At 46.2% G+C, this 1,153,433-nt stretch overlaps 1 protein-coding gene across 4 annotated transcripts; it reads right to left on the bottom strand.

The window, feature by feature from the left end:
* Positions 1 to 413,724: 413,724 nt before the first annotated feature.
* AMZ2 (archaelysin family metallopeptidase 2) lies at positions 413,725 to 1,005,257 on the bottom strand. Of its 4 annotated transcripts, none has more exons than XM_069655060.1 (9): positions 1,005,172 to 1,005,257; positions 977,448 to 977,557; positions 977,313 to 977,382; positions 919,768 to 920,050; positions 918,410 to 918,583; positions 817,075 to 817,203; positions 460,710 to 460,873; positions 426,053 to 426,229; positions 413,725 to 417,806 (listed from the first exon to the last, which is right to left on the bottom strand). In XM_069655060.1, the coding sequence occupies exons 4-9, from the start codon at positions 920,048 to 920,050 to the stop codon at positions 417,660 to 417,662; spliced, it is 1,074 nt and encodes a 357-aa protein (XP_069511161.1). In that variant the 5' UTR covers positions 977,313 to 977,382; positions 977,448 to 977,557; positions 1,005,172 to 1,005,257; the 3' UTR covers positions 413,725 to 417,659. The 4 variants fall into 4 exon arrangements, with proteins under 4 accessions (XP_069511161.1, XP_069511160.1, XP_069511159.1 ...); XM_069655059.1 differs by lacking the exon at positions 977,313 to 977,382 and adding an exon at positions 922,993 to 923,180; XM_069655058.1 differs by lacking the exon at positions 977,313 to 977,382.
* Positions 1,005,258 to 1,153,433: the final 148,176 nt, after the last annotated feature.

Below are 1,153,433 nucleotides of genomic sequence, written 5' to 3'. Positions count from 1 at the left end.
CACCAGCGTTTCAAGAAAATGATCAAAACCTGGCACATTGATAAATCCGACCAAGATCTTAAATGTCGCTGAACATGTAATTGAATATTTGTATGTAATCAGACTCCTAAGATTGTAACAAGTCAAGATTTTAAGTAACCAACACCGTAATACCCTTGGGTTTGGGTGTGTAACAAATACAATAAATAAATAAATACATCTTTGAACTTACAACTTGGGAAATGCACCAGGTTAGATACCCTGCTATGCCACATGGTATAGAGAGCTGTAATTGTAAAACAAAACGAACAGAGATTCCTCACGTAACATCACCATTGAATTCTAGTTGCCCTCCACATCATGTCCCATTAACCATAACCTGCTCTTGGGACAACCACAAAACCCAGAGACATGTGAGCCCTAGTCATTCTGAAGGTATCCATGATGAAGTTCAAGATTGGACCTGGCTAGCAGGTGCTCTAGTAGTGCCACGATCCAATAATTAGCAAATAAGAGAAAATAAAATGTCATATTTACGAATGGGAAGTTCGAATACTAGAGGACACAAACACCTCTCACAGAATTCCAACAATCCCTTAAAGTCCTTAGAACTCTTTTGTCTTCAAGAAGCATGGCTAATGGCCCCTTCCATCTTTGACGGTCACACAAGTTGCCACTCCCTGGCCACAAAATGGTAAGAAGGGGCAACCGATGGCCGGGTTGTTAAGGACTTGCATAAATGGGTTAGGACTAGAATTATCCCCATGGAAATCTCCAAATGACTTTGCACAATTATCAAAGCTAATGTGACCTATGAACAAATTCAACTCAAAAGGAGTGCTGCATCTAACAAATCTCTACTGGAATCCAATGAAAATAACCACCACCAATTTTCTAACAGATGCCATTTCTCTTCTAAATACATGTACACTCCGGTCCGAGTTGTTAGGCATAATTACTATGGGAGATTTGAACGTTTCATGCTTAGACCCCTCAGACAACAACTCGGCCTCTACAAAAAGCACTTGGTTAGAGCTGATGAACTCTAGAGATCTCCTGATCGTTAACAGTATGTTCCCAGAAGACAGTCCAGCGGCTCAAACATGGTGTACAGGCAAACAAAAAGCTACTCTCAATTATTTTTTTGTATCTAGAGAAATATATTAGAGGATCAAAGACCTAGTGGTTTCTCCTCAAACAAATAGTGACCATCATTTGCTTACTGTCCACTGGTCATTGCCATTAAATTAGCAAAGCACTGATTATTACAGTTCACAGGTGGAAGCTTCTATACAAGGGAAATCGCTTTGTTTTCACTAATTCTTCATTACATTCTGTGTATGAACATCTAAGAGAACATCCATATGACACAAAACTATATCCCACGACATTACAACGATTTATAGCTCAGCAATTTTCCCACAGGCCACGTTTTGAGAAACACAGACACAATTTTGACACAGAAACACAGGCAAGAAAAAGAGAAACAAGGAGAGAAATTAAGAGTAAGTCAAACTCGAGGAATAGAAGGTTCATGCAGGATTAGGCAGTTTAAACAAAAACTGAAAAACTGGATAAAAGGATTTAAAATAATTCAACTTCAAAAAGAAGCTGAACAAATGATAACAGCATTAATATCTAAAAGTAGCACAGACACATGGGCCATCTTGAAGAGGGCTATCAGTTCATATCAAATAGCTTTGCAAGCAAATTTTATATCGGAAAATTGCTGCGTTGCTCATTATGAAACTTGTTCCTATCTCCCATTTTGCCTCAAACTGATAATAAGTCTTTATCAAACTCCAACTGGACATTAAACTTTGACTCTGAAGTACTGATTCCAATCGTACAAAAACAGTTCAATTCACGTGCCCCTTCGGAATTTCCAACAAAATGCTAAAAACTCATAGTAATGAATGGGCTAAGATAATGACCATTTTATTTGATAATATCTTAACAACTGAACACATCCCAAGATCATGGAAAAATCATTTATACTACTCATCTTTAAGAAAGGTATCGACAGGACCCCTCAAATGATTGTCCCATAGCTTTGATTGATGTTATCGGAAAAGTATTTGCAAGATTGATTTTAAAAGACTTGTTTAAATGGATTAAGAATAACTCCATGCATGATCCTTTTCAATCGGGCTTTAGAGCCGGCTTGGGAACTATACCCAACCTAGTCACCTTATCCATAATTAAGGAAACAGCATTGTCTTCTACTCAACCGATTTTTGTGGCTTTTATTGATTGCTGGATGGATGCATTACCCAAATACTAACAATTAACATCAAGAAACCAAACTCTATGATTTTTACACCAGGAGATGCACCATACAGAGAGAACCTGAGAACTAAGGCAGAAACTGCTGCATCACAGGCAATGATAATACACAAGAAATACAGCATTTTGAAATACAGCATTTTCTCCTGTCTACCTGTGATATTGTTTTACAAACAGAAGGCGGTACCAACACTAACTTACAGAGTAAAAGCAAAACTAATTGGCGAGCAATTATACTAGAACAGATTGGAAGGTGTATTTTGGGAAAAAGTCTTAAATGTTCCAAATGGTGTTCCAATTCAGATTCTGAGTTATGAGATGGGGTTGCTTTCACTTCAAGCAATTGTTAAATGGAAAGCATTGTCATTCCTAAGAAAAATCACCACTTGGCCATAGGACTCGATTTTAGCACACAAAGCCACTGAATCTGTAATATCCCTTTTATCCATCCTAGCCAAATAGAAAACTCAATGTTTGAATTGGTTAGATGAAATCGGATCCAACTGGGAGACGTTGTTAAATAGGCCTAATACAGTAAAATTCATAATGTGGAGAACTGATTAGTGCAAGACAATGGAGAAATGTCAGAAATACATGATTTTTGTAAACGTTTGAGCAGAGTTAAAGGCATGGAATGTGCTGCCAAATTATTTGCAATACTTTCCATGCCGACACAGACAGATGAACTTCCTAAGATTCCACCTATGTCCGTGGAAAATGGCCAAAATATTGATAGCTAGAAATGCCAAAATAAATGCATCACACCCTTGTCGTTTTTGTGGTCAGCAAATTGAGTCACTGAAACAATTAATAATGGGCTGCGTTGAATTGAAAGATCCAAGAAATGTATTTTTCAATGTTCTTTTAAATATGTTACTACTACCTCAGAAAACACAATCTTGGCAATGATTTTTAAAGGAGTATCTGTATCTTTAATTTTAGATACGTTGAGATTCTTAACATTCTTTTTAAAAAGAATGTATTTAGTTTAATATACATATAACCGATTGGTTTTGTATATACAATATGAAAGACAATACACAGAGATTAAAACATTAATACCACAAATATAAATATATAAAATACAGAAAGAAAAATATAACATTTATACAATATAATAATAATAATAATTTACATTTATATAGCGCTACGAACCCTCAGGTATCTGAGCACTGCTTATTATTACCCACTGTGTGTGGTGCTCATTTTTCGACCTCGGAAGGATGAAAGGCTGAGTTTGGCCCTGCCGGGATTCGAACCTGCGTTAGCATGCTCTGCACGCTCGCTGTGCCACTTGATATCTAAAAACTAAGATATCTATACAGCCTATTCCCTTGACTCACACTATATATCTCGACATCCATTTAAAACACACCTTCTGATAATTGATGTAAAATATTAATGAACTTCCAATTAAACAGGGTGGTAAAATATATAAAATTCATATCAAGTCCCTCCATATGCAGACTCCAAAATGTTGATAATTTGGCACAATTTACTGCTTATCGGACGATTTTAAATATAATGTTCTGATTCCATTTAGGATTTCACACTCCACTAACAAATGCTTAAGAATTTCCAGTTCTAGTTTGCCACACCGTCGACACCACATCACAGCACACGGAATGCCGAAAATTGTACCCTTTATCTCCCAAGTTTCAAAAATCTTAGGATAAGGATAAGCTTGGATGTAAACTGGGGCTGACTTGCGATTCATGCAATACTGTAGATACATACCACTGTTCCTAAGAGTAGCGAGATTTACAATATTTGCTTCAATACTTCCTTCCTTACACTTCTTTTTCAGCTTTGTTTTAAATTTGTGGCCAAGCATGGTAGCATTAGTGGTAACATATTTATCATTCCATATTTTGTGTGAGGCCATTATTTTACCTAAACAACCTAACTTCAAACAATTATCAACATTTGTAAACGCAGACAGAAAATGTACCCTAATTGTATTGTTGTCTAGAGACAAAATGTTTTCATAACACATCGTTATTCTATAGTTAGCATCTGCAGCGGTACTATTTAATTCAAATTAAAGCAGAATGTACTCTATTGAAACCCGGTGTGGAAGGCGCAGCAGTTTCCAGAGTATCAAGGCCTCATACCTTTGAAGTTGAGGGATATATTTATAACCCCAAATCGCCACACCATAAAGTAGTATTGATATACCTCTAGCTGTATGTAGGAGTAACACTGTCTTAAAAGAGAAGCCCATACTTTCAGTAGTAGTAGATTATTCTATGAAACCTGTCTGATTTGGCGGGATGATCTTATTCACCCGAATCCAGGTGTTAAGTTCAGCTAACAGGACTTGTGCAAAGATTATAGCCAGTATGTCCAGCATGACTAAAAGATGGTAGATGACAGGGTCATTCCATGCCCCCTTCTTATAGACAGGCAAGATGTTTCTCATCTTCCATGTGGCAGGGATAATACCTCTCAGACCGATTTCGTTGAATAGAATAACTAGAACTTGGGACCAGCCCCCTGGTGAGGCTTTTATGAAGTTGTTACATACCCCATCGGGACCCGCTGCTCGAGAATTATTCAAGCGGACAATGATTTTATAGGTAGTTTCACCTTATCTGGAATTATGTCTAAGGATCCCAGAGTGGACTGCATATGATTTTCCCAGTCCGAATCTGTACACAATTAATAGGAAGGTCCCTTTTTTGTACTGCCAGATTTCTGTTGAGTTTTTTTGGGTTGCCAACATTGCTATTTTATTCCATAGATCAACCTCACATGAGTTTTTATATGCACTTAGCCAGATCCGGTACGAGAGCTTAATAGATTTAACATGTTGAGTAGTAAGACTACTTTTAGTTACACCTGAGGCTGGATATAATATGGCTGCTATCTCCGATTGCATGTTTCTTTTGCTACTGCAATGTTTTTATCATAATGAAGTCTTTCATTTGTCACAATATTTGATTGTTCGACCAGTGTTTTATACTTGCGCTTAGAGCTACAGGTCTCAAAAAGTTCCGACATCATACAGGAGAATGCTATGACATACTCATCCTGGGCAGAGGGCCTAGATTCATAAAACTGGATGGTATAGGCTGACAACAATTGTTGGGCAATGATATTGCCCTTCTCCACATTATTTCCATTCCACAGAATGCAATTGTGGTTTTCATTAAGGAAAATATTGCTATTCAGATCATAACTGGCTGGTGGAGTCACAGGAAAAACGGGTTCTGAGATGACAGAAAAGGGAAAGTGGTCACTCTCTTCCCGCTGAACTATTCCCATATCGATAATCAGAGATAACCCCACTGAATTAGCAAAAAAGTAATCAATTGTTGATGCACTTTTACCTGCTGCACGTGTGTATGCCATGTTAGCATCACCCAGGCAATATCCATTTAACATGGTGAAATCATACTCTTCAAGGAGATTTGTCCATAATTTACCCTGGAGCTTAATGTGTAGTTTATTCACTGGGGAGGAGGAAGTATTGTCATGGGGATCGGGATGTTTGATCATTATTTTTGCATTAAAGTCACCCATTAGCTACATGGGACTTGAGTGGGAGTGGCCCTTAATAATTTTCTTTACCAGATTTATATTTATTTTGGTATCTAGACGTTAGGAAGGTCATACATATTTATCACTAGGATCATCAAATTACCTTTTATTAGAAAAGCTGCCTGTATATTAGGAGTGCTATCTTTAAGTCCTACTAATTTCCAAGGATGTTTCGGAGAAAGAAGCAATCCTCCTTTTGGGCGACCACGCAAGCCCTGAGTGGCTGCCTGTTGTAAGGTCAAACGGCCATCAAGTAGAATTTCATTCACAAGCCATGTCTCTTGTAAAGCCACCAGCATAAAACTATCCATATTTGCAGCCAAACCATTCTCAACAAATATGTGGGAGAACCCTTGCGTGTTCCCGGATAACACCAAATATTCAACATCGCGGCTGAGATGAAAAGTGGATTTTAAAGGCAGATAGGAGCCATTGCCAGTATCCTTCTAATGTGGGCTCATTAAGAACACACATCGCTGATGTGTGAGTATCACCCAGATTTGGACTCATAGGGCCTCATTACAACTCAGGCGTTAAGGGTTAACGCCACCGTTAACCCTTAACGCCTGATTCTGATTTTAACGCCAGCTTTTAGCAGGCGTTAAAATCCATGGCGCTAACCTGCCATGGTGCTTATTACGCCGCCGTAATTTACGGCAGCGTAATTAGCGCCTTCCCCACTCCCATTATGCCCTATTGGGCAAAAATGGGAATGGGGAAGGGAAAATGGGAAATGGGGATTTACCGCCCCACTCACCTTGGAATGGGGCGGTAAATCCGCCATCCACCATGGTGTAAACGGAGTTTACACCATGGTGGTAAAGTTGGTGCACTTAGCACCAAGGTTGTAATGAGGCCCATAGTCTTATTATTACTACTGTTCTGGGTACTAATAACCCTTGGTGGTGCTAAGGGTGTGTTGTCTTGAGCAACCAGAATATTAGAAATATTGTCGACCACTTTTGTTGAGGGAACTACAGCCCAAGGTTCAACTTGAGATAACATAACTACTTTGGAGAGATATCCTAATCTAAAGAGATTGTTGTAAAAGTCCAATACAAAATCGAGGTTAGAGGGTAATGTAAACCATAGGTTAGTGATAAATTCAGTAGTGTTCTCCATCTGATCAACAATCCTTATGTCATCAGATTGAATACCTCTTAATGGGACGATTAGATTAAATATTCGCAATGCTGCAGCACGATTCAAAGGGGTTTGCTATAGTTTACTTGAGACAGATTTCAGTTGTAATGCTTTATGCAATTCACTAGGCTGCTCCAATATATCGCCAATATTTAGGATTGGATTAATTGGTTTAGCTATATTTGGTGTCCACATATCAAGTAAATTATTCTGATTAGGACGAGATAGCGCAAGATTTATTTTCTGTGTTAGTTACATTACCTATCCCACAGCCTTTGTAGTACAATCTGACAGACTCTCTGACATTGATTTGTTCCTAGTATTGACAGATGGCTGAACGCTACACGATGCAGGGTTTGCTTCGCATTTCCCATCAATGCTAGGCACATTTACAGGCATCTTATTGAAACTCATGGGGACAGATTCACTTCCAGTTTTCAAAACTGGTGCTAGGTTCACTTCAATGTAGCGCCGATCTTTTTTAACTTTTCAAAACAATTTATTGTGGACAGGCAATTTCTTGGAATACATAAAATCCTACGACACAACTTTGGTTTTTAATTTATTTCCATTGTTTTGTGAGCCCTTCCCTCCTTTTTTACTATTGATCACCTTGGCTGACTTTACACTAGCACTACTGCCAATGATTTCGGCAGTAACCCAGGGTTCATTTTGATCACAAAGTTACATTTCATTACCAACATCTTTTGCTATTTTGTGTGTGCGATTGATACTTTTCATTAACAGTACAGACTGTACATCAATTTTCTTTTCCAGGCTTTCACATTTTTCCACTAGCATAGTTAATAGTTTGTCTACGGCCCAAAACATGTCATTAGATGACATACTAGACATACTATCCTTTAGACAAGTTGTCCCTCGGCTTACTCATAGGCCAATACAATCCATTCATATCATTCGGAATAACTAATCCCTTGCATCTCGCAGAATCAAGTAACAAAGTTTCCATGGATTTATTAGTATGAGATGCAAGGTCATTACTTTCTGCAAAGAAAACATAGGGTTCTATAGTCATAACACCTGGCATGGGAGCGCCATCTCCCTCATCTCCTATATACTCTACATCTGATAGGTGCATTGCTAAGTCCAAACTTGTAGAAGAATTTAACTCAATTAAGTCATGGATCTTCAAATTGTTATGCACTGTTATCTCATCCTGTGTGTTGGATGTAACTGTATTTAAAACATTCCCTACTTTAGATTGTGTCAAAGGTCGAATAATGACTGCATCAAGCAACTTTGTACCAAGACAATTTAAAGAATTACTAAGCTCGTTGGCGATTTCCAAGGCAGCTGACTTCTCCTCTACGGTGTCAAGTTTGGGGGGTTTTAGGAAAAAATGATGTACGTTTTTTAGATTTCGCCAAAATTAAATTTTTGCATATTATCTTAGGGGTACACATCCGGCGGCCTCTCTGCACTGAAAAAGGGATATTCATCTGTTCCACCTCACCGTTGCTTAAATCACTCATAACACTAAAGGTAACTATTAACACAGATAAGCAAGGTTAACTTCGGCAATTACGTAATGCACTCATCAGGCCATGGGGGCTTTCTGTGAAATAAAAGCACAGCAGCAAGTAAAGAAATAACATTGCTAAAAGTCAAACCCTTAGGGGTACAATACAGTTCTTCTAAACATCAAACACTTGTCATACATAAGAATAGTAGACAACTCTGGTGCCAGTCAAAGTTTCGAAACAATCGTTTCGTATGGCAAAAGTTTCGACACAAAAGTGCCTAAAAAAAAAGTTTCAAATTTGCTTTTTTTTATATTAAAGTTTTATTTTAATTTCGTATTGTAAAAGAAGTGTTTTTGTTTTTTAAAAAACAGAGGTTTGGGGGGATCTCCCCCCATAAAATAAAATCAAAACTTTTATTTCCGGCACTTTTGTGTCGGAACTATTGGCATTCGAAACTTTGACTGTTGAAACTATAACTAGGAACCAACAACCCTAATACTTCGTACAGCACGGGGAATGATCTTTTAAGTTAACAGTCAGTATATCATTTCCGGCCGGCAGTGGTAACAGACCAGAGGGAGCCGACGGTTAATCTGTGCCGGTGACAAAATGATAAATGACTGACTTAAATGTGCCAGGACCCTAGTCAATTTTTTTTTCTGGAGTAAACCAATGAGACCTGGTGCAAGCACAGGGTATAGAAGGTGCCTTCTAATTGACTTGTAACTACAGCAACAGAGGCGTTACTGAACCCGCAAACAGCGGAAAACTGGACGAGCAGGGCAGGTAGGAGACCAGGAAAGTCAAGTGCTGTGGCTACATGCTGAACAGTGAACATTTAACAGCACAGACCTTAGCACAGAACTTCACACAGTGCTTCACAAATGCGCACAGCAGTCAAAATATCAGGGCTGCTGGGAAGTAAGGGGCAGAGCCACACCAAGCTGACCTCCAGTAATTATACAGCTATGGAGGGTCTTACAGCTAACAGCACAGACCTTAGCACAGAACTTTACACAGTGCTTCGCAAATGTGCGCAGCAGTCACATATGAGGGCTGCTAGGTGGTTGTTGCCTCATCGGTCCTGGTGCAATTCCTGAGGTGACTCCCAGGTGATTGTACTAGGTCTGATCTGGGACAGCTCCAAGTCTCAGCTATGCCAACTACTAGATTGCAATCTCTGTTAAACAAAGATATGGACACAGTCTGCTCCTTAGAGGCCGAACTGGTCTCCTCTCCGGAGCCGTTTATTAATCAAACGAATGCAGGGGAGGGTGTAGTTCATTTATCATTGCTTTCACCCTCTTCCACGACGGACCATCAAAGGAGAGGCAAACGTCACTCGGAGGTGCTAGCTTTAAGTGCCAAGAGATATCAGATGCTCCAAAAGGAACAGAGTCTTCTCTCAGAGCTGTTATGTAATAATGTACAGCTAAATAACAATATCAACAATAGTGCTAGAGCCACATCTCCTTCATATTGTGCTTCCCCTGAACTGCCCCATCTTTCTGAATTGCCCCACACATTGGTGTCTTTTAGTGAACAATCACATAAGAAAACACCAGTAAGCTCCTGTTGTGGGACAGATGCCCCTATGGCTCACTCAAATTGGTCCATCTATAAGTACCATTTGTTGCAAGATCTAGGGGCATGCCACAACATGGAAGACCCTATTTCCTGGATGAAGGTAGTTGGGAGGAACGTATCAGAGTCTTTGTTGCCTAAACTACTTACCGATGAGGCCCTCAGGGGAGGAAAGCCTCTCGGCCTTACGAAACTTCACCAAGGAACTCAAACGGATCCCATAGTTGCCACGCACTCGGTACCGCCTGCACAGAAGAAAGTAGTAGACTCCTCCATTAGCCTCAGCCCTGAGGTCCCATTAAAGGGTGCTTCTTCAGTTGCTAGGCCGGTGGCACCATTGATCAATACATCTCATAGGGATTAACGTCTCAAAAAACCTACAATGGAAAAATCATCAACCCACTCTGAGGAGGTTTGTATTGGACTCAAGAAACTTTATAATAACCAACGCAGAGAAATCAACTCATCATGAAACAAGGGAGACCCTAAAGAATAAAATCGTAGCTTGGATTAACATTAAAGTGGCCCCAAATTGTGTTAGATCCTCATATTTCAGGGTCCTTTGAAGAATTCACATTGATGATTGGTGTAGTGTGGACAATACCGACTGTACTGTGGTGGGATGCGGATCAAGTAGCTTACCCATGTTCCTTCACAGACTTTCCAAATTGAACCACTTATCATCGATCTCAAGGATGAATATTGTATTGAACTGATTTCCCAGATGTAGCCATCTGTTACTGGTCGTCCTTATAAACTCTGGACTGTACTTTTCTGGATAATAATAGCGCCTTTTTTATGTTATCTGGTGTTTGTGTTTTTTGTATTGTATGTTTTGTTGCGCCATCATGCCTATGGGTCTATTTTGCGCGGTATAAATATAATAAAGTAAAGTAAGGGGCAGAGTCACTCCTTTCCTTGTAACATTTGAGCACCGTTTCTTATGCGAGTAAATTCTCTGAGGCCAAAAGAATGAACAACGATAAGTAATGTGGCAACAGCAACACCACACCGCCATTTGGAAGAGTTTCTTCAGCCCTCTTTCCCTCTCTGCCGTGGTTATATATATATATATAAAAATTGAAACATGAATTATGAATTGTTAAATATTTCTTTCTTTTATCTTGTATAATCAATTTTCTTTTTTTCCTTTTTCACTACATTTAATTCTTTTTATTTTAAATGTTTCTTATAAAGTGTAAATGTTTTATCATGTAACATAATACACTAACAAAAACATTTTAAAAATAAAAAGACATCAGATTGCCACTGCTCTCCAGCCAGGCTCAGGAGAGACAATATTGTCATGGGGTAGACCTGGTGGGAGCACCCAGAGACTCGAGGAGGGTCTGAAGTGCAGGTGCAGAAAAAAGGAACGATCGAAAATTGTGATTTGGTGAACACAGGTAATTGTGTCAGTGTATTGTTGTGTTTTGTATTGTGTTGTCTGAAACAGGCTGGGGTCCATGTTTGTCTCTGCATTCTGAAAACTGACATCTGAAGTCTGAAATCTGTTGTTATTGTATAAGGATACAGGAGGGAAAGTTCCATGCATATAGAACTGTCTATCTGAATAAGAGAAAGAAAAAGGAAATAGTGGTTGTCCACCGCTGTGAAAAAGCAGGTGGGCGTGTGGGCTCCAATTCACTGTAAGATTGTGAATACGATTTTAGCCCAGGGACGCATGCCAAATTCTTGGCTTCATGCTATCATCACACCAATCTATAAAAAGGGGGCAGAGATAACCCCTCAAATTGTTTCCTGATATCTCTTTTAGATGGGGCAGGAAAGCTTTTTGGCAAGATTGTATTGCATCACCTCCAGGAATGGGTGGATAATAACAATATAATTAACAATTTACAGGCCGGGTTTAGAAAAAACAGATACAATGTATCAGTATCTAATATTTTATATGTTGATTTTAAAGTGTACACTATTGTGGAAAATAAATTCATATGTGGTGTTTTTAGATTTAAAAATGGCTTTTGATTCAATTTGAAGGGTGATTTTGTGGAAGATATTTTTTTGTCCCGCAAGGTTCCCCCTAGCCTAATTTCTATAATTATCCAATTACATTCTGGAAATAATGCCTGTGTTTGTTTTGGTTTGGGCGGCAAGTCTACCCCACAGTTTGCAGTGAACACAGGAGTAAAACAGGGATGTGTCTTGGCCCCACTTCTTTTTGACAAATATATCCAAGAAATCATAAATGCACTTTTAATTGGGTGCCAAGCCACCCTGAAAATGTCCGCTGATAAATATCCAGTATGTTTTTATGCAGACAATGCTGTTTTAATATCAACAGCTCCTAAGGGTCTAGAGAATTCCTTATCCATTTTTGTGGCTAAATGCAAGAAGCTCCAACCAAATCTTACTATTACTAAGACTAAATTATTGGTATTTAACCCCTGCTACCAAAAACGCAAATCAATACACCTGAAAGTTCATGGTATCGCAATTGAGCAAGTTGACCATTTTGCCAACCTTGGGGTAAGATTTCAGGAGCATCATGGCTATGGGCACAAGTGGGTAAAGCAGTGTTTAATCTTGACAAGCTCAGTGGGGCTATTAGGTCTTACTTTGTGCGGCATTGGGAGGGGTGCTGTATCTCCAGACTTAAATCTGTATGATAAACAGGTTTTACCTGCGATTCTTTACGGATCAGAGCTCTAGGGGTTTGTCAATTGCGGTGTACTAAATATTAAGACGAACACATTTTTGAAACATCTGTTCGTACTCCCTATAAGTTCTCCTTCAGCTATCACCCATCCGGAGTTTGGTGTTACTGCGTATAGGTACCAAGGCCATGTTTAGCTTTGCCTTTATCTAGTTAAGAATCTGGCACCAACCAGGACTAAGTAAAAGCATAGCAGCATTAGCCCACTTGTTGTCTTTCAATGGTGGAAAAAGTCTTAATTGGTTCGCACATGTAAAGAATATGCTCAACATCCTGTATGCCTCAGCACTGTGGGAAAACCCCATGGAGTGCAGCAGTGTGGCTCTCAGCAAACTAAAGGAAATCAGAGATGCAAGCCTGGGACTACCTTTTAGCTGATGCTGCAAATTCAAAACTAGGGTTGGACTATCTTGCACGCAATTTGGAGATTTGGCCGAAGCAGTATTTAGATTTAATCCCTGGGACCTTTGAAAGATCATTGTGCATGTGGTTGCAATTGGGCTTTTTCCCGGTTGGATCTTTTACTCGCTCTTGGTGGGAATCAGCCCCAGAGATATGTCTGCTGTGTGGGGGGACTAAAGAAATTGTTTTGCATTTTCGATTGATTTGTTACAAGTCCCTGCGGTTGAGGCATACATATTTGAGACAAATCCTAAATGAAGCCGGCATTCTATCATCCAAAATTGCAATGTCCTTTTGAATCCACTGTCAATTTCCTCACATGATATTTGCAATTGCACAATATAGCCACAGGGCGTGTCTACTTAGGAAAAAGGCTTTGAATCTGTTGTTCTAATTTCCAGAGTTGCAAGCATTGCTCTCCCTGTTTTAGATTTTGAGATTTTGAGATATTTTTATTGCAGACAATCGGCTGCAATCTATCATTTATTTATCATAGAAATGCCACATGTTTGCTCGCTATTTTGCACATTTACTGTAACTTAACAAATTGAATGACTGTTTTACTTCTGTTTTTTAACGTAATGTATTTATACTTTTATGGTCTTTTTATGCCAAATAAAGTTATGTTGATGATGATGGTAAAAGCAGTATGTTAGGCGGAAACCTGTGCAGTTCCCTCTGGGACCACTGCAAAAGATTTAGGACTGCAGGTGTTTGGCAGTAAACCCACTTGGTAGCAGTCTGTACCACACAGATTCACTTGGTAGCTGTGGCTGAGCAGTCAGACTTCCCTCAAGAAGAGTTAGGCAGTATGTGGAGTATACAAAATAGGGCAATTTACACAGTAGAACAAGCAAACACGGAACAGAGCTTTGGTGTAAAGATATATAGTTATTTATTTATAAAAACACATCTATGAAAAACACACTGGCACTAATACGGCAAACAATTTCAAGCACAATTACTATAAGTAAATCAACCCCCCTAACAATAGTTCGACAAGTCTAGGTTCAACGGCACCACTTATTTGCAGACAGAGGTGAATGCTTTAACCTAGATGGCACTCTAGTATTCGTTAGGACGGGAGAGAAAAGGCAGGGTATGAAATCAACTCGGTACCAACACTTTTACGAACAAATGCAAGGCAAGTAAGGCAGGGTCTACTGTAGATCGCAAAGTTCAGGGGCCAGGCCCAATCGGAGAGAGGCAAGGCGATATGTCCCAAAAAGTATCACAGTGGAAATGCACTTCGAGTCTTTGGCGCAAATTGTCACAGAAAGATTGGACCAGTTCAGAACAGAAAGTTAAGAAGGCTTGGAGGCGACCCAATGGAGAGGCGAGGATTAAGACACCTCACGCTAACTGTCACAAGGGAAGCCAGGCGGACACGGTACCTTGTACGTGGAGAGACAGCTCCGGCGGGGGCAGTTGTTCCTGGTGGTGGATGCAAGTCGGGGCTTTGCCAAGAGAAGAGATGCTCTCGTCGTCGAAGGAAAGATGAAGATCGTTGCACCACCAGGGAAGAGACCAGCCGCGGAGTGCTCTGTCACAAGGCACCACCTTTTGGTCGCGGTACGGGTTAGTGGCTATCCGGTTGCCGGGGTGCTCAGCACGGGCAATTCGACCACTACGCCCTGAATCGAAGAAAAAGCAAAGGGGACTGGTTGTTCCCACCAGTCAGGGGAAGAAGACTCTCCAGCCGGGAGATCTCCTCTGTCGTTGGGAAGTGGTGAGTCGGTTCAGCAGGGCTCCACCGGAGGTGTCGTCGTTGCAGGTCGGCTCAGCTTTACCCTCGTCAGATTCTTAGGTCCTGTGGCGACTTCTGAAGATCCAGTCCCAAAAGCCCTGCTTTTATGCAGAAAACCCCCATTCATTCAGCCTAGCTGTCAATCAAAATACGCTAAGTGGTGAGCGGGGTGGCTCACCACTTGGGCCAATCACACCAGAGTGCGACTTGAGTTGGCAAGGCAACTCAGTCCAGGGTGCCGAAACCCCCTCCCACGCCCCCTGTGGTACCCAGCTGTGTGCCACCACTTTGAAGGGCCTCCGTGCAGAAGCCCGCCAAAAGTGGAACAAAGGGCTCAACCTTTGGTTTAGGAGTCACAGAGACGAACACAGACGCCATTTTTAAAAACAGAGTTCTGGCAGAAAATACCAACCGATAGATTTATTTAAGATAAATAAACCAGTGGTATGTTAGAGATTAACGAGAAAAAGTATTAACCTCCAACAATGGGAAGAATCCCATAGAGTTATATTTGATGTCGAATATAACAAGTAGTTTCCACTGCCACCAGCCAAAACTCGACGAGGAGGGACAGGACAGTGCCCCCTCGAATAACAGAGCCAGGGGTAATCGAATTACCCCTACTAGTACGTCCACAATAGGATGGTTTGTACTAGTTCTGTTAGTAAATTTAGGTCTAGTAAAGCCAATGGTGACTCTACATGCCCTGGGAGACAGTAGTTGGTCCCAGGGTATGGAGTCTATGATGGGGATCCTCTAGGAAGCCCTAGTGCTACGGCACGGAAGGTGCGGTGTAACACACATAGAAAAACATATGAAACCCTATGGAGTAAAAGACCCCATAGCCCATAGAACACATTGACATTCAAAGGAATTAACCACATTCATGTCCAAGAGTGGGAGAAAAGAGTCTCACTCTTAGCAGGATGGAAAAAAACAAACTCCAGAAATCCAGCAAAGCTGCTGGGGGACTCACTAGGTTAGGAAATTCAGCCTAAACAGAGAATTCTCCCTAACACAGTACATCCATGCTCCCTACTGACTTAAGAGAACATGTGAAGCCAGGAACCATCTTTCAGCCCATAGGCGACCAAAATTGTGTGCTGCACCAAAAGTATATTTGCCATCTATGTAAATGTTTACCGCAAGTCCTGCACTGTGTTCACATGCTCTGGTAAGGGCAATAATTTCGGCTGATTGGGCTGAATGCTGAGGACTACTATAGGTTTCAATGATTGGTTTTAAGGTTGTAATGGCATATGCTGCTGTAGAGGGGATCTATGTGATCACTGCGCCTCCCGCAACTGCGATGCCGAAAATGCCGACGGCAGTTACGGCGCAGCACAGTGATCATATAGATCACTGTGCCCGCTTCCCCTGGCCTGCATTACCCCTCCCAACCCCCCCACCCCACTTACTTTTAGGGCGGCACACTTCTGCGTGTGCCGCCCACACTCTATGATCTCTGCGGTGTCCGCTCCTCCCACTAACGTAGGTTGGAGCTGACGCTGCAGGGTGCTTTTTTGTTTTTTTTGTCACGTGTCCCCCGCTTTACGAAATGATAAGCGGGGGACACCCCTGCAACCCGACCCCCATTACTGCACCCAGGAAGAGCAGGGGACACCCCTGCCACCCCCGCTCTGCTTGGGCGCAGTAAATGTCACCCTCATTTTGTGCGCCTCCAAAGTCGCAGTGACTGCGGGGGCGCACAAATGAGGGCGACATTTTTGTACAATACCCTGTAGAGGTGCCATCTAATAATATAAAACAAGACCCATCTACATACAAAGTACTGTCTGGCTGTTCAACAGGGGCGTCCACCAGATCCACCCATCTCTTCATCAGTGGTTAGTATACAAGCATGCATTTCAACAAGACCATCAGAAGGGAGGGGTAGCAAGGTGGCTGGATTTTGGGTATTACATGCTGAATGTGTGGTGCCAATAATGTCAATTCATAGCTAGTGAGCCTGGCATTTGTTAAATGTTGGGTCCTGGTTTTACTAATAACACAAAACGGCAAATCCACCTAGCGGAACAAACCTTCCTACCTTATGGGGTACACAATATGTTATTAAGAAAAGGAAAACTGTACATGTAAGTCACATTTAAGGAAACAGGTAATATTGTTCGAACTTTCAATTTCTAAAATACATATTTAATATCAAATTAATTTTATTAAACATTTATGCACACACGAAGACACAATATAATATACAGATAAAATCCATATAGTAGAAAAATAATTCATCTCTTGAAACATAAAACATGTATTAAAAGCAACGGTGCCATTATGCAGCCCTTTTTTTTCTTTTCGAAAAATGGGAGCAAAGTACAAACAGTATGTAATTCTATACTCCTCCTCTAGCCCAAATTGTCCACGTTTCTGTCCTCTAGGCTTGATTCCGCCGGACATTCATCAGGGGCTGTTACAATGTGCACGTGTAATCTACTTGGCTCAATCAATGCATCACACTCCATTCAAAGTTCCTTAAATACATAAACTAAATATTTTTCATTAAAACTGGTCTATAATTGAGCCAACACACTCTAGGATTCACCTAGCATATACATATGGGACATGTCCTCTCCATATCTTACTGGTGCGTCTCAGAAACCTCTTAAGATCACCTTCAACTTCAAATGTTGATCACGCTACCTCCATTACTTAAAGTGCATCAAAGTAAAACACCCACTTGCTATTCTGAAAAATACAAGGGTATCCCCACCGTAGTTATTTAACAACCTTCCTTTTCTTACACCTCAGTTGCTTACATAATTACTCAGTACAATATGGCATCCATCTGTAGGAGCCCATATAGCCATGTTTTATTCAATTCAAGCTATGGTAAGGTCTATCCCTCTGTGTGTAAGGACAATTTAGTATAAGTATAGTTTCTACACCAATTCACATGTAAACATTACATTGATATACCATTATTGGTGAAATACAAATGTCAGGTATCACCAATTATTCCCCAGATTGAAAAAACATCTATTATGTCACATAATGCCATTCCACATAATCATTCAGCCCAGTTAGTTGACATTTAGTTAAACAAATACATGTTTGTTCCAAATTAAGTAGCTTACTATTAACATGCTCTTGTGAAACTCCTTTTATCTTTGAGAATCACCCATTGCAAATCTGTAAAGGAATGACCAAATTCTATATAATGTTTAACGAGGTGTGCTTGTTTGATTCTATTTTTGATTCAGGTTCTGTGCTCTATTAGTCTCGTTTTACATTTCTATTGGTTTTACCAATATAATTTTGTTTGCATGGACAAGTAATGAGATATACCACATTTTCTGAGTTGCAATTAGTATGTTCTGTCACAAATCGAAAGGCTGTTCACAGACAGCATATACTCCCAGCCTTTCAATGTACTTTTCCTTTAAGGAACATTTCCATGATGAGGCACTTGCCTGGCAACGGGTGGTTGCCATGGAGATTATGGCGTCCGCTATGTTCTTGCAAGTTGTGTCGCGTCATGTGATCAGGTTATAAACCACGTCTTATGTGGGACTCCTTGCTTCTGAACAAACTCTTGATTCTTGGTTATGGACTACGTTTTCTTTGGTTACCGGATCTTTTCTACGTTACTGTGTGCTTCTTGCCTGTCCCTATTGGTACCTTTGCTGACTCTTGATTTCTCTGGTTTTTGACCCGGCCTGTCTACGACCTGCTCCCGCGTTGTTCCGGATTGATTTGGCGTCTCGGACTACCTGCCATGTTTTGCTAACTTCCTGCCTTTTTGTACCCTATTTCTCTCCGCCATTCTTACTGCCTTCTCTGTACCTACCTTTTTGACTTCTGCTCCTCTCTCGTGTGGATTCAGTCCTTTTCTCATTTGTCCCTTCTTGCCACCTCGGATATCGATCTAAGGCTTTATACGTGAGCTCGCGTATCGTGGGCATAAGCCCCTCCTTCAGCTGTTTTGGACCTTGCTGAGGACGCGAATGCGCGCTCCATGGGAGTACATTACAACACCTGTTCAGGACTTTCCTGAGGATGCGAACGTGCGATACTTGGGAGTACATCAGCTGTTCAGGACTTACTGAGGACGCAAATGCATGCTCCGTGGGAGTACATCAGCTGCTCAGGAATTGCTGAGGACGCGAACGCACGCTCCGTGGGAGTACATCAGCTGCTCAGGACTTGCTGAGGAACTGACCGTGCGCCACGTGGGAGTTATAACTTGTCAGGTACTCTTCTTGGTTTGCTCTTCTTGGGAGACTTCAGGTTTCTTCCATCTGAATTGACTTCCTCTTGTTCTATGCCATCTTCCCTTGGTAATTCTTGGAATTCCACGGTAAGGCTATTTTTGCATTCGGAGTTCTGTTCTGTAGGAGTTTTTGAGCCAATCTTACCTTTTGTTCTTGTTCATTGTTGCTAGGGTCCTTTTTCCTCACCCGTTCTGAGCCTCCAGAGCTTCTTCTATTAAGAAGACCTACGCTCACTGCACAGGTCTGTATTATTCTCTTATAATCATTGGTTCTATATGCCAACTGTATATTAACTAACCAGTGCATTGTTTCCCTTGCAGCTCAGTGTCTCGTGGGATCCACTCATCCATCTTTCCACCAATAGGTCCCTCTGCATGTCTTTTTTAAGCATTCAGTAGGTCACATTGGTAGGAAGAATTACTAACTTCACTACGTGTCAAGAGCAGTACATAGGAATCTCGGCATACTCTGACATGTTCCTTGATCTCCCATATCTTGGGTAGCCCAATGTCCACTGATTCAATGTTCCTAGTGAATGGGCACATGACACAATTACCACAAGGGTGGTGACCTACAACCGGTTGTAAGACTCCATAGGGTACACTGTTTCACACCTGTCCCGGGAGGATAGCTCAGCGGCAGCGTGCGCGTCTTGGAAGCAAGACGACACGAAGCAACAACGGGTTCGATCCCCGGGTCCGCGCTTAGAAACCTCTGGGTGTTTAAGCGCGTTATAAATACGTAACTAAGACAAAAAAAACAACACAATTACACAACTAAGAAAAACAAACAATTCCTGTAACAGCGCCTCGATGCCTGTGGGCTGTGTGAGCGCTTTATAAATGTTAAATAAAAAAAATAAATAAATAAAAAAAACCTGTCTCCTTTATTATCGTAATGTCATTTCTCATTATTAAGTTTCTGATATTGGTGTTTTTTCTAAATGTCATCATGGGTTTAGGCAATGATTTGGGAAGCAATTTCTTCCAATTATTGTTTATGACATTTTAATTTTGTAGGACAGGTTACTAAAACTACTGACAAACACCAATTTTGCATCTTTCCTTTCTCTGGGCTGTTGTTATAACAACGCCTCTCTGTGGTTGTTATGTTCTCTCTTTGCTGACCATTTAACAAGGTTCATGGGGTAACCCCTGGACATATATTTGTCTGAAAATGTATTGACTTCTATCTCATAGGAGTCTCTTGTGCTGCTATTCTGCTTCAAACATAAAAATTGGCCACATGGGAGATTATCCCTAACATGTGGGGTGTGATGGCTTCCATAATGAAGCAATGCATTTTTGTCTGTGGCTTTGGTAAAAGGTTTCAGCAACAGATTCCCTTGTGCGTGGTATATCGTGATATCTAAATAGTTCACTTCTGTGCAGCTCATAGAGGCTGTTCATTTAAGATGCCTGTTTTGCTTGTTGAGCCAACTTACAAATTCAACTGCCTCTTGTTGTGTCCCAGTCCACAGAGGAAAAATCTCCTTTATAAACCTTAGCCAGCGTGTCAAATGGGCTCTAAGGATATACACTTGTCTCTTCAAACATGTTGACATATAGATTGGCCAAGTTTAGAGTAATTGCTTTCCCCATTTCTGTCCCTTCTGTTTATATATAAAAGTTCCCATTGAATTGGAAAAAATTATTGATGAGAGCTAGCTCGGTGCACCATAAAATAAAAGAATTACTGACGGCGTGATCATCATTTCTTTTTAATAGAGTCTCCTCTATTACTTCCAAAGTAACTGTCAAGTTTGTCGGTTATATCAGCTTCTAAGTTACTAAACACTGTTGTTGTATCCCCTTCCTCCTTACCTGATTCTTAAGTTGAAGACTGCGGTTTCCTGCTCTTCCTTCTGCGACTCAGCTTCTTTTTGGTGAAGAGATATGACGTTCCCCGGGTAGAAGCTACAATGTCACTGTATAATATAGGGCAGACACCGGACCGAGAACGCCGGTGTAAGAGGAAAAAGCTTGTAGCTAAAAAAACCTCTTGTTGAAGCTGGTGGTATGTGGTAGTCCGATGTAGTGACGCGCAATGTAGTTGGAGACTTCCGTTAAGCTGCGCGGTCTAAGAACGACAATCTTTGCAAGTGTGTAGAGTGGAGACTCCATACACGTGTAAACCTCAATCTGGAAGGAGTCCGGATTTTCCAGGAAGAGGAAAAGAGATTTAAGCAGCGAAAGCAGAGATCCTTGAGTCAGCGGAATCCTTAGGACAGCGGAGTCTGTTGAAAGCAGGAGCTGGGAAGGAAAAGGTAAGAGCGGAAAAGAAAGGCAAGCGGACGCCGGAGGAATCGGCAGACAGCAGGAGTACAGAGCCCGCAGACAGGACGCAAGAGAAATAAAAGAGTAACCTGTAAAGGAAAAGAGTGGAGACAAAGAAGAGGAAGCGAAAGAGAGCAAGTCACCGGAGGGTCCTTGCAAGGTACAGAGAAGTAACGTGTAGAAGCAGCGGTAGGCTGAAAGAGGAAAACTAGCATCAGAACCCAAAGCTAGGTAGCGACAGGGTTGCAACGCAAAAGCGAAAGTAAGAGGCGGGGCTAAGTACCCGTGAGTAAGAGGAAAGACAAAACTGCCAAGCGGGGCTACGTGTACAACGCAATGGAACAAGCTAATGGCGGTGAAGCCTCCACCTGTTCCATAAGCACCAGGGAGGCAGGCACGTGACAGTGACCCTCTGAGGGATGTTGGTATATAATGATTGAATATCTAAACATATTAGCACATTCTCGGGAGGATAAAAGGGCTGTCCCTCTACTTTATTGATGCCGTCCTTGGTGTCTTTAACTTAGCCCTTCAATTTGTGAATGAAAGGCCTAAGGTAACAATCCATATATTTAGATAATGATTCAAGGATATAATATATCCCTGAAACAATGGGCCTGCCTGGAGGAATCTCAATGTTTTTTTGATTGTGGGTAATATGTAAAAGACAGGCACTCTCCCGATCTTGGTTTTATTCATCAATATGTCTATTGCAAGAAGGACTGCAAGAGTGACAGGCTGTCCTAACAATATGGCATCTGCTTGTTTCATGGATAATGCTCCAGCAGCAACGCCTCACAAACAATTTGGTAATGCCTTTGTTACTGGATCCAAAGTGGAGGAAAAATATGCACATGGCCTATTTTACCCCCTTGGAGGTTGTGTTAGTGCCGACAATGCACAGCCTTGGGTTTCATGCATGAACAGGGTAAAGGGTTTCGTATAGTCTGGAGTTCCCAAAGCAGGTGAGTTACAAAGGGCTGATTTTAGTGCATTAAAGCTTTCCTGGTGACCAACAGTCCACAGCAAAGGAATATGAGTGTTGTTCGAGAATAGAATGAGGGCATGCATATGTTTCCCTTCCCTCTTTTGGGAAAAGACTGCTGCATTAATGCTCTGGTTTTTAACTCTTTAATTTTTTTCTTCCTTTTCCCCCTTGTCTTTGACATGGTCATTTGCATAATACCTAGCCATAGTCAATATTCGAGCAGCACTTTGGGTTGGCCAGGTGGACTCACATGTCCGAATGTCATTTTTTAAGTGAGGTTACAACTCTTCAACAAAATGGGAACATAACGCCTTTTGCCCCTCTGGGATAGTCCTATCCATCCCACTAAACGATGTAAAAACGTCTTCCTTTCATGCAAAATATCTTTCAAATATCTTTCAACTGACTCCCCTTCTTCCTGCCTTCAAGCAGTCAGCTTATCCCAATTAATTTGCTTGTGGGGAACCACTTGCTGGATACGTGTTATCAGCAGTGCTGGAAGAGCTATTATTTCTTTGGACAATTCCCCAGTCTTCCCACTTTCGCTCGCTGCCAGGGACAGCTCTTCCCACTTTATGACAGGATTTAAACTGTCTTGCATTCTGCATTGGTGCCATATGTCTGCCGGCAGTATACATGAGAACAGATGATCTATATCACCAAGTGTTAACTGACCTGTCTTTAAGACACGGTCAGTCTGGGTATACCACTGCTCAGGAGTTTGCCTGATATCTGGGTAATTTTTTGTAAAAGACAGTAACTCCATTCTGTTCCAGGGTATGTGGACCTGGTGTGTGGGGTTATCAGTATCAAACCCAGGTACCTCTCTCATGGGAAACATTTGAGTTACCATAGACTTCGTTGGCGCATTTATGATCCAAAATAGGAATTTTGACACAACCTTTGGACAGGAGTCTGAATCAAGCTATCACTTCTGCAGTGCTTTCTCTATGTCCTTATAATCACTTGCGAGAGGGTACACTTCATCCTCCTCATTCAAATATTATGTAACAGCATACACCTAGTTAGTTCTAGCACTATTGCGAATATAAGTGTATCTCGTTGCTGGGGGATGTATACTTTGGCTTGTTCTATTCCTTATACCCCATTTTTGATCAATGCTAACACTACCCTTTCTGCTGTTTCCATGTTGTGGGCTGTAATAATGTGGGCATAAGGTGGCGAGGAGAGCGCCTTATCACCAGGTACCCGATAGCGGGTGGGGAGGCCTTTTATTTCAAATATATTTCATTAATGAATGAACACCAAAAAACCAGACTTGATTAATGTTTTTCCACCATTTGTGAGATTCACCGTACATATTTCTCCCCCCCTCCTGCCAACTTTTAATTTTCCCACCTCCCTCAACCCCCCTGCCTACTGCCCCCCCTTACCCCTTTCGTTCTCCCACATTCCCAGGTTAGCAACATTGTTTGTCTCATTGGAGCCTTGTTTCCAAGCTCCTGCAATTATTAATTACACCGCTTGGCTAAAGTCTTTCTTCCATATTCACTCATGGGTTCTGTTTCATCCCTCCAGGTTCTGGGATGGAGCACGCCAGCATTGTTCATTCCCCTTTCCCCTTGTCTCTGGTCTAAATCGCCTCTCTCCTCATCTTTTCTCACTGTTCGTGATCGTTCCACTTAGTTTAGTGTTTCCCCGTGAGGCTTTCTTTGGTTTCTGGGTCCACAGTCCTAGCACCTACATGTGGCCTCTCAGGATTGTACTTCTCGAGGAAGGCTGCCCACTCAATTTCCCTCGATGGGGTTAAGACATGTATTTGTCTAGTCAGTTGTTCCATTCTTTATATGTCCAAGGCTTTCGAGGCCCATTGTCTTTCACTTGGAAGTTCCTCTTATTTCCATCTCAATGCCAGGCAAGCCTCTGGCTGCTAACAGCAGGTAGTGGGGCATGTGTGGAAGTTTCATCCAGTCCCTTTCTATGGTCTCCATTCCAAACAGTACAAGCAAGGGGTCCAGGTGCCTGTCTACCCCCGTTTAGGGCCTTTATCCATCCCAGGATTTCCTTCCAATATTTCTGTACCTTCTCGCGGGCCCACCACGTGTGCCATTAATCTGCTGTTTGCCCACACTTCCTCCAGCAGTGGGGGTCAGCCCCTGGGTACATCTTAGATAATCTTACTGGATCCCACTGCCATCGGTATAAAAGTTTGAGCCTGTGTAACTTATACTAACAGGCCACTGAGGTTCGGTGTGCGTTAATATATAACCCTCTACACTGGTCTACTTCCATTTCCATTCCCATATCCCTCTGCCATCTCTGCATAAATGTTCCATTTTCTCCACCCTTTGTCTCTATTAGGGCCTGATAGAGTTTAGATATTAAACCCCTAATTCCCTTCTCTGTGTTCAGTATTCTTTCCGTACCCATCAATTCCCTTTGCAAGTCTTCTTTCCATTCATCTGACATTAGCACCCCTTTAAGCTGCAAGTATTTGAATACAGAGATTTTACCTATGCCCATGCTCTCTTCAAGCTTCCCCACTTCCATAAATTAATCTTTCTTGAGGACTTGCCCTATTCTCTCCAGCCCTGCCTCAACCCAATCTTGGATTCTCTCATGGTCTGGGATACAATTTCTTATCAGGGGGGGCATATGTGACCCATTTGCATTTTGATCCTCCACAAACTCCAAAGCGGACCCAGGATTTTATGTGTTTTTATCCTTCTCGGAGCTAAATAGGTGGTTTTCAATGCTCACCCATTGTTTCTCCTTGTCTACCCGCAGGTGGGGGACCAGGGCCCTGAATTGGGTTGCTCTGTAGTAGGTACGCATGTCGGGCAAGCCCACTCCACCCTTTTCCTTGGGCTGCACCAGTACACTGTAGGATACTCTTTGTTTCTTCCCTTGCCACAGCAGAAGTCTCACTATCTTTCTTTTCAACTCTGTAAAGTACAGGTCTGGCAGCTCTATTGGCAGTGCCTGATATAAATACAGCACCCTGGGGAGTCGCATCATCTTAATTGCATTTAGTCTCCCTGACCAGGAGATAGTGAGCTTTGACCATGTTTTCAGCTCATCAAAAAGCCTGTGCAGTAGTGGGGGGAAGTTCTTTTCGTATAAATTATCCAGCTTGTTGGGTAATCTCACCCCCAGGTACTTTATGCTGTCATTTTCCACTGGAATCCCTAGTCCTCCCCATTCTTCTCTTTGTTCCCCAGTTGCCCCTTTCAGGGGAAGGAGTACTGACTTATTTACGTTTATTTTGAAACCTGATACCCTACCATACTCTTCCAGTATCTGGAGTACTCACTGGACTGCTGTCATTATCTCAGAGGGATACAATAATATATCATCCGTGTAAATACTTATTTTATGTCTATCTTCCCCCACTCCCATACCTCTTATCTGGTTGTCCTTGTGTATCTTCTCACCCAGGGGCTCCATCGTCAAGGCAAAAAGGTGGGGCGACATGGGCATCCTTGTCTAGTACCTCTGCTGAGACCAAACTCCCTTGACTTTGTCCCATTTACGACCACCCTCGCTGTGGACCTCGAGTAGATTGCCCCAATGGCTCAACACATCCTGTCTCCAACACCTATTTTACGCAGTATAGCAAATAAAAAGCTCCACTCTACTCTATCAAAGACCTGTTGTGCATCCAAGTTCAGTAGTGCATGGCCTCCTGCCTCTTCCTTTACATGTTCCAATAAGTCTAGGGTCTTCCGAATTGCGCCTGGGCCCTGCCTGCCTGCTATAAACCCCATCTGTTCTGGGTGGATAATATGGGGCAGTTTCCATTCAAAGCCTGTTGCTAAAATTTGTGTAAATATTTTCTCATCTACGTTTAGAAGCGAGATGGAATGATATGATGAGCAGTGAGTTGGGTCCCTTCCATCCTTTGGGATTACAGATATTAATGCCCTACTGAACGTCGCCGACACCTCCCCTGTTTCTAAGATGTGATTATACAGCTTCGCCATATTTTGTGAAAGGACCCCAGCGTATCTTTTATAAAACCCTATATTGTATCCATCCTTTCCCAGCACCTTTCCATTCGGGAGGCGCACTATCGCCTCCTGTACCTTGTCAGCTGTTATTGGGCTCTTAAGGTGTTCCACCTCTGGGCTTGTAAGTTTAGTCATTTTCACGTCCCTTAGGTACTCTCCCACCATTGTTTCCTCGCTGGGGGCTTCTGATTTGTAGAGCTTCTCATAATATTCTGCTATTTCTTTTGGTGTGTTACTGCCACCATCCTTCAAGGTGGACACACATCTTTCCGCTCTCTGTACCCGGAGCCTCGCAGCTAATAGCGCATCCGCCTTATACCCTTTTTCATAATATTTCTGTTTAAGGTACCATAACTTCCACAGGGTTTCTCCCATCCCTAGCGCTTTCATCCTCTCCCAGCACCTTTCCATTCGGGAGGCGCACTATCGCCTCCTGTACCTTGTCAGCTGTTATTGGGCTCTTAAGGTGTTCCACCTCTGGGCTTGTAAGTTTAGTCATTTTCACGTCCCTTAGGTACTCTCCCACCATTGTTTCCTCGCTGGGGGCTTCTGATTTGTAGAGCTTCTCATAATATTCTGCTATTTCTTTTGGTGTGTTACTGCCACCATCCTTCAAGGTGGACACACATCTTTCCGCTCTCTGTACCCGGAGCCTCGCAGCTAATAGCGCATCCGCCTTATACCCTTTTTCATAATATTTCTGTTTAAGGTACCATAACTTCCACAGGGTTTCTCCCATCCCTAGCGCTTTCAGTTCCTCCCTCTTCGATAGCAGTTCTTCTCTAATTTCATGTATGTTTCCTTCTGTAGCATGCATCTTTTCCTCCCCCTCCACTATCTCTTTCCTCAACCTTTCTTCCTGCAGGCATCTTTCACTTTTCTACCTCGCACCCTCCCTAATCAAGAGCCCCCTCCAGGTTGCCTTCCCTGCGTCCCAGACCACCTCTGTGCGTACCTCCCCAGTGTCATTTATTTCAAAGTATTCTGTAATTGCTTTACCCAGTTGGCCTGCAAATATAGGGTCTCTCCAGAGCATTTCATTACAGCGCCAGCTACAATCCGGTCTGTGCAGCCCTTTTATTTCTAAGGCCATGTCATGGTCGGTCGACCCCACTGGCCTGATACTGTTTCTCATCGCCCTCGTTCCATGGTCCTTATTTAACAATAGATAATCAACCCTAGTGTACATTCTATGTGGGGCTGAAAAAAAGGTATAGCCTTCCTCTGTCGGGTGCTGCTGTCTCCACACATCCACTAGTCTTTGCGTCTCTATTGCTCGTCCTAGATGTCCCATTCTATCTTCTCCTTTCTCAGGTTCCCCATCCCCCCTTGCCTTTCTATCCCATGTCTCATTTGCCCAGGAATTAAAGGCTCCCCCTATGATGTACAGGTCGGGTTCCAACCCTTGTATCACATTGAGTGCATTCATTATAAATTGTGCTTGCCCCTGGTTGGGCGCATATCCCTCCAATCAATACTCTTACCCCCTTGATGGTACCCTGCAGTATCAGTAACCTTCCCTACAACAAATTGGTTGCTACACTGTTTGTGTAAAACAATCCCGACCCCACCTCCCTTTGCATTCCCAGACACCCAGTGAACCTGTCCTACCACCCTCCCTCTTAGCACCCGCTCTTCTCCTTGCAATAGGCGCGTCTCCTGCAAAAAAAGCACATCCATGGAGGCCTTGCGAAATTCCCTCACGACCAGGGATCCCTTTATTGGGGAATTCAAGCCTTTTACGTTTAGCGTTTAAACCACCAGACCCTTGTTGACTTCACCTTTCCCCATTATGATTACTCCACTTTGTTCTCCTTGTCCTCCTTTGCATTGTTAGCGACTCTTTCCTTTCCTCCTCTTCACTGCCTTTTAAGCTACTTTTTCCTTGACTGATACCATCCTCCCTGGGGCTAAACCCTCTACAAGGAACCCCTATAAACTTTATAACTGTTTGTAACTTTAACTTGTTGTGTTCAAGAAGAATCGTTGAGATGCCTTCTGTCCCACAGAGTGCCACTTTGGATCGAAGATATTTGTCTCCCTCCAGCAATCAATTTTCGTACCTTTGCTTTCCACCTGGTCTCACGGTTATCCCTCCAGCCTTCACACATTGTTCTCTCTGGAATTATTCTCCTTAGGCTGTTCCGGTGTTGAGGGTGCCTTATGGGGCGACGGTCCGTTCAGCCTCATGTATTTTCTGCCCATCTGTCCTCTTTTCCTCCTCTGCGGTCCTGGTGCGGATCTTGGTTTTTCCCTACTTGCAATCGGTCCTTAGGGGCCCCTCTGGTCAACCTCCATGTCTGCAGTGAGGTGACCTAGGGCCTGCACCGCCTCCTCTACCGAGGTTATGCAGTAATCCATCGCCTCTACTTTAAATTGTAGTGAGAATGGGTAGCCCCATCTATAGATGATGCCCTTGTCCTGTAGCCACTTTGTGAGGGGCTTACAGTCTCTGTGCCTGGAGAGCGTGAGGTTGGACAAATCCTGATATATCGTGACCTTGGAGGCTTCAAAGTCCAATTCCTTTTGTTGCTTCGCTCTGTTTAGCACGTCCGTTTGTCCATATAACGCAGGAATTTTGCCACTATGGAGCGAGGGCCACTCCCGTACGGTCTACCTCCTCTGTGCGCTCTTTCAAGTTGCACCGGTTTCCCCATTCTGCTTTGAAGAGATGATGCACTGGGGCCTGTACTCTCTCCTCTACTTGCCTTGGGGACTCTCTTGCTGTCCCCTTCAGGCGCAGTATCCTTATGTTATTCCGTCTCTCTCTATTTTCTAAATAATCAATTTTCAACATCACTTCCTCTTTGCGAATTTCCATTTCTTTTAACCTGGCATCAAGCCTCATCTCCACCATGTTCACATTGAGCTGGTTATGTTCCAGGCCCTCTACCTTACACTCCACTGTTGTCATCCTGCTAGTTATGTCGGTCAGTGAGGCCTACCTCAGTGTATGTCACCTCTGAGGGCATTGATTTCGGGCAGGATATGGCCATGGTCCTCCTTCGTCGAGAAAAGGGACATGTCCATCTCCGTCATCCTTTTTACCTCGGGGGCCTTCCTCGTCCACCCACCATCCTTCACTGATTATGACATCGATCCATCAATTCTTTCCATACTGCCGACCGAGGGGCCTCTTTTGTTTTCTTCTAATTCCTTTCTTTTCTTCCTTCCTTTCTCATATCTGTATATATTTCCTATTCTTCCTGTCTGCTCTGCACAACTGATTTATCCTGCAAATGATGGTATCCCGGGGGTTGCATCATCCACTACACTATTCCCCTTCTCAGTGTTCTCCGCCGCTCTGGCTTTCAATTGGGTTGTCGGTCTCTCTCTACTTGTTACGTAGGAGTATGCTCTCCCCATGCCTTCCGTCTCCCTTTCTGGGCACCTCTGGCCCCTTACCACATGCTCTATTGTCGGAACCCCGCTGCAGGACCCAGGGGAGTATGGAGGGGGGTTCTGTTACCAATTGTTTGTCCTTTGGCAAACTTCTCCTCTCTCACCGGACGCTCCAACCTGTTGCAGGCTCCCTCCTTTAAAAACCTCCTTTTTCTACTGTGTTGCTGGCTGCCTCCTCCCCCCCGGGGGTACTCACATCCTCTGCTATGGCCTATTGTGCCAGCGTAGCCCTTTATTGGTATCACCGATTCCCACGCTGTGTGCACTGTGCTCTGTCTGGTAGCTGTGGTGTCCTTGGGGGTGTTTCTATGCTGTTGTTAGTTGCTGTGGGCCCCTTTGCACTGTGCTCTGTCTAGTTGCTGTGGTGTCCCCAGCAGTGTTTCCCCTCTGTTGTTGGATGTTGGCGCCCCTTCTTTCAGCAGCTGTGCCCGGGCGCTCCAGGGGAGTTATAAAAAGCAGAAATAACTGGTAATTTCAAATGCGGAACATGCAACTTGTACCAGTATTCCGACAATGGCATCTCAAACATCGCAATGCCAAACGTCCGCAATCATAAAATTCAAGACTTCATAAACTGAAAAAGCAAATACATTGTATATGCAATAAAATGCTCCAGATTATATGTGGGGAGCACAATCAGAATGCTGAAAACAAGAATCTCAGAACATATAAGAACCATCATTAACAAGGACCTCAGATTTCCTCTTGGTCTACATTTTCGGACCGAACATTCAGAAACACAAATGGACAAAATCAAATTCTTTGGAATAGAAAAGGTCACTATGTCACCAAGAGGAGGAAATGTGGAAAAAAAGCCTAAGACAAAGGGAAGCATTCTGGATTTGCTCTCTGGACTGCTGCAATACAGGTCTAAACACGGATACGGAACTGGGACATTTCTTATAATCATTGTTTTCAATCACTTTATATTATCATATCTAATAACAATGGGCCATCAGCACAATAATCAACTGTTTTGAAGATGTACATATTTCTTATGTTGTTTTCATATTAATCACATACACATACAACCAATTCTCCATACAATGTTTACATCCACTATTGTTGGTACATAACGCAACAATTGTTTCACTTTTGACCTTTAAATTCAACTATTTTAGCAGTATCCATACTATACCATATTGTTATTCATAACTTTTGGGATTTTGTTAAACATTAACAAAATCACATTCTCTGCACAATCCAAAATGGCATTTCATAACGTTTTTCCCTTCAAAACATCCTTAGGTTATAATAAAAAACATGCTCACTCAATTCTGTCAACAATAGTTTATATTAACAAGTGACTCAAAACACTTACGTTCACATTTTAGAATGTGATATTTTTTGCGTTTAATTTATATCCATATTAGTTTACAAACTACTCAAACATAATGTATCAGTTAACTATTTTGATCAAAAACATATTCTTTTGACCCATCCCAAATGGCTAGTTTCTGAAAGACATTTGTTAACGTTACCGCACACGTTATCACGCTATAGATGCAACATAATGCAGACTATGCCCAATCGACCTTAGAAACAAGCTAAGAGGATGATCATAAACCTATCCTTCTGACCTATTCAAAATGGCGACTTCCTGAACGCCATTGGGAACACTACCGCATATGTGATCACGTCACGCATGCATTATATTGCAGATCATGCCCAACCAACCTTAGAAACAAGGAAATAGGACGATCACTAGATGCACTCAAGTTTCAATCCTAAGACTTTAAAAAGTAAGAAGAACGTTTTACTTCTCGTCATTTTCAATGTACATACATTCTAATATTGTGACTTGTCCTTGGCCTCAAGCCCTGGGATTGTATCTCTCCAGCTCTGAAATCTCTCCACTGGCTCCCAGTGGATGCAAGGGTTAAATTCAAAACCCTCTGCATTGTCCGCAAGGCTTTCTGGGGCCTGGGTGCAAAATACCTTCAGCTATCCTTCCGCAAATACCTCCCCTCTCGAGCTCTTCGCTCCTCTTCCTCCAACTCACTCAGGGTCAGTCGTTTTTCTAAGAAACAAGCTGGGGTAGATATCTGTCTTCAGCTGGGGCCTCCCTCTGGAACAGTTTCCCTGCCACTCTAAAACTTGAGGAGAACCATGTCCGGTTCTGGAAGCACCTCAAGACCTTCCTCTTTTCTTCTGCCTTCGCTCCCCCTCTCCCCTGCTGATCTGTTCTCTCTTGGCACCGTGCACCTGGCCACCCTCTGTCTTTTGGGCCCAGGTACCTTCTCATCCTGCCACCCTCCCGCACTGCCTCCGGGCCACCTCTTGCACTGGGGTCTGTATCTGTACCCATACAGCCCCCCCTTTTTCTTCCTGCACTTATCAGACCTACCCTGTCTGCTGCCTTAAACCTAGCACTTGCAAATTGCTGGCTGCATTACCACTGTTTGTTGCCTTTATTATTTATTTATTGTTATTTATCTGTTTCTCCTCTGCTTCACACGTTCCACCTCTCCCCCCTTCCATGCACTTTTCCCCTCCCCCCTCTCCAATGCCCTTCCGCGTTCTCAATGTCAATGCGAAATTTGGAACATTATTACTTTAGTTAGATTCAATTGAAGGTGACCAGAAATTTCTGCTTTTTATAAATTGTGTCACACTCGGCAGTCTCAGTGTTACTGGTCACCACCAAGCAGCACCCAAATATCTTTATCAAAACTAAACATCATCAACTAAAGACCAATTCACTATCAACTGTTTCTGAAGCTCCAGGGGAGTTATGCGTCACCTCGAGGGGGCCGGCTCTTACCCGTGTCTTGCCGCCGTTTTCTCTGGCTCTCCTGCTCTCCCCACACACTTCCTCATTTTAGTGCAGCTGGGGTGGGTTTGCCAGTGGGGGCAGAGGGGCTGGCCCCACCGTTTGCCTTCTCCGTTGTCACTGCGAGGCTGAGGGGGGGCGCTGGGGAGACCGCCCCGTTGTTTCTATGCAGGATCTCACCCCCTCCCTTCCGGCCCTTCCTGCTCACCCGTGTGCCAATCCCTTGCTTCCTCCTCTCTACGCCTTGCCAGGGGGCCTCCCTTCACTCGTTGAGGTTTCTCCTACCTCCGCCACGGTGCAGCCTCTTTTGAATCACTGTCGCAGCTCCGACTCCTCCTCTCTTCGGGCTACAGTTTTGCACAGCTTCCTCCTCGTTGCGTCCCGCTGTGCCGCTCACAGCTTTATCTCTTCACGGGCACCTCCGTTTCATTTCAGCTTGCGTGGTGCACGCTAATGTCTGCTCACTCTTCCACTGGGGTTCCCAGCAACTTGTTTCACCACTGCTGTTCTCTCAAAAAGCACCTGGAGCATTACACAACCCTTCCACACACTTCTGTCCACTTAGGGATGTAGGCCGTCACTCTTCTCCTTCCTTCAGTAGGCCTCGCCTTTGCAGTCTGTCCCGTTTTCACCCTGCAGTTCACTTTCCTCTTCCTGCTTGCAGTTTTCCATTCTTCGTATGTCGTCCCCTACTTCCACACCTCTCTTCGGTTATGTTTGTGAGGTGGAAACGCTCATCTCTTTTTGCTGGAGCGAGCGGGGACTGTACGCTTAGGTGGACATCTTCCCCGGCACTCCCTAGTGGTCTCTGCTGTGCTGGGGGAGGCGTTTTAACCATTAAATATTCTAACAACGGGTCTGTCTCATTCTCTAAAGTCACTCCTGATTCAGGTGTCGGGGTTGAGGGGCAAGCCTTGGCTACATACACACCCTTAATTCTCATTACATCTTCACGGTCTCACTCTTCCCAATCCTTTTTCATCTCTTTATGATCGTATGCAGGCGCTTTGTCTTTTTTCGGATTGCGGTTTACGTTTTTTAATCTGTGCTTCTCTCATAGATTTTTGTGTAGCTTAATCTTCCCATTGTCTATATATTCCCCATTGCAAGAGTCTAATTGTCTTATCGTCTTTAGCGGCTAATGCTTCTCTTAGGTACCCTGATTTCTCCAGGTCAAAAGATCCTTGCACAGGAAACTGGAACTCAGAGTTGGTGGCAGTGAATTTATGCCATTCTCGCAAGAACACCGCCACCCCCAAGCCCTTTTTAATCATCACTTCCCACCCCAGCTTACCTTCCGAGGGAGTCGGAACATGCTGCTCCAGAGCACTGGAACGAGCCTTACAACATTTCAGCCCACAACACATCATTGTAGTGCATGAACTACCCATGGTTTCAATTTGTGTACACAAGGTGTATTTCTCTATGGTTCATTTAACACAATGCTCCCACGAAAATACAACACTACATGCTCATTTCATGATTCATCCATCCCATGGTTTCAACTTGTGTACACAAAGTGTATTTCTCTATGGCAAACTTAACACAATGCTCCCATAGAAAATATAACATCACACGCTCATTTCATAATTTATCCATAATACATTGTAGCATGCTCATCATCACATCATAAACATACTGCACCCAGAACAGTCCCACCCAATTATGTTGTCTGTGTCTGTGCTGGCTTCCCTCTGTCCAACAAGCAGAGGATCAGCGTGACGAGGAAATCTACCTTCGGGCGAAAGCCGTGGCTGCAGGAAAGTTCTGTCCACCTCTTGCAGTGTGCCCCACATCTTTTTGCCGTCCACTGCTTGTTCCCTGACTGTGGCACACTGTCCAACTGGATCTTATCCAAGATGAGGCACAATCTAGGGGGGGTATTTTGTTGGAAAAAATCCATTCATAATGTCCGCTTGTGGACACACACTAAAATAGCAGCTATTTGCCAGTCAAAGGTTTTGTCATTGGCTGACCTTACCTCCTTGAGCATGGTGTCCTTAGGTGAGAAGAGGAAAGGCCTGTCCTTCCAAGTCACCACTGTGCAACCCAAATGAGTAAATCAGGGGGGTGCTGGGCCACCCAGAGAGCTAGGTCTCAAGGAAAAAAAACCTCTTGTGGAAAAAACCTGAGCGATGTATGCTGTCCTGGTCTTGCTGGCAACTGGTAGTGCAGCGTTGAGGATGCGCGATATGCAGCTGATGAGGGAATCCTCTTGAAGAGTGCTGAGGAGAAGAAATTGCAGTAAGGGTTTACCCCTGAAGCAGCAGACAATCTGCAGGGCTGAATGGCAGTTCAACAATAGCAGTCGGAGGCAAGAAAGGAGGAGGATCAATCAGGGAGAGGGCGAACAGGAAGGGAGCAGAACGTGCAAGGAGAGCGAGAAACACAGGAGCCGACAGAGCGGCGAACCCAGGAACTGGACAAGGGAAGAGAGCGGGCAAGACTGGAGACAGAATATGTGGCCAAGGCCAAGAGAAGAATAGCAACAAACTGAGCATATAGTATCCCACGGGAATGGTTGCAACGCACAGCCTACATGTCCCGGGGCTCTCTTATTTCCAGATTGCGAGCTTCCGACCTTGATGCACATATGGTGACGTCATTGTTGGGCGCCATCTTCGTCTGGGATCCCCTTTTCCAGCGTTTCCATAGGGACACTCGACCAAAGAGACTTCAAGGTCGAAGGCAGCTGGCGGAGTGCATTACAGGTTTATTTATTCAGAATGCGTTTAAAACTGAGAACATAAGGACAGCAAAGGCTTCGTCCATACCTCTGCCTTCTGTCACAAAGTCTTCATATTTATACACTTTGACCAGCAGGATTACATGACACATGGTTACTATAAAACGGAGCACAGTGAACATGATACGAATAAGACATATTCTTAGCACACAGTTGTCAGTCCACCACCTGGTTTGTCGCATCACAGTTTAGAATGTGCATCATCAGGTTCTGACTGGCCTATAGGGCAATTAGTCAATGTCCGAACTTAAAACACAAAATTATAATGTGGGGCAGTTTTTTTTGGTCAAAATGGGCCACATATTTGGACAAGTGGGCTAGTTTTGTAAGTAACTGCTTGTTATGGAATAAATATTCTTTAAAATGCACAATTTGCATCACATTTTATCGAAAACCTCGCTCTTGGGTACTGCTCAAACAGTCTTTCACAAAAAGAATGACTTGCCATTTTTAGCTCTGGGCCACTTTTTCATTGGTGCCAGAGACAGTTCTATGCCCCAGTCAGACCCTGTGCATCGGCAAGCTAGGACGACAGAATTAGCCCACCAAGTGTATTCCTGTTTTTCCTTGCAACACGCTGAAAGAATTGCTTGTTCATGTAAGTAATTGCACCTATACTGGAGCTATATCCACTATGTAGTAACTACAAAAAAGTTAGAGTATTTGGATCTATCCTATAGAGGAGGTCCTGCTCCTTGCCACAATCTTAAAATCATTTTTTTCATATGTATCAGTACAAAAGTTTAGAAGATTAAAAGTATTACACTTCACCGGCACTCTTAAGTGCATGGTCCACCCACCAAGTGAATCACAATTCTTTAATACATCCCATAATTAGACGTATATGAATTCAGTCTCTTCTGACTCATGAATGAGGTTAATTCAATAGTTGCGTATTTTTTAGGCAATGAATACTCTGTTGCGTATTTGCTGGACATGCCATGTTTCGTGTAACAGGCTTTCACCAATCCCCTCCACTCTTCAGGAACTAGATTTGTCATGCAATCATTAGTTTTCTTCTTTTTCAATATGATAAGTCTATAAGAGTTTTTCTTTGGCCTTATAATGACCCTTTACGCAAGAATCCCTTCCTTTGAAAGAGAGAACCAATACAATACAAATTGTAGAATACTATTTCAAATACAAATGGTCCAGCTTATTATTAGCATGTTATCACTTTGTAACTACATATACAGGATTTGCCTGTATCAAGTCTGATTCGGCTTCACGTCTAATGTGGTGAATTTCTTTTTTGGTATGTGCCTGGATTCACTTCCATAACCATACATTTAGTTACCCTCTTCAGTATTTAAAGGATTGCCAGTTTGACTCCCTAGAAACTTCCCTACTCCTGCACTCACCAGTGGGTAGTTTTCCAAGTGCGCATATTTATAAATAAATGTTCATTTGGTCACACTATCGCTTTTGCTGCTCTTCCTGAAATGCCTATGAAACACACATTTTGAAATGTTAGTGTATTGACTTTTCTAAATATGTAACGGTTGTTACAACTCATTGGGCCTCATTACACGGACGGCGGTAAGGGTTTACCGGTACCGGTAAGGGCCTGGTACCGGTAAACCCTTACCGCCTTACTACGAGGTCCCTTTGCGGGTTGGTACTTTAACACCTGCAGGCGTTAAAAACCAACCCGCAAAGGGACCAGGGTGCTAATTACGGTACCGCAATTTGCGGCACTGTAATTAGCGCCTTCCCCATTCCCATAGAGCCTTATGGGGCAAAAATGGGAATGGGGAAGGGCAATGGGGGGAGGGGGAATTACCGCCCCGCCAACCTTGGAATAGGGAGGTAATTCCCCTTTCCTCCAAGGCGGTGCCGGTATTTTACCGGCATGGACCAAGGTGCTAATAGCACCTTGGTCCTCCGCCTACCGTGTAGTGAGGCCCATTGTTATGTTTGCTTACCTGTATCTCAGGTAGATTACGTTTTGTTATTCATTAGCATGATAATGTTCAGCATTCTCCCATTTCTTAAATTGGTTGTAGAGCGGATTCTGGACTGTGTAAACCAAAACAAAGCACAACAGGGAACTCTGTCAATTTGCAGTATTCTTTTTGTGATCACGCTGTAATTATTTTATAGTATTATACATTTTTACCTTGTAGTTTATAAGGGGCTCCCAGCAATTACGTATTCAACGTGGTGCTGTGACACAAAACGCTGTTTGTCTCCCAGGCCCGGATCCTGGCAGGGTGTGTGGGAGTGCTAGCATGCAGGTGAGAGTGGGATCAGACGGTAGATGGTGCAGGTTGAGGGGTTTCCAGCCTCCTGGTATCACTCCCCCTTGGATGTGGCAGGAAAGAGTGGCGGCTGCTCCCCTGCCACGCCCTATACATCATTGTCTGGTACATACTGTTTATAATATGCAATTGTCCACAGTTACTTCCTTTTTGACATGTTTAATTTGCTGTTGAATGTCACAATTTTGATCGATAAATGTGGCCTTATATTTTCCAAAGAAGATGTGTGTATATCTCCTTGGCAGGCCCTGACCCCTGCGCTGCCCATCTATTAAACCATACTGCAAACTGAATCACTTCTAAGGGACTCCTGAATTTGCGAAGAAAACCCACACAGTGAGATTAAATGATTTGCCCAGGATTACACATTTTGGTTAAGTGGTAAAGCCAGAATTTGAAGCTAGCCTGAAATGTAGGGGCTTGACCACATATCTTCCTTGCTCAAGTTGGTACAAATATGTATTGAAATTTGGTTTTAAATACCTAAAAACATTACAATTTTGAGTCTTTGCACACACGTCACTTTTTGTACAGAATTTGGAATGGTACTTATACCTTGCTTACCATAGCTGCTACTCTGTATATAAAAGAAACTTTAAGTGATAGGGATGGAGATTTAGAAACATATTTTCTATTGTTATGAATTGCATACTTTTATACCAATCATTGAAAGCTATGAACATGAAATATTGTTTATTATTGTAAGTTTCTGTGTTCAATTTTTCTCTTCACAATTTTTTCTCAATTTATTTAGTTTCTTTTTCATTCTTTGCTAACTACTGTTGTAAAGGTTGATAATAAACCATAAACAATAAAAGAAAATACTCATTTGTATGCAGATTACTTTTAAAATGCACAAGTCACATGGTAAATGAACCCGACAGTGTGTTCATCATTGTAGAATCTGGTGAAAAGAGTATTGGGAACATTTTGTTTTGAATTCTAAATTGCATACAGGGGAATGCTCCTGTTTGCACTTTTTTGTAAAAGGGCCCCTACAGGCAATTTGAATTGTTTCCACAAAGTACTGGAAAAGTAAATAGCAAACCATAGACAAAAACGCCTTTTCCCTTCACTTTTACACTATGGGCCTCATTCCGAGGTGGGCGGTAAGGGGTGAACGGTGCCGGTAAGGGTGCCGGTGCCGTTAACCCTTTACCGCTGCATTACAAGGTCCTTTAGCGGGTCCCTCTAAGGGCGGCTGGTTTTAACAGGCGCCCTTAGTGGGAGCCGCTAAAGGACCAGCATGCTAACAACCGATCCGTTATTAACGGGCCTGTTGTTAGCATGGTCCCCATTCCCATTGAGCTCTATGGGGGTTCGAATGGGAAGGGGGATGGGTTCCCTGAATGGGGAAATACCGGGTCCTCCAAGGTCGGATTGGCCCGGTATTTCCCCATTCCAGGAACCCGGCCCCGGTTCCGGTATGTGGGCAGCCATGCCGCTAAAAGCAGCATGGCTACCTCTATACTCGTAATGAGGCCCTATGTGTCTGGAAAAGTGTAAATCTCTCCCACAATTTACGATTTGAAATCTGCTTGCTTTTACCAATAAACCTACAATCATAGGTGGTAATTTTCCAAGTCATGTGGAGTGATAAAAGTGGCGGTAAAATGATTTGATTGTAGCTTTATTTTCACCATCCTGATTGGAAGCCTACAAGCTCCAGAATGCTAATTAATGAGAATTCCATACAGTCACAAAGTGAAATGAAATGCATGTTTCACACAGCTTGTTCTGTTGCCCCATCATTTCTAATCACCCAACAATAATCACACTTAAATAGCTTATTAAAAGCATATATAGTTTTTTTGAATACCTTTTCCTATCACTAATCACTTCCTATTTTAAATAATCTGCATCAGAGACATGTTAAAAAGATAAGGCCTCACTGGGAGCAGCCCTGACTGACTTTGAGGGGAGAAAGGCAGAGCAAGGGTGCCCCATGGGCATTTGTCCATTGTCTGACTGTTAAATCCATCTATGATTGCAGTCATATACTTTTCAAACAAGACGCACAATACACATGATGTATTCAGTTTGCATACAAACATTGTTTGTTGCTGCTCCAATAGTATGATGTTATTAAGGCACTACGATTCTGCCCATTTCATAAAAGGTTCTGGCCAGACAAGCTAGGCTTCCACACAAAGATGCATAATATTTAGGTCATAAACCCACTGGTAAGTATGCATGAGAAGATGGTCTGAAGTTGGTCCACACTTGCCATCCTCGCTTTGATATGTGCAGGTAGGTTCTTGTTGGATCAACTCAGTGAGGTGCAGTTTGAGTCCCTAGGCATTACGAACAAGCTTCCCACATCAGGACATATATACTTTCACTTATGAAGATAAACTGAAACCAACACTCATCGGCAAAGCCAACGCTTAGGGCTATTGAATACACATGGGAAAGGCATTTGCCAGGCACTGCCATAAAGGTACTACCTGGCAATAAGGTGGGAACATCTAGAAAATGGTTTGAGTACCTAGACATATTATATAATTGTCTGGCAAAGTCCTGTGTAATACTTATACAAATGTCAAAATGGCTGGCCTTGCAATTGCTTGTTTTAAGATTCCAGTACAAGAAACATATGCAAGGACACCTTGTTGCTTTTAAATCTACTGGCTGAAAGCACACCATGTTAGATTTTTTTCATTACAAAAGGATCTTATTTACAGAGGTAATTAAGTCATTAAACACTAAAGAATGCTTAGATATAACACTATCAGGCCCAATACAGGACAGTTTGATGTTACTTCGTGACAGAGCTAGCTCAAAGAGTACCCAAGAGGGTATGTTTCAGAAGGGAGAGGGCAGGTCATTGGTGGGAATACCATAGGAATTACCATGGCAATGGATGGGTAAATGACCAAACGCGTCCATTGAATGTGTATCCCTCCTAACATCCTTTCTCCATCCTGTCTGTGGTCCAAAGCAATTGTTCTTGCTTCCACATAATAGCCTACTTCAAAGCCTTACATCAAATCACTTTGATTTTACCACACTCTCCCTTCCAGAATTACATTTTTCTTACTACCAACCTCAAGTTTGTCATTTATTATTTGGCATTAATATAGCGCTCTATATATCACTGGTATGACCTCAAAGTGCTGGTAGTTTGAACGTCCTTGGGGGCCATAGTCCAGGTCAGTCAAGAGAGCAAGGTGTCAGAGGGTGCTTGGGAGCACCGATTATGTGCGCAGCTGGTGTGATTGCCTGATGGTAGCTGCATCCTAGCATTCGGTGGGGTGGTATTAGATATCAGTTGAATGTGTGTGTGCAGTCTGGAGGATGGTCACCAAAACTGGGTTCTGGCTGCGTTAGGCCTGTGTAGGACGCTTATGTGTGTAGCTGGGCCGATTTTTGTGGGGTATAGCTGCGTTTTATCAAGATGCTGAGGTGTTCGTGGAGTATTGTTCGTATGTGAGCAGCTAGGCCGAATTGATCGAGGGGTGTAGCTGCGCTCTAATTGTGTGTTGGTGTAGAGTAAAGAGCAAGCATAGTGATAGGAGAGGTGAGTGTCTGGGTGGAGGTTTTGATCTAACAACCTCGCTATTCCGGATTTCGAGTGTGCAATTTGGGATTGCTGCGTTCCGAGTAAGCCTATTAGTGACATAATAGGCACATTTAGTTGTGTCATTGCTCGGGATCTCTTGAACATTTGTAATCAGGTTGCATGGTCCCAGCGGCCTTAGATGGTCTTATTTGTCATGTTGGAGAGAGTCAGGTTTTTAGAGCTTTGCGGAAGGCCATGTAGTCTTTGTTGTGTCAAATATGTGGGGGGGAGTGAGTTCCACAGAGTTGGGGCCAAAGTTGAGAAGGCGGATCCTCTGATCAGGGTCCTCAAGTATTTAATGCAGCAAAATGGATGTATGTTAAAATAACATATGCCAAAAGAGTGTATTACAAAATTACAGAGCCCTTTTGCCCACATTTTGTAATTCGATCTTTTGGGATTTTGCCCGTTTGTCCTCCGCACTGGCTTTAATGTATGCCCATAATACCGAACTGGAGGAGCGGGGGACACCCCTGCAACCCCTGCTCCCCTGTTCGGTATTATGGGCTTTGATCCAATATACTATGCCGAATGCACACTAAACGTGCATTCAGCATTTTAGATTTGATCTTTTCGTCCATTTCTCAGCAGAATATATACTTTGAATGGAATTTCTGAGGGTCCTCAGTCTTTGAATCAATCTTGATCACTGGCATCGCTTCGGTCAGGCTTCCATACTTTTATTTACACATCAGCCTTGGCCTCCCTGCCCCTAATGGCACAAACTGCTTGACCACAAGGTCTAAAAAAGCTTGCAGCATCTTGTGTTCCAGTGAATGTAATTTGTCAGAGTCCCGTTTATGCACCTGGTGTAGAAATCTGTGCCCAAGCATCATCACCTGTCATTTATTGTTTTCTACAGTGAACCATCTTATTAGGCATGATTGGATAAAAACCTACATTAAATTACAGAAATCAACTTAATGGGTTTGAAACAATAGCTGACTTATAAATTAGAGGTTTGAAATGTAAGTAAGATTAAAAGTGCAGTTAAAAAAACAATGCAGGATCTTGCAAGACAGTTGTAGGATGAGTGCTTGAGCAAGTGTGCTACCAAACCTAGAGGTGGAAATGGCCCTCCATATGCCTGGTCATTTCTGCTTTCATGGCTGTGGGGTATAAATCATCCAGGGCAAGCAAACAAATCCTGACCGAGTCGCCTGCAGTGCAGCTCCTCAGAATGCTAATTGCAAAATACCCCCTGCCTGTTTTACCCCCCTAGTCCCCCTCCCATGGCCCGGTGGTAGGTAACTTTTCTATATTTTTTTTATTGCTTATTGTTAAAATATTTTCAACTTTTTGAAGAAAAAAAAAGAATAAAAGGAAGAAAAAGCACCATTACTGACATGGCCTCCTTTCTAGGGGGGCTATGGGTGGGCCTCGGGGGGGCCTGGCCTCCCTGATCCCCCCTGCTGGAGCCGGGACTTTTGTCTCCTATTGCCATGCATAGCTGTATCTGCCTCTATAACGATAGGCAAGGAAAACAGACTATTTTGCATTCTCGTTTATGTTTGTGTTTATCCCGGTCGCCATTAGTAAAGGGGTACCTAAAGTTTGTATTCTCATTAGGCAAGCAGTTTATTACTTTTATTAGCTGCGCTGTTTTCCAAATATTGCGTTCCATGTGGCACTATACCACAAAGCGCCGTTTATCTCCTATTCAATTTGTTTAACTGCACAAAGCTGAGTTTGTATCTGCCGCGATAATGATGTGCATAGAAAACGGACTATTTTGCATTCTCGATTCTGTTTGTGTGTATCCCAGTCGCCATTAGTAAAGGGATACTTAACAATCGTATTCTCATTAGGCAAGCAGTTTATTATTTTGTTAGCTGTGCTGGTTTCCTAATATCGTGTTACATTATTTAACTCTCCTTTGTCTTATGTTACAGTGAAATATTCAGTAAATATTATTGTTATTTTGATTTAGTTTACACTGGAGCCACCTTTATATGTATCCCTCTTATTTACCCCTTAATGCTCAGTTCTTTGTGTAAATCTCCGTTATTCACAGATATTAATGAAATCCCTGTAGTCCAATTTGTTTTTTGTTCAGCATGGACTAATTTCTCAAGTCATGACTCCTAAGCCTTTTGCAGAAAGTATTTTTGGTTAATCTCTTTAAAGTGGATTGTGCTACTGATTACTATAGTTTGCCATTCCACATCCTCATTGAGGCCCTGTGTATGACCTTTGGTCACATATATCCGTTTGTGTTCCTTTCTATGTAGTGTTTTGTCTGTAGAAGATTTATTTTGTCCAGTTACTTGTATTATTGTCCATTTAAAGTTGTTCCAATGATGTCTTTTGTCCATGAAATGCTTCACTATCAGTGCTTTATCTATTTTGATTTTCAAGCAACTGCGGTGCTCACAAATTCTTGTTTTTTATTTTCCGATTGTTTTTTTAAAATACCTTAGACCAAATGGGCATTTGATCTTGTTAATTACGCCCGCTGAGCTACAATTTGTGAATCGTAGCTGTTTCTACGGTCTGGCTAACCCTATGTCTATCTCAATGGGGTTCGAAGTATTCTCACATAATCCGCACTTACTACATGGGTGGTGTCCTATAAAAGGATTACTCACCCATGTGTTTCTGTCAGTGCAAGTTGTCTTTTCATGTTTTGTTAGTGTCTACAATATTGCCTGTTTCTGTATTTCTTTAAGGCAAATATAGGTTTAGATACCCGTCTATCTGTGTTGTGGATTATTTTCCAGTGTTTTGAAATTATGCTCTTTATTTTAAGACTCTGGTTTCTGAATGTCATCAGGCATACCATTGGGATGTCTTCTTTAGATTGTTCTTGTTCTTCCTTATTCTACTGTGAGGGCCCGATTCTCATCATGGCACAGTGAGGGTGCTAAATAGCATGACTCACTGCGCCATTTCTTGATGCCCAGGCACCACTGCTATTCTCATGTGGGCCTGGGCATCTTCGCAAAGCACGACAGTGCTTTCCCTGTAATCTGCCTGTTTCTAACGGAAACAGGCGGATTGCAGAATCTCTGCAGCATTTTCGTTAACTAACGAGGGAATCGTTATTTAACGAAAATGCTGCCGAGATGAAATCAAAAAAGCATGTGCTGTTTGGGTGTGCAGATGGTGACAGGTGGGTCCTGCACTGCATTTATTTATCTTTGTTTGCAGGCAAGTGCATACTGCCATCCATAGTAGAACCATGGATGGCAGTATGCACTCGTCTGCAAACTAAGATGCAGCGCAGGACCCATCTGTCACCATCTGCACACCCAAACAGTTGTGTGCTTCTTGTGGCACTACTCCTGTGCATGTGCTTCTTGTGGCACTCCTTCTGTACGACACCAATTTGGTACCATACTTCGGTGCCAATTTCATGCAGTTCCGAAATTGGAGGAGTGCCACAAGAATACCCATGCAAAAGGAGAGATAACGAAATTGCCGGATGCTAGGTGGGTTTTCAGCCCTTTTTAGCAGCTGGCACCCATATTCCGAAAGTGGCGCAATCAGTCCGACTTCGGAAGATTGCGCCACCTTCAGAATAGGTCGTAATTACGGAAAATGTGTTAGCACTTTTTACGACATTTTTCGGTAATTAACACCAACTTGAGAATCGGGCCCTAAAATGCAGTGAAGGACCCACCAGTCACCATCTGCACACCCAAACAGTTGTGTGCTTCTTGTGGCACTACTCCTGTGCATGTGCTTCTTGTGGCACTCCTCCTGTACGACACCAATTTGGTACCGTACTTCGGCGCCAATTTCAGGCAGTTCCGAAATTGGAGGGGTGCCACAAGAATACCCATGCAAAAGGAGAGATAACGAAATTGCCGGTTGCTAGGTTGGTTTTCAGCCCTTCCTAGCAACAGGCACTCATACTCCGAAAGTGGCGCAATCAGTCCGACTTTGGAAGATTGCGCCACCTTCAGAATAGGTCGTAATTACCAAAAATGTCATTAGCACTTTTAATGACATTTTCGGTAATTAACACCAACTTGAGAATCGGGCCCTGATACTTGAACGCTGCTGCTTCTGAACTTAGCAATGCTAGGAATTCCGATCACTGATCCCCCAGAATCTCCTATAGGTAACCGGATTACTATTGGAAATCTTACCTCAGCCCCTGGAGACTCAGTTCCAAACAGTGCAGCAGTTAGCTAATTCAATCGGCACTGTCTGTGTTCAGCAGAATTGCAGCTGAGTGTCACATCGCTAAAAAGTCCTTTAATCTAATTTGCGACCCAGCGCCTGTTACCCGCCCCCACAGGGTTAACTTTAGGCTCTGCCCACTAAGGGCGAGCACAACATGGTGGGAGGAGGGAGTTGAGGGATTGTGGGTGAAGGCGCGTGTTGGCGCCAGTTCCAGCATGGCAGTGAAATAAAGAGGACGTTCTGAGAACACGCTCCGTGTCCTGTGTACTTCCTTTCTGTGCCCTTGCACAGGGCAACACTGGCGACGAGGACGGTCCTAGTATGCCGGATGCCCTCACTGCTAGTCCTCCTCCTCACGGGCAGTCTGCCTGACGTACAAAGAAACCAAACTCCCGCTGCACGGGCTGTCCGCCCTATCCTCCTCCTTCTATTTTCCTGGTCCGCGGCCCGCTGAGAGCGAGACTAGCCTCCGGCGCATATGCAGGCCGCCCTCCTTCTTTAAGCCGGCGATCCCGCAGAGCGAGCGTGTGGTTCCCGAGCGGCCTGCCCCCTCCTCCTACTCGCAACGGGCAGGCCGCCCATTCTTCCTCCTCCTCCTTCCTCAAGCCAGTGATGCAGCTGAGCACGCGTGCGGTGCCTGAGCAGCCCGCCCCACCTCCTCCTACAAACACCCGCTGCCTGCTGCACACCCGGCGGCGTCAGAGAACTGTCTACCTCCGCTCACGCCTTCGAGCAGCATGCCATCATTCCCCTCAGCCTCCGGGGCACTGAGGCCCAGCTGCCCACGGTTTCCATCCGGAATTGAAAAAAAAGAAAGAAAAAAAAAAAGGGACACAACACTGAACGCGAGGAGCACGAGAAGTCCATGGAACTTTAATCAATGAAGGTGAGAGGCCCGCAGAGAGCTACAAGGTTTGCATGCCCATAACCAATACCACAAGTGGCCACACCTACAGTGTCACCAAGCACTTTTTGATGGCTAGCTTTTTGTCTCTGAGGACATTTCCGGGGGGAGAGGTTTCCCAGCACCCCCACCGGTGCAGGTCCACAAAAGTCAAGCTGCACTGCAAACATGAGTAACCCTGCGTCACCCCAGCAAACGCGCGCAGCCAAGTCCATTCAGTTGAGGATGCCTCCCCATTTTCCACGACGCCACAAGCCACCAAAGGGCCAAGGTGGACCGAATGGATGCAAGACTTCCACCATTTCGTGAGAGGCTCAGGTGATGGGGACTCTCCATACATAAGGGACATTTTTTTGAACTTGGTGGAGGGGGGGGGGGAATTAAAACGATTGTCAAGACAGTCCCTGCAGCCGAACAAAGTGATTTTACAAAACTAATCAGCGCCCTAGACAAGCAACTCATAATCGAGACAAATCGCGACTATGAAAGATAGTTCAACCAGTGCGTCCAAAAACCTTAAGAAACAGTGGATGAGTTCATAACTCGCCTACGAGTGAAGGGAGCACACTGCAAATCTGATAAGTTCTCCCTAGAAGAAGCAATTTGCCTCAGAGTCATAGAAGGCTGTCTATCCCCTGCACTAAAAAAGCAGCTGTTAAAAAAACCACTCACCATCCCTAAAGTCAGTGAACTTGCCCGTATCTTCGAAAGAGTAGACTCGCAAGCCGCGTCCATGACCGCCACCAACAATCCAAAACAAGACTCAACAGGACTCATAGCCGCAATTCAGACACCTCACCAATATGATCGAAGCCCACATCCCTACAGGTCACAACCACCACAAATCCCACAGCAACAGAGACAATGCTACCGACGTGGCATGGCATACCCTCATTCAGGATCCTGCCCAGTGCTGTCACAGAGGTGTTCAAACTGCGGGAGGGAAGGTCATTTTCAATCAGTATGTAGAGAAGGAAAACCGTTCCCCACAATGCCTTCCGAAGCTCTGGTCAGAACGCCATTCCGCCCGACACTTCCACAAGGCGGGGTGCAAAGATATTACCAACAGAACCAACGGAGACACATCAGAGCACTTGACGAATATCAAGAGTACGAGCACGCTCAAGCTCATGAATACGCAGATCGGCAACACCAGTGGACGGATGAATATGACAACCCTCCGGAAGATCATGGCAAAGACACCCAATACTATGAACCACCAGCTACCGCATATTACATACAACATGACCCACAACACCAGGACGAGTACGTCAACCTGATACTTGACAGCGAGGAGGCCAGAGAAGCCCCAAAGATACCGATCAAAATGGAGAACTGCATTTTTCACTTCATGGTAGACTCAGGCGCCACTGTAAACATAATGGGCTATCACACCACTTCTCTCCTAGGGTTAATCAAGATCCACGTGAGAGCAGGAGACAAATTTTACATCTACCACAGTCTGCCAAGAGCTGAAAGAACAAGTCAGAGCACTACGTCATGAACACCCCCAGAACCTTAACTCAAAAATGGACATTGAACAGATATACCCAAAAATATGCTCAGGTTTGGGAAAACTAAAGGGTCCCTCAATTAAATTGCACATTGACCACAACGTGAGGCCGATACCACAACACCCGAGAAGAGTTGGTTTTCACCTTCAAGAAGCAGTATCACGCGAGCTTGAGCAACTGCTTGCAGACGGCAACAGGACCAGCAACAGGACCAACTCCGTGGGTGTCCCCACTTGTCATAGTGCCAAAAGAGGGAGGCAAGTTACGATTATGCGTCGACATAAGGGTAGCCAACACCGCCATTCAGCGCGACAGACATCCAGGCCCGTGCATTGAAGACATGTTTGTACAATTAAACAATGTACACCTGTTCTCCAAACTTGATCTGAGACAGGGCTATCACCAACTGGAATTACACCCAGACTCCAGAACTATCACAACGTTTGTAACCCACGATGGACTTTTTAGATACCGCAGGCTTAACTTTGGCATCTCTTCCGCAGCTGAGATTGTTCAAGAGACTGTACGACAAATCATTAGGCCCATACGAGGAGCGCTAAACTACAGCGACGACATCCTCATCTTTGGCTCATCAAAAGAAGCACATGACACAGCCCTGTTCGCCACATGCGAAGCCATACAAGCCGCTGGCCTCACACTCAACATCGAAAAATGCAGATTCAGTAAGGGCAAGTTGACATTTTTTGGACACATTTTCTCCAGCGAAGGAATGATGCCTGACCCCGATAAAGTGGACACCATCTCCAACCTCAAGGAACCAAAACAAGTGGCCGACGTCCGGTCTTTCCTAGGGATGGCTGGATACTGCTCCAGGTACATACCACACTACACCTCCCTGACAGAACCGCTCAGGAAATTGCTACAGAAGGAATCGATTTTCGCATGGACTCCAGGATGCCGACGTGCTTTCAGTGACATCAAGAAAGCCCTCGCCGAAGCGCATCGCCTCACCTATTTCAACCCGGCCTGGCACATGGAAGTGGTTGTGGATGCCAGCCCAATGGGCCTGGAGCAATCATAGCACAGACCAGTGGAGCCGATGTCAACCCCAGACACGTGGTGGCCTACGCCAGCAGGGCACTGTCCACACCAGAAATGGCCTACTCCCAGGCAGAGAAAGAAAGTCTCGCCGCTGTCTGGGCATGCGAACATTTCCACAATTTCCTGATTGGAAAAAGATTCACCCTAATAACAGATCATCAGGCGTTGTTGTCATTATTCGGCAACCCTCACACCGAGATGCCTCCGCGGATAGAACGATGGGGCATACGGCTACAGAAATATGACTACAATATCATTCATCGACCCGGGGGTGACCTGAACCCTGCCGACTACCTTTCACGACATCCGGCAGGGCCACCAATAACGCAGAGAGGGGATGTCGCATACGTCAACTACATCGCTGAGCACTCCTTACCTCCAGCGCTCTCACTGAACGCAGTCGCTGCAGCATCAGCAGCGGACCCCACTACCGCACTTGCCATTGGCCTGACATCAGCCAATAAATGGAAGGACCACCGACGTGTGATGTTGGCATACCCGGGGGTATGCAGAGAGGAAATCGAGAGATTGGCGAAGGTGCACAGCGAACTAGCCGTGAAAGACCACTACATACTACTCCGGGGTTGCTGCATTGTAATACCAGCTGCCCTAAGAAAAGAAGTGGTCCGAACTGCGCATGAAGGGCACAGAGGTGCTGAAAACACAAAGAAACAACTAAGGTGTCACGTCTGGTTTCCATTCCTAGATGCAGCAGTAGATGAATGGGTAAAAAACTGCTGCGCATGTCACTGCACATCGCCAGCAGAAAGTCTGGCCCCCCTACAACATACTCAAATTCCAGATCACCCATGGGAAAGAATAGCCATAGACTTTTACGGCCCAACGGAATCCGGTGAGTACCTCCTACTACTGATAGACGAACACTCACAGTTTCCCATAGTAAAGAGGGTAGCCACTACAGCATTTCCACAAGTCGCAGAAGTACTGGAAGAAGTCCTCAGCGAATGGGGAATTCCCAGAATAATCAAATCAGACAACGGCCCCCGTTCTGTGGACATGAGTTTGCAGCCTTAGCTGACCACCTAGGTTTCAAACACATGAAGATCACACCCCGACACCCCCAGGCTAAAGGGATGGCTGAATGCTTTATGGCTTCCATAAAGAAGACCATTTAGAGAGCACGAATTGAAGCCAACAACTCGCATCAGGCTTTATGCCGACTTCTGAGAGACTACAGAAACACACCTCATGACGCCACTAATCAGGCACCGGCCAAGCTAATGCTACGTTATGAGGTACACACTCGCATCCCACGAAATCCGGTGGGCACAGGAGGACCCAACGCAGAAATACTGCAGCGAGATGTCGAACATAAGCGAATAGCAAGGCAAGACACTGATACCCGGCGCAAAGCAACACCCAAAGATTTCCACATTGGGGACGAGGTGCTGGTACAACAACCCATGTCTCGCAAGACAGACACTCGCTATGTCCCGAGCCCCATGAAAATTACGGCAGTGAAAGGAACAATGGTGACGGCCCAAGGACAGGACAAGACCATCACAAGAAACTGTCAACAGTTCAAATACTATGTTAAAAGGGAGGATCATGAGTCTCCCACGATACCGAACACTCCAGAGCCTTGGGTTCCCCGAGATGATCTGTGGCATCCACCAGAAGAAGACAGCAGCGGAGCAGATCAAAATGAAGGCGCGCAGAACGACGGCAGGCGTGAGGTCCAACAGGAGAGACCAAGGCGGGCCATCAGGAGGCCAGGGAGACTGGTTGAAGAATGTTAAAGCGACGTTTGGACATTTTGTACGGGGGTGTGTTACCCGCCCCCACAGGGTTAACTTTAGGCTCTGCCCACTAAGGGCGAGCACGACATGGTGGGAGGAGGGAGTTGAGGGATTGTGGGTGAAGGCGCGTGTTGGCGCCAGTTCCAGTATGGCAGTGAAATAAAGAGGACGTCTGAGAACACGCTCCGTGTCCTGCGTACTTCTTTTCTGTGCCCTCGCACATTGCAACATCGCCTACGTTCTTTACATGTCTGCTGCTTGTATTTAAGGACGCTGCACACCTCTGAATGACGTTCTCAAAATTGCATGATGCCTGTTGTTTCGGACCCCGATCCTCAAGAGTATAATACTCCTCTAGATAGTTAGAGTTCCATGTTCTTAACCTTTGTTTCTTTTTATATTTACCATTTATAGAGAAAACCACAGACCATAAGAGGGATCCTGTCTTGCTAGGAACATCTAAATACAGTGGCAAGGCTGCCCAACATTTTGCATCTTCTCTTGTTCTTATATTCTCATATTCTCATATTCTGTATATATATATATATATATATATATATATTTTTTTTGTTTTTGTTTTTGTTAAACCTGTATTATCTGTGTTCCTACTTCAGCTCCAGTCTCGTCATATTCCGGTGGGGGTGGGGTCCCATAGAACTCCTGCCCATGGGGATTTACTAAGCCATGTGGTCCTTTTGAGTTGGGGGGCACAGCGACCAGAGGTTCCTGCGAGAGCTCCATTTTGTCTCTCAGGCCTGCCTGACAAGTCACTTTAGCCATACAGGTTTGATTTATGTCGCTTTGAACCTAGGCACTGCAAAACTCTATTGGTTTGACCTCTGGTCTAATATCCACTGGTTTTGTACTTACCCTTTTTTAAAACTGTATTGGTTTCACTTCTGCGGCTTTGATCATAGCCCCTTCAAAACTGTACTGGTTTGATATCTGCCACTCTTGAATTTTGTCGTTCTGAATGCTTGCTGCTTTGAATTTTGGCTCTTTCCTACTCTGACACGTCAAACCTGCTGCTTTTGAACGTAGCCAATTTAAACTGTAATAGTTTCGCTTCTGCTAATTTGAATTTAACCACTCTAAACAGCACTGGTTTAATCTGTGCTGCTTTTGAACTAAGCCACCTTAAAACTGTATGGTCTGATTTTGCCACCCTTGAAGTTTGTCGTTCTGAAACTCTTGCTGCTTTGTATTTGTCTCTTTTCTACTCTGACACTTGAATGCTGTTGCTTCTGAACTAAGCCACTTTATACTGTAGTGTTAAATCTTCTTCTCATTTGAATTTAGCCACTCAAAACTGAAGTGGCTTGATCTCTGCTGCTTTTGACTTAGCCACCTTAAAACTGTACTGATCCGATGTTGCCACCCTGGAAGTTTGTTCTGAACTCTTGCTGCGTTTAATTTTGCACCTTTTCTACTCTGACACTTGAACGTTGCTGCTTATGATCTTAGCCACTTTAACCATACAGGTTTGATTTCTGCTGCTTTAAACTTATATACTTTAAAACTCTACTTATTTCACCTCAGCTGTTCTGAATTCGGCCACTTGAATAAACGCTATTGGTGTGAGTACTACTGCTTTTGAACTTTGCCACCCTAAAAGTGTTCTGCTTTGATATCTGCTGTTTTGTACTTGGCTCTGCTGTTTTTAATTTAGCCACTTTCAACTGTACTGGTATGAATTCTGCTGCTTTGAACCTAAACACTTTAAGCTTCACTGATCTAATCTCCACTGCTTTTGAATTAGGCCCTGCTGCTTTGAATTTAGCCACTTCAAAACTGTACTGATTTCACTTCTGCTGCTTTGCAAGTAGCCACTCAAATTGTACTGGTTTGATTTCTGCTATTTTGAATGTTACCACTTTTTTTGTTACTTTATTTTGATTGGCTTTCCAAAAATGTACAGATTAGAAATCACTTAACAGTCAACAGAGAATGCTCCAATACAGAAAATGCAATGAACCATGAGAAATAAAGAAATCACCTCCTCTCTCTCCTCCCCCGACCCAGACGCAGTGAACCGTTCCAGGCTCTCTCTTTAAAGCATGGTCTTCCAAGTAATGTGCACATAATGAAACACTGATGCATCAATGTTAGGCAAAGTTTGAATGCAGTACACTCTGGGAACACTACAAACAACTATGACTATGGGTAAAGGCAACCCAACCTTTGGTATAAGCTTCTACTACACATTTTTGGTAGCGTGTTGAGCAGCCAGGCTTATCTCAAGAGGGGAAATGTGAGCTGTAGTGGAGTTACACAAAGATTCACAGTTACAGGTTTTCAAATAATCTCTTACCCTCAAGGTTTCTCGCATAAACAATGAATCATTTATTTATCAGTCAGTTATAAAGCCTTCTCTGAAGGGAGCAATAGAATAGTAACACACAAATATACTTCAATACTGTGCACTCTGAGTTTCTGAATCAGACAAGGCCCTTTGGGATGGCGCACAGACACAACCTACACCCACAGTTGACTTCAGTAACAAGGGTGCTGGGGACATTAATATCTTACTGTTGGCATTCAGAATCCTCTTAAAAAGTAAGTAAAAGGCAAAAGTTATTAGAACACAAGAAATTACAAATAGTCATAAGCAGGGCAAATACTTTCAGATAGCACACAGAAGAGTCACTCAATTCAATAGGCTAAGCCAATGTCAATAGGCCAAAGTCTTTGTATAGGATGCAGCACTTCAGGTAAGTAAATGGAAAAGTCTTTACAAAAGTTCTTAGGAGTCTTTGAGAAAAAGAAGAACCAAATGTAGGGCCACAAGCTGATTAGACTTATGAGTTACAGAAGTTACAAGCACTTCCACAGTAAGAGCTAAGTTCTCTTAGGCTAGTTTTACAGTACCTTAGTAAAGAAGAAAAAGATGCAGCTGAAGACCTCTGTTTCTGTACAGCTCTGCAGATCGCACTGTTCCTGGGCCTCAGTCGTGGGGACAAGAGTGAGGAAGTCGGGGGACTCCTGCATTGTACTGGCACCATCAAAGCTGGCAACCAGCAAACTTTACTTTCAGTGGCTGCTTCGCATTTCAGTTCCTTGCGGTACAGCAATAAGCGCGGTTCATGGCTGTCAAGGTGGACTTTCCTCACATCTGAGGTCCCGCACTCAAGTGAGGGGGGTCAGGCTTGGTCATTCCTGCTTTGTGCGAGTACAGAGGGTCTTCCAAAAGCTTTAGGCCAGCTTACAAGCAACACACACAATCTGGTGTGCAGGAAAAGACATTGGCTTGCCAGCACGAGAAACATGTACCAGAGTGGCGGAGCGGAGGAGACCACTGAGATCAAAGGAGAGATGCCGTGCATGAGCAATAAGTTCTGTGGAGATGCTGGGAACTGTGAGGGAGTTCCTGTGTGTTCAGCAGCTCGCAGAGGCAGCATTCTCCATTCCTGGACCTGAAGGGGAAGCATGAGTTTGACCACAGAGGCGCGAAGGAAGCTGGAAGGACATCTGCACACCACAATGGGAAGCGAGTGAAAGAACCTCACCATTGAAACGGGAACTGAACCGGAGGCACTGGCAAGAACCGGTGAATCAACTGGAAGCCATTGGAGACCCTGGAATGTTCCAGCAACCGCACCAACAACAATTTGAAAGTGATACCATTGCTGAGACCACAAGTCATTTGTTTGAATGCAGAAAAGGCAAAGTACAGAATCATACTCCAATAAGAAGTTTGTCTGAATGCAGACAAGGCAAAGTACAGAATCAAACCCCAATAAGAAGTTTGAATGCAGACAAGTCAAAGTACAGAATAACACCCCAATAAGAAGTGTGTTTGAATACAGAAAAGGCAAAGTACAGATTAAAACCCCAGTGAGCTGCAGATGCACGAGATGCAAGTGTGGGGTAAAGTTTGAGTGAACAATACTGCAAACATTTATACCAAACCAAGAACAACACATACCGTTTTGGTGATACAGAGGAACTGTGAAACACATAAGAAGTCCTGACAGGAGAGTACACCAGTCAATTGGAATTGAATGAGGAATCCTGGCAGGAGAGTACACCAAGAACTTGGATTTGCATAGAGTCCTGGCAAGGCAGTATACCAGTCGAGTTGCAAAGCTACGAGAAATAGTAAAGAAGGACAGTGCTTTCTAAACTGAGGAGAAACGCGTCTTAAAGAACGACTGTAGCAGAAACTGTTGCCTAAACAGGAACCTTGTGATTCAAAGAGAGACACCAAGGTACTTTTGACAATTGCCATCCTACTTAAGAATCCAGGGGAAGGGGAACACCCTCTGCATCCAAGGTCTTCTACCTTGGAGAACATTTATGTTAGAGCTATTCTTATTTTCACTTTTTGCCAATATCAGGTTGAAGACATTTCCTTGCAGCCTTTATTGTTTTTTGTTTATAGTGTGATGGTCAGGATAGGACGTTTTGGACACAAGGACAATTTTTCAGTTATTGACATCCTGACATAGATAGATCCTTAGTATTTTGTTTTTTAGGTAGGGAAACTCCTCTTTAGAATAGCGTCAGAGAGGCATGTTCCCAACCAATTTTTCATTTACTTCCTAAAGGCAAGATCAATTTCAGACTTGGAACAAAACAATATGATTCTGGAAATGTTGAATTTTGTTCTGAACAACAATGTCTTCCTATTCAACAACACAATCTACAAACAACATCAAGGAATTGCGATGGGGGGAAAATGTGCCCCATCGTAAGCAAACCTATATATGGGAAACTTTGAACTCAAACACGCATGGCAACATCCGGCGTTTACCAAAGAATAAAGCATTGTGTTTTGGGGGAGATATATAGATGACTTCTAGTCATCTGGAAAGGAAGTCAAAAATCCTTACATGAATATTGTATATGTAGCTAAACAATAATGAGTATAATCTAAAGTTGACAATGGAAGAGAATGTCAACAGAATCCATTTCCTAGACTTGGAACTATGTATAGAAAACAACAAAATACAATCTACACTCTATATCAAACCAACAACAGGCAATAGCATTTTACATGCAGGAAGCAATCATCTGCAACACATCATCCAAAATATACCATGTGGAGAATTCCTTAGGAATAAAAGAAACTGCACACAGGAAAAGGAACATGTGGATACCACAACCATCACATTTGTACAAAGAGGATACAGTAAACAACAACTAAAGGAAGCTCACAACAAAACCAAATCTCATACAAGGAAAGAATTACTACAGAATAAACCCCAAACAAAGAAAAAAACAACATAAGGAAAGATAAGATTCATAACATCTTACAGCTCGGATCACAGGATCCTAAGAAAAATCCTGAAAAAACATTAGCCTATATTGAGGCTTGATACAGACTTGGCAAAATACACAGACGAGAATCCTTGCATTACATTTCGAAAAGCAAAAAACCTTAAACAAATTCTATGTCCTTCACATTTTGTGATAAAAAAGCAAGCACAAGGGATAAGAAAATTGTGGTCAACTGACAAACTAAAAGGACATTTCAAATGTGGAACTTGCAATTACTGCACTTACTCAGACAATGGACAAAAGGAAATAATGTTGCCTAATGGGAAAAGGTACATGATTGATGACTTCATAAATTGCAACTCAAATTTTGTGGTTTATGCAATAGAATGCATTTGCTCCAAACTCTATGTAGGGAGTACAGTGAGAGCCTTAAAAACCAGATTTTCCGGACATTTAATTCAATAAAAAATAAAGATACCAGATACCCATTAGGACAGCATTTTCAATTAGAACATTCTGATGACAGCCACAATGGATTAAAATATTGTGGGCTGGAAATAGTGACGACCGCGCCAAGAGGTGGAAACAGAGAAAAACTGCTACGTCAACGTGAAGCTATATGGATTTGCAATCTTGACTGTTGTAAGACTGGTTTAAACTGTGATACGGAAATGGGGCATTTAATATAATTCCTAGTGATCTTTTGTGATTATGTATGAATTCTTTTGTGACTGTTAATTTTAACTTTCTTTGCTTTTGTAAAATTGTGAGATTGCTATGTTCTCAAATGAAGCTAATTTGATTGAAACATAATTACTAACATAGCAACACATATTAAATAATAGAAAAGTCTCAACCATATTATACACAATAATTAGAATTCTCCAGACCATAGAAACGGTACATATTGGGCCAGTGTTGTATATATCCCGATCTATAATGGCGACCGGGACGCAATTCCGCGATGGCGTTATTGCGCACTGAATCATCAGCGTAAATGATGCCGTTTAAATTCGGCCATCTTGAAGTCACTCTCAGATTATCGGGTCTGTAAAGACATGTGGTTTTTCAGTTGGAGATAGAAAAATAGGAACAAATCAACAAGGTAAGCGACATCAATCGCACTAAAATTGTCCCACTAATGCAATTAGACTAGAAAGTAACCAGAGATGGTAACACTAAAACACTATTATCCTTTTATCAGCACAGGCTATAAACAGAAATTGGAATGAATGGAAAAACTGCATAATGACGAAATATCTGATGAAACTGTAAAGGAAAAATAAAAATATAAACAAACTGAAGACAAAGTTGGTAAAATAATACGGCAAACATCCGCAAGCAAAGATAGACGTACAAAGTAAGTATAACATTCGAACCAATTGCTATGTTGCAACAACACTGGCCCAACTATATAAAATGTCTTAATTACAAAATAATCTTGTTCCCACAGACAATAAAATCCCTCCTAAAGAACCATCTAACAAGATGGGGAAACACGTGTAGAGGGAAGAAACTTAATGTTGAAACTACTTTGTGAAAGGAAAAGAATCTAAAGTGGAAATCTTTGTTACATATGAATCCAATATGACTTACAACTATAATTTGGTTTTAAACAATTGATAAGTTAAGACAAAATACCATAAAAACGTTTTCTTTGGATGAAAAAGTTGTCTTTGGAGTGCACCAAAGGAGTACTTGTGTATATTATTTTTCTTACATATTGTTTACACTGGAAAGCCGCAGTGTTGCAAGTTCCAGGTGCAGCAAACAAAACTTGGAGTGAAATTTCTAACAAATATAAGGACACTCGCCATAGTTGCAACGGGCTTAAACAAACAAACACCATTTTTCATTTAATAAGTCTTTAGACACAAAATGACAATCATGTGTCTGACTCTCATTGCTGACATTTCTGACTCCTCACAGCTCATAGACAGCCAAATGGATAGCTTTTCATTCAAACATCTCTTTTGCCACAGAGAACAAAGCCTCACTAACGTCAGATGTCTCCTAATCCTCGCTGGGATGGATTTCATGGGAGACCAGAGTAGATCCCTCACCTTTTTAGGGTGTTTTGCCATATCCTCTAGATATGTCCAGGCATTCCCATTTAATCTCTAATATGTTCCAGAAAAACCCTCAACTGGGCTGCCTTGTAATAGAGATGGAAGACCTGGAAGCCCAACCCGCCACACTCCCTTGGAAGGGTGAGAGTCATTTTTGTAATTCTTGGTCTCTTACCCTGCCAAATTAATTTGCTAACCAAGATGTTCAAGTTCTTAAAGTAAGTATTTCGAAAGGATCGATGGGATAGCTGAGAACAAATAAAAAAAACAGAGAATGGGTGTTAGTTTTCACATAGATCATCCTCCCGTACCACGAGAGAAAGAGTGAGTTCCATTTCGCCAAGTCAACTCTGAGGGTTTCCAACAGAGGGTCGAGGTTGATGGCAGTGATTCTTAATAAGTCCCTTGATATACAGATGCCCTGGTACTGGATCGCCTGTAATTCAACCCTCATTTCCCAATTTTTCATCTAGATGCTCCAAAATCGAATTCGGGGCCTATACGGGCATAATGCTAGATTTATGTACATTCATTTTCAGACCCAAAAATTGACCATATCTTTCAATTAATTAGATGAGTTCTGGGAGAGCACGATGAGGGTTTCTGATATAGGCCAATATGTTATCTGTGAAGAGGAATAGTTTGACGTCCAGCCCTCCACATCTTATACCTTTTATGTTTGAATTTCTCCTTATACCTATCGCTAGGTGTTCCATTGTCAGTGCCTACAAAAGTGGGGACAGGGAACAGACTTGTCTTGTTCCCCTGGAGAGATGGAAGACCACCAACAGGCTCCCATTATCTAGTTGGTACCCTGTATAGGATTGCAGTCAACTTCTGGAAAATAGGCCCTATCACCATGCTTTCTATGACTCTACCCATATAATTCCACTCTATTCTATCAAAGCCCTTCTCCGAGTCAAGAGAGACCAGGCAGGTATCCACGTCTTGTTCTTGGGCATGATGAATAAGAGCTATTGTTTTCTGAATGTTATCCGATCCATGACGGCCACTAATGAATTCCATTAATTTCACCAGAATCTTCACATATGAGTTGGGTAGGGAGATCAGTCTGAATGACGTGCAAGATGATAGGTCCCTCCCTTCCTTTGGGAACACTACACTTATGGCTCCCATTGTCGAGTCTGGTAAATCCCCTCCTTTTAGAACTTCATTAAATACCCTCAATAGATAGGGTGCCATAGTGGAGCGGTATAGTTTATAAAAGCAGAATGAGAAACCATTGTCCCCAGGTGTGGTCCCCCTTTCCTATTTATTATCCTGTGCAGTAATAAGGTACTCTAAGGCTATTGACACCTCAGAGGGGATACCAGGGATATTTAAATGGCCAAATAATCGGGTGATATGGGAGTCCTCTCCATCGTATTCAAACTTGTGTATGCTCTTACAAAAAGACTCAAATTCCCTCCCCAGGCTGTCCGTGTCATATAAGGTCTTACAGCCCAACAGGCGAATCGCTGCCATCCTCTTTAATCTATTCTCTTTTCTTAGTTTCCAGGCTCGATTTTCCCTTTTCTCGTGGCATTTCTTATTCAAAAACAGAAGTTTCCTCTCTGTATCTTGAATCAAGAAACATCAGCTGTTTCTTGGCTGATCGTGTGATAATTCTACCTGATAGCCCACCTGGTTGGGCAGTCTCCCAGTCTTTCAATAGGAAGTCATTGCACCTTCACCTTCCCCAATGCAGATCCTGTGCCTAGTTCCCAATTTTCACCAGCACCATGTTATGGTCCGACCACGGGATTGGCACAACTCTCATTTCCTCAACATAAACATATAGACAGGTAGTGACAAAAATTAAGTAAATCCTGGAGAATTAGTCGTAAACCTGAGAGTAAAAGGTTAATGGTGCGTACCACTTAGCTGTAGATACCAAAGAGTCTAAGCCCCTCTTCGACCTCCTCGACACCCAGGGTATCACCTACACAAACTATGCGGATAATACCCAGATCATTCTACCTATCACAGGAGACTATCTCATGGACTCCAAGTCACTGGGAGCAATCTACCACACTATACAGGCCTGGATGGCTACTCACTCACTTTGTCTCAATGATGATAAGATAGAGCTGCTTCTGGTCAGCTCACAATCCCAGCTTAATAAGCTTGATGCAGCCTACAGATCATTTACCATGAACAGCATTTCAACACTGGTCTCTCAGGAAGTCAAAACTCTCTGAGTCTATCTGGATTCCAACTTTTCTCTAATGAGGCAAGTTAATGCTATCTCCTGTTTGACAGCCGACACCATGAAACGTATTATTGCCTGCAGGCTCTTCCTATCTACGGACAGTTGCACCTCCATTGCTAGAGCGCTTATAGGCTCTAGACTTGACAATTGTAACTCACTATTCGCTGGCACTAGTACACAGAACATCAACAAACTACAGATCATTGAAAACAATGCTTAGCGAGCCGCCTGAATATCCCAAAGAAAGATCACATCTCTGCTGCGAGAAAAAAAGCACACTGGCTGCCCATTCCTGAGTGCATAATGTTCAAGACACTGGCCATCACACACAAATGTCTCTCGAACACTGCCCCTAGATACTTATCTCTCAAAATAAACAAAGCGCATTCTACCAGACCCACCCGCTCTACATAAATGTACCGCCCCATCATCCCTAGATTTAAATTGCAACGAGCTAGAGGTCTCAGCTTCCCCATAATTGTGTCTCAGAACTGGAATGCCTTCCCACTAGCATTGAGAGTGGAAAACTCCTATTGGACATTCTGTAAGCACTTAAAAACATGGCTCTCGGTCATGATCTGAAGTAACAGTTCTGTCAACTGTCTAATGCTGATCTATACGTTTTTTCCTCCACTGTAATGCTGCCTGCCTTGTTTCTATGTCTTAAGAAAGCCTGCGAGCTACCATGTAACCATCAAAGTTTTGTAAATTCTGAATTCCTTTCTATTTTCATCACCCATTACTGTAACCAGTGACTTGATGCCCACAGGCTTAGTGCTCTACAAATGGCAAAATAAAATAAATAATTACTTCCTGGTTAATCTCAGCAAATCATCACAATTCCCGTTCCTAACCTGGGGAAGGGACGCATCTTTGGAACTTTTCCTGTCTTTGCCGGAGTCAAGGACTATATTAAAGTTAACCCCCACAATAAAGCAGTTTACTATCCTGACCCTCACATTCGAAAATTAACTCTACCGTGAAAGGGAAATGTCTCTGGACTTGAAAAGTATATAAACGTTCAAAAGAAGAAATGTTTAACACAAAAGTTCCAGGTGGATATAGTTGACAGCTCAAAAGTGTAATTCCCTTCCCCTGGATTTCTCTTCAATTAATAGCAGTTCCTTGAGATTCTTTAAGTCAACAGAATTAGTATTCAATGTAATTTGATTGACAATCTGAATCTTAGTAGATTGCCTGGTGTACTTTCCTGACAGGCTTCTTTCACTCCTGGATATGTTTCACTCACACTGCTTGGTTATATCTTTTTATATTTTTGTCAGGATTTCCTCAGGCTTGCTTTATATGTAGAAACCTCTGATTTGCGAATGCCTGGTATACTCTCCTGCAAGGACTTTATTTATACGCACACCACTTGTTCTGATATATTTATTAGCATAAACATGTGACTTGAAAGGCCTGGTATACTCTCCTGCCAGGGCTTTCTTCACATGCAAAAAACGTGTTCCCATATTCTTGGTTTCATATACGTGTGACTTAAAAAGGCCTGGTATACTCTCCTGCAAGGGCTTTCCTTATATGCAAAACACTTGTTACCATATACCTGGTTTCATATACTTGTAACTTGAAATTCCTGGTATACTCTCCTGCTAGTGCTTTCTTTATATGCAAAACACTTACAAACTTGACAGTCTTTTCTTATATTGTTCTGTTTGTGTAAGACATATGGCACTCTTAGTTCCATCTCATTCATATAATTTACTTCTATTTCCTGGTACCAGTGTCGGAATCCCCGGTTGTCACCTCTTCCCTTGGGCAGACTCACTGGGTTACTGTAGCGGGAATTGGCTCTCCCATGGTGAACCTGCAGCTGTCTGTCGGCGTCCTGCTTTTTGCTTTCAGGCACACCGCTTCGGCAACTTACCGGATTCTGCAGTCTGCCTCCCTTGGCTCCTCTCATGAGCCGGTTGGCTCAACGGACCTCGCTCACACTTGGCAGTCCGTCGGTTAACTCTGATCGGACAGGAGTTCTCTGGGCAGGATTCCCTCATCAGCTGATTTCCTGGTTTAAAGGTCCCGTCTGCCAAAATGCGCTCTGAACAACTAGAGCGCAGTGCATGTTGTTGGCCTGTTGTGATATTCTTTACTCATTTCCTCTTCCTCGTGGCAGTACTTCCAGCATTAGAAAAGGGGAAGTCAGTTTGTGATAACCTATAGGTAGGGTCTGAGGAAGTGCCTTTAGTAGTTTTAGATGGTAAGTTTGGCGATCTATATGTAGAGTTGGAAAAAGGGTCCCCAGTAGTTCTAAATGACAAGTTGGGTTTTAGATAACTCGGTTGAGATGGATGTGAAAAACCCGAAGGTGTCTCCCTGACTAGTCCCCAGGGGTCTGTCATCCAGGTGGCCTGGACACGGCCATCGCTATTGGATCCAGTCCTGGGGGTGGACTAGTGATGGAGGATCACCTGGATGGGGAGTTCCTTGGGAAGTGGGACACCGACGGGTGACACGCAGTATCCCCCTTCTTCCGACAACTTTTCCCCAACATACCATGAAGGATACACAAACCTCAAACACCTCAAATCCGAGAATCCTACTTTTTCTGTTAGTCCCCGATTTCACCCTTCTGATGTTACCCCTAGGACGAAGACTATAATTTTCCATGACAAAACCCCTCCTGCCGACGCAAACACATTCGCATATTACAAAGAACGACAGACTAACTCAAGAATATTTACTTCATATGTCCCAACACCAGGGTCAGGCAAAGTCAGGCAATTGACCAGAACCACACACACCTGACGGCCCTGTCCCTTCCCCACAGGGATAAAAGGTGGAGCACAATACGAGCAAAGCAGACCGCACGACGAGAGAGCTAACTCAGCGCGGCTGTTCAAGAGGAGGAGAAAGACAGCGCATACCGTTATGGGTGACAAGGAGGGAAGCGACCTTGACCATTCCGACCAAGGCCCATTAAACCTCAGAAGAAGAAATCGTAAGACTGTGAACAATAGTCAGCATGGGTTGCAGCAGATGTCAACGTTACACAAGACCCTCCTCTGCTGACAACCAAACCGGGGAGAGACGCTTGTCTCCGAAGTACCAACCTTGACTCCAAACAGAAAGAAAGCCAAGTGGTTCATCACAGCCAGTGAGTCGAGTGGAGAGTCGATAAGAAACTGAACTGTGTTGAACAAAAAATAATCAACCTGTGAAAGGTTAAAAGAACTATTGATGACAAAAGGAGCAAAACCAGCAACAGAGGAGTCCGGCACCATGTGGGTGCTCACTTAGGAAACTCTGGGCGATTACCCCGATTATTGAAACTACCGTAACCATAAGGCTCTGGGAAAGGCGAGAAGAGGGGTCACAGTGGTCATACAGGGGTCTTGTAAAAATCATCTGTACAGTTGAAAGTCTTTGACCGACAGACGGTTGTGAAACTAAGGGAAGTGAATCCCACAAAATAAGAGTTGAATGGAAAAGGTGTGATTGACAAGATTGGCAAGAGTGAACCAAAACGAGGGATGCCGATAAAGAGGGGTGAAGTCTAATTCCCGAAATGCAGTGTGTTGACAAGAGTGAACCCAGCCGAGGGATGTCCACAGTGAACTGTACAAAAAGACATTAAGATTTGCGAAGGTCACCAAATAAGTTTGAAAGCCATAGTGAACCCGATCAAGGGAGGCGAACAGTCGAGTCAGATCCGAGCCCGAAAGAGGAGGATCCAAGGGTGAAAAGCCAACACCCACTGACCTGTGAGTGCAACAAATCAAACCACAAGAGGGAAAGCCTTTTCAATGCATGATATGCCAGAGGGAACCTGACAAAGAGAAGTGATATTCAAGAGAGGTCTGAGCCCGGAAGAGGGGAAAGCCACGGGTGAAGAACTATCACTCTAATACAAAGAATAACTTTTTGTTGAACTTTTGTAATATTTTGAACCCGACAGAGCCTCGAAAGCAGGAGAACATAACTATCAGAGGTTCTGCTATTATTAAAGAACTTTCTAGGGCTCTGCGCTAGGACGAAGGGGATCCATTATTTGAATACATCAGGCCCACGGTGGCAAGAGACTCTTAGATAGATAGAGACTTAACCACCGAAGGTCCTGATTGCTGAAAGCGGATCTTTTAGTTTGTGCTGGGAAAGCTCGAGAGTGTGCTGTGCTCCAAAGTCCTACCTTGTCCCGTGCTGAAAACGCACCCACACTACCCCCAATCTCTCTACCTCCAGCCAGCCACCAGACCCCCACTTACTTGACTCTTACCCACCCACTCTACCCCCACTCTCTCTACCCCCAGTCACTCACCCATCCTACCCCCACTCTCTCTACGCCCACCCACCCTACTCCCACTTAACCTTCCCCCACCCTCTCTACCCACATCCACCCACCCTACCCCCACTCTGTCTACACCCAAACTCACACTCTGTTGACACCCACCAAACCATTTCTACCCCCACCAACCCAACTCCCACTCTCTCTACCCCATCCATCTACCCTACAAACTCTCACAAACCCCATCCACCCAGTCTACCAACTCTCACGACTCCACCCACCCACCCTACCGCCACTCTTTCTACCACCACCCACCCACCTGACCCCTGAACTAATCCCACCCTACCCCCACTCTCTCTGCCAAACCAGCGCTGCGTTGCCATTGAGCTGCATGTGCGCTATATAAATGTGTTATATAAATGTAAAAATAATTTTAAAAAACAATAAACCCCCACTCTCTCTATCCCCACCCACATAACCCCAACTCTCTCTTACCCAACCCACTCTACCCCTACTCTCGCTACACCCACACTACCCTACCCCCACTCTCTCTACCCCCACCCTACCCCAATCTCTCTACCCCTGCCCACCCTACCCCACTCTCTCTACCCCACCCACCCATCCTACCCCCTCTCTCTCTACCCCCCACCACCCTGCCTCCCCACTCTCTATTTCCACCTGCCCACCCTATCCCCACTCTCTCTACCCCCACCCACTCTACACCCACTTTCTCTATTCCCCCACCCCCGTCCCCACTATCTCTACCCCCAACCACAAACTATACCGCCACTTTCTCTACACCCACCCACCCTACACCCCCTCTCTCTACTGAAACATCACCATCCAACCTGCACTCCCTCTACCCCCACACACCCATCCTATCCCACTCTCTCCATCCCCACACACGCACCCAACCCACACTTTCTCTACCCCCACCCACCTGACCCCCACTCTCTCTACTCCCACCCACGCTATGCCCACCGACTCTACCCCCACCCACCCTACTCCCACACTCTCTACAAAACTCCCACTCTCTCTAGCGCCACCCACCATACCCCCACCGACCCTCCCTACCCCCACTCTCTCTACCCCCACCCACCCTACCTCCAGCCTTTCTACCCCCACCCGTCCATCCTAACCCACTCTCTCTAACCCTAAAATCCACCCACCGTACCCAACTATCTCTACTCCCACCGACCCCCCAACCCAACTCTCTCTACTTAAACCCACCCACCTTACCCAACTCTTTCTACCCCCAGCCATCCTACCCAACTTGCTCTAGCCCCACCCACCTTAACACCACTCTCTGTATCCCATCCACCCACCCTACCCCCACTCTCTCTACCTCCACCCACCCACCTTAGTCCCACTCACTCTACCCCCTCTCACCCTATCCCCAGTCTCTCTTCACCACCGCCCAACCCCCACTCTCTCTACCACCATCCATCCACTGCACCCCCACTCTTTCTACCCCCAGTCATCCACCTCACTCCCACTCTCTCTACCCCCACCCACCACACCTCCAATCTCTCTAACTCAGCTATCCACCTCACTCCCACTCTCTCTACCCCCACCCACCCACTCTACCCCAACTCTCTCTAACCCAAGCCACCCACCCTACGCCACTCTTCCTACCCACCCACCCACTCTACCACCACTCTGTATGCCCAAACTACTCGCCCTCCCCCAACTTTCTCTACCCACATCCACCCACCCTACCCCCACTCTGTCTACCCCCACCAACCCACCCTACCCTCTCTATCCCTACCAACCCAACCCCCACTCTCTCTACCCCATCCACCACCCTACGAACTCTCACAAACCCCATCCACCCAGCCTACCAACTCTCATGACCCACACCTACCCACCCTACCCCCACACTCTCTACCCCCATCCACCCTACCCCCACTCTCTCTACTCCCACCTGCCCTCCTTACCCCCACTCTCTCTACACCCACCCTACCCCCACTCACCCATGCACCCTACCCCTGCTCTCTCTACCCTCATCCACCCTACCCCCAATCTCTCTACTCCTACCCACCCATTCTACCCCCAGCCACCCACTCTAACCAACTCTCTCTACAGACACTCACCGACCCTGCCCCCACTCTCTCTATCCCACCCACCTTACCCCCAGTCTCTCTACTCCTACCCGCCCACTCTACCTCTGCTCTCTCTACCACCAGCCTCCTATCCACCCTACCCAACTCTCTCTAACCCCACACACCCAACCCAACTCTCTCTACCACCACCCACCTACCCTACCCAACTATCTCTATCATTACCTACCCACCCTACCCCCACTCTCTCTACCCTCAGCCACACTACCCCCACTCTCTCTACCCTCACCCACCCACCATACCCACAATCTCTCTACCCCCCACACCCACCCAACCCCCATTCTCTCTATCCCCATCCACCTACACTACCGCAACTCTCTCTATCCCATCCACCCACCCTACCCTCACTCTTTCTACCCCCACTCACCCATCCTACCCCCACTCTTTCTACCCCTACCCACCCACCCTAACCCACTCTCTCTACCCCCACCCACCCTAACCCACTCTCTCTACCCCCACCCAGCTTACCCCATTCTATCTACTCCCGCTCACCCTCTCTACCCCCACCCTCCCCCACTTTCTCTTTCCCCCCGTCCCCCATCCCCACCCTCTCTACCGCCACCCACCCTACCCCCACTCTCTCTATCTCCACCCACCCTACCCCACTCTCTCTACCCCCACCCACACACACCACCCCCACTATCTCTACCAAAGCCCACCACCCAACCCACACCCACTCTACCCCCACTCTCTCTACCCCCACCCATCCCCAACTCTCTTGACCCCCACCCACCCACACTACACCCACTCTCTCTACAGCCACCCTACCCCAACTATCTCTACCCCCAACCATCCACCCTACTCCCACCCTATCTATATCCACCCGCCCTACTCCCAATCTCTCTATCACCACCCAACCTCCCTACTCCCACTCTCTCTTCCCCCACCCACTCACCCTACTTCCACTCTCTCTACCTCCATTCAACCATCCTACCACCACTCTCTCTACCCCCACCCACCCTATCCCCACTCTCTCTACTCACACTGCACTCCCTATCCCCACTCTCGCTACAACACCCACCCTCCCTACCCTCACTCTCTCTACACCCACCCTACGCCCACTGTCTCTACCGCTCACCTTACCCCCATTCTCTCTACACCCACCCTACCCTACCCCCACTCACTCATCCACCCTACCTGACTATCTCTACACTCACCCACTCTACCCCCCAATCTCTCTACTCCTACCCACCCACTCTACCCCCACTTAACCCCAGCCACCCACCCTACCCAACACTCTCAGGATCTTCCTCAATATCTGCTTACTTGTCTGGTTATACCGCTCCACCAGCTGGTTGGTCTGTGGATGATAGACAGCTGTTCTTAACTGTTCGATGTGTATGGTTTCACAGACTTGCTTGAGGACTGTAGACATAAAGTTTGTGCCCCTATCTGTCACGATTACTTGGTGTATGCCCATCACAAATTTGTTGTGCATTGGCGCTCCTAAGGGGAAAGACTTCTGGGTTCGGGTGACATAGTTCACAATCACCAACAAATATTTATGGCCCGACTTGTGTGGTCTAGGGGACCCACAATGTCCATTCCTATGCAATGGAAAGGTTCCACTAGCAATGGCATGAGTTGCAAGGGTGCTCTTGGTACATTGGCTTTGTTTTTCTTTTGGCACTCTGCCACCTGATGGCAAAAACAGGTTGCCTGTCCCTGCGCCCCTGGCCAGAAGAACCTCCACACGATTTTGTGTATAGTTTTCTCGGCTCCCAAGTGTCCCTCTCCCACTTGTAGGTGAGCTACCTCCAACACGGTGCCTCAATGTTTAGCGGGTACCAGCAGTTGTCTCATGGTCCCCCATCTGGCTTGATCATGGCACAATAATACAGTCCATTATTTTTTTACAAGTAGGGGCCTTCTCCTTTCTGAGTTCCCTCGTGGCCTCCTGGGCATACCTCAGCGTCGGTTCCAACTCCTGGGCCATCCTGAAAATATCACCTTGCTCCTCTATTTTCCAGTTCACAGCAGCTTGGAGTATAGCCTGCTCATGCCAGTTCCGTTGTAGGCCTCTTTTCTCCGCCCGGCTTTTAGGTATCTTGGTAAGCGGAGGGGAAATCTTGCAGTCGCAAAACAGGGCACTCTCCAGCCACCCTTGTTCGATTTTTTGTATGATGCAGGACATATTCGGAACGTCAAAGCCAATAAGTAGGTGTTCAGGCACCACAGGTAACATTGCCTCTCTCAAGTCTATTTGCTCCCCCACCAACTTAATGTGTATTTCCTTCGAGGGATATCTCTTCACATCCCCTGATAGGAATACCTGGATTGGTCTCACACATGTCACCTACCAGATTGGTGCTGACGGCCGTCTACAGATTTCCCAAGTCTATCATGGCTCGAGTGGGTTGGCCTAGTTTGCATATGCCACTACCTATTATGTCCTATATATCCAATTTAGTTGTAGCGCCCCGCAACAAGCGGTAAACATTCTGTCCTACATTGTATATGTCACTACCTATCATGTCCTATATATGCAATTTAATTGTAGCTCCCCACAACAAGAGGCAAGCTTTCTTTCTTAGATTGTGTATGCCACTACCTATCATGTTCTACATATGCAATTTAGTTGCAGCTCCCCATAACAAGAGGGGAGCGCTCCCATGCTGTATATACCACCACTGATCATGTTTTATGTATGTACGCTAGATGCAGCTCTCCGCAACAAGAGGCACATTTTCCTAGACTGCACACTCTACTTCCTAACATGTCTTATGCCTGCAATTTAGATAGCTTCCCGTCACAAGAGGTGAGTGCTTCCCTAGATTGTTTATGCCACTATCTATCATCTCTCAAGTATGTAATTTAGATGTAGCTAACATAAGGTTAGCTTTCCCTAGACCGTATGTACTGTAATGTTTATTAGACCAGCAACCTGTAAATTGTTTTTGCAAGCACTTATTCTGTAACCAAATTCTTAAGTTAAAGCGCCTAGATGCCTCTGGGCTTTGTGCACTATATAAATATCAAAATAATAATAAATATGAAACCCCTTGGAGAACACCCAGAGGGGACCCAACATAGGAGACCTTGGGAAAAACGCCATCTAATAAACCCCCAAAAGGAGACCTAGAGATCCCTTCTATAGCAAATACAAACCTAGAACCATTTCCTTACCATTCAAAGGGAGAAATAGAGGACGAACAAATGAGAGTAAAGGTGACCAACCCAAATGGGAAGATACAAGAAGAACTCTATATTGATCAGAAGGAGCAAAAACTGGAAAACAATCATGTCACCAACATTTGTTTTAGCACCCTGAATAAGCATACAAGAGGGTCAATATCAATGATATCTCTAGAAGAATTGGAAGCCTCTCAAGCAGAGCAATACTTATTTTGTGGAGAGTGAGGACATGAGGCAGAGATTTGCCCTGAAAGGATAGAAGAGGAGTTGATGTATACTCAGGAGAGAGAGTGGAGGATGGAGGCAGAAAAAGAGAGGAGAGATCTGCAAAAATCGGCCCATGCAAAAACCTTAATCAACCACGACGGGGTTCAGGGCCTAACAAGTAGAAACATTCTTCTACCTGAAGAAAAGACCACTCCAGGTTCTGTGCTGGAATGCTTGGTCCAGCAGTCTGGTTGTTCCACAATGGAATCTCCAAATGAAACACAGCAGTCCAATCAGCATAGGGGAAGAGTATGTAAGAAATCTAAGGGTACTTCCCAGGTAGAGCCCAGGAATACCTTATTCAGGTGGCCAGGACATGGCTATCGCTGTTGGATCCAGTTCTTGGGGGTGTACCAGTGGGGGAGGATCACCTGGGTAGGTGAACCAAAGCCATCACCCAAAGTGTTTTGAGGAGTCAGCGCCCAGGAGAGGGGGATTCAGGGGTGAAGCCATCACCCAAAGTGTTTTGAGGGGTCAGCACCCAGAAAAGGGGGGCCCAGGGTTGAAGCCATCAACCAAAGTGTATGTAGAGCAGAACTTTTGTGTTTGTTTGTTGGATACCTCAGGCCTCGAAGGCAAGAGAAATATTATTGAAAAGAGACTTGACCCTCGAAGAACCTGACAGCTGATACGAAACGGTCGGCTCATGCTGGGAAAGCTCAATTGTGTGCTGCGCTTAGGAAACCTCCCTTGTCCCATGCTGAAAACGTGGGCAAGGGAGAACGCTGGCAATAACATCCTGACTTATTATTTGTGAACACTTTTTTCTTTATTGAAACCCTTTCTTACACTCTTTCTGTAATTAGTTGTAAGGAATTGGCAATATTTTATTTTATTATTATTTTTATTTTGACAGAATGCCACCAGGACTGCCCTATTTTTCATTTGATGGTCGACGATTGTTCCCATCTTAGATTTAGGTTTAGCTTAGGCGGTTTTCCACACTGCATTTACAGTTTAATACACACCCTTGAACTGTGATCACTTATGTCTGTCTTTACTGTTGTCACCACTTCTCTCTGTCTTCCTCCATCCGTCTCTGCTCTTCCCCGTTCTTCCGGAACACCCAGCACATCAGCTGAGGGATATCTGTGTGATACTGCTGGCAGGAGCCACAATACACATCCCCTTCTATTCACAAAGTTTCTTCTTCCAATCGGGCACACATCATCTCTCAGAGTCCCTCTCTACATATACTCTGCAAGGTGCATAGTCCTCTAGTACCATCTCCCGACCTCGAATGGAAGGAACTCCTAGCTGTATTAGTAGGCAGGAAAATTTGCTGTCATAAAATCCCAACATTCTCATCCTTGTACTCTCACCAGCTTTTTCAACTCTCTCATTCCTGCCAGTGGTACTCTCTCTCTCCTCTCTCTCCGCTCTCCTCACAAGAGACACTCTCTCCATGTTCCATGCTCTCCTGTCATCCAATTTGACTACATATTTTAAAACTTGTCTCACCTTGTTAGGCTTGGACTACCTACAACAGCCATCCCTGAGAGTGGGGCCAATTCGATTCTCACCATATGCCCTACAGCAGGGAGAACATCATTCCACCTCATACTAGCACCACCACGTGCTCCTTTGTTCTTTATCTGACTGATTCTGATATTTTCAACAACACCCTCCAATCTGTTGCCCAAGTCAATGGCCTTTCCCATACGAGCTGGTACCAGTTCCGTGTTGGCCTTCCTCCCCTTGCTAAGTTCAAAAGGAGAAACACCCATCGTACAATGAGGAGTGAAGCTGTGGGCAACAATCATATCTCTCACTACCCCCTTCCAGTCTCTGCCATTGGCCCAAGCCCACCTGATAGCTTCCTCCAAGACCTTATTAAAGCGTTCAAACAGTTAATTGGTTTGGGGATGGTAAATGGCGCTCTTCCTATGTTCAATAGAGGTTTTCTGACAATATGCCTCCTTCTCCCTAGATCTGTGACCCATTGTCGGTAACTATGAATTTGGGGTACCCTTCACGTTCACAAATTTCCTCCAAGAATTCAATGACAGATTTCGTTGTCACATTAGGTTTGATCAAAACCTCAACCCATCTGTTGAGTAAATCAATGACTACTAGGCATAAAGATTGTACCCCATTACTCCACACAGGACCTAGAACATCCATTCCTAGTTTATCCCACGGCCGTTCTGGAATATCAGTAATAACCATCGATGTCTAGAACTCACACACACTGTATCACTCCTATTGCATAGGATACAATCATTGAAAATTATGTTGATTTTGTAGATCCCAGGATGGCCACCAGTAGTCACTCCTTATTCTCTGCTTAGTTTTGACAATCCCCTGGTGACCTTTGTGAGCAAGCCTTATGAGACGTTCCCAAACTTTTTCAGATGGAATAATTTGGTCACCACGCATTGCCATCCCTTCTTGGACGCACAAATCGTCTATCACATTCCAGAAGTACGACAAATCCAGTCACTCAAAGACTTTTTTTCTGTGAGGATTGTCCTCCTCCAATACCGGTTTGAGTCTACTTAAAATTGTATTGTACCACTTCTTGGACTTTCTCTTCATGACTACTCTACTACAGTTGTCAACCTCGACGAGCAGTCTGCTGCAAAACATGTTTTTCCTGGCAAATATTTGACCACACAATTGAGACACCCATCTCCTGATGCGAGCTGAAACTTTGTCCAAACCTTTTGAAGTAATTATTTCTACAAGAGGTTTGTGATTAGTGTGGAACTCAAAACTTGTCCCCCAATTAGAATTACTACAGTTTACTGCAGCCCGCTTGATAGCCAGTGCTTCTTTTTTGTTCGTAGCATGTACGTCTTCTCTGCTCCTTTCAGCAATCTCGATGCAAAGGCTATAAGGAATTCCTTCCCATCTTCCTCTTGTGTCACCACTACGCCTAGATCAACATTGCTGGCATCTGTTGTTATAATCGTCTTCCTGCTACTTCTTAAATTCTGCAGTACCGGAGCAAACACTTGCTAACGTCTTCTTAATTAACTTAAATTCTTCCTTGCATGCTCTACTCCAAACAAATACACTCTTTACCTTGATTAGTTCACACATGGTCACAGTATGTTTTGCAAAACCACAAATGAATTTGGAGTAATACTCTGCCATCCCTAAAAAGGGTCAAACTTCTTCACTGTCTCGACATGTTTTCAATGGTTTCTGCCAACTGTTTCTTGGGACGTATACCCTCGGCAGAGATAACATGCCCTAGGTATTCAATCACCTATCTATACATTTCTCATTTTTTGCAATTCAATGTCATGCCTGCAGCATATAGTTTCTTGAACACATTACCTTTTCTTTCATGGTGGAGCTTAAGATCATCTGCATAAGCCAAGATGTCGTCTTGAAGGCATGAAATTCCCTCATCTCCAGTGAACAGCTTGTGCATAACTTTTTGGAAAACTGAGGCTGCCGACACCAGGCCGAATGGCATCCGTTTGTACTGAAACAACCCAACAGGAGTGATGAAGCCTGTTAAACATTTGGACTCGTCATGTCACTTGATGGTAGGCAGAAGTGAGATCCAAGGTCGAAAAGTATTTTGCAGATACGATCTCTTGAATGTTGGGCAATGGGTGCCTCTCTGGAACTACACATTTATTGAGTTCTCTCATGTGTACACAAAACCTGGGCTTCACAATGCTTTTCCTTAAGATGACTAAAGGTGATATCCATTCCGCTGCATCTATGCTCTGTATGATCTCTTGATCCTCTAGTTTCTTCAGTTCTTGTTTCACTTCTTCTCTCATTGACAAATGGATGCTGCGTACTTTCTGTGCAACTGGCATGCAGTTGTCCTTCATTTTTATCTTATGTACAAATCCACGTAAACAACCTATTTTATTTTGGAATAATTCATCTATTACTTTCTCTCCATTGTTAGCAATTTCATTGGCCAGCACCACATCTTCTGCATTGGGATCTAGTTCCACTTTGGTGTGTCCAACCCAATAAGGCAGTTTTGCCTTTCTATGTTATGTAGACCTTCCCTTTGGCTTATCTATCTTTGAATTTTAGAGTGGCCCAGAACAACCCAATTAATTCAATTCTCGCTCCTCCATATGCTCTGGGATTAATGTTAACCTCATTTAGGTAATCACGTGTTAGTGTTTTCCATTCGTTCTGGGGTAGGAGAGTATATTTGGCACCTAAATCGATCATGATGGACGTTAAAAACCATCAACAAGTACTGCAGCTTTTGGACTATTTCTTCTTCATATTCATCCACTACCATCGATATGCATTCATTGCCCTCTTATTCACTTTGGTCACTGCCGACTCAATTGATGGAAGGTCTCCTGCTCCTGCAACACCATGCAAGGTGACCTTTGCGTGCAGGAGTGCAGTGGGGGACTGCCCTGGAAGGGACAGACAGCCCGTTTCAAAACCCAGGCCGCACAGTGAAATTTAATAGTAAAAAAAAAATAATAATAATCACAACTGGGTCCAGGCCAGTGGTACGCCCAGAAAAGGGGGCGTGGCCCACACTGTAACTTGTCCGCCACAAGACAAAGGAAGCGGGGTAGCCGACAACACACGGCCGGGGTAGTGAAAGGGGAAAGACAGCTGACCCCACACAGGGCTGCACGGCAGTGGCCCAGCAACACCAGTCCACAAGGAAAAAAAATAGGGAACATTGAATGGAGGCCACCTAAGGAGCAAAAAGGTGGGGGCATGGCCTATGATCGCCAAACCCACGGGCGCGGATACATGAACGAAGTCCCCCACAACAGAAAAGGGCTGCGGTGGTGCATGGAGAAAGGAAGAGTGTTTTTCCCGCAACAACGTGAGGGGCGGGGGGTTATGGACAACCCGGGCCTACCAGGGTGAAAAGACCAACAGAAGAATAGCGAATGGAGGGTGCCACAGGTCCCAGACAACACCGCAGAGGCCGCAGGTACCCACCCCATCCCATCAAGAGTAAAAGGGGGGCATGTGACGGGCGCCGTCTACCAGCCCCTGAGGCCATCAGCATGCGGGTGCTGTCCATCATCCCATGGGCCCATCCAGATCATACCGCAAGGAATCATCATGAGGGTTGCAGCTCTCGTGAGTGCTTGTGCACCCGCCCAGGCCATAGAGACTCCTGGTTCAGCAGCAGATGAGACACACTGGCCCAGACAACCCGTCAACAGGGCCTCCCTGCCAGCAGCCCCGGAAAAGGAGGGGAAGTGAAAGGAGTGGAGCATCATTCCGCCCCCAGTAACCTCCAATGGTGAGCCTACACCATCCAGGAACAAGGATGAGATGGCCCCAGGTGCGCCGTTGCCGGCCCCTGAATATTGAAATCGTTTGTCTACCACAGGAATCCTGTCACCCGGTGTGCCTACAAGCCACGGACTAGGCCGATGTGGCACCTGGTAACCCCAGGTGCGGCTTTGCCGGCCCTGAACTCTCATCTGGCTGCCAGCATCCAGCCACAAGTGTGTTCCACTGTCCAGAGACCGGGCTGAGGTGGTCCCTGGTACCCTCGGGTGTGGCCTTACCCGTCCGTGAACCCCGAACTGTTCCGAAAATGTTCTCGATGGAAGCTGGAATAGTGACACGCAGACCTGGACAGCCCCGGCCGAAATATTGGGTGACACTGTATCATTGTATTTGGGGGGGGGGTGCGGCGTGCCGGCCATGAGTGATGGTGTTGTATCCGGGGTGCAAGAGCCCCTCACCCAGGTTAATAAAGGGTGTGCCTGGATGTGGAATGTTAATGTATCACCAGTAACTCACCAACCCAGACCGTCACCTGGTGGACAACCTGAGCCCCCAAGAGTGTGAAGACTGGTGGGAGTCATAATTGTAGTGTTATTGTGTGCAGTGTGCTGTAATCTTGCAGTTTTTTTTGTTGTTAGGAAAAAGGAGGAGTGTTGCATGTCACCCCTCCTGGGCAACATGGTACCTCCCAAGGATCTGTGTGTGGTCACATGGTAATAACCATGTGACCAAGCCAATAAAAAGAACAAGCCGTGTCCGGCTCGTCAGTCGATCCTATCCTGACTCCAGTGTCGTTCTTGTGTACACCCCGCTGGTGCAATACTGCGTGCAGTAGGCCCAGGGACGGGGCCCTGCACGAGGTCGGCGCCCCCGCTGGGCAACGCCGTCCTCCTTCAATTGTGCATCCATGTGATCATGGCTGAGGGTGCAACCCCATCCTTGGTGCCCCCAGAGCCGGGGCTGCCGTGAGCTGGGTGTCCCCAGCCACCTGGTCGGCTCTGGTGATCCGGGGCGGTGCCCCCTGCTCCTTTGTTTGCTGCGTAATCGCAGCACTGGTGACCCGTGTCGGGTGATCCCGACACATGTTGAGGCCCGCCCCAGTGACTGGATCTTAGCCTGAAATTGCTTTGTTCATGTTCTTACTCATGACCCTTCTTGCTGATTTTATTAACATCAAGGTGGTAAATGTAATTTGGTAAAGGAGTAAATGGTACACGGGCCGCGTGTTCCCCTTCTGGTTTGGGGAAGTGGGCAGTTTGCTATCTTGAGAGAATAAAAAGTCTGTTCAGAGCCTCGTGGAGAAGGTAGTAGTCAGCGCCTGATGCTTTTTGCTAACTCTCTGTTCTAAATTATTTACATGGCTTTTAGGGGGAAGCAGCCTGGGAGCGATTAGGCAAGGTGAAGCAACTGTGAAGAATGAGTGCTCTCAGTGGCAACATGGCCTCTCGTGACTGCCCCGTATATGAGCTGCTGCAGACTCACTGCACAGTGCCAACGCGGGCAAGGGGTACCTACAAGCAAAAACGGCAGACAGTTATAGAAAATATTTCCATAACTGGAAAGAAAAAGTAGTTGCCATACCTGATCACTGTTTTTGTTTGTTGCCACTCCATACAATACGGCACGGATGAGAGAGCCAAAAAATAACTACTCTCTTCTCTGCCCTGTGCATGGGAGGCAGCACGCTCCCTGCACAGTGACTGCACCCCTCCTATTCACTGAAATCTCCCCGACTAGCACCCAGAGCAGATATGTTTTATTGCCAGTTAACAAACGTAACTTGAAATAAAACATGTCCGCTATAACCGACCGTTGTTTTCTTTTGTTGGCATTCCATACACGAAAACAGCAGACAGTTGTTATGTCCCAGCCCTCGGCGTGCGCGTACGAGGGTTGGAGGAGTGAGTTAGGCCGCACGGCCTGTGGCGCAGCGCCAGCGGGAGCTCAAATAACTCGCACGCACACACGGGTGGATGGTCTGCCCCGGAACTGCCTCCCGAGCGCGGGGGCGGGGCTTTTATTCAGCACGCCCTGCGTCACCGTGTAGCGGGACGCAGGGCGGAACATAACATTCCTCCTTTATTATAAAACAAACAAACATAACACTAACTTGCATCAACTGTGAGTGCAAACATCTGCTCACGCTCTTAACCAATAATTGTCCGGCCATAGGGTCCGTGGTCCAGGCACCTCACACTACCACACATAGTCATTTAGCTTGGCCGGCGGTCTCGTGGCCGCTCTCAGACCGTACCGCCCTTCTCGGGGCCTGCACCCCCCCGGCTCCTGATCTGGCTCACCCTCACTGGTCATGTCCTCGAGGCCGGGGGCCTCCAGCGGTTCCCAGGTTCCATCCGCCGCTCCTGTCTCATCCGGGATGGACCTAGGCTCGTCTTCGCTGGGCTGAGCGTCCTACTCTTCCAGATGGCACTCACTGTCAGTCCACAGGTTGCGAGGCACCGCCTTGAACCATGATGAGTTCCTCGTCACTTGACGGTGTCCTCGGGTCACAGTCACCATGGTTCCGTGCCGATCGCTGACGGTCCATGGCAGTTCCTCGTATCTGGTGTCGAGTTTTGATTTGGTGGGGTTTCGTAGCATGACGACTTGGTCCCCCACTTGGTGATCAGACTGCCTCGCTCTCCTCTTGCTGCTCATGTGGGCATTGGCACTCCTTCTCCTCATTTCCGTGCGTTCTTCATTGACCTCATCCGGGGTCCTGCTTGGATGGTGCGGAATTGAGGATCGGATGACGGTGCCGAACATGAGATCCGCCGGTGGTATGCCGGTTGTGCTGTGGGGGGTAACCCGATAGTTCCTGAGGAATCGGTAGAGGTCGATCTTCCATGGGCTGGCGTTCGCCTTGGATACCCTTAGCACCTTGTTAATGGTTCTCATGAAACGTTCGGCGTCCCCATTGGCCTGGGGCCACCTCGGCATGATGTGGTGATACTTTATATTGAGGTCCTGCAGATAGTTCTTGAATTCCTCCCCGGTGAACGGTGGCCCATTGTCACTTTTGATGGAGGTTGGTAGTCCGTGAGACGCAAACATTTTTTCTATGGCTGGAATGACCACTTCCGCTGCTGTGGATTCGACTATTTCAACCTCCGGATATCGGGAGTGGTCATCAACTGCTACCAAGAGGTGGAGGCCTTCCCATAGCTTGTAGAAGTCAATGCTGATGGCCTCCCACCGAGAGCGGCCGCCGATAGAATTGGTTCTGGTTCTGGCGGGGCTCCTGTTATCTGACAGGCTAGGCACGTGCTGATGAGTGTCTCGACCCGTTCCTCGATCTGGGGAAACCATACCCTGTGCCGTATGCGGGCCTTCGTCCTTGCCAGCCCTTGGTGTCCTTCATGCGCTAGGGCCACTATCCTGTCTTGCATTCTGAGAGGGATTGTGATGCGGTTACCTCTTAGTATCACTCCGCCTTCTGTGATTGACAAGTCTTGCCAGACGGTAAACATGCCGGACAGAAATCCTTTTGCTTCCACTGTTCTGTTGTGTGTGTGTCTCATGAAGGTTTTCCAGTCCCCTGAGATTATGGCATCTTTCACTAGATTGCAGCAGGGATCCTTGTTGGTTTCTGCCTCAATGTCTTCGATGCTCACCGCTTTTGGTCTCATTGCACGAACCACTTGGCAGATATGTTCCTCTGTCTCTTCGGCCACTTGGATCTTGTGTTGGGTTGCCGCTCGCGGGTGCCTCGAAAGGAAGTCCGCAGGGTTCCCACTGCCTGGTTGGTAGATGAGATCAAAGTCGTATTGCTGGAGATGTAGTAGCCATTTGGTGATCCGTGCCGGAGGGTGTGACGACGTTCCCATGAAGATTGGTAGTAGGGGTTTGTGGTCGGTGACTGCTGTGAACCGCCGCCCATACAGGTACAGATGGAAGTGCCTGCACCCCCACAGCACTGCGATGGCCTCTTTCTCAATGTGGGAGTACCTCTGTTCGGTTTGTGTGAGGGTTCTCGAGGCGTATGCTATCTGTCTTTTCTCCCCTTCTCTCGTCACCTGCATCAGGATGGCACCGAGCCCAACGGGGCTTGCATCCACGAATAGTTCTGTGGGCAGCTCGGTGTTGTAATACGCCATCTTGGTGTCGACGGACAGGGACTCTTTAATACTTTCAAACGAGTCTTGGCACTTCTGCCCCCAGTCCCACTTGGCGTTTGCTTTTGTCAGCTCCCGTAGTGGCTCAGATAGGGTGGCCAGGTTTCGAATGAACCTCCCGCAGTAGGTTGCCATCCCTAGGAAACTGCGTACTTCTGTGGGGGTCATCGGTGGGCTTGCCGCCTGGATGTCTGCGACCTTCTGGGGATCAGGCGAGATGCCCGTGCTGCCAAACTTGTAACCAAAGAAGGTGATTTCCGATCTGAGGAACTCGCACTTCTCCTTGTGTATGGTCAGTCCAGCCTCTTGTAGTCTGCCCAGTAGGGTATGAAGCCTCTTGAGGTGCTCCTTCTTGTCGGGGGCGTGAATCAGAATGTCGTCGCTCACGTTGAGGACCCCAGGGGTGCCCCTGATGACCTCCTGGATAGTTTGCTGGAATACTTCAGCCGCCGACGAGATCCCGAAGCTCAGGCGTTTGTATCTCCTTAACCCCAAATGCGTCGAGAATGTTGTAATGTAGCGCGAGTCTCTGTGGAGATTGAGTTGATGATACCCCGCTTTCAAGTCAACTTTCGAGAAAACACAAGACCCTGTGAGGTCCGCCACGATTTTGGCGATCGTTGGGGTGATGTGGCGTTCTCGTTTGATGGCAGTGTTAGGTAGATGCATATAAATGCAAATCCGGACCTTTCCAGGCTGTTTAGGCTTTCGCGTGACGACCATCGGGGAGACCCATGGTGTGGGCCCAGTAACCGCCTCTATAATGCCAGCTTCCTCCAGAGCCTTGAGTTCCTGCTCCACTTGTTCTCTCATGTGGAAAGGTGTCCTCCGATGCCGTACGGCCTTCGGCTGTACTGTTTCGTCAATGTGCAGCCGGATGGTTTTGCCCTTCAAGCAGCCTATTCCATCTTGCAGCTTGGGGTATTGACTTAGCATTTTCTCCACCTCTTCGGCCTCATCAATGTGGCAGATGAATTTGACCACTACCAGATCTTCTGCGGCGTCTCCACTCAGGAGGCTTTCGATTCCTGCCTTTACGACATATACTTTCGACCACAGTCTGTTTTCGCCGTGCTCTAGCGTGGTGCGGAACCTGCCCATGACTGGTAGGGGCTTCCGGCTGCCGTAGGCATACAACAGCGTATCAGTGCTTTTCAGGACTGGTTGAGGCTTCAGAGTCTGAAATATGCTTGTGGGCATCACGTTCACCGAAGCGCCGGTGTCAATGGTCATGAGAATGCGCTGGTCTTGGACAGTGACCATGCACTTGCGCCTTCGGACAGATTTTCTTCGTGTTTCTTGGCCTTGGCTTAATGCGGACACGTGGTATATCTTTCTTCCTTTCTTCTCGTTGTCCTTGCTGGGATCTTGCTGCCCTGTTGAGATATCATCCCCTTCTTCCTCCGTGGAAGAGTTAGCCACTGCGACCCTCCTTGCACTGGCCTGCTTCTTTTTCTTGGTCGTGTTTTTGTCTGACATGTTCTGTGGGGGCTGCGTGGAGGCGCCCGATGATTTGCACACCTTTGCATAATGATCCTTCCTGCCGCAGGCGGCGCAGGTGGTGCCTTGCGCAGGACAGTTGCGGCAGCCATGTCGTGGGCCACCACACCAGCCACACTCTGTGGGTCCAGTAATGCGCGGTTGCCACCTGTTCTGGCCATAGCCCCCACTGTATTCATCCCTCGAGGATTGTTTGTTGGTGATCTGGGCCACCATGGCTGTGTTGAGGACTGGTTGCAGTCTGTGCAGAGTGGCCTCCATGTTGGCCGCTCTGGTGTGGGCTAGTTCCCTTTGTCGTCCTAATTCAAGGATTCGTTGCAGGGGGATGCCTCTCTCGCTGAGAATTAGGCGCCTTAGTTTTTCTGAGTGTACGCCGTTAATGATTTGCCTCCTGATCTCCCTCTCAACATTAGTGAACTCGCAGGACATGGCCAATTTTCTTAACCGAGTGTGGTAGGCATCCAGGGTCTCCTCTGCTGCCTGTATGGTGGTGCAGAAGATGAATGTCTCATCGTCCGGGTTCAGTTGGGGGAGAAAATAAGCTGTGAGGGCATCTTTTGCGTTTTGGTACGCATCTTGGCCATCGGCCACATCCAAGGAGTTGAAAATGCGCAGTACCTCGTCACCCACACTGAGGAGTAGGTGCGCCTTCATCTTCCTGGCCGACGTCACATCTTTGCACTCCATCGCCATATCGAATTTCTGGATCCACAGCTGCCATCTGGGTCCACTCGAAGATGGGTCGGTAAAGGGGTCAAATGGCTGGACCAGTGTCGATGAGCCTCCTTGTGTGCGAGGCTGTGGGGACGTCAGCGATAGGTTTGCCGCAATTCTGGACGGCGTGGTGGGCCCAGGGGTGGACGTGCCGGCCGCCATGTCGACGTGTACCTGTTCAGTGCTGTCGTGATCTCTTCAGGCAACCACTAGCACGGTGAAGTTGGGCCTTCCCTGGAGGTGCCTTGGTGTCCAAACGCTGTATCGAAGATTCAGGTGCTGGTTTTTCCATGTGGTTCCGATGCCACGTCGTGATGGGGCCCCTGGTGTGCGATACCAGATGTGAGATGGCGTCACACCGCCCAGTCATCACTTGTAGGGCGATGGATGATGAGAAGATTGACGGAGAGAACATTTTTTTTTTTTTTTTTTTGGGGGTGGTGTGGGTCACGTGTGCGATCCCCCCCCCCACCGGGTGTCCAAAAATTTTGCCGCGATGGCTGCATGCCATCTAGGCGCCGTGAACGTCGAGCGCGTGTTTGTCCTCGTTCCACCTCGTCGCCATTGTTATGTCCCAGCCCTCGGCGTGCGCGCACGAGGGCTGGAGGAGTAAGTTAGGCCGCACGGCCTGTGGCGCAGCGCCAGCGGGAGCTCAAATAACTCGCACGCACACACGGGTGGATGGTCTGCCCCAGAACTGCCTCCCGAGCGCGGGGGCGGGGCTTTTATTCAGCACGCCCTGCGTCACAGCGTAGCGGGACGCAGGGCGGAACATAACAACAGTTATAGCGAATATGTTTAATTTCCAATTACCTACACACACACACAAAACAGTTTGAATACATAACAACAAAAAGTTTAGCAGAGAAACAACCAGCCGTACCTCTCCTAAACAAACAAAAAAAAAAAACAGATTCCACAGCCAATGAAATCATAGTGACATAGTGACATCACTAAAACACTGCACCCGCAATCAGGTACTGCTTACATCAAAAAACACTAAACCAACACCCATAACTAAAAACATGGCCATTTTCGAACAAAACACATATCTGTACTGCTTTTCAATGTAAAATTGGTCTTTTTTGGAACAAAATAACATAATATATAACAAACCACTTATATATGTTTTTGTAAAGCATCAAAATAAGTTTGTACACACATTAACATATAACGGCTGCCGTTTTGAAAGTAAAAATGGCTGCCAAATTCTACACACAATACAAATGCAAGGAAAGAGTGCACCAGGGGTGTGGTTTTGAGTGGGCGGGAATGAGTGGGAAATCACATACACTTCACTTATTAATGGGCGTTAAATGGGTGGCCACATAACCAAACAACACCGTATCGATCCTCATATGTCATCTCCACTGGAAAGCATTACAGACCCTCATCTTCGCTCCACTTTGAATCCTTTTTTAAAGGTGGATATGTGATTTCCTGTGATGTCATCGGGTCTCCCAGAGAGCTACATCCCCTTAAGGGGCCCTCCCTCATATAGTGGCCCCAGGGTCAGGATCAGGTAGCAGCTGCTGATCTCTGGCCACATAAGGGGGGGCTCCCCAGGGAAAGAAGGGATACATCCTTGGATTCATCACACTGCCCTGCAAACTAGCAACTCCAAATCTTAGCACCTTCAGTTTTGCTACTTTTTAATTTAGCCAGTCTCCAACACCATCACCTAATCTCGACCACTTTGAATTAGCCATCTTAAATTCACCACCCTTGAATATAATCCACCTAGAGCTCTGAAGTTAACAACTTTGAGAAGACGCTGCCTAAACCTACCCACACTGAATCTAGGGACCCCTAACTTCAGCCGCTTGTATTTCTGAGAACCCGTGAGTCTCACCGTTCTGAATCTAATTCTTTCAAACCCTGATATATATATATATTTTTTTTTAAAGTTTATTGATTGAAATTTTGTTTTTGATGCATACGCATCTTTACAAAATTATAGCATTATTCGTAAGAATTACATTCAATACACATCATTACCTTTTTACATCTTTACATCTTTACATCTTTGCATTCTTTCCCTTATACTACATTTAAAAAGAGTTCAACGCTCGTACATTGCACTTACGAAAATTCAAAATGAGCCAAATAGACAAAACAACTAACCTACGTTATAATATATAATACATGATTAACACATAATTAACACATAATTAACACATCAAAATAAAAAGTCAAAAAGGACAATTCACTATTTACACTTCGTTACTTGTGACAAAATCAGACAAAAAGGAGAAAAAACAATATATATATATTCTGTAAAACACAAACAAGACTTAAATAGTAAGAGCTGTAATTTCACAATTTTTTTCAGTCTCTGAGATAGCTGATAATGCTGTGACAATGATCTTCACCAGGCGTACTGTCGCCATAATTATAGAGTTCGAAGAGCCCCACATACAACGCGACCAAATTAATTATCTTCCAAAGATTGAATGCGTCAAGCTAAAGGCAGTGATCGTGTTCACTCTTTCAATTTCAAAGAATGGACATAAAAGAAAAAGATGTTTTAAAGTTTCAGATGATTCGGCCTTGTTGCAAAATCTGCAGATGGTATCATGAGTGTTAATGGCAGTATTGTTCCAATATTTCGTTCTCGATTTAGTGTGCAATAGATCTAATCGAAATCGCATATATAAGGCCCGGAGTTCAGCACTGGGGCAAAGCATAAGATAAGGTAATCTTGGCAATTGCTTGTGTCTGAATTTTGCATATTCAGTAAATGAAGCAAAAGAAGCTATTTTAGAACAGGTAACAGCCCAATCATTCCAAAACAGGCGTTTCTGAGCTATGAGAAGTTTAGATGGTAATACTACGGAGGATATGTTAATCCCCTCTAATATAACAATTATACGCTTGTGGAAGGTTCTAATAGATGTTGGATTGGATTCCTTCAACATAATAAAAAGTCCTCATAAATAGAGTTTTCAATTGGAGAACTCATTTTTGTAAAATTCTTTAGGATGCGCCAATTATGGCGCACTGCTAGGGAGTTTAGTCCTAATTCATGGAGTAATATTGCATTGGGCAGATAAGTAGGAAGACCAAGAGTGACTTTCCACAACTTTGCTTGAAGTTTATTTAAGAAGCTAGACATATCTAATAAACATAGGTCTAAGCTATACAGAATAATTGCCTCTATCTTTTTAGAGTAAAATTCAAACAACGGAAGTAAAGAGAATTTACAATATTTACGGAAGATAATTTTCATTTGATTTTGTAGAGGTAAAGCTTTTTCCACCAGTGTTCTTTGCCAGAAGATGGCAGAAGAGTTATTTGCAAGATTATAGCCGAGATAGGTAGTCTGTGTTACAATTTGAATATCAACAGAGTCCAATCGCCATCGGAATTTCCGATTTTTTTTTTTTGAGGAAAGCATGAGGATGTTAGATTTTGAGAAATTTATGGTCAAATTATTTGCTCTACAAAAGTTCTGAAAGGTTTCTAATTTGTTCTGCAAACCTGATTGGGTACTATCGAATAAAAGCACATCGTCGGCATACGCCAGACAAGACAGCTGAAGTTTGCCAAGTCGGACCGAGTAAGATTTGGTAGAGTCCCATATGCCTTCGATGTCTGATAAATATAAGTTAAATAGGACTGCCGCTAGGTTACATCCTTGCTTAACCCCAATTGCTGTAGGAATTGGGTTAGACAAACTGCCTTGCCTCGAAATGCGTACTCTGAAAGATGTCTTATGATGTAACAGCGCAATGAGTGCTACTAAGTATGGTGGAAATTTCAGTTTAAGCATTTTGTCCCAAAGTCTACTGCGGATAGCGCAATCAAAAGCGGAAGATAAATCTAAGGATGCGATGAATATTGGACCATGATGAGGGCGAAGCGCCTCAGCTTTTAGATGTGCAAGAATCGTAGCATTTAGCTGTGTCCCCATATTTTTTCGAAAACCAGTCTGGACTTTATTTAAAATGTGGTTGACAGTAATATGAGTTTCCACCTCCTTCAATAAGAGGAGAGAAAAAATTTTAGACGCTACATCCATAAGGGCAATAGGTCTGAAATTAAGGGGATTATTTAGAGGTCCCTTTTTATGTAACGGGATAATGATTGAACTAACCCAAGAGGGCGGAAGATGTTTTAGGATAAAGATGGATTGAAATATCTTCAGAAGAATATTGGCCCAAAACAAAGGGTCATCCTTAATTATACAGGGAGGTAGGCCATCAGGGCCTGCACATTTTGAGGATTTGAGTTTGGAAATAGCAAACAGAATGTCCTCGCTAGACCATGGGCATAGCATCGGAATATGGATGACTAGGTCCTCGATGTCAACTGGGAGAAAACGAGATGGTAACAGATATTTTTGTTCGTAGAATTTAAACCATGCAGTGCCATCTATTGCAGATTCGAATGGAGGCATAGTATTTTTGTTTGCTGTCCTAAGTAATTGCCAAATATCGCGAATATTGTGCTTACAAATTAGGCGTACCATATTTTGATTACCTATTAAATGAAAAGAGGCTCTGGTTGCTCTTATCTTATTTTTATAGTTACGTAGCAATAGCTTTTTCGCTGTTAGATAACTATTACAGGAATTAGAGCAAAAATTTATTTTCAAAATTCTTAACTCACGGTTTCTTTCTGATTTTAATTTCGCAATTCGACAGGTCAAAATATAAGCCGGGTGTTTGATTTTGGGGTATATCTGCGCCAGTTCTGCAAGGGTAATTAAATGGTTATTGATCATTTGTAAATTCCATGCAAGAATAACCTGGGCAGATTGCGCCCCATAGTCATAGTCAGGCCACCAGTCCCGATTGACTATAAATGTCAATCGGCGGCAAGTAGATGTATTCCAACGAATAGACAAAAATTGTCTATCGCTCTGAACTAGATTCAAAGTCTGTAACTTACCAAATGACTTAATTTCTGCCAATATAACACCCAAAAGGATGGCATGATCACCGTACGATGGAAAAAAGGACGTAATTGGAGAGATGATTCCAGAGAGATATTGAGAAGCTATTATGTAATCAATGGTGGAACATGCCTTTCCCCTGCGCCAAGTTAAAAAAGAATGTGGGTGAAGGGGTTCTAACACTATTAAATCCCACGAGAGGAAGAATTGTGTCCATTTTATCCCATTTACATAAGCTGTTTTGAAATGCTGTGAGGATACATGAGAAGGAGGCATCTTTGTGGATGCAAATAAGTAAGCGTTAAAGTTGCCGCAGATCAACACTTTTGCGGCCGGATGTTTGCAAAAGCTTTCTGTTAATGCTTCGTTTAGGATATAGATGGCTTCTTCAATATCAAACGTAGCGTGATTCCAATAAATAGATATCAATACCACTTTTTTTAGCCCGAGAATGTTAATGTCAATATTTGTCATTAAGAATAATTGAGAGGACAGCGTTGAATTTATTACAAAAGCCAGATCATTGTTGAATAGAATTGAGATACCTCCAACTGGACGACCAGACCCGGGCTGAGTTGCGGTGTTATGAACGGCTGTGAAACCGTCAAGACAAAATTCTTTATAACACATGGTTTCTTGCAAGAATAGAATAGCAGGGAGATATTTTAGGTGTCTATTTGCGAACCAGGTTATAAGATTGTTCAGACCGCAGCAATTCCAGGATTGAATAATGAACTTGTTACATTATGATGTTAGCGTAACGGTAGAGTTCGTGCCCGCTGTTTGAGAGGAGTTTTGCAAAAGCGGCAAGATTCCCAAGAGTCCATTCAAAGCAGATGTAAGGGAAGCCAACTGTCCTAGTATTTTTTCATTCTCCGAAGAAGCTGAAGTGGAATTAATTGCAACTGGACACTTTGTCAAAATTGGTGGAGGCGTAAATTCTAGAAATTATATAGCCTTTTCAAAGGAAGCAAATGCTTGCAATTCAAAGCCCAAAAAGATTAAGTCAGACTTATACTCCCAAATCAACTTCGCAATAATGGGCGAGATTACCTTACAGAGCATACGATTGTTGTTGATTAATGGTAACTTTATCCAATCTATGTCTTGGGAAATTAGGTTAAGCAAGGACGGAATTTTATATAGGGTGTTCATCAAAAAGGAGCGGTTGATAGGGGCCACTCCATTGGTATGCTGGTTACTGGCCCAGCCAATTAAGGTGTGCATTTCCTCGGGAATTTCATTAAAAGATCGTAACTCGTGATTGATTATGATCCATGGAGCAGAAGGGATGCATTCAGAAGTTGACTTTCCAGGAATATCTTTCATTTCTATCGAGGATATTGCAGTCGGGACTTGATTATCTCCAGCAAAGGGGGAGTTGTTCAAAGATGAACCGGATTGCTTTGCTAAATCTACTCCTGAAAAATTAGAGATGTCTAACCTTGTAATTGGAGGAGGCATCTGAGGAGGAGGTATCTGAGGGGCCATATGCTGTGAGGTAGTTATCAGGGGTTCTAGCAATGGTATAACAGACAAGGGTTGATGAATCACAGCAGGAACATTCATAGAAGAAGAGGCACTCGCTTCCGGAGCCTCTTTGTTAATTATGTTGGACCCACCACAACATGATGTTTTTTTATTTTCGCTTCCAATTTGCGAAGTATTCATTGTCACATCAATATTGTTACAATTTTTGGCTGAGCATTGTACTGAGGGAGCTGTGTTGCTACTATTAGAAATAGAGGGATTATTCCTCTTTGATTTGTTTCTGCGTTTCAGGGCTCTCTGATAGGATTTTTTCATCCTGCGAGAAGGATGGTAAATACTAGTCGACATCTCAATTGAATCTGGAGAGGTAGATTTCTCAAGTAGGTTCGTAAACGCAGAAGGACTGTCTGGAGCTGGCTCGGTCGGAATAACAGCCGAAGTTATTGTATGGTTGTTTAACAATTCGGCAGAGAACAGCTCAGATTTAAATAGCAATTGTTCAATTTGAAGAATTCGCTCGTGTTGAAGTTTCGCCACTTCGACTATGTCTATTGATTCTGGACTAGTCGTAGAAGACTCCATTAAGTTATCTTTGGCAGCGGCAGTGGCAAAAGAAGTGGGCATGCCATTTAACAAATAAGTAACTTCAGTCGTTTGAGTGCTTTGCGAGATCAAAGCATGAATTGCAGGAGTAGCTGGCAGGCCCCTCTTTACAAGCTCAGCCGTGCGTTCAGGACACATAATATGAAAGTTGTGACATGATTCTTGGGCTAACATAAATCCTTCAATTTTTGAAAGTTTGATCGAATTAGTTACAATGGAATCTTTTATATCCTTTAGTAACACATGTGTAAATTCGTGGCCCCTGTCAAGTAGATTGAGGATGCGAGTAAGTACAGGAAATGAATGTAATTCCTGCTCTAGTGAATGTGAGGAATTTGCATTCATCGGTATTGGGGACAAAGGAGAGTGGGAAGTGGTCGGGTCAAAAGTCGCCACTTGTGGCAGTTGATTATTCAAAGCGCCAGAACGAGTCGGCTCATCCATCTGAAGATTTCTAAGGGATTGAAATTCAAAAGTGGGAGAATTTCTCATTTTACTCGACGCAAAAACTTCCCTCGAAGGGCTACTAGATGTTGCAGGCTGATTCGAAAAAGCCAAAGACGGGCAAGGCGTCGGATGGAAATGCACTTGTTCTCGTAGTCCACATGAGGATGCAGCTGGAGTGGATGGACCTAGTGAAAGACTAATTCGCCTTTCTAAGGCAGAGAGTATGCCTGGTGCAAGCATAGAGGTGTCAGAGATGGGCATGGGAGTATTACCAGTCACATCCAGAACAACACTACTTTCAATATCTATATCATTAGCGGTTTGGAGACTGAAAGATGTATTTTCTTGTGCTTCTAATAAATAAGTAGACAATTCAATGTCTCTGTGGTGTTCGCGAGCATTATGAGGAGCCAACTGCTCTACAGAGATCGAGAAAGAGGCTGTTTGAATAACAGCAGATAGACCGGGCTGTTGGCTAGTTTTAGATATAACCGGTCCCTCCATTTTTATTTTAGGGAGTGGTTTAATTCCTGATTTTTTAATGGATTTCCTCAGATGCTTCCCGTTCCTTAAAGTAAGCAAGGGGGAATCCATAAAGTTGGGTTTTTGAAAGTACAGCACCTCACATGCTATAATCTCTTACCAATAAGAATTCACAAAAGGATATGTGAAAGGTGTTTTTTTTTTTCCTTTTCCCTCTAAGAGTTACAGGGGAAAAAGAAAGAAAATACCTAGACGTGTGTCTTAAAAACAGTCTAAAACAAAGAAGAAACAAAGCAAAAAGTAAAACAAAGCCAAGTAAGGCTTACCTACACCATAAGAATTGCAGCATAGAACCAGCCCAGTGCCACGCGCCGCGCACCGCGAACAGCAAACAGTCCTTTGTGGTGCTTCGCGGTGCGCAGCGCAGGTGCGCTGGAGGCCAATGAATTTATGGAGATGGAAGGGGCGTTGCACAAACCAGAGGGGGCGTGATTAGCTCCACAACACCTTGAGAAAAAGTGAAAGACAATAATTAGATTTTAATAACTGCTTGCCTCATATTCATTGTCCAGTATATTTTTCAAGTCCAATTACTGTTCAAAGAACCTCACAACCCTAAGGGCGGAGGACTCTAAGGGCGGAGGACGAGGTACGCTGCAAATCACCTGTTTCCTTTTCGGACGCAGGTCAGGCACGACGGTGTAACCTCCAAAGACTTCCTCCTTGTCAGGCGGCAATGCAAATGCCAGGAGAAACGAGGTCGACGAGAGTGCGGGCCACAAGGAAGCCGTGCAAAATCCCAGCGCCGAATCCACGAGCAAGTCCCCCGCACAGCAAACAGTCCTTTGTGGTGCTTACCGGAGCTTCGCGGTAAGGCCCCATCACTTTGGGGCCTTACCAACCTGAACAATGCCACTACTGAGTTTTGTCACTTCAAACCCTTCCGACCTCTGAACCCAGTCATCTTGAATTCCACTGCCTTTAAACTTACACTTTGATTCATATGCCTCTGAATTAGCCACCTTCAAATCAACACGTCCTCTGAATTTACTCACTTTGAATCTACCCACCTTAGTTCCTGTCAAGACTGAATTTTGGTACCTCTCAATTCAGCCCCCTAAATTTGGCTACACTGAACTCCGATTCCCTGACTCCAGACACTGAAAGGTTTCACCACCTCAAACACTGCCATGCCAAACATTACCCATGCTGGATTTTGAGAGTTAATGAAACACAAGACAACCACCAGAGGGAGTCATCCACCCCTAGGAACTTATCTCTCTTCACTGTACATTTCAGCTACTTCCAAATTATGCCACTACAAATCTTTGCAAAATTCCCCACCAAAAGGGTCAGTGGCCTTGAAATAATCCACCACACGGAGAACCTCTCCCCCTGCAAACACAACCTCAAACACTGCAAGTTCAACCACTCCAATGCCTATCACTACGAACCTTTGAGTACTCCTGAGATCAAAAAACAATTCACCAGAGGTGGGCTTTTGCCTCTAGAACCAATGACAATATGAGGCCTTGACAAATGCAGGCCCACCACTATCCTATAACCACAGCAAAGCATCTGCCACTATGTATAGCCTAACAAACACAATTGATTATGTTTAGAAATTGTCCAACACTATGGCATAACTTGATTATAATCAACAGCAACTATCAACATCAGTGAGCCCCCCTCCCCGACTAGGGAGCCTACCACCAAAATAGCTTGACGCACAGCCACAACATCAATAGAGCACTTACCCACAACAGATATGAAACACCCAAAACTACAGATATGCCCTTATACAAGAAGAATAAATTAACAAGAAAGACAAAAGAAACTGCACCCCCGCCGAACAACAGGAACTACCTAGCAGAATTCAAAACACCTCTCAATCACCATGAATCCCCTCTAAATGAACTACATTTCCGGAGAAAGGCAAGACCAAAGACATCATACATGTCCCACTACCTCTCCACCTACAAACCAGCCACACCAGAAAACAATCCACAACAAAGGACCCAGTGAATACTATCACTACTACAGGAGATTCCAATATATTACAACACCCCGCACAGAGAACCCGGCAACAGCTTGAGAAAGGAACCTATAAGAACCAGAGCTAAAGTAGAATCCCCCTGCTCACCTATACCTACATAACCAGAGATTGGAAAAAGGACCACCCTGATAATCAAGCAGCTAACTACAATGACTTGGCACAAAGAAACCCATCGCACAACCCAATGAAACACCTCAACGGAGGGATGGATGTGTAAGGATGAGGCGGACAGCAGCCGGCTTGAAGGAACTTAAATTACCTTTATTCAGGTTCACAAAGAAGAAAAATAAAAATAAAAATGATTGTTCAAAGTTCTTGAATAGAGTTCTTTCTTCTTCTGTGATAAGGATGAACCAAGGAAAGGTGACACCTAGTCTTCATACGCCCAGAGCGTTTCAGGTGCAGTTCTCTCTCTTTCTTCCCCGGTGTACTGCAAGAGAAACAGAAAAACACACACAGTCCTTCATCAGTTTCATCCTTATATAGGGGTTGGGGCTGTGTGGACCAATCAGGGCTGTTCTGGCCTCTTTTTCTATAAATAGGCCCCCAAGCTACGCCCCCTTTCTCTTTGCCCGTGGTTTGCCATTCAGCCTCTCCCGTCAACATAGGAGTTTTGCGTGGTACATCTGTCTGCCTGTCAGATGATGTTATTAACGCTTCTGTAGCGTTGTACTTCCCACTGGCAGGTGAGCTATGATTGGGAAATGCGGACTCGGATATGTGTAACTTAGTGACGGCATCTGTGGGGAAAGCTGCGTGGCGGATGGCTGCAGGGGAAACGGGAATGTGCAAGAGACTGTGACCGCCTGCCTGACTCTTTCTCTGTGTGGAGCCTGCAGTCACATGTGAAGGCTTCTCGTTAGCTGTGTCTTCCTTATATAATGACCCTCTGTGAATGAAGAGTTTGGGACCCGCCGGGTCTTTATTGTTCGTTTCCAGTTCGGCTCCACACGATAAGGGAGCGGGAACCGCCATGCTGTCACTGCCTGTTTCCTCGGCTCCCAGCGCTGCTGGGTTTAGTCCGGGAAAGTGTTGCCGCTGTTCCCTCTCACAGTGGTGATTCCCCCATTTCTCCCCTTCTTCCCGTTCCTCCCTTTCCTCCCGTTCACAACCCCCCCCGAAGAATCGAGCCGTTCGGGTCGATCCATGCTTCTGGAGAGATAATCCGGGACCACCTGGAATGATGCGGGTTTATGTAGAGTCCTGAAGCAAAAAGCCTGTAGAGTAAGGAACCATCTTAGAACACGCTGGTTTGAATCCTTATGTATTGCTAACCACTGTAGTGGCGCATGGTCGGTAAATACAGTAAATGTCCGACCTAAGAGATAATATCTCAGAGTTTCCACAGACCACTTAATAGCCAAACACTCTTTTTCCAGAGTGGAATAAGACTCTTCATGTGGTAGTAGTTTTCGGCTAAGAAACGCCACCGGGTAAAGATCTTCCTCCACTCCCTGGGAGAGAACGGCACCTAACCCAACTCCCGAGGCGTCAGTTTGAAGGAAGAATTCTTTCTTGAAATCGGGGCAACGTAACACCAGGAGTACTGAAATGGCTTCCTTTAGGTGGTTAAAGGCTTTATACGCTTCCTGGTCCATGTGGATGGACTTGGTGTAGGTACTTTTCAAAGCGTCGGTCAATGGTGCCTCTACTGTTGAAAACATGGGAATAAACCTCCTATAGTATCCCACAAAACCCAAAAAGGCCCTGATCTGCTTCCTGTTGTTTGGCATTGGTAACTTCAAAATGGCTTCCACTTTGTCTAGTTGAGGACGTATTTTTCCACCCCCAACTAGATATCCTAGATACCGGGTTTGCTGGGCACCTATGGTTGTTTTTTTCGGGTTGGTTTTTAAGCCCGCTCTGTCCAACTCTTTGATGACATTTTGAAGATGAATAAGAAGTTCTTTCCAACTATTGCTGAATATTATAATGTCATCTAAGTAGGCCGAACAATAGGCACTATGAGTTCTCAGCATCTGGTTCATCAATGACTGGAACGTGGCCGGGGCCCCATGGAGTCCAAAAGGCAAAACTGTAAACTGGTATAGTCCCGATGGTGTGGAGAAAGCAGTTTTGATCTTGTCTTCTTCTATTAAAGGTATCTGCCAATAACCCTTGGTAAGGTCTATAGTCGTGAGATATTGTGCTGCTCCCAGCCTTTCCAACAATTCATCCACACGAGGCATGGGATAGGCTTGGTATGTAGAAATCTCATTTAGTTTTCGATAATCCATACAAAACCGGGTGGAACCATCCGGTTTAGGGACCAGCACTATCGGGGAAGACCAATGACTGGTTGATTTTTCTATTACTCCCAGTTTCAACATCTCTTCAGCTTCTGCCTGTACTGTTGCCCTTTTTGTTTCCGGAAGTCGATATGGTCTAATTCTGACGTATTGGTTTGGTAATGTCTCTATTCGATGTTCTACAAGAGAGGTTCTTCCAGGGTAGGAAGAAAAAACTCCACTTAAAGGGTTAAGGACTTCCATTAATTCTTTCTTCTTCTCTTCCGTTAAGCCAGTACCCCACTGGACGGCTTGTAGAGCGATTGGTTCTGATTCTCTGTTTCGTTCGTCCTTTGATAATGTGTTCATCCCTGTTGGTGCTTTATTAGGCTCCTTCCATGCTTTCAGGAGGTTGACGTGGTAGTTTTTTTGTTTTTCTCTCCTGTCTGGCTGTTCTATTAAGTAATTCACAGGACCAAGCACAGCTACCACTGTATATGGACCTCTCCATTGGGCCAACATTTTATTGTATGATGTGGGTAACAAGACCAGTACTTTATCCCCTTTCTGGAAAGTTCGTACCCGTGCAGATCGATTGTAATATTTTTCCTGATTTGTCTGTGAGAGGCCCAGATTCTCCCTTGCCAACTCCCGTAACTTGGTTAAGTTATCTCGAAGATTAATGACATAGTCCGTAAATTGGGTCTCTTCCTCCTGGTCTTCCCACTCACTTCGAGCTATATCCAGAACTGTTCGAGGTTTGTGTCCGAACAACAGTTCGAATGGGGAGAACCCGGTGGAGGACTGAGGGGTGTCTCTTAAAACCATAAGTACCCATGGTAACACTTGGTCCCAATTAGTGCCTGTAGGCTCAGTCACTTTTTTTAACATCTGTTTAATGGTTTTATTATATCGTTCCACCAGGCCATCTGTCTGTGGGTGATAAATCGTGGTACGTATCTGTCTTATGTTTAACTGTTGGCATACCCTCTGCATCACACCAGATACAAAATTTCTTCCCTGGTCGGTAATTATTTCGGATGGTATACCCACACGGGCGAAAAAAGGTACAAGCAGGTTACAGACTTGTTTTGCGCTTATACCTCTCATGGGGAAGGCTTCAGGGTATCTCATGGCATAGTCCACAATGACTAGGATGTATTGATGTCCATGGCTATTAGGTTCCAATGGTCCAACTATATCCATTCCGATACGGAAAAAGGGTTCTTTTATAAGGGGTAAAGGTTGTAAAGGTGCTTTGGGAGGTATTCGTGGATTGGTTTTCTGGCATACTTTACATTCTTCACAATATCTTGTCACATCCCGATAGACTCCTGGCCAATAGAACCTTTTTATGACTTTTTCTTGAGTTTTGTTACTTGCCAAATGTCCCCCTGTCTTATCATCATGTGCCAATTTCACTATGGTAGGTCTGAAACTCAGGGGCACTAATAATTGTTCAACTTCATGGTTTCCTTTGTCTTTGGTTACCCGGTACAGAAGACCCCTCGATGACTTAAACTAGGGATAAGAGGTACCCTTTTCTGGAGGGACTACGGCCTGGTCCCAAGCAACCCTTAGTGTGGGATCTATGCTTAATTCACTTCGGAAAGTAGGCTTTTTATCATCTGGTAACCAGTCTATGTACCCCGCAAACCTTTTTTCTTCTGCCCATTTTAACTTTTCCCTTCGAACTTCACTCCTACTTTTCCTTGAAGACCGGGATACTACATGATTGAATTCTGTTTGCGAAAAGGGAGCTGTCTTAAGCCATTCTGCATCCTTTACACAGTCCTGAAAGGAAGGAAGGTCTGTCCCTAGCAGTACCGGTGTTGGCAAGTGAGGCATAATGGTGACCTTCATCTTGGACTCGACCCCTTTTACTTCTATGGTAACATCTTTGGACGGGTATGCCTTTGTGTCCCCATGAACACATTTTATAGGTATAGTAGTTTCCAACCCAAGCCCTTCCCCACTTACTTCTGGGCTGACTGCCGTTTGTTCACTCCCGCTGTCGAGTAGGGCGCGTCGGGGAGTACCATCCATACGGACGTCTAGAAAATAAGGGTCTCGACTCCTCCGATACTCTCTTCCTTGGATGAATCCGATTTCCATTGGTTCCGCAGGTTTAGGTTTCTTGGGGCAAAACCTGGCTATATGCCCCCAGTCTCCACAATCGAAACACTGTGGCTGTCGGCTTAAGCTTGGCCCTGGTGTACCCTTGGAGTCCATTCTTGTCCTTTGTTCCCCTACCACCTGAGTTTTTAGGGTGGAGTTTCTTGGAGGCGGGAGGTCATTGGGAGTCACGTGAACTGACCCTCCCTTCTGGAAAGCAGAAGCAATATCAATGGCTTCCGCCAGCGTGGGTGATGTTGTTGAACCCACCGTTGCATTGAAGATGGTAGGGCTTCTGTGAACTGTTCCAACTTTACTTTATCCATTATGTCTTGGATACTGCTACTGGATGGTTTAAGCCATTTTTTCGGTCAGGTCTTGGACACAATAGTATAATTGTCTGGGTTTCAGTTTTGTCTCTCGGAGCCTGATCCGATACGCTTCTTCATCCATGCCCATGCGTTCCAGTATGGTTCTTTTTATTTCAGCGTACGCTGTGTCACCTGTTGGGTTGGCGGGTTGGTAGGCCCCTTGCATAGTTCCAGTCAGCAAGGGGGCTATAAAGTGTCCCCATTTGTCAACGGGCCATTGAGCATTGCTAGCGACTCTTTCAAAGTTGGTGAAGAAATACCATGGATCTTCATCAGGTTGGAATTTCTGTAACACTGCCGTAGGGGCCATGGGGGACCCTCTGCTCATGGCCATGGCATCTGTGACTTTCTTCAGTGCATCTTGACTGGCGGCCTGGAGCTGGAGCGCTTGTTGTATGGTTTGCCGGTCTGTCTGTGCCTGGTGAGTCTGGACCTGGATAATCTGTTGGAGCTGCTGTTGTCCGTCGGCTAGAGTTTTAATAATTCCCTCCGTGGCGTGCTTCAATATCCCACCACTGCCACCAAATTTGTAAGGATGAGGCGGACAGCAGCTGGCTTGAAGGAACTTAAATTGCCTTTATTCATGTTCACAAAGAATAAAAATAAAAATAAAAATGATTGTTCAAAGTTCTTGAATAGAGTTCTTTCTTCTTCTGTGATAAGGATGAACCAAGGAAAGGTGACGCCTAGTCTTCATACGCCCAGAGCCTTTCAGGTGCAGTTCTCTCTCTCTCTTTCCCGGTGTTCTGCAAGAGAAGCAGAAAAACACACACAGTCCTTCATCAGTTTCATCCTTATATAGGGGTTGGGGCTGTGTGGACCAATCAGGGCTGTTCTGGCCTCTTTTTCTATAAATAGGCCCCCAAGCTACGCCACCTTTCTCTTTGCCCGTGGTTTGCCATTCAGCCTCTCCCGTCAACACTGGAGTTTTGTGGGATACCTCTGTCTGCCTGTCAGATGATGTTATTAACGCTTCCGTAGCGTTGTACTTCCCACTGGCAGGTGAGCTATGATTGGGAAATGCGGACTCGGATATGTGTAACTTAGTGACGGCATCTGTGGGGAAAGCCGCGTGGCGCATGGCTGCAGGGGAAACGGGAATGTGCAAGAGACCGTGACTGCCTGCCTGACTCTTTCTCTGTGTGGAGCCTGCGGTCACATGTGAAGGCTTCTCGTTAGCTGTGTCTTCCTCCTTATATTATGACCCTCTGTGAATGAAGAGTTTGGGACCCGCCGGGTCTTTATTGTTCGTTTCCAGTTCGGCTCCACACGATAAGGGAGCAGGAACTGCCATGCTGTCACTGCCTGTTTCCTCGGCTCCCAGCGCTGCTGGGTTTAGTCCGGGAAAGTGTTGCCGCTGTTCCCTCTCACGGTGGTGATTCCCCCATTTCTCCCCTTCTTCCCGTTCCTCCCTTTCCTCCCGTTCACAGGATGATATAACTGCACACCTGGCAACAAAAAGGCCTGCCCAGCAGAGAGCCGAGGAACCGACGAACGCCAAGTCCAACAAAATGGCAGAAATAACACCTAACATAGAAGATGCCAAATCAATCCCATTTTGCTGCAGCCTACTCGACGTACTATCCATGGCAAAGCACAAAACTGAAATTTACAAATATCTTAAACGAAGGTGGCATGGACACTCTCTTCCTCACTGAAACTGTCTCTAAGACAATTACAAAGTAATAGCTCATGAAGCCATACCCGACAATTACAAACTAATACAATCCAACAGAGAAACCGGAAGACGAGGCGGAATTGCTCTAGCACACAAAAATCACATTAACTCCACATCCCTACCCTCAACATACATAGAAGACTGTGAATCACTCATAGTCAAGCTCAATGACCAATTCAACGTATTCTTACTTCTGATCTACAGACCACCCACCTACAACCCTTACATACTGCAGATCTCACTAATGCCATAGCTAACCTTTCTACAAATCACAACAACATGATTGTCCTGTGAGACATGAACATCTGGTTCGAAAGAGAAAATTAAACAACATACTCCCTCACAGCCCTACTGGAAACTCTTGATCTCAAACAAACAGAACACGGACACACTGACAGAGCATTACACACTACATGCAATTACATGCAGGGATGGACGTTCATCTCCTTCCCCACTGGTACCAATCATATGGAGAGGCCATCATATGATCCTTTTCACTGTCAAAATCCTGAGCCACATGATCCCTGAAAAACTGGAGAAGATTTGACCTTGAAATCTTAAAACAACTATTAGAAACTACCAAACCCGACAGTTCTCAACTAAATGAAATGACACCCGACTCAGTGAACCTTCACACCTGCATTACAGACTGTTAGATCGATAAACACCCTTAAAACTCTTCAAACTCACACCAACAAAAATAACAGCAAGATGGTTCAAAGAGGAAGAGACAAAACAACACAAAAACAAACCATAATATAGAAAAATAATAGAGGAAGCATCACATTCTTGCACCAACAACATAGTACCATCTCAAGTCTAAAACAACAGCATCTTGACCCACCTAAGAGCAAAAATACCCCACAACACTCAATCGATTCGGACCCATCAGTTAGGAAATCTTCAACAAACTGTTAAAAGATACCAACATAACCAACATATTATTAAAATAAATCAACATAGCTGGATCTACCAGAGACACATGCCCACCAGATGTCTACAAAAAGCTACTCAACCACAAAACACTAGTCCTCTACATCCGGCTACTAGTGAATTTATCCTAAACCCAGGAATAATACCAAAAAGATTCTAATCGGCGTACATCAAACTCCTTCTAAAAGATGAGAAGGGAAACACAGATGACCCTACTAACTACAGACCCATTTCAAAGCTACCGTACCCAGTGAAAATCCTGGAGAACCCTGTGTAAAAAGAACTACGCAATCGTGTAGGAAGCAACAGAATACTTGACCAATCCCATTTTGGTTTCAGACCCATTAGAGGAATGAAATCAGCACTCCTCTCCATATGGAATGGCCTAAAATTAAATGCAGATAACAGCACCCAATCGGCCCTCATTCTATCAACTGCCTTTGATACGATCAAACACACAACTCTAATGAAGAGACGGGAGGAATCCGGTATTCAAAACTCCACACTATAACGGCTGAAATATTTCTACACCAACCAAACCTAAAGAACCCACCTATCGCCATTTACATGAAACACAAAAAACACCACCTGTGGCGTACTACAAGGATCAAGCCTCTCCCCACTGCTCTTAAACATTTACATGATCCCACTAATGAAACTCATTCAAAACCATGGGCTGACAGCCTACAACTAGTCAGATGCCAGCCAACTCATATTTAAGATAACTACCAACCAAAACCCTGACAACACCTTCAACAAATGCCTCACCAATATAAAAACCTGGATGGTGAACAACAACCTCAAACTAAAACCAAGCAAAACATAAATAATGATCTCCTCATGAGATGACAATCTAGCACAAACATCCCTCCCTGGTCCCTGAGAATGGGAACCAAATTGGAGACGTCAACAGTGATTAGAAAAAATCAGGTATTCCTCGTGTTCAATGATCTCACTTTGGAACCACAAGTCAACACAATAGCAAATCAAATGTTCTACCTCCTGCGATTAATAAGAGGGTTGCTCCCTTACCTCAATTTCCAACACAGAAACCTCACAATATCCTTGGTATTATCAACAATAGACTACACAAACAGTCTCTACCTTGGAATGCCTGAACACCTTTTCAACTACAATGCATCCAAAACACTGCAGCAAGACTACTTCTGAGACTAAATAGAAGGGACCACATCACACTAGTAGTCTACACTGCTGGTGTCTACACTGGCTACCAGTAAAGAAACACATCAACTTCCAGGTCCTCTGCATTGCCCATAAATTACTACACGCACAAGGAGCCAAATTCCTCTATGCAAATATCACCCGATACCAACCGAGAAGAAACTTAAGATTTAGAACTGGCCTCCAAATAGAAAGAAGACACTATGAGAAAAAAACATTCAAAGGAAACGCCTTCTCCTATCTGACTGATAGCTAAACTATGGAATTCGATCCCAAAGAAAATACCAATGACGGAAGACCACTTAATTTGCAGGAAACAACTAAAAACCTGGCTAGTCAACTCACCGGGATAAACATGGAGCAACCCCCACAAGCAGACCACCCAACCTCACACAATTCCTGCCTCTACAAACCACAAGCCCAGACCAAAGAAAACATGGGATAAACACAGAATGAAGAATCAATAACATACCTATCCAACAGCCAGAGATCACCCACAGCCCACTAACCATTACTCTCATCCCTCTTCCACACCCCCACACCTCTTACCTACAACAGATGCCCAGAGAGCTAGTGAAACAACCCACCGAAACATGGAAGCTGCACATCCCTCTCTAACCAAGCTACAAACCCAAAAACCACCGACAATAAACAACGCAAACAGTGGACGCTGACATTCCGGACACAACAAGCCCCTGCACAAAACAAAGCACACCCAGAAAGCTCCCACATACAGATGCCAGTTGCTCCAGGTTCTGCGCCCATCAACAGATGAGAACAACATCCATCCTATCCCTCTCTCCCTCTCTAACCTACCCAACCCACTTTACTCTAAGAGCCACACGAGCCTCTGGAGACCACGAAATGGCAGTGGTGCATGTTATAAATAGACTTAATATAAGATAAAAAATGTGAGAAGTGATGACTAGGTGGCAGCCTTGCAGATGTCAATGAAAGAGGGCCCTCTGGCCTCCACCCGAGAAGCCATCATCACCCTTGTGGAACGCCCTGTGATAATCGGAGGGCACAGAGTGCCATTCAGACTGTAAGTGAGGGAAATTGTACCTCTGAGCAACTGGCTAATGGTGAAGGGAGAAGCTTCCCTCCTTATGCCTGATGCCCTAAAAGTCAAACGCTGTCCGTCTTACAAACATCAGAAGTTCTGGCTACATACATGAGGAGAATCTGCCCTGCATCCAACCTTGCCATGTCTTCTAACTCTGAATTGGACGGATCCCCAGGTTGGGATAGTATCACAATCTGTTGGGAAAAATTAAGACATCATCTTCGGTCTAAAGAACGGATCACACCACAACAAAATGGCCAAAGGGGACACCATAAAAAGGGGGGGGAACAGAGCACTTAACTTCCCCAAACACTTAGCCATGGTAATGGCAAACGGAGAACTCTAAACAATAGTAGAGAACAAGCACACCAATTGCGGAAAACAAATGAATGTGAAACTCTTTCACTTTCAGAGCTATAGAGGCTCTGTAGTAATTTATGAAAATCAACGGTGCAGGGGAGAATAGAATGACTCTGGTACGAAAAGTCAAGTAAATATAGAAGCAATTGAAGTGTCCATAAACTATGGGCACTCCCGTCCCCTGCACACCTGTAGATACTGGCAATTGCATCCAGTCAAAGTTACTTCAAATGTATATGAGTACATTAAATATTTAGGATGTCCTCAAAACAATTCATTAGATACACATGATTCAGCTAGTGGTTTTTCAAGAAAGTGTGTATTATCATAATACACATATTAATTGCATTCCAGTTTACAACATAAAACTGTTTTATACAACACAAAAGTTCAATAAAAAGCTCAACATGTTTCGAGAGCAAATCTCTCTTCTTCAGGAGCACAACAAAGTTTTAAACAGATAGTAAATTAAGTTTTCTTTGTCATCAAGTGCATTACAATTGTTCATCATTCTTCATTATATAATTATCCTTCCACGTGTCGACTTCACTCTGTTATCTTAATCACATATTGCCAATGTGGAATAAGAGTTAAAAAAATTCGATAATAGGGCTGTTATATGAGGTGTCCCCTGTAATCAATACAAATGAGACTGTGTTATTACTCGATTGGGCTTAATGGGCATCTCCACTTATAAATGTAAGGTAATTGCTTCCTTCTGTTACCTGCATTAGTGATGTTTATTTACTCCGTAGATTGAGAAGTTTCATATTCATGATATTGAGGTCATAATATACTTCTGGATGGTAGATAATCCAAGATGAATATAGTACTCTGTAGTACAGATATCTATGTATCAGTAACTTCATATGTCCATACCAGTATAGTACATTGCTATATCACCCAGTTAATGGATGGTTAATAGTTGACCCAATTATACACGGTACTAGAGAATAATATAGAAACCTCACCTCTATATTGCTTTCCAGTGAGGAACAGTAAATATTCTTAGCGTTGTGACTCACCTAGTGTGCATTCTGTCCGATTCCCCGTGGGACCGTAACGGAGTCCTGCAGAATCCCTGTTAGGTCAAACGTGTTGATTACTATAGATCTTTCATACTATTCAAGGACATGACAAACAAACTGTAATCTGGCGCTCACCTCTATATTCTGTTGTCGTAGAGGACAAGGATGCAACCCCTCCTGGCGGTGTGCAGAGTTCTCTAGGTTCTCCTACGATCGTGTTCATAACCTCGTTAACTCGTATCTAGTCGAGCGGATAAAAATGATTGCTTAGAAGCTATATTAACCATATTCTCTCTGTGTAGTTTAACTCTCATAGTTTCACTTACTTCGATGTCGGGTGCAATGCCTCTCGTAACTCGTAAATCTTTCTCGCGGCCGACGCCGTGTCAAGCAAACGCTTGTTGCTAGGTAACCAGGCAATATTAACCATACACAGATACGGCTGTGTGCGGAATGACGTTGGAACGTCTGAATGATAGGAATTGTAGTGTCCTGGCTATGTGGCTAGATGTCCATAGGTTGTGGCTCCTAAATAGAGTCTATTGGAGTGTTATCATATTGTTTACGAATATATCCTATAAATGTGATGCCTTATGAAGAGGAATAGTCATATTAATGTAACTTGGTGAATCCTTGAGTGATCGCAAACCTAATTTTACAGGTGATGAAATCTTCTTACACCTTCCATTAAGAAACATATTCAGGAGTGCTATATCCATTATCCACATTGGTATTCAATCTTCAGAGTGACAACCTCTATATATGCACATAAATATCATAACAATAATAGACACATTGTAACAATTTCATCCTTTTTTGATGTGTAATGTCCCGTTTAGTCTCTCAACATTAGACATACTTACATTATATGTTCCCCATATATTGGTTACATATAATGTCTCAGTAAATTACATTACTCTGTCACTTTACCAAGTTGTTACCATACTCTCAGGTAGCCAACCTTCTGGTACATATCAATAACTTTTCATTAATCACTGTATACAACAGATTCATAAAAATGAATTGAGGCAAAATTCTTCATTCATGCCTCGTGGTTCAAGGGACTCTAATTTATGTATCCAGAACATCTCCTTACGAGACAGTATTTATTAGAGGCTGCCTCCTCCCGGTGGTCTCGTTATTGTTTCTAAAATTACAAATTTCAGCTGCGAGATTGTATGATGTTTGTTCCAGAAGCGTCTGGATACCGGAGATATTTCATTTTTCGTATGTATGTTTGACTTATGTTCTGTGATTCGCTCTTTTACTCTCCTGGAGGTTTGACCTACATAATACTGTACGCAAGGACAAATTAGTGCATAAATTGCCAATCTACTTTCACATGTCGCATAATGATATAATTCAATTTTCTGTCCGGTGTAAGGGTGTCTAATGTTTTTCCCTTTTTGTACGTTGTTGCAATGGCAACAGTTCAAACAGGGAAATGTTACTTTATTCGATTTGGCAAGGAACAACTGTTTAGATTTCTGTGTTCTTTCAGCTTTGACCAGCTAGTCTCTCAGATTTCTACCCCGTTTGTATGCCAATAAGGGCAGAACAGTGCACTCAATTGTTGATCAAGTCTAGTAATTTTCCAGTTTTTAGTCAGAATTCTTCTGATCTGTGCACTTTGTTGAGTGTATTTGGATAGATAAATTAGAGGAAATTCCTCTGTCATTCTTATGTTTTGGTTTCAGTAGATCCAATCTGTTCTTTAATTTGCATTTCTTCACTGCTTCAGTTAGAACTTGATCTGGAAATCCTCTTACGCGGAATTGTTTGATTTGTTCTTCTTCCGTTGCTGTGTATGTCTCCTCTTCTGAGACTATCCGTCTGATTATTAGCAGTTGACTCAATATTAGTTTTTTTTTAGATGTTGTGGATGATGACTAGTGTAATACAGACTGTTGTTGACATCTGTTGGTTTCCGGAAAATCGTGGTATGTAGTTTATTTTGTGGGATGATCTTAACATCTAGGAAGTTGACTTCTGGTGTTCCTATTTCCAGAGTAAATTTAATTTTTGGATTACAGCAGTTGAGATAATTCACAAAGGTCTCAATCTCGGTAGCTGGTCCTTTCCAGATCCCGAAAATATCGTCAATGTATCTTCTCCACATGGCCAGTTTTGCTGACCATGTGGGATGTTTGAAGATGTGGGTAGACTCAAAATAAAACATAAAGGTATTGGCATATGCTGGGGCCATTACTGAGCCCATAAATGTGTAGGAAGTTTGTAAGTAATACTGACCCTGAAATCTAAAGAAATTGTTGTAAAGTATTTCTCTCTCTGAACCTGGCCAATTCGATTGCAAATAAATTATTAGATGGAAAGTATTCTTCTTGCAACAGCAACCATTCTTAGGCTTCCACGCCTTCTTCATGGGGTGTGGATGTATATAGTGATTGTACATCTAGTGTAAATAATGTCCATTGATTTTGTATCCCTTCAATATTGTTGAGTATGTTTAGAAAATGTGTCGTATCTCTGAGGTTGGTTGATGTTGATTGAATGGTTGGTTGTAATAATCAGTCCAGATACCTAGAGAGTGGATCGAAAACACTCTCTGTTGCTGCCACAGTTGGTCTGAATGGAGGACTGCTGAGATTCTTAGGCACTTTCGGAAGCCCATAGAACACAGGTATAATCAGGGTTTTGTTGATTAGGAAGTCTTTAGTCTTGTCAGAAATCCAACCATCCCTTTGTGCATTGTTAATTACACCTTCAATCAATGCCTGTATTTCCTTAGTTGGATCATTTTCTAAGGTTATGTAGGTGTCTTTATCTTGTAGAAAGGATAAACCTCCATTCTTGTACATGGTCACGTCCATGATGACGATGGCCCCGCCTTTGTCTGCTGGTTTGATTTCAATTTCTCTGTCCTCAGCCATATGTCTCAATAGCTCATGTTGTTGTATGCGTAGGTTATGACTTCTTGAGTCAGTAAATTTAATGGACTTCAGATCTTTCCGCATTTTCATTTCAAATAGCTCCAAGGCCGAATTCTTCACATTAGGACTAAAGTTACTTTTATCTTTCATCTCCAATGTATCAAACGTAGTTGACCTTTCTTGTTGTGGTGGAATTGAATCAAAGAACACCTTTTGTTTCATTTTCCTCATCAAGGACAGTCCTAGACTTAAGAGATCCAGTTGTTGTTTGGAAAAAGTTTTGCTCGAAATGTTTACAAGTTTGAACTTTCTTTTTGCTTTGAAGGTTTCTCCCTCCCTCTTCGGACCCTCCATCGTCTAAAAAGGGAGCTATGAGGCTGTCGTCTCTGTTATCTGGTGTGATTCGGGAATTGTTTTCTGCAGTTATAATCCCTGAGACCAATGTTATCACTGATGTCTGATCTCTACCTTCACTGGATGTGTCACTCAATGGCTCTGTACTTTTACTTTCTCTTCTTGGAGGTTTAGATGGTGGGAATTTCTTTCCTGGTTGCTGTTGTGGTTTATTTTGTTGGGAGAATTCCTGCCAGGAATATACTATGTCCCTGGAGTAGTCTAGGGTATCTCTACAAAATGTTCTGATCTTTCTCTGCTCGATGTCGCATATGTACGAGTCTAGTTTTTCATTCGTTAGAGCTAATATGTTTTTCAATTTGTCTGCCAATGTCAGTGATGTTAGTTGTTCTTTCAATTCAGTGATTTCAGAGTCTAGTTTGGATAAGGATGATGCTAATTGCTCAATCGTCAGCAGGATGAGGTCCAATGAGCATTTATTTAAAATGCGTTCCCACTTGGCTACAAAGTCACTATTTTCTCTACATAATGTATGTTTCAAGTACATCCTTACCAACTAAATATACATAATGTGTAGGGATGTCAGCAGCAAAAGAAATAGGGCCTCGTTAAGAGTCCAGTGGTAGCCGTGCCAGAAAAATCAGCAGGCTGCCACTGGACCGGTAATTCCATTCTGCCTCAGTGATTGACGTAATCACCGGGGCATTACAACCCCAGGTGACCCGGTAATTCTGGAGGCAGAGCTCTGTAAAGCCCCATTCCCATGGTGTCCCAGAGGACTCCATGGGGATGGGGAACATGGAAACACTGGTTCCGTCTATGACAGAGCCGGTGTTTCCATGTCTGCCTGCAGGCGGGTGGTGTTACTTCAGCGAGGTCAGACCTGGCGGGAGTGACACCTCCCGCCAGCAGGACTCGGAATCAGCCAGTCCGGAAACAACGGTGGCGGCGGATTTACCGACTCCGTTGTTTCCGGACCGGCTGACTTGTAATGAACCCATAGTGAGCTTCTTCCAGCTCCAGGCATATGCTCAGCTTCCCCTTCCCCAAGTTCAGAACAGTTCAAAAAAGCATCTGGGATCCCATCCTCAAGAGTTCAAACAGTTCAAAAGATATTGGTATTCCCTTCCCTAAGAAGTCAGCTCGTCCAGTTTCTAAATGATAATCATTTCAAATCTCTGGGTTTTCAAAACAATTCCAATTCAGCTCCTTATACATCCAGACTTCACAATAGTTCATATGGGTTTCTTTCTATCTGCCTTTCTCATGCACTTCAGCACAATGAAAGCTTCTTTACATTTGCTTTTCATTGGCTCTTTCCAAGTAGGGGTCACTCGGTCTAGGCACAGTTGTCGGACCACACGGTCCACCCATCACAGGTTACGCAACTGATAACCCTAGGCACTCTGTTATGCTTCTCTATTGATCAGGTTTTTGACAACATAGGTTTTCTCTCTCTGCACCTGTGTCTTTGGCCATCTCCTATTTGAGATTCTCCTTGTCAGTCTCTTGGTTTTGCCACAACATGTATCTCATACAATTCTATCTGTGGTGTTCACCCTTTTTCCACCACCTTGCTTGCACTTGCTTTTACTTTATTCATAAGTGTTGCTTGCATTTGCTTTCGTCTCGTATTGTATTCACATATGCTCATGATATCTTTCAGTAAATTCGGTAGTCAATAATGCTTGTTGCACATCTCAAAAGTATTTTTAACAGTTTGCAGCTCGTTTGTTATTCAAAATCCCTGGGTTTGGATTTTCACAACAATCTCAATCATTTTCAGTTTGTTCAGCACTCAGATATGCTTTATAACACTTTGCAGCTTGTTCGTTATTCAAACCCCCTTGGTTTGAACTTTCACAGCAATTGTAATCATTTTCTGTTCATTTGGCATTCAGATATGTTTGTTTACAGCCCACGGAGCACCTGTTCTGAGTCTTTTCCTTCTTTACACTCGCCGGTATGCGACTGCTCCTCCGGGCGTCTCGGTTCTGCTTCCCTCCTTCTTTCCGCTCTGCCTTTTCCTGGCGGGGAGTCCCAGCGAGCAGCGCTTGCTGTCTGAGAATCTTGCAGCTTGTAGCTCCGCGTTCCCTCAGTGGACGCTACTGAGAGTACCTCTCGCTTCTCGTTTTCTCAGCATTCTGCGGCAATCAGGAGGCTTCGGTGCTCCACAGCTCCTGCTGTGGACACCGGCAGGGAGGACAGCAGACTTCTTGACCCTCTCACGGCTTACAAGGGAAAGGGCGATACCATGTCTCACCCAAAGACATCCTCTCCCCGCTCCCCAAGTTCCTTCTACCCAGGTAATCCTCCCTCGCTTATCCACCCCCAGGATCAGGATCCAAGAGTGATGTGCTTTCCCTGGCCACCTGAGCAGAGGATTCAGCAGGAGTAGAAGTGAGGATGCCCTCAGGTTCTTCAAAGTGTGCATTCCTTCCTTGGGGCTATATTTATTAAGGAAAGAAGACCACTCCTTTTCTCTTGCCGGTCACCGGTAATGTAGTAACCCAGTCAGGTGTTCGATTTCAAATATATCCCTGGCTTTCAGGGCCTACTGTTGTTGGCTTGGAAGTATCACCCTCTTCCATTCCCCCACTAGGTACACACGGTCTGCCAGCAGCAGGAAGTGTACCATATGCAGCAGTTTTCTCCAACTGTCGTCTTGCACTTCCATACCGAACAGCACTAGTAAAGAGTTCAGGCTCCTTTCTACCCCATCTGAACTCTTTATCCAGCCAATAACCTCCTTCCAAAAGCCCTGTACCTCCTTACATGCCCACCACATGTGCCAATACCTTGATTTCTAGCTACACTCTCACCAACACCTAGTGTCCGCCCCGAGAACATCTTTGAGAGACGTGCGGGGTCCCATTGCCATGTGTACAATAATTTGATGCCATGTAACTTATACTGGCATGCTATGGACATTCTATGGGCCTTTGTACACAACATTATCCACTGTTCCTCGTCCAAATCTGTCCCCAGGTCCTTTCCCATCTCCTCTTATGTATTTCTATGTCTCCTCCCAGTGCAGATAGCAAGGTCTGATACAGCTTGGAAGTCAATGCCTTTGTGGATGAATCAGTACTCAACACACTCTCAGTAGTAGCCGTTAGCTGTAACGCTCACCTGGTATCCATGGGGACGTCACTCAGCCTGTTCTGACCTCTTACAACCTCGAACCCTTCCCTGGAGGCTATTCGACTGGAGACTGGGCCTGAACACAGGATTGGTAGAGTTTAACTCCCTATTGTCTCTGTGTGCTTGAACCCCTTGATGCAGGCTCGTTTCTTCCTAGTTACTTCACTGGCAAGAGTCCGACAGGTAAGTATAATGAGTCTTTTGAACAGTTCTCTAACTTCGTTCCTTTCCTTCCTTAGATGATGGCCGGCGTCCGGGGATGGCAGCGTGCTGCTGAGATGAGTAGCGCTGAAGGTGAGTGAGAGCGCGATGCGCGATGCACCCCTTTCGTATTTGCATTGAACTGATTTCTTTTTCGGTGTCTTTTAGGTGCCGCAAAGTTTTCAGCGTGGATGCCGGTTATGAAGAACAAATGCGGTGGGTAAGCATGGTATGCGGCGCCTCTAGATGCTTCCATGCTAAACTGGAGTGTCTTTTCCCTCTTGCAGATTGATGAGAAGTTCCGGAGACAGAGTTCCCCCAGAGCCTCTGGGATTCAGGTAAGCGTTTGAAGCTCGTACAGTATTTAGAAATAAGAGAAGATTTGCAGAATGCTTACTAATGCCTTTTTTCTGTTCTTTTCCCTTTTCCTTAGGAAGCGGCGTGCCGGGATGGGAATGACACCGCCGAAGATGCCCGCAGAACAGAAGGAGCGATGAATGATGGGCAGAAGCTCTGCAGGGTAAGGCTGTTCCTAACAGTGTTCTTGTTCTTGCAGGAGCTGAGCACAGAAGAAAGATGCAGGCCTACTGGAGACCGATCCGAACACGGTGAGTGTCACGCTGCAGGTGCAGAAAACGGAAAGCATGTTTCTCAGCCTGGGTGTGGCTTAAATAGTCTCTGGGTATCCCATGTGTATCTGGGCTGAACCACACCCAAAAGACTAGACCGCACATGCAGTTCTGGGAACCGAAATAGGTGGGGGCATCCATCTTGTCCCCATCAATGCACTACAAGTCCAATCCCCAATGCTATCCTATGGGAGTGAGTGAGTCTGGTGCCACAAGCGCCAAGTGTGACTCCAAGTGGGTCTTTGGAGGGATGGAGAGGCCCTTGAGGGCCATGTAGGTGATCGTGGCCTGGCTCCAGCCTGACATCTTGGAGGGCTGGGGACATGAATGAGGTGCAGGAATCATGACATTAGCTCCCTCTGAAGTGGCTCCCTCCATTTTGCATACATCAGGACCCATTTAAGTTGCAGATATTTGAATACAGACAGCAGTTCTATGCGCAGGCTCTTTTCTAACAACCCTATTTCCTTAAATTCATTACCTTTAACTACTTGCCCAACTCTTTAAACTCAAGCCTCATACCAGTGGTGGGATCTGGGTGGGTCCTGTATGGCATCCCGGGTTCGGGAAGGGGGGCATGTATGGCTCATCAGTGATGGCCATGTCGTAGCCCCTACCATTTTCATTTTTTCTCTTCATATCGACCACAGGGGGTATATAATCCTGTGTCTATAGACTTTACGCTTAATCACCATTGGTGTAACCCATAACCATTGTCCCAATGTTACCAGTTGCAACAAGTAATTCTCCATTTGTACCCATTGTTTCTTCTTGTCAACTCTTAAATGGGGGACTAGTGCCCTAAGCTACGCTGCCCTATAATACGTGTGCATATTGGGTAGTCTGGCAACCTCCTCCCCTTTCTCCTTTAGTTGTGTCAACACCCTGTACGGTACTCTTTGCTTTTGTCCCTGCCATATGAATCTATTAATCCTGTGCTTCGGATCTGCAAAATTAATGTCCGGCATAGCGATTGGCAGTACTTGGTATAAGTACAAGATCCTAGGGAGTTGTGTCATTTTGACTTCATTTAGTATAAAGAGCCACGACAGGGTAAGCGTAGGCCATGCTTCCATGTCTTCAAAGAGTTTGTGCAATGTTGCGGGGTAGTTAGACGCATACAGGTCATCCAGGTTTCCAGTGATAAGTATACCTATTGTGAGAAACATGAGGGCATCCTCACATCTACCCCCTTGGGTACTCTTCTCAGGGGCTAGCGAAAGGCCATTGCTTTTGGATCCTGACCCTGGGGGTGGAGAAGCGAGAGAGGTTCACCTGGCTAGAGGGCCCTTGGAGCTTGGGGATGAGATGTCTTTAGGTGAGACTCGGGATCCAGCATTTCCATTTCAGGAGGAACCCTCTGTCCTGGAGGCAGTTATGGGTTGTTGCTTTTCCAATCCCACTGACCAAGAACACGCCAGGAGATATTGCCAACCTAGAAGCACCAGAAAGAGGGTGAAGAAGAGAGGGGTTAAGGGTATCCCCCTTTCCCTATTAAATACCAACCTAACCCTCCCCTGGCATTTATTGCAAATCATCTCCCCTCATTTTCCCACACTTTACTTATGTCGGGAAGGCATACAATTTGTAAAACCTTTATTGAAAATGTTGGTGTTGGACAAATTCCTATGTTGCGCTATAACTAAGATGGGAGTAGCCTCGACCATCAAACGATAAACAAATCGATCCTAGTGAAATCTGTCAAAGCAAAATGGCCTATGCTAACATAACCTAATGCCTGCCCTATCATACACAAGTGTAAAGAGGAGAAATTGATGCAAAAGGAAAAGTCAGTGTTCAAATGCTAATGTGGCTGAACCAGCTCTCTTCCCCATGTTAGGCCTCATGCAGTAAGGCGTTCCTTGTAGGCAGGATGAAACACTCTGGCTCATTTGCCAACACAGTACACAGTTCAAAACCGTGAATCGAGGCTCGTCTGGCCTTCCATGTTAATGTTTCTTTCTCTGACTTTGAAATTAAAGTTTCAACCAAACCGTTCATAAAGGTCCCCATCTGCCGGGCTCAGACCTTTCACCACACCGTTCTCGTTGGTCCCCCTCTGCCTGGCTAAGATCTAAAATATTCACAAAGGTCACCCTCTGCTGGGCTCAGCCCTTTCACGGTAAAGTTCACAAAGTTGCCAGAGGGCTCCCTTCCCCAAGCTTAGAATACTTCGGCCTCCCTCAATCACGTTTGGACCCCTTTTGGATGTTGAAGTCTTTCGAATGTGCGTGGCTTTCTTACAGACCATGGCAGGACCATTCCGACGCAATGTGCACTTTCACCTTACTTTCACCCTTGCTGTTTATTTTGCCTTTTTGCTTCAAACAATGTACCTTTCACAGAGACTTTTGAATGGGCTACTTCCTGTCACCGGACCACTCTGTTACTTAGTATCGCTGATCTCGCAGCTGTATTTTACTTTAAAGTTCATTCACGGGTCTACTTTTATTCGCGTCTCATCCACACGCATGCAGCATTCAATTGTGATATGATGTTGCTACTACATTCACTTTAACACACACCAGTCTCTCATGTCGCTTGCCAACTCTCTGGCTGTGTGCGCTTCTTTCTTGTTTTGCGGTTTTCCAATTTTTTTGTCAAGGTTAGTACCACAGGTTTGGCCGCGCCTCCCCAACTCTGTTGTTCACACAAGCAATTTTCACTTATGGGATGTGGCCTTCACCATGTGTCTTTCGTGGTCTGTCGGAGGCAACAACATCCAGTAGGGAAGCCTTGGGGTTTTCTGCTCGCTGCTCTCGTCCCTTCGTCCGTTGCTCTGCTCTAGTAAGTGTACCTTAATCCCAGAGGTTCGTTCTCATGCCCCGCCTTGCTCAGAATGTGTCTTTCAGTGTTGCCTTTTATTCATGTGAGGAGAGCTAACTGGTATCAGGTGTATGGATTTAGGGTAAAGTGCCTGACTTTGCCTGACCTGCTAAACAGGACATGTCCAGTGCAAAGACCCCTCATCTAGGGGGTCATCCCGAACTGGCCCGCCCCCAGGTGTGGGTTGCAAAGGCAATGGCCATGCCCTGGCCACCCGATGGAGGGTTCCCCGGGGACTAGTCGGTAAGACACCCTCTGGTTTCTCACACCTATGACAGTACTGGGCTAAGGAAGAGGTGACTAGGAGTAATGAACACTAGTAACTCCTTTCACCACTCTAGTACTGGGATGAGGAAGATGCCTGCAAAGTAATGTGAAGGTCAGGCATGTCCCTCTCACTCCAGTCAGGCAACTCCAATTGAGAAGTCACACCTGCAACCTGTCAAGTGTTTGCAGGTGTATGAGAGGAGAGGCAGAGAGCAGCAAGAGGACGACTAAAAGGGAGGCCTGTGTGGGCGAGACCAGCAGGGGGCACTGCATGTGAGGAGGCAGCTATGGTGGGACATGAGAGGAAGCCAGGACACCGGCAGAAGTCCCAGAGTACCTGTGGAGCCCAGGGTGAGTTGGGCTTTTAGACTTCCACAGCTGTGGGAGCCTCCGTGGTCAGGAGAGAGCAGCTGGAGCTGCAGACAAGGAAGAAAGAAGAGAGGACGCCATCCGCATATGTGGAAGAGGAGCGGAGCAACCAGCGCTTCCAGGGACTGACCCGGCGTGCAAGCGAGTCTCGCAGGGACGGCCCACCAGCCAGCAAAGCAAAAGGGAAGCAGCAAGGCTGCCAGAGAGGAACGCAGAGGACCGGCGAGTGCAGGGAAAGGTCTCTCGAAGCCGGGGCACACCTAGGGGCTACGTATAAGTAATGAACTGCCATATAAATCAAATAGAATACCAAACTGAATAAAAACAGAGAGTACCCATTTGAAAATATTCTATGAATTAAGAGCCCACGTATGAAAGAGCATGATGGAAAGGTGGGGAATAAAGAGAACCACCACAGAGTGAACTTTATGAATGGATACAGTGTGGCAAGGCCTAAAACTGGCATGAGATGTGTGACACACGTTATGGCAAAGCCAAGATGCAAACCAGGAGAAGCCAGGAGAGTGTGAACCTGGACATAAAGCCAAGTGGCCGACAAGGAAATGCTAAGTGAAAGTGAATCTGTACACAGGGGTAAATGCAGAAGAACCTTTGAGGGCTGAAGAGCATATGGTTCCCGGTTGTGTGACCTGTGAAGGTGGGCCATGTGGTCTGACAACTGCGCCTAGACCAGGGAGCCCTAAAATTGTGAAAGCCAGAAACATTGTGAAACAAAACAAGAAGGAGCAAGGTAAGTGAACTACTAATGCAATCCAGAAGGCGGGCCAAGTTGTCCTGGAATTGTGTTGAACATTGAGAGACTGAAACAAGTACAAGTTGCTACGTGGAAGTCTTGGGGAAGGGAACCCTGAGACTTGATGAACTGCAAATGTTGTCTTGAGTACGAGGCCCCAAGACACTTTTCTTTTTAAGTGTGTTGCCTGGAACTTGGGGAAGGGAACCCTAAGGATTGTGTAGAACTGTATTGCCTTGAACTTGAGGAAAGGAATCTCAAGGATTTGTCGAACCGTTTTGAACTTTGGAAAGGCAATCTCAAGGCTTTTATGGACCTTTCTTGAACTTGGGGAAGGAGAGGTGAAAGGAAGCTAAGAGCTGGAAGAAGCTCAGAAATTGTTTTGATAATCCTTTCTTTGGTTATTGACATCCCTACACATTGTTTACCTTTAGTTGTGAGGGCAAGGATAGGTTTTGGACACAGACAGACTTTTAAGTAGAACTCTTTTACTCAGACTTTCCTTATTTTTGTTCAGGTAGGGAAATTGCAGCTTAGCATAGGGAAGGTATGCCTTCAACCATCCTGACATTTGATTTAATAAACCATGTGATTTTGAACTTTAAATCTGTTATCTGTGTCTTACTTCATGATGCCTTCACACAAGGTACCTTATGTTTCCGCCTCCCAATTGGAATCCAAAATTCACCTATATGATCCACCTGAGCTTGCTCATCTCGACTAAGGGGAAAGAGGATTGATTTGTTGGTATTAACTTTAAATCCTGATAACCGTCCATAGTCACTCAGAATTTGAAGCACGCCCCAGAACGAGCTGGCAGTATTTTTAATATGGAGAAGGGTATTGTCTGCGTATAAACTCAGTTTATATTCTGTATCCCCCAATATTGTGCCTTCTATCTCTTCCTCTTGCCTGATTTTGATGCCTAGCGGCTCTATGGATTTAGCAAACAGGTGGGGGGACAGCGGGAACCCCTGTCTGGTACCTCTCCTAAATGAACTGCCCTGGACTCGAGCAGTGGGCTCTGCGTATATTGCCTCGATAGCTTGCATCATCCTGTCTCCAAAGCCCAATTTACAAAGCACCACAAATAAGAACCTCCACTCCACCCAGTCGAATGCTTTCTCAGCAACAAGACTGAGTACTGCATAATCCCCTTTTTCTTTCTGTACATGTTCCATAAGGTTCAGAGTTTTGTGTATGACATCTGTACCCTGTCACCCATTAATGAAGCCAAACTGATCAGGGTGTATCAAGTGCAGCATCATCCCTTCTAGGCGAGAAGCTATTATTCACACACATATTTTTCCATTTATATTAAGCAATGATATTGGGCGGTAGGAAGGACATAAGGCCGGGTCCCTCTCCTCTTTGGGTATCACTGAGATTAATGTATTGCTAAACGATTTTGGGCGCAGTGCCCATCTCGAGTATATTATTATACAATTTGGTCATATGACACAAGAGAGAGCCTACAAACCTTTTTAAAAAACTGTTGTGTGACAATCCTCTCCTCGGCTTTCCCATTTGGGAGTCTGTTAATAGCCTTCTGCACTTCCTCTGTGGTTATTGGCTCTCAAGGAATTCACCCTCCCTTTCTGAAAGGCCCATCCTATCAATGCTCCTAAGGTATTCTGCTGACTATAGGGAGGTATCCGGACCCTCCTAGTCAAATAAGTTCTCATAGAACTATGCAAAGATTTCTGTGATTTCCTCGGTCCTGTCCTTTGTTTGCCCTCCCATATCACTTCCCGATGGAACCCACCTTTCCACGCTCTGAGCATAACCACCAGCAATGCATCTGCCTTATCCCCTTTCTCATAAATATTTTGCTTCAGTATTTCATTTCTGCTCTCATTTGCGTTCTCTCAAGTTCCTCCTCATCGTACCTTCCTCCCGCATTGTGGGGTTAATTCACAGGGCCCAGACAGAAGTCCCTTTCACATGAACAGCAGGATTTTAAACACTGAAACAAAAACGGCTTTCGTTTTTGGGGGTTTTCAAGTAAAATTGAATAGTCATATGGGAAAGGGGCCTACCTGGCATTACCAAAGGAAACGCAGCATTTTTATTCACGAAACAATTAGGAATCAAACATCCCTTTCACATGGGAAACAGGATTTTTAAACAGTGACACAAAAACGGCTTGTGCAAGTAAAAGCAGTTTGCATGTGAAAATGTATCACAGCTCACAGAAAAATGTAAGCCAAAGACAAACCCTTTTGCTGGCTGTGGGCAGGCTTCACAAGGAAATCTCCCACTGACAGTTTATATTCTACATCCCCCAGCTAATTAACAACTGTAATAAAATGTCCTACTAAAGGTGTCGAAATCCAATGTTCTCCAGACCTGCTGGCTCTGAAGGCACTGACTGCAGGAGAAACTCCCCTTTACTGGAGCATGACTAATATGTGTGAAAATGGAGGCACCAACTTCAAAGAGCAAGCTTCCAACACAAAGAGACTGATAAAAAAAAACCTCTTGGTGCAGGCTGACCCAGTGAAAACAAATGGCCGGAAAGGCAGGAGAAGGGCCTTTTGTCCCACATGCAGATTCACAATTTAAAAGGACTTATCATTTAGGCCTTTTTCTCAGCAACCATAAGGCAGATTGATTTAATCTATGTACCATTTTTAGGTAATTTCCAGGCCCTTGTGTAGATATACAATTCATCCACCTGTGACTCATGGAACTGTAATGGTTATTTAAGATGTGTTTCTGTTACTCACCGGTGAGATGAGTGCGTGGAACCGGGGAGTATCCAAAACCCAGGAAGTTGCTTGAAGAGCTTTGGGTAGAGCCTCTACCCAAGCCTCCTCTCTGTGAGGGAATAAGACCTTCAAAATGATATGACCTCTTGCTGTAATTAACCAGACAAGGGGACTGATCACCCAGAAGGGCGGCGGAGAACGCACCGCCACGAACCAGGCTGTAAGGGAAAGAACAACAAGTAAGTAATACGAAGGTAACACTTGTCCCCTGTAAGCCTTACTAATTGATGGAATACCTGAGCTTTTTCCCCCCGTAGAATGGAAGAACGGCACAAAACCGGGAATCACCTAGGAATATAACAAGACTTAGCACCTAACTGGTTTAAACTATGACACAATTCATGAGGTGGACAGGATCTTACCAGTGGAGAAGGACTGAAGGATTTGATCAGTTCAAAACACAACGACAGGGATAAAATAAGAAAAAGGTAAATGTTGGTAGGATACTAATACCCGGGCGGGACAAGGGTCGCACTGGATTCCGGATGGTGCACAGCTGCAGAGCGTCCTTAAGTGCACAGGAAAAACAAGTTCAATCCAAACGTTCCGTTCGTGAGGCAAAATGTCTTACCACTGGTGAACGAAGAATGAAGGTAACAACCAGTCGGGCTGGCAGTTCCAAGTAAGGTAAGTTGAAGGCAGGCAAGGTCTGGCATGAATGAAGATAACAACCAGTTGGGATGGCAGTTCTAGAGATAGGTAAGTCGAAGGCAGGCAAGGTCTGGCACATTAGCGGACAGGGACTATGGCAAAAGCGTGTAGAAGAGAAGTCCGGGAGAAAACAGGGTTCCGGTACACTTGCAGGCGAAAACAAAGACAAAACTTTTTCTAGCGGGGTCCGTGGAAGCAAAGCAGAGGTTCGTTACACAGGAAGGCAAGTCAACAAGGGAATTCCAATAGCGGGTCCAGTAAACAATCCGAGTCGATTCCGTAAAGAGACAAAAGGGGTTTGGCACTCGAAGAAGGAACTTCTAAATGCCGGGAGTAGCTGTAAACAGAAGCGGCGTCCTGGCTGCATCCACGGACTACATCAGTGAGAGAGGCGGGGCAAGCCAACGCGAGGCTCTACCGCCGAACTACCGCACGGAGCCAGATTTTCTGGGAAGTGTAGTTTTCGAGTTGCTAACTTCCACGGCAGCTGCCATTGTGCATAGAATGGGGCAGCATGATGCCGTATCCTTTTGGGGAGTGCCACGAACCTCCTAACCTTCCTGGTAGCTGCACTGGGAAACCGAAGTGCTAGGGATGCAGGTGGCCGGGTTTTGCACACAGGACGAGGTGAACGTCGACCCATAACAGTTTCTGGCTGATCTGAACATGTTCCAAATGTGAGAGTTTGTGAGCGGGTGGAGAGTAACATTAGGAATATGGGTAATAACTTACATATTCATAACTGTTATGCTTTTTATGGAAACAGCAGAAATATGCCACATGGCCCTGCTACATGGTACGGACCTGGTGTTCAGCTTATCTAATTCCCCATGATTAGCTGAATCAGAAAATTTGTATATTATGTCAGTTGCTTGTAAAATTATGAAGTTGTGATACATAACTTGTTTTTGCCAATAATTTGATAGGAGAACGAGCGAGAAGGGTAACTGTCTAATCCTAGTTGTGAGAATTATTGCAGGGTACTCTTCAAGATTGTAAAATCGGTGGTGTCATCAGTGCTATATAAGGGGGATGGCACTAGCACACAGACACAGGGACAGACAGACAGAGAGACAAGGAAGGCTGCTGCAACTTGCCATCTAACAGCTGTAAAGGAAACACCATAGGAGATTGCTGAGAGTGCAGTAACACATTTACTGCACTGTTATTCCATGTGTTGATATGTGTGCTATGACACTAACATCTTTGTAGGCTCAACCCTCAAAATGCAAAGAACTCAGTAGTGTTTATTTGGTATTCTCTAGGCCACTGTTGGACATCTGTTGGGTATGTGCGAGTGTGGTGGAAGGTGGAGATTATAGAAGAGTTGATAGTCAAGGGGAGTACTCAAATAGGGGTACAAGTAGCTGTGCAGAAGATACAACATTTGGAATCTCCTTTTGGGGTGGAATAGCATGCACCTGCTGGTGAAGTTAATGTAGATATTTGTGTGTGTGCAAGTAGCAATAGTTACAGCCACCTTGCACATCTGGAAAAATGATATACTTCTCAAATGGTCCTTTGGCTATACAGTACATTTGGTGGTAGTGAAAGGAAATGAGAGTGCTAGCTTGTGCGCCAGTTGCAAAATGTGTTTAGCACATAAGTGTGACCAACATTACTATAAGTATGGATGGTAACATTCAAATGCAGAGTAATTAATGTCATGCTAGACAATGTTCACACATGTCCTAAGAAGATGATTTGATTGTGAGTGGTACAGCAAACGAGGAAGTGGCTTGTTTGCTATATGGGGCCCATTGACACACAATAGTATTACGCACGATGCTGATCAGATGTTTGGGTTGAGAACTAAGTAGGGTATGTGGATGCAGGGAAATGAGTTTGCTTTGTAATAGATGGCACATGCACCTTCTGTAGCTTACCTCTAGTTCCCATGAAAATGGTAAACTTATGAAGAAGTCAAATGGGGTAAACAAAAAAGAGTTGTGCACGCTGACTGAAGAAACTTCTATTTTCTCCTTCAGCTATTGATGGTCTGATCACTTACCGGAGGCTGAAAGACACAAAGCGCTCTCGGGGTGAGTGATGGCCTTCAATAACCAGTGGGCGAAACAAATGAGTCAACAATCAGCAGGTGGAATATTTTGTTTATGCAACAGTATATTCTTTCATAGGCATTGCATTTACATTTTAAAAGTATCAGATAACTAAATAACAAATGACACTGTTTCTAAGTACCAGTAAAATCAACCTTATGTTGGGTGTCTGCAAGTACACCAGTAACATTTTTTTTCAACCCTCAACCTAGTTCAGGAACTCTGTTGTGGTTTTCAAAATTCTTGCTATTTACTTTCAATGTTGAAATCTCTGAAATTCACATTTAAGTTTGTTGACAAATCTTCCAAACAGACCTCGTAACATTTCTCATTCTCTCTCTGGCCTGCAGCACTCTGAAGCATCTGCAAGGCTATAGAAATGTCATCCAAACACCCAAAATAAAGTATACACAATAAGGTATTCTCCCTGACTCTGGTTTGCATGTGATTCTTTTAAAAAAGGGAATTATTTAGCATCTGGTACCGGGGCAACCTGAGAGAGCAAGTCTCCAAGGTATTGGGTTTTAACTGCTTTGGAAAGTTTCTTTGGAGCTGCACACTCTGTCCAAAGGTAGGTCCCATCTTTGCAGTGGTCGAGTAAGTGATGTGCAAGAGAAGAAGTTAGAAGATAGCATTCATTCAAGCAGAGAAGAACAACATGTGTGGGAGCCTTAGGGGTTGGGGCTGGGGAGTATAAACCTCTTGAACTGAAGAAACTAGGACCTGCCTTTAAATGTGTGTACAAGAGCAAACAACACCCTCCATTTGTTTTGCAATGAGGTGCACATTTTATGAAACACGTGGTTTAGACAATTACAGTGACCAAGTAAAACACTATCTGTGACATCTGAATATTATATATCTTCTATTTGAAGGCGTGCTGTCTTCCTAAGCATCCACAATTAAAGCAGAAGAAACAACTGCTTGTACCGACCGTCCAAACTCTCTTATGATAGAATTATACAGAACTTCAGGATGCATTCTCTGACAAGGACCCACATTTGAGTACTTTGTTTTATTGGAATGACCTGTGACAAAGACACAAGGATGCCTTTTAAAAATTAAGAAAAATGTCATTTATCTGCATCAAGGCTTATGGTCAATGTTAAAGCCAATATTTGAGTACGCTATTCTGAAACTATATTCTTTTCCTATTTTTTAGAGCCACCATGTATTCTAACATTGTGCCATCGGTAGACACTCTGGATATGGAGTGTGGAACCTGGCAACCATCAGATCCTGATACTATGGATATATGCTTGCCCTTGGTTGCCAGTCGTTGGATTGCATGACCGTCGGACTCTGAGGATGTGGTAAATGTGTCATTGGATGGGAATGTTTTTGTGCTTCACCAAGGGTAATTGGGATGGGTAACCCAATGTCTTATCGGAATGGGTTATTTGCATTTGCACAGGCCAGGCTGAAGGGCCAATGTCAGAAATCAGTGGTTTTTTGATTCGCCAGGGGCCACTGGAATTTGGTGATACTGCAAGTGCTTGAAAATGAGAATCTGCTGTGCTAGATGTCAGTACATGGAGGTATATAGGTGTGGGCCGGATTGCTTAGTGCTACCATGTCCCACGATCTGCAGCCTTCCAAATTCAAATCCCACTGAGCCAAACAACAATGGCCCTCATTACAAGTTTTCCGTTCCGGAATCAACGGTGCCGGTAAGCTTACCGGCACCGTTGTTTCCATACCATCAAACTACGGGTCTGCGGGCAGGTGCCGTACCGCCCACCAGGGTCAGACCTGGCAGGTGGAACGGCACCCACCTGTAGACTTGCACGGAAGCACCGGCACCGTTATTAACGGTGCCGGTGCTTCTGCGATCCCCATTCCCATTGAATCCTAAGGGACTCAAAGGGAATGGGGATTAACATTTACTGGCGCCTGATATCCTGAACGCTGGGGTCGTAATCCCCAGGTGATTTCGGAAAGTCAGGGGGCAGTAAATAATTACGGTTCCGGCGCCTATCTGCCGATTTCACCTGCATGGTTTCTGCCGGACCCGTAATGCGGGCAAATGTCTTTTTCATATTTTTGTTTGGCCGCCAACTACAGACATTGGGAAGCAACATTGACAATTTTTATCTTACGTTTAGCTTTTTCCAATTCATGGAGAACAAAAGAATGTTGAGAGGTAAACTGCATCATGCAAAACAACCTGAATAATTTACATTTTGAAAGTGAAATATGTACAACTTTGTGATTTTGAAATACTTTCGGCAGAAAAATGTAAAATAATTTGTGCAGCAAGTGCAAATTTTGTTTGTTTGGTTGAAATTTAGAAAAATATGGAAATGCCCCAGAAAGTTCCACACAGCATATTCTCAGGATTTCACTCACCCCTAAATCTACCAACATACAGTCTTCCGGTTGTCAGGGTCATGGTGCTATGGTCTACAAATGGAGTTTCCACAACAACTGGTCTTCCTAAAATGTTTCCAAAGATGTGCAGGTGGTTGTAGAGGTGCAGATAAAGAGTTTGTTAGGGACTAGTTGCTTCTTCTTACAAAAGAGGGGATGATGATGATGATGGCCACATTCAGTGTTGAGCTGAGATCTAGTGACCGCTGTGTTCGTTTGTTAATTAGTAAAGGGAATGGCCACGCCTCCCACTGTTTCTCAATCATTGCACCTACTCCACACCTCATAGTAATGTATTGCAAATGTGTTTTCTATGGTGCATCACTAACATTTGCATGCCTTCAACAGTGTGTTCGCCACAGCAGTCTTGTGGTAACAGTCACACCAAAGCGAGTTATGTTTCAATGCTCTCACGGCGCAAACCATACCAATACCTCGGGGGTTGACATGGGTGCCCGATGGTGAAAAATGGTCTCGCAAGGCCTTTACCAAACCATGCGACATCACGGAAAGGCAGACAATGCTTTCGTATGCAGTGCATATCAACACAGCATTTTGTATTCATGGAATCTTTATTTTCAAAACTATTATTTCTCAAAGAAATAACAACAGAAGTATTTGTAGTAACATGTCATTGTACAAAATCGACCACTGCTATTAAATAGCCACCATCAGATATCAGTAACACAGGTTATCAATATGCATTGGTAAAAACAAACAGCTATAATATCTACTGCCGTTGTTAGTGGCCAAGGCGGGTTAAGTCTATTCTAATGAAGACCAATTTTTTTAGTGGCTTTTTTAATTGATTTTTAGCAGTCAGAGGTGGAAGAATTCCTTGGTCTGGTTGTGAGAATGGGTGAGCATGACACCACTGTGCATTATACTCCGAATGAGGGAAGGGAGATGTTTGAGATATGCTTGATGTTAATTCTGCGCAACACCAACCTTGTGTTATCCACAAAACCACAGGATAGGAAAATACTTTTTCGCCCTCACTTTGAGATCTCAGGTGGCAGGGTAGGATGCATTTCACAATTTATTATTAAAATGCTTGCCAATTCTTCAGCTCCCCGTCACTGTTCGAATTGTATGGTACCGACTAAAAGCACCCGGATGAGTAGACAGATCCTGTGTTTGTGGGTGGAGCAGCATCAAGCTCAAGATGTGACCATTCCGAAGGGCTGATATCAAAGGGTGTTCAAAGAAGCCATTGTTTGGTAACATCACACCAAGACATAAGGATGTTTTCAGCAAGTGCCTGTCAAGAATACAGAATTATTTTTATAATCACAATATTGAAAACAAACCATAAATTAACTCTTTGAAAACTTCTAAAACAGCTGCTCAAAGGTGTGATACAATTTGCATCAGCGAAGTTACATCCACAAGCGTACATACATGATGTAACTCTTTTTGCAGTGGGGTGCTGTATAAACCAACAATACATTTATGAAATATATCGCAGGTGGGACACTTAAAATAAGAATGCCTCCTCGCCTCAAACCCGTAAAAAAGCTACACCTCCTTTATACACCAAAAACTGCATTAAATCACATTTTTCCACAAACAATAACTTATATGTTCACATTTCAACCACCTCATTTGACCTGCCTCACAAGTGCCAGTGCAAGGAATATTGGGCCTCATTACGAGTTAGGCGGATATTCAGCTGTAAATCTGCAAAAGAGTTGCCTTAAGGAATTACCATTACCACCACTTGGTCAGGCGGAATTTCCGCCTGATTATAAGTGGCGGTGGCAGTGTAATTCCCCATTTATTTTGGGTCCATTGGACCCATTGGGGCTTTTTTTGCGGAATTACCGTGGCAGAATTACCGCTGCAGTAATTCTGCCGATATTTCGGGGTTGAGTGGGAAGATTTACCTCCAGGAAGATCCTGGTGGTAGATATTCACACTCAACTGAAAACCCAACCTCATAATTTGGCGTAGTGGTAAAAGTTACTGGCAATTTTACCACTTACTGCCTAACTCGTAATGAGGCTGATTATTTCACAAATGAAAAGGCCGAAACAGCACTGACATCAATTTGCATACCGTTCGATACTTTGCTTACTTACACAATGAATATGTTCTCCATTTGTTGTTGACCAGATCTCACAAACTAAGCATATACAAATCTACATAATCTCTTCATGTGAAGGAAAAATTATCAATTGTCAACAGTTTTTTTTCTCAGGTAAAACAGAAACGCTTGGATTTTATTAAATAAATCACACATGCCGGCGTAGCGTTTCCTGAGATCTAGTTAATTGCAGGGTCCAGTAAATGTAATGGGCATTCGCCCACTTGAAGAGGTGACCACCATGCTGGAACCCTGGTCTATATGCATTCAGAGTCAACCAGGAACTGCATTAGGCTGATAACCACTGCCTCTACAGATTGGTTAGTGCATTTCAAATCATAGATTGTTAATAGACTCTTATGTCATGCATACTTCACAGCAGCCCTCTGGTAAAACCGTACAGATGCATGTGCTTGAAGCGCTCGATTTCTTCAAATCATGGTCTCGACTTTTATCTGCTGTGAGATGAAAAACCGAACCTGACTTGTTGGGAGTTGGAACTGTGATTGGGAACCTCTGATTATATATGCCGTATTATCAGGGGCAAAACCCTCCCTCTCTTTTTCATGTCCAAACCTTCACCGTAACATGCTAGAGAGGAGAGAGGTATTTTGGTGGTCAGTGCTGCCGTTCTGTTCATAAGGATTTTTGAAACATTTCAGTCATAATAGCAACTGTCTGCAAATAAGAAAAAATCAACATCAGACACTAGGTTCTCTACTCCATTACATGAAATATATCATAATAATCTACTTCTGAGTATTGGGTGGTTGGTAAATGAAGCCTCACATATGAATAGACACATTTTGTTGGGAAGTAGTTCCCTTCACACACTGCATATTTAGACGTGTATATAGTAGCAGCAGACCCTATACTGCTGAATACAGAGCACGGTGCACTAAGGCCAATCACTAGGTACACTAAAAGAATCCAACTCCTAACCAAGTAGGCTGCACAACCACAACCTGGAAATGCTTTGAAATGCAGTTTAAAATGGTTTGCGTATTTGTACAGTTCATTCTCATTATGCATCCCACACAAGGAGATTTCATGTGTTCAAAAAATGACTACATGCGTACAGCACAAAATAATGGCTCACTTGCGGCATTAACATAACTCATATAGTTATTTGGATAGAACTCAAGTTGTTCTGTCACCGGTACAAAGTTGGAATGTCTTTAATGTATAGCTTAAAATGTGAACAATTAATATGCGAAGTGGGTTTTTGAAAGCCTGGTGCAGTCGGCCAGAGTAAATCAGGATTTAATGCAACCCTCTGTGGGACTCACAAGAAAAGGAGAGGGTGCAGCGTATGTCTCTGTATTTTTATAATAATTCCCTGGTGTCTAAACAAAGAATGAAAAATGAAAAAAACAATGGGCTCATTTCAAATTAATGACCTTGAATGATAGCAACACAAACATTTCAAATTCATGAACTTGTATGATAGCAACACAAACACTGCATTTAAAAGGCATTTTGTAATTTTGTTAAATTCTTCTCAGGCATGCCTGTAAAGAGTCTGACACCTGGTTGTTTTACGCGATTGTTTCTATGCCCTTTTCCAAAATGAATACCACATGAACTGTGTGCTAAAAGGTACATGCTATTTATATTCGCATTCCCACTACCAATGTTTTTCTTGCTCAGTTTTTATTTGTTACACGCTTGCTGGATAAAATAAAGAATGTAACTCACGTAGAATGTCTTCATCGTCTTAGAACGAATATGAAGATTTGGAACACCCTCAGCTCTATGCGGGGCTTTGAACAGTAAACTATGTTGGTATTTCCTCAACAGGGCAAGTTGCTTGTTCATGGTTTTAAAGTATGCAAAGCCGCAGCTAATTCTGCTAGTTCCGATAGCAGCATCTGTTGATTTTTTTCAAAGTAAATAAACGCATTTTTTATGATACATTGAATCAATAGACTTTATGCCGGCTTAACATGCTTTTTCTGTAAATAAAACACACAAAAGTGCCGGGAAGATATGGGTGATTATCTTGGTTTGTAACAGTCCCTGACTACAGACTTCCGGAACCCACGTCTCTCATTTGGGACAAGGACCTTCCCTGAAGAGAACAGACCCCCACATCATGCAATAGTTTGGACACGTTTCTCACTATTTGGGTATGCCTGCTACTGAAAGGGCATCCTCACCCCTACTTATTTAAAATATTTAAGTTATTTATATGTTCACCATAGTTGTAGCCGAACATCAACTCACAGTTTAAGACACATACACTTTGGGGGTCATTACGATCCTGGCGTTAAGGGGTTAACGGCACCGTAAAAGGCTGCGGCGCCGTTAACCCCGTAGCGCCTAATTATGAGGTGCCTTTGCGGGACCCGACCTTTAGAGGTAAGTACGGTACCGCAATTTGCGGTACCGTACTTACCGCCTTCCCCATTCCCATTATGCCCTATGGGGCGAAAATGGGAATGTGGAAGGGCCATGGTGAAATGGGGAAGTACCGCCCCGCCAAACTTGGAATGGGGTAGTACTTCCCCATTTCACCATGGCGGACTCGTCACAATAACGGCACCAACCATGGTGCTAATAGCGCCAATATATATATTTTCGACAGCTTAATGCTGGGACATGTCCACCCCATAACTGCTAAACATAAAGACGCAACTAGGTTTTAAAAAACAACAGATTTTTATTAACCTTTAAATCATCCATTTCGATTCACATTTTAATTTAATATTACTTCACAGGCTGTCAAATGTTGTACATGATCAGTAGGGCTACAGATTCCGTAGTACGCACAATTACATCATAGACAAATTTCCTTCTACCGCATCGATGACCAAACACGTCGACATTCCAGTAGACGTAAATGTTTATTTCCTGCAAATAACATCAAACATCTACAGTCTAAATCTTTGAAGGTCAGTTTGTGGCGGGTGATAAACTTTGCACTATAAAGAATGAGATAAACATTATCCCTTCCCACTCATAAACCTGCTTTTTCAGCGATGCTTCTAACCCTCATCGGACACCTCTGTGTAATCTGCTTCATTTTCAAAAGGGGGTTATTCGCAAATTCTATAGTCCACAATGTTTTAGACACGCATTGCTCAGTCCCTTTCCCAACCCTTAGTTGTGTTAGCAGCTGTATTAGGCGCATCATTTTTATAAGGCATTTAGGACTCAACACGTGACATATTTTACAGAGCGAATTATACGCATAAGATTTTTACAAACAATTGTGAGCATCCTTTTGGGGATCATCAATTTTATGCCCAAAGCACCATCTGTTAAAGTGGTGTTTTAAACATGCACCCGCCACGATGGCTGTAGAGCCCTGAATATCCAAGATATCAATGGAGGTCCCAGCCGAAGCGTCCATATCGTCTTTTATTTTTTTGGGAGAAGATTATATTAATTTCCACCAACAACATATAACTTACACTCCCGACATTTACAGTTACATGTGTATCACAGTATGCATTACATGTTAATCTCTAATGTCATCCCCTCTCCCTCCCCCATAAACGCAAGCACTCCCCCCTGTACCTCTGGTTTCTGTAGCTCAAGCTCAGTCCTCCTCATGATTCTCGAGCAGGTCCTCTTCACTGAGGTCACTTCGGTGCACCCATGCAGCGAGGCTATCATTTGTCTCCATTCCATCAGTGGTGCCACTTCACCCTCCCCTTTGCTAGCCGCCTTGTACCATACCATTGTCTCTGCGTCTGTCCATTTAAGGAGGTCCTCCCAACACCTCTCCACTCTAGATCTATGGGCGGCTTTCCAGCTCATGGCGATTCTCCTCTTGCCCAGGATGTATGCTAGCTCTTTGAGTTTACATACATGTTTCAATTTACGTGGCCTGGTAAATCCCCCTAGCATGGATGCCCATATGGATTCTGTGTCTAATGTAATCCCCTTCTTGGACAGCTTGAGTTTAACTTCCCCCCAAAACTTCCAGACCTCCGGGCATGCCCAGAACATGTGGATCATCCCAGCTTTCTCCTCTCCACACTTAGGGCATTTTTGTACCTCTGTATTTCCGAATTTCACTATCATATGGGGGGTCATTTGTGCTCTGTGAGTGACGTATAGTTGGATTTGTTGTAACCTGACATTTCTAGACACCTTCTTGTGGTATCTCTGGACCCGCTCCCATTGCCCCTCTTGCATGGCTTCTCCTGCCTCCTCCTCCCAGTCCCGCCTTAGTTCGAGCAGTTCTCTTCCCACTCTTGACATAACTAGTTCATATATCCTGGATATTTCATGCCCCCCCTCTGAGATGTCATACATTGTTTCGATAGCCGTATCCGGTAGCTCCGACAGCACAATTTCAGACCATGTTTCTTTCACTTTTTTGACTATTCTGTTATATGTGAAGGGCTGACCTAGCTGTACCCCGGTTCCGTCTACTATTGTTTGGAAATCTATGGCCTCCCATTCCTGCCAGATGTCCCCCAGAGTGGCTAGGCCCACTGGCTCCCAATATTTCTGGATCATTCTCCTGAGTTGGATGTCTTCTCCGCATAGCGCCATGAGTGATGCCTGCGGGGAGCACGGGGGCGGGCCACCCATGGACCGGCACGCTTTGTGCCAGACCTCCCAGCCCAGTGTCAGCAATCTAGTTTTCCCCTCAACTCAGATTTGGGTAGCCATATTAGTTCTCGTAGAAAATAAAGGGTGCTCTCCTCCTTCAGCAGTCTGGATTCTGCCGTCTCGTCTTCCGCCAGCCACCTGGCAACATATTGTAGTTGCGCCGCTAAGTGTTATATCTCGAAGTTTGGTAACTTGATCCCCCCCTATCATATGCATTCTGAAGTTTCCACAGGGCCACTCTGTTTCTTGTGTTATGCCTCAGGAAGCCCCTGCACAGGCTGTGCAGTTTAGTAAAGAAGTGCCTAGGCACCATGTATGGGATGTTTGTAAAGAAATGCAATAGCCTGGGCAGGACCACCATCTTCAGCAGGGCTGCCCTCCCTACCATAGCCAGGGGTAGTTTGGCCCAGAATTCCATGCTATTTTTAACTCCTTCCACGGCTTTCTCTGTGTCATGTGTGTGCTCAGCCGCTGCTGTATGATAGATGTTATTCCCCAGGCATCTTAACATTTCAGTCTGCCAAGCTATCTGCAGAGTGGGCAGTCCCGTCTGAGGAATGCCTTTGTATCTGCCCAAGGGAAACAAGGTAGATTTATTGGGGTTGACCATTATGCCGGAGAAGGCCGCGTAGCGTTCCATCACTTCTAAGATGTATTGCAGGTTCTCCTCCAGGTAACGCAGGTATATAAGCATATCATCTGCATATGGCGACAGAAGGTGCGGTCCCCCTTTGGTGCGCACCCCTATCTCGCCATACTGTTGTCTGAGGTAGATAGCCAGGGGTTCGAGTGCTAGTATATACAGCATTGGTGACCATGGACAGCCCTGCCTCGTACCTCTACTTAATTGCCAACTCTCTGATATGATCTTCCCTGTTCTTACTCTGGCTGTGGGGGAGCTATAAAGCATCTTCACCCACCGCAAATACCCAGGTCCCATCCCGAATCCCTTTAAAGCCGCCATCAACCATGGCCATCGGACCGAGTCAAATGCCTTGACTGCATCCAATGAGATTGCTGCTATTTCGTCTGGGTCCCCCTCAGTCTGCTCTATAATATGATGGAGCCTCCTATGGTTGTCCGATATGTTCCTACCCGGGACGTATCCTGTTTGGTCTGGGTGTAGTAAGGATCTTACTGTCTTGGTTCAGCATGGACAGTGGTCTATACGACCCGCAGATAGCGCTGGGCTTGCCTGGCTTAAGGAGGGGGATGATCATCGCTTCTCTCAGGGACTCTGGGAGTCTTCCAATCTCATATGCCTAATTCAGCATGGCAAGAAGCGGGGGAAGGATCGCTTGTCTGTACGTTTTATAAAACCGCTGGGGAGCCCGTCCATGCCTGGGGCTTTGCACATGGGTAAGTGCGTCACCACTGCCTCTAATTCCTCCAGCGTAACTGGGGCTTCTAAGATCTCTCTGTCCTCTGTGCTTAGTTGGGGCAATCCTATATCTTCTAGGACCTCTTAAGTTTCGCTTCCCATGTCCACCCTCAGCCCCGTCTGCATAGAGGTGTTTGTAAAATTCGAGGAATATCTCATTCACCGTTTCCTGGGTATTGCATACCTGTCCCGCCTCTCCCGCTATCTCCCTAATTGCAGGCCTATGTTCCTCGTTTTTATATAGCCATGCTAACAGCCTCCCTGGTTTGTCTCCACCGGCATGTTGCTGTTCAATGTATTTCTTATAATTCAGGTTACTGAGCCTATCCCACAGTTCTCCGCCCACCAATTGCAGCTGGCACGCCCCTTCCGCTTGTTCCTGCAAGGTCCCCTCTTTCTCCATTATTATTTCCAATCTCTTTTCTATATCCTGCAACTCCCGCTCTATATCTCTTTGGAGCCCTTTTGATTTGGAGATGGCCGCCCCCCTGATCACCACCTTGAAGGCCTCCCATAGGGTCCCTTCCGATTCCACGCTCCCAGTGTTAAGTTCAAAATAGCTAATTATCTCCTCCCGAAGGTCCTCACGGAATGAAGTGTCTTTCAGGGCCTCAGCCCTGAGCCTCCATGTGGGGTCTCTGGCTCTTGGGGGCTGATGCCTCCACTCCAGGATCATGGGGGAGTGGTCCGACAGTATTCTGGCTTTGTATTCTACACCCACCACCTCCCTAGTTATTCCGGGGGTGGTGAACATATAATCCAACCTCGTATATAGATTATGTGGGGCCGTGTAATGTGGGTAATGTCTCGCTGTCGGGTGCTGCTGCCTCCACGTGGCTTCCAGCCCGAAATCCCTCAGGAGGGCCCGCAGGGCTCTCGCTGCACGTGTGGGTTTGTCAAATTTCGTGTCAGATCTATCTAGTTTAGGGTCCAACATACAGTTAAAATCCCCCCCCCCAAATGACCAGCTCACTCACAAGTGGGCTAATCTTCCCATATAGTGTCTTGTAATACGTGACAGTATCCTGATTCGAGGCATATGTATTTATGATGCTTATTTCCCTGTTTTCCAAGAGTCCCCGAAGCGCCGCCATCCTCCCATCTGGCTCCACCACTGTCTGTAGTATCTGAAGAGGAACCTGAGAACCTGAGGTGCAACCCATATTATCACCCCCCTGGCATATGCTGAGTAGGTGGCACCCACAGTAGTGCCCTTCCACTTTTTTTTAATTACCTCCTGTTTCTCCCTCGTGAGGTGAGTCTCTTGCAGCAGGGCTATATCTATTTTTTGCCTCCTCAGATACATCATCACTTTATTTCTCTTCAGATATGTATTGAGCCCCCTGGCGTTCCAGGGTATCATTCTAAGGTCACCCATCCCCTTTCCGGTCTCTCCTCTTTTCCCTCCCTCCCGTGTTCCCCGCTCGAGAATTCTCCTCTTGGATTGCACGCAGAGGCGCGCGGGTACGTGCTCGTTCCCTAACCACTATCACTACAAACTCCCCATCCTCCCCCCTCCCATCCCAACCCCAACAATTGCCCAGCTCCATCCCTGGATCTCAGACGATCCCTCATTTGGTCCCGTCCAGCTACACCGGTACCGGGCTCCCAGCAGGAGGTTATGGCACTACTGGTAACCAAACTAACCTATCTAATGGGGTCTAAGGTCGGGTGCTCTTCTACTCCCTGTCATGCGTCATCATACTCTGCCTTTCCATTATCTAGCATGACTATAATCAAGTCCCATTGATGCATCTTTATACAGCACCTTGCTCACCGAGTCGCTGCGTCATTTCTCCGCACGGCTTCCTTTCTGGTCTTCCCTTCCTTCCGGACAATTTTGCGCATCCAGCCAATCTACGCCTCCTCTGAGGTGTCAAAAAACTGTTACGCTCACACGGCTCCCACAGGGGCGTCGATCGGACCCGGACAGCTGCGGTCTCCACCCACGTGATGCGTAGTGCAGCGATGACTGACTGGATCTGCCCTCCTATTCTTGTCTGCTTAACCCGTAGAAATATTCTCCTGCAAGTGGAGAGATGGATTTAGCCACTTGTGGATTCAAGTGATGGCACCCCCACAGTCCTCCCCAACTAATCACCTCCGAAATGCCCTCACAGCAATCTCACCTTATATTCTTGAAAGATGAGCTCTCCATCCTGCATGGATTTGCAGGGGCGCGTCCATTCCAGTTACTTCACTGGTTTGAAGGCTTGGGAGAGTTCTGGAGAGTATTGACTCTGAGGTTCCTGGTGAGGACCAGTAAGTATTAAGTTCATCGAGTTCAATATGTCCGATGTTCACTCTTGTTCCCCCCTTCCTTTCTTGTCTTGCAGCTGGCTCGTGAAAAGATGCTCTTGTGGCAGCTGGTGGCGCTCAGGTAAGAGTCTGTATTACCCGGCGCTGTCCGGTAAATGTTGCACGAGGAAAACGTGTTGTTTTGTCTCTCTTTACAGATGTGGCACGTGAAAATATGGAGAGTCACAAAAGGATGCCTCCGGTGGAAAATTAGGTAAGTCTATGGTGGTAAGAATTATATTTGTTGGTTCCCTCGGCTCACCTTGTGGTTTTCTTTTGTCTCCTAGGTGCCGAAGTTTGGCGAAGAAATGATGGAGGCAGCGCCGACCCGAAGGATGCTGTGAAGACTGGTGAGTATGGCGCGGCGCTGCAGCTGGAGGTGCGGCGCATGCAGAAATGATGTTCTTTACAGGTCCGGAGACAAGATGGATCCAGAATCAGGTGTGGAATAGAAATACGTTTGTTTTATAAACTTGTCCCTTTCTTTCCTCTTTGTTTTAGGAGCTCCGGATTCGAGGTGGGCGTGGCAGAAGACTGGATGCAGGCTGCAGGCACGGTGAGTGTTACGCTGCTGGATGCAGAATAGCGCGAAGCGTGTGTTTCTGGTCGGGTGTGGTTTAAATAGCTTCAAAAGTAGTCCCAGGTAAGAAGTCCCTAGAACCACACCCGGGTAAAAAATAGTCCCTGTAGAAAAATAGTCCCTTTCAGGCTTCATGTTGGATTGGAGTCATTTGCAGCATGGTCTGCCTGAGGTAAGTAATGACTATGAGCCTGGCGCCTTAGGCGCCAGGACTGATTCCTACTATGAGCCTGGCGCCTAAGGTGCCAGGACTGAACCCAGATAGTCCCTAGCCGGGGTTGCTGAGGTTTTATTAAATGTCTAGATGCCTGCTCCCGGGGCTGATGGGCTTGGTCCGGATGCCTGGGGGTAGGCATCATGACAGCACTCCCCCCCCAAGGCCCCTCCTAAAGTTGTTCTTCCCCTGGGCCCTGGTTTGTCTGGGAAGTTTCGATGGAATCTTTTCACCAACCGAGGTGCATTGACGTGGTCACTAGGTTCCCATGACTTTTCTTGTGGTCCGTAGCCCTTCCAATCGATTAAATAAATACGTTTTGATTTAACCATCTTGGAGTCCAGGATATTTTTTACCTCGAATTCAGGTTCTCCATCTATCAAGATGGGGTCGGGTGGTTTGGTTAATCTTGTTCCTGGTTGGACTGGTTTTAAAAGTGAAACATGAAAGACAGGATGAATGCGCATATTAGAGGGTAATTCCAATTTGACGGCTACCGGGTTCATAATGGCCTTAATAGTGTAAGGTCCCAAATATCTAGGGTTAAAAGTCTGAGTTCCCTTCAGAGGTATATGCTTTGTAGCCAGCCAAACTTGATCCCCAATCTGTTATTGTGGAGTTTCATTTCTATGTTGATCAGCATTTTTCTCTTTTGCTTGTTTCAAATGTTCTGTTGCCTCTTTAAAGGCTTGTGTAATAGTAGAATGCAAATGACTAACTGCAGGCATTTCTAAATGCTGAGGGGAATCTAGTTCTGAGGTTCGAGGGTGATGTCCATATATGGTATAAAAGGGGCTTTGTCCGGTTCCTGAATGTACAGAGTTATTGTATGCATACTCGGAAATCCATAAAATATATTTCCAATTACTTTCGGTCTGGTGTAGCATGCAACATAGGTACTGTTCAAGGGTCTGGTTGGTCCTCTCCATCTGACCATCGGTCTGGGGATGGTGACTGGTTGATAACCTCACGTCGATTTGCGCCAGTTGACAACATTTCTTCCAAACATGTTAAATGAATTGACTACCTCGGTCAGAGACCAATACGGAAGGAAATCCGTGTATTCGAACAATGTTTTCGAGGAACTCCTTGGCCAGAATTGAAGCAGAAGGTAATCCCGTTAGAGGAATAAAGTGGGCCATCTTGGAAAAAAGATCCACAATAACTAGAATGGTGTTAAATCCATTACATGGAGGTAGAGCTGTAATAAATAAGTCTAACGATAAGGTGTGCTATAGTGTAGGTGGAATATCCAAAGGTTGTAAGAGGCCAGCTGGTTTTTTCTTCTGACTTTTGTTTTGGGCGCAAATGCCACAAGACATTACAAATGACTTTACGTCTTTTCGCCAGGTGGGCCACCATAATTGTCTCTTAATTTTAGCTTCAGTTTTTGCGATACCTGGGTGTTCTTCCATCAGGGTGTCATGATAATTGGAGATGACTAGTTCTTGTAGTTCCTTGTGTGGTAGAAATAGTCGCCCTTGATAATAAGGTAGGTCATTGATGACTGAGTAGTCCGGGCCTTTCTTCACCCAGTCCTGCAGGGCTGTTGGATCGAAGAGTTGGTGGATCTTTACTTGAATATCCTCTAGTGTCTGTAGAGTGGTTATGCCAAGAATTCTTTGTTCTGAAATTATAGGCACCAGTTCCGGGTTCGCATATGCTTCTTCCATCCCTATTCGGGATAAGGCATCTGCCTTGCCATTTTTACAACCTGGTCGATAAGTGATCACAAAATCGAACTCGGCAAAGAACAATGCCCATCGAAGTTGACGCGATGATTGGGCCTCGGCTGTTTTTAAATACTGCAAGTTCCGGTGATCGGTGATTACTGTAATGGTATGCCTGGCACCGAGAAGATAATGCCGCCAAGCCTTGAAGGCGGATTAGATGGCTATTAATTCTTTATCCGTAACCGCATAGTTTAACTCGGGTGCCGAGAATTTTCTGGACCAAAATGCTACTGGGTGAAGTTGACCGGTTTCAGGATCCTTCTGGGACAGGACAGCTCCCATGGCTAAACTGGATGCATCAGTTTCAACTATGTATGGACATTTCGGGGCGTGGATGCTTTAAGACAGGTGTACACGTGAATTTCGCTTTCAGCTCTTGGAAGGCCTTTTCAGCTTCTTCGGTCCACAAGAAGCGTTTGTTTTTTCGCAAACGTGCTGTGATAGGGTGTACAACATGTGAGAAATCCGGAATGAATCTGCCTTAGAAATTAGCAAATTCGACCATGCTTTGTACCCCTTTAGCTGAACTGGGTGATGGCCACTTGAGGATTGCGTCCACCTTTCGAGAGTCCATTCGGACTCCTTTTGGAGTGAGGATAAATCCAAGGAATTCAACTTCCATAGCATGAAAAACGCATTTTTCCAATTTTGCATATAACTTGTGCTGGCGTAGTTTCTCAAGGACTGCACGAACGTGCTTCACATGGTCTGATTCTGAAGAGGAGTACACTAGAATATCATCTATGTATACAACAACACAGACGTCAATGAGTTCACGAAGGACATCGTTCATAAAATACTGGAAGGCTGTTGGTGCATTGCACAACCCGAAGGGCATCACCTGGTATTCGAATAACCCGTACTTAGTGCGAAAAGCAGTCTTCCATTCGTCGCCTTTCTTTACACGTACCAGATGATATGCCCCTCGGAGATCTAATTTAGTGTAGATGCAAGCGTCCTTTACTTGGTCTAGTAATTCGGGGATCAGAGGCAATGGGTATCGGTTCTTAACCGTGATCTGATTTAATGCGCGGTAGTCTATGCACATTCTGAGGTCACCTTCCTTTTTTAGGTACAAAGAACAAAGCTGAAGATGCAGGGGACTTGGATGGCCGAATGAAGCCATTAGCAAGGTATTGGTCCAAGTATTGTCGTAGGTGAAGGTTTTCGGGTTCCATAAGGGGAATAGATCCTACTACACGGAGGTTGTGCACCGGGTATGAGATCGATTTGACAATCGTATCATCTGTGAGGTGGTAGGGTGTTCGCCTGTTCCTTTTGGAAAACATCCTGCAATTCTTGATATTCCTGAGGTAACTGCACGACTGGAGAAGCGACTGTGGCCAGGCCTTGGTTCAAGGGTTTTTTTGGGTAACAAGTATGTGCACAATCCGGGAAGGTTATTCTCTTCTCTCGCCAATCAATACAAGGATTATGTGTTTCCAACCAAGGTATCCCCAGTATTATTTGGAACTGCGGCGCTTTGATTAAATCAAACACAATAGTCTCTTGATGCCCATCCTGACCCAATAGTGTCATCTCTGCGGTGGAATGAGTTACAGGCCCTGAGGCAATTTCAGTTCCATCGACTGTGGTGATGACATCCGAAATGGTCTTTTTGCAGAGAGATAGATTCATCCTAGAAGCCAACTCTTGGTCCACATAGTTTCCTATGGCCCCGCTATCAATGGCTGCCTTGGATCTATAAGGACCATTGGTATGATGAAGTACGAGGTCTGAGTATCTTTCTTCAAGCTCGGCAAGCGGACCTCTACGCTTGTCGGGCGTGGTCGCTTCCCGAATCAGGCTCTGTTTGATTTTTATAAGCAACTCTGACTACTTTTTTAGATGTTTTTATAGGGCAATCCTGTAGAAAATGTCCTGTGGCCCCACAGTACAGACACAATTGCATCTGCCGTCTTCTTTCTCTTTCCTTTTGAGTTAAGTGTCCCTTGACCCCCCCGATCTGCATCGGTTCTGATACATCTGTTCCTTTCAGGGTAACATTGGGTTTAACCAATACCCGATTCTCGAACTTAGCTCGATCAGCCTTTCTATTCTGAAGTCGGTGGTCTAACTGGACCAATAAGTCTATATATTCTGCACAATCCTGAGGTGGGTTCACAACTTGGGCCAAAACGTCTTTGAGTTCACCCCGAAGTCCACAATGAAATAATGTAATTCGTTTTACCTCTGGCCATCCGGTTTCCACCACTAACCTATTGAAAGTGACGATATAGGTTAGTAGATCCTGGTTACCTTGTCGTAATGATAAAAGTTTGTTATCCAGGGCCTGTCCCTGCGAATGTCTGGCAAATAGTCTTTCCATGCTCAATTGAAAACCTTGAAAATCCAGAAGAAGAGGGTCATCCTGGTTAACTAATGGAATTGACCAATCTGCTGCGCTGCCACTAAAATATGATAGTACAAAGGCTACTTTGGTTTGGTCGTTCGGAAAAGCTCCAGATCTGCATAAAAAGTGCAAGCGGCATTGGTTCATAAACACGGCGAACATTTTTGGGTCACCAGCAAAACGTTCGGGTGGAGCTAAAGGAATGCTCCCTGGTAGAACCACTTGCACAGGATTGCTTGATGAAACAGGAGTTGGATTCCCCCCGAGTCCAGGTAATGGTGTTTGCCCAGCTTGGTTTTGCAGTAATTGTCTAGCAAGATCATCAGTGCGCTCCTTTGACACAATCAGTTCTCTCCTGAGGGCATTAGTCTCTTGGCGCGCGGAGTGCACTTCTGCCCTAAGTTCCCCTAACAATAGGGCTAGTTGATCGGTTTCTGAGGTTTCCATAACACCCGGGTGGGGATTTGTAGATAGGCTTCGCATTCTGTTACGCTCACCTGGCTCCCACAGGGGCGTCGGTTGGACCCGGACAGCTGCGGTCTCCACCCACGTGATGCCTAGTGCAGCGATGACTGACTGGATCTGCCCTCCTAATCTTGTCTGCTTAACCCATATAAATATTCTCCTGCAAGTGGAGAGATGGATTTAGCCACTTATAGATTCAAGTGATGGCACCCCCACAGTCCTCCCCAACTAATCACCTCCGAAATGCCCTCACAGCAATCTCACCTTATATTCTTCCTACTCTGAGCCTGGCGCCTAAGGCACCAGGACTGAACCCAGATAGCCCCTAGCCGGGGCTGCTGAGGTTTTATTAAATGTCTAGATGCCTGCTGCCGGGGCTGATGGGCTTGGTCCGGATGCCTGGGGGTAGGCATCATGGCAAAAACAAATTTCTGTTCTTGTGAAATATCTTCAGTCTCGCTGGGTATAGCAGCATGTCCCTGTGGCCGGATTCCCGTAGCCTCCTCTTAACTGCACCGAAATTGAGTCTCCTTTGTTATACCTGGAGAGTGTAGTCGGGGTATGCTGTTATTGAGGCGGATGCCCTCTGGATTGTGCCTCCCTTGCAGAAGTATTCCAGTATCTGTTCCCTGTCGCAATAGTTTAAAATTCTAGCAATGATGAGTCTCAGGAGGGCTCCTGGGGGAGGTCTCCTTGTCAGGGCTCTATGTGCCCTCTCCACCGCAAATCCCTGAGACAGTGTGCCCCCTTCGATCTCTTGCAGGAACAGGGATTCAACGTACTCCGTGGGGTTCACCCCTCCTCTCCCTCAGGAAGCCCCACAATGCGTATATTGTTCCTTCGCGCTCTTCCTTCTGCCTCTTCAGCTCTGCTCCCCAGGTTGCCCACCTGCTGTCGCAACGTGTGGATCTCCGAGGTGTGTGAGGCGCAAGCCGCTGTTTAGTTTAGTTTAGTTTCTTTATTTATACCGCGTGCGGGAAACCTGGGGTAACTGGGCGCCGGAGACTTAGATGCAATTACAACATGGCAAGACTTAGATGCAGTTACAACATGTCAGGAATATACAATATACAATAATACAAGACTGTGAAATAACAGCAATAAGTGTGGAAGACCAGGTTATGGAAGACCAGGTTACAGGCTGGTCGACAGGGACATGCGGAGAGGAAGTACATTAGGCAGAGTTTCTGTTGGAAAGCCAAGTTTTAGTTTTGGCTCTAAAAGTCCAAAAGGAGGGTTCTGTTCTGAGGGTTAGCGGCATAGCGTTCCATAGTTTGGCAGCTAGGAACGGGAAGCTGGCGCCGCCGGCTTTTTTTAGGGCAAATTTGGGAACGGAGAGGCAGTGTGAGTATGGCGTTCTGGTTGGTCTAGTTGAGGTGTAGTTGTGGAACTTGTCTGCCAGGTATTTGGGTGCATCATTGGAGCGGCATTTATGGACAATGACGAGGGATCTGAGGGTGATTCTGTCTCGTACTGGAAGCCAGTGAGCATCTTGCCTGATGCTGGAGATGTGGGCGTGTCGTGGCTGTGTTGGCCTCTACTCCTTTCTCCAGTTCTCCTGTGCGGCGGCAATTGCCCTCACGTCTTGTCTGAGGAGGTTCAGGTCTATTTGCACAGCGTCTATTTTGGATTCCAGCACCACCTTCAGTGTGGACATGGCGGCTTCCAGTTTCGATTCCCATGCCGCCTTCAGGTCCGCTATGGCTTCCAGGATCTGCCAGTCGTCCCTCGCCGGTGATGCGTCGAGCTGGGCGCTTCTGTCCTTTCAGGTCAGGCCCATCGCTTCACAACGCCGCTGTGGAAGGTGTCAGGTTGTATTGCTCCCCCTGCCCCCCTTCTCTGTGCCCTAGTTGGTGTCTCTCCCGGTGGTATCACCCGAAGGGGCGACCCTGGAACAGTGCCCTGTGTGGGCTGTATGCGTCCAAGCCTCCCCCTCCTTGTCTGCGGGGGTACACTCCGACCTGTGTAGGCGCAGGTTCTGTATAGCTGGTGGTCTTGCTGGGCAACCAGGGACGCAGCACCACTGGGCTACCCACAGAGCCCAAATTTCTTCTACTTCTGTGGTTTCCTTAGGCAGGTATGGCCTCACGGCTCCGAGATCCAGCAGGGCTCCCCGTGCCGTCCCCTGTGCACCCACAGCCATATTGATAGTGTCTCTTGTATCATCTACCCCGTGGCGGGCCACCAAGGGGTTGCATATTCCTCTGAGGCGTGGAGGGTTGTTCCATCCAATCCGTGTCACTTACTGCTTGCCCCAGCTGATGGAGTGGAGGGGGTGTTCACACTGTGATGCTCGGCCCGCACCAGGGGCCAGGCGATGCCTGCCTCACTTCTCGCAAGGCTCCTCTGGTCCTGCACACCCCGTGAGCAATCGCTACCCCACAAGGGGAGGGGGCTACTCAAGGGCCCTGTGCAACGCCACTGCCGGAGCTCAGGGCCCCGTGCTGTGCTGGCAGTTCCCAGCCCACCCCCAACAGCGTGGGACGCCGGCGCTGCCCTGCGCCCTTCCTCCTCCTTATGGTCTCCAGCGTCTGTCCACACCGGACATGGCAAGGTTCCCAAGTGCTCTGTTCGCTGGCCTGGGGGCCCGTGCAATGGGGTGGCGGTTCTTGGCAATATCGCCTGACCGCACGCCCCCTTTCGGGCTACAAGGGACAGACCGCCTCAGTCCCACCAAACAGAGGCTCCGCCTGACACCGTCACTCCTCTCGTATCAGGGTCATTCTGGGATTAGAAGTGCCCTAGGCGCTGGATCTATGCCGGCCGTGCGCATCTCAGTTTTAGCGCAGTGTTCCTGCCCACGGGTCCGTGGTGTACTGCCACAGGGCGCCTCCGTACTTCACCGCCAGTCTCCACTGCCGAGTCCTTTGTCCACGGGCACAGTGCCATTTTTGGCAGCGCTCCTCGGGTCCGTGCAGAAACTTTCGGCCTCGATTAAATTGTTGTGCAGCATGCGGTTCCCGTTTCGGTTGCGCACATTGTGCGCCGCTCGCCTTCCCCTGCACGATCCTATATTCTGGACCGGTATCTGCCGGATGTAAGACGGATCGTCAGGAGCTCCGGAGTCTACCAGCTTCCTACATGGCCGGCTAGCCACGCCCCACCATATCGTCTTTAATGTTATCGGTCTCCATTAGCGAAACACATTCCTTACACAGGCTATTATCGTGATCCCTCAGGTTTTTAATTTGGTTTGAACAGCAAACACAATAAATAATACAATTTTGCCTCATCACGGGTTGGGCGGAGTGGTAAAAATGCAGCGGTATGTTATTACTACCGCATTTCCGTTCCGCTCCCAATCCCGAGTTTGGGCGGAAAGGTGGGAAATTAACCTCCAGCTTTGAGGTAAATATGGCAACTTTCCACCCATTTTTGGCACATTTACCGCAGTGCAATTTGTGCTGTGGTAAATGCACCAAAATGCCCCATAGAGTCCTACCAACTCTGAATAAAATGGGGATTTACAGTCTTGCCGACACTCGGAATCCAGCACTCATAGCACCAGACCGAATTGCGGTAACGCTATTTGCATTGGGCGGTATCCCGGCAGATTCACCGCTGGGATAGCACCCAACTTGTGATGACTCCCGTTGTCTTTAACTCTATCGGTCTCTATTAGTGAAATACAGTTCTATGTTCATGCAACCCTGGATTTGTTTTCGGGAAGTTTTTTCCTGAAATTTCTTTGCCAAAATACTAATCAAATTTTTTATTTTTTATTTGGGGGCGTTACCCACCCAAATCCCCTTCCCTTTTATTTATTCTCTATCCCCGTACCACTCCTACCCATTATATGCCCTTACCCACCCCCCCATATTTTCCAATGAGTTTTTTCTGCCAAAATGTTTCAGAAAAAAACTCTGCAGAAAGAAAACAGGCAACAAATTAATGTTGTACCTGAAATACAGTCCTTACACAGGCTATTATCATGATCCCATGGGTTTTCAAGTTGGTTTTAACAGCAAACACAGTACATATTGATAGTCTCTGCTACAGCTTGGCTCTCCTCACTACCGCACACGGGCCCCTGTTTTCCTCAAAGACCCATGGGGGGGGCGTCACTCCCTGATGTCATAACTGAATCCTCCTGTACGACCATAGATTCAAAGTCATTGTCTTCAGAGTGCACATCGTCCAAGGATGCTCGCCCTGTCTCTACAAACAGAGGCAGCTCTAGAAACACGTTGTCAACCCAAAACTCCCAGGCTTCGCAGTCTGCCATCAAATCCTGAGCATCTTCCAGGCCATCATAAACCATAAGACAATTCGGGGCATATCTATCGTCGGGATTGCTGGGACCTCTGGGTGTTGTTTTCCCCTCGTCGTAAATATAGCAGTTCATAATTGTCGATTCCTGGGTAGCACGATGGCTAGCCCCTGGGAAGAACGAAGAGCACACATGTTTTCCAGGCCTACCATATAAGCCCCTCCCCCAACAGCATCATAGCATTAAAACCGACCCAGACCTATTTATAGTTTGCCCAATTTATATCAAATTTATACCAAAATGTATATTAAAACTATCAGGGTTCTTATCAAATGTATCTAAAATGTATATCAAAAATGATTGTGGGGTCAATCAAATTGATATAAAAAATTATTGGGGTTCTTATCAAATTTATATAAAATGTATATCAAATTTATATCAAAGAGCAGAGCTAAGGAAAAGAGTCAGGGCTACGACCGGAATTGGGGCAGGTCCATCTGTCAAATTTAACATTGACATAAAAGGCACCCCCTACAACTACTGTCCTTCGCTCCAGATTATGTCTGATTGAATACTTGATTAATGATGGTAACTCTCTATAATGCTCACTATACTCACCAGAGTTAAGTATAATTCTTTAGTATGCTGTTTGCTATAACCTTAATTAAAAAAAATATTGTAAAATAAAAAGCAGAGATGGAGATTCGATTGAGTTAATGGTGCTGCAGTATGGACAGAGTAGCATAGGATAGTGGTTCATGGTTCTTTGCCGCTCGTTATGATAGATGGCCTTAAGCACCAGTGCAGAGGGATGAGAGAGTGGATGAATGAGTCTGAAATGACTCAGTCGTTGGGCACGATGAGTCACAATTCTGTATGTAACCCACAGTTTTCCAGTCTTAGTAAACTGGCTTCCTATGTAGAATACTTGTTTAAACATGTATGTAAAGTGCACCAGACATATGTTCCACCCCTCTGGCGATAAACCCCATGAACTAGAGGCCTCAGGCTAAGCATACTCGCAGTATAATAAGAAACGACACGGGCGACGCCACTGCAGATAAAGCTGGCCCTCTGAGGACACCCCAAGCCCCCTTTGGACCGTCTAACTACCCCCGCTACCCACCCCTAGTATGGAAGGTACGAAATTGTAGGAACAGAACATGGAGACAGTTGTTGTTGTTTACGATAATGTTTAATGTTAAGTTAAAAATGTATTGCAACCATATATGTGCACGGCACTTTTGAATGTTATGTGATTGATATTGCTGAAAATGCCAATAAACAAATTAAAAAAATTAAATAATGTAAAGTGCAGGACAGATAATCAAAGATCAGTGAGATAGCTATTTCTTGTTTTAATTGTGTATGGTTAAAATAAAAACTCTATAAAGAAACTCAGTAGTACCGACACATTATATTTCACATGACCACAATTTGAAAAACATTTTTAAGACAACAACATTTTTTAAAAGACTTCATTAAATTCATCGTAGTCATATATTTAAGTCAGTATAAAAATTCCATGTTACATTTAAAAATAGTTACACATCCAAACTTTCATCAAATAATAAAATTCCGAACTGTAAACAATTACAGAAGGTAGCTACAGCCAGTGGATCAGAGTTTGTTTCACCACTGAGAGTGTCTCCACAAATTTTCCTCTTCAGACCATTTAATCAAAGAAAATATTTTCAAGAGGTAATTCATTCTTAAACAGTTAAGCACTCTGCAATATATTACCAAATGCTTAGTTGCTTCAATACAGTCCTTAACTTTACAGTACTTACAAATTGCATTATCAGCGATGATCAGGCCCCTTCTCAAGTGAACATCCTTTGTGGGCAACAAATTCCAACGAAATCACATATGAATAGAGCGATAATAACGATTTGGAAACAAAATCAAGTAGCATGCAATTAATCCTCTTTTTTATGTTCATAAGCCAGATGCTTTGGTGAGGTATAAGCATGGAAACATTCTATGGGAATTACCCAGTCGGCATCAAACAAAGCCGTCTTTACTTTAATAGGAGTCTTAACCAAGTCCTCGATACCCAAGTTTAGCATATTCAGGATAGTTACACATTTCTCCCTCAGGTGCACAGCCTACATTGCAGACCATACTAAGGGGATATTAGTCATGCACTTATTCAATTCTGATTATAAGGAGTCATCCATTGGAAAGACAATTTTCCTGAACAAAAATAGCAATCTCCATAATACTGTCACCCATAGAGAAGATAAGCCCAACTCAAATCAGATCTCTGCCAATGGAACGCCATTTGGGATGTTTAAAACTCGCCTTCCAAAAAACAGCTTCCAATCGATCGAGCAGTAATAAGATTGCATCATACCATAGTTCAATTCCGTAAACCAGCTTGGGAACCACCTTTTCTTCATAAAAATGAATAGCAAGCTCAATAGAAAAACAACCACATTTTCTATCCATTATTAAAAGCTGATTAGACGGGAATCTTGCCTTCTATGTAAGGGCAAGAGTTATGTTTGATGGTATTGGTTGCGAGGCAATATGAAACCCTAGATACACAACACTCGGGGTACTTTTCATTTTAGTATGTTCAAAAATTCATGAAGTTATGCTGTGTTTTCTGTCCCTAGTCACAGCCAGGATTCTGGTGGTTTAAGCCATATTTATTACAATACCATTGTCCTTGGCATGACATGAAAAGGCAGATAAAGTCTCTCTAGCCCTGTCTTGGTATTGTCCAGAAGCAGAATATGCTATTCATGGAATTTAGTATTTAGTATTTATTTTTTTATAGCGCACCAGGCCACAGGGCAACCGGGCGGGTCACTTAGTTACAGGCATAGAAACAAGACAGTGAGTTATTACATTGGGAGAGAATATACAAAATATTACAAGATATACAAAATATACAGGAGGAATAGAATATATAGGCATTGTATAGGGATAAACAATACACATTAAGCAAATTGTGCAAGTTATAGACGAGATGCAGTATATATACAGATTACAGTAAAAGAAGTACCAGAGGGCTGTTAGCAGAGAATTGTTGCTCATGTGCTAAGGATCACAGTCCAGGTGGGTCTTGAGCAGACAACCAGGTTTTTACTTTTCGCTTGAAGGCCGGGAAGGTAGGTACGGCTCTGAGAGGATCAGGTAGTGAGTTCCAAAGTTTTGAAGTTAGGACAATAAAACTGCGACCACCAGATCTCTGGAGGTTGAAACGTGGAATAGCAAGGCAATTAATTTGAGCACTTCTTAGAGGTCTCGCAGATGTGTGTGGTGTGAATCTGCTGGCTAGGTAGCTAGGGGCTTGGTTGGTGAGGCTTTTGTGAGTGAGTGCAAGTGCTTTAAAAGAGATTCTTTGGGAGACTGAAAGCCATCGAAGACTATGTCTGGTGTCAGAAATATGGAGGTTCCTGGGCAAGTTCAGAGCTGCTCTGATAGCATTGTTCAAATTGATTTGTAACTTTTTAATGTTACATTGGTTGGTGCCCAGGTAGAGGGCATTACAATAGTCAATTTTGGATAGGACCAAGGTACTGGCTAGTGTAGTGCAGTTGGCTGGACATAGGAAGGGACGGAATTCTGTGATAAGCTTGCATGTGTAAGAGGCAGCTGATGATACTGCATTGGTTTGCTTCGCTAGTGAAAGGGTAGAGTCGATGTAGATTCCATGTGTTTTAGTGTCTTTAGCCACTTTAATGGTGTTACAACAATAGTGAAAGATTTAAACAATGCGTCTAGTTTACTGAGACTTTGGTGGGAGCCAAGGATGAGAAGCTCAGTCTTTTTGTCATTTACACACAGTTCTTGTTGGGCCATCCAGGCCTGGATGACTTGATAAATGGCGTTAATGGCGAGAGAGTCGGCTTTGTGGTCGCCTGTGATAGGGATAAGTATCTGGGTGTCATCGGCATAGTTTGTATAAGTGACACCCAGATAATCCAAAATGGCAAAAAGGGGTTTTGTAAATACATTGTAGAGTGTCAGTGACACACATGATCCTTGAGGGACTCCACAAGTGACTGGTGAAGGCTCAGCGGTGGCGGTGGGGGAAAAGACCCTCATGGATCTATTAGCAAGGAGGGAAGTAATCCAGCTGTGGCTTTGTCCGAAAAGTGGGCTGCAATTTTAAGATGGCAGCATAGGATTTGGTGATTTACTAAATCGAAAGCCGCGGAGAGATCTAAGAGAAGTAAGAGAGCCAGTTTACCCTTGTCTTTTAGGTCTTCAATCTGGGTTTTGAGGTCTAAAAGAGCAGTTTCCGTTCCGTATCGTGGAAGGAAGACTGATTGCTTCAGTCCCAGGAGTTTATTAGTTTCCAGATAATCTTGGATCTGTAAGTAAGCAGCATGATCCAGAATTTCTAAGAGGAAAGGGACCGTGGTGATCGGTCTGTAATTAGTGGGTATATTAGCATCCACAGTGGATTTTTTGAGGAGTGGGATAACCCAGGCATTCTCAAGGTTGTCTGGGACAAACCCTGAGCTGAATGAGGAGTTTATGAGTGTGGTGATAAAGGGCGCTAGGTTATGCGAGGCCTCTTTGATAATGGAGGCAGGGCATGAGTCACCTGACAATTTGAAGGTTTAAGGTTATTAATAATGTGTTCAACTTCGATGATGGAAAGGGGGGCAGAGCTGAATGGTTTCACGGATTCAGGTTTGGCGTTAATGTTAACCAGGGGTGTATTATGGTGCAGGCTTTCCTGCAGACTGATTTTTTAATCATTAATTTTAGTTTGGAGGGTGGCGATTTTTACAAGGAGGGCCTTTTGAATGTTCGCACACCAAGTGCTGTCTTTGGGGCAGGTGTCAGGTGGAGTGGCAGGGGATTCAAGTTCCTTTAATATTCTGAATACCTCCTTAGTGTTAGATTGGGCTGTTTCAATACGTTTATTGTATGTCTCTTTTTTAGCCTGGAGTATGGCTTCTTTGTAATTTAGAGTAGCTACGGTAATACAAGGTTTATTAGCTTCCGTTGGATTACTTTTCCAACGAGCTTTGAGGGTCCTTTTTTCCTTGCGTAAGGTTCTGAGCTGTGGCATGAACCATGAATTGAGGTGGGCCCGGGGTTTGGGTTTTCTAAGTTTGGCAGGTGCAATAATACCAAGGGATTTCAGCATTGTCTGATTATAGGTATCTACCAAGACTGTAGGATCAGTGCAGGAGGATGAGAGATCATTAAGAGCAGGGAGGATGAGTGGGAGTAATTTGGCACAGATTATGTTGCGCTTGTTTCTAGTGGTGGTGGCAGGTGCGATATCCATGCTAGTGTGGATGATCCTGGTTGGGATGCTGAAAGTAATTAGGTGGTGGTCTGTCCAGGCACATGGTTGGTTGGATTCGATGATAGTGTTGCAATTTAGGTCAGCTGTCCAATCGAGAATCCTACCCTTAGAATGAGTTGGCGAGGTGACCTGTTGTGTGAAACCAGCGTTGAGTAGCAGGTTGTTTGGATAACAAATTCATGAGGAGAGAGGTATTCTGCGATGTTGTTAAAGTTGTTAAGGATTCCAAAGGGGAGTCACACTCCAGACCAGGACTCTTGATACTGGCAAAGGATGCAGGGCACAATTAAAACACTTTTACTTTATTGGTTACGAATTGAGAAGGCACCCAACCCGTTTCACACCCCCCTTTACAAATACTCCAGGTCACAATGGACCATGAACCAGGCCGGTGTGTAATAACACAATATTTATTTATTTTTAAATTACAATGAAAATCACACAAATTTAATATAAGGTAGCAGTCACCAGTGTGGTGATAATTACACTGTAATTTGTTAGAATACACTTAGTTTGACATTGTTACATAAGATATATAATGCACAATTGAATACAGGCATGTTAACTTTTTTGGAAGGTATTTTCTTATAGCACAACCGTTAATATTTCTCCCTGCACCGCTCCCTCAAACCCCTGTTAACCAAATGTTGTGTGGGTAGAAAGAAAATCACATAGGCAGATTCCATATTTTACACAGATCCTGTCATTCCAACTCCCAAGTTTGTACAATGTTGTTTATTCCTTCTAATAATCTTTTGCAATTCCTAATGGGAACCGTCTCCCCTAAAAATCTACAAATCGGTACACTGAAGCCTATCAATGTGGGACATATTTGCATCTAACTTTCATAACTGTGTCATGTACAATTGTTTCAGAAATGTCATTTTTCTGGCGTTTGCGTCCCCGCCATGCTAGAGAAGTCCACATCGTCTTGTTTTAAAGGCACGAAAATTACATTTAAACTGTTAAAATTTCACATAAAAGTTTTAAGAAGAAAAGTCTTTTGACCCAGGTGGGCCGGCTTTGTCCCCAAAGAGGGGCAGTCTTGAGCCAAATGTCTCTCTCTGGCCCACTTGCCCAGAGGTTGTCATGATGACTTCTTTGATCCTGGCAGTTGCAGAGGAGGAGAGGTGTCACCAGGAACTCACACCTATGTGTCCTGGCACTCCATTGTCTTTTGGTTGCAGAATGCCAATCAGTCTGATGAGATTGTGAAATCCCCCACCTTGGCCCTTTTCATGTGCCCAGGGGGCTGGTCCACTTGGAGGAAGTAATTCTGTTCCCATGAGAGGCAGGGCAACTTTGAAGTGCCTGCCTTGCAAAAACCAGGCTGACAGTAAGTTCTGGAGTCTTCAAACAGCTTTTTAAAAATGATTTGTCTTCTTTTTTCACAAAAGCCAAGTCTTTTTGGGACTAATATCATGCACATTTTAGAGCAACCCCCATTTTCAATCACATTTCTGTGCAACCACAGGGCATCATTTTAACATTTACTTTTAAAAGACATTGGGCCTCATTACAAATCAGGCGGTCCGGAAATAACGGTGGCGGTAAACCCGCCGCCACCGTTGTTTCCGGACTGCCTGATCCCGACTCCTGCATGCGGGAGGTGATGCTCCTGCCAGGTTTGACCTGGCGGGTTTAACACCGCCCGCCTGCAGTTGGACGAGGAAACACCGGCAGCATCACGAGATGCTGCCGGTGTTTCCATGATCCCCATTCCCATTGAGTCCAGTAGGACTCAATGGGAAGGGGGATTAACACTATTCCGCCTCCGTGATTCCCGGGAAACCGGGGTTGTAATGCCCCGGTAATTCCAGGAATCACGGAGGCGGAATGGTAATACGAGTCCGGTGGTAACCAGGTGGTTTTACCGCCTCGTTTACCGCCGGACTCGTAATGAGGCCCATTTTCTTGCTTGGCAAAAGCACCATTTCACACGTGGGTTAATTCTTCTTGGATGTCACTTTTACAGATGCGATGTTTCCTCACATTCATATTCTGAAAATTATTTATAGCCCTAGTCAATTTCTACTACAAAGAAATCTGTCCAACACAAGGGTTCTCTGAAACTGACATCAAACAAAAGTAGAGAGAGAGCTTTTCTGAAGAGCTTGGACAGTGTTAGATTGTTGCAAAGGGAAAACGTTTGCCGTGCGGCTGGAGTGAATTTCTCTGCTATTTTACAGATTTGACTTGACACATCATGCCTTTCGGGGAAGACTGCCCTCCTTTGCTGGTGTATGGCCTGAAGATAGATGGGCATGAATGTGTCTTACTGGAACCACTGTGTCATGTTGAAAAGATGGAAAGGGCATCAGTGCCAAGTTATTTAGTTGGAAGATTTCAGCTGGCAGCATAGCAGCGCTGCACTAGGCCATTTTTGAACTCTTCTTTTTGGTGCACATGAAGAAAAATAACTTGCAGCAATTCTCGGGGTGTTCTATGTTTCATCTCACCTCATATGTGCCTGATAAAGACAGCGACAGCGCAGCATTATTTTGGTGACTGCAGAAGTGCAGTTTGGTGATGTTGGGGAGTTCTGCTTGGCTGGTAAATGTACCTCACAGATTCCCCCCCTGCTTTCCCGAGACTTCTTGTTGAGGGGGAGTAGGGAAAAGTGGGGTTCATCGGGCGGATTACTTCTTCCCCCAGGGAGCGGTACGTCACGATCCTCGCTTCGTCTTTTGTTGGAGTGTGGAGCGTCACCCCTTTCCTTCCTTCCCTTTCCGGGTCCCTAGGGAGGTCCTTATTGGTCTATGAGGGAATGGAATTAGTGATCTAATTGGAGATATATAAAAAAATATATAAAAAACAGGTTTTAGACTCTTGCACTGACAGTTATGCCGGAAGGTTTGAAGAGTGAAACAAAATGTACATTTTAAATTCATGAGGGTACTTGAACAACATCAGCAAACACTTTACTTAACAATACAAAGACAGGAAATGTTTACACCACATTTTCGTGAATGTTTTTCCCAATAACACTGAATAAGATTACTCCATGTTAGATAGATATACCTATGAACCTACCTAGTCCCTTCTGCTTCCTCTTTTTCTTTCTTCACATTATCCAGGTGTCTCCTCTATATGACTTTCCTTGGGCTCCTCTATCAGCTGCAAAGTGTGTCTAGGGTGACAACTCTTTAACTGATTAATGTGGACCCATTTCTCTTCTGACAGCTCTCCTTTGGGGATCCGTATTTTGTAGGTGACAGGTGAAAATGTATCTACAATTTCAAAAGGACCGTGCCAGGAAGGGAGAAATGTCCTCTCCTTAGTCTGGTTCCTTTGAAATTTGTACAAGTAGACCCTGTCTCCTACTTGATATTACTTTTTGGTTGTTTTTAAATCATATTGAGTTTTCATCCCCACTCCTGATTTTTCCAGATTCCACTGAGCGTACGCAAAAGCATGCTGAGGGTGTTTTCTTAGATTCTCAACATATTCATGAGTTTGGAGGCGTTCATCCGTGTCTGCTCTTGTGTTCCATAGAGCAGATGCTAAGGTAGCACCATCCTTCGTCCAGTCTTTCGCTCAAATGGAGACATTTTGGTCGCAGAAGATGGTGTAGATCTGATGGCCATCAGGACAAGCAGTAATTGGATATCCCAACTTGGCCCAGAATCTGCCACAAACCTTTTTAGAATGCTCAGAATGGTTTTATTGAACCTCTCACTCCCCACTAGAAGACCGCCGGTATGCAATGTGAGGTTTCCTTTTTACCTTAAGTATCCCCCACATCTTTGTCATCACTTTGCTGGTGAAGTGACTTCCTCGGTCTGACTCAATCCTTTGGGGTAGGCCGAATCGTGAGAAGATGTGGTTGATCATCAGGGCAGCTGCTGTTTCCACCTTGCAATTTGCGGCCGGAAGACATTCCATCCATTTGGTGAACAAGCATGTTACTGTTAACATGCACTTGTTCCCCCTAGAGGAGTGAATCACGGGCCCGATGAAATCTACTTGTAAATCTGACCAAGGCAGTGTCATCCCCCTCTTCTTGGCTGAAATTGTGCACACAACAGACACCCCTTCCAATAGTGGTCGAGGTCCTGCCCCATGTGTGGCCAGTATCCAACCTTCTGCAAGATTAGAGTAGTATGAAACCCGCGATGACCGGCTGTGGCTGTGTCATCGCCGTGATTTAGCATCAGTCTTCGTAATGAGGTAGGAACCACCCACTGGTCCCATCCAGACACGGATCTCCTTACCAACAAACTGTCTTAGATTCGGAATTTTGGGACGCTCCATCAACACCATGAGGTCCTCCTTCCCAAAGTAATCGGCATACGTCAAAGGAAAGTTCTCAGAGTCCTCAATGTGTTGATAAAAATTTCCCAATAATCGGATCCCCTTTTTGTGCCGTGATTAAATCAGCATCTGGGACAATTCCACTGGGCAACTGAGAGTTCATTGTGAGCATTTGTCTGGGACCTGGTGACAGCAGTGACCTGGATTTCACCTAACAGGGACTCTATCTCAAGGAGATCCCCTGGATGGCTCCAGTTTTGGCAAGCTGATCAGCCCGGTTGTTTCCAGTTTTGTCTGGCCCCTCTAATCTGGAATGACCTTTAATCATTTTCCAATCATCAATATTTTGTATTAGCTTGCCATGTTTAAGTGGTTTGTTATTTGCACACAGCATGCCTCTGGTTTTCCAATTGACCAGGTGCTCCACAAACCCATTCCAGACATAATCTGAATTGGTGATTATGACCAGTTCGTGGAGTTGGTGTTGGAGGGCAGTGAGGATGGCCTGATGAACTGCCATCATCTCTGCCACCTGACTACTGCGGGGACCGATTTTGTACCCAGCGAAGGGTTTCGGGGCACCATTCACCCAGGCATTTCCAACTCCGGTCACCAGTTCCTTTTCCCTGTTGTTATCAACATGGTAGGAGCACCAGTCCACATAAACTGTGGGCATCCCCTCGCACCTGTCTTCTTCAAAGACTTTATGCAGGGAATTCAGGTACGCCTCCATGTTGTCCTGGGTTTTGAGACTTTCGTCCTCGAGACAGTTTTCCCTGGCACAATCATGCAGGTCAGCCAGACCTTTTGCAAGGGAACTCTTCTTCTTTTGGCCATATCTGACCTCCACAGGAAAGCCTTGCATGAACAGAATTCTGGAATTACTCACATTTTCGGCCCGGATTCTGTCGCTTTGGAGGTATTGCAAAGGCTGGTGTGGAGTCTCCACTATGATGTGTTCCCCGTGGATGAACGGGTGGTAATTTTTCAATGGCCACAACACTGCAAGGAGTGCCTTCTCACAATCGTTGAATTTTTCCTCCACAGAGGATAAAGTCTTGCTTGCATAGGCGATGACTTTATTAACCTTGCCATACTTTTGGTATAATACTGCTGTCAAGCATGTATTCGAGAACCCCGTCTCCAAGAAGAACTCTTTGTTTTTGATAGGGTAAGCTAGACAAGGCTTTTGTGAAAGACTTCTTTTGAGTTGTTTTACTGCCTCGGCTTGTTCTGGACCCCACTCCCACTTGACACCCCCTTCAACAGATGGACCAGGGGTCTTGTGACCTCTGCGTAATCCTCAGTGAACTTCCTACTGTAATTAGTCAGTCTCAGGAGGCTTCTTAGCTCACAGAGAGTTGTGGAGTCTTTCAGTTTTAGTAGTGCTTCCACTTTCTTCTCCAGGGGACAGAGACCCTCAGGGGTTATTTCATGTCCCAAGAGGTTGATGGTTGACACGGGTCCTGCACCACTGTGCCTTCTGGAAGGACAGTTTTGCTCCGGCAACCCTCAACTGGGTCAGAACAGAACGAATTTCCGCTATGTGTTCCTCCACATTTGAGCTTTTAATCAAGACATCATCCACATAGGCCACGTTACCCCTTTCACCCAAGTCGGGCATGGCCTTGTGTAGGAAGATGTTGAATTAGTTGCCAGAGTTTATGTATCCAAAGGGAATCCGGGTCCACGTGTACTGCTGCCCCCCGAAGCTAAAGGCCAGCTTGTATTGGTCCTCCCTACTGACGGGCACGGTCCAGTATCCATTTGTCAGGTCAATGGCGGTGTATACCTTTGACCCCTGCATCTGGGCCAGCCCATGGTCAATGTAGGGGTGAGGCCATTGGGACAAGTGGACCCGTTTGTTCAGCTCCATAAGGTCTGCACAAAGTCTTCATTGGCCATTTGGTTTTAAAATCCCCAGCACCGGATTATTAAAAGTGTAGTGGACAGGATGAATTATCCCACAGGGCTCTAGATTTTTGATTATCTCCGTCAGGGACTCCATAGATCCGAGAGGCAAGCGATTCTGCTTCACAAACACAGGAGTCATCCCAGGGTCCGTGGGAATTGTGGTAGTCTGTATCCCGGTGCGATGACAGTCGTACGAGTCCACAGCAAGGATATCTTGGAACTCTAAGAACACCTGTTTCAACTTTTGCTTTTGCTCCTCAGTCTCACAGGCATCAGCGAGGCTGGCCTGCTCTTCAACCATTTGCCTGAAGCCTGGAAAGACTTTGGGTTTCGCGATATCAGTGGCCTCCTCCAGCTGGGTGGAGAGGTCTCTGGTTAAAGTGTTGACCTGGACAGAGGGTTTCAGGTTGGAGAGGCTGTCATTGTCGACCTTGAAGATCACCTCATCCTTCCTGATCTCACAGGTCACCTCTTCCTCCCCGTGAGGGCAGGAAGAGTACACCAAGAAATTCCCCCCTTGCCAGGTGAAGATCCTGTCTGGTGGTATGTCATTGTCACTGTCATTGTCATAGCAGTCATTGGGGATTGGTCCTATCAGTTCATTTCCTAGATCCATGGAAAAATGTCGGTCATCAACCACCATTCCAATAATGGTGCCTGTGCCCAGAGTGATACTCCTAGGTCACTGTTATGCACCAATATTGGAATGGTGTTGTGTTCTACATTAACTAATGGTGTTGGGTCTAACCCCACCCCTGCTGTTGGAGATGGGCATTGAGGTGTACACAGGTGTCAGGATTTGTCAGTTTCTGTCCTCTTTTAATTTTTAAGTCCAGTGGGAATTGTCGTGTCCGTCCTAGGATGCTGTCCTCCTCTCCAATTTGAACTTCAACCACATACGGCAGCAATTGGGCTGACCGAAATGCTTTTTGAGATTCATCAGCCTTGTAATTTATAAGGTCCAAATTAATTGCAAACCGATTGAGAATGTCACTGCCTAAATAGAATGCCGCAGGTACATCTCGCACGACCCAACAATTATGCTCTATGCTTTTGTCAGCTATAGACCTTTTGACCATACACCTGCTAGGCAGGAGATGTTTGGAATTGGGAGTTTCCATGCCCATTTCACACTTATCAATCAATTTAAATGTGGGAATGGTTGGATCTTTTGGGAGTTTTCTAAACATGGCTTCACAGATGGAGCTCTTTCCGTTGTTCAGGCACACTCTGGCGAGAACAGACTCCTTACCCTCATTTAACTGAATAGGGAGGAACAGCTGTTCTTTAGTTTTCTGAATATCAGCTAAACCTTGAGCTGGTTTTTCATCACTTTTGACTATAGAATTTGGATTTTCAGATTGGGAACTGATATAACATTTTAAAGTATTTCCTTCCAGTGTGGAATGCCACTTGAAATGGGAAGGAAGGTTGATTTTCAGGAATGGAGAGGAGTTCCCATCACCAGTCTGTTCTCCTACAGCAAATACTGTAATGTGAGGTGTTTGGTTATTTTAGAAATGAAACTCAATCTGATCAGATTTTTGTTCAACCATATGGCATGTTCCATTCAAACTAACATGGTTGACATTTTGTTTTAATTTTATTGGCCGGTTAGTCTGAGTCCAAAGGACCTTGTTCACACAGTCTATTAGGGGAGACAACCTGCGAAGGATGTCATTCCCTAATAGACAGGGGTTTCCCTCTCGAGTCACGACTATGACCGGGTGTTTCACCTTATGTTGCCCAATTTTAATTTCCAGATCTGCAGTCCCCTCGACAGGAATTTCATTCCTGTTGAAGTTCTGGAGTTGTCCAGGAAGAGGGGTGAGAGGGATCTGGTGTCTCTCCCCCCTTCCTGAATTTAGCTGCTCAATGGCCCTTTTTGACAGAAGAGTGGCTTGGGATCCGGTGTCCACCAGTGCTGAAAATGCACATTGGCCCTGCACTTGGACAGGGGCGTAGAATCTACTGTCTTTCTCCTCCAAAGGGCAAAGGTAATGGGCATTTTGGGCAAGCTGGGTGGTCATTTTCTTTATTTCGGACTCAATACTGTGGTATTTTGGGCAGTTTTCTGTGCCGCAGTCTGGGAATCTGTAACAAAAACATGGCATCCTGAAATATGTGGGATTTTGGAATCCCCTTTTTCCCTTAGCTCTGTGCTGTTGCCCTTTACCTGGTGGCAGTCACCAGAACCAGTTTGTGGAAAGGATCCCTCCATTAATATTTTGTTCTCAGGATGACAATTCTGGGGTTCAGGGATGGGTGATTCTGAATCAGTCCCCACACCCACCCAGTCTTCATTCAGGTCTCTTGGGACCCATTTTTCTTTGGGAGGAATTCCCCCGTCCATGAAGGAGAAGATTTTCTTCCCAGAATCCTCCAAGGATTCTTCCTCCTCAAACTCGAGGACACTGACTTACACCACAAAATGGGTCTTTTTGATTTCTTTATTTCTCCTACCCATCCTCTGTTGCCTGGGTGGCAGATTTTCGGGGGCAAGAGATTTTAGTTCCGGTTCTGTGGTGTCCAGGGGCTTTTCACAAATGAGGACGGAAGCTTCCTCTAGGGCTTTACACCCCCCCTTCCTCTCATGCCTCCTCCTCTGGAACCGGTGGGTTGTCGGGGTTCACTCCCTGTCATTGATCGGGGGTGCCAGACCCTTGGTTTGCAGGGTTCTGAGCCGCCATGTTCATCTGAGGGTTCTGCTGAGCCCTCAACATCCGACTCGGATCCTGAGTGAGGTTCTGGACCTGGCGCTCTAGTCGGGACACCCGCTGCGGCTGGTACGGGGGTGTTTGCTCAAACCTAGGTTGTTCTCGGGAAGGGTAATTGTCCCTTCTCCCGGAGTACCCTGGGTTCTGAGGATTCCCTTGGCAACCCTCCACCCTTGGCCTCCCTTCTCCCCGATTGGGGGTCTGCAGGTTGGGGTTTGAAAGATACAGGGGAAAGAAACTTACCCCAGGATTTGGGGGATTACTGCTCTCCTGAGGGAAGTTAGGAGGGAAGTTTCCTGGGTCAGTACTCACCTGATTGGATCCCCCCCTAGGGTTGGGAGAGTCCATACATACCCCAAGATAGGTCTGTTGCCCTTATATTTGGGACTGATGTAATCAGCAGAGTTAGAGGTCACATTGGTGGGATTACCTACCCAACTACCACCTGCTGCTGATTGATCAGAAGACCTTCTTTGCCTCTGATTTTGCTGGTTTTGGGAAGGTGTGTATTTAAGCCCCCCCATGTCTAGGTATAAAATGGGGGCAACCTTCACCTCCGCCACCTTAGCAGCAGCGGGTTTGTTGGATTATTTTTTTTTGTCTGGTTTTTGTTTTCAGCAGGTTTTTGGACCTCATAGATCTGGGTAGCCTGCTCTACTACCCAGTACAGGGTTGTCATGAAAATCCCTTACCAGCTGGGTCATTAAAAGATTTTAGGAGCGTATGAAAGTAGGTGGTTATGAATTCTCTACTATTCGTGCGCACCCGCCTGGTAGTTTGTGCAAAGGCGCATTTTAGCTCCTGCACAAATTCTCATGGGGCCTGATCCTCTATGCATTGCAGATTGTAGGCTGCTTTACAAGCCTCCTGGGGGTTTCTGTGGGCATAAAAGTGCTTCAAGATGTCCGCCTTATAGGTGGAGCACCTTGAATGGTTCTGGTCGTGCAGCCCCGAAAAGAAGCTGGAGTACTCCGGAGAGAACGTCCATTTGGCATAGTCTATGCAGTTCTGGCTATTTTTGATGTGAAAAGAGTTCATCATTTGTTCATATAGTTCCAGATGCTCCCAGGCAGAATATGTTTCATTTTTGTGATACAGGGCTATAAAATTCCTAATAGCCTTAATCTGCCTAATGGGATCTTTCACCAGAGCTCTATTTTGTTTATAGGCCTTCTTTTGCCACGTTACCTGAGTCTACTTACCCTCTGACTCAGAACTGCTACTGTTTGAGGTACCCTCTTTATCTTCTAGGCGGTTCCTGATTCTTTGAGCTTGTGGTTTGCTCTCAGAATGGTGGGGCCTAGTTTCTTCTCCCCTGTGGTACCTTGGGCTCTCTGGGTCACTCCCCTTGGACTCCCTATTTCGAACAGGAAAGTGGCCTTCTGACTCCTCGCTTCTTCCAGGGTTAGTGGCCGAGCCCCCCCCACTGCACTGTTTGGATGGAAGTTTTTAGAATGCTCTTTTAGGGCCTTATTTCATGCTGTTTTTCTGCAAAGTGAACCAACTAGCTCCTTTGCAAGTGATGCTTCTGTAGGTCTAGCTCCCTGAGTTTCTCCTCATAGGGTCTTCCTGATCACATATTTCGGCTATGACATTTTGGAATCTGTGCAAGGATGCCCGTCCACCAATCTCTGATGGGCAGTAGCATACCTGCTCAATCATGCTAGGCCCATTTAAGTTTTGCGGCCTCATGACTCCCAGTTCTTGTGAACCTGGTGGATATGAAGTCAGCAGTGCCTTGTGCATACAAATTGGTAAATGGGTTTGAGGCCCTTAGTAGAGATGGCATCACACTGTGATCAGGGGTTGCCCTGTCCCTCTCTACTTGCACGGGGTCCCTCAAGTTTGAATTCAGCCTAGCATACTCTTTCTCTAACAGCTCCAGTTTCTCCTTTTCAGCCCCTACTGCCTTCCGGTAGGCAAAGCTATCAGGGATCGGCTTACTTCTATAATCTTTTCTTGAGCTGCTACCTGACTCTGGAGTCCACTGTTCTCCTCACAGAGGGTCTCATTGTCTTTTTGTCTTGCCTGTATGGTCTGGAAATATTGAGACATTTTTGTTGCAGGAGATCCATCTACTGATTTTGCGCATTTTTGGCTTGGGTGTTCTTTTATAGAGCACCTTCGACTCATCTGGTGTGCCCCAATAACTTTTCATATTCTACTTTTAGTTTGTTTAATTACTGGAGGTCTAACTCTCTTTCCTGTTGATCACTTCCTGACATAGGGCATCTTTTTCCTGATGCAGGGCGCCCCTTTGTTCAGCCAGGTCATCCCGCTGTTGTTTGATTGTGCTCAATGTCTGGTGTTCTTGTTTAAATTCTGTCTGGAGGTGGAGTTCTTTACTGATTAATGTACTACTATCCTCTTCCAACTTTTTTTTTGAAAATTGGTTTTATTATTTTTCAAAACTAGGGAATGCAGTTTACATTACAAAAAGTACAGAATAACTCCGCTGCTTTACATCTGCACATACTTAACGACTAACCACAACTTGATCCCTGTCCCCCTCCCCCCACCCAGCAACCCTTGAGGCAACAGCTGATCTAAAGTAAATTTTACCGTCTGGTGACGGAGCCCATAGGCAAAATAATTTTTTTTTTAAAAAAAGTGGCACTTGCATAAGACATTTTGAAATTGACATTAGAGTAGTAGGCAGATCATTGCAGTGACGCTTTAGCTGTATCGTGTTACACACTCAATTTTGTGCAAAGTACTTGGCTCGGAACTCGGACCATTCATTGTCAATGGAAGTGCGATCACCATGAATGGCTGCTGTTAGTTTGTCCATATTGAAGATATTACGGGAGACGTTGATCCACTCAGCTTTAGTTGGTAGACTAGTTCTTTTCCACACAGTTGTGAGGCAGGCCCTCGCAGCAAGCAAGAGCCCATGTGTCATTATGGGCAATTTGATTGTTTGTTCTTCTGTTTCGACCAAACTAAATAGGATCATGAGTGGGTGCTTCTCCCTTTCCTCTCCTTCAAGCTCTTTTATCCAACTGAGCAATTCGTCCCAATATGCCTGGACCGCCCTACATCCCCACCACATATGCCAGTAGTCCACTTTCTGGCCACAGCCCCGCCAACAGAAGGGACTCACATCCTGATACATCCTGGCTAGCCGGAGTGGGTCATACTGCCACCTATACAAATGCTTAATCCCATGCAATTTGTACTGACAAGAGATAGAGGTTTTCGAGGTCCTTCTACAAATCTTGAGCCATGTTTCTGCGGTGAGATGTCTCCCAAGGTCTTTTTCCCATTTGTGTTTCATAATGATGGAGGGGGTTGTGTTGACTCCAACTAGTGCTTCATACATTGCACTGATGAGTCTCTTGGAGCCTATGTATGTGTCTAGAATGTTTTCAAACAGGGTGAGGTCTCTCTGTAGCGCCTCCTTCCAGACCTCCCGGGTCATAACACCTTTTAGTTTTAGGTATTGGAAAACTGATAGCTGACCTATGCCGAGAGCTTCCTCCAGCTCTTGGATAGTGATGAAAGCGTTATTCCTTCGTAATTGGCCTGCCCTTTCCAACCCTACCTCGTACCATGATTCAAAACTGCCTGGATCAGGAATGTCATCCCGAATGCCCGGGGCCCATAGGTGCGCCAGGGGGGAGGGCCATGTTGTGACTCCTTTCATTCCTTTATTTGGTTTCCATATGGTCCATATAGTCCCGAGGATGGGGTGATTTTTAATGCTATTTCGTAATTGGGGCCCAGGTACCCATAGCCATTCCCCCACGATAAAAGGACGGAGATAGTGGTTGTCTAAGCCTATCCATTGAGGGTCTTTTTGCTGTCTGACGTGTGGGATTAGCACTCGCAGTTGTGCAGCCCTATAATACAGCTCTATGTCTGGGAGACCCACCCCACCATCGTCTTTCGGGAGGTGAAGTAAGGCAGCAGGGACCCTGGATTTTTTGTTTTGCCATAGGAAAGTATGTAGGACTTTTTTGGTGGTTACAAAAAAGTCTCTGGGGAGTTGGATGGTGAGCATCTGAAATAGGTATAGTAACTTTGGCAGGATTACCATTTTAATGGTGTTCAGTCGGCCCATCCACGAGATAGTGAACCTTGTCCAGCGTTCAATGTCTTTTTGTATTGTACTCAGTATCGGGGGAATGTTGGCTTCAAATAGGTCACCCAGGTCACGAGTCACATTGATGCCCAAATATCGCAACATAGTGAAACTAACCTCCATCCCTAGGGGTTCGAATCGCTCAATCTCTAAGTCCCTACTTTTGTCTAGCGGGAGGAGGACCAATTTCTCTGTGTTGATTTTCAGGCCTGCCAGTTGGCCGTATTCCCCAATTATTTCCATGGCCGCAGGTATCGAATGCAAGGGGTTCTTTGTATGTAGGAGGATATCGTCAGCATATAGACCTAGTTTGTATTCCTGATCCCCTACTTTAATACCTCCCACCCTTTCGTCAAGTCTAAGCTTCTGTGCCAGCGGTTCAAGAGACAACACAAACAATATAGCAGATAGTGGGCAGCCTTGCCTGGTGCCTCTTTCTAATGGGAACCACCTTGAGTAGCCACCGTTCACCGCTACCGAGGTCTGGGGAGCTGAGTATATTGCCTTAATGGCACAGCGTAGTTTGGGGCCAAGACCTATCCAGACTAGAACCCTTTCCAGGAACTCCCAATCGACTCTGTCGAAGGCCTTTTCGGCATCAAGCGACAGGAGGGTGGGGTCGTCCTTCCTCTCCTGTGCCGCGTTTATCAAGTGTAACGTCTTCCTCATCGTGTCAGCCCCCTGTCTTCCATAACAAAGCCGACCTGATCCGAGTGTATTAATTTTGGTAAGTGCGTTTCTAATCTGGCCGCTATCACTCTCGCATATATCTTAGCATCTATGTTAAGGAGTGATATGGGGCGATATGACCCGCAGTATTTGGGGTCTCTGCCTTTTTTTGGGATGACCGTCAGGAGGCCCTGAGCAAAGGACGGGGGTGCCTGCCCTGTTTCAAAGATGTGGTTGAATAGGGTTACCAGGAAGGGGGTAAGGAACGGAGTGAACTTCTTGTAGAAGCCAGGGGTGAAGCCATCGTCCCCAGGTGCCTTTCCCGACTTAAGACGCTTAATGGCATCAGCCACCTCCTCCCCAGTGACCGGAGTGTCAAGAGCTTCCGCCTCCGGGCGCGTAAGCGCCGGGAGACCTGCCTCTTTGAGATAGGCATCTACACTCCCTGGTGGGGGAGGGGAGTCACAGGTGTATAAATCTTCATAAAAAAAGGCAAATGCCTCCCGTATGCCCTCCGGGGAGGATTCTGTTGTATCCACGAGAGTGCCATCTGTCCTCTCTATCATGTCTACCAATCGTTCTGCCGTTTGCGCATGGAGCCTAGCTGCAAGGAGGGCATCAGCTTTATCCCCTTTTTCGTAGTACTTTTGTTTCAGGTATTGTAAGGTCTGGGTCACCTTGCTAATTTCCAGGGCTTTTAGCTCCTCCCGTAATGCCTTAGCTTCCGCAAGGTGTGCAGCTCTATGTTGAGGAGATGTCTGGGCTAGACTCTCCGCTTCGTCTAATTTCTTTCTGACGTTAGCCTCCAGCAAGGTGCGCTCCCTCTTTTTCCTCGCCCCCTCCATGATTAGGATCCCACGCCAAGTGGCCTTTGCCGCTTCCCATACATTCACTTTCGTGACTTCACCCGTATCATTGGTCGTGAAGAATTGTTTGATCTCATTTTCCAATTCTTCCCTGAAAACCACATCCGACCACAACGTTTCGTTGCACCTCCACTTAGTGTTGCGATGAGCAAGGCCTTCCCAGTCTAGTTCCGCCACAACCATGTCATGGTCAGACCATGCAATGGGATGTATGTCTGCAGTGTGGAGTATTCTCATTAGATCTTCTGAGAGGAACAGATAATCTATTCGTGTGAGCGTGTCATGAGGGATGGATTGAAAGGTAAATCCTTTGTCCATTGGATGTAAGTGACGCCAACTGTCCGAGAGGCCGTACAGGGCAAGTATCGTTTTAATTTCTGCATGTTCCTGATACCGGGGAGGTTGGGAGACATTGTGTGCGGTTTGCCTATCCATGGCACTACTCATCCATGTGTTGAAGTTGCCCCCAAGAATAGTGTGACCTTGCGATTTATTAAACAGCCATTCGGTCATTTTAAGGAGGAATCTTTTTTGGCCTTGGTTGGGTGCATAAATTGCGGCAAGGGTTACGACTGTGTTTTGAATGGATCCTACTATTAACATGTCCCTACCCTCCCTGTAAGTCCAGGAATTTAAGATCTTCATGTGGAGGTTCTTCCGGACCAGGATCCCCACCCCAGCTTTTTTGAGGACACCCGAACTCCAATATGTGTGTCCCACCAGACCACTGGGGATCCCCTTCTCGCTACCCTTCTGATATTTCGTCTCTTGTAAGAACATAATATCAATGTTGGACCTTTTAAATTCCCTCGCTACCAGCAAGCGTTTAGTGGGGGAATTCAAGCCTTTTACATTGAGTGTGCATATGCGTAGCTTGTAATGTCTAGGTGTTGTTGCCATTGCAATGTGTGAGGTAGCCCAATAAGTGTGCCTGCCTCAATGTCTCTGCTCTAAGCGCCTGCCATATGCCTATTCCTACACAAGTAAGTCGGTTCCTATGTGGCCCTATCGGGGCCGCTGAACATCCTTGTTGCTTAGCCTTTAACAGTATTAAGTGTGCCTTTCTCTTCTTCTCATTTTCGTATTCATCCATTCCACCTGACCCTTCGAGTTGCACTAGCCCCCCCTCCCCCGCAAACCATACGGCGTCCGATCCGGCTGGGTTATGGTCACCCAATCGTCTTCGGACCACCAACGGGAACCGCACCTCAAACGATCCCAACCACATAATTATAAAACATAACCATGAGCCCCCAACTCCCCCACCTACATATGTAAACATGTTAACAAACTGAACTGCATTGCAACAGTAAGATCCCGATCACTTGCGCCCGATATTCGGCCCCCGGTAAAATTTTGTAAGGGCCCTTCTACATTTTAATATCGGTTCACACCACCTCCTACGTGCTACCCTTTCTCGGGCCGCACACAAACTTTGGCTTCCTCTACCTTCTTTAAGGTCCACTAAAGTGCATCGAATCACATCGTCTAAGAGTACCTTCACCCCAGGTTGCTTTATGAGTACCTCATCCACATCAAGTGGGGCGGTGTGAGGACAACGATTCCACCCTCCCCCGTTGCTGCCCAGTGGGTGTCCATCCGACGTTCTCAGAGATCTCTAGTTAATCTAATGTCCGGCGTCAGGCGCACCCATGGAAAGGGAAACAAGTAAAAGAACAAAGTGGGTTCAATGTTCGGTGTCCGGGGAGGCGTTCATCCGTCTATATTTCCTGGCGCCCTGCATCTTCTTTCTTCGTGGACCTTTGGTGTGCCATTCCTTTGCCTCCGGCCTGTTTCCGCTCTGTGATGGTTCCTCCTCTTGGGTACCCAGTAGGTCAAATATGCAGCACCTAGTATCCTTTTCTGAGATTAATTTTATGGCATTGCTTTCCCATTCAAAGGAAAGCGAGAAGGGATAACCCCAACGGTATCGGATCCCTTTTTCTTTCAGCATTTTGGTGAGTGTATGGCACTTTCTCCGCATTGCTAGTGTGAGGGAAGATAGGTCTTGATATATGGAGACATGTACCGGGCCCAATGCGACTTGCGGAGTGTTCCTGGCCTTGTCCAAGACCCTGGCCTTGTCTGCATAGTAATGAAATCGGGCAAGCACCGATCGCGGGCCTCCTGGCTTTCCCCCAGCCCTGTGGACACGTTCAATTTTGGGTTCATCAATTGAGTCATCATTGAAAAGCGACTTCATTATGCTATGCAATGTTTTTTTCAGGTCTGACTCAGTCTCGCCTTCGTTCTCCGGAATTCCGAAAATGCGTATGTTATTGCACCGCTCTCTGTTTTCCAAGTCATCGATTTTTAGGCGGAATTCCTCTTCCCTGGCTTCGAGTCCGGCGAGTCGCACGTCTATTTGGGTCTCTAGGGTGTTCAGCGAGGTCTGGTTGTGCTCAACTTCTTCAAGCCGGTCCTCCATCTTGTCCATCCTTTGGGTTATTTTATCGATTTTGCCGCCAATGTCAGCTCTCATACTTCGCATTTCCTTGAGGATATCTGTGACGTCCGCCTTGGTGGAGGCTGCCTCGGGGCCCGGTGATGACATAGTGGCGACTCTGGGTGCACAATAGCTGTGTTGCGAGGGTGAGAACTGGTATGCCGCTAGTCTCTCCTTGGCGTTCATACGTTGGGTTCGGCGGTGTTTGGGCAAGAGATCCCACTAAGGGTACAGCCAGAGAGCGGGAACCAAGGCTTGTCCCTGGCTCCACAGCCACCCTACTGAATATGGCTCAAGGTTGGAGGGTGTCCTCTGGTAGAGGAGTCTGGGCAGTTGAGGAGGGGCAGGGTGCGTGCTGCACCTCGAGTTATTGGGGGGGACCCGTTTAACAGTGTTGAGGTCCAGAGGAGGCGGGCATCTTTATGGACGGTGGCTCTGAGAAGGGCACACGCCCCGCAGCGCACGGGGGCCCACCCCTCAGCGCGGGGGAGCCTTTCCAGTGGGAGGGGTACTCCGTTGTCGGCGTGGTCCTGGGTGTAGGCCCAGGCAAGATGGCGCGGAGGAGATCGCCTGACCAGTAGCTTTGATTTAGATTGAGATTCAGGCCCGGGGGGGGGGCGAAAGACTGGTGGATGTGCAGAGGAGGGGGGCCCAACCCTCTGCAGTGTCCTCACTTCGGGGGCTGGCTGTGGCACTGCGCTTGTCCTTCGGAGCTGCTGGGCCAAAGGCGTAGGCCGCGTTCAGTATATGCGTATGCCGCCTCAGTGGCCTGTGTATCCGGCCTTGATGTGGGGGCCCTCTCGAGGTCGCGTGCCGTCTGTCGCAGGGTCGTGGTGGGGGGCGGTTCCTGTCTGCGCCCCTAACGTTATCCCCGGCCCTGGGCCCTTGAAGAGGAGAGTGCCGCTGCGTGCCCCGAGGGGAGGCCACTTACCCTCTCCACAGCTTCCTTTCGCACGTCGCCCGGAGCTGCTCAGGCCGTCGCGCGGGTAGTGCGGACACACTCGCCTGCCCCAGATGGTCATCCGCTCCGGGGGCGAAGCGGGACAGGCGGAAGGGCCGCGGTCGCCTGGGGTTCGTAGTGAGCCGGGTTCCTCTATGTGGCGCGTTGTCGCGTCCCGCTTTCCGACTGCTGCGTATGCGGCGGGGAGGGGCAGTGCCGTCGGATGGACTTTACTCCGGGATGGGCCCTGGTGGCCAGCAAAAAGCCCTCTTCCAACTTTTTGATCTGATTTTGTAAGATGGTTATTTGTTCTGAGCAGGTTCTATTATATTTTAGATGTTGATTCAGTTTCTGTTAACTCTCTTCCAGAGCGTCTCCTTTTCCTGATAATCCACTTTTAATGCATTTAATTGGGACTCTTGCTCAGAATTATTTTGTTGTTGTCAAGCCAAGTCTTTTTTAGCTGTTTGATGTCATTTTTCAATTCTACCTCAGAATCTTGGCTCTTTTGCAATTTCTCTCCTACTAGTTTTAGTTCAGTCTGGATTTGGGTTAAGAGCTCAGACTGGTTTTGCGTAAGGGTTCTATCTTCTTCATATTTTTCCTCTATAATCCCTCTGTGGAGATATGGGTAGGCTGTGAATTGGTCCATTTTAATCTGTTCCTCTTTAATGCTTGGAGTCATATACAACTCGCTCAAGGCTTCGATGTAACAGGCTACCATCTTGCCACACATCTATGTCCATGGCGCTGACCTGTTGCATTATTTCTCCTAGCCAGACCGCCTCATCTTGCTGTGCCCATTCTCCTCTAACAAATAGTTCATGCAGAAGGTGCTGCCTGGCCATGTTTATATCTAGTGTGGTCATTATGAAGAGTGTTCTTCCTTTATTAAATTATTTATATAAGAATAAACCTGTATTCTGTTGCTTTTTGTCTAGTTCGGGGTTGACTTTACTTTATTTTTACACACAGGCCTGATACTTAGGGTATATATTTTGGGAAGGTGCTTCTACAGTGTAACACAGCTTTCTAACCAAAAAACTATTACTATCTTTATGGTTAGCCTGCTGTGCTAAGCTGTCATGGGTGGAAACACTATCTCAAATCCGGCGAATGAGACCCCACTGTGTTAAGGATTCTAAAGGGGCGTCACACTCCAGACCAGGACTCTTGATACTGGCCAAGAATGCAGCACACAATTAAAACACTTTTTCTTTATTTGTTACGAATTCAGTTGAGAAGGCACCCAACCCGTCTCATAGCCCCCTATACAAATACCCCAGGTCGCAATGGACCATGAACCAGGCCGGTGTGTAATAACACAATATTTATTTATTTTTAAATTCCTATGAAAATCACACAAATTTAATATAGGACAGCAGTCACCAGTGTGGTGATAATTACACTGTAATTGGATAGAATACACTTAGTGTGTCCTAGTTACATAAGCTAAATAATGCACAATTGAATACAGGCAAGATAACATTTTTGGAAGGTATTTTCTGATAGCACTACCGTAAATATTTCCCCCTGCAACGCTCCCTCAAAACCCTGTTAACCGAATTTTGTGTGGGTGTAAAGGAGTAGCAAGGAGTCAGGTATACTAGGCAACAAACAGAATGACAATCAGACCTTCCACCCCTGAATGGGATGCAAAATTGGATTGAAAACGTTTGAAAACTAAGTAAAATAGCACTCGGAATGACTAAATACTTGTTTTACATGTGTGGTTGAATGAGTGAGGTAGAAATTAGTATAGCTGTATCAGAGATTTAAGAACACTAGCAAACTACAAGGCAATGTACTAACAACGGGCATACAGTTCCGAAAATTTACTTGGGAAGGAAAAACACAATGCAGGCAAATCACACGTGGAGAAATTGCATTTGCTTATTTTCACGAGTTTAAAATTACAAAACAGCTTGAAAAATGGGTTAAACAGACAAAATTGGAATGCAGTTTTGATGCTAAGGGACAAAGGCACATCACAGGTATAATATGGAAGTGAAATGGTAACTCTGAAGGGATGACAGTATGAGATTCTTAGGAAGGAAATAAAATCGGATTTTAAAATGAAAGCAGTTGTACAGGGAAAATTGCTTTAAAAGGAAAATGACAAGTGTTATTACAACTATCATTTTGTGGCTAGATTATCAAGAAGAGAAACGCTGCCTGTGAAAAGGGTTAAGCTGCAGTCTTAACCCCCCACATGCCATGTGTCTCATTATGTGGGAATGAATTTGTTTATTCCAAATATGACTAAGGACTTATGCAATGGACTAAAAGGATAGGAAAGAATGGCGCTAACACATGGAGATCAAAAACAGGATGCACAGAGGATTCTGACCATTTTAACAAGTTACTAGGGTATTTATGGGATTACTTATAGGGTGGAACAAAGGGCAAGGTATCAAAATGAGATATGCTATGCTTTGCTATGGGGAAGGGGGTATACTTATAGTAATCACTTGGATTGGGTATTTTGGACAGTCAACCGGGTTTCTGGACAGTGGGACAAGGATCTGGATGCAGCGGGGAAACCAAAGTCAGGTTTCAGTAGATAGTGAGGTGCATCAGCTGGGTAAAGCAGGTAGCGCTGGAGAATCCCAATGAGGATTCAGCCACCTTTCCCCCTTTCTCCCATGTGTATGAGGATATTTGTAAGGCTTGAGTTCTGCAGGGTAGTTCTACCTGGATAGGAGGGTCTGGATCAGCTACCCCTGTCCTGGCAGTGGGATCTGGAATCTTGCAGGGAGAGTATGGACGGTCTAGATCTCTGGATGTGTTGGAGCAGGAAAATCAGAAGAGAGTGTCTGTCCAGAGCTCCCTATGCCTCTCCTTTATATAAGCAGCATGACATCAGAGCATTTTTACTATGTGGGCTGAACTAAACTAGGCCTAACTCTAAATCAGATAGGTCAAGCTATACTGTCGTTATACTGTCGCTATACTGTCGCCTCTTCCCTGGAAGCAGATTAGACTGAAGAGGTGACTCAATTTTATGGTGTGTGCTTTTATGCAAGCCCACGGTTACTTTATGCCAAAATCGGTTATGACACAAAAATGCACCTTTTTACAGTTGTTGCACTTTTGAAAATCACATAGGCAGACTCCATATTTTACACAGATCCTGTCATTCCAACTACCAAGTTTGTCCGATGTTGTTTAGTCCTTCTAATAATCTTTTGCAATTTCTAATGGGAACGGTCTCCCCTAAAAATCTATAAATCGGTACACTGAAGCCTATCTATGTGGGACATATTTGCATCTAACTTTCATAGCCGTGTCATGTACAATTGTTTCAGAAATGTCATTTTTCTGGCGTTTGCGTCCCCCCATGCTAAAGAGGTCCACATCGTCTTGCTTTAAAGGTGCGAAAATTACATTTAAACTATTAAAATTTCACATTACTGCATTTTCAGGTTACAGAAATAAAAGTTTTAAGAAGAAAAGTCTTTTGACCCAGGTGGGCCGGCTTTGTCCCCAAAGAGGGGCAGTCTTACCACCCCCAGGCCAAATGTCTCTCTCTGGCCCACTGGCCCAGAGGTTGTCATGACTACTTTTTTGATCCTGGCAGTTGCAGCTGAGGCGAGGTGTCACCAGGAATTCAAACCTATGTGTTCTGGCAGTCTATTGCCTTTTGGCTACAGAATGCGAAGCAGTCTGATGAGATTGTGTAATCCCCACCTTGGCCCTTTTGATGTGCCCAGGGGGCTGGCCCACTTGGGGGAAGTAATTCTGTTCCCAGGAAAGACAGGTCAACTTTGAAGTGCCTGCCTTGCAGAAACTCATTTGACAGCAAGTTGTGGAGTCTTAAAACAGCTTTTTTTTTATATATATTTTTCTTTTTTTCACAAAAGCCAAGTCTTTTTGGGACTAATATCATGTACATTTTAGAGCAACCCCCATTTTCAATCACATTTCTGTGCAAGCACAGGGCATCATTTTAACATTTACTTTTAAAAGACATTTTCTTGCTTGGCAAAAGCACCATTTCACACATGGGTTAATTCTTCTTGGATGTCACTTTTACAGATGCGATTTTTCCTCACATCCATATTCTGAACATTATTTATAGCCCTAGTCATTTTCTACTACACAGAAATCTGTCCAACACAAGGGTTCTCTGAAATTGACATCAACAAAAGTAGAGAGGTAGCTTTTCTGAAGAGCTTGGACGGTGTTAGATTGTTGCAAAGGGAAAATGTTTGCCGTACAGCTGGAGTGAATTTCTCTGCTATTTTACAGATTTGACTTGACACATCATGTCTTTCAGGGAGGACTGCCCTCCTTTGCTGGCGTATGGCCTGAAGATAGATGGGCATGAATGTGTCTTACTGGAACCACTGTGTCATGTTGAAAAGATGGAAAGGGCATCAGTGCCAAGCCATTTTAACACAGAATATTTTCTTTTCTTTAGTTGGAAGATTTCAGCTGGCAGCATAGCAGCGCTGCACTAGGCTGCTTTTGTACTCTTCTTTTTGGTGCACACGGAGAAAAATAACTTGCAGCAATTCCCGGGGTGTTCTATGTTTCATCTCGCCCCATAAGTGCCTGGTAAAGACAACACAGCCATTATTTTGGTGACTGCAAAAGTGCAGTTTGGTGATGTTGGGGAGTTCTGCTGAGCTGGTAAATGTACCCCACAATGTACAAGTTAAATAGTGTGCAGGGGCCAAAACACATCCTTGCCTCAGCACATAATTAGTTCCAATCCTTCCAGCCATAACTCCTTCCTTGTTTAATCTAACTCTTATACCTGTCTCTTCATGGAAACCCCTTATTAATGACAACAGGCTACTCGGCAGACCCCATGAATTCAATTTTGACCATAGCCTTCTATGGTCCACCATGTCAAAAGTGCGTGTTAGATCATTCGAGGCCACATAGGTGCACCTAGAAGAATCAGCCCATGCATGTTTTTGTATCATCCCAAGAATAAAACCATTCAAATTAGTGGAATTTCCCCACCGGAAACTAGTCTGCAATTTACTTAGCTTCCCCGTAGAACAGGCCCAGTTCTCCAAGTGTTTTAGTAAGAGAGACGCAAGAACCTTGCTATCCGCATCAACTAGAGGTATAGGGCAGTAGCTCTTTGCTTCAGTCCTAGTGCTCTCTCATAAATCAGGACCGCATATGCTGTATGCCAAGATCGGGTAAAACAAGAACATTTAAAAATACTTCTAAAAAGAATTGTTAATGTGATAGCCCAATTTATTGTGTCAGCCTTTAGAGTATTATTTGTAAGGCCATTAGGGCTAGGAGCCCTCGAGTTATTACTCCTTATTATAGTCTCGTAAACATCATCAAAATCGATATTAAGCCTCAAATCTTCATACACAAGTTTATCTGAGGGAGCAATAGAAAAAAAAAATTAGATTCTCATTCGGGGCATATAGTTCTTCGAAGTGTTTAGTCCAAGCATGCTCTGAAACCGCATGCAATTGGGCAATAGCAGTAGGAACATCTTGTGCATTCAACTGGGCCCAGAACGGTGTAAAATCCCTTTTAATGAGTGTGTACAACAAGTATGCACTACATGCTTTGCAGAAATTCCTATATTTTTGTTTAATCTTCTTACACTTATTAATTTTAACTTCTGTACCCATTGTTAGAGAACTCTCTAACCAAGGGCTGGTACATCCATAGAAGGGAACTGATTTCGTGGGTCAGGCTGAGGACTATTTACAGTGGGTGCCAAAACAGCAGTATTTTGTTGAGGCCTATGCCCCTTATCTGCCGCCCAAACACCCGGATCAGGCACATACATATAAAGACTCTTGAACGAGGGGCCCTGGCGTGATTGCCTACTTTCAGCAAATAGTGGAGCAGAGCCCTGGCAGTGACAAAAGCCTGCACTGGGACACCATTTGGGGTTTCAAATATTGCAAAAAATAACGGTTGGCATTGGAACCAATTCACTGTCTGGGACTGGAATACAGAGAAAACTCTGGGTCTGGTGGGAGAAAACGATGGGACCTGGGGTGTGGGGGGCTTGAACTGCACCCTTGATTGGGGCTACTTCCAGAGTGATACCACAGCAGCGTGTGGACAGACTGCTCACCAGAGGGGGAACTGACCTGCACATATGCCGGATAAACATCACTGAGGCAAGGCCAAGCAGACGCATATGGAGGCCTTTGTCAAGAGAGATGCAGCAGAAGAGACAAGTTCACCCTTGACAATTAAGGCGGATGCTGCCACCTCGCAGATGGAGCCATGAAAAGATAATCACATCCTTGTGGCCATAGCATCGCTGAAGACATGTTTCAAACATAAGGTGGATGCCATCATAGTAGTCGTGGGACTGCTGAGGCAGGATGTGTGGTCCTCGGCAGACCGAATAGGGACGAAATGGAAACACACCACTAACGTGTCCGCCGCTCAGGCACAGATGCCCAAGCTGACTACCATGGTGCAGATCCTGGTACATGAAGTCGAAAACTCTGAAGGAAGGGCTAGGAGGAATAACATCAGGGTTCTGGAGCAATCCGAAAGTGAGGAAGGAAGCGACCTAACCACCTACGTCGAAAAAGTACTCCTGCAGGAGGTGGGCCTGGTGTTGTTAACTCAGGGAGTTACAGTAGAAAGGGCACATAGATCATTAGTGGGAGCCCCGCCAAGGCCGTTGATAGTAAGGATAATGAATTACAAAGACAGAGAGCGGATCGTAGCCTTTTTCAGAGATATCGTGGTATCAGGGTATCGTGCTATTGTACGTGCGTTGGCAAAGCTTGCTATTTACCCTGATTACACGATGCTGGTGCAGGAGCGCAGGGCTATGTTTGGTCCCACGAAGGAATATTTACGCAGGGTGAACGTAAGATACATGCTAATTTACCCTACAAAACATAAGGTGCTTCATAATGAAAGATCCCACTTCTTTGAAGATACGGACACAGCACATTCCTGGATGGACGGTCAGGGGATCGCGCAGCTTCCCGAGAGGAGGAACAATGCCCCATGACCAGTGGTTGTGAGGAAGCAGCAGGCATCCATCCCATGACATTTCAGGGCGACGGATGAGAAGCTACATGCAATTGCAGGAGGTTGCCCATGCTGGTTCCGGGACACCTTGGCAGACATTTAGTTTTGGATGCCCATTTTATGGCATCACGCTGCTGTGCGCTTTCCTGGTGGCAGGAGGTGGGAGCGGGAAAGGCAGTAGGGGCTGCGTGCAAGGTATGCTACGGGCTGTTAGTTTCTGGATGGGGGGATGGCCGGGAAGGGCACGCCCCAAGATTGTTGTGCTGTTACCACCATTTGAGAGGTGGAGTTGCTCTGGTCGTACGTTAGGAAATAGTTCAATAGATATGGAAGGGCAAGACATACAGGTTACTGGATGTTCGGTGGGCATTGGCTGTTTGGTAGATGGAATGCGTGATACAGAGGAGTGGCAGTGGTGGATGGGAACTGGCTGGCGCATGGTTTGAGATAGGAGAAAATGGCTTAAGCGTTTGCATTGGGAACGGAGGGAGGTCGGTGGGAACTGGGAAGACCTGGCGCAGGAAGATAAAAGGCTAGCGATCTGAAGATAGTTACATGGAATGTCATGGGCCTCAATCGTTTCGTCAAGATACTCAGGGTACATGCTTATTTGAAATGGAAAGGAATAAACATCGCACTAATGCAAGAGACACACACCGAAACCGCAGACTGACAGAATGTGATTGGCAAGAAATGGCGGAGGGAGACATATGGTTCCCCTTTTTCGTGTTATGTAACGGGTGTCCTGACATGGGTAGCTTTAACACAAACATAGGGCAAAAAACACTGTATGGAAAAATGAGTTATAGCTCATCAGGAAATCCAGAGGCCTGTGTGGACCAGGACCAATGTACTAGCACCCAAAGAGAGGGTACATGTACAAACAAGGCTGTGATGGAAGGACAGAAAGGGATAGAGTGAATATCTAACTATCCCTGCCTAAGTACAAAATCTCCTCTAGGTAACAGTGCTGTGCCGCTTACAAACAGTGGATAGAAAAAGAGATAAACAAACCACTTCTAAGTAAGTGATACATTCAGCCTTGTTGGACCAATGCCACTCTCTTCCACTATGTGTAAGTGGAAAAAGGAAGAGAATTTCTCAATGGTCACTTAGAAGGGTACACCTATGGTCAATTTGAGAGGTATCTAGTGGGGTATCTGTCAGTTTATTAGCCACTAGATTGTCTTTCTGGCCATGGTGGACTCAGGTCTAAAAACGACACAGATACATTGACATACAATGTTCGACATAACAAACGACGAAGAAGACACCAAGTCCCATAGTCCGTCGTGAAAAATGGGTAGTTGGTAAAAAGGAATGCTCAAACTACAAGGTAGGGGTGATTTGTGCCTCTTGTAAGCAGCAACCACTGTCGACCGGTTTCTGTGGCATGTGTACGGGTGAAGCCACTATCATCAGGACAGTCTTCTGCTCACATCAATTGGTACAGTCTGGTATGGGTAATTAAAAGACTGACCATATTGAGGGAGGAAGGGTTCAACATATAGGGATTGTCAATACTTTACCCCCAAGTTGTAAGTGCCGTGCGGCTGGATCACATGGAGAGGGAACCTATGGGAAACAAAAGGAAGTGTATGTAGCCATATTCACCTCAGAGCTAATAACATCAATTCACTTGGCGACGATTCAGTCTTAGACCACTAATACCAACCTGCTGCCCCTGAGTTGAGGCTCTGCAAGACGGTGTCTTCTGAGACTATTTTAACAATAAAATAGGGGAGTATTTTGAAGCAAATGCAGGCAGCGTCACAAAGAATAGCACACTGTGGGATGCTTTCAAGGCAGTTATAAGGGGAGCAGCAACTGGTGGCATGGGGCTCGGAAAGGACTAGACACACTGGAAAACATGGAGGCGGACATTGGGATATTAAAGAGCAGATGGGATGTGCACTTACTAGGTTTGCATAAAAAATGTATCAGGGAATGGAAACGTCTTGGTAACTTTTAGTATGTAATGTACACCAAGATGGCGCAAGCAGAAGGGGATAAGCCTGGCAGATTGCTGGCATGGTTGTGCAGCAGAGAAGAACCCAGGGAAATGATCTGTGCCATACGAAATGGGGTGGGCAACGTTGTCAAAACTCAAGGGGAGATTAACAAAACGTTCTCTGAATATTAGGAAATGCTGCACTCAGAGACACTGCAAGAGAACGAGGGAGAGATTGTGGTGGCTCTATCTGTGATAGAATTGCCCCAACTAGACGAGACGAGGGAGGACATGCTAGATGCCCCTCTCATGGTAAATGAAATCCTGTCAGTGATATGATCCTTGCCGACAGACCCAAGGACTGGACGGCCTACCGGGGGAGTTCTACAAAACCTATGCGGCAATACTTTTGCCAAAACTCCTAGAAGTTTATAAAGAGGCGTGGGAGACAGGCTGGCTCCCTCAGAGCATGAGGGAGTTTATGATTGTGATAATACCTAAACTGGGAAAGCCCCCTCTGGACTGTGGCTAATATCGACCTCTTTCTATGATTAATCAGGACTATAAGATCCTTAGTGCTTTATTAGCGCATAGATGGAAAGGGCTGATTTGTGGGCTGATACATAGCAATCAGACGGGGTATGTTCCGTGTAAGAGCAGGGCTTGGAACCTACGTCTGCTCCATCATGTGATGGACAGCGCCAAACACCCCGGGAAAGACTGCAGAGTACTTCCCTATACATAATCAAAGCGTTTGATTCAGTTAGGTGGCATTGGCTGCACGCAACGTTACAGCAATTTGGAATTGGGAAGGGGTTCTGTAGGTGGGTTGAGTTACAAAATCCTGGGCCAGATTGAGGACGGGAAGACAAATATCGGGGGAATGGAAGCTGCACAGTGGTACGAAGCAGGGTTGCCCGTTAACACCAATGTTATATATCCTGGCTTTAGAGCTGCTGGGAGTGTTTATACTGAGGGACTATGAGGAGGCCGGGATAATGGTGGATGGAATCCGACATCTAGTCTCGATGTACGCGGACGACATGCTTGTTTATGTACACTCGCCGGCAATGAACTTGCCACTTTTTTTGGACATAATAGAGCGGTTCGGAGAGCTCTCCGGTATTCATATAAGTAGGGAAACATTCTGCTTGCAGATCTTGTTGGAGTGCACCAAGACAAGTTGCCTGATTTAGGGTGAGAGGTGGCAGGCAGAGTCCTTTCAGTAACTAGGGGTGAATATTATGCATGATATTCCCATAAATACAACACGCACAGGGTCCTGGATGGCGGCCATCGGTTGATGTCATTTTGGCAACGACTGCCCTTGTCGTTGATGGGTAGTGCTGCCCTCCTCAAGATATGAGGATGCTATATCACTTCGTCAACATTCTGTCATGCGCTAGCCATCCTGGTGCTTGTGGAAGCAATTGGTGTAATTGATATGGCACACCACGTTCCATAGAAACGTGCCGCAGTGGTCTAGTCTTCAGCTGTCATGGCTGCCGCCAGCCACTCGGACATGAGAACCCGGAGCGTTGCAACCCTACCTAGCTCTCCGTCTCTTTTGGGCTCCGACGCTGTTTTCCTGTGTATCTGCACTTCGCTCTCTCGTCTGTCTCTTGCCTCTATACCTTCACCCTTGCTCTCCCTGATAGCAGCTCGCTGAGCACTCTCTCTCTCGTAGCATGGCTGCTTCCCCGTTCCCGCACTTGCTCCTCGGAGCTCTGTTTCTCTCAGCTCTCTGTCCCATCGTGAGCTACCAGCTTCCTCCCTTTGTCTCTCTCTCTCTCTTTTGCATTGGCGGTCTCCCACCTGTAGGTCTTCCTTTCAGCCATTACTGCTCTAACAGGGCTCGTCCTGGGAATTCCCTCTCTGTGGCTCTTGCTGCTTTAGAGGTCACTACTCCATCCAGGCTGTGTCTGAATTACCCTTTCCCACTCCTTTCCTCTGCTTACATCGGATTGAACAGTTCCATTTGTTTGGGTCCTTCCTCTGGACACTGGAGTGTTATTTACCTGTTGTGCTTTGGAACTTTAGCTCCATCTTGCAAGAGGATTGGATTCATCGTTTAAAGTGGTTTTTTTCCGGCCAAAAGGCTTTTACCTCTTATTGGCTTCCTCAGGAAGGGGTCTCTAGCTGGCCTCTTTTCTGAAGGCAGGCATACTGGCTTCTCTTCGAGGGTGACCATACCTCTTCAAGAAAAAAGCAGAACACCCAGCAAAGAAGAGAGGAAGGAATCTTCCAGACAGCTCAGATGAATCAGGTGAGGAAGAGGGGAATTTATCTAAATTAAGTGACGACCAGGAGGAGTTTGACAGATTGCAACGCCTACCAGAAACCACCATGGCTACCGCGGAGCAAGTACAAGAATTACTCGCCGCGGTGCAAGGACTCGCACAAGAGGTGCAATCACTTATGGATGAAAACACAGTTCTACGACAGTTGGCCACAGCTTGAGACCAACATCATGCGGAACTCCCACCAATGGCTTTGGCCTCAGGGAAATATGATGGTTCCCTGAAAAGATTTAAGGTATTTATTGAGGCATGTGTTATCCACTTCACTTTCCGACTGCAAACCTATGCCTCTGATCAAGCCCGGATGGGGTTTCTGATCTCTAACTTAACCGGAAATGCACTGGCGTGGGCTACTCCGTTAGTGGCCAGCCCAAATCCAGTACTACAGGACTATGGTGCCTTCATGAACCTCTTCAAACAGGCCTTTGAGAGGCTGGAAACCTCATATGTCGCCTGTGAAGAGCTGTTGAACGTACAACAAGCGTTGTCAGATCTCTTAACCTACATCACTCAGTTCAAAAGCATAGCTTCAAAAACCGGATGGCCTAAAGCTGCGCAGTACACCATTTTCCAACGAGGGTTGAGAGAAGACCTGAAGGACAAACTTGCCAGGACCCCACGGCCTACCTCGTTTTAGGAGATATTGTCAGTCACATTACAGATCAATTAGCGTCTTTCCAAAAGGAGATCAGAGGGAAAGAAAGGTAGAATCCCGCTAGGGTTCCCCGAACCATCACTACCCCTTTCGTCTTCACCCCGGCCAGTCAAGGATGAACCGATGCAGATAGGAGCTGCTAGAGCACCATTGACTGCAGAGGAACGAAAATGTTGCAGGGAGAATAGTCTCTGCATGTATTGTGGTTTCGCTCAGCATCTTCTCCGGGTTTGTCCAGAAGTACATTCTCACCGGCCGGCAAACGGGTGACCTCAGAACTAAGAGGGACAAGTTTCCAAGGGTTTCTTCCAAGTCCCTATGTCTCTATGACAGTCTCTTCTTCGGCCTCCACAGAAGACACCTGACTAATGGTGGTGGCTATTCAACTTCTGGTCAAACAACAAAAGGTGGCCTCATTGGCACTGATCGATTGCGGTGCTGAAAGTAATTTTATGGACACTCTATAGGCAGAGAAGATGTGCATAGTCCGCATCGAGAAGGATGAGGTCCAAAATGTAGAGGGAGTTGACGGCAAACCTCTCAGCTCTGGTCTAATAACCGAGATCACAGAGGAAATTAATATGACCGTCCTGCAACATCAGGAAAGCATTCAGTTTGACCTCATTCGAGCAGCCCACTTTCCTGTAATCCTTGGCGTCTCATGGCTTCGGAAACATAATCCCGCTCTCGATTGGGCCAAGAACCAGATTGTGTTCAATTCTGTTTTTTGCCGCAAGACGTGCTTATCCCGGGTGAATTATGATACCATGAAGGCAGTGATAACGTCCTGTGCGGAGGCACCAGGAATTCATTGCATACCTATAGAGCTAGGAGAGTTCAGCGAAGTCTTTCTGGATAAAGATCCTCAAGAACTACCACCCCACAGACTGGAAGACTGCGCAATCGATCTCACCCCAGAGGCTCTCATTCCATTTGGTAGAATGTACTTGTTGTCTCTTCCGGAGAAGAAGGCACTTCGAGAATACTTGGATTCAAATCTACTAAGCGGCTTTATACAACCCTATCGTACTCCTGCCGGGGCACCCCTGTTTTTTATACCCAAAAGCGATACCCAAGAACTCAGGCCGTACATAGATTATCAAAGGCTAAACCGAGTTAGCATACGTGACAGATACCTGATGCCCTTGATAAAGGCCATTCTGGAGGCTGTTCAGGGGGCAGTAATATTCTCAAAACGGGACCTTAGACGAGCCTACCACCTCCTGAGGATATGAGCAGAGATGAATGGAAAACCGTGTTCCGGACTCCATTCAGGCATTTTGAATACAAAGTTATTCCGTTTGGTCTGATTAACACCCCTGCCATATTTCAGCGGTTTATGGAGCAGTTGTTTTCAGGTCTGGACAATATGCTGGTGTTCTCCACGTCACCCCAGCTTCACCAGGAACATCTCCACCAGGTCCTCCTACGATTAAGAGAAGTGCTTGTTTAATATATCAGCTGTCCCTTACCTAGGTTTCGTATTATCAGAACATGGCATAGAAATGGACTCAAGAAAGGTGGCTGCCATTCTGGATTGGCCTTCTCTTAGTTGCGTGAAAGACATTCAAAGGTTCCTTGGCCTAACTCATTTCTACAGGAAATTCATTCCTGTGTTTTCTCTGGTAGTGCTTCCCATTGCTGCCCTGCTAAAGAAGTCTGCCACTACCTTCTTATAAACAGACAATGTGAAAGTGGCTTTCCATCAACTCAAGAAGCCGTTCTGCTCGGCCCAGTTCTCCGACAGCCGGATCAAAACCATCAGTTCATTGTAGAAGCTGACGCATCTGCTGCAGCTATTGGAGCTGCTTTGCTACAGGAATTCAAAGGCATTTAACACCCAGTGGCCTATCTTTCTAAAACACTGACTCCAAGCCAAGCCAATTATGCGGTCATCGCGAAAGAGTTACTGGCCATGAAGGCCATGTGAGGAGTGGCGCCACCTGCTCCAAGGAGCCAGTTATCCATTCATACTTCATACGGACCATAAGAATTTAAGGGTCATACAACAAATGGAGTGCATAAACTCTAGAAAGTCCAGATGGGCACATTTTATTGCACAATATGACTTTACCATCACCTATCTACCCGGCTCAAAGAACGTCTTGGCAGATGCCTTGCCCCGCATTCCCGGTCCTGGATTGAGCTCTGAACACCATCCGACCTTCTTTTTCCCTGCAACAAGATTGTTTATCAGGTGTGTACTGTCCTCCAGGCAGTCAAGGAAGCTACCAGTAGGGAAGAAATACTGCCTAGATCCACTCACAAGGACCAAGGCCAGAATAAGAGATTGGTTTTTGTTAACCACCGGCTGTTTCTTCCCAATACGGCGACCTGACGGTATGCTTTGGCATGGTGCCATGACAGTACCCTTGCGGGTCATAGAGGTTGCGCCACTACTGTGGAGTTAATCCAGAGACAGTTTTGGTGGCCCGGTCTCTCATCAGAGGTGAAGGACTACGTTCAATGTTGTCCCACTTCTAACAAAAACAAATACCGCACACAAAGACCTCTAGGACTGCTACAGCAGGATCCGGGCCAACCAAACCCTGGAGTCACCTCTCGACAGATTTCATTGTGGATCTCCCTCTCTCTGAGGGATGCTCATGTATCATGGTCACCATAGACTCGTTTGCCAAGATGGCTCACTTCTCCCCTCTTCCAGGCATACCATCGGCAGCTGGAATGGCCGCTACTTTTGCAAAGGACATATTCTGATTACATGTACTCCTGGAAAAGATCACTTCTGATAGAGGAAGCCAATATACCTCCAGGTTCTGTAAGGCTTTGTGTGAGCGGTTTGGGATCGAGAGGGCGCTGTCATCGGGTTTCCATCCAGAGACTAATGGACAGACCAAACATCTAAATACTTCGCTAGAACAACATCTGCGCTGTTTTACGAATTTTCAGTAGGATAACTGGCACCAGTCCAAAGACTCAAAGTGGGACTTACTTATGGATCAGAGTTACACACTAAAGATGACTATGAAAATGGCGGTTTAACAACTAGACAGAAGAAAATAGCACTAAAGATTTTGACACTGTTACAGTTTAGGAAAGCATGGATAGTTCAGAGATTAGAGTAGAACAAGATAAGCAAGGTATACAATAGTTCTCTAGCGTCCTATTAATACTCACAATCCACTGGGATTTAAGATTTTTGGACAGTCACGGTTCTGGTGAATGGATTGGGTGTCATGGGCGCTACTCCCGAGGGGCCAGGACTGGCCCAGCGCCCTCGGAAGCAGACCCGTCTTCCACTACTCCGGACCCAGCAGACCCCTACAGGGGCCCTTTGGACCGTGTCCTGGCACCTTTGGCGCCAGGCTCATGAAGGGTTTCAGTCCCGGCGCCTATTGATAAACAGTGTAATAATGCTTGGGTGGACCTACCTGAGGCAGACCATGCTGCATATTTACCCAGAACAATCCAGTCTGGTTGAAGTCCCCAGCCATCAGGGCTGGGAGGAACTATTCCCTCCATTCAGGAACTCTTTTCTTACCTGGGTGGAACCGGTGGAAGAACACACACTGGAAGCACTTCTCTGCTATTTAAACCACGCCCGATGGAAAACACGTGCTTCACGTTATTCTGCAGCAGGACGCTCACCGAGTCGGCTCCTGCATTCCAGGTCCAGAGTCATCTTCAGCTTCCGCGCAGCAACCTGTGGATGAAGAAAGACACCGAACAATACTTACCAGATCCCGGAATCCAGTCGCCAGCAAAACCTGTAAAGAATAAACATAAGGTTAGAAAAGTGCAACTCGCTTGAAGCCGCACCCGCTTACCTGATCCATCCGTGATTGCAACAGAGCTAACCGCGGCCTTCTCTTCGGCAGCTTCTCTGCACCTGAAAGGCAAAGGACATAATTAAAAAGGGGTTCGGGTGAAGGCAGTCGCATTCATCTTAACTTACCAGATTTTGCACGCGCAGAGGCGGCCGCATCAACCGCAGCATCCCGGCACCTGAAAACTAGAAAAAGGACATTATTAGAGGTGCCATTAAAAGCGGCCAACGATCATTATACTTACGTGCATCGGCACGTGCAGTGGCAACGGATATAAAGCCCGCAGCATCCCGGCACCTGAAAACTAGAAAAAGGACATTATTAGAGGTGCCATTAAAAGCGGCCAACGAACATTATACTTACATGCATCGGCACGTGCAGCGGCAACGGAAAACTACGCCCACATCATCCCGAGGCCTGAAACAAAGGAAAAGGGACATTATTTTGGTGCCCATCTTTTAAAGCCTAAAGACTACAGTATACTTACAGGCATCCGCTCGTGCAGTAACGGCGGCATCGCTCTTTGGCATCCCAGCACCAGTGCCACAACTAAGGCCGCAAAAGACTTGAGCCTCAACACTGAACTCATCCAGTGACGTAACTGGAATCCACGCACCCCTGCACCAGACGCAGGATGGAGAGCTCAGCATTTATACACCTAAGGTGAGAGCTCGCCGAGACAAGTAGAAAGCAAGGCTGTGGGAGAAACTGGCGATTGGTGGGAGAAGGAATCCCATCAAACGGTGATTAACACTTTTTCTTCCACCTGCAGAAAACTTACCCTGCAAGTCAGACATTCGATAAGAGGAAGCCCAGTCCTGAGAGTCGTCCGAGGTCTACGCTTCTCAATTGAAGAAACGATAGCAGCCCAGCCGGGATCAGCGCCTCCGTGGGAATCAGGTGAGCGTTACAGAACGCGAAGCCCACCAATAACCTCCTACCCAGGCGCTATGGAAACTTCCGACACAGACCAACTGGCCCAGTTATTAGGGGAATTAAGAGCTGAAGTTCATGCTGCCCGCCAGGAAACGAATGCCCTTAGGAGGGAATTGATAATATCAAAAGAACGAACTGATGATCTCGCCAGACAGTTATTACTGACACAAGCGGGGCAAACCCCGCTACCTAATTCAGGAAGGAGCTATATCCCAGCGGCTTCAGCCAATCCTGTTCAAATCAACCTACCTGGAAATGTGCCATTGGCACCGCCTGAACGCCTCTCTGGTGACCCTAAAAGGTTTGTAGTGTTTATAAATCAATGCCGATTGCACTTTCTTTGTAGACCTGCAGCCTTTCCGACTGACCAGACTAAGGTAGCCTTTGTGCTTTCGTATCTTAGCGGCAGCGCCGCTGATTGGTCGATCCCTCTGGTTACACAGGATGACCCGATCCTTTGTGATTTCCCGACCTTCCAGGCAAATATGGAAAGACTTTTTGCAAGGCATTCCCAGGGGCAGGCCCTGGACAACGAACTCCTTTCCCTACAACAGGGCAATCAAGATCTTTTGGCCTACATTGCATCATTCAATAGGCTAATCGTGGAAACCAGATGGCCTGAGGACAAAAGAATCACGCTTTTTCACAGGGGTTTGCGTGGCGAACTCAAAGACGTCCTTGCCCAGGTAGTGAATCCTCCTCAGGATTGTACATTGATTTGGTGGTCCAATTGGATCACAGACTACAAAACAGAATGGCGGATTGATCCAGCTTTGAAACACGAGTGTTCCCTAAGCCTCAAAGTCACACCAAAGGAGTTGAAGCCGTCAAACCTATGCAAATTGGGGTTGTAAAGGGTCCTCTAACCCAGAAAGAACGCGACAGGAGACGACAAATGCAACTATGTCTCTATTGTGGAAATTCAGGACATTTTCTTCGAGATTGCCCGGTGAAACCACCTAAGAAGACAGTGGGAGCTTCTGATAAGAGTTCTGAAAAGCCTGAGCCAGGAAACGACCTCGCCCGACAAGTGTAGAGGTCCGCTTGCTGAGCGTAAAAACCAGTTCTTTGACCTTGCACTTCATAATGCCAATGGTCCTCGTAAACCCAGAGCAACCGGATCGTTTGCATGCAATTAAGGCATACATTGATAGCGGAGCAGTTGGAAATTATGTGGACCATGAATTGGCTTCCAGGATGAACTTACCTCTTTGTCCAAAGGTGGTTAAAGACGTCATTACCACGGTGGATGGGACGGAAATCGCCTCCGGACCAGTGACCCATACCACTACTGAAGTGACGATACTAGGCCAAGACGGGCATCAAGAGGTAATTGTGTTCGACGTGATCAAGGCTCCTCAATTCCAAGTAATTCTAGGGATTCCTTGGTTGGAGAAACACAATCCTCAGATTGATTGGCGAGCAAAGACGATAAAGTTCCCAGAGTGCACACCAACTTGTTATCCACGACCCAACATTGGCCTAGCGTCAGTAACGTCTGACGGTCCACAATTACCTCTAGAGTATCGAGAGTTCCAAGATGTTTTTCAAAAGGAACAGGCTAACACCTTGCCACCCCAAAGATCATACGATTGTCCGATAGATTTGCTACCTGGTGCAACTCCCCCTTGCAGTAGGACTTACCGAGCCTGAGAACCTTCATCTGCGACAGTATTTAGACCAGTACCTCGCCAATGGCTTTATCCGTCCGTCGAAGTCCCCTGCATCCTCGGCTCTGTTCTTCGTACCAAAAAAGGAAGGTGACCTCAGAACCTGTATAGATTATCGTGCTCTGAACCAGATAACAGTAAAAAACCGGTACCCTTTACCTCTGATCCCGGAACTCCTTGACCAGGTAAAATACGCCTGTATTTATACTAAGCTTGATCTCCGGGGAGCTTATCACTTGGTACGGGTCAAGGAAGGAGATGAATGGAAGACGGCCTTTCGCACTAAGTATGGGCTATTTGAATACCAAGTGATGCCCTTTGGAATATGCAATGCACCGGCCGCCTTCCAATATTTTATGAATGATGTCCTCAGAGAGCTCATTGATGTCTGCGTTGTCGTCTACATAGATGACATTCTTGTGTACTCATCTTCAGAAGCTGACCATCGAAATCATGTTAGGGCGGTCCTTGAAAAACTTCGCCAACATAAACTTTTTGCCAAGCTCGAAAAATGTGTTTTTTATGTCACTGAGGTCGAATTTTTGGGATTTATTCTGACACCCAAAGGAGTCCACATGGACTCGAGAAAAGTAGACGCTATCCTCAAATGGCCGTCTCCTACTTCCGTGAAAGGCATTCAAAGCATGCTAGGCTTTGCCAATTTTTACCGTAGATTTATTCCAGAGTTTTCATGAGTGGTACAACCCATCACCGCCCTCTTAAGAAAAAATAAACACTTTGAATGGTCCGCAGAAGCAGAACAAGCCTTCCAAGAGCTAAAGGCTAAATTCACCTCAGCGCCAATACTGAAACACCCACGCCCGGACCTCACTTACACCGTTGAAACCGACGCCTCCAGCTTAGCAATGGGAGCAGTCCTATCACAAAGAGATCCAGAGACTAACCAACTGCATCCTGTGGCATTCTGGTCTCGGAAGTTCTCGGCGCCTGAGATCAACTACACCATCACAGAAAAGAGCTTCTAGCGATTAAATCAGCCTTTAAGGCATGGCGCCATTATCTCCTCGGGGTCAGACACACCGTCACAGTGATCACCGATCATCGAAATCTGCAGTATCTGAAAACCGCCAAGGCTCAATCCTCCAGACAGCTTCGCTGGGCTCTATTCTTTGCTGAATTTGACTTCGTGATCACTTATCGCCCCGGCAACAAGAACGGCAAAGCGGATGCTCTTTCCCAAATTGGAATGGGAGATAACGTTGCCAATCCAGAACCTGTACCAATAATTCCTGAACAAAGGATCATGGGTCTGATTTCTTCACAATCCATTGAGGATATTGAAGAAAAAACTAAACAACTTGTAACCTCACCAGACTTACTGAACTGGTTACAAAAAGGAAAAGATTTCACCGTAAGCAATGACTTGCCTTATTTCCAAGGACGATTGTTCCTACCACACGCCGATTTACAAAGACAGGTAATCTCCTGCTATTATGATTCATTAATTGAGGGTCACCCTGGCATTGCCAAAACCACAGAAAAGGTGAAGAGACACTTCTGGTGGCCTTCGTGGAGAAAAGACATAAAGGAATTTGTGATGTCCTGCGGTGTGTGCACTCAAAACAAGGGTCAGAAGAAGAGGCCAGCTGGTCTTCTGCAACCATTAGACATCCCACCGTGTCCCTGGCATACCCTTTCCATGGACTTCATCACAGACCTACCCTCCTGTTCCGAGTACAACACCATTCTTGTTATTGTGGACCTGTTTTCTAAAATGGCCCACTTCATTCCGCTAAAAGGCTTACCTTCAGCATCAGTCCTAGCCAAAGTATTTCTTGAAAACATCGTCCGGCTACACAGCTTCTCGTCAGTACTAATCTCAGATAGGGGGAGCCAGTTTATTTCCCACTTTTGGCGTAGCTGTTGTCGATTAGCTCAAATCGATGTAAGACTTTCGACCAGCCATCATCCCCAGACCGACGGGCAAACCGAGAGAACAAACCAGACTCTCGAGCAATATTTACGTTGCATGCTACAACAGGCGGAGAGTAACTGGAAGGACATCCTTTGGATAGCTGAATATGCTTACAACAATTCAGTTCATTCGGGTACCGGGAAGAGTCCCTTCTACATCTTGTATGGGATTCATCCTCGAACCTCCAACCTGGATCCACCTCAAGATCTTGGAACACCCGCCGTGGATCAATTGCACACCGTTATTACCCAGGCTTTTAAGGAAGCGACTGCACATCTACAACAAGCTAAAGAGAGGTACAAAAAAGGAGCAGATCAACACCGAAGCAATGCCCCTCAATACCCGGTTGGGGATCAAGTCTGGCTGTCCACCAAACATTTATCGCTTAAAGGGCCTCGCACCTTCAACCCCAAATACCTGGGACCATATCCAATTACGGCCATAATTAATCCAGTGGCCGTTAAATTAGAATTGCCAACCCATATGAGAATACATCCTGTATTTCACGTATCTCTTTTGAAACCCATGCAACCTGGAACCAGATTGTACAAATCTTCCAGAGCCCATTCAAGTGAATGGGGAGCCCGAATTTGAAGTAAAAGACATTTTGGACTCTAAAATCATCAGATCGAAGCTATTCTACCTAATCGACTGGAAAGGCTACGGACCTCAGGAAAGGTCATGGGAACCCTATGACCACGTCCATGCTCCTCGTCTAGTCCAGAAATTTCACCGAATCTTTCCCGATAAACCAAAACCCCCGGGGAGGACAAGTTTGGGAGGGGCCTTGAGGGGGGTGCTGTCATGGGCGCTACTCCCGAGGGGCCAGGACTGGCCCAGCGCCCTCGGAAGCAGACCCGTCTTTCACTACTCCGGATCCAGCAGACCCCTAAAGGGGCCCTTTGGACCGTGTCCTGGCGCCTTTGGCGCCAGGCTCATGAAGGGTTTCAGTCCCGGCGCCATAGGCGCCGGGCTCATATTGATAAACAGTGTAATAATGCTTGGGTGGACTTACCTGAGGCAGACCATGCTGCATATTTACCCAGAACAATCCAGTCTGGTTGAAGTCCCCAGCCATCGGGGCTGGGAGGAACTATTCCCTCCATTCAGGAACTCTTTTCTTACCTGGGTGGAACCGGTGGAAGAACACACACTGGAAGCACTTCTCTGCTATTTAAACCACGCCCGATGGAAAACACGTGCTTCGCGTTATTCTGCAGCAGCAGCAGGACACTCACCGAGTCGGCTCCTGCATTCCAGGTCCGGAGTCATCTTCAGCTTCCGCGCAGCAACCTGTGGATGAAGAAAGACACAGAACAATACTTACCAGATCCCGAAATCCAGTCACCGGCAAAACCTGCAAAGAATAAACATAAGGTTAGAAAAGTGCAACTCGCTCGCAGCCGCGCCCGCTTACCTGATCCATCCGTGATTTCAACGGAGGTAACCACAGCCTTCTTTTCGGCAGCTTCTCTGCACCTGAAAGGCAAAGGACATAATTAAAAAGGGGTTCAGGTGAAGGCAGTCGCATTCATCTTAACTTACCAGTTTTTGCACGCGCAGAAACGGCCGCATCAACCGCAGCATCCCGGCACCTGAAAACTAGAAAAAGGACATTATTAGAGGTGCCATTAAAAGCGGCCAACGATCATTATACTTACGTGCATCGGCACGTGCAGTGGCAACAGATATAAAGCCCGCAGCATCCCGGCACCTGAAAACTAGAAAAAGGACATTATTAGAGGTGCCATTAAAAGCGGCCAACGAACATTATACTTATGTGCATCGACACGTGCAGCGGCAACGGAAAACTACACCCACAGCATCCCGAGGCCTGAAACAAAGGAAAGGGGACATTATTGAGGTGCCCATCTTTTAAAGCCTAAAGACTACAGTATACTTACAGGCATCCGCTCATGCAGTAACGGCGGCATCGCTCTTCGGCATCCCAGCACCAGTGCCACAACTAAGGCCGCAAAAGACTTGAGCCTCAACACTGAACTCATCCAGTGACGTAACTGGAATCCACGCACCCCTGCACCAGACGCAGGATGGAGAGCTCAGCATTTATAAGCCTAAGGTGAGAGCTCGCCGAGACAAGTAGAAAGCTAGGCTGTGGGAGAAACTGGCGATTGGTGGGAGAAGAAATCCCATCAAACGGTGATTAACCCTTTTTCTTCCACCTGATGAAAACTTACCCTGCAAGTCAGACATTCGATAAGAGGAAGCCCAGTCCTGAGAGTCGTCCGAGCTCTACGCTTCTCAATTGAAGAAACGATAGCAGCCCAGCCGGGATCAGCGCCTCTGTGGGAATCAGGTGAGCGTTACATTGGGGCTATCAAGGAAGGACAGCACATCAGGCGTGGGACTGGATCAGCTAGGCCAGTCACCGGATTTGCACAGGATCTGTCCTTCTTGTTTCTGGGTATTTCAATCAGTGGGATAGCGAGTTCATCAGGCAAGCCTTATGGTAGCAAGCCGGATAGTTTCAGGATGCTAGTTCAGGATGCTTTCCCACACCACAGCGCTCTACCGGGTTATGAGAATAAGTTTGAGGATTGAGGCCTTGCTGAAAATGGTTCAGCTACTGCTTGGCAAGATTCTTGGCATCTGGATCTGGAAAGATGATAAAGGCTGGATGTTGAATGCTGGAACAAAGTGCTTAGCTGGAATTAGGAAAAAGAGTCTGTGAATGTGTCCCTATGTGTTGTCAGCTGTCTCTGTTTATCCTTTCAAATGACATCACAAAAATGGGTGTATGGGCCGACTTAACTAAGCTTGCCCCTGTGAACAGGGATTGGATCAGGACCTCATCTCTGCCTTGCATCTGAGTGATTGGATCAAGGACGGATGATGTCACATTTATGGTTTAGCTTTTACAGTTCTTAGAAACCTCCCCCAGCCACCAATGTCAACATTGAGTTTTGGACTAAATACCTATTTATACATTAGTAACCTCTACAAAAATCACACATAAAAATTCCACATTTTATGTAGTATCTGTTCATCAAAATCCCGCAGCTGAGAGACCTTGTTTCACCTTTCTGCAGAATTTTGTCCATTTCGCCATGAACACATTTTTCAAACTGTCTGTAAATTTCCACAAAGGTGTGTGTTTACCATAGAGATGTGTGTGTAAAGTTTCACAATTCTAGCATTAATACAGTTCACATAAAACCACATATATTGCCATTCCTGTCCAGAATATATTACACAGTTCCACCGCCTCTTGAAACGTACAGCCAAAAATTAGACTAAAAATCTGTCCTTTCTAGATTTTTCACCACTTTGGATAACAAGTTATGAGTCTCTAAAAATTGTTCATTATTTATTCTTAGTAGCAAATGGTCCGCCCTTTTGTCTCTCCCTGGAGCTCAAGCAGCAGCCCCCTCCTTTGGGGAATTCCTTCAAGGAGCAGTTTACGACCCCTTCAAACGTCCGTTTCCTGGCCTGGGGATCTGCCATTGTTCATTCCCTGGCTGTAGACGAAAGTCTGGCCTAACCCAAAATTATCATCTATCAGTGAGTTTCTGCTGAGAGGATTTCCCTCCCCTTGGGAGAAACCTGTTTTCCCACTCCTTCTTAATTTCTTAAAATCCGGCCGAAACCAAACTAGTTGTATCAAATTACATGGATAAGTTACTTTCTTAGCTTTAAACCTGTGGGATCAAAAACAACTGAGATCTGTATTCTTTTCAGCAACAAATCCTTTTATGTTTGTTAATTCGGTAGACTTTTAGTTTAGATCACTTTGAAGTTTCATCAGGAGAGCCCATCTGAGCCCAGTGTGCTGCACACAGATTTTGACAGGAGCTGTCATCCGCAGGCAATCCAGTTTTTCTGAGAAAATGTTTTGCTGTTCACATTTTAGGACCTTGTACATTCACAATGCTTCATTAGATTAACTGAATTTTAGCGCCAAGCAAGATTTTGAATGTTGAGAAGTGTTGTGTACAGTTATTTTGGAGTTTTTAGCAACAAAGTAAATGTCATTTACAGGCGAATTTTGGAGTTTCACTTACAAAGTGCTGCTTGTTTGCTTGTCATGGAGCCCACTAGCACATTTTCTATAGTGTGTGCTCTATTCAACCACACATGCACCATGGGTGGCAGGTTGTGCATCCATCTTTTTGTGTGTTGAAGAACGCAGTTTTGGAGGCTTTTGGTGCGCACAAGAGTTTTGCCGCCATTGTTGCTGTTTCTTGCACCATAACTAGCAGAGTGATGGCGCATAGTATAACAAAGTGGGTCAATACATCCCACAGGTGACGGATCTTGGAGTCTTGTGTCTGCACCTTGGCTTCTGCAGCTGGCTAGGACAATATGGCATAGGGTATGGAGGCTGGTGGGCGGGTATAGAGGCTGGTGGGCGTCACAGATCCATACTCCTCGAACATCCTGTCGATAACGCTTGGCAGGAAGGGGAGGGACCCTGTTTTGCAGATCAGAAGAAATTGGGAAACCCACAGAATAGCTATTATGTTTTGTTATGTTATGTTATTTTGCATTTATATAGCGCCTTATATACCATTGGTATGGTCTGAAGGCGCTGGTAGGTTGAACGCCCTTGGGAACTGAAGTTCAGATCAGTAGAGGGAGTAGGGAGAGTCAAAGGAGCGTGTGAGCATCAGGTATGTGTGTAGCTTGAGCGTGTAATAGCTGCTTCTTAGCGATAGGTGTGGTGATTGAGGGGTCAGGAATATGTGTTCGTTCTGGCAGGATTTATCCAGACCGGATGTGGCTGCGTTAGGCCTGAGGAGTACGCTTGGCTGGGGGTGTGAAACCAGCAGTGTTTACATAGAGTGATGTGGAGTATGTGGCGGTTGTAGGTATGAGAACAGTTATACCGAATGGTGACATAGTATCTCTGTGTTCTAGTTGAGTGGTGGTGTAAAGGAGAGAGTAAGCGTATGGTGGGTTATGTGATCATTAGAACGTGTTCAGCATTCCAACTATCCTTTGTACTTCACAACATCCGTTTCATGCACCCAATCCACTCCATGCACCCAGTCTGTTCCCAACATTCCGGTCCGCTCCACGCACTCATGCATTCCAGTTCGCTCTGCGCGATCTAGTCCATCCCGCGCGCTCCAGACTGCCCCGCGCTCACGAGTCTGGACCACGCAAGCCCAACGTCATCATCCGTTCCACGCAACTCGTCTGCTCTACGTGGCACATCGGTTTGTTCCAGGCACTCCTTTGCTCGTGGTACTGCACTCCTTCGCTCCAGGCACTTCATCCCCTTATGCCCTTACACGCATTACGCATTCATCCCCTCTCCGCACCCACCCGCTCCCCGCACCCACCCGCTCCCCGCACCCACCCGCTCCACGCACTCATCAGCTCTATGCATCTATGCATCCGTTCCCCGTGCTCATCTACTCCCCGTGCTCATCTGCTCCCCATGCTCATCCCCGCCCTGTGCTCATCCCCGCCCCATGCTCATCCCCGCCCGTGCTCTTCTGCTCCCCGCGCTCATCCGCTTTATGTACTCATCACTTTCTGGGCATTTAACAGCAATATCCCGTTCTACATATTCATCTCTACACTCATCCGCTCTACACACTCATCCGCTCTACACACTCATCCGCTCTACACACTCCTTTTCCCAGCGTTCTACACGAGACTTGCTGACAGATGGGACACGTGGTAGACTTTGATAATTTAATGGAAAGTATGGAATACACAGGGGCCAATTTTTGATGTACCAGTCTCTGTTCAAGAATACTTGGGACAGGTGGGTGGATTTTTCAAGGGCCATGGAGGGGGACCAGGTCCTGGAGACTCTGTAGTATGTGGCAAAAGGTGGACACATTGTCTCCAGGCTGCATGAATTGCTGCTGTCTGCATATTGTACACTGATGCTCAAGGTGCGTGGGAAATGGGAGATGAATGTGGGTAGGCTGTTCACAGATGAGGAATGGGACGTGCATTGATACATACTAGACAGGTATCAAGAAACTGCAGATTTAAGCTTATTCAGTTGTACATACTACATAGGGCCTGCCTGACCCACCCACAGGATTTAAAAGTTTAAGAGTGCAGAAGCTAAGAGCTGTCCCAGATGCAACCGTGAAGTTGCAGACTTTTTTCGCATGTTTTGGTCGTGCCCATTCATTGGCAGGTTCTGGCAGAGGGTGGTGGCCAGAGCTGCTTGCGGGGGGATACAGATGCAGACTTGGTCCGCTGATGCCTGCTTGCTAGGTCTATAACCTAGCGGCGGGAAACATAGGAGAGACCTCACCCACATGAAATACCTTATTTGTATACTATTTGTATACTAGCTAAGCGGATGATTGCTATGGCATAGAAGTCACCTGAGGGGCCTAGAATTGAAGCCTGGTCTTTGGTAGGATCCACCGCCTGGCATAGGGCAGCACAAGGCAGGCTGAGTGAAGAGAGCGCGGATGTGGCTGCATGGGATGCTTTGGTGCAGGCAATGTTCACCCCATCAGATGTGTATCCACTGTGAGTCTGGGGCTGTGATAACGCAGAGTGTCATGGACACTGGATGAGAGCTGATATTGCATGGGGGCGGTACATAAGGCAGGGAGGGATTGTTTGAGATAAGGAGACAAGAATGCTGGGCCTTAAAGAACAGACATTTGACAATAGATGTGCTCCTCAACCCTGGAGGTCATGAATATGGCCACTGGGGCTAGAACCTATTGGCTTCTACAATTTGAGCTTGATACCGGAGTCTTACAGCAAAACATTGCCTGGTCACATGCGGCTTGCAGGAGGGGGAGGGGCAATGATACGCTACAAAACCCAGCAGGGAAGGGGTTGGCAGACGAACCAGGTGGGGGAATTGGGAGCTAGAAGTGTGTTGGTTTGGCGGGGGGATGGGATCCGCCCACCTGAATGTAATCGGGTTTGAGGTATGCAGACCTGTGTTTTATTTATCAGAATGCCAATAAAGTGTGTTAAAAGAGAAACAACAAATAACACTGAAAAAGAGTTATGAAAGGAAATGGTGATCAGTCCCTCAGCTCATAGGGTTAAGACACTCTACAGTCACTGAGAGAAAGCAGATAGCTGCAATGTCCAAGAAAAGCAAATATTAGCCACTCCCTCAGGTCAAATGGTTTAGACACCCCACAGGCACTGAGAGAAAGAGACAAATCAGCTCTACAAGAGGCAGAGCTAAGTGTTAGGCCATTGTGGGTGCCTCGGGCCGCCTTGCATACCACACTCACACGCATACACAGAGAGGCTGCAAGGTCCCGGCGGCAACTGCCGTTCGGGACGCGTTTATTACTATCGCACATTGCGTGAGCCCAAATGAGGCTCACGCGTCCGTATACACGTCTCACTTCATAACACGTCTCACTTCATAACATAAATAGCATCTACCTTGTGTACATCCATTCGGATTCCATTCGGGCTGACAATAAAGCCCAGGAATTCCACCTCAGAGATGTGGAATGAGCACGTTTCGAGCTTGGCGGAGAGCTGGTGTTGATGGAGTTTCTCTAATACGTATCGGACGTGTTTAACGTGGTCCTACTTTGATGCAGAATATACTAGGATATCGTCGATGTACACTAGAGCACAGACATCAATCAATTCCCGTAAGACATTGTTCATGAAGTATTGAAATGCAGCAGGTGCGTTGCAAAGGCCAAAGGGCATTACTTGATATTCGTACAAGCCGTATTTAGTGCGAAAAGCGGTTTTCCATTCGTCCCCCTGTTTTACGCGAACAAGGTGATATGCCCCCCTCAGATCTGGTTTTGTGTAGATTTGGGCATCTTTGACTTGATCAAACAATTCAGGGATCAGTGGCAGGGGGTAGCAGGTTTTTACAGTAATCTGGTTCAGTGCGCGATAGTCGATGCACGTTCTCAAGTCCCCCTCCTTTTTCGGTACGAAGAATAGAGGACTGGCTGCTGGAGACTTCGAGGGACGGATGAACCCATTGGCCAGGTATTGGTCAAGATAGGCCTTCAGGTGCTGGTTTTCTGGTTCCGTGAGTGCATAAATTCACCCACAAGAGATTTGAGCGCCGGGTATCAGGTCGATTTGGCAATCGTATGGTCTATGCGGTGGCAGGATATTAGCCTGTTCTTTCTGAAAGACATCTTGAAAGTCCTAGTATTCACTTGGTAGGGTGCCGATTGCCACAGTCGCAAGCATGGAGGTTCTGGTGTCTATTGGTTGTTTCTCTTGGCGATAACATGTGTGGGCGCAAGTCTCGGGAAAGGCCAATTCTTTTGCTCGCCAATCGATTCGAGGATTGTGAGCTACCAACCATGGCATTCCCAAAATCAACCGGAACTGTGGTGCCTTAATGAGGTCGAAAACGATAGATTCTTGGTGTCCATCATGGCACAGAAGGCTTAAAGTTGCAGTGCATTGGGATACTGGACCAGAAGCTATTTCCGTGCCATCGACAGTGGTAACAGTGTCAGTGGTTGATTTAGGGCGTAATGGAAGCCCCATCTTTGCCGCAAGATCCTGGTCGATGTAATTCCCAATGGCTCCACTGTCTATGTACGCTCTTACTGCGTGCATCCGAGATGGTTGTTGGTGATTGATCAAGCCCACAGAGCGCAAAATGGGAGGTCTGTAGTTCACATTCTTCGCTCCACAAGTGGACCCCTACACTTGCCGGGCTGGGGAGTTTTCCGATTCCTTGATGGTATCTTCCTTGTCCGTGGCCCCTACTGTCCTCCTCAGTGGCTTCACAGGGCACTCTTTAAGGAAATGACCTAACTTTCCACAGTACAGACATAACTGCTGCTGTCTCCTTTTATCACTTTCCACTTTAGTCAAGGGGGATCTGACCCCGCCCCCCTGATTTGCATTGGTTCTCCGGAACCTTCCGTTGTTCGGGCAGTATTGTCCTTTGAACGCACATACAAAGGGCGAGGGTCCGGTCTGGTTCGATCTGCTCTTCGGTCCTGCAACCTATGATCCAGTTGAACAACAAGGTCAATGAATTCACTACTTGTGCGAGAACATCCTTGAGCTCCCCCCGCAACTCCCGATGAAATAACATGGTTCTCTTCTCCACTGGCCATTCTGCTTCAACTACGAGTCTATTGAACGTGGCTATGTATGTTAATAGGTCTTGATTCCCTTGGCGTAGGGACAGAAGTTCGTTGTCTAATGCCTGCCCATGAGCATGACGGGCGAACAGCTTTTCCATCTCCTGCTGAAAGCCCCTGAAGTCATGCAGCAAGGATTGTCTTTGGCCACAAAGGGTACAGACCAGTCCGCAGCGCTACCACTCAGGTAGGATAGCACAAAAGCGACCCGTGATTGGTCATTCGGAAAATCCCCTGGCCTACAAAGGAAGTGCAGGCGGCACTGGTTCATGAACGTTGCAAACCTCTTGGGATCCCCCGCAAATCGTTCGGGCGGGCCATGAGAACTGCCCCAGGAAGGGCTATCTGAACAGGATTGGCTGATGGCGCTGGCATCGAGGGCACGCTTCCCGGCAATGGTGCATGCCCTGCTTGTGACTGGAGAAGTTGCCAGCTTAAATCATCAGTGCGTTCTTTGGCTACTATCAGCTCTCTCCTCAGCGTGTTGGTCTCCTGCCTGGCTGCATGTACTTCGAACGTAGCTGCCCCAACATGTGGGCTAACTGGTCGGTTTCTGACGTTTCCATGATGCCCAGGTGGATTTTGATGTGAGGCTTTGTGTTCTGTAACGCTCACCTGGTATCCACGGACACGTCACTCAGCATCAAACCCTTCCCTGGAGGCTATTCGACTGGAGACTGGGCCTGAAACACAGGAATGGTAGAGTTTAACTCCCTATTGTCTCTGTGTGCTTGAACCCCTTCTTCCCCGGGGTCCAACCCTTCCCTTTGATCCAAAGCTCACCTTGTTTTCTTGGATAGTGTGCTCTCCATCGTGCTTTCAGCGCAGGGGCGCGTTGATTGATGCAGGCTTGTTGCTGCCTAGTTACTTCACTGGCAAGAGTCCGACAGGTAAGTATAATGAGTCTTTTAAACAGTTTTCTAACTTTGTTCCTTTCCTTCCTTAGATGATGGCCGGCGTCCGGGGATGGCGGCGTGCTGCTGAGATGAGTAGCGCTGAAGGTGAGTGAGAGTGCGATGCGCGATGCACCCCTTTCGTATTTGTATTGAACTGAGGTATTTTTCTGTGTCTTTTAGGTGCCACGATGTTTTCAGCGTGGATGCCGGTTATGAAGAACAAATGCGGTGAGTAAGCGCGGTATGCGGTGCCTCTAGATGTTTCCACGCTAACCTGGAGTGTCTTTTCCCTCTTGCAGATGGATGAGAAGTTCCGGAGACAGAGTTCCCCCAGAGCGGCTGGGATTCAGGTAAGCGTTTGAAGCTCGTACAGTATTTAAAAAATAAGCGAAGATTTGCAGAATGCTTACTAATGCCTTTTTTCTGTTCTTTTCCCTTTTCCTTAGGAAGCAGCGTGCCAGGATGGGAATGACACAGCCGAAGATGCCCGCAGAACAGAAGGAGCGATGAATGAAGGGCAGAAGCGCCGCAAGGTAAGGCTGTTCCTAACTGTGTTCTTGTTCTTGCAGGAGCTGAGCGCAGAAGAAAGATGCAGGCCTACTGGAGACCGATCCGAACACGGTGAGTGTCACGCTGCAGGTGCAGAAAACACAAAGCATGTTTCTCAGCCTGGGAGTGGCTTAAATAGTCTCTGGGTATCCCAGGTGTCTCTGGGCTGAACCACACCCAAAAGACTAGACTGCACATGCAGTTCTGGGAACCAAAATATGTGGGGGCATCCATCTTGTCCCGATCAATACACTACAAGTCCAATCCCCAATGTTATCCTCTGGGAGTGAATGAGTCTGGTGCCATAAGCGCCAAGTCTGACTCCAAGTGGGTCTTTGGAGGGATGGAGAGGCCCTTGAGGGCCATGTAGGTGATCGTGGCCTGGCTCCAGCCTGACATCTTGGAGGCTGGGGACATGAGGGGCAGGAATCATGACACACTGTTGCACCCGTCCACAATACAGGTGGGTTGCCTTTTCTTTCTCGCTCCTGTAGCTATATTGGAGATGAAGAATATCTCCTCATCCTCTTCTTCTTCTTCAGCCATATTGAGTCTCTGTATATCTTGTTCCACCGTGGCCACATTCCGTGGTCTCCTGAAGTTGCCACTACTCCCCCTCACCAGGGCCCTGTGGGTCGTCACTGGCGCTACTACTCTGCACATCCTGGCGTAGTGGCCCGTATGTTGCACCTGCCACACAGCCTTTACATCGGTGGGCACTCCTCTGCGTGCGGCAGATCATATCCGCAGTATTGACATGCCGCCGGAGTGCCATGTGCAGGGGATACGTCTTGTTGCTTTTGGCTCCACCGAGATTTTGATGGAGTGGATATCCCTAGGGCAAAAGCCTCTTCACTTTTGCCTGGCCGAACTGCCGCGTCCCTCTTCGCCCCTTTCTGCAAGTTCATACACCCTGCCAGTGTCAAGAATGTGAGTTAAAGTCATTCCGGGTTCACGCAGGATCTGCCTCCGCAACCTGCTCGAGCTGCACCCTTGTATTAACTGGTTTCTCACCATCCCTTCTTCATTGTCCCATCTACACGAGCTTGAAAGTTGGCGCAGTCGCGCACAGAATTGGTCCAGCGACTCGTCATCATACTTTTTTTTACTACACATCACGAGCCTGTCATAGTCCACATTCGACAGCGGTATGAAGTGATTCTGAAGAGCAGTCTTGACTGCGGCATATGTGACCACCTGAATGTTCAATGATTCATAGATGCGCAGCACCTGAGTCCCTGCTGAGTATAGCAGCGTCGCATCGTCGTCGTCCTCCCCTGTCGCTCTGAAGAACATATCAAGTTTCTTGATCCAGATGGGCCACTTGGGTCTCAGTTTGGAGGGAGGGCCTGATGTGTTGAATTCTGGCATTGGTGCCAGAGTGCCTTGCTGTCTACGTGACATTTGCGTTGGTGCAGCTGGCTCTCCTTCTTGGTCACTCATCTTCACAGGTCGCACAGTCACCTCATCCACGTGTATGAGGCTTGCAAACCTTTCCCACACAGACAGCACTTCACCACAGTGCAAACTTGCGAGCAGGCGTGGGCCTCTTGTCTTGCATTCAGTGGTCACTGACCGTCACTGCAGCATGCAGCCACCTGTAGCAGCAGCTCCTCCTTGTCTGTTCACCCCCAGCTGGATGATCAATCTTGACTACAATAGTCAGTAATCACAGCTCCCCAACATGGGAAACCATGAAAGTTCCAAGAATTGTTCAACTGCAACCACGTGGACAGTGCACGAGCACCCTTGTGGGCCGCCACTGTCTCACGTAGAATTACAAAATGGCCGACTGTAGGTGCATTGGATTCGAGCTGCGTAATGAGACATAGTGTCACGATTTGCAGGTCTGGGATACCGCGGCTTGCACACTCTCACTACAAGCTTACTCCTCGTAGCCAATGTTAGGCCATTGTGGGTGCCTCGGGCCGCCTTGCGTACCACACTCACACGCACACACAGAGAGACTCGGAGACGTGACTGATGGCTGCAAGGTCCCGGCTGGCAACTTCAGTTCGGGGAGCGTTTATTACTATTGCGCATGCGTGAGCCCAAACGAGGCTTGCGCATGCATATACACGTCTCACTCCGTAACACTAAGTAGGGTCCCTGGCAAAGACTACAATATGAATACACAGGTCACTGTGGATCCGGCTTTTTGCAATCACTGAGATAGCTATTTAGGTAGTGCAGGGGTCTTTGTAGCCTAGAGGTCATAGATCTGTGTCCTAAGAAGTAAATGTGCTATGAAATAGCTTGGGCATTTGGAATTCCATTTCCCTATAGCATGGTTGTCAATTGTGGCTCGCCAGAGGTTGCAGCGGCTACCACTGGCAACCTCCTGGTACACGTGGCACTGATACTCGTGGTGAAATAGGCACTTTCAGTTCAATGTAGGCAGAACACAGCATTCTCTAAGATCTTTCTTTTCATTAAGTACATGGAATGCAGCACTTAAAGGTTATCACTATTCATGTACCGAGCTCTGGGAATCTGGAAAATGTGCGAAACTGGAATGTCATGTTGGGCTTGACCAGTTTTATTCTTTGCATTCTAGTACTTGTTCCGGTACATTATAATGTAGAAAATAAAATAACATACAATGCAAAGGATAGAAAATGACGATGATATAAACTAGTCACAACTGGCGTGGTTCTGACATCTCACGTAGAACCATAAATGTTGATTTCGTGAATGTTTCAAAACAGAAAAATATTTTGAAGAGAGCACAATAACAAATATTCAATCAACATTCTTAAACGTATTTAATATAAAACAGTGGTTTGAGGAAACAGTTGATCTTCCCACACCAGTAGTGAATTCCAAAATGTAAACGATTGTCTCGCCGATATTGGCACACACATTAGTGATAGGATGCAACCTCAGGCCATCCTCCTTCCATGTTCGATAACACGATATCATTAAGTTGGGTACTAATGACACGTATTCTTACAGATCTTAGAACTACTCGATAGGTTGCATTATTTTTAGTAAGATGGAAAGCCTATAACATATGTGAAGTTTGTGGCATCATTATTGGCTGAGGAACCTGGCACGCACAAGCCGCCTGATCCCCCTGACATTGAGGCACATCCTCTGAAGGTAAAATGGGCTCACGATGCAGGTCAAGCTTTACCGCGCTTGGCGTATGATGGATACCTGGGTTCGGGAACCTGTACCTGGCATATGACGTCTTTGTAACTGGCATGTTAGCCTTTCACTGGCATACTATAGCAACGAGGCTGTACAGGCATATGGCGGTAATGCCTTACACTTTGAGGGCTAAGCTGGGTATAAAACTGGCATATCATGGAATATCGAGGCAGTACTCAGTAATTACATCGCTGGTAACAGAATATTCTTTTGTCTACTTTAGAAACCGTTTGATATTTTATTAAATTACAGGTTTTTACATCTAATGGTCAGAGTTTATACAGCAGCACTTCCTGAAATGCATTTGAGATCAGCAATCATGTGATGTCTCTTCCTATGACATCTTTCGCGAGTCATTTCACTTCCACTCCCCCTGACATTTCTGTTCCTTATTCAATAGGCATCACACACGATTAACATTGAGTCAAGTAACACGTGCGCTTGAAAATAAATGGATATGCGTATGAATCATTTCTGTTAGCATATTGTGCTTATGCATTTTTCTTATTCATAGAAAACCTCAATCGTTCTTCCCATAAAATACTATTGCAAATAATCCAGGCTCAAAGATTTTGCAGTGGAAAAAATACAGTCACTTTCTTCCATAGAAAACCTCAATCGTTCTTTCCATAAAATACTATTGCAAATAATCCAGGCTCAAAGATTTTGCAGTGGAAAAAATACAGTCACTTTCTTCCTTTTGCTAGTTATCTATATTGCATCAACTGACTCTCGAACAATATTAAGAGACAAACTGAAGTGAAGAGGGTAGATCATTACTGACTCATGCTTTATCGGCTCCCTTTGAACTATCCGGGTCTGAAGGAAGGGGAGTGTGGAGCATGACTCTTTAGTAGAGGGGAAGGCAATGAAAGCTGCATTAACTTTGAAGTGGGTACTTGGATAGCCAACAGTTCTAATCAAGTTAGAAAGTAATATGAAGTGATATTGCAAATTGCAATGCGATACTGCTAAATTGGCGCCTTGATCAGGATCCCGTGGTCCACGGTGTCAAATGCTGCAAACAAGTTCATTCAAATTAGAGCTGTCAAGCATCAGCAATCTTCCATTAAGCTATCTCTCACAATACTCCAAACAGAGCTGCTTCCATCCCCATCCCAGGACAGAACACAGCCTGGAGGTTCTGCAGTATGTTCTTCTCTTCTGCGAATTCTCATAGCTGATTTGCTCTGGTCTATTGAACTCGCTTCCAGAAATAGGGTAATTGGGATATTGGATGAAAAATTGGCTGGAGTGTTCAGATCCAGATTTTGTTTTTTCCACATTGGTTTCACCACTGCCGTTTTTTAGTGCCTAATGAACAACACCAGACACAAGAGAGGCATTCATAGATTTATAGATTTCAACATTCTTCCATAGTATTGGAAAGAAAAGCTTTTAAGATGTTTGTTTATGTTTATATTTGTTTGTTTATAATGCAACAGAGACGCAGCCATCAGGGCGCAACGTGTATAGCAGACAGGGATGACTCACAATATAAACAAACACTAACGCCTTGAGATGTTTTCTGAAAGTAATACTGTTTTCTTCCATGCGCATTTCAGCGGGGAGCTTATTCCAGGTCAGCCCAGCCTGAAACATCAAAGAGCATCCATTGCCTCTGACTCGTTTGCATCTAAGCTGAGTCAGGCGCATCGAGTCCTTAGACTGAGTAACACTAACATGTTTCCCTAGTATCAGGCACTCTTTCAGGTATTCTGGTGCTTGTCCATGCAAGCATTTGTGCAGAACGGTACTCCTCTCAAAACATATTGTGGCCTCTACTGGCAGCCAGTGCAGCTCCCTCCTATACACAGATACTGGGTCCCTTCTAGTTGTGCCTTTAATAATCTGGATTGCATCGTTTTGAAGTGTCTGGAGCTTTTTGATGCAGTCCTTGTCTGCTCCGGCCAAAAGAGCACTACAATAGTCAAGCCTAGGCATTATAATGACTCGGACAAGTGTAGTACTGTTTGCCAGGGAAACATAATGTTTTACCAATCTAACCAGTCTTAGGTGATATGAGATTTGCTCACGATACTGTTAACGTGGCCTTCTGCTCCAAGAGAAGGCTCCAAAGTGACCCCTATAGTTTTTACCATAGGCGCTGTTTTTATATAATGTCCATCTATGGTGAAGTCTTCATAGGTTGTGGTAAATTTAGCACATGACTGCGTAGAACCAAAAACCAGGTACTCACTTTTAGCTGAGTTAAGACATAGTCCGTTTATTGTCATCCAAATTTGGATTGATTTATAGATTTGTTCAACACTCTCCAGGTCTTTCTCATATTCCCCACTCAGCTCCATAATGAACTGGGTATCATCTGCATGGTTAGAAAATCGCACACCTAAGGAATCAAAAAGATCACATAGGGTGCAGCAGAAAATATTAAACAGCACCGGGGAGAGGCATGCTCCTTGCGGGACAACACAGTTAATCGGCTCCGATCGGGAGCAAGCATTGCCCCAGACTACTCTAGACTTCCTGTCATGAAGAAAGGAATCTATCCAGTCGATCACTCCACTGTAGCAGCCACCATGCTCCGCAAGCTTAGTAAGCAATTTCTCGTGATCCACAAGATCGAATGCTGCTGATAGATCTAATAACATCAGCAGCCCCGATTTCCTCCTATACATAATATCTAGCATTTCTGCCTGCAGGTCCAAGAGCGTGCTTTCTGTGCATGTGAAGGCCTAAATCCTGATTGCCTGGAGTAAAGAAGCTTCTTCTTTTCCACATACTCCTGAAGCTGTGAGGTCGCCAATGTATCTATTATATTTTTAGTAAGAAGGGCATATTTGTTATGGGTCTTAAATTAGTACAGATTTTATAATTTTGACCAGGTTTCTTTAGCAGAGGTGTAACAATTACTTTTTTTTAAAACAAATCTGGAACATGGTTAGTTGCAAATGTTGCATTGGCAAAACGAACCAGAAAAGGGATAAAAATATCCCTATGTTCCAAAACAATTCTTGAAGAGATAATATCCCCTGCACATGAAGTGGAGTGCATTTTCTTGAGAACTTTCTCCAATTCTTCTCTGGAGATCGCTTCAAAGGAGAAAAAAGGAGTATTCATGTACAGTGTTCGTCCAGGTTGTCAGCAATACTGGGCTTCTTTGTACACATTTTATTTGCAAAGGCTCTCTGGACTGCTTTGCAGTCCCCATTCATGGGGTCTACTTTTTTTACTTGGGCCTGTGGCTTCTCCAGGTTCTTAAAAATGGCAAAGAGCTTCTTAGTATCATTATTAGAATTCACGATTTCCATATTAAAATAATCTTGCTTTGTCTTGAAGATTTCCTTATGGTATATTTTCTCTAAGTCTTTCCAACTCTTCTTCTCTCTTGTGTTTGTAGTTTAACCCAATTTCGCTCGGCTTTCCTTTTTTCTTGCTTATGTATTGCCAAGGCTGGTGTATACCACGTTTGTCTATTGCTTCTTTCTCTAACAAACTTAGACTTTAAGGGAGCCACCTTGTCCAGCAGTGCGATAAGGGCCTTCTCATATTTAAACTAGGGAGTCAGGAGAGTCCCTATCAGAGGTAGAGGCCATAAGTGTGGTAATGAAGCATTGTAAATCAGCTGTTTTGATGTTATTACAATTTTGGCTAATGACTTTCTTAATAGCATTTTTCCTTTGCTTAAGGATAGTGCAGAGCTGAAGATTAAAATTTACAAACAGATGATCAGTCCAGACAAATGGTTTGGTATCCAGTGTCACGGCGGGTAAATTCCTAATAGCAACCCAGTCCAAAATGTTACCATGCTTATGCGTGGGTTCATTGTTAAGGACCGTAAATTGGTTGTTCTGTAATAGATATTCTAAGTCTGAGGCATGTGAATCTGAGGCCTTCCCCAAATGTCTATTAAAAACTCCCAAAACAATAGTAGAACTTTTGGGATTATTCAAGGGTGTCAGTATATTGTTAAGGATTCCAGTAGGGCGTCACACACCGGACCAGGACACTTAGTCTTATGCTGGGATGTGGCGCCCAATAGGAATGCTTTTTCTTTAATTTTATTTAATTAAAATTGAGCCGGTACCCGACCCATTTCACACACCCTTTTACAAATACCCCGGGTCACAATGGACCATGAACCAGGCCGGTTGGTGAAAATACAATATTTATTTATTTAAAAATTCATCACACATTTTAATATAGGGCAGCACCCACCAATGGGGTGATAATGACAATGGAAATGGAAGCAATGCACTTTGGTTAACCTTCTAGTAGAACATATCCAAAGCACAATTGAATAGGAGCACTTTTTGAATTAGGATAGATAGCACCCAAGTTAAGATTCCCCCTGCAATGTTCCCTCAACCCACAAATAATCGAATTCTGAGTAGATAGAAAGAAGCAGCAGGTAGTCACAAAATAAGAGGCAAAAACAGATTTTAAACCCTTTGCAAAGGCCTAAAATGAAACTCAGATTTCGACAAATAATTAATTATATGTGTGTTTACATAATAATATACATAGGTTTTATCACAGTATTAGGGGTGTTATCTCACTATCAACCACAAGGTAAGGTATTACTAAAGCATACAGTTTACAACGCAGATGAAATGGAAAACCCAGTGCAGCCGAATTCACACATGTAAAAGTTGCATTTTTTTCTAGTTTGCAGTTTTAAATGTGCAAAAGTTTCTTTCAAAAAACGGGTGAAAAACAAACACTGAATTGGAATGTGTTTTTTTGGCAGGGGGAGAGATGCACAACAAAGGGACAATATAGAAGTGAAAGTAGAGCTATAGCTGGGGAATTGAGAGAGATTTGGAAGGTAGAATGAGGTTTGTTCTTAGGAAAATAGAGCAGTTAAAAAGAGAAAATCGGTTTTAAAAATGAAAGGCAAATTTAACTTAAACTAAATTATTTAGACTATTTTGTTAAAGAAAGCCACGGTACGTTCAAAGATTGATTTGCGACGTCAACCATCTTAGTGTGTGGCCAGTTGGCCAGGGGCTCGCAGAGGCAGTGCCAGAGGGACCAAGGAGATTGCCAAAGGTAGCAGCTAGTACCCCTAGCTACCTCGTTGTGATATCTGTGGCAACATCTCTAAACTAGCGAGCTGGACTTTCACATCTTTTGCCTGGGCATCCTTGTTTGAGTCAAACCCAATGTTAAGGTCACCCAGGGCAGTTAATTATGATAGCAAGGTTAGAAGGTCAAAACTAAATTAAAAACATTGGGCATGGCTGTCGCCGGAGTCGTGTTTTTTTCCGGCGCCTGGCAATGGGGAATTACGGGGGCATTACAGCCCCGGTGGACCCGGTAATTCCCCAAAGCCAGGCGCCAGAATAAATTACTCCCCATTCCCATTGAGTCCTATAGTCCTATAGGTCCTATAGGACTCAATGGGAATGGGGAGGATGGAAGCACCAGTGATTCCATCAAAGTCTACGGGCGGGTGCTGTTCCACCCGCCAGGTAGTCGTGGCGGGCGGGACGGCACCTGCCCGCAGAACTCAGTGTGCCCGTCCGGTAACAACGGCACCGGTAGCTTACCGGCACCGTTGTTACCCGACCGGCATACTCATAATGTGGCCCATTGTCAGTATCTTTTTTATCTGCGCATGTCTGGGAGTCAACAGTTAATACATATATTATCTCAGTTGCTGAAATTGTCCACTGGGCATGAAGAAGCTCGTTTTTTTGTCACTGGTTTCATCACTTATTACCTGATGAATATTCAATGTCTAAATTATAGGTAAACCTCCACTCTGGATGATCTATTTCTTAGCAGGATTTTCCTACCACTTAATTGATAGGCTAAGGTGAAATAGGCCTGGATCCAGGTTCTAGAGACGAGGAATAGATCTGTTTTTACTTCTTGGATTAGATTGTGAATTGGCACCACATTCTTTACTGACTAGTGGGTATTTGCATAAATGCAACGTAGGCCAACATGTCGAACTCTTGAAAAGTTATTGCTCTGAATGTTTGTAAGAGGGAGCAGATTCATTCCACAGACTCCTCTTTGATATATCTTCTCCAGCACCAGCAGTCTTAAAAACCTTTTCAGCTCAAAGGGGTCAGAATGCATCTCTGTGTCTGCTCCGCTCTGCACCGTTGCACCTCCCATGCCTCATGTGATGTTGGGGCCTTTATATATGGAGTCGGCTGTGTCCCATGACCTCAGTTCCTTTACCCCCCAGCCCCACAAATTCAGTAAACTGATTGGAACGTCGCTAGCTTTAACAAAAATACTTGGCCATGCCTCACACCCAAGCCCTGCTCCGATTATGGGAGACACATAGGCCCTCATTACAACCTTGGCGGTGGACCATGGTGCTAAAAGCACCATGGTCCATGCCGCTAAGGTTACGATTCCGCCATGGTGGATGGCGGAATTACCGCCCCATTCCAAGGTGAGTGGGGCGGTAATTCCCCATTCACCATTTGCCCTTCCCCATAGGGCATAATGGGAATGGGGAAGGCGCTAATTACGGCACCGTAAATTACGGTGCCGTAATCAGCTCCAAAGTCCCTTTGCGGGTTGGATTTTTAACGCCTGCTAAAAGCAGGCGTTAAACACCAACCCGCAAAGGGACACTTGTAATCAGGCGTTAAGGGTTAACGACGGCGCCGTTAAACCCTTAACGCCTGAGTTGTAATGAGGGCCATATTGTTGGATTCCCACAAGGTGTGTCTTTATTGCATTGCTGAGGGTCATGACATTGAGCATTCTGGATCCCCTTAATATATACACCCTCATGCCCTCCAGGAGTGTGCCGCTAAACACTTTACATTCTTCCTCAATGAAGGAACTCGTAGTCGAGGCATCACATTTTTCATCAAAGTTTGTCACGTGGACTGCTACTGGAAGTTTTTGGGAAGTCAGAGTCTTGGCCATCCTAGCCTAGAAAAGGGAATGACCCCTTCCTCAAATAATATTAGAGGTTGGGCATCCACCACTTCCCTGGCAGAGGCAACTTATCAAATGCACCTCAGTGGCTCCAGATATGACTCTTCTTTATCCTCCATGAGGAATTGAAACCGTCATTCCCGCTCCAAGGATTCTGATGAAACCTCAGGGGAATTATCACCTCCACAGGTACTGTTCCTCACTGGCACAGTGGGAGGAATTCAGGTTTAAGATACTTGACATCAAGGCTGCTGACTGCTTCTATCTTAGCACTGGCCGTGGAGCTAGGTGTCATGATCACTGCTTCCAAGGAGCCAGGACCAGCCCAACGTCCTTGGAAGCAGGCCCCTAACCCTAATCCTAGGTACCAGCCGGTCCCCACGGGGACCTTTTGGACCTTGTCCTGGCGCCGGTGGCACCAGGCTCATCAGAATCATCGGTCCCGGCACTGGAAGCGCCGGGCTCATAATATGTCTGCAGATGTTTGGGTGGACTTACCTGCAGCAGACACTGCTTACTTACCAGCCACTTAGAAGTCCTCTGTAAACAGGAACTACTTTCTTACTGGGTGGGGCAGCTCCATTCCCTGGATTCATTATGGAGAAAGCTTCTGGAACTGGAACTCTTTTCTTACCTAGGCGGGGCCGTGGAGGAAGACGCCTCATCACTCCAAGGCTATTTAAACCACACCCGATGGATGAAACTTGCTTCGCGTTATTCTGCATCTGCAGCAGAACGCTCACCGAGTCTGTTCCAGCCTTTCTTCCTCAATCTGCAAGAATCATACTCACCATTCCTGTATCCAGTCGACAGCAGCATCTGCAGAGACAAGAAACAGCAGGTTAGCAAGGCAGTCTTAACTCGCAGTGCTTACTCACCTGATCCGTCGGCTGCGGTCATTTCGGCACGCTGTACTTTCGCCTGTGAAGACAAAATCATTGTCATTACTTACCGGCACTCCGTGAACTCTGGAATTCTTCACGCTGCATCGCCACGTGCGGAGATAAAAGCATCGTATTTACTTACGGGCCTTCCACGGACTCCGGCGCAGCAAACAAGCTTCTGAAAGACAAAAGAAGAGACATTAGATAGGTATTTACTTACACCCCTCGCGCTCTTCACAATAGAACGCCTGCAAATACTCCGGTGCCTCTTCAGCACGAACTACGCTGCAAGGGAAAGAACAGCTAGAGTGCTTGCATTTACTCACGCATTTCCAGGCGCTTTATTTCATCTTCCTCACGAGTCCTGCAAGCAAAATGGGAGAAAAGCATCATACGAAGTTCTGTTCAATGTTAACGTGCCTTGCACCTAAAGACTCAAAAGACTATAAAGACTAAAAAGGTGTCTGGAAACTCACCGCTCGTGCGATTAACGACGGTAAAGGTCCTCTGAGTCCAAGAGGCCTATGTTTCACCAGTGAAGGAACTGGCAACAGCGCCCTGCATCAAACGCAGATGGAGAGTCCAGCATTCACCTATCTAAGGTGAGCACGTTGACCTGGGGGCCCTACGGAGAAGCTGGGGAGAGAGAGGAAGAGAGACATTAAACAACCCAGACCATTAACCCCTATATTCTTTCATCTGCAGAAACCTCACCCTACGAGTCCGTCACACAGTGCGAAGAGGTTCAACCCCAGAAGCCCATCGAGTCCTGCACATCACCTTTCGAGTCACAGACACCTTCCTGCCACGACCTGCGCCTCCGTGGGAATCAGGTGAGCGTTACAGAACGCGAAGCCCACCGCAAAACTCCTACCCAGGCGCAATGGAAACCTCAGACACTGATCACTTAGCCCAGTTGCTCTGAGACTTAAGAGCAGAAGTACATGCAGCTCGTCATGAAACAAGCTCTCTAAGAAGAGAACTAATACTTTCCAAGGAGCGAACAGAGGACCTCGCTAGGCAATTGCTACAAACGCAGGCCGGACAGACACCTCTGCCCGCTCCAGGAGGAAGCTATCCTTCTGCACCATCTGTAAATCCAGTGCAAATCAATCTACCTGGTAATGTGCCCTTAGCTCCGCCCGAACGTTTTTCTGGTGACCCAAAGAAATATGCAGTGTTCATCAACCAGTGCCGCTTACATTTCTTATGTCGACCAGCTGCATTCCCAACAGATCAGACCAAAGTGGCTTTCGTGCTTTCTTATCTCAGTGGCAGCGCCGCAGATTGGTCGATTCCTTTAGTCACCCAGGATGATCCGGTTCTGCATGATTTCCAGGCCTTCCAGTCCAGTATGGAGAAACTGTTTGCAAGACATGCACAAGGACAGGCCTTGGACCATGAACTTCTTTCATTACGACAGGGTAATCAAGACCTCTTGACCTATATAGCCTCATTCAACAGACTCATAGTGGAAACTCAATGGCCCGAGGACAAGAGAATAACGCTTTTCTACAGAGGCCTGCGTGGAGAGCTCAAGGATGTGTTAGCTCAAGTTGTGAACCCTCCACAAGAATGTTCAGACTATATTGACTTAGTCGTCCAATTGGACCACAGATTACAGAACAGGAAGGCTGATCGTTCCAAATTTGATACCCGAGTGTTTTCTAAACCACAAACTTCTGCTAAGGGAGCTGACACTGTGGAACCCATGCAAATAGGGGGGATGAAAGGTCCTTTAAGCCAAAAGGAGCGGGAAAGAAGAAGACAGCTGCAATTATGCCTCTATTGCGGGAACTCAGGGCACTTTCTTCGAGACTGTCCAGTGAAACCAGCTAAGAAGGCTGTAGGAGCCGCAGACACCAGTGCCACAAGTTCTAAGCAGGGAAACGACCTAGCCCGGCAAGTGTAGAGGTCCTCTTGCCGAGCGTTAAGATCTGTCCCGTGACCTCGCATTTCGTGGTGCCCATGGTCCTCATTAGTCCAGCACGTCCGGATCGTTTGCATGCAATTGAAGCTTACATCGACAGCGGAGCAATCGGCAATTATGTGGACCGTGAAATGGCATCAAGGATGAATCTACCCCTTGTCCCTAAGGCAGTAAAGGATGTCATTACTACGGTGGATGGCACGGAGGTAGCCTCTGGACCAGTAACGCACGCCACCCAAGAAGTGACGCTAGTGAGCCAAGATGGACACCGGGAGAAAATTGTGTTCGATGTGATCAAGGCCCCTCAGTTCCAGATAATTCTGGGAATCCCTTGGTTAGAGAAACACAATCCTCAGATCGACTGGCGAGCAAAGACGGTTCAGTTTCCAGAATGTTTTACCACTTGTTATCCTCGGCCTGAAGTTTCAGTGGCGGCAATTTCTTCTGAGGTTCCTACATTACCTCCCGACTACCAGGAATTCCAAGATGTCTTTCGGAAGGATCAAGCTAACACCTTGCCTCCTCATAGGTCTTACGACTGTCAAATAGACTTAATACCCGGAACAACTCCTCCTTGCAGTAGGATTTATGCCCTCACCGAGCCAGAGAATCTTCACCTCAGACAATATCTGGACCAATACCTAGCTAACGGGTTTATCCGTCCTTCTAAGTCTCCAGCCTCCTCGGCTTTGTTCTTTGTTCCGAAAAAGGAAGGAGACCTTAGGACTTGTATAGATTACCGCGCCCTGAATCAAATCACCGTTAAAAACAGATACCCGTTACCTTTGATCCCTGAACTCCTGGACCAAGTCAAAGAAGCATGTATATATACAAAATTGGATCTCAGAGGAGCCTACCACTTGGTACGAATAAAAGAAGGCGATGAATGGAAGACGGCCTTCCGCACCAAGTATGGGCTATTTGAATATCAAGTGATGCCCTTTGGACTTTGTAACGCTCCTGCCGCTTTCCAGTATTTTATGAACGATGTCCTTAGAGAACTCATAGATGTGTGTGTTGTTGTCTATATTGATGACATCCTTGTCTATTCATCATCTGAAGAGGAACATCAGAGACACGTTAAAAAGGTTCTCGGGAGACTGCGTCAACATAACCTTTTTGCCAAGCTTGAAAAATGCGTTTTCAACGTAACTGAAGTTGAGTTCCTGGGATTCATATTGTCACCTAATGGGGTTCATATGGATTCAAAGAAGGTCGATGCAATCATCAAGTGGCCATCACCAACCTCGGTAAAAGGAGTTCAAAGCATGTTGGGATTCGCTAACTTTTACAGCAGATTCATTCCTGAATTTTCCCGGATAGTCCAGCCCATCACCGCTCTGTTAAAAAAGAACAAACGTTTTGAATGGTCTACTGAAGCAGAACAAGCTTTTCAGGACTTAAAAGCTAAATTCATTTCTGCACCTGTTCTGAAACATCCTCGCCCAGAACTCCCCTACATTGTGGAAACAGATGCTTCTAGTCGTGCTATGGGGGCAGTTTTATCACAAAGAGATCCGGTCACACACCAATTACATCCTGTAGCCTTTTGGTCCCGCAAATTCTCGGCTCCCGAGATCAACTATTCCATTACAGACAAGGAACTTTTAGCTATCAGATCGGCCTTTAAAGCCTGGCGACACTATCTTTTGGGAGCCAGACACACAGTCACTGTAATGACTGATCACCGCAATCTACAATATCTGAAGACGGCCAAAGCTCAGTCTTCCAGACAGCTTCGCTGGGCTCTGTTTCTGGCTGAGTTTGACTTTATAATTACTTATCGACCCGGCAGCAAAAACGGAAAAGCAGATGCCCTCTCTCGGATGGGAGTAGATGAATATTTGACCAATCCAGAACCAATACCCATAATCCCAGAACAAAGGATTTTGGGGTTAGTCCACACTCAATCCTTTGAAGACATCAAGACTGCAGTCAAGTCACTCCTAACTCCGGCCGATTTGCAGGACTGGCAATTAAAGGGAAAAGAATTCTCAGTGGATCAAGACCTGCCATATTTCCAAGGACGATTATACTTGCCATGTGAGAAAATACAAAAACAAGTAATCTCCGGTTATCACGACTCACTGATGGAGGGTCACCCTGGCATTACCAAAACCATGGAAAATATCAAGAGACATTTCTGGTGGCCATCATGGAAGAAGGATATTAGAGACTTTGTAATCTGCTGTGGTGTGTGTGCCCAGAATAAAAGTCAGAAGGAGAAACCAGCCGGCCTTTTACACCCTCTGGATATTCCTCCCTGTCCATGGCATACCCTGTCCATGGATTTCATCACGGACTTACCTCCATGCTCAGGGTATAATACCATTTTAGTAGTCGTGGATCTATTCTCCAAGATGGCTCATTTCATTCCCCTGAAGGGCCTACCTTCGGCTTCGGTATTGGCCCGAGAATTCTTAGAAAACATCATTCGGTTACACGGTTTTCCTTCGGTTTTAATCTCCGATAGGGGAAGTCAATTCATCTCCCACTTTTGGCGAAGTTGCTGTCGTCTAGCCCAAATTGATGTAAGACTTTCAACCAGTCACCATCCCCAAACTGACGGACAAACCGAGAGGACAAATCAGACTCTACAGCAATATCTACGTTGCATGCTCCAACAAACTGAAAACCCTTGGAAGGATATTCTATGGATCACTGAATACGCTTACAACAATTCGACTCATTCTGGAACCGGGAAGACTCCCTTCTTCCTATTATACGGACATCATCCTAGAACCTCTAATTTGGATCCTCCCCAAGAATTCGAAACACCAGCTGTGGATCATTTACACTCTGAGATTACCCGTGCTTTTAAGGAAGCCACTGCTCATCTGCAAAGAGCTAAAGCTCAAGTCAAAAAGGGAGCAGATCGACACCGTAAAGATGCCCCTCACTACGCAGTAGGAGACCAGGTCTGGTTATCCACTAAGCACCTGCCTCTAAAAGGATCCCGCACCTTCAACCCGAGATACCTTGGACCCTACACCATCTCTACCATAATTAATCCGGTGGCGGTCAAATTGGAATTACCTACGCATATGAAAATACATCCAGTATTCCATGTCTCCTTATTAAAACCAGTACAACCAGAAACTCGATTGACTGAACTCCCAGAACCGGTTTTGGTAGACGGAGAACTCGAATTCGAAGTAAAGAACATCCTAGACTCCAAAATCTCCAAATCTAAATTATACTATCTGGTTGATTGGAAAGGATACGGTCCCCAGGAAAGGTCTTGGGAACCCTCAGAATATGTCCACGCACCTCGTCTGGTCAAGAGATTCCATCTGAATCACCCCGACAAGCCAAAACCCCCGGAAAAGACACACTTAGGAGGGGCCTTGAGGGGGGTACTGTCATGATCACTGCTTCCAAGGAGCCAGGACCAGCCCAACGTCCTTGGAAGCATGCCCCTAACCCTAATCCTAGGCACCAGCCGGTCCCCACGGGGACCTTTTGGACCTTGTCCTGGCGCCTGTGGCACCAGGCTCATCAGAATCATCGGTCCTGGCACTGGAAGCGCCGGGCTCATAATATGTGTGCAGATGTTTGGGTGGACTTACCTGCAGCAGACCATGCTGCTTACTTACCAGCCACTTAGAAGTCCTCTGTAAACAGGAACTACTTTCTTACCTGGGTGGGGCAGCTCCATTCCCTGGATTCAGTATGGAGAAAGCTTCTGGAACTGGAACTCTTTTCTTACCTAGGCGGGGCCGTGGAGGAAGACGCCTCATCACTCCAAGGCTATTTAAACCACACCCGATGGATGAAACTTGCTTCGCGTTATTCTGCATCTGCAGCAGAACGCTCACCGAGTCTGTTCCAGCCTTTCTTCCTCAATCTGCAAGAATCATACTCACCATTCCTGTATCCAGTCGACAGCAGCATCTGCAGAGACAAGAAACAGCAGGTTAGCAAGGCAGTCTTAACTCGCAGTGCTTACTCACCTGATCCGTCGGCTGCGGTCATTTCGGCACGCTGTACTTTCGCCTGTGAAGACAAAATCATTGTCATTACTTACCGGCACTCCGTGAACTCTGGAATTCTTCACGCTGCATCGCCACCTGCGGAGATAAAAGCATCGTATTTACTTACGGGCCTTCCGCGGACTCCGGCGCTGCAAACAAGCTTCTGAAAGACAAAAGAAGAGACATTAGACAGGTATTTACTTACGCCCCTCGCGCTCTTCACAATAGAACGCCTGCAAATACTCCGGTGCCTCTTCAGCACGAACTACGCTGCAAGGGAAAGAACAGCTAGAGTGCTTGCATTTACTCACGCATTTCCAGGCGCTTTATTTCATCTTCCTCACGAGTCCTGCAAGCAAAAGGGGAGTAAAGCATCATACGAAGTTCTGTTCAATGTTAACGTGCCTTGCACCTAAAGACTCAAAAGACTATAAAGACTAAAAAGGTGTCTGGAAACTCACCGCTCGTGCGATTAACGACGGTAAAGGTCCTCTGAGTCCAAGAGGCCTATGTTTCACCAGTGAAGGAACTGGCAACAGCGCCCTGCATCAAACGCAGATGGAGAGTCCAGCATTCACCTATCTAAGGTGAGCACGTTGACCTGGGGGCCCTACGGAGAAGCTGGGGAGAGAGAGGAAGAGAGACATTAAACAACCCAGACCATTAACCCCTATATTCTTTCATCTGCAGAAACCTCACCCTACGAGTCCGTCACACAGTGCGAAGAGGTTCAACCCCAGAAGCCCTTCGAGTCCTGCACATCACCTTTCGAGTCACAGACACCTTCCTGCCACGACCTGCGCCTCCGTGGGAATCAGGTGAGCGTTACACTAGGCAGGGACATCATTTGGTAGTCGCTAGGGCTGCTGTCTCAGCTGCGACCGCTGCAGTCTCTGTTGTGACCCCTGGCATGAAAACAATTGATTACAAAAAAGAATTGGAAAAAACCAAAGGAAAAAAAGCTTCATGGCTGCCTCCTGGGCTGCAGACGCCACCAGGACTTGTGCTTTCAAGAGTTCTGTAACTTTTCAGTGGCTGCTTAGCAACCACAAAAACTTTCAGAACTCTTAAAGCACACGTCTGTGCTTTCACCCAGCACTGGAGTAGCGGGGCCCACGCAGCAGTGACTGAGAAGGGGGAACTGGGGTTGGTAGTACGAGGCACCCTCTTGACGGGATTTCTTGAGCAAGTACCATGAGGGCAGCAAACGGGGAATGAGCTTAAAGTATCAGTGATTGACCTTTCTGTGCAGGTAGAGTGAGATACAAGCCCCTGTGTATGTATTTAACAGTTAGGCAGACATTGGGCCACATTACAAGGTTGGAAGAAACCCATAACCCCGTTTCCGCCGCCTGAGATCATAAGTCCCAGTGTCCTAGGATCTCAGGTGCCGGAAATCGCAAGTCCCATGGGACTCTATGGGAGTAGGAAGACGGAAGCACCAGCACTGTTACTAACGGTGCCTGTGCTTCTGTGAAAACTGTGCCTACCGGGGCTGATGCACCTGGCAGGTCAGACCCTACTGGGCACAGAAGTCCCAGCAGGCACAGTTGTAGTCTGCAGGTCCGGAATGGGTGACGGTATGTTGCTACCAGTACCCTTAATTTCCGGACTAGCAAATTGCAATGAGGCCCATTATCTTGTGACTGTTGCTGCTGCTCCTTCCTTGCTGAATTCGGCTCACAACAGCAAGTTTTCAGTAGTGCGTGGACTGACATATCAGTTGGAATGCAACTTGACAGAGTTACTGAATGTTCACGAGTGCCAGCATTGCACACGCAAACGTCACACCAGTGAAAGGGGAAAATGCTCCCAACACATGTTCGCCCATTGCCATGGCCCGAGACGCAGTTTCCACTTTAGCTTAAGTGCACTTGCTTCATTGGGCTCATTCCATATCCGGTGACAACATATAGTGTAATTACAGCATCTTCCAGTTTTTGGGGGGAGGCATCGTTCTACCTGAAAATGACTCTGCCCAGAACGGCGTAATGTGTTATTATCGTCCATTTTGCTGAGGCAGTAAGAGCGTTATTTTTATATACAACCAGTGTAGTGTGTGTATCCTTTTGACAGCCTGTTTCATCAAACATGGGTTCCTTGGCACCCCCAATCTCTGACCCCCTGAATTAACTGAGGTATTCTAATATCTGACGGGGTTCACTTGCGTTTCATAACTTTCACTTGCACGAATACTCCCTTTTCATTCCCTTAGTTAAATGTAAGCTTCAAATAATCTGGCAGGGTGTTGTGTTGGCGTTTCTACTGTCATTTGAATGTTCTGGAGCATTAGAAATTGGGGATGGGTCTTTAAGCGGGTGTTAGGGAGAATTCTCTCTTTAGGCTGAATTTCCTAACCTAGTGAGTCCCCCAGCAGCTTTGCTGGATTTCTGGAGTTTGTTTTTTTCTCCTGCCAAGAGTGAGACTCTTTTTCTCCCACTCTTGGACATGATTTATGGTGTTCCTTTGACTGTTAATGTGTTTTATGGGCTATGGGGTCCTTTACTCCATAGGGTCTCATGTGTTTTTACTATGTGTGTTACACAGCACCCTCCGTGCAGTAACACAGGGGTGTCATAGTGACACCCCACCATAGACTCCATACCCTGGGACTGACTACTGTCTCCCAGGGCATGTAAAGTCACCATTGGCTTTACTAGTCCCAAATTATGGACAGAAACCAGTACAAACCATCATATTGTGGACGTACTGGTCGGGGCAATTCGATTGCCCCGGGGTCTGTTAGTCGAGCGGGCACGTCTCCGTCCCCCCTGATGGAGTTTTGGCTGGTGGCAGTGGATACTACTTTTTTATATTCGACCGCGAATATATCCCTATGGGATTTTCCCATTGTTCGAGGCTACCAACTTTAATTATTTAATTCTCATAGCCTCGAACATACCGCCGGTTTATTTATTTAATATTAATTCGCCGGTTGGTATTCTTTGCCAGGACTCGATTCTAAAATGGCGTTTGTGTTCTCTTCTGTGACTCCAACCCAAGTCGAGCCCTTTGTTCCACTTTTTGGCAGGCTTCTCCACAGAAGCCTCCAAAAGTGGTGCCACTCTGTCTGGGTACCACAGGGGGTGTGGGAGGGGGTTTAGGCACCCTGGACTGAGTTACCTTGGTATCTCAAGTCGCACTCTTGTGTGATTGGCCCAAGTGGTGAGCATGTTTGATTGACAGCTAGGCTGAGTGAATGGGGGTGTGCTGCATAAAAGCAGGGCTTTGGGGACTGGAACTTCAGAAGTCGCCACGGGACCTGAGAATCCGACGAGGGAGAAGCTGAGCCGACCTACCACAACAACACCACCGGTGGAGCCCTGTGGAACCGACTCACCACTTCCCAACGACAGAGAAGATCTCCCGGCTGGAGAGACTTCTTCCCCTGACTGGTGGGCACAACCAGTTTACCTTCTTCTCTTCGCATCCCAGGCCGTCTTGTGGTCGAATTGCCCGTGCCAAGCACCCCGGCAACCGGATAGCCACTTACCACTGGACCACGAATAAAAGGACCTATCCTTTTACCTAAGAACTCCGCAGCTGGTCTCTTCCCTGGCAGTGCAACGGACTCCTGTCTTCCTCCCCGACGAGATCCTCTCTTCCCCCGGACGAAGCACTGACTTGCATCCGCTGCCAGGAACAACTGCCCCCGCTGGAGTATTCTCACCACTTTGAGGTACCGTGTCCGCCAGGCCTCCCTTTCTAAAGATTGCTACAAGGTAATAATAACCCCTTAACCTTCTGGACTAGGCTGGCCGCCTTGACCTTCTAACTGGTCCCTTTCTTTTGGTCCAACTCTTTTTGAACCTTTGCAAGACTCTTGTGCACTTCAACCGTGTGACCTTGGACACATTTCGTTCTGATCCTCTTAAAGTGGATCCGGCCTACTGAACTCCAACTTCACGGTTTTACTTGCCTTCCTCTCTTGTTTTGATTTTATGAAAGTTTTGGGATCTGTTTCATATTATACTCTGCTTTTCTCTCCCTTTTTAAACAAATTATTAGAGTTCCATCTGCGTTAAGCGCTCACCGCTGTCTGAAAATAAGTGGGGCTTTACTTAAGACTTGTCTAATATTCTTCTAAGGGAGTTTATATCTTACAATTAGTGCCTGTGTGTTTTTCTAGATGTGGTTTTAAATAAATAATTATTTCTCTTTTACACCAAGCTCTTGTCAGTGTTTACTTGTTCTACTGTGTTCTTTTGACCTATTGTGAATACTCTGTATACTGCCTAACTCTTCTTGAGGGAAGTCTGACTGCTCAGCCACAGCTACCAAGTGAATCTGTGTGGTACAGACTGCTACCAAGTGGGTTTACTGCCAAACATCTGTAGTCTTAAATCTTTTGCAGTGGTCCCAGAGGGAACTGCACAGGTTTCTGCCTAACAGCGGGGGTCCTGTTAATGTAAGCACAATTATGCAGTGGAACAAGAGGCCGATTTTTTTCATAAAAGGCGGCCCTCCAGACCTGGCCCATTTAGATTTCTGTACGTGGTGCGTCCGTACATACGTCTTCCTTAATCACCCTGCAAACAATTGCAGCCCCCCATATTGGTGTTGGTAAAATGCTTGTATGCAAACGGTTAATTGATTGGAATGTAGCGTCATGTTTTTGTAAGCTTTCACTATATATATTTCTAATTACATTGGTACATCACTATCCCGCTATGGCCTTGACTTTCAAAGGTTACCTCATCTTCGCATGGTCCTTGCGAAAGAGAGGCCAAGGTCTGTAAGCTTCGTGCCAAATGACTGCTGCCCTTACAACAGAGACAGTCAGTGTTGCAATCTGGGCAGTCCCAGTCGATGGCCAGAGCCTGTCTGGGATGTGCAACTCTGACAGCGTCAACAAGATTCGGCAATAGGCGGCCTTGGGAGGGCAGAAGTTGCATGTGTTTTCATCACTGGCCTCGGTTGAGGGGAAGGAACCGAGGGTTGACCTGATCATGGGAGTGAGGCCTTTACCAGGACTATTTCGGCGTTCTGGCAGTGTACTTTAGTCATGTTTTCTTTTATGGCAGATCAAGACACCAATAAATCACTACCTGGTACTGCAGTCACCTATCCACGAATGAGAACGCGAGACCTGCCCCACTGCAGGTTCTTTGCCAGCATAGTTATTGGAAATTCTCCTCTCTCAGGTTATTTTTCCAGTGTTGATTACTTTTTTTGAAAGGCAAATACTCATTTGTCTTGTGCACTTTCTTCTAAAGGGAAAGCTCAATTGAACTAAATTTGTATATTTCTCTTTAAGAAATGTTTACATACTGTGCATATATTAATGAGTGACAGATTTTGATTGTTGCTATGGCGCAGCGATTCCCACACTGAGTGATGCAAAGGAGCTGTACCCATCCCCAGGTAAAAAAAACACATTTTACAGCACATTTTGCAGCAGCAATAGAAAAAAAGCCATATGGTTCAACAACTCGAAGCTATCCAATTGTGACACAATATGCTGTTGAATCAATTGTATATCTAAAAAGAAACATTTATGAGGATATCTACCCATTAATTTAAGGAGTCCTTTAAAAATATATATTGCACTGTAATAATAAGTGTTATGTTAATAAGAAATGTAACCCCCAACACATTGCCAAATCCTGTGGTATTCACACTTAAGTATAAATAGCTGGTAAGAAAGCTCAGTGGGTTAAGTGCTCACTGCCACCATCCAGTGAATAATTAAATGATGCCTGGACAACTGCCTGCTGATAAATAGTAAGAAGTCTCTCACCCCTCTGTATACAATGTCATTGGAGGGAAGAAGACCTGAAGAAAGATTGAATAACTTTATTTTACTGGCGTCTACAATGATGCCCAGAGGTTTGGCATAGCTGACTAGTCTTGACAGGATCCCATCTATTGTTAAGTCTGACCACTATTGTGATGTGGGATATAACTTATATCATATCACAGTGATATCGTAACCATATTTTTCTCAGTGTAATGAGGAACAATGCTATGTGATGCCACTTCCTGTTTTGTCAAGCAGTGAAAGGTTGAGTGCCATCACTTCCCATGATGCTACTAAGGGGTGTGCTCAAATGACATCACTTTCTCAAGGGTCGTGTGATGTCACTTCTGCTACTTCTTGCATTTTGGTGAAATGACGTCCCTGGAGCCAACTATCACCATGCTTGTTAAAATTGGCAAAGATACCTCCTCGACATGCAACAATACACCTGCTGGCTTAGTTCTGGCCCTTCTCTCAGAGACTGCTCTATTCACACAACATTCAGCTCTGTCTTTGGGCATGGAAGCCTTGGCTCTGATTTTCAGTGATCTGTTGACACCGGCCAGCACAGGCGCTTCACTGGATTGTGCTCCAGCTTCTAGGAGTTCTTCTGGAAGATGTGTCAAATATTTGATGAAGAAGTAGACCCTAAACCTTATAGGTCTGAACGCCTGCACTCTGGTGAAGGGTGTAAAGACTGTAGGGGGTGTCTGTACTTCTGCTCTCTATTTGGTAGAGGAGAGGCACAGAAGACCCCAGCCAAGATTCTCTATAAGGTAGCAATGGACGAGCAATCAAGGCCTAGCGTCTCAGGAGGTGATGCGGGCTGGTTCTTAAGTACAGTGTAGTCCCCGAACCCCCACAAAGGAATGTACACACACTGTATTACTGAAAACACAGTCTTTATATAATTAATATTCAAAGGTATGTACACGATCACAATAACGCACTTTGTACTCGGAAGTCAATAATGATAAATATATACAATTCTAAAGTGGTACCACTAATGTTATCGAATCTCATTAAAGTGCATCAACTGTACGGTTAAAATGGCACACAGATTAATAACGAGGAAACCAGCAATAGAGATAGGCAGGAACGTAAGATGGTTGAAACAATAGGCAGAATACTGGCCCCGTTACCTACAGACAGTTCTGTGTGGAGATCCCCCCACCTGGGCAACCTGTAAAATAAAGATATATCGCACAAGCCCAGTCCATATGTTCGATAGTCTCACTTCTTCCTATTAAGGTTTTACCCCCCCAATGTACCTGGTGGAGTAGAGTTCTCCGCCGATGCGTCGACCGATCCTTCTTGAGTGCCTCCCTTTCAGGCGGGAGCCACGGATCATCGAGAGGTGTCGGGGAACTTGGCGTTCGGTGTCGGGGAATCGACGGCCCTTCTTGAGTGCCCTCCCTTTAAGGCGGGAGTCACGGGTCGTCGAATGTCCGACAGTGAACAGGTTGAACTACGGCAGTGAAGTGGCAGCTTCGTTCCTAGCGGTGCTCGTCGACGACAGAGCGTTGGCGTCCTGCAAGGAAGAGGCGCGCGGGGCACCTCGGTGACGATAGTTCTGGACCACAAAGAGATGATGAAGAACTGTGGCCCAGCAAGGGCGTTGAGTCGTTGGCGTCTCTGTGGTCTTTAGGTGGCTGGAAACCCACCAGAGGATGCTCCTCGGTGCGTCGACGGTCGGGCCGTCTCCAGCGGGAGACAAGCTAGTGACGATGCAGACGAGAACGTCCGATGATCAATCGAAGTTCTTAGGCAAACGGGAGCACGGTGGCTCCGGTCGGCGATGGCAGTCGTCGACAGTGGCAGACAACAGTCCGAGTGCTTCTCCTTGGAGTTCCGCAGCAGTCCCCATATCGGGTCGGCAGCCTGTCGAAAGGTCTGTCTACCAGGGAGCGTTGGCAAAGATCAGCTGTGCACGATGGTCCCTCATAGCTCGGGAAGAGGGCGCCTTACCAGGCCCTCTCTGGGTCAGTCCTTGGAAACACAGCAGCTTTCAGATTGCGAGGGAGAGCAACAGCACTCCTTCTCGTCCAGCAGGGCTTCAAGGTCAAGCGTCATTTACTCCAGTTACTCGTCGTAGTGGACTTCAGCTTCTGAACACGATTCCTAGCAGTGAGAGGTCCCCAGATATACTGCTGATCTCCCATTCATTCCGCTGGGTCACACTCAAGCATCCAATCACGACTACAGGACAAGTACCGAGCCATTCAACACTCCAAGCTGCATTCATACCGGTTTCGGGAAGGGCTGTCTCAGTCATTGTGTCAACCACCAGATACTAGACATCCACAACACATAATGCATATTCGTCACACACTCTATTCACCCGGGTCCCACCCACAGGAGGTACCCACAACATACATCACCGGGAAGGCTCCAGCTAGTCTGGCCGGGCCTTCACAACAACACCATATATGGCATTTCCACCCAAAAGCCAATCAGGGGGAAGGGACAGAGTCAGGGCTTCCCAGGACTTTGGGAAAACAAGGTAATGGGTAATAGAAAGCAAGAGGCCACCGGGGCCATCTTCTTTTTCATCAGGAATCAACTGATCCTAATGGCAGGGACGAGGTATCCCAAAATGGAGGATACACCGCGCACCTGTCAAATTCAGCATGGAGCTGCCACCAGCCTATACCCTGCTCTTCGGGCCACCCACAGGTGCCCAAAAACATACACTAGGGGCACAGGGTTGTACCCCCACCCATGGGTGCCATAAGGGTATCCCACGGGTCCGTTCACCAAACCAAAAGAGAGAGAGCTGCACCACCAGGAGTCCCACATGAACTCTTACGCGGAAAACATGACAGAACACACGATAAAAAGCAGTAAAGGACAAGGATACGGAGGCCCTGTGTAACGCTCACCTGATTCCCGTAGAGGCGCCGGTCTTGACTGGGCGTATACCGTATCTTCAAAGGTGATGTGTAACACACGGCTGGCTCTTTGGGCTGGACCTCTGTGCACTGTATGTCTGACTCGAAGGGTAAGATGTCTGCAGATAGAAAATATGGAATTAATGAACTGGGTTATTGAATGTCTCTCTCTTCTTCCCTTTCTCTTCTCCTGTAGAACCCCGAAGGTTAACGCTCTCACCTTAGGTAAGTGAACGCCGTGCTCTCCATCTGCCTCGGGGCAGGGTGCTGTAACCAGTTTCTTCACTGGATAAGGGGAGCAGGCCTCTTGACTTCAGAGGACTGCTGTCCGTCGTTTACTGCACGAACGGTAAGTTTCGAGTAATTCTAATGTCTTTAAAGTCTTTAGTAATGATGTCTCTTGTTTTGCAGGGTTCCGGCGATGGTGGTTGACGGGCTGAAGTGAGTTGAAGATGGAGCCCGTGTGATGAATAGAAGCGCCTGGAAGCACGTAAGTAAGCGCTTCTTGCCTGCTTCACGATGCGCTCTAACTGTCTTTTATTTTGCAGGTACAAGTTCGGAGCGGCTGCAGGGTGCCGGAATACCCACTGGGTTAGATGTGGAAAGGAGTAATGGCACGTGAGTATTAAAGTTCCCCAATGTCTTTAAACGCACCTTGTTTTGTCTTTCAGATGCGGGATGCAGCGCCGAAGGCCTCCGGAGCGTGCGAAGAGTTGGTAAGCTTTTGTCTTTCAGATGCCGGAATGCAGTGTGAAGACCTCCGGAGCGCACGAAGAGTAGGTAAGCCTTTGTCTTTCAGATGTCGGAATGCAGCGCGAGGCGTTGGTGACAGCCGATGGACCAGGTAAGTGAAGAGTTGTCACTGAAGACCGTAATGCTAACCTGTTCTTTCTTGTCTTTATAGGTGTTGCTGAAGACTGGATTCAGGATGGTAAGCCTTTTTCCTTAGGCCCAGGATCAGATGCAGAAGACACGATGACCGTTCTGCTGCAGAGGATGCAGAATAACGCAAATCAAGATTCATCCATCGGGTGTGGTTTAAATAGCCTTCTGTAGTGCTTAGGTGTCTCCTTCCACAGCCACGCCTAGGTAAGAAAAGAGTTCCTGCTTTCCAGAAGAGTTCCAGTGTTCTGAACCTAGGGAGTGGCTCCTGCCCCACCCAACAGGAAAAGTAGTTCCAAACAGAAGAGGATCAGAGGCTCAACTGGCAGGCAAGTAAGCAGCATGGTCTGCTGCAGGTAAGTCCACCCAAGCATTATGAGCCCGGCGCTTCCAGCGCTGGGACTGGGCATATTTATGAGCCTGGTGCCACTGGCGCCAGGACTGGGTCCAAAAGGTCCCAATTGGGACTGGTTGGCACTCGGAACCTGGGTTATGAATCTGCTTCCAAGGGAGTTGGGAAAACCCTGACCTTTTGGAAGCAGAGATCATGACAGTACCCCCCCTCAAGGCCCCTCCCAAACCGGGCTTCTCCGGGGGTTTTGGCTTGTCAGGAAATGTTCGGTGAAATCTTTTGATTAGGCGAGGAGCGTGGACATATTCAGCAGGTTCCCAGGATCTCTCTTGGGGGCCGTAGCCTTTCCAGTCAATTAGGTAAAATAGTTTAGATTTGGAGATCTTGGAGTCCAGAATGCTTTTGACTTCAAACTCGAGTTCTCCATCAACTAGGATAGATTTTGGAGATTTAGTTAGTCGGGTTTGAGGTTGCACGGGTTTTAATAGAGAGACGTGGAAGACCGGATGTATCTTCATGTGCGGGGGCAAGTCCAACTTGACCGCTACTGGGTTTACTATGGTAGTGATGGAATAGGGACCAAGGTATCTTGGGTTGAATGTGCGTGGCCCTTTTAGAGGTAGATATTTGGTGGATAACCAGACTTGATCCCCTACTTGATATCGAGGGGCTTCCTTCCGATGTTGATCTGCTCCTTTCTTGTATTGTTCTTTAGCCCTTTGAAGGTGAGAAACAGCTTCCTTAAAGGCTTGGGTGATTGTAGAATGCAGGTAGTCTACTGCTGGTGTTTCAAGATCTTGGAGGGGATCCAACTCCGAGGTTCGAGGGTGACTGCCGTACAAAAGAAAAAACGGGGTTTTCCCAGTTCCCGAATGGACAGAGTTATTGTAGGCATATTCGGCTATCCAAAGGATGTCTTTCCAAGTTTTTTCAGTTTGTTGCAGCATGCAGCGTAAATACTGTTCCAGAGTTTGATTGGTCCTCTCGGTTTGTCCGTCAGTCTGAGGGTGGTGACTGGTCGATAGTCTTACATCAATTTGAGCCGACCGACAGCAACTTCGCCAAAAATGCGAAATAAATTGACTACCTCGATCCGAAATTAGGACCGAAGGAAAACCGTGCAGTCGGACGATGTTTTCGAGAAATTCTCGGGCCAGAGTTGCTGCTGTTGGCAAGCCTTTGAGCGGAATGAAATGCGCCATCTTGGAGAATAAGTCCACGATTACTAGAATCGTATTGTATCCGGAGCATGGAGGTAGATCGGTGATGAAGTCCATAGAAAGCGTATGCCAAGGGCGAGGTGGGATGTCAATAGGGCGTAAGAGGCCTGCTGGTCTTTCCTTTTGACTCTTGTTTTGGGCGCATACTCCACAGGACATTATAAAGTCTCTGATATCTTTTTTCCAAGACGGCCACCAGAAGTAGCGCTTGATCTTTTCTGAGGTCTTGGCTATACCGGGATGTCCTTCCATTAAAGAATCGTGATAACAAGAGATTACTTTTTTCTGTAAATCTGTGCTGGGTAGGTATAATCGTTCTTGGAAATACAATAAGTTGTCCTTTACTGCAAAGTCCTTTTCCTGCAGATGCCAATTCTGTATGTCTGCTGGAGTTACAAGTTGCCTGGCTTTATCCTTAACTTCCTCTATGGATTGTGTGGCGATTACACACAGAATTCTTTGTTCGGGAATGATTGGTACAGGTTTAGGGTTGATCAAGTGTTCTTCCACTCCCATCCGAGAAAGGGCATCAGCTTTACCGTTTTTGTACCAGGTCGATAGGTAATTATGAAGTCAAACTCGGCAAAGAATAATGCCCAACGGAGTTGTCTAGAGGATTGGGCTTTTGCGGTTTTCAAATATTGCAGGTTTCGGTGATCCGTAATCACAGTAACGGTGTGTCGGGCCCCCAGCAGATAATGCCGCCAAGCCTTAAAGGCAGACTTGATAGCCAGAAGCTCCTTGTCAGTAATCGTGTAATTGATTTCAGGAGGCGAGAATTTGCGGGACCAAAATGCCACGGGATGCAACTGATTGGTTACCGGGGCCTTTTGTGATATAACTGCCCCCATGGCAAGGCTTGAAGCATCAGTTTCCACGATGTAGGGGAGTTCGGGGCGAGGGTGTTTTAAGATTGGTGCAGAGATAAATTTAGTCTTCAAATCCTGGAAAGCTTGTTCCGCCTCGGTAGACCATTCAAAACGTTTGTTTTTCTTTAACAAGGCACTGATGGGCTGGACTATTCGAGAGAATTCGGGGATAAACCTGCGGTAAAAGTTAGCGAAGCCTAACATGCTTTGCACACCTTTTACGGAGGCTGGTGATGGCCATCTGAGAACTGCATCGACCTTCTTTGAATCCATACGCACTCCGCCAGGTGATAATATGAATCCCAAGAATTCAACTTCAGTCACGTTGAAAACACATTTTTCCAACTTAGCGAAAAGTTTGTGTTGACGCAATCTTTCGAGGACCATTTTCACGTGTTTCCGATGTTCAGATTCCGATGAAGAATAAACGAGGATGTCGTCAATGTAAACAACAACACACACATCTATGCGCTCTCTGAGGACATCGTTCATAAAATATTGAAAGGCGGCCGGGGCATTGCAAAGTCCGAAGGGCATGACCTGATATTCAAATAGCCCATACTTGGTGCGGAAGGCCGTCTTCCATTCATCGCCCTCTTTTACTCGTACCAAGTGGTAAGTTCCTCTAAGATCCAGCTTTGTATATATGCATGCTTTTCTGACTTGGTCCAGGAGTTCAGGGATCAAAGGTAACGGATATCTATTCTTAACGGTGATCTGGTTCAGGGAGCGATAATCTATACAAGTTCTAAGGTCTCCTTCCTTTTTTGGAATGAAGAACAAAGCTGAAGAAGCAGGGGACTTGGAAGGACGAATAAACCCATTTGCCAGGTATTGATCCAGGTATTGTCGAAGGTGAAGGTTCTCAGGCTCGGTGAGGGCATAAATTCTACTACAAGGAGGAGCAGATCCAGGTATCAGGTCTATCTGGCAGTCATAAGACCTATGAGGAGGTAGAGAGTTAGCCTGATCCTTCCGGAAAACATCTTGGTATTCTAGGTATTCGGGAGGTAACTGGGGAGTCTCTGAAGAAATTGCTGCCAGTGCAACACCAGGTGGAGGGTGACAAGTAGAGACACATTCTGGAAACTGCACCGTTCTTGCTCGCCAATCGATCAGAGGATTGTGTTTCTCTAACCAAGGTATTCCTAGAATAATCTGAAACTGAGGGGCCTTGATCACATCGAACACGATCTTCTCATGGTGTCCATCTTGACTTACTAGCGTCACTTCTTGAGTGGTATGCGTTACTGGCCCGGAGGCTATCTCCGTACCATCCACCGTAGTAATGACGTCCTTTACAGCCTTGGGACAAAGAGTTAGATTCATCCTCAAAACCATTTCATGATCCACATAATTGCCGATGGCACCGCTGTCGACGTAAGCTTCTATTGCATGTAATCGATCCAGATTATCAGGGCTAATGAGGACCATAGGTATCACGAAATGCGAGGTCACGGAACTGGTTTTCACGCTCGGCAAGAGGACCTCTATTCTTGTCGGGCGAGGTCGTTTCCCTGCTCAGAGTTTGTAACTTTGGTAACTGCAGCTCCTACTGCCTTCTTGGCAGGTTTCACCGGACAGTCTCGAAGAAAATGCCCTGAGTTTCCGCAATAGAGGCATAATTGCAACTGTTTTCTCCTTTCCTGCTCCTTTTGTGTTAGAGGACCTTTCAGACCCCCTATTTGCATGGGTTCCCCGGAGTCTACTCCTTTGGAAGGAGTTAGCGGTTTGGAAAATACTCGAGCATCAAACTTGGAACGATCGGCCTTCCTGTTCTGCAGTCTGTGATCTATTTGAACGACTAAGTCTATATAGTCCGAACAATCTTGTGGGGGATTCACTACTTGGGCTAACACATCTTTGAGCTCTCCACGTAGACCTCTATAAAACAGCATAATCCTTTTGTCCTCAGGCCATTGAGTTTCCACTATCAGTCTGTTGAAAGACGCAATATAAGCCAAAAGGTCTTGATTACCTTGTCGCAACGAAAGAAGCTCATTGTCCAAGGCCTGCCCCTGTGAATGTCTTGCGAACAGTTTTTCCATACTGAGCTGAAAAGCTTGAAAATCATGGAGGACCGGATCATCTTGATTTACTAGAGGGATCGACCAGTCTGCCGCATTGCCACTAAGGTACGAAAGCACGAAAGCTACTTTAGCTTGATCAGTTGGAAAGGCTGCTGGCCGGCATAAGAAATGCAACCGGCACTGATTGATAAATACTGCAAACCTCTTTGGGTCACCAGAAAATCGTTCGGGCGGAGCCAGAGGTACATTCCCAGGTAGGTTGATCTGCACTGGATGCATAGAGGATGTAGAAGGAAGATTTCCCCCAGATGCGGGTAACGGGGTCTGTCCGGCTTGTGACTGTAGCAATTGTCTAGCGAGATCATCTGTTCGCTCCTTGGAAATAATCAGTTCCCTTCTTAGAGCGTTCGTTTCCTGACGGGCTGCATGCACTTCTGCCCTTAGTTCCCCAAGTAACTGGGCTAGTTGGTCGGTATCCGAGGTTTCCATAGCGCCTGGACGGGAGTTTTGTGGTAGGCTTTGCGTTCTGTAACGCTCACCTGATTCCCGTAGAGGCGCCGGTCTTGACTGGGCGTATACCGTATCTTCAAAGGTGATGTGTAACACACGGCTGGCTCTTTGGGCTGGACCTCTGTGCACTGTATGTCTGACTCGAAGGGTAAGATGTCTGCAGACAGAAAATATGGAATTAATGAACTGGGTTATTGAATGTCTCTCTCTTCTTCCCTTTCTCTTCTCCTGTAGAACCCCGAAGGTTAACGCTCTCACCTTAGGCAAGTGAACGCCGTGCTCTCCATCTGCCTCGGGGCAGGGTGCTGTAACCAGTTTCTTCACTGGATAAGGGGAGCAGGCCTCTTGACTTCAGAGGACTGCTGTCCGTCGTTTACTGCACGAACGGTAAGTTTCGAGTAATTCTAATGTCTTTAAAGTCTTTAGTAATGATGTCTCTTGTTTTGCAGAGTTCCGGCGATGGTGGATGACGGGCTGAAGTGAGTTGAAGATGGAGCCCGTGTGATGAATAGAAGCGCCTGGAAGCACGTAAGTAAGCGCTTCTTGCCTGCTTCACGATGTGCTCTAACTGTCTTTTATTTTGCAGGTACAAGTTCGTAGCGGCTGCAGGGTGCCGGAATACCCACTGGGTTAGATGTGGAAAGGAGTAATGGCACGTGAGTATTAAAGTTCCCCAATGTCTTTAAACGCACCTTGTTTTGTCTTTCAGATGCGGGATGCAGCGCCGAAGGCCTCCGGAGCGTGCGAAGAGTTGGTAAGCTTTTGTCTTTCAGATGCCGGAATGCAGTGTGAAGACCTCCGGAGCGCACGAAGAGTAGGTAAGCCTTTGTCTTTCAGATGCCGGAATGCAGCGCGAGGCGTTGGTGACAGCCGATGGACCAGGTAAGTGAAGAGCTGTCACTGAAGACCGTAATGCTAACCTGTTCTTTCTTGTCTTTGTAGGTGTTGCTGAAGACTGGATTCAGGATGGTAAGCCTTTTTCCTTAGGCCCAGGATCAGATGCAGAAGACACGATGAGCGTTCTGCTGCAGAGGATGCAGAATAACGCAAAGCAAGATTCATCCATCGGGTGTGGTTTAAATAGCCTTCTGTAGTGCTTAGGTGTCTCCTTCCACAGCCACGCCTAGGTAAGAAAAGAGTTCCTGCTTTCCAGAAGAGTTCCAGTGTTCTGAACCTAGGGAGTGGCTCCTGCCCCACCCAACAGGAAAAGTAGTTCCAAACAGAAGAGGATCAGAGGCTCAACTGGCAGGCAAGTAAGCAGCATGGTCTGCTGCAGGTAAGTCCACCCAAGCATTATGAGCCCGGCGCTTCCAGCGCTGGGACTGGGCATATTTATGAGCCTGGTGCCACTGGCGCCAGGACTGGGTCCAAAAGGTCCCAATTGGGACTGGTTGGCCCTCGGAACCTGGGTTATGAATCTGCTTCCAAGGGAGTTGGGAAAACCCTGACCTTTTGGAAGCAGAGATCATGACACCCTGTCCCTCCGATGCATTTCCAGCATCATAGTCGCCCCCCCAGACTGAGGTGCAGGGTGCCTAATCTCCTACGGGATAGACACCCTCATCCAGATGGTCAAGATACCTCTGGAAAGGCCATCTGCATTATCGTGACTCTTCCCTGGTCTGTGCTCTATGGTGAAGTCTAGCCCTTGCAGGCTAATGCACCACCGGAGCAGTTTCGGGTTTTCACCCTTCATCTGCATAAGCCACTTCAGGGGCTTATGATCTGTTTGGACCTTGAAGGTAGACCCCGTAAGGTAGGGCCTAAAACGCCTAAAGCTCCAAACTATACTAAAACATTCCTTTTCAACAGTAGCCCACCTAAGTTCTCTACCCTTGAGTTGTCTTCTGATGAATATGATAGGATGTTCTCTCTCTTTGTCATCTAACTGGGACAAGACAGCTCCAATTCTGGTGTCGCAGGCATCCGTCTGGACGATAAAGGTTCGGCTGTAGCCAGGCGCACACAACACAGGTGCCCTACACAGACTTTCTTTCAAGCCATCAAAGGCCCTCTGACAGTCTTCCGTCCAATTAACCTTCCTAGGTTTTTTGGGGGAAGTCAGAGCTGTCAGTGGTGCAGCTATGGTTCCATAGTCCGCCATGAAATTGCGATAATACCCGGTGAGGCCCAAAAAGGCTCTCACCTGGGTTTGAGTAGTGGCAGTCTCCCAGTCCTGTACATCCTGTACCTTACTGGGGAGAGGTTGGATTTGACCCCTCCCACCTCATGACCACGATACGTGACTTTCCCCTGAGCTATCTGGCACTTGGTGGCCTTGATGGTGAGGTTAGCCCTTTTTAAGGCCTGCAACACTCTACCCAGATGTGTCAAGTGCTCTTCCCAAGTGGAACTGTAGAGGGCAATGTCGTCTAAATAAGCCACACAAAAGGCTTCCAGCCCACTGAGAGCATGATTGACCAATCTCTGGAAGGTGGCAGGGGCATTCTTCAACCCAAAAGGCATGACCCTAAACTGCTAGAGTCCCTCTGGTGTTGAGAACACCGTCTTTTCCTTGGCATGGTCCGTCAGAGCTATTTGCCAATAGCCTGAGGTGAGGTCAAAGGTGCTCACAAATTTGGCAGCACCTATGGTGTCCACAAGCTCATCAGCCCTGGGCAATGGGTGCGCGTCAGTTTTGGTGATGCCATTGACTCCTCGGTAGTCCACACAGAACCTCCAATCCTTGGTACCAGCCTGGGAACTTGCCTTGGGGACCAGGACCACTGGACTGGACCAGGGACTGGTTGAGGGTTCAATAACACCCAGATCCAACATCTTGATGACCTCAGCCTGGATGTGGCTCTTAACCGTATCTGACATTCGGTAGCTCCTGCTCTTGACAGGCACGCTGTCACCAGTGTCAATCTCGTGCTTACACCATGGTGTAAGGCCTGGCGTCAGCGAAAACAGAGAGGCATACTGCTGGAGCAAAGTCCTGCAGGCCTTCTGCTGCTCGGTTGTCAAATCTGGAGAGAGCTGCTTTCCCTCCACTGAGCCATCCTGAGGGTTGCTATGCAGCAAGTCTGGAAGGGGCTCACTCTAATCCTCTTCTTGCTCTGAAGCTAGCAAGAGACATGAGACTTCTGCTCGCCTGTGGAAAGGCTTGAGCCGATTAACATGGACTACCTGAGGGGCTACCCCTGGGATTCCCATGTCAACCAGGTAATTGACCTCGCCCATCTTGGAGATTATCCTGAAGGGTCCAGTCCATTTATCTGCCAATGCCCGAGGCTTGGTAGGCTCCATCACGAGGACCTCCTGTTTCGGAGTCCAATCCACTTGCGATGCTTTAAGGTCGTGCCAGTATTTGTTCAATTCCTGGCTGGCCTTGAGATTCGCCGTTGCTTGACCCATCATCTGTGTCATCCTCCGTCTGAGGCCTAACACATAGTCCCCCACTTGGTTGGCGGGACCGGGAGGGGTGGCGTCCAAACCTTCTCTGATCAAGGCGAGGGGCCCCCTCACGGGATGTCCAAAGAGTAACTCAAAGGGGCTGAAACCAACACCCTCTTGAGGTACCTCTCTGTAAGCAAACAACAGGCATGGCAGGAGGAGATCCCATTTCCTCCTTAGGGGCTCTTCCAAAGCACCTAGCATGCCCTTGAGAGTTTTATTAAATCTCTCAACCAGACCATTGGTCTGGGGGTAGTAAGAAGTGGAGAACTTGTAGGTTACCCCGCACTCTTTCCACATGGTTTTCATGTAACTAGACATGAAGTTGGATCCTCGGTCAGAGACAACCTCCTTGGGGAATCCAACACGGGTGAAAATGCCCAGGAGGGCCCGGGCAACCACCTTGGCAGTAACAGTCCGAAGGGGTATAGCCTCAGGGTACCTGGTGGCATGATCTACCAAAACCAGGATGAACCGATGTCCACCTGACGTGGGAGGGTCAAGGGGACCGACTATGTCGATGCTCACCCTCTCAAACGGTGTGCCAACCACTGGCAATGGCTGCAGTGGGGCGATGACACTGCCTCCAGTTTTGCCAGGCAACTGACAAGTTGGGCAGGTCCTGCAGTGGGACTCCACTTCTACTCCCATCCGAGCCCAGTAGAAATGAGCAGAGAGCCTCTGCTTAGTCTTCTTGGTGCCAAGATGACCAGCCCAGGGCACCTCATGCGCCAACTGCAGTAGGAAGGGCCTGTAAACCTGGGGTACCACCAACCTCTTGAGGGCACCAGGTTCAGGCTTAGTGGGCTCACTAACAAGGAGCTCACCCTCCCAATAAATCTGGAATGTCCTGGGCACTTCTCCGTGTGCCTGGGACAGGGCCTGGTCCCTCAGACCCTCGAGAGAGGGACACTCTCTCTGTCCTTTACAGAAGTCTGCCCGGGAGGGTCCCCCTTCAGCTAACAAGCATTGAAGATCGGGATGATCCTCCGGGTTGAGAACCTCTCCCACAGGAGAGTCTTCTGGCTCTTCTCCCACAGGAGTTGAGACAGGGTTTACCACTGGACCCAGCCCGTCCGGAGCATGGATCCCAATGGGTGCTGTGGGAACAGCATTAAGAGAAGGAGCTCCCTCCACAGAGGTGGCCTTCTATCTCTTCCTTCATCGTGCTTTAGGCCGCGCCTTTGGCTCGGGTACCTGACTCACAGCCAGACCCGGTGTCACCTGTGACCTAGTGACCGCAGCAGCAGTCAGGGGAAGACCATCCGCGATCAATCCCACTTCGACTAGATCGTTACCTAACAGAATGTTAGCAGGGACGTTGTCCTGAACCAGGACAGGAAGCTTTGCTGTCTTGTCTCCAATTACGAGTGTGACTCGGGCTACAGGCGATAATTTGGGAGGCCCACCAGCTAACTTGGTGGTTCTCAGAGGAGCATCTACATAGTCCTCTGGCTTGAGCAGGGTCCTGTCCACCACTGTCATGCTTGCCCCAGTGTCTCTCAAACCAGTAGAAGGCTGGCCATTCAGGAGGACACTTCTCAAAAATGTACGGGTGTTTTGTGGGATAGTCGCCAGTACTTCTGCGTACTGGTCCCAGGCCCCAAGGGACACTAAGGAAATCTCTATGGGAGCACCAAAAGTGATCCCGGTAGAGGAGGGGAGGACAGTGGCCTCCACCTCAGACATGGGGTAAGGGTAGGTCAGGCTGACATCCTGTACTCCGAGTGCCTTACCTTTACACTTGGAGTCACCCCTTTTGTGATCCAGAGCCCCACAGTGTCATGATCACTGCTTCCAAGGAGTCAGGATCAGTCCAACGTCCTTGGAAGCAGGCCCCTAACCCTGATCCTAGGCACCAGCCGGTCCCCACAGGGACCTTTTGGACCTTGTCCTGGCGCCGGTGGCACCAGGCTCATCAGAAGCCTTGGTCCCGGCACTGGAAGCGCCGGGCTCATCATAGGTGTGAAGATGCTTGGGTGGACTTACCTGCGGCAGACCATGCTGCTGACTTGCCAGACTCTTAAAAGTCCTCGGTGAACTGGGACTACTTTTCTTACCTGGGTGGGGCAGCTCCACTCCACTGGAACTCTTCTGGAAGCAGGAACTCTTTTCTTGCCTAGGCGGGGCCGTGGAAGGAGACGCCTCATCACTCCAAGGCTATTTAAACCACACCCGATTGATGAAACGTGCTTCGCATTATTCTGCATCTGCAGCAGAACGCTCACCGAGTCTGCTCCAGCTTTTCTTCTTTGGATCCTGAACCTGCAAGAATTATACTCACCATTCCGGTACCCGAGCAACATCAGCACCTGCAAAAGATCCGAAACAACAGGTTAGCAGAACGAACTTTCACACGCAGTGTTTGCTTACCTGATCCCTCGGCAGCGGCCGTGTTTCACGCTGCACCTTCGCCTGCAAAGACAAACAGTATTATTTTACTTACCGGCACGCCGTGCATTCCGGATTCTTCACCCTGCATCTGCACAAAGACAAACAGCATTATTTTACTTACCGGCACGCCGTGCATTCCGGATTCTTCACGCTGCATCTGCACAAAGATAAACAGCATTATTCTACTTACCGGCACGCTGTGCATTTCGGATTCTTCACGCTGCATCTTCACCTGCATAGACAGCAGCAGTGTTACACTCACCGGCACGTGGCGATTTCCGGATTTCTTCTTTCTGCATCGTCGCCTGCAAAGACAAAGAAAGAGACAGTAAGAGCGCTTGCCATACTTACAGACTAAAGGTGTCCAGAAACTTACCGGTCGTGCAGACAACGACGGTACTCATCCTCTGAAGTCAAGAGGCTAACGTTTCACCAGTGAAGGAACTGGCAACGGCACCCTGCACTAGACGCAGATGGAGAGCCCAGCATTCACCTATCTAAGGTGAGCAAGTTGACCTGGGAGGGGGGTTCAACAGACAAGCTGGGAGGAGAGAGATAGGGACATTCGACCACCCAGACCTTTAATCCCCATATTATTTCACCTGCAGAAACCTCACCCTTCGAGTTCGACACACAGTGCGGAGAGGTTCGACCCCAGAAGCCAACCGAATCCTGCACATCACGTTTCATGTTACGGACACCTTCCTGCCAAGACCCGCGCCTCCGTGGGAATCAGGTGAGCGTTACACACAGTCCCAACAGGTGCCGGGAGTGCGGGGTACGGTACTGGAACCAACGGGAGCCTGCTTTGCAGCAGGTGGACCACTACTCTTATTCCCACCCACAGATGACTTATCCCCACTAGATTTTTGGGTCTTAGGAGAGGAGGGTTTAGGTTTATTCGACTGTGACTGCTTTTGGGACTCCTCAGCTTTCTGAGAGGCCCCCTTTTCTTTGTCCTTGTCCTTCCCACTGGAGTCCTTAGGGGACACCCGGTGGGAGACCCACTTGTCAGCCAACCTAGCCAGCTTAAAGGGATCCAAAATGTTCTGGTCAGCAACATACTGACGCAGCTCTTGTGAACAGGCTTCAGAAAAATGCTCAAAAAACAACAGGTGGGACAATTCAACAAAAGTTTTCACCTTGTAACCATCAATCCACCCCATCAAATTCATGTGCGCAGCACTCACCCAGTCAACCCAAGACACATTCTCTCTTTTCTTAAAATCCCTGAACCTTTTAAGGTATTGGGTAGGCGTCTTGCCAAACTTGGCAATCAAAGCAGTTTTCATACACTCATACTGACCCCTTTCTTTCACACTCAGCTTCAGAATACAGTCATATCCAGTTTGAGGCACTCTGCTTAGCAAACACTTAGCCCAACCTCTTTTGTCAACATCATGAATTGCACAAGCCATTTCAAACGCTTCAATCCATTGGAGGATATCAGAACCCTCCGAAAACATACCAACCAAATCCTTCATAAATTTAGTTGCCAGGGACCTGACACTCTCACTGGGTTTCGCTGAAGTCTCCACTCAAGCTTTCTCTAGCTGGATTCTCTGACATTCAGTGTCCTTGTCTTTGAGTTCAAGATCCCTATTCTTGAGTTCAAGATCCCTATTCTTGAGCTCCACTTGTTGAGCCAACTCCTTCTTAAGCTCAGCATCTATTTCCAACTTGCGATATTCAAAGAATAACTCAAGTTCCAAGGAATTGCTGGGTTCGGAACAGAGGCAGCAGGAATAGCGGCATTCCCAGAAACAGATTCAGTAGAAACCCCAGGGGCAGAGTCCTCATCGGTTGCATTCCCCCCCTCATCAAGAGTTTCACCATCGGTCTGGTAGTCCACCAGTGCAGCTATCAGCTCAGCCCTAGACTTATCCACAAAGTCTAACTCCCTGGCTTCACAAGCACTCTGGAGAGCCTCTAAGCTCATCCGAGTCAATTTACCATTCGCAATAGACTCCATTGCTTGTAATGCAGTTATTTTGTACACACCCAAACCTTAATCTAATAAAGTGCAGATATTTTGTAAGTGGCACGGTTATACACTGATTCTTAAAACCATAAGCATCCCACCGCTGCCACCAGTGTAAAGACTGGTAGGGGGTGTCTGTACTTCTGCTCTCTATATGATAGAGGAGAGGCACAGAAGACCCCAGCCAAGATTCTCTATAAGGTAGCAATGGACGAGCAATCAAGGCCTAGATTCTCAGGAGGTGATGCTGGCTGGTTCTTAAGTACAGTGTAGTCCCCGAACCCCCACAAAGGAATGTCCACACACTGAAAACACAGTCTTTATATAATTAATATTCAAAGGTATGTACACGAACACAATAACGCACTTTGTACTCGGAAGTCAATAATGATAAATATATACAATTCTAAAGTGGTACCACTAATGTTATTGAATCTCATTAAAGTGCATCAACTGTACGGTTAAAATGACACACAGATTAATAACGAGGAAACCAGCAATAGAGATAGGCAGGAACGTAAGATGGTTGAAACAATAGGCAGAAAACTGGCCCCGTTACCTAGACACAGTTCTGTGTGGAGATCCCCCCACCTGGGCAACCTGTAAAATAAAGATATATCGCACAAGCCCAGTCCATATGTTCGATAGTCTCACTTCTTCCTATTAAGGTTTTACCCCCCAATGTACCTGGTGGAGTAGAGTTCTCCGACGATGCCTCGACCGATCCTTCTTGAGTGCCTCCCTTTCAGGCGGGAGCCACGGATCGTCGAGAGGTGTCGGGGAACTTGGCGTTCGGTGTCGGTGAATCGAAGGCCCTTCTTGAGTGCCCTCCCTTTAAGGCGGGAGTCACGGGTCATCGAACGTCCGACAGTGAACAGGTTGAACTACGGCAGTGAAGTGGCAGCTTCGTTCCTAGCGATGCTCATCGACGACAGAGCGTTGGCATCCTGCAAGGAAGAGGCGTGCGGGCCACCTCAGTGACGATAGTTCTGGACCGCAAAGAGATGATGTAGAACTGTGGCTCAGCAAGGGCGTCGAGTCGTCAGCGTCTCTGTGGTCTTTAGGTGGCGGGAGACCCACCGGCGGCTGCTCCTCGGCGCGTCGATGGTCGGGCCGTCTCCAGCGGGAGACAAGCTAGTGACGATGCAGACGAGATCGTCCGATGATCAATTGAAGTTCTTAGGCAAACGGGAGCACGGCGGCTCCGGTCGGCGACGGCGGTCGTCAACAGTGGCGGACAACAGTCCGAGTGCTTCTCCTTGGAGTTCCGCAGCAGTCCCCGTATCGGGTCGGCAGCCTGTCGAAGGTCTGTCTACCAGGGAGCGTTGGCAAAGATCAGCTGTGCACGATGTTCCCTCATAGCTCGGGAAGAGGGCGCCTTACCAGGTCCTCTCTGGGTCAGTCCTTGGAAACACAGCAGCTTTCAGATTGCGAGGGAGAGCAACAGCACTCCTTCTCGTCCAGCAGGGCTTCAAGGTCAACCGTCAGTTACTCGTCGTAGTGGACTTCAGCTTCTGAACACGATTCCTAGCAGTGAGAGGTCCCTAGATATACTGTTGATCTCCGATTCATTCCGCTGGGTCACACTCAAGCATCCAATCACGACTACGGGCATTCATGCAGGCAGGCAGCCAATCAGGCACACAAGGTATTCAGGCCATTCACTTCTCTCCAGACACTCACAACAAGTTATGTGTATTGGGACAAGTACCGAGCACTTCAACACTCCAAGCTGCATTCATACCGGTTTCGGGCAGGGCTGTCTCAGTCATTGTGTCATCCACCAGATACTAGACATCCACAACACAGAATGCATATTCATCACACACTCTATTCACCCGGGTCCCACCCACAGGAGGCACCCACAACATACATCACTGGGAAGGCTCCAGCTAGTCTGGCCGGGCCTTCACAACAACACCATATATGGCATTTCCACCCAACAGCCAGACAGGGGGAAGGGACAGAGTCAGGGCTTCCCGGGACTTTGGGAAAACAAGGTAATGGGTAATAGAAAGCAAGAGGCCACCAGGGCCATCTTGTTTTCCATCAGGAATCAACTGATCCCAATGGCAGGGCCGAGGTATCCCAAAATGGAGGATACTCTGCGCACCTGTCAAATTCAGCATGGAGCTGCCACCAGCCCATACCCTGATCTGCGGGCCACCCACAGGTGCCCAAAAACATACACTAGGGGCACAGGGTTGTACCCCTACCCATGGGTGCCATAAGGGTATCCCACGGGTCCGTTCACCAAACCAAAAGAGAGAGAGCTGCACCGCCAGGAATCCCACATGAACACCTGCGCGGAAAACACGACAGAACACATGATAGAAAGCAGTAAAGGACAAGGATACGGAGGCCCTGTCCCTCCGATGCATTTCCAGCATCACAAAGGGCAAGACTTTTCCAAGGAGTTCTATGACCAAGATGTAGATCTGGCTGATTCGGCAGATGCTAGCAGATTGGATACCTCTACCGAGATAGACTTATTGCAAGCTCCAATCTATGACAAGCCTCAAAGCTGGTAGAGTCTCTGTGGCTGGCTACAACCACCAGACCTTTGCACTGACTGATATTTGGGACCTCCTGGAGAGACCCTGATTCCTGTTAACCCTGATATGGCTGTCGCTGGTATGACTCCATGGAATAATCACACTTCGGTTTCCTCAGTGGAAGGTGATCTTGCAACAAAGAAACACAGGCACGCTCCTTCTGACCTAGAGTTTTTGTATCCTCACACCACACCTAAAAGCCTAGTTGTTCAGACCTTCATGGAGGCATCAAAGTCGGCTGCCTTCCCTTCCTCGTCCCTGCACAAGGAGAGCCTCTGGTGGCCAAGCATTAAGACATTTGAAAGCCACTTGTGCTCTAAGTAAACCAACACCTTGTGAGCTGTGATCTCCGAAGTGGCTAATAATCTGCTGGCACAGGAAATGAAGGATGGGTTTGCCTCTAGTAGTGGATGGAAAGGAGAGCACATGTCAGACGCTCCACCCAAATCACAGCAGCCTCAATCTTCATGCTTGGCTGTTGAGACGCTTAGGTACAAGGAGTGGGAGACCAGTCTGGTACTGTTCTGGATGTTCTCCTTTCTGCTTGGAGGACCACCGCTAAGTCCATCAATGCCTGCAGGCGGTATATGTTCTCTTTGGCCAAGCAGGAGCTTCAGAGTTGTAGTGTACACCAGTATCTGGATGTTATTTCTGTACTTAAAAGACCCCTAAGTGGGGCTTGTTTTTTACTATCCTCACCATTATGCAGTTTTTGCAGGACTATCTAACCAGATTTCCCCATGGCAGTTTATTGTCCCTGCGTGGGGTTTGAATGTCGTTCATACATCCCTTGTAGTGCCCCTGTTTGCACCTTTGCATATGTGCGTCTTGAGATTGCTCACTTTGAAGGTGACTTTCATGGTTGCTATCATCTGAGTGAACTTCAGGCTCTATCAGTTGAACCTCCCTACCTTTGTTTTATCCAAAGGGAAGTTTACCCTGAGTGTGAGACCGACTTTCCTTCCTAAGGTAGTGTCAGAGTTTCATCTATCACACAAGATCCATCGTCCTGTTTTTTTCTCTCTGCCTCGCCATTCTAAGATAGAATAGAATAGCAGTTACTCTACCTGGACCCCCAAATGGGATCTCAGTTGTTGTCTCTTGGACGCGAGACATCAGCAAGGATGTCCAATGTCTTGTGAGTTACACTGGTGCCTGTGTAGACAGGGTTCTTACTAAGCAGCCCCTGTGCAGAAAATACCAAAAAGAAGACAAACATAATTGTACATGTCAATGGAATGTGGTAGAATTTTCCCCTGAAGAATTTCCTTGTGAATAGTGTGAAAGTGTGAAAGGAATGAAACATGTCGGGTATGGTATGAATGCAGTATGAAAGTAAGGATGGGTGATATGAATACAAAGTGAAAGTTTTATGGACTGGGATGTACTTCTCTATGAAAGAGGAGAGCAAACAACAGATCCTAATGAAATTACCATCTTTTTAAAATTGTTAAATAATTCAGTACTACAGGATATTGAATGTGCATAGCTAAATTGAGATTTATTAAAAAAATGTTTGTTGTTTATAAATTGCTTGATAAAGCTTGCAAAAATTTCTTACAATTGTAGATGTGAAAAGGTAAACAATGTTATTGATGATATGCTATTAAAAAATAACTATTTTTGATACAAATCGGTGTAGTATATGAGAATTTAATAACTACTAATCATATATATAAAAAGGAATAACCATGAATGGATTTGGGGAAGCAAGTGACCCTGTGAACATAGTGTATTGTTAAACAAAAGTTTTGGTAGAGGACTGTTCACAAGTGGTCGTTGAAAATATTACCTCTGGTCTCTCTAAGTTAGTTGTGAGCCTGCACGGCTGTAGGGCCGTGAGACAAACACATTTATTGTTAATACATCTGTTGGTTGACATCATCCTCGACTTGGTGGGAGCAGGTGACACATGATACAAGTTAAAACATGGCTGCAGAAAAGTGTAAAAGCTATGATGATGAGTACATCACTGAATTACTTAGTAATTCAACATTATTTGGAGGAGAATTGGGTGATACATCAAACCTTACTAGTTGGGATGAATTAACTCAGATTAAAAAGAGATTAATCAGGTCGGAACTACACGGCAGTATAATGTTAGAATATTTGAGAAATAGCATACTACCAATGGGACTCGTAGTAAGAAACGAGCCTAGGATCTTCTTAAAAAATAAGGAGTTTTTACTACAGTGAAGTTACATCGGAAATAAATGCGGCAGGGATTGGGTGATCCTAATAATTGATACTGCCAAACAGACTACAGAAAAAATAGCTATAGACCTAAAAAAATTGGAGGAAGAAATCAAAAAAATTGTCCCTAACGAACAATATAAAAAACGATTGGATGAATTGTTGAGTGAGATGAAGACATTTAAAGAAGATCTAACAAAAGAACGGATCAGGCGTTTAAAAAAAGATATACAACATTTCACCCATGAGAAAGCCTTCCCGTTTGTTCAGGAGAACTACTTCACTAAAGAACAGGAGGAACAAGTACAAAAGCAGGGCAACACCAAAAGACGAGTTAGGTTCAGAGGAACCTCTTATAGCTCCAGTGAAGAGAGCATAGGGGAAGGTAATAACACAGGAAGAAGGGGAGGAGCTCCAAATTACAACACAGGCAGGAGAGGCTTTAGGAGAGGAGGCGGTATGAGAAGGAATAGCAATAGAGGAAACCCGGTCGGACAACATTTTTTAGAGCAGGACCAACAGGAATGGGATCCAGATCAACGAGTAATGACTCGCAGTATGAAGACATTGTGGTAAATGTATCCGATTATGAATTGACCCCAGATGAAACACAGGCTCTGAACAAAGGCCTAGGGTTTGTGACTACCAACATACATAACCGATTTAAATTCCGAGAGGAGTTCTCGGACTTTATGAGAAAGATCCATTTAAAGCAATTTTTCGACGATACAATTGACAATAGTGAACTAGATAGTGGTCTGCACAGGAAATCTGACTTCTGCCCCCCAATACAAACACAAACGGCTGAAGCCAGAGTTTTTGAAAGCAGGGTGATGCAAGAAGTCGCCATGCTGGAAGAAAAAACTAAAAAAGAGAAAACGTTCCATAATCTTACCCGGACAGAGAAAGCCACCCTGAAGACATTGCTATTTAATGATTCTATTATCATCCGAAAAGCGGATAAAGGTGGGGCCACAGTGGTTTTGAATAGGAAAGACTATGTAGGTGAATGTATGAATCAACTAGGTGATAATAACAACTATCAACAATTGGAAGGAAATCCAACACAAAAACTTGAAAGATTGATCCAACAGAAAGTGACAAAAGCGGAAGAAAGAAGATGGATAACAAAAAAAGAGGCGGCTTTCCTAATAGTGGATAAACCAAGGATTCCACAATTTTACATACTTCCAAAAATACATAAATCCCTGACTAGACCACCAGGAAGACCAATAGTGTCCGGGTGCGATTCAATCTTGGAGCCATTATCCAAATTCGTAGACCATTTTATGCAACCGATGGTCAGGGAAATGACTTCTTTTGTGAAAGATACCACGCAGATCATAAAAGAAATTGAAGGCAGACCATTTGATAATACCACTGAAATTTTGATTAGTCTAGATGTTATAGCCCTCTACACGAACATACCACAGAGAGCATCACTTGAAGTGTTGGAAGAAAGACTACTTACGGAAACAATAAACACTAACACCCCAGTGTCCTTCATCATGTGGTGTGCTGAAATGGCACTGACGGAAAGTTACTTTCATTTTAATGGTTTTTTCTATAAACAAATACAGGGCACAGCCATGGGTGCTACTTTGGCCCTGAGCATTGCAAATCTCTATATGGAGGCCTTTGAAAAACACTGCATCTACAGTGATACCAATCCATATAAAAAGAACATATTGTTACGGAAAAGGTATATAGATGACGTGCTGATCATTTGGAGAGGAGAAGAAAATGTCGCAAGTATGTTTTTCGATTGGATTAACTTACAAAACCAACATCTAAAGTTCACAGAGAACTCAAGTAAGGCAGAGATCAATTATCTCGATGTCACCATCAAAGTGGACCCACAGAAGGGAGAACTTTACGTAAAACCTTATATAAAACCTACTGACCGCAATGCCCTGTTACACTATACAAGCTTTCACCCAATCCACACACGCGATAACCTACCTTTTGGCCAGTTTCTACAGCTAAAAAAGAACAGCACTAACAATGCAGACTATAAAGAGGGAGCTCAGAAACTGAGAACCAATTTACATAAAAAGGTTATCCAAAAAAGCTGACAAGAAAGGCCATGAAGAGAGCCGATAACAACAACAGAGAGGCAATTCTCGAACAAAATCCCAGAGACAAAAGTAAAGATAACCTAGTGTTTGTAAATACTTACAGCAATCTCTCGAATAGAATTCAAAAAATTATCCATCGCAATTGCGGTATCCTTGAAAAAGGGAAAGTACTATTACAGAGACCACTGATGGCATTTCGAAGGAGCAGGTCAATAAAAGATCAGATCATGCGAAATGACATTACTAAACAGATTAGACCACAACCAACTCTAACAGAAACATGGGGGATGCGGGCACCAGAGGGACACTATCCATGTGGATCCTGTGTTTGTTGTCAACAAACCAAAAAAATAACGGAAATAGACTTAGGTCTTAAAAGTCCATGGAAACAGAAAGTTCTGACAAACTGCAACTCTTGTTTCGTTGTCTACGTGATTTGGTGCCCCTGTAAAAAGATATACATAGGGAAGACGGAAAGAAAAATCAAAATCCGTATCACAGAACACAAAAGTTGCATAAAAAATAAAGTGCATTCTGCCCCTTTAGTTGGACATTTTATAGAGATGATACACAAACCGGAAGATTTGAGATGGTCAATTGTGTATTTGGTGAGGCCAACGAATGATATAAATCTTGACAGAAGGAAGCTAGCCCAAAAAGAGAAAGAACTGATTTTTCTAACTAAAAGTATAGAATTAGGCCTGAATGAGAAAACAGAATGACAACTCACTCGCTTCCGGACCAAGACACAGGATCAGCTAAGTAGTTCGAGGTATAAATCCCGTGAGGATAGCACAGCGGCAGCGTGCGCGTCTTGGAAGCAAGACGACACAAAGCAACAACAGGTTCGATCCCCGGGTCCGCGCTTAAAAACCTCTGAGTGTTTAAGCGCGTTATAAATACGTAACTAAGACAAAGAAAAAAAAAAACACAATTCCACAACTAAGAAAAACTAACAATTCCTGTAACAGCGCCTCGATGCCTGCGGGCTGTGTGAGCGCTTTATAAATGTAAATAAATAAATAAAATAAAATAAATAAATGAGTAAACAACATGATGTTGATGACCTCGTAAAAATGGCTGAAATTAGTTATTTATAATAATTCCAATATGGATGTGCTAATTTGTCAATATCCAAAAACCACGTGGAAATGGATGGTCTAATTTTTAGACTAAGAATCCAGTAATATCTACATCTTACCATGTGGACAAACAAAACATGAACTAATATACAATCATGAGAAACCTGTGAGGAGACCCCGGCAGACGCGGATGTTTGTTCGCGCGGTTGGCTCGCGTCGCGTGGGTCTGGTTGAGTGGCGGAGTCATCGAGTAGGCCAACAGGGGGCCGAAGGCAGGATATGACAAATCAGGAATAAATAAAAAAGCGAGTAACCGGCGTTGCGTCTTAGAATCACGTGACAAGAAGGTCACATGGCAGGTCAGACACAATAAAAAGTGACGATGGACAACACAAAAGAAAGCCGTTGAAAAACGAAGATAGAAAGAGACGCTACCGGCGGGGCAAACAGTGGACGTTCTAAAGAGGATCCAAATTTTGAGCTCTGGAAAGAGCAGGATTAAAATGAGAATACAACGGTAAGAGTGGGTCAATCAATAGAGCAAGTAGAATTTTACTAAATGACTCGAATGCTTAAAGGATTAAAGTGCTGTGCCCGCTGTGTTTTTCTGTTTTAGAAAAATATATGTGGATGGCCTCCATCATAAGTATTGTTAAAATACTTGACCCGGTCCAGCAAGCAAAAATACGCACTGCGGGAGCCGCCAATCATTACCAAGACCAGTGACCGAATATACAAAATCACTAGGTCAGTATGATAAGTGTTGTAATAGCTCGATCCATGGTGATAGTAACCAAAGATAAAAATGGGTAAATATCAGACGGCTAATAACCAATTTTTCCTTAGTAGGGGCAGATTTAATTGGTCCCTTAGAGGTAGAAGCTGGTGAACATCCCCTTCGAGACATCAGAAAAATCTGGCAAAGTGGACACAGAAGTAGAGGGGCTACACTAAGACGAAAAGAAATAAAAAATGAGTGAAATAAAGGTAATGCATTAAGACAAGTTTTAGACATCTAACAATGCATGATATATGTATAGTAAGTTTCATAACAGTTTATCGGTATTTATGAAGGACAATATAAGATCTACCAAGAATGAATTATTAATGAGAAACTTGTATGGAGCAAGCTATAAGTTTAGGGAGTGCCATATGATTGATTTTATGAAGGACGATATAAGATTTACCAATAATTAACTACTCATGTGAAACCTGCACTTAGCAAGATAGACAGATGATGTGAGAACAGATGTGGAGAAAGAGTTAGTAGAAACAATTACTCCTTTCTGCTGCTACTAGATGCAGCATGTTGTACGTATTAAAAATGTCAACCAGGATATGTTTGAGCATTAATATTCGACTATCCCACACTTGCTTCCCACAGCTATCCGTCTGATGGTTGGACCTTAAGAAAAGAGTAATGGGACCTCATTGACAGTCGATCCCATAGAAAATACCAAAAAGAAGACAAACATAATTGTACATGTCAATGGAATGTGGTAGAATTTTACCCCTAAAGAATTTCCTTGTGAATAGTGTGAAAGTGTGAAAGGAATGAAACATGTTGGGTATGGTATGAATGCAGTATGAAAGTAAGCATGGGTGATATGAATACAAAGTGAAAGTTCTATGGACTGGGATGTACTTCTCTATGAAAGAGGAGAGCAAACAACAGATCCTAATGAAATTACCATCTTTTTAAAATTGTTAAATAATTGAGTACTACAGGATATTGAATGTGCATAGCTAAATTGAGATTTATTGAGAAAATGTTTGTTGTTTATAAATTGCTTGATAAAGCTTGCAATAATTTCTTACAATTGTAGATGTGAAAAGGTAAAAAATGTTATTGATGATATGCTATTAAAAAATAACTATTTTTGATACAAATCGGTGTATTATATGAGAATTTAATAACTACTAATCATATATATAAAAAGGAATAACCATGAATGGATTTGGGGAAGCAAGTGACCCTGTGAACATAGTGTATTGTTAAACAAAAGTTTTGGTAGAGGACTGTTCACAAGTGGTCGTTGAAAATATTACCTCTGGTCTCTCTAAATTAGTTGAGAGTTTCATCTATCACACAAGATCCATCGTCCTGTTTTTTTCTCTCTGCCTCGCCATTCTAAGATAGAATAGAATAGCAGTTACTCTACCTGGACCCCCAAATGGGATCTCAGTTGTTGTCTCTTGGACGCGAGACATCAGCAAGGATGTCCAATGTCTTGTGAGTTACACTGGTGCCTGTGTAGACAGGGTTCTTACTAAGCAGCCCCTGTGCAGAAAATACCAAAAAGAAGACAAACATAATTGTACATGTCAATGGAATGTGGTAGAATTTTACCCCTGAAGAATTTCCTTGTGAATAGTGTGAAAGTGTGAAAGGAATGAAACATGTCGGGTATGGTATGAATGCAGTATGAAAGTAATATGGGTGATATGAATACAAAGTGAAAGTTTTATGGCCTGGGATGTACTTCTCTATGAAAGAGGAGAGCAAACAACAGATCCTAATGAAATTACCATCTTTTTAAAATTGTTAAATAATTCAGTACTACAGGATATTGAATGTGCATAGCTAAATTGAGATTTATTAAAAAAATGTTTGTTGTTTATAAATTGCTTGATAAAGCTTGCAAAAATTTCTTACAATTGTAGATGTGAAAAGGTAAACAATGTTATTGATGATATGCTATTAAAAAATAACTATTTTTGATACAAATCGTTGTAGTATATGAGAATTTAATAACGACTAATCATATATATAAAAAGGAATAACCATGAATGGATTTGGGGAAGCAAGTGACCCTGTGAACATAGTGTATTGTTAAACAAAAATTTTGGTAGAGGACTGTTCACAAGTGGTCGTTGAAAATATTACCTCTGGTCTCTCTAAGTTAGTTGTGAGCCTGCACGGCTGTAGGGCCGTGAGACAAACACATTTATTGTTAATACATCTGTTGGTTGACATCATCCTCGACTTGGTGGGAGCAGGTGACACATGATACAAGTTAAAACATGGCTGCAGAAAAGTGTAAAAGCTATGATGATGAGTACATCACTGAATTACTTAGTAATTCAACATTATTTGGAGGAGAATTGGGTGATACATCAAACCTTACTAGTTGGGATGAATTAACTCAGATTAAAAAGAGATTAATCAGGTCGGAACTACACGGCAGTATAATGTTAGAATATTTGAGAAATAGCATACTACCAATGGGACTCGTAGTAAGAAACGAGCCTAGGATCTTCTTAGAAAATAAGGAGTTTTTACTACAGTGAAGTTACATCGGAAATAAATGCGGCAGGGATTGGGTGATCCTAATAATTGATACCGCCAAACAGACTACAGAAAAAATAGCTATAGACCTAAAAAATTGGAGGAAGAAATCAAAAAAATTGTCCCTATCGAACAATATAAAAAACGATTGGATGAATTGTTGAGTGAGATGAAGACATTTAAAGAAGATCTAACAAAAGAACGGATCAGGCGTTTAAAAAAAGATATACAACATTTCACCCATGAGAAAGCCCTCCCGTTTGTTCAGGAGAACTACTACACTAAAGAACAGGAGGAACAAGTACAAAAGCAGGGCAACACCAAAAGACGAGTTAGGTTCAGAGGAACCTCTTATAGCTCCAGTGAAGAGAGCACAGGGGAAGGTAATAACACAGGAAGAAGGGGAGGAGCTCCAAATTACAACACAGGCAGGAGAGGCTTTAGGAGAGGAGGCGGTATGAGAAGGAATAGCAATAGAGGAAACCCGGTCGGACAACATTTTTTAGAGCAGGACCAACAGGAATGGGATCCAGATCAACGAGTAATGACTCGCAGTATGAAGACATTGTGGTAAATGTATCCGATTATGAATTGACCCCAGATGAAACACAGGCTCTGAACAAAGGCCTAGGGTTTGTGACTACCAACATACATAACCGATTTAAATTCCGAGAGGAGTTCTCGGACTTTATGAGAAAGATCCATTTAAAGCAATTTTTCGACGATACAATTGACAATAGTGAACTAGATAGTGGTCTGCACAGGAAATCTGACTTCTGCCCCCCAATACAAACACAAACGGCTGAAGCCAGAGTTTTTGAAAGCAGGGTGATGCAAGAAGTCGCCATGCTGGAAGAAAAAACTAAAAAAGAGAAAACGTTCCATAATCTTACCCGGACAGAGAAAGCCACCCTGAAGACATTGCTATTTAATGATTCTATTATCATCCGAAAAGCGGATAAAGGTGGGGCCACAGTGGTTTTGAATAGGAAAGACTATGTAGGTGAATGTATGAATCAACTAGGTGATAATAACAACTATCAACAATTGGAAGGAAATCCAACACAAAAACTTGAAAGATTGATCCAACAGAAAGTGACAAAAGCGGAAGAAAGAAGATGGATAACAAAAAAAGAGGCGGCTTTCCTAATAGTGGATAAACCAAGGATTCCACAATTTTACATACTTCCAAAAATACATAAATCCCTGACTAGACCACCAGGAAGACCAATAGTGTCCGGGTGCGATTCAATCTTGGAGCCATTATCCAAATTCGTAGACCATTTTATGCAACCGATGGTCAGGGAAATGACTTCTTTTGTGAAAGATACCACGCAGATCATAAAAGAAATTGAAGGCAGACCATTTGATAATACCACTGAAATTTTGATTAGTCTAGATGTTATAGCCCTCTACACGAACATACCACAGAGAGCATCACTTGAAGTGTTGGAAGAAAGACTACTTACGGAAACAATAAACACTAACACCCCAGTGTCCTTCATCATGTGGTGTGCTGAAATGGCACTGACGGAAAGTTACTTTCATTTTAATGGTTTTTTCTATAAACAAATACAGGGCACAGCCATGGGTGCTACTTTGGCCCTGAGCATTGCAAATCTCTATATGGAGGCCTTTGAAAAACACTGCATCTACAGTGATACCAATCCATATAAAAAGAACATATTGTTACGGAAAAGGTATATAGATGACGTGCTGATCATTTGGAGAGGAGAAGAAAATGTCGCAAGTATGTTTTTCGATTGGATTAACTTACAAAACCAACATCTAAAGTTCACAGAGAACTCAAGTAAGGCAGAGATCAATTATCTCGATGTCACCATCAAAGTGGACCCACAGAAGGGAGAACTTTACGTAAAACCTTATATAAAACCTACTGACCGCAATGCCCTGTTACACTATACAAGCTTTCACCCAATCCACACACGCGATAACCTACCTTTTGGCCAGTTTCTACAGCTAAAAAAGAACAGCACTAACAATGCAGACTATAAAGAGGGAGCTCAGAAACTGAGAACCAATTTACATAAAAAGGTTATCCAAAAAAGCTGACAAGAAAGGCCATGAAGAGAGCCGATAACAACAACAGAGAGGCAATTCTCGAACAAAATCCCAGAGACAAAAGTAAAGATAACCTAGTGTTTGTAAATACTTACAGCAATCTCTCGAATAGAATTCAAAAAATTATCCATCGCAATTGCGGTATCCTTGAAAAAGGGAAAGTACTATTACAGAGACCACTGATGGCATTTCGAAGGAGCAGGTCAATAAAAGATCAGATCATGCGAAATGACATTACTAAACAGATTAGACCACAACCAACTCTAACAGAAACATGGGGGATGCGGGCACCAGAGGGACACTATCCATGTGGATCCTGTGTTTGTTGTCAACAAACCAAAAAAATAACGGAAATAGACTTAGGTCTTAAAAGTCCATGGAAACAGAAAGTTCTGACAAACTGCAACTCTTGTTTCGTTGTCTACGTGATTTGGTGCCCCTGTAAAAAGATATACATAGGGAAGACGGAAAGAAAAATCAAAATCCGTATCACAGAACACAAAAGTTGCATAAAAAATAAAGTGCATTCTGCCCCTTTAGTTGGACATTTTATAGAGATGATACACAAACCGGAAGATTTGAGATGGTCAATTGTGTATTTGGTGAGGCCAACGAATGATATAAATCTTGACAGAAGGAAGCTAGCCCAAAAAGAGAAAGAACTGATTTTTCTAACTAAAAGTATAGAATTAGGCCTGAATGAGAAAACAGAATGACAACTCACTCGCTTCCGGACCAAGACACAGGATCAGCTAAGTAGTTCGAGGTATAAATCCCGTGAGGATAGCACAGCGGCAGCGTGCGCGTCTTGGAAGCAAGACGACACAAAGCAACAACAGGTTCGATCCCCGGGTCCGCGCTTAAAAACCTCTGAGTGTTTAAGCGCGTTATAAATACGTAACTAAGACAAAGAAAAAAAAAAACACAATTCCACAACTAAGAAAAACTAACAATTCCTGTAACAGCGCCTCGATGCCTGCGGGCTGTGTGAGCGCTTTATAAATGTAAATAAATAAATAAAATAAAATAAATAAATGAGTAAACAACATGATGTTGATGACCTCGTAAAAATGGCTGAAATTAGTTATTTATAATAATTCCAATATGGATGTGCTAATTTGTCAATATCCAAAAACCACGTGGAAATGGATGGTCTAATTTTTAGACTAAGAATCCAGTAATATCTACATCTTACCATGTGGACAAACAAAACATGAACTAATATACAATCATGAGAAACCTGTGAGGAGACCCCGGCAGACGCGGATGTTTGTTCGCGCGGTTGGCTCGCGTCGCGTGGGTCTGGTTGAGTGGCGGAGTCATCGAGTAGGCCAACAGGGGGCCGAAGGCAGGATATGACAAATCAGGAATAAATAAAAAAGCGAGTAACCGGCGTTGCGTCTTAGAATCACGTGACAAGAAGGTCACATGGCAGGTCAGACACAATAAAAAGTGACGATGGACAACACAAAAGAAAGCCGTTGAAAAACGAAGATAGAAAGAGACGCTACCGGCGGGGCAAACAGTGGACGTTCTAAAGAGGATCCAAATTTTGAGCTCTGGAAAGAGCAGGATTAAAATGAGAATACAACGGTAAGAGTGGGTCAATCAATAGAGCAAGTAGAATTTTACTAAATGACTCGAATGCTTAAAGGATTAAAGTGCTGTGCCCGCTGTGTTTTTCTGTTTTAGAAAAATATATGTGGATGGCCTCCATCATAAGTATTGTTAAAATACTTGACCCGGTCCAGCAAGCAAAAATACGCACTGCGGGAGCCGCCAATCATTACCAAGACCAGTGACCGAATATACAAAATCACTAGGTCAGTATGATAAGTGTTGTAATAGCTCGATCCATGGTGATAGTAACCAAAGATAAAAATGGGTAAATATCAGACGGCTAATAACCAATTTTTCCTTAGTAGGGGCAGATTTAATTGGTCCCTTAGAGGTAGAAGCTGGTGAACATCCCCTTCGAGACATCAGAAAAATCTGGCAAAGTGGACACAGAAGTAGAGGGGCTACACTAAGACGAAAAGAAATAAAAAATGAGTGAAATAAAGGTAATGCATTAAGACAAGTTTTAGACATCTAACAATGCATGATATATGTATAGTAAGTTTCATAACAGTTTATCGGTATTTATGAAGGACAATATAAGATCTACCAAGAATGAATTATTAATGAGAAACTTGTATGGAGCAAGCTATAAGTTTAGGGAGTGCCATATGATTGATTTTATGAAGGACGATATAAGATTTACCAATAATTAACTACTCATGTGAAACCTGCACTTAGCAAGATAGACAGATGATGTGAGAACAGATGTGGAGAAAGAGTTAGTAGAAACAATTACTCCTTTCTGCTGCTACTAGATGCAGCATGTTGTACGTATTAAAAATGTCAACCAGGATATGTTTGAGCATTAATATTCGACTATCCCACACTTGCTTCCCACAGCTATCCGTCTGATGGTTGGACCTTAAGAAAAGAGTAATGGGACCTCATTGACAGTCGATCCCATAGAAAATACCAAAAAGAAGACAAACATAATTGTACATGTCAATGGAATGTGGTAGAATTTTACCCCTAAAGAATTTCCTTGTGAATAGTGTGAAAGTGTGAAAGGAATGAAACATGTTGGGTATGGTATGAATGCAGTATGAAAGTAAGCATGGGTGATATGAATACAAAGTGAAAGTTCTATGGACTGGGATGTACTTCTCTATGAAAGAGGAGAGCAAACAACAGATCCTAATGAAATTACCATCTTTTTAAAATTGTTAAATAATTGAGTACTACAGGATATTGAATGTGCATAGCTAAATTGAGATTTATTGAGAAAATGTTTGTTGTTTATAAATTGCTTGATAAAGCTTGCAATAATTTCTTACAATTGTAGATGTGAAAAGGTAAAAAATGTTATTGATGATATGCTATTAAAAAATAACTATTTTTGATACAAATCGGTGTATTATATGAGAATTTAATAACTACTAATCATATATATAAAAAGGAATAACCATGAATGGATTTGGGGAAGCAAGTGACCCTGTGAACATAGTGTATTGTTAAACAAAAGTTTTGGTAGAGGACTGTTCACAAGTGGTCGTTGAAAATATTACCTCTGGTCTCTCTAAATTAGTTGAGAGTTTCATCTATCACACAAGATCCATCGTCCTGTTTTTTTCTCTCTGCCTCGCCATTCTAAGATAGAATAGAATAGCAGTTACTCTACCTGGACCCCCAAATGGGATCTCAGTTGTTGTCTCTTGGACGCGAGACATCAGCAAGGATGTCCAATGTCTTGTGAGTTACACTGGTGCCTGTGTAGACAGGGTTCTTACTAAGCAGCCCCTGTGCAGAAAATACCAAAAAGAAGACAAACATAATTGTACATGTCAATGGAATGTGGTAGAATTTTACCCCTGAAGAATTTCCTTGTGAATAGTGTGAAAGTGTGAAAGGAATGAAACATGTCGGGTATGGTATGAATGCAGTATGAAAGTAATATGGGTGATATGAATACAAAGTGAAAGTTTTATGGCCTGGGATGTACTTCTCTATGAAAGAGGAGAGCAAACAACAGATCCTAATGAAATTACCATCTTTTTAAAATTGTTAAATAATTCAGTACTACAGGATATTGAATGTGCATAGCTAAATTGAGATTTATTAAAAAAATGTTTGTTGTTTATAAATTGCTTGATAAAGCTTGCAAAAATTTCTTACAATTGTAGATGTGAAAAGGTAAACAATGTTATTGATGATATGCTATTAAAAAATAACTATTTTTGATACAAATCGTTGTAGTATATGAGAATTTAATAACGACTAATCATATATATAAAAAGGAATAACCATGAATGGATTTGGGGAAGCAAGTGACCCTGTGAACATAGTGTATTGTTAAACAAAAATTTTGGTAGAGGACTGTTCACAAGTGGTCGTTGAAAATATTACCTCTGGTCTCTCTAAGTTAGTTGTGAGCCTGCACGGCTGTAGGGCCGTGAGACAAACACATTTATTGTTAATACATCTGTTGGTTGACATCATCCTCGACTTGGTGGGAGCAGGTGACACATGATACAAGTTAAAACATGGCTGCAGAAAAGTGTAAAAGCTATGATGATGAGTACATCACTGAATTACTTAGTAATTCAACATTATTTGGAGGAGAATTGGGTGATACATCAAACCTTACTAGTTGGGATGAATTAACTCAGATTAAAAAGAGATTAATCAGGTCGGAACTACACGGCAGTATAATGTTAGAATATTTGAGAAATAGCATACTACCAATGGGACTCGTAGTAAGAAACGAGCCTAGGATCTTCTTAGAAAATAAGGAGTTTTTACTACAGTGAAGTTACATCGGAAATAAATGCGGCAGGGATTGGGTGATCCTAATAATTGATACCGCCAAACAGACTACAGAAAAAATAGCTATAGACCTAAAAAATTGGAGGAAGAAATCAAAAAAATTGTCCCTATCGAACAATATAAAAAACGATTGGATGAATTGTTGAGTGAGATGAAGACATTTAAAGAAGATCTAACAAAAGAACGGATCAGGCGTTTAAAAAAAGATATACAACATTTCACCCATGAGAAAGCCCTCCCGTTTGTTCAGGAGAACTACTACACTAAAGAACAGGAGGAACAAGTACAAAAGCAGGGCAACACCAAAAGACGAGTTAGGTTCAGAGGAACCTCTTATAGCTCCAGTGAAGAGAGCACAGGGGAAGGTAATAACACAGGAAGAAGGGGAGGAGCTCCAAATTACAACACAGGCAGGAGAGGCTTTAGGAGAGGAGGCGGTATGAGAAGGAATAGCAATAGAGGAAACCCGGTCGGACAACATTTTTTAGAGCAGGACCAACAGGAATGGGATCCAGATCAACGAGTAATGACTCGCAGTATGAAGACATTGTGGTAAATGTATCCGATTATGAATTGACCCCAGATGAAACACAGGCTCTGAACAAAGGCCTAGGGTTTGTGACTACCAACATACATAACCGATTTAAATTCCGAGAGGAGTTCTCGGACTTTATGAGAAAGATCCATTTAAAGCAATTTTTCGACGATACAATTGACAATAGTGAACTAGATAGTGGTCTGCACAGGAAATCTGACTTCTGCCCCCCAATACAAACACAAACGGCTGAAGCCAGAGTTTTTGAAAGCAGGGTGATGCAAGAAGTCGCCATGCTGGAAGAAAAAACTAAAAAAGAGAAAACGTTCCATAATCTTACCCGGACAGAGAAAGCCACCCTGAAGACATTGCTATTTAATGATTCTATTATCATCCGAAAAGCGGATAAAGGTGGGGCCACAGTGGTTTTGAATAGGAAAGACTATGTAGGTGAATGTATGAATCAACTAGGTGATAATAACAACTATCAACAATTGGAAGGAAATCCAACACAAAAACTTGAAAGATTGATCCAACAGAAAGTGACAAAAGCGGAAGAAAGAAGATGGATAACAAAAAAAGAGGCGGCTTTCCTAATAGTGGATAAACCAAGGATTCCACAATTTTACATACTTCCAAAAATACATAAATCCCTGACTAGACCACCAGGAAGACCAATAGTGTCCGGGTGCGATTCAATCTTGGAGCCATTATCCAAATTCGTAGACCATTTTATGCAACCGATGGTCAGGGAAATGACTTCTTTTGTGAAAGATACCACGCAGATCATAAAAGAAATTGAAGGCAGACCATTTGATAATACCACTGAAATTTTGATTAGTCTAGATGTTATAGCCCTCTACACGAACATACCACAGAGAGCATCACTTGAAGTGTTGGAAGAAAGACTACTTACGGAAACAATAAACACTAACACCCCAGTGTCCTTCATCATGTGGTGTGCTGAAATGGCACTGACGGAAAGTTACTTTCATTTTAATGGTTTTTTCTATAAACAAATACAGGGCACAGCCATGGGTGCTACTTTGGCCCTGAGCATTGCAAATCTCTATATGGAGGCCTTTGAAAAACACTGCATCTACAGTGATACCAATCCATATAAAAAGAACATATTGTTACGGAAAAGGTATATAGATGACGTGCTGATCATTTGGAGAGGAGAAGAAAATGTCGCAAGTATGTTTTTCGATTGGATTAACTTACAAAACCAACATCTAAAGTTCACAGAGAACTCAAGTAAGGCAGAGATCAATTATCTCGATGTCACCATCAAAGTGGACCCACAGAAGGGAGAACTTTACGTAAAACCTTATATAAAACCTACTGACCGCAATGCCCTGTTACACTATACAAGCTTTCACCCAATCCACACACGCGATAACCTACCTTTTGGCCAGTTTCTACAGCTAAAAAAGAACAGCACTAACAATGCAGACTATAAAGAGGGAGCTCAGAAACTGAGAACCAATTTACATAAAAAGGTTATCCAAAAAAGCTGACAAGAAAGGCCATGAAGAGAGCCGATAACAACAACAGAGAGGCAATTCTCGAACAAAATCCCAGAGACAAAAGTAAAGATAACCTAGTGTTTGTAAATACTTACAGCAATCTCTCGAATAGAATTCAAAAAATTATCCATCGCAATTGCGGTATCCTTGAAAAAGGGAAAGTACTATTACAGAGACCACTGATGGCATTTCGAAGGAGCAGGTCAATAAAAGATCAGATCATGCGAAATGACATTACTAAACAGATTAGACCACAACCAACTCTAACAGAAACATGGGGGATGCGGGCACCAGAGGGACACTATCCATGTGGATCCTGTGTTTGTTGTCAACAAACCAAAAAAATAACGGAAATAGACTTAGGTCTTAAAAGTCCATGGAAACAGAAAGTTCTGACAAACTGCAACTCTTGTTTCGTTGTCTACGTGATTTGGTGCCCCTGTAAAAAGATATACATAGGGAAGACGGAAAGAAAAATCAAAATCCGTATCACAGAACACAAAAGTTGCATAAAAAATAAAGTGCATTCTGCCCCTTTAGTTGGACATTTTATAGAGATGATACACAAACCGGAAGATTTGAGATGGTCAATTGTGTATTTGGTGAGGCCAACGAATGATATAAATCTTGACAGAAGGAAGCTAGCCCAAAAAGAGAAAGAACTGATTTTTCTAACTAAAAGTATAGAATTAGGCCTGAATGAGAAAACAGAATGACAACTCACTCGCTTCCGGACCAAGACACAGGATCAGCTAAGTAGTTCGAGGTATAAATCCCGTGAGGATAGCACAGCGGCAGCGTGCGCGTCTTGGAAGCAAGACGACACAAAGCAACAACAGGTTCGATCCCCGGGTCCGCGCTTAAAAACCTCTGAGTGTTTAAGCGCGTTATAAATACGTAACTAAGACAAAGAAAAAAAAAAACACAATTCCACAACTAAGAAAAACTAACAATTCCTGTAACAGCGCCTCGATGCCTGCGGGCTGTGTGAGCGCTTTATAAATGTAAATAAATAAATAAAATAAAATAAATAAATGAGTAAACAACATGATGTTGATGACCTCGTAAAAATGGCTGAAATTAGTTATTTATAATAATTCCAATATGGATGTGCTAATTTGTCAATATCCAAAAACCACGTGGAAATGGATGGTCTAATTTTTAGACTAAGAATCCAGTAATATCTACATCTTACCATGTGGACAAACAAAACATGAACTAATATACAATCATGAGAAACCTGTGAGGAGACCCCGGCAGACGCGGATGTTTGTTCGCGCGGTTGGCTCGCGTCGCGTGGGTCTGGTTGAGTGGCGGAGTCATCGAGTAGGCCAACAGGGGGCCGAAGGCAGGATATGACAAATCAGGAATAAATAAAAAAGCGAGTAACCGGCGTTGCGTCTTAGAATCACGTGACAAGAAGGTCACATGGCAGGTCAGACACAATAAAAAGTGACGATGGACAACACAAAAGAAAGCCGTTGAAAAACGAAGATAGAAAGAGACGCTACCGGCGGGGCAAACAGTGGACGTTCTAAAGAGGATCCAAATTTTGAGCTCTGGAAAGAGCAGGATTAAAATGAGAATACAACGGTAAGAGTGGGTCAATCAATAGAGCAAGTAGAATTTTACTAAATGACTCGAATGCTTAAAGGATTAAAGTGCTGTGCCCGCTGTGTTTTTCTGTTTTAGAAAAATATATGTGGATGGCCTCCATCATAAGTATTGTTAAAATACTTGACCCGGTCCAGCAAGCAAAAATACGCACTGCGGGAGCCGCCAATCATTACCAAGACCAGTGACCGAATATACAAAATCACTAGGTCAGTATGATAAGTGTTGTAATAGCTCGATCCATGGTGATAGTAACCAAAGATAAAAATGGGTAAATATCAGACGGCTAATAACCAATTTTTCCTTAGTAGGGGCAGATTTAATTGGTCCCTTAGAGGTAGAAGCTGGTGAACATCCCCTTCGAGACATCAGAAAAATCTGGCAAAGTGGACACAGAAGTAGAGGGGCTACACTAAGACGAAAAGAAATAAAAAATGAGTGAAATAAAGGTAATGCATTAAGACAAGTTTTAGACATCTAACAATGCATGATATATGTATAGTAAGTTTCATAACAGTTTATCGGTATTTATGAAGGACAATATAAGATCTACCAAGAATGAATTATTAATGAGAAACTTGTATGGAGCAAGCTATAAGTTTAGGGAGTGCCATATGATTGATTTTATGAAGGACGATATAAGATTTACCAATAATTAACTACTCATGTGAAACCTGCACTTAGCAAGATAGACAGATGATGTGAGAACAGATGTGGAGAAAGAGTTAGTAGAAACAATTACTCCTTTCTGCTGCTACTAGATGCAGCATGTTGTACGTATTAAAAATGTCAACCAGGATATGTTTGAGCATTAATATTCGACTATCCCACACTTGCTTCCCACAGCTATCCGTCTGATGGTTGGACCTTAAGAAAAGAGTAATGGGACCTCATTGACAGTCGATCCCATAGAAAATACCAAAAAGAAGACAAACATAATTGTACATGTCAATGGAATGTGGTAGAATTTTACCCCTAAAGAATTTCCTTGTGAATAGTGTGAAAGTGTGAAAGGAATGAAACATGTTGGGTATGGTATGAATGCAGTATGAAAGTAAGCATGGGTGATATGAATACAAAGTGAAAGTTCTATGGACTGGGATGTACTTCTCTATGAAAGAGGAGAGCAAACAACAGATCCTAATGAAATTACCATCTTTTTAAAATTGTTAAATAATTGAGTACTACAGGATATTGAATGTGCATAGCTAAATTGAGATTTATTGAGAAAATGTTTGTTGTTTATAAATTGCTTGATAAAGCTTGCAATAATTTCTTACAATTGTAGATGTGAAAAGGTAAAAAATGTTATTGATGATATGCTATTAAAAAATAACTATTTTTGATACAAATCGGTGTATTATATGAGAATTTAATAACTACTAATCATATATATAAAAAGGAATAACCATGAATGGATTTGGGGAAGCAAGTGACCCTGTGAACATAGTGTATTGTTAAACAAAAGTTTTGGTAGAGGACTGTTCACAAGTGGTCGTTGAAAATATTACCTCTGGTCTCTCTAAATTAGTTGAGAGTTTCATCTATCACACAAGATCCATCGTCCTGTTTTTTTCTCTCTGCCTCGCCATTCTAAGATAGAATAGAATAGCAGTTACTCTACCTGGACCCCCAAATGGGATCTCAGTTGTTGTCTCTTGGACGCGAGACATCAGCAAGGATGTCCAATGTCTTGTGAGTTACACTGGTGCCTGTGTAGACAGGGTTCTTACTAAGCAGCCCCTGTGCAGAAAATACCAAAAAGAAGACAAACATAATTGTACATGTCAATGGAATGTGGTAGAATTTTACCCCTGAAGAATTTCCTTGTGAATAGTGTGAAAGTGTGAAAGGAATGAAACATGTCGGGTATGGTATGAATGCAGTATGAAAGTAATATGGGTGATATGAATACAAAGTGAAAGTTTTATGGCCTGGGATGTACTTCTCTATGAAAGAGGAGAGCAAACAACAGATCCTAATGAAATTACCATCTTTTTAAAATTGTTAAATAATTCAGTACTACAGGATATTGAATGTGCATAGCTAAATTGAGATTTATTAAAAAAATGTTTGTTGTTTATAAATTGCTTGATAAAGCTTGCAAAAATTTCTTACAATTGTAGATGTGAAAAGGTAAACAATGTTATTGATGATATGCTATTAAAAAATAACTATTTTTGATACAAATCGTTGTAGTATATGAGAATTTAATAACGACTAATCATATATATAAAAAGGAATAACCATGAATGGATTTGGGGAAGCAAGTGACCCTGTGAACATAGTGTATTGTTAAACAAAAATTTTGGTAGAGGACTGTTCACAAGTGGTCGTTGAAAATATTACCTCTGGTCTCTCTAAGTTAGTTGTGAGCCTGCACGGCTGTAGGGCCGTGAGACAAACACATTTATTGTTAATACATCTGTTGGTTGACATCATCCTCGACTTGGTGGGAGCAGGTGACACATGATACAAGTTAAAACATGGCTGCAGAAAAGTGTAAAAGCTATGATGATGAGTACATCACTGAATTACTTAGTAATTCAACATTATTTGGAGGAGAATTGGGTGATACATCAAACCTTACTAGTTGGGATGAATTAACTCAGATTAAAAAGAGATTAATCAGGTCGGAACTACACGGCAGTATAATGTTAGAATATTTGAGAAATAGCATACTACCAATGGGACTCGTAGTAAGAAACGAGCCTAGGATCTTCTTAGAAAATAAGGAGTTTTTACTACAGTGAAGTTACATCGGAAATAAATGCGGCAGGGATTGGGTGATCCTAATAATTGATACCGCCAAACAGACTACAGAAAAAATAGCTATAGACCTAAAAAATTGGAGGAAGAAATCAAAAAAATTGTCCCTATCGAACAATATAAAAAACGATTGGATGAATTGTTGAGTGAGATGAAGACATTTAAAGAAGATCTAACAAAAGAACGGATCAGGCATTTAAAAAAAGATATACAACATTTCACCCATGAGAAAGCCCTCCCGTTTGTTCAGGAGAACTACTACACTAAAGAACAGGAGGAACAAGTACAAAAGCAGGGCAACACCAAAAGACGAGTTAGGTTCAGAGGAACCTCTTATAGCTCCAGTGAAGAGAGCACAGGGGAAGGTAATAACACAGGAAGAAGGGGACGAGCTCCAAATTACAACACAGGCAGGAGAGGCTTTAGGAGAGAAGGCGGTATGAGAAGGAATAGCAATAGAGGAAACCCGGTCGGACAACATTTTTTAGAGCAGGACCAACAGGAATGGGATCCAGATCAACGAGTAATGACTCGCAGTATGAAGACATTGTGGTAAATGTATCCGATTATGAATTGACCCCAGATGAAACACAGGCTCTGAACAAAGGCCTAGGGTTTGTGACTACCAACATACATAACCGATTTAAATTCCGAGAGGAGTTCTCGGACTTTATGAGAAAGATCCATTTAAAGCAATTTTTTGACGATACAATTGACAATAGTGAACTAGATAGTGGTCTGCACAGGAAATCTGACTTCTGCCCCCCAATACAAACACAAATGGCTGAAGCCAGAGTTTTTGAAAGCAGGGTGATGCAAGAAGTCGCCATGCTGGAAGAAAAAACTAAAAAAGAGAAAACGTTCCATAATCTTACCCGGACAGAGAAAGCCACCCTGAAGACATTGCTATTTAATGATTCTATTATCATCCGAAAAGCGGATAAAGGTGGGGCCACGGTGGTTTTGAATAGGAAAGACTATGTAGGTGAATGTATGAATCAACTAGGTGATAATAACAACTATCAACAATTGGAAGGAAATCCAACACAAAAACTTGAAAGATTGATCCAACAGAAAGTGACAAAAGCGGAAGAAAGAAGATGGATAACAAAAAAAGAGGCGGCTTTCCTAATAGTGGATAAACCAAGGATTCCACAATTTTACATACTTCCAAAAATACATAAATCCCTGACTAGACCACCAGGAAGACCAATAGTGTCCGGGTGCGATTCAATCTTGGAGCCATTATCCAAATTCGTAGACCATTTTATGCAACCGATGGTCAGGGAAATGACTTCTTTTGTGAAAGATACCACGCAGATCATAAAAGAAATTGAAGGCAGACCATTTGATAATACCACTGAAATTTTGATTAGTCTAGATGTTATAGCCCTCTACACGAACATACCACAGAGAGCATCACTTGAAGTGTTGGAAGAAAGACTACTTACGGAAACAATAAACACTAACACCCCAGTGTCCTTCATCATGTGGTGTGCTGAAATGGCACTGACGGAAAGTTACTTTCATTTTAATGGTTCTTTCTATAAACAAATACAGGGCACAGCCATGGGTGCTACTTTGGCCCTGAGCATTGCAAATCTCTATATGGAGGCCTTTGAAAAACACTGCATCTACAGTGATACCAATCCATATAAAAAGAACATATTGTTACGGAAAAGGTATATAGATGACGTGCTGATCATTTGGAGAGGAGAAGAAAATGTCGCAAGTATGTTTTTCGATTGGATTAACTTACAAAACCAACATCTAAAGTTCACAGAGAACTCAAGTAAGGCAGAGATCAATTATCTCGATGTCACCATCAAAGTGGACCCACAGAAGGGAGAACTTTACGTAAAACCTTATATAAAACCTACTGACCGCAATGCCCTGTTACACTATACAAGCTTTCACCCAATCCACACACGCGATAACCTACCTTTTGGCCAGTTTCTACGGCTAAAAAAGAACAGCACTAACAATGCAGACTATAAAGAGGGAGCTCAGAAACTGAGAACCAATTTACATAAAAAGGTTATCCAAAAAAGCTGACAAGAAAGGCCATGAAGAGAGCCGATAACAACAACAGAGAGGCAATTCTCGAACAAAATCCCAGAGACAAAAGTAAAGATAACCTAGTGTTTGCAAATACTTACAGCAATCTCTCGAATAGAATTCAAAAAATTATCCATCGCAATTGCGGTATCCTTGAAAAAGGGAAAGTACTATTACAGAGACCATTGATGGCATTTCGAAGGAGCAGGTCAATAAAAGATCAGATCATGCGAAATGACATTACTAAACAGATTAGACCACAACCAACTCTAACAGAAACATGGGGGATGCGGGCACCAGAGGGACACTATCCGTGTGGATCCTGTGTTTGTTGTCAACAAACCAAAAAAATAACGGAAATAGACTTAGGTCTTAAAAGTCCATGGAAACAGAAAGTTCTGACAAACTGCAACTCTTGTTTCGTTGTCTACGTGATTTGGTGCCCCTGTAAAAATATATACATAGGGAATACGGAAAGAAAAATCAAAATCCGTATCACAGAACACAAAAGTTGCATAAAAAATAAAGTGCATTCTGCCCCTTTAGTTGGACATTTTATAGAGATGATACACAAACCGGAAGATTTGAGATGGTCAATTGTGTATTTGGTGAGGCCAACGAATGATATAAATCTTGACAGAAGGAAGCTAGCCCAAAAAGAGAAAGAACTGATTTTTCTAACTAAAAGTATAGAATTAGGCCTGAATGAGAAAACAGAATGACAACTCACTCGCTTCTGGACCAAGACACAGGATCAGCTAAGTAGTTCGAGGTATAAATGAGTAAACAACATGATGTTGATGACCTCGTACAAATGGCTGAAATTAGTTATTTATAATAATTCCAATATGGATGTGCTAATTTGTCAATATCCAAAAACCACGTGGAAATGGATGGTCTAATTTTTAGACTAAGAATCCAGTAATATCTACATCTTTCCATGTGGACAAACAAAACATGAACTAATATACAATCATGAGAAACCTGTGAGGAGACCCCGGCAGACGCGGATGTTTGTTCGCGCGGTTGGTTCGCGGGGTCGCGTCGCGTGGGTCTGGTTGAGTGGCGGAGTCATCGAGTAGGCCAACAGGGGGCCGAAGGCAGGATATGACAAATCAGGAATAAATAAAAAAGCGAAGTACCGGCGTTGCGTCTTAGAATCACGTGACAAGAAGGTCACATGGCAGGTCAGACACAATAAAAAGTGACGATGGACAACACAAAAGAAAGCAGTTGAAAAACGAAGATAGAAAGAGATGCTACCGGCGGGGCAAACAGTGGACGTTCTAAAGAGGATCCAAATTTTGAGCTCTGGAAAGAGCAGGATTAAAATGAGAATACAACGGTAAGAGTGGGTCAATCAATAGAGCAAGTAGAATTTTACTAAATGACTCGAATGCTTAAAGGATTAAAGTGCTGTGCCCGCTGTGTTTTTCTGTTTTAGAAAAATATATGTGGATGGCCTCCATCATAAGTATTGTTAAAATACTTGACCCGGTCCAGCAAGCAAAAATACGCACTGCGGGAGCCGCCAATCATTACCAAGACCATTGACCGAATATACAAAATCACTAGGTCAGTATGATAAGTGTTGTAATAGCTCGATCCATGGTGATAGTAATCAAAGATAAAAATGGGTAAATATCAGACGGCTAATAACCAATTTTTCCTTAGTAGGGGCAGATTTAATTGGTCCCTTAGAGGTAGAAGCTGGTGAACATCCCCTTCGAGACATCAGAAAAATCTGGCAAAGTGGACACAGAAGTAGAGGGGCTACACTAAGACGAAAAGAAATAAAAAATGAGTGAAATAAAGGTAATGCATTAAGACAAGTTTTAGACATCTAACAATGCATGATATATGTATAGTAAGTTTCATAACAGTTTATCTGTATTTATGAAGGACAATATAAGATCTAACAAGAATGAATTATTAATGAGAAACTTGTATGGAGCAAGCTATAAGTTTAGGGAGTGCCATATGATTGATTTTATGAAGGACGATATAAGATTTACCAATAATTAACTACTCATGTGAAACCTGCACTTAGCAAGATAGACAGATGATGTGAGAACAGATGTGGAGAAAGAGTTAGTAGAAACAATTACTCCTTTCTGCTGCTACTAGATGCAGCATGTTGTACGTATTAAAAATGTCAACCAGGATATTTTGAGCATTAATATTCGACTATCCCACACTTGCTTCCCACAGCTATCCGTCTGATGGTTGGACCTTAAGAAAAGAGTAATGGGACCTCATTGACAGTCGATCCCATAGAAAATACCAAAAAGAAGACAAACATAATTGTACATGTCAATGGAATGTGGTAGAATTTTACCCCTAAAGAATTTCCTTGTGAATAGTGTGAAAGTGTGAAAGGAATGAAACATGTTGGGTATGGTATGAATGCAGTATGAAAGTAAGCATGGGTGATATGAATACAAAGTGAAAGTTTTATGGACTGGGAGGTACTTCTCTATGAAAGAGGAGAGCAAACAACAGATCCTAATGAAATTACCATCTTTTTAAAATTGTTAAATAATTGAGTACTACAGGATATTGAATGTGCATAGCTAAATTGAGATTTATTGAGAAAATGTTTGTTGTTTATAAATTGCTTGATAAAGCTTGCAATAATTTCTTACAATTGTAGATGTGAAAAGGTAAAAAATGTTATTGATGATATGCTATTAAAAAATAACTATTTTTGATACAAATCGGTGTATTATATGAGAATTTAATAACTACTAATCATATATATAAAAAGGAATAACCATGAATGGATTTGGGGAAGCAAGTGACCCTGTGAACATAGTGTATTGTTAAACAAAAGTTTTGGTAGAGGACTGTTCACAAGTGGTCGTTGAAAATATTACCTCTGGTCTCTCTAAATTAGTTGAGAGTTTCATCTATCACACAAGATCCATCGTCCTGTTTTTTTCTCTCTGCCTCGCCATTCTAAGATAGAATAGAATAGCAGTTACTCTACCTGGACCCCCAAATGGGATCTCAGTTGTTGTCTCTTGGACGCGAGACATCAGCAAGGATGTCCAATGTCTTGTGAGTTACACTGGTGCCTGTGTAGTCAGGGTTCTTACTAAGCAGCCCCTGTGCAGGGCGGTTGCAGTTTCAGAGTGTTATGACATGACCTGGAAGCATGTGCCTGATGACCTCCGGATCCCTCAACAAAGGGCCTGGCAGCTACCTCTGCATTTAGTGTGCCTCTGCCTGACGTCTGTCATGTTGCAATGTGGACTTCTCTGCACACGTTTGTATAATTTTCTGGATTCATTGTCAGTAGAGGATGATTGTTTTGATCGAGCGGTCTTCCAGAGTTTACTGGTAGGGGTGATGTATTTGCTCTTATCCCTCCTCCAGGTTCTGAATTGCTGTGGGAGTCCATCTAAGTTGAGGATTCTGTGGGAGAAGGGAAACCATTAGAACAACAAATTACACAACTCGTTGCAGTCCTCTTTCTGGTCAGTGAGTCCTTTCTCCTACAGATTCTCATTGCGCTCCCAACCTGCCCTTTTGGCGGATAACTCATACACCTCCTGCAGTTCTGCGGTCCATCAGCTGATGAGTTGTAGGGATCAAGACAATATTGGTGCGGCTGACCGCGAACTCACGTCTGGCATCAGGAGAGTGCAATGGTGCTTAGCAGAGCCTAGATAGAGCCACAATGTGCTCCCTAGTGGCTGAAAACGTTTTTGACGAACACTGCCACTGAAGAAGATATATCTAAGATGTTAAATGTGCGGGAGGATGGACTAATCTATCAGAAAAAACATTACAGAGAGGTAAGGAATGTAATTATCCCCCTAAATTTTATCTAATAGTTAAAGAAGTGTGCACTAGGAAATGGTAAAAAAATAATAATACACAAGAGTTTAAAACTATGTCTCATAATCCATAAATATTTATTTTGAGCAGTGTTAGCCATTTGTATGCCCGACTGCTGCTCTGCGAAGCCTAATGGCCTGCCCACTGCTGCCCCCACCATTGTAATCCCCCCTCAGTAATAGACATGAAAGGCACACTACTTCTGCTAGTGTGGGTAAAATATGTCCAGCCCCTATCCCCTGCCGTAGACTAATCATACCCCCTTTTTCCACCAACAGTCTCAGGCTGATCTCCGTATACACATGCACACATGGGAGGGCCTCTACCTCTTCAGTTGACCGTAAACCCTGGATGAAGACATGCGCAGGCCAGCTGCCCTTGTTAACCTAGCCCCTCCCAGGAGGGCTGTATGCCTGATTGTGTGGAAGATGTGCCTTCTATGTGTCATTGTCTGCTGCTTCTGCCCTGGAGTCAGGAGCGAGGTGATCTGTTGGAAACACTTCTCGAAGGGCATGGCCTCTGCCTGCTTACGGGCCTGCTGCTCCAGTGACCATTGTTTTAGCTCCCGGACTCCTGCATCAGGTCCTTGATGTCAGTGGCTAATTAACTAATTGAATGCACCTATTTTCTTAACTACCACCTGCTGATGTCTTATGATGGCCGACATTCTGTTGCATGGCTATAGGTAGCAGGACTAGCCTTATGGTCTGTCCTTTCAGGCTGCTACTGAGATGAGCCAGTACCCCAAATCTACTGTGTCTTCACCCTGATCCTCAGGTGGCCCTGGGGACCCTTGGAGTTCATACAAGTCTTGCTCTCTCAGGGCTCTATGGGGCTCCTATTTACTATACACTACTATGGCATGGAAGTAGTGTAAACAACCACTGGCAAAGCCAATTGTTTTGTCTTTTGCAATTGTTTATTGTATTTTATATATAGAGTTAGAATGCAGGAAATACTTGGGCTCAATTTACACAGTAATTCCAAACATGTTTGCAAGTTAGTAGACTGAGAAGAAATACTTTTCTCCATGATGGTATAGGAAGTCTTGTGTATTACTGGTGTTACATGTCAGAAAACACTAACTTGAAGCCATGTTTCGAACTATTAAGGCAAGCGAAACTCACGAAAATATGGTATTATCACAAAGTGAATTTCACTTAACAATTTCAAAGATGCAAGTTTTCATGAGGCAAACAATTCCCTCCCACCAACCCCTTGTTTCTAAAGAAAATGTCTTTCCACATATAATTCCAATATGTCTTATGTATCATTGGTGACAATAAAGAATGCAGGCCGCCCCTCTCTTCAAATCATTTACTCTACAAAATGTGTCCCCTTTGTCAGTGTTGAATCTTTACTAAAATATTTCATTATAGAGGGAAATCACTATGGCTCACTATTTCGTGTGTATTCATCTATGATGTTTGCACGTTTTCCTATAGCAAAGATGTTGTAGTCTATAATCACTCACTCTTTTTTAGATGAAAATATCTCAAATGTCAACAACAAATTGTGTACCATGTGATACAATGAGCTGTCCTTCATCTTCGTCGTTCAACCCAAATACAATTCACAGGGCATCTAAGCCACGTGGCTCACCCTCCAAGTCAAATACATATGAGAGAACATCTTTCCAATATATTTGCATCCACGGGCAGGCCCGCCGCGTATGACAGTAATGACAGTATGGGCCTGTGTTTCCACCGCTACTCCAGCCATGTGGGCAAGTATTCAGATGCGCCCAGCTAAAGTTTCAGCAGATTATATTGCCACTGATGCAATGGTTTCAATGCATGAAGCTTGTACTGCATGGAAATCGAAGTTCGGGACACTTCCTAACTCTTAGTCCCTCATAAGGCTCTGTCAATAATATGGTGAAATATACTTCCGATATCAGGGCCCTACTCCCTCTCCAAGTCAAGATTCCTCTCTCAAAAGGTGTCAATTGCCTCTTCATATCCTTTTGCCCAATTCTTCTCAGTAAGCACCGCTTTAAGCTGTATATAGGAGAAAGTCGAAAGTGGTCCCATATAAAGCAACGCATGAAGTTGGGTCATTGATCTAAATTCCCTCTTTTCCAGATTTATCCTTTGTTTTCTAGACCTGTTTCGTACCATGTCGGGTATCCTTCGGGTTTCATTTGACTATATCCGAGAGGTGGTGCCCGTATACAGCTTAATGGTGATGGCCATCACAAAAGCCATCTGGTATCTCTTCTCTCCTTCCATAGTTACCAAAGTGTTTTTATCTCTGGGTACTGAAAGATTCTCTTAGGGATCTTTTTTGGGAGACTGATAGCCATTTGCCAAGGGTCACCCGGAACATGACTGCACTCTTTATTTGAACCCACTTTTTGTTCATTTGGGGATTCAAATTATCTATCATTACTGAGTGTTGCAAAGCTTTATAGCAAGTTTTAAACTTGGGGTATCCTACCCCAGCCTGTTCTTTTTGGAGGAATGAGCACACTGTAGGCAACCCATGGTTTTATTCCCTTACATAAGAAATCCAATAGGATCTTCTTTGTTTGAGTAAAAAGGCCTTTAGGAACAAGAATTGGCAAAATCTGGAACAGAAAAACAAATCTAGGAAGGATGTTCATCTTAGTAGCATTAAGTCTGGCAAATCAAGACATTTTCAAGTTCTCCCATCTTAAGATGTCATTTTTAATTGTTTCCAATAGAGTCAGATCATTTTCCACATAAAGATGATCTAATTGCTTAGTTAGTGTGATCCCAGGTTAGCCTATGCTCTTTTCGGTCTTTGTAAAAGTGACTTTTGTCTAAAAATTCGCCAGTGAGGACAGTGTTTTTATCTATTGAAAGTAATATAGTTTTGATAGGTTTACTTTGAATCTTCAATTTCGACCATATGATTTAATTTCGTCCAATACATATGAATTTGTGGTGACTGGGTTTGTTAGATAAATGAAGATATTCTCTGCAAAAAGTGCTAGCTTGTATAGCTTGTATGTCAATTCCTTGAACATCTTCTCTCTCAGCTGTGCTACAAGGGGCAGTGGCTCCATTAATAAAGCGTACAGCAGTGGAGAAAGGGCTAACCCTGACGACTACCTCTCAGCAATGGAATTACGTTCAATTTGACCCCCTTAACCACTATCCTTACTGTAGAATTTCAATATAGTTTATGTAGGCATAATAACAAATTCTTCCCAAATCCAAATTTATCTAGGACCTTTCTTAGGAGCAACCAACCTTCCCTATCAAATGCTTTTTCTGCGTCTAAGGAAAATAGAGCCGAGTCCTTTAGTTTCTGTTCTGGGAGTGGCTACACATTTATAGTTTCATGGAGGTTGTCTGTACCTTGCCTATCCATTACAAAGAATGTTTGATCTAGATGTGCCTGGGATGGAAGACAAAGTTCTAGTCTCAGGCCAGAATCCTGGTAAATATTCAGCTGCTCTTTCACCTTTTTTTGGTATTCCAAGTTGGCGAAGGTTATTTCTCTGCTCTCTATTTTCTGCTTCATCCACCTTTAGGGTGAGATCTTTTTCATTCCATTCAACATCTTTTATACGTGATTCAAATTGTAGCTCCATTAAGTCTGTTGTCAACTGTTTACTTTCTAGTGTTTCTGTGCGATTCTCTTTTCTGTCAATTTTCCTACTCAATTCTGAGGCTGTATCCTGTACATCAGGCCTCAGTGCTTTTATTTATTGTAGGATGTGGACAGTATATATTTTTGTGGTCACTTCTGCTGTTACTACATTGTTGGAAGGTGTGTTTGTGTTTGATTTCATTTGATTTGATATGATATGATAGGTTATTTATAATGTGCTTAATACCTAGAGGTTTCTAAGCTAGGACCCGGGGATCAAAATTGTGGTGCTCCGTGTCATCTTGCTTCCAATGTAAGCACGTTACCAAGAGCTACCTCTGTCCTTTTGTCCTCTAGTTAAGAGGGCTCATTGGGTGTTTGCTGATCTAAGTGCCCACAAACTACTTTTGGGCGGTCCCCCAATGTGGTACATGCACATGCAGACTGCTCAGTGTTCTTTCTTTAGAGGGGCTCAAGTTGCCTCACTGGGATCCTCTCATATGCACCATCACCAAAGGTGTTGCTTTGGGGGTAAAACTGCTCCCAGGGCAAGGAGCAAGAAAGGAGCTCCCAACACCACTCCACCGGGGTCGCTCCGCACATCCTGTGGCCTACTCACCAGGCGCTGCTGGCGTCTCTGTGACCTCTGCTCAAGTGTATACCTCGTGCACAGCTCCCTCACTCCGGACCCCACCTCGGTCAGCAGAGTACTGAGATAGCCCAGTACAGGGCCCCGGGATGATCTCCACCACTCCCCAGACAATGGAGATCTGTTGTGCACTATGTTCAGTGAGGATCTGCAGTCCCAGCCTGCTCGTTTTCCAGAGTGCACCTGTGATGCTGAAAATGTATCGGAGGGACAGGGCCTCCGTATCCTTGTCCTTTACGTTTTTTTATCGTGTGTTCTGTAGTGTTTTCCAAGCAGGAGTTCATGTGGGACTCCTGGCGGTGCAGCTCTCTCCTTTGGTTTTGGTGAACGGATCCATAGAATACCCTTATGGCACCCATGGGTGGGGGTACAACCCTGTGCCCCTAGTGTATGTTTTTGGGCACCTGTGTGTGGCCCACAGAGCAGGGTACGGACTGGTGGCAGCTCCGTGCTGAATTGACTAGTGCCCTGAGTATCCTTCATTTTGGGATGTCCAGGCCCTGTCATTGGAATTAGTAGATTCCTGATGGAGACAAGATGGCCCCCGTGGCCTCTTGCCTTCCATCGCCTGTTACCATCGATCTTCCCAAAGTCCCGGGAAGCCCTGACTCTGTCCCTTCCCCCCTGACTGGCTGTTGGGTGGAAGTTCCATATATGGTAGTGTGGGGAAGTGCCAACCAGACTGGCTGGAGCCTTCCCAACGACGGTATGTTGTGGGAACACCTGTGGGTGGGACTTGGGTGAATGGAGTGTGTGACGAATATGCACTTCTTGTTGTGGATGTCTAGTTTCTAGTATTTGACTGAGACAGCCCTGCCTGAAACTGGTATGAATGCAGTGTGTAGTGTTAAATGGCGTGGTACTTGTCCGAATCCACATTCTGTGTTGTGAGTGTCTGGATGGAGAAGAATGGCCTGAATGCGCCGTACGCCTGATTGGCTGACAGACTGCTGAATGCCCTTCATAGTGATTGGATGCTTGAGTGCGAGCCAGCGGAATGAATGGGAGATCAACAGTATATCTGGGGTCCTCTCACTGCTAGGAATCGTGTTCAGAAGTGTTCAGAGCTGAAGTCCAAACTACGAAGAGTAACTGGAGTGAAACTGATGCTTGACCTTGAAGCCCTGCTGGAAGAGAAGAATTGCTATTGCTCTCCTTCATCAATCTGAAAGCTGCTGTGTCTCCAAGGACTGACCCAGAGAGGACCTGTTCCCGAGCTACGAGGGACCATCGTGCAGCAGCTGATCTTTGCCAAAGCTCCCTGGTAGACAGACCTATGATACGCTGCTGACCGGAGACAGGGACTGCCGCGGAATCCCAAAGAGAAGTGCCCGGGCTGTTGTCCGCCACTGTCGATGACCGCCGTCACTGAACGGAGCCGCCGTGCTCCCATTGCCTAAGAACTTTTGATCCAAGGACGCTCTCGTCTGCATCATCGCCCGTCTGATCCTGCTGGAGAAGGCCAGGCCGGCGACGTGCCGAGAAGCATCCGCCGGTGGGTTTCCCACCACCCAAAGACCACAGAGATGCCGACGACTTGACGCCCTTGCTGGGCCACCGTTCTTCAAACTCTTTGTGGTCCAGAACTGTCGACATTGAGGTGCCCCGCACGCCTCTTCCTTGCAGGAGGTTTACGCTTCCCCGTGGAAGAGCGCCGCTAGGAAAGAAGCTGCCACTTCACTGCCGTAGTTCACTCTGTTCTCCATCGGACGTTCAACGACCCGTGACTCCTGCCTTAAATGCAGGGCACTCAAGAAAAGCCGTCGATTCCCCGACGAGGAACGCTACAACGCCAGGTACTTTGGCCAGGTGGGGGGATCTCCACACAGAACTGTAATAGTAATTGTGGTACCACATAGAACTGTATATTTGCCATTATAGATAACCGAGAACAAAGTGAGTTATCGTGATATTTTACATAACCTTGAATATTAATTATATAAAGACTGTGTTTTAAACGATACAGTGTGCGGACTGTCAAGGAGTTCCCCCCTTCTCACCTGAGTCCGATCTTTGCTGGATTTCTTGGTCGATGCCTTCTTGCGGACGGATCGGGTCTTGAATAAGGCTGCACAAGTCTCTTCCGACTCCAGCGTGCGTTCAAATTTCCGGGATGCAATGATCCAGGAATCCGTGAAATTAAGAAAGTGCACTACACAGTACACGAGTCCAGGAAGTAAGAAAGAAAGGAGAGTGACTAGGAATGGAGTTTGTAGGGACAAAATCAAGGAAACAATATCGCGAGCTACGGAGCACACATCTGGTCGCTACTTCGCAATAGCATTGAGCCGCGCAGAGCTGCGGGGGGCGTGGTCTATTAGTAGAACACGCTATGTCCAACGTGTAGAGCGAGGAAGGTGTTTCAGGCTGGATGGCCATGGTGGGAGTACCAGGGAGTGTAAGCCCTGTTGAGACATAGACCAGGAAGTCCAAAGGGGCGCGTTCTGTAGGCCATGACAGCGGACATTCCTTTGTGGGTGCTTGGCGACTACACTGTACTTCAGAACCAGCCCGCATCACCTCCTGAGAAGCTAGGCCTTGATTGCTCGACCATGCACCAATAATAGAGAATCTTGGCAGGGGTCCTCTGTGCCTCTCCTCTACCATATAGAGAGTGGAAGTCCAGACCCCCCCTCTGGTCCTTCACAGCACCCAACTCATTTGGTCTAGCAGGGGATGAACTTTAGAAGCTCCGCAACCTCTTCAGCTGGGCTTGTTCCGATCCGTAGTGTGCATACTTTGTTAGCAGTGTCTTAGGCTCTTCTGTCTGGAACTTTCTGGGTGAATTAGCCCACTGAGGACTGGGTTTTTAGTTGCCATTTACATGGGTGTCTGCAGAGTTAGGCATTCAGCCCGACATCTTGTCTGCAACCCAGGGCGGTATCCCAGCATGGTTATTTAAAGGGGGAGCTAAGGTGGCAGGATAGGATTGAGCTAAGGTAGAAGGGGTGAGCTAAGGTTTCAGGCAGAAGGCAGGGGTACGCATGCTAGATATGAATGAACTGGGTGGGATTAGGTCGAGGTGAGCGAGGGTGGGTGGGTTACTGGGTATAGCCAAGCGTGAGATTGTGTGGGAGGATCTAGTGTGGTTATGGTAGAGTGGGTGTGTAGGAATAAGGTAGGGAAGGTGGTGTTAGAGTGGGGGAAGGAAAGTATCGGGTGAGGTAGAGTGAAGCGACGTGTTAGGTGGGTGAATGTGAGTGCCAGTGGGGTGGGAGGGTGTCTAGGTAGAGGTGAGTAAGGCATGATGGAAGTTTTAGAGTGGTGAGGTAGAGTGCAGTGGGATTAGAAAGTGGTGAGCAAAGGTGAGTGGGGGCTGAGAGGTGTGAGGAATGGTGAGTGGGGATAGGGAGGGGTTAGAAAGGGTGGATGGGGTTGAAAGTCGTGAGGAAGGGTAGGTCGGGTAGGGTGTGTCGAGGAAGGGTAGGCGGGGATAGAGCAGGTAGAGGAAGTGTGGGTGGGAGTAGAGAGGAGTGAGGAATGATGGGTGGAGAAGACTGGGGTACCCAGCTGGACAGAGTTTGGGAGATAAGTGTGCGGGTAGAGTGTGAGTGGAGTGAGGAGAGGGGTGGTAGTTAGAATGGGGTGGAATAGAGTGGGGGTCAGAGTTGGGCAGAGGTAGAGTGGAGTGGTGTACTATGGTGGAATTGTGTGGTGGAGTGGATGTGTGTGGTGGGGTGAAACGGTGGGGGACTGTTGTGGTAAAGTGCTGTGGTGGCAGGGAGTGGTGGCATTGTGTTGATGAGTGGCTGTGTGGCATGGTGGTTTGGAGTGGTGGTGTGATGGTTGAGCATGTGGAGGTGTAAGGGTGGTGTAGTGTTGTGGAGTGAGGGTGTGGTGGCATAGTGTAGTGGTGTTGTGTGGAGTGGGGCTGTGGTGGCATGGCGTGGTGGCATGAAGTCCTGTACAGGTATGATGACGTGAAATGGTGGTGTATAGTGGGGGAGAGAAGATATAGGAGTATAGTGTTGAGTGGTGGGGTGTGGTTGTGTGGAGTGGTCGAGTGGTGGAGGGTGTGAAGCTATAGGTATAGGGTTGAGGTTGGCCGGGGTGGGATGGAGTGGGGTGGTATGCAGTGGTACAGTAGAGGCAGTGTGGAGTGGTGCTATAGAGTGGTGGTGTAAAGTGCTGGTGCAGAGCAGTGGGCTGGTGTAGAGCTGTAGAGTGATAGGATGGTGTGGAGTGCTGTTGGTGTGGTGATGTGTTGTGGTAGTGGTTATGTGTAGTTGTGTGGAGTTGTGGGGTGGAGAAGCAGTGTTGTAGAGTGATGGTATAGGGCAGTGGTATAGAGAGGTGGTGTGGTGATGAGTAGTGGTTGGGGTGGGGAAGCACATGTGTGTGGTGGCCTAGGGCTGTAGAGTTATAGGGGTGTGATATTGTGGAGTGGTGGAGTTGGGTGGAGGGGTGGGGTTGAGTGGGATGGCGTGGTGATTTGATGTGGTGGTGGGGAATGGTGGATGGTGCAGAGTGGCAGTGTGAAGTCGTGGGGTGATGTAAAGTAGTAGTGTGGAGTGGTGGTGTGGAGTGCTAAGGTTGCGTAGAGTTATTGTCTACAATGGTGTAGTGGCAGTGTGGAGTAGTAGTGTGGAGTGGAGATTTGGGGTGTGTGATGATGGTATAGAGGGGTGTGAGCTTGTGGTGTGGAGTTGAAGAGTGCGGGTTTGTGGTTAGTGGTTTGGGGTGTGGAGGTGTAAGAGTGTGGTGCTGTAGGGCAGGGAATGATGTGAAGCTGTGGAATGGGGTTAGTGTGGAGGTGCACGGTAAGGTGGGATGAGAGTTGATAGCTAACAGGAAGACAACTGAATAAGCAGAGCAGGCTGTGGAGCGGTGTGTGGTGTGGTGGGTGAGGTGGGAGCTGACATGGACAAAACAAAAAAATAAACATACATTGGCAAAGCCAACAGTTAGGACTTTTGTGTATAGATGGGATAGGCATTTGGCAGGCACTGATTGGCAAAGACATTTGCCAGGACAAGTACTATCTAGTCATAAGGCTGCAACAGCAGGACAATGTTGTGAGTACCCAAGCATATGGTTACAGTGCCTGACTAATGCCTATCAACAATCCAACACCTCTGGCTTTGCCAATGCTTGTTGTTAACAGGATTTTCAGATGCTGGTTTTTAATAGGACTTTAGATACACGCACTCAAATATTGCTTATAAATTTAGTGGCCAAAGGCACACCTGTTTACAATTTTATTACACTAGTTGTACATTTAGAGCTGCAATTAATCTTACAAGATTGATTTGAAATAACACTCTATCAATTTTATGGAGTGTTTGAAAAAAGCAATAAACAATCCTTTTTACCTGTAATGTGATAGTAGAAAAAGCAATTTAGACAAAAAAGCCCCACATTTAAAAAATCACCTAGAGCTCACTGGAAGTTCACTTCCAGATCGGAACCACACAGTTATGTTCACGGCTGTGCGAATTAACTGAAAAGCTTGTTTTTTTGTTTCATGTGAGTAAATTGTGATTGTCTTATAGGGCAGTGCTATTTTATACATAGCTTTGTCAACACAGGACTGACAACTCGCAAGGATACAACTAACATCCCAGAACACTCACAGGCCCAACACCAAACAAAGTCTGATATTACTGCTTGATAGAGCTTGCTCAGAGAGATCCCAGGGGCTGTATTTTGGGCGAGGAGACTCAGGAAATAGGTTGGAATTACCATAATAACTAGCTTAGCGAAGGCAATGAATGGATAAGTGAATCACCAAACAGCACCCCCAGTTTGTCATTCTCTCCTTACATCACATCTCTCTCCTAAAAAAACGAACACGAGAAAATACAAAAATTCGGCACTGTGGAAAAGAACTTAAAAAAGAAAGTCGAGGTAGGGCGCTGGGGCTTGTAGGGGTATCCCCCTCTCCCCTTACTCGACATTAATAGGATTCAGGTGTTGCAGGGGGGTGGGTGTCACACACATCCCTAAAAAGGGAAGCGGTGACAAAGTTTAAAAAATAAAGAAAAAAAAGCACCCAGCGGCGGAGGTTCCGCCTCTCAGTGCAGAGGAGCACCTGGTAAGTCGGCTGCAGAGGTACTAAGTATGGATGGTAGGGGGTGGAGGGTGGTCGGTGGGGTCATAGAATTCGTGATTTTAGAATTTGACATTTTCGTATATGACATATTTTATTTATATCGCGCCCATACACAAATGTTTCAGTGCACGAGGAGGCACGTGAGGGGTACAACGGAGGACAAAACAACGATCTTACTAGGCTCAGTGACATTGAGAACACGCAAGTGCAGGAGAGAAAGGGGGGGATAATATGAAATAAACACGTACATCCACGCCTTGGAAGCAAGATGAAACTAAGCAACACAGGTTGGATCCCTGGTCCGTGTTTAGAATACCAACTAAGAGGAAAAAAATCAATTATGCAACTAAAAAACAATTACTGAAACAGCGCCTGTGTGAGCGCTTTAAAAAAATGCAAAATAAATAAATATATCGATATTGTAAATACATGCACTATTTAAATGAAGGGGAAATAAAATAAAATTTAAGGTGTTAAAGCATCATATTTTGTTTTTTAATCAAGAAGAGTTTCTGCTATTCAGACTTCAAATATTGTACTTCTCAAATGACACATTTAATTAAAAAAGTTAGCTAAAAGTGTTCAAGGGCCCGTATAGTGAAACCCGTGATTGCAGGGGCCTGCAGTGTGATGATTATGGATTGGCCCTTTCGTGGGGACTGGCTGCGTTTGCCACCTGCCAGCAGCCTCTGCCGCCAAGCCCAACGGAACATGCATATGTGACAACTGACTGTTCATCAGTACTGTCTGCCTTTCAACAAAATCGTCCTGTGTGTTCCATGCACAGGGAACAACAGATTATGGGATGACACAAAAAGCCGACCAAAGGTTGTAGAGACCATTATCAGGTGAAATGGGAGAGAAAGAGGAGAATAAGAGGGAAGGGGGAGGCAGGTCAAGGGAGGCCTCATAGCATAGTGGGAGAGGGAGAAGGGAGTGGTGTAGAGGAGAGTGAGGACAGGATGTTCTGAGCTTTAGTAATGAAGTGAGAGGCCAGTGAAGTGCACAGGGCCAGGGAAGGCAGAGGAGAAGTGGAGACTGCGGAAGGATTGGCGAGTTCCTAGCAGATTTTGAAAAGTTCAGCTGTGTTGTTAGTGGTCCCAGAGATGCAGGCTGGGATAGGCCCTCTTCTTCGAGCAGAAGGGAAGTCTGTATTGCCTTTGGAGCAGGCGGCAGGCCAGTTTGTCAGAGGATGTGCTCGAAGCCTGCCACTTCCGCTCAGCAGCTCTGCACTTGTGTTTCAGAGAGGCTAAGTCTGTGTCATACCAGGTGTTTCTCTTGGAGGCAGGCTTCATGCGGATCCTCCTGACAGGGGCAAGGATGTCCAGAGTGTTGTAGATGGAGAGTTGAAGGTTAGTAAGGGTGGTGTCGGAGTGAGAGTCAGTGACAGGAGTCGGAGGGGGGATGAAAGTGGCTGCAAACGCAGCAGCTAACACTCGCTTCTTAGGTCGAATGACGGAGAAGGAGACTGGCACTGCGGGCGGGATCTTAGCCGGGGACCCACGAGGTCCAGGTGAGAGGACAGGAGAGCATGAACTGACCAGGAGAGCGAAGTATAGGCCCTTCACATGCTTGTTCCATACAACTTCAGTATGGATCTTCAACATTTATTCAGCATGCTTATGGGCACACCAGTCCGATGTATTTGTATTTGTTATTGGGGCCTTATGTAGTGCCTTAATCCAAAGCGCTGTGCATAGCAACAATATAAAAACAGTACAATAATATACAATGAAAAAATGACTTATGAAGCCTGAGATCAACCAGCTGGGTCAGATGAGATGACAACGATTTACGAAACAAGGAGTAAACAGTGATAGAACATAGAGAAATAGGAAGAGTGTTCCAGTGCATGGGAGCAAGGTGAGCGAATGTGCGAAAGCGTGACTGGGCACGGCGGGGGGGCTGGTACTACAAGGCAAAATTGAGAACTAGAGCAAAGAGAATGGGAGGGAGTATTAAATGAGACAAGTGAGGAAAGGGAATCCGGGGGAAAACCTAGAGTGATTTAAAGACAAGGGATGAAAAGTTGAATTTGAATTCAGTATAAAAGGGGAGCCAACCAAGAGCGAGAAGAGCAGAGGAAATAGAATCACGACAAGTCAAGCAGAAAAGTACACAAATAGAGGCATTGAAAACAGATTTTAAGGTTGTCTTGGATTCAAGCGATTTACAAAATCTTTCTGGGGTTTTTGCTCCAGATGACCCCAATACACAGATGCATTACAAAATAGGCAACAGTTGCCACTTTGAAGTCCTGTTTTTTCAACATCTACGATTGCGGACTAGTCACACATCAGAACAACAAATATTGGCGGTAGACATGGACTAGATGATGTTGTGCACTCGTAACATTGCATTAAACGCTCACCAAGCTGCCATATATAGCAGGCGTGCACAGAGATCTGTGTTTTATAAACTCTAGCAGCACTTATTTCAGACATGACATTGCTTTATGTTCTTTCTTTGTGCTTGCAGGAATCGTGAGTAGGAAACAGCCCTGAAATATAATAAACAAGTCCGGAAAATTCAAATAAAAGGAACACATTGAAAAAATTGAGGACAGGCCCACCAACTGGAGGTAGGAGTCTATTCTAATTTAAGGTTTTCTCACAACATGGACTTCAGAGAAAAAATATAATTAATTACATCAGCATTATTCACATGTGTTGTTTCAGATCACGCACCCTAGATGTCAATTTAGGGAGTTTCGCAGCGCGCACTAGCACATAGTCTAGTGTTTGGGCGTCCCACACAGAGGTACATATGAATAAGGTTAGTAATCTGTATTAAGATACAAGTAACTATAGGGCAGCCTCAGCAGCAAATGTAGCAAATAGTAAATACATGTCTGTTTGGTTGTTTTTTATGCAGGGTCTACTTTTAAAACCTGAAGAAGGTGTTGTAACAGAGAAACCGCCGAAACGTCTAGCCAGTGGAGTGGGTATTTCCACACTCTACACACATTTTTACAAGGCTATGTTGAACCCTTCATACAGGACCTTAAGTCATCCCCCACTAGGAATATGATTTAATTGTATGAGCATGTAGGCATTTTAGTTGATGGTTTTCCTTAAACAGAATTAATGACTCTCTTATCACAGAGGGGCTTTATTTTGATACTAATTGTTTGTGTTGATGTTATATGTGATGCTTTATGTTGTATATTTGTTACCATGAAGAATGCAGAATTTATATAAATTACATTTTGCTAAATCAAGAAGAAAGCAAACGAAATAAAATAATATGAATGTAAAAAAAATACACAAGATATATTCATTTTGACTGCCTTCTAGGTTGAATCAGCATTCAGCCCCATTCTCTCTACCCCCATCCCTATACCCACCCTACTCTGACTCCCTCAACCCCACCCCATACCACTGTATCTGCACTACCCCATCCCCACTCAACTACCCACCCTACCTCCACTCTCTCTACCCCACCCTCCCAACTCCCACCCACCCCCACTACCACACTCTCCCTACCCGTCACCCACTCACCCTACCCCCACTCTCTCTACCCCCACCCTACCCTCACTCTCTCTACATCACCCACTCTACCACCACTCTCGTCTACCCCGATACACCCACCCTACCCATACTCTATACCCCCGCCCACCCTGGCCCAAAAATCGCTTCCCCCTAACACCCACCAACCCTACCACCACTCTATATCCACCCACCCTACCACCACTCTCTCTAACCCAACCCACTGAACCTAACTACACTCTCTCTAACCCCACCCACCCTACCCCAAATATCTCCCCCACCCAAGCCCACTCACTCTATCCCCACTCCTCTACCCCCACATACCCAACCTACCCCACTACCTCTAACCCCACCCACCCAACCTACCCTCACTCACCCACCTTACCCCTGCCACCGTACCCCTTCACCAACACAACCCCCTCACCTGCCCTACCCCCACTCTCTCAACCATCACCCACCCTATCCCCACTCACTCTAACCCCAATCCACCCCCTACCCTTCACTTTTTCTACCCCTAATCCCTCTACACCCACTCTCCCTACATACCCACACTCCAATCCCACCCATCCTACCCCCACTCTCTCTACCCCCAGCCACCAACCATTCCCACACTCTCTCTACACCCACCCTTCCCCCACTCTATCCACCACTATCCACCCTGCCCCCAATCTCTACCCCACCATAATCCCACTCTTTCCACTCTCACCTATCCAACACATACTCTCTCTACCCCACTTATTCTACCCCCACCCACCCCTACCAAACAGTCTCTAAAAACCCAACTCTCTCTACCCCACGCACCTTAACCGACTATCTCTACCCCCACACACCCAACTCTTGCTACCCCGAACCACGCAGCCTACCAACTCTCTCTACCTCCACCTGCTCACCCCTCTCTCTCTACTCATCCACCCTACCCCTCGCTATCGCCACCCATCCTACCTCTATTTCTCTACTCAACCCTACCCCCTCTCTTTACTTCCACAACAAACCCTACCCTCTCTCTCTATCCCCAGCCACACCCTTTATTCCCCACCCAACCACACCCTTCCCCCTTTATTCCCTCACCCACCCCCTTACGCACCTCTCCCTAACCCGTCTCATCCTTCCTCTCACACTCTCACTTTATTTCTTACCCTCTCACTCTTTCTGGCTCATATTTCATCTTGCTCATCATCGATGGCACCCTCTCACAATGGCTTCCTCCCTGGCTCTATTCCCCTTCTCATTCTCACCCCAACTTTCAGTGCTATGCGGATGATACCCAGCCCATTTTCAGGCTACCCTCGGCCTCCTCTTCTCCTTCCCTCATCTCTGACTGTCTCTCTGCTATCCAGGAATGGTGTGCCGCCAACGACCTCTGCCTTAATGCCAGTAAGACTGAGATTCTACTCATCGGCACACCCACTTCCTCCTTCCCTGCAGCTCTCTGGCCGGCCTCTCTTGGCCCTCCTCCTGTTCCTACCTGCAAGGCAAAAAACCTCGGGGTCATCTTCGATTCCACACTCTCCTTCTCTCCTCACATTTCTGACGTTTCTAAGAAGTCACACTACCAGCTGCACCTCCTCAGAGGTATCCTTCCTTTCCTCTCCTTCCCCCAGAAGCTCACTGTCTCCAGAGCCCTGGTTCTCTCGAAGCTGGACTACTGTAACAGTCTCTATCTAAATCTGCCTGCCTCTACTCTCCGCCCTCTGCAACTTATCCAGAACAGGACTGCAAGACTTGTCCTTGGCCTCAAGCCCAGGGACCGTATCTCTCCAGGACTGAAAGCACTACACTGGCTCCCTGTGGCTGCGAGGATTAAGTTCAAAACCCTCTGCATTGTCCACAAGGCCTTCTGGGGCCTGGGGCCAAAATACCTTCAACTCTCCCTTCCTAAATATCTTCCTTCTCGAGCACTTTGCTCTTCCGCCTCCAACTCCCTCAGGGTCAGCCGCTTCTCCAAGCAACGAGTTGGGGGAGATCTCTCTCCGCAGCAGGGGCCTCCCTCTGGAACAGCCTTCCTGCCTCCCTGAAACTTGAGGAGAACCATCTCCGGTTCCGGAAGCACCTCAAAACCTTCCTCTTTGCTTCTGCTTTCTCTACCCCTCTCCCCTGCTAAACCACTGATACTGTACTGAATCAGCAACTGGGCCACTCACTAACCTTGGTCCTTGGCCCAGCCACTCTCCCCTGCACTGCCTTCCTTGCTACCCGTGCCCCGCGGGACTGTCTCTGTATCTCTACAGCCCCCCTCCCAGCACTTGTTCTGCACTTATCTTGCACTTGCCACTAGCTGGCCCTCTTTCATTACTATCCCTGTACTGCACTTTCCCCTCTCCCTTCCCCCTTGCACTTTTCCCGTCCCCCCCATGCACTTGCGCGATCTGAATGACACCTGGCCTAGTAGGATCGTTGTCTGTCTCCCCTTGTTCCCCCCTCCCTGCCTCGTCGCGCCTTGAAACACTTGTGTATAGGCGTGTTACAAATGCCATATCATATCATATCATATCATATCATTCTATTGCACACCTGCACACCTTTTCACATCCTCCTCTGAAACTTTGGAGTCTCCTCCTTGCACCCTAGTGCCTAGAAGCAAAATGCAAAGAACAGCAGTAAACGCCAAAACTATTTGCAATGCCAATGCTTGTTTTGTTTTTCTATGTATATATATATATGTATATATATATAACACGTCATTGCTCTGCTTGGCGTTATTGTTGGCCGCTGCGGTGGGGAATGCATGCATCGAACAGAGCAAAAACATGTTGTCGTGGTGTGATAGTAACTTTCCACACGGCTGAAAAGAATCATGAAAAGAGTCTAAGTCGTTAATAAAGCGAGCGGCTTATTAAAGGATTAACATTTTCGAACGCATTACAGGAAACAGAAGGCTGCCTGTTCTTGGCCGCTGTAATTAAAAACCCTTATCCGTTTGGAAAGATAATTCTTATTAAAGGCAGAGGGGTTCGTGGTAAATAGGTTTTTAACTGTTTAAGTCTCAGGTAGCTGTCATAGCTGTCATATCCAACAGTGGTTGTTAAGCGGCCACCATTTGGATTGAGGGAGGGAAGTGAGCCTCTGGTCTGCTTTCCCCAGCTTCAAGACAATTTTGAAGACATTGGACGCAATGGTGCTTTACATTTAAGATGTTTCCAAGGAAATTTGAACAAAACAACGGGTTGGACGGAAAGTTTTTACGAGGACAACATTCCCCTCAGAAGATAGCCAGCTTCATGGCGTACAAGGGAACATGTTCCGGAAGTAGCACATTATATATCTGCCCAACAGAAAGACTAGATGCACAGCAAGCAAGGATGGGTGCCACACACGCTACTACTGTTCGCCCCTACTGCACCCAACAACCAGGGCTTGAAATTGTCTCGGGCGTCAATTAAAAAGGGGCCCACAGTTGCAAATGGCAATTCATTCCTTTTGTGACAGACTGTTTGAAAAGTACTCAAAGGTGGGAGGGGGTTGATAAAATGTGATGAAAATTGTGCATTTTAAAGAATATGTATTCAGCAACACTGGTCAAAACTACTAGCCCCATAGTGAAGTAACTCATCAAACTGGCCCACATTGGCCCAAAAACTGGCCCACTCTAGCATTTTGCCTTTTTGGTTCAGGCATTGCCCTATTATTGACTTGTAGGCCATTCCGAGCCTGCCACCAATGTGCCAATCATAAATTATTTGCCAGTCGATCGTACCGCTGTGTTAAATATTTTGCCAGGAGACTTCGTGCACATAACCATCCATGTGATATTTAATCGCCCTTTCAAATTCTCCTCCCAAGAAATAAAACATCATCATTATGTGCCAGGGGGCTGCCACTGTATGTTGGAGTACGACCAATAAAATGCATCGAAATGCTGTCAATAACATCAGGTGATGCTAACATGTTCCAGTGTGCTGCTAATATTATGATGCTCAATGCGCCAGCTTTCCAGGAGTGATGAGGAAATCCACCCCTGTGAACGCTAATGTGCCATTTACATTAACAAGTGTGACAAAGACATGTGGGAAACTAGTGGAAGATTGGCAGCCTTTGAGGGCCGGAGACTTTCATCCGCTCTGTGAAGCTGACCCCGGTGACATTAGTGAGGTTGAACTGATTTCAAGATGGCGTTTGGTCATTAAATGATCTCAGTACCTGGAGCTACAGGGCAGCCTACTGCCCAAACAGGCTCACCCAGGGAAATTGTAGTCTGTTCAACTCTAAAGCAGTCAAAAGGCCCACTCCAGACTTGCACATACCTGCCACCTATCACCCACTTATACAAAAAAGCAGCAAGTCAGAAGGCAGTGTGGGAGTTTGTTGGAGCGGGGGCAGGGTGAGAGCCGGAGAAGAATGGATGCAGAGGTTACAACAGATGAAGGGAGAAAGAAAGAAGTGCAGGAGGAGGAGCCTATAGCGACAGCGGAACAAAGAAGGAGGAGGAACACAAGGTGGAGTAATGTGTGGAGAGAAAGGAAGGAGTGGGGTGGAGGAACGTATAGTTGGAAGGCAGGAGAGGATGAGAAGGTGAGGTCCCCGAAGAGATAGAGAGAGCAGAGGAGGTGAAATAGAAACATCAAAGGAGACAACAGAGGAAGGAGTAGAAGGGCAATCATCTGGAAGTAGAGAATAAGTGGGTAGAGAGAAGGACCAAGAAAATGAGACTGATAAGGAGGTAGAAAATAAACACCAAAGAGAAGAAGAGGAGGTGGACCATTTAAAAGAAGAGAGAGTATGGTGGTAGAATCAGGCCACTTAATGATTGAGAAAGGGGAGGCGGGCGAAGAATCTAATGTTACAGAGAATAGAAATGAGGTGAGGTCCACATGCATAGCAGAGAAGGTTAAGAATCACAGAGGAGGGGGTGAGGAACAAGTGTGCAAAGGAGAGACAAAGAACATAAGGCATACAAGCACCTGAAGGAGGGTAAATGCAACTTGAAAGAGGAGTGTAAGGGAGCAAGGCTTTGAAAGCGATCTAATGTAGTTAAGCCTCTGAAGACATCAGCCAGGAGGATGCACTTATGGTGGGGGAGAGGGGCCGAACAAAGTCAAAGTCAAGCTAAAAACCTGGTCGTTTCTTGCTTGACAACGTATAGTTGCTGGGTTGTGGTGCCTCGTAGCTGGGTCCACGAAGAGCAGCACAAGAACCTGGTGAAGCTGCACCACCCAAGAAAGACACAGATGTTAGAACAAAGTGTTTGGTTTGCTGTACAATGTCAGAGACTGTCAGTGACTGAGTGAACTAAAGCTAGAGCGGGAAGTACTGAGGACCATGGCCTTGAAGGAGCTAAAGGGTCTGGTTGGGTGTCTGACTGTTTGTTATACGAATTCCCAACACATCACTCTTGGCTCAGTCAAGCCTAATCTTTTTGGTACAACGTCCTTTCATTGTGGGATTTTTTTTGCCGGGTATTTTCCGTGAAGTTTTGCAGTAAAAACTCATCACATTTTTTGGGGGTGGAGGGTTTAGAAAAATATATAAATTGGATGTGAGTGTTCGGGAATATATACAAAATTAAAGGGTATGGGGGTTTGGGGCAGAACCCCCCCAAAAATAAAAAAATAAAACATTCAATGAGTTGTTTCTAAAAATAATCTGCGGTATAAAAACCCAGCGAAAAAACATCCCGTGATGAAATGACATGGAACCATCTTTTTTGTGATAAAAATACAAATAATAAAATATCAAGTTAATTCGAGCCCTCTGTTAAACCCTTGGCTGTTTCAGAAGCCAGTTTAACTTTGTCCATTTCTAAATGCACATAATTACCCAAACTGTTTTTAATCCATCCCTGGAGGTGCACCTGTGGCCAGATAAAGGAGTGACCACCTAACTCTGAACATTTCGTTAGAAAAATATGGAAAACTCCTTATAGTTGTATAATTGATTTTATGTTGTAAAATATTCATTTCATCCATTAACTTAATAATTCAATATGGATTTAAATCAAATTGGAATGGGATTCAATGGCTCATATATGCTTTACACATGCAACATGTTTCCAAAAAACAACATCCCTTCTTCAAGAGCACGATAAAAAAAGCAATCTTTTATTCTTGGCTCTGACATTTTCCAAATACGGATAGTCACATGAAGTGAACAGTTGTTTTGTTTCAATATCATTGTCTTATCTCCACGGCTTGGATATTTTGCACCATATTCTAACACTGTAGTTTGGCTACAGACTTTTAACATTAATTCTAGATTTTCCCACAAATTAGCCATGCCAGTTTCCATATTGCGATGCCATTTCACATTGCCCCATTTCTGCACATATTATCCTGACAGCTTCTTCACTGCCATCAGGAATTTGCCATGCCAGTTTCTTTTTTAATTTGGCTATTAGGTGCCACCTGTGACACCTATAAGCCTAAACTATTGCATTAGAGTACAGATAGGGAGAAATAGCATATGAGGAGGGACACACAGCGTTTAGGTGCTACGTGGTTATTAGCCCACCTGTTGACTGCCCATGGCCATGCTAATCCCTATGGTCATTCCCACACTGTTCCTACCCCTCCCCGCCCATAACACCTCCTCAAGGGAACGCTTAGAGCACGCTTATACAAGCCTTGCCATCAAACATTGCACTAGAAGTGCCTGCCAATCCTTTTTCAAAGCAGTCTTCTCAGTTAATTACTTAATTGGTGTTGTAAACCTGCTATTGGTGTAATACAAATGTCAAAACCAGATTGCCTTCAGCCATTCGATTCATAAGCACTCTGTGTGTCCTTCACTGAAGTCCTGTAAAAACAAGCATTGACAAAGCCAACAGTTTTGGCTTGTGCATACATATTAGACATTTGCCAGGCACTGCTATGAGCGGCCCAGGTACTCACACCATTTTGGACTTGCTACCATCAATGGCCAGTTAATACCACTACGGCTGTGCCTGGCAAGTGTCTTTCCCATGCCTACACAAAACCCAAACTGTTGGCATTGTTAGTGCTTATTTTTATATGTGTTTATTCTTGTCACATCTCTGCATTTCTCCCTCTGGGTGCCACTGTCTGAAACCCTACGGGGTGTTGCCTACCATCTCCAGAGAAGACCCTGAATCATTATTTAAAGTTTCCTTCCATAAATCTGTATTTTAAAAAAAAACATGGACTTCAATTCCCATAATGCACCTGGAAGATACAAGGAAAACCCAGCACCCCAATGCGGAAACTCTTTTGGAATCTACGTTGAATGTACACTGGTTTCACTGTAACTGGAAGCAAACAGACTACTTTCAATGGGCTGCAACATTCAAAATGTCACAGCAATTATTGTGCTTTTGTTTCCATACAAAAACACCTGGTGTTTGCCAGCACTGGATCCTCTCCCAAAGTCAATGCCAGAGATTTCCATTTACCACACCTGTGACTCATTGTGTTCAGTCATGCAGTCATGCATCTCCACCCTGGCTTTCCACCCTGCTAGCACTGCGTATAAGCTGCCACGCCCTCAACCTTTCTCGTTCTTGCATTGCATTCTGAACCTCATGCAGCTAGGATCCATTTGAAATCTCTCTCTGCCTTGCTGAGCTCTCACTTGTACTTTGCCCATGACTCTTCCCTGCTCCTCTGCTGCCTGGCTCCAATTCTTAAAGCCTTGTATTGTAGGCTCTGTCGTGCACCCGCTTCCTGCTGCCAGCGTGTTTGCTTCTTGCCTAGGTGGTGCACAGTGCAGCAATTTACCCATTTCTTGTCCTGATTTCCTGCAGTGCGTGCACTGTGTCCCTGCAGCTTTCAGTCTCTGTTACCTTTGCTGTTTCCTGTCAGTCTCCTCTGCTCCCTACTCTGCCATTTCCTTGCGTTCAGGTGCATTTACTTCCAAGCTTTACCCCAATTAGTCAGTCTCTATTTATCTTGCTTCAGTTTGTAACATTTTCCCTTTTTTCTAGTCCTGTTTTCTAAAGTCTTGGCTTGTGTTCATGTGTTTCCTGTCCAGTTTTCCAGCCTGCTTTTGTTACCTAAATTCAGTTACCAGTACCTTGTCTCTGTTACCTTGTACCAGTACCTTGCCTCTGTTCCATTGCACTAGTTCTGTGCTACAGTGTTCTGCTTTCCTAGTTCCTGCTTTCCTGTTGTGAACTCTTTTTTCCTTTTTTGGGATTTTAGTGTCTGGTAAGTAATGTATGGTGTCCGTACCCGTGCCTCTTTGTATTCCTTTGTACAGAGATTGGCCCCTATAGTTGAGGGGACAATCCCTGCCCTTTCCTTTGTCTTGTTTTACTTGTAGTCTATAGTGTATTTAATGTTGTGTTCCCACAGAAGGCATCCACTGTATGTTTCGGCTGGACACACAGCGGCTTGTCTCGTGTAAGTACACTTTTTTTTTGTGCCAGATACAGAATCCTCTCTTGCTGTCCCTTTTCATGCACTTGCATGGTTTGACGCCTGTAAGAGTAACTTGCACAGAGGCATTGCGCTTCCCTTATTTCTGTGGGACGTCTCAAGCTCAACCCGTGTGTTCACCCCTCGTGGAATTCCTCATCGTTTGTCAAGTGCATGGTTCCCATTTCTTCTTGTTCACCATCTAGGTCTGCCCTTTCTTCCTGTTCTGTTGTTCAGATTTACCTTGTCCATTCTTCCTTGTTGTTTACTCTCTTGCTGTATGCTCTTGCCTGTATATATCAATGTAGCCACCCCAAACCTACCTGAGTGCGCTGTGTATACTGTGACACTTATGCTATGTTATAGTGTTTTATTAAGTGCTCTGATAACACAGTTACCTTACATGAGCTACAGAAGGAGCACTACTAGTTGTCTGACTGGTAAAAAGAGTAGAGTTTCTAGTATTTGTTTTAGAGCCTTCCTGAATGCAAATGCTCCTCTATAGCTATTAGTTCAATCGGGAGAGAGTTCCACAAAATGAGGCTGCTGATCGAAAAGGACTTTTCTCTGCTTCTCCTTGATCTAATTATTAGATAGTAAAAGGAAGAGAAGACTCAGGGTGCTAGGAGCCAGAGGGAGAGTACTTGTTTTGTTTATGTAATGCGAACACCAGGCCTTTCCAGGCCAGGTCTTGAGGGGCCATTCATGAAACCTTGTACTTCACACCCAATTCCACCAGCAACCAATGAAGCTCCTGCAAACCTGGCATAACATCCTTCTGTGGCTTTGCATTCATCATAAGCTGAGCTTCTGCATTTTGGACTACCTGCAGATGGTTGTCCAGATATTTGGGCAGTCCAAGGTAGACACCGATTGGAAACTGAAATGGGACATCACTGGAGTGATTGAAACTAGTCCCATATTTGAGAAACGTAAGTATGGAAATACTTTCTTGATGGTGTTTGAAGTGAAGAAGCTTTTCTTTATGACTGTCCCAAACTTTTGTTCCATGCTACATTTATTGTCTAAAAGGACTCTCTAATTTCTGGATGTTGCAGTTGGATTCATTTTGAGAAGATGCCCTGCACCCATCCATGAATGTCTAGTAAGCAACTAGAGAAAGTATTGGCTTATTTTGGATCTGTCGTTCCTGGTTAAAGATCAGTTGGGTGTTGTAGGCATAGCTGGAAACTGAAAGTCAAAAAAAGTGATGGGGAGAGAGAGACAGGGAGAGGGGGGCAGAAGGGAGGAGAGAAAGAAACAGAGTGAAAAATCACTTCACTTCTGCATGTGTGAGAAGGATATTTCTAGAATAAAAAGGAGGCAGAATAATCTTTTTTGATTGGTACAAGAACACCGTAATTTATATTTATCTTACTGTGTAGCGTGAAAGAATGGGGATTTGGATACCCAGATCTCGTAAAGTGTCATAAAGGGTTCCTCCTAAAGAAGGCAACCCATTATTTTAACAATGAAGAGTTGGCTGGTTGAAATTGGAGAAGGATATCTGTAGGCCATATTCCATATATAACTTATGCAAAATGGAGATATTGTACAGGAGGTATATGAGACTACCAACGATAGCTGCCACAAAGACGGCTTTGGTAATCTCGGTAAAGGAGAATGACCAAGCAATATGGTTCACCTACAATGCATCCCTTTGGCATAATCCTGCAATTCAAATTCAAGATAGAAGTTTTCACTGGCTTCGCTGGATTAATCAGGGTATCCTTGAAAATTGGGGATGTTGTAAGGGAGAGCAGGGCATGGAATTTGAGGAATTGCAAATACAGTTTGGACTACACAGAAATGAATTGAGCAGTTATAAAGTGCTGAAGGCATTGCTGACTGAAAGAAAAAGTATGTTGGATAAGGCACTAGAGTCAAGGCCTGAGATCTGTAACTTTTTTGACAGAACTAAGCATAGTGTGTCCACCTACATGAATATGATGCCCATGAAATCTGTTCATTTAGACTCCCTGACAAAATGGAGGGAAAAATGGTCAGAAGATATTGGTTTGCAGATATCGGAGAAAGTTTCGGATGATCTACTCAAAGTTGGATGCCGGAATGAGACTAATTAGACAGAATGTGGTGGGGCGGTTGTATTGGACCCTGGTCGGAATTTATAAGTTAAAGTTACTTGAAGATGACAAATGGTGGGGGTGTGGAATAGAGAGAGGCTCTATATTGCATCTACTATGGAGTTGCTCACGAGTATGCACTTATTGGAGGGAGATACTGAATAGAATAGATATGATTTTAGGAATTACTTTCCCGAGAACAATTGAACATGTGACTATTGCTGCATGATGGGAGGTGCTCAATTGCATGAGAGTTTGATGGCTGGATTGATAAAGCTTTGATGGTTGGTATAAAATCAATTCTAATAGTCTGGAAATCTAGGAAAAAACCTACTGTGGATGATTGGCTAGTAGAAATGATAATGTTATCTAACTATGAAGAAGTAATGATGGTGAATAAGGAACGTGAATATCTATATCTATTGTCATGGAGTCCAATTAATAACTTATATGAGTGAGTGTTTTCATTTTTTTTTTGTTTTGTTTAGTGTTGTGGTTGTGTGTTTAGGGTTCGGCGACTATCTGTCTACGTATGAATTAGAACATGGTGAAAGATGTGGTTGTCATATTTAGGTCTCTTAAATTGATAAATCAGATTCAATTGTGAAATATCATAACATTTATTTGATGCTTAAGCAAATTTGAGTTTGTACAAGTGAAATTGTTGTAAAGTGTATAGTGGATGTGTATATGAAAATCACAAATAAAGTTTTTTTTTAATGATTGTATCCAATTCAGGACTTTTCCTCAGCAACCATATCTGCTAGACTTTTTAACAGATGCTTTGTCAAACACCATGAACAGATCTAGAAGCACAAGAACACTTGTGCTAATCTAATCTGCTCACATGCACGGATCATCTAAGATAATCATGGCCACGGATTCCATTCTACATAGTGGACAAAACTGTGATTGAATGGCATCTAAAAGTTTACATACCTTTAAAAATGGCTGAAGCAGATGGACTACTACTTTTTCCAATAGTTTTGCAACATAAAGAATAGTTGATATTGGGCACTAATTTGTGAACTACATGGGGTCAACTAATGGCTTTTTTAATGAAGGGCTTACAATTGCATTTTTGAGTTTGAGTTGATTCTATGATACTCCTTATTACTTCACCAATACTGTTATTGAGGGCTACATTTTACATATGTACGGTGGGTATGGGTCCATTGGGGTGATTGACAGTTTACCTTTTTCGACCAGTTTCTTGAATTCCATCTACTTCAAGAGATGGAATAATATGAAATATTGGGTGGTGCAGTCTTGGTTACTGTTAATCACTGTTGGGCTTGTAATTGTTCAAATTGTTCAAACTAGAGTATTCTTTAAGAATATTCTCAATGTATTAAAATTGTCCAATAAACAATACATAACCAATGCTATTTATTGATTTATTGTGAAGAGCAACATAACACAGACATTATTAGGATATCCAGAGCCATCCACCAAGTCCATGCTACTTCAATAAGACTTAAATAGCACAATTTCACCCCTTTCATCCTATGAGGTGTAGGGAAATCACCCATTCCATATCAGGCAAATGTCTATCATGAACTATCTCAAATCTGAGAACTATATGGGCATTCAATTAAGGTGAATGTAAAATTGCATCTATGGAACTGTCCCATTTGGAATGTTAAGGATTCTAATGGGGCGACATACACCAGACCAAGACTCTTGATACTGGCCTAGGCTGCAGCGCACAATTAAAACACTTTTACTTTATTTACTAAGGATTCATACCCCCTGTTACAAATACCCCAGGCCACATGGACCAAGTACCAGGCCAGTGGATGGTAATATAACATTTATTTATTTTGAAATTCAAATGAAATCCCACAAAATGAATATTGGGCAGCAATCACCAGTGGGTGATAATTACAAGGTAGATTGATGCAATGCACTCATATAAGATAAACACTACACACTTGAAAGAAAGCAAAATTCCCTTTTGAATGGATTTTAAATGGTAACACAGTTAATGATTTCCCCTGCAACATTCCTTCAAACCCCTAGTAATCAAACATGGCATGGATGTGGAGGTGTTGCAGGGATTGAGGTTCCCTATGCAGCAATCGGAATTAAACTCCGACCTACCCCTACTGAATAGGAGGCAGAAAACCGGATGTAGCTCCCCGAAAACAGAGTAAAACGGCACGCGGAATTACTAAATGTTTATTTTCCAGGTGTGGTTGAATGGTAAGAGCACAAATTGGGTATAACAGTATCAGGACACTAGCACACTATCAATCAATGTCAATCAATGTCCTACGCAGTTCAGAAATCGACTTGACTTGCATCTTCTTATTTTTTCAGGTTAAAATGTCAAAACGGTTTGAAAAATGAGTAGGAATGCGGTTTTTATGCTAAAGAATAGATACACATAGGTACGTAATGAGCCACGCTTGTTCCTGGACAATAAGGACTTCATTATTCAATGGAGTTATATAGCAAACAAGTGTGGCCGTGATTGGACTATACTCATTATCTATACTGCCCGGGAAATGACCATACAAAATCTCTGGGGACCTTCATAAAATGGAAGAGGAGATTAAAAAATGTGTGCCACTCGAAACCTATAAAAACGGTTGTAAGAGATCATTAAGGAGATTACTGACTTTAAAGAATTCTGTACCCAGAACCGCATAGCAAGAATGAAGAAAGATCTACTACAATTCTCGCATGAAAATGCCTTTCGGTATACGAAAGAGGGCTATCACCCCTTTGCAGGGCAGCAACAAGGGGGACAGAACTAAGCCAAACAAGTTTGTTTTGGCAATACTTCTTTTAGTTCTGGAGGTTCGAGTAACAACAGCTTCTGTTATCATAAAGGTCCTAAAAGCTCACGTAATCGTGGCAGAAACCAAAGAAGAACAGGGAGGAATACAGGGAGGAATACTCGGAATAGGAGGAATTTTTATTCGGGTAATCAAGGAAACACAGGCGGAGGTCCACCCCAACAGCAACAAGGTTATTTAGAGCAGCGCCAATATTTTGACAATTGGGACGAAGCCCTGAGACTGCTTCGCAGCAACAGACCCTATTAGTGAATCTGTCTACCTAGTCCCCGAGTGTGGAAGAAGTGGCATTAATTAAGGGTTTTGGTTTTGTACCAACTGTTCAATATGACAAATTCAGAACGCAACTATTAAACAAAATACATTTGCAAGATATTTTCATCACAATACTTTTGATTATCAGAATAATGAGAGTGGGTTCAGAAATAAATCCACATTCAATACCCCGGCTGGTGGTTACACTCCCGAAGCTGTAGTGCTCACTAAGAGAATTTGGCACAACCTACATCAGTTAGAAACACAAACCCAGAAACGTCCATTTCAAAATTTGAATAATTCTGAAAAAGCAGCAGTTAAAAGTTTAGCCACCTATCTAAGGAAAGTCAATAAAGGCGGTGCCATAGTAATGATGAACCAACAAGACTATATTACAGAATGTCATCGCCAACTGGAGGATAGAGAATTATATCAACCTATTACAGAAGATCCGACAAATAGATTGTCCATACTGATCACCAATAAAGTAGAAAAGGCTCTGTCAAGGAGATGGATTTGTCAACAAGAGAGTGACTAGTGGTAAAAAATCCAACAATACCAAAGTTTTATATCCTCCCCAAAATCTACAAATCATTGGTGAATCCGCCGGGTCACCCGATTGTCTCAAGGAAAGGTGCTTTATTAGAACCATTGTCCAAGTTTGCAGACAGATATCTTAAACCGTTTGTGTGTACAATGTACTCTTTCATACAAGATACTACCAAAATCATCAATATGGTGGAGGATATGCAGTTTGATCCAACCAAGCAACTGTTAGTGAGTCTTGATATTGTGTCTCTCTACACTTGTATACCTCAGCAAGAGACTCTGCAGGTGTTAGAGGAGATTTTACTCACTAATAGAACAGAGGGCAAGACGTCTAACAGTGTCATGGTGCATGCCCCCAGACATTAGGAGCAGACCAGCCTACCCCAGTTTCTGGCACCCATGGGGACCTTTAAGGCCCCAAAAGGTTGCCTTAGGACTTCCTGGGGTCAATGCTGGCGCCACTGGCGCCAGGCTCATGCGATTCCATCTTGTTACAAAGAGCATGGATACACACATAGCCCAGCCTTAAAGAACTGAGCCATACAGTCTAGCTTTGTGTGTGGCTGGAAGGACTACTTTACCTGGGACTACTTGTGCAGGGTGTGGCGGGAGGGACTACTTTACTTGGGGCTACTTGTGCAAGGCTATATAAACTACAACCTAAGGACAGAACACGCTTCGTGTTATTCTACACTCCTGCAGCATAACGCTCACCGTGTCTGCTCAGCTCCAGTTACTCGGTCTTCAGCCACGCCTGTCTTGGGAACCACAAACCATCAGCACCTGTGGAGAAAGGAAATGAAGACAGAACAAGAACTAGAACAGTGTTTGAGTCCTTACCTGAGAAGCAGTCCATCCGAATGGATTTTCCTTCTGCTTCTCTCAGAATCTTTGCATCCGCTGAAAGGAAAACACACGCATAGAGAACCAATACTCACCTGGAGGCTGCGCTCTTCCTGAATTCCACTGAAGCGGTTACGCGATCGCTGCTCCGGGGCCACACCGCACCTGCAGAACAGGAAAGAAAGAACAGCAGATTAGTCGCGCAAAGGAAAAGAACCATTTACTGTACATTTCGAAGCCGCGCTCTCGCGCTAGTACTCACCTGCAGGAATTCTGCTCAGCGTCGTGGGGAGACTGCAATCCTTCATCTGGCACCCTCCTAAAACGCACCTGTCAAGGAAATAAGAACAATAGTGAGAACTTTGGCAACTAAGAACATTTAAGCAAACTATACCAAGAGTCTATTGGCATAGAGACTTACCTACAGAGTCACAGTTACTCAGAACTCTGCTACAGCCTGCAGGATCAATGACGCAACTAAATCCAGAAGAGAGGCTGAACATTACCATGCCCCTGAACTCAGTTGCAGGATGGAGAATCTGCCATTGAAACATCTAAGGCAAATGCTCCCCTGTGAAGAAGTAGTGAGACAAAGAAGACACATGCAGACATGCATCACCCAGCTTCGTGCGACACACGTGCAGACATTTATCGCTCAGACTCGTGCAACGCCCCCGTGGAGACCAGGTGAGCATGACAAACAGCTTTATCTCATGGTGTGCAGAAATGGCACTAACCGAAAATAATTTCAGTTTTAACGGCCAATTATACCATCAGTCCCATGGTACAGCAATGGGTTTGTCTGTGGCCCCCTCAGCATCTAATTTGTATGTTGAAAGTTTTGAACGGCAGGTAATTTATAGCCCCACAAATCCTTATTTTTCTAAATTGGGATTGTGGCGTCGCTATATTGACGATATTTTGATTGTGTGGAATGGTTCAGTCACCCTGTTTAATGAATTTATGGAGTGGATTGTCAAAATCGATACCTTAAGTTCACTTCCACACAGAGTAATTTGACAATCAATGTTCTAGACATCACAATCTGGGTTGTTACTAGTTTAAACATTCTTCAAGTGAAACCATTCCACGAACCAACTGATCACAATTCCTTGTTGGTTTTTGACAGCTGCCATCCACACCATACCAGGAAGAATCTCCCGTTCGGCCAATTTTTGCGTCTTAAGCGAAATAGCTTGACGAAAGAGATTTTTCTGTCTGAGGCAAAGACCCTAAGTTCTAAATTGAATGCCAGACAGTACCCGAAGAAAATAGTTAAATGGGCATTCTAAAGGTCTACGAACAATAACTGTGAAGCTCTTTTAGAATATCGTGACAGAGCTAAGGAGAAGAAAGGTAAAGTCTTTGTCAGTACTTACACTCCCCTAGCCAACCAAGTTATTAAGATTATTAGGAAGAATTGGCATATTCTGACAGGTGGAGAATGTCCACTTGAACCTCCGTTATGTGATTTTAAAAGAGGGCCAAATTTAAAAGATCTCCTCACAAAAAATGATATCTCTAGATGCATTCAACAACAGAGTGTCACTGAGATGTGGGGATTGCCGAAAGTGTCAGGACATGCACCTTGTGGATATTGTGTAAATTGTCATCTAACTAGTAGAACCACACAAGTCGACCTTGGTTTGGAGAAATTATGGACACAGGTGAAGTTTACTAATTGTAATACTAGTAACGTTATCTATGCGATATGGTGTCCATGCAAAAAATTGTATATAGGCATGACTAAATGCAAAATTAAGGTGAGAATCTCAGAGCACAGGAGTTGTATCAAAAATAAGGTTTCCACAGCTCCAATGGTAAATCATTTTTTGATGATGGACCACGGTATGGATGATTTCAGGTGGACAGTGTTGATACACATTTCACCATTTAATGATGGCGAATCAGTGATCAAAAGACTACAGGCGAAAGAACAATGGTTGATTTTTGTGTGTAAATGAGCAGACACAGGGTTGAATGAGGCTGTTGATTGGAGCAACCTGGTATGACAGAATTGGTCTGGAATTTTGGCTAATTACTGTGTTGTCTTAACGCCTGTGGGAATTAGACAGATAATGGTTGGCTTAATGGTATTATTCCCTGAAGAGTAAATATGAATTCCATCTTAAAAGGAGATTATTGAAGGTCCTTTCAGATGTTTTATTAATGAGCCACAAGTACATATGCGCCAGCACGTTTGGGACTCGTACGGACTCGTACGGTCCGGCTATTTTCTAACCATTTGTTTATGATAAGAGAGATTAATACCATTATCTGAGAATATAGCAGTAACACCTCTGCCACCCAATCATATACTAGGCGTGGAGTGTTCTCCCGCGGTTAGTCAATTTTTGGTTGTCAACACCGGGGGGTCACATTCCTTGTCACACTTGGCTTAATCACACCCAGCCGCGCAGAATGGTTGCCTTTAAAAGCAGCCATTCCGCAGACGCCGCAGGATAGGGTAACTGCCGATATGTGACTTTGCCGTAGGCGAAAGTGTAGCATTGTTCGAGACGCTGTTCTAGTAAGTACTAAAAGAATTCTCTGTCAGCCCGTTCTCTTCCCTTCTCCACTTTGTGTATCTTCCCGCAAACTGCGAGTTGCCTGTTATGAGATCGAGGTTTTTTAGACCAATGTGCTGCAAGTAAGAATTTTGTTTGTGTTCTCTGCTTGCTCACTATGGTTTAGGCTTCGCTGGGAAACGAGCGGTTCCATTGCAAAGACGCATCAACTGCGCATCCGCATCTCGCAAGATGTAAGATCTGTAAAATCTGAATAAGGATCGATTTACCATACCAACATCACGTGGGGTTATGGATACGCCCAAGTAAAGGGTAAGTCGAGTTCCCCATCTCATACTAGTGGCTTGGTATGTTGAGAGCAGAGAACTCATTTGTAGTATTAATACTTGCAAAATGAGTCGCACAAGGGGTCGTACAGACCATGCATGCAACGTGACATACCTGTTGTTTTGACAATAGCTTTCCCTACCTCAAAGTGACGAGTAGCAGTGGGAGAGATGATGAGCCGACCCAATTAGACCTAGTCACCTGCACTGTAGTAAGGAGTTGTTGGTTTGTATAGCATCAAAACCTGGACATCACGTTTTTTGTTGACGCACTAAGGGGCGAACCTATTAAAAATATATATTATCTAGATATATCTTCTTAAGAATAAGAAAAAAGATTTTTGTGTATTGAGCTCTGGTGGTACGGCCGTCACTGATTGGTGTGTTTATGTTAACAGATCACTAGTCTACTGTGAAGAATTGTCTACGCATCCGTTGAAGTTGTTAACAAATAAATACTGTCACGGTGAACCAACAGTAGGAGACTGATTGCTCCTTTATGTTTTGGCTTTTTATAATAGCTAGCAGTGTAATTGATGGCTGTTTTTTCATGCTGTTTTCCTCAAGGTTTAAGAAGAACATTACTGTGAAGAGTGTGTGCGAGTGACTGTTGTGTCGATTTTCCCCTGAAGAAGTTCTTACATCTTGTTTATACTGTTGAAAAAGAACAAAACATGTTGGGTGTTTTGTGGTGGTGCATTATATGACAACACCTATCAATAAACTATTGAGTTAAGTAGAACCGTGAGACTGTATGTACAAGTATTCGCCTATTTAGGATACTGGATGTTTTAGGAGAGCTCACTATAAGTGGGGGCTGTCTTATTTCTGTATTCGACAGATGAGTTTGTTATCATATGGGGTCTAATTTTATGTCAGTTAGTACATGGTAGAGTAAACTGTTTTTTGTAGGTTTGTATAAATGCACTTTGTGAGACAGAAAGAAAGAACTTCTTTTTATTATCTAATTGCACTTTTTGAGGTAAAAAGAAAGCATCTCTTTTTATGGCAGAAGTTATTCTGCACTCTGTTTTAAATTGGTGAGAAACTGTTTTATATATTGTAATAGTAAAGGTTTGTAATTAATTGACACAGTGTGGACGGTGAGACTGTTCTAAGTGTGGAAAGTGTTTAAAGGAATGTCCTTGTTTCCCTAGAGGGGCTACAGCATGAAGGTAACGAGATTTTCTAGTTTAGAAGCTGTCGCAAGCCAGTAGTTGGGGACGAATCTCGGGACCGTTAAAATGATCCCCAGTCTCTTTCTATTATTTATTGCTAGGCTGCAGCGCACAATTAAAGCACTTTTACTTTATTTACTAAAGATTCAGATTGAGATGGCACTCAACCCGTCTCACACCCCCTGTTACAAATACCCTGGGCCACAATGTACCAGGCCAGTGGATGGTAATATAATATTTATTTATTTTGAAATTCAAATGAAATCCCACACATTAATATTGGCAGCAATCACCAGTGGAGTGATAATTACAAGGTAGATTGATGGAATGCACTTAGTTAGACTTGTTCATATAAGATAAACACTACACACTTGAAAGAAAGCAAAATTCACTTTTTAATGGATTTTAAATGGTAAAACAGTTAATGATTTCCCCTTCAACATTGCCTCAAACCCCTAGTAATCAAACTTTGCATGGATGGGGAGGTGTAGCAAGGAGTCAGGTTCCCTATGCAGCAATCGGAATTAAAATCCAACCTACCCCTACTGAATCGGAGGCAGAAAACTGGATTAAGCGCTCCGAAAACTGAGTAAAACTGAGGCGTGGTTGAATGGTAAGAGCACAAATTGGGTATAACAGTATCGGGACACTAGCACACTATCAATCAATGTCAATCAATGTCCTACGCAGTTCAGAAATCGACTTGACTTGCATATTCTTATTTTTACTAGTTAAAATGTCAAAACGGTTTGAAAAACAGGTTGAATAGGCAGAGTAGGATTGCGGTATTTATGCTAAAGAATATATACACATCACAGAAATGATAGGCAAGTGAAAGGGTAACTCTAAATGAATGGCAAGCTGAGATTCTTAATAGGAAAGGAAATTCGGTTTGAAAATAAAAACAGTGGACAAGGAAAATCAGTTTGCAGGGAATGACAAGTTTTACTTAAACTAGATTTTAGTGACTATATTGTTAAAGAAAGACATGGTACACTCAAAGGTTAATTTGCAAGGTTAACCTTCACGTTGCGTTCAACTCCATAATGGGAAATAATTAACATATTCAAAATATGACTAAGGATTTAAACAAAGAACGGTAAGGAAGGGAAAAATGACGCTAACACCTAGAAATCAAGGAACAGAATACACAGAGGATTTGGATAATTTAAACAGTTACTAGTGTACTTTCAGGATTACATATAGGGTGGAACAAAGACAAACTATCAAAATGGGGTATGCTATGTTTTGCTATGGGATGGGGTGATACAATAATCACTTGAGTTTGGGGTTATGGGACAGCCAACCGGGTTTCTGGAATCAAAGGATCTGGTCACAGCACATCGGCGGGCTCTCCTAGAGGGGGCAGTTGGTAACCAGGGTCTGGTCTCAATGGATAGCGAGGTGCATCAGTTGGATCAAACAGGTGACAGGGCAGGCAGGCAGAGCTGGATAATCCCAATGAGGGTTCGCCACCTTTCCCCTTTCTCCATGAATTAGTGGGATTTTGTTATGGGGTTTAGTTCTGAAGGGTGGCTCTGCCTGGATAAGAGGGCCTGGATCAACTATCCCTTTCCTGGGAGTGGAGTCTGGAATCTTGCAGGGTGAATATGGAATGTCTGAATCTCTGGATCTGCAGGAGCTGGAATATTCAGAAGAGTGTCCTTTGTCTCTCTGAGTCTCCCCCTTTTATATGGCGAGTGACATCACAGGATTTAGAACCAGTAGAATCCAAGCACACCATATATTTGAAGAAATGTTTGTTGGTAACAGTTCGAATATTTGGAGCTCCTATGGCTCACTGGTGGTAATATAAGTAAAGGGTGCAGGGGAGAAAAATATGACTCTGGTATCAAAAGTCAAAAATAAGTAACTAAGAAGAGTGGGGATGCCATACAATATGAGTCCTCCCGTCCCCTGCACACCTATTAGTACTGGTAATATGTCCAGTCAATATTACTATGATTCATTATTTCTCACAGATACATTGTAAATCACATTCCATAACAAAATTTGTGTAACCATATATGAGGGTATTTTTGGAAAAGGTCATTGAAGAAACAACTCAAAAAACTTTTTTTTATCATCAATGTATTAAACTCATACATGTACTTTGTACCATATAGGTAGCATGTGTTGCATATATAGTTATGCCAAAAGTGTTTCTTCACTTTTAAGTCTTGAGATTTTACAATTTGATAAACTAAGTGTGTCAAACAAAAACAGAAAAGCTCAACGCGTTTCGAGAGAATGTATCTCTCTTCTTCAGGAGCAATAACATTCTTCAAAAGTAAAGTTTTTTCACCAAGTAAATACAGTTCAAATCTTTCCAACTTATTTTAACAGTTTGTAATGTCCCAGCAATCTGAAAATGTTTTTCATGGCCTTAGTGTTTAATGTGCCACCTCTGTTTCGAGTGATGGTTGTTCAATTGGAGTGATAATAATTCCGATGTCATCGAGAGTGACCTGTGTTCAATGTAAATAACGTGGTGTTATTAAACTGCTGTCGAGAAATGAAGTTACTGCATAATATTTAATATTTATTCTACTGTGGCCATTTACCTGTGGTCAAATGATGTTCTTTTCCAATTGTTAAAGTTGAAGTTGGCCGGGGGGTAGAAAATAACCACTTCGTCATATGTGAAGGGATCTGCAATGTAGATAAATGCTATTTAATGTTAATTTCTATCCCTAGTGAGGAGACAACCCTATGTGTCTCTTTTTATACCATAAGAGCCGTTTTGCAGTATCATCTCACCTTCTCTACTTGCACTGTGTATGCGGATGGATTTCAAAGTTCGTCAGGTTGTGTGAAACTGAAGCGGTCTTCCCTCGTGTTCTGTAAACATACAGAATGTTTGCTGTAGTCCCAAGAATAATGTGTGTATATTCAACAGTAATGCAATGTATGAGGGGTCAAATGTGGCTTACCTAATCCTGCGGTTCACAGGGCTCGATTCGAATATTGTAGCCGCGGCTGTCTGTGTCTCGAATTCAGTGTTGCAAAGCGACAGCCATTCGATGCGCGGCTTGTCTATTTATACAACGTGCACAGGTACGGTGCAAAGGTTGATGGGAATTGGAGTCTGAATAGAGATGCGAATGTGTCAAATGGACGTACTCGTGTATCCCGTTAAGGCTTTTGGTAATTGGAGTTGGTACAACACAGAAGTGTTGGGTATAAGCTACTCCATTTTAGAAGGAGATATGTCAGTTGTAAACATACAATATTATGCAGTAATGAGCAATCACTACTGTGTCATCATGGATTGAGTATGTTCACATAGCAACCATCATTCCATATGTGTGAAGAAGGGAACATAGGTTCTTTGGAGATTAACCATTATTTACCCTAGTTGTAGGTGTTTTCATCAATTTGATTATCATCACTCAATTTCAAACAACATTTTGTATATTTTATTTCTTGAAACTAAATATAATTATGCCGTGTGAGCATGGAAAATCATATGACAATTGTTTAAATTCCAGTGTCTGTAATCATGGCACTCTTTACTCAGTGATTTTCTAAATTACCTGAACAATTTCAATCCCAAAATCAAATTCACCCTGGAAATAGGCAAACCAGATGTACATTTTCTGGATGTCAAAGTCATTCCTAAAAATAACCAACTACACACTACCATCTTCAGGAAAATTACAGATGTTAACAACAGCCTATTCTACACGAGTCATCATCCACAACATTTAAAAAACAACCTTCCATTGAGCCAATTACTTAGGATTAAGCAAATTGTGTCGGAGGAAGAAACATACATAAATGCAGAGTCGGAACAAATCAAACGTTTTCAGGAAAGAGGCTTCCCAGAAGAAACTCTACTGTGAGCAAAAACAAAAGTCAGAGAAAACACCAGAACAGAACTATTGCAACCGAGCCAAAAGGCCCAGCAGGATGAATTTCCCCTGATCTATTCTATGCAATTCTCACAACAAAGTTTGACAATTGAAATAATTATGACCAAAAACTGGAAGATCACTAGATTGGACTCACAACTGTGTACACTGTTTCCAAACCAACCACTGATGGCATATGGAAGAGGCCGCAACTTGAGGGATGCATTGGTAAAAACTGAAAAAATAGATAAATCGAATCAATGATTTTTTTCCAAACAGATCAAGGGAACATTCCCATGCTTGAATTGTTACCATTGTAACAATGTTCAAAAAGGCAAATTGATCAGACATCCATATACGGGTCAAAAAATTGCACTTCAGGACTATGCGATGTGCCACAGTAAATGGGCAATCTATGCATTAATTTGCCCATGTGGACAATTCTATGTAGGACAGACCGCAAGGAGGGTCAAAGATAGGATTGCAGAGCATAAATCCAACATCCAAACAAAAAATGTTAAATAAACAGTATCTCGACATTTCATGAACAAACATCATACAATTTCACAGTTAAGATTTGTAAATTTGGAGTTGGCCACCAGACCATCAAGAGGGGGAAATATGCAACAAATCTTAGCACGTAGAGAAATGTTCTGGATTTACAGATTGGAATCCCTTCAACCTCGAGGGATGAATGAGGAGTTTTCTCTCAATGTATTTCTCTAGGGTTACAAAAAAGAGGAGAGATTGCATCAGTTTTCTGATAATATCATTGTTTGTATCGAAGGATTAATAGAGTATTAATCAGAAAACAGTACATTGGAATGGCCAGATTTGTTATAAATATTAAGGCATTTTGAGCATTTTTCACATTTTCAGCATACATCAACATTGGAATCCATATAATGGTTGCACAATTTCCCGTGCCTACACGGCATAATGGTATCTGTTTTCAATCAATGAGACACACATGATTTTGTCTGAAACTAAGTTTTTATGATCTAATGAATGTGAACACAGGGCTTTAGCACCTTAACAAAAAGTATTAAAATATTTTGTAAAATAATTTTGTAAATAATGTGTAAAAATATGGAGTCCAGGGTGACACATGAGAAATCACTGAGTAAAGAGTGCCATGATTGCAGACACTGGGGGTCATTATGAGTTTGGAGGTAAATAATTGTCCTTACCGGTATGGAGCAAATACTGTGTCCGTGTAGGTAAGAGCCCGCTAATAGAGGCCTATTACGACTTCGCGGGCAAGAGCTTTGCGCCATGCCGGTAATGACACTACCGGCATGCTGCTAAAGTCCCGAAAATGGCCCTTAGCGGCATCATGTAAAGCGCAGCTTGTACTACCAGCATGAATCAAGACGGCATCAGCGGTCACTGCTAATAACGGTCACCGTATATAAGCTGAACCGGAAATAGCATCATCACACAGGAACGGGAAACAGCACAGTGGCCATCTTTAAAAACACAATCCACTGCCATCCTCAGCAGCCAGGACCTGTAGTATGTGTGTCAAATTCAATCCACAACAACAATACAATGCCCAAGACAGTGAAAAAGGGCGCCTCCCGCCAGCGCAAGGAGCGCTTTAATGAAGACGAGCTGACCATGCTGGCGGAGACACTGGCTGAGAATGCCGATGTCGGTTTCGCCCAGAGCCTCAAGAGGGAGGCTGTCATCAGAAAGAAGGAGATCTGGGCACCAGTGGCACAAAAAGTCAGTGCGGTTGGCAACACCCCCGCACAACCAAGCACTGCAGGAAGAGGTGGGATGACTTGCGCCTGCGAGTCCGCAACATCCTCTCGGCAAAGAGGAGCCAGGCCATGGCAACTGGCGGAGGAGCAAGCTCTCCCATAAAGCTGTTCCGGTGGGAAGACATATGTGCCAGCCTGATCTGCATGGAGGCCATTGAAGGCGTGGGAGACATAGAGTGTGGCTCCACCTCATTGGCGGAAGGAGGTGAGTCTTCTAAGAAAACACTGTAATGCAGAGTCTGATGATAGTCCACCAATATTCTGTCTAAAGAGGCAAGCCATGGCCCAATACACACACATTCCCAGCCTAGCTGTCGTACGCAGCACAGACACATGCAGATGCCTGCAGCAAGGCAATGCCATACCTTACACAAACCACACTGAGATGTTAATGGCATAAGTCACACTGCATGCAGGCCACAACAAATATGCATGTCACATAGCATACGTCTGCCCCAAAATGAGTGACCCCGACGGATGCCTGCATTACCCACCCATATAGCAAGCAACATGATCATCCAAACTCCACTGCCATTACCCTCGATTGTGTAGATGAGCAATTATACAAATGTATGCATGATGCTTCTCAAACCATCACTCATGCCGTCCCTCTCTTTGACCCCCACAGGCTCAGATCATGACAGTGAGGCCCGGGACTCACCCCCACAGCCGACCACACCCCGGAATAGGTCCCGGGATCAGGGCAACAGGCCTTCCACCTCCAAAGGCCAACACAAGCCTTGCCATGCAACGCAGAGGAAACCACCTCCAGATGCCACGGCACTGGTGCCGCCAAGGGCCGTCGACACAGAACCCACAACTCCAGTCACACTGGCACAGGAGACAGCTGAAGCTGCACTCTCAGCAGAGAACAGTTCTGTCGGGGAGGCGGCAGCTACAGCACCCCTGGCTGAGGACGAGGTGCAGGAACAGGTGTGGGTGCCTGTGGAGGACGACTCCTCCAACCTGCCTCACACACCAAGTCCAGCACCATCCCCCCAGCTCACATCAGTAGACTCCGAACACGGCACCACCCTGGAGCAGTCTGGGGGGGGGAGTACAACCAAGGGGCCATGAGTCCCATAGGGGACCCAATAGAAATTGTGCATGACACCCAAGCACCCTCCACCTCCACAGGTGTACTGGCGGGGGTGCAGCAGCAGGAGGAGCTAACTGCCCTGGTGCGACAATTCGTAACTGACAATGCTCAAGCAAGGCAGGAGTGGCGCAAAAACACTGCCTCTCTGGGCAAGATCATTGCCGATAGCACAAGTAGAACGTGCAAGGAGGTATCAGCCCTGCGGCAGGTCCTCAGCTGCATTGCTGATGCAATGGAGGCTGAGCATCCGGCCCCCCAGATGGAGCAGGCGGCCACCCCATCGTCCTCAAGCTCCACACAGACTAGCCCACTACACAGGTCGGCGCGCACCCTGCGCCGCCCGGAGATGCCGCCACCAGGTGCAGGGAGTGACAGGAAGTAAACTGGCCAGCCTGATGAAGGCAATAGACACTTGTTTGGACATGTGTGGGGTAGTTGTGGGGGGAGGTGGAGGGGGTGAGGGTGTGTGGGGGAGTTGTGGGGGGAGGGGGGAGGGGTGAGGTTGTGTGGGGGAGTTGTGGGGCTAGGGGGAGGGGGTGAGGGTGGTGGAGGGTTAGTGCACTTTCATCTTCATTGGACATTTCAATACACCCGTTGTGGGAAAAGAATTACTTGAGTGGACATTCTTCATTGCGTATGTGTCATTTATTCATATACAGTGCATAGTGTACATGTACTTCCACACCCAGTGCCCTCTGTCCAGCTATCATGTCACCCTCTGCAGCCATGTGTGTCAGAAATATTGTGCAATCACTGACTGATGCACAGCACGTCCCTCCTGTGCATCGGCACCGCGATGATGTGCACCCACATCTTCTTCATCCCCTTCATCATCACATGATGGTTGCAGTTCAATGTCAGGGGGCAGGATACACATGTTGTGCAGCATGGCACATGCCATGATGGTCTTGGCCACCTTCTCATGCCTGTAGAGGAGTGCCCCACCCGAACGGCTAAGGCAGCAAAACCGTGCCTTCAACAGGCCAAAGGTCTGCTCAATGACTACACGGGTACGGGTGTGGGAACAATTGTAGTCCTCCTCGTGCCTCTTCTGTGGGTTTCAGACAGGGGTGAGGAGCCACAACTTCAAGGGATAGCCACTGTCACATGCATGGGAGGCAAAAATAGGTAAATGTCAGTCGATTCATGATGGACCGCTGTACTAGTCACACATGCCTGCAGATTATCGTTGGTCATATGCACATGTCCCTAGTTGTATGCACGCCATTTTTAGGCCCTCAATGTGTCCTGTGCCACAGAATAATGGTGTGGGTTGCATCTTCATGATGATACACTGTGTGCACTGCCGTCTTGTTGCTCATGCATTGTGTACGCATACAGCTGTGTTCGTGTCTAATTTGTGATGTGTTGTGTTCTGTATGGTTTACTGACTGGGAGCGTTGGCAGTAGGCTCTGCAATGTTAGGCATTTAGCGCTGATATTTCCCATGGTGACATGCAGCATTCCTGTGGTTGTGGCGGCCCTGTGACAGACAGTGGATTACCTTGGTGGTTTTGTTCAATGCACTCCCATGGATGCTTGTCCTGTGTGGTGATTTGCTGGAGACAGCAACATAGTGCATATTCGCTGCATGCTTCTGGATGGTGTTACAGAGGGTGAGGTCCGCTGATGAGTGGTGCAGTTGTTGTGGGATGTGAGGTGGTTTACTGTTTGTCATGTTGTGATAGGTGTCGACCTTACTTCATTTCTATGGGATTTGGGTGTCATATTCTGTTTGGGATGCTTTGGGGCACAGTGTTTAGTGATGTGCACATCGTGCTGTCACATCAACATTGACACCATGGTGGTGTGTGCATCTCTTCCCCCCCATTTCAGTGCCATGTGCCTGTCATGCAACTTACCAAGCAGCCAGGCACGTCGTCCAGCATGTCGCTCCATGTAGCGTGGTAGCATGGAGTTCCGCAGGACCATAGAGTCATGGGTTGATCCGGGATATCGGGCACAACCAGGTGTGATGATCTTGCTGGCGCCAGATACCATCTGCACATTGATGGCGTGGTATTGCTTGGGGTTGCGGTACACCACCTCCATGGCATGCAGGACCACCAACTCCACGTGGGTGCAGTCAAGGGCACTTATACAATTTGGCATGCCTGCCAGTGCTTGGAAGCCAACTTTTGTATCAAAAATCTCCTGGGGAGTCCGTGGTAGAGATATGTATTCCCTTGTGTGCTTGAGGAGGGCATCCAGCACTTGGTTCAGAATGTGAGAAAATAAGGGTTGTGATATGCCATGCATGTGCCCCACTGTGTGCTGGTAGGTGCCTGTGGCAATGAAGTGGAGCACCAACACTACATTCAGTTTACGGGGGGTTGGCCGTGCAAATTTCAATGAGGCTGACAATGTCGTTGTGTATCATGTCCGCAATGGTGGTGATGGTGTCCCGGTCCAGGCGGTACAGGGTGTGGATCTGCTCAGGGGTTAGGTTGAATGGACTGGCTCTGATGCAAGGGATTGGGGGCTGCCTGCGTGGTACTGCTGGCTGCTCTGGTGGGCCATGCTGGGCCTGTCTCACCCTCCTTCTCCTCCTGCGTCTTCTCTGTGGTGCCTGCTGTTGCTGCTGTTGTTGTTGCTGGTGTAGCAATGCAAGCATGTCCTCCATCCCCAGTATTGCTACTACTATTGGAATCATCTTGGTGTGGGAAGGGGTGTGGTGTGTGGGTGTGCTCCTTTTGTGCTGGCCCAGACTCCATTGCCTCCACCTGTGCTGATTGTGAGCACCTGTGGCAGCTGGGAACACTGTGCATAGCATTTTATGGTTGGTTCACGATGCCGGTATTACCGGCATGCCGGTATCCCCTATTAGCGCCTTCATGATGCCAGTATTTGCTTGTACGCCTGACTTGTGATTTCCTCCCATTAGCAGCATGCCGGTACTACTGGTATGATGGCCGCGTACCCGCGCCTATGTCGCTATTAGAGGCACCATTATTAACGGTGCCGCTAATAGTGGGGTCTTAGGTCGGAATAGCCCAGAGCGGTATGCGATGCCGGTAATCCTTTACCGGCATTGTTTTTCCATTACCTCCAACCTCGCAATGACCCCCACTGGAATTTAAACAATTGTCAGATGATTTTCCATGCTCACACGGCATAATTATATTTCGTTTCAAGAAATAAGATATACAAGATGTTGTTTGAAATTAAGTGATGATAATCAAATTGATGAAAATACCGGCTACAACTAGGGTAAATAATGGTTAATCTCCAAACAACCTATTTTACCTTCTTCGCGCACATGGAATGATGGTTGCTATGTGAACATACTCAATCCATGATGACACAGTAGTGATTGCTCATCGGACATTACTCACTCATTATTATAAATAATTACTGCATAACATTGTATATTTACAACTGACATATCTCCTTCTAAAATGGAGTAGCTTATACCCAACACTTCTGTGTTGTACCAACTCCAATTACCAGAAGCCTTAACGGGATACACGAGTACGTCCATTTGACACTCTCACGTCTCTATTCAGACTCCAACTCCCATCAACCTTTGCACCGTACGTGCGCACATTGTATAACTAGACAAGCCGCGCATTGTCATGATGCCTACCCCCGGAGCACCAGGCCAGGCCCAGCACCCCCGGAAGCAGGCATCATGCCCTTGGGTAAAAGCCCAGCGGCCCCTTATAGGGGCTCTTTGTACTCAGTCCTGGCGCCTTTGGCTCCAGGCTCATGTTGGACATCAGTCCTGGCGCCATAGGCGCCAGGCTCATAAAGGGAGGTGTTTTGTGCACTTACCTGAGGCAGACCATGCTGCACGCTTCAGGCCTCCCTGAGACCTGAAAGGGACTATTTTTTCATAGGGACTATTTTTTCACTCGGGCGTGGCCGGGAAGGATATATACCTAGTTGGGGAAGGATACATACCTGGGACTTCTTTGGAGGCTATTTAAGCCACGCCCAGACAGCAGCTCATGCTTCGCGTTGTTCTGCTTCCTGCAGCTTAACGCTCACCGTGTCTGCTCCTGGACTCCAGCCACGCCCGCCTCGAACCTGGAAGACCTGCAAGGAAGGAAGAGAAGAGAAAGGTGAAAACCAAGGACTATTTCAAACTTCTTACCTGCATCCGGAATCTTCTCGCCAGCATCCCTGAAGAAAGACTTCCATTTAAAAGCATTGCGTTGCACGCTGCAGCGCCACGCTTCACTCACCTGTCCTCGAGACATCTCCCGGCTCCATCGCGGCTGTCAGCATCGGACGCCACATCTCTGCACCTAGGGGAGAGAGGAAGAAACAAAAGGTGAGCAGAAGGAACACAGAAGGAAAGCCTGATTAACAGCCATAATACTTACCGGCTTTTCTTCCACATTTCGGGTCGGCGCCGCCCTGTTGGCAGGTACCGTACCCTGGCCCCTATGGGGAAAGGACAAGAGACATTTCTGGGGAATGATAAGGACATTTAGAGGGATCGCCCCCATCACTACTCACCTCGGCAGTTTAAACCCTCGACGCATCGCCTTCATTCTGCACCTGAAATAAAGGACAGATCATAGGTTAGAAAGACAACATAAAGGGGGCCTCACTTGAACTTTGAACTTTCATACTTACGGCGCATTACTCAGGAAAGTCAAGTGGATTTTGCCAGCGCCATTCTGAAAACCAGTGAAGTAACTGGACGATCACGCGCCCCTGCACCAGAAGCAGGATGGAGAGTTCATCCTTCCAAACCATAAGGTGAGCTTAAACCGGGGTTTGGAGGAAGTTAGAGAGGAACGAAGGGGGAAGGGGTAAAGGGGGGAGCTAGCACACTATTCTGCAGACTGTTAATCCCCTTTCTCATCTGCAGAAGGATATTCCTACGGGCCAGGCAAGCACGATTTGGAGGTCCTGTCCAATCGGTGTTCCGGGTCCTGCGCATCACGCTAGAAGAGGCCACAGCAATCCAGACTAGACCAGCGCCCCCCTGGGAACCAGGTGAGCGTTACACGCATCGAACGGCTGTGGCCTAGCAACACTGAATTCTAGAGACAGACAGCCACGGCTGCAACATTCGAATCGAGCCCTGTGGAACGCAGGATTCGGTAAGCCACATTTGACCCCTCATACATCGCATTACTGTTGAATATACACACATTATTCTCTGGACTACAGCAAACATTCTGTATGTTTACAGAACACGAGGGAAGACCGCTTCAGTTTCACACAGCCTGACGTACGTTGAAATCCATCCGCATACGCAGTGCAAGCAGAGAAGGTGAGATGTTATTGCAAATCGGCTCTTATGGTATAAAAAGAGACACGTAGGGTTGTCTCCTCACTAGGGATAGATATTAACATTAAATAGCATTTATCTACATTGCAGATCCCTTCACATATGACGAAGTTGTTATTTTCTACCCCACGGCCAACTTCAACAATTGGAACAGAACATCATTTGACCACAGTAGACTAAATATTAAATATTATGCAGTAACTTCATTTCTCAACAACAGTTTAATAACACTATTGAACACAGGTCACTCTCGATGGCATCGGAATTATTATCACTCCAATTGAACAACCATCACTCCTTATGATAAATACTTGAAACAGAGGTGGCACATTAAACACTAAGGCAATGAAAAACATTTTCAGATTGCTGGGACATTACAAACTGTTGAAATAAGTTGGAAAGATTTGAACTGTATTTACTCGGTGAAAAAATGTTACTTTTGAAGAATGATTTTGCTCCTGAAAAAGAGAGATACAGTCTCTCGAAATGCATTGAGCTTTTCTGTTTCTGTTTGACCTACTTAGTTTATCAAATTGTAAAATCTCAAGATTTAAAAGTGAAAAAATTCTTTTGGCAAAACTGTATATATATATATGCAACATATGCTACCTATATGGTACAAAGTACATGTATGAGTTTAATACATTGATGATAAAAAAACAGGTTTTTTGAGTTGTTTCTTTAATGACCTTTTCCAAAAATAGCCTCATATATGGTTACATGAATGATGTTATGTAAGGTGATTTACAATGTATCTGGGAGAAATAATGAATCATAGCAATATTGACTTGAGATATTACCAGTACTAATAGGTGTGCAGGGGACGGGAGGACTCATATTGTATGGGTTCTCCACTCTTCTTAGTGACATCACAGGATTTACCATGGGGGCAGGCCTTTGGCTTGACATGCCTCTAACAAATGGATTGGTCAGGGTTTACTGTTACCGCCTTCCTGTCAACTGGTTGGGCTTCAAGGACATGACATCAGTTTTATGGTGTGAGCTTAACTTGCCCAGGCCCTCCCACAGTAATTTTTGCCAAAAATCAGCTATGGCATAAATTGCACATTTTTACAGATTTGGCATTTTTGAAAATCACATAGGCAAATAACACATTTCATACAGAGCATGATATTCCGACTCCCAAGTCTGTACTTTGTCATTTCGCCCTTCTAGTAATCGCTAGCACTTTTCAGTGGGAAATATTTCACCTAAAATCCCACAATTTTATATATGTGTACCTATTATCACAGAGCATGGTTGCATTCAATTTTGAAGTTGCGCCATGTACACTTTCCCCATGATTTCCATTTTCTGCCGTTTGCGTCCACCACATGCTAGCGACAACTACTTTGTCTTGTTTTAATGATACAAAAATTGCATTTAAACTGTTATACTTCCGCATTGCTACGTTGTCCGGTTGCAGAAATAAACATCTCAAAGTTTATTAAATAAAATAGTCTTTTGCCACAGATGGGCTGGCTTTTGTCTTCCAAATAAGGGCATTTCCTTCCAACCCACAGCCAACTGTCAGCCCTAGTCCTGTGTTGCCATTGAGTTGCCTTTGAAGCTCCCCAGTTTGAGTTAGGGGAGATGCTGCTAAAAAAGTCACACCTATGTGTCCCAAAAATCCATTCTGCCAAGCTAGAGCACAGCCACAGAGTCTGAAGAGGGTGCGAGATCCACCACCATTGTCTATTCATACAACTCGCGGGCTGGTCCACTGTAAGGGATGCAGATCCTGTTCCCAGGAAGCAAATGTCCTTTGAAGCCAGGTCAGGAGAAACCTGTTCTGTGGCTTCAGCACAGTAAATGCAATTTTTCTTTTTTCCTGATCCAGAAAGCAAATCTGTTGGAATTAAATATCCCATATATGTTTACAAACAAACCCCTCCATCACATTTCTAAGCAAGGACAGGGCCGTAATTCAACATTTCACTTTTAAAAAGCATTTTCTTGTTTGTCAAAAGCACATTTTACACGTGGGTTAATTCTGCTGGGATGTCACTTTCAAAAGCAGCTTTTCCTGGTATCTTTATTCTGAGCATTTCCATGGCCATAGTAAATTTCTACTACACAAAAATATGTTCCACACAAGGATCCTTTGAAACTGACATGCTAAGAGAGAGAGGGCTTCTTATGAAGAATTTAGCTGTGATATTTTGTTGCAAATTAAAGCGTTTTTCTTCCTACGGCTTGGAGTGAAGTTCTTTGTTATTTCACAGATCTTGCATGGCACAGCCTGTCATTCAGTGAGAATTGCCCCATTTTGCTGCAGCACCCTGAATATGAATGGACCTAGCTATGTCTCACTGTATCAGAACTGTGTAATATTGAACAGATGAAAAAGGGCATCAGGGCGCAGTCATTTTAAAAGGCAGATTATTTCCTTTTTCAGTGAAAAGCTTTGGGCTGACAGCCTAGCAGCGCTGCTTTTGAATTATTTTCTTTTTGGTGCAAATGAACTTTTCTCTGGAGCCACTGAAGAAAATACTGGCAACAATTCTTGGGGTATTTGGTATTTCATCTTGCCCCATGTGTGGCTGGTAAAACAGCACAGCCATTATTTTGGTGACTGCAAAATGCAGTTTTAATGCAAGGCGATAGTGCTCCACAGCGCCAGCGCAGCCATTCTGCTGGTGACTGCTGAGATGTGGTTTGGTGGTGTAGGGGAGTTTTCTGGCCGGTAGATGTATGCCACAGGAATAAACTGTGAGATCCTCCCCAGATTCCCTCTTTCTAATACTGTTATGTTATGTTACTGATACTTCTTCACCAAAGTCATCTTGGCACTGGAGAGGCAAGGCAGACATCAAGAGCAGAACTACTAGTATAGGGAAGCAAAATCTTATTGGAAAAGAAAAGTCTTAACCGCTTTCCTAAAAGCCAGATGGTTAGAAAGTTTTTTCACAGTCTAGCACCAGCTATAGAAAATGCCCTGCCTCCGATTCTCACGCGATGGTATGAGGGTACGGTAAGTAGGTTAGCAGATACTGAGTGCAGCTGACTGCTGGGAGCATATCGAGAGAATTTAATTTGCAAAAACTCAGCGCTTTGTTCATGTATAGCACGATGCACTATGCATAATGCCTTAAAACTGATGCACTGATGAACAGGGAGCCAGTGTAATGAACGTAGTACCGGAGTAATGTGTGCTCCATACGGAGTACCAGTGGCGACCAGGGCCGCCATATTCTGGAGGCGTTGTAAGCGCTGAATGAGGCCTTTGGGCTGGACCAAATTAAGTGAGTTACAATAGTCCAGCCGTGATAATATCAGAGCTGCTACTACTGGAGATCTGAGAGGAGCAGGAATCAGGGGGAGAGAGCTCTTTAAAACCTTCAACTGGAAGTCTCCTGTTTGACAGACTGCAGCAACTTGATTGGCCATGGACAAAGAAGCCGATAGAATGACACCCAGGTTTTTCACCTTACTCAATGGGGTGGGAAGGACACCCAGGGAAGTAGACCAGAAAGAAGAGACCCAGAGTGAGGGATCAGGGCGGCACCCAACCACTAACACCTCTGCCTTGTCTCCGTTCAGCTTGAACCAATTGATGTTAATCCAAGCACCCACGGCAGACAGACATCCCCACAGGCACGACGATATCTCAGCCTGATCGAGATCTAACTGGATCAGGATCTGAGTGTCGTCGGAGTACGAGTAACACCCGAAGCCGTAGGAGTAGAGGAGACATACAAGTGCCCAAATATAGATGTTAAACAAAATCTGAGACAAAGACGATCCTTGCAGGACTCCACAGTTAAGATGACAGGGGGCAGATAAGAAGGGTGACATGGAGAGGGTCTGTGTCCGATTCCGCCAGGAACGACGTGAACCAGGCTAGTACCTGGCCAGATATGCCTATCTGTGCCAGACGAGACAACAGGATGGGGTGGTCGACCGCGTCGAATGCTGCTGACAGAGCTAGTAAAATCAGAGCGCCCACCCCACCTGAGTCTACAAGCCTGGACATGTGATCCTAGACGGAGACCTGATATCCTTTGAGCGGCCATCCATTTTATCATTATTGACTGTCTAGGAGCCAATGAATACGGCCTGACTCTTTCTATTGCTTAGCAGTTTAACCTATCTCTAGGACCAGTTCCCATATTAGAAACTTTGTGATAAGCGTTGTCTTTTTTTTCAATGCTGTTAACCCAAGCATGCTGAGATGAATGAGTCCAACCAGAGAAATGTTATAACACCTGGACATCTTCATCCAAAAGGTTTGTAACAATGGACGGAAGCACAATACAACACAATAAAAAGTTAGATCGGGTGCATCCACACTTTGAATGCTTAGTAACATCTTCATGTTCAGTGTTGATTTTCTGTAACACTGCTGGCGATAAATAGTCTAATTTAAAAAGTAATAGCATATTGGCTCTTCTAGGACACATGTTCAATGTCACATCCTGTCCTCTACCATTCAGAATCCTATAAAGGGATTGTAAGTATGCACCTATTTTTCCCTCACATGTAAAACACATGTACAACTGACCAGAGGTTTTTTAAGAGTGCAGACTTTGTATACTCCATTTATACATTTGCCAAGTTATTTATTTATTTATATTATTTATTTGGATTAATAAATCGCCTAGTGGCCCGGAGGCATTGTGGCGCTGTTACAGAATATTCACTTAATGCATGTTATGACAGTTGTTACAGAAGCAATTATCGACATTCAATGGCAGTATTGAAGGGTGTTCCGAGGTTACAGGGGAAAAATGTTGGAGGCAGTGCAGTATGGTAACGGTTTAGTTAAATAGCTTTGTTTTTAGTACTTTTCTGAATGTTGTGAGGGATTCTTCATTTCTTAAACTGAGCTGAAGCGAGTTCCAAGCTTTAGGGGCTAGTACTTCAAAGCTGGTGCCGCCAGCTTTAGCTCTCTTGGATGCTGGGACTGAGAGTAGGTGTGAGTATTGGTCACGTTTTGGTCTGGGCAAGGCATCTGTGTGTGATTGTGAGGGCCTTGAATGTTATGCGTTCTGTGATCGGGAGCCAGTGGGCATCTTTTCTTGCCTGGGAGATGTGCTCTCTCCTGGGTATACTGAGTGCAGCTCTAAGGGTGCTGTTTTGTGCAATTTGCAGTATGTTTATGTTGTTTGCGGAAGTGCCTAGGAGTAGTATGTTACAGTAATCCAACTTTGCGCCAATTGTGGCTCTAGCGATGTTGAGGCAGTTCTTTGGTGATAGGTTGGGTTTAACAGCATTTATAATGTTTGAGGTAAGTGCTGCTGATAAGGATATGGCGCTGACTTGCCTATCCATTGATAAGGTGGATTCTAGGTAGACACCAGAGGTTTTCACTGCAGCAGAGGTTGTAATAACAGTGTTCTCAATGCTGAAGGAGCTGTATTTGTTGTCTAGTTTTTTTAGGGATTCTTTGGGGCCCACCAGTATTATTTCTGTTTTTTCCCTGTTTAGACATAGGCCATTGGCCGCCATCCAAGCCTGGATGCGTGTGTATGTCTCCTGCAGGGTGTTGAGGTTTTGCTCATAGTTACATGTTAGAGGGAGAAGAATTTGTGTGTCATCGGCATAGTTAGTTAAGGCTATGCCGAAATCTTCTAGGTCGCTGAATAGGGGGAGAGTGAATAGATTATAGAGAGTGGGGGGGGTACAGGAACCTTGTGGGACTCCACATCCAATGGGTGATGGAGAGGCCGATGCTTGGTCAGAAAAGACTCTCATAGCTCGACCATCCAGGAAGGAGGTGATCCAAGTGGTGGCTTCTTGGGAGAAGTGAGCTGTGTCAGTGAGATGTTTACACAGGATCTTGTGGTCAACCAAGTCAACGGCCGCCGAGAGATCCAAGAGTAGGAGGAGTGAGGACTTGCCTTTGTCCATGGCTTCAAGTAGTTGGTTCTTAAGGTCAAGTAGGGCTGCCACTGTCCCATGACGAGGGCGGAAGCTAGGTTGCCTTTTTCTGAGAATGTTGTGAGCTTCTAGGTAAGACTGAATCTGTAGATATGGAGCCTTGTCCAGAATCTTCAACAGGAATGGCACGGTGGTAATTGGACGGTAGTTGTTTGGGGAGTCAGGGTCAAGGGTAGGTTTTTTTAATAGAGGCCGAACCCAAGCTTCCTTAAGGGTGAGCGGGATGGTGCTAGTGGCGAAGGAGGCATTGATGAAGGTGGTGACAAATGGGGCAGGGCTGTCGCACAGTCTTTGACTAGGTTGGCTGGGCAAATGTCTCTTTTACATAGCAATGGTTTGGTATGCTTCATGATCAATAGGACTTCAGGAATTGTTACTTCTCTAAATGCGAAGGGTTTGGGTATGTTTTTGCTGTGTGGAGTGTTTCCAGCTAGCGGGTTGACGGAGGGCTTGGATGATGGCGAATTGTCTTTATGCAGTTTGTCGAATTGAGTTTTAATTTTGTTCTGAAGTGTTTTGATTTTGTCTAGCATGGCATGTTGGATGTTGTTACACCATGTTTCGTTTTTCTCGGTAGGTTGTGTGGAGGTGGGGGGATTGTCAGCTCATTGTAGATAGTGAATAGCTCTTTGGACTGGGAGTTAGCTTTCTCAATTCTGGAGATGTATGTGGCAGAGGAGTATTCTGTCCACGGTGAGCAGTTTTTTTGATCTTGCCATAGTGGCTGGCGCAGGTGGGTTTGGGTTCCCTCCTGTTTTTAAGGGTATGAAGAAGTGCAGTAGATGGTGGTCAGTCCATGGGCGAGGGGTGTTAGAGCTGATGTAGCCATGACGTTACAGGCTCCTCTGTAAATGCTAGCCAATGTTTCTGACTGCAGGTAGCCAGCTCAGCTTAAGTAGTATCAACTCCCAATTCTATACAGAGCAAATTGAAGTTCAGGAATCTGTTTTCTTTATACAATTGTCACTATTATTTTATACGTGATTCAGGACCTCGTGCCATTCCCATCAAAACAGCTTGGGGACAGATCTTATTACCTTTCATGGATTTCAACCAACCCCTATGTTTTGGCACTTATGCTTTGGAACAAGAGGATAACATAGATGGTACAATCAGAGCTTAAAGGCATGGTCTAGTAAAAAATTGTATTTAAAAAATAGATAGGCAACATAAAAAAAAAATACTAGCATTCTCTTTTTAAAACTTCCTATGTAAAATTTTGAGCTATTCAAGCTCAAAATTTGCAAAAGCAAGCACATGGGCGCATCCATTTTGTGAAATGGATGCCCTCCTGTGCTGGCTTTTGCTTTTGCGGCACTAATGAAGGAAAGGCCAGCCAGCTGTAGTAAACAAAAGCTACCGCTGGGTGGCTTTCCCTTCATTAGTGCTGTACGCGGAGGACGGGGACCGGAGACCAGAGCAGGAAAGCTGCAGCTGAATCTCGGTAAGTGCTATTTATTTTTTTTTAAAAATAAGCACTAGCTGTGTTTTTTTTTCTAAGTTTTACGGGCTGGAAAGAAAAACCGCAGCGTTTTCCAACACAACCGGAGACCCAAAGTGAAAGCCACAGCAGACAGAAACACAACGCGGTTGTGTTTACATGCAGCATAGTGTTTCTGCCTACAGCTGATTTCCCATTTGGGGCTCTCGGGCTCCCCGTGGGGAGCCCAAGAGTCCCAAATGGGAAATGCTAAATGCTGCATTGTTTCTGCCTAAATCTGCTTTCCCATTTGGGGCTCTTGGGCTCCCCTTGGAGCCCGAGAGCCCCAAATGGGAAAGCAGATTCAGGCAGAAACAATGCGGTTGTTTTCCGCAATGCCGTGTTGTTTCTGCCTAAATCTGCTTTCCCATTTGGGGCTCTCGGGCTCCCCGTGGGGAGCCCGAGAGCCCCAAATGGGAAAGCAGATTCAGGCAGAAACACAACGCGGTTGTGTTGGAAAACGCTGCGGTTTTTCTTTCCGAGTTTCTCAGGCTCCTCCGAGCCGGAGGAGCCTGAGAAACTTGGAAAGAAAATCCGCAGCGTTTTCCAACACAATAACGTTGTATTTATGTTTGCGGTCGCTTCAAAAGCGACCGCAAACATAAATACAACGTTTTTAAAGCTGCGGTTTTATTTCTAAGTTTTCCAGGCTCCTCCAGCCTGGAAAACTTAGAAAAAAAACGCAGCTAGTGCTTATTTTTTAAAAAAAAATAAATAGCACTTACGGAGATTCAGCTGCAGCTTTCCTGCTCTGGTCTCCAGTCCCCGTCCTCCGCATATAGCACTAATGAAGGGAAAGCCACCCAGCGGTAGCTTTTGTTTACTACAGCTCGCTGGCTTTTCCTTCATTAGTGCCGCAAAAGCAAAAGCCAGCACAGGAGGGCATCCATTTCACAAAATGGATGCGCCGATGTGCTTGCTTTTGCGAATTTTGAGCTTGAATAGCTCAAAAATTTACATAGGAAGTTTTAAAAAAGAGAATGCTAGTATTTTTTTTATGTTGCCTATCTATTTTTTAAATAAAAATGTTTACTAGCCCATGCCTTTAAAGTAGCTTAGAGACTAAAACCCTGATTCATGGAATTATTTGCGTATAAAACGCACAGTTGGGCGCCATTCTTCCCGAAAATCCCCATACCTCAAACAGGGATTTTCGGGCAGAAAGGCGTGCAAATGTGCATTTTACGTGCAAATAATTCCATGAATCAGGCTGCATATCCCTGCCACTTGCCTCAAAGCCCGCCGACCTGAATCTCGCAGCCTATCCCCAAATAATCCCAAAGCCTAAAAAGATAGCAAAGGTGGAGACAAGGTTTATTTCCATACAGCTGGTCAGAAATGGGCAGATAAACTGGCACAGTATCCCCATACCAGAAATGTGGCTACTCAGTTCAGAAACCTATGGGCTTTTTTAGGGCTTTACTAAATGAGCCTTATACAGTAAACTCAGCATATGTTTAGTCTGTTACATTAGCAACAGACTTCCTAACAGTATATCCTCTAGCCATGGAGGGCATGGTTTAACAGCACTATTATTCGAGCCCCACCACAATTGCACACAGCCTTCCTACCTGAAAGTGGTCAACACCTTTACCATATCTTTCCATCCTACGTAATAAAGCCTGATCCAGCACCTAGTACCATGTAACTCTCATTCCAGTTATCAGGCAGTGTAACCCGCCTTGAGCAATGATGTTGAGCTGGGAATCTGGGTTTACCAGAGCACTGGACTACGTCCGATAGACCATATGCACAGCCTCATGGGCTTCCATGAGCGTGCCGACCAATCTGCTCCCTCTCGGCACCGCGTTTACCAATATGGCTGTGATTGCTGCATCATCTGATATCATATCTGCTGCTTTGCTCCGTTAACGGCTCATGAGGAAATAAAGTGCCTTCGGCGTCTGCAATGGGAACTATGTACTGTAACTCTGACAACACTAAAAATGCATAGTAGGCTTCAAAATATGGGGTTCTCACCGCCATGATCACAACTTAATCTAAGAGTATCCAAACCCACTCTGGGTGTCTTGTTGTTCTATAAAAGCTATAAAATAGAATTCAGATGCAACCTACTAAGTAGTACAGGCAGTGGGGCACCATGACAGAAACACAACACTCTTGGAAGCATTATCATCTGTGTTAGTGAAATTCTGACCATCAATGACATCAGGAATGAATGCCCAAAAAGCACTGATTTCTCCAGTTTGACCACCATCTTAACATTACTGCTGTACAATTCAACCCAGTCCATAGTAAAGTATATATACAGAAAACAAAAAAAGCTGCTGTGGTGATTGGAAGAGGCAGAAATCCTAATGGGGGCTTGAATAGCTCCAGAAATAGGGTAGCATAAATACTTTTCTCAATGTATCTGTAGGGCTAGAGCCCAAATTCTTTGACATGTGCCAGCATATCCAGGGAGGCGGGTGCCAGCTCACGCATGAACAGAAAATCCTCTGCATATTTTTATTTACTTTATTTAGGTGTTTTGTTCTGAGCTGAAACATGCATAAGTAAGCATGTTTGATAACTCTTACAGAGGGGGATTAAAAGAAGAAGGCCAAAAGGTAGGAGACGGGCAGTTGAGGAGGGAAGTTCCAAGATATGGGAATGCCCCTGTGGGATGCACAGTGCCACGTAAATGCAGTGTGGAAGGGAAAAAGAGAGGGACAGGAAATGAAAGGCCAGACACCCCATATTCAGTGCAGCACAGGGGCTGACATCCTGTGGGACAGAGCTGCTGAGAGGCAGTAATTTCAAGGAGGTGTAGGAGTAACTCATTAACATGAGTCTCCAAGACTACCCTTGGCACTTGGAGAAAGACCTACAATGCCAGGCAGCATATACTTGCTAGAAATTGAGGTCTTGGTGAGTTCTGGTGGAACCCTGCTGATTAATAGGGCATATCCTTCCACAACTGAAGGGTACTTATTATTAGGATATTTATTGAGACCGAACTGAGCTTCGGGAAGCAACAGAGCGCTTTACAATCACTGGGGGGAGAATATAGGGTCTTCATGTCATTGTCAAAGTGAAGGAGGTGTTTCTGCAGTCTGACTTTAGAGGGTAGGATATTTAAAAGAGATATAACATGTCTGTCCAGCAATGCAAATCCATAGAACCTCTTCCTCATCAAACAGGCTTGTATCTCATACCATGTTTGTTTTAAATCTGCATAGTGGGTCTTGTAGGATTATGTAGGGAGACCTAGCAGGGATATTAGGCAGATGTATAGCATAGTATAGCATAGTGCAGGGTGTTAACTTTAACATGAGTAACTGCTAACAATATTAACTACTTTTTAATACTACTGACATTAGTCATTTGATTGGGGCCAGAGTGGGTTTTCTTAAGATATAGGCCTTGTAGCAGGCTTCAGATGCACAGCTGCTTGAAAGGATGGTCATGAGGCAAGGTAAGTGAAATCAAGAAGCCCTTTATTAACAACGAGCACGCCCGAAACGCACTCTCCACCAGCTTTCTCAACGGCCCCCTGATTGCCACCCAACGCCCGGTTCAAACCATCACAAGAGCCACGCGCAACAATCACGGTACCACGAGTCACAGATAACATTCCAGTGAAGACATTGGGCCTCAATACGAGTATGGAGGTAGCCATGGTGCTATTATCAAAACCGGGCTCCATTACCGGGTTCCTTCAATGGGGAATTACCGGGTCATTCCAACATTGGAAGACCCGGTCATTCCTCCTTGAAGGAACCATTCCCATTCCCATTCGAGCCCCCATTGGGCTCAATGGGAATGGGGAGGGCGGTAATAACGGGCACATTACAGATGGCCCATTATTAGCTCCCTCTTCCCCTCACGGGACCCGGAAAGGACGTCTGGTTTTACCAGATGTCTGTTCTGGGTCCCGCAAAGGGAACCTCGTAATCAGCGCTCCCGTAATGAAGGGTGCCGGTCCCGTACCGGCACCCTTCATTACTCGACCCCAAGGGTCATAATGAGGCCCATTCTCTACATATCTCCCTCCCCACAGAAACAAAAATAACTGATCAAAAGATTAACATGAATTAACAGAACTTAGAAGCCTTATTACCATAACGTAAAACAAATTATAAACATTTACAAAAGAGAAACCATGAAACATAAGAATAAACATTAGATAAACTGGATGTTTTAATGTAGTAACCTAAAACAAAATATAACTTACACAAATTGTTTCTTAATATACATAATCACCTAACCATGCTGGTTTTGACCTGACCCTTTGAGCACCCACAACCACCACACCCTTATCTTCTCTTGTAAGATGCCCATCCGACAATAAGGCTCCTTCAGTCAATCTCCCACTCCTCTCAAGGCCAATTCCACTCATACTACTACCTTGTGAGACCTTTTCCTCCACATCAACCGCTCTTGCAATTCTTCCTTTGGACCATACTTCCCCTACTTCCAAAATAATTACACTCTTCCTCACCACACTTATCTTCTTCGGACCAAGAAACCTACTCTGTACACACTTATTTATAGACCTAGGATTCTTGATATAGACCAAATCTCCAACCTTCCAATCTCGATCCTTCACTCTTTCTCTTCTGTCAAACTGCTCTTTATTTATTTCTTGTGCTAAGGCGATAGATCTCATTATTTGATCTCTGTCTACTTGAACAATCTTCACCATACCTAGCCACCCTGGGCAAAGTTTTGTCCCCGGTTCTCTCCCTTTGATGGAGACAAAAGGAGAAACACCCGTGATAGAGTGTGGCGTAGTCACATAATTCCATGTTAACAGGTTTAACACTTCCCTCCATGGTTGTCTCAATCGCATTGACATTTGTAACCCCCCTTTCAAAAACCTGTTAATTCTCTCCACAAGGCCGTTAGTTCTAGGGTGATATAAAGCAGTTCTAGTGTGTTTTATACCATAACTCTTTAAGAATTTCCTCATTGCTTCATATACAAATTGTACCCCATTATCTGACACCAATTCAGTAGGTGCCCCCTCTTTAAGAAAAACTCCTTCAAGAAATAAAATAAAATCTCTGGCTGTGACTTCCCTAACAACCTCCCATTCTATCCATTTAGAATGATAATCCACTAAAACAAACACAAATCTCAAACCCTCACCTAAACCTGCAATGGGACCCATACTATCTACTGCCAATTTCGTCCATGACTGATCTGGAATAGTGTTGGGAATCATTGGAGTTTCTCTAATGACTTTGCTTTTTTCACTTATCTGACATGCCATACACTCTTTAACATGTCTCTCTGCCATTTTATCAATACCTGGCCACCAATAACTTTGTCTTAATTTTCTCTTGATGGCCCCCTCTCCTGGATGCCCCTGATGTGCCAGTTCGACTAGGATGGCCCTAAGTGTTTCCGGAGGGACTACAGAACATCCCCTTCTTAACTTATCTTCACACATATTCAACTCCTCTTTGATTTCCCACCACACATCAAATTTCCTATCCAGCACCTTCTTATCTGACCATCCCCGTATTGTCCACTCCTTGATCAATTTAAGGTCTGCATCTAAATGTTCTTCCTGTAACCACCTTTCTTGTCCTACAGCACACTCCACCTGTGCCACTACTGACTCATCCTCTTCAACATTCTTGGACTCTTCTTCTTTTCCTACTGGTAATCTAGACAAGCAATCAGCTACTACATTTTTTTTCCAGCAAGGTAACTTGTGTCAAAGTTATAAATCTGCAGACCTAACCCCCACCTACTTATTCTGGGAGACCCCAGGGCCCACCTCCCACTTTCAAACAATTGCACCATTGGTTTATGTTCAGACCTAACTATGAACCTCCTTCCCCACCAATAAAATGTACAATGATTGATCGCCCAAAACATTGGTAAGGTCTCACGTTCAATAACTGAGTAATTACACTCTGACTCCCTTAGTACCCTTGAAGCAAACACTATAATTCTTTCTGTGTTCTCCTCATCATATTGTACCAAAGTTGCACCCAAACCTAAGTTACTGGCATCCACAACTAGTACAGTCTTGTCTTTGGGATTACACTTCCCAATCAAAGGTGCTTTGCTCACTGCCTCCTTAATCTTGTCAAAAGCCTCTGCACACTATGGAGTCCACACAAACTTGGAACCTTTTTTCAGCAGTAGTCTTAGAGGTGTGGATATTATTGCAAAATCTTTCACAAATGTGTGATAGTATTCTGCCAACCCTAAAAAGGATCTCATCTGGTCCTTATCAATAGGTATTGGTGCACCCTTTACAGCCTCCACCAAACATCTTTTAGGTTTCACACCTTCCTTGCTAATCATGTGCCCCAAATACTCTCCACACCTATTTTGCATTTATTCCTACGCACTATCAAACCCACCTCATTCAATCTGCTAAAAACCTGCTCCAGAATTCTGTCATGTTCACTCCCTCGAGTCAGCATAGATCAACATATCATCTTGGAACACCACAAAATTCTTTAACCCATCTGTTATGGGTTCCATCACCCTTTGGAACACTGGAACACTGCTGCTGCCGAGACTAGGCCAAACGGCACCCTACACTACTTGAAAGTTCCAAATGTGGTGACAAATGCGGTTAGATGTTGACACTCTTCCTTCAATGGACCTGGTGATACGCTTGAGAGAGATCTATTACCAAGAATATCTTGGAATTGTACAAAGTCGACAGCTTGTCTCCGATAATGGGCAGCGCATGTCTGTCTATTAACATGTTCCTGTTTAGGTCTCTCAGATCTACACAAAGTCTTATCTCCCCATTGGACTTCGCAACCATCACCACTGGAGACAACCACTCTGAACTCTCAATTCTCTCTATGATTCCCTTCTATAAGAGTGTTTCAATTTCCAATTTCACCTTGTCGCTGAGATTATGAGGCACCGGTCTCACCTTGTGTACCTTTGGGATGGCTCCAGCTTTTAGACTTATCTCATGTTCAAATCCATTTAGTTTTCCTAATTCTTCTTTGAACACCATTGGGAATCCTTGTTCACATTTGTCTTTTACCTACACAACTTTAACCGGATCTTCAGCGTTCGCCTGTATTCTGATTCCTAGCTTACGTTGTTCGCCCCATCCTAATAGGGATGAACCCTCTTGTGTAACATATACATCTGACTCACAACTCCTGCCTTTATATTTTATTGATGCATGAAACTTCCCAAGATCTTGAATCTTCACATTACCATAGTCATATGGTTCTATTTTATGCTCCTTTTTATTGTTCCACAATACCTTGTACATATCCTTCAAAAGTCCTGTTCAACATTAAGTAATAAGGGGAACTGTCTACCTTCATTGTGACAACTCTCCCGTTGATGATCAAAAACACATCTATAGGGGCGTTTCCCCTCTGTGAGAGTTCTGATACCTCCAATACATGTTTTCCTTGAGTAACGGGCGGTGCTGTAAAACCTTCCTCTTGCTCTGGCACTCTTCCACCGGACTCCAAGTTCTGCAAATGTCCCGATTCGCGGCAAACTCTTGCGAAGTATCCCCTTTTTTTACACTTCAAACATGAGACATTTCTTGCAGGACAAAATATGCTAGTTCATATGTGACGATTTCTACCACACTTGTAGCATTTAATTTCTTTGTTCATACTCAGTCTCTTTATTCCCTTTATCGCAGCCACTTCACCTTCTTGTTTATCACTCTTCATGGATGTCATATATTTGTGTGTTTGCTCCATGCTTCTCGCTATTTCTACTGCGAGCGGGACATCCTTGGACAACAGTCTTTCCTGAATGTTTGCATTATTTGCATTATTTGTACAACGGACCAACTGGTCACGAATCAGTGAGTTATATTCTCCACCCGCTCTTGATGTTCCTGTGACCTTTGGAAAAATGTGTGCCTCTCAAATGTGGTGTTCTTTTTGGCTTCAAAATGAATTTCCAACTTTTTCTCTGCCACACTATATTGGTCCATGTCTCCTTGACCTTCTAGAGGGGGCTCTGGCAAGCCGTCATAGACACTGCGCCCTCTGTGCCCAAATTATGAAGTAAAATTGCTTCCTTTCTTGCTGGGGCAAACATTTCCCCTCCTATGGTGATTAAATATGTAACAAATAACTTTTTCCACCTATCCCACCTAATAGTTGGTGTCCCGGGTTCTGGTAGGAAAGGTGGAGGTGGAGACATACTTGCTGCAGCCATTTTTTACTTAACCTTGCCTTCAATGTATCACCACTTTCTATATTACCACTTGTGCAGAGTTGACATTATCACTCCAATATGAGGATTCCACCTCTTACTTGGTTCCAGAACCACTCTAATTTTGTATGCTTATGTCCAAAGTTCACTGATCTGGTTCACAGATCGCTTTAGTGCCTGTATAATCCGTTTTATGATCCTTACATTGACTTGCTCTTCAAACAGGTTTGCAGGCACTCTCACTGATCCCGTTTGGGCATGTTTATGTAATGTTCAGGGTTGATTGGGCTTGTTTTCTGAATATTTACTGCCCAAACCCATAGGAAGGCAACTGAGTGCCGCTAATATGCGCTGAGCCTGCTCATTGGCCGTTTGGCCGCTTCACCCGCCGCCCACCCTTTCTGCTCACCTCAGCGGATGGCTGAATCCTCTTTGCTTCCCTGCTTCCCGTATCAGGTTTGAGGCGGGGTGGGGCTGGGCGAGCACTGCTGCTGGGCGCCTCCCCCGTGTCGGCGACTTGGATGCAGGATGACTCTCCTGCAGCGAATCCAGGCACATGGAGCGGCAATAGGGAGGCGGTCTCCTTGGGGTGCTGCGAGAGTTGTGCTCCCTCAGTGGCCGCCGCACAACACATAGTGGTTTTCCTGTGATGGCACAGGGCAGCGCAGCCAGAGGAACAGGACCGCCTCCTCCGCAGCGCGCCGCCAGCGGCCTTGGCCTGGAAGCCGCACCTGCTCTGTTCTTCCTCCTGGCGGCGGGCTGGTTAAGTGCAGCCCATCCTCGTCGCCAGTGAAAGGATGGTCATGAGGCAAGGTAAGTGAAATCAAGAAGCCCTTTATTAACAACGTGCCTGCCCGAAACGCACTCTCCTCCAGCTTCCTCAACGGCCCCCTGATTGCCACGTGACACCCTGCTTCAAACCATCACAAGGGCCACACGCAACAATCACGGTACCACGAGCCACAGATAACATTTCAGTGAAGACATTCTCTACACTGCTTTTATATTATGTTTGTCCTGTTTCTTGCATGTGTTCAGTGAGAATGTAACTCTGATGTCTCTCTGCTGCATATTTCTATTCAGATTTGCTAAATGAATATAAAGTGCCTGAGGGCATAATTGTGAAAGCCTGTGTGCTGGTCTATTATTGTGTGGCTTATTCAGTTTACGACATATTGTGTTGAAGCCTGCTGTATCCAGTGCAAACTTCTTGTGTGCCCAGCGTGGTATAAAGCCTGGTAATTCACTTCCTAAGCATCCCGAAATAAAAGTAGTAGCAACAGAGAAGCGGTTATCAATGAATACCCTGCATTTTAGCAAACAAACATTTTGTACAGTGGGCATATAATAAATCAGTACTGTGCGCAAAATCTGGCCCCATCCTAAACTACTTCAGAAACCCCAGTTTATATAACCTGCATGGAGAATTGAGGACTTTGAGTGTCCAGGATGGCTGTTGCACAGTGTTGGGTTTTAGCTGATTTATGCATTCACTATACAGTTTGGCAAGGCGATTGTCCCTGTTTGACGTTTTCCCCTCTACCATTATTTTGCACTGCCTATTTAATTACAGCCTGATTTAGTAGGGTCTCTAGCATGTCACTGCCCCCCAAAGCAACTGCTGGTTTTTCTGCTGCATCTAATAGATCCTGAATTTGGACTGGATCTGCTCTGACATTACTCCCAAAGCTAGAAAATGATGGACCAGGGGTGGTATGCAGAGAATCTCCTGATATCCCCAACAAAACAGCCTTCGTAAGGAAGAGAACAGTAACACAGGATACCATGATGATTTTGGCCCTTTAAGCGCCCTCCAACAGACACCTGGACTCAGAAAGGATACCAAAACCACCCATATCTAGCACCCCTTTGACTCTGGGGTCAAACAAAGCCCACATTCTATAAAGCACCATTCTGGCTAGACTGTCCCTTTAAGAATGGGAGAATCTAAGCAGCACAGAGCACACTGCATGAAAAATCAGTGTCCTGCACTGCTCCATTGATTGTTTTTACATGATGAAGAACCACAGGCGGCGCTGATAGAGTAATAAGTGATTGCTCCGTGAGCAGAGCAGTCACCAGGGAAGAAATTAAATACACCTACCCTGAACAGCACACCACTCCAGTGACTCCCTGCAAACTGTGGCAATAGCATCTATGAAATCCAAAATGATGATGCAGCTCTTTGAAGACTTGGCCTGCCTACCCAACTAATTAGTGAGCACAGCTAAATCCATTGACTATAGTCAATTCCAGTCCCTTAGATATTTGGCACGACAGGTTTATACCCTCACAGAGGATCTGCCATGGGGAATGTGTTACTTGGTTATATCAGCCAGAGTCAAAGTGAGATAATGTGGGTGTTTGGAGAAGGAGCTATTGGCAAGATATTGGAGACAGTTGGAAACAAGAAGAAGCCTCCAAGGAGTGAAGTGCCTGGAGTGGAGAAGTTTGAGTTTTGAGAGTAGAAGGAGTTTTTTGGGGGGTAGAAGTGGGGAAAATACTTTGGAAGCTAGATGGTGAGGCGATTGACAGGGGGAAAAGGAGGAGAGATATTAACTTTAGAAGAAGGTACAAGGGATATTCAAAAGGAGACATACCAACATTAGAAGGAGGTGGAATAGAACATTAAGAAGGAGATGGAAAGAGGAATTAAGGAGCAGTAGTTTTAAAATTGGAAGGAGGTGAAAGGAAGAGTTAGGGACAAGAGGTGTTCAACAGCAGCTTGAGGTGGAAGAAGCAATTGAGGAATAGGTTCGGGAAACTTAAGAATGAGATGAATAAGGATGAGATTGCTGGAAACCAGGCGGTATTCCTAAAGGAAAGTCAGGCAGAAGGTGGTGTACAAGTAGGTGGCAAAAGGAAGCACAAAAGAAGTGGGTAAACATCAGAAGATGGTGAGAGAAAACAAAGGCAGAGATTTGGCATATTGACCAAGGCGACAAAAGGAGTTAAGGGATGTGGGACGCGATCAGCAGAAAACGAAAGAACTGAAACAAGGAAACAGAGAATCTATGAGTGTTTGAGGAGGTTGGTTAGGCTGAAAGCTTGAGCCAAGTTCATGGTGGGCGGAGTTCTGACAGCATAGTTCAGTGGTGGGCCAAGAACAGCACAGAAATATATCCATGAGGGAAGACTCTCAGACTCCAGAAAATCAGAAAACTTTCTTTGAGCCAGTGTCAAGATGTGCCCCATGGGAAACCCGTGTAGCTGAAGTTCTGTCCTTTCGTCGATCCAGGATAGAGGAAAGCCTGGCATCCAATCTGGTCCACTGAAGTGTGATGAAGGAAGTCAATCCCCTGTCTCTGGACTGAAAGATGAACACACAGCCAGAAACTGGGATTCTTCTCCCAACACCACAGGAAAGGACCACCCATGTATTATTGTGGTGCTAGGCAGTGCAGGGCACTGAACGTGGGACGCCCGAGAAAGAGAAAGAATCCTCCCCCAGCAGGGGAGGTAAACAGATAAAAAGAGAATGTAAAGAGTAAATGGAGAAATAAGTCCAGGCAGGCTAGGAAGTAGGCAGCCAAAGAGGCAGATGGCAGGATGTAAGGAGCCAGGCAGCCAATCAAGAAGGCAGTAAAGCAGGCAGGCTGGCAAGATGTTAGGACCCAGGGCGCAAGGCAAGATAGGCAGCACATCAGGCAGACAGACAGGAAAAGCAGAGGGGCAAGGAAGGGTCCAGGTCCCAGGAACGAGCGTCACTTGCAGAAAAGGTTGTGAAGCGAGGAGCTGCAATCAGAGAGCCATTTTATGTCCGTGCACTAGTGTCAAAAGACGTGTTACCATGGTCAATGGACCACGCCATACACATGTACAGAAGGGAGATGCTGGCCCACCGCGCATGCGTGATCCCGCCAACGTGGCGGGCCCCGGAGGTCGGGACCGTGAAACAGGGAATGCTGCCCAAGCCTCAGAGAAGGAGCATGCCGCAATGATCCCTGAGGGCTGTGAATCCAGAAAAACCCTGCGAGCCCGCCAGAAGGTAAGAGCATGGCCCGATGGTAAAGGGAAACGTGACATCCGGTGAGAAAAATGAGACAGGTCAAGGTTCCTTGACTCAACTTAATGCTCCTCAGTAAGCTATCACAGATTTCACAGACTGTGAAGGCAACAACCCATTGCCTATGTAAGTACTTGTTTCCCCGGGACCCAAACAAGGGATATGTCCAAGAGACCAGCAGTGAGAATATAGGGTGCAGGAAACCCTTAACCCGAAGAGACTGGTAGAAAGGAGAAGAGGGTGCAGCAAACCCTACAGCTCAATAGATTGACACAGAGAGAAACGACAGAGTGGAAAACCCTAAAACCCAAGGTAGTGAGAGAGAAAACAAGCATCAGGGAACCCTCAACTCAGCGACCGAGGCAGAGAATGATAAGGGTGCTGGAGTCTGGTAGTGAAGACTGGGAGAAGGAAGAAGGGTGAGAAATCCCTAACACCCAATCTAAAACAACCAAGAAGGCCTTTTAACGAGAACCAAGAAACGAAAAGAACACCCCTCCTTCTAGCCCAAATTTAGGGACAATTTTGGCCATGTTGGGTCCAAAGTCTTGAGTAACCTGTCCTGAACCTTTTTTCGGATTTTGTCATTTTGCCATCCTGTGCTAAATCCCACAATACAAATGTAACTTATCTGAGATTGTCTTGGTCCGATTTCTGATCCGCCCCATTCATGACAGGTCATGTAAGACTCTTTTACGGTTCATGCTATATAAACGAGGCAGGAAATGTACTAGCTAATACTATATCAAAATTTCCACAAATAATAGCATTTAACAGAAGGAGAGCCATACTGTAGGTGGATATAGACTACAATGCAACTGTTGGAAAAATAAACGCCATGCAGTCTGGTGTAAACGGGGTGGGGACTTACGTAGTGCTTACAGAGCCTAAGTTGTGTTGCCAGTGCCACGTATGCATGAGGGAGACTCACTGAGAAAAGCAGCTTCTGAGCTGTCCCCTAAATTCAGGTTTGATAGTGTCACTCGGACGCGAGTACACAGCTTTACACTTGGGCCTCATTACGCCACTTTTACCATAATGCAACATTCCAAGTTGCAAAATATTGGAGTTGATTCCTCTGGGGGAATTTACCTCCAAACAATGAGAATAAAATCAGTGGACAAGTTAGGGCTGAAGGAATTCGCTTAAAAAAATAGGTTAATTCCACCTGTTTACAAGTTGCAAAATGGCCAAAATACCATTGACAGGTGTTAATTCCCACCAAAAATGGGTGTAGTTACAACCGTCAATAAGGTGGAGGTTAATTAAATCGGGAGATGAAAATGAACTGAAGTGTGCACACAATAGATCCCAAAGGGTACATAAGGGCTTCATCTTCCCCAAAGGCACATCCAAGCACTATGCAGTCCATAGCAGTTGCAGAATCTCCTGCATTTCATTTACCTGCAGAGGCTTGTGCTGCAGCAGCTTGCAAGGATTTCACAAGGCCAAAGGGGGAGGAGACATCTACTTTGTCAGGGAACTGACAGATGACCTGATTATCGCACATTACCTTCTGAAAAGTAAGACCACATCGGACTGACTGACTGACCCTGCTCCAGGATGACATACAAAGTGGAATTTCCATCAAGTGGATGATGCAGAACTTTTACACTGGCAAGAGGGGAGTCAGAGGCACAAAAACAACTGCATATTCAGGCCGCCCTGATTGACAGGAACGACCTACAAAATTCTGAACTAGCAGCACAGCTGGCTAGAGAACGGTCCGTGTTGACGGAAAAAATTACCTATGAAAAAAGGAAAAGTCTGGCGACGATGAAGGATAGGTTGATTGCTCTAGATCAGGACATGTCCAACGCAGATAGGAGCATTGGGAACCCACCTGCCGTTAATCTAACAGATCCTGGTTTGGGTGGAAGGACTGAAACCCCCTCTGGACCGTTAATGGTCTGTAAATAAACTGGCGCCCTATGTACACCGGCAAACTCAGAACAAAGGAACAAAAAGCTATGTGAGAATGAAGATGGGCTGAGAGGCTTGAAGGAAGCTAAGAAACGAAGCATGCGCGAGAACGCTATTTCTTGACCATCAGATATGGATGACTCGAGTTCTGAAAAAAACCCTTCGGACATCAGTTCCTCTTCACCTTCTATGATGAGCTCACATAATTCCCACCGCTATCGGGATCCCCAGAAAAGGGAGTGGAAACCATCAATTGAAGACCTGAGTTACCTCCAAAGGATGCTGATGGCGACCCTTACTTTCTCCTTATCTCCGTTCACTAAATTATATGAATCAATTCATAGCTCTACGCATGATCAGGCTACTTTAATTGCGATGGTGCAGACAAAACTGATGGGCTTGGAAGGCCTTATTGTCAATGTTGAAGCAAGACTAAATAAGGAAGCAGAAGAATCTCTCCAATGGCAAAATCAACTATGCAACATGGCGAGGAGAGAATCCTAGGACAAGGCGCTTTTAATGGATGTCATCTTGGAAGATTATAAAAGGATGGGGTCACAATGGAAAAGGGAACAAGAAAAGACTTTAGTAAAACCAAGTGAGAACTTCCCGAAACCAAAGCCGAATGCTCTACCTAGCCCTAATGATGACCTGGAAGCTGTGGAAGTGGTGACTACTACGAAAACCGCAACCCAAGGCCCAGCGAAGGAGACAAATATGTTCTCAATATGCGAACCAGTAATTAACCAGAAAGTCCTTGCTGGGATCCTTGGAAAGGGGGAAAATGAAGGAAAACTGTAAAAAATGTAACAACTATGAAGAAGCGAAAATCCAATGGCTCAAGGACCTTTTTAAAGAACTTAGGAACACTGCCGCCCCTGGATATGAGACAAAACACAGGAAAACACTTGCACACCAATGTAAAACAAAAATTCAATGAAAAATGAAATATGAGTTAGTTGAAATAATAACAAAGTTCTGGGTGCAGGGGAGAAAGGCTCAGCCTTGGTATCTTGGCTGGATATATACAGAGAACAAAGAGATCCAAATTATGGAAAACTGTGTACCCTGCACACTTTCTAAAAGGCAAAAGCCTAAAGGATATTTTGTAGTGTTACAAAAAGAATTCTATACCAAATGGCAATTCTTATGATAGATTATTCAAAATGGTCAAACTGGAGATTTCAATGATTAACATATAAAAAAATTCAATGACTCCTTTTCGTAAGAAACAATCTTTTCTTCTTATTTGTTTTTGGTTGGCCCAATGCGTTTTGAGTTTGAAACACTCTTCATCAGGGCAGCAAATTGAACAAGGTTCACGTGTCTGCAAAAGAGGAAATTAATTACAATATTTAGATTTGTATACTGTAACAGACATTATATTAAGTGTTTAAATAGCAAAACTTATCTGCGTATTCCAAGAACATTGTTGCATTATAAAGACATCCTGTCAAAATACCAATAGGATCGTAATGATGCCTAGTCATAGATATAAAAGTATATACATGTTGACCAAAAAAGGTGAATATGCAAATTTGCAAAAGAAATGAGTTGATCACTCTAGTAGTGCATATTAGGAAGAGGATTTTGAATGCTAATGGCACTTTTTTGTTTTAGACGAAGAGCCTAACTCAAGAATATGAGGGTATTTCTAACACGAGTATTCCAATTAAGAGATGTAAAATGCGTCAGTGGAAGAATGCATCTATCCAGTGGACTCAACAATATACCTTTGGTAATTCAATGTCTGCAATATAAAAGAACCACATCAACAAGAGATCGTGTTTGACACTGTTTTTAAAAAAAATAGAAAGCTGAAAGTAACCTTAAAGGGAACTCACCCTTCCTCTTGAGGGATGAAGAAAAAGACAGTGAAAAGAGGGATAAACTCCCAATCAGACTTGAATGTGTGGGAGCATAGTGGAGGATCATGTATCCATCATGCTGCTGGGTTTAGCTGTCTCGGATCTCCAAAGCTAAAGAGAGTGAGTGCATAGGATTTAGGAATAGGTTTTGAATAACAATTACAATACACAGAAGTTCAGACCATCTAGAACTTACTTGAATGTAGGATGCTTCACCAATGGGTTTCTAGGTCAGATATCTCAGGAGATGGGGTCAGCAAGCACAGCTTTCTAACCTCACCTCCGTGTATCTGTTTATATATGCTTATGAGGTCCCATGACATCACTTGCGAATGCGCGAGCAACGTTGGATGTAATTGTAGATCATTATCTACATATCTTTGAATAAAAATTACAATACACAGAAGTTCAGACCATCTAGAACTTATTTGAATGTAGGATGCTTCACCAATGGATTTCTAGGTCAGATATCTCAGGAGATGGGGTTTGGAAGCACAGCTTTCTAACCTCACCTCTGTGTATCTGTTTATATATGCTTATGAGGTCCCATGACGTCACTCGCGCATGCGCAAGCGACGTCGGATGTAATTGTAGATCATTATCAAGCAGGGTTGGACTTGGGCATAAAATTCTCTCTGGCACAAACAAAAAAGTGGGCCACAGTTGCAAATGGTAATTCATTCCTTTTGTGATGCTGTTTGAATAATACCTAAGGGGGAGGTTTTTGATCAATTGTGATGCAAATTGAACATTTAAAAAAATATTTATTCAGCAACACTATTAGCCGCATAGTGAAGTAACTCATCAAACTGGCCCACAAAAAAGTGCCCCACTTTGACCCAAAAAACTGGCCCACACAAAAAATGTGCATTTTTGGTTCGGCCATGGGCCTATTGCCCTATAAGCCAGTCCCAGCCTGCCATCAAGAGAGGCCTAGAGATACTCTGAAAGAGGGAGCGAAAAAGAAAAACAAATCTATGGATCTAAGTGGTGAGAAAATGATAGCAAATAGAAAGGATTCCACTGAGGAGGGCGAAACTCTAATGAGAAAGCAGCAGCCTTTTGCCCAAACGGATCTAGTCCCTCTAAAATGTACCATTGAGAATCAAAATTATAGTCAGAGGAGCAGCCCCAACACTCATCCTGGAAACCATCAAGAAGCAGAGATTATTAATTGGGACTGGCTAGCTGATGCACTGGATTATTACAACAGAAATAGATTAGACAATCCATTGATGAATATAAACTTAATAGGATCGTGCCACACAAGAGGATTTCAAATGCTATTTGCCAAAAATGTGATTATGTTGGGCCAATATGATATCTTATGTTTCCAGAAATGTGTTTTAGGATGACACCTTCTTGTGAAGGATATGAATCAACCTTAAACCCAGCCCTCAAAGGCATCCTAGGATGGCCTTATTCTGGACTCCTAACATTGATAAAGGTGGATGCAGGAAAAACAGTAATCAGCCATGAAAATTTGACCCCATACATGCAAATCCTAAAGCTAAGCAGAGGAACCCAGCCAGAGATAACTAAATACCTCTTAGTTAATGTATATTGGTGAGTCAATATGGGTCGAAAGGAGAAATTTGTGAAATAAATAATGAACAAGGTTGATGAAGCAATAATCGAGGGGGAATATCCCTGCATTATTATATGTGGGGATTTGAATATTCGTCTGCTGAATGGTGAAGAGTGGCCTTTAAATGAGGCGCAAATAAATGATATAGCCCGAAGCTGGGTGTCAGAATCAACAGCTAGAGACCTGTTTATGTTAAATGCCCAAACAGAAGGGGATAAACCGGGGGCATGCACATGGGAAAGGGGTCTGCAGAGATCATGTTGGGATTACTGTTTTGTTTCAAGAAACACGATAGCAATGGTGGAAATATTTGAAATCGTGCAGCAATTTCACAGTGATCATGATCTATTGGCCATCTCTGTATGTGATATTAGTCCGATTCATCCTCTGGAGACTGCCGCTGGTCGAGGTTACCTGAGGAAAAAATAGGCTCAGGATAAAATGTCATGAGGTTAAGAACATTGCTCAGCTATATGAACATGCTATAGGGAAAAATCAGATGAAGGTGGATTACCTATGGATTCTTAAAGACTATAGTGAAACTAATAACAAAAGTGGAAATCCAATGGTGCGTCCAAAACACGCTTATGACTACATGCTAGTGATGGCTAGAAGAGAATTGCCAGCTGCTGTAAGGAGACTACGAAGGGAAAAAGGCCCGGATAGAATTGACAAGATTCATGCCCGAAAACAAAAATACTGTAATTGGCTACGAGCATCAAGGGCTCTAAGAATGCGAAAGGATTCAGAAATATTTTTGAAATCTGTTTTCCAAAAAAACACACGAGATCTATGGAACCTCATAAATAATGGAGGATCGTTTAGATTGACCCATATGATGGGTCAAGTAACTGAAGATAGATGGGTGTCCCACTATTCAACTTTGTTTTCTAAACCTCATGATATAAATCATGATGGGGATGTAAGGGGCATCAGGAGCTGGAACTTTAAATTTGAGGAGGAAGATGCAAGATTAATGATAAGCAGACTCAGCTCTTCGGGAACTGCAGGTCCAGACGGCTGTCTAATCAGATCCTTAAGGAGAACATATAGGAATGGGGCGGATTGGTAGTATCTATCTTTAGACAGATAATGCTGAGCAGACACAATCTTTAAGAAGGGTGATCGAGACAAACCAAAAAACTATCGCCTGATCGCCCTCTGAGACTCCTTGGGAAAGCTGTTTGCATCACCTTTGCTGTTGGATCTTAGCACATGGGCAACAGATACTGGTAGACTGGACCCTCGACAAACTGGTTTTGTCAAGGGAGTTTGGACCTCGCTGAATCTATTTCTTATCAACATTCTGATGCAGAGGATGTTGGAGTCCAAATGTTGTGTATATATGTCACAGAATTCCCCCTTTCGCACCTGGGAGCGATCCTTGTATGTGTCTTCTTACGCACGGACCTGGTCTTGTTCAAGCCCGCGCGAGCCTCTTCTGGCTCCAGCGTGCGTTCAGAGCTCCAGGATTCAGACACTCCGGGATCCAGGAACGAAGAGGGTAAGCACACAGCACACAAGTCCGGGAAACAAGGAGGAAGGAGGAGGGTAATTAGGAGGTCCAGGAACAAGGACAACAGTGTAGCGAACTACAGAGCACACGTCTAGTCGCTGCTTGCAGTAGCATTGAGACGCGCGGGGCGCGGCCTATTTTTAAATATGCTACATCTGACGTAAGGACAAGGAAGATGTTGCACGTTAGACGGCCATGTTGGGAGTATCAAGGAGTGCAAGCCCCGTTGTGACAAGGACCATGAGGTCCAAAAGGGGCGTGTTCTGCGGATCATGACAGCATGCCCTCTCTCCGAAGACTCATTCCACCAGGTTTGACCGAGTCTATGAGATGGTATCTTCTGAGCAATCGAGGGGTATTCAGGTTAGAAGCTGGTTCCTAGGTTCTTTTACTTGGAGGATATCCTTTCCATTCAACCAGGTATTAAAGCTGACCCCGTTTATACCTGGAATCGAATATTCGGGACACTTCATATTCCACTTGGTCGTCCACCACCACCGGAGGGGGTCTGCAAGATTTCCGGGAAGATCGGATGTAGGGTTTTAGTAAAGAAGTGTGAAAAACTGGGTGAATCTTCTTCCAGGAGTCGGGTAGCTTGAGTCGGTATGAGACAGGATTTATGATTTCCTTGACGGGAAATGGACCATAGTACCGGGGGGCCAGTTTGTTTGGCTGTAAGTGTTGGGGTAGTAGCTTCGAGGACAACCAGACTTGATCACCAACTGCATATGAAGGCCTTTGTCTGCTTTTAGAATCAGCATTTTGTTTAGTTCGTATTCTGGCCTTCTCTAAGTGTTCCTTGGCTTCCTTGTGATGAGTGTTTCCATCCAGGAGTCAACGGTAGGAACAGGTGTGGGATGAGGAAGAACAGAGGGTAACACTGATGGATGGAATCCTTGACTGCAATAAAAGGGGCTGGTGTTGATTACCGAATGATCGGAATTGTTGTACGCAAACTCAGCCACGGGTATTAGGAGCGACCAGTCGTCCTGAACCTTAGTGGCGAAACAGCGAAGGTATTGTTCCAGGGTCTGGTTTACATGTTCCCTAGCTCCATTGGTTTGTGGATGATAACCTGATGAGAGCGCGTTGGATTCCCAGAATGCGACAGAGATGTTTCCAGAATTGGGAGACGTATTGAGGTCCTCGGTCTGATTTGATCTTGGAAGGAAGTCCATGTAGGCGGAAAATGTGTTCCAGGAAGATTCCAGCTAGCTCTGATGAGGACGGTAGTTTATGCAGGGGTGTAAAGTGAGCCATATGAGTGAACAAGTCAATGGTAACCATGATAGTCGTGTATCCCCTGGAAGGTGGCAATTCCACAATGAAGTCTGTAGCGATGAATTCCCATAGTCTTGTTGGTAGAGTAGGTTGTAGTAGGAGAACTGCTGGTCTCTTGTTATCGTGTTTGTTCTGACTACAAATAGAACAGGCTTGGATGTACAGTTGTATGTTTGTCTTCATTCTAGGCCACCAAAATTGTCTTTGTATAAAACAGAGGTTGATTATCGTTTGTTGTAATTTCTGAGTGGGGATGACTAGAGCATTATCCTTGAACAAGTATCCATCCTTGATTCTTAGATTCCATTGATTCTTCCTTGAAATATCCTTCCAGAGTTCAGAGCATTAGGTTTGTATCCAAATTACTTCGAGGAGACTGACTGCGTGGGCTACAAAAATCGTGTGGGGAAACATCTTGGGATAGGTCCGGTCTTCAATTGTTTCGTAGTCAGGACGTTGGGATAAGGCATCAGCAATTATGTTCTGTGATCCGGGGACATGATGGATGTGGAACTGTTACTGGGCAAAGAAGAAGGCCCAAGGGGCCTGACGACTGTTCCTACACTCCAAGGATTGTAGAGCTTGAAGATTCTGATGGTCCATGCGGACCTGGACTGGATGTCTCGCTCCCAGAATAAGGTGTCGCCATTCGGTGAAGGCTTGACGGATGGCTAACAGTTCCTTTTCCAGGACAGAGTAATGTGTCTCACTGGGAGTCAGAGTTCTTGAAAGATAAGCAATGGGGTGTTCCATCTTGTCCTCGAACTCTTGCTTCAGCACTGCTCCTATGGCGTAGTTCGAGGCATCCGTCTCCACTATGAATGGTCGATTTATGTCGGGTTGTGCTAGGATGGGGGCTTGAGTAAACTCTGTCTATAAACGTTGGAATGCCTTGTCTTGAGGTGTAGACCAGAGAAAGGGAGTGTCTTTCTTCAAGAGTGCAATGATCGGCTGAACAATCTCAGAAAAGGTGGGTATGAACTTCTGGTAGAAATTGGCTAGCCCCAGGAAGGATTGAACTTGTTTGACAGAAGTGGGAGCCGGCCAGGATAATATGGCTTTTACCTTTGACTGATCCATACCAATTCCTTCTGGACTAAAGACAAATCCTAGGTAATGAACAGAGGTCACATTAAACAGGCATTTCTCGGGTTTGGCTAGGAGTCTATGTTCACGTAGCCGTTGTAAGACAGCTTTAACATGTTCTTCATGCCTTAGAAGGTCCTTGGAATAGATCAGGATATCGTCCAGGTAGACGATGACGAAGATGAACAGCATATTGGAGAACACCCTATCCATGAAACGTTGAAAGAGGGCAGGGCCATTAGCAAGTCCAAAGGGAGTTACCAGATATTCGAAGTGTCCAAATGGCGTTCAAAAGGCTGTTTTCCATTTGTCTCCTTCCCTGATACAGATCAGATGATATGCACCCCTGAGATCCAGTTTTGTGAAGATTACAGCTCCTCTCACCGCTTCCAGGATATCCGAGATCAAGGGTAAAGGGTAGCAGTCCTTGAGGGTGCATTGATTTAATCCTCGATAATCGAGGCAAGGTCTAAGTTCCTTGGTGTCCTTCTTGGGAATAAAAAACAGTGAGGCTCCAGCTGGGGATTTCGATGGTCTTATGGTGCCATTGTCAAGGTTGGTATCCAAGTATTCTCGTAGGGCTCTCTTTTCAGGTTCGGGTAGGATGAACATCCTCCCAAAGGGAATCACTGCTGAGGGTTCTGTGTCTATGGCGCAGTCTTCATGTCTGTGAGGGGGTAGAGCCTGGACTATGGTAGTTGAGAACACATCAGCATAACTCCAATAGGCCTTTGGAACCGATAGGATATTTGAAACCATGAGTGGAACTTGCTGATCTATTGATGGTTCTTTGGAAAGTGTCACAGCTGATTCCAGGAATAGACAGTGAGACATACAAAACTCAGATCCAAGAAATAAGGATCCTGCTGCCCAGTTGATATAAGGATTATGCTTCTGTAACCAGGGCATACCCAAGACCATGGGATAATGAGCAGACTTAATGATGTCAAATCTGATCAGCTCTTGGTGATGGTTTATTGAAAGTTGGATCTCTTTAGTCTGCAGGTTTATAGGCCCTGAAGTGAGGGGTCTTCCATCGATCGCTTCCACCGGTTGCATGGTACTTCGTGTCTCGTATGGAATGTGGTGACACGTAAACCAATCTTGATCAATGAATACTCCCATAGCTCCGCAGTCAACAAAGGCCAAAATGGAGTAGGTCTTATTCTTGGATGGCGATAGAAGGGCCTGAACAATCACTAGGCTGTTTTGTCCAGGAGAGTTCAAGGATGGAATAGACGTGGAGCAAACATCTCTCTCCCGAAGCCTTGCTCCATCTAGGATCGGGAGCTAGCATTTCCCGAACACCGAGGAGGGGCTAGAGGGCATTCTCTAACCAGGTGTTTATCCGAGGCACAGTACATGCATAGCCCCGGATTAATCCCTCTCATCCTTTCTTGCAGGGATATGGGTCCACGGAAGGCTCCTATCTGCATAGGTTCTGGTTCAGCAGCTGTCCCTGGATTTGTGTCAGTTTTGGAGGTGAGGTAATCTCGAAGGATGCCTTCGGGGGTGTTACTTTGGATTCCATTTTTTCTGCCTTTCTTTCCTCGATACGAAAATATATTTGCATGTCAAGGTCCAAAAGGGCCTGGAACGAGCTTGGGCGAGCCACTCTGGCCAACTCATCTTTGATCTCCTCATTCAGTCCCCTTCTGAAAAGTGTAAAACTTGCTTCAGGAGACCAGTCAGCTTCCTTGGTCAATTGCTTAAATCGGGTTACATACGTAAGCATATTCTGGGATCCTCGATGAAAGTCTAGCAGGCGCTCCTGAGCACTATAGACCTGCTCAGGGCAGTCAAACATGTTTTTAAGGGCTTGTATGGAACCGTCGTAGTCATCCAGGAGGGCATCAACAGAATTGACTAAGGGCATAGCCCAAGTTAGAGCATTTCCGGAAAGGTGTGAAATTATGAAGCCAAACTTATCCCTAGGGGTTGAAAAGTAGTAGGGCTTAAAAGTAAAGTGAACCAAACAAGAATCAAGGAATCCACAAAGGGTTTTTGCCGACCCATCGTATTTGTCAACAATGCCACCCAGCAATATGCTTTCCTTTGTGGCAGAATCACGGGATAGAACTAATTGTTTGAGAGCAGCGTTTTCCGCCTTTAAATTTTGTACCTCGGTCGTTAGTTCTTGCATGCCACGCATGAGATCCTGAACAGCCGCTTCCATGTCCGCTTCGACTTCGGTCATTTGGCGTCTCAAACTGTCACGGAATTCCCCCTTTCTCACCTGGGAGCAATCCTTGTAGGATTTCTTGGGCGGTGTCTTCTTACTCACGGACCTGGTCTTGTATAAACCCGCGCGAGCCTCTTCTGGCTCCAGCGTGCATTCAGAGCTCCAGGATTCAGACACTCCAGGATCCAGGAACGAAGAGGGTAAGCACACGAGTCCGGGAAACAAGGAGGAAGGAAGAGGGTAATGGTAATGGAATTGGGAGGTCCAGGAACAAAGACAACAGTGTAGCGAACTACGGAGCACACGTCTACTCGCTGCTTGCAGTAGCATTGAGACGCGTGGGCCCGCGGGGGTGCGGCCAATTTGTAAATACGCTACATCTGACGTAAGGACAAGGAAGATGTTGCACGTTAGACGGCCATGTTGGGAGTATCAAGGAGTGCAAGCCCCGTTGTGACAAGGACCATGAGGTCCAAAAGGGGCGTGTTCTGCGGATCATGACAATATATAGCTTTCATGGACCTCGAACAGGCCTTTGATGGGGTAAATAGAGAGTGTCTATGGTCCAAGCTGAAGGATTGGAATTGCCTGAGAGACCTGTTGGAGGCCATGCAAGCTCTTTAGACAAAAACCTGCATTCAGATCAGACCAACTCTCGAGGAAAATGTACACATATTGTGGTTTGAAGCAGGGCCTGGCACCCCTGTTGTTTAGTCTATATATGTCAGATCCTGGTGACTTCCAGAAACTGGTACGAGCAGTTCCACCTAGGTTAAATGCGATTGAGATACCGTGGATATTGTACGCTGACGACTTGGTTTTTATAGACCAAACGCCTGTTGGCCTACAAAGGAGAATTAAGGCCTTTAATAAATACTTGAAAGTTAATGATATGAAGATCAATGTGAAGAAATCGAAGGTCTTAGCCTTGTCATCTGCAAGCAGATAACAAAAATCTGATGTTTGTGTGGAAAGTCAAAGACCTTGAACTGGAGATAGTGGATATCATGACTTGCCTTGGTGTTGTAATTAATAAGAACATAGATGAGAAGGGCCATGACATGTCACTGAGGGAGAAAGTAAAAAAAAAACCTGTCAATACAGGGAGCGGTACTACATAGAAAGTACGGTAACTATTCCCTGATCACCTCATTACATTCTACAACCAGAAAGTTGTCCAGATTTTGACCTATGGTGCGGAAGCAATGTTGAATCTTTCATAGAAAATCTGGGTACTATTGGAGGGCTTCTTTTGGCAAAACATCTTGAGACTACCTCACTCCCTTTCGATGACCACGATACGATATGAGCTGCGGTTACAATCGTTAACCTCTGTAGTATTATCGAATACCTTAGCACTATATATAAAATGTAGGCTGGTGAGCCCAATGGTCCTGTTTGAAATTTTAAAATGGCAAGAATATGGTTAGGATAAGTGTTTGACGCAATGGGAACTAAAAGGTAGAGGCTATCCTGAGAGAGTTGAATATTGAGGTTGAGGAATTGATCACCAATCCAACAAGAGTGAAAAAAAGCTCCATGTGCTAGATTGGATAGTAATCATAGAGGGCAGAGGAACTGACAAAATGAGACCAATTCTGAGTGGGGAGCGGAAGTTTGAATCAACTGCCATTCTACCTACAAATATTTCCGTCGCCACATCATATAGAGATCTGCTGCTTAGTTGTAGCATAAATATTCTGGACACTAGAGAAATCCAATTGGCAAGGAAAACAATTGACCCAGCAAACTCACATTGTAGATATTGTGGGGTGAGGGAGAGGGTAGAAACACTACCCCACTTAATAACAATGTAAATCACTGGTAGAAGTTCAATCAAGGTTTCTGGAGGGACATACTGGGCAAATTTCAACTTTGTCAGCTGAACAATGGTGGGAATGGGTCCTTTTGGGAGAAAGACATAGCCTTGTATTAGCGGCAATGAAGTTAGTGGAATTCATGCTAAATCCCAAAGATCAAGTTAGTGAGATAAGGTGAAGTATCATCCGAGGAAAGGAGTATGTAACCGATCTACTGTATAAGGGAACAAATGTCTATATTTGCAAGTAAAATTAACTAATGTTTATGAAGAATTAATGTTTAGGAGGTTAAAGTGGAATGGAAACACCTCTGTGCGTAGTTGAAGTTGATGATAATGTAAAAGGTTTTTACTTGGTGAAACCAATAAACATTTAAATTAAAAAAAAAATGTCAATTGTGATGTTGACAGGGGGATCATTGTGCTTGACACTAATGAAATTGGGAAGCAGCTCAAAGTGTCTCATGACTGGAAAGGTGTACACATGACAATTGTGGCATGTGTGTCTGGCCTCTTGGGCCAGGTGACATGGACATAGCTTGGTTGGGATGATTTGTCTTTGTTGCTGCTGAGTGGTTTTGCGGACATTTCACTTCTGTTGTGCTCACAGTTTACCTGATTCATATGGTCTACCATCACATGATAGGCCATGTAAAATAGTCCCAGAACCACTGCAAGTACAGCTGATGTGCACGCCCGTTCGCGCTGGTGGTATGCTGTGGCCGTCGTGAATGTCAAATAGATAAGTATTTAGGCCATATTGGAAACAAGATTCAGTATGTTTGACCTATTTGTGGTTAGTTCATGAGTACATTACATTTGGCCAGTGTGTGTTTGTTTGACGCTTAAAATACTCCATTGTGAAGCATATAGTCCACCATACATTAAGACTGCGTGTCTGAGTATGACACAGTGAGACAGCACGTGGACAAGCTGGGACCTTTGACAACTAATTGTGAGGTGCTACAGGGTCCTCCCCATTTGCCATTGTTGTTCAATGTCTACATACCGCCACTAAGAGCCATTTTCCGATCCTTCTAGATGGCATTTCATTCATATACCAATGATATCCAACTTTATGTGATGGTAGAGGGTCCCTCTGATAACTTCGGGGTCTGAGATGTTTGTTTAAGAGCCATACGATATTGGATGACAGTGAATGGTCTACAAATGAATCCATCTAAAATGGAGTTTCATGTTATTAGGCCCCCCTCACCACTTGAAAGACCCCTGTCCCAAGGACACTCTTGGACGTTCCCATTTCTATACAAGCAAAGTAGGAACCTTGGTTTTCTGTCAGATTCCGATCTGTCTCTTTCAGCTCAGATTAATGAAGTAGTTAGGGTATCATTCTACCGGCTACCCCTCCTTAAAAAAAAACTCGTCAATGTGTTCCGGTAGAACTACATGTTTACGTGGTAGGGGCACTTATCAACCTTTACATTAAACTATTCCAACAGCCTTTATGTGTGCATTGCCAACAATTTTCAACAGAAGATGCAAACTACACTATCTTGTGGCCGTACCTTTAATCTTCAAACTTCCTAAGCATGCTAAGGTTTTCAGTTTTCCAGCAAAGGTTTAGATTTAAACTGCTATGCCTTATGTACAAGTGTCTGCATGATCTTACCCCATCCTATCTTTCTGAGAACATTTCCCAATACTCTCTGGTAAGATCTCTTGATTCAGAGGACAAGACTATTGGGGGTGCACCGGTCGTTGTTCCAGTACTGAGGTGACAGGCGATTTTCAGTTGCAGGCCCAAAACTCTGGAATCGACTTCTGCAGGACCTTTGCAAAATTGCTTGTCTTTAAATCTTTAGGAAATACCTCAAAACCTATCTCTTCCAATGAGTCTCTTAAGGGCTTTTTTTCATTCCATCTGCACCCAGATACAGGTTTCCTCTGATGTCCTCTTATGAGGTTTGGGCATTATAAATCTTACCATACATACATACATACATGTTTGTAATGAGTTGAAGGAACAGAAGGGAGATCTGTCCCTGGGGAGCTCCGGTGTGGCCAAGCATCACAGCAAGCAGAGAACAATTGGGTGATGTCATAAAGGCGTTGGAGGGGTTTGACTGACACTTGTTTGAGCCAACAGAGGGAGAGGGGAGAGACGCAGGTTTTTTTCTCTAATATACCAGCTGTTTGGTTTTTTTTTTTTAATATGACCTGGCGACTGAAGATGAAGTACAAAGCTACAAGTGGGCTTATTAGTGAATAACGTTGATATACATATTTCCAGAGTGACGAATTGCGCCTGTTGTGTCTGAGAAGTGCCTGAGAGCTTAGCCCGTTGGCTAAGAAACGTTACATGAGAAAAAAAAAGTCCCGACCTGCTGCGGAGAAGGCAGTTATGTACGGAGCTGGGGAGATCCCGTCTGATACTGACTGAAGCGGTAGGCTCGGTCCCTCCTCCTGCCCCCCACCGTCGTAAGGGAGGAGTTCTCTTTCCGAGAGCCGAGGCACAGGGGCCGGCGGGGAAGACCTGAAATACGCATCGTTACACGTAAGCGATCAGCTGCTGTGGGCCGGCCGCCGAGAAAGCTGACAGGAGAGGCGGAGCCCAGGTCAGGGCCTACAGGCAAGCCTCTGAAGTGGGAGGCGGAGCCAAGTCATCGGCTGAAGCGTGCTGCAGCGAAGGGAGACACGGCTGAACTTCAATGAAAAGCACGCTGTAAGTGAAAATCGGAGAGAGTGAGTGAAAGGATACGTGCGGTCCAGAGGCAGGGCGAAGCAATTCTTCTCAAATAAAAAGAAATACTGTAGAACTCTAAATCACAAGGGACATACGGCGGTCCGAACTGCTTGTATCCAACATATGAGAAATTTGATTGTAGTCTCCTTGGTTATAAATGCAGAACTTTGTACCTGTCGAGGAGAGGGACGGAGTCTACAAGTATAAAGACCAGATCTGCCATAGACTGGAATAAGATTAGAAGTCAATAAGAACAGGAAAACCCTGATAGGGGAGTAAGAGAGACTAATACACTACCATGGGAGCTCTTTTCCCTGAAAGAGGAGTACCATATTAGGGCCCCACTCGTCTGGAAGCAAGACAGAGTGACCGCCTGAGGGGAAAACGAAATTCCTACAGAACTCTGAAACTGCCCAGCTTTCTTTCTCTCCGTGAAAAGTTTTGGTTATAAGCAAAGAAATAAATACTTATGAACTCAATACCGTCTATCTTGTGGTTTGTCCCACCCACTGGGTTTTAACAATGTTGTGATGGACTAGAAAGCTCTTGTGGAATCCTGGATCACATGACACCACATGCACATAACTGGTATGCTACATTGACAGTTACACTTTTCTGGATGACACCTGCCTTGGGTCCTCGTTACTGCTTGGTTGCCTGCCCCAACATTGGCTGATCCTGTTCCTTTAGGCCACCGATGTGGAGGATGCCCAACACATCCTGCCTGGAGATTCAAGGGCTCAACAGCGCCTCCCTCCAATGGATCAACTACTAGCCCTGGTTTTCAGGTGTTTCTACCATTTCTTGAAGCTTCCTGTGTCTTGCAGCATCGTCTCCACAGGCATCACCTTCCCACTAATTTCTGTCCAGATGTAATTATTCCTCTGTATGGTGGTTTTTTTGGTGTTGGGCATGAAACGGTTTATCTGAATGTCCAACTATCTCTTCAGCCAGAACTTGCAGCTCTGCATTTGGGCTTTCTGGTTCACTTAGCCGGTGCCATTCTGAACACCACTTTTGCCTTGAATGGCAGCAGGAAATGGGAGCTTTTCAGTGGTATGAGTTTTTAGGTCTGGCTGGAACAAGTGTGGCTTATTGTTAGAGAGAGCAAATGCAGATAGATACATGAAAGGGTCTCTGGCGTCAGTTAGCTGCTCCCTCATACATAACCAGTACATCTTGATGAAATATATGTTACAGAAGCTGCCATTTTGTAGGAATCAGTGGAGCTCTTTCAGTTGGTGAGAGATTTGCTAAATGTTGCATTGAAGAGCTTGTTTTTCTCCAGTCTGCCAGGCACATTGATTTTGTGCATCATTTGTTTGTTTCTTTGCCACAATATGAATGTTATACAATTATGTTGTCCTTCTTTCATTTCCACTACTCTTCTACGTGAGAGGCCAAGTAAAAAAAAAAAGACTACAGCAAGCCTTTGGTTTGACTGAAACAATATCTCCAGCTGTAAAGTTCTCCAGAACTCTCAGAGTAGTGCTTTCTATAAACATGACTCTCAGTACAATGCATTGCACTGTTGATGTAACATGGAGGCACTTACTGAAAGTGAAAATTATCAACCTACAGATACGGCTGTTCGCGGCTACCCTGTGTTCTTTTTATATTTATTTAATTTGGTGTTAAATTGGTTTGGATTAGTTTGTTTTTATTGTATTCTTTCCTTTTAAGGCTACAGGTGTTTCCCATGCCTAAGGTGGTGACTGGACACCAGTACTCACACTCCTACGTTTCTTTTAGATTTAATTTCTATTATTTTTCCTTCTTGATTTTATAAATGTCAACTTAATTTGTTGTAACCAACTTGCTAGACTGGAGGGTGTCGCATCCTTCAAAGCCCTGGGGTCTTAGGGGTTGTTTTTTTCTCCTGCTAAGAGTGAGACTCTTTCCTTCCCACTCTTAGGCATGATTTGAGGCATGTATGTGCTTATGGGCTATGGGGTCTTTTACTCCATAGGGTATCATCTGTTTTGGTATATGTGTTACACAGCACCCTCAGTGCAGTAACACAGGGGTGTCACAGTGACCCCCAAACATAGACTCCATACCCTGGGACTGACTACTGTCTCACAGGACATGTAAAGTCACCATTGGCTTTGTTAGTCCAAAATTGTGAACAGGACCAGTACAAACCATCATAGTGTGGAAGTACTGGAAGGGGTTAATTAGATTACCCCTGGGTCTGTTTCCAAGGGGGCACTGGCCAGTCCCCCCTTGTCGAGTTTCTGGCTGGTGGCAGTGGTTACCACGCAAAATATTCCACCGGAATATTTCCTATGGGATTTTCCCATTCATTTTAAACGCACCACTTTTTTGGTGCATTGTAAAGATACAGCCGGTTTATTAAATTAATATAAAATCGTCGGTAGGGTCTTTTTGCCAGAACTCTTTTGCAAAATGGCGTACGTGTCCGTCTCGGTAACTCCAACCAAGGTCGGGCCCTTTGTTCCACTTTTTGGCGGGCTTCTCCACAGAAGCCCTCCAACTGGTGCCACTCTGTCTGGGATTCACAGGATGTGTGGGTGGGGGAATCGGCACCCTGGACTGCGTTGCCTTAGCAACCCAAGTCGCACTCTGTCTTGATTGGCACAGTGGTGAGCCGCCCGGCTCACCACTTCGCATGTATGAGTGATAGCTAGGCTGTTTGAATTGGGTTTTTTCTGCATAAAAGCATGGCTTTTGGGACTGGAACTTGAGAAGTCGCCACTGGACCTGAGAAATCCAAAGAGGGGAGAAGTTGAGCCATCTGCAATGACGACACCACCAGTGGAGCTCTGCTGCAACGACCTCACCACTTCCCCGACAACAAGAGAAGATCTTCTGCTGTAAGAATCTTCTCCCCCTGAGCTGGTGGGATCAACCAGTTCGACATTCACCTTCCAGGACGCCCCTTGGTCTAATCACCAGTGCCAAGCACCCGGCGGCCAGATAGCCAAGCTTCAGTCCACTGGGACCGCGAATAAAAGGAGCGCACCTTTTAACCGAACGAACTCCGTGGCTGGTTTCATCCCTGGGCAGTGCAACGACTCCAAGTTTCCTCCTCGACGAGATCTTCTCCTTCCCTGGTCGAAAACTGCCACTGCTGGAACTTCCTCACTTTTAAAAGTACTGTGTTCCACCTGGCCTCCCTTTCCACGGATTGCTAAAGGTGACCCTTAAATTCTTGCCTTTCCAACTGGGTTGTCCCCCAGACCTTCTAACTTTATCTTTTGCATCAAACCAACCTATTTTGAACATTTTTGCAAAGACTTGGGTGCATTTTTAAACTGTGTGATCTTGGGCACATTTCGCCTTGCTCCATTTAAAGTGGCCCTGGCCTATGCACTTTGGCTCTACAGTAGACTCTGCCTTCACTAGCTTGCTCTGGTATTAGAAAAGTGTTGGGAACTGTTTCATTTTCATGACCTGTCTTTTTCTCTCCCTCCAACTTAATTATTGGAGTGCCATCTAAATTAAGCGCTCGCATCTGTTTTTACAAATAGTGGTGTTTTGACCTAGTCTTGTCTAAATAATTATTAAGGGAGGTGTATATACTTTTTCTGATTGTGTTTGAACTTGCTTTGATCTATAGTGCTTAGTGTATTTCCTAAAGTGTGTTTTAAATAAATAATTATATACTTTTGATACCAAGCTCTGGTCAGTGTTCGTTTGCTCCACTGTGTTTTTGGCCCTATTGTGTATGCTCTGTATACTGCCCTACTCATCTTGAGAGAAGTCTGACTGCTCAGCCACAGCTACCAGGTAAATCTGGGTGGTACAGACTGCTAGAAATTGGGTTTACTGCTTACTCCTTTAGTCTTAATCTTTTTGCAGTGTTCCCTAAGGGAACTGCACAGGATTCTGCCTAACAGGGAGCAACTTAGTTCAATGGTCAGGGACCTTCAATGCATTGTCAGATTAGTTTCCAGAGCACTTTGGGATGATGAGACCCTCCCACCGCACTGCTCCTCAGATATGTAGGACCTGAAGGCTACCCAATAGTCCGTGGGTCTGCCAGTGGGCGGGAGTCACTGGTTGTACTGTGTCTCTCTACGTTCACACAACGACATGGAGCTTACCCAGTGGTGTAGGGAAGGGGACACAGCCGCACCCCAGGCACGGGCCACCAATGACCTAGCGACCACGGAGGCAATGCTCATCAGGTGTCTATCACAGTTAGATTGCAGTTCCACCAATGCCAGCAATCAGGTTTCAGGAGTGAATGGGATTGGATCTTCTATTATCTTTTCCATAACGTCTACAATGGCCCTCCAGAAGGGTTGAATACGAGGACAGAGCCAAGCCACGTGATAGAAATCAGCCAAAGGCTGTTGACATCTTTTACAGTTCGAAGACCTAAGTGGGAATATTTTGTGCAAAGACAAAGGAGAGTAATACAACTGATATAGAAACTTATAATGAATCAGGCGAAATCTGCTATTAATGGAGATTGGTTTGGCCTAACCCAGTATAACACCCCATTGTGTCTCCGTCAGAGATCGTGTTAAATAGCCTTCCCATTTAGTCCTATATTGGGATGAAGAGTGGGACACCAACAATCTAGCCATACTGTACCGTAAGATGAGACCGCCTTTCTAGAGGATGCCGGGCTTGTGACATACTCCAGAATTGGGGAAACAACCAGCGCTAAGGGAAAATCCGGCCTTCTCGACCTTAGCACCTCTTGTGACATACTCCAGAATTGGGGAAACAACTGGCGCTAAGGGAAAATCCAGCCATCTCGACCTTAGCACCTCATGAAGACGGAAGTACAGCAGCATAGTGAGCAGAGACCAGTCACCCCTGGACTTCAGTTCCTCCCAAGTTATGAATTTACCATGCCGTGCTGAATAAATATATGTTCGAATGTGAGGGGGACCCCACAACCCCTATATATGGCTAGCAGTGGAGAATACCACAGACCTAAACCCGTCCATTTCGCCAGTTGATCCCAGGCCCTCAACGTGATCTCCAGCGGTTGGATCTCAGCCTTTGCATGATGCTCCCGGACAGCCCAAAGAAAGCCCCGTAAATCGTTGGTCTGTGCGATGGCCCTCTCGAGATGGGAATGGGGACAGCCATCCGAAGGGGACCACCACCAAGTTGAGTATTGGATCTGAGCGATAAGGTAGTAAAGAAAGAGATTAGGGATCTCTAGCCCTCCCTGAGCATACGTGCAGCACAACGTGGATAAAAATATGCGAGGACGTTTCCCTGCCCATATCAGTTTGGACATAAGAGCGCTTACGCGTTTCCAGAAAGATGTAGGGGGCCATATTGGTACGTTATTAAAGACGTATAGTAATTTTGGTAAGATAACCATTTTAGATAACGAGATGCGAGCTGCCTGAGACAGGGGAAGTCTTATCCAAACTTCTACCTTATGTTCCAAGTGTCACAGGGCCGTGACGTAGTTGTCCTCGAATAGGCTAGCAGGGGAAGTGGACACCCTTACGCCTAGGTAGCGGATACCCTGCGGACACCAAGCAAAAGAAACATCGACATCCTGTGCGGAGACCCCAGGAGTGATTGGAAGAACTTCTGATTTAGACCAGTTTATTTGTAGGCCAAAGATGGCCCCAAATGTGGATATCTCCTCCATCACCGGTGGTAAATTTGACTGAGGGTATTTTAAATATAACAGCATGTCCTCCGCATAGAGGGAGACAATTGATACATGAGAACGGATTGTCACTCCACGGTGAGAGTGGAACTCCCTCAGGACACAGGCCACCGGCTCGATAGCCAGGGCGAACAGGAGGGGGGAGAAGGGACAGCCTTGCCTAGTACCCCGAGTAGGGTAAATAGGAGAGGACTGAATCCCGTTCGTGTATACCTCGGCGTGTGGAGCTGAATACAGAAGCTTGGTCCAATGGAGAATGTGTTACCCACGCCCAAACGCCGGAGGACTTCAAACAGAAAAGGCCACTCCACCGAATCAAACGCATTCTCTGCGTCCAAAGCCACCGCAGTGATAGGGACGTCCGGGTTCACATTATGAATGAATGTAAATAGCCTACGCAAATTATTTTGCGTCGAACGGCCTGGAATAAATCCTGCCTGGTCCGGGAGAATCAGAGCAGGCATACGAGGAAGGAGCCAGTCTGCGAGCAGCTTCGCTAAGATTTTATTGTCCGTGTTTACCAAAGACAAGGGCCAATAAGATGAGCATTTCCTAGAGTCCTTGTTGGGCTTAAGCAGTACCATGATCAGGGCCGTCCTAGTGGATTCCAGCAGCACCCCCGCGGAGGCTGCCTCTTTGAACATGTTACATAAATGTGGGATGAGTAAATCAGGGAAAGCCTTATACAACTCAGTCTTGATCCTGTCCGTACCGGGGGCTTTACCATTCGGGAGCGAACGTATTACTCCACAAAGTTCCTCCACTGTGGGGGGAGCATTAAGAAGCCCCCTGACCTCTGAGTCAAGCCAGCCCAGGGCCACCCTATCAAGATATTGGGCAATGACGTTCTGACCGGCCCCACCACGAGCGGTATAGAGCTCTTCATAGAACTGATGAAATACCCCGTTTATCCCCACCACATCTCTAACAGCTTCCCCTGTGGGGGATTCCACTTCCAATATAGGTTCCAGATGATTCTCCTGCCTTATGGCCCAGGCAAGGGTCCTACTCGGACGATCGCCCTCCCCATATCTCGCCGCCAACACCGGGTCACCCAGGAACCTCTCCTCACTGTCCATTAGCGAGAAAATTTCTCGTTTCTTCGCCGACAAGTTGGCCTGAAGCGTGGGGGTGTCCGACTCCCCCAGAAGAAGCTCCATATTTTAAATATCCTCCTCCACACGGGCGATCACCCGGCGAATGTTCTTCCGGACCCCCCCTTCCTGAGATATACACCATCCCCGTAAGTAGACCTTAAAAGTCTCCCATAAGACACCGGGGCTAGAGACTGAGCCCTCATTCAGCTGAAAAAATTCTGTAATGGCCCGGTGCAGATCTTCCCGAAACGCCCCATCTTCCAAAGCACGAGCTCTGAACCTCCAACAGAGTTCTTTAGGGGGGGAAGAGGGACCCCTAAGCGTCACCAGTACCGGGGAGTGGTCTGACAAGGTGAGAGGGAGAATCACCGTACTTTCGTGAAAGCTCAGAGGACAAAAATATATAGTCAATTCTAGAGGAACTCCTGTGTACGCCTGAATGGAATGTGTATTCACGGGCATTTGGATGATGCCAACGCCAAATATCAACTAGAGAATAGTCTGAAGCTAGGGAATGCCACGTTTGAGCTGCCCCGGTAAGTGGTCTAGGGCCTGATGTTGATCTGTCCAGTGTGGCCGAAAAGGCTAGGTTAAAGTCTCCCACCCAAACCACTTCATACCCCGGAAATGTCCGCAGGTGTTCCGAGCATGACAGGAAAAACCCGGGAAAATCATAATGAGGGCCATACATACTTACAAATATAACAGGCCAGGCCGCAATATCACCAGCCACTAGGATAAATGGACCCTCATCATCCGAAACTTGTTTGTGCAGTTTGAATTCTAAGGTTCGGTGAATGTATATTGCCACCCCCCGGGAATGAGACGAGTAGGAGGAGCCATATCTATGTACACCCCACCCAGACAGGGCAGGGGGATTGTGATCCTTGCCTATGTGAGTCTCCTGTATACACAAGACATTGACATGATGATTCCGAACAAAGTTAGAGATGAGACGTGTCATTTTGGCATTGGTGAAACCCCGAATATTCCATGTAAGTAGAACTATCTCAGAATTAACCGGGGTGTGAAGACCCAATGAAGTGGTCACTGTAGCTGCAAATCAAAAGCAATTGGAAAAACCTGTGACAAGAGGAGAACCCCCAATAAAGGACTGCAGACATTTTGACTACACTGGATGCTAGAACAGGCATATATGGCTCAGAAGGGAAAGGCCACTCACTGTCCCCCTTGAACTGGTGGCCTTCGAAGACAGCCCCCCAACAATTGGAAAACCCACAAAAAACCCTCTCCACCCCACACCCACGCCAGAAACCCCAACCTACCGGCCTGCTAGCCCCATCCCTCACCCCCCTACAAACAAACATACAACGTCACAAAACTTAGGTGCCGCTGGGCATGGGGGGTGCCAGCGGCCACTGTACCTCCTAATAGCAGAGGCTCATTTACCATATTAAATAACCATATTGGAAATAACTCTTTGTGTAACTGGGATGAAGAACAGCACAGTAAGGCCCCACAGTTCACCAAGGGCCCCGCGAGCAGGGCATAAGTACTTAGGGGACGTCCCCAGCAGACAGTAGACTAGGAAGACTGTCAAGAAGTGCACCCCAAGCCGCCACCCGACTCACCGCACAACAGGATGCCAAGCCGACGGGGTCAGGTGGGGAAGGGTGAGCACGCAGGATATTACCTGCGTCGGGCACCGCAGCCGATCGAGTGTGGACGCGGCTCCACCAGAGTAGATGAGGGGCTCCAGAGAAGACGGGACTGCCCGCACCGCTCCACGGATGAGGTGGCCACTTTTCCAGGCACTGAAGGAAAAGCGGCCAGTGCTCGGTCAGCGCGCGGCCAGGTCTCGCGGACCCCAGCGCCACCAGAGGGGCCCGAGCCTCGATCCTCCCAGCAGGAGTCGGCCCGAGAACCAAGGAGACAGCGAGAGGCAAGCCGGCGGGGAGGGGAAGCCAGCCAAAGAAAACAGCCGCGGCGCCTGCAAAGAAACAGCCCCCACGCAGCTTCCACAGGTCTGCGATGGCAGGCGGTGGTAAATCCCCACTCTGAAAGCATTCCGATACCCTGTAACGTCCCTCCTTCAACCCAGCAAATGTCAGGACCGCAGGATGTTCACCGTATTTGCGAGCCTATGCAGGAGGACTTTCAGGCTGCAGCCATCTTGTAGCACGCGCAACAGCGCCCCCCAATCTATACAAGGTTAATGAGGATCTAACCAGGGCAAGCCGAGAATAATTTTAAGTTTACGGATCATATTGAACCGTAACTTCACTAGATACCCATCTTGACACAAAATGGCGAGCCACACATTTCAAGCCACTCAGTTCAAGAGACCACTAGTCTGGAAGATACAATTACATGTTGAGGCCTTCCCTTGGGTTGTGTCACAATATCCTAACTGGCTGCCCTCACAGCCCCATAGCAAAGGGGGTCCACTGATGAAGGCTGTTACTTTCTATTTCGGGGATTCTAGGGTAATTTTCTGGGGCCTCTCAACTTTTTGTTTTTATCCCTGTGTTTTTAGATTTCTTAATCTCTTTTCTCCAAAGTGCCCCTGCCATGATCCCTTTTTATCTATTATAAGCTATATGGTATTGGGTCGCTTCCAAGGTGCCCAGTCCAGGGGGTGCCTAACAGACACCCCATTTCTGCTCTGGAGTGATTGAGTCACTGTAATTTGGTTTTAGGAAATAGGTTGGTGGTGGATGTGCTTTAATTTTGGGTTCACCAACAGTGCAAGCCATTTTACCACATTGGTAGCCCAATACACCTTATTGCTAGCCATTGGAGTATGTTAGGGGCCAGGAATGAGAGGCGGACGCAAAGAAGTAATGTTCTCAACATTATCCATTTTATTGATAGAAAGGGGTTTGGATAAAGGCCTAACTTTCCATATCCTAACCTTTATGTCCCTGTCTATGAAACCAACACTAAAGCAGGATTACCTTATTATTATGATATTTGAGCACTAACCTAGCTTCGAGAAGCAACAGAGTGCTTTACAGAGGTATACACCAATACAGATACATAATGGAGAGCTTTACAGAGGTGTACAACATTACAGCTGCATAACGCAGCGCTTTTCAGTGGTAACGACAGAACAGATATACAGCGGGGGTAGGATATAGGGGTGGACAGTGGAGGGATACAGCTGTACCGTGTGCGTGGAGGTGAGGGGTAGGGAGCGTCTAGCAAGCCAGGTGGTGTGAGGAGCGACGTGAAGGCCTGGATGTTGAGGAGAGACTCCTTGAAGAGATGGGTCTTGAGTTTTTTTCTGAATTTTAGGAGAGTGGATGTGAGTCTGATACCGACAGGGAGGAGGTTCCATAGTCTTGAGGCATAGGCAGAGCAGGGTTATTTTCTGGTCCTTTTTGCAGTGGCGGATTTCATGTCTGCAAGTGTCCTGGCTGGTGGTGGCTCCCTGTCCGCCAGAGATGCAGAGATTCTCCACGAGGTAGCTGGGTGATTTGAGGGCAACTGACTTATAGATGATGCATTGTCGTAAGACACAGTTGAATGGGTCAGTAGAGAAGAAGACTAGACCACCCAACACTTTTATGCACGTGGGACAGACACATTTCCCTGATCAAAAGAATGATCAAACCCCTTCATTGTTTCCAAAATATTTCATTGTACTTATGAAAACAATTAAATGAATACGTCTACTGAGTACAACAATGTTATATTTGTTAAGGCAGAATAAATTACAATAGCTATATCTCCAAGATACATGACTTAGAGTTAAATGCATAGAATCTAAAACATACTTATTCTACTGTCAAGGTTCATCAATACAGGGGTCATAACAAGTGAACAAGTGTGAACAAACAAATACACATGAGTACAGTTAGAGGAAAAATAGTGTTTTTCACTATGACTCAGCAAGTCGAGTTCTACACCACAGTGTTTCGGCCCTTCAGGGGTTCGAATATTAGCCTCTCTTAGCGGGCCTTCATCAGGACTGGTAGACTGTGACGTCTGGGTGTTCTGGGTGTGCGTGTCTGCTCCGAGCTGGAGCACGGTGGCTGTAAAAGCAGACAACTTGATCCGATCTGATGTCATTGCTTCACTGGCTGGACACAGTACAGATCCAATCTGAATGGTTGCATCTGGATTATGGTTATGGTTTTTGCGGGAGCGCCACTTGACACCTGGCCGCTGGATCTTCTTAATTTAGTGGAACCGGCAGCACAGATGGCTGGATAATGCCGGATTTACAAAGTCTCCTCTTTGGATCATGAAATCCTTTATGACTCCGTGGAAGGCGCTCCCTTTGTAGCCTATAGGGACACCATCTTTTATGAATTCACCAGTACAAAACTGCCTGAAATTCTCTGCAGTTTTGGAAAGAGTATCTGCAAAGAGTTCCACTTTCATCCGACCTACCTCCTGGCTGCCTATTGTGACGTCAAAGAATACAACTGGATTATTCGAATTATAGATGATGCAGAAATACTTGAAGATGATTTGTGCGTGCATTGGGAGCCAGTGAAGGTCGATGAGGGCGAGGGTGATGTGGTTGTATCTGCGTAGACCCTTGATGAGGTGTGCAGCCGCGTGTAGGAGACTTCTCAGGGGCACACGGGAGGATGATGGGAGGCCTTCGAGGAGCGCATTGCCCTCATCCAGGTGCTATAGGACCAGTACTCGAATGGTGGAACTAAAGCTGTCCTGAGGGATGAGGGGCTTGATGTTTCGCAGGAGGGAGAGCTGATACCAAGCTGTCTGAGTTTTCTTAGCTATGTGTGTCTTGAAGGAGAGGTGTTTGTGATGTGGAACCCGAGGGACTTGTCGCAGAAGGTGAGCTCATGTGTGAAGCCCTCAGAGTTCATGGTTGATAGTCAGGTCTGTATGTCTGGGTGTTGCATGTTGTTGGTGAGGAGTAGGAATTCGGTCTTAGAGGGGTTGAGCTTCAAGTATGCACTGGACATCCAAGACTGGAGTCGATCTTGAGGTATAGCTGTGTGTTTTCGGTGTATTGGTGGATGTGGATGTTGTGTGTGGCTAGGAGGGCTCCCAGTGGCTTCATGTATAGATTAAGGTATCAACTATTCATATGGCAATGCTGGCATTTTATGTGGAAACGGGAATCATGAAAATGTTGTAAAACGCTGCTTTGTACTATTGGTAAATGGCCTCTACTACTCTTTCATACGTTACGTTAGAGAAACAATTGTAAATTGTATGACTCTTTATCTCCATTTTCCGCAAAGATTGTCCTGTAAAATGCACCATTTTAACACATCATTTGATATATTTTCTAGGGGAGAACCACCCAGAACCCCCATTCACCACTTAGGGCTCTCATCCACATACTCATTTGTGAGAATGTAAATGGCCCTCCGCTTTAAATATACACATGCCAGCAATGACTTTGAATCATTTACATTGCTAGTTGCCCCTCAGGGGCAGCCCGTCCTGTCTCCACCACCGGCATGCTCATAATAATGTTATTGGCTTAGCACAGTGGCAACTGGTATGTTTGAGCGCCAGGAACCAAGCGCTTCTACCCTTGTTCCTATGCTAGATGAAAGATGTAAGTATGTTTTTTTAATCAAACCTTACATCTTTCACCTGTCATGAACGATAGCTGGTAGATGTGGAGGTGATGGAGGGCCGCCACTAGACGTGCCAGAACGCTACACTCACTAACATGAGGCAACATTCTAGTCTTTTGGTAAGATGGCGCCACGAATAGTCAAGTATCAACACAACGTGGTATTCGGAGCATTGCAAACCTTGTGTTCTGTAGGGCAAGACACTGTCCTTCCCCTTGTCCGAGTCCTGCTTCTCTTAGGCTCTTTTCAGTACTTCCCTCATTCCGGTCTTGCCCTGAATACTTTTCTCTTTTTGGTGACCGCCTTCTCCAGTGAATATCCTCCTGGATCATACTCAAGGAACAACAGCAGAACATAATCACCTCTTCTGTTAGGATTTTTTTCTGCCTTCATTGGCTTTTCCCCCTGCTGTGGTCTATCTACTCAGCATCACACTTGTCTTGACTGAACCCTGCTAGTCCGACAACGTGGCCAGAGAGGAATAAACCTTACCTCTTCAAGGATTTAAGGTCGTTCGAAGAAAGAGGGAAGAGAAATTGCCCAAGGAAGAAGTGGAGTTGGAACCTGTCAAAGCATCAGGTGAGAGTTCTGACAAACAGTTTAAGATCCCTGATAGTGAGAGTTTGCAACACCACAGAACATTCACAATGGAGCAACTCCAGGACGCCTTGCACTTACTTGCCACCCGTTGGCTGCACTCTTGTTTCTCCTTTGTTCCACACCTCTCTATCCCCCCCCCCACCCTTGGCACTTCTCTCCTCATCCCTTCCCAGCACTTGTGCGATCTAAGTGTCACAAGGCCTAGTAAGATCATTGTTTTGTCCTCCCTTTTTTGTCTCCCCCTCTTTGTCTTGTCATGAGTAGAAACACTTGTGTACAGGCGCGTTATAAATGCCATATCATATCATATATATCATGCAAGCTGTACAGGGACTATCCATAGAAGTACAACAATTGCCATCTCCTCTTGTTACTGCAACCAGCCTTTGTTCAGGCCATCAAGGATATGTTTCCGAGGCCATAGGTGGCTTACTCGGCATATGAATCACCCTTTGGTATTCATCAAGGATCTTTTGGGGTATTAGCCTATATCTCCAATTTAAGAAGGTAGCAGCATGGCCTGAGACTGCTCAGTACATGATCTTTAGAAGAGGTCTCAATGAAGACATTAAGGAAGAACTGGCACAGGTACCTCGTCTGCGAACCTTTGGGGAATTCGTATCAATGGCTCTCCAGATAGAATTCAGATGTACGGAACAAAGAGACGAGAAGAGAATAGACCATTCAGCTCAACTTCTCAGTCTTTACCTCTGCCACCCCTAGCTGAGACAGCTTCCCAAGAGGAACCGATGTGTCATGATTCAACGTTTCAGCCCTTTCTGTCCATAAGACATTGCTACATTCCTTCCAAGGTACACCCAACATGGCTGACGTTAGTGTGTGACTACCGCTCTAGCGTTTTCAGGAGTTTGCCAGTTCCTTGAAAAGAGACACACCCCCGCTGCGCTTTGCATCTCAATGCTAACTTCCGAACTTCGGCAAGTGTGGTCGTACGTCCCTTATACTCATACTCTTACTTTTCAGGTTCTATTAGCCCCTCCTCTACCCTAAGCCATCTTTCAGCGCTCTCCTTCCTAGGGCCTTTCCGCCCGTAGCGCTTACTCCTTACCTTGTTCTAGTCCTGGTTCCTTCCTGGCTTCCTTCCTTCCGGGACTCCGCATATTATTGTTGTTCCTCCCTGGAATTGAACGCATACTCACCTCGGTCGGACTCGCCTGCACGCTGGCGACGGAGGATACGTGACCGTATCTCTACAAGTCTCGAGCTGCCCAGAAGAAGGAAAAAACCCAGTCCAAGACATCGAAAGACGAACAGGTGAGATTTCAGGCAAAGTGTAACAGTTTGAGACGCCAAGGATTGAATATTGATTCTACCATGGAAGCAGCCGTTCAAGACCTCATGAGAGGTATGCAAGAACTGACTACTGAAGTACACAACTTAATGGCTGAAAATGCAGCATTGAAACAACTCGTGCTCTCTAGGGATTCAGCCTTCCAAGAAAGTGCCATAGTAGGGGGTATTGTGGACAAATATGATGGAACCACCAAGGCATTGTGTTCCTTCCTTGACTCATGTTTAGTGCATTTTACCTTCAAACCTTACTACTTCTCAACACCCAGAGCCAAGGTAGGGTTTATAATCTCCCACCTTTCAGGAAACGCTTTGGCCTGGGCAACACCCTTAGTATGCAGGGGACCCACTCCTGGACAACTATGAAGGATTTGTAGATGCCTTTAAAACTATGTTTGATCGACCTGAACAAGTTTACAGAGCTCAAGAGAAGTTACTGGAGTTTCAACAGGGTTCTCAGGATATGTTGTCATACGTCACCCGTTTCAAACAATTGGCCAAGGAGGGTGACTGGGCTCCAGAAGCCTGTTTCACACTGTTTCGCCATGGATTGAACGACGAAATCAAGGATGAACTCGCCTGGGTAGCCCGTCCAAGCTCGTTCCAGGCTTTACTGGATCTGTCCTTGCAAATTGATTTCCGCATCCAGGAAATGAAGTCTGAAAAGGAAAAGACACGTTCCTTGCCAGCAAAAGCCCCCTTGGATTATACCAGTCGTAAGGAGACGGCTTCTAGTCCCTGGCCGGATCCTGAGCCAATGCAACTTGGCTCCTTACGGGGGCCCATTTCTCCACAAGAAAGGGCTTGTAGAATTGATACAGGACTATGTATGTATTGTGCATCTGAGAAACACCTAGTGAGAAATTGCCCAATAGCTCCTCCCAGGCGTCCGGGAAATGCCAGCTCCCAATCTTGAACGGAGCCCAGCTCCGGGAGAAAGATTTGTGCTCCAAGTATTCTCCAAGCAAACCCAGTCAACCCACAAACAGCCTGGTGATTCTTCAAGTGTCTTTGTCAATCACCAAAAATGAAACTTATCCCGTCCTGGCCCTGGTAGACTGCGGAGCAATGGGCATATTCCTCGACCATTATTGGGCCCTGAAACATCATATTCCCCGGAAGACCAAAGACATCATCCAGGTGGTCGAAGGTATCAATGGAAATCTGTTATCTTCAGGACCCATAACCCAACAAACCACGGAACTGTTACTGATTATAAACAACCACCAAGAGATGCTACACTTCGACATTATAAAGGCTGCTCATTACCCGATGGTGCTAGGCATGCCTTGGCTTCAAAGACACAATCCATATATTAACTGGACTGCAGGTTCCTTGTTCTTAAGATCAGAATATTGTCTTTCACATTGTCTGTTTCAAGGGACACAACCCTCTTCCCTGGAATCCCAGGAGACTAAGAACCCGCCTATTAGTGTGTCTACCGTCACCAAGATACATGAGCCTTACCAACAATTCTCGGATGTATTATCATCAGATATTGTTCAAGCATTACCTCCCCACAGACCTGAAGATGGTACCATGGAAACCGATGACTCTTTAGTCATACCATTTCAAAGGATGTTCATACTTTAGGAACCTGAGAAGAGAGCCCTACGTGAATACTTGGACACTAATTTATCCAACGGCACCATTCGGCCATCGAAATCCCCTGCAGGAGCATCCTTATTCTTTGTGCCAAAGAAAGATAACAAGGAACTTCGATCCTGCCTGGACTACAGTGGACTCAACCAATGCACACGAAAGGACCGTTACCCATTACCACTCATCTCAGACATCCTAGAAGCGGTCCGCAGAGCTGTGATTTTTACTAAACTTGGCTTTCGGGGCGCCTACCATCTGATCTGCATAAGAGAAGGTGATGAGTGGAAAACTGCCTTCAGGACATCCTTCGGGAATTTTGAGTGCTTAGTAATGCCATTCGGGTTATCTAATGCCCCAGCAGTGTTTCAACGGTTCATGGACAGAGTATTCTCAGACATGCTGTTCCTCTTTGTCATCATTTATCTGGACAACATCCTAATGTATTCCAAGAATCTAGCAATACACCAAAAACATGTGTCTTTGGTCCTACAACGTTTACGAGAGAATAATCTACTCGCCAAACCAGAGAAATGTATTTTTCATGTTCCTATTGTTCGTTTCCTGGGATTTATCCTAAGTCCTCAAGGAATTGAAATGGATCCTGCCAAGGTCGACTCAATCCTCTCATGACCCAGGCCCACATCAGTAAAACAAATACAATCCTTCCTGGGTCTTGCCAATTTTTATCGGGAATTAATTCCTACCTTTTCTGCTATTGTACAGCCCAAAGTTGCCTTACTAAAGAAAGACCTTCCTTTCAACTGGACAAAAGACCAAGAAACCGCCTTCCATGAGTTAAAACAAAGATTTACTCAAGGACCCATCCTGGCACAACCTGACATTAACAAACCCTTCCTGGTGGAAGCAGATGCCTCAGATTACACCGTAGGGGCTGTTCTGAAACAAGAATTGGAAGACGAAAGAGAACATCCCATCGCCTATCTATCTCGTACTCTAAATTCCAGTGAAACACATTATTCTGTTTTGGAGAAGGAATTTCTTGCCATCCGACAAGCCTTTACCGAATGGCGTCATCTGCTCTTGGGTGCCAAATATCTGATTCAAGTCCGGACTGATCACCGGAATTTACAAATTCTTCAGTCATTAGAGTGAAGAAACAGTCGTCAGGCATGCTGGGCCTTTTTTTTGGTTCAATATCAGTTCCAGATAAACCATGTTCCAGGAGTGACAAACATTATTGCTGACGCTATGTCCAGATGGCCTGACTATGAACCAGAGGAAACCTGTGCCCTTCCAAAGATGTTTCCCGATTCCGTCTTTATTGCCGAGGCAAATTCCTTATTGGATAATATTTGCTCAGAAACACCTTTTTCGGATCTCTGGAAGGAATACCTTAAGACAAACAGATAGGGACTCTCAGCTAAAGATGGATACCTATTTAAGGATAAGAACCTAGTGATGCCTACACAAGAACTGGGGTTGAAGATAATAAAACTTTGCCATGATACCTTCCATTCAGGACATGAAGGCCTGATATCAGCAACTCTCAGGCTCATTCAGAGGAACTTTTGGTGGCCCAGAATGGCCAATGATATAAAGAACTACATCCAACTTGCACAGTCTGCAGTCAGAATAAGCATGACAATAAGAAACCAGCAGGACTCCTATACCAGCCTGCCTTACCTGACCAACCCTGGGCGACTATTGCTACTGATTTCATCGTAGAGCTACATCCTTACAAGGGCTTTACGACCATAATGGTGACCATCGACCTGTTTTCCCATATGGCCCATTTCACTCACTTGGAAAAGTTAGCTTCAGCAGAAGAAATGGCAGGAATTTTTGTAAACCACATCTTTAGACTTCATGGCCTCCCTTCTAAAATTATTTCTGACCGGGGCCCTCAATACATGTCCCAGTTCTGCAAATACCTGTGTAAACTGTTAGGCATCCAACATGCCTTGTCTTCAGGGTATCATCCTCAGACCAATGGAATTACAGAACAAGTCAACCAAACACTTAAACAATATCTACGATGTTTTGCCTCCAAGGTACAGTATGATTGGTCTGTCTTGATTCCTGTGGCTGAATTTGCTTACAATAACTCTGACCATGCTGCCATTAAGACCAGCCCATTCTTTTGCTCCCAAGGATTTCATCCATCAGTCTTACCTACTATTCTACCTCACTCCACCCCAGTTCCATCGGTTGATTCCTGGATAGAGCATTTGGTCACAGTACACAAAGATGTGAAAGGTCATTTGGAAAGGGCCAGGATGGATGTTAAATGATATGCTGATTCCAAGAGAAGACAGGTCCAAAGTATGCCATCGGTGAAAAGGTCTGGCTTTCCTTCAGACTCTTACCTAGACATCTAAGACCTAATAAGTTGGCTCCATGTTTCTATGGCCCCTTTTTGATAAAAGAAATAATCAACCCTGTAGCCTTCAGGCTTCAATTGCCCCAATCCTGGAAAAGGATTCACCCAGTTTTTCACACATCCCTACTAAAACCTTATTCACAAGACACTATGACCTCTCCTCGACCTACCCCTGTGCTCAACAATGACCAGGTTGAATTCGAAGTTTCCAGGATTTGTGACTCTAGATACAGAAGGGGTCGCCTACAATATTTGGTGGACTGGAAAGGATACCCACCTAGAGAGCGAACATGGGAACCTGTGTCCAATATGAATGCCCCTCGCTTACTACAACGGTTCCACTTGACCCATCCGGGCAAAGCGGGAGGATCGCAGTTTAAGAGGGGGCATGCTGTCATGATTCAACGTTTCAGCCCCTTATGGACTATGTGGTCCATAAGACATTGCCTAACACACAGGGAGTTACTTTGATACACTTTACCTCCAACAACGGGTATAGTATCCTTTCTGTTATCAGATATACTGTAACACACAAAACAGAAAAAGGACAGGAAGCTTCACTTTAGCTGATTTCTTTATTACGCCATCAATGCAGCCCTAACACTCTCCCTAAAAAAGCGGGACACACTATCCTAGCCCTTCATGATGTTCCTCACCCTAGAGAGCGCTGGTGCACCGACTAAGAGCGGGGGGTACATGCGGGCGATTCTCACCCTGTTCCTACATGCGATGAGATGATTTTCACAATATGATTTTTCACAGAAATTGCATTCAACCCAAATTTTCATTCTGCCCCAAACAAGTTAAAAAGTTGCAATCACGGGAAAGCACGTTTCCCGGCTGCACCCTCAAGTCAAACAGACAGTTCACGTGGGACTGAACGTCAGAGATTCAGACAATTTATTTGCCCTCCGTGAGGTGTGTCTGGTTGGCCCGAGTGTAATGTCTAAAACATTTTAGTATTCAGATGTATTCGATGTCATCAGAGTGGCCCACTTCCCATTATCCTAGGATTCCCTTGGCTTTGCAGGCACAATCCTCTGATTGATTGGTCCGATAATACACTGCAATTGACTTCTTCCATGTGTCTGAAACACTGTTTGGAAGGTACCCCTGCTAACCAGGCTGAAGTAGCCCTTATCAAGGAAGATTGTTCATCTCTTGCTATACATTGCATCCCAGCTGCTTTCTGAGAATTCTCTGAGGTTTTTGAAGACAAGGTACCCAAGGAATTACTGTCACATCGCCCAGAAGATTGCGCCATAGACATACAACCAGAAGGCCTGCTTCCTTTTGGGCACATGTACACCTTGTCACTACTGGAGAAGGCTGCTCTCAAAGAATATCTGGATAAAAATCTACAGAAAGGGCTAATACGTCATTCTAAATCTTCTGCGGGGGCCTCGCTCTTTTTTGTTCCCAAGAAAGATACCAAATAGATATGGCCCTGCATAGACTCCAGAGCTCTTAATAAGATAACCATTTGGGACTGGTACCCCATGCCCCTTATTAATGACATTTTGGAGGCGGTACAGTGAGCCATGATATTCACTAAACTTGACCTCTACGGAGTCTACCATCTCCTCTGCATCCATGAAGACAATGAATGGAAGACTACCTTTCGCAGCCCATTTAGCCATTTTGAATACCAAGTAATGTCCTTTGGCCTGGTGAACGCTGCAGCAGTCTTCCAAAGGTTTATGGATAGGATCTTTGCAGATGTTCTCTTTTATTATGTGATTGTCTACTTAGATGACATCTTAATCTGTTCCCAGGATCCTAGACAACATCAGAACCATATTAAGGAACTTCTACTTCGCCTAAGGACACATCATTTATTTGACAAACCTGAAAAGTGCCTTTTTTAGATGAAGTTGGTTCCCTATCTTGGCTTTATTCTTTCAAGTCACTGTCTGGAGATGGACCCAAGAAAGACCTCTACGGTATTACAGTGGCCCTCCCTTACTTCTGTAAAGGAGGTACAACTCTTTCTAGGATTAGCAAATTTGGCCCAATGCTTTATAAGAAAAGGCCCTTCTATTGTCCATCCCATTACCAATCTACTAATGAAGAATACCATATTTGTATGGAATACAGCAGCTCAGGATGCCTTCTAACACTTCAGGCCCAATATCACTTCAACCAGATCAGACATTACCTTTTGTGGTTGAGACTGACGCTTCCATGCACACAATTGTGGGAGTTCTCCAACAAGTAGGATCTGAAAAGATGGCACATCCAGTAGCATATTACTCCAAGACGTTAACACCAAGTGAGATTAATTATTTGTAATTGAGAAGGAGTTGCTTGCCATCCGCCAAGCCTGTATTGGGTGGCAACACCTTTGGTTAGGGGCACTTCATCCCTTAGAAAGAAGGGCAGATCATCGAAATCTTAAGGCTCTGAAAAACACTGAATGTCACAACAGTCGTCAGGCCTGGTGGGAGTATTGTTTTTTACAATATGATTTTGTACTTACTTACCTGCCAGGAAAGCTAAACGTTGTAGCTGACTGTTTATCTCGGATACAAGAACACAACTCTTATGTTCCTACTGAACCAAAAAAGATACGGATAGACAAGTCCTATATATATGAGATAACCTATTTTTTACAAGATGTTCACCAAGCAAGTGCTTCTGTTGAACTCCACAATATGGGGGTGCTTCTTACTGAAAAGGACAGATTATTGATTTACAAAGAGCAGCTCTAAATACCGAACACCAGCTTACAAGAAATGATCCTGTCTTGGCATCACGATTCCACAACAGCGGGTCATCGAGGGATAACACCCACTCATGAAGCTATGCAACAAACCTTTTGGTGGCCTTATCTATATATGTCCAGTCATGCCATGTGTGTTCCCAAAGTAAATACTCAACTTCCTTTAGGATTATTTCAACAAGACATGACACCCAAAGGACCCTGGTTACATGTATCTACCGATTTTATTGCGGATTTACCAGCCTCACTGGGACATACAGCTATCATGGTCAAGCGTTAGGGAGAATTCTCTGTTAAGGCTAATTTCCCAAACCTAGTGAGTCCCCCAGGAGCTTTGCTGGATTTTTGAGGTTTATTTTTTTTCTCCTGCTAAGAGTGAGACTCTTTTTCTCCCACTCTTAGGCATGATTTGAGAATGTCCTTTGACTGTGAATGTGATTTATGGGCTATGGGGTCTTTTACTCCATAGGGCTTCATGTGTTTTTGGTATGTGTGTTACACAGCACCATCAGTGCAGTAACACAGGGGTGTCATAGTGACCCCCAAACATAGACTCCATACCCTGGGACTGACTACTGTCTCCCAGGGCATGTAAAGTCACCATTGGCTTTACTAGTCGCAAATTGTGAACAGAACCAGTACAAACCATCGATTTCTGGTTCTGTTCATTCGATTGCCCCAGGGTCTGTTTTCCAAGGGGGCACTGTCCAGTCCCCCCTTATCGAGTTTCTGGCTGGTGGCAGTGGATACCACGCGAAATATTCCACCGGAATATTTCCTATGTGATTTTCCCATTGATTTTAAACGCACCACTTTTTGGTGCAATGTTAAAGATACCGCCGGGTTATTTATTTAATATTTATTCCCCGGTTGGGTCTTTTTGCCAGGACTCGGTTTTAAAATGGCGTTTGTGTTCGCCTCTGAAACTCTAACCCAAGTCGAGCCCTTTGTTCCACTTTTTGGCGGGCTTCTCCACAGAAGCCCTCCAAATGGTGCCACTCTGTCTGGGGTCTACAGGATGTGTGGGAAGGGTATTAGGCACCCTGGACTGAGTTGCCTTGACAACTCAAGTCGCACTCTTGTGTGATTGGCCCAGTGGTGAGCCGCCGGCTCACCACTTAGCATGTTTGAGTGACAGCTAGGCTGATGAATGGGGGTTTTTCTGCATAAAAAAAGGGCTTGGGGGACTGGAACTTCAGAAGTCGCCACAGGACCTAAAGAATCCGAAGAGGGGAGAAGCTGAGCCATCTAAAATGACGACACCACCGGTGGAGCCCTGCTGTACGAACTCACCACTTCCCTGACGACAGAGGAGATCTTCTTCCAGGAGAGTCTTCTTCCCTTTGAGCTGGTGGGACCAACCAGTTCGCCTTTTTCGCCTTCCTGGATGTCTCGTGGTCGAATCGCCCGTGCCAAGCACCCCAGCGGCCGGATAGCCACGCTTCACCACTACCGCGAATAAAAGGGTTGCACCTTTTAATCGGGAACTCCGCGGCTGGTTTCTTCCCTGGCAGTGCAACGACCTCCAGCTTTCTTCCTCGTTGAGATTATCTCTTCCTCTGGTCGAAGCCATGACTTGCACCTGCTGCCAGGAACAACTGCCACCGCTGGAGCTTTCTCACCATTTCAGGTACTGTGTCCCGCCTGGTAACCCTTGCAACAGATAGTCCAAGGTGTCCCGTAAATCCTTGACTTTCTAACTGGGTTGACCTCAGACCTGCTAACTTTGCCTTTCTGAACTGATCCAACCTCTTTTTGACTTTTCTGCAAAGACTCTGAGTGCATTTCCACTGTGTGATCTTGGGCACATTCCGCCTTGCTCACTCCAAGAGTGGGCCTGGCCTATGAACTTTTTGCTCTACAGTAGACCCTGCCTTTCTTGATTTGCTGTGGTTTCTTAAAAGTTTTGGTACTGTGTTATTTTCCTACTCTGCCTTTTCTCTCTCTTTTTAAACAAATTATTGGAGTGCCATCTACGGTTACGCCCTCACCTCTGTTTTGCTAAATAAGTGGTGTCTTAACCTAGACTTGTCGAATAATTAACTAGAGAGGTGTATATACTTATAGTGACTGTGTTTGAACTTGCTTGATCTATTAGTGCCAGAGTATTCTCATAAGTGTGTTTTTAAATAAATAATTATATACTTTTATACCAAAGCTCTGGTCAGTGTTTGCTTGTTCTACTGTTAGCCCTATTGTGTATACTCTATATACTGCTTAACTCTTCTTTAGAGAAGTCTGTCTGCTCAGCCACAGCTACCAGGTAAATCTGGGTGGTGCAGACTGCTACCAATTGGGTTTACTGCTTACTTCTGTAGTCTTAAACTTTTTGCAGTGGTCCCTAAGGGAACTGCACAGGTTTCTGCCTAACAGTCACCATACATTTTTTTAGCACGATGGCCCATTTTACACCCTCAAAGGAGTTTCGTCCACCCCTCAAATGGCCAACATCTTTTGGAAGTTCTTCCAACTACATGGGCTACTCTTGACTATATTGTCTGATCAAGAACCCCAATATACGTCCACATTCTGGAAGGCCCTTTGTGACCTTCTTGGTATTGACAGGTCTCTCTCCTCTGTTTATCACCCTCAAACTACTCCAGCGACAGAGAGACTCAATCATACCTTACAACAATACCTCTGTTGTTTTTCTTCTGCCAGTCAAGATGATTGGGCTACTCTTCTGCCATCCGCTGAGTTCGCTTACAACAATTCTGCTCACTCTGCGACTAAGATAATCCTTTCTATTGTGCTACAGGAGTTCATCCTCAATCTTTACCCATCACTGTACCATCGCCCACTAATTTACCCACTGTCGACACTCTTTTGGTAATCATTTTGTGTAATAATAGAACTGCCTTTTCCAATCTACAGACTAGAAAAGACAATTACGAAAGAATCGCTGATCAACATCGATGTGTGACTCCTGTTTGGGACATTAGGACAATAGTTTGGTTATCCATTAAATTCCTGCCCAGATGGATCTGTAAGTCTACATTGTCTCCCCGATACAGGAAATTGCTAAAAGCAATCTGGTTGCCTTTAAGTTACGCCTACCTAGGCATTGGAAACATATCCATCTTGGTTTCCATTCTTCCTTATTAAAAGCATACAAACCTGACATTTCATAGAATGAAGAGAAATCCACTGGTACCCATCTCTCTGGAGCCAGAAGCGTATGAAGTATCTAAAACCTGTGATTCTCGTTACTTCCGGGGTTCTCTTCAATACTTCAATCTTTGGAAGGGATATACTGTGGCGGAACGCTCTTGCGAACCCTAAGCCAATGTAAACACACCCTGTTTGGTGCATCGCTTCTATCTACTGCATCCCAGGAAACCCAGACTCCCCAGACGAGAGGGGATATACTGTCATGACCGGTAGCTGGTCAATGTGGCGACGTTGGAGGGCCATCTCTTAGTCTCGTTTCAGTACTTCGCTCATTCTGTTCTTGCCCCGAATACTTTGCTCTTATTGGCAACTGCATTCTCCAGTGAATATCGTCCTCGATCAAAATCAAGGAACATTAGCAGAACATAATCACCTCTTCTGTGTTACGTTTTTTTCTGCCTTTATTGGCTTTCCCCCTTGCTGTGGTCTATCTACTTGGCATCCCACTTGTCTTGACTGAACCTTACCAGTCTGACCAGGTGGCTGTAGAGAGGAATAGACCTTACCTCTATAAAGTAACGTAAGGTGGTTTGAAGCAAAATGGAGGAGAAATCGGCCAAGGAAGAAGTGGAGTCCGAACTTATTGAAACACAGGTGAGAGTTCTGACAAACAGCTTAAGATCCCCGATAGTGAGATCACACAGTGCCCACAAAGGTAATGCTAAAACACCCCCTCACTCATCCCCGCTCATTCAAAACCTTTCCGGTGAATGAGCTAGATGCAAACTTCACAGACTTCCCCACCACAGGGAATATCTACGTCCTCATAGAATTATTCAACAACTCTGCTATGAAACTGGTGGACACTCATGCCCTCCTTAAAACCAACCGCACAAAGACCAAACCTTCCATCCCCTGGTACACCGCAGAGCTCATCACCAACAAATGCTCAATCAGAGACCTAGATAAACTGTGGCGCAAAAACTTTAACCTGGATTCTGATTACTGAGGCCAAAACTGCTTACAACTCCAATGCCATCACAGCAGCTTCTAACAGGAGCAAAGCTCTCTTTGAGGTAGTAAAGTATTGTACCAAACTCATCTGACCCCAAGTTACAAGCAACTGCAATGGTATCAACAACTTTTGTATTGAAAAAAAAGATAAAAACCAACAGATCATTTAATCTACCTGACACACCATTATCCCCCACCCCCATTGCACTCCAGCATGCTGCCCCTCTGGCCCAAATTCTCTCTTCTCTCGCCACCAGACCTCCTAAAAATAAAGACCCCGCTAAAACCTACTTCCGACTCTGATGATATCATCATGGCCACCATCATTAAACAAGCAATAGGCCTGGCACCCAACCCACTCCTCAGCATCACTAATGCATCCCTCCGAGAAGGGTCATTCCCGGAAACCCTTGAGACTGGCCTCATAAGCCTTCTTTTGAAAAAACTGTAGACCCAGACGACTTGGCCAACTACCGCCCATTACAAAGCTCCCGTTTATTGGCAAAGTCTTGGAAAAAGTAGTTGCTACACAACTACCAGGTTCGAACAACTAGACCTCCAGCAATGAATATCAGTCAGGGTTCTTCCCCAAGTGAAGCATGGAGACAGCCACCAACCTAGTGGTGGATGATGCCCACCAAATCATGGATAAGGGCCACTCATACCTCTTGTCCTCCTTGGCCACGCGGCTGCATTCAACAATGTCGACCACTGCATCCTCTACTCCCTCCTCATGGACAGGGTGGGATTCCCTGGCACAGTCCTGAAATGGATGATGTCCTACCTCTTTGGCAGGCAACAGGCCGTCCACATGAACACGTTGCCACCACACAACGTTCAGAATTAGCGGCCAAAGGGATAGACCATTTGGATGCGTTACCTAGCAAGGATGAAAGCACAAATGTCACAAGTGGAGCTGACACTGATTAGTTAAAAACAAATATTTCATGTCTCTCCAGAAACATTTCCAGAAGTCCCACTGGTATAGGCAATAGCCTGAAGGGGGACTTGTTAAAAACCTGATGTATACAGGAACCCTGCATGTAGTTTCAATGATGTGGCTTGGTGGTCGCTATTGGTGGGCCTGGAGGTGCTGGAGCCCAGATTGCATGGCATTGCATTAGACAACCTGGACACTAGTGACAAAGCTGATAGCTACCACATCGTGCCCAAGCACGTTGCTCTAAATATGGCTAGCCTGCATTTCTGAGTTCAACTCCCATAGCACTGTGGCTACTTTACTATGGCTAGCTCTGATGTACAAATGTCGCTGAGAAAGTGCCGCTTGTGGACCATTCCTTCTGTAAGACTTACCTGGCTTTCTTTCAGAGCTGACTGGAATACCACAATTCTATGACAAGACAGGAGGCTCCTATTACGCATACAAAGAAAAAACTTTTACAAACAAAAAAGTTGTAAAGAACAGAACTAAATAGAGTTCAATGCCAATGTAAGGGAGCTCCCCAATCCATCATGGAGGACAGGTCATGCCCTGCAGGGGACCAATGAGCAGGGACCCTTCCTTATATAAGTCCATTACTCTAATCCCAATTCCTCTTCCTTTGCTGCTGATTCCACAGCTAAGTCACTCCTCCTATTTCTTGCCTTAGTGTTGAATATCTGGAGTTTAGAGTGTTTTTCTTAAGGTCATATTGAAAGAGCTTTGGTGATTTATAACACTGTTCTGGAGAAATGGCCATTTCATGTGTGTTTGCATTACTTTACTGAATGTCGCCTTCGCGCTCGAACGCTGTCCTCCAGGTTAGAGTGTTACATTGTAGCGGTGCTCCGTATGCAGCATTCCACTCGTTAATTGTTTCTTGTTTCCTTTTCTGTAAGCGGCGTTCGCACCATGTTTAATATAATTTAGTTGCGTCGCCTGCCTCATTTAACCCAGGCGGCGACGCGTAAAATGCTTTTCCCTCAAGAGAGGGTTTGTTTATTGTTAAGCGGCGGTCTCCCCGGAGCCAGCACGCTCTTCCCCTCAGATTGCTTTGTGACGCGCGCGGTGTGTTCAAGAAATTCAGCTTCTTCCGGCTTGCGTCACAGCTGTAAAGACTGGCCTTGCATTTCAATAATTTCACACGCGTCGCGTGTGTGGTTTTTCTATTTTATACGCTGCTCGCGTATGAAGTCAGGGGCTCACAGGCTATGCCTGCTCTTGGGACCCGGCTGGGAGGCAGTTCGCTAGGACCTTATTTTAGTTGGTGAAGCTCTTTAGTGAGCGCTTCTACAGCATGCAGCTGTCCTCTTTCTTTTTAAGTCGAACGCCTCCATGTTTCTTTGTTTGGGGTTTATTTCTGTTTATTATGTTTAGGGTTTCCTGTTTTAGGGGTTTATTTTTTTTTACTTCCGGGGGTGTTTTTCCAGTGTTTTCAAAAAATTTCAGGATCTGTGTTTATCAGTGTTTTCCCATTTGCCCCTTTCAAAAAATCGCGGACAACTGTTTTTCCAGGTGTAAACACAGAATTTTTTTTTTATTGCTTCATTGCATGCAAATGTAGGGTAATCTCTCAATGTGAGATGTTCTAAACAATTTAATCTTAATCCAGTAATCTGTTGCATTCCTACAAGTCAAAATTATTGTAATAAATCATGCAATACTTCTTCAAGGACTCTTTGCCCATCCGTGCCCTTTCTTTTCTTCCCATAAAGACTTTTATTTGGGAAAAAGACCTTTCGACATTGGCACTGGACACAGGCAGGGCCAAAATATCCAACACACAAGCTGATAAATCTGTCCACTGTTGGCGCTTTCCCAACCAATACTCATGCACGTGAAGATGCAGATTCTCAGGCACAGGCTCTGCCAAATATGCATTAAACTGGCTGCTCACAGTCTCAGTGTCTTTAAAATGGTTAAAAATAAATGCATACTTTTCAGAATTTTGACTAAATTCTTTTTTGCGGAAGGGATCTAGTACTTGGATGGCATACCACAAAGAGGCTTCACTCAGTTCGAATGACATGGTGGCTGATGGGATATTTCGACACAGCATAGCTTTCCATTTTTCATGCAGTGTTGCATAGAATATCCTAAACTTTTCCTCAACAGTCCTTTGTTTGCCAAGTGGCAGACATTCCAACAGTGCACATGTTATAGGCCCAAAGTCACTGAAAGTGTCACCCAGCTTTCTTTCAAATAAGAGTTTGACCTCCACACCAATGACATTGTACACTTGGTAAACATATGTGTTTTCGGATTCCAACCTCTTCATTATATCAACTACAGCGGTCATGTTCTCTTGCAAAAATCTGAGCACACAGTAGACAGTACTTTTCTTCACCTCACTATCAATGTGCGCCCTCAGATCCTCACATTTCTTGCCTGAGGCATCATCACTAAGGAGGAAATCGGTAAAAGGTCGCCACATCAATAGTATGACATTCACTGCCTCTAATACAGAGAACCACCGGCTAAAGGAGACAGTTGGGATGACCTTTTCTTTCATGCCATACAAAGTGCAAAATGATAGGTATTTGCGTTTCAGTTCACGTGCATATCTAAATAGTGCACCAGAATGGACCACAAAGTCAACTACACCTGTAACCAAATCTGAGGACTTTAAAGCTGCTTTTAAAACTCCATCAAGCAAGTGGCAGGGGTCACGCATGGGGAAGGCATGGGGAAGGCCTTGAAATCAGCATTGCCCTTGGACAGATCATCACACAACTTTTTCATATAACTTGCTGAATCACTACAAACACACACTACATCTCTCCAGTCTTTCCCAAACTTGCTGAGGACTTTCTGAAGTAATGCTGCAACTGAAACTGCATTGCAAGTTTCAACCACCTCTAAATCTGCCATGATAGTACGGCGCACCCATCCACTTTCACAGTCAATGGGTGGGGAAATAACCAGGGGGCACCAGAGGCAGTAACAGTCCTACCCCGATCTGCTCCTCTGCCACGGCCTTGGTTTTTTATTTATTTGGACAATGTTTTTCGGGTCAACATTGCGGAAATAAATAATTAATCGGGTCCACGGACCCGAAGAACATTGTCCAAATAAATTTAAAAAACAAGGCCGTGGCTGAGGCCTGTAACTGCCGCTGGGCACCAGTGGCAGTAACCGCCCTCCCCACATCCCGCTCCTCTGCTGGTGGGGGAGCTACTCGGGGGCCAAGGGCATGACTTGCCTCTGGCCACTGCACAGTATATTTATTAATTTGGACAACGTTTGTCGGAACATTGTCCAAATAAATAAATAAACCAGGCCATGGCGAAGGCCTGTAACTTAGGGTGACCAGATTTCCAAAACGAAAACCGGGACAACCAACAACATAAAAGAGGGACTACCAGATTGCAGCCCACCAATGACCACCCCTCCCCCAACACGTCCCCACAACCACCACCCAATCATATTTCCAGCTCTTCTCCTTTTTATAAACTGTACATGATCTCATTTGTGCAGTTTTGTCTCTGAATCTTGGCATGTTACTTCAAAACAAGTGTTTGCTATAACTCAGTCATATTGCATGGCCTGCTGTACAATTATTTCCAAGCCAGTCTCTGTAGCACAGTTAGTAAGTGTTGTGACGTGCACCTGAAAGGTTGGGGGTTCGAGCCAATACTCCAACATTGTGAAAAATAATTATAATAATTTTAATTTCCATAGTCACCCAACCATGCAAACCCCTGACGGTAAAATTAAAAAAAACTCCCGGGTTGCAGGATGGCGGGCGATTTCCCCGGGAAAACCAGGACGTCTGGTCACCCTACTGTAACTGCCTCTGGTGCCCCCTTCAAGGGGGCACCAGAGGCAGTAACAGTCCTGCCCCCGTCCTGCTTCTCGGCCACGGCCGTGTTTATTTATTTATTTGGACAACGTTCTTCGGGTCCGTGGACCTGATTAATTTATTTATTTCTGCAATGATGGTCCCCACCAACATTGCGGAAATAAATAAATTAATCGGGTCCACGGACCCGAAGAACATAGTCCAAATAAATAAAAAAACACGGCCGTGGTGAAGGCCACTGCCTCTGGTGCCCCCTTGTAGGGGGCACCAGAGGCAGTAACAGTTCTGCCCCCGTCCTGCTTCTCGGCCACGGCCGTGTTTATTTATTTATTTGGACAACGTTCTTCGGGTCCGTGGCCCAGATTAATTTATTTATTTCTGCAATGATGGTCCCCACCAACATTGCGGAAATAAATAAATTAATCGGGTCCACGGACCCGAAGAACATAGTCCAAATAAATAAAAAAACACGGCCGTGGCGAAGGCCACTGCCTCTGGTGCCCCCTTGCAGGGGGCAGCAGAGGCAGTAACAGTCCTGCCCCCGTCCTGCTTCTCGGCCACGGCCGTGTTTATTTATTTATTTGGACAACGTTCTTCGGGTCCGTGGACCTGATTAATTTATTTATTTCTGCAATGATGGTCCCCACCAACATTGCGGAAATAAATAAATTAATCGGGTCCACGGACCCGAAGAACATAGTCCAAATAAATAAAAAAACACGGCCGTGGCGAAGGCCACTGCCTCTGGTGCCCCCTTGCAGGGGGCAGCAGAGGCAGTAACAGTCCTGCCCCCGTCCTGCTTCTCGGCCACGGCCGTGTTTATTTATTTATTTGGACAACGTTCTTCGGGTCCGTGGACCTGATTAATTTATTTATTTCTGCAATGATGGTCCCCACCAACATTGCGGAAATAAATAAATTAATCGGGTCCACGGACCCGAAGAACATAGTCCAAATAAATAAAAAAACACGGCCGTGGCGAAGGCCACTGCCTCTGGTGCCCCCTTGCAGGGGGCAGCAGAGGCAGTAACAGTCCTGCCCCTGTCCTGCTTCTCGGCCACGGCCGTGTTTATTTATTTATTTGGACAACGTTCTTCGGGTCCGTGGACCTGATTAATTTATTTATTTCTGCAATGATGGTCCCCACCAACATTGCGGAAATAAATAAATTAATCGGGTCCACGGACCCGAAGAACATAGTCCAAATAAATAAAAAAACACGGCCGTGGCGAAGGCCACTGCCTCTGGTGCCCCCTTGCAGGGGGCAGCAGAGGCAGTAACAGTCCTGCCCCCGTCCTGCTTCTCGGCCACGGCCGTGTTTATTTATTTATTTGGACAAGGTTCTTCGGGTCCGTGGACCTGATTAATTTATATATTTCTGCAATGTTGGTCCCCACCAACATTGCAGAAATAAATAAATTAATCGGGTCCACGGACCCGAAGAACATTGTCCAAATAAATAAAAAAACAAGGCCGTGGCTGAGGCCTGTAACTGCACTGCCCTCCCCACATCCCGCTTCTCTGCTGGTGGGGGAGCTACTCGGGGGCCAAGGGCATGACATGCCTCTGGCCACGGGCGTGTTTATTTATTTATTTGGACAACGTTCTTCGGGTACGTGGACCCGATTAATTAATTTATTTCTGAAATGTTGGTCCCCACCAACATTGCGGAAATAAATAAATTAATCGGGTCCATGGACCCGAAGCACAGTGTCCAAATAAATAAAAAAAACAAGGCTGTGGCTGAGGCCTGTAGCTGCCTCTTGTAGAGGCAGTAACCGCCGTCCCCACGTCCGGCTCCTCTGCTGGTGGGGGAGCTACTTGGGGGCCAAGGGCATGACTTACCTCAGATACTGAAGGCAGGTTGTGGTCAAGCTGCAGGCTGGATCCTCTCACTGGGCAACAGAAAACAAAGATGAAACTGGATTACTGGACACTCTGGCTGCTGTCAGTGCTCTGGGGACAATGGGCATTTTTAAGCCATAGTGTTGCTTGCATGAATGTGAGTCAGAGAGTGTAAAGTGATGCCACTTACACACCTGCAGAGAGGCAAAGCTGCCTACAATGAACGCCTACACCCCACACCCCACTGCCCCACCCCTCCCATTACAATGCTGCCACCAAACCATTCATTGACTAATGGGCCATCATTAGCAGTTTCCTGCCAGCATTGTGATGGGAGGGGCTGGTATTAGCTGCAGGGGGTATAGTATAGAAGTGCCCTTATTGTTGTGCTTATGAAGAAATAAGCACAACAATAAGGGACTAGTTGACAGAGAGAACAAAAAAAACAGTTTGCAAAATGCATTCAATTCACCATTCAGCCACAAGGTGGCAATGGTGCATAATCATTTAAGGCACTAAATCCAAGTCTTTCATAAAGCTGCCATGATAGCTCACTGGCAACGCGTCTGTCTTGAATACAAGACATCACAGCTTCAAATCCCGCTCCCAGCATATGATTTACCGGGGTTGTAATCACCGAAAACCGGACTCCCTAATTATGTTTACTTTTTATATTATGTACATATGAGTTCAGGAAGGCTTCTGTTGCAGCACAAGCGACATAGCTCAATAAGAGGGTTGCATGTTTACCATGCAGAGGGCCCTGGGTTTGATACCCCCATTGGCAGTATACACATATGGATGTGTATATATATTTACTTGTGGATATATATATATATTTATATATATTTAAGAATTGATTTTTTAAAATTTTGTTTGAATTGATATTTCAGCTTATATTAACACTAGTTCCCCTACTGAAGAGCCTCACACGCTGCCAATCTGCTGTTATTTATTTATTCATTTATTTAAACACTGCACAGGGCATAGGGGATTTGCCTTCACTGTAGGGGCCATAGCCTGTTCAGTTTCAGGTAGGTGCTGCTGGTGGCAGATGTCAGCATCTTCCCTGGAAAGGTGCCGCCACCTGCTTGATGGCAAGGTTGCCTGTATTGTTTCTGCGAGGTGCCCCCTCGTATACTGCTGGTTCCACACCCTGCTAGGGTGAGCAGTTGAGGTACACTTGCTCAGTGTATTCCTCCCTTAAGGTTGGCAGCTTTGTTTAGGTGCTGCATATGGCAGATGTCATTGTTTTCTCTGTAAGCATGCCATAACCTGCTCGGTTTCAGGCTTTGCCTGAATTCTACTGCGAGGTTACCCCCTCGTGTACTGCTGGTTGCCACACCCTGCTAGGGTGAGCAGTTGAGACGCACTTGCTCAGTGTATTTTTGCTAAACAATAGGTTTAAGTGATGACTGGAACACATTTGCATTTTCAGAATGGTCAGTAGCATGCATAGCTCAGTAGGTATCAGCTTCTATAAGGGCCGGGGATCCGGACCCCTGTGAGGGCATAACCCCTCATCTTTGGATATTTTATATATTTCATTTTATATATTTTATATTATTTATTAAGTACTTTAAAGAAAAGTGTGTGTGGAGGTTGTGGTAAACAGACCCATGTGGGGGTTGTACCTTCCTCTTTAGCCACTGGTGTTAACCTTCGTCTTTTAGTTGAAATTCTGTCACCCTTTATCTTAGTTAGTTTCAGGACAACTCAGTCCTTTCCTTAGGTTTTGCTTTCCCCGGTATCAATTGCTCCACCCAATACCTGTGCTGATTAAGCTGCAGTATTTTCTCCCAACATGAGGAAGAAAAGATGATGCGTTATGCCTCTATTGAGGTCGGCAGGGCTTGAGGCTCAATTTAGTGTAGGCGTGTTTTCCCTTTCTATTTGTCCCATTGGACATTCATTATTCTATTGGACTATTGGTGGAGACAGGGTCAGCTCGAGGGTAACTGTTCAGTTTTGTTGCATGGCAAGTTGAGCAACCATGTTCTGCTTGGAGGAAGTGTTTGGAAACACTTGATGGTATCAGATAGCCGAGTTGCCAAATAATAACTTTATGGCGCCTACCCCATGGTTTTCCTCCCAAAGCTTGGCCTGTGGTTCAGCTAACCGTCTAACAGTGTGTTGCAATTTCCCCTCTGCTCGAGGAGTTCAAGCAGGCTTCTGTACCCTCAAGAGCATTGCTTAACCACTTTCGTTGTGTATATATATATATATATATATAAATATATATTTTTTCTACAGTTCAGCGAATAGAGTGATGGGTTTCATATCCGTGCTGATCCTACTGATACAGGTTCCTAATTTGGAAAGGTCTAAATCAGTCTTTTGTCCTGCTGAGATCGATATGATATCATATGATATGATAGTTTGATATGATATATGATATGATATGATAGTTTATTTATATAGCGCCTATACACATAGAGGCCGATTCATGGAATAATTAGCGCGGCGCAAGTGGGCAAAAACGTGCGAATCGCAGTGGAATAGCGAAAATCGCAGTGCAATTGCGAAAATCGCACGAAAAGCAGCGCACGTCGATTCATGGAAGGCCGTGCGCGAGAAAACCAGCGGATGTGCGATAAAAAGTGCGCGGCGCACGTTGGCGCACAGGCCATCTAACAGCGTGCGCCAGGTCACTGCGAAAATCGCACAGGCCACAGCGAAAATCGCACATAGCGCGGCGCACGCAACAAAAGTAGGCGGAACACGGGCGTAACACTCGGAATGGGGAACAACTTGCCAAAACGTGGGCGTCACGGGGGAAGTACAGGGCACAAGTGCGCGGAACGCCCACACGCTCGCCTACAACACGTATTCATGGAATAGAATAGGGGAAAAAAGCGCACGCTCAAACCAGCGCACAGGCACAAACACGACCGCCACAAGAAAGCAGGCGGTAGCGTCTCTGCGGCTGTAAGAAATGTGCGCCAAAAGGTGCGCCAACAAATCGCACCTATATACTGCCATGATGAATGTCCCATACTGTGGCCCTCCAGGAAAAATGACGTGCAAAGGGGTACCCACAAACACGGACACCCGCTGACAAAAAATACGTGTGCGTGTATACCGGGGTGCGCGGGAAGTCTAACACGCGATTTCAGCAGGGTACGTGCATCACAGGGGTTCGCGTGAAGTTTCACACGCGAACAGCCTGGGCGCGTGTATTTCAGGGGTGCGCGGGAAGTTCCACACGCGAATAGCCTGGGCGCGTGTATTTCAGGGGTGCGGGGGAAGTTCCACACGCGAACAGCCTGGGCGCGTGTATTTCAGGGGTGCGCGGGAAGTTCCACACGCGAATAGCCTGGGCGCGTGTATTTCAGGGGTGCGCGGGAAGTTCCACACGTGAATAGCCTGGGCGCGTGTATTTCAGGGGTGCGCGGGAAGTTCCACACGCGAATAGCCTGGGCGCGTGTATTTCAGGGGTGCGCGCGCGGGAAGTTCCACACGCGAACAGCCTGGGCGCGTGTATTTCAGGGGTGCGCGGGAAGTTCCACACGCGAACAGCCTGGGCGCGTGTATTTCAGGGGTGCGGGGGAAGTTCCACACGCGAACAGCCTGGGCGCGTGTATTTCAGGGGTGGGCGCGTGTATTTCAGGGGTGCGCGGGAAGTTCCACACGCGAACAGCCTGGGCGCGTGTATTTCAGGGGTGCGTGGGAAGTTCCACACGCGAACAGCCTGGGCGCGTGTATTTCAGGGGTGCGCGGGAAGTTCCACACGCGAACAGCCTGGGCGCGTGTATTTCAGGGGTGCGCGGGAAGTTCCACACGCGAACAGCCTGGGCGCGTGTATTTCAGGGGTGCGGGGGAAGTTCCACACGCGAACAGCCTGGGCGCGTGTATTTCAGGGGTGCGCGGGAAGTTCCACACGCGAACAGCCTGGGCGCGTGTATTCCAGGGGTGCGCGGGAAGTTCCACACGCGAACAGCCTGGGCGCGTGTATATCAGGGGTGCGCGTGAAGTTCCACATGTGATTTGACAGTGTGGGTCCTCCCAGGTGTACCCTGTACACCCTCCACGGCCCCTGCAGGCAGCCCACACCACAGGGGACTACCCTGCATCCCTGGTCATGTCCCGCAGGCAGCCCACCCACCATGGGCATGCCCCCCAGCAAAGGCACATGTCTCCTTGAACTAATGAACACCAACTCATGTCCCCTTGCACCCCCACCCCCCAGCACTGTGGGGCACCTGCCAGCAGGCCCCCACCCATGTCCAACTCATGTCCCCCACCCCCCCACCCCCCAGCACTGTGGGGCACCTGCCAGCAGGCCCCCACCCATGTCCAACTCATGTCCCCCACCCCCCCCACCCCCCAGCACTGTGGGGCACCTGCCAGCAGGCCCCCACCCATGTCCAACTCATGTCTCCCACCACCCCCACCCCCCAGCCACCAGGGTCAGCCTCCACCAGGCCCCCACTCATGTCTCCCACCACCCCCACACCCCAGCAGTGCAGGGTCACCCTCCACCAGGCCCCCACTCATGTCTCCCACCACCCCCAAACCCCAGCCACCAGGGGCACCCTCCACCAGGCCCCCACTCATGTCACCCACCACCCCCACACCCCAGCAGTGCAGGGTCACCCTCCACCAGGCCCCCACTCATGTCACCCACCACCCCCACACCCCAGCAGTGCAGGGTCACCCTCCACCAGGCCCCCACTCATGTCACCCACCACCCCCACACCCCAGCAGTGCAGGGTCACCCTCCACCAGGCCCCCACTCATGTCTACCACCACCCCCACCCCCCAGCCACCAGGGGCACCCTCCACCAGGCCCCCACTCATGTCACCCACCACCCCCACACCCCAGCAGTGCAGGGTCACCCTCCACCAGGCCCCCACTCATGTCACCCACCACCCCCACACCCCAGCAGTGCAGGGTCACCCTCCACCAGGCCCCCACTCATGTCTACCACCACCCCTACCCCCCAGCCACCAGGGGCACCCTCCACCAGGCCCCCACTCATGTCACCCACCACCCCCACACCCCAGCCACCAGGGGCACCCTCCACCAGGCCCCCACTCATGTCACCCACCACCCCCACACCCCAGCAGTGCAGGGTCACCCTCCACCAGGCCCCCACTCATGTCACCCACCACCCCCACACCCCAGCAGTGCAGGGTCACCCTCCACCAGGCCCCCACTCATGTCACCCACCACCCCCACCCCCCAGCAGTGCAGGGTCACCCTCCACCAGGCCCCCACTCATGTCACCCACCACCCCCACCCCCCAGCCACCAGGGGCACCCTCCACCAGGCCCCCACTCATGTCACCCACCACACCCACACCCCAGCAGTGCAGGGTCACCCTCCACCAGGCCCCCACTCATGTCTACCACCACCCCCACCCCCCAGCCACCAGGGGCACCCTCCACCAGGCCCCCACTCATGTCACCCACCACCCCCACACCCCAGCAGTGCAGGGTCACCCTCCACCAGGCCCCCACTCATGTCACCCACCACCCCCACACCCCAGCAGTGCAGGGTCACCCTCCACCAGGCCCCCACTCATGTCACCCACCACCCCCACACCCCAGCAGTGCAGGGTCACCCTCCACCAGGCCCCCACTCATGTCTACCACCACCCCCACCCCCCAGCCACCAGGGGCACCCTCCACCAGGCCCCCATTCATGTCACCCACCACCCCCACACCCCAGCAGTGCAGGGTCACCCTCCACCAGGCCCCCACTCATGTCTACCACCACCCCCACCCCCCAGCCACCAGGGGCACCCTCCACCAGGCCCCCACTCATGTCACCCACCACCCCCACACCCCAGCAGTGCAGGGTCACCCTCCACCAGGCCCCCACTCTTGTCACCCACCACCCCCACCCCCCAGCAGTGCAGGGTCACCCTCCACCAGGCCCCCACTCATGTCACCCACCACCCCCACCCCCCAGCAGTGCAGGGTCACCCTCCACCAGGCCCCCACTCATGTCTCCCACCACCCCCACCCCCCAGCACTGTGGGGCACCTGCCAGCAGGCCCCCACCCATGTCCAACTCATGTCTCCCACCACCCCCACCCCCCAGCACTGTGGGGCACCTGCCAGCAGGCCCCCACCCATGTCCAACTCATGTCCCCCACCCCCCCCACCCCCCAGCACTGTGGGGCACCTGCCAGCAGGCCACCACCCATGTCCAACTCATGTCTCCCACCACCCCCACCCCCCAGCACTGTGGGGCACCTGCCAGCAGGCCCCCACCCATGTCCAACGCATGTCTCCCACCACCCCCACCCCCCAGCACTGTGGGGCACCTGCCAGCAGGCCCCCACCCATGTCCAACTCATGTCCCCCACCACCCCCACCCCCCAGCACTGTGGGGCACCTGCCAGCAGGCCCCCACCCATGTCCAACTCATGTCCCCCACCCCCCCCCCCCCACCCCCCAGCACTGTGGGGCACCTGCCAGCAGGCCCCCACCCATGTCCAACTCATGTCCCCCACCCCCCCCACCCCCCAGCACTGTGGGGCACCTGCCAGCAGGCCCCCACCCATGTCCAACTCATGTCCCCCACCCCCCCCCACCCCCCAGCACTGTGGGGCACCTGCCAGCAGGCCCCCACCCATGTCCAATCCATGCCCCCCTGCACCTGGGTCCCAACATTCCCCAATCATGTCCGTAATGCCCATCCTCCCCTGCCAAAAGGCCCAACCAACTATCACACCCACCCACATATCAAAGGCAATTACATGTTACACCCCCAATTTAAATAATGCAATTTAACACATGTCTTCACACACAATGGCTGCAAGTGAATGACAAAACACCCAACATGACATGCCTGAAAGCAATGAGATGATAAGACACATTGAAGATTAAAAAAATAATATGTATTCAACAGCAAGTACAATGGAAATGAAATAAGAAAAAACACAAAGCAAATCAAACAAAACAAGATGAATGTCCAAGAAAAAATTCAGAAAAATTAAAATAAGCCAATGAAGAAGATCATCCTGGGTCCATGAGCCCTACCAAATTAAACCTAACTGACTACTAACTAAAAAGTGAACTATATACAAAAAAGTGGTGCATTGTCCAATCGCAACCAAAAAAAAATCCAAAAAACAAAGGAAACCTAACCCTAACTATACAACTATATACAAAGGCAGCGGGCTATTCGGACGGCTCACTGGTTGTTGTCATGGGCCAGGGCATCATCGAACTCCTGGTCAATGGCTTGGAGGCGGGCATGTTCCCTGGCCCCGAGGTCCCGCAGGGATAACGCAGTGTCAAGCTCAAACTCCCTGCGAAGACCCTCGAGGCACTCAGCCCGCCTCAGCGCCCTCCGCATGGAGTCCTCCGCCCTGACCATCGTGAGCCATTCCTCCTATGCCCGCTGCCGCTCCGCACCTATCCGCTGGCACAACCTCTCCCACACGGAAGCCACTCCCATTCCAGGGTTCTCCTGCCCTCCGGCCGATGCCTGCACCCCTGATGTTGATGGCCCCGAGCCATGATGCCTCCCACGTTGAGCCTGCTGCTGCCTCCGACGCAACTGCCTGTGCCAGCACGACGGCATCCAGGCTGATGGAAACCACCGACGCCGTCGTGCACGTGCCCTGCCCGATGATGCCGTCACATCCTCCATCTGCTGGGGTCCAGTTGATCTGGTGTCCACTCCTGCTGGATCTCTGACTCCCGACTGTGGCAGGGATGGGATCCCCACCGAGCTGGCTGCATTGGTCGGGGCAGGTCCACAGGGGGCCCTGGTGGCATCTGGGCTGGAAGACGGCAAGGAGAACGACTGGTGGATAGCCTGCACAGAGGAGGAGAGGGCCGCCACATTGGCCAACACATGCAGGAAACCCCCGAACATGGCCGATCCCAATTGGGCCACGTCGGCACGGTGCACTTCGTGATGACGTGCGTGCTCCTCCCGGGAAGCACGCACGGCATCACGAATCACAGCCGTGCGCATCGCGACCCCAATCAGGACCTTCTCCGCACGGCCAGGGGTTCCCACGTCCGCAGGTGGAGGGGAGTCAGGTGACATGGACATCCCCTCTACCTGCGGACAGGCCTGGGACGAGGCATCCCTGCTGGTGCATGGTGGTGCACTCACAGGGTCAGGGACAGCGAAATGCACGGCCCCTCCACGGTGACCTGTGCTGCCTCCTGCCCCTGGCCCTGGACTGCACCACTTGCACCAGCAGGGATGCCCCCACCAGGCCCCATGTGTGCCCCAGTGGCGGCCTCCTCCTCCTCTGTGCAAACCACCAACCTGGATGGCTCCTCACCGTCTCCCACCGTAGCAGGCCCCTGTGGGGGCTCACCCACCCCTTCCGCTGCAGCCGTGGGGGCATCCCCGCCGCCTTGCTCCACAGCGCCGTCTCCGCCCTCTTCTTCACTAGCCGCTGCGTAGAGGGAGACAAAGAACACAAGCATCAGGGCACTGTACAATGGTCCCCTAGACAGGAAGCAATAGCAGATGAGCACCACTGTCAAAGTACACTTCCATCATGTCCCTCCACAACACATGGGTCAGTCCAGGCAAAACACACACAATAACAGGCATGGTGCATGCCATGGACATTTCCATGCATGTCCAATGGACTCTTGAAACATTCAATGATATGTAACTCACATGCATCATGCCTCATGCCCATCACATGCACACACTTCACCTCAGTCACATCCATCTGGCCCCAAACACACCAAACACAGCGGATACAAGGGTAATTTGGCTGCTTTACTGAATCTCTGCATTGTCACACACATGTGTCATGCATCCATGGCATGCACAAGTCACAGACACGCAGGTCAGGCACACAGACATGGCTACCATATATGTACCTGGCATCAGCACCCATCCCTCACCCCCACCCATGTCCAGGTACAGAGACTGGCATGCTCTCATGTTCAAAATCTGAATAGGGCTCCCCATGCGGCATTTCAACACATGCAACAACCATGTGCATCACACATCACTGGTCGCACATGCATTACCATGATGTCCCTGCACACATACATGCATACATGGCCTATGGCACACATACAGGCAAGTATCATAGAACCAGCACACCGCAACATGCCCTGTCTCACACAGTAATGCATGGACACTTACCGCTCAACTCCAGACGGGCCTCCCTCTCAAGGATCTGGGCGTGGAGCGCTGGGCGTACGCGTTCCAGGACCCTCATCTGGATGGAACTCATGCGGCCCCGGCCCCCCTCCACGAGGCGCCGGGCCTTCACAAGGGTCCTGGACCTCAAGTCCTCCCAGCGCTTCTTGATCTTCAGGACGTCGCGGGTTGCCACCCCCTCCGCGTTGATGGCAACCACACAGTCGGCCCAGATCCTCTGCCGTCCTTCCTTGCTGGCGCGGGACGATCCAAAGAGGGCATCATACTGCCCAAGGACATGCTCCACCAGGACACCAACTTCGGTGACAGTGAAGCTGGTGCCCCTCTGCCCCTCTGGCCTGGGGTTGCCACTGGTGCCAGATGTGGAAGTGCCCGACATGGCAACCCCAGAGGCAGGTGTGGGTGGGCAACTGGGTCCTGGGGCTGGGCTGTGGAGCGATGTAATACCAGTCGGGAGTCTTCAGTTCCAGCAGGGGTGGACACAGCAACTGGACCCCTGCAGATGGCTGATGTGCAGGCACCAAATGGCAGGGCACGGTGGCAGCAGGCAGGCAGGCAGGCAGGCAGGCAGCAGCAGATGGCACGTGGGAGGCTGCTCGGGGCACTGGGGGGCAGTAACTCGGCCTTCTGGGCAGGAGCGTGGGCTATCGTGTGTTTTCGCGTGGCCAGCTTGATACGGAGTGATTTGGCATGTGAAAATCCTGCACGTCAGCGTGAAATCCGAGGAAAGGCCCTTAGCGCATAAGCGCGTCAGCACGCATACGCGATTCTATTGGACCAGAGTCCCTCAGCGCGTAAGCGCGTCTGTGACGTGACCCGCACGGGTGTTCCCCACTCAGCACGTGATGACGGGGCACACGTGGAGATACTGCACGTCAGAGTGTCATCGCGTGTAATTGGACAAAAGTGCACGCGATTGGCCTATGTACGTGTATTTAATGGGTGCGCGGCCACTTACACACGCAAGTACGTCAGCGAACCTGTATCACGTGGTGCGTGTGAATTTCCGCACGCTATTGGACTGGGAACTGGATTCCAGGGGTGCGCGGGTCACACGCTGTATCCCGTGGTGCGTGTGAATTTCCACACGCTATTGGACTGGGAACTGGATTCCAGGGGTGCGCGGGTCACACGCTGTATCCCGTGGTGCATGTGAATTTCCACACGCTATTGGACTGGGAACTGGATTCCAGGGGTGCGCGGGTCACACGCTGTATCCCGTGGTGCGTGTGAATTTCCACACGCTATTGGACTGGGAACTGGATTCCAGGGGTGCGCGGGTCACACGCTCGCCTAGAACACGCGCTAAGCATAAATTGCGGACTTTAACAATAACAAGCTCAGACGCCAGGATGAACATACCGTTCCTAGCAGCAGTGGCAGTGGGCTACCAAAGGAGGAGGAGGAGGATAGTCAGGGCCAGAATATTCACACCCAGAACCAGCCTTTTCGGGATGCCTGATGACCAGGTGTATGGGAGGTACAGGTTTCCACCACACATCATACTGGACCTGGTGAGTGAGTGGGAGGATGACCTCACATCACCCACCCTGTGCTCCCAAGCACTCAGCCCCCTGGAGAAGGTCCTCAATGTACTGCACTTCTTAGCCACTGGATCATTTCAGCAGACAAGTGCCATAGTGGGTGGGGTGTCACAGGCCACCCAGTCACGCTGCCTACACCAGGTCTTGAACATCATGACTGCACGCCCATCAGTCCGCAGGCACATATACCTGCCCAGAACACCTGCAGAAAAGCATGCTGCCGCCCTGGATTTTTACGCAGTGGCACGATTCCCCAAAGTGCTAGGTGCCATCGACTGCACCCATGTGGCTCTACGTCCCCCCAGGGCATCTGAGCACATCTATAGGAACCGCAAGCACTGGCATTCCATCAACGTGCAGGTAGCATGTAATGCCAAGGGAATCATCACCTCAGTATATGCCAACTATCCCGGCTCCACCCACGACAGCTTCATTTACCGAATGTCCACCCTAAGCCGGGACCTAGAAGCTGGGCGGCATGGCGATACATGGCTGCTTGGTGAGTATGTATGCCACTGCACATGCATGCATGTTGGATACTGAGCAAGGTCACAACCTCACCAATGATACCAATCCCCACCTCCACAGGGGACAGTGCCTACCCTCTCAGCCCCCACATGATGACGCCAATTCGGAACCCCACCACGCCACCCCAGGTAAGATTTAACACAGCCCACATTACAACCAGGGGCATAGTGGAGCGCACATTCGGAGTGCTAAAGTCACGCTTTCGCTCCCTTGACCGTTCTGGCGGGCAGCTGTTATACGCTCCCCCAGTAGTGTGCAGGATCATAGTGGCAGCATGTGTCCTGCACAACGTTGCAACACGCCGGGGCCTGGCCGTGGACATGGTGGTGGCCCCACATCCCCAACCACATGCACAGCCGCTGCGCATGGGAGGGGAAAGGGCACGGGGGGAGGCAGCCCGTACACAGCTAGTGGCTAATTACTTCACATAGAAATCACACCCCTGTGGAGTGCACACTGCCCTGGCACATTCCATCTGACAATCAATGATGACTCAACCTGACACTGATCCTGAATGTCTAGAGAATGAACCGGGAATTCCATGTCAGCCTGAGATTGTTCACCTGGAAGTGTCACAATGTGTGCATCCCTACCCACACAGACACCACCAATGCAGTTTTGTGAAGTTACACATTGAAGCAGCTAAAATGAATACCCACTTGCAAAATGCAACAAGAGGACAGTGCCATGTCAGCCAACCCAACCCCAGCACTGCCACACGACACACCGTGCCATGTCATGCTAATTGCAGGTAAACAAAGTAATCCCCACAACATGACATCACTCTCACTATGTACAGTGGCACTATTAGAAACCTGCAACACCTGAAATGCTCACAGCAATGCCGGACCAACAACATACTTGAGCACGTAGTACCATTAACATGACATCAAAAATGTTACATATTAGTAGTCTCACCACCTGGAAATGCCTGCACTCCCACCACTACCAACTGTGCAGTGTTGGCGCCATGTAGAGTTGTAGGTGCACTGCTGCCAACATGGTCCCCATCGCCAGACTAGAGGTCCTTGTGTGGACTTGAGGAAGGGACCTGCAAATTGGGAGGTAGACACAGAAGAAGAGTTACACATCAATGCAACATGCAGTGTACAACACAACAGCAATATGCACTATGAATGTATACACAGTATTGACTACAAGACTGGCCACACAGCTCATGGGAGTCCAACGTCACTGTGTAATTCACTGTCACTTGGGCACACCCTTTGCAAGCCCATGGAAACGGGAAGCAGGAGGGGTGTGTGTGACTCAAACCCAAGCATCTGAACCAAATACATTACAAGCCTGCATGTGCCCAGCCACAATGCAGCGTATCCCCACAGGAACCACGGAAGCCAACAGATCGAAGCCAACAGATCGAAGCCAACAGATCGTCCCAAAAAAATTGGGAATAAAAGAAATCAAAATAAAAATAAAAATAAGAAAATCAAAAATGGCCATTGATGGGCCCGGGGGGGTTGGGGAGGCCACCCAGGAGGTCCGAGGACAGGATGCACACCAGAACCCACCTGCGTGGATCCTGGGAAGATAAAACACCTCCATGGGCTCATGGCCCACACGGCTACCCTATTGTGGGAGTATCACTGCTGTCGCTATTATCACCCTGTGCAGCTGCACCCGGAGGTGGTTGCACTATGGGAGGCAGCCCACGCAAGGCCCTAGTCTGCTCCTCCATGGCTGCAAGCATGCGGGTGTGGTAGGTGTGGTTCTGGAGGATGAGTGTGCGGAGGTCCCCATGCAACAACTCACGGGATGCCCGGACCTCCGCCCTCGTTGCCTGCATCTCAGCTGAGAGCGTACGGGTGAGACGCTCCAGCTGCTGTTCTGTCCTTTGGTGTGTTGAAGCCTCAAGCTCAACAAGAGTCGTCCTGAGGTGTAGGAGCTCCTGCCTCAGGGCTTCCCTGTGGCCCTGGGATTCAATGGAGATGGCCTCCTGCAGAGTCGCCAGTGCCGCCCGCCTGTCCCTGTTGGACCCCAACATGTCCTCCCTGTGTGACTGGCAGATGGAGTCGGTTGCCTGCTCTAGTCGCTCCATCAGCCTTTCTGGGGGGACAATGGAAGTGGCCACCCTATCCATGGCCTGAGCCATCATCTCGGATGATGCAGCCTGTTGGGTAGCCATACCGTAAATGGATTGCTCCCATGCGGTATTGCCGGGTGGCGTACGGCCACCACGTCGGCGGGCACCACACCTGTCTGGGGCAAGGCGAACTGCGCCTTGCTGTGCCGGCACTGCCTGAGGCTGCAGGACTGCATTCCCCCTCTGATCTGCTGGCCCAGGAACAGGATCAGATGTCGCGGAGTGTGACCCTGCATCCGTAACCACCGAAGGCGTAGCTGCCAACACTGACATCCCCATGGAGGGTACTGACCCTGGTGCAGGTGGGTGAGACAGAACAGAATCCCTCCCTGGAACACTCACCTGCGACGGCACGTAGGTCTCATCCGAATCAACACCCGAGTACAGCTCGGGGGAGGTGCAGCCAGAGACACCCCTTGAGAGCACGACCTGCAGCACTTGTGGGTTCTCCCCCACCACCACACCACGTCCCTCACTGGTGGTTGGTCGGCCCTGGGACACCTCCTGGGTCTGCACCATCTCCACAACCCCAGCAGTATCAGGTGCGTCTTCCCCTGCAAAGACATGAAAACAAAGTAATGGAAACAGGCATTAGCACCATGGCACACATTGAGGGCTGAGAAGCAAGAGAACCAGTACTTGATTGACACATGTCCCACATGACTAAAACCCTCCCATGCATGCACCCTCACTGCGTATGAAGTGCAGGCAAATGGCACACACTGATGACACCAAGATGGAAGATGAACAAATTTTCTGCATGCTGCCTGGCAGTGGCATCACACATTGGCCTGTGATTGGCAGGTGAAACACACATGCCATCACACAGATGGCATGTACCATTGCTATTGAGTGAAGATGGAGAGGAGGGCAGCACCTATTCATTCAGTCCAGTTCCCGCATGTAATAGCTTTTCTGATTCTAACAGGTCAGATTTTTCACCTGGAGCTGCCAGTCTGAAATGGTCAAATTGCACAGGGACATGTGTGTACAAATGATATCCAGGTAACAAAGTCACTCCACTTTACCATACCCATGTCAGACATGTGACTAGTGGACAGCGACATGCCTAGTGAAAGTGGTGGAATGCAAACAAACTGACTGAATGAACAGTGAAAAATAAGCAAATATGTTGTGTCAAGGTGACACTTCAAGGGCAACTGGCGTGCAGTTGTGCTAGATGTCTACTGTTGGCAGAAGGGATACTGCTATGGCCAAATGCAGCTGCGCAGGAAGTATTGCATGAAGCACATGGCTGACCCATACGACTGAGGCGCACACACTCTCACCTGGCACCCAAACAGAAGCCCTCACACACACACCATGCACATGGATGACACACACATGCATGTGCACTCACCGGACAATGCCTCGTAATCAGCCAGATCTCCCACGCCTTGGATCTGTTCCTCCGTGACGTAGGTCCCAGCGACTGACTCATGTGGAGTGAGTTCCATGTCTACTACTGGAGACCCACCTCCAGTCACTAGAGTTGCGGCATGACTTGAGGCCAGCTTACTCTTTGCCCTGCGCTTTAGGTCATTCCAGCGCTTATAGCAATCATTGGCTGTGCGCCTCACGATTCCAAGGGCACTTACGATGTCCGCAACGGTCTGCCAGTGTGCCTGGCGTTGTGCAGGTGTGGTCTTGGATCCTGCAACAATGACCATCTCGTTGTCATGTCCGGACACATACTCGACAAGTGCATTCAGTTCGTCATCCGTGAAGCTGGGCTTCCTGGACGGGCCGGACTGTGTAGCCGTGTCTGGGGCATCAGCCTGTGCCGGACGAGCACTCTTCCTCTTCCGCTTGGAAGGTGGTGGTGATCCTGAGTGTCCTGCGCCGCTCTGGACACTAGGGGCAGGAGCCCTGGTGGACTCTGTATCAGGAGTGTGGGATTGCACACTCAGCATGGGAGTTGGTGCAGGCATTGGCTCTAGTGTGATGGTGTCAGGGGGAATGTCAGCAGCATGGACTAGGACCGACACTGTCCTGGCTGGGTGTGTGAGGGCTGGGGTGGATGGAGCCGCAGCTGCCCCTGCAGCCACTCCGCCCTGCCTCCTTGGTGCAGCAGATGACCTTGCTGCCCCAGATCCACGTGGCATGATGGCATCAACGTGCACCAGCGCACGTGTCGTAGCCCTGCTGACCTGGAAGTCAGCCATGGAGTCAGCCAGGTCTGGTGCCACAATGGGCTGGTCCAACAAGGGCTGAGCATGGATGGTGTCAGCCACTTCAGCCTCAACGGGAGGGGGGGAGGATGATGGGTGCCCTTGACTGGTCCTCCACACATGGGGGGACAGGCTCACCCTGCAAGTTACGACCACGTCCCCTACCGGATCCACCACGGCCACCACTTGTGGCTCTTCCACCTTTGCCACCCTTACGGAATCCTCGCCTCCCAGCCATGGCACTGATATTAATGTGCGTATGGGAGTGGCTGTAGACAATTGTCCTGGGCAATTGGGGGTCAAAGGGGTTGGGTACCAGATGGTAATTGTACCCTAGTGCTCTAGCACGGCTGATTGTAACCCCTGGGGAAAGATGACGGGTCACGCAACGCACAGGAGGCCCAAAAAAGGGAGATGACGTGCACGCAACCCCTCCTAGACCACGTGTGCAGAAAGAAAAACCTGCACTACGCTGTGGCACCCAGTAACACAAGAATGAACGTATGCGTGTCACACGCAGCCTGGAATGACCTCTGAAGGGGTAGGCTACACACGGGGCAAGCACAGAAGTTGGATACGTGCGTGACTCACCGTCTGCCAGGTAAAAGAGCGTGAAGAATGAGCGCGTTTGGCTGGCTAAACCCCCGCCAAAAGAAGATGTGTACGCTGTCTGAGAAGACAGGACAACAGTAGAAGGGGACACTGTTTGAGGGAACAGGCCCAGGTAAACCAGTAAAAGAGAAAAAAGAGAAAAAGCTGTCAGAGGTAACAGGGAATACGAACTGGAAACGCCGTGAAGTAAATCGCGTGTGAAACGACAAGTAGTACAGAATTCACCCACTCGCTCTCCACGAAAAGCACGTACAAGGAAATGGTGTTCTACATGTACCTTATATACAGGCCCACACGTACAGCGTCACTTACGCGGCGTGTACGTTCACCAATCACACGCTTTGTCACTCCTGCGTGTAGAACCATTTTCACCAATCACACGCTTTGTCACTTCTGCGTGTAGATCCATTTTCACCATTCACACGCTTTGTCACTTCTGCGTGTAGATCCATTTTCACCAATCACACGCTTTGTCACTTCTGCGTGCAGATCCATTTTCACCAATCACACGCTTTGACACTGGGACGTGTCACGCAACAATTTCCTGCACGTGCAGGTGACTATAGGCGCGCATATGCTGTTGACGGGTTTACGCGCTAAGGGCCTTTGCTGACGTGTGGGTTTTCACTCCCTATCAGGCTGTCCACGCGTTCACACACGAGAGACCACGCTCCTGGCCAGGAGGCCAAATTACTGCCCCCCAGAGCCCTGAGCACGCTCCCACCTGCCATCTGCTGCTGCCTGACTGCCTGCTGGCCACGTGCCCCACAGTGCTGGTCGGTGGGGGTGTTGGGAGACATGGGTGGGGGCCTGGTGGAGGGTGCCCCTGCACTGGTGGGGGTGGTGGGAGACATGGGTGGGGGCTTGGTGGAGAGTGCCCCTGGTGGCGGGGGGGTGGGGGTGGTGGGAGACATGGGTGGGGGCCTGGTGGAGGGTGCCCATGCACTGCTGGGGGGTGGGGGTGCAGGGGGACATGAGTGGGGGCCTGGTGGAGGCTGCCCCTGGTGGGGGGAGGGTGGGGGTGGTGGGAGACATGAGTGGGGGCCTGGTGGAGGCTGCCGCTGCACTGCTGGGGGTGCAGGGGGACATGAGCAGGTGTGCAGGGTAGTCCCCTGTTTTGTAGGCTGCCTGCAGGGGCCGTGGAGGGTGTACAGGGAACACCTGTGAGGACCCACCCAGCCTAATCGCGTGTGATGATTCCCACGCACCCCTGTAATACACGTACCCAGCCAAATCGCGTGTGATAATTCCTGCGCACCCCTGTAATACACGTACCTGGCCAAATCGCATCCCTGTAAGACACGTACCCAGCCGAATCGCGTGTTAAACTTCCCGAATACCCCTGTAATACACGTACCCTGGCCAATCGCGTGTTAAACTTCCCGCGTACCCCTGTAATACACGTACCCTGGCTAATCGCGTGTTAAACTTCCCGCGTACCCCTGTAATACACGTACCCTGGCCAATCGCGTGTTAAACTTCCCGAATACCCCTGTAATACACGTACCCTGGCCAATCGCGTGTTAAACTTCCCGCGTACCCCTGTAATACACGTACCCTGGCCAATCGCGTGTTAAACTTCCCGCATACCCCTGTAATACACGTACCCTGGCCAATCGCGTGTTAAACTTCCCGTGTACCCCTGTAATACACGTACCCTGGCTAATCGCGTGTTAAACTTCCCGCGTACCCCTGTAATACACGTACCCTGGCCAATCGCGTGTTAAACTTCCCGCGTACCCCTGTAATACACGTACCCTGGCTAATCGCGTGTTAAACTTCCCGCGTACCCCTGTAATACACGTACCCTGGCCAATCGCGTGTTAAACTTCCCGCGTACCCCTGTAATACACGTACCCTGGCTAATCGCGTGTATAACTTCACGCGTACCCCTGATATGCACGTTACCCGCTTTGCGTTCCTTGTTTGGCAGCCCTGTAAACTGGTCCAGGGTTAGCGCAGCCCTTTGCGATGATTTAGCGATTTTGATGGCTTTTCCTTGCGCGAGGGCGTTCTTGGGGGCGTTACTGGCGCTGCTGCAGGGTCGCTGCGATACTCTGCGCCACGGCTGGTTTGGGAGCATGAAATCCATGAATACGCTGTGCGCGGAAATCGGTTTTAGCGCACGTGCCTGGCGCAGTCAATCGCACGCGGACACTCTGCGCCAGCCGCTTGCGACACTTTTCTGCGAAATTCTATGAATTACCCTGAAAGTGTTTCAAAGCGCTTCAAGGAGGGAGGGGACATAGGAAAATACAGTTCATTCAGTAAAAGTCCTTGAACAATACAGAATGTGAAAAATAACTATCATAATAGGCCTGTCGACATTTCTGATAGTGCAAGTGCATAGAACAAGTAAGGTAAGAGGTAATGGATAGGAAGGAGAACAAAGCAAGCAGTAACATTACTATGTCTGACGACAATTTACGCAGTGCAGGTGGTAACAAGAGGCGGGGTGGGGGGGGGCAAGGGCAAGGAGGGGGAAGGAGAACAAGGCACGCTACTGAGCAAAATGTCGGTGACAAATTTAAAAAGCAGGGGAGGGGGGAGGAGGGAGAAGAACAAGGAGGGGAGGAGGGGAGACAGACAAGCTGCTGTCAAGAGTCACGGAACAGATGACAGGAGTAAGTGCTAGGAGGGGGAGGGCTGAGAGGAGGGAGAGAGAAGGGGGGAGTAGGAAGGTAGTAGAGGATGGAATTGAGGAGGGGGTTACACAGTGACTAAAGGGGGGCCGGGGGGCTCACAGTGACTAACGGGGAGACAGGGGGTCACACAGTGACTAAAGGGGGGGTCATGAGGGCTCACAGTGACTAACGGGGAGACAGGGGGTCACACAGTGACTAGCGGGGGGCACACAATGACTCAGGGGGGGCAGGGGGGCACACAGTGACTAACAGGGGGCAGAGGGGCACACAGTGACTAACGGGGGGCAGGGGAGCACACAATGACTCACGGGGGCAGGGGGGCACACAGTGACTAACGGGGGGGCAGAGGGGCACACAATGACTCACGGGGGGCAGGGGGGCACACAATGACTCATGGGGGGCACACAGTGACTAACGGGGGGTCAGGGGGGCACACAATGACTCACGGGGGCAGGGGGGCACACAGTGAGTAACGGGGGGGCAGGGGGCACACAATGACTCACGGGGGGCAGGAGGGCACACAGTGACTAACGGGGGGGGCAGAGGGGCACACAATGACTCACGGGGGGTAGGGGGGCACACAATGACTCACGGGGGGCAGGAGGGCACACAGTGACTAACGGGGGCAGAGGGGCACACAATGACTCACGGGGGGGCAGGGGGGCTCACAGTGACTAACGGGGGGGCAGGGGGGCAACAATGACTCACGGGGGACAGGGGGGCACACAGTGACTAACGGGGGGCAGTGGGGCACACAATGACTCACGGAGGGGCAGGGGGGCACACAATGACTCACGGGAGGGCAGAGGGGCACACAGTGACTACGATAAGTGAACACTTCACTCCACACACTGTTCGTTGTAGTGATAAGCACCACTCGTATACCTGAGGGTCGTAGTACTATATAAGTGCTGTTTTGTTATGGACAATGTGCTTAATTTTTCCTTCCCCTGATTCCCTTAGTGGCCAGTCAGCCTCACACGAATACAGAGACTCGGACCTCAGGGCTTGAGGGGACAGTGGTCCCAGATTTCTTTCACAACCTTTCATTTACGGGGCATTGATAATTATCCCAGAGTCCTTTCCCCCTCATTCCTCTTCCCGCCATCCCTGGGAGAGATTGCATCATGATATACACCTCTTGGAATAAATCCCGATGGTTTTTGTTTCCTTTTTACAGGAGTTCTGGCTCGTGACCAGTGCAGACTCGCACTGAGCATTTCCCTCCCGTCAGTTACTTTCCTTTGCGCTAATTCCTGGTATTTCAATAAGTTAAGCGGAGCCCATCCACGGTCAGGGGATTGGTCAGAAGTGCAAGAGTGTATTTATTTTCTCTGAAGGGTGTAAAGCGAGGCTTTAATGTGGTCCTCGGGGTAGTCTTCTTCTGGGTTGCAAGGTTTTCCCTTGGATAAGTGGGGGAGGGTTCTCCTCCTTTGGGAAGACTCAATATCCCTTGGTGGGATAGAGGGGTCTGGGAGTGATACTAATCTCCCATCCAAGTTATTACGACCCTCTATCATGATGCGTTCCAGCGTCTCTACATTCACTATCAGAAGGTGTCTTCCAGTGCGATTCCCAGAGGGCTGGGATATATATTTGAGTTAATTACTTGATTCTCCTAGTCACCTGCATGGCAGGTGGACCTTTGGGTTTTCACAAGAGTTTGTTTTTGCAATAACGTGCCAGCTCAGGGTGCTGTGAGCTTCAAGGATCTTCAAATTAGCTGTAATAGAGGTTAGACCTCTTCTGGTGTGCAACTTCAGTTTAACTGTTTAGTGATCAGTTCTTTGCAGTTTAGAGTCTTGCTAAGACTTTGGAATTTAGGAGTCCTCCTTCGGTTAGTTTTTGATCCTCTAGGGGTTTTATCAACCAGGGAGGAGAGAACAAGATTCAAGCACCGGGCATATCTACAAAGGGGTTTACATATCACTATATGGGTAACGATTGGTTGTAAGATACATTTTTTTCTCCTTGCCAAGTTTGGCCTCTTAAGGGTCAGGTTTGTAAATATCTGCCTTTTGTCATGGTAGCAGAGTCCTTCTTCAATAGCTCGGGAGGTCTGAAGGTCTCCGTATAGAAGAGTCCTTCTTCAATAGCTCGGGAGGTCTGAAGGTCTCCGTGTTGGCGGTTTGACAGGTTTAGCTTCTCAGGTGGGGCCCCTCTCTTCCATTTTGCTTCTGCCTCCAGAAGACATCCTTCCTTAGTATACACATATGTCGGAAGACAATTGTGGGATAAGTCTATTGCTTTCTGCTCCGCTCAGTATGGGTCGTCCTATTACAAATTAATAAAATGACTTTTTACTCCCATTTTACCTTTTATGAAGATTTGTCTTCCCACTGTAGTTATGTGACAGGCTCTGTTTCTAATACGATATCTTCATTTAACGGATGGGATGGAGCCTACAAAACTTTCACCCCTATGGGGTACTTTTCTTTATCTCCAGGAGAGATGGGTGCTTATTTTCTTTGGTTTGCTATCTATGTTCCCAAAGAGGGTATGAATTTAAGTGTTTTAATGTTTGATTGGACAACGGGGGCGTTTATTTCTGATGGGGTTTTTTCCTAACCCATTAGTATAGGAAAACTTTGTTCAATGTTTCCCCCTCTTTTAACCATTTGGTTTTGGTGGCATGTAGGGAACGTTGTTTTTTTTCTTGCAGTGGATTTGTCTATGCCTTATAAGACAGTTATTCGGGCAGCCTAGTCTTGGGCAGTTCTCTTGCGGTCATCTGATTGATTTAATGAAAGCATTTAAAACATTTTCTTTCCTATTATTTTATTATATTATTTTATCATATTGTCTCTATTGTATTGATCATGTTGTACTAATGGGATGCAAGGGTTTTGAACTTGCATAATATGAGCCTCCTGTCTTGTCATAGAATGGCTAATCCCCCACTCTAACGTGAGATGGGGGTTTAGATTCTATTAAAAACAAGGAGGCGTTTATTATCCCACCCACCCTGGATATGATATATGACAGTTATGACATGTATGTACACAGGTGGTCCAAGAGAGAACATTTTTTGGTTTGTTGTTCTTCCCATCCACTCACCCTTCTTGCTTGTTGTTCTTAGAGCTACGAGTTGAGGTTCTGATCAGGATTGTGGCTCGCAGTTACAAGTTATGGAGTGCGTGGTATGAGAGCTTCGCTGGGTTTGTCTTCATCGTTTATCATCTGATCTGTGCAGTGGACGTCTGGTTCAAGACAGCTACAGAAAGAGGAATTGGGATTAGAGTAATGGACTTTTATAAGGAAGGGTCCCTGCTCATTGGTCCCCTGCAGGGCATGACCTGTCCTCCATGATGGATTGGGGAGCTCCCTTACATCGACATTGAACTCAATTTAGTTCTGTTCTTTACAACTTTTTTGTTTGTAAAAGTTTTTTCTGTGCTGCTGTGGTTTCAGAGTAAAGATTGTATGCATAATAATCACCTCCTTGTCTTTAATAGAATCTAAACCCCCATCTCACATTAGTGTGGGGGATTAGCCATTCCGCCAGACAATGTTAAAGAGGTCTGTAATTTATACAATACTGTTATTTGAACACTATGAGGATTGAGTTGAGATTTATCTGACAGGGCAACAGGACCAAACTCCTCAGGCATGCTCTGAAATGAGAAAGTGAGCAGAATTAGATTTTCTCTATGGTTGACCCTATTCCTGTGGCTTCCACCCTTGAATACAGTAGTAGCTTTGCTAGTGTAAAGTGTCTGGTGATACGGAGTTCCTGTCGGGATTAACTGTGGCAGGTCTTGAGACATTGATGTGCACATCTGAACATGGTTCGCGATTGTGCAGGACCACCTCAACCCTGTAGTCTTCTATAATGATCAAAGTTCCCATTGCTGGGATCATTGGGTTCATCTTTCAATTTCAAACAATACTTTGAGTTCCAATGAAATTGGTTAACTTGCCCCAATTATGGATAGGCTTGTTGATGTTTTAGCAGCGTTGTTCTTGCGTATACTGCTGATACAGGCTACAAATCAGTCATTCTCTTCCAGATGCTACTCCCAAAAAACACACTTCTCACAACTATCGACAAAATGCTCGGAAATTATTAAGGGCCAGGCGAGTCCGGGGCGCATTCTGTGTGCCTAGCAGAAAACCGATTCTGATGCTTTTCCTCTCCTCTTCATGCCAGCAATAGCGCCAGAGCAGGACTCACAATCACCAAACCGACGCTACTAATCCTTAGGACATCTTGCCTTATTAGGAAGCCTATGTTAAATACAAGTCAAAGTATAGTACCTGTAAAACGAATGTTCAAAGTGCTTACTGGTATATAGCGCTATAGAGAGTGTGTGTGTGGAAAAGCCCACAGTAGTGAGAGACAGGGTGGATCTGTAAACTGGTTCTTGAAAGCGACAATGCTGGACATCATACCAGTTTCTTGCTGATTTGTTATTTGTAATTGTAAAGGAACAATAGAGTCAAAGTGTAATTGGATGCTTTAGGATTCCTACTATGGTTAACTTTATATCCTATCAATGAAATAATGTGATTATGCTAAATGATTAAATGATGTTGTTTACTGGATTATGTCATTAGTGGATGAACTGAATAAAGGATCACGTTATATAATTGGTGCTGTAAAGTAATGATTAACCTTTTAGTATATTTTGCACTTTCTGCTATATCAAAACAGAAAAATATATATTTGTAGTAATCTCAAAAATTCGAATTAGAATATTGGTTTTTCATTTCTACTTTTATATATAATACCCAAATCTATGTTTGTGGTCAAGGTGGATTGTGTTCAAAACAATTAAAAATACAGTTGAGAACAACCTTTTTGTAAATCTATATATAGATTGTGCCACTGGCTCACATCTAGGATGAGTAAACCTCCCTAATTATATTATTAGATGAAATATGACAATATATTACTTGTTGTAGGTTACAGATGGATATACAAGATTTATATACAACAATGAAAGGACATCTTATAGCCGTGAAGATGGATAGCATGAAATATCCGAAACGCGTTGGCATTGAATTTGGGATTTGATTGTTTCATTTCATGTTTTATATTCTCATGATTAAGCTGTACTGTTTGCTAAAGTCCTCAAAAGTTTTTATACCAGCCTTGGAACTCAAAATACTGTTTACATTACAAAAAACATGAATCCCAAGATTGGGTATTTTGTTTAAATTGCATCAATATAAATTTTTCTTAAAAAAAAATGTATTTGGCATTACATGGTTTGCAATTTAGAAAACCTTTCGCCAATACTCATAATGACATCATAAAAAGAAAGACTGATTAAAAAGAAACTGTTAATACAGATGTACCGCTGGAGAAAAAAAAGCAAAATATAAAGGAAAATTTACTACAGAAGTGAAAATCGCAGTGCTGAGACACACTAGCGAACTTAAGGTCATCCTTAGAACGGGAGATTAAAATGTATCGGTTTAACTCTTACTTGCTGTTTCCAGCCTTCCAAGGATTAGTAGCAAGAATTTTGACAAAGCCAGAACACAATGCGTTTTTTCTCCTTCAATTAAAATCTTCCACCACTCGTTAGTGGATCTGGTGCCATATTGTCTAAAGATGCTGTCCATTTCCAGCTCTATTTCAGCTCTTAACTCGGGGCATCTCAATACCAGATGATGAATTGATTCAATTTCTTTTCCTTTTCGGCATAGCCTGCATCTAGGATTGATGGTCGATCCTTTCCTTTCACTTAACAACAAGTTTGACGGGAAGATGTTAAAGCAAAAATTGATGTATTGCAGTCTCAAAAACGGATTCAGAAACATTTATACATATCTTGATAGAACATTCAATATATGGGGCCCAAACCAAAAGTCTTCTTGATGTTTGTAATTGAAGATTGATTTGTGCATCTCAATCCAATCATTAATATATAGCTTTCTTTTTATCTTACCTGTGTAAAGGATCAGTGATTCCTCTGTCTCATTGATGTTCATAAGTATAGTTCGGCAGATGACTTGCCACTTTGATAAGGATTCATCTCTGGGGTCCTGCAAAGCTTGCTTTAGCAGTGCAAAGCCAACATTTGGAGGTTCCTCAATACACCGAGGATAGAGAGACAGTGATTTCCAGAGGGAAACAGCATTGAGCGAAGTTAAGGCAAGCTCTCTTCTCACAATGGCAGTTGGAATACTGCTTGGCAACAGAGTACTGATTTCCCAAAAATTCCTTCTAGTCTTGGCGATATGTCTTCTGGTAGCATAAAAGACGTTTCCGCTCCGTACGTCAGGATTGGAATCACTTTAGTTCGATAAAATAGGAGTAGAGGAATTAATGAATAACGACAGTATCTTTTTGACAGCACCTTTTCTAGTGCTGCCAAGTTCTTAGCTTTTTTTCATAGAGAATCGGATCTAGGAGCCTATATACTCCCAAGTAGGTGAAATCTTTTACGACATTAATTTGTTGCCCTTTTAAGAACCAAGAGTGACTTTGTTTCCTTCCGACACGCTCCACTGCTCCAAAGACCATAATCCTCGATTTTGCAGGGTTTATTGTCAGTTTGTTAGATTCAAGGTCATTTTGAAGGGTGTTGAGCCGGCGCTGTAGCCCTATCGGTGTCTGGTCGATCACAACAATATCATCAGCATAGAGGAGTCTACCAATGGGCATATCTGATATCTTCGGGGGAAAAGAATGTGTCTGAGATAAAGGGTCATCAATGTCTGAGAGAAATAAATTAAAATGTTCCAGTGCCAAAGGGCAGCCTTGTTTGAGTCCTACTTGTGTAGGGATGGCGTCTGTGCAGTGACCTAGTTTATCTACTCTGATCTTGATTGTTGTTTCCTCATGAAGATCTTTGATATTATTCAAGATTATTTCGGTACATTGCCATTTCTCCAGTTTTGACCAAAACATATTTGTTCTGATCACGTCAAAGGCTTTTGAAAGGTCGATGAAAGCCAAATATATTTTGCATCCCTTGTTTCGCATTACTTTGGCTTTCAGCAGATTTATAATAAAGATGTTAAATGCCGGACCAATGCCCTTAACAAAACCGGCTTGCCAGGGATCTAAATGGTTTTTGGCCATTCGCCACCTCAATAGTGCTTGACATAATATTGTCCCGAAGATTTTCCTCGCCACATTGAGTATCGCAATCGTACGGTAGTTGTCCGGGTCTGTCCTTAGGCCATTTTTAAAAATAGGGACAACTACCGTCGATTTGAGTGAGGTACGCTTGAGAATCTTAAATCTCCCCTATATAACTGATGAAGGAAGGTCGCCCAAAGTTTTTTTTTTTTCAATTCGATGTTAGACAAACCAACGGGGCCAGGGCCTCTTGAATTCTTCGATCTCTTAATGATGTTTCAATTGTTGAAATATCGATGTCTAGATGGCAGGTCTTGTGGTTTATTTACATCGTGAGACACTGTTGTGGATGTGTTTACACCAGGATCTTCATCTTCTTCCAGTTCTTGCATTTTGTCAAAATGGTTTTGCCAAGTGGTAGCTGATTTTGCATTGGCTTGGAGTGCCTCTTGCGGAGCCTCCAATTGGTTAATGGTTGTTCATATTGCTGCCACATTTTTTATTTGAATGTTGGCTAGCATTACTTGTGCATCATGATCAATCATGCGTTTTTATGTACCTTCAACCAATTATGGTATTGTTGTTTTAATTTATGTATTTCGCACGAGATGTCCTCCGTATTGGAACGTTTCCATCATGAAAAGTTCTTTTTCCGCGTCCTTTTCTTTGCTGCAATCTGTCATAGCAATAGTGGTTTGTCATTTCCGGCTTCACAAACCCTCCTTTGTGATAAACTACGAAATTCTGGAACATTGGGACATACTTTATCCGTTTCCGTCCTTTCATTCCCTGCATGCCAGTGATTATACCGGCTACATTTTTAGACAATTCCGGCTTATGTGCTCGAATATTCACTCTGTTTCGACCCAGATTTATTTGGAATTTATGTTCATATCTCTGTTGTAGTTCAGTATTGAGTCTGTAGCAGACCAGTTTCAATTGATTGTGGTCACTCTCTCCATAGATTTTAGAAAACCAGATATATTGGATGACACACATATATAATCTAGTATGTGGTCGCTTGTTGTTCCCCTCCATGTAGGTTTACCCGGAAATTATACAGACTAGCATTTTCCTCCAGGCAACACCTCTTTTTTCTTTATTGTTGGCAAGTAGGGGCACTTCATTGATCGGCTCATGGAACTTGTCTAGACAGGTGCAATTTAAGTCCCCCACTAAAATTATTAGTGGATCGTTCCATTTTGTTCATTCTTCGTCAATCAGAGCTGCAATGTCCGCCACCAAATTGCAGTTTCTCTGGTCTACAGGATTCCAATATATATTCACTAAAATTAGGATTCGCGGATTGGAATGTTGATTTTTTGCTAATTTTATTTCTGCCAATTGTATAAATTGGCTAAGCCCGTGCGAGCAAAGTGCGTGTGATTGAAAGAAGCAACTGCTGTTGTGCTGTGACTGCGCCTTCAGAGCAGCACTGGTCTCCAATCAGCTGTATTACCAGCTGTCCTATCAGGAAGGAACTGTGGGAGAAGAAAAGGGCAGTCATGCTGAGAAGCCCCACCCCTTCTGCTCCGGGTCCCGCCTAAGCAGGAAGTGTGCCTCTAAAAGATCGCCCCAAGCACCCTTGCGGCGCTAAGCCTGTGTGAGCAAAGGGCGTGTGATTGAAAGATGCAACTGCTGTTGTGCTGTTTGGCTGCTTTCTGCGGCCTCGGCGGGCATCTAATTTCACGACAGTGGTTAGCTGGAGACGGACCCCCAGCCTTGTCAATTCTACGGCGTGGCAAACTATACAAGGAGCTGCACTACGAAAATGAAGTCTGCAGCAGTGGAAACGCCGACCTCGGGATTAAGAACTCGTCTTCAGGTAAGACAAAGATTCATTTCTGTCCCAGAAGTAGAGGGAAATCTTGAACAAATAACCAAAGTGGTGCAAAAAGACCTGCCAGTGTTAAAACAGTCACATCTACCATTTAACACAAAGAAGCGAAAGAGCCTCTATGTGGGGGCCATAATGACAGCTGAAAAAAACATACTGATACCCCTGGAATCTGAGGTGGAATCAGACACAGTCCCTAAACCCAATGAACCCCAAAGTGCCCTTCCCATCCCAATCCCAGACCCAGTCGAAAGCAGAAACCACCTATCAACGGTTTGGGGAATAACCTAAAGCACTGAGGAACCGATGGTATATGGGACACTGGGAGACCACTGCAATAGCTATCTAGGGGAAAATGGCTTGGTGGAAAGCTCTGACCCTCCTAAAGAGCACGGAAATTGCATGGTACAAACAAGTGAGGAACCATTTGAGTCCTCTGATAGAGCTCAGGACAGTCCGGCAAATGAAATTGTGGCAGAGAATCCAGAGCTACGTGAAAAATCTATAGTGGGCGAAGGAGAATGCTCCAACCATTGCCCTTGACGAGTGCCACAAACCCCTGAGGGGGGGAAATGTGATCAAGGCTGGGGGCAAAAATCAAAAACTGATTGATTTGGACCAGGCCATCCAGACCTGGAGGGGATGGTCCCCTCAATCAAAGAGAAGAGTGGCTCTTTTATGGGAAACGTGATTGAAATCCCTCCAAGGAAGGAGTTAAATTCATTCATTGGTGGCCCCGAATGCGTAAAGGAGCTTGTTAAACAAACCCCAATCCTAACTGCCTCTTCGGAGACCTTATGGGAAAATGCAGGACCCTGGGATCTTGCAGACCTAGGTCATTTGGAAGAAGCCCTGCATGAATCTGCTATCTCAAAAGTAAAAAAATTACATCAAATGGAAGCTGTATGTGCAGAATCCATAAGGAACAATATTTTCATTCCATATATGGGGGACAACCCAAACCAAGGATATAAATCTACCCCACAACTGAAAAACCAACAAAATGAAGAGAGAGTAACGGACGAAAACACTGGCAGGGACAAAGGGAGAGACCATCCAAATCCCATTCAGGAAAGAGATATAGAGGTGACTAAGGATGAGTGGAGTGAAGAGCAAACCTGGTTGCCGGTAGAGACCCAAACCATCTGGGAGCCTAAGTGGAAGCGAAAGCACAAATACGCCTGCAGTAAATCTGAGCAACTCAAGGCTGGCGAATAAAATCATGCAAGATATATCGATCCTGATGGGGAAAATTGAAAGACAGAAAAGGAAAAGCTTCTCCTTTATAAATGAAAACATTGCCGCATTAGACAAAGAGCAAGCTGGAATAGGGTGTTTGGGAGATGAAGAACATGACAAAAGCCAGACCAATCCCTACGAGAAACAAACATCGACTAAAATGACTTAAACATCGGCTGCTGTAGAAGAAAGGTCGATCCAAGAAGGGATGTCCAAAGAGAAAACCTCACGGTTAATTAGTGAGGGCTGCAAAACTGCTAAAGGATACTGCGCACATCTAAAACGTGATCATGGCATCCCTAAACATCACGATTACTCCATTTCTAAAACTTTATGAGGTGACAAAGGACTCTTTACAAGAAGTAGCTTGCGCCAATATACAAATTAAAGAGGCACACCTGGAAATGAAATCCTCACTGAAGATACTAGATATAAGAATGGATAAGGAAGCAGAGCAAATACAACTTTGGCAAAACCGCCTTAGTGATTTAGCGAGAAAAGACGCTAACGATAAATCACTACTGATGGAGGCAGTCTTGGAGGACTGCAAATGGATGAGAAGCCTGCATAAAAATGAAAACATGCCGGACACGTTGGGGGTTAACATAAAGGCTGGAAAGGGTCCAATCAAATTGAAACAGGGAGAAGGTGATCAATTAAAACAAACAGGCCGAAACCCTGACGATGAAATCCTGATCTCTCCACGAAAGCAGGCAGTTAAAAGAGGAGAACCCGTATCCAAACCACTTCTGTCAAACTTTGCAATCTTTGCAGGCGCTACTTCAAATTCACAGGACCCCCAGGGGGGAAATGGGGTGCCCAGAAAAATGAAACGGAAAGTAAATGGCTCCAGATCTTTCCTGAGAAATATAAGAACACCACCAAAAAGAGAAAGCCTGCAATGCGCAAAGAAGCCCAGAAGGGAAATGACACTCAGAGAGCTGGACCCTCCGGAGGAACCCATGGCAAACAAATTTATAAAGAACATTGAAATAGACAAGGAGGAATGGTCTGAGTTGGAGCAAACTGCAGATCTAAGTAATCTCATTGAAATAATGGACAAAAATAGGGAAGATGAGGAATGGGAAAGCATCAGTTTATCTGATTGGCAGGCCATCACAATCGGGAAATTGAGAATCACGGAGTGCAAGTAAAAGACCCAACGACGCGGTAAACCCAAAGAGCCAAATTGACAACGGGGGAATTGAAAAAGGATAAAAAGACAGACCCCCCACCCAAAGATGAGTCCCATTTGTGAAGAACAAAGAGTCACTACCCCGTTTAAAACCCTGGAACAAAAAAGGAAGCAGCAGGATAATGAAGAAAAGAAAGCCCAAAATTCAGCAGGGAAAGCTCCCGCTAAAATCAAAAATCCAAAGAAATGGGGAGGGGAAAAGTTGAAAAAGATCAGAGGGAAGTCTTTCCACCTCGAAGTGTCAGGGAAGCTAGGACACCCAAAGGTTGGTACCTAAAGTTATAAGCAACATCAAAAGGCCCTAAAAGGGTAGTGCTAAACAGGAGTTACGTGATGACACTCTTCAATCAAATTTGAACTTTACGCAAGGTATGAACGGAGGACATAAAAATTGATGAATTTGATGAGCACATAAAAATTGATGAATTTGTAACAGAAAAGCGGATGGATCAGGTTATATTACATCTAAACTCTAACAGGATTAAACAGAAATTGCAGGAGGCCAGCGACATCCTCAAAATAAGGGCTTCCTCTTAGAAACTTTTGAAGAAAAACCCAAGCAAGCCAGTACAAAAGAAACAAACAGGGAAGAAAAAGAAAATAAGGTTGAGAATAACATACATAAAGTGACAAAAGACAGCAAAAAGGAAACTAGTGAAAAATCCAGACCAGTCCTAGTGAGTGAAACTAAAAAGGACCTAAGAGTGAATCCAAAAGTACTATCTACAACCCAAAGGGAAAGATCATCTACAATAGAAAAAGGCGCTGAGCAAATGAAAACCTTGAGGTTCACAGTGGATAACTCAGGAAACATGAGTAAGAGTAAAATCAATTCTAATGAAGGGAAAAAAGACTAACGATTGGACATGGATGGCTAACGCCCTAAATACTAAGAAAAAACAATAGATTGATGAGGAGTCCCAAAGAAATGTCTACTGTGCCTCATGGAACTCCTTAGGCTTTACACATCTGTTCACTGATGATAGTAATTTCTTGGGCAAATATGACCTCATATGTATACAGGAATCTTGGCTGCGAGAAATACCAGTATGTGAGGGGTATGTCTATCATCATCATTCGCGGGTCTGATGATCCTAAAAAAACTAGACAGCCCCCTACAAGTCTTGGAACACCATATACCAAATCCTTTTGAGCAAATATTAAAACTAGCATTTCAACCAGAGGAGAGTGATGGTCCATCCAAGTTGCTATTGATCAAAACCTACTGGAGTGAAAACATGTCTAAAGTTGAAAGCTACCTAAAAGTCATCATGAATGCCATTGATAAGTCAATGATGGTGGATAAGGATCAGCTGATTTTACTCAGTGGCGACTTAAATATTAAACTATTAGACCCAGAGGGTAAAATCAAAGTGGTAGAACAACTGGTAGGTAAAGAATAAAAAATGGATGGAGGAAATACAAATTCGAGGTATGAAGATGTTAAACAGCCAGACGAGAGGTGATTTGATGGGCACCAACACATGGCACTGTGGGAAATCTGGAGCTTGCTTGGACTATTGTTTTGTAGGAGATAATACCCTTGAATGGGTAAACTCCTTTACAATTAAGAAGCAGGAAAACAGTGACCATAGTCTTCTGGAAATAGAACTCTCTTGGAAAATAAGAAAATCACCAATGAGAACTGGAGTGATGGAAACGGAAGTGTCCTGGGGAAGAAATCGATTAAGGATAAAAAAAACAGTCAATAACAAAGCTGGTGGAAAAATACAACAGTGCCATAGGGCATGGTAAAGAGGTGGTGGAATACAGATGGTTGTTGGAAGCTTTTGAGGTCAAGTATGATCCGAATAGAGTTAAAACAATCAAAAGGAAACATGTATATGATGAACACTTAGTGGCTAAAAGGAAACAATACAGAGCTGACCTGGCACGCATAAAAAAGAAAAATGAATTAGAAAAAAATGAACAACTGAGGAAGTGTCGGCAAACATACAAAAATTGACTACGCTCCACACGACATCTGAGAGCACAAGGAGATGCGGAAAAAATGCTAGCCGCAGTGTCAACAAATAATGCAATAAGTACTTGGGATATAATTTACAACAGGGAACTCTGCCAATCTGCAATAGGTGTAAACCAAGTTTCGGAGGAAAATTGGTTCAACCACTACACCACCCTATATGAGGAGAAAAATAAGAAAATGGATATAGAGAAGGATTATGAAGAAAATCCCTGGGCAATTGAATTTGACCAAGATGACATCGTAGGGATGATACAAAAAACAAAGTGCCTCTAGGGCAGCAGGGCCGATGGCATCTCGAACAAGATGCTTAAGGACAGCTGTGAAGAATGGACAGACCTAATTTATGATTTGTTTCAACAAATAAGACGATCTCGACAAATCCCCACCTCTTGGAGAGAGGCATACATCATACCAATCTATAAAAAAAGAGGACAGAGGAAATCTCAGAAATTATAGGCCGTTAGTGTTGCTGGACTCAATAGGTAAACTATTTGCGTCTATTTTGCTAAGAGACCTGAGAAAATGGGCGACACAGGCCAAAATCCTGGATGAGAGGCAAACAGCTTTCATCAGTGGAGTAGGAACATCGTTAAACCTGTTCCTAATTAATCTTATGTAATCAAAGCCCCTGGAAGGGAATAAAGCCATCTTTTTATCCTTTATCAATCTCAAACAGGCATTCGATGGGATAAACTGCGACCGCCTGTGGCTAAAGATGAAAAGATGGGGATGCCCGGTAGACCTTTTAGAAGCCATCCAAGCCCTGTATACCAACACTACGATTCAGGTCCAAACAACAGCAAATGGAGGGGTTACCAGAAAGATCAAAACATTCAGAGAGATAAAACAGGGATGTGCTCTAGCACCCTTCCTCTTTATCATATATATGGCTGACATGAAGATCTTACAAGAACAGACCCGTGCTTTCGCCCCTAAGATCGATGGGATCGAAGTGCCGTGGATGTTGTATGCTGATGGATGCGGTACTCCTTGACCGAATGCCCATCGGTCTTCAGCGACGGATAGAGGCCTTCAATGAGTTCCTAACAGAAAATGATATGAAAATAAACATCAAGAAATCCATGGTAATAATGAAGTCTAGTTGTGGAAAAAGAACGGCAAGGAAATATCTTGTCTGGTCACTAGAGAACTAAACATTAGAGGTGGTTGACACAACACTATATCTTGGTGTGAGGATAAACAAAAACTGCAACGAAGAAGGTCACTCACTATGCACTGATCCGGGAAAAGCTAACGACTTTGACTAACCAGGGGTTAGTTATAAATCGAAGATATGGAAAGTTCTCTTCGACGCCCATTTTAACCTTTTACAAACAAAAGGTAGTAGCCGTAATTACCTATGGTGCAGAGGCTTTGTTAGCCCTGCGCTGGGATGTTTGGAGCTTATGTGAGTCATATTTTTGGCGGAAAATCTTGAAGCTTCCAAACTCGCTGCCTGTGGATCTCATAAGAACTGAATTAAGGCTCCAATCCCTGGCGTCAATGGTACTATGGAAAACGTCATCTCTTTACCGAAAATGTATTCTCGACAAACCACCACAACCCTTCAAAATTCTAATACAGAAAGGGCCACCAAATAGAGATACGATACTCCAACACTGGAAGAACAAATGTAATAATACCTTGGAACACTTGAAATACAATCCTGACAAGGCAAAAAGAACTATCCAGGAAACAGATTGGGAAGAAACTCAAGAGCAGAAACTGGAGAAAAATCTGTGTCATAATAATAATAAAACGAAGATCACCTGGAGATCATTAGACATGTTATGCTAACCTGCCCGGCCCTGGCATCGAAACGTTTGACGGATATGGGGAGTTATACGGCCAAAATTTCTCCAGAGACGGAGGAAGAATACTGGGAGGGACTATTGACAGTGGAAAGGGTGGGCAGAACAATTGATGCTATAAAATTCGCGGAATCCTTGAAATTGGGCTTTGAGCCGGAAGGAGTTGGAAATGAACGGGACTACAGTAAACTCCCATCTAAATGGGCGGAACAAATGGAAAAACATTACATATCAACAATCAAAGGACAATCCCCTAAAGAGACATAAAAAAAATGGAAATGTTAAAGGTTTAACTGTCTAACCAATAAAACATTAAAAAAAGAGAAAAAAAAGAAAAATGGCAGAGTTTGAGTATGCAACAAACTCCATAGTAGATCGTTCTTGACTGCAATTAACAGGCCACTTCTGGCTCTTCCCATCTGATTCCTTATTGCGGGATTTAGAAGAACCCAATACCCTTCTCTCAAGGGAGCTTTGTCTAACCATACCTCCTGGAGGCAGATGAAATCTGCATGCCTCAAATCAGATCCAGACTCAGCAAACAGGTGTGACGAACCTCTAGTATTCCAACTTATTAAAGTCCATTCTAAATTTTCCAATGTTGTTGGGCGCTATTGGTCGTGGAGTTTTTCTGCCAGCAAGCCGGCCATCCACTTCCAATTTGCTTCGTCTCCCTCCAGCAATGGTTTTTGGTTGACATGCTCTCTCTTTTTGCCTTCCTTTGTTAGTATCTCTTGAGCCTTACTCTGACGAAACTTCTCTTTTGGATCTTCTTTGTGTCCTTCCTTCAACAGAAGATCTGTTTTTCGGCTTTGTACCTGTTTCTCCTCCTGCAAATCAAAGCCTAACCGTCTTAAATGGTGTCAGGTTTCCCTTCCCTATTCAGGCTATTTTCCCTTATTCAAGTTTCTTTCCCATTATTTCTCTTTTATTATCCTTTTTAGATTAGCCTTGTGTGGGTGAGAAGTTTTCTATTGTAGTTGGTTTGGCCTTAACTTGCTGATTCAGAATCCTGGTTCTGACCCAAGGCAAAATGGAGTCTCACAGTGACAGCTCTGATTGGTTAGAAAATACTGCTGAACAACAATGAACATTCTAAACTGTCACTCTTTGCCTTTCATCATCGAAACCCCAGCTGAGAGGACGTGTTTAGTGGCTGCTCCTGCTTTAGACTTGGGCCTGGTGGATTTTATCCTTCAGGCGTTAGCAGTTGAGCGGCTACTTTCTTGGGGGTTTCTGGAGAAGCTATCAGTTGTCAGGAATTCGTTTTGAAGACAGGAAACTCTGAAGATCCTTAAGAAATCGTTCTGGAGATAAGTGACTTTGTTTGTGCTGCAGCTCTGTTTATCTTAATGACATTTACTTGAGAAATCGTAAAATGTTACCTTTGAATTTATATTATTGAACTCTGAGTGCGCTTGAACGCTATTTGTAAAAACGCGTACTACGTGTAATCTGAAACTATCGTTGAACCTTTGCGCGTGCGTGAGTATTCAACTGCGCGTGTGTTTTCCAGCGCGTGTGCTTCCTAGCGCGAGAATCTGTTCGTCGAGTGAGAACTCTATAGCGCGTGTGTTTTCCAGCGCGTGTGATTCCTAGCGCGAGAATCGGCTCACCGCACGAGAACTCTATAACGTGTGTGTTTTCTAGCGCGGGTGCTCCTAGCGTGAGTATCGTTCATCGCGTGAGAACTCTAAAGCGTGTGTGTTTCCAGCGCGTGTGCTTCCTGGCACGATAATCTGTTTGCCGCGTGAGAACTCTATAGTGCGTGTGTCTTCAAGCGCGTGTGCTTCAGCGCGAGAACTCAATTGCGCGTGTGGTTTCTTGCGCGTGTCCTTTTTAACGCGTGTACTCGATCGCGTGGGTTATAAGGCGCGTGTGAATAGGCGCGGAAATTCATCAGTGCGGGAATTTATTAGCGCGTGTGTTTTATGCGCGTGTTCTCGTTTGCGCGTGAATTCTACTTGGCGTGTTTTGGCATGCGCGTGTGTTTTCTGCGCGTGGACTTTGCTTACTGTGCGCGTGTTCTTCAACGCAGGAAGTTTTCAACGTGCAATTCATCTGTATTGAAATAATCCGCGTGTGTGTTTAGCACGTGTTTCTTCAAGAATTCACAAACTTTATTGAATTGTAAATAGTTTGAAAACAAAAGAAAAGTTTGAAAGAAAAAAAAAGAATAAATAAAGACAATTTAACTGGACAACTAGTGAATTTTGGAAAAAAGACAAAGAACAAAACTTTCCAGATTTGCCCAAATTAAGAAGTTGCTGTGAATTTCAAGAGTCTCAAGTAAGAGAGATTTTCAGCTTCTTTACAAGCTTCTCTAAGAAATTTCAAGAGAAGAACCAGGTATGATTCTTAATTATTAGTTAAGGATTTAAAGTCTTTCCCATTCCTAAGGTTAAGTAAGTAATAAAAGGAATTGTATCTGCTTTTCTTATATCCTCTGCAGGTTCAGCTTTGGTTAGCCTTGACGCAGTCAGTCTGGTGTTGTTTTGTTATCCACTTCCCCCTTTCCCTTTGGGGTGTAGTTTGCAGAGCTGAATTAAAATCTAGTTCTGGGAATTACATTTCAGGGGGATTGTCGGGGGTTCAGCAGCTTCCGCGGACACAGGACCTCTCAGCCTGACAAATGGTGGGCTTCCTCCAACAAACGTTGTTTAGCTAATTTGGATACAAGGTGTAAGGTTACTTTGTCCGTTCGCTGTTCCTCTGGGAATTCTATTACTACAAACATTTTTTGTTTGTGAGAATCTGATTAAAATCTTTAATTTGTTGGTAATAGGATACAGAAAACACTTTTTGGAAGGACTCTTGTCCAATAGGAGCGCATGTGGGTTACCCGCTGGAAAAAACAGTTTTCTTTATTGTTTAAAAGTAGGTGCCCCCTTAGGCCTGGGGCCAATACCCCTGTGCATCTGAAATATATGTGAAGTTAGTAGTTAAGGACACTGGGAGTTTAAATAAATACATAGACTGAAACTAGGCGCTTGCTCCTCCATCACAGTTTTTGGACATATCAAAAGGCAAACATGTTGTTTTATACGTCCATAATATCTTTCTAATCCCCTTCTTCAACCTGCCTTCTTTTTTTGGTTGTCTGCCCTTGTCTTCTTGTATTCACTTCTGTTGCTATTATCTACCTATCTCCATCTGCTCCCGTCAGTGTCGCTATGGGTAAATTCGCACATTTTGTCCAAAGTGGTCAGAGTACTTGGTTTTACACACACATTCCCATTTCTGGTGTTTGGGGTATGAGAGGGGCCAGTAGTGGTTGGGAAGGGTCATGGAGATTAACATGGACATTGACAGTCAATTGATGTGTAACCAAACAACACCCAGAGGCTCTGTGACCCTACTCACATCCCATATCCCTCCTATCTTTACTCCAATACAATAGTTTTGGTTATAGGTAGCTAAAAGTCAAAACTAAAAATGGATGTATCTCACTGTTTAAGCCTTTGACCACCTTTAGTCGTCATTTTCATACATTGGGCCTCATTAGGTGTTTGGCGGTAATACCGTTACCGGCACTTGATCTGGTGGAATTACTGCCAGATTACAAGTGCCGGTAAGGGAAGTAAATCCCCATTCCATGGAGTCCCATAGGACTCAAAGGGGGGATTTACCTGTATTACTGGTGCTGGTAATACTGGCTATTTTTGCTGCTGGGGTGGCGGATCTACCTCAAGCTCTTGGCTGGAGGTCATTCCAGCCAACCCACCGGGAAAATTTGAACTTTACCGACGCGTTAACCTGCCAGTAAACTGAATTACTGGCACGTTATTACTGCACCGGAAAACTCCTAATGAGGCCCAATAGCTTTGAAGTCCCGTCAGTGAAAGTTAATCAAGCAACATCTTTCGTTATTTGGAAAACACCATGAGCTGAGGCGCGGTATGCAAAAATGAAGCCACAAAATTGATTTATTCTTTTTTCACTCCTTCCTTTTCCTACAAAGAAATACCTATTTTTCTATCCTCAGATCCCTGTGCTCTAAAAGGTTTCACAGCACGAGGCCCTTTTTGTGTTGTATATATTTATTTCAAATGCATAAACGCAGCCCATCAGATGTATCATTTCATTACAGTTATAGAATGAACAACCAGCCACAGCAAACCAGAGTAGAAACCAGTTCAATGGCAACCCAAAATACGAGAAGAAACAAAACAAAGGAAACTAAGTAAATATGAATAAAAAAATACTACTGCAAAAAAAAGAAAAACAGTTATTGGTGGCACACAGAGGGATTGCAGAACTGTGAAACTTTTAAACCTGTTGGATACAATTGAGAACCTCATGAAGCCGCTTCGGAATTCCTCCACTCATTCCATCCACTGTGCAATCTCTTCGTCTGAGAGCAGGCTTTGTGCATCTTCCATACCGGGCCTTTTTTATTTTAAATACATGAAGTGAAAAGACGAAGAAGAAGAACGCCTGAAGGTGAGATGATAGGTTAGTACTAGGTGGGGAACCCCCTGAAAGCAAGTTGCTCATTTCGGCCCAGATGACTTTACTTCAGATGACTTTACTTCAGATGCAGATGCTGTGGGAGAGCAGCAACTCTCCTGCAAGGAGGTGCACATCTATTTACGTGTGCCCCAGAAAAGCCAACACGATTAGCAATTATCACTGGGAGTCAGTTATGAGACCTTCAACCAGGAGCATCTGCCGGTGCTTAGCAGAGTAGGTAAGTGGGCACTAGAAATTTGGAAATAGCCAGAAGAAAATAAGGTTTCCCACAATAGTCTTTCCGTCCGTTACTGCGAGAATAGCAATGTGTGGATCAAAATATGAAGGCCTCTGAGAAGAATTCTTCCCACAATGTAGAATTAAAGGCATTATTTAAGGAATAAATCACCAGTTCCATGCACTGTACTAGGTGGTAACAGTCCAGGCCTAAGTTAAAATATAGGGCCTTTAACAAGGACCCCCAGGCAATTGCCAGTTGGCATAAAATGTCAATGGTTGAATATTGCTATTTGCACACAGGTCTGCTAACCAGGTTGCTGACAACAATTATCTGTCTCAAATACCGTGCCATAGTGAGCACATGACCGGTTGATAGAGGGGAAGAAAACGCTCACCAAAGAGGACCACCATGGAAATGATAGACACAGCTCCAAGCAGAATCCCCCTTTACCTTTCCAAGGATGGCTCTGTAGGGTGCAGTGTCCGGAGAAGGCGATGCAGCGACTGTAGATTTAAATGGGACATGGGTGTTGGCAGAGTGGTGGGGCGAGGGCAGTGGGAGAGCACTAGCAGGGTGGGTGGTCAGCCGAGTCAAGCAGTGGGGCGGATGCAAGCAGTGTAGAGCTTCCCCAGAACCCAGGCATGGAAGGTTAGGTTCAGCCTGGGTTTTCAGCATGTGATTGGCTGCTGCAGCCACCCAGTGTGCTTATTTTTATTTTCGACAAGATGAGCGCATTTCCAACCATGTTGGTATTATATAATATTTCCTGGTGATTTAGATGGAAAACGAAAACAGGACTTTTCTTTTGCATGCTTAGAACAAGCCAGTCTGCATAGTTGCATATAAGATCCCATTATGCCAGGTAGACGTTTAAGTGAACATCAGTATCCGGCGAGGGACAATAAGATTGTTACAGCAATCTGATTGGTCCTTGCCGGGTCATTACCAGGCAGGGAAAGACTGAACGGCAGCAACTGATCCGAATGCAGCGTGTTCTTTTGTTTTCTTCCTCAGGGCGCCTTGGAAAGGGAGAAGGGACGACGTATAGTCCCTTCACCCCGATCCATGGCCGCCATGTTTTTTATTCTTCACATATCTTTTCAATGGTCCGCCATGGAAGGGGAGAAGGGACTACGTGTAGTCCTTTCTCCCCTTCCATGGGAGCCATTTTGTTTGTTCACCTTTTTTCCTTTACCTAGCAATGGTCGCCATGGAAAGGTAGAAGGGACTATGTGTAGCCCCTCCTCCCTGATCCTTGGCGGCCATTTGTCACAACTCGACAAACAAAATGCTATTAGTACCCTGGTACAATGTCCCGGGGTACTAATAGCTATAGAACCCTTGGAGGGGGGCATTACTGGTCTAGTGATGCCCCAGGGGCTATGTTAAAGCCCTTGCTTCTCTCGGTCTTGTAACCACCCCCCTGGGGGCATTACCAGACCAGTAATGCCCCCCTCCTCGGGTTCTATTGCTTCAATCATATATTTGTCTGCTATTTATCTATGGCAGGGGTGTGCAATCTGTATCTGTTCAGATGTTTTAGACTGCGACGCCCGTGAAACCTTACCATTGGCTATACTGTCTATGGCTGAATGGAGTTGTAGCTCACATCACATGGCTAGCCAAATGTTGCAGACCCCTGGTGTATGGGTTTGAGGATGCTGACATGGGGGTCCCCAGATGGAGCTTTAGGATAGTGTTCCCTGCTTGAGATATTCTCAAATACACAACACCACTACATGTCTAATGACAGCACAGTTTTGTGCAAAGCCAGATCTAATGCGTGACAATACTAGCACTGAGGCTTTTGCAGAGCTGTGGAAAACAGTAAGTACCGTTTAAACAATGGTGCCTATTTATCTAGGTTTTAGAACCACATATTTGCCAGGAAATTTAGTTTGACTTTCAGAGTGATAGCAAGTGTGGAATTTCGGAGAAAAACTTTTGTCCTGAAGCTCAAAAAATGCGGGTGCCTGTAATGATAACAATAGGAATTTCAGTGTCATAGGGCTTTCTCATACATTACGTCAATTCCTACCTCTATTTCCAAGAAACCTATTAACTGGCTGTATTTGTCAATTTTTTGACAGCTGCCACCAGTGAAGTAGCTGAATGAAAATAATAAACGGATTTAGCAGTGTGAATTCAGCAGATCCGTTGGTCTGGGAACCATTCCCAAATCAAGTTTTATATGGTATCTAATCGAAAAGTTGCCATCACAGAAGTAAATTAAATGATGATAGCTAATCGCATCCATGTTAAAGCGGGGAATCTTGATTGTTTTTGTATTTAGAACAAACCCTATCCTACTGTATCATTCCCTCTTACATTATTGTATCCTACTGTATTATTCCCTCTTAAATTATTGATACGTTTAATAGTGTGGCTTCCCGGGTCGTTTATTGTAGGTTTTGTAAACAAATGCTTGTGTTCAATATTAAAATATTCATCCCACATAGCGTCATATCTGGAGATTCCTCAATCCTATTGGGGATGAGGTCAGCATCCCAGAATGATGCAACAGCCAGCAGGCTACATTTTTCTAAAAGAACAGGTAATAACAGAGAATACAAAAAAGGGGCAAAAGCACATTCCAAAGAACAAATAACCCATACAGGCCCTCTATGAAGACATTCATCCATGTCATAGACACAAGTACTGTTTAAATGGTTGAAGTAAATAATGGTTTGCGTCTTGTGAGTTGATCGTGTGATGTTGAAGCTTCAATTTTGAAGAGTCAGTTGTGTCCCTTCAGTTTAGATGAAATTCACCACAGACTGATTTATAGTTTACGCCTTTGCACAACAAGACATCAGCAATGGTTAGAAAAAATGTAGATACTCAGCTAATCAATGTAACCAAGTTGCACGTTGTCATGAACCCGCATATGATGGGCAATGTTTCGGCAATAGTTGTGTTAGGGGTTAGGTTTTATCAACCTTCGATCACAAATGTAACTTTACTGGACAACTTTTTAAAGAGTCTCTCCGAAGGCAATGATAATAAAATTAATTTTACGGCATGAATGGGGACCAACCCCAAACAAAAACATATTTATATTACCATAAACCTGCAGTCTATCTCCTGTTTATGTAAACCTCCAACCAACCTATTGAGCCCCCAAACACTTTAATGGAAAAGTAATATTATTACACCGATCGAGATTGATCTCTGCCAGTCAAGGTATCTCTCTCGTCTGGGACATGTCCTGCGGAACGACCTGTGAAAGGAGTCCAATTTCCACTGTGGAATCGCACTCAGTAGTTAGGTCTGTAGCAGAGAAAGACACTTCTGGATCCAGTTGTGATGCTCCTTGAATTCTTCCACCGGTTTTTGTGTACACCCCTGGGCTCCATAACCGGTTTCAGAGTTTGCTTCAGCAACACCTTCATCGATCCAGCGTAGCAAAGCCTACAAAATATATGTGCAGATATGCTATTAGAGATATGGCATTCCAGATCATTGCAGACGCAAATGGCATGCTAACTTATTAGCCACCTTTAATAATTGAAAAAGATAATACTGGAAGTATTTGAGGCAGTTCAAAGTTAATGTATATTTATAATGGCGAAGCAGTACATTCAATATGTCCATTGAGGCAATGTAATCATCATTGTAAACTGTGGCAGACCCATGGAAATGGGGAGTTATATCCGTCCTAGCATATAGGAGAGTTAAAGCATTCTTATCATAAAGGTAGGACCATCATGTCACCCCCCTGTCACCTTGCTCGCTAGACACAGTCCAACCTCTGCTCCCCAGCAGTACAGCTGTACCCCTCCTCTGTGTCCCTCTGTATCCTACCCCTGCTGTATATCCGCTCTGTTGTTACCTCTGAAAAGTGCTCAATTGTGTATCTGTAGTGTTATATACCTCTGTAAAGCGCTCCGTTGCTTCACAAATCTAGGTCTGCGTTCAATAAATACCATAATAATAATAAAAAGGTTGTGACTCTCCATTTATAATGAGGAGTAGTGGCAATGCAATCCTACTGGGCAGACACTGTCCATTTAGTATGGTTGACCTGGACATCCATTTATTACTGCATAGTTGCAGGGCAGTTATAATGAGGAGACTTGGCAGTCCCTTTACAGTGCCATGCCGGTAGAGCAGAGTCATGGGTGGCAGTTCATTTAGAATGGTAATATGTGGCATTTCACTAAGAAATGACAGAATGGCCATTTACAGCAGTCAATTCATAGAGGAGAGTGCTGGCAACATGCATAAATCACATTCAGTCATTGTGACTGTCAGAGCTGTAACAAAAAGGGGACGATGCAAGAATTCCCTAATAGCAGGCCTATGCAGAATTATAACAAAGTTACTCACTGTATGGACTACCTTACTCCTAGTCCATAGTCCCCTTTCCTCCATACTTTTAGGACATTCCGTCCTGTGGGACGGGACCGGAGCACTTTTGTAAAAAAGCATAAAATTGAAAATGTGTCCTCTTTTTACGCGGGGTGCTGCACGCGGCCATAACCCCGCCCTCCTTAGCTCCGCCCGCGCATCGCCCTTCAGTCCTTTTCTATCACCAGGTCTGAGACCATTTAAGCAATAATAGAGGATAATTATTAGAGGGGACGGCGGGCGGGCGTATGGAGGAAAGGTGACTATGGACTAGGAGTAAGGTAGTCACTACAGTGAGCACCTTTGTTATACTCTTACGTCCCGTCCCCTTTCCTCCATACTTTTGGGTGATTACCAAGCACTCCTCACAGGAAATATGGGTGGATGGAACCTTCTTACTGAAAAAGAACAGCCTGGCCGAATTGAGCATCGGCTCTGGAGCCCAGGTCTAAGCAGTAACGCTGGTTTTGTACGATCGGACCGAAAACAAAAGGTCGGACCATAAAAAACGACCGAAAAATGCTACCACCAAAGGTTCGAACACCAAAAGTTCAAACCTTTGGTGGTAGCATTGCAGGTAAGCACCCGCAACAGCACGCTCACTATACTGTGTGGCATAGTTAGCGGGGTGTTGCGGGGGACAACCCCGCAGCACACCCGCAAAAGAAAAAAAATGGGGCTGCAGGGTTGTCCCCCGCACCATCCCGCTCACTATACTTTACAGTATAGTGAGCATGGGTTGCGGGGGAAACCCCTGAAGCCCAGTAATATGTAAGTGTGTTCGCATGAGAAAGGTGCAAACTTTTGGTAGTTCGCACCTTTGTCATGCGAAGATTCCGACCGCAGCAAAATCAGCCGTGGTCGGATCACTTGTAATCAGAAATGCTTACCAAAAGCTGGTGGGAAAGCCTAGGTAGCTGATTTGGCAATGGTTTGATGTGCTTACAGAGCGACTAATAGTTAGAAGGCAACGAGGGGAAAGCATAAGCTTTCATGTTGACCCACAAGTTGCAAAGAGGACCACCTCTAGCATGCCCCATTGTTGGAAAAGTTGGAGATGATATTGCTGTTCATCTCACTCGTAACCGATGCCGACTGATGACTGAATTAATATGTGGTCACATTGAGGTGACCCGGGATGTGTGGAGCCTGGAGCCAAACCATATACTGGATGGCCCAGCCCAAATTTGTATGACAAAATCCACAAGGAGAGGAGAGACTGTGACGCCCTGCTTGTTGATGTAAAACCTCGCTCTAAGGGAGGTATACAAAATGGCCACCATGGCCCGCGGGGGTTGGGCCGCCATTATCACACACCAAGGGCGAACTGCATCACAGGAGCAAGTGAAGCAATAGTCTCCCCAGGGAAGTCAGGGGCCTTACGTGCAATCCTAGCCTTGAAACAAGGAACCTTGGCCGAGCCGATACTGGCAGATCAAGGGTGTTTACTCGATATGTCAGGGGCTTCCCCAGAATTAGCCTCTAGAGGAGGATCCACGGCATAACTGGTATTGGAAGGTCTGTAGTATGCGACAGACTTCTTTTGACCCCTCAACAGAACTGGTATCACCACGGTCGCGCGCGCGGAAATGCTTAGGGATATACCTTACAGCCAGGACCCTCGATGAGGGACTCTCAATTCTGTTGGTGACCGATTTAGCCCCAAACAGGGGTACCTCAGGTTTAACCCTGGTCTTATAGCCACCTCGAGCCAAGACTCGGTACAGCTAGCTCCAGATGGAAAAGCCTCAGGGTGAACCCTATTATCAAAAGCCACAGCAGAACTGGGATCAGCCTTAGCCCCAAATGGGGAACCTTGGAAGAAGATTCGGCATTGGGGGACTGCTGCAGGGCCCCTCAGAGGAGTTTCCCGTGCGTCTCGCTGAGCCGAGACCAAAAGGAGTACCCGAAACTGAAGTGTTCTGCTTCCACGAGAACCGCAGATATTTCATATGCGGGCTCCAGAGAACTGCAGATATTTCATATGCGGGTTCCAGAGAACCGCAGGTATTTCATATGCGAGCTCCAGTCAGAATGTCATTTACGCATCCTGGAAGAACACCACACTGAGCCAATCGCCCATCTGAAGAAATGACTTTATTTGGCAGGGCGTGATGAACTTGAATTTCTCTTGGAAAGATCAAAGATAGTGCGCAAGCCAGCCTGGTTGAGCACTGTGAAAGGACAGCAGTACTAGCCCCTCCCTTGCTCCATGAGGGGAACAGGTTCCCCCGCTCTGAGTTATAGAAGTTTCTGTACCTCTGCTCTGAGGGAGAGCATCCCGATCTGTCGGAAGAGAGGTTTGAAGGTTTGGGTAGTAGGAAAGGGCAAGCGAAAACCTGCCTAAACGATGGACAAACCCCACCAGTCTGGGTGATGGTTTACCATGCCTCCAGATGAGACGAGATTCGTCCCTCCACTTAAGTGTAGTGTGACCGACAAAAAATATAATTTGGTGATTTGTCGGCAGGGAGATTACCTGTCCCTGTGGAGGAGGCTGGTGGCTGAGAGAAAAACAACAACCAACTTTCTGCTGCTGCTTAAGGCCGGGCTACCAACAGGAGTTTCAGATCGTCTTGCACGGTGACCCTGAAAACCCCCTGATCCCAGAGAAGGACTGAGTCTAGGACCCTGACCTCTGTGTCCAAGGGGCCTTAGCTGAAGCTGCCGCCAGGACTGACAAACGGGTCTTTGTTGTCCACACAACATGGAAAACTGCTCAGCCCCAAAAGGAACGCTCCCAGCACCAGTGGTCATGAAAGTTGGTGTAAGGGAGGTATCCAAAATGGCTGCTGTGGACCAAGGAGGTTGGGCCGCCATTTAGTCAACACCTGAAAAGAACTGCGTCATAGGAGAAAATGAGGCAACTGTCCCCTCAGGGGAGTCAGGAGACTTAAGAAACACTTAGCCTTGAAACTAAGATCCTCGGCTGAGCTGGTGCTGGCAGAACTAGGATGTTTAGTGGACATCCTAGGAGCTGACCCAGAAGTAACCTCCAATGGAGGAACCTCAGCAGAGCCGGTACTGGAAGGTCTGTTGCTGATCACCTTCTTTGCTCCCTTGACAGAATCGGTACAACCACAACCCCGAGCGTGGGACGGTTGAGGAATATACCCTACCGACAGGACCCTAAGAGGATCCCTCGACTCCGTCTGTACTGTATTTAGAGGAACCCTGAGTTTTAACCCGGGACATACAGCTCCCTCAAGAGGGGCCTCGAGCCGTGGCTCGGTGTGACAAGCACCAGAAACTGAGACCCGTATCAGTGTGGAAAGCTCCAGAAATGGAGACCTCAGGGTGAACCCCGGTATCCAGAGCCACAGACGAACTAAGCTGAACCTTCGCACCCAAATGGTGAACCTCGGAACCATGTCCGGTTTTGGCAGGTCCTCTGAGGCACCCTCAGAGAATACTCTGGTACGCCTATTAGGCCTTTGAGGCACCTCAGGGGAATCCCTGGTAACAGAGCTACACAAGCCCCTCCCGGTCATGGAATGCTCTCACCGAGTGGGGCTGCTCATCGCCGTCCTCATCCGCTTAAGGCTCATCCCAACGAGGCGGGAACAGAAGACTGGTCTTCCATGCCTACCGCCTCAGGTTTTAAAAGAAAAACCGAATTGGAGCAGCCGGGGCGGAACAGGAGTGAAAAGACGCTTAAAATACATCCTAATAGGGTCAGAGTGCATGAGCATCTGAAACTTTGCCAAAACTTACCTCAGCCAAGGGCTTAGGTGTCGAAGAGGAAGAAACCACTCGTAAGGGACCTACCCCCCGAACACAGGGAGGATGGTTGCCAGGAGGGTCCACCACCAGCCGGGTCCACATAGACCAGTGGAGCAAAGCAGGAGGGAGCGAGACAGTATGAGGCAGCGGAGCCCATGCACGCCGGTCAAAGAAGGGCGGAACGGGTTACAATTGCCGAAAGGAATGCTCCCAGCACCACACATTGCGAACGTAGGTGTAAGGGAGGTATCCAAAATGGCCACCGTATGCCACGCAGGTTGAGCCGCCATTTTGTCGCCACCTGAAGAGAACTGCGTGACATGCGTAGCTGAGTCAATTGCCTCCCCAGGAGAGTCGGGGGACTTAATTAACACTTTAGCCTTACAAGGATCCTCGGCAGAGCCAGTACTGGGTGGTCTCGGATGTTTAGTCGACATCTTCGAACCAGTTTCAAAATTAGCCTCCAACAGAGGAACCTCGGACAAGCTGGTACCAGAGAGAATGCAGTCCGTGACCCCCCTCTTTGCCCCCTCGACAGAACCGGTACCACCATGACCCTGAGCGTGGGACGGTTGAGGACAATACCTCACTGACAAGACCCTCAGAGAAGACCTCTCAGATCTGTCGATATAGACTTTAGCCTCCACAAGAGGAACCTCAGGTTTCAACCTGGTACGTAAAGCTCCCTTTAAAGGAGCCTCGAGTCGGGACTCGGTACAGACTTTAGCCTCCACAAGAGGAACCTCAGGTTTCAACCGGGTACGTAAAGCTCCCTTTAAAGGAGCCTTGAGTCAGGACTCGGTACAGACTTTAGCCTCCACAAGAGGAACCTCAGGTTTCAACCGGGTACGTAAAGCTCCCTTTAAAGGAGCCTTGAGTCAGGACTCGGTACAGACTTTAGCCTCCACAAGAGGAACATCAGGTTTCAACCTGGTTACAGCGGGGAAAGCTCCAGAGACTGAGACCTCAGGGTGAAACCTGGTATCCCAGCACCCAGCCGTACTGGGCTTAACTTTAACACAGTGATGGTGAACCTCGGAACAATGTCTGGTACTGGCCGATCTCCGGTACGCCTGTTAGGCCCTTGGGGAACCTCAGGGGAAAACCTGGTGACAGAGCTACAAGAAAGGCTGTTATGGGGTCAGAGTGCATAAGTCTCTGAAACTTCCCGAAAAAGACATCCTCTGATGAAGAGGCTGCCAGGAAGCGAGACCGAATGTGGTAGTGCCATCCGAGCATGCCAGACATAGGAAGGGTGGAACGGATTCACACTGTTGCGTGAAAAAGGTTGTCCATCGAAAAGAAGATTCCAAGCATCGTCGATAGCGTGGGTTTGAGGAAAGAATCCAAAATGGCCACCATAGACTACACAGGAAGGCCCGCCATTTTGTGAACATCTGAGGAGAACTGTGTCATATGTGTAGATGAGGCAGTTGACTCCACAGATTGGTCAAGGGACTTGACTGAAAATGTTAGCTTTGACACAAGAATCGGCAGAGCCAGTACTATGGGGCCTTCGATGTTTACTGGGCATCATGTGCCTTGAATTAGCCTCCAAAGGAGGAACCTCGACAATGCCGGTAATAGAGGAGTTACGGTCGACGGCCTCTCCCTGTGCCCCCTCAACAGAACCGGTGACTCTGTGAGCGCGGTAAAGTTGAGGAATCCACCTCACAGACAAGACCTTAACAAGCCTCTTAGTTCTGTTGGTACAAACCTTAACCTTGTTAAGAGGAACCTCGGAACAGAATCCGGTCTTAATAGCTCCCCCGAGAGGGGCCTCAAACCGTGGCTCGGTACAGAAAGCCTCAACAGAAGCCTCAGGGCACACCCCGGTGACTGTGTGGAAAGCTCCTGACAAGGAGACCTCTGAGCGAACTCCGGTACCCAACGCCTCAGCACGACTATGCTGGCTATTAGCACTTGATCGTTGAACCTCGGGTCGTGATCCGGTATAGGCAGGCCCCTCGCGGAAACCCTCGGAGAAAACCCCTGGTATGCATATTAGGCCTGTGAGGCACCTCAGAGAAAACCCTGGTAGCAGAGCTTTTGAAGCCCCTCCTGGACCTGGAGGACCCCTGGAAGGAGTCCCCCGGTCGGGGTGCCCTGAAAAGTAAGGAACTTACCGGGCGTCTCTTCTTTCCGATCGATGAAGAGTTGAAAATGCGATGGAGGACCCTTCTGGAAGATCTCCTCCCACCGACGAAGATGATGCTGAAGTGCCCGGACCGAAAGGGAGAAGAAAAACGAGTCCCAACAGTGATCTGGTCCCAGACACTCCAAGCAGAGGGAATGGGGATCCGGCCCTAGCGAGCGACGTTCGCAAGAGGAATAAGTGACAAATCCCAAACGATCCGGCATAGACGGAGGACTATGCGACTGCAGAACCGGAGCAGGAGAGAAGGACAACGGGAAGAAAAAGGTCTCCCCAGTGATGCTAGTGCGTGTAGCGCGAACCGCGCTTTGGAGAAAAGGACTGAAGGGCGATGCGTGGGCCGGAGCTAAGGAGGGTGGGGTTATGACCGCGTGCGGTACCCCACGTAAAAAGAGAAGAAAGACACATTTTCAATTTGAAGCTTTTTTTTACAAAAGTGCTCCGGTCATGTCCCACAGGACGGAATGTCCCAAAAGTAAGGAGGAAAGGGGATGGGAACGATGAGTAAGAGCTTTACATACACTTACATTTCCTCCACTACCTCTGGCCACTTTGCCCTTGTAATCCTTGTGCCACTGAAGCCCTATGTCACAGAGGCAACATACCCTTTTCCTAAAGGCACCAGGCACTGGGTTAATAGCCTATGGGTTAAGAGCTTGCAAATGAATCGGGGCATGGCTGCATTTTGCAGGTTTGGATATGGCTGTGCTAGGCCCCTCATCTCTTCAAGGTTTACAACTTGCATACCATTAAATTAGGTAGGAATGACAGCCAGACTCTGGCTAAAGCACTATAAATACACCTGACATGTTTATTAGAAAAGAATAAGCAACACAAAATGGCAGAGAGATTATGAATACTTCTGCACACTGTAGTGATCTGCCCTACAGGTAAATTGAGGCAGGTGGGACAGAAGCAGTGGAGGTCAGTGTAGTATAAAATGAAAGATTCGACGAAGAAAGAAAACAGGTAACATAGTCCATAATGTACAACCACCAGATACGATATCTACTCCCATTTCCACCGTCACTCTTGGAACCCCCTGTCACACACAGCTGACCACAACCACATTAACACGCTCTCCCATACATTAATTGGCTGGATACCATGTCACATAGAGCGAAAGAACATACACCATACCGAGAAAAGCAGAGAGTACCATCAAAGCTTAGAAGCTCTAAGAATAAGACAAGTTGCTTTTAGGCCATCGTGGTAAGTGACTGAGTGAGCAAAGCACACACCACCACCTTTCCACACCCAGAGATCAGCAATTCCAATTCACCTTGTGTAACACTACTCCAAACTTAAAATAGGGTGAAGTGTGGTCATAGCCTCGATGATCAGTGAGTGAAGCAAGGGACTGCAAACCAAATCAAATACATCTAAACAAATCAGCACTTAAGTTACATTGCAGGACAGCAAGCCCTACCTTGTATCTCTCGGCAATATTAAAACCAATGGCACTCTGCAGTTTGCGCAAACAGATGGGGCAGAGCTCGAGTGGACGGCGATCAGACTCCTCAAGGTGGTTGGAGCCCTGCATCACACACTGCAACCACTGGCAGTGACGGAGCCCAAAGATGTGCCCAATCTCATGGGTCAGCGTCTGAAATACAAAATCAAGACCTTCTGCGTGACTGCGTGACCTTGGACGATGAGGTGAGCGCAACATCTGAAGGATCTAAATTAACTGGTATATGGGTGCTTGAATAATAAGTGGCGCTTTTATCTAAATCATTGGTACTCATATCATCAATCCCAGAAGAATGAATGGCTACGTCTGCCCTACTGGGATTCACATCTGTAGATTACCCAGAGCATAGCAGGTTTTCAAGCAGCTGAGATGCCTCACCAGAAGACAAATGCAGCATTATTGTCCTAGACATTGTTATGGCTCGGATGCTAACATCAGCAGCTATTGGATCTTGAGCTCTGCCTCCAAGAAGATAACTACATTTGAGTTACCAGAATATAATATAAAACTGAAGATGTAAATCTCTTCAAATAAAAAACAATATGATAAAAGAAAGTCACAAAGGAGGCTCCAGTTGGTAAAGGGATAAAAGAAATATTCTTTTGGCAGTGGTGGGTGGGAGTGAGAATAGTGGGCAGGTGGATGCTGTGGAATGACTTTCCACATTTCACTTCACAGCCTCACTGAAGCGGCTTGTGCTTTCGTCTGTTCTCATGAGCAGTGGATGGCTAGGGCTTGTTACAGTTGTATCAATTTCTGAACACAAGTATAGATACCGCTTTTGCTGTCTACCAATCCTATTGGAATATATTTTCCAACAGTTACAATTATTACGCGATGCACTTGTGCAAGATCATTTACGTTTTAACAACTATGTTGTAGAACCTACTCGCCAATACGTGTTTCTCGCTTACCGGGTTTCTTTACTGTGACCCAAACCCTCACTTTTATCAAGGCTTCAATTGTTAGGCTGGGGTGTAACCAGTTTAGAGTTTCCTTATTTGTATTCCTCATTACTATTGGTTAATCTTGTTATGTATATACTCCTATGTACTTCCTATATGAGCTTGTTGATCATCTTGTAATTTGCTTTACTGGAAACCAATCTCTACTATTTCGTGTAATTCCTTCCTTTGATTCACGTTTGTGTGGTTGTGATTCAATGTAAGGTTCTTATTGACTTTTTAAGATGTTATGGGGCAGACGATTAACCTTAATTTGCCTTCAATTGAAATGAAAAAAAAAACACTCAAATTCAGGTGCAACGGTCAGCAAGGCTATTAGAACTTGTTCTCGCCATACCCTCTGCATGGTCACAGGAATGGCATTGCATATATTCATTTGGGAATCATGTTCTACCTTCCCATGGTTTTCAACCATTAGGATGTGCATTTTTGTTACTAGATGCAAACTAGGCCCGTTGTCCGATATACTAGGTGAAGTACCACAGGCTATATCCAAGGGTGCAGTACTACAGGATGTTACTAGAGATCACTGGAAAATGATCTAATGACTCTAATATCTGATGAAGAAGCGTACACTACCACTATCGGTCTTAAGTGCACTATTGGAGTATTCAACATTATTCAAATTAATGCAATTAATTAAAACGTTGAGCTAACTAACATGGAAACCAGGTTCTTGAAAATAATGATTATGGCTCTTTGGGCTGTGTTTTGTGCTGGGTCTCAAAATCAAATCAACATAAATATTCTGTGGTGCTAATGTTTTTCCTTGGCCATTTGTTTCCTCATTTCCTGTGGGAACTGTGGGTACTTGTATGCCATGCGTGAAACTGACAAGAATGAAGCTGCCACCCTATAAGGAATACACAACTGAGCAGCCACCTTATCCTATGCCTAAAAAAAGAACAACCATCTCACAAATGCTCTTTATTCACTGAACTGTATATCAGTCCAACAATTAACCACCTTTAAAGTCCTCTGCATCGCCTGGATCTCGTGTGTTCTTGTGGTGTCAAATACCGCCTCAGAAAATGCAGCAAATGGACCCAGTGGAGGAATCCACAATCGGCTACCCACAAGAACTTTTGACTTTTAGGGTTCTGTCTAAAAAAGGCCAGAGGAAAATGTCTTGCAGTTAAAGGTACTGAACTCTGGAACAATAGTGATTCATCCTCCCTATACCCACCATTCTTACTCCTATTACCCGCATTCCCACCCTTGAACTCTCTCTGACATATTCTGCATATATGTGGTACATTACACAACAATAAATAAATGAATTTCATGGACAATGCAAGGCAGGGCAAGTTATGGTTGCTTGCCAATCATGACTCGCATTTTTTCCAGCGTGTTTGTAGTTTTTTGTATTGCAATCTGACAGTTTCATAGATGTGACCATATCAGGGCGGGGCATAGGGAGGCTCTCAACCTAAAGCACCAAGAAATAATAGTGGGAGACCAGAACCACCGCTTCCAGAATGCAAATGCCTCGAAATCCCACTAGATCTGCAGGGCAAATTCCTTAGCTTACATACTCGACCTAAGAGAAATGCATTCGTCCCATGGTGACAAGAGACAACATATTTACCAGTGGTTTCTGTAAAATGGTGCGCGGCATCATAAGTACACTTCATAATTGTTGCAATGCTGCAACACAAAGGCCAGCCATGCACAGTGAAACTTGTGCTTGCCATGTACTGCAAACAAAATGTATTTGCAGTAAATGACAAACAAATGTTTCAAATATTGCCTTACTTGCCAGCAAGGTCAAGTACCATCCAAATAGTACTCGACTGTCAACAAATCTCCTCGCCAATGCGAGTGGGCAGGTAGATTTTGCGAGCACCGATGTTCTTGAACACAACATGTAAAACTCGGCCCGGAGAAAAGGGAATGGAGTCTTGACCAGAAATGTAATGAATTGGAATGTCCCTTCCCAAAAGGAATGTGGCACGTCACACCCAGCAAACCAACTCAAAAGTGACTGTATGGTAATAGGTGGGTAACAGCAAAATGGCTGAGAAAGTGACTGCACAGGAACAGGAGAGACTCAGAAATCCTCCCCAACTCCAGCTAGAAGCAAAACACACTGAGGCTTGGAGAGAGGCCCAGGAAAAACAAGCAACCTGAGACTGCACAAGTATGGAGACTAAAAAGGGAGCTGGCCAAAAACCTTCTTAAAGACGTGTTGGGGTTATCCCAGCCCCCAGGGGAAAAACGCAACTAGTGATTAGCCAAGGAGAACAGCTGACTTTTTCGGGTGAGTTCAGGAGCAGAGGAGTTGGACCAAGACACCAGCGAGTAGTGTATATCAGGCCGGGAGAATAGCACTGGGGCAAGTTGTTTGTCTCGGCAGCAAGACAGCACAGAGCAACACAGGTTTGAATCCTGGTCCTGCGCTTAGAGACTGGCGCATTATAAAAAAAGAAAATAACAATGAATTATATCAAGTGAAGAAGGAGATGTAGGGGACTATTGGAGTATAGAGAGCTGGGTAAGGTGCTGGGTCTGAGAGGGTGGTACCAATTGAGGGGGTAGCAAAGACTAGAGTCAGGTGTAGTGGTGGAAGTGAGGAGTGTTTGATAAGTGTTGCTGTCTGAGACAGGAGAGAGGAGAGAGTCAGGGCAGCAAGAACAGGGGATGGAGTATGTGGAGAGAGAGGCAGAGATAGAGGGAGAGAGGTAAAACCAGGAAGCAGAGCATAGAGAGACGCAAGAGACCAGTTGGAGGGTGGAGACTGTAGAAGTGAGAGAGACCAGTAAGATCAGTGGAAGGAGAGTGTGGGAAGAGACAGGAGACTGAAGGAGAGGGAGGGATGCATGAGAGGACAAAGGAGAGTGAAGAGAATCTGTGGAGCTAACCATTGAAAGAAAAAACACAGAACAATCAGGCAATCCATCAGGTCCCTGGGGAAGTCATTGAGGGGGAGGATTAGATATGGGTGCAGTGTTTAGACCCTCCTCTCCCTTTAAGATAAGTGATAGAACCAGATAGTAGGGGTCACATGGCAGTATTCTTATCAGTATTCAGGGAATCATTGTGAGTGAGTAGGGAAGCATTGGAGAGGGAGGTGGGAGAACATTTGGAGGTTGATGTAAGCTACAGGGACCACCCACAATATGTGAACCCCTAATTGATTTGCAAAACACCTGCTTTCTTCGAATAAAAAGTGAAAAGGACTCATTGTTGTGAGATTCTTGGAGCCAAGTGTCACAGGTGGTGTCATACTAGGATTATTTAGGCTCTGATGCAGAGGCGGTCCACACGGGGGAAATCAGAGGTAGACACATCCCCTAGGAAATGACAGAGGACCATTTGAAAGCAGGCATGTCCTGGATCGTGGTAGTTATTGAACCCCTTCATAGGGAAGTCTAGGAACTGGGGATGGAATTTCTCAATTAAGGGATTGCATCTGAAGAGTCAGGTGATGCCTGGAGATCAGGTTTGGATGGAACCCCAGAAGAACATGCAGGCATGGGAGAGGATCTGAAATCCAACCTTGTGGAACAGAATAGGGAGGCCTGGGAACACACAAGAGGGTCAGAGAAGACCCAAGCCAGTGGGAGTGGCTTGCAACAAATCCCTGGCAAACCTGCCTACCAGCAGTGGTGAGACCTCAGACTCTGTAATGAGAAAGGGGAAGAGTGAAGGGTCCCATTCGAGCAGCTGAGCAATCCAGATGAGAGCCATCGCCCCAAGGGCACAGAACCTTCCTCGGCAGCCACTGAAAACATACTGAGGGCCTTGGTGTATGGACAATTTACTATGAGCCACCAACACCGGAAGATGCTAATGGCCCTTCGCTGTGCTCTTGAGGAGATACCACAGCAAAAACTGGGGAATGAAAAAGCCCCACCAACTTTGTCAATTCCGAGAGAGTCGCTGAGACATCCAGGTGGCACAGAGGCTGTTGGGTTTGCTACAAAGTGCCACTCCTTACAGGGAAGAGGCTCAACATGCTTTCCAGGCCGTTAACCTTGACGGTAAAACTCCACAAGAGTAAATAAAAAATGGTGTTCCGGAAGGATGGGGCATGACCAAGAACATTATCGACTGTGATTGAGAAATCTTAATCTAAGCCAGGGGTAGACCCCTAGACAACTGTCATTCCGAGACCAGGATCTGATGACAAAAACCTGGGGCTGAACATATTCGAACATATTCGAAGAAGTCAAGAAAATGTTCATACTGGAGCAGGTCAGACTCTTTGCATCCATATCTACAGATGTTGGTGTACCAGCTCCACGAAACACAGTGAAAGAAGCTATTCAAACGCATAATGCCTACCAGCAAGCCATGTCCCAGCGAGATCCCTAGCAAACCAGGAGAGGCAAAATCCCTGCCACAAGTGAAAGAAGGAAGTCCTACAGTTCAGAAATCCATCCCTTTATAAACCACAACTCAGATAAAACTGATTTCCCCACTCACGAGGACCGGTTCAGAACTCTGATAGTTCACCGAATGGAGATGGGAATCCGCCTGTATGTCTGTACGAAGCATGGCCACATTGTTAGGTTCTGCCCAGAGCAATGAAGAGAGGAACCCATGGAGACAGTACTGTTGCAAACCAAGCCTAAAGAGTAGGTCCCTACAGAGGTGGCCCCGGAGTAGGAGAGAAAATTGGGCCGACCAGGATACCTCCCCAAACCGTTTTCTGAAGAGGATGAACCTCCCGAGGCAAAACCATGGGCAGTTTACTCAATGTGAGGAGAAGACATGACATTTCATATGCCGGAGAGCATACAAGCATAAGGTAGCTCCACAACAACCGGACATAGAAAATACAACCTGCTAGGGGAAAAGTGTAGGTCCACCCTTTTCCGAGCTTTCTTTTGTATACAAAAAGGAAAATGGCAGCCAGAAATTATGCAAGTTTGGCATGTGCCTCTTCCCTCTGAGGACTGCCCCCCGGGATCTATCCAGCCCTCTGTCTACAAGGTCATTAAAGTCATCGCCCATGATTGTAATCCCTGCCCCATGCGCTGCCAGCATAGTCTGTATCTCCCCCAAAATATTGGCTTGTAATGGCAGAGGTGCATAGACAATGATAATTAGGACTGATTCTCCCCACAGTTCGCTTATGATCCCCCCATAACGACCCCCTCCATCTCTTGCCACTTTGTTGAGCTGCAAGGGTATGGATTTGTGCACCATTATTGCCACACCCCAAGACCCTCTATGATAGCCTGCATGCTCCACCACATTGTACTGCCCTTTCTCCGCCACCGGCACATCGACCCCATCAGATGGGTTTCCTGTAGTAGGATTAACTCCACTTTCTGATCCCTAATGTAAGGCATCTAAGTTACCTACATTCTGCCCCCATCCCATTTGTTGTGTGACCGACCAGGATCATCAGCCTGGCCATTATATGGAGTCAGTTTGCTAGCGGTCATCCCCCATTCTGCTATGAACATCTAACTTGCCCCTCCAACATTCCCCAGCCTCCCCCAAACCTTCTGTGAACTTCCCCCCATCCCACCCTATACTCTTCCCAAAGCAGAAGCATCTGTTGACCCATGAACTTATTACTGATCCTCTTCTCCACAGCAGAAACTGGGATCTAAGGTGGAGGGCTCTGAGTATTGGTCGCTCTGCTCCTACTCCCACACTTCAGCCACGTTCAGTCATGTTACATTACTGCTTGGAGCCCAGTGAATAGAAAAAGGCTTAGATTACATGTCTGGTCCCCAGGTCAGGTCGCCTTATGGTGCCAGTCAACGACTGTCTGTGGGCCCCATGCTTCCCGTGGTCCTTGCTATGGGTAGACCAGCACGGGTCTTCTTTGGTGCCAGCTGTACCAGTCGGTCCTCTGGCTGGCAGGTGATCATTTCAGCCCAGTCCCAGGCCTCAGAAGGTTTGGTAAAAAAAGCACACTCCCTGTGGGGCACAGACACGCCTGGTGGCCGGGTACATCATTGCGTACTTGAAACCCTTCTCCCTGAGCTTCCTCTTCGCTGTGTTGAAGGATTGTCTTGCATGTTGAACCGCCTTAGTAAAGTCCAGGTACAGAGCCACCCCTGAACCATTGTGCTCCAAGGGCCCCTTCTTTCATGCCACCTGGAGGATGATGCCCCTGTCCTGATAATTAAGCAGTTTGGCCATCAGTTGTCTGGGTAGGGCCCCTGGGCGCTGTTCTCTTCCCGGGACCCGGTGCACCTGCTTCAAGAAAAATCATGACTGGCCCTGGGACCCCCATCCACTCCTGTTACCTTTGCAAAGCTCAGTGCTCGCAAAAGACCATAATCAGTGCTACAAGCCTTAAACATAACCATAACCATAACCACAAATCCCTCCCGCTACCCAACAAACAATACCCACCCTACAATTCTCAATCCTTAGAAGCATCAGTTGCCCCAACAATAGTTTTGCCAACTCTAGGCTCCCACTATTTAACCCACAAACAATAAACTGAAAAATGTCACTCCCTTCTGAGTCCCCATGGCAGTGATTAAAAATTTAAATAATCAATATAGACTGCGTGGTACTTTATCCCCATGATACTCATCCTTCCCCTTAGGTACAGCGCGCCTCCAACTCTCCCTTGTCTTCCTCCAGTTCTTGGGTTATCCTCTGCAACAATTAATCTTCCAGCTAATTTCCTGCTTGAACCTCCCTCTCCCTCCCCATCTGCTGTCACACTTGCCCCAAGATGACCAGTTTCGTCATGGGTACTCTTGGGACCAGAATCATTCTGCCGCAATTTCCTCCCAGCCCAACATCCCCTTGGTGTATAAAAAAACATGTTTTCCCATTAAACATAGTTTTGAGAATGGCTGTGAGGGGAATCAGCCAAAATGACCGATAAAAAATGAGCAAATGGGTGATTTGGGCTAATTTCGGCTGTTCGAAAATTCCGAACGGCCAAACAAAATTTCGACCAGATCCGACATTCAGTGGGCACCCCCAGGCTGCAGGGGTGTCCCCCGCACCCTTGCTCACTATATTGTGAGCGGGGGTTGCGGTGGTGTCCCCCGCAGCTGTCCCGAAAACATGTTTTTTTTTTTTTTAAAGGAAAGGACCCTGCGGCGCTGGTTCCCGATCACGGAAGTGAAAGGAAACAGGTATCGCAGGGCCACAGAGTCAGAAGCAAGGCAAGTAGGGGAGTGGGGGTGTGTTGGGGTGGGGGTGTGTTTAGGGGTGCAGGCCAAGTCAGAAATGTTCAGGGAGAAAAGACTGAAAGTTATTTCGGAAAAATGATCTTCAGTGTTTTCTCCCTCGAACATTTCTATCTTGGTCTTTCAACCCCAATCCCTGTGAGGTGCTTCATAAATGAATTATTTTGTCATCTGAGCTTTTGTTAACAGACTGGTAGGTCTGGCATCGATTTTGAGCTGCTCTTGAAAAGTCAGGGAATAGAAACATCTTGGATACTTCGGCTGTGTTAGCTCAATATTGCCTTGTCTTCTCCAGGAGAGTACCTCTGTCTCTAAAATGAAAGGTATGGGCCAATATAACCACCGGTGGCATTCTATCAATTCCCGCTGGGGGTCAAGAACTTCTCTGCCCATTGCTATGCGTTCTGTCCCTGGACATCACATCTGCCTTACAAGCTATGTAGAACCAGAATTATAATTTAGCCAAAACTCTAATGCTCCCTTAAGCCCCAGGGCAAGACCTCCATGCCCAGCCCACCCTCTGTTTTCCACCCCAGGACTGTAGTAACAACAGGGAAGCAAGACAAAGCTATATGGCCAGCCACCTCCCTTCTCACAGATCGTCTGGAGAACACATCTGTCCCCCACAGCAGGGATCTTTCAGGCTTAAATCTTCTTTAGGAACGACAGGGTAAATCATCACCCACTACGAGCTCTCATTATGCTCTTCAGCCGACCTTGGCCTACAGTGGTTGTCATGTTGAAAGTAGTCTGCCTGCCAGATCTAGCAGCCCTGCTGACCTCTAAATTCTTGGGGCCGCGCTGCCAACAAAGTTTTCTGTCCAAATGGTCACTTCCAATGAGCAGACCCGCTGGTACAGTGTTTCTTTGTATCATTACACAGGATTAATTTCAGAGATTAGCATAGCTGGGTATTTAGCCGCAAGCCCTCACCATCCTACTATTTGGCTGCCATCCATTTAGCATCTGTCTTTCCTTCCTTCCCACCTTTATCAGATCTCTTAAACCTTCAGTAAAGAACTATGTTGACAAAACACAATTGTTTCGGATAATATCTAAATATTCCCTACCTGAGATCAGCATTTCTGACTGTATTTTAAAAATGGACTACAGGATGGCCTGCATCACCTGCGTATGCATCTGGAAAAACAAAATCCTCCTCTCTGGAAAACCTGCTCTCCTGCCAAACCTTCTCAAAGGCTCTAAAGATATCACCCTCTCCCTATCCCCCTCCTTCTAAGTCAAAGTTCTAGGCACCACAATGGAGGATGACCTCTCATTGGGCCCTTTCCCTTTGCACAAGAATTTACCACAATCATCACACCATGGCCCACCCCAGTTTAGACTATGCAAACAGACTGACCAATCTAATTGTCAGACTCCAAAGAGCCAAAAATGCAATGACTCGATTGCTTTTGGATTGGAACAATTGCATTCAGGATACAAAGAACATATCTCGCAGACAACACACAGTTCTAACACACTCTGCTACGTGCCAAGACCCATGTTACCATAAAGCTTTTGACTAACGTGTAAACCTGTACAATTCATTATGAAGTGGTATGAGGTTCCCTATTATTACTATCTCTTGCTGTACACTTCACCTGGTACTATTTAATAACCCCAGAACGTGCTTGATAGTATCACAGGTGATGCACTGCGTGGTTCTAACATGTAAATAGCCCACATTATCTTACCCACCTAATTGGCCATTTATTGTGTTGTCTTTTTTATTTTGAGGTCTGCACACTTATGACCTCAATAATAATACTTGACAATCTGCATTAACTTATTTCCGAATTTTATTTTATACAGTTACTGTCAATTTCTAGTAAGCAACTCTATGATCACATTTTAATTTTCTTCGCAGTTGCTTATTTGATTTTAGGTATACATTTCCTAGCTTTTTTCTTTTTTTACCATAACCACGCAATTTTGACAAATGCTAAATTAGGACCAGGCCTGGATTAATTGCTACTCAATATTTCATGAAAAATCAAACCACCTTTCCTCAACAGCTGAGTACATTGTTTGCACGGCATCTTATACTCAATTGGCATCCATTGGATTCTAAATGTAATACTCCTGGATCTTGGCAGAGGCTGCGCCTATTTAATCACACATAATAGTACATAAACATCTACTGATGTATTCAACATATGCCCATCAAGTTGGCCAAAATCAAAATCATGTGCACTTCTGCTTCTCCTCACTGCATCAACCTAGCTCACTAGCCTTTGCTTTCCAAAAGCTTCATCTAGTTTCTGATGAGGGGGCTCCTCCACTTACAAGATTTAGTCTTATTCCACACGCCATATTGTGATTTACGTGGCTGTGAAAGCTGTGTCTCCCCTTTCTCTTTTCTTCCCTCCACACTCTCCTCACCTGAGTCCTCAGAGTCACCGGTGTTCTGTAGGTTTCGCCGGCTCAGGTAATCCCGTTGTTTTTTAGGTAGCACTTGCCTGTCTCGGTGAGAAGCCACAGTGACCGCTGACTGGACAGCCGTCCTGGGACCCCTTGACCGGGAACAGGCCGGACAAGAAAGGGAAAAACCCACAAGTGGGAAAAAACCCTTAGGAAGTTCTGGTAAAGAGGAGTGGGACGAATCGAACTGGAAGCTGATGCGTGATCCACTGGTTAGAACTCAGGAGGGATATCCAATGCTCCAAAGAATGGTGGAAGGAACCAGGCCACGGATAAGTTGGGAGCGGTGAGAGAAAGAGAAAAGAAAACTGATGGACAGAGAAAAAAGGAAAACTGGAGAGCCGCGAGAGAAAAGAGCGGCAAAGCGAAAGGATAAAAATAGCACGCCCGCCGCCGGAGCGGCGAGTCTAGAAAGAGAAAAAACGAAGAAGAGCCGAAGGATCGGCAAGTACAAAATGCTGCAAAAAGCAAAAAACTGCCGCTGTAATCAAACAGCGAAATAGGTAAGAGGAAAAGAACTCCTATACCAAAAATGAGGAGTGAGCAAGCAAAGGAGACCCGCTGCAAGTCGAGGCTAGCAGAGGGCAACGCTGGAGAGCGCAAAAACACGAGCCGCTGGAGAGAGCGCCAGCAACGGTTGAAACGCAGCGACTGTCGGGCTTGGATGACAGATAAACTGCCGGCAGTGCTGTGATTGGTGGTGGTAGGTACTAGATACAAAGAAAGGACTAAATGGCTCTACCTGCCGGAGAGCCTCCAACGTGGAAGGAGCCGCCATCCGCGGTAGCGGTTGCGGATGACAGTATGACCCCCTCCCCACCTAACCGCCCCAGGCTTCCCCGGATAGCGGCGGTGAAAAGTAGCCAATAACCTTGGTGCATGAACCTGAGAAGCCGGTTCCCATGAGTCCTCCGACTCCGGGTATCCCTTCCAGGACAGAAGGTACTCAAGACGTCCACGATAATACCTGGAATCACGGATCTTAGATACCTCATATTCCTCAGGCTCCGAGGACTTTGCTAGTATAGATCTGGGGATAGTTCTCTGGTGAAGATCGGGATGGTAAGGTTTGAGAAGAGAGGAATGAAAGACCGGGTGAATGCGGTGAAGAGAGGAAGGAAGCCGAAGGCGGAAAGCTACAGGATTCACTTTAGAGAGAATAGTGAAAGGTCCCAGAAAACGAGGAGACAGTTTAGAAGGCCTTGTCCATCTAGGTAGAAACTTGGTGGATAACCACACCTGATCCCCTGGCTTCCAAACAGGACATTCTTTCCGATGTTGATCGGCACTGGATTTCGTCCGTCTTCTGCTAATCTCTAAACTCCGCATAGCAGAGGTTTGGGCCTCCTTGATATTTCCTAATACCTCTTCCACTGTAGGGGAGTTAGTATAACTGGGAACCTCCGGAAATACTGCACGAGGGTGAACCCCGTAAGTGCAGTAGAAAGGAGAGAGTTCTGTCGAGGAATGTCTAGTATTGTTGTATGAGAATTCCGCTGTGGGAAGCAGCGATACCCAGTTGTCCTGATGTTGAGAAATATAACACCTTAAGTATTGTTCCAGTGTTGCATTAAGGCGTTCCGTCTGACCATTGGTCTCTGGGTGAAAACCTGAAGACAGAGCTCTTTCAATGCCCAAACGGTGGCAGAAGGCGGTCCAAAACTTTGAGATATACTGACTTCCCCGATCCGAGATTATCTTATCGGGAAGACCATGTAGCTTGAATATATCTCGAGAGAAAACCTCCGCCATCTTAGCAGCAGTGGGCAGACCAGGAAGGGGAGAAAAATGAGCCAACTTTGAAAAAGCGTCTACTGTGACCATGATGCAGGTACAGGATTCCGAAACAGGCAAATCAACTATGAAATCGGTCGATATAAGACCCCAAGGGCGCGTTGGAAGTTTGACCTGAGTGAGCAGACCCAATGGTTTTCCTAGGCGGTACTTGGCTCTGGCACAAATTGGACAAGTGTTGACATACTCGTATGTCTCCTTTCTAGCATTTGGCCAAAGAAATGTTCTAGAGAGAAGTTCCAAAGTACTCTCAGGTCCTCTATGGCCGGCCGAGCGAGAGTCGTGACTCCACTTTAGAATTCTCGAACGAAGAGGACCCGTGGGGATGTAAAATTTCTGTTTGTAGAATAACCAGTCACCTCTTTGTTGAAAAGGAGAGGTGTTACGTAGGGGTATTTGAAGTCTTTCCTGAGTGAGGGCAGTCTTCACTTCTTTGAGGAAAGAACCAACCAAGGCCAGAATTTGGTTGCGTTTGAACATGGATTCCCTCTTTACTTCCAAGTGTTCCTTGGTAGAGTCTTTGCGGGATAAGGCATCCGCCAGACTGTTCTGGGATCCCGGGATATACGAGACTTGGAATTCAAACTGTGCGAAGTGATGTGCCCACCTGGCCTGTCTGGAATTTGAACATTCCAATTCTTGTAATACCTTGAGGTTCTTGTGATCGGTCCTAATCAGAAAAGGATGTCTGGCTCCTAGCAGGAGATGGCGCCACTCTTCGCAGGCTAGTTTCATGGCCAGAAGTTCTTTCTCCAGTACCGAATAGTTGAGCTGGCTGGGAGAAAGGGTCTTTGACATGTAGGCTACGGGGTGTTCCGCTCCTTGGATAAACTGGAGAAGCACCGCTCCTACAGCTACCGCAGACGCGTCCGTTTCCAGAACAAAAGGTTTTGATTGATCCGGATGCTGGAGAATGGGAGCAGTACAGAACAATCTTTTGAGAAAGTTGAAGCTTTTCTCTGCTTCCTCAGACCAAAAAAAAGGAATAGCCTCCTTCTTGAGTAAGCGCGTAATCGGGTATACTACCTCTGAAAAGTCTGAAATGAATCTGCGGTAGTAGTTGGCTAGTCCTAGGAATCTCTGGACTTCTCGGACTGAAGTAGGAGCTGGCCAATCCAGAATCGCATCCACCTTGGTTTGGTCCATGGCCACCCCTTCCTCTGAAAGAATGAATCCGAGATAGTGAACTGAGGATACTGCAAATTTACACTTCCCGCTCTTGACTAGCAACTGATTTTTCTGAAGGCGAGACAGTACTTGTGTGACATGTTGAACGTGTTCCTCCTGGGTAGGGGAGAAAACCAGAATGTCATCGAGGTAGATGATGACTGAGACTGACAGCAGATCAGAGAATAGCCTGTCCATGAACCTTTGGAATATAGCCGGTGCATTCACTAGGCCGAACGGCATTACTCTGTACTCAAACAAACCGAATGGAGTTCGAAAAGCCGTCTTCCATTCGTCCCCCTCGGTGATGCGAAGCAAATGATACGCATTTCGGAGATCCAATTTTGTAAATATTCGAGCCCCTTGTACTGCCTCAATAATGTCGGTTATGAGTGGCATGGGATACCGGTCACGGATTGTAACCTTATTGAGGCCCCGGTAATCGATACAGGGTCGAAGATCAGTCGAGTCTTTTTTCTTAATGAAGAACAGGGAGGCGCCAGCAGGCGACTTCGAAGGTCTAATAAGACCGTTCTCCAAGTTGGTATCTAGATAGACTCTTAATGCCTTCTTCTCGGCCTGAGAGAGAGAGAACATGCGCCCAAATGGTACCAGTGCATTAGGTTCGAGATCGATTGCACAGTCTTCTGGTCTATGGGGAGGTAGCTGAGCGTGAAGGTTCTCTTGAAATACCCCGAAATATCTTGCACAGAAACTAGGAAGCGCGTGAATACCTATATGATCCTTGGAGAGAACTCTGATAGACTGTTGATCCGCCCTGGTATCGGGAGGAAAACAGTGTACCGAACAGTAAGTAGAGCAAAAGCTTAGTCGATTTTCCGTCCAGTCGATATACGGATTATGCCTGCGCAGCCAGGGAATGCCTAAGATTATGGGGAAATGTGCGGCTCTAATGATGTCGAACTGCAGGTTTTCTGTGTGTTGGTTGATGACCATGGAGAGTTGTTCAGTGGTATGAGTGATTAATCCGGATGACAAAGGTGTACCGTCCACTCCTTCTACCTTCTGACCCACCTTCCGTACTATCCGTGTGAGCCCCATCTTGTCTGCCCACAGAGTGTCCACGAAGTTTCCGGCCGCTCCACAATCCAATAAGGCTAATGTTTCTACCAGTCTTCCATTCAAATTCAAGGTAACAGATAGTACCATCAGTCTGGAATCCTCTTGGGATTCTGACGCTGATACCGAAAGTGTGACATAGGGACGCTGAAAAAGATCTGAATACCCCCGGCTGCCCGTCCCTATTGGCGCCGAGGGTAATCGTTTCCCACCTTCTTCTCCGGTACTTCAGAGCAGTCCTTCAGTACATGTTGATCGGAACCACAATAGGCGCACAACCCATTTTCTCTTCTTCGCCTTCTCTCCGCTGACGATAGAGGTGCTCTGGTAGCTCCGATCTGCATCGGTTCTTCGCTTGGAGTAGAGGTGAATCGTCCAGAAGGAGAGTGTGAAGGAGGGTTCATGAGATTTCCTGGTCCTCTTTGTTTCCTGCGTTCTGTCCTTCTCTCTTGGAGACGGTATTCAATGTGGAGCGCGGCAGCAAGTAAGTCTGGAAATGTGGGAGAGCGTGGAGATCTGGCTAACTCATCTTTGATCTCCTCTCTCAACCCTCTTCGGAATACAGCGTATTGTGCTTGTTCGGACCATCCTGCTCCTGCCGCCAGTGTCTTAAAAGAGGAAATATATGACAGCACATCCAGTGCACCCTGTCGTGCATCCAGCAGGTCCTCACCTGCAGTAAAAGATAGTTCAGGTCGCTCGAAAGTCTGTTTCAATAGGTTCTGGAAACCTGAGCAATCCTGTAGAATAGCATTGCTGCTCGTAACTAGCGGAGTAGCCCAGGCTAAAGCATTCCCTGTCATATTGGAGATCATGAAACCTACTCTGGCTTGATCTGTAGAGAAGGTGTGTGGTCTGAAGGTAAAATATACATTGCAGGCTTCCAGGAATTCCTTCACCCTTTTAGGTGAGCCATCAAATCTTCCTGACGAAAGAGTCATAGGAGGCAATTCCGGAGGATGTGAGGGTTCCCGGACCGCTACCATTTGCTTTAGAAGGGCATTCTCCGACTTTACCCCCTGTAATTCCAGTGACATGGCCTGAAAAGCCTTCCATAATTCTTGGACTTGTTCTTCGGCAGACATCTTGGTCCTAGAAGGCGTTTCAATCTGTGATTTACGTGGCTGTGAAAGCTGTGTCTCCCCTTTCTCTTTTCTTCCCTCCACACTCTCCTCACCTGAGTCCTCAGAGTCACCGGTGTTCTGTAGGTTTCGCCGGCTCAGGTAATCCCGTTGTTTTTTAGGTAGCACTTGCCTGTCTCGGTGAGAAGCCACAGTGACCGCTGACTGGACAGCCGTCCTGGGACCCCTTGACCGGGAACAGGCCGGACAAGAAAGGGAAAAACCCACAAGTGGGAAAAAACCCTTAGGAAGTTCTGGTAAAGAGGAGTGGGACGAATCGAACTGGAAGCTGATGCGTGATCCACTGGTTAGAACTCAGGAGGGATATCCAATGCTCCAAAGAATGGTGGAAGGAACCAGGCCACGGATAAGTTGGGAGCGGTGAGAGAAAGAGAAAAGAAAACTGATGGACAGAGAAAAAAGGAAAACTGGAGAGCCGCGAGAGAAAAGAGCGGCAAAGCGAAAGGATAAAAATAGCACGCCCGCCGCCGGAGCGGCGAGTCTAGAAAGAGAAAAAACGAAGAAGAGCCGAAGGATCGGCAAGTACAAAATGCTGCAAAAAGCAAAAAACTGCCGCTGTAATCAAACAGCGAAATAGGTAAGAGGAAAAGAACTCCTATACCAAAAATGAGGAGTGAGCAAGCAAAGGAGACCCGCTGCAAGTCGAGGCTAGCAGAGGGCAACGCTGGAGAGCGCAAAAACACGAGCCGCTGGAGAGAGCGCCAGCAACGGTTGAAACGCAGCGACTGTCGGGCTTGGATGACAGATAAACTGCCGGCAGTGCTGTGATTGGTGGTGGTAGGTACTAGATACAAAGAAAGGACTAAATGGCTCTACCTGCCGGAGAGCCTCCAACGTGGAAGGAGCCGCCATCCGCGGTAGCGGTTGCGGATGACACATATCCTCGAATACAAAGAATACACAGCGGGATCAAACCTTCTGCGATACATAACACAAGTATACTTATACACTAAGGTCCCTATCCTTTTCCATCTACATGCTTCTCCTAACATGACTTCCTTCACCAAGGATTCAAGCAGATTTGGCCTTTGAATGGGATGGTCCTTTCTATAATATCACTATGCCCACTCTCCTTTTGTGACCCCCTGCATTCACTTATATACATCCATCCCTTGGTCATGGTGCTTCTGTCAGTTGGCTCAACAACTCCCGATGCAGGTTGTTTCATAAGCATCAACTGGTGAAAAGCCTTTATATTTCAAGGGTATGCTCAAGCACGCCTTGAGTCCATTGAACAACCATGCACTGACTTTATCTGGTGGCACTCAGTAATGTACTGGAACACGCCATCTCTCGCAATGCTAAACTATGCGTGTAGGTCTTTGTTGGGGTTGCTTCCTCCAGGTGAGCTTGAGGTGTGTTTGTTTGTTGTAGGAAAGGAGGTGTTAGGGGCTGCTCTTATGCTTGCATGTGTGCTGTACCAGGATTGATATCATCAGAATGTAAGCTGTGAGTGTGGAGTGTGTGGTCAGAATGTTTGGAGTTGAACTGGTTCTTACCCAGGCAGTTACGATATGTGAGCCTGGGTGGTGGGAGCCAGTGGGCTCAATGTCCCTTGTTCCTCTTGATCTCTCAATTACTTGATGACATCTGATCCTGTAACTATGAAGCTAATAAAGTAACCAGTAAGAGTATCTGTCCTGAGTATCCCGAGTGCAGCGCTGCTTTGCAGTTAACATCTTTTGTGGGGGTTGTGTGTATCTGGTGTATCTTGTGTCAGATGTATGTTTTGGAGTAGCATGTGAGTGTTTTGGGTCAATTTAGTGCATGACCAAGGAGTCGGTGGTGTTGTGTGTGTGTGGCCCTGCAAGGTCATATACAAATATACTAGTGGCCGGCTAGTATGGAAACTTGATGGGTGGTGGTTAGTGACTCTGCGGGCCCAGAGGTATCTAGTAGGAGACTAGTACCAGAAGCTTTGCGAAGCTTTGATGTTGTGGTGATTTGTGGCTCTGCGGAGTTCACCGCAACATCAAAGCTCCGGAAGGTGAATTGCAGTGTTTTGGTAGGCATTGGTAGTATTTTGTTGTGCTTGCCCGAGGTGGGCGGTTAGTGCTCAAAAGTGGCAGTTCGAGGTTCCTTGTGGCAGGGGGAACGGAAGGGGATTTGTGGCTCTGCGGAGTACACATGAAGCTTTGTGGAGTTTTAATGCTATTATGGGTTGTGGCTCTGCGCAGCCCAGAGGCATCTAGCAGGGGACTAGTGCCTGAAGCTGTGTGAAGCTTTGTTGTTGTTCTTGGTGACCTTATGGAGTTGTTAGGGTCCAGGTATTTTGTTTGAAATTCTGAAGATGCAGGTGACATTGCATCTTGTGTTTTCGTTTCTGGAACTTTAGGTGACTTCTGGAATTGTGCTGGAGTTTTCTTTGATCAATTTCAGAAGCCTGGCATCTGCAGCTGTGTTCACTTTGGGGTGTTTTGAATTGTTTAGAAGGGCTCATGTGTCTGGCCAACATTTGTAGCTAGGGCTAGTTGTGGTTGTTTTAGTGACAGCTTGTTGCCTTCATGTATTGGTGTGATTGGGTGAGTGATTGGTGACCTGCGGTGTGTGTTTGTTTGCATTTCTGAGTGGATTCAACAGCGGTATGAGTTGAGACCGTGGTTCCTTGTTGACCCGGGTAGATTGATGGGTTGTTAGTAAGTGTCTTGTGTTGTTACGATAGTACCTGGTCTTTTCCCGGCTTTGGGAGTTAGTGCTCGGAAGTGGCAGTCCGAGGTTCCTTTGTGTTGTGGCAGGGGGGAACGGAAGGTGAATTGTGGTGTTTTGGTAGTGTTTTGTTGTGTTTGCCCGAGGTGGGTGGTTAGTGCTTGAAAGCGGCAGTTCGAGGTTCCTTGTGGCAGGGGGAACGGAAGGTGATTTCTGGTGTTTTGATTGGTTAGGAGCATTAGTTGTGGCAGCTAGGTCGGTCGTATGATGTTAGTTACGCCTGTTGGTACAATTCCCCGGGTGCTAGTGGAACATGGTTGAGAGCGAGGAGTGTTCTGATGTTTGAAAGTGTTTGGTAGTGGGTTTGTCTTTATGCAAGAGGAGGAGGTGTTGGGGTTGCTTCCTCCAGGTGAGCTTGAGGTGTGTTTGTTTGTTGTAGGAAAGGAGGTGTTAGGGTTGGATCTTATGCCTGCATGTGTGCTGTGCCAGGATTGATGTCATCATCAGAATGTAGGCTGTGAGCGTGGAGTGTGAGGTTACAATGTTTGGCGTTGAATTGGTTCTAACCCAGGCAGTTACAATATGTGAGCCTGGATGGTGGGAGCCAGTGGGCTCAATGTCCCTTGTTCCTCTTGATCTCTCAATTACTTGATGACATCTGATCCTGTAACTATGAAGCTAATAAAGTAACCACTAAGAGTATCTGTCCTGAGTATCCTGAGTGTCCTTGATGAGTGTACCCTATGACAAAGGTCTGGTCATAACAGGCTTATCTTGCTTTTTCCTGATATGCCCTTCAGATGATCCTCCTACATGACTTCTCATACTTTCACTAACACCCCAACACTCCCCCCCCAATATCCACTGGTCCTTTCCCACCTTTCTGTCACTTTTGTTTTTTCGTATTCTACGTCTTCTTGTTCCTCACTATTCCCTTCCTCCACAGACTAAGGTCTGGTTCACCCCAATCAGGGGTACAACATGCCACCTCTTCGGGGAAAGAGTTGGCCATTAGCATCTCCAGTGGTATTGGGGGCAGTCCAAATGTTCAATAAGATACAATAACAATGTACCTTCAACTACATGTTTTTAAGGGAATTTCAAATGTATTTATTACAAAAACCTGAACCAAACACTCTACTTAATTTTTTTTCAGTTACTTATTTGCATTTGTTAATGTATACTCTAACAACATGTACCCATGCTTTGAGGTCAGTGAGCCTGAGGCATGAACTTCTGCCATGCCCCAGGCACAGTGTATTGTATTGTTTTGTATGGAGGTTTTATAAAGTAAATTCGTCCAGTTGTAGCCATCTGTCTTTGCTTTCTGAAACTTTGGCATAGGCAAGAGATACAGGTCTTGAGATATTTGCAGTCTAGAAGGAGAGTAACGCTGTAATCGGTCTGCTAAACGGTCGTTATGGCAACCATCTACAATCTTGTGAAGTAGGCAAGTACATTTGAATGTAATTCTTAGTTTTACCGGTAGCCTGAGCAAAGCTTGCAGTCTAGGGGAAATACGATCAAATTTCATCTGATCAAGTAAGGGCCTGGACATTGCATTTTGTACACGATGCAGTCTTTTTTGCACAGTGCCCAAGATAGGCACTGTTGCCAATTTCCAATCTAGAAGAGATAAAACACAATAACAATCTGAATTTGAGGGTTAATGAACACATAAGGTAGCACTCTCCTGAGTTGCCTGAGCTGAAAGAAGCAGGATTTGGATACGGAAGAAGCCTGTGGCATGAGAGACAGATCAGAATCAAAGATGATGGCAAGATGTCTAATCTGGGAGGATGGCGATGGGCAATACCCAAATGTCTCAGGCTGCCAAAGATGTTGTTTCAAGGAGAGAACCTGGCATTAACAGTCAACTCCTCCATCTAAGAGGGGTTAATTTTAAGATAGGCAGCATCCTTCCAATTCTTTCTCTCAAGCATAAATTTACATAAATAGCTGAAGTACCTCTTTTTCCAGATAGCTTTACAAAAGTCTGTTTCATCTGCATAGTTCAGTAGAGCATGGCTCTGCATATGATCAGCCAGGGGTACCAAGTAGAAGTTCAATAATAAGGGAGTTAAAGCGAAGACATGAGGGACCCAGCATGCCGGAGGCTTCTTTTGAGAGACAAACAAATCTAATTTGACAGATTGTAACAGATTAGTAAGAAAGGATTCACTCCATTACAAAGACTGACCTCTAATGCCTTGATGGTGTAGGCAGGACAGGAGGATCTGATGATCAACTGAGTCGAACGCGGCAGATAGGTCAAGTAAGATTAAAGCTCTCCCACCCACATCATCCACTTCCTCATTTAAAATGTTGAGAATAGTAGAAGAAACAGTTTGCATATTGTAGTGTGGCGTGAATCCTGCCCGCATGAGTTCAAGTAACAGAGAATTCAGTACAAATGGTTGAAGCTGAACCAAAACAATATGTTTAATTGTCTGGCCAAAAACTGAGTTTGTGAAATAGGGTAAACATTGTTAAACTGTAACATTCAAGGACAGTTTCTTAAGTAGAGAGTGAAAACCTGCTTCTTGCCAGATAATAGGTACTTACTTCAACAGAGGTTAAAGAGGTGTTAAAGATATGAAGTATCTCTTAAGCATAGGAGGGGAGGATAGATTTAGCACCTTTTGGATCAAAAGGTAATTGGTGAACCTGAAGCTGTAGCATTAGCAAGGTTCACAAGAAGTTAATCGAAAAGTAATGGATGGAATGTGTAAAAGTGGCGCATGGATTAACAAAATAGGATATGCCTTATTGGTTGGCTCTGACAGATGCGTAGTGCAAACGGTCAAACTATCTCTAATTAACGTGATTTCCTTTATTAGGAAGTGATTAGAAAGAGAATCTACTAGCTCTTGGGTTACACCAATAGGTGTGGATTTAGATTCCAGATTAAATATTTCATCACAAATATTAAATATTTTTTTGGATACCTTTGATGTGTGACCTAGTTAAAGCGTAAAGTTTCTATGCTTTGCTATTTGAAGCCTTATAAAATCGAAGCTGTTTCATAAAAATCGCTTTCTCTAAAATCATAGTTTACAAGCCATGAGTACATGTGTTAGGGCATAGGGGAACACCTGGTACAGCGCTGAGTTAGTTAATTGTTATGTTGTAACCCTTTTTTGCTTCGGGGGCTGCTGCGTGAGCACACGTTGTGTGACTATGAACAATGTCACACCTCAAATCAGGTAGATAAAGTGAAATCAACCATGTTCACATGCGCAAGCCCCTAATTTTTCGCAATCATGCCATTATATAATACAGTATGAACATAGCACATATTAATGTTCTGATAAACCAATATGTTAGTTTGGTATGACCATTTAAGGATTTGTTGTTTGCAGGGTGCCTCTGAAGCTAAGCCAACTAACACATTGGCTTATCAGAACATTAATATGCAATATGCTCATACGGTCTTATATCTCAATCCCTGAAGGGTATGAAGAGAGGAAACCCCTCTAATTCGCTCTGTTGGCGAAAGAATAAATCTGAAGGGACAACTGTTCAAAACTCTGCCACAGTTTCTTGTCCAAGCTAGTATTTGTGAGATAGTGGCAGGCACCACAACTGCAGGGTAGGGAGCTTATGAGGGAGGGGAAAAGGCTTACCCTAGACCAAATCACACTGATCCACAACAGCCTCGTGCCCTGTAAATCACTGGCATTCTAGATGAATTAAGGTCAGTGGTAGCTGCTGAATATTTTCCGGAAAGGTAGATCTTAACCAAGTTAGTGTGAGCGACTCAGCATAGCACGAGAGCCCCGAGTAATGCAGGGAGATTTGGGGACACGTGAGTTTTACCCCCAGAAAATGTATGAAATGATGGGTTGAAATGGTGCATTTTATAGCAAACTGTTTGAGATAAATGGTTTAAAAAGCCATACAATAAACAAATAGTTCTCAGGCGCAACACATGAAAACATCCAATCGATGCCCGTAAACAGTAACATTTTACATCATTTTATTGAAGACAGCGTCCAAAATATATAGCAGCATTTTAAATCACATGGATGATGTCACACCCAGAATATAAGCCAGCATTCCCACACTAAATCACTTTCATGATGCTGCACTGCAAACTATATGCCAACATGCATACTGTAACTCACAGTGAATCTACTCCCACAATATTTGCCAGCATTGCCACTTTTCAAGTCATTTTCATAATGTGGCACCCACAATGTAAGCCAGCATTGCCACCAATGTGAATCACTTTCGTAATACTGCACCCACGATATATGAGGCACTGCCACTTTCTAATCCTTGAGATGATGATGTTGGAACATCAATATACAACCTTTTGATTCTCACAATTCTGAAATTTGAAGCTCAGAAATCCAGGCATAACATCTACCTGGCATTTATTGATATGAAGCAGGCCTTCGATTGTATAAATAGAGGCCTGCTCTGGAACAAATTAAGAAAATTGAATTGTCCACCAAATATCCTTGATCCAATAATAGCTCTTCATTTGAATACCTCAATCCGGGTATGCCTGAATAGAAGTGGTGAACTGTCCGATTATATCCAAATGGCAAGGGGTTTAAAGCAGGGGTGCCCCCTTGATGCGGAATTGTTCAAATTATTCTTGACGGATTTACCGAATCATCTTGGACCACTGTTTTCCTCCAAAGATCAACCAAGTTCCAGTAAGTTGTATTGCTTACGCGGATGATCTAGTGTCAATTGATAGAACTCAAATTGGTCTCCAACGGTTGCTCAGCTCTTTACATGAGTACCTATCGATCAATGAGCTCACAATTAACACAGAAAAAACAAAAATTGTGGCAATTGGCACTGTTTCAGGTAAAAAGGCCAAGGCGTTCAGGTGGGCCGTAGGTGGCCAGTTCGTTGATACTGTTGACTCTATAAGATACTTGGGTGTGCAGTTCAACAACTCCATCTGTGAACACCAATGGGTGAAAGATCTGAAACTAAAAACCATGAGTCTTGCCTTCCAAGCCGCAAAAATAAACAAAAGCTATGGCAAATTTTCTTTATCCCCGGTCCTGACGTTCGACTTGCAAAAGGTTCCTATTCTAACTTTTGGCGCTGAGGTCAGCTGGAACATCAGCGAGCATATCTGGAACTCTTTAGAAGGGCGTTTTTGGCGCTATGTTCTGCACCTACCTCAATGCGTTTCAATGATATCTTTATGAGATGAATTGTCACTGAACTCTTTGTATAGCCATGTGATCTGGAAATCAATTACATTAATGCGAAAAATGTTTGTTGAAAATCCAATTCCTGCATACTGAATATTCAACAAAACCTATTCTGACAATAATGTTACCTTATTAGGCATGTGGCGTCTCAGAGTACAAGCCTGGGTTGATGCCGCTGGAATCTCTGAGTTTGATCTTTCCACAAGACCACAACAGGCAAAAAACGAAATTTGAATCTTGGGATTGGATCATCAACATCGACAAACAGGGAAAAACTATCTTCAACAAATTGGCCAGGCATTGGTCAAAAAAAGTTAAATCTCCAGTCACATTATTTAATGCATTCTCCATCTTGCTATTACCATGAGCAATTCCTCGACTGAACATCCTGAAATCCAAGGAAATTCTCTGTCAAAGAAAAGATAAACTGGCAAAAGACAATCTATGCCGCTTCTGTTCTGTGGCAGTCGAATCGCTGAAACACTTAGTTATCGAGTGTGAGATGACTAGTGCCTTGCGTTCTGTACATTTGAGTCAATTTGCTCCTTTAGATAATGATATGTTCGCTTGGTGGCTTAAGATTTCATCTGGTGCAAATGTTAAACATGTTGGTGCAATTGTGAACTATCTTGATGCGCTACTGAAATGCCCGCTTTGAGTAATGATCTCAAGCTTCTATTGTGTTTTGGAGGTAATGAACTGGGATAGAATTGACTTTCCGCATGTTATGTATAAACTGGCAGATGTGTTTTTAACTTTGCTTTTGCTCGCTTACTTTCTTCTTTTTTCTGACGTGAAGAGATATTGGTTTTGTAAGAGCCTATTGAGTTATGTTCGTGGAATTGAAACAAAAGTTTTTATGTATGTTAAAACTGTAGATTTTTCAATAAAAAAAAGAAAAAATATATGGAACATTTCCATGTTAATTATTTCATGAAGCTGTACCAAGAATATATAAAGACATGACACTGTAAATCACTTTCCTGTTGCTGAAGCAAACAAAATATTGCCAACATTGTATGTTGCCATAAAAGGCCACTGTTTATCCCTTTCATGATGCAGGGTTGGCCCCTCCTCTCCGCCAAACACATCAAGCCATTGTGCTCGCATACACACACACCCAGAAACATATATATGTATCCATGCAAAGGGGGCGTGGCTTACTAGCCATGGTCTAGGACGTGTTTTCGTGCTGGGCTCCTGTTGATCCGACATTCATCCGAGAAACTACGCTTCAAAAAATGCTGTTCTCGCAGAAAAACTGAAGGGACGGGCATCGGAACATATGTACTGCAAGAAGCCTGAAGAGTAAGTCAATCGTGTCTGCGGATCGGCAGATAATAGACTTCAGAAGTGGCGGCCGTGTGAATAAATTGTTGCCAAGATGGCGGACAATAAAGGGAGCGTAATAGCAGCCCTGCTAAGAAACGACTCCTGCTGAACTACACGGAGCGCGAGGTAGACGGCTGCCAGCAACAATGTATGGCAAATCTTGCTTGGAGCTATAATAACGAGATGGCGCCTGCGGGCCAGGATACATGTAGCGACCGGAGATTGCTGCAACAACAACAGAGGAACGCGGGTGCTAGCACGGCTCCCGGCCCCCCACAGAGGCAGCAGGATTCTGCCGAACCTGCACGGAGCGCGAAGAAGTCGGCTGGCAAAAGTATGCAGTGAACATTGCGTTAACCGCTGCAATGACGAGGCGGCGCTCCCGGGCTTGAAGTAATGTAGCGCCCGTGGATGGTTACAAAGTAACAATAAACGCTGAATGCTGGCACGGCTCCCAGCCGCTCATGAGGGCAGAGCTGAGCACGATGACTTCTGAGATCTGCGGCTTGAGGAGTGGGCAAAGGCAAAAGATATGTGAAAAACACTGACTGAGAACTGTATGTGTTGGTGGGAAGCGTGGCCCTGAGCGCTGTTGCCAGTGAAGGTGCATCTACGCACGGGGCACACGGAACGGTGTTCTGAGGCTGTAACGAACAGTGCAAGATAGCAGATTGAGTTCTCCTGCATGGCGACTTGCATTGCGTGCACGGAGTTGCGTGCTAACTGCATCGGAATACGGCCGAAATTAAGGCCGCTCAGTCTGAAGACAACAATACACCGAAGCGCACTGTGAGCTTGCCCGGTTACATCGCGCACCCGAGAATTAACCCCATCCACGGCTGAGCCATTCAATAGAAGCAAGTTTGAGCTGTATAGTGGCACCGGGACTGTGGAGCAAGGCCACGCGCAACATAGTGCGGAATAAGCACTAGAGGTGAGCTTTGGCCTGTCATTTATAAACTGCTGCAACACTGTCAGCCTTAACAGAGACTGGGACCTGCAAAATGTACATGGAGCCCAAGATGACACGTTGCTAGGAAAAGGTGGAAAAAGCGGAGTGGGAGTACGGGCCCCTGAAATACGCAATTGAAATACTGCTCGTAGGGGAGACGTGGGAGGACACAGCCCATTCCAAGCTTAATTTTGCGGGCCGCCCTGCAGCATGGCCCACTGAGGGCTCCCAGACACTGACCTGTAATACACTGGAATACAGGAGAGCTGATATAAGATACGAAGTGAGACTGCAAGATGTTGGTGAAGGGGCTGAAAGCCAGGAGTAAGCAACCCACGATGGACACCTTTGCAAAGGCGCAGCGGACCCCTCCGACCCAAGTACAAAAAACAGGGGAAGCATCAGGAGATGACGCCCCTGAAGGAGAAAACCAACAAGTCCTAGCGGCCATAACGGACCTAAGCACTAGCTGGGGCATGGCAATGGCAGAACTACGGACAGCTCTGGAGAACAAAATAGATGCCGTAGGAATTGAAGTTACTCTCCTGCGACAGGACGTCAGGGCGCTGGCAGAAGGAACTAGTGGCCTGGAAAGCGCAGTGCTCAAACAACAGGTCGCCAACCTCGAAAATAGGGTGGAGGAAGCAGAAGGACGGGCGAGACGGAACATCATCCGGGTGGTTGGCCTGCCAGAAGGAGAAGAGGGCCAAGACTCCACGGGCTACGTGGAGAACATGATCCTGCAAGAAGTGGGAGCGGACAAACTCTCTCAGGGGTTCATGGTAGAGCGGGCACACCGAGCCCTGATGAGGAAACCAAGGCCGGGAGCTCCTCCGTGGCCGATAATTGCGAAAATCTTGAATTAAAAAGATAGGGAGAAGATCCTGGAGTATTTTCGCAAGGGTGTGACAATAGAAAGAGCTTCCTCACAGCATACCCTGACTATACTATGCTGGTGCAAAGACAGAGATATAGTTACGTTGCGGTCAAGAGAAGATTGCGTGCAGCGGACATTAGGTACATGCTGTTGTACCCAGCGGAGTTGAAAGTTCTGCACAAAGGCAGAGCGTTTTTTTTTGACACCCCGGAGGAAACAGCGTTGTGGTTGGACTTGCAGGGCTGCCCGGCGCAAGATGGGGGACAGGATGGCCAAGAGCATGATAAGTGAAGATATTGTATCATGTACACTGCGCGGATGGGAGGGTGGGAATATACCATAGAGCCTTGATGTACTCAATAGATGAGGTGCAGCCCTTGAACTTTATGACTTTGGTGGAATATAATGTGGTATATATTGGCGCACATAAACATGAGAGCATTAGGCATAGCGACTTTAAACAAATAGGAGCAGCAGCATCGCGGTTACCTACCCCCGAGAATTAGTAATAAGGCAGCCAATAGGGCGGCCTCACCCTGCCGAGCCGCGAGTATGGGTTTCACCAGAAAGGGCTAGATGCGGGGATGCCTGAGATCCAGGGATGGAGCTGGGCAACAGTTGGGGAGGGTGTTGTTGGGGAAGGGAAGGGAGGCGGGATGGCAGAGGGAAGGGGTGTTTGGAGTGTTTGTAGTTGTAGGAAGTTTGAATTGGGGAATGAGCCTAGATAGATTGAGACGGAAGTGGGATCTGGATCGCACCAGTGGGAGGGAAAAGGGACCTCTAATGGGCCATGGGGTTCCTTAAAATAATCACGTGGAATGTCAGAGGACTTAACAGTTATCTAAAGAGGAATAAGGTCATGCTGTACCTGCGCAGACAAAAGATAGACATTACGCTGCTGCAGGAGACACATCTGACACGGGAAAAGATGGAGATGGTTGTGAAGAAATGGAAGGGGGTTGTGGCGGGCTCGACATACTCTGCTTATGCTAGAGGAGTACTCATCTGGGTGGCGCCGCATGTCCCGTTTTAACTAATACAGGAAGTGGTGGGAACAGATGGGAGGATGGTCATATTGAGGGGATTAGGTGAGAATAGGGAGATAAGCGTTGTAAATACGTACGTCCCCAACCAGAACACGGCGGCATATTTCAGAACTCTGTGCACCAACCTTGGGATGTGTTTGGGTAGTGCGGTGATCTGGGGATGGAATTTTAACTCTGTATTAAACCCCAAGGTAGATAGACCAGATGGTAAGATTGATAGACCCACCCCAGCGGCTAGAGCACTGCAGACACTGCTAGACAACTTTGGTCTGGCGGATGTGTGGAGAACGAAATACCCCCAAGAGAGGCACTATTCGCACTACTCCGCCCTGCAGCAGCTACATACAAGGTTAGACTATATCTTTGCAAAGCCGGATGTAATAACACAGATTACTCAGGCAGAATATAAAGCGAGAGTCCTCTCGGACCACTCGCCCCTGGTAATCGGGTGGCAATACTGCCCCCCGAGAGCACAGATTCCGACATGGCGCCTCCGAGCAGAGGCGCTTAAGGACCCTGTTTTTAGGGAGGATATAAGAGTTGAGATTACATACTACTTTGAGACGAATACGGGCAGCGTTGACTCGGCAAGTACATTATGGGAAGCCTTTAATGTAGTGATGCGAGGGGTAGCCATAGCAAAATCAAAAGGCCTAAAAGGTGGGGTATTGGCTGACCTACAAGGAACAGAAAGGGAACTAGAAAAGACATTAAAGGGAGGAAGTGAAGACATGGAGCTGGTGCTTAAATTACAGCAGAAATGCGCGGAACATTGGGAAAGACTGTGCAACCTTAACTACAAAAAGTTTATAGAAAGACAGCATGCGGGAGGGGATAAAACAGGACGGCTTTTGGCATGGTTATACAAAAGAGAGACTCCCAGACCTACGATCAGAACGATCATGAGAGACGATGGTAGTGTAGTGGACACCCAAGTGGGAGTTAATCAGGAGTTTGCAAATTATTATAAGTTGCTATATGGAGATTAAGAGGGAAGTAGCCATGGGGAGATAACGGAAACATTGGAAGACATAGGACTGCCTATGATAAGTGTTGAGGAAAGAAAGGAACTACATGCACCGATTACTCTGGAGGAGTTAGAAGAAGTGGTGAGGCAGCTGCCCACTAGCAAGACCCCGGGGGCGGACGGGCTCCCGAGTGAATTTTATAAAGTATATAGGGAGGAAGTGCTCCCCCCAATGTTAGAAATGTTAAATGAAGCGTTCGAGGTGGGACGATTGCCGGAGTCACTTAGAGAAGCGATCATAATACTGCTTCCCAAACCCAACAAGTCTGGGCATAGCTGTGGCTCTTACAGACCCTTGTCGATGTTGAACCAAGACAGCAAGATATTGACGGCTGTCTTGGCAAACAGATTGCAAAGAGTTATTGGTAAACTTATACACCCTAATCAGACGGGCTATGTCCCGCATAGAAATATAACTCATAATCATAGACGACACCAACGGGTAATTGAATGGGGAAGTGAGAATGAGGGCGAAATGGCGATTGTGTCTCTAGACGCGGTAAAGGCTTTCGATTCGGTGAAGTGGGCGTGGCTGTTGGCGGCCCTGGCGGAGTACGGAATGGGGCCTGGATACATAAGGTGGGCGAAGATGCTGTACAGTGAACCGCTGGCTAGAGATAGAACAGGATCAGTGATATCCGCAAGATGGCAAGTTAGCAGAGGCACCAGACAGGGGTGCCCATGCTCCCCAATGCTTTATATACTAGCCCTGGAGCCCCTAGCAATATACCTTCGACAACAATATGAAACTATAGGTATTGAGGTGGGAGGGGAACGACACCTGATCTCCTTATATGCGGAGGATTTGTTGCTGTACTTGAGGCACCCGGAACAAAATCTCCAGCACATCCTGGAGGTGATGGAGAGATATGCAGGACTGTCCGGGATAGCGGTGAACCCCCAAAAATCTAGTATTTTCCCGCTAGGCAATTATAAGGGAACCCCTGTGAGACGGCTACCGGTGTTACAAATATCATGGGCGGTTAGCACTTTCCAGTACCTTGGGATAGACGTGTACCATACTGTTGAAGAGGAACACAAGCATAATACCGAGGTAGCTATTGTAAAAATCGAGAAGTGTATGAAATTCTGGGTGAAGTTGCCCCTAGCAATGATGGGACGTGGTGCAATTCTGAAGATGGTGGTCCTACCTAGGCTCCTACATTATTTTGGGAATATTCCATACATGATACCTAAGAAGTTTTTTGCTAAACTGAACAGCATATGTAGAGATTTCCTGTGGCATGGTACCCGAAATAGAGTGGTGCTATGGAAGTTGCAGAACTTTTACAAAAGAGAGGGGGATACAATTGCCTAACTATGAGGTTTATTATGTAGCGAGCCAGCTGCAATATATTGCTAAATGGCTCTCGGAAGAAGTGACCCCTGAATCTAGGTTGTTTGGACAGGATTGTGCCCCATTTTATTAAAAAGAGATGTTCTGGCTGCCCAAGACAGAAATGAGAAAGCGCCCCAGGATGATGATGCTTGGGTGGAAAATGTGGCGCCGGGCATGCCGGATGATGGAGAACCCATCCCCATGCTCCCCGCAGATGCCGCTAGCTGCACTGGCAGGGGGAGATAGGCTGTTAAGGATGATATTGAGGAACCATTGGGAATCGGTGGGGTTGGTAACGCTAGGGGATACCTGGCGGGAGGGGACTATTACAGATTTTGAAGTGCTGGGAGAACAAACGGGACTACACACAGGACAGTATATCACATACCATAGAATGGTGCAGAGAATCAGGAAGACGTGGCCCAAAACAGTATTGGAATAAGAACCAGATGCTATTATAGATGCAATATATGATATATCGGAGGGGGGGGCATGAGATCTCTAGAATGTACGAGATGGTAATGTCTACGGTCGGGAAGGATTTATCACAATTGAGACTAGACTGGGAAGCGGAAGTAGGAGCCCCGAAAGAAGGTGGGATGTGGGAGCGTGCCTTGGGGTACCATAAGAAGGTGTCAACAAACGCAAGACTGAAACAGATACAACTGTATATTACGCACAGGGCATTTATGACACCTCTGAGGATATCTAGGTTTGAAAACGCAGGACGACAAGCATGTCCCAAATGTGACGAAGAAAAGGTTGACATTGGACACATGTTTTGGTCATGCCCCGTAATTGAGTGTTTTTGGAGGGAAGTAGCGCAGAAACTAGTGGAAAAGGGGGTTAAGACCATCATAGATACAGCCTGGGCCTGCTTGCTGCGGGGGTTCCCCAGATCGCAGAAACTTAAGCATGCTGGCAAACTGAAAGATCTAGCATATGTGCTCGCAAAAAGAAGTATTGCCATGGGATGGAAGACATGCCACAGGCCACGGGTGGAGGTGTGGTGGAAGGAGTTGCAGAAATGGGCGGAGGCAGAAACCATGGTATGGCAAGAGGCAAGCAATGTAGGGGGAGAGGAGGAGGCGGGAACCCTGATGGCATGGAAATCATTAATAGCGGAATTGTTTGGAACAACGCAAGACCTGACAGAATCCACGGAAAGTGAGACTCCACCACAGGCGGCAAACACAGAATGTGTGGAAAAAATAGGCTCATAAAGGGGGGTGGGGCTGGGGGGAGCAGTGGCCGAAATTAAGCAATGTATAATTGAACTGTTGATATATGCACTGCGTGTTTGGTTGTATTGTTGTTTGATTGAATAAAATCAATAAAACATTTTTTTTTAAAATGTATATATGCAGACTTGTGACAAAACACACAACACACACGCAAGCATGCATATATACACTTTTTTCAAAACATATTTTAACAAGGGGGTAATCTGCAGTTTTAGTCTCGTCTACAGACGGGGCAGAAAACGGCTTTGATGTCATTGAAGTGTGAGCAGCTAGGAATGCGACTTGGGCACAGAGAGGCCATAGTTTTGGCAATAGCCTTTTAAAACAAACAAAAAGGGGGTTGGAAAATGCCTCACTGTCCCTACTCCAAGAGGTATTTTCCCTACCTAAACCAAAACTAAGGGTATGTCCGATGGCAAGATATCCAAACCAAAATGTCAAGTGCCCAAAGTTCTATTCTGGCCCTCACATTCTGAAAATAATTTCTAAGGTGAAAAGGTTAATGTCTTGGCCTTGTAAAGTGTACAAAAATGTACATGTTCAATAAGAAAGAGGAAATTCTAACACAGAAAGTTCCAGATTGGATGACTTTCACAATTCCAGGGTATTGTTCCCTTCCTCAGGTTTTCTTGTTATAGATAACCAAGATTCTAAGGGTAGGAGCCTTCCTTAGACTTTTCTGTTCATCAAAAAAAGTATTTGTGTGTTAAACACTTTGGCTGTTAGTCTTAATTTCAAAGGATACCTGGTGTATTCCCTTGCCAGGTTTCTTCTCATCTTTAATGTAATTTCAACACAGTCTTTGGCTATACCTGATGTATCCCCATATCAGGAATTCCTCATGTGATCTACTTTACACACTTGCCAACTTGACTTTGCCTGGTATACTCTCCTGCCAGGGCTTTCTCATGTGCTTCACTTGACACACTAGCAAACTTGAATCTGCCTGGTATACTCTCCTTCCAGGCTTTCTCATGTACTTCACTTCACACACTTGCAAACTTGACAATATCTTGTGTTCATTCCGTTATTTCTCTTTTGTAAATATCAAGTCTCACTTATTTGCTTTCAGTAGGGTTGCCGAGGTGTCCCGCTGTCCCAGTTTCCTTCTTGTGGACTCACTGGTTCTCTGTGGCATGCTTCCCTTCTCTGGTGGTAAGCCTGCAGCGGCTCTTTGGCAGACCATACCTTCGCCCTGGTATTCACCGACCTCGCTTTGTGGCTTCCACATTCCTCATGGCTCGCGTTTGCTTGCTATGTGCATCTCCGTGTTCGAGCGGCTTGGATGCTGCTCTCCGCTACCTGCGAACGCCACAAAGTCTTCCCTTCTCTTCCTCTTGTGGCATCCTCGCTGCGGTCCGGCTTCTGCAGTCCCTGTGAGCCAGTTTGCACCATGGGCTTCCCAGCAGCACATGGATCCCTCAGTTAGTACAGAGAGGATGACATTCTCACAGACAGTGTCAATCTCCTGTCAGCTGGTTCGGTGTTTTAAATGTCCTGGCACCAATTATGCACTCGCAACCACTAGAGCACAGCTTGTGCTTCTGTTCTGTATTAATCTTCATTGCTCCATTCAGGTCCCTCGTCACAGTACTTTTACATTCATAGAAAGGGATACATGTGATCCTCCCTCATATAGCTTCCCCCAGGGTCAGGATCAGGTAATTGTTGGCGCCCCCTGGCCACATGGGTAGAGGTCACCGCTTGGAAAGCAGTAATGACATCGTCAATTTAATCACAGGAGGTAGCAGAAGGGATACCAGAGTGGGGAATCTAAGTGTGGTTGCCTAGCAACATTCAGGCACCAGAGAACAGTGATGACGCTGCTCCTTCACTCCTAAACACAATTATTTGTGGGGCTGCATTTTGTTTAAAAAAAAATTCTTGCCCAGTGATAAGTGCTGGCCCAGCATGGACACAGAGCAGGGGCCCCAGAGGTGCAGGTGCTGTAGTTACAACCCATGAAAACCACACCCCTTACCTCCTTGAGTCTCATCCTAGTGTCTTCTGTGCTTCAGGCACAATTCCAGGCACAGCTGCAATGCCCATCCTTCAATTGAATCCTGGACTAATTCCCCAGCCAAAAGCACACCAAGAGCTCCTTGCGCAGTCCGCACTCTGGCATCTTAGCAGAGGCTCCACTAAACCGAGTCACAAGTGCAGGTGAACCACTGGACCGAAGGCAAACTCACCATTGAGCATATCCCATGTTTTCTTGGTCCACCGGATAGCGGTCGGTTGTTCTGAGTAATGTTCCCACCCCATGGCAGCACTTTCCAAACCCGGCTCCATGATCTTCAGCGACATCACCCCACCACTGGCATTCGTGCAGTGCACACCAAGTCAGCCTTACGACCTGGGCCTTCCCAGTTTCAACTCCTCACATATGCCCTTTGCAGCAAGACAATGTTTGTGATCCGCCAACGAGCCTTCAGAATGGAAAACTGCAGAGGTCGTTTACATTTACAGGTGGCATCACTACCAATCCTCTATAACGCTAGTAGGCTAAAAAACAGGTATAGGTAGTATTAGAAAAAGACAGTGGGCATGGCACTGGCACTAATTTATAACTAAAGCCAGTGGTGAAATCCCACAAACCAGATGGGGAAAATACCTTACAATTATATAATCTAATCTGTTGAGCCATCCACAGTGGTCAAATTAAAGCTGCCAGAGTATGCATTGCTGCCAGCAGTAGTCTTCCTCACAGAACTAAATACTTTATGAAACAAGCATTGGCAATGGCAATAGTTTGGGCTTTTCTGTAGGAATTCAATGAAAGACGCACAGCCTGGTAAGACATTGTTATTACACCAGTAGCGTATTTACAGCTCTCAGAAGGCTGCTTTGAACAAACACTGGCAGGAACTTTATCACATCCAGTTATGGGGACATACACTGCTCACAAAGTCATCCACAACATGGGCCTTCCTGGTCTCCGATACAACCGCACTTGATCATCTCGATACAACCACACCTGATCATCTCACCGCATCAAGACGGAATACCCTCGATCAGTCCATGCACTCAGTCTAATCAGGTGACAGACCCTTTTCTAATGGCTGGTAGTACATTTGTATACTTGGTAGAATTTGTTTAGCTGCTGGAAATGAAGGAAGACAGATTCCCAATGAAGCTGTAATCTCTTTAGAGCAGTAATACACTGTAAGCTGCATCTCTTGCATACGTTTTGGAAACCACTCTCCATAACACCCAACCACCTCACAAACGCACACCACAATGTGCCTGTAATTTCCAGTAAAGGCGAGTACTCACCTTGCAAGAACGCAGAAGCAGCATCCCTGTGACTGGAGGGGTGTAGTACCCATCAAAGACCGAGTAGTCGCCGCGAACAACCTGCTTTCCATGGACAACTTTACCCTCGTAGTTCTTGCTGTAGAAGTTGCTGTCATATCGTGCAAAGCTGAAGATGCCCACTCCTTGGGAGAGAAAAAACACAATGGTCAGTGGTTGAAGTGACCGGGGATGGTCAGGGCGGTGTTCCACTACTTTGATTTTTTACTGTTGTTCCACTACTTTTTGCAACCATTTTCAACATTCCGGAACTGCTCTTTTCTACACTTTGCAACCCGATGGCAGTTACAGATAAAATGAAATCTGTTTCAACTCAATCGGCTGTCAACCAGCATGTCTGCAACCCTTGAAAAGTGTGTAGCACGGTGCTCCCTTTCTGCCTACTATGTGCCTCGCTGGGGTCACAGTTCCACTACTTTATGTTGGCATAATTCTAACATTGACAATGGTCATTACTTTGCGATAGTTGAAAGTGCAAAAACGTTTAGTGCCTTGGCCCTGACACAACGTTCAATAGTCATGAATGCTACTGCAAAGGGCCCAGTTCCTTCGACTGAGGGGAAGCAGAAGACGCCGCCCAAAGCCACACCAGAGTTCGAAATTGCTGGGCGCTATTTACCCCATGCTTGAGTGCGCAAAGAGCATTGTTTGGTTAACAAACAGCTTACAAGGAGCTACTCGACTCACAGGCCAACGGATGCCATAGAAACGAACAAACTGATGTGCCATCAGCTCGGTGTGTTTGGAAATGTGCCTCAAGGAGCATCAGGGCACATCTGGAAGTGCACATCTGAAACAGCATGGTTACATATTAAAGACAAAAGGTTATACTTTGTCTCTCATATACACATTAGATTTCCAGCACACTGTGTGCTAGCTCCTCATTACCCCATAACTAATGCTCAATGGGTGATGTCGGATAACGAACTGCACCTGCTCTCAAATCTCAATTTCTACACATGCACACAGAAGATACTTTAATTAGCTGGAAAAAGGCGCAACATATCCCACGCTGGGATTTGCTTGGAATGGGAGGGCTTTAATTATAATATTGTGCAACAGGAAGAGGAGCACACTCAACTGTACATGTTGAAGTAATTACATTATGCCCACTTAAATTAAGTATACACAACTCTTTCAGTGGACTGTCCTTATTATGGTCTACTGAAAGAAATGAGGGTCTTCCTGATCTAAATCATGAGAACACCAAAGAGGTTGTCTTACCTATACTTCTAAAGGACACAATATTTCTATTTTTTTTAATAGATATTGTATGATTATTGTAGAAACTTCATAATAGTACATTTCAAAATGTTGTCTTTTGGCCACTTATGAGTATCTTAATACACTGACAGCATTCAGGAATACAAACAATAATAGTGTGCTTTGTGCATGCATCACAGGTGTTAGAAGGGTATTATATCCTTTCTTGCCTGCCTGCCTGCGCATAGACCTCTGGGTGTCTGACTGGCATAGGTCACGCCCTGGAGTGAGGGGAGGACTGGCAACTTTTAGCCCGGGGTAGGGAGGGGGTGGGACAAGTACCATTTTCTTGCCGCCCGAGATGCAGTTTGCCAAGCACACAAAGCAACCCCAATTTCAGGAAAAAATACAAATTCAATACTAACCCACCCCCACCTACACATTCTCAAGTATATTTAGTAGACCATTTTGCCATTGCTTTCCTTTTACGCAAAATCTCTTTCAGTTATGCTTGTGTTTTCTTAGAGACCTGGGCCGCAGGGGACCTGCCTTACATACCAAAAGTAGTCAAATTATTGTACCAGGCTAATATAATTTGCTGAAATGGGGAAGCCCAGGTTTCCTCGTGTCCCAGGTGCAAATTTGAAAGCAGGCTATATCTATTCCCATCTTCAGCTTTTGACCAATGTAAAGAGGTGGTGTGACGAGAGAATTCAGTGAGAGCTGAGTCAGGGGGCCTTGCTTCAATTGAAGAGCCAAAAACACACTGGCACGTCAAGGAATCCTCGCTTGCATCCTGCCTCCCCACCAGTATGCATTATATAAATGGTTAATATTTATTTATGGAGTAACACTATAGATTATAAACCCATATGAGTGAGACTTTCCCTACAGACAGTTCAGGAAAACCAGGCACAGTGATGAAAAAGGACATTTTCTCAGCATCACATAATGTGTCAATTCTGGAAGGCTCTCGCTTCCTGGTTCCACAGTTAGCACATGAGACTTCATTGTCTCAGATTCCATCTTCAATATTGGAATCAATAAAACAGTTGTTATGCAAAGGCTAAGTCGGTACACTGTTAATTAAATCTGGCTTTCCAAATAATCAGTCACATTATAAAGCGACCCGACAAAATATAAATGTATTTTTAATTGAAACACATATTCATAAAGTAAGTATGCATGAACTCGCCAGAAAAAAGAAAGGGGTTCAACCAGTCCCACAATCGCGTGTAGTGACACGCAGGTCAGGCACAGATCTCAGCACCAGCCACTCAAATTTACTGATTTACCTTTACCGACTTGCACATCTTTCTCATTTACCCTATTTTCCTTTTCCCTCACCCTATGTCTTTCCTTTGTAACACATCATTGGTGCCCTTTCACCCCACTTCCTTCAAATGAACCGACTCCTGTTCTGCTTGTGCTCCATTCCTTAACCCTTACCTCAATCCCCTTCCCTTCCCCACACTGCTCAGACACCAATTCCTTGCTCCTCACACCCTTTCTTCCTTGCCCTGGCTCACATGTAGAGAATCTTGATTCGCTGTTCAGCATCTGCCAGGCATGACAAGAAGCTGTGGTTGTGGGTTCTGCACTTGTACAATGCGGCGCAAAACTTGATGCCAATCAAACTTCGCTTTCATTGTACTCCCAAGATGCACATTCCTGTAAAGACGGCTTCATATTTCAGCTCATGGAAGCAGGAGGAACTGTGAGGGGAGTCCACCTGGGATCTGGTGCTGTAGAGGGAGTACGTGTGACCCATCATATTTATTCTGTTATCAAGGAAGATGGAGTGTGTGAGTGTGAGTGTGTGTGTTTGGGGGGAGGTGTATGTGTGTGATACTTGATATGTGCTTGAGTGTATTTGTGACTGGGTAAAGTGTATGTGGAAGGATGTATCTGTGTTCATATGACTATGTATTTACATATGTGAGTATGTTTATACTTGTATGTGTGTTTTGCGTGGGCCTCATAGTATTCCGGACAAGACAAGCAAATAAAAACTTTAGAGGGCCATTCAGAGTTGGGTGGTGACCGTAAAATTCAGAGATATTTGGCAAATACTAACGGTTTTACGAACCCTTTTATACCTCAAAAAAAGTACATTAGTGACACATTGAAGGTGGAAATGCCTTAAAAACACCCTTTTCACATTACCAATGGATAAAGGTGGTATTTCTAAAATACCTCTGGTGGTATTCCATAAATACTCAGGGTGGTAAACTATGAATTGGATGGATTTTCAGAAATGCCACTACAGGAGGTTGTAACTTTCTCCAGAGATATTTCATAATAAAAATATGCCCAACTCCTATAACACCCTAATTTGTAGTCTACTAATAAGTAATACACGAAGGTTCAATTTTTCCATGCATGTTTTCCAACTGTGCCCAAAAGTGTTTACCACAACCAATCCAATAGTCATTTCTATAAGCACCATGTAGTAACACTTTTGGGTGCTATTCGGGATGCTATTAAGATCTTTTTGTAAAGAACTCACCAGTGATTAAGACATTCACCAGAGCATAGGGGAAGTATTCTTCCAGAATGAAACTTGAGGGCAAACACTAATAAAATATGTACCCTTACTCAGCCCTATAGATAAGTGGGGTATCCGCCACGTTTTGTCTCCCTAAATAGGCAAAAACTCCCAAAAAATAAACATAGGGAGTACAAATACTCTTAACTACAAATAGGAAACAGACATGTAGGACCTTGTACTCCTGCTTTCACCCACACAGCTCCATGGAAATGTTTGGACCAGTAGTGCACGTAGTACCACCAGAAGTAACTACTATTATCACTGCCTGATTGGAAGAAGTAAACCTGTATCTTTTAATTTGTATGCATAACTAGGTGCAAAGAAATAATGATTACAAAATCATTTCCGTTTTCCAGGTAAAACATTTTTACTTGCTTATAAAATACTTCTATTGGGACCTGGACTTACATTTTTACTCCCATAAAAACATTTTACCCCCAACTTTAAAAAATGGTGAGGAAAATACTCCCACTTCACAATCTTATCTGGGTCACTGCCCTTACTTCCTTGGCAAGTAAAAAAGAGCAAGGACCCAATGGGAGGGTCGAGCCAGGGGACCCAAATGTCGCCCAAGCCAGGGAAATGACCATGGTAAACAGTTTCAGTGAGCAAAGTGGCTAGTGTTGAGGGGTAAGGACAACAGCAGTGAATTGTTGGACTGGATGGGCGGGTGAGCTGGGCAAGGGAAGCAAGGAGGGTAGAGCCGAGGATGGCAAGGGTGTAAGGACAGCGCCAGTGTATTTTTGGATGGTGCAGGGGAGGGGGCTGTGGATGCAAAGAAGTGATAGCGGCAACGAGTAGAGCGGGGGACAGAGATAGGAGCTATCGTTTTTGAAAGAGATGCTTGAGGGTGCCTGAAAAAGAGGGATAGTGGTGCAAAGGGATGGTGTGGATAGGTACAGCACTGGTGTATTTTTGGATGGGGCTGGAGAAGAGAAAATCATTTGGCATGCTGGTGTGTGAGCGGCTTTGGGAAATGTTGGCTCCGACAGAGGGGAAGAGAGCAGGCCAGAGAAGAAAGTGTTGGGAAGTAAACATGGTTCATATCTACCACCAGGCCACTCTCCCCCATACCATACGCCATACCAGGAGGTGCAGTGCTCCTCCTCTCCTGCCCCAGCCAATCATGTACAGTGTCCTGTACATGCAGCCATTACCTAAGATCACTTTTTTTTTTATCATTCTGGAAAGGCTGGTAGTGGGTTGGGCTTGTGGTGTCGGGCAGGCCCAAATTCTCAACTATTTATGCATCAGAAGAATGCATCCCCCTTCTTGCTCCTCCAAGTCTGCCAGACTGTCCCCCCAGAGCGCCACTCTCGTAATATTGGCACCCCTTCTCCAATTGTACTCATCGGCCTGGCCACCGGCCCTCCTACCGAGACATTTCTGATCATTCCTGGACTGCTGCAAGCTCTATAGGCATGCCTCGCACGTCGCACTTCCTCCTGGCCAATGTTCATGCGCTCCTTAATCCTTCGAATTTCTGAGGGAGTTTCCTCTTTTCTACAGGCTCTACTGGCTCCCTGTGCATAACAAGCACAACCTTGGAAAAGACAAGGTCCTTTCTTCCGACACAGGACAGTTGGATCATTACTCATACATGCAAAAGCTGGTTGTCTGAGGAGTTTCACTACCAGCCAGATTGAGAGACTGTTGATCAAAGGCAGTCTCCACTATCTTACAGGTTCATTTGATTTTCTGACATGATTTCCTTCTCGAACATTCAGGGTGTTAGAGGATTCCTTCTATCGACAGCTGCAGCCTCTGCAAGGAACTGCCAACCCTGTTTTGCTGCCCTACTCATGCAGCTTGTTCATCTGAGAAACGTAAGCAGCACTTTTCTGTTTGTTGCCATTGCTGGTGCTGTTCCGTTGACATTGCATCCCCTTGGCTACCATTTCAACATGGACCCAGTCTTCCGTTCTCATTATTGTAGAGTTGCTTAACTTGTGCCTTGCAGGTTTGCAGTCGCCTGCTTTGGACATCTTTTATATTCAGGCTAATGTTCCAACAATTCTGCGTATGTACATTGTTGCCCTTCACATTGCTACCATTTAAATGAAATGCACGTATATTTGCCAATTCCATTTTTTCACTTACATTCTTTTTTTCAATATTCTGCTAACCTCTTTGTTGTCTGTCTCCGGTTCCACCCGGTGTGCCCATGAGCCCCTCTCTGCCCTACAGATCCACACGGACACCGATGTAGTCAGCTTGGGCTCCCCGGTCGCTCTGCGGCAACCGGGTACGCCCCTTTTATTTTTAAAATAAATCTCTATAGGAGAGTGTTCCATGAAGGGGACACTGTTTATTCGAGGCAAACACCTCATATTAGGACGAGATTTAATGACAAAAATGAATATGACCATTTTGTTTACAGACGATGGTATAGTATGCTCAACACCAGGAATGCATTATTTAAACGTGTGCAAAATGTTCAGGGCATACGCAGGACAAATAGCGCCTAGAGCAATACCATTGGAACCCAAAGTGTTCCATTTTGGAATACGCATTCTGTTAACATAGCTGCCAGGTCTAGTAGGCAGAACCATGAGAATACCAGATGAGTTTCAATTTAGACCACAGATACCTATGGATGAAGAAGAGGGGCACATTTTCCTCTTAGCTATAGAAGCATCTATAGTTCGAGGAAATGTGGCTTTGCTTGATGCAACTGATGATAAGGGTAGACTATGGAGCACAGTAATTGCCATTGAGGAAGGTTGCAGAATGACTGACGTCACTGATGAAGATTTGTTTGGAGATGACAGATCTGACGATTTTCTGATATTTGAAATGTGCATCACTTATTGGGTCAAGGCGATTAAGAGAGAGGTCCCGCAGAGAATGATGCTAGCAAAGAAGCGTCCTGAATATTTTGACGAAGGTATGGCAAAAGTGCCAATTTCATTATGGACCACTAGCCCCTATGACGTTGGTTTATTGAAAGGAGTTGGGGAAGTGAAGATTAAATTGAAACCAGGAGTGATTTTGCCTCGAGCACGGCAATATCCCATGTCTCGAGAGGCAGATGAAGGAATTTTCAAGACAATTTCCGCCATGATGGACCAAGGTATCTTAGTGACGTCAGGGTCACCATGTAATATGTCAGTTTATCTGATTAAAAAATCAAAGGGGGGTCTTGGAGACTAATTCAAGGTTTACGCCTAATAAACAAGATTGTAGAGTTCGAGTTCCCTCTAGTCCCGAACCCGTCCACAATCCTATGTAATATACCTGTTGATGCACGATATTTCACGGTGAGTGACTTGAAAAATGTGTTTTTCTCAATCCCCCCATTGCACAAAGACTCACAAGATTTGACATCATTCACTTTTAGACAAGTGAGATTAAAAAGCAGGAGGCTGCTCCAGGGGTACTGTGAGTCCCCATCAATATTTAATAGTCCTTCGAACGGACTTCAGCAATATTGCTTTAGAAAGCATTGTGCTGCAATACGTAGACAACACTTTTGTTTGCAGCACCTCAGAGGAAGAGTGCAGACTCAATTCTGTTCAGCTAATGATTATACTTGCTGACAAAGGACATAAGGTTGACAAGGAAAAGTTACAATATTGTCAATAAGCAGTGTTGTACAGAGGGCAATTGATTTCATATGAGGGAAAGAAAGTTACTCCTGAAAGAACTGAGGCTATTCTAAAAACAGCTAAGCCACACACGATAAAACAGATGCAGCGTTCTTTAAGAATATGTAATTATGTCAGAGCAGGGGTCTTTGACTACAGCTCGTATACTAGGTCGCTCTTACAAGCCTTAAAGAAAGCACAGGCAGCGCAAGAGAAAATCGTATGGACTGAGGCAATGGAAGAAGGGTTTGACGAATTGAAAAAAGCCATTTGCACAGCTCCAGTTTTAGGGATTCCCAATTATTCAGAGGAATTATTTTTATTCTCGCACACAGATGGTACTTTTATGACAGCAGTACTCACACAGAGAACTACATTGAGATACAAACCCCTTGCATATTACAGTGGAATTTTGGACCCAGTAATGAGAGGTCACTTTCCATGCGAACAAAGTTTGGCAGCCGCCGCATTCGCCATAGAGAAGGCTACAAACATAGTGATGGGATGTTCCATGACGTTATTTGTTGAGCAAGCATTATTTGCAATTTTAGAAAAACCAAAAGGCACGTTGACTACTCAAAGGGCTTCTGCCTATGAGGTAATCATATGGACTCCAGCAATTAAAATAGTCTGATGTAAAATAGTGAATCCAGCTATGTTTATAGCTGAGCCTATTACCGAAGGAGAACCTATACACGATTGTGCGCACTATGAAGAGTTCTGTGATGAGCTCACTAGGGTAAAGGAGAATGCACTCGCAGGAGGAGAGATTGTCTTTATTGACGCTTCTTCAAGAATCAATCAAAATGACAGGCAAAGATATACAGGTGTTGCGGTAGTTAAACATTTGGCAAATGGAGAATTTCGAGTACTTATTAGTACTCTATTGCCATCACATTATTCAGCGCAAGCTGCAGAATTATTGGCGTTGATACTCGCAGTCGAGAATCACGCAGACCAGGAAGTGACAGTGTACAGCAGGATTAGCGCGCTGGAAAAGGAGGGGCTACTTCAGAGCAGACGGCATGCCAGTGCAGCACGCAGCCTTATTGGACAGGCTCATTAAGGCACTACAACTCCCAGTGGGCATAGCAGTCATTAAATGCGCAGCTCACGCGAAATAGACAGATTTTATCTAGCATGGAAATCAAGCAGCAGACGTTGAAGCGAAGCGCATAGCAAATACAGATATAGAGATGATGAATGTTCAAACGATTGATGTGAATGAAAGAATGACTGATGTCAAGTGTGGACGAGGGATATAATCATATTCCTAAAACACAAATAGTGGAGATCCAAGGGGAGGCACTGCAAGAAGAAAAGAACTTTTGCAAGTTAAGAGGGTGTTCTTTAAACCCCTCTAAAGCATTGTGGAGACAAGACAGCACTGGTAAACCAGTAATGTCTATAGCCTTACTAAGGGTAGCGCTAGAACAGCTACACTACCCAGCGCATACAACTAGGGAGAATCTTGCTGTAACCATTGCTGAGGATTGGGTCGTACCAAACCTAATGGAGCATGTCGCATTTTTTATGGTAAATTGTATTATTTGCCAGCAATTTACAACTGGGCATACACTGCGCATAGTGAGGGGGGTCATCCCAAGACCCAAAGGCCCTTTTCAGCACTTGCATATCGACTATGTAGACATGATACAAGTCTGCAATGGATATAGATACCTATTAAAACAAAGGGGGGTCTGGGAATCTCTCTACCAGCACGAACACAGCCCAATGACCTGTTCTTGGGTGAATAACCCCTGGGAGAGACTCTACCAAGTCTTTAGCTTACTGTCCTTTTCACAGAGAAGAAATTTCCCCGCATATCAGCCTTTGTCCTGCCCAGGGGCAGTCCAGCGCCGAAATGCTAGGCAATTCTCCTCTGAACAAGAGTACCATCAGTAACCCCATACACGTGTTTCAGCCTTGTTGGGCATCATCAGTGAGGTGAAACTGTTGCCTCTCTAAGAACAGTGAGCAAGGGGTCCACATCTGGATTGCCCTGTTAACTTAGGGTGAAACCCAAAGTTAATGTATGCAAACAAAGGGGGGTCTGGGAATCTCTCTACCAGCACGAACACAGCCCAATGACCTGTTCTTGGGTGAATAACCCCTGGGAGAGACTCTACCAAGTCTTTAGCTCACTGTCCTTTTCAAAGAGAAGAAATTTCCCCGCATATCAGCCTTTGTCCTGCCCAGGGGCAGTCCAGCGCCGAAATGCTAGGCAATTCTCCTCTGAACAAGAGTACCATCAGTAACCCCATACACGTGTTTCAGCCTTGTTGGGCATCATCAGTGAGGTGAAACTGTTGCCTCTCTAAGAACAGTGATCAAGGGGTCCACGTCTGGATTGCCCTGTTAACTTAGGGTGAAACCCAAAGTTAATGTATGCAAACAAAGGGGGGTCTGGGAATCTCTCTACCAGCACAAACACAGCCCAATGACCTGTTCTTGGGTGAATAACCCCTGGGAGAGACTCTACCAAGTCTTTAGCTCACTGTCCTTTTCACAGAAGAAATTTCCCCGCATATCAGCCTTTGTCCTGCCCAGGGGCAGTCAGCGCCGAAACGGTAGGCAATTCTCCTCTGAAGAACAGAGATTCCCAGACCCCCCTTTGTTTGTATAGATACCTATTAGTTGCAGTATGTCCTTTCTCCAGATGGATAGAGGCAGGTCCATGTACACACCCAGTCTCTACCTGTGCAGCCAAGTTCTTGGTGCGTGAGGTGTTTCCTAGATGGGGGGTGTGTGAAGTAATGAGATCAGATAATGGACCTCACTTTGTTATTACAGTTTTCGAGCAGATCACTTTGTTACTTGGTATAAAGCACACGTTTTCTTCGGCTTATCATCAGCAAGGGAATGGTATCTGTGAAAAGTTCAACGGCCTGTTACAAGAAAGAATAGCTAAGTTGAAGTTTACTTTGAAAAAAGGGTGGTTGCACTGCCAACCACTGGCATTGTATGCATTGGGGAAACAACCAGGTTCTGATCACCATCTCACGCCGCACAAAATTGTGACTGGCAGATGAATGAGAATCACTATAATGCCTCCATCCCGAGTTAGAAGTGATGCTCAGCCAACGTCAGAAGTGTTAGGTCTTGAATTGCAAAACTACTTGTTATGTTATGTTACTTGAATTTGTAGAGCGCACGGTCGCCCAAAGGCATCATGGTGCTAATGAGGGGGCTGCCTGGCTGAGAAAGACAGTAGGAGGCCAGGGAACTAGAATAAAATGGTCTTCAGAGCTTTCCTAAAAGCCAGATGGTTGGAGATAGATTTGAGTGGCAGTGGGAGGATGTTCCAAAGCTTGGCCGCGGCGATGGAGAAGGCTCTGCCGCCGAGTCTTTCCCGGTTATGCCTAGGCACGACAAGTAGGTTGGTGGCCGAGGAACAGAGATTGACTGTTTAACATCTAGTTTTTCTGTGATTTCAGGACAGTTCCAGAGATGAGGGTGTAAGACAGCACAGAACACAGAAGAAGATGCTTCAACAATCCAAACTTCTGAATTTCTATGTCCAAGAATCTACCCAGAGATGGAATATTGATCCGCAACCACACATGGAAAAAGTGGGACGAGCCCCGCTTTCACAGTCCTTTCATTGTCAAGGACGTCACGCCATCTGCTGTCAAAGTGCAGGGTAGGCGAGCTTGGATCTTCCTGCGGGACACTAAAATCTACGCCAGAGAGACATCTCTGCTTACACCCCACCGCGAAGAAGCTACACACATCAGGTAAGAACCACAGCACGTGCCGACGAGATCCATGACGAGGGAGAAGGACGCATAACCCGACAAGTGGAAAGCTTGAAGAACATTTTAGTTGGACTTTGGCTTAATTTGGACACTGCCTTTTCAGCTATAAATAAAAGGGTAAACGGACACATTCGAACACTGTGTGCATCCTAGTTGCAGAGTAAAGGAAGATCTGCATTCTTGAAAGCCACAGTAGGTTATTGATTTTGGACTAAGGCACTCTTAAGCCTTGATAACAAGAAAAGTGAGAAAGGTCATTGACTTTGGACTAAGGTACACTTGAGCCTTGATAAGAATAAGGATATGCCAAACTTTGATCGTGGACACAGCAATTGGAAAAGGATACAGTACCCAGAGTCCTTCCATACAGAGCTCTTGTTCGTTGTTACTCAGGGTGTTCCCAAGTGATGATCTTTCTAGGCATATACTTATGCATTTTGAGTTGGTATTATGTTTGTATCCGTCACTGGTGGGGAGAACTTGCCGCATTCCAGATTTTCTTGGTAATACTGACAACTAAAAGATTGTTAGAAGATTTCTCATAATCATCACTGAAGAGTTTTTGAAGTTGCCTGACTTCATTAAGGAAAACACAAATGCCCCTATTGCCAGACACAGCACATAGACTGGTCAGTGTGGTGTTCTTTCGTTTAATGGAAGACTACCCGCATCTTGTTGGAAGACACACGGATGTGGTGACATTTCTTAGAGACCCAAGAAATACTACAAATTTGAACGTGATCCTGGAAGGTATCATCATCCAGGTCGCGATCTATTCTGAAAGAAATCACAGAGCTGTGTAGAAATGTTCCTCCGAGGGACAGATTGAGGAAGTGATAAAACCTTAAAACTTTGTTCATGCTGACAGGGAAGCTACAATGTCATCTGGACTGAGCAAATTTGAGGAATCGAATGTGAACTGGTTAATGAAGCAGAATTTATAGAAGCTCACAGAAATCATCTTTTTTCACGAAAAAGGAACATTTGCACCGCGACTGGTGAAGAAATTGGTTCCAGAAAGCAGCTAGTTGATCTAGGACGAATGCTGAAGAAGACAGCAAGTTTCCAGAAGCAATCTAAAAAATGTAGTGTCATTAAAAGTGTTTTTCCTTTTTCCACCCTTAGCATCAAATGATCGAGATGGTTAATCAGAGCAGCAACTTTGTGCTGCCCCAAGAGGACAGACGTTCAAATTGCCCCAGAAGTAGATGCTGTAGGATTACCTACCACTGCATCCTTTACACATGTATTGTATTCATACTCATATTGCTTTCACTGACAGTTAGAACTGCTTTTTATATAGGAGCACATGATGCAAAGATTCCTGTATATGTTTCTGAGCAGAAGGAAAAGGTAAACGTGGCAACTACAAAGCAACCCAATAGTGACTCAATAGTCATTCCTGTCCCTAGAATAAATTGACAGATACCTGAGAGCGAAATGGATGTTATTAGTAATACATCAGATAGCACTTGCTTCAAACACTACTTTTGAACACCAGAGACAGGGTCGGCGGAACAGGCAAAATAAGGGGTTAACAAAAGTTAGGCCCACACAGATAATGCATTCAGACACGTCTGGTACAGTGACAAGAAGCCCAAGCACAAGTCCCACAGAATAATTAAGTGCAGAGATGATAGCAGAATCTATATGGCCGTTCTTTGCCATTGCCAGGAAGAGACAGAGGGATAAAGAAAGATATGCTGAACTTCCTTCTACGCAGATAGTCCGAATGGATGTTTCTGTAATTCGACCAGCCAGAAGAAGCTATACAGATGTATTCAGAGATGTGGTTATAGAAAACTACATGAAGACTTTGAGAATTAAAAGAAGCACCCAAGAAGACAATTATGAACTGAATGATTATCTAGACAGCACAGCACACTTGGAAAACAACATACAGTACCAACACATGAAAGAAGTTGGAAGAAGGATGTCAGATAAAGACTGCTTCGTATGTGCACTCCTGCCATACAGCATGGGGAAGTCATAAATCTTCATAGCAATTGAAATTGATGTCAAGACAGCTCATCACCTTTCGCACATGGAACTTTGCAAAAACCAGAGGCCAGTTTATGGGAAGCGTTGCTTCTCTTAAATGGGCAACTGAAAAGACAGATCCAGATGAAGATGACTACATACAAGATATAAACACAAGAAACAGAGCCCATACGAGAAATCACGTGATCAGATATGTGAAACCAGGAGTGAAAGGAGCTGGCATTAGATGGGAAGTGAACAAAAAAGTTGATGTCAAAGGAAAATCTGCAGAAGAAGCTCGCAGATGGAAGAACAGAGGACAAATGCAAATTTGGGGATCAGGACTGTCACCAGATGGATGGGGAAAAGGAGTGGTGATCTGCAGAGCATGGATGATCGTTGGATACTACAAAGAAACAATTGAAAATGCAAAAATGTTATGCAAGCCATTATGGTCAAGACTTGCTAAACTGCTGACATGGGTCAAAGACAGAGGAGGACCATTGCAGATAGTACTTTAGAAAGTTCTAAGTTTTGCTTCAGGAACAATGTTACAATAAAAATGGGAGAAAATCAGAACAGTGGACGAATATTCAATGCACCAGGAATGGTGCATGGAAAAGCAGTAATCATGGATCATTATTGGGCTTGTGGATCAAAAGCCTACATCAGACTGCCTAAAGATTGGGGAGGAATTTGCACATTGGTGAATGTCCATGTTCCTGCATTGGTGATTCTTAAAGGTGACCTGAACATTGACAGTTTTCCAAAAGCATATGCTCATCTAAGAAAGAGGAGATCTGTAGAACTGGTAACTCACACAAGAGAGAGAACTACTTTTCTGTTAAATCAATAGAAGCCTTTGATGCTATCCTGTATGAACACAGGTTGTTCAGCCAGACCTCATCAGGGTTCACAATGATCTTTATGCCAGGAATCCAGGTATGAGCAAATACTAAGTGGTTACCAATCACCAGAAGGGAATTGCTGCAGACAATTAACACAACTATAAAAGTATTCAATGCAATCCGAGAATAACTGAGAGCTATAAGACTAATGGCTCTCCAGAAGAGATATGTCCTGGACATGATTAAAGCCATGGATGGAGGTGTTTGTGCCAAAATTGGAGAAGCATGTTGCACATTTACACCTTCTCACGATGATGAGAATGGAACTTTGACAGAGGCCATAGACATGCGGACAAAACTCCATGGCCAGATGATAGAAGAAGTAGAAGATATCGCTGATGACAGCTGGATTGGATCACTCTTCTCATGGTTTCCACAATGGATGGCAGATATGTTCAAATTTCTTTGAGCGTTGCTATTATTTGTGTTTCTTGGATTCTGTGTGATCAAGATAATAATCTCACAGTGCAAGAAGACAGCAAAGAAAGCCATAGGGATGAAGATCATGATCGATGTTGCACCAGGATGGAAGCCTAAAGACTTGACTGATGAAGAAATCAGAGACTTTGTGAAGTCTAGTATCCATGCACCCGAGAGAACGAAGTTCCTGTATCCAAAGGACCACAATAAATATGTGGGAAGATGGATCTACTGCAGTCCAAGTGGACAGTGCATGCTCATGACATGGAACAAGGATGAGCATGTGAAGTCAGCTGGATGCCTGAAGGGAGTCATAAAAATATGGGTCCCTAAGAGGCACTCCTTCACACCAGGATGTCTAGGAATAGAAGACGATGTGAGAGTGGTCGATAAATCGCCCAGAGAGGGGAGTGTAGAGGAGGAGCCAAGTACCCCCACTCCACCTGCCTCGTCTACACTACCTGAAAGTATGAACCAAAGTATGTGACGTATTGTCACGGCCCTTACCCCAGACCCCCAATGGCAAATCCACCTGCCAGGTAAGGTCAGGGCTCCATTAAGGCTTTGGAGGCCTTGCATCCACTCCCAAGACTCTCTTGGAGTCAGTCCTGGCACCTCTGGCGCCAGGCTCATATTCATTGTGGAGAACACTTTTGAAGGGGACTACTTTACCTTGGGCCTGCAGTCAACATGGAGGCATTCACATAGCTTAGTTCCCAAGAACTAAGCTATGTAGTATAGTCTTTTGGGTGTGGTGGCCTGGGATTACTTTACCTGGACTACTTTGCTGGGAGGCTATTTAAACCACACCCAAGCAACAGAGCACGCTTCGCGTTACTTTGCAGACTGCAGCGTAACGCTCACTGTGTCCTGTGATACCTGCAAGCCTCATAGCAACGAACATGCAGAGAAGACAAAAGGAACATCATTAATAGAATCTTACCTGCAATCTCCAACCTGTCATCCGCTCGCCGTTCGTTCCAGAGTCTGCTACTGGCGGGCCGCCCTCCAGTGAACAGCATCTTCTGGGCACCGCATACCTACTGGAACGAAGTGACCTGAAAAGGAAAATGAGAAAGACAACATTAGAAAAGACATACTCCGGCATTGTGTAAGCCACAAACATCACTAGAAGCTTACCTGGCTTGTCAGCTCCCAACTGGCATCGTTCCGGAGTTCCACACCCGCTGGAAAAGAACATTGCGACCTGTAAGGAAGAGAGGAGGCACAGGTTAGCAAAGGCAAGACAAAGCAGCGCAGCGCATAGCTCATTACTTACCGCTTTGCAGCGCACATCTTGCGCCATCATTTGCTGGCGGTGCCAGATCGCCACGCCGAACCTCCCGCATGCCTAGGGAGAAAGAAAAGACATTATTAACCACAAAAGAAAGGCAGGCAAGAACAAACAGCGCTATACAAAAACTGCTGCAATAAGACCTACCTTAAAGACACTTGAACGGGCACGCACCAGTGAAGTAACTCGGTCACCACGCCCACTGAAGACTACACACCCCTGCTAAGAAAGCAGGACGGAGAGCACACCTAATACCACAAAAGGGTGAGGAGAAGGCCTAGGGGCTGAACTCATAGGGGTGGTGGGAGGATACCTTACCTGAGTCGGCCAGTCCTGAACCCAGCCCTCCTGTGTTTTTTAGGCTAGACTTCCTTCGAAGACATCATCCGGAATCGGGGAGAAGGTTCGAGCAACCAACCGGGGCTGAATGGTGTCCCCGTGGATACCAGGTGAGCGTAACAGAACGCGAAGCCTTAAATAAAAGACAACAGAAATCGACCAATTAGCTCAATTATTAGTACAATTACGTGCCAAAGTTCATTCAGCCAGGCAAGAGACCAATGCTCTCCGGAGGGACCTAGTAGTAACCAAGAATCGCAACGAAGAGATCAGTAGGCAGTTCCTACAATCACAGGCAGGACAGACTCCTTTGCCCAGAAACAACCCACCGGCAGAAGCACCCACCTTATCATCTGCCCCAGTACAAATTAAACTACCCGGAGCAGTTCCCGTAGCATCACTGGAACGGTTTTCAGGCGACCCAAGGAAGTATGCTGCATTCATGAATCAGTGTCGTCTTCACTTTCTTTGTAGGTCTGGTGCATTCCCCAATGACCAAGCACAGGTAGCTTTTGTTTTGTCATACCTGAGTGGTAGCGTAGCGGACTGGTCGATGCCACTTGTAAGCCTTGATGATCCATTGTTGCATGGCTTTGGGGGTTCCAGAGAGAAATGGAGAAGCTTTTTGCTCGTCATACCCAAGAACAAGCAGTAGACAAAGAACAAGTTACTTACCTGTAACTGTTGTTCTCCAGCATGGGTCTGGCATGGATTCACATGCTCATGAATATTCCCCGTCGTCAGGCTGGGAATCCTCGGTAAAGAAAAATCAGTATCAGTTTCGTTTCTGACCTGTCTTTCGTAGTAGTAACCAATCACTGATCTCTGCGCCATACTGACCATAGCCAATGACTGCCATCTCCCTAAGCCCCGCCTCAGGCAGCCATCTTCAGATTTGGTAGCACATGAAGTGGCAGTATGACCAAGTGAAGAGCCGCAGAGGGGTAGGCGGGAGGGTTCGCATGTGAATCCATGCCAGACCCATGCTGGAGAACAACAGTTACAGGTAAGTAACTTGTTACTTCTCCAGCATGGGGCCTGGCATGGATTCACATGCTCATGAATAAAAGAATACATAGCAGTACACACATGCATAACCACGGGAGGTGGCAACAGGCTCAACATTAAGCAATACAACAACTCAACATTAAGCATCTCTTACCTTCTCACCAGGCTCACCTTAGGCGAACAGGTTGCGCAGCACTGCTTGGCCGACCCTGGACTCCTCCCTGGAATCCCGGTCGACGCAGTAGAATTTCGTGAAGGTGTGCGTCGACCTCCACGTAGCAGCCCTGCAGATGTCCAGCGGGGGCACACCAGATAGGAACGCCGTGGTAACTGCGATCTCTCTGGTGGAATGGGCTCTCGGACGGCCGGGCAGCGGTCGGTTTGCCAACTGATGGCAGTACATGATACAGCCGGAGAGCCATCTGGAAATGGAAGCCTTTGAGAGAGCCTTCCCCTGATTGACAGGCCCAAAGTTCACAAAAAGTTGTGACGTCTTCTGAAAACTCTTCGTGCGGTCCACGTAGAACGATCTGAACAGTCCCTTCATGAATTCTTTCAACAGACGATGCGACCACAAAGACGTCCGTCCCGTGGTTCTGGTGTATCGGGAGATCGCAGCAAGATGGAAGCGTGAGCCAGTCCAGCCTTGGCCAGCGTCAGTGGGTACGGCAGTACTTGAGGAGCCGTAATCCGTAGAGGATTAATCTTCTGTGCGTGGCACCAGACAGAGAACCTCTTCCATTTGTGTCCGTAGCATTTAAGAGTTGAGGATGCCCTGGCCTTTGCAAGAACCTCTCTGCAGTCGGCCGGTATGTCGTAACCTCCAACTCCTGCAGGAGCCAGGCCTGCAAGTTCAGCGACTTCAGATCGTGATGGAGGATGGCGCCTCCTTCCCTGGAGAGAAGATCCGCGTCCACTGGCAGCTTGAATGCCGGGGACGCTGACAAGACCAGAAGGTCCGGGAACCATATCTGCCTCGGCCACGCAGGTGCGACGAGGATCATCCTGCACCGTGACCTCTTGAGCTGGTTGATGAGCCGGATCAGCAACGGCAATGGGGGGAACGCGTATAGGAATAGGCCCTCCCAGGGGAACAAGAAAGCATCGCCCATGCTCCTCGGCTGGGGAAACCTGCTGGCGAACCTCCGGCACTTGGAGTTTGCCGCCATCGCGAACAGATCGATCTGGGGTGTGCCCCACCGTCGGAAGAGGCGGTCCACTAAATCCTGTCGTAGTTCCCACTTGTGGCACGAGCGCAGCTCTCTGCTGAGCGAGTCGGCGATGGTGTTTTTTATTCCTGCCAGATGAAACGGCACCAGAAACATCCCTTGGCCGACGGCCCAATGTCACAGATCCTGCGCCTCCTTGGACAGGGCTGGGGACCTGGTGCCCCCCTGCTTCCTGATGTAGAACATGGTGGTTGTGTTGTCGGTGAAGATCCTCACCACCTTGCCCTTGAGGGACGGAAGAAAGGACCCGAGGGCCCAAAACACTGCACAGAGCTCCAGGACGTTGATATGGAGGGACTTCTCCCTTGGAAGCAAAAGGCCTCTCGCGTGCAGATTTTCGGTGTGCGCTCCCCACCCTTCCAGGGAGGCATCCGTGGTCACTGTCTTCTGGTGGCCCGGGGTCTGGAAGTCCATGCCCGCCGTCAGATGCGCGCGGGTGCCCCACCACCGGATTGCTCGTCGGAAGCTCTCGTCGAGTGTGATCCTGTCCTCGAAGCTGCCCGTCGCCTGGATCCAGCGAGCGTCCAGGAACTCCTGTAACGGGCGCATCCGAAGCCTGCACAGGGGGATGAGATAAATGCAAGAAGACATCATTCCGAGGAGGGATTTGATGGACCTCACGCTGGCCGCGTCCGCAACCAGCATCCGCTGCACCTTGCCCATGATGGCTCTCGTCCTTTCCTCCGACGGAGAGGCCAGAAGCGCCACTGTGTCGAGTTTCGCTCCCAGAAACAGTGCGTCTTGCGCGGGCACCAGATGGGACTTGGCGTAGTTTATGGAGAATCCCAGGTCCGTGAGTAGTTGGACGGTCCTCGCCGTGTGCTCCGCGGCGAGCTCCCTTGTCTTTGCTCGGATGAGCCAGTCGTCCAGGTAGGGGTAGACGTGGATCCCCTCCAGGCGCAGCCGCGCCGCCAGCGGTGTGAGGCACTTGGTGAACACCCTGGGTGCCGACCTCAATCCGAAGGGAAGGGCTCTGATCTGGTAGTGACGCCCTTGGACCACGAACCTGAGAAACCTTCGGTGTCCCTTTAGGATGGGGATATGGAAGTAAGCATCCTCCAAATCCAACGACGACAGGAAATCACCCTCCTCCAGCTGACCCAGGACGTGCTGGAGGGTGACCATCCGGAACTTCTGTGCCTTGATGAATTTGTTCAGTCGTCGTAGGTCCAGGATGGGACGCCATCCCCCTGTCTTCTTCTTCACGAGGAAGTATCTTGAGTAAACTACGGAGCCCCGAAGCCTCTTTGGGACGAGCTCGATGGCGCCTTTCTTGAGCATCGCCTTTACCTTCAAGAGAAGCTGAGGGACATGATGTTCCTTCCTGGCCACGGGGGGGACGCACGGGCAATTCTTTAGAAACTCGAGCGCGTGACCCCGGGCCAGGGCGTCCAGCACCCAACGGTCGGTGGAGATGGACTCCCACACGCTGACGAAGTTCGCCAGCCGGCCTCCCACCGGGATGCTTTGGTGGGGGCCCGACCCCACGGCCGGTTCAGTCCTGCTTCGACGAGGCTTTGCCGCCTTGTCCTCCCTGGCGACGACGGCGGGGTCCACCCGACTTGCCTCGTCCCCTGTAGGCCTCCTGTGACGACGAATGGGCCGCTTGACGGTAGGTGGAATATCCGCCGCCGGAACCTTTGGAGGCACCCTGCTTGCCTCTGATGCTCCGAAAGGGCAGCCGTCGCTGGAGAACACCAAGAGCCCGGGCCGTCTCCGTGTCCATCTTGATGGCTTGTAGGGAATCGTCCACTGTTTTCCCAAACAGGTTGCTCCCGTCGAACGGCATGTCCAAAACTCTGGTCTGCACGTCCTGCCGGAAGTCTGTTGCCTTGAGCCATCCACGCCGTCTAAGGCACACGCCGTTGCCCAACTGGCGAAACCCAGTGTCAGCGATGTCCGTCGCTATCGTAATGGCGTGGTCCGACGCCACTTCTCCTTCCTGCAAGATCTCTAGGGCTTCCGCCCTCTTGTCGTCCGGTAGGAAGTCCAGCAGGGGGGTGACCTTGTACCACAACTCCCTGTCGTAGCGGGCTACGATAGCCAAGGCGTCGGCAGCCTTAATCGTCGTCGCTGCCGATGAGATGACTCTGTGTCCCATCGTGTCCAATTTCTTTCCCTCGCCGTCCGGGGGGAGGTTGACGTAGAGGCCGAAGCCCCCCCCGCTTTCTTCCTGGCCGCCGCGGAGACGACCGAGTCCGGGGTCGGCTGTGCCCGGAGGCACAAGGGGGCCGCGTCCGGGACCCGGTACTTCTTCTCGTACCGATCCCTTCTCGCAGGCGTTGTGGATGGGTTCTTGAGGAGGGCGAGACCCTCATCCCAGATATCGTCCAGTAGAGGTACAGCGAGGACCGTCTTCCTCTTGGTCTCGCGCCGTTGATAAAGGAAACCTTCCTTCTTCTTCTCTTCCGGGCAGAGCTGGAAAAGCTCGGATGCCTTGGCGATCATGGCATGAAACGATCCAATCTCATTGGGCGGGGAAGCCCGGGGAGGAGGTGACGATGGAAGATCCTCGTCGTAAACCTCGTCGTCTGTACCCGTCGCGGCCGTGTCCGTCCCCGTATCATCCCCACGGGTCGTGGACGGGGAGGAGGGCTGAGCAGGGCGCGATGGTTGAAAAGGAGGGGGAGGATGAATCCTTCTTCTCTTAGGAGGAGGGCTCCCAGAAGGGCCTGGCTCCGGGTACCCCGTTGGGAGCGGTTCCTCCGTTGGTGGTAACGGCAATCTCGTCCTTATCTCTGAGCATAAGGACTGTATAGCCCACAAAATGGCCGCCGAGTTGTCCTGCGGCACTGGTTGAGGGGATTCTGACGGGCGGTCAGGAGCCTCGTCGGCACCCTCGACGTTCTCGTCGTCTCCTACGTCGGGGTCCCTCCCGACGGGCTGTTCTTCTTCCGCACCAATGCAATGGCTTAAGACTTCAATCAGCTCCTCTTCAGAGGTTGAGGCCGAATCCACGACGACCTCCTGCCCCCCCTTATTCTTCTCCGTCGGAGGTTTCACAGGGGTCCTGTCGATGGGCTTGAAAGAGGACTCCCTACGCGGTGGCAGGGAGACTCTGGGCCCCGAGGTCGCCTCCACTGGTGTAGCCTCCACAGGCTGAGCCAGGGCCGCCGCGACTGTCTCGATAGAGGCCTTGGCAGGGTGGATCAAGGCGTTCACCACCTTAGGTGCGCTCACCGCCTTCTCCTTGGGGGGAGGGTCACCGCCTCGCTCCCCCTCCGATGGGGCCTTCGAGCTCGACCGGGGTCTCTCCAGGAGCTTCGCCGGGTGCTCAGCCTTCCTCTTACCCGAGCCAGAGCGTTGGCTCGTGGTTGATGGCGCCGGGGAGGATGTGCCCTGCCTGGCAACCGTAGAGCCCGACCGTTCGGCGCTCCCGGTGCCAGCGGACTCGCGGTGCTTGGCCTTCTGTTGGGCCCCCGTCGCCGGGGTGCCCTCAAAGGTCTTAGAAGACCGCTCGGATTTCTTCTTCTTTTTCTCGCCTGACGGGCTCTTCCCTTCCAGCCAGTTGGCGAGACGCAGATGGCGGTCCTTCATGGTCTGCTCCGACATATTGCCGCAAAACGCACAGTCCTTCTCCACGTGCGTCTTGTCCTCATGCAGGCAGTAGCGGCAAAGGGAGTGTTCGTCCTCCTTAAAGACATTCTGAAGCTGGCATCCAGGGCAGACCCTGAACAGCTTTCCGGGCGTCGAGCTTCCCTTCTCCTGGGCCATGTCCGAGATGGGCCTGAGAAACTTCTGGAGTCCTCCAAAAGCGTGGCTCAACGAAATCTTCACCCTTGAGGGGCGTAGAAGAATCTGACATGGGTCCCCGTTGATCGGATAAAGAAACGGTGGAGCTTGAGGCTCTTTTGACCGAAAAAAGAGAATTTTCCTATGAAAAAGCACGAAAACGCACTAAAGCTCGAGAGCAATAGCACGAGGATCCCAACACTTGAACGTGCGGTAAAAATCTGAAGATGGCTGCCAGAGGCGGGGCTTAGGGAGATGGCAGTCATTGGCTGTGGTTAGTATGACGCAGAGATCAGTGATTGGTTACTACTACGAAAGACAGATCAGAAACGAAACTGATACTGATTTTTCTTTACCGAGGATTCCCAGCCTGACGACGGGGAATATTCATGAGATTGTGAATCCATGCCAGACCCATGCTGGAGAACAACAGTTACAGGTAAGTAACTTGTTCCTTGTCTACTGCTTGTTCTTGGGTATGACGAGCAAAAAGCTTCTCCATTTCTCTCTGGAACCCCCAAAGTCATGTAACAATGGATCATCAAGGCTTACAAGTGGCATCGACCAGTCCACTACGCTACCACCCACGCTATTACCGAGGATTCCCAGCCTGACGACGGGGAATATTCATGAGCATGTGAATCCATGCCAGACCCCATGCTGGAGAACAAACTCTTGTCACTCTGACAAGGGAATCAAGACTTATTAATGTACATTGCCACCTTCAATAGATTGGTTGCTGAAGCTAGGTGGCCTGAAAACAAGAGAACCATGTTGTTCCACCGAGGGCTACGAGGTGAATTGAAGAACGTTCGAGCGAAGGTGGTTGAGCCACCCAGAGACTGCAGTGAATTCATTAACTTGGTTGTGCAATTAGGTCACCGATTGCAAGATCGAAAGGCTGATCGGTCTAGGTCAGACACTCGGGCCGTGTATGTTCAGCCAAGGGACAATGCATCATGTGTGCCGGAAAACACAGTAGAACCCATGCAAATCGGAGGAATACGACCCCCGTTAACAAAAACAGAACGAGACAACAGCAACAATGTTTGTACTGTGGAAAACCAGGACGACACTTCCTCATGGACTGCCCAGTGAAACCTCCAATGAGAACAGCCGGGCCACAGAGAAGGACGAGGTTAAGGAGTCGGAAAACTAGCCAGCTCGGCAAACGTAGAGGTCAGTTTGTCGAATGAGAAGAAAGAGCCACTGACCACGCACTTTGCAATACCAATGATCTTAATTAATCACCAATGACCGTCTCGGATGCACACCGTTGAGGCCTACATAGACAGTGGAGCAGTTGGGAACGATATATATCAAGAACTGGCAGCAGAGATGGGGCTTCCCTTATGTTCAAAGCTGACCACGGACAAGGTAACCACCGTGGATGGGACAGAAATCGTTTCCGGACCAGTAACCCAATGTACAGCTGGGGTAACCTTGCTGTGCCAGGATGGACACCAGGAATCCATTTCTTTTGATCTCATCAAGGCACCTCAGTTCCGGCTAATATTAGGGATGCCATGGTTAGTTGCTCACAATCCCCTGATAGACTGGCGTGCATGGAAACTGACCTTCCCCGATGACTGCGCTCCTGCCTGCTATTACCAAGAGGAGAAACCTGACTTCTGTACCCCTACGATTCCCAGAACAACAGCATAAACACTTGGAGTAACTAACACCCTACCAAGTGAATACCAAGTTTTCCAGGATGTGTTCCGAAAAGAACAAGCTAACACACTACCGCCGCACCGGCCCTATGACTGCCAGATTGACCTCATACCTGGCCACAAATTCCCTGCGGCAGAATCTATGCACTCACAGAATCTAGAAAACCTCCATTTGAAATCCTATCTAGACCAGTACCTGGCAAACTGATTTATCCGCACATCTACGTCCCCAGCAGCCAGTCCCTTGTTCTTCGTACCAAAGAAAGAAGGGGACTTGAGGACTGGCATCGACTACCGCGCATTAAACCAGATCACCATGAAGAATCGCTACCCCCTGCCACTTATTCCTGAAATGTTAGACCAAGTCAAAGATGCCCAGATTTATACCAAATTGGACCTTCGAGGAGCGTACCAACTGGTCCGAGTTAAAAAAGGAGATGAATGGAAAACTGCCTTCCGCACCAAATATGGCTTGTATAAATACCAAGTAATGCCCTTTGGGCTATGCAATGCCCCCGCGGCATTCCAATATTTCATGAACGATGTCCCGAGGGAATTAATCGATGTCTTTGCCTTGGTCTACATAGATGACATCTTAGTGTACTCGGCCTCGAAACAAGACCATGTTAAGCACGTCCACTCTGTTCTCACCAAGTTCCGCCAGCATCGATTATATGCGAAACTCGAAAAGTGCTTTTTTCACGTCACCGAAGCAGACTTTCTTGGTTTCATCCTCACTCCGAAAGGCATAAAAATGGACGTACACAAGGTAGATGCCATTCTTAAGTGGCCATCATCAACTTCGCTGAAAGGGATCCAAAGCATGCTGGGCTTTGCAAACTTACCACCGATTTATCCCAGACTTCTCTCAAATTGTACACCCGATCACAGTACTGTTACAAAAAAACAATAAAAAGTTCATTTGGACCGAAGAAGCGGAACGGGCCTTTCAAGAACTCAAAGATTCACTTCCGCCCCGATCCTGCGACACCCTTGTCCAGACCTCCCTTACATTGTGTAAACCGATGCTTCCAGCATGGCTATGGGGGCTGTCTTCTCACTGAGGGACCCTGAAACCGGCCAGTTACACCCTGTGGGCTTCTGGTCGCGAAAGTTTTCACTCCCAGAACTCAATTATGCTATCACCGACAAGGAACTCTTGGCCATTAAATATGCTTTTAAAGCATGGCAACACTATCTCTTAGGAGCCAGACACACCGTTACAGTAATCACAGATCATCGAAACCTGCAATATTTGAAAAAAGCAAAGGCCCAGTCCTCGCGTCAACTGCGGTGGGCCCTTTTCTTCGCCGAGTACGATTATGTAATCACATTTCGACCAGGAGTCCGGAATGGGAAGGCTGACGCCTTGTCTCGCATGGGCATTGACAAAAAGGTGTATACAACTCCTGATCCGATAGCCATCATTCCTGAGAACAAACTCTTAGGCCTCACGACAGCCTTGACACAAACCAAACTCCAAACGAAATTCAACGGTAATGAATTGAATTCCGACACTTTACTTGCATGGCATACTCGTGGAGAACAATATACCATCAAGGACCGATTGCCCTATTTTAGGGAGCGTCTATATGTGCCCAAAGGAGAACTACAACAACAAATAATTTCAGATTACCACGGTTCCCTGATGGAAGGTCATCCTGGAATTGCCAAAACTCTAGCCAAAGTGAAACGGAACTATTGGTGGCCTACTTGGCGTAAATACATCATCCAGTATGTCCAGTCCTGCGGTGTATGTGTACAAAACAAATCACAAAAACAGAAACCAGCTGGTCTCCTTCAACCATTAGACATTCCTCCTGCCCCATGGCACACCCTTTCTCTCGACTTCATTACAGACCTGCCTCCCAGTCAAGGGTTCAACACCATTCTGGTAGTTGTTGACTTATTCCCAAAAATGGCACACTTTATTCCTCCCAAGGGCCTCCCAGATGCATCCAGTTTAGCAAAGGTATTCCTGGAAAGTATTGTTAAACTACATGGCTTCCCATCAGTTCTGGTCTCTGATTGAGGCAGCCAGTTTGTGTCCAACTTTTGGAAAAAATGTTGTTCAATGGCACAAATCGACATCCGATTATCCACCAGTCACCACCCCCAAACGAATGGCCAAACAGAAAGAACCAATCAAACCCTTGAGCAATGCATGCTGCATCAAGTGGAAAGAAATTGGAGGGACTTACTATGGATAGTAGAATATGCTTATAACAATTCGTTGCATTCTAGCACGGGACAAACCCCCTTTTACATCCTTTATGGCAGACACCACCTACTTCCGAATTAGACCTCCCAGCCAACTTGGAAATGCCAGCAGTGAAGACTCTTCATGCAACCATCTCTCAGGCCTTTAAAAAGGGGACAGAACATCCAACCAAAGCCAAAGACAGACAAAAGAAATTCGCTGACCAACACCGAAGAAAGGCTCCCGACTATCGGGTAGGAGACAAGGTTTGGTTAGCGGCAAAGTACGTACCCATTAAGGGAACCCAGCGAGAATATCCATTCACTACATCTGACCAAGGAATTCCATCAGAATTTCCCAACCAAGCCGGGACTGAACAGAAGAACCACCATGAGAGGGGCCTTAGGGGGTGGGGGGAGTGCTGTCACAATCCTTATCCCAGACCCCCACTGGCAAGTCAACCTGCTAGGTAAGGTCAGGGGTTGGGGCTCCATTAAGACCTTGGAGGCCTTGCATCCACTCCCAAGACTCTCTTGGAGTCGGTCCTGGCACCTCTGGCGCCGGGCTCATATTCATTGTGAAGAACATGTTTGAAGGGGACTACTTTACCTTGGGCCTGCAGTCAACATGGAGGCATTAGCATAGGCTTAGTTCCTAACAACTAAGCTATGCGGTATAGTGTTTTGGGTGTGGTGGCCTGGGACTACTTTACCTGAACTACTTTGCTGGGAGGCTATTTAAACCACACCCAAGCTACAGAGCACGCTTTGCGTTAATTTGCAGACTGCAGCGTAACGCTCACCGTGTCCTGTGATACCAGCGAGCCTCATAGCAACAAACCTGCATGTTACGCTCACCTGGTATCCACGGGGACGCCACTCAGCCAGTTGGTCGTTGGTGCCCTTCTCTATGACTCCCTGGTGTAGTTCTCGGTGTCGATGGGATTCCGCCTGGAAATGAAGACTATATTAGGACTGGACGACCAAGGTAAGTTTTCCCCCACCTCCCTTGTGTTTTCAGCCCCTCCGGGTTCTCTTCTCACCTGGCTGTCGGAATTGGTGAGCTCTCCGTCCTGCTCTCTGGGCAGGGGAGCGTTGTCTTTTGTGGGCGCGGGCGGTCCAGTTACTTCACTGACTGTGGCCCTTGTAGTGTCTTTCAGGTAGGTCTTATTGTGATTGATGGCGTTGTTATTCTTGCATGCCTTTTCTCTGTTCTAAAATGTCTCTTTTTATCTCCCTTAGGTGCGCAGAGTAGCCGCTTGGAGAACTGGGTAGGCTGGTTCTCACCGGTAGATGATGGCGCACAATAGCGCTATGATGCGGTAAGGAGGCGCTTTGCGCAGCACAGTGATGTCTTACCTGTGCTTTTCTCTTTTTCATAGGTCATGGTGTGCTCCCAGCGCAGATGGAGTGCCGGAGCTATGCCGGTCGAAAATCAGCCAGGCAGGTAAGTCTCTAAGCGCTTCGTGGTTGTAATGTCTCTTTTACCTCCTTTAATAATGTCTTTCTCCCTTTTTTCAGGTCCTTCGATCCGGGCGGCAAACTCTTCAAACGAAGCTGCCCAGGAGCTGCGAGCAGTGAAGGATGGAGATTACAGGTAAGATTCTGCTGCTAAAGATGTTCTTTGTTTTCGGCAGGTCCGGAATTCGTCAGGTTCGTGAGAAAGCTGGACACGGTGAGCGTCAAGTTAATAGTAGCAAAGTAACACGAAGCATGTTGTCTTGTTCAGGTGTGGTTTAAATAGCCACTGCAAAGTAGTCCAGGTAAAATAGTCCCTAGGCCACCACACCCAAAACACTAGACCGCATAGCTTGGTTCTAAGAATCAAGCTAGTGGATGCCTCCATGTTGGCTGAAAGATCTAAAAAGTAGTTCCAGAAGCAGATGTCTACCTTTGTTTATGAGCCTGGCGCAAAGGTGCCAAGACTGGCCCCGAGAGGGCCTGAAGTGGATGCCAGGCCTTATAAGCGATCCGAGTACTGATTCCACCTGGCCAATGGGCTTGCCAGTGGGGATCAGGGCTAAGGGTCGTGACACTGCAGAGAAGACAAAAGGAACATCATTAATAGAATATTACCTGCAATCTCCATCTTGTCATCCGCTCGCCGTTCGTTCCAGAGTCTGCTACTGGCGGGCCCCCTCCAGTGAACAGCTTCTTCTGGGCACCGCATACATACCGGAACAAAGCGACCTGAAAAGGAAAAGGAGAAAGACAACATTAGAAAAGACATACTTAGGCATTGCGTAAGCCACGAACATCACTAGAAGCTTACCTGGCTTGTCACCTCCCAACCAGCATCGTACAGGAGTTCCACACCCACTGGAAAAGAACATTGCGACCTGTAAGGAAGAGAGGAGGCACAGGTTAGCAAAGGCAAGACAAAGCAGTGCAGCGCATAGTGCATTACTTACTGCTTTGCATTGCACATCTTGCGCCATCATTTGCCGGCGGTGCCAGCTCGCCAGCCGAACCTCTCTCACGCCTAGGGAGAAAGAAAAGACATTATTAAACACAAATGAAAGGCAGGCAAGAACAAACAGCGCTATACAAAAACTGCTGCAATAAGACCTACCTTAAAGACACTTTAACGGGCACACACCAGTGAAGTAACTCGGTCGCCACGCCCACTGAAGACTACGCACCCCTGCTAAGAAAGCAGGATGGAGAGCACACCTAATACCACAACAAGGTGAGAAGAAGGCCTAAGGGCTGAACCCAAAGGGGTGGTGGGAGGATACCTTACCTGAGTCGGCCAGTCCTGAACACAGCCCTCCTGTGTTTTTAAGGCTAGACTTCCTTCGAAGACATCATCTGGAATCGGGGAGAAGGTTCCGGCAACCAACCAGGACTGAGTGGCATCCCCGTGGATACCAGGTGAGCGTAACATGTATACTACACCAATATGAAAGCAAGAAGAAGAGCAACAACTCTGTGCAGTACCCATAAGAATACCTGTACCTAAGAGAATATGGGAAGTAAAGTACCCATTGAGGAAACCATACCTACACCCAAGACAATATGATGGCCATTTGAACGTGATTCCTGATTAAATAAAGAAATGAAATGACCAGGAAGAATGGTGACATCATACGAGACTGAACTGACTCCATATAGAAGATAACAAGACCAGAGAGGCAGGCGATTTATGAAGAACAAAGAAGTACCAAGGCTAAGTGACATCTTGGGATCAAGATGAAGAGACTTATGCCATAAGCATGATGAAGATACTTAGTTAAGTTTAAACGTGTACAGATGCAATGAAACACAAGCAGCAAAGCAATCATGTAGCTAGCCAAATACTTATAGAAAATAGAGCGTGGCAAGCGCCAACATATACATATATACCTCATAGATACATATAGATTGAATAAAGAATGAATGTTCCACTAAGTATATAGCAGTCTTCAGCAACAAGGAAGGCCTCAGGTCAGTGTCACAGTTACAAAATCAAATTGAATTAAAAAGAATATATTTCAGCTAAGCAGTTGGCTGAGCCAAGAGAGCCAAGGTCTTGTCAGAACTAGAATTGGCTGACATTGGATACAAGTAAAGTGAAAGAACAGAAGCTCCTGTTCAAGAAGGTCAAGTGAAAACAAAAAGACGTCAGAGGACTATTGGAGAATAAAATCAAATACACGAAAAGGCTCAAATCGTGGTGTCCAGTCACGTGATGGAAGAAAGTTGGACGCATGAGAAGATCACACCTACGCACAGAAGCCAGACAGTACCCATACTCCTTAAAATATCCAAAAGAACAGTACAAATTCAAGGCCAACTTCAAACACTAATTGACACTGAACCATTGAGGTGATGATGGAGAGTACCTTTAATTGGTGGGAAGCTGGTATCAAGACAAGCTCACCTGCACCTGGTTGTTCGTTCTGCCTGCTGCTCACATAGGTGGGAAGCTATTGACGGGGGTTAGTAGCCAACCAATTGTAGAGGGCCACATAGTTGGGGTCCTATATTTTGTGTAGCCAATGGGACGTCGTACATTTAGTGACGTTCATAATGGCCATTTTGAAGTGAGGGCTTACTTGACCCACCTGATGTTAAGTATCCAATTATTTCTCTCTGTTACTCTATACAGATATTACACCTATGCTAGTTAGTCACTTAGAACCAATCCTGCTTCTAGGTAGGTTTTAGAGGTTTGCCACGTAGGATGACGTTGGTAATGACGCAGGTCAACACGTCAGCTATGACCAATTTAGGGGTTAAGAACCAAGCTTTTTTATGAAATGATTGAGAGTCGAGTATCGAGCGATAGCTGATGTTCGTTGTACTCCCTGTTTTAGTTACATGCATTAAAAAAGACGAACATTTGCCAAGCTATTTGTGTTGTCTGAATTATTGATGTTTGATTAAAATCTGCATCCCCATCCATCTCCAGGGTATTGCTACTCATCTTAAAGGGCTGGAAGTCTCCAGTTCACTCAGTTAATAAAATGTCATGCTACAGTGAAAAATATACAAACCGCTTTGCCAAAACATTAGTCTAGCTTGGTAACACTACTTATCATGCTTGCTTTTTTAAGGATGCCTAGTAATAAATGTCATGCCACTGTAAGCAATGGCAGACATGAACTTGCCTTTGCTCAAAAATACCAGTAAAACATGCAAAGTCAATAAAGGATGTGGCAAAAATGCTCCAGTGATCCCTAGTCTCCCAGGGCCTTACACACACATGCATCCCCTTTCACCCACCGGTCACTCACCCATACATCTCCTCTCGCACTTGCTCACACTGGATTCACCACACAGGCACACACCAAATCCCACCCAGAGCATTGAAACACAGCCTAGCACATGTATGCTCATTCACCCACCAGTCACTCACTCACACCTTCTCACACCTTCTCTTACATGAACTAATTGCATTCTCTACACAGGCACACACCCACCCACTCACCCAGAACATTCAAAAACACACATCACATCACTTCTCATTCACCCACCAGTCAGTCACACCTTTTCTTACAACCACTCATTGCATTCTACACACAGGCACACACCCACCCACCCGGAACATTAAAAAACACACATCACATCACTTCTCATTCACCCAGACTTTCTCTTACATCCACTCATTTTATTTGTTTATTTATAGAGCGCCGCAGCCCGTAGGCATCAGGGCGCATCACAAAAAGACTAGGACAAAAGAATAGAGACAGGACATTTAAGTAATAAAGCAGTCATGAGGAGGGAGGTCTTGTCGTTGCTGACTTATTTGAACAGCAAAGTTTTCAGATTCTTTCGAAACTTTAGATAGTTTTGTTCTAATCTGAGTTCGGCTGGGAGTTCGTTCCATTTGGCAGGGGGGAGGAACACCCGTCCATGTTCATTGGCTTTTTTTGTGTGCCCAGTTTTAACTAGCCCTTGGTTTATGGACCTTAAGATCCGGCCAGGTACATATGGGGTGATTTGCTTTTTAGATATTCAGGGGCAGCGCCGTGTAGGTAGTGGTGGACAAGGGACATTGACTTGAAAGTAATTTGATCTTCAAATGACAGACAGTGAAGGGCCTTTCTTTCCTTTGTAATATGTTCCTTTTTCAATTTTCCAGTGACTGTCCTTACGGCGCTATTTTGGATGACTTGACACTGTTTAATGCATTATCTACTGGCCCCCAGCATCAGTGAGTTCCCATAATCTAACCTGGATAGGATTATGGCTCTAGCAATGGTGGAACTGTTTTGCTGGTGTAGGTGGGGCCCGGTTCGTCTAAGGAGTTTTTGATGGTATTGGCAAGTTTGCTTAAGGTATGTAACATGGGCGTCTGCTCCCAGAGAAGCCTGTAGATCTTTGTCTGAGACCTTAACTGTTGAGCTTTTGATTTTAAATGTTGAGTAAGCTGGATCAAGTTTTGCTCTGGTCTGTGGGGATCCAAAGACCATAAACTCGGTCTTGCCTCCATTGAGGCACATCCAGTTGGTCTTCATCCATGCCTCAATGGAGTTGTAGATGTAGTCGAGCTTATCGTTGTCTGTGGTGTGACAGCCAGTTAGTTCCAAAACTAACTATGTGTCGTCAGCAAAGTTTGTGAAAAATATTCCCATGTTGTTGAGGAGGGTGCAGAGACAACGCATGTAGATGTTAAATCGGAGCAGTGAAAAACTGGCTCCTTAAGGCACACCACAGTCATCAGGCCGAGGGGCCGATGAATGATCGCCCCATTGGATCATGGAACTCCTATTCCCTAGAAATAAAGAGATCCACTCTATGGCTTCCTGGGAGCAATTGCCTGACTTATCTAGGGCCTCTCAGAGTTTCTGGCGATCTAGCAAATCGAATGCTGCCAAGAGCAGTCCGACTTTACTCTTGTCTATTATGCCTAGCATTTTGGTCTGAAGGTCCAACAGGACCGACTCAGTTCCATGTGCTCCTCTAAAACCAACCAGATTGTTGGGTATGTAGTAGGTTGTTTTGGTCGATGTATTTTTGCAATTGGCCTGTAGCAACCTTGTCCATAATTTTGAGCAAGAAGTTGCAGTCCGTGATGGGACAAAGATTAACAGGGTCACGTTCGTCTAAGCCCGGCTTTGTAACTAAGGGGGTCACAGTGACGGTTTTGATAAATGTGGGCACCTTATGGTCTCTGAATGAGGAATTTACCATTTTGCAGAGAAAAGGGGCATACAACTCAGCATTGTCTAGGATCAGCTTGGGGGGTAGAATGATTTCAGAGCAAGAAGTACATCTAGTGGTTGAGAAAGTTTTGATCATTTTGTCTACTGAGATTGGAGTGAAATGAAATTCCGTCTTCTCTGGAAAATCAGGCTCAGATACAGTGGCGAATTGGGGAGGTTTGTCATTATATTCTCTGCACACAGGCACACACCCACCCACCCAGAACATTCAAAAACTCACATCACATACATTCTCATTCACCCACCGGACACTCGCACCTTCTCTTACATCCACTCATTGCATTCTCTACACAGACACATACCCACCCACCCTGAACATTCAAAAACATACATCACTTCTCATTCCCCCACCATTCACATACATACATCTGACACACACTTCACCCATGCAACACACACATTATATTACAGAAAAAAGCACCTCCTTACCTTTTTCTTGTAGCTTCAGCCCGTCCTGCAAGAGCTTCCAGGTTCCTGTATGTGAGCTACAAGGAAGCCGAGGGAGAAAGGGTTGGAGCTGAACATGGCATGTGGCACATGTCACAGTCAGCTCCAACCCCTACTGAACGCCTCCCCGGTAGAGCCTTCACCCTGATGAGTGAGGACTGGGCCGGAGAGCCACAAGACCTGGTGTGGCGGGTCGGAGCAGGACGTATTGGCGTGGTCAGTTCGCTGCAGCCACTTTGGCGCAGCAGACATGTTGGCGTGCCCATTTTGGCACTGGAATGTTTCGCTATCAAGATCTTTTGGCACGGAGGGATGCCGCATGTAAAAAGAACATGTACAGAAAAGTATAAGAAGTTGTTTGGTTGCACTTCCACATGAAGGACAACTGGGGAGGACACTTACTAAAAAAGGCTGAGAGAAACTTTTTGGTGGCTGGCTATGGACAGCGACGTAGAGTGTTGTCAGGGATTATGTGCCTTGTGCTGTCAGTAATAAGAGCCAAGCGGTCAGAGAACAGCATGTGCATCCTATTTTTATTCCAGATGAAGTGTGGAGAAAGGTGGCACTTGGGCAGTACAAAGACTGATATGTAGTGGACATTTCTGTTAAAGGATGGTGAGCTAAATTCTTCTGTTAAAGAATCCCAGAACCCCCCTTATTTTTGCATATTACGTAGTTTAGGGTTTTCACCCTAAATTACTAGGGTAATCCAGACGTGGAACCCTTGCTCACTAATCTTAAAGAGGCACAGCTCCACCTCACTGACGAGGCCCAACCAGGCCGAAACACGTGTCTGGGGTTGCTGTTGGTACTCTTGTTCAGAAGAGAATTGCCAGGCATTTTGGTGCTAGACTGCCCTTGGGCAGGGCAGGACAAAGACTGATATGTAGTGGAAATTTCTCTTCTGTGAAAGCATGGTGAGCTAAAGACTCTGGTTGAGACTAATCCGGGATATAGGCCGGTAGTAGAGAAACTCCCAGACCACCCCTTGTTTTTTCATATTAAGCAGTTTAGGGTTTTCACCAGACGTGGAACCCTTGCTCACTGTTCTTAGAGAGGCACAGCTCCACCTCACTGATGAGGCCCAACCAGGCTGAAACTGGGATTGCTGTTAGTACTCTTGTTCAGAAGAGAATTTCCAGGCATTTCGGTGCAGGACCGCCCTTGGGAAGGACAAAGACTGATATGTAGAGGACATTCCTCTTCTGTGAAAGGATGGTGAGCTAAAGACTCTGGTTGAGACACTAACCCGCAATATAGGCGGTAGTAGAGAAACTCCCAGAACCCCCCTTGTTTTTGCAAGGTGGCTTTAGAAATCATGGGTCCTTTGAGGTTCTGGGTGAGAGTGCAAGATATCTGTTGGTTTTAGTATCCAACTCAAGGTGTGGATAGAGGTGAGGCAGGTGGGTTTGGTAACCATGTACGTGGTAATAGATTTTTTGGAAACAGTTATTAATAGAGGAGTACCGCGGAGTATTGTGATGGACAATGGTGTTCAAGTTGTATCACAACCGATGGCGCAGTATTTAAAAAAACAGGAAATAGAGCATCATAAAAATGCTTTGTATAATCCAAGTGCGAATGGACTTGTGGAGCGTGTGAATAGGTTTGTCAAATAAATTATACAACTAGCACTCACAAGTAGGTTAGAGTGGAGGTTTGTGTTGACAGAGGCTTTAAAAGGACATGTACAAACCCCAAATAGTCTCGCAGAGTGTCCAATTTTCCAGATAATGAGAGGAAGGAAGGCAGGAACAAAATTGAGGCCTGTTGGGCTAGGAGGTGGAGTGCAAGCTGAAGTAAATGTAAAGGAAGCGGTGCAAGGAAAAACAATGAAGAGAGACTGAAAGAATGATTGATAAACACAATAGGGAGTCTCAAGTGAAGAGTAGGGATGCAGTGAGAATAAGGAGCCAAGGTTTGTGAGGAAGGGTTTACCCATCCATTTTCCTTCTGCCTTTGGTGGTAGTTGGAGTGGGAGCGGGATATGTGAAACTGAGTGATGGGATGACATGGAGCAAGAGGAGGATCTCTAGTCAAGATTCTTTGGGAACATGGTCGATAGTGGGTGAAGGGGACAGGGACGGTCCCCGGAGAGTGGCAGGAGGGGAGAGGCCAGGCTGTCCGAAGGTACCAGTATGGCTGGAGGGACAGCACCCAAAGGCTTTCAATTGGCTGGTGTATTTGAAGGGAGTGTAGGGACAGAAGGTAAGGCTGGCAGATCTTCAGTTGCGGGGGGCCCTGGGCGGTCAGGGTAAGGTTTTTGAGCAGGGACCGTGGCCAATGAAGTTCAAAGATTAAGTGTGTTCATAGCTAGGTTAATGTTTTGCATTTTATTTTGTTATTCTTTATTCTGTTATTCTTTATCCTGTTATCTGTGTGGACTTATGAAACAAGCAAGTGAAGTGTGTGGTAGAGTCACTACAGTTCATTTAATGCACTGTACTTTGTGTTCCTCGTGCCTCGAGCTATGCAGGGAACAAATGCTTACCTCATTGTTTGTTGATGATTAAGCGTCCTGAGGCTGGTGTTCGAGGGCTGGCAGTTAGTGAGTAGCTAGAAGGCTGGGGTGTAGGTTCCCACCGTTAAACTCCCTTTGCACCCTGGTCAGTCTCCGTTGGTTCCTTGGGGCACCTCCCCCACCAGAGAATACATACCCACGAGCACCTCAGGGCGCCTGAAATATACAAGTATTCTGGCACGGACTTGCAATGTTGCTGGAGAAATTCTGAAATCATCTCAATTCTGTAATATGTTTCTAGATTTTACAGAGCCAAAACTGTACATTCTTAATGTGTAGTATTGTCCTCTAAGTGACCCATCATCCTGATACCAAAGGGAAAGCTGAAAACACTTTAGGGCTTTTGAACTGCACAGGTACAATGGCACTGTCGGAATTCTGAAATTAAGGGCTCATTCTGAATTAGTCTTGTCTGTTAGAAGTCGATAGAAAGTTGCCTCATGCTGTTAGCCCTTTGAGCTCCTAAATTTTACAAGACTTCAGTTGCTGCCAATGTGTCTCTCTGCCAAATTCTGCAATAGAACTTGAATCGAAAATCTATTTTAGTAATAGCTTCCTTCAAACTATGCAAAGGCCACGCTCTGGGGGTGAAGAACCAAGTGCTTCCAGCTGAGCTACTGATCGCACCTGCCTTGATAAACCTTCTGACTCGGGACCTCCGTGTACCTCTGTTCCTGGCTCTGGCCACTTGACTTTTGTGCTCTTGTTCCACTTTTGTTTCTGCTTTCAGTGTAGTTGTCTTTGTGCTTGCGAGTGTGACTCTACCCTCATGCATGGTCTGCTGATGCAGCCTGCGGGTGTGTTTCTTCGCTGCTTGTGTAATCCCTCTGCATCATTCTTGTTTTACAGCGCCCTGGTGTTATCGCTGCACCTTCCATTTTCCATGGCTGGTACTGTGCCCCCCCCCCCTGAATCTCGGATAGTTTGGTTTTCTACTGTGGTGCTTTCCTAATTCTAGGGTTTCATGTTTGAGTGTGTTTCACGTTCCTTGCTGTCCTGACTTGTCCTTCTGCTATACTAAGCATTCCTTTGTACAGTGCTTGTCATGATCAACATTTATAATATCGGACGACAAGCGATGCTGTGCTCTTTTCCCCTGCACGCCTGAAGCCGATCCTGCCATGCATTCCTCTCCTACGCTTTTCTCCTGTCCAGTCCACAGATATTATCAGGTCTTTTACGTAATATTTTATGCATCCTCCTGATGGCCCATAGTATTCCCACTGGACACCCTGGTCCATGCTTGCTGCTTTTGGGTCCTGGGAAAATCGGTGCGTGGCAATAAATGGTGTAACTTGGTTATAGTGATATGTATCACCACCATCAGGGAGAGGCGCCCTGGCTTGCTTAATAATGTTCTCACCAAGAATGCTAATGGCTCCACTATGACCATTAGGCTTTCTGGCTAAGGTAACACACTCTGGATTTCCTTTCCACGTGTACAGGTTATCAGTCTTATCGCTGAGAAATGAGACCTGAGAAGGCAACTTCGCTCTGTGTGAACTCCTGAGGAAAATATACGCACATTGGTGAAATAAATAATTTAACAAACCGTTCATATTGCCTCTGGATTTTTCTCACTGTTAGCTTTTGGTGTAAATATAAATTGTTGACATTGAAACTATTTTTACACATTAATTTGAATGAATTAATAGAAACCATCAAAATGTTCCTTTTTTAAGCAAAGAAGAGAAGATGCAGTGACGGCTGGTTAATTATGGGACAACAGGGCGTAGTCCGACTGATCATTTGACAACGGCAAACCTCATGCAGGAAGCAAAAGAGCAGCTGCAGACACATCTCTGGGATTAATTCAATACAACACATTCCAGCTGTGCATGCATGCATGAGCCACTGTACCATGAGCAAACGGACAGCTGTGCAGCCAAGTGTGTGGAAGCTGTGGTATAGCAGGCCGAGCAATATTGTTTTTGGTTTTAACATAGTCCATAAGGGACTGATATTCTATGCATAACCTCCCATGGGTAAATCTTCACTTCATCTCCCAAATGGCCACAGTGCTTGTATGCCTTCTGTCAATGCATAGTTAGCAGGGGAGCACTGGTCCCATCCACTATGTATGTATGACATGAGCTGCTGGAATCCCTAAAGGGAGCCCCCTCTCCGCCATGGTATACTCATCTCTGTAAGCCTTGCATCTCTCACCCTGTTACTCTATAAATCTGGAAGCCCTGCACAGAACCTGGGGCTTGGACGTCAGAGTTACATACCGTATGCTGCACGAGAGACACATGCCCTGCATCGCAGCCCACTCGAACATCAGGGGCACTGCCGAAATGGTTTTGCAACCTCGCTAGCAGGATCGCCTGGGCATCAGGAAACCTGTAAAACCTCCCGTATGGATTGCAGAGGTATGTCGTGTGATGCAGCCAACGTCTTTGTCATTGCCAGCAGCGCTCACTCCATGAGCACATCTCAGTAATTCCAAACATTGGACACCATGAAATAGCATGCCTCAAGTCTCACGACTCCCAGCAAAGTACATCAAAGGTACTAGCTTGGTCCAATCTCCAAGCCACTCCATAAACCCAGGTGCACCTATTAAGCTCAACAAATACCTGTCCCTTAACAACATGCCAGTACAGGAGCAGAACCTCACAGAGATTCCAATCCAGGGGGAGGAATCTATTAAGCCTAACCAATCCCAGGCCCTACAAAACTGACTGATACAGGTGCAGGCCACCCCACGGGTAGGTGCTGCAGGGCTATATACGCCTAGGCTCTCTGTCGGACAGGGTGGTGCTTGCTTGGAGGAAAGACGTGGGAGTTAATTTGAAGATGGAAGGTGCAAGGATCAGGAGCTGGATCTTAAGAATAACCAAGAGACCCTGAGCTGGACACTTACGATTGCAGGGAAAACCCTGGAGAGTAGAGATGAAGCAGCGATGTGGTCTTTGTTTCAGCGGAGCGGGTGAGAGCAGCCGCCGGTGACTGCAGGCCAGTCTAGCCCTTCCAGGCCCTCTGGGCCCCATGTGAGTGATTTTAGGCATTTACTTTTATAAAATCTGTTACCGCGCTCTGAGCGCGTTGTTGTGCCCGCTCCTCCCTCCCTCTTCAGCCACTTCCTGGTCCTCGTCCCCCTGCCCACCTACACCCCCCTCTGATTGGCTGTCTTGCAAGTCCCTCCTGGACTACACAACGGCTGCTCCCCCCGCTCACTTCTTTGTTTCAGCGGAGCGGGTGAGAGCAGCCGCCGGTGACTGCAGGCCAGCCTAGCCCTTCCAGGCCCTCCAGGCCACATGTGAGTGATGTTAGGCATTTACTTTTATAAAATCTGTTACCGCGGTCCGAGCGCGTTGTTGTGCCCGCTCCACCCTCCCCCTTCAGCCACTTCCTGGTCCTCATCCCCCTGCCCGCCCACACCTCCCCCCTCCCCTTCCTCTCCTCCTTCTCCTTCTGCCTTATAACTGTTGCCCCTGAGCAGCCCCCCTGCCCGGCAGCCCCATCGGCTAAGGGCCCCTTAGGCAAAGGGAGGCTCCTACGGGCGCGGCTCCCATTGTGTCTGCAGGTGTCCGCAGGGGACGCCAGGTGCCATTCCGCTGCTCCTTCTTGTGTGCTCCACCTGCTCCCACCTGCTCCACCTGGTCCACCCCATCCATCCCTGTTCACTTCTTCCCCGGGTGTCTACACCCCATTGTGTTTGCTATCATTGTAAACTAGGGTTTTTCTCCCCTTGCAGGATTTTCAAACTTAGGTGGCCTCTCCACTGGGTACCTGATACGCATTTCTGTGTTCTCTGTGTTCTGAATTGTGGTTAACTGGTGCTTGCCGCTCTCTTCCTGTCCGCTTGCGCTCGTCCTGTCTTCCCCCCACTCCCTCCTATTCCATGGTGCTCTCTATCTCACCTATCTTTTCTAACTGCTTCTCCATTGACTATCCTGCTCTCCTCACTAAATCTGGTAGGAAAAAGTTTAAAAAGGAGATCCTGGTCTCCAACCCAGGCCTCCCTATTGCTGACACCTACACTAGTGCCTCCTCCAAGGAAACCCTCACCGACATCCTCTTTTTCATGCCTTCACCTGACCTATGGACCCTTCATATGGTCTCTGTGCTCTCTACTTTCTCCTCCTCTCCCATTAATGGTGGCACCCGTTGGGATGTCCTCCTGGCCTCCTTCCACTCCTCTAAGGCCATCATTAATGTCTATGCTAATGGAACTGTCTTGGTCCAAGGCCCTCAGGCCACCTCTTTGACAGACGCTTCCCGCGCCTCATCAACTTCCTTTCCTCTCCTGCTGTCCCTCCTCCTCTGTCCTCTGCTTCCTTGCCTCCACCCTCCCTCCCTGCCCCTTCCACTCTCCCTCTTCACCTCTGATCTGTACCCCTCCCCGGAAGTCCTTCAAAGATGGCAACCTTCTCCACATTGCCACTCTTAATTCTCGCTCTGCCGTCAAACATTCCTCCGATATCTGCCGCCTTCTTGAGGAACTGGACTTTGACGTACTCGGTCTCACTGAGGCATGGTTCACGGCCAGCTCTGTCACCAGCTTTGACACACTCTTACCTGACGGTTACAAGATCCTCTCCGTGCCCAGGCCTAAACCGTGCTGGGGGGGGGTGGCCCTTATCTTCCCTGAGTGGATTCCTGCCACTGCTACTCCCACGCAGATCTACTCCTCTTTTGAATGTCTTGTCTGCCGACTCTCTCTCTCTCCTAGCCATTCCCTTACCGTGGCTACTATCTATCAGCCATCTGGTCCAATTTCCTCCTTCCTCTCTGAGTGGGCGGACCTCTCCTCCTCACTCCTGTCCTCAACCACTCAACTCCTCCTTCTTGGAAACTTCAACATCCACCTGGATTCCTCCTGTCCCCCCTCTGGACTCTTTCGCGACCTCTGCGACGCTCTCTCACTCTCTATTCTCCCGTCTGGGCCGACTCATTCTGCAGGGCACACTCTTGATGCTCTGATCTCTGACCTTCCCCTCTTTGTCCCTCTCTCCACTCTTCTCTCTTGGAGTGATCACTTTCTCCTATCCTCCCACCTCACCTTCCCTACCCCACAGGCAAAGCCACCCTCAGCACTGCCACCTTCCTTCTCGGTCATCAGACCCATGAAGCGCGTGTCACTTGAGGCTTTCGCTGCCACCTTCTCGCCCCCTCCTCCCCCTTCAGCTGACTCCCACCCTGACACAGCCCTCCCCACTCTTCACTCTGCTATATCTGATACTCTTGATATCCTTGCCCCTGTCATGAGAATCCGCCTGAAGCCCAAAGCCAAATGTAACTCCTGGTATGACTCGGATCTCGTCATGTCACCCTTAAACGCAAGTGCAGGGTGGTAGAGAGGAAATGGCGTGCTTCATGTTCTTCCTCCGACAAACTGGCCTGTTGTCTGCTCCAAAGGCAATACCAGCTCTCCGTTCTCTCCAAGAAGAGAGCCCTCATCTCTGCGGCATCTAACAATTCGGCCGAACTCTTTAAAATCTGCAAGGATCTGGCCAACCCTGCTGCAGTCTCTACCTCTCCTGTCCCCTCCCAGGCCCTCTGCACAGCACTGGCCTCTCACTTCATTTCTAAAACTCAGGACATCCTGTCCTCACTCTCCTCCTATCACCTCCCCCCCTCTATTCCCTGCTCTTCCTCTGGCCCTTCTACAGCCACTCCTCCTCCCCCCTTCTCTGCCTTTCCCCTTTTTTCTGCTGATGAGGTTTCGAGACAAGTCCGATCTATGAAAGTCTCGTCAAAACAGGTCCACCCCTGTTGCTCCAAAACTATCAAGGACCACATTGACTCCTTGGCTCCTGCCCTTGTTGACTTTTGCAATCACTCCTTCGCCTCTGGAGTCTTCCCATCCCCTCTCAAGCACTCCCTTGTGCACCCCCTTCTTAAGAAACCCTCTTCCGACCCCACCTGCCCAGCTAACTATCGCCCAATCTCTATCACTCCCTTCCTGGGCAAGATCCTGGAGAAACTGGCCATCTTAGCTTAATCTCCATGCTGAAACTGTTGGTAGTCTTCATGACCATCAGTTTGGCTCCAGAGCTGCCAGAAGCATGGAAACTGCTCTCCCGAACATCCGTGAGGACCTGCTCTCGAACCTTGACTCTAACACTCCATGTGCTCTCATTTTGCTTGATCTCTCTTCTGCCTTTGATACTGTCAACCATACCAACCTGCTCAACCATCTCCGTGATAACCTGGGTATCACTGGTCAGGCTCTGGCGTGGCTGACCTCTTTCCTCTCCAATCGACACTCCCAGGTCCAACTGGGGTCCTTCCTCTCCGACATCTTTTTCTCTACCTGTGGTGTCCCCCAGGGATCTAACCTCTCCCCCTGGCTTTTCAACCAGTATCTGGCACTTCTCGCCCACCGCATCGCCGCTCTCTGCCCCAACTTTCAGTGCTATGCGGATGATACCCAGCTCATTTTCAGGCTGCCCTCGGCCACCTCTTCTCCTTCCCTCATCTCTGACTGTCTTTCTGCTATCCAGGACTGGTGTGCCGTCAATTACCTCTGCCTTAATGCCAGTAAGACTGAGATTCTACTCATCGGCACACCCACTCCCTCCTTCCCTGCAGCTCTCTGGCTGGCCTCACTTGGCCCTCTTCCTTCTCCTACCTGCAAGGCAAAAAACCTCGGGGTCATCTTCGACTCCACACTCTCCTTCTCTCCTCACATAGCCGACGTCTCTAAGAAGTCACACTACCAGCTACACCTCCTCAGAGGTATCCTTCCTTTCCTCTCCTTCCCCCAGAAGCTCACCGTCTATAGAGCCCTGGTTCTCTCGAAGCTGGACTACTGTAACAGCCTCTATCTAAATCTGCCTGCCTCTACTCTCCGCCCTTTGCAACTCATCCAGAACAGGACTGCAAGACTTGTCCTTGGCCTCAAGCCCAGGGACCGTATCTCTCCAGGATTGAAATCACTACACTGGCTCCCAGTGACTGCGAGGATCAAGTTCAAAACCCTCTGCATTGTCCACAAGGCCTTCTGGGGCCTTTGGCCAAAATACCTTCAACTCTCTCTTCCTAAATATCTACCTGCTCGAGCTCTTTGTTCATCCGCCTCCAACTCCCTCAGGGTCAGCCGCTTCTCCAAACAACGAGTTGGGGGCAGATCTCTCTCCGCTACAGGGGCCTCCCTCTGGAACAGCCTTCCAGCCCCCCTGAAACTTGAGGAGAACGATCTCCGGTTCCGGAAGCACCTCAAAACTTTCCCCTTTGTCTCCGCCTTCTCTCCGCCTCTCCCCTGCTAAAGTTACTGACACTGCACTGAATCTGCAACTGGGCTACTCACCGTTCTCGGTCCTTGGCCCAGCCACTCTCTCCTGCACTGCCTCCCTGGCAACCCCTGCACCGCGGGACTGTGTCTGTATCCCCACAGCCCCCCTTCCCAGCACTTGACTGCACTTGCCACTAGCTGGCCCTTGTTATTTATCCTGTATGCCATTAACCCTGTACTGCACTTTCCCCTCTCCCTTCCCCCTTGCACTTTCCCTTCCCATCTACCCTTGCACTTGCGAGATCTGAATGACACCTGGCCTAGTAGGATCGTTGTCTGTCTCCCCTTGACCCACCCCCTGCCTCGTCGCGCCTTGAAACACTTGTGTATTGAAACACAAGTATATACACTTGTGTATATTACAAATGCCATATCATATCATATCATAGGCAAGCCAGATTCTAATCAGAGGCATATGGGTTGAGAGTACTGGAATTCCAATGTTGGTAGGCCGTGAACATCAGGAGGTGTTGTGGAGGGGGACGTCAGGAGCTGGTTAGAGGTGATTGACAGTGGTAGAGTATTAACTATCAGAAGGCGAATTTAGGTCACTACCCGGAGCGGTGTAGCAGGAGACTACAGGAGCGAACCAGTGGGAAAGAACAGGAGTGCGAAAATGTTGACTATCGGGAGGAGGAAGGAGAAGATCAGGAAGGTAAAGAGGCTGAATATCAAGCATGTGAGAAAGGAGAACATTAGGAGGTGAGTGATCTGAGTTTTTTGGAGGAGTTCAGCTGGAGATAGAAAAGAACCCAAAGGGGTGAAGAAGGTGTGGAAGACTGGAGACATATAGTGGTTAATGTTTAGAGGGGGGTTTGTAAAAAGGGGCAAAGAAGAAGAGGAGATAGAAAGACAGCACTTGGTGCATGAAAGGTAAAGGAGAAGAACAGGTTACTTACCCCTGGTAACATTTTTTCGACTGGATGTTCCTCCCATGTATTCCTCCCCACGCATTCCTCATCTTTGATATATATTATCCAGCACCAGCTGCTTCGGAAAAAAATAAAATTCGGCAGAAGGCGCTGTGCGTCGATAGCGTTGACTCAATGTCCCTCGAAGGCCTCGGTCTCAAGGAGGATGTCATCGAAGGCATATATAGCATGTGCAGCGCCCATTGGTTTCAGTTCTGTTTTTCCCTGTACAGCAGAAATACCTGTAAAAGCACAGGAATTACTGTACTCAGACTTGAAAAAACGAAAGCTGTAATAGCATTGGAAATTCTACTATGGGGTAGACTGGGAGGGCGATGAGGAATACGTGGGAGAAACATCCAGTCGAAAGAACGTTACCAGGGGTAAGTAACTTGCTCTTCAAATGGATTGTGTCCACCCATGTATTCCTCATCTTTGATATACTCCCAAAGCAGTATTTGATTTGGAGGAGGGAGTAGAATTTGATTTTAATTGTTTTCATGATTCGAGTGCAGGACTGCTTTACCAAAGCTACCATCCTGAGGGAGGGAAGATTCCAGGCAGTAATGCTTTGTGAACGTGTGGATAGTAGACCAGTTTGCCACTTCACAAATATTTATTATTGGGACATCCCTTTGCAGGGCTGTAGAGGTAGCCATGCCCCTGGTGGAATGGGCTCTTAAACCTTCCAGAGGCTCCTTCCCTGCCAACCTGTAACACACTGAAATGGCCAGAATGATCCTTCTGGATAAGGTATTCTTAGAGACAGCCTGACCCAGTTTGTGGCCCGTATAGCCAATGTAATCAATACAGAGTTTTGACAGTCTAGATATATAAAAGCTTAAAGCTCTACGAGGGGCCAATCTATGTAGTCTCTCCTCCTTGCTAGGATGGGGCCAGGGGATAGAAACAAGGCAGAACAATGTTTTTGTTATGCTCACCTGGCTCCCACAGGGGCGTCAGTCAGACCCGGACAGCTGCGGTCTCCACCCACGTGATACGTAGTGCAGCGATGACTGACTGGATCTGCCCTCCTAATCTTGTCTGCTTAACCCGTAGAAATATTCTCCTGCAAGTGAAGAGATGGATTTAGCCACTTGTGGATTCAAGTGATGGCACCCCCACAGTCCTCCCCAACTAATCACCTCCGAAATGCCCTCACAGCAATCTCACCTTATATGCTTGAAAGAGGAGCTCTCCATCCTGCATGGATTTGCAGTGGCGCGTCGATTCCAGTTACTTGACTGGTTTGAAGGCTCGGGAGAGTTCCGGAGAGTATTGACTCTGAGGTTCCTGGTGAGGACCAGTAAGTATTACGTTCATAGAGTTCAATATGTCCGATGTTCACTCTTGTTCCCCCCTTCCTTTCTTGTCTTGCAGCTGGCTCGTGAAAAGATGCTCTTGTGGCAGCTGGTGGCGCTCAGGTAAGAGTCTGTATTACCCGGCGCTGTCCGGTAAATGTTGCATGTGGAAAACCTGTTGTTTTGTCTCTCTTTACAGATGTGGCACGTGAAAATATGGAGAGTCACAAAAGGATGCCTCCGGTGGTAAATCAGGTAAGTCTATGGTGGTAAGAATTATATTTGTTGGTTCCCTCGGCTCACCTTGTGGTTTTCTTTTGTCTCCTAGGTGACGAAGTTCAGCGAAGAAATGATGGAGGCAGCGCCGACCCGAAGGATGCTGTGAGGAATGGTGAGTATGGCGCGGCGCTGCAGCTGGAGGTGCGGTGCATGCAGAAATGATGTTCTTTACAGGTCCAGAGACGAGATGGATCCAGAATCAGGTGTGGAATAGAAATAAGTTCATTTTCTAACGTTGTCCCTTTCTTTCTTCTTTGTTTTAAGAACTCCGGATTCGAGGCGGGCATGGCAGAAGACTGGATGCAGGCTGCAGGTACGGTGAGCTTTACGCTGCTGGATGCAGAATAACACGAAGCATGTGTTGCTGGTCGGGCATGGTTTAAATAGCCTCAAAAGTAGTCCCAGATAAGAAGTCCCTAGAACCACACTGAGTAAAAAATAGTCCCTGTAGAAAAATAGTCCCTTTCAGTCTTCATGTTGGATTGGAGTCATTTGCAGCATGGTCTGCCTGAGGTAAGTAATGACTATGAGCCTGGTGCCTTAGGCGCCAGGACTGATTTCTACTATGAGCCTGGTGCGTAAGGTGCCAGGACTGAACCCAGATAGCCCCTAGCCGGGGCTGCTGAGGTTTTACTAAATGTCTAGATGCCTGCTCCCAGGGCTGATGGGCTGGTCCGGATGCCTGGGGGTAGGCATCATGACAGTTTTGTCCTATGTGGAAACCAGAAATGATTTTGGGTAAAAATGAAGGTTTAAACCTTAGAACAACCCTATCCTTGTGGAAGATAGTAAACGGTGGACAAAAGTGCGTGCAAATCGCTCACTCTATGGGTTGATGTAAAAGCTACCAATAAAATGGTCTTAAAGGTTAACAACATTAAGGTACATGATTGTAAAGGTACAAAGGATGCACACATTAGACATTTTAGAACCAAATTACGATCCCAAATTGGGACCTGGAACAGCGATGGGGGGATCCCATTGGTAAGCCCCTTTAGAAATTGTGTCAGCAGTGAAATTTTGAAGTATGAATTTTCCTCTGACGAGCGCTTAAAGATGGACAGTGCCGCCAAGTAGCCTTTAATAGTACCAATCTGGAGCCCCAGATGAGCCAAAGATAGCAGAAAGGATAAAACATCCAGTGTTTTACACAGAAAAGGATCTACATTCTTTTCTCTGCACCAGTTGCAGAATTTATTCCAATGGCAATGGTACAAAGACTTTGTTGCTGGCCTTCTGGCTGAAAGTAAAATCTCCTTTACTTCATCCGGGAGTTCCCAATACTTGTATCTCAACCTTTCAGACACCAAGCGTGAAGGTTGAGTGTATTGACCTCTGAATTGAGTGCCCAACCCTCCTCTCGCGAGAGAAGCTCCTCTGTTTGTGGAAGATGTATTGGAGGAGAGATGGACATGTCCAGAAGGTCCAGGTACCATGTCCTCCTGGCCCAATCTGGAGCAATTAGGATCATGAGTTTCCTGAACTTTCTCAACCTCCTGATCATGTGAGGAATGACGGAGACTGGAGGAAACGCATCCAGGAGTGGAAATTCCCAGTCCACCATGAATGCGTCTCCTAGAGCATCTCTTGATGGAAATTCCCTGGAGCAGTACAGATCGCACTTACGGTTAGCACTGGTCGCGCACAGATCCACTTGAGGGGTTACCGAAAGGATGAAGATCTCTTCAAGGACTCCCTGAACTAGTTCCCACTTGTGGGAGACTGTGCTCTGCCTGCTCAGAGCATCCGCCGCTGTGTTCTCCTCTCCGGCTAGCTGAACTGCCGACAGGGAGATTCCTTCTTGAACTTCCCAGTACCAGAGCTGCATTGTCACTCTGCACAGTAGTAGTGACCCTACACCTCCTCTCTTGTTGAGGTACTACATGGCCACTGTGTTGTCCATCATTATCAGGACACTCTTTCCCCGTACAGCGAGCTAGTCTGATTGCCCTCAGCTTCAAAAGATTGATCTGTAGTTTGGTCTCAGTTGGAGACCAATGACCGCTGACCGTCAGATCGTTGGTGTGGGCTCCCAACCCCGTGAGTGAGGCGTCCGTCACTACTGTTATCTCAGGCCATGGTTGTCAAAAGGGTTCTCCCTTCAGGATGTTGTCCTCGCAGGCCCACCAAAGAAGATCCTGTGCGACCCTGCTTGGAAACTGAAGTCGGTCCGACATTTCCCTGAGAACTGGGACCTTTGAGTTCTTACAGCCCACTGAAGGGATCTCATTCTCAGGTGCACCTCTGGCACCAGAAAAATGCAGGATGCCATGAGGCCGAGCAATCACAAACAAATCAAAGGCCTGGGAGACACTGAGCACTTTGAAACTTGGTAACCATCTGTAGAATGTCTTGAGCGCTCACCTTAGTTGGCAAGCTCTTTCCCAAGGATGTATCCAGAACAGCTCCGATGAATTGGAGTTTCTGAGAAGGTGTCATATGGGACTTCTTGTAATTGAGGGAGAAGCCAGTCTGTGAAGGGAGTGGCAGGCGACGTTCAGATGATCCAGGATTTGTTCGGAAGAACGTGCACTAATCAGCCAACCGTCCTGATAGGGGTAGACATAAATCCCCCCTCTCCTGAGACTCGCTGCTACCACCGCCATCAGTTTGGTGGAAACCCTCAGGGCAGAGGTAGCCCGAATGGCAGAACTCGAAATTGATAATGAGAAATGGCAACTGCGAACCTCAGGTATTTTCTGTGCTTGAGATGGATTGGCACATGAAAATAAGCATCCTGAAGGTCCAATGATACAAACCAATCCGGGAGTTGGAAGGCCTGAAGGATCTGAGGAAGTGTGACCATCTTGAAATTGTCCTTCCTTTGGAACTTGTTCAAGTATCTCAAGTCCAAGATGGGTCTCAGTTCTGAGGTGCTGAGACAGTCTGCCTCCCACTGGTGAACTGTGACTCAAGACATCAGAGAGGTTTTGAGGCAGTTGATGCAGCGGCAGAGGGTAAAGAAGCCCCTGCTTGAACTGGCTTTGCACCCCTAACCCGTCCACCATGAAGAAATCTTATCCGGCCCCTTTGACTGCCCATTGCTCTCGCCCTTCCAACTGAGGAGTAGTAGCAAAAATATCTACCCCTCCAAACTTGTCCACTAGGTCGAAAAAAGGCTGAAGTTAATTAATAGCGGCGTCTAAAGATTTGGCTGCCGGGTTTGAGGTCTGCAACTTCTCAAGACTCTTGTCAGCCTTGTTGCCGAAAAGGTGAGACCCGTCAAAGGACATGTTTAGAGGTTTGGATTGCGCATCCGGTGCAAAACCTGACTTCCGCAACCATGCAAACCTGCGCATAACGGTGCTGGTGGATTTTCCTGAGGTCTCTGTATAAGTTTCAAAGGCCCAAGCATGCAAAGTAATGTCTCGTCATTCTTCTAGATGCTGAGACAGTCTGCCTCCCACTGGTGAACTGTGACTCAAGACCTCAGAGAGGTTTTGAGGTGGATGATGCAGCGGCAGATGGTAAAGAAGCCTCTGCTTGAACTGGCTTTGCTCCCCTACCCCGTCCAAGACGAGGAAATCTTCTCTGGCCAGCCATTTGACTGGCCATTCCTCTCTCCCTTCCAACAGAGGAGTAGTAGCAAAGAGATCTACCCCTCCAAGCTTGTCCAGTAGGTCGAAAAGGCTGAGTTTGCCTAATAGCGGTGATCTAAAGATTTGGCTGCCGCCTTCGAGGTCCGCAACTTCTCAAGACTCTCGTCAGCCTTGTTGCCAAAAAGGTGAGACCCGTCAAAGGACATGTTGAGAAGTTTGAATTTCACATCTGGTGCAAAATCTGACTTCCATAACCATGCAAACCTGCGCATAACATTGCTGGTAGCCATGGCTCTGCTGATGCTATCAGCAGAATCCAAACCTGACTGAAGAGACTCGCACATGGCTTCTTTGCCGTCTCTAACTATGGCTAAGGACACGTCTCTTTCATCCCCTTCGGGAATGTGCTCTGCCGCCATGGAAATGCAGTTCCATAGAGTGAACGTAAACTTTGTGAGGGCATATGTGGAATTGGTACATTTGAGTACCATAGTCCCTGTGGAAAATACCTTCCTTGCCCATCCATCTACTCGTTTGTCATCCCTATCTCGAGGGATGGTAGGGTAAGCCGCTTGCTTAGATGTTGCAGTAGCTGCCTGCACAACCAGACTCTCTCGAGTGGGTTGTGTTGACAGGTAGTCAGGGTCACTACTGTAAGGGCGGTACTTCTTGGTCAAGTTTTTACTAACAGCCGGATTGGTCTCTTGTGTCTCCCAATTCGTTGCACCCTTTTCTGCAAGAAAAAGAGGAAATGGAGTCAAAAGGCTACCCTGACCCAAGACGGGGAAGGAGGTCACAACATTTGCAGCGAAGCTAGGTAGTGGCTAGCTTATAAAGACAAACACCTTAAAGAAAAACTAGTTTATTTAACACTAACATCATAGACATATTTTCAGAAAACGAGACATATTTTCAAAAGGGTGCTATTGCATAAGTATCTGCTATTTCGTGGGTTAGTAGGCAGAGTGAAAACTTAGTAAATGTATTGCTTGGAATCACAATACGATCGTTTTGTCGACACAAAGACTGGTGTTTCTGGTTCGGTGTATTCGATGGTATGTTGCAGTGGCTGTACTAGGTGGAGCCGCACTGCTTGGATGTACCGAACGGTCTTCAGGACTTATACGTTGTGGTTGGAGCCATGATGGTGAAGTGCGTCCATCATGGTCGGTTAATTATGCGTCTGGGTTGAGGACACCTCCTTTCTCCTCACCTTGCAGGGCTGACTGCTTGTTTGGGCGGTGCGTGTACAAGATGAGTGAAGCTCCTGACATCTGACGTAACCGCAGATGCCTGCCAATTAATTTGGACCTCAACCCAGACGCATAAGGAGTTTAAATCTTTATTGAGCTTTCAGCAAACTGTGTGTGTTATTTTGCACTAAGCTTTAACCATCCCTTAATTAACTTCAGTAAACTAGAATGTGGTGTCTTGTCCTATTAGATCCCTTGTCTGGTATATAATGGTACTGGAATAGCAGGGGGACATTTAGATCACGATTGAGGTAAATTGGCACAACTGTTTCTGGGTCCCAGTGCAGCAATGGTGGGCGGAGGTAAGGAGTATGTGGTTGTTACCGAACTGAGGTATACTAAGACATCTGTTTCTTAGTCATGCTACTGAACCAGCAAAGGAGTCTGTTGGCTATCGCTAAGGGCCATTGTCAGGTCATTGTGTGGGTTTATGTAATGAAATAACAAAGGATGGCGCTTAGGATAGAGATCAGTTGGAAGAGTTCTATTTCGGTCCCAGAACTGAAAGAGCAGGTGCTGCTTCTGCTCAGTATTAGTATGCATTTACATTTTATATTTTTGGCGCAGAAGGTACAGAAAGCCCTGTAGGGTTCAACTCTCAGTGCTAGAGTAACAATGGCCAGTAGTGAGGTGGACCTTTGGGTCATGGTTTTTATTCATTAATGCAATTGTGTTCGACTTTTAGTAGTGGAATATGGGGTGCTGCCTGTCAGCATTTACAGTGTCTGTGTCACAAGTTTCTCCCCTTCTCACCTGTTTCTCCTTACTTGCAACCTTCTTGGAAGTAGCTTCCTTCTTTCTTACTGTCCGGGACTTGTACAGGCCTGGACGTGGGTCTTCGGATTCAAGCGTGAGGTCTGTTGCCTTCCACTAGGAAGCGTTCAGTATCCAGGATGTGGAACCAGGAAGGAGATGACCTGGCTCGGATGGAGCCCAAGCGCCATAGGGCCAAGCACAAGGTTAATCCAGGAATTGAGTCATGAAAAGGGAAGGAAAGGGAACGAAGGAGTACCAGGAAGGAAGGAAACAAGGAATCAAAAAAGGAGCGTGAAGCGAACTTCAATAACGCACACCTAACTACTCCAAGCTGTAGCATTGAGACGCGCGGTGGCGCAGGGGTGTGGTTCTTTTCTAGGAAGGCGAGTGTAGCGTGGAAAGGGCTGGCCGCATCGTTGCGGAACTGTCGGCCATGTTGGTACAATCACGGAGTTCAAACCGCGGTGCATCATGGGCCATGAAGTCTAGAATGGACAAATTCAGCGGTTCATGACAGTATGCCTCCTCCTAAGCCCTGCACCTCCGGGTTTGCACGGGTGGATCCGATGATATCTTTGTATTAAACGGGGGGCATTCATGTTTGAAACAGGTTCCCAGGTGCGCTCACTGGGTGGGTATCCTTTCCATTCAACCAGATACTGGAGTTGACCTTGTCTGTATCTGGAATCACATATCCTGGAGACCTCGAATTCAAGTTCATTATTGATGACTACTGGAGTGGGTCTTGGAGCAGTTAGGTGGTTTGTACAAATGGTTTTAACAAGAAGTGTGGAAGACTGGATGAATTCTTTTCCAAGAATCTGGAAGCTGGAGTCGGTAGGCTACTGGATTCATGATTTCCTTTGTAGAGAAGTGTCCATAATACCTGGGGCCAGTTTTTTTGGTCACAGATGTTGAGGAAGAAGTTTTGAAGACAGCCAAACCTTGTCTCCCACTGCGTAAGAAGGGCTTTGTCTCCTTTTGGTGTCTGCATATCGTTTGACATCTTTTCTGACCTTTTCCAGTCGTTCATTGGTGTCTTTATGTACGTTGACCAATGTTTCGATCCAGGGGTCGACCGCAGGGACTGGGGTTGGATGAGGAAGAACAGATGGTAGAACTGAAGGATGAAATCCTTGGCTACAAAAGAACAGACTGGTTTTGATAGCTGAATGATCTGAATTGTTGTAAGCAAATTCAGCTACAGGAATCAAAAGTGACCAGTCATCCTGGACTTTGGTGGAAAAACAGCAAAGGTACTGCTCTAGGGTCTGGTTGACTCGTTCAGTTGCTCCATTGGTTTGTGGGTGGTATCCAGAGGACAACGCGCGCTGGATCCCCAATATTTGACATAGTTGTTTCCAAAACTGGGATATGTATTGGGGTCCTCTGTCGGAGATGATTTTGGAAGATAGCCAATGAAGCCTACATATGTGTTCCAGGAAAATCTCAGCCAATTCAGATGAGGATGGTAGCTTGAACAAGGGTGTAAAGTGAGCCATATGTGTAAACAGATCGATGGTAACCATTATGGTGGTGTATCCTCTTGATGGGGGTAATTCCACGATAAAATCTGTGGCAATGATTTCCCAAGGTCGTGTTGGCATTGCAGGTTGGTGTAAGAGACCTGCTGGTCTTCGGTTATCATGTTTATTCTGGTTACAGACTGCACAGGATTGGACATAGGTTCTTACGTCGTCTTTCATCCTTGGCCACCAGAACTGTCTCTGTAAAAGATGGAGGGTGGTGGTGATGCCTCGATGTCCTGAATGGAGGGTATCATGGCATAGATTTGTAATCCTATGTCTCAGTTCTTGTGTGGGTATTGCCAGCCGTGTATCCTTGAAAAGATATCCGTCTTTCAGTAGGAGGTTCCTTGGATTATTCCCCTTGTATTCCTTCCAGAGTTCGGAAATAGGTGTTTTTGCACAAATGTTCTCCAGGAGGAAAATAGCTTGAGCTACAAATACAGTGTTGGGAAACATCTTGGGGAAGGTTCATGCTTCGAGGGGCTCGTAATCAGGACGTCTGGACAGGGCACCAGCTATGATGTTATGTGTTCCAGGGAAGTGAAGAATTTGAAATTGGTATTGGGCAAAAAAGAAGGCCCAAAGGGCCTGACGGCTGTTTCCTAGCACTTGTAAATTTCGATGGTCCGTACGAACTTGTACTGGGTGTTTGGCACCCAAAAGGAGATGACAGCAGTCGATGAAGGCTTGTCGGATGGCTAACAACTCCTTCTCCAAGACGGAATAATGTGTCTCACTGGGAGTCAAGGTGCGGGATAAATATGCAATAGGATGTTCCATTTTGTCCTCAAGTTCTTGCTTCAAGACTGCTCCGATGGCATAGTCAGATGCATCAGTCTCTACCAAGAAGGGTCGATCTATATCAGGTTGAACTACGATTGGAGCTTCTGTGAATTCCTGTTTCAGTTGTTGAAAGGCTGTCTCTTGAGTTGAGGACCATTGAAATGGGATGTCCTTCTTTAGAAGTGTTACAATAGGATGTACCATGTCAGAAAACGTGGGTATACATTTTCTGTAGACGTTAGCAAGTCCCAGGAAGGATTGAATCTGTTTCACAGTAGTGGGAGCAGGCCAAGACAGGATGGAATCAACCTTGGAAGGATCCATTCCGATACCTTTGGAACTAAGGACAAATCCAAGATAATGAATGGTTGATACATGGAAAAGGCACTTTTCAGGTTTGGCCAGGAGCTTGTGTTCACGTAGGCATTGTAAAACTGCTTTTACATGTTCTTGATGGGTCTGAGGTTCCTTGGAGTAAATTAGTATATCATCTAGATATACAATGACAAAAAGGAACAGCATGTCATAAAAAACCTGATCCATGAAGGGTTGAAATACTGCGGGAACATTGGCGAGACCGAAGGGCATTACCAGATACTCAAAATGACCAAAGGGAGTTCTGAAGGCTGTTTTCCACTCATCGCCTTCCCTTATGCGAATGAGATGGTAAGCACCCCTGAGATCAAGTTTAGTGAAAATGACAGCTCCCCTCACTGCCTCCAGAATGCCCGAGATAAGTGGTAATGGAAGCGGTGCTTGAGAGTGCATTGGTTGAGGCCACGGTAATCCAGACAAGGTCGAAGTTCCTTGGTGTCTTTTTTAGGGACGAAGAAGAGGGAAGCACCGGCTGGGGACTTGGAAGGTCGAATAGTACCGTTTGTCAAATTGGTATCCAAATATTCTCGGAGGGCTTTCTTTTCTGGTTCAGACAAAATTAACATTCTTCCAAACGGAATCACCGCTGATGGTTCAGTATCAATGGCACAATCCTCAGGTCTGTGAGGTGGGAGAGATTGAACGATGGCTGTTGAAAACACATCTGAGTATGTTTGGTATGCCTGAGGAATTTGGATAATGTTGGAGACAGTTATGGATGGTTGCTTGAGTTCCTGGAAGTCCGCTGAAGGACTGGCAATGTGGAAAGAGATAAACAATGGGATATGCAGTGTTCTGAAACAAGAAACAAGGACCCTGCTTCCCAATTGATGTAGGGATGTGTTTCTGTAACCAAGGCATGCCTAAAACCAAGGGGTAATGAGCAGATTTAATGATGTCAAATTTGAGTATTTCTTGATGGTTTTTTATTGACAGGAGTAAGCCCTTGGTTTGGTGAGTTATGGGTCCAGAAGACAAGAGTCTGCCATCAACGGCTTCAACAGGTTGTACTATCTCTTTGGTTTCTCAAGGAATTTGATGATCAACAACCCAATCATGGTCTATGAAAATGCCCATGGCACCACAGTCCACTGAGGCCAGGATGGGGATTCTCTCTTGGAAGGGGATAAGACGGTTTGTAGAATCACAAGTGTGTTCTGTCCTGGAGATTTCAAGGAAGGAACAGATGAGGAGCAGACATCATTCTCCCGAAGCTGTGCTCCGCTTAGGATCGGGAGCTGGCGTTTCCCGAACGCTGAGGTGGCGCTATAGGACATTCTCTTACAGGGTGTTTATCAGAGGCACAATACATGCACAGTCCTGTATTAATCTAACGGATCCTTTCTTGGGGTGAAATAGGTCCTCGGAAGGCGCCTAGTTGCATAGGTTCTGGATCTGAAGCTTGTGAGGCAGTTGTTTCTTTTGGACAGGGATAGCGTGTGGCTGTCTTTGGAGACGTTGACTTTGATTTCCTTTTCTCTGCCTGGATCCGGAAATCGATCTGTAGGGAGAGGTCCATGAGAGCTTGAAAGGAGCTTGGGCGAGCAACTCCAGCTAATTCATCCTTTATTTCATTATTTAAACCTCTTCGAAAGAGGGTAAAGCTGGCTTCCTGGGACCAATCGGCTTCTTTTGCTAGCTGTTTGAAGCGAGTCACATAAGTGAGCATATCCTGAGTTCCTTCAAGCAGTCTTTCCTGTGCACTATAAACAAGTTCAGGGTGATCAAACATGGCCTTAAGGGCTTCCACAAACCCATCGTAATCATCCAGGAGAGTATCACCCACATTGACTAAAGGAGTTGCCCAGGTTAAGGCATTCCCCGTGAGATGAGATGATATGAATCCAACCTTTGCTCATGGGGTGGAAAAGTAGTACGGTTTGAAGGTGAAATGTACTAAACAAGCATCAAGGAAGGCACGTAGGTTTTTTGATGATCCGTCATATTTGTCCACTAATCCCCCTAACAGGACACTTTCCTTGGCTGCAGAGTCACGAGATAAAAGCAACTGCTTTAATGCCGCATTCTCAGCCTTAAGGTTTTGGACTTCAGTGGTTAATTCTTGCATTCCTCTCATGAGGTCCTGGACTGCGGCTTCCATATCTATCCTTGTATCAGGTTTGAGGCGTCTCAATCTGTCACAAGTTTCTCCCCTTCTCACCCGTTTCTCCTTACTTGTGACCTTCTTGGAAGTTGCGTCCTTCTTTCTTACTTTCTGGGACTTGTACAGGCCTGGACACGGGTCTTTGGATTCCAGCGTGAGGTCTGTTGCCTTCCACTAGGAAGCGTTCAGTATCCAGGACCTGGAACCAGGAAGGAGATGACCCGGCGCGGATGGAGCCGAAGCGCCGTAGGGCCAAGCACAAGGTTAATCCAGGAATTGAGTCACCAAAAGGGAAGGAGAGGGAACGAAGGAGTACCAGGAAAGAAGGAAACAAGGAATCAAAAAAGGAGCGCGAAGCGAACTTCGATAACGCACGTCTAACTACTCCAAGCAGTAGCGTTGAGACGCGCAGGGGCGTGGTTCTTTTCTAGGACGGCGAGCGTAGCATGGGAGGGCTGGCGTGCAGCGTTTCAGAACTGTCGGCCTTGTTGGTAGAATCACAGAGTTCATACCGCAGTGCATCATGGACCATGAAGTCAAGAATGGGCGAATTTGGCGGTTCATGAGAGTCTGTGGGCTCCAGGTTTGGAATAACTAGATTGACAGGACTGGAACTGGTCCGAATTACATTGCCCTGTCAGAGCTTTGTAAATGTCACAATTTACGAATGCTAGGTGATTGAATAGTATAGGCCTGAAACTGAGGTGCACTGGAAGATTTATATAGGAGTCCCAGTGTTGAACTATCAGAGGTTGGTGCTGGTCAGCATTGATGTGTATAGGTGACCCGGTGGGTGAGCCTATGTGCTACACAAACAGGGGCACTGGAGTTCAGTTTCAGTGCACCGAGAGTCCCTACGAAACTCCCAGCACTGGAATAGAAGGGGATATTACAAGACATTATTGTGGGAATTATTTGAGCACTGTGCGTACCCCCGCGCTCGACTAGCAGTAGGTGAAAAAGGTCTTGATTGAGATACATTGGCAGAATTTTGTTTAAAACCCATTAATGCAACATCAAAGGTGAGCGCAGGACTGAGGTGCATTGGTAAAGTTGAATTTTGGTACCCATGCTGGAAGAAATGGGTAGCCTTACAACCAGGCTGCAATGACAAAGCTATAGGTGGTACCTGGCAATGTACAGGACGACAATCTACTATTGAGGTGCACTGGCAGAGCTGCATTTGAGCTCTAGTGCTGGAATATCATTGGGTGCTACTATCAGAAATAAAACACATTTCCAGTGCTATCTAAAGCCACATGTGCTGATTTGTCATTGCACATTAGTCCACCACCAAAACACCTCACTCATTATCCAAAACAATTTGATGTACACATTGACATTCTTTAGTTTAGAATAATGGGATAACACACCTAGGGATTGCCAAATTGCTGCAAGTGTTTGCTGAAAATGGGATGAGACTCACTAGGTTGGGGCAAAAGGCGAGAATGTGAGGAGCTTGAGCAGATGACAGGTTAGTGGGAGAACACTGGGGCAACATAAAAGCACAGAGTTTGTGAACAGCTTTTTGTACATGGACAGAGTGTGTACACAGCAATGGAAATATGGACAGAGAGCGAGGATGTGGGCACATTAATTAGTATGGGGGAGGGGCTTGTAAAACAAATTACCGTAAGCTAATTCTTTGAAGAATTGTACTCTAAAATTAATCATGGAACCCCTTTATTTCTCCAAATGCTCTTTTGCAGCCCATGGCAGCCCTAGCCAAACGGAACTACAAACAAATAAAAACTGAATAAACAAACACTTTTTGCATGGGCTCTTCATGAGGCAAACTGGGTTGGTTGAAATGAGTGATGTCTTCTTCTGTCTAGAGATATCATATCACTGAACACCAGGTCATAGATTGCTTAAAGCTTTTGGCAAGTGTCTTGGCCTATAGTGGGGTTGGCCGCGAACCACCGCTTTTCTCTCAGCTGTTCGTTGTTAGGATATACCATAAGCTGCTCATAACAAACCTCATTCTTCATTGTGTATAAATTGCGTGGCAGTGGTGCATAATGCAGCTGCATAATCTTCAATCAATTTTCCAGCTGAGTGCTGCCTAGCATAGAAATTGTGCCTTTCCAGTACTACATTGGTTTTGAGTAGATAGAGCATTTTGTAAGGGTGTTGAAGGAGGGGACTGACACACAGGTGGCATGGTTGTTGCTAAAGGCTTTAACTCATAAAGAAAATAAAGAGAAAAGCTACCTATCCCTATCTCTAAAAGGAGTTTCCCTGCCTCAACTAAAATACTAAGGTTGTGTAAGAAGGTCCATAAGGTAATAGAACACCGCCCTTGGTTAAAACCTACTTCTATCCCATACACTTAAAACTAAAGATAAAGTCAACCTTCTTGGTCCAGAAGAATATTCCCTCCTTCTGAACTGGGGATCAAGGTTCGCCTCCTGTTGAAAAGAGTTATTTAAGAAAAAATAAAACAAAAGTTCCAATGACTTCCTTGGATTATTTCCTCCAAAAATAGAACGTAAGTATCTAATATTAGCTTTCCAGTTCTAAGTCCCAGGAGGAATGACTCTCTTCCCCTGGTTTTCCACACACTGGGTTTCACAGTTCACTTGGCCAGGGGAATGACTCCCTCCCCCTAACCTTCTTTAGGTGTCACAGCACCAGGGGGAATGTCTCCCTTCCCCTGGTCTTTCTCCGGCTTTTGTATCACACTTCACAATGCCAGTGGGGTCCCTTGACCATTCTCAGGCAACTCACAATGCCGGGGAGGATGACTCTTCTCCTGGCTTTATTCAGACTCTGGTACACAGTTCACACTGCAAGGGGGGGAATGCCTCCCTTCCACTGGCCTTTCCCAGGCTACTCACAATGCCAGCAGGAATGCCTCCCTTCCCCTGGCCTTTCTCAAGTTTTGGTACACAGTTCACACTGCCAAGCAGGAATGCGTCCCTTCCCCTGGCCTTTCTGGTGTGGGTCCCAGACCCGGAGTTGGTTCGCCCTAGGTTTTGGCAGATCTGGTTCACTGCCCTGACAGGTACGGCCACAAAAAAGATGGCTTAGAAGGCAGCTTGAAATTGGGTGCGGCTCCCAGACCAGTATTTCTATTTTCTTGCACCCTTCGGGGGGCGCAACAATCATACCGGCCACTGAGAGCTCTGCAGGGTGTTTACCACCATCCTCTTGTTGTTTGTGGGCTTTTCCGACTTCTCGTTCGGGTCTCTCTCGGTTTCTCCAGGGGCTGCGGCGGCTCTGCAGTGTTCCCCTGTTCACAGGGTGCGCGTCTCCAGCTGCCCGTGCGTACCAGCTCCCTCGGCCGGCTGTTTGCCCGCGGCTTCTCCTCCTATGCTAGTCCATCCACGGGAGAGTCATCAGGGATGCCTGCCTGAGTCCCAGTCTCCGCTCTCATGACTTCTCTGATCCATCTGGCTTCGAATCTCCCGGTTCCTCCAGGGACGGTCTGACTCAGTCTCAAGTCCTTCTTCCTATTTTATGTTCCATTGGCTCTCACCTTGCTCACATGGACTACAACGCTTACTTTGGTTCCCCAGGGCGCTCTTCATTTATCCGCACCTATTCTTCATCCCAGTACTGAACTTGAGGTCTTCCACTAGGTCAATTGGCTTCTCCTTCGTCCCAGTACTTAAGGGATATACAACCCTTGAGGAGTCCACACACTTCCTCCTCCCAGTACCTCCTATACTGACAGTTTGGCATAAACATAGAGGAACACCAGGGGAAGTGTTGTGGGAGGGGGGTTAGAAAGGTGTGTTAGGGTTATGGGGATATCCTGTGGTCCCCAGGTCGTCACGAATCCCATAGGGGGTTTCCTTGCCCATGAGATCCACCCACTGAGTACCACTCCCAGGGGGACAATCAGTTAGCGACTTCACCTCCCTGGCCACATCGGAAGGGGGTCCCCTTAGGGGAGAAGTGACGACATCCAGTGATCCGTCACAGAATGTATGTATGTAAAAAAAGTTTGTGGTTTTTTTGTGCCAACTTTCTTAGGTCCTGCGCCCCAATTTCAGCTTCTAATTTCTAGGTGTCGCACAGGTGTGAGGAAAAGAAGAGGCAAAGACCCCTACCTCTTTTTAGAAAAGGAAATGAATTGTTTCCTCACACAATGAAAAAATGTGCCACACAATTTCATTTGATTGAAACACCAAGTTGTAGTTTTTTAATCATAACACACAAAGTTTTGAATATCATTTAAAGTTGTGGTGCCCTTTTGGATTACATGTGTTTCAGCACAACATGTGCCTTTGTGAAATCAGGGCAAATTCAATAGAAACAAACAGATTCAAGTCAATCAGGTTATTGGTCTAATGTCCTTAAGTGTCGTGCTGAAAAAAGGGGGTTAAATGGAATCAATCCCTCCTGAAAAGTGTGAGCTCTGTCTCCTCGCAGCGGCCAACACGATGAGACAGAGGAGACACAACACATCTCCCCCCTTCACATAAGCACAGGTTGTGGTGCTCGCCCTGGTGATATGAATCGGTGTGAATGGGTTGTGTGGGTGTGAGAGGAGGTGTGTGTTGTGAAGAGTTTCATTGTGTGTGTTGTGCTTATGTGAAGGAGGGAGATGTGTTGTGTATGGCTTGCCTAGGCAAGAAGGAATGTTGTGATGTCACGTGGAGTGTTGATGTCTGAATGTGAGAATGCATGGGTGAGGGTTCTAGGCCAGGCAGTTAGGAAGCCTCCCTGCCTGGGTAATGGAGCCGGTGTCTCCTCCTATTAATGTAACTTAAGAAACTGCATGTAAAGTACCTTGAAGAGCTGGTCTAAGAGTGGTTGGTCTAAACGAATTAATCAATTGGAACATTTAATGTAAATAATTATAGTGTACCTATCTCCTTTTGGACAGTTATTGATCAGAATTGTGATACCTCTTACGAGTGTTGGTCTGGTGTACACATGATAACTAAGCATACCAGTGAATGATCACAGGCGCCGTGTGCCTGTTAAACGTAGCTGTCCTGTTGTCTCACCCGTCCGTGCTTTTGTCACATCTGACTTTGATTTCGTGATGACCTGTGCCGTTGTAACATGGCATTGTGAAGGGTTCATCTGCATGTTGTCAATTGTGTTGAACGATGAATTCGGACACCCAGAGATGCCGAGTATGCGCGTGTGGCCGGGTATTTGTTGCCGGCCCTTGAGTGTGGAGCGAGCCTGGACATGGTTGTCACGTGATTATACGTGAGGCCACATTCCGTGCATATATTCGTAACACTGACGTGCCTAAGGTGCCGATATCCACAGAGTCACCGACGAGGTACACTGAGGACAAGAGCCACTGGTAAGTCAATATACCTGTTGCGGTAGTTTAAGTACCTGGGGACCGACACTGTTTGTTTATTCAAATTCAGACTGGCTTACTAGAGATGACTAGGGCGATACTGCTGCCTGATGCTTAGTGCGGCTCAGACGGGAACGGAAATGTGAAAGGGTTGGAGGTTGAACTTTCTGACCTATGACTTTGTTCCCACTTTGCCTCATATTGTCTACAGAGATCGGGTGCATTGCGTCGAGCATTGCCTGATGGGAACGTGTCCTATTTCTCTTGCTAACGACATGGAATTGACTGATCCACGCTCTATATGATGACCACTACCGATGCGGAGTGTTGTCCGTGACTAGGTGGGTATTTTCATGGCCACCATTCACGGTTCACATTGTCAGTGTGTCAGAGGCAAACTAGCGTCATGCACCTAGAGAATATAGAACTTGGCACTGATTGATGGTTTCTGTGTGCGTCATGTTACTTTCTCTCCTCATTGTTGTCTCGTACGTCTACGGTATTTGGACACCCGGGACCTTCCATTACGAGGGGCCTGACTGCAGCTACGCCAATTCGAAATACAGTAGGCCGTGAGTAACCGGTCCACGGAGACGAGCAACGTGCCTCATTGAATTGGAACTGCTCTTGAGCCGTGAGTCTTTCTGATTCGTGATGCACTGATGTGGGCTCACTTTGACTGTGAACGTGTACACACCCGCGGGTTCAGTCACCTGGTGCCCGTTGATTTGTTATCTACGTTGGTGTGTGTACCATTTAGTCCCACCTCTATAGATCCAGTGAATATGGGTGCAGGTCTGCTGCTATATTGCCACACTCGGGTGATTGGATTTGTAGGCGGATTTCTTCTTTCTTTTTTCTTTTCACAACAGTAGACACTATAAAACGTTTGCATAATGAAATGTGTTCACGATTGAATTATTATGGTCATGGTGGTGTGGTTTAGTCACGCGGTGGTCACAGTGGTGGTGGTGTTATGTAAGGATTGGACCAATTGAGTTGGTCTCCTGGTCACTATACTGATGTAGTAGTAGTGACCTCTTCGGTCAAGAAAGTGATATTGGGGGTTTAAGCACCTCTGTAGTTGTGCACTCCGCCCATTAATAGTGCGGTGGTAGCATGTATCAATCAGTACACTATTGCATTTAGCCTGATTGAGTATGTTTCTGTGCTTTTATTTACAGGCGAGGTCCTGTTGTTGTCCACTGGACTACATTGATAAATATCTCTTTTTGAATACACCGGAAATACTTACCCCTGATGAATTTCTGCACAGTGATTGGAGTACAGAAAGAAACATGTTGGGTTGGGGAATACAACACTGTTTTCTACGTCATTGTTGATCAGATTATATCGCAACAGCAGTATTGATTTATACATCTGGTGGTTGTCGATATGTTAAGATTTCGCCATTCTGAATGATAAGGAAATGTGATTATATTTTAGACATTTGTTTTATATTATTGATATTACTGTTAAAACTTCAATGTATTAAAGTTGTGATGTCAGATTGTTTGATTGTGTATGAATGAAGTATGTCTGAGGTATTCGGGTTTGGGATATGATTATCATGTTGTGCCTAACCAGAGAGGTTATTTATTTACCAATTGAATCTGGATTTATATTTTGTGGTACTTCTGATGAATTTTAGAACTGCATAAATTATTTTTATATTGTGTTTATATATGAATAAAAATGCTAACTATTGTATTGTGTCCTGTGAGTTGAATTGAATCTTTTCTCCTCACACACCTGTGAGATGTGGGCACTTGGTCCTTTATGATGCACGAGTATTAAATGAAGTTTTGATAGCCAGTTGCACACTTGAGCTCTCCAACACAGATTCACTAGTTTTATGGTCTTCGATGTGTAAGTTATTATTGGTTGTGTACAGGCTAGACCATAGTACTGAGATATGCCTGTTATCCCTTGTTACTCCCGTTAGTTGTTGAGCTGGTAATAAACCTTACAAGTATTCCTACCAAGGCTGGAGACCACTACTTTACAGAAACCACATCTCACTATTTCTCAAGATGTTACATTGGCTTCATGTAACTTCTAGGGTTGCATGTCCGCTATTTTCCTTAGGGTATTAAGCCATTTATGGCCTGGATCCGATATGTTTGAAAAGTTATTTTAAATGGGGCACCATCTCTCATCCTTACTGTGCGAGAAATCACAGGATGATGGTCATTCGCTGATTCCAACGAACCAGGAAATGTGGCAAGTGTTTTGCTGTACTGATGTCCTGGCAATAGAGTGCACTGCTAGAGGAGCTCTGTAAACCCTGGTTTAAGATTGAAAGAGGTGCAACGCAGGGGTGTGCCCTGGCAACCGTGCTGTTCACTCCTTATACCAACAACCTAGAAAACATGTTATTGGATGGTCAAGTGGATGTTTTGGCTCGATAAGAATCCCCTATCTGGCATATGCATATGGTGTCACGCTTATTTCCGGAACACCATGTTATCTACAGAAACTCATTACCAGATACGTTTTCTTTATGGCAAGCTTAGACCTAAAAGTTAATGTGGCCAAATCTGTCGTAGTTAATGTCTCATTAAAAAATGTCTCATTAAAAAAAACCTCAAAAAGGTGTTTTATTGATGCTACAGGGCCTGATGAAAAGATCAGAGTGAAAGGCTCTTTCTCTTATTGAGGGTCACTTTACAAAACATCTAAGGGGTGTCACGCACCTGAGCCTTGCAGCCACAAAGATGAAGCAAGGTGCTCTCTGCAAATTCGCCACTGCCAACAGGCATCCACAAATGACAATTATTTTTAGCATTTACGCAGCATGCGTTGCTGCCAGAGAGCTATATGTCCAGGGTTATGGGGTTTTGAAGAACCTTGCCATCTCCAGGAAGTTGCTAACACTATTTTGTCTCAAGATATTAGATCTGCCCACTTGCCTGGTTTTTAATTATATATTGAATTAGGCATTCGACCGATTTCACATTCTTGGATGAGTGCATCCCTCAAGCTGTGGCAAGTAAATGAAAGTGCTAATGAAATTCAGAGTGAAGCTTGCTGCTTCAACACCATAAATCACTGGATGAAATTCAATTTCCCTCAATGGGTTAAAATCCGTTTCACACCTTCCTCAAATACTGTGGTATAAAATGTCAGGGATCCAATGTCCTTCTTATTGTAACCTTCCCCTCTGCCGAGAAACAGATCTTTAAAAGCTCTCAAAAAGATTCACCTTATACTGTACTCTATATAGAAAGTTGCCATCATCCCACTGACATTCTTTCCTGGCTCAGTGATTGCAACTGCATGGATGTTGGATTAACTATTCTGAGGTTAAATTTGAAAAAGTATAATTTGATTCCCTTGTCATGCAAGTATAGAAGAATGGGTTCTTCACTATAAACAGAGAAGAATTGTTCACTAAATAGTTCCATTCTTTGTTTATTTGGACAGCATATGTGGACCCTATGTGGTGAGGCTTTAGAAGCAAAGATTCTCATTCCAATCACACGTCACCAAGAAGCCCTAGGCTGCATGTTACCAGCTTGCACTCCTAAGCAAAGTCAATCCTTTCATCCGGCCGGAGTTTCAGAATAATGTCCCAGCCCTGATCATATCCCACCTGGACCGTGGCAATATTCTACTTGCAGGAGCTCCAGATGCCACATTTGCCCCATATGCTGCTGCAGGTCCCATCACAAGAATAAGTACATTTTACCACTTCATCTTCATCCTCAAGGAGCTGCGCTGGCTACCCTTCCAAGCCTGCATCATGGTAAAGACTGCCTGCATCACCTACTAAGCAGTCGCTACCAAAAGACCACTTGGCCAAGAAACTCACCATCTCAAGAAGCACACAAAATTGAATTCCCAGGTTGAAAACAAAGACATTCTAGAGAGTTTGAAAAAAAAAAATCCCTTTCCTGCTATATCACCAAATTTGTCCTTGGAACATATCACCAACACAGATAAGATTGGCCCCCTCCATCTTGCACATCAGGAAGAAGCTGAAGACCCTACTCTTAAAAGAGCATCTTACCAATAACTGAGCGTTACACTATTTATCCCCCTCTACAGATAGCACTATGTCTATTTGGTCTCTTTCCACATAGATAGCTGTTCTTGGCTGTACTGTGTGTACATTTGCGACTCTTCCTGTCTTCACCAGGGTTCAGAGTGGTTCCAGCATTATTGGTTGTTAGGTCCGGTGTGCCTGGCCAGCGCATCTGGTGTCTTGTGGTTGAAGAGTGCAGGTGCACGAGTTGTGGTGCACGCCCTGGTGATCTGAGTCCGTGTGAATGGGTTCTGTGCGTGTGAGGGGAGGTGTGTGTTGTGATGTGTCCATTGTGTGTGGTGTGCTAATGTAAAAGGGGGAGGTGTGTTGAGTAGCGCTTTGTTATGTGTGTTGTGCTAATGCAAAGGGGGAGATGTGTTGTGTATGGCTTGCCTGGGCAAGAAGGAATGTTGTGATGTCATGTGGAGTGTTGATGCCTGAATGTTGGAATGTATGGGTGGAGGTGTGTTGTGTAGCGCTTTGTTGTGTTTGTTGTCCTAAAGCAAAGGGGGGAGATGTGTTGTATATGGCTTGCCTGGGCAAGTGGGAAGTTTATGTATAATGTATTGGTGGGGTTTTCGATCGCTTAGAAGTTGGTTATGTATTACAGAGAAACAGCCTGAATGTACTGTGGCGGTGACGTTATTACTCAAGAGTATTTTATGAATGTTTCATATCACGATGTCAGGTAAAGGTGGGTTAGCTGCGGACATGAAGGCGGATGGGAGTGTTTGGAAACATGTTAGGCATGTCTTGTGTCTAGCATTAACCCATTTGAGGATTTGCAGCTATCAGGTTGCCAAATGGTGACATGGACTTGTAGCAATTTCTTCAAAAATGTTGGTATGTGCAAATGTTTGGCAAGGATTACGCCTATGTAATCTAATTATAATCTCTTTACGGGTTTGCAGGTTAGAGTTGCATTCCCGCGACATGGACTTGTAGGTTGGAGATTGTGAAAGTAATAGTCAAAACATGTGGTAGAGATGCATGGTTTAGGCAACACAGTAACTGTTTCATGGTTTTGCTCAAAATGTGAAAAATTTAAAATTAGGGTGTTTCATACATGTAAAGTAGTGGCCTCAAGCCTTGGTAGGAATACTAAGGTTTATTACCAGCTCTTCAAGGTACTTTACATGCAGTTTCTTAAGTTACATTAATAGGACAAGACACTGGCTCCATCACCCAGGCAGGGAGGCTTCCTAACGACCTTGCTTAGAACCCTCACCCATGCATTCTCACATTCAGACATCAACACCCCACGTGACATGACAACATTACTTCTTGCCTATGCAAGCCATACACAACACATCTCCCCCTTTACATAAGCACAACACACACAACCAAGTGCTACACAACACATTTGTATAAGCATCTGAATGATAATTATAGCCACTGTGTACTGCAAGGCTTTCAGGCACTGAAGTGTACATTGATTAATTCCTGCAAATAGAGAATTGCAGTAATAGACCTAGAAGATGGCTCCAGCAAACGTTGCACACGAGCTATGTACAACAAAGATCTTAGTCGACTAAGGAGCATAAGATAGTAGTTAGCAGAATTGGTAATACTACTGACCTGCAGATCCAAGGATAGTAACGAGTCAAAACTTCACTGTACAGAGATGGTAAAATCCTACAGAGGGATATGCATCTGAGACCTGTGAGAAACCTGAAGGTGTCTCCCTAGCTAGTCCACGGGGTTCTTTCATCCAGGTGGCCAGGACATGCCATCGCTATTGGATCCACTTCCTGCGGGGGAAAAGTGAGGCAGGATCACCTGGATGGGGTCCTCGGGGAGTGCGAGGGGACACCGACGGGTGAGACGCAGTATCCCGCTTCCTTCAACACCTTTTCTCCATCCTACCATATAGGGCATTCAAAATCACTGCCCCCCCCCCCTTTCTGACACAAACACTTTCGCACAACACACCAGAGAACGGAGTAACACCAGAGCTGTGTAACTGACATGTCCCAATACAGAGGTCAGGCAACTGATCAGAAACACACACACTCACTGGTCCTTTCCCTTCCCCACAGGGATAAGAGGGGGAGCAAGGGAACACAGGACGCGCAAGGCAGACTGCACGATGAGAAGTTATCCAGACCCGACAGTTCAAGAGGAGGAGGAAGGCGGCCAACATCAGGAGGCTGATGAGGAGGGACACAAAATTGCTCTAATCGACAAGACCCTGCAAACCCTCCGCTGAAAGAATCGTATGGGCAAGGATAATAGCCAAAGTGTGCTGCAGCAGATGTGAACGATACACAGAGCGTATTGACGCTGATAAACTGGACTGAGGGAGACTCCTGCTTCCATGGTACCGGCCTTGACTCCAGTTAGGAAGAACGCCCAGCAGTTCATCACAGTCGTGAGTCAAGGTGAGAGCCGATAAAAACCGAGCTGTGGTGAATGAAAGTCACAGAGTGGCAAAGTGAAAAAAGCTTAAAGAACTGTAGCATTGTAAAGGGGAGACCAGCTGCAGAAGGGGACCGGCACCATGTGGGTGCTGCTCTGAGAAACTCTGGTTGATCCCCGTCTGAGTAAAACTACAGATACCAGAAGGCCATAGGAGAGCCGCCAAGATCGGTTGAAGTGGTCATACAGGAGGTCAAGCAAAATCCCTGTACAGTCGAAAGCCTTTGACCTAAGAACTGTGAGAAAGCAAGGGAAGTAAATCCAAAGTCCCAAGAAACAGTGTGTTGACAAGAGTGTACCCGGCCGAGGGATGTCCACTGGAACTGTTTAAAAAGACGATAACATTTGTGAAGGAAGGAAAAGCCATAGTGTACCCGGTGGAGGGAGGCTGAAAGTAAAGAGGGGTCAGCGCCCGGAAGAGGGGGACCCAGGGGTGAAACCACAAAACAAACAACTCATTTTGTTGAAGGAAATTTGTGTTTTGTTATTTGAATACGCCAGGGCCTCGAAGGCAAGAGACTTTCAAGAGAAACAAGACTTGGCCCTCGATGGTCCCAATAGCTGCAAGTGTAACTGTCATCTCGTGCTGGGGAAGCTCGAGTGTGTGCTCTGCTCCAAGATCCCGCCTTACTCCATGCTGAAAACGTGGGCAAGGGAGACCCAAGCTACCGCATCCTGACATATTATTTGTGAACACTTCTTTCTTTTCATGAAAACTATCCCACACCCCTTTTTGTATTAATTGTAAGGTTTGGTAATAGGTTTCTTAGTATAGGCCCTTTTTATTTGACACAACCCCACTAGGACTGCCTTATTTTTCATTTGATGGTTGACGCTTGCTCCCATCTTAGATTTAGGTTTAGAGTAGGGGTTTTTCCAATCTGCATACAGTTTAATGAACACTGTTGAACTGTGATCACTTGTGTTTGTCTTTACTGTTGCCACCTTACAGACCTTAGGGTAAAATGAGTGTGAGCAACCATCAGGATGTCATTTGTTTTCCTGATTCAGTCCTAATCATTTATCCCTCATCCACATCTCCTTGATATATGATATGATAAGATATGGCATTTATAACCCGCCTATATACAAGTGTTTCAAGGCGCGATGAGGCAAAGGAGGGGAAACAGAGTGAAGACAGACAATGATCCTGCTAGGCCAGCTGACATTGAGATTGCACAAGTGCAGATCGTAAGTGTGCGAATTACAGAGGTTACGGTTATTTCAATTGTCTTACAGGCAAAAATTATTTGTATGTCATAAGCATAGTTCTGGAAAACAGCACCCAGGTCGACCAAAAGGCTGTGCAGTGGTTTTATGTAAGCATTGAAGAATAGGGGAACAGCATGCTAAAGTTGTGGCACTGTCATTAGGACTGACAAGCTCCAAAGCTGATTCTGGGCGTTCTGTTGCCCAAAGATTATGCAACCCAATTATAGGTGTTTTTTGACACACACACAACCTCCCTAACACACTGCATCAGTAGAGAGTGGTTGATTGTGTCAAAGGCAGAGGAGAGGGTAAATAGCATTAGTAATAATATGTTGCCTTGATCAAGGAACTGGGAGATATTTTCTTCACATCCAGGTGGGTTACCTGAGTTTCTCTATTCAGATTGCTAAGCCCCAAGCAGCTGGTGTTCCTCCAGGGCTGTTTAATAGAAAAGGCGCATTAATGATGGCTCTAAAGCGTGCACAGACCTCAGGGTCTAAAGTGGGTTTTGCAATATGTGGAGTCACGCATGCTTGTTCTAGTGCAGCAGGTATGGTAGAATGTCTGAATGAAGAATGTATGAGCTGTGTAATATCAGGGCTCAATGAATCCACATATTCATGTAAAATACCAGAACGACGCGGGTTTACAGGGAAATTTCTGGGATTAGAAATTCCTTTTTTTAATAAAACATTTTTTATTGTTTTTATCAAAAGAAATAAGGAAAGAACCGTAGAAACAAAGTAAACAGAACTACAATCGCGTGACACAACAACACCAGGGAGCAGAGCGAAGAAATACAATTGTGAAGCACATCACAGAAGCTCGGGCTAACATATCAATCCCCGAATATCTGACAACTCTACACATCCCTCCAACCCACGCTATCACCCCCACCTCCCATTTGCCCCACACTTTCAAAAATTTTGCAGAACATCCCCTCACATTATACACCCTTCTCTCCAAGGCCATGCATCTGTCCATCTCAGTGAGCCAACAGGTTATCCAGGGGCGATCGGGTGACCCCCACAAGGAGGCAACCACCTTCTTGATTAGACCTAAAGCCACCGCCAGAAAGGTCCTCTCAGGTTTAGTGTCCCCCTCCCACAATATCCCGAGCAGAGCAGATTTCGGGTCTCTGGGGACCTCAACGTTCATTATATTAGATCATTTTCTTATACACTTCCCCCACAACAGCTGTACCTGAGGACAGTCCCATAAGGTGTGGTAGAACATCCCTCTCGATTCTCCAGAATGTAAACAACTGTCACTGTCCACCAATCCCCACCCACATAGATTTAGAAATTATCTTAATACTCCTTTCTTGGGATATCTTAGAATGATTAAGCAAATCAGTTCCCTTAGGCCCAAGAATGTTCCCAAAAATACCCTAATTTGTGTCAGGATAGCTGTTCAACAGGATATTGTCAGTTCTCGGGGTAACTCAAGAGTTGGTGTCTCTAGGGGAGGCTCAACAGTGTTCAAAGCGAGAGTTCTTCGATATTTGTTATACACGGATCATTGGCTCTCCCGGCGGCTTAAAACAAAAAACAAAGGTGATGAACAGTTGCAGGTTGTTACAAACAGAAAATATAAACTACAAACAAAATGTTTCTCACACTTCCTACACTTCCTTTCAGGGATTCCCTGAACTGCTCCTGTCTGTCTGCACAGTCCCACTCTCTGGTAGTTTGCTTGGCACTGGTCTTCAGTCTCTAGGGACGGTTGAAAGACCTCCACCTCCCATATCTCAAATCTGCACTGTAGCTATATGATTGTTTTGTAGTTGTTGGCATGCTGGATTCGGCCTTAAACAAAGGCCTGTAGCCCTAGGAAGACAAGAGGCCACACTAGGCTGTGTGTGGGATTTCTTCCGATTCTCCCTCTCTCAGGATCCCAGGTCTATGGCTCTCCAACCCAGCCTGCTTATCGTCCTTGCCGTCTCACCCTGAGCTTGTACTTAGGGACCTCTTTCCTAGCATTTTTTCAGCTGTTCTAAATCCTGGCATTACTCTTTTTTTCATTCTGCCATGTGATAGCTCCTCCACCCATCTTACTTACACATCCTATGAGAGTGGATCATGCGATTCCTTCACTCTTCTTCGCTTTGGTTCTTCATTCTCCTATGTCATCTTATCCGGCTTCTACTATTCACTTCTCCATTTTACCATTTCTTCCTCCTCAAATATCTCTTTGTTAGACAAGCCTGTTTTCTACTCTTGCCAATTCATGCTTGGTTCTCCTTGCCACTTCCTCCTTAATTTCCCTTACCACCTCTCCTTTAACTGCTCTCACCACCTTCTCTATCACTTCCGCCTTCTCTATCACTCCTCTCATCTTCTCTGCCTTAATCATTCTCATTCATTCTTCTGGGATTGTTATTGTCCAACTACCGGGGACTGTCTTCCTCTAACCTCTGGGGCATTTCTGTCCCCAGTAACCTGGGTTTCAGTTTTCCCAGCCACCTGGTTCTTTCTATCCTCAACAACCGCAGTCTTTCTCTCAAACAATCTGGGTCTTTCCCTCCCCAACAGGCTGGATATTTCTATCACTGACAAGTTGGGTCCTTCACACGCTACTAATGTCGGTCTTCCTCTCCAACAATGTGGGTCCTTTTTGCACAACAACCTGGGTCTTTCTCGCCCCAACAACCAGGTCCCTCTGGCCTAACTTCCTGGTTCTCGTTTCTGGCCTCCTGCTTATGACAGCCTCCAGGCCCAGCTATCTCTGACTTTCTTTGCCCGCCTGTCTCCTTTTCAAGGTCCTATTGCTCATTTCATCAGCTCTCTCCAAAGGAACTTTTCCCCTGCACTCTCCCACCCTTCTGGCAAAAGCCCTTCCTTTTATAAATCCATGACCCCACATTTCAGCTTGCTTCTCTCTGGCCTAAGGGAACCCTGGCCCAAGGAACTCCTTATGCAGCTGGTATGGTGAGTAGCAAATGGGTCTAAACCCTGGGGATGGCTTGCAGGTCTGACTGAGGTGGGTCTCAATGTTGGTTAGTCCTCCCCATGTGTGATCCTCTCCCTTCTTGCCACGCCCCAGCCCCGTCTTCTGGGAGGATTCCATTAAAATAAACGGCCCTAGGTGAATGGGTGTGGAGATTCTCTGAGACAATTGGTTAAATGCTTCATATGAGCCAGAGCCCCACTCCTTCCACCTATGGTTTCAGATGTTACAGCCAGCTGGACCAAGGAGAGTGGAGACAGCGCTTAACGCCATTACTTCTTTGGTACTGCAACCTACCAATTGTTACCTTAAAGGGATAGGTTCATCAAAGGTGGCCAAGTGATGTGGGACTCAGTATTGGTTAGTCCTCCCTATGTGTGATCCTCTCCCTTCTTGCCACATCCCGGCCCCGTCTTCTGGGAGGATTCCGTTACAATAAACAGCTGTAGGTGAATGGGTGTGGGGATTCACTGAGACAATTGGTTAAATGCTCCATATGAGCCAGGGCCCCACTCCTTCCACCTGTGGTTTCAGATGTGACAGCCGGACCCAGGAGAGAGGAGACAACACTTAACGCCATTACTTCTTTGGTACTGCAACCTACCAATGGTTACCATAAATGGATAGGATCATCAAAGGTGGCCATGTGATGTGCCCATGCCTCAAACAAGTGGCAAGGTGGACATAGCCATGGGATCCTCTCCACCCCGCTTCTGGGCCCAGCATCATGTGGCTTGCGGCAGCATCCAGCTCTCTGAGTGCCCCTATCATCCAAAGTAAGGTTAGGCAGGGGAATTTGTCACACCCATCTTTTTCCCATTCCTGCTGGTTCTAACAAATCCTGGTTGATTTTTTGTATTAGTATTGGTAATGCAGTTAGCACATTCCTTTTCTTTTGGATTTCTAAACGTTTGGTCCTACCTGATTTTTCTTACTTTTTTAAATCATATTGTATTTTGAAGGAATGTAATCCATGTCTAAGTAGAAGCTTGAGCATGACCTCCTAACACAAACAGATCTTTGTGGTAACTTTTCAGAGGTCACGTTGCTTCCTGTGTGACATTAGCACAAACAGATTTGAGATGAGGGGCACATGGTTAAAAGACATTCTATATAATATCAGAGTATTTACCATACATTCCTTAATTTGGCCAAGTAAAGCATTATCAGAAAGGAGAATTACCTTCTCCAAAGACTGATCTCACAGAGCCTCAACAATATCCACAAACTTATGTTGTATGGGACATAATGGTCAGCTACGTGCAGCATGGCCTCCATGGATGCAAGATCATAAATCCATCCTCCTTTGGTTCTCAAAGACTCTGGACATAATCCAATGAATCATCTTCCTCCTCCTCCTCCTCCTCTTTATCCTCCAATTAGTAAGCCTACTAAATCTCATCCTTGTTGGCTAGTCACCTCTAAAGCCCTTTGTTGAAGATAGGGAGATGCAGTTTTCTGATGCAGCTATGATGGGTTTGGAATGGCATGGATGATTTTTTTCAGTCTCAGATGGTGACTTTGCTGGTTTTAGAGATCTGAATGAATAATGTGTAAAACCTAGAGTCCATCGGTCCCAGAAAGTAACCTCATAAATAATTACCCAGGGTCGGACTTGGGAACCTGCCCACACTAGCACTCATTTTCCACAAGCGGCTAGGCATCATCCGCAGTAGAAGGCATAGGATGTTCATCAGGATCAAGAAGATACTATTGGAAAGGTAGGTCCGGATTACCTTTGATATGGGGAACAACAAACATGGGAATCACCAGTGACACTCATGGAGGTTCTAAGTTCTTATTACACATGGTACCATTCCGAACATTCCTTCTGGTGCTTTTAATTTTACAATGCACATCTCTGCACTGTCAGTAGAAAAAACTCTTCTTCCAAGCATCCACACTCATATTAATGGTCCACTGCTGTTTATTATAAGATCTGCAAAGTCCCCTGCCTGATTATAGGCACTTCTAGTGGGGGTGACCCAGGGGCCGGGAACCTCCCCAAGCTAGAGGATGGTGGCCTGGAGGTTTTATGGGCAGGATCCCTTGATCACACCTACTTAGGCTCCCTCCATGGAGTAGGTGACAGTTACAGAGAATGCCACGATGATGTTCACACTTTTTCTTTTGTGCAACTTTAAAGTCAATGGAAATTACAATACGAACAATGAGAGCACTTGTCAAAACAAACACACCATTTTATTTTAAAGGAAACATTATAATCAGACACTAGAGAGAAGCATAAAAAGTATGGATTGCAAAACAAATATCTTTCAACCGTTGCCTGAGTTCATTTGTACAACATGTACATTTCTTAAAAATCATTAACATAATCAGGGTGAGTATTTTCCTGTCCTGTATACTTTGAAAATGTTGGCATCTATATTAATCAGTAGAGAGCAGTAAGAACCGCACTCCGTGGGTGATTTATTAGGGTGTTGATAATTGTGAATGAGAAGGCAGAGATTTGGATGTCCGATCTCTAAGGATACAACGTTGAGCCCTTGAGCCTAAAGATTGCAAAACATGGGAACAACAACTGGAAGATTGCTATCATTACCAAGGAGATATTTCAAGTGCAGGAACAGGCGGGATATCTGTAGGATTATAAAGCGTATGAACTACGTCATTCCAAAATAAAGTAAGCTTAGACCGACTTCAGATTGTACGCAATAAAACTGGGACAGGAGTAAAACATCTTGGGCATTCAACACTTTTCCTGCTGTCAAATTTCGATAACCAGCCCAGCGTATATAAATCCTGTTTAGAATTTTAAACTTACATTAAATAAAAGCCTGTATGGAGGGAGGGATATCTCCTTGGTCAGTAGGTAGCAATGCACAAACAACTCATCCAAGATTTCACCACCCACATCAGATTTCAATTTCTGTTCAGCCAATGAAGGAGTGTATCTTGTATTAGCTTGCATGGAATTAAAAAGAGTAGATACCAGTTTTCTACACCAGCCATGGACTTCAAATTGGGTGGGGATGAGATTCTGGAGGAAAAGGGACATTTTGCTTTGAATGATGCATGCATGCATTGATATTGTGATATCACCACAGGACCAGGCCTAGGCCTGACACTCCTTGGGAGAATCAAACTGCTCATTTGGGAGCATATTTATTTTATTTATTTATTACATTTGTTACATGCCCAGACCCTGGGGTATCACGGCATGGTTACAGACATCTTTAATAGTTGATCTTACAAAGAGGAAGGCTTGCAGAAGGTAACAGAATGCAGGTCATAACGGTTAGGTACAATCAAGATTGCAAATTTGGACAACTGATCATTTTACTAAAACAGGAGAGAGACAGGTATTAGTATTGGTTGAATAACCAGGTTTTCAGCTGCTTTTTGAATCTGGGGAATGATGTCTCTTTTTTTATGCGAATGGGGAGAAAGTCCAAGTGTTTAGGTGCTAGCACACAGAAACTGCTCTCCCCTGCTCTAGTGTTATTGTAGCGAGGAGCCACTAGGAAGTGATTGTCGTTAGAGCATAGTGTTCTGATGCTTTCTTTTTTCTGTACTACATTATTCAGATAGATGGGTGCTTTATTTGTCAGGCATTTGTGTGCAATACATAGAGTTTTGAAGATTATTCTTGCTTCGATAGGTAACCAGTGTGCATTTTTCCTAATCTGCGAGATGTGATCAGACTTTTTTATTCCTAATGCTGCTCTTAGGACTTAATTTTGCATGATTTGCAATTTACTGAGATTAGCCTTTGAACTCCCTAGCAAAAGTACATTGCAGTAGTCCAGTTTAGATAATACCAACGCTCTAGCTAAGGTAAGGCAATTGGTTGGGGTCAGGAATTGGCAGCTTAACGCTATCAGTTTGGATGTGTATGCGGCGGATGATGAGAGGGCACTGATATATTTGATCATCGTGAGGTTGGCGTCTAGGTAGACACCTAAAGTTTTTACTTGCTTGAGTACTGGGATTGGGCATCCGTCTATGTTGAAGGAGGCGTAGTCCGGGTGAACTGCAGCTATTTTGGTTGGTGATCCCACAATGAGAATTTCAGTTTTCTCATCATTGAGACAAAGGCTGTTCAATGCCATCCAGTTTTGTATGATCGTGTATATTGTGTTAATGACCATGGTGTCCTGGTCATAGTTACCTGAGATGGGTATAGGGATCTGGGTGTCATCGGCAAGATTGGTATAGATGACACCCATATCATCAAGGGCAGAGAAGAGGAGCTTAGTGTAAGCATTATAAAGTGTTGGGGAGAGGCATGATCCCTGGGGTACTCTTATCGGTACTGGTATGGGATCAGAAGCTTCCTTGCCTATGGCAACTCTGGAAGTGTGTTCCACCAGGAAGGATTTCACCCACTTTGTGGCATCACTGGAGAAATTAAAATCATTGGCTAGGGATGTACAGAGTTTATCATGGTCCACAAGGTCAAAAGCTGCAGAGAGGTCTAACAGCAGGAGGATGCAGAGTTTGCCTGAATCTCTAATGGTGTCAATCTGGATTTTGAGGTCCAGGAGGGCCGTTTCCGTGCTATGGTTGGGCCTGAAACCTGATTGTCTTGTTCCTAACAGTTGGTTCTGTTCTGTTCAAGGTGTGCTTGAATTAGTGTGTATGCTAGTTTATCAATGGGTTTGAGTAGGAAAGGAACCGTTGTTATTGGTCGGTAATTGGTGGGTACCGTGGGGTCCAAAGATGGTTTTTTGAGGAGTGGGGTAACCCACGCTTTTTTCATGCTGGCTGGGACTATATTAGTGTTGAAGGAAGAGTTGACAAAATTGGTAATGATAGGGCTGAGGGTGCTTGCGCAGTCCTTAACTAGTTTAGCTGGGACACTATCGCCTTTGCAGTTAGATGCTTTGAGTTTAGTGATAGTGTTGAGTACTGTTTCTTGTGAGACTGGGCTGAAGTGGAAAGGAGGCATGGGTTTTTCAAGCAAGGTTGGCGAGGTGTTGGTGGTTACGGAGGTTTTGTCTGCTAGGAGCCGTCTTTTGGTAGTCATTTTGTTTCGTAATAGTGTGATTTTAGCGGATAGCACCGAGTTTTAAAAATCCACCATGGTCCCATCTTTTATGAGCACTTATCCATAGTGGGAGCTATCTCTGAAAAGTTCCTAAAACGCACACCCTACTGTATGGAACTAAAAACTGTTGCAAGATCATTGACCAGGCTCCTACAGTTAATCAGACATGTCGAAGTTACAAGAGTCAACATTTTTACCACTGAGGATACCGATCTAAGATCAGCAGGATGAGCACCAGTCCTCTCAATTTGAACATGCAGTAAATCGGGGCTCTGCAAATACCAATGCAATACAAATTAAACCTGAGCAACTAAAAAAACATCTCAACCTTTGGAGCTGTAATTGCCCCCAAGCAATGTGCTTTAACCATTTCTGCCCATTTCAATCTAGCACAACTCTTGCCCCAGATGACGCTAATAAATGTATTTCGAACTACCTTACAGGCCAGATTTGAACATTAGTGAAGTAACATAATAATTTGGGGAAAATATAATTATAAACAATGATATACGTCCATAAAAAGAGATTTGCAGTGTTGCCCATATCTGAATTATAGAAAACAGTATAAGGAGATAAGTGCTTGAATAACAGGATTATACATAGGTCATGCTGCATATGGGAGATTCCAATACCCAGGTGAAAACTGCAATCAGGTTGCCACCGAAAGCTGCATTACTCCATTGCGGGAGCAGTGGTATTAGTCAGTGGGAAAAGCTCAGACTTACAAGGGTTGATAGACAGCCCTGAGCATGAACCAAACCGAAATTCTGAACATCAACTATTATAGGCTGCAACTTAACAAATGGGTTCCTTACATAGAGAAGGACATCAGCCTGTGAGAAATCCGAGGGCGTTCTCACATTTAACCTGCTAAGACGAAGGGTGATACTGCCAGATTCTGACCCCGGGAGTGAGGCTACAAAGGTGTACTACTGGGATGGACGGTCTTTGAAGAACGGAAGTGGGATACCTGAAGATGAGATCTGGCATCCCCCTTTTGCTAATCACGATCTATCCCCTTCACCTCTACTGTCATAGAATATCATCACATATGTCCTACCCAACCCCAAGATCTTCCCTCAAACACTCACACTCTGAGGAAAGCAAGAGAATGTAAAGACCTTTTTTCTAACTATAACCCAGACTTAGCCTCCTGTCCCTCTAATAGCATGAACTACTGTGAGAACCAATCTTTTCCTTCCCTGTTAACCTCATTTACTGAGGGTACCAGAGGGAAAGAACCAATACCAATCTCCTATCCTAAGAACATCCCTAGACCAGAGATATGGTATTCCCCCTTACTTGACAGTGACCTACCCACCCCTCCCCCCCTCAGCCTTCATAGAATGTATTAAGAAACACAATAGTCTTTTTCCCAAGTTTCACTCAAGTACTGTGACGAAGAAGAAGAAATCAAAAGGAGAACATATTTCCTATGAGAAACATCACAATAGTACTGGGATGAAGAAGATGCAGAAACAGGCACATCAACATCTTCATAGGCCATGTCTAACTAACAAGGCTGGGCAGGGTCAGGAAATTGAAACCAACCATGCCCACCTGCAGCCTATCAAGTCTTCAGGAGAGTATGACATGCATTACTCACCGTAATAGCATTTCTGATGATTGTATCTGTTTAGATTCACATGCTGTGCATATAGTCCGGTCCGACATCCAGTGGTAACCGCAGAGTATTGCATCTTGTCTTTCGGGGACCGAAAGGGGACGTCGGCATAGGCGTGTCCGTATCACTATCCCTATCGTGACGTGTAGTGTACCCAAAATCCCTTACGCGCCGAGGTCCCTCCGATTGTATTTTTTCTGCTGTGAGGGAGCCCAAGGCTATAGTGAGCAAGTACATAAAGAGAAAAAGTAGTAAGACGTCTATGTTCCTTCCACCCCGAGCGGGGAGGTAGGGAGGGCACATATGAATCTAAGCAGATACAATCATCAGAAATTCTATTACGGTTAGAATCACATGCTGTGCATAGACTAGCGAGCAGTACCCGGAGTTGGAGGTGGGTTGTGAGAAGGAACAGTAGAGAAAAGATGTCCTAGTACTGCTTGCCCCACCTGAGAATCAGACCTAGAACGAGTGTCTAGGCAATAGTGTTTTGTAAAGGAGTGTACAGAACTCCAGGTTGCCGCTTTGCAAATGGACTCGAGGGGAACATTTGCAATGAATGCTATGGATGGCAGACTCATTATACTTACCTGTCGGATTCTTGCCAGCGAAGTAACTAGGCAGCAACGAGCCTGCATCAATCAACTCGCCCCTGCGCTGAAGGCAGGACGGAGAGCACACTATCCAAGAAAACAAGGTGAGCTGTGGATCAAAGGGAAGGGTTGGACCCCGGGGAAGAAGGGGTTCAAGCACACAAGAGACAATAGGGAGTTAAACTCTACCAATCCTGTGTTTCAGGCCCAGTCTCCAATCGAATAGCCTCCAGGGAAGGGTTTGAGGTCGTAAGAGGTCAGAACAGGGTGAGTGACGTCCCCGTGGCTACCAGGTGAGCATTACAGATTCTAAGCAGATTAACAAGCATCAGAAAAAGGAATATTAGCAATCAGCAAAGAGAGCGAGTTTGGAGGAGAGCTGAGGAGCCGTGGCTGTCCAGAACCAGCTGGAAGAAACAGGGACACTGAAACACATAGGGTCTGCGTGAAGAAGCATCCGGGAGAAGTGTAGTCCCAGACCCCTGTTTCCAGCAAAGAAGAGCAGTCCAAAGAAGGGAGCCGAGAGGTGTGCTGATCCCATGTTACATTGGTAAAATTGAATGCTTGTTCCCCTGGGCTAGCACAGGAACCCAGCGTCTAAGGGCCAGGTGGGGAACCCTGACCTCCGATAACAAAGACGTTAACCCAAGAACGAAGAAAACACCACCGGTGAGTGAAGCGCAGTGAGAGCACAGTGTGTAATGATATGATATGATATGATATGGCATTTATAACGCACCTATACACAAGTGTTTCAAGGTGCGACGAGGGAAGGGGGGAACAACGGGAGGACAGGCAAAGATCCTACTAGGCCAAGTGTCATTCAGATTGCGCAAGTACTTGGGAAGGGGGGAAAAGGAAAACGTGTGTGGGGGAAGGGAGAGGGGAAAGTGCAGTACATGGGAAAAAGTGGAATAAATAAGAAATGAATAACGGCCAGCTGGTGGCAAGTGCAAGGAAGTGCAGACAAAAGTGCTAGTAGGGGGACTGTAGGGATACAGAACGGTCCCCAGGTGCAGGGGTTGCCAGGGAGGCAGTGCAAGTGGGCAAATTGACAGGGCCTGGGCCAGAGATCAGAAAGGGTGGCCAGGTAACAATGAAGTAAGCAAGAAAGAAAAGGTTGCAGCCCAAATATGTAAGACTGGAGACGCATCAGATGAAAGTGACAAATGGAATTACAAGGATAAAAAGTGGCAGCGTAGCTGCATCTATGATTACATGTTCTCGAATTACTCTGTGTAAAGAAAGGAGGCAATTGCAAAGAGGGGGCTGTGTTTGGAAATGAAAACTGAGCAAAACAGAGATCCTAAAAAGGGGGAGCTGTGTGAGTAATGAAGTGGGAGCAAAATCCCCAAAATTGAAAGGAAAGTGTTGGCAACAAACAAAGTGTATTGGAAAAGCATTGTGGTGGCCACCATGCGGGAGATTAATCCAGGCTGGCCGCAGAGATCCCAGGATAAGCAAAGAGTGTTGGAAAAGCATCGGGTGGCCACCAGTTGGGAGATTGATTCAGGCTGGCCGTAGAGACCTCATAATAAGCATTGGGGTGGCCACCAATTGGGAGATTGATCAAGGTTGGCCGCAGAGACCCCAGTACAAGTAAACGGGTACTCTATTAAGGATAAGGCACCTGGTTGTGCGACCTGTAATGGGTGGACCGTGCGGTTTGACAACTACGCCACAACCAGGAGAGCACAATTGAAAGCAAGAAGCTGCACGATACTGTGAACTAGAGGGCTTGTGTGTTCACTGAAAGGAGACCCAGAGATTCTTAAAGAACCCAACAGGAAAAGGTACAGTGAACTTCGTTTGCCAAGTGAACTTTTTGCCAAGTGAACATTGTGCCAAGTGAACTTTTCTTTGCCAAGTGAAACCTGAGAGACTTGTGGAACTTTATAATCTTGAGTATCTTAAACTTGGGGAAGGGAGCTGGGGAAAGGCTCTAATTTCGCATTGACTTTACTTTGAACACTATTGAGTTGGCCAAATCCCTTTCACCCTATTATTCTGTAGAATTGAGGACAAGCATATGTTTTGACACAGACAGTATTTTGTTTTGGAATGACAGACAGACTTCCCTTTGTTTTCTTTTCGTTAGGGAACATTCCCATTTTAGATTTAGGGCAAGTTAGGCGTTCTACCATCCCAACCGTTGAGAATAAAGGTTTTCAAACTGTGTTTCAGTTGTTTGCGTCGTCCTTTGATACCATGCCAGTCTCACAATCTGCATATAAGGAAGTAACCTCAGGATTACCAATGAGACGTATCACCTATACTGATGCTCTTGGTGAATAGGTATTGCCAGTGGCTCTATGGTCAGGGCAAAAATAAAGGGAAAATAGGACTCCCTTGCCAGGAATATCTAGGCCAGTGGAGATGTAGAGATATGTAGAATATTCTTAATGCACCAATATAATGTGGAACACAACGAAATTGCTTTAAAGTGGTAAAAAGGAAAATTCAGCATCCAGCATAGCAGGCACAGCTTGCACTCCTAGATCAATCTGAGCCATTATACAAAAAATCTGTTTTAGATACTGGCCATGGACCTGTGATGTATAAAACCTGACTGATCAGGGCGTACTAAACGGAACAGTATAGGGAATACTCTTGTGGCGTATCGAAAATGTTGGCATCTACATTAATCAACACCTCTGTGGGTGACTTATTAGGTTTCAGCAATATTGCAATAATAGATTCGTACAGAGAGGAGGGAAGCAAACTAGTTTCTAGTGAGACTTCCCAGACTCAAAGGGCCTCATTACACGGTAGGTGGTAAGGGTTAACGGTCACCGGTAATGGTACCGGTGACCGTTAACCCTTACCGCCTTACTACGAGGTCCCTTAGCGGGTTGGTACTTTAACGCCTGCTTTTAGCAGGCGTTAAAAACCAACCCGCTAAGGGACCTTGGTGCTAATTACGGCACCGCAAATTTGCGGTACCGTAATTAGCACCTTCCCCATTCCCATTATGCCCTATGGGGCAAAAATGGGAATGGGGAAGGGCAATGGTGGAAGGGGGAATTACCGCCCCGCCAACCTTGGAATAGGGCGGTAATTCCCCTTTCCACCAAGGCGGTGCCGGTATTTTACCGGCATGGACCAAGGTGCTAATAGCACCTTGGTCCACCGCCTACCGTGTAATGTGGCTCAAAGTATGTCTGCTGAAAGGATATATTTGAATTCTTTATAAAAATGTCGATACTAACCTATGTGTACTGGGCGATTTACCTGTAGGGGGGTTATCAATAGGTGCATCTAGCTCAAGTGCGTCCTCAATGGCAAGTGAGGGCAGAGGAATATTTACCCAATTGATTTCTATAGCTTCTGCAGCAACTGTACCATGAATACAATATAAAGTGGGGCTTGACAATGATGTGGCCCATGGAGTTACCCCTGGAGGTTCCATCCTGTCCCATGAATTCCAGATCATCGTCCTTGCTCGTAGCTTGTGAGTGCAGAGGCTGAAGTTAGCAGTGTTTATGGGGGGTGAGGGGAAATGGCTCGTGCATGCTACATCTGTGATCTCACCGGATCTTTTGTACCGGAGCCCCCATACAATGGCTGAACATTCCATCGATGTCCACCTTGCCAGTGTGCGACTCCTCCGCAGTTACTGAGGGACGCTCTGGTTAAGTTGATATGCTGGAGGGCTGCACCTGGAACTTTACGCTTCCCTATTGCACTGGACTTTCCCATTGCATTTACCGAAAGCTGTGCTCTTTCGGAAAAAAAAGGAACAAGGAAAAAAACACGAAAATAACTTTTCTTTGGATGTGCCTCCATTATGACTGCAGCGACCCTGCCAATTCCATTTCTGGTACAGGGTCGAGATTGTTTCAGAACACGTGCTTATGGTGAGGAGATTCGTGTTATTGACACAAACAGGTGGACTGGCAGTGGGTCAGGGTGATCCAGCCCTTTCCCTCATAAACAGTTTATGTACTTGTGTAATCTGCGTTTCGCAAGAGCATCAGGCGAGGACCTTGTTTATTTGCAATGTTTGACATCTGCTCATTTTTGGAGCTTTATGGCACTGACGGCAAATTTAGTACATTTTATGACAAATGGATTGTCAACAAGTGGGTGGAGCGGTGGCCTAGAGGTTAAGTTGCATTAACTTGGACTGCATTTGCAAAGGCAAATATTTTCCCAGTGGAAAAGTGCATTGCTGTGTAAGAGAGCAAGGAGCAATGCGTTCCCCTTTTCCCTGCCGGTGCTTTCATAGTCTAATGAATAATCTAGTGTATTGAAAAGTAAAATGTGCTCATTAAAAGAAATGAAAACAACTCGTGTTCTATTATGAAGAAAGTGAAGACAGATTTGATACCTGGTGAAGCTTGGCTAGAAACCTTCAAGATGCTTGGATCAGGGGCCCACCGGCAACACAAACGGATTCTCAAACTTCCAATTCCTACTGCATAAACCTTTCTTCAGACTCACAAATATGTACACACACGCACAGATTAGTAAACCTACGCGTGGCATCCCCTGATCCAGGGAGGCTGCTACCAGCCAGCCGCTCAATCACGTGATGCAGCACTAAATTCTATGGGAACAATTCATGAATTCATCTTTTGTAACGCCCCGCGCCAGTCTGTAAGCGCAGGACAAGGATTCGTACCTGGGTTGCTCGGTGTTGTTTTGCTCCGAAAACAAAGTCATTGCCTCCGAGCTATCCACCCAATCACCCTTGACAACGGAACAGCAATTCCCCAGGAGACATCCTTCCGCTCATACTCTACTACAACGAAGGCTGCTCGTACACCGACTGACAAGGGCTGACCTTCGATTTCTCCCCTCTGCTTTGATATTAGAATGCGCCGTTTAGGGGCTTAGTGCAACTCGGACAATCATGCTCAACAGTCGTTCGACAGGATCGCATGGGGATCTAGCTGCTGTTTAGCTGCGTGGAGTGAAATGGAAAAGGCCTCAAATGTGCCTGCAATACATGTATTTACTGCATGTGGTACGCTTAGGAATCGCGCATGCAGTAAACGCCACTTGGTTCTGAGGTGAAACTGCCTGATTAGGAGGTCAAATACTTCATAAAAAGGGACTCGGACACCTTTTGCCCTTAGCACTTGCCTGCACATAATGGCAAAAATGAGGCGATGCTTTGAGAATGTGAAAAAGTGGGCACCTCTAGTACCAACTCCCCCCCTTTCCCATGGAATGCGGGGAACGGTAAAACAATGACCCTTTGTTGCATTTCAAAATGTTTTGAAGTAGCGAAATGATCCTCTACTGCACACCATTAATTTCCACCCCCAAAAACTGCTGAAAAGAGACATACCGCAAACACTGACTTCTGCACTGATAATAGCTGCCTTGAAAGAAAGACACTTGTGAGTCACACATTCGAATGATGTACACTTTCCAAACCTCACATTTAACAGAATCGGTAAATCCCCAATTACCCTACTACGAATGCAGTAAATAGTACTTTGCAACAAGAAGAGGTAAAGCATTACACATTTTTGATTTTAACAAATGATTATGAACAAAAATGTGACCATCGTGATGAATGGTATATGTTCTGTTAAAAGGAAAGATGGTTCGCTATTTGTAATGTAAAAGAAGCATTCAGTGTGGTATTTCAGTTTCAAACATATAGTTATTCAAACACTGGGCCTCATTACGGGTCCAGCTGTAACTGTGCCAGTGCTACTGGCGGGTTGCCACCGGACCCGTAAAAAATGCATGTTGCCTGACTTCCTGGTGCCACCAGGGGATTCCAAGTCCGGAGGCCGGGAAGTCAGGCACCGGCAATTTTGTTAATCCCCATTCCCATAGAGTCCAACAGGGTCAAACCTGTCGGGCACAGCGGCTTCGGCAGGTAAAACCGTAGTTTGCCGGTCCGGAAACAACCGTTTTAGGGTTAAAACATGCTCTTTCGGCAGACCGAATCACTGAGTGGGTACAAGGTCAGTAAAATGTTCAACACGCTCTGAATTTGTCCACTGTGGTGCGGGCAGGGTTAACTTAATGGTCTGCAAAGAGCCCGAGCACTTGGGTGGTGGCTGGACTCTGTGGCAGTATGGCTCCAGTGTACAAACATTTCTTTGGCTTTCATTTTGGAAACGGCATTTGAAATTCTATAAGAAATACATAGATACCATTTTTGGTATATGGTCCAGGATACTAGAAGGGTTGATTGTATTGTTTGATTACATGAACAGTGTTCAAGGACACATCAGATTTACTATGAACTCTGGTTATCATTCTGCTAAAATGGATTTCTGAACTTTGACCTTGTGGGCAGAGGTTCAGAAGGCCAGCCTAGTTTCTTGGAACAGGGTAACCTTCAGGTCAAGCCAGACCAATCAAGGTAGCATTGGCGAAGGTCAAGACTACGTCTCAGGAGAGGTGATAGTGATCGAAAGCCCACAATGAGCATACACAGCAAACAACACCACAAATGATGCTCAGTCAGGTGTATATATCAGTAATACATATACACTTATTAAAGGCCTTTTAACTCGAACACAAAGTAAATCTAAGCAATATTAACAAAACTAACAGAACACTAACTACAAAACATACATACAGTAACTATTTGCCTAAAGGAATATTACACAAGTAGAACTCCACAACCTGCAACAGGAAGGGGTCATACAGTGTGGATATACTTTAGACAGTCCTTCAACAATTCAACCCTAACTAATAGGCAGTCCAGTCCCTACAAAGTATGGAGCCTTCTGCTCAAAAGTACATTCCGCGCCAGGGCACGCGATCGTGCAGTTAAGTTTAAAATGGGTCTTCTTCAAGGGGCTGTAGTGAGCCAGGAAGGTGGGGGACGTGATGAAGAATAGAGTTCCACTATTCAACGAGGGTCTCCACAAGAGGGCAGAGCGATTAGCAAGACCGGAAACCGGTTGGTAGCACAGGCAACCTTAACAAAGGAGAATGGCCCTCAGGGGACACTTGTGCGTAAATGTCTATGGATGCACCAGGGGCCACTGCTAAGGGTTGCAAGCACTTCCCGACCCTCGATGCACTTTGGACCAAACTTTACCAGTCAAGTCCAGTTCGATTGCAGGTTCGAATCCCGCAGTTGCGTGTCTTTGCAGCTTTCAGGGGCTGCATTCCATGACCTCAGTCCATGGCGGGACAGTGGCGATTTCTCAGCTTCAGGTGAAGGGATCGGGCTAGTTCCACTGCAGCTCGTCTTAGGGCACAGGGGGAACACAGCAGCAAGGCGCCCACAAAGATCGTCAGTACAGCAGGGCGACACAGGAACCATGTATGTTCAGGTTCAGGTGGGCTCTCCTAATTCCAGACCTAGAAATGCTAGGTGTATGAAACTCGGCAGGAGAGGGCCTTATAACACGATCTTACGGTCCTTAAAGGCTCAGGTTGAAAATCAAGACAGCGGCGGCGGTTCCAGGGCAAAGGTCTCATACAAGCTGGTCAGCTCACTTGGGGGTCCAGGAACACTTCCGAAAAGGCTGGCATACAGGTTAAGCAGGAGGTGCCGACAGGGTCGGACTGGAACAAGGAATAGGCCCGGTCACCGAAAAAAAAGTGGCCCACCCCTCGTCTCAAAAAAGTGGCCCACCCCTCGCCTCACGACCCTTGAGCTCTGATGACACCACTGGTCATTTGACCCCACCCCAAAGTGACATCCCGGGAAGCGATGAAACACAACCTTTCACCCCTTGACAAAACAGGAAGTGGCATCAAATAGCATTGTTCTTAAGTACACTAAATTACTGTGAATCCAAGCAGACGTCCAAGGCCAAATGATATGTTATTGTATAGCACTTATGCCTAAGCTCTTTTTTATAGAACAAATATGCATACAATATCACCCAACCTGTGTTGGTACTCATTTATCGACCTAAAAAAGGATGAAAGACTTTTTGAAAAGAAAAAATTTGAACTTTTTTTTTCTTTCTTCTAAAACCGGCCCAGGCATGGCCAGATACCGGCCCCACCCCCCAGGGGCGATTTCAGCCCGCCCACGGGTCGAAAGGCAGAGGGGCCAATCCGACCCTGGGTGCCGAGAGTAGTTAGTCCCACTACTCCAACGGGTCGAAGCGCCCTTGCAGGCCTTCTACAATCGATGAGAAACGGGCTTCAACAGGACAAAAGCGTGGTCAGGATGCCAAACCTTCCATCGGGTCACCAGCGATTCCACAGATCTGCTTCTTCGGTTCAGGATACTTGGCTCCTTTACGAAGTTTGGTCCCAGTAATCCCAGCACACCAGACATCTTGGCACCCAGGATGTATATTGAAACTAGACAGCTCCAGCCCACATCCTGGGCGCATACACACAAGGCATGCAGAAGCATGTGAAAGCTTCCGTTTGAGCGTGGGTCTGCATGACCAAATAAGGCAAGGCCATTTTAGGCACTGGCCAATGTCCTAGGCCAAATGCGGTAAAAATCCTTTGAGGGTGTCTAGGGTCTTAAAAATGAAAAAGGGACCCCAGCGCACTGTACTGGAAGGTACATTGTGCACTGAAACAAAGTCTCCCAGTACTGACAGTCGGAAGGGCATGTCAGTTTCCCCATAACAAAATTAGTAAAAGCCCAGCTGAGTGCAGCAGAAGGCTGGGCTCCACTGGCAAAAATCAGGCTAGGATTGTCAGACAAAAGCAGAAAGTTGGGTGGTTCACAACTGGGGGGAAAATTACCCATAAATGGAAATCTTTCCCAACACATTCCATGCACTTTTAAGATATGATAGTGCATGTTACGGAGAATAAACTGGATTGCTACACTTTTTTTAAGCTCATCGATCAGAACAATGTGTTACATGTTCATTGATCATAGCTTTCCTCAGCTCGTTACAATTACTGGTCTTTCAATAAAAGCAGTTGTTACGAGTTAAAAGAATTGTTTCCAATACTGTTAAATTGGAAAAACAGAACTTAATGCTACTTGATACATTTCTGGAGCGTTCGCATGACGATCAAATACTGGAGTTAGCCCTCACTAAAAATAATATCCTTGATAAAACGGTATTACCCAAATTGGTAGTTTTAAATTGACCGAATGGTATGACTGGCCGAATTCGGCCAGTACCATTTGGTCGTTATGAAATAACCAATTTGGGTAATCACTACCAAACATGGGGAGCCGGGGTTGCGGGGATGTCCCCCGCTCCCCACGTTTGGTAGGCATTGCCTTTGGGGGTAGCGAAGGTGTCTCCCGCTTCCAGAGGTCTGGAGGCGGGGGACCAAAAAAAAGAAAAAAAAAAGAAAAGCGGATCCTGCGGCGTCAGATCCAACCTGCGTAGGAGGGACGGATCTGACACTACAGTGTAAAAACATGCACAGATGGCAAAAAGGTAAGTAGGGGGTATTTGGGGAGCTGTGTGGGGGTTTTTATGTAGCCCCGTTTTGGCAACGGCAAAATTTGCTTTGCGGCCGAACTGACCACTGTAAATTCGGCCGCGAACAATTGTGCCACGGCCAAAACATATACATTCGATAAGACAACATCATTGAAATCTAAAACTGCTCCCTGTGACAACCTATTCACATCAAAGTTTCAAAATTAATAACGTTATTCACAGAAACTGGCAAACTTACATTTGATGATATAGCACAACTATTTTCAGATGCAATGTAAGTAGTATTGTAAGGCATCCTTCTGCCACTATTAGTGGCCTCCCTGCGCTTGGCTCTGTAAGAAAAAGGGGGTCATTAGTTGGCCAGTGGGAGCGGCAGATACGACACCTGTGGCATTGATGGGTGCAATTCGAGGTATCTTGTTCCTGTGTGCCAATCTGCTGGGCAGGGAAATTTGGGATTATGTTATACATAGGAAAGAGCCCAAGATCCGACAGACTACAGTGCGTTTATTGTTGTGGCAACCCAAGGAAGGCGTGGGTAACCCTGGAATTAAGGATGGAGACCGATCCAGCTGGCTGATGAGGGATATGCAAGAAACGACATCAAGACCCCGCCCAATCACCATTTTGGAATCTGGGCCCGTTATGGACCGCAGAGGATGGTCATGGAACTTTCAGTGGGGTAACAACAGACTTTTCTGGACATTTTGAGCGGCTAGCAGTGCAGCAGGGCACATAGGTTTCCACCACTGTGAATTCTGGAATTGAATGAATCGGGCAGAAAGAGGACTCTCGCTGAGGTGCTGAGGTGGGTGTGGCATTGCGGTCGTAGTGGAACTAGAACAGTGCGCCCACCAAGGATTTCATTGGAAGTAGCGCCCAAGAGCCGCAAAGGAAAGACACAAGGTGTGGCTCCTTAGAAGTGAAAGGATTTGGCGAGCTCTGAGGAATAAAAGTGAAGGGGCGAGGGACTTGAACCTGTGGTATCCTACAAAAACAGCAAATCACAGGATTAAGGTGAGCCTTCTGGTAGGACAGCGGAAACGGTAGCAGGGATACGAAGGCAGTGCATACATCTTTTCACGATGTCAATGAACAGGTTGAAGGACACTAAAGAGGGTGCACCTACCCCAAGTGTTGCGAAAAAGCATCAAGATGGTTCACTGCAAAAACCTTGGACTAAGGAAGGGGAAGTGGAACTAGCTGAAGAACAGACCACCCAGGTCCAGGCCGGTATATGGTACAAATGATAACAAGTGTTTCAACAATGTTTTAAGGACTTCAGTGATCAAATGACAGAAACCATACAGTCCCAGCTGAGTTTAATTAGAGCTGAACTGGCTCAATTTCTCTAAGAGGTGAAAGGTGAAATAACAGAATTAGGGAAAAGATTGGACTCTGCAGAAAATGTCATACAGGAACTGGTTGAAGATACCCTCAAGATGGATACCCTGGCTGAACAACTTGCAACAGCCACGCATAATTTGAAGATTTAGACTTGAAGATGTTGAAAATCGATCGAGGAGATCTAACATTAGAATTAAAGGGCTTCCAGAGAGCGTGGCTAATTGCGATCTAAAGGACCCGATACAACATGTTTCTGCTGACCAGCTCAAGCTAGAGGCGGGGGAAGAGGTGGCCTTCGATCACATTCATCAAATAGGTCCAAGAGGAGGGGAATCAGGTGCCAGACCTCAGGATGTTGTTACAGCTATTCAACGGTATGGACAAAAAAAGGCCCTGATGCAGGTGGCTAGAAAGGCTAGCCCTGTTAAAGTGAATTGTGTGGAAATTCTGCTGTATCAAGATCTTGCACAGGCTATGCTGGTAAAAAGGAGATTGATGGGTCCAGTGGTCAAAGCCCTACTGCAGGCTCAAGTAAAATATAAATGGACATTCCCCTTTGGATTGTGGTTCGCGTGGGAGGGATGGCAACATTGTGTCACTACCTACGAGGAAGATCTTAGGATTTTGACATTGGAGAAGGGGAGTGAGCGACAAGGTCCGCCGAAAGAGACATTAAAGAAATACGGGGAATGGAGAAGAGTTTGAGGACCACAGTCGAGAAAGAAGCCTTCATTTGGACCGGAAGGACTATCAACATCATCACCTAAGTAGGAACATTAATAGGTACATGGTTCCTTGGGCTCTGACAGGGGAAATATTGGTGGGCTGCAGGTTGGACAAAGAGGAGTACATGCCCCTGCGGTAGTGGATCATTGTTTTAGGGGCGCCGTGGTTGGTGTGAGATGATTCTGGCACTTAGAATGGGGGAAGGGAGGGTTTGTATGGTTCCTAGAAGACCCACACAAGTTATTACCGGGCGGTTTATGCAATTCAACCCCCATGGTTTGTTGCAGGGGAGGGAAAGAGTTGGGTTGAGTCCGACCGGTAGGGGCTGGGCAGTGTGGCAGGGGGAGTAGGGGCTAGTTTGGTGGGCAGGGGAGACAGCTACCAGGTGGGAACATTTTGTGTCAAATTTGACATGAGGCTTTAAAGGGGGGGTTTCATCTGTTTCTCTTTGAATGTTAGAGGTGTGAATTCACTGGTGAAAAGAAGTAAAGTAGAGGAATGGTTAAGGCAGGGTAAACCGGATATGGTGGCTTTTCAGGAGGCTCATATAGCTATGAAAGATAGCCACAAATGAAGTATTAAGGGCTATCCCCATAAATTACAATCCAACAACAAAGGGAAGACAAGAGAAGTCCTCCTAGCGTTCAAGGGAATGAAGGGACTCCCGATAGTTGCAAATGAAGTTGACAAGGAGGGTAGATATATTTTCCCTCGTATTCAGTTGGGGACTGAGATTTACAATAGTCACACTATACGCCCCTTATGTGAGACAGGATGGATTCCTCCAGGCGGTATTGAGTAAATTAGAAAACTTTGCAATAGGCCAAATTAAAATAGGAGATTTTAATTTAGCATGGGATCTGAAGGTAGATAGAAGTATAACAGAAGATGTCTCTCATAAGGGCTCATTGCAAAAACTCAAGTATGACCCGACTAGCTATGGTTGACTCTTGGAAAGAAATTAGTTGATATATGTTTTATTCCCACGTCCACTAGTGTTTTCCTTGATAGATCATATATGGGTATCAACCACTTTGTTGGGGCGAGTATGTAAAATTAAATTGGGAACAATTAATTTGTCAGATCACACTCCATTATCAATAGAAATCCAAGTGGATTTTCCCTGGTCATGCCTTTTTGTCCTGCAAATCCCCAAATCATTTGTTGTGCGACCTGGTTATTAGCGCCTAGGGACGGGGTAAAATTGGGGAGTTTTTCGCAACCAATAAGACGCCAGGAATGCAGGAACAGACTGTGTGGGATGCCTTTAAGGCGATGATGAGGGGCAAACTAACTGCAATAAAGGTTCAGCGAGAAAGACAACTTATGTTAATGCAAAGGGACTTAGAAGTGCAATTAAAGGGGGTAATGAGCAGAATGGAATGAAATAGGGGTGTGACCTTATGGAGGGAATATAGACAAATTAGGGGACAATTGGATTTGTTACAAACTAAACAGGGGAAGTCTTTATTATTTCTGAAGCAGCGATATTATATAGAGACAATAAGGCAGATTGTATGCTGACGCGGCAAGTGAGAAAGAAGGAGGCGGCAAGGGCCATCCTCCATATTAAAATAGGATCAGATACTTATAGCACCGTAACGGAAGATATAATACAAAGATTTACGGACTATTACACTAAGTTATATGCTTTAGATATACCCGATCAACTAGCGCAAGAAACATACTTGAGGCAATGCCATTTGAATAGTCTTGATCCTGGGCAAAGGGAGGAACTGCAAGGGGAGATTACGATGGAGGAAGTACGTAACACAATTAGGGCTCTTCCTATAAATAAGGCTCCTGGGCCGGATGGTTTCCTGGCACTATTCTACAGAAATTATGTAGATTCACTAGCTCCGAAATTAACTTCCCTTTTTAATTCTTTTATTAAGAGAGGACATCTTACACCATCTATAGAAGAGGCTAAGGTGGTGTTATTTCCTAAGCCTTACAAAGACAAAAACAGAGCGTGGGTCATACCGACCCATTGCGCTCATAAATATTGAATCAACATATTTACGAAAATAATAGCACTACGAATATAAAATTTAACACCGGACCTTATTCACCCTGATCAGTCGAGTTTTGTCAAGGGAAGACAAACGTTGATAATATACAAAGGCTGAGTCATTTGCTTAAGAAAGTAAATAAATCTGGTTTGGCAGCAGGGATATTAGATCTAGATGCAGAAAAAGTGTTTCATCGGGTGGAGTGGCACTTTCTGTTCCATTCTATGGAGGCTATGGGATTTGGCCCTAGATTTGTGCGCTTGGTTCGGGCTAATTATCAGACTTCAGTACTTTGATTGACTATAAATGGGTATATCTCACAAGGAATTAAAGTATCTTGTGGCATGAAACAAGGATGCCCTTTGTCCCCACTCCTGTATGCGATACATTTGGAACTGCATTTAACAAAGATCCGCAATGAGAAGAACATTAAGGGGATACTGTTCCGAGGTATGGAACATAAGGTCATGGCATTTGCCGATTATTTACTTGTCACAGCAACAGACTTGGTTGACTCACTACCGGAACCAACTACAGAACTTAATACATTTGGAGAAGTAGCAGGATTGAAGATCAATAGTCACAAATTATAAATCACGGTTATACAAGGGGGAGCTCCCTCCACGGAAGGGCCTGTAGATTTGGGTCATTATCAGGAGACATTTAAAGGGTTGAAACATCTGGGAGTGAAAATAACAGACTCCATGGCTAATTACCCCATGTTATGTTATTGGATTGAATCAAAAAGTGGTTGGAGGAGCATAATCCATTAATAATCTCATGGATAGATAGGAACAAAGGAATTAAAATGGTTGTCCTCCTGAGGGTATTATATTATTTCTAAGCCTTGGCAATAACTGTACATTCGGCATTTAAAAAAAAAAACTGAATAGGGTTGTGAGGAATGTCATATGGAATTGGAAAAGACCAAGGGTAGCTTAGAAGGTATTGACGGCACCCATCGCAAGAGGAGGAATGGGGTCCTGAATTTCAAAATCTATTATCAAGCGGCTCAACTGTGGATAATACGTGAGTGGTTTGGGGGAATAAAGGGAAAATATGGTTATGGATGGATCAAGCAGTGGCTGGTAGGTCCTTAGGAGAAGTTCTCTGGTGTCCAAAGGTTGACCGGCCCCTTACTATGTACATGAGCAAAATAACGGCATTGATGGGTGGTATATGAGATGAGGTTGTACGGTGGGGGGTGTATAACAACGTTCCCCTCTACATTTCCTCCACTATTTCATAACCCGCAGTTGGTAATTTGGTTAGAGCAGGGTGAGGTTATATGCTGGGAAGAGGTGGGATGCCGGAAGATGGGTGATATGGTGGAGGGCCAAGAGATTAAGACATTTCAACAATGTAAACAGGCATTTGACTTGTCTGAAATGGAAAGGTTTAGACATTCACAAATGAGACATTGGCTATTGACAGGGAGAAATAAACAAGCGGCAGTAAGGAACTTTACCTACTTTGAAAAATATTTAATTACAAACTCGGGGGAACTGCATATTGTCGGAGCACTCTATAAGCTACTTACAGATTCTTTGACTGTACACTGGCATTGGGAGTATAGGAAACAATGGGAAAAAGTCTTAACTGATCCTATGTCGGACGAGCAATGGCAAGAAGTATGGCGGAGGATACCGAGAAGTGCGCGTTCAAATTATGGTACAGTGTCACCTGACGCCCCAGAAGCTACAGTAATTCTACACTAAAATGTCCGGGAAATGTTAGAGGGGTTGTAAGGAAAGTGGGACATGGAGGCACATATGGTGATTCATGCCCGTCCTAAAACCATTCTGGAAATGTATTTAAGTGGCAATGAAAGAAATATCTGGTTCTAGTATACGCAGAGAGTTCGGGTAGACAATGTTGGGATTGGGTGATGTTTTGGAGGTTTTAATATTGAAGTCTCAGAGAAAGGTGTATATGATATTGAGTGTGTCAGCATTAGCTTTGGTAGCTCAGAGATGGAAGCAATCACTGATACCCACCGAACAGGAATGTCTTGCCAAGATTTGGCATTACTTCTCTTTGGAATGGGTAACCTATGTGAATGAAGGAGAACAGGAAAACTTTAAGGAAGATTGGCACATAATGTTGGACTTCCTTAAGAAAGATATTTGTGTGAACTGGCATCCACACAGAACATGATTACTAGACTTATTCTAAAGATGATACCCAGAATACCAAGAATTGATCTAAGGACTAAGCAAGAAGAATGGCAGCTGTCCCGGGGGAGGAGGGAAGGAAAGGAGTGAGTTGCAGGTTGGGGAGGGAGATTTGTGATGCTATAACCATACATGCTAATACATTTTTTTTTAAAGGAGAGATTAGACACGGTTCGTTTAGTGTTGATGTTCTATTGGCTAGGTCTGTGGCGGCCTTCTGTGGAGGGGGTATGTGTGTGTGTGTGGGTAGTGTAAGGTGGTAAGAGATCTTAAAGGGGAGTCGGTTAGTCATGGAAAGGGGGAGTACTTGGCAACCAGTGTTCAACAAAACAAGCTTCTGGCGAAGGTGGCAGACTGGAAACTACACATCATTACAATAAGCTAGATGCTCAGGGTTATGGTAGGTAAAAACCTTTGGTTCAGAGAAAAGGCTACTTAAAGTATGGGGGCCGCAATCACCCATTTCGTCTTCCTTGGCATTCTAGTTAGCACGCTGAGAAACCTCACTCTAGCATGGTCAGGTGCTGTACTTAGATGGCCTACTGGGAATTCTACCTGATAAATGCAGGGCCTCCTTGGGAAGGGCAAGAAAGTGTTTGTCAGATGTTTGCCAGGTAGAATCCCTGCTCGTTTGGGTCTGGGCAGTGGCCAGAAACCATGCTCATTTCTCCTACGGGGCACTGTATGTAAGAAACCGGAGGCGTTTCTCCCATGCTGTTCCTGTGGATCCCTGACTCAGGAGGTCAGGGGAGGGCCATCACTCTTTGACCCCAACCCTCAGGGTGGATAAGTGAGGGAAGATCACCTGGGAAGGGACCCTGGGAGACTGTGGGAGGAACGCCCTTGGGCGAGACACGGTATTCCCCCCGTTCCAGTACATCCCTACCCAACATCCCTCCAATCGTTATAGGGTATTATCCCCCAAAACCCATTTGACTGCAACAATACCTGTACCCCCTTCATCCTGACAAGAACTACAACTCCCACAATTCCTACATCCATTGTGCAGAACCGAAGGCCAAAAATGGGAGGAGCATCTCTGGTGATATGCAATGATTCTATCCCATTGAGAAGACTAGGCAGGGTCAGGTTCCCATCACCAACACGCCACTCCGTTTTTAGAAATTATGTACAGTGCCATTCTATGTCCCCACCCCCCTTTCCTAACAATAACAAGAAGAAGAGGCAACCTAGAGGGATGAAGAGTGCGCAGAAGAAACACACTAAGGCACAGAGGACAGACTCTCCCCGTCTGACAACCCAGACTGTCCTGTTAATGGGGACAGGCAAGGTCAGGCAGGCCCAACCATGACCACACACCTGCAGCACATTAACATCTCACAGCCGTAGTGGCAGACGCGGCACCAGCCCCCTCCCTCCCGGATGATGGCAAGTCCTGGGAGGGTGGCTGGGCCTTGCGTCGCCACCCAGTGAAGGCATCCGCACCGCTTGGCTCCACAGCGCCGTCTCCGCCCTCTTCTTCACTTGACGCTGTGTAGAGGGAGACATAGAACACAAGCATCAGGGTACAGTACAATATTCCCCTAGACAGGAAGCAAGAACACATGAGGGGCAGTGTCTAACGTTACTTCCATCCTGTCCCTCCACAACACATGGGTGAATGCACGCAACACACATGCATAAACAGGCATGGCACCTGCAATCAACATCAGCATCCATGTACAAGGGCCTCTATTAATCAAAATGTTGCCTTCAAACTCACATGCATCATGGCTCACACTGATCCCATGCACACACATCACCGGAGGGTCATGCATCATGCCTTGTATACCACAGACACAGTGGATAGACACAGTGCATACAACGGTGACCGCACTGCATGAGTGCACACATCACGGACATGTGCCATGAATCCATGGCGTATCAAAGTCACAGACACACTTCTCAGACACACACACACGTGCACCATACATGTACATGACAGCAGCACCAATCCCTCACACCCCCAACATGTGCAAGAACAGACACTGGCATGCTTTCATGTGTGCATTTGCCATACAGCTCTCCATGTAGCATCGGAACTCATGCACCAACCATGTGGTTCGCACATTACTGGTCTCACATTCATGACCATGATGTCCCTGCACACACACATCCATACATGGCCCATGTCAGACATACAGGCAAGTATCAGACTACCAGCACACTGCAACATGCCCTGTCTCACGCACCAATGCTTGGCCACTTACCGCTCAACTCCAGACGGGTCTTCCTCCGAAGGATCTGGGCGTGGAGCGCTGGGCATACGTGTTCCAGGACCCTCATCTGGATGTCACTCATGCTGACCCGGCCCTCCTCCACGAGGCGCCAGGCCTTGTGGAGGGTCCTGGACCTGAAGTCCTCCCAGCGCTTCTTGACATGCTTGATGTCGCGGGTTGCCACCCCCTCCGTGTTGATGGCAACCACTACGTTGTCCCAGATCCTCTACTGTCCTTCCTTGTTGGCGCGTGATGTTCCGAAGAGGGTAACATAATGCCCCAGGACATGCTCCAGCAGGACACCAACTTCCTTCACACTGAAGCTGGTAGCCCTCTGCCTCTCTGGCTGGGGGTCGCCAGTGGTCTCAGATGGTGTTTACCCCGACATGGCGACCCCCGAGGCAGGCGTGGGTGGGCAACTGGGTCCTGGGGCTGGGCTGTGGAGCGATGGTATCCCATTCGGGAGTCTTCTGTTCCAGCAGGGGTGGACACATCAACTGGAACCCTGGCTGACGTGCAGGCACCAAATAGCAGGGCACGTGGGCAGCAGGCAGGCAGGCAGCTGCAGGTAGGAGCGTGCTCGGGGCGCTGGGGGGCAGTAATTCGGCCTTCTGGGCAGGAGCGTGGTCTTCCGTGTGTTGTTGCGTGGCCAGCTTGATACGGAGTGATTTGGCACGTGAAATTCTTGCACGTCTGCGTGTAATTCGAGGAAAGGCCCTTAGCGCGTAAGTGCGTCTGTGACGTTATGCGCGCGGGCATTTCCCTCATGACGTGGGCATGATGGTTCAGCGCGCGTGAAAAAACTGCACGTCCACGTGTGAATGCGTGTAATCTGAGGAAAGGGCCTATGCGTAAGTGACGTGACGCACGCAGGCGTTTCCCTCGTGACGTGGGCCTAGTGGCTCGTGAAAAAACTGCACGTCTGCGTGTGAATGCGTGTAATCCAAAGAAAGGGCCTACGCGTATGTGACGTGATGCGCGCGGGCGTTTCTCTCAACACGGGTGCATGTTTATCGTACGCGTCCAAAACCTGCACGACCGAGTGTCAGCGCATATAATTGCGCATATAATTGGAGGAAAGGGCCTTAGCGCCTTCACGCGTAAGTGACGTTGTACGTGTGGGCCACTTTAAAAGGTACGTGTAGGACCCCATTTCCTTGTACGTGCTTTTCGAGGAGAGTGGGTGTATTCTGTACTTCTTGTCGGTTCACACGCGATTACTTCACAGCGTTTCAAGTTCGTACTCCCCGTTACCTCTGACAGCGTTAATTTTTTTTGTTGGGCCTGTTTCCTCAAACAGCATTCACTTCTTCTTTTGTCCCGTCTCCTCAGACAGCGTACAAATCTTCTTTTGGCAGGGGTGTTGCCAACGCGCACACGCGCATCTTTTTCACGTTCTTTTTCCAGGCAGACAGTGAGTCGCGCACGTCTTTACCAACTGTGCTTGCCCCGTGTGTTGCGTACCCCTTCAGAGGTCATTGTAGGCTGCGTGTAACATGCCTACACTTATTTTTGTGTTCCTGGGTGCCACAGCGTAGTGCCGGTGCATTTTTTCACACACGTGGTCTACAAGGGGATGCATGCACGTTATTTTTTGTTTTCGGGGTGCCTGTGCATTGTGTGACCCATCATCTTCCCCCAGGGGTCACAGACTGCCTTGCTAGAGCACTAGGGTACGATTTCCATCTAGTACCCTACCCCTTTCACCCCCAATTGCCCAGGACAATCGTTTACTGCTACTCCCATACGCACAACAACATCAGTGCCATGGTTGGGAGGCGACCAAGCAGTAAGGGAGGCAAAGGTTTCCGACCTCCAAAAGGTGGGCGTGATGAACGCAGTAGGGGACGTGGCCAGGATTTGCAGGGAGCCCCTAGACCCCCATGTGTGGAGGACCAATCAGAGACACCCATGCCCCCACACCCCCCATGGTTGTGGGAAACGTAGCTGACACCATCCCAGCTCAGCCCTTGTTGGACCAGCCCATTATGGCACCTGAACTGGCACAGGATGACTCCCAGGCTGACTTCCAGGTCAGCAAGTCTAAGCCACGTGTGGTGGTGCAAGTGGTGTCACCAGGCCACGTGGATCTGGGGCAGCGATGTCATCTGCTGCCCCAAGTAGGCAGGGTGGGGTGGCTGCACGGTAGCTGCAGCTCTATCCACCCCAGCTCTGAGTCTCACAGCCGGGACAGTGTCGGTCCAGGTCCATCAAACCAACGTTGCCCCTGCCAACATCACACTTCAGCCAATGCCTGCAGCAAGACCTATGGTCATTGTGCATTCGCACACTCCTAGTACCCAGTCCACCGGCACTTCTGCCCCTACTGACAGAGCGGCGTAAGCCACTCAGGCTCCGCTCCACCTTTGAAAAAGAGGAAGAAGGGTGCTCTAGCACTACAGGCTGAGACCCCAGACACGGCTACACACTCCGGCACGTCAAGGAAGCCTAGCTTTAATGACGCTGAACTTGTTGCACTTGTAGCCTATGTGTCGGCACATAGCCGCGAAATGGTGGTGACTGCAGGGTGCAAGACCACACCTGGTCAACGTAGGGCACACTGGCAGACCATCGCGGACCGCATAAGTGCCCTGGGATTTCTGAGGCGCACAGCTGATGATTGCTACAAGTGGTGGAATGACCTGAAATGCAGAGCAAAGAACAAGCTGGCCTCAAATCATGCCGCTACTCTTGTGACTGGCGGTGGGTCTCCACCAGAGGACAACGAACTCACTGAACATGAGTCTGTTGCTGGGACCTTTGTCACAGAGGAACAGATCCAGGGCGTGGGAGACTTACCTGATTACGACACATTGTCCGGTGAGTGCCCATGCATGTGTGTGCAATCCATGTGTATGTTGTTTGGGTGACGGATTCTGATTGAGTGCCAGGTGAGGGTGTGCACTCCTGAGTATTATGGGTCACCCATGTGCTTCCTCCAATACATTCACGTGCCTTTGATTTGGGTATGACAGTATCCCTTCTGCCCACAGTAGCCAATTAGCCCCACAGTACTGCTGTTGCCCTTGAACTATCATCTTGCAACAACATTGTTCTGATTTTTTCTGTGTTCATTCAGGCTGATTGTTTAGATCATCCCATTTTTCAAATGCTTTTTTCATCCCTAATGCCACATATGTGACATGCTTCAGGGCGAGAGAGTATTTAAGCCTGCTGACATTTTTTTTAGGGCCTGTTTGCATGTGGAACATGATAGTTGTTTCCTGTCATGTTGAAGTGACCAACCATTGATGTGTACATCTGCCTACAATCACTGTATTATTGTACACTGGATGTGTTGTAGTGTGTGGCACATGCATATTTTGCAACACTATTCTGCATTAATCTTCTCATCATGTCCATGTGACATGGATGTGTGACGGTACTCATTCACTGACATATCGCTGTAGTTGTCTAATTTACCATGGCTATGCTACATGACATCTGTGTGCTGGCATGTGTCATGTATGTGTATTGGACATGTCACTCACAGGCTGATGTGTGATGCCAGTGCTACACAACATGCTGCAAATGTGTTGCTTTTCCATCTTGGTGTCCTCATTGTCTGCCTTTTTGACTCCCCTTCAAACTCATTGACAGTGCATGCATGCCAGGGTTATAGTCATGTGGGACATGTGTAAACCATGTACAGGATCTCTGTCTTGTCAGGCCTATGTGTGTGCTATGGTGCTCATGCCTGTTTCCATTTCTTGTATTTCATGTTTTTGCAGGTGACGACGCACTTGATGCTGGTGAGGTTCAGGAGATGGTGCAGACCCAGGAGGACTCTCAGCCACGACCAAGCACCAGTGGGGGACGTGGTGTGGTGGCGGGTGAAAACACTTTGGTACTGCAGACCATACTGTCGAGGGGTGTCTTTGGGTGCAGCTCCCTAGACCTCTATTCAGGTGCTGAGTCGGATGATGAGACTTATGTGCTGTTGCAGGTCAGTGCTTCTGGCAGGGATTCTGTTCTTTACAACCCACATAACAGCAGGGGTAGAACCCTCCATGGGGATGTCAGTGTTGGTAGGTCTGCCTTTGGCGGTTACGAATGCAGGGTCACACTCCACAGCATCTGATCCTGTTCCTGGGCCAGCAGATCAGAGGGGGAATGCAGTCCTGCAGCCTCAGGCAGTGCCAGCACAGCAAGGTGCAGATCGCCTTGCCCCAAACAGGTGTGGTGCCCGCCGACGCGGTGGCCGTGTGCCACCAGGCAATACTGTATGGGAAAACTCCATGTACGGTATGGCAAACCAACAGGCAGAATCAGTAGAAATGATGGCTCAGGCAATGGAGAGGGTGGCCACTTCCATTATCCCCCCTGAAAGGCAGATGGAGCAACAACAGCAGGCAACAGATTTCATTTGCCAATCACACAGGGAAGACATGTTGGCGTCCAACAGGGACCGACGGGCGGCACTGGAGACTCTGCGCAAATCCATATCAATAGAGTCACAGGGCCACATGGAAGCCCTGAGGGTAGAACTCCATAACCTCAGGCAGAATCTGCTTGAACTTGAGGCTTCCTGAAATGTTAGGGCAGAACAGCAGCTGGAGCAGCTCACACGATCGCTCTCAGCCGAGCTGCAGACACACATGAGGAGATCCGGGCATCACGCAAGGCCATGCGTGCAGAAGTGCAGGCAACCCGTGAGGTGCTGCATGGGGATCTCCACACTTTAATCCTCCAGAATCAGACCCTCCAGACCCGCATGCTTGCTGCCATGGAGGATCATACCAGGGCTTTGCATGGGCTGCCTCCCATAGTGCCACCACCTCCTGATGCAGCAGCAGAGGGCGAAGAGAGTGACAGCAGTTCTCCCACAATGGCATAGCCGTGCAGGCCATGAGCCCATGGAGGCATTTTGTTTTCGCAACATCCACGCAGGTGGGTGTTGGTGTGCACCCTGTCCTCGAACCTCTTGGGTGGCCTCCCCCCTGGCCCCCACATGGCCATTTTAGATATTTTGTAATTTTTTTTTTTACAGTGTGTTGCCTTGTGTGCCTCCCGTGGGCATCCACTGTATTCCGGCTGGGCACATGCAGGCTTGTCCTGAGTTTGGGTTAGATGCTTGGGTTCGTGACACACACACACCCCTCCTGATTCCCGTTTCCATGGGCTTGGAAAGGGTGTGACCAAGTGACAGTGACTTACACAGTGACATTGGGCTCCCATGAGCTGTGTGGGCAGTCTGTAGTCAATACTGTGTGGACATCCCTAGTGGGTATTGTTGTTGTATTGTACACTGCATGGTGTATTGATATGTGCTTGTGCATCCATGTCTTCCTCCTAATTTGCAGGTTCCTTCCTCATGTCTTCACAAGGCCGTCTCCTTTGCAGATGGAGTTCATGTTGTATGCAGTACACTGACACATTTGCGTGGCAGCAACACTCTACAGTTGGAAGGGGTCGATGTGTTGGCTTATTCCGGTTGTAAGACTACCACTACTTTGACTTAGTACTGTCATGTTTTGCAATGTTTCATGGTGTGTTGCTGTATTGTGTTGGTGGTAAGTATTTGTTCATGTGTGCTGTTTGTTATTGATTACTGGGAACATATTGTCTGTGGGCAGTTTCCATTTGGGACAGTTCACTTTGTGACACTTGTGTCAGGTCTTGTGCATTGCTTTGCTTGCTTTCACATTGCATGACATGCCATGGTGTGTTGGGTGGCGGAGCTGTGGAGGGGTTGGGTGACATGGCGCTGTTTTCATGTTGTATTTTCCAAGGGGGTAATCAATTTAGCAGCATAGATGTATGTCTTATAATGACACACCATTGGTGGTGTTTCCGTAGGTAGGGATGCACACAATGTAACACTTCCAGGTGACCAATCTCAGGCTGGTATAGTTGTGACAGTTGACTGTCCCTTATGTCATCATCATTGATTGTCAGCTGGTATGTGCCAGGGCTGTGTGCACTCCACAGGGGTGTGATTTTAGGTGAAGTAATTAGCCATCAGCTGGCTCTGGGCTGCCTCACCATGTGCCCTTTCCCCTCCCATGCTCAGCGGCCGTGCATGTGGTTGGGGATGTGGGGGAACCACCATGTCCACCGGCAGGCCCCGGCGTGTTGCAACATTGTGCAGAACACATGCTGCCACTATGATCCTGCACACTACTGGGGGAGCGTATAGCAACTGCCCACCAGAGCGGTCAAGGGGGCGAAAGCGTGACTTGAGCACTCCGAATGTGCGCTCCACTATGCCCCGGGTTGCAATATGGGCTGTGTTGTATCTTACCTCGGGTGGTGTGGTGGGGTTCCGAATTGGCGTCATCATGTGGGTGCTCAGAGGGTAGGCACTGTCCCCTGCGGAGGTATCATTAGTGGGGTCCTGACATTACTCAGTATCTGACATGCATGCATGTGCAGTGGCATTTATACTCACCAAGCAGCCATGTATCGCCATGCCGCCCAGCTTCTAGGTCCCGGTTTAGGGTTGACATTCTGTAAATGAAACTGTCATGGGTGGACCCTGGATAGTTGGCATATACTGAGGTGATGATTCCCTTGGCATCACATACTACCTGCACGTTGATGGAATGCCAGTGCTTGCGGTTTCTATAGATTTGCTTTGTTGCCCTGGGGGGGACGTAGAGCCACGTGGGTGTAATCAATGGCACCTAGCACTTTGGGGAATTGTGCCATCCCGAAGAAATCCTGGACGGCAGCCTGCCTTTCTGCAGGTGTTCTGGGCAGGTATGTGCCTGCGGACTGATGGGCGTGCAGTCATGATGGCCAACACCTGGTGTAGGCAGTGTGACTGCGTGGCCAGTGACACCCCCCCCACTATTGCACTTGTCTGCTGAAATGATCCAGTGGCCAAGAAGTGCAGTACATTAAGCACCTTTTCCAGTGGGCTCAGTGCTTGGGAGCACAGGGTGGGTGATGTGAGGTGATCCTCCCACTCACTCACCAGGTCGAGTATTATGCGAGGTGGAAAACTGTACCTTCCATACACCTGGTCATCAGGCATCCCAAAAACGCTGGTTCTGGGTGTAAAAATTCTGGGCCTGACTATCATCCTCCTCCTCCTCCTGCGGTATCCCACGATCACTGCTGCAAGGAACGGTATAGTCATCTTAGGTCTGAGCTTGTTTGTTGTTTGCACGTACTTTTATGCTGCACGGGTCCACGTACGCCTGCTTCCTGCGTCTTTTTTGGCGCACGCATTAGCCCCGTTCGATTCCATGAATACTTGTTGTAGGCGCGCGTGTTCCCCATTCCGAGTGTTACGCCCCGTGTTATGCCTACTTTTGTTGTGTGTGCTGCGCTATGTGCGCGTAGCGCACGCTGTTTGAAGACGTGTGCGCCAGCATGCACCACGCAGGATTTTGGCGCACATCTATGGATTTACACGCGCATTGACTTCCATGAATCGCTGTGCGCGGGTTTCGCTGTGATTTTTGCACTTGTGCTGCGATTCGCATGCTTTCGCACGCTTGCGCAAAAATTTTCAGCGCACATTAATTCCATGAATTGGCCTGTAGATCTCTTAGTCCAGCCAGCAAGTTAGGATATGCTTTATTCAATCTATTAATTTGAAAGAATGGAAGGGTGGTAACTGATGTTAAACATTTTACATTATAGGTTATATATAAGCTGCTGGACATTGTTCAATCATTTAGTTAATATTTAAACAGGAGAAAGGTAATGTATTACCCCACCTTGGGATGATTTAAAGACACATCGGGGCATTGGTGCACAATGAATTGTTAGCTCTCAGAGGTGAGAGCAAGGCAGGAGGCATTTGGGGTAATTTGTAGAGCGCATGGCGGTGTGAGATAGCTTTGCACTAGAATTTGCCTGTCTCAACAAAATGGCATGGGGAATGCCCAAGGGTAACATTAACAAGGTTATACCCCGTTATAACATGAATCACATTGGACATGGTGATGTAATGTGAACTGGGAAATGGGTAGTAAATACTCATGAGGTATTTTATTAGCTGAAGTAAAGATACTACAGTAGTATTATTGTTTTTCTTTCTTTTTAAATCAACGGTTGATAATGACACATCGTCCCCTGAATGCGAACCGTTTCCTGATCCCGCTTGTTATGCAGTATTTATATTGTTGACAACAAACACTGATCACTTTTTGAATAATATTGTTTACATGTGTTCTGTACTTGGATTGTGCTTGGTAAATTATGTTGATTTTCTATTTTGTGTATTTTATGTTGACTATTATTAATCATTGTAATGTTAAAAGATGATACATTGCCCTAAAGAAGACCTGTGTTCTGTAAGGTCGAAACACGTGTTGGCAGGAGCATATTAATCACCAATTGAAATTAAATTTGAACGCGAAGAATCTGTTGAAAACTCTCATTTGCGAAACATTGGAAAGAATAGTGATACCTATTGATAACATTGTATATTAAGGAGAGGATTGATCAATGGTCTATGCACAGTGGTTGAACCAATACCTTGTCTGTGTTATACATTAAAATGTAGCCAACATTACCCTGTCAGCTGCACACATGTAAACTGTCATGTTTGTCTTTGGAAAAAGGATGCGCAAGACCGATGTTACCCATTTAAACTTATTAGCAACTGACCTTGCCAAAGAGAACAGAATGGCAGTGATGTATATAATAAAAACTATTTACGGCTACATGTACCTGTCTCAAAAAAGCATTTGTTCCCACTTATTTTTACTTTACATTATCTACCATGGCAGTCCAGCATTTGTTTACAAAGGCATCTTCGGATTCGTACATGCCTAATCCCCTTTTATAATTGCAACCTATCAGCATCAGCATCATACAACTGTAAGCGCATGAGCAAGCATTTTCTCTTTTGATGACATCAAATTTATTTCAATATGGCAGATTTCCTACATCATTACATGGTCATTACATGGACTTTGTTTGACGTAAGAACAATTTAACACTGACTACTTTAAAATTTAAAAAGTTGTTTGATGTAATTGCGTTTCTGTTACAGTGTGTATGAGGCCTTTTCAAAATACACTTCTCGTGTTTAACAATTAGCAGTTATTTTGCTTTGAATTGTTGAGATCTTATGTATTTTCATATCAAAACAAGAGAATAACAGATAACTTGCAAAATGTGCTCATTTTGGGAAATCGCAAAGCATTGTTTTGACAAAATGATTTTTTAGCATTATGAAATTAACCCTCTGAGTGGTTTCTTCATCTGTGCTTTTTGTGGCTTGCAGTGAGTTTCACCCTAGCATGCAACCTGAAAGGTTCAATAATGTTCTATATATACGATTTACGTGTGCTTTAAAAGATAAAAGTATCAAAGCCAATAGATGTGAATACCAATGAATGCATAGTACACAGGAATGTTCTCAGCATATGGGCTGCCTTGGATTAGGAGCTGTGCAAATCACAGGTATACTTCTCAATTGTATGACAATATGCTAATGTTTAACATTATGAAATAAATTACATATGGATATTTCCTTAAAATGAACTACTTTTGATTGAGGAATGTGCCCAAATAGGATTTGGCACCTACTTATATTCAGATGGCCAGTTATAGCACTTGGAATACATGTGGCTGGATAGTTACATCGATATAATTGCATAACATCTCACACATTCAAATTGAATGCACAGAACACCGATTTACAAAAAATGAGTCATGTTGTGTCATATTGTAAAAAACGACATACATTTAATTATTACATATTTCCAGTTGAGATCACAACTCTGAAGTCTAAAAAATATTGATTTGACAGAAATATATACCACAATGTACCATTAGAATACCTAGAAAATTGATGTTTATTTTAACATGATCACACAAACCCAAACATTTGAGTTAAACTGAAACTTAGTAGGCCGACACTGTTTGTTTTCTCAATTTTGCATTTCTTTACTTTGATTTGTATACCATTGAAATCCTGTGAACTCACTTGGTTAGCTTCAATTGAGCTTGTTTAAAAAGTGGACAGGTTGTTATTTTACTATGGTTGTTTCATTCGGTTGGAAGGTAGGTCTGGGAACTACATCTCCGAGCTCTACCCACATATTTAGGGACTTGCCAGGGGTGCCAGTGCGTCTGAGCCGGTTTGTGTCCGTTTCTGACGGGGCTGATGCGCTGCGCGTTGGGTGATGCTAGTTCCTGCTGGTCCTAGGTAATCTTGTTTCGTATTGGCATCCTCTGACTGAACGTGAATCATGGGTTACAATCCGGAGCTCTTGTTATTCTTACCGGCTAGGTAAGCTGCATGTGAGGTTATTGTAAACAGAATGTAAACATCATAATCCGGTAACAACTAAACCTGTATCTTCCTCACCTGAAACTAATGATAATTTGATGTATTTAGAGCCGAAATCGGATGGAACATTGTCATCATCCATAGGCAATACACTAGGGAATGACATTTCAACACTCATCACTCCCAGTCCAGCTAGAGAGCAGACTAATGTATCGTCCATCACGTCTGCCGTATCTGACACTTGCCTCACTGCCGAAACAGCTAACCCATAGAGTCTTGAACTTGATAGGAATTTTGATATGAATATCTTTCATCTTAAACAAGCTATTTCTGAGCACTCAGAAGCTTCAAATAAGACCTGCCTACTGACTAAGACTCAGAACAACCAAGTAACCTGTGCCTCCCTTTTGAATACAAGGTCTGTGAACTCTCATGCCATAGGTGTCCACGATTACATTATTGAATATGCCATTCACTTACTATGTCTCACTGAAACCTGGCTTCTCACTGAAACCTGGCTTCAAGAGTCCAGCAGTCCAATAATTGATTTACCATTACTAGAAAACTACGAGCTATTTACAAAAAATCGGATGACTGGAAAGGGTTATTGCCAGAACTTCAACTTTCTGTAATCTCTGCAACCTGCTTTGGCTGTGAAATCCTTCACCTCAAACGTAAACCCAATCATACTAGCTGTATTGATATTCTCCTTGTTTACTGCCCCCCTGAAAACATGACAACTTTAATGAGGACCTTACCCAGTTATTACCAACTTTAAATAAACCAGGCAGTGCAACTTTAGTCCATGGAGACTTTAATCACTGATATGTCGCACTGTGAGGAAATTCATCTTGAGCAAAGCTTAAATAACATTGGGCTCACAGTATTAAACAAGGACCCCACACATATTAAGGGCAAACTACTTGACTGGGAGGTTAGCCGTAACCTGGATGTTAGGATTTCTGAAACCAGACTGTGTAAATGTAGGAACTTTAAAAAGATCACAACCACTAACCTTGCTAAGTGGGCCAATTTACTGCTTGGGGACACAATGGATAAGGACTGCCCTGACTCGCTAGTAACATTGTATTAATCACATACGACACAAACGCTTGATCAGCTGGCACCTATCAGACCAATTACTTTGAGACTGGAGGTGGGGGGTGGGTGGGTGGGTTTTGTAAACAGCTGGTTTTCCCTGGCGCTCGAAGAACTAAAAAGGAGAAAAAGACAAGCCGAACACACTTGGCTAAAAACAAACTCTGAGTCTAACAAATCTTTTTTTGTAACTTTATTTGTAAAAGGTTCAAGTACAGATCAGTAGACCGAGTACAAAGTGGTCTAAATAAAAATTATTACACAAACAGTAAATGATACAGTCAATCAAAGAGGCCATTCGTAAACAACCTACCCCCTAATGACTTGCTAGTCGGCGCCTCCCTGGGAGACGAGCTTAATGCCAGGTGATATATTGATGAACCTACTCTCTTAGCATTAACAGCCTTTACCAAGAACTTCAATAGTGGAAAAGTCCGCAGCTCCATGGCAAAGGACCTGACCAGGTCCCTAATGCCTCGCTGATCCTAAGAAATTGAAACGCCAGCCCAAATGCATCAACTAACATGGCCACAACTTGCTCCCAGGAAACAAACTGCCCCTTTCGATAGAAGTCAAACATATTATTCACCCCAAAATGAAACCACTCCCTCTTAATCCTGCCATCACATGTCTGGGCCGAACACTGACTGCCCGACCCCAAGTTCTAGGGTCTAAGGGAGAGATACCTGCATTCTTTGGCACAACCTCCACCCATGCGCAGACAGTGCACGCCACCGGGTCAAAGCGGCACCTATCATTAATCTGGCTGAAAAGCAGGGTGTTCTGCAAGGAATATGGGTAAGCCAACCTCCTCTGAATCTGACATGCAGGAACGGTCGAGAACCCATCATCCAGCATGATGCAAATTAAACCTACATTGCCAGGTAGTACATATTCCAAATCAAGGACACCAAGATCGCCTTGCTTCCATGTCCCAGTAAGCGCTTCCCATTTGATTCTGGGTGCCTTCGGGCTCCACATCAGCTTTTTTTTTTTTTAAACTTTCTTTATTGATTTTCAACAGATTGATAGACCACGAACATATCAGGTACTGCATATACATTACACGTCCATAACTTCCCCCATACCACCCTCCACCCCCACCCCACCCCCCAAGACTCCGATCAACTCCACTGTTCAATATCGAGCCAGTTCAGAGGTCAGGGCTGGCTGATCAACTGAGGGGTCATCCACCGCTCCAAGGTGGAGTAATGGCACGGTCAGCGACACCCAGCGATGTAATTCCTCACTGGAGTCCAGCCTCTGTTCGTGGATAGCGGTTTCCCACGCTCCGGTCTCGGCTGCCAACCACTTAGTGAGGTCGTTCCACCATTGTGCTTCAATCGGGCCTTTGGGGCTCTTCCAACACATGGCTATGCGTCTTTTAGCCGTGATATAAATTAAGTCTTTGAGTCTATTTAGGGGTTTGTTTTTGCGATCACGGCTGCACCTGCCCAGGATGCAGGCCACAGGGCTATGTACGTCCAGTTCAATGTCTGCTTTTGCCACCCTTCCCCGCACCTGCATCCAAAAGGAGCGTATCGCTGGGCAACCCCAGAACATGTGAGTCATTCCCGCCTTCGGCTCATTGCATTTAGGGCATAGCTGGATGGCTGCGCCCTTGAAAGACGATATAGTTTCCGGAGTTAGGTAAGCCCTGTTGGTAATGTATAGTTGGATAAGTTGCAGACGGGCGTTTCTGGAGATTTTCTTGTGATAAAGGGTTACTCCTTCCCATTCCTTGTCGTCAAATTCCCGGCCCAGTTCGTGCTCCCACTTCCCTCTGCTCCTGAGCTCATTCCTGGTCGTGCCTAACATTAAGGCTTCGTAGAGCCGTGAGGTCTCGTGGCCCCCCTCGGCGGTGTTCAACATAGTCTCAATAATCTCGTCCTCCGCTGCAAGAATGGTCGCCACCGGCCATCTGTCTTTCATGGCCTGGATCACTGCTCTGTGGAGCAGAAATTGTCCTGTAGGTAGCTCCGAGGACTCGCTCAGGTCGGAGAATGTTAGGATTACCCGATCCTGAACCAGGTCTCCGAGGGTGGCCACCCCGCAGGGCTCCCACTGTGCTCGCGTTTCCAGTTGCCCCCACGGGCGATGGGTCATGACTGCTGCTATGGGGATCTGTGGGGAGTACGGATCAGGGGACCCCAACGTTCTGCAAGCCCTTCTCCAGAGCCGAGTTCCGAGCTGTACCAGATAAGGGTGCTGCCTTAGGGCGTCCTCCTTGACCCAGAGTAGGTCCCTGAGTAGGAAGCCTGTCAGAGCTGGTTGGAGAAGTCTGGTATCTGTGGTGATCTCATCGGCCATCCATCGCATCACATGTCTTAGCTGGCTTGCAAGGTAGTATAGTTCGAAATTGGGGACTTTCAGACCCCCTCTTTCGTAGGGTCTTTGAAGTGTTTCCAGTGCTACCCTGTGCCTGCCCCCCTGCCAGAGGAACTGCCTGCATAGTTTATTGATGTCTCTAAAGAAGGAAGGGGGGATGTTGAAGGGCACGTTGGTGAAGTTGTGTAATAGGCGTGGAAGTGCTACCATTTTGAGGAGACCTGCTCTCCCGGCCACGGAAAGCGGAAGCTTCCCCCAAAAGTCCATGGAGTTTGCTAGGGCATCTTTAGCTCTGACTGTGTTGAGGATGTGTTCTGTGTGGGGGTTACGGTGTATAGTGATTCCAAGGTATTTGAAGGAGGTCGACTGCCATTGCAGATCTAAGGAGGGCAGGGATCTGAAGTTTTCTCTGTATAGTGCAGCAAGCGGGTAGAGGCAGGACTTGCTTTTGTTAATACGGATTCCTGTGTGAATTTGGAAGCATTCTAGGGTTTCAAGAATGTAGGGCAAGAGGTGTTCGGGGTTGTGTAAGTATAGCAGGGTATCGTCAGCATACATGGAGACCAGATGAGTTATCCCGTCGATCTCAATGCCCCCATCGCCATACTCCTGTCTGAGGTATGCGGCCACGGGTTCACTGGCGATGATATAAAGCATCGGGGAGAGAGGACATCCCTGGCGAGTGCCCCTGTGGAGAGACCACGAGTCAGAGTATGTCTTGTTGGTCCGCACCCTGGCAGATGGGTTGGTGTAAATCAATTTAGTCCAATTTAAGAAAACAGGTCCTATTCCCATTTTTATCATGGTGGCATATAGCCACTCCCAGCGCACAGAATCGAAAGCTTTGGTGGCGTCTAATGACGCGACCGCGTATTTCTGGGGCCTCAGTTCCGTGCTGTATATAACGTGGTGCAATCTCCGCAGGTTCTCGGTTATGGAGCGCCCGGGCACATAGCCCGTTTGGTCCTGGTGGATTAAGTGTGGTATTACCCTACGCAATCTGTTCGCTAGGAGGGAGGTGAGGATTTTACCGTCAACGTTTAACATGGAGAGGGGCCTATAGGAGCCGCAGTCCGTACCTTCCTTGCCAGGCTTGAGAAGGGGGATGATAACGGCTTCCCTCATGGTGTCGGGGAGGGTGCCGCGCTCATAAGCCTCGTTATACACTTGGGTCAGCAGAGGAGCCAGAGTTTCCTCGTAAGTTTTGTAAAACTCACCGGGGAGGCCATCAGTACCAGGGGCTTTTCCAGAGGGGAGGGATCTAATGATTGCTTTTACTTCGTCGGGAGTGATGGGCTCGTCTAGTGTTTCGGCCATCTGTGAGTCTAATTTAGGCAGCTCAATGATGTCTAAGATGTCTTCAATGCTGGTATCAGCCTCGGGCGGGGTCTCGGAGTAAAGATTATGATAGAAATCTGAAAAAACTGAGTTGATTTCAATTTGGGTATGTGCCGTGGTGCCATCCGGCTTAAGAATTTGGCAAATGGGAGCTCGGGGGGTCTCACTTTTATACAACCAAGCCAGGAGTTTCCCGGGTTTGTCTCCTAGGGCGTGGGTTCTTTCAATGTGTTTAGTATAACTCAATTTACCCAGGGATTCCCAGTGTGTTAAACAGGTTTGCTTCAGGTCGGTTATTTTTTGTAGGAGTTCAGGGGTTAAATCAGCCCTGTTTTCCAATTCACCCAGCTCCGCTTCCGAGCGTTCCAGGGAGGATGTGATGGATCTACGGGCCCCTCCTATGGACGCAATCATCTCCCCTCTTATGACTACCTTGTATGCCTCCCATGCAGTGCCCATGTATCTGACGCTATTCAAATTTCGTTCCCAGTACTCCTCGGTGTAGTCGCTTACGTGTTCCCGAAGGGTCGCGTCATGGAGGGCTTCGGCTCTAAGCCTCCAAGTGGGGATCGGGGGTCTAGGCGGGAACACTTCCCAGGTGGCCAGCAGCGGGGAATGGTCAGACAGGACCCTGGGCAGGTAGAGGGCGTCGCTAAACATAGCTTGCTGTTCTTGGCTTACAAACAAGTAGTCCAGCCTCGTGTGGACAGCATGGGGAGGGGAGTAAAAGGAAAAAACTCGCTGATCAGGGTGCAGTTCTCTCCACAAGTCTCGGAGTAACAGCTGGTTAGTCAGTTTGGACAGAATCTTGGCCGGGGGGGATGGGCGGGTATGTTTATCATCAGATCTATCTTTTAGAGGGTCTAGGGTGCAATTGTGGTCACCTCCCCAAATCATGACGCCGTCCCTGTAGGGGCTGAGCCTTGGGTATAGGGAGTGGAAGAAAGCGGTAGCGTCGTGGTTGGGTGCATAGGTGCTAATTAGGCATACCTCTCTGCCTTCGATGGTGCCATACGCTAGTGCCATCCTACCTTCATCATCAGTCTTTGTGCTTATTAGTCTGAAGGGGGTGGTTGGGTCAACCCATATCAAGACTCCCCTTGCATAGGAGGAGTAGGAGGATCCTATCAAGGTTCCTCGCCAAGTTTTGGCCAATGCTTTAAGTTTATCAGCAGAGAGATGGGTTTCCTGAAGCATGGCAATCCCGGCTTTGCACCTTTTCAAGTATGCGTGGACGCGACGTTGTTTCACATAGCTATTCATGCCCCTGACGTTCCACGTGATGATTTTTATCGTGGCAGCCATGGGTAATAGGGGGTATAGCGTCTGTTTGGGGGTGCAGGTAGGGGCCGTGTCAGCGGCAAGAAGCATGTAGGGGATGTCAGTGGTCTAAGCGCTCTTAGATAAGGGTACATAACTGTGAAGCAACTGCCTCTTGTTCCCCCACTCAGTGGCTTGGGTGTCGCCTGGCTTAGGGGCTGAGTGGTCCTCGGGTTATGTATTCTGGACGTCAGTGGTCTAGTGGTTTCCCTTCCCCGGCACCTAACCTTCGTGCCAACTCCCATATTCCCTCCCCCCCGTAACTTTAAACAACTCAAACTAATAACAAGTCGAGCGAGGTATCCCCCGTCATGACTATCCCGTTTCTGCTCCTTTAGACCGTGCATTGGTCGCCTGGTGCCCTACGGGCGGGTATGGGTATACCCAAAAAAAAAAAACAGGAAAAGATTCCGGGGGTGGAAGAGTGTTCGACTCTGGTGCCTCGCTGCTAAGGATCTGTTCAGCTGTGACAAGCTGGCACTTGCGTGGAGGGGACCATGGGGGTCCTCGGGCCCAGCGCCGCCAGCGTGGTGTGGCTCAGCGCGGTCGTCGCCCCTTCGCCTCTATGTCGGGGATCTGTTCCCTATCCATCCAGTCGCGGGCCTCAGACGGAGTGTCGAATAGGTGGGCTTTGTTGTTGCGTATTACTTTCAATCTAGAGGGATAGAGGAGCATGTAGCGCAGTCCGGCGGCCTTCAATCTAGCTTTGGTATGTATGAATTGAGCCCTCTTCAGTTGGACCTGGAAGGTGTAGTCGGGGTAGATGGATATTTTGGCCGAGTCTCTGAGGATCTGGCCGCCCGACCGCGAGTAGGCCAGGATGGTCTCCCGGTCTCTGTAATTAAGAACCTTCGCTATTACTGGTCTGGGTGGGGTGCCAGGAGGGGGTCTTTTGGTGAGGGATCTATGGGCCCTCTCGATCGTAAAGCCTTGGGACAGTTTCTCGGCGCCAATCTCCTGTAGCATAAGGTTCTCCACGAAGTTCGTGGGGTCGGATCCCTCAATGCCCTCCGGCAGGCCCAGGAGGCGGATGTTATTTCGGCGTGCCCTCCCTTCTGCCTCTTCGGCCCTTTCCTCCAAGTTCTTCACTCTTTGCTGCAGTTCGTCAACATCTCTGAGGAGCTCCACTTTGGTTTCTGTATTTTCGCGCACTTGAGCCTCAAGTGTATCAGTCCTGTCGGCTAAGGAGCGGACGTCCTGGCGTAGGAGGCCCAGATCTATGGCCACCGCGTCAATTTTTTGCTCCATGGTGGTCTGGAACAATTTAATGGCCTCGAGGATTTGGGCATTGCTAGGTTCAGTGGCCGTTCCCGGGAGGTCGGGTTGTGCGTCCAAGGTTGTGCCGCTAGAGGTTTCGGAAGCGATGGGGCCCCCAGCAGTGAAGGTATCTATGGTGGTTTGGCGCTGTTTGGACCTGGCTCCTTTGGTGGACATGGCGGAGGGCCTGGCGGATCTTGTCTACGCTAGCGTGGGCCCGGGGCGGATGGAGCCGTTCGGGGTGTTACGCCTCGGGGTTCCAGAGGATATGGTGGGCAAAGGGGGTGGGGGAATGCAGGTCTTCCCCCGGCTCACCTCGTGGGCTCAGCGACGCCCGGGCCTTCCGTTCTTCTCTCCGGCCACCACTCCAGGGGCTCCGCTCTCGGCAGGCTGCGTGCAGCACCCAGGCCGCGCCGCCCTTCGATCTCCGCTCGCGTGTCGAGTCGCGTGTGCCCTCCGCTGGTCAGGTGCAGTATCGGGGCTCCGGGCCCCGCACGGGTTGATGAGGAGGAGCAGGGCGGGTAGGCCGCTCGGGACTCCGTCAGCGGCACTGGAGGCAATGCACGCGGCTGAAGGGCTTCCTCTCTCGGCCGGGCATCCAGGTCAGGCAGGATCGTAGGCACCGTATCCGATCAGCTCAGCTAGCGCGGCGCCGCGGTCCGGGCGCGGCTCTGGTGTAAGGGCTGCCGCGTATCTCAGCGCGAGGGAGCCGCCATTTTGGTTTTGGTGGGCGGCGATTTTCCGTGCGGCAGCTCTTACTTCATAGGGTGCCTCCGGGCTTGGAAAAACAGCCAGCGGGTGCAGGATGGTAGCAGCGTTCGATGAGAAGGAGTGCAGGCTTCAGGGGTTCACATTTAAGTAGGAAAAACAGCTTATGTTGGTCGCATCGGACGGAGCGCACCCAGAGCACGTCCTCTTCACATGGCGGTTAGCCACGCCCCCCCGGGCTCCACATCAGCTTAATCATTAGGGACCTCAGTGTTGTAGAAAAATTGAGCCCCAGGCCACAGCGGGACACTCAGAAATAAATATAATAACGTAGGCAGGTTAACCATTTTTATAATTGCTATCTTCCCCCATGAGTGAAATTAAGAGAGATACCCACCAATCAACCTTACTCCCAAGGGTCTCTAGATAAGCTCCATGATTATCTTTAAATAGCTGTGCTCGACACCCACTCACGTGCATAACCAGATACTTAGGCGAAGTTATGCTCCCAGCGAAACCTCTCAGCTGCCTAAGCTCATTCAGTGGGAACAGGACTGACTTAGCCGAGATAACCTGTAACATCGATACCCCACCGAACTCTATTTCCTGCGAAAGAGGTTGTCAATTCCTCCCCAGGTCCTTGATATACAGGATAATATCATCAGCATAAAGTGAGATCAATTCCCGGGCTCCCCCAAGACAGAGGATGTTATGTCCATGAAATGCCCTCAGGTGCACCGCTAGCAGTCCATCGCTAATGCAAATAAAAGTGGGGACAACGGGCACCTGTCACATCCCTTGACCCAATTCAAATGCTGCTGAGTACCTACTAAATAATACAGGAATACAGGACTCTAATACATGCTAGAAAGTACGATGGTACACTGTTCTTCTCAGGAGCCGCAAACAAATAATCCCAGGTGACCAAGTCAAACGTTTTCTCTATATCCAAAAGCACCCCGATCGCCTGTCCAGAGGGATCAATCGGTGACAACACCCTGAAAAACTTGATTAGATTGATGACCGTAGATCGGCATGGAAACAAAACCAGGCTGGCCCAAATGCACAATAGAGGGAAGGAAGGGAAGTAGTCTATCAGCTAATATTTTTGAGAATATTTTCGTGTCCATATTCATGAGGGATATCGACCTGTAAGAGGCACAATCCAACGTGTCCTTATCAGGCTTCAATAGCAAAGAAATTATTCCCTCCCGCATCGGACCGGGCAAAGATCACGTTTGGAGGCCCTCCTGCCACACCTGAAGCAAGTTGCCAGCCACATTGGGGGAGAACTCCTTAAAACACTCTGAAGTGATCCCATTTGAGCCAGGGGCCTTAGCAATCGGGAGATCTTGTATTGACTTCATGATATCCACAACAGGTATATGCACACCCAACACTTCTACTGCCTGCTTGCTCAACTGCTCCATCGCAGCCTCCTCTAGAAAATGCTGCATAACACCCGGGTCAGTCCTGTCTCTAGCAGCATACAGGTTCTTATAAAAAGCTTGAAATTCTGCCATTATTAGTTCTGAAACCAGATTGCCGTCCATATGCCTAATCGCCGGAATATCCATCCGACCCATGGCACCCCTCACCAATCCAGCTAAGTACCTACCTGGCCTCCCTTCCTCCCCATATCTGCGTGCCACTCGTCGGGTTGCGAGAAAGCGCACCTGCCGGTCTGCTTCCTCTCTACAGAGATCCAGGGCAGAGCAAACTGCTGCAAAGTGCTGCACTTTTGACCGAAATACAGCGCCCTCTTGGGTTCACCTACCAGAGGGTTACAGACAAGGCCACCGATCCCACATTACATGCAAAAAATGACTATAATCTCATGCACCTCACTTTGATACTGCACATCTAATTACGCTTGGCTCTTGAAGCGCCAGTGTGGTCGGACAACCGTTAGGTGCTCCAAGTGAAACTTCCATACTATTGTGGAATGATCAGACAGTGTATGATATGATATGATATATGGCATTTATAACGCGTCTATACACAAGTGTTTCAAGGCGCGACGAGGCAAGGGAAGGGAAAAAAGATGAAAGACAGACAACAATCCTACTAGGCCAGGTGTCATTCAAATTGCGCAAGTGCAAGGGTAGGGAGAAAGGGAAAAGTGTCCTCAGAAGCATAATGCAATTATCAATATTTCAAATCTAAGCCGGTCCTACCAGTATAGTGTCGATGCGGACCCTCATAGCATGCACAAAGCAGTAAAACAGATAGTCTCTCTCATCAGGATGCAATGCTCTCCACAGGTCTACCTCCCCTCCACACCATTCCTGCCGGCACTGTATTCATTTGGCTGCATATTGTGCTGTCAAGCAGCCCCTGTGACCTCCACCAGTCACTCCGCCACCCACACCCAGGGCCCAAGATTCCACTGGGCACCCCGATGCCTGTCACAAGTCACAGCATACCGAACAATGACCTACCACCCCCCATGCCCAGACCACCCACCAGCCATCACCTACCACCACCTATGACAGTGACCTCCTCCACCTCACGCCACTCGATTCCATGCCAAGGCCCATCCCAGCTATTAAGACTCCAGAACACCCACTATCAATACCAACTTCAGTACTCTGATAACAGGTTCCACACATCCATGCACAGACACACCTAGACTATATAGACTCTGATCTAGAACGCATACCACCACCACCAAATTTGTCCCCCCACTCCCAGGAAACACACCGCTCACTACCCATCCACTACCATTGTCCCCCATCAAGACACTGCAAGCCCCACAAACCACCAGTACTGTGATAACTTCTCAACAACCTAACTCCTTTAACTGCACACTTTTCAATATTAGATCTCTAGGTGCGCACGCAGTTGAAAGTCATGACCTGATACATGAACAACACATAGATATCCTAGCCACACAGAATCGTGGCTCCATGACGCCTCCAGTCGATTGCTCTCCATAGCCATCCGCCTAACTACTCAGTATACAGAACTGACAAACTCGGTGCAGCAGGAGGAGGGATCACCCTCATAGCTAAATCAACTCTACAAATCAGAACCTGCCCGCTACCGCCCATCCCGGGGTATGAAATGTCACTCCTGAAGCAGACTACTGACCCTCAGACTACTTTCAACCTGCTCCTAATTTACATAAAACCTACAGTCCCAGTGTCCTGTGAGAAACCAGAAGGTGTCTCACCCGCTAGTCCCCAGGGATCTAGTTGGCCAGGATACGGCCATCGCTTTTGGATCTAGTTCCTGAGGGTGGACCAGTGTGGTTAGATCATCTGGGTGATGGGTCTTCGGGGAGTGGGAGTGGAACACCGGATGGAAAGGCTCTCCCTGTAACACATTTACCCCATCCTATCAGGTAGGATCCCTTTCCCTTCACAAACACTTCCACATGGACAGCCCACTCTGGGAGAAAACAGACTCACACCTGAGCAGTGTACCTTACAGGTCCTGCTACTATGGTCAGGTGAAGTCAGGCAATTACTGACAATCACTCACACCTGACTTCCATTAAACTTTCCCACACGGATAAAAGGAGGAGTATGAGAGCACACTCTGAGCGAGGCAAAGCACACGAAGGAACAGCAGTTTCGAGTCTGCAGCAGAACGAGGGGAGAAAGATGGGAAACGAAGAAGGGTTTGCAAGCAGGGAAATACCCATGACCTTTTTAGCAAGAAACCGTTACTTTCAAGAAACCTTCAAAGCAGAACGCATAAGGCCAGGAAACCAGATTGAAGAAGCCTGCATTGTGTGCCAGAGATACAGAAGGCCCTCCCGCGTAACTGACCAAGGTGGGGAGGAGCAGCAACCGCTGTGCTATCATCCTTGGCTCCAAGAACAAAGAAGCATTAAATAGATCAACACAGCCGGCGAGCTGGGGAGACCGATGAAAGACCAGTCTGTGCTGAAGTCAATGTTGCAAGTGTCAACATTGTATAACAAGCGCTGGAGCGAACATTGTTAAACACATGTGAGGAAAGACATGAGTAAAGCTGAAATGCTGATGAATGTTTGAATTTAAGAAGGAAAGATACAATACTGTTAACAGAGTGGTCCGGCACCGTGAATATGCTTAATTGAAGGTCTCTGTAAGGTATCCCGCCAACAGAAAAAGAAAGCCAAAAGATTGATGAGAATATTGTGTGAACTGAATTGAAGTGGTCCCGCAACGGTTTAAGCAAAAGCCATTGCACATTCAAAGTCTTTGATTTTGAAATCAAGATGATCCGAGCCCGAACGAGGGAGATCCATGGTCCGAGCCGGAAGGAGGAAGACCAATAGTAAAACGGGGTCTAAGCATGAAGGAGGGAGACCCATGACAAATACTGCCTGTGAAGATCCTAACAGAAATGGAACTTTGATATTTGTTTGTTACGACAGGCCCTCTGCAGTAAAAAACTGTTATTGGAAAAGAGACTTTGGCAGAATGCCCTGATATCTATACTTTGAACTGTGACCTTGTGGTAGAGAAGTCAGAGTGTATACAAAGCTCAAAAATGCTGCCTTGACCCATGTGGGGAAGGGAAGACAACTGCTCAACCGTCCTGACATTATTTATGAAAACTTTTCTTTGTTGCATACATTATTGTCCCACACCCTCTTGTATTTAGGAGTAAGGATTGGCAATAGATTTATTAGTATAAGCCCTTTTATTTTGACAGAGACTCAACTAGGACTGGGTTATTATTATTTGATGGACGTAGCTTGCTCCCATCCTTAGATTTAGGTTAGATAGGCATTCAACCAACCCATTGAAGTTCAATAAACACCCTTGAACTGAGATCAATTGGGTCTGTCTTCACTGTTTGATATCATGTCTTCCTTACAGTCCCAAGACCGACATCCCTCTCATCATAACACCCCTAATGAAAACAATTATCAAATGCATCATCCTGGGAGACCTTAACCTAGGCTACAACGATACTCCCAACACTAAAGCATCCGCACTGATCACTGCTCTGAGTGATATGAGTTTCACCCAGTTTATCACTACTCCCACTCATTCTAAAGGACGCACTTTGGATTGGATACTCTCGGCTGACACTAATATCAACATAGCATCCATTGAACCTGTTCCCTAGACTAACCACTTCCTCATCCTCTTCAACCTCTCCTTTACTGAAGCCTCACAAATCCCCTGGAACTTCTGCTGAAGCCTATGCAAATCTGCAACACCCGCAATCTGAAGCATGAGGACCTTAAGCCCTCACTTCTCGCCTCATTCACTACCAACGCCAGCTCACAACTCCTCACTGCACATGACCTTGCTGCTCAATACCAAGCTTGCCTGCTCCAAACCCTCGATCTTCACGCACCAATAAAAACCAAAATCCTCAAACCACATAAACCTAACACGTGGTTTTCAGATGAGGACCCCACTCCGCTATACTTTGCCAGGACCTCTGCAGGCCTGCCTCACCTTCCATGAGTATTGCTGGGGTCGAGGCGCTCCCCGATTGATAGACCCACTGGTCCACGCCTCATATGCTTGCCCCACGAAGGCCTCAGAAAATGTCTTCAGCCAGCTGACGGGACCCTCCCGCCTCACCAAAGTGCAAATGCGAGTGAAGGTATCAGGCTGTCTTCCTCACCAATGCAAGTTATTCTGCCGGCTCAACCTCTGCAGATGCAATGGCTCACCGTGATCCACTGGCCGTTTATGGCTCCACCACCTGCCTGGCCTCTGTCAGGGATTCACTCCTCTGCAGCATATAATGACGCTCATGCCCCCAGGCCTCACAGGCCATGGTTCGCTGTATCCAGGTCCTACACCCAAAGGGGGTTGCCTCAGTCACAGCGGCCCACCGACCACGGCTTTGGTACCCGGCCTCCTCTGTTGCAGCCCGGCTGCAGGCTGCTAACGTTCCTCCACCGGGCACAGGAGCTCCCCGCTGCCGCGCTAAATCTAGGCGAGGGTGCCCAGCAACCTCCAAACTCAGTCAGCATGCACCCGCTGTTATCTGCTCATTCCTTGCAAATTAGAGCCCCCACTGCTGGGCCTTAGCAGACCCCGGCCTCCTCCTCCTGGTCCTCGTCCATGGAGCTCAGTGAGTAGTGGCCATCTTGAGCAACCCCACAGTCCAACAAATCTGTCTGGAAGCTCCATGAGAAATCCTATAAAAGACCTATCCACGAAGCAAAGAAGAACTTCTTTGAAGAACAAATAACCAAAGCTAAAAATAGCTCCAAACAGTTCTTTAATGTTAGAGAAATCTAAAGTCAAACCGCAGACCTTCGTGCCAACAAAAGGAGACTGTGCGTCCATCAGAGCCCCGCTGTGATTGAATCGAGCAGGAAAGATGAGGAGTCACATTTTAGAGGGTTTTTCAAACAATGCCATTTTTAAAAAATGTAAATTATAAATCTAACACCTATGTTGCCCTATTCCAACAGGGATTTACTGCCTTAACAAACTAAGGAAAAACACTCTGATACATTTCTGGACCTCACACTTATACAATAACATAAACAAGAAAGTGTATGGCAATTTCTAAATTAAACACTTGTATCTGAAACACCTTTGAACTGGATGGTCTTAAACTGAGTGAATTCCCCTTCCCAGGTTTTGAGTCAAAGTAAGGATCATCAAAAGATAGTGAGTACATCCAATGCTGAAAAAAAGTCCCAACACAGTCTTGGTAAAGTATATTTGGAATGAATGAAACTTCCAACACTTCACAGTTCAACCCAGAGAAGATCCTTCTACTCCAGGAGATAGTTCAATAAGTTATTCAAACAAAAACGGTACTGCTCCTCTTGCAGTGCCAGGTGGAAAATAAGTTCTTAACTCAGAAAATCTCACAGTGCTTCCTCCTTGGTACCATGAAAGACTCCGGCTTCCTTCGTAAACGCTACAGTGCCTTCTCCTCGGCACCATGAAACACAAGGTTTGCTTCACAGCACTTTCCTCTTGGCACCATGAACCATAAGACCTTTCTCACAGTGCTTTTAACCCAACCACCATGGGATATAAGGTTTTCCTCACAGTGTTTTTCTCTTGGCACCATGAAACAGCACAGCTCCAACTTCTCCTCTCACAGTGCTCTTCTCTTGGGCACTATGAAATATAAAACTCTGTTTACAATGCCCCTCTCCTGGAACCATGAACTGCAACAGCTTCAACTTCCACTGAGGTGATCCACTCCCACTAACTCTGCTTCTATCTGGTCCATTCTCCTGCCAGACCTAACTACTTCAAGTGTATACCACATGCTCTTCTGTGTTTAAATTCAACAACTTCTTCTACTTTAAACTGCTTTTAATATTTCTGTACAATGTTATGATGCAGACACGAATTTCACTAATGCCATTTTAGCTCCGCTGGGCAAGCAATGTCATTGCATCCTTTTTAACACCACCTTCCTTCTAGGGCTACTCTTTAAACAGTCTTGTCTTTTGATCAGCCACCAACCAAATATCTTCCAATTCAACCTTTATTGCTTTTGATAATGTAAGTATCTGACCAATAGCTGGTTCTCCCACACAATAGTCCTTCATGTACAAGCTCTACCTTTAAATATGTTATCTGCCCCTTTTCCTCTGGTATTTATGGTTATTCACAAAGGAACCGTTTTTTCAGTCTCTTTTAGCTGAGGGCAATACGTGTTTACCTCTTGACTTAAGGTAATGCAGGTTCATTCTTCCCAGTTAAATTTGTATAGAGGTCTACTACTTGGATAACAAGATACAATGTTGTCAGATTTTTACCAAGGCTTGGTATTTTATTTTCGAGTCATCTTTATATACACGTGACCACTCTTAATATTGTTAAAGTTGTTTTGGAAATGTATTAGGTTTAAACGTCCTTTTACAGCGTCTTCGCTTCTACGCAAGTGCTACATTTGTTGCACTCCATTTGTCAGACACAAGTGCTACATTTGTTGCACTCGATTTGTCAGACACGCTCAGGTCACCTTTAATCATTTTACCTCCTTCGCGAGTGAAAATCAACTGGTTACAGTTGCCGCCTGCACTGCCTGAAGGCTTCAGAACGTGCAGCAACACTCACCCGCTCCTCTGCCTCTGTCACAGGCTACAGAGCTTCTGTCACAGGCTTTTTCTTGACTGGGCATGCTCCTCTATGTAAGCTGCCTTTGGTTCCACCTCAAAGGCACAGAGTTCGGCTCACCATGACACCCTGGAGCACGCCAGCCTCTAGACACTGTCTGGTGCACGCTTCTCGCTGCGAAACCTCTGCAATTAGGTTTGCCTGTGGGAAAGCATTCAGACTTCACGCTTTCCGTAGCACAACCTCTGCAATCCAGACTTTGGGGGAAAAGGACCAACTCAGAATTGGAAACTGGAATAAGTAGATAGTAAATCCCGGTGTCCCTTCTTTCCTCCCTGTTAGGAGAATTCTCAGAAATGTGCTAATTCCCTTCTAACCTTAGAGACCCCCAGCTCTTTTTGCTAGACTGTAGGACTTTTAATTTTTATCCTGGTGAGAGAGAGAGAGACCTTTTTCCCACTCTCTCAGTAAATTGAACACTGTGTTTATTTTGGTTTTGGAGTCTGACAAACTCCATAGGCATCTTTTTACATTGTAACACACAGCACCTTCAGTGCAGAGGCACAGGGAAGTATTCCAGGTTTCCCAAAGGTTTAAATACCTTCTCTTGGTTAAACTACTGTTTCCAAGAGCAGTACAGTGAAATTGACTTTACATACCTTTTGTAACTTTGTAGACCCAGCACACACTATCTTACATGGAGTGCTGGAGGGGTTACTCAATATCCCTTTTTGTCTAATTTCTCATGTCACATTTTTATGTTACCCTTTCTACAATTATTGGCTGGTGGCAGTGATTTACTTTTTCCTACCATTGTGTGTTTCTACCACAGACTGAAATTGCAGCTGCAGTAAAGCACCCATGGGTGCCCATCTTGTCAAAATGGCCTGGTCTTCTTTTGCCATTTTTTGTTGGAAAGGTCCTTCTTGAGATTTACTCCAACATTTCTGGCAGGGCAGGAAGCGAGGGAGGAGCCCGAAGCTCCCTGTGCTTAGTCTCCTTGGTTACAGGAATGCACTCAAAGGTGATTGGCTGGCTGGGTGTCCTTAGAGGACAGCCACCATACTGTTTGAGTGACAGCTAGGCTGCGTATGAATGGGAAAAAACTGCATAAAAGGCGAGGTCTTTCAGACAGAAGGCAGAGTCGAGTCGACCACTGGATGAAGGAATCCGAAGAAGAACTTGGAAGAGACGCTTGCTGCAACTCCTCAGCCGTTGGTTTGCCCGGTGAAGTCCTGCAGAAGTGCTGAAGCTCCGAATTTTATTTTTTTATTTTTTTATTTTTATTGGTTTGTTCAACCTTTAAAAAAAAGACAAAACATAACAACAGATAACACTGTTACCGTTACCCTTTTCCTTTCCCTCCCTCCTTATAGCTTTAGCAAGTCCATTTTACACGTCAAGTTCAGTAAATCATGCCCTCGTTCGGCCAAACATTTTACTTTTTCTTTAGCCACTTAGGTTATTTCTTGTTCGTCCAACTGGGTTTTTAGCACTTGTAGGAAGTTTATCAGGGCAAACAGTACTGCTCTATTGGATCCTTCAAAGAATACTTTCCACCACTCTTCAATTCTCCTTGTTCGATGGATGTTAATCACTGGGGCAAAGAGAAGTCCTCTTTGATGCTCATGTTCCAGGCATGACATAGTCAGATGTTTTAGCGTTTCTTTGGTATCCTTGTAAAAATGACACATGGGGTTAAATTTTGCATGTTTGGACCAGATACCTATGCGTTCTTTTGTTGGAAATGCGTTTTGTCTAAATCGCATATATAGGGCCCTTGCATGCTAATTTGGCAGGCGCGTTAGATAAGTGTGGCGTTGATCGTATGCTTTTGCCTCACCGGGTACTTCAAGCATCATTTTGGAGTTTGCTCTTAGATCACAAGTCTTGATCCAGTCCAATCTCCAGATCTTTCTCTTAGCCGACTCTGGGTTTTCCGTTAGCATTGTAAGAGTGATATCATACTCTTCCAATAATTCTTGACAAAGACAGTTCCATTTAGAGAGGATGGTGTGCTCTTTATCGGAGTCAGGCGTATGCAGGATGCAGAATTGGGGTACCGGGGCCTTCAGCATTGTTTTACGATACAGACTCAGTAGATTCCATGAGACTCTTGCGTGGATTGAGATAAGGCCTAGTCCACACCGTATATAAACGGTTGAGGTACCCTTTGGTAAGTGTAGCACTCAAGTCCAAAAGATGTTTTCTAGTGAGTTCCATAGGTCACATGAGCAGCCAAATGTATTTTCCCCTCCGTAAATTAGGATGGGGATAACTTTTTGTTGAAAGAACGTGATGATAGGTTTTAATGAAAGTTTTCCAAATTTGTTGTTAATCAGAGAGGCTTGACATGCTAGTTGACGACACTTGCTTTTGGCTGCTTCTGTCCATCGTGCATCGTTTCGTCTCGCACTAATCCTCATGCCCAAGTATGTGGTGTATTTTGCAAGCTGGATTCGCTCCTTAGCAATGTACCAGTTAAACTTCTTCCCCCTTCTACGTGAACCTGATAGTTTCTCCAAGATCAAGATTTCACTTTTTTGTTTGTTGATAAGCAGCCCATTAGATGTTATGTAAGTATCTATAAGGTTCATTTTGCGCTGAAGACCTACCGGGGTCTGATCTATTAGAACAAGGTCGTCAGCGTACACTAGATAGTCAATGGGAGAGCCATGCAAATTAGGGGGGGAACGTATTAGCGCCACAGAATGCGTCCTTTATGTCTGATATAAACAGATTAAATATTGTTGCTGCCAAGGGGCACCCCTGTTTTACGCCCTTGTATGTGTTGATTTTAGATGACAACGTGCCCTTCATATCAAGACAGATCTTAATGGAGGTATCGTGTGACGTTCGCGGATTGCACCCATTAAACTAGGGGGGCAGTTCCACTTGGCTATTTTTTTCTACAACAGCTCTCTGTTAATACTGTCAAACGCTTGAGAGAGATCTATCAATGCCAGGTAGATCTTCGAATTTAGTCTAATTGCTTCTATCTTTAAGATGTTCAAAAGGAGCAAATTTAGGCTGCAACCAACCCCCCTGACAAAGCCCGCTTGTCTGGGGTCGATATGGTGGAATCTTTAGCCCACCTCAAAAGTTTCCGTTGGAGAAGTGTGGCATAAACCTTCCCCAAGACATCAAGAAGCGCAATGGGTCTGTAATCTTTTGGATTGGTTCGGTCCCCCTTTTTGAATATTGGGACCACCACAGCACTTTTCCAAGAGTTGGGGGTGGAGCGGCTTGTGATGATTCGATTAAATAGAGTGACATAAAAGTCTGCCCATAGACCTGGGTTACGTTTGATCGTATGGTTCGTTAAGCCGTCGGGGCCTGGAGCTCTGGATTCTCGCATACTTTTGATTATGAGTAAGATGTCTTCTCTCTCGACGTCCAGGTCCCATTCGGTTGCAGCCGGTGGTTCACAGGCTACAGTTGGTACACCTTTACAGAATAGAGCTGAGTAAAGCTCTACCCAGACTTTTTCAGTAACTTCATTGGCCTGTAGGGAATGTTGGGGTGCCACACTGCTGTTTATCAGTTTCCAGAATTCCAGTTTTCCCCTTCGAATTTTTGATAACATTTTCTCGGAGTCATTTTGCAGCATAATTGCTGCATGTGACTTAAGCCAGTTCTTATAGTTTTGCTTGATCGCCCTTATGTTCTGTTTTGTGATTATGTTGAACGGCCCTTTTATCTTCCTTATTTCTTGTCTCATCAGTCTTTTCTGTTAAAGCTCCAAATTCACCTTGATTAGAGAAGCCCTGCAAAGGGTGACTTCTCCCCTTGGGTTGATGGGACCAATCGACCCCAAGACTAACTCATCGGGAACTCCTATCGGAGCTGGCTGTTCTTCTATTGCTGCTGCAGGAACAGATTGCCAGGGAGAGGAACACCAGAATCGAGTGTATCATTTTTAAGTCAGACCCGAGCTCCAGGAAGATCCTCCGGACTCTCTCGAAGCAGGACTAACCAACCCTGAGCCACCTCAACAGAGTGCTGTACTGCAGAAGCAAGGAAAGCCCACAAGGTATCGAGTACCGCAGTGGTGCTATTCGCAAGAAGCTGAAACCACAAAGTGCTGCTGATCTGAAGTTTGCCCATTGCTGTCGCTGACCTTCGAATCGTAGTGCAGGAGTCTCCGGATGTCCTCCCTCTTGTCCCCGTGACCTAGGCCCAGGAACAACAGGATATGCCATACTACAACAGGAACAGAAGTCAGCTGGAACCAATTTATTCGGACCTAAGGTACTGTCAAATAAGGGGTACTTACCTCTTGTTGTGTAGCATTGCTAGCTCTCAGTTGAGGCTTGTCTTTGTTACCTTTTGCAGAGTTGCTTGCAGTTTTTCCCCATCACAAGCCACACAGCGTGTGGCCCAACCGTGATTTCTTTTTCAAAAACTCTCTATAACATTGCGCAAGACTGTTTACTTAACTTCAAGAAGAACCCCAGCTCCCCTAGACTTTGCTCAATTGACATTGGCTGTCATGGCTCCTTGAAGACTCTTCTAACCTCTGACTTTGTGTTTTGATCTGTCCCTCCAAATAGTCACACATTCTTAACTTGTGTAGCTGGGAAAGAGTTAATCTACATTGCATTAGGGGGTTTAAAAGTGCTTACCTGTTTGAGAAACGTGTTAACCATTGTTTTCTCCCTTAGCCGTTTCCTTTTGACTCCAAACTCAGTATTGCTCTAAATGTACAAGTGATATATCAATGTCCATAGTCTCCTAGTTATTTAAGTCACCTCAGGGTGTAGAAGTGTCTGTGTGCCATCCCAAATGGGTATCTACTGATTTACTGAAACTGAGAGTAACTTTGAAGTATATTTAAGTGTTACATATTTGATCTGTTCTGAAGAAGGCTTATTCAAACTGACTGTTAAATCAATAAATAATTGTTTAATCAAGAAACCTTGAGTGTAAGTGTTATTTGGATACTTGTCACCGTGCAACTCTGTTATAACCCTACAGCACACATTGACCCCTCTTGAGATAAGCCTGGCTGCTCAGTCACTCTACCAACTTGTGTAGTACATGCTTATACCAAAGGTTGGGTTAACTACTGCCAAGAGGACAAGGCTGGTGCAGTCTCCCACAGGGTACTGCATACAATCTGGCCTAACACTCCCACTTCGGTGGATTTCACCAGCAACACGTTTTCCTCTTCCACCTCCTGTCCCAGCAAGTGCTACTACTTCTCCAACGACGACTGCTTCTATTGGCCTGCACCTGAGGGAGCTTTTAAAGCTTCTGAGACTCCCTCAGGTGTAGGCTGTTAAGCCAAATTGCCTGGCCTTCTTGCCTGCACTGCTCTTCAGACATCATCTTCATTCCAGTACTCCTGGGATTATAGGGCTTGGAGTCCCAAGCAACAAAATCATTTCTAAGCAGAGTAATACTATTCTTAACTTTAAAACTATTTTTCTGACATATTTTAAAAGATACTTCATCATGTTTAATCACAGTAGGGAAAGGTAGTTCACTCAATCCACCTTTTACAGATTTCCTTTATCTATACCGTTGGGAGTAAGGGGGATGCTTAATCAGATTAAGTTCAAGTGGTTCCTCCTTAAATGCGATATTTAAAGATGTTAAATCCCATTAAGCCATATTTCCCAACTTAATATGGGGATTATACATATTATAATGACAATAAACCATTGTATGTTTTGGTATATAAGAACGGTTATTCCCTTTTAAAGGAGGATACCGTGTCTCATTCCGCGAGATGCCATCACCTCCCTGGGCCCTGTCTTCTCCCATGTGATCCTCCTGCGTTAAACCACCCTCAGGTTCAGGATCAGGAAGAGTCTGCCTTCCCCTGGCCACCTGGGAGAAGACTTTAGGCAGGGGTACAGTGAGGGATCCAGAGGATTCATCAGAGAAGACAGAAAGTAACTTCTAATGGATCAGGGAGACGGGAGCACAAAGGAAAAGCCGCCCGACTGCTGGAGCAAGCCGTGGAACCGCAGAACAGCACAGAGAGACCCAGAAACTGCCAAATAAAGCCTGTGAGCTCACGAGAGGGAGATGGGACGCAGGGGCACTTGCTGGAGAGAAGACCCCCATTCCATGGCACGAGAAAGTTAGGGAGAACACCCAAACCACTCTCCAGACTAGAGAGACCCTAGGGATGACACCTGCCATGGAAAGCATTAGCCCCCTTACGTCCCCAGTAACAGCATTATCCTCCATTGGGAAACCTGTTTATAATACAGGGGTAGAGCAAGAAAACAAAGCCTACACTTGGTTCACTCCCTCCACACAAGTAGGAGATGAAGAAGAGGACATACCATCCTCTGGATCATCATCTCCTACAAGAGATGGACCAGATCACTCATGGGAAGAATTTAGATTCCCTCTAGGGAATTGTGCTTTAGAACAGGAGAAGCAAGAACCATCTGCCCTATTAACAACCCCTAATGGTTCCAAGAAATTAGAGACACCAATAAAATCCATGGATAGTAAACCAGAAATCAACACTCTCGAAGTCGATGAAGAAGAGATGCGATTCCTTTTTAACTCCATCTCCCACTCTAGGTAAGAAATGTTTCTCTTGTGAGGAATGGGATCATAAGACAAGAGATTGGCCCTCCGATAAAATTAAAGTCCCCATTATCTCCTCATTTAAAGAGCACAGTCAGGGCGAGGAAGTTAAGAAGTTGGTTAACAAACTACCCTACGCTAATATCGTCTATGTCCAACCCCATGAGATAATAGCAGCCTGGGAAGGAAATCCAGAGAACTCGAAATCTAAGAGGAGGAAAAAATAAAAGGAGAAAAGGCCCCAACACCTTTTTGTTTACTAAAAATAAAACACTGTACTGGGTACCGGCCACCCTTCAAGGAAAGGAAATCTGGGCCTAACCAGATAGTGGGAGTAGGGGGTGTGCCAAAATAAATCAGAATTACTTTCCCAAGGGTGGAGACAGACGAGGAAAAGGGAGTCGGGTGTGTCCATGGTCACGTGGTGAAATATCCCAGACCTGAATCACCACCAACATCCTGGGGAAGAAACTATGGATCAAGGTAACGGTAATTCCCAATCTGCTGACCCAATTGATCATAGGTAGCACAGTAGCTCAATTCAATCAGTGGATGGCTAAATTGACAAGACTCGAAATGAGAACGGAAAGACTAGTTAGCGAGGTCTCAATACTAGATGGGGACCTCTCGAGGTCCAGGGCATGTGACGAATGCGAGGCTATTGTCACTGCTTCCATGGAGGGAGCCCCTTTCCGCGAGGCCAGGGTGGTCAGGGCGCTACCCGATAGTCCCACTGGGGGTGGGACTCAGCAGGTGGATCCCATGGGGAGGGAAACCCTTCATGGGACTGGTGACAATTGCCTTGAGAGAATGCAGTATTTTCCCTGTCCCCCACAGTGTGACCCCCATAATTGTACTCCACCAACCCTCCGTTTTCTACACTCACATAGAGCAGGGTAGTCCTTCTTTGCATGGCAAAGTGACTCAAAACCCTATCCCCTTAAACTTGAGAGGTAGTACTGGGACGAGGAAGAGGCCCTGAGTCATGAACAACACTTGGAGGAATGAAGTTACTCATGGTAGTCTTTTGACTGATCTGACTGGTCCAGCTCCCTTCAAAAAGAAAGATGGAAAACAGAAATGAAGACCTACTCTCGGTACGGACTGAGAACTCCGGAAGCTGGATGGAGAGGCACAGAGCAGAGGAGAAGACATCGGCCTGGAGAGCTTGCCGTCCGTGAGAGCCCCACTGTGGTGGAATCAAGCTGGGAAGACAAAAAGTAACTTCCCACCTATCAGGGAAACCGGAGTGCAGAGGAAACACCACCTGACTGCTGGAGTAAGCTGTAGAACCAAAGAGCAGCGCCAGAGACCCAGAAGCCACCAAATAAAGCCGGGGAACTGACAAGGGTGAGATGGGACGCTGTGGCACTTGATGGGAGGTCGGAAGATTGGGAAGGTTGGGTCTGGGACCCATGGCTGATAAAGAGTGGTCACAGGCACCATCTCCCTCAGTGCAGCGCTTATGAGGAACTGTTTCAAAAAAGGGTAGCATGTGCTCCTCTCCAGAGAGAACATGGCATGATAACCTGTTCTGAGATGAGAGTTTGCAGCACACGCTTTTTGCTCACTGTACCTTTCACAGAAGGGAAATATCCATTTGCATTTCAGTCTTTGTCTCGCCCACACTGGCAGTCCAGCACCAAAATGCTATGGCAATTCCTTTCTGAACAAGAGTACCAACAGCAACCCCATACACGTGTTTCAGCCTTGTTGGGCCTCATCAGTGAGGTGAAGCTGTGCCTCTCTGAGCACAGTGAGTCCACGTCTGGTTGCCCCCAGGTAACTTAGGGTGGTGACCAACCCCAAGTTCCTTGCAAATATTTCAAAAAAGGGTAGCAGGCGGTCCTCTCCAGAAAGAACATGGCATGATAACCTGTTCTGAGATGAGAGTTTGCAGCACACGCTTTTTGCTCACTGAACCTTTCACAGATGGGAAATACCCATTTGCATATCAGTCTTTGTCCCACCCACATGGGCAGTCCAGCACCAAAATGCTATGGCAATTCCTCTCTGAACAAGAGTACCAACAGCAACCCCAACTAGTTTATGAGAAACTAGTGAAAGAGAATACCTGACAGGAGAGTGCTGGTCTTTGGAGATTAAAAGGGGAAGCCAAGCCAGAGAAAGGCCAGTGAAATAGAGGCATTCCCCCCTAGCCTTGTGAACTTTTTGAAGTGTGAGGGTCTGGGAGTAAGAGACAGACACAAGGGTGGCATATTGATCGATACAAACATTTATTCAAGATAAAATAAGAGGGGTTCGAGAGAGTCCTATCTGGCACCGTCTTTACGAAGGGTTTCCCTGCCTCAACAAAACAAACTAATGATACCGTCAGTGTCAGGATGTCTAAATTATAGTCCACCGTCCTGTCTCCAAAAACGATCCTATCCCTCACAAACTAAACTTAGGTAAAAGGTGAAATGGAAATTGGCTTTTGACGGCCGACCTGCAGTTTGATATTATAGTTTCAAACTGAAAGTTCAAAATTGGTGTAGAAAAGCAAATATAAGTTCCATAAGGCTGGGGTCGAAACCCTGTTCAACAAAATCTTTTCAGTGTTACACAAAGTAGAGAGTTTTACAGGTTCAAATCCGATATAGGGAAGCACACAAAGGTACCATAAGGATTGGGGTTTGATTGCATCTTTCCAAGGTCTTTTCTGTTTCTCCAAGTTTGTTCTTTCTGAGCAGACACGCCTCCCAAGGCTGTGACAAACTAAAAGAGTTTTTTTCCCGAGCTATGCATACGTTTCATAAGATTTGGGGTTGGATTCCCTTTCCCATAAGCCTTTCTTGTATTCCCCAAGGTTTATTCATTATGGGCAGACCTACACCCCATTGCTGCGACAAGGTAAAATAGCTTGTCTCTTCCTCTCGAGTTGTGCATCAATTATTCTTCTCACTTCTTGTTGGTTTGAAACACTTTTCACAAAACCCCTCTTCTTGGCTCTCTCTCTAGCCAAGTAGGGTTTAGCAGGTTCTTCACTTTCCAGTTTTGTCTCTCTTCATTCACTTTCACCCAAAGCCTTGGTTTACTCTCCTGCCAAGGTCTCTGAATGTTCTCAACACCTACAAAGTTTGTATTGCTCTTGAATATAGTTTGGGGAACTCTTCCCCCAGCCAGGTTCCCAGACCCACTTCACGTATTCACTCACAATGTTCTTGCTTTCCATTCTCTCTCTATCCCACAGCCGTGGTTTACTCTCCCACCAGGGTCTGTGAATGTCTGCTTGTAATTTCACTCACAGACCCCCTTCATTGCTTTCTTCTTCTTAGCATCCTGATTCACTGTTCCCCCACCCCACAGTTCTGATTTACTCTCCTGCCAAGGTCTATGAGTATCCTTTATTTCTTCAAAGTTTGTTGAGTCCCAGACCCTCTCCAATAGGACTCTTAGCCCTGGTACTTGTTCTTCCTTCACTCCACTTTGTGCCCCACGTGCTCCCTTAGTCTCCCCAACCTTTAGACTAGCCACCGTTGTGCCTCCACGTCGAGCACTGAACAAAGCTGCTATCCATCTCTCCCCACTCTGCCTTTGAATGACAGCTGACCAATCACGCTGACAAAAAGGCTAGAGCATGTACATTCATTCTTTTTGGCGATCTTCCTTCTTCCTCATCCCAGTACTACAAATGAATACGGTGTAAGTGTCTTTTTCCTCAATGGGTTCCCCTAGAGAGGTATTATAACAGTACATTGTGATATTTGGTGGAGGGTACAGAGAAGGAGTTGGGGTAAAGGTGAGAGAGTTAAAGGGGTACTGTGTTCTCACTATTTGGTCACTGCTCTCTGCGGGCTCCCCTGCCCCCATCAGGCCCTCCCGCTGAGTACAACCCCCAGGGTGATTATTTGGTAGCAGCCTCACCACCCTGGACTCATGGGGGTTGTGGGGGCTTACCCATCTAAATCAGTGACGATACCTTAGGATTCATCACAGAAGCCAGAGGGAGAGAGTTATCCCCCCCTGGCATTAAGGTGTTGTGAGAAACTAGTTAAAGAGAATACCTGACAGGAGGGTAAACCAGGTGTGTGTTTTTGGAGAGAAAAAAGGGGGGCAACGCACGAGAAAGGTCAAGGGAAGAGAGGCATTTCGCCCTAGCCTTGTGAACCTTGTGAAGTCAGAGGGAGAGAGTCATCCCCCTGGTATTAAGGTGTAAACGCCTGAGAAAGGCTAAGGGGGGAGATATGTCCCTTGGCACTGTGAACTGTAAAAGTTGAGAAAGGCCAAGGGAAGAGCCATACCCCTTGGCATTTTGAACTGTAAAGCCTGTGAAATGCCAAGGGAAGAGCCATACCCCATATCACTGTGAACTGTAAAGCCTGAGAAAGGCCAAGGGAAGAGCCATACGCCTTGACATTGTGAACTGTGAAAGGGGAAACCGTGGGGCATTGTGAATGATGTGACATGGGGAAGGAAGTCATTACCACTGGTGTTGGTTGATTTGTGAAAACTGAGATCAGGGGAAGGAAGTCACCCTCATCCCCCTCTCTCCCATGGCGTTGTTAAAGAAGCTTTGAAAGCCAGGACACGGGAGAACCTCTTGGCCTTTGAGAACTTTTTTGTTGAGACATTTGAAACGTTTTATTTGAGTACAGATCTGAAGAATATCTAAGGATTCTACCCAGAGGAAGGGAGCCATTCCTCTGAAGTTCAAGCCCTTTTTTTCCTTTTCTTTTGTTATAAGTGTAAGGGTTGGAAATAGCCGTTAGAACACAGGACGATGGACCATTTTGTTTGATGGACATCCTGACCAGGTCCTTAGTTGTTTTGTTGAGGCAGGGAAAGCCTGCTTAGATTTAGGGAAAGGTAGGAGTTTCTCCAACCCCCTTTTTACTTTCAATAAAAGTTTATAACCATCAATATGCTACCTGTGTGTCGCCTTCTTCGGCACTTCTGCACCCCCACACATGGCATTTCGTTTGTGCCCGGCGTCCTTATATGTTAATTATACTAACAAAAATGTGTCGGGGGGAGAACCCCCAGAACGCTCCTGGTTTGGGCTTCCTCGCTCCGCTCTGTCGCTTGAGCATATTAGGCACGTTCATTTACGCCGCAACAGTATAACAATTCAACAGTCACCACTGAAAGTCACAGTTTAAAGTGGGTAGTAAAGGGTACGATGCTCCCCTACTTTAGAAGAAATCAGTGCTTAATTTGTGGGGGTGGTTGCCAGTGCCCAACACCGGCACTCTTTTTTGGGCACTGGAACTCATGCGGGGCCAGCGCACGTGCAATTGCTTTATTTGTTATTCCACTTCGCTTTGCTTCAATTATAAATCATTGGGATTTGTCATTCTGATCTCGATCTCTCTCGTGCTTGCAGGTTGCAGGACATGGCTTCTGTTACTATGCTGTTGTTACTATGCAGTATTTGATACATTCTGTATCGTAAGACAGAATGTGCAGTTTTCATTTTCTGTTCTTCTGAGCCAGTGAAATTACATGGTGACGTGTTGTTGTTGCCATAAGAGGCAACGCGGAGCCACCTTCATTTCACAAGTTACTGTGAAGTGAAGGTGTCGAGGCGTGGCGTTGTCGGTCCTGACTTGTGAGAGAGAGAGGCTGCACTGCTGCACTGCGTTGTGCGACCTAGTTGCTTCCTGGGGCCCCCTCTGCCTGCTTTTTCATTTGTGCGCGTGCCAGTGTGCGCACCTGCCCCCCCCACCCTGAGGCCCGACAAGAGACCAAGTCCTAGCCAGCAAAGCAGGTAAGTCACTTGTTGTTGCGTGCGGTGCAACCTGAGCCTGTCGCAGTTAAGTGATTAGGCAAGGAAGGCCCAAGTAGAGGCCTGGGCAGTGGCACGGTCCCTTGGTGGTGACCTGACTACCCAGGAGTCAGGACCCCACCAGGGGCCCGTCCACGCCCATTCTTCTGTCTGTGTGACCAGTGTGCTACTGACTGCAGTCAGTGTCAGGCCCAGTCCAATTTCGACCAGGGGCTGCCGCAGACCGAGTCGGATGACTATGCTGTGGGCGGCCGGGCCCGTGGATTGTGCCAAAAAGTATGTTTTTACTATTTTCTTTGAAAACCTGACCTTCTGTGGGGCCGGTGGCCGGGGCTCCGCCTCACAGAAGGTAGGTTTTAAAAGAAATAACTTATTTTGAGTGGCGGCTGTGGCCCATCACTTCGAAAGAGATGGGCCCCAGTCACCCAAATATACGTTTTTTCTTTAAAAATCTTACCTTCCGTGGGGCTGCTGCGCCACGCACCTATTTTTGTCATCATCAGGCTCAGCATGGCTGTGGCGGTGGCGGCCCCACGGAAGGTTGCCTAAGTGATTGAGGCAAGGCAGGGCAAACCCCAGGACCGGGTGGGGCACGGGCAGCAACATGGTCCCACTAGTGTCTGTCACAAAAGGAATGAATTGTCGTTTACAACTTTGGCCACTTTTTCCATTGGTGGCGGGCCCGACTCAAGACAATTGTATGCCCCAGTCCGACCCTGGATAGCATTCATCTAAGCGAAACATGAACTGTGAATTGTTGCCTGGGTGTTTCCGTTCTTCCTTTTAATGTTATCGGCCTCATTAGTTCACAAACGAGCTTCAGCGAGGGGATCCGGAACGGTGCACGTATTGGGCCGAAACCGAACCGGCTGCACTTGAAAAGCCCATGCAAAGACGAACTTCTGAAATGCCATTTCAGGCTTAAAGATACACAAATGGAAACTAGATGGGGCTAAACATGGTGCACATGCCCACTAATCTGTCATCATAAATAAAAGCACCAGTTGAGTATTTGTATATAATTCTCAACCGTCTTTTGCTGTCCTTTTTTTACATAATTCCAGCGCATGTTTTCTAGCCTGATGTGTGGTTTATACACCAGATGTGGCCCCTTAACCTGGGTACAATACGCTCCGAGCATGTGCTGTCAAGAACATGTCAAGAACATGTCAGTGGGAAGGAGATATCTGAATATGCATTCTCCTCTGGCTACTGAATATTGGGTGACAAAACATATTTACTTTTTTAATATGTGTTAAGGTGGAAAGAGGCCCTAAAGCAGAAGTAGCACAGGCCGTTGATTTCACAACAATGTCTTGCAGAAATGACGTTTTCAAAGTTATACCACACCTTGCTCATGCTTGAAGGAAGGGTGAAGAGGGATGCATTTATGAGGTGTGATGACTGATAAGGGCTTGACAGTAAATTGATTACACAAAACACCTGGATGAGGTGACTGAAGAGCGGGCTGAGGGGAGGGTGCTTTTCCTGGAGGTAACCGATTAACAATACTTGGTGTACTTTAACAGACTGTCAGATGGGGCAGAAGGGGTAGAGACAAATACAGTGCAACAGTGACTGAAACAGAATGCTTTTTTATTTATTTGCATTTTTACAGAGCTCACGCAGCCCGGGGGCATTGATGCGCAGTTACAGGAGGAGCATGTCTTAGTTGTGTATACTACTAGCCTGTGCCAGCAGTTGCTGCAGCACCAAACATGTGACATGGAGCAGCAGTAGTGTGATGGACTGGTGGTGGGCCGATCTAGGTAGGTCTAGCACTGAACTGGTGCGGCCGGCGCGCCTGTGCTGAAGGTGGCTCCGCGCCCGCGCTGAAGGTGGCTCCGCACCCGCGCTGTGGGTCGGCACCTGGCATTATGGGGCCAATATTGTTTGGGCACTGGCACTGTTTGCCGTACGCTGCAGTGTTAAATCTTGCCGAGTATTCGCACGTGCTGGATTGCTTTTGTTCACTTGAATAGACTGCTTGGGGCGTAACGCCCATTCCCTGGGCATGTCCTTTAAGAGGAAAGGGGAGGGTGCATAAAGCTGCATGCTGTGGGGGACAGTGGTGGTCATTTAAATGCAGTTTTTTCACTGTGTTTTCTTCAGTCTTGATAGTACTGTTGTAAAACACATCATTGTGGGGCGGAGTAAGGGAAACGCAGGGCTAGGTCTGTGGTATAAATTATTTACTTTTTTACATTTCGACCCCTGATTACGGAGTAATAGGTGCATAACAGGGTTGTCCAATTATTTTGGCTCCGAAATTTGGTAATAACAATTTGAATTGTGATCTTGACATTTGACAGGGCTATTGTCACCATCTACTGTTATGCAGAAGATTTACTACCGTCCGCTCCATCTGGCTATGCATCTTTCCTCGAAATTCAGCCCTGTGCAGTTTTCGCCTTTCATTCATCCCGGAACCATCAGCGCCATCTAGCGTTACCATTAAGGATAACATGAGTCTGTTCACTGAAACGAGTACATAGCTAAACATTATTTTGCTTACTGTTAGTAGAAAAAGCCATTTGGGCAAAGTCACACATGCCACAGCACCATCCAGTAACCATTACTAGAAGTTCACCTCCAGTTGAGAGCCACATGAGAAAGGCATTGAGAGCATTCGAATTAGTCTGTTTCGGGTGCAATTTCTCTTTCAAGCCATTTAACACCAGCGTAACGTTGCTGGCTTCATTCAGGGCACACCTGGTTCATCTTTCTCAGCTGTGTATCCAGCAGTCCAATCAGTGTCATAATACAGGTTGGTGCCTATCAACTATATGGTTTTAGGGGGAAATTATACCAAATATCGTCATCCTTACAGGATAAATCTTGCAGGTGCCGGTTAGAAATATGCTATTCAACACAGAAACGAAACCCAAAATGGTTACACGGTAAGAGAAAGATTAAAGGACACTTATATTCCTCCCAACCTATTGAATGCCCAAGGATCGCTGTGTTCCCACATAAATAAGAACCCATTGGGATCCATGTGTTAAAATCGAGTCAAAAATTGCAGTTCACACAAAAATCACGACAAAAAGGCAGTGGGTTTTGCCGCCGCAATCCATGTAATGGATGCGGGGGACAACGGCCCTGCAGTCCCCGGACCCATTATACCATTTAAGGAGAGTGGGGGACACCCCCGCAACCCACGCACCCCTTAAATGGTATAATGGGATACACCTTTAACGGGTCAAATCATGGCATTTTTTCAGCGATTTTTTGTGCAGACGAAATTTTTGCCGTGATTTTATTACTGCAAACCACCCATACCGAATGAAATCATAGATTCAACTACTACTAGCAATAACTCGCTCACTCCGATAAATGCTTTAAGGTATTCAAACATCAACTGACATACATCCAGGTCAACAATCCAATAACAGCGCAAAACAGCCCCATGAACCTCGTCATACAGCTCTCCCATGGCGCACTTACGATTCAAACAACTTTCCACCATGTATATTCTCTATTCTCTGCCTGACAATGCAGACTACCATTATCCTTTCACAACCCTGTCAGCCCTACACAAGTAGACTCCACTTCCCAGGCACTCACGTTTAACACCCCATTCCTCACCCCTCAACAACAACAAACTTCGGCCAATAAAAACCATAACCCACCACTTGCTGTTTTGCCACATTCTGCCCCCTCAAGCAGGAAGTCACCCATACCACAACTATCTCAAAGTCCCACCAGCCCTACACAGTTAACTTCCATCTCACAGGCAGATCTACACACCCGAGCTCCCTCTGAGGGACACCTCCAGACATACCATTTGGGAACATTCTCTCACTAGGACCTTCCCAGTCTCCGGGTGGGGGGGGGGAGGGGAAGGCAAGTTACAAGAAATATTCAGATTCCTTCTACATCCACCCCACCCATAAAGCCAATCAAGGAATCAGTGCACAGATATCCATCTGGGCTCCCTAACCCAACCCTTACCTTTATGCCACTTCCGATCTGAAGAACCAGGGAGCCAAAGATAAGCGCCAATCAATACCTTTATTGGGCACGCCCACGTGAATCCAATAGCCTCAATCCTTTCGATCTCCCTGTCTGGCTTCTAACTTTCGGGAAACCTCCTTAACTAGCTCCTGTGTTGAGAATCCATTGCAGATGCCTTCACCCACTAAATCTCTCGAACCTCTGCTCCCCGAGTCACTGAGTCCTACACAAATTCCCAGAAACCAACCACAGCATGGCTCCTGCCAACATTCCAATTACTCTCTCGCTGGCCACATCTTGCTACCGATCTACTACAGACCATCTATCGCCCCTCCGCCCCGAACCCCACAAACAGCGGAGGAAAACGTATCTCAACCCACTAGAAATAATCTCATTGAGGCTCTGCATCTGCTTTCTGATACAACTGGCCATGCCAGCTTTACAATCCAGAAGTATTTCAAATATCAGATTGGATCCTACCTCAGTCAATTGCAATAGCCCAGCGCGCAGTGCTAGAAATACTGCTTCTGAAAGAACTTCACCCCAGAGTAAAACCTTTGATTCCACAGATACAAGTCTTATGGAAAACTCCTTTGTTGCTAAGGGATCGACCTGCAAAATTCTAAACCTAGCAAAAAACAAATATGACATGCATGAGGAAAATAAATCAGAACCGTTATTCCCGACAGAAACATGGTTTAAAGAGGATTAACCACACATTATACCCACATCCACACCACTAGGATTCAAGGTTATTCTAAAGCACATGGAAGAAGGAGCAGAGAGAATAGCATTAAAACACAATGTAGCTCTGGCAATCGGTTCCCACCCAGACGTTGTTGCTCCTCTGTGCAAATCCAGGATTGTCTAAATTCTCCCCCGGATTATCCATTTCCTTCCTCTTGATTTACAGACCTCCGGGTTACAACTCAAACTTTGAAGAAAAATGATCCCACCTCTGCATAATTGGGGATTTTAAGATACGGTTTGAAAAAACCCAGAAGGGAGTAGTTTCTTACCTGTATCTCCATTTCTCCAGCGTTGTTATCTTTCATGGATTCACATGCTTAGAATATTCCCCATCGTCAGGCCGGGAACCCTCAGTCATTTTAAAATAGCGTTTTCCCTTGGAAACACTTTAGTGTCCTATCGACGTCCTTTTGGGGCGCTTACGCACCACCCAATAGGATATAGGGTATAAATAGACCCGCCCCGCGGCTTCTCCTCAGATTTTAACCTCCAAAGTAGAAGCACCCACTAGGTTTGCATGCAGGGGAGGCCGGCGGGTGCATGTGAATTCATGAAAGATAGCAATACTGGAGAAATGAAGTTACAGGTAATAAACTACTCCCTTCTCCAGCATTGGATCTTTCATGGATTCACATGCTTAGAATAGATTACATAGCAGTATTCATCATACATGGTGGGGTGTAATGCAAACTAATACATTAGGAACGCAACACATATGACCAGCAATAAACATTAGTCATGGTAGCATTGAACTAAGTACCCGACGCTGTGGGGGCTTAGCTTACTGAAAGAGGCGTTGCAAGACTGCACGTCCCATCTGTACGTCTGCACCATGTTGCTGCTCAAGCCAATATTGGCGAGTAAATGTATGCGGCACCGACCAGGCGGCCGTCTGACAGAGGTCCACCAGCGGAATACCTGACCATAATGCCGCAGACAACGCAGTGGATCTCGTTGAGTGCGCCTTCGGGCACCTCTCCAAAGGCTTCCCCGCCTTAGAATGACAGAAGAAAATAGCCGATGAGACCCAGTACGACAGTGCATGCTTGGAAATTGCTCTTTCCTTTACTAAGGGTCCATAAACCACAAACAGTTGTCTTGAATGCCAGACTTGCTGAGTGCCACTCAGATCAAATTTCAATGCTCTTAACGTCCAGTGTATGCAGCGCCTTTTCTGCCGATGAGGAAGCTGAAGCGAAGAATGATGGCAGCACAATATAAGAGTGTTTATGGAACGTAGTTGGCACCTTTGGAAGTGAGGCGACGAGGATCATCCTGCACCGTGACCTCTTGAGCTGGTTGACGAGCCGGATTAGCAGTGGCAAAGGAGGGAACGCGTAGAGGAACAGGCCCTCCCAGGGGAACGAGAAAGCATCGCCCATGCTCCTCGCCTGGGGAAACCTACTGGCGAACCTCCGGCACTTGGAGTTCGTCGCCGTCGCGAACAGGTCGATCTGGGGTGTGCCCCACCGTCGGAAGAGGCGATCCACTAGATCCTGCCGTAGTTCCCACTCGTGGCACGAGCGCAGCTCCCTGCTGAGTGAGTCGGCGATGGTGTTTTTTATCCCTGCTAGATGAAACGGCACCAGAAACATCCCCTGGGCGACTGCCCAATGCCACAGGTCCTGCGCCTCCTTGGACAGTGCTGGGGACCTGGTTCCGCCCTGTTTTCTGATGTAAAACATGGTGGTGGTGTTGTCGGTGAAGATCCTCACCACCTTGCCCTTGAGGGACGGAAGGAAGGACCTGAGGGCCCAAAACACTGCACGGAGCTCCAGGACGTTGATATGTAAGGATTTCTCCGTCGGGAGCCAAAGGCCCCTTGCGTGCAGATTTTCGGTGTGCGCTCCCCACCCTTCCAGGGAGGCATCCGTGGTCACTGTCTCCTGGTGGGCTGGGGTCTGGAAGTCCATGCCCGCCGTCAGATGCGCGCGGGTGCCCCACCACCGGATCGCTCGTCGGAAACTCTCGTCGAGTGTGATCCTTTCCTCAAAGTTGCCCGTCGTTTGGATCCAGCGCGCGTCCAGGAACTCCTGCAACGGGCACATCCGGAGCCTGCACATGGGAATGAGGTAGATGCAGGAAGACATCATTCCGAGGAGGGACTTGATGGACCTCACCTTGGCCGCGTCGGCCACCAACATCCGCTGCACCTTGCCCAGGATGGTCCTGGTCCTCTCCTCCGACGGGGAGGCCCGAAGTGACACTGTGTTGAGCCTCGCTCCCAGAAACAGAGTGTCTTGCGCGGGTACCAGGTGGGATTTGGCGTAGTTCACGGAGAATCCCAGGTCCGTGAGAAGTTGGACGGTCCTTGCCGTGTGGACCACGGCGAGCTCCCTTGTCTTGGCTCGGATGAGCCAGTCGTCCAGGTAGGGGTAGACGTGGATCCCTTCGCGGCGCAGCTGAGCCACCACCTGTGCGAGGCACTTGGTGAACACCCCGGGTGCCGACCGTAGACCGAAGGGGAGGGCTTTGAACTGGTAATGCCGCCCTTGGACCACAAACCTGAGGAATTTTCGGTGCCCCTTCAAGATGGGAATATGGAAGTAGGCATCCTCCAAATCCAACGACGACAGGAAGTCTCCTTCCTCCAGCTGACCCAGGACGTGCTGGAGGGTGACCATCCGGAACTTTTGCGCCTTGATGAACTTGTTCAGACGTCGCAGGTCCAGGATGGGGCGCCATCCACCCGTCTTCTTCTTCACGAGGAAGTATCTCGAGTAGACTCCGGAGCCCCGAAGCCTCTTTGGGACGAGTTCGATGGCGCCCTTCTTGAGCATCGCCTTCACCTCCCGGAGAAGTTGAGGGACGTGAAGTTCTTTCCTGGCCACGGGGGGGACGCGCGGACACTTTCTTTGAAACTCGAGCGCGTGGCCCCGGGCCAAGGCGTCCAGCACCCAACGGTCGGTGGAGATGGACACCCACACGCTGACGAAGCTCGCCAGCCGGCCTCCCACCGGGGTGCTTCGGTGGGGGCCCGACCCCCCGGCCGGTTCAATCCTGCTTCGACGAGGCTTTAGCGCCTTGACCTTGGCGACGACGGCGGGGTCCGCCAGGCTTGCCTCGTCCTCTGTAGGCCTCCTGAGATGACGAGCGGGCCGCTTGACGGTAGGAGGAGAAACCGCCGCCGGAACCTTTGGAGGCGCCCTTGCCTCCGCTGCTCCGAAAGGGCGTCCGTCGTTGTTGCAGAACTCCAAGGGCCCGGGCCGTCTCGGTGTCCGCTTTAATGGCCTGAAGGGAATCGACCACCGTTTTCCCAAACAGGTTGTTCCCATCGAAGGGCATGTCCAGGACTCTGGTCTGAACGTCTTGACGGAAGTCCGTAGCCTTGAGCCATCCACGCCGCCTAAGGCAAACGCTGTTGCCCAACTGGCGGAACCCAGTGTCGGCGATGTCCGTCGCAACGGTAATGGGTGGTCCGAAGCCACCTCACCTTCCTGCAGGATCTCCAGGGCCTCTGCCCTCTTGTCGTCCGGCAAGAAGTCCAGCAGGGGAGCCAGTTTGTACCAGAGCTCCCTGTCGTATCGGGCCACGATAGCCAAGGCGTTGGCAGCTTTAATCGTCGTCGCTGCAGACGAGATGACTCTGCGTCCCATAGCGTCCAATTTCTTTCCCTCGCCGTCCGGTGGGGAAGTCGATGTGGAGGCCGCACCCCCCCCCGCTTTTTTCCTGGCCGCCGCGGAGACGACGGAGTCCGGGGTAGGCTGTGCCCGGAGGCACAGGGGGGCCGTGTCCGGGACCCGGTACTTTTTCTCGTACCGGTCTCTTCTAGCTGGCGTCATGGACGGGTTCTTGAGGAGGGTGAGGCCCTCATCCCAAATGTCATCCAATAGAGGCACCGCGAGGACCGTCTTCCTCTTGGCCTCGCGCCGCTGATAAAGGAAACCTTCCTTCTTCTTCTCCTCAGGGCAGAGTTGGAAAAGCTCGGATGCCCTGGCGATCATTGAGTGGAACGATCCAATCTCGTCGGGCGGAGAAGCCCTGGTGGGAGGCGACGACGGTACATCCTCGTCGTATACCTCGTCGTCCGTACCCGTCGCTGCCGTGTCAGTCCCCGTATCATCCCCTCGGGTGGACGGGGAGGAGGGCTGGAAGGGGCGCGACGGCTGAAAAGGAGGTGGAGGGTGGATCCTTCTTTTCTTGGTAGGGGGAACACCAGAAGGTCCCGGTTCTGGGTCCCCCGACGGGAGGGGTTCCGTCGGTAACGGTAGTCTCGTCCTTATCTCAGAGCATAAGGACTGTATAGCCAACAAAATGGCCGCCGAGTTGTCTCACGGCGCTGGCAGAGGGGAATCCGACGGGCGATCAGGGGCCCCATCGGTACCCTCGACGATGTCGTCGTCACCTGCGTCGGGATCCATCCCGACGGGCCGGTCTTCTTCCACGCCGAGGCCGTGGCTTAAGACCTCGACCAGCTCCTCCTCCGAGGTTGAGGCCGAATCTACGACGACGCCCTGCCCCCCCTTTTTCTTCCCCACGGGGGATTTCACGGGGGTCCTATCGATGGGCACAAAAGAGGACTCCCTCCGAGGTGGCAGGGAGACTCTGAGCCCCGAGGTCGCCACCACTGGTGTAGCCTCCACAGGCTGAGCCAGGGCCGCCGCGACAGTTTCGATAGAGGGCTTGGCGGGATGGATTAAGGCCTTCACCACCTTAGGTGCGCTCACCGCCTTATCCTTGAGGGGGTGGGGACACTGCCTCGCTCCCCCTCCGCCTTCGAGTTCGACCGGGGCCTCTCCAGGAGCTTCGCCGGGTGCTCGGCCTTCCTCTTACCCGACCCAGAGCATTGGCTCGTGGTTGATGGTGCTGGGGAGGGTGCGCCCTGCCTGGCGCCCGTAGAGCCAGACCGTTCGGCGCTCCCGGTGCCAGCGGACTCGCGGTGCTTGGCCTTATGTTGGACCCCCGTCGCCGGGGCGTCCTCAAAGGTCTTAGAAGACCGCTCGGATTTCTTCCTCTTCTTCTCGCCGGACGGGCTCTTCCCTTCTAGCCAGTTGGCGAGACGTTGATGGCGGTCCTTCATGGTCCGCTCAGACATGTTGCCGCAAAACGCACAGTTCTTCTCCACGTGCGTCTTGTCCTCATGTAGGCAGTAAAGACAAAAAGAGTGTTCGTCCTCCTTGAAGATGTTCTGCAGCTGGCATCCAGGGCAGACCCTGAACAGCTTTCCGGGCGTCGAGCTTCCCTTCTCCTGGGCCATGGCCGGGCCTGAGAAACTTCTGGAGTCCTCCAAAAGCGTAGCTCGACGAAATCTTCACCCTTGAGGGGCGCAGACGAATCCGAAACGGGTCCCCGTTGATCGGATGGAGAGTCGGTGGAGCTTGAGGCTCTTTTGACCGAAAAAACGAAGTTTTTGAGAAAAAACGTGAAAAAATAGCACTAATGCTCGAGAGCAATAGCACGAGGATCCCAACACATGAACGTGCGTTAAAAATCTGAAGATGGCTGCCAGAGGCGGTGCTTAGGTATAGGGCAGCATTGGCTGTGGTCAGTATGACGCAGAGTCCAGTGATTGGTTATTACTACGAAAGACAGATCAGAAACGAAACCGATACTGGTTTTTTCTTTACCGAGGATTCCCAGCCTGACGACGGGGAATATTCATGAGCATGTGAATCCATGCCAGACCCCATGCTGGAGAAGGAACACAGTTAGAGAACTGTTCAAAAGACTCATATTTACCTGTCGGACTCTTGCCAGTGAAGTAATTATGAGCCTGCATCAATCAATGCGCCCCTGCGCTGAAAGCAGGACGGAGAGCACACTATCCAAGAAAACAAGGTGAGCTGTGGATCAAAGGGAAGGGTTGGACTCCGGGGAAGAAGGGGTTCAAGCACACAGAGACAATAGGGAGTTAAACTCTACCAATCCTGTGTTTCAGACCCAGTCTCCAGTCGAATAGCCTCCAGGGAAGGGTTCGAGGTCGTAAGAGGTCAGAACAGGCTGAGTGACGTCCCCGTGGATACCAGGTGAGCGTTACAGTACTCTTCCTGATTATCTGTGACTATGCCATGAGTCACATGACTTATCAACCCAGATTAAGGCAACGATTCAAGTGCAAGCTTGAAACACGTTGTCAGCTTTTGCAAAGAACGTGCTCCCATGGTGACCAAACCACTGTTGTTCTTGCATAAACGCCATCCATCTTTATTCCTGCCAGTTATCGCAAGAGTGAGCAAATCTCAACAGGGACAGGTGCTAATGCGCCCATGGAGCTACAAAAAGGAAGAATATATTAGAAACTAAAACATCAAAATGACTTCAAATATAGAGTATTGACTGGAAGAAAAGACTTCAACGAAATGATCTGCATGTCTTTTTGAATCACTTTAACATTCTAGTGTAGATAACACACATTTCTTTCAGGTAAGGGCAATGATGATAATGCATTCAAATAACTAAAGATAACCCTTAGACAACTAAGTCCAAAATCCATGCCATTAATCTTGGAGATGTAACTGCCCATCTGATATAGCCTAAACTGTTCTCTGGCTGCCAGTTTACCCTCCATATTGTGTGTATCATGGTATTGTATTTTTTCAATCGTCCACCATTTAATATCACCAAGACCATGTCCATCTGCCAAATAATGCTCTACAAGTGGTGCAGTTACAAACCCTGTTCTAATCCGGGAACAATGTTCTATAATCCTGGTTTTATCTGGTCTGGTGGTTTTGCCAATGGACCAGGTAAATTACATAGGAACTTTTACAAGTAGTATGTGTTCTTAATGTCCAGGTCTGTGGTCACTGAATGTTTTGGTTTGGACAGTGTATCTACACATGTTACAATTTCCACAAGTGTAATGACCTACTATAGATACCATCCCCCCACATCTGTGTAATTGAAACAGATTTAGTGACAGTTCTTCTGTCTGCATTAGTCAACATTTGTTTAAAATTGGTCCCTCTTTGAAAGCAAATGAAGGAGGTGACAAAGCTGTATATTCAAGTAGAAGTAAGTGTGTTATAAGTGGTAGCACAAACTAACTGGTCAGTGACTGCATATTCTGTGGGTCGTAAGAGCAATTCACAATCTTCATAACATTCTCTTTTCGCAGACTGTCTCAACAGTATGTTGGCATAACCTCATTTCTTGAGTCTCTATGTAATAATATCAGCTTGTTCCTTATAATCCTCTGTAGTCGAACAATTGTGTCTAGCTCTTAAAAATTGCCCATATGGTCTATTGTTAGGTAGCGCCTGAGGATGAAAGCTACTGTAGGAAAGTATTGTATTTCGATCCGTCTCTCTGCAATACAGACTGACAGCTAATGTTCCTCAACATTCTTTGAATAGGTGTAGAGAGGATATTGAATGCTGGTCAAAACCAAGCGTGAATTTTAGATTGGCATTAAGCCCATTGATCCAGATCATAAAATCCTCTATCTGACCACTCTAGGTATCCCAAATGATCAAGATGCCGTCAATATAATGCTTGAACAATTTCAATGCAGAGAAAAAGGGGTTGGTGGTGGGAAAGATATACCACTGTTTGAATTTGGCCTTATATAAATTGGCGAAGTTGGGTGCAAATGCTGCCGCCATCGCCGTCCTCTTTATATGCATGAAAAACCCATTTATAAATCGTAAAAAGTGTTTGGTCAGGGCTAATTCCAACAATTCAATCAAACATTCACTAGGAACATGATGTGGTCAGTCTCTCTCATCCAAGTAGCTTTTAATTTTGTATAAAACTTCCGCCTGGGGTATATTCGAATATAGGGATTCTATATACAAAGTGATCAGAATTTAAATCAAACTCAATTCCTTCCACCATCCTAATGGCATCCGTAAAGTTAGCTAAATAAGCAGTAGTATTAGAAGCTAAAGGTTTCAGGAAAAAGTCAATGAACTTTCCACTAGGTTCTAAAGGTGAACCACACAAGGATACAATTTGTCTACCTGCTGGGTACACAAGATTTTGTGCACCTTGGGTAGAATATAAAATAATGGTGTACGAATATTGGTCGGGTTAAGAAATTCATATCTCTCCCTCTTTGGGTGATATTAATCAACTCCTGTTTAATGGTTGGCATGGGGTCCCCTCTCAGAGGGTGGTAATGATCAGCATTTTGCAACAAGCTTAGGCATTCCGCATCATAGGTGGAAGTGTCTAAAACAATTATGCCGCCTCCCTTGTGTGTGCTCTTTATGACAATAGAATCATCCTCACGAAGAGCTCAGATTATTTCTTGTTCTGTGCATTTGACATTATACATACGATGATCCCCTCTCGAATCATGATTGTAAAACTTCTGAAAACCTTTCAATATAACTTTCTCGAAGGTCACAATAGCCTTAGAGATCATCTGATTGCTAGGTGTAAAATTCGATCTAGGTCTAAGTGGAGTCATGGCGTCACTAGTAGTTAAAAGTAGAGTGGGTAGATCCGACCCTCAGTGCGCTTCACGTCTTGGCGTATAATGGGGATTGCAGCACAGTCAGAGCCTAGAGGTTCTACTCCTTACCGCAGGAGGTAAATACGAAAAGCAGGTTGGCGCTGGATTGTTGTGCTAGCCTAAATGGTCATGATCAAAGTGTTCATGTGTTTTGTTAGCAAGACAAAGGTTTGTAGAATTGTTTAACTCCAATTATATTCAGTATATTTCAACACAAATAGGTTAGTAGGCTTGGTAGACTGCAATTTAATTCTGTGTGATTCAACAGTTCAGCCCTTCAGCCAACACGTTTTTCGAAAATCTGTCTTTGCCAAGGCTGATCAATGGACATTACATTTAGTAGTTATATAATAAAAAACATAAATAATCAATACATACCAATTTCGGGGTTGTGGGAGGGTGGGGGCAGAGATGGCAACAAATGTACAAAGGGAGTGAAGTTTGTTACAAAAACATAGTCCATCATGATAATGTTATCTGCATGCTTGTTGAGAGTCATATTGACTTCCAAAATTATTAATCATGGATAGATATCAAAGGAGATCACAAATTGATTTATATGCAGTGAGCGAGACTATGGTTTAAGAAGCACCCAAAGAAATCCCACAACTGTGATTACCACCTCTTAATGGTGAAAATTAAATTAAAGATTATGATTGTTGATTGGACAGGATTGTTGCTGTCTCCATTCTTAAGGTGCAATAGTTGTGAGTCTGAGGGTAAAAGCATAAGGCATTGCAATTGATACCGATAATCTTAAAGACTGGGTCGAAACTCACCAATGTTGAGTACTATGAGAATCCTAAAAGAAAATGTGCCAATAAGAACAGATAAGTGCCTGGATATGTTAGTATTGAAGGATTATTATAGAGAATAGGGGCTCAATGAGAACTGACCTTGTTGATATAATTTAAAGGTCTTTTTCAGTGGCAAGTAGCGTTCTCACGGTTGAGGTGGCTCAACATATGGAGCTGGGAGAAAGACTGAAGAATCTTAATAAGAAATTTGTGAACGGGGTTGGATCTCTCCAATGGCGAGCAAGAAGAGCAATAGTTGCACTTACACCTCTGGCTTGTTTGGACAATTAAAATAGAGTAGTCATCTGCCCAGTGGCTGTTTTTCAAATATATATCCCTGTAAATTGGGTTAAAAGAATGATTAGGTGATGGGTGGTCATCTAACAAGGCTGTAAGTTAGTGGTTGCATAATGACCAATTGGCTTAGAAGTGCAGTTATCAGCAAAGGACTGATGTGACGGTAGTCGAATATTGTGAAGAAATATGTATACAGTCCTACAGTAAGGTAGCATGTAAATGGGTTCGTAAGGCAAAGTGAGTTGTCGCGGAATGCGAGCGCATGTGTGCGGCAAAATGTAAATATTTACATTTTTCATTTGCCAGCTGTAGGCACTCGATGCATCATTAGTAGTGTTAGATGTTTCTTTAACAAAATAAATATCTTAATCTGATTTTATGAAACAACTGTCTCAGTTGAATCTTCACCTATATTTTAGATGGATTAATCATGAGGACGAAAGACAAGCCTTAGCTTAACAGTTTCAGATCTAATTCGGTCAGAAATTTGGACAACAAATTAAAAATAGCACAACACTCATTCATCTCCTGTATGCCCTTTTGCGAGTCTCAAAGAACCTCAGAGGTGGCAGAGGGATTTGGTCCTGTTGTGGAGGATGCCATGGTGGGGGAATTCCCCTTGTAGTCATCTTTTTTGTCTAGCTGACTCTGCCTAAAAAAGGTCTCTTATTACCTGTATAAATGCCATGACCTCTATAATATTTGCCATCCACATACATATCTGAGCCTGATGAAAAAGTCACTACTCGTCTCTGTGGTATGCCATATTGGGGCCATCTATACTGCTTTTGGGCGCCCCAATAACTTGGCCAGTATAATCCGCAATTAAATAGGATAAACATTTTCCTTATTGTAATCTTTCTGAGGTTTACCAATTTATTTGCTCCTAGTGACACTGACAAATTCTGTAACCTGCTTTTGTATAAGCTCAAGCTTATCTTTTGCATTTTGAATAGTACTATGTCAGAAACGCCAGCTCTGCAGCCTCTAACGCCACCTCTATCTTTTGACTGGACCTTTGTGCTTTGTTAATAGTAAGTGAAATCCAATCCCTGCTACATTTCATGGAAATTCCTAAGAAAGAACACTTATATTCCTTATGAACGAGACAAATACAGGGTTTGTTATGAACTGGTAACCCTAAGGGGATAATATTCCCGCTTAGATATTCGTAAGCAGATGACTATGCATCTGTGTGCGGAATAATGTCTTTTTCAATTCTAGAAACAAATCACTTGATAACAGGTGCAGCTTCTAAACGTGTGAACTAACTGATATGACTGACATCAGCATTCCATTTGCTTGGTAGAGAAATGGATAAAATAATTTGAAAAATGTTAGCACTGTATAAAACAATTAAATGTGTGGCATGAATGACCCATTTAAAAAAAGACTCAGTATGGACAAAAGGAGAGATAGATACATATATCCTGAACACTACAGGATATAAATAATGGGATAATGGGAAACAATCTACTCTGGTTCCCATTAGATATAATCAAACTTAGCCATACCCTTACTTAACCACATTGCCCTGAACAAAAGGTAGACTTTTGGCCACGGCCTGCATTATCAATCCCTTTGCATTACAATTGGCTTATTTTCTTAAGGGAACAAGTAGCATGTATATCTACATGGGTAAGGAATTCTCATGCACCATCTTTTTACATCTGAGTACGGGGCAATACAAATCCTGCTATGTAACAAATCTATTCCTAATCCTTATTTTTCCAATAGCATTCCCTTTTACCTGCCCAGCTTTAGGACTAAGGTGTTTTCACTTATGGCTTGTTACTCCTAAAGCTATTATCCGGTAATTACCTTTGGTACTTCAAACTTCCTTAGCAACTTATTTTTAGATCAGAAGAAAGACTGCTCATTGCGTTCAGTGTTTGTCCAGGTAATTGGTTGGCTCGGTTAGATCTCAAGGATGCCTACCCAACCATTCCCATTGCTCACAAGCACAGGCAGTTTCTGTGTTGTCAGTGGAAATGACTGTTGTTCTGTTTTCCCTTCTTCCCTGGTTGTCTTCACCACCCAGTGTTTTTAAAAGCTGTTGTGGCCAGGGGTCAGTTTTGGGGGATTGCGAGGCATCTGATTGCTAATTTACATCAACTGTATTCACCTTATGGCTGAGTTACCAGGGCGGCTGATGGAACATCTCCAGCTAGCGATCAACTGTCTAATTTCCCTGGGGTTCCGCAAAATTATAGTGTCAGCCATCTTAGCGGATTCAGTTCCTAGGTTTCATGGTGGATTGCGTATCCGTCATCCTTTGGCTTCTTAGGGACAAGATACACAGAATCAAGAGGTAAATTGGGCGGGCCTCACGGTTCCACCGAGTCTCGATCCAGCAGCTAGCCAGGATTGTGGATCTATTGTCAAACTCCATCCAGGCAATTTTACTGGCACCATTGCATTACAGTGCACAACGGTTGAAAATGTTTAAATGTATTGCGGATGGGCTCCACTTCTTCCAGATGCGCGCAATGAACTGCTTTGGTGGCTCCATGTTGATGCATGCAATGGACGAGCAATTTTCAGTACTTCCCTAGTCTTTTCTTGGAATTCGATGCAATCCTCATCGGGCGGGGCGCAAGCTGCAGTGGCGTTTCCACTGAAGGTTGGTGGTCCAGGTCGGAATCTCTCTGTGGTATATCAATTGTTCAGAGATTCTTGCTGGGTCCTTTGTGATCCAATATTTTGCTAAAGACAGATGTGCTGCTCCGTCTCCCTTCAAATGGAAAATTGTGCAGTGGTTCATGACATCAACAAATTGGAGGGCACATGCCCCAGGAATCTATCAGATCTGGCAAAGAGATTTGTGGAATTTGGTGTACCTCAACAATGGAAAGTATGTGCAGTGTTCATTTCTGGGTCCTCCAACGCACTGGCAGATTGGTGGCCCTGCTACTGGCGAGATCCAGGGGATTGGCAACCGTCTCCTACAGTTTTTGGCATGCCAGTCTTGGATCGATCTTTTTGCTTCATGTCTCAATGCGCAGCTTTCATGATTCTTCAGCTGGAAGTCTGATTCGGAGCACAGGCACAGGGTGCATTTACCCAGCTCTGCGGCAGGGGCACGGTGTACACATTTCTGCCCTCCGCATTAATACCCAGAGTGCTTGTCCACAACCAGACCGAGCCAGACATTTGTGTTGGTGACTCCTTGGTGGCCGTCCCAAGACTCGCACACATTGGCCCTACAGATGATCATTGTGATACCTCAGAGGTCACTGACTTTTCCGCAGCATTCTGCCGGGCCTGCAGAAGACACATCCACTGGTTTTGGAAGCTGTATGGCTGCCTCATATTGCAGGAACGGTGGTCTCCAAAGGGCATTTCTAGCTCAACCACGAGTTCCATTTCCTCCTAATGGGTCCCTAGTATGTTGCAATCCCATAGGTCAGCCTGGTTGGCTTGAGTAGGCTGCCGTGGTGGAAGGTGCATGAATTCCGTCTGGCACCTGAAGTTTCTGTGCTTCATTTCCTTACTCAAATGGGAGCCTCTTCTTATTGGAGGATGTTAATGTTAATGTGAATGTTAAAGGATATTTTTACCGCGCTCTATCACCAACGGAGTGATCCCCTGGAGCTCTGAAAAAGTGAAGGGTGGGGGTGAGTTAGTGGGAATAAGCTGGAAAAGTGCAAGAGACCAGTGATGTGGTGTTGGCGGCCTCAGCCCAGTGAATCCGTTGGCTGGGCTTGGGGTGTTTTACAGTCGGTAGTCGTCGTGTGATGTTGTGCGAGTCTATGTGTGGTTTGTTTTGTTGTTGCAGTGTGGTGAAGTTTGTGCGGATTGTTGTGTTGTAGGCTTCTGGTTGTGTTTGGTTAGTGTTTGAAAGGTCTATGTAGAGGGGTGAAATTGTTAGTGTATTGGTTAATTGGCATTGCTGTCTGGAAGTGAGGTATTACATTTTCGTATTCTCTCCAGGATGAACTGACAGCGTTCAGCTATTTTCACCTATCCTAATCTGGTGGGGGTTTCCAAGTGGGTGAACATCTCTTGATCTGTCGACTCCTTCAGAGGGTGAGGCTAGGCAGTCCCTGAGTTTTTTGTTAGTTGGAAGTGGCCATCTAATGCACAGCTGTAACTGAAACAGCTTTTGGCCGAGCTGCTTACGCTAATGTGCCCCGTGGCTTTAAGAACATTTGTGTATGTACACGCCCTAGAACTTAAAGGTTGAGTATTTACCGCTTCAGGTGTTCGCTTTGTTTGTAGCAACATACCAAAACCGCATCTAGCGCCATCGAGTTGCCAGTTTTTCCTGCCAATCTCAGTTATACTTTGTAAAATGAAAGCGGTTACAGCTGCTGTGACAAACTCTGTGGGGTGCGATTTCTGGCCTTTTGGAACCCCTTTGCACCAGTGCTATCTCCTACCCTAGCTAGGTGGGTGTTGGGCATACAGTATTATGGCAAAGACAGGAGTAGACGCCACATTTTTTGGGGCTCATTTTGGTAGAGGGGCCATGGCGTCGAGAGGCATTTTGATGAGGAGGATATGCTCAGGGCAGCTGGCTGCGCTGATGCTTCTAGCCCCACCTCCCCCACGCACCCAACAATGACTTACACATTTTTGTTTCTTTTAATCTTTTCATAGTCCTGGAAGAACACTCATTCTACTCAACTGTGGGACAGTTGCATCCAAAACTTCCTAGTGTTTCTGAATTGTGCCACGTGGTATTTCTGATCTGTCTACGTCAGTGATGGGTTCGTAACCAAGAAAGAGGGCGAGGATCGGCTCTTGTTCTTCTTCTTGCTGATAGATTTTTATCCATCAGCTGTGATTTTTGGATACCGAGGATTGAGCCTCATTACTCCATCTTCTCGGGTTGAACATGTAGTTGTGGGTTTGCATTCTTCTTGGTGGAGCGGCAAAACCTTGTTAGTTGCAGGCGCTGGCAGGGAGTAGGTACTCCTGAATTGTCAGTAGACATTCACACTATATTCTTGAGTTTTGTTTGTGCTTTCTTATTTATGAATTCAAGTGCAGTATGGCACATGGGGCACAGTGTGCCATGGTGATAACACAGAAAAAACAGCCGACGCGCGTTTCAACCGAAGTCTTTCTCAAGGCTGTGTGTGGTGGTGATTGGTGAGTGGTGGGTGACGTGAGAGTGCACAAGGTGATAGCATGTTACATTATGAGGGTAGTAATTGAGAGAACATAAATACATGCCTGGAGCTGACAGTAGGGCTGAGGAGATGTTCCGGTTAGTTCAAGTCCAAAGATTGTTGTCGGGGCCGTGTTGGCAAGCGTCCCCCAAGGTTGGAAGGACGTCGAGGGGCTGAATGGAAGATGAGAAGCAAGTCCCCATGAGGCGTGGCCAGGAGGCAGGAGGCAGGTTTGTGACCGGCTTGAGGGGTGGGTGGCCCGAGTGCTGATAGGCACTGGAGGTCTCATTGGAGATAGGGTGATGGTGCGGCTGGATGCTCACATGGGGGAGGACTGTGAAGAAGGGGGACCCAGTGGCCAGACATCCCCCTATTCAGTGTCCCCAAAGGATAGAGAGAATGACCCACGGGGGTTAGAGACCCGAGATGGGGAGCGGATTTGCAGCGCAGGGAAGGAAGGTGGCCAAGTCGGTGCTCCGATTGGTGTACACGGACGAGCTGTTAGGCAACCTGTGCAGGCCGCTTGCAAAGGGGGAGAGGTGCCCGAGGTGGGAATGGGCCGGCTCGGTGTGCGTAATGGCCGACCCCGTTGGGTCCGGAGTCGGGAGCCTGTGAGGGGAGTCCTATTGAGGGTGCGTGGAGAGGAGGCCACGGTTGAGGCAGGGATAACGGGCGGGCTGCTGGGACATTGGAGTGGGGAAGAGGCTTACCTGCGGTTCAATTGCCGTCCTGCATACGTTCGTTCCTGACCGGCAATGTTGTCTCCTGGGTGGGTTAAAAGCACCTGCTTCCTGGGTTGGAAGTGAGGCGCGATATGATTGGACGTGGCTCAATGGGCCGGATGAAGTCGTGCGGTTGGCTCATTGGTCGAGAGTGGTGTCACTCAGAGGGCGTCATGAGCAGTCTTGGTGTGGGAGAAGTGTTGTCAGCGGCCCGTGTGGGCTGGGAACGGGGGTGCGAGTGGCCTGTGGTTGGAAGTCCTGATGGAAGGAGGGGTTAATTAAACCAAAGGAAGGCAAGAAGGGAAGAATTGAAACGTGGAAAGGGGGGACCCCAGGGTCAATATATGCTTTGCAAGTGGGATCGGGGGCTGGGGTAAGTTACCCTAACAACAATGGACAACGGATAAATTGTCAACCGTGCATTATTAATTATTGATTTAAATATAGTACGGCACAAGCGGCACAGTGTGCCATGGTGATCGCAGAAAAAGCAGCCCGTGCTGTATGGAGTCTGAGAAGTCTGGAGGACTCACGTGTGAGACCTGATGTGGGTGGGGGCCCGAGTTGGACCCAGGTGATAAGTACTGCCCAGAGGGCGGTAGGCTCCAAGGATGCAGAGGGAAGCCTGGGGGTCAGATTGGAAGGTTGGAAGTTGTTCAGATTGAGGGAAAATTGTGGAGAAGAAGCGAGGGGAGAAGGAGAGAAGGTCTCTCAGAGAAAAACATGGAAATCATGATCACTGTTGAGGCCAGATGTTATAGTTCAGTATTTGCATGTCAGTTTTGCTTCTCTCTGGCGTAGGCAAAGTTCCCTGTCTCCTCCTCTGGCGTCAGCTGGTATAGTTTTCAGTCCCACTAAGGCGATTTCCTCTTTGCATGCCCACTGGTGTTTTTCTTGCCAGTGTAGCGCCAGTGGGTATTTTGCATCTTGTGAGTGCAGTGTGTTCAGGTGTTCGCGGATTCTTGTTCTGAGTTCTCTCTTTGTGCTTCTGATGTATTTGCGATTGCACACACATATTATGGCGTAGATAACGTATTTGGATTTACAGTTAATAAACTGCGTGATGACGTGTATCAATGTGACTAAATTCGATTGTCTTGCTGTTTCTGGCATGTTTACACATTGAGCATGTTCCACATTTGGCTAATCCATGGCTAATTTATTTATGCATCATTACGAGCAGGTGCATGCACTCACAAACGCTGATTTCGACAAATGTGTCCACAAATGGTTTTGATACATAGACGACATATTGATGATCTGGTCTGGAACAGCCAAACAATTAGAGCTCTTTCAAGAGTACCTTAACGACAACAATTTTGGACTTGAACTACCTGGAACATCTAGCAATACATCAATAGATTTTCTGGACATCACCATCATGCCAGTAGTGGCTGAACTAACAACTGTGACATTTAGGAAACCAACAGAAGTGATTCTGTTCTCCACGCCTCAAGCTGTCATAAAAAATCAGTCATCAATAATATTCCCAAGTGTGAATTTGAGAGCCAAACGGAACTGCAGCACCAGAATGCTCCACGCTCACAAAACGCTTCTCAGAGAGAGGTTACCCCGAACATGCCATCAACACAGTCTATGACATGGCCAACAAAAGAGAACGGACAACCTTACTAACACCAAAAAACCCAAGGGAAGGAGTGCCCAAAGACAACACGAAAATCCGGTATATTACCAAATACTGTAGTGAAAATCAGCAAGTACAGAAAATCCTCAAAAGACACTGGCATATCCTAATGATAGATGAGGACATAAGACCATGGCTACCAGACAAACTCTGTCTGACCTACACCAAGGCCAGAACTCTCGAGACAATCTTAAGCTCCTCTTTCATGACAACAACTCCTAGTACTGACACCAATTGGCTTACCAGACCCAAACCTATGGGATTTTACAAATGTGGAACATGCTCAATGTGTAAACATGCCAGAAACAGTAAGACAATCGAATTTAGTCACATTGATACACATGTCATCACGCAGTTTATTAACTGTAAATCCAAATACGTTATCTACGCCATAATATGTGTGTGCAATCGCAAATACATCGGAAGCACCAAAAGAGAACTCAGAACAAGAATCCGCGAACACCTGAACACACTGCACTCTCAAGATGCAAAATACCCACTGGCGCTACACTGGCAAGAAAAACACCAGTGGGCATGCAAAGAGGAAATCGCTTTCGTGGGACTGGAAACTATACCAGCTGATGCCAGAGGAGGAGATAGGGAACTTCGCCTACGCCAGAGAGAAGCAAAACTGATATGCAAATACCGAAATATAACATCTGGCCTCAACAGTGATCATGATTTCCATGTTTTTCTCTGTGAGACCTTCTCTCCTTCTCCCCTCACTCCTTCTCCACAATTTTCCCTCGATCTTAACAACTTCCAACCTTCCAATCTGACCCCCAGGCTTCCCTCTGCATCCTTGGAGCCTACCGCCCTCTGGACAGTACTTATCACCTGGGTCCAACTCGGGCCCCCACCCACATCCGGTCTCACACGTGAGTCCTCCAGACTTCTCAGACTCCATACAGCACGGGCTGATTTTTCTGCGATCACCATGGCACCCTGTGCCCCTTGTGCCATACTATATTTAAATCAATAATTAATAATGCACGGTTGACAATTTATCCGTTGTCCCTCGTTGTTAGGGTAACTTACCCCAGCCCCCGATCCCACTTGCTAAGCATATATTGCCCCTGGGGTCCCCCTTTCCACGTTTCCATTCTTCCCCTTCTTGCCTTCCTTTGGTTTAATTAACCCCTCCTTCACTCAGGACTTCCAACCCCAGGCCACTCCAACCCCCGTTACCAGCCCACACGGGCCGCTGACAACACTTCTCCCACATTACAACTGCTCATGACGCCCTCTGAGTGACAGCACTCTCGACCAATGAGCCAACCGCACGACTTCATCCGGCCCATTGAGCCACGTCCAATCATATCGCGCCTCACTTCCAACCCAGGAAGCAGGTGCTTTTAACCCACCCAGGAGACAACATTGCTGGTCAGGAACGAATGTATGCAGGACGGCAATTGAACCGCAGGTAAGCCTCTTCCCCACTCCAATGTCCCAGCAGCCCCGCCCGTTATCCCTGCCTCAACCATGGCCTCCTCTCCGCGCACCCTCAATAGGACTCCCCTCACAGGCTCCCGACTCCGGACCCAACGGGGTCGGCCATTACGCACACCGAGCCGGCCCATTCCCACCTCGGGCACCTCTCCCCCTTTGCAAGCGGCCTGCACAGGTTGCCTAACAGCTCGTCCGTGTACACCAATCGGAGCACCGACTTGGCCACCTTCCTTCCCTGCGCTGCAAATCCGCTCCCCATCTCGGGTCTCTAACCCCGTGGGTCATTCTCTCTATCCCTTGGGGGCAGTGAATAGGGGGATGTCTAGCCGCTGCCCCCCCTTTTCACAGTCCTCCCCCATGCGAGCATCCAGCCGCACCATCACCCTATCTCCAATGAGACCTCCAGTGCCTATCAGCACCCGGGCCACCCACCCCTCAAGCCGGTCACAACCCTGCCCGCTGCCCCCTGGCCATGCATCATGGGGACTTGCTCCTCATCTTCCATTTAGCCCCTCAACGTCCTTCCAACCTTGGGGGACGCTTGCCAACACGGCCCGACAACAATCTTTGGACTTGAACTAACCGGAACATCTCCTCAGCCCTACTGCCAGCTCCAGGCATTTAAACCCTGCAGAACGCCGGTCCTACTATTGTCACATCCCTAGCACACCCTTGCCTCCCTTCTCTATTCTCCCCAACGATGACCAGCTTAGCAACCGCAATCCATATCATCCTCTTTTTTCAGATGGGCCAGCAAGCCACGAGCCAATTCCCTATCCAGGGTGACTCTTTCTGATGCTCCAACGTGAGCCCCATAACAACCCATTATGTAAGCACCGGTCCCCTGGGCCACCTACTTTCCTTTTCTTCTGTCTAATGCTCCACCCAATGCCAGACTATTCAGGCTCAAATAACTCTCCTTATTCTCTTATCTCTCCCACTTGCTCTTCCCTCCTTGGTACTGTATGACAATATGCATTACTATATGTGTTCTACCTTGTAACAACAAATGTTGCATTATTGTGCTCAACTTGTCACATCCAATCCGCACTAACCACAAACCACCCCAACCACTTTCACCACATTGCAATATTCGCAAATCATGTTCCTTCAATTCCTGCCTTGTCTTTTGCCGTATTGTGGCCGCCAACATTATCGAAATCTCATTTTATTTATGTTCTATCAATTACTACCCTCGTAATGTAACATGCTATCACCTTGTGCGCTCTCACGTCACCCATCACTCACCAATCACCACCACACACAGCCTTGAGAAAGACTTCGGTTGAAACGCGCGTCGGCTGTTTTTTCTGTGTTATCACCATGGCACACTGTGCCCCATGTGCCATACTGCACTTGAATTAATAAATAAGAAAGCACAAACAAAACTCAAGACTATAGTGTGAATATCTACTGACAATTCAGGAGTAACTACTCCCTGCCAGCGCCTGCAACTAACAAGGTTTTGCTGCTCCACCAAGTACTTTCAAAACTCCCGGGATCCTTGGAGTTTGGCTCCCTGACAAAACCATGTGCTAGGCTGCAGGCCAAACACTCACCAAAGACAACTGGGTTGCGCAGGGAACCTGCTCGTCCCGACACCAAACTCCCTACTCTTCCTAACTTGTATTCTTCTTGGTCTGTGTGGTCTTTTTACAGTAGGGCTGGTTTCACAGGGTCTTCGCAGTGATGGGCTGCGGGTAGCGGTCGAAGGGGTTTGCAGTGAGTCTTCTGATCAGAGGGTTCAGGTTCTGATCCAGTCCTTGGCAGAAGTTCTTACTCAGCTTCGCTAGATGTTCGTCCAACATCTCGATGTCCAGGTCTCTGTGAAGGTCTGCTATCCTTGTGAAGATTGGAGATCCAGACAATAGAGGGCGAGGAGTAGCCATTGAGGGTTTATATAGGCTCACACTAATGAGTGGAATGAAGGGGCAGGACATGAGGGGATTATGGGAGCGGTAGTCTCTGTTTTATTTTCCTTGCTGCTGTTTGGATGAATAGATAAAATATCGGAACTATTTCCAAATGTATAAACATGTATTTTCAGTAAAAAAATGTTTTTTTAAAAAGGTCCGATTTCTAGTTTTGGCATGGAATTTTGAGACTTATCTTCCTAAAGTGAACTGAAGCTATGTCCTTCTTGCCTCCGATCTGAAACGTGCAGGGGACAATCCTATCAGAAGGTCTACGAACACATTTCATCCGACAGATCCGCACTGTGTTTCTATTTGGGTCTGCTTTAGATGCGCTATATATAGCTTTTATATATATCTATCCTTTTGCCCCAGCCCTCTCATTCCCTAGCTCTTCCGCCGATTTGCACGGAGACCCTGTCCGCATAGTGATCAGGAGACTGAAGTTCGGTATGTCACACGGGATAATATAAAAGCCACCCAATTCAAAGTAAGGAAACGCATTTATTTGAACGGGCTAGCCATAAGAGCCATTTTTAACACCATCATTCAGAGACCAGGGGATGTTTTTTTGTGTATGGTCTATTGGTGCCATCTAACGGTCAAAAAGAGAGCGCAGCATCATGCAATTGATTTACCAATGCTTCCCGAATGATCTGAGAACTAAAGCGGGCTGAAACCTTACACAAAAATATGATATGATGTGGCATTTATAACGCGCCTATACACAAGTGTTTCAAGGCACAAAAGGCAAGGGAGGGGGAACAGAGGGAAGACAGACAACGGTCTTATTAGGCCAGGTGACATTGAGATCACGCAAGTGCAGGGGAAGGAGAGAAAGGGAAAAGTGCGTGGGGGAAGAGGGAGGGGGCAGTACAGTACATAGGATCAACAGTAATAAATACATAGAATAAATAAGACAATAGGTAAAAAGTGCGGCCAGCTTGTGGCCAGTTGAGACATCAAGTGTTAAGTGCAGGTAATGAGCTGTAGGGATACAGAGACAGCCCCCAAGTGCTGGGGTTGCCTGGGCGGCAGTGCAGGTGTGCAGCTGGCTGGGTAGGCGACCTGGGCCCGGGATCAGAGGGTAGCCAGGTGACCTGTGCAGTTTCAGTCCGGAGTTCAGAAGGGGAGAGGAGAGAAAGCAGAAGCAGAGAGAAGGTCTTGGGGTACTTCCGGAACCAGACATGGTGCTCCTCAAGTTTCAGAGAGGCAGGGAAGCTGTTCCAGAGGGAGGCCCCAGCCAAAGAAAGATCTACCACCAACTCGTTGCTTGGAGAAGCGACTGACTCTGAGTGAGTTGGAGGCGGATGAGCGAAGAGTTTGAGAGGGAAGATATTTAGGAAGAGAGAGTTGACGGTATTGATGCCCCAGGCCCCAGAAGGCCTTGTGGACAAAGCAGAGGGTTTTGATCTTAATCCTCGCAGCCACTGGGAGCAAGTGCAGAGATTTCAGTCCTGGGGAGATACGATCCCTGGGCTTGAGGCCAAGGACAAGTCTTGAAGTCCTGTTCTGGATGAGTTGCAGAGGGCGGAGAGTAGAAGCAGGCAGATTTAAAAAGAGGCTGTTGCAGTAGTCCAGCTTAGAGAGAACCAGAGCTCTGGAGACAGTGAGCTTTTGGGGGAATGAGAGGAAAGGAAGAATACATCTGAGGAGGTGCAGCTGGTAGTGTGACTTGTTAGAGATGCCACAGATGTGAGGAGAGAAGGAAGGTGTGGAGTCGAAGATGACCCCCGAGGTTTTTAGCCTCACAGGTGGGGCAAGGAAGAGGGCCAAGCGAGGCCGGCCAGAGAGCGATTGGAAAGGAGGGAGCAGGTGTGCCGATGAGGAGAATCTCAGTCTTACTAGTGTTAAGGCAGAGATCATTGGCGGCCCACCCCTCCTGGATAGTGGATAGTCATAGATGAGAGAAGGAGAAGAGGTGGTGGAAGGGAGCCTGAAAATGAGCTGAGTGTCATCTGCATAGCACTGAAAGTTGGGGCAGAGAGTGGCAATGCAGTTTGCAAGAAGTGCCAGGTATTGGTTGAACAGCCAGGGAGAGAGGTTAGACCCCTGGGGAACACCACAGGTAGAGATAGAGATAGAGGTGAGGAAAGACCCAAGTTGGACCTGCAAGGGTCGATCGGAGTGGAAGAGGTCAGCCAAGCCAGGGCCTGATCGGGGATACTCATGTCATCACGGAGACGGTTCAGCAGGATGGCATGGTTGACCGTGTCAAAGGCAGAAGAGAGATCAATTAAGATGAGGACACACGGATGTCCAGGAGAGTGGTTTCCGTGCTTCTGGTAGCTCTGAAGCCAGACTGATGGTCATGGAGACAACCAACCAATTCATCGTGAAGATTCACCTGGGAGCTGGACAGCTTTTCCAGGTGTTTGCCCAGGAAAGAAGTGATGGAGACTGGGCGGTAGTTAGCAGAGCAGGAGGGCGGCTGAAGGTTTCTTAAGAAGAGTGTGCACAAGGGAGTGCTTCAGGGGGGAAGGGAAGACTCCAGTGGCGAAGGAGTGGATGCAAAAGACGGCCAAAGCAGGAGCCAGGGTGTCAATGTGGTCCTTGATAGTTTTAGAGGAACGGGGAGAACCTGTTTTGACGAGACTTTCATAGGTCAGACTTGTCTAGAAACCTCATCCGGGGAGACCAGGGGAAAGGCAGAGAAGGAGGAAGGAGAGGTGGGCACAGAAGGGCCAGAGGAAGACCAGGGATAGAGGGAGGAGGAGGAGAGGAAGAGAGGACGAGAGAGAGGACAGGATGTCCTGAGTTTTAGAGGTGAAACGAGAAGCCAGGGCCATGCAGAGGGCATGGGAGGGGACAGGAGACGTAGAGACTGCAGCAAGATTGGCCAGCTCCATGCAGATTTTAAAGAGTTCCGCTGAGTTGTTGGATGCCGAGAGAAGCGGGCTTGGATGAGTGCTTTCTTCTTGTGGCAGACAGAGAGTCGGTATTGCCTTTGGAGCAGGTAGCAGGCCAGTTTGTCAGAGGATGTACAGGAAGCACGCCATTTCCTCTCAGCCAGCCTGCACTTGCGTTTAAGGGTGGCGAGGTCTGATCGTACCAGGCGTACGTCGGAATTTGAGGCTAGAAGGCAGAGGAATTGCGCCGTGAATTCAGGCTGATCAATGCACTCCTACCTCTAGTAATGGAAACAATAAACCGGAGCGTGGCTTCTGATACCAGAACCCCAATGTCCGATAAAGAGATGGGAACAATTTGCGAGGTTGGATATTGGAAGCCATTTAATCCAATTACTGTGAGGTCGCTTTTTTCAGTGGTTGATCTAGAAAGTCAACCGCACCCCCTGGTCACTTCTTCACTCATAATACCCCTTAAGCCCGCCCCTGACTTCAATTTGAAAAAAAAAGTATCTATATGACTAAGAACTTGGGGAAGAAAAAAAAAGTTAGGTTCAATCCCAGCCACAGATGCGCACAAACCCAACCTACAATTGAAGATCATAACCCATATTTTACATGACTATATTTCCTCATATGTAACATGCATGGGAATGTGAGTTGTATGATTATACTGACCAGTTCAAAGGTCGAAAAAGGGGGCGGGGAGAGCCTGTCTCCTACTGATACATGCAGACGTTGTGCCAGATCGTGTTATTGACTGTGCAGTGGGGATTCTTAGGTACCGACCACTTTACCTGCAACATAGGTCTGAAATCCCTGTTTTATACACAAGGGCAAATACAGGGATGTCTTTTCACCAAAATGTCATGGGTAGTAGAAGACATATCACATGACCATTGACCTCTGATGAAATCACAGGAAGTGGTGTCATTTTAGCCCACCCCAAAGTGACATCACAGGAAGCAATATAACACAACCTTTCACCCCTTAACAAAACAGAAAGTCTCAAGACATAGCATTGTTCCTATGTAGACTAAGCATAATATTGTTACAATATCACTGTAATGTGATAAACATTTCATACAAGAATGATCACCATATGTATCGTTAATATCAGTGCATATAGGCCCAGATTACTGTGAATGCAAGCAGACGTCCAAGGCCAAATGATAATGATGTGTTATTATATGTGTGAAATAAAGTGAGATCCTCAAGCACATCAGATGGGTTCCAGCAGAGTTACTTTATTCAGCTTCAATAAGTAACATTAAGATGTCTCAGTGAGTACCACTGGCTCCCATCACCAAGGCAGGGACTCTCCGACTGCCGGAGTCTAGAACCTTAGCTACAAGAATTCCCTCACTCACATTAAATATTCTCTCTTACCTCACCATACATCTACATTCATCCCAAGCTTTATAGAACACATCTCCCGTCCTTCCAGATCTCATCACATCACAGCAAAGCACATCAAAGCAATATCACTTGCGCTTAAGCGCCTTATATAGAACAAATATTCACACAATGACGCCCAACCTGTGTTGGTACTCATTTATCAACCTCAGGTGGATGAAAGGCTGCCTTGGCCTTGCCAGGATTTGAACCTAAAACCTGAAGATCACACAAACACACACATCGTAGAAGCGAGCGCTCAACCCACTGACCACTGAGCTATCTTACCGGCTATATCTATCTTACCGGCTATAGTAAAATGAGCAATAACATGTCTCCCTTCCTTCCAGATCTCATCACATCCCAACGAAGCACATCACAACAATATCACTTACGCTTAAGCGCTTTACATAGAACAAATATTCACACAATAACACCCAACCTGTGTTGGTACTCATTTATCAACCTCAGAAGGATGAAAGGCTGACTTGGCCTAGCCGAGATTTGAACATGCAACCTGCAGGTCAGACACACATCGTAGTAGCAAGCGCTCAACCCACAGAGCTATCTAACCGGCTATAGCTATTTTACCGGTTATAGTAAAATGAGCAATTACATGTCTAAATGTTCTTAAAGTCAGAAAGCAAATTACACTCTGTAGTGGATGCCAATAAACTAGTAACTGAGATTTAACAGCAGGCTCGTTCATCTGCAGGTCTGGTGCAAAGTTGGTCACATATCAATCCTGCGTGGATCTACTTTTCAGGCTTCAGAGTTTGGCAAAATACATACCATTGGGAGGGATCATAACTGTCAAGTGACCGAGGACACCGAGATGGAATGGCTTGTAATGGTCATAACAGAGACAACGGCAGAAATAAACATGCTATAACTGCAACTTGCAAAAAGCAAAATACATAGTCTGAAATGGATGCTTATTCTACTCTAAATGTTTTTTGGACGTTTTTGTCTGCATTGTGAATTTGAGGTGTTTAACAACAGACTATATCAGTGACTCACCCCCTGAAGTGTGACTGAACTAAACCCTTAATGAGTCTAGCAGTTATTCGACAGAATTCCGTAAAGACACATTATTTATTATTCCTATTCTTTCTTATTTAGGGTCACTGCTCAAAGTCTTTCACTTGTGGAACCTCCTTTTTTTTTTTTTTAAAGAGGCCTGAACAAGAAAGCCAGCCACTCCAGAAACAAAGAGTCACATGCCGCTCGTCACAGCCCAGGAGTTTCCATTAAAAAAAAAGATTTTACATTTTTTTAGGGGTAGCAAGGCAGACCACAGGTGTAGCAAGGGAAACCTCAGGGGTTGCGACCCTGGTGATGCCCAAATAGCAAATACTGCACTGAAACCGTGCTTCCCTCGTTCACGTTGTGTTGATGGTAACGCGTAGTTGTCATAAAAACACTTATTTATTTATTTTTGCATTTATATCAGCGCTCTAAACCCATAGGCATCAAGGCGCTAGTTACTAAAAAGTCATAATGTCGGACAGGTGTAAGCTTTAATAGGGCAAGTTGCACGTGTGCCGCATTCCCCAAATGGGCATGTATGCTATGCTTCTACAAACCACACAACGATGCTAGCTGTGTGAACACAGCCAGAACGCAGATGGGAGTGGGGGCAAAGAAGGGGAGCTTAAAGGCAGAGTGTGGAGTAGTGGGGTCCAACCTATGGAAGAGGTTAAGGCACAAGGCTGTGACAGTGTAGAGCCTTGTTGATCTGGGGCTGGAGATTGGGGCGACAAAAGCCTACAGAACCTGCACAGTAAATCCATAAAATAAGAAAGAGGACACCCAGGAGCTGTAATCTGGATGTGGTGGGGTTGGTGATCCCACCAATTACACCTGCCTTCAAAAAAGCCCACCAACAATACTAAAAAGGCGTGCTTAGTAGTCACAAGCCTACGCCTCCCAACTCAGAGGCTCAAGCCTTTGGGGGGGGGCTTACCAAGGGACAAAAAGAGATTGCCAACAGCCGTGTACCAGTGACCAGCTCAACTCATGGGAGACTGCCCTTGGCACTGAACTGATGTCCAGATGAGCTGTAAAGAGACACTGTGGTGGCTCAGCCTCTCCATAGCCGAGATCCAGAGCACAGTGAAGCACCTCGTGTTTCATTTTATCACCGGGGAACAGCAATCAGGGCTTTAAGTGGGCCGGGGCCTCCCGGGGCTGAGCCCCGGCAGTCTCCGAAATTTCGTTTTGAGGCGGGGCCCTGCCGGGGCCCAGTAATCTCCCCTGACAGCCCTGGCCACTACACGAAAAGGCATTTTTTTCTACAGCCTGAAGCTCTCGCTCGTGTGCGAGAGCTTCAGGCTACAGAAAAAAATGCCTTTCAGCCATAATGGTAGCGCCGCACCTGCGAGGCATCCCTTTAATCAAGAGATTCCCGTCGGCCGGCGCCACCATTATGGAGAAACGTGAGGCCGCTGGAAGCAGAGGCCTTGCTTTCTAAATACTGGAGCTCCCGAGGATTCGCGGGAGTTTCAGTATTTAGGAAAAAGGCCTCTGATTCCAGTGGCCTCACCCTTTCAGCCTTAATGGTGGTGCTGCCCCTCCCCAGCTGGCGAGGGGCAGCACCACCTTTAAGGCTGAATAGGCAGGCGCTGTCCCCTGCCAGGCAAGCCTACACAAAATAAATGCAGAGATCAGCACCCTCTCCCCCATAGGGGAGAGGGTGCTAATCTCTACAAAAGGCTGCCTGGCAGGGGTGGCAGTAGCCCATTGAGCCGGGGCTCGTCGAGGGGGCGTGGCCTAACGGGCCATCAAGACCCCCGCTGTTAGGCCACGCCCCCTCGATGAGCCCCGGCTCGATTTGTAGTGCCACTTAAGGCACTGAACAGCATCGTCATTTTAAGAAAAACTGTCATTGAGCTTTGTGAACGATCCCGCTGCCTGTTCAGTTCCTCTAACCTTTACATCCTTTTAAGGAGAAGTAAACCCTAGCTTGACTCAACCCTCGTCTCAGTCTCTGATCTCATCCCGCGCGACAGCACATCATGCCGAGGGTGCACATTTAGATGGTGGACAATGTCACTCTTTGTTTTTTCGAGGCTTAGAAAAAAAGTGTGCTGCATTAAATTGCAGCCAGTACTCGAAGACTGGCCATGAGGTTCACTGGTTAGACACTTACCCCCCAAATCACATGGCAGCTTAAACAAACATCGTGTAAAATGCGTCACATTGATATTTTGCTCAAAAGGGAACATTTCCATACTGATTTTTCTGGGTTTAAAAGTTACACACCTCTTATTCTTAGCCAGAAACGTTACAGGAAGATGTTAATGTTAAAGGACATTTGTACTGTTGTGCGAGTCTATGTGTGTTTTTGTTTTGTTGTTGCAATGTAGTGAGGTTTGTGCGGTTTGTTGTGCTGTAGGTTTTGGTTGTGTTTGGTTTGGAGTTTGAGGGGTGTATGCAGAAGGGGAACTTGTTAGTAGGGTTGGTTAGTTTGCGTCTCTATCCTGAATTGAGGCGCTCGGCTTGCGTGGTCACACCTGATGCGGCTCTGTCCTGATCAGGCCAGACTGGCATACAAGGTTCCTTACCCCTCTGGACCCCACCTCTATCATGCTCTCTCATAGCCCCCCTCATCCTCCCTTCATACTCCTGTGGCCAGTGCAACTGCCAATGTCAACATCTTAGGTAGTGAGGTGATTGCCAATATCTCGACAATTCCACAACACTGTGGTACCTGGCGGTAACTAAGGGGCGGGGGGGGAAGTGTTGGTGGAATTGTCTGGGGTAGTTGTCTCTGTGCGTGTCGCCTGTGTTCTAGTCTATCTGGTGTCACCCGTCCAGGTGCCGTGGGAACTTCCCTGTCAGTTCGGGGTTGTCCGTGTCCTTTCTTTATTTTTTCGACTTTAGATTTAGTCTGTGGTGTTGAAGAGCCAGGTTTTTAGTGATTTCCTGAATTTTAGGTTATCTTCAGTGTTTCTTATTTCTTTTGGGATGTTGGTCCAGGTTTTTGCGGCTAAGTGGTAGAAGGAGGTGCCTCCAAGTTTTTTCTTAAGGTATGGTTTGAGATCCAGGTGGATTTCGTTGCTTGATCGGAGGGGTCTCGTTGGTTTGTAGACTGTTATTTTCTTTTGTAGGAATTCTGCTCCTGGTCCGCTGATTGCCCTGTGCGTAATGCACATTCTTTTGAAGGTGATGCAATGTTTTACTGGGAGCCAGTGTAGTGTTTTTAGGGCTGGAGTGATGTGGTCTCTTCTGGATAGTTTGAGTAGTCTTGCTTCTGCATTTTGGATCCGTTGCAGTTTCTTCAGGAGGTATTCTGGTATTCCGAGGTAGAGGCTGTTTGCATAGTCGATTTTTGACATGATTAGGGCGACGATAGTGAGTGTTTTGTGCATGGAGGAGAGGAGAGGAAAGGTAGGATTGAGGATTAAGATGAGAGGCTGGTTTATTTTGTTGGGGATACATTTTCTGAAAGGCAAACACTTATTAGTCCTGTGAGCTTTCCTCGCTTACGAAAAGCCTCTTAAATGAAATGTGCATATTTCACTTTAAGAAAATGTCACTCCCTGTGCAGTCACTCCTTATGATATATGTTAATGAGCCTCCCACTTTTTCTTTTGTTATACTTGTTCCCCCGATTATGCCTCATCTGACCAACTCGAATAAAGTCATCGTAGGAGCTTAACTTTGAGGATGGTCTATGGTAACTTGTTGAACTGTAACACCCATCTACAAACTCCAACTTCTCCAGAATTCAGCGGTAGCCCAAACAAGCACATATTTCAGCTGGCCGGATCTACCTCCACTGTTTTCCACTAAGTGACAGAAAATACAGCCGTCTATCCTCTCAAGAATGCTTTGCTCATCCGGTAAAGTCAGTCTGAACCTCCACCGCATCACCCAAAGAGTCAGAAGATTCCGAACCTGGGGCCCCACCCGCTGAAACAAGTTTTCTATCCATTTAAGGCTAGAAATTAATCGCCCCGCTTCCATTTGCTCTTCAAAAGATTCCTCTTCAGTGAATAGTCTGTGATCCACCCTTGGAATTCCCAGCACAAATATGCGGTTTGCTCAACAGTGCGTGCTTTATAAATTGACTCACCCCATTATGCCCAATTGCAATATTATAGCATATTTGCAGTGTATCCACGTAGCCTACACTATGCCCTTTTCCCATTATGTTCACTTAACGCATCATTGCTAGTTCTTAACTCTGGTCTATGGATCACACAACCAGCTGAGCCTTAATCCTTGATTGCAGCTTTCCATATTCATTGTTTTTAACTTCCTTCTAGCAGCAGGTTTTACATTTTATATTGCTGGTAGCACAAAGCTAGTTTGAGAGTAGTGGAGTGCTTTACAATAAGAGGGTGCTAGCAACGTTCTTGGCATTATATACAGTGACGCAGAACTGTTAGTGGACAGAGGGCCAGATTTGTATTCATCTGGCAGGTATTGTTAATAGACTCATGTTTTTAGTGTTTTGCAGAACTGGAGGATGGTGACACATGTGGCGCAAGAGGTTCCAGAGGTATTGCGATAAGCTGCCAAGTTTGTTGGTATTTCATTCTAGATGACATTCTACATGATGCATGCAGTTTTGAATATGGTTCTGTTGGGTAGGGAGAGCAAGTGAAGGCCACACAGTGTAGGAGAGATGAACAAATTACTTTCCCCTGGTAATGTTCTTTTGACTGGATGTTCCCACCACAAATTCCTCATCTTTGACATACTCTGATATCCTGCTTGCAGCTCGGAAACATTTCTCAGCAGAGGGCGCCGTGCGTCGTCATCGATCTCGTGTCCCTAGAGAGCCTCCGTTCTCCTCGAATATGACGTTGACGATGGTATATATGGCACGCACTGTGCCCGTTGCCTCAGTTCGTGTTTTTCTTCTCTCCAGCACAGCAGTCTTGAAGATGAGAATACTTGAGCATTAACAGAGAGGATGGTGTAAACCATGGAAACCTCTTGACAGATGGGCAGGTTGGGAGGGGTGATGAGGAATATGTGGGAGAAACATCCAGTCAAAAGAACATTACCAGGAGTAAGTCATTTATTCTTTGAATGGATTGTGTCCGTCCACGCATTCCTCATCTTTGATATTATCCCATAGCAGTGTGTTGCAGGAGGTGGGAAAGAAGAGTTTGATTTTGGTTTATGTGGTGTAACACAGCCTTTCCAAATCTGGATTTCTGGCCTAAAGGTGAATCTAAAAAGTAATATTTGGCAAATGGATGCACAGAACAACAGGTGGCAGTACTGCAGATGTTTTGTAGCGGTACCCCTCTCTGGAGGGCTGAAAAAGTGGCTACACCTCTGGTTGAGTGGGCCCTTAGAACTTTGGGAACCCCTTTCCAGGTCAGGTTGCAATATTCGGATATGCATAGTATGATCCACCAAGACCACGTTTGTTTAGTAACCATTTGTCCCATTCTTTGGCCCGCATAGTTGTCCACTCTTAGTAAACCTGTTGCTATAAAAGCTAAATGCTCTTCAAGGGTCAAGTCTGTGTAATCGCTCTTCCTCTTTTGATGGATGAGAAGGAGGGTAGAAAGTGTCAAATGAAATTCAGTCACTGCTATTGGCAGAAAAGAGGGACGAACCCTCAAAACGATCTTGTCCTTATGAAAGACATTGAGCAGTGGTTGAGAAGACAAGGATGAAGTTCGCTCACTCTGCAAGCAGAAGTAATGGCCGTTAAGAATACAGCTTACAAAGACAACATCCTAAGTGGACAAGAATGTAATGGCTCAAATGGAGAACCCATCAGGAAGCTTAAAACTAGGTTGAGATCCCAGATCAGAACAATAAAAAAAAACGGTGGGAAGATGTTGGTGAACCCTTTCAGAAATTGGATGACTATAGGAATCTTGAAGTAGGAACCTTGTTCCGGAGAGCGCTTGAAAATAGCGCAGCCTGATAGCCTTTGGCTGTAGCAACCTGTAGCCTCTAATGGGTTAAATGTAGAAAAGACAAAACCAATGGTGTCTCACAAGTAAATGTATCAACTCCTTTATCTGTACACCAGCTGCAAACTTTGTTCCAACGGCAGCAGTATTCAGATTTTGTTGCCGGCCTTCTGGCCAAAAGCAAAATCTTCATGACATCTTCCGGAAGGTCCTAATCTTTGTACCTCAACCTCTCAGAAACCATGCATGGAGATTGAAGGTCCTGATCTCTGGATGAAGAATGCGACCCCCCCTCTTGAGAGAGAATGTCCTCTCTTTGAATTTGAGGGCAGATCGACATTTCCATATGTTCTGGGTACCACGTCTGTCATGCCGCCGTCTTTTGGTGGTCGCTGGCGGTTATGGAAGGCTTGGCGTTGGCGGCGCCATTAGAATGTTCCGTGTTTTTCTCTTCACTTCCTGGTTTGACGGTCTAGTCTTTTTCTCTCGTTCCTGTATTTAACCACGCCCTCCCCTGGGCTCTGTGCGTTGCAACTTTGTTTCCTGTGCCTTGTTGCCGTGCTACTGTGTTTTCCTTACCTTACTCCTGTTGCCATTCTTCGCGATCTCTATCGCGATATCCTTTCGCTCTACTTCTCTTCTCTCATTCCTTTCTCCCGTTCCTGGTTCTTGGCGGTTTCTCCACTCCGGTCTCTCGCACTGCTCCTTGTTCAGTATCAGTTTCTCCGGATTCTCCATCCTACTGCTGCACCGAGAAGTACTTGCCTTGATTATCCTGTTCCGGTTTATTCCTGCTCAGCATTGGTACCAACTACATCTGTAGAGAGGTTTTTTTAAGCGGCTGCTTTTTTCCCCTCATCTTGGTTTCTGCAGGAAGTGGGCCGGCTGCTTCCCTGTTTATCAGGGGATCAGGGTGGCTTCTTCCCGCGGACGGCCGTACCTCTTCACAAAGAAGAAGAAGCCCCAGACCAAGACCTGCAGACGAAACCCCGTTCAGGAAGACACAGGTGAGGAGAAAGGGGAGGAGGACATTGAGATATCAGATTTGGAGGATAATACGCTGGTTCCCAACACTCGTGACAGTTTGCAACGCCAGAAAGAGATTACAATGTCTATTCCGGAACAGGTCCAAGAGCTGCTGACAGCAATGCAGAATGTGACTTTAGAATTACAGGCTGTGAAAGCCGAAAACGCTGCTCTAAGACAACGAGTCGACCACTTCGAACAGTCCCGGAGTGATCTGCCTCCCATGCCCTTACCCTGCGGTAAATATGACGGTTCACCTACTGGATTTAAAGAATTCATGGAGGCTTGCATAATATATTTCACCTTCAGACCTCAGACATATGCCTCAGATGCAGCCCGCATAGGGTTTCTGATTTCTAACCTTACGGGTAACGCTCTTTCCTGGGCTACTCCGCTTGTGACCGGTGCCAGCCCATTACTACACGATTACGCAGGGTTCACCGCCCAGTTCAAATTGGCCTTTGAAAGGCAAGAGTCAGCGGTACTCGCCAGTGAACAGTTACTGGAGATTCGACAGGGAAGTTCCGATCTTCTGTCCTACATCTCCCGTTTTAAACGGGTGGCTGCAGACGCAGGTTGGCAAGAGAACGCTCAGTACACCATTTTTCGCCGAGGATTGAGGGAAGACCTTAAGGACGAATTAGCAAGGGTAACCAGACCAGCTACTTTAGCCGATTTGTGGTCTACAGTGGTAGACCACAAATCGGCTAAATTTGACCAGCTGGATTTCCATCTCTCAGAACGGCGGTCTGAACGTAGAAGACAGCGTGGATTTCCTGCTACGCCTGATCCTGGGATTACCTCTCCTTCTCCTACCTGTATGTCGAAAGAGGAGCCAATGCAGATTGGGACTACTCGAGGACCACTCACCTCGGAAGAAAGAAGAAGACGCAGGGAGAACAACCTGTGTATGTATTGTGGATCTAACATATCCTTAGAGACTGCCCTAATGTACCACCGAGACGTTCGGGAAACGCCATTCCTCGGAGCTAGTAGGGACGAGTTACCGAGGGGGATTTCCTGGTCCCTTTGTTTCTTTATCAGTCACGCCCATGCTTACAACAGAAGACAACCGTCTCATGGTGGTCGGAGTAGAGTTATCTATCTCTCAGAAATCCTATGAGGTTCTGGCACTACTGGACTGCGGCGCTGCTGGTTGCTTTATGGACTTGGTTTGGGCGGAAAAGGTCGGCATTCGCCGTTTGCAGAAAGAGGAGGACCAGAAGGTGGAAGGCGTAGATGGTAGACCGCTCAGCTCGGGTCTAATTACCCATACCACACCTCCGATGCAGATGAAGATCCTACATCACAACGAAACTATTCAATTCGACCTCATCCGAGCAGCTCATTTTCCAGTAATCCTGGGGGTTTCTTGGCTTCGGAAGCATAACCCGACCATAGACTGGACAAAGAACCAATTGTCATTTACCTCATCTTTTTGTCGTCAGTCATGTTCTTCACAGACCCTGCATACTTCTGTACACATCTTACCAGATATAACCTCCAGCTTAGATGTGTTGAAGGTAAACAGCATCCCTAAAGAATATCTCCGCTACCAGGAGGTTTTTACGGACGATGGTCCGCAGGAGTTACCTCCTCATAGACCAGAGGATTGTCAGATCGTTCTCCAACCCAATGCTGTTGTTCCTTTTGGACGTATGTTTTCCCTTTCCCTCAAGGAAAAGAAGGCTCTCAAGGAATATCTGGATTCTAATTCACATAATGGCCTGATCTGACCTTCATTCTCCCCTGCAGGGGCTTCGCTTTTTTTTGTTCCAAAGAAGGGTTCCAGTGAGCTTCGTCCTTGCATCGATTATAGGGGCCTAAATCAAGTCACCCTTAGGGATAGGTATCCCATGCCACTGATCGGAGACATTCTGGAAGCAGTACAAGGAGCAAAGATCTTTTCTAAAATCGATTTAAGAAGAGCCTACCACCTTTTGCGGATACAATCCGGTGATGAGTGGAAGACTGCTTTTCGCACTCCCTTCGGCCACTACGAATACTGTGTCATGCCTTTTGGCCTAGTCAACGCTCCAGCTATATTTCAAAGATTCATGGATCGCATCTTTTCTGATCTACTTTTTCATTGTGCCGTCGTCTATCTTGACGACATACTGGTCTATTCCAAAGACGCCCAACTCCATTCGGATCACCTCCAACAAGTCCTTCAAAGACTGCAAGACAATCTACTTAAAGCCAATGCTGATAAGTGCATTTTTCAAGCTTCCGAGGTTAACTATCTTGGCTTTATCCTGCCTTCTGAAGGTATCCGCATGGATCCCGCTAAGATCGACGCCATATTGCAATGGCCTACACCCCATTTCATCAAAGACGTCCAAAGATTTCTAGGGCTAGCCAATTTTTATCGCAAATTCATCCAAGGTTTCTCGGATCGAGTTCTTCCCATTACAAAGCTGTTAAAAAAATCTTCAATGCCCTTTATCTGGTCTTCTGAGGCAAACCGAGCTTTCCAACGACTTAAGGAGGAATTCTGCTCTGCCCCGGTACTTCATCAACCAGATCAGAATCTAAGATTCATTGTGGAGACTGATGCCTCCTCTGCGGCGATAGGTGCAGCCCTTCTACAGGAACATGAAGGTTTGGAACATCCGGTTGCCTATATGTCCAAGACACTGAATGACAGCCAGACACACTATTCAGTGATAGAGAAAGAACTCCTGGCCATGAAATCTGCATGCGAAGAGTGGAGACATCTTCTACATGGGGCTAACCATCCCTTTGAAATCAGAACTGACCACAAGAATCTTAAAGTGCTGCAAAAGATGGAATGTGTCAACTCCCGTCAGGCTCGTTGGGCGCATTTTTTCTCCCAATATGATTTCACATTAACCTACTTACCAGGTTCCAAGAACGTACTGGCTGATGCTCTTTCTAGAAGGCCTTATTCGGACATGTCTCAGAAAGAATTTCCCAGTCTCATGCTTCCTGAAGTCAAAGTAATCTGTTCGGTGGAGTCCTTCTTGGAAAGGGTCCGCATGGCCACGCGGTCCACCTCTCCTCTCTCAAAGGATCTATCCCTTAAAGATGGTTTATGTTTCAAGCAACAGCGATTGTTTCTGCCAGACAGATTCACCCGTCAATCGGCTCTAAGGTGGTGCCACGATGATCCAACGGCAGGACACAGAGGTGTTAAAAACACTTTGGAATTGCTTCATCGCAGGTTCTGGTGGACCGGTATGGCCAAAGATGTTTCAACCTACGTCAAGTCATGTCCGGTTTGCTGCCGATCCAAACATTGCACTCAAAAGCCGATTGGTTTTCTCCAACAACAGGACCTTCCCAAGAGACCCTGGAGCTTTATTTCCACGGATTTTATTGTGGATCTGCCACCTTCGGAAGGTTGTTCATGCATCATGGTAACTGTCGACTGCTTCACTAAGATGGCACATTTCACTCCCTTGGCTGGTCTTCCCACTGCCGCTGAGATGGCGGCTGTATTTGCCAGAGAAATATTTCGCTTACATGGTACTCCGGACAAGATTATTTCTGACAGAGGTACGCAGTATACTTCAAGGTTCTGGAAGGAGCTTTGTGAGAGACTGGGAGTGGAACGGGCCTTATCATCTGGTTTTCACCCTCAGACTAATGGGCAGACTGAAAGAACCAATGCCACGCTGGAGCAGTATCTTCGATGCTTCACAAACGCCCAACAAGATAATTGGGTTAGTCTGCTGGTCACCGCGGAATTTGCCTATAACAATGCCGAGCACAGCGCCACTGGTCTCAGTCCTTTCTTTTGTTCCTATGGTTTCCATCCCAGCTTTATTCCTTCTCTCTCCTTCCCTCCTTCTACCACTCCATCTGTGGATGCCTTGCTGACCAGTATCTCGGAGGCTCACAAGTCTGCCACGGAAAGTATGCGGGCGAGCAGTCTTCGGTATAGATCATACTGCAATCTTAAGCGCCAGCCCGTTCCAGCTTGGCGAAGGGGCACCAAGGTCTGGTTGTCTACTAGGTTTCTGCCTCGCTGGCTTCACCCTACTAAACTGTCTCCCCGGTACCTGGGTCCTTTCTCTATACTACACCAGATCAACCCCGTGGCCTTCCGCCTTCAGTTGCCTAAACACATGCACCGTCTCCATCCTGTATTTCATTCCTCTCTCCTGAGGGAATGCAAGGGTGATCCCTACCATCGCCCTTTGCCACAGGACCCGGTTCCCAAGGTGGTTCCTTCCGATGAGTATGAGGTGGCCTCAGTTCGTGACTCCCGCTATCGGCGGGGTCGCTTGGAGTATCTCATCCACTGGAAAGGGTATCCGCACTCGGAGGACTCCTGGGAACCGGTGTCTCATGTTCACGCTCCTGCGTTGATTCAGCGGTTTCACCGCCTGTTCCCGGGGAAGCCGGGGGGGGTGTCCCTTGGGAGGGGGCATACTGTCATGCCGCCGTCTTTTGGTGGTCGCTGGCGGTTATGGAAGGCTTGGCGTTGGCGGCGCCATTAGAATGTTCCGTGTTTTTCTCTTCACTTCCTGGTTTGACGGTCTAGTCTTTTTCTCTCGTTCCTGTATTTAACCACGCCCTCCCCTGGGCTCTGTGCGTTGCAACTTTGTTTCCTGTGCCTTGTTGCCGTGCTACTGTGTTTTCCTTACCTTACTCCTGTTGCCATTCTTCGCGATCTCTATCGCGATATCCTTTCGCTCTACTTCTCTTCTCTCATTCCTTTCTCCCGTTCCTGGTTCTTGGCGGTTTCTCCACTCCGGTCTCTCGCACTGCTCCTTGTTCAGTATCAGTTTCTCCGGATTCTCCAGCCTACTGCTGCACCGAGAAGTACTTGCCTTGATTATCCTGTTCCGGTTTATTCCTGCTCAGCATTGGTACCAACTATATCCGTAGAGAGGTTTTTTTAAGCGGCTGCTTTTTTCCTCTCATCTTGGTTTCTGCGGGAAGGGGGCCGGCTGCTTCCCTGTTTATCAGGGGATCAGGGTGGCTTCTTCCCGCGGACGGCCGTACCTCTTCACAAAGAAGAAGAAGCCCCAGACCAAGACCTGCAGACGAAACCCCGTTCAGGAAGACACAGGTGAGGAGAAAGGGGAGGAGGACATTGAGATATCAGATTTGGAGGATAATACGCTGGTTCCCAACACTCGTGACAACGTCCTCCTGGCCCAGTCCGGGGCAATCAGGGTCATAGATTTCCAAAATATTCTTAGCCTCCTGAGATCATGAGGAATGATGGGGATCGGCAGAAAAGCATACAGAAGTTGAAATTCCCAGTCCACTACGAACGCGTCCCCTATAGCTCCTCTCAGGGGAAATTCCCTGGAGCAGAACTGTTCACACCTCCGGTTGACACTGGTCGTGAACAGATCCACTTGTGGGGTTCCCCAAAGAGTGAAGATCTCTTGAAGTACTTCCTGTGCTTACACCCACTTGTGGGAGACTGTGCTCTGCTTGCTCAGAGCGTCCGCCGCTGTGTTTTCTTCTCTGGCCAGATGAACTGCTGACAGAGATTCCTTCTTGCAGTGCCCAAAACCCAAGCAGCATTCCCTCTCTGCACAGAAGCAGTGACCCCACACCTCATCTCTTGCTGAGGTAATGCATGGCCACTGTGTTGTCTGTCATTATCAAGACACTCTTTTCTCGTACAGAGCCCTCAGCACCAAAAGGTTGATATGCAGTTTGGACTCCGATGGAGACCAGTGTCCGCTGATTGTTAGACAGTTGGTGGGACCTCCCCAACCCGATAGGGAAGCGTCTGTAACCACCGTAATCTCCGGCCATGGTTGCCAAAGGGTTCCCCCTTCAACACATTCTTCTTGACGGACCACCACAGGAGATCCTGTGTGACCCTGTTCGGGATCTGTGCCAGAGCCATCATCCTACCAGAGAACTGTGACCACTGAGTCCCGAGGGCCCAATGAAGAGAGCTCATTCTCAGATGGGCCTCTGGCACCAGAGAAATGCCGGATGCCATGAGACCGAGGAACCTTCGAAAATCAAAGGCCAGAAGATTTGAGGCACTTACCATCTGCACTATGTGGATAGCCCTCACATCGGGTGGTGAAGCTTTTCCTGGGGAATAATCCAGGACTTCTCCAATGAATTGCAGCTTCAGGGAAGGTGTCATGTGGGACTTCTTGAATTTGACGGAGAAGCCCAGCTTGTGGAGAGAATGACAGGTGCTGTTGAGATGTTCCAGAGCCTGTTTGGGTGAACGGGCTCTGATCAGCCAATCATCCAGATAGGGGTAGATGTGAATCCCTCCTCTGTAGATCTGCTGCCACCTTTGTCATCAGCTTGGTGAAAACCCTTGGGGCAGAGGTCAGCCAGACAGGCAGAAAGCGAAACTGATAGTGAGAACTGCCAACAGTGAATCACAGGTATTTCCTGTTCTTGAAATGAATTGGCATATGAAAATAAGCATCCTGAAGATCCAATGACACCATCCAATCCTGGAGCTTAAGGGCCTCGAGGATCTGCGAGAGAGTGACCATCTTGTACTTGTGCTTCCTGAGGAACTTGTTCAAGCATCTCAAGTCCAAGATGGGTTGCAACCCTCCATCCTTTTTCGGGTTCAGAAAATAATGAGAGTACCAGCCTTGATTTCTTTCCACTGCAGGTACCTGTTCGACTGCACCCTTGTCCCACAGTTTCTGAATTTCCTGAAGAAGGAGCGGATCTGGTAATTTCAAGGACTGGTCTCGAGAGGGACAGTCTAGTGGTTTCTTTCGAAAAGGGAGGCAGTAACCATGGGCGACAATTTGTAGTGCCCAAGCATCTGTTGTAGTACTTTGCCATTCTTTCAGATGCTGGTATAATCTGCCTCCCACCAATGTCGAATATTTCAAGTTTTCAAAGTGGTTTTGTTGTACTGGTTGGTGCAGAAGGCATGGCACCCAACGCCATTCTTTCAGATGCTGGTATAATCTGCCTCACACCACTGTTGCATATTTCAAGTTTCAAAGTGGTTTTGTGGCACCAGTTGGTGTAGAAGGCAAGGCAGCAGATGCTGCTGCAGATCCTCTGCCTGGACGCCCTTGACCACCTCGAAGGTAACCTTCTCTGTCCCCTCTCGTTAAATTGACCTCTTCCTCTGCTAACTGAGGAATAGTAATGAAACAAACGATTTCTCCATCCCCGAGCAGAAGATGGAGCTGTTCGACCTTGTTGGAGTTGCCTAATGGCCCAACTCAAAGATTTTGCCGCTGCCTCAGACGGCTGCAACTTTTCAAGACTTTTGTCATCTTAAGATCCAAACAAGTAGGACCCTTCAAACGTCATATACAATAATCTGGATTGTACGTCAGAGAAAACCCTGATTTACAAAGCCAGGCAAATCTTCTAAGCACTCTACCAGCAGCTATAGAACAACTAAAACAATCTGCAGTGTCTAGCCCTGACTGCAATGATTGGCACATAGCATCTTTACCGGATAATGCTCATAAAAACATCCCTTTCCTTACCCTCTGGGATGGGCTCAGGTGCCATGGCTATCACCTCCCACAAAGTGTAGGTGAACTTCGCTGTAGCACAAGTTGCATTTGTTGCTTTCAGTGTCATACTCTCTGCAGAAAACACTTTCTTTCCCATGGCATCAAGCCTTTTATCCTCCCTGTCCAGAGGGATTGTGGGATAGGCTGCTCCCTTAGATGCAGAAGTAACTACTTGCACAACAAGGGTTTGTGGACTTGGATGTTTTGAAAGCTGAGGGTCTGTATATATTTAGGGAAATCGATGTGAACCGCAGGGATGGTATCTGGATTTCTCCAGTTCTCTGCTGTATGGAAGGGAAGGGCTGGGTCCTTAGGAGGTTGCCTGTCCAAAATATCTGTAAGGTCATCTGTTCATATTCAACAGATGATCTACCCCATCCAAGGTATTCAATAACCTTTGCCATTTTCTGACCTATAAGATGCATCAGCATGACCTGAACCTTCAGGAGTGCCTACATCAACCTCTGGAGAGATGTCTAGACCACTGGCATCCTGCAGGGTGTCTCTCATTTTAGATTCATGGGTTATTAGCTCCTCTGGAATACCAAAAGTGCCTTATTCCCTACCAAAACTATAAATAGGGCTTTCTTCCTCCACCTCTTCCTCATGAGAAGAGGCCATTGACTTCAAAAAGTCCCTTTTCCCCTGAGATTTTAAAACCTTTGACGGACTTGAAAAAGGCCACAAGGGCTTCGACCATGACTGTTTCGACTCGACTTCGACGCCTTCCACACTGACAAATGGATTGGAGAAGGAGGATCCCTTCGAGGCGTTGAGGCCATGAGAGGCGTACAAGATGCCTTCGAGGTATTTCAATCCTTTGAATCCTTCAACCTACTGTCCGGGCCCTCAGGCGCAGGGTCAGTGGTTTTCATAGATGACACCCTGTCGACCTTTCGCGCGATCGGGCCGGGAGGCTCCAACGACTTCAAGCGAAGAGGCTGGTTTTGCCGCCTTCTCAAACACCTGTAACATCTGCCAGCGGAACTTTTCCAGTTACGCTTGACTAGCCCACTTTTTAGGAAATCGTACTCGTTTCCCTTCGGGCGAGGAATCCGTAGAGGCCGGCCTGGAGCAATGACTCCTTTTCTTTGATCTCCTCGAAGAGGACTGCCGAGATCTCGAACGCTTCTAACTTTTACTGTGCCTCTTGGCCTGGTGCAGAGATCTCCCTCTTGGGCTCTTTTCTACGGATGAAACATTTGTGGGGGTCACCGAAGACGAACTCAGGGATAGTTTGCCCAAAGCAAGTTTTCCTTTTCTCTCCTTTAACGCTTTTCCAGTCATGAAGACTGGCACGAGCCACAATCTTCAATGATGTGGCCTTCCCCCAGGCACCAGAGACATGCTCGATGAGGATCGGTTATGGACATCTTTGTCGAACACTGAGCACATTTCTTGAAGCCTGTTTTCGGGGTATGAGTAGAAACTTTTTTTGCAACAAACTTGTAACTACGCAGTAAATAACACGGTGAAGCAAGGAACCGTTTCAAGCAGTTGTGCAGAAAAACTGAACTGAAGCGACGAGCGTGGTGAGTGCCATAGATATCAGCGTCAACGTCATACTCGAGAGGACAGAGGCTCTCGAGGGACAAATGTCGACGACCTCAGCTGAGAAACGTTTCTGAGATGCAAGCAGGATATCGGAGTATATCAAGGATGAGGAATACATGGGAGGACACAATCCATTCGAAATGGTTACATTTATGCGCACCTATAATGAGGCAGGCTGTGATTTGGTTGGCTGCCTTGAAGGGGGACCTGTGAGGAACCTGAAGGTGTCTCCCTGACTAGTCCCCGTGGATCTGTCATTCAAGTGGCCAGGACACGGCCATCACTATTGGATCCAGTTCCTTGGGGTGTACCAGTGAGGGAAGATCACCTGGATGAGGGGTCCTCGGGGAGTGGAAGCAGGACACCGACGGGTGAGATGCGGTATCCCCCTTCTTATAACACCTTTTCCCCAGCCTGCCACGTAGGATACTCAGACACTCTACCCCCCCACCGTTTTCTGACACAAACACTTTCTTACATCAAGAAAGACAACAGACTAACACTAGAGCTGTTTAGCTGACATGTTCCAACACAAGGGTCAGGCAATTACCCAGAACCACACACACCTAACCCCCTTTCCCTTCCCCACAGGGATAAAAGGTGGAGCACGAGAACACACTAAGAGCAGGGCATACCGCATGCCGAAACAGCTATCTAAGCACGGCAGTTCAAGAGGAGGAGAAAGGCGTTGAGTACCGAAAGAGCAGCAAGGAGAGAAGCGACCTTGCCCTTTCCGACCCAGACCCGCAAAGCTTCCGTGGAAGAAATCGTAAGACCGTGAACAATAGCCAGCGAGTGTTGCAGCAGATGTCAATTGAACATGCATACACTGATAATGAGAATAGGGAGAGATGCTTGCTACCGTGGCACCGGCCTTGACTCCAGAGACAAGCAAAGCTATGCGGTTCATCACAGCCAGTGAGGTGAGGGCAGAACCGATGAGAAAACTGTCTGTTTTGAACAAAAGTTGCAAATGACAAAGGAAAAAGGAAAGGTCAATCAATTGTTAACATTAATCGAAAACCAGCTGCAGAGGGGTCCGTCACCACATGGGTGCTTATTCAAGAGGCTCTGCTTGACCCCACATTTGTTGAAACTACCGGTATCAGAAGGCCCTAGGAGAGCCAGAAGGAAAAGGTCAAGTTGGTCATACAGGGGTCTAGCAAATCCCCCTGTACAGTCAAAAGTCTTTGACCTTCACATAATTGAAAAGGTAAAGGAGCTGAATCCTGCATAGTGAGAAAAGAAAAGAACTGTGTGATTGGAAAGAGTTGGCAAGAGTGAAGCCGACAGAGGTATGCCAATGGAAAGGGGCGAAGTCTGAAGTCCCAATGAACAGTGTGTTGACAGGAGTGAACCCAACAGGGGGATGTCCACAGTGACTGTTTAAAAAGACATTAAGGATTTTGAATGCCACAGGTGAAACGAGGAAAGCCATAGTGGACCTGACGGAGGGAGGTTGATATTTGAGAGGGGTCTGACCCCAGACCCAGGGGTGGAAAGTCATCACCCAACATACATTTGGAAAGGAACTTTTTGTTTGTTATTTTGAACACATCAGGTCCTCGGAGGAAAGCGACTTTTTGTAGAAAAGAGACTTAAACACTGAAGGTCCTGATAGCTGAAAACAGAACTGTTGTCTCGTGCTGGGAAAGGTAGAGTGTGTGCTGTGTTCAGGAGTTCCGCCTTGTCCCATGCTCACAACGTGGAGAAGGGAGACCCCTGGCTACAAGTTGCACAAGTTGTTGGTTGGCAGGAGGACCGATGAGGATGAATTCAGTTTGACATCTGACATACATGTTTGGATTGTGGGCAGACATTTGCGGAGGCAAAAAATGTCCTGGTGGCCACTGGCCTTAGGGTACAGCTGTGTGTCATCAGCGTATTTTTGGATGACTGTGCTGGGGTCATTTAGGAGAGATCTGAAGGGTTTCATGTTTAGAATGAAAATTAGTGAGGACAGATTCCAGAATGGCTACCGTGCAGTAACAACGTGTACGTGTGAGCTCCGTCCTCAAAGCTACAACACAGATGGAGCCGGACAATGGGCATCGGGGAATCAAGGACATTAAGGCACATTCCGGTGAGGCATTGAACCCGATGCTGCCGGGATCCCTGGGGGAGTGGAGCTGAACTTGAGGCATATAATATCAGGCTTGCCACTGAGTGAGTGGGGAAGACTGTCTCTCGGCCAGTGGGACACAGCCCCTAGAGAGCGGGCCCAGGGAACGGCTCTGCAGACAGGCAAGACGGGGATCCCTAGCTGAAGCGGGACCATCGGAAGATGAAGCCAGGCCAGAAGGTATCGGGGTGGGGCAGAGCCGCGACCCCAGTGCTCCAACGCTGAAGCGAGAAACAAGATGTCAAAGCTTGCAGGAAGCCGAGGTGAGGGACGGCTGGGAGGCACAACGTGCATTACGCAATCCCCCTGCTCCTCCCACTACATAACCGGCCCCATTCTTGCTGGTGGAGACGGGTTCATCAGTGTTTGATGGGCTGCGACAGTGACCGCTACAAGGCTTTTGAGAACCTGATCTCTGTATTGGGGGCCCGTAGGTGGAAGGCAGGGGCTTCCAGGGTGCTGGGTGACCTCCTGGAAATGACGTGACGAGCAGGGCCTTCAGATACGACACGGCTTCCCAGTGGGACTAGGATCTGCAAGTGACCACTACGGGGTAGCCCGGGTACTACCAAGGGGCACAGACTCATCTAAAGGCGGTCTACATGAACGACAACGAGGTCGGCCAATAGTTCGGATCAGAGTAGTCCCCATACATAAGACTGCATCAAAGATCTTGAAGCCGCAATCAGCGAGAGGGTGCTTTTGGTTGTTTTTCTCCCCTGGGGATATAAGAGGTTCTGATCAGGGGCACTCCTTTTGTTTGAAGCAGCATATGCCGGGAAACAAGAAGAAAGCGGCCCCGGCCAGGCAACTTCAAGCTCCAAAGGCTAACACCGTGCAAAAATACTGGACTGGGGGACCCACGCTCACTCCCTTAACACAGACTCATCAACATGCTGTCCAAGTGGGGAAACAGAAAATAGCACAGAGATGGCAAACTCCAAAGAAGATCTAGAGAGGTGCTTTCAAGGTCGATTTACTGCCCCTTTGAATTCCCAGTTCACCAATTTCATGACAGAGATTAAACAAATGATGATGGAGTTTAAGAAAGATCTTACGGTATTGGGGGAATGAACAGACTTGAATGAGAGAGCGATACAAGAACTTATCTAGGATAACAGTCAGTTGAAACCTTGGAACATTTGGCTAGAACCGCACACAACCTTGATACACTCTTAGGACCTGGAGAATAGGTCCCGCAGATCGAAAATAGGATTTATGAGAAGTGATCACAAATATATTTACATATCTACTGGGAGAAGACAGGGATCCGGAGTTACCCTTGGCTAGAGTCCACAGATCAGGCACGAGGAGACAAGAACCAGGGGCACGCCCCAGGGATGTGTTGATTGCGTGTGCAAAATACCCCCAAAAAGAGCAGATCCTCAGAGCAGCCAGGAAGGCGGACCCTATAACATACAATTGGGCAGAAATTCAGCTCTACCAAGATCTTTACCAAATGATTATTCAAAAGCGCAGCGACATGCACATCGTCATAAGGCCCTACAAACCCGCAATACAAAATACAAATGGACCTTCCCCTTCAGTCTGGTTTTCGCAATGAATGGCAAAAAACACAGGATCACCACATCGTAGGAGGGAATCTCCGTGCTCCAGGTAGAAGAGGAGGATCACCTCCGTCAGGCGTCAGGGGGGAAAGATCACGCCCCCCTCAGAGCGATGAGATATTCGGAATGGTCAAGTGGAGAATCGCAGGACCAAGCGCGGAAGGGACTTATTCAAGGAATCGAGGAGCTTTCACCTTAAAGGGTCACCAGCTAAAAACAATGTATAAGGGATCGGAAGCATCTAGAATGGATATGGAGCACGCTATTTTGAATTCCATAGAGAAGTCTAGTTTGGGGTTATACGATACTTCACAGTGGACCCAGGGGGAGCATGGTGTTCCACTACTGAAGGCCAGGGCCGGAGGACACACTAGGTATGGTGGTTCATTCCTGGGGGAGGGGGAAGTTGGAGTACGAAAGGGAAGCTGGGAAAGAAGGAGGGGCGGGAGGGGTTGGGAGGGTCCAGTTGGGGGAGCAAATATATATATACGACCTGGTTTTCAAATGCTTAACGCTTAATATTAATATTGAACACCCCAGTAAAGCGCCGAAGTTAGATGCGTTTCTATCTACTCTTATGTATCTGGAAAATTTCAATCGGGGGGGGGGGGGCTTGTCCTGGGAGATTTTAACAGAGCATGGGGCCCATGGCAGGACATAAGTACCATTACTCAATACACCATCTCCCCCATCTTGAGCACTCAAATATTTTGCCAACTTTCACTGAGTGGCATGTGGCATTCACTTAAGAGAACAGAGAAAGGATATACCCATTATTGAGACACACCCGATTGCATTAACGGATCATGCTCTGATTTCGAGAGAACTTGACCTCCCACAAACAAAGCGAGGGATATGGTCCTGGAAGTTCCCCGGTGAACTAATCACTGACCCTGGTGTAAGGGGTAAAATAGAGGGGGAAATTAGAAAATGTTCTCGATACCAACTTCACTGGGGAGGTTGCAGAAGACAGTCTGGGATGCTTTTAAGGGCACTCTAAGGGGGGAATTGATAGCGAAAGGGGCCCTTCGACAAAATCAGAAGCGTGCACTGGATCGGACCTCGAGGGAGAGCTGAAGCAGATCATGGGTAAAATGGTAATGGACGTGGGGATGGCAATTAGAAGGGCTCACAGGAACGTGAAGGGTAAAATAAATTTCATGCAGATGAAAAGGGCCAAGAAAGGTCTATTGTACACGAAACAAAGATACTATGTGCAGGCTAATAAAGATGATCACCTATTAGCCAGACAGCTGAGACAGAAAGCTGCCTCTCAAGTTATTCAGGCATTAAGGACTCCGGGGAAAGTTAACCACAGTAACCCTCCAAATCCCTTTGCAATTCCATGCCTTCTATTCCACGCTCTACCAAACAGATCGCCCAGACACTAAGTTACAAAGAGAATATATGTCGTCAGTTCAATTACCGCAACTGGCAGTGGCAGAAAGAAATAGGTTGGAAGCGGAGATAACGCAAGAACACGTCCTAGGGGTTATTAGGAACCTCCCATTATACAAAGCTCCAGGCCCTGATGGTCACCGATCCATATTTTATAAAACATATCGAAATGCTTTGGCACACTGATCAACTAAGCTATTTTATTTCTTTAGGGATACCAGCTGTATATCCCCCACTATGGAAGAAGCTAAAATGTTGGGAACGGGGCAGCCCTGCGATCCCACCCCCCCAAACCCCCAGCCACTTTAAAGTGAGATGAGGCCCATTCAAGGCACTGTGATAAGCCAGGGGGATGGGGGACAGTGAAAGGGGCGCTTTCCCATCCAGCAGGACCCCATGCTAACATAATCAATTATAGTGTACGCATATGGTGTGGCATCGCTATATTTGTGTAGACATTAATAATCCTAAAGTAGAAGAGAAGGCTTGCGCGGTAAAGGTGGCATTGCATACACTAGTCCCAAATCCACGAGGCAACACAAATCTCCAGTCATGGCCTAGCCTCCGTGAGGACAATTCGCCCCCCATCCGCCATACCTTTTGGTCATTGTTCTTGAAGGTGTTGCGAAGATGTGTCTTTCACCCAAGAGGAATGTGCCTTACAAGGCCACAATCAGAGGCTGGCGCCTGGTGTGCATGTTATCTCACTTTGGCCAAAGCATGACCACGCCCATTCCCGAGTGACCACGAGTTATAGCCCATATAACTGACTGAACCCTAAGATCCCTGAATTCCATGACACCAGGTGCCCTTTGACCAACAACCCCAAAGTAACAAGTCCTGAAATGTTCAAAGAGGATGGATAGGGTATGTCGTTGAAGCAACAATCACATGATTTGTATTGCAAGGTGCTTGGATGGATACATTATCAAAACAAGGTCAGAGACCATGGAGCCGGATGGTGCGGAGGGAGTGAGTGAAATGTGTGTGTGAAAGTTAGAGTGCCCGGGAACCTTCTGTGTGCCTGTCTTACGGTCTGCCAAGGGCACGGTGTGAGTGATAAACAAGCTGTCTAGTAGGACTATAATTAATTTGTTGTCTGACCTTCGACGTGAGAAGATGAGCCCCACAGCACCCACGTGATGGAAGACTGACGGACTGGGACCAATAAACTGCCATCCCATATGGATAAAGGCAGCATCTCCTGTATAGGGTCCATCCAATCAGCCTCTCGGGTTGTCACTATATGTATGGCGTTTCTTATAACAATGTTTTGCTTTCAAGTTTCTGCTTGTACTTCTCTTTGGAAGAATGTTCTTGGCAGCAGAGTTCTTTGCTGTTGCTCTCATCTGCGCATGAGATTAAAATCGTTATCCTTACAAGATAAACTTGGGCCTTTCTTCCCTAGCCGGTTGTTTCTCTCTGGTGTGAGCATTCAGGGGCTTGCTTTCATTTGGTGACCCCAACGTGATCCCAGCACCTCCCATACCTGCGCAGGCATCAGGCTACCGCAGAAGGAGCCGCGCCCACCTACAGCTATCGGCCCCTAAAAACGCATGTTCTGTGTGGTTTAGCAGGAGCCATTTTAACAAAAGTCCTCTCTGCTACTTTGAAATGGGGCACAGCTTCGACAGGAGTGCAAGCTGGTGTTGGAACCCCATGACAGAGGAATTTGGGTGAGCACGCACATGTGAGTAGACTCTTGTAAGCAATAACAAGTAGGGGACGGATGCATGGGGAAGTGTGAAAGGTGCGAGTACGTGGAGAGCAAGATTATTGATGTGACATGGATGAGTTTGGGGTTATTGCTGGTGAACATTTGCATTACTAGCTGATTGGTTCAGCAACGTATTATAAGGTAAGGCAAAGGTAAGTCAGGGATTCCCTCCTCGGAAGGGGAGGGAAGGCGGTACAATGAGGCATAATAATATTTGAAGGAGGTCTATGGAAACTCTGTTAGGGAGAGTTCTCTTATAAGGCTAATTTCCCAAACCTAGTGAGTCCCCCAGCAGCTTTGCTGGATTTTTGGGGTTTGTTTTTTTCTCCTACTAAGAGTGAGACTCTTTTTCTCCAACTCTTAGGCATGATTTGAGGTATGTCTTTGACTCTTTGTGTGTTTATGGGCTATGGGGTTTTCTTTCTGCTCCATAGGGTATCATCTATTTTTATGTGTGTGTTACACAGCACCCTCAGTGCAGTAACACAGGGGTGTCATAGTGACCCCCAAACAGACTCCATACCCTGGGACTGACTACTGTCTCCCAGGGCATGTAAAGTCACAATTGACTTAACTAGTCCTAAATTGTGAACAGAACCAGTACAAACCATCATATTGTGGAAGTACTGGAAGGGGTACATTATATTGCCCCTGGGTCTGTTTTCATGGGGGCACTGTCCAGTCCCCCCTTGTCGAGTTTCTGGCTGGTGGCAGTGGTTACCACGCAAAATATTCCACCAGAATATTCTCTATGGGATTTTCCCATTGATTTCAAACGCACCACTTTTTGGTGTAATGTTAAAGATACCGCCGGTTTATTTATTTAATGTTAAATTCACGGTTGGGTCTTTTTGCCAGAACTCTTTCTAAAATGGTGTTTGTGTCTGTCCCTGTAACTCTGACCAAGCTCGAGCCCTTTGTTCCACTTTTTGGCGCGCTTCTCCACAGAAGCCCTCCAAATGGTGCCACTCTGTCTGGGTTCCACAGGTTGTATGAGGAGGGGAACTGGCACCCTGGACTGTGTTGCCTTAGCAACTGAAGTCGCACTCTATTCTGATTGGCCCAGTGGTGAGCCGCTCGGCTCACCACTTAGCATGTTTGAGTGACAGCTAGGCTGTTGAATGGGGGTTTTTCTGCATAAAAGCAGGGCCTTTGGGACTGGAACTTCAGACGACACCACAGGACCTAAGAATCCGAAGAGGGAAGAAGCTGAGCCATCTGCAACGACGACACCACCGGTGGAGCCCTGCTGCAACGAACTCACCACTTTCCCAACTACAAGAGAAGATCTTCTGCTGGACGAGTCGTCTTCCTCTGAGCTGGTGGGACCAACCAGTTCACCCTTTTCGCCTTCCAAAGACGTCTCTTGGTCGAATCGCCCGTGCAAAGCACCCCGGCGGCTGGATAGCCAAGCCTCACCACTTTGACCGCGAATAAAAGGAACGCACCTTTTATCGACAAACTCTGCGGCTGGTTTCATCCCTGTGCAGTGCAATGACTCCACGTTTCCTCCTCGACGAGATCCTCTCTTCCCCTGGTCGAAACAATGAACTGCAACCACTGCAAGGAACAACTGCCACCGCTGGAGCTTCCTCTCTGTTTAAGGTACTGTGTCCTGCCTGGCCTCCCTTTCTGCGGTTTGCCCAAGGTGACCCTTAAATCCTTGGCTTTCTAACTGGGTTGGTCCCAGACCTTCTAACATTACCTTCTTGAATCACCCCAACCTCTTTTGAACATTCTGCAAAGGCTTTTAGTGCATTTTAAACCGTGTGATCCTGGGCACATTTCGCTTTGCTCCCTTTAAAGTGGGCCTCGCTTATGAACTTTGGCTCTACAGTCTATACTGCCTTTATTATCTTGCTGAGAACTCCTAAAAGTGTTGGGACCTGTTTTATTTCTATGCTCTGTCTTTTTCTCTCCCTTTAACTGAACTATTAGAGTGCCATCAGGTTATGTGCTCACATCTGTGTTAAGAAATCGTGGGGTTTTAACTCTGACTTGTCTGACAGTATCAAGGGAGGTGTGTATACTTTACCTGACTCTGTTTTAACTTGCTTTTAATTTAGAGTGCTAGTATATTGCTTAAAGTGTGTTTTAAATAAAGAATTATATACTTTTTATACAAAGCTCTGGTCAATGTTTGTTTGCTCTAGTGTGTTTTTAGCCCTATTGTGTATACTCTATATACTGCCTTACTCTTCTTGAGAGAAGTCTGACTGCTCAGCCACAGCTACCAGGTAAATTTGGATGGTACAGACTGCTACCAATTGGGTTTACTGCTTACTCCTGTAGTCTTAATCGTTTTGCAGTGTTCCCTAAGGGAACTGCACAGGATTCTGCCCAACAAACTCAAAGTAGCGGTCTCGTATAAGTAGTAGGCCTGGAACAAGTAGCAGTTGTTAGTGTAGCGCGTTGGTTTAGTTTGTGGTAGTAGTGTTTTGTGGGTGAAGAAGCAGGCCCTAGAAGGAGTGGTGATTGTGTGAGTCGCGGTGTGGTATTGCCCGATCTCTTGGAGCGGTGTGTGTGCATATGGAATGGTAAGAGAAGAGAGTGGGGGTTGATTCTCTTGTTTTTTTGTCACAAGCAAGGGTCCATAGAAGGTAGATGTCACTAGTATGGGGGGGAATGATCACCAATAGAGCACATGTATAAGGCCGTGCCACTGTATCGTGACAGGGTGGAAAAGTATCAGAAGCAGCGATCATGGAGATAGGAGGAGGGGATGCCCTGCCCATGGCCAGGGCAGGGCTCGCACAACAAGAGCATTTTGGAACACATGTCCACATTTTTAGTAGCGATATATAAGGGGAAGCAACTACATAACAGAAAAGAGATTCTCAGTCTTTGGCGTATGTTCGAAGGTAAGGAGGATCAAGGGAATGGAGTGGAGGAGCAGAGACAGAGAAGTGAGAAGTGCGGAGAGGGAGAAGGGGAAGGTGGGTCACAGGTAGGAAGTAGGGGACTATATATCTTAACACCATATCCTGCAGAAGGATACACCAATCCAAGTTATGTATCCATTGTGGTAGGGACCACTTCTGCTGCAGTACGGTCCACCACAGTGTCAGTAGTATCACAGGCTACCGCTCCCCCACCCCCGTACACCCATCCGCCCAAAGTACCGCGTCAATGGAGTACAGGTCTAGGGAGTTTGAGGATAGGTTGACAGGATTACTAGCGAAACTGAAAAGGCTAAGAACTTCCGCAGGAACAGAAAGGGACATAAGGGCAGTGAGAGAAGAATCGGGGGAGAGGAAGTCAGGGGAGATATTGCTTAAGATGGATATTGAAGGTACACAATGTGTAGGTGTCGAAAAGGAGAGGAGTCTGGGTGGGTCGATCATCATGGGAGAGGAGAATACTGTGTTGGGAAAGAACGTGGAGGTAGGGGATGCTGGTACGTTTACCGAGGATCCGAGTGAAGAAGAAGGGAAGGGTGAAGAGGCGTTTGAAAATATCCCCCAAGTAGAAGGTATATAGGCAGGAGGCAGGTTGAGGAACAGGGCCGGCCGGATGGCATTAGTAAAGAGAAGAGGAGTTGTGAAGAAGGATGTGGGAAGTAGAGCAAAAATGCAGATGCCCCTCATGCATAAGGGGGAAGGGAGGCCACAGTATGTGTCTTGGTCGCAAATGGATAGCTCACAGCAGGGGCGAGCAAGTGGGTATACGAATTTGAAAAACACAGGGCAGGGGTACTTCTGGCAATAGGGGATCTTAAGAGCTTATTGGTTGCCCTAATTGGGGACCAGGCTGGAGACAGGTGGGTTAAGGCCGGATACCCAGGAGTAACCTCAAGGGACGATGCGCATGATGGGGCATTGTTAAATGGCGTCAGAGCATTTGTATGAGACGCACTACGCATGGCCTTTCCGGACAATCCCCTTTTACAGTCTTTAATGCAGTATACCATGGGTGATGATGAGGACCCAGCTGGATTTACTCAAAAAATGCAGGAGAAGTCGAGAGCTGAGATGGGAGGGCCGTGGTATCAATCAATACCATTCTTCTATTTTATCATAAAGAGGGGTTTCCCGAAGGAGGTCCAGAAGGCATTGGATAAGATTGAGGGTATTGAAGTGGAGGGATGGCCGGAAATACAGAGTATTATAGTGCATCATTGTAAAAGGATTAAGGAGCTGGAGAGGGAAACAGCACAAGTGGAAGTTCAGGTGCCCGTGCCAATGCCAGCACAGGTGGAGGGAACAGAGAATACACAGCAAGTTGTAAGTGCCACTACAGAGGTGCACTACAGAGGTGCTCTGGGCGGAAGGAGCACAAGGACAGTGGGTCGGGGGCAACAGCACCCCGGCCCACAGTGGTTGCAAGGAGGGCTGCAGCGAGGGGGATTTTGAGCAGCAAGAGGGGGAGTATTTGGACCCAGGGGAGGTGGGTTCGGACAGTCTCAATGTTGATATTGTTTAAGGTGGGGGCATTTTGCAAGGGAGTGCAGCAACAAGTCTGTGGTAGGGTATAATTATGGGCTGCAGGGATTAGGGTATCAGCAACAGGGCCAAGGGTACCAGAACCAGGAGTATCCTCGGGGGCAATACCAAACTTATAATCAGCAGCCCCAAACATCAAACACACAAGCGCGATAACCGCCGTAACAACAGCAGGATAATGTTTCCCCAGTAATCAGGGCGTCTGGTGGGGTGGCTGCTCCCTTTGGGGGAGCAGCACTAGGAGGTAGCCCTTTCTCATTCCCGGGAACGAGCACGTATCCCGATTAGGACAGCCCAGAGAGCACTCGAGTGTCTGGTCCTGTTGACGACTATCCACCCTGAAGAGGAACCATTGGTGGGGACAGAGATAGAAAACAAGCAATTCATTTTTATGATGGACTCTGGTGCAACCAAATCATTATCATGGAAGCAAACATTCCACTATCATGGAATTACTTTGACACACAGGGATTCTCTGGGGCTATTTCCAAGGTTCCATCACTGGGGAGCTGGATGTAAAGGTGGGAGGGAAGGTAGCACAGGTGCCTCTACTATATTACGAGAGTTCCTCAGTCAATTTACTGGGTAAGGACCTGCTCAGGAGGTTAAACATGTCTATATCCTTCACAGATCATGGAGTAGTCTGTTCTATGCCTGTGATGTGCGCTGTGAGGGCAATGTTGATAATCCACACAATGGCAAGGGAGGTGGTGGTCAGTAGGATTCCCGTAGACCCAGACATGTTTATTTATGATATCACAGTGCTTGTGAATGCGGTGCCCCAGATTGGCAAGCAATGCTGGCGAGTGCCCACTGATTTTGTTCTTCGTCAAGCTGTTTCACCCGAGGTGGTGGAACGAATGATACCATCGCTGGACCTGCAGGGGTTTGTTAGTGTCGGATAGAAGGATTGTCCTATAAGTAATGGATAGGGATGGGTGTGAGTGGTGCACAGTGCTCTTTGTAGACCCAACAATGCAGCTAAAGAAGGTGATGGATAATGAATTGTTTGAGGATAACGACAAAGAGGGGGAAATAATACTGGAGATTTGCATCCTTTGTGACATAATGATACATTGCCGAAGAGTGTAGTGTCCTTTAATGGCAGTAGTAACTTCATCTCAATTCTTTGAAGAAGATTTGCGGTATGTGCCCCTGCAGTTGTAGACTTCAAATCCATATGATGTAGGGTTGTTGAAAGATGTAACATCTGTGAGCATAACCCTAAAGCCAGGTGCAGTGCTGCAAGACAATATCCATGGTCAAGGGAGGCGGAGGAAGGCATTAGAAAAACAATACAGGCTCTACTTAACCAGGGTATTATTGTGCCATCTACGTCCCCATGCAATACAGCGTTATTTTCGGTTAAACATCAACGGGGGAAATTGGAGAATGATCCAAGACTTGCGCCCCTTGAATGATGTGGTACAGAAAGAACTTCCAGTGGTTCCAAATCCTGCAACATTTCTATGCAGCATCCCTAAGGAGGCTACTTATTTCACTGTGGTGGATTTGAAAAATGCATTTTTCTCGATTCCACTCCATCCAGAGTCGAGGTACCTGATGGCATTTACGCAGGGTCAGATGTATTGTGTTTAGTATTTTATTGTATTTTATATAGGGCTTTTATCCAAAACACTGCATGTTATTAAAACAAGGTATGGTACAAAGTAATGAAAAATAATAAACATCAAACATCAGTTCATCGGTTCTTCAGTTTTTCAGTTCTGGTAGCAAGAAATCAGGGGCAATGAAGGAGATGATTTTTTAGGGAGAGACGAAAGAGAGAGTAAACAGTGATAGAACCGAGAATACGTTGGAGAGCGTTCCATTGTAAAGGAGCAAGAAGCTGAAAAGATCAAAAGCAGGACTGAGCGCATGGATGACGAAGAACATTCAGTCAAAAGAGACAAGACAAACAGAGAGAACAGGAGGGAGTATAAAAATGTAGGAGTACAGCAAGATAGTCAGGTGCGAGCCCATAAAGAGATTTAACGACTAAACTAAGAAATTGAAATTTAAGTTGGGAGAGAAAGGGTAACCAGCCGAGAGAGTGGCAAGTGAGGCAACAGATGACTATCGAACATACTATATTACCAGAAGGGTACTGTGAGAGTCCGAGCATATTTAACAGTTTGAAGTTTATTTTATTTGTAAAGCGCAGCCAGGCCCCTAGGCAACCGGGCGCATATTCTTAGATAAAAGTTACAATATAAAAGTATGCACAAAATACAAATTTACAAATTATAATACAAGTACAATATGAGGTATATACACAAATGAGATATATTACAGGTCGGAAGCATATCTTAAATGAAGGAGCTTCAAAGTTTCTGCGTGAACAGCCAAGATTTGGTATTGTTCTTGAAAGTTAGGAACAAAGGCTGTGCTCTGATGGAGGTAGGCAGTGTATTCCAGAGTTTGGAGGCTAGGACAGGGAAGCTCACACCGCCTGCTTTTTGGAGTTTAAATCTGGGCAGGGTTTGGCTGTGAATTTGGGCTGATCTGGTAGGCCGGGAGGAGGTGTGGAGTGTAAGACGAGATGAGAGGTAGGGTGGGGCATTGTTGTCCAAGAATGTATGAGTCAAGGCTTATTTTTTCAGGGCAATTCTTTGTTTTACCGTTTTACAGGGAGCCAGCGTAGGTCAGATCTGACGTTGGGGATATGAGACCGTCTAGGGATATTGAGAGCTGCCCTTATGGCATTATTTTGGATAGTTTGCAGTTTATTGAGGTTATACTGGCTAGCCCCCAAGCAGAGGGTACTACAGTTATGCTGTTACGCACAGCATTACGATGTCCTAGACAATAAGAGCGCAGATAGTTCCAAGCAGTACCCTACCGACATTAGAGCACCCTGCCCCACCCATCATCACAGCCCCTCCACGATGACCGACCTTACTGTCTCTCAAGCAACCACCCTTATCCCTACCGATCGCAACAATAGACTTGGTGCCAGAATCCACTACAAAACTAGCAAACGCCCAGCTAAACTACCCAACAAAACTAACAAGTACACTATAACCCCCATCAACTCTACCCTCCATACACTAAAAGGAGCTCTTCTAAATGTTAGATCACTAGTCGCCCACTCCATAGAAGTCGCCGACATCATTCTGACTAACAACCTAGACTTCCTTGCTAGGACAGAATGAGGCTGCGGGACCATCCCTTACCCTAGCCATCCCTGACAACTACACTATCCTCAGAGTAGACAGACCTAACGCTCGAGGAGGTGGTGTAGCCCTCATCTTTAAGTCCTCACTTGATATCAGACTAGGCTCCTCTCCTCTACTCAAATCATGTGAACACCTTACAGTTAAACTACAAACCTCCCCGAAGAGTACTATCACTATGCACCTAATCTACAGACCCCCGGGTCCACCTGGCTCATTTGAGGAAGATATCACCTCCCTAGTAGCCGAAAGCTCCAAACCTTCAGCACAAATGATTATACTGGGAGACTTCAATCTCGGGTTTAATGACCCTCTTGACACCCCTGCCACTGCCCTAGCCACGGCATTAGAGGAGCATGGCCTCCTTCAACTCTGCTCCAAACCCACCCACTCGATAGGCAGAATCCTTGACTGGGTAACCGCCCTCAACTGCAACATCACCCTAAAGGACCCTGTACAGCTCATCTGGACGGATCACCACTTCCTCCCCCTTGACATTAATATCAACAACCTAGTGCACAAAAGGCCTATTATTGCTCCGGCCTGCCTAACCAGGAAAAAGAGCAACATCACAGCTGAAGCCTTAATGCCTCTGGTGACCCCCATTCTGAACGCCCTACCAACTACAACTGACTTAAACTCGCTGGTCAACGCCTATAATGACTCCATGGCTAAAGCCATCGACACCATTGCCCCATTAAAAATGCGCAAAGGGAAACCTAAAGCGCACCTGAATACGTGGTACACCCCAGAGCTCAAACTTCTCCGACTACAAAAAAGCAAACTTGAATCACTATGGAAATCGGTGCCTTCAGTAGACAATAGAACCAACCTTACCAATATCTCCACCCTCTACAAAAATGAGATCACACGTGCTAAGAAAGAATCTCTTAATTCCAGGATCTCACAGGCAGGCTCCAGCACAAAAGAGCTCTTTAACATCTTAAAGGAATTAGGAAACCCCACTCCTCCCGAAGATACCTGCACAAAGGATAAACCTTGGTGCAAAGGGATCCAGAATGCCCTTGCCAACAAAATTTCAGGGCTCCAAACTAAAATTGGAAACAAACGGCAACAGCTCACTCATGACCCCACCTCCAGACCCACCCATCCCCCACTCACCGCCACTAGCTCAGGCTTCACCTTCAAAAAGGTTACCATACCTGAAGTACAAAAAATGATAGCATCCTTGAAACCCTCGAACTGCAAGGGGGACAGTTGCCCCGCACAGACTATCAAGGATGCTGCCAGGGATCTCTCCCCCTTCATCACCAAATTAATAAACTTGTCTTTTTCTAACAACATGGTCCCAAGTAATCTGAAACAATCCTGGGTCCTACCCTTGCTAAAAAAACAGACCCTCGACCCAGACATACCCACAAATTATAGACCCATTACCACTGTCCCATTTTTACTAAAGATTCTTGACAGAGTGGCCTATTTACAAATTCAGGATTACCTTGAAACTAACCTATTACTAGGTACTCGCCAATCTAGCTTTCGTCCCCAACATGGGACGGAAACGGCCCTTGTTGATCTCAAGAGCCAGATAGACGAAATCAAAGATAAAGGGAGGGCTGCCATCCTGCTTCTCCTCGACCTCTCCGCTGCCTTTGACCTGGTTGACCACAAAATCTTGTGCAACCACTTATCATCGGCAGCACACTTCTCCCACTCGGCGGTCACATGGATCCAATCCTTCCTGGACAACAGGACCATGCGAGTCTTCTCACCCATAGCAGCAGCCGACCCTATTCCCATTACCTGCGGTGTCCCACAAGGATCTTGTGTTTCACCCACTTTGTATAATATATTTACAAAGCCCCTATTCGATAAACTGGACCATCTGGGTGTCACCTACACCAACTACGCAGATGACACCCAGATACTCCTCACTTTATCAGGCAACTACAACGCGGACGTCAACAGGATCGGTGAAGTCTTTTCCATCATTCAGGCATGGATGGCCACACATGGCCTCTGCCTGAACGATGACAAGACTGAACTGCTCCTTGTCGGCTCACCCAACACTATCCGGAATCTCAGCCCTAGCTACTCTAGCTTCATCATTGACGGCAACACCATTCCCACTGCCAAAAGTGTAAAAACTCTGGGTTTCTATCTCGACACTAACACCAACTTCGCCAAACAAATTAATATGACTGCCTCAGCCACTGCTTACACTGGGAAACTAATCAGAGCCTGCAGACCTTTGATATCCCCCAACAATTGCCTTACGCTAGCCAGAGCACTTATACAATCCAAACTGGATTATTGCAACAGCCTATATGTAGGTGCCAATAAAACGGTTGTCAATAAACTGCAAGTTCTACAAAACAATGCACTCCGTGCCGCCCTTAATATTCCCAGAAGAGAACATATCTCAGCCACAAGAATCTCATGCAAATGGCTCTCCATCCAACAAAAAATAGACCTAAAAACTATCTGCCTCACCTACAAAGCTCTTAACCACCTGGCCCCACCTTATTTAACCGATAAATTCACCTTAAGACAGAATATTAGAACCACCAGATCCTCTAATACACTACAACTGACAGTGCCCAAATACTCCCTAAAAAGAGCCGGTGGATCCAGCTTCCCAGTTCTAGCCTCACAATTATGGAACACTATTCCATTGGACATCAAATCTACCCCTACATTTCAACCTTTCAGAACTAAGATCATCACCTGGTTACTCAACAAATAACTAGCACTGTATGTATGTATGTATCCGCTACGATGTTACTAATTCCATTATAACTGCTTTCATAACTGCTTTTGTAACTATACTTATACTGCACAAATGTACAAATGTTCTTACCTATGCCTGTAACCTGATGCTTAAGCGCCCATATACCTCTGGGTCAGGAGCGCTATACAAATAAATAAACAAACAAACAAACAAACAGTAATCCATTTTGGACATAATGAGTGTTCTTGCAAGGGTAATGCAGTTGTGAGGATTCAGAAAGGTTGTGCAGGCGGTGATGAGTTTGCATGTATAGGGTGATGCCGATCTTACTGCATTTATGTGTCTGTTCAGGGAAAAGGTAGAGTCCAGATAGATGCCTAGAGTTTTAGTGTCTTTAGAGACCTTGATGTCATTACCGTCAATGATGAAAGACTTGTAGGCTTGGTCTAATTTGTTGAGACGTTGAGTTGATCCTAGTAGTAAGAGATCTGTCTTGTCGTCGTTAAGGCATAGTTTGTGTTGCGCCATCCAGGCCTGAATGACTAGGTAGACATCATTCAAGGATTTGGTATCGGCTGTGTAGTCACCAGTGATGGGAATGAGTATATGGGTGTCATCCGCATAGTTGGTGTAGGAGACACCCAGATAGTCGAGCACATCGAAGAGGGGTTTGGTGAATACGTTGTAAAGCGTGGGCGATACACAAGAGCCTTGAGGGACGCCACAGTGAATAGGAGAGGGTTCTGCCGATGCTGTAGGTGAGAAGACCCGCATGGATCTGTTGCTGAGGAAGGAGTGGATCCAGGCATTGGTAGAGTCTGAGAAGTGGGCCGCTGATTTAAGATGTTGGCAAAGTATGTGGTGATTGACCAAAATCGAATGCCGCAGAGAGGTCGAGGAGAAGGAGTAACGCTAACTTCCCGTTGTCCTTTAGTGTCTCCATTTGAGTTTTCAGATCAATCAGGGCTGTTTCAGTGCCATGTTTGGGTCAGAAGCCAGACTGTCTTAGACCCAGAAGATTGTTGGATTCAAGGTAGTCTTAGATCTGTAGGTATGCTGTACGAACTAGGATCTTGAGCAGGAACGGGACCGTAGTGATTGGTCTAAAATTGGTCGGTATGTTAGGGTCAAGGGATGGTTTTTTAAGTAATGGGATCACCCAGGCATCCTTGAGGTTGTCAGGGACTGTACCCGTTTTGAAGGAGGCATTTATGAACGCTGTGATGAAGGAAGATAGGTCATGAGAGGCTTCCTTGATAATAGGTGCCGAGCAAGGGTCACCTTGGCAGTTCGTCGGCTTGAGGTTGTTTATGATTCCTTCTACTTAAAGGGAAGTGAGAGGGGAGAAGGCAAATGGTTTATAGGTCAGGTTGGCTTGGCGGATACTAGGTGTGGGAGCAGTCAGAGGTTGGTCTAACTGTAGAGACTTTTGTTTGTCTCTAATTTTGGTTTGGAAGGTGGCAATTTTGCCCAGGAGTGCTGTCTGTATATTCGTACACCGGTTGCTATCTTTGGTGCAGGAGTCGGGGGTGGGGGGCTGCGGGTGTCTCGAGTTCTTTGAGAATTTTGAATAATTCCTTGGTATTTGATTGTGCTGACACGATGTGGTTATTGTAGGATTCTTTTTTAGCCTGGAGTATAGCTTCTTTGTAGGAGAGTGGCTAAGAAGAGACTGTCCTTGTGGGTGTCCGAAGGGTGGCTTTTCCAACGTGACTCTGCGTTGCGTTTCTCTTTATGTAGCACTCTGAGCTGTGGAGTGAACCACGAGTTGAGGTGCGCATGTTGTTTGGGTCTCCTAAGTTTGAGCTGGGCGATGGAATTTATGGCTGCGAGCACTGTCTTGCTATAGGTGTTGGCTAACATAGTAGGGTCCGAGCAAGAGTCAGTGGCGTTATTAAGGGTAGGAAGGATGAGGGGAGTAGCTTTCCAGCGGTTATGTTCTTTTTATTTCTAGTAAGGGTGGCTGGAGCGATGGGAGGCGTAGGTAGGAGAGCTGCTTCAATGCTGAAGGTGATGATATGGTGATCAGACCAGGCGCACGGGGCGTTCGAGAGCAGGCAGATGTTGAGGTTAGTGTCGCTAAGCCAGTCTAAGGATCGCCCTTTAATGTGGGTGGGTTCTTGTATATGATGTGAGAATCCTAGATCTGTTAGGGTGTTGGCAAAGTCGAGGGCCGGAGAGTCATTGCGGTCTTGGTAACCTAGATTGAGGACTCCGAGGATGATGGTTTGAGAGTTCGTTTTCACTTTGTCAAGTACTAATGCAGTGATGTCATCCACAAAGGATGTTGGGGGACCATAGGGTCTGTATATTAAGTGGATGGTGGCTGTTTGGTTGGCCGATAGTGGATGTTTGACAGAGAGTAGCTCAGCAGATTCTACATTGGAGCTTGGTAGGGTTCTAAGTCCTAGTGAGTTTTTATGGATGAATGCGATTCCGCCGCCTCTAGAGGTGCGATCGCATCTGGTAATGGAGTAATCATGGGGGATAGCCAGAGAGAGTGCTGGGCCAGAGGAAGGGTGCAACCAGGTCTCAGAGATGGCAATGAGGTCAAGCTCCTGAGTCATGATGAGATCAGCAATGTCCAGTGCGTGAGCTGCTAGGGACCTTGCTTTGACCAGAGCGGCCTTGATCAAACCGGCGATGCTTGGTGAAGCAAGTATGTCTGGGGGCACTGAGGAGTGGGTGAGATGAGGGTCTGGGGGGGACAAGCTAGGCGTTTGGGTTTTCAGGTATGCGCTTGGGTACATGGGGTGTCCCTTTCTACCCAAGAGTCTGGAACCTAATCTTATGTTTCTTAGGAGAGTAGAGCAAGGTTGGTTGAGTGTAGGTTTTTTGGTGAAGTGGTCGAGCCATAAGGCAGGGGCATTAAGGTAGATGTTAGGATGTTGAGGCTCAGTGCTCAGGTAAGTGTCTGAAGGTCTGTAGGTAGGGGCCATGGTTCCAGTGCACAGAGTGCCAGGTGAAATTGCGCTGGCTGATGATAAATGGAACGCACAGGTAGATGCCCACAGTAAGAGGGGGACTCTCAGTAAAGAGAGCAACAGCCTTTGGATGGAATTGTGGGTGCGGGGCACAACTAGACTAAGCAATGCAGGCACGAGGAGTTTGAATACAATTGTAGGGCACATAATGCTAAACAGTGCAAGGCACACAGGCTAAATTCAGTTGTAGGTGCAGGCACCTCAGGCTAAACCGTGCAAGGCACACAGGCTTAAATCAATTGTAGGTGTAGGCACATCCGGCTAAACAGTGCAAGGCACACAGGCTAAAATCAATTGTAGGTGCAGGTATTTCAGGCTAAGCAGTGCAAGGCACAAAGGCTAAAATCAATTATAGGTGCAGGCACATTAGGCTAAACAGTGCAGGCAAACAGGCTAAAATTAATTGTAGGTGAAGGCACATCAGGCTAAACAGTGCAAGGCACACAGAGGCTAGAATCAAATGTGGGTGCAGAGCACATAATGCTAAACAGTGCAAGGCACACAGGCTAAATTCAAATTGTAGGTGCAGGGACATCAGGCTAAACAGTGCAAGGCACACAGGCTAAATTCAATTGTAGGTGCAGGCACATCAGGCTAAACAGTGCAAGGCACACAGGCTAAATTCAATTGTGGGTGCAGGCACATCAGGCTAAACAGTGCAAGGCACACAGAGGCTAGAATCAAATTTGGGTGCAGAGCACATAATGCTAGACAGTGCGAGGCGCACAGGCTAAATTCAATTGTAGGTGTAGGCACATCAGGCTAAGCAAAGCAAAGGCACACAAAGGCTCATTTCAATTGTGAGTGCGGGGAGCAACTAGACTCGGCAATGCAGGCACGCAGAGTCTGAATACAATTGTGGGGCACATCATGTGCAAAAGGTGCAAGGCACAACGGGCTAAGCAATGCAGGGCACACAGACGCGGTGGAGGTAATGCTGTGCTGTGCTGGGCAGATGGGTAAGTCATTAAGTCTTTTGGGAATGCGGAAGGTAGGCTAGAATGCAGCAGAAACGGGAAACAGCCGTGGTAATGCACCTGAGAACCGAGATATAAGTGACCAGCGAAGTGCTAAGATCACAAAGTTAATATTGTACCTTGGATTGATGAAGGGTGGTAGGGGTTACCATGCGCAGGAGAGTTGCCAGGCATCGCTGGGTGAGGTAGGCAGGAAGGATCAATGGAGATCACAGTAACCTGCAGCAAAAAAAAAATGGGCATAGGGACGTCGCCAAGCGCCGGTTGCGCTCGGTCAGCTCAGTCAGAGCTTTTGCCTTCTTTCCTCGCCTTACTTCCGGATGCCGGCTTCCACCTGCTGACGAATTGTGTTGCTTTTTAGAGGAAGGGCATTAACCAATCAAATCGCAGCTAGAATCCTGGAGGGGCCAGGCACAAGTGGTGAGGACACAACGATTTTAGGGCGGCGGCCATCTTTAGACATGAAAGCACCTCGTGTGCTCCAATGGTGGATTCTTGGAATAAAGGAGCAAGAGTGCACTCGCTCTGTATAGGAGCGTGCGGGTGAATAAACCAAGTAGATTGCGGTATGAGAGATCCGTACAGGAAATGCAAGTGCTGAGTACAGCGGGGCACGGAGGGGCTTAGGGACAGCTGATCATGAGCCCCAAGCTTACCTCAAATCCTGTGTGGGACGAGGGGTGCTGCTCCTGCAGAGCAACAAGGGTGCTGGGGAGCTCCTGCTCCCGAGGGCATGGAAGATGTATTGTCAGCTCAGTCAGAGCTTTTGCCTTCTTTCCACGCCTTACTAACAGAATACTGCATGCTGATCTTGGAAACATTCAGCTGCCTAATACGATTATCCAGTATGTAGACGATCTGCTAGTATGTAGAGACAGTGAACAGTACTGTCGAAGAGACTCTGTTGTAATTCTACAATTACTGGCCTGCAAGGGGTACAAGGCTGACAAGGCTAAATTACAATATTGCCTGCAGGAAGCAATATATTTGGGGCAGTTCATATCAGTGAATGGGAAGAGGATACTACCCAATAGCATCGGTATGCGCCACCCTCAGACTCGCCTCAGTTAAGGAGATGCAGAATTTTCTGGGCCTGTGTTTAACTACTGCAGGGCCTGGATCCTCGATTACGCAACATACACAAGGCCATTTTTGCAAGCCCTGAGGGAAGCACAGAAAACAAAGGACCACAAGTTATTGTGGATGACAGAAATTATCAGACAATTTTATGATTTAAAAGAAGTCATCAAGTCGGCACCCATACTGGCTACCCAGACTATACACAGGAATTCTATTTGTTTTCACATTCTGATGAACAGCTTATGACAGCACTATGGGCCATAAGCCATTGGCGCATTATAGTGGTACTCTGGATGCAGTGATGCAAGAGCGGTTTGCACATGCAAACAAGCATTAGCAGCCGCTGCCTTTCGTAATGGGGTGTTCAGTGACGATGTATGTGGAACATTCTTGTTTTCTATTTTACAGAGGTCAAAATCCAGCCTGACTACGCAAAGGTCATTGGCATATGAGATTATCATCTCTAAACCCCATATACCTTCTTAACAGATATGCCTACGACAGAGGAGTTGAAGGCACACGACTGTGCCACATACGAGGGGGAGGAGGATGACACTCCCAAAGCAGAGGGTGAGGTACTTTTGTTGATGGGTCATCCACAATTGATCAGGAGGATGGAGAGACGGACAGGGGCAGCCGTGGTATGACTTGAGGGAGGAGAGAACAAGACGGTGGTCATGAAAAGGTTGCCTACACACTATTCTGCACAAGCAACCAAACCTGTGGTTCTCATCGAATCACAGAGTGTCGCAAGGGCGTCAGGTTATGATATATTCAGACTTGGCATATGTTACAACAAGGTTACACGCTGGTCTCTCCCATTGGAAGAGGTGGGGGTTCAGGAGGGCGGATGGCTCCCCAGTGCACCATGCAGTGCTGTTAGAGAGGCTGATAGAAGCACTATCACAGCGATCTGTTACGGCGGTCGTCAAGTGAGCCACCCATACTCATGGGACACACGAAACCCAAGGGGGGACGCAGCTGCGGATGCAGCAGCCAAAATGGCGGCATACCAGCCAAGTGGAACATCCACTGAGTATGCTGTGGCTGCCCCACCGACAGACTATCGTCCAGCACCTTATATTGCATTGCCCATCTCCTAGATTATTGAACTACAAGGAAGAGCGCCTGAGTGGGAAAAGGAGTTGTCGTCATGGAGGGTATGTAAGCAGTCTCCAACTGATCTGTTGCAGAGGCAGGAGAGCTCTGGGAAGACACTTATGCCCGGGGAATTGCTAGCAGTAGCATTTGAACAATTGCACTACCCATCCCATAGTTCAAAACAACACATATTCGCAGACATACAGGACGACTGGTTCACACCAAATATCCAGGACAGTACCACTGATATGCTCGCCCATTGCACCACATGTCCAAGTTTCAGCACAGGAATGACACTACGAAAGCTGCGGGGCACGTTGCCCCACCGTACTGGTCCGTTCCGTGAGTTACATTTATATTACGCCGACATGGGGGAGCGTTGCAATGGATCTAGGTACCTCATTGTGGTGGTCTGTCCCTTCAAAAGCTGGGTGGAAGCAGGGCCAATATGCGCACCCAGATGCTAAGTGTGCTGCAAGGTTTCTAGTGCAGGAATGTTATGCTCACCTGGCTCCCACAGGGGCGTCGATCCGAACTGGACAGCTGCGGTCTCCAACAATGTGACGTGTAGCGCTGAGATGACAGACTGGACTGGCTCACCCAGCTGGTTTGCTTGGCCCATAGGAGTATTCTTCTGTAAATGGAGAAAGGGAATTAACCACCCATGGAGTTGAGAGTTAACCCCCACCTCCCCCTGCTGTTCTCCCCACTGATCGCCTCTAATGTCTCTTCTTAAAGTCTCACCTGATGGTTTGGAAGGATGAGCTCTCCATCCTGCATCGAGCGCAGGGGCACATAGATAACCAGTTGCTTCACTGGTTGAAGGAATTGGTGAGTTTCAGAACATTGTAGTTCGTAAGAGTTCAAATGTCTGACTTTCACTCTTGTCCGATTCCTTGCAGTTTGCAGCTTGACCCCAGCGAAGCGTTCCTCGTGGTAGCTGATGAAGTTCAGGTAAGGATTTGTCTTATCCAACACAGTTCAATAAAATAAGGCCAGAATGTAACTTGTTGCTTTCTCCCTTATTCAGGTGCGGAGAGAAAATATGAAGTTCGGGGAATAATGCCTCCAGCGGTAAAATTAGGTAAGTCTATTGTGGTGATAAGGATTCCACTTGCTTGTCCCTTTGTCACACTTTGTTGTCCTTTTGTTCCCCTTAGGGGCCGGAGTACGGCGAGGATGCTATGGAGACTGCGCCGACCCGTGAAGAGGAATAGTACCCCCGGCGGTAAATCAGGTAAGTCTATGGGGGTAGTTAAAATTGCCTCTGTTTATTCCCTTGGCTCACCTTTGCTGTTCTTGTGTTCCCCTTAGGTGTCGGAGTGCGGCGGGAATGTGTGGAAGGATGCGGTGGTCGTGAGAATGCTGCGAAGGCTGGTAAATTCAGCGCGGCAGCAGGCGAGGCGGCGCGCGTGAAATACTTCTTTCTTCCAGCTCAAAGGCGCGGTGGATCCGGAATTCAGGTAAGGATCGAAGGTATTGCTCTTGTTCTAACCTTTTCTCCTTCTGTTTTCCCCCTTTTTCTAGGAGCTGCAGACTCGAGGCGGGCGTGGCAGAAGACTGGATGCAGGCTTGCAGACACGGTGAGCGTTACACTGCTGGATGCAGAATAACGCGAAGCATGTGCTGCTCTGCGGGCGTGGTTTAAATAGCCTCCAAAGTAGTCCCAGGTAAGTATTCCTCCCCAGCCCCACCCGAGTAAAAAATAGTCCCAAGGAAAAATAGTCCCTTCCAAGCCCCATTTGGCTTGGAGCTCTTGCAGCATGGTCTGCATCAGGTAAGTTTGCAGCATGGTCTGCATCAGGTAAGTTCTACTCTATGAGCCTGATAGGCGCCAGGACTGACTCTCCATATGAGCCTGGCGCCATAGGCGCTATGACCGCACCCAAACAGCCCCTCGCAGGGTTTTTTGGGCTTGCTCAAAATAACTTGATGCCTGCTTCCGTGGTTAGGCATCATGACAAGGAAGTTTTCCTGCTCTGAGGTGTGTGCAAGGTTTTAAGGTCAGATAATGGCACACATTTCTTCAATGCATTATTCCAACATGTTACAGTACTACTTGGTATCAAGCATCGGATGTGTTGGATTTGTCACCCACAGGCCAATGGCATTGTGGAGAGAATAAACGGCCTCCTTAAGAGCAAGTTATCCCAATTGTGCACCACATTAAAGAAACACGGAGTGTAATGTCTGCCCCTGGCCCTTTTTAGTCTACGCACGCAGCCAGGTAAAGACCATCATCTGTTACCTTGCGATGTGGTTACTGGTCAGCACATGCATACCCCCGTATCAGCAGTGAGAAGGGTTTTTGATGAGCATAGGACTGCGGCGGTGTTAGGAGAGGAATTCAGGGCCATTAAGTGTGTTTCCCGACAGAATGCACTTCCCAGGATCGCGACTACAGAGACGCCTGATGCTGCACAGACAACAGGAACAGATTCTGAGCACATAACGACTAGACCAATGATGCCAGGGGATTAAGTCTACGTTCGCAATTTTGTGCATCACTGGAACAATCCTCAGTTTCAAGGACCGTAAGAGGTGGTGTTTTGTACCCCCTTGCGGTTAAAGTCAAGGAGTTGCGCTACTGGGGCTACCTCTCTGACGTTCGTAGGGCACCTCCAGAAAGTACAGTGGTGCATCAGTTGTCTTGAGAACAGGGGTAACAGTACCTGCACCCAAGTACCTTACCGGCCTGTCCAGAGGTGACACAGGCATATTGGCCCATACGAGTGGCTGGCCAAGGTTCAGCTGCTAGCTACATACTTTTCTTTTCTTTGGAGTGCTTTTTCTCTCTTTTCTTTCTTTCTCCCTCTCTCTTTCCTTTCTCTCTTTCCCGTTTCTTCCTTCTTTTGTTTAGGTATATGTTGTGTATGCCTCTCCCTTTTCTGTTGTTTTGTGTGTCTGTGGTTCTATTTCAGGGAAGAAGATGGACGCAGCTAATGTACATAGTTTGTTAAGTAAGGACCCGAAGCGTAGAGCCACAATTGAGAGACTGCGGACATAGTGTATATATATATATATATATATATATATATATATTCACTAACAAAAACATTGTTAAAGGGATGTTATGGTTAAGTTGCACTAGCAAAAACCTATGAAATATGATGGAAAACATTGTTACAGGGACGTTATGGCTACAGGTAAAACTGAAAAACCCACGAAATTCGACAGTTATGGTAAGCTAGCTAAGCAACCATAACTCTTGCCACCAGTGTGCACTGCAAGGGCTAACACCCATGACATCAAAGATGGCATCACAAATCTCATTCATGACATCCCTCATGACATCACATGTGTGGCTCACTCTGTTTTGTTCACTCCCCTAAGTAGGGCAGCTGCTTTTCTAACAGTCATGAACAAACAATTGAAAAGGTTCTATATTTGTGTACGGCAACCTTCTCATATGTTCTTACACAACTTTATTTACTTTCACTCATATTATATGAAACATATAGGGGAAGGGGAAAGCGTAAAACAAGGCACTGGCTTCTGTGCACAAAGATAAGTAGTTATGTTATGAACAGTTTCTGGTAAAACTGCTGCTTTTTAGCTTACTGTAAGGCCCTTGCATATGGTCATGTTTGGATGCATGATGCTGTCTTTATGGTTTCTGTGCAGTAGTGCAAATATGTGGTTATAAATGCAATGGTAGCTACTTCTTACATTTCACAGTACCCAACACTCTAAAATGAAAGTATTAATATTGTCAATATGTAACATACAAAGATTTGGAAGGATACACTTCCATGCGCCATGGTGCAGACAATGGCTACGTTTGCACATGAGTTTCTTCATACACACTGAAAAAGTGTGTAATACTATGGTGTGTATAGCAATGCATTCCTCCATGACAAACTTCTCTCATGATAGTTCTGCCAATATTCTTTTATAGTTTTCTGCCACCATTACAATAACAATCCCTTGAGGAGGCTTTCTATGAAAAGTAAATGCACAGTGTTAGGCAGAATCCTGTGCAGTGCCCTTAGGGACCACTACACCTGATTAAGACCGCAGGTGGCAATACAAGTTTTACCTTTGGTACACGCCTGTACTACTAAGTTATAGTGGTAGCAGTAGCAGAGCAGGCAGGCTTATCTCAAGAGTATATGAGCAGTAGCAGAGATTACACAAAGGGACCACAATTACTTTGACTCAAGCAAACACTGACTCAAGGTTTCAGGTAAAAAATAGAAGTACATTTATTTTTAAACCATCAGTTATAAACACAACACCTCTATTAAACTTTAAACAAAACCACACGTTAAATATACTACAACTAACCAATTCACTTTGTACAGTAAGTCTCAAGGTAAGTACCCTGTGTTTGAATGAACCGGTGTTATGAACAAAACACGATACCGTGGATACGGTTGCGATCACTTTTTGACAATTCGGTCTACTAAATAAACGCGTATCCGTGACATGAAATGCTACCGGGGCAAAAACACACTTAGCACCTGAGATACCCAGAGGGAGTTGGGGGCAAAAATCACAGGCAATATTTAGGTTAGGCAGACAGTAGCGAGAAACACTCAGAAACAGGAGTTCAAAAGTCAAAGGGTCGAGCCACGTTTAGGTGACACCAGAGGCCTGTGCCGAAGATCACACAGTTAGACAGTTCACGATTCGGTGTAGCCAAAAAGTACTTGAATATTGTCAATGTTCGGAAGCAAAAGTTATAAGAAGGAGGGAAGACAAGGACGAGCCTTGAGGATGAAGAAAAGGGATTCACCCAGTTTCCTCGAGTAGAACCTTATTCCCACGATGCAGCTGGTGCCCTGGCAGTTGTTCCTATTGGTTTCCCGCAGACCCACGATTCCTGGAGCTTTGTTGTGAAGGAGGACGTCTGTAGGGGGTCTGCACCACACAGGGATGAAGCCCACAGCAGCGACAACGCAAAAGTGTGCTCCTTAAAAACAGGAGAGGCTCAGCAGGTGGCTAGCCGGACCACTACAGCAGTGTGCAGCGATTTCGACCACGGCGGAGATCTCTAACTGAAGAAAATTAGCTGGTTATCACCACCAGGCTCAAGGGAAGAAGACTCCGGACTGGATCTTCTCTTAGTCATCGAAGGGAAGATAGCTCAGCAGGGCTTCACCGGGACGTTAAATATACTACAACTAACCTCTTCTCTCCACTTCTCTTCAGTTCCTTGTAGTTCCAGAGGCTACTGACTTCTAGCCCAAGAGACCTGCCTTTTATGCGCAAAAACCCCCATTCACACAGCCTGGCTGTCAATCACGCAGCATGGGGGTTGTCCAGCAGGGACAACCACCTCAGCCAATCATAGCAAAATTGCGACTTGGGTTTCCTAGGATACCCTGTGCAGGGGGTTACTACACCCCTTCCCCACATTCAGTCTACCTAGACACCCAGGCGCCAAGAGAAGGGCTTCTGCCAAAAGACGGTGAACAAAGGCGGCGAACCAAGTTTTTCCGCGCAAAGTAAAACACAAGAAGGACTTTAACAAAAAGAAATGGCGAATAAACCCAACCGGAGCCAAAAGAAAGACGATTTGGTCAAGCGGGTTTATGTTTGAGACTAATATAATAGCCAAGAACAGTACCACGTTTATCTAATATAATTGCGGTAGAAAAGTTTGGGTAGATACCACTGCCACCAGCCAAGTCTAAATGTTAAAAGAGCAAATTAATGCTCAGGGAGGTACAGGCAAAGAAAGGGGTACAGATTAGCCCTTTCCAGTACTCCATGTAAGATGGGGTGTACTGGGTCTGTTGTAAAAATGACTATGTACAGTAAATGGCAACTTTACCTTTCTCTGGGGGACAGTAGTCAGCCCCAGAGAAATGGAGTCAGAGGGAAGTCTAAAAGACAACCCTGGGTTACTACACTAAAGGTGCTGTGTAACCCATACAAGAACAGGGGCACTTGGAGTGGTGGGCTCCCGTGCCCAAGATCATACAATGAGTAACAACACATAGGCCAAAACACATGTAAGAGTGGAAAAAGGATGTACACTCTTACCATGTGGAGAAAATAAACTCCAGAAATCCAGCAAAGCTGCTGGGGGACTCTGTAGGTGAGGGAAATTAGCCCTAGAAGGAGAATTCGCCCTAACACATGTGATGTCATGAGTGATGTCATGAATGAGATTTGTGATGTCATCTTTCATGTCACTGGTGTTAGTACTTGCAGTGCACACGGGTGGCATGAGTTATGGTTGCTTAGCTTACCACAACTGTCGAATTTCAAGTGTTTTTTGGTTTTACCTGTAACCCTAACGTCCCTTTAACAATGTTTTTGTTAGTGAATTTCATAGGTTTTTAGTAGGGCACTGTAACCACAACGTTGTTTTAACATACCGTTTTCTGGGGGCGCTGTTGTGCGCAAAGCGAGATGGCTGCTCTTTTGTGAGCTCCACAGCCACTCCAGGCCAACTACAAACATCTCCGTCAATTTATCCCGGGTTTTGCCTGCAATTTCCCTGAAGTAGACACCGAGGCACCTAGAACGTGTCGTCCGATTCTCGTCGGTGGATGTGGCCCAGCTCCGAAGTTACAGCGTGGCAACTGCCGCGAAGACCAGCGAGCACAGTCCGCCATTTCGCCCGCGGCGCGGGAGGAGGAGCTCGGCCGCGGAGGGGACGTTTCTGTGCCATTGCCATCTGCGCCCGGGGACGCACTGCATTGAACTGTTGCGGGCGGTCCGTCTCACGTACAGCGCCCGTAGATCCATCGAGCTCTCCCGCTAGACCGAAGAGGGAAGCGCGGGCCCCCCACCGGCAAGGCGGGTGAACGCGGTGAGACGGCGGTAAGGAGAAGGGTGGGCGCGCACTAGAGGACACGCGGCAGTTCAACTGCATACCGCGGCGGGGGGGAGCCGTGATCCGCTCACCCCCGTCCCGTACTGCCTGGCAGTGTGTTGGGCACATAGCCCGGAGATATGGGCGGCTGGGAGCAGGGGAGGTGCGGACGGCCAGAAAAGGAACTGTAGACTGACACGCTTTCCCATGGTAATAATGTCATTGGCCTACACAAAGCTGGGCCACGTCTGAGGACCACTGCAGCGGCCTTAATACACCAGCACGAGCGGGTGGTCATTACACCTACAGCCACATCACGCCCTGAGCAGTCAAGTGCATTGTCCCCAACTGGGTAAAGTCAACTGAGAGGACTTGGCGCTGGCGACGTGGCTCCGGATTGGGCACCTCCTGCAAGTGCTGCACGGGGAAACGTAAGCCCGCGCAGCGGGGACACACTGGAGCCATCTGGGGTGTCATCTCCAGTGCGGGCAAAAGAGACATCTACAGGGCTGCGGTGGTCCCCCTCTGTGGTTTCGCACAATTAGTTACACTACAGTGGGGGCAGGAGAGTCTACAATAACCTTCCCACGACAATACCCCACTGGCTGCGTTTTCAGGGCAGGTCCCAGGCCGGCAGGCTCCGGTGTCCAACTGTCCGACGTGAATCATACCCAAACCGCATGGAGCTCCACCCATACAAGCCTAAATTGAAATCCTGCAACGTTCGTCTCTCGATAACCTGGGCAGGAATACAGCAAGGCACAACCATAGCTTTTATGGTAACGCTCATGGCGTGAGCCTTACCACTAACCTAAAGTGCAACAGAAAGCGTCTATAGCCTCAAGAAAGTGTAGACTATTGCAAAGCAGCAGTGTCATCTCTGGTCCTGGTGCCGCCTGGAAAGGTGCGAGTAAAGTGGCTCACGAGCACATCTTCCCCATTGTGCCCACCGAATCAAACCAGACGAGCCACGCAATCCTGGCATAACGTACCAATTCACCACGTAGTGGTCAGGCATAATACTGAAACCCGGAACTACTACAGGACGATGCCCAAGGGCATAGGTCCAAAAAAGGGGAAAGGCGCCATACAGAAGTTCGCAACGGCAACGAAGAAAGTAGTCGAGGTCACTATGTCATCTGAACCCAAGCTGCCACCACTATCACCAACAGTGAATGCCGCAATGGATCCGCAAGCAGTGTTTGCAGCTATGCAGCAGGGATTCTCCTCGCTCAATGAGAAATTGGATGGCATAACGGCCAACGTAGCATCCATCAAGACACAACTAGATAAGACCACTAGTCGTATCACTGAGGACCAGGATTGGTGATACTGAAGATGCACTGGAAGCGCTAAAGAATACCGTCACAACGATGGCAAAGGAACTGGGGACAGTCAAAATAAAGTGCGAGGACCTGGAAGCGAGATCTCGATGCAACAATATACGCATATTAGGTTTGCCGGAAGAAGCATTGAGGGGACCCATGGAGCAGGCAATAGAGAAGATACTGCGCAACCTTCTATGGGATCCGGGTTGGTCTCCCATGTTCATAGTGGAGCGGGCGCACAGATGTCTGGCCCCCAAACCCAAACCTGGAGCCTTCCCAAGACTTGTCATAGCGTGCATAATGAACTATAGGGATAGGGATTTGGTACTGAAAACGGCTAGAGAAAAGCAAGAACTAAGGTGGGAGGCCAATACTATAAGTATATTCCCTGATTTCACGCTGGCGGTACAGCAAGAACAACGCTCATTCATCGGGGTCAAGAAACTGCTACGCGAGCGTAACATCCCTTACGCAATGCTATACCCAGCCAGGCTGAGGCTACAACATAAAAATAAAACGTACTCCTTCACCTTCCCGGAAGAAGCCGCAAGCTTAGTCGAAGCCAATATCCCACTACCAACCCAACAATCAACGAATGGGGATGAAGCCTGATACCCGGATATGTTCAGGAGAGCAAGACATGACGGGAAAACAACGACGTGGGGACTGTGATACCCCCTCGTGGGAGCACCTCAAACATCAGCGAGATCAACAGTCAGAAAGAACGAACTTGCTCTCACCATTCAATATGTTTTCGAGTAACGACAAGCAAACCGGCCATAACACCGAAAGCAATAAAAGGTTTGGCCTGGAAGGCGCAGTGGAACCCCCCCCCCCGTTGCGGGTGCACATGCAGGATATGGGAGGGAAGGGGGATGGGTACACTGACATAGTTAAAGTTTGGGTAACTGTGAGGGTGGGGCTGGGATCCAGGGAAAACTTGTTGGGGATCCAGTTTGGTTGGGAGGGTGTTAAAGTTAAAAACACACAGCTGCTTCAAAAAAACACAGATGCGCACATAGAGGGGAGGGAGCAAGTCACACATCACCCGATGAGGTCCCGAGATGATGGCTAAGACAAACAATGGAGTTATCACTATGTTGAGCTGGAATGTTCGTGGGCTGGGATCCCCGATAAAAAGAAGGAAAATTATGGCATATGTTACTAGGCTGGGCCCCAAAATAGTGTTTCTACAGGAGACACACTTACTACAGCAACAAGCTGAAAAGCTGGCTCCTAATTGGGGCAAGCACCGGTATTATACATCTTATTCAACTAGGGCGAGGGGAGTAATAACCCTAATACATAAAACTATTCCCTTCACCTGCCTCACTACGGAATGTGATCCTCAGGGTAGATACGTCGTGGTTCATGGCACGCTTCAAGATAGAGAGGTGCTACTCTTAAACATATATGGCCCAAATAACGATGATCCTGATTTTTACTCCACACTGTTCGGGAAACTAGCTAAGTTCCCCACGGCCCACTTCATCTGCGGGGGTGATATAAACACTATCCTGGACATCCAACTAGATCGAACATCGGACCAACCGAGAACACTTACTAAAGCGGCCCAAAAAATATTAACATATATGGCGGACCTGGGACTCAGACGTGTGGCGCTCGTTAAGGGGTACCAAACGCACCTACACATTCTACTCCTCGGTGCAGGACATGCACTCAAGGTAGCTGTATGGTTACTATCCTGTGAGCCACGGAGCTGGATCTCTGACACACATATCTGCCCGAGAACACACTCTGATCACTCTCCGATCCTGATAACATTGACAATCCCTGAGATCAAGATAAACAGGCCACCGTGGAGGTTCAAACCAGCAGCCCTACAAGACCATGTTTACAAGTTATCTCTAATTCGTCATATTCAAGAATACTTTGAATTTAACGAAGGGTCTGTGTCAGGCGGTATTGTGGCAAGCGTTCAAGGTATACATCAGGGGCACTGCAATGTCAACCGAGTTTGTTGTACTAAGGGACATCCGTGGGGACCTTGCCCGACGGGAAAAAGACATAGCCCAATCACAAAATCACTACGCACTAACACCTTCCACACAACTGGGGCTTGACATTAAGACCAAGATAGATGCATTTAGAGAAGCTGCTGACTGCGAAATTCTCTACTTTGATAGGCCAGCAGCAGCGCGGCGATACGGGGAACAGGAACGCCCGGGTCGGCTATTGGCTAGGATGGTGAGGGGTGATGGGACGGTGACCACAGACCAAGAGGAGATCAAGGACTTATTCTTTGACTTCTACAAACGTCTCTACTCACCACAAAGTACCGCAATGGAACAAGAAATAGATCAATACTTGGCCCAGATACCGACGACACTCCTATCAGATGAAACCAGAGAGGCCCTAGAGAGCCCGATTACCGAAACAGAGATAGCTGAAGCTATAAAGGCGTTGCCTAACGGGAAGGCCCCGGGCACCGATGGCCTTGGGGCAGAGTTCTACAAGGAGTTTGCACAACTCCTGGTCCGCAAATTATTAGCTGTCTGGTCTGAAGCTCTAGAAGTTGTGGAATTACCGGAAACTACCAGAGAAGCGGTCATTACTTTACTGCTCAAACCAGGGAAGCCCCCCGAAGACTGTGGCTCTTACAGGCCGCTGTCATTAATAAACACGGATGCTAAGATCTTCGCGAAGATCCTGGCCGCGCGATTGACACCACTAATGCCATACATGGTGTGATGCCGGAAATGCATCTGAGGGACAGGGCCTCTGAATCCTTGTCCTTTTTCTGTTTTTACCGTGTGTTCTGTCATGTTTTCTGCCCAGGAGTCCATGAGGGACTCCTGGCAGTGCAGCTCTCTTTTGGTTTGGTGAACAGACCCATGGGATACCCTTATGGCACCCATGGGTAGGGGTACAACCCTGTGCCCCTAGTGTATGTTTTTGGGCACCTGTGGGTGGCCCACAGAGCAGGGTATGGGCTGGTGGCAGCTCCATGCTGAATTTGACAGGTGCTCTGGGTGTCCTCCATTTTGGGATACCCAGGCCCTGCCATTGGAATCAGTTGATTCCTGATAGGAAACAAGATGGCCCCTGTGGCCTCTTGCTTTCTATTGCCTGTTATCTTGTTTTTCCCAAAGTCCTGGGAAGCCCTGACTCTGTCCCTTCCCCCTGACTGGCTGTTGGGTGGAAGTTCCATATATGGTGTTGTTGTGAAGGCCCAGCTAGACTGACTGGAGCCTTCCCTTTGACTGTATGTTGTGGGTACCTCCTGTGGGTGGGACCTGGGTGAATGGAGTGTGTGACCAATATACACTCCTTGTTGTGGTTGTCTGGTTTCTGGCATGAGAGACAAAGACTGAGACAGCCCTGCCCGAAACTGGCCTGAATGCAGTGTGTAGTGTTGAATGGCTGGGTACTTGTCCCAATCCACATTCCTTGTTGTGAGTGTCTGAAAGGGAGGAGTGTGGCCTGAATGCACTGTGTGCCTGATTGGCTGACTGACTGCATGAATGCCCTTCTGTGTGATTGGCTGCTGTGTGTGTGCCAGCAGTGTGGATGAGAGACAGAATAGTATATCTGGGGACCTCTCACCACTGGAAATTGTTCAGAAGCATTCAGAAGCTGAGTCTCCACTCAAGAGTAACTGGATTTGCTGATCCTCGACGTCCAGCTGGAAGAAGAAGACTTGCTGTGGCATTTGCTTCGACGGAACTGAAGGTTGTCGAAATTGTCGAGGGCTGACCCGAGAGAGGACCTGGCTAGGCGCCCTCTTCCCGTGCTCCGAGGGACCATCGAGCACCGCTGAATCTTCGCCGAAGCGCCCTGGAAGTCAGACCCTCGAAAGGCTGCCGACCCGAGACGGGACCGCCGAGGAGATCGAAGTGAAGCACCCGGACATCGACGCCGTCGAAGTCCATTGCCGTCGACCAGGGTTCGCAGGTCTGTGTAACCGCTGGAGGCCCGTCGAAGTTGTGTGCCCAGCCGTGGGAACCACTTGACGCCGTGCCGCCGACGATCGGAGCCGTCCGCTCCATTGCCTAAGAACATTCAATCGAAGGACTCTCTCGACCGCATCGTCGACCGCTTATCCTGCCGGAGAAAGTCGAGGACGACCAACGCGCCGAGGAGAAACCTGCCGGTGGGTTTCCCGCCACCCGACGACCCCAAAGACTCGGACGACTCGACGCCCTTGCTGGGCTCCCGTCTCTACAATCTTTGCGGTCCAGAACTATTGTCATCGAGGTGCCCCGCACACCTCCGCCTTGCAGGACGCCGACGCCCCGACGCCGACGAGCACCGCTCGGACGGAGCTGCCGCCTCTTCGACAACGTTCGGCCTCGTTTGTCGACGGACGTTCGACGCCCCGTGCCTCCCGCCTGAAAAGGAAGGCATTCAAGAAGGGCCGTCGATTCCCCGTCGCCGAACAGCGAGTCCCTCGACGCTTGTCGACGCCTTTTCGAGGAACTCGACTCCACCAGGTACATTGGGGGGGTAAAAACATTATAGGAGAGAAATAGACTATTGAACAATATCTGGACTGGGCTGGTGTTATATCTCTTTATTTTGCAGGTTGCCCAGGTGGGGGGATCTCCACACAGAACTGTGTCCAGTAGCAAGGGCCAGTATTCTGCCTATTGTTTCAACCCTCTGTTATCTCTCCTCTCTCTATTGCTGGTTTCCTTCTTATTGATCTGTGTGCCATTTCTACAGTATTGTGAATGCACTTTAATGAGGTCTAATATTAGTGGTACCACTTTAGAATTGTAGATATTTACCATTGCTGATTTTCCTGAGCACAAAGTGCGTTATTGTGATAAGTGTACATAACCCTTGAATATTAATTATATAAAGACTGTGTTTTCAGTAATACAGTGTGTGGACATTCCTTTGTGGGGGCTTGGGGATACACTGTACTTAAGAACCAGCCTGCATCACCTCCTGAGAAGCTAGGCCTTGATTGCTCGCCCATCGCTACCGTATTAGAGAATCTTGGCTGGGGTCCTCTGTGCCTCCCCTCTACCATATAGAGAGTAGAAGTACAGACCCCCCCACCGGTCTTCTTTACAAAGCTGGTGGCAGCGGTGGGATGCTTATGGTTTTAAGACTCAGTGTATAACCGTGCCACTTACAAAATATCCGCACTTTATTAGATTAAGGTTTGGGTGTGTACCAAATAACTGCATTACAGGCAATGGAGCCCATTGCAAATGGTAAATTGACTCGGATGAGCTTAGAGGCTCTCCAGAGTGCTTGTGAAGCCAGGGAGTTGGACTTTGTGGATAAGTCTAGGGCTGAGCTGATAGCTGCCCTGGTGGACTACCAGACTGATGGTGAAACCCTTGATGAAGGGGGGGATGCAACCAGTGAGGACTCTGCCCCTGGGGTTGTCGCTGAATCTGTTTCTGGGAATGCCACCATTCCTGCTGCCTCTGTTCCAAACACCAGCAATTCCATGGAACTTGAGTTATTAAGGATGAAATTGGCCTTTGAATATCGCAAGTTGGAAATAGAAGCTGAGCTTAAGAAAGAGGAGCTGGCACAGCAAGTGGAACTCAAGAATAGGGATCTTGCGCTCAAAGACAAGGACACTGAATGTCAGAGAATCCAGCTAGAGAGAGCTAGAGTGGAGACTTCAGCTAGACCAATTGAGAGTGGCAGGTCCCCAGCCACCAAGTTTATGAAAGATTTGGTTGGTGTGTTTGTGGAGGGTTCAGATATCCTCCAATGGATTGAAGCGTTTGAAATGGCTTGTGCAATTCATGATGTAGATAAAAGAGATTGGGCTAAGTGTTTGTTAAGCAGAGTGCCTCAAACTGGATATGACTGTATTCTGAAGCTGAGTGTGGAAGAAAGGGGTCAGTATGAGTGTATGAAGTCTGCTTTGATTGCCAAGTTTGGCAAGACACCTGCCCAATACCTTAAAAGGTTCAGGGAATTTAAGAAAAGAGAGAATGTGTCTTGGGTTGACTGGGTGAGTACTGCGCACATGAACATGATGGGGTGGATTGATGGATACAAGGTGAAAACTTTTGTTGAGTTGTCCCACCTCTTGTTTTTTGAGCATTTTTCTGAAGCCTGTTCACCAGAGCTGCGTCAGTATGTGGCTGACCAGAACATTTTGGACCCCTTTAAGCTGGCTAGGTTGGCTGACAAGTGGGTCTCCCACCGGGTGTCCCCTAAGGACTCCAGTGGGAAGGACAAGGACAAAGAAAAGGGGGCCTCTCAGAAAGCTGAGGAGTCCCAAAAGCAGTCACAGTCGGGTAAACCAAAACCTTCCTCTCCTAAGACCCAAAAATCTAGTGGGGATAAGTCCTCTGTGGGTGGGAATAAGAGTAGTGGTCCACCTGCTGCAAAGCAGGCTCCCAGTGGTTCCAGTACCGTACCCCGCACTCCTGGCACTTGTTGGGATTGTGGGGCTCTGGATCACAAAAGGGGTGACCCCAAGTGTAAAGGTAAGGCACTTGGAGTACAGGCTGTCAGCCTGACCTACCCTTACCCCGTGTCTGAGGTGGAGGCCACTGTCCTCCCCTCCTCTACAGGAATCACATTTGGTGCTCCAGTAGAGATTTCCTTAGTGTCCCTTGGGGCCTGGGACCAGTACGCAGAAGTACTGGCGACTATCCCACAGAACACCCGTAGATTTTTGAGAAGTGTCCTCTTGAATGGCCAGCCTTCTACTGGTTTGAGAGACACTGGGGCAAGCATGACAGTGGTGGACAGGACCCTGCTCAAGCCAGAGGACTATGAAGGTGCTCCTCTGCAAACCACCAGGTTAGCTGGTGGGCCTCCCAAATTATCGCCTGTAGCCCTAGTCACACTCATGATTGGAGACAAGACAGCAAAGCTTCCTGTCCTGGTTCAGGACAATGTCCCTGCTAACATTCTGTTAGGAAATGATCTAGTAGAGTTGGGGTTGATCTCGGATGGTCTTCCCATGACTGCTGCTGCAGTCACTAGGTCACAGGTGACACCGGGTCTGGCTGTGAGTCAGGTATCCGAGCCAAAGGCGAGGCCTAAGGCAAGAAGAAGGAAGACCAAGAAGGCCACCTCTGTGGAGGGAACACCTTCTCTTCCTGCTGTTCCGACAGCACCCAATGGGATCCATGCTCCGGACGGGCTGGGTCCAGCGGAAAACCCAAACTCAACTCCTGTGGGAGAAGAGACAGAAGACTCTCCTGTGGGAGAGGTTCTCAACCCGGAGGATCATCCCGACCTTCAATGCTTGTTAGCTGAAGGGGGACCCTCCCGGGCAGACTTCTGTAAGGGACAGAGAGAGTGCCACTCTCTCGAGGGCCTGAGGAAACAGGCCCTGTCCCAGGCACAAGGTGAAGTGCCTAGGACATTCAAGATTTATTGGGAGGGTGAGCTCCTTGTTAGTGAGCCCACTAAGCCCGAACCTGGTGCCCGCAAGAGGTTGGTGGTACCCCAGGTTTACAGGCCCTTCCTACTGCAGTTGGCGCATGAGGTGCCCTTGGCTGGTCATCTTGGGACCAAGAAGACTAAGCAGAGGCTCTCTGCCCATTTCTACTGGCCACGGATGGGAGTAGAGGTGGAGTCCCACTGCAGGACCTGCCCAACTTGTCAGTTGTCTGGCAAGACTGGAGGCAGGGTCATTGCCCCACTGCAGCCATTACCAGTGGTTGGCACACCATTTGAGAGGGTGGGCATCGACATCGTCGGTCCCCTTGACCCTCCCACTTCAGGTGGACATCGGTTCATCCTGGTCTTGGTAGATCATGCCACCAGGTACCCTGAGGCAATACCCCTTCGGACTGTTACTGCCAAGGTGGTTGCCAGGGCTCTCCTGGGCATTTTCACCCGTGTTGGATTCCCCAAGGAGGTTGTCTCTGACCGAGGATCCAACTTCATGTCTAGTTACATGAAAACCATGTGGAAAGAGTGCGGGGTAACCTACAAGTTCTCCACCTCTTACCACCCCCAGACCAATGGTCTGGTTGAGAGATTTAACAAAACTCTCAAGGGCATGCTAGGTGCTTTGGAAGAGCCCCTAAGGAGGAAATGGGATCTCCTCCTGCCATGCCTGCTGTTTGCTTACAGAGAGGTACCTCAAGAGGGTGTTGGTTTCAGCCCCTTTGAGTTACTCTTTGGACATCCCGTGAGGGGGCCCCTCGCCTTGATCCGAGAAGGCTTGGAAGCCACCCCTCCAGGTCCCGCCAAGCAAGTGGGGGACTATGTGTTAGGCCTCAGGCGGAGGATGACACAAATGATGGGTCAGGCAACAGCAAATCTCAAGGCCAGCCAGGAATTGAATAAGTACTGGCATGACCTGAAAGCTTCGCAAGTGGATTGGACTCCGGGACAGGAAATCCTTGTGATGGAGCCTACCAAGCCTAGAGCTTTGGCAGACAAGTGGACTGGACCCTTCAGGATCATCTCCAAGATGGGCGAAGTCAATTATCTGGTGGACATGGGAGCCTCTGGGGTAGCCCCCCAGGTATTCCATGTCAACAGGCTCAAGCCTTTCCACAGGCGAGCAGAGGTCTCATGTCTCTTGCTAGCTTCAGGGCAAGAAGAGGATGAGAGTGAGCCCCTTCCTGATTTGCTGCATAGCAACCCTCAGGATGGCTCAGTGGAGGGAGTACAACTCTCTCCCGATTTGACAACAGAGCAGCAGAGGGCCTGCCGGGCTTTGCTCCAGCAGTATGCCCCTCTGTTTTCACTGACACCGGGCCTTACACCGTGGTGTAAGCACGAAATTGACACTGGTGACAGTGTGCCTGTCAAAAGCAGGAGCTATCGTATGTCAGATACCGTCAAAAACCACATCCAGGCTGAGGTCGCCAAGATGTTGGATCTGGGTGTTATTGAACCCTCCACCAGTCCCTGGTCCAGTCCAGTGGTCCTTGTCCCCAAGGCAAGTTCCCCGGCGGGTACCAAGGATTGGAGGTTCTGTGTGGACTACCGAGGAGTCAATGCCGTCACCAAAACTGACGCGCACCCATTGCCCAGGGCTGATGAGCTCGTGGACACTATAGGTGCTGCCAAATTTGTGAGCACCTTTGACCTTACCTCAGGCTATTGGCAAATAGCTCTGACGGACCATGCCAAGGAAAAGACGGCATTCTCCACACCTGAGGGACTCTACCAGTTTAGGGTCATGCCCTTTGGGTTGAAGAATGCCCCTGCCACCTTCCAGAGATTGGTCAACCATGCGCTCAGTGGGCTGGAAGCCTTTTGTGTGGCTTACTTAGACGACATTGCCGTCTACAGTTCCACCTGGGAAGAGCATTTGACACATCTGGATAAGGTGTTGCAGGCCTTGAAAAGGGCTAACCTCACTATCAAGGCCACCAAGTGCCAGATAGCTCAGGGGAAAGTTACCTATCTTGGTCATGAGGTAGGAGGGGGTCAAATCCAACCTCTCTCCAGTAAAGTACAGGACGTACAGAACTGGGAGACTCCCACTACTCAAACCCAGGTGAGAGCCTTTTTGGGCCTCACTGGGTACTATCGCAATTTCATGGCAGACTATGGAACCATAGCTGCACCCCTGACAGCTCTAACTTCACCCAAACAGCCTAGGAAGGTTAATTGGACTGAAGACTGTCAGAGGGCCTTTGATGGCTTGAAAGAAAGTCTGTGTAGGGCACCTGTGTTGAGTGCGCCTGACTACAGCCGACCCTTTATCGTCCAGACGGATGCCTGCGACACCGGAATTGGAGCTGTCTTGTCCCAGTTAGATGACAAAGGGAGAGAACATCCTATCATATTCATCAGTAGACAACTCAAGGGTAGAGAACTTAGGTGGGCTACTGTTGAAAAGGAATGTTTTAGTATAGTTTGGAGCCTTAGGCGTTTTAGGCCCTACCTTACGGGGTCCACCTTCAAGGTCCAAACAGATCATAAGCCCCTGAAGTGGCTTATGCAGATGAAGGGTGAGAATCCGAAATTGCTCAGGTGGTCGATTAGCCTACAAGGGCTAGACTTCACCATAGAGCACAGACCAGGGAAGAGTCACGATAATGCAGATGGCCTTTCCAGAAGGTATGTTGACCGTCTGGATGAGGGTGTCTATCCCGTGGGAGATTAGGCACCCTCCACCTCAGTCTGGGGGGGGCGACTGTGATGCCGGAAATGCATCTGAGGGACAGGGCCTCTGAATCCTTGTCCTTTTTCTGTTTTTACCGTGTGTTCTGTCATGTTTTCTGCCCAGGAGTCCATGAGGGACTCCTGGCAGTGCAGCTCTCTTTTGGTTTGGTGAACAGACCCATGGGATACCCTTATGGCACCCATGGGTAGGGGTACAACCCTGTGCCCCTAGTGTATGTTTTTGGGCACCTGTGGGTGGCCCACAGAGCAGGGTATGGGCTGGTGGCAGCTCCATGCTGAATTTGACAGGTGCTCTGGGTGTCCTCCATTTTGGGATACCCAGGCCCTGCCATTGGAATCAGTTGATTCCTGATAGGAAACAAGATGGCCCCTGTGGCCTCTTGCTTTCTATTGCCTGTTATCTTGTTTTTCCCAAAGTCCTGGGAAGCCCTGACTCTGTCCCTTCCCCCTGACTGGCTGTTGGGTGGAAGTTCCATATATGGTGTTGTTGTGAAGGCCCAGCTAGACTGACTGGAGCCTTCCCTTTGACTGTATGTTGTGGGTACCTCCTGTGGGTGGGACCTGGGTGAATGGAGTGTGTGACCAATATACACTCCTTGTTGTGGTTGTCTGGTTTCTGGCATGAGAGACAAAGACTGAGACAGCCCTGCCCGAAACTGGCCTGAATGCAGTGTGTAGTGTTGAATGGCTGGGTACTTGTCCCAATCCACATTCCTTGTTGTGAGTGTCTGAAAGGGAGGAGTGTGGCCTGAATGCACTGTGTGCCTGATTGGCTGACTGACTGCATGAATGCCCTTCTGTGTGATTGGCTGCTGTGTGTGTGCCAGCAGTGTGGATGAGAGACAGAATAGTATATCTGGGGACCTCTCACCACTGGAAATTGTTCAGAAGCATTCAGAAGCTGAGTCTCCACTCAAGAGTAACTGGATTTGCTGATCCTCGACGTCCAGCTGGAAGAAGAAGACTTGCTGTGGCATTTGCTTCGACGGAACTGAAGGTTGTCGAAATTGTCGAGGGCTGACCCGAGAGAGGACCTGGCTAGGCGCCCTCTTCCCGTGCTCCGAGGGACCATCGAGCACCGCTGAATCTTCGCCGAAGCGCCCTGGAAGTCAGACCCTCGAAAGGCTGCCGACCCGAGACGGGACCGCCGAGGAGATCGAAGTGAAGCACCCGGACATCGACGCCGTCGAAGTCCATTGCCGTCGACCAGGGTTCGCAGGTCTGTGTAACCGCTGGAGGCCCGTCGAAGTTGTGTGCCCAGCCGTGGGAACCACTTGACGCCGTGCCGCCGACGATCGGAGCCGTCCGCTCCATTGCCTAAGAACATTCAATCGAAGGACTCTCTCGACCGCATCGTCGACCGCTTATCCTGCCGGAGAAAGTCGAGGACGACCAACGCGCCGAGGAGAAACCTGCCGGTGGGTTTCCCGCCACCCGACGACCCCAAAGACTCGGACGACTCGACGCCCTTGCTGGGCTCCCGTCTCTACAATCTTTGCGGTCCAGAACTATTGTCATCGAGGTGCCCCGCACACCTCCGCCTTGCAGGACGCCGACGCCCCGACGCCGACGAGCACCGCTCGGACGGAGCTGCCGCCTCTTCGACAACGTTCGGCCTCGTTTGTCGACGGACGTTCGACGCCCCGTGCCTCCCGCCTGAAAAGGAAGGCATTCAAGAAGGGCCGTCGATTCCCCGTCGCCGAACAGCGAGTCCCTCGACGCTTGTCGACGCCTTTTCGAGGAACTCGACTCCACCAGGTACATTGGGGGGGTAAAAACATTATAGGAGAGAAATAGACTATTGAACAATATCTGGACTGGGCTGGTGTTATATCTCTTTATTTTGCAGGTTGCCCAGGTGGGGGGATCTCCACACAGAACTGTGTCCAGTAGCAAGGGCCAGTATTCTGCCTATTGTTTCAACCCTCTGTTATCTCTCCTCTCTCTATTGCTGGTTTCCTTCTTATTGATCTGTGTGCCATTTCTACAGTATTGTGAATGCACTTTAATGAGGTCTAATATTAGTGGTACCACTTTAGAATTGTAGATATTTACCATTGCTGATTTTCCTGAGCACAAAGTGCGTTATTGTGATAAGTGTACATAACCCTTGAATATTAATTATATAAAGACTGTGTTTTCAGTAATACAGTGTGTGGACATTCCTTTGTGGGGGCTTGGGGATACACTGTACTTAAGAACCAGCCTGCATCACCTCCTGAGAAGCTAGGCCTTGATTGCTCGCCCATCGCTACCGTATTAGAGAATCTTGGCTGGGGTCCTCTGTGCCTCCCCTCTACCATATAGAGAGTAGAAGTACAGACCCCCCCACCGGTCTTCTTTACACATGGTCCATGAGGACCAAGCAGGGTTCATAATGGGAAGATCCACAGCAACGAATATTAGACGCTGCCACAAAATCCTAGCAGCGATACCACCGGATTTACAAGCAGTGGCTGTCTCCTTAGACATGCAAAAGGCCTTTGACACTGTATATTGGCCCTTCCTGTTTAGGGTCCTGCATAATTATGGGTTTGGTCCCAATTTTATTAAATGGGTCAAGGTTCTCTATACGTGCCCCTATGCTAGGATCAGCATAAACGGCGCACTATTGGAACAACTGGAACTATTAAGGGGCTCCCATCAAGGCTGTTCACTGTCTCCTCTTTTATTTGCTCTAGTGATAGAACCCCGTGCAGATCTAATCAGGGCCAGATATAGTAAATGCGGAATACCTCGCGAGGGTAAGGTCGACATCATCACGATGTATGCCGATGACATATTGTTGTACTTAAAAGAACCCAGCCCATACTCTCGGTAGGGTCCTGGCAGTGGTCCAAATATTTGGCAGGTTCTCGGGCCTGAAGTTAAACTCGGCCAAATCAGAAGTCTTCCCCCTTACAGAGGCAACGACAGAACCATCAGTGCTGCATGGCCTTGTATGGAGCCCGGTACACATCACATACTTGGGGGAGCATGTAACTAGGACGGCACAACGATCTCGTGCACTGAACTATAACGCCCTTGCTGAGGCCCTATGTGTGAAAATGTCACGCTGGAAATCTCTTCCGATATCATTGATGGGGAGGCTCGCTCTGATAAAAATGATAATTCTTCCCAAACTCTTCTACTTATTTACCACCTTACCGGTGTGGCCGGGGAGAGCGTTATTTGTAAAAATTGAGAGCGCTTGTAAGGAGCTCGTGTGGGGCGGACATGCTAGATTGAAGTGGAGGGTCCTCACGGACCAATTCCCGCTGGGTGGCCTGGCGGCTCCAGATTTCGAAATATACTATTTGGCAGCCGAGGCGCACTATGCGGCACAATGGGCGACTGATTTCCTTGACCCAAAAGATCCCACAAACGATGGCCCTACACCGTGCTCAGCTACACTACTACATGCCCTGACATCGTCACGCCCCAAACACTATAATACTATTGACCCCACAAGGGTTACATCTACAGCATGGGCAAAGATTGTTGATATACACGGCACAGAAATATTGTATCATCCGAGTAAGCCAATCTGGGGTAACCAGGCCATACTATCCACGATGGACAAAGTGGTGGCGACACTTTGGAGTGCAAGAGGAATAATGCAGTGAGGGCAGTTATTTCGCGATAAACTGTTTGTGACGTGGGAAATCCTAAAAGATACTGTGGGTGATACGCCGAGCCACAAGCTACACTACATGCGAATGAGATCTGCCATAGCTAAAACATGGTCGGAATTTCCAGCTGAACCTATGATAAATCTTGGCTTGGGTTATATGTTCACGGCTGAGAAGGGTAGGATATTAGCATCAACACTGTATAAGACCATTATTCAAAACCGCCCATCAGAGCCACATAAGGCCAAAGACAGGTGGGAGTATGACCTGGGACAAGCCATCACTGACGACCAGTGGTCACGAATATGTGCACTATCCAAATCTTTATCCTGTAACGCCAGATATAAACTGATTCATTACAAAATTGTACATAGACTGCATTATACCCCAGTCAAACTGAAAAGTATATATCCAACCACCGAAGGTCTGTGTCCAAGATGTGGCTCTGAGACAGCTGACACTTATCACATGTTCTGGTCATGCACACATCTGAGAATGTACTGGGAGGAGATATGCAAAGCATTGGATGACATGTCCGAGGAACCTGTTGAATGGTCACCAATGTTATGCCTGTTGGGGGCCACAGGGAAGATGAACCCAATTTGGCGGAAACTACTGAACGTGGGCTTACTACTGGCCAAGAGAGCGATATTATTAAAATGGAAAAGCAAAAACCCCCCCACTAAGAGAGACTGGGATAGAGACATGATATGGGCAAATGATAACGAAGAAATATATATTGACTCATTGCAAGTGGCTACGAGACCTAAAAACATATGGTCCTTATATAAACAATACCTAGCTGATAAGGCAGAAGGAGAGGAACTGTCTTGAAACGTGTGGTTCCCCCCCGCCTTTTCTTTTGTAGAGCTTTACTGTGTTCAATAATGTATAAATGGCAGATTTGACATGTCCATATGGTTGATGTATCTGGGTGGTATAATAAATCACGTTTTTTTTTAAAAAACATACCGTTTTCTGTTTAGAGGATACGTATTTGGTACAGCAACATAACCATAACGTCCCATTAACAAGGGTTTGTTACTGATTCCTTGCCTGCCCTCATAATAAACATGTGTAAAGGGCAAGTTGTCTGGTGTATGTATCCTTCTGCGCTACCCCTTACTTTTCTGAATGGAGTTGGTGTGTCGTACCAAATACAGATCTACATAGTAAATGTTGTTTAGTGTGTCAGGAGGCTCTCTTTTTCTGTTAACAGTGCATGATAAATCTGTACCGCACACTACTGGCCGACATAACTACAGATGAGCAATATGGACGTTTCCTAGGGACACTGCACCTAGTTGTCGTATGTGCAAACACACTGCAGCTATCCATAGGACTCCATTAGTGGCCACATGTCCGCATCTTCCAATGGACTTGTAAGTAGTTGAGGAAGGGCACATGTTTCCGTTCCACACCTAGACCCATTCATAGGTCATCCACTGTATGCTGGTAACACTGCCCCTGTAGCTAGCCCTACGGAGTCATGCAGTAGGCTACTGCATTTTAAGTACTGGTTACGACTTCTTGGGTGGCTCTACAAAACTAACAATGTGTGGCTAAAGTACTCCTAACTGTATAACGGCCACTGGTGAACAAGGAACAGCAACCTGCAGTGTCACGTGGGCGTGGTAAATAACCCATTACATTAATGTATCTGCTATTTCCCTTTCCATGACCCGTTAAACAGATACATTGTGTGCGCACTCAGCAGTGTGACTGAAAGTATCAAGAGGTCGCCTGCCGGTCGTGCACTTGAAGAAAACATGCAACTGCAGGTGGGACAGTTTGTACTAAGTCTGCAAAATGGCAAAGCTGGTGCATCTTCCTCATGCAGTGCAAACAACCTTACTGGTTGAAAAGCGTGTTAACTGCATGGATCGCACACAATAAATGGCATCCTGCTGCACGTAATTAAGCTGTGTTTCCTGTTGTTGTAAACATTCTTGTATTCCACAATGTTTGCATATCTGTCAATGCTACCCCTAACACTAATGGCGTAGCATAAAGTGTTTATACTGCATTCGACAAAAACTGAAATGAAAGCACAGGGGACCAGTGGGCAGGCTACCGCCCTTCCAACAATTATGTATCCTACTTTCATATACAGCACTGCCCACATCTGCCACAGGCAACAAGAGGGGCACTCCTGTAGGGCAGTGGAGCTCTAAAACAACCTTAGGAAGCCATGTGCCGCACTACAGACCCTTACCCGGCAAAGTGCATTGTATTGTGCATGTACTGGAACGCGCTACTGTACAGAGGGAAGGTACTGCAAAGTGCGTGGGTACGGTCCTTACGGGAGCATTACAATGACTGGCGCCTATGTACGTGAGGGCCACCCAATAATTCTGTCTCCTGGCACGTCCCTTATAGTATCAAGGTAGGTGCTGCCCCTTCTGTACCTGACCTTTGCTGTTGTTCCTTCTGTGGCGTGTGTGAGAACAGCATGATAAATGAAAATGAACTGGGAAAGGAACAAAAGGTAAATAAAGAAAGCACCTTTCAGAGACCAACAACGGAATTGCCACTGCACACATGCACGGCTACACGTGTGGCATTGTGGTAAATACTGTTGTGGAATCGGTTAGAAAGGGGGTCGCTGTACAAATAGGTTTGTTTACGTGTTGCAGAGCATTTTCAAGAGAGTCACAGCGCAACACTAACTACAAAAAATATGAATACTTTCAAGAAGGGCACCAATCAATGTAGATGGGGTGTACAAAAATCGGGATTGCTGGCATACTAACATGAAAGTTATAGCTGACGAAAAGTATTCCTGCTGTGAAATGCCATATTCCCAACGGCAAGGTATGTCATTGGCACATGTCAAAGAAAGGCAGAAATACACTTCTTTACAATGTACCGCACTGTCTGCATTCACGGACCAGATAGAAAATAATGCTCCCACATCGATGACTGCATAATGCGGTAAAAACGTATGCAAAAGATCAGAAACAAATGCATGAACTAGGCAAGTGCCTCCTTCATCGCAAACGGCACTGAAACTCATGTAACGCTGTGCAATTTTCCCTGCACAATCAACAATAATATCGACATGATTGCCTGCCGGCAAAGTGTCACACAGACAAACCAAAATCAGCCACTTCATTGTAGCTACTCACTCCATAGCACTACACATTCACATCATAGATTACAAAATGAGTAGCCACTGCACAGTGTTTTCCATTCACTTTCAGTCAATGTATGTCGGAATCGCCTAAAACCTGCACGCTATGCCTCGTGAAACACACAGCCATAGCCGCACCCTCTGCATTTCTATCCACAAACACACCGTGTAGTCTGTAGCACAGTCTGTCCGTACACACCACACCCGCAAACTTTGTTACCCAATCTCCTAGTCTCTGCTGGCCCATTGCTATGAGCGTCATCTGCAAAAGGGGCGTATGTAACACGTGCCGCCCTGCAACTATCATGATATTTGCAGACTTTTCGTGCTCAGCGCGCGCAGGAGTGGGGGAATAACTTTGAACCAGGGGAGCAGACGTCGTTAGGTGTGGTGGCTCTGAAAAGAACCTTTGGGGTCTTTGTTGGTGTTTGTTTTTTTTAAGGTGCTTCCTTCCCTAGAAACTCTCTTTTTGCTGTTTTCATACATAAATGTGTGTTTTCAACGTTAGCTCACATCTTACAATAGGCTCTTCAGTGTAGTGTGTAGATTGCGAAACAACACTTCATTGCCACTGTACGACAAAGACATGCCATTTGTCGTGAAAAGGTGTATGTATCGCGAACCAATCTTCTCATTCTCATAGTAGAACATCCCAGCAGCACTTAAAAAGTCATACACAGCGTTCCACAAGGCGTCCACTCCTTCCAAACCAAAATTGCTGTCAAAGTTTCCTTGCAGGCATAGTTGTGCAGATCTATTACAAAGAAATCACCTACAGTCAACACAATACGTTTCGCCATGTTAGCCACCCTCAGTACGCACAGTATAATGTGCAACTGTTTCACCTCCCTTTCCTGTTAACCACACTCACACTACCCGATTGCCTAATCCCCACACTGCCATGGCAATGTGGTGTAAAGGACAGATTTTGGCAAGTGCGCCTCCCAAAGTAGTGTGTGTGTGCCACCCCCCTGTAAAACTGGAGCAGTCCTTCTTCCCTTTGCACTATCTTCTCTGCGACTCTACTTTATTGGTTTACTAATAAATAGGCACAACCGCATCCACTAATCGCATTAAAGCCCCCATCATCGAACAGTCACTCCTGTACAACACTTGAAATGTCCCGTTACACATTTACAGTACAAATGTCGTGCCATTCCAAAACACATCCACTACAAAGTTCAATTAAAGTATGCACGATTTCTCCATCTGCATACATCCACATAGCCACCCAAGATGTGGCACGTACAATCCTGAAAGTACCACGTAATCCACTACCTTTTCGTGATAGTGAGGTGGGGGGGTTGGGTGGTAAACAATATGAAACTGGGTAGGGGATTCAGTTTTCCAGCGTATATGTATAGTGTTTTTGTTTTTTTTTGTTACGTGCTCGCAAACAATTTTTTTTTCTACTTTCTCTTTATATACGTTTCTGTTTGGCTCTCCTCACATTTTTACAACATTCTGGTCAATGCTTCTTGCCCAGTGTAAAAGAAAACAATCGCCAATGGCGCTCAAATAAATGCCATTTCTACGGAACCACTGCATATTTTGCAACCTCATGATCTCATAGTGGGTGGAGAACATGTTAGCAGTCTGCATAAACTGACACATAATTCCGTTTATAACACACCTTCCAACCTCTGGCTGGGGACAAATTATACCGTCATGGACCCACACTGCTCTTGGTGTTATGCATGAGAAAAAACATGAGACATTATTCAGATGACCTTTGCAGAATGTATTCTAAAGCATATAATTAATCATTTTAGGATCATCAGCCGCATTTTAGAGAGGATTCTCCAGCCCACAGCCATTACTAACGTGGGCAGCAAGTAATACGATAACAGGTAAAAACGCACCATGGGTGTTTTGATTTGTTTATGTATAAATATCCAGCTCATCATTACAGTAGACCAATTATGATGCCAGAAGTAGTAGGGTACTTAGCACAAACATATATATATATATTTTTTTTTTGCACAGATAGAGGGATTCCGTTCGGGTGAACCTGGAAATCTCTAACTCCTATTCAAGTGCACTAACCTTTAAACAAACCAACCTGAATCTGTATTCACCAGCTCAAAATAGGTAAGTGATATCATTCGACATATAGGAGCTTACATACTCTTTTCACTAAGGCTCTCGAAACGCATTACCTATACCCACTTAACTATCACTGTAGGAGATCTCGAGACGAGAACTGCTTATCGATTCACATGACTTACCTTTACTACAAATTCAACATCTTAACATGACCAAGGGGCACCGATGAGAGGTAGGATGAATTTAGCTAATGAGAAGGCATTTGTATATTTAGTAATGTATGATACCTATAACGAGAAGATCACCCTAATATACTTACTTGGGTATTATTTTTGTGTTAACCCGATCTCCTTGAGGAAGTTAAGAATAAGAACAGCACTACTAGCGACTATTGTACTAAACTCATTATTTTGCTCCTCAAGAAGGTAACTTGATTCCCAAAACGCGTTGAGCGAGCACAACTGTATTACTCTATTGTTTATTTTATTTTCTACCTAATACAATATGAATTTAATATTGTAAGATTGTGAACACATGTTTAAGTGAAAATTGTCTTATGATAAAATAGCATGCACCATTAAATAGGATATGGATATTTCCTTCGTAAATTTGGAATTTGTGCTGGTATCAGAATTGAAATCCTTGAACGATAATTGCACTCAATTATAGTTTGACTCTCTAGCATCAGACTGAACTGCTCTTACTTTTGAAAAATTTGAAAAAAACTGAAAATTGAAAAATGAAAATTGACTGATGGAATTTCATGCACATACTATCATTAGAAAAAAGATGTATTTATTGTCTGTCCTTGACAGAAACCAGAGTGTGCAGGGGACGCGAGTGATCCACAGCCCGTGGGCACTCCCTTGTTTTCTCTTACACCACAACCTAGTATCAGGGTTGTGTTTCTCTCCTGTACACCCCACTATCTTTCAACAATAACTCAACACACACATATATACACACCAGTGTGCAGCAGTGTTTTTCTTTCACGTTATGCATGAGAAAACCACCTTGGCAGTAGGAGAACTATGCGGTCAGCAACCTCTACAGGAGATGGATTAATCGTCCACATGACATGTAACCCAAATGTACACTTCCATAGTGCACCACGACACAGTCCACGTTTGTGACGGACGCCACATATCTGCAAAGGCGAACCATCCTGCCGAAACTGCTGTCAACCTGACAGGCCCAGAAAGCGTCCACTCCTTCCAATTCGAAATTACCAGCAACGGTTCTTTGCACGCATCACCTGTGCAGATGGCGCACAAAAGGTGTCACCAATGATAAGCACTGTGCGTCTCTCCATGTCCACCATCCTCATGACACAGTATTGTGAGAAAATGGTACCGCCCAACCTATGAACCACGCCTTAAACTCCTAATTTCCTATTTCCCACAATTCCATTTCCATTCCCACCCTGCTCATAATGGGAGGATGTGCACGTGCGCTTTCCCCATCTACAGTGAGGGCCATGGCCTAGTAAAGCTCTGACAATACTTCTTCCCTTTCCACAGTCACTTTTTGCACCACTCCCCCAATTGGGTGCTGTCATATTTCAAAACACGCATGCACCAATCACATACAAAACCTGTGCATTGCACACTGTAATTTCTATACACCACTCCTTATTTACCGTTAAACACTCAATACAGGTTATGTTTGATTGCAAAGCCCCTCCACCAGAAACGTCTGCTCAAAAATGCACTATTGCAGCATCCACAAACATCCTAACATGCACCCAGCACACCTTTGGTCTATCCACACAACATTGCAACCCTTTCCACACCCAACACAACACTATACATCCAAGCAAGCGACCATGTGGGCACCTAACACTATGCACAAACTCACCCAAACCATAAAACACCCATTCACGAAAACGTGTCACAAACATAGCGAAGCCTGCACCACCCCTACGCACTATCATTCACATGCTATTGTGTCACTGCCGACCTATGCACAGCACCTTCAAAACATTGGGCCTACTTCAATAAATCTGCACACAGCAGAGTAACCAACCACATATAAGCTTTCCTTCAACCATTCCCACTTCCATAGTCACATTACGTACGCATTGTACCCTGTGGCCACACTACACAACTTCTCACTGCACCATCTCCTGCCGCACACCAAATACTGTAGCATGTTCAACTATCACAACAACCATAGAATCCACAATGCACGCTTTCCAACTCACTTGTGCTGCTGTAGCACGTCAACAATGTGCTCCACACGTATTCTCCAAAGATCACCACCCTGTGCCTCTGTAACGCTCACCTGGTATCCACGGGGACGTCACTCAGCCTGTTCTGACCTCTTATGACCTCGAACCCTTCCCTGGAGGCTACTCGACTGGAGACTGGGCCTGAAACACAGGATTGATAGAGTTTAACTCCCTATTGTCTCTGTGTGCTTGAACCCCTTCTTCCCCAGGGTCCAACCCTTCCCTTTGATCCACAGCTCACCTTGTTTTCTTGGATAGTGTGCTCTCCATCCTGCTTTTAGCGCAGGGGCACGTTGATTGATGCGGGCTCGTTGCTGCCTAGTTACTTCACTGACAAGAGTCTGACAGGTAAGTATAATGAGTCTTTTGAACAGTTCTCTAACTTCGTTCCTTTCCTTCCTTAGATGATGGCCAGCGTCCGGGGACTGAAGGTGAGTGAGAGCGTGATGCGCGATGCACCCCTTTCGTATTTGTATTGAACTGAGTTCTTTTTCTGTGTCTTTTAGGTGCCGCAACGTTTTCAGCGTGGATGCCGGTTATGAAGAACAAATGCGGTGAGTAAGTGCGGTATGCAGCGCCTCTAGATGTTTCCACGCTAACCTGGAGTGTCTTTTGCAGATGGATGAGAAGTTCCGGAGACAGAGTTCCCCCAGAGCGGCTGGGATTCAGGTAAGCGTTTGAAGCTCGTACAGTCTTTAAAATAAGCAAAGATTTGCAGAATGCTTACAAATGCCTTTTTTCTGTTCTTTTCCCTTTTCCTTAGGAAGCGGCGTGCCGGGATGGGAATGACACCGCTGAAGATGCCCGCAGAACAGAAGGAGCGATGAATGATGGGCAGAAGTGCCGCAAGGTAAAGCTGTTCCTAACAGTGTTCTTGTAGGAGTTGAGCGCAGAAGAAAGATGCAGGCCTACTGGAGACTGATACGAACACGATAAGTGTCACGCTGCTGGGGCAGAAAACGCAAAGCATGTTTCTCAGCCTGGGCGTGGTTTAAATAGTCTCTGGGTATCCCAGGTGTCTCTGGGTTGAACCACACCCAAAAGACTAGACTGCACATACAGTTCTGGGAACCGAAAAATGTGGGGATCTCCATCTTGTCCCTATAAATGCACTACAAGTCCAATCCCCAATGTTATCCTATGGGAGTGAGTGAGTCTGGTGCCACAAGCACCAAGTCTGACTCCAAGTGGGTCTTTGGAGGGATGGAGAGGCCCTTGAGGGCCATGTAGGTGATCGTGGCCTGGCTCCAGCCTGACATCTTGGAGGGCTGGGGACATGAGGGGCAGGAATCATGACAGCCTCATACACTGTCATACCTGCATTGCTCCAGTGGGTCTGCTCCATGCACATTCCCCCCCACCGTAATTCAACAATTCATGTCAGCATATCACCAACTACCACTATTCACATATGGACCACTGGCACCAGCACTCCTAACCAACCACGACACCGCAATGGACATGCACATCATTACATACAATGGTTACCATAATGTATAAACATTACACTGTCTCTGGCATCCCTACGCCCTTTCATTCACAGACTATAGTCTTACCCACTTCCATTCAGAAAGGATTGTTTCATTGCCAACGTAACCGCATGTTTACAACATTGCCCATACTGCAAGCATTGTGACACAACACACTATGCAAGCACATATAAGCTGCCCTTCAACCATACCCTGTAATATACTGACAGTATACAAGCACTGCACCCAGTCCCCACACAGCGTGTCTTTTCAATGCAGCATCTCCAACCACAGGGAACCACCATTGAGGTATTCAGTAACAAATTGCAACAGTTACCATAATGTACAAACAAAACACTCTCTCCTGCATCCCTGTGCACTTTCAATAACTTACTACGGGCGTACCCACTACCATTCACAAAGTATTGTGCCACTGCCTACATACCCACAATCTGTTTCCAACAGTGGCCTACAATGGCTTAAATGTGCTCCAGACCCATTCCTTACATGTCACCACCCTCTAACTGATGCACTTTGAAAAATGCATTACTGCCGTGTGTCTCCTCAAGGGCTAGGGTCTTGAATGTATGGCCTATAGCCTTCGGCCATGCATCCAATAGTCTAGGCCTTAAACACACTCATAGCAACGTAATGCCACCATGCATGTCTCTATATCAGCAACGGCAACAATCCACATAGACACCACTGCCACCAACACTCCTACCAGACCTGTACACTGCCATGGCACTACGCAGCAACAAATGGCAACAGTTAACATAATGACGATGTGGGTAGCTACCATTTTGCACAAACGTGCCGCACGTAGGTAGCAACTCTTCTCCCCATCTCCCCCAAACCATAAAACACCCAATCACGAACACAGGTCGCACTTACCAGAATGCACAAATATACCACATCCTCCACCACCTCTACCCACAGCCACTCACAAAGTATTGTGTCACTAACCACAACATTTTCACAACATTCAGCCTACTTCAATAATTCTGCACACAGCATAGGCTTTGAACACACCTACAGCAACGTAATGCCACCATTTCGCAGATGGGGAGCAGGTGAAAGTGGATCTAGGTCACCTGGCCTAAGCCCCGCCCACCTGGTGCCTTCCTGCCTGCCGCTCTTTTTCACCACTTAGCAAGCCCCGCCCAACTGGTGCCTTCCTGCTTGCCACTCTTTTTCACCACTTAGCAAGCCACGCCCACCTGGTGCCTTCCTGCTTGCCGCTCTGTTTCCCTACTTAAGGAGCCCTCCAGCTTCTTTTCCTTTGCAGATGGGGAGCAGGTGCAAGTGGATCTAGGTCACCTGGCCTAAGCCCCACCCACCTGGTGCCTTCCTGCTTGCCGCTCTTTTCCACCACTTAGCAAGCCCCTCCCACCTGGTGCCTTTCTGCTTGCCGCTCTTTTCCACCACTTAGCAAGCCCCGCCCACCTGGTGCCTTCCTGCTTGCCGCTCTTTTTCACCACTTAGCAAGCCCCGCCCACCTGGTGCCTTCCTGCCTGCCGTTCTTTTTCACCACTTAGCAAGCCCTGCCCACCTGGTGCCTTCCTGCTTCCCGCTCTTTTTCACCACTTAGCAAGCCACGCCCACCTGGTGCCTTCCTGCTTGCCGCTCTTTTTCACCACTTAGCAAGCCCCGCCCACCTGGTGCCTTCCTTCACCATCACTGTCTTGTGGCCAATGCTGTATTTGACTTTTATGGACTTCATTCATTGACGGTACGTCGCTCTTTCTCAACTCTCATGCTGGACTTCCTTTGCATCTTGTACTCATGGTGGCCCTGAATCATGCTGTTCCCATCTTCATCTTTTATCCTGGCTTGCAACATTGTGTTACTAGTGACTTCTGCAATTGTATTCGCTCTCCACTCTTGCTTCTCCACTCTTTTTGACTGCTTACTCTCTTTTCTCTCCTCCTTTCCCTTCTCCCTTTTCCTATCTCCTCCCCTTACTTTCTTATATGCACTTACTCTATCAGAATTGTCCCTGCACCTAATATGATAGCAACCTCGTCTATTTCCTCCATCCTCCCATTACTGTTTTTTTCCTCCCCACCACCCCTTCAGCACTATCTGAAATGTCGTCAGGCCTAGTATGATAGTCGCTTGTTTTGTTCCTCCCCTCCCTTTCGGCACCCCTCTCCCTCACTTTTTGTTTTTCTCCGGCTCTACCAGAAATGTTGTCAGGTCTAGTACGGTAGTCGCCTGTCTGTTTCCATTTCCTTCCCACTGTCCCCCTCCCTTCCTTATCTATGTCTTAGCTCTTGCACTATCTGAAATGTCGTCAGGCCGAGTACGATAGTTAATTTCACATCTTTACTGTTCATGGCCTGTAAGAATGTGGTTGTATTTTCCCTTGTTCCCTCCCTTGCTTTGAAGAGCTTTGAAACACATTGTGTATAGGCGCTATATAAATAAACGATCATATCAACTACAACCATGCACATACACACCACTGCCACCAGCAGTCCTACCCAACCAGCACACCACCATGTACCTATGCACCAACAAATTGCACCAGTTAACACAATGTAGGAAAAAAACACTCTCTCCTGCACCCTGATACAATTTAATTCACATACTATGGGCGTACCCACTCCCATGCACAAAGTACTGTGTCACGGCCAACCTACCCACATTCAGTTTGCAGCACAAATGCTACTGCAACCAATCTGCACACACCGCATTATGCAAGTACCACCCTTTACCGGATGCAGAGTCAAACATGCCTTCCTGCGGTGTGTATGTTGCAGCGCTATGCTCCTCAGTGCATGCCCTACAGCCTACGGCCATGCACCCAATAGTGTAATCCTTCCACAGACGCACTGCACCCCTAATCACCCATGCATGCCTCCATGTGCCCAACTATCGCATTCCATCTGCAACGCACCACCACCCGCGCTCCCACCCAACCTATATCATGTGAAAATCACTTCCCATCTGCAAATGACCTGCCACAACTCACCACGTAAAGTGTTTGCCGGAAACAGGCCCCGGCAGAAGCTATGGGACTGTTACAACAGCTGCCTCCAATCATCACAGAAAATACTCACCTACATGTGTCACATGAACCACTTCTCACTCTCCCAGCCATTCCCTCCCTTATTGCCACCAACACAATGTGTACGGTTCATTTTCCAGACCCTTCCGCCGCCGCACTGTCCTCCAATAGTCCATGGCGGCTTCCCAAAAAATGTTGACGCACAGCACGCTTCCCTCTAGCCAACCACCGGCCCCGTCCAAACGTCTCTGGCACCACCGTGATCCAATGACACTTCTGTCCGTGGAACGAACAGGGAAATGGGTCAGCCGAGCTGACCCGGGTATCACTAATTTCTTGGGACGTACATTTCAGTATTTAACAAATAAATGACTTGTCAGATTTCCACCAAACACACAAAAGCATGCTTTCTGGCCCAATCACCTGCTCCTGCTGCAAATTTGGTGAAAATGTATCCAGCTGTTAGGGCTGTAGCCGTGCACAAAGTTTTTCCCCATTCAGTCTATGGGAAAAAAATAATTTCTGGGACCCCCCCTATAACTTTGGCACCCCCCGCACGAAACCTTGTCCAACTTGAGCTGGCCATATACTTTTTTGCAAAGTTTGGTGAGGATTCGTCCAGGGGGAGCGAAGTTATCAACCGCCGAAAAAGTGCTCTTCCTATGAGTTTAGCAACTTAACCATAACTACACGGCCGCTACCACGGTCCGTGTAACATATATATATATTATTGTGGGTCAGCAATTGCGGGAGGATTGTGCATGATATTGCCAATACTACTGGGAGTGTATTAGGGGTGTTATAGGGGGAGGTCCTATAAAGGGGGTTATGGGGGAAGTAGGATTGTATATTATCCAAATGGAACAATACATATACATGTTAATAACATTAGTGCAATTGCATATATCAGTACTAATGTGAACACTAATAATAATAATGGAAATGGATTAAATGACTCTGATATGCAGGGTATGTCTGTGATGGAAGCAGAGAACAGGTTGTTTACAGTAAGGAGGGGACTGTCTGCCACTATGGAAAGGTGTAATGGTATTTCTGGTGGTACTACTGAAGTGGGCATTCTTGAGAATGAGTATAGTAGAGTGAAAAGAGAAGGAAGATGAATGTATGACACATATCAAGGGTTGGGCTTTGATGTGATCGAGGATATTCATCACCCCAAATTCTCTAATTCCTGGTACTCTATGAGTGGTGTGGGGAGAAATGCTGTAAATGGGAGCCGTTATATGTGTTCACTGATTCCACATGTGTCAGGGGCCCCCAAGGCGTTACTGCCACAAGCAGTCCCAATTATAGAGGCACAATGCCTTGTTCATCTTGCGCTATGCAGAATAAAAGCAACGTTTCAGGCACACAGTGTGAAATTGCAAATGGTGGGCCCAGATTTAGTAAAATGTTCCCACACTACCATGTCTGGCTGAAGGACTGGTAACATATAGCAAGGAAAGAATAGCACGAGTGGTTGACTTCTGTGCGCAAATCTGAACAGAACATATCACAAAGTTAACATGGATTGCAACGATGGAAAAGCTGGTGCAAGTGCACAATGAAAAGTAGTATAAACTCTGTTTCTGCAGCAAGTGTACCGTCTTTGTCGGCACAAACGGACATTGTAATACAACTCTCTTGATCGCATACATGAAGAAAGGAACAATGGCACTGATGGATTACTACTGAATCTGTGGTCGAAAAGCTTACTTGCACCTCCCAGCTTCATGGAGGGGTTGTTGTTCGCTGGCCACAGTGCTTTCAGCACTAATGGTAATCCCAGAAGGACACATGAAAGGGGGGGGTGCTGCCTGCAGAGGGGCCAACGGGTTTCCTCACGGTGCAACCTGAAGATAAGAGTGTGGTGCCCACGGAGGAGCCCCACATCCGGCAAGGGAAAGGACAGTTCCAGCAACTACAGAGGGTGAAAAGATCGAATTACATTTCTAAAGACTCTTCCACATTGCTTGCTGAAATACCAGAAGAATTCAGACTTTTTAGTTCATCAGAATCATTTTTCGCCTCTTTACTGTTGCCAGGAGTGCAGACTGCAGCCAAGCGAAATGGCTGCAGATTGTGAGGTGGGAACTGGTCCAGCTTGCAAGAAACACAGAGAATGGGTTCAACGTGATCAAGGTTGAGTTACGAGCACTGAGACTTATGACAATGCAAAATAGATAAGTGCCTGATATGTTACCAGCAATGGAGGGTGGGGTTTGCAAACATTTTGGCGATTCCTGTTACACGTTCGTACCTCCAGAAGACGTGGAAAATGCATCATTATCCGATATTATTGTAGCTGTCCATGGTCTGGGTGTTTGTATGAAGAAGGAGGGAGGAATCCAGGACAGTGATTGGTTGACTATGACTTTCAACTGGGCACCATCATGGCTAGGAGCAATCGTGTAAATGTTAATGCCCATCATTGTGTTCATCATGGACATTTCTGCACGTCAGCTGGTTCTTCGATGCTGTGCTACTGTGGCACCTGATAGCGTAAAAATGATGGGGTGTTCAAAAGCACCTTGCGAAACAAAAAGCATTGAAGTTCAAACCGATGTCCCACAAGGTGGTCCAAAGTATGAAATGTGTCCCATCCTGTATGGAGATGAAGGTGATCCTCTATTCCTTTGTACCACACTTTCATTTCCCCACCCCCTGATCCAGAAAATTACACAGAGGTTTGGGTGGACCTGGTGGGGGAGGAGGGTTGTATTTACATGACTTGTTCACCTGAAGTGTATGCGCGTAGGGGAGAAAGCTTGGGATCAGTGTGCAGGGCGTGGGTGCCAGTAAAATGGAATAAGTTGAATAAGTCATATGTGGATGTAGAAACTGGAGAGTGGGAGTGTAGAAACAATAAAGAGTTTGTTACTGTAGAAATAACAAAAGGGGGAATGTTGGAAAGGGGGAAGCCCCATACCCCCCTCTACACACTTTAAAGTGAGACAAGACGCATTTGAGGCACTGTGATGAGCCAGGACAGTGAAAGGGTTGCCTTCCCGTCCAGCAGGACCCCATGCAAACATAATCAATTATAGTGTATTCATATGGTGTGGCCCAAGGTGCAGACCGCATCGCTATCTTTGTGTAGACATTAATAATCATAGGTAGAAGAGAAGGCTAGCGTGGTAAAGTCGGCATTGCATGCACTCGGCCCAAATCCACGAGGCAACAGAAATCTCCAGTCATGCCAGTGCCCCCATGAGGACAGTTTGCACCCCCACTGGCCCCCCCGTGGGTTCATTGTTCTTGAAAGTGTTGCAAAGATGTGTCTTTCACCCAAGAGGAATGTGCCTTACAAGGCCGCGATCTAGATGCCAGCGCCTGGTGTCCATGTTATCTCACTTTGGCCAAAGCATGACCCGGTCCATCGCCCGAGTGACCATGAGTTATGGCCCATATAACTGGCAGAACCCTAAGATCCCCGAATTCCATGACACCAGGTGCCCTTTGACCACCAACCCCAAAGTAACAAGTCCTGAAATGTTGAAAGAAGATGGACATGGTGTGTCATTGAAGCGACAATCATGTGATTTGAATTGCAATGTGCTGGGAGGGATGCATTATGGTTCAAAACAAGGGCGGAGAACTTGGAGCCGGATGGCACGGAGGGAGTGAGTGAAATGTGTGTGTGAAGGTTAGAGTGCCTGGGAACCACCTGTGTGCCCATCTGAAGGTCTGCCAAGGGAACAGTGTGAGTGATAAACAAGCTGTATAGTAGAAGCATAATTAATTTGTTGTCTAACCTTCGACATGATGGAAGACTGAGGACTGGGCTGGAACCAATAAACTGCCATCCCATATGGATAAATGCAGCACCTGTATAGGGTCCATCAAATCAGCCACGCAGCTTGTCACTGTATGTATTGGGTCACTTATGACAATGTTTTGTTTAAAGGTTTCTGCGTGTACCTCTCTTTGACAGAAAGATCTTGGCAGCAGAGTTCTTTGCTGTTGCTCTCATCTGCGCATGAGATTAAACTTGTTATCCTTACAAGATCGACTTGGCCTTTCTTCGCTAGCGGGTTGCATTCTCTCTGTTGTGAGCGTTCAGAGGCTTGCTTTCTAACCCAATAAAGATCTGACTAACTGTGGGTCATATCGCCCTATTGCTTTGATAAACTTAGATGCAAAAATCTTTATGAAAATTTTCGCTAAGATATCCTCCCTTCTCTAGTTCACCCGGACCAGTCGGGGTTCATAAAACACTGACAAACCCACGAAAATATGAGAAGGGCCTGCCATCTGTTGGAAAAAGTTGCCAAAAAAAGATTTTTAGCAGTGTTCTTATCGCTTCCTATAGCTTGACACAGAAAAAGTGTTTGACCGAGTTGAATGGTACTTCCTTTTTCGTACTCTAGAGGCGATGGGGTTTGGCCCACGATTTCTGGACAAACTCCAGCCGGATTATAGAAACCCTAAAGTTACAATCCTTATCAATTCCCAATTGACTTCCTCGATTTCACTACACCGAGGCACTAAACAAGGCTGTCCTTTGTCACTCCTTCTCTATGCTCTCCACCTTGAACCCTTATTAGCCACAATCAGCTATGCAGATTCCATTCATGGGATTCCGTTCGGTGGTGATGCACACAAGGTCATGGCATATGCCGACAATTTGTTGCTTACTGTTATAGACCCGGAGGTTTCACTACCAGCAGCCATGAAAAAGAAGTATTTGGCAAAGTCGCAGGTCTGAAAATAAATACTACGAAATCAGAGATATTAAATGTATCCTTGTCACCTATGGAGCTAGAGAGGGTTAAAACGATTTCCCAATTTACATGGTCTCAAGGAAAAATGTAATTGTTAGAGGTGAATATTACACACACGTTGCGTGATCTGTATAAGGCTAATTTTTGCCCGCTTTTAGATGATATTAAGCGGATCTTGGTTGTTTATTCGCGAACAAAACGACCCAGAGTGTAATTGCTCGGGTCCCCGTTTTGAAAGTTCATTGTAAACCGGAGCCAGAGAATTTTGTGTCCCCTGCACCCTCGAAACACCAAAATACCAAATATGGGGACCGTGGTACACCCCCTAAGCCCCCGCCCCTCATGACACTTATTTATCAGTAACAGCAAAGCAGTAAAGAAAATGCAAAAACAAAGAGATCAGATAAGAGCATACAAAATAGAACAGAAGAATCGATGGGAGATCCAGGTAAGTGAATGAATATTCAAAGGCATACAGGTAAGTGAACAACAGGGCAGAATTTACATGGCGAATTTGGTCAGAAGAGGGATGCGATCAGAAAAATTCGATCAAAACGGCTAATACCAGTATCATGGCTAGGGAGGATTAATCTGGTTAAAATGGTGGTCCGAAGGTTCTATACTTGTTTCAAGCACATCCGGTCTTGTTAGGGAGAATTCTCTGTTTAGGCTGAATTTCCTAACCTAGTGAGTCCCCCCAGCAGCTTTGCTGGATTTTTGGGGTTTATTTATTTCTCCTGCCAAGAGTGAGACTCTTTAACCCTCAGTCTTGGGCATGATTTGAGTGTGTTTCTTTGACTCTAGATGTGTTTAATGGGCTATGGGGTCTTTTACTCCATAGGGCTTCATGTGTTTTTGTGATGTGTGTTACACAGCACCCTCAGTGCAGTAACACAGGGGTGTCATAGTGACCCCCCAGTATAGACTCCATACCCTGGGACTGACTATTGTCTCCCAGGGCATGTAAAGTCACCATTGACTTTACTAGTCTTGAATTCTGAACAGAACCAGTACAAACCATCATATTGTGGACGTACTGGCTGGGGCAATTCGATTGCCCCGGGTTCTGTTAGTCGAGGGGGCACGTCTCCGTCCCCCCTGATCGAGTTTTGGCTGGTGGCAGTGGATACTACTTTTTATATTCAACCGCGAATGTCCCATTGTTCGAGGCTACTATCTTTATTTATTTAATTATGATAGCCTCGAACATACCGCCGGTTTATTTAATTATTATTAATTCTCTGGTTGGTATTTTTTGCTAAAGCTCAGTTCTAAAATGGCGTTTGTGTTCTCTTCTGTGACTCCAACCCAAGTCGAGCCCTTTGTTCCACTTTTTGGCGGGCTTCTCCACAGAAGCCCTCCAAAGTGGTGCTACTCTGTATGGGGTACTTAGGAGGGGTGGAGGGGGATTTAGGCACCCTGGACTGAGTTGCCTAGGCAACTCAAGTCGCACTCCGTCCTGATTGGCCCCAGTGGTGAGCCGGCCGGCCCACCACTTAGCATGTTTGAGTGACAGCTAGGCTGAGTGAATGGGGGTTTTCTGCATAAAAGCAGGGCTTTGGGGACTGGAACTTCAGAAGTCGCCACAGGACCTAAGAATCCGACGAGGGAGAAGCTGAGCCGACCTGCCACGACAACACCACCGGTGGAGCCCTGCTGGACCGTCTCACCACTTTTCCCAACGACAGAGGAGATCTCCCGCCGGAGAGTCTTCTTCCTTTGACTGGTGGGGATAACCAGTTTCACCGTCTTTTCGCCTTCCCGACGCATCTCGTGACCGCCTTACCTGTGCCAAGCACCCCGGCAACCGGAATATCACGTTTTACCACAACCGCAAAATAAAGTGTAATACCTTTAACCGGAATACTCTGCGGCTGGTTTCTTCCCTGGCAGTGCAACAACCTTCATCTTTCCTCCAAGTCGAGATCTTCTCTTCCCCTGGACGAAGCACTGACTTGCTTCCGCTGCCAGGAACCCCGCTGGAGCTTTCTCACCATTTCAGGTACTGTGTCCCGCCTGGTCTCCCTTGCAACAGACTGTTCAAGGTGTCCCGTAAATCCTTGACTCTCTATCCTGGGGTGACCTGGGACCTGTTAACTAACTTTCTCTGAACTGATCCAACTCTTTTTGAACTATCTGCAAAGACTTTTAAAGTATAATTCAACTGCGTGATCTTGGACACATTCCGCCTTGCTCTCTCCAAGAGTGGGCCTGGCCTATGAACTTTCTTGCTCTACAGTAGACTCTGCCTTTCCTGACTTGCTGTGGATCTTTTAAAAGTGTTGGTATTGTGTGCTTTCCTAATTCTGCATTTTCCCTCCCTTTTTAACTAACTTATTGGAGTGCCATCTTAGGTTAAGCGCTCACCTCTGTCTGCATATAAGTGGTGTTTTAACTAAGACTTGTTCAATAAGTAGTCAGGGATGTATATATATTGATAGTGACTGTGTTTGAACTTGCTTGCCATATTAGTGTTAGTGTATTTTACAAGTGTGTTTTTAGATAAATAATTATATACTTTTATACCAAAGCTCTGGTCAGTGTTTGCTTGTGCTACTGAATCTTTGTACCTATTTTGTATACTCTATATAATGTCTAACTCTTCTTGAGAGAAGTCTGACTGCTCAATCACAGCTACCAGGTAAATCTGGGTGGTACAGACTGCTACCAATTGGGTTTACTGCCAACACCTGTAGTCCTAAGCCTTTTGCAGTGGTCCCTAAGGGAACTGCACAGGTTTCTGCCTCAAACACAGTTGTTGGTGTCTCCCAATTTGCAGATACCCTTTTCTGCAATGCAGTGTGGAAAGTTAATATTGGATCTTTCTGGGGACCTTGGTCCAAGATGTCTGTCATATCATCTTGTTCAAAAGAACAAGTAGGCCTGCTCCAGCCTAAAAACGCTATTACCTACTCATTGGTTTTCTATATGAGGAGTCAGAATGTTCAGTTGGATCTGCTTTGCCAATAACTCAGCAGAGGTATCTAACCCAGTGGCTGACTGAAGGTTATCATATAAATCCCTTAATCTGGACTCATCAGAGATTAGCTCTTCTGGAACATTAGGGGTGCTGAATTCTAGCCCAAAAGGTGGTGTGTTATCATCAGAAGGATGTCTTATTTGACAAAGTCTTTTTTAGGTAAAGGTTTGAAAATCTTTTCCTGTACAACCACTGGCTTCGACAATTTTGAAGTAATTGTCGACAATGACCACAAAGTCAGGATCGCTTTAGTCGGCGTCGACTTCAATACCTGTGTCGACTGCTCCGAAGCCAACAGAGTCAGTGAAGACATCGAAATAGTCGATTTCTTGTGTTTCTTCGATGGAACCCTTGATGGGCTAGTTGCCTCACTCGTTGAAGGCCTTGACAATTTCTCGTCGAATTGAGATCTGTCTCGTCAGATTGAGATCTTTCTCGATGCAGCATCAGTTTAAGGCTTGGTCTCGAAGATTTTGTCTTCAACTTCCCTTTGTCGTCTTTTTGCAGATCGACAAGGGCATGCGCTTTCTACTTGTCCTTCAAGGGGGTCGAGTCTGCATTCTCAAAGATTTTAAGCATCTCAGTATGAAGCACATCCCACTTTGCAGGGGAATCCAATTTCGTTAGACACCTGATTACTTCAGCCGAGGAATCACTGGAGGTCGAGGGTGACCTATGACACCGTTTCTTGGCCTTCCTCGAAGAAGACGAAGAAGAATAGTGTGATCGACTTTTCGATCTAGACTGCTTTGATTTCTTACATCGAGGGGAATCCCTCGACTCATCGGTCTTTTTTTAACTCTTCAAAGAAGACTTCAGAGGTAACCTCCCTGCTGCCAATTTACCTTTACGCTCCCTGAGAGCCTTTTCGGTCATCGCCTGACAGGAGCCGCAGTCAGAGGTACGATGCCCAGAACCCAGGCACCAAAGAAATACGCGGTAGGGGTCAGTGATCGACATCTTTGATCCACAGTCTTGGCACTTCTTGAAGCCCGACTTAGGCATTGACGGTGCCGACGAAGAAGACATTTTCATAACGCAAATAACTAGTGATTTCACAGAAGAACCAAAGCATTGTAATTCTCTCGAAGCATTAGCTCGGAAAAACGGAACTGTTGCCAACGGGCGCTGCATGCACTATTTATACTGATGATGAAGTTGACAGTCGTACGGGGCCCACGAGGGACATCGACTCGACGAGACGCCACACAGCGTCCCCTGTCAAAAAACAATTCTGAAGCAGCTGAAGCTGAAGAGATAATTATCATAAGATGAGGAATATGTGGGAGGACACAATCCATTTGAAAAATAAATCATTCTAAATCAAGAATTATGTTTGAAAAAAATGTAAGAAAAGTGCAAAAGTGCCGGGTATTGCTGGTAATCATTTGAACATGGCTAAGGTATAATAGGTGTATGGGTGTTACTTGTGATAATCAACTGCACTGGGCTATTCTGAAAAGAGAACAAGAAACAAAAGCTGGAATTTAATGATTGCTCTTTCTGGCTTTGGTGAACAAAATGAGGGTACACACTCCAACCTTTTACAATTGCTTATAAAGCAAATGTAGTTGCTGTGAGTCTTTTGGAGCCAAAGTATGGCCTCCATTTGGTGTTCCACTGTTGGAGAGGTTATAGGACCAACAGTAGCAGAAAGTGTGATGGTTGGCAAAGAGCAGGCCGATGTAGACCGTGAGAAATTAACAAGGCCTACCCTCTGTTGCAAACCAGGCAAATCATTATGCAATATCTAGTCCATCTTTAGAAAAGTTGCTTTGCTGAGGGGAAAAAAGTTACAAAAAATAGGGCACAAGGTATTATTTGAGGGTAATATGAAGGTTCGGAATTGGTACATTGAAGTTAGTGCAGGTTTATTCAACAATTTGCTGATTAAAATTGAATCCTATTTTTTGTGCAGAGTTTTCAAAAAAGGAAATTATACGAAGGTTACATTGAAATGCATCTGTATATTAGGGGCTAGCTGAAACAGTATCCAAGGTTTATTTCAGACATATTGAAAATACAGTTGTACCTATTCAACTTATCCTGAGTTAAAAGAAGTACGTTCATGAAATCTCTTTTCAATTTGCCCCAAACTGTTTTCAAATTGTGAAACTGTAGATGGCAAAACATTCCCAAAGCTGATCATATTTGTCTTCCATGTAGAGTGGAGTGGGTGGTTGAGACACTATCATTTGCTGATCTCAAGTCAAGATCTAATGGAGGACATGGGATGTTAACGGAGGGTTTTAAAACAAAACAATCTGGATCTCATGTTCATATGTGGCGTAACGTGAACAAAAGGCATAAAAGCCTTGATTAAGGCTTTTTGTGCTACGCCATATTTTCAATAATTTGTATGGCGGCGAGGAGGGGCAGAACACAACTAAGTTTTCCACAGCCTTTATTCCTCTCGCCATGCAAATGCTCCAGCATTTGCACCGGCATGAATTTTCCTGCCGGCACAAATGTTGTTGATCCCTTTTTTCGGTCTTCAAGTGTGTGCTCCGGGTCCCCCAACAGGCCCATAGAGTCGGAGTTTGTTCAGAAGCACTTTAAGACAAGATAGGAGCACCCTTGAGATGGATGGGGTGCAGATTAATACTCCAACACCAAATCAATAATGACAACTCGATGGTTTGGCAAAGGGAGTCCGTTTAACAACAAGTACAAAAAACGGGGAGTTAAGAATATCAGCAGTGGCGCGATCTTCCTTCTCGCTTCAACTCCAATGAACTTCATAAAAATCATAACATTTATACGGAAAACTCGTCATCATTCACGTGTAACGCTTAAAAGTTGGCATGCAATTCTATTGGTTCAGGAATGGTAACTTTAATATAGGTACTATATCTGTATATGGTAACAGAGTGAGGGGATTGGGTAAACACTGTCAGGTGGGCATCTAAACCCTTCCTTCAAAATATCTACTGCAGACATCACTAAAAGTACGACGTCCTATTGGTTCTACTAACTATAGGACCCTAGATTACTTGGTCCATTGTGATTGGGTTGGCACCAACCCCATACATACTTTTCCACCTTGCTTAGCAGCACGCAGAATGGTCGACCAGGTGCGGGGTACCCCTTAGTTTCCCGGCCTTCCTCCAACTATTGTTACAATCAATCATCACTTTAGTAGCTATGTGCCAATTATTTCACTGTGGGTGGCCTCAGACTGAATCTCCTGTCTGGAAAGGTTCTGATATCTTCGCCTGGCCTGCTGCCATGCGTAGGTGTGAAACTCTTGCTTCTTCTTGCTTGACTGGTCACGTGATTCAGACATCGTTAATTTGCCTCTTTTCCACATAATTTGTGTATTTGATTTTCGTTTGACCCACCACCTACCTCATCCTCTTATCTTGACCTTTCAGAAGCAGAATATTCTGTTCTTAGTTTCAATTAATTGTAGCTACTGTTCGTCTCGTCTACTGATACAACCTTGGCTTTCTGGCACAAGGTGCCTCTGCTGAGTTTCGTTTCTGCCGTCTATTCTTGATTTTACTAAATATGAATCTTTCCTCGTGTGGCCTTTAGTAACCTTGGGTTGATTCTGCTTCTTGTGCAAAGTGGAAATACACTTAAATAAAATACTTCTTTTGAGGTAGATTATGTATACTGGCGCTTGCTGCATGATCTTTCTACTAAGCATAGCAAGCTGCACGGTTTTCTTAGCTTTCTTGCGGTTCCAAGCAAATGTACACGTGTAAACTGGTCGAATATCTTTGTCATGCTTACAGCTTAAGCTTCTTACATTTGACATTGTCCTTTCACTTTAGGTTCACGATATCCTTATTCATGGCATTTCCTCTCTTTACGTCATTCTCTGGCTGTCATTTCTTCTATATTGTGAGTCAGTCCGGGTTCTCGTGACATCACCATTCGTCTTCCATTAAGACCTTTTTGGTTTCTTCGGGCACTGTATTTAGGCGATCTTTATTTCGTATCATTTGTCGGTAGGGTTTCCTCAATGGATACCTTACTGTCCATGGTTTCCTTAGTACTGGTACTTCTTTAGGCATTTTTCTTCTGATGGGTACTGGACAGAGCCCCACTGCGGCTCTCTGCTGGTTTATTTGCTCATCAAACATCACATATTTTGGTGTGAACGTTCCTGTTACTTCAAAATGGACGGTTGGAGTGCGGGCTGTATTTGAGACCTCCTCTACACTCCCCCCCTCTTGGCGATTCATCGACCACTTTCACCTCTTTCTTTGGATCCATCTTCTTTGGTTCCTCTGTATTCTCCTTTACTTCATCGCCTGCGTCCATTCTTTCTTCATTTTCTGGGTCTATGCATGATGGTCTGAAGAAATGTCTCTTTGGGGTCCATATCTTTATTATGACTCCATTTAGACTTTCTGCTGTTCTTACGTGTTCTTCTTTGTTCCATGTCATTAGTTGACATTGTCCATTTGGGCTGCAGTAAACCCATCTTTCTACATAATTTCTATGCTTCTTTGGATATAGAAACTTGGTTCCTTCTGGTGCATGAATGCTGGCCTTCACAAAGTCTCTTATTTCTTTGTCAGTCAGGTCTTTGGTCTTCCATCCTGGCTTGACATCAATCATAATCTTCATCTCTATGGCTTTTTTTTCGCGGTTTTCTGGCATTGAGATATTATTATCTTGACAACACAGAATCCTAGCAATATCATCACTAGCAGAGCTCCCAGGAACTTAAATGCATCTGCCATCCATTGTGGAACCCATGAGAATAGTGATCCGAACCAGCTGTCATCATCAACTTTATCAGTTTCATCGATCATCTGATTCTACAGCTTCGTCAGCATACCTAGGGCTTCTGCTAGAGTTCCATTTTCGTCATTGTGAGATGATATAAATGTGCAACATGATTCTCCCATTTTTGCACAAACACCTCCATCCATAGTTGTGATCATGTCAAGTATATATCTGCTATGGAGAGTCATCAGTCGGATTGCCCTTAACTCCTCCTTGATTGCATTGAATCTCTTTATGGTTGTGTTGATGGTCTGCAGTAACTCCCATCTGGTTATCTGCAACCATTTAGTATTTGCTGCAACTTCAAATCTTGGCATGAATATTGCCATGAACACTGATGAGGTGAGGTTGAACAGCCTGTGTTCATATGGGATTGCATGAAATGCTTCTTCTGATTTTGCAGAAAAGTAATTCTCCCTCTTCATTCGAGTCAGCAGTTCCACAGATCTCTTCTTCCTCAGGTGAGCATCTGCTTTTGAGAAACTGTCAATATTCAGGTCACTTTTTGGGATCACCAATGCTGGAACATGGACATTCACTATTGTGCATATACCTCCCCAATTTGTCGGCAGTCGGATGTATGCTTTGGATCCACACGCCCAATAATGGTCCATAATTACTGCAGTTCCATGCAACATTCCTGCATCATCAAAAACTCGTCCACAGTTCTGATTTTCTCCCATCTTTCTTGTGCCATTATTCCTGAAGCAGAATTTTGGGCTCTCCAGTGGCATTATCTGCAAGAGTCCTCCTCTGTCTTCGACCCATGTCAGCAGCTTTGCAAGCGTTAGCCATAATGGCTTGCATCCATTTCGCACTATGTTGATGGCAGGCTTGTAATGACCGAAGACCATCCATGCTCTGCATATCACTACTCCTTTCTCCCATCCGTCTGGTGAAAGCACTATCCCCCAAATCTGCATTTGGCCTCTGTTCTTCCATCTGTGAGCTTCTTCTGGAGTTTTTCCTTGGACATTTAGCTTCTAGCTTGCTTCTCTTCAGATTTCTGCTCCTTTAACTCTAGGCTTCTCGTATCTCATCACAATGTGTTTCGTCTTTCCATTGTTTGTCTTTATGTCCTGGACATAATCGTCTTCATTTGGATCGGTTGCTTCAGTTGCCCATTTCAGTGAGGCATCACTACCCATGAACTGGCCTCTAGTTTTGCACATTGCTACGTGTGAAAGACAGTGTGGTGTCTGGACATCCCTTTCTATAGCTACGAAGATCTTGGACTTTCCCATGCTGTACGGTAGGAGTGCACAAACAAAGCATTCCCCTTCTGAACTCCGTCTTCCAACTTCTTTCATATGCTGGTACCATATGTTGTTTCCCAATTGAGCTGTGCTTTCCAAGTAATCCTCTAGTTTTCTGTCATCTCCGTGCATGCTTCTCTTGATCCTTAAGGTTTTCATGTAGTTTGCTATAACTACATCCCTGAATGCATCTGTATGGCTCTTTCTTGCTGGAGGATTCTCAGGTATCCTGAGCCATGGTGTAGGCCTTCTCATCTGTGCCATTTTAGTAGACAAAAGCCTGGCAGTTCTTTCCTTGTCCTCTTGCATCTTTTTCTTTCTGGTTAGAAATGTCCATATCCACTCTGGCATTGGTCCAGTATATGGCTGTATTGTAGAACTTGTACTTGTCCCTTTCAATGGAACATATGTGTTTGGCAATATTGTCCCTGTGGATTTATTCTCCGACTCCTCTTGTCTCTTCAGGAGCTCAGCCTTTTCCATTTGCCTTTTCACTTCATTTTTAGTGGAACTTCTCATGGTAGGCAGGCTTTTCTTCTCCCATACTTTGGATTGTTGTTTTGCAGTTTCTGACACTATGCCTGATGTGTGTGCATTCAATGTTTGCTTGCGTGTGGTTGTCAGTAACCTTTTTTCATTCATACTCTGCCGACTCTGTATCTGGATTTTCAATTTGCTTGTTACCACAAGTGTGTGTGTATCATTGCTAATCACATCCATCTCGAGTTCATTCATTCCACCATTAGATCTTCCAGGGACTGGAATGACTATGTAAGGTCTGGGTGCCTTTGCGGGCTTCATGCATGCATTATTAGGTAGGTGCACTGGAATCAGAACACGTTGTGCACCAATAAAGAATGCAGTTCTGATCATCAATGACAGTAAAACAATGATGAATATAATACATAAATACATTATGCCTCTGTAGGTCAATCGGCAGCATTCACTTCCAGAAAAGTATGCACGTCTTTCCTTCTGCGGGAGGACGAGATTACTGCTCTGGATCCCCATCTCGATCATCCATCAAATAGATGTTATCCCTGGATTCTGTTTGTGAGTTTCAGGTACTAAACAACTGCCCTGCTTTGTCTTGAATAATGAATTGTCTATTATCTCTGGATACAGTTCTCTTGCTAGGCTATGGGAAGTGTGAAAATCAGGCCATAATTCAGCATGTTTTTTTACTGTGCATGTTCAAAATATATTAGATCCCAATCTACGCCACTGATCTGCTTCATTCCCGAAGACATGCTGTGTCCTTTGTCAAAAATAAAAATAAGAAATGAAATCTCTGGCACTGCTCTCTCGATCTGTCCCTCGGCGGAAAGTTTAAAATCTTCTCAAATAGTTCTGTTGATGGTTAGAAAGTTCCACTTGCATCATAATACCATCCAAGAGCATGCCCAACTCTGTAGAATTAGCTGGGTCTCTGATGAATGTGAGGATGTCAACATCTACAGGTCTCCCCACAAGTTCTGGGAAATCTGTGATTAGGCGAAAGAAAACATTACTTGCCAATTACTTGCCAACCTGCTGTCTTCTGGTGACAGGGACATTTGTCCTGTCATTGCTGCAGTTTGGGACTGTTGGCTCTCACTTACTGTGAACAGTCTCTGCAATTTCGGTGTGCGTGAAGAGCTAATTGTATCACAATACCATTTAGAATTATGCTCAGACGTTCTGTATTTGCTGGATCTCGAAGAAAGGTCAGCACGTCTGTAGTTCTTCCGACAAGATCTGGATAGTCTTCAATTAGGCTAAAGAACAGTACGTTGATAAGCCTATTTGCTTCTTCCTCCGTTTGGGACATTTGGTTTTTCCTCAGTGTATTCAGGAAGTAGGAGGAACTGTTCGGCAATTAGGGTAAGCAGCCTCTTTATAGTCTTTTCATTTTCGGGATCTTGAAGAAAGTCAGTGATGGGTATGATCTTAGCACTAGATACATATTTGTTGATATTGCTACTGTGGGACACCATAAGTAATTCCGAACAAGGTCTCAGTGTGGAAAGAATCTGGTTATTGTATTTTCTTCCAATTTATGTGTCCTCGATCAAGATTTGGCATAGTCTTTCCTACTCAAGGCTTCAGTGTGCCTCAATCTAAAGTTCAAAGTTGACAGACTAGGTTGTGGCTTTATGAACGCAATTTTCTTCTTCACCCTGCAACTAGGATGCACAGAGTGTCCATTTTTATGTCCTTATCCCCTTTTTTGCTCAGAGGAATGTCCAAAATGAAGCCACAATTTTTTCACAAAAGTTTTTTGTCTTTACTTTGCTGCTGCTCATGCGTCCTTCTTCCTCATCATGGATCTCGTCTGCACGTGCTGTGGTTCTTCCCTGTCGTCTGTAGTCTCTTCGCGGTGGGGTGCAGGCAGGGGGCCTTCTCCGATGTATGGCTTGATGTCACCCAAAAAAGATCCAAGCTCTTCTTCCTTGTAGCTTCACTGCAGAGGGAGTGCAGTCTTCCACTGTAAAGGGACAGTTAAATCTTGGCTCGTCCCACCTTTTCCTCGTATGATTCTTTACCAGGACGGTATCTCCAGGGAAGATGGATGGAAGACCTAGTCCTTGAGCTGTGTATGCAGTAGTATCTCCTTCTGTGTTCCGTGCTGCCTTGTACCCTTTTCGTCATCACTGCAGCTGGCCTGAAATTACAGTAAGGCAAGATGTCATGCAATTCAAGTAATTTTGCATTTTAGACCTTAAGATTTCTCCTGTTGACTGGGCATCACATCTAGCTCTGTCCCAGGGTGTCAGTGGAGTGTGCATTCTTCTTCCAGTGGCTATTTCGTGCGGCGTAAGATGATGGTCGGAACCGGGTTGGCTCCTGAGTGCATACAGTGCCAAAGGAAGGCAGTGCAACCATCCCTTCTTTAGAGTAAGCTTCAACTTGGCTATCCTTTCATTTAATAAGCCATTGAGCTTCTCACATAACCCGTTACCTTGCGGATGATATGCCGACGAGAACTTGTGCTTTATACCAAGCAACAAGCTAATCTGCTCAAAAACTTAATTTACAAAGTGAGTCCCGTTATCTGATCTCATGACTTTGCATACCCCCCACCTGGGAAATACCTCTCTCACTAGGAATTTGGCCGCACAGGTAGAGTCTGGGTGTGTACATGGACCTGCTTCTATCCATCTAGAGAATGGACACACCACAACAATTAGATACCTGTACCCATTGCATATTTTAATCATATTGACGTAATCGACATGCAAGTGCTGAAAAGGTCCATTTGGCCTTGGGATGACTGTCAACTGCTGGCAAGTTATACAGTTCACCATAAAAAATGCAACATGCTCCGCTAAGTTCAGTATGAACCAGTCTTCAGTGAGCGTTGCCGCTAGATTCTCTTTTGTCATGTGTGCTGGATAGCATACCTGCTCCAGCGCTATTTTTAACAGAGCTACAGGCATTACTGGTTTACAAGTGCTGTCTTATCCCCATAAGCTTTCGGACGGGTTTAAAGAACAGCTCCGCCACTTGCATAAGTTCTTCTCCTCCTGTGGTGCCTCCCCTTGGAGTTCCAATAACTGTGCTTGTCCCACATTATTATAACTCTAAGGCTCACTCCGTGCAACAATCATTTTCTCATGTGCATTTGTGGCTTCCACATCCATGATCGTCTCGCCCTTCGATGCCATACACTTGGCTTCCGTGTCTGCTGCCTGATTGCCTCGTGAGATCAAATCTGTCCCCTTCGTGTGGGCGGCGCATTTCACGACCGCTATGCCCACTGAGAGCTGTAATGCCTTGATCAACCTGTCCAATAGGGCTGCGTGCTGCACTGGTGTGCCGTCCGCTCAGAGGTAGCCCCTCCTTTTCCAGCACGCTAAGCCTGCGTGCACTGTCGATGTCACATGGGCGGAGTCACTGTACACTGTTACTTCCTGGTCTGCGTGATTCTCAATCGCGTGTATCAACGCTAATAATTCTGCAGCCTGTGCTGAATAATGAGATGTAATCATGCACTGAGAAGCACTCGAAATTCTCTGTTTGCCATGTGTTTCATCACAGCAGCACCTGTATATCTTTGTCCATCGCTTTGATCGATTCTTGAAGAACCGTCAACAAAGACAATTTCTCCTTCTGCCAATGCATTTTCTTTCTCTCTGGGAATCTCATCATAGAATTCTTCATAATTCGCACAGTCATGTATTGGCTCTCCTTCAGTGACTGGCTCGGCTATGAACATAGCTGGGTTCACTATTTTTCATCAGTCTATTTTAATCGAAGGATTTGATATGATCACTTCATAAGCAGAAGATCTGTGAGATGTTAGTGTGCCCTTCGGTTTCTCAAGACTAGCAAATAGCGAGTGTTCGATGTACAACGTCATTGAGCATCCCATTACAATGGTAGTAGCCTTCTCGATGGCGAACGCTGCGGCAGCTAAACTTTGTTCGCAAGGGAAATGGCCTCTGATCACTGGGTCCAAATTTCCACTATAATATGCCATGGGCTTGTACCCCAATATGGTTCTCTGTGTGAGCACTGCTGTCATAACGCTGCCATTCGTGTGTGAAAACAGGTAGAATTCCTCTGCATAACTGGGAATCCCTAAAACTGATGCCATGCAAATGGCTCTTTTGAGTTCAGCAAATCCCTCCTCCATGGTCTCAGACCATTCAATCTTTTCTTTCGTCACTTGAGCCTTCTTTAGGGCCTGAAGCAATGGTTTGGTGTACAAGCTGTGGTCGAAAACCCTTGCTCTGACATAATTGTAAAGGCCTAAGAAGCTCTGCATCTGCTTTACGATGTGTGGCTTGGCTGTGTTCAGTACGGCTTCAGCTCTTTCTGGGGTAACTCTTTTACCCTTGTGTGAGATCAACTGACCTTTGTATAGCACTTGTTGTTGACAATATTGTAACTGCTCTTTGTCAACCTTATATCCTTTTTCAGCCAATATAGTCAATACCCAAACAAAATTGTGTCTGCATTGCTCCTCTTTTGTGCTGCAAATTAAGATGTCATTCACATATTGCAAGACAACACTTTCTAATGCAATATTGCTTAGGTCCATCTGCAGGACTCTGTTTCAGATAGAAGGAGACTCACACTACCCCTGGGGTAGCCTCGTGCTTTTCAGACGCATCTGTCTGAACGTAAATGCATCAGATCTTGTGAGTCTTTGTGCAATGGGATTGAGAAAAATGCATTTTTCAAGTCAATCACCGTGAAATATTTTGCCTCAACAGGTATATTACATAGGATTGTAGCCGGGTTCGGAACAAAGGGAACTGTGTTTCAACAATATCATTTTTCGGCCTCAGATCTTGAATTAGCCTCCAAAGCCCTCCATTTGATTTCTTGATAGGGTAAACTGCAGTTTTGCATGACGACTCTGACGTCACTAAGATGCTCTGCTACATCATAGCTGAAATTGTCTTAAAAATGTCTTCATCTACCTCCCTGGACATGGGGTATTGCCGTGCTTTTGGAAGAATTGCTCCTGGCTTCAGTTTGATTTTCACTTCTCCGACTCCTTTCAATAAGCCTACGTCACAGGGGCCTATGGTCCACACTGAGACAGGCACCTGGGGCCATGTCTTCCTGGAAATATTCAGGGCGGTTCTGTGCCAGCATCATTCTCTGAGGCACTTCTCTTGTTATCATTCTCACCCAAAAGGTGAAGTTTACCTCAACTACTGTTTCTGCCTCATCTGCTTGCTCATTAAACAGATCGTCATCAGTGATGTCAGTCAATCTGTATCCTTCTTCAATGGCGATTACTGTGCACAATTGACGCCTTCATCATCACAACCATCAATCAAAGCCATTTTCCCGCGTATCGCAGCTGTGTGTATCACCAAAGGAAATACTTGTCCCTTTTCCTCGTTCAAAGGTATTCTTGGTCTAAATAGAAATTCATCTGGGGTCCTCATGGTTTTGTCTGCAAGGCCTGGTAGCCCTGCCATCAGCACACGTACTCCATAGGCAAATATTTTGGGCTCTAATGGTATAGCCCTCATAGCTGTGTGTCCTGCGTATGCTCTAATCATTTTGCATACGTTCACATAGTGCATTCCTGGAGTGGTAAATACTATGAATGAGATTGCCATGTTTAACTTTGTCATTAGATCTCGACCCAAAATGTTTACTGGGGTTTGTCGTGAATATAACAAAGGTACATTCATATCACATTCTCCTATAGAGACTGGGAGTGCGTTTGTAAAAGGAACATGAATTGTAGCTCCTGGGAAACTGAGTATTTATAGCATCGTCGGACAAGGAAAATGTACCTTCACGTATACACAAACGTGTTGCACCGTGTCAACAAGGAAGGAATATTCTTTATCCCCTACAACAACATCTACCTTTGGTTCCTGGTGAGGGTCTGGTGTCACTGATAGGATAGAACACATCAGGGTTCCCAGTGAGCTGTCCTAGTCTATATATAATTTTGTCCCACCTTGTGCAAATGGACATCCCCCATCACCAGTGTTACTCCTCATTCCAGGGTTCGCAGCCTGCCCTATACTTACTGTCTGTGACAGTTGCATCGGTGACTGTTGAGACTGTCCCTGTGGAAAATTCATCAAATTCTGGGGTTCCAAGCCTTGCTGTGCTCCTGGCGTTTGCTGTTGCACCGTGTGATTCTGTGCAACTATGTTTCCTCCCAGCTGTAGGAAAACAGATGAATTCACCTTACCTGCGCCTGTTCCTTGGATGTTTTGCATCATGCCTTGACTTCTGCATGTTTGTGTTAGATGCCCTGTCATCCCACACAACCAACATACTGGCGGTGGTCTGATCACTTGCCCATTTGACATATCTTGGTTGCCATTTAGCATATTTTGAAAACCTCCTTGATTACTCTGGAAACCTCCCTGATTACTCTACCATCCTCTCCCTCTGAATACTCTTCCCCTGGGGGAAAACCCAGTATTGCTGTGATTATTCTGTTGTGGATTATTGGCTTGTTGCATGTTTGATCCGTCCATGCTAGTTATCATTGCTCCTTCAAGGGCATATTATGACAATTTCTTCTGCACTAATTTTGCCTCTTCACCCTTTCGTGCAGCTTCCTTTTTACAATTCTTTTCTTGCAGCAGCCAGCTATAGTGTGCGATGGTCAGCTGTATTTCCGACCACGGTTTGGTATCGATTCCTACCAATTTCTTGAGCTGTTTCTGTACCGGCTCTGGCAGCCCTTGGCACAATATATGGTAGAACACGGGTATATATTTCCCCCAAGATTCTCGAGTACTCAACGGGTCTTCCGACAACTTCATTTTGCGTGTCATGATAGCTCCCATGTCGGAAGTATCTGGATACAGCAATCGTAATGCTTTCCATACCGCGGGTCTGCAATTGTCAAATGGAGCTCCGTCATGCGCGGCATTAACTGTGGTCACACCAGGGTAAGCTGCCCATGTCCACACATCGTCTGCTCTATCATCAAGTATGCCGATTAAGAGACCTTTGATATCCCCTATAGCTAACGTGTTCCCTCCTGTCATTTTTTCGAGCTCGTGTATCGATTTTCCAGCTCCCGATGTCAGCGTTGGAAGCTTATTTTTCAGGTTTTCCGGATCCATGTGTGGCCATGGAATATAATGTGGTCTTGCTCCTCCTTTCTCGAGCAACGGAAATTGGGACGCATATTCCTCTCTCTCTTCTCTCATTGTTCTCCTGTCTATTGCAGGGGTAATGTTCCTGCATTGCTGCCTACCTGGCAATGTCTTTAGGCGGCTCACATAGGGTGGTGGAGACATCCCCCTCTGACCGTGAGATACTTTTTCGCGTCGGTCTGAATATGTGGCTGACTCTGATGCTGATGCCCTCGGTGCAGACTCACTAGTGTCTGACCATCATATCCCTCTCCCCCTTGAGAATCGTTTTTCGCATCTCCTCTCTTCCTCCTTTTCTTCATGCTCCTCTCTTTCGGTGTCAGACATTGTCTGCCCCCAACTCGTGCAACTTCTCGCGTCCTCTTTGCTACTACTTATTTCCAACCCATCCAGGGACAGTTCTCTATTCCCACTACTTCGGGAGACATCCTCAGTATCGTAAAGCTGAGTGCTCTCCAGGCGCTCGTCTTCCCCCTCCCCTTGGGGTACTTGTTGTAGCCCCATTTCATCATATATTCTATCGATCATCTCTCCGATGTTTCTGGTGTCGAAGTCATCCTCGATATTAGCCCTAGACGTGCCTGTTACTGAATCGTACTCAGGAAAGAATTCTTCTATATTTTCCCAGTCTACTACTGGCTCAGGTTTTTTAACTTCGCTTTCCAGATATTCGAGATCGCATGCTCTCTGTCTTCGCTTATGTTCTACATCGTCATCAAACTCTCTGAGATTATTCGCTTCTTCTCTGACCTTATCTTCTTCGTCTTTCTTTGCGTCTCTACGTTCATTTGCCCTTCAGATTTCCTCATCCCTTCATCTCTTTATCTTGTTTCCTTATTCTCTCGTCTCTCAATCCTTTTTCTTTCTCTTTCCCTGTACATCATCTAGCTTCTCTTTTTGTTTCGCATCATCCATGCCTTTGCCATCTAGTTTCAATAAAATCTGACCTCCCATCCATTCGTTCTGTGTGAGTGCTATCTCATCAGTTCTATCCTCATTCCCTTTTCATCCTTTGCCTTCCCTCTCTTTGTCGAGAGATGTACTTGCTTGTGTCTGGTCTCTTCTCTCATTCTCGCTTCTCTCCTTGTCCCTCAGGACTTTGGAGGTGATATCTCTATCTTTATATTTGTCTAGATTTTCGTCACCGCTTTGCGTAGGTGACTCACTCATATGCCGGGTTGCTATACCCCGTTGCTGATTTAGGTTCTCTTAGTGGGTATAACCCTTCGTCCTTACTGTCTTCAATTTTAGTTTCAGACGGGGCGGGTGGCGCTGAGGGCATCTCACCCCCCCTCTGTGCATACATTAAGTATCCAAACTACTGGTGGCTCCTCCTCTTTATCCTGTTGGTACATTTTCCACATCTCTAGACTAGCTAGGCGTTTGTCTAACTTTTTGCCCATGTATGTGGCATGCAAATATGTTTGTGTTGCAAGACCGTTTTAGATGAGGATCCACCCTGGGGCCAACGCATAAACATATTGTGGGCGGTTCCTTTAACCCATTCTGCACTGTACTTTTTCAGCTTAGGTGCGTGCTTTGGCAACTGTTTGCACAGATGTACTAATGGTGTCAAATCTTCCATATTTAACTTCGTTCACTTTCACTTTATACAACACTTGTTAATGTCTTTCGTCACTTAAACAATTCCAATATGAGCGAGCACCACTTGTCGCAAGCTCCTAGCCTGTTTTTTCACAACATTTTTTAAATCTCCTTTTTAATCAATAAACATCAATTCATACACTACAATATCTCAGTTACTTAATGCGTACATTTTATGCTATTTCCTTGAAGGAAAAATTTCGACCTATGACGTCACAACAAATAACACATAAAACAGACGTTAACAGACTAGACGAACTCCAGCTGGTAACATATACCTCTGCCTCTAATAGTACCCCGTCATGGAGTTTAAACGTATCCCTTTCACAGCGTCTTTAACCGCCATGTTGACCTATTTTGTTCCTCTTCATTCAGGACTCTGGATACAAGTTTCTTCTAGGCGTTATATTAAAGCGTAGGAATTAGGCGAAACCTCTCTCTTCTCGGGTGTTCCCCCCGGTATCCTCTCTTTTCTCGGGTGTCCTCCCTCCCTGGTATCCTCTTTTGCTACTTTTAATCACCCTTTAAGTCACAATTTCCTTCCAGATGTGTGTGTGTGTATATATATATATATATATATATATATATATATATATATATATATACATACACACACATACTTCGTGCTCTACTTCTGACTATATTTTGTTTTCCCGCCTCCCTCCGTTACCTTTTCCCTTACTTGTTCTAAGGCAAGCACTTTTTGCCAAAGCATTTAGTCTTTTTCACTCACTGTTCGCATGTTTCCTCTCTGGATCCTCGGGATCACTGCCTCCGTCACTGCCTCTCCTGCTGTTCACCCGCTCAGCTGCCCGTAGGAGTGGGAAGGGGTTATGGGGGTAACACGGGTCCCTTCATACCCTTGTCTGCAGATTCTATTTTTAATCTACCACTGTCTAGGGGGAGCTTCATGGTCTACTCAGCTGGATGGCAAAGGACTTGTGATATTACCGAGGACCTAGAGTTACTTTATGTCGACGGTCAATGGGTGTCTTATTCTAATCGATAATCGATAACCATCCTCTGCTACCAAGTGTGCTCCGGGACCCCCAACCGGCCCATAGAGTCGGGGTTTGCCCAGAAGCACTTTAAGACAAGATAGCAGCACCCTTGAGATGGATGGGGGTGCAGATTGATACTCCAACACCAAATCAATAATGACAACTTGACGGTTTGGCAAAGGGAGTACGTTTAATGACAAGTACAAAAAACGGGGAGTTAAGAATATCAGCAGTGGCGCGATCTTCCTTCTCGCTTCAACTCTAATGAACTTCATAAATATCAAAATACGGAAAACTCGACATCATTGACGTGTAACGCTTAAAAGTTGGCATGCAATTCTATTGGTTCAGGAAAGGTAACTTCAATATATGTACTATATCTGTATATGGTAACAGAGTGAGGGGATTGGGTAAACACTGTCAGGTGGGCATCTAAGCCCTTCCTTCAATTTGGCTACTGCAGACGTCACTAAAAGCACAACGTTCTATTGGTTCTACTAACTATAGGACCCTAGATTACTTGGTCCATTGTGATTGGGTTGGCACCAACTCCATACATACTTTTCCACTTTGCTTAGCAGCACACAGAATGGTTGGCCAGGGGCGCGGTGCCCCTTGGTTCCCCAGCCTTCCTCCAACTATTGTTACAATCAATCATCACTTTAGTAGCTATGTGTCAATTATTTCACTGTGGTTGGCCTCGAGACTGCATCTCCTGTCTGGAAAAGTTCTCATATCTTCGCCTGGCCTGCTGCCATGCGCAGGCGTTACACTCTCGCTTCTTCTTGCACGGCTGGTCACATGATTCAGACACCGTGAATTTGCCTCTTTTCCACATCATTTGTGTATTTGATTTTCACCCACCACCTGCCTCGTCCTCTTATCTTGAACTTTCAGAAGCAGGATATTCTGTCCTTAGTTTCAATTAATTGTAGCTACGGTTCACCTATTCTACTGATACAACCTTTTCTGGCACGAGGTGCCTCCGCTGAGTTTCGTTTCTGCTGTCTATTCTTGATTTTGCTAAATATGAATCTTTCCTCGTATGGCCTTTCGTAACCTTGGGTTGATTCTGCTCCTTGTGCAACGTGGAAATACACTTATTAAACATACTTCTTTTGAGGTAGATTATGTATAGTGGCACTTGCCGCACTATCTTTCTAAACATAGCAAGCTGCATGGTTTTCTTATCTTTCTTGCGGTTCCAAGAATATGTACACGTGTAAACTGGTCGAATATCTTTGTCATGCTTACAGCTTAAGCTTCTTACATTTGACATTGTCCTTTCACTTTAGGTTCACGATATCCTTATTCATGACGTTTGTCTCTTTACGTCATTCTCTGGTCATTTCTTCTATATTGTGAGTCAGTCCGGGTTCTCGTGATGTCACCATTCATCTTCCATTAAGACTTCTTTGGTTTCTTCAGGGACTGTATTTAGACGATCTTCATTATTTTCATTTGTTGGTAGGGTTTCCTCAATGGATACCTTATTGTCCATGGTTTCCTTGGTATTGGTACTTCAATATGCATTGTTCTTCTGATGGGTACTGGACAGAGCACCACTGCGGCTATCTGCTGGTTTATTTGCTCATCATACATCACATATTTCGGTGTGAACGTTCCTGGTACTTCAAAATGGACGGTTGGAGTGTGGGCTGTATTTGGGACCTCCTCTACAAGTGTTATGCACCAACATAAAGCAGGCATAAGGGTTCCTTTGTACACACTGTCCGACATGCTGGAATGGCAGACAGCATATCAAATTACAATTAAATGCTGCCCGACATGATGTTCGTATGTCGGACAGCGCTTATTTGCTATTGTGAACTGTGGCAACAATGTTTGAAGAGACTGACCAAGTGTATGGTGCCATAGTGGTTGCTATAGACATATTAAATGAAAAACCAAACCTATCTATCTCTAGCTCTATGGGGATTTCCCTACCTAAACTACAGAAACTCGGTTGCTCGTCAGGACGTATGTGTGAGGCAAAACAAAAAGGCACCCTCCCAGTCACAAAGGCTCCTACTATATCCCTGTCAGTACAACAAAACACCTTAAAGTCCAGATTCTGGTCGTAATCAAGGAAAATGGCTCCCTTATCCTGAATGCAAATCATCCAAACGTCTCTCAGGATGTTCAAAGCAAAAGTTCCATAAAAGTTCTGGGTTCTTGATAATCAAACAGAAAATCAAACTAATCACATACATTTCTTGCGGGGCTAGGAGAATGACTCCCTTCTCCTAGCTGGCTCCTCATTGTCTTCCACATTTGTAACTCCCTTATGAGGATTTCACAATCTCAAAGTTTTGCATAATTCTTGATCTGCTCCCACTGGGACGACAAAGCTGTTCCTGGAGTCCCTCTTGCCTCTCCAGTACCAGACCTTTGTGCAACTGGCCTGAGAACTGTATCACAAAATGATTTTTGGGTTTCTCTATGGTTCACAGTCTGGTAACTTACCAGCCCCCTACCAAACTTTTACGTGTCACCTTTACCTTCTCCCAGGGAACTCTTCACCAGTTTCTCCAGGGGTCGCGGATCCACACTTCTTAATTAAATTACTTCCTTTAGTAGTCATCTGGCCTAGCCTCTCCTCCTCAAGTTATTGTTGACCACCTCAGTGTAGCTGTCAGACCCCTCTATCCCGCTGTGCCAGTTTACGCCTCCTCCACGGTGTCTTGCTCACTCCTGATAATCACCTACACGGTTCTGCTGTAGGCTCCAGTAGGCGGTCTCAGCACCGTTGTCTGACCAAACGGCCCACTCACAACAGGTTATGCTACCACCTCTCAGTCTCTGCAAGTCTATCACACTGGTTCCCAACCGACTCGGACATCCCACTATTTCTCTTCTCAGCTGTGGAGACAAGCCTCACTGCTGTCTCCAGAAGGTCTGCGCCAGCTTTCCAGGCTTTGATTCAGCCTCCTCGGTTCTCCCTCTGGTTGCATCACAGCTTCCAGCTTGACAGAACCGCATGGGCCATTGCCAGAAGGGTCAGATTATGATGAAGAACACAGTCCTTTCTTTGCTGTTCATTTTAAATAGTGGAAAATGCCCCAGCATGGCATCCTTGCAATTGACAACAGCTGCTCTAGCCTTCGTCCTGCTCAAATGTAGCATTTTTGAGTGCTTCTTCGTCTCAGTACTTATGTTATCAGGTGGGTTCCATGTCTCACAATAACACATCGTTTCGGAGGTGATCTTATGTTAAGATTTGGGCATAATTGTCAGCCTACATGGTGGGAATGTACTGGGCCCATACCTCCTAATTGCATCCTTATCCCCAGGAGAGGAGTCCCACCAGCACGTCACCACCCCTGGGGGAAATATTGGTTGGCGGCCTCACCTGCCGAAGCCTCATGGAAAAGGGTTCTCCCCTTGGGAGAAGTGACGCCATCTGAAGGATTGTCACAGAACACTGCTTAACATGCGCAATGGCGCACCAGAGAAGGGCTTAACACGAGAGGTGAGAAAACTCCAGGCATTGCAGCCCTGCAGAGATGCTTGCAGACCCACCAACTTAGAATCTGGGAGAAAACACAATGAAAGACAAATGCAGGGAAAGACCTGAATGAGAGGAAAAGCTCCTGGCTGCATTCTGGAACTTAAAAGATACTGGAGTCATTAATGGGTGCTGAATGTTAATAATCCAAGGTCATTATTCCTAGAATGCTGAACATTCTCAGTAAGCTCGCAGTTGGACATACCAAGTATACTCACAGTATGACATTTCCTGCCCCACCCCTCCCCCTCCCCCCTAAGAGCTCATGGGACTATAGCTCATGTTTCCTTTGAGATCAGGGGAACACTAGGACAGGGGACGATGCAACCTGCTCCAAGTAGACCATGTTGACCTCCCTCCTGCAATAGCTTCAATCATAATCTGTGTGAATTTTGTAAATGTTGACAGTGGTTTATCAACTTGCGTAATACGAATACCTGCTGACTAGACTGAACTATACCACAGCTAGGCATGGGGGTTGATCTTTTTACTGAATTCTTTCAAGCCTACCTGAGTCTTGTGAAACTGTTCCTTTCCCTGAACCCCCACACCACCACCATAGCCATTTACAGAGTATAATGCCTATTAGCTGCACTGCAATGTAAAGTGGTAGATAACTAAGTGGGGTTACCCAACTGTGATGGAGGCATGCTTTACTTACCAATTCTGTGAGGATTTTACGATTTCCCTTGTATAATAAATAGCAGGTTTTTGTAATTAACTGTATAGACCTCTATTCCTCAACAGCTGTTTTTGTTCTCGTTAACTGTACCTTACACCAAGCCTACGCACTACAGATTCTAAGCCTAATTGCTCAGCTATGTTACCATTCAGAGCTTGGTCAAGAACGTAAGTGTAATCAGGCTGCACCTTTAAATTTCGCCTCTAAGAACCCCTCACCAGATCAGGTTCTGAAAAAACTTCTTAACAGCGACCGATACAAAGCTGCAGTTTTACTGACAGAAAGCATTCCTTTCACATTCAGAGTGATTAAAAGGACAGCCTACAGCAACATGGCTGGGGCAGTGAATTTGAACACGGCAGATAGGATAAAGACATGGTCCAGCCACTAAAACCTGGATGGCCATCCCTTCCTGAAGCAGACAGGTACAGACCATCACAGGTGATTGGAAGTGAGTGCAGCCCTAAAAAAACACAAGGAAACAGACTGACAGTATTGGTGTTTAGAGTGGGAGCTAGATACCAGAGAGTGGAGAGAGAGATTTGTTTGGAGAAGATTGGAGGAGAGAGCAAGGGATTGAACAAGATCCAGTAGACTGGAGAAGATGTCCAGAAGGCTGGAAAATGATGCAAGCTGGAGGAGAGATCCGGAGACCGAAAAAAGCAGTCAAGAGAGCTGGAGCAAGAGGTAGGGAAAGGGAGAGTGATGGCCAAATAGAGGGTGGTGCTATTCAGGACAAGGGTGGCACTCGGAGGATCAAAGAAGATGCCTGGATGGGTTAAGATGTGGAATAGATGCAGAAGTATATGACTGAAAGCCAGGAGAATGTTTTTGCTCAGAGGAGGGGAGAATAGGCTCAGAGGAGCAAAGAAGGTGCTAAGGAAGAAAGTAAGGAGAAGAGTGGTGCTTAGAGGAGCAAAGAAGATGCCCAGAGCGAAGAAGAAGGTGGGAGAACAAGGTAAAACCTAGAGAGTTATGACAGTAGTACTCAAAGGGGGGAACTAGGTGAAAGAAAGAAAAAAGATGCATTTGATTATTAGTGACCCTAGGCCCAAAGGCGAGAAGATGATAAGAGAAAGAGGCAGAACTTGGTGAGTAATGAGAATAGTGCTGAAAGTGATGTAAAAACTGAGAGAGTGTAGAGACTATAGGCATGGTGGTTGCGAGATGAACCCTGCCCACATGAGTGGGAAAGGCAATAGAGAGTGAGGAAATGTATTTGAATGGATGAGTGGGCACCGCTAGAATTAGATATGGCGATTGTTCTTCTAGTTGTAGTGTTGTTCCTTGTTAATTGTATGTGGGGTGCAGATCATTGTCAAGTGCCACCGTGCCGGGCATTATACGTTTATGTAGAAGAAAGAGACCAAGGCTTGATAGCCATGGTGTGGGTCGCACACCCTAATACCCATGAGGGGTTAGTTAGTGTAAAAAAACATTGTAATTCATTTGATACTTAAAGTCCTTTAGGTGAAAAAAGAGATTCAATCTTCCAATAATGTGGGAGTCAAACAAATATTTAGTTCAATAAGGTGAACCAAACAATGGTTCCAAATTAGTAGCAAGACCGGGAATAGGCCTATGCATTTCAGACCATAGGTCCTTCGTCATGACCTTATACCCTCGCTTGTCAAAAAATCCTTGTGTTGTACAACATATAAACATCAATCGGTACAAACATCATGTTGCAATAAGGCATAGCATTGCACCATGCCATTGTCACATCCAACGACACATGGTTGTTTTTTCACAATTACATTGTCATAATGTATATACAGGTCGCCAACCAAGCAGCACAAGACACACAATCACATAAAACCTTTATGACAAGAGATAGCAGAAAAGACAATGAGCATTGCTCTTCATCAATATTCATGGTAAAATCTGGAATATATGTAACATCAGTGACTATTCGGCTTTCCCGTTGTGTTTAATTAACAAGATCATTTGCGTTCTCGCATGAATCAGTCCTATTCAGGAATCAAGCTGTTAATGTCGTGTAGCACCCAACCCTAGATCTCTTAATTTAACTTTAGTGAATTCCGGCACTGTGACGCGGTCACCCGTGCCCGTAGAGTATGGTTAATAAAATAATGTAACTGTACTTGCAGTTACCAGTGTGATGGTTATCATCTCGGTGTGATATTAATATAAATATCCGATCTCATGCAAGCCTACAGTGAGCACCTTCTTCTAATACGGGTGAATATCAAACCTGGTGTGTCTTGGTTAAATATGCACAGACCTGTACTTGACAGAGATTCCCGTCAGTCATGCGCTGCTCTGTGCAAAGCGATCTGTGAAGTAACATGAGTATTAGCTTAGATCTACTAAAGACTACATTGCGAGACACTAGTGTCTCTGTGATGGACGTCACTTACCGTTGTGTTCAACAAAAATGGCTTGTCCACACAGTAGTAGCAGCAGAAGCCGAAGCTGTCGTGCCCATTCCTACTTTAGGGGGAGCGTGTTGTCATAGAGACAGTAAAATGAGTGACAAGGTGGCCATGCCGCATGAACGGCGGCGGCCCCCGTGCCCATTCCTACTTTAGGGGGAGCGTGTTGTCATAGAGACAGTAAAATGAGTGACAAGGTGGCCATGCCGCATGAACGGCGGCGGCCACCTTGAGATGGTATACTGCATCTTCATATTCTATGTACATGATGTGGCCTATTGTGGAGTTGTGTATATGATCTAAATCAACGGATGGAAATGATTCTCGTTTGTTCAGGCCTGTACAATGCTGTGTATGTCTAAAACTGTTGCATCCCACAAGTTAGGATATGTACGCAAAGGATGTAGTTGTCGCTACATTTAGTAAAGTACACTTGGAGCTGTCAAATTCATGTAAATCAAAGAGATATTGCAAATTGTCACTGAACGTATATGCTATTGAATAGCAGACACGGTGTGAAATGATTCTCATATGCTCGTCCTGTGCCATGCTGTGTAAGTCTGCCTCTATTTCGTCCCACTCGTTAGAATATGCACTCAAAGTATGTCATTATCGCTTTGTGGTATAGAACAGTCAATACAATTGGTGATATTGATAATTAAGATTAGTTACGGGCGGCAATCCATTTGTGGGTAACAAAATCTGATGCTTCCAGTGTCATGTGCTTGTGTCTGTACTGTCTGGGTATGTCCGATCTTCCTTGGTATCACATGGGAAACATATAGCAACAAGAAAATCAAAACAATTAACAAAGAAAGTGGTAACAAACAGAATAGCTTTTGACTGTAACATATTGGTGCTCCCAAAAGTCATCTATGAATAGTAGGTGTAGTCTTCATATTGCTGTGTTTTTTTCAAAATATGCTTGTTGAGTGCTGAGTTTCATGGATACTTATGCAATTCACAAAGTTGTGCTTGTCATTGGTAATTTCTAGTATATGGGTGCTGACCTGATAGATGGCAGCTCTGCTGGGTCACTGAAGTGAAAACTTTGGATACCTATTACAAAAAACAGTTGAGGTCCCACTGCTCATAAATGCCATTTGGTACCATTGTATTTAGCAGGTTTATCCAGAAGGCTTTGCGTTGCTGCCTCTTTTTCTTCAAATCTTGATCAACCATTTGTGTTTTTGGATCCTCACTCTCCTGTACCTATTGTGTCAGTGTCATACTTGTGATACCATGCCTCCTTTACACCTTCCTGAAACTCCTTTTCTCTAACCATAGACACCTCCTACACCTCAATACTTTCTCTTCTCCTTTTATGTAACAATTTCCTGCTGACTAATTTCAGCTCAGCATCTTCCCCTCTTTGGAAATTCTCTTCTCCCCAACTGTTAGAGATAACATATGTCCCGGGAGGATAGCTCACGGCAACGTGCTTGCCTTGGAAACAAGACGACACAAGGCAACACAGGTTCGATCCTCAGGTCCGCGCTTAGAAACCTATGGGTATTTTAAGTACGTTATAAATACGCAGCTAAGACATATTCCTGTAACAGCGCCTCAGTGCCCACGGGCTGTGTGAGCGCTTTAAAAATGCAAATAAATAACGCCCAACAGACACAAGGGCCAAAACATATGTAGACTATCTTTGAGGCCTGACTCAAGAGCCTCATTTACCTAGAGACCAGACTCTAGGGATATCCAGTTAAAATAGCTTTTTGACTTGTGTGTAACTTTGTTTCCTAATGTCTCTATCTGTAAACAAGAAGTGCCTTTGATGAATAAGGCTTTTGCCTGTTTTTCTGTTCTGTATGAACAATTCAAAAAGACATATATGTTATACAAGAATGCACGTCATGTACTAACCCCACCTGAAAAGAAATGCAACAGTATTTCTTTGGTGTACAGTTTATAACCATAAGAATCTGTTTTTTATCTGTTTGTTTTAAGTATTGCATAACATTTCTTTTGTAATGAATGTGCTTGTTGATATACAGTGGAAAATTATAAATTCACCAAGTATAAATAGTGGTGGCCAAAACAAATCGAGTGGACGTAGGGAGGGGTAACCATTCCATTTCTATTTTTCGTACATGTTTTGCAATCTTCCCGCAATTGTACTGGTCCCCGAAAACAAAAATAGGGAAGTACCCTTTTTTGTTATTTCTCTCCGTGGCATACAACTACTTTATTATCGTTCATGATTTTGTTTTGTATTCTTTAAATTGGTTTCAATACTAATTCATGCATTCAATGGATTCATCAAATTACGATATTTTCATTTGTATTGGTTCTTTTTGTTTCTGGAATGAATACACAGTATCGCAACTATGTATGTTCATGTATACTATCACTAACTTACATGTTTTAGTTGAATTAAATTAGCCCTGGAGAAGAGGAATGTTCGAAACACGTGTAGGCTTATATTTTCGGATAAAAAGTCACAAGTTGTGATACAAACTTTCAGTGTTTTCTATTTTCAGAGGAGTTGTTTAATTTATGTTCAAATCTTTACAATGAAATGTGTTAGTGCATGACTTTCAAACATGTTTGAATACATCAGTGTGCATTTCAATGTTTTTGGGAAGGCGCTGCCAGAAAACATGATCACTTGTGCTTGTTTTGTCTTTTGATTGCGGGACATCAGGAGAGTCCCTAACTTTGAGTTTCACTGCGACATCCCACATAACACTTTTAGTTACTAGCGCATTGTTTTATGCGATTCTGACATCGTTTTTATATGGGTACCCAGAGCAGTTGTCCACCCTCTCACCTTGCACTCTGTACCTAGTTCCCCTTCCATACTTTACCGGGCACTCCAGTATTCAACCTCCTCCTTGGAGCAGGTTATCTTCCTGTCCATGGCCGGACTTGGTTATATTGTCCTTAGCCCTTCCTCTCTCTTCCAGAGTGTTGGTCCATCACGGAAAATTACATAACCTGTGGTAGCTATTTTGCTTTCCCCTCCTTGTTATGCAGAGATCCACATCGCCAGAATTCTCTCACTATCCGTCCGCTTGCTTCACATAAGCCAGTTTAGCACTTAGCACTAGCATATGAAAGATCAAATACATCTTTCATCCATGGACTGTCAAGGTCTCTCACTAGCTCCTCTTTGAATCTCATGAGTCTCAGTGTTCGTTGGCATGATAAACACTACACCGTGGATACACGGTTTCCACAGCCTGCATAATTAATTGTTGGGTTGGCAGCATTCCATGAAGTTGATCACCGCTATAGACGGAGATGACACCTTGCTGTAAGGAAGACAGCATTATTCTCCCCATTCCCTTGTGGATAATTGCTATTTTAAAAAAAGATTTTAGGTCAGGTGGTAGGCTTGTCTAAATCAATCTTTTCCGAGACTTCAGAGAAAAAGATCATAGATTCCTCATTGTCCGCCATTATCTGGCATACACAGGGCATTGACTGAGAAACAGGCTTTCATCTTCGCATGTTCCCATGGTAAGAGTAACTCCCATCCTTCAAGCTCTGCCTCCAATGCGTGTGATCCGGGTTAGGATAACTGTAAGAAATAATATGCAAGTGCCTCTGGCTCCTTCAGCCTGTTTTTCTAGTTTCAGGAAAGGTTTCATAAGGTTTTTTTTAACGATTGTTTTCATGCCACTCTGCCAACATTTTGAGGATAAAACATCAGTCTTGGCCCTCAAGCAATCAACTAGGCTGATTGGAAACATTGATGTAGTAGGACCATGAAAGGTTCTGCAATGGATCATTTTCGAACATTGGTGTGTCTTGATGCTGAACTAGAGAACCCTCTTGAATGGGGTATGCTAAAAGAATGTTGTCTTCAGAGTATTTTATGGGAATTCGAGTCGACTACGTCGCGATGGCCATTTCACAACATTTTTTTAATACATTTTACTATGGGGAAAGTCGTCAGTACACCCCTCCCATGTCCCCCAAACTTCAACTCTCCCAGTATGCTAAAAATCAAGATATATTCCCTAACCACTCCCTCCCTAACTAAATGCTGCACAAAAAGCGACTTAAGAGTCAATCAGCATAAGCGGCAAGTTGCAATGAAGTGGGTCGGCACCATTTAGGACAGGTGATTCCCACCCTGTAATGTAATTAAATAATGTAAGTGCCCTCTGTCACAACCGTGTGGTTCCTTTTTGTTTTAGTATAAAGGTTTAGAGAACTGTAGAATAAGCAGTGCTCAACTCGCAATGGAACACTGGCTGGCACAACTTTTCAAGCACAAGGGATTCTTTATATAAAATCAGGAAGGTGGCCATGAATCACGTCTGCCGCTGGCACGAGACATTCTTCCTCATTCATTTACCGATGAGCAGCTCAAGCTCGTCTGAAAGCCCAGTCACTTCCACATTCACTCATATCTGTCGGAAAATACCATCCAGGCACGGATAATAAACGTTGTTGCGCTCTGGATCTGTGCGTCATCCTCCAAGTGTTGAGTGAATCTGGCTGTCCGCCCAGGTCAAGCCAATGAGGCTACGATTTTCAAGCTTTTACTCCCATATTGGGAGGAATGGTATTCCGCACATTTCAACAATAAAGTTAAATACAATACTTATGCTCATCTTCCATATATTTCTAAATAATAAGGATACTACTTAAATGAACTAGAAGGTTATAGTGCCTTTGATCACGTGCTTTGAAACTTCTGCAGTGGTGATTCAGCACCTTGTGCACGCAGTGCAAGCTAATATAGCATAATGTGTGCCCCAAAAACTGCAAAAATAGTTGTAACTATTACTCAACTCAATTGTACTGGGGAGGATGAGAGGCTGAGTGAACCGACTACGATTTGAACGCTGCACCTGGCCCGACAGATACTACTTTGGGTCTGCTTCTCCCAGCACCCAGCAATTGGAACATCGAGCTCACTAATAACAAATAGTCTCCTAATACCATCTCTTTTCATAGAGCTTGCACCACAACTTACTCCCTCTCTACTGCCTGCCTCCGCATCATCAGAGGGCACACCATCCACTTATGGCACAGTTGCAGATATGCAGTTAACGGGGGCTCACTACCCACGGCTGGCCGATTGGTGGCTTTCCTTACCCATCTACATGATTGCACATTGCTCTATTATACATGGGAGGCCACAGCCTGCTCGGTGGTGAACTGGACGATCCTACTGACAGCAATCACCAACACTGATTGGCCCAGGGCACCCAGTGTAGCTCTGAGGGAGGAGAGGAAGCACAGACCTCATTAAGACCACTTCTTGGAACATTGTGCATGTGACGGTTACTTTCTACCCCAAGTAATCAACTACTTGCTTAATCAAACCTCTGACAGAACTAATCTAGACATCAACCTCGATAGATCGGGATCCAGACCTCATCAACTTTCCAAAGCAGCCAAAACCATCATAGAAACGCAGGCCCAGTTAAAAATATCTGGCATGGCGGCTGATTCACCCAGACTCCCAGACATTCTCCTTCTATTCCTCGGTACACGATTCCCACTCCCACTCACGCATAGACAGATGGCTCATTTTGGATGCATTTGTCAGAACCATCACCCATATGTCCATCCTTCCCAGAACATTCTCTGAACACTCCCCAGTGATGGTCTCCTTGAAGACGACGGCAGATGAGCTGAGAGCTTGCTCATGGCGATTGAAACCGCACTCGCTACTGGATATGGCCTTCGAGACTGAACTGGGAACCAGTATTGATGATTTTTTTCACTTAACACTGGTTCTGTCGAATCACAGGCCACCCTTTGGGAGACGTCCAAAGTCCATATCAGGGGCATCGCAATTTCCAAGGGAGCAGGGATTCTTACGGCAATCCAGAGAGATTGCTGAGACTGAATCCAGACTTACCCTCCTTGAGGCTTGGTATGCTTCCTCCCAGTCACCCACTGTCCTCACCGATATAGGCACGGAATTGAATGCGTTCCGCACTCATGCGGAGCGTGAACAGAAGTTTCTCGATGACTCCCAGTCCGCTCGCAGATATGCGGAGGGTGAACGCCCAGGCCACGTCCTGGCGAGATTGATTCACCACGAGAATGGAACGTCACATATCCCGGCTATCGAGAAAGCTGATGGCACTCTAGCTCTGTCATCACATGATATTAATGCCGAATTTCACTCTTTCTATGAAACTCTTTACTCCAACGTGGACACTGCCGCCAATGCCAACATAGAAACATTCCTAATTAGCCTCCTGCTTTCTATCCTTTCCTCAGAGACCAGAGATGCCTTGGATGCCCCAGTCATACCCAAGGAAATATCCAGGGTAATAGACTTGCTGGCCTCTGGAAAGGCCCCTGGGTCTGACTGGCTTCCCATTGAAATTTATAAACGGTACAAGACCCGCCTGGTCCCCCAATGTTCGACCCTTTGGGTTGAGGCCTGCGTAACGGGCGTGCGCCCTCCCTCCCCCCGAGAGACAATCTCGGTATTACTTAAACCAGGCAAACCTTCAACCCAATGTGGCTCATACCGCCCCCTCTCTCTTATCAATTGCAATGTCAAAATCTATGCTAAGGTGCTGGCCCTGAGATTGGCTCCTTATATGTCATATATTATCCACCAAGACCAGTCGGGTTTTATCCCGAGGTGCTCCACTTCTTGTAATCTGTGCCGTCTATTCAACATACTTTCTCGGGTCAACCCAAGCACGCAAGCAGTCGCAGCTACCCTCAATATGCAGAAAGTCTCCTGGAGGTATCTGTGGCAGGTTCTTGAAAAATGCAACTTTGCCCTCGTTTCAGATCCTGGATTAAACTTCTGTATACCTCTCCCGTTGCCAGGGTCTGCACCGAAGACCTGTGCCCACCCCAATTTCCAATAGCCAGAGGCACAAGGCAGGGATGCCCCTTTTCGCCGCTAGTTGTTGCTCTAGCCATTGAACCTCTGGCCGACAAGATACGCCAACAACATGCACACAGAGGCATAAAATTGTCAGGTCCCCCCCGAGATAATCTCCCTTTACGCTGACAACACCGTCCTCTTCATCCGCTCTCCTGAACGCAACCTGGCCCCAATACCAGAGGATGTCGTATGTTTCGGTGAGCTGTCGGGGCTCCAAGTAAACTGTTCTAAATCTATGTTGTTTCCATTAACCGAAGCCACCACCCCACCTCCCCCCGAACCCTCTGGGATTTGCATGGGCACAATCCGAGATTACCTATCTCGGAGTAGTGGCCACACGTCAGCGGAGCACATTGGGCCTCATCACGACTTCGGCGGTAACCCTTAAATCCGGCGGTAGCGCTATTACCGCCGAATTTAAGGGTCCGCCGAATCAGGGCTTCGGCGGATTTCACCCCAGCTCTGAGCTGGGGGGAAATCCGCAGAAAATTCACGCTATTAATGCCGGCGGGAAATCCGCCGGCGGTATTAGCGCGAAGATTCCCCATTGAGCCCAATGGGGAATGGGGCATTCCCGAATGGGCTCAGTGGGGAATGGGGACTTACATTACCACCGAACTCGTGATCCAACGCTATTAGCGCTGGGGAGTTCGGCGGTAGGGCTAATACCGCCCGCTCTAATAGCATTACCGTTACCGCCCAAGTCGTGATGAGACCCATTGTACGAAGCCAACTTTGGGAAGTACCTTACTACCCTGACCCAAAAGTGCACAGGCTGGGCTAGATCACTGATCTCTCTGGTGGGTAGGATTGCCAATCTCAAGATGGTGGTGCTGCCCCAACTCCTTGTCATGTGCCGCAGTTGTTGGGGTGTATGGCCGCGGTGGAGACTGGGATGCCATTAGCTGCCCTTCACATCCCACCGCGCACCTCTAGCAGCAGTCTAGTTGTTTCCGCGGCATCCGCCGCGGTACGCTTTTTTTCCTGTCCCACCCGGAAGTCTGCGCGTTGCAACCCTTTCGCGTCAGGCTCCGGGTGAGACGCTCTCAGTTTTCTCCGTCCCGTGTTTTCTTCGTTCTGCCTCCGCCTGTCTTCCTTTGCTGTTCTCCTTTTTTTTCCCTCTCATAGGTTGTTTTTGCTGTTATTTCTACGGGTCACCCCGTGTTTACCCGCCTTCAGAACCATACTCCGTTACTTTTCCCTGTTATTATATTTTCTCTCTTTGTTGTCACGGCTGCTCGTCTCTTCTGCTCCTCCTATTATTCTTTGGCAACTACCCAACGTACTGGACCTTCATACATTCTACTGTGGAGAGGGTTTTTTTTATGCCATCTGGCTTTTTCCCCCAATTGGCTTGCTCCGGCAGAGAGGCCCCCACTAGACCTCTTTGTACAAGGTCAGGGTGGCTTCCTTCCGGGGTAGGCCCTATCCTCCGACAAAAAAAAACGCCTTGGTGGAAGAAGAGACTTGAACAACCCAAGGTAACCAACACCACAGGTGAGGAGGAGGTTGGAGGGTTGGAGTTAGAGGAGGAAGAGGGTAATTCGGAGGTTGGCTCTGACATTCCTATACAAATTGCTGAACGTCCCCCTATGGCCAGGTCATGAATTTTTTACAATATTGACTCGAATCATAAATGCCTTACTGTGGCACACTGGCGCGGTACGTCTGAAATTGGAAAAACTAACTATTCGAGGGGTGGCCTCAGCACCCCTAATTTTGAGAGGTACTGCATAGCTGCTCAATCTCACTTTACATCGCACTGGTTCATACCCACTGATCCTCCCCCCCATGTTAAACTTTAACGCCTCGCCATGGATGGTCGAGATGTCAGCTCTTTGGTTCTCTCCACCCATCACATCTAAGTTGAATTCCTAGACCCTGCCAAACTGTGGAGGCAGGCTAGCACCCTGTGCCCCTTTCATGGTGACCTCCCCCTTTGGAATTTCTTTCCGGAATCTCACTGCATAAGAGGTGCAACGTCACGTCGTTGGTCAGATGCAGGTCTTAACACTGTCTGTGATGTTTTCGAACAGGGCATTTTTCTTGAATGGCCTGACCTACCGGAACCCCTGCGAGACATGCCCTCCCACTGGCTGCACTATGCAGGCCTGCGCCGCTCTCTTAAGAATAGGCTACCAGATTTACCTGCAATCCCTTCTGATGACTCGCTATTATCTGAAATTCTGAATACCACGACCTTCAAGGGAAAAGTCTCTAGATTATATACCACCCTCCAGAGTAGGGTAGCCTCACCATTCACCATGCTCAGGGACTCCTGGGGTAGGGATCTAGGTACTGAAATCACAGACCAACGCTGGGACTGCACGTGTGTCCAGACCCATGAAATCTCATTCAATTCACGATTTAAACTTATCCAATTTAAGGTACTCTAGAAGGAGGACTTCAGGGTCTGCAGCCAAATACCCAGTCAGTGGATTCTTTGTTGTGGTGACTGAAAACAAGACCTCGGAATGCACTTTGCAGCAGGGATCGATGAAGGTTCTAGGCAAGGTTTCCCTCACAGCTGAATGCGGTTCTGCGAATTTGGTGCCTTTTCAAGGAGAACAGAAGAAGACAGAAAATCGTGGTTGAATTCTCATCATTACACTTGGCTGAGGGGACTTTTTGGACACGATTCGTGTCTCTGGAGCTCCACCAGGATGCCCACGAAGTGTCAGCGAGATTCGGAATTTGGACTGGTCACCTCAAAATGGCTCGAGGCCCCAGGGTATTGGGGTATTGCAACAACGTAAGGTTGCAGCAATGCGTGGGATGGCTCAAAATACAGGTCTTCTTGAGTTTAGTGGGTCTCACCAGGCTCGGGGTCGTAGTTTACGGAGTCCCAGGTCGATTGGAAGGAAGGGCTACAGCAGGCTACGGTTACACAGCAGGCTCTCCGGTTGCTGGAAATAGTTTCAGCTGCATTTCCTTCATCTTCCTCTTCGGTTTCAGTTCCAGTGGTCGACTTTTCTTCAGCTTCCAGGTTTGCAGTATTTATCAGGAACTACAGCACAACCTCTGCATTCTCTCCCCGCATTTTACAAGAAGGGGCGGTCTGGTTGTCCAATCAGGACATCCAGCCCCCACTGGGATTTGTCCCCATTCAAGCAAGGCATAAGACAAAGGGCTGTGGAGTTTTGGACTCCTCCCACGCTTCCTGCCCTCACAGACAGACTGGAGCCTGGGCGGGGAGTCCAGGGGACTCCCGCCGAAGATAAACATCACACAAAGGAATTTCCCAGCCTGGATGTCAGGGGAAGGAACAAGAAACTAAAAGAAACACTAAAATGGCAAAAAAAGACGACAGGGGGCATTTTGGTAAAATGAGTATCCTTAGGTGCCTGTACTGCAGCTATGAACAGAGCCCGGGATAAAGGTGCAACAAATTAATACATGGTATCACTGCCACCAGCCATTGAAGGTAAGCTTGTCCCTGTAACAGAATTGTTACAGTTTTCATGTGAAAGGGGATACATTGTATCTCCTCAGCACTCCACTTAAGGTGTGGTGTGCTGGCTTCACAGAATAAAATGTAAAAAGGTATCCAAAGATCCCTTCAACCCTTGGGAACTATAGTTCACCCAAGGTTAGCAAAAGAAAGTTAAAGGGTGAGCCCCTAGGGCAACCCAGCAACAACAGGCACTTATTGCCATTAAGTTGTTAAAGAGGATAACTTTAAAAAGACACTATGGAGAGTCAAATAAATGACACCCATAAAAAGAGTTAAGGATTATGTGAATGTGGAAAAAGGTTCCCACTCACTGAGGTATTAAGGACAAAATATCCCACTAGTAAAGCAAAAAGTTCTGGGGTTGACCCAGGTCAGGAAGATTTACCAGTTCTGTGAAAATCTTACCTAACGGCCTCGACGACTGGCTCATCCGGGTCAAGTCGAGGGACATTGCAGTCGATCACATGGAGAGGACCATCCTGCTGCTGACAGATCTGGGCTTCTCGGTGAACTATGCAAAGACCTGCTTGTCTCCATCGCAGGACGCGCTATTCCTCGGGCCAGGCTCGACATGGTATCCTTCCTAGCGGCTCCATCAGAGGAGAGGATAGCAGCCATTTTGGGCAAGGTGCAATGGCTGTTAGCACTAAAGATTGCTACAGTGACGACCATCAAGTCGCTGCTCGGCATGATGTCGTCATGTATCTACCTGATCTGGCTCTTCAGGTTCCGGATGTGACCACTCTAGGAATTCCTGGACTCCCATTGGATCCAGGTGTCTGGAACCTTCAAGGACAGGATTGTGCTCGACGAGGAGTTCGGTCGAGCGATAAGGTGGTGGGGCGTGCACTCAAACATCGCCGGGGCATGGACTTCCAGAGCCTGCCGTACCAGGTGGCGGTCATGACGGATGCTTCCCTGGATGGCTGGGGAGCCCACACCGGACATCTCCACGCTAGAGGCCTGTAGCTGTCGGAGAAGACACTACACATCAATGTCTTGGAACTACGGGCAGTGTTTTGGGCCCTCAAGGGCAAAGTGGTGAGGGTATTCATGGTCAATACCACTGCAAGGTTTTACATCCGGAAGTAGGGGGGCACCAGATCCCCGGCACTCTCCAGAGAGGTGCATGAATTTTAGAACTGGGCCATCGCCCATGTGATGTTTCGCATTCCTTTTCACCTGGCAGGAGTCAAAAACACTGTCGCCGACTGGTTCAGCAGGGACCTGTGCTCCTGTCACGATTGGGAGCTTCGGCAGGATCAAGTGAACAACCTCTTCCTCAGGTGGGGCAGTCTCCAGATCGTTCTGTTTGCAACGGCGCTGAATACCAAGTGCCGAGGTTCGCCAGCAGGTTCCCCTAGTCGGGGAGCATGGGAGACGTGTTCTCCTTCTTTTTGGAAGGCCTGTTCTGTACGCGTTCCCTCTGTTGCCGCTGCTGCTACGAGTCATCAGTCAACTCAAACTGTGCCAGTTCAGGATGATCCGCGTCTCACCAGTGTGGCCGAGGCAAATCTGGTACCCGAAGCTTCTCAGCATGTAGGTGTCCCCTCCAGTCAAGCTAACAGTGGTTGCGGATCTTCTCGCCAGGGAAGGAGGTGCAATCCTGCACCAAAACCCAGGATCGCTGAACCGGATGGCCTGGCTCCTCCAGCATTAGTTTGGTGGTTACGAGCTGCCTGCAGACTGCAGGGAGGTCCTCGCCAAGGCCAGGGCATCGATTGAAGTGTTACGGACACAAATGGAAGTGTTTGGCAACTGCCGGTCGCAGAAGATTAACCTTCTAAGGGGCACGGCCACCCAAGTCCTTGCGTACTTGTTGTCATTGGCTAAGTCGGGGCTGGCTCACGCCTCCATTAAAGTACATCTGGCGGCTATCTCCCGCTACATCAGATCTCCTGGACGGTCTTCTCTTTGGTGACAGTCTAGCCAAGGAGTTCATCAAGGGACTGTTCCGATCGTTCCCTCCCTTGAAGGCACTTGCCCTGGCATGGGAAATCAACGTGGTGCTGACTAGGCTCATGGAGGCCCCTTTCGAGCCTATGCATCAAGCTCTACTAAAGTTCCTGTCTTGGAAGACCGCTTTCCTCGTGGCCATCACCTCTGCCAGGAGAGTAGGTGAGATCCAGGCCCTGTCCTGCAAGCAGCCTTATTTGACTTTCAATGAGACGATGGTGGTGCTGTGGACGTACCCCTCCTTCATGCCCATGGTTCTGTCGGAATTTCATCTCAACAAACCCTTGGTGTTGCCTGTGTTTTTTCCAACACCTTTGTCAATGGCTGAAAGGACTTTGCACTTGCTGGATGTGGCTCGAGCGCTGGAGCTTTGTAGGCCGGGCCGCACAAAGAGTTTCTGGAATACATCTCAGCATTTTGTGAACTTTGGTCCTGTGAACCATGGGAAGGCGTTGTCCAAGGCTTCCATCTGCAGGTGGCTCTACGGCTACTTCACTCATTGTCACCGGTTGGCAAACCGGCCACTGCCTGGCCGTCCGTGAGCCCATTCTACCAGAGTGACCGCTGTGATGACGGCATTCCTGACTGATGTGCACCTGCTAGACATCTGCTTATAGTAATTGCTTCTGTTGAGCCTTGCCACCTCACGTAGTTGTGTATGATGCATTGCTATGTATTCATTATTTCTGAGCATGTGAATCCATGCCAGACCCTATGATGGAGAAGGAACAAGTTACTTACCTTTAACTGTTGTTCTCCATCATGGCGCTGGCATGGATTCACATGTGAACCCTCCCTGGTCCCTTCTGTGGCTCTTCTCGGTCATACTGCCTGTTAGGGAGAATTCTCAAAAATGTGCTAATTCCCTTCACCTCAGAGACCCCCAGCAACTTTGCTGGGTTTTGAGGACTTGATTTTTTTACCTGGAGATAGTGTGAGCTTTTTCCCTTTCTCATGTATTTTGATATGTGGTTTACTCTTGTGTTTTCTTTGGTTATGGAGTTTTAGACTACTCCTTAGGCATCATCTTTTCATTTTTGTCACACAGGACCCTCAGTGCACTGGCACAGGGAAGCCTTTCAGTTACTTTGTATCCCATGTGTCTAGACACTCATGTAGCAGTCAAATGCTGCCCTTGCCTCTCAGAATGACTGGTGGCTGTGGTTTCATAACGAACTACCATGATTTTTCCAGACCGCATGTGCCGGTAGCGCTAAATCAAGGGAGCCATGTTTTTCAAGATGGCGTCTGAGCCCCCTCTGTAAAAGCAGGTCCCGGTCTTCTTTTATTGCCATTTCATTTTGGAAAGGTGCTTCTAGAGTTTGTATCTGTGCGCCAAACCAGGTTTAGTTCCTTTGTTCCTTCGCTTTTGGCAGTCTTCAGGAGTGAAGACCGCCTCTGGCGCCCGAGTGTCTGGGGTGGGCAGAAAGTGAGGGAGGTGCCAGAAACTCCCTGTGCTTAGTCTCCTAGGAGACCCAAATGCACTATGTCGTGATTGGCTGGCTGACTGTCTGGCAATGACAGCCACCCTGCTGGGTGAGTGACAGCTAGGCTGGAATGAATGGGAGAGAACTGAATAAAAGGCGAGTCTCTTGGCTTGGAAGGCAGAGTCGACCACTGGAATGAAAGAACCGAAGACAAGCTTGAAGAGGATGGCTGCTGCAACTCCTAGACCATTGGTTTGCCCGGTGAAGCCCTGATGCAGGTCCGAATCGCCAAGTTCACCTCGACAGAGAAGCCCCTACAAGGACGACTTCTCTCTTTGAGTTGGTGGGACCAATCAACTCGCCCATAAGCCACCTGGACACCTTATCTCAGAGCTGGTTGTATTTTCCGCAGAGTACTGCAGGAAACCGAATAACCAGGGAGAGGGACACCAGTTTGTGTGCTTGACTTACAGCTACCGGAATCGAAGATTTGTCAGTTGCAAGCTTTTTGACCAATCCCAGTGCAGTCCAGGAGTCCCCCGATGTCCTCCCTCTTGTCCCCATGACTGAGGCCCAGGAACAGTGAGATCAGCAGGAACTGCCAGGAACAGAAGTCATCAGCTGCCTCTTTTTCTTCATTTGTAAGGTACTGAAAAAGCAGACTGCGGGCACTTTCCCAACTCACAGGCCTAATCAGCTTGTGACCCAACATATGTTTCTTCTTTCTACAGGCTATTCCTGGGAGCTTTTGCTGAGACCTTTCTGTTTAACTGCCGGGCTGCTTTCTCCTGCCCGGGACTTTGGCCCATTGACTTTGGCCTGGCCTATTGCGTTGAGTTGCCTCTTCTGGTGAACTCTAGATATTTGCACGGACTAGGCAATATTGTGACCTTTCATTTTCTGGTGATCTTTGCCATTTGCTCCTCTTGAAAAGTATTTATGAATTGGTATTGAAGTGTATTTGTGTGTATGAGGTGATTGCCTCCTTCTATTGAATGTTTTGTGATTGGTTAATAGATTAATGAGTATTTTTGACCAATAGACCTTGAGTGTACGAGTTTCGCTGGTATCCTAGGAAACCCAAGTCGCACTTTGCCATGATTGGCTGAGGTGGTTGTCCCGGCTGGACAATCCCCCTGCTGCGTGATTGACAGCTAGGCTGTGTGAATGGGGGTTTTGCGCATAAAAGGCAGGTCTCTTGGGCTAGAAGTCAGAGTAGCCTCTGGAACTACAAGGAACCGAAGAGAAGCGGAGAGAACGACGGCTGCTGCAACTACCCTGTCACGGTGAAGCCCTGCTGCAGTCCTGAGCTATTTTCCCTTCAGCGACTAAGAGTAGATCCAGTCGGGAGTCTTCTTCCCTTGAGCCTGGTGGGGATAACCAGCTCATTTTCTTCAGCCAGAGATCTCCGCCGTGGTCGAAATCGCTGCCCACTGCTGTAGTGGTCCGGATAGCCACCTGCTGTGCCTCTCCTGTTTTTAAGGAGCACACCTTTTTCGTTGTCGCTGCTGCCGGCTTCATCCCTGTGTTGTGCAGACCCCCTTCAGACGTCCTCCTTCACAATGAAGCTCCAGGAATTGTGGGTCTGCGGGAAACCAACAGGAACAACTGCCAGGGCACCAGCTGCATCGTTGAAATAAGGTACTGTACTCTACTCGACGAAACTGGGTGAATCCCTTTTATTCATCCTCAAGGCTCGTCCTCGTCTTCCCTCCTTCTTATAACTTTTGCTTCCGAACATTGACAATATCCAAGTACTTTTGGGCTATGCTGAATCGTGAACTGTCTAACGGTGTGATCTTCGGCACAGGTCTCCGGTGTCACGTAAACCTGGCTCTGACCCTTTTACTTTTGAACTCCTGTTTCTGAGTGATTCTCGATACTGTCTGCCTAACCTATATATTGCCTGTGAATTTTGCCTCCAACTCCCTCTGGGTATCTCAGGTGCCAAGTGTGCTTTTGCCCCGGTAGCATTTCATGTCACGGATACGCGTTTATTGAGTAGACCGAACTGTCAAAAAGTGATTGCAACCGTATCCGCGGTATTGTGTTTTGTTCATTAACACTGGTTCATTCAAACTCAGGGTACTTACCTTGAGGCATACTGTACAAAGTGAATTGGTTAGTTGTAGCATATTTAAACTGTGGTTTTGTTTAAAGTTTAATAGAGGTGTTGGTTTTATAACTGATGGTTTAAAAAAAAAAGTTCTTATATTTTTTACCTGAAACCTTGAGTCAGTGTTTGCTTGAGTCACAGTAATTGTGGTCCCTTTGTGTAATCTCTGCTACTGTTCATATACTCTTGAGATAAGCCTGGCTGCTCTGCTACTGCTACCACTATAACTTAGTAGTACGGGCTTGTACCAAAGGTAAACTTGTATTGCCACCTGTAGTCTTAATTGTGTGTAGTGGTCCCTAAAAGCACTGCAAAGAAGGATTCTGCCTAACAATAGTAACACACAAATATACTTCAATACTGTACACTCAAAGTTTCTGAATCAAACAAGACCCTTTTGGGATGGCCCACAGACACAGCCTACACCCACAGGTGACTGTAGTAACAAGGGTGTTGGGGACATTAATATCTTACTGTTGGCATTCTGAATACTTTTCAAGAGGAGTGGGGGGCGGGGGTTGTTGGAACATGGAGGACTGCAGTTGTTCTAAGACAGTGTAGGTACTTTGGGTTCGCCAGAAGAGTCAATTCGGTTCGGTGGGCTTGGCCAGAGTCTTGGATGGAATGGAGCGGTACTGGTAAGAGGGCGGGGAAGTCTCTGCACAGGTTCTTGGAGGTGGTTTGTGGAAAGAAGAGTCAAATCACAACTCTCAGCATCAGGTAAGTCTCCACACTCCCCCAGGGCACCCAGCCTTGGGCTGATATTTAAAAAGAAAATCCAGAAACAAACACTCTACCTAGCGCTTGCTACCCCAGCAGACCCGGCCCAGCTTCCTTGATTTCCCTGTTCCCTCCACCCACATCCCGGCCACCAACGGCCTGATTGGCCAATGCATCCTGCAACGGGGAACTAGTCCCCCTGAACAAGGCCTCGGCGACCACTCCTCTCAGCCTCAGGTAAGCCTCCACGCTCCCCCAGCTCCCCCCCCTCAGCCTTGGCTGATATTTCTAAAGTTCAGGAACAAAAGCTCTACTGAGCGCTTGTACCCCCAACAGACCCGGCCCAGCTTCCCGATTTCCCCGCTCCCTCCACCCCGTGACCTGATTGGCAAATTCATCCTGCAACAGGGAACTAGTCCCCCTGCACAAGGCCTTGGCTCCCACTCCTCTCATGCTCAGGTAAGCCCCCACGCTCTCCCCCAACCCCACCAGCCTCCCAAGTCCTCCCACCCTTTGTGGTTGGCTCTCCCCAAGCACATCACTGACCACTCCAGGGCAGCCCTCTGCCCGTTGCAGCCCCGCGGCTAAGGACCCGAGACAAAAGACGGCTTCAACTGAGGTGGGCCCAGATCGTGTCAGCAGGTGTCCACAGGGGAAGCCAGTGAAGCCAGCGACCAGCCGTCAACCAGCAGCAACCAAAATGTTAGTGTGGCACGGGTGGGGAGTAGAGCAATTACTTTACTCTATAAAGCCCTACCACTATCATTGACCTACATCTAAACTGTAAATGCTTGCATGTGCCACACTGACAGACCTTTAAATGTTGGCTTTTGCCACACCTGGTTGCAGTCAACATTAGTCTCATTTGGATAGAATTGTGAATGGTAGCATGTGCCTCTCTTGGATAGAATGATGAATGGTAACATCACCTAGAACTGGGAAAACTAACCTGTGTCACATCTAGATAGGTTTGCGATTGTCAGCAATGCTGAACTTAGTTAGATTTGTAAACAGTAGCCAGCACCAGACAAGATTGTGACTGTTAACAATGCCACACTTCCGCTCTTAATTAGAACTGTGAACATTAGCATGTGCCGCACTTCAACGGGACTATTAACTTCGGCCTTCATCACCTCTAGATAGATTTGTGATCGGTAGCATGTGCAACACTTAGAGATGAAATCACGAACATTAGCCTAAGTCACATCTAAATAGAATTGAATTGTCAGCATGTCTGTGAATCTTAGCAATGCCACACTTGGTTAGAATTGTGAACATTAGCCTGCGTCACCTATTGATAGGATTATGAATGTTAGTAATGCCAACTTAGCTAGATCAGTAAACAGTAGCCTGCATCACTTATTGATAGGATTATGAATGTTAGCAATGCCAATTTAGCTAAATTTGTAAACAGTAGCCTCTGTCGCATCTGAATAGGATTGTGAATTTCAGCAATGCTGCACTTAGTTAGAATTGTGAACATTAGCCTGCATCACTTATTCATGATAAAACAATTGCTTTACTAGTGTTGCTTAGCCTTGTATACTTTATCCTCACCACTGTACACCAGTGTTAGGCAGAATCACATGCAGTACCCTTTGGGAACACAACATGCAATTAAGACTACAAGTGTCAGTACAATTTCACCTTTGGTACAAGCCACTGCTACCCCATAACTATGTGGCTTGTACCAACGGTGAAATTGTACTGACACTTGTAGTCTTAATTGCATGTAGTGTTCCCAAAGGGTACTGCATGTGATTCTGCCTAACACCAATTTAGCTAGATCTGTAAACAGAAGCCTGCGTCGCATCTGGTTAGGACTGTAAATGTTAGCAATGCCGCACTTAGTTAGAATTGTGAACAGCAGCCGGCATCGCATCTAGATAGAATTGTGAATCTTAGCAATGCTGCACTTGGTTAGAATTGTGAACATTAGCCTGCGCCAGACAGGATTGTGAATGTTAGCAATTCCACACTTGGTTGGAATTGTGAACATTAGCCTCTGTCACTTATTGATAGGATTGTAAATGTTAGCAATGCCGCACCTAGAATATGCCCATCACTTGGGTGCAGCTGTGAACATTAGCCTGAATCGCATCTGGATGGAAATGCAAATGTAAATGTAAACATTCCCCACACGGGCATCACTGTGTACCCTGCTTTCCTATTCCCCATGCTGTTGCTATATATCTGTATCCCCTCCTGTTGCTGTAAGCCCCTGTCTCTATGTGTCTGTGTCGCTCTGTTCCCTGCCATCCTGCTAAATGCCTGGTCTCGGGCGCTTTAAAGATAACCATTATATCACATCACTACACCCACTCTCTCCTATACACCATGAATCAACTAGAACACATCTATACCCCTGATTAATTTGGCCTAGCTATTCATCACCCTAATAAAATGCAGCTAGCCGAGCACATTCCGGCCCTGTTGCTCACATATGCGTCCTTCAGGCCTAACTCAGCCAGAGCCCAGTCTGGGTGTCCGCCCACCAGACTGCACACATCCAACTGATATCTTCAGCACCACAGCTAACGCTAGCAAGCAGCTACCATCCGGCAATTACGTCAGCTGCACACATATCTGGTGCACCCACGCACCCTATGACTCTCTCTCTATTGACCAGAACTACGGTTCCCGAGAGCGTTCAACCTACCAGCACTTTGAGGTCATACCAATGATATATAGAGTGCTACATAAATGCCAAGTAACATAACATAACATAACACCCCGATCAAACTACACCGCATGTTGAAAGACCATCCACTCAAACGCCCTAAAAGCGGATCAGATGATGCAAACTACATACACATGCTATGGCCCTGCCCGCGCCTCTACCTGTTCTGGGAGAGGGTATGCACTACTGTATCCGAAGTATTGGATTGCCCAATTACCTCTTCCCCGCTGCTTTGGATTCGCCCGGGGGCCCCCACACACTCAGTGGCTCTGGGTTGTCACCTGGACCTCCGTTACTGAGGAGCGCTGGGCACTCCTACAACCACCAGTGGCTAGGCCCAGGAATATCTGGACCCCATTCCACTCTTATATATCCTCTTTGACTGCAGACACCAATGACAATGCCAGCGACCGGACCTCTCAGTACTCAGTCCTGTTTAACCTGTATGCTTTGATTATCACTGTGTTGCTTATATCACTGACCATGGTACCCCCAATCACTGCTTTGCTGTTTTGTATAATGTTTATCTAGCATATGCACGCAGAATGTATACCTACTGACCACCTGTATACTGCCCACTTCTCTGTTGCAATGTACAGCTCAATAAATAAAGTAACAAAAAAAATAAATGCGGGGTTTGGTTGCAACCTCTTCTTTAAGATGACCAATGAACTCTAGTTTACGTTCCCAGGCGGGGCATAATGCCTCTTGCCTGGAAGCGAAGCAGAGCCTGGGCGGAAGAGTACAATCGCCGGAAAGGAACCAGCAGCATGGAGAATGTGCAGAGCAGGACCCTGCTGCTGCCGGGCACAGCTGAAATTGCCTGGAGGCAGGACCATGATGCATATGTGGTGGGCAGAGAGCCTGCAATCAAAGCAACAGACCAACAGGGCCGAACTGTAGCACCAGAGCAAAGAAGGAGGAAGCTAGTGAAGATAAAAGGACAGTTCACACACAGAAGGAGCAACCAGTCTTCCCTGATGACGGGCCCTGTGAGCACACAGGTACACGTGCCATAGCGAGTAGAGGGAGGAGGGCGGCTAAGGTCCGCAAGACGACAAGAGAGATCTTAAATGCTTAACATGTGGAATACATTCAAAGGGGAGCAGTGGGTCTATTAGTCCACTGAAAGAAAATCCCAAAAAGGGGGTGAAGGAATCTAAGGCCCAGGACGGGGCTCCTAGAAATCCAAGAGTAAACAAACCGCCCTGAAATGCTAAACCGAGAACATCTATCCCAAGAGGGGTGACTGAAAACCTTAAAGAAGTAGATACAACCCTGGGGGCTATGTCAAGATAAGACCCAGAAGGTGCCTACTAGAAACCTAAGAGTAAGCACACTGCCCCTGAAGAGCTAAACTCAAAGCATACACCCTGGCAGGGGTGACGGAAAACAAGAAAGAAGTAGTAACAACCACAAGGGTTGAACACTTTCCTCAAGATAAGACCCAGGAGGGGCCTACTAGAAACCAAAGAGTAAGCAAACCAGCCGAAAAGGTTACACTCAGACCCGAATGAAGTCAAAACAACCACAGTGTTATATGTGTAAGAAACATTTCTCAAGATAAGGCCCAGCAGAGAGCTACTAGAAAGCAAAGACTAAGCAAACCTCCCCGTGGAGCTGAACCCAAAATCTATTTCCCAGTAGGGGGGACCAAAACCTAAAAGAAGCAGAAATTAGGGTTGGAACTGAACATTCCCCAAGAAGGAAACTTTAACCCAAGATATCTGAGGCAAGTCCGGCTTGCACCCTGCAGTGACACGCTGTGTGTGGAGAACTGTAAGCATTTTTATTAAACAAACTCACTCGAACCCCGAAGGACCACCGACAAGTATAGCCTATCTGATATCTAATCCTCGTGTGAGGATGGACAAAGAACAAGGGGAGGAAAGTTGAAAGAGTTACAAGATCAAGTTGGTCAGTTGAAAGCCGAAATATCAGATTTGAGATACTTGTTGTAGAAGATCCCAGGAGTGTATCAGTTGTGCTTTTGTTACATAAAATGAACTGGTAATTTGTTGGAACTGTACAAGAAAGTTGAAGCCTAGTGGGCTAAGAGGAACATTCTTCTCTTTTGGATTGTGTGGGAAACTTCAGGAACACACTATTGTTGTTTGAACTGTATCCAAAGCTAAGAACCTGAGAGGTCAAGAGAGAGAGAATGTTTCAAGAGACATTTTTGTGTAGGGGGTTACCCCTGACCTCCAGGTCAGCGACGTGACACATGCACACCCACTTTTAGAGCCCACTATAATCGCAGATGGCTGTGTCTCCACTTTATTGCATGCGCTGCCCTAACTATTGATGCAATATTACTCTGCATATATTTTGTATACATGGCATGAGTTGTCTCTCATTTCTTGGATTCACAGCTCACCCAGGCCTGCTTATTCGAACTGAGCCCTCTGTTCGTATCTTGTGCCCAGCAGGGCCCTTCATCACATTGTACGACGAATTTTGCCACGGTACACAGTGTCTCTGGCCCCACAGGTAGTTATTCCTTATTTGCCTTGGTCATCTATTGTTGGTTCGTCCCCTGTTTATTTGCTGTCATTTACTTATTATTATCTTTTCAGCTTATGGACCACCATAGCTCTCGGTAGGACCCATTGTTCCTAGAACAGACAACTTGTTCATCTCTCACACCAGTACTTGGTTGACTGTGTGAGGTTAGTGTCTGGTCATTATATTATTTATTTTTCCTCACACAAGATTTTTTATTTTTCTTGGGTGCTATGTTTGGTATGATTTATTTAGTGGACTCACTTGTTTCCCCTTGTCTTGCCTTTTCGCTGGCCTCCTTTCTACTGGTTTTCTGCATCCTCATTACAGTAGACACCCCTGTGGCTGGGCAGTCATTATTATTCTTTACCTCCGCATCTGGGATGCACATTGATTCCTTCTCTTCTCCCTTGCACCATAATACTTTTCTTCTTTTTCACTATTGGTCGCTAATAGGTGGCATATAGTGGGTACAGCTTTTATTTAATTTTTATTCTCTTGGTTGGTTGTTTTTGGGAGGAGGGACACTACTGCTTAGTTATGTAGTTCTGCTCTTCTCTTGCAGTCTACTGTTCCATACCTCCTGATGAAGACGTTGTGCATTAGACATACTACGTCGAAACCGGTTGAGTTTTTCCTCCAAGGGATGTGATCTACACTACATGGTTACCCCTAGATCTGCCCTTGTGATAGACTGTTTTGCATGTTCTTCTGCTCCTATAAAATCAAAATAACACATATTAAAACTATTAGTTGGGCTGAGATGATTGTGGTCACTCCCCACTATGGAGTAATGTTATCTTGTCTTTTTTAGCTATTGTTCTTTTTAACTATTGTTGTTTGGATGATTGTCACGATGAATGTTGTACGGATTGAATGTTGCACTACGAATGGTTTGGTTGATGGTTGAACTTTAGCCATGTTTTAGATGTACCCCCTTTTGCTGTGATATGAAATAATTTGTTCTTTAAAGTATTATATCATTAATTGATTATTTGCTAAATGTTTGTATCACGATTAAATAAAATTGATACAACCTTTAAGTAATTTAGTTTTGTTCTCTGGACATTTTTTCCGGATTCTTGTGACACTACAATACTCTGGTCCAGAGTATAGAGTCTCCCTGCTCCCTTCTGTTTTTGTAGGGGGTCACACACCAAACAGCAGAAGCCAGGAAAGGGGAAGAAGAACCACTTCTCTAGGCAAGATTTGTCTTTCTGTTATTTAATGGTATGGCCAGTTAGATAAGAATAGGTTTGGACAAAGGACTAGTTGTCTTTGTATAAAATCCTGATGAGCACTGTTTGTTACTTTGTAGAATAGGGAACCTCCACCATAAATATTGACCCTCATTATGAAGTTGCCGGTAGGCCGCCGGTCTGTTTCCGCCACCCGATATTCCGTAAATACTGGGATATTATAGGCGGTGGCGGAACAGTAAGTTCCCATTCCTGCAGAGTCCTATGGTACTCCGCAGGAATGGGAACACTGAAGCTCCGGCACGGTTAGTAACGGTGCCAGTGCTTCAGTGAATGATCTGCCCGTAGGAGCATGAACAACTGGCAGGTCACACCTGCCAGTAGTTCACAGCCCCTGCCTGCAGACTCTGAGTGACCCAATCCGGAAAAGGTGCCGGTAACTTCTTTTACAGGCACTTGTAATGAGGCAAAAACATAGAGGTGATGGCTGCAAGGTTTAGAATGAATCTTAACCTCTGGCATTGCGCTGGGCAGCCCTCCAGACCATAATTATTCACCTGCCAAGCCATTACAGAAGGAGAAAGATCATATGCAAATCAGGCTTGGCCCCACTCCAAAAGGGGCAGTCCAGCTCAAACTGCTAGCTCACATGCCTTTTGCACGGAGACCACAAACATCCACAAACATGTTTCAGCCTTGTTGGGCTTCATCAGTGAAGAGCAGCATGGGCCTCAAGGCCCAGCAGGCACGGGACCCACATCTGGGCATACCCGTTGCGCTCGGGGTGACAAAGCAAAAACGAAGAGGTGATGGATGGAAGGTTTAGAATTAATCTAAATTGACAGTTCTTAGAGAGGCACAGCTCCACCTCACTGACGAGGCCCAACTAGGCCAAAACACATGTCTTGGGTTGCTGTTGCTACTCTTGTACAGCGGAGAATTGCCTGGCATTTCGGTGCTGGACTGCCCTTGGGAAGGACAAAGACAGAAATGTATTGGAAATGTCTCTTCTATGAAAGGCTAGTGAGCTAAAAACTCTGGTTGAGACTCTAACCTGGGATATAGGCAAGTAGAGAGACACTCCAAGACCCCCTTGTTTGTGTACTTGTAATGAGGGACATAGGGCCAGCAGGGGGTGTTCTTTAAGTTGAGTAAAATCAAACCTTGAATCACAATTGTTGAGTTGTTTACCTCCTACCTCTGACCTACCACAGTGCCTATACAATAACACAAAGATGAAAACAAGTGGTTAGCCAGTTTATTTGAATGCAAAGAAAAAAGAAGTGGGGCCTACAAGCAACAAAACAAGACTAACTGAATTGAATTTGTTTTATCAGAAACAGGTGACTTACAAAGGTAACTTTAACCTAAGGAGGCAAGTGCTTAAAACTAAACAGGAGTACTATATAAATATACAAAATGACATTATGCATCAATGGATTAAGTGGTGGGGTCAGGCAGGGAAGATGGGGTAAGAGGACAGACGCTCCCTCTTTAGCAAGTAAGTGAAGTTTAAGCAGAGCATTGAAGCGATCCACAGCTGGGCTTGCTTTGCTTGTGGTAGGCATCATGCTCCAGTGGAGCAGGGCGAGTATGGAGAACGAGCGTAAAGAAGAGGAGGCATAGCGACATCATGGGATAGTGAGGTTGAGTGCAGAGGAGGGGCAGAACGAAAGAGATAGTGAGTAAACAGAGATATGATCAAATAGGTGCTGAGGAGCAAAGCCATTAATAGCCATAAAGTTAACTTAGAGCCATAATTCGAACTCAGGTGGGAATGGCAAACCCACCAAGATAACTAAATAACAATTGCTTGCTAAGAATCCAAGCAAGGAAGGCAACATTGGGAAATCGATGCAGGAAGCCTTATTTAGAGTGTGAGGCTGGAGAGCGTAACAAGAATCTGAGCCAAGACAACTCACTAAGCATCCAAGCTAGGTGGATTCACTGACACTCCAAACTAGTAGGGCTCCCTGAGAAGCCAGAGCCAATGGTGAGCTTCTGGTCATCTTGAGCTGGAGAGTAGCTCAGTACTCTGCACACAGCCCATGACTACACGGCACCATACCAATGAGCGCAGACTGGAAATGTACCCGGGACAGATGGGAAATAAATCAACTGTCATCTGGATGACGAGTTAAAGCCTGCAGGGCAGCTTCTCCCATCAACCACACAAAGGGTTCTGGACTCTTGAAAGAACTCCTAAACTGTGAGTGACTTTGTGGGAACTGCACCATAACTGTGAATGACTGTGTGAAGCATTTAGGGCTATACAATCCTGATTATAAACGGTTATAGTCTAGGGAATTTTCACTCAGGATCGCCATCCTAACAGAGTAGGGATGAAACATTTGAAGAGGGAGAATCAGAACATGCCCCTCGTCCCGGAAGACTGTTCCACAGGAAGAAGAATTTGCGACAGTATGGCTGGCGTTCATACGAACCTGCACCCATTCCCACTGCTTCCATGATGGATTATTATCAGCAGAACCTACAATCCATCAGTAGTGCAAATCTTACCCAGAGTGAACGAGGAGATGCAAGACGGAACTGGAGATGGCTACATGGACAGGCTCGATTAAGCTCCAAGAAACCAAGCCACTGTCGGTAGAGACACCATGATGACTTAGCTATGTCAGAGATGAAGCATACGTGGTATCCGCACACCCTGGACACTCATACATACTCAACTACACGAAGATCACAGGTATACAGCTCTATAGTTAGATACTGTCTGCACGTTTATTATTTTGCCATTAGGCCTGCTACAGCACCACGGAAACGCAAGAAGAAAGAAGAGTTTGTGTCAAGCTTGCAGGCGTTCATATGCAAATAACCCCCATTGTGTGGCAGGCGCACTCAAGGGACCTGACAGACATGATGCACTAACCTATAGACTGTTAGAAGACGTGTATAGTAGAAGCCAGACCATGGCTTAAGACATCTAGCAGGCCGGGATCGGATTAGAATGGGATGCCAAGCCTTACAGAATTATGCACAAGCAGAACTACTGTGGCAGCAGCGAAGCCACCACCAAGGTTGCAATGTTGCAAATGACATTCCTCACTCTGGACCTAAGTAACACCAGCTACAGGAAAGGTGAGCTCTCTGACAAAATACAGAACAATTTGGAGGCCCCGTGCTGACAGGCATGGTCTCTAAGCACGTGATCTGGCCGAGCTGAGGGTCAGCCAAGATTTGGGCCTGAGAAGAGCAACCTGTTCCGCCATTCAGACACTAGCTATAACAAAGTTGTTACAGTCACGTTACAGCACTGCGTTGGGAACCGGAGCGCGCTTATTACAGCTATGGGCTACACACCGTCATGATGCTGACACATAGTTGCACCTTGCTGATACATAATTACACACAGCACTATTCACAGGTGTTCCATGGCTGGGAACAGAATAAATCTCAGGCTCGGGGGCACCTGGCTCATCCAATCATAGCCAAGGACCCTCAGGATGGACAGTGGGGGTGATCGACCAATCATGGGGCTTACTCACTGTAACAACTGTGAAGTAAAAACTTTTTGGGAATGGCTAAATGTACCACCTGACACTGCACGGGCCAATGATATAGCACCACTATACGTTTCCATATGGGACCTACTAGTCAACAGCCTACTCCGAGCTAGAATAGGTTTTTGAGACGGTTCCCGAAGATGACGTTAATTGCGACGTCAGACAACCACAAAACTGGCCTGCGAGCCAGGGTCTGTTGAGAGATGTGTGGACGTTCCTCCATGTATGTGATCCCTGTGGTGCGTTTATTATGATAAACAGCAGTAATTCCTTGCCTCTTGTGTGGACCTGATGTTCTTGATTGGGCAGCAGGAAGGAGTTAAGCCTTCCACAGACTCGCACCTGCAGGCCCCCAGAGTGGCACGGCCGGACCATGGGGGCCTGCCCCTAACAGTTGGAGGTCCCATCGAGATCTGTTGTGGTGCCAGCCCAGCTAGAAGCTGCCTCCTTAGCCGTCGGACCCAAAAGGCTGCAGGACCCTTGCAGGAATTGCGAGACAACTGGACAGCGCAACCGGAGATAGGCCGCCAGGAGCCGCCTTGAGAAATCTATCCACGCCCGCAGTAGGCGAGGTGTCCACGCAGTTTAGAGGGGTGAGACGAGTGGTTAACAGGGAGACAACGGCCGAGCAGCGTCGACGAACACAGAAGAACATAAGTGTGGTCCACATAACAGGCAATGTGTTGTGTAGGTGGGTTTCATGTATGCGGGAGGAGGGAGTTGTAATTCGCGATTAATGTTGGTGCTGGAATTGTTTTGACACGTGCACGGTGGTAGGGACCTGAGCAGCGGTAGAAGTCCCTTTTCTGTGGTTGTTCGAGTATCGTGGCGAAGGGCTCTGATGATGAGCAAGGATTGTGGGTTCAGTAGGCTCGGACTGTGACATCTTGTATATATGTGATATTCCTATGTGTTGGACGCTTTAGTTCGGAACATAGATGACGGATCCCAGTAAGGGCTAGATGGAGCTATCCTAGATTGCTGAAGGTGTTTTGTCTGGTTAAGCCTCCCCGTAGAGAGGTATTTCAACCGTCAGGTTGCACGTCATTTGCAGCAAACACAAGAGATAAAAGAGAATACTTCATCATCTTCAGAGGTGGGAAGACGGCTGGGTAAATATTTTGGGTTTGAGGTGTATTGCGGGGAGTGGGGAAAACGGGCATTTATCGTGTGCACACAATTTCCTCTTCATTGGCTAAAATATTAGTTTGGTGACGTCACCCATAGGTTGATGCATAGGACATTGTGGTGGGAAGGCGAGGAGTTGGTATGGTGAAATTGGGATTGCAGGCCAGGTGAACAAACGGCAGTGCATGGAAGGATCCTGCGCACGGTTGCGGTGGTGTTCTGGACAGCGGCAGTGCTGGTGAAGGCAGGGTTGACTTCCGAGCCCACTGGGTAAGGTGTAGAGCCGCGGAGGCTCGTAGTGAAAAATATTGATAAACAGTGTACTGTAACCTTTTTTTCCAGTGACCGTGGATATCGAAAACCTCGACTATAGGTCAGGTAAAGAGTTGCTATGTATTCATATGGTGGGACGGGGACCATGTATAATGGAGCAGTAATCCCCATACAACATCTTTGCAAGACCCTGCCCCAATACAAGGATAAGATAGTGAAGTACAGTATACAATGATCCAAAGGCACAGAAGGGAAAATAGTGAGGCCGAGGCTGTCCAACGGCAGCTTCTCTAAAGACGTGCTGCAATCACTTTTGACCCATTTACAGAGTACGTACAAAGGGAAAAGGTTAGCTAAACGCATGGAAATATTTGGACTGTGGCGTATGTTCCAAGAGGATGGAGGGATCAGGCCCTTCCGCTCCCCCTCCCGCACCACCAAGTGTAATATCTGATGACGCGGAGGAGGAACAAGGCTTATACCCATTAAGAGAACTAAAAGCAGCAAAGGGTCCCTCAAATCCCACTTATAAACCACCCCCTTATGCCCAAACAGACCAATCAGGAGGAATAGAGCAGGCGGCCGACAACCCTGACCTCGACGAGGAGGGGGTGCGGCGGGCGAAAAAAACGTGTGCAGGTATTAGACCGGAAGAGTGGATAGCTGCACAGATACTACTAAAAGTAAAAGGGGCCACAATGGGGGAAGCAGAAGGTGCAACAAAGGTGATAGAGAATCGAGAGCTGGGCCACAGGTGCAGCGCAAAGGCAGGTAAGTCAGAGGAGGAGGGAAATGAGCAACCTCAAGAGGGTGGAGAAGCCAGACTAGGAAGAGAAGATAAAGCGCAAAGGCGAGAGTCGGCAAGTGAACTGGGGCTGCGGGAGCAAAATCGAAGGGAGTATTTAGGACTATTAGAAAAGGAACAAAAGGATACAGTAGAAAGAGAGGTGAAGAAAGAGAGCGGGGAAGATGGAGAGGAAGAGGTAAGAAATAGAGAAGATGTTAGAGGAAGAAAAAGAGGAGATGGCATTGTGGAGGAAGAAAATATTACTTCAGGAATCACGTAAGTATGAGGAGAAGTGACAAACAATTGAGGATGGAACGGTGGGTAAGGGAACAAGGTAGGAAAGAAGAGGAAGCAGGGGCGTTGGAAAAGTTAAGTGACCAAGTCATAATAGAACTAGGCAGGAAATGGCCAGAAGACAAACAAAAGGAAGAGGAAAGTACAGGTGAGTACAATGGAAGGCCAAGCGGACACCGCGCGGCACACCTTGGATTGCAGGAGGAGGAGGACATATGTAAATTAACAGACATCAATCTTTATGTACCCCACAACCCCAGCCCGGTAACACAGAAGTTGAACTTTTCAACTAGTTTCTGTATCAACATGGATGACGAATCTGATGACGGCGATGACCATATTGACGAAGAGAGGGAGGAACCTAACAAGCTCTACCTCACAAGGACTAATGGAGGCAGCTCTTGGGAGTGTAGGACATATGAACAGAGGGGTACACAGCATAACAGACATAAACAAGATACAGCGCAGGAGGGAGCCCCCCCAGGCACTGTACAGCAGCAGACTCAGGGACCTCCCCGGGCAGTGGAGGGATGGGGAAACAATCACACAATCAAGGGGACATTCCTGTTCCAGAGGGCGAGTGGTAGGGCCTCACAACACTCCACACCAGGCACATGCAATAGAACCTGTAGACGTAGGTGCAGAAATAGAAGCTGAGAGAGGACCCGTTCAGGTAAGGCAGTACAGACAAAGGAACAAGTTACTTACCTGTAACTGTTGTTCTCCAGCATGGGTCTGGCATGGATTCACATGCTCATGAATATTCCCCGTCGTCAGGCTGGGAATCCTCGGTAAAGAAAAAATCAGTATCAGTTTCTTTTCTGATCTGTCTTTCATAGTAGTAACCAATCACTGATCTCTTGGTCATACTGCCCCCAGCCAATGACTGCCCTCTCCCTAAGCCCCGCCTCTGGCAGCCATCCTCAGATTTGGTAGCACGCCAAGTGGCAGTATGACCAAGTGAAGAGCCGCAGAGGGGTAGGTGGGAGGGTTCGCATGTGAATCCATGCCAGACCCATGCTGGAGAACAACAGTTACAGGTAAGAAACTTGTTCCTTCTCCAGCATGGGGTCTGCATGGATTCACATGCTCATGAATAAAAGAATATATAGCAGTATACACATGCACAACTACGGGAGGTGGCAACAGGCTCAACATTAAGCAATACAACAACTCAACATTAAGCATCTCTTACCTCCTCACCAGGCTCACCTTAAGCGAACAGGTTGCGCAGCACTGCCTGGCCGACTCTGGACTCCTCCCTGGAATCCTGGTCGACGCAGTACAATCTCGTGAAGGTGTGCGTCGCCCTACACATAGCAGCCGTGCAGATGTCAAGCAGGGGCACACCAGATAGGAATGCCGTGGTAGCAGCGATCGCTCTGGTAGAATGGGCTCTCGGACGGCCGGGCAACGGTCGGTTTGCCAATCCGTGACAGTGCATGATGCAGCCAGAGAGCCATCTGGAAATGGAAGCCTTCGAGAGGGCCTTCCCTTTGCTCACAGTTCCAAAGTTCACAAACAGCTGTGATGTCATCCGAAAACTCTTCGTACGGTCCATGTAGAACTTCAGCGCTCTAGCTACATCCAGCAAGTGGAAAGTCCTCTCAGTCGGAGACGAAGGTGACGGGAAGAAAACAGGTAACACCAAGGGCTCGTTGAGATGGACGTCCGACGGCACCTTGGGCATGAAGGAGGGGGGCGTCCTCAGCACCACCCTCATATTGTGAAAAGTCAAGTATGGAAGTTTACAGGAGAGGGCCAGGAGCTCTCCCACTCGCTGTGCGGAGGTGATGGCCACAAGAAGCGCCGTCTTCCACGAGAGGAACTTCAACGGTGCTGAATGCAATGGCTTGAATTGCGGCCCCATGAGCCTGGACAGCACCACGTTGAGCTCCCATGCCGGGGCCAGAGCCTTCACTGGCAGGAATGACCGGAACAGTCCCTTCATAAACTCCTTCACCAGGCGATGGGACCAGAGAGATGATCGCCCCGGGGTCCTGGAGTAGCAGGATATCGCTGCTAGATGGATCTTGATGAGGTGAGCCAGCCCCGCCTTGGCCAGCGACAGTAGGTATGGCAGCACCTGAGGGGACGTAATCCGCAGAGGGTTAATCTTCTGTGGACGGCATCAGACAGAGAACCTCTTCCATTTGTGTCCATAACACTTGAGAGTCGAGGGCGACCTGGCCTTTGCAAGCACCTCCTTGCAGTCAGCCAGGATATCATACCCTCCAAACTCTAACGCTGCAGGAGCCAGGCCTGCACGTTCAGCGACACCGGATCGTGGTGGAGGGTGGCGCCTCCTTCTCTGACGAGGAGATCCGTGTCTGTTGGCAGTTTGACTGGGGGGGACGCTGACATGTCGAGAAGGTCCGGGAACCAGATCTACCTCGGCCACGCCGGTGCGACGAGGATCATCCTGCACCGGGACCGTTTGAGTTGGTTGATGAGTCGCAGCAGCAATGGCAACGGCGGGAACGCATACAGGAACAGGCCATCCCAGGGGAACGAGAAGGCATCGCCCGTGCTCCCCGGCTGGGGAACCTCTGGCACTTGGTGTTCACCGCAGTCAAGAACAGGTTGATCTGGGGATTGCTCCATCGTCGGAAGAGAATGTCCACTTGATCCTGCCGCAGATGGCTATGGCCCAATGCCACAGATCCTGGGCCTCCTTGGATAGGGCTGGGATCTGGTGCCTCCCTGCTTCCGGCTGTAAAACATCATCGTGGTGTTGTCGGTGAAGATCCTCACCACCTTGCCCTTGTGGGACGGAACACGGCTTGTAGCTCCAGGACGTTGATGTGAAGTGACCTCTCCTCCGGTAGCCAAAGGCCTCTTGTGTGGTGATCTCCGGAGTGAGCCCCCCATCCCTTCAGGGAGGTGTCCGTCGTCACCGTCTCCTGATGGGCCGGGGTCTGGAAATCCATACCCGCCGTCAGATGCGCGCGGGTGCCCCACCTCTGGATCGCCCATCGAAAGGTCTCGTTGAGTGAGATCTTGTCTTCGAAGTTGCCCATCGCTTGCATCCAACGGGCGTCGAGGAACTCCTGCAGTGGTCGCATCCGTAGTCTGCAAAGGCGCACAAGGTAAATGCAGGAGGACATCATGCCGAGCAGGAACTTGACAGACCTCACCTTGGCCACGTCCATGGTCGACAGCCGTTGCACCTTGCCTAGGATGGCCTTCGTCCTCTCCTCCGACGGAGACGCTAGTCGCGCCACTGTATCGAGCTTGGCTCCCAGGAACAGGGTGGCTTGCGACGGTATTAGGTGGAATTTTGTGAAGTTGATAGAAAATCCTAGATCCATGAGCAGTTGGACGGTCTTCCTTGTGTGTTCGACGGCGAGTTCCCTTGACTCCACCCGGATTAGCCAGTCGTCCAGATAAGGGTAGAGGTGGATCCCCTGTAGGCGCAGCTGCGCCGCCACTGGTACCAGGCACTTGGTGAACACCCTGGGTGCCGACTTTAGTCTGAAGGGAAGGGCCTTGAACTGGTAGTGCCTGTCACAACCACCAGCCCTGCAAAGCTTGCCACTATACATTCCATGGTCCCCACACGCACGTTTGCCCCGCAGCATCCCAATAGCGGTAATCATTCATCTGGGCCCCCTCTTAGAACCAATAAGAAACCAAGGAATAAGCCCAGCTGGACCCAGACTTGGAATGACTGGCGCCAGGTACATTGTGAAACCTGAGGGGGCTACCCAACATGGAGGAGATGCTGCCCAAAACACTGTTGGAGGCTGCAGTCTAGCGTCCTGGGTGTGGCTGCTATATAAGCCACACCCAGGCTCGAATGCATGCTTCGCGTTAACCTGCCAGCAAGGTAGCAGCACGCTCACCGAGGACCGTGATTCATCGCCCTGTGCCTTCAGTCTGGAGAAACATCCATTGTGAGATTCATTCCAGCAAAGAGCCTCCGCTCTGTCCAGCTTCCCTGCCTGCCCAACGTCAGCCCGGCTGCAGCATTTCTCACTTCACCGTCAGCCGCGTTCAGCTGTTCGCGCTCAGCTGTTCACGCTCAGCCCGGATGCAGCATTCCTCATACCATCGTCAGCTGCGGCTCAGCAGTCCGCGCTCGGCCCGGCTACAGCATTCTTTAGTTTCTTCACGCCACGGCGCCTCCGCAGCACGCCGCGATGCCAGCCAGTCAGCCACTCTGCGTTACGGTCCGGCAGCCACATTCCGAGACACATATCTTGAACTCTGCAAACAACAAGGAAAGAGAAGTAAGCCACAGCGTGTGAACGGACATAACGTTAGGAACCTCAAGAAGGACATTAGCACTCAAGAACTGAACAGTGTATACTGTAAATAGGACGGAAACTGAGCGGCTGAGACTTAATCAGCCAAGTTAGCAAACAAGCCAAATTAGTCAGCACTACTCTCTTACGGCACGCCATTTTCCGAGCTACAGCAGGACTGGGCAGGACTTATCAGTGAAGCAGCAACTGGTGGGACAGAACAAGAGCGCCCCTGCTAAAGAAGGAAGCAGGATGGAGAGCTGATTTTCCCAATACGCAAGGTGAGCATACACATACACTGCATATAGAGAGTGGGGGTCACCGAGGGCTTGGCATCAGGGTTGGGTTCCTCCTCCCACTAGGCCTATGTCACTCACCACCACCCGCCTTCTTGTTGTTTCCCTTCAGTTACAGACACGATAAGGAAAGAGAAAGAGAGAGTCGCAAGCTGAGGTTCCAGATACTCCCGCAGAGCCAAGGTGAGCGTGACAGAACGCAAAGCCTCCTTTGAAAGTCTCTGCCCGAGTATCATGGAGACCTCCGATACAGACCAGTTAGCACAGATGTTAGGGGAATTACGGGCAGAGGTCCAGGCCACCCAGCAGGAAACAAACGCCTTGCGTCGTGAATTGGTGGAGAACAGGGACCGCACAGAGGAGCTGGCACGACAAATGTTGCAGAACCAGGCCGGACAGGCGCCCTTACCAGGGAGCCAGCCTTCAGTAGCCCCATGAGCTGCCCCAGTGCAAGTAGTTCTTCCTGGATCGGTCCCGCTTGCTCCACCAGAACGATTCACCGAAGACCCAAATAAATTTGCCGTGTTTATGAATCAGTGCTGGCTGCATTTCCTGTGTCGACCAGGGGCCTTCCCAAATGACCAGTCAAGAGTTGCCTTTGTTTTGTCGTATGTGGGGGGAAATGCAGCAGATTGGTCCATTCTCTTGGTGAATGGGCATGACCCATTGTTACGTAATTTCGCGGGCTTCCAGCGGGAGTTGGAGAAGTTATTTGCCCGACACACTAGGGGTCAAGCCTTGGATAACAAGCTTCTCTCATTGCGACAAGGAAGTCAGGATCTTTTGACGTACATAGCAACGTTTAACAGGCTAGTGGCCGAAACCAATTGGCCTGAGGAGAAGAGGACCACCCTCTTCCATCGGGGGTTACGGGGAGAGCTAAAAGATGTTCTTGCACAAGTTGTTAATCCCCCCGAGGATTGTGGAGAGTTTATTGATCTCGTGTTGAGAATCGACCATAGACTGCAAGATCGGAAAACCGATCGAGCTCGGTCTGACAGTAGGACCGTATTTGTGCGTACCCGAGAACCCCAACCTCGAAAACCAGAGAGTCAACACGAGCCTATGCAAATCGGCGGGATACGGGGCCCGTTGACTAAAGCAGAATGGGAGAAAAGACAGCAACAACAGCTGTGTCTGTATTGCAGCAAGGCAGGGCATTTCTTGCGGGACTGTCCGGTAAAACCACCTAGATGAATTCTGGGGGTGTTAGAGACTGGGGAATCCACACCTGATTCGGAAAACTCCAACGCCCAGTAAATGTAGAGGTCTGTTTGCCGAGCCAAGAGAAGGGTCTAAAGACCTCTCAACTCGTCATCCCAGTGATCTTGGTTAGCCGACAACAGCCCTCCTGCTTACATACCCTCGAGGCGTACATTGATAGTGGGGCAATCGGTAACTACATCGATCAAAGCCTAGCGGGCCGCATTGGTCTTCTTGCCCATCCAAAGACTATACAGGAAAAAGTGACGGCAGTGGACGGTACCCAACTCTCCTCTGGGCCAGTAACCCATCACACGGAAGTCATTACACTCCTTTGCCAGGGTGGCCATAGCGAAGACATCGCCTTTGACCTGATAAATGCTCCCCAGTTTCGCATGATCCTGGGCATTCCATGGTTGGAGGCCAATAACCCGCTAATCGACTGGCGAGCAAGGGGGTTAACCTTCTCTAAGGAGTGTACCCGTTCCTGTTTCAGAATTCCGGAATCACGAGATGCATCAACACAAGAAATCCCTAGGAGCAACGGAGTACTTGGTCTTCTAGGCGCCTTGCCAGCAGCATATGCCGATTACAAAGATGTTTTTCAGAAAGAGCAGGCAAACACACTACCACCGCAACAAGCATATGACTGTCAAATAGACCTTATCCCTAATGCCCAAGTTCCCTGCAGCCGTATTTACGCCTTGACAGAACAAGAAAATACTCACTTGAAGGTATACCTGGAGCAGTATTTAGCAAATGGCTTTATTCAACCCTTCAGGTCTCCTGCAGCCTCGCCTTTATTCTTCGTTCCAAAAAGAGAAGGGGACCTTAGAGCTTGCATTGATTATCACCTACTAAACCAGATAACCATCAAAAATCGGTACCCCTTACCACTCATTCCTGAGCTACTGGATCAGGTAAAAGATGCACAAATCTACACCAAATTAGACTTACGAGGAGCAGATCACCTGGTACGGGTGAAAACTGGGGATGAGTGGAAGACAGCTTTCCGGACAAAATATGGCTTGTATGAGTACCAGGTGATGCCCTTTGGACTCTGCAATGGCCCGGCCGCCTTTTAACATTTTATGAACGACGTGCTGAGGGATCTCCTCAACACTTGCGTCGTGGTTTACATCGATGACATTCTGGTGTATTCTACCACTGAACAGGAACACATCAACCACGTGCGAGCAGTTCTTGACAGGCTCAGAAGTCACAAACTCTATGCAAAACTTGAAGTGTTCTTTCCATGTATCCGAAGTGGAGTTCCCAGGATTCATCCGGACCCCGCAAGGGATCAAAATGGACAACAGAAAGGTGGAAGCAATCCTGAACTGGCCACCCCCCACCTTGATTAAAGGAATTTAGAGCTTCCTAGGCTTTGCAAATTTTTATCGCCGTTTTATACCTGATTTTTCCCGTATTGTTCATCCAATCCCTTCCTTGCTACGAAAGAATAAGCGCTTTGATTGGCCCGCAGAGGCGGAAACTGCTTTCCAAGTCCTAAAGTCAAGGTTCGTCTTGGCCCCAATCTTACGTCACCCACGGCCAGATCTTCCTTACATCGTTGAGACAGATGTCTCTAGTACTGCGATGGGCACAGTCCTTTCCCAAGAGGACCCTGACACCGGTCGATTACATCCTATAGCATTCTGGTCAAGGAAGTTTTCTCCAGCCGAGGTGAATTATGCAATCACCGACAAGAAACTCCTCGCAATCAAAGCAGCCTTCAAAGAATGGAGGCATTACCTCTTAGGGGCCCGACACACGGTCATCGTCATCACTGACCATCGCAATTTGCAGTACCTGAAGACGGCAAAAGCACAATCATCTCGCCAGCTTCGATGGCCATTATTTTTCGCATAGTACGATTACGTAGTCACTTATCGTCCAGGGATGCGCAATGGTAAAGCAGACGCGCTGTCCCAGTTAGGCGAAGAAGACAAGACATACGATAAAATTGAGCCAGTCGCCATAATCCCCGAAAACAAGATCTTGGCAGTCACCACACTCGATTCTTTAGACGATCTGAAGGCCGACATTTTGGATCACATAATAAGGAAGAACTTCAAGCATAGGTCGCCAAGAGCAATCAACACACGCTAAACAACGGGCTGCCATATTTCCAAGACCGTCTACATCTTCCAACGGAAGCTCAACAAAAAAGGTCCTAACCACGTACCACAACACACTACTGGAAGGGCATCCAGGAATTGCCAAGACTATGGCTAAAATACAAAGAACCTATTGGTGGCCCACGTGGCAAATGGATGTCGTGCATTTTGTACTTTCCTGCTGGTTTATGCGCAGAACAAATCCCAGAAGCAGAAACCAGCTGGCCTTTTACGTCCTATGCCTACTCCACCAACAGCATGGCACACTCTGTCACTTGATTTCATCACAGATCTTCCTCCTTGCAAAGGCTATAACACCATAGTAGTGGTTGTGGATCTGTTCTCAAAGATGGCCCATTTCATTCCTCTAAAGGGTTTACCCACAGCGCTTACTACGGCAAAGGTGTTCCTAGAACATATAGTCAGACTACATGGATTCCCCACCGTAGTTATCTCGGACTGCGGTAGCCAGTTCATATCCAGGTTCTGGAAGAAAAGTTGCGCACTAGCCCAAGTTGAAGTACGTCTATCAACCAGTCACCACCCCCAAACCGACGGGAAAATGGAACGCACCAACCAAACACTTGAGCAGTACCTCAGGGGTTTACTCCATCAATCGGAAGGTACCTGGAAGGATGTCTTATGGGTGGCTGAGTACGCATATAACAACTCACAACACTCCACCACTGGACAAAGCCCATTCTATATTCTGTATGGACGACACCCACGAACATCAAAGTTTGACCCACCCGAAGAGCTGGAATTGCCAGCAGTCAAAACTCTGCACACCACCATCAAACAAACTTTTGAAAGGGCCACGGAGATGATGACACAAGCTAAAGAAAGACAGAAAAAGGCTGCAGACCAGGGTCGAAAAGCAGCCCCAGAATATGAAGTTGGAGATGCCGTGTGGTTATCTTCAAAGTACATTTTGTTAAAAGGACCTCGAACTTTCCATCCAAGGTATTTGGGCCCATATATCGTTGAGGCAATCATCAACCCAGTGACAGTTAAACTAACCTTACCAGCCAAAATGCGAATCCACCCAGTATTCCACGTTTCCCTCCTGAAACCGGTGCAACCAAACACACAAATACAAGCACCTCCAACACCTACAATCATTGATGGGGAACTAGAATATGAGGTCAAGAACATACTAGATTCCAAGGTAGTTAAATCTAAATTATACTATCTAGTGGAATGGAAGGGTTATGGTCCACAAGACGCATCCTGGGAACCTAGCGAACATGTACATGCTTCCCGATTGGTTACTAGATTCCATCGCACACATCCAGGGAAACCGGGGCCTGGTATGTCCAATCTGAATGGGGCCTTGTGGGGGAGGAGGGGAGTACTGTCACGACCACCAGTCCTGCAAAGATTGCCACTATTCATTCCATGGTCCCCACACACACGTTTGCCCCACAGCATCCCAATAGGGGTAATCATTCATCTAGGCCCCGTCTTAGAACCAATAAGAAACCAAGGAATAAGCCCAGCTGGACCCAGACTTGGAATGACTGGCGCCAGGTACATTGTGAAACCTGAGGGGGCTACCCAACATGGAGGAGATGCTGCCCAAAACACTGTTGGAGGCTGCAGTCTAGTGTCCTGGGTGTGGCTGCTATATAAGCCACACCTAGGCTCAAATCCATGCTTCGACTTAACCTGCCAGCAAGGTAGCAGCACACTCACCGAGGACCTGTGATTCATCGCCCTGTGCCTTCAGTCTGGAGAAAAATCCATCGTGGGATTCATTCCAGCAAAGAACCTCCACTCTGTCCAGCTTCCCTGCCTGCCCAACGTCAGCCCGGCTGCAGCATTTCTCACTTCACCGTCAGCAGCGTTCAGCTGTTCACGCTCAGCCCGGATGCAGCATTCCTCATACCATCATCAGCCGCGGCTCAGCAGTCCGAGCTTGGCCCGGCTACAGCATTCTTTAGTTTCTTCACGCTGCGGTGCCTCCGCTGAACGCCGCGTTGCCAGCCAGTCAGCCACTCTGCGTTGCGGTCCGGCAGCTACGTTCCGAGACACATATCTGGAAATCTGCAACCAACAAGGAAAGATAAGTAAACCACAACGTGCAAATGGACAGAACGTTAGGAACCTCAAGAAGGACATTAGCACTCAAGAACTGAACAGTGTATACTGTAAATAGGACGGAAACTGAGCGGCTGAGACTTAATCAGCCAAGTCAGCAAACAAGCCAAATTAGTCAGCACTACTCTCTTACGGCACGCCATTTTCCGAGCTACAGCAGGACTGGGCAGAACTTATCAGTGAAGCAGCAACTGGTGGGACAGAACAAGAGCGCCCCTGCTAAAGAAGGAGGCAGGATGGCGAGCTGATTTTCCCAATACGCAAGGTGAGCATACACATACACTGCATATAGAGAGTGGGGGTCACAGAGGGTTGGCATCAGGGTTTGGCTCCTCCTCCCACTAGGCCTATGTCACTCACCACCACCCGCCTTCTTGTTGTTTCCCTTCAGTTACAGACACGATAAGGAAAGAGGAAGAGAGAGTCGCAAGCTGACTCCTGCAGAGCAAAGGTGAGCGTGACAGTGCCGTCCTTGGACTACGAATCGCAGAAACTTTCAATGTTTTTTCAAGATGGGGATGTAAAAAGTAGGCGTCCTCCAAGTCCAGTGACGATAGGAAGTCACCTTCCTCCAGTTGTCCCAGCATGTGCTGGAGGGTAACCATCTGGAACTTCTGGTACCTGATGTACTTGTTTAGACGATGAAGGTCCAGGACGGGTTGCCAACTGCCGGTCTTTTTCCTTACGAGGAAGTACCGCGAGTATACTCCGGAGCCCCAGAGCCTCTTTGGGACGAGTTTGATGGCTCCCTCTTTAATATCGCTCGTACCTCCAGTAGTAGTTGTGGGACGTGGTTTTCCTTTCTGGCCACCGGTGGAATACGAGGACACTTTCTTAGAAATTCCAGTGTGTGCCCGCGGGCCAGAGCATCCAGCACCCAACGGTCGGTTGAGATGGACTCCCACACGCTGACGAAGTTCGCCAGCCGGCCTCCCACCTGTGTGGTCAGGTGGGGGCCTGACCCTACGGCCGGTTCAATCCTGCTTGGCGGCGGCCTTGCCGCCTTGGCGACAACAACGAGATCCTCCTTGCTTGCTGCGTCCCCTGTAGGCCTCCTGCGATGAGGAGCGAGCCGCCTGGCGGTATGTCGAGGAGCTGCTGCCAAATCCCTTGAAGGCACACTGCTTACCTCCAGAGCCCCGAAAGGGCAGCCGTCGTTTCTGAAGAAAGCCTAAGGCACGAGCCGTCTACATATCGACCTTGATGGCTTGCAGGGACTCGTCCACTGCCTTGCCAAACAGGTTGTTCCCGTCGAAGGGCATGTCCAGGACCCTGGTCTGTACGTCCTGACGTAAATCGGTTGCCTTGAGCCAACCGCGTCGGCGAAGGCAAACGCTGTTGCCCCTCGTCATCGAGTAACAGGACTGAGAGGACCGTCTTCCTTTTGGCCTCCAGTCGTTGATAGAGGAAGCCTTCCTTCTTTTCTTCCTCGGGGCAGAGCTGGGAGAGCTCAGTTGCCCTGGCGATCATGGCGTGGAAGGAGCCAATTTCGTCAGGCGGGGAGGCCCGAGCAGGTGGTGATGGAAGGTCCATCCCGTCATCACCACCGTCGTCAACCGTCCCCGTCGTGGCTGTCTCTGTTCCCGTATCGTCCCTCGGCTCAGGAGACGGGGAAGAAAGCTGTGCGGGCCGAGAAGGCTGGAAAGGAGGGGGTCGATAAATTCTCCTCCACTTGCTTGCAGGGCTTTGCGATGGGTCAGGCTCCGCTGGGTTGTCCGTTGGTGGTAAGGGCAACCTTGTCCTTATCTCTGTACACAAGGCCTGGATCGCCATCAAGATCGCCCCTGAGTTGTCTTGTGGCCCAGGGGCCGACTGCAATGGGCGCGACGGTTGGGGAGTGGAATCCTCGGCCCCCACGTGTTCCTCGTCACCACCACCGTTGCTTTCCTGGTCCGCCTCTTCGCGATCCCTCCCGTGGGACCGGACCTCTTCGAACTTCCTGCTCGTGACCTTTACGACTCCAGCCAGTTCTTCTTCAGGGGCTGTATCCGTGTCCGTGATGGGCACCGGGCCCCCCCTCTTTTCGCACCGGGGTTTTCACGGGGGTCTTATCGATGAGCTGGAAAGAATATTCCCTCCGCGGTGGCAGGGAAACTCTAGGCCCCGAGGTCGCCTCCACTGGGGTAGCCACCACAGGCTTCGCCAGGGCCGCCACGACTCCCTCGATAGGGGCCTTAGCCGGGTGAATCAAGGCCTTCACGACCTTGGCGGCGCTTGAGGCCTTCACCTTGAGGGGAGGGTCACTGCCTCGCTCCCCTTCGGCTGTCGTCGTGATCGACTGGGATTTCTCCCGAAGTTTACCCGGGTTCTCCGCTTTCCTCTTCCCCGAGCCAGAGCGTTGGCTCGTGGTTGATGGCGTCGGTGAAATTGCGCCCTGCCTGGCAGCCGAGGAGCCCGTTCGGCGCTCCCGGTGCCCGCTGACTCGCGGTGCTTAGCCTTTTGTTGGGCCCTGTCGCCGGGGCACCCTCAAAGGACTTAAGACTGCTCAGACGACTGGGCTCTTCCCCTCCAGCCAGTTGGTGAGGCGGGCACAACGATCCCTCATCGTCCGCTCGGACATGTTCTTGCAAAACGCACAGTCCTTCTCCAATTGCGTTTTGTCTTCATGAAGGCAGTAGAGACATCGAGAATGTTCATCTTCCTTGAACACATTCTGCAGCCCACATCAAGGGCAGCTCCTGAAGAGCTTGGGTCCGGGCGTCGCGTTTCCTTTTTCCTGGGCATGTCCATGCGGGGTAGGCCTCAAAGATCTTCCGGAAGACTCCGAAAAGTGAACTGAAAATTCCGCCCTTGAGGGGCGTTGAAGAATCGGAAACGGGTCCCCGTTGATCGGAAGTAGAAACGGTGGAGCTTGAGGCTCGATTGACTGAAAAATGAGATGAAATCTCTTTGAAAATTCGCAAAACGCAGTAAAAGCTTGAGAGCTACCGCACGAGGACTCCCAACACTTGAACGCGCAGTAAAAATCTGAAGATGGCTGCCAGAGGAGGGGCTTAGGTAGAGGGCAGTCATTGGCTGGGGGCAGTATGACCCAGAGACCAGTGATTGGTTATGCATCGTGCGTGCATACTTTGCTTTGTTTGTTGTGCATTTCCGCACTCCTTGCATTACCCACTTGGGTAGACATTATTAGAGCAATTGACTTGCCTGTTACCATCATGCCTTCCAAGATGGCCGTTTTTCTGTTTCATTGTGAATGTTGCTTCCATCTTCTGGGCCAGCTCCTGCCTCCCTCTCCCATTGGTTGCCTTGGCCCCCTTTAGCCAATGGCTGCAACCAGGAGGCGGGAGCCGGCCACACTGTCGAAGGCCCACAACAAAGGCCCTGTCTACCGCTGTCCACCGCGGTACGCCGGATCGCCTGCCCCGCCGTGAGTGTCTGTGTGCCCCCCTGCCCCGCCGTGAGTGTCTGTGTGCCCCCCTGCCCGCTGTGAGTGTCTGTGTGCCCCCCCTCCCCCGCCTTGAGTGTCTGTGTGCCCCCCTGCCCCGCCGTGAGTGTCTGTGTGCCCCCCTGCCCCGCCGTGAGTGTCTGTGTGCCCTCCTCCCCCGCCTTGAGTGTCTGTGTGCCCCCCTGCCCCGCCGTGAGTGTCTGTGTGCCCCCCTGCCCCGCCGTGAGTGTCTGTGTGCCCCCCTGCCCCGCGGTGAGTGTCTGTGTGCCCCCCTGCCCCGCGGTGAGTGTCTGTGTGCCCCTCTGCTCCGCCTTGAGTATCTGTGTGCCCCTCTCCCCCGTCTTCGGTGTCTGTGTGCCCCCCTCCCCCGTTTTCGGTGTCTGTGTGCCCCCCTGCCCCGCTGTGAGTGTCTGTGTGCCCCCTGCCCCGCTGTGAGTGTCTGTGTGACCCCTGCCCCGCCGTGAGTGTCTGTGTGCCCCCTGCCCCGCCGTGAGTGTCTGTGTGCCCCCCTGCTCTGCCTTGAGTGTCTGTGTGCCCCCCTGCCCCGCTGTGAGTGTCTGTGTGCCCCCCTGCCCCGCTGTGAGTGTCTGTGTGCCCCCCTCCCCTGGCTTAGGTGTCTGTGTGCCCCCCTGCCCCGCCGTGAATGTCTGTGTGCCCCCCCTGCCCCGCCGTGAGTGTCTGTGTGCCCCCCTGCCCCGCCGTGAGTGTCTGTGTGCCCCCCTGCCCCGCCGTGAGTGTCTGTGTGCCCCCCTGCTTGCTCCCCCCCTTTTTTGCTCTGCGTTTCACCCCCTTCCTGCCTCCTTCCCTTCCACCCCTCCTTCACTTCCATCCTCTTCCACTACCTTCCTACTACCCCCCCATCTTCATTCTCCCTCCTCTCTGACTTCACCCTCCTAGCACTTACTCCTATCATCGGTTCCTTGACTCTTGATAGCAGCTTGTCAGTCTCCCCTCCTCCCCCCCTTGTTTTCCCATTGTATCCCTCCCCTGCTCTTCAAATTTGTCACCGACATTTTGCTTAGTAGCGTGCCTTGTTCTCCTTCCCCCTCCGTCCCCTGCCCCCCCCACCCCGCCTCTTGTTTACCACCTGCACTGCGTAAATTGTCGTCAGACATAGTAATGTTACTGCTTGCTTTGTTCTCCTTCCTATCCATTACCTCCTCCCTTACTTGTTCTACGCACTTGCACTATCAGAAATGTCGACAGGCCTATTATGATAGTTATTTTCACATTCTGTATTGCTTCAAGGACTTTGCTGAATGTAACTGTATTTTCCTATGTCCCCTCCCTCCTTGAAGCGCTTTGAAACACATTGTGTATAGGCGCTATATAAATAAACTATCATATCATATCATAGGAGAAAGACAGTTCAGAAACGAAACTGAAACTGATTTTTTCTTTACCAAGGATTCCCAGCCTGACAATGGGGAATATTCATGAGCATGTGAATCCATGCCAGACCCCATGCTGGAGAAGCTATCATATCTTGGTGCAAGGATAACCAGAGCAGGTACAGAAAAACTTGAAAAAATTGGTAGGGATGGAAGCGAAGGCGTAGTCAGAGATACAACTCACCATTGTACATCATTGTAGGTTATGGCAACCAAAGATGAAACAGAAGGCAGAGGAGAGGAAGGCAGATGAAGCTAAGCTAGGCCAGAAGAAACAAAATATCTAAAAATCCAAATACGCACTAGAAGGAGTACTGATAACGAGTCCTAGTCCACAGGCACAAACAGCAACCTCACAACCACAACCTCAGCTCCAACCACAACAGTCATATGGCAACGTACCAACATAAGCGACATCCACGGGAGGAGGGTACATGGGGAGAGGTGAGCGTTTTAGAGGAAGGGGAGGCTTCCAGAAAGGCTTTGGACCATTATCACACCAATACGCAGGAGGATTCTTGGGCTACACACAGCAAACGCAGCAAGGGCCAGGGGGAAGGGGGATACCAATGGCAAGCAAGGGAGCCACCGCAGTGCTGGGCCTGTGGGCAACTAGGGCACATTTCCAGAGCATGCAAAAACAGAGGGGGCCAGTTAGTGTGGGGAGAACAGGGTTATCAGGGTGGACAGAATTACAACTACATCCCAGAAATACAACAACATGGATCGATGCAAAACATGCAGCAGCAGACACAGATACCCCCACAGGCGCAACACCTTCAACCACAACACCACTGCAAACGATGGTGCCTCAAGCGACGACACCATCAAAGCAGCCAGCACAAGGACATGCCCATTCCCCAGAGCCCATGGACACGACAGCAATGGTGCCAATTCAGAAGATGGGAGGGGTCACTATAGTAGGAAACAACCCCTACACAGGGAATGGACTATCCTTATTTCCCCAAAATGACAGCACACAGACAAACTTGTTGTGTCCCATCCTGTCGCCGAGGCCTAATCCTGCGGAGCAACCTCGCATAAGGGTGATGATTTGTGACAAAACCTTTTCCTTTCTTGTTGGCACTAGGGTGACTAGGTCATGCATCCGGGAAGGGGCTTTTGCATTGTCAGGCGATGCCATGAACACACAAGGATTCTCTGGGGCTCGAGAGGTGGTTCCATTTACTGATAACATTTTCTTATCTATTGAGGAGCACGATCTATCACTACCCTTACTTTATTCCAAACATGCACCTGTAAACATACTGGGTCGGGATATAATGAGTAGACTCAACATGACCATCTCTTTCACAGACAAAGGCTGCTACATCAGGAATACACATGCTCACAGTAAGGCAACTTAGTTTTTCAGACCAGAAACACCATCAGATGAATGGCTGTAGACATTGAAGGGATTGTAGTATGACAGGAGTGGATCGCAGTGCATGCAGTAGATGACAAAGGGAGAGCGTGGAGGGCGTGGAGGGCAATAATTGCAGCAGCAGAAAGATGCAGATTGACTCAGGTGACAGATGAGGAGCTCTTTTCGGAAGACAGAGGAGAGACGGAAATGATATTAGAAATTAGTGTGCGCTTTTGGCTACACATCACTTACAGGGAAGTATCACAGAAAATGCGATGGAAGCTCCGCCCCCATTCATGGAGAAAGACCTGGCCAAGATATCCAACGACTTATGGACCACAAGTCCCTATGACGTGGGGTACATAAAAAGCAACGGAGGAGTTAGAATAAAATTGAAACCCGGTGCAGTACTACATAGATTCAAGAAATACCCCCTGACAAAAAAGGCAGATGAGGGCATATACGAGACAAACAACACACACATTGAAAGAGGCATTCTAATGCCATCAGAGTCTCCATGCAACATGGCAGTGAGGTCATGGTGTTTTATTCAAGATCTCTGCTCACTTAATCACATTGTAGAAGCAGAATATCCTGTAGCAGCAAACCCTGCAACGATCCTTTGTGGAATTCCAGCAGAAGACACATACTTTACTCTTATTGATCTCAAAAAAGCGTTTTTCTTAATTCCACTGCACCCAGACTCACAAGATTTGACCAGTGTTATGTACCGCAACCAGAAGTGGAAACACACCTAGTTGCCACAAGGCTACTGTGAGTCACCATCCATTTTCAACAGAGTAATACAGATGGACCTATCCAATGTCCAAACAGACAGCACAATACTAAAATACGTGGATGACATACTGATTTGTAGTGAAACACAGAGAGAGTGTAAGAATGACTCAGTACATGTACTAACGGTATTGGCAGACAAGGGGTACAAAGTAGACAAAGCCAAACTTCAGTACTGCCAAAAGGAAGTATTATACATTGGGCAGATAATATCCAAAAACGGGAATCACATAGCATCAAAAAGAGCACACACAATAGAGCACACACAATACAAAACACTCCCCAGCCTAAAACAGTAAGGGAGCTGCAGCAGTTCCTCTGATTATGTAACTATTGTAGAGTCTGGGTCTTTGACTACAGCTCTTATACAGTCCACTTCAAATGGCCCTCAAAGAAGCGCAGAGAGAGGCAAAGCCACTGGGATGACAAGAGAAATGACTGATGCTTTCAACGAATTGAAAGAAGCAATAAGCACAGCACCAGTGTTAGCGACCCCAGATTACAGAAAAGATTTTTTTCTGTTTTCCCACACCGATGGCCTGTTTATGAAAGCAGTATTGACCCAAAAGATAAGCATGGGCGATAAACCAATCGCAAACTACAGTGCACAGTTGGACCCAGTAATGAATGGACATTTTCCGTGCGAACAACATTTAGTTGCTGCAGCATTCGCAGTAGAAAAGGTTTCATTAATCACCATGGGATGCGCAACAGCACTCTACGTGGAGCATGCCCTCTTTGTGATACTGCATAAACCAAAAAGCACACTAACAACCCAAAGAGCAACATGGTGTGAAATAATATCATCAAGACCAGAATTGAAAATAGTAAGGTGTAAAAATGTTAATCCCGCACAATTTATAGCAGATGTCCAACAACCAGGTGACTGGGCTCATGATTGTACACAAAATATTGTATTCTTCACTGAGACACGCAAAGTAGAGGAGGATGTACTTGAGGGGGAAGAAGTACTGTATATTGACGGGTCCTCAACAATTGACCAAACCGATGGGGTTAGAAGAACTGGAGCAGCAGTAGTAAAGCTGAAGGAGGACTGGACAAGTGAAGTGGTGCACAGTGTCCGTTTACCCCCTCTTTATTCAGCAAAAGCTGCAGAACTAGTAGCATTCATTCTGGCATTATAAAATAGCATAGGGAACAGAGTGACAATATATTCAGATAGTGCTCCTGTTACCTCCACAGTACATTCTGGTCTCGCAAAATGGCTCAGAAGGGCAGATGGGACCCCAGTGCAGCATGCCCTACTCCTAGGGGGATTAATAAATGTTATAACATACTCAGAGAAGGTAGCACTAGTGAAATGCAAGGCGCACACAAATGGAGAAGATCCAATATCAAGAGGGAATGAAGCAGCAGACTACCAGGCAAAACATGCATCATATTTCAGAGAATTTTGGGACTTGAAAGAGGAGCAAAAAGAAAGGGGAGGGGTGAGATAGATGTTATTAAAGGATGGATACACTCACTTACCAGAAACCCAGATAATGAAGTTACGGGCAGCAGCACCAAGAGATGAGAAGGAGCTTTGAGTAAAGAGGATGCTCAATGTCCCCCACTGATGCCCTATGGCGGCAAAACAACACGGCGAGAGTGGTCATGCTACGTGCACTCCTAGAAACAGCATTACAGCAATTGCACTATCATGCACACACTGGGAGAGAAGTCATTGCAGCACGCATTGGAGAATCATGGTTTTGCCCCAATCTAAACAGCCATGTAGCAAACTTTATTAGTAATTTCTTGACGTGCCAACAGTTTACTGCTGGCCACACACAGAGTAATAACAGGAACAGTACCCAGACTCATAGGGCCGTTCTTGCATCTCCACATTGACTATGTGGACATGATCCAGGTATGTCAATGGTACCGTTAGGCGGTCTGTTCCTTCTCTAGGTAGGTAGAGGCTGTGCCATGTTCCCATGCTGACACCCACAGAGCAGCAAAATTCCTAGTCAGAGAAGTATTCCCAAGATGGGGCGTGTGTGAGGTCCTGCGGTCTGACAACAGACCTCACTTCGCCAATGAACTGGTCCACCATATAACTACCCTACTAGGAATAAAACACAAATTCGCATGTGCGTACCACCCACAAGCAAATGGAGTATGCAAGTGCCTCAATGGTCTCCTGAAATAGTGTATTGCAAAAAACTCAGCCCAGCACAAAAAACTAACTGGCTTTATTGCTTGCCTCTTTCCTTATTCAAATTACAAAATAAGCCAGGATCCGACCACCATTTAACAGGTGGTGACAGGACACAGAATGCACCTTCCGTTAGCTCCACCCACAAGAGCTCTGAGGGATTGTCAAAATACTGCAGAAGTACTGGGACAGGAATTGTACAATTACATAACTTCACTTGTTTCCAACATTTCTTTAATTTCTCACCAGATCCAACAGACAAGGGGACTGTCAGAGACCGGCACGCAGAAAGATACCAACAACACAGACACACAGAAAGAAGCACCTCTTCAAGTAGGAGACCGGGTGCTCTTGAGAAATTTTGTCCAGCGCTGGAACGTGCCTCGCTTCATCGGCCCACACATTATAGAGGCCGTATAGGACGGTGAAGCTTCAAGGTAGATCAGTTTGGAATCCCCTCTACGATATAAAGATTTATAAACCATCATCCTAATCCCAACCTACGGCTGCAGATGCCGACAAGACCAACGCTGCACCAGCCAACCAGGAACAAGAAAACCCAAATACATAAATGATGACCCAAAACAAACTGGGCATGTCATGCTCAGACGCTCCCAAGTAATTGAGCCTCCTACAGCCATATTAGTACAGATTGACCACTTGAACACTGCCCCATCGCCACGACACTCAGTAACCCAAGGATTCCCATATCATACCTTCAACTGCCTTCTATAACGTGGAATATACAAGGACATCATATGGTAGCATCATGTTTAAATTTGCCATATCGCACGCACAGTTCCAGTTCGTGCTACCAACTATGGGTAACACTGTCTTAACCTCGCTCTCTTTTCTTGCACATGCAGGGTTCTGTGGATTGTTGATGTACAAGTATTAAAGAGTGTAGGTGTTAGGAAATAACTCTGATGTTGCCTCCCACTGAGCACCCTGAAGCACTCTCCGACCAATTTATCCATGCTATAAGAACACCCACACATTTTAGGCCCCCAATCACCACAAATGTATTACTACGCATTTCTTGAATACCTACTACAAACATACCCCCAACTTGAACAGAGTGCATACACCGTCTTACCCACACTCCGACATACTTCCATAGGGAGAATTTGGGAAGAGAAGTTTGCATGGGCACTTAATGATTATTTAGTACGCAGGGCTTGATTATACTTACAAGTACTAACGATAACGCCTTTTATCATGATTTTCAGGCAAGCAACTTTATCATCTCATTGGCTGGATCTGCAGTGTAAGTGACAATGATGAAATTAATAAAAACAATACTGTTTATTGTGTGGTTACTGCTTTCTACTGGACTATTAGCAACTGTTTTCTAGCAGCTCTTTCTTGCCTTGCATGTCTTCGCCGTATCCCACGCTAACCCCCCGACCAAAGCTGCACGAACCACAGTGTCAGGTGGTACAAGTGATACTGCTGAAAAGGTAAGGAGAGGTAAGCGAAGTGTTGCCACAGACATGAAAGGGGTAGAAACATATCTTACAGACACCGTACACATAACCAACAACATTTGGTACAAGAACATGTTCAAAAAATGGGAGGGACACTACTGATGAGAGCTGTTATGTCTGCTCATTGATCCTCTATGCCATGAGTGCCTACAGAACCTTCGTAGCAACAGAAATACCTGCAGCAACAGTACAAAGGCTTATGTACTTAGCAATGTTTCAAACTCGGGGATAATTCAAAGGGAAGACAGCCACCTTAAGATGGATGTCCAATGCGCCCTTCCCATATGAGGACAGTTATATCACGACTTTCCCATGATGAACAATTACTGGCAACTCGCTGAAAGTCTGTAGTCCATTACAGAGGGACCAGAAAAGGGAGAAACAAAAATGAGAACTCTGAATTACCTACCATGCAAGTGGAGAGCAAGGGAAACAGGAGGAGAACCGGGGTGCTGGGAAAGGCCACAAATATTGAACTATGGACAAGTATATGTAAATGATGGTTGGATAGATGGAGTAGTGGGAAGCAAAGCAATAATACTGGCAAAAGCAGCAGTGAATAAAGAACATGAAGAAAATTACAATTGCCTCAAGGAGTGGGACAAAAGTGCAAGAATAGTGACATGGTTCGACAACAAAGCTGAACCTGTACCAATAATCCAACTAACCACTCCAGCTCTCTGCTTCCAGAACAATGGTGAAGAAGAAGTGGGAGAAAACATCAGGCACAAAAGAATAGAAATGATACCAGAGATGGGGATAGGGACAATTGTCCTAATGGATCACCATTGGGCTTGTGGAACAAAGGCCTATGACAAGTTGCCTCCAAATTGGGGAGCGGGGGGGGGAATATGTTCACTGGTGCATGTGAACATGCCCTCTCTGGTGGTGCCACAGAAAGACATTCAGCTAGACAAATTCCCTAAAATGCAATACAATAAAAGGAAAAGGAGATCACTAACCCCTACTTTCAATAAACCAGGAGTAACAGACGCAAATCGAAGGCTCAGCAGTGTGAAGAGAGAAGGAAACTACTTGTGGGGGATGTTCTGAAACTGCACTAGACGAAGTACTCACCTCCCAGAGACTATTCAGCAGAACACAAATGTCCTTTGCATCTCTATTTCCTGGAGTACAAGCGTATGCCAATGCGAAATGGCTCTCCTCGCAGCCATGGTAGGAGTTGTTTGCAGAAAAATTGGAAGTTCCTGCTGCACGTTCACCCCTGCCAATGATGAAGATAATGGAACACTATCAGATGCAGTAGCCCAGTTAGCCCACAAGCATGCAAAAATGGAAGCCGAAGCAAGGGTGCGGGGAAGGACAAGAGCTTGTTTGCCAACCCTCTGGTTATGGATGCCTATGTGGCTGGCAAATAGCCTAAGGGTGCTGGCTGGAGGACTGATATTGGGAACAGCATTCCTGTTCGGAATAAAAATGTGCATTGCAAACTGTCAGAAGACAGCAGAAGAGGCAGTAGGAATACAACTACTTAAGGAACTAGAAAAAGGAGAGCACATTGATGACATCATCAAGGAAAGAGAGAGGCTGAGATAACAGATAACAGCATTTGACATATTCCCACATGGACTGAAGGTTGAAAACCCCTGCAACCTGAAGAAGTACGTTGGGAAGTGGGTATACAGCAAGCCTGAAGGAGGCTGTGTATACATGTACTGGTCATTCGAAGATCATATCAATTATTACGGACACTTAGCAGGAATAACGAAAGTATGGGGCCTGGCAGATGACGGAGGAGCAAATGGTGGTGTGGTCGACAAGTCGACCAGATGGGGGACTGAAGAGGGAGAATCAGAACATGCCCCTCGTCCCGGAAGACCCTTCAACAGGAAGAAGAATCTGCAACAATATGGCCGGCGTTCATACAAACGTGCACCCATTTCCACTGCTCCCACGATGGATAATTATCACGAGAGATACCCTCCCAGCAGACCCTACCATCCAGCAGTAGTGCAAATCTTACCCAGAGCGAACGAGGAGATGCAAGACGGAGCTGGAGACAGCTACATGGACAGACTAGATTGAGCTCCAAGAAACCAAGCCACTGTCGGTAGAGACACCATGGTGACTTAGCTACGCCAGACATGAAGCACAAGTGCTATCCGCACAACCTGGACACTCAAATACTCAACTACACAAAGAACACAGGTGTACAGCTCTATAGTTAGAGGACAGTGACACATACATACTGTCTGCACGTTTATTAGTTTGCCATTAGGCCTGCTACAGCACCGCAGTAACGCAAGAAGAAAGAAGAGTTTGTGTACATGCTTGCAGATGCTCATATGCATATAACCCACATGGTGTGGCAGGAGCTCTCAAGGGACCTGACAGCCATCATGCACTAACCTATAGACTGTTAGAAGATGTGTATAGTAGAAGCCAGACCATAGCTTAATAAATCTAGCAAGCTGCTAACGTCTTAGAATGAGACCCCAAGCCTCACAGAATTATGCACAAGCAGAACTACTGTGGCAGCAGCAAAGCTACCACCAAGGTCGCAATGTTGCAAATGACATTCCTCACTCTGAACCTAAGTAATACCGGCTACAGGAGAGTTGAGCTCTCCCGACAAAAACAGAACAATTTGGAGGCCCCGGGCTCACAGGCATGGTCTCCAAGTAAGTGATCTGGCAGAGCTGAGGGGTTGCCAAGATTGGGGTCTGAGAAGAGCAACCTGTTCCGCCGTCCAGACAATAGCTGTAACAAAGTTGTTATAGTCATGTTACAGCACTGCGTTGGGAACCAGAGCGCGCCCATTGCCGCTATGTGCTACACACCGTCATGATGCTGACACATGGTTGCACCTTGCTGATAAATAATTACACAAGACACTATTCACAGGTGTTCCACGGCAGGGAAAAGAATTAGTCCCCAGACTCGGTGGTCCTGGCTCATCCAATCATAGCCAAGGACCCTCGGGGTGGACAGTGGGGGTGATTGACCGATCACGGGGCTTACTCACTGTAACAACTTTGAAGTAACTTTTTGGGAATGGCTAAATGTACCACCTGACACTTCACAGACCAATAAAATAGCACCCCTATACGTTTCCCTATGGGACCTACTACTCAACAGCCTATCCCGATTTAGGATAGGTTTTTGAGACGGTTCCCGAGGATGACATTAATTGTGACGTCAGACAACCACAAAACTGGCCCGCGAGCCAAGGTCTGTTGAGAGATGCATGGACGTTCTTCCATGTATGTGATCCCTGTGGTGCATTTATTATAATAAACGGCAGTAAATCCTTGCCTCTTGTGTGGACCTGACGTTCTTGATTGGCCAGCGGGAAGGAGTTCGGCCTTCTACGGACTCGCACCTGCGGGCCCCTAGAGTCGCTCGGCCGGACCAAGGGGGCCTGCCCTTAACACATTCCTCTCACTGCCTTGTGTTTTCCTTGAACCTCTGCACGGTTACATTGAGTCACATGCCTGTTGTGTTCGAGCAACTCACTGTTAACTCCATATTCCTTACCTTAAGCTATGTGTCTGACAACAATATATGAAGGTTTGCATACACCATATCAGTCTTCAGTTTTCTCTGTTGATTCCTGGGTCTGTGACAAATATCAAATTACAAGTGGGCAAAATAAACTCTGCCATCCTCCTACAACACAGACCTGGCTACATGAATATGAAATTACCTGTAACGAGGGGGTGGGGCATGTGAACCCTTCGCAATCTACTTTGCAATGCACTCATACACTAATTCTGTCAAGTTTACAAACATAAGTCCTTTAGACCAACTCATTTATGCACTTAGTTCTTTTAGCTAAGATCTCATTCCTGACATGAGGGAAAAAGGTTTACATTCTGATACAACCACTAAATAACATTGTGGGGCTGGCAGAGGATTTGTCAGTTTTTAAAGTATATGTTGTGAAAAACTTTGCATACCGTTTTTAAACATATGGTTATTAACACGTGTGCATCTCGTACACTTAGTTTTACATTCATTAAAAATTTAGAAATTTCAGGCTCTACTAAGGAAATCAGGGAAGGTGGCACAAGCGAGAAACGCAAGTGCTGAACTTCACACTCAGTTTTTCAGCAAAAGGATTTTTAAACAGAGGGCAAATAGTGATTAGTGTTTTTTTAGGCGAATGTCTCAAGCCCAGGGGCATTTACACCCCTGACGTGTAAACAACTTCATACATGCAGCCAGCTCTGCCGAAAAATGGTTTATCAGCCACTTTTACTCCCTAAAAATAGGCAAATACTCCCTAAAAATAAAAATAGAAAGTAAATTAGATTTGCAACTACATACAGTGTTTAATCATTAAATGACAAAAGTTTTACACCAAAAAACAGGTGAACACCAAAAAAACTATATTTCATTCATCAATAGCGAGCTCTACGCATTTCGCATTTCGGCTAACTAGCCTTCATCAGGAGCAATAAACCTGGTCATGTATACATTCAAATTCTTCTAGTCAGAATCTATGAATGCAAAAAGAACACCATCTGTTCAGTATTATATGTTCAGATTTCCATGTATTTCATTTCATGATATCTATCTCACATGTATTGGGTAATCATTCACCTAGATTTCTGGACACTGAGGTGCAAACGTCCAATTGGACTGGTTTCCTACTCCAAAGGTGTAACTATACTTCTTGTTGTTATATAACAGACAGCTATCCACTGAATTTGAAAGGATAGGCAATGCTTTAGGACCAGAAAACCCATGGTTATGTCGCTGTTCAATATGGGCAATACTCAAAGGTATATCCTACCTTGTTTATTATTCGTGAGTGAAAAAACGTAGTCTATGTAACGGGAAGAACATCCCAAACTCAGTATGCCATTCAGCTTTTTGTCTAAACGTAAAGTGAAAGTAACATTGATTAGGAATCTATCCTAGAGATATCAGATTCTAATCTCGACAGGAAGCTACAAATTATCTATCATTGTGGGAAACTGTATAAATGGTCTCATATGCAAGTCAATCCCAAACAGCTCAATGGTACTATAGGACTCAACCTGATGTACTAAGTACATGGAGGATGGTAATCACTCAATAAAAAAGTCTATGATCTACACATGAGACCACCTTCAAGCAGTCATGTCAAAAAAGGATGAACAGTATTTACCTCGAGGTTTCAACACTTACTGGCACAGAGAGCCAGCTTCCTGCAGGAGTGGGAGCCGGGGTCTCTGTTACAGCTGCCAGATATACTTAGCGGTAAAGCGCGTGATGTCATCACATATAGACGCAGTGATATCATATGTAAACAACACAAATGTTGAGATGCCTCTTCTGACGACTGAATGTGTAACACATCGTGGCTCCCATATGAGTTGGCATAAAAGTATATTGTTGCTTATTTGTCAGGTACCACGCAACCTGTTTTTGACCTGGTTATGTTTGAGTAAGGGTATAAAAAAGAAAAATAATATTTTTGGAAGGCGGCAGATGGACGCCACCTGAAGGGCTAATAAAAAAAACCTCTTCTGATGTGCTAGCCTCTATGACAGGAATAGACCACAAGGTGGGTATTTTGTCAAATTAAATTTTAGTAATGGTAATGTTTATTTATAAAGCGCCTATACACAGGCAAGTATTTCAAAGCGCTCAAAGAAGGTAGGAACATGGGGAAAAACAACAGTCGCTCAGAGCCCCTGACATTCTGAGACGATACTAGTCTGCACAGGCAGAGTAATGCACTTAACAGTTGAGACACAGCAAATAGGCCTGACGACGATTCTGCAGTTTTACCAAGTGTAATTAGGGAGAACAGACAGACGATCTTCAGGCATTGTGCATTGGGATTGTGCAAGTGCACAGATGGTCACATGGAGGGGGAGGTGCAAGTGCACCGAATCGGTGGAGACTGGCGTAAGTGCAGAGAGAGCCACACTCTTGGGTTATTTCTCTGTGCAGTGAGGGAGGGTGGGGTGCAGGGCCCTGAGGCAAGTGCGAGAGAGGACTGTCGGGGGTGCCTGGGACCTTTGCGACTCTGAGGTACACCAGGCGTCCAGTCAGCAAGTTGTAAGGAAGAGGAGAGAGGGAGGGAAAGAGCACAGAGCTATGTTAGCAGGGTAGAAAGAAAGAGAAGGAAGAGGAGAAGAGGGAGGTCTTCAGTAGTTTCAGGAAAATAAGAAGCTCAAGCTCAAGACAGAGGGCGTCAACGAGGCTATTCCAGAGGGAGGCACCTTCTGAGGATAAGGATCATCCTCCAAATCTCTGCTTGAAGAACCGGCTCACTCGCAGAAGGTTGGAGGTAGATGAGCGGAGGGCTCGTGAGGGAAAGTATTTAAGTAGGCAACATTGCAGGTAGGTAGATTCCAGGCCCGAGAAAGCCTTGTAGACAATGCAGAGGGTCTTGAACTTGATCCTTGCAGCCAGGTGGAGCCAGTGAAGCTATTTCAGAAACAGAGAGATGCAGTCCCTGGGCTTGAGGCCAAGGATAAGTCTCACAGTTATGTTCTGGGTGAGCTGCAGAGGGTGCAGTGCAGAAGCAGGGAGGTTGAGGAAGAGGATGTTGCAATAGTCCAGCCTAGAGAGAACCATGGCTCTGGAGAAAGAGAGCCGCTAGGGGAAAGTGAGAAAAGGTAGAGTACCTCTGAGGAGGTGTAGCTAATAGACTATTTAGAGATGTCCGAAATGTGAGAGGAGAAGGAGAGAGTGGAGTTAAAGATGACGCTGAGGTTTTTAGCTGCGCAGTTGGTTGTGGGCAAAGGGCCAAGGGAGGCCGTCAGAGTGAAAGTGGGGAAGCGGGAGCAGGGGTTCCAATGCGAATGATCTCAGTCTTAATGGCATTGAGGCAGAGGGTGTTTGCAGCACACCATGACTGAATAGCGGACAGCCAGTCAGATATGAGCGAGGGGGAGGAGGCAGCTGAGGGTAGCCTGAAAGATGTTGTGTGTCATCTGCGTAACACTCAAAGTTAGGGGTTAAAGTGGCAATCACACGTGCCAAGGCAGCCATATAGATGTTGAAAGACCAAGGGGATAGGTTAGATCCCTGGGGCATGCCACAGGTTGAGAGAGCAATAAGTAATGACCTGTGTCCAAACTTGTAGTGAAACTTAGAAGGAATAAATGTGTACAATTCTCTGAATAGAAGTTCTAAGTGTGGCAGCTTAGTGCTTCCCGGTAACAGGCTTAAATCCAGTTCAATGATGATCTCCCTCCACTGCTCACACTCTACTGGGGCCTCTCTAGTAGGCCCAGTGCTTCGGTCCTTACATCAATCTTTATCAACGCAGCATCAACTGATTTTGTATATTACAGATACCTCTGACATATCAAGAAATTTGTATCCCCCAAGGTGGGTGTTTCATTTAGTGTATAGATGAGATTACATGTGGAGTGTCTGAGTAGAGGTAAGTCAATAGACAATGTGTCATGATTCCTGCCCTTCATGTCCCCAGCCCTCCAAGATGTCAGGCTGGAGCCAGGCCACGATCACCTACATGGCCCTCAACGGCCTCTCCATCCCTCCAAAGACCCACTTGGAGTCAGACTTGGCACTTGTGGCACCAGACTCACTCACTCCCATAGGATAACATTGGGGATTGGACTTGTAGTGCATTGATGGGGACAAGATGGATGCCCCCACATATTTTGGTTCCCAGAACTGCATGTGCAGTCTAGTCTTTTGGGTGTGGTTCAGTTCAGAGACGCCTGGGATACCCAGAGACTATTTAAGCCACGCCCAGGCTGAGAAACATGCTTTGTGTTTTCTGCACCTGCAGCGTGACACTCACCGTGTTCGGATCGGTCTCCAGTAGGCATGCATCTTTCTTCTGCGCTCAGCTCCTGCAAGAACAAGAACACTGCTAGGAACAGCCTTACCTTGCGGCGCTTCTGCCCATCATTCATCGCTCCTTCTGTTCTGCGGGCATCTTCGGCAGTGTCATTCCCATCCCGGCATGCCGCTTCCTAAGGAAAAGGGAAAAAGAACAGAAAAAAGGCATTAGTAAGCATTCAGCAAATCTTCGCTTATTATTAAAGACTGTACGAGCTTCAAACGCTTACCTGAATCCCAGCCGCTCTGGGGGAACTCTGTCTCCGGAACTTCTCATCCATCTGCAAGAGGGAAAAGACACTCCAGGTTAGCGTGGAAACATCCAGAGGCGCCGCATACCGCGCTTACTCGTCGCATTTCTTCTTCATAACCGGCATCCACGCTGAAAACGTTGCGGCACCTAAAAGACACAGAAAAAGAACTCAGTTCAATACAAATACGAAAGGGTCGCATCGCGCGCTCACTCAACTTCATCGCTACTCATCTCAGCAGCACGTCGCGATCCCCGGAAGCCGGCCATCATCTAAGGAAGGAAAGGAACGAAGTTAGAGAACTGTTCAAAAGACTCATTATACTTACCTGTCGGACTCTTGCCAGTGAAGTAACTAGGCAGCAACAAGCCTGCATCAATCAACGCGCCCCTGCGCTGAAAGCAGGACAGAGAGCACACTTTCCAAGAAAACAAGGTGAGCTGTGGATCAAAGGGAAGGGTTGGACCCCGGGGAAGAAGGGGTTCAAGCAGACAGACAATAGGGAGTTAAACTCTACCAATCCTGTGTTTTAGGCCCAGTCTCCAGTCGAGTAGACTCCAGGGAAGGGTTTGAGGTCGTAAGAGGTCAGAACAGGCTGAGTGACGTCCCTGTGGATACCAGATGAGCGTTACACAATGGGGATCTAACTCATATCTCAGAGGAATTCCCCGAGGTAGAATTCTTTATTCATCCCTGTTGGTTGTACTGCGCCCAGCCTGTCTATCCATTGTAGTTCTCTCTGGGTTAGTCTTTTAGCAAAGTCCCCCGCCCCCTCTTTGTGGTTTCCCCACTACTTCAAAAATGATGCATCGTAATTGTGCAACTGTGTGTCTTTTCTCAGTAAAATGCCTAGCAACTGGAGATCTATTACTGTGCATCTGAACGTTACTTTTATGCTCATTCCACCTCTCCTTCGCCCGTCTGATTGCCTGTCTGACGTAGAAGATAGCACATGGGCAACTCAAGCCATAGATCACATTGTTTGTATCGCATGTGGCGAAATCTCTTGAGGGAAATTTCATGCCAGAGCGTGGGTGTCTTACGCTGGTACCCTTCATCACGTTATTACAATTACAGCAGCTTCACCATGGAAAATTCCAGTTCTTGCGTTTATGTATTATCGGTTGTTTAGATGCTTGTCTCCCTGCTTTCACTAGTTGGTCCCAAAAGTTCCTCCCTCTCTTATACACAGTCATAGGTGGTTTTGGAAAGAGTTTATACAAATGTGGATCAAGTTTGATCCATCTCCAATTTTTCTTAAGGAGTCTTGTAACATTTTTTGTATTTAATGTCTATGGGGTTTTTCTCACTCCCATAGGAATCATTTTTATTATTTTTTACGAACTAAACCAGTACAACCCATCTTACTATGGAGTACTGGGAAGGGTTCATAGTTTTTCCCTTATGCTCATTTTCGAGAGGGTACCGTACAGTCCCTCTCTCAAAGGTTTCTGGCTGGTGGCAGTGGTTACTACTGAACATTCGACCGTAAATATTTTCCTATGGGATTATCCCATTGTTCGAGGCTACCACATTTTCTGACAGCCTCTAACATACCACCGGTGTATATTAATATTAACTTTACTCCGGTAGGTTTTATTTGCTAGAACTTTAATATAACTTCTTTCTCGTGTCTTTCTCTAAACTCCTAACCCAAGTCGGGGATCGTTTGTTCGTCCTTTTGGCGGGCTTCTGCCCAGAAAGCCCTTCTTACGGCGCCACTGAGTCTGGGGTGGGTACATTGTGTGGGAGGGGGAGTAGGACCCCTGGAGAGGGTTGCCTCAGCAACCCATGTCGCACTCTATCCTGATAGGCTGGAGGGTCTCCCGCCAAGGTGACCACTCCACTGTGCGAGTGACAGCTAGGTTGTATGAATGGGGATCTTTTTGCATAAAGGCAGGGTCCTGAGGACTGGAAGAGCAAGACGTCGCCACTGGAACTAAGAAGCCAAAGTGGAGTGAAGCCAAAGACATCTACAACGACTGAACCACCGGTGAAGCTCTGATGCAGCGTCTCACCACTTTTCTCCACACGACGAGAGAAGATCTTCATCTGCAAGAGCCTTCTTCCCTTAAGCTGGTGGGGCCAACCAGTTTGCCAATTGCCTTCCCGGACCTGCCTTAGTCGAATCGCCAGTACCCTGTACTCGGAGGCCGGATAGCCAGGCACCAGTCCACCCAGACCGCGATTTAAAGGAGCGTACCTTTTATTCGTCGGGCAGCACCGCGGCTGGTTTCATTCCTGGGTAGTGCAGTAACTTGAACCTTCCTCCACGACGAGAGCCTCTCTTCCTCTGCTGGATCCCCCGAACTGCAGGAACTACCAGGAACAACCACCACCGCAGGAGCCACTTCTTCATTTTAAAGGTACATTGTTCCGCAAGGCCGCCCTGTCTGCGTGGTAGAGCTAAAGGTGTTTTAAATCCTTTACCTACCTGTTGAGTTGACCGCCCCTCTCTTTTAACATTGTCTTTCACCTTTTGCATCCACCTTTTTGAATTGTTAACCAAAGACTTGACTGCAGCAACAAGAGCATTTTGCTTCTGGGCACTTGCCCTGTACCACTGACTCTGGCACAGGCCTATTTATTGACTCTGGCTAAATTTGTTAGAACTGCCTTCTCTAGATTGCTTCTCAACTAGAACTGTGTTGGTGCACATACTTCTTCTAACCACCTTTTCCTTCCCACTTTTATAACCTGTGAAGTGCCATTTTGCTCAGTTTTCATTTAAGTATTCTTTATGGGGGGGTGTGGCCAACCGCCATGTGAGAAAGCCGTGCTTCGTCTCGGCTCCGCCGATGCATCCAATATATTGCCATAAATCTGCATCTTAACCGATGAAAACAACAATAGCAACCGACGGTCTGACTCAGAACCGCCTGCTGCCCCTCCGACGGTAATCTGGGACCTGTGCGTGCCCCCAACTAGGAGAAACACTGTGGTGAAGGGTGAACGCGTTAGCCCTAAAATGGCAGCTGCCTGCTGAATACAAGGGAGCCGAGCGCCGCGGTGCAGTACGAGCGAGGGGGCTTGCCCCGGCTGCAGCCGATCGAGGAACTGACAACAGGAGCTGCCCAGCTGACCCCACCGTCTGACGGGCACACTGCACAGCGACCTGCGGCGTAACACTGGTGCCCGCCGCCGAGAGCCTCTCCAACGCGAGACCTGCAGCGCCGTCGGAAGCGGGGATACAGCAAAAGCACACACAGGGAGGCCGGGACCCGCAGACCGGGTGCGCCCAAGAGCGGCACCGTATTAAAAGGTACGGAGAGGAAGAAGGGGGCAGGGGGGACATAAATAACACAGCCCGCCCCCTCGCTAAGTCCCACACACATAAGCATCCTGGCGCGGCTGCGAGACCCTGCAGCACCCTGCTAAGCTGACCAGAAAGGTCCAAGATCAAGCCTCGAGAGAGGATCAAACCCCGTTGTAGGATACAGATTACAGCCACAGTGCTGGCTGCAGGCTCTGCGACACAGATTTGAGCCCCGGACATCAGGGGCCCGCCCAGATTGATATCCCACACTTGAGCCCAACATTCCATGAACGCCGCTCGCGAGAGCGTCATAAAAACCACCGGAACAGGGCCGCTACGCACAACGTGCCACGGAGCACATACACGAACTGAACTGCATGACCACACGCTCTAAGGCAACGTAAAGAGCCGTGACCATTTAAAGCCCAGGCAGACTACAACCCCTAACCAAAATCCAACTATTAAAGAGAGGAAATCGCAGTAGCTCATATGTAGATCACCACAACAGAACAGCCACGCAAGCGGCGGCACGGTGCACATAACCGATTACTAACTGAAGAATCGCTGGCAACCACTGCAACCAGGACGTGGCAGGCTCGCCAGCATGCACAGGGATGTCCGGAAAAGGCGCCAGAAACAAGCACATGCAGACAACAATGGAGACCTTTACAGCTACAGGTGTCACCAAGCCAGACGCCACGACCACAACCTCGGCTGCGGCTGGAGAAGGGCCCCCCGAACCCACAACTACTCAAAGCCATCTTGGCGCTACAAAAAACCATGGAGGGCAAAAGAGATGCCGTGGCCATCGATTTAAATCTGCGAAGACAAGACGTGCACTCCATCGCAGGCAGAACAGAAGAACTAGAGTCTCAGGTAAAGGAAAACACTGAAGGCAAAACCCACCTCTTGGGAGAGGTAGATGCCCTGGCCCAGAAAGTAAAGAACCTTGAAGACAGGGCAGACGAGGCGGAAGGGCGCGTGCACCGGATTAACATCAGAATTATCGGGCTGCCGGAGGGAACAGAAGGAAGTGACCCCGCAAACTTTGTGGAGAACCTGCTGCTGTACCCGGCAAGCGGGCTTGCGATACATGCTGCTGTACCGGGCCAGACTAAAGGTCATGTGGAACAATAGAACATACTTCTTCGATACACCAGCAGAAGTAAACAAATGGATGGACAGGGAGCAGATCCCTGACATAGAAGGAAGGCAACGCAAAACACGAGAAAATGGCACCCCCAGGAAAACCAACTGAAACCATCTGCTGAAACAGCACATGCAGAAACTTTAACTTGCAGATTGTGGCACCATTGAGTGTCTTGGAGCTGACCGAACGTGCACTGCTCGGCAACAGACACTACCGAGGTAGGATTGTCCCGCGCCCCCGAATCTCTTAGGGTAACTAACCCGCCCGTAGGGCACCAAGAGACCGTAGGTCGAATGGAGCGGAAACGGGAAAGTCAGAACGGGGGGAACCCCGCTAGACTAGTTTTGTTAGAGGTTAACGCTAAGTTCACAGTTCAAAGGGAAAGAAACCCGTTGGTTGAAATCCCGATTTATTTGGTTAAAGGGGAAATCCAGGACCACCTTGATCACCACATACTATTAGATCGATCTAGAGTCAGCAGAGGAACATGTCAGAACAGGCCACAGGACCACATGGGGATAGACCAGAGGGCAGTGCCACCATACAGCCCGCCCATATATCCACACACACGCCACACCCATGAATAACATAGTCAAAGTCATGTCCTGGAATGTCAGGGGCCTGAACAGCTACATTAAACAGCACAGAGTCCATACCTTCCTCAAACGCCACAAGATAGGAATCGCCTTATTGCAGGAGACTCACCTGAACGCACAAAAGCTTGCAGCATTAGCTAAAAACTGGAGAGGAACCCTGATAGGCACCACGTACTCCAACTATGCACGTGGAGTGCTAATATGGATCGCCCCCTCCGTCCCCATCACCCTGACACACACTAACATTGACAACGAGGGGAGAATGGCCTTGTTAAGAGGCACCATCGAAGGCAGAGAACTCTGCCTAGTAAATACATATGCCCCCAACCACGATGCGACAGTCTTTTTCCGATCGCTGTACACCCGGCTCAGTCCAAGCAGAGACGGCATGCTAATATGGGGAGGGGATCACAACTGCACCCTAGATCCACGCACGGACAGATCGGACAGCAAGCACACTCGCCCCTCCCCTCCCGCTAAAATATTGAAAGCCCTCTTACAACAATACGCCCTGCAAGATCTTTGGAGGGCTCAGCACCCAGAGGGCAGAGCCTATTCCTTTTACTCACCCCCACACGCAGTACACACTAGAATCGACAGTTTACTGGTGAGCGAGGAACACTTAGATACATTCGGAGACACACAATATCTGGCTAGAGTGCTATCAGATCATTCCCCCATAGTTACCTCATGGACAATAAGGGCACCCAGGCCCCCTATACCCACATGGAGACTCAGAAGCGAAGCACTGTTAGACAAGGCATTTCGAGAGCAGATTAGACAATGTACGACAAACTACTGGCAGACGAACATGGATAGTGTCCAGCACATTAGCACGGCATGGGAAGCATACAAAGTGGTGATCAGAGGGGAAATGATAGCCACCACAGGGGGTGTCCAAAAATCCATCACGGAAAAGTTAGCAAGCACCGAAGAAGAGCTGAAGCAATTAGAATCCATTGCCTCCTCAGACCCAGCCCACATATGCAGAATAGTGGAACTAAAACAGGCTTGCCTACGACACTGAGAAGCCCTAGGAAAGTTCAGCTACGCCAAATATACAGAGAGAAGTCACGCCCTCGGAGATAAACCGGGTAAGCTGCTTGCGTGGCTTTACAAGCGAGAAGCCCCCAGAACACCCATCTGCCTTATCCGCGATGCCAATGGCACTAACACGCACTCACAAGCCGCCATAAACCATGCATTTGCCGAGTATTACCAGGCCCTCTACACTGATACCCCGCCGCCAACAGATACAGAAATAGAGGATGTACTGGACATCATTAGGCTACCACACCTTGAGGAACACGTGGCAGAGCCCCTGGAAGGGCCGGTAACCCCTGAGGAGGTTGCAGTGCTTATTAGAACACTTCCCTCCGGGAAAGCACCGGGACCGGACGGACTCCCGGGCGAGTTCTACAAGACCTACGAGGAAGTACTAGCTCTGTTACTCTCCCGGGTGTTCAATGAGGCATACGATATAGGCCAAATCCCTGATACTATGAGGGATGTGGTCATTATACCACTCTTAAAACCAGACAAAGACAGCACCGAGTGCGGCTCATATAGACCCCTGCCTTACTAAATACAGACAGAAAGATACTAACGGCTATACTGGCTATGAGGATGCGCAATGCCATCCCGACCCTGATTCACCAAGACCAAACGGCATATGTGCCCGGCAGGACCATCACCGAAAATCTACATAGATTGCACCATGTCATTTATAGTACGAAAGACAGGCAGACGGAATGCGCAGTGGCGTCCTTGGACGCCACCAAAGCGTTCGACTCGGTACGCTGGAAATGGCTTCTAGCTACTATGTCCAAGATGGGTATAGGGCCTAGCTACATTAAATGGGTCACACTCGTCTACACTAACACCGAGGCCAGAGTACGCATCAACAACACCTTCTCAGACAAATGGAGTCTAACCCGAGGAACTAGGCAAGGATGCCCCCTGTCACCCATGCTGTACATTATGGCTATAGAGCCAGTGGCAGCATACCTTAGACAAGAATATGGAGACGGGGGCATAGTGGTAGACGGGGTGAATCACCTGATCTCTATGTATGCCGACGACATGCTCCTCTATCTAACAAACCCTGTACACATACTGCCTTACATATTAGAAACCTTAGAACGATTTCACAGATATACGGGGATCCAGATCAATCAGAACAAATCCTGCCTGTACCCCCTAGCTGCTTTAAGCGAGAAAGAGGCCGAAGCTCTCCCAACACTAGCCCTAAAATGGGAACCCTCCTCCTTCAGGTACCTGGGCATTAGGGTGCACAGAGACCCCAAGAGTTCTGGAGCAGGTTGCCGCTCTCGGTGGCAGGCAGAGTGGGACTACTAAAAATGGTGGCATTGCCCAGACTCCTCTACTTCTTCACTAACGTACCATACAACATACCATAACTAATCTTCAATGAATTACATAAGCTGTGCAGGACATTTCTGTGGCAAGATGGAAGGCGCAGAGTCGCCTTGGATACAATGCAGAGACCCTATGACAAAGGAGGCCTCAAGGTTCCTAATTTCGAAATGTACTACCTAGCCGGACAACTGAAGCATGTGATACAATGGATGGCCGACGAGGCCTCAACAGACACCCGCCTGCTGCAGCCAGGAGTCACCCAACTGCTACTAAGGGACCTGCTATGGATTGCGCCAGGAACCACACACCCACACTCGTACCCGATCCTCTTAGGTACCCAGTTATGGAAAAGAGCCTGCAAGGCCGCAAAACTACCAGATCACTACTCCCCAAAGATCCCGATAGCTGCCATCATGACAAACAGGCCAGAAAGCCACAAGATAATAAGAGGCATATGAGAAACAAGTGGGGTTGCCACCCTATGTGACCTGGTGGATGACCAGGGAATCTTAACCTTTACTGAGCTACATGAAGCCTCCGGGATCCACACAGGACAGTTCCTACTACACAACGCGGTGGTGAAAAGACTGGCAGCCCGCTGGCCCACAATGGAGAACTGGGATACCGGACAGGAAAGCATTGAGGGCCTGTTGGGGGCGGCGGAGGGAGGCCACGAGACCTCCAGAATATACGAAGTACTGCTCGACAGCACCACCCATCAAAGCCTTAAGTGTAAGGAAAAGTGGGAGCAGGAATTCGGCTCGCAGCTGGAAGACAAAGAATGGGAGGACATAATGAAATACCACAAGAAGGTATCGAGGAACGCTAGGTTCCAGCTCATTCAATTTTATATCACAAACACAGCATACCTCACACCGGACATCATCTCCAGATTTAGCGGAGCCGAGAATACAGGATGCCCCAAATGCAAAGAACCTCAAGCAGGGAGAACACACATGTTTTGGGGATGCCCCGCCATACAGACCTTCTGGGCACGAGTCTAAGCCAGGGTGGCCGAGGCTGACGTCACCCAGGAGGTACATACGCCAAAAGCATGCATCCTTGGAACCCCAGAAATAAGAAAAATAGACCATTAAATAGGCTAAAAGACCTAATGTACATACTCGCCAAGAGACGTATTGCCATGAACTGGAAGCGCCCTCAGGCCCCGTGCTTGTCGATGTGGTGGGAAGACCTTCGCAAATGGACAAATGCCGAAACGGCTGCCTGTGAGACGGCTCAGAGCCAACAAAGACAGGACACCTCGGATGGCCTGTCTCAATGGGTGGCACTAATAGTTATGTTGTTCAGCCCCAAGGAAGGAGGCTCCTCTGGCAACGACACAAACGACTCACAACGATCACAGAGATGAAACGTGTGGTGTAGAACGCTACGGTGCGGACAGTTGGGAATAGGGGAGGGAGGGAGGGAGTGCGGGAAGGGTATTATTGTATTGTTAAGACTGTAAACAATAAAAATAAATTTGAAAAAAAAAAGTATTCTTTATGCTAAAGTACTGCCTTGCCTAAACCGATTCACAAACTTATGGGAAGTGTTGCTAGGGTTTGTAAGAATATATTTCTGTATAACTTGTGCTTTCCCTCCCTTGTGAGAAATTGCTAGAGTGCCATTTGTGTTTGGTTTTCACTGTGCCGTTTTGCTCTGTTTTCACTCTTGCTCAAACTTGTCTACAATTTAACTAGGGAGTTGTGTATACTTTCTTTGACTGAATATAACCTGCTTAATAACAGTGATAAATGTGTTTAACTAGAAGTGTGTAAAATAAATATATATATTCTTTTAATACAAAGCTTTGGTCAGTGTTTCCTTGTGCCATAGTACTGAAGGCCTATTGTGTAAACCCTGAATACTGCTCATCTCCCTCTTGAGATATGTCTGACTGCTTAGCCACAGCTACCAACTAAATCTGTGTGGTATAGACTGATACCAAAGTGGATTTATTGCTCATAACTGTAGTCTTAATCTTCTGTAGTGCTCCCTAAGGGAACTGCACAGGATTCTGCCTAACACCTGGTACCTGACAAATAAGCAACAATATACTTTTATGCCAAACCATATGGGTGCCACAATGTGTTGCACATTCAGCCGTCACAAGAGGCATCTCGATATCCGAGTTGTTTACATATGACATCACCCTGTCTATACGCGATGACGTTGCACGCTTTACTGCTAAGTATATCAGGCGGCTATCTCCCGCTCTTGCATGTGAAACCTCGAGATGGTCTCATGTGTAGAACATAGACTTTTTACTGAGTGATTGCCATTCTCCATGTACTTCGTAGATCAGGTTGATTCCTATAGTACCATTGAGTTGTTTGGGATTGAGTTGCATATGAGACCATTTATATAGTTTCCCACAAGAGAATCATAATGTGTAGCTTACTGTCGATATTAGAATCCGATATCCCTAGGAAAGAATCCTAATCAATGTTACTTTCACTTAACCTTTAGACAAAGCGCTGAATGGCATACTGAGTTTGGGATGTTCTTCCTGTTACATAGGTTGTGTTTTTCACTCAAGAATAATAATCAAGGTAGGATATATCTTTGAGTAATACCCATGTTCTGGTCCTAAAGCATTGCCTATCTTTTCTGATTCAGTGGAGAACCGTCTGTTAAATAACAACAAGGAGTACAGTTACACCTTTGGAGTCTGAAACCAGTCCAGACATTAGGACCTCAGTGTCCAGAAATCTAGGCATTAAGTGTGATAAGTGTAAGGTTTTGAGGTTGAGAGGAGACTTCCAGCATCGTTGGAGCTGCTGCCTCGTAACTTAATTTGAATTTCTTCTGTCATCTACAGACTTGTGTATGGACAAGCGGAAGCTCTAGCTTCAAGAAGTGGTGAAACGCTGCAAGGAGGACTGCATTTATCAAATTGCATTGCGACTGCTCGCCACTCCCTTTTGGTTCCCAGAAAGCCTCATCACCTCCTGTGCATGCGCAATTAGCGCGCGCATTAAGTGTGATAAGTGTAAGGTTTTGAGGTTGAGAGGAGACTTCCAGCATCGTTGGAACTGCTGCCTCGTAACTTAATTTGAATTTCTTCTGTCATCTACGGACTTGTGTCTGGACAAGAGGAAGCTCTAGCTTCAAGAAGTGACGAAACGCTGCAAGGAGGACTGCATTTTCCAAAGTAATTACTTTGTGTGTCACTATTTACTCGAGTACCTTTTACGAGTACTTTTTCCTGCCGTGAGCTGTGGGCTGTGCGTTGGCTCCTTGCAGTGGGCTGGATTACTGAATGGGCGTGTTTTTACGTCTCCTGATCCTTGTAAATCACACTACTCAAACGGAACGTAACATCAGTGTCTTTTCTTTTTTATTTTTTCCTTCAGTTGCATTGCGACTGCTCGCCCCTCCCTTTTGGTTCCCAGAAAGCCTTATCACCTCCTGTGCATGCGCATTAGCGCACGCATTAAGTGTGATAAGTGTAAGGTCTTGAGGTGTTTGGGTGTGCGGGCGTTCGGTGAATGAGGACATTAGCATTTATCACTGTAAAACTATTTGGTGTTTAAACCTCTGCTTTTGGTTTTAGAAGCTTGTAATTGTGTGCTTGTGTTCGCGCTCAGATTCGCGATAATTGTTTGGCTTCCGCTCTCTGTTGTACCTGCTTAACATATTGGAAGTTATATGCGGTATAACTATGTGTTAAGTCCCTGCTTTTTGTGGTTTTTTTGCAGAGTGCCCTTCTTTACGCCACTGTTTATCAGTAATTAAGTGGCTGCCCTTCGTTTGTAGTTGCTGCATTTGAAATCTACTTCTAAAGGACTGGGTTAGCTGTTACCTATCTGATATAGTTTTCAGTGATCTTAATCTATGCTCATTATGGTCATATACACAGTCTAATAAAAAAAAAAATTTAAAAAAAGAAATCATTATCTAAAATGATGAGACTTACTGCTGGCATACCGGCCCACACGATGTTGTACTATTGCATGAAGTAACACCTGTGAAAATAAAATTAAAACCTGCGGCTTTATTGCCCAGAGTAAAACAGTACCCCTGTCTCGGGAAGCAGAAGAAGGGATAAAAGAGACTATTCATGCGCTGTTAATACAAGGAATAATAGTGCCCTCAAATTCACCATGTAACACTTGTATTTACCTCATCAAGAAAGCAAAGGGCGGGGCTTGGAGGATGATCCAGGACCTATGCCCCCACAATGACATCATACAGAAAGAATTCCCGTTAGTTCTAAATCCTGCATCAATTTTATGTAGCATCCCTAAAGATGCATCGCACTTCACTGTGGTGGACCTGAAGAATGCATTTTTCTCAGTGCCACTAGACGCATAATCCCAATACTTGACAGCTTTCACTTTGGGAGGGAAACAGTACGAACACTGCAGGTTGCCCCAAGGATATTGTGAGAGCCCAAGCATTTTCAACAGAATTCTGCATGAAGATCTAGGAAATATTGTCACTGAGAGCACAATTATTCAGTACGTGGATGACCTGCTCATATGTGGGAAAAATGAAGATGAGTGTAGGAAAGATTCTATTACACTTTTGACATTATTAGCCCACAAAGGTTACAAGGTGGACAAGGAAAAATTACAATATTGTCAGGAAGAGGTGTTGTACCTGGGACAATTGATTTCAAAAGATGGTAAGGGAATCCTACCAGACAGAGCAGCTGCAGAACATGCAGTAAATGAACCAAAAACAGTGAAGAAAATGCCACTATTGCAGGCACTCAAAGAAGCGCAGATGGAAAGCACAAATACAATGGAATGCAGAGATGCGCAAGGCCTTTAAGATATTAAAAGAACTGATCTTAACAGCACCAGTACTTGCAAACCCAGATTATGAGTGCAAGTTCTATTTATTCTCACATTGTGATGGGACACTCATGTGAGCAGTGTTAACCCAAAAATCTGCCATGGGACACAAGCCACTAGAATACTACAGCGGCACCCTAGATGCAGTGATGCAAGGACACTTTGCGTGCGAACAATCACTCGCAGCAGCAGCGTTCACCATAGAGAAAAGTGCAACAACTGTGATGGGGTGTTCAGTGACATTGTTTGTGGAACATTCACTATTTGCAATACTGGAAAGATCCAAAAGTACACTGACCACACAAAGAGCCACAGCATACGAGATTATTCTGTCAAGCACAAACATACACATATTAAAGGTGTAAAACTGTTAATGCTGCTACATTCATTACAGAAGCATGCACAGTGGAAGACATGCAAACACATGACTGCGCTACATACAATGGCGAAGAGGGAGACACACCCACAGTGAGTGAGAATGCCTTGTCTGAAGGAGAAATATATTTTAGAGATGGGTCAGCATCAATACATTCAGAAACTGGAGAAAAACACGTGGGGATAGCAGTTGTGAGAATGGAAAAGGATGGATATGAGGTACTTGTCCAACAGAGACTGCCAGCACACTACTCAGCACAAGCCGCAGAGCTAGTAGCACTCATTGAAGCACTACATGCTGCTAACGGATGGGCAGTGACAATTTATACAGACTCAGCATACATGACTACAACAGTTCATGGGGGATTGTCCAGGTGGGGGAGAAGAGGGTTCCAAAGAGCAGATGGATCACCATTACAACACGCTGAATTGCTAAAGGAATTGATAAAAGCATTAAAAGAGCCTACAGTTGTAGCTATAGTGAAATGCCAGGCCCATTCTAACAACAATGACGTCATCTCTTTAGGGAACGCAGCAGCGGACGCTGCCGCAAAAGAAGCGTCATATTTTACAAAAGGGACAACGGGTGAGTACCTAGTGCAGAAGCATGTGGAACTCTCCAAGATTTCATGGCCCTTATGAAGTGGTGTATTGTACACCCACAGCTGTTAAAGTAAAGAGCCTGAGATATTGGATGCATTTAACAGACTACGAAAAGCATATGACAGTGTAATACAAGACACAGAAGGAGGGGCGGACAATGGGGAAACACAAACTGAATGAAAGCAAAACATGAATTGCATTATGAACATGAGATAATAAAAGGGGAGTGAAATAAGTACAAATATTCTGATGTATATAATAATGATAATGATATGAAGAAATGAAACTGTTCTTTCTCTTTCTCTCTTTCCTATTGTTTCTCTCTATCTCTTTTTCTTTCTTCCTTCTCCATTTTTAAGTAATATTCTTGAATTCAAAATGCACATGTCAGTATATAGTATAAGTAAGATTAAGAAAAAGGAGAAAAGAAAATGGTAAAAATGTATTTCTGTGTCGCTTAACAAATTTTATGTCTCATTGCGTAGGTGAAATTATGGCGCCGGAGGGGGCACCCGCCGCAAACAACGTTAGAATGGAACAAGCTCATGAATATTCCCTGTCGTAAGGCTGGTAATCCTCGGTAAAGATAAAATCAGTTTCAGTTTCGTTTCTGAACTGTCTTTCTACTAGTAACCAATCACTGGTCTCTGGGTCATACTGCCACCAGCCAATGACTGCCCTCTACCTAAGCCCCTCTTTAGGCAGCCATCTTCAGATTTTTACTGCACGTTCAAGTGTTCAGAATCCTCATGTGGCGGTATGAGCAGTGCTAAAAAATGGCACAATAGAGTAGGAGGGAGGGTTTGCATGTGAATCCATGCCAGACCCATGCTGGAGAACAACAGTTACAGGTAAGTAACTTGTTCCTTCTACAGCATGGGGTCTGGCATGGATTCACATGCTCATGAATATAAGAATGCATAGCAGTACACACATGCACAACCACAGGAGGTGGCAAGGCTCAACATTAAGCAATACAACAACAACTCAACATTAAGCATCTCTAACCTCCTCACCAGGCTCACCTTAAGCGAACAGGTTGCGCAGCACTGCCTGGCCGACTCTAGACTCCTCCCTGGAATCCCGGTCGATGCAGTAGTATCTCGTGAAGGTGTGCGTCGACTCCACGTAGCAGCCCTGAAGATGTCGAGCAGGGGCACACCAGACAGGAACGCCGTGGTAGCAGCGATCGCTCTGTTTAAATGGGCTCTCGGACGGCCGTTGCATGATGCAGCCGGAGAGCCATCTGGAAATGGAAGCCTTCCCTTGGTTCACAGGTCCAAAGTTCACAAACAGCTGTGATGTCATCCGAAAACTCTTTGTGCGGTCCACGTAGAACTTTAGCGCTCTAGCCACATCCAGCGAGTGCAAAGTCCTCTCAACCGGCGACGAAGGTGACGGGAAGAAAACAGGTAACACCAAGGGCTCGTTAAGATGGAAGTCCGATGGCACCTTGGGCATGAAGGAGGGGTGCGCCCTCAGCACCACCCTCATATCGTGAAAAGTCAAGTATGGAGGTTTACAGGAGAGGGCCTGGATCTCTCCCACTCGTCGTGCGGAGGTGATGGCCACAAGAAACGCCGTCTTTCAAGACAGGAATTTCAACGGTGCTGAATGCAGAGGCTCGAATGGCGGCCCCATGAGCCTGGACAGCACCATGTTGAGCTCCCACGCCGGGCAGGAGCCTTCACCGGCGGAAATGACCGGAACAGTCACAAACTCCTTCACCAGGCGATGGGACCAGAGAGATGATCGCCCCGGGGTCCTGGAGTAGCGGAAAATTGCAGCTAGATGGATCTTGATGGAGGTATGCGCCAGCCCGGCCATGGCCAGCGATAGTAGGTACGGCAGCACCTGAGGGGCTGTAATCCACAGAGGGATAATCTTCTGTGCACGGCACCAGACAGAGAACCTCTTCCATTTGTGTCCATAACACTTGAGAGTCGAGGGCACCCTGGCCTTTGCAAGCACCCCCTTGCAGTCCACCAGGATATCGTACCCGCCAAACTCTAGCGGTGCAGGAGCCAGGCCTGCAAGTTCAGCAACGCCGGATCATGGTGGAGGATGGCGCCTCCTTCTCTGATGAGAAGATCCGCGTCCGTCGGCAGTTTGACTGGGGGGGGCGCTGACATGTCGGGAACCAGATCTGCCTCGGCCGTCCTGCACCGGGACCATTTGAGTTGGTTGATGAGGCGCAGCAGCAATGGCAATAGAGGGAACGCATACAAGAAGAGGCCGTCCTAGGGGAACGAGAAGGCATCGCCCATGCTCCCCGGCTGGGGAAACCTGCTGGCGAACCTCTGGCACCGTAGTGAACAGGTCGATCTGGGGATTTCCCCATCGTCGGAAGAGGAGGTCCACTTGATCCTGCCACAGTTCCCACTTGTGGCACGAGCGCAGTTCCCTGCTGAGTGTGTCGGCGATGGTGTTTTTTTTATTCCTGCCAGGTGGAAGGGTACCAGAAACATACCTTGGGCGACGGCCCAATGCCACAGATCCTGGGCCTTTTTTTTAATGGGGCTGGGGATCTGGTGCCTCTCTGCTTCCAGATGTAAAACATTGTCGTGGTGTTGTCGGTGAAGATCCTCACCACCTTGCCCTTGAGGGACAGAAGGAACGACCTGAGGGCCCAGCACATGCTGGAGGATGACCATCCGGAACTTCTGGGAACTGATGTACTTGTTTAGACGATGAAGGTCCAGGATGGGTCGAGAACTGCCGGTCTTTTTCCTTACGAGGAAGTACCGCGAGTAAACTCCCAAGACCCGGAGGCTCTTTGGGATGAGTTCGATGGCTCCCTTCTTTAGCATCGCTTGTGCCTCCAGTAGTAGTTGTGGGACGTGGTTTTCCTTTCTGGCCACAGGTGGAATACGGGGACACTTTCTTAGAAATTCCAGTGCATGCCCACGGGCCAGGGCATCCAGCACCCAACGGTCGGTGGAGATGGACGCCCACATGCTGACAAAGTTCGCCAGCCGGCCTCACACCGGGGTGCTCAGGTGGGGGCCCGATGCTGCAGCCGGTTCAATCCTGCTTGGTGGCGGGCTTGCCGCTTTAGCCTCCTTGGCGACGGCGACGAGATCCTCCCTGCTAGCCGCGTCCCCTCTAGGCCTCCTGCGACGAGGAGCGGGCCGCTTGGCGGTATGTCGAGGAGCTGCCGCCGAATCCCTTGGAGGCACCTTGCTTGCCTCCGGAGCCCATCGTTGCTGAAGAACGCCTAAGGCACGAGCCGTCTCTGTGTCGGCCTTGATGGCATGCAGCGACTCGTCCAATGCCTTGCCAAACAGGTTGTTCCCGTCGAATGGCATGTCCAGGACCCTGGTCTGCACGTCTTGATGGAAATCGGTTTCCTTGAGCCAACCGCGCCGGCAAAGGCAAATGCTGTTGCCCATCTGGCGGAAGCCGGTGTTGGCAAAGTCTGTGGCCACTGTTATGGCGTAGTCCGACGCCACCTCGCTCTCTTGTCGTCTAGAAGGAAATCCAGTAGGGGAGCGATCTTAAACCATAGCTCCCTGTCGTAGTGGGCCACAAAAGCGAAGGCGTTGGCCGCTTTCATGGTAGTCACCGCCGACGTGATGACCCGTCGTCCCATGGCATCCAGTTTCTTCCCTTCGCCGTCCGGCGGAGATGTCGAAGTTGACGCCGTCGCTCCCGCCGCTTTCTTCTTGGCCGCCGCGGAGACAACCGAGTCTGGGGTAGGTTGCGCCATAAGGCACATGGGGGCGGAATCCGGAACCCAGTATTTCTTCTCGTACCGGTCTCTCTTGGCAGGGGCCGTGGATGGGTTCTGCAGGAGCAACAGCCCCTTGTCCCGGATGTCGTTGAGTAACGGGACCGAGAGGACCGTCTTCCTTTTGGCCTCTCGTCGTTGATAGAGCAAACCTTCCTTCTTCTCTTCCACGGGGCAGAGCTGAAGAGCTTGGATGCCCTGGCGATCATGGCGTGGAAGGAGCCGATTTTGTCGGGCAAGTAGTCCCGCGCAGGTGGTGATGGAAGGCCCATCACGTCGTCACCACCGTCGTCATCCGTCCCCGTCGTGGCTGTCTCTGTTCCCGTATCATCCGTAGGCTCAGGGGACGGGGAAGAAAGCTGTGCAGGCTGAGAAGGCTGGAAAGAAGGGGGTTGATGAGTTCTCCTCCGCTTGTTTCGAGGGCTTTCCGACGGTCCAGGCTCCGCTGGGCCGTCCGTTGGTGGTAAGGGCAACCTTGTCCTTATCTCCGTACACAAGGACTGGATTGCCACCAAGATCGCCCCTGAGTTGTCTTGTGGCCCATGGACCGGCTGCGACGGGCGCGACGGTTGGGGAGTGGAATCCTCCGCCTCCAAGTGCTCCTCGTCGCCACTGCCGTTGCTTTCCTCGTCCGCCTCTTCGGGATCCTTCCCATGGGACCGGACCTCCCCGAACTTCTTGTTCGGGATCTTCACAACTCCGGCCAGTTCCTCTTCAGAGGCTGTATCTGTGTCCGTGATGGCGACCGGGCCCCCCCCTCTTTTCCCACTGGGGTCTTATCGATGGGCTGAAAAGAGGAGCGCCATGACTCCCTCGATAGAGGACTTAGCCGGGTGAATCAAGGCCTTAACGATCTTGGATGCGCTTGAGGCCTTCACCTTGGGGGGAGGGACACCGCCTTGCTCCCCCTCGGCTGTCGTCGGGATCGACCGGGACTTCTCCCGAAGCTTATCCTGGTTCTCAGCTTTACCCTTCCCCGAGCCAGAGCGTTTGCTCGTGGTTGATGGCGTCAGTGAAATTGCGCCCTGCCTGGCAGCCGAGGAGCCCGACCGTTCGGTGCTCCCGGTGCCCGCGGACTCGCGGTGCTTAGCCTTTTGTTGGGCCCCTGTCGCCAGAGCGCCCTCAAAGGAATTAGAAGACCGCTAAGACTTCTTCTTTTTCTCACCCGCTGTTGGGCTATTCCCCTCCAGCCAGTTGGTGAGGTAGGTATGACGATCCCTCATCGTGCGCTCGGACATGTTCTTGCAAAACGCACAGTCCCTCTCCACGTGCGTTTTGTCTTCGTGAAGGCAGTAGAGACATCGAGAATGTTCATCCTCCTTGAAGACATTTTGGAGTCCACATTTAGGGCAGCTCCTGAAGAGCTTGGGTCCGGGCGTCGCGTTTCCTTTTTCCTGGGCCATGTCCACGCGGGGTAGGCCTCAAGATCTTCCGGAAGCCTCCGTGAAGTGAAACTCGATGAAAATTTCGCCCTTGAGGGGCGTAGAAAAATCAGAAACGGGTCCCCGTTGATCGGAAGTAGAAACATTGAAGCTTGAGGCTCGATTGAGCGAAAAATTCGATGAAATCTCTTTGAAAATTTGCAAAATGCAGTAAAAGCTCGAGAGCTACAGTACGAGGACTCCCGACACTTGAACGTGCAGTAAAAATCTGAAGATGGCTGCCAGGGCAGGGGCTTAGGTAGAGGGCAGTCACTGGCTGTGGGCAGTAGGACCCCAGAGACCAGTGATTGGTTACTAGTAGAAAGACAGTTCAGAAACGAAACTGAAACTGATTTTTTCTTTACCGAGGATTCTCAGCCTGACAACGGGGAATATTTATGAGCATGTGAATCCATGCCAGACCCCATGCTGGAGAAAGATAGGAATGGAAATAGCAATTTTGACTTGCAGAGATATTCATATAAGTGTGGACTGGCTGTATGTGCTATAATTTTTGCTGCAATTATGTTTTGCCTTGTCATATATTGGATGGTTACATTTATATCTATTGATATAAATGAGGGGGGAGGGAATGGAACGAGCATGATAAAACAAGGGACCCACCTTATATGGGTTGGTGTCCGGCTCATATGGAAGCAAGGTACCCATCATGATGACACAAGGCAACCAAATGGCACGAGTTATAAAGAGGTCACCGCGTCCAACTATTCTGAGTACAATGTTTACGAATTAAATGACCCAAACCCGTCTGCATTTTCGTGGCTTTATCACGACACCACCCCCGCACAGCAACACCAACATTTGAGACACCCATAGATTATGGAACATCCACAAGCGTAAAAGAAGGAAACGCAGAAACAGCTAGGAGATTCATGACCTTGTATAATGAATGGGAGGGGGAAGACTCCTCGAATATCACAGAGTGAACACAAGCAGAAAGAGAGTATCGGAAGAAACAGGAGGAAAATGGAGGTTGAGAGGAGGAAATATGATGAATATTCAGGGTTAGGATTAGACACAATAGAAGATCCAAGGCACCCCCACTAGTCCAACAAATGGTATGCAGACATGAGCTCCACTGCCAAACAAACTACAAACGAGAGCTGCTACGTATGCTCTCTAATACCACACACCTCAGGAACCCCCAAGGTGCTCCTGCCACAAGAATGACCTCTTGCAGATGCCCAGTGTCTCCTTCATCTCACCTTATGCAGGATAAAGAACACCTTCCAGGCACACACATTTTCTTTTAAACTTTTGGAAAACGAAAAGACGTGTTACTAGAGAGCCCAAGGAGTGATGTGCCTGAAGGAACCATTCCTAGTGATTAAGGGGACATTGTATGCGGACAACAAATGGAAAGAAGAACAAGTCTTATGTAAAGCAGAAGCGTTACGAAGGTTGGCTGCAGAAAAACTGCAATGGGTTCAGAAAATGTGCGCTCCATTATGGGCCGAACACATCACAAAGCTCATGTGGGTCACAGCACTGGAGAAGCCAATCAAACTACAAAAAGAAATAACTTATGAACTATGCTTCCTTGGCAAAGGGAAAATGCACATGGGCATGAAAAAAAACTGCAACAAAACGCTCATTATCTCGGACATGAAGAAAGGGACAGCGGCCCTCATGGACACTTACTGGGTTTGCGGTAAACAGGCATACTTGCCCCTCCCACAGTCTTGGAGGGCCAGATGTTCTCTGGCAACGCTGCACTCCGCTCTGATGGTGGTTCCGGAGAGTCATATCGAAGGAGGAAGGGGACTGCAAGCTGTCCAAGATTCTGGGGACGAAAAACCAACAGCCGAGACACCAGTGTATGCCCTGTCCGCAGATGACATGCAATGTTCGCTGTCCAGAACCAGATCATCATCAAATTACATATGAGAAGCATTCACCGAACTTTTGGCGCAAATCCCAGACAGGTTCCCGCTGTTTAATTCTGCTGAAACATTCTTCGCCTCCCTCGTTCCCAGCTCCAAGCACAAGCCAATGCAAAATGGCTGCAGATTACCCGCTGGGAGCTGATCGAACTGGCCAACGACACAGAAGAGGGGTTCAACGTAACGTAAAGGTAGAGCTAAGGGCCCTGCGGTTAATGACAATGCAGAACAGGTATGTCCTAGACCTGTTGACGGCTATAGATGGAGGTGTTTACCGAAAAATCGGGAGCGCATGCTGCACTTTTGTACCTTCTGCAGACACAGACAATGGAACACTGTTTCACGTTATCACAACCGTACACAACCTGGGCGAGCGGATGAAGAAAGAACGTGGAGTGGAGCCCAGCTCATGGTTCGACGTCATTTTTTCTTGGGTACCTGCCTGGCTAGGAATGACTGTCAAATTACTGATACCCATCACTGTCTTTTTAATTTTTATTTTTTGTGTGTACCAGTTGGGTCTTCGGTGCTGCGCTAATGCAGTCCCTAATGGTGCAATGATGATGGTGACAATGGGCAACGCTAAAGGAGCGGCACAACTGACACAAGAGGCACAAGTGGAAACAGGTGAAGACCCTGGCCCTAAATATAGAATGGTAGCATTATACTATGATGGGGACATAGTGGATAGATGTAACGCTCACCTGATTCCCGCAAAGGCGCCGGTCTTGACTGGGTGAATGCCGTATCTTCAAAGGTGATGTGTAACACACGGTTGGCTCTTTGGGCTGGACCTCTGTGCACTGTATGTCTGACTCGAAGAGTAAGATGTCTTAGCTAAGTGAACGCCGAGCTCTCCATCTGCCTCGGGGCAGGGTGCCGTAACCAGTTTCTTCACTGGAGAAGGGTGCAGGCCTCTTGACCTCAGAGGACTGCTGTCCGTCGTTAACTGCACGAACGGTAAGTTCTGGGCACTTCAAATGTCTTAAAAGTCTTTTGTAATGATATCTCTTGTTTTGCAGGGTTCCGGCGATGGCGGATGGCGGGCTGATGAGAGTTGAGGATCGAACCCGCGTGAGGAATAGAAGCGCCTGGAAGCACGTAAGTAAGCGCTTGTAGCCTGCTTCACGATGCGCACTAACTGTCCCTTTTATCTTGCAGGTACAAGTTCGGAGCTTTAGAGAAGCTGAAGGGTGCTGAAATACCCACTGGATTCGGCGTGGGAAGGAGTAATGGCACGTGAGTAATAAAGTTGCTCAATGTCTTTAAACGCACCTTCTTTTGTCTTTCAGATGCGGGATGCAGCGCCGAAGGCCTCCGGAGCGTGCGAAGAGCTGGTAAGCTTTTGTCTTTCAGATGCCGGAATGCAGTGCGAAGACCTCCGGAGCATGCGAAGAGTAGGTAAGCCTTTGTCTTTCAGATGCCGGAATGCAGCGCGAGGCGTTGGTGACAGCCGATGGACCAGGTAAGAGATGCGCTGCCACTGAAGACCGTAGTGCTAACCTGTTCTTGCTTTGTCTTTACAGGTGCTGCTGAAGACTGGATTCCAGGATGGTAAGCCTTTGTTCCCTTAGGCCCAGGATCAGAAGCAGAAGACACGATGAGCGTTCTGCTGCAGAGAATGCAGAATAACGCAAAGCAAGATTCATCCATCGGGTGTGGTTTAAATAGCCTCCTGTAGTGCTTAGGTGTCTCCTTCCACAGCCTCGCCTAGGTAAGAAAAGAGTTCCTGCTTTCCAGAAGAGTTCCAGTGTTCTGAACCTAGGGAGTGGCTCCTGCCCCACCCAACAGGAAAAGTAGTCCCAAACAGAAGAGGATCAGGGGCTCAACTGGCAGGTAAATAAGCAGCATGGTCTGCTGCAGGTAAGTCCACCCAAGCATTATGAGCCCGGCGCTTCCAGCGCTGGGACTGGGCATCTTTATGAGCCTGGTGCCACTGGCGCCAGGACAGGGTCCAAAAGGTCCCAATTGGGACTGGCTGGCACTCGGAACCGGGGTTATGGGTCTGCTTCCAAGGGAGTCGGGCAAGTCCTGATCTTTTGGAAGCAGAGATCATGACAGTACCCCCCCTCAAGGCCCCTCCCAAACCCGGCTTCTCCGGGGGTTTGGGCTTGTTAGGAAATGTTCGATGAAATCTTTTGATTAGACGAGGGGCGTGGACATATTCTGCAGGTTCCCAGGATCTTTCTTGGGGACCGTAGCCTTTCCAGTCAATCAGGTAAAATAGTTTAGATTTGGAGATCTTGGAATCCAGGATGCTTTTGACTTCAAACTCGAGTTCTCCATCAACTAGAATAGGTTTTGGAGATTTAGTTAGTCGGGTTAGAGGTTGCACGGGTTTTAATAGAGAGACGTGGAAGACCGGATGTATCTTCATGTGAGGGGGCAAGTCCAACTTGACCGCTACTGGATTTACTATGGTAGTGATGGAATAGGGACCAAGGTATCTTGGGTTGAATGTGCGTGGTCCTTTTAGAGGTAGATATTTGGTGGATAACCAGACTTGATCTCCTACTTGATATTGGGGGGCTTCCTTCCGATGTTGGTCTGCTCCTTTCTTGTATTGTTCTTTAGCCCTTTGAAGGTGAGAAACGGCTTCCTTAAAGGCTTGGGTGATTGTAGAATGCAGGTGGTCTACTGCTGGTGTTCCAAGATCTTGGAGTGGATCCAACTCCGAGGTTCGAGGGTGACTACCGTATAAAAGAAAAAACGGGGTCTTCCCAGTTCCCGAGTGGACAGAGTTATTGTAGGCATATTCGGCTATCCAAAGGATATCTTTCCAAGTTTTTTCAGTTTGTTGTAGCATGCAGCGCAAATACTGTTCCAGAGTTTGATTGGTCCTCTCGGTTTGTCCGTCGGTTTGAGGGTGGTGGCTGGTCGAAAGTCTCACATCAATTTGAGCCGACCGACAGCAACTTCGCCAAAAATGAGAAATAAATTGACTACCTCGATCCGAAATGAGAACTGAAGGAAAACCGTGCAGTCGGACGATGTTTTCGAGAAATTCTCGGGCCAGAGTTGCTGCTGTTGGTAAGCCTTTGAGTGGAATGAAATGCGCCATCTTGGAGAATAGGTCCACGATTACTAGGATCGTATTGTATCCGGAGCATGGAGGTAGATCGGTGATGAAGTCCATAGAAAGCGTATGCCAAGGGCGAGGTGGGATGTCAATAGGGCGTAAGAGGCCTGCTGGTTTTTCCTTTTGACTCTTGTTTTGGGCGCATACTCCACAGGACATTATAAAGTCTCTGATATCTTTTTTCCAAGACGGCCACCAGAAGTAGCGCTTGATCTTTTCCGAGGTCTTGGTCATACCGGGATGTCCTTCCATTAAAGAATTGTGATAACAAGAGATTACCTTTTTCTGTAAATCTGTGCTGGGCAGGTATAACCGTTCTTGGAAATATAATAGGTTGTCCTTCACCGTAAAGTCCTTTCCCTGCAGATGCCAATTCTGTATGTCTGCTGGAGTTACCAGTAGCCTGGCTTTATCCTTAACTTCCTCTATGGATTGTGTGGCGATTACACCTAGAATTCTTTGTTCGGGAATGATAGGTACAGGTTTAGGATTGATCAAATGTTCTTCCACTCCCATCCGAGAAAGGGCATCAGCTTTACCGTTTTTTGTACCAGGTCGATAGGTAATTATGAAGTCAAACTCGGCAAAGAATAGTGCCCAACGGAGTTGCCTAGAGGATTGAGCTTTTGCGGTTTTCAAATATTGCAGGTTTCGGTGATCTGTAATCACAGTAACGGTGTGTCGGGCCCCCAGAAGATAATGCCGCCAAGCCTTAAAGGCGGACTTGATAGCTAGAAGTACCTTATCAGTAATAGTGTAATTGATTTCAGGAGGCGAGAATTTCCGGGACCAAAATGCCACGGGATGCAACTGATTGGTTACTGGGTCCTTTTGTGATAGAACTGCCCCCATGGCAAGGCTCGAAGTATCAGTTTCAACGATGTAGGGGAGTTCTGGGCGAGGATGTTTTAAGATCGGTGCAGTGATAAATCTAGTCTTCAAATTCTGGAAAGCTTGTTCCGGCTCGGTAGACCATTCAAAATGTTTGTTTTTCTTTAACAAGGCGGTGATTGGCTGGACTATTCGAGAGAATTCGGGGCTAAACCTGCGGTAAAAGTTAGCGAAGCCTAACATGCTTTGAACACCTTTTACGGAGGATGGCGATGGCCATTTGAGAATTGCATCGACCTTCTTTGAATCCATACGCACTCCGCTAGGTGATAATATGAATCCCAAGAATTCAACTTCAGTCACGTTGAAAACACATTTTTCCAACTTAGCGAAAAGTTTGTGTTGACGCAATCTCTCGAGGACCATTTTCACGTGTTTCCGATGTTCAGTTTCCGATGAAGAATAAACGAGGATGTCGTCAATGTAAACCACAACACACACATCTATGAGCTCTCTGAGGACATCGTTCATAAAATATTGAAAGGCGGCCGGGGCATTGCAAAGTCCGAAGGGCATGACCTGATATTCAAATAGCCCATACTTGGTGCAGAAGGCCGTCTTCCATTCATCGCCCTCTTTTACTCGTACCAAGTGGTAGGCTCCTCTAAGATCCAGCTTTGTATATATGCATGCTTTTCTGACTTGGTCCAGGAGTTCAGGGATCAAAGGTAACGGATATCTATTCTTAACGGTGATCTGGTTCAGGGCCGATAATCTATACAAGTTCTAAGGTCCCCTTTTTTTGGAACGAAGAACAAAGCTGAGGAAGCAGGGGACTTGGAAGGACAAATAAACCCATTCGCTAGGTATTGATCCAGGTATCGTCGGAGGTGAAGATTCTCAGGCTCGGTGAGGGCATAAATTCTACTACAAGGAGGAGTAGATCCAGGTATCAGGTCTATCTGGCAGTCATAAGACCTATGAGGAGGTAGAGAGTTAGCCTGATCCTTCCGGAAAACATCTTGGAATTCTAGGTATTCAGGAGGTAACTGGGGAGCCTCCGAGGAACTTGCTGCCAGTGCAACACCAGGTCGAGGGTGACAAGTAGAAACACATTCTGGAAACGGAACCGTTCTTGCTCGCCAATCGATCTGAGGATTGTGCTTCTCTAACCAAGGAATTCCTAGAATAATCTGGAACTGAGGGGCCGTGATCACCTCGAACACGATCTTCTCATGGTGTCCATCTTGACTTACTAGCGTCACTTCTTGGGTGGTATGCGTTACTGGTCCGGAGGCTATCTCCGTACCATCCACCGTAGTAATGACGTCCTTTACAGCCTTTGGACAAAGAGTCAGATTCATCCTCAAAACCATTTCATGATCCACATAATTGCCGATGGCACCGCTGTCGACGTAAGCTTCAATCGCATGTAATCGATCCGGATGTTCAGGGCTAATGAGGACCATAGGTATCACGAAATGCGAGGTCACGGAACTGGTTTTAACGCTCGTCAAGAGGACCTCTATTCTTGTCGGGCGAGGTCGTTTCCCTGCTCAGAGTTTGTGACCCTGGTAACTGCAGCTCCTACTGCCTTCTTGGCTGGTTTCACCGGACAGTCTCGAAGAAAATGCCCAGAGTTTCCGCAATAGAGGCATAATTGCAGCTGTTTTCTCCTTTCCCGCTCCTTTTGTGTTAGTGGTCCTTTCAGGCCCCCTATTTGCATGGGTTCCCCGGAGTCTACTCCTTTGGTAGGAGTTGGTGGTTTGGAAAATACTCGAGCATCAAACTTGGAACGATCGGCCTTCCTGTTCTGCAGTCTGTGGTCAATTTGAACGACTAAGTCAATATAGTCCGAACAGTCTTGCGGGGGATTCACTACTTGGGCTAACACATCTTTGAGCTCTCCACGTAGACCTCTATAAAACAGCGTAATCCTTTTGTCCTCAGGCCATCGAGTTTCCACTATCAGTCTGTTGAAAGATGCAATATAAGCCAAAAGGTCTTGATTACCCTGTCGCAATGAAAGGAGCTCATTGTCCAAGGCCTGCCCCTGTGAATGTCTTGCAAACAGTTTTTCCATACTGAGCTGAAAAGCTTGAAAATCATGGAGAACCGGATCATCTTGATTAACTAGAGGGATCGACCAGTCTGCCGCATTGCCACTAAGGTACGAAAGCACGAAAGCTACCTTAGCTTGATCAGTTGGAAAGGCTGCTGGCCTGCATAAGAAGTGCAACCGGCACTGATTAATAAATACTGCAAACCTCTTTGGGTCACCAGAAAATCGTTCGGGCGGAGCCAGAGGTACATTCCCAGGTAGGTTGATCTGCACTGGGTTCGTAGAGGATGTTGAAGGAAGATTTTCCCCTGATGCGGGTAACGGAGTTTGTCCGGCTTGTGACTGTAGCAATTGTCTAGCGAGATCGTCTGTTCGCTCCTTGGAAATAATCAGTTCCCTTCTTAGAGCATTCGTTTCCTGACGGGCTGCATGCACTTCTGCTCTTAGTTCCCCAAGTAACTGGGCTAGCTGGTCGGTATCCAAGGTTTCCATAGCGCCTGGGTGGGAGTTTTGCGGTAGGCTTTGCGTTCTGTAACGCTCACCTGATTCCTGCAGAGGCGCCGGTCTTGACTGGGTGAATGCCGTATCTTCAAAGGTGATGTGTAACACACGGTTGGCTCTTTGGGCTGGCCCTCTGTGCACTGTATGTCTGACTCAAAGAGTAAGATGTCTTAGCTAAGTGAACGCCGAGCTCTCCATCTGCCTCGGGGCAGGGTGCCGTAACCAGTTTCTTCACTGGAGAAGGGTGCAGGCCTCTTGACCTCAGAGGACTGCTGTCCGTCGTTAACTGCACGAACGGTAAGTTCTGGGCACTTCAAATGTCTTAAAAGTCTTTTGTAATGATATCTCTTGTTTTGCAGGGTTTCGGCGATGGCGGATGGCGGGCTGATGAGAGTTGAGGATCGAACCCGCGTGAGGAATAGAAGCGCCTGGAAGCACGTAAGTAAGCGCTTGTAGCCTGCTTCACGATGCGCACTAACTGTCCCATTTATCTTGCAGGTACAAGTTCGGACTTTAGAGAAGCTGAAGGGTGCTGGAATACCCACTGGATTCGGCGTGGGAAGGAGTAATGGCACGTGAGTAATAAAGTCGCCCAATGTCTTTAAACGCACCTTCTTTTGTCTTTCAGATGCGGGATGCAGCGCCGAAGGCCTCCGGAGCATGCGAAGAGCTGGTAAGCTTTTGTCTTTCAGATGCCGGAATGCAGTGCAAAGACCTCCGGAGCATGCGAAGAGTAGGTAAGCCTTTGTCTTTCAGATGCCGGAATGCAGCGCGAGGCGTTGGTGACAGCCGATGGACCAGGTAAGAGATGCGCTGCCACTGAAGACCGTAGTGCTAACCTGTTCTTGCTTTGTCTTTACAGGTGCTGCTGAAGACTGGATTCCAGGATGGTAAGCCTTTGTTCCCTTAGGCCCAGGATCAGAAGCAGAAGACACGATGAGCGTTCTGCTGCAGAGAATGCAGAATAACGCAAAGCAAGATTCATCCATCGGGTGTGGTTTAAATAGCCTCCTGTAGTGCTTAGGTGTCTCCTTCCACAGCCTCGCCTAGGTAAGAAAAGAGTTCCTGCTTTCCAGAAGAGTTCCAGTGTTCTGAACCTAGGGAGTGGCTCCTGCCCCACCCAACAGGAAAAGTAGTCCCAAAAAGAAGAGGATCAGGGGCTCAACTGGCAGGTAAATAAGCAGCATGGTCTGCTGCAGGTAAGTCCACCCAAGCATTATGAGCCCGGCGCTTGCAGCGCTGGGACTGGGCATCTTTAGGAGCCTGGTGCCACTGACGCCAGGACAGGGTCCAAAAGGTCCCAATTGGGACTGGCTGGCACTCGGAACCGGGGTTATGGGTCTGCTTCCAAGGGAGTCGGGCAAGTCCTGATCTTTTGGAAGCAGAGATCATGACAATAGATTATACCACACCACAATTAAGGAGCCCCACACCCTGGAATGGTATAAGGAAGTATGGGTGGACTTGGAAGGAGATGGAGGATGTACATACATGACCTGTACCCCTGATGAGTATGCTAGAGCAGGACAGAGCCTCTGGGAGTATGTAGGACCTGGATGCCAATTAAAGGGACACCTGCCTGGGATGAAGCAGTAGCTGATGAAAAGGAGCGAAGTAGGTTGGGTGAGTTACAATATTCGTTACTTAAGTAATGAAAGGGAGGAATGTATGGGAGGAAAGGTCTTTAGGACCTCCCCTACCCTCCATTTCCCTCCCAATGTGCAGCCTATGACTCACCTGGCAGCCACCTATGCACCGGGGCCCGGGATGCGGGGTGGCTGCGGATCGACACATGGGACTACACGGCTCACCCTGTAGTCAGATCCTGACTCCATTTTGTGTTACTCATAGACTCCATTTTAGAAAAACCAATTTAGGCCTCACTGGGACGTGCAGCCTGCACGGCTGCAGCTCTCCCCACTTGCTGACTTCGCATAGCAAGCCCAGCGCATCACTCACCCTCGTCCCCTTGGTAGCTCCGCTGAAGGTCCGTTCTCACGGGAGACTAGGCGCAAAGAAGCCACATTACAAACATTGTATCTTCCACCTTCCGCAGTGCATCATTGACCTACCCATGACCAGGGCAAAGGCTGGGGTTTGAGAAAAACAACTCTGTCTTCATGATGTATGTCCTGTCCCCTCACCGACCCCTGCATCTATAATATATGTTGTGGGGAACCCATAACCCTGTAACCCATTTTAAAGTGTCAGATAAGAATGCCAAGCCTGTGTGCCACCCCGATTCACCCCTGTAGTTCAGCCATTTGAAAGAACAATACATTTGTCCTCTGGCTGTGAGATTAATTGTATACATTCAAACGAGATGACATACACCCACCCAGAGTGTACATGGACCTATATGATGTATGTTTGAATCTTTTCTCTGTTGGTCAATTACTCTTATTGTGCAACACTCGAAACAATGTATAAAATCAATGTGTATCTAACAATGCTCTTAAGAAATGGTTTACAGTGTATCAACCTGGATGGCTCAGCACCGGACTCTGCACCCCGATGAGCCCAGCTGACCTACACGCCTCATCTCGACGCCAAGTGACGGCTCACCAATCAGCCAGCACCGACATTATAGTTTCTATAATGTACTATCATCTCTGCCCAATCCTCTCTAATCATGTAATCCCTAGCTCCCACGTCATAGGTGATGTGGTTTTGTAATATAATATGAATGTGTTCCAGTTGTGGTCAGACCGCTCTCAGAGCTATGCAGAGTTCTTTGCTTGCCCTATATTGGTTTAGATAAAAGACTTAATTTCACCCGCACTTGGTCTTGGGGAGTGTTAAATGCCATTTTGGGAGATGCACGCTTTCAACGTATTGAAGCTTGTGGAAGGAACCCTGATAAGCTTCAAAAGGAACTGTGTTATATTTCTTTTCATAATGTGTGGAACTTGGACAAGTTGAAGCTTGGGGAAGGGAATACCAAGGAACCAAAGACATTGAAGTATTTGAGACTTGTGAAACGGCGCTGTGGACAAGGTCTTATGAACAGCCCTCTGTGATTAAACTCCTTTTGGGACATTGGCCAAACTACACCTGTTGAGAAGACCACCTGAAACCAACTGTGGTTTCATATTTTCTGTTGAACCACTATTTTTCCTTTTTAAAGATGGCCTAACTCATTTTTGTAAAGTGTGAGGGCAAGCATAGGTTTAGACACAGATTTTTATTCTGGACTATCAGACATCGACGCCCCTTAGAAACATCAGTTAAGGGAACCTTCTCTTTAGAGTTAGGGCTAGTTGAGCCATGCACCAACCCAGTAACTTTAGTGAATAAAGGTTTTGAAGCTAACATCTTTGAGTCTGTGTCTCTCTTGATACCATGCCTGTCTCACATAGCTTAAAAACACTCCTATTGGGAATCAGACTTTCTGTTTTACTCTAAAAAAATAATTTGATTCCCAAATTAAAAAAATAGGGAGTAAAATACTCCCTCTTCAAAATCTTATCTGTAGCACGACATACAGCTATAGGAATGTCAGGGAAAGATTGGGCTAGCATAATTCAGCAAACAGAAACACTGTGCAATGGAATCCAGCCCCTGTGTGGCAGCTGTGGCATGAAATACCTTCCGTCAATGAGGCTTGTCCAAACACAAAATTCCATGACTCTCTTGGATACAGGTCCATCATCGTAATCCCCACAATACAGTAAGCATCTTTGGGTTTCCTCTTCTTTAAGTAGCTTAAAAGTCCACCTGAAAATGAAAAGTAAAACACAATGTGTTAATTACTTGAACAACTGTCGGGCAGAAAGAGTCAAAAAGGGAATTCAAGTAAAATTCTGTTTAAGTAAACTTGATTTAATCTCATTTACAAATTTGTTGCATACTTTGTTTACATAAGTAGAAAGCTTCAAAAAGCACTTTTAGGAATGGGGGCAGTCATTGCTGGGAGAGTGAGGCTTATCAAGGATGGAGCGGAAAAGGAATGTGTTAAGCCTAAAATGTAGTTGTGGCCCAATCAGGTGGCTGCAGGGGTTGGGAAGGTTTCTAAAGCATTGCTTTATGCAGTGATATTAATGCAGAGAAATCCTTAATGTCGCCAAGGCATGGTATTTGCCATGAGAGGCAAACAAAGGATATTGGTTACAGTGTTTGACCAGTCACTGCTAATGCTAAACTCACTCTCATAAAGTGAACTTCCTGCAATGTCTAGACAATTCTGCAAGGAAAGGGTTAGCTACATCTACGAACAAACATGATCATGGAGCAACACCCTAGAGGAAGCAGTAAGCAATATTTCTATTTCTGGAGGTTATTACAGGAAGTATTCAAGATGTCTTTACAAAGAAGATATAAAAGATGGTCAAATATGATACAGGTATGTAACAGGTAGATTGAAGGTAAGTAAAGAAGGAAGGCATGGTAAATAAGATCCAATGAAAAGGAGAGCTAATTACCAGTAAGTAGATAACATCATGAGTAAAACAATTCAGTGTAAAGGGCTTCCAAGCTTAAGAAAATAAGAATGGGTTGAATAAAGAAGGGAAGTGTTACTAAATGTGAAAAAAGAAGAATCAGTGAGTAAATTAGATGCAAGTGTAACCGGGCAACTAACGTGTCCTGGAAAGTGTTTTTAGGTCTGAAGTGGGGTCAAAAGGGTGTGACCGCCCTCAAAGAACCCCTGGTGAATGGGGTGATTTCTTTAATGGTGTGACCTTTTAATTTTGGTGGAGCGAGGGGAGTATGACAACAAGGGGTCAACAATAGGCTGCAGGAATTTCCAAGAAGTAGAGGGCAGTAGTATGTTCATTGTAATGAACAGTGTGCAGCATTAGGGGCTGGCAGGACAGAGAGGGGAGTGAAAGGTTGGAGACAGGAAAAAAAATAAAGTGATGCAAGAATGAAAGAAAAGTAAGTTCCTGTCAAATTACCCTTTTGTTAAGTCCCCATAAGCAGCAATCTCCATGTATGTGTGGAGGGGGTTAAGGCACTGATGGATGCTGCTGTGAGATTCGAGGCACAGCCAGGGGGTGAGGACTGGCACACTTGTTTGCTGAGCCCCCTCTAGTATTTTAAGACATCATTACACATAAGAGGAAATGACTATAAATGTAGTATCTAGAGAAAATGTTAGTGAGCTTGATGAAGAACGATTTGGCAGACCTGTTAAGAGAAAAGAGAGAAAAAATTGGACAAACTATTTGGAAGCTCTTGTACACATTTAATGTGCCTATTCATTGTAAATCTTTTTTGTCTCTAGATAAACTTTCCATTCTCAATTCTTTGGAACTTACCATTATACATTTTGTATGTTTGTTCTTGAATAACATTTTTGTTTTTGCTTTATATTACATTTGTAATCTGTTTATTTGCATTTTATTTAAAAAAAACAATTGTCTTTTTGTAGTGTTTGATACACAACTCGTCTCATGTTCTACACTCTTTGTGTTTTGTAAATAAATTTCCAAAACCAAACTTTAAATATCAGGATAATATATTTTTCCTTAAGCAGGTCTATGTTAACATTCAGGTTCACAATGGGAAAAATTGTGCAAGGATATCCGTCTTTTGGATACCCACACTAGGAACATTAGGATTGGTTTGTTGAAAAACATACTATTGTAGCTTTTTTGGAATTATTGGTATTTGAGTTTCTCTTACAACAGACCATTTTGTGACAGGACTGGGAGGGGCAATGCTAATGCTACGCCTGGAACTAACTCCAAGGACGCAAATAAGACATGCTCGCTGAAATGTTTGACTGAATGGAAAATGGCAAAATGTTCCTGTATGGAGTGGACAGAGGACCTGCCACTCCATCAAAAAGAGCGAGGTGAGTGGTGTCCTGACTCGTCTCTCTTTTTAAATTTCTTTTTAACGGCACTAGTTCCCTCGCACAGAATAACAGCTGTAATCCCTTGGTCCACATAGTTTTTGGTGCTGGAGCGATTACAAATGGGACTGCTTAAAATTCTGTATTCCTTTTTTTGATATCAGGTTATTTCACACAGAATCTTCCCTACCTGGAAATGGTGTATATTGCCCCGATGAAGGCGGTGTAAATGGGAGTGATAAACACCCTGAACTGAAACTCGAGTTGGCCAGCAAATGACCACATTTGTTTTTGTAACTTTTTTTCTTTTTGATTATAGTTTGTGCCTAATGGGTTTCCACGTTTTTATGCCATCACAGGTTTATACAATTGTGGTTTGATAATTTTTTCGCAAGCTCATACTAAACAGGATTTGACACAGTCACTTTTTATTTATTACAAAGAGTATCAAAAAACATTTTTTATGTGCATACTTGTGTTTCATTTGGTTTCACCTTTTCATACACCTGTGCTTTCTTGTTTAGGTATGATTGATGTGTGGGTTATGTTTGGGTAGGGTTGTGTTTACGACAATGGCACTTACCTGTAAAAGTGCATTTTTAGTGTGCTCTGGATTCTTGTTTGCTTTGCATTACATTTACTACAGATATATATACTTATTCATATTACAGTTTTCTACAAATCATTTTCATAATTGCTTCTGACTGTTTAATTTGTACGCACAGGACCTCCTTTCTAGTTTTTAACGCCACCAAACCAGTCAGGGTAGGAAACAGACCACAAACTATTTAAAATGTGCACTGTATTTAAAGTGAGGGAGTTTTCCATAGGGTATATAGCATGAGATCTCTATCGCAATCTTGCAATGATGAGAGGTTATGTTAATACAAATAATTATGCACCTCAACTAAAAAGAACTGAAAAGGGAGTACCCAAAAGGCCCCTCGGGCATCCTATAAGCATGACAGCCCGAAGAGCCACAAATGCAAGATGCCAGTCACTGTTTGGCCAGCCAACAGGAGGGCCAGTGACTTCTACATATTCAAATATATATTCTCTCAGACAACCATTCAAACATTTTTCAGCTGACGTCCTCATGGATACAGGTGCCTCAACACTGGACCTGGTTGACTAATGATAAATATCCAGGTGTGGTGACGTCATTAGAGACACCACAACAAAGTAACGTTGGCCACGAAGCCAACTCGCATCCCTGCACAAAGTTACACGGACACACACGTGCACACACAAAGAACATGCTTACACAGTTCTGTAGTTAGAGGACAGACACAAATGCATACTGTCAGAAGCCTTTGTTTTTCATTAGCAAAACGCATAGACACAAGAAAGCAAGAGATGCAGAGCAAGCTTGCATCCGCTTATTGCAACTAACCATATGGAACTACAGGGTCGTATAAGGAACCTGCAAGAACCAAGTACCACTAACCCATAAGGAAAATAATACAATATAGACATATAGAATTCATAGCATAACTATAGTAAGAGTGCATGAAGCCACAGGCCTCATGCTAAGGGACGAAGGAAAACAGATTATGCAGCACACTGTCCAGGGCTGGTCCTCGCAGCTAAACTCAGAGATGAGTAAAACATTCCTGGCTACAGAGACAGGAAGCCACCTGCAAAATAGCAGAATAAATCCTCACTAATTACAGACAGAAAAGCAAAATGTTGCAGTCTTCACCCACATGATCCGGCCAAGCCGAACAATAGCCATTTACCCGCAGTGGGAAGAGGAGCAGTTCCCAGCAAAGCAGGCAAGAACTGATACAGGTGTTGTTGTACAATGTTGCAACCTGCAAGGAACTCTCTAAGGTGAGGTGCTTAGACCAGTAGCAACAATGGGAACACATGCGGGGTCATCACAAATTTGGCGGTAACCCTTAAATGTGGCGGTAACGCTATTACCGCTGCATTTAAGGTTCTGCCAAATCATGGGTTTGGCAGCATTTACCCGAAGCTCTGAGCTGGGGGTAAATCCACAGGGATTTTCGGCGATATTACCGTGCGGTAATACCGCCGCCGGTAATCCTGCTGAAAATCCCCCATTGGGCCCAATGGGGAATGGGGAATTCCCATTCTGCCAAACCTGTGATCTGGCGCTAATAGCGCTGTGGGGTTTGGCGGTAATGCTATTAGCCCGGCGGTATCCCGGCAGTAAAACCGCTGGGATACTGCCCAAATAGTGATGAGTCCCATCGTCTTTCTCATCACCTTGAGAAGGTACACGGATCGCTGAGAACAGAGCTGGGCCCCAGGCATGAGGAGAGCCCGCTCCAGTCAATCAGGGAACACAAATCCAGGGGTGGATGCCAAAGGCAAGTGCCAATGATAATCCTGCGACCCTGCAACAATGTAATAGCTAGCCTTTGGGAAAGGCTCAGGCATCTAAGGGCCAGTCAGCTAACTTTTTTCGTAGTTGGAGCATTAACATCACATGTAAATACAAACAGTCGCTATAGCGATACACAACCTTCAAGCTTGACTGGACCCCTTAACATTTTTATTTAAAAACAGGAACCCAACTGTTCATATTACCCGCCATTCCGTTACCCTCATTTGCCCTCATTCTTGTTCAAATACAAACTCACCAGACACGGCTTAAAGTTCAAGGCTGGGAATTTTTGGTCAAATTCGAGTACGGCTGTCCACACTGTCTGCAGCAACTTTCCCTCCTTTGCCGCCAAAACTCTCTCGGCCACTAATATGTCCCAGACCTTGACCCACCAGCGCTCCATGTCCGGTCCATCTACCGTTTTCCAGCACCGAGCAATAGTGATCTGAGCTGCCAACAACAGGTGAGTCATTAACTAAGCTCGGACACCCGACTTTGGATATATCCCCTCACATGGGTCTCCCAGCAATATAGTTTTTGGGCACAGCGGAAGGCGGCTACCCGTAATGCCCTGAATCAGTTGTACTATATTTTTCCAGAAGATTCGTATCAGAGGGCATTCCCACCACATATGGAAGCACAAGCCCTGGGCCTCACATTTTCGCCAGCAAGTAGGGGAGATCTGGGCCTGGAAGTTGTGGATCTTTACAGGCAGGTAAGAATAGCTAGAATACCACCAGAATAGCAATTTCAATGCACACTCATTATTTGTCACACATTTAGAAGAGGCGCAGGCTGTAGCCCATATCTCCAGCCAGGCAACATCGTCCAGCTGCGATTTCAAGTCTGTCTCCCAGCGGAACATGTATTCCGGGGCGACGCGACTGGAGGTCTTCTTTTCACAGTCTGTATAGTTTCGAGATCCCTCCCTTTTGTGAGTCTTCCCCCATGCTAAGTTCAAGTGGACTCAGGGATCGTGTGGCCTTCTCTCTTGTTTCGGGGTGCGTAATCCAATGCGGATCTGGGCATATGAGAACATGTCCCTCTCTGTGAGTTTAAATTCTGTTTTACACTCCTTAAAAGTGCGCTGCTGGCCCTCTGCAATTAACTGACCCAGCGTGAGAAGCCCTCCTTCTTTCCAGCTCCTAAACGCTCCTGGTGGGATTCCCGGAGCAAAGTTGGGGTTACCAAAGACCGGGGAGAGTGGACCCATACCCCTAGCAATTTCCTTCCTACTCAGGACCTTATCCCATACCTTCAAAGTGAGTTTCGTCGCTGAGATAAGGCTAGACCACGGTATTACCCAAATTGTTCGAACACAATTGTTCGAATGACCCAATTGATCGAAAGTCAAGGGTCCGAATTGACCTTTGCACAATTGACCGTATATATATATATTTTGCTTGCAGATATGTAACAATTGACCTTCACAATTCAGTCAATTGTGCAAAGGTCAATTGTGATTTGAACAATTGTAGTTCGAACAATTCGTATACATCCCTAGACCACAGCTTACATTTTAAATGTGGAATAATGGGGAAGAAGCGCAGGGGCAAGGGGCTATGCGCCTGCTATATCTCCATCCACCTTGGTGACAGAGGATCCCCCACCTATTTGGACAAATGGGTTAGTTGGGCTGCTTCAGCATCTCTCAAAATATCCGGGACCCCTAAACCGCCCAGTCCTGAAACCCCCATCATCACCCTCTTCGGGATCCTGGATTTTTTCCCCGCCAAATAAAGCCCAACAGTTTACGTTGTAGCTTTTCCAGTAATGGTTTTGGGACCTCCACTGGGAGAGACGGACAACAGTATATAAGGGAGGAGGGGGAGGTTCATCTTTACAGCTGTGATTCAGCCCAACAGCGACATTTCTTGACCCGCCCACCTTTCCAGGTCCTGTTCTAGTGTCTTAACTAGTGGGGGAGAATTGGCCCCATAGAGATCCTTCGGTGCTGCTGTTAAGTGAACCCCTAGGTAGGCTATAGAAGTGGTGTCCGAGCAAATCCGATAGATGGCCTGAATGGCCCTTAACGCCTGTGCAGTGAGACCCACCCCCCAAAGCCACTGATTTCCCAAAATTGATGTTGAATCCCGGTACTTGCCCAAATGCTCAGAGTTCCTGTAACGCTGCCTGTTAGGAGGGGATGATGTTGGTAATGGATAAGAGCACATCATCAGCATATAACGAGATCTTATGAGGTGAGACATGCACCCTCGGGCCCAGTATGGACTCATTTCCCCGTATATGTTGTACCATCGGCTCCACAATAAGAGCGAATAGGAGGGTTGAGAGCGGGCATCGCTGACGTGCCCCGCATGTGAGAGGTACCGGGGGCGAGCGCTCCCGATTCATCTCGACTGAGGTGCTCGGAGCACAGTAAATAGCAGCTATGCTCTTCTGAACTGGGGGGCAAAAGCGAATGCCTCTAGCGTCAGGTGCATAAAAGGACCAATCCACCCTGTCAAATGCCTTTGTAGCGTCCAGGGCAAGAAGAGCCAGTTTCTCGTCGTTCCAAGTAGCCAGTTCTATCAAATTTAATGCCCTTCTGATGTTATCCCCTGTTTTACTACCAAGGACAAAGCCTGTTTGGTCTGGGTTAATCAGTCGCGGGAGGAGAGGAGCTAAGCAATTCGCTAGCACCTTAGAGTAAATGTTAGCATCAATATTCACGAGGGAGGTTCGCCTATACGAGGCACAATCCTTCGGATCCTTCCCGGGCCCTAACGCTAGGATTGTGGAGTTGCATTGAGGGAGTGACACTTCCCGTCTCTCAAAACATATTAAACAGTGACGTCGGGGGAGTCGGAAGCTGAGGACTAAAGAGCTTATAGAATCGAGATGATAAACCATCGGTCCCGGGGCATGGGTTTTCAGAGACTTGATGACGGCCTCAACTTCCTCTTGTTGAATCGGGTCTTCAAGTGCTTCTTTGTCTTCATGTGAAAGTTGGGGCAGGGAAGCCTCTGTGATGTATTGTCTCTGTGCCTCAGTTAATCTGTCTCCACTAGGCATATTCTCCTGTAAGAACTCTTGTACCAGCTAGAGTGTCTTCTGCTCTTCATAATGGATGACTCCCTTGCAGTCTCAGAGGCCAATGATGTGATTCCGCCATCTGGTTTTCGCCAGCTTCGCTTTCAGGTGGAGATTCGCCCTATTACTTTTGGCATAGTAAGTCTGTTTTACCGATAATAGGGTCTGCGCCGTCTCCTCCGCATATAGGGCCTCTAGTTTGTTGTGGGCAATTTGCAAGACCGCACAGGTCCTCTGGGACCATCCCTTTTGTTTTTGCGTCTTCTCCATGGCCTGTATCTTCTGTTCCAATTGCATCCCACGTTGTGGCTGGGGTAGTTAATTCTGTGGGGTTCTCTTGGAAATTGTTCTTAATTGCTTTCGCAACCTCGTCCCTTAGCGCCACATCGTTCAAAATTGGATCATATAGGCGCCATTGTGGTCGAGAGGCAGGAGGGGGATCCATGATCTCATCTGCAACACCACCGAGGCATGATCTGTGAGCACTTTGGAGGCAATGTCTACCATACTCGTAAAGGACAGGGGATGGGGCTAAACCAGGAACAAGTCGATGCGTGAGGACGTGCAGTGAATGTGTGAGAAGAACGTATAATCTCTTTCCCCTGGATGAAGAACCCTCCAAGCGTCCACCACTCCCAGGGTTCTAAACATGTGGAGAATCCTCAGAGCGATTTTGTAGTCCTTGGGTAAGGCGCATGATTTGTATCCTTTTCTGGGTCAGGGACCCCGGTGAAGTCACCACCAATGACAATCTGGCCTTCTAGGAATGGGAGGAGTACGGACTCTAGATCAGACAGAAAGCGTTCCTGCCCCTCATTCGGGGCATAGATCGAGACCAATGAGTGCAGCTGGCCCAGGAGCCTTTCCTTTACTGCTATGAAGCGGCCTCCCAGATCTATGATGGAGTCCAATTCTTCAAATGGGATGCCCCTGGACATTAGGATTGCTGTACCTCCATTTTTGGAACCACCCAAGGCCAGGAACTGCTTTGGGAAATCCATGGTTCGGAGACCGGAGTAGTCCTCTGACAGTAGGTGAGTCTGTTTCAGGAATATCACTGCTCCGTCTAGGTCTTTCAGTCTCTTCAGTATGGATTTATTTTTCACCAGCGAATTGAGGCCCTTAACATTCATTGTGACAAAGTTCATGTACTGGAAAGGAGATTCTAGATTGACCTCTGGTGTTGCTGCGGGGGGTAAGAGAAGGGGGGCAGTCAGATAATCAGTAGTTGCCATTTATTGCATAGATGTTCTTGTGAAAGATCTCAAACTACCTTTTCTTCCAACAGAACTACCAACTTTGAACTAAGCCCAAACCATGGGCTCCAAACTCTTGAGCTGCCCAAAACTGTCGACAGTACCTTCCAGGGATCCTCTGGTGTCATCATCCCTGGAGACAGGCTCCGACCGCACCGCAGCCCTTGTATTCATTCTTGCGTTCCCCGTTTCCCGGTTCCTGTTATGGTTGCATCAGTGGGGGCGTTGGGTGGCAGAAGTTGCAGAGAATGTATTTTTAGATGTCCGCCCCAGATCAGGATAGCGGGGCCTCTTTACTTGAAATTGTGACCCCTCTGGACTTTCGACCCTATAACTTGTTTGGCTTTCAGAGGGAGATCTTCTTTTCCAGTGGGTGATTTGGGAGATGAAATACCCCCCCTGTCTGGCGAGGAGGGATTTAGGATTGTTTCTGCATCCTCCAGACATGAAATGGTGCGGGAGACCCCTTTGTAGGAGAACTGGACGACCGTAGGGAACAGCCAGCAATATTTAACCTTCTGATCCCGCAGGAACAGTGTCAGTGGTCTGAGCACTCTGCGCTTCTGCATTGTTACTGTTGCAAGATCCTGGAAGATCTGCAGGGGAGACCCCTGAAAGGTCAGCTCATCCCTGGTATGACCTATCACCATAATTGCCTCCTTTGTTGTATAGAAGCGGACTCAAGGGATAACATCTGGGGGAATTCCGACTCCAGCCCCTTACGAGTGCGCAGTCTATGGGTGTGATCTAACAGTAGCTGGGGTTTCTCGAGATGTGGCAGCAGAGACTGAAACAGGTCCCCTATGTATTCCGGCAGGTCTTGGTCCAACACCGAGGAAGGCAAACCTCTAATTCGCAGATAGTTTCTTCAGGCCCTGTTTTCTAAATCTTCCTGTTTGTTCTCCAGGAGCTTGCTTCTGTTTGCTAGGGCCTGAAGTTTCTGTCGTACCTCAACTAGTGACGCCGCTTGTTCCCGGGACTAGTCCTCCATTTCCCCCAATCTCTGTTCCATTTCCGTCACCCTTTGATCTGTGTGTTCTAATTTTGTGGTGAGCTCCGTCTCGCAGCTGCGGAATTCAGATTTAATGTCCAACATGAATGCCTGGATATATTCTTTAGTAGCAAGATGATCCCCCAGACCCGGCGAGGCGTTGATTGGGGATTTAGAAGTATCTGGCTTTCTCTCCTTTTCCGCTGGCAGCAACATGGTGGAAATGTCCCCACTCTTCAGGGTTTTTGAATGTTTGGACATGGTGACAGGCTCTCGTGGCATAGACGAGGAAATGGGAAGGCTCCTCGGGGGGGATCCGGAGGGGGCAGATGTTTGTGACAAGTGTGCCAATAGTACCTTGTTCCTTGGATCCCAGGGCCTCAAACATTGCGGGCCACTGTGAGGATGACATGTAGGGCTCAGGGAGGGCTCCAGGGGACAAGGGTAAAACAGCAGTATTGTCCGTAAGGGGCTGTGGAGAGCCTCATGGAACGTTGGATAGGTAGCAGAAGACGTAACCCCATCCATATTAACGGCGGGAGAAGTAAAGGAGGAGTTTCAGCAACGTTGGTTGTAACCAGAGTGGCGGCATGTTTCACGGCGGACTACAAATCCCAGCATGCCAGATTACAGTCAGCACCCGACTTTGTTGAAATGGAGAACACATCTGTACCGTAGAAGCATGAACACTGTGCACTTACCTTACATTAGGGGGGTGTTAATTTGTAGCCAGGGGGTCTAAAAACAAGGAGGAAAACACATGTACAAACTGGGAAACACATGGAAAACGTAGAAACGAGAAAGACAGGTGGGAGGGTCCACACCCAGAGCCACAGAGATTGGGAGCACCTGGAATGGGGAGGGGAGGGAACGTAGATTGTAAAACGCGCACTAACCTTTTCATGGTTGTTCTCTTTGTGGCAACCAGGGTGCAGAGAGAGGAGTGGACAGAGGACGTTGCGGGCTTTGAATTGGCATTCTAGCAAAGCGAGCACCGGAACAAGGAGGTGCCCGTACGCCCACCCGACTGATACTACACATTCGAGGAAGCCCAGAACCTGATTTTTGTTAATTGCATTTCTTGAGCCTGGTCGCAGTAAAACCTTGAGAACCAAAAGACGGAGGCCACATCAAAGGACTGGGGGATGGTTTCCTTTCTGTGAACATTCCATATGAGTATCGAACGCTGAACTGTGTCATCCTGAGTGCCGAAGGCGACAAGCACGTCAGGGGAGCCTAAATGCCAAAGACCACGAGAACATTGAACACAAAGACCCTTTGTTCTTTTTTCGGATTGGAGTTACCAAGCGCCTGACAGATATAGTCGACACTTACTCATGTCCCCTCAGCAGAGGAAGAACCCGAACCGCTAAACATTTGTTGTTTCTTTAATTATCTTCTGTTGGAAGTTGCACAATATAAACATACGTATACCTTGTAAGCCTGAATACATTTGGTTCACCTGCATACCGCCTCAGGCTCGCTATTTTACAGTGGTGGCAGCGGTGGGATTGTAAAACGCACCAAACTCTACCGAGATGGAAGGGGTCATCAAAGCCTTAGCTGAATGCCAACAGAAATTACAACAGTTTATCCAGGTGCAAGGGCATCAGGCCCAAGCAGACCACCTAGCACTTCAACAGGCCATCCAGGTACAAAGCGCAGCACAGGACCAAAGACATGAAGCCTTAAGAATCGTGAGGTAAGCAGTGGCGGCAACTAGAACTCAACCAGCTGTACCTCCCACGGTCCTGCAGAAATACCAAGCAGGGGATGATCCCGTTTCTTTTTCCGTTAATTTTGAGAGAATTGCAAGAGCAGCCCAGTGGCCCCAGGAGAGATGGGCATTCTGTTATGCTCACCTGGCTCCCACAGAGGCGTCTATCTGAACTGGACAGCTGCGGTCTCCATCAATGTGATGCGTTGGGCCGAGATGACGGACTGGACTGGCCCACCTAGCTTCGTTTGCTTGGCCCGTAGGAATATTCTTCTGCAAATGGAGAAAGGGAATTAACCACCCGTGGAGTTGAGTGTAAATCCCCCCACCCCCGCTGTTCTCCCCACAGATCACCTTTGATGTCCCCTCTTATAGTCTCACCTGATGGTTTGAAAAGATGAGCTCTCCATCCTGCATTGAGCGCAGGGGCGCGTTGATAACCAGTTGCTTCACTGGCTCAAAGGAATTGGTGAGTTCCAGAACAATATTGACTCCGAAAAGTATGTAGTTTGTAAAAGTTAAAATGCCCGACTTTCACTCTTGTCCGATTCCTTGCAGGTTGCAGTTTGACCCTAGTGAAGAGTTCCTCGTGGCAACCGGTAATATTCTGGTAAGGATTTGTATTTTCCAACACAGTTCGATAAAATAATGTCAATATGTAACCTGTTGCTTTCTCCCTTATTCAGGCGCTGAGAGAAAGTATGAAGTCTCAGGGAATAATACCTCTGGCGGTAAAATCAGGTAAGTCTATTCTGGTGAGGAGGGTTCCCCTTGATAGTCCCTTTGTTTCACCTTACTGTCCTTTTGTTTCCCCTTAGGGGCCGGGGTTCGGCGAAGATGTAGTGGAAGCTGCGCCGACCCGTGAAGAGGAATAGTACCCCCGGTGGTAAAATCAGGTAAGTCTATGGGGGGGTAACTAATATTCCTCTGTGTATTCCCTTGGCTCACTTTGCTGTTCTCGTCTTCTCCTTAGGTGCCGGAATGCGGCAGGAACATGCAGGAGGATGCGGTGGATTGTGAAGATGCTGCGAAGGCCGGTGAGTTCAGCGCGGCGCTGCAGCAGGCGAGGCGACGTGCATAAAATAACTTCTATCTTCCAGCTTGAAGGCGCGATGGATCGGGAATTCAGGTAAGGATCAAAGGTATTGCTCTTGTTCTAACCTTTTCTCCTTCTTTCTCCCTTTTTCTAGGAGCTCCAAACTCGAGGCGGGCGTGACAGAAGACTGGATGCAGACTTGCAGGCACGGTGAGCGTTACACTGCTGGATGCAGAATAACGCAAAGCGTGTGCTGCTCTTCGGGCGTGGTTTAAATAGCCTCCAAAGTAGTCCCAGGTAAGTATTCCTCCACAGCCCCACCCGAGTAAAAAAATAGTCCCTAGGTAAAATAGTCCCTTCCAAGCCTCATTTGGCTTGGAGCTCTTGCAGCATGGTCTGTATCAGGTAAGCTTGCAGCATGGTCTGCATCAGGTAAGTTCTATTCTATGAGCCTGGCGCCTATGGCACCAGGACTGACTCTCCATATGAGCCCGGCACCACAGGCGCCAGGACCGCACCCAAACAGCCCCTAGCAGGGGTTTTTGGGCTTGCTCAAAATAACTTGATGCCTGCTTCCGGGGTTGCTGGACCTAGTCTGGGTCCCCGGGGGTAGGCATCATGACACATCCTTCCTGCCTGCACTGCTAACAGGAGTGATGCAAGGGGCTTATCAAGCAGCTAACCCCATGGCAGACACGCCGTATGGGGAACTTAAAAAAACAATCCTGGAAAGATTAGGAATGGATGAAGAATCCTATAGAATAAAGTTCAGAGAAACCCGGCTGAAACCTGGAGAGAGCCCTAGACAACTGTTCTACCGGATTCAAGACCTTGCAGAGAAATGGCTACAACCAAGCACTGCCACTATAGGTCCGATAAAGGACAAAATTATGTTGGAGCAATTTGTGGAAGCCCATCCCAGTCCGATTCAGAGGTGGGTCAGACAGCACCACCACCTTAACCTACCGGACGTCATAGATGTGGCAACAGCGTACCAGAAAGCTGGCACACCCAGGTCTTTTACGATACCACCAGTAAAACCAACTTCGGAGGCACCCTGAGTAAAATCGGGTCCCTTCAAGATCCCCTCTTCTGAAGCTCGAATCAGATCCGAACCCAGAGTGCCCATGGTAAGCGGCGCTCCAAGACCACAAGCCCCGCATTGTTTTGAGTGTGGAGAAAGGGGCCATATTGCCAGATTTTGTGCAAAGAAACCTAAAACAGAGCCCATGGAAATTGGGGCGATGCAGTCACACATGGTGTGATGCTGGAAATGCATCGAAGGGACAGGGCCTCCGTATCCTTGTTCTTTACTGCCTTTTATCGTGTGTTCTGTCATGTTTTCCACGCAGGAGTTCATATGGGACTCCTGGTGATGCAGCTCTCTTTCTTTTGGTTTGGTGAACAGACCCGTGGGATACCCTTATGGCACCCATGGGTGGGGGTACAACCCTGTGCCCCTAGTGTATGTTTTTGGGCACCTGTGGGTGGCCCGCAGAGCAGGGTATGGGCTGGTAGCAGCTCCATGGTGAATTTGACAGGTGCGCGGAGTATACTGCATTTTGAGGATACCCCGGCCCTGACATTGGGATCGGTTAATTCCTGATGGAAAACAAGATGGCCCCTGTGGCCTCGTGCTTTCTATTACCCATTACCTTGTTTTCCCAAAGTCCTGGGAAGCCCTGACTCGGTCCCTTCCCCCTGACTGACTGTTGGGTGGAAATGCCATATATGGTGTTGCTGTGAAGGCCCAGCCAGACTAGCTGGAGCCTTCCGGTGATGTATGTTGTGGGTACCTCCTGTGGGTGGGACCTGGGTGAATAGAGTGTGTGTGACGAATATGCATTCTGTGTTGTGGGTGTCTAGTATCTGGTGGTTGACACAATGACTGAGACAACCCTGACCGAAACCGGTATGAATGCAGCTTGGAGTGTTGAATGGCTCAGTACTTGCCCCAATACACATAACCTGTTGTGAGAGTCTGGAGAGAAGTGAATGGCATGAATACCCCATGTGCCTGATTGGCTGCCTGCCTGCCTGCCTGAATGCCTGTAGTCGTGATTGGATGCTCGAGTGTGACCCAGCGGAATGAATGGGAGATCAACAGTGTATCTGGGGACCTCTCACTGCTAGGAATCGTGTTCAGAAGCTGAAGTCCACTATGACGAGTAACTGGATTAACTGACGCTCGACCTTGAAGCCCTGCTGGACGAGAAGAATTGCTGTTGCTCTCCTTCACAAATCTGAAAGCTGCTGTGTTTCCAAGGACTGACCCAGACAGGACCTGGTAAGGCGCCCTCTTCCTGAGCTATGAGGGACCATCGTGCACAGCTGATCTTTGCCAACGCTCCCTGGTAGACAGACCTTCGACAGGCTGCCGACCCGATACGGGGACTGCTGCGGAACTCCAAGGGGAAGCACTCGGACTGTTGTCCGCCACTGTCGACGACCGCCGTCGCCGACCGGAGCCGCCGTGCTCCCATTTGCCTAAGAACTTCCATTGATCATCGGACTCTCTTGTCTGCATCGTCACCCGCTTGTCTCCCGCAGGAGAAGGCCCGACCGTCGACGCGCCGAGGAGCATCCACCGGTGGGTTTCCCGCCACCTAAGGACCACAGACGCCGACGACTCGACGCCCTTGCTGGGCCACAGTTCTTCATCTTCTCTTTGATGTCCAGAACTATCGTCACCGAGGTGTCCCGCACGCCTCTTCCTTGCAGGACGCCAACGCTCTGTCGTCGACGAGCACGGCTAGGAACGAAGCTGCTACTTCACCGCCGTAGTTCAACCTGTTCACCGTCGGACGTTCAACGGACCCGTGACTCCTGCCTTAAAGGGAAGGCACTCAAGAAGGGCCGTCGATTCCCTGACACCGAACGCAGAGTTCCCCCGACGCCTCTCGACGATCTGTGGCTCCTGCTTTAAAGGGAGGCACTCAAGAAGGATCGGGCGACGCATCGTCGGATAACTCTACTCCACCAGGTACATTGGGGGGGTAAAACCTTAATAGGAGGAAGTAATACTATCGAACAATATTTGGACTGGGCTTGTACTATATATCTTTATTTACAGGTTGCCCAGGTGTTGGGATCTCTACACAGAGCTGTGCCTAGCCGTAGGGGTCAGCATTCTGCCTATTGTTTCAACCATCTTACGTTCCTGCATATCTCTATTGCTGGTTTCCTCGTTATTAATCTGTGTGACATTTTAACCATACAGTTAATGCACTTTAATGAGATTTGATAACATTAGTGGTACCACTTTAGAATTGTATACATTTATCATTATTGACTTCCGAGTACAAATTGCGTTATTGTGATCGTGTACATACCTTTGAATATTAATTATATAAAGACTGTGTTTTTAGTAATACAGTGTGTGGACATTCCTTTGTGGGGGTTCGGGGACTACACTATACTTAAGAACCAGCCTGCATCACCTCCTGAGAAGCTAGGTCTTGATTGCTCGACCACGTACCAATAATAGAGAATCTTGGCTGGGGTCCTCTGTGCCTCTCCTCTACCATATAGAGAGCGGAAGTACAGACACCCCCTACCAGTCTTTACACATGGTCAGAAGAAAACGACTACTATGTCATAGAGGTGACGGTGAACGGACACGCAGCGCAGGCCATGATGGACAGCGGAAGTCATCAGACTGCTATCCAACCACAAGTGAGCATCACGGTGAAGACAGTTGCAGTTAAATGTGTGCATGGGGATGTAAAGGAGTATGAGACAGGGGACATCACATTGGGTATACAAAGGGAACAGATTACCATAAGGGCAGCAGTAATACCCACACTCCCAGCCCCAGTACTGATAGGCACAGACATACCACTGTTTGAGAAATGGTTACAAGAAACCCCTATTCCGGGATAGGGCTGGAAGGACCTCCCACTAGGAGATACCTCTCAAAAGCTCAGAAAAGAATAGCCAAGGCCGAGGGCCAAAGAGAAGGCCGAAGCATAGCTATAGTGAACTGGAACGTGGAAGTGCATATTCCCTCATTTCGAACAGAAACAGGGTTAGAGCAAGCCCAGGAAACAGCGAATACTCCAGTTACCATCCCCAATTTCAAAGAGAAGCAAGGTCTCCTATACAGGGTAACTATGGGCCCTGACAACCAAGAAAAAGAACAGTTGCTGGTTCCAAAATCATACATGGAGAATCTAATACAGTTGGCCGAGGATCACAACATAGGGGGGGGTGCATTTGGAGGAAAACATGACCATAAAAAGATTGTTACAGAACTACTACTGGCCAGGAATATACGCTAAAGTAACCAGATATTGCCGGAATTGCTCCACATGCCAAAAGACCAGTAATCGCATTGCACCTAGAGCACCCTTACAGAAAATGGCAATAATTCCGGAAACCATGCTAAATAATAGGTATGGATATTGTGGGATGCCTAGATCCTAGCAGTCGTAGTTATGTGTACCTGTTGGTAGTAGTGGATTATGCTACCAGATATCCAGACGCTTTTCCATTAGGAGGGACCTCTGGCAAGCAAGTTTGTGATGTTTTACTTCCCTATTTTGCTAGAGTGGGAATTCCTCAAGAAATTGTTACAGATCAGGGGAGCTACTTTATGTCATTGGTTATGAGGGAAGTCTGCAAAACTCGAGGAATCTCACATTTGAGAACTTCTGTTTATCATCCCCAAACGGATGGTCTGGTAGAAAGATATAATCAGACAAACAAGCAGATGATAAAGCGGGCCCCAAGCCCCACCCGATTGGGGTGGGATGGAGCATTACCATGGGTCTTAATGGTGCTCCATTCCAGGAGCTGCAGGAAAGCCGACATGTGACAGCTGAGCCGCGAGGGAAGCCAGTAGAATGTCTACACCCTCTAATCTGGCAAGCAGGAGAAAGCAGTCCCCCGCAGAATCGCAAACTGAACCGGAGACGCTGAAGAAGGCCGGTGAGCCTACCAAAAGCCAGTGGGCATCCCGGGCATTCCGGCAACCGCGCCAACAGCAGTTTGAATCTAATCCCATTGAGGAATTGTTTGAATGTAGAAATGGCAAAGTACAATCCCCAATGAACTATGAATGCCTAAAGTGCAAATGTGGGGCAAACCTTAGCACAAACCTTAGTCCTGACAGAGGAGTATACCAGGCAAACGAAATCCATACGGTGAAGTCCTGCAGGTGAATATACTAGGCAGTGGGTATTACATAAGGGAACCTAGCAGGAGAGTAACCAGGCAATTTGCAAGCTCCAGAAATACTAAAGAAACACTGGGCTTCATTACAAGTCTGGCGGTCCGGGAATAAGGGTGCCAGTAGCAATTTACTGGCACCCTATCTGGACCGCCATACTAAGAGAATGCCTGCAGTGGCGGTGCTCCGGGCAGGTGACCTGCCAGGAGCACCGGCCCCTGCAGGCATGGTTTTCACAGAAGCACAGGCACTGTTAGCAACAGTGCCATTGCTTCCATGTCCCCATTCCCATGGAGTCCTATGGGACTCAATGGGGACTTACAATTCCCGCCACCTGACATCCCAGGCCGCCAGGACTTGTAATATCCCAGTGGCACCGGGATATCAGGTGGCGGAAACAGTGATACGATGTCGGCGGCAAACCACCAGTTGCACCGGCGGATTACTGCTGACTTCGTAATGATGCCCACTATGTTGGCTGAATCAAGAAAAGATTGGTGTTTGTTTTTTGAACCAAAGAAAGATTGGTATTTGTTTTCTGAACTAAAGAAAGATTGGCATTTGTTTTCTGAACCAAGAAAGGATTGATGTTGATTTTCCAAATCAAGGAGAAAGTTGCATTAAAGAAAAACAGTTACTGTTTAAACGTGAACAAACCTTGTGAAGCAACGCAGGAAACAAAAGAACTGTTGTTTTCACTCTACTAAAGAAAACAGGGGAAGGATCCACCCTCTGGAACCAAGGGCTTCCACCCTGAAGAACATTTTTGTTGGAACTCTTCTTACTTCAGTTGTGAACACTTTTTGCCAGTTTCAAGTTGAAGATATTTTCCTTACAAATTTGTACGTGTCACAGGTAGTATAGTTCAGTGGCAACACGCTCATCTTGGAAGCAAGACGACGCAGAGCAACACAGGTTTTAATCCCGGGTCCGCGCTTAGAAACCTCTTCGGTATTTACTGTGTTATAAATAACCAATTATAATGTTTTGTTTTCGTAGTGTGAGGGTCAGGATAGGACATTTTGGACACAAGGACAGCTTTTCACTTATTTGACATCCTGACACAGACAGATCTTTAGTTTTGGTTTATAGGTAGGTAAACTTCTCTTTAGCGTAGGGTCAGAGAAGCATTTTCCTAACCCTCTTCATTAATAAATATCTTTGACAAAAATATGACAACCTTGTGCCCGGCTCTCATTTCTGACCGCTCAAACTGCGTGGGAGTCTTTTCTTTATGGGTAGCTTAGACTCCAACCTTTTGATAGGTTTGATACATGAGGTAAGTGAGCCTCCAGAGGTGTGGATCTTAAGCACTGAATATGTTAAGTGTTCTGTTTGAGACTGCTTTGCAGGCAAGACATAGTTCTTAATGTTATCCAGGTGTGGAAGCCAGTGAAGATCATGCAGTATAGTAGAGACACAGTAGAATTTGCATGGGCCTGTAATGGCCTCATGTAGGTGGGGTGGACTGCCTTGGGGACCAGGTGTGCAGCTTCAAGTCCAATAAGGAGGGCGTTTCCCCCGTCGATGTGTGAGAACACAAGGGAATGGACAAACATGCGGTAGATATGTAGGGGGCAGAAGGGTTTGATTTTGCAGAGTGTTGAGATGTTAAGCCATGCCGTTTATGTCTTTTTTGGGTGTGTGCTTTTGGAAGAAAGGCTTCTGTTAACAATGAAGCCCAGGGAGTTAGCTGAGTTTGACAGCTGATGGGTGAATCCTAACAGGCACATGTCCAGCTATTGTTGCAGGAATTCTTCTTTGGCTGGTGGACAGATGATAATGAATACACTCATGCTCGGGTTCAGTTTGAGCTAGGCTTTTAGCATCCATTTTTGGATTGTTGTCAGGCATTCCACAGAGGGGAGAATTGTCATGAGGGGCCACTCACCATGAGGTACAACTGAATGTCATCAGTGTACTCCTAGATGGCTGTGTTGGGGTAATTTAGTACAGTTCCATATATACATTGAAAACAATTGGTGAAAGGGATGGAAACTTGGTAGACCTCAGACATAACTGGGAGTCAGTTGGATCTGAATGATCTCATCTGTATTGCCTGCGTCTGGCGGGTAAACGATAGAAAGATAAACGTGCGTGTGTGTGTGTTTGTGTCCACAGATGACTTCATGTTTGCATGTATTTATTGGAGAAGAGACAAAAGCGGGCAAAGAGTTTAATGGGGCCCAATGGTAGGTACTAAAACGGTTCTATCTGTTGTTGGAGGCCATGGTCCTTCGACTTTCCATCATGTCCTCCTCAATATGATCTGCATTTTGACAGCCAACAGTCGCTGATAGTCTCTGGAGATTATAGCGATCCCCACTACGTTCTTGGATGTTCATTAGTCTTTCATGATTATCTCCGGTCTTGTCTTGGTCATCGTAGTGGTCCTCCCAGATGTGAAGTATACCTGGCACCACCACTCCTGGTGCTTTAGGCCATCTTGACTGGGTCAGGCATCAAATATTTTCTTCAGGGTTGGACCCAAGGGTACTGTACCAAAATCACAAGCCTGAACCTTAAGGTGGGTGATGGCGTAGCTAAGAGGTATGGTCTGGAGCCCACACCAGCTGTGTAATGCTGGACGCAAGAGAATGTTTCCATAACACCATACAAGGATACCTTGTAAGACAGGGGAGAATCATATATCCAAGAGCAGTCACTGTTGTCTATGAGGTCTGGGTTCCCCTTGATGCCTAGTGTGTCAATCAAAACACCCATCCTTGTCAGGAAATTAGAAACAGTGCCAGGGCACCCGTGGTCGCAATGGCAAACGTAGTGGTCTTCCATCTGCTTGTGAGTGTCACATTCTCTTACCATCAACAGAGAAATGAATGCGAATCAGACAGCTCTATGTGCATTCATCTGATGAAAGACAATCCAAGATGACAGACCGGGTATTTAATACTGTGATCAATGGGTCAGAACCTGAAGGTCCTGTCCAAGTGAAAACACTTAAGTGTGCACTAGTTTCTTTCCTGAGCAGCAAATCACAGCCCATAAGAGACAAAAACACACACAGGTAAAACCCATGGGGGAAATCTGACCACAAATACTGGCCTGTCAGAGGAGGGGAAGAGACAGTGTAGGTGTTTGGGGGCAGAGGAAGAGAGTGTTCGGGGAAAGTTGGCTAATGCAGCAAGGCAAGCAAAAAGGAGGTTGGAGAAGGAAGAAGCAGTTACATGGGGAGAAGTGAAGAGAGAAGGTGGGGAAAGGAGGAATGGAATACAGGATATGGGGTGGAGAGAGAAGGAAGAAGGGAAACCAGGAGTAAAGGTGGAGATGGGGAACATCAGAGTTTGGGAAGAGGAGGAAAGGTTTAAAGAGGTGAAGACAGGGAACATCAGAGGCTGGAAGGAGGGGCAGTTTTGGAAGAAGGGATGAGTGTGCTGAAGTAAAGATGAGGAATGGAGGTACATCATAGAGGCAGCAGGAGACAGTAAGGAAAATGAGAGGAAGAGGAGGCAGACGATAGTATCTGCCTCCACTGGTCATGGCCTACCGGCTGAGGCCCATAACCTCCTAGCGACCTCAGGATCCACTGCCCTTTAGCCATTTTAAATGCCTCATTAGCCATTATTGATGGCCACAGGGTCCACTTGCTACAGCTGTTCCCATTGTATTCGACTGTCTACATCTGACTGACTGCCCCTGCCTAATAAATGTGATCTGTGCAGATGCAAACGACTGCCCCAGTGTATTTTCCCCTCTTCATATTACCACAATAATCATCCCGGATTATCGGATTATGCCAATTGCCACGTAAAGTAACGTTTGCGGATGCCTGCAGTAATGGGAGAATGCTTGATAATTAATAATTCTTCCCCATCCTCACTGGCACTCACCATTTGTACCCCTGTTATTTTTCTGGTCCCCCAATCCCTTGCATTGTGTTCCCTCCTCACGACACTCTCCCATTACCCCTTTTCAAGCTTCAGGTCGTGTGATGCACTTTCTTTTTCGAGTGCGTCTTGCAACATTACCGCAGTCATTTTGTGAGATTCCAACCAGGATTCCCTGATAACACTCGAAAATGAAAGTCTTTCCTATCCTCACTGGCACTCACCAGGTGTCACCGTCCTCTTTTTTTGGGCCCCCACACGTCCTTCCATTTTCCCTTGCTGATCCTCCCCTGTTACTCCTTCCACTCTTCTGCTCATGTCATGCACTTTCTTTTCCCAGCACGTCTTGCGACTTTATCACAGTAATCTCAGGAGGTTCCCCCGGTATTCCCCTGATAAACCCAACATTTCCTACCCAAACGAGCACCAAAGGCCACCCCAGACTCCACCACTCTACATGTTGTCCTCTTGCCCCCTCCCCACCTCAAGCTTGATGTGAATAAACCCCCTTTCTCCCTGCCAATATCATTCAGAGCACTTTTAATTTCGACCATCCCTGGTATTATTGCAGGAATTGCTCACATCGAGACAAAGAAATGGTGGTTATAGTTTCTGAAAAGCCTCTCAGCACCTCTGCCACAGAGCACCATCAAAGATGTATAAAGGTTTTCGGGATCAGGTGGGGCACCCTGTACTCCGTCGAATATTTTAAGAACTTCTGGCCAGATTTACCCCAAAGCAAAAAAGCACATCTGCGGCGCTTACTGTACAAGTTATTTCTTATTTGATCCAAATCTATCCAGCAGTTTTTGCTACGGGTGTTCAATCAATGCACAAATGAATGGTACTAGATTGAAAACAGCATTTTTTAAAATATCTTTTCACCTTTTTTTACCTATTTTCCCCAAAATGTCCAGTTTGCGGGGGCCCGTCATAGAATTTGTTTTGCCAAATGTTATCCATCACACGAGTTATTAGCAATAGAATTTTGGGAAAAGTCTAGGCACACATGCCCCTTTGTAATTTTTCATCCTTTTTCCCCACTCTGGGTGTGAACATTGGTTCCGCCCTGTCATTAAAACCTTTCATTTGTCTTGCAGCGCTATTTTCTTTCACCTCTTCTGTTTTCTCCTCTGTTCCAGGATGGCTCTTTCTGGCCTCTCTGGAATCCTTACATACATTAAACCCTCTTTCATCCGTACTTATTCTCTTCACCACTTATCACTTCACTGTGGTTTCTCCCTCACCCTCTCTGTACCGTTTTTCCTTCATCTGTATTACTCCATTCCCTTTGCTTCTTATGCTTCCCTCCTCGCCCTCATTGCTCCTCCACCCTCTCTCTCCTCTGTTCCCTCTAGTTATTTCCTCTCTTTTTCTCCCCACTCTACTTCTTCATCGCTCTGGCACATTTCTTTCTCCTCTTCTCTTTCTCGTGTCTTTTCACCACCTCTATTGGTATGTCAATTTCTCCCTGCTTGTTGCTCCGCCATGCTCCCCTTTCCTCCACCTCATCTCTGTTTCTTCCCACTCTCTCTTTCCTCTTAGGCTAGTTTCTTTTTCTACTTCTCTACTCAGATCCTGCATGTGGCTGCACTAACCAGGATCAGCTGTGAACAAAGTCTGTTACAGTCTGCTCATTGGTCACCTGCTTCTGGTCCCGCGCCACTTCCAAAGGAGAGGACCTGCCCCATCTCACATTATGGCTCTGGAGGCAGAGATGTGAAAATCCCAGATCAATCATTGAGACCAACTGACTTCACCCAGGGCTGTGAGTCACCCCTACTCCCAGAGGGCATTCTTGCTTCTTTGTCTCAACTTGGCCTCTGGTGTCTGCCATCAGTGGTCCTGTGTGCCCCACGGCCCGTCTTCAAACGTCATTTGTGTACCTCAACCAGTGTGGGTATTGAACCTGTGTCACAATGACGCTGGGTTGGTTGGTAGCTTCCTTTACCTTAAGGCATTCTATGATGTTGAGACAGTTTCAGACTCAAGATTTGAGATGTTATAGGAACCCGAAATAAGTTCAAACGCTCAATGTTGTAGTAAATATTGGTGATTTTGCACAGTTTAGCCAACACAAGTTTCGACTCAACAAGGGTCTTTTTCACGGCATAGTTGTGGGTGGCGGTAAAGTATGTTTTAAGAATAATGCTCTAGATTAGAGTCTCTGAATGGGGTAGCCTGTCAGGCCAAGGAAGCCTCTGCGTTCAGTTGGGTGGTCTCTGCAATGTCATTGTTACCTCAACCAGCCTGTCAGCCCACAATCCTGCTTTGTGATGCCAATAGAATTTCCGATGCAGGCCACTTGCCGAGCCAGTAATGAGACTTATTGTGAAGAAATTACCCCAAGTTCCCTCCATACCCCAACCTCCAGTTCCTCAGCACATTGTATACTGCGATCCTTAGCCTAAAAGACTCTTTCCTGTCACTCTCTGAAGGTGTTCTACAAAATAGAGGGGACATAACCCTAAGGCCCACACCACTCAAGCAAGGATAAATATTCATGAGGGATATCCTCATACAAATATGGCTTTTTTAACTCCTCCAAATGAACCCTACGAACACACATTCTATGTTATTATTCAAATCAACGATGCTTAAAACAAACCTACACACAAACATTCCTAATTCATTATTGTATTAAACCTAATTTTAAAGCAATGCAAAATTATTTAATATTTTAGAAAAAGTAAATCATTTTGTATGGATGACCGAATCAAAGATTTTGAAGATGAATGAATGCAGGCTTAAGAGAATAATGTTCTGTGAGGGTGGATGCACAGCTATATAGCTGTATCCATAATTGCGATTACACTTGAATGGATGTTGAATAAGCATGTACAGATGGATACATTAGTGTGGGCGGATAACTGAATGAGTTTGAGGATGTGAGTGAGTAATGGAGAAATAACACAACGGGCAGGAAACGGGGCCACATGGGGGAGAGGGCGTGAAAAGTGAGCAGAGCGAGTAAGGAGCTCACAGGTGCAAGGTCTTGGGGTGGGAGCATCCATAGAGAGAACACACTAGGAGACATCAGAGCGCAAAGGGAGGAAATAATGTGGAACTGGGTGAGGAAAGGTGAGCCCACATGGCGGGGAAAGGACCTGGCAGGTCAGGCTCCTTTGGACCAATTAAGTACTATAGGGCAGCAAGCAACAAATGGATAATAACAAGAGAGCAGGCATCGGATAGCGATACAAGATCCATTATGAGAGAGAAAACACGGGGACAGAGTGGCTCACAAAGGGGGGAGAGAGACAGACAACGGGAGGAAGAGTGCCCCAGGGGAAGAGAGCAAGAGATTGCAAGGGGAGTAGAAGCGAGTGTCAACGCAGGGCGAGAGAGAGATTGCACACATGGGTGAGTTCTATAGGGAGCACACAGGGCAGGGAAGAACTGGAGTACGCAGCTGAAGAGAGCCTGTGTGCGTCCAACGAACTCGTCCATGAGTGATTTACAAGTACTGTTCCATGGTCATTTGGGAGGAAAACATATTCCGAAAGCAAATGCTTCTGTAAAATCTACTATATTTTGACAAAGATTATGTTAGAAAGTGCTTTAAAACGGTCATGGTGTCCTTTTTTGTGAATGATCCAAGGTGATAAAACAACCACAAGTCTATAGACAAGTAAGAACAAACCTCACAACCTAAAATCAATACTGTTTTGATGAATTCAAAGGGCAAAACGTTTATTTAAATGCAGTTGATTGTCGAGTGGATTCCAGACCACTGGACGTATTTTAGGTACAGATCACATGAAAGAAATCATCAGCCACTAAATATTTCACAAACCACAAAACCCTTCATATTGAAGGAAACAAGACAAAACCAACACAATCTAGACAAACCCATGCAACCTATGCAGTAAGATAGTAAGCTATGGCAATGCCAATAAATTTGGCGTTTGTGTAAGAATTCTATTGTGATGGTTATGTGTAGTGCGTGAGGGTATTTTCATTGTGTAAGTGGTTGCGTAGCGTGAAGAAGTATTCATTTTGTGACTGTAGGTCGGGTGTGAATGTGTGTCTGCCTTCGTTTTGCATATCCCAAGATGGCCTTCATGAATTAAAATCAAAATGTTGTCTCTGCAAGCACTTTAGAACTATGAGCTAATGTCCCCCAAGTAAAGCACCTTCTTGAGAAGAGAAGGTCGAAGCTCCTCCCCTAAGTCCCTATTGAGCCACCCCATTTTCAAAAACTGCATGACTGTGGCATAGTACCCGCCCTAAACAAAGCTCACTCATTTCTCTGCACACACTTTGACATTTTGAAACTCTCTAGTGCTGGCTTCATCCACAGCACTCTTTTCTCAACCTTGCACATGTTCCAGTTTGAAATCTAGGATTTGAAAACTCGTGGTCCACTTTGAAATCTTGTGTGACACTCCCATCTATATCCCTTCTATTAAATATGGCAATCAAATGTTTATGGACATCCTCACTGTGAATCCCCAACCCAAGATATAGGTCCTAAATGTTCTCATGGGCTTCTGCTCTATTGAAGGATATCTGCATTCCGCCCCTTTTAAAACTCTGAATGCAAAAGCAAATGTTCTTTACGACTGCTCATCCTTTTGCATTTGGATGGCATCAAAATCAGTTTTACTGACATTTGAATGCATTACTATATTTCCTGCTTCCACATAGCTAGAGAGTACAATGGCATGTGCAATCTCTGGCTTTATTATTTAGAATTTTTGGTCCAGTCGTACTGCATACTGGTGCACATGAACGTTCTCATTATCTTTGGCTTGTCTTCAAAGTTTTTCACAAACTTAAAACTGTAAAACTCGACTAATGCATCGAAGGAGGTCAGTTCAACAATATTATTTGGTTCCGGCCAGAAAAGGATGTCCTCGACCAAGTCGTGCTTTCTCTTGACACAAACTGCTGAAAACTCATGTCACAAACAATTCATCTTTTTTTTGTGTGGCATTTCCACTCCTTCAAACTTATTGTTAATCCCATGTTACATATGACTCCCAACACCTTTCTTAAGTGTGTATTATGTGCTTCCAAACAGCTTGCCCACATGAAGACTTCTTGATAATATTTATCATAAGGCATTCTTTTAAATCGTCTCTGCATTAGCTTTTGGAAATCCCTGGTAGATACCAGCCAAACTGCATTGCTTACCTTAGAACATATTTACTAGCGTTATAGGTGCTATTAGCTCCATTGTAGCTGGATGTTGCTTCGCTTGATGGCATGCCAACTTGAGATCTATTGAAGAGAAAATCTTTGCATGTGAGATTTCTGTCACCAACTCGGAGATGTTGAGAAAAGTGAGTCTCCTTGCTACATTCTTATTGCAACCCTGTAGCTCTTTTCACAGTCTTACTCACCCATTATTTTTCCACACAATAACTATTGGGCTAGCCCACTCTGAGGCATCAGTGGGCTCAATTATTTATTCTTTATTCAAATAGTCCAAACTACCTTGACTTACTTCCTTGCGGCAAGCAGCACATTACTGACTTTGACAGCAACTGGGCAACCATTGGCCTTCAATATTATCACACGCTGCCAGTTTAATTGCTGAATACTACCAAATTCCCATTTTATTATGTCCTTTATGGGTAAAGCAGCTGTTTTTCCATCTGTATCTTTTGTCAAGACCTGATCCTTGTGTAGAGGAATCCATTTTTATCCTCAATTTTGCTTGATGCACCCAGTTAAGGAGATTACCTCCTCCTTCAATGGCTTACATCTCTCCTTTCACCTTCTCCTTTGAATTCCAATATGGCACCAAACTCTCCAATAATTATGGGGACTGTTCCCATATGCATTTTCCTGTTTGCAGTCTGCCTGAGGCCGCAACACTGACATTTCTCTCTCCACTTCAGCTGGCCCACCAGAGCAAAATCAGCTCCCCTATCAATCAGCAATTAAGTGGTGATCACATTGAGGTCAATGTGGGCGAATGGTTTCCTCCTCTCACCATTCACTGCACTGAAACTGAGGAATACTTCCATGTCACTTCCTTGTCCTTCTGGTGGCAATGGCATTTCACTAAACTCCTGTAAAGACTTGAAAGGGAACCACTGCAATCATCAACATCTGTCTATATGCCCTTTCTTTCCACACAGGTGATGTTGAAGGGGTAGCATTCCTATCATTCTGAAAATGACCAGTGTTCCCACAGCAAAAGCATCAACACAAATCTGGTCTTTGTCCTCACCCGTTGTCTGTTCTTCCTTGCATCTTTGTGGCAACGAGCTGTAAGGAACTCATGGTGGCAACAATAAAGAGACATGTGATCACAGTTCAACAGTGTTTATTAAACTGTATATGGAAAAACGCCTATTCCAAACATAAATCTAAGATGGGAGCAAGCTTCGACCATCAAACAATAATAAGGCAGTCCTAGTGGTGGCATTTTCAATTAAAAGGGTCTATAGTAAAAAAAACCTGTTTCTAATCCTTACTCTAAATACAAAAAGAAGTGTGAGGTAATGTTCTTAAGAAAGAAGGAAGTATTCACAAATAATAAGTCAGGATGCGGTACTTGGGGTCTCCCTTCCCCATGTTTTCAGCATGGTACAATGTAGGACTAAGCACAGCACACGCTCAAGCTTTCCCAGCATGAGATAACAGTTACGCTTTCAGCAATCAGGGCTTTCGGTGGTTAAGTCTATTTTCTAGCAAAAAGCCTCTTGCAGCTGTGGGCCTGGGGTATTCAAATAATAAACAAAGAGTTCTGTTTCACATATACATTGGGTGATGCTTTTCACCCCTGGATTCCCCTCTTCCGGTCTCTTCCGGGTGCAGATCCCTTGAAAGTTCCTTAATGCTATAAGGACCTCTGATCGTTATGTTCTCTTGTTCTCGAGGGCTTGTCAGGTTGAAAGTATCAAAACAAAAGTATACAAAATGTTCTTCTCTTTATTTGGGTAATAGTTCTTCACCCTGTGGTTTCCCTTCTTGTATTTTGCTTTGTTGCATTCACGGGTCGGTGGGTGATGGCTTCTCACCCTTGGATCCCCCTCTTCTGGGCTCAGATCTGACTGAACGCCTCCCTCAATCGGGTTCACTATGGCTTTCAATGCAGTTTATTTGGTGACCTTGACAAATCTTAATGTCTTTTTGTACAGTTCACTGTGGACATCACTCCGCCGGGTTCCCTCTTGTGAACACACTGTACTTCAGGACTTTAGACTTTACCCCCTCTTTATCGGCATCCCTCGATCTGGTTCACTTTTGCCAATCTTGTCAATCGCTCCTTTTTGATGCAGCTCTTACGATGCAGGATTCACTTCCCTTAGTTTCACAATCATCTGTTTCGACTGTACAGAGGATTTTACAAGACCCCTTTGAACCCCTTCTCGCCTTTCCCAAGGCCTTCTGTTTATGGTAGTTTCAACAATCGGCTAATCGCCGAGAATTTCCTGAGTGAGAACCCACGTGGTGCCGGACTCCTCTGTTGCTGGTTTTCCCCCTCTTAGCATCAATAGCTCTTAACCTTTCACAGTTCAATTAGCCGTTTGCTACTTTTCATTCAACGCATTTAGGTTTCTTATCGACTCTCCCCTCGACTCACTGGCTGTGATGAACCGTTTGGCTTTCTGTTGGAGTCAAGGTTGGTACCGCAGGGACAATCGTCTCCCCCTGGCCTAGTTATCAGCTTCTGGATTGTGGGAACGGTAGTGATTGGTCCAAGAAGAGTGGGTGTTCGGGAAAGAATAACCAGAAGGATGTGGAAAAGAATGTGTTCGGTAGGCTGCAGGAAAACAGGAATTCTGGGTTAGATAATCTTTGTGTGCAACCAGGTTTGAGATCTTAGGGGATTGGTTCTGTATTGAGGGGGCATTGGATCTGTGCAGCAGAGATTTAATTGGAGGAAGAAAAGCAGATGTATTCTAGCCTACAAAGTCCTCAGGGATATCGTCCACCTCTCCTTTTTCCTTTGCATAGTACTGCGTCTCCCCTGGGGAATGCTTCAAGTTCATTCTCTGACAAACTGGCCTGCCGCCTGCTGCAAAGGCAATACCGGCTCTCCGTCCTCACGAAGAATATCCAAGCCTGCGTTTCTGCTGCATCTAACAACTCGGTTGAACTCTTTAAAATCTACAAGGAACTGGCCAATCCTGCCTCAGTCTCTACCTCTCCTGTCCCTTCCCAGGCCCTCTGCACGGCACTGGCTTCTCACCTCATTTCTAAAACTCATGAAATCCTGTCCTCACTCTCCTCCTATCGCCTCCCTACCTCTATTCCCTGCTCTTCCTCTGGCCCTTCTGCAGCCACCCTCCCTCCCTCCTTCTCTGCCTTTCCCCTTTTCTCTGCAGACGAGGTTTCTAGACAAGACTGATCTATGAAAGTCTCGTCGAAACAGGTTCACCCCTGTTCCTCCAAAACTATCAAGGACCACATTGACTCCCTGGGTCCTGCCCTGGATGATTTGTACAATCACTCCTTCGCCACTGGAGTCATCCCCCTGAAGCACCTTCTTCTTAAGAAACCCTCTGCCGACGCCTCCTGCCTGGCTAACTATCGCCCAATCTCCATCACTCCCTTCCTGGGCAAGCTCCTGGAGAAACTGGCCATCTCCCAGCTTACTCTACACACTGAATCTGTTGGTTGTTTTCATGACCATCAGTCTGGCTTCAGAGTTGGCAGAAGCATGGAAACTGCTATCCTGAACATCCATGAAGACCTGCTCTCCAATCTTGACTCCAACACCCCATGCAACCTCATCTTGCTTGATCTCTCTTCTGCCTTTGACATTGTCAACCATGCCATCCTGCTCAACCGTCTCCGTGATACCCTGGGTGTCACTGGTCAGGTCCTGGCGTTGCTGACTTCTTTCCTCTCCGACCGACCCTCCCAGGTCCAACTTGGGTCCTTCCTCTCCGATATCTTTTTCTCTACCTGGGTGTCCCCCAGGGGTCTAACCTCTCTCCCTGGCTGTTCAGCCAATACATGGCACTCCTTGCCCACCGCATCGCTGCTCTTTGCCCCAACTTTCAGTGCTATGCGGATGATACCCAGCTCATTTTCAGGCTACCCTCGGCCTCCTCCTCTCCTTCCCTCATCTCTGACTGTGTGTCTGCCATCCATGAGTGGTGTGCTGCCAATGACCTCTGCCTTAATGCCAGTAAGACTGAGATTCTACTCATCGGCACACCCGCTCCCTCCTTCCCTGCAGTTCTCTGGCCAGCTTCTCTTGGCCCTCTTCCTGCTCCCACCTACAAGGCTAAAAACCTCCGAGTCATCTTCGACTCCACACTCTCCTTCTCTCCTCACATCTCTGACGTCTCTAAGAAGCCAGCTTCACCTCCTCTGAGGTATTCTTCCTTTTCTCTCCTTCCCCCAGAAGCTCACTGTCTCCAGAGCCCTGGTTCTCTCTAGGCTGTTGCTATTGTAACAGCCTGTATCTAAATCTGCCTGCCTCTACTCTCCCCCCTCTGCAACTTATCCAGAAAAGGACTGCGAGGCTTGTCCTTCTCCTCAGGCCCAGGGATCGTATCTCTCCAGGAATTAAATCTCTGCACTGGCTCCCAGTGGCTGCGAGGATTACGTTCAAAACCCTCTGCATTGTCCACAAGGCCTTCTGGGGCCTGAGGCCGCAATACCTTCAACTCTCTCTCCCTAAATATCTTCCTTCTCGAGCTCTTCGCTCATCCGCATCCAACTCCCTCAGGGTCAGTCGCTTTTCCAAGCAACGAGTTGGTGGTAGATCTCTCTCTCCGGCAGGAGCCTCCCTCTGGAACAGCCTTCCCGCCTCCCTGAAACTTGAGGAGAACCATCTCCGGTTCCAGAAGCACCTCAAAACCTTCCTCTTTGCCTTTCTCTCCCCCTCTCCACTGCTGAATTCCTGGCAGAAACGGCACTGGTTACCTGGCCACCCTTCTGATTCACGGGCCCAGTCTCCTCCAGTTGCCCATCTGCATTGCCTGCCTTGCAACCCCTGCACCTGGGGGCTGTTTTCTGTATCCCTACAGTCCCCCTACCAGCACTTATGTCTGCACTTACCTTGCACTTGCCACCAGTGGCCGGTTTTATTTATCTTATTTATTCTACTATCCTATGCACTGCACTTTCCCCTCTCCCTTCGCCCATGCACTTTTCCCTTTCCCCTCCCCAGGCACTTGCGCAATCTGAATGACACCTGGCTGTCATAAATCACCAATGTATCAACTAAAAAGCATACGGTAACCAAAAAAGCATACAATTTTGTTAGGGCTCTTCCGGATCCTATTTTCACACGACTTGATTGTAGGCAGGTCAAATTAGACCTTCCAAATGATACAACTCTCTGACTGGATGAAACAGGCAGAGAGATGGATCACTGGAAAGGGCGTGGGAATTGTGTAGGAAGTATGCCTAGGATAGATAAAGTATCATAAGAAACTGTCCCAATCGAATACTAAGATAACACAGTATTAGTATTAATTCAGACACTGACCTTATGGCAAAACTGAAGTAATCCACAAAAGTTTCTTGAAGAAAACCAGGAGTTGAACAAACGACAAAGGAAGGGAAGATTAGTAAGGGAGACTTATCCCGAACAGCACGAGGCTCTCGCTAGATACCGGGTTGGTGCACCACAGGATAGTGTCCAATGTACTGTGCACAATCACCTTCCAATAGTTCATGAAATACTTCCTTTCCCACGAAGAACAAAAATTAGAATTTCACCTGTTAACTGTCAAAGGTACCAAAGGTTCAAGGTAGTTCAGAAAAACACGTGCAGGATTGCACGCGATGGCATACACGAAGCCAGGCCAGCCGCGCTTGGAGACAGCGTTTCAGCGTGAAGATTTAGCACGCAAACTGGATACACGCAGCTCAGGACAGCCGCGCTTGCAGACAGCGTCTGCGTGGAGATTTGGCACGCGAACAGGATACACGCAGCTCAGGACAGCCGCACTTGCAAGCAGCGTCCGCGTGGAGATTTGACATGCGAACAGGATTCACGCAGCTCAGGACAGCCGCGCTTGCAGACAGCGTCCGCGTGGAGATTTGGCACGCGAACAAGATTCACGCAGCTCAGGACAGCCTCGCTTGCAGACAGCATCCGCGTGGAGATTGGGCACGTGAACAGGATTGACACAGCTCAGGAATTAGCGTGTGGAGGAAAACACGCTCAAAATAGGCCAAAGAAGTTGCTGAAGGGAATGCGAGAACGCAGGTCCGGAGTTCAGCTACAAAACGCCAAAATTGACTTAATCAGAAGCAGCGATCTGAGTTTCCACGCTGTTTATGTACGCACTGCCGTGATACACGTGACAGAAGTCACGTGAAATTTAACGACGTGAAAAATGCAGACGTCGTTTTCCGGGCAATGCATCGAACAACCTCCATTTTGAGTAGAATGGTCTAGTGGTTCTATGGGCGTAACTCATTTTGTATGGAGAGATCGTTCCTGGTCCAGAGATATGTCCAGCAGGCATGACACTGGCCTAGTAAGATCGTTGTTCTGTCTTCCCTTTGTTCCCCCTCCCTTGCCTCGTCGCGCCTTGAAACACTTGTGTGTAGGCGCGTTATAAATGCCATATATCACATCATAATCCTGGGTTCCTCTACCGAGGTAGTCCTCCCCCCCTTTGTCTACCCCTAGGGTTGGACTTTGAGAGAGTCGGTTCTTCCTTGGCCACCTGAATAGGGGATTCCCAAGATCTACTTGGGGGAATACCCTCAGGTTTCTCACAGAGCTTGCCCATGTGAAAATATTGCAGCCATCCTTGCAATTCTTGCTTGTCTGACCCACTATGTTAAGTTCTGCCTGTTATTTGTTTCCAATTCCAATTCCTATATGCAGGACTTGTGATGAATCCAGGAAATGTGTTCCCTCTCCCCAAGAGGGAGCAACCCACTTTGGGACTAGTGAGGTGACCTTGCTTAGCTGAATACCCCCTAGGGGACAGCACAAGCAGGATTTCACTTAGGGCAACTACAGGCAATCTCTAAATAGGGATCTATGTTTTCCTCCCTTGTCCCAAGAGACTAACAACTTTATTGGAAGTTAAGCTTTGTGATAACTGGCAACTGTATACACGACTGGTTGGTGTGGTTTCTGACCCCTTTCAGGCACCGTTCATACCTAAAGAGGGAGATCAGAGAACTGATACAACCCCTTGTTGCAGGGAAAATAAAACTCCACTCGGTTTTGAATTTTTCCAAAACCTTCATAAGACCTCTGCACGCCAAAGCAACATAACTATCTCTATTATCATCCCCAGGGAGAAGTCTGGGTTATTAATAATCAGAGAGTGGACTCAAAACGGGTTCCATCCTCCACAGCATTGACACTCTATCTCAATCAAATACAGAATTCTGCGTAGGAAAAAAGGGACTGCCAACCTTTGCCATAGGAAATTTGCAGTCGGTCGCTTTGCTTGCACTGCAGCCAGTCGGGAAACTGCAGCAAGCACCTTTCATGCATGCCTGGCAGAGAGACAGGAAGGAAGCTATAGCAGCAGGTAAGGAGTCGAACGGGGTGGACGGAAGTCGTTTTTTAATGGGGGAGGGCACAGGAACAGCGAAGAGGGGCACAGGATAAGGGAGGTGGGTGGAGTGGGGATGGAGCGGGCCCTGGTTAGGCATAGTAGAAGATTGGGGGTTGAGGGGATGTGGGAAGGGGCCGATAGGGAGGGAGGCAGACTAGGTGTCCTACGCACAAGACATTGGTCAATGGGGAAGAGAAGGATGAAGGTTGCATGCAGCACCAAAACCGAATGCAGGAAACAGCATCTTGGCAAAAGTGTACTGTGGGCTATTTTCATAGATCCTGCTGTCAATTTTGCCAGCTCATGAATGAAAGAGCTGAGGGAGGTATGTTCATGAGATGTAGTACCACAGTCACCCAGCTCGCTTGTTCTCTTAGATGTAGCCAATCATGAATTAATGATATTTGCTGAACTATTAAATTATTATTATTCGGGTATTTATTGAGCGCAAACCTAGCTTTGGTTGTGATTTCCAGCAAAATAAGAAACAGTATTTGATACCTCCTTCAGTATTACCTAATCTTCAATTAGGGCATCCTTAAGGCACTATGTTGGCTATGAGGGATGATCTAGACAGTCCACACACAAGGACACTAACAGGGAAGTTGTCTTTGAGAACTTGAAGCCCAATCTGAACCTCTGACAGTCAAGGATTCAACACTGCTGGCATTAACATTAAATCAATTCACAAGTGACCATAATAGATTTGTGAAAAGAAAGTATTATCAGTTTCTTCAGGATGCAGAAATTGCCATGTCTCAATCAAACCCAATTCCCATAAGTGCTTTTTCTTTAAATTAACCAGTTGGGAAATTCTCTTCGGAGGATCAAGAACTTATTAACCTTATTAACACAAGACAAACTATCCTGGGAAGGCACTCTACAAAAAAATCCTCTTGTTTCTCATTTGGAGCATAAAGGGAGACCAAATGTCCCAACAGGATATCCCTAACTATCAAAGACCTACCATCTGGATTCACCACATGGTAAAGGTAACTCCTTTGACCACAATAATAGCCATTCATCCTATTTTCGCAACTAAAAGCAAAACAGCAAAAAAGTTATATGGGACAATGTGTGCCATTTTTTGCTGATACTCAACAGATGGACATAAATAAGACATAAATAAGACTCATGAAAAGTCTGACCCCAAAAGTCAGATAATCAGATGCATTGCTTTCACATTTCATCATGACATTCTAACCCTGTACATTCAGAGGTACTATAGAAAAATGCATCCATATCTATTAGGCAGCCATGTGCTCATTTTAGAACATGCTGCTAGTGCAGTATAAAAGGCCAAGAAGCTATTCAACAAGGCCTGTGCACCAATAACCCATGAGCCTGTCATATAAAAACTTTAAAAAGACTAAACTAAGAACCACACTTCACCCCAACCACAGGCCCTTTCAAAACAAAATATAGAATGCTGAGAGCAAAACCAACGTCAAGCCTGCTGGGACAACCCAGTCAGATTCAAACCACCTACTTACTGTCTGAAGAAGCGTCTCATTGTTTAAACGCTCCGCGCTCCAACGGCTGCTACTCCAGCATACCTTGCCCCCTCGGCACTGCGAGCGAGGCTCTTGCCGAGGGCTCTACTGCTTCCTGGAGGAGGCGGACCTGACTGCGGTCATGTGACGGATCACGTGACTTTGAAGGTCCTCTTATTCACGGACTAACCACCCTTGCGGCGTTAAGCCCGGTGGGGACAAGCCCTTTGGCTGTTGTGCGGCTGTTTGGCGGATGGTTATAAGAGAGAATCCCCCACCTAAGGTACTGTTCAAAACCAACGTTATCAATCATTCCAGGTTTCCGAACCAAGCACTGTGGCGAACTCAGGAATCTTCTAGATATCAAAACTATTAACATATTAGGTTGTCATTTCATATTTTTAAGACTACATAGTGTTTTTACTCAAGAAAGAAAGTGTTTTTTATATATTATTCTATGTTCACCCTAAGAACAGGCATGCCATCAGAGATAACTAGAGACTCAATGATTACTCCATCATCTATCATGCCTAATATACTGGACTCAGCGCTGCTCCCTCAAACCCCCATTAACCAAAACCTTCCTACATCACAGGAAAAGACCAAAAGTCGAATTCACACATCAAAAAAAAACATCACTTTAACCCCAATAAATAAAAATTCAAATGACATTCGCAATTTTTATGTAAAAAAAATCACAGGTTTTAATAATCTCTAATTTGACTGATTCTGCTTCTTCTGTACCGATCAGTGCAGATCCTTTACTACCTAATGGTGATGTAAATGTTTTGATCCCTATACAAACTCCCAATCCAAATAATGAGGCACCTGCTCCTCTTTTGAGCTCTTCCGTATCAGATCAAACTCTACTAACTGTACCCCATTCGCCTATTAAAATTATTAAACCTATGCAAATTTTCACCACTGTTTTAGAAGAGTCATCTCTAGACTCTGATGTGATGACAAATGAATGCCAAAAAACATCACAAAATTCACTATTGGAGAATGTTACATTGGCTTCAGTAATTATTGAAGACGTGGGACATGCCTCTAATAACAAGTCTCTTTCAGCCCCCTCACAAAGTCCTCCTGAATGTAGAGACCTTGAAATCTCAAGAGTTTCGATCATGACTGATTATTCACAGGCTTGTTCCATGGATTCAACAAGACAAGATGAGGAGATCTCTTTTCTGCAACCTACCCCTCGTCGCTGTCAAACTTCTAATAAGAAACGACAACCAATTGTATCTTTACCGAATCCTGTCTTATTAGAAGTTACCTTGGGGGCTATTAATACTACTATGGCTACTCTATTCAAGCTTTTTAATTCCTTAGATCAGAAGCTAGCTGTCCAAACCGACAAGATAAATCATATAAGTGACTGGATGAGGGACACCTCACTTAAATGTTCTAAAGAGCTTTCTTTAGTAAATCTGGAGCAAAGAATTGTACAGCTTGAATCCAACTGGTCAGCTTATCAAGGTTCAAATGTACACTAAGGACCATCTATTTTTCAGAGCATATCACACTTAGAGAGTATGATCCAAGATCCTCTAACAATTACGCCTGCCTTACCAATGTTTGCTAAAATTATTCGTCCTATTGAATGTGTTGACGAAAAAGACACAGCAAAACCTAACGAATGTTGGATTAGTATTGATTCTCCTGTGAGAACTGTGGGTCAATCTATACCATGTCAATCACGTGGAGACACCACCCAAAATGCACAAAAGGTAGGAGGATCTTTGTTAAATAATAGAAAAATAAAACTGTTGTCATCCAAAGTTATACAAAGAAATAAAAAAGCTCTATCGGAGTTAAAAAAAATACCTCAGATACTTCTTTCGTCAGATGTCACGAAATGTTTTACTCACAGTGCTGTTGGTTCGCCAGTTATAGGCAATGAGATAACTAATACCGACTCTGTCGATATAACCAGCAATACGCATGTAGATGAAGCTTTGCAAGACATCCCTCCTTCCTCTCAGGTTGTTCCCCCTCACAGTATCCCAACAGAAGTTCTCAAGCCATCCCCCAATTATGATCCTTTGAATGAGCTGGTCCTTCTTTTAACATCCAAACCTGATAACATACAGACAAAACAATCTTGCCCGATTGTACAAACGACACTAGCTGTCCAAAATGATGTCGTTTCGACAGGTGCGGCCAAGGTATCTCTCCCTCTCGCTCCGATAGCAAAAGTGGAAGACCGTTTAACTGATTTAAGAACTGCAGTGGATTCCTATTTACTTAATAGAATATCAGAAGTGCTACCTGAAGCTCCACATGTCTTTGAACATCCCCCTCATATACATAATGTTAATAAAAACTCGCAAAATGAGGCCAGAGTTTTCAAAAACAGATCTGATAATTGCACGAAAATCATGCCTCTTTCTTCTAATAGGCAGCACCTTCAAGATGAACCTAAAGATAGAAACAGGAGTAACATGAATATACACAATGGCAGTAATAAACGCTACATAAATGACGACAGTGCTGCATTTTCAAAGAAACTTAACCAGTATCATACTCTGATCCTGAAATGTCGTGATGGGTCCTTCCCAAAGTATGATTTATGTCGTGCCAGTGTCTTCAACATATTTGGAGATATAGAGGGACTGGAAGCCATTTCCTCATCAGATGTGGACCAAGTTGAGTTTCTTTGTGACAAGAACCTTTCCATCGTTAGGCTTTGGATAAAGTCTGGTATTGTTCGTAATACACTATGGCATGCCAGAATGGAATTGTTTAATCTGGGTTTCTTGTTAGCTCAAGACCCAGCACGCCAGCAATCTGAGGAGACCGATGGTAATAAATCTATTGGTGGCACAAATTTCGAACCCTCATGTGCCTGCAATTATTGCATCAATCACTCGTCATCAGATCCCAATGTGGGACCCAATATCTGTTCATAACCACGAGCAACCATCTCCACCAATACTCTTTCACTTGCTAGTTGGAATACCAGAGGTTACTCTCATTTGCAGTGGAATTTAGATAATGGTTTGAATAGTTATGATATTGTGGCCCTACAAGAAACATGGTTACTAAATCCTCCCATATGGGACGATCATGAGATTAGTTTACTGCCAGCAGCACATGGTGGTAAATGTAGACCCACAGCCGGGTTGTTAGTAGCAGTGAAAGTGAGCAGGGGATTGAAAATCGTCCCCTGGCAAACACCAAATAAATTCATCCAATTGGTTAAGATCCTTTTCAACTCACAGACATATGCACTTATTAATCTTTATAGAAACCCGGTAGGCATCACTGATGATAGCTTTTATGATGCCCTTTCCTGTATTTTCGAACTTATCTCAAATCAAATTAATATCTCTGGAATATTGTTAATGGGTGATTTGAATTTTTCCTGTTTTTATTCGAATAAGAGGAATTGGATTCGAGAAGGTGCAAGATGGAATTCCTTTATGGAAGATCATGGTTTAAAGTTGGTTAATGGTGCAATCACAGGTGATATCCCACCTATGAATACTTGGGAAAGAGGCTCCTCCAAATCTACCATCGACTATATCTTTGTATCAAATTCCATATTTACGAACACTAGCAAATTTGTTATAATCAAACAGACATCCAGTGATCACCACCTCTTATCCTTATACTGGGCTGTGGAAAGTGGTGATCACACGAAAACTACAGTGTACTATAAACATACTTTATCTGTAAACAATGGCAGAAATCGATTCAAATGGTCTGCCAACAAACTACTAGCCTTGAATGATGCTATTTTAAAAAATCAAAGCTCACCCAAGCCTGGTTCTTATATAGATATCTTAAGCACCTTCGCAAATCCTTTTCCTGCTCGTAGTAAACCAGTTAAAAGACATGCTCATGGCTTTGATCTAGCTCTCTGTGAACGAAAGAAAGCCTACAGAAGAGAGATCAGAATTTATCCGAAATTACCATTAATTGATCGAATTAAGGCAGTTAAAAATGCTTCTTCGAGATATCGAAACTGGGTTTGAGCAAGGAGAGCTACTTTGTATCAAATAGATAGTGAATGCTTTCTATCAGCTTGCCGTGGTAAAAATTCAGCCTTAATCTGGGAGCTGCTGAATAAATGTAACATCTCATCCCAAGCCCATGTGCAGCTTAACGGCGTATCTGAATTGATGTGGGTTACACATTTTTCATCCTTATACGATGATCCTATGATGAACCACTATACCCACAATAGTAACGTTGTAAACAGTTGGTCTTTACATTGTACAAAATTTACTATTCAAGCCTTCATCAAAGCCTCTTCATCATCTAGAGCGGCAGGCCTGGATGGGCTGACCAATGTAATGCTCAAACAAAACATAACAGAGTGGGCACTAATCTTGAATAATACTTTTCATCATATATTACAAACTAAAAATATTCCGCAATCATGGCGGTCTTCTGTAATCATTCCAGTCTATGAAAAAGGTGATCGAACTAACCAGAAAAATTATCGTCCAATAACGTTACTAGACGTGCCGGGAAACTTTTTTTGTAGACTGGTGCTAAGAGATTTTAATGCTTGGTCAAATAAAGTAAATCAACGTGACCCAGCACAGACTGGACTCGTGGCAGGGCTGGGCACGGGTGTTAATTTAATTACTTTAAATGCTATAAAACAACAAGCAATTCATAAGAAGCAAGCCAGATATTTTGCGTTTGTAGATCTTCATTCCGCATTTGATTCGGTCTCAAGACCAAAACTTATAGATAAGTTAATCAAAGCGGACTGCCCATCTTCTCTTATTGACATTATTTTTGCCCTCCACTCACAAACCAAGGTTTATGTAAGGCTAAACTCTGAGGGGCTTCTATCAACCCCAATTCCAACGTATAGAGGGCTGAAACAGGGGTGCATTTTAGCGGCTGCCTTATTCAATGTTTTCATTAATGATGTATGTGACATTTTTTACAAAGTAATTGCTGATGCTCCTAAATTGAACATTGTAAAAATCTGTGCATTATGGTATGCAGACGATCTTGTGTTGGTATCAAAAACCTCAAGTGGTTTACACAATCTCCTGTCAGCTCTATGCTCTTATTTCAAAGAAAATGAATTAGTAGTAAACACGAGTAAAACACAAATTGTTGCGTATGTTCCTAAAGGCTCACGCAAACACTTAATGAAGTGGCAGATCGAGGGGATCCCCTTAAAGACGGTACCAAATTATGTTTATTTGGGCCTTATCTTTGACGGCAGCCCAACGTTAGACTCACATCTAAATAAAATTAAGCAGAAATTAACCACGGTAATTTGTCAGACACGAGTAATCACTTCTAAATATGGTAAATTTTCCATCAAAGCGGCCATTACTTATTGGGACCAAAATGTTGTAGCAACCATACTTTATGGTCTGGAAACACTAATTGTCCCCTTAGGGTTTCTGAATCTATTAGAAGCCAAGTTTTGGCGTGAATTTTAAATCTACCTCAATGTAATTCCAGGTGTGTTAATAAGATATGAATTGGGATTAATTTCTCTAAGTGCATTATATAACTGGCGTTGATGTGCCTTATTTCGCAAATGTTTATTATCTACATATGGTAACTCTACATTATCCATCATTTCAAGTTACCTGCTCAATTCTACAGAAATGTTTCCGAAATACTGGTCTACGAAAATATTAACAATCATGGTACATGCCGACATTTCACTTAAACTTCTTATTGCTCATCCAGAGCTTGCGAAGAAGAAGGTGTATATGATGGACTGTCATGATGCCTACCTCCAAGGTGCCAGGTCCGACCCAGCAACCCCAGAGGCAGGCATCATTCCCCCTCCAGGGAACTGCCAGCGGGCCCAAGCTGGGGCCCTTTGGACACAGTCCTGGCGCCTTAGGCGCCAGGCTCATGTTGGACCCCTGTCCTGGCGCCTTAGGCGCCAGGCTCATAAAGCTAGACATGTGTTCAAGTGTTTTAATGTGCACTTACCTGATGCAGACCATGCTGCTACATCCAGGCCCTCTTGAGGCCTGAATGGAACTACTTCACCTGTGGGACTACTTTCCACCTGGGTGTGGTCGGGGAAGGATACATACCTGATCGGTGGAAGGATACATACCTGGAACTTCTTCCAAAGCTATGTAAACCACGCCCGATCAGCAACTCACGCTTCGCGTTGTTCTGCTCCTCGCAGCTGGACGCTCACTGTGTCAGCTCCTGCATCTGGACTTCAGCCACGCCTGTCAGCATCCTGGGTCACCTGCAAAGGGAGATAAGAGAGAATTGGAGAGAAAGAAGACCTTACCTGCTAAAGCTGTTTCACGGAGACATCACACCGACAATCCTGAAAGGGAAGACATCATTTTTAAAAGCATTTCGCTTCGATCGCTGCAGCGCTGCATTTCACTCACCTTTCCTGGGCACCTCCATCTTCAGCAGCCACTTCCCAGAGCCTAGAGAGAAAAAGACAAGAACACAAGGTGAGAGAAGGAAGGGAATAGGAAAAGCTCAGTTTCCTTCTAAGACTTACCTGTTGGCTCATTCCCATTTCATTTCAGGTCCTGCCGCTTCCTGGCATTCCGGACCCCGGCCCCTATGTTGAAAAAAGACAAAAACATTGAATGAGCGAACGCAAAGACATTACCCGAACACTCATCCAGAATTTACCTGTCATTTATTGGAACTGCACGTATCACTTCGGGTCGGCGCCATATCTCCGGCATTCCGAACCCCGGCCCCTAAGGGGAAAAATACATAAGCGTTAGCGCTTGCTGCAATAAGACAATGAACATTATTATTAAGCTTGAACTTTTGAACTTGCAACAGAACTCTTACAGCACCTTACCTGAATAGTCAAGCTTATTTTAACTCCCATCAAACCTCAATCCAGTGAAGTAACTGGGTTTCAACGCGCCCCTGCATCAGAAGCAGGATGGAGAACTCATCCTTCCAGACCCTAAGGTGAGACTTCACGGGGAATCGTGGAAGGGTATCGTGGAAGGTTGGAAGGGAGTGGGGGGCTTGAGCATTATTCCGTCAGTAAGTAATACTCCCTTTTCACGCACAGGGGAATATTCCTGCGAGCCAGAGAAGCCAGAGTAGAGGGGCCCTACCTGTCCATCTTCAGAGTCCTGCGCTTCACCATTGAAGAAGCATCAGCACTCGAAGCCAGACCTGCGCCTCCGTGGGAATCAGGTGAGCGTGACAGAACTCGAAGCCTACCCACAATTTCCCACCCGGGCGTATGGAGACTTCCGAGACAGATCAGCTGGCCCAGCTTTTGGGGGAATTACGGGCAAAGTGCACTCAACCCGCCAGGAGACTAACGCTCTCAAAGGAGAACTGATCCTATCCAAGGAAAGAACAGATGACCTGGCCAAAAGGTTATTGCAGGCCCAGGCAGGGCACACTCCTTTACCTAATTCCGGAGGTACTTCCACATCAATGGGTTTGAATAACCCGGTACAAATCAATCTACCTGGACACATGCCTTTGGCCCCGCCTGAACGTTTTGCGGGGGATCCCAAGAAATATGCCGTCTTTATGAACCAATGTCGTTTACACTTTCTATGCAGACCCGGGGCCTTCCCTAACGACCAGACCAAGGTAGCCTTTATACTATCTTACCTCAGTGCCAGTGCTGCCGATTGGTCTATTCCATTGGTAAATCAGGATGATCCCATTCTCCAGAATTTTCAGGGTTTCCAGGCCAGCATGGAAAGATTGTTTGCTCGACACTCTCAAGGACAGGCCCTTGATAACGAACTGCTATCCTTACGACAAGGTAATCAGGATCTTAATAGACTGGATGTGGAAACTGGATGGCCAGAAAACAAAAGGATCACATTGTTTCATCGAGGCCTGCGCGGAGAGCTTAAGGATGTTCTAGCTCAGATAGTAGATCCACCCCAGGTCTGCGCAGACTACATAGACTTGGTGGTTCAACTTGATCACAGACTTCAAAATAGAAAAGCAGATCGGTTCAAGTACGAAACCCGAGTACTGATCAAAACCCACGCCAACTTCAAGAGTACCGACGTATCCGAACCTATGCAAATCGGCAGTGTTAAAGGACCATTAACGCAGAAGGAACGAGAGAGAAGGCGGCAAATGTAACTTTGTCTGTATTGCGGGACTTCCGGTCACTTTCTTCGAAATTGTCCGGTTAAACCACCTAAGAAGGTGGTTGGAGCCACTAATAACGATTTATTGACACCTGATTCGGGAAACGACCTAGCCCGACAAGCGTAGGGGTCCGCTTGCCGAGCTTGAAAACAAACTCTTTGACCTCGCATTTTGTCATGCCAATGGTGCTCGTGGACCCAAAACAGCCTCAGCAGTTGCATGCTAAAAAAGCATACATCGACAGTGGAGCTATTGGAAATTACATAGACCGTGAATTGGCTTCCAGGATTAAGCTCCCTCTCCGCCCGAAAGTAACCCAAGATGTCATTATTACAGTAGATGGAACAGAAATAGCCTCAGGGCCTGTAACGCATTCCACTGTTGAAATGACACTGGTGGGTCAGGATGGACATCGGGAAGCAATCGTGTTTGATGTGATCAAGGCCACACAATTTCAAGTAATTCTTGGAATTCCTTGGTTAGAAACACATAATCCCAGAATTGACTGGCGAGCAAAGAAGATAAGTATTCCTGATTGTGAACCAACTTGTTATCCAAGAAATCCAGTTATGGGTCTAGCCTCAGCAACTTCCACCCCTGTACAGCTACCGTCAGAATACCAAGAATTCCAAGAGGTTTTTCAGAAGGAACAGGCTAACACGTTACCTCCCCATCGGTCTTATGATTGCCAAATCGATCTGGTACCCAATGCTCAACTACCTTGTAGTAGGATTTATGCTCTTACGGAACCTGAGAACCTGCATTTGCGTCAGTATTTAGATCAGTACCTAGCCAATGGTTTTATTCGCCCGTCCAAGTCTCCTGTCTCCTCAGCTCTGTTCTTCGTGCCGAAAAAAGAGGGCGACCTTAGAACGTGTATAGACTATCGCGCCCTAAATCAAATAACTATTAAGAATCGTTATCCTCTGCCCCTGATCCCTGAGCTGATCGACCAGGTGAAAGACGCTTGTGTGTACACCAAGTTAGATCTCCGAGGAGCTTATCACCTGGTGCGTATAAAAGAAGGCGACGAATGGAAGACTGCATTCCGCACCAAATTTGGGCTCTTCGAATATCAGGTGATGCCCTTCGGTTTGTGCAATGCACCTGCCGCCTTTCAGTACTTTATGAATGATGTTCTACGGGAATTTATCGATGTCTGTGTCATTGTTTATATTGACGACATCCTGGTGTACTCTTCTTCAGAATCCGATCACAGAAAACATGTTAGGGCATTTCTTGAGAAATTGCGCCAACACAGACTATTTGCAAAGCTCGAAAAATGCGTTTTTAATACCACAGAAGTTGAGTTTCGCGGATTCATCCTGACACCTCAAGGAGTCCGAATGGACTCGCGAAAGGTGGACGCCATCCTCAAATGGCCATCTCCTAGCTCGGTGAAGGGAGTTCAGAGCATGCTCGGCTTCGCCAATTTCTATCGAAGATTCATCCCGGAATTTTCCCGAACAGTCCAACCCATCACAGCTCTCCTAAAGAAAAACAAACGCTTTGAATGGACTCTTGAGGCCGAACAAGCCTTTCAGGACCTGAAAACCAAATTCACCTCTGCACCAGTATTGAAGCACCCGCACCCAGATCTCCCTTACATTGTGGAAACCGACGCATCCAGTTCGGCCATGGGAGCTGTCCTGTCGCAAAGAGACCCAGAAACTAACCAACTACACACTGTGGCCTTTTGGTCCGGGAAATTTTCTCCTCCTGAAATCAACTACGCAATTACCGACAAAGAGTTACTGGCTATTAAATTTGCTTTCAAGGCTTGGCGTCACTACCTTCTCGGGGCAAGACACACCATCACCGTAATTATGGACCACAGAAATTTACAGTATTTAAAGACGGCCAAAGCTCAATCTTCACGACAACTCCTATGGGCTCTATTCTTTGTGGAATTTGATTTTGTAATTACCTATCGCCCTGGCTGCAAGAATGGTAAAGCGGACGCCTTATCCCGGATTGGCATGGAAGAACCCAATTCGAGTTTAGCACCTGTGCCAATCATACCTGAACAAAGAATCTTAGGCCTAACTTCATTGCAAACTATTGAGGACATCCAAACGCAAGTAAAACAACTTCTAGACTCTTCAGCCTTAATGGAATGGAGTCAAAAGGGTCCTTTTTACACCGTTAAGGATGATTTACCCTACTTCCAGGAGCGGTTGTTTCTGCCAAGTAAAGAATTGCAAGAACTTGTTATTGCCCATCATCATGAATCATTAATGGAAGGACACCCTGGTATCGCTAAAACGGAGGAAAAAATCAAACGCCACTTCTGGTGGCCTTCTTGGAGAAAAGACAAAGTCTTTTGTATTGTCTTGCGGAATTTGCGCCCAAAACAAGGGTCAAAAGAAAAGGCCAGCCGGCCTACTTCAACCCTTGGATATTCCACCGGCACCATGGCACACCTTGTCAATGGACTTTATAACTGACCTGCCTCCTTGTGCTGGTTACAACACTATTCTTGTAATTGTGGATCTATTCTCCAAAATGGCCCACTTTATCCCTTTAAAAGGTTTGCCTTCAGCTTCCACCTTGGCCAAGGAATTTCTGGAGAATATAGTTCGCATACATGGTTTCCCTTCCATATTAGTCTCGGATCGTGGAAGTCAATTTATCTCCCATTTTTGGAAGAAGTGTTGCCAACTAGCACAAATAGATGTGCGGTTATCCACCAGCCACCACCCTCAGACCGACAGACAAACCGAGAGAACCAATCAGACTCTCGAGCAATATCTTCGGTGCATGTTACACCAATCCGAGTTTAATTGGAAAGACATCCTTTGGATCGCAGAATATGCATACAACAATTCGGTGCATTCTGGAACCGGACAAACTCCTTTTTATACTTTGTATGGTCACCATCCTCGGACCTCTGACCTAGATCCACCTCTGACCCTGGAAATGACCGCAGTAAATCATCTGCATTCCACAATAACCCGAGCCTTCAAAGAAGCTGCAACTTATTTACAGCAAGCCAAGAAAAAGTATAAAGAAAACGCTGATTTGTTGATTGAAGTAAAACTCCTCCTTACCAAGTAGGAGACCAGGTATGGCTAGCAACGAAACATTTACCCCTCAAGGGCCCGCGAACCTTCAATCCCAGATTCATAGGACCTTACCCCCTCAAGGCTATAATCAATCCCGTGGCCTTTAAACTGGATTAACCGTCCAACATGCATATTCATCCAGTTTTTCATGCATCACTTTTGAAGCCAGTACAACCAGGGACCCGACTGTCCAAGCCTCCAGACCCAGTTCAAATTGAAGGGGAATTAGAATTCGAAGTTAAAGACATTTTAGACTCCAAGGTGGTAAAGTCAAAACTCTTCTATCTTGTTGATTGGAAGGGATATGGACCTCAGGAGAGATCGTGGGAGCCTAGTAACCATGTTCACGCACCTCGATTAATAAAAAGGTTCCACCGGAGATTTCCGAACAAGCCAAAACCCCCGGAGGGAACAACCTTGGGAGGGGCCTTGAGTGGGGGTACTGTCATGATGCCTACCTCCAGGGAAGTGCCAGCGGGCCCAAGCTGGGGCCCTTTGGACACAGACCTGGCGCCTTAGGCGCCAGGCTCATGTTGGACCCCTGTCCTGGCGCCTGAGGCGCCAGGCTCATAAAGCTAGACATGTGTTCAAGTGTTTTAATGTGCACTTACCTGATGCAGACCATGCTGCTACATCCAGGCCCTCTTGAGGCCTGAATGGAACTACTTTACCTGTGGGACTACTTTCCACCTGGGTGTGGTCGGGGAAGGATACATACCTGAGCGGTGGAAGGATACATACCTGGAACTTCTTCCAAAGCTATTTAAACCACGCCCGATCAGCAACTCACGCTTCGCGTTGTTCTGCTCCTCGCAGCTGGACGCTCACCGTGTCAGCTCCTGCATCTGGACTTCAGCCACGCCTGTCAGCATCCTGGGTCACCTGCAAAGGGAGATAAGAGAAAATTGGAGAGAAAGAAGACCTTACCTGCTAAAGCTGTTTCACAGAGACATCACACCGACGATCCTGAAAGGGAAGACATCATTTTTAAAAGCATTTCGCTTCGATCGCTGCAGCGCTGCATTTCACTCACCTTTGATGGGCACCTCCATCTTCAGCAGCGATCATCCGGATCCGCAGCCACTTCCCAGAGCCTAGAGAGAAAAAGACAAGAACACAAGGTGAGAGAAGGAAGGGAATAGGAAAAGCTCAGTTTCCTTCTAAGACTTACCTGTTGGGTCATTCCCATTTCATTTCGGGTCCTGCCGCTTCCTGGCATTCCGGACCCCGGCCCCTATGGGGAAAAAAGACAAAGACATTGAATAAGCGAACGCAAAGACATTACCCGAACGCTCATACAGAACTTACCTGTCATTTATTGGAACTGCACGTATCACTTCGGGTCGGCGCCATATCTCCGGCATTCCGAACCCCGGCCCCTAAGGGGAAAAAGACTTAAGCGTTAGCGCTTGCTGCAATAAGACAATGAACATTATTATTAAGCTTGAACTTTTGAACTTGTAACAGAACTCTTACAGCACCTTACCTGAATAGTCAAGCTTATTTGAACTCCCATCAAACCTCAATCCAGTGAAGTAACTGGGTTTCAACGCGCCCCTGCATCAGAAGCAGGATGGAGAACTCATCCTTCCAGACCCTAAGGTGAGACTTCACGGGGAATCGTGGAAGGGTATCGTGGAGGGTTGGAAGGGAGTGGGAGGCTTGAGCATTATTCCGTCAGTAGGTAATACTCCCTTTTCACGCACAGGGGAATATTCCTGCGAGCCAGAGAAGCCAGAGTAGAGGGGCCCTACCTGTCCATCTTCAGAGTCCTGCGCTTCACCATTGAAGAAGCATCAGCACTCGAAGCCAGACCTGCGCCTCCGTGGGAATCAGGTGAGCGTGACATGGACTGGATTGACACCAGAACTCAGTGTCTAACCTATAAAGACTTTGATCCTACAATCTTTGGTCCAAAACGTTTTAAAAAACATTGCGTCCTATTTATGCTTAGCACCATCTGCTGCTTTAAGAACTGCCATTCTTCGGTTGAGGTTTAACATCTGGCCCACCCGCGAGATCAAAACAAGAAGGAAACAAATCTCCTCTGACCTTAACTGGTGTCGGTTCTGTAAAAATGTTATGATTGTAGAATATCTTCAACACTTAATATAGGAATGTCCAGCACTTAGTACCTTAAGAAAATTGCACTTTGTTAACCATTTTGCATACTTTGCACAACTTGATCCAAAAAATAGATGGGTCGCCTTGGCTGCCACTGAATGTATGAGTATAAGAATTGCAACGATTAATTTTTTACAGGCCTTGAACCTAGAATGATGATTATTGTACAGTATGTTACGAATTTATATGGTTTTCTTAACTAGATTTTATGCTTATGAATTTTTCTAATCTGTATAAATTGAAAAAGTTGATGTAATTTCAACTATATTCAATAAATAAATAAAATTAAAAAAAAAAACACCTATGCCCGGACCCTTTGGCTGCAAACCCCACTGTAAGGAAGGCATGGTATCAAACACTAAGACAGACACAAGTGATCACAGTTCTAGGGTGTTTATTGGACTTCAATTAGGTTTCAAAAACGCTGATCTAATCCTAAATCTAAAGATGAGAGCAATCTACGACCATCAAATAATAATAACCAAGTCCTAGTCGACAGTTTGGGAGCAAACAGGCAACAAAGTGCCCCAGACTCCAAGAGCATGCAGACCTCAAAGAGGCCGAAAACGCCATCCCGGACGTCAAGGTGAGGCATAAAAGTATCTAATAACAGCTGAGTTTTAAAAAAACAAATCTTGCTGACCAGTTTGAACGTGAAGATCGGAAAACAAAACCTCTTTAAGAGTGGATACACAATCAGAATCAATGAGTTTAATAATCCTATTTTCACCTTCTGTCAGTACAACGATTATCAGCATGGATTCCTAATTTGTGGCAATTGAATAATATCCTATTCCTAAAACCATATGTAAGGAAGGCATGGTATCAAACAATAAGACAGACACAAGCGATCACAGTCGAAGGGAGTTCATTGAACTTCAATAGGGTTTGAAAAACACCTATCTAATCCTAAATCTAAAGATGGGAGCAAGCTAACACCATCAAAAAATAACACAGTCCGAGCCGAGTCTGTCAAAATAAAATGGCCTATACTAATAAACCTATTGCCAATCCTTACTTCTAAATACAAATAGTGTAGGAAACAATATTATGTAAAGGAAAAGTTTTCAAGAAATATGTCAGGATATTCAAGTTGGCTTCCCTTCCCCATGTTTTCAGTGTGGAACAAGGCGGCACACTAGAGCTTAGCACACTTTTATGGCTTCTCTAGCACGACGATGCAGTTCAAAACCTCAAAATCAGGGCCTTCTGTGCCAAAGTCTCTTTGCCATTCAAAGTCTCTTATTTCAAACGGCCTGATGCAACACGACAAACATTACAGTTCCTTTCTTCCCCTACCCTCCTTCGCTTACCAAATAAAAGGCTATGTCATGTCCATCAATGCTTGCTTACACCACTGTGGGAGTCCTAAATCTCCCAAACAACCAATCCCTTCCATGAATGTTAACCTCAATGATGGGAAATTAGAGACTTCATACTTCCCCCACCGAATCCGGTTAGGCGGACGACCAACGCTCTTATTGACTGAATTTTGCACAGAATTTTGCCTATTGCATTTCAACTGACCCTTGGTCTCCATGAATGGCCATGGTTAGACGGTCCATCCGGTACAGGTTCCGGGCTGTAGTTCCCCATTTACTTTTTCTCGGAGGAAGTTTTCTCTTCCAATATGTTGTCAGACATGCCCTAGCAGCAAGGGGCAGACTGTGAATCATCTTCGGAAACCTAGTGAATCCCCCTTCCTGTTCCTGCAGGCCAAGTAATAACAACATCAGTGTTTCCCCCCTAGCAACCCCGCCCTGGTCCTTAATCCAATTTAGGAACTCATCCCAGTAGGATTGGACCACCGTGCATCCCACCACATATGCCAATAGTCGGCTCTCAACCCACATTCATGAAAACACATGGGGCTTGCTCCTTGATACATCCTGGAAAGCCTAACAGGGTCATATTGGCAGTTGTGTAGGAGTTTAATACAGTGTCATTTATACTGGCAAGAAATTGCCATCCGTGAGGCCCCCTGCACATCTTTTGCCATGTTTGCGGAGAGAGTGCCCACCCCAAGTCCCCTTCCCATCTCTGTTTCAGCTTATCTGAGGACTTCTTCGTCTCTACCAATGCACTCTATAATGCGCCGATCAATCCCCTGGTACCAGATCCAGTGTCTAAGATCTTCTCGAAAGGTGTATGTTCCCTCTGCAATTTCCCTTTACAGACCTCCCTCATCATTAGCCCCTTCAATTGTAGCTACAAGCCCAGTCCCAGTGTCTCCTCTAACTCCTGTATCGTAACAAAGTTGCCCTCTCTCCACAAATGTCCCACCCTCTCTAGTCCTGCCTCATACCAGGTCTGGAACCTCTCCAGGGTCAGGATGGCATCCCTGATACCCAGGACCCAAACATGACCGAGCGGGGATGGCCAAGTTGTAACGCCCTCCAATCCCACCCCCTGTCGCCAAATGCTCCAAATGGTGCCCAAAATGGGGTGTCCCCGTATCCGCCAGAGTACTTTCGACCAGGGAACACCTAACCATTCCCCTACCGTCGCAGGGTTCAAATGGTGATTATCAAGGCCCACCCATTGCAGGTCTTCCAGTTGCCTGAGATGTGGAATGAGAACCTTCAGCTGAGTGGCTTTATGGTATGTATGTATGTCTGGGAGTCCCACCGCTCCACTGTCCTCTGAGAGACTCAGTGTTACATTGGAAGCCCTAGGTTGCTTCCCCTGCCATAGGAATCGTGAGAGGGTGCCTCTAGTTCTCATAAATTAGTTGTCAGGCACCTGTATAGGGAGCATCTGAAACAAATATAGAATCATTGGGAGAACTATAATTTTAATTGTGATCAGTCGCAACCATCCAGGAAAAGGTAAGCTTATTCCACCTCTGTAGGTCCTTCTCAACTATGATCATCAAAGGGGGGGGAAGTTTGCCTTGTATAGGCCCTCCAGCTCTCTCGTGACTTCAATTCCCAAATATCGCAGTGTTCCCAGGCTAATCTCCCTGCCCAGAGGTGCAAACCTCCCTATCTCTGTTTTTATCTAATGGAAAAAGGAACGATTTTCCTACGTTTATTTTAAACCCTGACAATCGGCCATATTCTTCAATCACCTCCACCGCAGCCGGGATTGACGTTAGTGGGTTCACAACATGGAGTAATATGTCATCCGTAAATAAGGCCAATTTATATATCTTTCCTCCAACTACCATCCCCTCCACCCGCTGTTCCCTTCTCAGTCTCTGAGCCAACGGTTCTAGTGAAATAACAAAAAGAAGTGGGGATAGCACGCAGGCCTGCCTCGTCCCTCTAACCAGGGAGAACCACCTTGAGTATCCCCCACTGACCGAAACACAGGGCTTTGGGGACGAATAAATCCTTGTAATACCCCAGAGAAGTCCCTCTCCTAGTCCCATCTTTGACATAACCCCATATAGAAAGTCCCATTCTACCCTGTCAAACACCTTCTCCACGTCTACCGATAGAAGAGTGGGATCTCCCTGCATCCTCTGGGCCTCTTTTATCAGGGGCAATGTTTTATTCATGGTATCCGCTCCCTGACGTCCTCCAACAAAACCCATTTGATCAGAGTGCACCAGTTCCGGTAAGTGACACTCAGTCTTGCCGCGATGACCCTGGCAAAGATTTTGGCGTCGATGTTGAGGAGTGAGATTGGGCAGTAGGAAACACAACATCTAGGGTCCCTGCCTTCCTTAGGTATCACCGTAATAAGGGCTTGGGCAAAGGAGTCAGGAGCTTCCCCTTCTCCATAATGTAATTGAAAAGTAGCATCAGGAAAGGGAGCAGGACAGCCAAAAAGGTTTCATAGAAGCCTGAGGTGAAACCGTCCTCCCCAGGTGCCTTCCCCAGCTGGAGGCTCGATTTCCTCCCCTGTAATCGGGGCCTCCAAGGCCTCCGCTTCTCTCTCTCGTAGGGGTGCCTTCCCCTCACTGCAATATAAGGCCTCATAAAGCAAGGCAAACGTTCTTGAATCCCCTCTGCTGTACCCATTCCACTACCATCCTCGCCCTCCATCTCAGTGACCCACCTTTCAGCCCACTGTCTCTGTAGTCGTGCAGCCAGGACGGCGTCAGCTTTATCTCCTTTCTCATACAATTTCTGTTTAAGGAACTGTAAGTTATGGACTATCTTCCCCTCTTCCAACAATTTCATCTCTTCTCTCAAGCCTCTGGCTTCAAGGAGACGGCCTTGCCTATCTGCAGCAGATGACTGAGTCTCTCAAGAGCTCCTATTTTACGCCCTCACTCTTTTTCTAAGAGTGCACATTCCCTTTTCTTACGGGCTCCCTCCCAATCAGGATACCCCTCCACGTAGCTTTAGCTGCCTCCGATACCATGCTCTTTCTCGCCTCCCCCGTGTTGTTAACGGCAAAGAAGTGCCTAATACCATTCTCCATTTTGTCCTTAAAGACCGGGTCCTTCCACAGTGACGCATTACAGCTCCATTTGGAGTTCCGAGGGCACTGTCCCAGCCAGTTGATGTCTGCCGAGACCATATCGTGGTCTGACAACGAAATCGGGTGAATCCCACGGTGCCCCATTACCTCCCACATATCCCTTGACCCGTACATGTAGTCTATTCTCTTAACAGTACCGTGTGGGACGAAATAGAAAGTGATTCCCCTCTCCTGTGGGTGTAAGTGTCTCCAAATGTTCCTCAAACCATAGAGCTCCAGGGCTGTATTAAGCTCCCCTTCTCATCGTCCCTACGATTCCTGATTCCGGATTCCTTTCGGACCTAACCTGTCTATCCAGAGTTACAGCCATCCAGACATTGAAGTCCCCCCACCTAGGTATAATATGCCCATGGGCCTCCCCCATTATCTTCTCTGTAGTTCTTTGCAGGAATTTCTTCTGACCCTGATTGGGGGCATACATTGTTGCAAAGGTAACCCTTATTTTCTGGATAGGTCCCGATATCAGCAGGGCCCTCCCCTCCGTATCCGACCACCTGTTCGTGACCTCCATCGATCCCTTTCCGTACCAGAATTCCAACTCCTGCTTTTCTGGAGATTCCTGGCCCCCAATATTCACCCCCTATGAGACCACACAGAATCTTTGGTTCTCCCCCCCCCCTCTGGTAACTAGTTTCCTGTAGGAATAGGACATCAATCCCTGATCTCTTGAACTCTCTAGAGACCAGTGATATCTTTGTGGGGAGTTTAGCCCCTTAACATTTAACGTTCATACACGGAGACTGTCGCCCTTACCGGATCCCGTTATCGCAGCCATAAGTTAAGCCCTAGGATCACATTGCTTCTCCACGTAGAAAACGAACCCCCCCGAGCTCGAGGACCTCTATTACACTGGTGTACATCAAGCGAGCCATCTCTAACAACCTCTCCCCACTGAGCCCCCTATCCTCTTCTACCCCCCCTCTTCCTTCCCCCTACCATCCGTCTAACCCCACCTGCCACCCCCCCTACATAGCGCTCGGTCCCTCCAAGTTAGCATCACTAGGCGAGTCTGAGCCACTAGCCGGGCCCAAAACCATGGCCCCTGCTCTTTACACCTCACTGTCGGGTGCCCCCACCCCTCTTCCCCTCTAACAGACACCACACAAGCCAAACATAAACAAACTTTTAAACTTTCTTGAACTCTCCTAGACCCCCTAGCCGGGTCTTTCAGCACTTTACAGCCCTCATTGTTCAGACTGTCTTTGCCATCCTTCTCTGTTTCCCCCATAGGGAGCCTCACGACCAAGAAGGTCTCCCGAAGGCGGCTTCCTATCATCTCCTGGAGCAAATTCAGGATGTGTTAGGAGGAGAGGGGTTGAACTTCATACATTTCCTAGAGTCTGGAATTTTTCTCCTTTTCGGCCCCCTTAGCTCGCCATCCTCAGTCTCCTCCAGCCTCTCACTGGGGTCCCGGGGCAGGTCCTTCTTCGCCCGGTAACTCTTGTGGCTCTTTTTTCCGTTGCAAGCCTTTACTTCTGCATGTCAAGTTCCTGAGAAATGGAGAACGGAAATCCCCATCGGTAGGGCACCCATTTTCCATTCAGCCACTTTGTCAGGGGTAAGCACAAGCGCCTCTTGGCAAGGGTGAGGGACGACAGATCTTGGAATATAGTGATCCTTGCCGTGCCCAACATCCCCAGCCCTTTTGCCTTCACCTTGTCTAAGTCTGTCCGGATAATTGTGAAAGCGCACCAATACTGATCTCGGGCCTCCAGATGAGCCCCCAGCTCTATGAACTCTTTCGATCTTTGTTTCATCAATCGAATCATCATCAAAAAGGAGTTTCGTGATTTTGTGGATTATGCACTTAAGATCCCTTTCTGTCTCTCCCTCCTTTTACGGAAACCCGAAAAACCGGAGTTTGTTCCTTCTTTCGTGATTCTCAAAATCACCCATCTTTAGGACCATCTCTGCTTCCCTTTGCTCTATTTCACCCGGCCTGACGTCCATTTGGGTTTCCATGGTGTCCAGAGAGGACTGGTTGTGTTCAACCTGCTGTAGCCTCTCCTCTATCTTATCGAGCCTAACCTTAATCTTGTCCACTTTTCCCCCCGATATCGGCCCTCATGCCCCTGATTTCCTCCAACAGCGAGGTGACGTCCTTCTTTGTTGCCATCGAGTCCTCACCTCCCGCTGCCATCGTCCTTTCCGTCTTGGGGTCAGTGCTTTCCCTCTTGCCCGGATATGCGTAGCCTTCCAGCCAGGCTCTGGGACCCATGCACTGCTGCGCCCAGTTAGAGCCCCTCTCTGACACCTGGTTCCGCAGGGATTCAGTCCACTTCCTGTGGGTGACTACCACAGGACTTCAGCAGTTGCCGGGCGTCTCCAGCCCTGTGATGCTCCTTGGGGGCTTTCAGGGCCCCTCTATGCGCAACCGGCCATGCCAGTGTCCAGAGTAGTGTCCAACACCCGAGGGGCCACCAGCCCACTTACTCAGGGGTTTTACATCTACTGAAATGTGGTCGAGACAGGCGGGCACACGCCCCAGATTGGGGACCACACAGTCCCTGCATGCCTAAGACTCTGCCTTGCCCCTCCGCACGTTTAAGGGGTTTCCTCTCCCCCTCCCTGCTGGCACCTCTCTTCCTCACCTTCAGGGCCTCCTTTGCCCACAGCCACGCGGAAGGCGCCCAGGGTCCCGTGCTCGGCAGCTCCCGGTCAGGCCCCAGCACAGGGGCCCGCATTGGAGGCCCACTTTTCCTCAGGGGGCCGCTGCCCAGCCCTGGGTCCCAATGTAAATTCACTTCATCTGGTGTGGTCCGGGTTCAGGGTGCAACCCCCCCACCCGCTGTCAACAATCCCTCCTCTCTAGTGCAGGGGATGACTCCCCCCGTCTGCAAGGCGGGCACACACCCCTCCGGAGGGGGCCCACACTCTGCAGGCCATTGAACGTTGTTTCTGCTCCTCACCAGTGTCTTCCAGCCCCCTGTTTACTGGGGACCAACAGACCACAGGTCACCTCCCTCACTTCTAGACTCGTGGGGATACCCACGCCCCTGAGCCCCTGCTCGGGCCGAGTCTCGAGCGCTACCGCACACACCCCTCCGGAAGTGGCCCTCACCCCGCAGGCCGAAGAATTCTGCTCCCGCTCCTGCCTGGTATCCTCTAGGGACACAGCACCTCCTAGCCCCCTATTTTCAGGGCCACCATGCACCACAGTTCACTCCCCTCACCCCCTGGGGGGGGGGGTGGGAGACCAAAATCCCTGTGCCCTGTCTAGGGACGGGTCTCCAGCGCTCCACCTCTGCGGCCCCCCAGCTGCACCCGGGCCTTCCAACACGACTGCAGTCACAGGAGGCGGGGCTTCACGTAAATCTGCATCCGTTGAGGGACATCCCCTGTGTCTCGCTGAATCCACAAATACTTATTATCAGCGCGGGGTTGGGCGTGACCCAGGGCCCCAACCCCAGCGATACAATCGGACCTCTCCCAGCTTTTCTTTCCACGCGGAAGGTGCAGATAGCAGCCGACCCGGGCCTCTGTTTCGCTTCGATTCCCCGCTGTGAGGGACGTTGGCGTTTCTGAAGATTCCACGAGCCAATTTCCTCCTGGTTTCGGGTCGTCAAAAGCCCCTCAAGCCTGGCAATATGGAGCCACATCGGGGGGTGCAAGTGGGGCTGTTATGAAAGATTTCCATTTATGTGTAATTTTCCCTCCAGTTGTGAACCCCCCAACTTTTTTGCTGCTGTTTACACCATAGTCTGACTTTGCCAGAGGAGCCCAGTCTTCTGCTGCACTCCTCTGGGCTTTTCACTCACTTTTAATGGGGAAACTGACATGCGCTTAAGACAGTCAGTACTGTACACTTGGGTCTCTTAGTCATTTCCAAAGGCCCTAGATACTCTTGAAGGATTTTTTTAGGAGATGGGCAGATGTGTCACGGACAGGGCTGGTGGCAGCTTATCTTTTCATATAATTGTAACCCTTTCCTGCCAGGTAAACCGTGATTACCGTGTTTGGCACCGTGTTTGGCACAAATAGGTGGCCTGGCTCCAAAATGGCCATGCCACGAGGTTCTTTGTCCTGTCCTTTGGCCATCTTGACCCTTGACCTTCCCCCGGTCGAGCCGACATGGGTCAGTCCTTATTTGGGCATGCAATTTCCCGCGAAACGCCAAGCTTTCACAGGCTTCTGCATGTCTTGTGTGTGTGCCTCCAGGATGTGGGCTGGGGTGTCTGTCCCAAATACACATCCTGGGTGCCTGGGACCACCGTGGTCTGTGATTGGTCCACGTATGGTATACCTGAATGTGAGCCGATCTCCCATTGGATCCTCTTCAGTTTGGCGTGAAAGAGATTCTGGATAAGAGAATCCCCCAAACACCCATACCATGTCGAGTTCTCACTAAATGAAGGATAGAATACAAGAATCCTGAAGCTAAGAAGATGAGTCAAGGAACTGCTGGTGACCCGCTGGAAGGTTTGGCACCCTGAGCCCGCTGTCGTCCCGTGGGACCCCTCTGCATCTGGTCATCCTAGAAGGCTTTGACCCCTTGGAATAGAGGGACCAACTATTCTCCGCACCTTCAACAAAACCTGCAAGTAAGCCTTCTCGGAAGTGTCCCTGGGCCATACAGTGGGCTGACCAGCTTACACGGGACCTTTGCTCTGTCTCTGCCGCCGTTTCTAGGAGACTCTCGAAACTTGGTATACTGCTAGCTCTGTGTTCACGGCACCCTCACACTGAATTTCGTACACTTGGCATTCCCAGGTCTGAAGTGAGATGAGTGTGCCAGAACCGGAGCATACACGGTTACCGTGTCGCCCAGCTGTGTTGACGATCTTTGCAGGTGTGCTGCATTTGTGCCCCTCTTGCCCCTGAAGCCTACTGCAGTGAAACTAGCCTGATCCATCCACCAGCAGCAGAGAAATCGCCACTGTCAGGTTTGGGAATCATCGAAGTATCTTCGTCGCTGAAAGCCGCAGAGCCATAAAATTGCCGCACTTGAACCTGCAACCGAATTGGACTTGACTGCCAAACTTTGGTCCGGAGTGCGCAGGGGGTCGGTGAGTAATCACAACCCTAGCCAGTGGCCCCTAGCGCCTCCATCCATTTTTATGCATGAGTGGCCCCTCAGGGCCCCTCTGCTTTCCACTGCTAGTTCGAACTAGCAAACTATTCCCAACTCTTGGAATCGACTCTGCCCTCAAATGGAGACCCTCCTCGAATAGTGGGACCCTATTCTTTATCGCCTCACCCAACTTTCTGAGCTGCTACAGACTCCTGAAGAGACCCCATTTTGCCTATTGGAACTACCGCCTGCGCTCGCATTGCCTGTACTTTTGAGCATTAGGCTCCCCTCTTCTTAGGGATCGGACTGCCTTTTAGTTAGGAGTGTGTTGGATGCAGAAGGGGCTAAAAGACTATTTGCACTGCCTGTTTCCTTCTCCTTTAGGTTGTGGACCCATTTTGGTGCATTAACCCTTTAGACCCCAGTGGGCTTGTATACATGTATTTAGATTGGATTGTGTTGGCTTAATAAGTATTACTGTGATTTGATGTGTATGTTTGAAACTCAAAGGCCTTGAAATAAATGTATATGTATTTTTAATATATCTACATCCGACTGGGAGTGATTTGTAAGTGTCCTTTACTCTCTGTGCTCCTTGAGGTCTTTCAGTCACCCTCACCCCTCCTGAGACATAGTCTTGACTGCCGCCAAGCTACCTTGATTGGTCTGGCTTGTCCAGAAGGTTACCCTGTTCCAAGAAACTAGGCTGGCCTCCTGAATCTCTGCCCACCAGGTCAGTGTTCAGAAATCCATTTTAACAGGGGCTCACTTATATATAAGGGGTCTGGGTCACGGAGGAGCATAATCACACATCCTTCATCCCTACGCCCCCTGGTGGCTATCGTTTTTGTTCCAAGCTTTCTTTACTTCAAAAATTGAATGCTTTCAATTATGCGTGGGAATTTGCTCAACCCGTCACAGGACCACTTTGATCCCCTTCTGTTTTGCAGTCTTTCTTCTCTCGTTAAACTACCATCTTGGAACTGCTGTTTCCTAATGTGCCTTGCCTCACTCAGAGTGTGCTCTCGTGCTCCGCCTTTTAGCCGTGTGGGGAAGCTTAATGGAAGTCAGGTGTGTCTGATGGTCAGTAATTGCCGGACCTCAATGCCTGGCCATTGTATTGGGAAACGTCAGGTATATGGCTCAGGTGTTTGTCTGTTTTCCCTCATAGCGGGCTGAACGTGTGAAAGCGTTCGTGTTGTAAAGGGTGGGGTAGAGCTCCTAAACATCCTACTTGGTAGGATGGGGTAAAGGTGTTACAGGGAAAGGGATACTGCGTCTCTCCATCTGGTGTCCCAGTCCCACTCCCTGAAGATCCCTCACCCAGGTGCTCCTTCCACACTGGTCCACCCCAGGAACTGGATCCAAAAGCAACCACCTACAGCATAGCTTAGATAAGACATATAAGAGATTGTAATACACACAGTGGTTCCAACATCTAACAATGAAACCACAAGAGTCATCCGAGCAAACTATGTAGTGCCCACTGCAAAGTCAGCCACAGAATAGCATTATTTGCCTCATTAGAGTTGAGCTATGAACCCATCAAGAAGAACTATTGTTTATCCTCCAGTGCAACAATAGCAGCATCAGAACTGGTCACAACCCCTATAATTAATAACACTCCCTTAGTAGAGGTGGTCTTCGAAGAGTTTAATTCTCCTTTCTGTGTGATTTGGCAGGCAAAACTCACAGCGCTGCCTGGTGTGCCCTGCCCCCGCCCCCAGCTGGGGACTTCAATCAAGAAGCTGGCGGCCCCTCCAAATAATCTGATAGTTTTAGATGAAGAAAATGCTCTTCATTCTTCAGAGAGGGAGTGGACCAAGGATGAAACGTCTAATTAAACAAGAGAGCACAGAGGAAGCCCCAACTTTATCTTGTATCGTGACTGTGCAGGAAAAGCCCTCACAGGACAAGGCTGCAGTATTGAGCAATGCAGGTGTGCAGGAGATGCTGCCCGATGATATGTATTGTGCATCGCGACATCCACACTTACAAGCCTTTAATAACCGAGGATCGGACCTTCTGCAGCAAAGCTCTCGCAGGACAAGGCTGCAGTGTTGAGCAATGCATGTGCGTAACAGATGCTGCCTGATGATACGTAGCATGCAACGCTACATCCAAGCTTCCAAGCCTTTAAGTACAGATGATTGTCCTTGCAGGACAATGCCACGGTGTTGAGCGAAGCAGGTATTCGCAACGAACGGTCGGAACTAAGAGCGCGAGTATGCAGCGCAGTCCTCGACCAGTAGATACCGCAAGGTAAGAAATGTTTGGTGCAGGTGGTGCAGCCATTTGTTCTATATTCTTTGACCATTTTTTTTCCGCAGCACTTTTTGCTGAAAAACAGCAAATTTGTATTTCTATTTGGTTGGGGGTCCCCCAAACCCCCTCTCCTACTATTTATCCCTATACACCACCCCACCCTACCCCTTGTAAGCCCTCCCCCACCTCACCCCTCATATTTTTCGATGTTTTTTCAGCAAAAAATGTTCACCAAAAAGTGCCGCGAAAAAAAAGGGGGATGAATGAACTTCATACCCAGCCATTACCGCGTCCTATTAAATACTGCGCTACCTCACGGGCACTTCCCTTTCAATTGCGATTCTTACCTACACTGTCTCCATGCAACCATTAGGCTGTCCCTCTCCCAGGTAGCCATACTCTCTTTTCTGCATCTCTGAATTGTTTCTTTGCATTTCTCTGCACTTTTCCCTCTAGGTGAACGTTTTGGACCCCTTCACTGTCTCTGCATTTCCTCTGCAATTACTGCATTTTCTCCCTATAGTTGATTGTATTGGGCTCTGGATTTGTTTTTGCCTACTCCTGCATTTTTCTCCTCTAGGCAAGTGTTCCAGGGTGTGCTTCACATGGTATGCCGTGTCCGCTAGGCCTTTCTCCTGTTCTCTAGGTCCCCCATTTCTCTGTGTTTCACTACTGTTGTCTGTCAGGCCTTTCTTCCTCCCTAGGGTAATCTGCGCCAGTTCCCACCGCTGTTTCTCATTGTCTGCTGCTGCCTTGTTGTTCTCTACGCTCTGTTTAGCCTGTTGTTTTCCCATTGTCTCCAACCCCCTTCCCTCCTTATCCCTTTCCTGTGCACCCTGTGAGGCTTAGCTCGGTGCAGTGCTCCTTTCACTATGGTGCTCTCTATTTCCCCCACCTTCTCTAACTGTTTTTTCTATCTCCTATCCTATTCCTCTCACTAAGACTGGTATGAAGAAGCTTAAGAAGGAAACCCTGGTCACCAGCCCAGGCCTTCCCATCGCTGACACCTATATCAGTGCTTTCCCCAGAGAGACTCTCACAGACACCTCCGACCTAAAGCTCTCTAGTTCAATTGCCATTTGCCTCTTTCTCTTGCTCCCTTGACATGTCAGCCCCCCATCTTTATGGCACCCTTGCCAGCTACCTCTCTCCTGGCTCCCTTAGACCCTCTGACTCCACCTCTCTGGCTCCCATGCCATCACTACCTCTTTGGCTCCTCTGCCGCTTCCTCCCTTTACCTCTCAGGCTCCTCTGCCACTTCCGATGGGTACCTCTCTTCCCTGTATCTCACCACGGAAGTCTTTCAAAAGTGGCAGCCTGCTCCACATTGCTACCCTCAACTCTCACTCTGCTGTGAAACACTCCTCTGACATCTGCACCTCCTTTTGACACACTCCTCCCTGAGGCCAACAAGATCCTCTCCGAGCCCAGGCCCACCAGGCCCGGAGGCGGAGTGGCCCTGATTGTTCTTGAGTGGATTCCTGCATCCATCATCCCCACTCAAACCTACTACTCCTTTGAAAGCCTTGTCTGCAGGCTCTATCTCTCCTGACTGCTTTCTTGCTTTGGTCACCTTCTGCATGTCACCTGGCCAGGTTACCCTCTTCTTCTCTGAATGGACTGATCTCACTTCTTCTCTCTCTCCTTTCCTCTACCTCCCAGCTTCTCCTCCTGGGGGATCTCAACATCCACCTGGACACTCCAGAATCCTCTGGGCTCTGCCACAACCTATGCAACTCTCTGTCCTTTTCCATTCTACCCTCCTGTCCGACAAACTCTGCCGGGCACACCTTGGATGCGCTCATCTCTTCAGACACACCCTTCTCAAATCCTCCCACTACTCTCACCTGGACTGACCACGCTCTTTTTTCTTCTCACTTGAAGCTTCCTGTCCCCTTGGCAAAGGCCTACCCAGCACTGTCACCTTCCTTCGCAGTCATTCGACCTATGAAGCGAGTGTCAGTGGCCACCTTTGCCTCCACTTTCTCTCCACCTCCTGACACAGCCCTCTTCAACCTTCACTTTTCTATCTCTAGCACTCTTGACATCCTTGCCCCTGTCATGAAAATCTGCACAAAGCCTGCCAAAAAGTGCAACTCTTGGTTCGACTTTGAGCAGGCAAGTGAAATGCAAGTGCAGAGAAGCTGAATGTAAATGGGGTACTTCAGGTGCACTTTGTGACAAAATGGCCAGCCGCCTACTCCAAAGGCAATACAGACTCTCCATCTTCTCTAAAAAGAGGGTCCATATTCAAGCCTGCATCTCTGCAGACTCCAACACAGTCAAACTATTCATCTTAGGTAAACTGAAGCCTTCTACCTGTAAAGGGGACCGTTTCCAGCCATGGCTATTAAAGCCTGTTTCGAGCTTCTGATCAGCTCTGTCACTAGGATCGTGAATGCCTCGTTTAAAGAGGGCAGGGTTCCCATCAGATTGAAGGGATCCTGGATCACCCCCTGTTAAAGAAGCATGACCTCGACCCTAAAATTGCCACAAATTATCGGGCTATTTCCAATTCTACCTTCATTTTGAAGATAATGGATAGGGTAGCATATGAACAACTTCTCTGCCACATAAAAGATCATCCTATTGAATGAATGAAAGTCAGTCAGGCTTTCGGCCAGGATTCAGTACTGAATCAGCACTACTGGAATTAAAGTCCAATATGATGACCAACATTAATAATGGCACACCAATGTTGTTGATGTCCCTGGACTTATTAGCCGCTTTTGATTTAGTGGCTCAACCCCTCCTCTTGGATAGACTGCAGAAGGTAGCTAATTTCAGTGAGCAAGCAAGGGACTGGATGAAGTATTTCTTGGGGATGAGGACCAATGCGGGATTGTTGCAAGCAAGCGGAAGCGGACCCTGTTTCAGTGAATTATGGTGTTCCACAAGGGGCCTCACTTTCCCCGGTTTTATACAACCTCTTTACAGCCCCTTTCTTTCACAAGTTAGAAGAAAAAAAAAAAATCAGCATTTCAAACTATGCAGACGATTCACAGTGCCTTATCTCCCTTACAGGCGACTATGAGAAGGATGCCATAGTAGTGTCAGAAGTATATAATCTTATACATGAGGGGATGGATACGAGTGGGATGGCGTTGAATCATGATAAGACAGAGTTTATGATCACCAACTCTAGACCAAGGCTTGCTAAACTCGCTTCAGAGCATGATTCCTTCCGAATCGCAGATCATGACATTCCGACAAAGGGTAAAATAAACATTTTAGGAGTGAGACAAGATCCGCCCATGTTAACAGTTTGGTAGCAGCATCGGCCTATTATACTAGACTTCTTACGCACATCCGCCCATTCCTATCCCAAAAGGGCTGCAAAATGATAGCTCAAGCTATCATCACCTCAAAATCAATTATTGTGGTTCTCTTCTCATAGGAGTAGGAAAAACAGAACTTACAAAACTCCAAGTGATACAGAACAGCACCATCAGAGTGATCATGGGTTTACGAAAATCTGCTCATGTGTCGGAGGTGAGGACAAAACTGCACTGGCTACCCATTACAGGGAGGATAGAGTTCAGGTTGCTCACTATCACCTATAAGTCTCTCAATGGACTCTTTCCTGCTTATATATCTAACAGACTGATGAAAACAAACCAGTGGTGCGTACCCGTCGTTCAAATGGTGAATAAAATCCGTAAATTCCAAAAACCTCACTGGAAATGGTTAGAAGGGGTGCCTTTTGGGCTGCCGCATCAGAATATTTGAATACTCTGCCTACAGATTTGAGAAACTGTTTGACACTAGATGCCTTTAAGAAAAACTAAAAACTCATAATGGGGACTGATTGAACCTCTGTTAACCTAATTGCTTCACACCGACTGTCATCGGCACCCGTATGCCTCTGGGCCACTTTGGATGCACCTAATAAATAAGTGAATGTGATTTACAAGGAGCTGGCCAATCCTATTGCAGGATCTTCCTCTTCTACACCTACATAGGCCCTCTGCACGGCATCGGCCTCTCATTTCACCACTAAAACCCAGGACATATTGTCTGCGCTCTCCACCTCTTCTCCTCTCTCCGCCCTCTACCTCTCAGGCCCACCTGGGCTGCCCCTCTCCTCGCCTTCTTTTCTCCCTCTCTCCTGTCACACCTGATGATGTTTCCAGACAAGTCTGGTCTATGAAAGTCTCAGCCAAACAGGTGACCCCCTTGCTCCTCCAGAACCATAAAGGACCACATTTGTTCTCTCGCTACAGCCATGGCCAATTTCTGCAATCACTCTCGCCACTGGAGTTTTCCCCTCTGTTCTCAAGCACTTCCTTGTGCACCCACTAATAACAAAGCCTTCTGCCGACCCCTCTCTTCGGGCAAACTATCGCCTAATCTCCATCACTCCTAACTCCAGGAGTAGTTGGCTATCTTCTAGCTAACCCTCCACACCAAAGCAGTTGGTTGCCTCCATGGCCATCAGTCTGGCTTCAGAGCAGCCAGTGGCACGGAAACTGCTCTCCTGAACACCCATGAAGATATGCTCTCCAACCTTGACTCCAGCTCTTCCCCTGTCCTCATTCTACTCGACCTATCCTCTGCTTTTGACATAGTGAACCACAACACCCTGATCACTCATCTCTGCGATACCCTGAGCATCATGGATCAGCCTCTGGCGTTGCTGTCCTCTTCCCTTTTGGACCGACCTTCCCAGGTTCAACTTAGGGCCTTCCTCTCCACCACTTCTCTCTCCAAATGTGGTGTTCTTCAGGGCTCTAGCCTCTTCCCCTGGCTCTTCAATGTCTACCTGGCCTCTTTGGCCCTCCTGATCTCTTCCTTTTCCTCTAACTTTGTGCTATGAGGATGACACACAGCTCTCTTTCAGGCTACCCTCTGACTCCTCCACGCTCATCCCTGACTGTCTATCCGCTATTCAGGCATGGAGTGCCGCCAATGATCTCTGCCTTAATGCCAGTAAGACTGAGATCCTTCATATTGGGACCATTGCCCCCGCTTTTCCCCTCACACTTTGGCTAGCCTCTCTGGGCCTCTGCCCTCACCCTCTTGTGAGACAAAAAACATTGGGGTCATCTTCGACTCCACTCTCTCCTTCTCTCCACAAATCAAGGACCTTGCTAGAAAGGCCCATATCCAGCTGCACCTCCTTAGAGTTATTCTTCCATTTCTCACCTACCCTCAGAGGCTCACTGTCTCCAGAGCCCTGGTTCTCTCTAGGCTGGACTACTGCAACAGCCTCTTTCTCAATCTGCCCAACTCCACTCTTCGCCTTCTACAACTCATCCAGAACAGGACCGCAAGACTTATCCTTGGCCTCAAGCCCACGGACCGCATCTCTCCGGATCCGAGATCCCTCTACTGGCTCCCAGTGGATGCAAGGATCAAGTTTAAGAGCCTTTGCATCGTTCACAAGACGTTCTGGGGCCGGGCCCTCGCTATCTCCAACTCTCTCTTCCCAAGTACAGTCCTACTAGAGTCATCCGCTCGTCTAATTCTAATACTCTGCGGGTGAGTCGCTTCTTCAAGCAGAGATTGGGGATAGATCTCTCTCCTCTGCAGGTGCATCCCTCTGGAATGGCCTGCCTCTCTCCGCCTTCAGCCGGATCCTCTTAAGTTCCGGAAGCTCAAGACCCTCCTCTTCTCCTCTTCTTTCTCTCTTCCTTTACCCTGCTATTCTTCCCTTGCTCCTGCACCAATCTCCTCCTTGCCTATTCGTGTCCTCTGTGTCTTACAGGACACCAGGCCCCCCACTATCCACCCCCCCTGCACTTGCCTGCTGGCCTTCCTGCACTGATGCCTGGCCTCTCTTGCACTACTGGGTTGTGATTCCCTTTGGAGTCCCAGACTTCCATGCACTTAACCCAGGGCCCTGCTGCTCTGGGTGCCCTTCACCCCGTATCCTCTCCTCTGCACTTTGCGTCAGCGCACTTGCATGATCTAAATGATACTAGGCCTAGCAAGGTTGTTTGCCCCCTTCCTTGCCTGGATGAATTACCACCCCATCCCAAGGTTGGCGAGGCGGTAATTCCCCCTTTCTCCATGGCCCTTCCCCATTCCCATTTTTGCCCCATAGGGCATAATGGGAATGGGGAAGGAGCTAATAACGGTACTGCAAATAGCGGTACCGTAATTAGCACCAAGATCCCTTCGCGGGACTCAACTTTAACGGCTGGTCTACACCAGGCGTTAAGGTCGGGTCCCGCAAAGGGACCTCGTAGTAAGGCGGTAAGGGTTAACGGTCACCGGTACCCTTACCGGTTACCGTTAACCCTTACCGCCTTCCGTATAATGAAGCCCATTGTGTACAGGTGCATTATAAATAACATATCAATCAACCAGGATGGTGCCTCACTCAAGGCTTTGCGTTTGACCACAGCGTGAGGACCAAGAACATGCTCACAGGACTTAGGACAAACAGCACCATGGCAGAATAGACAGAAATAAATGTGATTATGAATCTCTCAGATAGAACTCTTGAGTCCATTCGAACAGCAGGTACTAAATAAGGGCTTGTCTTTTTCACCTGTCAATGATATTGACTACGTACAGACACAGATAGATCTTTTTAAATATGTCAGAAAACTGAGACTAAAAAGGTTTTTTCATAACAGCACTGACGGGAAAACAGAAGAGGGGAAAACAAATGTAACTGCCAGTACCTTTACCATGAAGGACATTGATGATACAAGGCTACTTCTCTCAATTGACAAAGACATCAGCCTATCAGGCATGCAGATTATTAGAGATTTAGAGATTGAGCCAGATATATTATCAGATTAAAAGAAATCTAAATTTATTCCAGCAACATCACAGGAGGGCGCCATAGAAACCTTCCACAAGGCAGTCGTAGAAGACCTACACCGAATAATTGACAAAAATCCTACCAGAGGAACATACAGAATGATAGACAACTTAACATCACAAAAAGGAAGGCAATGACAGATCTGGCTCATGATGATACTATACTCATTAAGGAGGCAGACAAGGGTGGGAACACTGCCATTCTCAACCATACAGATTATATCAAAATGGGAATTGCACACCTGGATACACCGGACTGTTATCTCAGGTTCTGAACAAATCCAGTAAAAGAATGTATGGATGACCATAACAGATTAATTCTATACTGTCATGGGCAAGGAATCCTGCTATATGACGACAGAATGTACCTATGGCAAAACAAGCATATAGTACCAACATTCTATTTCAGGGACTACCACAGGTCAGAACGATTGTTAGTGGAATAGGAGGACTGACAGAAAACATGTCAAAATCCATTGACCAATATCTACAGCCTCTCGTAATCAGGCTAGACACGTATGTGAGAGACTTGAAACACATCCTACAGATATTAGAGAGAACACAATGACAGAAAAACTACAAGTTGGCAAGCTTTGATGTTAAGGCCCTATATGCAGCAATAGACAACAATCTTGCTATTAAGGCTTTTGAATTCAGTTCTGCTAAAGTACCAGCAACATACTAGGTGCATATTGAATCCCTAAAGGAATTACTCACCTTTACCCTAAATCACAATGTGTTCACATTCAATGATACCTTTTTCCAACAAACTAAAGGGGTGGCAATGGGGGCTAGCTGCGCTCCCTCTCTGGCTAACCTCCTTATGTCACATTTTGGACAAACACATGCCTTGAATGATAATGGCTGGACCATTCATATCATCAGGTGGCACTGGTACATCGACAATGTTCTCATAACATGAGTTGCCAAGGAAACAGAATTCCAAGACTACACCAGTTATATCAGTAACAACACATTAGGACTGGAATTAGTAGGACAAATCAATTGCCATGAGATTGACTTTCTCGATCTACACATTTACATTAAAGATCTCAAAATACAGACACTAGGATTTCGCAAACCCACAGAAGTGAATTCAACCCTACACTACAGAAGGTGCCACTAAAACATTTGATAGAAAACATCCCAGTAGGAGAAATGATAAGAGCGAAAAGGAACTGCAGTTAGAAAGAAGTCTACGAGTAAGAACTAAACCTAGTGAAAGAAAGATTTTTAACATGAGGATATGCACAAAAGAGCAATGCAATAGCTGAGAAAAAGATTACGACTACGATTAGAGCAGAGCTAACCATAGACAAAAATAAAGAAGAAATACCTAGAAACCACAATAACAATGAAGTCAGATTTATCACACAATACAGTGGGGCGGCACACTAAACCAACATGTCAGGATGTTAGAGTCACAAAGTTAGTTACTAACCCACTGCAATTTGTGATGTAATGAAACAGAATTTGCATATACATTTGAACAATACATATACTGCATGACATGGATAATTTATGAGTTGCATTGATAATAGGGGAATCTTCTGACAAACTCTTTACTATAAGGCCCAGGTTGTTATCCTTACCCAGTGATAAGCAGCACTCAATACCAATCAGTAGGACACAAAAGAAGCAGATACATTGCAAACATAGGGAGGCGCTGGCAAGCACAGCCTAACAACCACTGAATCTCACCAAACTAAAAACCATACTTCACCCCAAACACAGGCCCTATCAAAACAAAATATAGAATGGTGAGAGCATAACCAACGTCAAGCCTGCTGGGACAAACCAGTCAGATTCAAACCTCCTATGACCCGGCCCCACTGGCTGCAAACACTACCTAGAGCATAGTTTGCATAAGGCATATAAGAGATTAAAATACACAGAGTGGGGTGGTAGCAACATCTAACAAACCTTAAGCCATCCAAGCAAACTAGCCCACTGCAAAGTCAGTCACAGAATAACATTATTTGCCTCATTAGTGTTGAGCTATGAACCCATCAAGAAGAACTATTGGTCATCCTCAAGTGCACCAACAGCAGTAGCAACAGAAGAACTGGTCACAACCCCTATAATTACTAACACTCCCTTAGATGAGGTAACAGGGATCCTGGTCTTCCTAGAGTTTAATTCATCTTTCTCTGCGCTTTTTGCCCTGTGAGATTTGCCTTCCTTTGGCAGGCAAAACTCATGCGGTTGCCTGGTGCCTCCCTCCCAACTGCGGACGTTGATCAAGAAGCTGTGGGCCCCTCTTGATAGTTTTAGATGAAGAAAATGCTCTTCATTCTTCAGAGAGGGGGTGGAACAACAATGAAACATCTAAGTAAACAAAAGAGCACATAGAAAGCCCCAACTTTGTCTTGCATCATGACTGCACAACCAGGATGGTTCCTCACTCAAGGCCTTGTATTTGGATAAAGCAGATGGTTGAAGATTTCAGAACAGAGTGCTACTGGTGTCCCTGAATTGAATGATTAGTGAATTCCTGGAAGCCCTCATCATGCTTTCCTTGACTTAATAAAATTGAACTAGGGTGAGAACATCGGGAATTAGTTCCTTCTCCTGCTGGAATGATGAACATACCCATTGGGTCCTGTCAGGAATCTGTTCCGAGTCCTTTGGAGGTGATACGATGCTTCAAAAGAAATCTTGAATTCTGCACATGCTTACCCGAATGTTATTTCGCCTAGGGCGATTTCTTGCATTTTCTTGTCTGGATAACAGAGATTCACTCAAGGCTTGAAGGACGTCAACTCTTTGGGTTAATTCTGGCATTGTACCCCTGTTCACAAGCAGAGCTCTCCACCGCAACACTGCGCTATTGTGCTACCAGTACCTTCTTGTCGAGAGAGGTGACCTAATAGTAAAGTTCAGTAATGTAATGCTTCTTTGAATTTCCTTTTTATTGTCCATCAAGATGTGATGCAGGTCTAATTTGGTCACAGGCAAATCTGTAGTTACATTGTCACCAGATGGCTTATGAACCTGCACGACCACAATCATATCAGAATTCTGGTTTACGTCCTAGGCTGCCATCATGGCCAGAACATCCACACTCTTGCTGTCCTTATTTTGTTTGCCCATTGCCTACAGATGAACAGGTACAAATGCACAGTCCAATCACATGTCCGCTAGAGTACAACTAAAAATCCAGCCACCGTCCACTAATCCAAGCATTACAAACCTCCACCAGGGTATAACCCATGGCCAAGGCATCTTCAGCCACAAGGGATAGGCACTAAGAAAGGAAAGTCAAAGTTGTGGCCCTGGAGCATCATATTATGATATGATATATGATATGATAGGTTATTTATAATGCGCTTAATAACCAGAGGTTTCTAAGCACGGACCCAGGGATCGAACCTGTGTTGCTCCGTGTCGTGTTTTGCAAGGGGAGCACGTTGCAGCTGAGCTATCCTCCCGAAACAAGAATGTTTGTGCGTCAGGGTCTGTCTTCAATGCCCCAGTTCCAAATCAGTAGGCCAATCCCCTCCACAGCAGCTATACCAAATGGTGTGAACCAAAAAAATTCACACAGCGAGACAATACTGTGTTTTGTGAGGTGCGGGCGCATCCATGTGTCTGCACTGACCCAGCCCACGATCATAGCCAGAGCTCCCCATGTCATGCAGGAGAAAGAACCCTTCCTCTATCAATCTTCGAGCCCAGTGGGGACCCGGCAAACCCAGAGATCCAAGGCTACACTACCTGCCAGCAGCCTCCAAGTTGGCAGGGTGCTAAAACGGCTCTCTAGGCCAACTGGACACTCCTCGATACAAGGGCATAAATGGCTCCTGTGGGAAATCTTCACTTTGATGATGGGCTATAAGGATCCACTGCCATGTCTCCACTCTCTCATAGATGCCCCACTGGAGATACCATCTGCACCGGGCCCCGCTTGGGCCACTAAGGAGTAGTGGAGTCAGCCACGCAGTCTGCCATGACAGCTAAGCAGCTGTCCTACTGCCAAAATCCACAGGATCTGTTGGGTCACATCTCTCGCGATTCCAAACCGGAGTACCTGCACATCAGCAGCATGAAGTACCACTCTTCGAATTCACTGCAGGGCCAGATGCCACACCAAGAGCAGAGAGGAAGAGCTGGGTCTGGTGGAGCTGAAAATCGAGCGTTGCATTGATCCTAGTCCAGGCCATGCCCTCAAAAATCACATTTTATTGCGAACCTTCTCAACCCAGTAATGAATTCCTCTGTATCATTGCCTTTTAGTTGCTCCCCAGAAGCAAAATTATATCTGTCCTATAGCTTAGTTCTTTGGGCATGTAGGGTTTTCAAAATTCTTTATGCTATTTTCAAAAGCAATTAATTTAGATGACGGCTCCTTGCTCTGGAAGTTCAGGGTGTCTGTAATTCTTTTCATCATGTACTAGAAATGCTACAGCATGGTATTTTTCCTATCAATGCTGTATGTTGGGCCAAACACAGCTAGCATATACTTTAACAATCCTTCCTTCAAATGCTTCCATTTAACCGTCTTTCCTGGAGTCAGAAGAAATAATATTGGCCCTCGGACATTATCCATGTCCTTGATATCAAGGCATTAGGCGTTGGCGTTCAGGTTGGGATTGGGCTGTGCCCCTATGTATTGATCCTTGCTATAAATGGACCACATGTTGCTCCTGGAGAAGAGGACCTCTAATGCCATGTGTTGTTATTAAGTGGGCCTGCTTTGGAAATGCTGCTGCCTGGCATCTCAGTGCTGTAGTGGACACTGCAGCATTGTTAATGTTCATTGCTGGCAGACGGGCGAGTACAGACTTTATTATACTACCATGTTACATGTCGGTAACATCGCTCGAGTGGCCTTCCCTGCTTAGAGTGACTACATCATCAGTGCAATGCAGGCGCCACTCTGCGCGTTCCCTGGCAGCAGGAGAACATTTCTCACTGCGGCTGTAGCGTGAGTGTCTCACCCTTCCTGCCTTACCTGAAACCTCTGTTTCCCAGACACTTATAGTGGCTGCAATGCTTTTTGTTTCGCTAATGCAGCACCAGTGTTGCTTCACATTATGCAGGCAGGCATGAATCGGTTCTGCCTGAGACTGTGGAAGTAAGCCTCATTGCCAACATACCAAGGTCATCCCACAGAAACGACACAACAGGCGTCTTGCAGAAGTCTTCATTCACATGTTACAGACAAAGACAGCCAGAGGCAGCCACTCACCAGTTGGCTGTCCCACACAGGCTCCCCTTGCTTCATTACAGAACCCTTGGTGTCCCTGTGTTCCACACAGAGGCAGGGCAGTGAAGAGGGAAGACAGGGGCAGGCAGGATGAGTAGGGAGGGTGTTCCACAGAGAGGGGAACTCCAAAAGAGAAAGAAGAACTAGATCCAATATATAACCATTGTATTGAAATGGACATGTGTAGCGTGCGAGTGTATGCTTGCTGTGTAAGAGTATGCAGTGCGCCTTGTTCCTTGATGTCTGCATTGTATAGGTGTATGTGCATTGTGTAGGCATATCTGCATTGTGTGGGTAAATGTGTGGCGTGACATAGTATGTTCAGTGAGAGCATGCGTGTGCATAGATCTTTTACCTTTGGATATGTATTGGATAGAAGAATCCCAGTGATCAGAGTAGTTACACCATTTGCCACTAGCTGCTTCGATGATAATGGCAAGGTAGAACCATCATGTGTCATGTATTTCCATGTGATGTTCTTTTCTATGAGAGTTGGCAAGCTGCAGCATGTCAGTACTCCAAATGACGTGAGTAACTAGGAACATTAGGACAATACTTGGAACATGTGAGTAGCTAGGCATAGGATCACCACATGGAAGATACATGTCCAGGTGCTGCCATCATTTGCCAAGTGCAGCCTCAAAGTCCCCATTAATGCCAACTCTATTCCTGGTATAGATATGATAAATAAGGTATTGACTCACATGTGCTGATATCGTAAATTGGTTGCTCAGTGAGTGAATGATCTGAGAAGAGGGAGTCCAGTTCAAGTTTATATGTTGGGGTGGTTGCAGTCTCCTATTAGGCCAAGAGTGGACTATTATTATATAATTAAACGCCAGTGGGTTCCATGGCCAACCTGCATAATTCTATGAATGATAGTGAAGGGCTGGGCCAGATTGGTTCTTGAGGGCATGGGGCTTGGCTGATTTTAATGTCTTGGGTGTGAGTGGGTGGCAGGCGTGGACTGTTGCCAACGTCCTTGCGTGCTAGTAAGTGGCAGGATTAGACTCCTACTTCCTTTGGTGTTAGTGGGTAACAGGGCTAAACAGTGCAGACTCCTTAGGAAGTAGTAGGGGAAATGCCAAACGGCTGCCACTTCCCTCTGTGTTCGAAGGCTAATGGGGGAACAGGGCCATACTGCTACTAATTCCTTCCTTGGTGGTGGAAGGAAGGCAAGACGTGTCTCAAAACTCAAACTGTACAGAAGTGAAGGGCATGTAAAATTAAACATTAAAGGTTGGCCTCTTCATAATAAGTCACTATAATACTACATACCTTCAAATATCAGGAAAGGAAATGCTCAAATAAAAAAAATGTATAGCCTCTACTTTTCATCTCCCTTCATCTTCTGTCCTTCCTTTTCCTCAGATTGTAGGCCAATGGCTGTATGGTAAAGTGATCTGACTTCGGTGGAAAGGCCAGGAGGGGAAAAGCCGGGCTACCAGAGTACATTTTCCAAGGTCATGAGCTACCTAAATGTGGTGCAGATTGGGAGATGCAAAGCCACCCCCTCCAACGCCCTGGTCATTTCCTGAAGTAACATGGCAACATACCTAAGAGACACTTAAAGTACGTTTCAACCTTGCTCTATTACAAGTACCCATTAGATAGCCATTTTGTACATGTATTAACTTAAACAATACATGTGTCCCCGTGTGTCATGGAATAACTGCTGGGTTACAGTACAGCATTTTCGTCCAACTGGAAGACAGTCGGAAGACAGTAGTGTTCACTACACTAACAATCTATGACAAAGTTCTTAGGCTGGGTCTCTCACAAAATTCTGTACTTTTAAGGTATGATAGAGAATTTGTAAGACTAACTGCACTTTGAATACCACTTCTTTGAGAGCTCATATCACTAGAGATCTGCCTTGAGAAAGAACCAGATGGCACAAAACACATGACAGCAACACAAACTATTAATATCTCAAATTGTACAAAATAAATACTTGAATGAGTAGGAACAGTTAGTTTGGTCCCTTAGTAAAATCTCAAACGCGATCACTGTTACCAAGCAATGCGCCTTTTCTCATTTTGCTTATTACAGAACATATGATGAAATGTCTCTTGTCCGATTATCTGTAAATCCTGTAAATTCTTTACCATCATGCAAATAGAATAATTTCAGTAAAGGTTGTTAAAAAATGAGGTCTACTTCCTTTTTTTGAGGAACAATATTTCTTCCAGCAATATGTTTGCATCATTACACAAATGTACCGTTACAGCCACTTGGTCTGGCGGAAGTACTGCCGGATTACAAGTGGTGGTAGGTGGGGTTAGTCCCCATTTATTGGTGCCCATAGGACTCCATGGGGATTTCGGCGGATTTGGCAGTTGTTTGGCGGTAAGGCAGAGGAATTACCTCCAGCATTCTGCTGTCAGGTTTTTCCACCTCCGTACCTCTAAACTCATAGTTCGGCGTTGTGGTAATGCAGTGGTAACTTTGTTACCACCATTTTTGGCCACACTGCCAAACTCGTAATGAGGCCCACAGAACCCTACATTGTTGGGTCGTCCTTGGATAAAACAGGATGTTCCCCTTTTCATATACTAAATCAGCTATACAGAACTTAAGCCCAATGCTCCTGATTTGATCCTGAGATTAAATGTTGTTCTTTGGTACAAACTCTCAGGCAAGCATTCAATATTATTATTCCTAAAAAATATTTTTTAAATTCTAAAAAGGGACAGACATACACCCAAAAACTGCTTAAATTAAAGAAAGAGAAGAGGAAAGTAGAGAGGTCACAGAGACATAAATTTGCTCCAGCCCTTAAAGTCAACATTCTGATACTATCAATGACAATCTAAGAAATCCATAGTTCAAGCTAAAAACATCGCTCTACAATTGCATAAGGTATGACAACTCACAAAAATAAGTTTGTTCAATTATCAATGAATTGTGTTGCCCCGTTGAGTCTCGAAAAGCAATCTTCCTGACTCAGGAGCTCTGTGATGGAATTTCTGATTTATTTTATTATTATAATGGACAGTAGTATAGCTGTGTTAGCAGTGGGTATCCAGGTAAAGGCAACTTCTCAAATAATGTTTACTGATTTCCAACTTTTGGATCATCCTCAATTTATTCAGAAACTCTTTGCCGATGATAAGCCTTAGGGATCTCTGTCCACCAAACATTAGGAAACATTTGGAGCTGCATTATAAATCACTACACCAACAACGTTTTTACAATACTCTGAGCACTGGGATTCTTCCCACAAGACTGAGACTAGCTGTAGTTCTGCAACTGCTGAAAAAGTCTTTTGTGGATCCTATGGACTTTTCTAACTATTATTCATTTCGTACCTGCCCTTTGTGGTAAAACCTACTGAAAAAGCTGTAGCTTCTAAATTGCAGTTCTTTGGAGAAAGTATGCATATATTGGACCCGGTGCAATCTGTTCTTAGATCTTTAACTGAACAGTACCAGATTGCTTTCTTGCTATTGATGGATAGATGCAGGAAAATCAGTTGAAAAAGAATCCCCCATAAACCGAGATCCACATCCATCCTCTCCTCCATTTGCTCATTCTAATCAACCTCACCATCGGACCTGGCTGCCTTTCTCTGGAAATTAGATCAATATTGCACCCCAATGGACGGATCCCTTTCCTCCAAATCATCAACCACTAGGCCTCTCCTATTTAGCACCTCTATTCAACTGCTCACTCTTTAGAGGATACTTCACTGCCTGCTACAAAGTAGCCACTATTCTCCCTATCCTTTAAGAAAGCTTCTGACGATGCCAAAAGCCCTGCCAAATATTGATCTAAATGCCATCCGCTCCAAAATCCTAGAGCAAGTTGTATTGAACAGTATCACCAGCTACCTCGAAACCAGCATTCTCCCTGATCAGCTCCAATCTGAGTTCTGGAGCCATCGCTCCAGCCCTCACTCAGGTCTCCAACTTCCTTACCTTTTCTCAACACAACAAATATGCCCCATCTTTCTTCTTGACCTATTCATAGCCTTTGACACTTATGAAGAGTCACATGTGGGAGGCTAGGGGATACAACTGGTGTGATTATGATGGCTGGGGATGGCTACCCACTTTGTGATGTAAACCCAAGAGGAGGTATGTGGGGGATTTTCCATCCCCACCCCATCTCTAAGCTTTTCTATAGAACCAGCCCCCCGAATCAGCAAGACTGTCAGAGAAGTCTAAGTGTTCCTCCTCTCTCTCTCTCTACCAAAGATACCAAGTTATCCAACTACATTTGCATGAAGACAGACATCTACACATTTTCAGACGTGCCCAGACTTGGCTTAACCAGACTAGTCAGGCCCCGTCCCAAAGCACATACTCCCATTCAGAGACCAAACTCTCCACCACCCTCATCACCCACAGGAGCTCCAAACACCCTGCATAGGCTAGGTCGCTTATATAGACTCTGCTCCAGAATCCACAACTCCCCCTGCATCCAAGAGTCTAAATACATCTTGCCCATGAATCCCAAAACCCCCCACGTTAGACCCCCCGCACTTTTACTAGCACCCCCACCCCCAACCTACCTTCACCCCGCCCCCTCTCCTAACACCTTTGCCTGTGCATTGATTATTGCATGCTCCATCTACGTTCATGCTTCCACCATCCACAACCTCTAATTAGCTAATAATTTAGACCTACTAGCCATATCCGAAACCTGGTTACACAAAGCATCTTGTCCCCTTCTCTCTCGCCATAGTCATCGGGTACTCCATCCAACGAGTCGACCGTCAAGACGGTTCAGAAGGTGGAGTTGCTCTCATCTACAAATCCACCCGTCCACCCGCCCCCATTAGAGCCTCTCCTCTGCAACACCTACCAGGTTACAAACTCTTACTAGCAAACTTGAATCCTCCACCCAAACCACCATTAATCTACTTCTCCTCTACCGCCAACCATCCCACGCCGGAAATCCAGAAACTGGCATCCCCCTGCTCATCACCCCACTCCTCAAGCCCAACACCAAATTCATTCTCTAAGGAGATTTCAATCTAGGTTACAAAGACCCCACTGACCACAAGGCCCCCGCACTCGCAGCTACCCTTGAAGAGTTGAATTTCAGCCAACTGGTACTCTCGCCTACCCATGAAAAAGGAAGAAAACTTGATTGGATACTCCCTTGCAACACTCCTCTCCAATTATCCTCCATAATCCCCCTTCTTTGGTCAGATCATTCATTGATCCTCTTCACTTTTACCTCCACTACCAAAAACACTCCTAGCATCAGTGAACCCCAACGCATCACTGCTAGACACACCCATGAGATAACAGCCGGGCTCCTGATTCCCTCCATCCTACCCTTCCTTAAATCCGCTCCTATACAATTCTACCCCCAAAGTCATCCTAGCATCTTACAACACCGCACTGCTAATTGCACTTTATGTACACACTCCCTTCAAAACCACCTCCCAAAAAAAAGATACCCCCAAAACTGTTAACCAGTTAGCCTCCCTTCGGAAAAAGAAACGTGCGCTTGAACATCTCTGGAGGAAGAACCCTACCTCCACTAACAAAGCTGCCTTCCACTGTTCAGCTTATACATATAAAACAGCTATCAATGCCACAAAAGCAAACATCTTTAACACCATAATCTCTGATGCAAGCTCAAACACCATAGAGCTTTTCAAAATTCTTAGAGAGCATGAAACCCTGTCCACTCCTGTCGCCCCGGGCAATCTTCCTAAAAACAAAGCATGGTGCACACTCATCCAATCTGCCCATGATACCAAAACACAGAAACTAAGTGACAAAGCCATTCTCAGAAAATCCCTTCTACCACCCTTGCCACCAACTCCCCCAGTCAGCACATCCATGGCTGCAACCTATCCTCCTCAGTTCCAATTATCTGCTGTCTCCTTCCCTGAAGTCCTCACAGTTATCCAACACCTGAAAACTTCCAATTGTGTTGGCGACACATACCATGTTCACATTGTCAAAATGTGCGCAGAACCCTTGGCTCCTACCATAGCCATCTTCATTAACGCATCTTTTAAATCCAACTCAATCCCCACGGCCATTAAAGAAGCGTGGGGGGTGTGGCTACGAGAGCCATGTAGGAGGACGCGTTCCAGCGGAGCTCCCGAGATCCTGAACAGATCCGGGCAAATTAGTGCGGTACGACTGCTTATTGAACACCGACGATATGCATGCCAGCGTGTGAAGGTGCTACCTAAGCACTGTGAACTTTTGGAGGTCATAGTAGCTACGACGGCGAAGATCGGAGAAGAAAAGTCGAGAGACGCTGAGAACAAAGGGCGACTCAAAATGGCCGACATAGGCCCGAGACGGAATTGAAAAAGAGTTGCGGGAAGACCTAACCAGGTCAGCGTGCAGTGCGCCCACTCATCATTCAGCAGACCTGCACATCCTCAGAACCATGTCCAGTAAGGCAGTGCGACCCAAGGCGAAACAGCCCACGCTGGACGACTTCACCAAAACGTCCCCGGGCCCGGACGCCACCAAGAATAAGGATGCACCGGCCGTGGGTGGCACGACGACTTCGAGCTCTAACCAAGAAATCCTGGCAGCGATTGCGGACCTGAGAGCGGCCTGGGAGTCGAAATTAGAACTGGCTGTCTCTGAATTAAAAACGGCATTGGACCTCAAAGTTGGGGAGGTCCAGGAGGACGTCAATCTACTGAGACAAGACGTTAGGGTTCTGGCAGAGTGCACAGATTCCGTGGAAAAAGAAGTTGGCCCGAATACGGCGGACTGTGCCGCCCACAAGGCAAAACTGCACGCCCTAATCCAGAGGGTGGGCAACTTGGAAAGTAGAGCGGAGGAGGCGGAAGGACGAGCCCGTCGCAACAATATCCGCATTGTGGGCCTACCGGAGGGGATGGGGGGCCGTGACCCTACTGACTTTGTTGAGACCATGTTGCTGCAGGAGATATCCGGAGGGGCCTTATCCCAAGGCTTCGCAGTGGAAAGAGCACATAGAGCCCTAACGAGGAGGCCGCCTCCCGGAAACCCGCCCAGACCCATCATTGCCAAAATTCTTAACTATCGTGATCGTGAAAGAATATTGGAACATTTTCGAAAAGGAGGCACGATCAAGAGAGGAACAGCAAACATCACGGCGTATCCGGATTATACCCTAGCTGTGCAGCGGAGCCGCATGAACTTTGGGACTGTGAAACGGAGGCTGAGGGAGGCAGGTTATAAATATATGTTGCTTTACCCTGCAAAACTGAAGGTTATACAGGCGCATAAAACTTTATTTTTCGAGACCCCAGAGGACGCCATGGAGTGGCTCGATGCACAGGGGTGCCCTCAAGAATCGGCGGATCGGCCCCAGAAGGACTCAGAAGAGCTGCGGAAGGCGTAAAATGGCGTCGCAAGATGGCGCGACTCATGGACTCTGAGACTTGATTGTAGTCGGTTCGGAACCTTCGGTATGGAAGGTCAGTTGGTTGCACTGTTTGTCACAAACACTGGGATTATTATCGAACGGGAGCCCCATGGAGCGATACTCTTTCCCCACGATTGCTTAGGTTAGGTGGCCATTAGGGCGACCTCACCCTACTGGGCTCCGTGCACTGATCGGTGATTGCGGAACTAGATGTGGGGGTGCCTGAGCTCTGTTGTTGAAGCTGGGCAACAGTTGGGGTGTGTGGTGTTGGGGGGAGGGCGGGTGAGGGAGGGGAAAGGGAGTTGGAGTTTGGTTGTGTGTGTGGTTAGTTTGGGAATGAGCTTATTCGCGGAGTGGCTGCAGTGGGACGCCTTCTGTGTCATGAGAACCGCTGGAGGTTCCTGTAAGTGGGGTGGGAAGACACATAATTGCCATGGGTGACCTCAAGATTGCCACCTGGAACGTCCGTGGTCTCAATAATTACCTGAAAAGAAATAAAGTCATGTTATATCTTAAACGACAGAAGATCGACATTGCCCTGCTACAAGAAACGCACCTGACCCAATATAAACTAGACCTTGTAAAGAAAAAATGGGGTGGCACGGTGGTGGGCTCCCCGTACTCGGCCTATGCCAGAGGTGTGCTGATCTGGGTGGCCCCGCATGTCCCACTCAGAATTGTACGAGAGGAGGTAGACGCGGAGGGTAGGCTGGTAATACTGAGGGCACTGATTGAGAACAGAGGACTGAGTATTATTAATACATATGCCCCCAATCAGAATACTGCTGTATACTTCAGGACTCTATGTACACGCCTGGGCCCGTGCGCAGAGGAACCGATCATCTGGGGGGGGACTTCAACTGTGTTCTTGACCCCAAGATAGATAGGTCCGACAGTAAAGTGGACAGGCCCACCCCAGCGGCTAGGGCTCTACGGGTACTATTAGACGACTTTGGACTAGAAGATGTCTGGAGATTGAAACACCCCACGGCCTTGCAGTACTCTCATTATTCGGCCCCTCAACAGTTGCATACGAGACTAGATTACTTGAATACAGAGCGAGGGTCCTGTCGGACCATTCGCCCTTGGTGATGGCCTGGCAATATGGCCGCCCCAGGGGGCGGATTCCAACATGGCGCCTTCGGGCGGAGGCGCTCAGAGACCCGGTCTTTAGAGAAGATATTAGAGAGACGATTATAAGGTACTTTGAGGAGAACACGGGCAGTGTGGATTCGGCTGGTACACTTTGGGAGGCCTTCAAGGTGGTAGTGAGGGGCGACGATATTTCCAAATCAAAGGGCCTTCAGGGGGGGTTCTAGCCGAGCTGGAGAAAGTGGAGAAAGAATTGGAGCGTGAATGTACCAGAGCGGGGGGGACACAGACCTAGTACTGGAATTACAACAACGATGCTCGGAGCTTTGGGAGCGGCTTTGTGACCTCAACTACAGGAAATACGTGGAGAGGCAGCATGCAGGCGGTGACAAAACTGGTCGCCTACTGGCATGGCTTTATAAGAGGGAAACCCCCAGGGCCCCGATCTTGATGATAGAAAGGGAAAATGGGGAGGAGGCTCACACTCAGGAAGAGGTTAACGCTGCTTTCTTAGATTATTATAAAGCACTGTATGAGGACAAAGGGGAAGACAATCTGGATAAAATCAGGGACACACTGGAAGATATGGAACTGCCTAGGATTAGTGCAGAGGAAAGGGAGGAGTTAGATGGTCCCATTACGCTAGATGAACTGGAAGAGGTGGTGAAACGGCTGCCTACTTGCAAGACCCCGGGCACTGATGGACTCCCGAGTGAGTTCTACAAAACGTATAGCGCAGAGATACTCCCCCCCATGCTGGAGATGTATAACGAATCATTTGAGGGAGGCCGATTGCCGGACACGCTCAGAGAGGCGCTGATCGTGCCGCTACCCAAGCCTAACAAGCCGAGACAACACTGTGGGTCGTACAGACCGCTGTCGATGTTGAACCAAGACAGTAAGATCCTGACAGCGGTCTTGGCGGACAGGCTGCGCAAGGTCATCGGCAGACTGATACACTCGGATCAGACAGGTTATGTCCCTGGCAGGAATACAACCCATAATCATAGGCGGCTCCACCGGGTGACAGAAGAAGGGAACAGAAGAGACGAGGAAATGGCAGTGATCTCCTTAGACGCAGTTAAGGCATTTGATTCGGTAAGGTGGCCGTGGCTGTTTGCGGTCCTGGGGGAATACTGGTTTGGGCCAGGCTATATCAGATGGGCGAGACTGCTGTATAGCCAGCCAACGGCTAGGGTGCGCACGGGATCGGTGATATCCGATAAGTGGCGCCTAGGTAGGGGTACTAGGCAGGGATGTCCTTGGTCCCCGATGTTATACATATTGGCCCTGGAACCCTTAGCGGTATATCTTAGACAGCAATATGACCTGGTGGGCATCGAGGTGGGAGGAGAGAGCCATTTGATATCCTTATATGCCGATGACTTGCTGCTGTACCTAAAATATCCGGAAGAGAACCTCCAATATGTTTTGGAGGTCATGCAGAAGTATGCCGAATTGTCCGGCATAGCGGTTAATCCCGGCAAGTCGAGCATGTTCCCCCTAGGGTACTATTCGAGGGTCCCCACGGAACGCTTACCGGTATTGCCCGTGCCTTGGGCAGCCGAGTCCTTCCGATACCTCGGAATAGATATATATCACACTGTGGTAAACGAACATCTGCACAATACCGCGGTCGCGGTGGATAAAATCCGTGCGTCCATGCGATTTTGGGAAAAGCTGCCGCTGGCGATGATAGGGCGAGGGGCGTTGCTTAAAATGGTTGTCCTGCCTAGACTGCTGCATTTCTTCAACAACATACCATACTTAATACCTAGGAAGTTCTTTACCAAACTCGACAGTATGTGCAGGGACTTCCTATGGCACGGCACTCGCAACCGAGTGGCGCTGTGGAAGCTGCAAAACTTCTACGATAAAGGAGGGATTAAATTACCACATTTTGAGGCCTATTATGTAGCGAGCCAATTGCAATATGTTACACAGTGGCTCTCTGATGAGGAATCTCCCGAGTCCAGGTTGGTTGGGACAGATTGCACCCCGTTTTATTTGAAGGAGATCATCTGGGTCCCTAGACAAGACTTAAACCTTCGCCCTGGCATGCTGTTACTTGGGTGGAAAATGTGGCGTAGAGCATGTCGGCTACTGGAAAGCCTGGATCCGTGTTCACCGCAGGTGCCACTGGTCGCCTTGACTGCGGGGGATGGTCAACTTAGGAAAACGATCAGAATGTACTGGGAATCGGTTGGGTTGGCCACGTTAGGAGATATATGGCAAGAGGGGGCCATCAAGGATTTTGCAGACCTAGAAGAAGAGACTGGGTTACATGGGGGCCAATACGTTACATACCTCAGGTTGGTACGGATTATCCGAAATTCTTGGCCTGAGACGGTGTTAGCGGAGGATCCGGACGCCCTGATTGATACAATATATGATATATCGGAGGGCGGACACGAGATCTCCAGATTATATGAGGTGGTGATGTCCCGGGTGGGAAAGGACTTGATAGACTTGAGACTAGAATGGGAAATGGAGGTGGGGGCTCAGATGACTGATGGGATGTGGGAACGGGCTCTGGGATATCATAAAAAAGTGTCCAGAAATGCTAGATTACAGCAAATCCAACTATATATCACGCACAGAGCGTATATGACCCCCAAGAGGATAGCTAAGTTTGCGAACACGGGCAGGCAGGCATGCCCGAAATGTAACGAGGAGGACGCGGACATGACGCATATGTTCTGGTCCTGCCCAGTAATCGAAGTCTTCTGGGGAGAAGTGTCACAGAAGTTAGCAGACAAAGGGGTCCCGATAAGCATTGACACGACCTGGGCTTGCCTCCTAGGGGGGTTCCCCAGACCGAAGAACACCAGACATCTGGGGAAACTGAGAGACCTAGCGTATATACTCGCTAAGAGAAGGATAGCCATGAACTGGAAGCAATGCTACAAACCTAGGATAGAGATGTGGTGGAGGGATCTGCAAAAGTGGGCGGAAACTTAAACCATGGTCTGGCAAGAGGCATGCAGTAAATGCGGGGAGGAGGATGTGGGCAACCTAGTAGCCTGGAGGTTGCTAGTCACTGGTCTGTTTGGGGTACGAGGAGAACCTACTGCCTCGGAGGAGGAAGTCACCCGGCCACTCCAGGTCGATACAGAACTACCCTGTCGATAAGCTCTTGGGGGGGAGGAGGGGAGTGCAGTGTTGTGTTTTCTTAAGTGTCAATTGTCCTATTGTACATAATGTCACAAGTTTGTTTGTACTGTTTTCACTTAAAACAAAATAAAAATATATTAAAAAAAAAGAAGCGTGGGTCACAGCTCTCCTGAAGAAAACCACTTTAGATCCCACCATCCCCGCTAACTATCGCACTATCACCACAGTACCTTATCTCCTCAAAATCCTGGACCGTACTGCTTACTCGTAACTCCAATCACACCTTGAAAACCACAATCTACTAGGTACCCGCCAATCAGGCTTTAGGTTCAGACACAGTACGGAATCTGCCCTCCTTGACCTTAACATCCAACTTGACTACATTAGGGATAATGACGAGCATGCAATCCTCCTCAAACTTGACCTCTCTGCAGCCTTCGACTTAGAATATTATGAAATCCTCTGCAAACATCTCACCAGAACTGTCCACCTCGCCCCAAAAGCCACCCTATGGATCCAATCCTTCCCATCTGGATGATCCACTAGAGTCTTTGCAGGGCCCGAATCAGCAGACCCCAAACCTGTTTCCTAAGGTGTCCCACAAGGTTCCTGCCTATCCCCCACCCTCTACAACATGTATACCAAACCCCTCTTTGACCACCTAGACAGCCTCAACATACCTTACACCAATTTCGCCGACGATACGTAGGTCCTCCTCAAAATCACAGCAGCCACAAACTAGACTCTACCAACATTAACCACGTCTTCAGTATCATACAGGTCTGGATGGTCACCCATCATCTTTGCCTGAATGACGAAAAATGGTGCTCCTTATTGTGGGCTCCCCACACTGACTCAAACACCTCAATCCTCCCTACTACTCCTTCCGCATCGACCGAAACACCATCCTGGTCTCCACCCATGTCAAAACACTAGGCGTTTACCTGGACGCAGAACTGAATATACAAAAACATATCAAAGCTATTGCTTACTCTGCAGCTTATCCACCAAACTCAAACCTTTCCAGAAGATTCATTACAACCAACAACTGTCTCACCCTAGGCAGAGCCATCATAGGTAGCAAACAGGACTACTGCAATGCCATCCTAACAGGGACCTCAACCAAAAACATCAACACACTCCAACTGCTCCAAAACAAAGCTCTCGGAATAGTCTGGGGCATCTCACAAATCAGATCTCACAAATCAGAGGGGAGGCTCATTGGCTCACCATCAAAGCTTGTACAGAATCCAAACGACTTACTATCACCTGCCTACACAACACTGCCCCCCATCTCACAAACCATATCACCGAGAAACACAACATGCGCAATCTCCGCTCCTCCACCACATCAGCCCTTCACATATATAAATTTGCCAGCAATAGAGCCCGGGGCTCCAGCTTTAGTTTCTGTCCACAATGAACATGATCAACTATCTTGATGAAATGTAATTGTATCCAACTATCTTGTAACGCACTATGTACGCACTATGTACTGCCTTCTTAGCGCTGTGATACCTCCAGGTCTGGGCGCTACAAACAAATACAATGAATAAATAAAGATAGTGCACCTTACCTTTCATCTAAGATCCTGAAGATCTGTGCCATCTCTCTGATCTTGTTTAACATCTACATTCGGCCACTGACCAAGCTCATCCCCTCCCTCTGCCTTTTCTGTAATTTTTATGCCAATGATACTCAGATCATTATGTGTATAGAACTCTCGTGTTTTGGCTGCCGTGAGGGAATGGAGGTGCAACAATTGGCTTAAACTGAATAGGGACAAGACCAGGGTGCTTACGGTGGGGCCCCCCTTCTGCCGCTGCTCTCTGGACTCACCTTTTCTGGTCTTCCTCTCTTGGCCATTTTCCTATTCCTGTATCACTTGTGAAGGATCTGGGGTACAAATCGCTGGCACTCTTTCCCCTGAAAACCAGATTAGTGATGTAAGTCTATGTCAGAAAGACCATTTTCAGCTACAAATTCTGTGTGTGGTTCTCATGTTTATACCTGCCCAATTTAGGGCTCCGTTGGCCGCTTCTCTTGTCCCATCTTCTCTGGATTACTGTAATGCTTTCTTCCTGGCGCAACTTGCGGTGTTTTAGAAATCTGCTGCCAGAGTGGCTACGTCGGCATCTAGATGCTCTCAGACTACTCCGGTACTTTGCCGCCTGCATTGGCTCTGTATGGTTAAGCGCATCCACTTTAAATCTCTCCACCTAGTCCATTGCGCTTTTTTTATTGCACAGGCGCATAATATCTGCAGGCAAAATGTCATCCTAATAGCCCTTCTCGGGCCTTGCGCTCGGCCCAGGCCTTTGTGGTCCCGATTCCTCGTGTTAAACTGTCTCATATTGTCAGTCGAGCATTCTCCATTGCTGCTGCTAAACTCTGGAATTCTCTCTCCTTGACACGCCACACTACGAAGTGCTATCTGTGATTCAGGCGGTCTTTGAATACCTACTTGTTTTAGCTGTCTGTTTCCTTTGGCAGCCTCCTCCCAATTGCTGTTAACGCCAAGATGCCCTTGGGCGGATGTTGCGATTTATACAATTTTATAACACAACAACATGACATAACAAGTGTAATGGTGAACATTCAGCAATTTGGAATAGGACTCAAACCACTTGCAGACCCACCAGTGTGCGCAGCTGCAGACTATATGGTACAGTCAGAGAGACATTGTTTTCTCAAAGACAAATGCTCACGTGTGCTGCTTGCAGGGCAGATCGTGGACTTCATGCTTACAAGCTTGCAGGGTTCTGCAAGTTTCAGCTTGAAGACAGACATTATGTCTTATGATTATTTAGTTAATGGGAAGTGGCAGCCTGTGAACAAAGATTCTGGGTGGGAACTGGAAGACAAATAGTTCCAAACTGAAAAAAAAACAGGTTTTGAGACCTTGGCTAATGGTGCTATGGGGCAGTCCACAAGCCAATAAACAGCAACTGGGGAAATCGGTAGTCAATGCAGGCTGTACCCATTTCACAGACACGTTTGCCTCTACTGCCCGCAATCAGACCATTGTTCGTCCATGGCTCTAGCCCTACTGAGCTATAAAAGGTGATGCCAGCAAGCAACAGATGCGAGAGTTAGGTGTCGGATTATTGAGTTGCAGGTGCAGATTGAAGCATGTCGGTACAATCAGGAAGTGAAGGAGAGGAGAAAGAGTGAGGAGGAGGAAGAGAGTGAGCAGAGAGAATGTTGAGGAGAGGTGAGAGCAGAGAGGATATGGAGAGAGTAGGTCTGAAGAGTTGGACAGGAGAAAGAGAAGATTGGAAGAAGTGGAAAAAAAAGAGAATCAGGAGGTGAAGAGGAGTGGGGAGAAAACCAAAAGGAGTTGTGAGGAGTAGAGAGGTGCTGTCTATATGGGAGGGAAGAAAGAATAAAGGAGAAGGAGGGAAGAAGGAAGAGAACGTGGTGGAGCAATGAGGAGGCAAAAGGGAAGAAAAGAGAGAACAAAGCAAAGGAGGTGAAAAGAATCGGCGGGAGCAGAGAAGTGGAAGAAGGGAAGAGATAGGAGTAGAATATAATCCATAAAGCAATAGATACTCAGGAGAATCGGGCAGTGGTGAAAATGCCTATGGTTACCAACCAATACGTTGGGGGCTTGCTATTAAGAGTTATTATCACAAAGAGGAGGAGTATAACAAATGCTAGGGTCTTAGCATCTCTCCAATTTTCCAGCCCATTCTCTGCCTGAAAACCTAGAGAACCAAGTGCCAGTGCCAGCCAGATAGATACCTGCAATACACAGAAGCCCAAGAAAGAAGTGCCGGGCACTATCAATCCCAGAGATTGTGACTGTTCACCACCAAGGAGGCAGATCCGATTTAGAGAAGTAAGGGGGAAGACTGAGGTCAGGAGACCTAAAGAGAGCCTAACCAAGTTGAGAAACCCCAACACCCACCCCATGGGACCCAAATACCCATATAAACACAGAAAGTGAAGTTTTAACTGGTATTGATTTGTCTGTTGATCCCTCGGCTGTGACACACAGTTGATCCCAGCTCTCCTTTCAACCAGATCTCACCTTGATTTCAAGACACTGTTCTTGAGTCAATTGCTTCTTACTTCTGTGATCCCTTGGAGCATAAAAATCTTGTATCCCACAAGTAGCCAGTAGTAGTCCCCGAAGGTCCTCAGACCATTCTTTGTACCCTCTACACCTCTGCCCTAGGCAAACATCTCTTCCTTTGAATTTTATCACCTCTATGCAGATAAAATGCAAATCAACTTTCTCTTTTATGCCCCTCACTGCAAAGCTCTCCCTGGAAGTCCCTAGCTGTCATTCAACCATCTGCCACTGGATGGCACTTCACTGACCCATGCTCAACTCCATGACGCAGATGATTTACCTCCAAGCCCACATTACCCCACCCCTACTCTACTCATCATTATTTGTTCTCCTTGACCTCATCAGCTTTTTCCTAAAATTCACAACCTTCGGGTCCTATTATTTATTGCCACTAACACATGGGCAATGCTAAATATCAGGAACACCCACCATCCCCTTACCTACCACTCTGCCATAACTCTTATTCCCACGTCTGCAGTCAGGTAGGATGGCTCAGGTGCAATGTGCTTGCCTTGAAAAGATGAGGATGATATGCCATATGAATTTCCTACCCAGTCAAATGCTTAGAAGCTGGAGGAATTCAGCATTCATCACTATATAAATAGCCAATAATCATCAGTCCAATTCACTATTGTTCTAGCTTCCTATTGGGTCTCTGCTATACTAATTTACCCCAATTGACAATATTCACCACTTAGTAGATCTACATTCTCTTGAGACCCCTGCCACCTCGCCTCACCACATCCACTTTGGTTGGAAATTCATGCACACACCAATCAAACTTCAAATGTCTACTTCTAGTTTATAAATGTGTCCAAGGGCTTACCCCCTACATAGTCTCACTTATTGCATGTAACCCACTTCCGAGAAACCCTTCGCAATCATATTGCCCATTACCCATCGTGCACTCCTTCTTGCTTCTGCTCCTTTATCCTCCTTGCCCAGATATGAAGCCGAGCAAGGTTAATATTGGACAAACAGAAGTACTGTTTTATCAAGGAGCGTTAAACAAAGAAGCCAACTGAGAAAATTGTACTCCACAACAGGATCTCTTCATCTGAAAGTTCAACTAATAACATCTCTTGTAGTCAGCCTAAGGTAACGCTGAGTGTTCAGACAAAAGTCTCCTTCAGTGTTCAGACAAATCTCTCAGTGTTTAGTGCTCCAATTTCCAGTGATCCCTTCCCGGGAAATCTTCTTGCTTTTCAATCACTCAAAGTCTTGGGGTACGAATGTAAACACACTTCTTTCTTGGCTTTTCTGCCTGCAGAGGAATAGCCTCATACTCGACTCTTGGCAGAGCCCCGCAATATGGCGATACCCAGACCCCCCTAACCCTCTGAGGATGGCCTCTTGAACTTCACTACAGATCAGGCTAGATTACTTTCTCTGTGTAAAAACTGCAGAGGGGTTTTCTGTACTCCTGCCCTCCATATGGCAGAGTAGAAGCAGAGAGCACCCAGACAAGATTTTCTATAAGGTAGCAATGGACGGGCAATCAAGGCTTAAGCTCTCAGGTGGTGATGCAGGCTGGTTCTTAAGTACAGTGTAGTCCCCAAGCCCCCACAAAGGAATGTACACACACTATTTTAATGATAACCCAGTTCTTTATATAAAATAAGGTTCAAGTTATATACACACACAATAACACACGTTGTGCTCAGGCAATATTACAATGATAAATGTACAATTTCTATGTGGTACCACAATTAGTCTTTGACTCCATTACAATGCACCAAATGCTGACAGTTTCAAATGGCATACAAATCAATAGCAAAAGGTACCAACCATAGACTTGGGAGAAAAACTTTGGTTAAAACAATTGGCAGAATACTGGGTCCCTAGCGCAAGACAGTTCTGTGTGAGGATCCCCCCACCTGGGCAACCTGTAAATAAAGTATATGGACAAGCCCAGTCCATATATTGTTTAGCAGAGTCTTATTTCCTTCTACAAATGTTCTACTACCCCAATGTACCTGGTTTAGCAGAGTTCAACGATGGGTCGGTGACAGATCCTTCTTGAGTGAACTGCCTTTAAGGCAGGAGCCACGGATCGTCGAGATTCCTCAAAGAAAAGGTAAACAATGTTGTCAAGATGGCAGCTTTGGCCTTCGTGGTGCTCGTCGGCGATCGATCGTGGGCATCCTGCAAAGATGAGACGTGCGGTGCACCTTGACGATGATAGTTAGTTTCTGCAAAGAGTCAATGAAGAAAGTAGGCGCAGCAAGGGCGTTGCGTCGTCAGCGTTTGGCATTAGCGATCAGGACTCGACCACGGCTGGCTTTCGGATCTTCGTCAGCGTCTTTGAGGACTTCGGTTGGCCGGAAACCCACCGGCGGATTCTCCTCGGTTCATCAGCGACCTTGACTTTCTCTGGCGGGGCAAATTGGTTGACGGTGAGGAGCAAGGGAGTCCTTCATTCAAATGTCTTAGGCAATGGAGCGTTGCAGCTCCGGTCGACAATGATGGTCGGCGACGGCAATGGACTTCACTGTCCAGGCGCTTCACTTCAGATTCCTCGGCGGTCGCTGTCTCCGGTCAGCAGCCTTTCGAGGACTGACTTCCAGGGATTCTTGGTGAAGGTTAGCCGGTGCACGATATTCCCTCGTAGCTCAGGAAGAAATCTCCTAGCCAGGTCCTCTCTTGGATTAGTTCTTGGAGACAACAGCTTTCGGATTGCGTCGAAGGAAAGCATCAGCAAAGCCTTCTACTTCCAGCTGGGCTTCAATGTTAAGCATCAAGTTTCGACTTTAGCTTCTGAACGATTCTAGTCAGTGAGAGGTCCCCAGATAAAATGTTCTCTCTCCCATTCACACTGCTGAGCTAGGCCCAGGCTGCCAATCGCTCTTCAGGGAATTCAGCAGGCAGGCAGCCAATCAGGCTCACAGTGTATTCAGGCCATTCTTCTCCATACAGACACTCACAACACGGAATGTAGATTGGGACAAGCACCCAGCCATTCAGCACTCCACACTGCATTCATACCAGTTTCAGGCAGGGCTGTCTCATTTATTGTGTTATACACCAGAAAACAGACACCCATAACATGAAAGGTATTTTGGTCACACATTCCAATCAACCAGATCCCACCCCAAGGGTATACCCACAACATACAGTCATTGAGAAGGCTCCAGCCAGTCTAACCTGTACTTCCCCCACAATATCATATATGGAACTTCCACCCTACAGCCAGTCAGGGGAAGGGATAGAGTCAGGGCTTCCCAGGACTTGGGGAAAACAAGGTAACAGGCAATAGAAAGCAAGAGGCCACAGGGGCAATCTTGTCTCCTATCAGGAAACAACTGATTCCAATGGCAGGGCATGGCTATCCCAAAATGAAGGATACTCAGAGCACCTGGCAAATTCAGCATGAAGCTGCCACCAGCCCATACCCTGCCGTGTGGACCACACGCAGTTGCCCAAAAACATACACTAGCCCACCCATTGGTGCCATAAGGGTATCCCAAGTGTCTGTACACCAAACCAAAAAGAGGAAGAGTTGCACTGCCAGGAGTCCTGCATGAACTCCTGTGCAGAAAATAACACAGAACACACATGATAAAGGGACTACAGGACAAAGGCATGGAGGCCCTGTCCCTCCAATGCATTTCCAGCATCACACTCTGTCTTCCTGTTTTGTGTTCTTGGTTCTGGTCCCCAATACTCTGACTTGTCTCCCTCCTTGATGAGTCGCAATGTCTTTCTCCTCAAGAATTCAAAGTTGACCTTCCAGGATTGGGTACAAGTTTCCCGTCTGGCCAAGAGAAGACTTTCAGGAGTAATTTTTAATGGCTTTCCGAATTGGGCTGGGTGATGTTTCCTGGGGAAATGGATTTATGTAGTATAGCTGGCCTCAAGAATTTGGGGGATGTCATTTTCCCTTCCATGTGTTGGTGACCATAAAATCACTTCATCACACACCCTTTGCTGAATCTGTCACCTTACATCAAAAACATTAAAAAGATTGATGCGTTCAAGGCAACCTTTCTAACCTAATCTCCCACACTATGAAGGATACAAATTCCCACATCAAGCACTTTCTCTTCCATTATCTTTACCACATTAGGATTGTAAATATACTGTCATCCCTATATAAGTAATCCTTTTCCACTGTAGTGTCCGTCTTCATCACTGGTAGGAGCCCCTTTAATTTAGCATCACCCGGCTCATGCCAAATGTTCAAATATCTCCAATGTAAGGCAATCACTTGCAGGATTGCCATGTCTACTGTAGGATTATCTGAAAGCGCTTTTCTTTGAAATACCATGTCCTAATAAACACAACTAAATTCCTATCTCCAGGTTCCATATCAGAGGATTTAATACAGAGCTAATGTAACAGCAAGTCACTCGCACAGAGCATTCTATGAATTATATTGAGCATCTTGCAGACTTCTTTTGGTGCACAGTATTTGTTTAGACTGAAAACCGGGCCTTTAGGCTTTGTTGACATTCACTCTGCTGCCTTAAGAGTATGGCGGTGCAGTAAAAATTGGCGGCAAAGTGGTGGCAATTCCTTTACCACAACTCCACTGTATGAGTTATGGCGGTAAAGAAGATGATTTACCTCCATCAAAAAGTTGAAGGTAAATCATCCGCCTTACTGCGAAAAACAAGAAGACTTATGAAAGGGAATTAGCCCACACGGTATATCGGCCAAAAACCCCATGGAGTCATGTGGACTTCAAAAATTGGTATTTACACTGCATTCCATAGTATTGTCACGGGGCATAGTGGCGGTAATAGTAAACAGTTTTGGCAGTTAATCGGCAGATTTGCCAACAAACTTGTAATGGGGCTCCCCGTTTTGACCTTCAGAGCAGATTTCTCCCACCTTCCCTCCTCTGGCAACACTTTGCGCATGGTGTAGGCTCAAGCTGTCCCTCATCAAATTGTAGTCACTCTTCCAATCCGATGTATTTGTTTTTGCTCCTTTCTAGTACGTGCAGTTTTTTTTCTCATTATAAACACAGGATTAAAAATGCTATAAAGCACAGGAATACAAATAAAGCATAGCAAGGCATTAACACCTGACAGGACACAACTACAAATCACCAGAGGCAATGGGGAGAGATGTTCAGGGCCCATTTCTTACGGGACAGAAACCTTGACACAATGCTAGCAGTTCATGCTCTTGTATCTTCCTGAAGGTGTAAATAACAGTGGAGTAACTTTGCTGAAAATGTTGGGGGGGACATGACAACTGAAGGAAATGGGTGGGGTGGAGGATTGGCGGATGGTGGCTCCGAGAGATAACACTAAACTACTACACCACAAGATTCCCTTGCCGATGCTCTGTTATAACTTTCATAGGACTGTTGGTGTATCTTTACAATTCAATTCTAAAGACACACCAGTCTTCTGAAACTAATAACGCCAGAGTGGGTTTTTAGAATTCACTGTATTGATGTACCTCCAACCCAGACCTTCAAGGCCGAGAACTGCATGCCCCCGCAAGAGTTGCTGACTGATAATGATGCCAGTACAAAAGCTCATGACATCCACTGACACAGTAAGAAAGGGCTAGAATGGCTGCCCCAATATGCCCTGTCTAACCAATTAATAAGATATACCATGCTTGCTTTAGCAAGATGCCCAGAATAAAGTAATGTCACAGTAAGGGCTAGAATGGCTGCCCCAAAAAGGACAATCCAGCCATGTAATATTTCACATTTGCCTTCTCGATGCCCATAAACAAATACCATGCCTGCCAAGCGCCTCTCGCGCACACATATACATACACACACACACAAAATTCATACCCATTCACCATGGACGGCATCCGGGCCTTTCAAGCTTTTAAAATGAAAGAGGCATCGGGCCTCAGAGGTGCCCCCCAGCACATGCCCCCATGTTGCCAGTCAGTAGTCTTGCAACACTGCAATATATTAATTTCTCTGTATTTTCGTTCTGGGACCTAAAATATACACTTTGCAGGGCTCGCATTACAAGCTGTGTTTTCTCTTACCACAGTATACACATAAGTGTTCTCACCTCCTTGCCTTCTAACACTGCTTCCTCCACATCAACCACTTGCTGACAAAGAAGGTTTTAGAGCTCTTCAGTGGGTATTTATAGTTTAAGCTCATTGCTGGCAGGCCACCTTGTGATAACTGGCGGCTATTAACCTTATCTTTTTCGCTATTGTAATGTATACACCCCACGGGTGCCTCAGACTGTTTTCACTCTAAGCAGGGGGTCCCCAACCAACATGTTGAAAATGGGCCCCCACACATCTTCAGCCGGACCTGCCATTCACCCAGTGACACATTACATCCACAAATGTCATTCCACTCAGAACATACAAACAATGCATTATTTATCATTCAGACACAAACCTCAACACACATATGCTTGCACACAGTCACTCACACATACATACACCCTTCACCTCCATTAACATGCACTATGTGCACACACAATTAATATGTACATACACAATAACACATGCAAACAGTGTCGCAACGGCCATTGAGCATACCAGGCTTTATCCCCCCATCCCTGAAATTCTGTCCTACGTTGACAGGACCTTGTTGAACTACAAAGCCATGGCAGGACAGGACCTGACAATAAACAGTGCTTGGGGTGTTTACACTTAACAAAGGCCTGGCAATTAGTAATAATTTAACACATTTCATTGCTAGCACCTGAATTTGTATGCATACGTATTTAGACAATTGAAACCATGATGGGTGACTTGGTACTTGCACGTCAATGGAGTGAGCAAAGACAGCTCATTCGCACAGCATTTCAGTGTGTGTTTCTGAACATAGATAGTCAACAGCTTTTAACATTTAATTTAAGTTGACTAGAATAGTGTCATTAGAATATGTTAACAGTTAGATGCACAAGTTTGCCCCACTCCTGGCGACTCCCGCAGTCTCTAAAAAGCCGCATGACGTTTTTCTTTTGCAAATGCAACCAATAATAATTGTGATTTTTTTATCGCTTTTGCCAAAGCACTGAACAGAGAATATATTTATATAAAAGTATCACTCAATCAAAGTTGGTACTCATTTTTCAACCTCAGAAGGATGAAAGGCTAAATTGGATTTAGGATTTGAATTTGTGAACTGCAGATTGCACTCAGGTTATATCAGTGAGTGCTCAATCCGCTGAGCTCTTGTACCAGCTAGCCAGCCGGGACATGTTTTCTTACAGTATCCACAATTGTGTCCACCAAGCACTCCTATTTTAAGAGGTTCAAAAAGTTCTAATTATGTTTCAGTAGCAACAGATTGCTTTTAATAAACATAACGTGCAGGGGAGATAACAGTCAACCCTGGCATATGGGTTGTGAGACAAAAGTAGAATGAAATAAGTTCCTAAATGAAGGAACTCCCGTCCCCTGCACACTTTCACAAGCCCAATAGGTGAGCCAAACAGTTAAGGTTTGCTTATGAGCATACTCTAGGTATGTAGTCTTTTTTGTTCAAACCAACAGATTATGGTCATAGATAGTAAACATCAAAACTTGATTTTGGATAATAATTCTTCTTTAGAAAACAGTTTTTCTTCAAGAGTAGTTTTTATTTTGCAAGGGGCCCAACGTGTTTCGAGAAAAACATCTCTTCTTCAGGGGCATATTCTATTGTTCAGTTAATCACATCTAAATAAAGATTACAGAAAAACATAATTACTTATAATGTGGTGGTGTGTCCAAATAATTTACATTTCTTAAAGTAAAGTTAATACCATGTCATTGGTTTCAGAGTTTTAAAGTACCTTAGTGTCTTAAATACATATATTGGATTAATTTCCTAAACAAATAAACAATTAAACCTCAATTGACACCCCTATCTAGCGGGCGTCATGATCATTACTTGTGTCCTTGGATTTAGTCAAAAGTTGAGGGTACTGCATAGCGTTCACTGTTATATTGAACCAAATTAAATGTATACACACTCATTGTTCATTGCTCTAGATTGTACATTGTAGTGAGAGTCCTCATGTTGATGTTTGACATATAACATACGATAACACATCTATGTATAGAGACGGGTTTCATTGTGTTAAAAAAAGTTGGGAGGAGGTTATCACATCGTACCCTTTGTGTAGGTTAGTTAGAACCCAGAAGGTGTTTAAATTAAGGTAAGGGATCATCTGAAAAGCAGGTAGAATAGGCAGTATGTCTTGTGTGTCCGTGGCTGTCAACTCAGCCACTAGTGATCTAAGAGAATCACAAATAATAATTTTAGCGTATGTGGAAGTCTAACTAGTCGCCTAGAGTAAAAAGGGCATAATTAGAGGGTATCCAGGTCTATAATGGATTCATGCTTACCTCTAGAGGATGAGTAAAGTGGAAGAAGATCCTGTAGCTGCCGTATCCTTGTGTGGATATGGCTCACAAAAAACGCCGGCTAAATAGCGGCGCTGCGTTGTGACGTCATTACGTTTTAACGTGACATGACGTCACTCATGTAAACATGGTGACGTCATGCGTGTGTGCGTCAGTGCGAGAGTAGTTGAATAAGTTAATGTTGGATTTCAAAGAGGTAAATGATGAAAGTTACCTAATTGTACATATGGACCCGAGTGCCAATTCTGGTCTTAAGGTAACGTGAGAATTTTTTTTTGTAAAAATTACATTGTAATGTGGTTCCTCTGAAGGTGACGCGATTCATGAAAAAAATAGTGATCCTGAGCAAAACAGTGTGTCCACCCGGTATTGGGGGGAGGGAAATGTGTTTGAGAAGTCTCATAGAGCACTGGGAGTTGAATGAAAATGTGGAATCTTGGATCTTACAGGATGTGTGGGTAGATATGTAGAGTATATTTACTAGTAAAGTTATGGAAGTAGTGTGAGGGAAACTAATGTGCATCTGCCTACTAATGTTTCAGTGTATGTATGTTTAGGGCTTAGACAGACAAAATATCATCATGAAACAGGTACTCTTCATAATGTATGTAGGGGATCTCCAATATTTTAAGAGTATTCGCCCATTAGAATAGTTTAGTAGCCCAATCGTACAACGAGCATAACATTTTTTAGTTCCCAATATAGTTGGTGACCTTTTACTCTTGTTTTCTGTCTCTTAATGATGAGACTTACAGATTACTGTGTCCAAGGTAAAGTCCAATCGTTACATCCTATCACATCAAACATATATTGTGTCTTATCAAATGGAGGAAAAACAATTTTTAGTTTACATACTAAAAGAAAACCATCATTCTTGTTTTTTAGCTTTCAATATTTGGACATAGTAGCAAGGACTGGTTTTGTTTTAGGTACTATATTTATTTTGTCCCAGGTGGGGTATCTAGAGAAATGGTCCCAAGTAAAAGTCTTCGTTTAGACCCAATGGGGTCATAGCATCCAATTTGTGTATCCAATACAACTCTCTTTGGGCCAATCTTTTGGCTATGTCTCCTCCTCTGGGTGCGGTTCGGATGGCTTCAAGAACCACCATTCGGATTTGGGAGGTGTTGTGTACATTTTCTTTGAAGTGTCTTGCAACTGGGGATATGTTTCCTGTTTTTATGTTGGATTTATGCTCAGTCCATCTTTACCGCACCTTGTGTATTGTTTGGATTTATGCTCAGTCCATCTTTACCGCACCTTGTGTATTGTTTTACCAACATAGTATTTCCCACATGGACATTTCAGTGCGTAAATTACATTTTTGCTTTCGCAGGTTGTAAAGTCTTTCAGCATAATTTTCTTACCGCTGTTGGGATGTCTTATATGATCTCCTTTGATAAGATTTGGGCAATGTTGGCAATTGAGACAGGCATAAGTGCCTGTTTTTTGTTTCCCCTGTGTTGTTTGTGTGGATTTTTTCTTTCTTTCTGCCCTGATAAGGCTATCTATGAAATTTGCGCCCCTCTTGTAGGCTAACATCGGTGGATCTGGAAATAATCTCTTCAGGTTTGGATCCGATTTTATGAGATTCCAGTTTTTGTTGATAATTCTTTTCACCCGATAGCTTTGGCTCGAGGCCCCACTTGTTACACAATCCTGGCTATGCACCTGGTGAGTGTGGGTGAAAGATGCATTTCATTGGTCAAAGGAAGGTGTAATATCTATTCAGCCTCCTGGGCTTAGGGTGGGGAACTACAGCGCAATAGGTTCAATCATTAACAGATTTTAAAACTGCCATCCAGCACCCTCAAATGTTTGTGGCTGGCTCTGCCCTTGCCTGCATTCTTCTCTTCCCCTCATTCAAAGCACTGGAGTGTGGTGTACATACTTTGCAAAAGGATATGGTCCCGGCTGTGAACAATCTTGCTATCACACTTGCCAGCTCTGTACAGACTATCGTAGGTGCAAGTGGTTTACACACTGTGTACCAGTGGTTGAAGTGTACGAAAATAAGTAGTGGAACTATATTCCCTGTTGGTCTGCCTCGCTCCCCACAAACCACATCCCTGCGCCCCCTCTCACACGCAACCCAATCCCCTAAATAAACACCCCTGCTATGTACGGGAATGTGCAGTGCAGTGCAAGCTTCAACTTCTTCCTACACTTTTATTTTAAAATGAAATCATTCCAGAACGGATTCTTTTTAAAATAAAAGTATAGGAGTAGTGAAAAAAATAAAAAGTATGGGAGCACCGCTCCCGCCCACTTCGACCTCTTCTGTGTACATTATTCCCAGCGGGAATTATGTGCAATCTACCCCAAGTGTGTACTACGCACAGATGATTCCATCTATGAGCTCAGTACAAACTGTCATGTTCGAGCAGTATTATAAAACACAGGTGTTAGCTTGTGTACACTGTTTATCCAGATGGGTGCAGTGAACTAATCACTACAAGTGTTGGCTCTTGACAAACCAATCCAATGTGCACTGCCACCTGACCTTTGTTCAAATGACCCCAAGTTTGAAATATGTTCACACATTGTCCAAATGTGACACCTCACTTGGGTTATCCGGGACCCGCAGCTCCCCAACACACATACAAACACAATTTAAAAAAGAAAAACAAAACTTGCCTTTGCTCTGCTTTTGAATGTCGGGCTGCATCTTAAGTTAATACCTAGCTAGGTAGCCTCGCACACACGCACCAACAGACAGAAACCATGAAGCTCAATGAGCTTCCTAGTTCCTAATTGTGTCGCACAAGTGCGAAGCCAGAAAGGGACGCTCAGAGGCTCTACCATGCGGAAGTGCTGCAGTGCTGACAGTATGATGACAGCGCTGGTGCAGGGCCCTGCACCACCCAATCCAGCACCCTGGGCCATCCCGGGTGAAGGACTGAACTGTGCAGATCATCCAGCCCTGAACATGCTTCACTGTGGCCACCTGCAACCATCATTTATGTAATGAGACAGCGCCAGCCTGGCTGGGTAACCCAGCCAGGCTCGCGCTGTCAAATTACATAATTGATGATTGCGATGCCCCCAGTCCCCTGCCAAAAGATGGGGGGACAAAAAGCAATGCCACAGTAGTTTGGGGGGGACAAAACCCCCTGTTCTCCCCTATAATTACGCCCATGGTAAATAACCAGTGTCATTCTTAGGCCATTCAGTGTTATGGTTCAGAATTCATAAATCTAAGAAGTATACATGGCTTAATTTGTAAAAAAAAAAATAATAAGTGCTGAGGTTCAAATATTTTTTAACACGGCCATGATACTTCAGGATGGGCAGCTCCCACCGCCCCTTGTTGCCACCACCCACGGCTGCCACCATGTATCGGGTTAAAACTGCAACTCACATTCCCTTATTGTGGTTGATGGATGTACAAATACCAATCAACATACACATAAAATAAACTTGTTGTGTCTTGACATGAGACAAATGTTTAAATGTGTCTTTAAATACAATCATCATTTACATTTTGCTATGATTCTATGGTTGTTTATTATGTGACTGGCAGTTACAATAATAAAGTTGCCAAAACCCCACATCATAATCAAATCGAGTATAAGACAATAAGTGCTGGGGCTCAGAAATAAGTGCCAGGGCAGAGCCCTTGCAAACACCCCCACACATTAAGCACTGGAAGTATGAAAGGCAGAGGCCATCCACTGGGTTTATAGCCCTAATCTGCACGTTGCAAACAGATATTAGCACACCCAACTATTTCCTCTCTTTTCCGTTATTCTGAGAGTGAAATGAAAAACAGGCGTGTGCCTCCTTTCCCAAAATAGCAGAAACATTGAAGCATTGCAACGACCATGAGCATAAATAATACATTGCACTTACAAAGCATTGCATCTTGTCCGAGTCCAAATATTAGGATTTCGATTAGTGATATCATTCGTACTCCTTTAATCCCCCTCGAAAGAAATAAAAGCTAACCCGTGAATTTGTGGCTTCACTCAGATCTGCTCATCGCGTGCCTTAATCCACTGAGCTATTTGCCGCCAACGCGAGAAAAAAAAAAGTTCACTACCTGAGCAGAAAGATAGTACAAATATTGAAAGCAATGTTTCGCCAGCAAAATATTTAATTAGAAGTAGTTATATTAAAACAAAAATCAGTAAAATAGTGTACTGGGTGGGGCAGGTGGCGGGAGTTCGCATTGCAGAGAGGAGAATCTCCATATAAGAACAATTGGTGGGTTGGTAGGGGGCAGGCTTTGTCTATGCTTTGCAACATTTGGTAGCCAATACTGTTTAAGGTAGATAAACATATAAAAGCAGACTCAAAAACAGTACAACATGGCATTTAAAAAAAAAAAAAATCACATCATTTCAGGAGTAAAGCCCCAAGTATTAGCTTTTTTGAATGATTGTTTTTCATTGCACTGCAGTGAGCATGTTGGCCTGTCTGGGGGAAACAATGGAAGGCTTACTCTACCAGTTGTAGGGTGGCCTTCCTGACCTACTGATAACACTCACACAGTCTTTGAAGCCATAAGAGATAAACAACCCTGGGTATTGGATAAGCTATCTCTTGTAGAGTTGCAGGAAGGGCAATTCATAACAACCACCACACACACATATAGATAAATTAAGAAACAAATGACAATGCCAGGAAAGTGGAAAAGGGCAGAGCGAATGTCATCATCCTCCCTCTATGCTCCATTTCCCGACAGGCTATGACAATAGATCTGGCACACAAGGTAGAGCTAAAGCACCACCTATGAGCTACAAACTAAAAATGAAAGGTTTTTGCAGACAGCACGCTTAAAGACTACTTTTGCGTCATTTCCCTTGATTCGCCAACATTAATTACACCAAGCCAACTCCTCCACTGACCTACTGTCCACCTGTACCAAAGCAAAACTATTGTTTGTACTTTTTTCTTCCAAAATACCTGCATGAATCTGGAGATTTTCAGTGTGCTGGTTGACTCGGAAGACACACTCTGTCTCTGATACAGACACGGGTGCCAGAATCTTTACCGTCAGTCCATAGTAAAAGGACTCACAGTAGTCCTTAAGCCATCCAATATAATCCTCAGTTGTGACTTCGGAGTCACCAAAAGAACCTATAAAAACAAAGAAACAATGTAAGAACTTAAGTGTCGCTTCCAGTTTTTTGCAATCCTAGGTACAAGTTGGCAAAAAGACTATGCATAGACCCTTACCCCAAGTCTCCAACTGAAAAACAGGGGACTGCGCTTGATTCACCATTCTGTGATGGTGCTTCATCTGAATACATTACTGGTTAGGCAGAATTTTTGCCCAATAAGGGTAGGAATCCGTAAGAAAAGAAACCATCATCATCAGGTGGTGGCTCTTTTTTAAGGCACCTCAGGCGAACACTATTAACAGCCTTGGGGAAGTGCACGAGTGAGAGGGTACCACAGTCCGTGGCATACTCTGTTAATGGAAGACGATGGTTCTTCACATGCCTCTTGAAGGTGTTATGGATCATGCTAGTTCTTCCCAGGAGAATGAAAGACGGGAATAAGAGGATGGTACAAGGGGTGTGGGAAGGTGAGTCAATCGAAGGTTTGGAGTGCAGCAGAATTTAGTCCGTCACTCGGAATGGAATGTTAGTACTAGACTCTCATACAGACTAGATCAGTGTTCAACCTTGCTACAGCACCTTGGTGATGATAAAGAGAGGTGGCCATGAAGGTATGATGCGAGTGTGACGTTGAGCACTTTATAAAGAGGACGAAGAAGTAGGAGGCAACCAAAACGAAGGACATTTACAGCAATCAAGTTTCTGAACACAAGTGCCTTAGTGAGGGTTCTGGTCATATAGAAAGGAAAGTTAGAGACAGTTTCACAGAGGTTTACTTGGTAGCATACAGAGGTGACTGTGTAGGCAAGGGAGCTGCCTATATAGGAGGTGAAGATTCTGTCAAAGAAGAACGTACAATGGAGGTGAAGTTACCATCATGGATGCCGGAGAGACGCTACAATCATGGGTTTGATAAACATGAATGTTTTGAAAACGAAGCGAACATTATAAATGGAAGATGACTTGATTTATAACTATCCTTAATGATCCCAATAAATTAATAATTTGTAAGGGAAATGTAAATAGAGTAGTATAACTGAGTTACATTGGTGCCTGGTGGACAAAACCATGATCAATTACAGTAATTGTGGTACAAACCTGGGGATGGTGAAAGTACCCTTTTAATTATAAATCTATCTCCCGCTAACGTGCAATATTATGAGCACATTTACGAAATGGAACCTTAAAGTCAATAGTTACCAATTGGTTGCACATAGATAATGCTCCTCTTCGAGGTTAGCATGTTCCTGCAAGGATCTTTGTAAAACTCCTCAAAATCCTGGGTGTGCTCAGAGTGAGAAGGAATCCAGTCGGAATCAGAGTGGATGGTCACGTGCTTGAAAAGAGCACTGTCCTCTCGAAAAGCCTCGCTGAGCAACCTTCTCTCTCCTGGGGTATTCTCCTCGAAGAGCTTAGCAAGCTTCCGGTCCTGCGATATCAAGGCTGTTCTCAGAGCATCCTCAGAATGTCGAATGACCTGCATCTTAAAAAACAACAAGCATTGGCAAAAACAGTAGCTTTGATCTTTATATGGTGTATGTAGACATAAATAGCACACATGATTTCAATAAAACGAAGGTACTGGTTTACTTTTTAGTAACATTTAGAAATGTAAATACATAACAATAGAAAGGGGGAGATGGAAACTGTACCAGTCGAAAGGTCAACAGATGTTTCGAAATCATGAACAAGTTTACAATTACTTGTATTCTTCACAAAGAAATCATTAGGTATTGATCGAGCCCAAAGGAGGGGCTAAGGATTATGACAACTATATATATTTCTCTCTTTGGTCCTCATCATTCTTTACCTTTATTTATTTTGGGGATTTATTAAGTGTGAACCTAGCTTCAAGATGCTGTGGAGTATTGTAAAACAGTGCGTTAATAAGAATACAGGTATGGGTTCACAAGTTATAGCACAAGTATCTTAGAGGAGCAGCACTTAAGGGTGAGCTGCGGAGCGGGGGTATCTAGGGTATGTGAAAAGGTGCTCGTTGAAAGTAGATGCAAGTCTAATGTTGACTGAATGAGGTCCGACAACCAGGCAATAGGGGGCATATATTGAAACTGCCAGTGTCCTGGGTTTTTGTAACATTGTGGGAGCTCTAATCTAGCCAGGTTCTGTCTTCTGGTGGAGTGTTGGCAGCTAGGTAGGATGAAGCATGCAAAGTGGCAGATCTCTTAGTGCAGGACCACCTCTTGAGCATCAGTCACTAACAGTATTGGGAATGTGTGGTGACACATACTTCTTTCATGGCCCTCCCTGAAGTCACTGGATCTTGGGATTGTTTCACCCCGACTCTCCTGCTTGGTACCACCACATGATACCCACTAATTCTTCCGACAGGGATCAAGCATCAGGAAATTGGCAGATGACTAGACCTCAGGTTATTATCATTTTACCCCTCAGGGCACTTTAAAATGTGGGTCTAAAGTTGGGCTAGCCTTTACCCTCTCTCATTCAAGCCATTTCCTGGCCATAGCTTCACCCTTCATCACTACTCTCCGGCTGTAAAGTTCCTTCAAATATCTTCCTGTTTCACCTCACCCTTCCTCCCTGGGCTCCCTTGATGTTCTTTCTCTTCTACCTTGTGTCGAAATTACTACTGTTCCACAGGATTACAGGTATGAGTAGTGGCTAAACTAACTACACAGCCCCACACTACTGCTAAACCAGCAGTGATCCCAACCGTAAAGGAGAAACCAACACAGAGCAGGCATAGGGCAGGCTATGTATTCAGGAGAGGTGTGAGCCGAAAGCAGTAGCAATCCAAACAGCAATAGTACAAGATTCTAAAATAAAACAAATGTCCATCCAAGGTCCTATAACAATATAGACTTTTTTTTAAACTATAGGAATGCAAATAACTAAGACCTCAAGCAGAACTCCACCTTGTAATAAACGACACAAAATGCAAGTTATTGTGTACCAACAACGTGGGTAGATGAGATGGAGTGTTCAGGCACTCAAGTATCACAATGTCAGTGTTCAAGAACATTTCTTGTGAGAAAAAGGCAGAAAAGGTCAAGGAAATGTCATTTATTTCTATTTTTGTAGGATGCCTAAAATCGGTCAAACAAAGGTTGAAAAGGTTTTAAGACGGTTTGAAGAGGTGAAACAGCATTCCAGCTGCTATTGGACTTTTGGTTTGTTTTGAGCCCTGCTCCAGCAGCTTGGCTGGCACACACAGGTGTTCCTTCACTTTCAGTGAGGAACCTGGTTCCAGTGTAATTCAGCAGAGTGGCAGGTCGTGGCCCGCAGCTGTTCACCCCCACTGCTCCCACAGGATTGTTACAGGGCAGAGATCTCCTCTGCCTTGAATGCCTTCTGTCTACACATCTATGGCAGATGACTTTGGATGCATTGCACTCGCAACAGAGGTCCAAAAGTGTCTTCCTGATGTCATCCAGTGATGAATCAAAATTAGGGGTGTCCCTCGTCTATTGAAGCCAAAATGCCACAAGTGATTGGTCAAAGAAGGCCTGTTTTAAGGGGCCTAATTCCTGTTGCTTTAATAAGTGCCCTTTGACGTATGACATCATTCCCAGATGCTTGCAGGAAATGGAGGGGTAAGAAAAGGAAAGGGAACCCTAACAGAAAGCATGATGGTGGGACTCTTCTCTAGGTCTAACCTTCCTCTCTGGCTACTCTAACCCAACCCCTTTCCCATATCTGCTAGCTTCAAATGCATTCTAGTGATCACCACCTTCGTGTGAGGCTGGGTTTGTAATGTCAGTGTCTCTGAAGCACTGCTCCAAGAAGACCACCCGGGTGAGGTTTTGAAAGCCGTGGGGGAACGATGTGGCCCTTCATCCTAGAGAATCAAACGAGGCAGCATCCTGGCCATTGTTTAACAAGGCTGCTGTGGAGCCACTCACTCTAGAGATAAATACACATCAGCCCCCTCACATCTGGGATCTGCTCACAGAGCAGACACTACTGTGTTATCAGATCATTGTGCCTTTCCTAACTGTGTGCCATTACCAGTCACAAGGCCACGAGGCGATTTGGCTTACATATTTAGTGATAACCAATTACATACTGTGACATGAGGCTAGAGAGGTGCGCCCGTGACCTAATATTCCCCGTAGGGGTGGTTTCATGTGAGAGGAACTGATGGGGATGGACTCCCACCACCCCCGATGATAAGGATGACCACCTGGGTGATAGTCGGCACAACACCCCTACCCAAACCTTTCCAAAACCTCTACCACCTTGCCTCACCCTCCTCTAACTAGTACCTCCATGTGTTATTGTAACATTACACCTATTGAGACGAAAAAGATTTGTAACAACATGCAGATTATGCCTGAATTAAGTACTGTCACGAAGATGATGCACGCAGGCATCAAGAGTGCTTCATGGAAAAGAACGAAGGACTTCAAAGAAACCAACTGGTATAAAAAGAGAGAAAGAACTTACTTGGTTGTCAAGCTAGCCCCAGAGCAGCAGCAAAGGAGTAAGCTGTGGAGTGTCGGAGCGGAGAAGAATCGAAGTACAGGAAGTAGCGGAGGCCGGCAGGAAGCAGAAGGTACCAGGCAGGAATCGGCAAGGCAGTGGTACGACTTCCCGGAAGAGGTGGACCGTGCGGTCTGCTCACTGTACCGACACTGCAATGAGCCACAAGACGGGAAGCCGCCGAGAATGGAGAGAGGAAGCAGACGGTTACGGAAAGCGAAACGAAGACCGACTCCAGTTCCGGAAAGAGCCAACACCATACGACAAAGCCCCAGGGACTTTGTCTCCAAGGAAACATTTGTACAATCTTTTCAAAGGAACTTTTATATCCTCTTTTCTTCAAAAGAACTTTCAACACTCAAGAGGTGAAGGGACTCATTCTCCTGGTGTGGGAACTTTACATTTATTAGAACTCTTTGGTTGTAGTGCAAGGGATAGAGATAGGTTCTTGACACAGGACAGTGAACTTTCAGTTGACAGACATTCTGACTTTTCCCTTTAGTTTAGGTTGAGGCAGGGATACCCCTCATAGAGATAGGGTTAGACAGGTTTTTACAAAGCTCAGGAAAAGTTTAAAGCCAAATGATGAAACCGCCTGGTCAGTCTCATTCTCCAACACCCTTAAAATACGTATTGTGAGACAGGCATGGTATCAAGAGAAATGACACAGACAACAAAAATATAGTTTAACCAAACTTTCAGGGTGGTGTAACGCCTAAATAACCCTGTACTATGGTGGAATTTCTCCTCCTGAAGAGATCCAAAGGAAGTCTATGTCAGTAAGTCCAAAAGCAAAGTCTGTGTCAAAACCTATGCTTGTATTCACAACTACAATAAAACTAGTGGGGAAATGCTCTCCACCAAAAAGTCAGTGTTCCAAATCAAATGTTCAACGATTGGAAATGTAAGTTCCTCTAAAGTTCTCTGGTTCAAGTTCAGCACAGTTCCAATGTAACTTTCTTTCAGCTAGGACTGAGCAAGCTCTTAAGTTACCTTCTGTAGATTTGCAAGTATCACAGTTCACATCAGAGGGGTCTCCCTTCCCCAAGTTCAAACACAACAAACTTTCATACACTACACTGTGGTCTTGGGACTCCCTTCCCCAAGACAAAGGTTCTCCATTATTAACTCTCAGGGTTCCCTTCCCACGAGTCACCTCCAGCAGTTGACTTGCTACAAAATATTCATACAACTCATTGGTCTGGGGACTTCTTTCCCCAAGATAAAGGGCCTCATTATGAATCCGGCAGTAGCCGTGTCGGTAAAAATGGGCGGCGCCCGGAAATGGGGACTTACCGGGGCATTACAGCCCTGACGGTCCCAGTAATTCCTCATTGCTGGGCGCTGGGAAAAATTACTCCCCATTCCCATTCGAGTCTCCTTAGACTCAATGGGAATGGGGAGGACGGATGAACTGTGTTCAACAGTGCCGGTGCATCCGTCAAGGTCTGCGAGCGGATGCCGTTCTGCCCGCCAGGTCAGACCTGGCGGGTTGAAAGGCATCCGCTCGCAGAACTCGGAGTATGTCGGTCCGGTAACAACAGTGCCGGTATCTTACCGGCACCTGTGTCACCGAGCCAGCATAATTATAATGAGGCCCAAGGACTTTCTCAACTTTAACTCACAGGGTTCTCTTCCCCAGGAGTCACTCCCAATATTTGACATTCACAAATTCACAGGCCGTCAAATTCACAAGTTCATGAGAGAACACAGGGTTCGCTTGACCCCTGCCTTGGTTAACTTCACCAATGGTTCACAGGGTTCGCTTGACCCCTGCCTTGGTTAACTTCACCAATGGTTCACATCTCTTAGTTGCTTGTCAAATCTTTCGTGGCTTCGGGTCTAGGCGCAGTTGTCAGACCACACAGTCCACCCATTACAGGTCACGTAACCAGCAACCACATATCTTGCTTATGATTGGAGTGTTGATGTTAGCAAAGTTGACCTTAGGAAACTTAATGCTCTAGGTGCAGTTGTCAGACCCCCGGTACACCCCTCACAGGTCACGTAACCATAGGTTTCCCATAGATATTAAATGGTTCACAAGTTCAAGTCTTTCACTTTACTTTAGAGGTGTCTCTTTGGCAATTATGGCATTATACAATTTCTGTTGTGCGGGGTCACGCAGCCACTTTTGTGGTTTGGGCTCAGTAACTCCTGTTGATACATTCTGCAATCAATATGAGCAAGCTGGTAGTGCTGCCGGCTCATCAGGCCCTTTAATTATATTCGATCTTCAAAATATGTAAGCATCAGGCTTTGCGTTAAAGTTCAGCGTTTAAGATTGCAACAGTCCAGCTTTTCGTTACGTTTGGCATTCAAGATTTCAAGCATTCCGCTTTTTGAATTCAAGATTTGCAAGTGTCCAGATTTTCGTTACCTTCAGAATTCAAGATTGCGAGCATCGAGCTCAATAGTGCTTCGTGCTGGGCTGCACCTCTGCTCTTCGTAGCAGTAGATCTATGCCTTCCTATGCCCAGTGAAGCACTGCCCTCCCGGCAGTACTCCCAGGAGCCTTGTTGGCGTTTTGGCACTTAGGCTTCTCGTTCTCCTGCACAGCACTTCTCAGGTTCTCCAGTCCTCCTGCACCTTCTGCAGCATTCGTACTTCTCGGACCTCGCTCTTCCTCCTTTTGCACGCCACCTTTAATATGTTCCCCAACTGTTGATGGATTGCAGGTGGAACGAGTAATTCCTAATTGCCTGACTTTGTGTAAACTCATTGGCATGCCTAATCTTCATGGCTATATGCATCTAAACCTCTCTTCCTCATCACAGTACCACAGTGGTTGTTACAATGGGGAATCTGAATTGCTCCTAGTGGCATATTCTTCTTCCCAAGACTCAGGGGGAATTTACAGGGGGCGATGGAATGAGACCATAAAGGCTAAGGGAGCAGAGGGTAGGTCAATGTCAGGAAAGGGGGGATACCATGTCTCGCCATCAGGTACCGTCTCTCCAATCCCCAAGGACTGTCCACTCTGGTGATCTTCCCTTGCTTGTCCACCCCCAAGGTCGGGATCCAAGAGCGATGGCCCTTCCCATGCCACCTGAACCGCGGATCCCAGGGGAGTAGAAGTGAGAGTGCCTTCAGGTTTCTCACAGTATCAACACTTCACTTTACAGTAGTCGAACAATTGTAGAAATAATTCAACTAGAACCCCAAATATCCACCCCATTATAAAAGAAAAAGAACACACCCCACCTCGCACAGAGAAGCACATGTCAGCCTATCCTTGCTCAAATCTCTTATATTTCAAAAACTGATCTCAAATCAGCTCAGCGCTCTCTCTCTAGTCAGACATGATAGTATGCCAATCTCCTTCCTGTCAGACTCAAAGAAAGGGGACCATGACTTTAGAAACCTTCGGTTAAGTCTTGTAGGGTTGCCGTGATTTCTCCTATTTACATGATATGCCACACCCTTACTAACCAACTTAAGGGTGATGAAGGCTCTTATTTTTCCTATATGACAATATGATCTGTATTGCTGTAATTAGCAGTAAAGCTAGCAGGCTTCCTTATTGCTGACCTTCCCCCAGTGTTTGCTTTGGGTCTGTCCCTAATAATAAACAAACAGGGTCATGTGGAATTTTCCAACCAAGTATTGCCTTATTTATTTATGTATTATTTGTATAGCTCCAAACAAACAAGCCCAGAGGCATCAGGGCACTCACAAACAAAAACAAATACCACTTAATTTTGGTCCTCACTTGCAACCAAAAGTGTTTAAGTTTAGGGCATGAGCCAAAACATACATACCAAAGATCCATGCTACCCACAGTTCCTCCAACACTTAGACTCTCCCTAAGGTATGAAGTGGGAGAGGCGATCAGGCTCAAGGTACCTGCGGTAAGAGGCCCTTTAATTGTGTCCCCACCAAGTGTGAAGCAAGTGATGAGTGCCATGTTTTCCTAAGAATATCCTCCCATTGTTCCTCTTCTAAGTGTCAATTTAATTATTTGTGCCACTGTTCCCAGAATCACCATCTATTCACCCCACCCTCTGAGCAATGAATACAGTGTATGTTTTTTAAATGTACACTTTGAAGATTCTACTTCCTGGTATATCTTTTCCATCTTGGTTATACACCTTGTCACATTAAGATTCACTGTGCGGTTGTAATTTTAATTGTATTTTGTTATTTATAACACTGTTAATACCCAGAGGTTTCTAAGCAGGGACCCGGGGATCGAACCTGTGTTGCTCCATGTCGTCTTGCTTCCAAGGCTAGCGTGTTGGCCCTGAGCCATCCTCCTGAGTAAGCAATGCCTCATTTGCCAATACCTGAACCTTTTGCCTTCCCCAATCTTAAATTCAGATTTACATTCTTTGAAAGAACATAGAGCACCTTAAAAAACATATAAACCACATTAAAACATCCTCCTAGGTTCCACCTCTCATATGCTCACCTCAACATCAGCGTAAAGTCTTCATATATCCTTATTGATGATAGAAAGTGGCATGGATTCCCTCCCTTGTTATTGCACCCCAAGCCACTAAAGTCAATTTCGTTGTGATAGTCACATAAGCGGTACCTCTTGGGTAGCCATGGCCAAGACCATATAGGTTTTCTAGCAATGCTTTGTCTTTAAAACAGCCATTTAATCCTCTTAGACTTAGACAATTCAGGAATAATGCATAGTTGCGCTGGCAAATAATATTTCAAGACGTCTCGACATCCAGAACCCCTTTCAAGATATTTTACTCACTTGTGCTCTCTTTCCTCCCCAGACAAACTGTAGTAATAACTCATGCCATTTTTAAGTTCCATTTTAGGGTTCTCTAGGAATAAAGCATCCTTGGAAGTACTGCTATTCTACCTAGCCAACAACAACTCAACACTGCCCATTTTGCAAGGTCTTGTTTAAGAGACTTGTTATCACTCGGGGGAGTTAGCATTTTAAAGACCAGAGAGTCTCTAAATTAGAGTTATTCCTAGGAAATTGATAGATTTCACCACCATTTAAACTGTGTATATTCCTTAATCTCATAAATCCGTCCCCGCTCATAATCAAGGTTAGGATCTCTAATTTCGCTTCATTTGACTTGAATCCATGTATCTCATTAATCCGTCCCATCTCATAGTCAAAGTTAAGATCTCTGATTTTGTTGCCAAAAACCCTCAATTCCTCGAGAGGTATCGGCAAGGACTCTGGGGTTGTGAAAACAACTTTATTACATCGTCAGTAAATAAAGATCTCTCATGCTGCGATCTGCCTATCATAATTCCTTTGATTGCCATGTTAATCCCCACCTTCCATCATTAAGGCAAAAAGCAGGGAAACAGGGGACAGCCCTGCTATGTGTAATTTCCTTTGATAGTGAACTATTGGCCGAGACTCTTGCCCAAGGAGCTTTACAATTTGCGAGAATCATGCACAACGCATTACAGCCAAAATTATATTTCCTCCAGAAACCCTTAATCCACTCGTGTCAAATGAGTTTTCAGCATCTAATGACAGTAGTACTGAGGGGAATATGGCTCTATGAGCTTTGGCTGCTATCAGTTGTATCCATCTGATATTATCAAATGTGTTGCTCTTTTTTATAAAACCTGAAATACTGGGGTCTATTAGGGATGGCAGATATTGGTCTAGTCTATCCACTATAATGTATTTGAACAGTTTGATATCAAGGTTAAGAAGAAAAATCTGTCCGTACAATTGACACAGTTTTAGATTATTTCCATGCTTGAGAGTTAGAAAGATTCTAGCTTCCCTCATTGGCTCAGGGTTGTCCATTCCATGGGCCTCATCATGAGAGATACCGCCCGGGCTAATAGCGCTCCCGCCAAACCTTCTGGCGCTATTAGCACCGGATCACGGGTTTGGTGGTACCAGTAATTCTGCATTGGCCATTGGAACCAATGGGGGATTCTCAACGCAATTAGAGAGCGCTAATATCGTGGGGCTAATTGCGTCCGAAAATGGGAATTTTCCCAGTGCATTTACCACCAGCTCAGGGCTGGGGGTAAATGCAGCCAAACCCGTGATTTGGCAAACTCTTAAAAGCGGTGGTAATAGCGTTACCGCCGCATTTAAGGGTTACAGCCAAACTCATGATGAGGCTGCATGTCTAATCGAATTAAAATGTTCAGTCAGGACGTTCACAATCCAAGGTGCTTTACTGGTTGGGCTTCCATATTTTCTCTGTGAACCTCTGCCAGTGTTGTGCGATTTAAATCCCTTAAATACAAGTTTTGTTGGCTTTAATACCTTGTTCAGCCTCAAAGTTTCTTGTCAAATCTCTCATACATCCAGATTTGTGATGATCACTGGTATCTTCTTTTCCATTCTCATCTATTATTGACTTAATATATATGTGTTCTTGGAGTCTGTGTACTATTAACCTTCCCGTTTTATTGCCCTGTTCAAAGAAGAATTGTTTCAGATATAACAGCCGTTTCTCAGCTTTATTCATGTGTAACTAAACTAAAGGAGCTGACTCCAAACTGCTGTTACTTCCATTCTGTTTTTTCTGGTCGATTTTGGTTTATGTTTGCTATTGAGTCAGCTCCTCTACTAGCTCCTTTCTTCTGATTTTCCAAATGTAGGTTGCTACCGAAATCAGCACCCCACTGCCAGTGGCCTTTAAATCTTACCAACAAGTGCAGGTGTTATCTCCTGGCCCCCATTCTGACCCAGGTATACCCTTGTGGTGTCTTCTACCATCCATCCTCCACAGACACCGTTTCCTAGGTCTCACATTGATCCCTAGCTTTACCTCTACTGTGCTGTGATCGCTAAAGGAGCATGGAATTATATTACTGCCAAGTACTGACTTTGCCACTACCCCTGATGCAAAGATGTAATGGATCCTCACGTATGTGTTATACACATGTGAGAAGTTTGTATGTAATCGTTTCTGTTCCTATTAACATGCCTCCAAGCATCCACAAGATTATGTGCTCGGAAAGCATCTTTCAATTCTGTTAATGTTGCTCCTGCTCACACCGCTCACTTTTGTTATGAGCGATCTAGGTCTGGGTTAAGGATCAAATTCACATCTGCTGCAATTATTCATGTCCCCTCAGCGAATTCTGAGAGAGCCTTCAGAAAGGACAGAATATATTTATCCTGGTCTGAACTGGGAGCATAAAAGAAAGCAAACGTGTATGCTTGCGATCTAATCTTTACCTTAACCATTTATTTATTTTTACATTTGTATAGCGCACATACAGCCCAAGGGCATCGCAGCGCTGTTACTTGTAGCTAGCTTAGTTACAGGAGAAACATATGCATGTGAGTCATATATACATGTCCGAACTGATGAGTACAATCATTACATACATTATAACATTTCTGTGCATGTGGTGATGGATCATCCATTGGTTGGTATTGGTCAGAGCTTTATGTAAAGAGCAGTGTATTCACGGCTTTGCGGAATGCAAAGAGGGAGACTTCTCCTCGCAGGGGTGGTGGTAGGGCGTTCCATTGCAGAGCTGATAGGTATAGGAAGCTAGCGCCTCTGGCTCAGGCTCTCTTGACTCTAGGGATTGAGCATAGGGTGTTCTGGTCGGTCTTGTGGAGACTGTGTGATATATCTCCCTTGTTGGTCTTTCTTCCGTTTGACCACTTAAAAGTGGGATTTTGTGTGGAATAGAAGTGCAGCATCTGCCTTTTTAGCCCCTACTGAGGAATACGATTGAAGTGGGTAACTTGTATGTATAAACATAGCCTGATCATGGGTCAAAAGACATTTTCCTGCAGTGCAGCCACATGAATGGGCTCTTACAGCAGCTCCCTTCATACTTTTGATCCTTTTGTTTGGAGAGTTAACACGTCTGACATTTAAAGACCTAATTTTGTAATTTATCCCTTGTGTAGAGTCAATCATCGTGACATATACTTTAAAGTAGATCTTTTAACAAGACAAACCCGATGCCCTCTTTCTTACCCTCAAATGCCCTTTTGGCCGTGAAAACCTCACCCTCTTCTGTTACATGGGGGCCACTATAAAGAAAACTAACCAAACCAACTTTAACCCCCACCCCCTGAGCTCATGTCACTCCCACATTTCACTTCCACTCTCCCGCCGCATTACTACACTCTCTCCATCCCAGAGATGATCTTATCTACATTTATCATCATACAATTGTAGTCTTCCCCGCACCATGTACAACAGAACCTTACAAGTCGATGAGGCGCACCTTTATAACCCTTTCCTCTGTATGTAAAAAGGAGTGCTTCAAAGGCCCCACTGGTTGACATGCTTCTCTTCCACCCCCACTCCTCTGATCTACCATAACAGCAGACCATTCCTCTCTGCATCCGGTGGCCCGGGAGTGGACACCTCCGACTCCTCGGGCAGTGAAATTTCATGCAATTTAGCTCCCTGTGTAGGGTTCGCAATGGTTGAAACTATTCCGTTGAGCCTAAAATTGAGATCAAACGGGTTGGTCCATTTATATCTAATGTCTAACTTGTTTAGGTCCTGGGTAACTGAGGGCCTACTCTGCACGATCTATCCAGTATTAATTATCTTGTCTGATTATGCTTCAACACCTGTTACAAAGGGCCTTCAAGCTGTCCATTACATTGTTCAGCTCTGATCCCTCCTTCAAGTAGCTCACTCGAAGGTTACCTCTTTGTGTTCTGTTCTTAATGTCTTTCAATTTGTATTGAAGGGTCACCACAGAGTGTGGGTGTCCTACTTCCGAAACAAGAAACCAAAGATTCAAACAAGTCCACCTTTTTGACAAGCGATAATATCTCTTTGCTATTTTCTGCTATTACAGCTGACAGTTAAGATCTCAGTGTCGCTATCTCCGATCAGTGTCCTTTATCTTAAACTTTGAACGACATCAGTGTCTGGTGCAAAATTTCGGCCATCAGGGGTGGGCTTTCTGATTGTTTGCTAGCCGGCTGATCTGTCAGTACACCTGCTTTCAGCACCACAGTGGTTTCCTTGGCTTGATCTAAGAATGCCTCCATTCCCGTTTTCACCTCTGTTTTTGGGAGCCAGTCTTCTTGTGCTCAGAATTATAATGGTCTGTGTGTTACTCCCTCTGGTGAGCCAACTCCCCTCCAAGGTTGTTCCTTTGCTAGTGTTTTTACCTATATTCACACACCTACCAGGATGACCGATGGCTCCATGCCTCCAAGTTGGCACAACACCCCCTCTGAAAACTTCCATGTGGGTCCTCCCTTCCTCCTCCTTTTGCCACCACTGACAATATAATGCCTTTCATTAATGCAAATCCCTGAAGAGTTTACACTCACTCTTCACAGCCTTGGTGATAAAGCAAAGACGCCCTCTTCATTTCAATTTAGCTAGATCCCCTTCTAGGTTTCCGCAGGCTGCTCGCTCTAGCCCATATTGCCTCTTCCCTCAGGGCCTCCGTGGTCTCTCTGTGTGAACCTCTAGAACGGCCCGCTCCCCTCGGCAACATGGTCAGACCTCCCTGTTGCTGATGGGGGAGCAGCCCCAAAACCCCCTGACCTCAACAGGGTCTTCTTTTTCTCTCACCTCCATGCCCTTCGGAGGCCCTACCGAGCTGCACAAGACATTTTCTACACTGCAGCCTCCAGTGGGCCTTTTCTAGTAGTCTACTCTGGAGGTCAATGGTTATGCCCGGGCAGCTCTTCCACAAGGGTTAGATTCTCCTTCCACCACCCAGTGGCCTCTGGAAACCTTGGCGGTTCACCTTGGGAATTCACCTCTGATGGGACCTTTTCAGTGCAGCATTTCCAATGAATGAGCTTTGGGCTCACTTTCGCTCTGGGACAGGCTTCCCGACTGGGGTGAGGGGCATAAACCCCCCTTAACATTCCCATAAACAGTTAACTAAGGTGTACCCGGGGCTGGCTCACCGACAGTTAATGCAGGGGGCAGACGCTATCCTTCGGGGAGGAAAGGAGAAATGGAGCACTCTCGGGCTGCATCAGCCTTATCCACCATATTGGCTATGCTCCCATTTCTTATATTTTGACACCAGACCGATTAAGGCATTCAATCTTTTTAAAAATAGCTTTATTAGATTTTGTGCAGTACAGTGGTAAGTGTGGTTACAAACACAGCTTGATCTATAGTCAGTTCTATTAGTATTTTCTCCCATTTAATCATTATCTCTTGCTTAGTTTGGGAACAGCCCAATGTTTTCTGCACAAGTATGAAGTATAATTATGTTCTCGCCCATCCCTCCAAGTCATAAATCCAGTTGTTAAGATTCGATTAATATTACCATGGTTATTATCCTCATTGTCAGTAAATTTGCCAAGTTTACCAACTTCACCAGACCAGTTTCGTGTATTGCTCTGGGATGAAGGCCTAGCAGATACACCTCAGAGGTGTCTGGTACTGCATTGATACCTACATTGGTGAATACCGGTTGGGTAATTTTTCCAGAATTGGACGATTAAAGGGCACTTTAAAAAATGTTTTAATATGTCTGCATTAGGCATTCAGGGCAATGATGTGAAGTGGGAAACATGTAGGACATTCCCTTAGGTGTAACAAAAACCCTATGTAATGGTATATTGAATCACTTTAAATCGTTGGTTTTGAAATACTGGTTTGGGGTATAAAAGTATAATATCCCATTGTGTGATTAAAACATGATTTCTAAATCAGGTGTCCACGTGTTGTGGGCATCTATTTCAGTGTGTGTTAATATTAGTAATAGTATTTTATTTATAAAGCACAACTTTAAAAGGCGCTAAAAACAGCTAATACAGAACACTGCAGAAACATAAAAAAATATTACAGAAATATACAAACTAAGATAAAATGGTATACAGCCATAACATACCCAGAACCAAATTATGACAACAGAGCTTCCAATAAAGTTTAGTGTACATCAAATGTCTGAAGATGCTGCTTAAGTCTAGAGATAAAAGCTTGCAATGTAGTACATTTTCTGATGACAGTTGGAAGATTGTTCCATAGGGTGAAACAACCTAATTCCCAAAAGAATAGTCTTATATTTAGCTACTATCAAAAGGTTATTAGAATTAGACCTTAGAAAGCAGGCTGGAATGGAGGGTGGAGCAAGACAGCAGGGGGCAGCAACATAACCAATCTTCCAAATCTGAGACAAGAATCGCTTTTCAATTTGGGACTCAATAGGAAGCCAGTGCAGTGACCTTCTTGCCTGTGAGACATGAATAAACGTTCCAATACCGCAAACCACCAAACTGTGTGGTTCATCCCGGCCTCAAGTTTTGAGAGTCATTTTTACAAATGCCCAAATAAATGGCTGAACAATATTGAACTCGAGATAGTACTACTGCTTGAACCAGGCTTTTATATGTTCTTGATCAAGCAAACTAGCACATCTACTAATTGTGTAGAGATGAAAACGTCCACTTTTAGCCACCACTTCTACCTGTTTGGCAACAATAGTTGGTTATGAGAAATGGCACACAGAATCCTAGCTAACTCCATGGGCAGGCCATATAAAAGGTTATGAAGTTGTTGAAGTATTGGCTCACACAGTATTGTAGAATAAATATTGTTTATTTAAGATCCATAGATAAGCCCACCGGCTCCATCACAGCAAACAATCCTTCTGCAAGTTTACTCAGATCTGTATCCTTTCTCCTAGGTTCTACATTCCATATTCCATCTTCTGTTACATCACTGCCCCATACATACATATACAGATGTTAACGAATTGACATGTTACTAAGATATTACAGTTGTCTCACTGTATGTAAATAGTTAGGGCCATGCTTGCTATTCATAGAGAGCAGGGTGTTCACTGTGTATGATGTAGTATAGTTCTATGTGGAATGTCACAGTGTAATATAGTTCTGAGCAGGGTGTCATAGCCTGCCCATGGCCAGAGAATGTTTACTCTTAATGTTGCTTCCATTACTGTTTGCACTAGCCAGCCAGGTGTAAGGTTGAGCTAGGGGTCTGTACTTCATAACCTGTAATAAAGGTTATTTTATCTCGCTAGAAACTGCGTGGGACTATTCTTCATTGGCGACGAGGATCTTCTGACAGACCCCCGGTACGGCAGACTAATGCATTAGCAACCTATTTTCTCTGCAGTTACAATCTTGAAGCCGCTGCGCCACCCTGCGTTTGCAGCGGCCAACGTTGGTGCTACAAGGAGTGACTTGCCTTGACAGATTAACCTCCAGACTGAGAAAAGCGACAAGCCGCTCCATCTTATATTCCCTAATTAAGGTGTTTATAGCGGCCAAAATTGGGCAAGTATAGCAACAGTGGCAATGTGTGCATGAGCGAATTGAAAGGCTCAAGTACGTTTGCATTTACTGTGCGAAACGATACTGGGCTGCAAAATCGAAATTTTAAGCATACACTAAACGCATCAGCAAGCAAAACAAATGCTGCAGAAAACAAGGAGAAGGAACTGAATGATCACTTCATTTACAAATACAAAATAAATTAAACAGGTGCAAAGTAGACAGCACTTACCTTTAAGGAGAAATATCAGCAAGCAAAACGTATTGCAAAACGCTAAGTGAAAGAACTGAATAGAAGCTTTACCTACGTATACAGAGCAACTAAACAAGTGCAAAGGAGAACATGGCCATGACAGGTGTGCTGGGTCCTTCACTGTTTATGGCATGCCCAGGAAACCCAAAGGTGAAGTTGCCTCAATGGAAAAAGGGTTTCAACACTACATTAGGGCGGCATGTGGTAACTCATACTCAATGGAAAGAAAGGTAGCACTGCTCATGCATTTTTTACGTTATGAGGGTCAGAGGATATATGACACTCTCCCAGATATAACAGGAGCGGGAGACGGAGATGACATGACAGAGTTGCATATTGCCTTAAAGAAGTTGGATATTCATTTTGAACCTAAAACAAGTACTATTCTTGAAAGATACAATTTTGGGCTGAGGGCTCAAGAACCCAGTGAAAGAATAGAGGAATTTGTAACAGCATTGAGACATCTAGCTTTGTCATGTAAATTCAGAGACTCATTTGATGAACGGAGAAGGGATCAATTTATTATCAACTGCCGTAGTAACAAAATCCGTGAAGAACTATGGTTACGAGATGAACCTTCATTGGATGAGGTACTCAACATAGCAAAAAGAGTAGAACACTCCTTGGCATGTGTTGCGAAGTTGTCAAAAAGGATGGCAATGAATGAAAAATTGAAGTACTCCATGTATTAGAGTCAAAACAGAAGAAAAAGGTGAAGGAAAAATGTATAAAAACAAGAAAAAGCATGAATTCAAAAAGGAAGCATGGAAAGGGGAAAGAAGGGAAGAAAATGAGCGTCTATGTTACAGATGTGCGAGTAATTCAAATTTTGTGGCAGCATTAGCATGTCTTGGGAGGAGGGCAATATGAGCAAAGTGCAAAAGACGTGGGCATTTAAAAAAAAAAAAAACTGTTGTAAAAATTACCAATCTTTCCAAAGAATTGTTTTGGTAATAAATGATGAGGAGAGCATTGGGTATTCAGAGGAAGAGGAAAATCCAAATGTGGAAATGATTATGGTTAATGTGATAAATGATGATGGTGAAATGGAGCGCGAGCATCCATATGCTATTGTGAAACTTAATGGGTGTGAATTTAGGATGATGGCAGATTCGGGATCTAAAATTTCATTCATGTCCAAGAAGGTGTTTGAAAAGGAAATGAAGGAGGATGTTAGAAATTTACTTGAGCCAGACATTAATCCTGGGGGGGATATAACGAGGACCGGATTGAACTTTTTGGATACTTCATCGCAGATTTTGAATTTAAGGGAAGGTATGCCAAAGGAAAGGTTCACCATTTTAATTGATGAGAGGGCGCAAAGGATATTCTTTTGTGTGTCCCCCTTGGATGGAAAGGGGAGTGGAATCAGATTGTGAGATTGGAAAGTTGAGAAAAGATCTTAGGAATAAGAAAGAACAGTTTGATATGAGGGAGAACCGGAGAAGAGGGTATAAAGAACTCAGAGTGGAATGTGGAGATTATGTGAGGATCAGGAAGGCGGTGATCAAGAAGACGGGAGAGCCATTGTATTCAGATCCCGTACGCGTGGTAGCAGTATTGAGGGGTGCTGTGAGGGTGAGTGGAGGACAAGTTTGGAATAAAAATAGAATCACTGTGGTGAGAAGATCGTGAAGTTGTCTCAATGTATGTAAATAGTTATGGCCATGCTTGCTATTCATAGAGAGCAGGGTGTTCATTGTGTATTATGTAGTATAGTTCTATGTGGAATGTCACAGTGTAATATAGTTCTGACCAGGGTGATCATTGTGTATGATGTAGTATAGTTCTATGTGGAATGTCACAGTGTAATATAGTTCCGAGCAGGGTGTCATAGCCTGCCTGTGGCCAGAGAATGTTGCTTCTATGCACTAGCCAGCCAAGTGTAAGGTTGAGCTTGGGGGTCTGTACTTCAGGACCTGTAATAAAGGTTATATTATCTCACTGGAAACTGCATGGACTATTCTTCAGATTCCACGGCCAGGCCAAACAATACAATTTTAGCTTTGCTACCATTTAATTGTAAAACCAATATTTTACATCCAGTGATGCACTATACCTAAACATTCTTCTACGGCATGTCCTTCATTAAAATGGCTGCAGAGATCCACCAATATGTGGCTACCATCGGCACACAGTTGACAAACCAGGCCTCTATCAATTGTGCTAATGGATACATATAAAGATTAAAAAGGTGTGGGGACAATGCTTAGCCCTGTGGCACACCGCAGGCTAATAGATGACTAGTAGAGAGAAGATTATCCATCTGGACCCTCCGTTTTTGATCCTATAGGAAAGAATTCAGCCAAGCTAGGACTGAACCTGAAATATTCATTAGCCCTTCTAAAAGTTGTAAAAGGTCCAGTGCTCCACAGTATCGAAAGCTGCAGAGAGGTCCACAAGGATAAGTGCAGCCGGATTACCTCTATTTCTCAAATACAACAATGTTTGCAGATTATTAACATAATACTTCTGTACTATGTTAGGGACAGAATCCATATTGAATACGAGCTCAGAAATTGCCTTTTTCCAAATAGATAGATCATTGATTGGAAACCTCACCTTCCATTATTTTACTAAAGAAAGTAAGGTTTGAGATCAGTTGGCTCATTTTGCAGGGTGTTATAGAGTGTAGATGTTGATTGGCGTCTCGTGCCACTTTCATCGAGTGTGGTTAGTATGGAACTATGAGAAAGTTCCTACCGCAGGCCATTCCTGTGTCTTGGAGCTAAATTGGCTAGGGTCATGTAGGTGAGGAATTAGCATTGCAGTAGATTGTAAGTGCTACACAATTCTGTAAAAGGTTGTCTTCAAATAATTTGCCCCATTTTGCAAAGCTGTGTGCCGCGTGGTTCCCATATTGAGTGGTTGTTTCTCTGAATCACATTCAATACTTCAGTTATATATGGGTACACCCATCATTACATATATGTACAGCTGATAAGTCCACATTAAGTATTAAAATTTGAGAGCAATCGCAATGTGATGTTGGAACTAAAGTCTGCACCGAGTATTATACTACATGAGACCGCAATATGATGTTGGAACCAATGTAGTAGAATGGCTAACAGGGACCATCTCGAATTAGTAATGTGTACGCTCAGAATAAACCACAATTCCCTGTGTAGATCGATGGTTGAAAAATATATTTAAAAATATCTCAATAACTGGGGGAATCGAAAGTACCACCAGAAATGGTTGTATATTTTCCAGTATTTGGGACACTGGTATACACTAGACAACCATCTAGGGAACTCTGACATATTGAGCATGAGTGAGCCTTGAGATTGACCTAGAATGCTAGACTAGGATAGAATTGATCTTGTATTAATTGATTTTTCACCTATCCACAACTGTATTAAAACATGAATTTCTATAATCACTGGTCTAATACTTTTTGGGTGCCAGACACGCTACAAAATGTGTTTACAAAGTATTCCCCTCATGCAGCCATACACAACGTGAACAGTCCAATTTAGCCACCAGGAAAACAGGGGCTGTGTTATCACTAGTTTCCAAAGTTACGGGTATAAATAGCCCCCCTGCCCACGTGTGCACAAGCAGAGTCAGTTGTTGTGGCGCTAGCGGACAGAGATACTTTTGAAGAGGCAAGAGCCATACCATGCTTGTGATGTACACAAAGCAATGGTACACTGCTGTGCCAGCCGATGGTGCATTCACACCAGGGTGCCCGCAGTAGCATCTTGATTGGACTCTGGCATCATGGCCGGGGCTGCATGCATTGCACCTATGGTACCCATAGAATCTACCACAGTGCTTGCCCGTATTTCTTCGATGGATTTCGGTACAACAGCATTGGGCACATATACTAGAAATTAGTGTGGTCTGTGCTTTAAAAAAACAAAACCATGCCTTATTCATTGAGCATTGTGAGAAACCTGAAGGTTTCTCACACACTACTCCCTGGTGATCTGTCATCCAGGTGGCAACGACACAGCCATCGCTATTGGATCCAGTTCCTGGGATGGACCAGTGCAGGAGGATCACCTGGATGAGGGGCCTTCGGGTAGTGGAAGTTGAGACGCGGTTTACCCTTCCTTATGATACCTTTTCCCCATCATGCCAAGGAGGATATTTAGAAACTCTACCCCCCGCCTTTTCCAACACAAACAATTTTTCACACTGTGAGCGACAACGGACTGAGACGTTTAGCTGACATGTCCCAACACAAGGGTCAGGCAGAGTCAGGCAATTATTGACAACTACAAACACCTGAATGCCCTTTCTCATCCCTATGGGGATAAAAGACAGAGCATGAGAGCACACGGCCGAACACATGAGGAAGCAGCAATTCAAGGACGGCAGTTCAAATGGAGGAGCAAGATGGCAGGACCTGAAAGGACGAAAAGCCAAAATAAGTGGGCACAACTTTATCATAATCACCTTGAGTTAAAAGTAAAAATGATCTCAAAAAAGTTCACTAATTAACAAATTTAGAGAAAAAATCTTATTTGGAGCTGACCGTGAAGAATCTGGAGACACCCTAATAAACGACGAGTTAGTGAGAACAAGATCACCAGCAAAGGAATCTATTACACAGCGAACTGGAACATATCCTTGTCCACATTACACTAATTGTAATTTTTTTATTAAAGGCAATGTTATATATCATCCTCGCACAGGCAAGAAAATCTTTCTGAAAACACACGGTAATTGTGATAGTGCCAACATCATTTATGGAATCAAGTGCCCCTGCGGTAAGTATTACGTGGGGCAATCTACAAGAACAGCCAAAACACGTTGGAATGAGCACCGCTCTTGCATTCGCAATGCAAATATGAATTCTGCAGTGGCTCGCCACTGGGTCAACAATGGTCACAACTTAACACAAATAAGATTCCAGATTCTAGAAGTTTTTACCAGAAATAATACACATGAGGATTTGGGTTTACGACTCAACAGAAGAGAAACATTCTGGATCAATAAACGGGGGAGCCTGACTCACAATGTTCTCAATGAAGAGATCAATTTCCATTGTTTTATTTGAACATAATGATTGGTTTAGCTATCTTTAATGATGTTTACTACAACATGTAAATCACACAGACTACACCATGTCCTGAAAAGAATGTGTTACAATTTATTGTTTTGTCTGTTAAGATACATTGTTAATTAACATACATGCTAGATGTGCCGCATAACTTTGAGTTTTAAGTTCCACCGACACTCTTCCCAGCCTTATGTCTGGGACCCTAGGTGTCGCCTTGGCGACACCACCAGTGTCCTGTGGTGCTCATACATGGATAGATTTGGTTTTTATTTTCCTGCATTTATTTTTCACATCATTGAACATGTACCATACTGTTTTTTGTATTTTATGTATATTATCTTGTAGTTACACATTTGTTTATTATCAGTGTCCGTTATTAGTATTTTCTCTATGTCTATTCTTATATTTCCTTTCTTTTCTTTCTTTTTTATTATTATTATTTTCACATCACACACCACTCTATATGCCAGCCAGCGCTTTCATTGTTCCCAGGCTTTACATTAGAGTCCACATAGATCATTTTCAACCGTGCCGCGTGATTTCTGCACACGACGCGGCAACGTACAGACAAAGGTAGTTCCGATGTCTTGGCAACGCCCTAACAAGGAAGCCTGCGGCTTCGTGTACGCGATTAGCTTTCTGCCATACGCTAACAAGAGGCTGCATCTTCATCTTCTATATGCCAGTAAGTGCTTTCATTGTACTCAGACTTTACATTACAGTTCACATTGATCATTTTCTCCCGCGCCGCGTGATCTCTGCACGCAACGCGGCAACGTACAGACAAAAGTAGTTCAGTTGTCTTGGCAACGTCCTAACAAGGAAGCCTTCGTCATCGTGAACATGCTCAGCTTTCTGCTGAACGCTGACAAGAGGCAGCATCTTCACCGCTCGGTATGTTATGCACAGCATTCCTTTTCCTTTCTAACATAGTTTCAGCCCCCCTGTACTTACCGATCACAGCATCACTCTTTTGTTTACTAGACTTCAGCAAGCCGCCATTTACTGTCAGACCATGGTGGTTGAAAGCAAGAATTATGAATCTTTCACACATTATACTTCAGGAATCTTCCTGATTGCGCAAGGTCATATACCTTCCAGGTAATTCTTGGACATACACTGAATCCCTTTTTTTGACACTGTATTACTTTCATTTCACTAATTTGCTTCTTTCACCATTTTCTTTTCGCCATTTCCTTCTGACAACAATTGAAAAATCTGCAGTTAGTATGTTGTGTTATTTTTACCTTTTTATTCGAAATTGGTATATTAACTCATGTATTTTTGATGTATTCCTTGTATTAAATATTAGACTGGCTCTGATGAAGGAGGCAATCTCCGAAATGCATTGGCAAATCGCGTCTATGTATTTTAAGGATGTATTGACTGCTTCCTCACTGAAGTCATTGGTGACCATTTTTTTGAAAATTCACTTCTTGAGTATAAATTTGTCACAAAGAAACAAGGAACAGACTCATTTGTGATGATTAACAAAACCTAGATACTATATTTTCAAACTTAATAACTAATAATCGAGAGTAAGAGACTTTGAAATTCAACATCCCAATTGGGATCAAATGGAGAGCGACTGTGTGGCTTGGTTTTCTACCCAGCATTCTGCTATGCGAGGACCTGAAAGGATGTCAAGGAGGGAGTTGCCCTTGCCCTTTTTCTGTCATGGGTACTGGACTAGGTGACGTTATCAAGTCGCCCTCATATCCAGTTCATGGTAGGCAGAAGGGAAGACAGCCAGGAGCATTACGGGTGAAAGCATGGAGATCAAAAACAGGGTTAATATCCATGTCAGCCAATGAAACCCCCTGCGGCCATAGAATAACATGAGACTTCCTGTTCCACTAGCATGGACCCCTTTTTGGCCAAACCAGAACTAATGCAACATGCTAGTCTTTGGGCGAGGCTCTCTATAAAAGCCACGCCCAAAGAACAAGACTTGCTTCGTGTGTTCCTCTGTTGCATCGAGCACGCGCTTACCTGATCCCAATCTCCGGAGTCTTCTACGGCCTTTTCCTGCAGTTCCGGTGCCCGGCTGGGCCTTCATCTTCGCTACTACGAGCTCGGCATCTGAAAGAGAAAGAATAGAAGCATTAGTACAGCGCCAGTTTTCTACTCACCATTCCGCTGCTTTTCGGCGGTGTCAGCAGCTTCATCCCTCACTCGCGGACCTTCTGATCTGTCGGAGTCACGGGTTTTCTGATCTTCACCGCATGTTGGAGTTTCTTTTGGCAATCTGCAAAGGAAAAGACACAAGAGAAAGACGGTTAGTCTTCATAGACACTCAGTGAGCAAGATCCGCAAAGACAATACGAACCCGCACTTCTTCCTTGCTAACCCAGTGAAGCAACTGGGAAATCCAAGGACATTTGGACATTATACTCAACAGAATCGCAGCACTAAGGGTCCAGTGAAGTAACTGGCCCTGGAACATTATTCGGGACTTTTGAACGTTTCCAACAAGGGAAGCGGTGGTGCCTTTCTCAGCAGCACCACCACAACAAGCAGTAAGAACAGCTTCAAGTCAGCACGGCAACCATCCTGCCCGCACCATAGCGCCCCTGCAGAGCCAGGACGGAGAGCCCACCTTCCTAAACCAAGAGGTGAGCCCCCCTTTAGACACAGCGCTTGAACCCAAGGGGAGTCGCGAGGGAGGTTCTCTGGGCCTGGGCACTATTTTAAACCCATCATTTTATGTTACAGGTAGAACCCCAGGTGAAGGGAGAAAGAGTTGGTTTCCGGGTGAGGGGAGAGCAGAGCAGAGGTCGAAGGAATCCATCGCTCCTGCAGAGACTCAGGTGAGCGTGACATTTTCAACCAAGACCCGCAAAGCCTCCAACAAAGGAAACATAAAACCGGGAATCGCAGCGGGCGAATGGTGTGACGATGTCAGCGGCACATGGAACCCTCCCACACGGATAGCACGGGCGGCGAGATGCGGTTGCCATTGTGGTACCGTCCTTGACTCCAGAAGAAAAAGAAATGCCAATGACTTCAGCATAGACGGTGAGTCGGAAGAACCCAATAGTGGAGAGGACTGTGTTAGGCTCAAGGTTGCAGTGGCAACATTAAAAAGATTAATAGACAGAGGTATTTTTGTGAACAAACTTGGTACCAGAGACAGAGTGGTCTGGCACCACGTGGGCGCTCATTCGAAGATCTCTAGCTGGTACTCCCATCCTGAACAAACAGAATGTGGAATTACAAACATATTAAAAATATGAGTACCAAGGGTCAAGCAAACTTTGTACAATCGAAAGTCCTTGACACATTGTAGAAGTTTCAACGATTGTGAAATTGGGAACCCGACTGAGGGAGTTGTGAAACAGGAGTTTGCGCCTTGCTGAGGGGAACTCCATGCGAACTGTGATTTTGCGAAGCCCGCACTTGCCATAGGCTAACAGAGTGAGCAAGACGGTTTAAAATTGGCAAGTGCTTTGGAAGGTCTGTGCCCAACTGAGGGAGGCTGACGACTAAGAGAAGGATCAGAGCCCGTCTGAGGGGGATCCGAGGGTGACAGGTAATCACCTGACGTGAACATTAGCAGAAGGAACTTTTGTTTTGTTGTTTTTGGCATATCAGGCCCTCTGAAGCAAGAGACTTTGCATGAGAAGAGACTTGGGCACATAAGGCCCCGATATAGAGAAAGGGAACTGCAAGCTCAGGCCAGAGAAACCTAGGAGTGTGCTGTGCTCAAGAGTCCCGCCTTGACCTGTGCTAAAAACGTGGGGAAGGGAGACCCCGGCCATAGGAGCCTGCCTTATCATTTTATGAACACTTCTTTCTTTTCTTGTGAATATTATCGCACACTACTTTGTAGCATAACAGTAAGGATTGACAATAGTTTTTTTTTAGTTTAGGCCCTTTTTATTTGACTAGAACCTGGTCGTAGCTTGCTCCCATCTTAGATTTAGGTTTAGATTAGGCATTTATCTCACCCATTTTACAGTTTAATAAACACCCTTGAACTGTGATCACTTGTGTCTGTCGTACTTTGATACCATATATCAGGCTGCATTGACCTCTCTGTCCACCTGGAGTTTCCGAATAGGAGTTCACCCTAAAACTTTTCTCCTGATGAATGTTCTATAGTGATTCCAAAAGAACAGAAACACGTCGAGTCCCCTCTGATCTGGATTGTCACAGAGTTAACAAAGACTCTACGATTGTCAATAAGTTAAGAAATGTATACAATCAACGAAATACATTGATACACTCAAAAATGTTATCTGTTGCACAGATCATTCATCGATTGTGACGTTTTCCTTTGAATCTTGTTTAAGACACAATGTTTTTTGTATCACTTAGCCTTCGTGCTAACCTTTGTTCATCTATTTAATCCTGTTGTAATCATTGTTCATACTTTTTTAAAATTCTATTAATTGTGTATGTTAGTGCATCATGATGGTCCACTTTGCTCAATGCTCTCTGTTACTCTGAACTCTATCTTCTACATAACATATTGTCTACCCACCCCGGGCCTAGATAGAGTTTACACTGCTAACCTGTGTTAGTGTAGTGTTAACCGGGATTCCTCCAAGGTCCCTTATACTCACTGTGGCTAATAGTCATAGGAATTCTATAATTGTGGGGAAGCAAGTGCTATTTACGATCTGTCACAAAGTATGTGACTCTATTTAATATGTCGGACGACAGGACTCTTGCTTACAGTGATGATTATGCAGCAGCAGTAATGAAAGCCATATCTATCCTCAATGATGGCGCTCTTGGGGACCTCACTCCACAACTAGATGAATGGAATGAATTAGTTCAAATGAAGAAAAGGTTGATCCGTACAGAGCTACATGGTGCCATAATGCTCGAGTACCTAAAAAACAAATCATTACCACAAGGCTTAACCGTACTCAATGAACCTAGGCTTTTCTTGGATAATGAAAAATTCTGCATACAATGGAGTTATATTGCCATCCGGTGTGGCCGTGACTGGCTCATCCTTATAATTGACACGGCCAAAGAAACTTCTGAAAAGATCGAAATTGATCTAAAAAAAAAAAAAAAGAATAGGAAAAAACTTCCATCACTTGAGAATTACAAAAAAAGAAATTAATGAATTCAAGACTAACTACACACTTGAACGGATTCAAAGAATGAAAAAAGGCTTAGCCCGGTTCACACATGAGAGAGCGTTTCCATATGTTAAAGAAGACTATATTAATAAAACACTCCACCAAAATGCTCCTAACAACAAAAATAATAGACGAGTGCGGTTTCGAAATACATCATATAGCACTAGTAATGATAGTAGCGATCAGAACAAAGTGGGCGAAGGAACATCTACAGGAACAGCTACCGCAATTAAGAAACCCAACACAAGGGGGCGAGGACAACCCCACAGACGTAATGGAAATGGTGGACATAGAGGCAATTTGCTGCCTTTTTTAAATCAGGCACAAGAACGGCAGATCCAAACAGATGCGAAGCGGCAATAGTCAACCTTTCTGATTACAACCTGACTGAACTAGAACAAGTGCTCAATAAAGGACTGGGATTTGTACTGACTCAAGAACATGATACCTTTAATTTTCGAATCGAGTTTAACAGCCTTATGAGAAAGATACACCTGCACAAATTCTTCTCCCAAGAATCTACCACACGCTATGATCAAGGCACCAACTGTACCAGTCTAAAAAATCCTTCCACCTTTTGCCCACCTAGCTGTAGTTTCTCTCCCGAGTCCCAAGTCTTTGAAAAGAAAGTACTCGCAGACATTACCTCCATCAAAGCCAAATCACAAAAACGCTTTCAAAATCTTACCGAAAGTGAGAAAGAGGCAATAACATCTCTAGCCTCCAACTCGACCATCATTATCAAGAAGGCTGACAAAGGTGGCAGAATCGTGATCCTGAACCGCCTAGACTATATCAATGAATGTGAAAGCCAACTTCGCAATACTCACTACTATACCATTCTCAAAGAAGACAACATCTCATCGCTGACAGAATATCCAAAGCCAAAGATCGAGAATGGATTTCAAAACAAGAAGCAGAGTTTTTGACTAATACTAAGCCCAATGTTCCTTCTTTTTACACTCTGCCTAAAATACACAAAACTGTGGTCAAACCTCTGGGAAGCCCTTTAGTAGCCGGTATCAATTTCGTGCTTGAACCACTTTCTAAATTTGCCGACCACTACCTGAAAGGCTATGTCAAAACCATGAGTTCCTACCTGAAAGATTCAACAGATGCGATCAACCAATTTGAAGACTTCGAATACAATCCGGACACATCGATACTACTTGGGCTTGACATTGTGTCCCTTTACACAAATATTCCCCAACAAACCACACTGGACACTATTGAAGAGATTCTCCTGACCAGACAAGATCAAGACCCTGTTCCCACATTTATCCTGTGGTGTGTAGAGCTAGCATTGAAACGGAATGACTTCGAGTTCAACGGCCACTTCTACCAACAGATAGAAGGGGCAGCGATGGGGGCAACCATGGCACCTAGCTTGGCCAACCTATATGTCGAGATATTCGAGAAAACCCACATTTACAATGAGAACAACCCATTTAGCAACAACATCAAAAAATTGACTCGTTACATTGACAACATTTTGGTGATTTGGGAAGGCTCCGTCGAGACTGCTAACAACTTTTTTGGCTTGGCTCAACACTTTGAACCCGCACCTACAATTTACACTTACGGCTAATAAATTAACTACTAACTTCCTTGATCTCACCATTTTCCATCAGGATGGCGTTTTGAAAGTTAAACCATATCACAAGCCTACCGACAAGAACTCTCGGTTGGACTAAAGAAGTCACCACATCAAGCATTTGAGAGACAATTTGACTTTCGGACAATTTTTACATCTGAAACATAATAGCTCTGACAACGCAACTTATGAATTGGAAGCTAAACTACTTACCACCAAGCTCCAACAAAGGGGATACCCTAAACAAAATGGTCAAACATGCTGCTAAACGAGCCTTCAACAACAACGGGGAAGCCCTGTTGGAAGAAAAACCTGCCAAACCACGAGATGACAGAATCATCTGTGTTAACACCTTCACAGATCAAAGCCTAAGAATCAAAAACATCATTAATAAGCACTGGATAATTTTCAGGACATCCAGGAGCCCTTTACCAACTTCCATTTTTGCATACAAGAAAAGTGTGACATAGGGAATAAGGTCAGCAGCAGTAAATTGAAGACAAAAAACCCCACCATACCCAGTCTCACTACGATGTGCGGGATGCCACAACCTACTGGACATTTCTCCTGCGGTTCTTGTGGAGTCTGTAAATTGACAACTAAAACTAAAGAAGTCGACGTTGGTACCAGAAAACCATGGATACAAACGAGCCTAACTAATTGTAACACTCAGTATGTTAACTATTTGATCAAATGCCCATGCGGACAACTTTACGTTGGAAAAACCATCAGAAAAATCAAAACACGCATCATGGAACACAGGAGTTGCTTGAAAAACAGGACTGAAAATGCACCCACGGTGAAACACTTTACCCAAATGAATCATGGTTTTGAAGACTTTACATGGACAATCCTACAGTCCCTCAAAGGAAGCCACACTGTGGCACTGGAAAATAGGTGATTCAGAAAACAGTTATATGACTCAGTCGAGTGGCATAAAATTAAGAACTGAACCGAGATCTGCCCTAAAGATCCACAGTTAGTGCGCCAAAACTGTACCTCTCTGCCTCTCCTGGTTAATCATCTATTCACACCAGGACCCTTTTTTAGTGGCTGTACATGTACATACTTGATGTTTCGGAACAATTGAATGTATATCCAGCATGACGTAACACATTTATTAGTCTGAAATATTTGTCAAATTACATGTCTAGATATTGGATTACCCCATGAGCCTGTATCGCTTTAGTATGAGTTCTCTTTTAATTTGGTCTCTTCCCTCTCATTTTGCTTGAGGTCCCACTAAACGCACACTCCTGTTGACTCCCCATTGAGGGCAGCCTCTTCCCCTGTCATTGGACTAATGATTAAATTATCTACGATGTCTTCCATCTCGCCAGCTTTGCCATTGGATAATTTACCCAGCCGACTGTCGCACACTCTAGTCCCCGCTTTTTCAGTGGGTTTATTTTCCCAGTGGAACTTCAGCACAATTGTGTTTTAGCTTTGCCTTTTTATCATCACCCCTCGTGAGGACAACACATTTACTTGCTTTAGTTTTAGATTCATCCTTGGATTAACTTTTTGTTTGTTATTTCTTAAAAAATGTGCATAGTTATATCAACTTTATAACTGAGAATCTCCCATTATTGAGCTTCATCTAGTGTGTGTACCAGTTATGCGGTTTTAGACCTGTGTCATCGATTACCGAGCATTACGTTACTGTCTATGTATGCTCTATTCCAAGACGGCGCATCTATACGCTGATCTACTGGAGGTCAGACTTCTTTCACCTCTGACATTGGCAAGGTAATTCAAACGCTTTTGCTGTCCAGCGTCCTACGCGATGCTGTTTCAGCGTTCGGGCTGGTGAACACTTGGAGCCCACTTCGAACCTTTACACCAACATCTCACAGGTAATGCCCTGTTTAACATCTCCCCTACTGAGATCGCTAGCGCACTAAACGCTCTTCCCCATTCTTCTTAGTGAGTTTTTTGTTTTTTTGTTTTCAACAACATCTACCGCTGCGGACTCGGAAGCTAGCCACTCACTTGATTTGGGAATTTTTCCCATTTACTGTAGCAGCGCCCCTATGGATACTGAGTCCTAAGGTAATTTTCCTCTGCTCACGGGGGTCTGAACCTGTTTTTTAGTGTTTGTTGATGTCTGACACCCGATTCTAATTTTGGATCGAGCCTCAGTTTGTATTCCTGTGGTTCTTCACCCAGGTAACATGCCCGGACCCAAGGGAATCTTTTCCTTTGAGGCTTCTAGCGCTCCTTTCCGAGCCTTCCAGACCGCCGCCAGACAAGGTACCTCCATTTTCTATACTGTTTCTCACTATAGTAAGCTATTTTGGAGGAACTAATCTTGAGCACACTATATAGCCGGTACAGCCTTTTCACCATTCTGACACTGGACATTTCACATTTCAATCTTGCAGGTGGTGTCCCCTACCTAGCCTGCGACTCAGCTACGGGTCCTCACATGAGGTATTTTGTACAATATGATATAAACCGTTGATACACCGTTCAACCGATCACCACCACCCAAGCTGGCTTACTTCTCCTGCCAATATCCAGGTGAGTGACCAGCTAGTCTCCCTCCTTGACAGATCTTAATAGCCTTGCTTAAGCACTACTGAAAAGCTTAGTTATTGCCTTTCTTTGCAGTTTTGGCAACTCAGGACCGATTAAGAAGTCCCAACTCATTTGCAAAGTGGTGTGCCCCCACAGGAACCTCCAAAGGTATTTTGTAATCCTTTTGATTATGGTTCCTAGTTCTACTAAGCAAACTGCGTAGGAATTTTAGCTATTAATTAGCTTAACCCCATCTTTTTTAACCCTGCAGGCTGCATTGACCTCTCCCTCCACCTGGAGTTTCCGAATAGGATTTCGCCCTAAAACTTTTCTCCTGATGAATGTTCTATAGTGATTCCAAAAGAACAGAAACATGTTGAGTCCCTCTGCTCTGGATTGTCACAGAGTTAACAAAGACTCTACGATTGTGAATAAGTTGAGAAATGTATAGAATGAATGAACAAAATGCATTGAGACACTGAAAATTGTTATCTGTTACACAAATCATTCATTGATTGTGACGTTTTCCTATGAATCTTGTTTTTAAGACACACTGTTTGTATCACTTAGCCTGCGTGCTAATCTTTGTTCATCTATTTAATCCTGTTTTAATCATTGTTTATACTTTATCAAAATTCTATTGATTTTGTATGTTAGTGCATCATGATGGTCCACTTTGCTCAATGCTCCCCGTTACTCTGAACTCTATCTTCTTCATAATATATTAAGTACTTTGATACCATGCATTCCCTACAGCATGCAAAAACAATGATGCTAGTACTTTACCAACTTTGAGAACACGTTTATTATTATTGATATAAAGTGTGCAGCAACTTGGGGGGCGTGGTTGAGCAGCCATGGAGTAGGGCGTGCTTCCTGTGGAGCTCCGGAGGATCCAACAGATGATCTGTACAAACTACCTTTAAAAGTGCGCCACTGGCACCAGAATCAATCACACACGCATGGGAATGGATGCTTCGCTCATTGTATAAGGATCGAGAAAAATCGTAAGCGGGAGTCTGGAAGAATTGCTCGACGAACGACGGCGGCGGCTCAGTCCATTGTCACACAAGATGGCCGACAACAAAAAAAACGAAACCAGGGTACCCGAAGAGGACGAATAGAGGCGGCGGCCATGGGGAAAGAACGACAATGGCGAGGTGAAGGCGGAATACAAAACCTCCGGGGGCCGTAGGTCTTGAGTCGTGAAAGCTTGGGTGCTGGCCCGGACGGCAGGGGCCTGAGGGCAGCAGAGGTGTGAAAATGCAGGCCACACCACGACCGGCACGAGAAGCGCTTGCTCGGCATTGAACTAGCAGCGGTGAGAGGAGGTGGAGGTTGCGACTGCCTGGAGACCACCGCAACAGTCCGTAAAGAGCGGAAATTGCGGCTGGGGAGACACTCGGTCGCTGAATCGTGATAGGGACATCCAACGGTAACCAGAAAATGGCGGCGCGAGGGGCCGTGGGCAAGAATAAGAACAAACAACCCACAATGGACATTTTTGCGAAAGCACAACTGTCTCCTGGGACCACCTCAACCAAAGGCCCGATGGCACAGGCTGAGGGCGTGATAGCGGCTGATAATCGTCAGATTTTGGAAGCCATTACGGAGCTGAAGGAATCTTGGGGGGTTGCGATGATGGACCTACGCACTTCCCTGGAGGCCAAAATTGAAGCAGTGGGCATCGAAGTCTCCCTGCTGAGACAGGATGTCAGGGGACTGGCAGAACGCACAAGCAGCCTGGAGGGCGCGGTGAAATCTAATACGGACACCAGCGCCAACAATACAAAAGAGATCCATGTCCTCAAGCAACAGGTGGCCAACTTGGAGTCTCGAGCAGAAGAAGCAGAAGGGAGAGCGAGGAGAAACAACATTCGTGTGGTGGGTCTGCCGGAAGGCGAGGAGGGCCAGGTCCCGACTGATTATATCGAGAACTTACTCTCACAAGGAATCGGGGCCGGTACACTCTCGCAAGGATTTGTGGTCGAGCGTGCACATAGGGCCCTCATGCGGAAGCCCAGACCGAGGGCCCCTCCACGAGCGATAATTACCAAAATACTGAACTACAAAGACCGGGAAAAAATATTAGAGTATTTTCGGAAAGGTGGAACAATCGAGAGGGCCTCGAGCATTATCACGGCATACCCGGATTACACTATGCTGGTCCAGAGGCAGCGGTACAGCTATGTAACCATCAAAAGGAGGCTGCGGGCGGCTGGGGTAAAATATATGCTGCTGTACCCTGCGAAATTGAAGGTCGTGTATAAGGGCAAAATGCATTTTTTTGACACTCCGGAAGAAGCGACAACGTGGTTGGATCTGCAGGGCTGCCCGGATCAAGACACGGAGGAGACACAAAATGGACATTAAAAGTGACTCAGACACGGTATGCATTTTGCTATGGCGGCGAGCGAACATCCTAGGCGAAGGCTGAGAACGATGGGCCTGGCTGTAGGAGGCTGATATTCGATAACATATTGCGGATTGTGAGAGACTTGATGGACTTGAATATAGTGGCGGTTACATATATTTAAACTGTATAGCAATGTGTAGTTCTTTGATGTGCTACTGGAGCGGCGGGGCGGTAGCACCCTACCCCCCGAATTGTAGTTGTAGTTATAGTAGGTTGGCCACTAGGGCGGCCTCACCCTGCAGAGCTTCGAGTACAGGCGAAAGCCGGAAAGAGCTAGATGCGGCGGTGCCTGAGATCCAGTGATGGAGCTGGGCAACAGTTGGGGGGTGGGGGGGGAGTGTTGGGGAAGGGTTAGGAGGAAGGGTTAGGAGGTGGGGGGGAAAGGGAGTGGGAAGTTCGGTGTGTGTTTTTGGTTAACAGGGTTTTAGAAGGGGATGCAAGCCTATATAGATTGGAATGGAACTCAAGGTCACGCTGCACCTGGGGGGAGGGAATGGGATCATACCAGGCCATGGGGGACCTTAAAATACACATATGGAATGTGCGGGGGCTTAATAGCTATTTAGAAAGGAACAAGGTTATGCTGTATCTAAGCAGGCAGAAAATAGATATTGCATTGCTACAGGAAACGTGAGAAGATGGACACGATTGCAGGAAAGTGGAAGGGAGTGTTGGTGGGCTCTTCGTACTCGGCCTACGCAAGAGGAGTACTTATATGGGTGGCGCCACATGTCCCGTTTCAGCGGTTGCAAGTGGTAGCTGAGACAGACGGGAGGATGGTTATGCTGAGGGGATTGGTGGAGAATAGGGAGATAAGTATTGTTAACATGTACGCCCCGAACCAGAACACGGCAGCGTATATTAGGACACTGAGTGCGAACCTGAGCGTGTGTGTGGGAAGCGCGGTGATCTGGGGAGGGGACTTCAACTGTGTATTGAACCCGAGGGTGGATAGATCGGACGGGAAATTGGATAGACCGGCCCCTGCAGCCAGGGCGCTACAGACACTGCTGGATGACTTTGGGTTGGAAAATGCATGGAGAGTGTGGCACCCTGGGGAAAGGCAATATTCGCATTATTCTGCCCCACAGCAGTTATCAACAAGGCTGGACTATGTCTTCGCATCACCTGAAATGATAGCAGAGATTGCGCACATAGAGTACAGGGCCAGGGTCCTCTCGGACCACTCGTCCCTGATTCTTGCGTGGCAATATTGCCTCCCGAGGGCGAGGGTCCCGACATGGCGCTTGCGAGCGGAGGTGTTGAGAGACCCCTTCTTTAGCGAAGATTTACGGCAGGAGATAATAAATTACTTTGAAACCAATACTGGGAGTGTGGACTCGGCGGGGACACTATGGGAGGCCTTTAAAGTTGTTATGAGGGGGGCGGCCATGGCGAAATCCAAGGGCCTACAGGGTGGGGTTTCAACAGAACTGAGCGAGACGGAAGCGAAACTGGAAGAGGCCTTAAAATCCGGCGACGATACAGCGGAGAAACTAGATTTGATACTTCAGCTGCAGCAAAAATGTGCGGATTGCTGGGAGAAGTTGTGCAACCTTAACTATAAAAGGTACATAGAGAGACAGCATGCGGGAGGTGACAAACCGGGGAGACTTTTGGCGTGGTTATATAAGAGCGAGACCCCCAGAGCCACAATCAGAACTATAGAGAGGGAAGATGGTAGCGTAGAGGACACCCAGGAGGGGGTTAATCAAGCATTTGTGGATTATTATAAAGCGCTATACGGGGAAGACGGGGAAAGTAGCCGGGCAACGATAGAAGAAACGCTTGAGGATATGGGGCTGCCCAAGATAAGTGAGGAGGAAAGAGAGGAATTGGACTCCCCGATTACCCTGGAAGAACTGGGGGAGGTGGTGAGGCAGTTGCCTACTAGCAAGACCCCGGGGACAGACGGGCTCCCAAGCGAATTTTACAAGGTATATATAAAAGAGGTCCTCCCCCCGCTGCTAGAGATGATAAATGAGGCGAACGAGACGGGCCGCCTGCCGGAGTCACTGAGAGAGGCTGTTATAGTACCTCTCCCTAAACCAAATAAACCAGGGCGCAGCTGTGGTTCCTTCAGACCTGTGTCAATGTTGAACCAAGACGGCAAGATATTAACTGCGGTCTTGGCGAATAGACTGAAAAAGGTCATTGGCAAGTTAATACATCCGGATCAAACGGGCTATGTCCCCCATAGAAACATCACCAACAATCATAGGCGACTTCAGAGGATCACTGAGTTTGGCAGCGGAAGTGAGGAGGAAATGGCAATCGTGTCCTTGGATGCGATCAAGGCCTTCGACTCCGTCAAGTGACCGTGGCTGCTGGCGGCCCTGAAACACTATGGGTTAGGGCCTGGCTATGTAAGGTGGGTGGAGATTTTGTATAGGGAACCCCTGGCCAGAGTAAAGACGGGATCTGTGATATCAGAGAGGTGGCAGCTTAGTAGGGGTACTAGACAAGGATGCCCGTGGTCCCCTATGCTCTACATTTTGGCCCTGGAGCCTCTTGCGATCTATTTGAGGCAGAAATATGACACCATAGGCATCAAGGTGAACGGGGAGCGGAATTTGGTCTCCCTATATGCGGACGACATGTTGCTGTATGTGCGGTATCCGGAGGAGAACCTCCAGTACATTTTGGAAGTGCTTGGGAGATACGCTGTGCTATCAGGCATAGCGGTGAACCCCCAGAAGTCTAGCCTGTTCCCGTTGGGGGGGTATACAGGGGTTCCAGCTGAGAGGTTACCGGTCTTACAGGTACCGTGGGCGGTTAGTACTTTTCGGTACCTGGGGATAGATATATATCATACCGTGGGGGAGGAGCATAGGTGTAATCCAGAGGTGGCAATCCAGTAAATTGAGAAATGCATGCAGTTTTGGGCAAAGCTGCCTTTGGCGATGATGGGGCGGGGAGCAATGCTAAAGATGGTGGTCCTGCCAAGGCTACTACATTATTTCAGGAATATTCCGTATCTGATTCCTAAAGGGTTTTTTGCAAAATTGAATAGTATGTGTAGGGACTTTCCGTGGCATGGCACGCGAAACAGAGTGGCGTTATGGCAGCTCCAGAACTTCCATGACAAAGGGGGTATAAAGCTGCCCAATTACGAGGCGTATTATGTGGCGAGCCAGTTGCAATATGTGGCCAAATGGCTATCTGATGAAGAGACCTCCGAATTTAGGCTGTTTGGGCGGGATTGTGCACCCTTTTATTTGAAAGAAGTTATGTGGGCACCCAGGGCGGAGATGGTGGGACGCCCTAAAATGATGCTGCTGGGGTGGGAGGTGTGGCGTAGGGCATGCCAATTGATGGGGAACCCGTCCCCATGCTCGCCGCAGATGCCATTGGTGGTATTGACAGGGGCAGACGCTCAGCTGCGACTGATACTCCGGACCCACTGGGAGGCGGCTGGGGTGGCAATGATGGGGGATATTTGGCAAGGGGGCTCTTGTGTTACCTTTGAGGGGCTGCGGGAGGAGGCCGGGTTGCATAAAGGTCAGTACATCACGTACCACAGAATGGTACAGAGGATTAAGAGAGTGTGGCCCGAAACTGTGTTGGAGGAAGAACTGGACGCCACCATCGACGTTGTATATGATATAGCTGAGGGGGGCCATGAGGTCTCCAGATTGTACGAGATGTTGATGTCTAAACTGGGTAGGAGATCACGCATCTGAGATTGGACTGGGAAACAGAGGTTGGTGCCCAAATGGGAGATGGGATGTGGGAACAGGTGCAAAGGTATCATAAGAAGGTGTCTAGAAACGCGAGACTGAAACAGATACAGCTTTACATAACACACAGGGCTAATATGACTCCTTGGAGGATATCGAGGTTCGAGAATGCAGGTCGGCAAACATGCCCCAAGTGCGACGAAGAGAACGCAGGCATGGTGCATATGTTTTGGTCATGCCCGATCATAGAGAGGTTCTGGAGGGGTGTAAAAGAGAAACTAGAAGGAAGAGGGGTCAGGATAGTAGTGGACACGGTATGGGCCTGCCTGCTGGGGTTCCCAAGACCACGGAAACTCAGGCATGTAAGCAAACTAAGGGACCTGGCTTATGTGCTTGCAAAGAGAAGGATTGCCATGGGATGGAAGTCATGCCATGTGCCGAGGACAGAGGTGTGGTGGAAAGACTTGCAAAAATGGGCAGAAGCCGAAACCATAGCATGGCAAGAGGCGTGCAGCAACGGGGGGGAGGAGGAGAATGAGTCCCTGATGGCCTGGAAATCACTGATAGCCGGACTGTTTGGGTCATTAGATGACCCGACTAAACCTGTTGAGGAGGAGTCCGAACCACAGGGTGTGGAATCTGATGACTCGAGATGAGAGACTCGCAAGGGGGGTGGGGTAGTGGGAGTAGTGGTTAGGAAATTTAAAAAGTGTAATGAAACTGTTGAACATGCACGGTTTGTTTGGTTTTATTGTTTGTTTGTTCAAAATTTAATAAAAACTTTTCCCAAAAAAAAAAAGTGTGCATCAACTTAAGAAAGTGACAGTGTGATCCATTTTCTCACTTACTAAGTGCGACACTATGCCCAGCTACATGACGCTGGACCAAATGATTGATTTATAGACACGTTGACCATCTGTCGCAATTAATGAAATTGCATTAGCGTCTAATCATGTTATTTTTTTGCCTTTCTGGTTTGTTTAACACACAGGTACCCAAGAAATGGAGACCGCTGGCTATGAAATATGCCAACTACTCGCCGGTAAGTCCACTGAATTAATGTAGCATTATGTTACCACAGCCCAATAACTAATAATAAAAGAACACTAGTATATGGCAGTCAGCACATATGTCTAATTCACCCAAACGAGTAATAGCCGGACTGGAGCAATTAAATAGAAACCAGAGAAGATAAGCAAGATGCTTAGGAAAGAACAAGGATAATAAGGTAACCCTTCTTTCATATTTAGTGTACCAAATGGCGCATTTTCCATGGTTTGGAACCCCAGCTTAGACAATATGTATTGTAATTTCTGAAAGAACACAGAAGAGCACAGATAATAATCCTTTGCGACTACCAGCCAGACATGCATGAGGCCAAATGAAAATGCACAGTAGGTGTCCCATTCTGAGGTATAAAAGAAATGTAGAGAATTTTTGCCAAATGATAAATAAAATTTGGATAAGAGCCTTTTTCAACACTAGATTTATGTTTGTATTTGTATCATAGATATTGGAACACAGGAACCCTCATGAGAGCACAATCCTTTGTCTTGATGTCTTGATGTAGGCTGTTGTAATAAGAGCACTATTCAACTGCTCATAAGGCCGAAACATTGTTGGGTCGACAACCTGATAACAAGAGCAGTGTTAATTATAAGTACTGCGCAATCAGCCAAGTGAACGAGGCAGATAGACTTAGATAGTACTAGTGTAGCAACAGGGGCTGTAGCACGTGTTTGAACAACACTTCTTGAATTATAAACTGTCTGCACATGCAATGTACTGTATTTTCATTCCTGTGGAACACTGTTTAATGTATTCATTTGTTTGTATGTTTTAAATAGCACTTGTTTGATACATGAATTGCATTGAATAAAACTACTTGTAGAGAGGAAATAGATAAATTGAGTGGGATCTTAATGTCATGGCCACTGGACAAGGGCCCATGTTTCTACCACCTACAGGGTCCAAATGGACCCAGTCCTGGCGCCTCTGGCACCAGGCTCATGCAAAAGTGTGCTTTGCATACTTTATTCCTAAGGCACGTGCATCCAGACCAGGCATGGCCATAGGAGAATGTTGGGGAGCATGTGCAAGAACCTCTGGGAGTGGCAAGGTGGAGCCACAAAGCGGGGCCAGAAGGGACGGGCTGGGGCCAGCCTATTTAAGGCCAACCCACCCCCATCCTGGCGATTCGCGTTAGTCTGCTTTCTGCAGCATAACGCTTACCGCCGATTGCAGAGTCCTTATCTGTATTCCAGCTTATCACCTCGAAGCACATCATACCCGGCTCCAGCTACACCATCGCTGAAAGCGCATTACCTGGCTTCAGTTACACCATCGCCTGCAGCGCATCGCAACTTACCTGGTTCCTTAGTCATCGGAGTTGGAGTGCATCCTTACATGTTCCGGACCTCCAGCTACGCGGGAGCTTCTTCCATCCATTCTCTTCACGGAGTCTTCCATCCTGCAACCGCGGGCAGGCCTTTGGACAGCCGCTTCCCGCTTGATGACGCCAGGCCATCCCTGCAAGAGAAAAGAACACACAAGGTTAGAGATTGCATTAATAACTTACGCTTGGCCGCGCAACACCTGAGCCTCGTGTTCTACCCTGAATGCCAATTTACCACCTACCTGGGAGCTTTGCCATTCTCTTGGGCTCCATCGGGGATCGCTCTAAACACTGCGACTCCGTGCAGTCATCTCCTATAAGGGAGAGAAAAGACATTGCAAGAATTTACAAACTGTAATCACAACAAAAAAACATTGCAATAATTACGAACTATAATCATGGCAAAAACGGCATTGCATTAGAACACGGACAATAATCATTGTTAAAAGACTTACCTTCCAAGTGGTCGGTTGCAGCCGGTCTGAGCTGCCACATACATGGTTCAGTGAAGCAACTAGGTCCATCCACGGCGCCCCTGCTAATGAGGAGCAGGACGGAGAGCTCATCCTTACAAGAAATCAGGTGAGCGTACATGGCCAAACACTTGCTCATCTCGTTTTGGAACAAAGGATTCGGGGGGGGGGGGGTGGTTGCGATACCATCACACCATTCTCATTGCCTCTCATATTCCCTCAGAGGCAGTACCAGCAACCGGAGCGGTTCACATTGCAGCAGCAGGGGCAGAGAACCGATCCAGGGGCGCCAAGTCCAGGGAGGGCTCCAACCGTGCCCAAACTTCCCCGTAGAGACCAGGTCAGCGTAACATTTAATTATCCAGAATCGCCCTGATCAATTTTGTTTTTGAAATTCAATGTAAAATGATCTTGTGGGATTATCTTGTTACTGGATCTAAAACTATGAACGCTGTGCAAGGGGTGGATAATGTTTTTATAAAAACCTATATAGGCTGTATTATAATAAATACACATTTAAAAAAAGAACTATTCATAACACTGCAAATTGTTTCCAAGAACCGAGATGTGTATCATACATTTGCATTCTATACCTTTAAGCCAGTACAAAATACCACTGTAGAATTATGCTTTCCAAAACAGAGCTGGTCGCCGTACCACTGCAAAGTACTCCTCAAAACAGAGCTCTGCATCATGCCACTGATCAGCACTTGCCAAGAAGTGCTGCGGCATCAAACTACTGCAGAGTGGTTCCTTGAACTGTGCTGTGGATCATACATCCCTCTCAACTCAGTTCTCTCACTCGCTAAGCCCCTCACACGTCCATTCACTTTAATGGGCTCTCACCCACCCAAAATGAAAATGTCTGTTGTCACATCGCCAGGGTACTAAAAACGTTGAGAGGTATGATCATTTCACAGCAGAGTTTCCAAAAACAGAGATGTACATCATCCCGTTTCACAGTTCAATCCACAACAGCGCTATGCATCATACTTCGACAATGGAGCTATGCATCATACTTCGGCAAAGTATTTACCATTCTCTCTCACTACTTCGAATTTTTGTAGAGGAAAGAGTTGTTTGGAGGGTAATATTTGATGCAGAATGGGAGTCCATTATCACTAGCAAACGGCCAGTGGCGAATACACATTTAGCGTCCTTTGGCATGGATCTAGCAAGGAAAAAGAGCCAAGTGCAAAGTCTATTGACTGTATAGTTTCAATTTGTGCATATTTCTACAGAGAGCTTATCCCTGCCAATGTTCCCAGTGCAGTACATCCAGACAACCTCAGTTAGCACTCTGGTTCTTCATTAGATTGTATTTTCCCCTACCCACGTCCAACATCCTGACAGCCCAACACAAGAAGAGCTGAGGCCAGCACGGTGGGTCTATAGGAGTAGTGTATATAGCAAGTACAAGAATTCTTCCTGAAATATGTTAGTGCTAAGACAGACATTACAGTATGGCAACAGTGGGTGTTGACTGTGCAGGTCTAGTATACACGATTACCTCCTCCTTGGTCATAAGGACTAGGCTTCTCAGTTTTGTGACTAATCTTACTTTCAGTTCATGAGAACTCTGAACTACTGTATTAATGAACATGGTAAATACTTTTTGTCTAAATGTAGTAAAAGGTGTAGCCTAAAATGTTATATCCACAATAGCTTACGGATTTTCTTTATTGTACTATGGCTACCTTTGCCATTGCTAGAAATTACGTTTGAGGATGAACTACACCTCTCAGGATGCAGCAGTGTGTACACCGGTGGATGCAGTGGGGCTCAGGGACTGTGCAACATCAAACGTAGTGGTGAGATCCGCGAAGGACTGGTAAAGATGGTAGACTCAGTTCTGGTGTGCTACAAAAGATATTTATTCACATCATAATCATTGCATTAGTAAAGAAGCGTCATGTTCCTAAAATGCAGCCTTTGGTGAGAAGTGGTAACCTTGAATGAGTGCCCTCCTGAATACATACTTTTTAAGTTTGAAACTTTTATATTATTTGATAAAGAGGTAATCATATTGAAAGCCAGCATGAAACAGGGCAATAGTGGGATGGGGACATCCATAACTGGGCTGGGTATTTCTATAAGAAAGTCAAAGGGAGCATGGATTCATTTAAAGGACGGATAAGGTTATAGGGAGTTCAACGTGTGGACAGTAAACATTACTCATAATTCCCTTTGCTGAGGAATGATGCAGCCCCATCTATGGGACACTTTGAAAAACATCCTGCCATAGCCTCAGCCCCAATCTGTCACCAGAGGCTGGTAGCCTTCACATTCATTGTCTCTGGGGTAACAAATCTTGTTCTCGTTTGCAAAAGAACCCTCTGCCCTAGGGTGCTTTGCAATGGCCCATTCTGTAGCTCCTGCACAAGAGAGCTTTCCAATAGGATCGGACAGCTATCCATACCTACTAAAGGGCTGGAAATACATCAAACATAAGAATGCAGTGTTGTGGGACTGCCACCCTTCATTTTTGGGCTGTGGCGGTCTTCGCTGTGGGAGAAGGGTTTGAAGCCATTTGCAGGCACTAGGGCGGACATCAGGGAGAAACAATTAGTCTCCAGACTGTCCCCTCTACCTCATCTGCCAATAGTTTTCCTACAAAAAGAAAATGTGTCTTAATCTATAAAACACTCATGCCCCCTGCACACCAAATACTGGAAAACAGTCAACACTTATAAAATTACTTAGAACACGTTGTTTCAAAATAATCCAGAAAAAATAATTAAGCAGAAACACTTATGACAAGAGTGTAGTACATCAAGTGAAAAATTGCATTTAATAACAAAAATGAAACAAAATCCAACGTACAATGAGAACCAAAATTATACAGGTCAACGCATTTGAGTCATCTTAATGTGACATAAAAGTAATGAGAGACATACATGTATACCAAGTTCGCTCATACCTGAGGGGACAATATCACCAAGTCAGAGCGTTCCCTCATGACATGAAAGAGTACAAGCCGACCAAAAGAACAAAACAAATGAATGCTGATAAAATTCAAGTCTAGAAACCAAGGTTTATGTCAAAGTTATAAAAAAGGGGTCCTTCCCAAAGGCAATCCAGCAATTAAAAATAGGATGTCCAGGGGATCAATATGAAAAGTACTAGCAATGGTCTCCATATAGGATTGTAAAGCCTCCAAAAACACCAACCAAAATGCTGCTGCAATTCTCTACTCCAAATACGTTAAAATAAGTTTATTCTAATTAGCTAGATTGGACAAATCTAGTGTCATACCTTCAAGCGAGAAAAAGAAAATTCTGTTTCACAGGTCAACGGTGCAGCTTTGATGAATCGCCAAGAGGCAGCGTGGAAAGCCGTCCAAAATGGCTGCCTTATTTATATATGCAAATTATCAGTGTACACGAATGAGGCAAGGAGAGGCAAAGTCCTTGGGAGGTACATCATCAATAAACTAAGAAGGCATCAGCCAATAAATAAATCAAGCAAATTACCAACTGTACAAGTAAGAGGGTTCAACTAAAATGTTATGTATATCTATGCAGAGAATAATGAACAATGCTGCTGGACACCAGTCTAAGATGGCCGCCATATTCTGTGATTGTACTTAAATAGGTCAAAACAGAGTAAGGAGCAAGATAACCGTATATTACAAACTAGAATATGAATTAAAAGAAGCCCAACTGGTACACTAGTGAAGCACTACATACCTCATTATAAAAAGCATGATAGAAGATTGTACTGCTACAAGGTAAAATACCTAAACATACATTGGAGATAAAGATAATGGGCCACATTATGAGTCCGCTGGTCCGGACTTAACGCCACCGGTATAACCATACTGGCACCGTTTCCGTGATCAACAAATTACGATCCACGATCCCGGAAATACCACCACCACAAACCGCCACCATGGAGTTAAGGCACCCGTAAAATGCGTCGCCGAGGAAACCCCACAGTTACCGGCAACACCTAACACTGTGCGCCTTCCGAGTACCACGGACATGGAAACACCGCCATGAAAATAGCAGAAAATCCGTGGCCACAGAGGCGGTATGCGCCACCGTGAACATGACGTTAAACAGTCCCTGGTGAGCTGAATCAGGTCATAGGTGCAGAAAATGAGCCCATCTGGACCCAGCAGGCCACTGGGAGTCTACAAAAGAGCCACACCCACACCCAGGCCAACTCCAAACACAACTATGCAGGCAGCAGCTATAGCAGCATTGGGACTGGGGCTATTGAACCTACAGGCAGCACTGCACATGGTGGCAGTAATGGTGCACAGGAGGATGAGGCGGAGGAGGCACAGGCGGCAGTTAGCAAACCCTGCACCCATGCCAAACCCAATTGTGCAGCCGGCACGACCCCGCAGGCAGCCTGCAATAGATACTATGATGAAATACAAGGGTTGTGGATGGTGATCGGGAGGAACCAGCTTCAACATTTGTTTAATTCACCTGGGCCCACTGGTGAGTCGAGACTGGGGAGGCGGATGAAGAAGAGGCACCTACTTCTAGCCATTTTGAATGGGTGATGAGGAGGGGCGTTGGCTGGGTGGAGACAATGAGAAAATTATGACTAACCACAATTGTTGTTGCCTCTCCCTGAATGTGCAGGGGTTGAACTCTCCGATTAAACGAAGGGCATTGATGCAGCGCATGGCCACCTTAGACTCTTCGATCCTGTTTCTTCAGGACACTCACTTGCTCCCGGCTGACGAATTCAGGTGAATAATAAATGATATTCCACGAAATTCTGCGCTTCTGCAGGGAGTAAGAGAGGTTGGGTGGCCATGCTGGTAAGCAAGGGAAATATCATTTGTGAGTCGCAAGGTGCTGAAGGACGTGGGGGGTAGATATGTCTTGGTTCTAGCTAGAGTGCAGGGGAGGACGGTGACACTGGTCTCTTCATATGCACCTAATGTACAGCAGGATGTATTTTTCGAGTCTGTCTCCAAACTCGTGTTTGAACATGCGGAAGGTGAAATAATAATCGGGGGCGATTTTAATGCTGTAGTTAACCCTCTGATGGACAAGTCTCTCCCTCCAATGAGTGTGGATAAAAAGAATTACCTGGCGTTGACTACGCTTTTGCGAGAGCACTCCCTGATAGAGGTATGGAGATTTTGCCATCCAGAGGAGTGAGAATATACATTCTATTCCGCGGTGCATAGGGGATTCTCCAGGTTGGATATGTTCTTAGTATCTGACAAGCTTATAGCACAAACAATCGATGTAGATATATTGCCCAAAGCCTTGTCGGCTCATGCCCCGGTACTACTCACGTTGTCTCCCTTTAGAGACTCTCCAAACCCAACAAGAACCTGGAAGCTGAATGAATTCCTCCTGGAGGATCCCCAGTTCCGCTCATGTATCTCTGAGGCTATTAATCATTATTTTATTGAGAATGAGACGGATGAATTGCCATATACTAAGGTATGGGATGCAGCGAAAGCTATGCTTCGGGGGTCAGATAATTGCTTAGGAGAGGGCAAGGAAACAAATACAGTTCCAACTGGAGATGGAGCTCTGGAAGAGGGAGGAGGCGCATTGATGCAGGCCCACTCAGAGACTGAAGCACGAGGTTAGGATAGCCCAGAGGGCCCTCGAAGCCCATCATATGAGTCGCGCAGCGTACAGCATGATGAGAGTCAAAAAATATTACTATTCTAAAGGTAACAAAGCCAATCGGCTATTGGCAGCTAAGCTGAAAATGCGGGCGAATCGCAATAGGATTGAGGCTTTGGTGGATGGGGAAGGGAGGAGGGTCACCTCAGAGAGAGATAAACTTCGGGTAGTGGAAGAGTATTTTAGGGCTCACTCCACCCCACATCCAACAGACAGGGACATGGCAGATGGGTTTATAAGAGATGTGCGCTTGCCACAGCTGTCTCGGGGAACTCATGAACTCCTAGAGGGCCAATTACGAGGGAGGAGATAGATGCAGTGATACGATCCCTTCCTTTGGGTAAGGCCCCAGGGCCTGACGGGTTCACAAATAAATTCTATAAGGCCTTCAGGGCTGAGCTCTCCCCCTATTTAGAAAGACTCTTCAATGACATCTGGGAAACAGGTTCGGTTTCGGCGACTATGGCGGAGTCTATTACGACGCTGGTTTTGAAACCTGGAAGGACTCCACTGGAATGTGCATCCTATCGACCGATTACTTTGCTAAACACAGATGCGAAAATTCTGAGTAGGATGGTAGTGGGGCGCCTGGGGGAGGTCCTTCCGAAGCTGGTGGAGAAGGATCAAACAGGGTTAACCGTAACCGTTCAACACATGATAATATACGTCGGATGATAGATCTAATAGCTTTGGCCCCTAGACTGCCGGGTAAACTTTCCCTGTTGTCATGAGATGCTCATCGAGCTTTTGATAGTTTGTCGTGGAGTTACTTGCAGCTGGTGCTGGAAGGGTTTGGGTTCGGCCCCAGATTTCTGAGGCTGGTTCTCTCAAATTATCAGTTCCCCTCTACTAAAGTTAAAGTGAACGCGGACCTGACCCCAGTTATTCATTTGTATAGGGGCACCCCATTTATTCGTTTGTATAGGGGCACTAGGCAGGGTTGCCCCCTGTCCCCTTTGGTCTTTGCATTAGCGCTAGAACCCTTGGCACAGCAGGTCAGATTAAGTAGAGATATTATGGGCTTTGAGTTTGCAGGGCAATGCCATAAGATAGCGTTATACGCGGATGACTTGTTGTACTTCCTACGGGATGCGCCTAAGTCCATCCCGCCTTTGATGAACTTATTGTCCCGCTTTGAAAAGATTTCTGGCCTTGGGGTGAATGCGAATAAATTGGTGGGTATGGCGCTAACTGAGCCCCCAGAGGGCCTGGCGGAGTTACAGGCAGCCTTCCCCATTCCCTGGTCCTCCACAAATATACCCTATCTGGAGATTAAACTGACCCCAACCTATGCAGGCCTATTTAAAGCAAACATACCAACTTTATTGAGAGAAGCCAAAGAGTGGCTTTGTCGTTGGGATTCACAGGAAATATCCTGGCTGGGTAGGGTGAGCGCGGTGAAGATGTCTCTTGTTCCGAAGTTGCTGTATGCCTTCTATTCCTAGCCAATACAGATTCCCGAGAGGGATCTTATCGAAATGCAGAAGGAGAAAGGACACTTTGTGTGGGGAAATAAGAAGCCCAGGATCCCTTACAAACTCTTGACGAGAAAGGCAGTACATGGAGGTATAGGTTTGCCTTCGGTTCAGCGATACTATAGAGCGTCACAGGTGGCTCCTATGTTAGCCTGGGGAAGCCCTACCGAAACTCCTAGATGGCAAGAAATAGAGGAGGAAGCTTCCCCCTTCCTGTTGGAGTACCTCCCTTTCCTGCCCAAAGAGGCACAAAGTTATCAGGGGGGACTGTTGACCAAGACATTGGCTACGTTGCAAAGTTGGGACAAGGCAAGGGCGCAAAGAGGGATCTCGCTGGGGCTGGGTCTGCTGTCCCCGGTGACTTAAAACCCAGCGTTTACGCCGGGACTAAACCCTAGTTCATTCCAAGGATGGGAATTGAATGGACCGGTAAGGCTTAGAGATTTATATGTGGATCAGGAACCCTTGACATTTCAGGAATGTAAGGAGAGGTTTGGGCTGTCAGAGGTGGAACGGTTTAGATCTATACAGCTACGATGCTAGTTAACTAACAGGGAAACACGCCAAGCGGCCAATAGGGTGCCTTTTGGTATAGAATTTAGAATACTTGAGGGACAGAGCTCCCGTAGGTTGGCCGCCTTTTATAACCTTCTGGAAAATGCCTCAGAGGGCGAGAAGCTCCCCTATATGATGGCGTGGGAAAGGGAGCTTGGAGTTGAAATCCCAGAGGAATCTTGGTGGCGAATATGGCTCAGAGCCCACAAGACCTCTAGGTGTACACTGGTAAAAGAGAACGCGGTTAAGGTTTGCTTTCGCTGGTACGCCCCCCCCCCCCGACTAGGCTGCATGCAATGAATTTAGATTACCCGGATACGTGCTGGCATGGATGTGGAGAAAAGGGTGATCTGGGGCACATGTGGTGGCATTGCTCGGTTATCCAGGCTTATTGGTTGGAGATCCGTTCGAAGATCAAGGATGTTACTGGCATGCTGCTCCCTTGACCCGCGTATACTAGTCTTGGGTGATGTGCCTGAGGATGGGTCTTTCCCAATGACGGGTTCTAGAGCAGCTCTAACTGCTCAACTACTCATGGCTGCTCGAATCACAAGAGCTCGATTTTGGAAATCGGTGGAAGGGCCACATGTGGCGTACTGGTGGGTGAAGGTGGTGTGGGAATTGATGGGTCTCGAAAAGCTCACTGCCATGCTAGAGGGGAAGCTCTCGAAGTTCAGGCGGATCTGGAACCCTATGTGTCGGATAGAGAGCAGATGTTTTTTCGACCGAACTTGCTGAGACACTTTATGAACTCCTGACAGGCTTGAAATTGCTTACTTTGCACAGAAGGACACTGCTAAGGTTTGCACAGGCTCCAATTTTAATCCTTTTTTTAAAATTCTTTTCCTGTTTTTCCTCTCCCTTACTTCATGTTTACAATTGCATTGTTCCCCAATGAATTGTTGATGAATGAATTTTATTCGTGTTTTAGCTGAAATTGAATTGATGAATTGATACTGTGTTATGTGTTGTTGAGCGTGGAGGGGTTTAGGAGAAGGGGATTGGATTGAATTTCTCCTGATGAATTGATATATGTGCTTATTCCCTTCGTTTGTTATTGTTGAATTAACTGTTTTTGTTTAAAAATCTAATATAATACATTTTTTTTTTTTTTTTAAAAAGAACAGGATTTTCTTTCTTTAAATTGCTCACTTATGCACAGCTATTGCTGGGTAGAACCTGGGTCCGCTTGAAGCAAATCAATTATGTTGCTTATACTCATCTCTGTGTCTGTTGGTCTTATCTTGTTTGCAGTACAGTTACCGGATTTTGGTTTTTACAATTGGCACCCTGTACGTGGATCCATTTGGAGGATGATCCATCGTATTTCGGGGACGGAGTGACCGAGTGTTGAGACCACCGAGTACCAGGGATCCCTGCCAAATCTGAGACGAAGTTTGTTGAAATCAGGCGAGTCTGTTTCGAGTTGGTTGTACAAAAATATTTTGCTAAATATTTTTCCCAGGTGAAACACCATTTTGTGTAAACATTCCTGGGTTCAGTAAAATGCGCACTTGTTGGGCAATGTTGTGCTGTTGTAGAAAACCCACTGGGTTAGAATATGGACAGCATGCACCACCAGAAGGCTCTCCCTCTTCACGATATGTATATCAAATGGGTTAGGAGCAATTGTTTTTAATAGTCTTTGGCCTCGCCAGACCAGATATGTACCTGTTTTACAATGGTCTGATTTTGGTAGTTTTAACTGGCAAGGATACAGCATTTGGAGTCCGTTTTGTTGCATAAAAAGGCTAGGCCAGCTGGTTTTGATGCGGTTAGGAATTGTCGCAAAGAGGCAACCCAGTGCATCAAATGAAGACAGAATCACTTACCTGCAAGGTCTTGGCATCTGTATCATGGATGGCACGGGTGGGCGCCACGGCTCCTGGGATCCTTGCACCACCTACCATCATGAGAGGTACCGGGGAGGCACCAGAGGGGCGCTCCATGAGTCTTTCCTGCTGGATGTTTCCAGGGTCAGGGCGGCTTGTCACTCTTGCAGGGTTTGTCACTTACTTCTGGCAATACTTCCTCTTCCTCACCCGTTTCCCTGAAGCTGGTGATGGATGGCAATGGGGTCGGAGTGTCAGAAGTCAGGGCAGTCCGAAAGAGAGCCAATAGAATGGAGCCAGCGGTTGTGGATGATGCAGCTGGCAAAGGGAGAACCAGTAGGACATATGGGGAACCAGAGGAAGAGTCCTCGTAGAGAAAAGGGAAGGGAGACAGCGGTACGTATGATCACACCGGGCTGCGTAGCTCCACAAGCAGTGGGAGAAAGCACACAACCCAGTAAGAGGGAGCACCGAAGAGCCTGCCGCCTGTTATGCCAGGGAGAGCACCAGGAGGTGGGGAGCTGGCAAGAGGAAGGAGAGCGGCGGAGCCTCAAGACGGAGAAAGGTAGACAGAGCGCGCCACAGGGCTGGCAGCGAGCAGAGAAAACACGAGAACCCCAGAGACAGAAAGTGAGAACAAACAGAGCTCGCTAGACGAGCAGAGAGGAAAACACAGCGTCTTGTTTTTTTTCTCTCTCTCTCTCTCTCTCTCTCTCTCTACCTTTAAGACGAATACATTAAAAGGAAATGGTGTTGTACAGCAGATGTTATGAAAATATATAAGCGCTCCTTCACAGATGACAATGCACTCACTTCCCTCTCCCTCGATTCAGCTTTACTGGTCAACAATAGGATTGAAAAGGCCACCGCTCAAATGCCCATGAGAGAGGTGCCTTCTACACTTGTCCCACAAAGAGAGGAGACAGCTGATGGTGACGTGCCTGCTAGAACAGTTGCAGCACACTATATTGAACAATTTGTATATGTCAGCTTTTCCAGACAAGAACTTAACACGATAAAGCTATCCATCCCAGACATAAGGAAGAACCCCACCGGGTTCTATAAGGAAGTACAGACGGTCTTGGCTTCTTAAGTTTTTACCTTAAAAGATATAATTTATTATTTCCCGTCATTTTACCTTCCGATTTATGGAAGCAAATCAGAAACATAAAATGATAATGGGGCCTGGGGGGGAGGGGCATGGCCAGAACTCATGGCTGCCGACATACAGAGAAAAGCAGGTGAGAAATCTCCAGAGAAAATATAAGCATTACTTAACGCCATCCTTGCTAAACTTAAGACTTTAGTACCAGAGAAAATGATTATATGGGAGAAATTAACAGCCTGCATTCAGGGAACATCTGAAGGGGCAAAAGAGTATTTCAATAGATTTGAGCAGGTATGTGCCGACTACAGCGGACAAGATTTGAGCACTGAATCAGGAAAGATATTGTTGACAAGTGTGTACATGCTCTCTTGCCTGAAATTCAGTCTCAAATCACGGCTTCAGAGAGTGCCTGGCAAACAAAGACACCTTCCAAAATACTGCTGATGGCTCAGTATTATGACAACAGAGTTAACAATGAGAAGGAAAGGATAGACAAGACGAAAGTAGATCTGAAGACAAGGGTGCTGTTATAGCAGGTAGCTAGGGGAGCGTGAGGATATGCCCCAAATAGGGGACAGGTTATGCAACACACTGGCATAGTGAATGAGAACCAGTATGCCTACTGCAAGCAGGAAGGCCACTGGAGGGTGCAATGCCCAATACACCAGCAGAAGGGAAACAATATGTACACGAGACGAGGAAGAGGATGTAGTAATGGCATGCAGGGACCAAAGAGAAGTCAGTTTTCCCAGCCTCCACAGTTCAGCAATAATACAGCAAATACAGACACGCATCACCCGACTAAGCCTGCCAACATTTTCAATAACACTCCCTCATGAAATTATTTTTCTGAAGACTTCAGATCGGATGACATATTCTTTGGTTAGGACAGCGTGAAACAGGTCCTGGCACCTACCCCTATCCCTGTCAATCAAAAAGGACCCTACATTACAATGAAAATTGGGGATAGGCCACACACATTTCTAGTTGATACTAGTGCACACAAGTGCTCTATTGATCACCTATCGATTCCAGATATTCCGCTGTCAGGGCAACAAAATGTTTCTGTAGGGTTCGCTGGCACCCCTGTAATAAGTCCAGTCTCCAAACCAGTACCTATTTCTCTAGGACCATTCACTGATGCATGTCCTTTTCTATTGACAACTAACTGGTGAAAACTTGTTAGGCTTAAATTTACAGAAATAATTATATGCGGTTATTTACTGCTCACCCGATGGTGTATGTTTTGCTACTTCACTGCAGCACACTTCTACATCTCAGTTGTTAGCACTCCCACTACACAGTGTACCCACTCATTTATGGGCCCTTAGCGATAATGACGTGGGAATGCTCGATGTAGAACCAGTATGAATCCAGTTAAATGCAAAATGTCACATTATTGCATGTTAAGATGGATTTCTAAAACTCTGACTTGGTGAGCAGAGGTTTAGGAGGCCACACTCGGTTTAGTGAAACAGGGGAACCTTCTGGACAAGCCAGACCAATCTAGGTAGCTCGGTAGGCAGTCAAGACTAAGTCTCAGGAGGGGTGCGAGTGATCGGAAGCCCAAAATGAGCACACACAGTAACGAACCACAAATTACTCTTAGACAAGTGATTATGAAAAATATCTATACATTTATTGTCAGCCGGTCCAATTGACACAAGCAAACTTCAGTTATATAAAAACTGTTCCCACACAAATACTCTACTAAATAATATCTAAACAATACATTTTCTAATGCAACCAAGGAGTAAAACACAGCCACAACCTGTAAAGAGAAGGGAGAGTTAACACACTGGGAGCATTAGACAATTATTTTGAGTCGTTCCCTGACTTTCGAGTCCAGCCCTAAGAAGTGGGGAGCCTTGTGCTCAACAGTACAGGTGTGCGTAAAAACGCACAACCTCGCAGGCAGAACAAAAAGCGGGTCTTCTTGGGAGAGCTGTAGCAAGTCAGGAAGGGGCTTGAGGCAATGAAGAATTGGTTCCCACTATTCGAGTAGGGTCTGCCCTTGATGGCAGAGCAGTTTTCGAATGGTGAGAATAGCTAGGGAGCGCAGGCTAACCCAGCCAAAAGCAAATATCTTTTTAGGGATATTTGTGCGTAAAATAGATTGGTTGTGCCAGGGGCCACCAGTAAGTGATGAAAGTACTCAACACCCTCGGCACAGTCAGACTAAACTTTGCCTGTTTAGTTGAGGTCGCTAGTAGGTTCGAGTCCTGCAGTTTAGTGGGGGCTCCGGCGTGCAGTGTCTGCAGGATAGAACGATCGACCACAATGGGACAGTTGCCTTTTCTCATCTTCTAAAGGAGATACAAAGAGAATTACGGTGCAGCAGGCTTCAGGCCACAGGAAAACGGGTCAGCAAGACATCTACAGCGACCGTCACCAACAGGTAGTGACATGGGAATCACAGATGGGTGCAGCATGATGCACTCTTCTAATTCGGGACCTATAGGAGGTAGGCCTGTGAAATCTGGCAGAAGAGGGCACAGGACCACCAGCAAGCGATGTCCCAAGTCTCGGGTTTCAACTTGAGACGGTGGCCATTCTGCGGGATACCCCGAGGTAGAGGTTGTTCCCACTACTCCAAAGTCTCAAAGCACCTTGGCAGGCCTTCTTGATCGATGAAGAATACAGGGGTCCGATGGGACAGCAGATGGCAAAGGGTGCCAAAAGCTAGTGCAACTCCAGCTGTTCCACAAGTCTGTTTCTTCATACAGGATACTTGGCTCCTTCTATAGTTTGGGAAGAAGTCGAGTGATCGACCTGCAATGGATGCAGACCCCCTTCTCTTATCCAAGATTAGCTTTACGCCAAAATCGAGGACTTCCAATCAAAGATCTGCTCTCATGCAGGCATCCCAGTCGTGGACCAATCACGGTTCACAGTGGTCCCAGTCATTCAGGCTCTCTAGACATCCTGACACCAGTAGTGTGGATTGGGACCAGACAGTCCCAATCTGCTTCTTGGGCACACACACGTGACATTCAGAAGCCCGCAAAAAACAAACAAACAATCTCTTTCACGGGAGGCTGCATGCCCAAATAAGGAAAACCCAGGTTACTCGACCTGGGTGAAGGCAAGGGACAAAATGGACATGGGACAGAACAAAAGAATTTGTGGCTCAACCATTTTCAGACCTGGCCACAGTCTTGACCCAAAAGCGGTAAACAGGACGTGATTCTGTAAAAAGAAGTAAAACACTTATAAAAAGTAACTGCTATCACCAGTTCGTCCAAGACACACACGTACAATCACCAAAAAATCCTTTGGGAGGGTCTAGGGTCATAAACCAAAAAAAGGACCCCAGTGCATGGTACTGGAAGGTACATTGTGCACTGTTAAAAAGTTACGAAGAAATGGCAACATAGTCGAAGACTAAAGGAAACATAGTTTCCCAGTACTGACAGCCTAAAGGACTTGTCAGTTTCCCCCAAGTGAACAATAGCCCTGGCTAGCACAGAATTTATTTGAAGAAATTCCAATATTGAGGTTGCCTATTTAGGATACGTCCTGCCGAAGTAGAGTAGGCGTCTTGCACCAGAAAGAATACAGGCTATTTTGAACATGGCAGTTCCAAACACATAAACAGGTTAGAACTTTTATCGGGACGACTTCCTATTGCAGGCAATGGATTCCGAATTTCAACCTTTTTATTAAGCCATTGTTAGCACTAACGAAATAATATGTAGTTCTACCTCTACCTTGGTTTTGCAGCTTGTCAAAATGCTTTTGATATGCTCAAAACCGCTTTGTGTTTCGCGCCAGTATTGGGCACACCAAATTACACTAAGGAGTTTGTGTTATTTGTGCATGAAAGAGATGGTTGTGCTTTGGCTTTTTTAACGCAGGAACATGGGGGAAGAATAGGCCGTGCAGCTATTTTTACTCCACGCTGGACCCTGTTGCATGCGCTTTGCCAAAATGTTATTAAAGCTGTGGCTGCTGCCGCTGCATCAGGAAGACAGAGCGAAGGTATGGTTTTGGGTTACTCCTAAACCGTCATGGTGCCTCACTCTGTAGATGTACTATTGACCAGAACGCAAACACAGCATCTCACATCTGTTCGCCTCACTAGATAGGAGGTCATTTTGTTTGCATCTCACATCAAAATTAAACAATGCAACACATTAAACCCAGCTGAACTGTTACCTCCCCTAGAGGAGAAAAGCATTCCTGATACCAATCTTGATTGCATTTTTATCATCGAAAATGAAACAAAAGGAAGAATTGCTTTGACTGACACCCCTCTGCCATCATCAGACTGAGGAATATTTTGTGATGGTTCTTGCTTTAATCTTCCGGACGGCACATCTACTGCGGCCTATGCAAGCACCACACTAGACACAATGATAGAAACTAGGAGGATTCCTTACAACTCCGCCCAAGCAGCAGAAATAATTGCCCTGACTTCAGCTTGTGAGGTATCTGAAGGGTTGAAAGTAAATATTTATACTGACAATCAGTATGCCTTTGGAGTAGCTCACAATTTTCGGAAACTATTTCCCGAAAGAGGATTTCTGACATCCCATGGAACCAAGATTCAGCATGGTCCATTGATAGTGCAGCTTTTATCAGCACTAGCATTACCTGTACAGCTAGCAATAACAAAATGCACAGCCCACCAGAAGAATCACTGACAGTATTGGGAAAGGCAATGCTTTTGCAGACCGAATTGCCAAACAAACAGCCACAGACTTACAGTCTGGAATGGGCATATTGGGTACTGCTAGATGGGTCGCTGAGAGTGGGATGATGGAAGAGGGCATTAGCAGTGTAAAAGAGATTCAGGTCGACGCCACAGCTGAAGAAATCAAACAGTGGGGATCGGGACCAGCCCAAGTAGATGAGGAAGGTTGTTGGCTTGACCATGACAAACAGAGATGGATGTTACCTAATGTATATGTACAAGCTATAGTGACCATGGCCCAGCCCACATAAGCACATTTGTAAACACGTAGACATGGTGTGGAGGGACTCCAACATACCCAAAATAGCAGACCGACTGGTCAAGAATTACATGATCTTTTTACAACATAACATTGGGAAAGGAACACCAGTACATAAGGGCAGCTTTGGTCCACCTTCCATGCCCTTTGAGGTAATAAACTTGGATTTTGATTGAGATGGAAAGGTGTCAGAATGTTCAATACGGTTTGGTGGTAGTTTGTGCATTTAGCAAATGGGTTGAAGCTTTCCCTCTGAAAAATAACACTGCAGTGTCAACAGCAAACGTAATGCTAAAAGACTACTTTCCCCATTTTGGTTTACCAAGTGTAATCTGGTCGGACAATGGTTCCCACTTTGTAGCATCGGTCACCAAGCACGTGTGAGGGATTGCAGATAAGAAAGAAATTTCATTCCGCAAACCATCCCCAATCGGCTGGGTTAGTTGAGAGACACAACTGCAACCTGAAGAACAAGTTAGCTAAGATATGTACACACAGCCAGCTAAAATGGCCTGAAGCCCAACCATTAGCCTTAACATCAATGAGAATGACAGCACAAGCAAAAACAGGTCTGTCCTCATATGATATTGTGATGAGGAGACCTGCTAATGTATGGACTGTACCGAGGCTGAAAAAATTGTCTGAGATTGAGTATTCATTTTTGGTAAACTATTGTAACCAGTTGACTCAAAACTTGTGTTTGATTCACCAGCAGGTGCGAGAAGCGTTGCCTGATCGATACATGGATCCTGGCCACTCTATTCGGTCTGGTGACTACGTTCTGGTGAAAGACTTCCAGAGGAAATCTAGCATGGAACCGCGCTGGAAGGGGCCACTTCAGGTCCTGTTGGCCACCCAGACTGCTGTGCATGTAGAGGGGAAAAGGGAAGAAGAACTAAATACATGCAGCAAATCTGAAATGAGTACCCTTGCCCTGTGACAAATGTGTAAAGGAGGGGGTAGCTGATTCGGAACAGGAATATGTTCCTCAGCACGTACCTTTCAGTGACAGAGAATACACTAACCCAAACTGTAAGCAGCCAGACATTTCACCTTTATCAACCACAGACACATTGTTTGAGGATCACTTTGTGCCCGGGGTGTCCAGATACAATCTTCGAGCATGAAAATAGCCACTTCTTGCAAGTAGGAAAGCGTGGTATTTTTTTTTAGTACTGCACCCACAAGAAACCGACGATATTCCCTCCATACCCTACAAAGACGCCTGGAGGTAGAAAGGAGCAGAGAAAAGAAGACTCCAAGCATGATAGGCCACATGGTCAGGTGCCACCCAGAGGTGAACTTATAAAGCCTTTATCAGTGAGGCTTGTTAACGGACAGTGAAAGACTATGCCTCTGTGAAGAAATTGAGAGTTTTGCCACTGGAATGACCACGTCCAGAGGATTGTGGGCAACAAGAGATAATGTGCTATGTATTGTATTTATAATAATGCATGTAACAAGAAAAACAGTCCGCTAGACCCACCCGTGCTCCCTACATTGGCTCTCTGTCTAAACCTAGATACCAAAGATAAAGAGCAGGCAGCTCAAATTTCCAATCCATAGCTGCTAACTACTGGAACGCCCTTCCAGTAGCCATAGACTGGACCCTGCCCTTCTCTCATTTCATAAAAACCAATTCTAAGGTCATACACCCTTTACTCTATGTGACCTACATAGCCTCAATCTGCAACCTTACTCCGCTTGGCAAATATGCAACCATCACATAAAGTTTGCCTACTCTCTATCCATATTCTTAAAATGTACTGTAGTCCTGTATAAACTGTAACCATATCCTTAAGCTGTATTTTGAGTTCTGTTCCACTTGTAACCAAGCCCTAAGCTTGCTACATTTGTAACCTATTCTTCAAGATTGCAGAACTGTAACCATATTCATAAGCCTGTCGCACCTGTAACCAATCTCTTAAGCATGTACAATCTGTAACCATATTCGTAAGACTGATGCATATGTAACCAATCTCTTAAGTTTGCACTTCATGTAACCACTTTCTTAAGTCATGTGCCCAGTTGCCCGGGGGTTAGGTGCACAATACAAATGTAATAATAAATAAATAAATAGGACCACACTATATGAAATGGGTCAACTTGATCTATACTCAACTTATATCAAGGGCCAGAACTGGCTCCAATTATTCCGATAGGTGGGAACTGCAGAATGGGACGAGACAGGGGTCCCTGCTGTCTCCTATGCTATAAATATTAGCAGCGTAACCCGTGGTGGCATATTTGAGACATGAATATAGTGATGCTGGCATTGAAATAGATGGGGTGCGGCACATAGTGTCCATGTATGCGGATGACCTGGTGCTTTACCTAAATAACCCAGAGGTAAACTTGCCATACGTGTTGGAGGCGCTAGACAACTTTGGTACACTGACGGGGATCCAAATCAAAAAGGGCAAGTCATGTCTATTCCCACTGGTGGGGATGACGACTCTCAGAGATGCAGAGCTGCCGGTTCTGCCCTTGCCATGGAGTAACGACTCCTTCAGATATTTAGGCCTGAACATACATCATTATCTCAAGTGCGAACATGAAATTAAAACAGTGCGGGCAAAGGAAGGCCTGGTTAAGACAATGGAGTTTTGGAGCAAATTACCCTATCGATGGAAGGGAGGGCAGCATCGTTAAAAATGGTGGCACTGACGAGACTAATGTAGTGTTTTGGAAATGTCCCATATTATATCCCACGGAAATTCTTTATGGAGTGTGGAAAGGCTACCTATGGCAGGGGGTAGACACGGAGTTGCACTTCACATATTACAGGGCCTTACTCACAGGGGGGACTGAAGATCCTGAATTTTGAATTGTACTATTTGGCGTGCCAGCTGCAGTATGTAGTGCAATGGATGGCAGATGACCCTATCGAAGCTACTATTCTGCAACAACCAGCGCTGAAAAGACTCTTCCTCAGGGATCTAATCTGGACTTCCCTAAGGGAACATTACAGCCACCCATAATTTAGTGAAATTGGGAATACAGATATGTAGGGAGACCTGCAGAACCATGAACCACTGGCACCCAACTACACGCTACAAATTTAGTAAAAGCACACACACAAAGTTTTAAATCCATTTAAAAAAGTAACATATGCTCTTTGTACCTCTGTAATTTCTACGCTGTCAAGTTACCTTTGACGTTTTCTAGGTCCAGATAGCTTTCCATCAGAACGCGTGGGCTGTACTAACAAAGCTGTTCGAACTTGAAAGATACAAACAAACAGTGAGTGTAGGTCTTATAAATTAAACATTGCAATGTATTCTTACCTTTTAAGAGATCAGCTCTTCCTGAAGCATGCAGTGGCGGAATGTCTCTTCCTCCTCCCCTGTGTGCGAGTAATTTGGGACCCCCAACCTTCACTCCTTGGCTGTCCTACCTATAGCAGGCAATGAGTGTATCAGTCTTGGGCACACCAGGATAAAGTGCATTATCGATTATGACCACAAGCTATAGAAAATGAACACAAGCAAGGTGTGTAGCTATTATTTTTATTACAAAAAAGCGCAGGTTTACCTTTCTTGACACACACAATGTCAATATGTGCCCACATTGATACAATATGCTTATCGGGAAACAAGATGAACGGATATACTAATTAGGCACACAGTGACAACAAATATAGCCCCCCACCCTACTGTATGCATCTGGTCCCCATAAGCCTGAGATGGATCAACCCTGGTGTCCTTTATGTAACAGACCACAAATGGCAACACAATCTATTTATTGTGCTAAATGCAAACTGCCAATGTATCTAAACACAGAAATTGTCAGTGCATCGACACTGGTGCTTAACACAACCAATGCCCATTTTTATAGCCATGCATTGACTGTTAGCTTCAGAGAAGCCTTTGACATGCTGCCTAAAGATTACTTTTCCTGGGTTTCCAGGCTGAGGTTTTTGCTTGGTATTACCTCCATGTCCCTCTTCCAAATCCAAGTACTTACCTTTGAGGCCCCAACTCCTTGACAGGAACCCTTTTCCAATTCTAAATACTTCACCTATTACCCTTGGTTACATTTTAACTGTCCCCAGTCAAGGAACTTGATCTTTTCGCTACGGGGCATTCAGGGTCAACAGTTACTGTCACTGTGTGTACCCTACCTTGCACGTGGGCGAGGGGAGGGGAAAGCAGAAGGCATTCCTCATTGGGCCTCTACTAGGCAGAGGGGGACCAGTTGAAGCTGGATTTACACTGCAGCAGCTGCTGTGCCATAGTGCCGCTGCCGGGAGCATTTTTATTATTATCATAATTTATTATGGTATTTATTGAGCACAGACCTAGCTTTGAGAAGCAACAGAGCGCTTTACAGAGGTACACACCAATACAGATACATAACGGACCACTTTACAGAGGTGTACAACATTACAGATGCATAAGGGAGCGATTTTCAGTGGTAAAAACAGAAAAGATATACAGCAAGGGTTAGGATACAGAGTGGCACAGAGGAGGTGTACAGCTGTACCAGGTGGTAGGGAGCAGAGGGGAGTGGCGGGTGGCGCGAGGGGTGACGTGATGGCCTAGGTGTTGAGGAGGAGAGACTGTTTGAAGAGGCAGGTTTTGTGTTCTTTTCTGAATTGTAGGAGTACATTGGGGAGTCTGATGCCGACGGGGAGGAGATACCACAGTCGTGGGGCGTAAACCGAAAAAGGCTTGCTTTCTGGTCACATTCTTTTTGCAGCAGCGGATTTGAAGTCTGCACATGTCCTGGCTTCTGGTGGTGCATTGTCCGCCGGAGATGCTGAGTTTCTCCGCGAGGGAGCATGGGAACACCTGCACCAGCCCAGGCTGGGAAATCATTGCGTTCCCATTGAGAGGCATCAGGCCATTCTTGGGCCCACCTAGTGTTTTTGATTTTATGTCTTGAGGGAGCAGGTATTCCTTCAACCATTGCAGTGATTATAGTAGGGGCTGAGCCAGCGGCACTGGTCCCATTTGGCCTGTGATTTAGTACGTGCACAGCCGATATAGTGGCTTTGCGGCAGGATGAAGGGGCGGGGCCTGCCACAGGGCTCGCCCAGTAAATGTGAAGTAGGCTGAGCCGGTGGACTGTGTCCTGCTTGGCCCATTTGAGATACCTGTGTGCGGCTCACCACAGTGGTATGTCCAGTACTCCGGAGTGGACCAGGCGGGAATGATTGCCAATATGTCCTCCCAGAAACACATAGCCAAGAAGGCCCAAATAGTGTGGCTCAGAATCTCTTCACTTTGAAAAATCAAACCCTTCCATCTCGACGTAGGACTCCCGGACCGTAGTGCAGGCCCTGGTGGTCTTGCACATCGATGGGGGAAATGCTCTCCTAACAGGGCTCCCAGCTATTCACTTCGCTCCCCTAAAAGCAATCCATCATGCTGTAGCACGTCTTATTACGGGAGCACGGCAATTTGCCCGAATTACCCACATCCTAGGCAAACTACATTAGCATGCCTGATTTACAAGTGTCGGAGTTGTTGGCCTTAATTACAGCTTGGTTTAAGTGTAGGGCTGGACATGGTATTAATGAGCGTCTGTGTGCCTGACATTTTGTAGCTGGACTGAGATATGTCGGTGTGTCCTGCTGCTGCTCTGTGTGTTTCCTGTTGCTTTTGTTTAAAGTTATGGCTCTGGCTGGAACAAAGCATACTTGCAAGTGCAAGCATGTGGAGGTCATCCTGAGGGAGAGTCAGATTCCTCTATGCCCCTACTAGCCCAGAAGAAAAGGAGTCATGGAGAGAAGAGACATGCCTCTGATAGGAAGGAGAGAAAGATTGACCTCAAAGGTTTGCAGGATGTTCACCATCTTTGGTGGAGGTCCGTGAGGATGGCTTCCTCTCCCTTATTACAGTCGCCCTCATCAAGTTCTTCATCTTCCAGTAAGGTGGGATTTTGAGGAGGGAGGAGGATAATCTGAGTGTCAAATATATTGACAAGGACATTCTGGGGAAAGTGCTGGGACAAATCAAATTGAGGATTACATGGGGGTTTCCCTCTTAGGGGGTACATGTGGCAGGAGGTGACCCTAGAGTCAATTTAAAGTTGTCCAAGGTGGGGGTTTCCATTTTTTTCGGACATCAACGACAAGAGTTTGTTGAAATGGCTGGGCTCAGAGCAGATTATCATGCCCCGGTTTATACCAAATAAGTCTCTTTGCAGAGGTGGTAGAGATTGATCCCATTTTGGTCAGCTTGGTGGGTCGTTCCTCTACGGCAGCAGAGGAGGCGGCTGTGTGGGATCCCATGTATAAAAAGCCTGATTCTGCATTCAAGAAGTTCTATGTGGGGGCGCATCTTGCTTTAAGGGCAAATACTTATGCTTTGTATGCTGCCAGCCTGTGTTGCGGAACTTCCAGAGAAAGGATTCTGCAATTACGGTTGAGACTGATTGTGCGCCCATTCTGGAAGACATACAACACCAGGTACAGTTCTTGTCAAGCCTCGCCTTTGTTGGGGTGCTAGTGGCTGCAAGGTCCCTGGGTCCAGCAGGAGACACTTGAATTTGCGTGACTGGTGCTTGGAGGATTCCCAGAAGGAGACAGCATTGAAACTGCCTATATAGGGGCCCACGTTGTTTTGGGGACAAGCTGAAGGAGCTTGTGCTCAACGTTTTTAAGGCAGACAAGCATGCTGATAAACTTAGACGAAATTCCAAGCTGGATTATTCTCATCGGTATGGATTTAGCGGTCTGGCAAGCCAGGGTCTTCCATTCAGTCTTGTCAGAGGAAGGAGGTGCAGCTCCAGGTCTCCAAGTTCCACCTTCCGCATGAAAATCAGAAGTCCGAATGTTCAGTGGGGGTCGGCTGAGGCATTTCTGCACGTATAGAAGAGTTAGTTGTCCGATGTCTGGGCCAATGGGGTGGTAAAATTAGGTACCGAAGAATCTGGCTTTGCAGGAAGGGACCCATAAATTGTTGGACAAGACAGTCACATGGAGGGTATCCAAATCTTTCCTGGGGGAAGGTTTCTATTCCTGTATCTTTCTGGTTCCGAAGGGTCCAAAGAAGTTCCGCTTGGTTGTGGATTTTGAGGAGGCTCAACGGGTTTGTGGCCAGGTTTCTGTTCAAGATGTAGATTCTACAAAAGATCATCCCTATGGTAGAGAGGGTTGACGTCTAGGTGTCTATCGATCGGCAGTATGCTTACTTCCACATTCCAATCTGGCAGGCACATCAGTAGTACTTGTGGTTGGGAGTGGAGAAGCATCATTTTCAGTTCAGAGCACTACAGCTGCCCCATGATCAGCTCCAAGGGTGTTTACCAACGTACCGGCTCCGGTGATGGCCTTGCTACACCTAGAGGGGATACAGATATTTCCTTCCATGGACGATTAATTGGTGGTACAATCAGGCAGTGTCCAATATGGAGGGCTCTCAGGATATGACATTTATTGGGGAGTAGTTCCAGACAGACCTGGGTTGGGTGCTGCTCAGGTTTAATCGTGGATCGTTCTGCAGCAGAGCTGCTGCAATTGTGCAGAATGGAGGTGGTGTCACAGTCAGGATGTTGCTTAGGACTCTGGGTCATATGGTGGTATGTGTGTTTGTGGTGCCATGGGAATCTGATGGCACATCTCCATCAGCATCATGGGAGTTCAAGGTCCCGCTGCCACAGTCTCTGACTGTGAAGGACAGTTTTCCCTGGCGGATGGAAGGGGAATGAAAAGAGAGGGTTTTCACTTACCACAGACGCCAGTGGAGCGGGGTAGGGAGTGACTCTGGGTCTCCTCGCTCACTAGGAGCTGTGGACATGGACAGAGATCTGACTCCTCAAACTGGAAGGAGCGGGAAGCGACTGTAAGAGCCCTGGTGGTCCTTTCTGACAAAGAGCAGTGGTGATCTGTGTAGGTACAGACAGACAATATGACATGGGTTACATACATGAATCATCAGGGGGCTATCAGTCTCTAGCTCTGGGGGATCTAGCCAGAAACCTGGGGATGTGGGCGGAAACTCACTTAGAATCAGTGGCATAGAGGGGCCCTCGCAGCCCCTGTACTGCAGTGATCCCTACCACGTTCCGGGGGGCTGTTGTCAAGTTTCAGGAAGGAATGCATTATTTCTGAAGTCAGAGCATTTCTTTCTGAAGTCAGAGTGCATGCACTCCATCTTTTTCTAAAGTTGGAGTGCAGGTACTATGACTTCAGAAAGAAATGCTCCGGTTGCGGCATAACGAGGACCTACGGATCCAATGCGCATGTCAGTTTGTGTTGGGTCAGCCACCAATAAGCTGATTCCTTGGAGGGGCATGGGTAATGCACTACTGCAGCAATTTTAATGGTCAACTATCCATGAGAAAGCAAGCACGATATGTGTTATTACCTAGCTAATAGTATATCTTTAGAGGAACTCTTTCGGTGGTGTCATCCTGTTGCTGGACCTCAGCGCCCTTGGTTATATTGCTGGTATGACTTTTCAGGGTCGCATGGAAAAGTAACAACGGAGTCCTTGGTTCTTCTCCTCCGTTTTGAAAAATGAAACTCTTTGGGGTGTTACATTAGCTTGTTCCCAAGCGCCCACAGATAACTGAAAAGGATGACAAATGACTCCCTTTACAGTGTTCAGAAACTCCACATCTTGTGGTTTATTATGAGATATTCTGGTGCCCTTTGTGATTACACGTGTTTCGATGACTAAATCATCTTTTTGAAATCAGGGCTATTAGTATTACATAGAAATTTATAATTTTATAATTTACACATGTGAAGCACATACCATGATATTCCTATATTAACAACATATGAGAGAAATTCATTTATCAAGTAAGAACATTCAAGTCAACGAATTTTTTAAATCAAAAATACACAAATTAAGTAAGATGAAATGAAATTAAAGAATGGCCATTTTAGTGAGGGGTGAAGGGTAGGAGTGTTAAGGATGGAAAAAAACAATTAGATGAGAAAAAAGAGAAAATGGTAAGTTAAACCACAAAATACCATAAGGTTAAATTTCACTATACATTTCAATGGTGAATGAACAGGTATTCATGTAAAAGTCCATGCACTTCTTGATTTATATATTTTATTTTTTATTATTTATTTTTTCATATTATTCTTGATTTACTTTTAATTATTATGTTATCAGGTACTACGCACACAGCCTTACCTAGTTGCACTTTTTCCCAATAGTATTCTTAATGTCTTGTGAATAATTTCATGGGTTAAATCCCAGATCCATCTACAAAAAACAAAAGGAATTGTTGTTGGGAAGAATGTTCGTCCTGTTAACTGTCTTTTAGGTTTTGATGATAATCGTATCCTATCTGGTATTGACATGTATATCACCCATGTGTTTACATTAACCGAATTTGTGCTGGCTCACGTTTCTTAATTCTTATAAAGAAAGAGTAGAAATCCTTAAATGGTTGGAAAAGTGTTCTATGAGCATTTTTTCACTTGTTGTTGACTGCCCTTCACGGTAAGCACAGCAAATTGAGAGCGTTAAATTTACAGGTTTCGGTTCTCTTGCGTTTTAAGCACACACTTTAGTAATTGTTCAGAAATGTTCCATGTGTTCCCGCGTGTGCGAAATAAACCAGACCCCTTCGTCTTTCTAGTCCCCCTGTGAGCGGGCTTACCTTTTCTTCACTGCGTCCCGTGCCAAAAAGTCCTTGTGTTTACGGCGTCCCCACCAGACTATTGTATGTTAATCACAAAGGGCACCAGAATATCTCATAATAAACCACAAGATGTGGAGTTTCTGAACACTATAAAGAGAGTCATTTGTCATCCTTTTCAGTTATCTGTGGGCGCTTGGGAACAAGCTAATTTAACACCCCAAAGAGTTATTACCTAGCTAGACTGGCATGTGGGTGAAGCCAGTCTAGCCACTTCTTACTGTGGCATGGTATTTATTATTGGGCATCTATTATAAAGCAAGCATGATATGTTATTACGTGGCTAGGATGGCATTTTAATGCAGCCAGTCTAGTTATTTCTTACTGTGGCATGGCATTTTCTTCGGAGGATCCATGGTAAAGTAAGCATGATAAGAAGTATTACGTGGCTAGGCTGTCATTTTGGTGCAGCCAGTTTGGAAATGTTTTCGTATTGTGGCATGGTATTTTAAAACCAACAGGAGTATGTAATTATGTGGGTATACTGCCATATAAAGGCAGGGCCATCCTGGACATGTTTTCTTAAGGTATCATTACTGGCATTATGCACAAAGCAAAAATGAGTATGTATATGGGAATACTAGCATGTATTGGTGCAGTCATCATAAATATGTATGGGCACAGCTAGCATGACAATGTTTTTATACTTGCATATAGTGTGAGAAAAGGCATCATGAAAATGTGTTAGCAAATTTTTATTATTTAATACTTGTATAGCACAACACACACAAAATACTTCTTTTCACTTTTGGTGAACTTCATCTATTAGATTTTTAGAATTGGAGTTACCCTACCAAAACCAACTCCAAACTGTCTGGCCTTTTAGCCAATTTTTTCACAGAAAGTGTGCTGTATAATGCACCATTTTAACCCATTATACACAAATATTTCTCTGTAGGATCCCTTGCCCCCATCCAAACCCTCTTTGAATGGTTCAGGCTCTTTCGCTATGCTCGGTTGTTTTGGCATATTTGAGGGAAATGTTTGCACCTCTACAATTAAAAAAGTCACCACCCATTACCGGGTGAGTGGCTGGTGGGTGAATGGGTATGAATATATGCATTTAAGGCTTGGGCTCATGCAAGGGGCATTGAAGCATGGCAGTTTTCTCTTGTTATTACATGGAGGAGGGTTTGTGGTGGGGGCTTCATAGCACAATGGGGCAGGCAGACTGAACATTTCCTTCTGTGGCATGGCATTTTTACTCACATAAAGGGCAAGACCAATGCAATATGTTTTCTTACATGGGGAGGGTGTGGGTACTTGTGCAGTCAGAAAGTAAAGGGTTTCTTATTGTAGCATTGCATGTTCTACTGATGTTAAGGGAATGTCAGCATGATGAGTGTTCTTAGATAGTGGGCATTTGTGCAGCCAAACAAGGAAATTGTTCCTTACTGTAGTATTGCTTGTTGTACTGGCTTTGAGGGCAAAGTCAAAATGAAGAGTGCTCCTACATGGTGGTGCAGGAATTTGGCAAATGGTTGTGCAGCAGCAATAACATGTATGCTTCCTGTGGCAGGAGATCATTACTAGCATTAAGGGTAAAGCCAACAAGACATTTGTTGCAAATAGGGATAGTGGCATATTCTGGCAGCCCCAGCATGAACAGGCTTTCTTATGGTCTCATTATTGTGCGTAATATTACGGCCACATGCAGAGTTGGCTGGTTGTCAGGGCTCAAAAGCCATGTACTGCCCTCTAGGTTCTACGTTAGGTGAAAGATTTAAGGTTTGATTAAAACACATACTTACATCTTTCACCCCTGCAGCAGCATGATTATCAAGAGCATTGTGCATGCGTGGTGGCCCAGGCTGGCCTGGACTGTGGAGTGGCCCATGGATTGTTGCCAAGCTTGGGTGTGGCAGCCTCAGCATGGCACGTGGGGGGGGGAAGGGCACACATTGTGTTGCACTGTTGCTTAGAATCCCTGAGAGCTGTGCATATCAGAGGAGTGAAGAAAGGAGACGTGGGCATAAAGATGGTCAATACATCCTGCGCCTATCAGATTATCTATTGTTGTAGTGTCAAACTGTTGCATGTGCACAGAAATGTAGTGACTCTGCCTTATGTCACTGCAAAAACACACCAATGTAAGCTGTGCCTACTCACGCAGTTCCTTTTTTTAGTCCTTTTAGATCCAGTTAGCTTATCAAATTTGTAAGTCTATCCTTAAAATCTGTCAATTATTCAAGCATCAGAAATGGTTTGGTCATGCATAGGTTTATTTTCTTGTGAAGCCGACACGTGTTTCGATCCACATTTCAATCAGAATGCTTTATCAAATAATTAAACCATGTGCATAGATTATACAAGCATGATTATATTGCATGATAAAAACATAGTATATTCCAGAAATGGCATGAAAGTGATCAGTAAATTATTTTCACAGTGTAACAACCAATATACATTCAAATTTGTGAAGTACAGAGTTGGGAAAAAGACACAGAAAAAGACAGAGGGGAGAAAACCGGAGAAATGCTTAGTTTGAGTGTTGATGGGAAAGGTAATGGTATAAATAATGTGATGTTGTGTAGTGTGACAAATCCCCAGATGTCGTCACTGCCTCCATGGAGGAAGCCCCTTCCCCATCAGGTCAAGGAGGTGAGACCACTACCCGATAGTCACCCTGGGAGTGGTACTCAGCGGGTGGATCTCCTGGGGAGGGAAATCCGGAATGTAACGAGGGATGGCACCTTGGGAGAAACGCTGTATAATTCACATACACCCCACCTTCCCTCGCCCTGTTATCCTGCATTGGACATAATAACCCCACACACTTCCATGTAATAGTGTGAAGGCATCAAGCAGAGACAGACAATTAAATAAAGTTTAGGCTAAAAACTTTTATTAAAGAAAAAGAGTGTTGGAAAAAATAGTTAGATCTGAGATTCCTTATACTGGATTCATTCAAGAGTGCTTCACTCAGATAATAGCAGACTTGAACCAACTAAGCTTTTGTGGGTGATCAATAATAGCCGAAATTCAATCCTTGTCTCAATAGAGAACCAATGCAAATCTCGTCTAGCATCCAAAACGTGGTCTCTCCTATTGAGACCCGTTATGACCCTCACCGTGCTATTCTGTATAATTTCAGTCTAGCACAGTCCGTCTTATTTATACCTACAAATAGGCTGCTGCAATAGACCATTTTTTAGCATACCGTAGCTCTAGCCACATTCTCACAATTTGCTCAGGAGATGTGGGGACAAAGTTGTGCTAGCAGCTTAATATAATATGCGGAGGAGGAGACCAAGCTGATCACTTGGGCATGCATATTCCGATTTTGATCTAGATAGATCCCAAGTGTTTTAACTTTAATTTCGTCTCAGTCTCACATCCAGGCACCAGAAGAAGCCTATAATCTGCTCCCAGCTTTATAACTTTATTTTCTGTGCCAACCATCATCAATTCCGTTTTTTCTTTGTTTAGTGCAAGACTATATTCTATCATCCAGGCTTGAACTAATTTGTACACCTTACTGACATTTTTAACATCTTCCTCATGGTTCCCAGACAGTGGGAACAGTACTGTGAGAATGTTATATATAGAGGGTAAGAGAGAAGCCCCTTGGGGTGTCCCATAGTACATTGGTGCCGGCAAGGCATTTGCAACCTCACTACAGACTCTGCAGCGTCTGTTACTGAGAAACAGGCTGACCCAAAGCGCAGCTTATTCTGAGAAAGCAGCCACTTCCTTTAATCTGGTGATTAATAATGGATGGTCCACCAGATCAAAGGCTGCGGACAAGTCTAACAGCATAAACTGTACAGTTTGCCCCTTATCCATGGCTTGCAATAATCTGGATTTCAGGTCCAGCAGCGCCATTTCCATGCCGTGCCCTTGCCTAAAGCCTGACTGCCATTTGTTTAAGATGTTGTTATGTTTATAATTTCCTGTGGAGTACCACAAGGCTCATCCTTGTCCCCTGTGCTGTTTAATCTGAATATCTGTCCCTTGTTCAAATTCTTTGCCAAATTTCACCTTCAGTATCACTCGTATGCAGTCGATACACAGATTTATGTCCGCTTACCGGTCAAGGCAGTTGACCATATTTTGAAATGTGCAGAAAAAGTTTGAATGTGGATGCTCGACAAGAAGCTCTAACTGAACCCCGCTAAAATGGAAAGGATTGTTTTTGGCTCAAAAAATAAACTGGAGACCTTCTACCCTATAGTGCCATGCCAGTCTCTGTTTGGATTGCTTCCAAATATACGGACTCTGTAAACAAACATAGGTTGTATCTAGCAATCAAATCTGGGGTACAACCTGCGCATTAATCAGATGATTAAATCAGTGTATTTTCAACTGATATTGCTGAAACTCCTTCTCCCAATTATTCCTGAAGAGGATAGATCAGCGGTGGTAGGTACTCTTGTTAATTCCATGCTAGATTACTGCAATGGACTTCTTGTAGGCTGCCCTAACTAACAAGCTGCAGCACCTTGCAGTAGCCCAAAATTCTGCAGTTTGATCTTTTCACTGCCATGGAAGAGATCAGCCTCAGAGTTTTGGAGGACAATTCACTGGCTACCAGTTCACCAGCGGATTCAATTCAAGCTGTTGTGTCTTGTGTTTAATGGTGTCCATGGTCTAGCACAATCACATTTAAATTTAAAGATCAAGACATATACACCCACAAGATCACTGCGGTCGATTAACCAAGATCTCTTGATAGTCCCCTCTTCTAAGTCTGTTCGTTGGGGGGGGTGGTGGGGGCAAATCGACGTTTCTCAGTGGCTGGTCCACAGGCCTGGAACCGTCTGCCGGTCCATCTAGTCTCTGATGATGTTTAAGAACCAACTAAAAACATACCTTTTTGAGTAAACTGCAACTGAGTAGCTGTAACTGTGTTTCATATTTTTTATAAAATCTGCGCGTAGATATGGTTCGCCGATTGGTTCCCTTGGGATATGCGCATTACAAATAAAAATAAAAAAATACGTTGTGATTTTTCAAATATTCCAGAATCTGAATATATGCTACTCCATCTAAAATGTTAAAAAGAAAATGAGTGTTGGGGGATGGCCCGATAATTAGCTGGCGTTAATGGACACTTACCAGGCTTTTTTAACAAAAGGAGTAATCCATGCATTCTTGAGTATATCTGGAACGTGACTTTCCCTAAAGGAGGCATTTACAAATTTGCAAAGAATCCATATCAAAGCCGGTGCACAGGCTTTTATTAACATTACAGGGCACATATCCCCTTTACAACTTGTGGGATTAAGATTGGTAATAATCACTGCGGTTTCGGCTTCAGACATGAACATTCTGTTTTGAGGTATTCTGGGAAACTTCTACCAGTCCTGACATTTTTTTGCTGATCTCGATGATCGGTTTGATCCAGTCGAACCTCCCCAAACCAGTCCAACTTCCCCAACATAGCTTCTTGGATGGAGGTTCACCATCCAGCGTCTTTAATTGGTACGTCCAATTTGCTGGGCCATGGATCTTCCAATTCTTTTAATATTTCTTTCAATGTATATTGAGCTTTGGCAATCCTGGTGTCAAACATCATTTTTTAGCTGATATGACTGCTAATCTGTACTCCTTGGACCTCACATTATAAGCCTCCTTGTCATGAGTTTCCTTAGAATACTTCCATACATTTATGTATTTATTTAATTATAAAGTGCACATACAACCCAGAGGCATTGAGGCGCTGTTGCAATTACAAGTCAGGTACAGGTCAGGGAGGCACACTTAGACAGTATGATATTGGTGGAAAGACAAAGCATAGGTAAGGTTTACATAGGTTACATAGTGACAGTGTTTACATACATAACATACATACTGGTCATACTGAGCATACTGAGGTAAGGTGTGGAGGAATACCAGACTTGATGGTAAGGGTAGGGCTCTTGTTTTGTTTTGCTTTTAACTTTTGCAGGTCTGGCGAAAACCATGCATTACCTTTTTTGGTAGGGACGAGCCTAGTTCTAAGTGGTGCTAGGGCATTACTGGCTTTCTGAATTGTCTGCTGCTAGACACTAATGATGCAATTCAATGACTCTGGTTTATAAACAACATCCACCAGCGGTGAAATCCAAGCTTCCATAGCTTCTGGGTTAGCTGCTTCATATTTCTAGAGATTATCATGTTTTTTTAATTAACTTGGTCTTTACATTTTTTCGCACATACCATCATGAAATTAATGAAGAAGTGATCAGATCAAGGGCAAGGAGATACCTCAACACCAGTAGTTTTGATATTATGCATTGCCACCCAGTCTAATGTGTTCCCTTTAGTATGTGTTGGGATCTTTACAAATTGACAGAATCCTAGATTACTCAAAAGAGCTTCCAAGGTATTAGCTGAATGATCAGTTCCGCTGCCCAACCAGAGATTACAATCTCCCAAAACCATGACCTTGGTGTTGGGTTTAAGAAGGGGTAGCAGTATATTACAGAGTCGTGAGGAGAATTCCAGCATGGGGATAGAGGTCTGTAGACCAGAACCACATTTACTGTAGTTTCTGCGTCAGTCCTAATTTTTATCCGATGCCTTTCGCATCCTTCTATACCGGGAGCATCCACCTCCCAGGCATCCAGCTCTGAATTGATTTTTCTTTTTTTTCTTATTTTTTCTTTTATTATTTGGGGCATTATTGCAGCTCTGAATTGATAAGGATGGCGACCCCCATCTAATCTATCCTGTTGTATCATATCGTAACCAGGGGGAATGCAGAGAAATAGTGGATCCAGCAACATTGTGAAGCATTTTCTGTTAATGCACAAAGATCCACATCCTGATCCACTATATACGAGGCTACATCTATTGCATGCTTCATCAAGGATCTGGTATTCAGTAGAACTATTTGAAAAATTAAATTAGAATCTCTGTTAGTAGTAAGCTCCCCACTAGCAAGTGGGATATCATTTAAAGGCCCTGAACAGACCTTTTGGCTATATTATTGGGCCCCGGAACCAGAATGCCCATACAACACAGAGACATCAAGACACACAAAGAACAGCCCAAGACCACCAGGAAAAAGACGGGAGCACCCAAGAAGAACGTGGATTGAGTCTGACCCCATCACCCCTTACATCACAAGAACAGAAGGACACCCTCAATACCCGTGACATAACGGCGACGAAGATCTCAAACAGCAACCCAAACATCAACCTAAATGACCAATTCAACGAAGAAGAAGACTCCACGGACCTCCACCTAACTGGCACAAACGGAGAAGTAACACCAATCAACAGCCAAGCTTTCAATCTAGCAGACCGCCTCAATGAAGTTGCAGCTTTCGCTGATCCTCATCCACCCCCAATCAATGCCAATAACGATGCACCTCAACTAAGAAACCACAAACCAAAACAAGGAGCAACTAACAAGCAAAGCCACACCAAAAAGATCCACTGCAACCTCATCAATGCAAGGTCAATGTCCAAATATGCCACTGAGATATACGATCTGCTCTGCGACGGAGGGATCGACATCCTGTTTGTAACAGAAACTTGGCTGGACGAAAACTACAAGATCACCCTCAACAACTGCCTGCCTGAATACTTCAAATGGGTCCAAGCAAACAGAAAAACCAAAAGAGGGGGAGGACTGGCAATAATTCACAAGGAACACCTGGATATCAAAGTAGAAGATCCACTAAACATCGATAAATGTGAATCCCTAATCATACGTCTAGCAGCAAGCCCCAAAACAAACTTGAAATTCATTCTAATATATAGACCACCAACCTACGATGCAACCTTCATAGACGCCTTCACAGAAGCAATCACTGTCCTATCCATCAACACAATCACCTGATAGTTCTCGGAGACTTCAACATCTGGTTCGAAGGAGAAACCACGACTATACAATAATCGCTAACCAGCCAACTAGCAGCAATGAACCTACAACAACTAGTCAAAGGAGCCACCCATTCGGTAGGGCATACACGTGACGCAATCTTCGCGAACAAACTACTCCTTACCACGGCACCCCCAATACAAATACCCTGGAGCAACCACCTAATCATCCCCTTTGTAATCAAAATGTCCACCCCAACAAACAGTCAACCGGACAAAACAACGAACACCATGAAAAGAAATTGGAGAACCATCAAAAACTCCAACCTGAGTGAACTCCTGGAGCTAAGCAAACCACACCCAACATTCATGGAAGAAGATGACCAGGACAAAAAAGTAACCCTGCTGCAATCCTGGATTACGACAACTATAGACAACATCACCAAAGAAAAACCCTTCACTTCTTCCCATAAACCGGCAATGGCAAAATGGATCACGCCACTACTTAGCACCATGAAAAGAAAAAACCGAAGACTAGAACATGATTGAAGAAAACAAAACGACGCAGCGAACAAAATGAAATTCCTACAACACAACCGGGCATACAAAAAGGAAACACAAAGAGCAAAGAGGAAACACTGCGACAACCGAATCTTCGAAAGCACCAAACACCCAAAAATAACTCTTCAAAATCATAAACGAAATCAAAAAACCCCCGGGATGTAACAGCACACCAACTCCATCCTGGAAACTTTGCAATGACCTCGCAGACCACTTCAAAAACAAAATCACCAACATCCAACAAACCATACAAAGCAGACCTTCTGATCAGACCACGACCCCTCTACACCCAGGAGGAACACCCTAACAAAACTACAAAGCTTTCCTGAAATATCAGTGGAGACATTCGGCAAACTGGTGAATGAAAGCAATAACTCAGGGTCCCCCGAAGACCCCTGCCCACCAGTGTTAGGGAGAATTCTCTGTTTAGGCTGAATTTCCTAACCTAGTTAGTCCCCCAGCAGCTTTTCTGGATTTCTGGAGTTTGTTTTTTTCTCCTGCCAAGAGTGAGTCTCTTTTCCTCACACTCTTGGACATGATTTGAGGGGTTCCTTTGACTGTTAATGTGTTTTATGGGCTATGGGGTCTTTTACTCCATAGGGTCTCATGTGTTTTTACTATGTGTGTTACACAGCACCCTCAGTGCAGTGACACAGAGGTGTCATAGTGACACCCCACCATAGACTCCATAACCTGGGACTGACTACTGTCTCCCAGGGCATGTAAAGTCACCATTGGCTTTACTAGTCCCAAATTATGAACAGAAACCAGTATAAACCATCTTATTGTGGACGTACTGGTCGGGGCAATTCGATTGCCCCGGGGTCTATTATTCGAGGGGGCACGTCCCCATCACCCCTGATCGAGTTTTGGCTGGTGGCAGTGGATACTACTTTTTATATTCGACCGCAAATATATCGCTATGGGATTTTCCCATTGTTCGAGGCTACCAACTTTAATTATTTAATTCTCATAGCCTCGAACATACTGCCGGTTTATTTATTTAATATTAATTCACGGTTGGTATTTTTTGCCAGAACTCGATTCTAAAATGGCGTTTGTGTTCTCTTCTGTGACTCCAACCCAAGTCGAGCCCTTTGTTCCACTTTTTGGCAGGCTTCTCCACAGAAGCCTCCAAAAGTGGTGCCACTCTGTCTGGGTACCACAGGGGGTGTGGGAGGGGGTTTAGGCACCCTGGACTGAGTTGCCTTGGTAACTCAAGTTGCACTCTTGTGTGATTGGCCCAAGTGGTGAGCCGGCGGCTCACCACTTAGCATGTTTGATTGACAGCTAGGCTGAGTGAATGGGGGTGTGCTGCATAAAAGCAGGGCTTTTGGGACTGGAACTTTAGAAGTCGCCACAAGACCTGAAAATCCGACGAGGGAGAAGCTGAGCCGGCCTGCTACGATGACACCACCGGTGGAGCCCTGCGGAACCGACTCACCACTTCCCAACAACAGAGAAGATCTCCCGGCTGGAGAGTCTTCTTCCCCTGACTGGTGGGCACAACCAGTGTACCTTCTTTTTCTCACATCCCAGGACATCTTGTGGTCGAATTGCCCGTGCCAAGCACCCCGGCAACCAGACAGCCACTTACCACTGGACCACGAATAAAAGGACCGCTCCTTTAACTGAGAACTCCGCGGCTGGTTTCTTCCCTGGCAGTGCACCGGACTCCTGTCTTCCTCCCCGACGAAATCCTCTCTTCCCCCGGACGAAGCACCGACTCGCATCCGCTGCCAGGAACAACTGCCCCCGCTGGAGTATTCTCACCACTTTAAGGTACCGTGTCCGTCAGGCCTCCCTTTCTAAAGATTGCTACAAGGTAATAATAATCCCTTAACCTTCTGGACTGGGCTGGCCGCCTTGACCCTCTAACTGGTCCCTTTCTTTTGGGTCCAACTCTTTCTGAACTGATTGCGAGACTTTTGGGAACTTTGAACCGTGTGACCTTGGACACATTTCGACCAGAGCCTCTTAAAGTGGGTCCGGCCTTGTTAACTTTGATTTTACGGTTTTAACCTGCCTTCTTCTCCTACTGTGTTCTTCCGAAAGTGTTGGGATCCGTTTCTATCTTTGCTCTGCCTTTCTCTCCTTTTTAAATCGATTGATTATAGTGCCATCTTCGTTAAGCGCGCACCGCTGTCTGAAAATAAGTGTTGCTTTACTTAAGACTTGTCTAACTAATCGTTGAAGGGAGTGTATATCTTTTAGTGACCGTGTTTTTGAACTGCTTGATATTAGTGCCAGTGTGTTTTATTAGATGTGGTTTTAAATAAATAATCATATCTCTTTTACACCAAGCTCGGGTCAGTGTTTGCCTGCTCTACTGTGTTCTTTTGACCTATTGTGAATACTCTGTATACTGCCTAACTCTTCTTGAGGGAAGTCTGACTGCTCAGCCACAGCTACCAAGTGGATCTGTGTGGTACAGACTGCTACCAAGTGGGTTTACTGCCAAACACCTGTAGTTTTAAATCTTTTGCAGTGGTCCCAGAGGGAACTGCACAGGTTTCTGCCTAACAACCAGACATATACAAATCGATTCTTAAACAAGGAACGGCCATGGAATTTCACAGGAACGTCCTCAACCATTCCATCGCAACAGGGAAATTGCCACAAGCCTTCAAAACTGCATACATCAGGCCACTACTGAAAGATACAGTAGGAAATGTAGAGGACCTCTCCAACTACAGACCCATCTCCAACATCCCGTATACAGCCAAGCTGCTCGAAACGTACATATACAAAACAACCCAAGAGTTTATAGAAGAGCACGGGCTACTAGACCAGGCACAAGTTGGCTTCAGACCACTGAGAGGAACGGAATCAGCTCTACTCTCTATCTGGGACAATCTAAAAATCAATGCAGACTCGGACAACAGCACTGCCTTGATACTCCTAGACCTATTGGCAGCATTTGACACAGTCAACCATGACACCCTCATAACGAGATTAGAAGCACTTGGAATAACAGACACCACCCTACTATGGATCAAATCTTTCCTAACAAACAGAACGGAAACCGTATGGATGAAACCCTTTAAATCCAGCCCGAGAGAGTCCACCTGTGGAGTACCACAAGGATCACCCTTCTCCCCACTACTATTCAACATCTACCTATATCTACTCATCAGAATCATCAAAAGCCAATGCCTCACCTGCTACAACTACGCTAACGATACACAAATAATCTTCAAAATACAAGATAACCCGGAAATAAACTCAATGCTAGAAAAATGCCTGCACGATGTATTCTTCTGGATGAACTCCAACTCCCTCAAAATCAACCCAGGCAAAACTGAAATAATGATAGTCACAAAAAATGGAGGTGAAAACCAATTCATCCCTTGGCCAAGGGAACTCGGGGCAACCCCAGCACCATCGCCGATTATAAAAAACCTGGGGGTCCTGATGGACAATAATCTCACGCTAGAGCCACAAGTAAACGCTCTCCTCAAGAAATGCTTCTTCCTCCTGCGAACGGCAAAGAGGATCCTACCGTTCCTATCGTTCGCCAACAAAACAACCACCATCATCGCCCTTGTCATGTCCAAAGTAGACTACGCCAATAGCCTATACCTAGGCATGCCTGACCAACTCTTAAAAAAACTACAATGCATTCAAAATGCCGCAGTCAGACTACTCCTGAAACTACCGTGCAGGGAACACACTGCCCAGCGCTGAAAACACTACACTGGCTACCAATAAAACAACTAATAAAATTCAAAACAATGTGCATTACGCACAGAGCAGAACACAACGAAGGCGCTGAGTTCCTAAGAGACAAACTGCGCCTACATCATCCAACAAGAACGCTGAGATCAAGCATGGACATCCGCCTGGAACTGCAGCCCTACAATAAAAGAAAACTTGGAGGATCCTCCTTCTCTCACCAAGCCCCGAAAACCTGGAATGGCCTTCCAAAATACATACGTAACACAAGAAACCACCTATTATTCAGGAAATTACTCAAGACCTGGCTCTTCACATCATAACTAGAAAGACCAGCCACAGGGGCACACACACACAACGAAAACTTCAATGAACATAGAGAGACCCTGATACACACCGATCAATCAATGGGAAAAAGCCAAGGTAAATATCCCACAACATTCTAAACGACCGAATGGGAGACAGCCGCGATACGACCAAAGACCGTAAACATAGCAAGACAAAGACAGAAACACTAGGACAAATCATCAAGAGGACCACGACCTAAATTATAACCATCCGCAACAGCGCTAAGGACAAAACATAGAGAGTAAAAGGGAGCACTGCACCACGAGCCCCAATCCAGTGGTTGAGAAACAGATTGTTTATCACTACACACTGTCCACCACTACACAGCAGAAAGCACAAAGCCCCACCACACAAAAAAACTACAACTAAACAACAGTCCCAAAGATGTTCACCCACGGAAAACAAAGAACCAACGGAAAGACAGACAGGACAGAAGGAAACAAACAACTGAATACACAAGTTCACCAAGACGGATGCACTAGGACGCCACATCAACACCACTCCGACCCTGAACCGTCCAAAGCCTCGACCGACCAGTGTCACACTACATAACCTGAGAATATGTATTACCTACACAGCACAGCACCCGAAGGTTCCGACGCACCTACCAATCGAAACAATACTCACTATGATATAGCTGGATCAGCGTAGCACCAACAAAGCGATTCGGGCCACGAGGAACCAGCAAGAACCCAACCCACAGATATACAACTCTAACGGAAATATAAATATCTGAACCAGGATACAGACCCCACTAACCCAACCCTCAATCCTCTGCATACTTAACCCACACAAAGCTACACAACCATCTCTCTCCCAGCAATCTGCACGCACTTTACCACACCGCAACAACAACACTTAATCATCACCCACAGGACTCGAGGCCTCGGCCGATGCGATACTAGCACCAAAGCCCAGCACTCGGTGTATACCGAGCTGAAGCTGCCAACAGCACACCACTTCTCCCACTCTCCTTCTCCCCTCGTCCCGACTAACCCAACCGCCCTTCTTGTTTACAGATCCGCCAGAGCGCCTGGGGACCAATTCCGTTGGTGACGGTGCGCTAAACAAGTACCTTTAACATAACATATTGACAGTCTTCTAAATAGATGGAATAGGTTCTTTGATCCTGCTGCCCTGAATTTAAAACAACTAGGACCGAATGCACCAGGGACTGCACTAATGAGCCATGTGCCACTTGTGCTAACAAGGAAAAACACTCCCTCGTTTCCACGTTAGCCTCATTCATAGTTGTGTTCATAATAGCCACTAGAAGCACTGCCTCAGCAAGGTAGCATTCCACAATGACGGCTCTGCACGCGGATGCCGTCGCATGAGCTTCAGCGTGAATTTCAGTGCCCACCAAGAGTTTATCTTGCACACATTTTATTATATCCAGAAGATGTATATTACAATAAACAGAACTTACTTTTCAAGAAGACTGCGGGTACCGGGCTTCACAGAGCACCAAGGACCAGCTAACGCAGACGTGCTGGCGCTGATGCACCTGACCTATTAGAAATAGGCACAATGAACTACAAAAACGCAGGGACTAGTCGTTCCCACGCATTTAGACCCAAAAAGGAAAGGTCTGCAGGCAGAACAAGACGTGCAGGGTGAGCAGGTAAGTTTAAAAGTATGAAAGGCAGATTAATTTATGTTTTAAATAAATCAAAGCAATGTCAGACTCAAAGGAGGGAATAACTGTAAGGCATACACAATTACAGTTAAAGTGTGAAAAATAAATACACACTAAACAAACTTTAAAGAAAATCCCACTAGGGGCTAAAACCTCAAGTTTACAAGAATAATGTAAAATATGGCTAAAACACAACGAGAGAGGCAGTAAGATGCAGCAAGGAAAGAGCAGTCAAATTTATACCACCACAGAACAGCTAACACAGACACGCGGGCGCTGACGTGCCTGACCAGTTAGAAATAGGCGCAATGAACTACAAAAACACAGGGACTTGTAGTTCTCACACATTTAGACCTGAAAAAGAAAGTCGGATCTAGAAAAGCAAACTTTAAAAAATCCCATTAAGGGCTAAAATCTCAAGTTTAAAAGAATAATGTAAAATACAGGCTAAAATACAATCAAACAATCAGTTGTCAGACCACACGGTCCACCCATCACAGGTCACACAACCGACACACCTTACTCGCTTCTTCTTTACAGGCACTCTGCTACCTTTACAGCTTCAGAGTGGTGCTGGTCTTATTCCCTTCTCGCATCTTCTGGATGCTTTACTACTTGTGTTGCCACCATTCACTTATTGCCCTTTCAAACTCTTCTCAGGGCTTTTGCGACTGCTTATTCTTTCAAGTTTACCAGTTCCTTATTTCTTTACGGTGCTTGCCAATGCTTGTTCTCTCAGGTGATGCAGTTCCTTTCTATCATGGAATTTCACCAAACTGATTTCCATCCAACTGGTATTCAAACACACTTGCTTTCTTTCCATTCAATATTCAAAAGGTTTCATTTTGTTCAAATGAGTCACATTGATTAAACCAACAACACATTCTCAGTTTACTCTCCTGCTGGAAACTTGTACCCTGTTCACAGGCGTATTCACAAGTTCAAATATTATCATTTCCCTGGCTCTCTCTTGGCTTTGCCATTTTTATCTCTTTTCACAGTTCGATAGTCACACCAAAAACCTTTCCTTCGATTTTCTCAGCAGCTTCCGGTTATCATAATTATCAAAAGTATTTATTTCAGTATGGACAAGCATTCACATAACCCACACGGTCCCACCCTCACTCGCGAGCAATCCGATCTGCAGCAACCACGCGGTCCCCACCCCAGCATCCCAGAGCCATTCAGGCTTCTCAGACTCGCCGGGTACGCTGTCTTCAGGTGCTGTTCTCTGCGGCAGCAGGCTTGCTGAGGCTGTCGCTGCTCCCGGCTCAGCGCACCTCTTCTCCAGGATCTCTGCTGCCTCGGTTGAACAGAGAGGGAGTCTTTCCGACTGCAGGAGGTATGCAGGCCAGCTCTACAACCAGAGACCTTCCGAGTGCTCCCGCCACAATCTGCTTCCAGTGCAATGACTCTGCAGCTGGTAGGCGCTTCGGGCACGAGTCTCCTTCGCTTCACCTCCAGCTTCTCCTTCAAGTGTTCCACAGGCAATCTTATTAGCCTCACGTGAGCAGGCTATTTATACCACCCCTTTGGCCTCAGGTGCAGGGAATCTTTTATTTTATTGATTGGATATTTGTAAGGCGCCTACACCACAAATGGTGTTGCAATCTTCATTTACTACATAACGGTCCTGGTACTCGGAGTCCCTCTTCCACGTCCCAGTACCAGAGTGGTGCCTGTGTGTGTATGAGTCAATAAAGAGAGGATGTATGGCTTTGGTTTGTCTCTTCCTCATCCCAGTACCTGACTGGTGTGTACTGGGAGATTGTTTACTGGAACAACAGGGAAGGGATTGGAATCACCCTACAAAGGCCTGGGGGATATATGACTCTTTATCAAAGGGAAATGGGCGATACTGTGTCTCATCCACGGATATAAACCTTCCAGCCATCACCTCTTTTGTTTTGCTCTCATTCAAGGATGCCTCATCCCCACTCCGCAAGTGTCCTCCACCCAAGTGATCCTCCCTCGCATATCCATCCCCAGTATCAGGATCTGATAGAGATGGCCTTTCCCTGGCCACCTGGGAGGGGGATATATTGGGGAAAGAAGTGAGGATGCCCTCAGATTCCTCACAATAGACAATGTCACTTCCCCATGAAACACTGAGATGCAGAAGAACATTGAGAACAGGTATGACTATAATACTGGTAGAAGGACGAAGTACTGAGTAATGTTGAATACTTCGCAGCACCAGTACAACGCACTAGTCAATTTGTGTCAAGCAAATCGGAACAAGACATAAAAAGGGAAGAAAGACTTGGTGAAGAGAGAGACCCTCCCAGAACGGGAGATTCGGATCCCGGCAGCAGTAGAGCAGATCAGATGCTGACAGTACCAGAAGCGGGACGGTGACAGTACCAGGTGCGGATGCTTACCTACCGGTAGAGGCATATCAAGACATCTGTTGCAGACGAACACCTGAGAGAAACAGGAGCCTGAGTCCCTAGCCAAATGGGAAGCCTGGAGCATGTGGAGAAGCCGACACGTGCAGCTCAGAGGCCAAGAGTCAGTGATGAGCCGTTGCAAACCGTCAAAGCAGCGGAGGGAAGCCGAGAAGGTCCGAAGCATCCACAAACAACCAAAGACAACTGGTAAGCTCTCCAGAGAGGTTGAGGAGACCCAGACGGTTGGTAGGACAGCTAAGAGAAGGGAGGATTACGAAGGAAGTGTGGGACCCGCACCCACAAACCTAATCAAGGTCTCCAACAAGATCTTCATATTCGCAGTACCTGGCAGGATAGTGTACCAAGTTGGCTGTGACCAAGGAAGGAGTAGCAAAGTGAGAAGACCACAATTGAAAATAAAGAAAAGGAGAGTCTGGGATTCCTAACCATATGAAGAGAGAGCCAAAGCAATCTTCATAGTCGCAGTACCTGGCAGGATAGTGTACCAAGTTGGTTGTGACCAACGAAGAAGTAGTAAAGCGAGAAAACCACAATTGTAAGCACAGAAAAGGCGATGCCTGGGACTCACTCACATATGGAGCGAGAGACAAAGCATTCTTCATAGTCACAGTACCAAGTAAGACAATGCACCAGGTTCGCTGTGAAACCAGGGAGAAGGCAAGAGTAAACATGACGTTACCCTTGGAAACGTGGTACAGAACATAATCTTCATAGTCACAGCACCTGAAAGAAACAAAAACCAGGTTGAATGTGAAATATACTGGGAAGAAACTAGGGGAAGGGAAGCATCCTCCCTGGTAATTTGTACATACAATACAAAAGGCAATCAAAGTTGGGAAGAGGCAGGAAAGAAAACGACGGGAAAGGGAAGCAAAAACGCCTGTTGTCGTTTTATGCACATTTTTGAAAAATTAAAAGAACGAAGACCCTTGTTGGACATTCGGAGGGTGCGACGACTTATGGAGTAAGGTGGTCCTTCCTTTTGAAGTTTATTTGTTGCACCATTTTGGAACTTTGTTTTGCGAGTTGGTAAAGGACTTTGAGGCTAAAAAAGATCCCCCTTTTCACATTAGTATGAGTTCTTAGTGTGAGGGCTGGAAATAGGTTTTTGAAACAACGGTAGACTTATTTCTTTGGACTATCCTGACAGATTACTTAGAACATTATTTCAACTCGGGGAAAGCTCTCTTAGTATAGAAACAAGAAGGTATTTCCCCAACCCTCGTTTATTTAATAAAAGTCTCTGCCAGCAATCATGCCACCTGTGTGTCAGTCTCCTCCTTGCACACCCTTACAGTATCCTTACCCAAATGAATTAAAATATCTTTGTTTTTGATTCCCCAATTGTCAAGGGGTTCTAGCGTACTTCTTACAACAGGTGTTCCTGTTGAAGGTATGATCAGTTTGGTTAGAATCAGACCAATTGTGCATTGATTTCTTATTACTAGCATGTAAAAACGTTTTGAGTCATGGGCAACTCACCTCATGGTGTTACTAACTATGATATTCAGGGTAACAATTCCAAAACTAATTTTGGTATTTGGATCAATGCTGCCTTGATCAGATTGCTGTCATTTCAGTGTATCTTCCCGTTATTGCCCTGTGTCGGTTATCTGTAAATGATAGAAAACTCCAATTACTTCTATGAGTTGACGGGGTCCTCCTATGATGATTAGCGCACTGCGGTGTCGTGTTGTTTAGTTGGATACAACGTAAATTGGTACACTAGCTCAGTACATTGATCGACTGCTTGGAAGCCTGCATATTACAGGGTTTCAATTTGTTTGAGCTGAGTCAGGCGTTCATCCTTCGGAAGTTAAAATTAATAACTAAGATTGAACATAGGAATACAATCCGCATTTCAATCACCTAGCAAAAATTGGCTTCTACCCAACGAGGAAGCAGACAAGTCACCCTTATCCTAACCACCAGCTCTTTATTGCTCAGATTACCAGCCAAATTAGGAACGCCTGACTTCCCACACTTCAGAGGCAGAAGAACTGTTTACCTTGTCAAAGGGCTTTCATAGCACGACACAAATAGCACTACCCTCACATTGTTGTGTCCCTATCATTGTACAATAAATAATGCACCCATGACTAGGAGTACACTCAAGGTAGACATGTCTGGACAGTAACTTTTTCCACTGGCACAACTGTGCTAACTACGTATAAAACCTTCTGTCAAAAACTCCTACTGTATGAGGTATTGGCTAAATACCTCAAAATGTCTAGATTACCTACTAGTAATCCTCATTATGCCTAGTCCTATTTTTCCTCAATACAGTACTTACTTTTGAGACCCCGCCTCTTTCTCTGAAACCATTTTCCAATTCTAATTACTGCACCCTTCCCAGGAGGTATAATACCTTTTTCACCCATTACCCATCAGTTAACCACTTGGATCATGGGCCCGACCCTCCCTAGAGGGCGAGAGAAGGCGTCTTGCATAATGGGAGGAAGAGTAGGACTAGGAGTGATGGGGATTACTGGTAAGAAATCTCGACATTACCTCCATGTTCTTCTTCCTCGTCCCAGTACTTTTGAGGAATACCAAACCTAAAGATGATAGGGCATATGAAACACGACCCACAAACTTGTATGCTGCAACACCACCATCACCATCTTTACTGAAGGACTACTGGCCACACTTTCATCAGTGTGTGCTAGCAACCAGAACAGTTGCAGCAAATGCATAAACCTTCTGACTGGTCACATTCAACCAGTAATGTCAAAGAAACCCAGGGTCACAGCGCTGAGACAGCACTTCTGAGAGCACGCTCAGAAATGGCTCACTACAAGGCAGAGCGTCAATCTCCCCAAATCTGCTGGCAGAATGAATTGCCACTAGAAACAGTCTTGAATGTCAATAGTCTCAAATCAATCTCCTCCACCATCTAAAAACAGACATCCTCAAAGACATTTCAGCACCAGCGGAAGATTCTTAGGGTGAGTACCTGAATAATCAACAGGCCTGGAAAGGGCAAAGCTCTTTAACATTCGTTCCACTAGAGCATCAACTTCCGATATGTCCCCTTGACGTGAATGCCTTCACTATCACTGACTGCTCCACCAGGGTAGACACAGCAAGGCCCTTCTCAAATCCAGCAGACAAGAATTCTAGGATGTTCATGGCCTCTACCCCATTGCTCCCACACCAGAAGGCAAAACAATGTCAATGCCCATCTGAGCATAGCAAGTCGTTGGCAAAGATTGGGCTACCTGTGGACTAAAACCTAGCTCCTGCCAGCCCTTCCTCTTAATTTCCATACGGAACCTCTCACCAGGGACAGTCCCTGTTGGACGATGTCAATGGGGATGGGTACCACACTGGAGCCACCACCAGATTCAGTAGCACGGGAAACCACAAACGGCACCACCAGGATCAGCTCCAACTTGCACCCCACATGCAAAGGATGAGTAACTCCCTGAGGGTCTTGTCAACTCTTACAGGAAACATTCAGCATGAAACTTGTTTTCATAAATTTTCAATAGGAAAAGCAAAACTAAAAGCCCCACAATGTAAAGAAAAAAAAAAAAATGATACGGTGAGTATACTTGGAGAACACGAGATATGCTGAACAGAGACCCCGTGCATGTATCTAAACACACCCATCAAATCTAACATGCATAAACTCACATACATTGACTTGATGCTTTTGTGAACACACTCTTGACACTATTCAGTGACACCACTTACTCCAACATGGTCCATGTCCTTAGGGAGATACGCATCCAGTACTTTTTTTTTCTTTGCATTCTATTGACTTGTAGCTAAGCCCAGGGCCTTCAGCTCCTTTAAATGCGAGTCTCCCTAATGACATGGTGAACGTTGGCATGCATGTGACCGTTTATCTATCTGGTCAGTCATAGGGCACAGCACACACGTTTCCCGGTCCCATGCTTAGCTGCCAAGTTGCCTGTGTCATATGTGACACCTTGAGTCAGTCTTGGTTTTCCCCATTAGATACTGAGGCTCGTCGTTTCGGTTTTTTGTATGTATAGTCCTACAAATTCCAGCATGCAATGGAGAAAGCCTGGACTGGCTTGGTGTGTCACACATGCCAACTTGGCGGGTATGCCCATGTGTGATAAAGTTATTCAGGGACGTTTTTTTCTTGGAATTCTGGGGCGTGTCATTTTTTTCTTTTCCATTTTAAATGAAGGACAACTAATTCCAGAATTCCAAGAAAAAAATCGAGTCTGGGTGGCTCCCTCGCGCATGGAATTGGGAAACATGAGAAGACCCAGTGGTAGAATTGATCTTCCTAAACACACCTCAGACATACAGTCCATCATTTGGGAAGACCAAAGGGCGAGTGAGTATAAGGCACGCACGACTTGCATTGGCAGACTGCCCAAGTTTCTCCCTTCCATGCATTGGAAAGCCATGCAGTCCTGTTATTTTCCTGGAATGTCAGGACTTTTAGTTTTGTCTTTTTCATTTTGAATTTAGGAATACAAATCCAGGGCGTGGATGGATTTTTCTCACGCATGGAATGCAGAAATCTGATAGCTCTTCATTGGAGTGATGGTTATTTTAGGTGAGTGTAAACACTATTGATAGACGGCAGCATTAAGATAAAAACTATAAACACATGTTGCAATACACAGTCAATATGAACATGTGCACAGCGCCAAAACGACATTGTAGCTAATTGGTCACATGCCATGTTTGACACCTTCAACCAGTCCTGCATTCTGGGACATGTAGTTTCATTCTTTGTTATAAATGTGGACCTGCACATATGGACTTGCAGTGCACTGATGGATCAAAAGCCTAAATGGCGACGTGTGTCCCTTGCGATGTGAGTTCACGTGGAAGCTGTGTATTACACTTGCCAGGTAGGAGGAAATCAAGCTCACATGCATCTGTCAAAAGTGACAATCTACAATATCAGATAGCCAGTAAAAGTTCGAGTCCTATATAAAAAAAAACGCACTAGCCCACACACAATGTACACTCTGAACACATCCACTTCCTTATCTGTACGCATACGGTGACATAAAACATCTACCTGGCAATACACGGAAATAAACTAGGGCAGCCACTACTTCCTAGTAGAAAAACGGCCATAGCAAGGCGTCATCATCATCACGTGATTCATACGTTATGTTCCAAGTAGCACACGTCCTATACTTCCTACCGCGGGATTTCTAATCACGTGATGGCCGGGGGCTGGATACGATAGATCTCTTGAACTCTCCCAATTGGATGAGAGGAGGATGTATGGCTCTCTCACAGCACAAATCTATCGAGAAGTGATGTTACGTTCCAAGTAGCCTAACTAGCCTTATAACACACTCTACTTTGTGACCGCTGCACGAGCGGGATTGACCACAATTTGCCAAGCAGATCCGGTACATACACGCAGGGGCATGAACTCTGCAATGCTCTTCTTCGCAGTATGTACATCTCTTTCTTTAGTTCTGCGTCCCAGTTTTTACCTCGGCTGTAAGTACTGTGACGAGGAAAAGTAGGAGTAACGAAGGGTACCTGTGTTTTTCCTCGGCAATAGTTACACCAAAAAGCCCCCACCACTCTACCTTACCTTCCCATTGCATAGACTGCCATAGACTTAGCCCATGCATACTTAGAAAGTTGTGTGACCACAACATACATGCCAACAGTCTACATTGCTTTGGAGGGAGATTGTCTCACCGAAATCGGGAGAACCAAATTCTCCCATTGGATTGCATTGGGGTTACCATTATTTTAGGCGGGAGAAACAAAAAAGTAGAAATATTTTCTAATGAAAAATCTGGACCCTCCCGCCTAAATCGGGAGTGTTGGCATGTATGCCACAATCTGGATTTTAACCATGACCGTGTTTGAAATGTTGCCTTGCACTGCATCCTAACATACTAGTCAATGTTAACAAGTGTCACACATGGAGGGAATTGTGGATGCTAGCCTGTGTCCCATCTAGATAGGTTTGTGAATGTCAGCATCTGCCTACTTGGATGGCATTAGGAAGGCTTAGCATACAGCACACTTGATAGAACTCCAATTGAAATGTTAGAAATGTGAATGTTGGCATGCACTGCACTCAGTTAGAGTTCCTAGCTTTGTCTCACATCTAGATGGGATTATGAATATTAGCAAGATGCATACTTGGATGAAACTGTAAATGTTAGCATGTAAAACACAAATGGAATCCCTAACTTTGTCCTGTGTCGCATCTGGACAGAGTCGTGAATGTTGGCATATGCCACACCTAGATGGAACTTGAATGTTGGCATATGCGACACCTGGATGGAGCTTGAATGTTGCCATGTGCCACACTTAGAATTGAGAACATTGGCCTGTGCCGTATCTAGACAGAATTGTGTATGTTAGCATATGCCACACCTAGATGGAACTTGAATGTTAGCATGTGCCACACTTAGAATTGAGAAAATTAGCCTGCACCGTATCTAGACGGAATTGTGTATGTTAGCATATGCCACACCTAGATGGAAGTTGAATGTTAGCATGTGCCACACTTAGAGTTAAGAACATTGGCCTGCACCGTATCTAGACGGAATTGTGAATGTTAGCATATGCCACACCTAGATGGAACTTGAATGTTAGCATGTGCCACACTTAGAATTGAGAACATTAGCCTGCGCCGTATCTAGACAGGATTGTGAATGTTAGCGTGTGCCACACTTAGACAGATTTCCTAACTTCGCCCTGCGTCCCATCTAGATAGTATTGTGAAGGTTAGCGAGTGCCACACATAGACGGAATTGTGAAGCTTACCAAGCACAACACTTAAAAGGAATTGAGAATGTTAGCATGTCCCACACTTAGATAGAATTGTGAACATTAGCCTGTGCAGTATCTAGATAATATTGTGAAGATTAGTGAGTGCCACACTCAGACTGAACTATGTAGGTCAGCAAGTGCTACACTTAGACAGAACTGTGAATGCTTTCATGTTAAATGTCACATAACCCACTAACCAATATAAACTCAAACTCTCTGTATACTTAAAAAAACTCACGCAACCATCTCTCGCACAACAAGCTGCACGCACTTCACCACACTGCAACAACACATAAGCCGCACCAACAGCACACGCGGACTGACACCGATCCAATACTCGCACCAAAGCTCAGCACCCGGTGTCTAACGAGTTGAAGCTACCAACAGTACACCACTCCTCCCACTACCCTACGGCCTCCTCACCTTACTAACCCCTCCCACCTTCTCATTTACAGATCCTCCAGAGCGCCTGGGGACCAATTCCGTTGATGCTGGTGCGCTATATAAGTACCGTTAACATAACATAACAACTTGGTATCACTTGAATTTGCTGGATATCACCACTTGACCAGTGGCGTTTCCAGACATTTGTGACTGGTGTGGCCCAAGTGAGGACCTGACTTTTTGCAGGCGTGGCATGAAGTACACACACACACTCACAACGATCACAGTTTGGGGTAATGGGGTGGCCAATCAGATTCCAGGAGTAGCATGTGCATACACGCCAACATTCCAATACACTTAGGAGGGAGATTTCTTCACAGAAATCAGGAGACATACATTTTTCCATAGGAATCCATTGGGGCTAGAATTATTTTAGGCAGGAGAACGTGAAAAACAGCAATATTTTTCACCGAGAAATTGGGAGTCTCTCACCTAAACTGGGAGGGTTGTCATGTATGCATGTGCCAATCCAGGCCACTCCCTGGACACGCCCTGCACTTGATGTTTCTTGTTGAAATGCACAGATGGGGTCTCAATGAGAGAATTAAGAGGGGTGTGCCTGGGACTATAAACGCAGGTCTGACTGGGTCTTTGTAAAGGGCTGAGGGAGATCTAAATATTTTTTTAAAGATGAGTCTTATTGGGGTAGAGTTGGAAAGGGGGCGGCCTTGGTGTGAGGGTGCTCTGGGAGGCTGAGCGGCATGTTCGGTGCCCTGCATGCACTTGTTCGTAGGGCTGCATTGAGGAGACCTCAGACATGGAGTTGGCAGGCTGGAAGCCATCTGCCGGTATCTATTGTATATTTACACGTGACGCAGCACACAACCGTGTGGGGACCTGCTGTAGTCGCAACATCCCATGCTAAGGTTATAACAAACACCGACAAGCATAACACATTAGAGTCAACTTTAAGCCTACATACATATGCAGGACGACTGCTTTAATTATGCATGGTGGTACTCTTTGGAGCCTTCTAACGCCCAAATCTACTTTGACATTATTTGCAGCAGTCCATTCTTAAAGAGATGGCGTGTGCACCCCTGTGCTGGCAGGAAAAGCTGAGCCCGGGTCCACTGGGTACAACATCTGCTGCGTGGGGTACTGTAGGCAGTGGTGAGTGTTTATTGATGATTTTATTGGGGGTCCTCCCTAAGGCGGGGACAGCTGGCGGCAGCGGACAGGGTCCGCACTGCTTGCTCTTCCCCCTGCCGGGAAGTTATTATAGTAATGTGGCTACAGCTGCACTGCTTCCTTTCCCCCTTGCAGGAGTCATCAATGTTTGTGGGTGGGGCGCCCCGGAGAGGCAGTGGTTCAGGCTGTGTTAAGTGTAGGATTCACCCAGGCGGGAGTCTCTCAAGCAATGGTCCAGGCCACCTGCTCTTTTCCGGGGCAGCAGGTCATCAGCTTGATATGCCAGCGGAGGCCGCACCTCCTCTTCCCCAGACGGGATGCTGCAGGCTGAGGGGGCGCCTTCTATACCCCCATTCGAGAGTATTTTCTGATACGTGCATGCTGGCAGAGGCTGGCCAATCCTTGGCATGCCGGCGAGGCCGGCAGATCATTTCCACGCCGGGGGTGTAGGCAGTCCAGGTGCACGGCAGGGGCCTAGCGGCACAACACATGTCGGAGAGGCCGGCGGTGGGGGGAGTTCACTACCTCCCTCCATGCTCCAGTTCTGAGGCCGGGGCGAGTTTCACTGCATGCTGTGGAGGCCGGCGGTGGGCAGGGGAGGCGTGTGTCCTCTGCTTTGGAATCAGCGGGCTGGATTCCATCCTCATCAACAATTAGGGGATCGGCCTGTCTGGCCCCCATGGTGTGAGGGTGCTTGGGGAGGCAGAGCGGCATGTTCGGTGCATTGCGCACGCTGGTTTGCAGGGCTGCAATGAGGAGACCTCAGACATGGAGTTGGGAGGCAACTGGCGGGCAGGAAGCCATCCGCCAGTGTTTATTGTATATTTGTACGTGACGCAGCATGCACCCTCATGGTTACATGCTGTAGTCCCAACAGGGGGCAGTGCGGGAGGAGTCTTTGTGGGGAATATATACTAGCAGTTATACATTTTAGAATTCAGACTTAACGCGCCCAATAAAACATAATCCGCTCCCTTTATCACAACTCTTTTTTCATGTGATAGGTAATATCTAGCATGTTTAGAAGGTTGGTGTATTATGAAGTGGTTCAGTTTGCTGTGGAAAAACGAGTTCTGCACATATAATGGCAATTCTGTTGGGCACAGAGTGGAATATTATGTGTTCTCTCTTTTTCTTTATTTTGACCGTAACTAGTAAGTCTCATATATTTTACAAAGTTTGTTTACTGTACTACAAATTCCATAATTCCCTAAGTTAGTGTCCATAAAAAGGCAGTGCTCTCCTGTTCACTTCTGCAGTAGCTGTCCTTTTCATCAGTCCTTCCTCTTTTCTTGTTCAGCTGAAGATCCCATGTTATCAATGAATGTCTGGTAGAAGCATTGGGAACACCAGCCACATTAACAATCAAAATGTAGGACTGCTTGTACCGGATACCCTTGGCTGAAATTGCAAACTGTAAAGAACTAGGGTCGGCCCAAAGATACCAAAATTCTAAGCGATGGGATAGTAGTAGATTCTGCGCTTAATACAATCTCAACGTTTTATTGTATACTGATGACATAATTTTGTGGCATTGCACGGAGGCTTCCTATTATGCAAGTTTAAAGCTGGGAGAACACCACAGTCAATGCGTTAGAGGAACAAGTTACTTACCCCATGTAGCGTTCTTTGGACTGGATGTTCCTTCCACGTATTCCTCATCTAATGATATATCTTCCAGCTTAGCTGCTTCAGATCTTTTTTGTGACAGAATTTGTCTTTGACTGAGGGCGCTGTACGTTGATGCAGTAGACTCAATGTCCATTCCTGAGTCTGTCATTGTCGGTGTATATATAGCACGCGCAGCACCCACTGGCTTCAGTTCTGTTTTCACGCCTTCCTCATGCAGAATTACGAGCCTTAGTGACTCCTAGACAGTACTAGATTGTCAAAGAGCGTAAAGTGTAATGCCTGGAAAATCTACAGCAGGGTAGGCTGGGAGCGGCGATAAGGAATACGTGGGAGGAACATCCAATCAAAAGTAACTTGTTCTTCGAATGGATTTTTTCTTCCCACATATTCCTCATCTTATGATTGACTCCCAAAGCAGTGTTTGGTTTTGGAGGAGGGAATCCGAATTTTCAGTTTCAAGATTTGTCATGGATGGAGTATAAGACTGCTTTCCCAAATCATCCTTTCTTGTTAAAGGATGAATCCAGACAGTAATGCTTTGTAAAAGAGTGGATGGTAGACCAAGTGGCTGCGGGACAAATGTCTTTTATCGGCACCCCTCTTTAAATTTGTGGAATGGGCTCTTAGGCTTTGTAGGGAATCTTCCACGGCCAACCTGTTGGAGAGGGTCCCTGGAATGCCCCTCCTAACACCCAGGAACATGACGGCCCAAAACACAAAAAGCAACTCGCTATTCGGACAGTCCACTGGAGGGCCAGTGACATCCACATATGCGGATAGATACCCTCTTAGACAACCATTCAAACCGTATCCCGTGAATGTGTTTTTGAACATCGGTGCCTCAACAATGGTCATGCACCCAAATGCATCCTTTCATTTCCTCAGTCGTTTTGCAACATTGTCTAATGCAGATCTTAATCACACTAGTCCTACTAGTATCAGTTTCCTTAGTAATACTTTAATTCTGCCAGTCATGTTGGCATCCATGACCATATGTATGACAACCAGGTCTAGTCTTTTCCTGTTCCTTGGCTTCCTCCTTCATTTTGGCATGCATTTTTGATAATCTTCTCACTGCTTCTGTCAGTGTGCCATTTTCTCAGTCATTTGCAGGCACGAACGTGCAACATGAACTCCTGATCTTGGCACAAACTCCTTCCATTGCTGTGAGAAGGTCTAGATCATATCTGTTCTGGAGAGCCATCAACCTTTCTGCTCGGAGCTCTTCGTTTATCGCATTGAAGCCATTTACTTTTGAGTTTATTTCCTGCATCAGCTCGCATCTTATCTGCAACCATTTCGCGTTTGTGTGTGTTTGCACAGCTTGAACTACTGACGCGAAAACATTTCTGTCCTACTGAACAGCCGGTGTTCAGGTGGCACATCGTCCAGTGATGCTTCTGATGAGAAATGGTTGTCTCTTTTCACTCTTCTATTGACCTCTTCTTTCTTCCCTTGTCTTACTTCCACTGATCTCTTTCTTTTGTTTTTATCCATTTTAGGGAAGTCGTCCATCTTGATGTCCTTTTGTGGCACCACCAGTGCTGGCATATTGATGTGTACCAACGAGCAAGCTCCTCCCCAGTTGGGTGGCAGCTTCACGTATGCCTTGGATCTGCACACCCAATAATAATCCATTAACACTGCTGTCCCAATCTTCTTTGCAGGATGCTTATCTGTGTGCCTGCACTCTGTGTTTTCTCCAACCTTTACTGCTCAATCGTTCTGGATCACACAATTGTCCACGTTGGTCTAGCTTCATTATCCACACAGGTTAGTAACTTGGTGCTTGCATCCCATTCCTTCAGGCACTTGTCATTTTCTCCTTGTACTGTGTTTACCGGTGCTTGTATTAGGGTGTGTGCCTTGCTACCTACTATTCCCCCCTTCCATCCGTCAGCTGTGTATACTTGACCATACACAAGCATTTATGGTCTTTCCCGACATTCCAGTTCTCATATTCCTTGACCCCACCCTTCGGCATGGTAATTCCTTCATTGCTATTGTTTTTCTCTCTCCTTTCTGTGGGCCGTCAGTTAGGTATTGTATGGCCTGGTCTAATTGCCAGTAATTGTGCATCATGTTAAGAGTCTTTATATAACTGTCTTCATTGGGAAATGTTGCCTTGGATATCCATCTCAATGTTGCTGTTTTCCCTTGGAATCTTCCTTGGGTTGTAACCATAGATGGGTACATATGACATTGGGCTCTTGCTGCTGGTATTTCAGTTGCTATACACTTTCAGGTGGCACGCGTGGCATAGGGCATTAGTGAGCCGACACAGCAGCTCTTACCTACTTTGGTTATGTGCTTGTGCCATATGTTGTTAGATACTCAAGCCGTATGAGTGAGATATAGGTTCACCCCTCCCATGTCTGTATCAGCACCGTGCTTACCTCTCCTTACTGGGCTTGCAGTGCTTCCCTGTCCACCGTACATGGTCGTTCCATCTGCTCAAGCTGGGTTAATGTTAGTAGAGGATACAGCGGTAGCACTAGATACAAGGGATATTCGCCAGAAAATGAAAGCAAAAACAGCACTTGAAAATAAGAACCAAGACAAAATGAGCCCTCATCTAATAACCGTTTCCATGACTTAGGCTGCTTGGATCCTGGTGCAGCTTGAAGATGTCAGTTGCCCGCCTGAAATGTGCAAAATAAGTGTTATTGGGTTAATATTGTATTAGTTCAAGGGCCGCGAATGAAGTAATCTGCCATAGCAAGATGGAATAGCTGTTCCCACACAGCTTTTATTCTAGGCTCTCGTAGTACATGAAGGACTGAGGGATTACCCCTTTCAAGGTGTGGATATACTTGGGCCAGGTATGCTATGAAGACACAGATATACACATTGGGATGACGTCCCCGTGTGGTGTTGGATCTCCTAACAAATTGGACAAATTGACCGTGGAAAGTTTCGGGATGAGGATCACAGGGATTCATGGAACAAATGCAATAAAACAGTTGCACTTTCACAATGAATGTGTACGGAAATAAAGACCAGACCGTGTACCCTCAATCTGGATGTTTAGGAGGTCCTTGCCCTATCTCTCCTATCCGTGAGCGAATAACCATTGGGTGTCCTCTACCGGGCTGTGCTGATGCCAGGTTATTGCTTTGCTCTTCTGTTTGTGGATCGTTGGCCCTGTCAATGTCGGTACTAGGAGATGTCACTGTTTTAGGGCTTTATGTCACCAAGGTGGATCCAAGTGTTCTTCCCAACCAGTTTAACTGCTCACTCATTTATCAATTCCACAATGTGCGGTGCTGTGAACCGCAGGGCATCCCACTTTCTAGAGAAATTGAGTAAAAGTACTTGGTCCACTTGGATACAAAAGTGGCGGTTTAAGTAAGTCCTTGTTGGCTTCCGGGCTGTCTCTCTTCTCTGGCTTGAGGCCTCTCCTGTTGTCTTTGCAGCTGGCGAGAAATAAGAGGCACTAGCAATCAAGGAAGTTGTATAGAAGTACATTTCCTAACCCAATACATCAGAAACACTCTCATCATCTTTAATTGCCCTAGTGGGAGGAGCCATGGGAAGTCTCATGCACTGTCCTGTCACCACTTCACGTGGGATTAAATGGTGGTCGGATCCGTGCTTATTGCGCAGTGCGAACAAGTCTAAGGGAAGGCAATGGAGCCAATTTTTGTTCAGCGTCCTTTTAGTTTTGGCTATAGCTTCCTTGAGCAAGCCGTTGAGAGGCTCACAAAGTCTGTTTGCTTTCGGGTGATAGGCACAGGAGAATTTGTGTGGGATTCCTAACAAGGTTGTGATGTGCTGGAACATCTCATTGGCCTCACTCATGCTCCATCGTGGGAATATCTCCTGGACCAGGATTTTCACCACTCTAGGGGCTGCGGGATGGGAACAAGGACCAGCCACAACCCAGCGGGAAAATGGACATACAACCACTATCTTGTAGCAGTAGCCTTGGCAAACTTGGACCATGTCGATATCGTCGACGTGCAGGTGTTGGTATGGCTCCTCTCACTACCCATAATGTAGGACCTGTAGTATATTATTTACAAACTAGACAATTAGTCATGAATTCAGCCACGTGTTCTCCCAAATTAGGACAGAACCATGTTTCTCCAATATGAGCAGCAAGCACCTCCTTTCCTCTATGGGTTGATAGTGTAATTGTGTTAGTGCAGTGTGCAATAATGAGAATGGCATTACCACCTTCCCTGTATTATTTTGACACCATAGGGCATATGTAGCAGACACTGTACATCCCCTCCTTATCCACAGCTCTTTTTCTTCCCTGGGTAAAGCTCCCTAATCTTGTCACTGGTAATATGTTGTACCCTTCCTTGAGTATCATAGTTCTTGCATAATCTTGCGCATGGGACAATGCCTCCATTTCTAAAAATGGCCCCAAAATAGGTGGTGTGTTTTGCTTCCGCGTCTGCTGCTTCGATACCCCTGGAGATGGGGTCCTCCCCCTTTGTGTGTGCTTGGCAGTTCGCTATTGCTATTTACTCTTGGAGGTCTATTGCTTCTTTCAATCTGCCCAATAGGAGTGTGTGCTGTACCAGTGACCCATCAGCATGCCTGAAGCCCCTCCTCATCCAACGTAGCAGCCCTGAATGCACTGTGGATGTCACAAAGGCTGAATCCAAATAAATTGTCACTTCCTTCTCCCTGCTGTGCTCCAATGCCAATATTAAGGCCACTAATTCTGTTGCTTGTGATGAATAATATGATGGTAGACGTGCACTGCTGTCATGATGCCTGCACCCGGACATCAGGATCAAGTCCATCTGCCCAGGAAACAGGCATCCAAGCACCCACTGGGATTCCCACAATCCCAGTTAGGAGCTATATAGGTGCGGTCCTGGCGCCATAGGCGCCAGGCTCATATTGTTAAACTTACCTCATGCAGACCATGCTGCAAGGAACTTAAGCATAGGCCATCGTGAGGCCTGGAAGGGATTACTTTTCTTTAGGGACTATTTTTTGCTTGGGTGTGGTTTTGGGACTTCACCTGGGACTACTTTGAAAGCTATTTAAACCACGCCCGATGAACAGCACACGCTTCGCGTTATTCTGCCTTCTGCAGCGTAACGCTCACTGTGCCTGCATGCCGAGCATCCTGTCTTCAGCCACGTCCTCCTCGACTCCGGACCAGATCCTAGTAAGAAGGGAAAGAAGAAGGAAAAGTTAGAACAAGAACATTACCTTTTGATCATCAGCAGTTCTCAGAGCTGCCGCACCATCGAATAGAGAGAAAGACTTAAAATTCAAATGCGTCGCATCGCCAGCTGCAGCGCCGCACCATACTCTGTCTTCACAGCATCTCCACGACCCGGCGCAGCCTCCATTGCCTCGTCGCCGAAATCCTGGCATCTGAAAAGACAAAACAATAACAAGGTGAGCCAATTGCCAACAAGGACAATCTTCTTTCACCGCAAGATACTTACTTGAGTTCATCGCCCGAGGCATTCTTCTTCTGCACACCATTTCTTCTTACGCCGCACCTGTAGGGAGACAGAAGGTAGTCAGTTAAATACATTTGGGCCATTATTTTTTGACGGACAGTTTGGGAAATACGGACTCTTACCTAAGCGCTTCTGCTTCCAATGAGGTGATCATCCCTCGGCTCAAGCTGCAAGAAAAAAAGGGAGAAAAGAGGGGCAAGAGTGAATCACAGACATTTTGAAATCTAAAGAACTATATGCTACTTACCTCGGAGTCATCAGTTGTCTGTAACTCGGCCAACTCCTTCAGACCAGTGAAGTAACTGGTTTTCTACGCGCACCTGCCTTCCACGCAGTATGGAGAGCTCATCTTTTCAAACTATAAGGTGAGACCAGTGAAAGGGAATACAGGAGGTGTTCAGTGGGGAACAGAGTGCGTGTATCCTCTCGCCCACGTGTGGCTAATTCCCTTTTTCCTGCCTTTAGGAGATTATTCTTACGGGTCAAGCAGACGAAACTAGGAGGGCCAGTCCAGTCAGCCATCACTGCACTACGAGTCACGCTGGTGGAGTCCGTAGCAGTCCAGTTCTGTTCGACGCCCCCTGTGGGGTCCAGGTGAGCGTAACAGCTTGTCACTATCTCGCTTGTCATGCAGATGTCTCCCCCCTCACAAACCCCTTCTTGGAGGCCTTCTGTATCTCGGTCGCGGCCCCTGCCTAAGAAGCAGACTACATTCCCCTCTGGGCGTCCTGTTGCTCACCTGCAGCACCGGAGGTATGGGAGGGCGCGGCCAGGATTTTGGACGGGAGCTCGCCCGTGGCATCTCCCATGGCGCTTGTATGCACGAGGGGCAGGCCAGCGGGGGCCCGTTGTGACGAGAATCATCAGGAGCTCCAGCCCAGGCAATTGATCACCCGACATGCTGCCGCGGAATACTTCGCGTCCACATCCGCATCCATGACAACGAACAATGCTACTCCGTCACGTGACGCATGGACCGTGATTGCGTGACCGCGTAGCTATGGCATAAAAACGCCGGCTTCCATGCATCAGTGCTTCTCAGCTGTAATCACAGCATTTGCATTCCAAATCTTTGGACCTTTCTGTAAGTTACCTTGACCACAGACCTCGTTTTGTTTTGGATTGCTTTGCTTCTCCCTTCTGGCTACGTTGCATTTCTTACTGACCTCTTGCCTTACGACCACTGACTTTGTTACCCGGATTGCTACTGCCTAGCCCCTCTCTGCTTTGTCTTAGCCTGATCTTGTTTTCCTACGACCACAGACTGTTTCACGGATTGTGCTTTGGATCCCATTGACTTCTGAACCTCCGTATTTGGGAACACATGCCTCATATAGTCTGGGCCTCCGGATTGCTACTATATCTGTTCAGGTGCTGCCGGTGAGCTGATCGGCTCTTCATGACCAACACCCATTTCTGTCCTTCTACCTAAGCTCACCAAGAGAACAGGGACTACATTGAGGATTCCCAGACCATAATACTTTCCACCGCTCTGGCCAGTAGGTGTATTTTGGTGTCCCATGTTGTGGATAGTGAGGCATGCATTAATCAGTTGTTTAACCTGCCCATTTTCCTTACAGCAGCCACTCGGAGGACCTGGTGTTCCTGTTCCTGCCACCTGTGGCCCTAATTTTCGAACAATGAGTATCTTGTATCTCGCTGTTGGTTGCTTAAGGACAGAGGTATTCATACTCCACGCTACTCTCAAGTCCTGACAGACTGAGAAGCCTATATTAGCCAGGAGTATGGATCCCTCCGCCGGGGACCCTGTGGCTGCTCTAGTCCAAGCCATTTCTGTATTGCGATCGGACATGGCGGCCACCACGGCGGCGATCCATCAACGCCTATACACAATTCAGAGTGAACGCCATGCACTACCGGCGGACCCCGAGTTTGGTAATCCACCACCACAACCCAGTGCTTCTCAGGCAAATCCTCCTCCTGTCCCAACACAGGTTTATGTTCCCACTCCATTTCCACTGGCTGCTCCCGACAAGTTTCAGGGAGACCCCCATAAATTCTGTACATTTCTAAACCAGTGCAAACTGCACTTCCTGTGTAGACCACAGGCATTCCCAGACGCTACCACCAAGGCAGCCTTTACATTGTCACATCTGGGTGGTATCACTGCCACCTGGGCCAATCCATTGCTTGAAAACAACAGTCACATTCTGTACGGTTTTGATCTCCTGGTGGCAGAGATGACCAAGGTCTTTGACATTCGGCACAAAATACAGTCCCGGGACCTTGAGCTCCTCAACTTATCACAGGGCAAAACATCACTCCTTGAATATATCACTCGATATAACCAGTTGGCTGTCGAAATGGCTTGGCCCGAGGATAAGAAAGCTGTGGTTTTTTACAAAGGCTTGAATGATGCCATGAAGAATGCTCTTGCTGTGGTCTCATCTTTACCCATCCAATATCATGAACTTGTAGATCCGGCCCTGCAAGTTGATGCCAGGCGCTCTGAATGTAAGGCAGAGACCTGTTTTGCCCCCTGTCAGTCCCTTTCCATGACCGAATCGCCAGGAGAGCACATGCAAATATGCGGGGTTCGTAGCCCGATCACGGCCACGGAAAGAGAGCGAAGGAGGACTGCTAACGCTTGCTTCTATTGCGGCCTTAATGGACACTATGTTAAAGAATGTCCTCGCTGTCCAAAGCTCAAAACACATGGTTTTCCGAAGGCCCATCCCGAGACTCTGGGGCACGGACGGGCCAGGATCCGACCCCCCTCGTCTATGGAGCCACGAAACCCATTGCAATTTAGGCTAGTCTGTTCTTTGCTCCTGACAACAAACATGTGGTTCACCCAGTCATCGATTCTGGGGCTACCGGCAACTACATAGACATCGCTTTAGCCGCCACACTCAATTTACCATTGCTGAACAAGAACCAACCAGAGCCAGTACAAGCGGTAGATGGTACATCCCTCCTCTCGGGTCCCATCAGACAACAAACAGCTCCATTGTCTCTAGTTATCCAAGACACACATACAGAAACTATTACCTTCAACTTAATAACCACACCTCAATACGGACTCATTCTTGGAATACCTTGCTTGCGTACCCATAACCCTGTTATTGACTGGACTTCAGGCCAGTTGTTCTTTGAGTCTGCCCATTGTCAGTCCTTCTGTCTCACACACTCTGTTGATACTGATTCGCTGTCTCAAGTACTAGGAGCCATTGCTCAGCTCACGCTTAACGAGTCACCATCTATTTATGTCGATCTACCCCGGCAGTGGGAACCATCGCAACATGGATTCCAGCAGAGTACCTTGATTTCCAAGAGGTGTTTGATAAGGGATGTGCAGAGGTCCTCCCACCCCACAGACCCTATCATTGCCCAACAGACCTCTTACCCGACACAAACATACCTTCGGGGAGGATATATTCTTTATCTCCTACGGAGGATCTGGCTCTTAAGGAATACATACAAACAGCTTTACCCCTTGGTCACATCAGGCCTTCTGCTTCACCTGCAGCCAGTCCTATCTTCTTTGTCCCGAAACATGAAGGGGATCTTCGTCCTTTTGTCGACTACAGGTGACTGAACGCCATAACGATTAAGGACCGCTATCCCATACCTCTCATTGGTCAATTACTAGACCGATTGACCCATGCTTCTGTGTACACTAAGTTAGATCTTAGGGGTGCTTACAACCATTTCCGGGTACGCAAGGGTGATGAATGGAAGACAGCATTTTGTATCAGGTACGGGTTATATAAATACCTGGTTATGCCGTTCGGCCTATGTAACGCACCTGGCACGTTCCAAAGGTTCATGAACGGCATCTTCAGCAACATCCTGGATGTATTCTTCGTCTACCTAGACGACATATTGATTTTCTCTCCGTCCATGCAAGAACATGTGATTCATGTTCGAGAAGTGCTTAACCTGTCATGAACCATAGAACTTGCCCTTTCTGGACTTCCTGGTCCTTATCGTGACCTTATGTGTATTCCTTGTTACTCCCAACATGGCCGTGCCAAGTGACTTGCCTCGCACCAGCCTTTACGTCGGACACGGCACGTTCTATAAATTGGCCACGCCTCCGCGGCCCCGCGCGTCTCAACGCTATCATTAGGTAGTGACTAGACGTGTGTGTGCTGTTCGGCGAATCCACTATTCCTAGTTTCCTCGTCCCTTCTTCCTTCCTTCCACCTTTCCCCTCTAAATTTTCTCCCGGAATCCTCAACCCTAGCGACCGCTACTTTCTTCCTGGACATCCTGGAACTGTGACCTTCCTGGAACTCTGAACGCGCGCTGGAGTCGGACGAGACTCGAGCGAGCCTATACAAGACCCGATCCGTCCACAAGAGGAATCCTTCCGCGGAACAGAGCAAGAAGCGATCCCAGGTGAGACGGTGGAGGATTTGCGACAGTTTGAGACGCCAATTGACCGACACTGATACTGCTCTGGAGAAAGCAGTCCAGGACCTCATGCGTGGCATGCAAGAACTAACAACTGAAGTGCAGAACTTAAAATCGGAGACTGCTGCGTTAAAGCAACTTGTTTTGTCTTGCGACTCCGCTAACAAGGAGAGTGTGTTACTGGATGGAGTGGTAGACAAATATGATGGCTCGGCAAAGTCCTTACGTGGATTCCTGGATTCCTGCTTGGTGCATTTTACTTTTAAGCCCTAATATTTTTCAACTTCCAGGGCGAAGGTGGGCTTCATAATCTCGCACCTCACAGGGAACGCGTTGACCTAGGCCACTCCCCTATTCAACTCTGGAGATGCCCTCCTGGATGATTATGATGGATTTATTCAGGCACTGAAAACTATGTTCGACCACCCAGAACAGGTTTATAGTGCTCAGGAATGGTTACTTGATTTCCGACAGGGATCCCAGGATATGCTAACGTATGTTACTAGATTCAAACAACTGGCCAAGGAAGCAGATTGGTCCTCAGAAGCAAGTTTCACTCTATTTCGCAGGGGTCTAAATGAGGATATAAAGGATGAATTAGCCAGAGTGGCTCCTCCTAGCTCATTCCAGGCTCTTATGGATCTAGCCATGCAAATAGACTTCCGAATTCAGGAAAGAAAGGCTGAAAGAAGAACGACCAAGATACCCTTCCAAAAGAACTCCCTTGAGACTTCTGTAAAAACCGATCCTGCCCCAACCCCTGACATTGATCCAGAACCCATGCAAATAGGAGCCTTCCGTGGACCTATTTCCCCACAAGAAAGGATGAGAAGGATCCACACAGGCCTGTGCATGTATTGTGCCTCGGATAAACACCTTGTTAGAGAATGTCCTCTAGCCCCTCCACAGCGTTCGGGAAATGCCAGCTCCCGATCCTAGATGTAGCGAGGTGTCGGGAGAGAGATGTTTGCTCCACATCAATTCCATCCTTGAACTCTCCTGGACAACACAATTTGGTGATACTACATGCCTTCCTGTCGCCCTCCAAGAATAAGACCTATCCCATTCTGGCCTTGGTGGACTGCGGAGCTATGGGAATTTTCATTGATCAAGACTGGGTTGTTAGTCATCATATTCCGTACGAGACATGAAGTACCATGCAGCCGGTGGAAGCAATCGACGGAAGACCCCTCTCTTCAGGACCCATAAGCCTGCAGACAAAAGAGATCCAACTTTCCATAAACCATCACCAAGAGCGGATTACATTCGACATCATTAAGTCAGCCCATTACCCCATGGTATTGGGTATGCCCTGGTTACAAAAGCACAATCCGTATATCAATTGGACAGCAGGATCACTATTACTGGGCTCAGAGTTTTGTATGTCTATCCCTGGATCCCTCCTCGACACCTCCTAAAGAACCACTAACAGACCAGGAAACACCACTCATGGTTTCCAATATCATACAAGTCCCAGAGGCCTATCAGGGATATGCTGATGTATTTTCAACTGCTATAGTCCAGGCCTTACCCCCTCACAGACCTGAAGACTGTGCCATAGATACAGATCCCTCAGCAGTGATTCCCTTCGGCAGAATGTTCATTCTTTCTGAACCTGAGAAAAAGGCCCTCCGAGAATACCTAGACACCAATCTTGAAAACAGCATCATAAGACCCTCAAAATCTCCAGCGGGTGCTTCATTGTTCTTCGTTCCCAAGAAGGACACCAAGGAACTCAGACCTTGCCTCGACTATCGTGGCTTAAATCAATACACCTCAAAGATCGGTACCCACTGCCCCTGATCTCGGATATCCAGGAAGCTGTGAGAGGCGCCGTAATATTCACGAAGTTGGATCCCCGGGGTGCCTACCATTTAATCCGTGTCCGGGAAGGAGACGAATGGTAAACAGCCTTTAGAACACCCTTTGGTCACTATCAATATCTAGTCATGCCCTTTGGACTAGCTAATGCTCCCACAGTTTTTCAACGTTTTATGGATAGGGTGTTTTCTGACATGTTATTCCTCTTCGTCATTGTCTATTTGGATGACATATTGATCTTTTCCAAGGATCTACTAAAGCATGAAGAACATGTAAAGGCAGTATTACGACGACTCCGGGAACACAAACTTTTAGCCAAACCCGAAAAATGCTTGTTTCACGTTACTTCTGTTCACTACCTAGGATTCATCCTTATCCCAGAAGGAATTGGTATGGACCCTTCAAAGGTAAAAGCCATACTGGCTTGGCCCGCTCCCACATCTGTGAAACAAGTTCCTTCCTGGGGCTTGCCAACTTCTACCAGAAGTTAATTTCTACCTTTTCCGAGATCGTTCGCCGATCGTTGCTCTCTTGAAGAAAGACACCCCCTTTATCAGGTCTACACCGCAAGATAAAGCATTCCAACGAATGAAGACAGAGTTCACGCAAGCCCCCATCCTGGCCCAACCCGACATAAATCGCCCATTCCTAGTGGAAACGGATGCCTCTAACTACGCCATAGGAGCGGTCTTGAAACAGGTACTTGAGGATTAAACTGGAACACCCCATTGCTTACCTCTCACGAACCCTGACTCCCAGTGAGACACACTATTCCGTTCTGAAAAAAGGAACTGTTAGCCATCCACCAAGCCTTCACTGAATGGCAACATCTACTTCTGGGTGCTAGATATCCAGTTCAGGTCCGCACGGACCATCGGAATCTTCAAATTCTACAGTCGTTGGAGTGCAGGAACAGTCGTCGGGCCCGTTGGGCCTACTTCTTTGCCCAGTACCAATTCCAAATCACTCATGTTCCCGGATCACAAAACATGATTGCTGACGCCTTATCTCGACGTCCTGACTATGTAACCACTGAAGACAAGGCCTATCCTAAGATTTTTCCCCACACGATCTTTGTAGCTCAAGCAGTCAACCTCCTGGAAGAAATCCAAGTGCAAACCCAGTCCTCTGACCTCTGGAAGGATATTTCAAGGAAGAATCCATGGAACCTAAGAGTTAAGGAAGGATATTTATTCAAGGACAATGCACTGGTCATTCCTACACAGAAATTACAACGAAGGATGATAAACCTCTGCCATGATACCCTTCACTCCGGACATCGTGGCATAACTAACACCCTCCGTCTTATACAAAGATAGTTTTGGTGGCCTGGAATGAAGACCGACGTACACCAGTACATCAAAGCTTGTGCTGTCTGCAGTCAAAACAAACATGATAACAAGAGACCGGCGGGTCTTCTACTGCAACCATCGCTGCCAACAAGACCATGGGAATTCATTGCTACAGACTTCATTGTGGAATTACCACCTTCCCGAGGATATATGACCATCATGGTAACCATAGACTTGTTCACTCATATGGCTCATTTTACGCCTCTGTATAAACTACCATCCTCCTCAGAACTTGCTGGAATCTTCCTGGAACACAATTTCCGTCTTCATGGACTTCCTTCCAAGATCATATTGGATCGAGGACCTCAATACGTCTCACAATTCTGGAAACATCTGTGTCGAATTCTAGGGATCCAACGCGCTCTCTCATCAGGTTATCACGTGAACGTGTAAATCAGACTCTAGAACAATATCTTTGTTGTTTTGCCACCAAGGTTCAGGATGACTGGTCTCTCCTTATGCCCTTGGCCGAGTTTGCCTACAACAATTCCGATCACTCAGCAGTCAAGGTCAGCCCTTTCTATTGCAGTCAAGGTTTTCACCCGTCCGTTTTACCTTCTGTTCTTCCACAAACCACACCAGTACCTACTCTCGACTCAGGGATTGAGACTCTCATCAACATACACAAGGAAGCCAAGGAACAATTGGAAAAGGCCCAGACACGCACTAAGCGTTATGCGGACTCCAAAAGAAGACCAGCGCCTTCTTATTCCCTTGATGATCAAGTCTGGTTGTCCTCGAAACTATTACCATGACATCTACGGCCAAACAAATTACCCCCCCCCGGTACAATGGACCATTTTCCATAAAGGAAATCATCAATCCTGTCTCATTCCGGCTCAAGCTACCAGACTCCTGGAAGAGAATACACCCAGTCTTTCACACTTCTCTATTGAAACCCTACATCCGATCCACCCGGAAAACCTGCAGACCCAGTCCTGTGGTTGTGGATAATCAACTGGAATATGAAGTGTCCAGAATATGCGATTCCAGGTATAAACAGGGTCGACTTCAATACCTGGTTGAATGGAAAGGATATCCTCCTAGCGAGAGAACCTGGGAACCAGTTTCTAACCTAAATACCCCTCGATTGCTTAGGAGATTCCATCTCATACACCCGGGCAAACCTGGTGGAACAGGTTTTCGGAGGAGGCATGCTGTTATGAACCATAGAACTTGCCCTTTCTGGACTTCCTGGTCCTTATCGCGACGGGGCTTGTATTCCTTGTTACTCCCAACATGGCCGTGCCAAGTGACTTGCCTCGCACCAGCCTTTACGTCGGACACGGCACGTTCTATAAATTGGCCACGCCCTAGCGGCCCCAGCGGCCCCGCGCCTCTCAACGCTATCATTAGGTAGTGACTTGACGTGTGTGTGCTGTTCGGCAAATCCACTATTCCTAGTTTCCTCGTCCTTTCTTCCTTCCTTCCACCTTTCCCCTCTAAATCTGCTCCCGGAATCCTCAACCCTAGCGACCACTACTTTCTTCCTGGACATCCCGGAACTGCGACCTTCCTGGAACTCTGAACGCGTGCTGGAGTCGGACGAGACTCGAGCGAGCCTATACAAGACCCGATCCGTCCACAAGAGGAATCCTCCCGCGGAACAGAGCAAGAAGCAATCCCAGGTGAGACGGGAGATTTACGACATACCCTGCTCCGTAACCATGCCTGGTGTGCGAAGCTTGAGAAGTGTTTATTTCATGTTGTTCAAGTTGACTTCTTGGGCTTTCATGTAACTCCAGGGGGTTTAGCCATGAACGCCTCTAAGATCCGGGCAGTCTTGGACTGGCTGGTCCCTACCTCGGTAAAGACCCTTCAGTCCTTTCTTGATTTTGCCAATTTTTAAAGGCACTTCATTTCTGGTTTTTCCTCTATCACGGCTCCACTCACCTCTCTCACCAGTCGACAGGTCCCTTACGTCTGGACGTCCGTACACCAGGAGGCATTCGAGACCCTGAAAGCAGCCTTCAGGTCAGCCCCTATCCTGCAACATCCAAATCCAGAAGCACCTTTCATTGTGGAAGCTGATGCTTCCTCATTCGCTATGGGAGCAGTCTTTTCCCAAGCCTGCCCAACCTCGGGCCGATTACACCATGTAGCCTATCATTCACGCAAGTTTACAGCAGCAGAGACGCACTATACGATCACCGAAAAGGAGTTATTGGTGATAAAGGAGGCTTTCCAGGTGTGGAGATATCATCTCCTGGGAGCCGCTCACCAAATCACTGTGTATTCCGACCATCGGAATTTGCAAGATCTGGCATCAATGAAATGTGCCAATAGCAGACAAGTCCGTTGGCACTTTTTCTTCTCTGCCTACGATTTCGTCATCAAGCATAGACCTGGCAGCACGCATGGTTAAGCCGATGCCTTGTCCCGTTCCCCGGGGGGTGGTTCCCTTCCGATATACCCTGACACATTACTTGACAAAAAGCACTTCATCTGTCTAAGTACACCCTCACCCAATATGTTGTCCTCCATCCGCAGCTGGGTGTCCAACTACCGAGAACAATTGGCGGAATGGAACTTGGTGGTACATGACAGTTTACCCTTTTTTCAAGAGAAGCTTTATCTTCCTACTCCAGATATGCATAATCAGGCCTTAGAATGGTACCATGATGTCCCTATCCATGCACACCTAGGACAGAAACGTACTTTGGCTCTACTACAACGCTGGTGTTGGTGGCCCTCGGTATAGAGACGTAAAATCATATGTCAACTCTTGCTCTATATGTGTACAATGCAAAAACAGAAAGGGGCGTCCTCTGGACTAGCTTCAGCCGTTACCCGTACCACCCAGGCCATGGCACACACTCACAATGGACTTTGGTACGGACCTACCTAGCGTTAAAGGGTTTGATACCGTATGGGTAGTGGTTGACTCATTCACTAAAATGGCATGCTTTGTGCCTTGTGCAGGCATTCCCACAGCCCCTCAGTTAGCGGGATTGTTTTTTCAGGAGGTTTTCTTTTTTTTGGGTTTCCTTCTGTTATCGTTTCCGACCGGGGTTCTCAGTTCACATCCAAGTTCTGGTGGGCTTTATCCCGTTTACTCGGAATCGATGCCCGGTTCTCTTCCGCATATCATCCGGAAACCGATAGGAAACTGAACGGATAAATCAGGTTATGGAACAATACTTGCGTTGCCTTTCCCTGCAGAACCAGCACTCCTGGTATCGGCTGCTGCACCTTGCAGAATTCGCTTACAACAATGCCCCTCATTCTTCCACTGGCTTTTCCCCATTCTATGTCCTATATGGCCAACACTCACGCACCCTTCCCTTCCTTTTTCTATCAGTCTCCCAGACCCCTGCCACTTCTGCTTGCATTAGGGACTTGAAGCCCAGGAAGTGATGAGGAGCGCTGCTAACAAAAGGCGCTCCTCAGCCCCGATTATGCAATAAGCGACAAGGTCTGGTTGTCCAACAGACATCTGCATCTGCCTGGTTGTCGTAAGATGCTCCTGAAATTTGTTGGCCCCTACAAAATTACCAAGGTTATAAACTCAGTGTCTTTCCGTCTTTCCCTTCCCACTTCCTGGCGTATTCACCCCGTCTTCCACACTTCCCTACTCAAGCCTTTTCTCGATGCCACGAGACTGGTGGTGCAGGATGGTTCAGAGGAGTACGAGGTCAATTCCATATTGGGTTCTCGTGTCATCAGAGATTGCTTGTTCTACCTGGTTGACTGGTTGGGGTATGGTCCAGAGGAGAGGTCCTGGGAGCCCGCTTCTGCTGTTCATGCTCCCCTCCTTGTCTCACGTTTCCATCAGGACAATCCGTCTAGCCCACAGGATTGTGGGCCCATGTGGGGGGGACCTGTCATGCACACGTCTTCCTCCTCAAAAACCCCTTATTGCAGGCCTTCTGTATCCCGGTCTCGGCCCCTCACTAAGAAGCAGACTACATTCCCCTGCGAGCATCCTATTGCTTACCTGCAGCACTGGAGGTATGGGAGGGCGCGGCCAGGATTTTGGATGGGAGCTCGCCTGTGGCAACTCCCATGGTGCTTGTATGCGCGAGGGGCAGGCCAGCGGGGGCCTGATGCGATGAGACTCATCAGGAGCTCCATCCCAGGCAAACGATCACCTGACATGCCGCCGCGGAATGATTCGCGTCCGCGTCCCCTTCCGCATCCATGACAATGAACAATGCTACTCCATTAAGTGACGCAGGGACCGTGATCACGTGAACGCGTAGCTACGGCATAAAAACGCTGGCTTCCATGCATCAGTGATTCTCAGCTGTAATCACGGCATTTGGCGTTCCGGTTCTTTGGACCTTGCTGTACGTTGCCTTGACCACGGACCTTGTTTTGTTTTGGATTACTTTGCTTCTCCCTCTGGCTATGTTGCATTTCTTATTGACCTTTTGGCTTACAACCACAGACTTTGTTACCCGGATTGCTACTGCCTAGCCCCTCTCTGCTTTGTCTTAGCCTGATCTTGTTTACCTACGACCACAGACTGTTTCACGGATTGTGCTTTTGATCCCATTGACTTCTGGACCTCTATATTTGGGATCACGTGCCTCATATAGTCCGGGTCTCCGGATTGCTACTATATCTATTCATGTTCTGCCGGTGAGCTGACGGGGCTCATGACCAACACCCATTTCTGTCCTTCTACCTAAGCTCACCAAGAGAACAGGGACTACATTCAGGATTCCCAGACCATAATACTTTCCACCGCTCTGGCCAGTCTTCCATCCACCGGTAGGTGTATTTTGGTGTCCCATATTGTGGATAGTGAGGCATGCATTGATCAGTTGTTTAACCTGCCCATTTTCCTTACAGCAGCCACTTGAAGGACCTGGTGTTCTGTTCTTGCCACATGTGGCCCTAATCCTTGAACAGCGAGTATCTTGTATCTCGCTGTTGGTTGCTTAGGGACGGAGGTATTCATACTCCACACTACTCTCAAGTCCTGACACTTGTCCTGTCCTCTCTCAACCTCACACCTGCTGTCCCAGTATGCGGTGCCCTAGTCGTTTGGTCAATGGTTGACAACCCGTCAATGTTAAGTACGCCCCCCCCCAAGTGCGTCGTCGTCCTGTACATTGCGAGTATCACTGAATTCTTCTATGTTTACTGTGCAGTCATGTGCATAGTGCCCCTTCTGTAAGACGTCGGTGACAAGTCTGCATCTCACTATCTTGAGAGCTGGGTTTGATAGTAACACCTCATACCCCGAAGCTCGCTGTGTTGTCAATGTGCTTTTCGGTCTTTCCAGTATTGCAAAGAGACCATGCTCCACATGGAGAGTGGTACTGCATCCCATGGTAATACTCGCTGACTTGTCCACTGCTAATGCGGCTGCTGCCAATGCCTGTTCGCATGGATAGTGTCCTCTCATGACTGGGTCTAATTTCCCACTGTAGTAGGCTAGGGGCTTGTCTCCCATTCTCGTATTCTGTGTCAATACTGCGGTCATAATTGGAGTGTGAGAATAGGAAAAATTACTTTTGATAATCTTGTATCCCTAACACTTGAGCTGTGCTGTGCATATTGCTTCTTTCAGCTTGTCAAATGCCTCAGTCGTTTCTGTTGTCCATTGTAATGTTTTCTCCCCTTTTGTGCATCTTTCAGTGCACTCAATAACAGCCTAGTGTAAGTGCTGTAGTCGAATACCCATGCCTTGCAGTAATTGCAGACTCTTATTTATTTATTGTATTTGTTGGTAGCGCCCAGACCCGGAGGTATCGCAGTGCTAAGAGCTCAGTTGATAGTGGGTTACAAGATGGTTGGAAACAGTAAGGTCATTACATTTTACCATAGATGGATATTCATGTTCATCGTAGTAAGAAAGCTGCACGAGGTACACATGTTTGTTTGTTTATTTATTTGTTATGCGCACCGGACCCTGAGGTAGCAGGGCGCAAGAGACAAGGACGTTTACAGCTTGGTTACAGAAGTTACAAGTTACAGAACACGCAAGTTACAGAGTAGGCAGTTTTTTGGCTCTACCGGTGAGACAAGTACAAGTGCAGATATAGCGCCACCAAACAGTTAAATCAATGGCAAACAAAATAGCAAGTCAGGTATTCTTTCTGAAGTTGTTGAACGTTTGGTCGGATCTAAGTGCAAGAGGTAGGGCGTTCCATAACTGAGCTGCCTTGACTGGGAAGCTGGATCCTCCAATAGTGGTAAATTTAAATCTGGGCACTAGGAGGCAGTTAGGGCTGACTGTCCTTGTAGGTCTGGAGGGATTTTTCCTATTGAAGCGTTCTGAAAGGTAGCTGGGGGCTTTGTTGTTTAAACATTTGTGGATGATGGAGGCAGATTTAAGGTTGATTCTTTCTTGAGTAGAAAGCCATTTGTGTTTACGTCTTATTTCTGAGATATGTGCTCTTCTAGGGATGCTTAAGGCTGCTCTAAGTGCATTATTTTGGAGCACTTGAATTCTATTGATGATTTGTTTGGTTGTCCCTATGTAAAGGGCATTACAGTAATCTAATTTTGATAAGATGAGGGCTCTGGCTAGGATAAGACAACTGTCATCTGATAAGAAATGTTTCCCAGCGCGTATGAATTTACATGTTTAGGTCGTGGATGAGGCCAGTGAGTTCACCTGTTTGGTTAAGGATAGTGTTGCATCAAGGTAGAAACCTAAGGTTTTTACTTCTCTGGCGACCTTGATAGTGTTGCCATCGATCATGAAGGCTGAGTAGTTTTGGTTGAGTTTGGAGATGCGGGCTGCAGTGCCCAGGATGATAAGCTCTGTTTTGTCATCGTTCAAGCATAGGCCATGGTTGGCCATCCATGCTTGAACGATGCTATAGACTCTGTTCACCAGAGCCAGGTCTTCAACATAATCCCCAGTAAGTGGTAGGAGAATCTGGGTATCGTCTGCGTAGTTGGTATAGGTGACACCCAGATTATCGAGATCGTCGAAGAGTGGCTTGGTGAAGATGTTATAGAGTGTTGGCGAGACACAGGATCCCTGTGGCACTCCGCAGGTGATAGGAATCGGGTCTGCTGCCGCTGCGGGGGAGAACGCCCTCATGGTCCTGTCACTAAGGAATGACTGTATCCAGACTATAGCCTCCCCTGAGAAGTGGGCCGCCGAGTCCAAATGATTGCATAGGACTCTGTGGTCCACCAAATCAAAGGCGGCTGAGAGGTCCAGAAGGAGAAGGAGAGCTAGTTTGCCCTTGTCTCTGAGTGAGTCTATTTGGGCCTTTAGGTCAATCAAGGCTGTTTCTGTGCCGTGTTGCGGACGGAAACCGGATTGGCGTGTTCCAAGGAGATGGTTTTTCTCAAGGAAGTTCTGGATTTGGGTGTACGCTACCTTGTCTAAAATTTTTAGTAAGAAAGGCACTGTGGTGATGGGTCTATAATTTGTGGGGATGTTGGGGTCCAAGGTTTGCTTTTTCAGGAGGGGGAGTACCCAAGATTCTTTTAGGTTGCGAGGGATGGTGCCCGTAGTGAAGGAGGCATTAATAAGTTTTGTGATGAAGGGGGCTAGATCTCTAGCCGCGTCTTTTATCAGTTGTGCGGGGCATTGGTCACCTTTGCAATTAGACGGTTTAAGAGTCAGACTGGTCTTTTCTACCTCAAATACTGAGACCTTGGAGAAGCGGAATTGGGTAGATTCTTTAGGTTTGGGTGTGGGGGTTTTGTCCACAGGAGGTTGGGTTGGTAATGAGGCTTTCTTTAGGGCAATTTTAGTTTGGAGGTTGGCCACATTGTTGGTTAGTGCCAGTTGTATGTCAGTACATCAAGTTTTATCTTTGATGGAGTCGTCCTGTGCTGCGATAGGAGTTTCCAGTTCTTTTAGGATGGAGAATAGCTCCTTCATACTGGAGTTGGCTTGGGTGATCCTATTATTATAGGTTTCTTGTTTGGTCAGGATGATATCTTTTTTGTATTGCGAGGAGATGTTTATTAGGTTGGTTTTATTTTCAGCGGTAGGATGCCGGTTCCATGCTGTTTCACATTTTCTCTTCTGTAGTCTTAAGTTTTTTAAATGGGGTGTAAACCAGGAGTTTAGATGCTTTTTTGGTTTACTGTTTCTAAGTTTAAGCAGAGCAACTCTGTCAAGGGCAGTGGACATAGCGTTATTGAATTCCTCCACTAGGATGCCTGGGTCGGTATGGTCAGGTAGAGAATTAAGTTTGGGTACGATGTGAGGCAGAATATTAGCCGCTGTGATATTTTTCTTATTTCTGGTTAAAGTGGGTATGGCGGGGGTGGGTGTGAGAGTTGTGGTTCTTTTAGTGTTGAGGGTAAAGGAGATAAGGTGATGGTCTGACCATATTTGGGGGGCAATGGCTGTTATAGAGGGGTTACAGTTATGACTGGCAATCCAGTCTAGAGTTCTCCCTTTGGTATGTGTAGGAATATTCACAATCTGCGTGAAGCCTAGTTCTGACAAGGTATTAGCTGTGGCAGTAGCCTGGAGGTCATTGATATCGTTGTACCCTAGATTGAAGTCTCCTAACACTAAGGTTTGAGAGGAATTTTTTAGCTTCTCACAGATAACAGAGGTGATATCTTCGTTGAAGGTATTGGTAGGGCCTGGCGGTCTATAGAGGAGGTAAATATTAAGTGTTTGGGAGTTGGCGGTGGGTAGTTTGATAGAAAGAAGCTCACAGGATTTAAGGTAGGGTGTGGAGGTGATTCTCATAGAGAGGTTGGATTTGGCGATAATTGCTATTCCTCCACCTCGTGCGTCTGGTCTGTCAGCTCTAAGGATGGTATACTTTTCTGGGACTGCTAGAGTGAGTGCAGGACCTGCTGCCTCATGGAGCCATGATTCAGTAATGGCGATGAAATCAAGGTCGTTTTCGCGTATGACATCTGCTATGTCGGTAGCATGAGCGACTAAAGATCTGGCATTGATCAATGCAGCTTTTAATTCTGGTTCTGGCTGCACTGTGAGAGGGAGGTTGGCTATATGTTTATTAATTTTATGGTGGAGTTTGCGCCTGAGAGGGGCGGTAGTTTCCAATGGTGTGAGTAATTTGGGTCGGAGGTGTTCCAGGTGGATATTGTATTTGATGATGGGTTCGAATATTTTGGGTAGTCGAGCCCGGAGTCTAAGGTTCCTCTGTGCTAGGTTGCAAGGTTTGGAAGTAGGTTGTATGTAGGCTCCTGAGCCCTCTATGGACAGAAATGTAGGCATGGTCATATAGACGATAGTAAGTATAGCTATCAGATTGGTGAGTAATGCTTGGTGGACTAGGTTAGGCAGGTAAGAGTACATAGTGTTACTTCTAGTTAAGCTAAGGGGACTAGACTTAAATGCTGTGGTTGGATACTGGGCAGAGTAGGCTAAGTACGGTCATCAAATACTAGGCAGGATGAATGTAGTGATCAAACATTGGGTTAAATGCAGCATCAAATACTGGGCTAAATGCAACAGGCAAATACTGGGCTAAATGCAACAGGCAGATACTGGGCTAAATGCAACAGGCAGATACTGGGCTAAATGCAACAGGCAAATACTGGGCTAAATGCAGCCATCAAATACTGGGTGAAGATGAGGCTAAATACAGTGGTCTGAGTGTTTAGGAATGAATGGAAAACTGTGCTGATAGGGGTGCCTTGGTGCTTTGGGCACGTGTGGTCAACCATGTGGTCAATCAGCGTAGGCATTTGGAAGGAGGCAGAAATGCTAAGGCTAGCAGCCAGAGAGAATGCAATACATATGGAACAGGGCAGCATATGTGGTGCACAATACCGGACGGAAGGACTAAGTTTTAGGTTTAGTAGATGGGTGCAGTAGGTCACCCAAAATTGAAGTTAGCAACATGTACATGCGTATAAATGTATGCGAAGTTGCTCATGCACAATTTGAAGCAGTAAGTGTTACAGTGCAGCTGTACTGCAGGCTTAGCTAGACAGTGGTGGCATTTGCCAACTATGGAGCGTGTTGATGACGCTTACCTATGTTAATGTCAGGTTTTCAGTTCAATGCTCAAACAGTGGGAGATTCGAAGGGCAATGGTCCCAGTCTAGCCTCTAGTCATTCTCTGGACAGGCTCGGGACAGGACCTGCTCCTTTGTGTGTGCTCCTTCGTGGGCTGGTCCGGCGTTCGCCTTCCGGCGAGCGATTGGCTGGGAAGGCAGAGGTGTGAGCCAATCAGTACCAGGCAGGCATCAGAGGGAGATTGGAGAGTCAGGCAGCAGCGTTGCAGAGCCCGGCGGCCATCTTGGGATGGGGGCAGCCTCGTGTAAGGCAATGGAGGCACGAAAAGCTGTGCACAATGCCGGCACTTAGGGCAGTTTCTAGGCGCTAAAAAGTATTTTACAATACTTGCAGTCGCATGCCCAATATTCTGAGGCAGTGATTCGATTTTTTGAAGATTATTGCCGTAACGAGCGCAGGTGTGGCATGGATGTCAGTAATCCTACCTTGCGCTACAGCTGATGTCCCAGCACGAATCCGGAGCGGGATCACTTTGTTGAACAGCAAAGGTTTTACTTTCTTTCAGAAGAGTGGGTAAGCAGGTTCATCTTGGATATGTTGAGGGAAGGCGTTCCAGAGGGTGGGAGCGATGGTAGTAAAGCAGGAGCCCTCAGCTCTCTTTCTGGCAAATCTAGGTTTGAGCAAGGCCGATGTGGTGAGGAGTGGTGATTGCGAGTGTTGTGTTTCTTGGTGTTACTGTTTGTGAGGTGGGGGGGCAGTGTTGTGTAAGCAGCAGTAGGTGAGTTTAAATCCGATACGTGCTTTGATGGGGAGCCAATGTGCCTCCCATCTGATTTGTGAGATGTGATCGGAGCATTTCAGGCCCCTGACTGCTCTAAGTGCATTGTTTTGGAGCAGTTGGAGTTGGTTGAGGTTTCTGGTTGAGATCCCTACTAGGATGGTATTGCAATAGTCCAGTTTGCTACCTATGATAGACCTAGCTAGGATGAGACAGTTGTTTGGGGTAAGGAATTTCCTGGAATGGTTGATGTTTGGTAGAATAAGCCGCAGAGAAAGTGATTGCTTTGACATTTTTTTGCATGTTTAGTTCTGCGTCCAGGTAAGCGCTAACGGCCTGATTCACAGATGTGTTTTATAATGTTTCAATCCCAACGGAAAATGCTATGTGAATCAGACTCTTGGTGTTTTGGCATGGGCAGAGACGGGGATGGCGTTTCCGGCAATACAGACAGAGGAGAAGGCAGGACTGAGGTCTTTTGAGGCGGTCTGGCAGCCCACAATAAGGAGCTCAGTTTTTTCATTTTGTCATTCAGGCAAAGATGATGGGTAGCCATTAATGCCTGTATGATGATGATGGCACAGTTAATGTTGGTAGAATCTAGCTTGTGGTTACTGGTGATTATGAGGAGGACCTGCGTATCATCTGCAAAGTTGGTGTATGGTATGTTGAGGCTGTCTAGGTGGTCGAAGAGGAGCTTGGTATACATGTTGTAGAAGGCGGGGTGAGGCAGGTACCTTGTGGGACACCATGGGGGATGGGTGTGGGGTCAGCTGATTTGGGCCCTCAAAGACCTTAGTGGATTGGCTAGATAGAAAGGATTGGATCCACAAGGTGGCTTTTGCAGCAAGGCTGAAAGTTGTGGTGAGGTGTATGCAGAGGATTTCATGATCTACCAGATCAAAGGCTGCAGAGAGGTCTAGTAGGAGGAGGATTGCAAGCTCGCCATTATCACTAACGTGGTCAAGCTGGATCTTAAGCTCAAGGAGGGCAGATTCAGTACTGTGTCTGGACCTAAAGCCTGATTGACTGGTGCCTAGTCAACTGTGGTTTTGAAGGTATGATTTAAGTTGCAAATAGAGAGTGCAGTCCAGGATTTTGAGGAGCTAGGGTACTGTGGTTATTGGGCGATAGTGGGAATGGTGGGATCTAGGGTTGGTTTTTTCATGAGAGGTGTGACACAAGCTTCTTGGATGGCAGTGGGAATTGAATTGGATTTAAATGATGCGTTAATGAAGCTGGCTATGGTAGGGGCCAAGGGTTCTGTACACAATTGTGACAATGTGAGCTGGGCAGGTGTTGCCAACACAATTGGATGGTTTCAGGTGCTGGATAGTTGTGCAAACTTCAAAGGGGGAGACGGCGGAGAATTGGAGCTGTGGAGGATTGGTCGCAGTCGTGGTGGTGCTGACCGGGGGGGGCGGTCGCAAGGGTGGTATAAGGGATATTTTGAGAATAGCTTTGTCCCATAGCTTCCTTGTTTTGGTGTCAATGGCAGATTGGATGAGCATGCACCATGGTTTGTTTTTATGAAAATTGTCAGATATGGGGGCCCGGGTTTTGAGCTCTAAGAATTTTGAAGAGCTCTTTGGTGTTGGAGCTTGCTTCAGTGATTCTAGTGTTAAAGATGTTGGCTTTGGTGGCAATGGTGGCTGTTTTGTAGGTGGCAGCTGAACACTGGAAGGCTGCTTTGTTGGTGGAGGTAGGGTTTTTCTCCAGAGATGTTCAAGAGCACGTTTCTTTTCTGAAGGGAGGCTAGAATATCAGTGTACCAGTTTTGGTTTTTTTTTTGTGGGAGGTGGTTTTGAGGGGTGCGTTTCATCAAGTGCAGTGAGCAGTGTGGTGTTGTATGATGCTAGGATGACTTCGGCATAGAATTGTCCGGGGCTGATTTGAGGGAGTCTTGGATGGAAGGGGTCAGAAGCCAGAGAATGGAGACCACTGCATCCTGAGAGCCCATTGAAGGGATCTCATACTCTGGCAAGCCTCTGGCACCAGGAAAATGCATGATGCCATTAGCTCGAGCAACCTCAAAAAGTAGGCGGCCGGAAGACGCTGGGCACTGTGGAATTTGCTGACCATCTGCAGAATGTGTTGAGCTCTCACCTCGGGTGACGAGGCTTTTCCCAAGGTTGCATCCAGGACTGCTCCTATGAATTGGAGTCTTTGATATGGTATCATATGTGACTTCTTGTAATTGAGGGAGAAGCCCAGCCTGTGGAGAGAGTGGAAGTTATGCTGAGATGTTCCAGAGCCTGTTCGGGAGAACAAGCCCTGGTCAGCCAATCGTCCAGGTAGGGGTAGACGTGAATCCCCCCTCTCCTGCGACTCACTGCCACCACCGCCATCAACTTGAACACCCTCTGGGGTAAGGTCAGCCCAAATGGCAGAACTCGAAACTGATAATGAGAATAGCCAACTGCGAACCCCAGGTTCTTGCTTGTGATGGATCAGCACAGGAAAGTAAGCGTCCTGAAGGTGCAATGACACTATCCAATCCTGGAGCTAGAGGACCTGAAGGATTTGAGGAAGTGTGACCATTTTGAACTTGTCCTTCCTGAGGAACTTGTTTAAGCATCTCAAGTCCACAATTGGCCTCAATCCTCGTCCTTCTTGGGGATAAGGAAATGGGGAGAGTACCAACCTTTGTTTCTCTCTGTCACAAGTACTGATTCTATAGCACCTTTCTCTAGCCGGCTCAGTTTCCTGCACAAGGCGGATCTGGAACTGAGTGGCTCTCCAGTGGATGCTGACGCAGTAACCTTTGGTTGTTTCTAATGTCCATACATCCGAAGTAATGCCTCACTATTCTTTCAGATGCAGTGAGAGTCTACCTCTCACCGCGGTCTTGTGGGTTAATGCCTCAGAGGTTTTGAGGCGGCTGATGGTAAAGTAGCCGTTGCTTGGGCAAGCTTTGCACCTATCCCTGGTCCACCACAAGGGAATCATCTCTTTGACTAGCCAATCTGCTCGCTCTTCCAACTGAGGAGTAGAAGCGAAAGGACTGACCCCTCCAAGATGATCCACTGGGATGAGAGGATTGTGGCTGTCTGATGGTGGCTCCAAAGGTCTGCAGCTTCTATACATTTTCATCAGGGTGCCGCCAAAGGGAATGTTGAGGAGCCTTCACTGCACGTCCGGTGCAAAACCTGACTTTCTCAACCACGCAAATCTGCGTATTACCGTGCTTGCCGCCATGCCACTTTGAGTCCAATCCTGATTGCAGAGACTCGCACATAGCCTCCTTGCCCTCTCTTACAATGCTCATGAAGCCGTCTCTCGCTCTTCCCCTTCGGGAATATGGTCAGCCGCCTTAGCTACATGGTCCTACAGGGTGAATGTGAATTTTGCTAAAGCTCAAGTGGCATTTGTGGACTTGCGCGCCATCCTTCTGGCAGAAAATACCTTTAATGCCCAAGCGTCCAAATGCTTATCATCCCTATCTGGAGCGACGGTAGGGTATGCAGTCTGTTTCGAAGTTGACATCACTGCCTGACCAACTAGGCTTTCAGGCATTGTGTGTTTTGTCAGGTAGCTAGGGTTGCCACTATATGGCCTGTATTTTATGGTGAGGTTTTTGTTTGCCGCTGGGCTTGACTCGGATCCTCCCAATTTGCCATAACCCTTTTAGTCGTCTTGCTCAAACGGTGGGGCCGAGAAAGTCAATGACTAGTCATAAGGTGCCTATACGAGGCATCAGCATGGTCTGCTGCCAAATTCCATCGTGTCTACCCCACTATCTGATTGAAAATGTTCATATGAATCTCTTATCTTGGATTCTTCTGAATGAGGCTTTGTGGGACGTTATGTGTGCTTAATTCCAATATAAATGTTGAAGTATCGTGATCTGAAGGCTCATAATCCTCATAAGTTGATGATAAAGACTAGTGGTTTGTAAGATTTCTGAATTTCCTTAGGAGGTAAAGGTGTTGATGATTTCGCCAAAGGCGTCGATGATCTTGACACCAACGCTGTCACCGACTTTGATGTCGACGTCCCTGATGACATTTCCGTCAATTTTGTCTTCGACTGAGCCCTCGAAGGGCTTGACCCTCGACTCAAAGTCATCGATTTCTTGTGTCGAAAACTCAAAGGACTCGAGGGGTCTGCGGCTTATATCCCGGGCTCGAGGGCGTGCAGGATGTAGCCTTAGGCCTTTCCTTGTCTGCCTTAGGTGGCTCGACTGGAGCATGGCTTTTTACTTTCTCCTTTGAGGGGGGTCAGAGATTCTTTCTCGAAGATTTTCAACATTTCCTGTCTGAAATGTTCCCACTCTGCTGGAGTAGAGGATTTATTTGGACAGGTTATACTTTCTCCGAGGAAGAATCAGATGAACGCAAAGTGGGAGATTTATAATGCCTTTTCTTCGACCTCGAAGATGATGAGGAATAATGGGACCCGCTCCTGGAGCGTGATCGTTTATTTCTATTATTACCTTTTCCTTCGAGCAGATCATTTTTTCCATGGAGTCATTGAAGGGGATTTAGTAGGTGGCCTACCCACCTCTAGTTTCCCTTTACGCTCTTTCAGAGCCTTACGAGTCATAGACTGACAGGATTCACAGTCCGCTGTCCTATGCTCAATGCCAATGCACCACAGACACACCCGATGGGGGTCTGTGAGGGACTGGTTGGCGCCGAAGTTGTAGTACTTTTTGAACCCTGTCTTCGGGTTGAAGGCAGTGAAGATGAGGCCATTGTACTCGAACACGGTTTTCTCACAGAATAAACTGAAGCGTGTCGTAATTCTTCAAAGCGTTGGCTTCAGGGCACTACGCGTGCTATATATATCAACGATGACGTCGACTCAGGGATGGAAGCCCTCGCGGGACATCGAGTCGACGACAAAGATGCACAGCGCCCTCTGTCGGAAAAAACAAAATCCAATCCAGCTGTAGCTGGAAGATATTGTATCATAGATGCAGGATATGTGAGTGGACACAACCCATTTGAAATAGGTTTACAGTAAAAAGTACTGAACATAGATTCACTGGACCAGTCCTTACACTTGAGGAAGATATCCTCCAGACACGTTGTGGCAAAGAGGCCTTGAAGGCCATGCCCGCTTCCGCCAAATAGAATGTGCACCAAAAACTGAAATAGCCACCCCTGTTTTGGACATTCCCACCAAACCCATCCATCGAGAGTGGGTGGATGAAACTAGTTTGTGCGGTTTAAATAATTAAAGTGCTGTGGGGAGTAATCCCTCCGATGGTTAAAAAAAATGGAGCTGGATGCTTTTAAAGCCCTGATGTTTGAAACTCTTTGAAAGGAAATCAAGTAAGGTAGTGTCACCAATTTGGTTGGTGGAGATTGCATAGATAACCCCTAATTTGTAGGTCAACCCCTAACGAGAGAGCAATAGATTCACACTCAATATGACCGAGTACTGGGATTAGGAGACAATTTAACAGATATGGCCCTCAAAGAACACCAAGGTTTGTTGCCCCTAGGCAGACTGATGATCCTAACATGATCAGCAGAAATACTTTACCTTTATAAAAAAGATCACTGTTCTGTATTAAGGGGCCAGTTCTCCAAGAAAATTCAATAAGTGTTCTAATGAGGATGTAAAGGGATCCAGGTGTCTAAGCAGATACAAGTGTACCAATTGTCTCCAGCCAGAAATGTGTAGCTTTAGTGTACCGGGTTACCATGCTTTTGGAAGAAAAGATGCAGTCAGTTCTGAAATGCCCAGAGGTAGGGAGATCTCAAAGTTTGAGAGTGCGTGACAGAATCAGTGGGTGATGAACGACCCTCCGGACTGGATAGGGGATAAGGGATTTGAGGGAGGAGACTGATTTAGGGGAGCTAATTTCTAGAGAGATCGGGTACCAAGGTTGGGCTGGTCACTTACTAAAACTATTGGGGGGGGGGCATTCTAGAGGAATAGAGGAAAGCCTACAGCAATCCTTCACTCAAAGTCTTGTTGGTATAGCAAACTGGGTCAGGTCTCAAAGTGAAGAAACTGAGGTTCTGAGAGTTTAGCCTGGAGGTGAGCAGATCCAAATTCATGGCCCCAAGTTGGAGGTTCGAACCTTAAACTTGAGGCAAACAAGGTGGCAATCGCTGGTTTTCAGGAACGCCAATCTGCCACAGTGTTGGACAAACGTGGCAGAAATTTGGTGTGACCAAGGATTTTATACAGGAGGCGTAACTTCCCAAAGTGTTTTGCCATGTCTGGAAAAAGCTTTCCTGAAGAACCTCACACCCCTACTTTATTGATATAACAGTCTACATTAATGTTACCCATTCAAAGGATAATGGAACATTGTGATGTATTTAAAGTTTCAAATCATAATGGAGCCTACAAGCACTTCTAAATAATGAATGTGTTGTTTTGACTCCCAAAGCGACCATGGACCGGCTGTGAGATGTTACCACTCTTTGATCCCCACCGTGCCTGGCTGGTCTCAGATCCTAACAGTAGATGAGGTGGGCGAAACACATGTTGATCCCATGCCTTCATGTTAGCAATCCATCATATGATCTCTTATTTTGCGTCAGAGGGTACGGGTAACCAGTCTGCACCTCTGAAAGTGGTCTATGTTTAATCATCTCTGGAGAATCTGAAATATAGAAGACCTAGAAATACTGTTTTTTGGGGGATAACAAGAGGTGCCCCATTACTCTGGCCAGATGTAGCAGGAATATTACTGTAAGGGACTGAACTTTCATTTTTCTTTCTTCTTACATATTTCAAACACTTTATTAATTTCACAATTTAAACAATACATAATTAATACAAGCATTCATGTAATATCAGAAGTGCAATTCCTTTCTGAACAATCAATGAATACACCAACACAACTTAAGAATCCTATAATAAAGGCGTGTGCTATGATGACTGCAATATAGCGCAGTCCCCATTAATACATATTGTCCTCAGACATGATACCCACAGAACACATCAAACGGCAACACGACGACGAAAGGAAAAAGAGAAAAAAGTACACATACCCTCCCCCAACCAGAATTCTTCCAACTAACTTATTTCACACACAAGCGATTAAATGCCTAGCCACCATAGAGACTATTAGACTTCTAAGTAATCATCCTCTTTATTTAGCTTCTGAAACAAAACCTTCTCAAAGTCGGATAACACTTGCACAGCACTCACCCAACTCTCAACTCATATTTTTTATCCTTGTTTTCCACAATTTTAGGACTTGTTTTGCAGCCACTACTAGCACTTTGTCAATCTATTGAAATTTCCTGTCTCGTCAGTCAAATGCATTTCTTGTAAAAGGATGAAGTCTGCCCTTGCTCTCCATATCCTAGCCATCATTTTCCTCTTCTTCCATGGGCAGTTAAGCCCTTTAACGGAACATGCTACAATTGTCAGTTCAGTCATTCGTCCCAAGACAAAAGAAAGTTTCCTATAGCCATATAGCTCTATAAATGTCCCAATAGCAAGCCTTCTTTACACACCTTCCGTGAGCAGCATTACCCAAGTATATATGAGCGCCTCAAAAACCATAATCCTGATCTAAATTAGACCCTTCACGTAATAAATCCCACAGCGAGTAGCACAACCACATTAAGACATAAAACGCGGACAAAAAAACACAAAAAAAAAAACCACATAGAAATATAACAACTATTTAGCAGTGCAGAGCAGCCCAGACTGTTTGAGTAACAAACTCTCCAATGTACAGAATATTTTGGACTACCCCCAGTTTCCAGTGCCCCTAACCAGCATAACCAAATTAAGCATTCTCCCCCATCCTACACCAAACCTCATAACAGTTGTCAATGTCCAGGTTCAATCACCATCCTAATTGTAACTAAAATCCTTCTGGTCCTACTTATATGGCTGAATCTATGTCTTCAAAATAAACCACAAGTTAAAAGAACAATACATTTATCATCCGCATCGTATACTCAAAAGACCAAAAGTTAATTACAATGTTCTTACACTCCTTAGACAGTTGTTGCCCACATCCACTCCCAAATCAGCCAATATATCTATGTATCAAGTGTTTGCTTCTTGCTTTCTCCTTAGCCATTTAAAATGCTAAACATTTGTGCTCTAAGCCCCAGATGATTTTATGAAGCCCACCCCCCACCAAGTAAGGTCACCTATTCACCGGCTTTCTTCAGAATCAGCTCAGAACCGTCTCAGAAACGTCACAATTAAATGTCTTTGAGTCTTTCCAAGCTCAAGTTTTGGACCCAAGGATCCATGGGCCCTCTCCATTTCCAATTTTGGGTGCAGGTTGAGCGGTTTAGTAAGACCTTCTCTGGAAATCCTGCAATACGGATGTTTCTCCTTGTTTCATCATCCATTGAGTTGAAATGGCTTTCCACAGAGATAGCTTTCATTTTCTTGATTGAACGTTTTTTGGGTCTATGAAGATGGTTGGATAAGTCTTCTCATTCAGGAACTAGGGTCTATCGTACATCTGGACGAAATCACAAATGCCACCCTCAGAATCGATGGACATTTCTGGGGTTCTGCAACAATGCCTAAGAAGTGTTGTCTGTAGGTGTTTTCTTACTGAACTCTGAGGGGATACCATGATAAGTATGCCATCCAAATAAAGCAGTAGACGATTCTCTTGACTTGGTTGTGTAGCAACCACTTAACACAAAGGTTTTGTAAACAACCAGGAACCGGTTACATGCCAAAAGGTAGAAAACTGGATAGAACGTGTTTTCTGTAAAAAGAAAAAAAAACGCGTGTGGGGTGGTTTTATGGGTACTAACATCGTAGCATCTTTCAGATCCAGATGCTTGCGCCTAGTCTCCTGGACATAACTATGCCTGCAGATTATACATTATTTGCCATAAAGTAAATAAAAGATTATAACCGGTGGAAACAAGTTGTCCTTTTTCTTCACAATAAGGTTTCTTAAAAAACTGCATGAGGGTGGTGTGTCAGGTTCGAAATTGACGAGAACTATTTAGCTCCTACTTCTATGCCAGGAGAGGCTAGTTAGCTTGAAAGAAACCCTACTAGGAGCTACTTTTGGCTCCCCAGGCCAACTGGTGCCTTACAAGCATAAATATGCAACAATTAATTTGGAGTATTTCAGAATGTAAACAAAAAAGAATTGGGACACACCAGTACACTTTTATTTTTTATTTTTACATTTTGTGTTTTTATTAGTTATATGGTTTATAAAGTTAACCCTTTTTTACATAATTCCATGTCATTCAACGTAATAAGTCCATTAATCTAAAATATGATACAATCATATATACATATATTTTTTTCTCACAATTTTCAATAATCATTACAACCCATCAAAATTCTAAACAAAGAGACTATACAATTCTATTTATGACCCATGTTGGTACAAAAAGATTAAATCTGAACTTGCAACATCTTCTAGTACACGTTTAAACATAATGGAATAAACGTAATGGCAAAAAGTGATTTTCCTCTGTGGAAGTTAAATTTGCGGTGTGCTGTGTCATGACCCTACCACAAGGCCAAGAAATAGTGCTCTCTTCGGTAGGGCCAAGAAGTAAAACGCCCACATGGGCCAGCAAAATGGATGCCTGATTCGGAAGCAGTGTAGCATTTACCCAGAGATCAGTAGTAATGGGTATATTGTAGGCATCTCGCAGGACATCCATGAGCCTATGTAATATCCTGCGAGATTACTAGATCTCACAGGATTACACACAAGAGCCTGTATTAGGCCACTCCAACCAGCACTGTGTGCCAATTATACCTGGAGGCTTAGGTGGAACTGAGGACCCGCCAGAGGATTGCCGCCATCCTCTCTTCTGTCCTGCTGGGTTCCACCAAGTCAGACGTGGAAAGAAAGCAAGAGAATAACAACATGGTTAGCGGTTGTATTGACCCTTTTTTGGTTTTTGGTGCTAAGCAGCATTATTCTTTGTCAACACTGAGCAGCCCCACGCAAACCATATATCTTGGACCCACACAGCTGCACAGAAGTGTGTACTCCTTTCTAAGCTGGCAGACTCCATTGCAGCTCTGGACAGCACCACCCAAGTAGCTGAACCACTGGGAAGCGGTCCAGCAATCCGAGGCTTCCGGCCTCACCCTTTCATCTGATTGGCCCGCTCCCACCTTTCACCAGGTAATGACATCTAGCTGGCAGGCGCAGCCGGCCTTCCTTCAAGGCCTTAGCCTGTCTGTCTGTCCGACTGAGTCCGGTTCGTCCAGCCTCCCTACCGATTGCACCGCCCGCATCTTCTTCCCTGGTCATCACCGCAATAATCACCCTCCATCCACCTGCACTGGAGCCTCCAATAACCAACATTCAGCCCCACATCCAAAACTACTCATTAGGCAAGGTAAGGATACCACTGCCTATACCTATACCTAACAGTCGGTGCAATGTTTGCTTCCCACCCATACGTTCTAACCCGGTCCCACCGCCTACATTTCTACCACCACATTGAGGCCCCCTACCACCCAGTGGCCCCCCACGCTCAGCAATGCGCTCTCTGGCCCAACTTCTTGAGCAGCCTCAACTCCCCATCTTACTCAGCCCCCCACCCTCTTCTTTCCTCCCTATGGATATACTTCACCCCAGAATGATTTCCTCGCCTTTCACAACTCTAACATACAGACACTCCCTAAACCCATCAGCTTCCCCCCCTCCAGTTTACTCTGCCTAGATACAAAGTCTACCACATCAAGGTTCCACCACTTTTCTGGCATCATAAGCACAACCCCTCAACCAATAGCCTTTAGCCTACTCATTGTTGGCGATTCCAGACGCATTAGGCTCTCTTGCCGCACTACCAGACCCCGGTGTCCCCCTCTCCATCCCCTCCTCCACTCCACCCGCATTGCCAACTCCACGCACAAGGACTACCATACGTTCAATATCAGCTGTGCACAACCTCATCACCGACCTACACCTAGACAATCCTTGCTGTAACTGAATCTTGGCTCCTTCGCACCTCAGGCCCTCTCTTTTCTCTTGCCATGCCACCCAACCACTCTATCTTTAAAGTGGATTGCCCCAACGCACCTCGAGACGGCATAGCCCTTACTGCTAAATCCTGCTTAGGCATCAGACAAATCCCTATGCCCTGCCCCCCCTGTACTAGACTACGAAATACTACTCTCCAAACAGACTCTCAACCCCCAAACTACCCGCTACCTCCATCGCCAACCTAAATCACAGAATGCCCCTGAATCCAAGATACCACTCCTGCTCACTCCTCTCCTCAAACTCTGCTAGGTGACTTCAACCTTGGCTTTAATGACCCCACTGACGGCAGAACCGCTGAATAGAAGAACCTCACCCAGCATATTTCCATATCAACTCATGCTACAGGGCAAATCCTTGACTGGATCCTCACCAAGAACACATTGGTAACTATCCCTTCCATCAGTCCACTGCCTTGGTCCGACCACCTGCTCATTGGAATTTTCCTATCCCGCTCCCCCACCATCTCCAAACCTTCCCATCCCCCTTCCACAACCCTACGACGCATTACTGGCAAACCTCCAGAAGAAATACTTGTGCCTGTCCTCCAGAAGCTACACTCCACATATGCGTACAAAAATAACGATCCCAAGGCACTGGCCAACCTCTACAGTCACAGCTTCCATAGCACTATTGACCTACATGCCCCTCTCAAACCAAAAATCCTGAAACCTCACAAATCATCCAAAAAGTGGTTCACAGAAGAGCTTTTCTCGTTTTGTAGTCACAAAAGATCCCATGAACACCTATGGAAGAAACACACTGCTGATAACCTTGAATTCTTTCCAAGCATATCTAGAACGTATAAAACCACTTTTATCAAGTCCAAAGCCAATTCCTATAATACTAATCCTAATCACCAATGCTAGCTCCAATTCTAAAAGAGCACTCATCCATACTCAAAGAACTGGAAGAAAACCATCCCTACCATCTCCCACCTTTGCTCAGACAAAGAGGGGTGTATCGCCATCCAAACTGCCCTAGCCAAAAAGATGGATTCACTAAAGGACAAAATCTCTGTCAGAAAATCTCAACTCACAGCCAAGCTGCCTGCTATGAATTAGTTGACTCCCTCACCTCATCCCAAACCTCCTTAACCAACCCTTTTCAGCTTCTCCCAAGTCTCCCATTCAGACGTACTCAAACCTATCTGTACGCTCAAACCATCCAACTGTAAGGGAAACACCTGCCCAGCCGACATTGTCAAACTTTGTGGCAATACCCTGGCTCCCACCATCACTGACTCAATAAACACCTTCTTTGCCACCAATTCCATCCCCTCCTGCATTAAAGCAGCCTGGGTCACCCCACTCCTTATGAAAAGCCTCTTTCAACTCTTCCATTCCCACAAACCTCCAAGGAAATGTCACCTTTAAATTCTGGGTGATTTCAATCATTGGTTGAATAACTCTGCTGATCGCAAGGCTCTCTCAATTTTACTATCTCTTCAAACTATTGGTTTTTCCCCGTTCGTCCACACCCCCAAACATATCGGGGGTAACATCCTGGACTGGATTCTCTCAAAAAATTATAACCTCAAGATTATATCAGTCGAACAATGTATCTGGAATGACCATTCCTTTCTTCTTTTCGAAATTCCAATTGCATTGTTTCTCACTAAATTAACAAAGTAACTAACCTTTGCAAATCGAGATGAAACTGCAAAAGAATCTGAGTCTTTTGCTTCTAGGGTGCTATCTCTTCTTCCACCTATGGATGAGAGTCTATCTCTCGATGACTTTACTTCTACCTTTAGAACAGTTACCAACATGGCTTTTGATTCATTAGCTTCAGTGAGACATATCAAGAAGAATAAAGCAACTAATTCCAACCCGTGGTTCACCCCAGATGTTCTTCATATCAGAAGTTTGAAACGGAAGGCTGAATGTTATTGGCGTAAGAATCCGTCGGTTGATACAATGACTAAATACAAAGTTGCAGTCAAGAGCTTTAAGGAGGTGTTAAGGATTTCAAAAGCGTGGTACACTCCAGACCAGGACTCTTGCTAGTGCCTGGGGATGCAGCGCACCATCAAAATACTTTTCTTTTATTATGAATTCAATTTGAGAAGGCACCCAACCCGTCTCTCACCCACCTTTACAAACACCCCAAGTCACAATGGACCATGAACCAGGGTGGTGTGTAATAATACAATATTTATTTATTTTTAAATTCCAATGAAAATCACACAAATTTAATATAGGGAGGCAATCACCAGTGTGGTGATAATTACACTGTAAAATGATAGAACACACTTAGTTTGACCTTCTAATATCAGATATATAATGCACACGTGAATACAGGTAAGATTATTTTTGGGAGGTGTTTTCTGATAGCACCACAGTTAGTATTTCCCCCTGCAATGCTCTCTTAAACCCATATTAACCAAATTTTGTGTGGGTAGAAAGGAGTAGCCAGGAGTCAGGGATGCTAGGCAACAAACAGAATACAAATCCGACCTTCCCTTCCCCCCTCTGAATGGGAGGCAAAAGGGGATTGAAAACCTTTGAAAATTGAGCAAAATAGCACATGGAATTGCTAAATACTTATTTTACATGTGCAGTTGAATTAGTGAGGTCGAAATTAGTATAGCAGTATCAGCACTGGTTCAAAATGGCAAAACTAATTGAAAAATGGGTTAAACAGACAAAATTGGAATGCGGTTTTGATGCTATGGGACAAATGCACATCTGTAACGCTCACCTTGTATCCACGGGGACGCCCCTCGACTGGCCGCACCGCTCTCTGGGACACTGTGCCTTCTCTGAAGTTCGTGCTGCCGAGGATCAGTTCTAGAAGACGGGAGGCGAAGGTTAGCTGCTATTCCTCCCCTCGCGACCCACCTCCCGGATTCCCCTTGCGGTTCCCCTGGGATTTCTCTCACCTTGATTTCTATGAAGATGCACTCTCCATCCTGCCGTGCTGGGCAGGGGCGCGTTTTTATTGGCACCGTTCCGCCGAGTTTTTTTTCCCTGGCGTGGGCTGGAGTCCAGACCGGCTGCGACTCCACTTTTCAGGTAAGTCTTTAAGATGAGAGTAATGTCTGTATAGGTTGAAGCACCAAATAATCTTCTCCTCTTTTCTTGCAGATGTTGAAGGCAGAGAGTGGATACTGGAGCAGAGTTCAAGGAGGTGAGGATGGTTGCGCCAAGCGGCGCTGCAAGTGTACTTGCAATTGGCTAATCTATCCTATTGTCTTTCCTACAGGTCATGGAAGAATCCGAGAAGAATGGGCCCACCGGAACCCGAAGCCGATGGACGATGAGCTGATGAGGAAAGCCTTCCCGACGGACTGGTAAGTAGCTTACACAATGTCTTGTTTAAGCTCTCCTTTCCAGAGATGATGCCGGAGGAAGATGATGGAGGTTGGAAGGCTTTGGTTGATGGAGGGTGCCACGGGGCAGGTAAGGATGACGATGGTTCTTGTCTTCTCTCGCCCGTGCAGGCCAGGATGCTGAGCAGGACCCGGTGAACGTCACGCTGCAAGAGCAGAATTACGCGAAGCACAATCCTCTAATCGGACGTGGTTTAAATAGCCAACAGGTATTCCAGGTGCCTTCGGGGCAGCCCCCCCCTGACGCTAGACCGCTAGTTGCAGTTCCCCATTAGTCCTCATGGGGGCAGCCACGCTTCTCCATTGCCCATTGAAACCACATCCTAGCATGCGCCTCCGATGCCAACAGCGCCAGGACTGGCTCCAAGGGATCCGAGGGGGGCCAAATAGGGTCTTTCGGGTCCCGTTACCATACGGTGGGGATAAGGTTGTGACAACATCACAGGTATAATATGAAAGTGGAAGAGTAACTCTGAATGGATGACGGGATGAGATTCTTAACGGGAAAGGTAACTCGGTTTTAAAATGCAAGCAGTTGCACAGGGAAAATCGGTTTGGAAAGGAAATGACAAGTTTTACTGAGACTAGATTTTAGTGGCTAGAAAAGAGGGACGCTGCCAGTGAAAAGGGTAAAGCTGCAGTTTCAACCCCCTCACGCCATGTGCCTCTTTATTGGGGGAATTAATTAATGTATTCAAAATTGTACTAAGGACTTACACAAGGACTGACATGAGTTGGAAAGAATGGTGCTAACACTTGGAGATTACCACAGGTTTTCATTAAAGCTAGGAACATGGAGGATTCTAACAGTTAAGGATTTTTTCTAGGGCAGTTATAGTATTTCTATGAGATTGGACTTAATACAAAGGTAAAAAAGCAAGGGATGCAGTTTGTGTCATGATGCCTACCCCGGGGACCCAGACCAGGTCCAGCAACCCCGGAAGCAGGCATCAAGTTATTTTGAGCAAGCCCAAAAACCCCTGCTAGGGGCTGTTTGGGTGCGGTCCTGGCGCCTATGGCGCCAGGCTCATATGGAGAGTCAGTCCTGGCGCCACTTTCCTGATGCAGACCATGCTGCAAGAAGCTCCAAGCCAAATGAGGCTTGGAAGGGACTATTTTACCTAGGGACTATTTTTTTTTACTCGGGTGGGGCTGGAGAGGAATACTTACCTGGGACTACTTTGGAGGCTATTTAAACCACGCCCGAAGAGCAGCACACGCTTTGCGTTATTCTGCAACCAGCAGCGTAACGTTCACCGTGCCTGCAAGTCTGCATCCAGTCTTCTGCCACGCCCGCCTCGAGTTTGGAGCTCCTAGAAAAAGGAAGAAAGAAGGAGAAAAGGTTAGAACAAGAGCAATACCTTTGATCCTTACCTGAATTCCCGATCCATCGTGCCTTCGAGCTGGAAGAAAGAAGTTATTTTGTGCGCGTCGCCTCGCCTGCTGCCGCGCCGCGCTGAACTCACCGGCCTTCGCAGCATCTTCACATTCCACCACATCCTCATGCATGTTCCCGCCGCATTCCGAAGACAAGAACAGCAAGGTGAGCCAAGGGAATACACAGAGAAATATTAGTTACCCCCCCATATACTTACCTGATTTTACCACCAGGGGTACTATTCCTCTTCACGGGTCGGCGCAGCTTCCACTGCATCTTCGACGAACCCCGGCCCCTAAGAGGAAACAAAAGGACAGCAAGGTGAAACAAAGGGACTATCAAGGGGAACCCTCCTCACCACAATAGACTTACCTGATTTTACCGCCGTAGGTATTATTCCCTCGAGACTTCATACTTTCTCTCAGTGCCTGAATAAGGGAGAAAGCAACAGGTTACATATTGACATTATTTTATCGAACTGTGTTGGAAAATACAAATCCTTACCAGAATATTACCGGTTGCCACGAGGAACTCTTCACTAGGGTCAAGCTGCAACCTGCAAGGAATCGGACAAGAGTGAAAGCCAGGCATTTGAACTCTTACGAACTACATACTTTTCGGAGTCAATATTTTTCTGGAACTCACCAATTCCTTCGAGCCAGTGAAGCAACTGGTTATCAAAGCGCCCCTGCGCTCAATGCAGTATGGAGAGCTCATCTTTTCAAATCATCAGAAGAATATTCCTACGGGCCAAGCAAACAAAGCTAGGTGGGCAAGTCCAGTCCGTCATCTTGGCCCTATGCGTCACATTGGTGGAGACTGCAGCTGTCCAGTTCAGATCGACGCCTCTGTGGGAGCCAGGTGAGCGTAACAGTTTGTGGTTGCTGGGGAAGGGAAATACTCATAACAAGCACTTGAATGGGGTGGCCTGGACAGTAGACTGGGTTTCTGGACAGCGAGGCAAGGTCTGGTCACTGTACACAGCGGCAGGCCCTCCTAGAAGGGGAAAGCTGGGTCTAGTCTGGTCACTGGACAACGAGGTGAATCAGCTGGGCAAGCAGGCAGCGGGGCAAAAGCCGGTCTGGTCACAGGATACTCCCAAAAGGGTACCACAGCTTTTCCCCCTTTCTCCCTGAATTATTGGGATTTTTGTGGGTTTTTTTCTAGATCCGTGGTTCTGCCTGAAAAGGGTCAGTTAGCTCTGGCCTGGCAGTGGAATCTGGAATCTTGCAGGGTGAATGTGGAATGTCTTGATCTCTGGATGTGCGGGAGCTGGAAAAGTCAGAAGAGAGTCCAGAGCTCCCCATGCCTCCCCTTTATATAAGGAGCATGACATCACAGGATTTTACTATGGGGCTGACTCAAGCTAGACACATCTCTTAGAATCGGATAGGTCAGCCTGTGGATGTCGCCTCCTCCCTGGAAGCAGATTGGACTAAAGGAGGTGACACCGTTTTATGGTGGGTGCTTTTTTTCAATGTGCTTGGTTCTATCAAAGATACTTTTGCCAAAATCAGTTATGTAACAAAACACTCATATTTATAAATGTCATCATCAGGACCCTTATACGGGCAGACTACATATCTTACAAGACACATGCTGATCCGAATCCAAAGATGGTACGATGCTGTTTAGTCATTCTGGTAATCTTTCGCCATTTCCATGGAAAATAGTTCACCTAAAATTCGACAATTTTATATATGTATACATATTATCACTGGCCATGTTCTCATTAATTTTCAAAGTTGTACCATGTATGTTTTCCCCGGAAATTCACATTTTCCTGGGGTTTGCGTCTCCAACATGCTAGGAAAACCTACAACGTCTTATTTTAATGGTGCAAACATGACATTTAAATGGTCATAATATCACATTAATATGTCTTTTGGTTACTGAAATAAATGACATAAGCTGCATAGTCTCTGAAATCAAATGGGCTGGCCTTGTGTTACAACTATGGGCATTCCTTTCCAGGCCACAACCAAATGTCAGGCTCTGGTCAGTTTAGCCCAGTGTTGTCATGGATTCACCTTTGAAGCCCTTCAGCTTGAGTTGAGGGAAGGCGTCACCAGGAATTCATACCTGTGTGTCCTGGCAGTCCATTGTTTCATGCTGGAGCAGTGCCGCTTCGTCTGACGAGGGTGCGAGATGCTTCGCCTTGGCCCATTCATAGTTTCCAGGGGGCTGGTCCACTTGGGGGCAGATGGTCCTGTTCCCAGGAAAGGCAGAGCCCTTTGAATCCAGGGCCTGTCAAACTTGTTCTGCTGGCTTCACAGTAATTTTATTTATTTATTTTTCTTTCCTTAACCAGAAAGTACGTCTTTTAGAAAGAAATATGTATGTGTTTCAAGCAAGCCTCCCATCACATTTCTATGCAAGCACAGGGCCTTAGTTTAACATTTCACTTTTTTTAAAAAGAACTTTCTTGTTCATCAAAAGCACCCTTTTACACCTGAGTTAATTCTTCTGGGATGTCACTTTCACAAATGGGCTCTCTCTCGCATCTAGATTCTGAACATTATTAATAGCCCTCGTCAATTTCTACTACACAGGAATCTGTCCAAGGCAAGGTCCATTGAAACTGACATAAGCAAAAAGAGAGAGGGCTGCTTGTGAAGGGTTTCTCTGGGTTATTTTGTTGCAAAAAGTAAAGCGTTTGCCTATGGCCTAGGGTAAAGTTCTCTGCACTTTCATAGTTTTTGCCTGACACAGCATGCCATTCATTGAAGAATGCCCCCATTTGCCGGTGTACACCCTGAATATGGGTGTACATGAATGGGTCTTACTATAACCAAACTGGGTAATTCTGAAAAGATTAAAAGGGCAGTTATTTTAAATGCAGGACATCTTTTTCAGTTTTGAGCTGGCAGCATAGGAGCGCTGCCTTTGAATTATTGTCTTTGCTGCACCTAAAGAAAACACTGGCATCCATTCTCAGGGTGTTCCATGTTCCATCTCGCCCCATATGTGCTTGGTAAAAACAGCGCCGCAATTATTTTGGTGACTGCAAAACACAGTTTTGGTGCAAGGCAATGGTGCTCAACGGAGCCAGCGCAGGCATTCTGCTGGTAACTGCTGAAAATGCACTTTGGTGATGTAGGGGAGTTCTGCTGGGCTGATAGATGTACCCCACAGATGATATTTTTAAAGCCAAACAGAATACCCTGAATGATATACTACTCACAAGGGCGCTGATCCATGTTCATGATGCTCCTGGGAGCCGGAAGCCCAGGTGAACGTTACATGCTGTGTTATCCTCTTCTGGTTCCTGTGATGAATCCTACAGAATTCTCACAGAATCCCAGCCTAAAGTCTCCTCCCAGGTGGCTTGGGAAAGGCAGCCGCTACCTGATCCTAACCCTGAGGGCGGTATTACCTGGGTGGATCCCCCTAGGAGGAGAAGGCCACCAAGGGAATGGGATGACTCTGTCAGGAGAGACACAGTATTTATCTTCTTCGGAGGTTGAGATTTCCATAATACCAGAATAAAAATGGCTTGTTGTCAAAGCAAGGCTTCCCTTCCCAATAATACCCAAATTGTCAGGGGTGAAAACCCTTATGGTCAACAGTGGAATGATATATGTCAGGATCAGAGAATCAATACCACTACTTCTACTAGCTATAATTCCCCCTTAGGTTTGAACTATAAATTCAAGAACCAACCATTAATTCCTTTACAAACCTCTCCTAAAGGAATAGTCTGTAAACCATTTAAACAGAGTGAACTAGATAAGGTTAAAATGACTCTGGACATTAGGGACTTCAAGTCCATAATGCTTTATGTACTGGAACGAGGAAGAGGGGCTCAGAGGTGCAGAACTGTAGTGTGCAGTCTAGTGGGTCTAATGATCCACAACTGAGCGGAAATGTTAAATATTTAAAGTCCCTTCAGGTGCAGGCCATTAGAAGTACACAGTAGCAGCAGTGGGAAAGCAGGAACAGAAAGGAGGAGACATCAGCGCTGCCGCTGCATTTCCAGTGGGACGCGGTGCCGTGAGAGTCATAGAAATTGGGACTTGAAATGAAAAGATCGCGTAGCGGGAAGCAGTGCTGAGACTAGCTCTGTGGTAGTAGAGTAAGGCTCTCCTAACTCTGTGTCCTACTCCGGCGGTTGTCGTTCACCGGAGTATGCGAGTAGCAAGACAGGCTTCCTTTTCAGAAGGCGTGGGCTGCGGGAGTGTGACCGGAGCTATCAGACGCCCAGGACACGACAAGAGAAGTTAAAGCAGCAGCAGATTGAATGGGTATGCAGGAAAAGACCAGTGAGTTGGCCTTTGTTAGGTAATTCCGCGGCACTCCGTAATAGAACACTGACTGAATGTAATTCTTTTGAAAACTGAAAAAAGGAATTAAAGCATTTTTGGCATAACACTTATATTGAGAGAGGCCAAGTGGAGACATATTGTGATCACCATTGCCAAAGTAAAGAGGGGGCAATATGAACCAGATGAATATAATCTACAGGGAGATTACCTAAACGAGAGAATATCAATCAATCGCCTAAGCCAAAGAAAGGCCATTATAAATAAGAGGATACCGTTTCCCTAGTAGCTTACAAAGAGCGAGATTACCTGAAAGCAAAGATGACAACCAGCATTGCATAAGCCAAATAAGGGCAATTATAAATAAAAGGGGATACGACTTCCCTAAAGAGAGAAACCTGAACAAGAGACATTACCAGCAGTTAATTTGTGGTGTAGAAGAAATTCAAAGGTGGCAGGAGAGAAGCCTTCTTTGTGAAATCGTCAAGGGGGAGAGGAACATAACCTGCATTGCCTATGGCAAACAAACCAATGGAGAAGTGTCAATGTGTAATGTACTCTTATGGAAGAAGTTGTGAACCTCAATGGTGTTGTTGAAAGTTAACGACTTTTCCAGGAAGCAGTTTTCTTTGATTAACTTTTCACATTTAGGATATAAGTGTGGAAGATTGGTAATAGTTCTCCATAGAGGTTAGGCAAAGCCAGCTCTTTAACACGTAACTCCCATTTTACCACGCGCCCAATGTGCCCCGTGATGTGAACTGGGACGTTCCCCACTCTGGCGGCTGGTTGTGATAGACATTGTACGATCACCCCTAATAATAATTGTAGCGGGCAATGATCACTCTCATGTCTGTCCACTGCCTCATAGGCTTTTATATTGGCTCACATCTCAGGATTGATTAAAACATAGTCTATGCAGCTTGTACAGCCACTGCTGACATAGTTGGGCTTAGCTGGTTGGTCGCCACGCCCCCTACCATTACAACCCTTTAGATCAGGCGAATGTTCCTGCATATTCGAAGGCATTTTTATTCTGGCTTTTTTGCGGTGCCGCAAATAGATAGGGGTATCCTATACCATATCTTCCTCTTTGAATAACCCTGTTGTAACTTGTAGGGTTTCATATTGAAGATTAAGATCCCCTGCAACATTACGTTTCATCTCTGTCAAATGCATATTCTTCCACGATTCTACTCTTGCTTGAATTTGAGAGAGGATAGTCAATCTATTCCCTATCTGTGGCCTGGTCTTGTCCATCACTACATGTTAGATGGAACTCGTACACATCTCTATTACCAGGGTCTACTATGTGAAAAAGCACCTTTAGTGGGAAAATCATCCATACTAATGTCCCCCACCCCCATGAACCTTTGTGTGCTAGAATATCAAATGTGGCGAACCCCTGTATATATCATGTTTTTAGCCCAGGTCTCTTGTAGTCATATAATCTGGAGGGCCCTGATAAACTCCATCCAATCATTGTGTGGTATGTTTTTATTTACTGACTCAACATCATAATTAAGAGAGAACACCAACCTCCTGCCCTGAAGGTGGAGGCCTGTCAGTCCATAGCATCTAGACCATTATAAACGCCATCAATTGTGGAGGAATTTCTTCCTGCAACTTGGATATGAACCCTTTAGGTTGTGAGGGAATTAGTTGGCTATTGTCTTGGCGTTTTTCATTGGCATCTGAGCCTTTATCAACTGAACAATTTCAAGTGAGTTTCCTCCTACCTCTGGGGTGTCGTCCCAATTGGGTTGAAAGGGGATGAGTTGACTATTTTCTTGCAGTGTCTCAATATGTCACTTAAATTAATAAACATGGTTGAACGAACGCGGGGGAAAGATATTCAGGCAGCAGGGAAGAATAGGTTCTAAGTTCAATTGAAAGTAGGCCTTCTATAAGATACTCCTTTACCAATTATAAGCAGAGTCAGTCAGTAGTGTCATTATCAGGGGTGATATGCATTGACAACTCACTATATATTTCACTATATATTCCCTGATGATTGAGCAGCAGCCCCTTTTTTTACCTTAACCAATGGATTGTGTTGTTCCATAGTGCATCCAATGATTCTCGCTGGCTGCAAGATGTTGGTACGTTCACCATGGTCTTGTAGATAAGACTGCATTTTTCAGCCTCCGATTCCAGGCATACTGTTCCTTCAGCCAATGAAGTTTAAATGCTTTGTTTTTTCATTTTGAGAATAAGCTGTGCTGTGGCTTTCTCTTTAGAGTCATTTCATGCTGAGCCACCTTACGAAGAAGTATGTGGGACTTCAAAAGGTAATGCTTTGTTCCATCTCTGAATTGTATTTTCAATTTGTCCTATATAAGGTATCAAAATCTGCATCTTGTGTGGCTAATATACATTGATTCTATACTTTCATATAAAACTTAACTACATTCTGTGAGGGGTCAGTAATGCGAGGTGGACAACTGCTTTTATCTTTCTCAAAATTAGATATTTAGTATACATTTGCAAATAAAGCCTTTCTTGCCCTACTCTGTCAGGGAATTCCCTACCTAATCTAAAAGCTAAGGGAACAACTTCTAACATAGGTAAACCTACCTTAACTTTAAGCAACCAAAAATTCAAAGAATAATAATAAAACATCATAAAATAATAAACCAGAATTAAACAGGATCTGGATGACATTCACCTGTCCTGGCAGTTTTTCGTAGTCAACTTCAAAAATGTTCAAAGGAAAAGAAAAGTCTTGACCCAGTTCTTGTCAGTTCCTAGTCAGAGCAAAAGTTCATCAAACAAACAAGAATACACTGGAAGCAATGGTTTCGGTTAAAAAGATCCCCTTCCGTTTCCAGCAAAGAAAACAGCACCAATGGTAATCCTGAATGGATCTCTTCTTTCCAGAATTATTTGCCACATTTCAAAGAATAAGTATGGAACTTCTTCATCTACAACTTTACAGTTAATTTGGGCTTCTGCAGATCATTTGTATATTTGTCAGGATGCTTCTCTTTGGGTTGCTGCTTCATTTCCAACAACAACCCTTCTACTATAGTTACCTTAGAAGTGGAAGAACAAGTGGTCTTTTGTGGTGCTCTGCCGTGGTTTTTCAGTTGCCATTGCTTGGAGGTGGAGCAGAAACGCCAGATTCAACAGCAGAAGCTATTTGAACTCATTTGGTGCTCGGAGCGCGCACAGAGAAGTGGGCGGACAAGTGGTCCTTTGTGGTGCTTTGCAGTGTTTTTTTAGTTGCCATTGCTTGGAGATGGAGCAGAAACGCCGGATTCAACAGCAGAAGCTATTTGAACTCATTTGGTGCGCTGAGCGCGCGCAGAGAAGTGGGAGGACAAGTGGTCCTTTGTTGTGCTTTGCAGTGTTTTTTCAGTTGCCATTGCTTGAAGGTGGAGCAGAAATGCCGGGTTCAACAGCAGAAGCTATTTGAACCCATTTGGTGCGCGGAGAAGTTGGAGGACAAGTGGTCCTTTGTGGTCACTTGTGGGCAGGCGAGGGCCAAAGCACATAGCACTTGCTGCTAGCGTTGGTTGCAACACTCATAGACAAAGGATTGTCCCGCTCATGCGTTCCCCTTATGGTGCGATAAGCAAAACATTGAGAGAATTGCTTGATGGGAGACTGCGGAAGGGTTTGTTCTCTTCTTTGATCCCGTTTGTGTGATTGACTATATTCTCTCTCTAACGCGGCACATATAGTGCGGACCTCATCCACCCACCCCCTTCCTTATACTTCAATTTACCCTCCACCCACCCACTTCTCCTCTCCTGATTAACTAAATCATTTGGAACTTTTGGCCCATTTTCCATTGCGCACTATAACGGCTACAGGGAATGAAAATAATGTCTAAATCCAAGACCGCCAAATCAGGTTACAACTTACGAAGAGGGAACGTTGATAGAGCCTTGAAACAGAACTCTAAAAACAATCCTACTGTGGCAGTGGGTGGTGACTCCGATCAGGGGACCATCCCTGCGATGTTCTCAAACGTGATACCAAAAGTGGCCCCCATGACGAAAGGTAAAACCACTGGAGGAGTGGTCCCCTCACCTACCCATAACGTTAGCGAGGCACTGGAGACCTCTAACTATAACGACATTGACAATAACTCTCTCTTGGACCTCTGCCTCTCTATCCACAAGTCAATGGCGGCCACTGCTAGAGCTGCAACTCAAACAAAGAAGGGCACCATAGTAGTAGAGGCGCAGGTCCTGAACGCTGCGCACACTGAACCACATGCAGCTAGTGGGATGACAAGTCCTAAACAGGCCGGAAATTCCACATCAAATATGTCTGGAAATCATTCTATTCATCCCACGCCTGTAGTTCCGAACATGCGATGCCTATCGACTTCCCCAATCTTTATATTGAAACTGAGGAACTCGAACACGTCAATGGCGTGGGGGTTGGAGATGCCGGGAGTCTCAATAACACAGCCATAATTGAACTACAGGCCTCAATGGCATCAATGCAATTTGCACTCAAAATCTTATTAAAGCTCTGTGGGAGGATTCATACCAATACGATTATACAACTCGGGCTGCCAGATTCAAAGGCTGGGCTGGAACATGAGGCAACAGAACCTGTGTACCCTGTTGAGGATTTGGAGCCCTCGCTGGAGCCCTCGGCCTCACCTAATAATGGAAACCCCATAGTATCATCTGAGGGCAGCCGACCATCCCGATGACAAAAAAGCAGCGACGTATGGCCAAATGGGCGGCTTTAAAAAAGGCAGTGGTGGAAATTGCTTCCCCGATCCCACCAGTTGGATCAAAGAAAGCAAAGAAAAGGGGACGCAAAACCAAGAAGCGTTTGGCCAAAGGTTCAGGGACTCTGACCAGTTGGATTCTCCCAGATAAAACCAATCAGTCCGTAAGCACAAGTGGCAATGACTCAGACTCTAACTCCTCGGTATGTACTATTGGCGATACAACTAAATACTCAACGCCCCATAGAAAAATTAAGCCAAGGGCTGAGGATTACAGTGAACAGACTGAATCTGTGGATGTGGAAGACCCTAAAACCAGTAAAATGTGTATAATCCAGAACCTGAACCAAAAGAAAAGGGACAAATAGCTGATGAGAACTGAGGCAATAACCAAAACACCTTAAACCCTAAATGCGTGTCATACATTCAGAGGATTTTTCTTTTGTTGAACCACTGAGGGTATACAACCCTAACGTTTCGGTGCTCCATTGTAGGTTTTTGGCTTCCACATAATTGATCCGTGCACATAAGAAAAGCCTTATGCAGGTTGGGTTGGAGGTGGATGCAGACAAGGAGAAGGAAGATTCCTCCCTACCCAGTGATATTTACCCCCCCGTCCAAAAGTAAATCTGGTAAGGCTGCCTTGCCATCCGGAAAGAATGTGCAGATGAGTGATAATCAGAGTACTTTGAAATGGCTGGCAGATTTACTTCCCATGGTATGGCAGCAGCCATGAGAATGCTCCTTTTTCCCTTGGAGCACGCATGGCCACCAGCATCTTTTAACGACCAAGGGCTCACTATCCCTCATCGACCATCAAAATTTGTCTTTCTTCAGGAGACGTGGCTACTTTTACCTATTGCTGTGGATGGCTTCACGCTTTACCATACACCAGCTGCAAAGGGGTTGCGTGGGCGTCCGTACTGGGGCCTTATTATTGGGATTACCAATATGATCGCCAGTAGAAGGATCACAACTGAATACGATAACTATATTTGTGCTGCCGAGGTGACCATTTTGAAAAAATTAATCTGGGAATTCTTTTTATTAATTAATGTTTACAATCCACCTTGGGCTAAGCACAGAGAGTTGATCCAGGAGGCATTACACGAACTACTGGGCAGATGAAGACTTGACACTGAGAACTATTTTGTTATTCTGGCTGTGGATCTGAATTGCCACATTAAAGGTGGGATAGGCACAGGCAATAAACCACACCGCCCCCCAAAACAATATTAGCCTCTTGGATCACAAAACTTCGGATGTTGAAGGTGATTGCTGGTCTGTATTCTTTAAGTGTTGGGATCTTGAGATCATTAATGGCCGCACTAAGATTTACAGACCGGGCAAGGTTACTTGGAGGAACGAGAGGAGCGGAAGTACCCTTGACTATATATTTACCAGTCCTGAGGTTGCCTCAATTGTAGAAGATATGGGGGTTCTTGAGACTGAGTGGAGTGATCATGACTGTCACGACTCGCTCCCTTCGCTCCCGTTCCCGCCACTTGGGGGCATGTTTTGGGGCTTATTCCTTGCTGGACATTTCCTCCGAACCTAATGCCACAGTGCTGTAATGAATTGGGAGCGCTAAATCCCTATTTTCCAAACTACTTCCCTTCCGGATCCATTCCAGGTTTTTGGCAGCCAGCATGCTTCTTTAACCAAATGACTGTGCTTCCCAGAATGCCTGGCCCACTGCTCCACCTCCACCCTTGCAGGACAAGGTTGGGTGGAGGATAGGCAACACCTGTGGCTGCAGGTGCAGCAGTCAGCACACCAGGGCGTGTGCTCGTTAAACAGCTTTAAAAGCCTCAGTCTCACTTCAGTCCAGCGCTGGTCATCGATTGCAGTGTTCCTGTTTTTGACTAGTCCCTGGTTCCTGGTTCCTTGCCTTTGTACCTACTTCCTAGTTCCTGTTTTTCTTGTTTCCTCCGCCCTGAATTTCGGATTCATGCGCTAATTGATTTCTGCTCCCTTGATTTCCCTTTTTGTCTTCCCCTGTTTGCAGGCAGCAATTCTCAGTGCTTTCCCCTTTTAGCTGCAGCCCAGTTTGTCTGTGTTCTATATTTCTTTGACTCTGTCCTTTGCTGCTGTTACCCATTTGCCTTAGCCTTCCTCTTAGTTTAGTTTCCTGTCTTTTCCTTGGAGGGGTAGGGAAAAGTTTGCATAGGTTATTTCGTTTTTTCCTGCTCCTGATCCTTACTTTCTAGAGGATCCATTCCATGTTTTCCATTGCACTTCTGCATCCATTTCCCATTTGATCATTAGGTGTGGTGTGTGGTGGTAGCTAGCTCCTGTGTGAATGCTTATGTTTTCCCTTCTAAGTTGTAATCCCTATTCCAACTTAGGTATTTAGTTTTCTGCAGCGGATCACGCTCCGCTGCCTTCCAGTCTCCGCCCTTGCCCAGCGGGCTCTCCACATTGTAGCGGATCTCACTCTGCTGCCTTCCAGCCTCCGCCCTTGCCCTGCGGGCTCTCCACATAGCAGCGGATCACGCTCTGCTACCTTCCAGTCTACGCCCTTGCCCTGCCCGGCAGCCTGCCTCACTCCAGCTGCCTTCAGCCCTTGTCCTCTGGACCTCCCTACTTCTCCCATTGCTGTTATAGCCTTTCTGGGTCCCAGATTCACCAACAGGATTCGTGGGCTAGCTGACATTCAAGAGGTGTATCTCGTCCTCGTGAGTACAGTTCTTAAGTTCCCTTATGTAATACCATCAAGAGTGTTAGTACACAGATCCTGTCATTGCTTGCCCTCCACGTGGGTTTAGCGCTGTCAGTACCTGTAACAGCAATTGGGGGTAAGGCGCTTGCCGACTTTCCTCGCGGTCAGGTGCTTACCCCACATCCCTTTTCATATATTGGTTTTGATGTCACACTCTATTTGCACTCCTGGGTTCTAGCATACCTGAGTCGTTGTTCCTGGGTGCACATTTCCCTTGCCATATTCGCTGCCTTTGTACTCGCCTGACTAATCCTGACAGAATGACCAGCCCAAAATTCCCATTGAATATGGCAAGTTTAAGAAAGAAAGGCAGCAAGGCCTCTAACAAGTTTGTACAGAAGGCCTCCCCTACATTTACCTGTGACAATCAAATCACTAGGCCTGACTCCAATGAACTCCTTGTCACGAATGGGCATTTACGTGCTAAGTATTTTTCCCATAGGAAGGCACACCCTACATGGCCTGATCCTAGTTCTATCTTTGGTTTTGATCCCGATTCTATGTCAGCACAAGCCTTGGCCGCAGAAAACAACACACTGTTAGACTTATTATACGAGAGTACCTCGGTTGTTGAACCCCATGATTCCAGTTGTGCTTCACCTCAGATGGAACAGTTTCCTGATACCAACATAAAGAATAGAGGGGTTTCTTGCATAACTTCTGTTTTCTACCCTCAGTCTAACGCATACTCCGTTGCACAGGTACATACTGTAGTCCCTAATGCCAAGAGGTCTAATGTCAATAGTTTGTTTAAGGGAAACACAGACCAAGTTGGTAAGAGGAACTATAAATCACAGAACCTGCAAGCAGTAGAGGACAATGTACAATCGATGCACATCCAGATTGCTAGTGCAGGATCCAGCCCTGATGCCACTATGCTTCCCCCTGTGCCTACTGATAGTGATGTACAGTTAATGCAGGGCATGCTAAGAGCTAAACTTGAGGAGTTAAGACAAAAACTCATTTCTGCACAAGAGGAAAACAAAACCTTACACTCTTTACTGAATACACCTCAGACTTTATCTGTTGATGTGGAGGAAGTGAACACTGTTCAGCCCCTGAGGGTAGAGACTTTGGTAAACCATGATATTTGTCGAGATGTTAGATCTATTGGGAGTGAAGGTCTTTCGTCTAGCACAGCGCTCAATCCGGGCACAGTTTCTAACAATTGTTCTGCTGATTGTCAGGGATTGCAGTTAGCTGAAGAGGTACAAGCCACTCCTTTACCTAAAGTTTCCTGTGTAGCAGTCTGTCATAATTCTGAGCTAGCTCACATACAAGCTTCTGATCTCCAAACACAATACACAAAGGTGGCATACACAGATTCAGTCACTACAGTAGGCTTAGGTCCTGCTCTTGATACAGCTGCTGAGACTGAAGTAGATGTTAAAGCTGATGTGGAAGACGATCTTACCTCTGGGTTCACTCTTCCTTCTGCCAATTCTGATCAATACGAACAGTCAGAGACAGTACAGATTTCATGTTCTGATGAACTCATTCCACAGTATACAGAACCAAAAGACCAGCAGGCGATTCCTGAACTGTTGATTGTTAATCTGCCTCTTTCAGAAGCCAAAACAGAGGAATGGACAATTGACGAAATCCTGATTAACAGAGACTTTACTATGGTGATTCCACTGGTTGATTTTGACTTCCACAAAGAAAGAGACTCTGTGTCACCCACTAAAGAAAAGGACTGCAAGGGTACAGTTCAGTCCTTGGTTACTGGAGCCAAGGAGTCTAATGCCCTAAAGGTGCCCTCCATTCCTGAGACACTAATGTGTCTATCAACTTCTGAGACTTCTGTGTGTCCTCCTACAACCATTGACTCTTCTATGATCCAATCCACAGCCCTGCAGTCATCTTTGGTACACGTGTCTTCAATCAATGAACCGCTGCCATGTCTGCCATTTAATCAAGAGCCTCCACCATGCACGGGGTTAGTCCCAAAGACCCTGACATGTTTGGATTCAGCTACCGAGATGGCTCCAACTCGCATGCCTTCAGCTTCAAAGTTTCCTCTGGCCTGCCTGTCTTCAGCTACAGTGACTCATCCAGAAGATCATCCTTCAGCCAGAGAGCCTCCGGTAGTCCATCATATATGCATGTCTTCAGTTCCAGAGTTTATTGCTTGTTTGCCTTCAGTTCATGATACACCGGTATCCTGCTTAACTTCGCTTCCAACATCAGAGGTATACCTGTCTGCACCATCAGATCCTGCTATATTTTCTACTGCTCCAGACAGTCCTCCTGAATCCCAAACATTTACTGTCGATGAACGTTTAGATTGCCTTTCTTTTGCTTCAGGAGGAGCACCAGAATGCCTGCCTTTTCCACAAGACGATTCTCCCAACTGCTTCACTTTAGCATCAGAGCCTCCTAAAGATGCAGCATCAGAGTTTGAGACTTTTGCCAGCTCCCGCTTCAGAGTCATCAAGCTGGACCAAGTGGTGAGTCAGAACCACTCACCTGGGTGTGCACAGGGGGTGGTGCAGACCGGCGTATTACCTACAGAACTTGTGCAACAGAATTCCGCCAAGAAGCACCAGTTGGGTGCTAGTAGCCAAAGGAAGGGAATGACTGCTGCAGTTCAAGATGTGTCTGTTATTGCTCCTTCTGCGAGTGTGCCTGAAATACCAAGTACTGTGTCTATCACTCCTATCAGTATGCCAAACGTCCCTGCTGTTGTATCCAACGTGCAACAAAGTGGCTACACGACTGTCACCAGGAGTACCAGCCTCGTACAACCCATGGGACTTCCAGGCATCCAAGGCGTAGAATATGTGCAGTCAAACCTTAATCATTTTCAACCACAAGCCTTTTCCCAGATGGATGACAGAAGAAGATCTGAACCTCTACCTCAGCCGCAACCTTCTCTAATGGCTGAACATGAACATTCCCTGAAGCCAGCAACTTCCTCACCTCCCGCATGTCCGCTCTCGGCAGAAAGGCTAACAGAACTTCTACCATCGTCTAAGGCAAGTTGCACCAGCCTGCCTCCCTCCTCAAAGACTTACAAGGGTCCACTCCCAGTGACTGAGCTTCCTGGACCTTCCAACTCTGCTCCAGGTCCTGCAAGTTCTTCATGCCTTTCTTCGAACCATGAGTCTCTTCCTCACCAGAAGTCACCGTTTCCATCAGTATCACCTCCAAAGACAACACACTCCTATCATGGAAGCCCATCTGCCTTTGCCCACAAGCCACCATTTCCATCAGTGCCGCCTCCAAAGAAAAAGCACTCCCATCATGGAAAGAAGAAGTCTCGTACGGGTGGCGGGCACCCGAAGAGGGCCGTAGGAGGGGGTATACTGTCACGACTCGCTCCCTTCGCTCCCGTTCCCGCCACTTGGGGGCATGTTTTGGGGCTTATTCCTTGCTGGACATTTCCTCCGAACCTAATGCCACAGTGCTGTAATGAATTGGGAGCGCTAAATCCCTATTTTCCAAACTACTTCCCTTCCGGATCCATTCCAGGTTTTTGGCAGCCAGCATGCTTCTTTAACCAAATGACTGTGCTTCCCAGAATGCCTGGCCCACTGCTCCACCTCCACCCTTGCAGGACAAGGTTGGGTGGAGGATAGGCAACACCTGTGGCTGCAGGTGCAGCAGTCAGCACACCAGGGCGTGTGCTCGTTAAACAGCTTTAAAAGCCTCAGTCTCACTTCAGTCCAGCGCTGGTCATCGATTGCAGTGTTCCTGTTTTTGACTAGTCCCTGGTTCCTGGTTCCTTGCCTTTGTACCTACTTCCTAGTTCCTGTTTTTCTTGTTTCCTCCGCCCTGAATTTCGGATTCATGCGCTAATTGATTTCTGCTCCCTTGATTTCCCTTTTTGTCTTCCCCTGTTTGCAGGCAGCAATTCTCAGTGCTTTCCCCTTTTAGCTGCAGCCCAGTTTGTCTGTGTTCTATATTTCTTTGACTCTGTCCTTTGCTGCTGTTACCCATTTGCCTTAGCCTTCCTCTTAGTTTAGTTTCCTGTCTTTTCCTTGGAGGGGTAGGGAAAAGTTTGCATAGGTTATTTCGTTTTTTCCTGCTCCTGATCCTTACTTTCTAGAGGATCCATTCCATGTTTTCCATTGCACTTCTGCATCCATTTCCCATTTGATCATTAGGTGTGGTGTGTGGTGGTAGCTAGCTCCTGTGTGAATGCTTATGTTTTCCCTTCTAAGTTGTAATCCCTATTCCAACTTAGGTATTTAGTTTTCTGCAGCGGATCACGCTCCGCTGCCTTCCAGTCTCCGCCCTTGCCCAGCGGGCTCTCCACATTGTAGCGGATCTCACTCTGCTGCCTTCCAGCCTCCGCCCTTGCCCTGCGGGCTCTCCACATAGCAGCGGATCACGCTCTGCTACCTTCCAGTCTACGCCCTTGCCCTGCCCGGCAGCCTGCCTCACTCCAGCTGCCTTCAGCCCTTGTCCTCTGGACCTCCCTACTTCTCCCATTGCTGTTATAGCCTTTCTGGGTCCCAGATTCACCAACAGGATTCGTGGGCTAGCTGACATTCAAGAGGTGTATCTCGTCCTCGTGAGTACAGTTCTTAAGTTCCCTTATGTAATACCATCAAGAGTGTTAGTACACAGATCCTGTCATTGCTTGCCCTCCACGTGGGTTTAGCGCTGTCAGTACCTGTAACAGCAATTGGGGGTAAGGCGCTTGCCGACTTTCCTCGCGGTCAGGTGCTTACCCCACATCCCTTTTCATATATTGGTTTTGATGTCACACTCTATTTGCACTCCTGGGTTCTAGCATACCTGAGTCGTTGTTCCTGGGTGCACATTTCCCTTGCCATATTCGCTGCCTTTGTACTCGCCTGACTAATCCTGACAATGACCTCCTTATAATGAAAGTTGTCACCATCTCTCCTTAGGTGGGGAGCATTAAACTAGGGGACCTCTCCTCCTGCCACACCATAAATCGCATAATATGGTCAGAGAAAAACATTTTGAAAGCAGACAATTCTACCGGTGAATGGGATCTGAACTACACATCTAGATTCAATAATATAACACCAGAGGAAATTGAGAGATGGATATGCACATTCTCAGGGGCACACGCTTCCTGTAGATCCCCGATGACGGTAGGAGAAATCCCAAATGACATCTCTTTTGAGATTAAAAAACGGAGGCTCAGAAGAGACATTCGTAACCTTAAATCTGTGGCCTATTCCATTGCGGTAATTTCCAACAGTATCAGGAAATTAAAAAATAGATACCGTTCCTGGTTAAAAATATACAACAAACAGGAAACTGGAACGATGGTAGCAAACTGTTAAAACATTATGTATTAGAAACACACGCAATATCTGGTCACTTCTGGGGGAAGCGAAGGGGAGTAAAACTTCCCATATGATCAATCCCATAGGTATTGAGGAATGGACTATTTTCCTGGAAAACCGCAATGGTATGGAGCCGAGTAAGGTTAATGTACAAAATAGCATCAAATCCATCACTCCTCCCTTCGCAGTCTCTACAGAGGAGCTCCTACACAGAATTGGAGAGTTGAACTCATCTCGAGCACCGGGCCCTAATGGCCTATCTAATGTGGTCATGAGGAATAATCCCCAAATTCTGGGCAGGTTTGTTGAAAATTCTGTTTGAGAAAATATTGGCAGAGGGTTGTATCCCTACTCCATGGCAAGCTGCCATTCTCATTCCAGTATTTAAAAAAGGGAACAAAACTGAGCTTGGGAACTATCGGTCACTGTCCATGTTGGACTGTACGGGCAAAATGTTTTCTTCCCTGCTCCTGGAGGAATTACAGAAATGGGCTGATGGAGTGGGAATCTTAGACCGCTTTCAGAGTGGTTTTAGAGCGAGCTACTCCACATCCCATAATTTGCTTATTATGGATTCTTTGAGGAATAAGGCTCTCTTACACTCGAGCCCCTGCTATACGCCCTGTATGTAGACTTCAGGGCGGCTTTTGACTCTGTCAACAGAGCCATACTGTGGAGAAAACTGAGAAACCTTGCCTGCCCGGAGCCTCTTTTATACTACCTTGAGCTCCTACAGACCAACATTAAGGTACAGCTCAGATTAGATAATCGTGGGTCTATTACCAACTCTATTCTACAGATGAGAGGTGTAAAGCAGAGGTGTGTAACTGCCCCTACTTTGTACAATTTATTTGAATCTGATGCCCCTGAGTATCTTCGGGGATCAATAACTGCCCGAAATTGGTTCTAGACACTGTACGATATTGGCGTATGCGGATGATCTCGTGATTTTAGATCACACATTTAGTGGGATTCTTAGATCAGCATAGCCACTTTGGCGTTATGCAGACGTCAATGAATTAGCCATCAACCATATTAAAACGGAACTGATTCTATATACGGCGGGCATGGTTGCAAGGTCCTGTATGCTTGTGAGATTCATTGAAATAAACTACACGCATTCCTATAAATATCTAGGCGTCGATTTAGACAGCAAGGGTAACTACATCACCTGTATACAGGTCCGCAAAATAAAGGCGACACAATTTACCGCGTTAATCTATAAATTCACACGAGATCAGAATGGTTTTTTCCATCTGGGCTGCACGTCAATTGTATATACAATGTCTATTACCAATGGTAACGTATGGCCTTGACCCACTGATTAATATGAATCTGAACTGGCTGCAGCTTGTAGAGGGCAAGTTTTGGAGAAGAATTCTTGGCCTCCCACAATGCATTCCAATGGCTGTTATTAGGCTGGAGTTGGGAATAATTTCCCTCAAAGCAACTGTTCACAAAAGAGAGCTGAACTCTATATAAGAATTAAAAACAACCCTACTAACCCTCTCCCAATGGCTGTTGACGAAGACTTGTGCGCCGGCAGACACCACAGCCTAGAAACACAAATGAATATCCTGTTTGAGGAAATAAGCTGGTCCCCGAAGTGGGGACAGGATAATGAATACCAGTTTCAACTTTTGCATAAACGTCTAAATCTTTGGGATTGGCAGAACAATTTTGTACACTTAGAAAACCAGAAAAGTTATACATTTATTTCACATGTTCTGTGCATCTACAAAAAGGCTCAGCCATACTTAAATCTCTGCTCCTCTGAGTCTTTAAGGCGCTTCGTCTTGTTACTACGCATCAACCATTTGCCAACTTTGGAATCTAAAGGCCCAGAAATGGGCCTATTGAAAACAGAAAGGTATTGTAGGATATGTAAATCACGTACGGAGTTAGAAACTGCCCGACATATTCTCACCCAATGCCGAGCGATGAGTAAAAGCTGTGCAAAAACCTTGGGAAGTTTGTCAACAGACTTGAATATATAGGGCAAGTGGAATTTTGGTATCAATGCATTACTACATTTAACCCTAAGTTGCATTTAGCCTTTTTTCATGTCTGGCGTGAAGCAATAATTTGCATGAACCGTTGCACTAGGGTGGGCCCTGCGACCATGTAGTCATTTTGAAGTATAATCCAAAAGTTAGGTTTGAATGTTTAGAACTACAGCAGGTGATTAATTTGTATATATATTTATTTAGCTATTTGCCTGTTTGGTTTTCTCTTCTTACTTTTAATTTTTATCTTTTTATTTTCATCTGCTCTTGCTGATTCTTATCTGTTTTCATGCATATTTTTTTCTTTGTGGAAATCGTTTCTGTCAATTTTAGAGTTGAAAAGAAGTTTTAGGTCTTTGTAACATCTACCTACATGCATTAGGAAATTCCTGTCTTTTTTGCTTTTTCTCATGTCTTTATAGTGATTTGTTTGATTTTTTTATGTGTAAAGTTTTTAATTGTGTATAAAACTGTATCACATTAACAATAAAGAGTTACTTTGAGAATAAGGACTCTTGCCCCACAGTATGCCACTTCTTTGTACCGCTTCACTGTGACATCAACTGACAACTTTATACACCATCTCAGTTCAAGAATTCCTACTTCTACTTTGTACTTCAGAATTATTAGGCAGGTAATGACAAGACAATTCGACCTCTACATGTAGGCATGGCACTCTTCCTTTCTATAAGTCCCAAGAAAAGGGGCAGCCTCTTTGCCTCTTCAGTCTGTCTCACTGCTACCAATATATCCTGCCTCTGCCCCATGACTGTCTTCCTCTCAGCTTCAACAATCTTCAGCGTTACAGACTACTTCCATAATATTCTTTCAGCTAACAATGCCACACTTGTATCACCACGGCTAGCAAAAGCTACTAACCCATTTGTATGGTACTCGACCCTGCTGGCGAGTGTGGGGATGTTTTGAAACCTTTACTTATTTACTGCAACCAACGTTGTTTGCAGTAGCATTTCACCAAATCTCAAGTGTGCTCATTGTGCCCTGCTCCATTTTACAGAAATCACTGATAATGTTTTTCTGCGTCACCATGGGATAAGTGCACTTCTCCTAGGTCGAGTATGTAATCTAAGGCACTCGCCCTGCAGCTATAGTGGGATTTGTACAAATTTGCAAGGCATGAACAGGGATCACTGGTTCCATGTAATAATGTCCCCTGTTCATGCCTTGCAAATTTGTACAAATCCCACTATAGCTATATATATTTTTTGGCTGCCCCTATCCCCATATATATGGTAACCCATATAATATCGCCACAACCTTTTCCCGGCGATATTATGTACGGCGACCATATATATGGGGATAATATTACCTGATACCGGATCACTGGACCGTTAGCAACTTCCCAGATTAGGTGGATGGGTTTAAACAGTACTTCCTTCCCTATGGAAAGGGTTTGCCTCTTGGCTTGGGTAATTCTTGTTCTCCTCATCAGTATAACCACTTCTTGAAATAAAGGACACTTCTGGATGCTACAAGGTTCAGTCTTCAAAGGCAAAACATAATTGGGCACACAAACCACTCTTTAAGATGAATCTTTAACCTGAAAGGGTTACAAATAATTGTATTCCCTTATAATATCACAGAGATCATTTCGTACTTGACTCAGGAAATACAATTGGCCACACGCAACTTTCCTTTCATGCTATATTCACTTGTAACTCTTGTAAGAAGTCAATGTTAGTTTTCGGAAATGGTTTTAGCAAACGTTCCCTTTTCATTTAAGGATATACGACCACTCCGGTAACAGAAAGAATGTTCAACAATGGATGAAATGTTCCTCACTTCTCCCGCAAATACTACGACTTTCACAATGCATGCACATGCTACAGTTTGTTTATTTCTTTCTTACTTTGTTTGTAGCGCGCGCCAGATTGAAAGGAATCAGGGCTTGAGAGGAAGATTACTTTAGGCGTACAGGTAACATGTTGCAAGGTTACACAGTCACATAAATACACATTAGTATGAATACAGCAGATAGTACATATGCATTACAGGTGAGAAGTCACAATAGAAGGTCAGGGTCCAATATGGTTGCTAGTCAGTTGGTTGGTAAGGCTGGACTACATCTCATTTTCTTTGAGCCATTTGATTATGTTTAATCTAAAGTGTAGGTATGATTGATCAGACCTTAAAGTGGGTGGGAGGGAGTTCCACAGTTGGGCAGCTTTGACGGGGAAACTATTCCCTCCGATTGTAGTCATTTTGAAAGGGGAAACTGATGAGCAGTTTGTGTAGGCTGCTCTCGTAGGTCTAGATGTAACTCTTCTATTACATCTCTCGGTCAGGTAGCTCGGTGTCATGATGCCTACCCCCAGGCATCCGGATCGTGTCCATCAGCCCCAGGAGCAGGCATCCAGATACTCATTAAAACCCCAACAGCCTCGGCTGGGGGCTGTTTGGATTCAGTCCTGGCGCCTTAGGCGCCAGGCTCATCATAGAAAACAGTCCTGGCGCCATAGGCGCCAGGCTCATAAACTTTACTTACCTTATGCAGACCATGCTGCAAATGAGTCCAAGCCAACGTGAGGCCTGGATGGGACTATTTTATTACAGGGACTATTTTTCACTTGGATGTGGTTCTGGGGAACTTCTTACCTGGGACTACTTTGCAGGCTATTTAAACCGCGCCCGAACAGCAGCCCATGCTTCGCGTTATTCTGCATCCAGCAGCGTGACGCTCACCGTGTCTGCAAGTCAGCATCCAGTATTCTGCCACGCCCGCCTCGAATCCGGAGCTCCTAGACAAAAGGAAAAGAAAGGAGAAGAGGTTAGATCATGGACATTATTTGATTCCTTACCTGATTCCGGACCCAGCACATCTCTGAGCCTGGAAAGGACATTATTTCAGCACGCGTCGCTTTGCCAGCAGCAGCGCCGCGTTATACTCACCAGTCCACTGCATCTTTCGACTCGCCGCTGCCTCCATCATTTTCTTCGTCGAAATCCAGCACCTGGGGGGAAAACAAAAGGAATAACAAGGTGAGCCGAGAAAACCGACAAAGACAATCTCTTTGCCACCATAGGCTTACCTGCTTTACCACCGGAGGTATTATTCTTTAATTCGCTGCATCTTCCTATGCCGCACCTAAAAAGGGAGAGAAAACAGCAAGTTAAACCCACACAACTTTTACCGGACAGTGTTTGGTAATACAGACTCTTACCTGAACGCCATCAGCTGCCTCCAGGCAATATTCTTTTGGACCCAGCTGCAACCTAACGAGGGGATGGAACAAGAGTGAACATCGGACATATTGAACTCTTTGAACTTTATAGACACGAGTAAATGTTCCTCCGGAACTCCTCCAGTACCTTCAACCCAGTGAAGTAACTGGTATCTACGCGCCCCTGCATGCCATGCAGGATGGAGAGCTCATCATTTAAAAACATAAGGTGAGATTACCAAAAGGGGATATCAGAGGTGATTAGTGGGGAAAACGAGAACTGTTGGGGGGCCATCACTAAAGTCCACGGGTGGCTAAATCCCTTTCTCCACTTGCAGGAGAATACTTCTACGAGTCCAGCAGACAAGATTAGGCAGGCCAGTCCAGACTATCATCTCTTCACTACGCATCACGTTGGTGGAGACCGCAGCTGTCCGGGTCTGATCGACGCCCCTGTGGGAACCAGGTGAGCGTAACAGAATGCGAAGCCTATCTACAAATCCCCACCCGGGCGTAATGGAGACCTCAGAAACCGACCAACTAGCCCAATTGTTAGGAGAAACTAATGCCCTCAGGAGAGAACTGATTGTGTCAAAGGAGCGTACTGATGATCTTGCCAGACAACTGCTGCAAAACCAAGCCGGGCAAACACCACTACCTGGACTTGGGGGGAATTCAACCCCCGTTTCATCGAGCAGCCCTGTGCAAGTGGTTCTACCAGGGAGCATTCCTTTAGCTCCACCCTCACGCTTTGCTCGGGACCCAAAAACGTTTGCCGTGTTCATGAACCAATGCCGTTTGCACTTTTTATGCAGACCAGGAGCTTTTCCAAACGACCAAGCCAAAGTATCCTTTGTACTGTCATACCTTAGTGGAAGCGCAGCGGATTGGTCAATTCCATTAGTCAACCAGGATGACCCTCTTCTTTGGGATTTTCAGGGTTTTCAATTGAGCATGGAAAGATTATTCGCCAGACATTCATAGGGACAGGCCCTGGATAACAAACTTCTATCCCTACGACAAGGAAACCAGGTCCTGCTAACTTAAATCGCAACCTTCAATAGGTTGGTGGTGGAAACCAGATGGCCAGAGGTTAAGCGAATTACATTATTTCATCGTGGACTTCGGGATGAACTCAAAGATGTTTTGGCCCAAGTTGGGAACCCACCTCAGGATTGCTCAGAATATATACACTTAGTGGTCCAGCTAGACCACAGACTTCAGAATAGAAAAGCTGATCGAGCTAAGTTCGAGAATCAGGTATTGGTTAAACCCAATGTTACTCCCAAAGGAACAGATGCATCAGAACCAATGCAGATCGGGGGGCTTAAGGGATCCTTAACTCAAAAAGAAAGAGAAAGGAGACGACAGATGCAGTTGTGTCTGTACTGTTCGGCCTCAGGACATTTTCTACGGGACTGCCCTATAAAACCATCCAAGAAAGTAGTCGGAGTTGCTGATAGAAATCAAACAGAGCCTGATTTGGGAAACGACCACGCCCGACAAGCGTAGAGGTCTGCTAGCCGAGCTTAAAGGAGGACACTCAGACCTCGCACCTAATCATACCAATGGTCCTTATTGATCCAAGGTAGCCATCACGTGTGCACGCAGTTAGGGCATACATTGATAGCGGGGCCGTAGGAAACTATGTGGACCACGAATTGGCTTCTAGGATGAATCTACCTCTCTGCAAAAAGACCACTTCGGATGTTATCACCACAGTCGATGGAACTGAAATAGTCTCTGGGCCTGTAACTCATTCCACCACAGAGATGACACTGTTGGGTCAAGGTGGGCATCGAGAGACTATTGTGTTTGACTTAATCAAAGCCCCGCAGTTCTAAATAATAATGGGGATCCCTTGGTTGGAAACCCATAATCCTTGTATTGATTGGCGAGAGAAGAGAGTAACCTTCCCGGAGTGTGCACACACCTGTTTGTGACAAGGTGTGCATGTCTTATTACGACAACTGTTTTACTTTTATGTATAAAAGGGGACCATAAAAGCCCTACTGAATTAGAAATAATGGAGCAGGAAGTAAATCATGTAGGACCTTTCCTCTAAGCCTGTTTTTGGTTTCCTAGGAGACGGGAGCTGAGGAGGTGTGTGTCGTGGAGCCCAACGGTCTCAGCTGGGCTTACTAATGAGGGGCGAAAACGAAACGAGAAAGAAAACAGCTGATCGGCGCAGCCGAGGAGAAATAAAAAAAATGAGTTGTTAGAGGAACGTGAGAGGGAGAGGGAGAGTCGCGATCACAGGAAGACCTGCACGGCGAGGCCCAGCTGATTGAGAGAAAGTCGTTGTTGTGACAGCCGGAACAACGTTACAATACGAAGGCCCGCATGTCGAAGCTCAGCTGAATAGCGGTAAGCCGTAATTGGGGAAAGAAAGAGCAACGCTGCTCTACCAAGCGAAGATCGGCAGGACGAGGCGAATAAAGTTGCTGTTTATTGTTGAAAGGAAAGCGCCGTTGCACTATTCCTTAGTTAAGCTGACATTACTAGTTTTCAGAGAGCGCCGTTGCGCTAAGGTTATTAATTAAAGTGCTATCTTGTCACAAGTTGTTAACGAAATAATAGCATGATAACTATTTGAAAAGCGCCGTTGCGCTATGAACTGGGTACAAAGCGCCAAGACGCACGTTGAGAAGTGCTGAATCCGGACAGAAAGAGTGAAGAGAGTAAAGAAGGGAAAAGGGGAAAAGGAAGAAAACAAGACACAGAGAAATGCTAAAGAGCTCCTGATCAGAGAGTAGTGACTAGAAAGAATAATTTAAGGAAGCAGTGACCTGATAAAGGGAAACCTTAAGTTGAAAGGGTGTGTAAAGGCAATTGAGTTGTATGAACAGTTACAAGGCAAACAACAGAGGAAAAAGGAATAATCCCTCAAGACCAGAAAACCAAGAGCCAGAAAAATGAAAAAAGTCACTTCTATGAGATAGAGAAAAGAAAGGAGAAGAGAGGCAAAGACATAATTAAAGACAAAGAGAAACAAATAAGTCCAAGAAGAGACTTTCAGATAGAACTTACCTTTTAAATTCCTTGCTGGTGAAATAAGACGACTCTCTCCTTAAAGATTGGCGGAACAACGGGGAAGACGTATCCTTTTCCTGTTTTCTTTTTCTGAAAAGAAAAGAATTTGATTAATAAAGAATTGGGCTCTCTTTCAGTCCAAAGAAAACTACTTTTGGTTAAAGTCTCATCTTTCTTACTACTTTATACATCATTTCCACTAGGATCGTCACAGTTGGTGTCAGAAGTGGGATACTGAGAACGCCATGGAGGACCTGATTAAAACTCTAAGTGAGGGTCAGCAACTGTTACAACAAGCCTTACAGATGCAATCACAACAAGCTCAAGCTGACAGGTTGGCCTTCCAACAAGCCTTACAAATACAGCAGGCTCAACTACTCGAAGTCACCAACGCACGGAGCAACCCCCAGGTCCCTACCTCTGTATTGCAGAAGTATTTAGCAGGCGAAGACCCAGGACACTTTTTCGTGAATTTTGAAAGAGTAGCTCGGAATGCACAGTGGCCAGCCGAGAGATGGTGTCATTACATCGCACCATTGATGACCGGTGAAATGCAATGTGCATATCAAGCGGCAAACCCTGCAGGTGATACGAACTATGGGGACATGAAAAAGGTGGTTTTGGAAAGAATGGGACACGATGAGGAAACTTATCGAGTAAAGTTTAGAGAAGTCAAGTTGAAAGGAGACGAAACCCCAAGGCAGATGTTTTACCGAGTAAAGGAGTTAGCAGAAAAATGGTTACAACCAGGAACTTCGACTTCAGCAGAAATGACAGAAAAATTCATTTTGGAACAGTTCACTGAGGCTCTCCCTGGTCCGGTACAGAGGTGGGTCAGACAACATCCCAGGCTGTCATTGCCGGAGGCTGTGGAAGTGGCCTCTGCTTACCAAAAGGCTGGGCAAGGGAAGGTGATGACCTATCCGGCAAGCTATAAACCACCTCTTTTGTTGAACAAGTCCGCTGCTACACCAAGATGGCCACACTCAATGCTGCGAAGACCAGAAGGTGACGGCGTACGCTCCAGACCTACCAGTGAGGGTCCGATGAATTATCGTCAGGCTACACTTACCCCTAGGGGTCCACAATGTTTTGACTGCGGAGATTGGGGACATTTAGCAAGATTCTGTCCGAAAAAACCAAAAGCCGAACCGATGGAGGTGGGGTTACTCGAATCACAAAAAGGAAATGAAGCTACAGAAATGATGAGTGCGCGACCGTCGCAGTATCTGTATACTTGTGACGCAGAGGTTGACGGAAAACACACCACAGCCTTAATCGACTCAGGGAGCCTACAGACAGCGGTAACATCAGAGCTGGTAGGTGAAGATTATTATTCCTCAGAGCAAATTCCGATCCGATGTGTGCATGGGGATGTAAGGGTATACCCATCTAAAGAAATACAAATCAAAGTAGTAGGGGAAACAATGGGGGTGAAGCCGCAGTATTACCACATCTACCAAAACCACTTTTAATTGGTTCCGATATACCAACATTTCCAGAGTTAGTTCATAAGATTGAAAAGAGTTGGTTGGAAACGGCCCCTTTCCATAGTGATGGAATACCTAGTCCAATTCCAAAAATACAAAAAAGCAAAAAGCTCAGACGCTCTCTAAAAAAAGAATGGAGAGTCAAAAATGCTTTACCGGTAGCAGTGGATTGGAAGATCGAGGAAGACGGAGACAGTTTCCGGTCTGCACAAGAGCTAGATCCTTTGCTGCAAAATGCTCGAGAAAGAGCTCTGGAGAAAATAACAGGAGAAGGACCACGATTTATCAAGGAGAATGGATTGTATTATAGATTAAGTAAGGCCCGGACTGGCGAGGACTTAAAACAACTGCTGGTTCCCCATAAATTTTATCAGACTATATTGGAGGTGGCTCACATACAAATTGGTGAAGGCCACCTAGGAACGGAGAAAACAACCAAAAAGATATTGGATAGATTTTACTGGCCTGGAGTCTATCAGCAGGTGGTTCGGTTCTGTCAGGCATGTGAAGAGGGCCAGCGGAAGAACCGAGCCAATGTAAGAAGAGCCCCCCCTTCAACCTATGCCCCTAGTGATGGAACCATTCAGTAGAATCGGAATAGATATGGTTGGACCTTTGGAGCCGACTCGAAGAGGTCACAAATACATCCTGGTAGTGGTCGATTATGCAACTAGATATCCCGAGGCATTTCCGTTGAAAGCCACAAATACGCAACAGATTTGTGACGCCATCATACCTTTTATTGGACGAGTTGGGATACCCAGGGAGATTGTTACTGACCGGGGGTCGAATTTCATGTCCAAGGTATTAGAACAAGTTTGTGAGACCCTAAAAATAGAACACTTGAAGACCGCTGTGTATCACCCACAGACCGATGGGCTGGTAGAACGATATAACAACACAATTAAACAGATGCTGAAGAAAACGACTTCCCCAGGGAATAAAGACTGGGATAGAGTACTTCCATGGATTCTAATGACACTCAGGAATACTCCACAGTCCTCAACCGGGTTCTCACCCTTTGAGTTATTGTTCGGGAGGCCCGTTCGTACTTTGTTAGACCTGTTAAAAGAAGCTTGGGAAGAACAACCAAAATGTGAGATAACGCTGACAGAATATGCTTCCCAACTACAAGAAAGGGTAGAAAAACTACAAAATGTCGCAAGAAATAACCTTCTCCAAGCACAGATAAGACAAGAAAAATACTATAATCAAAATACTCAGTTACGTGTTTTTAAAAAGGGAGACCAAGTACTAGTGCTAGTACCTACCTCTGAGAACAAAATGCTAGCTACTTGGAAAGGTCCTTATGAGATTCAAGAAGTGTTGGGACCGGTAACCTATAAGCTGAAACAGACAGACTGTAAGTTTCCCTATCAAACCTATCATGTCAATTTACTAAAAAAATGGAGATCTCCCATCCCAACAACGGCCATGATATCGGTGAATGAATCTACAGAAGAACAATTTCTGCAAATAAAGGATGAAGTTGGTTCTGAGGACCTAAATGTGAACCCAGATTTGTCCAATGTACAGAAAACAGAATTGTCCAAGGTTATACAAAAGTTTACACATGTGTTCTCTTCCCTACCGGGGAAAACTAATTTAACGAGTCATCACATAGTCACCAAACCAGGAGCCATAGTGAGATAAAGGCCTTATCGAATTCCTGAATCAAAGATCAAAGCTTTCAACCAAGAGGTTCAATAAATGCTAGATCTTGGGATCATTGAACCATCTTACAGTGACTGGTGCTCCCCGGTAGTCCTTGTACCAAAGCCGGATGGGAGTGTAATATTTTGCATGGATTTTCGAAAAGTAAACGACATTTCTAAATTTGATGCGTATCCAATGCCTCGAATAGAAGATCTCCTGAACAATTTGGGGAAGGCAAAGTTTTTGACTACAATTGATTTAACTAAGGGTTACTGGCAAATTCCCCTACTTCCCGCTGATAAGGAAAAGACAGCATTTGCTACACCCACGGGTTTATATCAATTTACTGTGTTACCCTTTGGGTTGCATGGAGCTCCCGCCACCTTTCAACGACTAATGAATCATATCATCAAGGGACATGAACAGTATGTCGGTGCTTACCTTGATGATATCATCATCTATAGCAACACATGGTCAGAACATTTACAACATCTTGCAAGGATTCATAAGACCCTTGAAGCAACCGGATTACACATAAATCCCAAGAAAACTCATGTTGCCATGTTTCATACAAAGTATCTGGGATATTATGTCGGTCAGGGGATCATCAGACCTCAAGAGGAAAAGATCAAGGCTATAAAGCAATTGAAATTTCCAACTACACCGAAACAAGTAAGAGCATTTCTAGGGTTTGTGGGATACTATCGAAGATTTATTCCACACTTTTCAACTCTGGCCAGCCCTCTCACAGATCTATTAAAGAAGAACTCAATGACCAAGGAGACTTGGGAAACTCGGGAGACTTTACAAGCATTTAAGGCCTTAAAGGAGGCCCTCACTGAGCGAGCTGTCTTGCACTGCCCAGATTTTAATGCCCCGTTTTTCCTACATACTGATGCCTCAGGTACCGGACTAGGAGCTGTGCTGTTTCAAGATGAGGGAGAGAAAGAGAGACCCATACTCTTCGTTAGTCGGAAGTTGTTACCTCATGAATTGAGTTACCCAACTATCGAGAAGGAATGTTTAGCCGTAAAGTGGGCTTTTGACGCTCTACGATATTATCTGTTAGGCCGAGAGTTCACTTTAATTACTGATCATGCTCCCTTGGTCTGGCTTGCCCGAAACAAAGACTCGAATCAGAGGATACTTAGATGGTTCCTTTCCCTCCAACCCTTCTCTTTCAGGACAGTTCATAAACCAGGAAAACTCTTAGCTCAAGCTGATTATCTATCCAGGGCTGAAACCCTTCCCGATCGTAAGGGTTTAGTAGAGGGGGTGTGACAAGGTGTGCATGTCTTATTACGACAACTGTTTTACTTTTATGTATAAAAGGGGACCATAAAAGCCCTACTGACATAGAAATAATGGAGCAGGAAGTAAATCATGTAGGACCTTTCCTCTAAGCCTGTTTTTGGTTTCCTAGGAGACGGGAGCTGAGGAGGTGTGTGTCGTGGAGCCCAACGGTCTCAGCTGGGCTTACTAATGAGGGGCAAAAACGAAACGAGAAAAAAGAAAACAGCTGATCGGCGCAGCCGAGGAGAAATAAAAAAAATGAGTCGTTAGAGGAACGTGAGAGGGAGAGGGAGAGTCGCGATCACAGGAAGACCTGCACGGCGAGGCCCAGCTGATTGAGAGAAAGTCGTTGTTGTGACAGCCGGAACAACGTTACAATACGAAGGCCCGCATGTCGAATCTCAGCTGAATAGCGGTAAGCCGTAATTGGGGAAAGAAAGAGCAACGCTGCTCTACCAAGCGAAGATCGGCAGGACGAGGCGAATAAAGTTGCTGTTTATTGTTGAAAGGAAAGCGCCGTTGCACTATTCCTTAGTTAAGCTGACATTACTAGTTTTCAGAGAGCGCCGTTGCGCTAAGGTTATTAATTAAAGTGCTATCTTGTCACAAGTTGTTAACGAAATAATAGCATGATAACTATTTGAAAAGCGCCGTTGCGCTATGAACTGGGTGCAAAGCGCCAAGACGCACGTTGAGAAGTGCTGAATCCGGACAGAAAGAGTGAAGAGAGTAAAGAAGGGAAAAGAGGAAAAGGAAGAAAACAAGACACAGAGAAATGCTAAAGAGCTCCTGTTCAGAGAGTAGTGACTAGAAAGAATAATTTAAGGAAGCAGTGACCTGATAAAGGGAAACCTTAAATTGAAAGGGTGTGTAAAGGCAATTGAGTTGTATGAACAGTTACAAGGCAAACAACAGAGGAAAAAGGAATAATCCCTCAAGATCAGAAAACCAAGAGCCAGAAAAATGAAAAAAGTCACTTCTATGAGATAGAGAAAAGAAAGGAGAAGAGAGGCAAAGACATAATTAAAGACAAAGAGAAACAAATAAGTCCAAGAAGAGACTTTCAGATAGAACTTACCTTTTAAATTCCTTGCTGGTGAAATAAGACGACTCTCTCCTTAAAGATTGGCGGAATAACGGGGAAGACGTATCCTTTTCCTGTTTTCTTTTTCTGAAAAGAAAAGAATTTGATTAATAAAGAATTGGGCTCTCTTTCAGTCCAAAGAAAACTACCTTTGGTTAAAGTCTCATCTTTCTTACTACTTTATACATCATTTCCACTAGGATCGTCACAGGATCCCTTGGTTGGAAACCCATAATCCTTGTATTGATTGGCAAGAGAAGAGAGTAACCTTCCCGGAGTGTGCACACACCTGTTACCCGGAAAAAACCTTGAACAAAAGCCTGGCCACAGTCGCTAATCCAGTCATGCAGTTACCTAAGGAATATCAAGAATTCCAGGATGTTTTCCAAAAAGAACAGGCAAACACCCTACCACCTCATAGATCATACGATTGTCAAATCGACCTCATACCCGGTGCACAACCTCCATGCAGTAGAATCTACACCCTTACGGAACCCGAAAACCGTCACCTACGACAATACTTGGACCAATACCTTGCTAATGGCTTCATTCGTCCATCTAAGTCCCCTGCATCTTCAGCTTTATTCTTCGTGCACAAAAAGGAAGGTGACCTCAGAACATGCATAGACTACCGCGCATTAAACCAGATCACGGTGAAGAACCGATATCCATTGCCTCTGATCCCCGAACTACTAGACCAAGTAAAGGATGCTTGCATCTACACTAAATTAGATCTCAGAGGGGCATATCATCTGGTACGTGTAAAGAAGGGCGACGAATGGAAGACCGCTTTTCGGACCAAGTACAGATTATTCGAATATCAGGTGATGCCCTTCGGGTTGTGCAATGCACCAGCAGCCTTCCAGTGTTTTATGAACGATGTCCTTTGTGAACTCGACGTCTGTGTTGTCGTATACACAGACGATATTCTAGTGTACTCCTCCTCAGAATCAGACCATGTTAAGCACGTTCGTGCAGTCCTTGAGAAACTACGCCAGTACAAGTTATATGCAAAATTGGAAAAATGTGTTTTTCATGCTACAGAAGTTGAATTCCTTGGATTTATCCTGACTCCAAAAGGAGTCCGAATGGACTCTCGAAAGGTGGACGCAATTCTCAAGTGGCCATCACCCAGTTCAGTTAAAGGGGTGCAAACCATGCTTCGGTACGCTAATTTCTACTGCAGATTCATTCCTGACTTCTCATATGTTGTACACCCCATCACAGCACTTTCGCGAAAAAACAAATGCTTCTTGTTGACCGAAGAGGCTGAAAAAGCCTTCCAAGAACTGAAATTGAAATTCACGTCGGCACCTGTCTTAAAGCATCTACGCCCCGAGCTCCCATACATAGTTGAAACCGATGCATCCAGTTTAGCCATGGGGGCTGTCCTGTCCCAGAAGGATCCAGAAACCGGTCAACTTCATCCAGTAGCATTTTGGTCCAGAAAATTCTCGGCCCCCGAATTAAACTATGCGGTTACCGATAAAGAGTTGTTAGCCATCAAATCCGCCTTCAAGGCTTGGCGGCATTATCTTCTCGGTGCAAGGCATACCATTACTGTAATCACCGATCACAGGAACTTGCAGTATTTAAAAACAGCCAAGGCCCAATCATCGTGTCAACTTCGATGGGCCTTATTCCTTGCCGAATTCAATTTCGTGATCACTTATCGACCAGGTTGTAAGAATGGTAATGCAGATGCTTTGTCCCGAATCAGGATGGGAGAAGCATATTCAAACCCGGAACCGGTGCCTATAATTCCTGAACAAAGAATCCTTGGGATAACTACTCTACAGACCTTAGAAAATATGCATTTAAAGATCCAACAACATTTCGATTCAGCAGCCCTGCAGGACTGGGTTAAAAAGGGCCAAGATTATTCAGTTGTCAATGACCTACCTTACTATCAAGGGAATCTATTTCTACCAGACACGAACTACAAGAACAAGTTATCTCCAATTACCATGAAGCTCTGATGGAAGGGCACCCAGGTATTGCAAAAACTAAAGCTAAAATTAAAACACAATTCTGGTGGCCCACCTGGCGAAAAGATGTAAAGTCATTTGTACTGTCTTGTGGCATCTGCGCCCAGAACAAAAGTCAAAAGAAGAAACCAGCTGGTCTTTTACAACCTTTAGATATTCCACCCGCACCATGGCACACTTTGTCTTTAGACTTTATTACAGATCTACCGCCATGTAATGGATTCAACACCATTCTAGTTATTGTGTATCTATTTTCCAAGATGGCCCACTTCATTCCTTTAAAAGGATTACCTTCTGCTTCAATCTTGGCCAAGGAATTTCTCGAAAATATTGTTAGAATACATGGATTTCCTTCCTTATTGATCTCTAACCGAGGTAGTCGGTTTATTTCGCAATTTTGGCAGAAGTGTTGTCAATTGGCACAAATGGACGTAAGGTTATCAACCAGTCACCATCCCCAAACCGATGGTCAGACGGAGAGAACCAACCAGACTCTTGAAAAATACCTACGTCGTATGCTCCACCAAACCGAAAGTAATTGGAAGGACATTTTATGGATTTCTGAATACGCATACAACAACTCTCTACATTCAGGAACCGGACAAAGCCCCTTTTATACCATATATGGACATCATCCTCGAACCTCAGAACTCGATTCGCCCCAGCATTTAGAAATGCTGGCAGTAACTCATCTGCATTCTACTATTACACAAGCCTTTAAAGAGGCAACAAAACATTTGAAACAAGCAAAAGAGAAATACAAGAAAAATGCTGATCAACATAGAAGTGAGACCCCACCATATCGAATCGGAGACCAAGTTTGGCTAGCTACAAGACATATACCTCTGAAAGGAACTCGTACTTTTAATCCTAGATATTTGGGACCTTACACCATTAAAGCCATTATCAACCCGGTGGCCGTCAAATTAGAACTACCCTCTAATATGCGGATTCATCCTGTCTTTCATGTTTCACTTCTAAAACCAGTTCAACCCGGGACAAGATTAACCAAACCACCTGACCCCATCCTAATAGATGGAGAACCTGAATTTGAGGTAAAAAACATCCTGGACTCTAAAATGGTTAAATCAAGACTTTTTTATTTAATCGACTGGAAGGGTTACGGACCACAAGAAAGGTCATGGGAACCTAGTGACCACGTTCATGCTCCTCGATTGGTCAAAAAATTCCATCGGGACTTCCCAGACAAGCCAGGGCCAAGGGGAAGAACAACTTTAGGAGGGGCCTTGGGGAGGAGTGCTGTCATGATACCTACCCCCGGGTATCTGGATCGTGTCCATCAGCCCCAGGACCAGGCATCCAGACACTCATTAAAACCCCAACAGCCCCGGCTGGGGGCTGTTTGGATTCAGTCCTGGCGCCTTAGGCGCCAGGCTCATCATAGAAAACAGTCCTGGCGCCACAGGCGCCAGGCTCATAAACATTACTTACCTTATGCAGACCATGCTGCAAATGAGTCCAAGCCAACGTGAGGCCTGGATGGGACTATTTTATTACAGGGACTATTTTTCACTTGGGTGTGGTTCTGGGGAACTTCTTACCTGGGACTACTTTGCAGGCTATTTAAACCACGCCCGAACAGCAGCCCATGCTTCGCGTTATTCTGCATCCAGCAGCGTGACGCTCACCGTGTCTGGAAGTCAGCATCCAGTCTTCTGCCACGCCCGTCTCGAATCCGGAGCTCCTAGACAAAAGCAAAAGAAAGAAGAAGAGGTTAGATCACGGACATTATTTGATTCCTTACCTGATTCCGGACCCAGCACATCTCCGAGCCTGGATAGGACATTATTTCAGCACGCGTCGCTTCGCCAGCAGCAGCGCCGCATTATATTCACCAGTCCACTGCATCTTTCGACTCGCCGCTGCCTCCATCATTTTCTTCGTCGAAATCCAGCACCTGGGGGGAAAACAAAAGGAATAACAAGGTGAGCCGAGAAAACCGACAAAGACAATCTCTTTGCCACCATAGGCTTACCTGCTTTACCACCGGAGGTATTATTCTTTAATTCACCGCATCTTCCTATGCCGCACCTAAAAAGGGAGAGAAAACAGCAAGTTAAACCCATGCAACTTTTACCGGACAGTGTTTGGTAATACAGACTCTTACCTGAATTCCATCAGCTGCCTCCAGGCAATATTTTTTTGGACCCAGCTGCAACCTAACGAGGGAATGGAACAAGAGTGAACATCGGACATATTGAACTCTTTGAACTTTATAGACACTGGAGTTAATATTCCTCCGGAACTCCTCCTATACCTTCAACCCAGTGAAGTAACTGGTATCTACGCGCCCCTGCATGCCATGCAGGATGGAGAGCTCATCATTTAAAAACATAAGGTGAGATTACCAAATGGGGATATTGGAGGTGATTAGTGGGTAGAACGAGAACTGTTGGGGGGCCATCACTAAAGTCCACGGGTGGCTAAATCCCTTTCTCCACTTGCAGGAGAATACTTCTACGAGTCCAGCAGACAAGATTAGGCGGGCCAGTCCAGGCTATCATCTCTTCACTACGCATCACGTTGGTGGAGACCGCAGCTGTCCGGGTCAGATCAACGCCCCTGTGGGAACCAGGTGAGCGTAACACTCGGTGCTAGGTTGTTGAGGCATTTGAATGTTAGATATTCAGTTTTCAGTTTAATTTTGTCAACTGTGGAGAGCCAATTAGATTGTCTTCTAGTTGTTATATGTTCTCTTTTAGGAATTCCTAGTGCCGCTCTAAGGGCATTATTTTGCAGTATTTGGATTTTCTGAGCAATGTATTTATTAGACCCCAAATAGAGAGCGTTACAATAAACCCGTTTGGATAGCACGAGTGCTCTTGCCAGCGTGGTGCAAATGAGTGTAGAGAGGTAAGGTCTAGCTGATCTGATTAGCTTACAAGTATAGGTTGTGGATGATGCCATAGCATTTACTTGTTTTGCAAGGGTGAGGCTACTGTTGAGGTAAAAACCTAGTTTTATCACCTCCTTGGCTTGATTATGTGGCCATCTATGACAAAGGTTGTGTAGTCTTGGCTGAGTTTTTTAATGTTATGTGTAGTCCCCAGTATGATTTCCGTTTTGTCATCATTCAGGCATAGACAATGTCGTTCCATCCATGCCTGGATGATGAGGTATATCCTGTTCACCAAGGCCAAATCATGTGTGTAATCCCCAGAAAGTGGGATGAGAACCTGGGTGTCATCTGCATAGTTAGTGTAGGTGACCCCTAGAAGGTCCAAATCATCAAACAGGGGCTTAGTAGAAATGTTATACATGGTAGGGGAGACACATGATCCCTGGGGTACACCACACGTAATAGGAGCAGGGTCTGCAGATGCTGAGGTAGAGAAGATCCTCATGGTTCTCTCACTTAGAAATTATTTGATCCATGCTATAGCTTGGGTCGAGAAATGTGCTGCTGATTCTAGATGATTACAGAGCACTTTGTGATCCACCAGGTCAAACGCTGCTGAGAGGTCCAGAAGGAGAAGCGGGGCAGTTTTTCCTTGATCGCTCGTCAACCTGGGCCTTGAGATCAATAAGTGCTGTTTCAGTACCATCTGCTGTGGTCTGAAACCTGATTGCCTAGTGCCTAGGTGTCATGCTGTCCTCTCATTCTGTCCCTTTTTCGCAAACATCTAGGTCAGACAATAGGACAGGCAACACTCACAATACACCAGTTTCCCCAGTCAGGTTTCCACTCCATGTCCCTCACACTGGAAGGTTGTCACGTGAGCGGGTTTACCCCAAGGGCCACACATGCAGACTCAGGGGTTCTCCGTTCCTTCATGGGCGTCTGCCATGGTGTCTGCAAGAAGTAGCTCGCAGACGCCGGCTACAGGACGCTGCTCACAGAAAGTCCAGTCCGCGATCATGGAGACCACGCTCACGTGTCACATCCGCGGGTCACGTGACTCGTCGCGGACAGGTGACGCTGAAACTTCCGCTATTTAAGCGTTGAACTTCCGCATGTCCGCGCTTCACAGCTGTTCTTTGGAGGACTCTGTTCAGCGTTTGGATACCTTGTGTTTTCACGGCTTCTTGACTCTTGGATTGTTTTTTTGGATTTGCTTTTGCCCACGTCTTTGGCTCTCTTTGCTGGATCATCTTGAACTCGGAACGCCTTTTGGACTCTCTTGGATTACCCTGAATTGGACTAGGCATTGGTCTCTTCATTGTTTCACGTTATCAAGTACTTTGGATTTTGGTCTTTTGCTTCATCAAGTTACAGGAGGGTAGTTGGGTTTTACCCAGCTTACAGTTGTTCTCCCTACTGTCATCGGGGAAACCAGCTCACGTGCCCATCCACGGAATTACCAACTATCTTAGGTTCTGGGCTTCCTCACCCATCAGATTAGGTAAGCCTTATTCTTTATTCTGCCTGTTTGCTTGTACTGTGCTCAGTTGATTGCTAATAAAGATTTTCTTTACAGCTGCCTTGGGTTTCAACATTTCCCGTGGATTCGAGCTGCAAGAACTACCCACCTGTGGCCTCAATGATCGCATAGGGAGTAATCTTGTATTCTCTCTCTGTGGTACTTGGGGACGGAGGTTTCAATACTCTTCACGACAATCAAGAAACCTGACACTAGGAGTTGGTGCAGCTCCAGGAATTTTTGAATCTGTAAGTAGGCCACTCTATCTAGAATCTTTAATAGGAATGGCACTGTGGTAATGGGCCTGTAATTTGTGGGCATGGCCGGGTCCAATGATTGCTTCTTAAGAAAGGGGAGGACCCAAGATTCCTTGAGATTGCTCGGTATAGTGCCTGAGGAGAATGAGGAGTTGATAAGTTTAGAGATAAATGGAGATAAGTCTCTAGCAGCGTCCTTTATTATTTGAGCAGGGCAATTATCGCCTCAACAATTTGAGGGTTTAAGTGATAAGATTATTTTTTCGACCTCCAGAATGGAAACTTTGGTGAAATTAAATCTTTGTTCTGGTTTAGTGGTAGTACATGGTTTGTCAGTTTGGGTGGTTGTAGGAGGTATGTTTTAGTTTTTTCTTATAAATTTTAACTTGGAGGGTGGCAATTTTGCCACTAAGGGCCTTCTGAATGTTAGAACACCATATTCTATTCTTAACGCAGTTATCCGGTACTGGGATAGGCTTCTCCAATTCCTTTAGTATTGTAAATACTTAGTTCCTGATTTGGCTTGCTTTATTCAGTTGTCTAAGCTATCTTTTTTAACTCGTTTATTTCAGTTTTGTGTTTTGCAGAGATGTTGAGGGTAGCTTTATTTGCCTCTGATGGTGCTAGCCTCCAAGAGGATTTGCATTTGCGTTTTTCTTTTCTTAGTGATTTTAGGATTGGGGTAAACCAGGCATTTAGGTGTACTCTAGATTTGCTGTTTCTCATTTTTAATTGGGTGATAGTATTCAGAGCATTGGACATGACTGTGTTAAACTCGTTAACTAGGCATGAGGGGTCTAGTGTGTCCAGCAGAAAATTTAGGATAGGTAGAATTAGCGGTAGTAGCCTGTCTGTAGTTATGTATTTTTTATTTCTTGTTAGCCTGGGGGGTGCTAGAGTATTATTTTGGGGTTGGAGGATTTTAGTGTCTGTAGAGCAGGCGATAAGAGCGTGGTCTGTCCATGCTTGTGGATTGATAGATGTGATGATTGTGTTACATTTATGGTCAGCCACCCAGTCAAGTGTTCGGCCTTTATCGTGAGTAGACTGTGTTACTCTTTGGGTAAAGCCGAGCTATGAGAGGACATTAGGTATGTTTGTAGCTTGTATATCTTTGTGATCATTGAAGCCCAGGTTCAGGTCTCCTAATAGTAGGGTTTGTGATGAGTTTTTTAAATTATCTGAGCGGATCGTGGCGATGTCCTCTTCGAAGGAGCCAATGGGTCCTGGTGGCCTGTAGATGAGGTGCATGTTAATAATTTGTGAGTTGGATGTTAGGAGCTTGACAGTTAGGGACTCACAGGAGTTGGTGTGCAGGGGTGTTTCTATTCTTATTGACAAGTTAGTTTTGGCAATGAGAGCTAAGCCTCCTCCACGGGAGTTAGTTCTATCCTCTCTGGAGATAGTGTAGTTAGTAGGCACAGCGAGCATCAGGGCTGGGCCAGCCGCTTGATGTAGCCATGTTTCGGTAATGGCTAAGAAGTCATAGTTACCTATTTGTATTATGTCTGTGATTTCTGAGGCATGGGCTATTAGTGACCTGGCATTAATAAGTGCTCCTTTAAGGGTGGGGCTTGATATGGGTAGCAAGGATAAGGCAGGTTTATTATGTTTGGATAGGCTAGTTCGTGGTTTGTAATGTTTGTCTATTTTGTCCTTCTGATTGGTAGCGGCACTTAGTTTTGTTTTGTAGTATCCTTTTGATGACTTCTGCTATGAGCGCATGCAGTAAGGTACCTGACAGGTGGTTCATATATCTTAGGTAGTCTCGAGCATAGTTTGGAATTCCTACGTGTGAGGTCACATGGAATGCTGGTTGTAATGGGATTAGAAATGGGTGCAGGTCCGAGGGTCTGTTCAGTGCCTAGATGGGTCAGGTTCAGTCTTGTATTGCAGTTTGGACTTTTTGTGGACATGTCTTGAGGAGGTGTGCTCATTGGAGACATTGTCAGTCTAAGGACAGTCAGATAGAGGAGGATAATAAACATAGTAATCTGGGACCATGTGAGTGACCCAAGAAGTGTGCGGCTATGCTAAATAGGTAGAGTCACTGTGCAGATTGGGCTACGCGGAAACTTAAACATTACATATAGTAAACAGTGTCATGGGCCAACTGTGGTTCAGTTAGAGAGTCTCTAAGTTAGCAGGGTATAGTTAGCTGAAAACATTTCTTGATCATAGTACTAAGCAGTGCAAATAATGGCTGACAGTGTTGGAAACTCATATATCTACAGGCAATGGTATTGGTTATCAGCACTAACATTTTGTGTGTAATAAGCATGTTGGCGAACATTCATCTTTCAGTAGGTATGTTATAGATTATAGTTATTGAGCGTAGGTTAACCGTATTAATACACAAGTACGTTAATCACTATTGGGGAGTAGGTGCTCTCCTGGTCAGCGAGATAGGCTAGTAAAAATCACAGTATTAGTTTGACAAATGCAGTGAAAGTGTAATTCAAAGGGGACATGGAGTTGTCTAGGCAAAAAATAGGCAATTTCAAAATAACAGTAGGTAGTTCAGCCAATGCAGTGATAATATTCAGAAATAGGCTGTTCCAGAATAATAGTAAATAGTTCAGCAACTGCAGTGATAGGTAGTGGGTATGTGATGTGGCTTGAGAGGGAGGCTACAATATATGGCAGCAGGGTAGAGCAATGATCAAGTAGAAACAGCGTATAATTGTTTGAACTTCAGTAATAAGCACAAGCAAGACAATGCATGCAGTATTACAAAGCAGTAGGGCAATGCAGTGCTACGTCACGGTTTCTCTTAGTTACAGTTTCCCAGTTTGCCAATACAAGTATACAGGTTGAGGAGCAGTGTTGAGGCAAAGTCACGCGGTGAAGAGGTAATACAGACTCACATACAGTCTTCCGGCATAGATGCAAGGTGCAGTGTTTATGGACGCGAGTAAGATGATAAGCGGCGACCATAGAGTGCCAATGACACAGTACGACGTACTTGGTTGCTCTATAATGGTGGTCTAAAAGGGGTGGCTTTCCTAGCGCTGGGCTGGGCAGGGAGTATTTGTAGGTCGGTGTCGGCGTGCAGAGTGCTTTATAATGCAGTACAGGGATAGCGGGCGTGGTGCAGTGGGGATCAAAGAAGGATACCTGAGAGGTCCATTGGTATGCTGGCTGGGTTGAGTTTCCGGAAGTGTGGAGTAGTCGTGGCAACTCAGAATTCGAAAGTATTAGCAGCCAGAGAGATGAGACTACTGGTGATGCTGTTGGTAAGGTAACGAGACAGCGGTAAGACAGTTGGCTCGGTCGATCGTCGGCGCACCGTCGCGGACAGGCGCAGACAGGCCGTTTTCCTTGGCACTTCGCCAAGGAGCCAGCTTCCACCTACTGGCTTCGGTGTGGGCAGGATATAGCACCAGGCAGCCAATCAGGTGCTGCGGTGCTGACGCTGGAATAAAATCTTGTGTGCTGATGTCGTATCAGGCGCCCATTGACCACACCACATTGTGGCTAATGGTGATTTCTAGTGGCAATAGTGTGAAAGTAGGGTTGCAAGCACTGCAAACGCATCGGGTTTCAAGATGTTCAATTTAAAAGCGAGGCGGCCGCAAAACTCTGATAGTGGCATACGAGCAGCTACTTTTGATGAGACTTCAATTCTCACCCTGTTGGCTGTGGATCAGCTGTGCAACGGTGGTTTGGGTGAAAGGGAGATAAGGCTACTGCCTTCTCTCAGCTGCTGGGGAAAGTGCATTGCTAAGAATCGGTTTCAGAGCAACAAACTACTTTTACTCGCTTTTAAGTATACACAAGTTACTTTAGAGCTGGTTAGTTATCGGCAAGGCTTGCTGAGTGAACCTGAATGCCGAGCTTCACTCACCTGATCCAGGAACACTGCGGTTGCGGGTTGCTTTGCTTTCCCAACTTCTCAAATTTCAGCTACTACTTTGGGCTCACTTGGGACCCACACCCTTTTCCAGCACTGGTGACTCCGGTCCGGCCACATTGATTGGGTTTCTCCTTTACTCCCCCGTCCCTTGGCTGGCCTTCTGCCTCTAGCCTCAGGCTCGAGAACGGCCATGGCTCTGCAATCACAGCAACTCTGCGCACATGAGAAACATTTTATTCTCCGCACATCTTCCTCTGTGCAGCCACTGCTATACAGGTTTGGAATACTGTAAAGGCATTGTGAAGTAAGACACTTAAAACTGACTTAAAGTTCAAAATATAATAATTTATTAAATGAAATGTCAGGATGGTAAAAGGCCTAACTTGCCCTATGCTAAGGAGGGATTTCCTTACCTGAACAAAACTAAGGAAAGTCTGAGTCAAATAATTTAACTGAAACGTCTAGGTCCAAAACCTATCCTTGCCCTCACAACTAAAACTAAACAATGTGTAGGGATGTCAGTAATGACCAAAATAGTGATCAACATAAAGTTCTGAGCTTCATCCAGCTCTTAGCTTCCTATTCAGCTTCCCTTCCGCAAGTTCCAGAAAGTTCACAAAAGTCTTAAGATTACCTTTCCCAAGTCTCAAGCAACACAGTTCAAAGGAAAAGAGGCCTTGAGGCTCCATTCCCAAGACAGCACTTGTGCTCTTTCAGGTCTCAGGATTCCCTTCCCCAAGACTTCAACATAGCACCCTCTGGTTAGCCTCACCAGTCCGCTTACAGTGCTTCTCCTTGGTTTCTTTCACACCTTTTAACTTTCATCATTTAGGGCTCAGTGGTCTAGGAGCCACTCGGTCAGACCACGGTCAGGCTACACGGTCCACCCAACACAGGTCGCGCAACCAGTAAACCCAAGCTCTCCAGCTCACACAAGTTAATCTGTAATTGCTCCTGTGCACAGATTCACATTCATTTGCCAAGTCTCAGCCTCTTAACTTTAGGGGCAGCTTCACCCTTTCCTGGTTTCTCCTAGTTGACCTCTTGGCTTTGGCCCCACGTGTCACACATTTCTTGCCGGGCTTTGCCCTTGTTGCACTGTATCTAGTCATAAAGTTCAATTTGTGGTGGTCTATTTAATACACTCACCTTTTACTACACTTCTTCACACTTGACCTATTTTCTGCATGATGCTTTTCAAGTGAGCACTTTCCTCTTGGCTTCTGTTCAGCATTAGCTTTGCCCGTAAAACATAAAGTTCTGTATTCAATATGCTTACTTTGGCTTAGTTTCCAATTTTCTTTCAGTTTGCTATTCAGTATATATATTTCAGCGTTGTTTTGAGTTTTCACCCAGTTCGGTATTCAATAAGCATGCTTTAAATTTGTTTCAAGGTTTCATTCCGTTGAGCGTTCAATAAGCCTTATACGGCACTGCGTTACTTACACGCAGTGCTCTAGAGGCGGCCCGGCTTTGGTGACTTCCCCGACACTCACTGGTCTTTGGCATCCTCTCTGGCGGCTCAGGGGGCCTTCTTCTTGCTTCATCGGTTGACGGACGGGCCCCTGTGGGCCCCACTTGCTATCCTGATGCTCTGCAGCACACACCGGCGTCTGCGCCTCCTCCATACGGATGCGGACCAAGCCCCTTTCTTCCTGCACACTTACAGGTGCTGCTACACACAGCCCAGCACGGAGGCTCCCACTCCTGTGGCAATCCAACAGCCCACCTAGCCCGGAGCTCCACCGTTTAACTGGGCATCGGCTGGCATCCTGGCTTCCTCTCAGGCCCCACCACGGCTGTCTCCTCAAGACACAGGCCCCCCGCTGGGAGCTTTTACCAGAGGCCTCCCTATTCCTCACCCGGTTGTTTCATTGGCCTCTCTTTATACACCTGCAACCATTCAACAGGTTGCAGGTGTGGGCTCACTATCAGACTTGCCTGACCATAGTTAAAGGGACATGGCTGACTCTCTCAATACTCTGCAGGCATCTTCCTCGTCGCAGTACGAAATTGGTGAAATAAAATTTGAGCGTTCATTACTCTTAGTCGCCTCTTCCTCGTCTCAGTATTGTCAGAAGCGAAATGAGGGGAGCTGTTCTACAGTAGCCTACAAAAGCTGGTTTGGGCTAGGTTGTTCCTCAACAGGGAAAGGGGGATACCATGTCTCACCGGAGGGCACCCCACTTCCAATCTCCAAGGACACTCCACCCAGGTGATTCTCCCTCGCTTCTCCGCCCCCAGGGTCAGGATCTAAAAGCAATGTCCTTTCCCTGCCCACCTGAGAAGATGATCTAGGGGGAGTAGGGTGGAGGCTACCCTTATGTTTCTCACAGTACACAGGACCCTCTAACAATTTGCAGGTGAAATCTGCTGTCTCCACGTTCCGGTATCCCTTCTGTGCTCCCACCCTCTCGTGAATTGCCAGCCTCATGCTTCTTCTTTGCTACTACTTCTCCCAGCCTTCCAACTCCTGCTCCTGCTCCTTCCTTCTCTTCTTTCCTGCTGGAGCCTTTTTGTGCCTTGCAGGTTTGATAATTGGCTTCAGGTGTGGGCCATTAATTTCAATCGCTGGTCTGAATGTAATTGACAGCCTCGTATTGCTCAAGGCAACAGAAATGTGGAATGATTCCAAAAAACAGGACGAAACACAGAGATTCCCCTGCAAAACAAGAAGGCACCAAAAGATTAACAGTGGTTGACAGGTGGGTGGGGCTTAGGTCACGTGACCTAAATCCACTTGCACCTGATCACCAATTGCAAAGGAAAAGAGGCTGGCTGGCTGCTTAAATAGGAGAAAGGGCGGCAAAGCAAAAATGCAGCAAAAGATCAACAGTGAATCACAGGTGGGTACCATATATCAATTAGGTGACTTCAGAGACCTGCTCTCAATAAGTGAAGTTGGCAGTACACCGGAAAAGAGGAAATCCTATCTAGGCATTCTCGTGAATGGTATCATGATTGATCTAGTTGATAGCAGAGCAGCCTATACGCCAGTGAACTACCAGGTATGACAGAACATCCTCCACTCCTGCACGCATGTGGAAACTGACATTGAAGTACATGCCTGCATGGAAATGCCCATTGACATCCTTGGTGAATTTGAAGCCAAGCTAGAATTCAAAGGGCGTAAATCACAAAGTGGTGCAAGAACCAAAAAATTATGGCAACATACTGAGCAGGAGCAATCGAGACATTTACGACTAGCCTCAACCCTCAAGTAAGAAGATTAAGTGCTTGTGGTGGATTTCAAAGAAATAGAACAAACTATTGTGTCACTTGTATAGTGCTTGTAAGTTGAAGTGCTCAAGAAGGAGATTGGATGCATAAAGGGTTTTTTGCATTTTATCAAGTTCAAACGTGACGAAGTACCAATCACAGTCAAAGTGCCATGATTACCATTGGCTCTGCAGAAAGAGGTAATGGTAAGAATGAAACAGTAACACTGAGGTGGGCGCTGAGGAGAGGAGTTTGCTGGGGAAGCTGAAGGGCACCAAACAAGGGAAGCTCCCTGATCCCAGAAGAGATGGTCTGATCCAGTGATGGGGAGAAGAGCCCCATGATCCCCAGTAGAGGTGTGTGCTATAGTGTGAGGGAGAAAGGCCCCTGAGCCAGAAGAGAGGTGTGATCCAGTGAGTGGGAGAAGATTCCTTTAAACCCCAAAAGAGGGCTGGCACCAGCCAGGTTGGAGAAGAGCCCTTTTAGGCCATTAGAGGGATGTGCTCCTTTTGAGGAAGAGGTGAGCTATTGGAAGCCAAAGGAGAGTTGTTCTCCATTGAGGAAGAGGTGAGCCATTGGAAGCCAGAAGAGTGGGAGAAGAGCCCCTGGAAACCAGAAGAGATATCTGAGACTCTTGACCTAAGACGGAGGGGGGTGAAAGGTAGTAAGCGAGATAAGTGACTAAGTTGCAGAGAATGGCTTTTGGGACACTTGGCAAAGAGTGGAAGCCCTAAACCCAGAGAGAGTCAAGAGAGGCCTTGAGGTCCCTAGAAAAAAGGATGGGGATTGAGATTTAGACTGGTATACTTTTCTTGTTACTGGTCTTCATATGTAATCCTGCCACCTTGTCCCCCAAGAACCCTTTTGGTACAGCCACCCTGAAACAATTTCCATGCAATAGTCATATGTTTTACTTTAGCTCAATAAATCCCTTTAACTTTATTCTGGTATCAGTAGATGAGTGCCCCATGTCCCTGTGATATGTGATGTCCTCTTTAGGATCCCAGAACCAGATACAGAGATTGGCTCATGCCCCCAAACAAGTTTTTCTTTCCTTCCTTTAAGGACGAAGATCCGGTTATGTCCACCCACCTTTATTATGCATTCGACTGAAAGCTTAAGTGAAGTTCTCGAGGCCCATCCCTAGATAGGCTGAGACTATAGTATTAGTAGAGAAGACTCAAATTCCTGGATTTATCATTCACTTCCTTACCCCCTCGGGCCCACATCTGAAACAGTAGATTAACCTGAAACAACTAAGCATTCTAAGCATTCCTGTTATTCTGTGCGCCCAGCTACCCAAGGGTTTTCTGGCACCCTATAAATAAACAAGCAAACAAACAAACTGTTAGGACATAAACACTGCTTAAGAATACTGGATACCAGGGATAGGTTTTAGTGGAAATTGACCTGAGCGCAGAGCTGTCTCCCAAATGCTGTGGATACCTCACGCCTTCAAATGCTGCCACTCTTGATAGAAGTTGCAAGTTGTCAACTGTATTGGTGTCTACACACCATCCAAGCAACCTCGCTGTTCTCACTATAAATAGGTTCTCCACCCTACAGAAGATTAAGAAGTCAGATATTTTTTCCCAATTCCACTATGACACAGTCTGGTATACATAGCCTCTCCCAAGAGTTGAAAGAAGAGCAAAGAAGAGAAGAACTGGGAGGAGAAAACTCTTCTGTTCTGAAGGTCTCCACACCAGAAGAGAGCCAGTGTGGTCGCAATGTCCAGTTCAGGGCAGCTCGCCAGAGAAGAGATCCTTGGCAATCCAAACAGTTTGGAAGATTCACCACGATTAGAGGAAGTCATTACCCAGTAAGCCAGGCCAACAGTACCCGGGTGTTCGAAAAGGATATCAGAAGATCCCTGCTAGTGCAACGGTGTCCAGGTGCACTTGAATGAAGAAACACAGGGTCTGGATTTCCCAGTGCGAGATTAAACTTCTTAAGGAAGATAAAGAGGAAGAACCACATATCCCAGAAAACATCAGACCGCCAGAAAAGGAGACATCTAAAGGCGGTTTGACAGAACATTGCCCAAAACCAAAATAGATGGACAGTGTGACAAATCTCAGGATTTCCTTGTGAGGTTAGGGAGGCGATCCCGCCTCACGATCTCCTCTAGGGATTGCGGCAAGATGTAGAGACTTCCCTTAGGGTTTAAGGACTCCCATTCTGATGAGGAACTCCCTGTCCATCTCACTCAGAATTCCCCTAAAACCAAGGCTGTTGACAGAAAATCTGAAGAATCCTCTTACATCTTTTCAGAATACATGTTCCTGTATGCTACTGAGACAGGTAAAAACCTAGGAGTGATGAAGGACTACCTGTTAAGCACTGAGACTCGCAAAGTAGTCGTGAAGAGCAGGACTCAAACTATGAAAGGACATCCAAGACATGCTGGGGAAGACCCAGAACAGCACCATTAAAAGGGGATGAGAGAACGATATAGAAAAAGAAGCCTGGGATTTTGAAACCAGCTGGGAGAGGAACGCAGGTACATCAGAGCAAATACTGCTGCATGAACCGGAGAGCAGCTGCAGGAAGCAGTCACCCGGAAACCCTTGCTTGAGAGACAAGTTGGCGTACAGTGAGGAAGACAACCCGAAGCAAAACAGAGACACGCAATTAGAGAGCGGTGGCACAGCGGGAGAGAAAAGACTCCAAGCCACACAGAAACCACTTACCAGGAGCCACGCCTGAGCAGGCTACCGAGAAAAGAAGAAACAAGAATGCGAACCATCCTGTCAATAGAGAAACCAATACAGAAGGAGGACGTTGACTCAGTGGTGCAGCCCCACCACACAGAAGATAAAGGGAGAGCGGGAGACCTGGGGAAAACAGCACTCCTCATACTGAGGAAAGAGACATTGCTACATCTGAAATATATGAATATAATGATTGGGGAAATCTTTTTAGTCCCAATAAGAGGGCCGGATATCATGAACAGCATTGCTATAATTCATTAATGGAGACAAACGAGTATAACGATTTGCCCACATATCATACTCGTCCCAGTGAGAAATTGACTAGTGAACAAGGGAAGCAGTACTGGGATCAGCATTTCGTCCTGGTCAGAAAGCCATTAAACAAGAGACCGAGATGCATTACTCAGGGAAGCATACTCGTACCACTGAGCATTTCAATAGTCAAGAGACTGAGAATTGTTATTGGACTCATCGTCCTCGTCTCAGTAATAAGATTAAGATTCAAGAATGCGTGAATCATTAATGGGGCCAGCTTACTCGTCACAGTGGGAAGATCGATAATCACAAGAGTCTGTATACTCTTCCCAGTGAGGGGACCCGTATGAAAGTGAAACATTTCTGTAGGCATCACACTCGTCCCAGTGAGAGGACCAATAATAAAGAGAATCATTACTGGCAACATCCTACTCATCCCAGTAATACCCAAAATAACCAAGAGAACAAGAATTATTACTGGACAAAGCCTACTCGTCCCATTGAAATTTTAAACCCTAAGAAGAGTGAGGAGCATTCAGGGACTCAGCCTACTCGTCCCAGTGAATAGAAAAATCATAAAAGCGTAAGACTGGTCGCTGGGTACATCACACAGATCCCAGTGAGGGGACAAGAATGCAGCCCATTATGATAAGTGATAAAAGAGGTGTACAACTTGTGAAACTGGTGTTAGAAAAAAATAAACTGTCAACTACAATTGAGAGGAACAGAGTAAAAGAATATCCAGGTGCAATTTGAGAAGCCAAGGACAAATAAACAAAGGGACGTGGAGAAATCCCCTAAGAGAACTGAATGTACTGGTGGAAGAAATAGCTAAGAGCTATTTGAAGATCCTGTACTGAAAAGTACTTGCTGGAAAGTAATCCCAGGAGAAGGGAGTCATTCTCCTGGTATTTACTTATTTAGGATTAGTGGTAGGGTCAGTGCAGTTTAGCTTTGGACAAAGGACAGACTTTTGATTTGGACTTTACACCTGACGAATACCCTAATTAGTTTTGATTAGAGAGAGTGAGGTCTTTATTTCTTTTAAGTTCAATAACTAATCATAATAATGAAAAAAAAACTGGTCTGTCGCCTCCTTCTGATCTACCACAATAGACAACAGCAGCTTATGACACTGATCACATACCAAATGAATTTCCTGTTCTGATGATGCAGACCAAACCGGATTCTAAAGAACATGCAGAGAGGTAGTGTGCCAATGAAAAACGAGTGTGAAAAGGATCCAATCCCAGAAGACTTAATGAAAATCTATGAACAAGTTGCAGAGTTTGCTCCACAACACATCCAGGATGTTCTTTCCTAATCCTCTGTCAGAAGGAGATAAATTGCCCTCATATGAGGGGGGTGGGCGATTATGAAGACATGCCGCCAACAGAACAGTGTGTCTGTCAAGACAATCAGAAGGTCAGGAAAGTTGAAACCATAACCCTGTCAAAATGATACCAGACCCCAGGAAACCCCACAAAAAAAGAAGAGTCCCAAGAAGAAACAAGTATCTATATTGGCCCTCTGACAGGACCCAAAGTAAATTTCAGGTGCAAGCAAAATGTGAATGGGCAGAACTTAATCGCCAATTTAGAATCAGGAAGTGTTGATCATTGTGTTCACCCTGAAATCCTAACACTGCAAAACCAAATACCAACTTTCTGCATTCATGGTTGGGAATATTACTACACTGGCAAGGTGTTACTGCAGGAGGAGAGAAGATCATGGGAGCTGAAGGCTAGGGTAATCCTAGGGTTATCAGAAGACCTGCCTTGGGAAGAGACTTTCCTGAATTCAAACAGTGGTTTGGGTATGCATTCCACATGAAACTTAGGAGGAGTAGAAGAGCCTGACTAAAAACAAACACATGTTATCTTGGAAAACCCCCTACACAGGTTGAACAGCCTTTTAGTCAACCTACTGGGAAATTAAGGGAAGGTATGCCCCATATATCTAATAAAATGCAGAAGAAATCTTCTAGGAAAAGCAAGCCGGAGCCAGAGAGATATGGTGGGGATATGTTACAAAGTCACAGTGCCGCCCTCGTTTCATGCCTGAGAATAGGACTGACTGGACCCCCAACACACACTCCAATCCGACCAGTTAAGCATCCTAAATGTTATTCAGCACAAGAGGTGGGGGAGGCTCACCCCAAAGACCCTATCAGGTAGTGTCTCTAAATCAGACTCTAGATATTAAGTGGACCATCCCCATTAGAGAAAATCTAGCTGGTAACTACCAGGCTATAAAGAAACAAGATTTGGGACTCAGTCTCCCAGGATGGATCATGTTTAAAGCTACACAACCTGGAGCAGATTCTGGAATGTCTACCAGAGATTCAGAGAAGCACTAGCGTATTCAGAGAAACTCCTCAGAAAAAACAGGTGTGGATTCTTGAAGGGAAAAGCTGATTCAATACAATCCCCCTTCTCCTCCCCACCCCACTCGACAGCAGTGCTTGTAAAGGAGAATGTCTTCCGGTCTCTCCTGCAGCTGCAGCATTTAAAGAGAGATATGCTTACTTCCCCAAAAGAAAAACGATTTTGCACAGGTGGGAAATAACTAGAGGCTTTCCTGTCCCTGATAATAGCCTTTCAAACATTATGAACCCACAAACAGAGGGTGACATCCAGGATGCAGGGGACGAGTAAAACAAAACACCAGGCAGACACTAGCTTCTGCACTGGAAACCAATTGAAATAATTCTAAACGAAGACTTCCTTCACCTAGCCTGGACTAAAAAAAACAATTATCCAATCAATGTGGAAGTTTGCCAATGGGAGAATTATGCAGTTTTTAAAACAGAGGCTAAGAATCACAGACAGTGTCTCTGAGCTGAGTGCTAAGGAGAGGAAGTTCTTGAGGAAGCTGCAGGACACAAGAGAAGGAAGAAAATAGCCCCTTAAAACACAGTAGAAGAGAGTTAATGGCCCTCATTAGGAGTTTGCCAGTAACCCCTCTTACTGTTACTGGGATATTATGGATGCCGACGATAAGTTCCCATTCCATGGAGTCCCATAGAACTCCTTGGAAAGGGAACCACTGAAGCACTGGCACTGTTGCTAACAGTGCTTCAGTGATTTTTTTGATCTGCCGGTAGGGGCCTGAACTACTGGCAGGTCAGGCCTGCTGGTAGTTCACTGCCTCTTCCGGTAGACTCGGAGTAACCCGGTCTGAAAAAAAGGCCACAGCCGGTATTACCGTGGCGTTTTATCGGCATTTGTTCCGGCCCGAATTATTCCTTATAAGGCCCAATGACTTTGATCCCCAGAAAAGGGGACCAGTAATAGAGGCGTAGAGCTCTTGGTCCTGGACGAGGGGAATAAGTAACAGAGAGAAGCAGTGTCCCAAAGCCATCCCCAGTGAAGGAGAGAACTTTTAGGACACTTGGTAAAGGTGGGAATCCCTAAATCCAGTGCGAGGCATAGGCCTTCTGACCCTCAAAAGAAGGGATGAAATACTGATATTAAGGTCTGAGATTAAGACTCTTTTCGTTGCGGCCCATCAGATATAACACTGTTTTCAAGGAGTATGTTTCCCAAGAACCTATGTTATAATTATCCTGAAAGAAAAAATTCCATGCAATAGTCTTATGTTTTTTTTGCTTAATAACACCGTTAATTTTATTGCGGTATCAGTGGTTGTGCGATCTCTCAGCTCTGCGACACAAGACTGAATTAGCATTATCTCTGGGAATCATCCAGTTCTATGCAAAGTTTGTTAAATGTATGTCAGGCAAGACATCTCGGATGAAAAAATTCACCTGAACGAACCTGCAGTTCAATTAGTCCAAGGATTGCAAAAAGATTATTTTAATATAATATTTTTAATGTATTTATAAAGTTTATTATATTGGCTCAACGCTATTTCCCATGTTTGTAGACTTTGTCGTTTTCATTTGTTTGACCTTAACTCGTTTTGAAAAAGAAATTTGAATTTTTTTTTAGTTACATAATTATTGATGAATGCTTGTTGTAGGAGCTTGTAGTACGAGAGAGAGAGAGAGAGAGAGAGAGAGAGAGAGAGAGACTCATAACAAGTGCATGGCTTTAAGTGTATGTGTCGTAAATTTCTGTTGTGTACGAATGTGTGTCGTAAGATTGTATTTGTATTATAGGAGCATGTGTAACTATGCCACTCCGAATATGGGAAATGGCAAGGTTACAGTTCACTTAAGTTCACTCACGAGAAGAGAGCACAATCAATCAATCTTTCTTGGACATTTTCTCAAATCTGCTGAAGCCATCGAGTGAGTGAAACATGCTGCACAACAAACGAACATCATTTAGAAAAGCTCCATCTGATGCAAAGTGAAAATCAATATCAAGAGCTCCTGAAACACAACAACAAAATGCAGCACAACTTGCCGACCAGAGGACAAGAGCAACTTTCTCCAGGGCAAATAAGATGCCAGAGCAAACTGAAGCAAGACCTGCCGACAAGAGCAACATCCTCCACGGCACATGAGAGAGACCCCATTCGATCAGGGGACGGGCAACCCCGGGTACTCCAACTAGTGTAATATATTGTAGTAATGTCAGCTGCTTTACTTTTATGTGTTGTCTGGTAATCAACATGGTTGTTGTTTTGTTTTTTTAAAAATAATTTCCTTGCCTTAGTGTATCCTATACTGTGATGTGATATGATATGGCATTTATAACGCGCCTATACACAAGTGTTTCATATTATACGTGCGTTTAAGATGATGTATTTCCTTGGTTTAGTATATGTTCTAATATGTACGCAGTGGGGGTGAGTGCATATTTTGTGTGGGATCATGATAATGTTGGTTGCATATTGTTGCTTTTAGTTTATGTTCTAATGTGTATGCAGTGGAGGTGAGAGCGTAGGTTGTGTGTGGTTATGGCTGCTGTGTGCATGCTTCGCTCAGTTGCTGTGCATATGGTGTGCATGTAATTTGTACTTTGTTCACCATATTGAATGCATCATATATAGATAGTGGGCCTCATTCCGAGTTCGGCGGTAACCAGCTGGTGCCACCGGCGGGTTGCCGCCGACCTGGTAACACAGAATCGGCCACCTGACTTCCTTGTGCCACCGGAACACTACAAGTCCCGGCAGCGTGGGAAGTCAGGCGGTAGATTCGGTAACTCCCCATTCCCGTGGAGTCCCATGGGAGTGGGGGGACGGAAGCACCAGTATTGTTGCTAATGGTGCCGGTGCAACGGCCCCTGCAGGCAGATTCATAATATGGCGGTCTGGAAACAAGGGTGCTGGTAAGCTTATCGGCACCCTTGTTTCTGGACCGCCACACTTGGAATGAGGCCCATTGTTGCTTAAATTATGTATTTTGTTGATTTAGTGTATGTTGTAATGTTTACACAGTTGGTGGGTGATTATGTTGTCTGCGCTTATGGGTACTATGTGTATGGTTGGCGTTTAGTTTGTACATTGTTCAGGTTTTTTTCTGTCACAAACTTTGTTGTCATTGTTGTTGCGTCATATACAGATAAATCTTACATTGTTAAAAAAAATTGCCCAACGATTTTCCCCAAACTATGTCAGGGCACCAATTCCGGATAAAATCTAGACACCTGTAAAAAAATTGTGAAAATCCTATGTTAAAAGGCTATCAAAATAAACTTTTTTTATAAATTATGAAACTGGTAATGTAAAATTCTGAAATTTTGCATGCACAGGAACAGCCTCGAAATTTTACTGTGCAATATTTTCATATTTTTTCATGCAAGTGCTCGAAAGTTATTGAGAAAAGTAATTTTCTGAAACGCCATAAAGACTTGCTCTTAACCTTAACTATGCCTTGTGCTAGGGTGAAGGCATAATATCTGTCAGAAATGTACACTGCGCTAGAGGCCCGGATTATCTATATAACACACACTCTATGCTTGGTTCAAGCTCTACTATTTGCCTAGGATTGTGTTCAAACTTGAAACTAAGAGTCCAGTCGCAATTCACTGTCGGGTGACTGGTCGGGAGATGGCTTTCGGGGGTTTGTGGCTTTACCCATTCAGTAGGGTTTCACATAGGTCTTTGTAAGAAGTTGACCTGTGTTGGGGACAGGCTGTCACAATGCCATAGCCTTTAAATGTAACCATTTCACCAAAGTTACATAGTGTGTGCCTTGTGTTCAACAAACCTCAGAGTAGCAGGTCAATTGGTTGACACTGCAAACAACCAAACAAATTACATTTCGCATATAGCACCAAATATTGAATAAATATAAAGCCTAACCCTACCAGATACCATGTGACAGATTCCCAAAACTTTCTTGCATGCACATTTCATGACTTGTGGCAAAAAATAGCTACGCGCTATTCGGAAAGGTCATCTGAGTTCAGGTGCCCTTTCTCACTCCTTTTGCTCATTTGCACTAATAAGGAGGCCTTTGTGTGCATAAGCCGCTGCTGTTCCATGTCCTTTGCCATCCCTCAAACAGGGATAGAAATGTTTTTCTTTTTTTTCACAGACATGCTCCCTAGTCTCTCATCTTTTGCCCAGTCTGTGTTAAAGGCAGGAACACAGCACTGTAACCTTTGTTACATATGGCATATATTACATTTTTGTATGTTCCCCTGTTAGGTAAGATTTTAATTTCTATGATAAATCTTCCTCACCTTTTGCTGGACCCTGTCTTTTACTCTTTTACTGGGTGACCTTTTTATGTCCCTCCACAGTGTATGTTTGGATTAATTCCCTATAACTTTTGGGCTGAATGCATTTTTCCTACAGCAGCACACGGCACCGTATGGGCAGTGTTGCTGGGTTGCCCTTTGGGCTTCTTTTTATTATTTTCACTTAATGTACCTTGGGTGGACTACTGTTCCCAAGGGTAGAGATGGATTTCCATCCCCTTTAAATTTTATATTTGAGACCAGCTCATCCCACCTTATGTGGAGTGCTGGGAGTTACATTTGTATTTGTATTTATTGATTTATTAAGCGCTTTACGCCAAAGCGCTTTACAATTGAACAACAAATTACATAAACAAACAATAACAGTAGAAGCAAATACATTATGAATCAGTCGACTAAACAATGAAAAGAGCAATTAACTGAGGGAGTTAGGTTGGGAAGGGGAGTGGTGAAAAATGGTAGGAGGAGGGGTGGGGAGGGTTAGAGGGGGGATAGTTAGGGGAAGAATAGGGAGGAGAGGGGAAGCAGGAGGGGGGAGATGATTCAGGGAGGAGAATGGAGGAGGAGAGATTTAAGGGAAGAGCGGAAGGAGGTGAAGGTGGGGGTAGAGCGGATGGCAAGAGGAAGGGAGTTCCAGATATCCCCTTTCGCACTGACTTCGTAATTGTGTTACTGTGTCTAAGGGAACACCAGGGAAGGAGCCGCAGGGTGCAATGGTCACACAACTGATGAGGGCCCTAGAGGTGCATAGCGACGGAACAGTGAAGCAGAACTCGGTAACACTATTCCCACATTCACCACTGCTGGGGGTCGGTAAGAATGACATGGATGGCTGCCACCTCTTGCATGCAAATGTGGCCTTGTACGGCTGCAATAAACATCATTTACCTTGCGGCGACGCCGAGGCAAACGGCGGGGAGCACCTCTCACCGACAACTTGTGATGTGGTGAGTGGACCACTCCCCGCCATTGAGAAGATGTACCGCAGCTGGGGAAACAGTCCCGACACCAAGGTCTGCCCCTATGCAGTCTGGCAGCAGCGCCTCGGGAGACTGTTGCACGAACTCCACAGAACTCACCCAAGGACACGGGCCGGGACAGCAGTCTTTGAAGGAGGCGGGTCAAAGCCTCAAGAACCAATGAACAGATGGCTAGACAGGGTCCCTTATGATTGGTGGGAATCTGAAGCCGACAGGGTAAACAGAAGCCCACCAATTTTCAATTGCTGTCATTCTTTTTATAGCATGTCAGAGGAGGAAGCGAGGGAAGAAGGGAGTGGTGGGCCTATCCGGACACCACAGGATAGCAGAAACCCAAGAAATACCAACACATACTGTAGCAGAAGGGGCACAACGGTGAAGAAACCACCCAACCTTTTTCGAGAGAATCGCCAGGAATGCGCAATGGATGCCTGAACAATGTGGGCAATATGTGGCACCCCTATTGTCAGAGTGATGTAGGGGGGCATACCAGGCGGTGAACCCCAACGGTAGCATGCAATATGGGGAAATCAAGGCAGCAGTGCTAGATCGCTTAGGCCTATATAATCCAGTTAAGAGACACCAAACTAAGGGCTGGGGAAAGCTCACGGCAGTTGTACTACCGTATCAAGAACTTGGTCGAGAAATGGCTACAGAATCCAACCCCGCTCGACAAAATAATTTTGGAACAATTTATTGAAGCTCTGCCGGGACAGATACAGAGGTGGGTTAGGCAACACCATCGCCCCACCCTAACCGAAGCAATGGATATAGCATCCGCATACCAGAAGGCTGGTTACAACAAACTACCATCAACGGGGGTTACAGGTCGGATAGCGGTACCCATTTCTGACCCTTGCCTGTACAGGGGTGTACCAGACCACGTCTACCAGGTGGAGACAATCCGAGGAAGGCCCCGGGAAGGCAGAAGACTAAAGACCTGGGCAGGAAGAAAAACCCCCTGCTTCCCCTCCGGGATAAAGACAACCCCAGTGCTTCGATTGCAGCGAATGGGACCATATTGCTGATTTTGTCCCAAGAGAAGAGCAGCTGAAAAATATGGACATAGGATACATGAAACCACTTTCTGAAGAAAGCATCTCAAGTCCATATCTCGTGGGTATACGAGTGGACGGCAGGCCATCCCGAGTTTTACTCGACAGCGGCAGCAGGCAGACTGTCATCTCACCAACCGTGAGAACCTCACCAAACTTGTCAAATGCACTGTACCAATCCGATGGGGATATAAAGAGTTATCCAATGATGGAAGTGTTGCTAGAGTTAAATAACAAGGCCACTCCATTAAGGGCTGCCGTCCTATCCTCTCTACCCACCCCGGTGGTTATAGGTACCGACCTACCCCACTTTGAACAGGCATTGAATACCTTGGATGAAAGGAAGAAGGGCCCTTCCGAATCCAGTACCGTAGAATCAGGAACTGGTCCTACTAACCCAAAGCCCCTACAGGGGAGGAAAAGGCGAACCTGTCTAGCCTGGTGTCCGGCTAGTTACATGACCCGTCCCATCGACTGGAAGACCGAAGATTACAAAGACCCCATTAGGGGGTAACCCTAACAGACCCCATGCTTCGGGTAGCCCGAGAAAGAGCAATCCAGGAAAAGGAACCCGATGTATCCAAGGGACCAGGGTTCCTGATTCGTCAGGGGTTAATATACCGAAAGTACAAAGCAGACGATGGAGTAGTTAAGGAACAACTGGTATTACCCAAATCCCATTGGGCCGTAGTAATGCAACTAGCACACAATCACCCCTGTGGCAGCCACATGGCTTCCTTTAAGACACAACAGAACCTCCTCAAGAGGTCTTACTGGCCAGGCATTTATGGTGAATTGGCACAGTTCTGCAAGAGTTGTCCTACCTGTCAGTTGACTAGCGGTGTAATACCGGCAAAAGCCCCATTACAAAGGATGCCCCTCATAGCTGTGCCATTCCAACGAATAGGCATGGATATAGTCAGACCATTGGAACCAGCAAGTAGAGGATACAAATACTTACTGACGATAGTCGACTATGCGACACGATACCCTGAGGCTTTCCCTCTGAGGGGAACGTCAACATGACAATTGTGTGACCAACTCATTCCGTTCTTTGTGAGAGTGGGACTACCCTCAGAAGTCATCAAGGAACAAACTTTACGTCTACTCTCCTACGTCAGGTCTGTGAACGTCTTCAAATCAAACAATTGCGAACCTCAGTTTACCATCCCCAAACAGACAGGCTTGTCGAAAGATATAATAAGACGATCAAGAAAATGCTGAAAAGAGTAACTGGACCGGAAGTCAAGAACTGGGATCGGGTGATACCCCTGATACTAATGGTGTTAAGGGATATGCCCCAATCATCCACAGGCTTTTCTCCCTTCGAACTTTTATTTGGAAGACAACCACAGACGATACTAGACCTAGTGAAGGAGGAATGGGAAGCTTCTGAAAAAGTATCCTTAACAGAGTACACCGAGGAGTTGAAGGAACATCTAACAGCTTTACGTTCCATGGCACAAATGAATCTTAACCAAGCACAGACGACCCAGTAAAAAACCTACAACAATGAAAGCCGAATCAGAACCTTCAAATCCAGAGACCAGGTACTGGTACTGTTACCCACCAGCGCAAATAAGCTATTGGCCAGATGGAGAGGTCCCTACAAGATCATGGATGTTCTCAGCCCAGTGACTTATCGTGTACACCAGCCCGAAGGAGCCACTCCTGATAAGGTTTACCACATCAATCTATTGAAAGCATGGACAGAGCCGCTCCTAGCAGCAACCATGGACACAGGTGAAACAGAGTCTGAACAGACCCTGGACATAGCACAAGATACTTTAGTTAAAGTCAAGTGGGCCAGGACGGCAGCCTTTGAAGGAGGCGGGTCAAAGCCTCAAGAACCAATGAACAGATGGCTAGACAGGGCCCCTTATGATTGGTGGGAATTTGAAGCCAACAGGGTAAACAGAAGCCAGCCAATTTTCAATCGCTGTTCTTTTTACAGCACGTCGGAGGAGGATGCGAGGGAAGAAGGGAGTGGTTGGACACCACGGGATAGAAGAAACCCAAGAAATACCAACGCATACTATAGCAGAAAGGGCACAGCGGTGAAGAAACCGCCCAACCTTTTTCTTTGAGGACATTGCAAATTCCAATTTAATTTGAAGAATAAATATCATTTCAGCAGTATACCTGCCTCCTGAGTCGTAATTCCACACTGTGGCAATCTAACCCTTATGGCTGATGACAGTGAATCTACTTTAATGACTTTTTAGTTAATATTACATGCAAGCTGTCAAACCAGCCGCGGTAATGCACACAATGTCACAATTATGCTTGAATGGTGGCTTCTTTCTTTTTTGCTTGTCCTTTCTTTGGTCTTCCTCTGCCGTCCTACGTGGGGGACGCCTGGTTGAAGTTTTATTTTCGATGGGAACCCTTTGTGTTTCCCGCTGATGCTCCAGAGTATCTGTGAAGGCCGGAAGCAAGGGAGGAGTCTGAAACTCTGCAGCTATTTGTCTTCTGGTATGCCTGAAAGGAACCATTTCCTACGGGGGAGCTGGCTGCCCCAATTTGACAGCCAAGCGCCCCTTTCTGTAAATTGCAGTGAGAGTTGTTGTGTGTGGGTTCCTGTTTAAAAGTCAGATTCTAGAAGCTGAAGACCATTCGACCACTGGAGCTGAATCCGAAGTTGAAGATAAAGAAAATACGTCTGTAATACTGAGTCTGGTGACCACAGAGCCTGCTGTGTAACCAGAGCCTGTTCCGACCCTTCCTTCCAAGTGACCTGAAGTTCCCGAATATGACGGCCCCTACCCAGAGGCTGGTGTGACTCACTAGTCCTGAGAAGACCTGCAAAACGAGCCATCCCTCGACATGCTACAACCTTACTGGGCTGCAAAGCGCCAATACAAGGGCACCTCGAGCCCGAGTGTTGTGCATCGTCTTCTGAAGTCTGATTTGCGCTGAAACTTTGGTGGACTACTGCTGGACCTCCAGAGCCACGATTTGAATCCTCGAATTCCCCTCGCCAGAGTGCAGGACCAAATTAGCGAAGAGAATCCGACCAGGGATATCCGTTCTTCTTCAGGTACCTGTAAAAGGATGCCAAATCCACAGAGCCGCAAGAACCATTGAAGAATTCTTTGTTGGGAGCCTTTTCTGTGAACTGCTGCTGCAAGTTCCCATTCAGTGTCTGCTCTTTCGTCACCACAAGCCAAGTCCTGTGCTGCTGCATTGTGAAGGTGTCCATCCAGAAACTCTTCTTTGCGGAGGTACTGTGTTGGCTTAGGTAATACTTACCTTAAGTATTGTGTCGATCCTATGTGGCTGAGTGGGTGATTTGTTATTTTATGTTATGTTATTTGGCATTTATATAGTGCTCTACATATCATTGGTATGACCTCAAAGCGCTTGCGCGTTGAACACCCTTGGCGAAAGTAGTGCAGGTCAGTCGAGAGAGTAGGGTATTATAGGGTGCTTGGGTGCACTCAATATGTGAGCAGCTAATGCAATTGTCTGATGGTAGCTGCATCCTAACATTTAGGTGTGGTGGTATTGAGAGATCAGTGGAATGTGTGCAGTCTGGTGGTGGTCTCCGAGATTGCATTCTGGCGGCATTAGGCCTGTGTAGGACGCTTATGTGCTCAGCTAGGACGATTTCTTTCTTTATTTTTCGTGGGTATAACTGCGTTCTAGCAGGGTGTTGAGGTTTTCATGGAGTATTGTTTGTATGTGAACAGCTAGGCCAACATTGATTGAGGGGTGTTGCTGCTCTCTATTGTGTGTTAGTGAGTAGAGAGTGAGCATAGTGTTAAGAGTGGTGAATGTCTGGAGTCAATGTTTTATTCTTACAAGCCCACTGTTCTGGATTACATTCACGCGTTCTGTGGTAGCTGCACTCAGAGGGAGATGGCACAGGAGGTAGTTAGGCATGTGTAGTAGACTCAGGAAGTGGCTAGTCAGTAGTCCTATATCTTGCGCCTGCAGGACGCTAAGGTTGTCATCTATGGTAACCATTTCCTGATCCGGTCTTCGTGACTTGTTAGTCACTTTCAGTGGTGTCATTGCACGGTATCTCCGCAAGCATTTGTCCACAGGCTGTAATTACTTTTCAATGTAATGTCATTGAAGTCGTGGTCCATGGTGATGTAGGGTTTCGGCGGCCTTAATGGTCTTAAACAGGTTTACGGAAAGAGCCAGGTTTTTAGAGCTTTCCTGAAGGCCATGGTAGTCTTGGGTGTGTCGAATGTGTGGGGGGAGTGAGTTCCATAGAGTTGGAGCCAAGGTTGAGAAGGCGGAACCTCCAATCCTGACTGGTTTGGAGGTTGGAATCACTAGTAAGAGGGTAGTGCTTGATTTTAGGGTGCGTGATGGGTGGTAGGGTTTAATCTTGTCTTGTAGGTACATTGGGACGGTCTTGTGCACTGCGCGGTGGGTTATGCATAGGGTTTTCAAGGTTCCCCTTCATCCTACCGGGACCCAGTGAAGGGTGCGGAGAGCGAGGGATATGTGTTCTCTGTGTCCCAGGGCAAGAAGCCGCTTGGCAGCAGCATTTTGGGTTCTTTGGACTTTAAATTGGTATGCCAGTGCTCCCAGGTATAAGGATTTAGCATAGTACAGTCTTGACACAACATTCGGGGTGGGTCCTACCAACTACATTTGGCTATTCATACTTTATTCAAGCAAATAATTCTTAATGTTTCAATAGACAAGGAAGGCTCTGTTTCTATAAGAGAAGAACACTCAAACTGGTTCGAGTTCTCACAGCGTCTTATTATTTTGCTGTTAAATCAGTTATTTTCGTATGTTTACTTTTGTCAAAGCTTTTTTTTAAAGTGTTTTTATATTTTCTATATGACTTTTTCTGACTCATTGTCATAGTACAACAATTAGACAATGAGCAGTGCAACAATGAGTGTCAACGAAAAAAAAAACACACCATAACCAATGACAGGTAACTGTGTATATCCTAATTGTACATATCCAGAACGTTATATTGTATACATTAGTGCAAAATCAACAAAGTCAGTGGTCGAAGTGTACTAAAAGAAGTAGTGGAACTATGTTCCCTACTGGTCTGCCCCGCTCCCCACAAACCCCAACCCACCCCCCCTCCACACACAATTCAAACCCCCAAACACACCTGCTATTTATGGGAATGTGCAGTGCAGTGCAAGCTTCAACTTCTTCCTACACTTTTATTTTAAAACCTAACCATTCCAGAATGGTTTCTTTTTAAAATAAAAGTATAGGAACAGCGAAACTTAAAAATAAAAAGTATGGGCGTATGAAGACAATCAGAACTCCGAGGAAATCAGAGCTCTGTTAGTTCTAGCGAGTGCTAGAGATCATACTGTTATTGGAAAGTGATAGATGTCACACTCCTTTCTCAGGATCTCGCTGAGGTCTAGTATGCCAGGCAACAGAAAGGTGACCTAGTTATAGGTCTACGTCAAGAATTGAATCAAAGGCAGATGTTCGTGGTGAGGACTGCTTCAGCACATGAGGTGCGGCGTCCAATGACGTTTTCGGCTCTTTAAGTGAAATAGCCTTCTTCTAGGGCCAGGACAAGGTCTCCCTATAGGAGCGACATATAAATGGACTAGATTAGTGAACATTTCCTCTCCATAAAACTCAAGTGCCACAGTGTGAGAACATGAACAACAAGTGAAGGTTAAAGCCATGGGAGAGGAAACAGTGTTTCACTGACCTTAATCGCATTCCTCTTGAGGAGCTCCGTAAAGAAGCCTTGTGGACTTAAGCAACTAGCCACATTGATGTGACTTCCTATACTAAGAAGGAAACAGGCATTATGCAGTTCTGAGCATCCTGTTACTGTATTTGTGAATTATAAGGAGCAGACCTTGAGAACGACTTTATTGTCGAAACACGTGTCGGCTGACGAAATTTCTCAATAAATGAAGTCAAAGAATACATTTGTGACTGATGCATATGTTACATTCTATATTCTTTAATGGTGTTCACTAACTAACTTAAGGGCAGTGCTTTTGTGCGGGTTGCCATATATTACCAATACAAGAGACATGCCACAGACCTACAGTCAAGGCTCGAAATCAGGGGATATCCCAAAAAGCTCCTCAGAAATATCAAGAAGAGTGCCAGCTACACACCCAGAGAATCCTTACTTCAACCCAAAGCACAAAATACAGAAAAAGAAGATATGATGACGTGTGTTACCATCTTTGGACCTACTTCCACCAAATTGAAAGGACTTATAAAAGAATTCTGGCCACTTATACAACACAGCCTGATGGAAGAACCAATACCCAGAATGGCGTTGAAACAGTCAAAAAAACCTCAAGGATGTACTTAAACATGCCAGAACTAATAAGAAAACCACAAGAACTGAAATATGGCATATGGGGGAGATCCGAGGACATCACCCATGCAGGACCTGTACCGTATGTAGATTGACAAAGAAAACGACATCCTTCATGGTGGAGAGTAAAGAATGGCACCTCAAACATTTTTCAAACTGTAAGACATCTAACGTGATTTATGTTATACAATACCCATGTGGGCTACGCTATGTGGGACAGACCAAGAGACAAATAAATAAGAAGATTGGGGAGTACTGATCCCGCATCCGCTGCAGAACACACACGACCCCACTGGTGTCCCACTACTTGGAGTTTCAGCATGGCCCGGACGATAAGCTGTGGTGGGTGGTAGACAAAGTTCTCAACCAGCGCACCGAACCACAAAGAATCCTGGTGGAACTTTAAATTGAAATCCACCACCAGGGGGCTCAAAAAGGCACAACCCAGTGGCCCCTACACCTAACCCTCAATGTTTCACTTCCCAGGCTGTACAGCTGCACAACCGTTGTCAGGGACAATGTCCTCCAGCTGTCCCAGTTCACCCAGCTGGCTACCATTGCTGTGGCCTTTCCAGCAGCACACGGCCCCACTGGGCAGGACACACAGCGGACCATTCACTGGGCATTGCCCTTGTGTCGAGCCCATTTTTCTACCTCATGCACTGGCCTCATACCCTTGGCTGGCACCCTGCCACTGTGGGCACTCCACACCAGCCATACACAGCCAGTGAACACTTAGCCGCCAGCTGGTTCCTCCGTATTGCCACTTGCAGACACTATGCATAGCCTGCAGGTTGCCTGTGGCAACCGGATGCGCCAGCAAAGACGCGTGCGCTGCCAGCTGAGACAGCGATCTCCTGCATGTGCGCGGTCCTACAAACACAAACAACTCCAAGAGGCGTCCACGTCCTACCTTAGGAGGTTTCCAAGGACGCCACGGGCCTGCTGCACGAAGTTTTCCGATCAGCACGACCAGCCATGCAACTTCGAAAGGCACCACTTAAGGTAGGCACGCCTCCTGCCTCACGCCCCCCTGTCTAACTCTCTGGCTCTTGCAAGCACTAATCAACAATACCACTCTCCAAGGAGCTAGTTTAACATGGCCATTCTCCTTTTCCAGGGAGCCACAGAGGCCGCAAGCAGACTGGCGCACGTACTCCACTTCTACGCCATACTCACCTGGCTTACTACAAGAGAAGGTAACCATTTATCTTCACCCCATGCCAACATGCCAATACAATAAAGCTATATGGACCACAGTGGGCTAGTGCGTTTTTAACACCTCTCCTTCTCTTTTATGTGTGTCCACTTTTTAATAGAACTCTATACTAGAAGTCCATGTGGCAAGCCCCTTTTCGAAGACACATCTCGAAATGACAGTTTGAAATAGCAGCCCCCTCCCATTCAGGGAGCTCCTCAAGCGGAATGTAATTAAGGTCAGTGAAACACTGGCATGTTTTTAGGGGAACACTGTTTCCTCTTCTTGACGTAGACATATAACTAGGTCACCCTTCTGCCTGGCATACTAGACCTCAGCGAGATCTTGAGAAAGGAGTGTGACATCTATCACTTTCCAATAGGAGTATGATATCTAGCACTCGCTAGAGCTAACAGAGCCCTGATTTCCTCAGAGTTCTGATTGTCTTCATTTTTATTTTTTACTTTTCACTTTGTTGATTTTGCACTAATGTATGCAATATAACGTTGACGCCTGAATATGTACAATTAGGATATACAGAGTTGACTGTCATTGGTTGTGGTTGTTGTGTATTTTTGTTGTTGACACTCATTGTTGCACTGCTCATTGTTGTACTATGAAAAATGAGTCAAAATAAGTGATATAGAAAAACACTTTTTTAAAAAGAAAAGCTTTCACAAAATTAAAGAACATAACAAAATAACTGATTTAACAGCAAAAGAATAAAATGCTGTGAGAACTCGAACCAGTTTGAACGTTCTTCTCTTATGGACACAGAGCCTTCCTTGTCTAGTGAAACATGAAGAATTAAATATATTTGCATGAATAAAGTGTGAATAACCAAATGTAGTTCGTAGGACGCCCTCCCCTCTGCTTCAATTCCATTTAGCCCATAAGTCCTGCCACCAATTGGGCTGTCCCTCCCTTTACCAGTTGACTTAACAATGGACATGACGGCAGTGAGTCTGTTGGGATAGGTGAGGTAAGGGAAAATGCGTCTAAGTGGTTTGAAGTGGGAGTGACAGGATTTTGATCCATTATTGATCTGATGGGGAGGGTTAGGTCTGAGTCCATAGTGAAGCCAAGGTTTTTGAATATTTTGGAGGGAGGGCGGGGGGGTGCCAAAGGGAGAGGGGGGGAATGGATTGGTTGCGGGAGAAGGGCAGTATTGCCACACACCATGATTTCAGTTTTATCTGGGTTCAGAAGAAGGTGGTTTCTTGTAATCCATCGTTCAATATCACTGAGGCAAGCTTCAAGGTGGGGACGTGGGTTGGTGCTTGATTTGGGAATTCTTAGGATAATTTGGGTATCTTCGTAGTTGTATTAGGAGAGGTTGTGCACGCAGATGAATCCTGGTAGAGGGGTCAGATAGAGGTTGAAAAGGAGAGCAGAGAGGCATGTGCCTTGGGGTATTCGAGTGTTCACAGCGCAAGCAGTTGAGACAAAAGGGGAGAGGAAAGCGATTTGTTGTCTGTTGCTGAGGAAGGAGGTAATCCATTTGAATGCCGAGCCACAGATTCCTAGGGAGTGGAGGAGGTCAAGGAAGATAGAATGGTTAACGGTGTCAAAGGCTGCTGACGGATCAAGGAGAATTAGCGCTGCGCAACCCTCTGTCTGCTGCAACTTTGAGATTATCCCAGATCGAGATCACAGTGATTTCTGTTCCGTGGCATGGCCTGAAGCGAGATGCGCAGGGTCGAGTAGTTTGTTGGATTCTACGAAGCGGTTCAACTGGGAGTATGCAGCCCAGTCAATGAGTTTTGTGAGAAATCTAATGTGGGAGATTGGCCTGTAATTCTTAGGGTCAAGGGGGTCACGGGATGCTTTTCTTTAGAAGTGGTTGCCAGAGATGAGGGAGCCGTTTAGTATGGACCTTGCATTTTCTCCTGCGCAAGTAGAGGAGAATATTTCTTATCGACGGGAAGCGGGACAGGAGTCAAGGGGGGGATCCGGAAGGTCTGTGTAAGGATCTGGTCTTCTCCTGCAGCCTAATTGAACCTGGAGTGAGTGTTGTGATTGACAATGGAATGTCACTGGTTAGAATGTTTATGTGTCACTGGTGTTCTTGGAGGCAGTTGAGAGATGTAGCCTGAAAGAGAGAGAGGATGCCGGTGCTTGTCTATGAGATCTGGACTTTACCATCTGATGAATAATGACTCTAGAAACTGGATATTATGTTTGGAAACTGATTAAAGAAGTTACTCATCCACACCTTAATGTCAGAGTCATTTTGCTAAAACACAGAACTCCACATTGGCGACGAGGATGCTGGCTGTGCTGGGGGGACAGCTCCGCCCACCAAACCAAGGAAGACCCTCTATCTCAGGTAGGGCGTGCGCTTAATGCTGTAGGCGCAGAAGGGCCCAGCACAAAGGGCACAGGTGCAGAAAGTAAGGAGCTGCGCCAGATCCAGGGGCCAGATGGCCTGTCAGCAGTTAGACAGGTCAAGCACAGAGAAACTCAAGAGACTTTGGCAGGGCTGAGAGCCCAGAGACAGTTCAAAGGGGTTTGGGAACCCAAGCTGTGGCATGGAGGGCTTGGAGCCCAAGGCAGTAGCAATTGAAGAGGCCTGGGGTCTAAGTTACACCTGGATATATGGGAAGCCATGCTGCGCAGCTGGGGGCTTGGAGCCCAGGGCAGCAGCATCAGAAGAGGTTGGGAACCTAAGCTGCACCTAGATATTGGATAAAAAATGTGTGGCTAATGTGCAAAGCGCCTGGAGCAGAGGAGGGTTCTGGGGGCCATTCCAGCGTTAAAGGGGGCTTGGAGCCCATACCTGCACCTACGGGACTAGTAGCCTGTGTCTGCACCTGGTGGGCTTGGAGCCCCTGGCATTGCTGGAGGGGCATAGTGCCCAAGGCAGCACTTGCAGTGCCTGGAAGGGCTGGGAGCCTGAATTAAGTATTAGGAGGGGCCAATGGCCATTACAGCACAAGAAGAGGCTTGGAGCCTGAGCTGTTTTTAGAGGGGGTTTGTTGCCCAGGAATTGCACAAATAGCAGTTGCTGAATTTAAAAGGAACTTGGAGCCATGAGTACTCTTTAGAAAAATCCTGCATAACCATCAAGTGAGCGGTACATTAATTGTGATAATTGATAATGGTTGATGCACTGGAGGCTGAAGTGCACAGGAAATATACAAATGAGGCCTTTCGTTGAATTTATCAGATGTTAAATACCTGAGAAGTGTGCCAGGGCGATGGGGAAGCTGTGCTGTTCATGGATGTGGCGGCGTGTGTGATGTGCTGGATTATATGAGGAGGTGCGCAGTGTATTAGGAGCAGAAGCTGTGACGACGGTTGGAGTGGACAGCTATGTCTTCCCCAATGTTGCTGAGATAATGGTGACGTCATGCGGAGAGCCTGGGGTGTTGGCGATGGGCTATCTGTGATTCTGAACGCAGTGACGGGAGATTCAGTGGTTAGAGTAAAGGTCCTTCTACGTGATCCTACGTGACAATGGAAGTGTTTCCGGAATTTGAGGCTGAGTAGGAAATAGACGGGAGACTCGCGTTGCTGCAATTAGTTGTAATATCCGCGTAACAGGAAATGTACGGAATCCTGAAAGTACAGTAAGTTTAAAATAAAGAATGCAGCGGTTTTACAGCGTGAGCGGCCGATACCTAAATATGGAGTGTAGCAATCAGAGCGAGGCTGGAGCAGGCTGAGTGAGGTCAATGCAAGTCACTTCGAGTGAGAGCTGTAGTATGGGTTGCGGCAAGCTAGTAATCTGTGAAGTGCTCCTTGAAAATACATGGCAGAGGTGATTGACTATTGGATAAAGGAAAAGGAAGATGGACACCGGGGTTTCCAAAGTGCTGGTACTTGCTTGTACAGCAGAAAAAGAGTAGCACAGAATGTACTAATGGTGGGACCAAAGTTTGTGTACTTAGTGTTGATTTTGGAATAATACTTTCTTTCTTTGAAGTGCCAAGTATTTTAGAATGGTTAATGTTTAGAAGTGTTTTAAATAGTGAATGTAAGTTACTATTAGAAACATGGGAGGCCTGTAGAGCAGTGTAACAGGAGAGGTGTGAATGGAGTGTGCACTAAGAGTGCATGTGAGTTGTGGCCTTATATTAGATAAGGACTGGATATGAAGATGGATTGTAGATTGTAGATTGGCAATGAGTATAGCAATGTCATGTAAAGGAAATGAGTATAGCAATGTTAGTTAAAGGATATGATATGTGTTTGCTGTGCTAATAAATTTCTTTTTCAGGTTGGACAATTTTTGAGAAAAGGAAATACTGTATATTTATGCATTCACTATGGAAGAGATTCTCTACACTAATGTTTTCTCCACAGGTGGGACTTTTGTAATGCTGGAAGGTATAGAGACCTTATGTTATGTTGAAGTTATTAGTGCTGATTGTTGGGCAAAGTTTTTTGTGTGGTGATTTTGTTTAGAATCCATACAGTATTTTATGATGATAAGGTAGAGATTTTAGGTTTTATGCAGAGTTATTCCTGTTAGTGTGTGGTGTGCGGAGATTGTGTGTGGGTCTCCCTGAATGAGTTTTTTGAGTGAGGAATATCTTCAACATGGACACAATAGGGGTAATTGAGTCACTGAGTAGTGAAGTAGATACTCGAGTATCAGAGATACTCGGCCTAGTTGGAGGTGGTGTTTGTTGAGGCACATACCGGTTTGCGATTGAAGGGTGTGAGGGAGTTGTCTGTGTGTTCTATTGTGGGATATTGGAGTTAAAATTTGGATGAGAGGTATGGGTGCCTCTATCTTCACTTAGTAGAAAGAGGAAGGGACATTGGTTGTATTGTGTCACACGGCGGTGTGAACGTTCATGGAATATAGGAAGTTGTTAGCAGAATGTCTTAGTTTGGAGAGATGATGTAGTTGCATCAAACCTGTGGGTGTTTGTGTGTGCGTGCTGTATATAGCTGTTATGTTTGAGTAAACTGGTTGTGTTTTTTGATATCTCTAAGGAGGGGAGATATGTAAGGATTGACAATGGAATGTCACTGGTTAGAATGTTTATGTCTGACTGGTTTTCTTGGAGGCAGCTCAGAGATGTAACTTGAGAGAGAGGATGCGGGTGCTTGTCTGAGATCTGGACTTTACCATCTGATGAATAATGACTCTAGAAACTGGATGCTATGCTTGGAAACTGATTAAAGAAGTTAATCATCCACACCTTAATGTCAGAGTCATTTTGCTAAAACACAGAACTCCACAGTCTGCTGCCGGATAGTAGTTCTAGGAACGCTTTTCTCGAGATGGGTTGGAAGGAGTCGAAGGTTGGCATTGCGGTCGTCAGCGCAACGGGATCGGGAGGGTTAGGTGTCGGGCGGGGGGGTGAGGGTGGAGAGTTTGGTGTTAAGGGTTACCGTCTTGTTAAGTGCAATGTTGTATAAATGTAGTGATAGGGAATCTCAGAGCGTTTGCGTGGGAACGGTTTGGGCAGAGGTGCAAGTAGTTTTGATGAATTCAGAGATCTTCTTGTGAAATTCTTTGCAGCTGCTGCCACAGTTCAGAATTGTTTATTGAAATGGGCCTTTTTGGCCTTTCGGATCTCGGATTTGTAATTACGGTGGTGGTGGGTGAACATAGACCTGCTGAGAGCGGTTTTAGGTGCTTGCCATTTGCGTTCAAGGGTTATTTTGACTTTTTAAAATCTTCAGGTGGGGATGTGAAACAATTGGGGGACAGTCCTCTGCGTGAGGCTGCGGGGTGTGACAGGCCGAGAGGAATTAGTGATTCTTTAAGCCAGGAGTCAAGGGATTTGATAGTTAAGGGTCTACCACAGGTCAGGGTCGTTGGGGGACAGAGTAGCAGGGCTTCAGCTAGGTCTGGGAGTACCTTGACTTTGTTCCAGCATTTGTGATCAAAAGTGAGGACAGGGGGAACCATGGGAGAGGGCTGGTGTGTAGATAGAGAAAGGGATAGCAGAGTGGTCTGTCCAGATAAGTGGTTTGGGACTGGATATAAAGACGAGGTCATAGGTGATGAAGATCGAATCAAAGGTGTGACCACCTGAGTGAGTTGGGCCAGTGTTATGTCTGGAGAGGTTGAGTGCCTCAAGACTGTCGACCAGTGGTAGTGTCATGGGATTGTTGGGCATATCGAACCAGATATTGAAATATCCCAATAGTATGAGAGTTGGGTGATTTTACCTGAATGGTAGCTATTGCGTCACAGAGATTGTTGGCGGGCGGTGGTATGTATGCGAAATACATGGTGGGAAGGATCTGGGGTGAGTGGTGCATGTGTAATGTGAGGGTTTGGGGCGAGTTGTTTGTGGTTCGAGTCTGGAGGGCCCTAGCGGTGTAGGTGTGCTGGGTGAGAAGTCGAGAACAAGGGGATGGAGACTGGGAGAGAGGGGAGCGGACGGTCTGATGGTAGGGGTGGGAGAGGATGGGAGGTTGGGCTGATGGAGAAGTGGTGAAGTATGGAGAGTCGAGGGAGAGGGTCGGTCACCCTTTCCATATTTTGTGGGTTTGGCTGCCAGAGTGGTGTGAGAGAGGATAGGAGGGTCAGAAAGAGAAGCGAATGAAGCAACTGTTTTGGAAAAGGCGAGATGTGCTACTTTCAGGGAAGAGAAAGGGTATGAAGGGGAAGTCTGTGGGCAGGGGTTGAGTAGAAGCTGAGGGGGAGAGGGTGGTAGAGGAGGTATAGTGAGAGGGTATCGCAGGTGAAGATGGGGGTGTGACAGGCTGTGTGTGTAGTTTGCGGTCTGGGGTTATCCTCAAGGGATTGCCCTGTCAAGGGGACGCTGGGTTTCCGAGGGAGAGGTGTTGAGGGTGAAGTAGTGTGGGACTGAGGTAGGGGGTGTGGATGGGGAGCGTGTTGGTAGAGGGATGACTATGTTTGAGCGAACAAAAAATAAGTTCCCAATTAGGGATAATCCTGGAGTATACGGAGAACATATCCATTACCAGTCTGGTTACTACTATGGAAGGAAGAACGTCCTTCTACCCATCTCTTAAAGAAAGAGGAACAGGGTAAGCATAACCCCCATTAATCACAAACAATAGGTGAAATACCCTAATTTGGAAGGTCAACAATGAGTGTTAGAGTTGAATTGAGTTCTGGGGTATCTTTTTTGATATCAAACAACCACATTACCATCAGTGAATAACCTTGATTTTGCGATATATTGACATCTACTTATCTTACTATAAGATTACATGACTCCAACATCTGGTTGTTCTTTAATTTAATGATTCTTTAAATTGATGACTTTTGCTGGTCTAAACCTTAAGGATGTCTAAATTAAGTGAAATTCATGTGCCTTATGATTTAAACAGCGGAAATTGTTGTGTTACATTGAGTTTGTAAATCCTCATCTAATTGAGAATATCATTTAATTTGTTTTTTTACTAGATATCATGATACAGCCCCTGAAGAAGAGAACTTATTCTCAAAACGCGTTGGGCAACTTATTTGGAACAATAAATTCTGAATCAATCAAAATATCAAGTTACAAGTTGTGTTTCTTCACACAAAAATGAAAATGCAATTATTACTTGATCTAATGATCAGACTATGTGATGTCTAATCCTATTTTAGAAAATTGAATGTCTAAATAAAGTTTATTTCAAAATATAATGAACATTGAATTACTTAAACCTTAAATATTTGGCTATATAGCCCTAGACAGTGTGCAGGGGATGGGAGTTCCCTAATTGGGAACTTATTTTTTGTTCACACTTTATCCACAACCCATGGGTTGTTATCTTTCTCCCCCGCACCTTGACTTAACATAACAACTACACAAACATAATTTTATACCATTTAAATCAGCTAAGATTCACCTAGGAGTGCCTGGTGTTAACACACTTTTTGGTATGTTTGAGTGATGCAGAGTTCTACAAGAGTGGGTGTGTGGTAGTGCTGGTGTCAGAGGGGGATTTGCATTGGCAGGGAGGGCCAAGGTGGGGTGTATTGGTCTGGGGGAGGAGTTCCTGAGGGAGCACAGAGAAACCACGGTAGTGGTGGGGGACTTGTGATGTTTGGAGCGCCAGAGAGCTCCTCTGGCTTGTGAGTTTGAGATTGCGCAGGGTGTATGGACGGGGACTACGGGGTAATTCTCAATAAATGCCAGGGGGTGGAGGGAGGACGATATGTTCGGGTGGTTTGAGGTGTGTGGGATGAGGGTTTGGGGTGTGCTGTGGATGGCACGCCAGAGCGCTCCTCTGATCTTAGAGTTGGAGGCGGGAAGATGATAGGTGGGTGGATCATGGGGGTCAGAGTTTATCGGTATTCGGAGGCAAGGGTCGTAGGTAATGACCCAATGTGGGGTATAGGGGGGGGTTCATGAAGTTAGGTGCTAGAGCAGAGGTTATACGCCAGGAGGGGTGAGTCATGGGGGATGGGTATTGTGCAGAAGGACCAATGATGATGGACTGGAGAGGCGGTCTTTGTTGATGTGGTATCTCCATCCGAGAGGGAAGGTCAGTCACAGATGTGGGATGGAGTAGTCTAAGAGCAGAGCGATGTAGGGGTCAGAGAGTGGCTACTCGTCCAGAGCACAGGTACGAAAGGTATCTGTGGCGAGGTACCAAGACTAAAATGGTAGGGAGTGTATTGAGTGGTAATGCAATAGTAGTACCTAGAGTTTGAGTCACCTGGCTAGAGGGAGAAAGGGTCTAACACGAGGGGACAACGGTAAATCCAATAACAGTAACTGCAGTAACAGAAGATGTAATAGTAGCAATGTTTGGCGGAACCCCGCGTCCCACGCTCCTGTTCTGTGCGCGAGGGAATGTGTTCCCTGGAGCCTCCTGGTGTCAGTGATTCTCAACTCCGGTCCTGGTGTTCGGAGTCTGGCCCAGTGACCGCCAGTGCAAGCAGCCTGAGGCTTAGTTTATCACTGGATTATCGCCATTAGCTGCCATTAGCTGCCATCCAGCACCCAGTGATTCCCGGCAGCAGCAGCTGCGTTGGAAGTTCGGATTTTTGAGATCATACAGCCGAGGAAACTGCGGGCATATTTTCCTTTGAACCTCGACTGCCATCATTGTTGAAATCTGCGAACGGCGCCATCAAGTAAGCAGATTGTTGAAGTCTGAAGACTGAAATTACTTTGTTGCATCATCTGATTTATGGCTTGCTGCCACAGTCCTAATACTGTTAACATAAAATTCCAAGCACAAATCATACAATCAAGGTAACTGTGGGCATATTTGCCTTTGAGCCTCGCCTGCCCTCTTTTTTGCAGGAAACGGAGCTCGGCAAGCACAAGACTGACTGTCTTATTGAACTCCCCTTAGTAGTTCAAAGCTTATTGATTCCCTTGTGAGTGAGTGCTCTCGATGAGTCCTGTTGTCTGTTCGTTGGTTTGGTGGCACAGGACTGCGCATAGCCAGCGGCATAGACTCTCATTGCACACACTGTGCCTAGATAAGAGCGTTTGTTGAGGCACGCTTGGAAGCCACTATTCTGACCCATGGATAGAGCGACTCCTCCACGTGCTTCCTTTGGTGCAGTCAAGCAGCGCCTGAATGGCGATATACAAATTAACGACCACTATGCCGCTGCATGCAGCAAAATTAACAAAACTTTGCATGACATGTAACTGTGTACCTGTCTAATGTATTTTCTGCTCTGTAATCTAGTGCTGTGATACCGCTGGGTCCTGGGGGCTAACAACAAATGAAATACATACATACCTACTGTGCCCCACACCCTCAAATGAAGCTGCTCTCCCGTTAGAGGCCACAGGTGTATGTGACTTTGTGATTCTTCTTTCTCCAAATTCCCTGAAAAAGGATGGTCTCCCTGGGAGAAATCAAAAACGTTGCACTCAAAGCACACTCAAAGCACAAGCAGCACAGCTACACACCTGGGTCCCTGCTAAGAGAGTTGGATATTTTCCAAACTATGTGAAAATGGGTTCCTATTGGTAAGTACTGGGTCGAGGAAGAGGGACGTAGTGGTAATGAGGGCATTGCTTTTATGCTCACTTGCAATGCTGACACGTATTAGTAGCGTGCGACCATCTTGTAACTATGTCTCACTCTCATTTGTCCCTTGGAAAACCCCTTTCGCCACGGTGCAGTATAATACGCTCTGAACACCACACCACATCCGTGTTCGTGACGTTATTGTGGGCTCTGTTAATTAATGCTATTTTTAGTTCGTTCTGTTTGTCGCTTTGTGTTTTGAATAATTGTTCATGAACACATTATGAATGTATACTACCAACTCAATATCCTGCGCTGCACTTGCAGAGTAGATTACAGCGGGTAGGCACTTTTAGGAATGGACTGTAGGTTTGATGTGTGTCAGAGAAATACAAATTAAAAGGCCTACAATAAAAAAGGAACCGGTTATAGACATTTCCTTCAAGGGATATTATTTAAAGGACAGAGGCTCTTTCAAGGGATATTATTTTAAGGACGGACAGGGTTTCTAAAACCCAAAGGTTAAAATACTTATTAAAGGGATATATCGATGATGTGCAGGATCAGTTGGCACTGTCAGTCAGGCTACAGAGCATAACCACACGCATGAAAATTCTTAACTACGAAAGTCAGTTTAAGTACAATAATCGAGTGGTGCCCCAGCAACTACCACCTCACTCGCCACACTTCTAGCCAATTATAGAAAACGTGAGTTGCTTTCTGTTCTATTTCAATCACTATGATGTGTCCGAATAATGACCCTCATTACGAGTTTGTCGGTAGTTCGGTGGTTTTTCTGCTGAACTACCACCCAAATAAATTACTGTTACCGTCACTTGGTCCCCATTTTCAGAGTCCATAGGACTCCATGGGGTTTTTGCAGAACAACTGCTGGCGGTAGTTCTGTGGTAATTCCACCAAAAATTGGCAGTAGAGTGGCTATGCGCTGGAGGTAAATCCCCCCACCCCACCGCGAATCTCCTAGTTCGGCGGTGCGGGAATGCAGCGGTAACGGAATAACAGCTGCATTGCTGCAAATGATCCCCGTAACCCGACCTCGTAATGAGCCCCATTGTCTTTGTAGCACTGCCCCACATCAGTTCCCCAGAGAACATCCACATTTTAAGTTGTGTAATCCTGAATTAGCTTCACTGCACTGAGCGAATGGTGAGGTCCTCCAAGTTGTATCTTGTTGTGGTGGTTGTTAGGTGTCTCCGGCCCCCCTGCCGGAGATCCCGTGAGCCCCCTCCCTCCACAGATGCACACACGCATGCTGCTTTAGGTTTGGGCTCACCGGTCGCACTGACGCGGCCGGAAATGTCCCGTTCGTTTATACTGCACGCGGCGGAGTGGAACGGCACTCCGCTGCGCGCGCGCGCCCTTTAAGTGGCAGCATCACATTGCTTTGTTTTCGTAACAATGAAACACATGAACAAAGGATTACTACCTACCACACAGAAAGGCACACTGCACCAACATGTCCCTGTAGACCCCTTTAATGACAGCCACCCTGGTTCCCATGTGACCGTCGGCCCCGAGGTATCCATAGCACAATAACAGTTCAACTAGTCCATCACATAGTCAGTGAGATGGGCAGGTTTCCCTCGCCCTGTCCTCAGGGGGTACCTCCTGCCAGTCTCTCGGGTTGGAGTCCCTTCACCCGACCCCTCTTGGGCCGGAGACCCCGATGGGAGAACCGGGCCGCCGCCCTCATCCGGCACCTCCACCATGTCCATGTTGGACGTTGTCTCTGCCCTGGACTCGTCCATTTTTTTTTAAAGAAGCTGGCATTTCGGGGGACAGATGCCATTCCATCCGACGCAGTGACCATCAACCCCTTGACCGCCACCACATCCATGGGCGCCGGCTCATACGTGAGAACGTGCTTCCCTTGTGGGTACCGATTCCTCAGCAACACCTCATTGCAAGGTGCCAGTCTCGGGGGTTTCAGACCCCTTCGAGTATTCTCCAGTTCTGACCGTTCTCTTCTCTCCCTTTCCACCTGCTCATTGTCAATGACGGTGGGCTCACGCTCCCCCACTTCTGGCAGAATGTCTCTCTGGCACTGCTGAAACATCGCCTCCACTGGTGCCACCCCTGTAGATGAGTGTGGGGTGGTCCGTTATCCCTGCAGAAAAATGTACAGCGCCATCTGTAAACATTCATCTTGGCCCTGGGCAATGCAGATCACCTTTGTTAATGTTCTCATCATGCGCTCCGCCTTGCCATTTGGTCTGGTCCACAATGGGGTGACCTTCCGGTGGTGTATCCCGTACCCTCTCATCAGGTCCGCAAATCTCTCGCCCTGAAAGGGTGCGCCATTGTCCGAGCACAGCACCTTGGGCATTCCGTGGGTAGCACAGACTTTTTCCAGTGCCACCACCTTCTCAAATGCCACTGACTCGACAAATTCCACCACTGGGTACCTGGACCACTCATCCACCACAACTAGGAAGTGTGTTCCCCTGGACGTGGATCCGAAGTCTGCATGGACCACCTCCCATGGTCTTGTCCCTCGAGGCATGGTCTCTATGACAGGCTCCTTCAGCGCCGGCGACGCCGCCTGGCACCATACGCATGAGGTCACAAATTCTTCCACCCGCCTTTCCAGCTTCGGAAACTAGACTTTCTGACGAAGGTGGGCCTTTGTCTTCACCACACCCTGGTGTCCTTGGTGTGCTAGCTCGATGATGTGCTGCACCTTTGCCTGCGGCACCACTATGCAGTCTTCTCTGAGTAGTAAGCCAGCCTCTGAGAACGCCAGCTCCTCCCGCACCCTCCACAGTTGTTGCAGGGTGACCTTGGCCTCTTGCATTCTTCGGGCCAGAGAGTCGATCACTGCCCTCCATGCTGCATGGCATTCTTCATGGCATTCTTCATGGCCTGCCGCTGAGGCCCGCTCTAATTCCTCCACAGGCATAGAGTTGGGCATTGCTGCCTCCACAACCAGCCGGACATGTTTGTCTGCTTCCTCGGCACACCAAGACTGCAGGTTTTCTCCTTCACTCGGGATGTCTGGAGAGGTAGTCTGCAGCACTGTTGCTGCCCGGCCGGTACACCAGCGACGGCCGGTACACCAGCGACACTCCGTACTCAAGTAAAGCCAGCATCCAGCGTTCTATCCTCGCTGGTGGTTTGGAGGATGAACCGGCCAGGATGGGCAGTAGGGGCTTGTGGTCCATGACCACCGTCACCGGTCTCCCCAACGCGTACAGTCTGAAATGCCGGCATCCCCATAACACCGCCAGTGCCTCCCGCTTAATCTGTGAGTACCTTTGTTCGGTGTCCGATAATTCTTTGCTGGCGTAGGCTAATCGGCCGGAACCTCCATATTGGCATCCACCTGGGTGAGCACCTCCCCCAGACCAAAAGGGCTTGCGTCAACCACAATCTCCGACTGGAGTGCCGGATCAAAGAAAGCCATAGTGTCCTCGGCTGCGAGAGCCCCCTTCATGTCAACAAACGCAGCTTGTTCCAAGGGACCCCACTGCCAGGTGACTTCTTTCTTTGTGAGGGCCCGCAATGGCTCCGACCAGGAAGGCAGGTTCCTGATGAATCGGCTACAATGTGACCATGCCCAGAAAGCTCTACACTTCAGATACATTTTCGGGTGGCCAGGCTTCCTGGATATACCTCACCTTCCGGGGATCAGGCGACACCCCGCCTTCCTTAAAGACGAATCCGAAAAACTCAATTGCAGTTTTAAGGAACTCGCACTTGTCGTGATGCAGGGTGAGACCCAGGGATTGGAGGCGGTCAAACGTCCTTGCCAGCCTGGTCAGATGCTCCGCCTCGGTCTTGGTGAACACCAAAATATCATCACTGATGTTGAGCACGCTCTCGAGATCAACAAGGGCTCCTCTGATGCAATTTTGGAATACCTCTGCAGCAGATGACACCCCAAAGCTGAGCCTCTTGCACTGGTACAAACCACGGTGGGTGGTAAAGTTGCTAATATACCTGGACTCTGGTTGCCCGCAGATGGAGTTTTCAGAAGAAGCGTGCACCCTGTAGCTCGGTAATGATGTCGTCAATTGTGGGCGTCGGGTGCCGTTCCCGCTTGATCGTTTTATTGGCGAGACGCATGTCCACAAATATTCTGACCAAGTCAGGCTGTTTTGGCTTTCGCGCAATCACAATCGGGGAGACCCATGGAGTAGGGCCCTCCACCTTCTCAATGATGTCAAGTCCGACCAAACTGTCTAATTCCTGATCTACCAGGTCCCGCAGGTGAAAGGGCACCCGCCGATGTTTCAATGCCACAGGCTGGATGGAGTCATCTATGTGCAATCTGACTGGGTCACCCGTCATCCGCCCAATTCCTTCAAACAGACCTGAGTGTTTGTCCAGCAACGTCTGGATATCCTCCACATACACCGAGTATGCAAAGGTGACGATCCCCAGGGCCTCTGCCGCTGCGCTGCTGAGTAGAGTGTTGCTGCTGACCGGTGTAACACAGAATCTCGCTCGAATCCTTGACTCCCCATGCTTCACACTTGCGATGAAGGCACCATTGAGCGGGATTGGTTGCGCCCCACCAAAAGTAAAGGTGCAAGCTTTGGGCTTAGAGAGGCGGGGCGGAGACTCCATGGCATTATTATGTTCTCTTGCCATGACATTGACAGTGGTGCCAGTGTCCACGAGCACTGGAACTGATGACTCGTTGACCTGCACGTGGCATCTGGGTTGTCGCCTGGATTTCGAACGCAGGATGCCCACACTAGACACAAAGAATACGTTTTCTTCTTCGCCGTCCAGACCTGTTCCTTCGTCCCCTTGATCGATCTGGGCCACATTTGGTGGGCGTTGCTGGCGGAAAAACCCAGCCCGGACAGGACCCCTCAGGACAACTAGCGGACTTGGGGCCTTACACATGCGGGCATAATGGTCTGCAGTACCGCAGCGGCCACACAACTTCCACACTGCTGGACACTCTGCCGGGTGCGGGAGGTCATACCCGCACTTCATGCATGAGTTGACTGCCCAGACCCTCTGTCACGCTGACCACCAGCCGGTCGCCTGGACCCTCTGCCCGGCCCACAGCACAGATGCCCTCCACTTTGTTGGGGCATACCCCAGCCCCCATGCAGGATGCCCGTAGCTCTGACACCTCTTGACACCTTCCCAATTCCAAGATGCGAGGGAGGGTGATGCCAGGTTCTCTCAGGATCTGTCGGCGCAGTCTACCGGAAGCACATCCTTGAATCAGCTGGTTCCTAATCATGGTATCGGATTTGTCCCAGGCACAGGGAACTGCTAGCCTGCACAGCCTCCCATAGAATGTGTCCAGCGTCTCGCCTTCTGGCAAGCCAAACTCATGAAAAAACATTCATAATCGGCATTGGCAAGAGTCAGAAAATACTTGTGGAGGGCTTCCTTCACTGCAGCATTGTCCAAACACATTTTCCACCTGTGCCCCAGACTGGAAAGTGCACCTGAAATATCAAATTCAGGCATTGGCTGCAGGGCGCCCGGTGGTCTCATTGCCGGCCTTGGTGGGAGTGCTGGGGGTGGCAGGAGTACAACCGGTGGTGCTTGTTGGCCTGCCACTGGAGGAGGCTGCTGGACCGCAACCTGGTCATTGTTCATGGTAGCGAGCGCACAGGCACCCCAAATGGACTAGATGGGGCCGCAACTCACACCTCCTCACCTTACAGGGTCGACATCACTCCCCTTCAGAAGGCCAAATCACTGGCCGGCTGAAGTTCTTCCCAGACAGTCAAAACAGGAGCACTCCAACATTCACCACGGCGCTGGTGGGTGTTCCAAAGTGTATTGCCCCACAGCAGGCACATTCCCACGGACCACTGATGGACAGATGCAGCTAAAGTTGTCGTCCAGTGGCCCCAAAAATTGAGCTGGGTGGGCCCAGAGAACACAACAAAGAAGTAGCAGGCCTCCCTTGGCTCCACACCCCAAAACTCGACAAAAATGGGCAAAAATAGAGAAAGTTCACACCATAAAGCACATCATGTGCTACTGGCAGCTATCCGCCGCTATGATTTTCAAAAATTGGGCTTGGATGGCTCACTGTTGCTGCAAAATCGAGCTGCGGCCATAGGCCCGGTTTATAAAATGGCTGCCAGCCACGTGGTCTGCATCCTTCTCTGCTGCATTTTGGATGGTGAAATCATTAATAAAATCAAGATTGTCCCCTCCGCTTTCACCGCTGTGCCCAGGGTTGGATCCAGTTATTGTTGCCACTATTAGCTGTCTCCGGCCCCCCACTGGAGATCCCGTGAGCACCCTCCCTCCACAAACGCATACTTGCCAACCCTACCGATTTAGGCGGTAGGATACCGCTTTTTAAGCAGTCCTACCGCCTACCGATTTTTTGACATCAAATACCGATTTTTTTTTGTAAAAAAAAAAAAAAAAAAATTTTTTTTTTTTTACATTTTTTTTTTTGCCCATACCAGCTCGGGGAGTCTTTCAAGGGCTCCCCCGAGCTGGCGTACCGGGAGAATGCCAGGCATGCAGGCTTTTAATGTCAAAGGCACCCACGGCGGTGGGCTAAAAGCGCCCTTCCGCCGCGGGTGCCTTTGGCAAAAGGCGCCATTAGCCCCCCACCACGCCAACTCGGGGAGTCTTTCAAGGACTTCCCCGAGCTGGCGTAGCGGGAGAAGGCGCGGCATGCAGGCTTTTAATGTCAAAGGCACCCACGGCGGTGGGCTAAAAGCGCCCTTCCGCCGCGGGTGCCTTTGGCAAAAGGCGCCATTAGCCCCCCACCACGCCAACTCGGGGAGTCTTTCAAGGACTTCCCCGAGCTGGTGTAGCGGGAGAAGGCGCGGCATGCAGGCTGTTAATGTCAAAGGCACCCACGGCGGTGGGCTAAAAGCGCCCTTCCCCCGCGGGTGCCTTTGGCAAAAGGCGCCATTAGCCCCCCACCACGCCAGCTCGGGGAGTCTTTCAAGGACTTCCCCCGAGCTGGCGTAGCGGGAGAAGGCGCTGCATGCAGGCTTTTAATGTCAAAGGCACCCATGGCGGTGGGCTAAAAGCGCCCCTCCACCGCGGGTGCCTTTTGGTCAAAGGCGCCATTAGCCCCCCACCACGCCAGCTCGGGGGAGTCTTTCAAGGACTTCCCCGAGCTGCCGTAGCGGGAGAAGGCGCAGCATGCAGGCCTTGGATGTAAAAGGCGTCCACTGCGGTGGGCTAAAGGCGCCCCTCCGCCGCGAGTGCCTTTCACAAAAGGCGCCATTAGCCCCCCCACCACGTCAACTCTGGTGAGTCTTTCAAGGGCTCCCCCGAGCTGGCGTGATGGCAGAAGGCGTGGCAGGCGCCTCATTGTCATTGAATGCACCCGCGGCGGCGGGCTCATTCAATGACAATGGGCTGCTGACGCGCCCTATTCCTATCATTACCTCCTCGACTGACTATTTTTGAAACTTTAAGATTCCTACAGATTTTTGGTCACAGAATGTTGGCATGTATGCAAACGCACACACACGCTGCTTTAGGTTCGGGCTCCCCAGTCGCACTGATGCAGCCGGGAACGCCCCGTATATATATACCGCACTTGGCAGAGTGGAATGGCACGCGTGGCGTGCGTGCGCCCTTAAAGGGGCAGCATCACAGTGGTGTCTCCTTTAAGCTCCCCAGTCATAACGTACCCTTAATAAAGGGAGCCTCTTATGGCGGCAGACTCCGTGACCGGCAACTGTGTGTTCGACTGCATGCAAGGTTGTGTGCTCACGGCTGTGTATGTCTGATCTTCACGGTACCCCCAGAACTACCACAAACCGGCAATTGCCTTCATGCTGTGTGCCCACAGCAGCCGTCCAGCAACTCCAGGTGTCCCTGGCAACAGTTCCCACTGGGCTGCGGGCACTACAATTGTACGCTGTATGCCTGCAGCCCAGATCTGGTGGCCTGTGTGACCACAAGGCTGACCTATAACAATGGCAACAAGGGGTTAGGAATCCCCTACAGTGATCTGCAGCTGCGGCTCCATGCTGTGACAGCCCACGCCGCGAGGGCTGTGAAGGTGATGCGATTCGTGTATGGAGCAAAGAAGAAAGAAGGCATTGCCATAGCAGCTGCCCATGCTGGTCGCTGACGCCAGTAATCCCGCACCAGTTGGACCTAGGGCTTCATGCGGTGTCTTCCCTTCACGCTCCATGATCAGTGCTCTTTAAAAAATAAAAAAGTGTCTGCGCGCTCTGTGTCGCAGCAGCTATAGGTAAGGCAGGAGTGTCCATGCACTCCTATGCTCTGTGATGGAGTGGGAAGCCTCTCTGTTCCCTGGCCGTGAGCAGTGATTGATAAAGCTCTCCGGAGCTTAATAATAAAAGAATATACAAGGAGAGAGGCAGAGGTGCCAGCGGTGCGCTCTGTGGCTGCAGCTGGTCGAGTAGGCCACCACTGCGGCCTGGCAGACTACAGCTGATGCCTGGGGGAGAGAAAGGGTGTGTGCTCCATCCTCGGAGCAGCAAAATAAAAAAAATAAGAATGGCTCTGCAGTACGGTCTGGGATCAGAGCTGGAGAAAAAAACCCTGTAAAAGTGCATTTCTTTGCTGGATACTTTGTGATCAGCAGCGCGGTCCCTGCTGCAGCTTGTGGGGCGACTGCTCCTGCCTGAAGGGGAAAAGTGGAGAAGGTGATTTCCTGTGCGCTCTGGGATCTGAGCTGAAGAGGCAGACACTCAGAGCATGCCAGGCAAGGCCATGTCAGTCAATACAGCTACTGGTGAGCCTGGGAGGGTTGCGGCTCGATAGTGGAGTGTTTGTGCGCCCTCGGGTTGGGTGTGGGTTATCTCCAGCAGAAAGGCTGTGCCAGGTGCTCCCCATTCATCAAGCCCCAATAGTGAAGAGCGAGTGAACGGTGTGCCCAAACACACACCACCGGGTCATCACCATTGGAGACGCAGAGGAGTGTGCCCCTGAGGCCGGCAAAGCGCACTGTCAACAGGGAAAACTGGCACCATTACGTGAATTATTGGGGGCCCATCCAGCTTTGGGCCCAGGTGGACTGCATGGGTTGAAAGGCATGAGCTATAATTTGAGGTTGTCGAGGTCAGTGGTCGGACGAAACGGCCAACCATGCAGTACAAAAAAAAGTGGGCAGTGGGCCCATCAGTGCAAAAGTTTAAGATACTTCGGCCTAGAGATCCCTCTTATGTACCTGCCATCGATGTACAAAATGAGTACTTTATGCTCATGAGTAACCTCGATTAGGAGCGTTTCAGGCTGAGGTCATCAAGGCAGAATGAGGGTGAGAGCCTGGATGAATTCCATAGAACTATCATGTGCTTGAGGAAACAATGAGGATGGTGAGATCAGGCAACAGGGCATCTTTGCCTTTAGCTCATCCAAATTGAGAAGGCAGGTCCTCAGAGAGCCCAGCATAACACTGGCAAGGATCTGGGAGATGTGGTGATCTCATGAACTTGTAGAGGAGAGATCGTCTGTTATGGATGTTTCAATGCAGAGGGTGAAGTTGGAGGTCTGTGCGGCAGGGAAGACATAGGTGTTAGGGAGAATTCTCATTTTATGGCTAATTCTACTCACCTATAAGAGTCCCCCAGCAGCTTTGCTGGATTTGAAGGTTTTTTTTTTTATCCTGCTAAGAGTGAGATTTTTTTCCCACTCTTAGACATTTTTGCTATGTGTGTTCTAGGCTATTTTTGTGTTTAATGCCTATGGGGTTTCTCTCACTCTATAGGAACCATCTCTATTCACCTGTGTTATACGGCACCCTCAGTGCAGTGACATAGGGGTGTTGTAGCGACCTCCAAACATAGACTCCATATACTGGGACTGACTACTGTCTCCCAGGGCATGTAAAGTCCCCATTGACTTTACTAGTCAATTTTTGTGAACTAAACCAGTACAACCCATCTTACTATGGAAGTACTGGGAAGGGTTAATAGTTTTTCCCTTATGTTCATTTTCGAGAGTGTACAGTCCCTCTCTCCAAAGTTTCTGGCTGGTGGCAGTGGTTACTACCAAAAATATTCGACCGCAAATATTTTCCTATGGGATTTTCCCATTGTTCAAGGCTACCACTTTATCTGACAGCATCTAACATGCCACTGGTGTATTTTAATATTAACTTTACTCTGGTAGGTTTTATTTGCCAGAACTTCAATATAACTTCTTTCTTGTGTCTTTCTCTAAACTCCTAACCCAGGTCGGGGATCCTTTGTTCGTCCTTTTGGTGGGCTTCTTCCAAGAAGCCCTCCTTTCAGCGCCACTGAGTCTGGGGTGGGTCCATTGTGTGGGAGGGGGAGTAGGACCCCTGGACAGGGTTTCCTTGGCAACCCATGTCGCACTCTATCCTGATAGGCTGGAGGGTCTCCCGCCAAGATGACCACTCCAATGTGTGAGTGACAGCTAGGCTGTATGAATGGGGATCTTTTTGCATAAAAGCAGGGTCCTGAGGACTGGAAGTGCAAGACGTTGCCACTGGAACTAAGAAGCCGAAGAGGATAGAAGCCAAAGACATCTGCAACGACTTAACCACCGGTTAAGCCCTGCTGCAGGTCTCGCCACTTTTCTCCACACGAGGAGAGAAGATCTTCATCTGCAAGAGCCTTCTTCCCTTGAGCTGGTGGGGCCAACCAGTTTGCCAATCACCTTCCCGGACCTGCCTTGGTCAAGTTGCCAGTACCCTGTACTTGGAGACCGGATAGCCAGGCACCCGTCCACCTGGACCGCGATTTAAAGGAGCGTACCTTTTATTCGTCGGGCAGCACCGCGGCTGGTTTCCTCCCTGGGTAGTGCAGTAACTCGAGCCTTCCTCCCCGACAAGAGCCTCTCTTCTTCTGCTGTAACCTCCGAACTGCAGGAACTACCAGGAGCAACCGTCACTGCAGGAGCCTCTTCTTCATTTTAAAGGTACATTGTTCCGCCAGGCCGCCCTTTCTTTGCAGTAGCCCTAAAGGTGTTTTAAATCCTTTACCTATCTGTTGGGTTGGCCACCCCTCTCTCTCAACAACCTTGTCTTTTACCTTCTGCATCCACCTTTTCGAAATCATTAACCAAAGACCTGACGGCAGCGACAAGAACATTTTGCTCCTGGGCCGTTGCCCTGTACCACTGACTCTGGCACAGGCCTATTGGCTACATGTGTTAGAACTGCCTTCTTTAGATTGCTTCTCAATTAGAACTGTGTTGGTGCACCTACCTCTTATAACTACCATTTTCTTCCCCTTTTTTAAAACTTGTGAAATGCCTATTTGCTCAGTTTTCATTTAAGTATTTCCTATACTGATGCACTGTCTTGCTTAAACTGGTCCACAAGCTTATCGGAAGTGTTGCTAGGGTGTGTAAAAAGATATTTCTGTATAACTTGTGCTTCCTTCCCTTGTGAGAAATTGCTAGAGTATCCCTTGTGTGTGGTTTTTAATGTGCCGTTTTGCTCAGTTTTCACTCTGGTTTACTTGGTCTGCAATTTAACTAGGGAGTGTGTATATTTTTCGTTAACTTATTTTAACTTGCTTGATGACTGTGATAGATGTGTTTAACTAGAAGTGTATAAAATAAATATATATCTACTTTTTAATGCAAAGCTTTGGTCAGTGTTTCCTTGTGCCATAGTACTGTAGGCCTATTGTGTAAACCCTGAATACTGCTCATCTCCCCCTTGAGATAAGTCTGACTGCTTAGCCTCAGCTACCAACTAAATCTGTGTGGTACAGACTGATACCAAAGGGGATTTATTGCTCTCACCTGTAGTCCTAATCTTCTGTAGTGCTCCCTAAGGGAAATGCACAGGATTCTGCCTAACAATAGGGAATCAGGGTCTTATGAAAAGGTGAATGGCCCATGAAGGACGTCGGCGCACTGGTACCCCACCCTGCCACCAGTGTGGATGGGGCCTACTGCACGCACACTAGTGTCGGGCCAAAAGACTGGCAGCCCATTTTGATAGGGCCTGTCGAGCCCCATCACCAGCTACTCCCTCAAAGGAGTATATCGGACCAAGAGTGGGAGGACCACAGCCCAGACCATCTATAGCTCAGCTTGAGCTAACAGAGGAAAGAGGGACCATCTGGGAAGAAGACAAGGATGTTTTCTTCCTGTTTAATGCCCGGGAATATGAGCAGGAGTTTCACCATGAGGAGAGTGGAGAAAGACTCAATAGAATGAGCGGGGTGAGACGTTTGACCCAGGGATCTAGGATCACCATTAAATAAAAAGACTGTTGTCCCAGACATAAAAAGGGGTGAACGGACGGGAATGCATCCACAATCGTAGTGTTAGTTCACATGTTCGATGTATACGTTTTTTTTTTTTTTTTGATATTTGATATATTTTTTTTCTCTTTATTGTTTTACAACATATAATACCAACCACAACAATCACCACACACAATCCGGCACTTCGTATTGGGATTCCGCTTATCTGACGCAACTGTCCTGGCGCGCTTCAATGGTCGTCCTAGCGCTGATCTTCGGTCCTCTGCACAGCAGGAGAATTGTCCCCTCAGGGTCTTTTGTTGCCTGGGTTGGGGCTCCGCAAGGGGTCTCTCTCCCTAATGGAGGCGCACTTCCCTCCTTTCTGCCTTCCCTTCAGTTGTCCTCTGCCCCACTGAGTTAATTTGTAGTATTCACTTCCCTCTGTTCGAACAGTTCTTGTAATAGCGAGTTCCATGCAAGCATCATGTTCCCACTCTCACTGTCTCCCCTCTGTAGTGCACTTGTCCACAACGTCGTTTCAGCCAGTGTCCATTTCTTAAAATCAACCCAGCATGCCTCTGTGTTTGGCCCGAATTTGAGTTCGATGCCATTGGTATGCGGCGCTTTGCTAGTATGCATATTAAGTCCTTCAGTTTGGCTATGTGTGTCCACTGTTTGTCCCCTCTTGGAAACAGGCCCAGTAGATATGACTCTGGTGTCCATGCATGCATGTGGACCCCGCCCCCAGATGCTTTCTCTCTGACGGTATCCCAGAACTTCGTTATCAATGGGCAGGTCCAGAACATGTGCAGTATGTCCGCTATTTCTGCTGTGCCCCATGGACAGTTCCGGGTTTCCCTGTTTCCCATGTTGGACATTCTCTTTGGCATAAGATATGCTCTATGCGTGAGGTATAGCTGTGATTGTCAAAATCATGCGTTTCTGGAGACTCTTTTTCGTGTACCAGAGGACTCTGGACAATTCCTGGTCGGTGAAATTCTTCTGGAGTTCTTCTTCCCATTGTTCTCGTGCATTGTTGGTTTTCAGTAGCTGTTCGTAGAGTCTGGAGACTGTGTGTCCTCCTTCTGACACATAATACCACATGTCCAGCGCCCTTTCGGTGTCTGCGCCTTCGAATCATTCCAGCCATTTCTTTTAAATTGTTTGAACCATGCTCTTGTACAGTATAAATTGGCCTTTGTGTATGTCGTGATCTTCCATCAGGGTTTGGAAATCTACACACTGACTGTCTTTCCACAGATCCCCGATCTGAGCTACACCTTTGCTTTCCCAATGTCCTCTATATGTTGCAATGGTCTCGGTTTGGGCGCCGGCCAGACCAGCGAGGGGGATCTGCGTGGAGCAGGGGTCTTGAATCCCTTGGTCTTTCCATGCCTTCTTCCACACGGTTAAGCCCAGTTTGACCATGTTGGGAAGAGTTCCAGTCGAGGCCTTATCTATCCATATTGATTCTCTTAAATAGTACTGTCGCAGTGCAGCTTGAAGAGCATTGAGTCTATAGATGTGTCCTCTCCCAACCATTTGACCACAAATTGTAACTGCCATGCCCAATAATAGCATTCAAAGTCTAGTAACCTAATACCTCCCGATTCATAGTCTTTTTGTAGGGTGTTCAGGGCTATCCTGTTCCTCCCCTCTCCTCACAGGAATTTCCGTGCCATTTTGTGTTTAACTGTTTAAAGAATGTTCCGGGTACAATGTGAGGTATGTTGGTGAAGTAGTATAACATGCGTGGCAGCACTGTCATTTTTAGTAGGGCCGGACTTCCTAACATTCAGAGTGGGAGTGTCTTCCAGAAATTCATGGCCTTTTCCGTTTTGTCCAGGGCTGCTTGTGTGTTGGCTCTATGTCTCCCTGGTATCATGATGCACATCTATTCCTGAATAGCAGAAAGAGTGTGGTGCTCATGTGAGACCCAGGTCTGGCAGCTGATCTGGGGTGACCCAACGTAGGTCTGCTAGGGGGAACAGAGAAGACTTTTCATTGTTGATAGAGATCCCCGATAATTTACCAAATGCATCTATGACTTCTAGTAGGTCCGGTAGGTGTGCCTGTGGATTCCCAACAAAAAGTAACATGTCGTCTGCATATAGTGAGATTTGGTGTATGACTCATCTATTTTGATCCCAGTGTCCTTGTACTCTGCCCTGAAGAAGGCTGCTAGCGGTTCCAAGGCCAGAATGTATAGCATCAGGGATAGTGGGCATCCCTGCTTTGTACCCCTGTAGATCCTCCAATCCTCCGAGATGTGTCTACCGGTCTTCACTCTTGCCCTGGGGTCTTTATATAACAGATTAATCCAGCGGATGAATCCCACCTTTATCCCAAAGTGGGCGAGCACGCTCCTCATCCAGTTCAAGTTCACAGAATCAAATGCTTTAACCGCGTCCAAGGACGCAACGGCGCATTCTCCCCTCCTCTGGTTCGTTTGATCTATGTGGTGGAGCCAGGGATTTACCGGTTGGGAGGTTGGCTATTACTGCTGCCAGTTCCTCTACCGTGAGGGGGGCCTCAAGTATCTGTGGTTTCTCTTCAGTTAATTTGGGAAGGTTGATCTCAGCCAGGGTGTCTGCTATATCCTCGGCCTCCACCGCTTGGTTCTGGGAGTACAACCTCTCATAAAATTATGAAAATACTTTGATACCCTCCTGGGTCCTTACCTCCTTCCCTGTCTCATCTTTTAATGCATTAATCAGGTCTTTTTTGGTCTCCTGCTTGGTGAGCCAGGCCAAGAGACTGCTAGGCTTATCCTCTTCTGCATGAAGTTTTTGTATATACTTCCCATAATCTAGTCGCCCCAGCTTCTTTAACCTCAATGTTGTGAGTTCCCCCGGGTCCTCCCCAGATATACCCGCCTTACTTTCAACCCGTTCTATCTCCCGTTCTATTTCCCCAAGGTCCAACAGAACACCCTGTTTTCCTGATCGCCACTCCCCTGACCACCACCTTAAAGGCATCCCAGACCGTCGCATTGCAATCTACGCTACCCATATTATGTTAAAAATAGTTATCTATGGTGTCTTGTAGATACTCCTGAAACTCCCGTTCTATTAGTGCCTAAGCCCTCAGCCGCCAAGTCGGTATGGGGGAATTCCTGTATGTGCAGACCCATGTTGCTACTAGTGGAGTGTGGTCCGAAAGTGTTTGTGCTTTGATATGTATGCCCGTGAATTCCCCTAGAGGCTCAGTGCCCGAGAGTAAGTAGTCTATATGTGTGAATATTCTGTGTGGGGCGCTATAATGTGTGTACCCACTCGTTTCTGTGTGTAGCTTCCTCCAGACATCTTTCAACTTCAGCTTATTCAGGATCTTCTGTAGGGCCTTGGCTGGTGGCGCCGGCTTCCTGTGTTTGTTGTCTGACCTGTCCAACAGTGGGTTCAATGTGCAGTTTAAATCTCCTGCCCAGATGACAGTCGCTCCCCTGTACCAGGCCAATCTAAGCGTTATTTTCTTGAACAACTCGGTTGCATCGTGATTTGGAGCATATGTGTTTATTATATATTATTTTCACTTTCGACCTGTTCAGCCAAGCATAACAGGTTCAGTCTCTTGACGTAGGCATTCAGTCCCTGAACGTTCCAGGTTGCTATTGTTACTTCATCCTGCCATGGTGTTTTTTGGAACTTAACATTGTGTCTATATCATTGTGTGAGAGCATGCACCACAAGTGCTACAATAGCAGGTGTCCTCCTCCCCCATACTAAGAGGAGGGAACGCATTTTTAGGAATTGCTACAGCAGGTGGTTTATTTTTATGCACACCATGGCACATATGTATGCATTTGGGTACTCTGATTAACCTCTTTATTTTAGTCTGAGCTCATTGGTCTCTTTCCTCTTTCCTTTGGAGGTTGTATATATCCCGCTCTATTGTTTGTTTGATGCTGATTGCAATGTCAGCTGTGTCTGTCTTTACATGACAGCAATTTTGCACGGACCCCTGTCCATCTGGCTCCTCTGTCCTTCTCAGGCCAATCGGAAATTGGTGACACACGCACAGGCACATAACCTGGGCATTTGTCCATAATTATACCAACATTATTGCTTATTCCATTCGCTACCCTTACCATCCTGTTTTGGAAAAAGGTTCACAAGGAGAAATGTTTTCTTTTGTTGGCATAAAAGGCAGCAGATTTATTTTCACAACATTGCTAACAACTACATGCTTCTCATCACTGCAAACCAAACTTTGTGAAAATAGTTCTCCAGGTGCAGCGACCAGCCGACTGTTCCGTGTCCAAACCTTGCTTCCCCCTTTTCTAACCAAGTTCACTCTAGGCCAAAGCTCCTCCAACTATTCTTGTCTGAAGGCCCCCCCCTCCGGCCCTTGCAGGTGATCCTGGGCTGGAGGAGTGCCATTTAACCGGGGGTAGCCGAGCCCTCATCGATACCTCCAGTGCCCTTGCCACTAGTCCTCAAAGGGGCAGTGATTGCGAGAAGAGCAAAAACCCTTGCTGCTTTCCCACGGCTCGCCAGTAGTCTCTACAGTTCCACTGGTCACTAAAACACTGCCACACCACACTGGTGCTCCCCCGTCCTTGCTCATAACTCCAGCAGCTTTGTGCACAAGTTCCAGTAGAACAGATCCATGCCTGCCCGTAATAAATGCACCCGTCCCTCTCGTAGTATTCTGGTTACTTTAGGTTGAGCAGACATGCATGACCTGAGTGAAATCTCTACCCCTGCAGAACTTGGCCATTGCCCCATTCAACTTTCTCCTTGATTTCTCCACTGCCGAATGACTTTCGTCTCCCCTCCGTTCTTGCCTTGGAATAATCTCGGACCAGATGACCTCTGTATCTCCCAACCGGGAGGTCAAGTCCTGTAAGGTGCTCATTATTTCCCTCATTTATGACCCTCTGCCCAAGCTTGTCAGGCCATTTCCCCCTGATCATAACATCGGGTCTGTGATGCCTGCCTAATAATTTATCCATGTGTCCTTGTAGCTGTGCCCATCCCATCTCGGGCACCCCATGTCACCAGATCCGATACTCACCAGCGGTCAGCCTCTCACTTTCTGTTGTTCATTTAGCCTTAGCCCTTGTCACGAAAGAATGACCCACCACCCAAATGGACAATCTCCTCCTTTGAGCTTCTGTTATTTGGGAGGCGATGAGAATGTGGAATATTAACATTACACCTTGTCCGGCCTTATATACCTCTTAAAACAGCCAGACTTCCAACCCTCTAGTCTCATGCCCAGCTCTACCGCTCAAGTGGCTGCCCCGATTCTAAATGAGTGGATTCCAAAAAAAAGTCTGTCGCTCCCATGTCTTTCAAAGCCATGCCCATCACGCTCTTGAATTGGTACCTGCTCAGGGCCGACCCATCCTTGTGCAAAAATAACGGTGACCTGGCCTCAGCCGGCTGCGTCCCTCGAAGGTGAGCAGCTAGCCCGGCGACTGGACAAACAGTGCTTCCTTGGATGCTATAGAGGGTGATCGCTCTCCCTTTCCCTTTTTGATCCGTCTTAGACCTCCTCAGGTGAATGTGCACTCGATCCCCAGTCCACTCCACATCCTCCAGCCTCAAAAACCCAGAACTCCGGCCCTCCCCATTTTCTGGGACCAACTTGCTCACTCCGAAAGCTCCAAAGAAGGCCAAGGTGAAAGCTGCTGTGAACAGAACCCTCTCTCCATCACTTCCTCAAGTTCTAGGCGGGGTTCCTATTAAACTGTGTAGTTTCAGAATATCTATTGGACGCCTGGGGTCGGGCCTCTTTGCACGATTTGCCCAACCTTTCATAGCCATTGTGATGTAATGCTCTTTAGTGGGGTCGTGGCTCCCCCGCCCCCAGTTTCTGGTAGTGTGCTATAGCTGCCAGGTGATAAGCTACCCAGGATCTGGTTTTCCAGGTCTGCCAACCCCATCCGATGAAGGTACGTATTGGCGTTTCCCCCTTAATGCTCAGTCAAGAACCGCTCCTTGAAAGTCAGGAATCGCTCCCAGCACACTTTGCACCTTCTTCCTGACCTGGTGCCAATGCTGTGACGATCAGTGACCTCCAATTTTCCCACTCATGCCCCACCACTGGCCCTTGAATGGGGTCATCCTCTCATTTACCTCTGGTCTGCTCCCCCAAAATCTTCCCCCACCGTATACGAGAGAGAGGCAGCTGGGCAGCTGTCACGTTCCTCACCCCTGGTAAGTGTCATGATCTAACCTCAGAGTTTAACTTGAGCCGGCTTGGGTTCAACTCCCTGAGCAACCTCAGTACCCTCAAGTTGCTGGACGTCCCCTGATTTATGATTTGCACCACTGGAAGGTTGTCTGAACAAAGAATCACCCTTCTATTGACCAGTGACTCCTCCCATAACCTAAAAGCAACTACAATAGGGAACAATTCCAGCAAAGTGATGTCTTTGGTTAAGCCCACGTGCCATGCCGTAGGCCAAGCCTGTACACACTACTCCTTCCCTAGAATTGCCCCAAATCCATGGGAGCCTGAAGCGTTTGTGAAAAGTCTGTTTTTCGCTACTGGCCCACTGCTCCCGCCAAAGTAGTACACCATTGAAATCATCCAGGAAGCCATCCCACATCTTGAGGTCCTCTTATACTTCTGCACCCAGCCGCACATGCTGGCATGCATGTTGCAGCCCTACAGTCTTTAGCTCAATGATGCTGGCGAACACCTTTCCTGCTGGAATCACCGGCGAAATTATTTTTTCCGCCAATGATTGAAGCTCCCTCATGCTTTTGCCCCTCAACTCCTTGATGGTTTCCTTAAGTTTCTCCACTTTGTCCCTTGGCAGCCTTGAGTTCCCCTCTACTGAATCTATATCGATTCTCAGGAATGTCAACCTTGTGAGTGGACTGTCTTTCCCTTAACCAGGGTAACCCCCATCTCCTGCATCTATGACTTGAACCTGCCCATTAGTGAGCCACATTCGTCTGTACCTTCCCTACCTATGAACAGGAAGTTGTCCAGGTAATGCATTACTACATCACCCCCGGCCCTCTGTTTTAGCGCATACTCCAAAAATGTGCTACCTTTTTCAAAGCATGTACACGAAATTGCGCAACCCATCGGTAAGCATTTGTCATAATAGTACGAGTCCTTGACCGTGAAACTCAGCACATGGTTACTTCCCTTGTTGATTGGCAGTAGCTTGAAGGCGGACTCAATACCCTCAATATCTGCTTCGCCCCATCAGTGCTCCTCTCGCCACAGCCTTCACTAGCTCAACCGCATCATCAAAAGAGGCGTAATTTACCCTACATCTCTCCTCCGCTATGCCATCATTCACTGATAAACATTTGGGGAAGGACAGGTGTTGGATGAGGTGAAAATGCCCTGCTTCTTTCTTGGGAACCACAAAAAAGTTCTTCAAAGGGACACAGGGGGTGAAAGGACCGGCCACACTACCCAGTCTAATCTCCGTAGCAATTTTTTGTTCCACTACCTCCGCCATTTTCAATGCTGACTTTAGATTGTCTGCTTCCCTGTTTCCCATTGTGCCGTTGTCAGGGATTACAAACCCCCACCTGAAGCCTTCCGAAAGAAGCTTTACATCTGCGCTATTGTGGTATGTGTTCAGGAATTAGATCATTTTGGCAAGGAGTATGAGTGTGGGCAGGGGGGGTCTCAATTACTTTTAGCATTCCCTTTTGGTTTTGCACTACTGCTCTTCTTTCCCCCATTGCAAGAATCCATGCTTTGACTCTATGAACATTCGTGCTTGAATTTGCAGATTTTGCCAAAGGGGCAATCGCCTTGCTCAAATTTCCAGCATGTTGCTTGCTCCCCCTGTTGGTAACTGGGTCTACTGTTCCAGAAGGAGCGCCCGTGAAAGGATCCCCTCCTCCTGTCCCCATAAGACCATTTCTCTTTCCTCTAATAAGGCTTCTCTTCTCCCCCTGTACCTTTTCCTCGCTTTCCTTTGCTGGCACCATTAACCTGTCACATCCACATCATGCCATGCCATGCCATGACATAGCCAGCCAATTCTGCATCTTTAACCTAAAGCCCCAGTCATATTTTAACCATGCTTCACCGCCATAGGTCAGCTAAGCGGTGTGGATGTATTGCTCATATGCGAATAGCGCCCCAGCATCCTGAGGGAACTTCTCTATCACAATGGATTCCAGCATTCTGAAACCCGCTAACCAATTGTGAATGCTCTCTTCTTTCTTAACCCTCTCTCTATCCTTCTCTCTTTCTTTTTCTGAGATCAGTTGTAAGTCAAGCCCCACAGGTTCTATGTCGAGCAAGCTAAAAATATCAATGTACTCCTTTTTGCCAAATCCTCTCCTCGTATGCCATAGGGATATGCCACACTAATGCCCTCCTCGCTGACCACACTGGGACAAAGACCGGCATCCCTCTCCTATACTGTGTACCATTACCCAAAACCATACCTTACCCCGACTGCCGGCCGGCGTTGTGGTTGCCTGCTGCAGGTGGCTGACCACCCCTAGAGAAATCTCCCTAGGCAAAGTGCCGGATTGGCCCTAGGTGCCGTGGCCCCCTCCAGACCACGCAGCACCCCTCTCTGAACTTCCCCCTGCTGGTGTACCGCCTCTGCATTCCTTCCCAATTGATTAAATGCATTCACATTCCCACACAACAATTGACCATTCCCACCATTTCCCCATGCTTGCAAGCACTGCCTAACTATACCTTTGACTTGCTCCAAGGATGCAGGTCCCTCTGATGCCACTGCCGACGTGCTGGCCGCATGCCCTTGGGCAACGCGCGCTATACAAATAAAAAAAAGAAATATACAAATGCGTGCTGGGTGCACTGCCGCTACACCTTGGAACCTCTGCAGGCAAAGTCGCCAGATTGGCAACAGGCCCCTGCTTCTTCCCTCTGCCTTTGTCTCCCCCAGCTGCTTTCAGTGTTTTGGCTGCTTCACTCTGCTGCCTATTCACCTTCGCTTTAGCAGTCAATGTCCTTCAGCCTGCTCCTACAGTGCTCCCACCTTGTGTGGACATCATGTACTCTTGCAGTGGCCTTTGTGGCACTCGCACTGCTCTATAGCCCAAGCAGTGGCCCTTATGTCATGTACTGCGTAAGGCTTGATAACAGTTCTTTACTCTACTTCAAGTGTGTTGCACGCACACTGGCCTGTAGTCCCCGCAGTGGCTCTTAAGGCACATGCCCTGCGTATGTTTGATTACAATCCTTTTCTTTGTTTCTAATCTCCTTCCTACCCCGCTGTTGCCTGTAATTAGTTTCACATGAAAAAAACTCGAAATTAACGGCTACCTGCTTGCCGATGTTCAACTTCTTCAGTTTTGTCAATATGGGCAAATCGCTCACTGCCGCGGCCCCACATTGTTAAGTTATAATCCAGTCTTTCACTGCCTTGGCTCGGAATGCCCTTTGGCGGGGGAATTGAGGTTTGCACCGCCCAAGCGGCACGCCTTATCGCGTTGCAGCGGTGCCGTGCTGAATGGGACAAACGGATAGCTGCTCTGGCCCGCCCCCTCCTTTCCCTCACTCACCTTCGCTTCACATCCTCTCGCTCCTATCTGCTGCTGGCAGCTGCCGGAGATGGCACACCCACTGCCTCCCGGAGCGGCTGTTTCTCACGCCCCTTTTCTGCACGCCGGTCCGCATTGATTTAGAAGCGCCAGCCGTCCTCTTCTCTTCATCGCCGCTGTCCCGCTCCCGACGAGCTGATGCAGGTCTACGTGGTGGCCTCATAGCACATGCACCACATACAAGTTAAAACGGCAAACTGTCCTGCTTTAAAAAAAACTGCTCGATACTTCTTATCTTCCGGCGTCTGCTGGCTGCAAACATGATGCTGCCAGTCTCTGCGCTGTATTTATCCGCCCAGGTACGCCACCTCCTTTTGATGTCTTTCGCAGGCTTTACATCTCGTTTGGCGGGCTTCCCGCCCCTTTGTGCCATTCCCGGGCTCACCCTCCGGCTTCCTGGGTTTTAGCCCCAAACTCCTTCCCCTTAACCAGGGGGAACAGAGGAGGATGCTGTCCTGTTATCTGGGCTCCTCCTCGAGGGTTCTACCCCGTCGACACCTCCACACAAGCAAGAACACAGACATTCCAATGCTTGTCCCCTTCACCACATACCTTACTTTATTATTGAGATCACTGTAATGCTCACGTAATTATGATGTTGTTCTATCGTCCTGTCGTAAATCGAAGTGAGATTGCCCCTGCTTGAAGCCATAAGTAAAAGAGAGAAGTAGGAAGCCATAAATGTCATTGGTGATCCAGTGTTTCGCAGTAAGTCCTGGGATGTCTTTGGTACGTCTTGCCAGTGGATAAGGGCCACTCTGTGTGTCCACAGATCATGCAACCAAAATATTGGAGGTGACTTCAGTGGGTAACGACAAAGTTGAGCGAAGGACTTGTGGTCATTGATCATTGTGAAAGTAAGATGCCTTGTTATGGTTCCACAATATGTGTATTTTCGGGGTCTCGAAGGTTTTGGTTTAACAGTAGAGTGAGAGTTAGTTTCAGCCTATTACATAGTACCCTATTGCCCTTAGATGGGGCTCCATAATCTGAAAAAAGGAGGCCCATGCAGAGTGGCTCGAGTGTTGCCTCTGAGAACAAATCGGTGTGGCCAGGATGATGTGTCTAAAGGTGGCTGAGTTGATCACCCGAGATGTCACATACCCTAACTTCAGGCCGGAGCAACCCCACAACACTGATCAGAGCAGCACTCTGCGTACTGCCTAGAGGGCCAATAAGCTAACTGCATGTTAAGCCGCACTGCATTTGAAACTATTGTGGGGTGCCCAATGGAGTGCATCGCTTTCTTGTACATCTACGTAAAATGACAGGAAATAAGATTTCCACTTGTTTCTATATAGACCTGTTTTTTCTGTCAGTTACAAGCCAGTCTTCAAACTGCATGTACTGTCATCGCCAAGTGGAACATTGATCCAAGTAGTCTTGAGCCTCTGGTGGCAAACTTGCATACCAGAGTGAACAGATTTGGACAGGCATTGATGGCACTTAACCCACATCTTATACCATTCATTTCCACTTTGCAGTTCGCTATCATCAATGCTAGCGAGGAATTTGCTTCCTCTGTAGTGAGTGTATATTTTAATTGTGTCTTTCTGCTCTTTTACCAACACTGTGCGGTGTATACATCTGTATAGATGTAAAATAAAATGTACACTCACTCTCGCCTGCCCTATAGCACACTATCCCCTCCCCTACCACTGCTCTTCAAAGCAGTTGTCAGCAATGTGTGACATTACACAACTACAAAATAAAAGACTTTTGTATTGTACTCGCCAAAAGAAGTTCGACATGGTTTTATGGTGTTTTTCCTCAAGATAAGCTTGCATTGTGTAGGGAATTGCCTGTGTGACTCTCGGCTCGCGGTGGTCACGCGCGCTCTCTGTCAGTGTTCGGAGCGAGAGCCGAGTGACCACGGGAGACGGTTGAGAGGCGAAAATACGATTGGTAGTGGAGTAGCTGTTCGGGGCTCCGGGGAGCTCCGTAAAATAAAGGACTCACCAGTTCATGTCCGTGTTGCTTCCAATTCTTTCAATTGGCGACGAGGAAGCACACACGGAGCTCGCCGTGGAGTCTGGTGACGTCTCCCATATGGCCACGAAGGAAAGTGCGCCGCCGTCAGAGGCGTGGAGGTTGGGCCTCTGAAACGGTGTGAGGAGCCGTGTGGAAGGGGGGGGGACTGCAGAGGCTGTCTCGGCGGCACCAGTAAGCGTGGCGCTGCAGGGGGACTAGCTTCAATATTTTCCCAAACAGCGGACCTGAATGAGGGACTTGTTTGTTGAATCCAGTGAAAGGCTACATAATGTTCATTTAGGACTGCAAGATTTGGAAAGCATCAGAGGATTTGAGAGACCACAGAATTAGCCCAAGCCTGTGGAAGAGCATAGGGAACTTGCTTATTGTAATGCATGTTAATTGGGTTGTTGGCGAGAGAGGGCATATATCTGAAATTAACATCAATTAAAACTGGTAACATGAAAGGGTCGGGTGCTATTATTCTAAGCTAATTTAAGTGTAACCTGTCCAGTGTGTTGAACGCCAAACAATATCAAGAACTAGTACTGAGCATGTGTGTTTCCGCCAATCTGGTGTGTAAGAAAGGCATGTTATCAACAGTAAGACAGACACAAGTGACCCCAGTTCAAGGTTGTTTATTGAACTTCAAAAAGGGTATGATAAACATCTATCTAAACCTAAATCTACAGATGGGAGCAATCTACGACCATCACAAAATAACGCAGTCCTAGTAGTATCTTGTCAAAATAAAAGGGCCGTAAATAAAAAAAACATATTACCAATCTTTATCTCTAAATACAAATAGTGTGTTCACAAAAATGATATGTCAGGATGTTCAGGCCTTTGGCCTCCCTTCCCTTCCCCACGTTTTCAGCACATGACAATATGGGTCACTCGAGCGTAGCACAGTCTCTGGCTTCTTTAGCACGTGTATTCTGTTCAATCATTAGTATCAGGACATTCTGTGCCCAAGTCTCTTTGCCTATCAAAGTCTCTACATGCAGAGGGCCTGATACGACAATACAAACCAAAAGATGTTTTCCTCTTACAAGTACTCATTTCAGGTGATTCACGGTTAAACCGGATCCCCCTCATCCGGGCTCAGATCCCTTTAATATAACGATCGTCACTTTGGATCCCCCTCTTCCGGGCTTGGATCCTATTTCACAATTTTCATAGCATATTCTTTCTCGGGTAACTCACGGTTCACCCCGGATCCCCCTCAGCCATGCTAATATCCCCTTCTTAATACAATTAGTCTCCCTCAGCCTGGTTCGGAACAATTTCAGTTAGCATCAACCATCGAAGACTTTCGAATGTGCACAGGGTTTGGCTTGACCCATTGCAGGACCACTTCGATTTCACAATTCCTTTTTACATTTGCCACCTTTCAGTTGGATACCTTCGAATGAGCACCCACGTGACACCGGACCACTCTGTTTACGGTATCAGTCTTCATTTCAAAAGGTCAGTCACTCATCTGCTGTTTAATTATATTTGCGTTGCTTGTCACATACGCTTCACACACTGTTCTCTTCAGTTTTCTCTATACAATGTTGCCCCTTGCAACTTTGGCTTTAACACAGACCGCTGTGATATCAGTCTCCACCAACTCACTGGCTGTGGAACTTTACTGGTACTGCTTTGTTGTAGGAGCCAAGGACAGTACCACAGTGGCAAACGATCCTCCCTGCCTTTGCAATCGACACAGGAGAGCCCTTTGTACCTCGGGCATACAATGCAGGTTTCTTCAGCTGCGATTCCAGGTCTTATGTTTCTTTTTCTCGAAAGCTCATGAAAGTAACTGTCTTTCTCTGTATGGGTCAAGGGCACTTCCCTCCTTGCCACCCTCTTCGATCTTGCCATCTTTCTCCTTGAATTAAACTGCCATCTTGGAACTGCTGCTTCCTCGTGTGCTTTGCTTTGCTCAGTGTCCTTTTGTGCTCTGCCTTTTATCCGTATGGGGAAGTGTGATGGAAGTCAGGTATGTGTAATGATCAGTATTTGCCTGACCATTCTGTTGGGACATCAGTTATACGGCTCGGGTGTTAGTCCACTTTCCCTCACAGTGAGCTGTCCGTGAGAAAGTGTTCATGTTAGAAAAGGGGAGGGGGGGTGGAGTTCCTAAGAGTCCGACCTGATAGGATGGGGAAAAGGTGTTACAGAGAAGGGGACAACACGTCTCGCCGTCCGTTCCCGCTTCCACTCCCTGAAAACCTCTCATCCAGGTGATCCTCCCGCACTGGTACACCACCTGGAACTGGATCCAAAAGCGATGGCTGTGTCCTGCCCACCTGGATGGCAGATCTCCGGGGACTGGCGGGTGAGACACATTCAGGTTTCTCACAAGTAGCTCAGAATGCCGGCACTATCAGGTTGAGTTGCATTTCATCTGGAGGCTTCAAATGTGCTCTGCGCAACATATTTGTTTTATCTTACGTATTCACTGCATGTGTCGCTCCCGGCTTCGTTTCCGCCTCCGGAGCTCCTCCATGACTTCACACCACCAGGCATCCATGATGGAAATAGAGAGGGGGCTCCCTCTCTTGTGGAACTACATTTTTTATTCCCTCAAGCAGCCATGACTTTTTAAAATCTTTGTCGGAAAACTGTTTAAAGTAGGAACAATGTTCAAACATTGAAAAAACTTATCACCTGGATACTCATGCACTTTCCTGATGGAAACAGTGAAAGTATCGTCTCCTTAATGCTGAGTTGCAAAACAAAGTTTATATTTCATCCCCCACGTGACCTTAGTGACAATTAATTGTGAAGAGAGAACTTGTGGGAGCAGGGGCAATCGCATTCTGCCTGGGTTGACAATAAGGATGTGGGTGGTTAGTTATTGTTTCCAAAGATGTTGTGAGCTACATTGACCCACTGAACAGAATTTCGCCAAAACCAAGCTGCATTTGCGCAGAAACAGCAAAATGGTTGTGCTGGCTCCTGTGAGCACCATGGCCTTAAAACTGCGTTTTGCAGCAACAAAAAGATGCCTGCACTGTCTTGCCAAGCATACATTGGGCATGATCGAACAAGGGGACACACTGAGAGAGCGTGCCAGTGTGTTCTTACATATACAGATGGAATAAAGTGAAAAGGCAGCACTGCTTTGCTGAAAGCCCAAATCCCCATTAAAAAGGAAACTTTTTCACCTTTAAAAATAATGCTGCTCTGACGCTATTTTCATCTGTTTTTCATTAAACCACTGTGATTAATAAGGCCTGGCCATGCCCAGTATATCTCGTTGTGCTTCAGCAAAACCAGGCATGATTTCTAAATGACAGGTCCTTTCAAATCAACTCTGAGGAAAATCAACAAAGAGCTTCACTTTTCCCGCACAGGAAAACACGTTCATTTTCTTTACAATGTATCAAGACTCAGTAGTTCAAAGAAACTCCAGCTATCTGAGCCATGTCAATTTCATTACATCTGTGCTTCAAACAAAACTCCTGCATACAAGGAAACAACTATAGTTGCAAGACCATGTGGGAATCCAGAGGGAGATGCAAAATCGAATTTAACAAGAAATGCCAGCTTTTCACCACAAATGTAAAATGGGCTTTGAAAACTCAAGGGGAGAAAGGGCCGTTTTAAAAGTAAACTGTTGAATAAAAGCCTGACATTATCTAGCAATGTGAAGGGGTTTGTTGCTGGGGAAAATACACACATGGGTTATTTTATTCAACTGGCTTGTTTAACTCAGGACCAAAATATAAGAAAGTAAAACTGTTAACCTAAATTGGCTGGATTTTGCAAATTCCAAAAGAAAAATAGGTTCTGCTTGGGGGGGATGCTACCAAACAGGAGGGCCTCTCTTGGCAGATACTAACACCTCAGTGATAATTATTAGGTTGGACAGAATCCAGTCTAGGCTGAACCCACTGACAATGGGATATCCAGGTCAAGGAAGTCCGAAGTGGGGGTAGGGACAATAAACTTTCAATCGAGATGGGAAACCCCACTTTACTCTGGAGGAATTGACAGTTGGTGGCAGCTGAAGAAAGCAAAAAATGGCCCAGTGACAAAGGACTGCCATTTGCTTCCAAAGTCTATTTATGAATAAAAATGTAAAGACTGTTGTCTCTGCAGTAAGACTTGTAAAAATGTTGCAGTTTAAAAGTTTTTTTTTTTAGCTTTCATTTAAGACATGGTAGAATTCACTGACCCTTTGGGAATGGAAATGGCAAATAAACATCGGGGATTACAAGGCAAGTATCCATGATGCCAATGCAAATTTTTATACTTACATCCCTTATGTTAATCGACACATGTGTACAAAGTTTTGGAATTTTAGACCCAAAGCGTTCATACTCAAAATTACCAAAAAGTCTTAGAAGGGCGAAACAATGTCTAACGGATTGAAGAGTTGGAATGCTATGCTCTACACAAAATATGTAACATGTGTATATAATATGCTAAGAGATTTCAAATGTATAAATGTACCGTTTGTGGCAAAATCAGATTTTGGCTAAAATAACTGTGGGAGGTTTTTGAACATTGTAAACTCACACCATAAATCTGCCCTCCTGCTTTGAAATCCAACCAGTTGAGAGCGAGGCGGAGACTAGCACCCCTGACCAATCCCATTAGTTAGAGGTGTGTTTAGCTAAGCCTGCCCAGCCATATACTTGGATGATGTCACTGTGCATTTTAAATAAGAGTCCCTCACAAGACTCCAGACAGTCTTTTGCCCAGCTGTCCTCGGCCATGCGTGCTGCCATTTTGTGACCGGAACCTATTGACGGTACAAAATCCAAAACTAAAAGTGGACTGTAAGTATAATCCCTACCTCATAGAAATCCATAGTCTACTTTGACTTGCATTTGTACTTATCCCACTCTCTAACCCATCCTATCCTTATCCTGGTAACTTGTTAGAAATGTCAGAATTCTCTGTGTTCTTGCCATTGATCTCCAAGCGTTAGCGCCACTTTTCTCTTCATTCCTGTTTTGCATAGATCATAAAGTCATTAGCGATATTTTTGATTAAATAAATAAATGTTCCCTCATGAAAAGGGGTACACTGCGTGAAGGGTTACAACTGCTGCGTAACTTTGATATCCACGGGTGGCGTTACTCTTTTCTTAGCCATGAAATCTAGTTTAAGTAAAATTTGCCTTTCACTTTTAAAAACAGATTTCTCTTTTTCACTGCTTTATTTTCCTAAAAACAAACCTCACTCTACCTTCCAAATCTCTCTCAATTCACCAGCTAGAGACCTATTTTCACCTCTATATTGTACCTGTGATATATATCTATTCCCCAACCCAAAAACCTCACTCCAAATCAGAGTATTTCACCCGTTTTTATTAAAAACCGTTTGGGTGAATTTACACAGAATTCGAAAGGAAATGCAACTTGTACATGTGTCATTTTGCTGCCATCCATTTTAAACTTTCCACTCAGTTTTCATTTGTATGCTCTTGGTAATCTATTGCTGGTGATTGTTAGTGTCTATGCATTGTTGCTTTAGTGAGAAATTGTATTTTACCTTAAGTTTTAAACGCCCATTAATTAATTATTTGTCCATTTCCGAATGTCATTTCATAGCATCGCAAGGGGTTAAAAATCTGCCTCTTTTCCACTCTTATTTGGTGAGGGAAGGTCTGATTTGGATTCCGTTTTCTGCCTCGTATTCCTGAATACCTGCTGTGTCTTTCTATCCATTCAGAATTGATTATTCTTGGGTTGAGGAAACATTACCAGGGGAAATCCTAACTTGGGTGCTATCTTTCTTAAATCAAAAAGTGCTCCTATTCCCTGGTGTTTTGTATATGTTCTACTAGAAGGTTAAACCAAGTGCATTGCTTGCATTCTCATTGTAATTATCACCCCATTGGTGATTGCTGCCCCATATTAAAAATGGTATGATTTCTTTTGAATTTTAAAATAAATAAATATTGCATTTTTACCAACCAGCCTGGTTCATGGTCCGGGGTATTTGAAAAGGGGGTGTGATACGAGTTGTGTACCATCTCAAACTGAATCTGTATAAGGAGAAAAGCATCTCAGTTGTGCGCTACATACTAGGCTGAGACCAAGGGGTGTGTCGCCTGATTGAAATCCTTAACAATGTTGTGTGTCCTGCAGGGTGACAAATAATTACAGTATCTTGTTTTTGTCTGTATTGCTTGTTAAAATCCAATAAACAGCTAAAAAAAAGAATAATTACGTGTAGTTCACTGAAAGGAGTGGGTTGGCCAAGAATTGGCACTGCTGTTTGTGGGTCTCCCCATCTCTGGTTATTGGTAAGCAGATGGATGGCAAGTGCCAATAGAAGATAGCAGTCCAGAAACCTGTGGCCTAATTGCAGTGATATGCCCTGTGCCGCTGGAGTGCTCCATTATGCGTCGCTTGCACTTGTGGAGCATGGGGGCGTCGTAGGTCATGGCATAGAATGCGTGGAAGCGAGGGTTGGAGATGACACTCCCTGAAATTCGAAATGCGGTTCTCCTAAATCCACGGTAAAGGCACTGTGCACACCAGCTAGGTGTCCGAGCAAGCTGGATACCTTATAATAATGAATAAAGTATCAACTAAAAAGCATAGAAGGCTACTATGCATTATTTGAAGAGCTCAAGACTTATATGTATAAATGCACATTTATACAATGGCAACAGGATTGGATAAGCAGTGAGCCAGCATCACACACCCTCCAACCTGCACCCTATGCAAACAAAACCAGCATGCAAGGAGTCACGCCACCACTGACATTTCTCCAAACTCGAGGTGAGCCATCAGACCCTTGGAACCAATGGAAATGCTGATGCCAAACATATCTAGAAACAGTTAATGGGACAGAATTTACACCCGAGATTAAATCCACACTACTAAGAAATGCACTAAGTATGGAAGGCCAAACATTGTTTGCACTAGCCGTGGTATCAAGGAAACCCGATGGGTCAGCTCACGACAACGCGTAAGAAGAGGCAATGACCAGGTTGGAGTCCCGTTTTGGAAGACTCCCCAAAATACTACTAGAACGTCAAAGATTCTACACAAGGCTGCAAACAACCTCAGAATCGTTTGACAACTTTGTAACTGCACTGAAAAAGCTAGTGAGCA

Source organism: Ambystoma mexicanum, chromosome 3q (assembly GCF_040938575.1).
Source record: "Ambystoma mexicanum isolate Mex_15411 chromosome 3q, UKY_AmexF1_1, whole genome shotgun sequence".
NCBI lineage: Eukaryota > Metazoa > Chordata > Amphibia > Caudata > Ambystomatidae > Ambystoma > Ambystoma mexicanum.
This window is presented reverse-complemented; position numbering and strand designations above follow the sequence as displayed.

Coding starts and splice junctions, on each gene's coding strand:
- AMZ2 (XM_069655060.1), bottom strand. CDS start 920,050: ATGCAGGTCATTCGACATTCTGAGGATGCTCTGAGAACAGCCTTGATA. Junction 918,584..919,767: donor TATCTATGTGCAACCAATTG/GTAACTATTGAC, acceptor TTGTTTTTATAG/GTTCTTTTGGTGACTCCGAA. Junction 817,204..918,409: donor AAATCTCCAGATTCATGCAG/GTATTTTGGAAG, acceptor TTTCATTTTCAG/GTGGACTTTTAAGCTACTTA.